Source organism: Syngnathus floridae, chromosome 1 (assembly GCF_059516105.1).
Source record: "Syngnathus floridae isolate MCC-2025c chromosome 1, RoL_Sflo_1.0, whole genome shotgun sequence".
NCBI classification, from domain to species: Eukaryota; Metazoa; Chordata; class Actinopteri; order Syngnathiformes; family Syngnathidae; genus Syngnathus; species Syngnathus floridae.
The window spans coordinates 15,673,018-16,650,376 of NC_142413.1; the positions used below are offsets into that span (position 1 = coordinate 15,673,018).

The 977,359-nt window shown below is 40.1% G+C and overlaps 30 protein-coding genes and 4 long non-coding RNA genes across 75 annotated transcripts in view; 9 read left to right on the top strand and 25 right to left on the bottom strand.

The window, feature by feature from the left end:
* The window catches only part of LOC148404287 (leucine-rich repeat and immunoglobulin-like domain-containing nogo receptor-interacting protein 2), a 300,384-nt gene extending 275,456 nt beyond the window's left edge, over window positions 1–24,928 (bottom strand). Inside the window, exon 1 of the mRNA XM_088384369.1 lies at window positions 24,827–24,928. The gene's annotated coding sequence lies outside the window, so the exon portion shown is untranslated. The remainder of the gene's footprint in view (window positions 1–24,826) is intronic.
* An 8,419-nt stretch (window positions 24,929–33,347) lies between these two features.
* Window positions 33,348–36,510, bottom strand: eif4ea (eukaryotic translation initiation factor 4ea). The gene is made up of 7 exons (XM_088377866.1): window positions 36,380–36,510; window positions 35,545–35,651; window positions 35,386–35,481; window positions 35,235–35,298; window positions 34,659–34,772; window positions 34,062–34,201; window positions 33,348–33,988 (listed from the first exon to the last, which is right to left on the bottom strand). Exons 1-7 carry the CDS (start codon window positions 36,395–36,397, stop codon window positions 33,874–33,876), a joined length of 654 nt encoding a protein of 217 aa, XP_088233992.1. The 5' UTR covers window positions 36,398–36,510; the 3' UTR covers window positions 33,348–33,873.
* A 958-nt stretch (window positions 36,511–37,468) lies between these two features.
* Window positions 37,469–42,663, bottom strand: LOC148404291 (alcohol dehydrogenase class-3). Of its 2 annotated transcripts, none has more exons than XM_088377826.1 (9): window positions 42,511–42,663; window positions 41,493–41,594; window positions 41,279–41,420; window positions 41,107–41,194; window positions 39,396–39,615; window positions 38,811–39,071; window positions 38,604–38,739; window positions 37,763–37,901; window positions 37,469–37,677 (listed from the first exon to the last, which is right to left on the bottom strand). In XM_088377826.1, the coding sequence occupies exons 1-9, from the start codon at window positions 42,526–42,528 to the stop codon at window positions 37,653–37,655; spliced, it is 1,131 nt and encodes a 376-aa protein (XP_088233952.1). In that variant the 5' UTR covers window positions 42,529–42,663; the 3' UTR covers window positions 37,469–37,652. The 2 variants fall into 2 exon arrangements, with proteins under 2 accessions (XP_088233952.1, XP_088233943.1); XM_088377817.1 differs by having other exon boundaries at window positions 42,469–42,571.
* Window positions 42,664–43,415: 752 nt separating this feature from the next.
* On the bottom strand, window positions 43,416–46,564 carry gar1 (GAR1 homolog, ribonucleoprotein). 3 transcript variants are annotated; one of them, XM_088377852.1, is made up of 8 exons: window positions 46,441–46,524; window positions 46,316–46,373; window positions 46,034–46,230; window positions 45,454–45,608; window positions 45,311–45,370; window positions 45,122–45,233; window positions 44,118–44,267; window positions 43,416–44,039 (listed from the first exon to the last, which is right to left on the bottom strand). In XM_088377852.1, exons 3-8 carry the CDS (start codon window positions 46,215–46,217, stop codon window positions 44,029–44,031), a joined length of 672 nt encoding a protein of 223 aa, XP_088233978.1. In that variant the 5' UTR covers window positions 46,218–46,230; window positions 46,316–46,373; window positions 46,441–46,524; the 3' UTR covers window positions 43,416–44,028. The 3 variants fall into 3 exon arrangements, with proteins under 3 accessions (XP_088233978.1, XP_088233962.1, XP_088233970.1); XM_088377836.1 differs by lacking the exon at window positions 46,316–46,373 and having other exon boundaries at window positions 46,441–46,564; XM_088377844.1 differs by lacking the exon at window positions 46,441–46,524 and having other exon boundaries at window positions 46,316–46,438.
* An 80,674-nt stretch (window positions 46,565–127,238) lies between these two features.
* Window positions 127,239–135,909, top strand: LOC148404293 (uncharacterized). Its single transcript, XR_015860849.1, has 3 exons — window positions 127,239–127,431; window positions 130,559–130,651; window positions 135,858–135,909. It is a non-coding gene; the product is annotated as an uncharacterized LOC148404293 (long non-coding RNA).
* A 64,419-nt stretch (window positions 135,910–200,328) lies between these two features.
* On the top strand, window positions 200,329–208,989 carry pitx2 (paired-like homeodomain 2). Of its 2 annotated transcripts, XM_088389734.1 has the most exons (4): window positions 200,329–200,468; window positions 202,224–202,295; window positions 205,051–205,250; window positions 207,809–208,989. In XM_088389734.1, exons 2-4 carry the CDS (start codon window positions 202,250–202,252, stop codon window positions 208,355–208,357), a joined length of 795 nt encoding a protein of 264 aa, XP_088245860.1. In that variant the 5' UTR covers window positions 200,329–200,468; window positions 202,224–202,249; the 3' UTR covers window positions 208,358–208,989. The 2 variants fall into 2 exon arrangements, with proteins under 2 accessions (XP_088245860.1, XP_088245849.1); XM_088389723.1 differs by lacking the exons at window positions 200,329–200,468; window positions 202,224–202,295 and adding an exon at window positions 204,479–204,902.
* Window positions 208,990–224,817: 15,828 nt separating this feature from the next.
* On the top strand, window positions 224,818–234,269 carry elovl6 (ELOVL fatty acid elongase 6). 2 transcript variants are annotated; one of them, XM_088380116.1, is made up of 5 exons: window positions 224,818–225,152; window positions 225,726–225,909; window positions 231,594–231,725; window positions 233,077–233,228; window positions 233,555–234,269. In XM_088380116.1, the coding sequence occupies exons 2-5, from the start codon at window positions 225,890–225,892 to the stop codon at window positions 233,989–233,991; spliced, it is 741 nt and encodes a 246-aa protein (XP_088236242.1). In that variant the 5' UTR covers window positions 224,818–225,152; window positions 225,726–225,889; the 3' UTR covers window positions 233,992–234,269. The 2 variants fall into 2 exon arrangements, with proteins under 2 accessions (XP_088236242.1, XP_088236232.1); XM_088380106.1 differs by lacking the exon at window positions 225,726–225,909 and having other exon boundaries at window positions 224,820–225,152.
* Window positions 234,270–239,088: 4,819 nt separating this feature from the next.
* egf (epidermal growth factor) lies at window positions 239,089–252,039 on the bottom strand. The gene is made up of 21 exons (XM_088378398.1): window positions 251,633–252,039; window positions 250,211–250,410; window positions 249,810–249,991; window positions 248,982–249,209; window positions 248,702–248,904; window positions 248,508–248,621; window positions 248,298–248,420; window positions 247,454–247,576; window positions 246,867–246,992; window positions 246,641–246,777; window positions 246,099–246,247; window positions 245,423–245,527; window positions 245,071–245,288; window positions 244,790–244,966; window positions 244,159–244,299; window positions 243,956–244,075; window positions 243,354–243,492; window positions 241,667–241,831; window positions 240,175–240,277; window positions 239,691–239,787; window positions 239,089–239,627 (listed from the first exon to the last, which is right to left on the bottom strand). The coding sequence occupies exons 1-21, from the start codon at window positions 251,757–251,759 to the stop codon at window positions 239,443–239,445; spliced, it is 3,162 nt and encodes a 1,053-aa protein (XP_088234524.1). The 5' UTR covers window positions 251,760–252,039; the 3' UTR covers window positions 239,089–239,442.
* A 1,979-nt stretch (window positions 252,040–254,018) lies between these two features.
* Window positions 254,019–260,022, bottom strand: lrit3a (info leucine-rich repeat, immunoglobulin-like and transmembrane domains 3a). Its single transcript, XM_088393826.1, has 4 exons — window positions 259,493–260,022; window positions 258,861–259,327; window positions 257,422–257,727; window positions 254,019–256,663 (listed from the first exon to the last, which is right to left on the bottom strand). The coding sequence occupies exons 1-4, from the start codon at window positions 259,606–259,608 to the stop codon at window positions 255,639–255,641; spliced, it is 1,914 nt and encodes a 637-aa protein (XP_088249952.1). The 5' UTR covers window positions 259,609–260,022; the 3' UTR covers window positions 254,019–255,638.
* A 1,927-nt stretch (window positions 260,023–261,949) lies between these two features.
* Window positions 261,950–280,493, bottom strand: gpm6aa (glycoprotein M6Aa). Its single transcript, XM_088384569.1, has 7 exons — window positions 280,218–280,493; window positions 269,176–269,368; window positions 268,185–268,341; window positions 267,246–267,399; window positions 267,032–267,108; window positions 266,595–266,660; window positions 261,950–264,579 (listed from the first exon to the last, which is right to left on the bottom strand). Exons 1-7 carry the CDS (start codon window positions 280,252–280,254, stop codon window positions 264,427–264,429), a joined length of 837 nt encoding a protein of 278 aa, XP_088240695.1. The 5' UTR covers window positions 280,255–280,493; the 3' UTR covers window positions 261,950–264,426.
* A 6,869-nt stretch (window positions 280,494–287,362) lies between these two features.
* On the bottom strand, window positions 287,363–290,462 carry spata4 (spermatogenesis associated 4). The gene is made up of 6 exons (XM_088378818.1): window positions 290,178–290,462; window positions 289,295–289,424; window positions 288,955–289,073; window positions 288,577–288,800; window positions 288,414–288,494; window positions 287,363–288,033 (listed from the first exon to the last, which is right to left on the bottom strand). The coding sequence occupies exons 1-6, from the start codon at window positions 290,252–290,254 to the stop codon at window positions 287,939–287,941; spliced, it is 726 nt and encodes a 241-aa protein (XP_088234944.1). The 5' UTR covers window positions 290,255–290,462; the 3' UTR covers window positions 287,363–287,938.
* Window positions 290,463–290,589: 127 nt separating this feature from the next.
* Window positions 290,590–308,067, bottom strand: asb5a (ankyrin repeat and SOCS box containing 5a). 6 transcript variants are annotated; one of them, XM_088378638.1, is made up of 10 exons: window positions 306,255–308,067; window positions 302,146–302,319; window positions 298,811–298,886; window positions 297,916–298,241; window positions 295,651–295,730; window positions 293,936–294,043; window positions 293,717–293,867; window positions 292,853–292,987; window positions 291,064–291,255; window positions 290,590–290,998 (listed from the first exon to the last, which is right to left on the bottom strand). In XM_088378638.1, exons 3-10 carry the CDS (start codon window positions 298,855–298,857, stop codon window positions 290,871–290,873), a joined length of 1,167 nt encoding a protein of 388 aa, XP_088234764.1. In that variant the 5' UTR covers window positions 298,858–298,886; window positions 302,146–302,319; window positions 306,255–308,067; the 3' UTR covers window positions 290,590–290,870. The 6 variants fall into 6 exon arrangements, with proteins under 6 accessions (XP_088234764.1, XP_088234772.1, XP_088234781.1 ...); XM_088378646.1 differs by lacking the exon at window positions 302,146–302,319; XM_088378655.1 differs by lacking the exons at window positions 302,146–302,319; window positions 306,255–308,067 and adding an exon at window positions 299,954–300,220 and having other exon boundaries at window positions 292,853–292,969.
* ctso (cathepsin O) lies at window positions 299,862–312,058 on the top strand. 2 transcript variants are annotated; one of them, XM_088378688.1, is made up of 9 exons: window positions 299,862–300,130; window positions 301,529–301,634; window positions 301,793–301,917; window positions 302,163–302,201; window positions 303,234–303,401; window positions 305,266–305,387; window positions 306,310–306,473; window positions 307,914–308,006; window positions 308,147–312,058. In XM_088378688.1, the coding sequence occupies exons 1-9, from the start codon at window positions 299,939–299,941 to the stop codon at window positions 308,179–308,181; spliced, it is 1,044 nt and encodes a 347-aa protein (XP_088234814.1). In that variant the 5' UTR covers window positions 299,862–299,938; the 3' UTR covers window positions 308,182–312,058. The 2 variants fall into 2 exon arrangements, with proteins under 2 accessions (XP_088234814.1, XP_088234822.1); XM_088378696.1 differs by lacking the exon at window positions 302,163–302,201 and having other exon boundaries at window positions 299,863–300,130.
* Window positions 308,207–314,962, bottom strand: tdo2a (tryptophan 2,3-dioxygenase a). The gene is made up of 12 exons (XM_088378588.1): window positions 314,813–314,962; window positions 314,627–314,732; window positions 314,451–314,541; window positions 312,624–312,694; window positions 312,124–312,251; window positions 311,860–312,046; window positions 310,408–310,515; window positions 310,205–310,316; window positions 310,057–310,114; window positions 309,826–309,905; window positions 309,509–309,599; window positions 308,207–309,033 (listed from the first exon to the last, which is right to left on the bottom strand). The coding sequence occupies exons 1-12, from the start codon at window positions 314,914–314,916 to the stop codon at window positions 308,880–308,882; spliced, it is 1,290 nt and encodes a 429-aa protein (XP_088234714.1). The 5' UTR covers window positions 314,917–314,962; the 3' UTR covers window positions 308,207–308,879.
* Window positions 314,963–324,002: 9,040 nt separating this feature from the next.
* On the bottom strand, window positions 324,003–519,336 carry LOC148404303 (teneurin-3). Of its 7 annotated transcripts, XM_088378467.1 has the most exons (32): window positions 518,926–519,336; window positions 509,165–509,261; window positions 496,325–496,710; window positions 493,311–493,574; window positions 425,235–425,466; window positions 414,249–414,487; window positions 403,991–404,116; window positions 400,339–400,553; window positions 394,404–394,614; window positions 392,595–392,696; window positions 391,777–391,971; window positions 389,723–389,923; window positions 382,510–382,695; window positions 378,913–378,933; window positions 375,858–375,881; window positions 374,429–374,575; window positions 372,321–372,540; window positions 364,433–364,552; window positions 361,216–361,480; window positions 360,199–360,466; window positions 358,247–358,390; window positions 347,228–347,477; window positions 343,543–343,563; window positions 342,822–343,054; window positions 340,705–340,859; window positions 336,734–337,614; window positions 335,245–335,420; window positions 332,556–332,791; window positions 330,789–331,085; window positions 327,541–329,152; window positions 327,183–327,313; window positions 324,003–325,004 (listed from the first exon to the last, which is right to left on the bottom strand). In XM_088378467.1, the coding sequence occupies exons 3-32, from the start codon at window positions 496,602–496,604 to the stop codon at window positions 324,252–324,254; spliced, it is 8,205 nt and encodes a 2,734-aa protein (XP_088234593.1). In that variant the 5' UTR covers window positions 496,605–496,710; window positions 509,165–509,261; window positions 518,926–519,336; the 3' UTR covers window positions 324,003–324,251. The 7 variants fall into 7 exon arrangements, with proteins under 7 accessions (XP_088234593.1, XP_088234584.1, XP_088234601.1 ...); XM_088378458.1 differs by lacking the exon at window positions 509,165–509,261; XM_088378475.1 differs by lacking the exons at window positions 509,165–509,261; window positions 518,926–519,336 and adding an exon at window positions 498,579–499,574.
* Window positions 519,337–520,971: 1,635 nt separating this feature from the next.
* neil3 (nei-like DNA glycosylase 3) lies at window positions 520,972–593,689 on the bottom strand. 2 transcript variants are annotated; one of them, XR_015859042.1, is made up of 13 exons: window positions 593,227–593,689; window positions 592,964–593,076; window positions 591,535–591,675; window positions 591,170–591,383; window positions 590,755–590,829; window positions 588,313–588,479; window positions 586,775–586,941; window positions 586,155–586,392; window positions 585,118–585,292; window positions 584,228–584,342; window positions 579,790–579,879; window positions 573,888–573,975; window positions 520,972–521,303 (listed from the first exon to the last, which is right to left on the bottom strand). XR_015859042.1 is itself a non-coding variant. In XM_088378578.1 (12 exons), exons 1-11 carry the CDS (start codon window positions 593,329–593,331, stop codon window positions 579,791–579,793), a joined length of 1,599 nt encoding a protein of 532 aa, XP_088234704.1. In that variant the 5' UTR covers window positions 593,332–593,689; the 3' UTR covers window positions 569,978–573,975; window position 579,790. The 2 variants fall into 2 exon arrangements, 1 of the variants encoding a protein (XP_088234704.1); XM_088378578.1 differs by lacking the exon at window positions 520,972–521,303 and having other exon boundaries at window positions 569,978–573,975.
* aga (aspartylglucosaminidase) lies at window positions 575,562–583,990 on the top strand. The gene is made up of 9 exons (XM_088378708.1): window positions 575,562–575,847; window positions 577,779–577,932; window positions 577,997–578,109; window positions 580,584–580,696; window positions 581,279–581,384; window positions 581,478–581,553; window positions 581,627–581,734; window positions 582,834–582,967; window positions 583,802–583,990. Exons 1-9 carry the CDS (start codon window positions 575,739–575,741, stop codon window positions 583,900–583,902), a joined length of 1,014 nt encoding a protein of 337 aa, XP_088234834.1. The 5' UTR covers window positions 575,562–575,738; the 3' UTR covers window positions 583,903–583,990.
* Window positions 593,690–594,481: 792 nt separating the features above from the next.
* On the top strand, window positions 594,482–603,245 carry LOC148404306 (zinc finger protein ubi-d4-like). 3 transcript variants are annotated; one of them, XM_088378599.1, is made up of 11 exons: window positions 594,482–594,612; window positions 595,483–595,643; window positions 596,148–596,255; window positions 596,370–596,566; window positions 596,795–596,887; window positions 597,382–597,466; window positions 597,920–598,054; window positions 600,161–600,292; window positions 600,407–600,519; window positions 601,163–601,244; window positions 601,728–603,245. In XM_088378599.1, the coding sequence occupies exons 1-11, from the start codon at window positions 594,581–594,583 to the stop codon at window positions 601,811–601,813; spliced, it is 1,224 nt and encodes a 407-aa protein (XP_088234725.1). In that variant the 5' UTR covers window positions 594,482–594,580; the 3' UTR covers window positions 601,814–603,245. The 3 variants fall into 3 exon arrangements, with proteins under 3 accessions (XP_088234725.1, XP_088234733.1, XP_088234740.1); XM_088378607.1 differs by having other exon boundaries at window positions 596,373–596,566; XM_088378614.1 differs by lacking the exon at window positions 597,920–598,054.
* Window positions 603,246–603,556: 311 nt separating this feature from the next.
* LOC148404307 (sodium/potassium/calcium exchanger 3-like) lies at window positions 603,557–611,903 on the bottom strand. 3 transcript variants are annotated; one of them, XM_088378526.1, is made up of 17 exons: window positions 611,402–611,903; window positions 611,128–611,232; window positions 609,481–609,557; window positions 609,329–609,403; window positions 609,131–609,215; window positions 608,284–608,387; window positions 608,117–608,191; window positions 607,946–607,971; window positions 607,817–607,870; window positions 607,584–607,720; window positions 607,214–607,383; window positions 605,750–606,014; window positions 605,472–605,638; window positions 604,895–605,009; window positions 604,634–604,746; window positions 604,222–604,287; window positions 603,557–604,133 (listed from the first exon to the last, which is right to left on the bottom strand). In XM_088378526.1, the coding sequence occupies exons 1-17, from the start codon at window positions 611,514–611,516 to the stop codon at window positions 604,023–604,025; spliced, it is 1,860 nt and encodes a 619-aa protein (XP_088234652.1). In that variant the 5' UTR covers window positions 611,517–611,903; the 3' UTR covers window positions 603,557–604,022. The 3 variants fall into 3 exon arrangements, with proteins under 3 accessions (XP_088234652.1, XP_088234661.1, XP_088234642.1); XM_088378535.1 differs by having other exon boundaries at window positions 607,295–607,383; window positions 611,393–611,903; XM_088378516.1 differs by having other exon boundaries at window positions 611,393–611,903.
* A 73-nt stretch (window positions 611,904–611,976) lies between these two features.
* Window positions 611,977–615,393, bottom strand: LOC148404308 (uncharacterized). 9 transcript variants are annotated; one of them, XM_088378742.1, is made up of 11 exons: window positions 615,204–615,393; window positions 614,821–614,923; window positions 614,637–614,687; window positions 614,440–614,517; window positions 614,298–614,354; window positions 614,126–614,185; window positions 613,495–613,551; window positions 613,315–613,379; window positions 612,725–612,860; window positions 612,565–612,635; window positions 611,977–612,485 (listed from the first exon to the last, which is right to left on the bottom strand). In XM_088378742.1, the coding sequence occupies exons 2-11, from the start codon at window positions 614,911–614,913 to the stop codon at window positions 612,287–612,289; spliced, it is 867 nt and encodes a 288-aa protein (XP_088234868.1). In that variant the 5' UTR covers window positions 614,914–614,923; window positions 615,204–615,393; the 3' UTR covers window positions 611,977–612,286. The 9 variants fall into 9 exon arrangements, 7 of the variants coding, with proteins under 7 accessions (XP_088234868.1, XP_088234886.1, XP_088234877.1 ...); XM_088378760.1 differs by having other exon boundaries at window positions 612,565–612,623; window positions 615,204–615,350; XM_088378751.1 differs by lacking the exon at window positions 615,204–615,393 and adding an exon at window positions 615,127–615,158.
* Window positions 615,394–615,526: 133 nt separating this feature from the next.
* Window positions 615,527–617,712, bottom strand: zdhhc24 (zDHHC palmitoyltransferase 24). 2 transcript variants are annotated; one of them, XM_088378721.1, is made up of 4 exons: window positions 617,658–617,712; window positions 617,125–617,455; window positions 616,649–616,926; window positions 615,527–616,419 (listed from the first exon to the last, which is right to left on the bottom strand). In XM_088378721.1, the coding sequence occupies exons 1-4, from the start codon at window positions 617,662–617,664 to the stop codon at window positions 616,127–616,129; spliced, it is 909 nt and encodes a 302-aa protein (XP_088234847.1). In that variant the 5' UTR covers window positions 617,665–617,712; the 3' UTR covers window positions 615,527–616,126. The 2 variants fall into 2 exon arrangements, with proteins under 2 accessions (XP_088234847.1, XP_088234856.1); XM_088378730.1 differs by having other exon boundaries at window positions 617,580–617,712.
* Window positions 617,713–618,265: 553 nt separating this feature from the next.
* Window positions 618,266–622,306, top strand: LOC148404310 (uncharacterized). Of its 2 annotated transcripts, XM_088378546.1 has the most exons (11): window positions 618,266–618,563; window positions 618,677–618,733; window positions 618,828–618,981; window positions 619,070–619,153; window positions 619,831–619,918; window positions 620,000–620,317; window positions 620,395–620,533; window positions 620,677–621,285; window positions 621,370–621,516; window positions 621,590–621,636; window positions 621,707–622,306. In XM_088378546.1, exons 1-11 carry the CDS (start codon window positions 618,457–618,459, stop codon window positions 621,790–621,792), a joined length of 1,836 nt encoding a protein of 611 aa, XP_088234672.1. In that variant the 5' UTR covers window positions 618,266–618,456; the 3' UTR covers window positions 621,793–622,306. The 2 variants fall into 2 exon arrangements, with proteins under 2 accessions (XP_088234672.1, XP_088234681.1); XM_088378555.1 differs by lacking the exons at window positions 618,266–618,563; window positions 618,677–618,733 and having other exon boundaries at window positions 618,832–618,981; window positions 619,067–619,153.
* Window positions 622,307–622,359: 53 nt separating this feature from the next.
* Window positions 622,360–627,591, bottom strand: pola2 (polymerase (DNA directed), alpha 2). Its single transcript, XM_088378566.1, has 18 exons — window positions 627,237–627,591; window positions 626,981–627,105; window positions 626,828–626,913; window positions 626,675–626,732; window positions 626,437–626,546; window positions 626,148–626,347; window positions 625,785–625,873; window positions 625,176–625,328; window positions 624,826–624,888; window positions 624,682–624,733; window positions 624,435–624,553; window positions 624,279–624,317; window positions 624,105–624,178; window positions 623,527–623,629; window positions 623,346–623,452; window positions 622,980–623,036; window positions 622,760–622,886; window positions 622,360–622,695 (listed from the first exon to the last, which is right to left on the bottom strand). Exons 1-18 carry the CDS (start codon window positions 627,319–627,321, stop codon window positions 622,543–622,545), a joined length of 1,800 nt encoding a protein of 599 aa, XP_088234692.1. The 5' UTR covers window positions 627,322–627,591; the 3' UTR covers window positions 622,360–622,542.
* Window positions 627,592–628,191: 600 nt separating this feature from the next.
* On the bottom strand, window positions 628,192–634,524 carry top6bl (TOP6B like initiator of meiotic double strand breaks). The gene is made up of 14 exons (XM_088385574.1): window positions 634,346–634,524; window positions 634,064–634,166; window positions 632,677–632,730; window positions 632,489–632,601; window positions 632,336–632,419; window positions 632,200–632,255; window positions 631,827–631,898; window positions 631,154–631,349; window positions 630,919–631,012; window positions 629,164–629,319; window positions 628,956–629,077; window positions 628,754–628,864; window positions 628,581–628,679; window positions 628,192–628,499 (listed from the first exon to the last, which is right to left on the bottom strand). The coding sequence occupies exons 1-14, from the start codon at window positions 634,394–634,396 to the stop codon at window positions 628,464–628,466; spliced, it is 1,347 nt and encodes a 448-aa protein (XP_088241700.1). The 5' UTR covers window positions 634,397–634,524; the 3' UTR covers window positions 628,192–628,463.
* A 139-nt stretch (window positions 634,525–634,663) lies between these two features.
* LOC148404313 (thiosulfate:glutathione sulfurtransferase-like) lies at window positions 634,664–636,411 on the bottom strand. The gene is made up of 4 exons (XM_088385601.1): window positions 636,270–636,411; window positions 635,293–635,421; window positions 634,987–635,149; window positions 634,664–634,835 (listed from the first exon to the last, which is right to left on the bottom strand). The coding sequence occupies exons 1-4, from the start codon at window positions 636,355–636,357 to the stop codon at window positions 634,781–634,783; spliced, it is 435 nt and encodes a 144-aa protein (XP_088241727.1). The 5' UTR covers window positions 636,358–636,411; the 3' UTR covers window positions 634,664–634,780.
* Window positions 636,287–639,049, bottom strand: LOC148404314 (LRRN4 C-terminal-like protein). Of its 3 annotated transcripts, none has more exons than XR_015860541.1 (3): window positions 638,899–639,049; window positions 637,010–637,872; window positions 636,287–636,426 (listed from the first exon to the last, which is right to left on the bottom strand). XR_015860541.1 is itself a non-coding variant. In XM_088385592.1 (2 exons), exon 2 carries the CDS (start codon window positions 637,868–637,870, stop codon window positions 637,085–637,087), a length of 786 nt encoding a protein of 261 aa, XP_088241718.1. In that variant the 5' UTR covers window positions 637,871–637,872; window positions 638,899–639,049; the 3' UTR covers window positions 636,822–637,084. The 3 variants fall into 3 exon arrangements, 1 of the variants encoding a protein (XP_088241718.1); XR_015860545.1 differs by lacking the exon at window positions 638,899–639,049 and adding an exon at window positions 638,717–638,875; XM_088385592.1 differs by lacking the exon at window positions 636,287–636,426 and having other exon boundaries at window positions 636,822–637,872.
* A 4,959-nt stretch (window positions 639,050–644,008) lies between these two features.
* On the top strand, window positions 644,009–664,841 carry slc16a2 (solute carrier family 16 member 2). Of its 3 annotated transcripts, XM_088378873.1 has the most exons (8): window positions 644,009–644,223; window positions 644,502–644,929; window positions 651,644–651,788; window positions 652,578–653,064; window positions 653,998–654,141; window positions 656,477–656,705; window positions 658,540–658,794; window positions 658,896–664,841. In XM_088378873.1, the coding sequence occupies exons 2-7, from the start codon at window positions 644,536–644,538 to the stop codon at window positions 658,782–658,784; spliced, it is 1,644 nt and encodes a 547-aa protein (XP_088234999.1). In that variant the 5' UTR covers window positions 644,009–644,223; window positions 644,502–644,535; the 3' UTR covers window positions 658,785–658,794; window positions 658,896–664,841. The 3 variants fall into 3 exon arrangements, with proteins under 3 accessions (XP_088234999.1, XP_088234991.1, XP_088234983.1); XM_088378865.1 differs by having other exon boundaries at window positions 644,009–644,929; window positions 658,858–664,841; XM_088378857.1 differs by having other exon boundaries at window positions 644,009–644,929.
* LOC148404316 (uncharacterized) lies at window positions 651,876–661,215 on the bottom strand. Of its 2 annotated transcripts, none has more exons than XR_015859068.1 (3): window positions 661,032–661,215; window positions 655,115–655,167; window positions 651,876–654,131 (listed from the first exon to the last, which is right to left on the bottom strand). It is a non-coding gene; the product is annotated as an uncharacterized LOC148404316 (long non-coding RNA). The 2 variants fall into 2 exon arrangements; XR_015859067.1 differs by having other exon boundaries at window positions 651,880–652,931.
* Window positions 664,842–667,747: 2,906 nt separating the features above from the next.
* f8 (coagulation factor VIII, procoagulant component) lies at window positions 667,748–682,205 on the bottom strand. 2 transcript variants are annotated; one of them, XM_088385993.1, is made up of 27 exons: window positions 681,846–682,205; window positions 681,657–681,757; window positions 681,110–681,232; window positions 680,304–680,516; window positions 678,949–679,128; window positions 678,775–678,872; window positions 678,521–678,641; window positions 678,207–678,444; window positions 677,961–678,111; window positions 677,769–677,856; window positions 677,085–677,302; window positions 675,692–675,833; window positions 675,402–675,611; window positions 674,033–674,826; window positions 673,805–673,947; window positions 673,207–673,372; window positions 672,885–673,124; window positions 672,241–672,475; window positions 671,966–672,148; window positions 671,739–671,855; window positions 671,068–671,139; window positions 670,813–670,898; window positions 670,505–670,660; window positions 670,140–670,284; window positions 669,589–669,731; window positions 668,414–668,596; window positions 667,748–668,217 (listed from the first exon to the last, which is right to left on the bottom strand). In XM_088385993.1, the coding sequence occupies exons 1-27, from the start codon at window positions 681,989–681,991 to the stop codon at window positions 668,062–668,064; spliced, it is 4,848 nt and encodes a 1,615-aa protein (XP_088242119.1). In that variant the 5' UTR covers window positions 681,992–682,205; the 3' UTR covers window positions 667,748–668,061. The 2 variants fall into 2 exon arrangements, with proteins under 2 accessions (XP_088242119.1, XP_088242111.1); XM_088385985.1 differs by having other exon boundaries at window positions 677,961–678,126; window positions 681,846–682,204.
* Window positions 682,206–683,977: 1,772 nt separating this feature from the next.
* pmt (phosphoethanolamine methyltransferase) lies at window positions 683,978–690,311 on the bottom strand. 2 transcript variants are annotated; one of them, XM_088388831.1, is made up of 12 exons: window positions 690,173–690,311; window positions 688,129–688,300; window positions 687,438–687,593; window positions 687,233–687,369; window positions 687,009–687,160; window positions 686,713–686,901; window positions 685,932–686,021; window positions 685,747–685,836; window positions 685,542–685,664; window positions 684,596–684,727; window positions 684,273–684,389; window positions 683,978–684,203 (listed from the first exon to the last, which is right to left on the bottom strand). In XM_088388831.1, the coding sequence occupies exons 1-12, from the start codon at window positions 690,294–690,296 to the stop codon at window positions 684,093–684,095; spliced, it is 1,593 nt and encodes a 530-aa protein (XP_088244957.1). In that variant the 5' UTR covers window positions 690,297–690,311; the 3' UTR covers window positions 683,978–684,092. The 2 variants fall into 2 exon arrangements, with proteins under 2 accessions (XP_088244957.1, XP_088244966.1); XM_088388840.1 differs by lacking the exon at window positions 690,173–690,311 and adding an exon at window positions 689,870–690,038.
* Window positions 690,312–698,626: 8,315 nt separating this feature from the next.
* Window positions 698,627–787,333, bottom strand: mid2 (midline 2). 2 transcript variants are annotated; one of them, XM_088379030.1, is made up of 12 exons: window positions 787,155–787,333; window positions 761,646–761,717; window positions 744,344–745,227; window positions 729,557–729,622; window positions 728,341–728,436; window positions 722,009–722,116; window positions 716,952–717,100; window positions 716,577–716,704; window positions 716,209–716,352; window positions 711,807–711,968; window positions 701,895–702,102; window positions 698,627–701,547 (listed from the first exon to the last, which is right to left on the bottom strand). In XM_088379030.1, exons 3-12 carry the CDS (start codon window positions 745,169–745,171, stop codon window positions 701,115–701,117), a joined length of 2,322 nt encoding a protein of 773 aa, XP_088235156.1. In that variant the 5' UTR covers window positions 745,172–745,227; window positions 761,646–761,717; window positions 787,155–787,333; the 3' UTR covers window positions 698,627–701,114. The 2 variants fall into 2 exon arrangements, with proteins under 2 accessions (XP_088235156.1, XP_088235148.1); XM_088379022.1 differs by lacking the exons at window positions 761,646–761,717; window positions 787,155–787,333 and adding an exon at window positions 758,090–761,627 and having other exon boundaries at window positions 698,628–701,547.
* A 10,860-nt stretch (window positions 787,334–798,193) lies between these two features.
* Window positions 798,194–826,464, top strand: tsc22d3 (TSC22 domain family, member 3). 2 transcript variants are annotated; one of them, XM_088379037.1, is made up of 4 exons: window positions 798,194–798,497; window positions 798,640–798,959; window positions 824,517–824,568; window positions 825,028–826,464. In XM_088379037.1, the coding sequence occupies exons 2-4, from the start codon at window positions 798,640–798,642 to the stop codon at window positions 825,283–825,285; spliced, it is 630 nt and encodes a 209-aa protein (XP_088235163.1). In that variant the 5' UTR covers window positions 798,194–798,497; the 3' UTR covers window positions 825,286–826,464. The 2 variants fall into 2 exon arrangements, with proteins under 2 accessions (XP_088235163.1, XP_088235171.1); XM_088379045.1 differs by lacking the exons at window positions 798,194–798,497; window positions 798,640–798,959 and adding an exon at window positions 823,830–824,141.
* An 11,747-nt stretch (window positions 826,465–838,211) lies between these two features.
* Window positions 838,212–847,184, bottom strand: LOC148404321 (uncharacterized). Its single transcript, XR_015860386.1, has 3 exons — window positions 847,126–847,184; window positions 841,607–841,676; window positions 838,212–839,156 (listed from the first exon to the last, which is right to left on the bottom strand). It is a non-coding gene; the product is annotated as an uncharacterized LOC148404321 (long non-coding RNA).
* An 86,232-nt stretch (window positions 847,185–933,416) lies between these two features.
* Window positions 933,417–945,802, bottom strand: LOC148404322 (uncharacterized). Its single transcript, XR_015860809.1, has 4 exons — window positions 945,659–945,802; window positions 940,201–940,347; window positions 934,744–934,823; window positions 933,417–934,638 (listed from the first exon to the last, which is right to left on the bottom strand). It is a non-coding gene; the product is annotated as an uncharacterized LOC148404322 (long non-coding RNA).
* Window positions 945,803–977,359: the final 31,557 nt, after the last annotated feature.

The following is a 977,359-nucleotide window of genomic DNA, read 5'->3' on the forward strand; positions in this document are numbered from 1 at the left end:
TGTAGCCTATTTCTTGCAAGCAACAAGCTGAGGTCTTTTGTGCTGAAATGAGATAAAAGAACAACACTGATTGTCCTCCTCTTCTTCTTCTTCCCGTCGCAATTGAAGGAAAGGAAAACACGTAGAAATAGAGGGCTTTTGTTTTTGCAAATGAAAGTCAGCCACGCAGCCGAGTCTCATCATCAAGTCATGTGTTCCTCTGTGACTATAAAAGGTGTTTTTGCATTTTGTCACCCCTTGAATCAACTTGCAAGTCCCAAATAGCGGATTTGTGTTGTACTATTGAGACGTCGAGCCCACTCCTGTCTAACTCAAAAAACACTTTTGAGTAAAAGGCACAATATTAATGTCAAGCTGCAGATCCATATATCAAAGCAATAACCAACACCTGGTACAATAAATATCAACCAAATCACTAGAACTTAATGTCAAAGTGTCCCCAAAGAATTCACGACGTGAACAGTCACACAAGGGCAAATACACGACACCCAGGTAACTGTCTTGCTGGTTATTCATTATAACCGCCCACTGCATGAGAGAAATTCACAAATCGAAAATTGTGGTGATAGAATTGTTCCTTGGCAGTCGTTCATAATGTAAATCACCTCGCACAATAAAAATAAACAATGCCGAAACATAGCTCTTGGCTTGACAAAGATAAAACTAATAGTTGGGAATTTTGCATACAGCAGTAGAAAATAACGCAAGCCGAGGATTGTCACGGCCAGACCGTGTTTATAGGTGTTATTAACGAAGCTGTGATTGCTCCCCAGACGCCGCTGCTGAAGTTGTTTATTGTGGTGGGAAGTGTATAATAGGCTTGCGATTGGTTCCAGTATGAGATGGCGCCGCGGCTGGAGAATTCCGTCGATAATTACATGTGAGAATTGCCGGCTTTGAAATTTTGCATTGCCCCACACCTTCCCGGAGGGCCACACCGAGGGCTGTTTGGTCCTGCCGAGCTCCAGCCGACACACTTTGTGAAAACTTACAACTTTTACATTTCAATGCCACCTGTCCTTTCGATGCAGTTTAAATTTGGTGATGACCTTTGCTACTACTGTAATGATGCATGCTTGTGTGAACCCTACTTCCCTTGGTAGAGTTAATTCTGAGACAACACATGGAAATGACGTTCAACTTGAAACGGCTGACGACCTGTATATTTCACAGCATAAGTTTTTAATTTCGAGCACTGTCACAATTCGGCAGCGATGTGACTACACTCGGAGGAGTTTTTTTGGGTAAAGGGCTATGAAAATGGCTGAAAGCCTGCCGCAAAGTTGTCATGGTCTGCGGTTTGCTCAATAAAGCTAATAAACCGACGCAATGACTTCATCTTGTTGGTGCTCTCGTGTGTTTCCTCAAATGTCAGCATTGTCGATACCCAACACTCACACTGAAGGCAACATAAAGACCTTGGTGCTGAATTACTTTGCACCCTGTGGGAGAATTGGTTTGACTTCTGGAATTAAAACCTATTGATTTTTCTTTGAAAATTGACTGCGGCCGCTCGTTGTTGAAAGACAGAGTGACCTCATCTTCGCTCCGTAATCAAATGAGCAAGAGAGCAGCGAATACATTGTCGCTCATATCAGCACTACAAATTAGAGCTGGTATGACACAATACAGACTTTAATGGGATCACACTTGTATACTCTTCAACCTACAAGAAACTCAAAGTGCCTTATACTGTCTCCTCATTCAGCAACTGGCTCAGGGGCTTCAGTATCCTGGTCAAGGGCACTTTGGTCACAAGACGGGCCATAGCACCACCTTTTTCAGCTAAAAACCAAAATAGCTGATTTCCTGCTCTCTTTCTGCTATAGTCCATGAGATTGCGTGCACCTTCGCATGGCAGACATGGCCACCCAACGTCTGTTGATGTCATAATGTGAAATTGCTGTTTTCCAGTTAGTGCTACTGAGTAAATTTTGAAAGGCGGATGCGTTGAGGACCCCTTAAGTAAATACGCCCCGGCTCTAAAAGAAAAGGGGTTGAATAAAGATTGCGATGGTCAGTTACTGTTGGTGTCCACAAATCTGCATTAAATGATGGCCTTCATTAATGACATAAACTTGTGATGAACCCCAAGAGCAGAATCTTTCATCTTTTAGCAGACCCCCAAGGCTGAGCCAAATATGCGACTCACCACTGCGACCAAACCTTTCTATGGGTGATCAATAAATATGTTATTTCAAGTCATGATGGGAAAATCAATCATTTTTTCTTACTGCTTGAACCACTACTTTGCCAATGTCTCAAGAGGGAGAAAGTAGAAAGTATTTCAAGGACTAAGCGAACGAGGACACTAATGGAACATCGAGATTGGATGGAGGGGATACCGCTCGCATTTTTCTTATTTCGGACAATAGTGTACAGAGATTGTAAGGCAGCTTTTCAACCAGCAGCTTCCAATCAAGCTGTGATTTGGCTTTGTTTTTCCACATTGATGTAGCCTGATGCTTCTGTTTATCACAAGCCAATACAGACGTGCTGCTGTTTGTTGATACCCATTTAGCATCTAATCTTTCATTTCATCATGGAGTCATTTATCAGGCACCTCATGCACACCGGGGCAATATTATTCATAATTAATAATAATGGACTGTGTTGGGGGAGATCGGTCGGCTGCTTGTTAAGCAGACGCCTGCCTCCCGGGCATTCAGAGATGATATACATACAACAGCAAGATTCCTATTCACTCTTCACAAAATGTCAAATTCAGCGGGTTTTTCCCCATAATGTCGATAAGATTTGCTGCCTCCTCCTAGCTTAGGGAACAAAATATGGGCGGAAAGTAAATAATTATGATCTCTTGCACATGTACATGTAGCCACCGTGGACCTCTATAATGTCCACTAACAACCCTGGCAAAACTTAACAAACTTTGTTGAGGCAAATGCAAACTTTCTGAATACCCAGAGCTTTGGCGGCACTGTGTGTCATATTTAGAGTGTTGCTCAAATCAGTTTTGAAAGTTTATCAGTTTAGTAGTTTTAGGTTTTTTTTTCAATAAATAGATGGGGAGCAGTTACATAGAAACAGAAAAGAGCAAAACATAAATAAGTGGGGGTTCACTGTATTGAGGAGTAGAAGCATACGGTGCCATTTTCTCCCATTCACCCGAGAGACAAAAGATGCACAGCTGCACACTTTTCTGGCCGGACAGATTCTCTGATCAACCCACATACCTTTACGCCAGATGCACACTGGGTGGAGCAACCCATAAAACGAGTGCGTTCTCTTTAAATCTAGCCTTGTGTGTCTGTATTACCGATTGACTTAAGCACTTTTCCTCTTTCCTCCGCATCAGTCTGAAGTAAGTCAATCGCCCCAGGAGGGTGCAACATATTATTGCATTTCAAATTTGGATGCAGTTACAATATATGCCACACATAATACTAACACTGAAAAAAGAGACTTCCATAAAACCAGCAAATGTTTTTTCTTTTTCTTTCTTTCTTTCTTTCTTTCTTTCTTTCTTTCTTTCTTTCTTTCTTTCTTTCTTTCTTTCTTTCTTTCTTCCAAATTGTGTGAAAGATTGAGCTTATGTCCTCCTCGACTCAATATTTTAAATACCCGTGATCAATTTAAGTGCAGAGAATTTTTTTCACAGAAGGAAATACTAACTGGAAAAATACATGTAACTTTGCTGTAGTGTTCATGAAAAACTCACTATAAAATAGTTTTCATGTCACATAAACATTGCTGGAAACCCTTGACGGCTACTCCCACCTTTATCAACTGTGTTACCAAATATTTATTATAATGTTAATTTAACGTCAGCAGAATGCAGGCACAAATGGTGTCAGCCCATCTTGGAGAAATAATTTCATGTTATTTGGGAATTTGTTCTCCCTCTTTTTTATTACAGTGCAGTACTTTGAAGGCGAGGTGATGTGGAAACTGCATTGTGTTCATGCCTGGAGCGAGCACTACTGGAAATAAAACAAGTACACCTCTTCTCTCGTTTCCACTTTGGCAGCACTGCACCTCGAGCCCCATCCTCTGGTGTGCTTATAATTTTATATTAATTTTAGAATAAAGCTAAACGCTTGTTATGCAAATGGTGGCTGACATGCTTGAATCTGGCGCACAGTTTTATATTTTCAGCACTTATGTGCAGTGCTGTTAATGACGCATTACTGCCACCATTTGAACTTGTCCTTCCAGTGCAAGGAAACCAATGTGAAGGGAGGCTGGCGGAAGGTTTTGAAGAAATGTGCTTTTCCCATTTAGTGATGGGCACCTACAGTGCACTTGCATCACAATTATTTCTAGTATCTCAAAACAAAAAAAAACACAAAGCTCAAGTGACAACTTATATCTTTGACAAACTCTTCAGCCAAGTCACCCATTCCAGGGTGCTGTTCTACTGTATTTCATACAATTTTGTTTTGATTCACCGCTTGCTTCCAGTCAGCACAATCACCGCGTCTGAAGTAAGCGCAACCATTAAATACATGGCACCGAAAAAGCATCCCGCGTTCTGTGTGTCATTATCTTGGCCTCCACATAAGCCATCTGCTTTTGTGTCACCACAGCAACCAAATCAGGATACTGTAAGAAGAGGAAATCACTCATCTGATCAAGGTTGTGACAGAGACAGGCAAAGCGTTTTGATCATCATCGTTGCAGCACATGGGTGACATGTATGGGGGAAATCCGTTTGTGTTAGTATCCGGGGAGATGAGTCTATCTTTGAGGATTCTCTGCTCATGTCCGACGACAGAGAGGACAAATTGGAAGACATTACCCGGAGCTATTGGCAAGAAGGAAGAAGGGGCACCAAGTAGCCCCTGGCTAATTGCAGGGGGCATGTGACCGTTGTAGGGATGGTTAATTTGGGTCGTGCTCCTTAATATATACATATATGTTATACGATATACACACACACACACACACGCATGCATGCACACAGGCACTTGTGCACAAATGGGGAAATGCCGCTTTCCACTCAAGAAAGATCTAAAACGTGGCAGGTGACAACATACATGTTAACATGTTACACAGAACACTTTCTGAACTGTGTTGCTTCAGATGCTGACTGCATGCAGGCAACAAAGGCCAGCGAGGCAGCGTATCAAGGCCTTTTTCTTTTGTTACTCCACTCCTTGCCTGTCGCGTAGTTACGACAGCGTACAAAGAAAGTTTTTTTACTTTTTCGATACACCTGGAGCGAAGCGGGAAGGCTCATGCTAATGGATGGCCGGAAGACCACCCTAAGTTCTCCCATTGGCCAGTGTATGGCAAGCAGGGAGACCTGGAGATCAAAGTGAGTTTTGAATTGGTTTATGGCAGGCCGTTTGTTTCATCCTCTCAGTGATGAGCCATCTTGGCCTTTCCCACTTGACGATAAAGCAGAGTGGAGGTTTACAGTGCTTTAAACGCTTGAAGACGTTTCACCTTTTAATCCAAAGTGCCTCTCATGTTCCGAGAGGGTTGTCAGCTGTTTCAGCATCTGGGAATTCAAAACACTCAGTGTAAATGAACAACATGGTCTGGGTAACCTTTCCAGATATTTCCTTCCTGTTATATATTTTTTAAGGATTTTAGACATTTCCGTGGGTTGGAAATATGACAATTACACGATGCATGAAATCATGTGAAAATCTTTGCAGAAAAAGGCACAGCCACCCATTATGATTTTATAGGGTGGATTTTCTTAGAATTCACCCTTTTCCACCTTTTTTGGTCTGTTTTGTTTTGTTCATGCAGGGCCTGTTGTCGGTTCAGCCCTGATTATTCTCTCCAAATTCATCACGAAGCATAGCTTTGTCAAGTGTTTTGCTTTCTTCTCAGTACAAACATCATACAAGTTATCAAACTGGGTATTTTATGTAAGGTAACTGACATGAAGATTTTTTTTTTTTTTTTACTTAAGTAAAAGCGTTTAATCGGAACTGCTGACTCTTTACTCCCTTTCTATACTACAGCATTATCTCTAATTCTGTCGCGGGCAGAAACCACGTGAGGCGTGGATCTTTTTTAGAGTTGAGGGGGGAAGGGGAAACCTGGATAATAGGGAGCAACACGGGCAGGAGCACAGAATAACATGTCTGGAAACTGACAGGTAGGATACAGGTATCAAACAGACAGGTAGCAAACCAAGTGATGGGTTTGCAGGGTTTAAGTAAGAGAGTGAACGAGGTGGGAAAAGGGTGTGATAATGAACAGCAGTTGTGGGCAATCAATGCTGATCACTGCATAACAGGACGGAAGGAGTAGAGAAAGGGAACTGTCCGAGGTTCTGATCAGTGCCAGGTGTGGCTGAGAACAATTGACTGAAGGAAAATCACTGGTGGGATGGCAGGTGGCACGGCACGTGACAATCACTACTAAAATACAGCATGTGAGTGTATTTGTCATTTCTCTTGGATCACATCCAAACGTGTCAGAAAAGTTCTAAGACTAGTGTCATACGTATACTTCGAATCCAAACTGCAAACTTTAACTTCATAAACTTAGACATCATGCAGCATTTTTCTTTGTTCATGCCGAGAAAGCAAGCAGCATGATAACTTGTGGTTGCTTCACCATGGCAATATGCAGGCTCACAATGCCGTGAGAACCTGACAGTTCCCAGCTGAGAAGAGCATCGCAATGCTGAAGCAACCTTCACAACCACCTATGATGTGGTTTTTATCTGGTTGTTTTTTCTATTTCTAAAGATCAAGGAGACTTATTTTGAAGCTGTGGAAAACATGAAAATGCACGTCATGTTCATCTGCAGGCCTGTGGTCACAACAGAAGAATCTTTCCAGGACAAGGCATGCCAGAACAGGTTTAGGAAGTGGGTTACGCTTGAGGGAGATAGCATTAAAGAGAAAACGTGCTTTTGATAAGAAATATCTTTTGTGACGCCAGTCCTGAACCTTTAGTGACACACATTTTTTACAAGACAAATGGGCAGAGATTAATCATCAGTTGTGACAATTCACCTTGAAAAGCAAAACTCTTGTAACTCTAAAGTTGGAATCAAATCAACTGTTCTGAGGTCAGAGAAAGTTGCAATTTGACACATTGCTTGGTTGCGATCTCATTATTCTTGGGAACGGGGTCCCCGGACCTCAAGTTGAGCGCGTGTGTGTCCGCAGTTCACTTAGAAATACACCTTCGGGTCACACATGAACCTTTTCTGACGCCTCTTCAATAATCCCATTGATCTGTTGACTTTCCCCCACAGGCTGCACTCAGCATGCAGACTTCATTTTCTGAGGTAGCGCACTCGGCTTGACCTGGCCTTTTACCGCAAAAGAAATAAGAGTCGGCTCTCCACGAAGACATTTGCATACTAAAGCGATATTATTGGGCGACACATCTGACTTAAAAATGGCTCTTTCAGTCACAAAGCTTCACTGAAAGTTTTCATTGGTGATTGACACAGAGCGAATTGCAAGACGCCTTCAGAAAAAGGATTTGAAAATATATCCGAAAGCAACAGAAAACAATCTTTATAATCCCTGAATCATAATTGCCAGTTTAAGCTCTACATAAAGTGTCAACAAGGCAGTTTGTCTGGAGCTCGGCTTATTTTGGTGCAGAAATCTTTTTCATTGCAGAAATTTGACTTTCTAGTCTCTTAGTCTTGATGTGAACTTCCACTTGGTGTTTACCTAACAGCAAACCCAGGAAATACTGACTACAAAATGACAAATGTACTGTGTATAAAAAAAAAAAACACGATCTGTTGAATTAACAAGTGCTACCTAAATCCAAATATTTGGTCTCATATTTGCTAAACTTGCAAAGTTGTCAGTATTTTGTTAGGGAAATCACTCAACTGAAATGGATATTAATAAAAAAATAGAAATAAAAAAAAAAAAAATCATGGCTAGCATTGCTCAAGTTGAAAACAAGCATCCCACAGAGTGGCCATTTTGCCACTTGCTGTTAACTTAAAATGATATCACAGCGACAAAATCACAGTGGTGAAATACCACTCTCTTCAGTGGAAAATTTAGTCTTGCTAATGTGGCAAAACATGCCAACTTGACCACAGCCATTTAGGGTGGACACTCCCAAGAAGTAGTAGCTTTAATATAAAGCAGCTCTTATAGCCACCACGTAAATCCTTTTTGGCCTTATCCACTGTACACTTTTATTTGTTATCCGATGTCTCCTTGATGGAACCAAATGGGTTCACAGTGTCAGGGATGCTGAAATACTATATGCTAAGGGCCAGCTTTGACTTTGCAGGGGAGGCCCGGATAGACACTGCAACCATTATCGTCCGTTAGCTGTTTTGGACTCTGTCCTAGCTGCAAGGGTGCAGTACTGCTGACTACGTTGCTTTGACCTCACCTGAAAAACTGCTGTGACTAATTTCTCCCATGGGTGAAGATGAGGGTATTGAAACCACAAAGACAATTTAATTGGCAATCACATGGACTGAAAGTGTTTGACGGGAGATGGCAATGTCATTGTAGAAGCGAAGTTCAGCAACAGCAGGAATATCAAAAAACAGATTCATGTATAAGACAAAGTTCTTAAGGAGCCAGTGGAGGAGAATTTGGACCATGACACCACTGGGAATTTGACATTCATTGACATTCACCCATAACGCAACCAACCATCACCTTACTCACGAATACTGAATCAAACCCTAACACTGACCCTAGTAGCTGTTCGTGTTTGCATTGGAGTTTGTGTTGTTTTGGTCAGTCAGGTCAAGATTATGTGGTAGGGTTAAGGTACAGAAAATGGATCAATGTTTAGATACAGTTCCAGGGTTAGGGTTAGTCAAATTAAACTAAGGGTACAGGTACAGTTGTTTTATGATTAGGTCATTAGGGTTAGGAATAGGGTTAGTAGAAATAGGTTACAGTTAGTTTCACAACTAAGGTTCGAGGTTCGTCGAGAGTAGTAATGTAAAGCTACTAAAACTTTGACATCGAACCGAAAGCTTAACTCCAGATACCATTTCAAGGACAGCAAGGACGCACGTAGCCTTTGGCGGGGCATTCAGACCATCACAGACTACAAGCCCGCGCCGAGGAGCTGTGAGGGCGACGTCCGCCTGCTGAACGATCTGAACCGCTTCTTTGCTCGCTTCGACGCCCAGAACAGCACTTGCCCGCTGAAGACCACTCCCCCCCCACACGAGCAGCCCCTGCGCCTCTCTGCCGACGGTGTGAGGAGGGCGCTTGCCGCTATTGACACCCGTAAGGCGGCGGGCCCTGACAACATCCCGGGTCGAGCGCTGAAGGACTGCGCTGGGGAGCTGTCGGGTGTCTTCACAGACATCTTTAACGTTTCCCTGCAGCAGGCCATCGTCCCCTCGTGTTTCAAGGCTGCCACCATCGTTCCTGTGCCGAAGAAACCTGCACCGTCCTGCTTCAATGACTACCGCCCTGTGGCACTGACGCCCATCATCATGAAGTGCTTTGAGCGGCTGGTCTTGGAGCACATCGAGTCCGTTCTCCCCCCCACCATTGACCCTTTCCAGTTTGCGTACCGTGCCAAGCGGTCCTCTGAGGATGCCATCTGCTCTGCCCTCCACTCGGCCCTCACCCACCTGGAGAGAAAGGACTCATATGTGAGGTTGCTGTTTGTGGACTTCAGCTCTGCCTTCAACACCATTGTGCCGCAGCGACTCATCTCCAAACTCGACGAGCTGGGCCTCAGTACCTCCCTCTGCAACTGGATACTGGACTTCCTCTGTCAGAGGCCTCAGGTGGTGCGTGTTGGCGACAAAATCTCCGCCAGCATCACGCTGAGCACGGGGGCCCCCCAGGGCTGCGTGCTCAGTCCATTGCTCTTCACCCTGCTGACGCATGACTGCACTGCGACCTACAGCGACAACCGCATAGTGAAGTTTGCTGACGACACGACTCTGGTGGGTCTCATCACGAAGGGCGACGAGACTCGGTACAGGTCGGAAGTTGACCTTCTGACCACGTGGTGCAGGGACAACAACCTCCTGCTGAACGTCAGTAAGACCAAGGAAATCATTGTGGACTTCCGGAAGGGTCACACAACACACCTGCCGCTGATCATCGACGGTGCTGTGGTGGAGAGGGTGAGCTGCACCAAGTTCCTGGGGGTGCACATCAGTGAGGACCTCTCCTGGTCCGCGAACACCTCGTCACTGGCAAAGAAAGCTCAGCGCCGCCTGTATTTCCTGCGGAAGCTCAGGCGTGCATGTGCTCCTCAGGCAGTCCTGTCTACATTCTACCGTGGCACCATTGAGAGCGTCCTCACCAGTTGCATCGCTGTCTGGGGTGGTAACTGCACTGAACAGAACTTGAAGGCCCTGCAGCGCATAGTGAATACGGCTGGTAAGATTATTGGTGCTTCGCTTCCCTCCCTGAAGGACATTTACACCTCCCATCTCGCCCGCAAGGCAACCTCGATTGCCAGAGATGTGAGTCACCCGGCTCACTCCTTGTTTGACCTTCTGCCCTCTGGGAAGAGGTACAGGAGCCTTCGCTCCCGCACCACCAGACTCGCCGACAGCTTCTTTCTCCAGGCTGTTAGGGCCCTGAACTCGCTACCCCCTTCTGCGTAGCGTGCGGCACTGTTGCGCTATTTTCGGGAATGTCTGCTGTACGCGTTTTTACGCTCCTCTTAATTAATTATTTATTTATTTATTGTTGTGTTATTTATTCATTATTTATTCAGCACGCTTTTGTTATACTTGTTTACTGTTTGTCTGTTGTGAGCCATGTCTTGTCACCGTGGGATAGGGGGGAACGAAATTTCGGTTTCTTTGTGTGTCTTTGGCATGTGGAGAAATTGACAATAAAGCTGACTTTGACTTTGACTTTGATTTCTGCTCGCCAGAGGCTGAGCTGTGCTGTGTTACCTTATACAGTAGTCAGTAGGCACATTTCCTGCAACTTCCCTAATATTTTCTAAAGGTACCACTCACACACGCCTGTGGTTATTACCTGCTACTTTCCAAAGGTTAATATTTCACAATGAAACGAGCCCCTTGTTTTTACACACCCGTTATTGTACCGCCGCCTTTTCTGATAGTGAAATAATCCATTCTCCACCTGTGGGAACCGCCTGTCCCTCATCCAATAAAAGCTCTGAACGGCTCCACTTTAATCCTGGCTTTTGTGCATGAGGGTGATACACAAGTGGAGCTAACGTGGTGCTGAGTCGGGGGCTTTCACAGGGGGCTAACAATCAGCTGTGCTTCATTCATGTTTTTTGCACCCGGTAAGGACAACGCCCTGAGAGGAAACATTGTGATAAGGCTACTTAATTGTGGATTTTGTACTAATGAGTTTGTACCAAAGAGTTTTAGCTACCCCAAATATAATAAAATATACTGGGGAAAAGATCAAAATAAATTGATGAGTATGTGAAAGTCAACGATTATCTAGTTAGATACGTATCAATCAGTCATGGATATTTCGAAAATGAGGCCCGCTGTGCGAAAACATCAACAGCCTTAAGCAGGTCTACTCAAAGCCTGCTTCCCACTCATCACAGAATACTAAATGAACTCTGCAGGGTTGCCCTGTGCCTTCATCCACCTGTGTTGCCATTAGTCCCCCCCACTACCACCACCACCACCACCACAACTACACTGAGATACCATTGAGGCCCACAAATCAAATCACATTATATTGTCATTTTCTATCTTTGCCTCACGTCATCACTCTCCCCTCCTGTCATCTCACCCGCATCCCATCTGAAAAACAGGCATCAGTGAGTCAAACGGTTGGGGATTTTCTCCATTCCCAACATGTCATTGCTAGCCGGAGCTGTGGGACTCCAAAAAACTCTGCAACTCGACTGATTGTGCCTTTGTGTTTTGGTGGAATGACATTTCAATGTCACAGCAAGTTTGCCAGTTCACTGTGACTCACTTCTTTAAATTTGTACAAAAAGGGAAGGGCCTCAATCTTTAAAAATACGAACACACGAAAAGATGCCCAAAACTATTTCTGGGTAAATGATCACCCTCTATTTTGCCCAAAAAAACTCACCATGGGAAGGTCTTGAGCATAAATTCAGGCAGTGTGAACTAATTTGCTGACTCATCAAAATGGGAAAAATCCCTGTGTTAAAATACTAAGGTGATGTTTCCAGTTTTGTTGACCAATCTGGTGAGTAAATGATTACCAAGATCGTATTTCTTTTAGAAATATGACGTGCACTGAACCCTCTGAATAATTGTAGGTATCAATTCATTAAATGCATTGTTCTCATCTTTACTATATTTTAAAAAGCACCCACCATATGACTGAGAAATTAATTTTAATACCGAGTTGGTCAGGCTTACGTTACCCAGCAGTTTGGTGAGAAAGAATTACAATATGTTAGCTGAAAGTGTGCTAATACATGCATTAGAACAAAAGCACCCAGATTTCTCATCATTGGGAGCTTTAAAAGAGCAAAACTCAACCATGAACTAAATACAGTACAAGCAGCACATCGGCTGTCCTACTAGGGAAAAAAACATTCTTGACCACTGCGATACCAAACTGAGTTTGTCTAACCATTGTTCATTCTATGAAATACCAACATACGGACATAACATTAGGTCTGTTAAATATGTGTTGAAAACTGTGAAGAAGTGGACCTAGCAAAGTGCAGAAAATCTGAACATTATTTCCTGATTCTGTTAATGTGGAAAGGTCAACAATCCATTACCAACTTCAGGAGACCCTCTTCCACAATAGAGTACGATTCAGGACTGCCTGACAATTCAAATGACTTACAGCATATGTGAAATTGACATTTCATTTCATCCAACCCAAACTTGCCCAGCCCACAATCAACAAGCTACTGTGCATCACACCTCTGACTCCAACCTTTTTTTTTTTAGGTACTATTTTTGAAGCGAGATTATAGCATCCACACCTTTCTAGTATTCCTTCCAGTTGTGGGGTATAGCAACTGATCGTTGCTACGAATGAAAAAAATGACCACATAATCGACAGCACAAATTTACACGGCACATGATGGCAGTAAAATATATTTTTTCCCATCAAACAAACGAATGAAAAAAATGACCACATAACTGACAGCACAAATTTACACGGCACATGATGGCAGTAAAATATATTTTTTCCCATCAAACAAGGTTATGACCTGACTGCATCGTTTTTTTTCTACCACTACATCAAAGCGTGAGTGGTATTGCTTCATTTCAGTTTTATTCAAGAGTCGCAATATTCATGTATCAGGCATGTGACGAACCGTTGAGAGCACAAATGTCAGTGTGGATTTGGTCTCCATTTTTACAAGTTTTCTGCAATGCTAAGTGTAAATATCCATCCATTTTCTATTCCGCTTGTCCTCACAGGGGTCGCAGGTTTGCTGGAGCCTCTCCCAGCAATCATCGGGCAGTAGGCGGGGGACACCCTGAATTGGTTGCCACCATATCGCAGGGCACACAAAGACCAAAAACCATCCTCACTCACACCTACGGGCAATTTGGAGTGCTCAATTGGCCTAGCGAGCATGTTTTTGAGATGTGGGAGGAAACCGGAGTGCCCGGAGAAAACCCACGTGGGCACGGGGAGAACATGCAAACTCCACACAGGGATGGAATCGAACAAGCACCCTCCTAACTGTGAGGCGGACGTGCTAACCAGTGCGTCACCGCACTGGAGATTTGTTTGATCTTGGTATTAGAAGTGAGCAAACGTGATTTATGAGGAGAAAAAATAATAATCCAACACTGAATATCCTTTTAGTATATACAAAACATTAGCGCCTTATCTAAAAGTGTTGAGCTCTCACAGTCTTAATCGATTCATACGCTGTAAGCATATGTGGGAAGACAATTCGCCACACTGGCCCCATATAAGAAAATATATATATACATATATATATATATATATATGTATGTATTGTATCTTTATATCATTAGTTAAGAATAACTAAAAGAAGAAAAAGGAACAAGAGCTTTTCTGCACGTGATACAGGTTCTTAAATATTAAAACAGACAACAGAAAAAAAAGACTATCAAAGCACGAGCGAACAAAATATGCTGGCCAATGTCAGAACCTTTGTTATGATCAAACAAGCCACCTAATTGAAGGACGGCAATGATTCAAAGCTATTTATTCGGCTCTCTGATTTTAGTTGGGCAAGCAATATATAGACCAGACGTGCTGTGGATTATTTATTAGACGCTTAAGTCGATGAAACAAGTGAGCGATCAATATCCTCCATTTATCTTTCAATCAAAACCACTGCACGGCTCCAGCTGCTTCCCGGGTTTGTGGAGGACTTTTATTTAAGACAAATAAGATTTGAAGGAGTGTTGCATGTCGGTTGACTTGTAGCAAGTAGGTAGTAACATTCCTTATTTGTTAAGGATAAATACATTAGATATGGATCCTTGCCAAGGGATAAATCAAAAAAGAACAAACAATAGCTCTGCACTCTGATGAAATGAAAATGTGTTTTAGGTTCAGGTACAGGGCATCATGTGATTATATTTCTTTGCATCTAGCATGATGCTCTCAGAAGGGTTATAGCCTGTTCCGACAGAGCTGCCAGTGTTAAAAAAAAAAGAGAGAGCCTGGCAGGTTATTTAAAGCTAAACTTTCTGTCTTGGAAGATTAAAAAGAAATGCGTGAGAGCATAAGAAGAAGCCAAGAAGTTATTTATGTGACAAGTGCAGGGAAAAAAAAAAAAAAACTTTATGGAGGATTTGTGGTAGCTTTAGTCTAACCTGGACAAAAACAGTTTTGGTTTTAACAGTACGTAATTAGATTAAATGTATTCGTGGGATCTTATTTGAACGTGTGCAATGGTATGAGGATTTATGGTAGTCTTTTTTTTTGGTATCTATATAATACTTGGGTGGATTTGTGGTAGCCTACACAGATTCGGAGGGATTTACAGTGATTTGATTTTAACTTGTACAATTTTTGGTGGATTTACAGTTGTCATTTTTTATCATTTGCCATTTTTGGTGTGGGGGATTTACTGAAGTATTTTTTTACCAGTTAATTGATTGATTGATTGATTTTCTTTTGGCATGTGCAACTTTGGGGTTTTGGGGCTCCCTTACTTTTTCCTGCAAAACATTTTGACAGTAGTTTTATTTTTATCGGCACTAGTTCTGGGATTATTACAGTACTCTAACATGAGAAACTTTTGGGACATTTATTAGCCTCATTTTAATGCATGCAAGGAGGATTTATTTGAATTTAAAAACTTTTGGCGACTTTATGAGCGTCGTCTTTAATTTGCGGGGATGTGCGGCAGTCTCATTTTGATCCAAGCATTTACGGATTTACAGGAATCATATTTCAATCTGCACAAGTGTTGGAGGACTGTTAGTTGTCTTATTGTAACTATTTTGGATGGAGACAACTAAAATAGTTGTTTACAGGTGACTTAGCTGGTGCCAAAACCGCAAGTGTGATGGAGTCCACTGTAGTTTTAATTTAACGGGAAGGTATACCTAATGAAGTGTCCAATGAGTAAAGGTTTTCACATGGAAAAAACTTTTACCAAAGTGTTGCTGGAAGAAATCCCAGTTTTCATTTATTGCATTTACACCCTCACAATCGCTGATGCGCAACAATAAACGGATGACAGAGAACCCCCTCAGAAATAATCCATCTTGCATTCTTCTTGCAGATGGGACATTGCAGAGCAATCCATTCTTCAAAAGTGCGGAGGAGTACTTCCAGAATATTGCACCATTATGTTCATACATCAGGCAACTGGTTACTCAGGTATTCTCTTTCCTTGAAAGGGCTTAAGCCATACATAGTGCAACATTTCTGTGTAGTGTAAAAATGCTTCCTTCAGCCCAAGAATCACAATGAATGTTGAAGACCTCTCCCTTAACCAAGACATATGTACAGATAACTAAAACACCGTAGTACCCAATATTTTTTTTTACTCTTTATTGATGAACCGCCTCAGAACTCAAATGTTTAACATAGAAGCAGTATGATGATAGTGTAGCGCATGGATGGTCTTTTTGTCGCCATTAGCATTGTGATCAATTGTCAACAATCCAACAAATACAAAACAATGTGGCTGAAAAGCTTAAATCTCACACAATAAAAGCCCGAAGTGAAAACATCCGTTTTATAGCTTGTGACGAAATAATCTGTGACCCCGCCACTAATGCCCATTCCGGAGCCCTAAAGCAGTATCATTTCACCAACGACAGCAAACGGAAACGATTTATCATCTCAACATAATCCTGATCGCCCACATCATTAGCGACAGACAAGCACAAATGTGTCTTAAATCTTCTGACGGCACTCGTTTGTCAAACATTTGAATTAGCGCCCTCTGCGCATGGGTACATTCTTGTAACTAAAGACCTCGCGACAACAACATTGTGCAAAGTCTAAGACTCTAAGCTCTTTATTGGCTTCATCTATAAAAAGGATAATACTTTGTGTTGATAGAAAGTATTTACTTCCCAATCATCCACAAAAGTCATTTTTCATTGGCAAAAGGCTCCTCGGTCCCTTAATCTGCTGGACGCATACTGCCATCAACTGAATGTTTTTTTTTTTTTTTTACATAAAATGTAATTCCTTAATTATCCACACTGTTTTGATCAGTAGAGATACGTAAAAAGACGAATTATTTAAGGTGTCATTATGTAAATTAGCCGAGTGTGATGACAAAATTTGGCAAAATTTGACAAAATTCAGAAGGCCCTTATCACACATTTTGGAGTTGAGCAGATTACTAAAGATTAGATTGAGTGTTTACCGTAATTTCCGGACTATAAACCGCACCGGACTATAAGATGCACCAGCTAAAATTCAGGGATATTTTAGTTTTTTTCCTACATAAGCCGCACCGGACTATAAGCCGCACGTGCACATGAGTTTTTTACAAAGAAAGACAGTAGACAGAAAGCCGTAAAAATCCATAAATACGCCGCGCCGCCATTTAAACCTCAGGGTTCAAAGTAACCTTCTGAATAAAATGCATTAAAAGTTCACATTCATTACAACTTGTTTTTGGTGAGCAAAATGTCAGAAGAATTGAATTTAAATGCTGATTGATTGGGTTTCAATACAATGCAGATGGTCCAAACAGCGCCACTGCTTTGTGTAATCTCTGAGTCACATGGCAGAGTAAGAGAAAGGGTTTAGAGCCCTTTGACGCAGGTCACCTAGTGTGCATTCCTACTAAAGCTCATAATAGTCATAAGCAACACAGCCAGAATAAGCAGCAGCCATAGTAGTGTTTCAAAATAGTATTTTTGTTGTTGTTTTTTTCTTCAAGATACCGCACAACAGTGGTCCACAGCCTTTTTACGAGTGTATAAAAGTGATCAAGTCATCACAAAAATCACGAAAAAAATCTTATATAAGCCGCACCTGACTATAAGCCGCAGGGTTCAAAATTTTGGAAAAAAGTTGCGGCTTATAGTCCGGAAATTACGGTAATTTCACATGAGTGGTGAACAAGAACTCCAAATACCTAACAGTTGGTATAAAGGCAATTAAAAACTGGCCCAACAAGAAGTATATGGCTGCCATCAATTGCCCTAGAGATGCACTGTTGTCTTCAGACAGCATAAATTGCAATTATCCTTCTCTGTGTCAGTGGGCAACAAATCAGGAAAGTAACAAAGATTTGGTGTCGCCTTTCTGGCGGTGACAAACAACGCAACAATGTAATTAAAGCAGATTTACCATGGATGCAAAATTAACACAACTACATCAGACCAATACCAGGGCCAATATGTTCAGAGGCTTGCAAATTAATAATTAATCTTGTAAACAACTGTATCAGAATGCTAAATAGCCATGGCCCCTTGTACTACCCACCAAATCTTTTGCAGGCAAATGAGGGGTTGAGGGTTTGGTGTTTTAATTCTTATTAATGAGAAAACAGGAAACATCTTACTTTACAAAAAATCTATAAACCATATGTAAATGTAAATTGCTGCATAGCAGGTATTGCTTGCCTTAAATAGGAAGTCAATATACAGAGGATTACATGTGGGCATGTGTAGTTTGCTGAACTCACATTGGCCACGATGATCCAACACCTGTCTGCATTGTTAGCACCTTAAAGGGACCATGGGGCCGAGATGGACAATTTTTTTACTTGCAAGCTTAATTAATATATTTTTTAATCAAGAAAATTACATTATCTTGAGTTTTCAACTTTATATATTTGTTTTGGAGAAATCTGTGAATAAATAGCTATTTATAAGATGCCCACTCGAAATGAGGAGTACGGCTACGTCCCCTCACCTCCCTCCATCTCCATGTCACGGGAGGGACCGATCACAATTTGTCCATTCAGAATCATGGTAAATACATAGCAAATAATGTCAAAATAACAGGCCTCAAAATGTAAGTGGATATCTCTAAGCCCACTTCAACCTCTGAAGACTTCACAAAACGATTCACCTTTCCATGGCTGACTTAAGAGCAAGAAATGAGCAACCTCCCAGTAGCTAAAGTGCCGTTTCTGTCAAATCTGTCTGTTTTCTGTCACAAATCATCAACATCTTCAAACACAATGAGCAAGTTGAAGTGTTCATACGTCATTACATATTAAATTGATATCTGTAATGGTTCATTTGACTTACATCTCCCCTGAAGTCCACGTCTGGGGTACTCACTATGCCGCCTACTCGAAAATAAGGTGCATTAAAGCTGCAATCCGTGAGATTTTGCCCTAAAATATCTTTACAATAGCCTTTACATTTGGAAATTTATGACTCACACATTTTATGAAGAGCAGATTAACACTTACGATATGGGTATTCTTGCAAGCTGGAATGGGCTCAAATTTCCCATGCTTTTTCTGCAGACGTGGCGTCAAGCGTGTTCTCGTGTTATTACGTTATGGCGACCAGAAGCCACTATTTTGCCATAATGGATTCTATATCTCCACAAAATAGACTGCCGTCTTGCCACAGAGATCCACAGTTCCTCAGAGGTAGGGCTAAATGAAGGAAAACCATGACAGTTAGGGAACAAACTAAGAAATTCGCTAGTGACAGTCAGTCTTGACATCAGTTTCACATTTGAGTAGTGGAGAGAAGTAAAATGGCTTTCTACTCTAAAGGTAAGAAGTGATGATATTGTCATTTGGAGGGAAGTATGTTGTGTTGTTTGACTAGAAATGTACATATGAATTTTGCTGGCAATGAAGCACCATTTTTGACATCAAGTAACAACAGAACATGACAATCCAAGCCAGGAAATAATGTGCAATATAATGCTTGCCTCCTTCTGTGAGGTGCACAGGCTGAGATGGAAAAATAAACATGTACTACCTGAGCTCCAAAAGTGGGCGGGCAGAGTTGTCATAAATCTCATCCCAAAAGACCCCTTAAATAACTGCAGATTTTTAAGTGGCATGAATTTTAGTGCTGGCATCGTTTTTACATACAGCGTGGCAATGTTCAGCTCACGCAAGTGTCCCTTAAAAAAAGAACCATCTATTGATGTGCTTTCATAAAAAGGAAAATGTAAGAAAATAAGTCAGTCATATAAGTCCATGAGTAAATTAATGTCAGTGCAAGTAAATAATCTGTACTTTACGTCAAAAATTAAGCAAGTCAGACGGTAGTTAAGTCAATCTTTCGGTCAGGCAGTCTACATATAAGTCCTTTTGTAAGCAAGAAAGTTGATTCGAGAGCGTAGATCTGATCACAAGTAAGTCAGTCTGTCGGGCTGTAAGTAAGTCGTACAAGAAGTGAGAGACTCAAATCAATTCGGTCAGTATGTAGGTAGGTCAGTTCTAAGCTTGCTGGTGCGGTCAAGCGATATGCAAAAAAGGCATCGCGTTTATGCCGATTTGCAAGCTGAAGAGGCTTCTGCGGCCCGAAAGAGAAAAATAACACCACCACCGTACCAACCGCCACCCTCTTTCCCCACCTCGATCATTGTGCGCTGCTTATCGTAAGCACTCAGTGGTGGCATCGTCTAAAATTAGCTCGTGCTGGCTGAGCACTATCTGGCCGAGATAGAATAAGGTGGCTCTCGTAGAGCATCGAAGGAGGGGTGAGGAAGAGAACAGCTTCTGCTGCTGTATTATTAATCTCGAGATGTGGCGAAGGAGAAGAAAAAGGGCTTGATGCCTCCTTTTCTCCTGTGGGTTAAATGAAAATGAAATAAAAGAAACAAAAGCACAGCTAAGTGAGGCTGCCATACGCACCTGGCACTGCAATGTGAAGAGAGACTCCAGTGATGAGCGGCACAGTTGGGGGAGATTGCGCGCACACACACAGCTACAGAAACATGACTGGTACTTTTTTTTCCACCTTGAGTGGGTATTGCACCCTGTCCCACCTTCTAAATCAGGGGTCGGAAACCTATGGCTCGTGAACCAGATATGGCTCTTTTGGTGACTACATTTGCAACCAAATACCCAGCTGGGGACAGCAGAAAGAAAGCGTGTGAAGAGCTCCAGAGGAAGGTCCAAGCTATTCAACTGCAACTCCGTGTATGGACCAGACAAGGTGACTTTAATTCAGATGGTTTTGCTGGCGCATTAGCAATTGTGAGGAATGGAAAGCCATTCACTGATGGCGAGCATTCAACATTTATGCTTGATGTGGCTAATGAACTTTTTGACGACTTCACGGATAAAGAAAAGATATTCAAACGGATAAAAGACATGCCTCTGTCAGCGATCGGCCCATTATGACAGATAAGAGCCTCAACGCCTGCATGCAGCTCAACCTCACCGCATATCAACCGGACTACAAAGCCATCAGCAAAACAATACAGCCCCAGAAGTCTCATTAATGGTGAGGTTTTTTTTCTAGGCTTCAATATAAAAATGTTATTAAAAAGAATACATTAGTACACTCAAAAAATGTTGTTCTTAATTAAAATACATGCATTTCATTGTATTTAGCCTATCATTTTTTTTAAATGGCAAGGCTCTCACAGGAAATTAATTTTAAAATATGGGCATTTATGGCTCTGTCCGCCAAAAAGGTTCCCGACCCCTGTTCTAAACTATGGTTGCTGTGTGTGTGTCTGAGAAAGAAAATTAAACAGGTTTACGTGTGTGTGTGTGTGTGTGTGTGTGTGTGTGTGTGTGTGTGTGTGTGTGTGTGTGTGTGTGTGTGTGTGTGTGTGTGTGTGTGTGTGTGTGTGTGTGTGTGTGTTGTGTTCATGTGTGTGTACTTCAACTATTGGATGGACTTGCACAGGTTCCGCTCCAAAGCATTATAGATTTTGGCAATCCATTTTGTTGAGCCCTTTTGTGGAATATGTTGTCGGGATTAATGTAATTCTTTGGGTGTACACTTCTTTGAATGGGTGCAGTAAAAACATTGTTAACCGCTGGCCAAAAAAACTGTTTTTTTTACTCCGCTGAGCAATAAAAGAAACAAAAGGATGGTGGTATTATTTTGCCTGGGTGACTGATTGGTTGGCAACCAGTTGCCCAAAGTCGGCTGGGATAAGCTCCTACATACCCATGACCCTCGTGGGGAAAAGATGTTCAGATAATGGATGGATGATGGAGTCAGCCGTTGTCATTTATTAGAGTCAGGTCATCAGTAGAGTATATTGATCAGTGTAAGGATGTCAGTCATTGTCAGTCAATCAGTCAGTCAGTCAGTCAGTCAGTCAGTCAGTCAGTCAGTCAGTCAGTCAGTCAGTCAGTCAGTCAGTCAGTCAGTCAGTCAGTCAAACAATCAGTTTAAATCAGCCTGTCAGTCAGTTTGGGTCAGTCAGTCAGTTCGGTAAGAATGAACCAGTGTCAGTGACAAAAATCTTTTTGAAACCTAAATATTGACACTATTTGGGCTATTAAAGGCCATGAACATGCACACGAAAACCCAAGTATGCCCTTATTCGTTCTTTTAAAATTTGGAATAAGACCATCAGTTCATCCCTTTTACTACAAATTTATAGAGTTCTCTTATCCCTCCACTCTGGATATTGGACGGTGGTCTGTGTTTCAGTTCAATCCTGATTTACTTTGTTTTGTTTTTTGAAAGCATGTGATATTTTGGTCAGTGAGCTCCAAGCTACTTATCTGGGGCAGCCATACAGGAAGCAGCTGACTCAACAGCATTTGGACTGAAATAAAGCGCGTGGGCTCGGGGCAGAGAGGATATGCAAAACAGCGGGAATGTATAAATAAATCTGTTTATTTCCTCCGCTATTTTGAGCCACTTAAATTATCATATGGAGCATGGTGGGTCATGCCGCTGAGTGAGGATGACAAACCAGCATCCATGGATGGAAACATTATCAGAGGAGAACAAGAAAGTCCATCAGTAACGCATTCACAATTTATAAATTACCGCAACTATGGAATGACAAGAGGGGTAAGGGGAAAAAAAAGGTCAGCTGTGGCACGTCATCCAAAGACACACCGGCGACCCGGGTTCTGCACTGAAAATGGGGCTTCCAAAATAAAGCCGCAATGGAAAATAAATAACTGCATCAAACACAGTGGCTGCTGCATGATTTATGTATGTTGGAATAGAAAAAGTGAGGACGAAATGACACAGCATGGCCCTTTATCCTCATAGACGTTTGCGGAAATGCACCAACAAACCATGCTTCATATAAATTTGTCTCTATGTGTAACTCAGTAAATCCTAAAAGGTTATAATCTCTTAATTTCCAACAGCCACTCCCAAATATTTAAACCACTTTTACTTTGCAATATCAGTGGACAAGTCTATCATCTGTAGACCCACAAAACATTTTTAAGAAGCCATGGCATTTTGGCTTGAAACTGACATTTTGGAGTGAACTTGGCCATTTTCAGGGAATAATTAGAAATTAATTCTTTAGAAATTAATTCCTTGTCGTGATTTCATCTGATTGCTACCAAATGTAAGCCATTTACGTGCAGTGGTGCCTTGACTACACTTTGTCTGCTATCTTAATCTAACTCGTAGTGGGAAGTGCCATAGTCGGCTAACGAACAGCATCTATGTTATGGAAATGTACACTTTAAGGAATGGATATTTGAACTCAAATGGCGCTGCAACAAATTTAGACAGAACCTAAAATAATACTCAGAATTATATATTCTTTATCCTCTGTGAAAAACAACTATCATTACTAGTGATGTACCTAAAAGTCGGTCACCAAAAAAAAAATGTATTCAACTAAAAGGCTTTTGTTACCAAAACAACATGGCCGAAAGAGGATTGAGTGATGACGCGGGCAGAGGCAAACGCTAACCAGGGCGAAACCTTGGTTTCTGTGGTAGCTGGTTGTTGGCCAGCCGCAACATTATTGCGGGGCACTCCCTTGGAGCTCAGAAAGGGGTCCTCCAGGGTTAATGGTGCTTCACAGCGCTGGTCGGTCATGTAAAAATGGCCCCCCGAACTGAGCGGAGGTGGGCAGTTAGGAAATGAGCCCAAAATTCCCATTCCTCAGCAGATGGTCATTGGCCTTAGGCGAAAAAGCTGTCTGACCGCTGAGGACTGTCTCAGCTCGCTGGTGGCCGCAAAGGAACCAGAGAGCTCACGCTGATATATTTAACAAGGTGCAGAAAATGACAAAATGTTTTTGTATGTTTTTAAAGTATTATAATTTCCATGTTTCAGGGTCTTAGCCTAATTTTTGGATTCCATTTTCGGCAATGAATTTTCGACTCGTGTATCCCTAATTTTTTACGGCAGATTTCTTGCAGTAGTTTTCTTCATTTGTCTGCATCTTTTCTACAGGCATGCAGTTCTATAAAGTGCAATAGAGATCTTTTTTTCCTTTTTAGGGAGGCCGGGACAGATTAATGGCATTTGGGTTTATTTTAATGGAGTTAGGGTTATGATTTGTGATAGAGTTAAATGAAATTCTTAATGAACCACAAGAATTGTTTTAGAAATTTATAACTTAAACTTCCACCGAGAAATATGAAATTTGGTGGGGCTATCATGAGCAGGCCCACCAGAAAGTGATGCCAGCAATTTTGGCTTGAAGTGGTGATTTTGGGTCATATTAGCCCTATTTTGATGTCCTAGGGCAGGGGTCGGCAACCCAAAATGTTCAAAGAGCCATATTGGACGCAAAAAAACAAAAAAACATACCTGTCTGGAGCCGCAAAAATCTAAAAAGCTTTTTATAAGGCAACATAGACTGTCAATACATGAGCTGTATGCCTACTATTAAAATAATTAAGTAGGCTACAAATACAAAGCAACAAAGCGACGCAAAACATCGCCCCTGGATAGCCAGCGGACTTTGTTGTGCAGCAGGAAATCGGCATAGTCGCTGTCAACTTCATCTAGCAATTCACAGAATTGGCAGTGGTTTTATGCTTTTGCGATTATTTTGTTCACAATATGGATGACAAGGTTCATTACCTCCATACACTCCAGTGGGAATGTTTACGCACACAGCGCCTCTTGGTGCAATATACAATGGAATAGATTTTGATCCAATGCTTTCTGTAGTAAAGTCACAAACCCCTTTTGCGACCCACTCTTACTCGGTGCGCCGTCCGTAGCGACTGAAATCAGGTGGCCAGTGTGTATCTCTTTGTCATTTAAACATTGTAGCACAGCCTCACAGATGTCCTCCCCCCGTGTTTGACCTTTTGGGTGTCAAACTCATTTTTTTCACAGGCCGCATTGTAGTCATAGCTTTTTTCGGAGGGCCATTATGACTGTCAACCCAAATAAATGTATGAGCACCTCATATTATATACAGTAAAAGCTACAAAACAAACTGACAAATAACTCACTTTCAAATCAGATGAGTAAAAATTGGTCAAATATAAAAAAAAAAAAGATCTTATTAAAAGTGAAGACAATTTGCAATTCTAGGGGTGACACACGAATTTGATGCACAATTTGTCTTCGCGGGCCACATAAAATGATGTGGCGGGCCGTATCTGCCCCCCGGGCCTTGAGTTTGATACCTGTGTTTTAGCTTGATCAATTTCTTTTTACGGCCCATTAGAGTTCACGTACCTGCATAGCAGAGCTGTCTGTTCAATATCGGTCACGTCACACGACTCATCCATCACAGGCAATTGAGAAAGCTGGAGCTGAATTGATGTCCTTGATTTGCTGATCGGTGATATTGTTTGCCATTTTAATGACCCTTTCCTTCACTGTTTTTGCGGAGAGAGGCATTTCTTTAATTTTCTGAATGATCTCGGTTTTGTTTTTGAAGTCCGAAAATAGGCACTCTGATATTTGAATGAATGAATCCCTTCATGACTCGTCATCGGTGAATGGTTTTCCGGGCTGCAACAAAACTTGCAGGAGTAGTGGAGTTTGGAAATGCAATCCACTTCTTGAAAGTGTTTTTTCGGTGCTCAAATTTCTCCACCAGCGCTGCAATTGCACCTTTCCTCTCAGGTCCAACTGGGTGATCGACAGCCAATTTAGCATGCTTTAGCTGAAAATGTCGCTCCAAATTGCTCTTCTTGTGATATGACAACTTCTCATTGCAAATCAAACATGCAGGCAATCCTTCAGCATTGGCAATGAAAGCAAATAGTTCAGTCCATTCTTTCTTAAACCCTCGGTTCTCATCAGCAATCTTTCTCTTTTTGCCTTTTGAATCCATGGCCCATCACTCACACTGTCAACTCGTCTGTGCAGTGTCGCAGGCTCTGACGCAATTTTGCCATTTGGTACCATTCTGAAATTCGGTATTTTTAATATATTTACAACTACATTCATTTTTACAGCATTAGAATGTTTGCGTCATGATTCCCATCTAAAAAAACCATATTTAAAAAAACAACACCAAAGAGAACGTATTTTTCCATTTTCACGCATTTTTGCAAAAGCTCCAGGAGCCGCTCAAGAGTCGCATGTTGGGGTATCTGCTTGTCCGGGAGTATCTGATGGCTAGTGATGACTATATTGAGTCTAATATCCAGATTTATACGTTGTCAACTAATATTTCTGTATTGACTACACTTGCATATAAAGAATCGATACTAAGGATGCATTTGGAAATTTGCTGTGAGCGTGCTCTGCTGCATTCTGTTGTTGGACTGCATCATTTGGTACCACACTCTGGGTGATTTGACTTGCACTGGAAATGAAGTAAAAATGAAGTCAAGCCTGTTTTTACAATGAAAATTATAAAAAATATAACAAATTCATATTGTCCTGTATATTAGCCATCACTAATAGCTACCAAACTTGAGCTCAATAACAGAGAAGTGAGACCAAATTGTGAATTTTTGTCCTTGAGTGAAAGTGGAACTTGAATATGAAATAAGAAAATTAGTGGCCCGCCACTATTGAGGAACAGATACTGTTAATTATGTGGAATGTTCCACTGCATTAAATATTGGCAGACGTATTAGGTATTTTGAAAATCCATCCCTAGATAACAGTTTCAATATGCAACATGACATTCGGTAGACAAGTCTAACTCAAGCAGACTCACCAACAAATCTCAAGGAGCCATACCTGGAAAGACTTTTATAGTCTGCCATCGTGGGTTTAACGCCTGGTAAGCCGATTCAAGGTCCATCAAAGATGAACTCATCCTAGTAGTTTTGTCAAATTGTACGAGAAGAACACCTCCCCTCAAATGAGTTTTCATCATTTCATGTGGGACGACAAAGTTTGCTGACTCATCATCATTTGAACCACAAATAAGAAGTTGCCAGAAAAGACGGCCAGGCTTGAAAAGCAACGTGAAGTTTGCCATTTTGGAGTGAAGCATCCATTTTAGAGCTATCTTCAGTTTTCCACTCTATTAGGTATTAGCTTTGTTGTCCATGTGACCGTCAGACCGTAGATGTGGTTTGACGTGCACACAATGTAACAAACCTAATGCGGTATGACAGTGAATGCACAAATGAGATGCATGCAGGCACATAGACAGGAACTCCTTTTCAAGCATTAATCCAAGCTTGCTGCAAGATGTCGGACTTTAAAATCCCAATTCAAAAACACCATTTTTTTTCAACCCACTCTTCAAGCTGCAGGAGGACGAGGATCTCAATAGGCAAAATAATGATGTTGCTGTCTGTGCAACGCTGCCACAACTGCACACATCCGGCGTCATTAATTCGCGACAGACCTGCAACCTCGCTTTTTATTCATGCGTTCTCTTGTTTATTTGGATGAGTGCGGGGGCGCTGGAAACAGAATGCATGCAGTGCAAGATCATGAGGCAAAGTTTGAAAACTGGAAGCGTAAAGAAAATTGAAATTAATTTGTAAGTAAAACATGACGCGACGGTTGGAGGAGTTTGGCTTGTGGTCCGCGCAGCATAATGATGAGGAAACGAGGAAATGTTCTTGCTCTGAGCTGGAGATAAAAAGGATTTGTAAGGCTATGTAAGTACAGAAGAAGAGTTGGGAAAGCGATCAATAATTAATTTACTTTCAACAGTCAAGGGCAATTAACATGCTGTTTTTTGCCCATTACCCACCTAAAAGCTGTGAATCCGCGGCCCTAGCCCCCTAATCTTGCTAACCGTTGTCACTGTGGAGGCTTACACAGCCCGCGGATCAATACGTCTATGCTAACGCAGAGGATAGTCGGGCTTTGTAAGCGCCCGCGACTCAGATTACTGGCCTTTGTGAATAGTTACCAGTGTGCAACATACCACAGGATCACATTAACCTCTGTCCTCAAGAACAGCAAGTCATTGTTTGGTCTTTAGCCAACATTACGCCCCCCTAGTAGCTTCAAATTTGATACATCTGTCTATCGTGGAGATTGGTGGTGTAGCATAGTATCACATTCTAAGTCCGCTAAGTACCTGAGTAGCGAGAGTGCCTACATATGACATTACAGAGCAAGTCAACCCCATTTTTTTTTTCATCTACAATATGTTGTATGCGCCCCCACTAATACAAACATGGCATTCTGATTAATATTGCATTTTTTGAATATGAGTTAAGCAGCAAAATCCATCCGTTTTTATTCATCTATGGGGAGTGGCCCTATTGCCATGACCTGTCGACTGAAAAGGACATCACGGTTGCCAGGTCGCACAACAAATCAGGGCTCAGCTTCAGAAAACTGGTGAGCCGTGATTGGTTGTGACCTTAGACCTGGCAACTGTGGTGTCATTTGCAGTGGACAGCTAGTGGCAAGATGGCCACCTCTTGCGATGGAGAAGTGATGAGTTTTGCCTATTTAATTAATAGTCCACAAATGAGAAATGAATCAGAAAATTTAGTTTTGACTAGTTGGGCTGCACAGAACATATTATTACAACAAAAATTTTGAGGTTGACTTTCCCTTTAATTTAATTTCTAAATTACTATCTGCATCAATGATAATAATCATGTTTCAAAATGAGTAGCGCTAGGTTAATAGTTATGAATAGCAGACTGAACGAAGATTAGACTAATTGCGAGGAGCTTGTGTTAATCATAGATCCGGACCTCTCAAGTTTCACACACTCAGAAAAAAGGTGGGGGACTCAATAACTCATAAATGAACAACATCTGGTCGCTAAATGAAAAAATTGGCTAATTCCTTTCACTATTACCTGTTTGTACTATGTTCTATATCTTATTTCTCTGTAGTAGTCTTTATAGTATTCTTTTTAATTTTTTAAATAATATAAAGAAAATGGGATTATTCATTTCCTTTCTTTTTTTTTCCCAGACCAAAAATCCATCAATCCATTTTCTCTACCGCTTTGATTAGTGCCATATTTTTCTGAGTATATGTCGCACCGGAGTATAAGTCGCACCAGCCATAAAATGCACAATAAAGGGAAAAAAACATATATAAGTCGCACCGGAGTATAAATCGCACTTTTGGGGTAAATTTATTTGACAAAATCCAACACCAAGAACAGACATGAACCAGCAACAACAGGCTAAACGATACGGTATGCTAACGTGACATAAACACAAACGAGGAGCTGAGAATGGGCCTGACGTAACATTAACAGTGATTCAAATAACTATAACATAAAGAACACGTTTATCAAACCATCTGTGTCACTCCAAATCATTAAATCCATCGATCGAATTCATCGTCCTTTTCGTAAACAATGCTGTGTGTGCGGCACGCCGCTGACATCGGATTCGTCGTCAGTTGCAGTTCAAATTATTCCACAGGTCCATATATCTAGATATAAACTATATATCAAATAACAATAAGATAAACAACAATTTTATCGAACCATCCGTATCACTCCAAATCATTAAATCCATTGCATTGCTTTCTCCCATCACTGTGGGCCACAATCCACTATCGCCATGCAAGCTGATAAAAATCTCCGGAAAACCAGTGTTTGCCTTCCATCGAGACTGGCATGAAGCCTGCATAGCATACATGTTGTGCTGCATCAAGTGATGCATTTAAGTTAGACCAAAAATATGTCTGAATTTGTACCTTTACATCAGAATTTTACTCAACCATCTGCCTGAAGTCAAAACTACAACTCACCCGAGCAGACAAAACACTAGTTACATGTTTGGTCACAGCAGTAAGCTTGGCCCAGCGTTACAGTGTAGTGAGTTCCAAAGTCCAACTATCAGTGAAATTTGAATACACCGCCAAGAATGACGTGTTTGCTCGATGATAAAGCTAAAAGGAAAAACTACCAGTACATATTTCTAACTTATTTTTCGTTAGCTAGACATACTTTATATCATGTACTCAAAACTGTTTGAACTGAAATACGCTACATAACTTAAACTGTCCATGGAGATCTTTTCTTTTTAGTCAACACTGTTTTTACAGTGTGTGGTTTGCGGCCCAACAGACAAACAAAGCACTTACAAAATTCAATAAATAACAATGATACAACTACAAAGACAATGAAAACAGTCACTAGTTAAAACACAAATTAATGACACGAATATATATAGTAGACAAAGGGAAGCAATTGAACAATGTTAATTTTATGTTGGGTCGATAGCCAGAAATTTAAAAAAGGGTCTTCAAAGGACTTAAAAAAAATTGTCATCATTCATGAATACTGTAGCATCCCATCACTGGTGAGCTATTTTTGATCATATCAGCATGCCACTCACGTGGGCCATCCCCACGGGCACCAATTTGGTGACCGCTCCGTTACAGTCTAACAAGCATGTTTTTGGGATGCAAGGATAAAAAGCCAAGCTCGAAACTAGATCACTTTGACTGTGAGACAGAAGCAATAACCACATATTCCACGCTAAATCCTTAAATAACAGCATACTGATCATTGTTGTTAGCGCTTTCAGAAAGATTGTGAGTTGTGGGCTGAATTTTTATGTTTTTTTACCTCAGCTCAAACCGTGGTCTACCTATCACCTGATGTAAACGCAATGTTTTTTTTATTTAAATTTCTAAAATAGGTCACCCGCCTCCCCAAAAAAAACACTTATCTGGTGAGGCAGGCTCAGAGATGGATGACACCCAAAGCTTTGGGGGAATTGATGTGGAGAGGGAGTGAGTGCTTGTTTAACGAAGTCGCCACCCCTGCAGGTCTGTCCTTCTTCCCAGGCCCAAACGAAACATGTGTGCTCATGTTAATGAAGGGGCATGAGGCCTTTTTTTGGGGGTGGGGGGTAGTCATCCATGTTCCGCTATTCTAACAGACAGCAGCCGGCAGTGCGTAAATAGCTATGAATATTTACTCTGTGACTTAAACAATTGAGGGATGTTTATTTTATTAATTTTCAATCTTACTTTTATATGGTTCATTTAAGTTTCCTCCCCACCCTTCCTCATGAGAGTGCAAAGAACGCAGCCCTCTTCTATTTGTTCTACTCAGCACTCGTGCATCAGCATCCTGGACAAGCTGGAGAGCACTGATGAAGCTTTGCATCTGCTCTCCTCCTTGTGAACAGATTGGTGGCATTTTAGCTAGTCCAGTATACAGTAATGACAATCTCTCCAAATTCTAGTCAGAACTCGAGTGCCTTGTGGCAGCCTGGTATGTGAATTAATAAGATTAATAATTGACTACAATGACAGAATCAGCTGTGCGCATGTGAATGACGTAGTGAAGGCATCGTGCCGAACTCTGGCTCTAGCATTTAATTAACTGCTAAATAAATTAGCATAGAGAGTGTGCTCATTTGTGATATGTGATGTTGTCTAACAAGCTCAGAGCCTGACTCCGTCTTTACTTTCCAACTCTCCGAATGTTTAGATTGCAAACATATTAGCTTGGTCATAAAAGGAAATGAAATGGTCTCCTTCTTGGACAAAAAGAGGAAACGTTTGATCACCATGGCAACACAAAGTGGAGGGGATCAGCACTTCTTCAGCACGTCCTGATGCATGTGTCACGTTGAGTTTATAAATTGAGGACTTGGGCAGCGGCGGCCAACCGTTGGCAGAGGCTCAGGTCTTGGCGGCGGGTGAAGGTAGAGGCCAGAGGCCTGCAATTCTGGACATCTGGAAAGTGACCAGCTGGTGCCGTGGGGGAGGTATAGGCCCAAGTGTGTGTTTACGTGACTGTCATTGGTCTTTTTCCAACTAGAATGTCAAAGTTCAGATCAGAATTGTACCACCTTCATTAGATGGTTTTTTTTTTTTTTTTGGACTGGGCATGGACTTTTATGCAAAATGCTATCAGCGTCATGCCCCTGTGGCAGCCCACTGGCAGGAAGCTTCCAGCCGCTAATACAACCAATGCAACAATGTTTACACAGTCAATCAATGCCAGTGTTCATTTCAATATTCAAACCATATTGCAGACACTGTTCAGTATTTATAAGTAAACGTCATCAAAGTGCTCATTTCCATCAACCATTAATATTTATTTATATACTTTATAATTATTTACCTTTCTTCCACCTAGTCTTTGCATTTAGCCTAGCCCAAGTGCATGTGTTCCGTTTGTAAAAGTCATTGCGGCATAATCTCTAGAGTCATACATGTGCATGCGTGGTGTCATACGATGCTCCCAGAATAGCACTTGGCAATCATGAGAATTCCACCACGTCAGATGGGGTTGTGACAATATTAACCGCGACTGTGGGACACAGTCAGCATCCGTACGGTGAATATCCGACCCGCTGAGCCCACCGACATTTCTGTCAGGGAGCACTTGAGGAGGAAGGGCGGGAGTAACGTGGATGCGGGGCCAACTCGCCTCGTCGGTGTCATGTCTCAGGGTTTTAAGTGGCGCACTTGTGCACATGCAGGTTGCCCCCCTCCCATTTCTGTGCGACGCATAGGAGTGCCAGGTTGACAGCAGCCCGAGGCGGGGAGTTGTAACATACATTTTATTGTTGGCCGGGGAGAAGACGGGTGGAGGGTGACGACGGAGGGGTCCTATAAATAAATAAGATGCCCAGCTGCTATTTACAGATATCTCGTTAGTCAGCGCGCAACTGAGGAGACCTCAGTGGAATCCCAATTAAAAAGGGAAAGCCGAGAAAGTGGACTTACACTGCCACCTGCTGGAACAACATCAGGTCCAAAAATCATGGATAAGTGAGTCAATTCTATTTGTCCATTAATGCTGTAATGTTTGTTTGGGACCCCTAAAGTGGTCATATGGGTCACATTGACCCACTGCACATTCAGCCATTATTGATATTATTTTTGGGGTGAATATTGGGGGAAAAAAAATACAGATTTTGGTAAAAAGGAAAATTGATGGCTAAGTCATACAATTGCTGTGCCCCTTCTAGCCTTTTATCACTTGCGGGTCAATATTGAATACTCAAAGACCGCAACAAAAGATGAGAAAAAGGTGGTGGGGGGGGGGGGGGGCATTATTAAATTACACAGCCATTCCCCTTCTTTTTTTTAACAACTTGTTTTCTATTGCAACAAGCTTTTTGTGTTTCTTCAGTTTTGGTCAATGATTGTTACATAAAAATAGTTTGCATCCAAATTAGCTTCATGGTAACTTCATGTGTATTGATTACCTATCTGAATACAGTTTGTATGCGTTTTACACAGCTGAAACATCATCAGGTCAAGATGCCTCTGAAGAACACAGATGCATACAACATACAGACAAGACATTCATCACACACTTGACAGTGGAGGGGTGCAGCCAATCACTAGAATCAAGTATGCAACTCTAACCAACCTTATATTTAGAAAAATCCACCCAAAATGATCAATCATTCATTTCGAGGCATTAAACACCAATGGGTCAGCCTAACCAGTTATGTTACTGGTGAAACTGACCCCATATCTTGGTCCCAAAAGTAGAAACCCTACCACAATTTGCCTTTAGCCACAGACACTTCTAATTAATCAGCAGGTAAATAAAGTAGTTCCGTGAACTCATTTACATGCTAGGTTGATTAGTTGGGTTAATACCTAGGCTATATAAATACTGCAATGTTTATTCAGATCCCCATTCCCCATTTGAGACATGTTTTGAGAATTAAAATGTCCAAGCAGGGCTAAACTGACCCCGGAAGACTATTGCCCCTGCTGATAAAGTTAACCGGAGGATTCAAATAACACATATACAGGACACAATATAATGCAATGAGAATACTGTGCTCTCTTGGACATTTGGTCACTATGATAAGTGGTAGGAGTCTGCTGACTCTACTTAATAGCTTGTCGAAAGAACACGCCACTCTTTCACTTGCATCTCTGGTGTGCACGTTTACTTTTCGGGGGCACGGTTAGCAGCACTACAACTCACAACTGAAACAGAAATCAAATGAGATTACCTTGAACCAATCACAAAGGCTGAACATCTGAAAAAGGTCAACCAACATTATTTTGGCTTCCTCAATGCTGGCTTTCAATTAACTCAACAGATTCAAAGTAACAAAGTGCATTAACAACTATCTTTTTGTCAGAAACATAAATACTGTATTCCACAAAATGACGCATGCGCGTTATCTTACAAAATAGGTATCACTTTTTTTTTTATTACTATTCACACTGTACAAGTGGCTTGGCGAGAAGGCTTTCCTGGAACAAAAATATACTCTTGAAACACAATCATCATACACTTTGTAGTGGAGGGGTGCAGCCAATCACTAGGCGCATGTATAGAAACTTAAATAAACAAACAAGACGCAATCAAGTGTCCCCATTTCTTGTTAATGTTCATGTCGAAAAAGGTGACCCAGAAAAGAAACAGAATGTGGATGTCATCAGGCAACAAACTTGTTTTTGGTGGTGGAGCCGCTCTTCGTGGCCGTGTCAGCATGCGACTGGTAGCCAATCACCACTTTGGAAGGGACTCCGAGCCTTTCTTTGAAGACACGCCTAATAAAACAAAAACACTTAGCAGACACAAAACGCCACAGACAAAAAGAACACACTGCAGCTCCCTGCTCACCCAATGTGTGTGATGGCCTCCTTGTTTTCATAGTCCGTGGTCCAGATGGCGATCTTGTCCCCTTTGGTTCGTACGTTGATGACTGCGCCACACACATCGTCGCTGTGGTCGTCAAACGCTTCCCCGACCAGACACAAGAGCTGCGATGCAAAGACATCCTCTCACGTGAGGATCAACCAGGTGGGAAAAACATTATGGGTACTTAACTTTATGTACACTTTGTGTAGCTCATTGAATATTTAAAGTTTAACATCAAATCCCCCCAGTTTATTTTAATATGCGATGCACACCATGTTGGGAACGGATGTGACGTCAAGTCGTTGACTGGGCCGCAGCTTGCACCCACCACTAGCTATCGAGTGTTACGCCAGATCTCTTGCCTATGGCTGTCAATTCCTACTTTTTTCCAATTGCGAGGTAAGCCGCCGTAGGGGGACAATCTTTAGTTAAACAATGTCCAAACGGTTACTTGATTATGAAAGTACAAGGCGATTATTTGATGGTCAGTTTGTTGTCGATTAATTTTTACATTTCGAATAATGATACTATAATTTCTATAATCATTCAGAACCCACTTAGTACAGAAGGAAAACTTACCGTCTCCAACCAGAAGCGATCGAGGTCAGCCTTGCGCTGCTGTTTGGAGAGCGTGATGAGCCAGCGGCCGCCTCGCCTATTGCGTTCATCCTCCCACATGGGTTCAATGCCGTCCTGTGGACAAAGAAATGCCCATGGGACTGCTGCAGCCAAGTGGACACTCGGGAGTCCAATACAGCGACATACAAAGCAAACCAGCAGGACCAATGTCAGGGATTCTACAAGTATCTAATTAAACCTACTCTAATGGCATTGTTAATGTAACTTAAAACATACTTAATCATTATGTCCTACCACATATACACACACATACGCACACACATGCATGCATGCATATACTGCATGGCCTTCAGTTGATTATAAATTGTAATCATAATTAGTCACTGTTACGTTGCAATTTATCACACATTTTATCTGTTCTCAATGTACAATATTTTTCTCGAAGTTTATGTCTGACAGAGTCAAAATGGCTGCTTTTTGAGGTCCACAAACAAAAGTTATCAAAATACCAATCTCAAGCACAACACCTTGTCACTTTATGTCATAGTAGTGAGCCAGGAGGGAGTGTGTGCCTACCTTAAAGAGTGAATAGTCACAGCCGGACATCAAGTTACTGGACAGCTGAATGTGGTTATACAAGCTGGCACAGAACAAAGGACACACCTTGCATTCATAAATAAATCCTCAACTTTAATATTGCTATCCATATTGTTCTAACATTACTTACGCCCAGAAGTCCTCCACGGTGTCAAATTTGGAGATGAGTCGAAGGTTGGCTTGCCAAGTTTTGCTCTTGTCATTCTTGAAAAACCAAAGAGCCCACCTGCACATGCACAATAGTTGTTTGGACTAGCACAGTAGCGGCAAACTGAACGCTGAGTCTTACCTGTTCTGTAAAGGATGCTTGATGTACGATTCTGGACTTTCAACCAGATTTTGAACCGCCGTCTCACTGTTTTCCTTCTCAAGTTTTGGAGCGATGGATGATAACGCCTAATCACAAAAAGGAATACACAATTTTAATTAACAGGTATCCTTTAAAAGTTAAGCAAAAAACAGGGCTAGGCAATAAGGCCTTAAAAATAAAATCACATTTAATAGACAACAAACCTATTTTAATTGTTCTACCCCTTCGCTCATAAAAAAAAATATTGAAATTGGAAATGGGAATTTTACAGCCGTGGATCACTAAAACACGATTAATAGTATTTCTCATACAACTAATTAAACAGTAAAAAGGCTTGAGTAAGTACTATTTAGCTTGCTGTAAAATTGTCAAGAAAAGTAGACTTTCCGCAGCGTGACTTCTTTGATCCTTTTTCTTTCATCCATCCATCCATCCATACAAAAGAGAAGCAAGGTTGGGGGGGGGAAGAAAACATTAACTTTTTGATGAGGCTCTATTATTTACACTTAAAATGACTTGTTCTAAAGCTTTTTATCAAAGATAACGGAAATATATAAAGTAAATGAGTACAGCTAAGTTCGTAGCAGTTCCCTGGAGAGAGGCTGCTGCTAGCCCTGCTATGCTAACAGTATCCTAGTAAGCGAGTGGATCGTAACACACAACTGACATTTTACTCCTCTCACTGACACATATGCGCCCTGGTTTGTTTTGCATCTATATGTCCATGAAACGTCTTTGACTGGCATACACAAAACAAAAGGTGCGAGTGAGTTTGAGGGAACTGTTATCTGCCAGTGTTTAGCCGAGCACTCACCATACAGGCGGTCGCCATCTTGTAGAACGTTTCTTAGCTTTTCTTTCTCTGCCAAATTCGGACTGCACCGAGCATGTACTTTATAAACATTCTGTGACGTAGTCGGAAGTTGACCAGTGGGTGGGGTCAGGGCATTTTTGGTGCATTAATTTAGCCTTTAGTTTCACTTAAAATTGGCTAATTACGTTGATGTCTTCAATTAATCCGATTAAACAATTAAATTTCATACAAAAATACATTTATTTGTATTTTTGTGTTTTCATTAATCAATTACACAAATACTTAAATATATGTCAACGTTATTGGCCATATTTTAAATCACCTTTGTTTTTTAGAACCTCATCCACAATTGAACTATCCCCAAATGTTCATGTAATGTTATTAATTTCACCATTCAAGCTACAATGTAGTTAATTTGGTTTATTTTATTCTAAACAAAGTTGAATTTAAGAGTAAATGTACATTTAGTTTACAGTTAATTTCTTTCGTTTTCATACTTTATTACATTATTTTACAATTGTAAAGGATAATTATTAAGTATATAATTATCAAAATAAATAGATAGAAAAAAATTGCAAACAAACGGGGGGGGGGGGGGGGGGGGGGACTGCAGAAAAATCCTACAATCGGCCCACAAGTATTTGGGCACAAATTTTTAGTATTTGAAATGAAACTGTGTAGAATCTCATTTAGGAATTATACGCACTGTATGTAGAGTAATATAACACAAAAACTAAAGTACACGCACACAAAAAAGTACACGCACACAAAAAAACCTCAAAAAACAACATACAACACATACAAAAAATGAAAAAAAATACAAAAACAGTTTCTCTTATTACTCCCATATTTTGAATGATTAAAACATTTCCAACTTTAAACGTGTCATTATTTCAAAATTACAATAGGCAGAAATGTCATTCTCTAATTACGTTTTATTACTGTAGTTCTGTTTGTGTGCAACTTGTGCATTATAGTTTGCCTAGACTGCTATATTGTATTATTTGGTTAATAATTTAGGACTAAAGCTTGCAGCTAGAAAAAACTAAACATTACATATGATTCAACCAAAAATAACTAATATAGATATCTGATAGGAATTGTGCTTATTTTATTTCCACAATATTCGTGACATGTGCAGAAAACACATATTTGAATGCTTTTTTAATAGAAATCGTTGCAACCATTGTGAAATTTTTGTGACTTTGACGATGAAAATGACATGGCATTAAGTGCTCCAGGTGGGAGCTGCATGACTGGTGGTCAAGGCACCTTAGAAAGTCAGGACTGTGCGGATGCTGCACAAGAAAAAGAGAAAATGTGACAGTGTTAGGGACGAATTCTAATCAATCAAATAAAGGACTATGGCATTAATGAGTGTACCTCTTTCCAGAGTGCATGAGGTCAAATCCCTCATTAACCTTGTCGAATGGCAGCGTGTGGGTGACAAACTCATCCACCTTCAGCTTCTTGTTCATGTACTGTTCCACTAGTTTGGGGACACTTTCCACGCTCTTCCAGCCTGCGTGAAACAATGTTAAAAGAGGTGTGACTTTTTAATTGCTCACATACAAACAGCAAGGTCAATAGAGCATCTGTTCACCCACCAAGGGTTAAACTGAACAGCCAAGTAATTGTTGTAGGCTGTCAATTTTTGGAAATGTGTCTGAACAAACTCATGTGAATTTTGACAGCTAATTATGTTACAATGGGTCATATTTAAATAGTTCTGCCCCCAAACAGTTTCTTCTCCCATGAGGTGAAGCTTGGCCATGTTCAAGTTACAGTCAGAATACACAAACACTGTCATGTCAAAGGCAAACACTAAGCAGAGTTGTGGTGCTGTAAGTGGCACACTCTTGAAAGGTTGGCAAAGTTGTCACCTTGGGCTATAAGGCTTGTTTGTATTTGGCACTATATGCGCCACATGCACATTTCCGATACACAACAGGACAAATGCACACAGTAATTCGGTGCATTGGTGATGAAGTGCTGCCTCCACCGGTAAAACTTCAAACAATATTTTCACAGTACTTTTGGCGTCTGGCCTTCTTCTTCACAATCGGGGCTAGTAGTAGCTGCTCACTTTGTTGCTACCCCCTAACTCTGAACGAGATTTCTTATTTGAATTCCAAACTTTGAAACAAAGGCAGATGTGGTAACTTATTCACTGTGGTGACCCTTTAAGTGCCACAATACCATATATCCCTAAAGAATTCATCACCTCCAAAAGCTGTGCCCCGCCACACGCGCCCGGTCACCAGCTGGAAAGGCCTTGTGGAGATCTCCTGTCCAGCTCCTGCGACGCCGGCAATGATGCTCTCACCCCAGCCTTTGTGGCAGGCCTCCAGAGCAGCTCGCTAGAACATTCAACTGGTTAGTTTCTTCTTTTTGTACTACATTTGACTGGCACAACAATGCGAAATCTCACCATGATCTGCACATTGCCGATGCACTCAAACGAGTAGTCCACGCCGCCGTCGGTCATCTCCACCAGTACCTCGTTGATGGGCTTGCTGTGGTCTTTGGGGTTGACAAACTCAGTGGCGCCGAACTCCCTGGCTTTGTCAAACTTGGTCGGGTTGATGTCGACACCGATGATGCGAGTGGCTCCAGCCACCTTGCAACCCATGATGGCGGCCAGGCCGACGGCTCCCAGGCCAAAGACGGCGCATGTGGAATTGGGTTCCACCTTAATAGAAGGAAACCCACCAGCTGTATTTCAGGCACTTCTACTAAGCCTTGAACAGTATGTGTTTTTTTTTTTTTGTTTTTTTTTAAATAGAAGACTTTCCTTTTTCCAAACAATCCTCTCATTTTGTTTCGTATAAAGAACATTTTCACCACACCCTTTAGATTTTGATGAGCATCAGGAGAGAAGGGAGGCATCTATTTGGGCAGTGGCAAAAATTCAAGTGGACTAATTGAAGCATGACATCTATTAAAATGGGGTACCTATTTGATGATATTTGGCCAATACATACACTGTAGGAGGTGATCTTTTAGGCAAACCTACCTTGGCGGTGTTCAGCGCAGCACCGTATCCAGTGGAGATGCCGCACCCAAGGAGGCACACCCTGTCAAGGGGAGCCTTTTCATTGATTTTGGCCAGGGAGATGTCCGCCACCACGGTGTACTCGGAGAAGGTGCTGGTCCCCATGAAGTGGAACAACTTCTTGCCCTTGCAAGTGAAGCGGCTAGTCCCGTCGGGCATCAGGCCCTGACCTTGAGTCACTCTGAAGGAAGGGAGCATAATGTTAATACCGTAATTTCCGGTGTATAAGCCGCAACTTGTTTCCAAAATTTTGAACCCTGCGGCTTATAGTCAGGTGCGGCTTATATAATATTTTTTTCGTGATGACTTGATCACTTTTACTCTTAACACTATTATATACAGTAAAAGCTACAAAACAAACTGACAAATAACTAGTTTTCAAATCAGACGAGTAAAAACTGGTCAAATATTTAAAAAAAAAGATATTATTAAAAGTGAAGACAATTTGCAATACTAGTAATGACACACGAATTTGATGCATAATTTGTCTTCGCGGGCCACATAGAATGATGTGGTGGGCCGTATCTGGCCCCTGGGCCTTGAGTTTGACACCTGTGCTCTAAACCCTTTCTCTTACTCTGCTATGTGACTCAGAGATTACACAAAGCAGTGGCGCTGTTTGGACCATCTGCATTGTATTAAAACCCAATCAATCAGCATTTAAATTCAATTCTTCTGACATTTTGCTCACCAAAAACAAGTTGTAATGAATGTGAACTTTTAATGCATTTTATTCAGAAGGTTACTTTGAACCCTGAGGCTTAAATGGCGGCGCGGCTGGATTTTTACGGCCTCTGGCCTCCAGGGGGCGCTCTAGCAGGAAGCAAGAGCGAGACAGGCGAAGAAGAGATAATGCGCCGAAGAAGACGTGCTAGTTTGTGTTTACAACATTTCGCGCATCACGCAGAACGCGATCAAGACGGACATGTTATTCAAACTTCAAAAAGGCTTTCTGTGTACTGTTTTTCTTTGTAAAAAACTCCTGTGCACGTGCGGTTTATAGTCCGGTGCGACTTATGTAAGAAAAAAACTAAAATATACCCAAATTTTAGCTGGTGCGGTTTATACACAGGTGCGTTTATACACCGGAAATTACGGTATGTTTCGCTTACTAGTACTTGTTTTTGTTTGTGCACTTGTCTTTGTTTGTCTGTAATTTTATCCATATTTACATTTTGCACACGTTTCTTTTATTCTTGCACTCTCGTACGCTGCTGTGACAAGAAAATTTCCCCACTGTGGGATAAATAAAGTTCTATCTAATCTAATCTAATCATCCTAATTTGGATAAATTGATGTCAATACAAAGTCAAGTAATTTAAGTCTCTTTCTGTAAACTGATGCCAAAATAAACAAGACGAACAAAAAAAAATATTCAGGATATTTACAAACTAACAGTAAATACCAAATGACCTCATAAAATTAAAGTTTAAAAAATGCATTTAAATAAAAAGGGATTGAAAACTTCAATGAATTTCAAATACAATGCATTTAAAGGAAGAATGATACAAATATACACTTTTATATTAAGTTCAAAGATGTCTAACCAATGGCGCATTACTGCCACCAATAGATGTTGCGCTTTAACTTGTTTCATCCCTAACATAGAGTGCATAAAATAAACATGTATTTAAAACTCCCGGAAGTGAATATTCTATTAAGACAATTGTACCTAATTTTCTGGCAGAGATTGGTCTTGGGATTTTTGCAGAACTTGCATTCCCCACACTGAGGCACATACAACGGGATGACAGTATCACCTTGACACAACATGAATCATTAATCTCTCAGACAACATAAATACAAACACTTTGAAAATATAAAACATCTCTGGGACTTCTTACCGGGCTTAAACTTGGTAACACCTTCGCCAACACTCTCCACGGTGCCAGCGCCCTCATGGCCAAGGATGATGGGGAAGATCCCCTCAGGGTCACTGCCGCTTAGAGTGTATGCGTCAGTGTGGCACACTCCGGTGGCAAAGATCTGAAAAACAATTGACAATGTTAATAGGAAGTTTGAGTTGATTGTACACCACCTAGACCAGCCTTGATTTACCTTAATCCGGACCTCATGGGCCTTGGGTGGCGCCACCTCCACCTCTTCAATGGTCAGAGGCTTTCCCGACTCCCAGGCTACAGCAGCCTTGCACTTGATGACCTAGAAAGGCAATCACAGAGTGCGGCCATTTGGTTTTGAATGGGACATTTAGTTTCTAATACAGAATAAGGGTGAAGTCAATGAGGCATTACTTAAATCTTACATATAACGTTTATAAATTATTCCGTAATATTTACTCATTCAGTTGTGGTTTATATAATAATAATAATAAAGATGGCAGATTTGTAAAAACCGTTTGGCCACACCCATTACCTTGTTTGGTAGTCTCGCCCCAGACGGATGTGATTAATAGATAAAAATACGTAATAAAAAATGGAGAAAACTGAATAGAGTAAAAAAAATAGCCTCCAAAGATCTCTGCAGCACTTGGAGGGATAGATTACACTTTTCTACAATCTTGGAGACTCCAAGTACACAATAAAATGAATATAAAAGCAAAAAAAGGGGATTTTCCATGATACGTCTTCTCATCAAAAAGTGTAGGTAGGTGTGAACTTTAGACTAGCAGATTGTGGCTTGGCCACTCATTTACCTTAAAACAGCGCTTCGTTGTTAGTTCAATCCAAGTACACAATAAAATGAATACAAAATCAAAAAAAGTGGATTTTCCATTTTACGTCTCCTTTAAGAATTATCAGCTAATGATGTGGAGTAGGTGAGAACTTTCGGCTAGCAGACTGTGGCTTGGTCCCGCATTTACCTTAAAAAAAAAAACGCTTCGTTGTTAGTTCGATGCATAAATGATATCCTTGTTTGTTCACTTATCCAGCCAACGACAGCTCTGCAATTTTTCTTCTCTCGAAGCTCATGTAATTTAGCGGAGCGAAGCACTTGCGCTGATTTAAAGTAGCGATTATCGCACTCCCAAAAACCACCAGTTAGGGAAAGAGCTTTGAAAGGTAAATGAAGTTACCATCGATTGAGTGATATTTCTAAGTTTGAAGCGTACACAAACCTTGCCAGATGTCGCCATGCTACTCCACTGTCTCAAACGTCGAATACAGTGAACTTGCGTACGCAGCCATGTGAGGATAGGTTGACCAATCAGATAAAACAATAGAGGTTGACCAATCAAACACAAGGATAGAGATGACGTACATCAGGAAAAGCTCCGAACTGCGAAATTAATATTTAAAAAAATGTCACCGGGTCGCGATTTCACCTTGGTGTTTGACGTTTTGGAAAAATTATTTGCGTAGTTCACACCAACAGTTGTATCTTAGGCTAGGTTCACACCGCAGGTAAATGCCACCACCTCCATTCCATTTCTGTCTTCCCCGCATGTCACTAGTATCATGATTGTTTTGAGTCTGAACGGTTCAATTTCTATTTTGTTATTCAAGTAATCACTAACAAACCTTGAATAAACGTTTATTGCGCCTTATATTGTTACTGCCTTGATTTTTTTTCAAGGTTGCCTATTTTATCCCTTACACTATCTAAAATGTTTTTATAGTTTTACTAATATTGTTTGCAGTTCATGGTTCAATTACATAATTAAATTCTTTTTTTATAAAATGCCAAAGGTTGATGTCTATTTTTTCTTTGATCTTTTATATCTAAACTTGAGGTAAACAGAGAAAAGGACTTTGCTCATGATAACTCCTGTTACTCCATGGTCTTGAGTAATTCAGGGTAGAGATTAAAGACCATAAAACTGCTGCACCCTAATAACCAGTCATAAATCATCAGCCTGTGTGGGAAAGCAGCAAAATCACTGTAAGACACTATTTTACAGAATTTTGTTTTTTTTAATCAAGACATGATTTTCTGCAATCGTAAGAATTCAACCAATTTTGAACTCTAACACCCCCCCCCCCCACACAAACACACATTTGTCCATATATCACTAATGACAAATTGTGAATGTATCTGTTCAGGTGTATTTGACTACTGAGGTGTATCACAAGCATAGATTTGAGCCCTTTAAATATCAAAGGTTGAGATAATCAATATTTCTGTTAGCTGCCGTCAGTATTTCAGACAAGCCCTCATCCATCCAATTTGTTGGGGCCAGCCAAACATCATCAGGAATGAACTACTTGACACACATCCCTAACATATAGCCAATTAAACAAAAAATAAAACATGTTTGTATACCTTCCGGTATCACTGATTACAATGATATGGTCCCATATTCTTTTTATTTCCCCAATCACCACACTGTATGTGTCTGTTGTATTTATTTGAATAATTTTCTTTACTTGGCCACGTGTCAGCTTGTGCTGTGTGTGACGTGGAAATGTCATTCTCAGTGAGACTTAGCTGTCGGCAACAAGGGAGCAACTAGCCCCACGCGGGCTTGAAATACTAACAGCGGCTCACTGACAGACAGACAATGTCCACCTTTGTTAACTATAAAAAGGACCCATCACTTTTACAAAAAAATAAAATAAAGAAAACAAATCCACTCAGGAGATAATGTCCAACTTTGTGACCCTCACAGAGGACTAAGTTGTGGACCCACAGCAGATCATCTCCCACCTGCAAATAAAACAAAAAGAGGTTCAACGCTGACATGACGACACAAGAAATCAAATGCCATTCAGAATGCAGTCCTACCCCTGAATCCACGTCCTCCGCCACCTCTGCCTCTGAAGCCACCACCTCCACGTCCGAATCCTCCACCTCCACGTCCGAATCCTCCACCTCTACCACCGCCTCCAAAACCTCCACCTCTGCCACCACCTCCCCTTCCACCCCGGAATCCACCTGAAACAGGAGCAATTTTGAACAATTGTGGAGAACAAAAATTAAAGCAACTACCAGATTGTAGTTTTATTTGTACAGTATAAAGGCATCCCAAACTTCATCATGCAAAATTGGGCACTGAACATAAAGTGCAACCATGCCACCTTGGAGTCTTAGCACAGCTCAGTCTCTGGCTCGCAGAAGGCATGGCTTACTGATATGCTTTTGGCAGTCTGTCAATTTTGAGAACTATTTTTTAAAAAACTCACATAGACGTTAACATAAAATAAATCTGCATGCTTCATTTCCTGAAGAAAAAAAAACCTTGTTCATGCACCGCCTCAAAAACAGAAAAAAACTGATGGTGCATTTTTTTCATATAAAGAAAACTATTTAAGTTCGACAAATATGAAGACCAACTATGGATGTTGCACTCTGCTCAAGCCCTCATGTCCCAGGAATTCGGAACCAAAATATCTTGGAAGTCACACAGTTAGTTTTCTAAAAACCGAATGTGCATGTCCATCTGTTTTTTCTTTGAACGCGTATTAAGACTTTCATCAAACATGAGGACGAACGGTCCGGCTTTGTTGACACTCGTAACGAGCCTCTTCTTGAAGTACGCCGCTAAACCAGACTTGATTACGGTCTTGTCTTTGCCGCATGCAAAGCTGTGTAATATTTCTGAGTTGCTAAACATAGTATTGCAGAAGGGCTCCCCTATGCCCTCATTGTAGGTGTACGAGTAGTGTTGATCCCTGTGCGCAGGAACCACAGCACCTCAGCTTGCAATGCACACCAACGAACAACAATTAACACTCACAGCACACTCAATATCAAACCAGGATCAAATCAAATGTAAGAAATTTCTTTACCTCCACGACCGCCTCCCCGTCCACCTCTACCTCCCCTTGGCGGACCCTTTTCGCCAGGCGGCCTTGGTAGGAACCTTTGCAGTGGAAGGAGTTTCATCGGGTCTATATAAAACTGAACACAAGCATTGGTCATTTAGATTACAGTTTGATGCTAATGTATTTGCATGGAAACTGGATGAGAATTATTACCTTCTGCAATTTCTTAAACGAAGATGCCTTCATGTTTTCAGAAAGTTTGACGGAAAAATACTGAACAGGTGAGTTAAGGGACAACCAAGAAACAAAATTGTTCTTATAAAACAAATAAAACAGATGTTGCGTGAATAGGATACAAAGTCACGTAGCTGTCCAAATATCTCGTCCACCTTTCCAATCTGCTCCTTGTTTTCCAGGTACACTGGTGCATTAAAGTAAGGAACCTTGTTTTCCTCAGTCGTGCATTTGCACACGATGTCGTCCTCGCAGGGATGCACAAACTCTCCTAAACCTATGGCACAACAGTTAATGTTACAGGTTGAACAAATTATTTAGGCACAATAATGACTTTGTATTAGCAATGTTAATATTTTATTCTGACATCCTGACTAACATAGGTACAATTTTTTATCCATCAAAAACATCTAACTGTAGCCTTGTTGGTGTGAATAAATACTAGGGAAATGCATGTAAAACTGCAAAAGGATGAAAAAAATCAAACAAAAAAAAGAACAAAACTTTCAAGTACTAAGCTCGCAGATATTAAATAAAGTTGTAACGGTGATCACAATTTCAAACTAATGGTTACTGCATGTTAAAGCGGTTAATAGAGAGGTATTAACCCGAATATCGGGATATGAAAACATCTGCCCTATTTCTAATCATCATATGGCTCTAACATCGGTTTTCAATTGCTATCATGCGCGAAGCTCTCACCAACAACGTATTCTGGAGGTCCATAGTCTTGCTGTCTGAAACCACCACGACCACCGAAGCCTCCTCTGCCGCCGAAGCCGCCTCTGCCGCGGTTATTAAATCCTCCACCTCCTCCTCCCCTGTTAAACCCTCCGCCTCCTCCTCCCCGGTTAAAACCTCCACCTCTTCCACCTCTGAATGACATTTTTAAAAAATATCTGAAAGACACAAAAAATAGACAAACATCAGAAGTCTGGGTCTGGCGAACACAAAGCGTGCTAATAACTAGCTGCTAGCGCCTACCGTGTAAATAAATCCTAAGCAAATGAAGAAACTTCTACAACTCGTCGCGACGCCAACACTTTAAACATAACATTAAAACGGTAAAAGGTGTATAAAGCATCAAAATTGCGTTCCGCTCGCGTTACCTGCAACTTTAACGGCGTCCAGAACTTCCCAGTTTCTCGTGCGACAACACGTGTGGATACATACTGACGTAAAGCTGTTTGTGGTCAGACTGCCGTGACTAGAGGACGCAAAGTGTCGCAAATACGGGTCGGAGACGGTGATATTGCCACTGCAATGAAATTGTATGGCGCTTGCTAAATATTAAGGGATGATGTAATATAATAATCCATAGTAAAGTTTTGCATGGTATGACAAGGTTAGAAGATACGTTGTCTCCTTGCAATACCATAGTTATGTACAATTAATGGCAAGTCATTGGAACATTTTTATTACTTTTATTACATACTGTATTTTTGTTTCATTCATTTTCCTCGGTATCCATTTTAAGATTAGTAAACTTACTAATACGCGCCTTGTCCTCACTAGTAAGACAATTCAACGCATTAGTGGCCTGTGGAATGGCAGTCTAGTAACATTTTCTACCCACCATAGATTTTGGCTTCCTAGTATGTAGTTAACTTTACAAAATACTGTAAACGAGTAACTGTGTGGACCTTAAAGTATGTATTTCGTTAGTTACCCCACTAATTCTACGACATAATAATAGCGATATAGTGGTCAAAGTTTCTTACAAGTACCACAAGAGGACATCTTGGTACTTACTCGTAATTGCCTCCTCGTGGTACTTCCTCATCAGATCCAGGAAGCGACTATAGTGGCGCTAGTAGTGGAAGAAATACATTACTAGTAAGACAAAATCATTTTATTAGTGTGCCCTAATCATTCCACTAGTCTGCTTCGTCATCTACGGGCAGTTTTGAGTGCGTAATCGGCCCACCATGCATGGTTTTGGGATGTGGAAGGAAACAGGAGAAAACGCAGGCACGGGGAGGACATGCAAACTCCACACAGAGAGGGCCATAGGTCAAATCGAATCCACGATATCTGAACTGCATGGCAGACGTGTTAACCAGTGCATATTATTGTACGTTTACATAGGTTGCTTTAAAATTTCATTCGTATTTCCTAAATATAAAATAGATTCAATTGTCTTTTATTTTTTTGCATGCACACACTTGAGTAACTTTTCTCAATGATGACATCCGGATGGCGCTGCACTTTTCCGCTTTTGACGTTCTAGTAAATGGCCACTAGGTGACAGTATTTTGTCATGTAAAAAGATATGCATGCGTTCCTGTCCATACATTGCCTATCAGCATAAAAAAAATAGCTTTTCTAGCCATGCATCATCCTGTTCATCCTAGAGACAACATGACAAATTCTTGCCACATGCGAAATCTTTCATTAAAATGACATCATTCAAATGCTCATCTCAAGTTACTCTGTAGTCTGTCCAAACGCTTATTTTTGAGCAGGGGTTTGAGCAGAGGGAGCAGGTGCAAGCGGACACGCTGTAGCCGATTTATGAAGGCAGGTTTGTGTCTCACTCATCTTTGGCGAAGAAGATGGGGGGAACCAACTTGTCTCAAAGACACAAACCTCCGGAAGGGTCACGTTGTGGTGTAAAATGATACCATCAAGGAGGAGGTTCAGACAGCTCTCATCTCTTTGCTCATCTGGGAATATTTGAGAGTGGAAAGTCGGGTGAAGAGTAGAGAAGAAGTACCATCACTGCAACTACTGCAACTGATTCTACAATCACAACTGGGACCATGACTAATAGCTACAACTAATACTACTATGACAGCTAATACTATGATCACTACTACTACTGCCATACTACTGTACTATATAAACTGATGTGACTCATTAGCAATTTGCTAATAAAATGGCCATTCAGTCCTTTGCCTGCGACCTGGGCACCCTTCCGTGATGTCACTTTCCTTATTCATAATATAATCCTCCACCCATCTTCGTTATTTTAATAGCATCTTCTGTCCATTCGAGAGAAACCCAGTTTGATTAAAATGGTGGAGTGCTTTTATAAGAGTATTACACCATAGGATGGTTGCCAAAGTGCTTTAGAAAGCCTCAGATTCACTAGATGCAACATTAGAACGCCAAACGGTTTAAGTTTAAAAAAGCTTATTTTGACCAAGATCCTGCTCTGCATTGTAGCCAAGGGTAGAATCAAATCCAAGTTGGTTATTGCGGTGTCATACAAAATATGTGGTGGCCGTCAGCGACATCCTAAACCTGAGGACACGTTCTCTCTGGCGGTTGTAATAGTAGTAATGGTTGTTGTCATGGTGGTAGGATACAATTTAGCAAGTAATTTTCTCAAGAACTATTGGGCTGGAGCAGAGTATTTGACATGTCATGAAAGCATATGTAGTTCCTTTATTGGCGTCTCTTGTGTGCCTGTTACAATTTCCATTTTCTGCAAAATTCATAATGCTATTGTTTTCTAATTTCCATCCATCCATCCATCCATCCATCCATCCATCCATCCATCCATCCATCCATCCATCCATCCATCCATCCATCCATCCATCCATCCATCCATCCATCCATCCATCCATCCATCCATCCATCCATCCATCCATCCATCCATCCATCCATCCATCCATCCATCCATCCATCCATCCATCCATCCATCATCTGTAATGCTTGTCCCCACGGGGGAGCTGGAGCCTATCCCAGCCGTCATCGGGCAGTAGGTGGGGGACACCCTGAACTGGTTGCAAGCCGATCCCAGGGCACACAGAGACGAACAACCATCCGCACTTGCACTCACACCTAGGGGAAATTCGGAGTGCTTAATTGGCCTACCAAGCATGTTTTTTTTTGGGATGTGGGAGCAAACTGGAGTGCCCCGGAAAACCCACGCAGGCACGGGGAGAACATGCAAACTCCACACAGGGATGGAATCGAAACCGCACCCTCCTAACTGTGAGGCGGACATGCTAACCCGTGCTCCACTGAGCCGCCCCTTTTCTAATTTTATAAACAAAAAAAAAATGAAAACAGTGACACTCTTCATGTGTCACCTGCAAAATTCATAATGCTATTGTTTTCTAATTTTAAAAACAAAACAAAAATGAAAACAATGACACTCTTCGTGTGTCACTATTAATCACACTGAAAAAGTAAAACAAAATGACAAAAGACTTATCGCATACTACGGTCACTGAGGCCTCTCTGTATGGTCCACTTGACCCAGATCGGCATGATTACACTAACAGATGAAAAATCACTTCCATCTGTCCTCAGTCCGTAATTTTTTTTAAACTTTCTTGTCTTTCGTCCTTCATCCGCAAAATGGGCATCTGTCGGTGATGGACGGAAGGACCATTTCATTATTGGGACGGAATGCTTACCTCTGATGGTGGTAAGGACTCTGCAACCAAGACTACCACTGTTTTGACTGCTACTACAATTTCTGACCACTCCTGTTGCAACTGCTACTGGTACGCCTCCTCCTACTACAATTTATGAAGTGTTCGTTCTCCCTAACTGTTTAATGGCCACAAAAGCAGCCATCCTCTCAGCTTGAGCCCAACATTTCTTGACAAAATGATTTTCACACTGGGGCCCAAATTGACTGTTTTCCACACGGTAACACCCTTTGACATAATGCACTGTATCGGTGTCACGTTACAGACGTTGGTTTGCAAAAAGGGGGCAGATTAAGTGTCTTATGCAAACATGGAATACGAAAAGAGCGTGGAAAATAGAGCGATGACACACGTTAAGAGGGTAATAGACGTTATTAATGGAACATTCAATAGTAAGGTCTGTGTTTTGGGTTCAAACCACCAGCCTTGATAATGACTGTATCATGCTCTTTTTTATTGAGACCATATGTTTCCCTATTCTGTAATCCGCCAATCATCCCGTGTGTGTTTGTGTGTGTGCTTGTGCGTGTGCGTGTGTGTGTGTGTGTGTGTGTGTGTGTGTGTGTGTGTGCGTGCGCACGTGTGTTTCACAGCAACTGAAATAGACAAAGTGTGGATGAAACAGACCACACCAGCAACAGTGGGCAGGTAAACACACATGAGGAGCTGTATGCGTGACAGCCTAAGCCGCTGCTGTATTTGGCCTGAATATATATTTTTGCATACTTTTTAGATTAATAGTTGTTTTTTAAAATTGAAAGACTGGTGAAAAATATTACACACACTGTCACTTTAAGTAGAATTATAGACTGGTACTGATTCAATTCACCAATAAATACTAGGGAGTAATGAAAAGTCTTAGCCAAAACCAACAAACAAAACTGAGGAAAACAAAGTCGAAAAGCAAAACACCGAAAGATATTATATTACTGTGTCATGTATCGCAAGCGCTAAGGTTTAGTCATTTACCTTTGTATGATCCTTATATCATCCATTTAAAATACTACTTGAAAATGTATCGAAGACGTAAAAAAATTGGGGTCCATGATCAAACCGCGTTAGAAAGTCGCGTGGGATTGAAGCGAGTAAAATCAAGACTACGACAGCACTTCTACTACAAACTACTTATACAACTAATCTCACTATTACCGCCTCTTCTGCGACCAGTACTACTATCGTGTGTGGGTTGGTGTTAGTTTGTCAAGGTGTGTGTTACGCTGGGATGAAAGACCACACACACACACACACACACACACACACACACACACACACACACACACACACACACACACACACACACACACACACACACACACATCCTCACACGCACGCACACACACACACACACACACACACACACACACACACACACACACACACACACACACACGGTTATTACCCAGCAGCATAAGATCGGTAAACACACATGAGAACGTGTGTGCATGACAGCCTCTAAGCTGTTGCTTAGAAGGTAGTGGTTGTGAGATTAGTGATAATATGCTATGGTGATGCTCCTTTGTGTGATTTTGGCGGTGCAGTGTTGGTGTGATGTAGTTTGACGGATAAGATGTCTTAAATCATCACTTACTGACCTTTGTTCTATTGAACTGTACTGTGTTGGATTTGGTTCTTTCATACACCACATACAGTACATCCATAGGGTCAAGATGGCAATTAGTGCGCAGTTTTGCCTCAGTTGTCTTACTGCGGTTGCATGCAAAAGTTTTTATATAAATTAGGACTAAGCTGAGATGACCTTTTGGTCTCAGGCAACTACCAGCCGTGGTTGAATGGCCTTTTCACGAAGCAGTGATATGGAGGAAAAGTGAGAGATTTGCGTGTGTTTATGCTCTAATCTCAGAGGGAAAGATCACAAGAAGAGCACTTTGAGATTTAGTTACCTCACAGACTGACTGGGGGCTCAAGTGACTCCGGGAATGTCTGTGAAGTCCATAAGAGTAAGAACTGTCAAGCGCCGCAAGATGATTTTTTTTAGAGGGTGCACCTGACACTTTTCATTGAAAAGTGAAGATTTATTGATTTTTTACACAGCGACGTTTTGGTGCCTGACTGCTTTAAGAAAACACAACACTGAACTTCAGCTGGTGCCTGAGGTCGTATTGTGCTTATTGTGAACATACTCAGTGACATTTCACTGTGTGTATTCACTGGCACCGATGATATTAAAGTAATGTGTGCGTGTTTGTGTTTGCCAGCAGGGCTTTGGGAGGAAAAAGGCAAACATGAAGTGCTGAAGAGTCTATTGGTAAAGAGAGTGCACGGAAGCAGGGAATGGACTGCTAGCTTTCTGTGTGACTGACAAAATTGTTGTTGATGTTCAAGTTTTGCTTTTTGTTCTTCTAAACAACAAAATACCATACCATACCATACCATACCATACCATACCATAGGATTGATTAAATTGTTTTAATTCCTAGCCTGGACTTAAAACCGTAAATGGTGTTTGGATTTCTAAACGCTAATCTGAGCATGTAAGACTGGGTTGAATGCATCATCCCATGATTGGCTTTAAACCCTACTTTGAAACCCAAACCTTGGCTAGTGAAAACACTAATCATAAAACCCGACTCGAAACTACTTTGATATCACAGCTATGTCTTGAAACCTTATATTGACACCCTGATCCTGGCCGTCATTCAACACCCCAAACTTTGGTTTGAAATCCCAGTTTGAAACCCTAATCAAAACCCCATTCATGTCTTGAAACCTTAACCCTGTCTCAGAACCATAAAGTGAAACCTTAAACACCTGAAACATGTGGGTAAAACGCCTCAGTCAGGCTTAAAACTCCAACTCGAAACCCTACTTTAAAAACCTGAATCAGTCTTGAAATCTGAATTTCATACCTGAATCCAACCTGACCCTCTGTTTAAACTATCTATCCAAACCCTAATCCTGGTTAGACACAATTACCCAGATTTTTAAACTGTAATCTTTAAACTCAAATTCTGAAACCCCAATACTGGATCTGAAGGTTATTTTTAAACTCTGTCTTGAAACCCTAATTTGCAACAAAAGGCTTGGTTGAAAACAACAATTTGAATGAATGTATCTTTATCCGATACCACAATCCTCATTTTGTCTTAATCCAATCTAATCTAATCTAATCTAATCTAATCTAATCTAATCTAATCTAATCTAATCTAATCTAATCGCAGATAACGGATGGAAGGATGGATGAATGGATGATAATATAATTCTTGATATGATTTTAGTCGTGTGAGATTTAAAAGTAAGGATGTTAATCAATCATCTACATTGCTGCTAATGCTGCGCGATGGCTGTACAGAGTTTTGGGACTCTGGAAAAGACAAATGAAAACTAAAACTAATAATAAGCAGGCCATCACTAATCTCTTGAGCAAACCTGCTCTCTCCCTCTGTGGCCTTCGTCTTTCTTGTGTGATAAATAATGTATACTTTAACAAGCCCCCCACCTCTACCCATTTTCTTCTCCCCAACACTCACATAACAAACACCAGCTCCCACGCCCAAGACCCCACCACCATCCTATCCATGTCTCTTTTGACTTTTGAATTGCCTTTATAGTGCAATCCAGTCTTCAAACACGTCTTATTCTCCCTACACAGCCACCTTATTGGTTTACTTTAATTAGTGAAATTGAAGACTGGGGGGAGCGGGCGAGCAAATGAGGAGGGAGGGTGATGATGAGGAAGAGGTAGGGGGGATGCAAATACTGAAAATAAACATGGCGGTTGAATAGGGAGGATGGCGTCGGTTGCAGCGCAGACGGAAGGGGACACATGGTGTAAGCAAACACTCGTAATTGCATTAGATTCCCTATGGCACATGGGTAATCTTCAGTGCAGAACCCCAAATAACCGATCCACCCCCCGATCCCTGAATCCCACAACACAACAGGACACACATACACACTTCTTCCTCATAATATTTATACAAAACCTCCAGCGATGTTATTGATCATGTGTATGCGTCAGGCGAGATGGAGGGCTAAACACCATTTAAATGAATATGTATGCTACATTGTGTGTGTGTGTTTCACTAACCAGTCTCACGTCTTGACAGATCAAGCAAACACATTTGCGTAAAATGTGACGTTCTTCAGAAAAAAAAAAAAAAAAAAGCAAATCTGGGCTGCTCACAAAAGTATATGCGGCCAGTGGGATGATTTTACAAATACGTAACAATGCTATGCTCAATTAATTGATATCTTTCAACAATGGTAGTTTGATGCTATTGTCCTATTGTCATTTTTTTTTCAAAATAAAATGCAAAGACATCCAGCACATGTCAGGGGAATTTGAAACATTGTCTTTGATTATTTAGAAAGTGACTATTTCGCACAAGTCTGCCTTCGGCCACTAAAATAGTGATTTTCGCCATCTGAGAGGTGTGCCGATGGAAATGATTCAATTTCATCCTTTTAAAAAAATACAAATAAAAAATAGTAGTAATCACTTCCTACAAATATGGTGGCACGCTGAATGGCCGGTTGGCACATCAACGTCACAGTTCTGAGGTCATATATTCAAATCCTGGCTTCAGCCTTGCTGTGTGGAGTTGCCCATGCTTGACTGTTTATTTTCTTGGAACTTTGGTTTTCTACCACATTTCGAAAATGTATGTTATGTTCACTGAAGACTCAAAATCCGGGATTCCCAAGTCCACTCCTTAAAGCCCCTATCCAACCTGTTTTGGATGCATCCCTCTTGCAACGCACTTGATATAAATCATCAGCTTCGCTATCAGGCTTTTACAAAGCTTGCTGATGAGCTGATCATTTGAATCAAGGGTATAGAGTAGGAATACGACTAAAACAGACTAGATAGGGGCTCTTGGGGACTTGGGAAACCCTTATTTAAATTATCTGTAAATGTGATTGATTATGAATGTGATTGCGATTGGCTGGTGACCAGTTCAGGGTGTACCTTGCCCCTCGACCAGTCAGTCAGCCAGCCAGGATTGGCTGCAACACACCTGCAACCCTAGTGAGGGTATACGAAAATAGCAGTTGGAAAGATGGATACTCCAAATGTATCTTTTTTTTTTTCTTATCTATCTATGAAAGTGACGTATAACGTCGTTGATTATTGAGACAAGACAATTATTATTTTATGACATACTGTATACGTTTTGTGACATTTTTGTTAGGTGGTGAGATGTGAGAATTTTAAAAAATTGTAAAAAGGTTGGTAAACAGTGGTCTAAATGCTCAATGGGCTGGATGCTTTTCAGTTGGCAGTGTTCTGACTCCACCAGTGCCAGTATATGTTTGTGAGCTTTTGTCAGAAGACAGCATACAAACTACATTTAGAGATAAACATGCCAGCAGTCATGTGCATTATCAAATGTTTTAACAAGATTTGACAGTTTTATGGCGTATTACTTCCACATATTTTTACCCATTTTTTCCCCTGACATCTTGCTGGTGCATTTTGGGATGACGATTCTGGATATGGCGCCACAGATTTTTGTTGCTACTTTAATTTATTTTGAAATAAATAAATAATTATAACTATATATATATATACGTATATATACGATGTATCTCAGATTTATATATATATATATATATATATATATATAAATCTGAGATACATCATATAACTGACTTGAATAAATTACATAACGCCCCCCCCCACACACACACACACACACACATACACACACTGTCATGACACGGAAACTTATTTAAACACACACTGTACACCTAATTCAACACGTACACACACGCACGCAAGCACACACGCACACACACAAACACACACATGCATACACACACAGATACACACACTGTCATGACACGGAAACTTATTTAAACACACACTGTACACTTAATTCACCACGTACACACGCACGCACGCACGCACGCACGCACGCAAGCACGCACGCACACACACAAACACACACATGCATGCACACAATGACTTTCAGGGATTACTGTAATTTGGAACTCTAGTTTAGAAAAAATATTTATTTGAAACCCTAACCCGTTCTTGAAACGGTAATAGACAAGAAGATTAAGTTAAATCATAGATGGTTTTCTTGAGTAGTTTTTACATCTTGGAAAATACCATAACAATCTTGGATTGTGAGTTACTTTGTGATTCCCACGCCTACTAGGAAACACCCATCCATACGACTGTATCTTGACCTAAGTGTTGTAAAACGGTACACATGATGCGGTGTTGGTGTGTATTGTATCAAACATCCATCCATCCATCCATCCATCCATCCATCCATCCATCCATCCATCCATCCATCCATCCATCCATCCATCCATCCATCCATCCATCCATCCATCCATCCATCCATCCATCCATCCATCCATCCATCCATCCATCCATCCATCCATCCATCCATCCATCCATCCATCCATCCATCCATCCATCCATCCATCCATCCAACTCTAACAGCTATTTTCGTCTGTCAAGATCGTTTTTTGCAAAATGTTGGACACGCATGTGTCAATTTCAATTAGTAAACATTACTGCGAAGTGCAAAAATCGACTCGTTAATTAGTTGACTATTCAGTTCAACTTCTACTACAGAGACATTAGGTTATTTTGGATTCTAAGACATAGACATAGGATTGCCATTTTGTGATTCCATCCCTTGTTTCATCTGAAGCTAAAGTGACGTCCTGTGTGTGTGTGTTCTCTTTTGCTTGTCAGGACACATCTTTGGCTCCCAGATCGGGGGAGGGAGGGATTACCCCTGGGCACAGGTGAGCTGAGTCATACATGGCAGACATGGTCAGGGTGGGGGTGTCCGGGGCCTCGGCTTTAGGGGATCACACTTTAAAAGCAACTCGCTGGGTGTTCTCCCGCTGCCCTCGCCCTGTCTCGTCCCGTTTGTTTGTTTGTCAGTCATTAGAGCACTTTTGGGAGCGCATGGGCGGTGCCTCTTAATCCGAGCCGGCAGTGATTACGGAGGACGGTCAATAAACGCTAATTGCCTGCACTGTGGGTTAATCCAGATGAAGACGTCTCACATTGTGCCATTACCGAGGTGATGGAAATATTGCTTTGGGGTCCTCTGATAGCGGAGTGTTGTTGTCATCTCCTTACGAAGCCACCTCACCTGTCTTGTGGGCTACGTTGTCTTACTAGTGACCGTAAATTACATGTGTCCATGGACTTCTTGGTGGACATCAAGCAGACTGAATAAATACTCAAACAGCAAAGCATAAAAAAATGCAGTGGAGATGAAACTCCACCAGAGGGAGTAGTATGGTACAAAATAAAGTAAGGAGACTCAAAGACTGGTGGGGTGTAGGATCCAAGTAAACATGCACCCAAACAATAGTGATTTGAATACCTAACCCTTGTTTTAAACAGTAACCCTGTCTTGAAACCTTTACTCTGTCTTAAAACACCAAGTCAACCCCAAGTTTTCTGTGTATTAATGAGTTCTATGCAGCCCAACTAGTCAAAACACAGTGTTCTAATCCATGTTTTGTTTGTGGAATATGAATTAAACAGGCAAAATCCACCTGGTTTCATCCACCTCAGGAGGTGACCCTTTTGTCACTTGCTGTCGATTGAAAATGACATCAGTTGCTAGGTCTCAGGTCACAACCAATCATGGATCACCAGTTTTGTGAAGCTGAGACGTAACTGGCTTTTTAATTAAACCACTAACAACACATTGTCAAGGAAGAAGCTAATTGCCCTGGCCACTGTCGCTGTATTACGAATAAAGAGAGAGGAAATGCGCAAGACATAAAGTCAAGAGTGTGGACATTTGAGAGACTTTTGACATTAATCTCCCCATTCATTTTCTACACTCATGCATTTTTACAACAGACTCTCCTCGCTTCTCTTTTCCGCCACAGCTACATATAAAAGTATACATATATTGTAAAATACAATATACAGTTGCAGAACTTGCATCGCTTGGTATGCGGCAAGCCTAATCTTTTACTCAAAAACCTAAACCAGACTTGAAACTGCTTTGAAACCACAAATCTGACTTGAAGCATGAAGTTCTGACAATTGCTTTCTCATCTTTTCAATATATAATGTAATAAAAATGTGATAAATATATAGTATAGTAATAAAAATGTTCACAGCAAGTGAAAATATCAGGAGTTATACTGTAGGATGTGAAGGATATATGCGAGCCCCTCTACACAGTGTGCTCTTATCAAGTTGAAGCACATTAATCACTTTAAATATTGCACAGACATTCATTTGTTTCAGTGTAGCAGGAGATAAGAAAAGAAAATATGCCTAGGTTGTACATTACGCCTTTATCCGTGTTAAAAAATACAAAACAATATACTATCTTTTTGCACATTTGCAAGGTTAAAGTTAAATTTCCAAAAGACTTGGTGAACTTTATTGAGTTGTCAACCCTGCCAGTGTTCCCACGTGGATTTTTCATTTGTTTGCTTTGGAATCCCGAAAATCTTCACACAATCTGCAAAGAATAAAACAACTTATTAAGTTAAAAACAGTAATTTCCCACGAGCATCCTCTCCAAATTCTTCTTTGGCCCAAAATCATGTTCTTACGCTTTTATTTTTTTCTTAACGTGCTAATGAACAGAATGAGGATTTAATGTCCTTCTCACACGCATCACTCAGAGGATCCATGAGTGTGCGTGTCTGTGTGAGTGTGTGTGTGTGTGTGTGTGTGTGTGTGCGTGAGCATTTTTTCATAATAATAAGTGAGACTTAAATACTGAAATTACAAAAATCTAGAAATTAAATTTGGTATACTATACGGCGTAAATTAGTTATAATTGTTCCAATGAATACAATACGTACGCTGCTTTGGAAATTGTTCCTTAGTGTTCCTTTTGACATAAAAAAAAAAAAAAATCTTATGTGATTGTGTATTTTGTGTCATTCAATATAAAAAAAATAAGAATTTTATTGATGAACTTACATTAATTAAAGCATTAGAAAAATTAACTCAGTTAACTCAGTTTGAATTACTGCTTGTAGTGGTCTTCTAGTGGCCAAACTTGTCGTTATATTCTGAAATCTTCAGAATTTGATTTTGCCTGACTAAATATACTACATCTTGCCTTCAAAAAGTTGCAATTCTTTTGGTTTCATTTTAACTCAAAATGCTGCACTCTATCTTGACAATATGTTATATTTAGGGGAAATGTTACACTTAAAATTCTATACTTTTCTAAAATTTCATATTCAAAATGTCACATTTTGTTTTCCAAATGCTAGATAGATTTTGGTTTTATTTTACTTTCAAAATGCTCTATTTTTTACCTTGAACATGCTATTATTTGCCACTATTTGCTGTATGCTTTATGCTATATTTTCTTGAAAATGTTATGTTTTGCTTGGATTTTAAACTCCAAATTTTGTTTTGTCTACCAAATGTTTGGTTTGCAAAAAGTGTTTGCTAGTGTTTTCATTCAAAACGTTGTAGCTTGACTTGTAAATGTTATAGTTTGCTAGTACTTCACATTCAATGTGCTACATGTTAACTTGAATGCTGGATTTTAAATTATTTTATACCCAAAAGACTATCTTTTGCCATTATTTTACATTACAAAATTCCAGACTCTGGCTAATATACTATATGCACCAACAATGTCTTATCTTTTATAATAAACATAATTGTAACACTTCCCCAAACAATTAACTTAAACTTTTTGCTTAACTAATGTATTTATTTTTTATCATACTATCTTTCAATTGTCATTCAAACAGTCATAGAGAAAAGAAATAATAATCTGGAAGGCCCATTTCTACAGAGCCATTTAAGGAGTTTTGACGAGCTTCTCGTCCAGTCAGCATCTCGAGTAAATGACAGTAGAGGCTGAAATGTATCTCAGCTGTGTGCTCTACAGTAAAAACGTGTCGTAAAACATTACGGCATCAAGTCAAGAGGTGCAGAGTTGGAACCGTAAATCACCCATCCTCATCTCTTCATCATGTTGTCCTCCTTAGCAGACTCCGCAGAGTTTCTGGTGAACTCTGACCTCAACAGACAAAGTTGGAATCCAGACGCAAGCCACATCAAGCGTGCACGTACATGCATATTCTGTAAAAGACTGCAAGCAAAATATAGCATTTGCAGATAAAGTTGAAGAAAATGGAAAACTCCTACAAGGTACAGTACAGCAGTTTCATTGTAAAATACAATACTGTATAGCACTTTCAAGTAAAACATAGCATACACAGTACTGCATAGTACTAGTACCACTAGAAGTAGCAGTAGTAGTAGGTAGTAGTAGTAGAAGTAGTAGTAGAAGTAATAGTAGTACTAAACAGAAAAAAACAGAATAAAACAGAACATTATGAACAATGTATTACAGGGCTAGCATTGCCCCTGAGTGGAAAGGAATGGACCACCATCTGGTCCTGTAGCTTAAGACGTTTTGCATATAAAGTAATATAAAATATTAGCAAAATTATTTACCAATTTGAGTGCAAAATTCAAGCTAATTTTAGCATTTACATAGTAAAATATGAGAAATATTTACCACTGTCAAAACTAAACCTGTAGCATTTTTTTAAAGCCACCAACAAATATATTATTTTCAAGGCAAAGATCTAATTTACACGTAACAGTCCCTCACTTTGAAGTAAAATATAGCATTTACTGTAACTGTGCAGGAATAAAAAAACTATAAACAGAAAATACTGGATAGCTTTTTGGGCAAAATATGTCGGCTACGAACAGAATATACCATTTTCATGACGCAAAAATAAATCATTTAATTTTCCAAGGTAGGATAGAGGAACATTTAACAGTTTGAATGTAAAATAAACAAAATTAATAACATGTTGAATGTAAAATATGCATGAGTGCATATGAAATATGCAAATGACATTTTTATTTTGGCATGACCACCGGGTTTGAGCCTTAAGATGAGGGTAGTGTCATCTGGATAAATTGAGTTACACTTTTGAAAGGACAAAAAGGAGCGTCTCCTGACTCAGCATTTTATCAGTGTTTACATTCAAATATATAAACACACCATAAGAAGCCATTTCAAATGCACATGTCTGTATAAATGTGTGTGTGCTCTAGTCTACGCACATGCGCCCCCACACATGCACACACGCAGATGGTCCTTCTGCTGTCTTGCACACAGCAGACCTTGAGCACATCCTTGTGCAAACTGAAGCAGAAACTTCATCCCACAAGTTCATTTTCAGTGTGTAATGTTTTTCGACAGCCTCTTTATATTAGACACTCTTCAATGAACACCATACAGTGGAGGCAGTGCAGAACATATAGACTTGTGATCCAAATCCTTACTTGGAACCATAATTGGAATTTCTAATGCTATCTTGAAACCCTAGCTTTGACCCTAATTTGAATCCCCGTTTGAAAACACAATTTGAAACCCTACCACTGCCTTAAAACCTTATTTTGAAACAATGACCTGAAATGCTGCATTTCTGTTAAACGCCTGACTTGAAACCCTCCTTTGAAACCCTTTCCCTGGCTTTATAAGCCTTAAAAAGCCTAACTGTAACTTCATCATTAAAAATTGTAGCGCAGACTCTAAACCCTAACACTATCTCAAAACCTCAACTTGAAACCATAACCCTGTCTTGAAACCCCAAATAGAAACTTCAACCTTTGTTTCAAACACTTACTTGAATCCCTAACTAGTTTCAAACCCTGAACCTGATTTGAAGCTCTAATTTAAAACCCTAACCCTTGCTGGGTTTTGAGTCTGTGTGTGTATGTATGTGTGTGTATATATATATATATATATATATATATATATATATATATATATATATATATATATATATATATATATATATATATATATATATATATATATATATATAATGTAATGTAACATAATGGCCACCCTCAAACACAAGACGTTTTTTTGGAAGGTAATTTCTAACCACGACAAAAACACTATTCGGGAATCACTTTGCTGCTGAGAGCACTTGGAGACGTGTTTTGTTGGTTTAGCCATGCAAAGCAGCATTTGCCAGGCGTACAACTAAGGAAATATTTGGCTCTCGCTCTGCGAGACAAAATGTCTTCTTCTCCTCCTTCGCCACACTCGGCGAGCGGCAAAAACCTGGAAACTAAACAGTGGAGAGGATCACAATTGATCCCTCGTCTAAGCCGCGCTCAATCGCACTTAAACGGGCCGGCTTCTCCATGCACAGGAACCAGAGCAAACCTTTAAGTCCACAGCTAATGCCGCTTTAGTCAGGACGACACGATACAAGCTACTAGTTGAATGAGGCCCCTTCTGCATTCTTCACCCGGCCACCCTTTTGAAACACTAACTCAAAACCTTAACCCTGGCTTGAAACCCGACTTTGAATCCTCAACCCTGTCTTGCAATGTTCAGTTTAAACCCTAACTCTGACTTGAGCCTCTAATTTTGAAAGCCATAACGAGATTTGAAATCCGAAGTGAAACCCGAAACCTTAAACTGAAAACTTAGGCTTTGTTTAAAATACTAACCCTGGCTTGATACCCTAATTTGAAACCCCAAGTCTGGTTTGAAACCTCACCCCTTGTTTGAAAACCTGATATCAAAATCAAAACTCAAGATTCTATTGTGAAAAACAGACAGATGATATATATATATATATATCCTATCCTATACAATATACTATACTAATGATGCAAATACCACAACGTTTCCCAGTGTTATGATTTTGCAAATATTTTCCTAAAACAATTCTTACCTCATTATGATACCAATTTTCTTTCGAACTGGTCATTTTTGGTTGTTTTTACGTTCAGAACTTTCAAACCACGGAATCAAGAATTGCTCTTGGCAAAATCAGGATTGTAGTGCAAGGAATTACCAATTTTTCTCTACAAATTCCAGGTCAAAGTCAAAATGTGCAACGTTGGACGGTGAGGCCTTGCCGTCCAGTGTTGCACATTTTGACTTTGTTGAGACCATTCCTTTACATTACCCCTCCTTTTTAAAAACTTGAAACCATGTCTTTACATTACCCCCACTTCTTGGAGTCACCTCCCAACTCGCCAAGGTGGCCCACCTCCTGAGTCCTGGTCGCCCTGAGAATGAGGATGACATTTCCTCCCCTTCCCAACTCCCTCCCCTCCCCCTAATCCAATCACGAGGCCCACTTTTTCTAATATACTGGTGCTCTCATACTCTGACTTGATCCTTGCAGCTGTGCCGGACCGCTCATTGGCAAGATTAAGGCCTGCGCAGCCCCTCTGATCATGTATTTCAATATGAATGGGACCAATAAGGGGGTGGATTAGGGCTTAGTTACTTTGGAAATCCGAGGCTCCCCTTTGATGCCCCCGGGTTCGAGCAGCAACGGCAGAGCCCCGCCTGGTCGGCATGGCGTGGCATGGCGGCAGCGATGGCGGCGCCACCTGGCAGTCCAATGTTTGCTCATATGCACTCATTAAACAACACCGCGCCTGGCACGCCGAGCGGCACCAAGCGCCGGCCCCCGATGGTGAGCGACGGCCGCGACCAGATGGCGCTATCGACGGAGTGCCAGGTGGGGCCTTCGCCACCGCCCGCCGCTCGTGAGATGCGTCGTGGGCGAGGGATTTGAGATAGCGCGAGGTGAGGGAGAGTGCGGACCGCGAGTGTTGCCAAGGCGAACAAACAAACAAACAAACAAGAAAACAAGACAAATTCAATGCAAACTTCCAGTAGAGAACTGATGGACCTTTTATGGTGTTTAACAATGACACTTGGTGAAAGTGATGACATTTTTCTGTTCCATTGTTTATATGCCGCATGGAGTTTCTTGCAGGATGTGATTGCCACAGCTTTTATTCCAGATGCCCTTCCAAATTAAAATGTTGTATCAAATGATCAAATTGTATTAAATCAATTGTATTAAAAATATATATATATTTGGTATTTTCTCTCTCCCTCTCGCTGTCAGTTTCAAATGGGGTTTCAAGACAGGGCTAGGTTTTTAGCTCAAGATTTCAAACAACAATTCAGGTTTAAAATTTGGTGTCACACCTGGGTAGCATTTGACAGAGTTAGGCTTTTAAACAAGGTTTCAAGTATCAGTTTTGAAATTAGGTTGTTTCCAGCCAGTATGTGCCTTTCAATTTAAGGCTTTAAGCCACAGTTAGGGTTCTAAGCCTTGGTTTGATATTATTTCAAGCCTGTTAGGATTTAAAATAGTTTTTCAAAATAGTTAGGTCTTCAAATTTAGGATTGAATCGGGTTTCAAATAAGAGTCAGGGCTTCAAAGTAGTGTTCCAAATTTTCATAACTACGTGCAGAATCCGATCATTCTGATTGGCTGCCTTACGAAGCATTGTGTGACAGTGTTTTGACATAGAAGGACATACAGTAAACCCTTGCTCCATTTTCCAACCAAAAGTTGAATACCCAGACGACCTCTCGCTTTTGGACTGCCAACCATGAGGAAAGTGTTGGGCTGAAATCCAGGAAAAAGTGGTTCTGGCCTGGCACAACACGTCCATGTTTGCTGGCAACAGCTAGAACCAGCCTCCTTCTGCGCTCTCCAACTTTGGTAGGTCTTTTCAAGGCCCTCCTGCCATCTCGGGGTCCCTTCTTTTTGTTAGCTTGAAATGCTGGAGGTGATTAATATTTGTTTTCCCTCCTCTGTGGGAGAGGAAGCCCTCCAGCTGATCCACTGTGAGCCTCACTTAATCCCCAAGCAGGTCTACCCCAGTTCTGGCCGTTTCCTTGTGTCGGGGTACATCCGACAAGAAGCCACGCTGACAGGAGTCCTTAACAGGCGCCGATGAGGTTTTATTTACGCTAGACAAAATTTATAGTGGTGCAGTGAAAATGAGACCCTGTTCAGTCTTTTCAGTAACGTGAAAAAAACGCCAACCACATCTAGTACTCGGTCTGAAAACTTTGATCAAGGCAAAACAAAATAAGGCAAAAATATATAATTAGGTTGGCTGGCAACCGGTTCAGGGTGTCCCCCGCCTGCTGCCCGATGACGGCTGGGATAGGCTCCAGCACACCCGCGACCCCCGTGGGGACTAAGCGGTTCAGAAAATGGATGGGATGGATATATAATCAGGACGAAAATGGAGTCTAGGTTTAGAAATTAAAACTAGATTTATGTTTATAAAGTCTAGTTTTAAGCCCGTGATTGACGTGCCAAATTTCAAGCTACGATTTAAAGTCTAGGTGAAAATTTAGACATTGATTTCAAGTCTGGGTAAAGGATTCAAGAGGTTTTCAAGCCTTGGTAAGGATCTCAGGCCAGGTTTAGGATTTTAAATTAGGGTTTTAAAGTTTGATATTAATTTTGCTGTTTCATTTCAAGCCAAGTTTACACTTTCTTTTGTACTATAAAGTTAAGGTTGGGCTTTCAAATTAAGGTTTTTGATTTAGGTTTCAAAGCAAGTATGAGGGATTCATACTAGGGTTGGGGTTTTTAAATCTTGTTTAGGGTTTAAAGCAAGCATTGGCGTTTTGAATAATCTTTGAAGCCACAGTTAGGGTTTTAATTATGTTTAAATCAAAAATTAAGATTTCAATCAGGTTGCGCTTTCCATGTAGAATTTGAAACCTGGTTTAGGGTTACAGTTAGGGTTAAAAAAAAAAAAAAAAGACTGTCCAATAAGGGTTATAGTTTCAAAGCAGGGTTTCAAGCCAGCGTTCGAGTTCTAAAACTGAATGCAGTACTATGGTACCATATATTGTGGATACAGTACTACAGTATCAGAGGGTCTATTGAAGACTTATGTTGTCAGACATTGCGCTCCCTTTGTGGCTCATGGCCCGTAAAGGAGACGGCAGGTGCGGTTGTGGTCCAAAGGCGTCGTGTTTCCCGTGCGTTGTAAAAACACAGCTGTCTGTCTGCAGCAGGCTCGCCTTTCTCTCCAGCTCCTTGTTGCCTCGTTGGCGTCGCTGGCCAGATCGCAAACACTCACTGTCGCACTTTAGAGCACAAATGCACAGAGCGCCAGAAACCTTCGAGGAGCTTAGCAACTGGCTAGGATCATGATGACGGGAACCGGACACCACTATGATATTTAGCACACAGACAGCGGTAAACACTCGGCAAATTTACATGCAGACTTGCATTGCAATTAGAATGAAAATGATCAAAACAAATAAAAATTCTGTATATAAACACCTCCATCGGAACAAAAAGGCCAAATCCGAATAGAATTTCAGTCAGAATCACAACGTTAGTATATTCCTTTTGCCAGTTCGAACAGTCATCATGTATACGCTTCAAATGGAATAGTCAAACTGTGTTCACTCTAGTGAGGCTCCTAATTTCGTTGTATACAGTGCAGAAGGGGTTATATTTGCTTTGGTGGAACCTTAACTTGTGGATGTAGAACAAAATAACTGGTTTCTCTCACTTGCTGAGTTCCAAGTTCAGTGGGTCTTATTTTCACGCCCTGTGCTAACAGTGCGCACGGGTGGCTTTTTCTTTCTTTTGGTATTTTTGTTGACTGACACAGGTAGAAATGGGTGCTTGCGTCTTCGTGGGCATGAACACAGCCATCTTGATTCCTGGTAAATCAAAGTGGCTCCTTTCGTTCCCTTTTAATTCAATGCAGGAGAGGTGCCTTGAAGACTTTTGAGATTTTTGCACAAAACAAAACAAAACAAAACAAGTTTTTAAGGAACTGCAAGATCTCCAATTGCGCATGATATAAAGATGGCCACTGTGAAGCAGGCCGTTGAAGATTGCCTTTCACCCCTGATTGTGCGTCTGTGTGTGACAATGTTGTGTTTGGTAACCGCCGTTTGAGATGGCAAACAGCGTCTGGGAGACAAGTCAAGTCTGCCATGACATCATGACATGCTGCCAAGAACAACTTCAAAATAAAAACATACGGAGGCATTGATAGGCATTTCTGCGTTTAGTGTGACTTTATCCTGGGTCTTGACTTCCCGTACTCAAGTAAATTAGTGAAAAAAAGCAAAAATCCATGAGCAATTTTTGAACTAAGGTACCCGAATTACTCCAAAAATATTTTCAGCCCAAGCTGCGAGGTTTGCAGCACGACACGGTCTTAAGTACGACAGAGGGGCTACAGGGTGGCAGTTATAGTGAAGGAGGAATTAGTTGTAGTGTTGTTTGAGTCCCTGCTAATCCTCTGCTGATTAGTGGAATTCTCATCAGGCCTCCTTAAGAGCCTGTGAGAGAGCGGCAGGGTGGGAAAGGGAACACACAACGCACACACATATACAAGAAGAATAAAAAGCCCCTCCCTCTCTCCTCGCCACGGACTCTCTCCGGCCAATAAAACCTGAGGTCACCTGACTTGGCCGCACTAATCCCGCAAGATTAGCGCTCTCTTTCTCTCTCTTTTACTCGCAAGCCACTCCAGCCGAGCACCCCGTGCTGGCAAATCCTGAGGTAAATGTCGGCAGTTTCCGGCAGAGTAGCGCACTGGATTACAAGGAGAACGGGATAATATTTACAAGGCCCGCTGCTAGTGGCGGCAAATGAACAGTCGTGGTGCTTCTTTTAGCCTTTTGTCCATATCTGGCTCTTCATTCCCAGTGTAGTGTTTATGTATGTCTAATGAAGGAGATCACTTATCTAAAACGTGGTGCTTATTGATCCAATGGCGATGATTGTTTTGGGCTGATCTTGAGGATTGTGGTTTGTACTCAATTATATTATGTCTAATACCTATTTCCTGAACACATTCACCCTGAAAAGGTGCCCCCAACACCAGTTTTACTCCTATCATCACAGGACACAAAAAAGGGTCTTGATGGCTCATTTTGGTTTGAAGCATACATTTTGGGCGTATTTCAGGCCTCGGAAATTGACTCAAATGAACTGCAATCATTATCAGGTATCCTAGACAGATGGGCGATGTTAAATTGTTTTTTTTTTTCCTATGCCAGCCGAACAAGGTGGAGCGTGGTGTCAAAATGTAATAATGATTTCAAGTACTCTGAAAAATAAATGAAAATCGTCACTAGTTTCACTGATCCACATGAAATTTGGTCCTTCAAAGGTCTATCGAAACAGATCGCACAGAAAAGTCTCACGCAACTATGTCTGAAATTCAACAAGAAATCGGCCATTTTGATTTATATAAAAATCTGGGGCTTGAGAAAACACTGGGAAGAAAATGATGGATCTGGTCGATCTTGGACAAATTCTGTGAGTTTTCTAGATGACAAGTAGTCCTCAAGTCCAGTTCACACATAAGTATTCTTATGCAAACACGAAGCTTTAGATCGGAAAACCCTACGGAGGTGCGGTACCACAGCGAGTGATGGATGGACTGCTGTTATCTCTACTGTAGATGGCACTGTTAACCTTGACTTGCACACACTTGAGGGAGGGAAGTCGACGTCTGCTCCTCGTTAGAAGGGGAGGAATTCATAATAAAAGTAGGGAAGAAGTGGAGATGGCGAGGGATGGGGGAGTCCAATAACATCAATTATCTCAGTCATCACATCATGTTGTGTTAACATGTTAGCCCCACAGGGAACAAAAACAACCCCACGGACAAAAGCGTAGGTAGAGGCTTGTTTCTTTTTCCTTCATCTGCTGTTTTTTTCGAGAAATGGTGAGCGAGGAAGGAGTGGGGGTGGGAGTTCGGTGAAAGGTGAGCATGTTATTGTAGCCGAGTCAAGAGGAGGGCACTGTGTCGCTCGCACGCGAGGCTCGAACATAAGAAGCCGGCATTCGTGACGCGGACTGACGCCGACCAAAATCGTGCAGACTCTCCATCTGGACATGAGGGATGACCTCAGTGTTGTTTTCAGCTTCAGGCCAGACAAAACACGGCAGAGGAGCTTCATCTGGTTGTCGCATTGTTTGCCCCAGACAGGAAGTCTAATTCAGGTCGACGTGGAAGCACACATGGCCGCAATGATGTTTGCAAACACGGTCCCCCCTTCGTATTACGACATGTGAACTGATAGACCAGGATGGAGGGACTCGGCCCTGTCTGGTGACCCTCACTTGAACCCTCAAACCGTCATTTGGCTTGCTTTCCCATTTGAGTCACTGAAGCCTAATAGAAGTCAGGTGCCGTGATGGAAAATTCCACATGAAGTGTCAGCAGATCCAAATTTGACCAATTCCGCTGTCGTATCGAAGATTTCAATGTGGTGATCATGATTGCTACCAAATTTGACGCACAAATCTGATGCGCAAATTTGACGTTCAAATTTGACGCTCGAATTTGACGCTCGAATTTGACGCTCGAATTAGACGCTCGAATTTGACGCCCGAATTTGACGCTCCAATGTGACTCGTTTTGCGTGACAAATGAGAAGTGGAGTGTTCTGTGTTGCTATCAGCGTGTGTGTCACATAGTTGAACAAGCTTAATTTGTAAAAAGTTTCTAAATGTTGCATTCATAGCAAATATTGCTCTGACATTTAATTTGAAGAGAATTATTAATCAGAATCACGATATCTCGCGCAAAAATGGCAATTCAATATTTTCCTTTCCAGCTCTCCTATATACGACCTACTGTCATATTTCTGTCACAAGGTAGCTTTTCATTTCACCAAAGCAAAATAAAAATCATGTGCCAGGAAGGAAAGGTCAATACAAAATCCACATTGGGATCATTGGTTCAGCAAGCTCAGCAATAATTTCAGTCCTGTTTGTTAATCATGCAAGATGGCAAATTTGCCCAAGTTATGAACTCCTGATAACTATGAGAAAGAAAATTGTTCTTGAAGTTAGCATAACAGGTCATTACCGCAGGGCTAATATTGGCTGAGCAAAGCGAAGGCCAGTGTCTCTGTTTGATGACGTTTTTAACTCACTGCAGGAACTCATTTGTTTCAGCCAAGGAGGCAAAAACGAGGATGTCATCACTATTTATTATTAAGAACCCAGCACAAAAATGACAGGTGCAATTTTATTGGCTTTTCTACATTTAATAGTTCACAAAACTCTGGTAGAAATGATCATTTGCATTGCATGGATGACACCCAAAAATTTGCTAATCACTCCCTGATTTGAAAATTCAGCTCCTAAGCCAGTTTCACTCAGCATTATGAAATTTGGTAGGCTTGTCTCTTACAGTTTTTTACAATCATCCCAACACAAATTCTGATATTTCCAAAACATTTTACACAGTTTACATGATATCAGCCAGTGTGGCCTTTACAATTGAAACATTTATTGATAGTTTGACACAAACTGCATATAATGGACATATTAACAAAGTGTTTTGAAAATTGTTGAGTTTAGAAAAAAAAATCTGAACTATAAGTATGCGCTTGACAGCGATTGAAAATTTTTTTTTAATAGTAACAGAAAATAAGTCTTCAAAAGCCATGCTCGAGAAGACACAGCAGGTCAGCCATTTTGGTTTGAAATATTTTAAATTGTTGTTTTATATTTTAAGGTAATTTGGGGTTTCTTTAAAGGTGAACTTCAATGGAAGACTATCAAGTGTTTTGATGGACGTATTTTTAAACTGGAAGGCATATTGACAGCAACCTGCAGCATTTCCTCCAATGGAGTAACCAGAGCCAAGCAATTACATGTGAGTTGAGACTCGCATTCGAATGGGTCACCGCCCAGGGGAGGGCAGCGGTCTCGAAGAAGGTTTGCCCATTAAAACATCATCAGAGCATGCCGTTTATTTAAAAAGACATTGGAGTCTCCAGCGCTACTGTTGACACTGCCTCCACTGGAAAGTAAAGAAAATACCGTTTGAAATCAAAGCGGGATCAGGGCCGTACTTCTAGAGCAAAGTCAAAGGGATGCGAGAGAGAGCGCTATACCTCACATCTTCATTGCACCCTCAAATTCTAACTCAAACATTTTGTCATGTTTTCCCCATTTGGAAAATAAGAACTCCTGAATCCTGAACTCTTGCTCACCTCTTGTTGTTTAACTTTGGTTTTGCTACGTTTGACAAGAGAAAGTTACCATCAACTAGTTTAAGTTGGTGTATGCGAACATTTGCGACCTTGAGCAAACCCCGACAAACTCTGACATGAACGCTATATTCGCTGCCTTCGAAAACACAAAATTGTTCGCCGCTCATTGGGAATGGTGCTTTCAATCAATACCAGCTCATTTTCCTCTCATCTTGTCGCATTTGTCTCAAACGTTCTTATGTGTTTGAACAATTATCTGCGACTTTTGTGTGCAAGGCAGTGGGAAGATTTTGAACCGTCACTAACGTGCAGATAAATCAGTCAACACCCGCAGGACCGCAAGGGGACCCCACAACCGCATGCTCGTCCTATCTGGAAAATTCCACTCCGATAGCAGCTTAGCTCTCTTCTAATTGTCCTGTCAGTAATTCGGCAGCGTTGGATGTGTGTGCGCAGTGTGCATTGTGTCTTTGTTGGCGCCGGCTGGCTTGGGTGTGTGTGCACGTGCGTGTGCATGTGCGTGCAAGCTGAATGCAAAGTGGAACTTCTGCTTGCCAACATTGGAAGCATTAGGAGAGGCTCAATCAAATGCATCTTTCTCGGAATTAGGCTACGCTCCAGCATCCACTTGTGGGACTCCTTCCTTTGAGCCTTTCAACAAATACAGCATAGGCAGTTAGTAACGGGTGTAGCCATAAGCTAAACTTTGCGGTCCGGTATTTGTTTATTTGTTGTTGTTTTATTGTCGTCCTTGTATTTTACAAAACTGCAATAGTTTGTCTTCTTTTTGAGATAGTGCAACTTTAATAACTCTGGTTAACAAATCTGTACTAAATGTCTTGTTTATCCTTTTTTGGTCAAGTGTAACAGCTTGTCTTTTTTTCAGGAAAGTATAACATCACTAGTCACTTTAATTGTAAACTTCAAATTTTTTACAGAGGAACTTCACTTTTGGATTTATGAGTCCCTGTAAATCCTGCAGGACTGCACTGTTTCAAGTGGAGTTGGACACGGAATAGTAGTGGATTGTATGTGTGAGTGTTTGTGCGTGTACGTGTATGTATTTAGTATGTATGTACATATATACGAATATATATATATATATATATATATATATATATATATAAAGTTTTATTATCTTGCAACAAAAACACCTGTGGCATTTGGATTAATGCTGTTGATGTAGCACTTTTGGCAGGTATGCTTCCTTTACATTAACTATTATCTGCCATCTTGGAAACTACAAGCAATAGTTTGGCAGTAACAATACCATACTGAAAAATCTGAACGTACAGTATGTATCATTGCATTGATTGGATTGTCATCAGGTGACTCACAAATCAATTACACAAAACGGTTACAACGGTACTAGTAACGACACTCGTGCGGTTGTTTATTGTCGTCTTATACTCTTACTTGACCCAAGCTCCTCCAAACACTCGCCACCCTCCCCTACCCAACCACCCACCATCAATCAGGTATGCGGGGGGACGGCACCGAGGGTAATTTGTCAGCCGTTATCTGCTGACCTCTTTCAACCGACAGCTCAGAAATGACATCAAATTGAGCACGCAATCAGTGCGACATATAACTTTGGAAAAATACTTTAAAAAAAGTCATTCTGCAAAAGTACATTTTCTAATGATATTTTTCATTCTTTTGAATCTTATAGGACAAAAGGCCTGTGGCTATGTCTTCTTTATTTTTAAAATTCAAGTCACAACTCTGCAAGCAAGAGCTGTATATGGCAATGCATATTCATGTGTACAAGGTACACACGTGAATTCATAATGATGCAGCAGCGACGGCCAGAATGCAGCCAAGCTCATTAATTGGCGTTACCATGACAGTGAATGCAGCGCGATGTGCACTTCAATGTCACATGAAAGCAAAGGAAGCTACTATATTATTATTGTTTTGTTATTGCCATTTAGGGCTAAGTTGACATTTAGAATTATCAAACTCTTTTTCAAAGATAATTTTTCAAAATTATTTTCAGGGTATCCAAAAAAATCTGACACAATTTAAAAAGGATTTATTTTGAAAACTGCTAAATTTATTTTTTCTTGTCACACGTACATCATATAATTGAAAACCCTGAGAAATCTGAAAAAAATATTGCAATAGAATTTTAGAAATAGAATTTAGAATTCACATTTAATGAATATATTGTATTTATACGGTATATTACGTTTCACAAAGCTTATCACAATTTAAAAATTATTGAAAATTTGAATATAATGGAATTTTTGTAATATATATGTGAAAAAATTTTAAATGTAATTTTTTAGTCAAATTAATAAAATCATACAATAGTGATATCACATTATGTAACGTTATCATTACTATATTGTATATAGTATATGTTTATTTATTTAATGCTGTCACAACAACTGCAGCTCTAACAAAGCGCATTGCAGAACATCACAACATAACGTAGAACAGTACAACCGACTTTTATTTGGAGCCATAAAACCATGAATAATAATATTTTATTATTTTGACTTTTTGTAATTTCTATTTTCTTGTCATCTAGTGCACATTATAATACAAAATGTGTACAGTACCAATATATAATGAAATATTTACAATACGTCTAATATTTAAGTGTATTTCAAGTCATAGTATCACATTACTGTGTTTAAAAATGTCCCCAATAAAAAGTAGGATGAAATAAATATTTCTCTGTAACATTTAAGAGCTTAGTGCACTGAATGAATGTGACTGTACCCTAAGGTGTGCACAGACACTCATTACACATTATTAGGTACACTTTCACATTGTAATTAGATCAAATGCTGTATCCACAATGCAAATCAGAATGACCTTCCAATCAATATGTGCTGTTTTTCATTGTGGGGATTTACTTTATTTCTCCTGATACCAAGCACATATCGTAGAAATAAGTTGCTCAGAAATCAAAGCATTGTAAATATTTTTTTTTCTCTGGAAAATGTTTCATTGGAGAATGACTGCTTACTCATAGTAATTAAACAATTACAAAAGGAACCCAAACTCTGCTATGGTGACGTGATCTCAGCCAAGTATTTGCATCTTGGAAATTTTTGCAACATATAATGGGCAACATGTTTTTGGCAATGTTCTGCATGACTGACTCCATGATTGCCTGGAACAATGTGCTTTGAACAATGGAAACCACCAATGCATAAATAAATTTGTCGCGACAAATAAACTGAAAGTTGATTTATCACCCAACCCTACTGACAGGTATACAGAGCATTTGGTTCCCACCTCTCTTATCTCTTTTGTCACATCCAGTCAGAGACTTTAACAAGAAGCAGCTCCTGACGCGAGAGGTTAGACAAGCAGACGCTCCGTGGCCTGGCACTTTTTTTGTTGTTTATAACTTTTTAATGATTTTCTGCCCGGGCTGTCATCTTGGACAGGCTGTGACAAGACAAGACGACAGGACTGGATGCCCTGTTTGTGTGGTGTGAGGCTTTTTCTCTCTTCCTCAAACAGATTGCAATTTATTCCTCTGCAGTTTGTCCGTCAAGACAGACTCTGACAATTTAATCCCGCACTAATCCGCCATGTTCAGCCTTCCTTGTTGGCTCTCATGCAAAAAAAAAAAAAAACCTCCTTGCCAAATCCCACCATACCTGTCAGCCCGAACCCTGCTGCAGGAGCCCAAATGGGTGGGTGGGTGGGGGGTGAGGAGGGAGAGGGGGCGAGTTAACCCCTGCCTCCCTCGCTATAATCCACTGTAAACAGCCAGAGCCTTAGAAGGGCTAACTGCGCTAATCAAGCTGCAAGCTGGCCCAGTCACTATCATACACAGTGGCCTAAGAACTAGAGATTTGAGTGGCTACTGCACAGAACGTGTGTGTGTGTGTGTGTGTGTGTGTGTGTGTGTGTGTGTGTGTGTGTGTGTGTCAATGACGGCTCCATATACACCTCAGAAATGACACACAAATGAATCATTAAAGTTGAACTGGCCCCTTTTTTTTTTTTGCAAATCCTCAAAATTAACAAACTTTAATCAGTATGAGTGCTGGAATTTTGCTTGAAATGGCTGCTTCAAACCAAATTGGCTTCCTGGTCACACAAATAAACCATTAAAATTGAACCGGCCCCTTTTTTTTTTTGCAAATCCTCAAAATGAACAATGTTATGACAGACATGTCCACTCAATTCCATGTTGATTGGTGAAACTGGTTTCACACCTGTTGTGAACCTTTGAAAAATGTAACCACACTTTCGACTACTTCACTTTCACTACCATGACTGTCAATCACTTGAAGCACCAACGGTGGGCTCAGTACGAGAGAATCGTGTGTGAGCTACTTGTTTTCTAACATTGAAAATTCTTACCACAATAAGAGTAGTTGGGGAGGGGAAAAAGGGCCGGTTTAGTACCAGGGTCTCATCCACGAAAAATCTCAAGGACACATGCCCCAAATTGAACAAAAAGTTTGCTATTTTTGTATGTCACAGGAATTTCAGCCAAATTCTGGGACCCATACTTTGACAAATGTCTATGAAGAAATCTGCCCAAATGATCCCAATGACCAAATTATTATTTTTTTAAATCACTCATTATGAAAGCTGTTTACAAGTGGTACACCACTACAAGGGCTTCTCAGGGCAATCCCTGAGAAAAGCTCTTCTTGTGAGCCCACTGAAGAGTCTTATCAGCTCCATATCACATCACCATTCTCCCCGCAGCTCAGCCATCTTTTTTCTTCCGAAGCGCTAAAGTGACGTACATGTTTGTCCAGAGATTTCCCACACTCCTCAAAGTTGGCAAAAGCCACGTTATGCAGGAGCATGGGTCTGGCATCTATATTTGTGCGTGACATCTGTGTCATCAGACACATGTTAGACAAGCTGGAAGAAGAGCTGGATGACTTATTGCACGGTGGAAGAAGGCTCAAATCCCAAGCCTGCAATGCAGAACCAATGGTAATGTGAAGACAAGCTGGGTTGGAACATTGGACTCTTTGACAGAGTGCTACATGGGTCTGCCTGCTTGGCCCTAACCCTAAGCCAAGGTCACTATTCCTTCATTCATGTTTCAGCTATTATATGAAAGACTTACCTGTTTGTGTTTTTGCTTGCTTTCTGAAAAGCCCTAAGATACTACCTGATGATGACAAAGCCCTGGCTAATAGGAAAGTCTTAATTGCTATTAATGAACGAATGTTAAAATGATAAATAAAGCGCTACTAAGAGATTCGGATGTTTTCTATGGCAGGGAGGAGTTAAGTATAGATCATTGATTCAGAATTTGTAGTTTTCGTAACATTTCTGTTTGGTGTTGTGCCACTATTAAAAGAGTTAGCATGGTTTTCTTACAAATCACTTGACTTTCTTTGCAAAATAAAAAATACTGAGGCACCTCACTATACCGCACAACAACAATGGACACGTGCACCTTTCCTAAAACACTAAGGCTCATCAAGTGGGATTTTTTGGCGTGACTTCCAAATTCCTTTCATTTTCACTGATTTAGGGCCATTTCTTTAGTTGTGCTCTGTCTTTCTTCCTCCTCCACTATAGCGTCACATGTCAGGAGGTGAGCGGAATTTCAATGCACTTCAGACAAGTGGAGAATATCAAGCAAAAATACAAGCTCTTCACTTTTATTTTAACCTTCCCCAGCATGTGAGTATACCTAGAGATTAGTTTCATTTTTGAATACTATTTATATTAAGGTGTGTAGGTGTACATAACCATCGGGTGCATAATGGTACTTCCAGGTGATTAAGTGCATGGTAATGTATCATTTTTCTACACTGCTTCGTAATTTGGAAACATTTGGACAATGTTCCCTGCTTCATACAATATAAAATACAAATAAACAGTGATTTTAATAAGGCATTATCATTTTGGTTGGAAGCAGCATTTTTGGGCAGAATTCACGACTTGACGCCTACTGAAGACGACGATCTTAGGTTGAAGCTGCCATTTTGTGCAAATTTCGAGGGTCAAAAGTAGCGCTACTTTTGACTTTTAAGGGAGGGTGGTCGGAGACCCCTAATATACAGACACAAAAATTGACGTCTTTTCGAATATTAGAATAATTTTCAACACAGCAATTCCGAGAGTGCTTGGGTCGTATCAGTAATGGATCCCTGTAGAGAAACCAATGCCTTGTGCTTCTAACAATGCCACTCTAATCTTTATAATATTAACTTAATGCCAATGAGCCAGTGAGCTTTTTACGCTCTTGTAATAAAGGCTGGCTTCATCTTACCCAGGATCAAGCACTCTGGATGCACTTCATTCTCCCACTAAGTCACTCTCAGAGGCGGGATCAGAGCACTGGGATTCTCTCCATGTTTGCTCTTCGGGGCCACCCGATATTCATTAATCATTAAAAAAAAAAAGTCAGCGAGGCTTTGGGTTGTGTCCATTCTGTCAGCGAGGCTTTTGTCACAGTTTCCATGCGAGGTCCGCTGAAGCCTCTGACCTTCTGCTTTTATTGGGGTTCCACTGCAGGAATGGCAGCATGGTTTGATTTACACAAAGGTTGGGGGAACGCCTGACAGGATTAATAAGAGGTGGCAGTCCGATGGGCTTACAGTTCTGAGAAGGGACATGAAAGGTTGTGCACTTTGGTGACATTTTGAGCGAGCTGCTGTCCCAAGTATTCCGGTGGGTATTAGCAGGTCGTCCATAGTGGCAACCGCCCTGTCCCACCTCATAAATCAAAATCTTCAATGGCCCCCCGAGTGTTGGCTGCATAGCCGATTTACAGAAGGATCTTCGGCAGGCCCAGATTAGCCCGGTGATCTCACTGGACTTCAAATTGTCATTTGTTCCCAGTTGGTGACCTCAAGCATCAACACTGTAAAATAAACGCGATGGCAGAAAACCTTCTCCCCGACAAACAGAACAATGAAAGTGAACACAAAGCACAATGGCTGGCTGAGGGGGAATCCACTTTTAGCCCCCTGGGTGACTCCCCACTAGCAGCTGCTTCAAAACACAAATTTGCCACGTAATCCCGCGGGCATTCCGGGACGCAAACCAAACCAGCACCTGCACCAGTCATCCCAAACCTCAGACAGAGTTGGGTTCTATTTAGGGTGAGAGCAGGGAGGCGCTTGATCCCTTAACAAAATAAATGCTTGATACCTAATCCAACTCTCTCCACAGAAGTCCGCTGTGTCAGACTCAAGGATGATATACAACGGGGGGCAGCGAGGCCCATGGCGAAGACAGGCCTCTGTCAGTTGAGATGGCCTCACTTGCCGGCATGATGGAACCCACTGGTTATTTCGGGAAAATCCGTGCACAGACTCCCGTTTTAAGGTTGACATTTGGCTCGACCCCGCTGTCGTTGGCCCTTTGCGTCGATCCCTTGAGCGTGGCTCTTCTGCGGTTTGGAAGGCTCCGCCCTACAACACCCCCCAGCCCTTTGTGTGTCTTTTTTAATGCAAAAGTATTACCAGAGGCTCTAGAGTCATGTTAGCGGTGAGCCTTCGTGACACTCATCCACTTCGTCGCTCAGCCAGAGATTACACTCAAGTACAGATTGCTAGTTTTACATTTCATCATTAACCGCGCCAAGCCACGGTCTCGAGTTGAACGGACAGTTCTGATGACCACACGGCTTGGTTTTTGGCTATGATTTCCTTGTTCAAGTGTGTGTATTCCAAAAATCATGTCCAGTTAACGTGTGAATGCCTGGGAAAAAGTTCCCTGAAGCAGTAACAAATGTGTGAAATGTTTTTGTGCCCTTGCCTCATTATGGGATAGGCAACACTCTCGTCTTTTTTACAGAGTTTTACAGACAGTTCCAATGAATGCACATCTTTTTGTTTGACATGATTTCCTTTGTGGAGTATATGAAGTTATAAAATCATGTCATATCTTGTGTCATTACATTTTTTTATTTTTGTTTTTGCTGAATTGTTTAAACAACATTCTTCTCCCCTAGTCCTAACACTTGACGTAACGCATCTTCTCAAGAAATTTTAACCCATCTCTTAGTCTTACCCCAGTCCTCCCTCCCTAGCCCTTAAAGGTTTTCAAAAAAAAAATAAGCGTTAGGGAAGAAGGATTATGGTTAGTGTTAGACATATTTTATGGAGATCAGTTGTTGGTTTTTACAGAATCTTTCTGCCTAGCAAACAAACAAGGAAATAAACCGACACTTTTGATGATTAATACACTACTTCTTGCCTTCATTCTTTTGCAAGGTAAGGACTGAGGCATGAGGCTACAACATAACAGGGGGACGACTTTGAGAGGACCCCCCCTTCCCCTGCACTCTGCACCTCCTCAACACCTGACCTCCGGCTGCACTTTGACCTCCATTGCTGCAGTCTTTAAACAAGAATGCCCATTACGAGTCATGCGAGTACAGTAACAGGTTTTCATGGCGGGACGCGTGTGCAACCCCCCACCTCCCAGTGCATAAATCACTTGACCTCGACTTGGGGTTGGCCATGGATCTACAGTATGTTAGCATGACTACATATGGTCCTAGCATCCCAAGGAGGGCGGCATTCAGCATGTGTAGGGGTTGATTGACAACAGTAAAGGGGGGAAATGATGGAGATGGATGGTGTTAAGCTCAGGGTGGAGCCATCAGGCTAAACGTCTCCCCCGCTTCGCCCAATGAATCACAGCAGCTGGCAAGACGGAAATGCAGTGTAGCATTGAATATATTCATCATCACAACTTGCAAGTTAAATACATATACTAGGTCAAATGTGCCGAATATTGGGATGTGATGACAAAGTAACAAGAAAGGGTAGGAAAGTAAGGGTGGTTTTCAAAGGTTTTCTATCCTGTAATGGCAAGTCAGACACCACAGTACAGCGTATGTCTTGGTTTTAAGGTTAGAGTCTTGTTCACACATGTAGTAAAGGAACAATGTACAAAATTTAAAAATGTTTTACATGTTCCCTGCTTCTGTTTTTTTTTTTTTATCAATGTTAGTCATTCATGGAGCTTCTGCAAATATGAAGCTAGCAATTTACACCCCCTTCACCTGATAAGGTACGTACCCAGTACTAATCGAAAGATGTGTTCTGTCTAACCCTAAGTGTGTATTGTGTCGTTGATGGACAGTGGCGGTGGTGCTCAGCTGGTGCAGCTGTCTTTACAGTTTACAGAGTGTGACGCCTTTGACATTGTGTGAAATGACGAGAGCCCTCGTCCGCTCGTAAATTCCGTATGCCGTGATTTTGTTAACCTTCGCCGCTTTGCAGTCGGCCTCGCGGCACCCACTCAGTCACGGCTGATGCTCGCCTCACTTTTGCACAGCTCATCGCTCAGGCCTGTGGTGGCCTGGGTGACCAGTTTCACACCCAATGATGAATAAGCGCTAGCATTAGTACACTTTAGTTGCTTTTCATATAGCAGAACATAAAAGGATCCGGTTGCAAATGTAGGGTCCAACACTTTGGTTAAATTCATCATCTGTTCATCATCCAAGGCTTGCTTTTCCATTGTTATTGTTGGTCGCCTTATTGGGAAACTGAGATCACGCAAACTTGGATGATAGTAAAGAGTATTTATTGACAGCCTTTGAGGTCAGCATAGAAAATTACGCAAACTTAGGTAATTGTACTTTGACGAACTACATATGAGGGACTTCAATCAGAAGAAGATATCACAGACAGATAGAAAGATTTTATATCTACATCATATAATGTGGGCAAAGTGTTGGCTGATCATTTAGGCAATTGTTATGGTGTGAGGGCCCACTATTTGCTTAATCTTAAATCTACATTATCATGGTCAAAATAAGATTTTTCCCCAAACATTTTTACGTCAAATGTTTAAATGCACACGTCCTCACTGAAGTATTCCTTCACCCTGACGCTAATCAAGTTTTTTTTTGGACGTGCATTCTTAGCCACCATTAATCTCCGTGCGGCAGCCATTAGGACGTGTGCGTAACATGCGCGTCAGTGCACATGTTTACATGTACTGTCTCCTGAGGTCAGTTAGGTGGTTCTTTGTTTAAGAAAAAAGTTCTTCTGATTCCTGTGTTGGTTTATGGATGTGTCATGTGACAGACCAGCACTTAGTGAGCTGCTCATTAAGGCATCCCTCCTAAAGCTCTGCCATAACAAATATTGAGCGGCAGTGTAAATGCATGCACTAATAGTCCTTCCAGCACAAACAAATAAACTAATATTCTAGAGCAGAGGTTTGGGTCCAAGGAGAATTTTTCGAATAATCCGCAAAGGAGTGCAATTAAAGTTAGAATTACATTAAGTGATGTACTTCTTTGCAGTTTTGTTGTTGGAAAATGACAAGCACGCATACATATAGGGTATTTTGAGCATGCTTCCTTGCGGCAAGAAAAATCACTAAAATTGGTGGATATTTTACGAGCATTTGCATCCTCGAATGAACCCTGATGAAATCTGACAAGAACACAACATTCGAAAACATTTGCAATTGTTCGCTGCTCAGTGGGATATGGGCTTTGGGGAATTGTCACAAACTTTTTTGCTTTGCTGCACCTCACACCTTATTCCCACTGTGGCATGTATCACTTTGTCATCGCCTCTTTAGCTCAGCAGGACTTCAATTAAAAACTTTCCTTGCTAAGCCAGTCAGCCAGTTGTTCGCGCACAGTCATGATTACTTTCAACAACTCTGAGAAAATAAGACGAAATAAAAGAAAATATATATTTGTGGAGGAGACAGAGCAATAAGCACACTTTCTATTTGAATTCCGACGGTGACGACTTTAAGGAAGAGGCCAGATTGAGTCTACACGTCAATCTGCTCAGTGCGATCTGCAGGATTTACTCAGGGGTTTGTCGAACGCTCACCGCCATGGCCATGGTAACCCGACAACAACACAGCGCCAGTCCTTAGATGGGCAAAAGGGGAGCTTCCTCGACCTCCCAAAGACCACCTGTCTGAGGGGTCAACAACTCCAACTGCTAATCTGCGCCGGGCAACAAGTTGCAGACTTAGCGACTAATTTCATCCTTTGCTCACAGGAAGAGGGAGGGAGAATGAAGGATTATGGGATGAGAGATGACCCAGAGGAGGGAAAGTAGTGGCAACATCACAGCTGAGAGAAAATCCGGCGGCGCTTGTTTGTGAGAAAACAATTTTTGAGTCTGGCTCAAAAAAAAATGTCTCAAGTCTCGGTACAATTGATCAACTCGCAATTACTCGCCTTGGTTAACTTTGTTTGTCTCTCATCCCATTCCATCCCTACAGGATTTTGCGATGTGGGGATCGCCAATTCGATTCATCTCTTTCAAATTCTCCACAACTTTAATCAAGTTTCCTGCAGCGTCCTCCCTTTTTCAGCCAATGATTTTTTCTGCAAGTTTCACCGATCAAATACGTAGTAACTCACTTTGTCATCAACTTGTTGTGGCTGGTACAGGGTATCCCAAAAAGGTTTACGTCATTTGAAATAATAATACGGTTAACACCTACAAGCAGCGGAAATCTGCAGGAATTAAATTTTAAATACCCCTGTGGATAGTTTCAACACGCTCCTTTAATTCCAAAACACTTTGATATCATTTTAAACGTAAATTCTTATCACCATTAAAAATAATTGCTTCACAAATTATTTAATTACTAAAAATGCACTGGTGCCAAGATGATGTCACTGCTTCACAATCTGTAAAAATAAAAAATCCCTTTTTTCCCATTACTTATATGATGACATCACAATCCATATTTTGATCCCAAATGCTGAATGACCAGAAGCTGCAGTCAAGTATTTGCCCACCATGACCTTACACTGCTCTCGAACTTTTTTTTACTCTGTGTCCCATTTGATTTCGTCACTTGGCATTACTATTACGAGCCAAGCACGTAAACCTTATGTTGAGCATCAAAATGTTGTCCAAGGGAGGCGGTGAAGAGGTTGAGAGGGCAAATAAATCAGCCCTGAGTGACACTCAAGAGTCACTTAATGCATTGCACTATAGCTTTAAATCTGCCAAACTGGGGGCTCTCGGGGTTGTGGGGGTAGCACCAAGACGGAGCATCTGAGTCTTCGTCTGTGGGGTCCAGAGCCGCTTTAACGACTGATAAGACCATCGCAACAACATTCCTGACTGCTACATCACCCACCCTCACCTGACAATGTCCAGTCTACTAGAGGTGAGGAGTCGTCCCCTAGCACGGCACACTGGAGTGTCTTGACAAGTGCTCAGATAAGGCAGGATGTCCTCAGACTGTATTCCACACAACCTCCCTGATAAGAACATTTTTGGAGCGGGCCACTACAAGTAATGTAGGACACTTTGTGTGGATTAGTCGCCTATGTAAGTAGAGGCAAGTGGATGTGACATCTGGAATTACATTACTGCATATCAGTTTATAGTTTGGACTTCAACTGGACCTTCATTTATTTTTTTTCAACAATTCAGAGAATGACTTGCTGATGTTGTATTGATGCAGAACCCAATAGCGCTTCACGTTTGTGCACACAGGGCCCAGTGTGTGTTTTGCGTGCTTATCAGGTTGTCGGTGAAAAGCTGTCGTCGGGAAACGTCCCGCTTGTGTAGGCGTAGGTTGTGTGGAAGGCGGAGCTTATCAGCGCCTGTCTGCACTGTGTGACGCTGAGCAGGACTGGTCTCCAGGTCATTCTTCTTTTCTTATTTTTTTTGACATGTCTCAGTCAGAGTTTTGTAATACCGGAGCTGCCTTTCTGATCATGACGTCAACAATAACTGCTTTCAGCTCCAAACAGATCGGTCCCAGTGTTCTGCAATCCCCTTTCACAAAGCTGGTGTCCTACCTCAGAATCTGACATATTGGTGGATTTATTCACTGAAGTACCTACTTCATGAGCGACCCCACACATAATTAGCCAAATAAAAACACTGACATAGCTTTTTTAACTTTAATTGTATTGATTGTTTTCTACTTCCCCTTTACCTCAGTTTCCCTTGGAGTTTTTTTGTCCTGGAATTTACTTTTCCTCAAGCCTGTGGTTCCAAAATAAAAGCAACCCGTGGAAGGAGCTGTTGTCTTTTACAAAATATAAATATCTTTTGTCATGGCGGATTTGGTGTTATGCTACATCTAACAGGTTTTGCTTCATTTTCATCTCATGTCACACTCCGATTGCTATGAGGGAAAAGACCCCGTTGACGGAAATACCTGGGCACGGATGTTAAGCGGAAAACTCGCAGTGACACGCAGCACAGAAGGTGTGCTTTCTATTGTGTTTCTTTTTGGATATGTTTGTGCATGTGTGGTGTGTATTAAGTGTGTGTTTTTAGTGTGTGTTTGTGTACATGTTTTTGTTTTGTGTGCTCTGTGTGTTTTTTGTATTTCTATGATTTTTGTCTGTGTTTCTGAAACTGTGGTTTGCTTTTTGTGTGTATGTCTGTGTTTTTGTGAAAGTGTGTGTGGTTTTTGTGTTTGTGTTACAGATGATCTCCTCAAAGCCAGTGGCAAGAGGAACAGCAACCACCCAAACCTTCCAAATGGCCGCCGCCTCGTCTGCGGGTTAACGGCGGACGAAAGAACGTCGACACCTTAGTCCCGAAGTGAGAAAGGCCAGATTAACATGCTTTCTCAAAGCGTGAGCAGTGGAGCTAAACACGACTTAGCGAGGCTTATGCTAGCTCTGTGGCGGGGACCGAGGGCCTCGCGAGGAACGACAGCACTCCATCTCGGGAAGCTGCCGGATCAGAGAAATTAAGTCTTAATTCTGTCAATTGTGCAATCTGTGGAAAAAAACAACAGTTGCTCAGTAGCGATACAGTACAGAAAAGAACTATGAACACTCCAATAGATGAAATACAGCTTCTAAATACAAATGCATTATTTTTTTTTATCAGTGCATGGGTGTTTTTTGTGTGTACACCTATGTTACGTGAAAAACTGGCAGTGCATGTGTGTGCTTATTTTTGTGTGTGGTGTGTTTTAGTGTGAGTGGTTGTTTTATGCGTGTATCTATGTGTATGTGGATTTCTGTACAATTCCAATACAAATATGTAACTATGATTACTATACTTGATCAATGGCTTGGAATAGACTGTTTAGATTCATAATTAGATGAAGTAGCAAAGAAAAAACTGCTTGTGAAACCTTATAGTCGTGCAACTGTAACTTTTTGTAGTAGTTGGATAGCATTTAGTGTTGCAGCTGCTGACCCACTTTAGCTGTTTTGTTAAAAGTGCAGTTTCTTTTGGCAAAACAGCAGAAATGTTGACTGAAATACGACATGTACTCACTTAGTGTCTGTTTATCGTTCTCTGAGGCAGAGTGAACGTTGTTAAAATACAGATGAACTGCATATTGCTGCAGAAAATGACACGCAAGAGTGTAGCATGAATTGTGACCATTTTTTAAGAAGAGCAAGTATGTTGCTAGTATGTTGCTAGTATGTTGTTTTGTAAGGGTCACATCATACTATTGCCATTGGAAAAACATTGAGAGAGATTGGTACAACTCAGGAAGTTAGGTCTTTTTTTTTGTTTGCTCAAAACAACACATTTCTTTGTACAAACAGCTTTTTTTTTTTTTTTTTATGGTAGGTGAATTGAGCACTCCTTAGGTGTGATTGTGAGTGGTTGTTTGTCTATATGTCCCCTGCGATTGGCTGGCACCTCGTTCAGGATGTTCCCTCCTAATGCCCAAAGACCGCTGGGATAGGCTCCAGCACACCCGCGACCCTCGTGAGGATCAGCGGTTTGGATAATGGATGGATGCATGTTTAGAGAGGACAGTGGAGAAATTACCAAATGAGATGTGTCTCTCTCACTCTCTGCCCCCCCCCCCCACACACACACACATCCCATATGAAAACCTAAACATTAAAAAAGTAAAATAACCAGAGATTTTTTAAGAAAATGAAGAAAAATGAATTATTATGAATTTAACTATCGCTTCTCATACAGGACATGTAGGAAAAGCTACTACACAACGTCTTTGCTAACCTTAACCTTAATAATAATCATCAAAAGGATTACATACATTCAATCTAAAAACAATCAACTGAATGACTAAAAATACAAGTACACAAATAACAATGAATTAAATGAATAGCTAATATACGAATATGCACATCATGACAATAATACTTTTTTTAAAATAACACACTCCTTGTGATTTGATACCTATAAATGCCCAGAATGTCAACTTGAGTGTTTCCATTGCACTGCATCACTTATTTGTGTGTTTGTGTGTGCGTGTGTAATTTACATTTCTGTGGTCTACATGGACACAGTTCAGTCTCTAGTGGTCTGGCAGACACATCGCAACTGACCTGTGCACTTTTTAAAAACCTGATAATTATTTTTTTATGTTTTTTTTTTAATGGAGAATCAACTACTTAACACATTCCTTCACAAACAAAACCTGACTGACAATTATTGCAACCAAAGCAATTGAACTGAGAGCATTTCTCTCTTATTTCTCTGTGTTACTAATAATTACATCCTTATTCCAGGGGTCTCTGAATCCATTAGAATCTATTTGCTTGTCTCTTTGTTTGTGTTTAGGCTCACATCCTTTGGCTGGAATTAGGCCCCCAGCACTAATTATTCAACTCATGAACTCTATTTTTTCAAGGAATTCACGTGACTGCTTCACACACCTGAAGAAAATGGTGATGAGGAGTGTACAGGAAATCACAATTTTAAAAAGGTTAAAGTTAAAAAGTAAGTATTTATAGGCTAATTGTCACCCTCTAGTGGCCGTTTAAGAGAACTACGCAGAATATATGCAAGATGCTCATGATAGGGTCTGGAGGCATTTTGAGAGCTCACAGGAAAAATATTAATTATAGTAGTAATGTGCTGTTTGAAAGATGAGATTTCTTGGATTGAGTTGCCTTCCAACCCCGAGGCCATGCTTCTCATCCACAATGGTCCCCTCTCTCTTTTTTCTTGGTTTTGTTTATTTAAATGGCTCTCAAAGTCCCCCTGCAGGGATTGTTTGCTCAGGAGAAGTCAGAAACGCCAAATATCTTTTCCCCCCATCTTCCTTTTACTCTCTCACAGCCTCTTCAGCTGCTTGAGCCCCTAAAATCCTCAGAGTGAGTTCACCCCTTTTGTGAAGTGTCCTCCCCACCATCCCTCCTTTACTTTGCACCAGCCTCACATCTTTGGTTTCAAGTTGCCTTTGTTTGTAATCTGAAAGAAAAAAAAAAAACTTAAAAAATGACTGATATCTCTTTAGTATAACCTTTAAAGAATTGTTTTTTTTTTAATCTCAAAATATAAATGTTGACTCTGATAAAAATATTTATATACGGCGACCGCCTGTTTGCCCATTTTGTGACATGTTATAGGTCTAAACCAGTGAGTGACTCATAATCAATTTATGGAAAAAAAGAAATGCGGATTGTAGAATTATTAGTATGAATAACCTGTTGACATGTAGTTAGACTTCACGCAGCCTCAGTGTATGTCAAACTTGTAGCTTTTGGTTAATCTGCAGCCAAGAAGAAGCTCTCAGTGAAACCGGGTTAGTGAGTACAATGTCAATCCCTTGGGGGTGGTATTGCTAAATTGTTATTTATTGTTCAAAAAATATGATGGTTTTTATATACACTTGGTCACTATGCACAGAAACAGAGCAGATGGAGTGGGCATAGCGATGAGACACCGGCCCTCTTTGGCTAACACATGCTAACAGCATTAGCATGTCCATCCGACGCCATTGATGCTTCTTCTTCAACGATTATCTGTACGTCGGCCCCCGTCGCTCCGGTCCGCCCCAATCCGGCGGTTTTGGCCCGGCGCATTAAACAGGATGAATATTGATCTACTAAAGAGGATTTATTTATTTCACGCTCCATCCCAAAGATCAACTGCGAGCGGCTTTGCGGCGGATCTGCCGAGGTCTTACGGCGCAAAGCTAGTGCACACACGCCACTTTGGACTTGACATTTTGGGCCTGGAAGGAGACCAAACAGTAAATTCAGTGCAATAATCCCAGATAAATGAGATGATCACTAGCAAAGCTTCGAGGCCTACTGCTTAAGTCATTCAACACCAGTGTTGGAGGGGGAGAACGCCCACCTGAGGACCACCTTGTTGTTCATTAATACCGGCCTTTTAGTTTACAGTCAGACTTGTGATTTTAATGTAACCTTTAAATATTATGATTTTCCAGTCACACAACTTTAATGGCTGTGATTTTCAATGCAACAACGCCAATCTATGAGAACTGTCATGCCCACATACTCAGTGTACTTAAGGGCTACTCAAATGTCAACTTTAATTATTATGACTGTCAGCCAAAGGTCTTTAAATTTTATTCATGATGAGTATCATCAACTGGTCATTTTTAATTATTATCATTATCAATCCAAGGGCTCTCATTTCCAATTGACCAATGTGCTTCTACTGAATGGCCTCTCAAAGAACAGCTCTAATTATTAATATTATCAATATAGGAACTTTACGACCCCAGATGAAACATGCCAAAAAGCGACAACAAAATTTACAACTATTATTAGTAGCATTCTTCTTCTTATTAGTATTATTCTCAGTCTACAAACTTTTTAATCAAACAATTCCAATTTTCACTTATAATTATTGTTAAATACAAACACATAATCGCTGTCCAGATTATATTCATTATGTGTTATTATATTTGCTTATTTTGGGGGAAAACACCTATGGATTATTTAAAGTCTTTTGGGAATGAGGAACCTGGCATGCTGATATAGAGAAGACGTGTTGGTGTAGTAAACTCAGTTGACGATAGATGGCGCGTGAGACCTGCTTTAACACGAAATGCGGGCAAGTACGCCGGCCCGAACGAAATACATACATACGTAGTTGAACAATACACGTTGTTATTTTTTAATTCATAGGGCCTCCTGAAATGTTCTTATTGAAATTCATTATCACATACATCATTCTTAGTACAGTACAGGAACAAAAAGAATGATTAGGCTCAAATGGGAAGAATATATATCCTTGTCACGTTGATTTTCTAAAATTCATTTTAAAGATGGTACAATTACAAACTAGATACACGTCGATTCATAACAGTAAATAGAAACATTTGAAAAAAACAAACACGTTCACACATTAAAAAAATGAAAACGAGAATAAGGAGTTTCCCCAAAATACATGCAGATAATATGCAAATAAAAACATATAAAAATTAAAATAACCACTCGTAAAAGTGTGCATTAAAAATATATAAAATCATTTGGAAGACGTCTAAACAGAGTATGTTTCAATTCTGCAACATAAACAAAATTGAAAAAAACTAAATGCATTTGCAAGATGACTAAAACGATAATATAAATTCTATTAATAAATCTAAGAGTGCAAAGATTTGCAAAATGTAGAATGAGAAGAATGAAGACTTTAAATCGATAGAAAATGAAACAAATAATTAAAATCACTGAGTATTAATAACATAGATAACAATTAATTTAAAAAATAATTTAAGATTGTAAGCGGAAGAAGATGGATGGATTTAAGATTGTGTTGAACTGATTTTGAAAAGGTATAGTATTAGAAAAATATGTAAAAACAACAGTACATGGTATTTACGTCAAAATAATAAACTATGCAGTCCTTGAATAACAAATACTAAAGAAGTGCAAATACCATTTGATAATTTTTGGAAAAATAAATACTACGTAACATTAACACACATGATGAAAAATGAATAATGTAATGGTAAAAATCTCTATTTTTACTCCCTATGAAAACATGCTAGTCATGGCATTGAGTAGTTAAGGCACGGGAAAGAACCCCAGCCGAGTGGAGGATCGTCCACAGGGGAGCTGACATCTAGCGGAGCTTCTCATAAAAGGCGCCTGCATGTCTTGAGCCCATCAAATTAAAGTGGGAATTATTGGGAAGAGGGCAGGAGGGGCCGAGGGAGGTCTAATTGAGATGTATTTGATTGCGGCCCTGAACAAGAACAGGAAGACTACGAATAAGAAGCTCCTTGTCTTCTTTATGCGGCGATATGCGGCGGCTGCGCAACACATCCAGCTCCCCAAATTTGCAGCCTTCTTCTTCGTTGTCGTCTTTTTCTCTTTTCTTTTTTTTTATACAATCGTCGACGCCATCCGTCTTGCGAGCCCGCCAGAAAAGTGTCGAGGCCTCTGAAGGCGAACGTGCCGTGGCAGCGAGCAAGGCTCATCCAGGGCCAAATTGTGCGTGTGCGCCAAGAATGTCTTGTGCAATGCAGGAGAACCGTCGCTCATGAAACGCGCGATGGACGCATCCTCTACATGTTGCAATGCAGTAACGACTGAACTCCATCTGCCTACCTCAAATGTAGATGATGTGGAATTGCTTTTAGGACTCATGCAGGAAATGTTTTATGCTGCTTGAGTGCAAACTCTTCACTTCTTAGCGACTTTCCTCGACTGTACCCAGTGGCGTGAAAAGGGTGACGGGTGGGGGGCATCCACCTGTGCGGGGCTATAAATCCCTTACCCCGTCCATGAATATAGATAGGCTACACAAAAATTGTGATTGGCAGTAAAATGAAGTTGGCCGGTCAAAAAGCAGATGCATGTGTATTAACAAGGAACAATTTTTGAGTCTGTGTTTAATATGACGCTTTCGGGTGTGCGCAGCCTAGCCACCAGGGGGCAGTACAATGAAAATGTACTTAATATGATCATGTACACCACTTGAACATGATTAAAATATATTTTAAATCGGTGTAATTTTCTCCTCCTCAAAATGAATAAAATATGTGTTAGGATATATGTAAAGGGCGGCTTGGATCAGTGGAAGAGTGGTCGACTCCCAACCCAGGTTCAGGGGTTTGATCCAGAGCCACTGTCGAAGTATGTTTAACCAAGATAGTGAAATTCCAGTTTCTCCTGATGCTGCGTCATCAGTAAGTAAATGAGGAAGAACCGAAGCGCTTTAAGGGCCTTAACAGGTGGAAAATGGCTATATAAGCGAATGACCGTTTTAGTTTAAGATATTTTAATTATGTGCAATTATACATGTTTAATTTAAGTAATTTCAAAAGCCTTTAGCATTCATTTTCAAGACTACTGTGACTAAGCAAACGGCTGTAATAATACTAATTGCAGGTGATAAAGATAGCATGCCTGTCAGCATTGTTTTATTATCTGTTTACATGTTCTGCTGCACCATTAATGTTCAGCTTTCCATTGCTTACAGCACAGCTATTCCATTAGCAGCCCACGGGCCACATGCGGCCCAGAACCAACCCTCGAATGGCCCAGCCTGAGGTCCAGCCTGCCTGAATTGAAGTGCATTCAAGCGATGCAGAATATTTAGGTTCACTAAATTTCAAAAATTCCTACATTGTTTGATACTGTGAATGCAACACTTGCATAGCCTACACACATTGCTGACAGTGCTAAAAACAGTAGTAGTGGCAAGAGACTCGGGGGATATGTCTGTCTGCACTTAATACATTTTTGGATTTGAACATTTTGTCCATTTGATTCGTAACTGAATTTCCCTGTCTTAAAGCGTTATGACCCGACAACTATTGGTGCTACAATGGCATTTTTCTTTGTTTGTTAACATTAAGCCAAGAGGACTTTCCTAAGGCAAGGCTTTGTTTAAAATACAGGTATAATTCTCTTTGTTTCATGCTTACTTTGACAGTAAACTTAAACTGGGAGTGGCATTTTAAACAGCTTTATCCCTCTTTTTTAAAAGTATTGTACACTATGTGCCACTTCTGTCCGTTTTGACATGATTTGAGCACAACATGAAGCACTCTCCTATCAAAACGTTTGCTCTCAGGTCAAACCAAAAAAATCTGCCAAACGTCTGCTTGTACGTCAAAATAATCTCGAGTTGGATCACTTGCATCACAAGGCAGTAGTGTATTAAAAGGTGGATTAAGTCGGGTAAATCCCCACTGCAAGCTGAAGTACCAACAACGCAGCCCACAACTGATTAGTACTCACGCTGCTTGCTTCAATGCATATTGCAGGTAGCAAAGGTACTGGTAACCTTTTTTTTCCCAGTTCACATTATTGGCATTAAACACACAGGCCGAGGTTGGCCGCGTGTGCAATGCGCTCAACAAAGGAGCAGCCACGCCTCAGATAAAGGTCTTTAACCTCGGAGCGCGCTGAGTGGCCCTCGCCGCATTAGCTCTTAATGGAAACACAGCACACAGATTAGAATGGGGAGTCTATTAGACACAAAGACCAAGAATGTAGCGGCATATTAAATTAAGACCAGGGTCACATTCAGGTGGCATCAGCGCTATACGGTACTGTATGGCTGCACTGTGCAGAATGATTCCTGCTATCATTAAAAAGTGGTCTAAGGTCTTCTTGATCTTGGGGAAAATTGAATGTTTTTTAGGGGTGCTGAATAGGGTTTCCCCTAAAACTCATTCAGTAATGTCTATTGAAAAGACATGAGTTTCAGTGAGCAACTAAATCTTTGTCCATTATCCATGCATATCTATATGTTCCGGAACATGACCCTCAAGACACCACTTTCACCAATCCACACCCAATATGGTGAACTTGTTTATGATGACAGTATGGAGGGAACTGTCTCAAGGCCCCATGCCTGTAATTAAATTTGACATTTTGGGGTAAAAAAATCATTAAAGTTTTCCTTTCATTGTGAGTATTTTTAAAAAAGTTTCAAGACTGAGGTGGACCACTTTCCTGGACACATTGCTTTGGAGAATCAATTGGCTTGTGAAGCCCTTTGAGACGCTTTTGTGATTAAGGGCTGCATAGATAATTTCTCATGGTTTCGGCCCAAACAATTGATCATTATTTCAAGGGGTCTCAAAAGTAAAATAAATTAATAAATAAATACATTAAATACAATAAAATTAGATACCAACATCAGTTTCACTAACGCACAGAAACTTGGGTCAACATTGGGTCTAACATTATAAGAAATACAAAAAGTTTAAAGGAACCATTCCCAATATGAACGAGAAGTCAGCCGTTTTGATAAGAAGCTGCCATTTCAGAACACGTCCTTAGACAAAGTCCAACCGTCACGCAATTGAGCACTAAATTTGAATTAATCTGGTTAGCATCATATTCCAGATTACGCTATTTCGCGACAGTAGAGGCCAAAAAGAATGCCAGTCGACTCTATTGTATCATATTTGATTCAATAATATTTGTATAGGTACCCTTGTGCAGTCCATTCACACACGACCAAGCATTGCATGAACTAAAAGACAACACTACGCCGGTTGAACTCAATTTCTGACCGGCTGCATGCGGCAGTCGAGCGGATCAATACTAGGCAGGCGTGGTTGATACGTGACAATGCAATCATATATGGATGAGCTCACTAGTAGAGAATAAAAAATGAGACATGAGTAACTGAGAGAAGTATTACTTGGGGGCACACTTGAGCGTTTCTAACGTGCTAATGGAATAATGCTTTCAGGGGTTATTTCATTATATTAATGTGAATGAGAAGAAGGCAAGGAAATGAGTCCCATCTGTGCTTGTTAACGTTGTGAAAAGAAGAATCAAATATATGTTCGTGCACGCTTGTTACAGATGATCCCCTTTTAATGAAATTGGATGAAGAAGAGGTGAAAAAAAACAAAAAGTATTTCAGAGTTTCTTCTTTTTGCAAATTCAGTCCAAAACGCAAGAGTACATCATGTTGGAGGACAGTGGACACACCATCGTATTTGGATAATCCTGTGCCCCCATTAGATGTGCTGTTTAAGCAAAGCTGTAATTACTAGTATAAGTGAGTGCAACGGGGGCGGAGGTAGGTATTTGTGATAGGGCATTTCTTGGGATGACACAGCCGAGAATTAATTAAGACCACTATTTCTGTATTTATTTTGTAATAAACTACAAAGCTTGTGGTGGACAAAGAGTTTTTGCACAGTGTTTAAGACTGAAAACAATATCCTCAAATATACACCTTGCCTCAAGTAGATCCCTTCTTTTTTTTAACCGCAATCCATCATTGATTTACAACAATTGCCCATCAAAAAGTCCACACGCAAAAAAATACTTGGCCTCCTCTAAAGTAAATGCCCGGTTTATTTAAACATAAACAGTTGAGTAGATAAAAGCTGATGGTATTTGAGGAAATACGGCAAGCAAGCAGCACGGTGGGTTAAGGGCTACAATGTATGTGATACAAATAAGTAGGAACGTGTCGGTGAACGCATCACGCAGGCAGCGAACGCATCGCAGCTGCCCCCGGCCAATGATGACGGCTCACTAATGAGCACACTGCGGACTTCATCGGCAAGGGCTGGGTTAACTGCGCTTATACATGGAAGCCTTGAAAACAATTGGCCTCCCGTGAGCTTTAACAGTATATCCTCGGATTTAAAAGTCGCTCTCTTTAAAGTTGTACGTGAAAAGCCCTTCAAAGCTCACCACACCCCACGAGAGAGGGGAGCAGCTTTCTTTATAGTCTCAGCATTGACTCGCCGCCATGAGTCACCAGCCATCGCACCCCTGCCGTCCGCCCCCGCCTGCACCAAAATCCGAATTATTGCCCAAGCCAGGGAGAAAAGCAAGGCAATTAAATTGGCTGCTCGGGAGGATCATTCTGGACTTGGTTAATGAGTGTTCTTTCTTTCTTTCATTCTCATGTCCACTGTGTTCATTTATTCTTTTTTAATTACAGTGATGAAAAGCACACAGGTTACACGTTCTTCTTAAATCCGCCCGCTGATTAGCAGCGCTAAATTAACGAGACGTTTGCATGTCAAATTGGGTGTGATCATACATGATGACATCATTGGCATTTAAACCTTTGCTTTACACAAAACATGCACACCTTCTGGGTTTAATTTCTTCCTTGAAGAAGATCGTATCGCATTTCACTTGTATAGCAAGTCACTTTTCCCAATAGCGGTTGTGATAACTAGTCCGTCACCACGTCACCATCGTGTATTGTGTAAAAGCGTAACAAAAGTGAATGTAAAGAAAACAATATTTTTTTATGAAAGGATTCATGTGTTCGATGTGTGCCTTCATAGGGCGTAGCCTATCATGATTGATATCAGAAGTTGGATTTGGTTAGTCAGTGTGTGAGCATCGTTGTGCATTGTGGCCTACAGCACCATCCTTGTAAATCTTTGAATTTGTGTCTCATTCAATAAACATCTGAAAGTGCATCAGAAGTGCATCATACTCAAGTGGGAGCATATCTGGAGCTTGCTGCTTACTCAAAGTTTGGCTTGCAATACAAACAAATCAACACAGTCTGATTCAAATTACTCTTGAGAAGGGACACAAAGTTATATCAGTGAACTGTTTGCTATTCACAGTTTGTTATTTTCAAATTCACACATTTGTGTCAACATAGCACCAAAGAACCCCTGGCTGAGAAGAAATTAGTAATTGGTGTCAAGGAAGTATTGTTGAAGCGATGTAGTTCGACGGAGAGACTAAGACACATGCACAATCATTTCAGAATTCATGTTCCTGTATACCCTCAAAAACACCCTGAACTGGTCACCTATATCCTTTTTAAATAATGCCAAACAAATTTTATAGCATTTATGGCACTTATTTTGAATGGTCTAACAACATACTACAATTACCATTCAATGATGGCACAAAACTGCTGAAGAGAAAATCAACATTAAGTGCAAGAATTCATTTTGAGCATTCTTCTCACAAAAATCAGCACACTCAAAAGCACAATTGAGCCATGTTTGCCCTCTAGTGGTGAGTGGTGACATTACAACTCAAAACTACAGTCAATGCATATTCACAGTTGGAACCCTGCAAATTCACTCTATTGATTTCATTATATTTGATCAGAAACTAATGTGATGTGAGTTCTATTTAGTTGAGGTCACTTAGTGACAATGGCCTTATGTCGATGTGCACAATGCTGCATTTTTTATGTGTGCCCATAAGAAATGTATTTAACATTCATTTATTGAAACAAAATAGATCTTTCGAAAACTTGTGTACGTGTCAACGTAGTCTGAGTCATGCTCCTCGTCATCCAAATCTTGCCCTCCGCCTTCTCCGTTACACCCTCGGATCATTTCAATTTGCATCCCAACTGGCCCTGGGATTCCCTGGCCCAGTTAAAAGGCAGGCTATTTGTTGTGCTCCGCGGTTAATGCCGCACAGAGCTTTAAATACCCATATCAAATCTTGGCGGCTCAACAGATTCAGTTTTGCAAACCTGTATCGAACAGAGGTTCAATCCGCACAGCTTAGAAGTGTACACTCCTTAAATTGCGCGATAAGGTAAAACCAATCACTGGATTAGGCTCTCTGTCAGCGAGGGTGTATTTTCCGGGGGGTTGAAACGGGATAAGCTGCCAGGGTAACGCGATGCTGCTTGAGATCTCTTTTCTCAATCGGAATACGCCGTTGATGGATTTCTGCCGAACGACGTACGCTTCCTGTGAAACACAGCTGGAGTTGGATACCACCGACGAAACATTATCTCAGTTTTTTCTTTAAAAATGTTTTTACCATGCGAATGGGCATCGACCACCACCAGAATTTTTTGGGGAGGAAAATTCAGCCCCCTCACACATGAACTTTGATGAGCATGTCTATCATGAGTAGACACACAAATCTGTAAAGGCAGAAAAGGAAGATTCTGATTGCTGTAAAAAAATAGTCAGTTTCACTTAGCTACAGTACACATAATTTGGTAGACATGTCAATCACCAGTAGCCCCACAAAAAATCTCAAGAAGGATGCCTGATAAGACACAGAAAGTCATCTTTTTTGGTTTGAAGCATTTCCAGGGGTCATTCCAAGACTAACTTGGCCTTAAAATGTCAGCCTAGAAATAATCCCCTGTAGCAAGTCTCACTTAGCAACGTGAAATTTTGTGGGCAAGTTTGTCACAAGTAACCCCAAGAAAAAAAGGCCTCAAAAAAGCCATGCTCAAAAGACACAGTATTGTAGCCATTTCGGTTTACATTGGCCTGGGGTCCTTCATGGAGAAAAAAAATGACCGATCATCCAGGTGGGGCTGCAGCGTTACCACACAAGCCAACCGAAACCTTGACGTTGGCACACCATATGGAGCGTTTAAAAGTGCTCAGGAGTGAGGAATCATGGGAGTGTGACGCTCTCTGTGCCGCGCTCCATCTGGCTTGCGAGTTGCGCGGGAGGTTTTGGCCTTCGTGGCAGGTACATAAATAATCAGCTGGCTAAAGTATAGCCTCCAACTTCTGCTTCTGGTCGGGACGTTGCGAGAGCGTCTGGGATGACATCTGAGAGTAGAAACCAACAAAGAAGATGTAGTTCTTCGTGTTCTCCCACTTTCACATGAGGCCTGCTTTCCACTGACTGCTGCCAACTCTTAGCTTTGACAGTTGCAGTTGTTGCATCTTTGGGTTCTGCACGAATGCAAAGAAGAGCCATGCGGTGATTGGGTATGAAAACCACGTCGATGACTCCACTAACGGAACTCGCAACATGAAATAAGCTATCTCAATGGCATGGATTTCACTTTTTGGATGTTTCGACATTGGATGATCACATGTCAATTACAGCAGTGGCACATATCACACTATGATGAAATATGATTGCCATTTCAATAACACGATGATACTAGCGAGTATGCTACATATTGCGATCGATAATATATTGGATGAAAAGAGATGTCATGGTACTCCCCAGTACAATCACAATCAACTAGTTGCTAGTCAATTAAATATTTTGTTTTTAGGACAATAAAACACAGCAAGTTTCTCCTCTTTTTACAGAAGGCACAAAAACAATAGTTTGATGTTACACTTTCCCGGAAAGAAAAAAAACAAGAATATATTATGAAATCTCTACTTTAGACTTTTTAAACTCTTACTGTTACACTTGTATTGCATAAGTTTCTCAGATGAAAGTAAACTGTTGATATTGCATTTTCCCCTCAAAAGAATAAAAAAAAGATAGAATTAAAAAAGTGTCAAACTAGTAGGTTTGTTGTGACAAAACATTGACAACATTGTCTGAAGCAGGGACAAGTCACATCTTGACAAGGTTTCCCACCCACCTGCTTAGCAGCTGGTGGTCCCCGGGACTCCACTCGCACCAACCAACTGCCCCACCTACCCACACACCATGTTGCCTCGGGTGAAATGAGCACCACTTCTGGCCATTAGCTGGTTGCTATGCTAATCCAGGGATTACCCCCCCCACACACACCATTTAGGGTCTTCTAGAATTTGTAGACTTGTTTCGACACTCCGAGTTGCGGGTCTACTCTGTCCCGCAGGCACGAGAATTGTTCCTGTTCCAAAAGCTACACTATTCCTTGTGATCCTTGTCCAATGTCTTTTCTATTTCAACTTTTATTTGAACTGCAAACTGGGAGCGCCTTGTACCTTGCTCGAACGTGTCTAGTCAGTAATTGGAGCATCACATTTTTATGATTTGTAACAATTTGTAACCATAAAAGCCCCTTTTAATCATGCCATATAAGACACATGATGTCATCGCATTGCCACGTTCTGCCCTGTGCAGCAATATGAATCATTTTATTGGGTCAGGGAACTTTGATGCAGCTAAATCATGGACTTATGCTTGTCGTTTTGGTGAAAGTGAGTCACTGCGGTTGAGTGTGTAGCTGAACAACCAATAAAAATATGTTTAATGATACAAGTAGCTCCATTGGACATCAGAGCTGTTCCTCAAACTTTTATGTACGCTTCAATCACATTGTCTGGAAATCGCAAACAGGGCGAAGACAAGGCTTATCCCCATTACGAATTATATTTATTAATTTAACCTTTATTCATCCCCGTAAGGCCGATGAGAAAAAAAAAGGTTTGCATTTGCAATGACGATCTGGCGTGCGGAGTAGAGCAAAAAAAAGGAAAAACCTAACAACTTATAAGAAGTTATTGGAATTATAAAAACCTGATATACTTGAAAGGGCAGATTCAGAATCAGCTAGAAATGTTTACTTTCATCTCTGATTAAAACATTTCATAAAAATATGTAGGCCAGTGTTATTAAATAGGCTCACTAGCATTTGTTGATATTTTTCTGCACAGTTCAACACAGTTTCAATCAATTCACAGTCTATTTAATAGCATTGTTATTTATTTAATCTTAGTATATACTACCAAATAAAAGTCATTATTTATGTCTTATTTACAATAAATTGAATTAATGGAAGATGGTGTTCCCTACAGCATCAACGTCCACACCCTGGATCCAGTCCAAACACCTGGAACAACCAACGTTTTAATGCCAAACCGATAACAACAATAGCAACAATATTTCTGTCATTTGAGAGCGAAACATGCTTGTATTGCCATCCTGTTACCATCCAATCTATTAGGGTGCGAAATTATTTATTTATAAGCATAAGTGACAAAAAATGAGTGCAGAAAGAAAAAGAAGTGCTGAGTATTGATTTGCTAGCTACCCACGAGCTAATGTTGACCCAAGTGGTGGAGATCCATACGGGCCAGTGAGTGCAACATCAGGGATGGGACAGAGTAAATCTAAACATTTGCTTTTGGGGTTGGTCTGGAACAAAATAAGCAGCCGAAAGGAGGTAAGCACGATGGGCGTCTTTTGTGTGTGTTTGCATATGACCAATACACGCACACAAACACACACGCACATACAAATTAAAATATGGTTCAAAGTGTGTAGTGCAGTGTCAGGTGCAGTTTGCCGCAAAGCAAGCCGATAATTTATTTTCTCTGCACACATGCACTGGACTGCCACCTATTATGAACATACATGATCTCCCCCAGAGCAAGACAATCATATCGGCATTAAACACACTGAGGTGCTGCTGCTGCTGCTTTTTTTCAATATATCATAAATGATGTTGAGGGAAAAAAACAGACGGGAACACGGCACAAACAGCGCGGCATGGCGTATAATGCCGCCTCATATGAAGCCAGCCGGTGCTATGACAATATTGACATAGCCGTGGTGGGCAAACAAATGTCAGCGCCCCACCAACATATGAAATGCTTAACGTTACCAATTTCAAGCTGTCAATCAACAGGAGGAAAATGTGCAAATTAATGGGCAACAATTGATTTCAGACAGATTATGTAAGACCTACTTTCAACACTTGAGTCCATTCGGACGCCTGTTCTTTTTTTGGTCAAATTCATACGTTTTTAGGGAATGTTTTGCTTTATCTCACGAGTCAAACTAAAATACCCCGGGGACTGTTTCTTTAACCAATCAGATCTCAGATTCTTCAGCCTAGTCCTCCAATTGGATGGTCGGAGCAAAATTTGTTACAGGTAAATTTGATTAGAAAAACATGTTGAAATCTGCACGTTTAATAACATCTGACAAGTATGGTGTATTTATGTATTTATTTAAATGTTGTATTCTTCTCATGTTATTAGAAAAAACATTCTGAAGTGCTCCAGATGATGTTTGCATTACAATTGCATGCTCTTATGTTGTCTTTTTATAGTATTGATGGGTTCTATAATTGATGTCATGGTAGCGATAAGTTGAATTAAGTAAGCTCCAACTAAAGCTCCCAGGTACCAAAAGCCTCTGGTAAAACGTGCCATGTAAAATATATTTTTCGAGGTCATTTTGTACACCTTTATCATCAGGGTGTGGATTCATGCTGTTTCTCTTTCTTCCTAGAAATACTTCCAAGAGGCAGCAGTAGCAGCAGGACTTTGAGATCACCGCCTTTAACAAGGCAACATTCCCATGACCTCTCCCCCACTCCTCTGCGCCTTGGATGCAACTTCCACATCTTCTCTGCTATTAAAGCATCACGATGGAGGAAAAACAACCGATGGAGGAGCTGGGTTGCGGTCTTTACATCACCTCATTTACAACGCTGAGACTCCCACCCCCCACCTCCACCAGAGCCTCACATAATCAATTAGACGCCGCCAGCCCCCCACCACTCGCTGCCATCGACATCAAACGTCGGTGAGATGCATTTGAAGATCCATGAGGGTCGTCCTGGAGAAGGCAAGGACACATTTAGAGATCTGATGGATGTGCTTCTGCTACTTCACTGCAGACCAAAGATGGATTCAAACAAAGAGCAACACAATAGAGGACGCCCATCTGACCAAACAAAGGACATTAGCGTGTTTAGCTATGCCTTTTACTGTAGGTGTCCTTCCGCTGTGCTGGGTGGGGAAACAAAAAAGGGCATTGTTTCGCCACATTAGGCAGCCGAGAAACCATTAATATCATTATGAGGCAATGGAGTTGAAACAACCTTGTTATTCTTTCAGAAAAGCAAAACTGACGCTCAGTTTTTTTTTTAGGATACGGATGACACAAACATGTCCATTAAAAATAGTTTGAATAATTATTGAATAATTAATAAAAAAATCTGTCATTGTTTTCATTTTGAGGTAATCCAAATTAGTTATTTACCGTGTCACGATCGGAATGAAGCAGGGTGACCAAATGCAGGTTGGACCAGGGTTTATTGAGGAAAAAGGGAGTTGGAATGGAGGATCAAGGGGAACAGACAGACAAACTAACATAACGACCAAACACAACCAACACCATAATAACTGGACTGACCGACAGATTGGATAACTGAAACAGAACTGACCGACAGCGCCGTGAGACAGGAGACATCAATGATCCGACAAGGAGTGACACACAGACAGGACTTAAATACGAGACAGGTAACGAAAGGCAGGTGACTGTGATTAGTACGTGGATTGTGAGTTGACACAGGAAGGGAGGGGCGAGTCCACAGACGGACAGAAACCATGACAACCTACATATAATAACACAACCGGGGACGAGTCGTGACATACTGATGGGCAGTTTTCTTTTTAGAATAATAATAATTAATAATGAATTAAGAATAATGAATAAAAAAAATCCGTCATTGACTGGGCAATATGACTGAAACCTATATCCTGATATAAGAATTTCATATTGGTTGTTATCAATATTTTTTTTTGGGGGGTGGACTGGGGGTGCATTTAGAAGTTCATTCTGTCGAGGAATAGTGTGCTCTGCTCCCATTCATTTCAGAAAGCAGCACATCATGTGAATTTGTAAACAGTCTGAGCAAATGTGTGTATTCTGAGAACATTTCCAAATGCCCCCTAGAGGCGATTACTAGAGAGATTGTTTTTTTCCTTTACCTCTAAACCACTTATTCATCCGGTGGTATTTAATCTGGTTACTATGCGCAATATAATCTTATTGCAAGACTTGTACTGAGTCAATTGGTCATTCATTTAACACCACACTCTCCTCCCACGTATGCAAGTTGGGCACTTCTTTGTTGGCGGAGTTGCTTCTTTTTATGGTTTAAAAGCGTTTTATTTGTTTTTTATTCGCAGTCTGAGGCAGCTGCGCGCTGTATATGGCACAAATCAACAGGGTTGGGCTTTGTGTTCAAATGTTTTTGGTTCGAACATTTTGTCAAAGATATTTTACATTTTAAGCGTGCTTTGAAATCGTTGAAGTTGAAATACCAGTACGTGACAGGCTAAAATTGTACCGCTATGCACCAGCCCGTTTAAAGCACTGAAAATTATATACAATTATAAATAACATTCAATTGCTTGAAGGCGGCACGGTGGGGAACTGGTTAGCACGTATGCCTCACAGTTTAGAGGGTGTGGGTTTGATTCCACCTCCGGTCCTCCCTGTGTGAAGTTTGCATGTTCTCCCCGTGCCTGCGTGGGTTTTCTCCAGGCACTTCGGTTTCCTCCCAATTCCCGAAAACATGCATGATAGGCTGATTGAGCACTCCAAATTGCCCATAGGTGTGAATGCGAGTGCGGATGGTTGTTCGCCCAGTGATTGGCTGGCAAACGGTTCAGGGCGTCTTCCGCCTATTGCCCGATGCCAGCTGGGATAGGCTCCAGCATGCCCGCGACCCCCGTGGGGACAAAGCGGTACAGAAAACGGATGGAAAATTGCTTGAATATTTCTCTTTTAAAAAAGTGGGACATCAACAGACTGTCTTCTTTTACATCTTAATCAAATATTTTCCTTTTAGCAAAGTGCCACGTTAATAGTTTGTCTTCTTTTTAGTTAACAAAGGCAAAGGATGCAGACAAGTGTGTCGTGTATACAAGACTGTAGCACTTTTTGCCCACCAATAAACATTGAAATTAAAAGCACGTCTTCCCCTCTGCTCTCATTCGTGTGCATTAATACCACGCCATTTTAACACGCACACTTTCAATCTTGTCCGCTGAGTCGGCTATTTGAATTTCCATATCTGCAAACATCATTAAAAGTTTCTCAAATTGGACTCTTGGCCACTTGTCAAATTTGTGAAGACGCTGCGACTGTGTGTGTATGTGTGTGCTAAATGTGTGCTTATCGACTTTGATTGAATTTGAATCTAACTGGCTGCTGAATTTGAGCAAATAGTGTATTAATTGGCTCGACGTGCCAAAATGATGGAGAGCACTGTGACCAAACTGCTACTGTCTCATCATAATAGTCTTTCACATCATCTCCTTTTGTCTCACGAATTTACACAGTTTTAGTATTATTATCATTATTGTTATTATTATTATTAATATTATTATTTAAAAAAAACATTTTTGGTCTCTTGAGTTCAAATATTTATACAACCCACACCACACCATAATTAATTGCTCAGGAAAATCTTTTTGAGAATCAGGTCTTAAAAGTGACTTGTTTAAATTGGGTGCACTGCTATGTGCCACTGTAGATTTCTTCCGTCTCGCTTTTGTATTTTCTTAGTTTTTGATTTATAATTCATTTTTTCCCCACTGTTTTGTGTTTATTTCTGATCTCTTTATCTTTGATCTCTTTACTCATTTTAATCCTCACTTTTCTTTATTATCACCTTGTTACTTTACAGCTTATATTTCTTATTACTACTTGACAAACTTAACCACCTAGCTGAACTTTTCCAAATAGTTTCTTTCATTTAGTTGTTGTTATTTACTGTTTTCAATATCTTTGTTATTGTATCGTTGATTTCTACTCAATGTACAGCTCAATATACATTGCAGCAACAGATGATTCAAAGTGCCAAAAAAAAGTTGAGTTGAACTCTACATCAATTTGACCACATTACATTATACCAGAGAAAAACCTTTAGACCCTCCTGCCCCTTTATCTTATTCCCAACCTAAAAACAAAAGCAAGCATTCTAATTTGATAATGTAAATTGTGAGAAATATGATCAGATGACAAACTTGCACAAAGAAATTAACTATTGCCAGATGCTGCTACAGACAACACAGAGGCATTCATGCACACACGCACGCACGCACAAACGCACACACACACACACACACACACACACACACACACACACACACACACACACACACACACATGCACACACACACACACACACACACACACACACGTAATCCTTCTTGGATTTGGGGGACGACACCGTCTACTATCTGGGAACCTCCTATTGTGACTGACTGTACTTGGACATCAGTGAATAATCCTCACTCGTGTGTGTGTTTGTGATCGAGGAAGAAAGATGGAAAATCACTTTGAGTGAGAGAAAATAAACTTGTTTTAGACTAATTCCATGTGAATCTGTGGTGGAATGCCATTGAGACAAGAGACACTGTCTGGAAGACAAGATATGCACAATAGTATTTGCATCTTATTAGCCTTATTATCGGCTGGGTAGCACGTCCGCCTCACAGTTAGGAGGGTGCGGGTTCGATTCCACGTCTGGCCCTCCCTGTGTGGAGTTTGCATGTTCTCCCTGTTTCCGCGTGGGTTTTCTCCAGGCACTCCGGTTTCCCCCCACATCCCCAAAAACATGCTTGGTAGGCCGATTGAGCACTCCAAATTGCTCCTAGGTGTGAGTACAAGTGCGGATGGTTGCTTGTGTCTGTGTGCCCTGCGATTGGCTGGCAACCGGTTCAGGGTGTCCCCCACCTACTGCCCGATGACTGCTGGAATAGGCTCCAGCATGCCCGCAACCCCCGTGGGGACAAGCGGTTCAGGGTGTCCCCCACCTACTGTCCGACGGCTGGGATAAGTTCCAGCACGCCTGCGACCCCCGTGGGGACAAAGCGGTACAGAGAATGGATGGATGGATGGATGGCCTTATTACTAACCTACAAAATATTGCATGGCTTAGCGCCTTCCTTAGCACCGACCGAGTTATACCCTAAGTTCCATCCTGAAATCCTCCTTTGCAAAACGCTGGTCTTTTAGTGACCCCCAAGAGCCAAAAAGAAGTCCAAAGGGTCAAGGGAATTCTCTATTCGGGCTCCAGCGTTTTGAAATGCCCTACCCATAAATATCAGAGCTGCTACCTCATTCAAGACACGATTGAAAACATACAACAACATAAACAACAACAAAATTCTATGCTATGGCCTTTAATTAACCTGTGCTGACCGATTTGGCCGCAGTTTGTGCAGCCGGGAAGGAGGGGCTAGGGGCGAAGTGACACCCAAACTGAAAATGGCTATCTGGTTTCTAAAACAACCAATTAGGACGAGATCTGAGGCGGATTACCCCCTCGCAGACACTGCCATGACAACTGAGGGCATCTTCCTGCAGCTCTTCATTTTGACTATGGACATCTAGTTTACTTTTTCTTTGGATTGTTTTTGTACTGTGTGTTCAATGTTGCTCACTCTGCATCCATCACAACCTGGTCCTCTTGGAAGGGGGGGTCCTCCCATCTGCGGTCTCTTCTCAAGGTTTCCCATTTTTCCCCAGTTGGGGTTTTGTGAGTTTTTCCTTGCCCTCCTGGGAGATAAGACTAGGGGATGTCGAAAATAATTGTTAACTGTGGCCATGTGAAGCCCTTTGAGACATGTTTGTGATTCAGCTATATCAATAAAATTGATTTGACTCTAATAAGTTCAATAGATTTCAGGTGATTTTATACTTCTAAGTTTTGTAAAAAATATGGCCTTGTTCACTGTGTTAGAGATGGGCAAAATATATATATATATATATATATATATATATATATATATATATATATATATATAATATACTATCTTTTAAATGCATTTCATTGAACAAAAGTATTGGGACATTCCTCGTAGCCCCTCTTGTTATGCTGTGGGTCAAACTGACCCGTTTTAAAATTTTCAGTATGTTTTTTTAAAGTAGCTTCTCTTCGGTCTCATCAACATACAATGTGAATGGTTTATTTGATTCAGAATGAGATGTTTTACATTTTATGATGATAATTGACAATGCATTTTGAATTTTTAGCCTTGGACATTGTGGAGAAAAATTGATTCAATTGCAAGAGAAATGTCACAATATGTGATTTTGCATGACAAAGCTCTCAAAGAAACAATTTGGCAAATTTTGGATGGAGATCCTCAGGGAAATATTCGTGAACCATTAAGATTTTGAGAACTTCATCATGAATGCAAGAATATCAAGATTCCCAAGATTCTCAAGGCTCTGACAATTGTCACACAGACATACCAAACATCTTGGAGAAATCGTCCCACCTAGTCACAATTTCAAATTGAGTTTCTTAGGGAGGTATTTGTGGTCCGTTAAGTGTTCTCCAACTTCCTTGTGCTTGTTGCAAGAAAATTAAATCAAGATATTCTGACAATCTGTGTGTGATTTGAGTGGTGTTCCTCAGGGAAGTGTTTGAAGTCCACTCATTTTCTAGAACTCATTCACCTTGGTGCAAGAACACCATGTCCAAATTCACGAGGTCCTTATGAGAATTGTCCTTGACATCTGCATTCTGATTCTATTTCATTCACTTTCTATATAATGGATTTTCTCCTAATACTGTTGTCTATTTCATAGAGTATATATTTCCCATTTGGCATGCCGGGAAGATAAATTTGCATAACAATGCTCGACTAAATACACGCAATGTAACAATCAGTCAGAAATCATTTTGAATGGAGTTCCTCAGGGAAACCTTTGTAGTTCATTAGGTTTTTAGGTAGTCCATCGTCCTTGGAAGAATATTTGGCACACCTCCAAATTGTGCCTAGATATAAAAGTACAGGTGTATGTGTCCATTGAACACATTCAATACCTACGTATGAGTGGATTGAGTGGGCCACTGCATGCACAAGTGTCCTTGAGTGCGTAATCCAAAGCAAACTGTTCTAATCTACCGGATCACATTTGAGTATCCAGGCCACTTTGTTAATGATCTTTTTAAGCAGCAACTTCTAATCTGGTGTGAGAACAGTGCTGTACTCATTTATGTTATCTCATGTGTTACTTTTGGTTTTATAGTAGGATAGAGAGAGACCAAATATATACTACATCATATATTGTTTTGTTTTTTTTGCATCTCCTGTAAACATGAACCTGTCCTAGCTTTTTAGTAGCGTATTGCAGCCAAAAAATTTAAAGTGAATGATTATTTGCTAAAAATAACAACGTTTATCAGTTTGAATGATAAATATTTTGTTATTGTAGTGAAATATAGGTTAAACAAAACATATCCAAAACATTTTATTCTGCTTTTTAGCTGGGACAGGGTCATGTTTACCACCGTGTTACATCATATTTTCTTTTAACAATACGAGGACATCAATTGTGGAAGCTTTGTAGGTGGAGTTCTTTCACATTTTTACTTGCTGTATACAATGTGAATTTAAGAAACAAAAACTAAGAATTTTCTGAAAAAAAAAAGATGATATTGTCATGTTCTTATATATAATGTATTTATATAATAAAATCTTTGCTTCAGTTCCCTGGAATTGACCCCCCCCCTAAAAAAAAGCTCAACAATGTTAGAAAGTTCTTGCAAAGAATAAACATACTTTGAGGCTTATGTAAAATGTTTTATTTCTTGATCTCTTCATTGATGTAAGTGTGTTTCATGATGATAGCCACTTGCAGCAGAATTGCTTTTTGGCACTGATGTGCTCTTCACAAAGACAGCCATTTCAGACTGTTTCAGTGACAATATCCTTGATATCCACACATATTAATTTTTTTCACATAGCTAGGGAATGAGCACCCCACTGGAGCTGTCTCACTGATGTCTACCCGTGTGTGTGTGTGTGTGTGTGTGTGTGTGTGCGTGCGTGCGCGTGTGTACCTCATGCAAACACCTGAGCATCTTGTTCTTAATGACGGTCGGTACCAGGAGGAGAACCAGAAATAATGACCTGTCCTGAGATTTTTGAAAACATGACGTGAGTCGTTCCCAAAAAGGAAAATACAGGAAAAAAAAAAATCCCTCCTGACCTGTCGAGGACACCACCCCTCTGCCAAATCCCACCCCCAATGTTAGTGCTAATACTTAAACCAGATGTCTTTAACAGATAACAAATGTCAGAGGCAATCTGAAGACAGAATACCTTGTACAGTGCAGACACAGGAGCATCAGACCTCCCTTAAAAACACTGTATTCTTCTTTTTCAGAAAGCTTTGCAGTATCGATCACAGCGTTAAAAACACACTGAAAAACCTATGTGAAAACACGGAAAGACATATTTGAAGATAGATGTTGCCGAGCTAAACTAAAGAATTCTATGGCACTTTTTTTCAGACTGATACCAGTCCAAGTAGTCAACTCTTACTAGTGAATTTTGAAACAAAATGAAAAGAATCGATCAGATTTTTAACATTTCTTATTTCAATTCAGGGGATATTCTGCTGCTCCTTGTGGTGTGTGTGCCTAATATTGCTCGACGGTATAATAGCAATACGACACAGAACATAAATGTAAACAGATGCAGTAATATTAGTCTTTCACAGAGGATTAAGAATATATATACCTGTGAGTATTGTTATATTATCTGTCAACATGCTTTGCCCACCATTTTGTGTTCTAACACCACGACTCAGGTTTTGCTATCCCATTTATGTCACGTCTCGTCCACAGCCGTTCCACTATGTGTCTGTTGTCATGGTTTCTGTCTGTGTGCTCGCCCCTCCCCTCCTGTGTGCCCATGATTAGTTTGATTATTTTCACCGGCCTCTTGTTACCTGTCGTGTATATAAGTCCTGTCTGCCCCTCACGCCCCGTCGGATCATTGTTGTCTTGATGTCTTTTTGGTTCCTGTTGTCTTAATGTCTTCACGTCCTTTGTTTCGCGTTCCTGTCGGTTTGTTGTTTTGTTAAGTTATGACAGTTTGCCGAGTCTACTAGTTTGTTTTGCTGAATAAACCCTGGTCCAAGCTGCATTTGGTCTCCGTGGTCCATCCGTTCCATGACAATTTATGGCGATTTGAATTGTTTGGTAGCATTAAGCTGGCAGTTCTAAATAAAAAACATGTAATTCTTTGTTTAATGTTGATAGTTTGACTTCAACTGGGAGTGTAAAAAAAAATGTTTTTTAAAGGCTTTTTTAAGAACTCTCGGACAAAATGTTACTTGCTATCAGATGAATGCAAACCAAAGATAATGGCTGCACAACAATTTTCTTTGCAAAAACAAAAATAACAGAGTCGAGTCACGATGTATCTGTGGACCACTGAATTCACACTATATGATTTGCTGGAAGATGATGTTTAAGATTGTGGTTGGTCTGTTTTGTGAAAATGGGATTGTAGTTCGAACACGGATGATTTTTGGAAAGAAAACTTCAATGTGCAGTAGGTGAATATTTGATTTATTGATGCTTTCGGTGCTTTAAAAGGAAAATGTAAACTTTGCAGGCACAGGTGGTCGTGTCAGTTTGTAATAATGGTGTGGGTTGTATGGTAGATGTTTTGAGTGGATGGTAGGAAATTGGCTGATTAAAATAATATCACAATAACTACGTTTTTTTTTTTTCAAACATAAATAATGAAACTAATTTGGTCCAATTGATAAACACTCCAGGATTGTACACCATGGATAAGATTTTCTAGAATTGTTTTCAGAAGTTTTTTTTTGCAAAAACTTTGACGTCATCAAAAGTGTAAGGGCCCGAGCCGATCTGAACACCCGAGTAGATGTGCTACCTACACTGGCCCAACCACCCTATGGAAGCAACCCATTTGACTTGTTGTTGACCCAGTTGCTGGCCATCATCTCTGGTTTGTCTTTGAAGGTTTGCCTTTATGGTCTTCATCCTACATAGTGTATTGTAGTCAGCAGTGCGTGCGTGCGCGTTGCGGGGCTCTGTTGGCCCATCTCCCAGTGTCTCTCATGATTGATGAAGCTTGCGGTTCCACTGACAAGAGAGGCTCAGCAGAACAACTAAGAACTTGGTGGCTGCGCTTAAGTGGGGTGAGCACCACTAAAAAAATCGCTCAGCGGAAAAAAGTTGGGTTAGGAGAAAATGGACGCTCAGTGGACAGAGGTTCTCCAGTTCTACGGCGGATCAGGTTACCTCCGTCGAGCCATTTCTCCCACGTCCTCTTGTCTCAGTTTGCCGTCTTGCCGCCAAAGTTGCCGTCTCGCCACCTGTTGCGATGGCTACAAGGGTCCCAGAGTTCACCACACGAAGAACAATGTTATTTTACACTGTAAAAAGTAGTCTTGCGCTGTGGCGCAGTGCATTAGCAACTTCAAAATACAAGAAATATAAAATCTATTAAAGTAGGTATACTGTAATAAATAAATAAATATATCCATTTAGAATTATTTGAAAAAATAAAAAATCTTTATATTTCATCCAGAAGAGAAATTTTGGTGAAAACTTATCCTTTAACTAAGCCTTGTAGAGGATTTATTGTTTTGATTGTTAGAATTACGTAAAAGCAACTTATCCAATTTATGTATAACTTCATAAGTAACATATACTTTGATGCAAATCTGTTCAAAAGTAGAATGAAGAACTTGTTTTCTTTTTTTGCTGTTTTAAGGCCAAGCATCCCGACTTTAAAAACCTTCACCGCACTCATCTTTAAAAGGTAATTCATATCAAAACTGAGACTTAATAAAACACCCGTATAAAAGTCTACAAGGATATTTCTTACAGCGTGGCAGCCTCATAAAATCAATCTTTTTCACTTTCCTCGCAGCTGCCCAGATGTTTGATTTACAGTATTTGGACCCTTGTCTCGCTTTCATTTTGTTATCAAAGCCTACGCAAGAGAGGGAAAAAAAATCAACCATAAGGATTCTCAGCATACACTTCATGATATTTAAAGTGCTGGGCCGTTAACAATATATCCGGTTCCCCCTTTTTTATTGCCGCCCGCGTATCAAATCGTGGCGTCTGGATGCGGGAATAGGCACAGCGTTAGTCTCCCAGCGGCTTGGCGCCAGGAACGCTGACCTAGAATTCATCACTTCATTAAAAAACAAAAAAACAAAACCACATATGAGTGCATTTGGATGGTTTTCTAAGCAATCAATACTGCGGGCGCAGCTGCAAGGCCCTTAAAGCTTGAGGACTGGACGGGAGCTCATGACAGTGACTTTGTTAGCTAAATGCTGACTTGATACTAACCTACTAAGTGCAGATCTGAAGGCTGCGGTATGTAGCGTAGCGCCATTGGCTATCTTGGCTATCTCATTGGTAATGCGCCATTGCACAAGAGATTCTATGTCAATTATTGTGACAGCATTACAGATTGTGTGCGAGGATTTTTATGAGCAGGACGAGGTTAGCACGTAATTGTTGTTCCTTAAAATTAAAATATAATGTAAATCAATCGATGTTGCACTTTCCCCCAAAACAAAATGCTATTGATTTTGTACTTCCTAAAAAGAAGACCATCCATCCATCCATCCATCCATCCATCCATCCATCCATCCATCCATCCATCCATCCATCCATCCATCCATCCATCCATCCATTTTCTGGTGTGCACAGGGATCATCATAGGTGAGATGGAGCCTATCCTAGGTGACTTTGGGCAAGAAGCAGGATACACCTTGAACTGGTCACCATCTAATCATAGGCGCTCTTTTTGTACTAAGTGCAAGTCTCGTGCAAAGGTGGAGTTTTGTTTCTTTTGGTATTCTGGTAAATATTTTGAAGATGCTGAGAAAAGCAATTCTTGCAATGAGTGGATTTCTGCATTGATTCAGAGGGATTGTCCCGCGCTATTAGCATATTAATGAAGGAAATATCCACCAATAGACGTCCTCAAAGCTCAGAATCTGTCCGCCTGTGCCTCAATCAAACCCTCAGAAAAAGCATTACACCACCTGCGCCACGACTTACACTTGCTTTTAGCTAATTTAAAATCCAGTATACTTTTTGTCACCAAATTGCCAGATGCCGCAGGAGTGTGCAACAAAATTTTCTGGTCTCCAAAAAGTCCCAAACAAGGTAAACTAGACTTGCTGAAAAATCAAGACACACTCGCTTTTATGCTGAACAGGCATGACTGCCTATCAAATATAAGCCATTTAAACTCATATTCACATCCCACACCCTATTAAATGTGAGGCGGGTGTGTTAACCACTGCCGCCCATGTTGTTTACTGTTGCTAGAAGTTTACAGTTTAGATGTTCATTTGAAATAATGCCACACAAAAGAAAAGTGTGGATGTTTTGCATGCTCTCTTCTAAATCGCAGTGTGAACCAAACCATGGATTAAAAATCAAGTTCTGCAGCAAAGTTTTCTTTAGAGTCCCTTCCTGTTGTGGTTAGTACATGTACATGTTATTATCCACGTAATTTATCGTGTTATCAGTGTTTGTGTCGAATCCCCTTCAAGAGGTCACCGGCGACTAATTTTCTGTCCCATTCAACACATAGTACAAATTCCGGCACTTCTTTGCAAAAGGCCTAGTCTATGATTTAAAATCAATAACTTTATTAAAATAAATAAGTAAAGATGCGCAGCCTCAGCGCATCATCTCAGTGTCAATAGGGCCTCTCTTGCCATGGGACTCGGGATCCAAGTTGCTTTGACCGCGGATTTCTGTCACGTCCATTTTGCGGGAGATGGTGGTGGTGGCATCCTCCCGTCGCCGCCTGCCTCCCTTCTTTGGATCTTAATACTCGGGCTGTATGAGCTTTTTTAATATAGTAGCAGAGTGTCTGTCGATCCAGCAGGTGCTGCTTCAATCCCTTCATATTCAAAGTAAATCCCAAGAAAAGGTGTTGTGGGAGGTAGGTAGCGGAGGTTGTTCCCGTCGTCTGCATCCTGTTTTTTTCTTTCTGCTGTGCAATACTGCAGCGTGGCATCTGTCCATTTCATGCTGGAATTTAACGGATTTCGACATGAGGGTGACCTGCTTTTATAGTGAGGTATGTCTTACTGGTCAGACCAATACACTTGTTTCTATTGTGTATTCTCTAAGAAAAGACAGAAGTCTGTACTTTCCTAAATATCGCCACCTTTCTAAAATAATAGCCCAAGTCAATTTTTGATCTGTTTCATAAAACCCACTGTTGCTGACATGTGCATTTCATTATAAAAAGACAAATTACAGATGTTTTATCCCAAAATGAAAAAAAAAAAGTTGCTATATAGCAATTATATTCAAAATGGTCAAACTGTTCCTGTTGGACTTGTCTGTCAGTTTTGTCCTAGATAGAAGACAGTTTATTATTGTTACACTTTCCTGTTGCACTTTATGTTGTAGAACATATAACACCACAGAACATAAAAAAATCCCATAGCATAATAACGACCCTCAAATTTGCCCTGTTTTAAATGTGATAGACTCATAAATGCAATAACTGACCAATTATGGAATAAAAGTCCCAAACTTATCACAATAATAACTTTTTGCATTACTGGCTGGTTGTTACATTATTGACCTGGTAAAGCAAAAAAATATTGGAAAATGTAATAACTGAGTCCATAATGTAATAATACATTAAAATCACTTTTTTTTATATATATGATTTTTTTTCAACCTTAGTGAAATATTCATGGGGTCTGCTTTGGAATATTTTGTTCCTTTTTCTTTCTGTTCACTTTCAAAATAGAAGACAAAGTACTGTTGCTGTACTTTCCTTAAAAGAAAATGTTTAATCAGTTATATTTTATCAAATTTTTTATTGACATTGATCTAACTTCTGCACTTGTCTGCATACTGTAGTTTACTTTGTTGAAAAAGTTGACAAAATGATGTTGCACTTTCCTAAAAAGAAATGATTAAAGATTATTAGAAGGTTATTGTCGTTTTTATATAATTGTACACTGTATATTTTACACTTGACCACATCATGTGTTTACTATAAAGAAAACAAACTATATATGTGGCACTTTCCTCCCACAAAAGATTAAAACTGTTATACATTATTAAATATTGTTTTACTTAATTTGATTGTATCATTGAGTTGGCACTTTTCATACAGTCTTACTGTATGAATAATGACTTGTGTTAGAAGACAACAGGCTGTGTGCTGCGCCTCCTGCTCTTAGCGTGACAATGTTTGGCCGCCGGCCTCCCAACATGTTTTATTTAATAATGTGGGAATTTTCTCCTGTTTTGCTTTCATTACATTCTTGGAGGCTGAACACGGGACCAGAAAGCCACTCTTGTCTCTCTCTCTGTGCCCTTTAAAGCCCAACAAGTTCCAAATAGAGCATCTGGATTGAAAAACGGGATGCTCTTGACACAATGAGTGCTTAATGCTGCGGTATTCTCACTGTCTTTTTTTTTTTTTTTTTAAACCTTCTTCCCTCGCTGCCTTTTCTTATTGGCGACCACCCAGCGCAGGCGGGGAGCACGCTAGCTGCGGGGGCCACAGATTTAGGCCACAAAAGAAGTAAAGCCTGAAGCCGCAGGGGAGTGTTTCCGAGGGCCAGGATGAAAAGTGTGTTTTTGTGGAGAGGTGGGGGGTGAATGCTGGTGGTGGGCCCATGCATCAACAAAACCACCGCCTTTGACACCACTCAGTGGCTCCCGGAATACTCCCGCGTGGTCTTTGACAGTTCAGTTCAAGTTTCCTTTATGAATGTGTCTATTTTTTAGCCATCCATCCATTTTCTGAACTGCTTATCCTCACGAGGGTTGCGGGCGTGTTGGAGCCTATCCCATCCCAGCAGTTTTAGGGTGGCCAGCAGGGTACACCTTGAACAGGTCGCTATCCAACCGCTGGGCACACGTAGACAAAAAAAACATTCACACTCCCACCTTGGAGTCCTCAGTTGGCCTACCACGCATGTCTTTGGAATGTGGGAGGGTAACTGGAGCACCTGGAGGAAACCCACGCAGGCACGGGGAGAACATGCAAACTTCACACAGAAAACCCAAAGCCGGAATCAAACCCTGAAGCTTTATTATTTAAATATATATATTTTTTACAGTGAACCCCACCTAATTACGGCTAGGGGTTCATCCATCCATCCATCCATCCATCCATCCATCCATCCATCCATCCATCCATCCATCCATCCATCCATCCATCCATCCATCCATCCATCCATCCATCCATCCATCCATCCATCCATCCATTTTCAGTACCACTTTGTCCCTACGGGGGTCGCGGGCATGTTGGAGCCTATCCCAGCCGTCAACGGGCAGTAGGCGGGGGACACCCTGAACTGGTTGCCAGCCAATCGCATGGCACACAGAGACGAACAACCATCCGCACTCACACTCACACCTAAGGACAATTTGGGGTTCTCAGTTGGCCTACCAAGCATGTTTTTGGGATGTGGGAGGAAACTGAAGTGCCTGGAGAAAACCCACGCGGACATGGGGAGAACATACAAACTCCACACAGGGAGGGCCGGAGGTGTAATTGAACCCGCACGCTCCTAACTGTGAGACGGACATACTTAATTCCTCCGTAACATAATAATTAATATAATAAAATAGAATGTAAGAAATTTTATGAAATGCAGCTTATGTACTTAAGGACAGGCCAAAAAGAATAAAGAAAAGGTTGAATGTTTGTCTTTAAGGGGCATGGTCTAGTCCCATATGTATGCCCATTTTGTGGACCAAGGACGTAAAAATCACACAGAGGCTAGAAAGATATAGTCTCATTGTTAGGATTCTGGCATGAGGTGCAATTAGTCACCAGAACCAAAATTGGGTGGGAGTTCCTATCCTAAAAGGACACACAAAAATCCCTCAAAGACTTATGACCAAGATTGAGGAGAAAGCTGGCTACACTGCGGCAAACTCTGAATAGGGAATATTCAAAGCAGTCCGATGCAGTAGTCCTCTTTCTTGTTGAGGGGATGCATGCCAAAGCAGATGTGCCTCCGAGGCAGCAGGCGGGCAGGATGAAGGGTGCCAATGGGTGTAAAAGGTTATATTTGAAGGGGTAGAAAGGTGGGCTGAAGGTCAGGGTTATCATCGGGTGGGTGAGGTAAGGCTGAGGACAAAACGTGCCTTTAGCCCTGGTGCTTAATTAGTCAGTGTTTACCCTTCATACACATACGTATATTCACACACGGGCGTATGTACCATCTTTAGCTGGACAATTCATTCAGGTGATGTGGTTAATTTGATGCATTTTGTGAAAAATAATAAAATAAAAGGACATTTTAGGCAGAAAATAGGTCAAATGTAAAAATACATACATCATAATAAACAATAAATGTGAGGCTCTTTGGCAGCCACTGTATGGTGTAGATACTCTGACATATGCACTCCACCATTGACAATGGATAGAAAGACAGAACCAGTGACAGAATCTGTTTTTAATGACAAGAACGGACAGGGACGGAGGGACAATTATATTATTAATAAAATCTAACGGACGATGATGAAAAGGTACCCAGGTTGCTGACGGATGATGTGCCCACCTCTGGACATTTCCACAGAAATCGATTGACGCTAATGTCAAGTGTTTTATTTTTCCTTTAGTTTTTCTTCCCTTAGCTAGTCTGGTGCCCGCCTGTTTTTTTCCTTTCAGAGCACAGTCACGGCACGCTGGGAAAATGGGTGCGTAGAGCAGGCCAAGAAAACGATGACGTTCCGGCGTGAGCTAAAGATGAGCAGAAGGAGCACGTGGGCACGATGGGAGGCTCCTGAGGCTGCGCTCAAGCACGCGTGAGAATATTCCAAACATTCATTATCTGGTTCTGCGCTTCCTCCCCGGTGCATGATGAAACCTTAAAGCAGGGGTGTTCCCAAGGCTTTGGCGAGGCTCAAGATCTCATAAAATCAACTGTCACCTGCTTCGTCATTGGCCGCTTACAAAATAACAACTAGAGCAACAAGCTGGGCCCTTTAAAGCCTTTCGATGCATTATTAATAATTTTGCTGCCCTAAACTCCGTCTGGACGCGAAACGGCCGAACCCGGATTAGCGGCAAAGAATTTAATATACATGTGCACACACTCATGCTCCGTCTGTTGTTAGTTAAGAGAAAAGAAAGCAGCCCCACCCCCCTCTGACGGGGCCATGTGTTGTCATTTATAGTCATATTTCGTCCATTTAATGGCTAACCCAGAGGATTAAAGGCGAAAATGCACCGCCACTGGTGTTAATATCACTGCCTCGTAAAACAACAACACTTTTTCTATTTTTTAATTAAATACAAATAAAACATAATTCAAGTTGTTTCGCTGTCAGCTCTAATGCCACAAGTTTTTGCTGCTGTTTTATGATTTTGCTGTGGTGTCGAGGTATTTTATGCAGGTAGATTATCGAAGTGAAAATATTGATATGGACATGAAATGAAAACGATATATCGCACTGGAAGGCATCTTACGAGATAGAACCCCCAGAAATAATTTGTTTAAAACATTTTGGGTGAACACATTTTTAGTTTTAAAACTACATTTATATAAAAAAGTCAGGAAAATCTGTTAACTTTTAAATTGTGGAGGCCGAGTGGAGTCAAGCAGCGGCGTGTGGAGGGTTGTCGCCATTGATTAAATGTCACCAAAGGTCTTAATAGATAGTTGTGTTTATTGGTGGAGAGTGGAACGAAGAGGAAGCAGTGCCAACGAATGCTGTTGGAGGTGACACTAAAACAACCTCCCCTCCGCCACTTTGACAAATTTATGTTAACAAGCAAATTAGCCACAGCGGGACACCGCCGGAGCCCCTGATCGATGGGCGCAATAAAAAAGTTGCTGCCCGCCCACCACCGTGCACGGCCCCTGACAATAACCTACAACTGAGCGACACACAAAAGCTATCGATGTGGCGACAGCGCTTCAATTTCCCTAGACGGCGGGGTGCTGTCACATCAAACTGGCTATTAGTCACAAATTCTGCTGTTAGACCAATCCCCCACACCCTGCACGCCTCCCCCCAACCCTATAGCCGTTCTCTGGGGGGACTTTGTCAACTTGAAAGTTGTGCCTCTGGCAAAAGGACATCTGGTTCCACTGGAGAGAGAATGAGTGTGAATGTGTGTGTGTTGCATTCAAGAGGCTGACGAAGGAGAAGAAACAGCACCACTTTGGAATTGTCAACGCTCATTAGCGACAAAACATTCGCAGCCAGGAGACAGACACTGCTTCACTTCTTCCAATAGCAGTTCAGCAGAATCAGACCTACTGATGGACCACACTTCGTTTAGGTTTACATTTGTCCTCAACAAGCAACTCAAAGTTGAAGTGGGACAGCAGCTGCTGTGTTACTTGGACAGTCTCGTGTAATACATGCGATGCAATAGTGGTGAAACAGCATGTGGCTCAGTATCATAGGTCATTTTTCAAACCCAAGTAACTGTGAACAATTTTATGTACGCCATCCTGAGATGGTTGTTTTATTAGTCAAATGACCTTGTGTATGTGACCCAATGGTGGAGAAGCAGTGTGGCTCAGCACCTAAAGTTGTTCTATATATATATATATATATATATATATATATATATATATATATATATATATATATATATATATATATATATATATATATATATATATATATGTATGTGCGCCATGTTGGAGGAAGCGCCCATTCCCTCTCACTTGGAGGAGGTGGGAATGCATCATTTGCTTAATTGACTCTGACGGGCAGTACATTTGCGCCCTTTTAAGTGTGGCGGGAGGACAGATGTCGACCCGCCCGTGAAATCCCTGCTATGCCGTTAAGAGAGACGGATGCTTTGGAATCAAATGAGGTTCCACATTTTTCCCGTTTCGGGGAAAAACAATGCACAATAAGCAAGCGCTGATGTATTTATAAAGAGATTTATGATTCTATTGCATTTGCCTCTCCGTGGAGGTGAAATACACATGGCAACAAACGAAAAGAGGATCCATCAATTTTAGACGGAAGGATTTGGCACTTTTGATGAATTCATGCTCCTATCCAAGCCCTCTGCACTACCACTCCAACATCAACCCTTCTCCAGCAGTATGCGAGATGAAAAGACCCTCACACACACACACACACATGCGCGCGGTGACCATAACAGGAGGCTCTCTGCGGACAATCAATCACCAATCAGTCGTTGAGAGCGCTTGTCTCACGTTACTTTACAAGAGTGTGCGTGTATTTGTGTATGTGTCAGAGTGGAGAGGGTAATTAATGAAGGCAGCCTGCTTTGACAATTGCAGTAACAATTTGTTTCTTTTTGTAAAAATAATGTTTTGGAAAAATAATATTTTTAAGAAAAACAAATATCCTATTGGGATGAACTCAAAAAAGAACAAAAGAACAACTACGTTGTTAGTCTAAATGGATGTGAGGGTGACACTAATGAACAAGCAAGAGACTAGTTGTTGATGGACAAATAAAAAAAGACAACATGAATTATCCAATGAGAAGAAAATGTGTTTTCCAGGAAAAAGAAGCATGTCAAGATATGTCCCTTAGAGATTATAATCTGCAAGACAATTTAACTAAAAAAGATATTGGTGCAAATAAAGTAAAACAACTATGGTAAAATATATGTTGTAAATTTCAAGGGAAATTTAATTTTTGAAAAAAAAAGTTAAAAAATATTGGGTGAATATATTGTTTCATGAACAAAACGTTTCATGTACAGAATGTTTTGTGTGTGTGTGTGTGTATGTGTGTGTGTATATATATATATATATATGTCCATTAGTTTTTTTAAGCTGAATTTCTCATGATATTAAATAATTTGGGACTAATAAATCGTTGGTTTTATAGTTACACTTGAAACGATTAACAGTTTGAGGGTGGTACGCTATTTGTAGGGATTTTACTGTACTAAGAATAATATGAGGCTAGGTTTCATTCTACATGAAATCATATTTTCTGATGTTAAAGGCGTGTTTCATTTTCAGTACATGGATACAGAATGGTAATAACGGCATAATAATAAAAGATTATGTTCGGCGAGGTCTTTATCCGGCAAGTTTGGCGCTGCGCTGCAGCCTGGCAAAGGTTATTATGTCGGCTCGCTTCACGTGTGGTGACGGGGGTCGCCTGTGACACATTAGAGCCAATAAATGTGCGTTGGCACTTCCTCAATTTCGTGTAAAGCCCCCTTTTCCTCCTCTACCTCCAAGCGTTCATTCCTAATAGGATATTCCGATTGGCGCCTTTCATAAATTGTGGGACTCGACGTTTGTCAGCCGCTGTTATTTTCTCAATGGAACATGGAGGTCATTGTCTTATTACTCTATAAGCTCATGATCATGTTTGTGTGTGTGTGCGTGTGTGTGTGTGTGCGTGCGTGCGTGTGTGTGCGTTTGTGTGCGTGTATGTGGTGATTTTAAACTGATAAAATGATTCCTGTGCAGTGTTTTGTTGACTCATGTCCTAAAACTGCAAATGTTTAAATCTAAATGAAGACTGACCGCATTATCATCTTGGATAACGGCTACATTTGTGTTTTTTTACAGTAGGATGGAAAAGGTGAAATTTAAAGCAGAAAGTTTTCAAAATTAATTTAGGGAAAAAATAAGAAAAGCAAAATTAATTAACCCCAAATATACATCCTACCCTAACCCAAATCATTGATTACATGACATTAAATCAACATTTGTAATATTTCTTTAACATTTTTACATATAGATTATGTTTTGAAACTTTTCTAAACCATGAACAATACAAGCAATTATCCTTTTCATTTGTCTTGCCATCGATGACTTCCAGCAGTGTTAAATTAATTGTTTAGCAACAGTATGGATGGAGCTCTACATGCACAGGCTCATCCTTGTCATTTCCCACAATGCCTTGCAGTCTTGGTGTGCTGACACCAGCCACTTTTAGTGGCCGCCCGATCGAGTGATTCATTGACCAACAGATTGGAATTATTAACTGGGGGATCATCCATCCTGCCACAGCCATGTCGCTTCCAATACGCCAGGAGAAAGAAGAAAACCTTCTCTTCTTCCACATTAGCATTCTAATTAAGAAGCCTGCACATAGTCGTCAATCCAAGCAAAATGGTGGCCACATAGGAACAAACTGAGAGCTGTTCTCAATAATTTGGTTATTGGTAGTTTTTTCCCTTTGGCGGTACAATTGCTCCTGCGAGCCAGCTGGGTTTTGCTAATGCTAAACCCAGAAACCTTTTCCTCTGAAAGCCCATGTTGCTGTTTCATCTGCAATGTTGTTGTACTGTGCACCGGTGATTCAAATTTCTCATTTTGCCAGCACAACCTGGTGACCATGCCAGTGCAATGCATTTCCAGCCACGTAAACGTCCATTTATAATGTAAGAAATATATTAAATATGTAATAAGGAAAGTTGTGCATGCATCCAAAGCAGTGCAATACATTTCCACACTTTCTCATACCTGTTGCGTTGTCTCCCCACAGCATTAGCTGCTGTCAGATATTGATATATAATTGATTTCTTGGACCTCCAGTCACAACGGTTGTAAATAAACTTGGAGCCAGTTTGGCAGTTTGTCAGCACCATTGTGTTTTATGAAGCGGCTTTTACGTTGCCCTATTATGTAGCGTCCCCTATTTTGGTTGATTTAAGAAGCATCGACTGGGAGAGCGTCGTGGTGCGACAAGGAGACGGCCATTGATTGAATTTTATGTGGTTTGTGGTCCTGAGATCTTACCGCGGCACAATTTACAACCGCAGGAATAATCATGTCGTATAAAAAGCTGCGCTGCCGTGTCACATCAGTCCTTTTTTTTTAGCATTTGTGCAGGACAAATGGGGTAAAATCAATATTTTTTTCATTATATGTAGGACAAATGCATACGTCTGCTGTCTTGATATGCTTATAAATTACAGCTATTATATTATATATTCTCAAAGATGATTTAAGACAAGGACTCGACAGACACTTGGATTATCATGATGTTCCAATGTATGTGTTAGCTTTTATTAGCATTTAAAAACAGTTTGAGCAGCATCAATTAGCCACTAAAGTAGTAATTAGGTCCACCAGTATTATGGATGACTCAAGTTCAACTATTTGTAGAGTCTACTTTTATTTGTGTGTTGGATATGTGCTTTTAAGGGGTGTGGCTCCTCGTTAGGGTGCTCATTTCTTAGGAATGACTGTTTTGGACTGTTTGTCTCGTTTGTTTAGAGGGTTGAAAATGCATCAGTGACTATGGCTAATCGTGTTGACATACAATACCACAATCTCTCTATTTCTTTTGTACTTCCCTCGCATCTGAAGATCGGTCATACATGAAATTTTGGTCAGCAACACAAAACAAAAAAATGGACACAGAAAATGTTAAGTAAACTTGCCCTGGCACCAAAATGAAGCTGTGCCCATTTTTACAGTTTTTGTAAATCTTGAACATGTCCCGTCAAAACTCAGTTTTTGGCTTCTAATGATTTATAGACCTTCAGTTTATCTTTTGTGTAATCCCTCATTATTTCTCTATGGTAGGTCTAAAAGTTCGCCCATTGCACGGTGGGCAGTCCTGTCAAATCGTCTGTAAATATTGTCCCATTCGGTAGAATCAGTCATCTTTTTAAAGTAACATTTATGGTCGTACAGAGTGAATTTTCCTTCGTCCATTCCTACGTTTTCAAGCAAGCGCTGAATGTTTTTGCCTTGAGCTTAGTAGCACTCCATAAATGGTGTCATCTTGTTTACAAACTTTGAAGGGGTCTATAAACTAATAAAATAAATAAAATAGATAAAATTTATGAATTAATAAAATACAGTAATCTAAGAACACAATTACAGACAGTAACATATCATCCAAAAAGTGAAAGTAACATATCTTCTAAAAAATGAAAGTGGATGCCTTCAGCGCTCAAGAGTGTTCCAAAGCTCCACTTCCCGTCAGTACTTTTTATTAACCTAAAAAAGGGGCAGTTATGTGTGTATGTGTATGCTTGTGTGTGTGTGTGTGTATGTGTGTGTATAACTAAAACAATGACACAAATTATATACCTGAGACTGCTCTTTAATCTGGTAAATATTTTATTTATATTTGATGTATTGATTCCAGGAATTATGCAAGAGTGTAAACAGCGTAACATCGAGCCTCCGTCTCCCTCATCTGCTGGATGCCGAAGTGTTTAAAGACCCACACTTTTCCCAGTAAAAGGGTCCAAATTCTATACTTGCCGGCTGTTATAAACTCAATATTGCAAAGCTGGGGCATGTTTCAACACTTTGTCAGCAACTCAGAAAAAAAAGACAATTTCTATAACTTTCCTCATAGGAAAACACACTTTGCATGTTGTAGATAAACAAAGACAAATTATTGATGCTGTATAATCTTCTAAAGTAGACAAACTATAAAATAAACCTGCTCCTAAAAATATAAAGTAGTGCTTTTTGAAAATGAAGATAAAATATTGATGTATTTTCCTAAAATGGAGACAATCTCTTGATGTTGAACCTTCTTAAAACGGAGACAACAAGTGTTTTTGCTTTTTTGTAAAAACTAAGGCAACCTAAAGAGGAAGACAAAGTATTGATAATTAATTTTCCTAAAAAGCAGACCAACTTTGCACACGATATTTGAGAAAAGGTATGCCGCTTGGCACCCAGATGTCATCCCAGCATAGCATGATTGCATCCCCCGTCATTTGACCGAGCCAAGTTATTGAATTTTCATCTTTCGCCCGAGGTCATATCAGAGCTGTTCAATTGTAGCCCGAGGAGGAGACGCTATTAAGGGGACTGCGTCAAGAACACGTCTGCCTGTGATCGTCCCCGTCGAACCATTACTACTCAGCAAGAAGGCCCGCACACCGGTGGCCGGTGGACACACATGGCCAACACACACAAATATTACACCCCATCACCCCCGCATTCTCCTTCCTGCAGCAAGCAATTTACATGAGTTGAAGGGAGGTGACAGGCAGCAATCAGCTTGAGGGAATAAGGTGGGACACTGGTGTATTAGCGCCTGCCGTCCTCCGCCCTGCAGATTGCTTCTTCGGGCCACGACCTCCGACCCCGCCCCATATCAACCAATTGCCCTTTAGTATAATTATGTGAAATAATCTTTTTGGAGTTTGATTCGCGGGTGGCGGCCAGGAGGACGGTGGGTTCTAATTTATTTTTTTAAGGGAGCAGGGCTGAATGTGGTTGAGGGTGGATGTTAATAAATACTTTTCGGGGGTGGGGTGGGGGTGGGCGGGCGTCTGGCAGCTCTAAGTGAAATACCCTCAGTGCTGGGGGTCAAATTTATCTATTTGGAAGCCAGATGCGGCAGCGTGATGCCGGTGGATGGTCGGTAGAGGAGCGTCTGCAAATGTCATTACTCACTGATGATGTTTTATTGATACTCTCATTGGATGCAGGTAAGCTGGCATTGTTTAGGGGTCTCATTAATATTAAATGAGGAGTACCTGCCGCTTTGCTATGATACATTTCATAATACGTTCTGACTGAGGTCAACAAGTGACTGTAGTTAAGCAGTGGTAGATGGTCAAAATTCAAACTTGCAAGTCTCTCTAACTAAATTTAGCTACATTATTTACTAAATAATGCACACACCTATTGTGATTTTGTTTTAGTTTTAATCTCATTAAAACTTTGGGATACTTGTATTTCATTGAATTACTTTAATAATTTCATCGTTAGATATCGATGATGTTTTGTTCTTCTTTGCATCTTGTGATGTTAACCTAAAATTAAAAAATCTAACCTTCGAATGGTGCACTCTGTCCTTCATTTTGGGACTTTCATCAGGAACCTGCTGACCTTGACCTCCCCGGAGGGACCATCCTCATCCCATTTAGCGCTTTAATGGTGGGAGGCGCCCGTTCAGCCACCCATCTCATTGAGTCCCACCTGTGACGGACGCGCAAACATTCACATCAAACACAATCTCCACAGGGGGTTAACATCAACATATGTAGCTGTCACACACAGTGAAGGCTGTTGTATGGTTTGTTAGGTCACATACACTTAGTATGTCCAAAAGTATTTGAAGAATAAATGTTTTATAGCCAACGATTGGTGGTGGGGATAGATAAATGATGTCTCCAGACAAACACTGAAGTGGCTAGTGGTCATCAGGAGCTCATGAAATGAACCTGCTTGCATTGTTTGATGCCACATCCGCCAAGTGCAGTCAAAATGCTGCGATTGAGCATGAATCGCTGCATGCTTTTCTGCAGAGATATGTGAGGCTGTCATTGCACCTCACTTAAAGGGCACGAGAGGAGCCGCTTTGATTGGCAGTGAATCAAGCAGACTGTGTTCATTCCCACTGCAGCAAAATACACCTCTTTTCAAATACGTTGGTTTACCAGCAGCTGTGAAATTACTAACACCCAGTCTAACATGTCTCCATGCAGACTGATGCTGCTTGATTCACCTGACTCGTGCCGGTTGCAAAAGGACAGCAAAGATGTTGGGCATGGGCACATTATATGGCAGTTAAAGGAAAGGATTCCAAACTGGTGTTTATCAATGGCATACCTGACTAAAGTAATATGCACTGCTCATCTTTTAAGGTTAAGCCTAAGAGGCTAGTAAATTATCTATTTCCTAAAATGACAAATGATAAATTGTCTCAAAAGACAGCCTGCTGATGTTGCACTTTCCTAAAAAGACAAACTATTAATGCTGCATGCTCCCCTGATTGATGTCACAAAAGAAAAGTAAAGACACTCAACAGACAATTCGCCAAAAGGAAGACAAACTAAGTTGCAAGATCATGAGGGGAAAAAAAACCCAACAAAGTGCAATTGTTACATTTTATGTAAAGTTTCAATAAGGGTTCCGATGTGTACTTTCATATTTTGCATTTTCAATACCGTATTGTACTCTATGCGAACTAAAGATGATCTTAAAACCAAGAAAGTACCAAACTGTGGTTTTATTTTGAGGTAGGGGGGCTCACCTACCCACCCATCCTATTTAGCATTGTGACTGTGTCAACTACAACACATGCAATCTCTTTTGTGCGCATATCAAAGCAATAAATGTGCCAGGGTCCTTTAGCTGGGGTGCAGACTAAAGCCGGCGCTCAGTATTCACCGCTGCGTCTCTACCCGCTGCCACCATCTTGCCTCCTCCTTCGCCTCATTCGCAAGGAGACGGAAGCCAGGAAGGAGGCGGACAGAGGGCTTACTGAGTCGGGGTCGGCGTTTGATGTGTTGATTGGGAGCGAGGACAGCAGCTGCACTACCGACTGTCCCCTGGGAAAGACTCCGGCCCGATAGCTAAATGAAGATCTCTCGTGCATCTTGTTAGCCAACACGACCCTCGTGCCCGCACCTTGCACAATTAGTCCACGGCGGGGCGGCTTTAGCCTTCCGGAGTGTTGCTCGGAGCGCCTCGGGCGGCGGCCTCGGCCCCGACGGCCCTTTTTATCACTACAGAGGCGAGAGTCGAAATCCTAGAGCCAAGGGAGGGTGCAGATGTGATCCTCGTGGCGATCTGGGACGTTGTTTAAAGCGATAGACATATACGCTTCGGTTTAGTGCCTGTTTCTTTGGTGTTCTGCAGTTTTCTCTATGGACAGGAAAGTCTACCACTGAGCTGTCATTTGTATATTTGACAGATTGAAGGTATTGTCTATTACATGCCCCTGGCGCACATGACAATTTTGTCACAGAAAGGGCTTTAGACCAGGTGAAACTTAGTCTAAGTTGGAATGCGGGTAGCATAACGCGAATTTAGTGGCTTTGATCAAGAAGTAGGCAGACATTCTCCTTATGGATCAATTTTAAATCCAGGCAGTAGTTATTTAACCGTGACTGCAACTCTCCTCCTAGTGTCATTCTGCCGTGAACAGTTCTGCTTGGTCAATCGCCGGAGTGAGGAATTCTTAACGTGCTGTGAATCGGCTATTTTACTGTGATTACAGGAGGTTGGTCGTGAATTTATTATTAGCATGATGCGGAGGCTGCTGGGTGACGATTCAACTGACTTCCGAGTCGAGCTATGTGCAGTAATTGTGTGTTTCTGTCCACAGATTTGTCACAAACAAAGAAATAAAATGAAACAACTCTCAACAAATATCGATAAAACGGTACAGAGAGAGACCCACTGCTCTACAAACTGACACTTCACCCGGTGAAAAAGTTGGACTTGCCCAAATTTGTAGTTCTTGCCCAACTCACGGCAATAAGTGGCAAGATTCCGATAAAAAAAGAACACTCTTGTCCTCTCTTCACTCTGAACAACAAAATTGAACTCTTGTGATTTTGATGCAGATTGATTTGCACCAGACATGCAGCTATGATACAAGACACATGTCATTTTGTAATGGGTTATTTCATCCCAGCAGCCACTCAAAGTGAAGGTTCTTTTTATGGATTAACTTTGTTCCACCTATCGATATCTATGCCTGCCTGAAATGTACTACTTTTTTCTCAGATCATCAGTCCCCATAGCATTTTAAAATGTCTTGCGCAGCTTGGCAACTTGTTGCGCTGTAGGCATTTGCACAAACAACCAAAGGGGAACCGAAGACACAGACGGGATAGAGACACACGGCCAGCAAACAGACAGACCGACCGACCGACAGAAGTCCACTTGGACAAGGTTAAAATTCTGACCGTGAGCCTCCAGACAGTCCGAGGGAAAACCAGACAACAGTAAGACTGGGCACAGACAGGGACGGAACAGAACAGTAGACACCAACAAGGAGGAACACACGGGCAGGGTTTAAATACATGAGACAACGAGAGGGAGCGGGTGACAGACATTACGGTAACAAGAAGGATGTGGCTGGGTGAAGTGTGCCCTGGCACTGCACCTGACAAGCCTACGATTAGGCTGTGTTCAAATGTCCACCCTTATCCCTTAACCCCTCAATCACTATATTGTCTATATATATTGTATGTTATATATTTTTCTTATTTTTCGTTTAGATATGATTCGGTTAAGTCGACAAATGGTCAAAATAATTCAATTTAATTTGGATCAAATTTCCTGGGGAAAACAAAACGTTTTACTTTAATCATTCATTTTTCATTTAAATTTGATTCACTTTTTTTGAAAAAGTTTTAATGCAGTTTCATTAAAATTCCCTTAAGAAATTAATTGCGCAACACTTTTTGATGGTGTATTGCAGCAATGTCACTTCTTTCAGATGCCACCAAACCATTTGAAACAGTGAGCCTGCGACCCATCCCCTCCCGCCGCCTTCACTAATGCCGTGGGAGTGATGCAACGTGGGTAAGTTTGTGCCACTGCATGATGAAGCGTTCTATTTATATTAAAATGAGGCGACTCCTCTGGGGAGATATCGAGGAGAAATGGAACAACAAACATAGAGCTTTAGAGCTCGGCCCCAGTGTGCGTGTGTGTCCGTGTGTGTGTGCATGTGCGCGTGTGTGTGTGTTTGCGTGCACGCGTGCGTGTGTGTGGTGACAAAATGGCTCGCCTTCCTTCCAAAGTATTGCCAAGGAAGAGTTATAATGGCTAAAGCACGGGGCCTGGCGGGTGTCTCACATCCATGAGCTCAGCCGTAAAACAACAGGCACGGTAATAAAGTAAACTTGCTAAATCCACATGCCGCCGTCCACTTGAATCGCTGTGTTTTTCTTTACTGTTAATGCCAGGATGGATTGTTGTGTCTCTTGGTGTTTGCGGTCAAAGCCTCTATTTGTTAGGTTATTGACTGATGTCGTTCACACAGTCGGTCGGGCTAGTTGGGTAGCAGGCTGCTAACATGCTCATCTATGTAGGGGCTCAAACTTTTGGGGGCCAAAGAAAATTTTCACATTCACCCAATCTCAAAAGTAGTGAAAAGGATCCTAGTAAGAATTTGCAAAAGGTTGAGCCCTGCAATACCAGCAAAATGTCCACACAATTGTCCGGGACCAATTTCGAATTGACCAAAATGGTTGCTTCAAACCAGTACTGCAGACTCAGTTTTCAGAAAGCGCATGGCTCACTGAGGGTGACAATTTGGCAAAAAATTGGTCTAAACTTTGCCTGGCCAGACCAAGTCTTAGCGCAGTGTGGATTACTGATCTCATGCAATTTAATTCATAGGATTGAGGTGCGGGCAAACAGATACCAAGCTCGGCGGACATTTTTAAGTTGAGACTTTTCCATGCATCCTTGTTTTACATGAGATGCGGCAACTCAATATAATCACAATAGTATCGGGTGTAAAAAAGAGCATCTTTCCGAAAGGGCAGCCTAATAACTCACACGATTGTTGAGCTGCCGTAATAAAGGCCGATGGGCAATAACAGCTGGGCTTGTCTTTCTTTCTCACAGCAGAATGGAGGCCGAGTGTAAGTTAATTAAGCTCAGGGGTGAAGGCAATGTATTTGTGGGAAAGAATCCAATTATTTTCCCCCTCTCAGAAAGAGAGAAGGGGGAGGCATGTGTGACCACAACCACCACGATGAGGATGATGAAGACGATGATGATACCACTCGCAGCCACTTATGCGCCAACATAAGCCAATCTTCAGTCACCCCCGTGGCCCCGGACAGCGAAAAAGCATTCCGGCGCTTTGTTCCTGGTGGGAAAAAATGCGGAAACACAGCAAAAAAATATAGACCTTCAAAGGCAAACAAAAAACACAAAAAGGGAAGCTAATACAGCAAAGAAGCAATTAACAGTCCCTGAAGGTTCCATTACCACTTCACACTATAAGATTATTTTTCATTTTAGTGGCCTCATTCTAACACAAGACATCATTACAGGTTGTTTTTGTTAAAAAAAAAAAAATCACACAAACAGCTAAAAGAGGGGATGTTTTTTGAATTGCCACAATATTGAGAATCTCTTAAGGTTACATTCATTGTTTGCACTAAATCAACTACGACATCAATACCATTTAATAGCACAGTTAATTATGCTAACAGCATTTGCAGATATGCCAGCGGATTATTTTGGTTCATTCAATCGCATTATGTCATTCATGGCTGGATGTATTTGTATTTTTTATTGATATTTGCAATTATTCTTAAAAGTAGTCTTGATCCATCCATCCATCCATCCATCCATCCATCCATCCATCCATCCATCCATCCATCCATCCATCCATCCATCCATCCATCCATCCATCCATCCATCCATTTTCCGAACCGCGTATCCTCACATGGGTCGCTGGTGTTCTGGGGCCTATCCCAGCACGCTTACAACTGAAATGGTAGCCAGCCAATCGCAGAGCAGTGTTGTGTCATTTGAGACTTAATTTAAAAACACAGAGTAAATGACTGTGGGGAAAAATATATCAATTAATTTAGCTTCAAGTACTTTTTTATTTCTTTTGAATTTAGGTAAAGGTGAAGTAGTAAATGTTTCAATAATGTTTATATTGATTTAAATTTGGAGCTTACTTAATTTTGTAATCAAGCAATAATTTACAAAAATATTGTTTTATTTTTAAACATTTTATTTTTCAAATTTAAATTTTAAACTAGAAATTATTTTCATTAAATTGAATATATATCATTTATTATTATTTTAACATGGGTTCATTTTCCATTTAGTTTAAACATGTTCACAAGCAAATTATGTGTTGAAAAACTGATTGTTTTATAGTTTGATTTTTCTTTTTACTAATTTTGCCTGGATTCATAGTTATTGTATGTTAAGAAAAAGTTTATAATCACAATACTTGATAACGCTGTACATTTATGTTCTCTAAATTCAATGTTTGAGCAAACAAAAATGGAAAAAAGTGTTAGTTAATGCACTGGCAAATTTGGAAAATTAAATGAAAACATAAATGTTTAAGACATTTTAAAACAAAATAATAATAATATTAAAAATACACGCAATTTCGTTTCAAAAAAGAACTTTGGTCTTCTCCATTCTGGTCCAGTAGGAATGTATAGCCACTGTCCTTTCACTTTGGTCTTGTGTGCATGTGTAGCAAAAAAAGACACACCGTATCATTCTACATCTCTCCGTCCCCGTCTGGGGACCCCCCAAAGGAGAGAGAGGAGGGGGCCCCCTAATCTGTGGCTGGTGAGAGCTCACCCCTCTCTCTTCCCTCTTGAACTTTGTCTTTGTGCGGGGTCACCCTGGCCGGGGCCACGCGGGAACGCACCTCCTCTGCCCTGGCGTCTTAATCCCGCCGAGTCGATAGATGCTGGAGAGCTGCTCATTTCAATAAATGGAAAGTGATTCAGCACGCGCACTCACACGCACACAATCAGGAGATGTCAAACACGCATGATGACGAGATCGCTTGCGCTGAGGGGCAAGAAATATGGAGAATGTGGTCAAATGACAGGCAAGCGAGTGGAACATTTGCCAGCTCGATGTCCCGATAAGACCTTATTTACATTTGACAGGCCGCCATTGATTTCTTCCTCTTTTTTGCCCTTTACAGACGTCTCAGGCTGCAGACGGGCTGGCAGGAATGCCACGCTTCTCCAGTCGAGCCACAAACTGTCAATCAAAAGTTCCCATGCAACAGAAAAAAGTACGTAGAAAGTTCCATTTATTCAAATGTATCAACCCAAACAGCGAAAATTTGAGATCTATATTGAATATTTTTATAAATGTAAAGCGTTAAACCCTGAACATACAACAAACTATGATCCCGTATGATTTCAAAATTAGCCTTAAAATTGTTTACGTTCTTCTTTTCCTATGCCTTTTCCAGCTTTGTCTTGACTTTCCTATAACTCCCATTTTCAACATCCTCTGCCTTCACTTTGAAATGGAGAAAATCCTGCACATTATATTTCCATATGTTCTTTGGCCTTCTTTGGTTTTCCTCCTTCTAACTGCAGATTCATAGCCTCCCTAACAGGGTCACCTTCTTCCACTCTCCTCACATCTTCGTATCACCTTTTTTATCGTATCGTATCACGTATTTCCTTTGTCCTCTCATTGATATCATTTCAAAATCATCTTGGAATATTACCTCTAAAATTAAATTGGTTTGCAGTTGAGTTGGGAAGACGTGCATGATTCACGTTGCCGCTTTGCAAGTCATAAAATTACCAATTATATATTTCCTAATGATGTTATAATGTTATATTACGTTCAGCTAACGAGAGCTGTACAACATGCTATCCATTTCGCTCTCTATGCACATCTAGGCTGGTAATCTGAGCTATTGAAAAATCAGTCAATTAGCCTGTCCGTCAACAAATATGTTAACTATGTCTGAATCTCCACCACATCTACTTTTGAATCAGCTTACCTGTTGGTATGTAAATTACTGCTCCCGATTGGTTTCCCTTCGAAGCAGTTTACCTCTATGACTGACACTCCACCTATTCAGACTCTGGCGATAGAGAAGAAGGCTATAATCATCATTCAAGCCAATTCCTCTTGTTTCGCACTCACCTTGGTTAAATGACAAAAGATTTGCTTGATGACTGCCTCGCCTTTTGCCACCTGGAAGTATGTGTGATGTCATATGAGGTGTCCCCGACTAGAAAGCTGAATGCTAATTCACAAAACAATTATAAGATAATTTATTAGTCCATTTTTTTTTTTAGTACAATATTACTGAGTGCAACTATTTTCATTAAAATACACATCACACACTTTTTGTTGTTTGGGGGGAATGCTGGAACAAATTAATTTCCATTAATTTAAAAGGGAAAATATGATTGAGATACAAGTGTTTTGAGTTATGACCATAGTCATGGAATAAATTAAACTTATGTTTAATACACCACTGTATAGATGGGCAACGCAAACTTTTTCTTTCCATTATTGTCTGTGAGTAGCGTCATGATCATCATAAAACACAAAACTCTGATTCAACATTGGCCCCAAAAACACCAAGCATCCCCAAGCATTCGTTTATTGTGTCAAATCATGCAAAATTCTCGTGAGAATCGTCTCTCTGAGGTGCGTCACCAACCAGTAATGATGTGCATATTTACCAGGCTGCTTTATATGATAATAAGCAGATGGAATCAATTTACGCATACGCTTATCGACTTATTTTTACCATCCATATTGATCACCCGGGAAATAACTCCATGCCACTTGCCTAAAAGAGCTTCATTATCGAAATGACAATGCTGTAGCGTCCCGTCAAATGACATTTTGCCTGGCGTTTTTCCGCCCGGCCGCCGCCGCTGCTGTTTATCCAGTCGTGAGCACGGTGGGCTAATGAACGCTCGTGATTGATTATTGAAAATCAGCCGAGGATGACATTCAGATGAGAGTTAAACAAATGGATGCCTTCTCATTTAGCTGACATGCTAATCAAGCAATCTATATTCAATACAATGCTGCTGTCTTGTTTGAGTGATGCACACGCACACAGCTTCCTTGTAGACATTCAGCAGTCTCATTGTAGGTAATCAAACTCATCAAAGTTTGACTGTCTATCTATCTATCTATCTATCTATCTATCTATCTATCTATCTATCTATCTATCTATCTATCTATCTATCTATCTATCTATCTATCTATCTATCTATCTATCTATCTATCTATCTATCTATCTATCTATCTATGCCTTTAAGGGGTTTGACCTAGTATGTGACATCAGAAGCTGGAGTCTGCGTGAGTGTGAGCTTCTGGGAGTGAATTTTGGCATACAGCAGCTCCTGCACACACAGGCATTACAATACCCCAATTCTTTTTTCACTTCACTCAAGTATTTTATTTTTTCCAGTTTTTTTCTCTCTCTTTATTTTATTTTTTTATGCCTTTGGGTCCATGGCCACCTCGTTACACCCCTAAACGTAACAAGAGCAATTCTGTGTGCCCCAGAATCTTAGAAGTTCATTACCTTCACCAGGAAACATAGGGATGATACTTAGATCTCCACACCATTTGTGAGCGCCACCTCGCCGCATTTTTAAAGACGCGTCCCGAGTCGAGCGTTCTTCCCGCCCGAGCGGAGGCAGAGCCACGGTGGATCCAGACCTTTTTAAGCGATCATCCTTGTATCATAACAGATTAAGGGCCGCTGCTGCTCCGGATTAGGCCTAATCTAACCTTTATCCGCTGCCGTCTTCACCTGAAACCGGTGGCGACTGGGAAGTCAATCGACAAGGGGGATGGAGGGTTGGCAGGGGGCTACACGGTGACACTGATCTCCCTCTTTGCGCTCTAATTATCTGGATTAAGAAAAACACTTTTGAGTAATTATTTTGCGCATCGGATAAACATTGGGCTTGCATGGATTTAGCCCAGCTTTCGCCCGACAAGGAGAAGGAGACGCGAGCGGGCTAACATCCAGGCAAGCAGATGAAGAGGGCGACTAATCGGCATTAAACACACACACAAAAAAGATGTTTCCTTTCCATTATTTTATTTATGTACTTTTATATATGATATATATATTTCTAGTATATTAAATGGTGAGGATTTCTTTTGCTTTGGCACTTCAAAACTAATTTCACTTAACTGGTCCAGCAACTAGCAACGGATAGTGATCAGAAAAATTAAATACACTTCCACAAGATGGTACAAGATTAGAATGTACAGTGTATTAACATTTTGTGACTTTTTTTTTTTTTATTGTGCAGTGAGGTTTTTTTAACCTGATTGGTTCAATGAAGGCTGTTAAACGCTCAAGTTTACGCCAAAACTTAAAAAGAAAATTGAGCTTTAAAAAAAATAAAATTATTGAAGACCCTACAGTAAACTGTCCATATGTGTAATTGAGAGTGTTTGTATATGGCTTGCAACTGGCTGGCAAGCAGTCCATCTGGGATAAACTGCAGCTGACCTGCCACTCTATTCAGGATATGTACTGGAGAAAACAGAGAATAGATATGGATGGCTATATGAGACAAATGTACAAATTTTAAGGGAATCCTAGGAGCTTTCAAGAGTGACAGTTGTGCCCCCTGGAAAGTTATTAAAAAAAAAAAAATTGCCCCCGACAAGTTTCACTAACCGATACGAACGAAATTGGGTGGGCATGTCTATCATATGCTGGACAGAAAGCTTTGAAAGACCCATATATGATACGGAAGGAACAGGATGTCATCCATGCTGGTTTGAAGCAAAAACAGAATATATTCCCGTCAGTTTCAAAAATTGACACAAATTTATAGGGACGTGTCTAAGGACCCATTACTGGATAAATGGCTGATGCAAATTTGTGTTTACGTTATTGTCTGGAAGGAGTAGCCTGATGATCATCATGAAACACAAAACTCAAATTCAACATTGGCCCGAAAAACACCAAGCATTTGTTTATTGAGTCAAATCATACAAAATTCTCATGCGAATTGTCTCTCTGAGGCGTGTCACCAACCAGTAATGACTTGCATATTTACCAGACTGCTTCATACGATAAGAAGGAGATGGAATCAATTTACGCATCGACTGATTTTTAATCGACCTGAAAAATGAAGAGCATGAGTGTTTGGTTTGAAGCAGTCAATTAGAACATAGAAACTGCATGTAGTCCCCCAAATCACCAAACAGAGAAGGACAATGCTGAGTGGAGAAGCCTTTTTGCCCACAACATCTAATGCGCATAGAGCCAGGCATGAAAGTCTGATGATCGCTTCCAGGATTTGCCATGAAATGAGATGCAAGCAGCTTTCATTTGGATTGGAAGGGGCCTTACCATGCCTGCAAACATACAAAATCTTGCAAACTTAAGTATACTGGTCTTGACCCATCACCTCGAAATTCACTAGTACCTGCTGAAGCATTCACAAAAATAAGTCAGAGCACCTGGTGGTCACATTTATTCGACAAGCCAGCATTGTTGTCACTTCCCATGTGAGTCAATGGGACAAAGCGTCCAATTTAGTTTACATTAAACTACACGCAAGTCACGAGTCAAGCAAGGAATCTAACGGCACTGTGTTTATGGCAGCTGCACTTGATTAGCAAAGGCAACACTCACAGTTAGAAGAAGATGGAGTTGACTTAGTCTTTTGTCTTTGTCAGGCAAAAAAGGTCAGCGAGCGCCGGGTGTTTGGAGAAGGCATTACAGCAACATCAAATGTTGCTTTACCCTGCCAGAGATGTTCAAGGCTTGATTAGCCACAGCTGGCTTCCGTGCGAGCGACGCGGCAGAGCAAAAGCTGGGGGAGCATGACTGTAAAATGTCAAATCACCTTCTACAGCAGCTTTCAGTCTGTTGGCGAGACTTTCTGCAAGATCTCAGAGTGTGGTTGTTGGAAACTTTGTCCACTGGCCAGTTGAGAGGCATCCACGAGCGTTCCTGTTCAATCTTTCACACCAAACTCATCCTTAGACGACGTATAGCACTCCCCGGTTATATCGCCATTCTTTCCCTGCACCCTTGCTATAGCGCTGTTTTTATGGACCGTGTATTTCTGTCACGCAAACCTTTACCATATTTAGGAAATCTGCTGTTGAAAGCGATTATTTGTCCCATGAAGACCACTGCCTTTCTCACATTTTTACATTATAACTGTGATAAGGGTCAGTTATGACATTTTCTCTCTTAACTTTTTTTTTGTGGTGATGGACAGTCACAGCTTTTTCCTGTTTTCAATTTGAATTCTGTAATGCTGGAAGGTTACAATATTTTACAGTTACTTCTGTCATGAAGGACAATTTTGTCTTTTTTCTTTTATAATCATTGATAGTTATGATACGACCTCTTTACTAATGTGATGTTGGATTGTTATCTTATTGTTTATTTATATATTATTTCACTTCTGTGACGATGGGCAGTAATGGCATTTTCTTTTTTACACTTTTATATTTGTGAAAAGAGAGATACGACATTGCTTCCCTTTCACTTTTACTCTGGCGAAGACGGATGGGTAAGACATTTTCTTTTTGCTTTTTGATGATGGACTGTTACGACTCGTTCTTTGGTTTTATTTCTGTGACGACCACCTGTTCTAAAAATGAGAAACATTCCATGTAGCATCATGACACAATTAAATGCACACTCTTTTGATTTCAGGGAGCATTTTGGTGGTTTACCATTTTGGACTACACAGACGAGCGATAAAAACATAACCTCCTTGGAAGATAATTGTTCACAACAACGATTCATTGCTTAATTCAAAGCAATATACCTATGACCCCTGCTCCCCAGTGCGGTGTTAACCGATGACAAAGGGACTCAAGAGTTAATGAGAAACAATTTTTCAAAATGCAAAAAGCATCCGAGTTGTGCGTATGTTGTGGGTTTGACCCACAGAGTTACGTCCACATCAAAGTGCAGCAACATCTGCTTGTGAGTGGAGACGAGGAAAAGGAGGGGTGGGTGCGGTGGGGTGGAGGGTTCAGGTGGGTACGAGGTTTTCTTTGGAGCAGCGGGTGGGATGTCAGAGGCAAGCAAGGGGTGAGCATTGTTGACATTTCCTTTCCCAGCGTTGGAAAATTAGTTCACGTATTATTCTGCTTTAAGCTGCACACAAGCTGTCATGCTGAACATTTTGTTCCATGTAACGTAGCCCCCATGTAGTCAAAATCTTACTCCGTGCAGGTACCAAAACTGTATTAATTCAGGAGCATCTAAGGTTGAACAAAATCCAATTTGAGATATCAGTAGACCTTGGATTTATTCATCATCATTATTTAATTTCTTTTTTAATTGATATATTTATATTTTGCATGATTTTAGGTATCTTCTTGTGAAGATTATAATGATTATTACAGTATATTAGCAATATGTATTTTTTAGTCATTTACAATTTGTATTTTATTTTGTAGATCACTTTGGGTTTAGACATATAATATGTGTTATTTGATTTGTTTATAGATACCTGATTTCATTGGATTTTTAATGATGCTGTATTTACTTTTTTGAGTATTTATACGTATATTGTTGTGCCAAAAGGTTTTGTTTTACTTAAATACTATACTTAAATACTTGGTAATTATTAATTCAGTGTTCTTAAATTTATTATCATTATTGTTTATATTATTATTTATATTATTTGCAGTCATATTATTTTTAATAGTGGTAGTCGCAGTAGTAATATTAATCAATAGGCCAGATGTGCCAAAAGCAATAAGCAATTTTATTTAAACTAAATTATGTTAGCACACATCTTATTATCTCGTTTGAATGACAAATAATTTCCTTAGATTAAGTAAAATGTTTCTCATCTCTTAATTTTTGTTCTTGTTTTTTTAAAGCCCAGATTTGCTGCGCATGCATTGTGTTGCGGTCTAACATCTTGGTGTTTCAATGTTTTCTTTTCCCCCCTCCTGATGTGACAAACGCATAAATAAATAATCATGCAGGTAATTCAAAGCGTGTGTGCTTCAACGGGACACAAATATGAAACGCTAAGAGAGTGAGTGTGTGTGTGTGTGCGTGTGTGTGCGTGTGTGTGTGTGTGTGTGCGTGTGTGTGCGTGTGTGTGCGTGTGTGTGTGTGTGCGCGTGTGCACGTTTCAGTGCACATAACCTCTCGCAAAGCATGGCCGAGTCATCCTGCGAAAGATTGCCGGCGGGCCCCCGGGGGTCAGAGGTGGCCCCTCTGAGGGAATTGTCCCTTTTAAAAGGTTATCAAGGCCTGGCTGTGCCGCTGTGATGTGATTTCAGTTTGTAATTGTCTATGATTGAAATAATATATCATATCAAACAAGCTCTGAAGGTCATCTTTTTCCCAGGCTTGCCAACACCCGCACCCAGAAACCCCCCATCCTGCCTTTTCTACCGACTTTTACTGACCATGGCAATAAATGGAGGTGTTTGGCAAATAAATTAGGAGCGCTAATAAATTAAAATAACATTTGTTTACCCTTGGTTTCTCCAAATTTGGAGTCATAGGATTTGTCTGTTTCAAACTAAATTGGCTGTCATCCTGTTCAATTTCAGCCACAGGTCTGCAAGAATTTTTCATGCAGCTTCTTAAAATCAACAAATCTGGCAAATTCCATGTCAATTGATGAAACTCGTACAAGTGGCTATTTTTCGAAAAACTGTCTGAGAATCCGTGAAAGTGAATCCCCCAAAACAGACCTTGCCATGTGTGCTCAATAATAAATGAGCAATCAGTCAGCAGTTAGGTTGCCCTCTCTTGGTCATCATCTTCTTCTTTTCCTTCTCAGACATTCTTGTAATAATTGCCCAGTGGCGTGTCTCGTCCGTATGATTGCGTCTACCTCCAACAGAGCTTTGAGAACGTCACCTCGCTCACCTTCTCATGCCGTCTACGCCATTAGACACAGTCTGAGGTCAGTGGCATAAGGCTGCTTTTATTGCCCCCCGCTGCCCCCACCCCGACATTGTGAATATGTGAGCCCCCTCAGGTGAGGAGATTAGTACAAAACTGCCCCCCTTGCTCCACGTACACAATTAGGTGGTGATTTATCACCATTAAAAATGCTGTTTCAATGTAAAATGTGACAAACTTGCAATATTGGGAATGGGCTGGGTTTATTTGCTGAGTCAGCCATTGCAAATCCACTTAAACGTTAAATGATACCAGGGGCATTAGTTGGTTTCTTGTATCAATGCTAAGATACTGATGCGTGCTACATCTCAACATTTTATGGAAATGAATTTTTTTCTTCTTCAAATGGTGCAACATTGATAGTTTGTCTTCTTTTCGGGAAAGTATAACATCTAAACTTTTTCTCTTTAGGAGAGTACAACACCAATAGTTCTTCAATCTTCTATTTAGGAAAATGCAACATCTATTGTTTGCGTTTTTATGAAAGCTCCAAATATATCTTGCATTTGTCATCTGTTTGAAACAAACGTTGCTAACAATTGCAACAACAGTCACTCAACTAATAAGTTCCGTGTGGAAACAATGCACAAAAAAGTTGAAGTACAAAAACGTACTGTTACTCTGTTAGTACAGTGCTTCTCTGAAGTGTCCGCACAGGCAGAAGGAATGAATGAATCACGAAATCAGATGTCTCTCGTGTTCCTGTCTGACTCTTCATCAGCGCTAATTCGGTTCCCCTGTCAACAATGGCAATGACGGAGACCAAGCTAATCCCTCCCCCACCCCCCAGGGCCATGGAAAAATATTTCCCGGTTGCATCCATCGATCGGAACTGTTATTTGCCGTGCGGATCAGCTTCATAATTAAAAACTAAACACAAGCATTTGACTTCTGTGTGATTATTACCTCACATGAAAAAAGGTCACAGTGACGGGACGGAGACTTTGACAGAAGGGGGTTTGTTTTGGATATGATGGATTTTCATCCATTGTAATTACAGATTAGTGGGTGACCATGGACATTTCTGAATGACGTGAAGGGAATAAATGAGTAATTGGTTGTGCTGCATTTGACATATTGTGTTGTAAGCAACAGCTTGACCAAAATATGTTAGATCTGTCTGATTGTTTTCTTGACGGAGTTTCTATTCAGAAATTAGAAAAAGACAAATTATCGATGCTGCAGCCAAACTTGGTGTTGAACTTTCCGAGAAGGATGACAAACGATTAATGGTGACTTTACATTCCCTTACTGTACTGATCAGTGACAGAAAACCGTATTGGACCGTGGTTTTCGGCGTACCGTTACACCCCCCTACTGTCAACACATTCTTTATTTGAAGCTTTAATTTCATGGCATCCCTGGTGCTACTGGTGTTTCCCAAGCTTTGAGGAAGATGAGCAGGCGAAGACAAACAAGATTGTGTGCCAGCTGGGGCCCTCGATGGCTCCCAGAAGACGCCGCAACACTCGAGAGCCACAATGAGACTAAACCACCACCACCCCTCCCCTCCCCTTGCTCTGCAGTCCAAGCATGACAGACAGGCCTTTCATGTGAACTCACAGCTGTCCAGGACCACTCGGTGTCATGGCGTGATGGAGCCCTTCCTCGTAAGAATCGGAAAGACGAATGGGGATGTCAATAAAGTGGCTATTTAAACATGTCAAACACTTGAGTCATTGTGTGATTGCCAATTGATTGGTTTTGTTGGGGGGGGGGGGGGAGTTCTAAAGCACAGCAAGAGGTGGTGTCACAGTTATGTTTACACAGTGTACAATTACTGCAATCATTAACCAAGAAACCCTCTGAAGCTGCCTGAGATGGTACAATATGGAGTTAAACCTAACCTACATTCAACAATAAATTATTTTTCACTCTGTGGTTGTGGACCATTTGGACAAAATACAAGCACCAAAATTGCAACAAAGTGGCTGCTTTAACACATAATTCAGTTGTTGAATAAATAACATTTAATGCTGGTACCAGCAATGGAGGGTTTCTTAACATTAATGTGTCTGTCGTTCTTATCGGACATGATTTGGGTGAATTATAAAAATCAGGTTCAATATTGGGTTCTTGGCATCTGTGTCTTAAGATAACAGACATGTACGTACATCTGAATATTGGATGGAGCTTCATGTCATATGATGTCGAGAGGTTTGATGGTTGGAGCTCTTGGAAGGTTAAAGAATGCTACCGACAGTGTCTTGAACAATCAATGACAATCACTCAAGTATAATGTATGAAAAAAGTCTGAAAGACTCATGCATGAATGGACAGGAAGTCAGCCCATTTTTGTTTGACGCAGCCCCGTTTGGGTGAATTCCAAGGTTTGTACTTAAGAGACCTCTACCATATTCGTTTCAATTTATTTTTGACTTGCTTTTCTGACAATATAGGCTGATGTCAACAAAGAATGCGGTCAAAGTTCAAAGAAGGAATTAGAGTAAAATTGCTGACCAGTTTCACAAATGAATGTGAAATTTGGTCGACGAGGACTCATGAAATATTCTCAGGGACCCAAGCCTGGGATTGATTAGGAGGTGGGCTTTTATATTTCAAGCAGACATTTTGGGTGAAAAATTCCAGGGCTTGTACTCTGATGAACTTCTGTGAGGAAGTTTGTTCAAATTAGCTCCAATCTGAAGCAAGTTGTGGGCAACCCCTGAACTAATCATTTTCATAGTGGTGGAAAATCGGATTAAAAATTCTCTGAAAATCTGGAGATATTTTGCTCTAACTGGAATGCGTTGAATGCTACTGTACATCTCTATGTCCATGTCTCGAACAAAATCTTAAAATCATTACTGCAATTATAGGTTTTCAATTGCTCCACACATACGTCAACCCAAAATAGAACACAACAATCACATCACTGTCGTCAGATGATCACACACTTTGTACTGTTGCATTCATGAAAGAGACCGTAAGCGTCAACATTGCCATCTGAGTAGTGAGTCCAAAAAGAAGGCATTTAGTGTCACTTGTAAATTAATAGCACAGCAGGAGCAAACACAAGCACTCCCTGGGGAGGGCAATTCACATGCTTCCATCCGCTTCGGACGTATGAAATCGACCTTAAGGACCATCCTGTGCAGGATGCAGTTACAATTGATGTGTCAATGGCGACGTGTCAATGAGGTGGAGACAATGAGGCTGAAAGGTAAGTGTCCCATGGTGCATTGTCGTGCATAAGGCTCTCAGTATTTGTATATAAATCACAAATATTAGCAGGCCTCATCGGAGCCATTTTGTGAATTTTATTAAGCAGTAACAACTTATTACTTAGAACGTGGCACATGATATACGTATATATGAATCCTTGTGTATGATGATGGATGTGGCAAAGCTAATCAAATTCATTGTGCCACAGTCACCTGGGAATTTCCCAGCGGATGGGGAAAAACAAGCGGCGCATGTTTACAAAAAGAGCAGTTGCAAATGGTGACGTCTATTTCAAATGAAATATGAACGCAAAACATTAAAGAGTAGACATACTGTATAGTATCAACACCAGCATTTTTATCACGCCCATCACTTAAATTAGTCTCCTTTCATAGTGCAGCTCAAATTGAACTAATATATATATATATATATATGTGTGTGTGTGTGTATGTATGTATATATATATATATATATATATATATATATATATATATATATATATATATATATATATATATATATATATAATATTATATTACATATTACTTATATTTATGGGATTCACATTTGTTTCTGTTGTTATGGTCAATGTCAGAACAGTTGACACCTTTAGTCAAATATGCATCACACAACATCACATGTTGTAAATAAATACAGCATTTGTTGACAATTTATTGATCTTACTTGAGGTAGGCAAATTTGAACAAAACGTTCCCTACTGTCGGCTTTCATTTTGGAAAAAGAAAAATGAAGATGAACCTTGGTGGAAGCAAAAATCAACCTGATTCCCAGATGTGCAGACCCGTCCCCCAACACACGCACACACACACACACACACACACACCGCACCCCTGCCTAACCTCCGAGACTATAAGGAAATGAAAAAGGATTAGCCAGACTCCGAATCGACGAAATGACTTTAACCGAGTTGGCTGGCTAGCCACGGGCTGCTGGTGAAAAAGCATGTTGAAGTTGACATTTCAATTGTCCCAGTCATTTGCATTCCATTTGACTCCCGATGACACCCCTCCACCCCCATCCCCATATGCTGTATTAGAGATTCTGGCAGAAGGTTCCGATTCCCCTGTTCAAAGACGAACCCGAGATGAGTTGCAGTTTAATTAAGGTACACTGGAATCCTGTCAATCTTTCATGAACACGGCGAGGTCACAACTTCAATCAAATTCCTAAAGTGTCCAGAGCAAATCTTCAAACCACCACCAAGACAGACCTTATTATTAAACATGAATTAGGTAAAGGAAAGGAAGTGCCTCATCATCTCGCTATGCCTACAATGTATACAAACATAGTGTGGCTCAAGCTCTGGCTAGCAGACATCATTTATCTAATGCAGACATCAAAACTCCAAATATTAAAAATTGCCTGGTCAATGAAGTTGTCCTGATCAAAGGATTCTGATGGTAAACTTTTCTAAAATTAAGTTTTAGGCTGTTATTTGTTATTTCACATTTTGTTTTATAGTACTGATGATAATGTGTGTATTTGAGAGAAATTAGAGTAATTAGAGAGAAACGGTCAGGGCTAACGAACAAAACGTAAACCTGCAAATCCTTATGCCTGCAGTCAATTATGATGAGACGAAATAGTAACAATCACTATTTTCTTTTTCGTCTTTTCATTTTCTGACAGTCTCACTACCCTGTGGCACTATCTTGCCTCTCACAGGTCAGTATCGGTACTACGACATGCAAGGTCAATTGAGGTGTGCTGTGTTGGTGATTTGGAGTACACCAAATATGGTACAAGCAGTCAGAATACCCTTTCCAATTTTTTCCTGGTCATGTGTAGGGTATCGCATTTTAAAAATACATTAAGATGAGAAAAACTACCTGTATAAACTTATTTGGCACTGGCCGCATTGACGTTGCAAATAGTTTGGTCTTCTGATAGTACACCGACCCACTGTCCACCTGTTTGAAAGCAACAGCACACCAACCTGTAATCATCCCATCATAATCCACATGTCATTTTGCCATTCCTGACACACGCACACACACACACATGCACGCACGCACACAGACACGCACATGCACACACACACGCACACACTGACAGGAGACTCATTCCAAATGTGGCAAGTGTGCACCATGGTGCCGCCACGACAGAAGTAGATCCACCCTCAAACATGTTCCCTGCCGCCCGCTCCTTCATGGAAATTGCTACTCCTGGCTTGTCACCTTTCAATCCATTTTCTCAAGGTCAGCGACGTGAAGGGCGCATGGCTGGCCGAGGTAATGAGTTTGAAATGGCATTTAGAGAGGCGACGGGGATAGCTCATCACGCTATGGATCCAGAGGGAACATATAGTTTTAATAAAGATAGGTGGCAGCCCAACCTTTTGACTCAAAGAGATAAAGCAAAGAACAAGAAAGGACCGATTCGTAGAGTAGCTATACCGAAAATCACAGTTCAGTACGTATCTTAGTTTTCAAATTGCGCTTTAATTCACAACGGGGATGCTTAGTAAACGAAACGTTCATTCTAAGACACAAGTTTGACATGCATGAAATACACTAAATAGCTTACACTAAAATAGTTGCATATGCATATTTCCTGATAAATCACACCTTGAATCTTTTCTCTTTAGGACAGTGCCGCATTAATAGTTTGTCTTCTTTTTAGGAATACAGTGACGCAGATAGGTGTAATGTGTGATATTGAGACAGATCAGACACATCTTTACAATGTAAAAAGTTATTTCATTCATTCATCTTCTGAAACACTTGTCCTCACGAGAGTCACGGTCATGCCAAAGACTATCCCAGCTGTCTTGTTGCAACAGGCGGGGTGCACCCTGAACTGGTCACCGGCCAATCGTAGGGCAACATACCACAAACAACCATTCACACGCACCAACAAAAAAAAGAAAAATGGTTGAAAATTGAGTCCAACCAAGTGCATACCAATAGAAGATGAGAGAACAAACATAAGCTGCCTTTATTAGTTCCGCAACTAAGAAATTCCAGATGTCCAATAAACGTCTTAGCGTAACATCATACTGGAGACCAGATCAGAGCAAGAAACATTGCAACTTGACGGAACAGCTATTCTTTTCAAAGCTGTTTGAAATAGTAAAACTAAAAAAGGAGAACATGAATACTGATTCACTCCCATCCTGTGGGTGTCAAGTGGTTGACAAATGTCAACAACAGAAGAAAACATGTCTATCATGAATTTGCATGCTTGTTTTACGTTACGAACCATAATTTGGAAAACCAACTGTTGCTCGACTTGTTGATTGATCTTAAAAAAAAACTGATATCTCACTGATAACAGTTTGAGGGTCAAACTTAGTTCAGTTAGACAGTAATTTGCAACATAGTATGCTACAAATCAGTCAACAAGAATTGTGTCGTCCAACAAAATGGTGGCGGTGGTGTCATGGAAACATAAAATGATGCCGAAAATTGTGCATTCTATCTATGCTCTGTAAATGTCACCTCATACCCGAGGGTGCATAAGTGAGCAAGCGGAGAAACAATCATATTTAGCTTGTCCACTTTGTCATTCAATTGTCCTTTCAGGAATGACACAGGGTTGGGGGGGCTAGAGGGAGATGTACTAACGGAGCTGTTATTCCAAGCGTCTCGCTCCTCTTCATCTCCACATAACGGCAGGAGAGAGTGCTTGTTTACCCACAAGCCACCAGGCCTCACTGATTGCCATCCCAACAGTAATGGCCAAGGATGAAGCCGATCAATAGCCATCGTGCCCCAATTCCTCAAGCAATAACAATGAATGGGGAAAACCATTTACTTTTACTTACCTTTGCTTTATTTTGTGTTATGGCGAGAACCGCCGCCTCTGATGAAGAGGAGATTCGACAGTGGTGGCTTTATTTTTTTTTCCTCCCCCAATTTCTAGTATTGAAATATGGTCAATTGCAAGGATCAGGGCAAAAAGGGCTGAGGCGGCAAACTATTAATGAAATGATCAAATGTTTTTCAAGTGTCATTGACAAGTGGACATTAGATGAGACTAAAGAGTGTTCCCTCACTTCACCTTAAAGTTTGACAAAATAATATATATATATATATATATATATATATATATATATATATATATATATATATATATATATATATATATATATATATATATATATATATATATAGTCCACTGCGGCTTATCTATGAATTTTTTCATGGTTTTTATATTGTTTGATTTGTGCATGTTCTCTTGTATATGGAAATTAAACATTAAAGCACCTGCGGCTTATAGTCCAGTGCGGCTAATATATATGAACAAAACACGATTTCCCCCTAATTTTAGCTGATGGGGCATATATTCGGGTGAGTTTTATAGTCCACAGATCACAGTAGTTTGTATTAGTTTTTGTTTGTTTGTTTAAATTTATGTTTTAATTTAGTTTTGTTCATTTTTCAGTAAATTTTAGTTTTATATTATAATTATTATATGCATAACCATATTATTAATATGTGGAATATACTGTAAAGAAAAAAAGCATCCACGGGAAAAAGTACAGTTAATTCGCCAGCACTGCAGGTCTGCCTAGCATGTGGCTTGAACATGACAGCGGTTGTTTGATCTGGCCATTGCAGGTTGTTACTGGCATACGCATCTTAAAAAATAGAAAAACGGGTTGCCTAAATTCAATTCAAATTGATGGGTGGGGAAGTCACGGCCTCCATAATTCCAAGTATTTGCATATAAAAAATTAGAACGCCGCCTTTCCATTGTGTCACCTTTAAATCGAGAATAGCTTTCTTCTGCTAAGTGCCTTGTGGATTTTACTGTCTAATGGTCATTTGCCATTTAGCGTGACTGTGCTGGGCCACAAAAGGTTAGCCAAGCGGTCAATTTTATTTATCCAACTAAATATAACCAAGTAGGTTATGGACACTCGCAATTAATCATGCTCCTATCTTCACTTGCATGCGCATTGTTTCCAAATATACACAGCAGCCGGACGGGCCTCCGGAGGCATCCGCGCCTCACGTCATGGCCACAATAAGCGGCGTGGGGGTGTAAGCTGTAAATAAGGCGGTGGCAAGAGACCCCCCACAACTTCTTCCAGTGACGGTTAAATCCCTAGCGTGGCCAAGCGGAGTCCGTGGTAAGGACGCAGTGGTCTGTGGAACTTTTGGAAAGTTCATTGGGCATGACCGAGAAAGCTCTCTGAGGTGCTCACTCCATGCACCTGAGCATTCGTGCCAGTAGGGGCCCCTGTGAATCTCTTGAGGCTGTGACCTTTTATCATACACAAGAAGCAACTTGGTGTTGTCCATCTGTCTCGTATTGTAGGACATGTTGGTTTTCGGTGAACCTCGAAAATGGCCAACCTAACTCTGAAACGGCCGCTTCAAACCAAAATGGCAGACTTCCTATATTGTCAATCTAATTTCATGCTGCTGTGTGAAATTGGTTTAGAGAGCTAACCAAACACACACACACACACACACACGCACACACATGTACAAATGGGTCCCCCAACCTTTTTGTGGTTCTATATAGACATGGGTCTAAATAATTCCATGTTGCTAAGTAAAACTAGCTTTTGCATCTGAATTAATATTGTTTATTTAATAAGAGCGCCTGAAACATTGCATTTTCCAACTCCTTGTCCAGTTTGGAGCTCTTAACTCTCGCAGCATTACTGGGGCTTAACAGGACATAATCACACTCTAACACAAGATGGGTGTTGGGTCTCTCGAGGGACGTGCTTGCTCAACTTCTTTTATATCGACATACGTAATCTAAGTATATACGTAAATACTTTATAGTTTATAAGTCTAGTTTCTAACTGCAATTGCACCCAATCTCCTTCAGCCTTTATCAGAATTAAATTAGTGTAAACAGCTGCAACTTTCCAATGAGAGGCCTGGGACAGCTGTTGTCACGCATGCACGCGCAGACACACACGCAGACACACACGTGCACACGCACGCACACACACACACACACACACACACACACACACCAAGCGCCTGCAATGCTCTTGTACGCATCCCAGGTGAAATTGGGTTGAACAATGGGCACGGCGGGGAGGGAATCTCGGCCAAGGTGACCTCTCTGGAGGCTTTGACTGTGTGATTGAGTTGCACTACTGGACATGTTGTCAGCTAAACACGCGCACGCACACAATTAATGTTTACCGCCATTTTCTGGCTGCTTTTGCAAAACTGATTTTGACCTTGTGTAGTTGTTTTGTTATGAGTTTTGCATATTACGGCAAGTCATTAAATTTCCACACCATGCCCCAGTTCCAGGCAATAAGAAAAATAAAAAAGCATTACAATTTAGTGTTACCCATTTATTTAATGTACATGGTTCAAATTGGGTAACAATCTGGCAAAATCATTTTATCCAGGTATGGGTTATAATTTTTGTTGGCCAATAGACATTCCAACCAATTTGGGTCCCAATCACATTATGCTAGTATTAATCAAATACCAACATATGGAGGTTTTGGTATTTGGATCAATCTTGCTTCAAACTTAGTGGACATGGAAGGTAACTTTAAAAAAAAAAAGTTTGTAATAGACTGACATTTTGCGGATATGTCATTGTGATAATTGGCCAGACTCAAATAAAATCCAAATAGTAATTAACACACATCGGCAAAGGTTATAAATTGTAAAGTGAATGTGAGTCAATGAGGCTGCACACTCACAGGAGATCAAGATGATGTTTTAATTATCTTCAAAAACCAAGCATCTTTAACTTTCATATATATTGATCTTAATTATTTCAGCCCCAGAGGCTTCCACAAACACGCAAAGTGAAAACAGAAGACCGCCTCCCCCTCCACCTCCTCCTCCTCAGACATCTTCAGAAGGAGCTTTGGCTCTCTGGGTGTGGAGGTGTTTCAGGGAAAAACAGCCTGGGGGCACCTGGCAGAGGATTTGACCTGTTCCCTCGCAGTTGGAGAAAGTAAAAAAAAAAAAAACACTTTTTTCCCACACTAGCCGCCATTGAAGGCAGCTATAAAGCTTTTTTTTTTTTTTTTTTTTGCTTTGGTCTTCATCTCACGATAAGAAGGCATAGCGTGCAGCCGCCCAACAATCTGACCGTTGTGGCGGGCGACCCACCCTGTCTGCTCTCAGCTTTCGCTGCCCCCCCCAAATAAGATAAATAATAATGAAAAAGTCCTCACATGTCTATCAAGGGGGAGGCGAGTCTTATGGCATCACAGCTAGTCACGCGATGGTGTGTGATGCCGTATTAAGTGGGATATATAATCTGCCCCTCTCTCCCCACCATCCTCCTGCGTGTAAACGTCCACTCGGCTCTTTTTAATGAACAGCATCCGGTTTCTCAGCACACCCAAAAACAACGTGCACTTCTTAAGGAGACATCCTGCCTTTGAACATGGCCGCCAGGATAGTGATGAGATCAATACACATCGATACCACAGTTGGTATTGGCCGATATTTCTTTGAAATCAAGCTATTCAGATAGGTTGTTCAATTATTCACTGTGTATCGACTGTAATTTTAGTTTAGGTTTCTTTTTTTTTTTTTTTGATGACTTGTTGGAAAGCTTGTAAATTCTGCATGCTCAGTGCATCACTTTGTAGGCCTGCCTAACATACCTGAAACACACATAACGTTGATGTTACAGTAGAGTCTAGATACGACAAATCTAATTCATTATAATTGAGTCTGACAACTGGTGAAAACACAATTATTTTTCAGGTTAGGGTTAAGGTTCAGGCTAAGGTTATGAATTGGGCTAAGGATTAAGGTTTAATTAAATCATAGAATAAATTGATTGGAGAAGGCAATGGAGTGCCACCACTTGTGAAAACACAATTCTCTGTAGGGTTAGGGTAATAATAATTACAATTCGAATATAGTCCCACCACTATTGCAAACATGGAATTCTTTCCAGGTTTATCTTCTATCTCGTGTTGCTATCCACCCAAAAACAATTGTCCCTCTATCAAGGGGGGGGGAAAAAACAAGAGCGCTGAAAATTGCTGACGCCGTTTTTCCGCTGCATTTTCACGCAAGAGTCACACCCTCCACCGCTTGTGATGATTTGATGCGAGAAGACGCAGATATCTGAAGGGAGCATGCAAATCCCCCAACCCCACCCCACACCTTCGGCCCCCCTGCCCTGTAAATCCCGACACTATATAGCCTGCAGCCTGCCGGGAGAGTTTAATATCTGCTGCAGTGATTAAACTGTAAAGGTGAAACCAGCGTTGTAGTAATAAGAAGTGTGTGTGTGGCCGGGTGGCTGGCGGCGGCCGTGGCCTGGGAAGGGGCGGCGCTAATGGGCGGTGGCGCTTTTATGACCTACAGTGTTCGCACGCAAGCCACATTGCTAATATGGCTAATTTACACTCACTGGCAGACACTCATTAAACAATATGGTTGATATAGTGCCGTCCAGCATCACATCAAGCTGCTTCAAATCAATTGGGGTGAACTTATTTAGATACTTACGAGGGTACAAATATTATAAATGGGTCATTTACTTTCTAAGAATACATCTATTCATTTATTCTTTTAAATTCCAATCTGTCAATACAGTACTGTGTACAGTACTTCATTATGTAAACATGCAATAATGTACACAATCTAATTAAATCTAATGCACGATCCCACCATTGGAAATGCAGCTGCTAAAAATCAATAAAGAGTCAGTTATTACAACAATGTTTTTTAATCTCTTTAGATTACGTATGTGTACTTCATACTTTGTTTCATTATTATTAGCATTATTGTTTTCATTTATGTTTTTATTATTTCATTTTAGAAAATCTGGGCAAATTTGTTGTGGTCTTTATTTGCTAAAACACAACTTTTCTGTCTTTGGGAGATTATTATTTATTATTGTTATTATTACTACCACTACAACTACCACTACGACTATGACTATGACTACTACTACTACTACTACTACTACTACTACTACTACTACTACTATTACTACAATTTGTTTCATTCGAAAATCTGATCAAAGTTTGTAGACTGCAAATGAACTACTAATACTTTAATACATACTTGGGCCAAAAGTTAGTCAAGCAATTACTTCTTTTGTATCAATTTTACTGTAGTAATTTTAAATTCTTGAATCAATTCAAGCTAATATTTTTTATATTGTTTTCTTAGTGGTAGTTGTTGATGATGTTGTCTTAATTGAAATACATTTTTTAATATGACAAGCTCTGCAAAGTTTTAGACTTCTTGGGAAAAGTAATAATTAGTAATAACAATAATTATTGTTACGTTGTTTTGTAAAAAATGTTATTAAAATGTATTCGTTTTATGTATTTCCCATTTTAAATATATATGTTTCACACACTCCCATACTGTATCATAAGTGAGCTTTCATTCAACATCCAGCTCAGGTTCACAGAAAGTTAGTCCACACCGCCGCAGCCCCAAACACACACATCCTTTGAGGGGGTGACCTCAAATTTCCTAAGTCACAAACACTTTGAAAGTTTGTTTTTAGGCCCTCGCAAAGACAACACAAGCCTTTTGTTTCAAAGCTTTGATGACGACGATGAAGGCACATTTATGTATGTACTTGTCGTGGTGTGCCCCACTTTCTCTCAAAAATACCTTTTTATTGGTTGCCGTTCCTTCTCTAATCAGTTAAAACGCAATATTTGGGGCGAGATAAGCCAAAAATGTAACCTTAACATGAACTTGCCGTGACCCCCGCCCGACCGAGCGCGATGGTCTCACTCCAGTGCTAAATAAGTCCAATGTGTGCCCGAGCAAATGTTCATTGAGACGACTTATTTGTTTTTGATGCTATCGAGAGTTTCATTAGTGCGAGTGAAGCGTGTGCTTGGCAATGTCCTCAACTATTGAAATGTGTTTGAGACCCTGGCAACACCCCAGCCATGTATGGAATTATGGGGTGTGTGATATTAAGGGCTCACTATAACAATAAGCAGCTTTGGAATAACGGTTTATAAAAATGTGGCAGGATAATGCAACTCTGGGGTATTATTATAAGTGCCCAACTACAATATATAAATAGTTCTTTGTTCATTGGATGTACAGTCGTGCCTTGAGCTACAATTAATGCAAATTTGTCCAGATACGAGTTGTGATTTGGCTAATTTTTTTATTTGACTTGCGAGCATTAACCTGAGATATGTGCACTATATGGTGCCAGTGTTGGTTAGAATGAGTAAATATTAAAAAAAAAAAATGGCTTTAAGCTTAAGCGATGGATATTTCTACACGAATGGTGCAACAATACATGTAGACATACAATATAACAGTACTCAGTCATACTGTGATGGGCGCAGGCCTAGCTTACGTGGGGGCACACAGAACATGTTATTTTAAATAAAAATATTTGATTTGACTTCCACGTCAAAAAATTCGTTCAAGCCTGCTCACAAAACACATTGCTAACACATTCTATGGTATTTGTTTTGACCAAATTTGATGCTATCATAAATTTCACTAGAGCATTAAAATGTGTGCTTGGAAAAGTTCACAATTATTGAAATTGAACCTGAGCTGCTATTCAAAAAGAATGTTGGTGGATTTATTGGGGAAAAAATAGCAGATGGACATCTGTCAGTCAATTCCATCACGTGAGCCATCACTCTGTGCTCCCAGAACTTTCTCCTCTGTGTTTTTGCAAAAGCAGATCAGATTGCTCCTCAAACATTGGGCTGCCGCAGCTTTTGATAACAACTGAATAATTCAAAACAAATGATGGCAGCCTTTGATGGGAGTGCTTTTATGGGTCATGGAGACTCGGCCCGGCCGTTGACATCTGGTTGATTTTATCTCCTTGAACTTTATCCTTGGAAAAAATTTACTGGCTGTTTCAGATGCGGAGGTGTGGTGAGGAGCGGACTGATCCACGGAAGGATACGCACACACCTTTTTCACATTGTAAATATTGAAACAAATAATATTGAAATAAAGATTTAAATTATATACCAATTTTATTAATTTATTTTTTTAAATGTTATATAAAACTACTTTTATTGCAAAATGTAAAACTGCTCCATTTAACACAATATTTTACACCAAATCCTTTTTTATTTCTCAATGAAATGCACTGCTCATGAAAAAATAAATTCTAAATGTTAAAAAATGCACCATAAAATGTTTCTTCTAATAAAAATATTAGTATATGAAATAAAATAGGAATTATAATAAAATAAATGACAAAAATTAAAAACTTCCTGCAATCTTTTCTAATCCTCTGCAAAATCAAAATATTTTTGTCTTACTTTTTAATGTAAAAATCACTGCCCTGGATACATTTGTAAGATTTCACATTTGAAAAGAAAAAAGAAATTCTTCATCTAGTTTTACAGTTTTTTTTTATTTTACTTATAAGTTTTTTACTTAAAAATAAATCCAGTCTAAAGTTCGTTTTATTTGTTAAATGTGTTTTAATAATAAAAAAAATGAAAATATTTTCTGAAATGATATTTTGAACAAAATAAGTAATGAAAAATCTTCGATGGAATATGACTTTTAACATATTATCTTATCATGTATCAGAATTACTTCTGATGCTTTTAAATGTGCGAGCCGGAGGAATTGCACCATTGTGGGAGAGTTGACGAGGAAGTTGTTGAAAGTTGAAGTTTGGCAACTTTCTGCCCTAGAATATAATTGCGGGATTTGACATAACAAAATGGGATGTTAAGCTTGCCAGTTTCACAATACCGCCACGCAATAATCCATTTATGCCTTTTCATGAACTTCACAAGTGCCAAAAGGTCACAAGAATGATTAGAAGACTAAAGCCCGGATCCATCGCCTCACTGTAACTCTTAGCGACACGTGTGAACCAAAGAACCAAAGTAACCCAAACCGGGCCTTCTTAATTCTTAAGACCGAGGACTAGGAGGGAGACTTCGGGGCCGTGGTCGGAGGCGCTCGCTAAAGCCGCAGCCCGGCCCGGGAGATTCCCAGCCTCTTTAGATGCCTATAACTCATCCCGCTGGCCCGCTTCTGAAGGAAGACGCACCTCCCACCTCCAATCCCAGGGCCTGAAATATCCTTTCAAAGGCCTCTGGCTGGAGACAGATATGTAGGTGTTTTAGATAAGGTCGGAATTGCATTAAAGGCTTTTTCCCCTTGAAAGCCGTCGCTATCTTTTTCGCCCTTTCCCATAGACTTGAGAGGCGGCGGCTAAGCGCTGCGGGACGCTACAGTGTTTTCAGTGCGTTTGCGGTCAGTTTGCAGCTCATAAAAACGAAGCCCCGTGCAAACCTCTGTTAAAAAAAAACAATAACTAATGCACAGTGGCAGTGATGGTGGTGCAGAGGAATTACACAAGTCTCTGACCCAAGTTTGGAGGTAAGAAAAAAAAAACACACAAATGGCCATGAGCTCTTGACTAGGGTAATTACAAGGCATCACGCACGACAAGTTGACAATTCCGAGTGATTAAATCCCAGAGATGGGAGATTCTTGCCAAATGCCACCGCTAAATTAAAAGCTCCTTCCACAAGCCTCAAAGTGGGAACATTAAAAAAAAAAAGACGAAGAAAGAGTCCCGGAATGAGCATTAACAGCATGGTCTTGTTGGATTAACAGTTAGCAGGACTACGACAAAAAATTACCCACACAAGCTCTCTTCACATTGGCCAGCTGAGATGGCTTCAATGTCCCACATGTGCGTGTCAAGGGAGTCAACTTATGAAATAGCTGATTTCCAACTTGACTATCAGGTGCTGAACTGTGGAAACTTTAACACCAGACACTTACTGAGAAGCAACCCTTTGTGTTAAAAAAGACACACGTTGAATTATTTGAATCCGCTAATGTGTGAACACGTCTTTTTATGGCTTCGTGAGACTTTTTCGTGGGTCAATTGGACTACATTTTTGAAAAAAAAACCTGACGACACTTAAAAGGACTGCAATAAACCCACCAATATTTTGGGAGATTTTATTCATGATAGACATGACGAGAAAAAATGTTGTTGCCAAGGAAAACTTTGGGGGCTTAATTTTTTTAATTGGTAGCAGTCGGATCTGTCTTTGGAGGAACCCTGGAAATATGCTGCTTTAAGGCAGAAGGGAGACTTCCTGAGTCTTTCTAGGCCTCGTTCCTTGAGACTTTTTTGTGCTTCCTATTTAAGCGTTAGAAATGTTATTTTTGTTGTTTGAAGCTGGCTTTGGGTGCAGAATTTTCAAAAACTGAAATATTGAATTTTGTCATTTGTATTTGTTCTTATTTTATTAACAGTTCAGGCTTCAGCATAGGTCCACTTTCCATTGGTTGACATTGTAGTTGATCATTGTAGCATTGCTAAAAGAAGCCATCTAATGGTGGCCTAAGACATGTAACAGCATTCCCAACTTATTTCATCCACGCAGCTTCTCCTCCTAAACTATCTAATTATACTGGCTGCATCATTTTCCCCAGTGGGCCGACAGTGTGTGTTGTTTATATTTGCCAGCTTAGCGATTAGTCGCCTCATTCCCTCCGGAGGTGCCGCCTCATATAAACCTTCCTCTCCCACAGGCCCCTGCGGTACGGTGCAGCAGTTTGGAAAAGAAACCTTTCTTTTTTATCGTGCATCGCCTGTTGGAGTGTAAACATTCAAATGAATTGAACTATCATGTACAGCTTTATAGAAAATCCAGGACCTTCTTTTGGTAACAAGATGATATTTAACCATCTATTCTCTATTCTTCCACAGAGGGTGACCAAATTTAGAATGTGATATGAATATCTTGTGATATTATGTATATATCATACTAGCATGAATAGAATAAATAATAAAGACCGGGCCTTGAAGAACAGAAGAGAAACTGTATTTTACGCTATATGTGAATTTGCGCAATTACTGCACGGATGATGCAGTTTTCTTTATGGTGATGATGGTGATGAAAATTAAGAAAAATGAATATGAAATAACTAACTTCACAACAACATTTTTTTTTTTTTTAAAGGCAAATGGCAAATGGATGGTAGATGGATGGACGGAGGGATAGATGTACAGTAAAAATATAAATTAATAACAACAAAAATCTAGAGGATATCCAGTATTAAAAATAGACCTGTGGATAATATAACATGAGGTAATACAAAAATATGATGAAAAGAATAAAAATGAAGATTATTTTAAAAGAGAAATACAAATAAACTGACAAAGAGGTAATAGACAAAGCTGCGGATGCCCTGATATGAACATGACAACATGAACACAGACAACTGGAGGTGGTCACCTATTGGTTCATCACCACATAACTAAAGATCATAAGTCATGATTTCATAATTCATCAGAAATTGTGGGTGGTTTGAGTGCTTCTGTTTTGGCTTACAAAATGGTTCATATGTCTTTTACGTGTGTCCCTGCTTTTCACAAGCCTTACGTTTAACGCCAAGTTGACTCGATATGTAAAAGCACATCATAAATCTTCATGGGTCGAAATACTGGCCCAAATAATAGCTTGCGTATCTCATGCTGGGATAATTACAGATGAGCGGGGCCAGGGCCCGGATAGACATGAGACCGACTATAGGACGAGCTCGGTGGGAAGTTGAAAAAAATAAAGGATGCTGTCGCCAGGTCCCGATGAAGTCGTATGACTACCAAGCGAGGCGTTTAATTTGATTTATTAACCTCTAAGGTGTGCTCCATTTCAAAGCTCTCTGAGGTGAGATGCCTTCATTTTCTTACCTTTTATTTTTTCTTTCTTCATCTCCTTCCCTTCTCCGGCTGTTGTTTAGCTGAGGTTTACTCATTGAGCAGCCTGGTTTGGTCCGGCCTAGGCAGAGATTAAGACAAATTCTGATAAGGAGTGGAAGTTGACTCTGGGCATTAAGGAGGATTAATGTGTAGCTGCGTGTGCATGTATGTGTGTGTGCGGTGGAGGGGCCTTCTCTGTGGACCCGGCATTAATCTGAAATTAGTACAAAAGATCAGCTGCAGCCACCGAGGCGAACGTCAGTGTGGGGGCTTTAGGCACGCTAATCAAGTCTCACTTTGGGACAATGAGTGCCTGGAAGGTCAATGGGGGAGGTGGAAGGGGGGGGGGGGGGGGGGGGGTCATGAAGCAGAGAGAGGGTCTTTGATGACCACATGGTTTAATTTATGAAGGTTTGGGGCACTTAAATTTTAAAAACATGTTTGGGTTTTTGTTGTGTTTCACACCTCTAAGCATAACACATACAACTGAATTAATTTTGTTGTTATTCTCTGCTAAGACAATACAAGGGAGGGTCATGCCATATGTTGCCATATTTTTTTCAAAACCTCAAAAATGTCATTGTTGTGCCTGTTTAGATAATTTTTTCTTGGTTATGTTTTAGGTTTTGCAGGTATAACACATATTGTGGTCAGGCCTTTGGTTTCCATCTAAAACCTTCAAACTTCATAATATTTTTGTCTACTTACCTTCATGGACAATGCTGCACTTCACTGAAAAAGATGAATAATGGGATAAAAAAATATGTAACCAAGGAAAATTGACCTGGCAGTTTTTCTTAAAACAAGTAATAACAAAACGGCTGTCTCTTAGCGGTACTACCTATACCTATAGAATTATGGTATAGTGGTGCCTTGAGATAGAAAATGAATGCTGTGACTTGACTCCTAAGTGAAAACGCTCATCTCAAATCAGTATTCCCAGTTGTATGAATTAAAATGCCAATCAAGTCCAGCTCCACACCTCCCCAAAACGATGTTTGTTTGAATGAAACAGTTTCTGCGTAACATTTTAATGCTGTCGTCCCTTTGATGCAGTGTAATACTACAGTCATGCAAAAATAAAAAAGACTTGGAAGACAAGTCTACTGAAAGTAATTCAGTAATATGCTATAATAGTCTTTTTTTTAAATAGAAGATAAAGAATATTATCTGTCTCCATGTGTTGCTGCACCATTTGTCTTAAAATATCTGTTGCTTATAAAACTGTTTTCAGGGTGTTTTGTGAATACGAAGAAGAGCACTATCAATTGACCCAATAGAAACATCTGTCGTCGAGTGAGTGTGTCGCGGTGAACCGGCCAAAGAATGTCTTTCTCGTAAATGATGCAACGGCACACTGAGGGGTGGACATTGATTACAGCTTAGGTTTGGAAACTTCTAGAACGCTTCTGGCACAACAAAACGTGCATCCTCTGCAACACCAGGCAGCAGCAGAAGAGAAGATGAACAAGAAAAAAAATCCTGACGGGAGCCAAAAGTGCTTTTAGGTCCAGTAAATTACGGCTGTGGCTTTCAAAGCAAAAAGCGTCACCGTAGTCGAAACGGGAACCACTTAAGAGGGCAGCTGCACGAGTGACGTGAATAATGGTGTCTAATTTGTCTCATCTTGGCAGAACGCAAAAAAAAAAATAGCCCCGCACCCTCCTTTGCCAGTGTCACTGTTGTTTGTTTTAATGCATGGCACCCTTTCATTTGCATGACTGTTTACACGCCGGGAGCGGCACGGACGACGACGCAAGCACGTGCCAAAATGGAGGAGATGATTTTCTGCGAGGCACTGTAATTTGCCCCAACGCTGTGAAAGCCCTATAAATAAATACTCAAGTGAACTTTATAAGTGGAAAGTATTTACAAGTTCCTACTTGGGCTCTTTGCAGAGTTGTTGTAACGTACCACTGAGTCCAGAATGTCAATAAAATTGTCTTCTGAGGGCCCAGTCAGCAGGCCCTGATGGAATTGCCCTTTCAAGTGGCGCTGAAAGTACATCCATCCTGATGGTTCTTCTAACTCACTGGTTTTCATAATGGAGTCTCCAGAGCAACTGGAGACCCCCAAACCTTGGGAGTCCGCAGAATGATTTAATTTTATACCTTCTATTCATACATTTTACAACTACAACAAAAATAATACCTACAGATAGCCACAAGTACACCAATAGCATGTGGCATGTGGATAAATCACTGTAATGCAATGTATAAGGCCCGCCACACACCAAACAACAGCGACACGTGACTGAACTTGAATACTGTGAACAAATTACAGTCAGCGACTCACACCCGCACACACTGCAATTGACGCATGCACACATGCCAACTCACGGCTAAACTGTTTTTATAAGGAAACAACATTTTGGGCAACACATATTGTATTAGTACTGTACTATGACATTTTATATTGAAACACAAACATGGTAAAATTGTCAAGGTAGAAACAAAAAAGTTCTTTGAGTCAGCAGTTCATGTCAGCGAGATACAATGGATTAATACAATATAACTGAATTTAATTCAACTGAATTTGGTTAGCTGCTTTTCTGAGGTCATTAATATAAAATGTAATTTTTCACTGATGGACACAAAATTTCCCAAAAACTGGAGAACAGGAAGTCGAGCATTTGTGTGTAAAGTGGCCCGTTTTGGACAAATTCTATGGCTTGTACTTTGACAAATTCTTACAAGGGAATTTCTCCAAATCAGAATCAAAGATGGGCGACATGAAATTTCAAATCTGGTTTTTGCCTACGCCATATACATGGGTGGAGAATGGCATCAAAGTTTGATGATCATTCCTTGGATTTGACATAAAACAGGGAGCCTCATCGTTGCTCACAGCCTTTTTAATTTTTGTTGTTGCTGCAAGGTTGGCTCCAGTCTGAGTGGTTTGAAATAGAAAAATAACGCACATATCAACACTTTTTATGGATATCCATCATCCAAAGGGTGTTGTGGTCGGGACTGCACTATATTTTGTGTGTTTTATTTTCCCGAGTTTGCTTGTGCGCCGTCAGCCAATAGCTAGTGGAAAAATGACTGGGTTTTTTTTAAGCTTATTTTCAATTGGACGCAGCAAGTTGGACCAGACAGCTTTGCAGCAGTTATGAGTCATGTTGAAAGGGGACACGCGCACTACAAGTGGCGGGCGGGTTGGTTTCTTTTTTGTTTGTTGTTCTAATTCCGAGGGCACACATTGTGATGGTCTGACATATCCAACACGTACCGCTGTCGATGCAACTTGAAATGTATGACTCAACTGCAGACACATTGAAAATCAAAGGTTAAACTGTCTCACTTATGACCTACGTTAGATATACCTATGGATAAAACCTTATCGGACATGTGAATGTGTAGGATGGATTATTTTAAAATTCTTTCTACTTATTCAGTTTTATTTCTATTGTGCAAGTACACCCTTACATTTTATCTAAGGTTGACTAAAAAAAGAGTAGTCACATTTTATACCAGTGTACCCCATTTCAACATAAGTGAGTCAATACAACACTGATTTTTGCCTCTTGATCACATCAAAATAACAATTGTAGACCCAATTGCTGGTATTCTCTCCCACTCCAAAACTGCGACATCATTATTCTCCATGAGTCTTGCATATCAACTTCAAGTACAGAAGCCAGCAGTGGGGAGGGAAAAAAGTTGCCCAGCAGGTCGAGATTGTATGTCTGTCAAAACAACAACGGGGCCACTCGTGCCTCGTTGAAACTCAATCGCTTTGTCCACATTCCAAATGACCGACATTTGGCGGGGGGTCGGCAAAAGGAGGCGGTGGCGGGCGAGAGCCGATTTGCCATGTCGCCGTCATAATTCTCAGCCTGCACGTCCAAGTACAGTAAGGAAAAACTCAGACGGTGAACTCCTTCATGTGTTTATCATTTCAGTCTGGCCAGGAATGACATTTCATTTCTTAGCGAGTCATCTCCAAACAGGCCTAATTCAATTTGCACTCCAAGCTGTTTCTAATCCACCGCTCGCCGTCGTCGTCTGAATGCAAGAACATGTGCCGTCTGATTGCCTTTTAATGGCAAACATGAAGTGTTCTGACACCGCGGTGGGCGAAGACAAATGCATGAAAGCACTGAGTCAATTTTTCGACGTTTGACGTGAATCGTGTCGTTTGCTTCAACCTTACACGCTGATTATGGTCTATGAAAGCCATATTGATTTTTAAGCAACACCAGATCCAGTACACTTGAGGTTGCTGTGGTCAAAGCACACAAGGTTTCTGACACTGCAGTGTGTGGAGACAAATACATCCAAGTCCTGTGTCATTTGTTATATTTTTCTTAACCTTAACTTGCTACTGACTAATATTTTTTATGTTGAAATTCATTCACTGCTCTGAAAGTCTGGTGGCACCCGGAGCTTCACTCTCGTATGGTCCCAGTCTCCCAGTCAATAAAGGGATTGTGCTGACGCAACCGTGGATGGCCCAGAATGAGGGACTGACCCGGGACATGCAGGAGATGGAATTGTATGGTCTCCCTGTGACAGGAGGAGCGATGTGCGTGACGGTGGCAAATGGCACGGGCAGGCACAGGCTCCGGCAGCGGGAGACAACCGATTTTCCATCTTTGGGCGAGCGCAGAGTCCATAATATTTGCTTCCGCTCCGGAGTCAACCAGCGCGGTCAGAGTCTGGGGTTGTTTGGGAGCATGAGATGGGCAGAAAGCAGCGTGTTGCGAGCACTGGAGGGGAGAACGGCTGCAGAGCTCACATGGATTCCCCAACACTGTCTGAGCCCAGGCCTTTTTACTGGACATGTCGCCGCTCGATGATCCTCACCACAGCAGTACAGACACAACCCTGCTTGGAGGTGTCTGTGACGCTCCTCCAGTGGGAGCAAAGCACGTCCTATCTCCATGGGCTCCGCTGGATTGGTAGCTAGGGTCACCGAGGGCGTCCTTCTGACCGCCGCTGGCCCCCATCTGGCTCGCTCGCATCTCCGGGTCTGAATGCGTTGGTCAATGTGGACGACTAGATCGATCGCCTCATCCAGGGTTGGAGGCAGCTCGTGGGACACCAACCCGTCCTTGAGGTACTTGGCCAGGCTGTGAAAGTTGTCCACCACCGCTGAGGTGTTCCATATGCTGGGCCGAGCCAGGGTACAGAAATCAAACGCGTAGTTGACCAGGGATCGGTTCCCCTGGCGGATCCTGAGGATGTCGCGAGCTATGTCGGAGCTGGAGGACTCAATGTCAAACACCTTCAACATCTCTTGAGAGAAGGCGTCAAACGAGGCACAGGCGGGAATTTGTCGATCGAATGCGGCCATTCCCCAAAGGCGAGCTCGACCTGTCAGGTAAATGATCATGTAATGAGAGGAGGGGTCATGCCTGGGGTACCGATCACCGGAGCACCTGGCGGACCGGCTGCATCTGGTCTTTAACCTTCTCCGAGAGGTCTCTGTGCAGACCAAACCCTCCATAGCAAGAGAGGGAAATGGGAAGTGGATCACAGGCATTGGAGTGGATGAGTCAATGAATCCAACAAGGGCTAAGCAGGCTTGTGGTCAGGCACAGGCAGCAGGTCGGACCTGGGCAGAGAACAAACCGGAGACAAACACAAAAGCAGGTAGGGCGTAGGCAGAACTCAAGGTCGAATAACGGGCAAAGCATCAGGCCAGACAGAAGTCATACACGGGTCAAGCAACAGGTAATTGGGCTAGGTCGGCAACAGGAGTCAGTTCGGGGAAGGCAGGCAACTGGTCATATGGACGCATGACAGCATTGTAGCTTATGTCAAAAAGTAGCTCTGTATCTCTTATATACACAAGTTACTACTCGAAACAGAGTTTTAATATAGTTTCCAATTGAGTTTTTCACTTAAAGGGCCATATGACAGAATTTTCTTGCGGTAGGTACAGTCAAAGACGACAGGGCACATTTTGTTAGCTCTGTCTGCCTGTGTGCAGTGCCTAAAACATGGAGGGGGAGAAATGCTTTAGACTTTTACAACATGGCCACTGCTTTACCACTGCTGGTAAATGACTTTTATAAAAGTCTTAAACGTGCAATTACTGACGTGTGCCTCTGAGTGCCTCGTAATAATGTGAAAGACTTATTGGAGTTATGTAAACAAGTGCTGCTACTATGACAAAACCACTACATTTACCAGAACAGGGTACTAAATGTGATCGGATCGTAATGTCTTTGTCTTTTAACATGGTTATGCAGCATGTGGTATTTTAAACGTCCTGTTCCAACTTGTAGTGTAACAGCCGCCATCCTAATCAGACACCCTCGGACATTGGAGACTGTGGTTGTGCTCAATGCAATTTCAGCATATCTAACCACCATTTTACCAACGTACCAAACAACCAACCGACTAACCAATAAACATGCCTGACAACACCTACCTACCAAACAACTTACCGACTGGCTTACAATATCTACCTAATGAATCTCCAACCAGGCCACCAACTTGCAAACATGGCTGCCTACCAATTTAGTGGCGCATCTATGAACGGAGTGACTTATCGATCTAACAATCAACCAACTGCCAACTCCGAAATTACCTCCCTAACTACCTTGTTATGGACTTACCTAGCCATCTCTTCACCTGTATACTTAAAAACTTACCAATGTACCTAACAACTTACCGACTGACGTAGTTACCTACCTACCAACTTATCTTCTTACCCACCAACGAAGAAGCTTACCAATCTACACACGGCAACTGACTTGCCTTCCGATCAACGGACTGACATGCCGACCTAGCTTGCTACTGATTTTCCAACTTTATTACTTACCTTCCAACTTCTAGACCTAACGAGTAACTTGTGGACATACCAGCTTACCTACTGGTATATTGATCAATTTAGCTACCAATTTAATGACTTACTTGCCTGTCCACTAACCTCTGACTGTATGTACCTAGTTATCACCTACAGTACCTGCCTACCTTGCAACTTAAAAACATACCTCGCAACTGAGTCAATAGATAGAAATGTAAGAACGTATGTAGGTAAGTTGAATTGTTGTTTCGTTATTTAAAATTAAAAAGATTTAAAAAACAAATTAGCATGACTATGAAAAGACAGTTTTATGTTTGCTGTGCTAAAGCTGTCAAATAACTCATTTGTGGCTAAAAAAAAATAACTTGGCTTGCTCCTTACGTGCAGTCAAGCGGTGGCACCGACCAAATATTTTGCCGGTTTGCTGAATGCAATAAACACAATTCATCAATTACCAGTTGTGTGGCTTGTGTGTAGCTGTAGATTGGTGTGATATGGTCACGCATGATCCGGTCACTGTCTCAGAGGGGTGTCCGTCATCTGAAGATACAGTTTCAAAAGACTGGCGCTGACTGTAGTCATTAGTCTCTGTCTCTTGACCAATCAAAGCACAATTTTTGTGAAATTGATATCCAGCTCTGCCTTTCTATTCTCAGAAGGAAATATCTAAAAGTATCTTATACAGGCCTGAGCCATCAAGGAATGTAATGTGTTCAAGATGCACCAACTTTATTTTGATTGTTTGCTTGGATGTTAGTAAGAGGAAGCTAGGTAAGGTGTTAGGCAAATAGGTAGCTATGTCAGTGAGGAGGTAAGTCAGTTGGTAGGTAAGTTGTTTCGTAGATGTGTTGGTAGATTGGTGGGTAGTTAATCGGAAGGTAGGTGATTCTTTAAATTGGTAACAAGAGCACTAAGTAGGTAGGGTTAGGGTAAGGGTTAGTGGTAGGCTTGTGGGTAAGTGAGTCAATAGGTCAGTAGGTAGATGGTATCGAAGAAAATTGGTTGATACATAGATAGGAATTTGGGGAATTTCAGCAAGTTGAAAGGTAGTAAACAGGTGGGTACATCGGTATGTAAGTAAGTCAGTAGGCTGGTAGGGGCGTTTGACATTCTATTCATGGAAAAAAATATCCGATACAGGCCTTCTCAGTTGAGCTCACGACTGTTGCTTTAAGAGACACTGACTTTCTTTGCACTGGCCGCTGTCCCGGAAGCCAGCTGAGGTGCAGCGAGCTGCGGCTAGAGCAGATGACTATGTGAATGCAGAGACGAGAAACACTTCAGAGAGCTTCATGGACCGACCCTGAAACATTATATACATGACGGCAAACACAGAAACGCCCTTTAAACGGGCCGCGGTTAACCTCCCAGCAGCCAACTTTGTTTTTACGCCACAAAATGTTGGGAATGGGGGGGAGGGGGGGGGCGAGATGGGCAGGTTGCGTAGTGACTCTGGTATCCATCTACCATGTTAGCATTTCGAGTGTAATTCTAGAGCCTGGCGGGGTGAAAATAAGAAGGGAAAATACTGAACATTTCTGGCCTTCTCAAGTTGTCTCTAAGGGAAATAACCACAAGTGCTATGTGTAAATAACACAAATGGCACTTGGCCTAGTTGCAGGGAGCGGTCGTTCACACAGCCCGCAGAGGACCATTTTGTTTTTGGTTTTAAACAGTAGGTTGGTACATCGGTAAGTTGGTGGTAAGGTAAGTCAAGAGGTCATTTGATTGCAGGGTTGCGCACGAGCCGGTGGTCATTCGAATAGGAATTTGAGTGAGTGTGGAAAGAAGCGCATCGAATCATTCCACTCTATTTACCCTTTTAATCAAATTGGATTTGTTGTTGACTTTTGGTATTGGCAAATGTGAGCCTCCACATATGTGTGACTGCTTTGTTACTGATGTACACCTCAATAAAAATATTAAACAGAAATTGGATTTGGCATCTGCTGGACGTGTTTTTTTTTTTTTTTCAGAAAGGTGCAAAAGATACAAATACCATAAAATGCCCCCTACAACTAAAATCAACCTAACAAAGTGTTTTTTTTTTTGTCTGTACCAGTATATGCTAGAGCACTCTGATTTGCTGGTATTCATTATTATCATTTGGTCACATTTGCGCTAGTGCAAGTTTGTAATACCCACAATGTAGCCTGACTATCCATTCATCCATTTTCTGTACCACTTGTCCCCACGGGGGTTGCGGGCGTGCTGGAGCCTATTCCAGCAGTCATCGGGCAGTAGGTGGGGGACACCCTGAACCGGTTGCCAGCCAATCGCAGGGCACACGGAGACGAACAACCATCCGCACTTGCACTCATACCTAGGGGCAATTTGGAGTGCTCAATTGGCCTACCAAGCATGTTTTTGGGATTTGGGAGGGATGCTCTCAATTGTTATCAAACTTCCAGTTAACTAGTCATAGCTGTATTCAAATCATATGTCATCCTGTGTCAAATTTCTGTTTCCTTTGTTTCTTTCTTTTTTCTTGGTTATGGTGATATTATAGGTAGTACTGTAAACATGTAGATTGTGTGTCTGGCTGTGAAATCCTTGCTTGAAATCGGGACGGGACTAAATAAGTAGAATTGTTTCAACCCACTTCCCTTTTTGACAAGTCGTGTAAAACAAAATGTGAAATAAAGTTGCAATAAGTGTATTGACTATGTACTTGCCGAGATAATGAAATCAAGTTAAGTCTGTAGGTAAGTGAGCAGGTCAGTCGGTAGAGTCGTCTGTATGTCAGTCAGTAGGTAGTTAAGTCATTAGTTTGTTAGGTATGTCAGTATGTTGGTAAATTTGGTAGGTTAATCAGAGCTTAGGGAAGACAGTAGGTCTGTAACTTGGTAGGGAACTCGGTCAAAAGGTAGATAGGCAGGTAAATTGGTACGTCTGTCATTAAGTATGTTGGAGGAATGTAGGCAGATAGGATGGTCAGTCTGCTGGTTGGAAAGTATCTCATTCACTAAAATACTGAACAATTCAATTGTTCTCAAGTTGTGTCTCTGGGAAATAACTGCATGTGTTGCTTAGCCTGGTAGCATGAAGGTTAAGAGCCTTTTAGCATAGAGCTGCCTTTTACAGGATGGAACGCTGCAGTTGTCAGCTTTTCACATGGTAACAAGAGACAGATGAGTGGGAGTCCTTGCAGGGGGGGAAATTTGTCCCACTAACTTCACCACAATGGGGGGGGGGGTTCTCAGGTCAGGAGATTAACCGTTCAGTCGAGACGAGATGATGCTTGCAGACCTTAGCTATGTGAATAGGGTAAGCCAAAAAGTGGTTGGTCGGTAGGGAGGAAAGTTTTTCGGTATGTCAGTAGGCAGTCAGCACATATTATTAGTAAGCATGATGGTAGGTAGAAGGATCTGGTGCGTAAGTCGGTAAATTGGAGGTCGGTGTGTCTGTACTACCGAATGTATACTATAAAGGTTGGTAATTCAATAGTTCATTATATTAGTAGGTACAGTAGGTGGGTAGCAGTTGATTTCCTGGTAGTCAGGTATTTCGATAGGAAAATAGGTAGGTAAGTAGCTAGATAGACAAGTCAAAAGGTAAGTGGATATATAAGTAAATCATATAAGTAAATCTCGTATTAGCCCATTAAATTGAAGTAATAACAGATTTAGCTAGACTACGCATCACAGGCGTCAAAACAGTTTGACATATATAAAGACTGATTCTCAAAGCTAATGTGTATTCTTACATCTGACTCCTATAATCAGCGCGTTCTTACGCAAACACACAAGTCATGATGACTTAAAGCAAAAACAGTAGTGGGTTCCAGTGATGACAGCTTCAGGAAGTGCTCTGCCATGGAAACTTGCACAACTTGGCAGCAGTCAAGCTTCATATTTTTTTTTTATATACACAAGCCAAAATACTTCAGGCCACGAGTTGTAGTTCTTTACATGTTTATTACAGTGCATGTTAGTGAGAACTTCTTATATGTTGTGCACCGCAATTTAGTTAACATTTGAAAATCAATGTGTACATATTGTATACTATTTAATACACTATGAACATTTGAAAAGGTTTTTAAAAATGCACTAAAAAGAAGATATGGTCATGGTCCTATTCTTTCTAGAGCTTTAAACTTTTTGCCTTGTTGGCTGTTCCCCAAGTAACATATCTGGAGGAAGGTAGTCAAGTTGATAGGTACTGTATCTCGGCCAGTGCATAGATCAGTAAGTAATGTTGAAAGTCAGTCAGATTGAGTGGCAACTAGTTCAGGATGTACCACGTCAGTTGGGATAGTCTCCAGTATGCCCACGACCATCGTGGTGATAAATGGTTTGGAGAATGGATGGAGAGGGAAATTATGTTTCAAACATCCAAAATTCAACCCAGCAACATCACGAGAGGCTTATTGAAGGTGCAGGCCATACGTAGTCATATGACCTAGGCTACACGGTGCTGCCTAGTGGGAGCCGAGGCCCGTCTGCCGGTCTGTCTGTGATTAGCCTGGGAGCTACCGCGCTGCTCTCAGAGCTGCAGGTTTTAACACAAATGTTAGTGTTTGTCACAGGAAACCAATCTGATTACTGTTTCTTCTCTCATGTGCCGCACTTAACGCCGCACTGCGGGCCCTCTGTTTGCGCATGTGGTTCTCATCGGGAGGTGGGGGGGTGAAAATGGGACACCCACCTCCACCCAGTTTTCATCTTTATTAAGTCACACTTTGGAGGTTCAAGCAGGCCTTGTTAAAACAAAGTGAGAGGGAACACAATCCATCTGATCGCATTGGGCAATAGATCTGGTTTCATCTGTTGGGGGGTGGGCAAAGGTGGTTGGGGGCCCAACTCACATAGTCGTGACATCTTAAGTGAAAATGTGGTGGGAAACTAGCATTACAGAACAAAAAGAGAAGCATAGAGACCGTTTCGTCAACTTTTTTCAAAATAAGTTATTTTTATTTTTAAAGTGAGCTACTGTATTGTATACTGTACAGTAAGGTTGCAGACCACCTCAGGTCCTGGTGCACAGGGCGCCTTCAGCGGAAACAAAGAAAGTTATCTGCTCTATACACTTTATTGGTTTTGGTATCAAATTACGGCTACAATCCTTGGTTATGGTTTCAAAATCGGTTTCTTGGGCTTTCACAACAGAGAATTTTTTAAATTATCTCAGTTCGCTGTTGCTTCAACTGCGCCTTTTCCTTGATTGACTTTCATCAGGCTTCTGGACGGCTAGAATACTCCTACACGTTAGTGTTATGGTTCCAACTTACAACCTCGCGAAGTATGTTTTTAAATGAACAGATGGTTTTAGAAGTATAAACCAAACAGACAAAAGAATTGGGAGAATTTCTCACAATTTATCAGTTACCCAGTTGGCTACAACGTTCTTTCAGTTACGGATTCTGGCACCACCTAACGGCATGAAGATACGATATTTATTCCCATGCAGCCAAAGCCCATCCTGGAGGCAAGAAGACAAAAGCAAATCTCTTTCATGCGTAATGGTGACTTTTTTATTTCGCTCCATATTTCTTCCAGCCCCCATCTTTCCCTGACCTCCCCGTCCGCACCAGCTGTGGTCTGCACAAAAACTGATTTTCAGAGTGTTAACCACCATGTTCTTCCGGCCCGGCGGCAGGATTTCATTTGCAGAGCACAGGGGGCCAATATCTAGGGTAATTCCCAGGGTTTAGTGCCACTGATCTCTTCCCAGCTCACCTTGGGGAGAAAAATTAAAGTGGCGATAAGGCCCTGCCGCCCTGGCCACCCGCACCCCCCTGCGCCCAGACTGTGTTCACCTCGGCGCTGACCACGGCTCATGTGAATGACATCGCCTGAGTAAAAACTACACTACTGTCTACGCATGCACACGGATGCACACGCACACAAACACACACACACGCACACACACGCACTCACACACACACACATACACAAAGCCATAATGCACAGACTGTGATGCTGAATATCATCAACATTCTCTCACTCTGATGAGTTGACACTTCTTACCTCACAGTTTGTGCCTCATAGAGCAAAAATGCAGTCATAACAGAGAGGAGATTTGGAGCACAAGCACAAGGGAGAAAAAAAGAATTTGGTTCCAGATAAAGGTGCAAATATGGGAGTTTATTTTCAATGGAAATGCCAGAATCCATCACACCTGTTCCATCCCCCAAAGGTTAGGCTTTCAAAGTAAGTTTTCAAGACAGGTTGGTGTTTCAAAGTGAGGGTTAGGGTTTAAAATATGGATTTTAGTGAAGGTAAGGATTCCATTGGCGGGTTTCAAGCGAGGGGTGTGGTTTTAAAGTCGTTTCAAAGCAAGGTTATGATTGCAAAATTGCATTTCATATTTCTATTCAGGTTTCAAACAAGGATTTGGGTTTCAAATTAGGGTTTGCATACATCGTTGGTAATACTTGAGGTTTCAAGGAGAGGGTAGGTATCAAATTAGGGCTTCAAACAATAGTTTGGGTTTCAAATTAAGGTTTCAAGCGATGGATGTGGGTTCACATTTGTGATTTAGAACAGAGTTTGGATTTGAGAGAAGTGTTTAATGGAAGGTTTTTAAAGTACTGTTAGGACCTAGGATCTATTTTCAATCAAGGGTTACGGTTTCAAATGTAGGTTTGGGCTTCTAATACGGTTTCAAATGTAAGTTTCAAGGAGTTTTTGATAGTGGCGATCTTTGATAGCTTTCAAAGGTTTCTTGAAAGCCTTGTACTGTCTTGTCAGTGGAAGTGTAACTGACATACCTTTGATTGATTGACCACTTATTTATTATACAGAATCACAACTTATCTGTTTCAGATGCATGTAATTTATTTAATTTTTTGTTTTGTTTTATCTTTGTGCTTTCTGCAAATATGTTTCCAATAGAAACATGTGTGACAACTCTTTCAAGTCTTCATCTGTGCGGAAAATGTATACAAAAGTTTGCCACTGAGCACGTTCCTGTACTCCCCCAAACCCCTTTTACACGAGTACCCTCCAAAAGAAACCACAACTTCACGTGAAAGACGTGAGGTTAGGTGGGGAGGGGGCAAAGAACATGTTTTTGGAATTAAAGCTTCCGTAAGCTCCCTAAACAAGATCAATTCACTAATTGCCTCCTCTCACAACATTTACATATTGTCTTTGTCGCGCGCGTGTGTGCGTGTGTGCGTGTGTGCGTGTGTGTGTGTACATGTGCGTGCTACACTAAAAACGGAGGTGAAAGACTTTCGAGGGTTGAAGTGAAGGGTTAAAGCTATGGTTAAGTGTTTGAAGTTAAGGTGTCAACTGTTGCGGACCTGGGTTAGTGTTTTTAAACCAGGCTTTGGAATTCAAATTAAGTTGTACAGCAAAGTCTGGGAGTTCAAACTAAGGTTGCATGTCTTGGTTGGGGTTTTAAACAACAGTTGGGGTTTCAAGCTATCCTTAGGGTTTCAAATTGGGGTTTTAAGTTAGAGTTAGGGTTTCAAATCGGGGTTTCCATCCAGTGATAGAGTTTGAAATTTGAGTTGGGTTTAAATAAAGTTTAGAGTTTCAAGCCTGGGTTAGGATTATATTTCAAATGAAGTGTAGGTTTTTAGGTTAGGGGATCAAGGTAGGGTATCAAATTAAGGTTAGTGGTTGTGCTTTCAGAGCTGGGTTAGGGTTTCAATTAGAGCTTCTAGTATGGGTTGGGTTTCAGAGTTGGGCCTTCAAATAGGGGTTCAAATTGAGGTTGAAATTTAGGTTTCACGCCTGAGTTGGGGTTTCAAAATCGGCTTTCAAGCCAAGGCAGGGGTTTGTTGTTAGTGTTTCAATTTAGGGTTTGGGTTTCACGATTTCAAGTTTGGATTAGTATTTACAGTTAGAGATTTCAACATGAGTTCGTATTTGGGGTTGAGTTGGGGTTTCAAAGTAGAGTTTTAAGCCAGAGTTTTTAAGGTTTCCAGGCAGGATTTGGGTTTTAAGGTGTGGTTTCAAGCCAGGGTCTGGGTTTAAAATTAAGAAGAGTCCTATTATTCAAAGGACTAAACATTTCTAATATTATGTTGTGGTGTCCTTGGTGCTATCAATAGAATTCAGACCAAGGTCAATGATATAGTAGGTCCACAATGATGTTGTGAGGACGGGCTGAGTTTGATGTGATTGAGAGCAAACTGTGGCACTGAAACCAGAACCAAGGGTCCAGCTGTCTGGGCGTCTGGGTGGGGGGTGGGCGGTCCCGGAGCGGATGGTGAGGGGGGCGCAAGCAGGCTGGCCAGATAGAAGTGAGTCATTGTGATTGTAACCTTCACAGCGGAGAATCCGACCAGCTGTCCATGCATCCATCCGTCCGTTGAGTTGGCACTAGGCAGCCAATGACAATAAGCAGAAGTTTATTAAGGTCTATTAAATATATAACCTCTGTGATACCGCCCATACGTCATTGTGTAAAACTGAACTTTTGTCAAGCCAGTCACACATCTGGACATCACAAACAGGACTTCACTTCCAATTGACTGGTCACCATGATAGGAAACTCACTTTGGAAATATTGTTACATGGTTTAAAGTTAGGCTTTGAAGTGAACCTTTCAAGACTATCACCCTAAGGTCAAGGTTTTAAAGGTTTTAAGTCTGGGTTGTTAAGTTCTGGCATTTGCTTGGTGGCGTTAGGACTCAAATGGCAAGGTGTGCCAAAGAGAATACTCACCAAGGCAAAACAAAAGGTATTGGAAGAGCAGGATCAATACAAAGCAAAAAAAGACAGACTCACCACAACGGGCAATATGATATGACAAGGACAATAAACCCACAAACTCTGACAGAAACCAGGGAACTAAATACAGGCAGCATGAAGAATACTAGGACAAGTTACGAGTCGCTCAGGGAGCTGATTGGTACACACAAGGGACCAAGTTGACAATCAAAGGTGAAAACCAAAAATATAAACCTAACGAGCTGACATCCGCCAAATGAAAACAAGACATTGCGAGAAACAAAACCAAATAAAATCCAAGCAAAAGCACGGATCATGACAGGGTTGGGCTATTGAACAAGAGTAACTGTTTCAGAACAGGGTATCAAGCCACGCTTAAGGCAAGCTGTTCTAAATATAGTTCACCTGTGATCAGTGTTTGGAATAACGGGATTTAAAATAACAGCGTTAGGTAACCTCGTTATTTTTTCAGCAACGTGGTAAACAAAATAATTACTGTTTCCGTCGTTATAATGCAGTTATTGTTATTGCATGTTAAATGGGATGTGTTACTATGAATTGATTGAATAAACTGCTGCTCCACACACAAAGTGGAGACTGGGTGGGTTAACAACGAGATAAGCGATTATGATTGGTTAAGGCAGAGACGTGTTTTGTCTTTGTCAATTAATATCATACATGATCTTCATTTTAATGGTATTTATTTCAGCAGTGCTTGAGAATTGCAATTTTGTAGCACAATACTTGGATAACTTCTTTTGAATCTTGACAAATACTCCATTTCTTTAAAAATTTTAAATTAATATCGAAACAACTAAAAAGCAAACTAAAACTAACAAATCTGATCTAGAATCGAGTCAAAACTAGTAAATAAAAACAAAACAAGTGAAAACAAAATAAAAAACAACCATGATGAAAAATCTAAAATCGTCATAACCCTCCTCAAGCCAAGGTTAGGATTTTCAAATAGGGTTTAACGCCAGGGTGAGTGTGTGAAAAAAAGATTTCAATAATGAGGTTTCAGTGTTTTTTAAATTAAGGTTTAAAGCCTTTCGCCTGGGTTTGAAACAGGGGCTAGCTTTTCCATTGTGAGGCCTTCAATTTATGGTTTCAAGTCAGGTTGAGGGTTTCAAAGTAGAATTTCAAATGGGTCTCGAGCCCGAGTGGTAGTTTCACACCAGGGTTAATTGTGTTATCAAAGCGGATCCTGGCAAGTAAACGTCATGTGGTCATATTTTAACACTCACTTATGTCTGCATGTGTGCGTGTTTGTCCATGTATGTGTTTGTTTGTTTGTGCCAACGACATAGCTGCATTCAAATAACGGCATGCATTTACACACACATCATCACCCCTCCATCACCACCCCACTGCACCCCCCCTTTGCTCAACTCTGATTGTATTTATAGGCTGTGATCTGAGTGTAAAATAAACCCCGTTTCTTTTCAGATGCGCTGGGTGTTAATCTCCAATCAACTCTGTGCGGCAGATAGTTAGCAAGGAGACACTAAAAATAGATCAGCGGGCAAAAAAACATTCCGAGGTTAACTTTGATGCCGCCTGAAAATAATTAGCACTAGTGTACAGATGGGCCGTATATAGACCAACCGCTGAGCTCAGGGAGGCTTTAGCTTTGCAGTTTCCGACGGGATGGAAAACCAACTGAGCACCATTCGGAAAAAAAAAAATGTTTGGGTGGGAAAGCGACTCCGCTGCGCGACCTTGATGCCGATCGGGTGATAGCGAGGTGTTAAAGTCCAGAGCGGAACATTTTGTCGACGTGACGGAAGCAAGCTGTTTTCGGAATCCACTGATGCCAAAGCCCGACAGCTCGTAAAGTCATCATCAATCATGGATGATTGACTCATTGCCAACCGAGAACTCTGTTCATTCTGGCTTCGACCATGTCAAGTCAAGAATACTGCAAAACTCGACCGCTTTTACTTCTTCCATTCAGTCTACAAGGGTTAGCGTCTTATAATTGGGTTTCAAACAGGGTTCAAAATATAGTTTCAAGCCAAAGGTTTATTTTCCAAAAAGAGGTAGAATGTGAAAGTGGGGTTTCAAGACAGTTTTAAGGTTTCAACCAAATATTAGGGTTTAAGACTAGAGTCAAGACAGTCGAGGTTAGGGTTTCAAGACAAGGTTTCAATCACAAGCTAAGGTGTCAAAGTATACACATTATTTCAAGCTATGACGGTTCAGGTCTCACAATAGGGTTAGGGTTTCAACGAGGAGTTCAAGCCATGGCCTCAGTTTCAAGGCAGACGGAGTTTCAAAGTAGGGTTGCAAGCCAGGGTTTGGGTTTAAACAAGGTTTATGGTTTCAAAGTCTGGTTTTGAGGCAGCGTTTTGCAGCCCCCCCCCCCCCTAAAAATGTTGATAGAGATTTCAGGGCAGACTGACCCATGATCATATGTGGTGTACCAAAGAAAAGGTTTGTATCTAATCAGGCTAACTAATGTTACTTTAATTACATTTTTACAACAATGGTGGGTTTCAACCCAAATTTCACACAGACAACAGAAGAATTATACTAAAAAAAACGACAAGGGGGAGCCTCAGTTGTGGCATTGTTGAAAGCATTTGTGTCATGTATTTTTGGAAAACTATACCAACTATTCCAACAGGCCCTCATGGCTGTGGTGGGGGAGGCTGGTGGTGGTGCGATGGGTAGTCCATACAGCATCTGTCAGGACGTTTAACCGTCCCAGCGTATTGTTTGCGGCAAGCGGCTTTGAACCTGATTCTGATCAGACAAGCTTCTTGATTTAAAACACCACTGGAGAGCTTCCTGGAAAAAAAAAAAAAGTGGGGGTATTTCTGTCCGCGGAATTCGATCCAAAGCATGCGGACGCTTGATTTTTTTTCAAGATGATTTACGGCGGCGAGGCGTGGATAAATCCATAGTGTTGAAGCGGCAGGACGGACAAAAAAAGTTTCTCCCGTCGGTGGAGTATTGACGTTTGCTGGTTCAATGTATTTCATGAACAAGGTCAATCATTAGCCCGCGTCCAGCTTTTTGTGAAACAGTAACAAAAGACAGACGTTGAGACAACGGTGAGAATTACCTACAGTATGTCGATTGAGTCCTAACCGAGCTTTTCGTTCCCATTCAAACATTCTGCCTTACACACTGCTTGTACTGGGAAGAAGAAAAAATAATAATTTATATGACAATCACGTCATGCACCGCTGTTTAATTTTTAATACAACAGCCATTAATAACGTAAGGTACAGGTACACAAAATTGGGGAAAATTTGAGGGAATTGATAACAAATTCTAAATAGAGCAATGGACATTATTTACTTGGTATTGCATCAATATCAAATCTTTCAGTATCATACATCACTCCATTTCATTCAATGTCAACAGTGATGAGGACTCCATCGTATTTATTATGAACCATCAGTATCGCCAATACAGGACTTGTATGTATTTAGTATCACATCAGTACCAACTTTCGCAGTATAAGTAGGGCAGAAAATGGACGGATGGATGTTGTGGTAGCAAAAAGACTACAAGGGGCATAACAGTCCCATCAAGTGACAGCATGGAATTTATACCTCTCTTTGGACTCGGGACATAAGTTTGGCTTTTTTTAGGTGGTCCATCAAGCCAGGGTGACAAATAGTCTTCTATATTTGGCCGCTACATCGTGTACATCGCGTGTGCTCATTAGGTCAAAGGGCAGCCAAGGAGAAGAAAAGCCTCAGTAGAAGTCTGTGTTTCGAGTCATCTATTTCTATTGAACAAGGTTGCAATTATCAACAATGGCGGGAAAGGATATTACAATTAGTCATACAATTGTACATGTCCACACATTGCGTAGCATGCAGTGGTCTTTTTTTATTTTGTGGCTTATTTCTAGTCATTCTGTTCATTTGTGACGTGCAAAGTGGCAGTTAACATGAATAACCGGCCCAAGAAAATATCCCTTTATTTATGATCATATATTGAAGTGCATTGATCTGGTCATTATTATTGGTCGTTAGCAATCAAATAAGATAATTCACACACGCTCAAAAGATGTTTTTGAACATGAGCATCAATGGGCAGCCCCGTGCGGGTCCTGCACCACGTGCCGCCGCTGTGTCATCCGACAGCCAACAAGATGAGTCGCTGCACAACTGGAATCACGCGGGGGCGGCGAGTATCGGGTGTCTCGTGTTCTCTCCACGATCACCAATCAATGTCAAGAAAACAGAGTGCGGCACAAACACAAAGTGAAGTCGGCGTGAGAGCTTTTCTTGGCATGGTACGGCTACAAGGAACTGTCAAATATGACCTTTGCTTAATTGAGTGAATGCATTCACTTATACTGTATATGAATGAATAAATGCATATATAAATACAAATATCTAAAATACATGTATATTATTATTATTATTATTATTATTTTGCAATTGTTTTGTCTTTGTGACAGGAAAGGCCCAGACTACACACAGTAAATATATCAATGAGATCAATGTTAATTCCGTATAGTATATAAAACTGGTTTTAGTAAGATTTTTTGGTGGAAAGTTTTGAGATTCATCGAATATAAAATATGTGCCTTGGCTCAAAGGTTGAGGAAAAACTACTCTGACTGGCAAATAAAAATGAAAGAATATACAGTAGAATGTTTGCTCTTTTTAACTTCATGGGAGTTGAGTGGCCCAGTGCAAACAATCGGGGAGTGGTGGTGAGGTGTGAGAGGGAGGTTCATGTTACATTTGTTTTCACACATGTTAATCTTTGCTTGTAAAACTTACACAGGCCCAACGAGGTGCGCTCGCATGGGAATTCATGCCAGCCCGTCGAGCAGCCCAGCGCAACGGGCAGGGGGAATTAATGAAGTCTGTAATGAGTTATCAAAGAGGGGAACTGGATAGCTGGGGGGCTGGGGGGGCACCTGTTTATGAGGGTGGAGGGGCAACTCACACGTGCGCACAGACATATGCATATCAGCAGACCAAAGATCGCAGGTGGGGTTCACAGGCTCCCCCCAGCAGCGCCGTGACAACAGGTGGATAGACTTTTTTTTAACGTCTGCAACAAAGTGTGTGTGTCTGATTCTGTGTGTGCATGTGAGTGTGTGCATGCAACATGAGATGTGGAGGGAAAAAAACCAAAATGGACTTCCTGATTTGCTCTTAAACATACCTTTACAATACACAATCACATATGAATATATCATCAATTCATTATAAATAAAGCATTGATCATTGTTTTTATCACTTATATTTACTTGACAACAATTAACTAGATCCTACATAAACATAAAAGGCTTGATCTGGATTTAACTGATGGGTGCCTCTTGAATTCAAAAGGTATCAACCACTGCCAGCTGCAGACTGCGAGTCATGTAAAAATGCAAGCGTAAGACCAGTGATAGGAAAACATTTGAGGGAAAGGAGCCGACACAGGCAATTGCGTACGCGACCACAAAAAAATCCGTCTGTGTACCACGTCAACGGCGAGCATTAATTCACTCGCTTTCGTCTTTACCACCGCATCAGCATTTTTATCCGCCAATCAAATACGAAGGAGGGCCTTTTCCTTTTTTCTTTTTTGTTCTTGTGTTTGAGTCCAAACCGCCTGGTCTTGAAGGAGCTAATGTTCTATTAGTGTCACTGATATCTAATTAAACATCCAATACGTAAGAACTCAACGTGATTTTAAACCATGACTAATACACTCTTCTAACAACCTAATCTGGTCTATACATAAAAGTCTAATCTTTTGTTAGCTTCACTTTAGCCAGCAAAGCTATTTTCATCCCGAAACCACATTATCTGCCTTTCCTGGCTTTTTGGGGCTTGACTCGTATTGCTTCGCTGAGTGATTGATTAAAGTCTCTGAAATAGACAAGTGGCGTTGTTGAAATAAGTTAATGTGCTGTTTATTGCTTAATGCGACTCCAGTATATAATTTATGCCAGGCCAATGTTACTTTATACGTCTTCAGTGGCGCTGGAGAACGCATCACATGTAGCCTTCAGTATGAGAGAACGTTTATGCTGGAGTATAAATAAACTGACAAAAAGGTTACGCCATGGGTTTAGATGACACTGTAATATGGACGTATTGAAGAGGACCCTTTTGCTCATTTTCAAGAATTTCAAGAAATGTGGGTGGAAATGGCTTCAATCAACACTAATGTGTTTCTGGGGGGTGTTGTTGGAATGGTACACTTACAAGAGATAAACCTTTTAAGGCCCTTTTCCACAGCATTAATTCACTCGTTTTCGTCTTGAAATAAACTTGAAATAAATACACCTTAATTTCAGGTGACAGCTAATTAACTTTGATGACCAAAAAATTGACACACCACTAAACACTAAACGCACCGCCGCCTAAGAGCAGCATGCATACAGCCCAAGACCGGATGTGACATCGGCCAATTCGGGGCAAAGGAATGTTGTGCCCCACCTTAGTCCTATCTATTACACTGAAAACAAGCTACTGCATCAAACTTTGCATGAGGGTCAATTATTAAAAAAATCATTGCCATGAAACAAGACAGAGGTGAATAGAACTTTACTTATTCAATATTCATCCTGCTCATTTGAAAATAGATATACTACACATAGCAGTCCATCCATCCGTTTTCTGAACAGATCATCAAAACATTTTTCTTTTTTTAATCAATGTCTTTATACATTTTTTTGTCTGCAAGGAAACTAATATGGTGACCACCGTCACATGCTCTCTTGACCTCTATCGACTAGTCGCCACTATCCTCGAATACTACATCCGAAGTTGGGTAATTAAAATGTCGGTACAGATACATGACACTGGAATGAGCCAGCAAGTTTCACCTCGCCTGTGTTGGGAAAACCAAAGTCAGAAAAATCTTAGATAAGCTTCAACCCATGATTCTGTTTGGGAATTTTCACACACACAGAAGAAGAGATGCCTTTATTTATACAATCTTCAAAAAAGCAAATTTTAGCGACGTGGGAAAAATATAGCTTTGACTGGGCAGCATGAACGGTCCTTTCTTCTTATTCAAATAAGGCATTCAGCTTCTGACTTAATGGAAGTCAGCAACTCGGAACTGCCTTCCAGAAACAATATTTTAATGTTACGCAATGGCTCTTTCTCAGCGTCTGGTTGCGGTGAAATAGGCCGTTATGTAACAAAGAGTCACCATAAAAAAGTTATAGCGCTAGTAGTGTCTGACATTGTCATGGCTGCTGTTACAGCGCTTGTACTCGTGACTCTCAAGAGCCCTGGTGTGTGCGCGCTTAGCTCAAATTGACCGCCGCCCAAGCCAAAAGAGCGGCGGCGTGAAGTCATCGCCAAAAACTCAAGAGCTACTGTGCCGCAGAAAAGGAGGGGGGGCGCGTAGGGGGGATTTGGCGGCGTGTGACTGGAAAGGCTTGCAAGGGAAGGGAGAAAGTTGGAACAGGGAAGACAGATTGGGAGAGAAAATAGGAGGGGCAGAGGAATGAGGGAGGCAGCGTTGAAAGAATAAATTGGTACATTTGGACAAAAACAACTTGCGTTCTAATGAAAATAAAGTTTGAATGTTTTTTCATGGGATTACGAGAATTATGTTGTATTTAACAACAATACTACAAGGCTTCTTCATGACAAAAAAAATCTTGATTTTTCAACATATACTAAGATGATTAGAACAGATTCAAACTGACAGAATACAAAGTACACTCATAAATTGAGAATGAAGTGTTTTTCAGCAAAACGAGTCACAATATTACTAATTGAATGAAAGTTCCAGTTTTCATCTGAATGGGATTATAAAAACTTTTTTAGATAAATTTACAAAATTCAAGATGTTTTCATTCAAGAAAAAAAAGTCGTAATGATTCATATCACAATTTTTTTCTTTGAGGTATTTCTTTGAGTAAAACTATCGTAGAATGACGAAAATAAACTTGCTCTTTTCAAGAAATGTAGTAATTTGAAGAGATTTGACTTGATTTTTTTTTCAGGTGAAAAACTTCAAACATCAAATTTGGCATTTTATGGTATTTATTGCCAAATTAAATTTTCAAGTTAAAAAATTTACAGGATTATATTTCAAGGAAAAAACAATATGTGGACAAAGTCTTATTTTTCAAGAAGAAATATGAGAAGATAGTCAAAATTTTCAAGAAAAGTCCTAATTTTACAAGATCAAGCATGAGATTTAAATTGGATTTAAAAAAAAAAAATTGCGGGAATGAAATTTAAAGAGAAAAAATAATGAGATTAAAGTCATAATAAAAAAACAAATGTATCTTCAGTTCAACGAATTTTTCCAAGACGGGATAGCGGCGATGATGGAGCGGTGGCTCTGAACACGGTTGGGTGTCTACGCTGGAGCGCTCCAGCAACGCCAAAGACAGCTGGAGGTGTCAACGCCGCCGCCAACAAAACTCCGCCATGTGTCGGCACAAGAGTCACCTCGCTGTCACAACAAGCGGATTCCAATGCCAACCACCCCCTCCAAACCTTCTTTCTCCTTGCCATTTTTAGCCTGGTGCATTGATGTACCTTGATGGAAAAACATATTTCACAGAGTCGACGCTCACTGTATCTTTTTCCAAAATGAATGAGATTTATAATCAAGCGTGACAGGACGCCTTGAACAAAAAACCAATAGAGCAGCTTTCATGCTTCGTTTACATTGCAACAATCACTCACTACCGGGGGGCTCGAATTCTTCTGAACCGCAGGGCCCGACGTTTGAGGGCTTAACCCTACCGACTACAAATCAAACTGCTGGGAATTCATTACTGCCTAATGGCTTCCAGAACAGGAAAGACTCTTGCATCACCTTTAGTCTCCTAAGACAGATATTTATCAGACAAAAAACAAGAAAATTGCATTTACCTGTACTGTAATATTGAGACAAGAACCAGACCACCATGTCTCTGGAATCTGAAACCTCCAGAATGGAATTTTTGTTTTTCATCTATATGCTATCGTCGGAGGATAGAATTTGCTTTCAAGTTTGTCCACCAAATTGTAATATTTTTGCCCCATTCAAAGCATGCAGCAAAATTTCACGTGTTTTTACCGTGTTCTAAAAGTCTCAGCATAGCTTAGTGATTGAATAGGATGTATTCCAATTGATGTAAGAAAATCACTGTCAAGAACCGAGGACCCCTGTATTGGCTTCCAAGTCGTATGTCATATGGTGCTAATTTACATACCATTCAAAGCATGCAGCAAAATGTCCCATCTTCTTACTGTGTTCTAAAGGGTGCCTCGTTACTGAAAGGAAAACTGTCGCAATTGCTTTTAAATGACAGTTTACACTGCCACTATTTGAAAAAATGTGGCAACTAATCAATCACATGCAACGTAGTAATCATGGCCAAAACAATATCAGGAGTACTTAGCTTAAGCAAAATCTTGACAGAGAGGAAAAGGTTTCAAAGTTACAGACAAGCATTGAACACGTTTTAGTAAATTGCCCACTAGAGGCTGGGCATAAGTGTTGTGAAGTCGCTAGGCGTCACGGTGGGGCACTGGTTGGCGCGTCCGCCTCACAGTTCAGAAGGTGTGGATTTGATTCCACCTCCGGCCCTCCCTGTGTGGGGTTTGCATGTTCTCCCCATGCCTGTGTGGGTTTTCTCCAGGCACTCCGGTTTCCTCCCAAATCTCAAAGCAGTACAGAAAATGGATGGATGGATGGATGGATGGATGGATGGATGGATGGATGGATGGATGGATGGATGGATGGATGGATGGATGTCAATTCTCTATGGAAACACTATAATGTCAAAGTCAATAGATAGGCGGAGCTGCAGTTTTAGCGCAGATTAGCTTTGAAAAAGTGGCAAATACTTGAATGAAGTAATTGTACTAAGTTCATCTTGTTTTTCCTTTTTTTAATCACTTCACTTCAGGTAATGAACCTAAAACAATTTGTTTGATATAAAAGAAACCAGTGAAGTACTTGAATGAAGTATTTGGTTTTTGCCAATGTGTCCGCTGAATGTGCCACATACTCCGATCCACTATTAACAAAGACTTGCTAAGTCAGTGGCTTGGTGATGAAATGCTGCCTCCAACACTGAGAATAAATGTTTTAATCTGAGCTCAATAAGGAGCTCCACCTCTAATTTTCTTGACTGTTTTAGCCTCAACATAGAGTGGGGGTGGGGTGAGCAGTGGCTCATTTTGATGAGGCAGGACTGTCTCATCAAAACAGGCTCAGCAAAGCTTTAAATAAATAAATAAATAAATAAATGAACCAATCAATCAATCAATAGAGTTTTTGATGCTTGAGGCATTGTAACAAAGATGATCAAAAAACATTTGATTAAGACACTTGGTAGCCGTTTAAAAAATACTCTGTCTTCTTAATGATGGATAGAACCATTCTTCATTCTGTTAACATTATGATTTTACTCTGCATATGAATTATGTCATGGAAACCTATTTTGCCAAGACACGTTTTATAATGTGTTAAAATGGATTTGATGGGCGTATGCAGGGTGAAAAGATGGAGATGTCAAGCTGTGATTCATCTGGATGTGATTGAGCGTTTGGCAGCAATTGAAATGTGAAACAAGGAAAAACCCGTTGAACATATTCAGAAATTTACATCTCTGTCAAACCTCATCAGATAATCACTTAAAGTGCTTTTATTACTTTTTGAAAAGTTACCCCCTCTAAACAAATTCAATGCTAGACTTAGCTTTATTCATTTGTGAAAAATGGAAGCCTTGGTGGAGGTTGGTCATAGTATCATTTATAGGACTGCAGCTTTTTTGCCTACTTTTTTGGTGTGTTTTTCTTGAAAAAACATCTTGAAAGTACACTGTGTGCAGAATTATTATGCAAGTGCATATATTGACCGTATGATCATTTTTATGCATATTTTCCAACTCCACACTGTATAAGCTCGAATGCTTACGCAATACAAGCATATCAAGTGATGCGTATTTGTGTTGTGAGGGATGGTGTGGCCTCAGAGATCAACACACTACTTCACAATGTGCATAATTATTAGAAAGTTTGTTTTCCTCAGGCAAAATAAGGCAAACAAAAAGAGATTTAATGTCACGACTCGCCCCCGGCCAGTCCATTATGTGTAGGTTGTCATTAGTTCTGTCAGTGTCTGTGTGCTCGCCCCTCCCTTCCTGTGTCTACTCTCAATCTACGTACTAATCACAGTCACCTGCCTCTCGCTACCTGTCGCGTATATAAGTCCTGTCTGCGTGTCACACCCGTCGGATTGTTCTCGTCTCTCGTCTGCCATCGTTGTTCCTGTCTTTATCTTGTCTTTTTGTTCAGTTATTCTCGTCCCTAGTCGAGCTTCTTATAGTCTGTCTTTTGAGTGCTCCGATAAACCCTGGTCCAAGCTGCATTTGGTTGCCCAGCCCCATTACTTCTATGACATTTAAGTGACTCTGAAAACTCAAAATATGCAAACAAATTCTTTCAGAGGGATGCATCACTCTTGAAATTGCTAAGACAGTGGTTCTTAACCTGGGTTCGATTGAACCCTAGCGGTTCGGTGGGTCGGTCTCAGGGGTTCGGCAGAGCCTCCAATGTGGAGGTTTGAACACTGTATGTCGTGCAAATTTGTGACGACGCAGAAGTCACACAGATTTCCTGGTATGTAATTTGTTGTGAGTTCATCCATTGTGTTGGTTTTGTTCTTTGAGCAAGGTGATGTTCATGCACGGCTCATTTTGTGCACCAGTAAAAAAAATCTGTCTTGAATTTGAAAAAAAATATATATACTATATTTTTACTAAAGAGGGGTTCTTTGAATGGTGGGGTTCGGTACCTTCAACAAGGTTATGAACCACTGTGCTAAGATATTGGTGTGTAACCACAGAACCATCAAACGTTTCATTGCAAATAGTCAACAATGTTGCAAGAAACGTGTTAAGGAAAAAATTATGCAAATTAACTGCCAAAGATTTGAGAACACTCAAACAAGGCTACCAGGAGCCCATTATCCTTCAGTGCTACCATATTCCGGCACATCATTCTACCTGGAGTGCCCAGAAGTACCAGGTGTTTAGTGCGCAGAGACATGGCCAAAATAGAGTAGGATGACATCTGACCGCTACTGAACAAGACATACATGTTGAAACGTAAAGACTGGGTCAGGAAATATCAGTAAACAGATTTTAAAAAGATCTTATGGACTGATGAGTTGAGTGACTCTTGACGGACCAGCTGAACCCGTGGCTAGATCGGCCACAGAGCTCCACTTCAAATCAGACGACAGCAAGGTGGAGGCGGGCTACTGGTATGGGCTGGTATTATTGAAGATGAGCTGGTTGGACTTTCTCATGGACTTAAAATTAACTTTAAACTTAAAACAAAAATTAATTCAAATTAACCAACTGCCAGTTTTTAGAAGACGCTTTCCTTAAGCTGTGGTACATTAAAAGGTTTGCATCTTTCAAGAAGACTACGATTTTTGTGCAGGAAAATATTCCATCGCATGCATCATAATTCTCCACTTGGTAGAACATAAAAGATGATAAAATAGTAATGTGGTCCCCTTCTTCACCTGATCTAAATTCAATTGAGAACTTGTGGGCCTTTCCTAACATTACACCTCTGTGAACAATGTCTATGAGGCTGTGGTTGTTGCTGCACGAAAAGTCAATCGTCAACAAGCTGACAGACTCCATGGATGGAAGTCTTATAACTGTTATTAAAAAGAAAGATGGCTATATTGGTCACTGATTTTTTTTAAAAAAATGTTAATTTGTTCATTTTGAGTTGTTTGTTTATTATTCTCACTTTAAAATGAAAATAAACAAGTGAGATGTGAACATTTAAAATTTTACTTTTGTGGCACAATATTTCTGCATGCTAATAATAATTAATAATAAATAATTGTGCACACAGAAATTTTCCAAAGAAAGTCAAACTCTCACTTTTACGCTCTTGAATATTCAGGTTTAAGGTTTGTTAACATTTTGGTTGACCGAGAGCATAGTATTTGTTCAAAACCAAAATGAATCCTCAAAAATACAATTTACCTAATAATTTAAATTAATTTAATTTAATAAAGTTATTATGACATTGTCTTTATCTCCCAAAAAATGTATCTTTAAAAATAATTTCTTTGCAACAATTCTCTTGGAAAATGTGACTTACTATCTTGAAAAAAAATGACCTTTTGACTGTGCTTACTGCATTTTGAAAAGTAACCTTATCTAAGCCCTTTAGCTCTTAAAGAGTAGCATTACTGATTGCTTAGGATATACATCTTAAACCTTGGTGGAGGTCGTGCTTGCAGTCTTCCTGTTCTCTTTTGTGTCTAAAACACCAGTGCAGTAAGTAAATGTCTGTCATGTATTCAAGTCCGACTCGCCGAGCGCCGCAATCCCTCGTCGTCTTGCAGCCCTTCAGCCTCATTCATCTCCGAGCTCCCCTTTAAGCACTTTTACAAGGTGAGAAGTGCCAGATCTTGCACAATTGAAAACAGAGCCGGCGAATCAGCTGTAGCTATCAATCATACTCGGATCAATCGTCACTGGCGGCCCCACTCCATAGCTGCTCAGTGGAGGAGCCGACCAACGGGGTGCAGCTCGGTGTCCGCTTACCACTGGAAAGACATCAATATTTATATATATATGTATGAATGTATGCTTATATATACATATATATATATATATATATATATGCGATTGGTTCAGTTCAAGGTTTCCCCTGCCTACTGCCCGAAGACGGCTGGGATAGGCTCCAGCACGCCCGTGACCCCCATGGGGACAAAGTGGTACAGAGGATGGATGGATAGATGGATGGATGGACGGATGGATGGATGGATGGATGGATGGATGGATGGATGGATGGATGGATGGATGGATGGATGGATGGATGGATGGATGGATGGATGGATATACATATATATTGAACAGTGAAGGTCCACAGGTCCATCCATCAATCTCTCATAAATACCTAAATGAGATTAATCTGGAAATATTTTTTGAAGACAAATGACTTTTTTCCAAAATAAACATATTTTAAGATTCTGTAAGTACAATTTCAGTATAAATTTTCTTCCGATTGTGACTGGAAAGACGAAATCATTTCAGTATTTTGAGTCTACATTGATCCAAAGGAACTGAGTGGTCGAGATTACAAAGTACTTAGTCCAGAGAAGACGGGGTCAGGGTTTAAACAAGGTTTATGATGGGAAAGTGTAAAGAATTATTGTTGACACCCTGAGTGATGGATGGCCCTTCACAGTTCTGATCTACTGTCAGTCAAATGTTCTTGATGGCTTCAATGACCCCTGAATACTTCCATTTAGCAAGTCTCAAGAAGTAAAATTCTACATGACAAAATAAATAAGGACCCAAATTGAGGATTATTGATGTTCAAGACGCCTTCCTGTCACAAAAAGAACAAGGTCCAGCCAGTACATGACGACGGCAAGAGTGGACAGAGTCAACAAAACGGAGGACTAAGAGCCACCAGAGTCGCCGTGTCGGGTTTCCCAGTGCGGGTTTGACACTTCAAAGTCGAAGCAAAGACGGTTTTAGAAGTACAACAACTGCCACCGCCGCCGCCGCCCTTTACGCTCCACTGTCATCGCCACCGTGATGAGGCCGACTAGCCGTAAACCCAAACCACACACTTAATCTTAGCTAAACCAGAGCAGGATGCTGATACCCTGTAAAACCTTACACCCTTACTGTTAAATCATCAGTGGTGGGAATCAACCAAGTAAAAATACTTGTACTTTTTCATATTTGCACGAGTTAAATCAGTATTTGTAATTTGACCAGGCTTTCTCTTAATTTTCTTTTACACAAGTACTGGATCTGTCCTTTGACTTAAGTACAGAGTATGAATGTGCCCTACCTTTCATTAACTCGTTATCTGGTTTGACTGGAGTTGCAGGAAGCAGACATGATAACATTTCGTCAAAATTGTCAAATGTGTTTCATTGCTGGGCAAAGTTCTAATGAAGCCCACATGGCTGCAAATGCAACACTACGATGCAGTTCTGATTGTTCATCTGTCGTGTTATGAACGGCACAGTGTTGTTAATTTTTCGTGCCTGCAATACGGTCACAGCGCAAATAGGAAATGTGTCCGTTCATATATTATGAATGGCCACCACTGCCTTCTCACTGGCTGTGATGAGAAACGGTGCCATTGGATTGGGGGTGGAGGTGCGGTGTGTGCGAGTTTATCATCGAGGTGCTCTAATGCGTTGTTATCGAAAGCAGTGGAGTGGAAAAGACGGGGTTTAATACGGCATCAGGGGCTAAGACTCAACTAATTCAAAACGTCATGCCCAAGATTTATTAGGCATCCTGTTTCCCTTCCAAACATCTGTGTGTCAACTTTGGTGCAGGTTGAGTAAATAGAACAAATCTGCTATGACGTATTGGTCCATATCGATTATCTAAAACAGGGAGTCCTCGGTTTCCAAAGCTTTTGTCAGACGAGGTTTTGAGGTTACAAACGGCGTTCAAACAACTAGTTTGCCCTGTTACTTATTGTTTTTCATTTGTTTTCATTTACAAAAATTTTCAAGACACTTGCAGGAGTCCAAAGACGAACATGTCTTGAATATAAGTGGCACCCAGCACTTCCAAGACTCCAGCTGGGAGCAGCCACATAGCTATTGTCTTAGCTTTCTGCATTTTTGGGGTCATTATTTCTGGGGCAGAACAGAGTGACTGGGTGCCCCTTAAAGGAGATGCAAAGTCTCTACTGTACTCCAAGAGTGACAACTGTGAGACATACAAGCCTTATCAGTGACCTTAAGCGGTGAGAGTTAGGCACATTGCAAAAATGAAAAAAAAGTAATGCAGATGTGTGTTTGAAACCTTTTTACAGGCTGGAGTGATGCTGATGAGCACCCTCGTTGACCCTCGTTTAACAAAGCCACGTACCTTGCACTCGCTGAGAAGACAAAAGGCAGCTTATTTTTTGTTTTGTTTTTTCCTTCCTAGTGTCGTGCACCAGTGGACGTTATTGAACTGGAGATGAGGCGTCTGAATCCTGATTCCAGCTAATCCTTTGATTTGGCTGCTGCGGTTGAAAAAAAGAGAGAAGATCTCTGCTTTGTGTGCCAAGGTAATTGGACTGACATCACGTAATTGGGTGTCAAGAGAAAAAGAGCAAGTGGTCGCACTCCAAATTTTCACTTTTTTTGTGGTGAGGGAGCAGACGTTTGCTTCTGAATCGTCATTGCAGTCGAGTTGGATAAAGGACTAATTAGTTTTGAGGGTCACACTAAAAACAAAATATACAATATTGAGGGAAAGATCTTGAGGAAAAAGTTGTATTTTTAATCATATTTCTGAATAAAAATTAGGTTACATGTGTTATATCCTTTTTGGTTCTGATTATTATCCAAATGAAGTAGCATTTTTGGACAAATAGATTTCTGAGAAGTCAGAGGGTTGGGGGTTTCAAAGAAAAACTTCCTGAAAATTACTTGAGTCTATAAGAGAAGGTATTTTTTTTCATCTTTTTTTGTTTTGCTAAAAACTTGCGTCCATCCATCCATCTACCATCTCAATCTAGAAACTTTTTTTAAGGCCTTACATTTTCGAAATCAGCCAAATTCAATGTAAAGTCTTAATCATGCGATGCACTGTATATTATTATATGACATAGTATATAATCTATCTTTTTATTTTTATTCTATCTTTGTATTCTTTGAATAAGCATCTTATTTAAAAGTTTACTTTTTCATGGGGGAAAAAAATGGTGAGTCTTAATTTTGCGAAATAATTGGAAAAATATAATGTGTCCCGAAAAAAATAATAATCACAATTAGAATATGACTATCCTGCTAACATGACTTTTTTGTCTGAGTTGTACAAAACATCACAAAAATAGATGCAATTTATCTAGAAAAAAAGAAGAGCTTTCGATCAAAAGGCTCCAAAGTGCCAAGTGCCAGGTTTTTGCTGGCTGATGTCGTCAACCAGTTATGGAGTCAGCAGTTGATCGATTTGTTTCCCCCCTAAAAATCCTCAGAAGTTGAGTGGGATTGGTGGCAAAGCCTTGGTCCTGTTAATATGGGCCCCTGCTGACCTGCCGGTATTTCAACTGCTCCTCGGGTGCGACCATGGCGACATCAGGCCTTTTATAAGCCTTGAGCTGCATAGAAGGAGGTTAGCCGGTCCACGAGGGGCAAGCCCTAAACATACGAGAGGATCTGCACTCGTCCAAACTGTGAACTGCTCAATTTATGTTTTGCTGGTCAGTGGTGTACATACAATCAATCAGCACCTGCAGTGCTCAAGCATGCATTAGAAATGATTTACAGCACCCTGCATGGGAAGGTGCCATGATTTTGATAGTGTGAGCCTAAAGTAAACATCGCAACATAAAATTTGGTGCACTTGTCTATCATGAGTAGACCTACAAAAAAGTCTCAAGAAACCAAAGCCATTTTTGGATCATTTTGGCAGTTTCTGGGCCTCCTTCAAAGACAAACTCATCCAAGAGAAAAGAAATATAAAAAAAATCAGCCCCGGAAGCCAGTTTCACTTTGCAACATGTCTACTGTGCAAAAATACACATTAAGTCGGCCACTTTGGTTTGGCATCCCATTGCTTTGCCTATTAGTTTGTTGAACTCGTACTGGCCGAAATGTGCTACCATCAGAAGCAGCATTCCGAGCGAGATGGGTGACGCTAAATTGGATCATCCCTGCATATGACACATAGTTAAGAATGTCAAAACTTGGCCTGCAGTTCTTAAAAGATTTTATTACAATGACAATAAGTTAAGTGGTTTCAATGTACTGCTAGACATTATTATTCCAGCTCCACCATCAGGCTTGTAAGAACTGTTGATGGTTAAAGCTACAAATTGAAAAAAATGCAGACGCCGTTCATTCCCAATAATTGTGTCAAGATGCAAGCGCGGTCGCCAACAGGTGATTCTCACAAATGTGGAATGCGCAAATAATCAAAGTTGTGCACGTGCCATTTTGATGACGACTGAACACATGACTAACGTGCTGATATTTCCCGCCAGACATGCAAAATGAAGTCATGCGCGCCACCAGGGACCAGCAATGATGATCCATCGCATTAGGCATTATCAGTCACGTTATGAAAAAGGGCTTCAAGTTCCACTCCCTTGCTTGCTTTTCAAACCCCCCCCAAACTATAAACGATTCCATTCCTGTTTCATGATACAAAAACGTTGGAGAACTTTTGAAGGAGCGGGGGGAACAAAAAAAATCTTTAGTGATTCTAATTACGTCAATCAACAAGCAGAAGGCTTTCCAAGTGTTTCCTGTTAGCCGAGCGGCGTTCGTGACAGCGGCGCGATTAATTGAAACATTAGAGAGCAGCGAGAATGTGGCCTTGGCTGAGGCGTCCACTCCAAAGTGACACGCAAGGCTGCGCAGACGTCCGGCGACAGCAGCAGCAGGGTCCAGATGTCACTCTGTAGTCAAACTTTTTCCTCGCGTGAAAGGCAGATGCCACAGAAACATATCCCCAATGGCAAGATTCGAGTACTGGGCTTTTTTTTTTCAGTTTTAGAATGGCCATGAGCGCGAATTAACTCATTACATTTGGTTGTTTTATTTTTCTTTTAGTATGACGGCTTGCACGTTTTACCATTAAAAATGAGTTTTATGTCTATTACGCATAGACATTGTTCAATTAGAGCTCATTTGACCCCAAATCTGAGTCCATCAAATCAGAGATTTGCCCAAAATGCGTACTTAAAGTCAAAGTGCCCAATCTACTGTTCAACTTTGGCCTATTGGTCTTTGAGATTCAGAATGAGGCCCAAAAAAGGGCCAAGAAATATACTGATATTAAAATTTATCAGGAATCCATTCTCCTATTTAAAATGAAGAGTCCTTTAGATTTCCAGTCTCCAACAAGATGGCCGCTGTAAAACTGAGAAACATTCTTTGTTGCTAGCATCTCTCTGTTCAACATTTCATGAATGTATCTGGTTTTCAACCTTTAACACAATGTCAAGAATGGTTTTGATTTTGGGTTATTTGCATGACAAGACCACCATGGTCAAGTCGACAGTTGCGCCTTGTCGCTAGACTTTTATCCAACCAGTTTTCTTTAAACCTTTCGTATATGTTATACTCTATGACAATTATGATTTTTGAAAACTTCCGTGAACCAATTTCATACAAAATTTTGACTCCTACTGACTGATATTTTCACAAGACAACCACAGTCAACACATTATGTCCAGCGCCACTTTATCAATTATTAGCTGTAAATCAATACAAGAAAGTTGTTTATTTGTGAATTACATTTTTCTACTTTTTTTTTTACACCGCATAGTCCCTGATCCAAACTGCATACATTTTCCAAAAGGCTTAACGTAGTCACATCGACTGAGCACAAATCTCGACACCACTGGTGGAAATCATAAAAAAAAAAAAAAAAAAAGGTGGTGAGGAAAGACAGCAAGTAAATATGTATAATATGTACATATTTGATCCTATTTATCCTGTCGTAAAGCCGGCTTGCGTCCTATAATAGTCTGCAATGAGAATCCTGAGTAAATTCAATCAATACAAGATACTTAAACGCCACACATTTTATTCCCCCTGACGCCCACCCAAAACAATCACAATTGTTGAAACAATGACATGATATTAGTAGTTAGCAATGGCACAGGATTGACTTAACGTGTACAAAAAAAAAGAAACGATGCCCCTCCGTCTTCTTCTCTGCTCTCTTACTCCTGGATTACAATCTCTTCATCCATTATTAATGAAGTTAAACTACTAGTGGCATGCTGAATGCGCTGCACGGGAGATTTGTGGCTAATCCAGCGCAAAACAGCCCCAGTCACATAATGAAGGAGGGGGAGGGGGCCACAAATGTCAACAGTTTCACACTGGGACTGGATTAGACACCCCTCAGATCACACACACGCTTGTGCATGCATACACACACACACACTTACACACACATTTACACACACACACACACACACACACACACACTTTATCACCTTTCCTGTGATGTATGCCAGCAAATGGATTAGTGAATCTGAAGTGTAGATTGGAGTGAAAGGCCAAAGGGTTGTTCAGGTCCGCATGTGACATTATTCAAGACTGCTTTTTATATGTTGAAAAAAAAGAAAAGGTCCAGTCTATGCTTGATCATATTAATTATTCTGATGTTAACAAGTGGATGCTGAATACACAGTCTTTGTAGATCTAGTGGTATGTTCAGGTGCAGTCCATCTTTGACATGGACTTGCACAGTGGTGTGTCGTTTTTTAAAGGTACAGTCCAGCGTACTTGTACACTTATGGCCATGTTGCTATCAAGAGCAGTCTAGCTCTAAGTGAGAAGATCACTGTGACGTAATCAGGTGCGATATACCATGATGTTTGTCTGCAGTGCGTTCAGGTACAATTGATATCGGATTGTCATTTGTGTGTATTTGAGTCCAGACCAAGCACAGATGTGATTTTTACTGTGCTGCATCCAGGTCAACCGATTCCAGAGTACAGTCATGGTGCATTGAAGTGCAGTCCAACTAAAATTTGTTTGAGACACACTGAGTGACAATCCAGCAGGGTGTTGATGCAGAACCTCTTGGAGGATTTTTATCACAGTCTTGCAGTGGCGCATTCAGTTATATGCTGTGGTGCATTTAGGTACCTTCTACAGCAGGGGTCACCAACACGGTGCCCGCGGGCACCAGGGTGCCCGTGAGGACCGCGTGAGTCGCCGGCAGGGCTGTTCTAAAATTAGCTCAAATAGCGCACTTATCAGGGTGCTGCATCTATTTATTTTATTTTTGCTATTCTTGTTTAAATCACTCGAACAAGTGAACTGGCAATGACAATTAATAATAACACATAGTTAAAGCTAAATTGAGCAAATTGGCTATTTCAGAAGTGTGTGTCAAACTGGTAGCCCTTTGCCTCAATCAGTACCCAGGAAATAGCCCTTGGTTTAAGAAAGGTTGGTGACCCCTGTTCTACAGTGTGGTCTTTTGGTTTTGGTGTATTTGAGTGCAATCTATGCATGACTTTCACTGCAATACACTTCCTGTTGGTGAAATTGAGCACATAATACAGGCTGCGGTGCATTCAAGATTGGATTTGGATATCTTCTGTGGTGCATTAAAGGCAGCCCAGCCATGGCCATCATCTTCTGCATTTGTCAGCACAAAGTCCGGTGTGGGGATGGGGGGGTGGGGGTGCTGCGGTGCATTCAGGTGCAATGCAGCCATGTGAGGCGGCTCCATGAAAAGAAGGGATGAGCATGAAAGAGTAGAACTAATCACAATGCGCGACACGAGCCTTGCATCCTAATTTGGGATTAGGCGTGTTGCATCCCACCCACCAGATTCTCTCTCAACGGACCCCCTGCAGGTGATGTGCACAACACTGGCTTGTCTCCTTTGTAGATTCATTATTAGCAATGTATTTAATTTGACATGTATTTAGTTCTATTTCAAAAATGGGATCTTTTGTCTCTATGTTCAGGACAAATATTGGTCTAAAGTATCACTTTTGATTGGTGATTATGTATAATTGACATGCAATATAATTTTAACTCGGGCTGCACCAGATGGAAAAAGATGCAATATGAGATATCAATGTTGACTATAGCAATATCGATATCATTGCAATATTTAACACGGATATAAAAGCAATGACGTTATTATTATCTAATTAAAGAAATACATGGTTTTTACGTGGCAAAATAAGCGAGCTCAATATTGGGTCTTGTTAATTTAGAAGATTAATTTTGAAATGTTCTTGACATTTTGGGGTATTTTTTCAGACATGTGCTGGACATTGACTAGACTACTCTGCTGGTGACTATTTCACTGTGAATTTGATCTGTATCCACAAGGACCCAATGATTTTTTTTACCGTTATCATTTAACACAAAATAGCTGCTGTAGGAATGGTCAAAGGATAATTTATAACCTAAGCTTTCACATGTATACCGCTTTTCTACCCAAACATGCAACCACCTGAGTTGTTCACTGTACATTTTTACTCCTCTTTTTGTTTTTGGACAGCAGTTTTAACAAAATCGTTTACACAGTGACATTTCAAATTTCAGGCCATTTTGAAACTTTTCGTGGTTATTTTATGTTTTATAATAAGAATCGATTTTAAATGTCATTTGACACAATTCGAATGCAGTCAGATGACAAATTTTAACGAATTGCGCAACTTTCACTGGTTGTTTTTCCATTACAGCAGGAATCCTGCTTATTTTGGGCGACATTTGACACGAAATGACTGCATCCAATCAGGATGTCCGAGCCAAAGCAAACATGAGCTGATGACAGCATCAACATGTCTTCCACTTTGAAGCAGTTGATCTCAAGACATGTTTGGATTAGCACTCTCGGCTCAACACATCTGGATGAGAATTGTAGACAGCGAGGCTGTTGAAACCTCCACCAGGGCAGAACTGTTTGAAGTTGGGGGTGGCTATTTGTTTGTCCATCTGTATGGTGCCACTTTTTGGTTGACGAATTATGGATCAACAGTCAGGATTGAACAATTTTTTTTACTGCTGTATCTTTTTTACATAGGCTTCGAGGGGTAGGATGTGTTCAAAATTTTGACAGCCTTTCACGTGGAGGATTTTTCATGGTATCCTGGAATCAAAAAAACAGACACTCGAGCAACATATATAGCCCTAGTGCTTAGAAGATTTCTTCTTATGGTGTTTAATGGGTTGTCTACAAGGTAAAAAAAATTTCCAAATTATTCACAATAGCTGTCACTTGCAACATACTAAGAGAATGACAAGAAGTAATTTACAGTCCCAAAAAAAAATCCAAGTTATGTGCTATCACACAGGAACTAGAATCTGTACAATCACACAACTGATGTAATCGTTCCGCTCGCCATGTTGTTCCTAATGATAACCGCCATATTGCACAATGAAAATAAACAAAATAATGTGAGTGAAAGAGAGTAAGAACAAATATTCCATAGCATACTCTGCGTCAGTTATACACTTGTGATATATCACCATATGAGTGTCATTACACCCCTCATCAAGTATCCACTACTACCTTGAAAAAAAGAAACCTACAGAATGACGAGAAATAATCCATAATTTTAAAAAAAATCTATGGTATGTTTAATCACACAGTTATAAAAGTAACGAATAAACAGTGTTTCCAACTTTTGTCACGTAATGTAATGAATTATTTTGTAATCATGACGTCATTAAAATGAATGCGAAAAATATTAAGAATATTAAAGCCCTTTTCATCAGACCAGCAAAAATTACAATTAATCTCTTATCCATTGTTTAAAGATGCTAACTCCTATTTCACATAGTCCATTTCTTGCCTTCATGATTAATTCAGCAATTTTTACTGCTACAAATTTAATGCGTCTGATTGGCCTTTTACATGTTGTTTTTTTTCCTTTGCCAAACCAGACCAATTAAGCACTAAGCCCATTCCCGCCTTGTGACCTTTCAGGCCCACCTCAGGTCCACTGACAGGAGAGTTAGCGTGTTAGCTGTGCTGTTTTACATGATATCGACAAGGGCCGCAAGGCATCATAGTCATTTTATCACACCAATTTCATTCTTGGCCGCGTCGCCCTCAGGCTGGTTAGTGGCAGCTTGACATTGATTTTTTTTTTTTTTTTTTCCCTTTCTCCCATAATTGATCAGATGCCTGACCGGGCAATTTACCGTTCCTGCTCGCACCTGTGATTAAGTCTGAGGACCCGTGTGTTTATGCATGCACCATCTAGTGAGAGGCTTAATGAATGCCGTAGCGACTTGTAGTGAGGTGTTTAATTTAATGTCGTGTTTTGAGTGAGCCGCCATGACTGCATCTGTCCACATACTAAATACTCAGGCCAATATAATTTCAAGACATCCCCGGTGCAATGTGTTTTCTTGACATTTATTCACAATCTACCACCTTGAACAGTGGAAATAAACAGATCAAATATTAATATATAACTGACTACAAGAATCAAATGTTCTATTCTAAAGAAAGATTTCTATTTAAAATAAATGCATTCAGATATGACTGGTTTGATTGGTTCAGTTCAGTTTGCTGTCTATATTGTAAATGGATGAATGGGCTGCTCACTTTAAATTGTGGGCCGGTCTCTTGGGGTAAAATGAAGGAAATAACAATTAAATAGCGCCGCCTTTGCCCCAAAAGATGTTGGCCCAACAGGCACGCTAGATGGTCAGTCCAGCCCTGCATGGCTACATGCATAAAATTGTTTTACTTTGTCACATGACTGATGTGGCCACTCCTCTCACCAGTTACTGTCAATGGCTGCCACCTTGCACTATAGAAACATTTCATAATTTAAAAAAAAAAATCTACAGCAGTGATGGGATCACTCCTCTTGCCAATTACACATGCTAGCCACTCCCATGGCACAATAGAAATAAACACAGCAACTCAAAATACATAATTCTGAGTAAAAACAACTTGTCATGTCAGCAATTGTCCACCTAAAGACAGGTGTAATTTCAGGGCATCCCATGCCAATACGGTGGCCGCCAAAGCCACAATGACATCATAAGAGTATTTTTTTCTGGAGATAATTACAGAAGGCCAGCAAAACTCTTTGGGCATAATAGCATCCTGTGGAACGCCAGCCAGCACTTACCTACTGTAGCTCCCCCACTCCCGCCTCCACCCCTTGGGTGCCGCAACTAGAGGCGGGAGCGAGCAGGAGCGAGCGCGATGAGCCGTAAAGCCGCTCAACGAGCTAGAGGGCTATCAAAGAGAACAGCCTTTTAATTTGCTTAATTTACAGGCTGCTTCGCCTCCGTTAATAATCTTCCCGGAGTGATACTTGACAAATTGATTGGAATGCATGCCGGATGCGACCAATTGGAAAGGGAGCAGGATGCTGGGATTTTGACTCTAAAAAAGAGGAGTGGGCAAACTTTTGTGCGCAATTTGACTTTTAAAATGGACAGATGACTCAGGTCATTGGGAGATTCGGTTAAATAAATTATTTGATATTGTAATTATTTGCAATATATTATTTATATATAATATAAGAAAAATATATAAATCTTTTTCTAACTAAATCATTATTCGTCTCTTTATTTGTAATATTTATAGTTAACCAATGACTTATTAAAACAAATTAGATAGTTTTGTTTTACTAATATTCCTTTAATTAAAATAAATCAATTTACCAGTTATCTAAAATGCAAACTTAAATACCAATAAATAAAACAAATATAATAGTTAACTGTACTGATGAAATATTTACTTTGTCATTTTCTAGTTTTATTGATTATCAACAATTTATTAGCCAACTAGGTTTACATAAAATGTTGAATATAGATGTAAAATTGTACAAATATTTGTCCTTTACCATGAATCAATTAACCAATAATGTGCTATATTTCCATTTATACTAAAAAAATATATATATTTTACTTGTTTGTTTTACTATTATTTGTGTTTTATGAAAAACATGTGCTCAATTGTAACTGTTACCATGTAGAATTACTTTAATAGATGAAGCAATTATTTCATTGAAAAACATTTTTTGTATTTTACGATTACAATAAATCAATCACTGAATCCTAATATTTTGATAAATTAATGGTTACTTGACAACTACCCTTCATTGATCAAATACTGCTTAAAAGTCAAGCTTGAAACAATTTCCCTCACACATTAGCAGGACATCAGCTGATTTGTGGCTTTTTAGCAGAACTATAAGATGTGAGGTCACACACTGAAACACTTGGGTTTGTCACATGTGGTTTGAGGCCAAAACAAATAAAGAAAACATCCCTGAAAAATGAATTCTGCACAAAGACGACGATGATAGCGTGTCGTGCGTGGCCGCTTAGATGTATTTGTTTCAGATTTGAGCAGAGCGTAATGGATTCCTGGTGCCGTGGTGCCAAACAATCGGCTGCCTTTAAAGCTCTACGGAGGGGACACAGGGATTAATATCACAACAAGCGATGTGATTTGGCTAGAAGTATGTACACTATGCGGACATGTGGACTTTACTGCTACAGGAGGTAATAGAGGAAGAAAATATGGAGTGTCCAATACCTACTTACATTGCGCCGTTACGACTGCACTTGAGCAAGTCGCCTCTCAGTTATGCAGTAAAAAATTGCCATTGGGATTTTCCCTGGCCTAAATTGAGGCAGAGGTGGTACCAGTGGAGCTTAACGCTGTGTTGAGCGCTATCAATCGCTCTGGTTTGGGGTGGGAAAGCAGTGGCCATCATTTGTGACCACGTTATCCAGAATAAGCGTCACCTTGCACAATAGAGATAACTCAGAATTTGAGAAAAGAATTCAGTCAATAAAAGGCCTGTTCAGTTACACACAAAAAACATATTTTCATGTAATGAATGTGACCACTGCTCTCTCCACCTTTTAATGATAACTGCCACCTTGAACAATAGATATAAACCATTGAAGTCTCCCCTTCCATCTTGCTGCTGCTCGATACCGTAGCGCCACCGACAGCCAAGAAACATGAAAGCATGTTTTTAAAAGTCGACACCTTCAACCGGCCCGGGCTCTCGTTAAGAGTCAGGAGAGGTCGCCGGCGGGAGCAGGTCACCCCCGCTCCGTTCTCACATCAGCGGCGCTTTCAAGTGTCCTTCGCCGTCGCCGCGGATGACAACAGACGATCGATAAGGCGCTCAAAATGAAAAGCGGTAGCGAGGCGCCGCTTACCCCCCCCCCCCCCCCTCTCTCTCTTTCTATCTGCTGCAGCCCCTGAGGCGGAAGATTTGGCAGCCGCTGCCAGGCCTCCTCTGAACTGGAGGCGCTTTGCACCTTTGTGTGCGTGAGAATCCCCATACTCTTGACAGCTAGCCTTTGCTGCCGCCTTCTTCTATAGGAACAACATAAGAATATCACCACCCTGAGTGTGTGTGTGTGTGTGTGTGTGTGTGTGTGTGTGTGTGTGTGTGTGTGTGTGTGTGCGTGCATCTATACAACTGCTGCGTGTGTGTGTGCGTGTGTGTGTGCGCGAATGTGTGCTACGAGTGCGCTAGTGGTGAGGCTTTAGAAGCAGAGGGTCACAGGTCAAGTCCTGCTGTGAACAACATGTAAAATGTTTGCGATATGCATGTCTGCTTACTGAATTGCTGTTAAGGTTCTTTTAAGCAAGGCACTCACCAACCGCCGCCGAACCTCACATTTGATAACAAGTCAATTTTATAAACACATCACCAGAAAAAAAAAGAACTCAGAAAAATCTCATTAAAAGTGTGTAGCCACAAGCACGTACTGGGACCAAAATTTGGCCCGGGAATAATCTTAAAAGGCCGGGGGAAGGGGTGTGGGGGGCGTGACTGGGAGGGGCTTCATGACACGGCGAATGCAAAAGTTAGCCGTCCGGGGGTGGGGATGTGGTTTTTAATTTATGTTTTTTTAAATTATGCCAATCTACCACATTTTAATCATGTGCACCTGATGTACATATTCATGATAATAAATTCAAATGACTCTTTTTCTGAATAAGATTCAGAGTGATTGAGGACCAAGGACAAAATTGTATGTATTGGTATTGAAAATATTTCCAAAATGGTGCAATGGTTGGCACGTTCACCTCACAGTACGGAGGTAGTGAATTCAAAGCTTATCCCCGCGAGAGTCACAGGCGTGCTGGAGCCTATCCTAGAAGTCTTTCGGTGGTAGCGAGGTACACCCTGAACAGAACAGGATTTCAAATCAAAGTCCCCAAAATAAGTCCAAAGTTCAGGGAGCTCCAGGAAAAATACTGGTTCGACTGTTAATGTTCATGTGGAGGTGCTGCGGAATCATAATGAGTTGAAGTCCCCATGAAATTAGAAGGGTTATTATATGTTGCTATTATTCAAGCACTCCATTGCTTTTATTCTATGGCTCCATATTTAAATAACCTTCATCACATTTGATGGTTTAGTCAGTGTTAGCTTCCCTTTCAGAAACATTACAGTCAAATTGCATTAAAGTGCAGAAAACAGTGAAGTCTCATTTTGCCTTGTAGGGAGCTTAGCTTCTGTTAGCACTCGTTGAGGCTGCCTCTTCTTTGTGGAAAAAGGGTCACCAAAAAGCCAAATAAAACGCAAAATATTCAGGTCTAATACTCACATGCTATACTTACTATAGTAAGCTAAACTAAAATCAATGCATAATGTTCAAGTCCTCATTATGTCTCCTGGCTCTAGTTTATTTTATTTTTCTTTATCTAATTCAAAAATTGTAATTGTGTTGCAAAGTGTGCATTTATGTTGTTACAGTTTATTTGCCATGCAAATTGGCATGGCAAGGCGACGCATGCGCACGTATCACAACAGAGAGGGGCGACCTTTACTGGGCAATTAAATAATATGTTTGCTTTCCAAATATCATACAAAAACTGTGCGTATGTGTGTGCGTGCGTGCGCGCGTGCGTGCGTGTGTGCGCGTGCGTGCGCGTGTGCGCGTGTGTGTGTGAGAGAGAGTGAGAGCGTGCGTGCGTCCGTGCGTGCGTGCAATTCCCACGTGCATGTAGGCGTTAATTACTACTTTAATAGGGAGTATGACTAAAAATGTAAAAAGGGGATTAGAAGGGGAGCGTGGGTGCAAGTCCAGTCTGTTGCACGCCAGGTTTAATATACGAATATATGAGAAGATTGGAGAAATCGTGCGTATTGTGCGACCAACTGATTCCACGTGTTAATATGAGTGGGGAAAATGGGCTACTAATGGGTTGAATTTAATTGCAGTGGGACTGATTTAGTCGTTATTCAGGCTCTCCTTGGGCCGCCCCGTCCATGGCGTGCACGAGCACACCCCTTTTCCAGGCACGCGTGCGCGCACGCACGCAGGCAAAGAGGAAGGGGGGCGGGGGTGGAGGGAGAAGACGGAGCGTCTTTCAGAGCGGAAAAAAAGTTTAGACGCGCAGAAGAGGAGAAGAAGAGCAGCGGAAAGAGTGTGTGGACTTGCTCCTAACGCTTTTTGGGGGGGGAATGAAGTTAACACTTTTATTTATTTTATTTTGGGGATAAGAAAACAAATCGACGGCGACAGCCAGGACGTTCAAGTTGCGCGCCTGTATGTGTCTGTTTGCCGGGTGGAATTTATCTCATCACGCACGTTACGAGAGACGTCTACGCGTGGTAAGGGAATGCCCATTTCCGTTCTAAAATGAGTGAATATCTGGTTCATTTGGTAATAAGAAATGCGCATACTGTAAACATGCTATAATGAGTATTTGCCTTAAATAGTGACAATAATGGTAATGTGTATGTTATTGGGGGGGTGAATACATATTTCCCCATAAAATGAGTTTAGGAAATAGAAATTGAATGTGTCTATTGGAGTCAATTGCAAGTGCGATGATAGTGGAAAATGATTAAATAAAGTAACCAGGGCTGCAAGGTTTGCTTTGAATGATATTGATGAGATACTGTTAGAAGTTAGCGTTTGTTTTATATTATTTTGATCAGGATGTCTAGTTAGAATGATGGATTATGAGTACTCTTCTTTAACCGGGTTAATTGCCACTAAACAGGAATTTGGGGGTGTCACTTTAACATAAAAGACCTGATGAGGTGAAACGTTTCTATTAAGTGTTAATTAATTAATTAAGTGTGATGCAATTAAATTCAAAAGCGAGTGCATTCATAGAGAATTAATACGGTGTCAATCGAAATAAATAAAATGAATAAACGTTTGGCTTTAAAATAAGAAGAGAGGAAGGCAAAATTGGTCTAACGATGATGTAAAATAAATCTAAAATAAATCAGTAAATGAGTAATGTGTTTTAAAAAAAAGAAATACGAATTGAATACATACTGTGCTCGAGCAACTATCAACGCAAGGCAAGTCACTCTCTTAAAAAAAAGAACATAAAAATAAATCCATTTGTGAAGTATAATGATAATCAAAATAATACGAACGCATACTTCAAAAAAATATATCTAAAAATTATATACATGATGCGTTCACGGTCTCGCGTGCGCTAAGGCTTGTTTTCTGTCTACACCGGGCCAGGTGCCACGACCCCCTCCCCTCACTACCCGCACGTCAAATTAGAAACGACAGATGGGTGTATGAATTGCTATTTAATATCGTTGTTAATAAGATGACAATATGCGACCAACATCTATTTACTAATTGATCTCGTAGGAGTTTTTATTATTATTGGAATTTATTCATATTTCTTAGGTATTAACAATGTGGTTTCTTCCGTTAGTTATTCCTGTTAGATAGGAGGTTGGGACAATATGAGTGGAAGGGGATGGGACAAATAGTCCAACAAAGTGGTCAAAATAAGAAGTTACGATCAGACGCTATGAAAACATGAATAAACTTCTGTCATATTTACTTGCATCTCGGAGGCGACTAACAGCAGGATGAAGAGAAAATGGCGGCCGCTGACATGCAAATTTGTATTATCATAAGCAAACATTCTAATAAAAGCCCATCTGTGTTGGCGTCCTATAATGAATTTTGTAATATGCTCACACGCCCACAGACTGACATCTCAATACCTTAATCAGAACCTTAATCCGGGAGATTTTAGCGGGGCCACATCACGCTCACGCGCAACATACTGTACACAGGACGAGTAAATAACACCTTTTTGCCTGTGATTGAAATACGTGAAAACACTGAGGAAAAACGTGACATGAAAAAGAAAATGTTGCCCCCGGGTGTGCGATAGTAATGCTGCCAATGTTGAAATTGATTTAAATTTTTAATATACACCGATTTCAATGAATTTCGCATAACAGGACATCATGAACTAAAAAAAATTCAACATATGCATTAAAATCATTTTAAAAATAATTTTTACGATTACATTTTTAAACTGTGGATGTGTTACCTGTTTACCTCGATTAATTTGAATTTTTTTCGATTTTTACCAGGCCCAGAAGAGGTTTTCTTTGTCAACATGGAGTCCCATTGCCGCAAACTGGCCACCACCTGCGCACAAATAGGTAAAACATGAATGCACTTGCAACATTTTTTTTTCCCACGGATCACACAAAAATCTAATGAACAGTTTGTTGGAATATGACAATTAAAAAATATTTTGTCATTTTTGGGAGATGCATCATTTACTCAAATGTGTTCAGCAAATGCAATGTTAAATACAAAACTCACCAAATCAAAATCAAATAAAAATAAAATAAAGAAACATAATATAAAAATAAAACATTTTCCCCAGTAAATATCAAAGTCTACACGTTTGCTTTCGTTGCTTTCTATCTTTTTTTAACAAAAATATGTATGATGTAAAATATTGTGCAAAAACGCAGTATAATTTCGCGCCTGATTTCACGGATGAAAAACTGTTCATACTTGCAGCGCGTACCTCCTAGCTATTCATTGTCTCATAGCGTCACCTTGTGGCTGCTTGCGAATCTGCAACGCCGTCAGCGAGCGCTTTTAACAGCCATGTGAAATGAGCACTAAATTATGAGTGTGACTGGTTATTTTTCAATGTGGGAATGGATGAACGAATAAAGTGAAATAACGGTCGTCTATTCTAACATCATAATCACACGGATTGAATCGCTCCTAAAATAAATGATTTAAATTAAAACAAAATCAAGTTATCAATAAGGTCAAATTGACACGATTGATCGTCACTAAAAATAATAATTTTAACTCATTCCAATGTATGAATATGTAACTTTTTGGTATTTGACCCGGGTGTGTGTGTCACGCTTATTGTTAATGACGATTGATTAGGACTAATAGAACGTGACGAGCAGTGTGTGCGCATCCAAAAGAGTGCGTGTAATGTATGCGGCTCTCGTTGCGCTCTCCACTCTGGGGAAAAAGCACATGTATAATGAAAGCCATTCGTGAGCAGGAATACGCTAATGGATGAATGTGATGTGTCCGTAATCCCGCCTAAAAAGGCTTGTCGTCGCCCCCCAACACCTTCTTGCTATATTGACGGAATTGTTAATTAATGGCCCATGTATGACGGGGAGAGCGAAGATGAGGAGTCGACGAATGAAGACATAATCCACTTTAATATGAAAACAAGACTGAAAAAGACTAATAGCACTATTTGGACGATTAATTATAGAGTTGCTTTAGCATGCATCTTAATTGGATGACTCGTCAGGACAAGGCCGCACACTGACAGAAGAACGGTTTTAATCGTATATGGAAATTTAATTTGCATGGATTGAAATATGACATAATACACGTCTTTACATTTTGGACAAGAGTGTGTGGCCAAATTTTATATATATATATATATATATTTTTTTTTTAAATGGTTTTCTTTGTGACTGTGAAACTATAATGTATAATTACCTCATTTGGACAATTGCTGCGCAGGGATGGTAACTAATTCAGAAGTCAGGAAAATGTTGTACTAATTTATGTTTCTTTTTATCAAGCGCGTGCAATATCTCGGCATTATTACAAATGAAGACAATTTCCAATGTTGGTCCATACAGATTCCAGCAGGAATCAGTGCGTAAATACACGTGACTTAGTTGCTCCCATCGACATAATTCAATCGGCGGTATAGAGAATCTTGTTTTGGCTTAGTTTTCTGCTTCGCAGCCTGAACCCGGCAGCGTGGTTACATCGCCAGCAACGGCCCAAACCGCCGCCTCTTTTTTGCGCGTGTGTGAGCAAGCCATCAATTTTGTTGCGTCTTGGCCAAGTCGGCTTCTGAACATGAGTATGGTTCTGTTTCCACCGAACTCGCTTTGGACCTCTCGGGATCGTTTGGACCCGATGGTTGCGCTTGTCATATATGGGAGGGTGTAGTCTCAAAGGCAGGGAAAGTTTTTTGCGTCTTTTTTAAAGGGAGTCTGGGTCCTGAGAAAGTCACTCGTGGTAATATCATGCATGTCTTTAAAACTTTTTGACCCATTGTTTTCTTTTGGGGTTGTTTGTTTTGGTCTTGAGCAGCTGGGGGCCCATTTCTTTCCGACGCCACACGCACGCGCCTGTCAAGGTAACGAGTGGGCAGGGCTAAAGAGGCTGACGTCAGGGGAGAGAGCGAGAGAGAGAGAGAGAGAGAGAGAGAGAGAGAGAGAGAGAGAGAGAGAGAGAGAGAGAGAGAGAGAGAGAGAGAGAGAGCGCAATGAGAGCGCTGAGAGAGGGGGTCTACTTCGAGCGTCGTACTTGTGCGTGCGCGTCCCCGTCTCCAATATCATCTACCTGTCCTTGTCACTCCACTAGTCAGCCGCCGCCCGCTGCCGACGTTAGGATGGCAGCGCCTCACGGTGGCCCGCTCTAAAAAGCAACGTGGAGTTTGAGCACATTTTCTTGGTGGGCTTTAAAAAGATATAGTGGAGACCCTCGCTACCCGGAGTGGGATTTATAAGACTTGTTTTTTTTTTTTTTTTTGCCTTTGTTTTGTTTTTTTTGCCTTTTCTTTTTGGAGCGACCGATGAACTCTATGAGGGATCCTTTAAATTTGGACCACCACCCGCACCACACATTTACCGGGACTAAACTCGCCTCTGCCATGGCGACCGGTTTGCAGCCGCTGGTTCGAGCCGTGGACAGCGGCAAGCACCGTATGGACGCGCATACGGTCTCGGACACGTCTAGCCCGGAAGCTGTGGGTAAGACAAGACAGGCGGAGGGAAGGGAGGATAGATAGTAGAAGCGGAGTTTGACATATGTAAATGAGGGATTAATTGTTGGCTTTTATGCAAATAACATAGTAAAACTATTCTTGTATGGTTTTGATTTTCCCCCATTTTTGTACAGAGAAAGAGAAAAGCCAGAGCAAGAATGACGACTCCTCGGACGACCCGTCGAAGAAGAAGAGACAGCGGCGTCAGAGGACTCACTTCACCAGCCAGCAGCTGCAGGAGCTGGAAGCCACCTTCCAGCGTAACCGATACCCGGACATGAGCACCCGTGAGGAGATAGCCGTGTGGACAAACCTGACTGAGGCCAGGGTTCGGGTGAGTACATGTGGAACAAACATCTTTCTCTACGTCAAAAAAAAAAAAAAAAAAAAAAAACATTACAGTCCATGGGGTTCATTGCACTTAAAACATGAAAACCTTTAAGCAAATAAGAATAAAATATATTTCTCTATTATTCTAATATATTTTTCTATTGTCATTTTGTCCTTTGAGTTTTGCAATTTACGCATACTTGCATGTGCACGTGCAAAAAAAAAAAAAAAAAAAAAAACTTCCAGATTTGCGCATGATGAAGGGCACTACATTTTGGAAATAGTACAAAATGAGACACAAATATTTAGGTATGAAGAAATGCTTTTTACTTTCAAATAAATGTCAATATCGAACATTTTTCAGTAAGTCCAATCGTGTCACACAAACACACATGAAGGGTTTTTGACAGATAATTTAAAAAAAATGCATTTCAGTGCACATTTAGCCTGAAGAGTAACGGAACATAACGCATAATGATACATTTTCGGTAAAATGGGAAAAGAGCAAAATGAAAGATTTTCATTAGGAGTCAAATGTACAAGTAGTTCTGAATTTGACATTTTTATTTACATGTTTTCCTTAGCTCTGCACGCACGTGAAAAGTGCGCGCGTGCATGCATGCAGTATGCTTTTTTTCCAGAGCACGTTACTAACCTATAATCAAGAGTAAAACTAAATTTTGTACAAAAATTATTCTTTTGTTCGCTTTATCTCACGGAGCACAATCGTGACAAACCAAAAGTCCATAACATTACTCCCGTGTTCGCCACAAATAATCATCGCATTAATACTGCTAAACAATCTGTCTGAGTCTTAAAATATAGTTTCAGCAAAACGTCCGTTTTAGTAATACAGCAGGGGGGCGAGCAGTGTTATAGTGTATTAATATGTCCTCCGCCCAGATTATCTGAAAAACAAATATGCACCCACACTTGTTTAAACACACCGCTGCCTCGAGCCCAATTTAGTCACAGCTTAAATTGATATTTAATATAATTACACCCCCTACATGGAAAGATAAATACCCCCCACCCCCATCCCACCACCACCATCACACACAGACACGCACACATTCTTTTTATTTATTTTTCTCCTCAGTAATTCGCTGCAGTAGTTCGCTATTAGGTCCAATTAGAGGTGAGCGCTCCTTGCTTGTGACAGGAGTGACAGATACCACGAGTGTGGTGTGAAATTTTGGGACACTGTCGCGAGAATTTGAAAGGGGGAGGAGGGTAGTCAGCGTGTAACACAAGTCACGGAGGAGTGTGTGAGAGTGCCTGTGAGTGGATAGTGTTCTGATAAGGGTCGAGACAGGAGACGGGGGGAAAAAACAACAGGCTTGGTCGTCATGTGCAGCGGAATCGGCTATAGACAATTGGTAACTGTATTGGCATTGTATTATCAAATAGCACGTACATGCGTTAAATAGTCCAATTTGTCGCCCTTATTAAAACGGATCAAGTACTACGTAGTAACATAAGTCCCTTAAAATATTTACATTACAACAGTACGTGCAGCCATGTCAAACTATGATTCAACCATGCTATAAATGTGACTCGGGCCGTTTTAAAAGCCCGTTATTCAATTGGTTAGGTCGGTGAACATGTCGGGTGTCCCTTTAAATTCGTAACATTCTTTGTCACACTTTTTTAATTGAAAAAATAGACGTAATTCATACCACATTGTTGTTTTTCCTCTGCATATAGTCTATATGTAAAAGAAGAATTTTGGAGTCATGACATTAGTTAAGTTATTTTGCAATTTGGAAGTGCGCAAACGTAAATGTTCATTATGCCACCTCGAAATGCGTTTGTAGATGTTGTTAAATTAGAATATTATTTAAATTATACGTTTTCAGTTAAAGCATCATGTGCAAATAAGCATAATTGTTTTTTTCTGTATCTCCGTGTATTTACATACAAAAAAACAAAATTGTCAAGTCAGTGTGATCGTCTGCAGTTTTACGTGCTGAAACTATGACTATACGGGCCACGATAATATACTAAATAAACAAACAAACAATAAAAGTAACATTTTAGAAGCATTTTGCACAAGCAAATGAGTTTTATGTACTAATAGGCTACATTCTATCATTGGTCAAAACATTGTTCAAAGATTTAGGTCACAGAAATACATGAATTTTGCAGATTAATTAATTTAACAATAACGTAACCGTGAATGTGATTTTTTATAAATGTGTTTTTTTAACCGGACAATGCTTTCAAAAAAGATAAATTTCTCAGGGTGGCGCCAAACCCTTGAACGGTAGTGTGTGTTTAGACCGTGGATCATTAAAAATCATACAAATAAACAGTGGTTTGTAGTTTGCTACGCACTAAAACATGCAAAATGTAAAATTTGAGAAGGCTAACCCGTTCGTCAAATTACACTATAATCAAAGGTTTGCATTTTAATTTCTCGATCAATTGGGATAACGTTAATTTACTCCGGGAGACTTTCTGACCTGCTGAAATGTCCGTTTGTTGTGCTTTTGACGGGGGAAAAAATAACATCATGTGCGCGGGGCTCCTTCTCTTCCTCCTCCTCTTGCTCTCCCTCAGGTCTGGTTCAAGAACCGACGCGCAAAGTGGAGAAAGCGGGAGCGCAACCAGCAGGCCGAGCTGTGCAAGAACGGCTTCGGCCCGCAGTTCAACGGACTCATGCAGCCCTACGACGACATGTACCCGGGCTACACGTACAACAACTGGGCCGCCAAGGGCTTGACGTCAGCCTCGCTGTCCACCAAGAGCTTCCCCTTCTTCAACTCCATGAACGTCAACCCGCTGTCGTCGCAGGCCATGTTCTCGCCGCCCAACTCCATCTCGTCCATGACGTCCGGCATGGTGCCGTCGGCCGTGGCGGGCTCCAGCCTCAACGGTCTCAACAACCTGAACAACCTCAGCGGGCCGTCGCTTAATTCGGCCGTGGCGGCGCCGGCCTGCCCCTACGCGCCACCCACACCGCCCTACGTCTACCGGGACACTTGCAACTCCAGCCTGGCCAGCCTGAGACTGAAAGCCAAGCAGCATTCGAGCTTCGGCTACGCCGGCGTGCAGAGCCCCGCCACGAACCTGAGCGCTTGCCAGTACGCCGTGGACAGGCCGGTGTGAGACGCGCGCACTCAACTAAAACAGACCCACCCCACCCCGACGCACACGCCCACCCTCGAGAGATTAAAAAAAAAAAAAAATCACCACTTTGAGCATCGATTTTCCCAAAGGGGATGTACAGTATAATGCAAAAATGCCATTCGTGGTCGCTTTTCATCCACAGAAGCAACAGACTACTATTATTATTGTATTCTGTTTTTTTTTCTCCCAGAAAGGGCACTAAAATAGAACCACTGAAAATGTTTTTTGTTTTTTTGTTTAAGTTTTAGTCCCCAATTTGTTGTCTGAAAAGTTGTGTATATATCCAAACATCTCCAAAGCTGGGATTCCATTTATTAACGCATGCGTCGTAGGGTAACGTTTTGCTTGCAAACAGTTTTAAAAAAAAAGTGGGAAATGTAAATATTAAAACGCACCAGCAGTGGTGTGTTTCTAACATAATATAATATAATTATTATTATTATCATTATTAATGTCTGTGTGAAAATTGATTTTAGACTAGCAATCCTAGAGAAAGAAGAAATGACGCATTCAAATGTTTCTGTAAAATATTTGGTACGGACCCTCCCACCCCACCACAACAACATCCCCCCAAAAAAATGTGTTTTATTTAATGGAAGTAAATATATTGTTCAAAGCCATGCTTGCTTGTTATTGAATCGTACATTTTTCTCGCTCTGTTAGGTGTGAAAAGTGCGACACTTAATTGCCTACTCCACAAGTGCGACTAACCAAAAGAGAGCTGAGCGGGCAACAATTGGACTGTGCCAGTACACATCATGCGAGCGGCAGATTACGATCTGAATACGTCTGTCTGACCCGGAACCAGGAAGCTGAGACCACACAACAGAAGCGGGGGTTCATTATAGTGTGTGTGTGTGTGTGTGGGGGGGGGGGGGGGGGTGAAGTGGATGACCATGCAAAATATAATACATTTATTTGCTAGTATAGGGGACAAAGAGAACATTTGCATTTGCAGGTTTGGGCAGGGAGTATCTAACTAGGTAGGCCGGCGAGGAGGCACCTTCCCTCGGATACATGCTGCTACAAGCTCCGGTGAGCGACGCCCCAGCGGAGGAAAAGAACCGAAGACAATATCTTTTCTGTTCTTTTCCACCCTACCCCCTCGATAATAAGGTAAAAATGGAAATTAAAAGGCATCGAAGAAGAAAATATCATTTGCAAGCCTGTATGCAATCTTACAAGCTAGAGAGTTGACGTCTTCGCTCGGCTACGAGCGGCCGCATACGCCGATGCGAGAGCAGAGGATGAGCTATTAAACAAATGTTTGTCTGTTTTTAAGCGTCAGTAGTTCTTCTTATATTACATTTCAACTAAAATAACCACATATTATATGCATAGCAGGAAAAAAGGGAGTGAATATTGCGGAGATTATTTATTTATTTATTTATTTATTTATTTATTTATTTATTTATTTATTTATTTATTTATTTATTTATGACGACTGTATTTCCTCAACTTCAACATTCCATTTTGATTGAAAGAGGCACACATTGATGTCAGATGAGTAATCGCGCATATTCTACATTGTCGTACCATATTAAATCAAACATATGAATGCAAATGTATTATAAGGGTGGCAAAAGTGAAAATACGCGTAGAAAACGCAACAATTAATGATTCACCAACGTGTCCAAACACGGATGTTTTGACGAGGAGTTATTAGTTGAACAAGTCGGAGAGGCGACGCACTCACCCAGTTGGGGGACTGCCGCGCGCCCGCGCCCCACCGAGAAACCCCAGTGCCGAGGCTGAACCGCTGACCTTATTTGGGAGTTCGTTCAGTGTGTTTACTCTATTGTTAAATTACAATGCAGCTTGTGATATTTAATTAAAATATGCACACATACGCACACATTCGGCAAGAAAAGGAAGGGAGAAAGTTGCTTTAAGACCTGGTGTCATGTTGGAAGAAGCCTCGGGGGTCACCTCTCAAGAGGGGGATTACATGGAGTGGGGGGGGGGGGGGCGGGGGGCTTGGGAAGTAAATCACAGTTAGGCCAGATGCTGTTTAATTAAAAGGCCGGCCGTCTAAAAATAAGATGGAGCAGTCCAACAATGCGCCGAAAGCTGCTTTAAGTTGTGTATTGCAGTGATGGGGAAATAATCAGTTGAGGGGAGGATAAGCCTCGTCTGCCGTCGCAATACACATCTGCACAATCAACATGTGCACAGAAGAGGAGGAGGAGGAGGAGGAGGCAGAGGAGGGGGAGAAAGGTGCATGCAGATTTTGACTTGTTCATTTAAAGGACTTTTAATTCTCCCTCATTACATTTTGAAGTTTTCAAGTCCTTGCTTGTGGCATTTGCATCGATTGCAATCATGTTTAAAGGTGGAATTTGTAATTCTGCCCCCCCCCCCCACACACACACACCTGCTCCTAAAAAAAAAAATCTTTGAGAGATTTCTGATCTGATTGAAAAAGTGGATTTCTGTACATGTTCTTGTGAGATTTGTTCCGCTATGGCTGATTGAAAACAGGAGACAGAAAATGTGCACACAATATTTTAATAAGAGCATGTGGGGATGGTGGGTAAAATATAGCAAAAACAATAATGATGTGCAATTTCTGAGGAGAAAAATAGCCTAAATGCAATGGAAATTCAATGGAAACGTCTCATTCCAGGTTAAAGATGGTAAACATGAAATATTCAATGAAAGGCACAATTTATGGAGAAGAAAATGGACTAAAACACAAAACGAAATAGTCATAATAACAATTATAAAAAGTACAGTAACTGGGGTGGGCATGACAAAAAATGCTATTAGAAAATGTTCTCAAAATATTAAACAAAGCTAAAAAAAAAGTTTACTTTACATTAAATGAGAAAAATATATGGGGTGAAAAATCCATGGAAAAGAAAAAGGGAGGACACTAAAATACGTTTTAAAAAATCAAATATACGATTTCCAGTTGAAGCCTAGTTGAGTTCCATGAAAAAGAAAAATTTGGGGAAAATCTAGAATAAAATGTAGTACAAATTAAATGTAAAAAAAAACAAAAATTCAAGGGGAAAATAAACTTAAATGTAGGCCTAAAAATCCATGAAATAAGTACATTTTCTTTGTGAAATAATACAATAATACAAAAAAAAGTGTCATTTTTGGGAGGGGTCGGGGCTGGACTGGAACATGTGACAAATTCAGTGCAGAAGTACAATTTGTGAGTGGTTTTAGTTTGCATAGTTCAATAGTAAATTTATATAAAGTTTGCTCTAACGTGGACTTTGCATTTTAAACCCCCCAAATGTTGTCATCACCTAAAACAACACAAACAGCCTGGTGTGCTTCTTTTGTTATGAAGTCAGGCGACATAATAGTGAACTGCTGGGTCAGGGGGAGGTGGATGGGTGTGTGTGTGGGGGGGGGCTGTAGACCAATGGCGGACCAGTGGCTTGGGCTAAAGGTTGCATAGTGTGACCTGGCACATTCTCACCCTGATCAAATAAACTCAAGGCGACGTCATAAAAAAGGCAACACGGGCGGCACACCAGGCAGCACATCAAATTAATGCAAAAAACAGATTGTTAATTCAATTCTGTGGGGTTCAATAAAATGGACATGGGAAAAAACGTTTCTCTGAGGAATAGCTGAATTGCAAATTTTGGGGGAAAATATAATAAAATATTTTAAGGAACATGCCAAAAAGTAAAATGTTGGTTAATTTGGGATGGACTAAAAAAATATGGATGGAGAGAGACCGAAAATAGACTAAAAATAAAAAAAAATAAAAGTACAAGTACTGAGGGGAGAATATTGGACAAATAAAATTACGAATGATTGACATTTTTCACAATACGAGCTGTCCCGTTGGCCGATTTTTTGTCATTGTTGGCAAAAAAAAATTTTGCTTATGAGCGAAAGATATAGGCAGACAGATAGTGACAAGGCCACCAGGGCCACCACGTAGCTCTGAACACATGAAGTGAGGAAACGTTTTGGTCTACAAATCAAGTTGGACACATTCAGCACTGATTCACTGACCCCTGAAAGTCGTTCATTCAGGTGGAATGCACGCATAACATAATTTACTATATATATATATATATAGTCATGCATGTCAGACCAGCAATTTGTTTGTCAAGCCTTTAAAACTTAAAAGGCGCCCTCTAACCAATGAGTTAATCTAAAATCAAGTTTAAAAAAACACATTTGACAATGAGTCAGCCTAACAAAAACTGAATCTCGCTTTCCCGTACGCACAAATTCCTATGGATTGAAATGTCACTCAAGAGGCATCACTCAGCATCAACACTAACCATTGTTGATCTGTGCAACTGGATTCTCTCTCTCTCTCTCTCTCTCTCTCTCTCTCTCTCTCTCTCTCTCTCTCTCTCTCTCTCTCTCTCTCTCTCTCTCTCTCTCTCTCTCTCTCTCCATATCGTTATGTATATATATATGAGGATATTAGCAATACAAAGAGTGCATGCGTGCCCGCAAGCTCGACAGCTACTACCAAAAATGAAAATCCCCGCGTGCCTTCTCATGTCTAAAACTGCTAACATGTTTCATGTTCAGACATCTTCACCGCACACAAAAATGGCGTCCCGTCACCCGACACTGACGTCTAAATTGGCGTTTACCTCGAGAGTTTCCCCGGCTGCAAATCCACATTGAAGAAAAGACTATGAGGGTCCTTAAATTTTAATGTGACATCTTGCCTGCTTCGCCCTTGTTGTTGTTGGTGTCGCCATGGCCACCAAAGCAATGTTATATGTTGTCCAAACGCTAATTACGAGTTTGCGTGGTGGGTCCGAAACACCCGTCATGACTCACAGGTTGAAATATTAGTGAGCGCACCCACACAGGTTGCAGATGTTTTTTCAAGTTTCCACAATTTAACAAATTGGGGTTTATTTTTTCATATATGTTCAGCTCCAACCAGAGTCTGTTGTAAGGGTTGGGGAAAAACTCCCCTGGTAAAAATGTTCCCAATTCTGACAAGATTGTCTCAAACGTCCTGAAGTTTAGTCTCATCACGTCTTATAGCTGACAAAAGGATAACAAGACTACATTAGCGCTAAAGTTTAAAATGCTCCTTGTTTCCCTGGCCCCACTGTCTGGGGACGGAATTTCCAAAACCAAGCTTGTCATTGTGTTTAAATTTTTGTTGACCAAATCAATGGTACAGATTTTGGCTGATCACTAGGTTTGCATTGCAGAAATTTTGTTTATATCACATGGCATTTTGATTTGGCACCTGTCTGACTTTTTAATTCATGGCTACAGTTAAGGTGATGTACCTGATTGCTCCAATTGAAGATATTTGTGGCTCTCGACTTCTCACCAAAGAAGAGGTGCTTGGACTTTTGAACAAAAAACTGTTTGTGAAGGAAGCAGCAAATGATGCGTTGAACATTGTCACTGACCATTCCAATGAAGAGACATTATCGACCCGTTGAGAGTTTGTAAACAGTGTAGCGTCATTTTAGGGTCGTCATTGCTGGAGGTAAAAAGATAAAAAATTTACAAGAAAGCGCGAGGTGATGGTCAAGCAATTTGTGCAGAAGTCTTTTAGAAATGGTCAGAAATGGCTTCTGCCAATGCCTTGACCTTCCTTACAATTGAACAAAATAAGGCATCATCTTAGCGTGAGCCACGGCGGCATAGGAAGTTTCGATCCATCGATACTAAGCTGACGACTAAGGAAATCCGAGCTGATCAACGTACCGAGCAGCGGGGGTGACACAGGAAGCGAGCAGCAGACGAAGCCAATACAACCATGAGCAAAGTAGAATGGAAATCATCTGAATGCCGAGGAGCGCAAAGATGGAGAGACAAAGCCTCAAAAGCTTTCTAGTTCTAAAAGAACTATAAAAAATGAGATTTGGCTGGTGTGGCAACATCTCTGGACAGGACAAAGGTGGCTGATGACGGCTGCAGCCCAAGCTTGGTCAGTATGTCTCTGAGCTCAATATCAACCAAAGCTCAAGCCAACACAATGTTTGAATCAATGAGAAGAGCTAATGCTTCACTTGTGGACAGCAAAGCACTCTTTCTCATGCTTTCTGCCATTTGGTTTGGAGTGCCTAAATCAAAGAGATGACTTACACAGATAGGAGGGATAATCTGATCACATTGTTTTTTTTTTCCACTCAAGTCCGAGTCATCTGATTTTGACGATCTACATGAATTTGACTTGACTCCCAAGTGTTTTCTTTTATTTTGATTTTCTGGGGTAGCTATTTGTATGATAAATGCACATGCGTGCAATGTGTGTTCCTTGACAGGGCTGCATGGACCAACAGACACACACCGACGTGCTGAAATATTTTATGAAGGGAACGACGTAGCCATTGGCGGTCCAAGCCCACAGCTGCCGGCGCACGCACAATGTGAAGGCTATACAAGACTGACGGAGAGTGACTTTTAACCACAATACGCCTGTTTGGGTGCGAGCATTAAAATGTACTGTATGGACTCACACAAAAGTGACAGGATAAAATTTTGCTTTAAAACAGGCTGCATCTGTGACTAATTTCATCGTAGTCTCGAGGCCTGCATGAAAAGCTCTTGAAAAAATTCTGCTGCAAACCGTTCCTGCAAAATTTAGACGCAAAATATAAAACACTAAAACCAAGTGAAAGGACACAACAAACTAAGAATATAAAAAGAGAATGGGTGTTATCTTTTTGTTTTTGAATCATGCCTCTATCAAAAGAGCAGAAGGCATGCAGAGAACAACAGAGTAACTTCTCAGCGATGTATACGCTCCACCTATATGTCACAGATGGTGGGATTTTAGCTCGGTTGATATAGGAAAGCCGCAGAGGAGCTATATTGATTCGGCTGAGTGCTGCTTTCCATGACTGAGCTCCGCGGGATTGCCATGCAGAGATGTGGAGGGGGAAGTGCTAATATAGACACAAACATACATGATGCCTTTTCACCAGCCACCATCTCTAAAACAATTCCCAGTTCGTTGAGTAACATGCTTGTAGTGTGTTTTGTCCAAAATACCCCAAGGAGCCACAACATTACGCAATTATTTTTTTTTAAGACAAAGCATTTGATTTTTAAAGTGCATGTACATATGTGTGTCAAACTGTTTTTAAATAATAAAAAAGTCACTCGTTTTTGATTTATGACTCATAATTAGGATAGGACAAGGGTCATCACATCTACTTCACAGTTCTGAGGTCTCTCGCCCAATGCAGCTGTTACATGCTCCAGTATGCCCCAAAGAGTGAGTAGCTCCAAAAATGGATGGTTGGATTTATAATTAATTTAGTTATATTTACTTAGATGATCAATGGAAATAAACATAAAATGAATTGCAATTGTGATTTGATCTATTGTACATACATCAATTAACTAAAACGGAAATACATGATAAGTACCATAATTTCTGGACTATAAACCATATCTGATTATAAGCCGCACCAGTTAAAATTAGGGGAAAATCTTGTTTTGTTCATATATAAGCCGCACCGGACTTTAAGCCAAAAATGATTTAGTGTTTCATTTTCATTAACAGGAAAGAGGATGGTTCTTTTGGGGACGCATATCTTTTAGTAACATAACGTTCATTGACAGAGATGAAGGAGCTCTGCAAACATACAAACATTCATAAATCTCAGCGACGGCCATACTAAACTTAATTTGCAGGGTAGACTAGCAACACACAACTACGTAATAATAAATAAAATGGTACCACTTACAGGGGTAAAGTTGGCAACGCGATACGAGCTACATGAATAGCTCCAGAGTAGACGTGACCGGGAAATGAATAAAGAAAAGGGTGACGCAACAAGATGTCATCACCAATAGCCCAGTGCCCTCTAGTGACCGAAGGAAACCTCTACAGTGCATGAGCAACTCTATTTCCTTCGTTAAGAGGCACATCGACTGCATTTAAATTAAAAGCGGCATCATGTGCATTGCTTTTGTCCCCCATAATCAGGGTTTGTGTATAAGCTTCCTTTCTCGAGTAATGTCCGTCTCGTTCTGTCTCTTGTTGTGTCAATTGTGCGACACTATTTTCCTGGCGGACGGACATGCAATCAACACACCACTCTTCTCCCTAGTGATCGTGTGTCTGGTCACATATCCCTCTGCCCAGCAAAGCGGTACGGCACAACAGCGATCCACAACTTTATTACTAACGAGTGTATAAGAGTATTAGACATCACAAAAATCACGAAAAAGCCATAGATACGCCGCAACAGACAACAAGCCCCAGGGTTCAAATCTTGTGAAAAAAGTATCTTATAGTCCAGAAATTACGGTAGCTGTGTTTTTGATGGATGGTGACAATAACCTTCACGCTGACTTTTCTTGTGAATACGAAGACTAAACTTGTTTTTTGTTTGTAGTTCTTTGCCATTGATAAATAGTTTCCTGGAGTTTTTACGTCACACACGGTACTTCTATTTAAATACTATTTACTGGACAGGTTGTTTAATTTCAAACTTGATGGGCAGGCAAGTGGGCACTCCACAGACACAACTATTTGTACTCACTACATTTAAAAAGTCACTTTTACATAATGTATTGGTTACAGAAGACTGTTTTGCAACAATGTTACACATGACATGTACAAAACCAATGAGAGTCTCTGCATTTCTCTTTCATTCACTGGACAAGTCAAGGTCCTGTCATCCTGTCAACATTGGTGACCCTTCATTATTGCACCCTGTGGGGGGTGGGAGGTGGGGCATTGGCAGTGTGGTGATCTCTGCCGGGGGGCATCACCCTACACTCCTGAAACGGAAGTCTCACACACAAACAAACACACACACACGCATACACACACACACACACACAAGGCACGCGTGCACACAGACGTACACTCACAAGCATGCGTGCGTACGCACGCACACACACATACACATACACATACACATACACATACACATATACACACACACACACTTGTGCATGTTCAGGATGAGCTACGAGATGAATGCTTGTCACATATTATGGATGTCATCTTTTGATTGATTACATGATGATATACTATAAGCGTCACGTACTGGCTGTTAATGTTAATATATGGTATTGCATGTACTGCACAACACTGATGTAACATTCAACACGACTTGCTTAGGTTTCCAGCTAAATTAAACTCAACCCTAACTGTTTTGTATAAAGAATTCTTTGTCAAGAGATCATCTATCTTAGTATTAATTTCCGAATAAAATTTAAAACATAATTTGATGTTTAAGATGCTTATAGAGTATTTGGTTTCGGGGTAGAAAAAACAAATAAAATAAAATAAAATAAAATATATATATATATATATATATATATATATATATATATATATATATATATATATATATATATATATATATATATATATATATACACATGTATAAAATATAATATGTACATATAAATGTGACAAAGATTCCCTCCCAGGCTAAAGTTGGCCCCGCCTCAACATACAAAGCTTGTCTCTCAAGTCAAAGTGCATCACTTCATCATACGTTGAGATACGAATTTAATTTGTTTCTTAACCCAGGTTCATGTCCAAGGTTCTTTACTGGTAGCTGAAATTAGACTTGTATATGAAACACCTTAAGACAACAACCACAATGGAGGACAATGGGTGTTTTGAAGGAGTAAAATAGCACTTTATATTACATAGTAATTTATACAAACACAAACAACTGATACAAATGTATTTTTAGAGGATAAAGATTAAATGCCTTCTAATATTGTTATTCAGTCTTTTTACATGTGCTGCAGCACTATTAATGTTCTGGGTGTTTTCCAGAAAACAGGTTTAGTGGAAACCAAAGAGGTCAAGCCTGAAATCAGGGAATCTCTAGGTTTCCAGTTCCAAGAAGAGAGGTAAGTGAAACGCTGAGTCACTCACCATGGCAACTGTCTGTGAAGCTAACCTGCTCCCAAGCAGGTTTTCTATTAGTAACCCAGAGTTCAGCCTGCCTCTTCCTTTCTGACGAGCATAAGATATGGGCTACCCATTTGAAAGAAATCCGATTGACATTGAGAGGCACAAATAATTTGCATTGCCTTGCGTGGGAAAAGGCTATTCAGACTGTGTGGATGTGGTTTCATTCCGGGGGAATTTTTGTTGGAGCAGTATCATTTCACGTGCAAATCCATCATTCATATCGACAACATTCCCCGGCCACATATGTCAAATACAACTGTCAGAGTACAACTGTATGGGGGTAGGGTATGCCAGGTAGTAGTCCTCATGTAATTTTAAATCTCATCATATAGTATCTATACATATTCAATATTTGCCCCTTCTAATTTTTTTCTGCAGTTTGCTCACTATAATGTTTAAGCTCTTCAAACAAATGTTAACATCCCCCAAAAATAACCCAAATAAACAGAAAATGCAGTTTGTATTCGGTATTTTATTTAAAAAATGCTCATACTCGAAAAACCCTCCACCGTTGCCAAATTCAAGCTATTCTGCAAGGAAGAGTTGTCCAGAATATTCACAAAGCATTATGGCCTATTAGGTATAGGAGGCAACTACTTTATCAGACTGAGGCTGGAGCCAGGTGGCTTTGAATAGGTTTTGCATGCTCACTGCTCAGATTCACGCCACTATATTGACAGCCTGGTCATGATTTGCTGTCTCCGTGTGGGAAAACACAATTTAATCTTCATGGGCACTGCATGAGGGAGAATGGGTATGATTACATCAACCAGGGGTGGCCTCAGGCATGATTCGTTTGACACATAAGAGATGATACAGTCACTAATTACACCAGGTACCTTTGGGTAAAATAGTGGCAAAAGGGTTCGGAAAAGTAGCTGAGTCGCTACGTTTGCAACACTGAAGAAAGCCAAGATTTGTTAGAAGGCTCAAACTACGATACAACTGTTTACACATTGGCCAGCAGGGGGTGCCAAATATAATTAAATCTACGCTAGGATTTGAACCAATTTATATCAGAATAATTATATTTCTCTATAATTACAATGTACTTTAAAGCCCTTTCAAACCCATCGGCAGCTGTACTTTACTCCTATTTGAAAACGGATGTCTGTACTTACACTTTACTTTTTTGAATTGACATAAAAATAATATTTTTTCAGTTTTTCCTGTTAAACGGCAAAGTTATGAGACCACATTGCTGCCTAAGATGGTAGAAGTTAGCCTAACGCTAGGTAGCTCTGTTTTCTTTTCAGTACGAGCAATATACAAGTTGGTTTTTTTGAGGGGAACTCAAAATTGAAACAAAAAACAATTTTCCTTTCGTATTGTCTGTACTTTTTATTGAGTAAAGGAGCTTAATCTGTAATTCTACTTTTGCCAGGGGTTCAAGTAGCTGTTCCTCCATTTAAATACTGTGTGTGACCAACACAAATATTATTTAGCTTCAGATTAAATATATTGTATAAATAACTAATATTCCATAAGAAATTAGTTCACCATTGTGTCAAAGGTGGTATTTATATGCCTATAATGTACAGTGGAAAGCTTGAAATAGCATGATGCAGACTTTTTAAACCTAACTACACCAATATTCCACAAAGTGGTGCCACAAATTGTTATGGCCTGATCCCATAATAGCAAACAGATTTTCGGTGAAAAACAAAACAAAAAGCCCCAAAAATGCAAATACGTGAATCTGCAAAAAGCAAAACTGTGAATATGGGTGGGGTGGTGTATGTATACAATAATAAACATTGCTCTAATTGAAGTCGTATGTAGTTTAGTACAAGATCTAGTATTGTACCGGATTTCATTTGATTGGACTGTGCCGCGTACCTAATATTTTGGCCAGTGAGTGTCATAGGCCTGCAGTAAATCTGTCATGTGTGAATCTCATATCCGAACAATAAAAGAATAGAAGGAGGGGGGCTCGAAAGGGAATGGTGGGGCGGCTGTCCTTCGCTCTCACCGCCAAGGTGGGTGTATTCTCCTCACTTTTATGAGGCATCACGGAAGGTAATGAAGCGGAAAAGGTCACGGCCGTGTGGTGTTTTTCATCGTCTCTCAAGAAATAGGTCAGATTGGCACTTTCCACGCCAACACTCTGTGACAGCAGCTGCTGCCCTTTTGCTTAAAACAATATCGTCACCTGGGTCTTATTGGCACATATTACACACAAGATCAGACATGGCACATATGCTATAAGCAGTGTTGTAATGTAAACCATACATTATGAATCCAATTTGTTTGGGGGTTGGGGAGACAAAGGGTATTTACGCGATAGGTCAATGGGGCTGCAGGACTTATTATGGACACTAGATGGCAGCGTGTTGGCGCTCAATGCACTATACACGTTGTTGTTGTTTTTTTATTAGGGCATGCCACCAAACAAAAAAGAAGTACTACATATTTTTTTAATTGACAATCTCATCATACTTAACTCACAAATTTGACAAAATTGACCGACTCAATGTGAAATCTTCCTTGGTTGAACATAATATTAACAGAAAGTATACGAGAGAAAATGTCTAAAGATGGAGTTGGTATGTTTTAACTCTTTTAATACTGTATTTGATTTCAATCGAAGGATTTTGTTTTGGATTAACTTGGGTTACTTTTCAAACTGTCTAAGAAATTGTAGCCAAAAATATGAGGAGAGGCGGCAGTTCGATGAGGAACTTGTAGACAGAACACCACTGCCACAGCTGATTCAACTGAGGTCCAGAACAGATGACAGAGAGCAATATTCCGGGATCATTTGAAATATAGTGACAACTAGCACACATAACCAAACCTCTTCCATTTTTCCCCCACATCAGCTTAATCAATGCCATGTAAAAACGTAATTGCTCGAATGCAAGACATTGAGACATTTACATCCATCCAATTTCTGTACCGCTTGTCCTCAGGGGGGTTGCGAACCTATTCTAGGTAGGTAGGTAGGTAGGTAGGTAGGTAGGTAGGTAGGTAGGTAGGTAGGTAGGTAGGTAGGTAGGTAGGTAGGTAGGTAGGTAGGTAGGTAGGTAGGTAGGTAGGTAGGTAGGTAGCAGAAGCAAATGGTCCAAGACTGCAAGGGAGGCTGAGCTTCACCTAAAATGTAAAAAAAACTAAGTGATCAAGTATATACTGCCGTGTATATCTGACATTGACTAAATATGTGCGACAATGCGCTCAACATTTGTTCAGAATCAGCTTCATATCACTTGTAACGACACGGGTTTCCTCTCACTCATTCCCGCAGCTTCAGAGTGCTTTAAACAGTGTAGACACTGGGCGTCTACCAACTTCAATAGGGAAGCAAAGAATGCAGCGAAACGAGACGAGTTATTGGATAAATGCTGGGCTTTGTCCCGCTCATCGGCTGCCCTTAGGACGCCCAGGGTCTCTGGGGGTGTACAAGGCTGATGATTGGATCAGATCAAACTCCTTGTTTGACCTTCTGCCCTCTGGGAAGAGGTACAGGAGCCTGCGCTCCCGCACCACCAGACTCGCCAACAGCTTCTTTCTCCAGGCTGTTAGGGCCCTGAACTCGCTACCCCCTTCTGCGTAGCGTGCGGCACTGTTGCGCTATTTTCGGGAATGTCTGCTGTACGCGTTTTTACGCTCCTCTTAATTAATTATTTATTTATTTATTGTTGTGTTATTTATTCATTATTTATTCAGCACGCTTTTGTTATACTTGTTTACTGTTTGTCTGTTGTGAGCCATGTCTTGTCACCGTGGGATAGGGGGGAACGAAATTTCGGTTTCTTTGTGTGTCTTTGGCATGTGGAGAAATTGACAATAAAGCTGACTTTGACTTTGACTTTTGACTTTGACTTTGGATGATCTGTCGGAAGCTGAATCTCTTTATTATTGACAGCGAAATGAGTGAATCAGCGATCGAAGGAACAGAAGGTAGTATTTACGTATAAATAAACTGACACATCTTGTGATGTAGGCTGAAATTGTGCTTCTCACCAGACACACAGACAGACCGATTGATTGATTGGTGGTTTGGATGGATGGACGGACGGACCGACGGCTGGACGGACGGACGGATGGACGGATGGACTGATGGATGGATGGATGGATGGATGGATGGATGGATGGATGGATGGATGGACGGACGGACGGACGGACGGACGGACGGACGGACGGACGGACGGACGGACGGATGGATGGACTGTAATGGCCTAGGAAGTGACGCAGGTAAGATTTGTATATCTTTAGAAAGAGGGTGCGTTACAGTTTGGTTCAGTGACATTCCCATGCAGACAACACAGTATTTCTCACAGCAGTTGAGCGTGCCTCAAGGTTTCAAACACAGCTCCACCGACAGAAACCAATCCTTTGTTTTTTTTCCAAGAAAATAGCACGTCAAATCTACAGCTACACAGGCAGGCAGGTAGACAGACAGAGGGACAAACAGACCAATCTATCAATCGGTGGTTTGGTTGGGCGGACGGACGAATGGATGGATGGACGGATGGACGGTAATGGCCTAGGGAGTGAAGTGAAGATTTGTGTTTTTAGAAAAAGGGTGTGTTACAGTTTCGTCAAGTGACATTCCCATACCAAGACAACAGGATATTCCTTATACCTATTGAGTGTGCCTCAAGGGTTCAAACACAGCTACACTGACAGAAACCAATCCTTTGTTTTTGTTTCTAAGAAAATGACACGTCAAATCTATATTTCCATAGTAATGTTTTTGTGGAAACAATAGTCTATCTTTCCGCTTTCTATACTGCTATGTACATTTTACATTCACACAGACAAGAAAGTGGGTTAAAAGTCAAAGCCTTGGTACATAATCGACTATGCCTGCCACTGTTGTACCTGAAGTGTTCAATGACCGAAAGTTCATGAACTTGTTCATGTTCAATGAACAAACGTTCATTAACTCATTCATAATTTGGATGAACATGAACTGAACGCAATGCATTTTTGCTTCGTGAACATTTTTGTGAATGCGTTCATTCTGGGGCCAATGAATGGTTTTGAGTTCACTTTCATTCAAGGATGCCAGGTTTTCTCTTCTTAGACATCAAAATAAAACCCCGCTAAACACACTATAAACAAGGTTTAAATAGGCAGGGGGAAAAGGATATGGGAACTGCGGCGAAAAACATTCGCAAATCAAAATGCGACATGTGCATGGAGACGATGTAAACTGGTCGCACAAATATCCCCACTTGCCCTTTCTTGTCAAACGGCACCAATATGGTATCGTTCTGTGAGAGCGTTCAAGAATTTTAGAAGACATAGTAGTACTCTCAATGGTGTTGAACCACAAATTACTCTTAATAAGATTGTTTAATTTTCTGTATTTCAGATTGTAGGGTAATAGGAGCAACTGCATACTAGTGTGAATGGAATGAGTGAAAACAATGAGAAAATGCCAATATATCGGAGGCTCGCATCAACAACAACAACAAAAAAATTGGCAGAAATAAAAAAAACTATTAACTTTTCATTTTTTGAACGATGAACTTAGTTCATACATTTTCAAAAATGAACTAGTTTAATTTATAAGTTGTGAACTGAACTTTGAACTAGTTCATGTAGAAAATAAACTTTCTCGACACTGATCTTAACTATTGTGAATGATTCGTCTTGCTGGTAATATGCGTGAAGGACTTATTTAGTGTCTTACTATTCATATTTATTCGATGTAATTGCATGACTGGTAGTGAAATTACTACTTGTAACTTACATTGTTATACCCATATTAAATACTTCATCAAAATGTCAAACCCTGCTGGATCTTTTATTTCTACCCCAAATAGGGATTGTGATAGGACGCACGTGATTACACTTTGCTCTTTGCAATTGATTTCTTGATATTTCAGCATAGTTGTTTGTACGAAGATCAATGAAACATAATAAATGATAGTATTTGGAGGTCTACTCCAGTCACTGGTGAATAACATATTTCATTGCGTCTTCATCAGTGCATCAATATGTAAATTCAGCTTGATCCCTTTAAATCAAATAACATTTTGGAGAGGTTTTACAGCCTGCTTTGATAAAATAGTCGACAATTACTTTGAAAAAACTCATTCAATGATTCTAAATTCTAAACAAACATTTCTGATAATAAAAAGACATCATTGGAGAAACCTAAATGCTGGGAATGTTAGAAACACGGAAGTTGATGGCAAACGATAATTGTAAAATACTGATTATAAACATCCAGGTGGGAAAAAGTGAAGTGCCTCTCTTTCCCATAAATAGCACCTCCAGCGGACGTTTGGACTTAGTTCTAAAACCACAACTTTAGTTGCCAATTGTCAATTTTGTATTGTTTGTTAGCAGTAGGTTAAGACGGTAAATGTCAACTGGTAGTGCCACTAAATAACTCGACGTCTCTTTTTGATGACTTTTTCAATAGTTGCCAAAATGCTGCTTTTTGTGAGATGAGTTGAACTAAGTTCACAGCCACCGTACAGTATATTCAGATTGGCGATCGCAATCAAAGCAAAAAAAAAAAAAAAAAAATGACCGAAGGGCGACGAAGCAAGAAAAAAAAAAAAAAAAAAATCTCGGCTGGCGCTAGGACCCGCGGGATCCATCAATTCAACGAGTGGCGGGCGTGGCTATGGTGAAGAAGGCCGGCCGGCGAAGGAGGAAGAGCAGCGTTATCCTGTCTTCGCTCTCAGTCAGTGCATCAGGATTGTCAATTTGACTCCACGCGCGATCGCGACGTCCTGACGGCGGCAAGGGCGATGTGACTGGCGGGCTTCGCCTATACCAGACCTCTTACTACTTCTACTGGCACCACGACAGCCTCTCGCCTTTGTTAAGCTTGACGCCCGAGCTCGCCTCCCCAACCGCCGCCAGTATGTCGGTATTAGCCCTCCAAGAGTACGAGTTCGAAAGGCAGTTCAACGAGGAGGAGGCCATCCGATGGATGCAGGAGAACTGGTAAGACCACGTTCAACTGTGCCATGTTAAATACGTCGAATCCAGCACCCAACGCCTAGTACGGATAAAATATAATCTAACCGCGCTGGCGATTTATCCGCCTCATGTCCGAAGCCGCAGTGGGATGTCCTTGAATCTTGTGTGATTTACTGCTCACATCCTCCGCCCTTATCAACCTCTAGATATCAAGCACCATGATGATGCTAAGGTCATCATGCCATTTGATATGCAGCGAATTAATGAGTCCAAAATGGGCTATATTGAGATCATTTTGCAGCTTGATGGGACAAAATGTGGCTCATATTGTAGCCTGGTAGTGCTGTGCAGAACAATTGAGTTGCCTCTGCATATTTTAATGGTAGGGTCCATTCGCTATATGGGGAAACGTTTTGATTGTATACCTCAAATGTCTAATTTTATGTACATTCTCTCACAAAATACTTTAAAGGCAGAGTTGAGCCAGCATTGTAGTGCCTTTCAGCCATCTGCTGTGTCCTTTGCTGACTTATTCAAGGCTCACTGCATGAACTTGCCATCAACATTAGTCACATAACATCACATTTTCATTTCCAGTGAATGTATGAGGCCGCATGGGTCAGCAGCACGGGAGCCTGCCATCCCCTGGCACTAAGAAAGCACCAATCAGACGCCTCTTCTGATGTCTGCTGACAGAGCAGCAGCCAATCGGATCGCAGATCTGCTATGCAGGCTTCAGTCTTGTAGTAGATGTCACCCACATGGTCTTTCTCGGCAAAGTGTGAGGTCCTTAATCTTAAACTATAGGGCAAAGGAGGCAGGGGAGCAACAAATGTTCATCAGCATAAACATCAAGGGCCCTGAAACCTTATCTCCATAGCCAAACTAGTGCAACCAGTCACAAATGCTTATCAAAGAGGATTGTTGTTGGGCTTCTCCCAAAGCGGTTTAGTTTACCAAGGGAATGGACAAAAGAAGCTACCCCAAAAAGTGTCAAGAAAATATAATTAGCAAGCAAAGACTCTAACAAGTTCATTGTTCATTTATGTGTACTTTCTCATCTTGATAAGTTCACTCCACGCATACAGTTTACATAGCCCATAGATTGACGGACGGTCTCACAGATGTCATTTGCTATGCCCTTATCTTGGACATCAGTTTACATAAGCAACCACAAGTTCATCAAGGCCAAGAAAGGACTGTAAAAGTTCAAAGACAAAGAATGTGTCTGATTGTCATTTACCAGATGAAAGTTGCTATTTAAACAACGCTTACTGTTTCCGTCTTAAAGCCAGAGTTGCACAAACTATATACACAGTATAGGGAGATAATGTCATGAGTACAGGAGCGTGGGGCAGCAGTGTGTAACCATCAAAATAATACTTTTCAAACTTTTTTTTTCAATTTGTTTTTACAGTAGAAGTGCTTGTTTTGTGCCATTGCGGGGTTAAATTAGCAGAATAACCACACAATTGTGAAGATTTTGTTCTTGTTTTTAGTCTGTGCCTCTTTGGCAGCATTTTGCGTAGTCATGTCAAAGGTGGAAAGTTATTTGACAAAAAACCCCACCTCATCACAACCTTGTGATGAGGTGGGTTTTTTTTTTTGTCCGTCTTGCTCAACAAGTTGCCATCTCAAAGTCTCTCATTGCCAAGGTAATGAAAGTAGTACTTTATTTACATTTGCGTCACAGTCAAGAAAGATGTTGTGACTAGTGGCTCATTTGTGTGCTTAGGGGGCCACCTCCTCAAAATACAGCCAAGGCATAAACTGTGCTAAAAATGTAGATTTGTAGGGCCTTTTGACAAAGGCACACATTATGAAGATGGCTGTTAACAGTTTTAAAAACTGCCTGACTAAAATTAGTCTATTTCGAGGGTGTGGTCTTGAAAATAATGCTGCAGCTTTTGAGGGTCTGAACCATGGCGAAAATTTGAATCCGAACGATCAAGCTTTATGTAAGCTTCTGTTTTTTTGAAGTGGCGAAAAAACAGAGCCACAGTTTATTGAACAGCCAAAGTGGCCAAACATCACAAATATGAAATTCAAAGTCTTGTGACGAGCTACTTTAGATTGCACTGCATTAATGGTATTTTGATTCATTTCAGTGGTTAATTGATTTGACTTTGGAGTCAGTTCAGTTGGGATCTTGGAAAGAATTAAACGTGTAAGCCAAGGTACCAACTTAATTCTAAAAATAATTTGTTGATCTTCAAGGATTTGGTATAATGTTTGGAATTGTTTTTCAATTCGACTCCTGCATTATTCTTCTATATATCACATTGGTATATGAGTAAGAGGAGTGAAGAACTTTCAGAGAGACTTAACTGTAGATTTCCCCAGTTGTTGATTAAAAAAAAAAAACGTAGTAAAATCTCGGCACATCTTTGCCTCTGACTCACTTGGATAGCATTGCATCACTAAATGACTCTGCCTCAAAGAATTTATCTTGATTTGTTGCTCAAACATGGTAAGTGACAGGTAATATTTCTTTCCAATGTCTGTCCACTGTCAGCACAACCCTACCCTTAGTATGTGCCTGACGTAAATGACACGTGGAGCAATTGCACAACGCTCACCGGGGTTGTCTACTCTTTAGCACTGCACCCACTATAAAACCATAAAATCAGAAATAAACAATTTTACTGAATTAATTGTCAAACTCATTGCTGTAATGTTGTCCAAACGTTTAAAAGAAAATAGCTTTCTTTTACTCACATGTGCACAAGTCAATACCCTGTGGCATTTTGGGAAAATGCTACATTTGTAGCATTTAGCTACAGATAACGTTCGAACTTATTTGCAGTTACGTTCTGCCAGTTATGTTAGCCCACATTGGCAGCTCCACGCTTTCATACAAATAAACTCCAATCCGATACAGACGTGTGAGGCTAAACTGAAGCATTATTAAAGATATTTGTTAATTGGTACAGGCTTTTCTTGTGTACGATTTTTTTTTTAAATTAAAATCATTGCTGTGTAAACATACAGTCTATAATCCCTAAAATGTTATGAAACACTGTGTTAGATCCCCGATGTGTTCAAGTAGTTCAACATGATCGGCCCAAATGAGATTGCTCACCTACTACCAACTTTTTTTTTTTTTTTTTTTGTGGCCATGTTGGCCAATTCATTTTGCTCTTTTAGATGCGTGATGTAATCAGGGCCGTAGGTGCTTTTACTAATTGGATTACATGCACATGGTTCCTGCTCCTACCAGTCACCTCTCAGTCTCTATTAATCATGCCACTGTATTATTATATTCACTGTGGTTCCTCTCCTCACTTGTCAAATTATCTCGCCCGTGCCTACATTATAGGGCCTAACCAATATGAATTCTTTGAGGCTGATGCCGGTATTTGAAAGATAGTAAAATGATAACTGATTAATCGAATGATTAATTCTAAGAATACACGCCTAGCATCATGTTTTTTCTGTCACTTATACCTAACATATGAATTAAAGATACAACATTTTACCATACTTTGCCCTTCAGTATTTGTTTAATTTTTAAACCGAGAAAAATTTAGGGACAAATTAAAAACTACCTAAAAAAAATATTATACCTTTGCGAATTATTCATACAATACCGTTCAGAAGTTTGGGGTCACCCAGACAATTTAGTGCTTTCCATGAAAACTAACATAATTGCACAAGGGTTTTCTAATCATCCATATTAGCCTTCTAGTACAATTGGCAAACACAATGGACCGTTAGAACACTGGAGGGATGGTTGCTGGAAATGGGCCTTTATACACCTATGCTGAGATTGCATTAAAAAACAGACGTTTGCGGCTAGAATAGTCATTTACTACATTAACAGTGGACAAAGCGTATTCCTGATTAGGTCACTGGAAAAAATAGCAATTTAATTTTTAAAATAAGGACATGTATTTTGAATGGTAGTGTACAAATAAATCTATTTAGAAATGAGTTTAGAAATGTTTCTGGTCTTGTACTTGCTGCAAATCTGGTTATTGTACAGGTGGAACAACTTTGATTTCATTTGTTTATTTAGGCAAACACATAAACAACACTTGTATTACAGATTCATTTCACATTTGTTTGACATAACTTGTTGAAAAGGGAAGCGGGAGGAAGTAATTTTACTTATCTAGTCCCGTCCTGATTACAACCAAGGTTTCACTGCCAGACACACAATCTAAATTACTACAGTGCGACCTATATACCATAAAGAGAAAAGTAAGAAAACCATTGATTTGACCAGTATCACATGATTTGAATACAACAGTAACAATTATTCTAGAAGTTTGAACAAAAAGTTGAAAACAGAAATTTGACTAGTATAACATAATTTGAATACAGCAATACCTGTATAAACTGGAGGTTTGACCAGAATAACATTTGATTTGAATACAGTAATAGCAAATAGACGTTTGGCTAACAGTTGTATCAATTTGTTTTGAATTCAGCCATGAAGTTGATTTGTTTTAACAGTCAATTTCGAGACTTTAAAACCATAGCAATGCAACGACCGAATGAACGAACGAACGAACGAAGTACGTATTGTCAGGCACACATAACAGAGAGTTAAACTAAAATGGGAAACATGTTGAGTCACTGTTGATTTCATAAACATACCTTTTGGAATGCTCCGTTCAGCCCACTATTGTAAACAGGTCTGGCTGGAGTTCTCACTAGTAGGTTACTGAGAAGACAGACAGTGCACTGAACCCATTCTGCACCACTCAAACGCCATCCAGCTATTCAGAGACTAATAGATTAATCAGCCAAAATGTGACGATATTGCACATTTTGGAAAAAAGCTATGATTGGCCGATTGAACTCATTGACTGCCTGCTATTTTCTGAGCAGCCAACCTGCTCGCTGCCAACTGTTTTGGGGACTTTTGACCTATGTTTCAAGACCGTAATTGGCAGGAGAACATAGGACGGTTTCACCAAAAGCACATTATTTTCAACTGAAAAGCTAAGAAAACAACTTTTACCATACTCCCAATTTGTACGTCAGTAGTTCATACTGGCATGAATGTTACAGTTTATCCAGTCTTGCGTTCCATGCTGCTCATGACATTGCAAATGTCGCATGTCTGATGTGATGACATCACAAAGATGTGTCAAACATTGCACAAATAATTTGACCATAGGTGGGGAAAAAAAAAAAAAAACACTGCATTATTTGGCTAGGCATGTTGCTGCTGTCTGGAGTCATCCTCACGTCTTGAAAACCACCATTGGGCCGCCAATTGAGCACTGGTTCACTGAGGAGACGTTTGGCTCATTCTCTGTGCCTGAATCTTTTTTTCCCTTCATTCCTTTCATGCAACCTTTCCCCCCCGCTCCTTCCTGTTTCCTCATTCCCTTTCTTCTGATTTACGTTCCTTTTTTTTCATGCCAAATTTTTTCCTTCTACCCTACCTTATTTTCAGACCATCCTTCCTTCCCACCTTCCCTCTTGACAACCATCATTTAGTACTACCTATCGGCCTGCCTTCTTTTCAAACAATTCGGTTTCTTCTAGTTTTCCTTTTATTTTATTTCTCTCTTCCACTTTCTTTCGCTTTCTTCTTGCTTTCAGTCTCATTGTTTTCTGTTTAACGGTTTATCTTCCATCCCACCCTCAACATTACTCTATTTCATTCACTTGTGCTATTAGAATGAATGAGAAAATAAAAAAGACTGAAGTGATACTACATCGACAATCTAATCATAATCTTGGTGCCCAATGCCAAATATAACAAGATGACTATGTATAAGCCTTGAAAGGAGAATACAATGTCGATTGATCCCCACCGCACCGCACCCCACCCCACCCTACTGTTCTGAGGTGCATTGAGAAGGAATGATGTCATCCTGCAGTCTGGCCTTGGCGTTGCTGCTGAGCAAAGGCCTCTGTTTTCTTGTCATTTGATGGACACAAATTAACAGTTGTCACACATCTCTCACGTCTGGATTTACAAGTATATGTTTTGTATTTTGTTGTTTACTTTTTAGTCCTTGTTTTGTGTACCTTACCCTTCGTTTACATTGGCCTTCAGCAGAGCAGTGCCAGCCCCCGCTTATCTTGAACAGAGAAAGGCTGCAACTGCGAGGCATTTGAGGCGAAACGGCACCATTGATAAGATTCCGGGGGCAGTCGGAACAATGTAACTAAATCACGTCAGCCGCATAAAAAGCGTTTGTAGTTGTCACTCCAATTTTGTTTGCTAAACAAGACAGTGATGAGGTGAGCATTTGTTGCTTGGCCTGCCCTGGCCACCATTGCCTTTCCATTAAATCAGGCACCAATCAATTGGACTGTCTTCTGAAAAGTGGTTTTCTATGTGTTGAATGAATCTGTACAATACGCGCTTCAGGTTTTGAGTAGAACTACTGCTCTAAATGAACTTTTCGGTGATATTCTAGTTTATTGAGATGCACACGGACTATGTTGTTGACCACTGTTGTAGTAGTATGCATTTATGTTGTTGGTTGCCTTGTGCAGGAAGAAGTCCTTCCTTTTTTCCGCCCTCTACGCCGCCTGCATCCTCGGCGGCCGACATGTCATGAAGCAACGCGAGAAGTTTGAGCTGAGGAAGCCCCTGGTGCTCTGGTCCCTTACACTCGCCGTTTTCAGGTGGGATAAAGAAATGTGAAATGATATAATGTGTTAATAATTTCACACATAAATCGCTCCTGAGTACAAGTTGCACCTCCGGCCAAACTATGAAAAAAACTGCGCCTTATAGTCCGGAAAATACGGTACTTCAAAATCAGTGCAGTCGTTTGCAGTGTCCGCTAAACAGAACTGTTCTTGTTCTAAGTTTATTTGAAATATTTTTATTTAACCAAAGCTACATCCCAACGTTTTGGGCATCAGCAAAGCGTGTTGTTTTCCAAATGTTTTAAGATTTTTGATCACAGTTAGAAGAAAAAAAAGTATTTACAACACAAAAAATTGGGGTCTATGACCAAAGCGTCAGACAGAATGTAGCGTAGATTCGAAGCGCGTTCTATCGAGTTTTCGGTGTACCATGATAAGAATTGCACAAATTGAGAGCTTAGGAGTTTCACACGTAAATATGACAGGACTTATGATCCTGACACAGCTTGTCATGTCAAACTCAAATTACATTACCCTTAATAAATGGCATGCAAATTATTTTACTTTTAAAATGTGTCGTAACGTCCACGAACTACCCAGGCTATACGTAGCTCCTGAATGACTGACATACAAAAATGTTAGGTGCTGAGTCATGTGTATCGTTTACACATACTTTCTTGACGCCAATTGCGACTTTCATGAATCTTAAAAAAAAATGTGTGTGTGAAAAGCAAATAGCGACCAGGCAAGGGTTCAATGTATACCCATTTTGTCACTTGATAATGAGGCTCAAGGCTTGTCAAGGCAGAATTTGCTTTCGACGGCTAAACGGATGATATTAGAACAATTTTAGTTTCTTACCAGGCGCACAATGGGCTCCGTGTCGCAGCTAATAAAGCTCTGAGCCCACCGCAGACCGTGTTAGCCAGCCACAACTGATAAGGTAGCCAGGAAGAACTCCCGGCCGCGTTGCCCGGCCAACCAAGCAAGAAGCTCTCTGCCCGCTAGCATTTGCCGGCGCCGCCAGACCTCTCTGTCATTACCGGCCGCTGTCCATCCAGCCAAAGCAGGAGATGCAGTGTCATATCTCTGCTGAAAACCAGTTGCATTCCGAATATAAACGTCCACAGCAGTAAATGAGTTAGGTCTCATATTTGTGGTTCACTATCAATTCTCAATTAGGACACCTTGGTGTGAGTACAGCCTTTAGTTTGTAGCTATTGTGCTAATGTATGCTAGATGTTGTTGACTGAAGAACCAGTTAAAGCAATCCGATCCAATGTTGTATAATGTCATGCAGCACTGAATATTAACAAGCGAACAAAAAGGCTTTTTGTGTCAAAGGCCTCTGTTCAATGATTGGTTTTCTTTGTTTTCCATGCAGTATATTTGGCGCTGTCCGCACTGGAAGTTACATGACATACATCCTCATGACCAAAGGGCTCAAACAGTCAGTTTGCGACCAGAGCTTTTACAATGGGCCCGTCAGCAAATTCTGGGCCTACGCATTTGTGCTAAGCAAAGCACCAGAATTGGGTAAGTAGTTCAGGTTCACATTGCAGGCAAATCTGACCCTGTTAGGATTTTTTCCCAATATGCGACGTGTATCTGGACTCTTTTGTACCCTTTGTTGTGCGCGACAACCCCCCCCCCCCCCCCCCCCCCCCCCCCTTGCTTATGCATATGATGTCCCTACATATGCAGTTACAGGAAACATAGTCTTCTATTAGTTTGAAATAGAAAAACTAAACATAAGGTGGCACACACACATACACGCAAGAACTCGGTGAACGTATGTGCTTGTCTGACCCTTCTTTGGACTGGATGCCATTAACGAACTTAATGTTTTTGTCCACGTGCAGGTGACACACTGTTCATTGTGCTAAGGAAGCAGAAGCTGATCTTCTTGCACTGGTACCACCACATCACTGTGCTACTGTACTCTTGGTATTCGTACAAAGACATGGTAGCTGGCGGGGGCTGGTTCATGACCATGAACTACCTAGTGCACGCCGTCATGTACTCTTACTATGCACTGCGGGCGGCCGGCTTCAAGGTGTCGCGCAACTTTGCCATGTTCATCACGCTGACACAGATCACTCAGATGCTGATGGGCTGCGTGGTCAACTACTTGGTGTACTCCTGGATGCAGCAGGGCCATGAGTGCCCATCGCACATGCATAACATCGTGTGGTCATCGCTCATGTACCTCAGCTACTTTGTGCTCTTTGTGCAGTTCTTCTGGGGGGCTTACATGGGAAAGACCAAAACAGCCACTGCTATAAAAAAGACTGAGTAGAAAAGGCAAAAAAAACAAAAAGAAGATGATGAGGACTGATGGCGGGATGATAGGTGGACCACCGTGATGAAGCCATTGCAAACTGGTGTTAAAAAAACAACTAAAGTTCCTCATAGTCTTAAATCAGATGATCACAAAAATCTGCTACAAACTTGTGTTTACTTGACTTTTTAAACATTACTACAGTACATATGAAGAATTGTTTGTCTCGTCTGTCTCTCTGTGTGTGTTCTGTTATTTTATGTTATGTCTATCCAAATAAAAGTTGTCAATTTTCACCCTTTTCTCAAGTATTTGCCACATTTTCTCAGACAGTAGTTTAGTCATTTGCTCATTGAAAAATTCAGATATCAGGACACAAAAATAGACATTCCAGTACTTCCAGAATGATCTGTGCTTCTGGGGCAGTGTGGTTTGTATGTCTCCTTTACAATCCTGTGGGTCTGGGTTTGAAACTGTAAATATTGATGGATGAAAAAATATTTCTGGCTGGTTTGTTGGGAAAGTGTTTTTCTTTTCGAAAGGAAAGGGAACAATCGTGCAATTTGTTAAATTTGACTTAAAGGGCCAATGTATAAATGGTGTCTGCTGTGCTCATGTGCTTTTGCACTGTAATGATGTTCAAAAAAACATGCAATACTTACACAGTGCTTGTAATCTTATTTTTGTCCTAAAAGCACAACTATTAATCAAAAGAAAAATTACCATGTTGAATTCTAGGCAGTTTAAATCCATACTGTTTGACTCGTGCAAATGCAAATAAAATGTATTTTTAATTGTATGAAGTTTCTTCTGAAAGTTGCTGTATAAAAGTTAGAAAATCAGAAGGCCTATTTTGTTAATTAAAACCTATTCTCACTGCATTTCATCATTTTTTAAAATTCTGTGTACAATAATTTTTCATTATTCAACCCTCGTTTTAAACCTTATTTTAAAACCCTAATTTTAATTTGAAACCCTATTTCAAACTGTTAACCCTAATTTGAAACCCTACTTAGAAATCCTGAATCAATTTTTAAACATTTTTTTCAAAACTCTAACTCTAGTTTAAAACCATACTTTAAAACCCTAACCCTAATTTTAAACCCTACTTCAAAAGCCCAACCCTAATTTGAAGACATCCTTAGAAATCCTGACTCCTTTGTGAAACCATTTTTTGAAACTCTAACCGTAGTTTAAAACCATACTTAAAAACCCTAACCCTAGTTTGAAACATATTTCAAAACCATAATTTGAAGCCCTCCTTAGAAATCCTGACTCATTTTTGAAGCCATTCCTTGAAATCCTAACCCTAGTTTGAAACTCTGACCCGAGTTTGAAACCCCAACCCGATGTAGAAACCCTACTTTGAAACCCTAATCCTAGTTTGAAACCCTACTTCAAAACCTTATCTCGAGTTTGAACCCATAATGTGAAACCCTATCCCTTGAAAGTGTAACCTCATTTGAAACACCCTAGTTTGAAACCCTTAATTGAATCCCTAACCCTAGTTTGAAACCCTGATTTGGAAGCCTACCAAGTTTAAAACCCTACTTCCAAACTCTTAACCCTAGTTTAAAACCCTAATCATAGTTTGAAACGCTAGTTGGAAACCCTAACCTAGTTTGAAACCCTACTTACAAACCCTAACTTTACCTGACTTTTTTGTCGTCTTTAGTGCGGGGAACAGATAATGGTCCGAATGAAACTGCCAGGCACGTGTAATCTCCATCCTCAGTGCCATTTCCGCCTGTGAATTATAGTCAGTTACGCATCACTTGTGTGTCTTGCCATACACTGCCACCAAACGGTCAAGTTTTGTTAGTGCATCTTATTTAACCAAAAACAAGATACAAGTCAGACGCCGGCGTGCAAGTAAAAAACAAATCGGACATAAACCTACAATTGGGGAGGAATATAACTGTTAAAATAGCCAAGTATTGATTTTGTGATTTGACAAAATTGCCATCAGTCATGTATCCACTAAACTGGACATTGTTCATCAGCAGCTATATTTTGACTACAATTTATAGTATTGCTGCAACTTTGTTGGTTTTGAAAATACTTCATCTGTAGTACTTCTTTTAATTGAAACTCAATTTACTTATTACTTTCGCAATATTTTAAATATTTTAGTCCTCATATGACAATAAGGATTCTTGTCCTTGTGTTTTGTAGCGGTCAGGCACAGAGCATGCTCTAATGAGGAAGATGTCAGTAAAAAAGAAAATGAGTAAATGTTAGCAGAAGATATAGTGAAACTAAGGATGCTGAGTAAGGTGTGGATACCAAGAAAGATGATCATTAAATCAATATGCTAATTATTTTCAGGTCTTTGGTGTTGTCTTGTGGCGTTTTAGTGACCTGGCAAATGAGATTTTTGCGATACAAGTCATTGCCGGGCAATTTTTGTCTCGAGTTGTGTGCACACATTTGAGTGACAAGCGGTTGATGGCGGCAGCTAGTTATACAACAGACAGCCATTTAACAGACAGTGAATAATTCTATGAATAAAGTTCCAAGTGCTCAAGCTCCATATTTGTACTGCTTGTTGCAACTCACAATAATACTGCAGCTTTCTGAGGAGTTTAGACCATTGTCTCCTTGCAGACAGTCATCCAAGGTTGGGCTGACCATCTACCATACAAATGCCTGGTGCTCTGGCGTCTCATCAATTAATTTCCTTCATTTTACCCAAGAAGCAGGCCCACAAATTTGAGTGAAGCAGCCCAGTAAATCATTTCCAATATAGACAGCAAATGGAAACGAGAGCTCCATGGTATGGGGGTAGGTAGTCAGGAGTCATGCTTGAATACAAATTCAACTGTCTTTAGAATAAAACATTTGATTCTTGCAGTTGCGTTCAGTGCATCATATATATTTTAGTACCACATAGGACCACTGCATGTATATTTAAAAACAGAAATGATAGCAGTTCTTTATTACTGAGTCAAAAATTTAATAAAATTGCTGATAGGTGAGTACTAATTGGTATTTTTACGTGTTGTGAATTTGTGGCATACAGACCAAGCATTCTCACACTTGCACGTTAGAATAAAACATTTGATTCTTGCAGTCAATTGTGTTCAATGCATCATATATATTTTAGTACCACATAGGACCACTGCATGTTCTTATTACTGAGTTGAAAATGTACTAAAATTGCTGCTAGGTGAGTACTAATTGGTTTGTTTACGTGTTGTGAATTTGTGGCATACAGACCAGCATTCCCACACTTGCACGTGCATTATTTTTTTCCCCCAAAGTCGTTAAAATATACAGTACGTAATCATAATCTGTAAGACATTTGCAAAATCAATTTCTATATTGTAAAATGGGTTAGAAATGAAATAGTGCTGATACTAACACTATTCAGGTTGGGTCTTGCTCCCTAACCCCTACTACTAGCAAAGGTTTTCTGTCACACATTCTCATTAGAAGCTAACCACATGTCGACAGTCAATTCAAATGTAAAATGTAGCAGTCATTTCAAATGCACTGTCGCCATCCACTGGATAGTAGAAGCTTCGACAGCTTATGAATTATTTCTGCACCCGTAATGGACATGAAAGCAAGATCCTCTGGTGAAGATCAATGGTAATACTTTAAAACTCCGTGGTGTCTCTTCAGGATGCAAAAGTTCCAGGACAGCTTCCAGGATTGCATTGTGGCTTGTGTGTTTATGCATTAAGACCCCTGCATTCCCCCTCCCTCCACTATTGTGATTTTTAAATCAGCCTAAATCCTTGTAAAAGGCAGTGTAACATTGTCCCCGCAGTAGAGGCGCGGTGTGACCCGGAGGATCAGTGCCAAAGCCTCTGAGTGGCTCGCTAATTCCCCACCAAAGACCTCATCAGCTGTCATCCCGGCTGGAATGGAGTCGGGAGCAAGGCGGGCAAAGCTCGTCCCATCTGGCAGGAAAACAACGAAACCACTGTTGCAAATTGGCCATTAGTTTTCTGCAAAAAGTATCTTCGTTCCTTTACAAAGTTAATGTATGATAATATAAAACAGTTTAGATATTTTCTTTTTAGGGAGGTGCAACATCCAAGGTTAATCTTTTTCTTTAATCAAATAAATAATCTAGATTCTAGCATAACATTAACAGTCTGACTTATGATTTTAAAACAGTCCAGTATTATGTTTATGGATGCCCATTAGCCGTAGGCTGAGTTGCACTGTGCTAAAGCCAGGTTCCACTTCCCGTCCTTTGATTAAATGAAACGGGGAACACGGAAACAATCTTCAGTCACGTCATAGGCCATTTCATATGACAATAACGATATTTATTATTTTGAAGTGACATCAAATAGACCTATATCAATTGAGAAATGCACCTTGCCAGAATTCTTCTGTAATTTCCATGCAGTTTTAGCTAATATAGAGCGGTGAAATTTGCATTTTCGGTGTAAAAATTAAATTTGGTATTCAAAAAGTCTTTTTTCAAACTTGAGTCTTGGAAAAGAGGGTCGTCTTATATTCGGGCCAATACGGTAATATCGATACCGCTATATGCAACAAGCATATCGCATATTTTTCAAATATTGTGCAGCTGGAAAAAAAGAAATTATTCAGTGAAATCAGTGATTATAGCAACATACTGTAAAGTGGATAACAGTTTGAGGGCTGTAAAATAACAGTAACAAGCTGGCCACTTTATCTGCCTGTAGTTAACTGTAATTTAACAGGATTTTTTTTCTTTCTTTTTTTTTTTTTTTTTTTTTTTTTTATACAGGGCAGGATGTCCCAATACTTTACCTCACTCAAGTGCCCGCCTTTAAACTCCCTGAGTCAACGATTCCTTTTTCCCTGACCCTCTGCCCAAATTGAAGTGTAATTCACGAGAAATTGACTCTTGCTCTTTGGACTTCGGCCCAAGACCTCTATCCGTTAGCACTAATGGAGGCCAATATATAGGTAAGTGTCCGCTTTCCGGGAAAATCAATATCTATGTGACCCTTGAGGGTTTTTTTTTCTGTGAATACCCTCTTGCCATTCAAAAAAATCAACAGTATCAGTTCAAAATTATATTTTATGACAAATTTAAACAGAGAGAGACAGAAAGAAAATAAATAGTAAATTTTGATTCAGTAATCAGGATGTGTGATTATAGTTTTATTAATGGAAGTCTATACAAGTTTTATGTGACAGTTTTGTGTTATTGCTTATAACTACTAAAAGTTTATATCGTACAATGTGGCGTATCCAAGATCTACTGTCTAATAGGATGACAAAAAAATATGGGTTTTACCCATTAATTAAACAGGATACTATATCAGAACTGACCAAGCAATCCAAAAATATCATCATTATTTTCCACCCATTGGTTTTCACCGACACTCTGTTATGAATACAAATTCTGGAATGTTGGTTGAGTTATTCAGATATGGGAAGTTAATACAGAACTTTATAGAACAAATTCAGTCAATGCCATTGTGTAGCCCCTGGCGAAAGAAGCGGGTAATGAAAGACTTAAACTGTGCAGGAAGCAGCCAACTTTACACTTGGAAGTTGCGTCTGGAGGTTGGGGTCTGGCGATTGACTTGAGCTGTGGAGGGGTATCTGGTTGCCCTCCATCGCAGCAGCAGACACCATGGAACACTCGTACGCCTGATTGCGTTTGGACCATGTCTCCGATTCTTCGGACTGGTTGTCTCCTGACAGAAAAGCAACAATTATATTCAGGGAACCAGCTGGCCATTCGCAAAAGCTTCCAGTACCTGTTTCTGATGAGCAGGATGGACATACTGCCCTCCTAGGACAACCCGTTGTCGGGAGGATGCTTCCTTTTGAGTCGTTATTTACCGCAGTGGACACCTGCAAAGTCAGATTAGGATACTACTATGATGATTGGAATGCTCATGTGGTACCTAAATTTGTCCCATGAGTGAGGAAGAGTTGTAATCAAAAACTGCCTTTGAAAAGAATAAGTACTCCATTTTGGAAGGCCGTATAGCACCATGGTTTGGTGATACCACTGGGGGAGCTAGGATTTTTTTTTCCTGGGGGCAGGGGGGGCAATAATGTCAAGTTTTTTACAAACAACCAAAATTCTTCAAAAATGCTGCTAAAGACTCATTATGGGTTATCTACGGGGAACCGTGGAAATGGGGGAAAAGTTCCAGGAATTAATGAGAAATATACCCAAATGGGGGGAGACAGTACCTCCTCCCCTCCAGCTGTACCAGTGGCTAATATGCTTACCTCTTGTATGCCATGTTTTGCAATCCCCAACACGTCCTCATCTGCCACACTGGTCTCACTCACGTTATCTGCTGAAGGCTGCTTGCGAAAGAGTCCTCGAGTTCTAAACACAAAAAAAGGTGACTGCACATATTCGAAGCGACAGTGATTTCTTTTAGAGTACGATTACACCTGAAGTGTGGGACTCGAGTCACATGACTTGACTTAAGGCAGAATGAAATTGCCAATTTTATGACATGCTTGCATAAAAAAAATACTTAACCAAAAACTCAACTTCACTTTGTATTTGTGAGACACGACTACTTGAAATACTTTTGGTGTAGTGTATGCAAGGAAGATTTACTCAAGGAGATATCCGGAATGCAAAGTGTCGTGTATGAATATGACATATGATTTATTAAGCCCCAGTTAGTCAGACTTATGATTTGCACATAGAGAATCAAATTTACCCCAACTTCTGGATTATTATACATCTACGTGGAAAAGTTTTTCTTAACAGATAAAACAAGACCTTTGCCAAGGCCATACAATCATAATTTGTCTCAGCATCAGGATCAGGCAGAGTTTCTGATGCAACTCATGCATTGTTGTAGCTCGCCAGCAAATCCAGTGTTTGTGTATTTTCTGTCAGTTTGGCAGTGCTTTTAAGTAAGTCAATTCTAAAACCAGGGCAGTTGTTCAGTGGCTCATACATATCACTATGCACCAAGTGGCTTCTTTTCTGCCTCCTTTATAGCAAATACACTGAAGCACCAAACTCAAAAAGAGCGCCCAAGTGCACTTGCAGTCAAGTGCAGAATGCAATTTGAGTCCGAGCTATTGGCAGCCACGTGGGGTCATACCTGAGCGGCTCCATTTGATCGCAGCGAAATGGCCTATTTTGATGCGTAATTGCTGTCCAACGAGCCAAACCAGGCATGTAATTGAAAGCGTGCCAGTTCCACAGAGGGGGCACTGCGATCAAGGCAAACGCAAGGACAGAAGTGCGAAGTGGGTGCGAGTCAAGAGTGCGTGGCAAACGCCGACAGCCTCGTCCATAAGCCGGCAAAACAACAGCAAAGCAAATCAGCTACTTCTCAATAGCTCGGGTGGAAATAAAAGGAAAGTGATGTTCCAGCAGTGTCGTCACTGAGCTACGCAGCACTACTACATGCAGCCACACGTGGTCCACCACACAGAGACGCTCTCATCACTTTCGGCGTGCTCAATTTTCATAGGCCCTTTCCGGGTGCTTTCCTTCGTCACTGGAGTAGTAGTAGTGTATCGACTTCAAATACAAAATAGTACAATAGGCAAGGAACAGGAACTGTGTCTCGCCCCACATGGCTAGTGGATATTGTAGCTTGCCGCATACTTTTGTCAGAACATCAAACTTGTTAACTCCTTCAAAAGTGTTACTATTGTCTGCCTCATTAATTTCCTACAAAGACGGCTGATGTTGAACCCGAACCATAAAAAGAAAATGTCGAAGCATTCAGCCCCTTCCACACACCTGTAGCAGTAGATGAGACAGGCGGCGATGGGAAGCAGGCAAATCAGGAGCACCACGCACGAGGCGACGACCACGTTCCTTCGCTTCTCTTCCTCGGTCTGCTGCAGCTCCCACCATTCCAAGTCACTGAACTGACAGCGCTCGCCCATGTAGCCGGCCACACAGCTGCAACGGATGACCATTGAGCAACCCGTTACTAATACTATATTTTGCTGGGATGATAATACTTTGTTAACACTGTCAGAGGTTTTGAATGAAGAATGTGTTGGTTATTGTGCTTAAACTTGGCACAGCTTTTTTTGCTCCTGGCTGGGGTTCATATGGCGAATTCCCGAGCTGGACTTAAGCCCTGGAATTTGCCACAAATGGCTTCAGTTATATTTTCCCAGTACTTTATCTTCAATGCTCACATTAATCACTAGGAGGCTGCATCCTCAGTTTAACTATTCAATGTATCCCAGAAAGGAGCGACATGTGGAGCACTGGTTAGCACGTCTGCCTCACAGTTCAGAGGCTGCGGGTTTGATTTCGGCTCGGGCCCTCCCTGTGTGGAGTTTGCATGTTCTCCCCGCGCTTGCGTGGGTTTTCTCTGGTTACTCCAGTTTCTTACCCACGTTCCCAAAATCGGCCATAGAAGTGAGTGCGAGTGCGAATGGTTGTTCTTTCTATGTGTGCCCTGCGATTGGCTCTCAACTAGTTCAGGGTGTCCCCCGCCTATTGCCCGATGACTGCTGGGATAGGCTCCAACATGCCCCTGACCCTCGTGGGGACAAGCGGCACGGAAAATGGAAGTGTGCCAGAAAGATCAAGACATGGCCGTGGAGCCTTTTTTGCGAGTTTGCGGAAGAAGGTCTAACCCCCACCTCCAGTACCTATACTCTTGGCCGGCCACCTACAATAGGGCGATTTTGCCTAGCCTGTGTGATAATGTGTGACCTTGCAGTCTTAACGGAAATCATCTAATATGTATATGTGCAAAGAGTTTCATAAAGAAGGGAAGAATAGTGAAAGGAAGATAAGGGGCACAGCAAGATAATGGCATAGCTCAAGCTATCTACCTAATAACGTGTGCCAGGGAGGCCTATTCTAAAACTCCTTCAAACCAATTTGGCTGACTCCGTGTGTCTCATCTGTTGAAAATGCGAGCTTCTGATTTGGGCAAATGCTCTAGTAGAAGTTGGTCAAAGTACGATAATTCGCCAAAACAGCTACCTCAAGCCAAAATGTCACATTTTGTTTAATTTCGTGCATGGGGCATTACAATTTTTTTAGTTATGGCATGACGGATTTGTAAAACCAATGGTGAAATTGGTGTCAAGCATAATCTTTTCCAAATTGGTGGAGGAGTACTGTTTGAATGTTGAGTTCCCCCAAAATGGCAATTCCTTTTTTTGGGAAGAAAGATTAACACACACATTTCTAATAATAAACATAGTGTAAGTGTATTGTATGTTAATCTTTTTTAAATGGATCAAATCCCAATGCACGTGTCAGCATAGAAGTAACGATGACTAGTATACCCAGATTCCCTGTCGTTTGGCTTTAAAATGCAGCTGCGGCTTTGACGGAACAATAGTGACCCCGACTGGTTGAAACTGTTCATTATAACCAGGAGCTTTTCTATGATGGATGTTTTTGATCAGTTACAGTAATTATCACGTTAACGAGACAAAAAAAGGTGAATTACTTGCAGGCGTAGGACTCCACCTCAGGGAAGTAGAAGCAGATCCCCTGGTACAAGCAGTAGGACTCATGGGTGGAGGGGCAACTCTCAACAGAGTTTCCAGGATGGCTGGTCGTCATTGATGGCGGCATTTTGCGTGAATCTAGAACAAAACAAACAGACAGAAAAAGGCATGATGACATGGAATACAAGTGGAATTAGCTGCAAACACTCCTTGACATGTCAGCCCCTTGCTGTGGTAACCAGTTTGGCACTTTCAGAAAGCACCTTTTAAGTTTTTATCCAGTTTTCATTCATCAGGATCTAGCATGGAACATTCATTGCTGCTATTTAATGAGAGATAACATGCCACACATTCCACTACATGTTATAGACAAAAATATTGGGACGCCATCTAGATAAGCATTAGTGAAATCAGTGTTGCCACACCCATACTTTTCATGATGACAAGGTTCAAAATGCAAAATCTTCTCACGGGGTTGGGGGTAATGCCCATGGGGTTGTGGGCTTTTTAACACCCACATTTTTTCCTGGGAAAAATGCTTAAATGCTGGAGAGAATTTTCTGTTGCTCTTATGCTGGAGTATTGTACTAACGATACCAACCCACACACATATGACCATCACCGATGAAACCTTCGAGACAAGAACAGGCCGGGCTGCCGGCATTCAGGCGACAATTGGCGTTGGGACCGCACGGCTTTGCCGAATAACACTCGCGCTCGTCTGGGGACAGAAAAAATTACATAATTGAGTTTTATGATTGAAAGGAACAGCTTTCCATTATGTTTAATATATGCCGTAGTTACCTGACACCATCTTGTCTGTGAATGTCTTCGCTTCAAAATCCGAGTCCACGGCAGTTCTGTTAGATGGCGTTTGTAGTGTGCTTTCATCGTTGAGTGCTTTGTCTGGGAGTGATGTCACAACCACGGGCTTGTTGTCTAACCCTAGCCCAGTAAAAATCAAAGAATCCAACATTCACATTTACAGCACAGACCTTATCCCTAACCCCATTAACAGCAACACTAAAAACCCATAACCCAACCCATTACCCAACTCTTAACACTAACTCAACCCAGAATCCAACCCCCAAGCAATCCCAAACCCAGATCCTTACTCTAGCCCCAACATTTACTCCAACTCTTAAATCAAACCCCAAACACTAACCATAACCCTAATCCCAGCCAAAACCCCATTGAGGAGTGCTTCTAACTAAATTGACTTCCTCGTACCAAGATGAAACAAATACAGAATTGTTCATCTTGACTATTTAATTCCATGTTGATTTTGAAAACTGTGATTGGAAAAGTATATGTTGGGAAATTCCAGCAATCTCAACGGGAAGAAACTTCCAATTTGTTTTCAATTCATGCGCAATGGGTGGACCCTACCCCAGACCCCAACCCATATAGAGTTACAAAATAATTCTTTGTTTACTTGCTGTATTTGGTTTAGCAAGCGGATGCACCACCACAAGGGACGCAGGTTGGACCAGGTCACCAAGGAGACGTTGCAGTTCCCTCCCCGTTCGCTTGTGGACGCTCATCAGCTGCTGGTGCTCCCTATCCACCAGCCATAGCCTGTCTTCGAACACGGCTAGGTCAAATGGTTGGCCTGAGACAGTCAGGAGAGGAAATCAAGGAAGATAGGTGGTACGGGTGAGATTCAATATTAGGTACAGATTTAAAAAAAAGACCATCGCCATTTCATAACCTCACCTACTTGGTTCTCTAGCAAGATCCGTCGCTTAGAACCGTCCAGAGCGCACGTTTCTACCCTGCTTCCATCACACCAGTACAAACGACCATCTGCGAAGTCAATGGTCAGACCTCCGGGTGACACCAGGCTGGTATTCACGATCACCGTGCGGTTCGTCCCATATAAAGAGCAGCTTTCCACGATAGGTTGATGTCCGATATCCGCCCAGAACAACTTCCTCAAAAAATGAAACCATGTGTAGAATATATGACGTTTTCAATCAGTACATGTATTGAGATTTTTTTTTTCATTGAAAGATACAATATACATATAGCAAATACAAGTAGCAATACAGCTTGTTGTCTAACTGACTTTTCCAGAGGATGAACTGTGATGGATGTTGGCTTGTCAAGTCCACTGCTTACTACAGTTGTCACATTGAGTCCATCCAAGGTACTGCTGACCACTGCTGACTTTCTGGAAGTGTCACATTTAAACCCTTTACTTCAAAAGGATTCAGCATAAATGGTGTTAGCTTAACATTATTTTTGACAGCTGGAAGTGTCATATTTAAATCATTTAATTAGTTCTAATCCTTTAGAACAGGGGTGCCAAACTCATGTGTATCACGGGTCGCATCGTAGTCATAGTTTCCTATGGAGGGCCATTATGACGCCTCATATTATATTCAATATAGGCGACACAAAAAATGATGAAAAACGAGTTTCTAAATCAGAGCACAGTAGTAAACCAAATATTTTAAAATGATGAATGCTAATTAAAATTGCTAACAATACCTTTATTTATTTTTTTAAAGTGAAGACAATTTGTAATTTTAGTATTGACTCATTAAAACGATGCTCAATTTGTCTTTGCAGGCCACATAAAATGATGTGGCGGGCCATATCTGGCCCCCGGGCCTTGAGTTTAACTCCTATGCTTTAGAAGTACAATATCTGGGGGAAACGTTTTAGACACACTTGCCCATTCAATTGAATGCCAATTTGTAACTTGCTTAATCTCATTATAAAATTACCCATTCACACACCTCATAACAGTCCAGTAAATCTTGCGATGGATCCAGTCGACAGCCAGCCCGTTACTCGAGTCTGGGCCGTTGGTAACAAGGCGTCGTCTGGACCCGCCGTTCATATGAACCCGTTCGATGATTTTCTGAGATGTGCTGGCAAAGTACACCTTTAAATGCAATGAAAGCACACATTCAATACACTTACCCCGGTTTACTGCAACCAAATGTAAAAAAAAACCTGGGAAGTGTTCAGTTACAAGACCTGTACACTCGGGTCACTTCATGCCCATATCTAAACAGGACCCTGTACGCTGTGCGTCTCGATTAAAGCACAGACTGCGGTGCTCGATTGCAACTGTGCATCATGTTTTTTCATCCAATACACTTGATTCATATGATCAGATGGTCAGAAATCTCTTCGTTAGCCTGATAATAATCCTGATCATTTGAATCAGGTGTTTGGGAGAAGAAAAACACCTAAAACATGCCAAGCACAGCCCTCAAAAACATCTGTCTTGACAGTATTTCTAAACTATGACTGTAAGCGTATTTTTCCTTACATGGTTTGACACTGGGTCATAGTCCAAAGATCCAATTGGTCCTCTGGGCTCATCCACAAGGGTTTGGCCCTCAGTGCCATCACTGTTTATTGTTTGCACAGCCACCAGAGTGGCAACAAGCAGATATGGTGGTGGTCCTAAAGTATCAATCACAAATTCATGTGCAAAGTTAATGAAGGCATGTCGTGTTATTAATCAGCTGCTTCACAATACTACTGTGACGCACCAGAGGCAATGCAGCGCTTGCCATCTTGATGGAGCTGGTAGCCAGGCAGGCATTCACATCGCCACCTAGTAGGGGAGATAGGAATGCACAGCTGACTGCAGCCTCCTTTGTCTGCGGAGGAGCATCCTGCAACAGTAAAAATAACAAAGGTCCACTCACTATTGCCATGTGTAGTAATATTGCAATATTCCTCTTGTGGCATTGATAGTTGTAAACATTTATGAAGGAGCAACCATAGCCAAGTGGTTAAGGTTGTCGCCTGCCACCATGGACGCAGGCACCCACTGAAGCACCCCAACTACTTTCCAGGCGCTTAAGTAGCTAAGAAGCTATGCTAAGAATGATATTTTATATTAAGAAAAACTCTAGACCTAGCCTTAACCCAAAACCAATCTTCAACCTAATCCATACTTAAACTCTGACGACGACTTTGTACTGTTACAATAGGTACAATTGTATGTTAAACATTGTTATCAACATTATTATCTCACCTTTCCTTCTCATCTAAAGAAAGAATAGTTTATTTTATTCATTTTATTTAATTTAAGTTGTATTGATTCATTACACAGAATTCTGTAAACTGGTACCTGTACAAGCCTGTCCATCTTCGTTTAACACAGAACCCTTTGGACAAACACACACGGGCCCCTCATCAGTTGCGAGGCAACCATGACCACACTCGGTGGTGTTGCCTTCACAGGATATGATCTCTAGTGAGAGGGGAAAAACATATTCACAAATACAGAAATGTTACCTTGACATAAAGGTTGATGAAATATGCAGCATACATGATGTTGATTACACGTCATTTTTTGACAGCTGAGTATTGCTGAGTTCCGGAGTCTAACTAGCAACAAGCTCCTTATGTGAAATCGCTTTATGAAGTCAACTTGTAATCCTATTGAAATAGGTGAAAGTGTCTTGGGAAGCAGACTAGGATGCTTAGCTCACACTGGATGTACACATAATACGTATACACAGTAATAAGTTATTGGTTTTATACCCACAGTGATCTTTTGTCATGTTAAACAGGGTGAAGGTTGCCTGCTAAACACTTTTAAATGGACAAAGCCATTGGTCAAATATGATTCCTATCCACTTCTCATCACTTTGTCTTTGGTAACCTTTATTTAAGGGATAAGTAACAGCAAATACAATGTAATGACTCTTCCTTCTGGAAAATGAGTGTCAAATGAGCTCAAGTTGTCAATATGTGTGCACAATACAAAGTGTCAGTGTCTTGACCCCAGAAGCAATGGGTTGCTCCCAAACAATGTCAGGACAGTCTGGTCATCTGCAATCCAACATTTTTATTGAGTCTGTGCAGTTAAGGTTGAGTCTGCAAGGCAAAAGCTAGACACAGACTAAAAAGTGTCCGATTTAAACTGACAAGCAGTCTATATTTACATAAGACAAGTGTCCCAGTACTACCTCTGCATGTTTTTTTATCCGGTAGAAGGGCGTATCCATTGGGACAAGTGCAGAAATAAGACCCTGGGGTGTTCTCACAGCCAAGAGAGCAGCCATGGTTCCAGTGGGCACATTCATTCACATCTAAGGTACACATCAGTAAATCGGTTTGTTTCCAAAAGTTAAGTTTGCAACAACTTTGGTGTGGCATTTTCAGTAAAAAAATCTTACCTTCACAATAGAAGCCATTCTTACTGAGTGCAAAGCCTCGGCTGCACTTACAAACTCCCTGCTTAGCTGTACTTGAGCACACATTGATGCAGTTTCCACTCTGTTCATCACATCCTGATTGATAAGAGTAGGTATTGAGATTGGATCATGGTTTCCACCACTACAAGAAACAATACAGGTTTGTCAAGTACAACCTTGAAGCAGTGATGGCGAGTCAGCCATTGGCTGCTTGTCAGGATGAACCACTTTGATATCAACCGGGACCTTTGCCATTTGTTTTAAATTGACGTGAAAATCCTCGCCGCCCGTGTACTTGTTGACTCTTTTTATTGCTCGGGACGCAGCGTCAGTATAATACACATGATTGTAGAAAAGTGTTATTCTCAGCGAATCGGACCTGAGTAAACAAGAGAGAAGTGTGAAGCACACAAGTAAAAAAAGGTAAGGGATTGAAAATAACTTTGGTGTGTTTACTGAAGGGGCTGATCTATGATGTGGAGGGCTTTGCCGTTATAGTCTGAGGAGGCGATGGCACTTTCTTCTTGCAGACCAAACTGTACCCAGAACAATCTTCTGTCTCTGTGGTCGATGGACAGTGCCTTCAACTGCTGCGAGGATTTAATCAGCCTCACTTTCACTTGTCCTATAACATCACACCGATGGACGCTTGGGATCATTCCACCAGACAGCCAAAACAAAAACCTGTAAAATATAGTACTTGTTGATTTGCTCAATTAAGAGAAATTTTCATAGTGACAATTTGTACATACTGAATTTAATTTTTTTTATTTTTATTTGATTTTAATTTTTACTTTTACTTCATACTTGTTGATTTGCTCAGTTAAGAGAGATATTAATAGTGACAAATTGTCCATATTTAATTTAGTTTAGTTTTCCCGTGGGGGGATTTCTGTGCATGATCCGCTCAGTAAACTTTAGGGCTGACATGTTCAACCTGTTCAATATGTTTAACCCTTTGTTGTGCGAAAAGCCACGAACTCCATAATGATAACGTGAAACAGAATAATATATAAGGAAGTTTGCTGAAGGTAGGTGCTATTGCCAGACAAAAAAAAGAGGGGCACCTGGTTGTGTTGAGTGTTTGTATTGTGTCTCAATCATTGTAATGAAAACGAGGAAGCGTTTACAACTGAAACGCAGGGACCAGAGGAACTAAAAGTTACAGTATTCTACTATCTTATTATATTTCTCGGTTGTACCCTAACATGGTTAAGTTTGAGATGTTTTTTGTTGGTCATCTCGAGTATCATGCATTTGTACCGCAAAGCTGATTAGTGTTACCTTTTTGTGGGGTCGATGACAATTGAGCTGGGTTGTGTCAAGTGCCTCACAAGAGTCTTTTCACTTTTGCCATTTGTGTCCATCGTCTTAATTTTGCCCTTTTCCCTGCTCGTCCAGTACACGGCATTCCGAATCCAGTCCACCGCAAGGCCAGAGATGTGTTTGTCAGATGAGTAAAGTTTCTGCAGAAGAAAACGATTTTCAAAATGTAAGAGACCCCAAACATAATTGATCTGACTAATCTTTTCGAGATGTCCAACAATCGGATCTTTGCTGAGCATGATCGAAAGTGTGTGAGTGGGGAAAAATGTTCAAGCTCAGCCCTATCATTGGTATGTGTGTAGCTCATTTAAGTGGACTGAATCCATTGACACATCCCTCATCAATAGTTTCAACGTCACCTCTCTTTGCAAGCCTCTCACGGACGTCTTGTAGATGATTCCAGCGTGTTTGTCTGCCCAGTAGATTCGTTCTTCACGGAAATCAAAATCAAGCAGGATGGAAGATGCCACCCCAGCCACCAGGCGTCTCTGGTTCTTCCCGTCCAGGTCCATTCTGTGTATGGCTTTACCATGGCCGAAGATCAGAAAAGGCTGCGAAACTGACCACAAGGTATGATTTTCATCTCTGTCTTCATAGCAGCTTCAAATTCAAGGCTGAAATGGGTTGAAGTTCTTGCTGGTTTGTGAATAAACCTTTAGCCTATAGTGACAAATAATAGTCCACTTTGCATTCATTCGGGATGTCAGGAGAACTGTGGCAACCGAGACTTCGTTTATATTCCAGCAATGTCGAGGAAAAAAAGAGTTATTGAGGTTGCCTTAATAGTGACAGACCTTGACAAGTTGTGTCTGCTCTGTTGTTCTATCATGGTAATATCACTACCTGCAACCATGGATACTGCCTCAACTCTGCGGAATGAAGAAAAACAATGAGCGATGGGCGACAAACAACATAATGAAATCGAGGTTCATGGGACGGTCAACATTATTCTTAAATTTGTAGGTTGCAATCCTCCAACACTATGAGGATTCATGTGTCATTTTTGGGGGTCCCAAAATTTGGAATTTGATTCCAGTCCACTTGCCTATCTGAAAGGCCAAATTGTCTGTGTTGTAGACATATTCAGCAAGACTTTAAGTTATGTATGTATGTATGTATGTACAGTATGCATATATACATACGTTATTATCAATAACATTTTGTTATGTGAAAGCACTGATCATGTTAAGGATTTGTGACAATATTCAATAGATAAAAACTGCCCATATGTGTCACTACATATATTTCTATAAATCTCTGCGAGGTTTTACATTTTCAAATGATCACTTCTCCAACATTCCTTGAAAATCACAAATTCCAGTGACTGGCAAACTATTTTTGGAAAAGGGCCCCCTGGGTTATTGATGTGGTACTTGGAGGCAACCATGTTGGTGACCCCTGATTTATAGCATGGTCAACAATGATCAGCATGTCTGCGACCAGAAAGACCAAATTTCATTTATTTGGTCTTTTTTTATAGTCTTTGGCATTGGAGTAAGTAGGTAGATTTTAAAGTGATGAAGTTACATTACTTTAGTATTTTGATACTTGGATTATATCACTAGCTACATTTTTAAATGGGTAACTGTATCAGAATACATATTTGAAGTAACCCCCAACCCTGAAAGTCAGAAGAAACTTGTATTTTTAAAAGTGACTTTTATAATTACAACTTTTATTCTTGTAATATTACCAGTACATCTTTTGTTTTGATCAAGGTGCCTGTATTCACTGAAAAATAAGACTATATTCTAAAAAATGTAATAGTGAAACAAACTCACCAACACAACTGCCGTTTCTGCCCGCCCGTGTCAACCTCTCGTTCCAGCATGCAGTGCCCAAGGCCAAGGCACCGCTATTTTGCACCGTGAGATAAATTAGTGCCGCCGTGAACGTCGTGGCCAACATACTCCCGTTTACTTTCCCTTAGGCATTCCCACAGACAGCACCAGTGTGGAAGATTTTCCCTGATCCAAGCGACATTCGCACAAGGACCGTTTGCATGTCACTCCGTGGCGAGAGTTAGGCGGGAGGCGACCTTACGGCCTCTCATATGTTCCAAGTCTCAAAGTGAGGATGCTAGAAAATAGAGTGCGTAGCCTTCCTCACGTTGGCCCCCATGCTGCCAGTCTGTTTTGGAAGCAAAGATTGAAATTCCTGACACCCCCTTGGTAAATTTTGCACATGCAACCCCAGCGCTGGAGCGAAACCTCCTTTAAGTCAGCGTCCCGAGCAGAATGTGGAAAATGCCAGCAATGAGAAAGGTCCCACACAATAACAATTTGGCCTCGCACCTCCCTCTTGAGAGACATGTCCCTTCCCCATGTAGCTCATTCCTGATTGTCTGGGAGAGTTAAATGTCAAGTCTCATCCTTCTTGTATAGCTTTTCTACTTAGAAATCTCACAAACAGTGCTGTACAGTATGGAAATATTGATGATGTCATCTCAACAACACACGACATATGCAGTAGTTGTTCTAGCATCAATAGACGAACAAGGATGCATATGTAGTTAATAAATAAGTGATTTCAAACCATTTAAGCTAAATTGAATAATTGGTTTGGAATCACTCTTCTAGGGTAAGCAGCATCCGGAGGGCCGCAGATGAGGTCGTTTGGCGTGCCTCCTGGTGGCCCTGAGGAATATCCAGGTCATGCCGGAGAGACTGGCTTGGGAACATCTCCCCTGGAAGAGGTGCAGGTAGTGGCTGGGGAGAGGGAGGTCTGGGGTTCTCTGTTGGTTGGTGACCCTGCAAACCTACCCCAGACAAGTGTAAGAAAATTGATGGATGGATCTCTATTCTAGGTTCAAGGATAAGATGGAGTCACTCAGATTTGACTCTTTGGAGAGAGAAACGGGTTATACCTTCACCTGGTCACCAACCAATAAGCGATCCATCCATTTTATCCTCACTAGAGTTGTGGGTGTACTGAATCCTATCACAACTGACTTTGGGTGACAACAGCTCCCCAGAACCTGGCCTGATCACTAGCCAATGGGAGGGGGCATATCGACAAAGATTCACACCTATGGACAATTTGGCGACCTCAAGGACCCTAACATGTTTTTGGAATGAGAGAGAAAGCCAGAGTACCCACAGAACATCCATAGGATGGGCACAAAAATACCACATTGGAGAACCTGAGCCAGAGATTTGAATCCCGAACATCAGAACTGTGAGACAGACCTATGAATCACCAGGGTCAAATTCAACTTTGGTAAACACAACAATTCCTAAATGACATGTTAAATAATGCCACAGACAATAGACTTGTTTACTGGTCCCAGTGCGTCAAGTTGTCCCTGCGGCTCTTCGGTCCCTGCCCGGAATGAGTAATTTCTCGAGAACGGCATGGGCTCAGTGCATTATCCCTAATTGTTTGGAGAACAACTAGCAAATGTCAGAGAGCAAAACCTCTATTCATAGCCGTTGTGACTGCGAGTCATTGTCGGCTCCCAATTCACCAGTAACTTCGTAGAGCAGCATTGGAAGATTTACGCAGTTAGTCTTTTAGCCCCGCAGTGGCCCAGGCGATGACCTTTTCTCACAATTCTTCTTCCTCCTGCCGTGATAGATGATGAACAATGAAAGGGGTAATATGTTTGCTCTGTCTCGCTTTTAATCTGTTTTAGGCATCACTGGAGCCACATGACCTCTTCTTCATTCTGGAGGTGGCTAAATCTAAACTCTTTAGATCAAATAAAGCTCTCTCATGGTTCCAGAATCCCCATCTTTATGCCCTCTAGCACAGGGGTTTTCAAACTTTTTAGGTCCAGGGATTCCTTATGGGGGAGACTTTTTCCCCCCCAAGGAGCCCCTTAGAATCTTAACGCTAATTAAAGAGTGCAAGCTTAAATAAAAATGCGACTATTTTAAGAAAAAAAGTCAAAATGTCACAGTACATTTGTAGGGAACATGTTTTTCCAAATTCAATAAAATTGTTTAAAAAAAATCCCACGAAAACTATTGTAATCTGTAGAAGAACAAAGATATTTTGTCACGGAAAGAAGATAAAGTAGTTTTAGAAGCGTACAGTCAGATTTTTTCAAGGTTACACATACCAGTAAATATTGATATTCAAGCCAAAACTTAATGAGGGATGAAAGTCATATTTTAACAAGTGAACACCTTTTTTTCTGGAAAAAGACAATTTAATCTCTCTACATTCTTGAAAATGTATGCCTTTAATCTCAAAAAGAAAATACAACATTCCAGTAATTGTAAGCCTTTGTGCTATTAGTAATTGTTTATTATGGTTTTATTGGCATGAAGGTCCCAGCTGTAGGTTTACACTTTTTAAAATCATGAGAAATAATATGAATAATGTATGGCAATTTAACTACAGCTCACAGACCTCAGATTGAGAACCACCGCCGAAGCAAAATGAAACATATTTCATATTTTATTTTTCTAATCATGCAAGGCCTGCGGCGTACTGTGACCCCCGCCCCCTTATTTTTTTCTGCAAACATAAGTGAACTCCAATCAGAAGTCTGCCCTTCCAACCAATTTCATTCTAGCTTACTTTGTCAAATTATGATTTTTTTGACAACTTTTCAGCTGAATTTAGTTTTATTATAACAAAAGAACATCATAGGCTTTAAAACAAATATAGTACATGTAAAAATGAACTGTTCAGATGAGTCACATTCTATCAACATTTGTCGGGTAAGGCATATGTTGTGGGTGACAGGAAATGGCTACGAATGAATGACTTGACAAGTCTAGCATATGATATTCAAATCTAACCCTTATATTTTGGCATTGAATATCACAAGAAAAAAAAAACACTGCTTGGAATTGCAAGCAAGTCCGACGAAGGTGCTGGCTTGTTGTGACACTCTCAGAAAACCTTAAACAAATATAAGGCTAAAAGATGGATAAGGGCATGCATAACAATATCAGTCGGTCATAGGAATAAAACTGCAGCAGTGTTAAAACTGTGGTTTCTAAATCGCAGTAGTGGATCTTTTTCCTCTTCATTTTTCAGCATTTCTCACACTTGCACCTAATCAGATTTCAGCCTCCATGTGTTACCATGTCAGTCGAATTTGCCTATGAACCTCAGAGTCACTCGTGCTGGTTAATGTAATTTTAACTATTAGCAATGAGACTATTTTTTGAATCCGTTTTCAAATTCACCTCACAGGGTGGCTCACAATAATGTTAGCATTTTTTCGTCACCTAACTATTGATCAGCAAGCCAAGTTCGACGATCAAAACAAGTCTGTGCCAATCACATTTTGTGTAGTTTTGATTGTTTCTATGATTGTGAAATTAGTGGTTTCAAAAGTTGGATAAAGTCGGGTAAATCCCCTCTGAAGGCCAAGGTACAGAAGCATGTATGGCCAACCACAGCTAAATCATCATCCAAATCACAGGTGTCAAACTCAAGGCCCGGTGGCCAAATGCGGCCAGCCACATCATTTTATGTGGCTCGCGAAGAGAAATTGTGCATCAAATTCATGTGTCATTACTCGAATTGCAAATTGTCTTCACTTTTAATAATATTTTATTTTAAATATTTGACCAGTTTTTACTCGTCTGATTTGAAAATGAGTTACTTGTCAGTTTGTTTTGTAGCTTTTACTGTATATTTATTTGGGGTGACAGTCATAATGGCCCTCCGAAAGAAGCTATGACTACTATGCGAAAAAAATGAGTTTGACACCCCTGATCTAAATCTTTTGAAATGGATGTGTTTTATCTTCTCAATCTCATTTTTCTAGGGATTATGAAAGGCATTTAAATCCATAGCATCTTTCTGAGGCATGGCATTCTGGTCTCAGCAGAGATACTCAGACCGGGAACTGTCACTCTTGAAGGTCATCTGGGAGTCAATACTCGAGCGAGAGCACAGCAACAGTCGTTCCGACTCGTGGGTGGGCCTCCTTGCCCATAGCTCTGTCGGGTGAGGGTTCATGGTCCTTTGCTTCATGTTGATGCTCTCGAACTTGACATAGCTCTCCTTCTCCAGTTCCTCTTCATCTGGAGTAGCCTCGCTCACCTTGCAGTAGAGGGCGAGGATCTTGTAGAGCAGTAGGCAGATGAGCGGCATTGCCAAGGCGCAGGCAATGCCACTGATGATGATAAAAAATTGGTTCTGTCCTCCCTCCTCCTCATTGTCCAGCGTGTAGAAGTCAATGCAAGGGTCTTTTGCGGCAGCACTACCCTTGGCCACGAGGCACACCGAGTATCTCTTACCAGGTGAGAGCTCCTCCAGCAGAATTTTGCCACTGCCTGCAGTAGTCTCAACTGTTCTTTTGTAGTCATCCTCGCCATCTTCCCCGTACGGTGTGTAAACAACAGTGAGGGGAGAGTTCTTGGGTAACCCCTCTGCCGTCCAGACTAAAACCGCACTGTCAGATGTTTCCTCCAAAATCTCCAAGTCTTTGACTAAGTTTGACACGTCGCTTTTCTTACTGTTTTCGTCTGACACAAACTTCCGTCCATCACCACCTTGTTGGATCTTCGCAGGTTTAAGCGAACCCCTTTGAACACCAGAAGTCGTTTTTGACTTGGTTAAGACCGCAACTGCGGTTGTCCGGACCATGGGCACGGCCGAGGTCGAGACTGTCAAGTCTCTTTCCAGATTGTAGGTCCAGTCTGGACTTGTCGATCCTGTCCCGGCGCTAGGCATCGGCGTAGAGATGGTGGTGCTCATGGTGCCAGCCACTGAAAGGGATATGGTGGCTTCTGCTGCACCCGCGTCATTCTTGGCTTTACAAATGTAGTCCCCGGCGTCTTTGTGTAGGATCCCATGTACGCTCATGATGGACCATTGGATGCCATCCCCTGGTGATTCTTGTACTGTAGAGCCAAGCGAGACGTGTGAATATGAAGACTATGAAATTAATTTGTTTGTTTTATCTACAAGGCATAAAGCACAAGAACATTCATACATCTATTTCCTGTATTGCTTTTCCTGCTCAGCGGCGCTGAGGCCTAGAAACCCTTTTCCATTGTACTGGTTCTGCCCTGAAACAGCCTGGTCCTGCTCTGAGTGTTTTCTTTTCAGTTGCACGTTTTTGAGGCATTTATAAGGCAAGGCAAGGCAAGGCAAGGCAAGTTTATTTGTATAGCATCTGTCATCTGATTTGCTGTGCCATATATACTTTGGCGAGGTTCTGTGCATTTGATGGGCTATAATTGGCAACATCGCCACATTGTGCAACTGGGATTCACATTATGAATCACCGCAAGTGTCTGAGACTTGGCCATTCATGAAATTTTGTGGCAGATCCCTGCACAGTAAGGGTGTCCAGTGTCCTTGTTTAGTTGATCCCACCCAAGTTGATTGGCGCTTTTGTTGTAATAGAGACGCCATGCATTTAATTAACAGTTGGACGTGCATTGAAAAAATTTGAGACTGCAAAATAAAGTTTACCTGTAAAGACTGTAATGAATTTTAGGTTCATCCTGAAATTTAACTCAAAAGCCCAAAATTCCCAAGTTCTTGAGAATCGTGTAGAGGTAGGCAAACATTTACACCAACACTGAGTAGCACCTGAACCCATAATGCCAGACACATATACCACTACAGTACCCCCTGAAATGTAGCTTCATACCTGCGTTGTTGACTAGTGATCCATCAGACCGAGCCCAATTGAGGCTTGGTGTTGGGAACCCTGTTGCATCACATCGCAGGAGAACATTACTACCAAGCGGAGACGTGATCTTGGTCGCAGACGTCATGACGGAGGGCTTGACACAATTGTCAAGTTCAGCACGCTGAAAGAGGACGCCAGATAGGTTCTCAGGTGCACTGCAGGTCAGGAACAGGTCCATGAGAACCACGGGCGTGACTGCCATTTTGGATATCTCGATCAACTTGGAGAGCTTGCAGTCACAGATCCAGGGGTTGTCTTGGAGGCCTGGAAATAGAAATCAGGTGAATCGGGTCTTCGGGTGTACATATGTCGTTCAGACAAACACCATGTTAATTTGATGATAGGTTGTTGCTCGTTTTTTTTATACTTTTTGTCATTTTCTTGTGGGCTATTTTCTAACCTTCATTGAGCCCAGGAACATAGTACTTTACATTTGAAATACGCAAGGCACACCTTCAATTAAATAGAGTACTTCGCTGGCCTAGGGGAACAAAGATACATTTTCGAAAATAAATAATTTTCTGACCAGATTTTCTGAAATTGGCTCGTTTGCTGTGGCACATTGAATGATCTCTCGTGACAGTGGTTTGCAATCACTGTTCTCACCTCATACAATTAGTGTAATCACAACAAGCAACTGTCCAAGCACCTGTTGCACACAATAAGGAAACATGTACCCAGTGGATATCAAATCCCTTTAACCAGATTAGCTGTCCTAACATTGTCAGACAGTGCAGTGCATGTAATCTGGGCCTGGCCTTTATTCAGTGTCACTCATCAGCCACGTCAATAGATTACAGCATTTCCATGTTAAACTGAAGGAAAAGTGGCAATTTCATCTACTGTATTGGCATTATTAATGCTGCTGTTTTAGATTACTCAGTAAAAACGAATGAGGTATTTTTTACCTGTAAAAAAGATGATCTTCCTACCTATGCCATGTAACACAGTTGATTGAACTGAATTAGGGGTGCATAAAATGCAGCCTTCAGTTGTTACAGGCTATGAACTACATTATGTTGGTATTGTTTCACAATCCTGATAAAAATGCATAGGTATGCATAGAACAAAAAAAATCAGAACAGTCAATGTCTGAATGAATCCCACATTACTATGCTTGGATGTTTTTCAATCAGGAGGATGAATATGAGTGGAATTACCTAGAAATGAAGCATACAGTCTTGTAAATACTCTCTACCCCTTAGATTAAATTAACCGTGGACAATGAGCTTGAACTGTGCAGCCACTTAATTAGAATTTGCTACATTTATCGTGCCTTGGCACTCATAGGTTTGGGTAATTAGAATTTGGCTATTTTAGTACCAGGTTGATGGAACCAACTGGCTGATGTACTTAGGACTGACCTGTTCGGCCATGACATGATCCTTGGTACTCACCCAGCACCACCTTTTGGGAGGTGTTCGCTGTGACCGGTTCGCCATTAAACGGTGGCCAGATATCCATGAGGTCTGAGGGCAGGGTGGCTAATTTGTTGCTGGATAGATCCAAGTATGTAATCTTCACCAGGTAGGGAATGGCCTCAGCAGGAAGGCTGGTGAGCCTGTTGTTGTGCAGGTCCAAGGTCCTCAACAAGGGCGTCTCCTTGAGGGACTCCCAGGGGAACATAGAGATCATGTTGCCATCCAGTCTCAGCTCGTGGAGGAGTTTGAGGTTGTAGAAACTGCCCATGTCCACTGAAGTGATAGAATTGTATGTGATCCACAGGTATCGGAGCTCCGTCAGGTAGTAAAATGCTTCCGTCGGCACTCGGCGGACAGCAGTCTTCTCCACCCGGAGTTTGACGGTGTCCACTGGGACGTTTACGGGGATGTCGGACATATCGGGGTCATTGCAGAGCACAGTCCTATGAATAGAATTGTAATTGTAAATATGTGGTTGAAATTTGAAGAGTATGCACACTGCAATTAAGTAGAATAAATCCTTCTATTCTAAAACTTAAAGTAAAACAGTACAGACTCTGAACTGTACTACTGATTCGTGAGAACCTGCAAATGTTAAGAGAAGTTACCTGGTTCCAGTTCCATCGCTACGTCCATGGAAAACACAAGTGCACTGCGCCGGGCAGAAGGGACGAGCCGTGTTAAAGCAGCATATCAACATCAACATCCGGAGAATTTGACGCATGATTTCACCAAAAGGACGCCAAACAGTCACTTGGCGGAGGGATCGGGAAAAAAGACATCAGTTTTCATTACAAGTTCTGAGGATCCCTTCCAAAATGCAAATGAAAAATAAAAGAAAGCGCGTTCAAAGTCCATAAGCATCCGCTGGCTGGTGATGGACTTACACTACAGGTCACCTGTGAGTTGCTAATCGCACTCCCCCTCTGCCTTACAGGGATTAGCTGAGGATTTCTTTGGGTTGTAAGGGTCACGCAAGCTCGAAGCAGGCCATGTAATCGCTAATCGGCACTTCCAGAAAGGGTTCCCCTTATGTGATTCCCACGAGGCCTTTGTAGATCCCCACTCTAGTCTTTTATTGGCTGTGTGGTACCACATTACAAGAAATATACCTAATTCAGAGTTTGCTGAATGCTTTTAAAGTTCAATAAGTGGCCTAAACAATTGCAGTTTTCCTCTAAAATTGCACCAATGTTTTCTTTTGGGAGGGGCGTAAAGGCCTCATCACACTGCACTTTTTTTTTTTTTGGTGTGCACTGTTGGGGAGCGCACGAGTGCAACGGGCATCTGGTGAAAGCTCGCCATTTTTTGGAAACGCTTGCGTCACACCCTACTACAAAGTAACAGGGATGTTTTCCCCATTGGTTTATCGATTACTCTTATCTCTCTGTATTGGATGTGCTTGTCACTGTGTTGCCTCCCTTGAACTGAACATTTTTCCATTCAAGGTCGTGTGCTGTGCGCCCCACAGTGACACAACAACCCCGATGGCACATACATACATAATGAATCGATTTGTAGACAGAGTGCATTGCTAAGTGCCCCAGGTTTAGAGAGTTTGATTTAGGGTTTAGGGTGGATAGTTGGGGCGTGGTAAAATACGTAAACATTTATAGTCCTGCCAAAATGGCAACAAGAAACTTTCTCAATATACCGTATTGGCCCGAATATAAGACGATGTTTGTTGCATTGAAATAAGACTGAAAAAAGTGGGGGTCGTTTTACATTCGGGGCCTATACATTATACCCATTCACAACATTAGATGGCGCCAGACATCTTTAAAGCGAATGCTGAAGTTAACTCCCCAGGCCTAAGCGAACCCCTGTCACGAAGAAGAAAAATTAAAATAGCGGTAGCACGAAGAAGAAAAATAAAACATAGCGGGAAGAAAGAAAAGAGAAGAAAATAAGAGAAAAGATAACAGAAAATGGAGAAACAGTAGGTTTATTTACATTTGAAAAACCAGAAGCCATTCATGTACAAATGTGACATATTTAAATGTTCAGATATTAAGATGTGATAGACAGTTTTTGCATGATTTGAATGAGGCAAAATAAGACGCTTTTTCACTCGAATTTATTGTTATAATCATTATAATCATAAATTTGGTGTTCAAAAAGTCTTTTTTGTTTTGGGTTAGGGGGTTATGGCTGGATTAGGGTGGTATAACATTATTTATGGGTTTTTTTTGGCAGTACGGCTTTAGGTTTGTTTTTAGGCTTTGGATCTGCATAACCCTTATTATTACATATTACGTTCTTGCAGACAAATTAAAAATCCATCATTCTTAAAATGTGGAAAGTATAGTTTTCACTTTTTCTACATATGCACCTGCTTTAAACTGACATGACCCGATAAACAACCAGATTGTAAACGTAACACCTTGTCCATGTGCCAGGTGTGTGCAAACGTTCTGTCTGGCAACAGAGTGCCAAGTGTAATTTTGGATGTAATTTATGGCCTGACTGGCCCCATCCCTCACAAGAGGCCAAAGTCAAACTGCTTCTTGATAAATAATCCTTGACATGGACTCACTTGACAGCACCAGGCAGTAAAATTGCATTTCGCCCTTCCAGACAAGACCCCTGCAAAACTCTCTAGTGCCCACTGAAAAGATGACAAAGATTTCACCGATCAACACAAAATTGGGTAGACATGTTATACTGGATGAATAAAAAGGGTCAAAGACTCAATGCCTGCAATTGAAAAGGAATTGAGACACTTGGGATTTAAAGCAGACATTTAGGACGCGTTTCCAGGGCTCATACTCTGATAAGGAAATTTGCCCAAATGAGCCTTGAATGAAAGCAGGAGTCTGAGATCAATGGACCAAACTAATTGGTGGAGGTTTTTTTTACCTATATCGTCTTATATGGCTGGAGTTTAGCGTGAAATTTTCCGATCATTTTGGGCATTCCCACAAAGTAAAATAACATGCAACTCTTCAAAGCCAGTATTTAATGGTTATATTTGCACGAAGCCTTCTGGATTTGCAATTTAAGAGAGACCATAGAAACATCGAGTGACCGACAATTTTAAAAGTCCCATTCACCAACGCCATCACTTCAAGTACACAAGTGAATTTTATTTACTTACGCGAGCAAATTTGATCATACAGGTCAAATAAGTCACTTCAAGCTGTTGGCACATGGATGTATAGAAAACAAGCCCCCCACCCTCCCCCCATTGTTTTCATGTAAAGCCTGCTACGAAGCATTGGTAGTGAAAGTACAAAAAGACAAATACAAGGAGAAAGCCAATAAGAGAAAGAGTGAGCGCGGGGTCATTACAGAGTAAGCAATGTCAATACAAGTATTAAGCTTTAAGACGACATTTCCTCATCACAAACTAAATCACAACTCAAACGACTACGTCTCTATATCAGTAGCATGAAGCATCATTATTTGGAAAGTTGTAATACTGCACGTTGAAACAAAAGGGTTAGTCCGTCAAGACAGGCAAAAAGTGTCAAAATTAATATGTAAAAGAAAAAAGAAAGATGTGAGATAAAGTTAATTTTTTCAGTCAATCCGACTACAATAATTTATGTCCATGCCACAGATAACATCTAAAGTCACAGTCTTTACTAACAGTACAGTTTTCCAACTCAGAGCACAGACAATAGTCGAATAAGCGTACGAAACACTGACAATATTGTTTTTTCACCAACAAATTCAATGTCAGGCATTTTCTCCCCAATCCATCAGTGTTTATGGTCAAGAACACTTAAAGTAGACATATTATGGAAAGTTTGATCTTTGGAGTATCTGCTCACCCATTAATTGTGAAATTAATCAATGGTTTACATTTGGTCTGCTGAGTAAAATTTGCCTGCAAGTGAGCCTTTCCGAATGTTGCCAGATTATGACCTAACAGCACGGAAAATTGGCAGCTATATTGGCTGCCATTTTTGAGAGAGGGCCAGAGTCCATCCGCCAGACCACAGGGAATGATGTCAAAGCCAAAAGGTATGCAGAGCTACAGCATTAGTTAACAGGGTTATCAACATTGGATTCTAATAATGAGCCCTCAGAATTTTTTTTTTCCGCCCATGACCCGGACCTCTCAAAACCGAGTCGGAGTGTGACAAGTTGATGTCAAGTGTGCTGTAAGCCCTTGTGGATTTTAACCAAAGAATGCTAGAAAGCATTTCTGAAGATATCTGGGAACTGATTTAAATTGTGACAAAATATGTCTCCTTTAAGAGAACCCATATTCTTATTCTCCTATAAATCACAATGCTTGATCGCACATTGGAATGCATTGATACAGTATCACTATACACAGTGCAGAGTCTGCAGAGAAAAAAACCCACTAAATTTATTCAAACAACAAAATTATCATAATCATAACAGTGTCTTATGGGAGCATATGCTTTTAGTGCCAATGGAATCATTCACAGTCCAGAGATACTATATGATCCCTTTCTTGCAAATTTAATCCTGTTAATATATATCGATCCAAAAATAATTTCCCCGTTCAACAGGCTTGGCACACCTAGCAAGTCATTGTGATTTTGGTATTCATTGTTTTTTTTTCTTAAAATATAAAGTAGCTAGTGTATTGTGATTCGTGGTTTTAATCCCTGGCAAATATTTTACTGTATGATTTTTTTTTTTTTTTAAACATGACACATCAGTCATTCACATACAGTACATTGATATCACATGTTAGATGAGAAATGTGCTTGAGAACCTTTTTGAAGCCCCTGTTGACCTCCCTGTGAGGCAAAAAATAAATTGTGTAACCCTAAAACTCCAAGAAATACCATAACGCTCCTGTTACATTTCAGGTCAAATTGACCAATTTTAATTTTTTAAAAATTGTGTACATTTAAAAAAAAAAAAGAGAGAGAGAGAGAGAGAGAGAGAGAGAGAGAGAGAGAGAGAGAGAGAGAGAGAGAGAGAGAGAGAGAGAGAGAGAGAGAGAGAGAGAGAGAGAGAGATTTTAATCTAATTTGAAAATTTTTCAATATATGGTTTGCTTATTAAATATGCATACACTGACCTGCTTAAAGTTAGTCACATTTCTCATAAACATTTTTGGTGTTCTTAAGAAACAAATGTCACAATATTGTTCTTTTCTTTCTATTTCTCTAATAGTGTTCAATGTATGGTATATTAAACCCCTATTAAACATTTGCACATGCTTAAATACGTACCAGGTCGAATTGACTCGAAAGTATACGTAACAGGAGGGTCACGAGCAAAAAAGAAAATAGGCTTAGCAAAGTATTTTATAAGAAAAAGCATGAAACATAATAAAAAAAGAAAATCTACCTCTAGCGCTATTCACTTTTCCACAATCGACACTACACGACTACGCGATGCAAAACAACTGGTCTTATTTCCCAACAACTGATAGAATGATAACAAAAACCATTCACGAGAGAGGTAAAGGGGCTTCTTTTTTGTAAGCTGTAATGTTGTTTGCAGCTGAGGCCGACCTCCGCCCAAACCACATTGTCATGTGACGCACCAGTGACATTGGCAATGGCGAGGAAAAACCCAGTGAGTGACCCCCTCGCCTCAACTTGGCTTTTTATGTGTAAGCATTGAGCCGTTCCTTGGAGCGAGTGGAGTGAATGTCGTGAAGCTCCTGCTCCTCCTTGGACTTGATGTCCTCGTACTTTTGCATTCGGCACGCGTCTTTCACATAGGCCCAGTTGGCAGACAGCACCATCAAGTAGTGGATCTAGAAATGAAAAATGGTAACGAGAGAACGCCCATGATTTCAGGAGGGGGAAGCAGCACAATGTCTGTTACCTACCAATTAATTGGGAGAAGTGTAACACAGGTACACACACACACACCGATAAAAGACTATGCATAAAGATGTATCCTTTTGTGTACGGTGTATTAAGAGTATTTTTTCTTCATGACCCTGTTTAGAATAATGAAAAGACTGGTACACGCATACCAACGCCATTATAGTTGTTAAGAAAAACTAACAAAATAATGAAAAGTAAAAATGACAAAACATTTTTATCAAAGATAAATACAAAATAGTCTAAAAAAATAAAACATATTTTAAATTCATAAAATTATAAATATAGCAAAATTGTCCTTCATTTTTGTCTTTGTCGGTTCATTTCAAACATGAACACACGAAAGAACGTTTTGGGAATTGTAGTTGACATGCACGCCACAAAAAACTCCATACTGCTTATTTAAATAAAATAATCTAAAATGAATGAAAAATAAAACAAATAAAAATGAAATATTGAAACTTTTATAGCGCACTTCCAAGACTATCCAGCAGGTTGCAGCATGATGCCGGCTGTATTCTTGGGTCTTGTTTCCACAGCAACGCAGCAGAGTGAATTATTGAACTGCAGTGACTGTCATTTAACAGACAGTCTATTAACATACAGACCATTTCCTCATTTAGTGAATTGGTTTTGTTTGGCGACCGAGCAAATAGACTCAACATCGTTGAGTTGTATATGATTAACTGAAATAGCTTGATTTGACATTATATATTTTAAATATTTTACATTGATAGTGTTTTTTGTAGCAATAATAAGTAAGCAATAATAATTATTAGCAATGATTAAATATAAAATAAAATTTTAAATAAAAAGATAAAAATAAAATTATATATACAATAATAATAATAATAATAATAATAATCCACCTCCGGCCCTCCAATAAAAAATTAAAATAATAATTTGTAATCCCTAAGCAACTAACTAATTTCCTCACTGGGAAATTGGATTCCTAATCATATTTTCACCAACATCATCAAAACTTTCTCCTCCCGATAAAATAGCGCCTCCGAAATTACTGTACATAGTGGGTGCCTTTGCAACCATCACGTCTGCTTTCTTCTCAGTGTCTCCATGACAACGCCATGACGTGCCAGGCCTCCCTCCAAAAGAAAAGGAAGGGAGGGAGGCAGACAAACGGCGTCGTTTCAGTTTCACTGCGCAAAAATGCCTTCTCGCAAATAAATGGTGGTCTGCAACCCTAAAATGCCCACTAGCCACCAAAAAGAGGTTTGCTCCTTAGTTACTTTAATCACACACATACTGTAGATAGATAGATAGATAGATAGATAGATAGATAGATAGATAGATAGATAGATAGATAGATAGATAGATAGATAGATAGATAGATAGATAGATAGATAGATAGATAGATAGATAGATAGATAGATAGATAGATAGATAGATAGATAGATAGATAGATAGATAGATAGATAGATAGATAGATAGATAGATAGATAGATAGATAGATAGATAGATAGATAGATAGATCTGACTGTGTGGGGAAGACATAGTGCTATAGTTGTTAGCATGTCTGCCTTGCAGTCAAGCGGTTCTGGGTTTGAATCTCCTGAGGGGAGTTTGGATTGTATCCCAGTACTTGCAGTCAAGCGGTTCTGGGTTTGAATCTCCGGAGGGGAGTTTGGATCGTATCCCAGTGCTTGTGCGGGTTTTCTCTCTCAACTCTGGCTTACTCCCCCATTACAGAAACAAGTACATCAGATTCACTGAAGACTAAATTGTCCATAGGTGTGACTTGTTGTTTGTCAATATGTCCCCTGATTTGACTGACGATCAGTCAGGGTGTACCCTGCTTCTCTTTCCAAAAGTCTGCTGTGACCCTGAAATTTGCCAAACCTCAACCAGGTCAACCTCGAGCACTACACAATAAAAATGGATAGCTGAATGGCTGCGCATTCTTGGTGGTAAAGTGACGTCTCACCATAGCAATGACGGCAGCTCCTGCTCCAGCAAGGGCGCAGATGAACAGGTGGAATGTCATGTCCAGCTGTTGGGAAAAACAATCCACACGTCACACGCTGTCATTGATTCCTTTGTCTAGCGTGTTGCTTTACTTTTTGTTAAAAGCTGCGAAGGAAAGCATGAAAATTGAATCATGTTCCTCGATAATCATGTTTGAATAAGAGCATCTACATTTTAATTGACATGACATAAACAGAAGAGAAGGAGGTCATACTATTCTTGGTGCACAACAGCATCAGTATAACATGATAATGTTTACAGTTGTGATTCGAAAGCTACCTAATAATGATCTTTTTTGTTATATTTTTTGAAGATACTTTTTTGGGTACTACCAAAAACATGAGTTTCTTTAGTAACCTGCTGCCTTCGAATTATGCAACGATCTATCAAGCTCACCTCAGTGGATTCGCACATCTTGTAGAACTTCTCGGATCCAGCACAAACTGTCTTTGCTTCGTTAATAGCCACGATACCTGCAATGTAATTGGAATACATTACTGAATCAAATTAAATTAAATAGCGACAGGTTGACTACCTTGCTAATGATCAGCAGTACACATTCCTGAGGACTTTAACTAAATGAGCCATTTAACACTTGGGCCATTCCTACCGTACTGGCGCGGGTCCAGGCAGAGTGTGGTACCCTCCAGCACGGTGGCGTTTTGGCAAATGTTCCAGATGTTGAAGTAGATGAAGACGGGCAGGGAGGTAAACGCTGTCACACCCAGCCAGGCCAGCATGAAGATGTACGTCAGCATGATGAACTGAAACAACACAATAGCTTTATGCTATAAAAGTTTGGAAATATGAATGAATAATTTCCCACATGGGATCAAGTATCTAGCCATATAAATAGTATTTGCGCAAAAAATGATTCTTAGTAATATTAGTGCAATGGGACAAATTTCATGTCAGCACCAACTGTGATATCTTAAAAGAAAAAAAAGACAAAAAAAACTGGCTGGCCAATGAGCACAAGTTCTGAGGACTTTCTCCACCTCCCATGCAGATTGGCAAACTAATTTCACAGCTGGCGTAATCTTGTTACGTTCCGGCTTCATGAGATGACATTTTTCATTATTGTCACGTCCTGGTAATTAAATGAATTGGGCTGCAATGAAATTATAGAGGCGGAATGCATTTAATACCAACGCAATGTTATGTTATTCATTTTTGCTCATTTTATCTTGATCTGGCAGAGAAGCTGCAAACTTGATCCAGTTAGTCATTCACAAATGCAAATCTGTACATTTCCTTTTAGATAAAAAGTGCTGTAGCTGATGTCTTAGAAATAATCAATTAACATTTTTTATCACATTAAGTGATTAGTTTGTTTATGTGAAAATAAAATATAAAACAACAGAATAAACAATTTCACAGATACAGTTTAAAAATGGTACCAAAAAACTTTTAATGTATTTTTTTCTGATTTCATTACTAGCCATAATTGCATTAATTAGAAGTGATAAAAACTAAAAATTAAATTTTATTATTTTTTGTTATCTAAATAAACAAACATCCCTATTTGGGTCGATACGCCCAAACCTACCCAAGCACTGACGCAGCGTCCACATGTTGTGATTTTGAAATCTCCGTAGAGGTCTTTAATGGCCCCGCTGGTGAAGAAGCCCTCCACCATCAGCAGGATGCCATAGACAAAGAAAGCCGAGGCTACACCATAGATCACGTACTTGATTATGTCAATCCTGGAAATAAATACATGAAGAAAGTTACATTACTTGTACTTAAAGTTAGAAAAAAAATGGCCCTTACTCCCGTTTCACCGAGGAAAGGAAACATGTTTAAAAACTTCAAATATATCTTAATAAAGCTTAATGACACCAATTTAGTAGCCAATTGCTGCAAGGTAGAATTCGTAAGGCCTGATCATCACTGGACCATCGGCCAATGATTAGATTGTCGACCACATACACTGGGACGTTTAAAGTGAGAAATGAAGAGCTGAGTTCAAATTCCAAATTCAACCAAAGCTTTCCATGTCTAAAGATGTTTCCTTTTTAAGAAAGACAGACGCCAATAATTTGTCCTCTATTTATTCAAGTGAAAAAAAAGAAGGTATTTTTAGGAAAGTGCCTGATCAATAATTTATTTTCTTTTTAGGAAGGTGCATCATCAATAATTTCTTCTCTTATAAGAAAACTTAGTTTTGTTTTTAAGAAAGTGTTTCATCAGCAGTTTATCTTCCTTTTTAGTGCAACAATGACAAATGTTCTTCTTTTTAGGAAAATTCACTTCTTTGGGCAAACTGTAACATAGGCCTGTCACTATCAAATATATTTTCAATGAATTATGGTATGAATTATTCCATTGATTAATTTGATTTGAATTGAAGTTTATTGTAAAACCGTTACTTCGTAGCCAATTATTGTTGTTCATTTGGTATTTCCCGAAAGCGTATCGCGCACCATGATGTCCGCTAGCCAGCTGCATTGTGTTTGTATATATTTTGACTGTACAAGGCAGTTTCCCTTTCTGTTCTTTAGCTAATATGTTCCAAAGGTGATGCTTTTTATACTCACATGGTGAAGACGTCCAGAGTGTCCACAGGGCTGCGCACCACCTCAAAGTAATTTTGCAGGATGGTGACAGTTCCGGAAAGTGCCTCATGGCCGCACCCGCAAAACAGAGCCACGCCGGCGTACAGCAAGATGGTGGCAATGAGTGACGGGTAAGGGATCCCGCCAAGGCATTTGATGCAGCACTCCAGGCACCCTAAGCACACCCAAAAAATAAATGGGGTCAGTCACCGAGGACTAAAAGAACAGTTGATGCTTTGGCTTAACCCTGACAGTAGAACACGATTTAGCCATTTCCCAAATTTAAAGCCCTGTCGGCGGGCACCCATGCACAACAGAAAAAAATCCATCAAGTGGATGGGAAAAGTAGGCCACAGTTCATTTTGGGGCTGATATATGAGTGCTGACAAGTGTATTCTACTACTATCAAGAGTATTTAAAGCCATTCAGCAGCCAGGCTCCGATTTTCTCCCGCATCCTGGCTCTGTGCTTTCAATTTGTATTATTCTTTAAGACATACAGACCGGCCTGACATTTTGACAGCTTGAGATTTACATTGCGACCTTTCGTGCCATTTCTTTTACACTAAGGCTTTCCTGGAGTAATTATAAAAAGTATAATTAGCCCCTGACACCGGTTTTGCCAATCTCCGTGAAACCCTGAACAGGAAGTTGGACATTTAAGTTGAAAGCCGCTATTTGCTCAGGGCTGCAGAGAATGTTCATGTTTTTAAGACCAGGTTCAAGACCCACCTTTTTAATCTGGCTTTTACTTACATAATATGTATTATTTTATTCTGGATATTTTATTCTTTTTTTTATTCTATTTTTATTTGTGAAACTGTATTATTTATACTTTAGGCTATTTTACTTGCTTCTAATCGCTGATTTTATTTATATTTTATCCTTATTTACCTGGCATTTTAGTCATTTTTAACTCAGTTTGTTCTACTATTTTTACATATTTTAATATTTTAATTCTCCACTCTTCCTCAGAGCGAGCCCTCTGCCCCCTTAGAAGGTTTGGTCCATGGCTGCGGGGCACTGTCCTTTGTACTGTCCCTTTGGTGGTCTTTCCACTCTCGGTTGTGTGCCCTGTATTAGTGTACTGTGGCTGTGGTCTGGTCGACTCCTGCTGCAGACGGCTCCTATGATAGTGCTTCTTCACTTGGCTTTCTGTGCTCAGCCATATGCCAAATGTCATATGAAATATGTAAAGTGTGTCAGTGTGAGTGTGGTAGTCGGGCATGTATGCGGGATGTTGGTGATGTGTTGTGGGTTGTTTTGTGTGTGTGTGTGTGTGTGTGTGTGTGTGTGTGTGTGTGTGTGTGTGTGTGTGTGTGTGTGAGTGTGTGTGTGTGTGTGTGTGTGTATGTGTGTGGGCGGGTGGGTGGGGCATTGTATTTAACTATGTAAAGCACTTTGTGTTGCATTTTATTGTATGAAAAGTGCTCTACAAATAAAGATGAATTGATTGATGATTTGGGGTGAAAGTTCAAGGCTTGTGCTATGAAGAATGTGCTCGCAACATGGTGCCAAAGTGTAATAATTACTTCTTAAACAAAATATTTAAAAAAAAATGAGTATCCTAAACAGATGACTGATGCTAAATTGCCAAGTTTTTTGTTGTTGCTTTTTTTGTAATTTGTGGGTGATGGAGTACGACGATCAATTTTAAAATTCTTTTGAAGGTCATCAATTGTCTGCAGACTGTGATTTTAAAAAGGTACAATTTAAATATGACAACGTTATCCAAACAATACCAATCACATAAACATAACATTTCTGTAATTAACATTCCAGGCCAATAGTTGCTGACTTTGTCAAGAAACACCAGGTACGCACCAAAGATTCCCGAAATAACCATTCATCACAACATATTGCTATATCCCAATATCATCTCTGTGTTGTTATTTTACATAAGATTAACTTTAAAGTTCCGCTAATTAAAAATACAAAGCTTTAAGGTTGTCAGAATAAACAAGTGGTTTCCTTTTTTTGGGGGTGGGGGGGTGGGGGTGTTATTTCCTGTGCGAAATGTTATTAGCTCGTGGGGTCTATTTTCAATGCGCTGTAATGAATTAACAAATTTATCTATCAACTCCGGATGCTTCCCTAGCGGGATCGATACATGGAATACAAATGTCCCAGATTCTCACTTTTTGAAAGATTCCCGCATTGTCAATCAAGGATTCTTGTTGTCAGAGTTTCCTTTAATAAAGTCGTCTTTGTCCTTATCCCATTCCTCTACTTTTTTCTCATACCATCGCTCCTAATTCTGCTGTGAGTATGAGGAGAATATCAAGTAGCCGCTGTTGGCCCAGCTCCAGGTTGGCCTGGATTATCGGCTTGCACGCCTACTGTACTGAAACGCCTCTGTTGTTGGGCCGCTCTATGTGTACTGGATGTGCCTTTTTTGGTCGCATTATTTTGAGACTTTTCTCCAAGAAAATCTTTTGCTTTGCAATAACCTCACAGATACAGCTTCTATTCAAAGTTACAACCAGAAAGCATGCCATATCTATGTTGGACTAGCACGTGTTCTTAATTTCCATCAGGGATCATGGAATTAAAAAACACAGTAGATCTCACAACCACACAAGTCAATTTATTGTAATTTCAATCAATAATTCTCTCATTAAGTGACCCTAAAAGAGATGAGGTTGACTTGTCAATTAATTTATTAGTTAGTTAGTCTATTAGCCAGTTAGTTGGTTAATGTGTCAATTAGTCTGTGAGTTAGTCCGTTTGTCAATTAGTTATGTTAGTTGGCTAGCTCTTGCATTAATTGACTAAGGTAGATAGTTAATCAAATACACAGTTAGCTCATTAGTTAGTAAAATAGTCTATTTGTTGAGAAGACAGTCACAGTCAATTAAGTTGATTTTTACTAGTTGGTCACTTCTGTTAGCGTGTTAAGTAGTCATAGCATGTTACTCAGTTATTTGTCTCTTTGTCGGAGTTAATCATTTTGTCAATAAGTAAATCAATTAGTCTGTTGTCTGATGATTGCATTGGCAGTTAGTTACTCAGTTAGTGAAGTCGGTTCGCTAGTTAATTAGCTACAGGTAGAACAATGAACAACAATAACGATGAATAAGCATTATAATTAAATAAGAAATGTTGCTGAATGTATATATGTACAGATTGTTTGGCATATACATTTATCGTTCCAATTATCAGTAATTTAATTCTTTAAAAAATATTTAAATCGAAAGCACAATTATTCAACTAAATAATTAGAAAATGCATTTAAGATGAATAAATACAATACAAAATGGAGAAAACGGCTGAGTTAGTGCAAGAAATGTTACAGATTTATAAATAATCTAATTGTGCGGCCAAATTTAGGAATGAAACCCCTGGGCTATATGAAGACCAACCCTAGGTTATAGCAGCGTTAAAATGAGGTATGTCTGCAGTTAAACTATGTGTCAAGAAGACGTAAGGTGTAACACTGTCCAAGTTGAAGGTTCCAGGCACAGCGATTTACCACCAGAAACGGGCCGATGAACGACCTTCTAGCATGGGCCAGAAAAGACCCAATAACACTTTATGTCACACTGTCATGAGTTTACGAGCTCACTGAGAGTTTAAAGCTTCTCATTGCACTAAAGTGTTGTCAAAAATCGATGGCTACGGTCAGATGTCACGTCGTCAACAATCCACTGATGTTCGACAGCTGTGCCGATGCAGAGGCATAAAATGGCGAGCGGAGGGGCCTCTGCTGGAAGCTGAATCTCTAAACTCGGAGAGTGCTGCTGAGTATAAAACATCCCCCATTTATTAGTGATGCTGAGAATGACGTTACCTTAAGGAAAGGAGAAAGAACTCAGCTGCTTAATTACATGGCTGAGGAGGAATGCTATTTGAGAGGAGGGATGGGGGCGTTGTTATCACAGTTTATGACTGATTTGACTTGTTCTTTAAGTCTGTAAATGTCGTCGCCATTCAGACCACATTCAACCACCACAGCAAAAGCTAGTACAGGAAGGAAGGAAGGAAGGAAGGAAGGAAGGAAGGAAGGAAGGAAGGAAGGAAGGAAGGAAGGAAGGAAGGAAGGAAGGAAGGGATTTTTGGGTGAAAAATATGGAATTGTGGGAAAACTGTGACTGTACGTATGTCAAATGAAGCGGAGCAATACATTGACTAATTTCCCAAAACGGTGGAATATAAGATAAAATAATAGTGTTAATAATGATGAAAGCAGAATATGTGTGAAAGCTGAAACAATTCTCACAATGAAATGAAACCTTTGATTTACAGTACAGTACATACTGTAGTGTGTGAACCGAATTTTAATCATTAAATTAATGCGTACGGGTCTCACTATGACTTTTGGCTACCGTTTCATGGCGTCAACACCAAACATAACACAGCACAACACGCCTGTCAAACAGACGGATTTGCACTAATACGGAGAGAGGATGACCCCCTCCCAAGAGCCCGCCCACCTCCCACTTCTCCATCTGTCAGTGTCATGTCCAACAGGCAAAAGGGACACTCGCATGCACGCACACACGCACGCACGCACGCACGCACACACACACACACACACACACACACACACACTGATCCAATCAGCGTTATTCTGTGTTAAGTTTATCCTCAGATAAAGCTGTGCAGTAAATTGCATCCTGCGAAGGAAACGTCAGATACGTAATTGAGGTTAATTAAAGAATCATTCTTCAACATTAATGATGAAAGACATCCTCGACTGCTCACATAGAAACTAATGGATGTAAACATGTAAATGTTAATACTAAACAGAAAACAAGTTTGGAACATATTTAGGAAATGAAATCTCGTCAAGTCAATTCCGTCTGCTGCAGTGTAAAAATAAATCATTATTAGTGTCATAACAAAATAACATTCATCACTTTCTACAAGCCAGATAACAAAAGTGAGTACACCTGACTTTTCTTCCCTGGAGTCCTATTTTCGTGTGCAAGTCTAGCGTAAAACACAGTGTAACTGTGCGCCTCAGTGGAGTTTCCATTCTTTAGGTATTTTGCCAGACTTTGCACAGGTAGAATTGTGTGTAACGGGGCATTTGGACCTTTGTGCAACGTTGTGAGATGGAAGTAGTCTTTTCTTGGCCAATCCTCACATCATTCCTCATTTTAATATGAGGTCAGTCCGAGCCCAGTATCTCAAGTACGTTGAGCTTGACATTGTGGAATCAGACTGGACGGGGCCTGTGCCCGACATTGGCAGGGAAGAACTTCCTTGGGGATGATGTGTCTGTCGTCTGTGCATGTGACGTGGTTAATAGAGACTGCCTTACACCCGATTGTGCATCTATGTGTACCCCCCCCCCCCCCCCCCCACACACACACACCCCTTAATAGTTATGAGGATGCTATATTCAAGATAATGGTAATAAATATAACTGTTCCACTTTGGTGTCATGCACGTCATAGGAGTGCTGAATTTGTCAAAATCTCGTTCCACCACCTACGCCTGCCTTTTGCGAATGTAAACTCTAGTCTACATTTTGTAGCCAAATTTGCAGATGCGGCAGTAAGAACAGCAGGATGGCCCAAGGAGGCGCATAGGCCGTCTACCAAATCCACAAACATGTTGAACTTGAACCTGACTCTTGCCCTGATATAAAAAAGATTATGCAAAATGCAGAATACTTTCAGTGACCAAATTGCTGGCTGAGTCGGCGGCGATGCAACTCCATGTGCCAGAATGCCCAGACAGGTGCAAGAAAACCCTAAACAGTAAACTAGACACTTTCGCTAGCACAAAAATGAAATACCACGAGAAAGTACTACCATCTGTGGTGTTATTGATCGCTCCTATCTGTTTTCAATGGTAAAGGGGGGCTGGAGGGGAGGGGGAAAGGCCACGTCCTGCACTCAATTAAGTATCATTCATTCCCATTGATTGTGATGCACTGAATTGAACTCTATTCTTCACATTTAGCCTTTACCAGTAGATCCTGGAGTGAACTCTGACAAAACATATTAATAAATAAACTCAGCAGTCACGCTGAGATTCCTCCATCGCTCACAGGAAGACGAGAGAGAAGAGAAAAGGAAATGAAAAAGCGACCAAGGCTGCGCGGTGCTTTTATGCCCCGAGGGGGGCCGTGCTACGCGACTAATGTGTCTCACTCACTTTATTGTCCCACTGAATTTGTTGACGTACACTAAGTGGGTCACGGCTCTCAAGGCCTCAGTGCAGATTTGGCGCTGCCGTCGTCATGGCGACCATAGTGGTTGATTAAACATGCGAGGAGGAAGAGAAAGAGGAGGTGGTAGCTGAAAAACACGGTTGCCTCGGGGGGAGGGGGGATGCATGTTAACTATAGGCAAGCACAGGGAAGACGCCCCACTTCTTTTTAGTTTGATAGCACTATCATGTATCCAGCTACTAAAAGGTGATAGTCGCTGGATACACAACGCACATCAAAGCGAGTAAATTAAATGCCCTAACTTGGAATTGTACCTTGGCTTTAGTTCATTTTTTGGTCCAATTTGCTTGGTAGCCAAAGCCCTTGGTAACGTAAGTCAAAATGTACACTGGATTCATCAGCAAAAGAGTGCTCGTGATACTGAGGAACTTACAAAAAAAAAAGTCCAAGTCACTCAAGTTACTATTTACCATTATGTATTAATATTACATATTTATATTACTCATATTAGCTGATGGACTTGTTGGACTTAAATGTTTGGGATCCTTCGGCCTTGGTGGAGGTGTGCGCTCTGGTCGACTGTAAGGTGGATGATGTAATTAAATATGAATGATGAACAGAAGGGCAAGTGGAGTCTTGCGGAGAATATTCCTGGCTCGGCACACACCTCCTGGTGTTTGATTCTTATTTTTTCCTTTTGGCTGGAAAATATTCAGTGTCGCCTCAAACACTGTCATACCTCATCCTACTTATTTTCGAATTACCCTCACTGTCCTGTGATCAATGAATCGCAATCAGCTCACTATGCGCTCGCGTCGAGTTGTGTGTGTGCGTGCGTGCGTGCGTGCGTGCGTGTGTGCTTGTGTGTGTGTGTGTGTTTTGTGGTGCAAAGCAGCGACACGTTTCCTTGGCAGCTGAGTGGGCAAAATGTCCACTTGCTGATTGTGACTCATCAACTCCAATTGGTAACTCACAGGAATGCAAAAACTACTAGATTGCCGATAATTTCAATTGAACTAACCCTAACCTTCATTCGTGTTCTGTTTTGCATACTTGATAAGTTTTTTTGTTATACGGACAGACAGACAGACAGACAGACAGATGTCTAATAATCCATCCATGCATCCATGCATCCATGCATCCATGCATCCATGCATCCATGCATCCATCCATCCATCCATCCATCCATCCATCCATCCATCCATCCATCCATCCATCCATCCATCCATCCATCCATCCATCCATCCATCCATCCATCCATCCATCCAACTTCATTTCACATTTTGAAGATGACTTGTCGAAAAGGGAAGCGGGTTAAAGCAATTCTGCTTATCTAGTCCCGTCCCGATTTCAACCGAGGATTTCACAATCTACATATCTACAGTACTACCTATAATACCACCATAACCAAGAAAAAAGGAAGAAATAAAGGAAACTGAAATTTGACACAGGATAACATATGATTTGAATACAGCATAGTTAACTGGAAGTTTGATAACAATTGCTATCAATTTGTTTTGAATACAGCTATGACAAGTTGATTTGTTATAATACGTTTTAACAGTTTTTTTTTAATACAATAACAGTTTAATCAATTTCGAGATCGTTGGCGTCACAGTTGCAGGCATCCCGGGCACCGTCCCCAGTAACAGGCGGCACTTGCACTGACCAATCAAAGCTACTAATCGCCTCCCACGCTGTAGCTTGACCATTTTCATATTGAGTTCAGACATCTCAAGACAGAGCGTTGCCATCTGGCCTCTGTGCGCTCAGCCCTCAGGTTGCTTTCCAAGGCTGGACTTCGTTCCTTTCAGCTCATTTTACAGGAGCAACCTCATGAGGGTCAATGTCGAGTGGAGATAGTCTGATCGATTGCACTGAAAACCCAGCTTAGGAAAGCCATAGCTTATGATACAGTTGGGGATGTGCCCATTCCTGCCGCGAGGAAATCTGCTCCCGGTGTGCCCTCAACACTGCAACTCCCTCTCATTTATGTATTACACGCTCAGCAATTCAACATTCCACAATATTGTTTATGTATTTCGGTAGCCACTGGTAGCGTGTAGCTCCTGCTTATTTACAGGTGTTCAAATATCAACAGTCTTCTGAGCCCAAGGTTATTTTGTCTCAGTCCGAATAGGTTTGGTATGTTAGGGAGCATGTCAAGTGTGTCCCCAGTTTGGCTTTTCATTTTTCCTCTTTTATACAGAACTTCTGTGCCATTTGTTTTCATAGTCACAGATAGAAAAATAATGATTTCGACTGTTACACATTCACAAACATTTTCAATCACCATTGACATACTCAGTGCTTCAAAAACAATATGGTTTTCAATATAGATTTTGACTCCACCACCTGTTTTGTTGCTACTGCATATGTTGACTCATTTATATCCATCGAGGTGGAAACTCGTTGACTTTGTATTTTCTTTGATCCACGTTTGATCCACGTTCTTGGTATTACAATGACGTAGATAAGTTTGTCCCATGTCGAAAGATAGTCCTGTATTTTTCAAAGTTGGCGTTTTAGATTATGGACAGTTTTCTTTCCATATTTATGAAGTTGTTAAAATGATCTTCCAATTAGTATCCACATTTGTCTCAATTTGCATCTTTCTCCAGTTCATTCATCGCTTTGATCAGCACTGCTTTGGTGTTTTCTGGGGATGATCCATTCAGCTTTATGTAGATTTTGCAATTTGTTGTCCAAGTACTTTGTATTTTTCCTTGCTTTTTCAGTTGGCGAGCTCTCTATGTCATGTTGGCGTTTTGTTTGTTGAGATTTTTGTTGCTGTAGACATTCGATCCTCTTAGATGTTTTCCCTGTTTCAGTAGTGCAATTTAGTGCTTAATACTTGTAAATCTCAATAGTACCATAGGATTTTTGTTCACCCTACCTCCAGTTGCCCCTCTCTTGGGCAGGAGTCGGCAGAAATCCACAAGCCTGAACTGAACTATTATTATGTTAGATACTTCCCTCTCTCTAAACTATGTTTGTTTACTCGTCTGTTCGTTTTTAAGTGAGTTTTGCTAGCGCAGGAATTTGTTCAATCAATCACTGTTACTTTCGTTCGCTCACGTATTGATTTCCTCGTTTGCGCATTATTTCACTCTGTTGTGTTTGATAATTACTTAGTTTTTGTCAGATCACTGTTCATTTACTCCCTTGTTAGTTAGTTAGTTAGTTAGTTAGTTAGTTAGTCAGTCAGTCAGTCAGTCAGTCAGTCAGTCAGTCAGTCAGTCGGTCAATTAGTTAGTTAGTTAGTTGTCAAATTTCACCATAACAGATTCAGGTGAAGTTGTGAATCAAAGAATAAAATAGTATTTGGTGTACAGATCATGCAAAGTGAATGCAACGTTTCGTTGAAACAAGGCTGAAGCAGTCGTACTTGCCATCTGCTACTCAAGCAATGTACTGATCTCTGAAATAAAATCTGCTGAAGAACAGTAACAAAGTAATTTTTATTACTTCCCACCATTGCTTGAGAACTTGAAATCATCAGCACTACAAATCTAACCAGATCTAATACAAGAGATGTAAAAAAAGCGATGCGTTGCAACCCCAAAAAAGAATCGACGTGACTTGTAGAAGTGCATGAGCAGCTTGCATGGATGCTTCTTTTGGGCCAATGAGCAATTGTGTTGGAGGCAAAGCCTTTGCTGAAAAGCAGCGCGAGGCTTCGACGTGCACTTAAGAATCACGACAAGCCAGATCACCAAGTAGCGCTTTCTTCTCCTTGCCTATCAGTGTATATGAGAAAATCCTGAAGATGACCATTATATGGTGGTTGTATGACTTTGCACTTCTCAATTATTCTGGTTATATTCTGTGTCTTTCTCTTTCCACGTTCTGATGTCATATGAGGAGGTGGTGTGTGATGATAATTACTGTTGGCCAGCTCCATGGCAACGATTCATATTTTCCATCTAAGAGGAGAATGATGGTTCTAAAGATACCAGCTTGTACCACAGAACCTGTCACAAGTCACTAAAGAAATGAGCTTTGTGTGAGAGGACTCTATCATGGATTCACACCCAGTGCCATTTTATTACATCATCATTTGACAATCATCAAATTTAAAATTTGAAACATCATACAAAAAGATCATTATTAGCACCATCCCTCTGTCGAGGTTACCTGTTTTGGGCAAACTCCAAAGTAGGATTTTGTCAAACTACAAGGCAGACAATAGGTGATACACTTTCAGCTGTTTATTGAAAAGGACTAATAGTTAAACCCAAACATAGGAGATGAGAAGGAGATGCGTAAGCCACAACTGATGCTGAGATGCTCACACGTGCAATAACCCTACGTCACTTACTAACCACGCCTCTTAAATGCACACATCTAACACATAAAGATGCCAGTGTGTAGTTTATGAACAGTGTGTTTGTTACAGTGTGTTTTATAATGGTTTTATATGATACAGTGTTGTTATATGATATTTTCTTGCATATGATATTTCATTTTTGGGGGCGTGGGTCTGGAACTGATCAATTGCATTTTAATTTATTTCAATGGGGAAAATTTATTTGACATGAGTACATTGCGTTGCAAGCTTGTTCACGGTATGAATTAAACTTAAGGCATCCCTGCATACATTTAATATATCGTAAGCATCGGTGGCAGTCTGATGGATTAAAGTGTAGAGGCTTGGCCATATATACATGGAAGCCTCATCATGCAAACAAAGGCAGTTCAGCACAGACCCCAAAACCCATGCACCCCCACCCGCTTGGTTCACACCCCTCCAACAACCCAAACACAACATACGCAGGCGTGCGCACTCCAGTCGAGTGCTCCCACTCAATGCACAAAAGAAGTGCGCTAACAGCTGCTCTTCCATTGACTGCTTGTACAAAAGTCGACATATTTATGATAAACATTGAGTCACGACTCACCCTTCTGGGTCTGCCCCTCGTCCATGTCTTCTTCCATCGTGTTTGTTTGTTATGTTTTGTAGCAACGAAGAAGCCTCTTTGTGTTTCAGGGTCTTGAGGTTGTTTATGTCAAATGGTGTAGTCCACAAAATGCTGTCCTATTAGTGGTGGCGGTTCCAGGCAGTACTGTCAGCTCTCTGTCAAGCATCCGTCTTTGTGGTGCTGTCCATTGCACGCTGCCGAGACAAGTGCTGAAAAGCCCTCCTTGGTCTCTAGTGGAGGAGGAGATGGGGTTGGGGGGGTAGGGGGGGTAGTGAGGAGGAGGGGGTTGTGTGGAGCAAAGGGTGATCTCAAAAGCGCATGTGTGGTGGGGGAAGGGGGTGGGCGAGCGCTGAGCAAGGCAGGTGAAATGCGCTGGGAACGCTGCGAAGAGTGTCTAGACGAGACCCATGCATGAAAAGAAGAACCCCCGACCCCACCCAAAATGATCCAACCACACCACCCCAACCGAGCTCCACTGCATTAATGCAACAATCCCCTTTTTTTTTTGGGGGGGGGGGGGGTGTTGAGGGAGAACATCTGATTTCCAAATGGGATTCTGCCTAATCGTATTAGTCGTACACATTCTATTGTACAGGCGGTGGTGACGCGTTGCCACATTGTGGTCCTGTCCATGCAGCCCCCCCCCTAATTCCCTGTCCTAATTCTTGCAGACATTTTATATACTGTTGTCACTACCAGGAACATTCACTTACATTTTATGCTTTTTGGGAATTTATTTAATACCGTCAGACGTGGAATTTAATTAAATGGCAAAAGATAAAAGATGGCGGAGTAGTGGCTGCCAAGTCTGCCTTACAGTCCGAGCTTATGGGTTTCAATTATTGGCTTTCCTTTGTGGAGTAGCATGGTTCCTTCCAGGCTCTCCGCCTTCTGCTCACATTCCAGCAACATGCACCTTAGGTTCATGCTGGTGACCACTGCAGGTTTTATTACATTTCATTCACCAAAATGCCAACTAGGATAGACTGTGCCCTATGATTGGCTGGTCATGGGTGTACCCCAGCTCTATTAATCTTCTCTTAGGTCTTACTCGAGCTCTCTTGCCTGGCATATCCATCCTCATGATCCTTCTGCCAGTGGACTGACAGTCTCACCACTTGATGTGTCCAAATCGACAACCTACTGGTTGAAGTCATATGAACTGAAGAAAGAACGAATCACTTTAGGTCCTAAAGTTTAGGAAGTGATCCGTTCACTCTTGTTCACTGAAAAGAACGAATCGTTCACTCACGAGCCCAACCGCTCGGCCATCGGTGCTTCGAAATAACTTCGTTCTATGGCTCCACATGTCCTCGGCACTGCAAACTTTTGTGCCGGTACACCATATGAAGTAAATGACGGGATTTTTTATTTATTTATTTTTTTTACCTCATCTAATATGTATCAAGCATACGAGCTGTTGTTTTAGAACAGCTTCGACGGGTAAATAAACAAGAAAAAGTCTCCCTGTTGAGAGAAGCGTGCAATACAATGTGGTTAGTGCTGCGGGGAGAAGTTTGTCAAGCGTTAATACATTCATGCTTCGCACATCTCGCAGGGGTGGGGAGTCGAACCCTGAAACCTGAGGTGTTTGAGGGCAGCGACGGAGCTACTCGCCAAACGTGGCGAGCTCGGCGGACACCCCGCTTACACTTCGAGTCACTCTTATCCGTTGAGTATTTCGTTCCGCGCGCGTTGGGTAAGTACTAAATAGTGTTAGCTCGTGAGTGAACGGTCCATTCAAAAAAAAAAGAATTTCTTTTTCAGTGAACGAGGTTTTTTTTCAGTTCATATGACTTCAAGCAGTAGATGTCGGTAATGCGCATTGAAGCTGGTGCCACCTCGCCGTAAAACAAAACGAAGAAGAAAATGACGTAACTTCCCATTCACGAACGAGTCGTGAATTGCATTTCCCGTTCACCAACTGAACAGATCTGTGAGTGAACGAGTCAGTGAGTGAGTGATTTGCATTTCCAGTTCATCGCGAGAACGGATCAGTGAGGGAACGAATCCTGACTTTCCCGTTCGCGAACGAGTTAATGGGTGAACTGCCTTCCCGTGCATCAACGGATCAGTCAGTGAACGTGTTGCGTCTCCTGGCGTGAACTATGTAAGCCAGAATGTAAAGAAAGAACCACTCACTGGAACACCACTTCTTTTATGCACGTTTTCTTCAAACTAACGGCTAGCTTTATTGCATGAAGGGATGCGCCGTTATGCAACAACGGGGAGATTATGCTTCTCTTTGGGTAATCTTGATTTTATAACACTTGTAGTAGTTTTTAAATAACGTGTATGCATATATACGCCTAAATATTGTTATCCAATATATCTACTGCAATTTCACAATAGATTGCTGGTTTGAAATTTACTTTTGATATTATTATTTTCAAATAAACATTTATGTTAAAACTTGTCTGGTGTTTTATTCCTTGTTTTTTTTTATTCGCCAATTAAAACATGAAAATCAGACATTTGGTTAACTGCTTTATATGACAATATGTGGAGGTACACCTCATGGACACTTCAATAGGTACACTACACGAGGTGAAAAAAAAAAGAATAAATAAATAAAGGGTTAATTGCACAATAAAAGCACATTTATGTACAGTCTCACACCTGGGATCGAACCAAGTGCTTACTGAGCAAGAGCCCATGACATTATCCAGTCAGCTATTTCGACCTGGAACCCTGTGGTCGTCTGCACTGTTTTGTACTAGTGATGTGCATTCCAGTTAAGTGAACTGAATCCTTAGAATCGAATTAGAATAGAATTATTATTTCCCTAATATAGTGGCCTGTTATTAGCTACACTTGAAAATGGCGGTGTACCTAATGGAGTGTCCGTGTGATTCCCTCGTTAAGTGCACCTGCGTGAAAAGTTTTAGCTCCTGCGGAACGTGAAAGTGACCAAAAACTTTTCACGCAGGTGCGCTTAACGAGGGTCATTTGGAAAACATATTGGAACGCGGCCCCGAGGACTAGAGCTTGACACCTGTGACCTTTGACCATGATATTTCCCTAATAAAGTGGCCTGTTATTAGGAACACTTGAAAATGGCGGTGTACCTAATGCAGTGTCCGTGTGATTCCCTCGTCAAGTGCACCTGCGTGAAAAGTTTTTGGTCACTTTCACGTTCTGCAGGAGCTAAAACTTTTCACGCAGGTGCACTTAACGAGGGAATCACACGGACACTCCATTAGGTCCACCGCCATTTTCAAGTGTACCTAATAACAGGCCACTTTATTAAGGAAATATCATGGTCAAAGGTCACAGGTCTCAAGCTCTAGTCCTCGGGCCGCGTTCCAACATGTTTTCCAAATGACCCTCGTTAAGCGCACCTGCGTGAAAAGTTTTTGGTCACTTTCACGTTCCGCAGGAGCTAAAACTTTTCACGCAGGTGCACTTAACGAGGGAATCACACGGACACTCCATTAGGTACACCGCCATTTTCAAGTGTAGCTAATAACAGGCCACTATATTAGGGAAATAATAATTCTATTCTAATTCGATTCTAAGGATTCAGTTCACTTAACTGGAATGCACATCACTAGTACAAAACAGTGCAGACGACCACTGGCTTCCAGGTCAAAATAGCTGACTGGATAATGACATGGGCTCTTACTCGGTAAGCACTTGGTTCGATCCCAGGTGTGAAACTGTAAATAAATATGCTTTTATTGTGCAACTAACCCTTTATTTATTTATTTATTTATTTATTTATTTATTTATTTATTTATTTATTTATTTATTTATTTATTTATTTATTATTTTTTAATTTTTTTTACCTCGTGTAGTGTACCTATTGAAATGTCCATGAGGTGTACCTCCACATATTGTCATATACAACAGTTAACCAAATGTTTCATTTTTATGTTTTAATTGGCGAATAAAAAACAAGGAATAAAACACCAGACAAGTTTTAACATAAATGTTTATTTGAAAATAATAATAATAATATTAAAAGTAAATTTCAAACTAGTAATCTAATGTGAAATTGGAGTAGATATATTGGATAACAATATTCAGGCGTACATATGCATATACGTTATTTAAAAACTACTACAAGTGTCATAAAATCAAGATTACCCAAAGAGAAGCATAATCTCCCCGTTGTTGCATAACGGCGCATCCCTTCATACAATAAAGTTAGCCGATAGCTTGGAGAAAACGTGTAGAAAAGAAGTGGTGTTTTAGTGAGTGGTTCTTTCTTTACATACTAGCTTACATAGTTCACGCCAGGAGACGCAACACGTTCACTGAAGGCAGTTCATCCATTAACTCGTTCGCGAACGGGAAAGTCAGGATTCGTTCCCTCACTGATCCGTTCTCGCGATGAACTGGAAATGCAAATCACTCACTCACTGACTCGTTCACTCACAGATCTGTTCAGTTGGTGAATGGGAAATGCAATTCACGACTCGTTCGTGAATGGGAAGTTATGTCATTTTCTTCTTCGTTTTGTTTTACGGCGAGGTGGCACCAGCTTCAATGCGCATTACCGACATCTACTGCTTGAAGTCATATGAACTGAAAAAAGAACGAATCACTTTAGGAAGTGATTCGTTCACTCTCGTGCACTAAAAAAAGAAATTCGTTTCTTTGAACGAATCGTTCACTCACGAGCCAACACTATAGCCAATGTAACACTGCAAGATGAATAAATTATTTACTGGATGGATTTCTTTAAAGACACAGCTAGAATGAACTCACTTTAAATTTGTGTCGCAGTTGACAAAGATTTTTGTTTGTTTCTTAGCAGGATGTTAGGAACACTGACACTTGCCCTTTACATATATTGGCCCAAATCCACGTGCATGTACTCATTTGGACACATTTTTACATGTAATGCTGGACAATTACTATTTCTCATTTTTTGTTTTACTTCTATGATGGATATTTTATCATTTTTTTCTTTTCTGTTTTTAGTTTTACATCTATGATAATGGACAGTTACCACACTTGTTTTTTCATTGAGAGTGTCTGTTCTGTTTCAGTTTTAAAGGACAATTGAATTTTCTGGTTTTATTTCTGTAAGAGACAATCACATTTTCATGTTTTCAATTTTATTCTGTGATGATGAACAGTTAAAACACATCCATGCTATAATTCTCCAATAATAGATAGGATGTTGAGAGCTACATTTTCTCATTTTATTTTGTGACAGACACATGCAATTTTCCCATTTTCCATTTATTTTAGGGATGATGGATGGTTATGTGTTCATCCCACTTTGCTTCAGTGACACACAGATGGATTTTTGTGTTTTATGTTTTATTCATATAATTATCATGGACAGTTAAACATTTTCTTGTTTTGTTTCTGCGTTGTATATTTATTATAGTTATCCTTCAGTACTGACTGACCTTCATTGCATGTTTCTTGTTTGAGGTTTTATTTATGTAATGTTCAGGTGAAATGTGTTCTCATTCTTGTTTTCCAGTTTTACCAACTTTGACCATGCAGCTACATTTTCTCAATTTACTTCTGCAGTAATAAAATACTATTTAACGTGGATGCCCTTCCCACCCAGGGGGATGCCCAGGGCCACTGCCTCGTTGGCTCTGCCCTCTGCACGCACCTGGATGTTATAATTTTTTCCTCATTTGACCACAATTGTCAGAGACATCGTATTGCGTTTAAAGGCATTTTATTTAATTTCTGGGGTCCTCTTGATGTTTTACCTTTTTTTTTTTTTTTTTTTTTTTTAACTGAAATGAGGACTTCAAACTCAATTTACCTTTATGGACTGCAATTTTAGCCAGAAATAATTCTCAAGTTTCTCATTAAGCGTACCATCGATTCATTTTGATGCTAAGAAATAATTAATTTGACGAAGAAATAATGTGGTTTACTATTTCTTCAGTTTGTTTGTAAAACATAAAATGGCTAACAATAATAATATTACATTAGTACACTAAAATTACAATATGGTATAAAAGTTCATTTATTTCAGGAGTTCAATTCAAACATGGAGAATCGTAAATTGTTATAAGAAAAAATGTCATTCATACATGCTTCCCATGGATAACACGGCTTTGGTAATCAAAGTGGAAGATTTGTGTCGTGGAAGTGGGAGGAGGGATCCTCACTCTTCCATAGACCCCCACCTACAATCTAACAAGCATCCTCCCTCCTTCTCTCAGTGCAGTGAGGAAAACTCAGCAGATGGCAAAACACTTTCTAAGGGCATTTCAAGCCTCTTCCCACTGTTCCATTTACTGGCATACACACAGCTAGCACATCGACATGCTTGAGTGAATATTAAACGATGGGTGCAGCATATAGGCTTAAAAGAGGCTCACAGTAAGCTAATTACAGTCTCCTGTGTGGGTTTTGCTGCGTCGTTGCCATGGCAACCCGGCCTGAGCTCGGGCAGATGCACAGATATAAATATAGGCGTCAACTTTTCAACCCACATTTTTTTATATATATATTTTAAATGTTGGCGTGGGTATTTATATGTCTTTTATCGTCTTTTACCAAACAAGGACAATAAAAGATCGAAGGGTTTACACGGGGCAATAGAAATGAGGATGACCTTTAGGTACAGCTGTGTGTTATCAGTTCAGCAATGGAAGTGGATTCCATGCCATCTGACGACTCACCCAAGGGGAAGCATGTAGATGGTGAAGAGGTTAGGACCGAGTACGGAGCCCTGGGGGACCCCACAGGTGACAGTGCGGGGGTGAGATTTAGCATCCCCCAGGACCACATACTCAGTCCGGTCAGTGAGGTAGGAGTGAAACCAGCGAAGGGCAGTGTGGCAGAGGCCAATGTGGTGTTGGAGGTGGTCGAAGAGGATGTTGTGGTCAATGGTGTTGAACGCAGCAGTGAGTGGTGTTGAACGCAGCAGTGAGGTCAAGAAGAATGAGGAGCGAGGTGGAATCTGAGTCAGAGGCCATAAGAAGGTTGTTGGTCACTCTGGTTAGGGCTGTTTCTGTGCTGTGGGAGGGGCGGAAACTGGATTGGAATCACACGAATTTGATGCACAATTTGTCTTCGCGGGCCACATAAAATGATGTGGCGGTCCGTAACTGGCCCCTGGGCCTTTAGTTTGACACTTGTGGTCTATATGTACCAGTGTCGGTGTAATGGTGCTTCGAGAAAGAGGGAGAACAAAGTGACTCTTTAAATGTCTTGAATACAAATAGTTGTGTCCCACCCATCAAATGTAAAAAAAAAAAAAGTTGCTGGCCATTACACAATATATTGACTGTTACAATTGATTGTTACAATAAAAATAAGTAAACACACAAGGTCTTAACTCTTTGTTTTGTTATGATTGACAATTAAAAACTTGAATCTAGAATATTTGATCAGACTGACACTTGCAAATTCAGGCAAAATGCATCCCCCCACACACACGCACACACGCAAACACACACACACACACACGCGCACTCTGTAAAACCGGGGTGAGGGGGGGATATTTATTTGCGAACACTATATGCGCCACATACTTGGATCTGCTATAATTGACAGGTATAATTTATGGCGATCAAGTGCTGCTGCCTCAACCTGGGAAAATACAATCCATTTTGTCTTTGTAAGATTTCACGTAGAGCATGTTAATTTTGTCAATTATAGATCCTTGGAGGAAATTTGAGAAGAGCAAGCTACAGAACTTTACGTTACTGAGACATTGGGAACTGGTTTGAATTGTGAGGGGTGAAGTGGGTGATGCATGCACGTTTGCTTTAACAGCTTTGTGGAAGTCTTCTGGCAGGCTGGTTCACTTTGATGGTCTTGTACGAGACGACACCACCACTCAGTGGTGATTGGAGGCACAGCTCTAGAAAACACAAGAGTAGTTTGAGCCAGACTTCAAGATAGTAACGCTTAATTTTTTAAAAATATTTTGTAGCTCTCATGAATAAAAAATTATAACTAAACATTTAGACAATGCTTGTAGCTTGAAACTATGCATAAAGGTTTCAATTTTTGTTAAAAATAATGTAGATTTACAATTGCTGTACATACCATTTTATGAATTCAATGCAGTATACGTATTGTTGGTCCAGTTGACAATAATCTCAATAAGAGTCAATATTACAGGTAACTCTAGGTAGATTTGTACTTTTATCTATGTATTATGATTAGAATTACGTTGCGTTTGTTTTAGTGTTTTTCTTTTTAAATTATGGTTACAGAAGTGCACTTAAGCAGTCTCACCGCTGACAGAGTAATTTTCATCTCCATTCAGATTTTCCACTGTTGTTTGTATGAGTTTTGACTTGACCAAGTTTGAATGCCCTGTTGATAAAGAAAATCATTAAGAAATTGTTTTGTCCTGAAAGCCTTCACTCGACACAAAATGGCTTCCCGGTGGTCTCACCACGATCAGTCATCGCCCTGTCCGCAATCTTGTCTTGCCGGTGCTTGCTGATGATGGCTTCGGCCCTCCGCCCATTGATGAGGGTGTCAGGCAGGGCCAAGATCTCAGTCTTTCTCAGGTTGCTCTTCACGGCCGTGGTGGCAGTGGACCGAGCCACGGGAGGGAGTAGTTGCTGGTACTTCTGGTCAGAGAAATCCAACTCTGAACTTTGAGCTGTTTGAGGCCTGAAAGGATGATTTTGCTAAATTAGGTGGACATGTGATGGAAAAACAACTTTTTAATGGCTGCTATGTATACAAAACTGGCATGTGGCACACCTTTTTTCTTTGTGTCGCTTTAGGATGGTTATGCTATGGCCTGTCTACATTTAAGGGTCACCTGTGCTTGGTCAGGACAGAATACACCTGCTGCAGCAGCAACTCAGCTGCTCCCGGTTTACAGTGGATGGTCCCGTAGATCAGCTTCTCAGTCAGGTGCAGACGCAACTTCTGCAGTGCCTGTCAGTACAAAAAACATGCTCTAACTGATGCATTTAAAATTTGAGTGACGACATCATACACACACATATAAATATATATATATATATATATAGGACCTTAATGGCATTGTCTCCCTTCATAAAGGGAACACAGTCAACTGAAAGCAGAAGTAAAGACGATAAAATTAATTGCAACATTGCCCGAATCTCTTTTTACGTTATTTTTTCTTCTGTTCTTACTCGGCGTATCTTGTTCCAGTTGTCCTGCTTGATAGAGAATGATGTTCCCTTGGTGAAGCAACAAATTTCAAACTCCCTGGGATAATAACGGCAAAATATCTCAGCTACATGGTAGCCACTGCAAAAGTCTCTGGGAAGATAAAAGACCATACATAAGATAACGACAAAGGGGTAATTAATTGATTTGATCAGTTGTCTGTGAAATTGAATATATGTATTAATATTACTTCTGTGGAGGTTAAGGCCAAGGGGGAAAAAACACTGTTTAATCTTAGGCCTACAACTAATGATTATATTAATAGGTAATTAATCTGTCAATTATTTTATCAGTTAAATAAATTTTAATATCCGCCCCTTTATTTGGAAATAAAAAAATATTTTAAATTGTCAGAGCATAAATGCAGTTTTTTTTTTTATTTGATCTGCAACATGTCAAAAAATTGACAAAAATGTTGATCATTGTTTGCCAAAGTAAAAATCGTCTTTCATTGAAGATCAAAGAAATCTGACATTTACTATTGCGAGAGGGGCAGAATTTTTTTGGACAAATTCAAATCAAAGGAGGTGACTAGATGCTTATAAAGAAAAAAAAAGGATATCAAAATTCAATCAATTTCCTAATCGATTACTTGTCAATTAATCAATGCACATCTAATATCAGAAAACAATTATACAACCCTTGGGCGACAAAAACCATGAAAGCAAAACTTGTTTTAAATAGCTTTTTTGTCATTTTCATTTTGTATGCATGTCGGGGTGAAAATATTTTTTTTTTGGGAGGGGGGTTGATTTTATTGCTGATTTTAATATTACATACTGTTACTAATAATGAATTCAATATGTATTTATATTTATTTTAAAAGGTAATTGACCACTTATTTACCTGCGTACGTTCATTGGCTGGATAGTCAGTTCGAGGCTCTGCAGCCATCTTGTGACGTCCCTCGGCAGCCCCGTCATTGTTTTTTTCTTTCTTTTTTTTTTAAACTAACCCTACTTCTCAAACTATTTCGTGGGCTGGCTTCAAGCCAAACACCGCATAAATCGAATCGAGTTCTCTCTGTTTTCTTCTCGTCGTCTGCGTCCTCCCTTTGTAACACAGGGTCGGTTTTGGCTAAAGCTAGCCAGTGTGACGTTACAGGCCTTGGGTGTGTTGGGTTGTGTAACTATGGCAACTCTTTCTCGCGTTTTCCCGATGGGAGCAAAATAATGGTGTTGTGGCGCTTTGCTGCCTATAGTGGACAAGCTTGCAACTACCACACTGCGCCCTTTGAATTAGGCAAATTATCCGTCTATAAAATAAAGTGTTTTATTGAGTTTTCAACAGTCTACAGAGAAGAAATAAACGTAATAACGTACAATAACATTTTTCAAAGTACATTTTGTGAAATTTTTACAAAGGCTATTCATCACCAGTCATCATAATGTAATGTAGGTTGCATATGGTACTGGGTCACTCCCAGTTTTTTTTTTTTTTGCGAAATAGACAGCTCGCAAAAGATTTACTTGGGTGGGTAGGCACTTCAGAGACTCGATTATTTGCATACAACCTATTAAAAAGTCCTTTTTCCCATTATCACTGGTATTGTAGGAAGTTCCTGATTCGACCTGGCAGGGGCAGATGACAGAGGAGGTGCAGTCTGTCCCGGCCGATGCATGCCCTTATGCACTGGCGGCACAGCTGAATCAGCATTCGCGGCATGGCTACAAAATGGAAAAAATCATTATGAAAGGAGTTTAATTCATGAAGCAGACAAGTACAACTTTACCTTCGTAGAGGAGCAGGAGGCCTTCCGTGAAGCTGCTGGGCGGGGCCACATCCACTGGTCGTCGACACTCACCATCCCGAGCATTGATGTCGGCGCCAAAGTCAAGCAGCAACTTTACAATTGCAGTGCAGTCTTTCTCTGCCGCTGCATGCAAAGGCGAGTCCAGGGATTTGCCTTTCTGAACATTAGCGCCTGAAAGGGAAACAAAATATATCACGTACGGTCAAACACCAGTGAATATGCTTATAAATACTAAGGTTAAATATCATTTCAAGATTTTTTTACATGACCCCCAAAATAATTGGTTGACAGTGGGTTTACAGATTATCTTGATTGTATGATTATGTTGGAATGTAGACTAGAATTATTAACTTTGTTTAAACCTTTTATCTTTCCTTGACTCTGAAAAGTTTAACCATTCAGTTGTTGAAACATTCCAAATGGTGTGGAAACATTCTTGCTTAGTTAGTCATCTAAAATGCTCCACTAGTTTCTGTTTCCACGACCTTGTAAAACAATGAGCTGGGACCCTCCGCACTGATTAACCAATTGCTTGAGGTGACCACCAAACATGTCCAATGTCACCCCCACCCTGCTTGTTCTCAATAAATATGCTCTTGCAGGAGGCCTGAGTCAGACCTCATTCGATCATCGCTCAACGCACAGCGACGAATGGACTCTCCACCTGCAGGTGTTTAAAAGGACTTACTTGTCTCCCATGTGGTTCTTGCAAAAATAAGTTAGAGTGAGCACCACTCTAACAGACAGAATTCTTGATTTCAAAGAAATACACTAAAAGTGTGTGTGTGGGATTCGGCGAAGAAACTTCTGCTGACACACCGAGCTAAACTTAGCACCTTCATCATGCACAAAGATCTTTGATGCATAAAAGAGGGGAGGAGCTTCATTTAGTCAGACCTTAACCAAAACAAGAGCTTCACCGTCATCTTGTCGCATATATATTTATAACATATATAGCCTTTTAGTGGGAGGGTGGAATCAATTACATGCAGATTTTTGCTTTTCACAGCAGGGTTCATCCCACAGTAGTTCCTTGACACCAATTACGACATTCCCATTAGCCAAAACTCTGGCACTATCTTTTGGTATTTTAGGTTGGTACGGTAACAGCCCAAATTAACCCAATAAGTGAGTTCAACTCAAATAGTAGGTGAATTTGTGAATAGCAAACTGCAGTTCATGTTGAGACCGGCACTCACTAGATTTAAGAATTTTCCACCTCTAATAATGTCTCGGACGCCATTTTTGTGTCAGCCTCAAGACAATTGCACTGGTAAATATCACACATGGATGATATTTAATCACCTCCAATGTTCACATTTACCAGAGATGGATGGTAAATTCTACGCATTAACAGCCCAAAAACACTCATTGGATGCCCTGTGAACTATTTTAACAAGACAAAAAAATCAAAATCAAAGATTTAAAAGGAATGATGTCACGACATTGTTCTAGAAACAATGATGCGTTCAAAAATACTCGAAAATAAGGAAGGGTTTTTAGACAAGGTCGCATTGATGAAAAAGCAATAATTGTCAGGCCTTGATGTATTCATGCATGCTGGGAAGGAGTGAAATAAAACTTTAAGAGTTTGTTTTGTGTGTAAATAGACAAACGGGCTGAGAAATTCTGGACCATTTAGACAAGAACAGCAATGATGAAATTATGGAAAGAAAAGCATTGATGTCATGCCCGTTATGAAAACAAAAACTGTGTTGCAATTTAGAATGTTGGGAAATCCTAAAAGACTCCCCAGGACTAAACATACCTTCCCTGAGAAGCTTCCTGGCACATTCCAGCTCCTGGCAGACGCAAGCGGTGTAGAGCGGCGTGCCCAAGTGAGGGGTGTCCATGTCTACATCCGCACCCCACGTCAGCAGAACGTCTACGCAAGCACAATGACCTTGACAGAGGACGGGTGGGAAATTCAATTTTTTCCTCAGAAATATATACTTTTTTATGGGTTTTTTTCTTGGAAATACTATGTACATTTTTTTTCTTTTTCCCCTTGTAAATATACTTATTTATATATATTACAAAATATAGGACTCTAGAAAATATATTTACAAAATAATCTTAGCTACATTTCTCAAATCAAAGTTACCAGATTTTTTTTTTCCAAAATATCCTGGTGTTTTTTTTTCTCAAAAATGGAAAACATTAACTTTATTTTCTTGAAATATAACAAAATGGTTTGGGAAATAGACAACTTTTTCTCCAAATAAACACATTGTTTTTGGAAACTGAATAACTATAGTGATCCCTCTTTTATTGCAGAAGATACGTTCCAGAACAACCCACGCGAAAATTTGCGAAATAGAAATATATTTATGTATTTATACACTACATCAAGACTTTATAAACCCTCCCTAAAACTTTTACGCTACATAAACCTTTCCCAATCCCTAAATAACCATTTCCACACTGTTCTGTGCATGTATTGTACCTTTACAGCAAATAAAATAAAATGTATTTAAACGTTGTTATCCTGTCACTCTCTGTCGGTTAGTCTAGCTAATTATTTTTCCCATTGATTTCTTATAAAAATCCACGAATGAGTGAAGTCGCAAAAGGTGAGCCGCGGAGTGACAAGGGATTACTGTACTAAAAATACTGAGCAAAACGTACTGACCTCTGCGTGTGGCTTCGTGGATGGGTGATGGCTGGTGGGCGAGGCTCTGAGCCCTGGCGCCGTTTTCCAGGAGGACTTCAGTGCACGCCGCACTGCCCACCGCGCAGGCATCCAACAGTGGTGTGGCGCCATCGACCGTCAAGGCGTTAACCTGCAGACACCCTTATATTATTGCCGGGAAAGTGGTTGACATCACTGTTTTTTGAAAAAGTCACCGACGTCGGCGCCGGCGTCGACGAGGGCTCTGGCGCAGGGTGCATGGTCTCCAAGGCAGGCTTCATGGAGAGGGGTAACATGGTCGATGGTCACGCTGTTAACGTTGTGACCCTGAACGTACACACGCACACGTACACAAACATTTAGTTTGTTGTTTCACAATCTTTAAAGCACAAACTCTTGTTAAGTGGGAATGCCACCAGGTATTATTGAAGTGCCTCTGATTAAAAGAAAATAAAGCTGAGATGTTCTATTCTGCATTTCCTGTCAATCCACTTTACTGTACTATATCCTGAGATTATCATGACATTAGTATAATGTACCCACAAACTGATTTACTCGGGCCTCCCTCAAATAGAATATTTAAAAAAAAAAAAAAGAAAATACCTTTCTTTTACAAAATGACATTTTAAAAAAAATTAAATGTAAAAAAAAAATCGTCATTCAATGTTTGGGTTAATTTAAAAATTAAAAAGTTGTATTTTTTTAATCCCTTTTGTAAAATAGTATTTTATTTTATTTTTTTAGAGAACATACATTTATGAGAAAAATAATATTTTCTCGAGCTAGTTTACAACCATTGAAGAAAATATGCATATACATATGAAAATATAAATGTATTTATATCTACCTTTTCTCACACGTAATTACATTATAACGTTTTTCTTCAACATAATTTTCCTTGAGAATTTACAATTCTCCTTAATATTTTTTTCTAGAAAAAAAAACTATACAAACACAAATTATTTTTTCATTTAACACATGCCTTTGAAAAAAATACAGTTTATTGAATCTAACATTTCAATAAAATAAAGTTAATTTCCCAACCCCAAATGACCCTATTTTCTGGATTCCTGACCTACAACTTCAATCTCGCCACTGACACCTATAGTGGGGTAACTCCATTTTTGTCATTTTGCAGTGTAGTGATTTAACTTTTAGTTTTAGCTAAATGATTTAGATGGCAATGAATTGTGTTTCTGACCCAAAACGGAATGTCTTGTAATATCATCATTTCTCACATTTCTTCTGGATGCTTTTCGTTTGTATGCTCGTTTATTATTTTAGAAGTTGTGGTTTTCCTCAGATTTCGGCCTTTTGCCAGATCTAATAATTTTGGACTTTTAGATTTTAGCCACAACTGAAGTATTGTCATCATCTTCCATTTCATTGGTTGAATCCTGGTCAGTATCATGTGGGCTGCCTGAAAGAAAAGAAACAACTGGGATTAAACAAAAATGTTGACTGCAAATGCAAGAGTGGTCTAAGTTCAAACACCCATCAAATGTATCACTATTTCTTGAAAGATGATTCATAATATTCTTTTACACTGACGTCCTGCTACACTGGCACTCAAGATGGAGCAAGACTTACTTTCTGAGTCTTGTGGCAATCTCTAAATCTCTTTTTTCTGGGAAGATTTTTTTGGTAGGAAGTGATGCCTGGTTATGGGTGTGGCCGTGTTGGAAATGGAAGTTGGCACAGTGTGAAAAAATATTGCCACTAATTACAAAACTGGAACTAAGATGTGATTTCTTAAAAAAAACACACCAATGGAGTTATCCCACTCTAGTTTTGAGTTGCTTAACTGAAAGTGCTCATCCTCGGCCCATGCCAAACGCCTTATATAATTAAATGCTTCATGCGTTTCCATACTTTTTGGATAGTCCTGCCTATAAATATATACCAATTAACATGACACCCCAACTCCTCCTCACCTGCGCAATGAGGGTCCTGAGAGCGAGGAGGCGACCCTGACTGGCGGCATCGTGAAGTGGTGAGCGGTCCGTCCAGGATCCTGTGGGCGGTTTGTTCATTAGAGCGGTGGACAGTTCATTCAATGATTCATTAGTCAGCCATGAACACACCCGCTGAGGGTCCTTTACAACACACAAGGTGTTTAGTGCACCGGATAATCATGTTACGCTACATCGCACAGGTAATAGTGCTAAAATAAGATAACAAGGTTAATTGCTAAGGTGAATGTAAGCATTTGTACACAATTTAGGTGTTTACTACGCTCAGCTGGAACACTCAATATGCAATTACGCTTCATTGATGTAGGAAAATAATCAAACATAAGTGATACAAATGTCAACATGCCTGAATACACGCAGCAGACACTCTACTAGGTACACCTGATGTGTTACCAGAGTGACACAAAACCTTTTGAAAGGTAAAATTATTCATACAGCTCTTCAGCTGGATGGATGTACAGTTTAAAATAAATTTGTTATTAAAAAATAATCCTATTTGATCTTAAAAGCTTGATTTTATTTATCTACTTATTTATATTTTGCATAATCAAATGAAGTTGGTGATTCAGACATTGAGTACATTTCTGAAGCACATGAGTCTGACTTCAGCCCTGATGATGATGAGCCACTCGTAGCAATAGCAAGACCTAATCCAAACAACCTTGATGTTGAAATTCATAACATACATGCAGTCAGTGACACTGAGGTCCTGGATGATGATTAATCTTACCCAGGCCTTGTTCTAGTCAACCAAGACTTAATATATCATATTTTTCCTGTGACTAAAGGTTAATTTGAGCCTGAGAGGGTTAAAAAATATGACTTCCAAATTGAAAATTAATTATTTTTCAAATTGAAAATATGGTATACCCCTAATAAACATAAAAAACAATACTAAAATAAACCACTTTTTAAAACTAAAAAACATAAGATGTCATTAATAATACAATTTTTTTTTTTTTTTTTTTTTGGTGGGGGGGGGGGTCCTGAAACTAGGCACCTTGTTTCTTTTCTTTTGAGAAAAGACAATTTGTGAATAGACCATATTTTTGCTGCATTTCTTTGGACAGTATAAAATACAAATGAAAATTTAAACTTTTAAAATAAAAGCATCTTTTAACTAAAACATAATGTTTTAAAATTACCTCAAAATCAAAGCCCTTTGAGACGTGTTTGTGATCAAAGGCTATATAAATGAATTTGACTTAAAAATTTATTTTATGTGAAAATATAAGTTTTCTTCAAAAATGTTACTTCCCTTATGAAAATGTGCATTTCCCCCCTAAATATATACAACTTTTGGAGACTATACCACATTTATCCATCCATTAACTGAACCCATTTTCCTCATGAGGATGAAACTGGAGCCTATCCCAGCTAAGTTTGGGAGGTAGGCGGGGGGACACCCTCAACTGGTTGCCAGCAAATCGCAGGGCACACATGGATAAACAAACCTTCGTGCTCACACCTACGGACAATCTGGAGTGTTCAATTGGCCTACCATGCATGTTTTTGAAACCATAGTACCCGGAGAAAACCCACGCAAGCACAAGCACAAACTCCAAGGCAAGAGCTGGAATTGAACCCACCACCTTTGCACTGTGAGGCAGCCAAATGACCAAAACGGATTCGTTTTAGTTTTGAAAATACACAAATTCTTGAAAATAAAGAAATATACAACCATTTTCTTGATATGCCACTCGCCCCCTCCAAATATATACTTGCAAACGTGGCGTTTTCTCTAAAACATATACAACTTTTTTTCTTCTTTGTCGAATATGTGATCATATTGCCCTAAGAATGTTGTCTGTTGCCATTGAGTGGTGTAAGGGGGTTTCACTGCCAATGCTGGGAATGGAAACTAGGCCAGTGAGTGTGTGTGTGTGTGTGCGTGTGTGTGTGTGTGTGTGTGTGTGTGTGTGTGTGTGTGTGCGTGCGTGCGTGTGTGCGTGCGTGCGTGTGCGTGGGTGGGTGCTGACTGCGTTCTAATAATACATGAGAGAAAAGGAGCTGCCAAACTTGTGCTGCCTTGCCACAGTAATGAATGTGCAGTCGACATTAAGATGATTACAACGCAGTTTGGGATCACTCTAATGCGAAATTAATGAAATGTCTGTAATGTCAAATTAAATAGAATTTGTCTGGTTTGCAACTTGGTGACCGTGTCATCAGGACACGCCGCCGCTGTGTGCAGAGCTTCTCAAATTGAAAGCTTCATTCACTCACCGCGTTGCTGGGTGTAGTCGTAAAACTCGGCGGATATCCGGGCCGCCTCCTTGCGGTTCCCGCGGATGATGTAGAAGTAGGTGAGCAGGTTGAGGGAGATCTTGACGAAGAGCTTGAAGCAGAACAGCGCCAAGATGCTGAGGTAGACGTTGGACAACTGGGCTGCGAAGGGCTTGTTGTCACCCGTGGCGGTGCTGCCCGCCAGCTGCTGCGCTGCTTCGGACATTTCCTCGGCTTCTGTCACGGTGAGGGCAGGACACACTGAGAGGGGGGGTGGTGGAAAAAGTTCCCTGCAGCTGTTGCAGAGACTGAGTGCGACTACAACACTGTTATTGATGGGAGGGAGAGAAGGCGGGGGATTGATAATAATACCTTGTGTGTTACAATAATAACATACCACAACACAACACACCCTTACATCTGTTAGGTCAATTTTCTAATTCAACTGCTGGGTTGACACTGATGGATCAGAAGTTGGGTCATTTTTACCAACCATTTGGTGAAATTCTTTAAAGCATCAGTTGGGTAAAAGATGCCCAGCCCACACCATTGAACAAAATTGATTGATTTCATAACCCAACCGTTGTGTTTGAGTTTGATCAACAACACTGGGTTACAGGTACACCACTAGTGGGTCGGAAATGACCCGTCTTCACAAATTTGCCACTTATGTTTGCGATTCAAGCTTTTTCCATTCATTGGGACTGGGTCCCACTTTGAACTGGCTTTTTTCATGGTGAAATATAGAGGTCGAGTTACATATTTTTTGTGATACCTTTACATGTCACCAGCAGCGCCTTTGACATGAGAATGATGTGCCGACAACTAGTGACGTCATGCTAGCCATCCCCATAGACGTAAGGCCTGTTTGGACTCAGCCTAATATTGCACTGACCTTTTTTTCCCCCTCAAATCCCAGTTAATCTCTTTTCCTTCAAGCATCCAAATGATACTACAGATCGAGATCCATTCTATGAAAGAGAAGACAACAGAAATTCAGCTGTGTTTAAAAGTGTATTATATCTCATCACAATCATTATACTTGGCAAAACATCTGAGAAATTAAAATTCTCAGATGACATCTGAGATAAAAATATATACATTTCTGTAAAATTAGGTATTCAGAAGAATCATAAATCACCAAAACATAAATATGAAGTTGAACTATTTCCTCCCTCAAAAATATTATTTTTCTCAGTTTTCATTCACCCATCCATCCATTTTCTATACCGCTTGCCCCCACGGGGGTCGCGTGCGTGCTGGAGCCTATCCTAGTAGTCATCGGGCAGTAGGCGGGGGACACCCTGGACCGGTTGACAGTCAATCGCAGGGCAGGCTTTCGTTAAATTATTATTGATTGTTTATGCCATTATTTTCCTAAATTTGCAACATTTCTTAAAACAAAAGCAATTTCCTCATGCCACCAAACTGTATAACTCCAGAATTGGAGTAAGGAGCTGATAGGACATGATAGGCATACTCAAGTGCAGTTACCTTCAATACTTTATTACTTGACGATTATTATTTATTATTATTGTTATTTATTTCTTGCTCAACACTTTATTTATTGCTATGCACTTTATTTATTATTCTCCTCTTTGTCATTCATGTGACCACAAAAAGAACTGTTGTTTTCATATATTGATGTTTTGTTTGGTAGATTGGGTTGCTCAATAAACTTATGAAATGAATGAAATTTGCAATATTCTACTGGAACCAGAATTTCTTGAGGAAGTAATTCCAAGGAATGAATAAAATCATCCAAGTCTAAGTGTGCTACGGTACATATACTACTCTTGAAAATGTATAAATTGTTTTTCCTCAGGAATATCTGACAATTCTTTCCAAAGACAAAAAAGAAACCACATTTCCAAAGATAAATTTCTAGCAATGTCTCCCTCTAGTGTCCGTTAGGAAGAAGGCCGCCACGTCCACTCATCATCAAGTTTACCTTTCTCGGTATTCCCACTTCCGCGTTTGTTCAAAGTGACGTTATCTTCACGCGAACATTTCTGGAACTAAAATGAATCAGTGCTACCTGTATACTGTTGCCATGGTGACAGTTGTCACCTTCGTCGCTCCGCTGTGTTGCAAAAACGTGAGTTCTGACGAAGAACTGAAGAATCTAACGGGTGACTTTACTCCAATTGGGTGTTGCGGCCACCTCATGTACGAAAGTAAAGGCGGGTTTGAGAGCTACAATCACTGTTTTCAGGTAAGAAATAAGAAACGCGTACCGTGCGTCATTAGAGACCACGCCCCTCAGGTACAATCCGGAAATAGAGAAGGCAGGTGCGCGTTTTTACGTTTGGATTTAAATCGTAAAAACGGTAATAAAACGTTTAAAGTGCAATAACGATATGTTTAGCGCAATAGTCCACCTTTCAGTGTCTGTATGTATAAAGATTTTTTTTCTTCAATATCCTCCCTAAACTTTTATTGCTAATTCGCTGGTATTCAATAACTTCTTTACTAGTTTATTTAAATAGAACAATGAATAAGATACATTGTTTTTTTTCCTCACAAATCTAGAGTTTTTATTTGTTGTATTTAGGTTAAACTTCAAGTCATCAAGTGTTAATTTCTAAATAGAATTAAAATATATGGCAAGACTAATGGAGGTACATGACAACAAAATTAAAAATGGTGACGAGTCGGTGACTGAACACCACACATCAACTCGTGCTGCAACATAAAATCATATATATATATTTTTTAACTTTTTTTTTACTGGCGCATTGTGTAATACATGGGAATTAATCTGCACACAAATTTGTGGCTGATGCTAACTCCCTTCAACAAAACAGACTTAATTACATGTATCTATTATCTTTTGTTATTGTCTGAAAAGCATCCATATTGATTGTTTTATAGCATTTCAGCATTTCACTACACATCAACTCGTGCTGCAACATAAAATCTTTTTTTTTTTTATTTATTTTTTTTTTACTTCTGGCACATTGTGTAATACATGGGAATTATATGCACACAAATTTGTGGCTGATCCTATTTACAGTCGTTGGTTCTCAACAAAACAGACTTACTTAAATGTATCTATTTTCTTTTGTTATTGTCTAAAAAGCATCTATATCGATTTCTCAGACAGTTGAAGTGTCCAAGAGAGTAAATAGATTTGTTTCCAAGCCATTTGTTACTTTCAATTGGTCAGTGACGTGCTAAAAATACAACACTGGCAAATGCCAGTCGCAGTGATTTGGGGGAAAAAAATGTGAAATTGACCATTTATGGACACAAGAAGTCTTACGCCAATACAATATATTATTTTTATAGTATATCTATAACCTGTATTGGCATGGTTTGGCAGTGCCACAGCTTTTGTCAACTGCTCAATCTCACTCACGCTCAAAGCCCAGAAACAGCTTCTATTTTGAAAAGCTCATATAGTAATTTTTTCATTGGGTATTACATATGGATGCACTTCTGCTTCACATATTAAGTTTTCAATGAATTCAAAACAGCCACGGCATGAAATGAGTTAGCATTTTTGACTTTCATAAACTACAATGCTCAATACAAATTGACAGAGATTTTTGTACGTGTGTGTGTGTGGGCGCGTGCGTGTGTGTTATTTTTGGTTGTTTGGACAATCCAGGATTCTACGGAGCGTCATGCGTACCTCAACTCATTTACTACACAACCTCAGTCTGCTAAGTACGGAATCAATCACTTCTCCTCCCTCTCACCTGAGGAATTTCGTGGTAGGATGAACTTACTGTTCAAATGCTGTGATGTTACTAGCATGTCAGTCCAAAATTTGTGTTTCTACCAGTGCAATTTGAGAGGGAATTGCCTTGATTTGTATCTGCTTTACATGTTCTCCATCTGGACTGGACATTGAATTCTTTGTTCTCGGCAGATTTGTACTTGGGATCAATCTCTGAGCGAGCTCCACCATTCCTTGGAACCAAGACAAAAGAGCTGCCGGCCAAATTTGACTGGAGGGACCGAGCGGTGGTGGCGCCGGTCCAGAACCAGCAAGCGGTAAGATGGAACATTGAGAGGTGTATTTTTAGCCAAAAACATATAAAATGAAATAAAATTGTTTTTGGGCTCAAACATGAGAAACAACTTTGGAGATACAGCCCTTTTATGTAATTTATTTTCCTTTTAATATTGTTGTAATTTGTCTTTAATTAAAATGTGAAGTTACTGTAATTGTATTTTATTAATATGAATTAAGTGAGTCGCTGATAGTGTAGGGTTACACACCTCTGACGTTTGTGCAGGCAGTGTGGGATCGATTCCTGCTCAGTGACAGTGTGCATGTAAGTGTGACTGACTGTTTGTCTCCATATGTGTCCTGTGACTGGCTGATGAGCAGTTCAGGGTGTCGTCTGCTTTTTGCTCGATGTCAACAGGGATAGACTCCAGCACCCCATGACCCTGAACAGGATAAGCAGTGTTAAAAATGGATGGATGGATGGAGTCAAATTTATACATTAATTCATTGTAAATTCGGTTTAATTTAAAGAACTTCAATTTGTAGAATCCATTTCAACAAATAATAGCTTCTGTTCGTGACTCTGTGAGATGAGCTAACACGAGAATGTGCTTGACGCCACATCTTATTAAAAATCGACTAATTATGAGATGTCATTCATTCATTCATTAATTCATTCATCTGTGCTTATCCTCACGAGGGTAGCGGGCGTGCTGGAGGCTATCTCGACTGTCCAAGGGTGGCATGGAGGGTACACTCTACACACTACAGCCTCATAGGCAGACACTGTACACGCTCAGTTTTTTAACTTTTCATTTTGGTGGGTAGGTCGACTTCTCTTTCTATTGTAGCGACTTTAGCTGTTGGGAGTGTTTGACTTGATGCTCAGCCTGTTAAATGAGTGAAATCCCTTGAAACATTATTAATGAATTAGTGAATTATTAATAACTACAAAAGGCACTTCCCCTCAGGAGATGGGACCATAAAACCATCCCTGCTGGGTCAAATATAAAAAGTCTTGGAAGAAGGTTCAAGATGGTTTTTGAGTTATTTCACAATGTTTTTGTGTCCATCAACTAAGAGCAGTGTGTCTGATAATAGACTGCTTTTTGAGGATAAATTAGGGCAATTATTTGACCAGCAGGGCGGTACTGGCAGAGACAGCCTCATGCATTCAAATGAACTGTCTTTGTCCTGGTCTCCTTCACAAAGTCATGAGGAAGCTAATTTTGGAAAGGTGGTGGGATAAGAAAAATGTTTTTCTGCTGGCGAAGATGGTCATTAAGGACAGGATTTGGAGTAATACGTCCCTCAGGAGTTTGAACTTTAGCTTTTCTCAATCATTCATTTTTTCCAGTGTGGTAGCTGCTGGGCATTTAGCGTGGTGGGCGCCATGCAAGCAGCCAACGCCATCGCAGGAGCGCCGCTGCAGGAGCTCAGCGTGCAGCAAGTCGTCGACTGCTGCTTTCAAAATGGAGGCTGCAAAGGAGGCTCCCCAGCCAAAGCTCTCCTCTGGTTACAGACGGTACTTTGAAATTTAGAAAAGAAATTTAGCGCCCAAAGACGGTTTGCAAGAAATATGAAATTTTGTAAGCGGGTATATCATGAATAGATCCACAAATAGGTCTGAAGAAGCCATGCTGTAAAAATCAAAGGATGTCATTCAGTATGGTTGATCGTGTCCATTTCCGGATCATTCTGGCCGATCATGCAAAATCCAAATTTCAACCCTACAAGTCAGAAATTTAGGAACATTAATTTTTCGTCTTAGTTATTAGTAGAAACCCTAAAACACTCTAAAGGGGCCATGCCTGTAAATGCGAGAGAGAATCTTCCATTTTGGTTTGAAGCCATGGTTTGTTGAGGGTTGGTCAAATTATGTGAAATTTAAGTCTCAAGCCATTCTCTAGACTAAACCTTTTAAAATTCCATCCCATGGGAGAAGAAGAGATAGGATCTGTCATTTTGGTTTAAACAGGACGTCGGCCCAACAATCTAATAATGTGCTCTGTGCAACCCAACTAGTCGAAACACATTGTTCTGATTAATGTTTTGTTTGTGGAATATGAATTAAATAGGCAGAATCCACCTCAGCTTCAGAAATTTGTTGAGCCTTGATTAGTTGTTGCCTGAGACCTGAGCAACTGTGATGTCATTTTCAGGCGACGGTAAGTGGCAAAATGGCCGTTGTCTGAGGTGGATAAAAATGGGTGAAGGCTAGCGAACAGCGCCGACGTTCCACCGACGCACCGCAGCCAGTGTTAATTGACTTGTCGACTCCAAGGCTTTCTACTCCTTGCGGCGTTTGGCAGAAGAACATATCGCAGCCGTTCCACACCCGGTGTGAATTAGGCATAACGCAACCTACAGATCTTCTATTTCAGCTGAGACTCTCTTTCAAGTAGAGCAACAACACTAAAAACAACAAACAAAACAAAAGAAAAATCTGCACAGTCTGTCGTGCGCATTTTGGGGTCAGTTTGTCAGTAAACCCACCAAGTGGCTGATTTTTAGCTGTGGTTAGGACCAACTCAACTCCAGCTAACCCCTTTTAGCAGATCATCTTTGATCAGTGAGCCATATGGATTACTCTCCTTGCAAAGTTCATGCATGTGGTCCGCAGATTGATTTTTTAAAATAAATGCGTATTCAGGCAGCATGTTTAATCCGGAGTCAGATGTACAATGGGCCAGCTGTGCCCCCTCAAATTAAATCAGCATAAGCCCCCTCAACAACACTTCCTCTTCCAAAACGTGCCATGAAGCATTTGGTCTGTGGGCCATCTGTCTGTGAGCGACTGTCTGCAATGAGGAATGAAAAAAAGGTCACAGTCATTTATTGTTTAAGGACATGTTAATCATTTGTGTACCTTAAATGTTTTTGGAAATTTCGATAATTTTGCTGAAATAATCAAATTGACATGATTTACACTGGCTTCAGCAGATTTGTGTGTCAATGACGTTGGCCATTGTCCTTTTTTATGAAATTGGTTTGAGTGATTATGTGACATTCATTCTTCAACCCATTGCCTTGTGGTCACGCTCAGGGTAGTGTTCGTCGGTGTGCAAAAGTGGTGCATTTTTGAGTTTCAAAATAAGAACGCGAGTGGAAGTGGGAGTGCTCTATGCTCTGGGAAACCATTAGCCACTGTGGCTGGTAAGAAAAAAAAGCGAATGCACTTAGCACCATGACGTTTAGTAGACATGAGTAGAAAAAGAAGTAGACTAAAGTCTCAAGAACCCACACTTGAAAAGACCGGCCATTTTCACTTGAAACAGCCATTTTGAAGACAATTCACAAATAGACAAGGAGGCCATCTATTGTTAAATCATGTCACTCACAACACAAGAGTGCGTCATTATATTATATTCCTTTAACATTATCCGTAGACCAGAGTGAGCCTGGTGCCACAATCTGAGTACCCCTACAAGGCCAAGAATGGAATGTGTCACTTCTTCTCCAGTCTTAAAAGGGGTGTCACCTTGAGGAACTTCACTTCATATGACTTCAGGTAAAAAAAAAAAATAATTGTTCCCCTCTCCAGCGTGTAGGCAGTAAAAGCTTAAAAATTAACACACACTTATTCAAAAATGAAATCATGTAAAGTTCAAGGACGGAAGAGGGTCAGGAACATGTCATGTTTGCTGTGTCAACATAGATATTGATTGCTCTGTTGCACACTGGTCAGAACAAGACATAGGTTCACAACACTTCATAAATAGTTGTTGGAGGATAATTCCTTGTTGATATAAAAGAAAATACATAGTGGAAAAATATCTAAATAATCTAAACAACAAAATTTAAGCCACAGAGTATTAGATCAATGTTTACATTAATTACAGATGGTAGAAAATTTTATTTTGTGGTGAAATAAATAATTCTAATCATCTTTTCTATTCATAATTATTTATTACTTTGAACCAATGCATACAAAACATTTGTTTGATTTATCGCTCTCATTTTTTACAGCTACTTTTATAAAGTATGGCATTTTTGATGAAATGCAAAACAAGTTTGTACTAGTTTATAAAACCCTGAAGCAATCAAAGCATGTTTTATTTCTATTAGATGGATGGATGAGTTTATTATTTTGAATGACTAAATATTTTATGTTGTATGCACCTAAGATTGAAGAAACTACTTTAGAAAACAATTTTTATTGGTAAAAAATCTGAATCAGTCTTTTGTATTAATATACTAACTTTAGATGCTTGAATATACCGAAGCAAAACAGCAATTAAGTAAGCGCCAACTGTAGATCACTCAGTAAAAAGAGTATTTGAATGAACCAGAAAACCAGAAAATGAATGGATGGCTATTCATCCCTCCATTCATCCGTCCAGCTATCTGTCTGTCCATTGACCCATCTCTCCCTTACTTGTCTAGTCTTCCTTTCCGCTGCAATGATGTTTCTGCTCTTCTGCCTCCGCTAGTGGTCAAGAGGAGGCAATGAAGGCAGAGCTGGTAGAGAAAGGTCCTCTGTCTGTCGTTGTGGACGCGGTCAGCTGGCAGGACTACTTGGGAGGAATCATCCAGCACCACTGCTCCAGTCGCTGGCCCAACCATGCTGTGTTGGTGGTGGGCTATGACGCCACAGGTAAGCCAAACAAAACCTACCACAAGTTTTCTGTGTAAAAAATGATGTAAAGTTATTATGAACAAGAAACAACAACAACATATTTCTAATAGATGTTTATCACTCCCCCTATCCCTGTAAAGTAATCTTTTCATGGTGCAGGGATTTGTCTGTCCCAATGATCGTTGGAGTTAAGTCAGTTAACTTGTCTGAGGCTCTATGTCCCTTCACCCATGTCGAAAGCACCCATGTGGCCCAGATACAGCCTAAAGAGGCAACATGGCAAGATGCAATATCCTGCTTACCATGAGCTCCCTAACTGTGGGTGGAAGTTACAAAAGCTGGCTTGAGGGACATAGAATGTCACTTCTCTAACAGGTAAGGATTGTGAGCTAGTGTGCAAGGTTGAGAAGTTTTCACCAGATATAGTTGGGCTCAACTCAACACATGGCTTGAGTTCTGTTATCAATTTTAGAGGGGGGTTGGACTGTCATCTACTCTGGTTTTGCCAACGGTGAGATCTGCTGCTGGTGAATTTTTATGGTCGCATAGGTCAGTGTCAGTGAGACCTGGAAGGGTGTATAAGGGAGGCCCGACCGACCAGACCAGAACCGATATATGATCCTAACCGTAACAAATAGCTCAAAACAATATGTGAGGATACACTGGGAACACCTTGCAGAGTCCCTTTTCAGAAGGACTTTCAACTTCTACCTCTTCTACCTTCAAATTTTATTATTCTTTATTTATTAACCATAATCTTTCAGAGGTAATTTGCAGCTTTTCTTAATTTGACATTTTACCAGCGTCTGGTTTTTACCCCAGTACAGCTCAACTTGAGTTCAAATGTACTCATCCCGTGCTTGTACCGTAGCCTAACAAAAACTAAATCCATGAACTAAACAAACCAAGAATGCCTAAAATTAGCCTGAGAGAATTGTTGAGAATTCCTGTAGGTAGTAGGCAGGGGACACCCTGAACTGGTTGCCAGCCAATCGCAGGGCACACTGTGACAAACAACCATCCGCATTCTCACCTACGGGCAATTTGGAGCGCTCAATCAGCCTACCATGCATGTTTTTCGGATGTGGGAGGAAACCAGAGTCCCCGGGGAAAAAACATGCCTGCACGGCAAACTCCACACAGGGAGGGTCAGAGGTGGAATCGAACTGAACTGAACTGTGAGGCGGACGTGCTAACCAGTGCTTCACCGTGCTGCCTCCCTACAAAATTAAACAATGTAACCTTTTGCGATAGGTAAAGGATGCGCCACCTCTGTCAGGACTGCCAGCAGTTTTTCATTTCTTTCACAGTGCATATGGATGCGGCCTTTGTGTATGTTTGCCAATTATTGCCACTGACTTATTTGTGCAAAGCTATTATACAGCCGTTTAAGCTTTCAGGTCAAGTTATGTTCTTTAGTTTCTAAACTCCGTTTGCTTGTGGGTTTTTTTTTTGTAGGGGAGATTCCCTTCTGGATAGTGCAAAACTCATGGGGCACTGAGTGGGGAAAAGAGGGTTACGTTTATGTCAAAATTGGCAGCAACCTTTGCGGTGAGTGTAAACCATCACTGTGTTTATTTCCATCTTAATTTTTACATTCATATACCTGCTTTTAATAGAGTGTCTGTTGCGCGTGCCATCCACCCCCATGGCATCGACATTAATATTCTCTTTGCCTCATGTGTTGCCAGGCATCGCAGATTCTGTGGCGGCTGTGTTGGTTTGATGTGATGCAAATAAATCACTTTACATGAGCGTCAATGCTGGGTTTTATTTAGGCATGCACAAACACTTAATACGTACGACAAATACTATGTACAATCAATATTAGCAAATTGCACAGCTCCATATGCAAAGATTATATCAGTCACTGGATAAAAAAATATACAATATTTAAGCAAGCATATATCAAACTGTAGCACTCACCACATTCCTGTGTGCTCCTTTGCTAGTAGTTGTCTCAAAGTAGTGCCATATTTTGAGAGCTGTTTCTAATATTTTGCCCCTTGTGTCACCAAATAAAGCAACCAAAGTATCAGAAAATATGATCCAGAATATTGAACATTTTGTTCAAGTGAGTTATATTGAATCCTTCTTTTTGGTGCCGGCGTACTTTAATGTTACGACGTCTTGTGAGTGTATATCATATCAACATTATGTACACGTATTTTCTTGATTTCCATGCTGTGCAAATTGGTTCAGATGCTGAGCATCATTATTCTTGTTCATATTCATTGTATTTACATACTCGCGGGATAGCCATGTCCTTAGCGAGTATTAAAGTCGACAAAATAGGGCTTTTCGTTGGTGCATGGTAGATGTGTCTTTTTTGGACAACACAGCGGTTGTGAGGAAGTAGAAACAAGATAAGTGTTAGTGTTTGATTTTTGTTTGTTTCGTTTCATTTGGTGTTCCTGTACGTCGTTAGTCTGAGTCCTCGCTGCTGCAGTAGGAGCTGTCGCAGCACTCGGCAGTGTAAACGAAAGTGTGGACATTTGGGTTCAATTTGGGCACCCAGTGGCGAGGTACCAGAAATGTGGCCAGGTTGAACAAGTCCACGAAAACCTTGTAGCGGTCACTGTAAGGAAAGCAAAACGTGTGTAAGGATGGTAGCCGATATGTGTGTGTGTGTTAAATCATAAAATGGGAAAGCACAATACAAGTGACCACAGGGCAATGACAAATATTTCACCTAAAGTGAAATGAAATAAACCCCCACACAGGGTACGGGTACAACACAAACATCGATAGAGATTTACCAGTAATTGGAACAGAATTGTGAACTTTTGAATGTTTTTAAACTTACTTAAATAATCAATATTTTAAAACACTGGAAGGGCCTTTTCGTTGTAACATATATTTCTGATGGTGTTATAGCACACCCCCAGACCCAGAGCAGCACCGTGCCACAAATGTGCTCCAAAGTTGCCAGGCTATAGTAGACAGATATATGGACTTGAGTAGTGAGACAAATTACACCTAGAGGAATAGAGTTATATTGCGCATCTCGCTTGCTCTTCAATGCAGCCTTGAAATACACATATAGACAATACCTTACGGTGGATCTCAGGTAGTGGTACCCAGACGAGCCCCCCGTGCCCGCCTTGCTGCCAATCATCCGGTGCACCATGCATACGTGATTGTCTGCAACAACCCCAACGGAAATAGAAGAAGGAAACGTAAGACGTCAATAATTGATCCACAAGTGAAAGAGCAGGGGTGAATAAAAATGTATTGAGTGGGAGTGGAGCAGCTTCCCAAAGGCTTCTGACTAACTTTTTAACTGGGCAAACTTCCCTGTTAGTGCGCTGAGGCTGAGGGCCAAACATTCCATCATGGCGCTGTACTAGTGTGGCATCCACATACTCACATCTCCATTTTGTCATGAGCATGTCGATATCCATGAGGGAGTTGAGCAGCTGGAAAGGAACCTGGAACCTCGGCTCCTCTCTAAGTTGAACAGACAGCAACGAGCGACGTTATTGACAAAGTGAATGCCTGCGTGATCTAATTGTAAGCGCGCACACACACGCACGCACACACACGCACACACAACCTCTGCTACCACTGCTAACGGTCTAAGGTGCAGGTGTGGTGCTACCTGTAGAAGTAGATCATGAGAGCGCCTTGAAGAGCTTTGTAAGACAGCCGTCTCTCACCTTGTTGGGGACAAAGTAGCATTAGTGAGCCACTGCTGCCACATTTCAAAATGTGAATCCAATGTGCGAGTTGTGCAGGAATTCACCGACCTTTACTGAGCAGATGCTCGTGACGCTTAACATCAAACAAAGAAGTGAACACTTCTTTCTGCTTCAGCAACTCAGCCATCATCTCCTCTTTGTCATCGCAGTCAGGCATTTGCTATGGAACACAAACATCACACCCATCACTTTAAATCTAGTCTAAATACCAATTAAGAGTTGTTAAATTATTATTAGTGTTATTATCTTACCTCAATATTTTGCTTTTCCTTATCAAGGCCATTAAATATGTTGCTCTGCAGGCTTTCCCAGAAGTTGAAGCCATCTGTTTCCAGGCCAGGCGTTCTCTCCAGCCACTCCTTTAAAGACAGTGTTTCATGTTATTTCCAGAATGTCATATTTTCAATCATTAGTTCCTGTCGAATGAAAGTACTAGTACTACTGCTATCACTATCACTACTAAGGGTATTCACGTCTTTAAGAAGAGACTGACCAAACACCCCCTCAGTAAATGACTGCAATCATTTGAAGTCCATGGACATTTTGTCATCAAAACACTTTATTTACACGCTCTGGACTGAGCAACTGCAGATCATTTAGAGGTTCTTCGAAATATTTCCCTAAAACCTGTATCTGCTTAAGATTACTAAAACGAAAAAAACTACTGTACTACCACCCCTCCTGCTCCTCCTCTTGCTACTAGTATTGTCACCACCACCATACCTACTATTACTACTGTTGCTACAACTACCACTCCTACAACTACCACTACTACTACAACTACTACTACCATTACTATTACTACTGTTTTTACTAAAACTGCTAGTAGTCTACTATTGTAACCAGTGTTGCCACCACTACTACTGCAACTGTCACTCCTACTTCTAATATCACCAATCCTAATACTGCAGGTCCAACTACCACAACCAACACCAATTCTAATACGACTACTGCTCCTTTTACCACATTCATCCTATTGCACTATTACCTACTATGACCAAGACTACTACATAATTCCACTATTACAAACAGTCCAAGTACATTTACAACAACCTCTCGTACCACCACCACTACCACTCCTTTTACTACTACTAACCTACTATTACCACCACCACAACCACGACTATAACTACTAATATTATTACTGTCACTGCTGTGGCAAGCCATTTGAGCATTTATTGGAGATCCTATAATGAGATTAAGGTCCGTAGACTAGTACACACTTTGTACCAGCAGTAAGACAATTCAGTTGTACTGGTGCCACAAGTGCATCCCAGTGATTGTGGTCGTGTGCAGAGTTGTCTAACTAAGGAAAACAAAGCATGAACTAAAATAGAGACCTTTAGATGGATATCCTGCATATCAAGTAAATGATCAGATAATTTGTTATGATACTACTACTACTACTACTACTACTACTACTACTACTACTACTACTACTACTACTACTACTAAAGTTACCTTCAACAACTCCACGACAAATCAGTGGTGCTGCTTTATTGATTGTGGTCAAATGACGCATGTCCATTCTAGTAATTGAATAGCCAGCCAAATTTATTGGAGTCATGTTAATCATATACCTTGTAATGTGTTTACTATAGGCTTCAGCGTTCCCGTGACCCCGTGAGGATAAGTGGTTCAGATAATAGATAGATGGATGGCTATAGCATGTGTGAACTATGACATTTAGTCTTTTTCTTTACCTCAACCAGTTTGAGGAGTGTGGGCTCTTTCTCCGTGGCGAGCAGCAACTCGCCTTCCTGACCTTTGAAGATGTCGCGGTAGTGCTGTCTATTGTATGGCACCCTCAAGTTGTCAGGAACCCCAATTTTGTTCTCCAAGAGCCGAAACTGAAGGCTTTGGAAGCCAGAAGCTGGAGACAGATATTCCCTACATACAAAATCAACAACAAGAAGTAAGCATACTGTGCGGATAACTGAGGGAAAATTGCTTGTCAATTGTCAAACCTGAAGGCAAAAAAATCCAAGGCTGTCATTGTCTCCAGAACAGCAAACTGCTCGACCAGCAGTTTGAAGATCATCACGATCCGGTGAATGCGAGTATTGACTTTGAGCATGTTGCGTTCATCTCGCACCTGCATGCAGAAGACATGTTTTCAATTTTATTTTGTTCCCCTCTTATTCAAAACGTCTATAAAGTGTAAATAAATAAGAATGTCAGTAAAGGGATTAATCAAGCCACAGTTCTAATCATCAATTCATCAGCTTGGACTTATTATACCTTTGATTGTGAGATAAATATCTGCAAACACCAACTGACATTTGGGAACATTTTCCAACATGAAAGAGCCAAATGTTAATTGAGAAAACAATTCATGGATCAATGGACAACAAACAAGGTTAATTGTTTGCTGCAGCTTGAATTGGATTTGACATGGTTGACTTTCACACAACAGCAGGAAGAAGCAGACTGGTATTAATCATGTAATGTGATGAATGTGACTCACGTGTCCATTAATGAAGATTTGCCGCACTGAATCCAGCTCGAACAGAATCTGTTTAAACCACAGCTCATAAGCTGCAATGAAATACAAAGCACACTTTGAGGCATTTTATCAGACTTTATAAAATAGTTACTTTATAATATAATGCAATAAATCAAGACATGGCTAAAAGACAGGCAGCAGTTATGCAGCACTGAGTTCTCATCAACAATTTGATTGGACAAAATTTATTCTACGAGTGAATGAGGCATTTTTCTCACAGGTGCCCACATCACGAGTCAGTGGTTATCGAACATTACTGTGTGTCATTAAAAATGTTCAAAGATGGACATACAGTAGCTCCTCGTGATACAAGATAGCAGGATGAGCCTTCCTTAAGCCTTATATTTTGCTTTGACGCCTGAACAAAAATGTTAGCTACTTTTAACAGCAACTCATTACGAAATATATCACTGGCGTCAGGCAAGAGCTCTTGTACTAATCAGCACTTTTCAGTAGAGGTGCGAAAGAGCATGGTTTGAGCCTATGAGCCTATGATGAGGTTTCAGCCTGACGCAATCCATCCATTTTCTATAATGCTTTTTCATTACAGGGGTCACTAGAGCCTATTCCATCTGACTTCAAGTTATAGGATGGGTGCACCCTGAACCGGTTGCCAGCCACTCGCAAGATACATATAAACAAACAACCATTCATACTCACTATCACATTATTACACTATTGACAATTTAGAGTGCCCAATTAAGATACCAATCATGTTTTTGGAATAAGGAAGGCAACCGGAGTACCCCATAAAAACCCACACAGTCACGGGAGAATGAACTCCACACAAACTCCAAATAGGAAGGCTATAGCCTGAATTAGTAGAATCCAGACTTTGCACTGTAAAGCAAACGTTCTAATAATTCGACTACCGTGCAGCCTGGCGGTAGTAGGATATAATTTAAAATAAACCAATTAATGTATTTAAAGTTTTTAATGACGCTTTTCAAAATAACCTGTACAAACACTGCCTGGATAAGTTTCAGAACCCCCATGATCGTCGTGACGAAAAGCGTTTCAGATGAATGAATTAATTTTTTGATGACATTTTAATTGTAATAGCATTTTAAGTTATGGTAATGAATTCAGTGCTATATTTTTACAAAATTTTATCCATTAATCTATTCCATATCCATTTACTGTTATTTTTAATTTTTAAGTGATGCAATTTAATTACAATTTAATTTAACAGCATTTTTGTTCATTCACATTTTTGGTTGTTGGTATGATGAAAACTTTTCATTTAATGAATATTTAATTAACGTTATTTTTAAATCATTTAATTACATTTGCCTTAATTATTTTTTTACTAAAATCTTATTTTTTTATTTTAATTATTATACTTTTTTGTATTTTTAGTTATGTCATGCCATTTTTATTATGTGATGTTTCCATATATGTAATGCCATTTTTATTGATTTAAATCCATTTTAACTGTGGTATTTTTAAATTCTAAAACAATGCATTTTTTCAATGGCAACTTCATTTTAAGTAATGGTCAATTTAATGAATTATGACATTTTTGTGAAAAATGTGTATTATATCAAATTACAAATCTTACCTGGCTTTGTATTTTTTAAATAAGAAAAAAGCCTCCCTGAATGTCTGTCATTTGAACATATGTAAAAATGCCGAAGTAACTAATGTTGAAAATTGTGACAAGTCTTTTATAACTTAAAAGTGTTTAGAACATCGCTATGTGCAACCTACTCCAAACCCTCCCGAAGGGTAGGTTTGCTACAAAGTGCTGTAGAAATTTAGTTCCCTCAAAGTTAACATGCGGTTCACCTTGATGTGTGACGATGAAGAGGTGCTCATCGTGGATCTTGTTGCCCTTCAGCTCGCTTTGTAGCACCTGGGCTGTCACAATTTTATCCAGCTGCAGGGGGAAAAACCACAAACAAAATTCTTGGAAATTTTTAAACGTATCAAAAAGTGCAATGTGACAGGTGGTGTTATTGTACCTTGAGGTAGTCTCCATAGATTATACCTCCTTTACTGGCCTTGTTGACGCCTCCTTGAGAGGCATCTTGCTCTTCTTTTTGCTCCAGAAGCTGGTTTCGAAACAACCTGATAACAAACCAAAACAATTAACTAATCAATATTACATGCACATCTTCTATCATTAATAGTAAAAAGAATGAACTTACAAATGCTTCCTCTCGAAATACGGGCATCCGCTCATGACTTGTACGAATCGGTTCCAACTAATAACACTCTTGGAAAGGTCAACATGTACTAAAATTGTTTTCATTGTATTGCATGTTTTTAAAGATCGGCGTCATCCAATCAGAGGTGAGGCTACTCATCGTCATGTGCTACGCCTCCGGTTTGTTTACCTTGAACCCAACCATGAATGTGTGGACTTTGTTTGACTGGTTTTAAGGCGTGGTCACAGGATGCCATCATATCAATAAAAAACAAAATCGTGAGGAACTTGTAGCTTTTACTTTTACTTATATATACTTTCACTACTCAGTAAAACAGAACACACTGAAACAAATATCAAAATTTGTATCAAAATTGTCTTACAAGAAGTCATGTGCATAATTATTTCTCCATGAGAGCCCTAAGGAATAAGTTTAAACATATACAAAAATTAGTGAGTTTCCTACGCAGGGTGTCCGGGCTCTCCCGTAGAGATAGGGTGAGAAACTTGTATATCTGCGAGGGAAAAAGGGAAAAAAATAAGGCAGTTTTTCTCTCGGTTTTAAAGTTTTAACAAATCTTATAGAACAAAGTATTGTAAAACTGACAAATGTCTGCCAGTGATTTTATTTTTGTTTATTTGATGAGGGCAGTGTAGATCAGTGAACATTTTTGTCGATGCACTAGAATGAACAAGGGGGCTATGTTGTGTATTTAAGGTAAGGACACAACGACACGTGACTCGGTCAGAGCTGGGTTCGAATTGCCGACCCTCCAGTTTTTGAACAACCCGCTCGACTGCCTGAGCCACGGCTGCCACAAAAACATTAATATATTTATTGTTGTATGCATTAACTTGACCATTTATAATTTGTTTCTCAACAAACAAAAATAAAAAAAATATTGCAAATGATTAGAAATCACCCTCACAATGTTTGATATGATCTTTGTAGATACATAACATAATAAAATAAATATAATAAACCACTCGGACATGTGCATAATAGTTCGTTGACTGCACCTTTGCAAATTTTATTCTGTGTACATATTTGCTTAATTAAATCTGCCACCTGTTGTCTAAACTTGACACGACTTTGCATAGCACCAGTTTCTTCCATTAGAAAACTCACAAATAAGGCTAAAATTACTAAACTTTGTACTCTCATCGACTTTTATTATGAGTCACAGGAGCCATGAAAAATGCCAAGCTCTATCTGTCGTCAAGTCTTTTTGGGTGGACTGTAAATATTTGCTGTCTGGTTAATATTATGTTCTACCCGATCAACAACAACATCGCGTGTCTCATGGTGCTCTGTTTGGGTGTAGTCTTGAATTTTTTATTGTCACATGTACTGGTTCTTGTCATGGTAGTAGTAATTGTAGTAGTATTTTTTAGGCTTTGTTTATATCCTAAACCGATCGGACGTCTAAATTGTAACAGGTGGGACCATTATTTTTACTGAACTTCTTTGTTTCACTTGCATGGTGCTTCAAATGTTTTTCTCACTGTTGAAGGTTCACTGGCATCATTAAAACTCCATCTATGCCGAATCATTAGCACGCTTGTTTTTCCCTCCATGGCCCCTCATGAGGAGTTCGGCCATCAGCCGCTTTGAGCTGCTGCTATGTTCTCGGAAACATCACAGGCGCGATAACGAGAAGCTATTTCTGAACGGGGACAAGTGCGACGAGAATGTGTAATCCTTGCCCGGCCTCTTGTGAGGCCAGATGATAACGCCAGATAGGCGGCACGTGTCCCACTTGTGAGGTCTCAGCCAGACATTCGCTTAACCGTACTGTCACGTATGCATGCACTCTGACCTTGTTTTCAGCAAATACACTGCAACATGCTGACACGCTAGGTCACTGGGTGGCTTGCTTTCCTGGGAATCGAACAAAGGCTCGGAGAAGATAAAAAAAAGAAAAGTTTTCTCCAACACGATTTGATTTAGTCTTCCTGCAAGATGTTGTTTTCTCCAAATTCCAAATTTTTCTGAATAAAAAAACTCCCCCCACCCCAAAAAAAATTACACTGCCAAATACAAATTTAGATCGGCCACTATCGATCAACTACCCTCCAGATGATTGTTTTTTAAAATCAATTTTTTCAGAATATTATCACCAGACAAGACTTTACATTAAGACGAAGGACATAAACTACAGTATGTGTAGAATAAAGATGAGGACTTTTTTTTTAGAGTGCATTTTTGTCCAGGAAGTTGATTATTTTTCTTAAAAATGTTCGTAATTGTCTACAAAAAGCTATATTTCTATTCAAAGTATTCCATTCTTGTTGAGTTCTTAAAATATATCATTTTTTCTCAGTGATAAAGAAAATTTAGAAAAAGAGTTATTCTCTCAGGATAGGTATTTGGCTTCCTCTGAAAACAAGCCCAAACATGTTTTTGTAAATTAATAATTAAAAAACATGTTGCTAGACTATTTTCAAAAGATTACATATATTGTAAGAGAATAAGTTGTTTTTAGAAGTCGACAAAACTATTTTAAATTAAATATAGACACTGAAAAGGGAGCAACAGCAATGTCTAAATATTCTATATTAATTCTATATTAATTTATACAAACATAGTTGCTCCATTAGAGAACAAACACGGCACACACAGCTTGGTAACTTTTCCATTACACATAAGGCAGAGCTCATTAACGTCATGACACATTGATACAAAACATTTACCGTATTTTCCGGACTATAAGTCGCTCCGGAGTATAAGTCGCACCAGCAATAAAATGCCCCAAAAAGTGAAAAAAAAACATATATAAGTCGTTCCGGAGTATAAGTCGCATTTTGGGGGGCAATTTATTCGACAAAATCCCACACCAAAAACAGTCATGAACGTGCAACAACAGACTAAACGATAGCAACAACAGGCTAAACGATAGGTATGCTAACGTGACAAACACGAACAAAGAGCTGAGAACGGGCCTGATGTAACATATAGAGTGATTAAGGACAACTATTACATGAATAACATGTTTATAAAACCAGTGGTGTCACTCCAATTCATTAAATCCATCGATCGTTCTTTGTCAACAATGGCTGCGCGCGGCTGAGGGCACTTCAAAATATTCCACAGGCTCATATAATGATAAACTATATTTCAAATAACTATAATATAAGCAATAATATTATCAAACCATCCGTGCACTTTAAATCCATTAAATCCATCGATCAAATTCCTCGTCTTTTGTCAACATCGCCGCGCGTGCGCCCTGACGTCAGCCTCGTCTTTATTCCACAGATCTAGTATATAACTATATTGTAGCGTTAACAAAGTACAAGGATAGACGTGGGTTTGGTAAACGGCTCTTTATTCCACAAAACAAACTTCCAAGCGTGTGGCGGCGTGGACTTCCAGACACGAGAGCTCCATGGCAGCGGACCGGGCGTGCGTAATGGCCATGTCCGAGCCCCATGCACCGTTCGCGGACAGCCACTCGGCCGAGCGCCGGCCCCCGACTCAGTAGAGTAGGACCGGGCGTGCGTAAAAGCCATAATAGTTTTTCAAACCTTCTATGTCACTCCAAATCCTTAATTCCTTTAAACTTTTTGTCCTCCGTGTCACTTAGAAATGATCACCGCTGACGATGCCGGTAGTCCTTACGTGGGTCGCGCCGCGCGGTGCCACTGACGTCACTTGAAATAGTAATCCATTGGTACATCACGGTTCTCCAAACTTTCTTTCTGCTGCTCGATTACTGTTTTCAGCTGCATATTTTACAACTTGAAGTTTGTAACTTGCAAAATATGACTTTCTTTTTGGTGCCATTTTTCTTAAACCCACCCAGTTGATGAGTCACGGCCAACGGTGAAATTTAAAGCGCCCTCATCCAGTTTTGTCTGAAAATATATATTTTTTCAGATGTAGTTTTTTGTTTTGTTTATTTGGTTGTTTTATCAAAGACAAAGTCTGCTTTATTGTCAATTTTTTTTTCATATACCAAGACACACAAAGAGATTGAAATTACGTTCCCACTATCCCTCGGTGAGATAGCACACATATGCATACAAGCAACACAAAAAAACCCAAGAAGGCATAAACAATGAATAAATAAGAGTGTTGAATAAATGATAAATAAACAAATAATAATAAATAATAATAATAAATATAAGAGGAGCAAACAGACAGTGGACTTGGATATGGTGCTTTAAAGTGTTAATTGCTTTATTTGATGTTTTCTCTATTTTTTATGTTTTTAATATGTTCAAGATAAAGATATAAAAGCATGTTAAGTGATCAACTATACTAAAAATAACATGGGAAGTGGTCAACTATACTTTTAAGTGATGTCTTAATGATCAAGTAAAAATTTGTGAAAAAAAAACCATATAAGTCGCTCCTGAGTATAAGTCGCCGCCCCACCCAAACTATGAAAAAAAACGCGACTTATAGTCCGGAAATTACGGTAGTAGATAACGAGACATTCTTATGAGGATATGTTTTCCTTCTTTTCCCCTCCCTTTTCTTCCGTTCCGCATTCCTGCTCGCGGAGAGTATAAAACCTGATCTGGAGTCTGACGTTGTTGTTTTCACCTGCTGAAGTGTATTGTGTACTTACTGACTGCTGTGAGACAACCCAAGATCTTGCAAATAAAGAACCAACTATTATTCCACATCTTTGTTTTCCTTGCTGTACAACGGACGTCTTGAACAAAACGCAACAACCCCTTTCCGTTATATGCCATCAAAAGCTGCGCTGAAGCTTTGAAGCAAAAACACAAAGATTGTGTGGATGGGAAATTGAAAAATGTAAACAAAAATCAATGTTCATGGATTTAAGTTTAAATGTTCGTATGTAGCAATGCATGTACGTTCATAGGGTTGTTTGGCTTCTGTAGTTTATTTCTGCTCTTTTTTTCATTTATTGGCTTCACGAATGAGCTTTTGTGTTCTTCATCATCAGGTCATCAGCTCAGCGTGATTGCACTTTCCCACTCAATTTACCTGGTTATCATCCATGCACATGTAGGGACGACGTACAGTATGTAACCCGTGCTGGGGTGAGATACGATGTGTAGGGAGGCTCTTGTGATGTTGCGCGGCCTTTGAAGTTGCGTCTGTTTCGGCCAAGGCCTGGCGGTCCCGGCGGTCCAACGCCCCCGCTGCGCCGCTGTGGTCTCAGCGTGAGGCTGCATCTGGAACTCTGGCTTAGTCATTCTCTTTGATGCCTTCTCATTTAACCTGAAGGGGCTGGGAGGGGAGCCAGGGGGGGGTCTCTGACTACTTGCCAATCAACCCGCTGCAATATGCAAAGCGATTAAAGTTCACTAGTCAAGTCGAAGTGCAGTATGGTGGAGGGACCTCTGATGTGGATCATTTTTGACTCTCAGTTGACTTTCAAGTTGTTTGACTTTGAAAACATAATACTGGTACATTTGTTCCATGCGCAAAGATTACCGTAAAACCCTTAACTGTATCTACATGGTATACAGTTTGTTCGTCTATGTTCTACAAGTACCTTTATGTGATTGTATCCTGTATATGTAAGTTGGTAGTTAAATAGGTAAATGTGTTTTATGTAAGTTTATTGAGGCCACATCGTTTTTGTATCTACAGGATGTGTATTTGGTATCTAATTTCACGTGTATGTACGTAGGTATATTTCTCCTTATCACTACTACCCTGCTGTGACGGCATCAGGAAAAAAAATAATACCATTGCAGTTGTTGACTGAGTCAAAAGTGAGTGACTGTAATGATTCTTTGAGCCTTTAGAGGGTACCAGAGGGGCATAGAACTGAAGGGACGATGGGGGGGTTGGAAATACCTTGGTTTACTTCCATGCAATGAAATACAGTAAGACTAAGACAAAGAGGCAGCAGGTGTGCAAAGTTAAAAAGCGTTTTGAAAAGGATGAAAAACTGACGACTGTTCTGTTAGAAATGTTCTTTGAAGTGTGATATGAAAGAGAAGTGTGTCAGTCTTCTTTATATCAAGTCAGTACATGTTCACTTTGAAAGGCTTGATGTTGAGGCGCACGAGGGGGAAAAAAATAGCCCTTTTTGAGCAATTATACGTGAAAGTCCATCCATCCCGTTTCTTGATTTGCTTTTTTTCCTCTTAAAACTAAATAATGTCTTTATATTCACAATAATTTCTGGAAAAATCGGATGTACTGGGGCGGCTCGTGGCACACTGATTAGCACGCCCGCCTCACAGTTAGGAGGGTGCGGGTTCGATTCTACCTCCGACCCTCCCTGTGTGGAGTTTGCATGTTCTTCCTGTGCCCGCGTGGGTTTTCTCCAGGCACACTGGTCTCCTCCCACATCCCAAAAACATGCTTGGTAGGCCCATTGAGCAATCCAAATTGCCCCTAGGTGTGAGTGCGAGTGTGGATGGTTGTTCGTCTCTGTGTGCCCTGCGATTGGCTGGCAACCAGTTCAGGGTGTCCCCCGCCTACTGCCCGATGACTGCTGGGATAGGCTCCAGCACGCCCGCGACCCCCGTGGGGACAAAGCAGTACAGATAATGGATGGATGGATGGATTATATTGAGGATTGAGGACAGCTCCATGAAATGAAGCCACTTTCCCATTTTATTCCACATTTGTGGGAATGTCAAACAAATGTAAACAGGTTGTATGTGGAGCAATATGCAAATAAACTGTCCAAAATCCATCTGTACTTTATTAGTTATGTATAAACACAAACATAAATTACTGATAGCTTCATCATTTACAAAAAGCGGGCTCCCGTAGGGTGCCCAAGGAGTCCAATCGCGTCTCTTTTTCACCTCACACACAATGAACATTTTCTATTTAAACATGGAAACATTTTTCCCCAAAGCATCAAACACATGTTGAAGTTTACAAGTGCTAAATTTCATATACATTTTTTTTTCAAAACAAACATTTGCTTTGCTGATTTATGTCATAATGTGCCCCTTCCCCTAGCACGAGTGCACACAATGTAAACATTTCCTGGTCGTACAATAACTGCAGTGAAGCCGGATGTTGTGAAAACTAACAACAAGGAAAATTAAAGTAAAACATCATTAAAGGCGCAAGCTCACACCACAGGCAAAAAAAGCGTCACAATTTAGCATCGCCCATCTGCTAGGCTATCGGCTTCCAAATGGGGCTCATTTGAGCTGAATACAGAGTATAACACCTCAAATTGGCGATTATCTGTTAAATTCTGGCCAAGGGTCCTTGAGACATTTGCGTGCATACCATTATGGTGGATGTAGCCACATAATTTTGTGTTGATTAGTAAAATCGGTGCAGTGCAGTTCTTTTAGTATAAAGTCTGGAATTTGCCCCAAATATCTGATTCAAACCAGAATGGTCAAGTTGCTTTTTAATCATGATTTTGGTCCTTGTGACCTTTAGTGCATATTGTCCTTTTTTTCCCCAAGCGTTTTGAGAATCCTCAAATAGATCATCTTTGCCCAAAATGGCTGACTTCCGATTAATTTTGGCCATGGGTCATTGGGCATAGAACACCTTATAATTTAGAACGTCCACCAAATTTCATGTGTGTAAAATTGTTGTCTGGGGCTGATCCCCCCAATTTTCCAGGGGGCTCCAGTGAGTGAGTGCAGTGTTGGGATTTTCACCAGAATTTGCCATAATAGGAGTTATCAGGTATGTTTTTTTTGGATCTCAACCTAAAAAGTTATCCGTTCATTCAATCATAGAGTCATTCATTCAATAACAACTAAAGAGCAATTCTGAGAGGGCCTACGCACCACCACCTGGTGCTCGGGCCCTAAAAAATAAGCTCGTTCTCCCTTCAGCATTGCTCCACTTGAGAGTCCAGAAGGCTTTTTGTGCTACAGAGGATGTGACCTGTAATCGCCCGTGTTAAGGCTCAGTGACATAAATAGTCCCCCTACCGACTCACAATGCACAGCATTGCGTTCATCTTTTCTTTTCTATATTATTTTTAATTTCATTTTATATTATATCATTTGATTGTTTGCAAAACTCGGCAACATACACCTACTCACAAAAAGTTAGGGACGTTGGGATGTGTGAAAATCTTTTTTTTTCTTTTCTGGATCAGCACAATGCACCATATGATGTTTCTTTTTTTGGTAACCCTTGATGCTTACTACTTTTCAGGATAACCCATACTCACTCGACTTAACCAATTAGCGCTAGAAAATGACAAACACGATGCACTATATACCTCGATATCAGAGGTGTCAAACTCCAGTCCTCGGGGGTTGCAATCCTATATGTTTTACAAGTTTCCCTTGTTAAACACGCCTGATTCAAATGATCAGTTCATCCTCACATTTTGCAGGAGCCTGATGATTGGTCTGATAATATATAGTATATATATATATATGTATATATATATATACACATACATACATACATACATACACACACACACACACACACACACACACACACACACACACACACACACACACACACACACACACACACACACACACGCACGCACACACACGCACGCACGCACACACACACAGTCGCATGCAAATGTTTGGGCACCCCTGATCATTTTCAATTTTTTCCTTTAGAAATCATTGGTTGTTCAGATCAACAATTTCAGTTAAATATAACATATAGCAGACAAAAACAGTGATATTTGAGAAGTGAAATAAAGTTCATATGATTTAAAGAAAGTGTGCAATCATTACCTAAACAAAAGTAGGCAGGTGTATAATTTTGGGCACCCCAACAGAAAAACAACATCAATATTTAGTAGATCCTCCGTTTGCAGAAATAACAGCCTCTAAACACTTCCTATAGCTTCCAATGAGAGTCTGGATTCTTCTTGACAAAATTGGCAAACACATCAGCAAACTGACAGCTGAAATCTCGGAGTTACTTTTTGTATCCTTCCCCTAAACGACAACGTTTAACAATCTTTGTTTTCAGGTCATTTGTCAGTTGTTTTGACGCTCCCATGTTGCCACTCTTCAGTGAAGATGCAAAGAGGAGAACAACTTGCAACTGGCTACCTTAAATACCTGTAACTGGAGATGTTTTGTAAAGAAGAATGGTCAAAATACCTTCAACCAGAATCCAGACTCTCATTGGAAGCTATAGGAAGCGTTTAGAGGCTGTTATTGTTGCAGAAGGAGGATTTTTCTGTTGGGGTGCCCAAATTTAAGCACCTGCCAACTTTTGTTCAAGTAATGATTGCACAGTTTCCGTAAATCCCCTAAACTTCATTTCACTTCTCAAATATCACTATGTTTGTCTGCTACATGATATATTTAACTGAAATTGCTGATCTGAACAACCAATGATTTATAAAGGAAAATCATGATAATGATCAGGGGTGCCCAAACTTTTGCATATGACTATGGAATACATGGCTCGAGATAAACAGGGGTTGACTGGTAGATTTTAAGTCTATCCCAAAATTTTTTCAGCTAAAATTTAAATATCCCTAAATTTTTGTGAGTTGTGTGAAACACGAACAGTTACAACTAACGTTCTGTTACCTCTTCCCGATTTCGTTTTGCCTTAGGAAATGGATGTTGTCTGCGCTGTCTGCCAACTCGGGGTACTGCTCCGCGGAGAGGGCGTAGTAGCCGTCGTAGCCGAGGACCTTGCCGCTGCTCAGCAGCTGCCGCTTCTCACCCTCTGTCCATGGCCGACCGCCCTCTTCGCCGTCACGCAGCCGCCTTTGCTCCCGCGCCCAGGCACCTGCCAAGGCACGCTGGCGAGCCAGTTCAGCCACACGGGCCTTCTCCTCGTCCACGGTGGCGCCGTAGCGCACGTGCAGCACCAGGGCTCCGGCACGCACTTCTACATCGGCAAAGCGGCGCGTTCGCCCGTCCATGACAGTAGTGGACTGTGACACACTTACATTGACGCCATTCTCCAGAGTCTTGTGGCCGCTGGTCAGGTGCAAGGCGGCCAGGTCGGCGTCGGGTAGTCCTGGCTTGACGAAGTGGTGCGTATCCCGGCCCTCCACGGTGAAGTGGAGCTCTTCCAGGTAGAAAGCATTGTTGAGGATGCCTGCCACCTTGATGCAGTCTTCGCCCGCCATGTTGAGAGTGTGCGCATGCACGCTGCCCTTGTAGATGGCAAACATGACGGCGCGCCCAACTGGGGACGCTGCTGCAGAGAACCACAGCCAAGGTTTCTCGCCACGACGGCCTCGCCGCAGGTGAACCTCAGGCAGACGCTCAAAGGACAGAAGTGAGTCAGCCTGGCGGGTGACTTCGCGCTGCACTCCAGAGATGGACTGCAAAGGACAGCGCAAACAAAATGATAATATGCATTTTAAAAACACTTTGCCCCATTTTTTCTCTTTTCTTGTTTTGTTTTGGAATACACTTAGGGAATTGACTTCTTTTCTCTGAGAAATATGATAAAATGTCCTTATGTCTTTTTAAGAAAGACTTTTAAGAAAATGACATTTCCAAAAATGACATTTCTCAAAAAGTGTTTTAAAATAGCTGATCTTCCCCCAAAAATAAAGCTCATAATTTTAAAAAAAAGTAGAAAGGTATTTTTTCTCGAAAATACAAGATGAAAAAGAAAAGATTCACTTTAGAGTTGGACTTTTCCAGAGTTTGAGTTTTCTAGATGACAAAAAATCACTTTTTTAGTAACAGTATGTCTTGAAAAAAACTTTCTTTCTTACAATATAAATAGTAAAATTAAGCTTATTTCTCACATGATTCTCCTTGTCTTTTTGTAATAATAATGATAATAATAATAATAATAATAATAATAATAATAATAATAATAATAATAAACAAACAAACAACAACAACTCGATAAAGAAGTGACTGGGTTTCCAACAAATACTTTACGAGAGAAATAGAACTGGACAAATAAAAATCAAAGTACAAAATTATTAAGCGCATTTTCATTTAAATTCAGATGTTATTTTTTTATGTAAATTATAATTTTCCTTCAGGTAAAAATTTATTCAAAAGAAACATTTTATTATCATGGCAAGAAGGACTACAACTTTTTTCTCTTGCTTTCACTGTTACATTTTTTGGCAAAAAAATAAAATAAATCAAGCTTCTTGAAAAAATCCGCAATGGAAAATGACTGACATTGAGGAATGTAGTGAGCTCGAGGCTTTTTAACTCTGCAGCAAAATGCACACAATTTTTTGGTTTAAAAAAAAAAAAATCAACTTCTTGAAAAAATTATAACTCTGCGATGGAAAATGACAGACATTGAGGAATGCAGTGAGCTGTAGGCTTTTTAATTTTGCTGCAAAATGAAAACAACACCCCCCCTGAACACTTCCTAGAATCTTACCCAAGTAACCTAACACTAAAAAAAAGATAATTTTTTAACAAAACACACTGCATGTTACAATGCCAGACACCAGTGAGAAGAAGTATTCAACCGTTGAAACTACACCATTTGCATTATTATGCAAATAAGACCCAATTCAAATTCTAATCTTTTAGAAATGCCTAAAAGCAGCTTCATAATACACTTGTGAAAAGTAAGAAAATAAAGTTTTATCGCTTCAGTCTGGACTCCTATGAAACGTGACACCAGAAGGAAAAATGTATATTTGTCAAGAGCATGAAGTTGAGAAAAAAAAAACGTTTATCGAAATATATAATTTTCTACGAAAAGTCTCTCGATTATGTAATTGAAGCAGTCATTTTCTAACCCAAGATAGGCTATCAGAGGACCATAATGTTGCCTGCAGTGTATAACAGTGATCCCGAAACTTTTTTTTGCATAGCCTTTACAAGTCGCAATGGGAATAAACATAAATTTATTTTTTGCCTAAGCAAGTATGACGTTCTCAAGGCACTTAACATTTGTTGACGAATCAGTTTTGAAGGCTTTTTACTCATTGGAGAACAGCTTGACGCATACTGTGCAGAGCATATTTTGAATGTGGGAATCACCTGTCGCAATAAAGTATAGGTTTCCACATATTATATATGAAATGCTCCCTTTTTTTTCATCTTGGACATATGCCTTTGGGTTGAATCCTCACTGGGCCTTTTTCCTGTTGCAAAGAAACTTTCCAAATACATCTGTATTTTTCACTAATTCTGGTAGGTTATTGGGGTTTAATAGTAGTATTATACAACCAAGATAACAAGCAAATTGACATGCGTCAAATGTCACTTGTAGACTAATGTAACAGGGAGAATCAAGTCACTTTAAAATAAAATATTTTTCAGCCTCGGATAAATAAACAGTAAAATTATACAGTAATATTTTTCTTTTTTCATATGTGCAGACTGCCAAGTCCTTGTCCAAAGTGGGTTGCAGCCTGATGTCTGAGAACCACTGGTGTAGAGGCTCTCAGTAAGTTTTAAAAAATAATTGACTATTACCACAGACTTTCATAAAAATAAAAACGACATTCTACAATTTTTTCGTCTGCCTTTGATAATAATTGCCTTTAACAAATTTAAACTGGACCCACCGGCAAATCGTCCCACAGTTGACTTTTCCTCAGCTCATACGACGGCATGCTCAGGTCGAACTTGGGCACAGGAAATCCGGGAATGGTGTTGTGCAGGTGAAAGCCAAAAGTCACCAGCCAACTGTTCACGTCTGTGCAACAAAAGATAAAATATAAAATGAAGAAAAATAAAAAAAATAATAAGACAGAATCTTCTCATCTTTCAAAGAATTCTACTGAGAAGGCTAAGACAGGTAGTAATTTTCCCCATTATTTCTTGACATTTTTCAGACAACAAAATAGAAGTGCAGTCAGAGTAACCATTAGGCACAACCATAATCATCTCGTAACAGCTTCTTTGACTGCACCAAAATCTCACCTGCGACATATTCTCTCACTTCGTGGACTTTGCTAATGGGGTTGTTATTTCGGAACATGTAAAGGTTAAAAGGCGCCGGCTCCTTGCCGACATCCCTCAGGGTGGAAACATCTGGCACGGTCCACCTGCCGGACATAATGTCGTAGTCCCGTTCCCCAAAGTGTAGAAGCTTGGTGAGTGGGTCGTATAGACCCCCATGGAAGCCAAGCACCATCTGAAAATCTGGGTTGGAGTCGAAGTAGACTTCGCCGTAGGCCGTGTACTGCAGCTGTTTGACCAGAAGGCCGTTGCTGGTGAAGACAGCAAGAGGGGTTCCGGTGTTGTCGCAGGCGATGTAGAACTCCTCGCCGCTGCTGATCTCCATGGCAAACAGGTGTCCTTGCAGGTCATAGTACAGTGAGGTGATCTCTGAGCTGGAGTGGTTGTACACGTGGGTAATCCGGGCTGGGTAGCTTAAATCGGCATAAAAGTACTGCAAATGCTGGCCCAGGCTGGTCTTGGAGGACACCCTTCGACTGAGCCCATCGTAGCGGTACTGAATAGTCCACCCGCTGCTTTTGCTGTACACCCGGACCAGGAGTCCTTTAGAGTTGTACTCGAAGATTTCGGCACCCCTCTGGCGGAGGAAACCATCTTCATCCATGCGGTACTGGATGTCTCCAAGACGGGTGATGCGGTCCCTGAGGTCATAGCGTAAAGGGAGGAGTCTTGCGCTGTTCCCAGCATTGAGAAGGTGCAGGTTCCCATTGAGGTCATACGTGTAGCGCCAGGTAACCTTCTCATTCAGGTAGACAGTCTGCAGCTGGCCATCCACATCGTACTCGTAGCCATACTTGGTGGTGTTAGCGAACGGTCCGATCTTGATCTCACGTCGTGTGACACGGCCTGCGTCGTCGTACTGGAATGTGATCCAATACATGAGAGAGCGGAAAATCTCATACTGGATCTCCTTTATGCGCCCGTGGGCGTCGAAGTGCTTGGTGTAAGTCATCACTGCCGTGGAGATAATCTGGTTGATGTCGTAGTAAATGACACCGAACTTGCCAAACTGCTCCACCTTGCCGGATATGTCGTCGAACTGGTAGAGGTCGATGGGCAGAGGCGTCTCGTTGATAACTCCCTGTACGCTGGTGACACGCAGGCTGTTGTCGTAGGTGTAGTCAAAGCGAGCATTGACCATGCCATCCTCACTGAAGCGAAAGATCTGCCGGTCTACTAAGGGTCCCACCTGCCGGTAACGGATGGAGCATATGAAGCCATCGCTCTGCAGGTTGACTGTCTTCAGGACGCCCGCAGTTTCATCATAGGTGAAGCTGACCCGCGTGCTGTCATAAAGGATTTCCGACAGCTTGTTCTGACGCCGGTAGCGGTACAGCACACGTCGGCCGGTGCCAAAGTGAGACACCCTTAGCAGGAGGCCGTCCTCGCTGTAGTCCACAGCCACCGAGGCGTTGCTCTCTGGAGGGTGGTAGAGGTTGCGGTAGTAGCCCACCGAGCGCACTGTCTGCATGGTGTAGCGGGCCACGCTTGGCATGGTGATGCCCGATAGGCGGTCCAGTGAGTCAAAGTCGAAGATGTATTGACGCTGACTGTGGAGTAGAAGGACCATGGACTGCAGAATGAAAAAGAGCAAATCGATTTGTGTTGTTAGTTTTTTCCCTACTTTTGATTGTCAATAAAAAAAAAATTAAAAAGTGACTGATTGCTCTCCTGTTTACTTTAAATCTATCAAAAATGCCAATTTTACTTTAAGTGAAGAGTGCCCTAACTAACACGTTTTTCACTTTATGGGCCGTTATGTGTGGCAAAATTCGAGGTGTGGCCTTCAGACATGCCGCATATTGACTGAAGTAAAATAAAAATTGAGCAATTAAAGTACCATAATGCCCTTGCTTGTGGGAAAATACAGCCGTAATTGCGATGCACTTTTAGTCATTTATTGATTAGGTTAAACAGTTTAAAACACAAACAAAATGCAAGGAGCTGCTGTAGCCACAACTCGTGCCTAGATACTTACAGACTACCACGCGCCAGCTCCTGACATCACTTAATAGGCTACACCCTTTAAAGGTTCAGTAATTACTGCATACTATATTAGACTTTTATTGTGTAAATGTATAAAGCAGTGCTATCTTTTTATTTAAAAGTCCACAACTAAAAACATTCCAATTCCACTTCCTGCTAATTTAGTGGGCAAGGAGGGTGACTTAAAAAGAGCATCCAGTGACAAGGTACAGTCCCATGTCTAACGTCATTCCGAACTCTGTCGCTTCAGATGTGAGGAATCTAAAAAGCTTTATCAATAACCACACAGTAATGAAGTCTGCCACATTGTTATGGTGTTGGTACAGCTAGTAAAGGTAAATACACAGTGGATTCGCATTTGTTGTTGTGGTGTTTTATCTATTTGGCCCCCTGAGGGGTCCGTAAAAATTATGGACTTGTATGAACCGATCTGCAGCGGAAAATGTAATACTTTATTTTATATGTTGGAAACTTAAAAGATTCGTCTGCACTAATGTAAAAATCTATTTGTCTTTGTATTATTTTAGACAGCCAATGTATCAAACATAAGTTTATACGTGTTACCATGGCATCTAATATATTGTGATCTTAAAACAAATTCTGTGTGCAGAGACTTCGCAGCTCATTAATAAAAGATGCCCAGCGCGACTGTCCCCGCAGCTGTATCCACATAGTAGATATAAAACAGCTCTTTAAAGCAGAGCTTAGGATACATTTTCATTTGGCTGCCTTAGCTGACCCTGCAGAAAACACAAGCTGTCTACTTTGGGTGAAATGATTATGCAAGCGCACATACAGATGTTTATGCAGATGCAATCCAGCTTGAAAGATTATGTAAAAATAATCATTTGCATTGAAGCGGGGCAATTACTGAGGCTTATTTTAGGGATAACCTTGCTTTATGACACACTATCCCTCATGACTGACTCCCGAGCTTTGTCTTATTACAAGGCCTTAAGTTCCACTGAGCAACATGTACTTTGGCTGTTTATCATGAGTAGACTCATTGAGAAGACTTAAGAAGCTCTGCTGAAAACACACAGCAACTCTGCCATTTTGGCTTGACAAGGCCTTTTTAGGGTCACTCATCAAGAAGCCATGCCTGAAAACACAGCGACTGCAAGTTTTTGAATTTTTTTTATTGCTACCAAAGTGGAACCACGGATAAAGGTGTTTAAACATTAGGCCTTGGTATATACGTATGATAAGCTTCTCTCACTTACCTGCTCTAGGTAAGTGTAGCTCCATATCTTCCCATCAGCAAACACCCGAGACACCAAGCGTCCCTGGGTGTCGTACCCTAGCTTCTCTGTTGTAGGACCTCTCTGCAGAGTGCTAATCTGCCCACTGCTGGTACGACTCACGTTGACTGGCAGCAGCTTACTGCTGGGCACCCACAGCACGGGGTGCCCAGCCGTGTCATATATGATCTTTAGCAGAAACTTTCTGTGGTCGTCGTAAATCTTCTCTGTCCTTAGGGTGCGGTCGTAGTCAACGGAGAGGATGTTGCGTCCATTCACCTGTGACAGTGACCAGAGTAGAATCCGTAGAGTTGGATTTGGACATACATTTGATGTACATGTGTGTAGACTCCAGTGTTAGGAGTAACTCACGTATGTGTAAGTCATGAGCAGAGCTGGGAGTAAAGCTCTACATTTACTCCGTTACTTCATCCAAGTAACTTTTGGGATCAATTATACTTGCCAGAATAGTTCTGATGCAACAATTATTGGAGCCCAGCTTTCAAAGTAAACATGGTGAAACGGCGTTTTGCTGTTATGATGCACATGTAATAATCCCTTCCTCCTTCCCTCATACTGTGCAAACTGTTGACTGGAACTCATCTATTTGAGAGTGATGTGAAGTTTACATCCAGCAACACATCCTCCAAAAAGATTCTTTACGTTCAAAAAGACAAATTTAATATAAATTTTAAAAATAAAAACTTTGCAGAACATCGTTTTGGAGGCTCACATCATACAACCACTCATATGAGCATGACAGTCACAAGGCTAGACAAAGAACCCCCAAAATAACTGAATTCATCAAACTAAATGACTACCCTTTCTCTGTAGTGGTTTCCGCCCTCTGCACTCTCACTGGGAACTTGCTATAGGGTATGACGTAGTTGCAAATATATCACAACAGACATCGCCCTGTCAGAGCTCTGCCAGAAAGTATGATCAAAAGGGTTGTCATCCTCTCAAAATTTGCTCCTCTTTAGTACAAAGAATCTTAAAGATGTCACAACAGAAATTATTCAATTTCTATTGCCCTCCATACAAAAAATATAGATTCTCCTCGTGCCCTCCATACAAAAAATATAGATTCTCTTCATGTTTAAATCGAAATAAGACATTTTGAAAATATCTGCTTTTATTTACGAAACCAATGATCACATTTTTGGGCTATTTTCTGGGATCTTACAGAGCAAATTAGTTACTGTGTATTGTCAGTACTGACATTTTGAATTAATGCTCTATTTTTTAATGGCATGTACATTATTATTACTTTGTATTTGGACTCTGATCAATCAAATAACATTCAATAAATTAATTGCAGCTTTAAAATAAATCAAAACATTTATAGCTAATCCATGTGAAGGGTATTGGAATCGGTATTGTCAGATCTCACTAATGTGATGGATTTTGGAATCAGAAGAATAAAACTGATTGGAGCACCCCTACTTGCATCCAACAGTTTCTGAGCCCTTTCCATGATACTTGCTTCATGAGCTGGCCTCTGCACTCAGCATCATACTATATTGGTGGGCTGCCTGGATTGTGCGCACTACACAAAATAATAAAAAAAAAAATCTAATCAAAAGGCACACTATTTTAAGTGTGTAAATGCAGATTTTTAAAATGTAAACAATTCATCAAGTTCTGTAGCATAAGCTGAGGTGCAATAAAAATTGGTCTTAGCTTTCAGGTCCTAAAATTGTTGACTTAAGTCTAATTTGACTTAACCTCTGGTTGGAGCAAACATACCCTTAGCTTGCGTCCGAACACGATGACCTTGCCTCTGGCTTGCTCTTTGCGGTAGCGCCACTCCACCAGGTTCTGCCCGCTCTCGCCTGGCAAGCTCATGTTGCGCCTGGCCACTGTTGGGTTGGCGGCTCCCGCCAGAATATGAGGCTCGGTCTGGTAGTGTGTGTCCATCCCATTGGCGTATGTGACCCGCAGTGAGTTGTCGAAGCCCACTTGGTAGCTGCTTTTGCACTGGTCTGGAGAGCAAGAATACATTGATGCAGGACACAATGAAAGATGTAGGGGCTCAGTTTTGTCTTTAAGAATACTTGGACAATTATCCGAAGTGCATAAACTGGTCGCGAGTCAACAACTAAGACTACATCCACCTCAAGGTCACTATTGGAGTGTTCAATAACCAAGACTCCATCCACCTATTTTCTGTACTGCTTTTCCTCATTGTGTTCACGGGTAAGCTCGAAGCCCGGCATAACCCGACGTCCTGGAGTGGCTGCCAGACCCTGGCTCTTTGTTTTTACTGAAAGGTTAGGAGAAAGTATTACTATGTATAATCAAGATAGTGGGTGGGGGAGAAAGGACATTTTTGAGGTGTGGCACTATGTATTTTTACTATTAAAATATAAAATTTCAACCAAACACGTTTTACATTTCAGGTGTCACGGGATTCCATTTAGGTATGTTTGAGCACACCCCACAATGGGCTAGCCTAGAAACAACAATGTTTGGAACCACCTTAAAGACACAGAGTGAGCCTGTTACCTCTCAGTAAGAATCAAATGGCCGGACCTCGGTGAGACTATACTCATATAGAATTGGAAACGTGAGTGATGCAAGATACACCATCTGGCCATTAAGCAGCGGGACGCTGTTTAATACGTGGCTGATGTGTAGGGTGACAACCCAATCCAGCCCACTGAGCGACTCATCGGTTAAACTGGCATCTGTCTGTGATGACACATGACTGCAGATCGCTCTGGTGACCCTTCACACTCAGTGACAAATAACTCATATTTGTAGAGGGTGGGGCAGCAGTGGCTGCAGGAGATGTTGGTGGTGATGCGAACTACGTCTTGGACTGGTCTCCAATACTCACTGCAGGTTGCACCATGCACTATGTTGGCTACTCGGACTGCCAAGATTAATCAAAGACCAAGTACAATGATGAATAATTTAATAGTTGACATTGTTTATTTATTTTTTGTTTTACTCTTGAAACTGCATCGTCTTCCACTTGTCCTGCTGACTGTCTGCCTGTCTGTGCCACACAGACAGTGTAGTGGTAATCCGGGTCATCCGTGATTTAGATAGAAGCACTGTGGCGTGTGCGAAAGTTAGTGCCCATTTCACCAAAACCACTTCACGCAACACAAACCTGCCTTCCATGGCAGGACAGCTGTGACAGAAAAGAAAGTCACGTTGTGGCTGATACGTGGTTCCATTTCTGGCATAGGGAGAGTAGTGTCTGATAGCACACACTAATAGCCTAGTCTAATAGCTTACCACACACATGCTGCTGTGTGTTTGACGTAATGTTGTAAAATGATGTAATAATAGCATGCTCTCTCTCTCTCTCTCGCTCTCTCATTTCACAATTTGAGAATAGAGTGCTGCATTTGAGAACTCGGAAACAGGCGCACTCAATGTAACAGAATTTGACATGTGTCACATGCCCTTGATAGCAACACACAGCAATAACCACACATAACCCAGTTTGTTACAATATACAACTTGACAATGATAAATAATGTGTTCTTTTCAGTCTTTAAATATTCCTATTATGTACTTCAGGTCCATTTTCATTCAAGTATATATACATGCTAATTAATCAAAGCAAAATGTTTTGGCTGAATAAAGGTTACATAATAAAAAAACAATCCGAATGTTGTTCTTGGTTTAGTTTTTTCCTTTACTACAGTGCCTTACCTAATTTTACTGACATTTCACACACTTCCACCGAAATGTTTTTGTCTAAGAAGCAATAAAGGTTTCTAAGTATTTATGTTTGCATTTATACATAGTTTCATAGCATTAATAGTACAACAATGCATAGCAAACCCATGTTTTTGTTTCCATTTTGTGTACATGATGCATGTACTTGACAGCTAAAAATCTGAAAGCCTCTGGACCACAGGGGTCTGTGGACCACAGCAATCTCTAGCATTCTGTTCAAAACATGTCCCCAAAACCAAGTGATTTCAAACTAAAGAACCACTGGAAACTGAACCACAGTCCAAGATAGACCAAGACTCCATCTATCCATTTCCTACCACTTATCCTCTTCAGGGATGTAGGGGTCGATCCTAGCTGACTTTGAGCGAGAGGACTGGTCTATAACCAAGACTCAACCATCTTTTCCTACTGTTTATTTTGGTCAATTTCACAATTCTGACTTTCAGCAAGATGCAGGATATTATCTGGACTGGCTCCAACGAAGATTCCATCCATTTGTTTACCATTTATCGTGTTAATGTTGGACTCCAAGCTGACTGAGTGAACAACAGGGTCCACGCTGGACTGGTTGCAACTCAATAACCAATACTTAACCCATCCTGTCAGTCCAGCTCACTAGCTCACTTTAGGAGAGAGGTCGGCACGAGGCGAACTAAACCCTGGACTGGTCACCAGTCAGTAGCCATGACACTTCTTTGCAACATGCGCCCGTGTGACATTTTTCAACCAAATAACTCACCCTGGGAGAGGGTGTAGTAGGCGTGGATGCTGGAGGTGTTGGTGGTGATGCTGATCTCCTCATCGCTGAGGGAGCTCTCGATGTCCACGGTAAGTGCGCTGTACATGTCAGTGTAAAGGTTGTTCACCATGCCGGTGGGGAAGGTGACGTTCATGAGACGACCCTCACTGTCATAGCTGGTTTGGAGGACAAAAAGGAGTGGATGTTTTATGGAGCAGCCTTGTCATAAACCTGTCTTCTAAACCAAATTTGAATTACTTACAATGGTTTAAAACCATTTACTGGACTTAAAACCCGAATTGGAAATGTTAACCCTGGTTTCAAACCCTTGTTAGAAACCTTAAACATTATTTGACATCACATTATGGACATGGAAAACTAATTTGAAGGCATGACCCTGATTTGAAATCCTTCTTTGAAACCGTAATCCTGACTGACAACCTACTGTAATTTGAAGCCCTAAACTAAAGCAGTGTTTGAAGCCCTGAACAAGGCGTGAAACACTCATCTGAAATCCTAGCTCTGTCCTGGAACCTTACTTTGAAACCTCACCCTAGTCTTGAAAACCTTGTTAAAATATTAACCCCCACTTGAAACTGGAATTTGAAAGCCTAAACCCATTTCAGAACCCGACTCAGCCATAGTGACATTTTTTGCGTCAACTTTGTGATTGGCGGATGCTGCAGGCAATACTTTTTTTGTAAAAACAAATTTCCAGTGCCAAACAAACTAATCTGCTCCACTTGAAGGTGACTTCATTTGCATAATTAAATGAGTCTGCACAACCAAGAAGCCTTTACTTGTTTCATCTGACGTCGCAAGGAAAATCATTTCACCGAGCATAAATCCCAAGTTCAAATCCCAACACTGTCTTGATACCATGAAGCTGTATCTCGGTCTTGCAACGCTAACTTTAAAACTCAAACTTTCTTGAATTCCTGACCCTGTCTTGAAACCAACTTTAAATCGCTAACCCTGTCTTGAAAGCCTGACTCAGGCTTGGAACCACAATTTGGAACACTAACCATGAAACCCTGACCCTAGCCTGTAAGTGTGCTTTGAGTACCTATCTTGAAAAGTTGGTTTAAACTTTACCCTATCTTGAAAGACCTAATCATGACTCAAAACTCTATTTTGAAACCCTAACCTTGACTTCAACCCAAACTTGATACCCAAGACAGTATTGTTAGTATTGTTAGTATGAGGGTGCAAGAGATCGACATGCTTGCATTGGAAATTTTAGATGCCGTTCGGTATAATCTGATAAGATTGGACCGATTTCTGATATGAATATCCTATTGAGACACCCTGGCTCGAAACCTTAGATTAAAATCCTAGCCCTTACTTGACACCCTATTTTGAAATCCTATTCCTGGCCTTAAACCCTAACTTGGAAATACATCTACATACCAAACTCGACCTACTTTTGACGTGCTCTGGTTCAATGCGATTGAAATATGTGTGCAGGAAACACACCTCCCATACTTACTCGTAGAAGGTGGTCCATCCGATCTCGGACGTCTTGGTGGCCAGAAGCCCATTGTTGCCATGGTAAGTGAGCAGCACCAGCTCCTGTCCCTGTGCAGTGAGAGTCCTGAGGCCGCCATTAGTGCCCATTGTAAGCCAGATCACCTGGTTGTCCGGTGCCACAATTCGCACCGGGGTACGACTGGAGTCTCGACGTATCCTCAGCGTGTTTCCATTACTGTCCGTCACTGCCGTGATGTCATTCTCTGTGCTGTAGCTGAAGGTGTACTTGAAGTCTCCGGTGAGCAAGCTGGCCGTGTGCTGGTGTGTACCATTACCGTCGAACATGTAAAGCTCTTGGGCGTCTGGCGATGCCACTTCATAGCCGTTGGACACCGGCGCAGGCCCGTTACGAGACACTGCCCGAATTCGGATGTTGCCCAGGTCGGCCACATAAAGTGTTCCATCGGGCGCGGCCACCAGGGAGGACGGCGCGTTGAGCCTGGCATCTTTGGCGTAGCCGTCGCCAGCCTGGTAGCAGTCGCAGTTGGCGTCGTTCTTGCAATCGCAGTCTGAAGGCACCCCGGCCAAGTGCGTGATCTCACCGTCCACTGAGACCTTGCGGATGCGGCTCAGCTTTCTTTCATCCGTCTCTGCGATATAGATGGCGCCGTGGTAGGAGATGGCAATGGACGCAGCCGACTCTAGGGGGGTGAACTGTGCCCGTTGGCCGCCGGTCGAAATGCTGCGCTCTGGTACTGAGAGTGGACAGTGGACAGGGCGCCCCACTGCAATGTTAACTTGGCCATTGTCAGTGATGCGCAGCACGATGTTGTTGTCCAGCACGTAGAGCGAGTTGTCCATCGGGCTCACCGCCAGGTCTGTGGGCCACTCCAGAATAACCTGATGTGGACATACAAAAAATATCATCTCTTGGTTTGAACACTAAGTCAATACCCCAATAAATAAATAAATAAATAAATAAATAAATAAATAAATAAATAAATAAATAAATAAAATAAATAAACAGTTATTGTATATATACTGTAATTTCTGGCCTATAAGACACACCTGAATATAAGCCGCACCAGTTTGAATGAGGGGAAAATCTTGTTTTGTTCATGGATAAGCCACACCGGGCTATAAGCCTCCGGTGCTTTAAATGAATTGTCCTAAATTCTATTACCTGTATCAAAATGATTTTACAAAATCATAAAAATAAAAAACACATAAATAAAACGCACTGGACTACAAACTGCAGAGTTCAAAGCTTGTGCGAAAAGTAGCGGTTTATAGTCCAGAAATTACAGTAAATAATGTAGATTTATTTTTATTGTATTTTCTTTTTTTTGTAAGTGTTTATGCTCTTAAATGTATTCTTTTTTTTTATGAGCATGACCAGTCATAACACATTTTATTTTTATAGAAAAAAACATCACATTGCTCATGTTTTACATTCCAAGGCTGGACGAACTCTAAGTAGATTCTAAACTACGTTGTTACATTAACTGTTTCTGGAAAGATTAAATAGACCAAATGAATTAAAGTAAAAAAATACAATAGTAACCATGTAATTGTGAGCAGAATAAGTAAACAAATGTCTAACAGATAAAGATATATTAGCATGTTACAAAACACAACTAACAATTACAGTCAACGTCAAAATGATTGGTATGGCCTTTGAAATGTGTCACTAAAGCTGTCAGGATGCTGATGGAATGTGTTTGATTTGAATAAAAAACAATAACAACACATAACTGATAGCTAAGCCAATTCTTTTCCTCTTGAATGCGTGACGAGCTTACGTTACGGTGTTGTTGGCTCACCGCAAATGACTTCATTAATTGGCAGAGTGCGACCACTCCACTTTTGTCTCACGCCGCTTTCAGAGCGCCCACGCGAGTGTAGATTGCTTTTTTGTCATTAGTCATGAAAGTGTACGCAGCCAGTAAACAACCTCTTCTTCCAATTTCTATTCATGCGCTGCTGTTGACACTTCTGCTGTCGGCGTAGTCTGGTTTAGACGCTTTGGACTGCTTGGCTTGCTGGTGCTGCACTGAAATTTGACATTCTGTATTCTTTACACCCATTTTTTGTGGGCATGGGGCATGTCATTTTTGCCAAATCATGCGTACGAAACAACGGTAAATAAAAGGCATTAAAAAGGGAGAAATGGATATGGTGGGTCACTTGGCCCAGAGGGAAGCCGACAAATGATTTTTTTTCCCCCCTGGCATCCAATTTTTACGGATTGTCATTTTTCGACAAATAATTTGTACAAATACCTGATGCAAGTAGACAGTAAAGGTAAACTTCAACCAGACTCGCATCAAAATGTTCACGTATTTCTTCTCTCCCAAAAAAAATAGGCACTGCAGCTTTTCACTCTCAGCAGTTATACACTTTTGAGTCTTCAGACAACATGCAATAATCAACTGAAAAACAATGTAAACATGGACTTGGCCCAGAATTTTGTGTAACATAAATAGCTAACAAAGTAAGCAACAGCAATATAAATATAACCCATTGCCATTCGCACATGGCACAATTGAAGAATAAAATGGGCAAAAGAGTAAATTCCTGAATGGGATCCTACTAACCGCACCAAAATTTGATGTTTTGTATTTATTTTTTACTTTGCACCCATTTTTAAAGTATATACTACGTAGGTGATAGACATTTTGTGAAATGATGTATGTGAACTACATTCATTACGAGTGTAAAGACAGTATAAAATATGGTCTAACGCTGCGTCATTCACACAAGGCCAAGGTCAAGAACAAGACCTATAATATGCGTATGAACTAAATAACTAACCCAGAAACCAACAGCAATGAAAATATAACTCCACATCACATGCACACAAAAAGTTCAAGAAAAAGAGGAAAATAGGAACTGCAGGTTTCACACTCAGCAATTTGCCACTTTATATTCACTTTCTGCAGGTCAGACCTATAGGAGGCCGTTGAATGCATTAATTTCCATACTCTAAAATCCTTTTCTGCCTTTTTATATTTCCTGCAATCATCATCTGAAAAGCACTGACAAAAATATGCTGCACTGCTTCAGCAGAAGGTATTGTAACCATGTGACCTATTGTGCAGAGCTTGCGAGGCCACTTTATGTAGAATCATATCATTGAATTTTTTTTCTTCATTTTTCGCTTACCGGGGCTGTTTCGTTACTGTGGGCGCTCTATCTACACCGGGCTTTAATTCTACTGCATTCCACATCAAAACCAGGCCCTACCTTAGTAATTACTGCCGTAGCATTTACTGTCACTGAGATGCTCACGGCAACAACATTTCAGGGGCTCTCCTTCAAGCACATATTTTCCGCCGGCCACTTTTTGTTTTCTTTTCTTCAGGAGAATGATGATGCTTGTTTACTTGAGGAGCAAAGAGTAAGGAAAATATATTTTTCCCAGCCTCTTCCGCTCTTCAATTCCAAGTGGCTGTTAATTTATGTCTTTTTATTCAGTAATAATGTAGCTACACTCACAAATGCACTGTTTATGCTATTGTTCAACTGTGTATAAATCAGGATAGCTTCAAATTTCTCCCCCCCAAAAATATCTATAATACGTATGTAGGCAACATCAGTCAAAAATTTCACATAATTTCAGAATTGCTCACAATTTAAAATATTTTAATAGTAATGCTAATAGAAATTTTAGAAATACTATTTTCATAATGACAGTATCTAAAATTAGCTGTATCATATATGTGTGTGATGTGTGTATGTGTGATGTGTTCATTAATATGTACTGTCCTTTTTCAATAAATAATTACATATTACAAATCAGTATTTAATTGTGATGATTCAAATTGCATACATTTAATTATTTTGTAAATAATAATAATACCCCAATGACTATATTATTTTAAAGTATCTAGTGTGTATTATATTTTTAAGTAAGAATTTCAAAATGTATGTCATGAATTGTCCATTCTGTTGGCAGTATGTGCATGTTACAATTACACCATTAGTCACCTGACTGACGTCCATGCTATTGTCGCAGGTCAGTGGCCGCGCCGACGTCAAGTCGTTGGATCCCAGGAAGGTGGAAATGATGCCGTTCTGGTCCACCTTGCGGATGGTGGTGCCGTCCACAAAGTAAATCACGCCGTTCTTGTCAACCGTGATGCCTGCAAGTCAAGTCAAGTACGTTGAGAAACCAGGGTTAAAAGGCCACGGATCGGCTCGCACAAGTCAGTGGAGACGACGCGGCGGATTACATGTGTTGAGCTTGCCTCCCCATTATTCAGGTCACTGGCAAAAAGCACCGCTATCAATAATTCACTGGATGCTTTTCTGCTTTTAAATAATTTCTCAGGCAGAAGTGGCAAAAGCTGTAGTCATAGCGTTACGTACATCCTGTATGCGCGCTTGTCAGCCCAACTAAAAAGCACTCCCGTCGGGAAGGCGATTCTGAATGCATTTGGGAGATTTTGTCTTGGGTAAAAGCCATGAAATGGACCAAAGTCTGCTTTAGGTGTTATTTATAAAGCCTGAAAATATGCATATTTTTGTCTCCAACTGAGTTTAAACAAGCTATGGCACTTCATCTAAATAAATAACAAACAGATTGTTGTTCAATGGATGAAAACCATGAAATGTACTAAATCTTACGGTGTTATTTATCTCATGAGTGTGTGTGTGTTTTTTTTAACAGGTGAAACCCATAAAATGTACCAATCCTGTTTAGGGTTTGGTTTCACTTATTGCTTAAAGGCCAATACAAAATTGTGGACAAGTGCTCAACTCATCACAACTTAGTCAAAGACCAAACTATACGACTCATCCGGACATTTTTCTCAATGGTTTGATGGGGTTATAGGCATAAAATATTCATCACCATTTTTGGCATTATTTATGCAACCAGTATTTTAAAGGGTGGAGTTGACCTCCAGGGACTATCTTTCATCATACAGTGTTTCTTTGAACATGCTCGGGCACTCGTCATAAGGGGAGAGTCAGAAAATGGATGCCATCTGCTTAGGTTTTGGTGTTATATATGCATTTAGCGGGTTTTATTTGCATGACATATGACGATGTCTCTGATGTGCTGTGATGTAGCACCACTGAGGATCACAATTTATACAGCTTGAATTAGGTCTTTAAAAAAGCTTTTATGAGGTGAATGTGTTCAGCTGCACAAGTCCTTGGGAGAGATCGGCGCCTCGTTTGACCGTGTGAGTGTCTCAAACTGATGAAGAGTGTCACATCTGAGCAGAGTTCATCAAAATGTCTCGGAAAAAGATGGAGGGAGGGTGGAAAACACACACCAAAAAAAAAAAAAGCCATCTGCTGTTTCTTCCTCGGTCTCGGCTTCCTCCCACTCAATCATTACAGACTTTCTTACCGGGGCTGAAAGGCTCGCATCGAGCGCAGTCGGCGTCAGGAGCCGGCAGTGAAAGCAAAAACAGTCTTTTGGTTTGGGCTTTTCATCTTGGGGAATTTATAGAAAAGGGAACAATCATAGCGCAAATGGCAAAAATGGACGGCCTCAGACAACAGGTTATACTCGTTAATGACAAAGTTTCTGCAAAAATAACATTAAAGGAAGGATAATTTGAAAGTCAGAAATATAAACGGAGCAGAATATTGTTTGTACTGTGATGTGCTGGGGTTGGTATGTTTTAATTTTAATGTACGTATTGTGTTGTAATAAACATAAATAACACAAGAAAAAGTCCTGCAAATTTTTTGTTACAAGTCTGAAAACCTTATTTGTGATAGATTAACTACAAATTGGGCATACCTTGGAGAACAAGTTTAAACATTATCCACCCAAAAAAGTAATGTCTTTGAGTGGTCCAATTTCAAGCAACGTTGCTAGAAAAGTTGTTATGCTGACATTTAGCAAGACAGCAACCAGAGTGGTGAAAGCGCAGAGACAGAATGGTAAGTATTTCACAATGTGCTCTGTCTGTGGTCAGGTGATTTTTGAAAAGGAATAGGTCAAATACTAACATGCTAAAACTTAATATAATCGCAAGATGTCACTATGAGTACTGTCTGGTAGCAGCAGCCTGTAGCTAATTAACGGGACACACATGCATCACTCATATTGCACTTGTAGTGTAAAAAGCACTGCGCTACGACACCTTTGGGTCCAGTGAGCGAGGCCTCCGGAGCTTTGCCGCCGTCCCCGCAGTGGTTCTCATCAAAGGGCAAGCAGTGTTCTCCGGTCCCGGCTACAACCTCAGCATTGGCCTGCAGATCCTTTGTTCCAGAAAGACTTTTTGGCCGGTAGATCCGCCTTGAGTTGGTGTCCGACACGTACAGCTGTCCTGTGACCGGGTCGGTGGCCAGATAGTAGCGGTGTGCTGGGTTGTTGCTGCATTCACGAAAAGGTCTTATTATTAGGTCTGCACAATCTCTCGAAAAAAAATCTAGATCGCAAAATTGGCCCATGCAATATGCATTTTGCAAAGACATGCAATACAGTTCTTATGGAATTATATACTTTTATCTGAATTTGACCAGTCAGATGCAAATCTAAAAATGCTTTGCCATCTCATGGTTGAACAACTTCTAGCTACTTTCTTCTCCGAGGCTATGAATTATTTCAGGCTTGATTGTACCATTTTTTGTTGGAACCTGCACTTTCGGAAGCATTTTCATCAGCCATCGCAAACAAGATGCCACTTTTTTTTACTCTCTCCATCAGCGGTAATTAGACGATAATTGGCCCACTCTAATTATACATATGGTAATAGCTGGGGTGCAAAGGAATGGCAAAAAGGGAGAACTTTATTCATGTAATGATGATAATTGTCGTCATGGTGGTGGTAATTAACATGCACTAAAGGATAACACACCTACCTGTGTCTAAAGTCTTTATTTCTACAAAAAAGAGAAAGGGCACAATAAATAAAGAAATAAAAGATCAAGACGCTTCACAATAAAAGACATTTTATATTTTCCCCACAAATTAAAAACCATCCCTTGGTGTACTGAGATGTTTTTGGTATTAATTGGCCGGTTTTGATTAGAGGCTCAGCCGCTGCTCACCTGATAAGCCTGATTTAATTCCTTCACTGTGTAATTGATGCCACCAAGAAGTTGTGGATGCAAATGATTTAACTCCACATCATTGGAAACATTTTTGGTTCCTAAAGGAAATTTGGATTCATCAGACTATTTCCTGATGCATTAACTAATTCAAAGAAAATCTCTGAAATTTTCTGTGCTGAATTGACCTAAAATTTTCCTCATGCAAATGAAACTTTGGGTCTATCATTTCAAACAACCAAAAACTGCACCATACAAGTGATGAGGGACCGCGTAACTGATTATAAGAGTCTTTCCGTTTAAAATGACCCTACAATAAACTTTCTCTTTGTCACATGTCCGCACGATCAGCACCATGGTCAGATCTTTTCCTCCACGTGTTCCTCTCACTGTTATTTCAGCACCCCGGTCAGCTCCTTTCTTCCGCGCTTAGCTTTACTGCCAGTACTCCTCTGTGACGTGCATTGCTCTTGGCCATGCCTTAGCACTGATTGCCTGACACCTATTCATCCTCACAACTGGTTAACTCTGCTATTTAAACCCTGCACTTCCATCACTGCTGGCTGAATCGTCAGGTTTGACACACACATTCCTCCCACCTGTTCCTACTCTGTTCCATGATTCCCGTTTCCACGATCCACTGTTTAGCGATACACCTGCTTGCTTCCTGCGTGCTTGCCTGCTCTGTTTTGTTTTCTGCTAGATCTGACCACGTGCGTGTCCCTGACTACGAACTTGTCTTCTCCTTGTCTGCCCTGACAACGCATCGACACTTGCTCATCTCCCAGCTTGTCAGCCTGCCTTTTTGCACCTGCCCTGCTGGGATTCTAGTTTCCCCTTATCCCTTTCCCTTAAATAAAAAAGTTTGCGTTGCACATGGTTGCCCCGACTCACCCGTGACACTCTTGTTGTATTTCCTCTGCCCTTCTAGACAACAAATAAAACTAATTTCTTTTCTGATTTAATTAATAGAAACCTGATTTAATTCCTACCTTGGTTCTTCAATGTCAATAAAAATGATTCGATTCCACATAATTTAAAAAGATGTTTAACAATCAAAAACTCCTCTCACATGAAAAACCAGACAGAAGCACACTTTAATATAAAAGTCAATGCAAAGTCACTTTTTTTGTAAATACATAGTACGTAGTTACACAAATCTTTTTTTATTGTTAAAAATACAGTGTCTCATCCTATTTACTCTCAGATTCATCCTGCTGCTTGTCGAGGCAGCAAATAAGCGGGACTTAATTCCTCCCTTTGCAAATGGAGAAATTGTCAATACAAATTTTACAATTGACAACATGCATGCATTTCAAATAGAAAAATGTTTTGATCAGGTATATCCTGCTGCATAAAGACTGGAAAGTTGTACATATTTTTTAGGTGCTTATGATCTCGAAAGTCACAGGAAAGTCACTTGTTCTGTGTTAATTGTGAACTACTGCTTGAATTATTCCAACACCAGCAACACAACAGTCCTTCCAAGCTGTTGTAACACTACTCCTTCGAGTTTGAATCCAAACTGGGGAAACTGTTATATAAAGTCGGGAAAGCACCCCATTTCCTATTTATATGCACATTATTTCCTCGCAGGTACTTTGTGAAATGTTCTTCAGGTGACTCCATTGGGCCTTCTTTATGGTAGCCGCATGATTTCACATATTGCCGTTTTACATATCTGAGTCAGGATGACGGCTTACGATAAACGCAGTCATCATCCTGCCAATATGAGAGCAGCCAACTGTCCCCGACGAGAGCTAAGCCAAGTTGGTGCGAGATCTGCTGGTTACCAATTGCGTGCCTGAGACAGGATGTCCTTCCTGCAGTAATCACAAGGACGCTGAGTTTCTGCCCCTGATCTACGTGGGCCCAGCGAAAGCGTTGAGAACATAATTTCCACGTCCCACACAGATGCTGCACATGCAGACACGCTGCCAAATAAAAAATGATAAATAAAATAAAAACAAAAGCCACACCCATGTGCACAATGTGGCGATTGTTTTATTTTGTATTTTTGCTTTATTTGGCTGCATGTCAGATGTGCGGCACCTGCGTGTGACGTGGTAACGGTGACTCTGTTCATGACGGCATTGGGCTGACTTAGAACGACTGTGCAAAGTTCAATTAGGGACGGAAACTCAGGAATGGAGAATGATGCCCACGTCTGACTATCACATTTAATCCTAGTTCCCATTTATCTTTTACATAGAATGTACAGTAATATCACACATATAGTTATGTTGCCATAGAAAAGGTATGTGAGATATGGTCCTTAGTTAGTGTTTTTTTTTCCAATCACATATAAAAGTAAGTAAAGCCTTGAACTGACCTCTGCTTACTGCTTACTTGCCAATAGTAATACTGTTTTTCAAAATTATTTCAGGATAGACCTCACTTGTCGTAGTTTGAGGACATAACTTTTAATCTTACTCTGGTTCTTTTTCTCTGCCAAATAAACCTGGAAATGAATTTGCCTAATACGGAAACGAAGACATGGGGACGTCTCCCCATTACCTATAGGTAATGCCTGGAATGAATATACATAGAAGTACTGCAGTATTCATTTATGAATGCTTAACAATCATCAATGCCGGGGATTTGTTATTCTTTGACTTAGATATAGTTTCTTTCATTTCTATTTTTGTTAATTGTCAACTGACTCCTTCTTTCTTAAAGTAGTTCAATTGTGTTTATGTCCATATTTTATTCATGTTTTAGTTGTAACCCAATTTTTGAATCAAGATCACATTGCTTCTTTACCCTGTTTCTTTATCCTTGACGATATGGCTATTATCTTCCCTCTCATTACCTTTTTTGCCCTCTCACACAGTACAGAATGAGAGACACAACCATTATCGTTTAGAGATGGGTAGTCCATCAAATCTCTCTTGGGGGAGCATGTGGTCCATCGGTAGTTACACATTCAATCTTTGATGGTTGATGGTTAAAATGACCATCTGGTCCCAGGTATGAGGTACTTGTGATTAGGCCATGACCTGAATCGTGATTGGTTCCATTCTATGTACCTGACACGTATATTTCTCTTTCTAATTCTCTTGGGTGTTGGAATCTTTAAACATCCGTTAGTCCAGTCCAGTCCATCCTTCCGTCCTTCTGTCCGTCCATCCATCCTATATTAACTTTTTTCCACTAGCAACAGCAGTTATTTGGTATATATCACGAAGATAGTTCACTTATTCAGTACATTTATTTCGTATTTGTGTGTATATTAGGCTTAATGATCAATGAAGCCAGTTACTGAACTCTCCATCTATCTACGTATTTTTCTGTCTGTGAGCCAAGAACAATCATGGGTATCTTATTCAATGCACATTAATTTTAGCTAGCTTATTAGCCTCCCCTCAGCTGCCTGTCTGTCGCTCTGTTTGTCTGTCTATCTGTTGCATACAGAAATTTTTGTGTATTGAAGCTTAGTGAATGTACAATCAACTCATTAGCCTGGCTATCTGTCTGAGGCGTAGGGCTTTCTTACCTGAGCTCCATGATGCTGGTGACATTTCCTGATGGGTAGATGCGTCGAATGTAGTTGAAGTCACCCACGTAGAGGCTGCTGTCGATGCCCCATGCCAAGGCCACGGGTGCAAGCAGCTTGTTCCCGAGTGCCTGGCCATTGCAGCTTGGGCACGAGATGCTCCGGCGGCGTCCATTGCCCATGATGGTGGTGATGATGGGCGGCTGCAGCGAGATGAACTGGTTTTCACCGCTGCCTTTGTACAGAATGCCTGCAAAGAATAATGGGAAAAGAAAGACTGACATCCAGCTCAGATTCCTTTTTTTCCAATATTTTCTCATATGTTTTTATTTTTTCCCATTCTTACTGGGACACTCCCATTTCTTCATTTTGTTGATCGTGAAAAGCATGTATTGAATGTTCATCAGGGATTTTTAAAAGACATTATGGGGTGTCCAAAAAGAATTTTAAAAATAATAAAAGCACCCTTTTTTTGGTGGGGGAACCAGGTTTGCCACTTGCGTCAGTTGCCCATCCCTGCTGAGACGTATGCCACCATGAATGCCAAGTTGTGGTTGTGTGTTGCTTCATAATGTAATAACCACATTATTGGGAAGATGTTCCAAAATATGGTACGGATCATCTCATTAGATAGTGCGAGTTGTCTTGATCCAGTGTTTGGTGAGCTACTTTCGCGTGCAATATCGTACTCTCACGTCCCCAAGATTGCACAAAGTGTCTTTTGTCGGCGGCAAAAAAGGGGAAAAAACGTCAAGACAAACACTTGAGATGGACTTTTCCTTGACTTTATTCACAAACTTTGATGTAGTCATGAAAGAAGCGTGTTTTGGTTGCCGCACCCAATCTGTCAAACTATCCACAACAGGAAGTTTGTGAAGTGAGTCAAAGCAGCTGGTGAGACGAACACTCTCGCTCGGAGCGCCACTCCTGCCAGCACTGGGCTGCTTTTATCCCTCCATCCGTCTGCAATCGATGCATCAGACTTTAGCATTGTAGCGTCTGTGATCAACAGATAGACGCTGTATGTGTGATATGCTAATGAAGCCCCCCTTGGCCCCACTTCCCCACTGCTACATGTCAGGATTTAACGTTAAAGAGGATGTTGCAGCATGCGAACATGACGGCATACTTGAGACAAAATATGAAGACCAACATGAAGCATGTGGCATCTGTTTTTCTGCTTCTGTGTTTTCAATCTTATTGAAACATCATACGTCCACATAATTGCTTGTTTTTTTTTTTTTTTGCTAGTTGTCAACATAGTGGAGAAGCACTTGGCAACTGGGAAATATTTTACATGCGGACCTACCAATAAGTTACGACTGACAGAAGCAATCTGTAATGACTAGCACAAAGACTTACTAGTGCCTGAGTGAAGAAAGGTTTTGACGGAAGCCAATTGTGTGGCGCTACCTACAATGATGAACATGTACACTGATCAATAACGGAGAGAAAACTGTGACAGAACTGTCTAATCATCATGCTGTATGTATTGATTGACATGTAGGTCAGTGGTGAGTCTAAATTTCAGTCATCACACACAGCACAGTATAGTGCAGTACAGTGATGTCTTGAAATAGAAGTTGCATTCATTCTGTAACAATGTGCTAACAACACAAAATAGTCACATCTTTAATCTTCTCGTTGAAATGAGTAGAAAAGCTAGACATTTGTTCCAACCTCCCAAAAAGACGCCACATACATTTGATTGTAGCTTTAGAACAGGACAATTGCATTTGGCAATATTGTACTTAAATATATTAAATATATAGTGTCGAAGAAGAATTTAACAGTTTGTGCATGATGTTTGCGACTCCCATGAAGACACAGACAAATACTATGATACATATATGCCTGCCTGTATTGTTATATTGTCTACATATGCTTATGCACCAGTTGTGTTCAAATCTCCTTTGCTTAAAGCGCATGTGTCAAACTCAAGGCACGTGAGCCAAATGTGGTTTTGATTCCAATCAGTCTTCTGCAAATCCAGTTTTAGGGCTGACTGTCTATTCTGTTTTTTGCAAGTGTCCAAATGGGATTTGGCCCTTTTCAGACTGGGCCACACAGGTTGCTGTAGCAATGACGAGGAATCTCTATCTGCCTATCTGCCTATCTGCCTATCCGTCTATCCGCCTGTCCGTCTGTTCATCTGTCCGTCTGTCTACTAGCTGTGCGTCCATCCATCTAGCTGTTGTCTGTCTATATTGCAACCTTGAAGGAACCCTGACGAGAACTCAACATTCCCTACCTTCAAAAACTCTCACAACTGTTGGCAGCTCAGTGGGATGTTTTTTTTTAGCATTAATCTAGCAGAAGGCAAAGCTGCGTGGTTGTTTTACACGAGTACTGTAACTGATAGTAACATTCAACTGGCTTTGGCATTAAACAGCTTGAAGCCTCCTTATTGAAGAATTGTTGTCTGTCTGCCAAACAGCTGCGAGTGGTAAATTGCGTTGAGTTCATTGCCACCATACAGAGTCAACGTAAAAAAAAAAAAAAGGTCTGAAGCATAGCATGTATCTCATAAAAAATTGTAAGTCGGGTTAAACTATTTCAGAGTTTTCATTCCATAATAATGAATAGAGCTAATTAGAAATGTGTCATAGTTTAAAATGTATACAGACTGAAAACCTAGAAAAAGAGAATGTGATAGTTAGCAGAGAGCCCGAAATTCAGCTGTAAGTTGCTTTGGCTCGCTTGTTTTTGTTTGAAGCAACACATGTACGTCTGTAATGCATCTTTGCCCTCAGTCATATTAATATTTATCCACCGTGTCGCCTGACTTTTCTCAATCCCCCACTGAATTATTCAACCCTGCTTTTCTACTTTTTGACATTTGAGATTTATGACCCACGTGGGGTTTTGCCTTTTCCTTGTGGGTGAGGGAGGCAGCGGGTTAGGGTTCGATATCCCTCCCATCTTAGCCGGCACGAAGATGAATCCAAATATCAGTGATTGTCTCCATGGCCGCCTTTGTATCGATCCCTTAACATTGTAAACTTTGACTAATGTCTTCACCCCTTGACATGCTCTGCAGATGCGTTTTCTATTCCTCCCCACTCTGAGTCATTCTTTATTTCTGTACCATTTCAAACATCCGCACATATAGCCAGCACTACCTCCTCTCACCCCCCTTTTCTTGCTCCTCTTCCTCTTCCTCGTATCATCTCTCTCATACACAATGAGGCAAATTGCTGGGGTTTGGTCTTTAGTCATGTCCTCCACTTCATTTCTAGCAGACATACTCGCCTTGCCATCTGCAGCCTGTCTCCATCTAGGAAAACTGAAGATTGTGTCAGTCGTTATCCCTGTAAGAAGTGACACAAAGCCTAGCATATGCCTGAATGAAAATCGCTAGAATTGGTTAATCGGTGGCTCTGTCCGCAATGAGAAAAACAATGAATGGGTAGGTAATACCTTACTTACGATTTGAAAAAAGGCTAACATTTAGCGGCAAGATTATGACAGTGCCAACCAATAGGTGGTGCTCATGGGAATAACTGACATGTAGATTGGCCAGTGACAACTGTTACTGAACTGGCCAACCAATGATGCTGCATCAAATGATTGACTTGTCTATTACAACACCACAAATTGATTGGTCCCAGTCTTCACTGAGTCAGTGGTCAGTCTAGGTGGTATCTGTCCCAATCCTCACTGAGTCAGGTTACACATCGATCGTTACAGTCAGTTCAACGGCTTAGTTGGTTTATTGATATCATTATCATAAATATCATTTATTGATAATGCCTGGTAAAATAAATCAGCAATGCTGCGTGTAGTGATTGACGTGAGATGAAACCAACTAATTGTAGAGCTGTGTGTAATGATCGTCAGGTTGACTGACCGCTGACCGAGGGAATATTGTGAAAGAACTAAACAAGACTGACCATTAACAAAGTACAGTTTGTGACAGAACTAACCCAACAGAATGTCCAATCAGTGGCTACAACGATTGACATATAGACAACTAGTGAGTTCATGTTTATTACTTGCCTCACATTCCCAGCTCATTGAGCTCTGGACGATGGCCTTTTCGGAGGACAATCAAACTCCCCCGCCCCCAAACCACCCATCCCTTTTTCCAGCCCTCCATTACTATCCCTCTGGTAGTGTCACCAACGTGACATTGCCAAGGGCGCTCTAGTTAGTCCGTCAGGTACGACGGCTCACCCCCTGCCACTTTGTACCATTAATCATCTGGGAGGCTGTGATGTCAGAATGAAAGCTTCTTTTTTGCGTACACAACATGACTCAAATTAGCCCGGTATCAAAGGAGTGGATTCCAGATATAATGACTCCACCGGAATCAAAGACAGTGCTGAACAAATGTTCCTGTGGATTGATGCTCCCAACTCCTGATTTATAGCAAGATAGCACACTTTTTTCAAGATTTGTATTATCACAAGTTGTGAAATGTGACCAATTTAACCTGGCTCTCTGTGTGAAAGATCATCCTCAATGCTGATGTGTAAGACTGACTGAGTCGAATAATGAAGACCAGAGTGAAGCCCAATCAGTGATGCTGTCTGTAATGACTGACATGCAGACTGGTTAAATACCATATGAGTAATTAGTATTTTATTTTGCATTTTGTTTAACTTTAGTCAATAGGCCAAGTATTAGGGATCTATTTTTGTAGATCTATGTGTGCTCGTCGTAAAAACTGGCACTCACTTTCCTGCTGAGGCAAGTCTAGTTTATCATGTTTGGAAATCACGCTGTGCCATGATGTTTTGGCATCCAAATTGCACGTTGGTGTGAGTGTGGATGGTTGTGAGGATAAGTGGTTTAGAGAATGGATGGATGCATATTAAAATGTCGAGAAATATTTAGTCATGCATGTAAAAACTCCAACCTGTCATTGCCTGCAATAACTGACATCTAGACCAACCAATGAATAGATCAATCAATAATTAATTTGTGCTGTTTTGGACGTGCATAAGTAAGAAGTTGAACATTAAGCGACAAGTCTTTTCTTGCATTTTACTGAGTACGCCAAGAAAAAAACAAAGCCTTGATCCAAACAGAACATCCCCCCCCACACACATTTACACATACACTTTTGCATCCTACTGCGAGGAAGTTTTCTTCATCCAAACTCGGGTGTGCAGAATTTATAAATATATACTTAAAGACATTTTTATGCAGGCAGCTGTGGGCTTCCCTGTCATCAGCCTGGGAGCTAGGCGTGTGCACGTGAAAGCGCCAAGCTCCCCTACCAGCTACAGCCCAACATGTCACTAGTTTGATGGCCGCCGCCGAGGCGGCACCACCGACATCAAGTGTAATGCGCTGTGACCAAGCGTCCTTGAGGGAAACAACGCAAAGCAACTTTCATCTACTCGCTAACAATGACAGTGAAAAGCCAAGGGGGGGCTGCGGTACAGTTGAGGTTTTTGGGGGGCTGATGCAACAGAGTGGTCATCACACTCGGGTGTTACTGGTGTGTATTGTAAATAAATAACAAATGTGTAAATAAAGAGAACAGTGGCAGCTTGCCAAAGTGACCCCAGACTTATTGTGTGCCATTTTTTCCCGTGCTGAACCTCAGCCGACCTGCTGCGGCACTGCAGCGAAGCAGCAGAAGCATTTCACATATTTACCCTACCAACAGGCAAGCATTTCGTGACACAAATCATGAAGCATCCAATCAGCGATTCTGTGTTAGATGGCCAAACTGATCGGACGTTTATTCAGAGGTGCTGACTAGTCCACTGATCCTTAATAGAATCAGCCAAAACAGTGGTGCAGGCTGTAATTATTGACATGTAGACTGGCCAATGATCGAAGACAGAACCAAGCAATGTGACATGCTTGGTCCTGACTAATTGTGTCAAAACCATGACTCATGACTGCCATTATGTTATGCAGTGCGTATATGTGCCGCAACTAACTGTCCATCCAACAACATTCAATCACTGAAGACCTTGCTTATAATGTGTCCCTTGAAGACGCCAACAAAAATTAAAATTCTAGACATCTGTTTCCAGTCACCGCATCGTACATTCAGCTCGGCAGGAGTTTCATTACGCTGCTCTACGTTTCTGCAGTTCAATTAAAGTCCCAAGGTCGCGTGTTTGTTGCTGCATTGTTGTGCTACAAAAGAGCCATCAGTCGCACCTATCTGTCTTTGTCAGAGACGCTTGTTGTCGTATTCTCGTGTTAGTGCGGCCCCTCGCTTTTAATCTAAATGTGCCCTCGCATCCATTGAGTCAATGTAATTTGCTAATCAGAGGAAGGACAGACGAATAGGTTGGAATGTCAAGGAAACCGTGGACTCACGTGGCCCTCTTGACTAGTTGGTTCCACTAATGAGGACAGTGGCCAGTCCAAATGTGTTTCCTCCTTTAGTCTTTCAAGTCTTTTTCTGCCTTTGAAGAGAGTTCCACTATATTAGCAATAAAATACGCTTGAATCTGCCTCTTGTTAAACTCTGTAATGAATCAGCGGTCTTGGTGAGTCCTCAGTAAAATGTTATTAGTGGTGAGGGGAGCTTGGAGGGGATGCGGTGCAGTGACTTGAGAAAAAAAAAACAACAGGTTTCCTGGGAAGAACATTACTTTGAATGGAACACCTATGGGAAATCTTGTTAAAGGAGTCCACTGAAGCTGTCTTATAATTACATTCGGTACTGGTGCTTGTTTGTAGTCTTTGATCACAAAAAGCAGCAACTTTGATCGAACTTGTTAGTAAGCAACCCGTTGATCAAGGTGACCAAACACATTTGCCACATTATTTTTTTCCCCCTCTTCTCTCTGCAGCCAAGTTTATTGCAAATGAGAATCGGTTCTCAATTGTCTTACCTAAAGGTTAAATAAAATAAAAATATTTTTACACAACCAGTGGGAAAGGATTTAGCGACAGAACCATCAAATCAATGGTGCGAGGTGTATGATTGATTGGTTGACGGACCACCAACTGACTGAAGACATTGACAAGACCAGAAAACTGTAAGCAAAGTGTGTGACTGACTTAAGACTGACTGAGAAAAACAACTGGCCAATGAGTGGTCATGGCGGCAATGAGTGACATGTGAAATGACTGCACAATCAGTAATACCGCATGCTTTGAGTGATGTGTAGACCAGCCACTGCCAGCGTCAAAAATCTCCAATAATTGGTAACGCTTGCATGACGATAGTGATGGAAAAGCTGCTGCCTTTGGTGATTGCCTGACCAATGAGTGCAATTTTTGACCAACTGATCTTGACAGGCCAACCGAAGCTAGCTTCTAACTATATTCACAACAGATAGTTTGCGCTATTTTATGACAAAAAGAAAAAAACAAATGTTTCTCAAACCCGTTGGTAAATAACACATTGATCAAAATGGATAAATATTATGTCAAAGCATTAAGATGTTAAGAAAAAAAAAAAAAGTTGCAAAAAATGGCACTGTTTCAGATTTGGCTGGGTTTCCATGGATACCAGTGCTGTGATAGTGACACTATGCTCTGAACTAAGTCATGTAAACATTTCCACGGAATGTTCTATTAGTATTCTGTCCTCTCTTGCTTTGAACAAATTAGTCTTTTAAAACCATTTTTGCTTGAACTATATGTATCAAATCATACGGTGAGGGATTTTAGCCAGATGAACCAGCCCGCGCACCTACTTTGATGCATCCCTAGATGGTGAAAGCAAAGAAATAAATGTTAGTGTTGCCCATCTGTCTATGATAACTGCTTCATATGGCTAATCTGGACAAATTTCTGAGTAGGACCCTCTATGTACAAGCCCCTTTTAATTTCTGCGTTATCATTCTTTTGACACACTGTATAATACATTTTTAGGGTCAGGCTTTTAAACTAACCAAATTCTGGAAAAAACATGTTTCCCGGTGAGCCCAGAACGCAAATCATTAGTGGCTGGATGGGGGCTCGTGAGGACTGGAGTTGGGCACCCATGTTCTTGGGTATTCTTTCAAACGGGCCCCAATCACAGATATGTGCCCTAGAGGTATGAATGGTAATTGTAAAGCTATTTTGTGCCTGTGCCACCTAATGTAGATATACATAATTGAATTCAAAACCACTAAGCCAGATTTGCAGCACTACATTATGTCTCATTAGACCATACAGGTGTTCCTAATGAAGTGGCCCTTCAGTGCATCCTATATACTGCTTGCTATAAAAGGTCTGAAGAATATTTAAGGAGTAACAAGCACATCTCCTCAATAACGCCACTGTGTGCTGAGCAGGTTTAGGAGGCAAACAGATTCATAAGCATGAGTCACCTGCTTATGTTAAAATTAAATATGAGACACTTTAATAAGGTACCATTAAAGCCGCTGAACCTCATTAACACGGTCCACCTCGGTGAGCCTCACTTATAGATATATTGTTATAAATAATCACTGCTTTAAGAAGGGAAAGGCAATATTTATGCAGTTTTTACAAGGCGAAGCATTGCGTCAGCGCTCCAAATAAAAATCAATGGCGTAAAATAACTGGTAGTGCGTTTACAGTCCCTGAGAGGAGTTTGGTGTGTGGCTCCAAGGTCCTGAAGGTTGAAATCATTTGCTGAGGAAATCGAGCGAGGAGGTAGAAGAGGAGATAGCAAGACGTGTGGTTTATTTGGAGATGTTTGATTAATTCACACATTCCAATGTAATTCAATCGATTTTTTGAGCTCTCTTTTCCATTGACTTTGCATTATTTCTGCATATCATCGCTGACTTAAAATAATGGCCTCAGTCACATGTCTGAAGCCATCATATTAGGAGGGTGACAATATTTTTCCAGGAGAATGTCTTCTGTTGTTTTCTTTAAATGATGATGATGATGATGCTGTGCTTGCGTAACCACGGTTACCAAAGTAGCAGCACAGGAAAGGGAAATCTTAAGAGCCATAAAGCAAGTCTTCTAATGGCACTCAGGGTAGTTAATGTACCCATTGTTGATTTGGACATGCCATCACTAAAATAGCACTGTTTTTAAGGTGAAGTGTTTTTCACAGAAGCCTGAAAAATGCAGGAACCCAGTAATGTACCGGGAAAAAAACATGTTCCTTATTCTGTGCTCTTGACGATATATACATGATATTTGTCCTCTTTATATATACTCGACATTGTATACAGATGGTCACTTACAATACAACTACTGTTTCTTAATAAGTCTCAAGTTAATTTGACATTTCGGCCCCTGAATTTGCTTCCACACAGTCAATGTTTACATTTTCAGCCATTACCACAGCTGATTGACAATGTAGAACATGACTGATAACCCTTAATTAATAAACATTATTTATTATGTTACTATATCACATCTTATGATATTGATGATGATGATAATAATGAAAATGTGTTATAGTAGAGAAATTGCAAAGGCACATTTGAAACACCACCACAACAACAACAACAAAAATTACTTGCATCTCTGATTAAAAATGAAATCACTGTTCCAACTCCTCCTACCAAAACAATGTAACTGTCCAGAAAAAACACTTGGTCATTCAACTAGAACAATTACTACTTCTAAATTTGGCTCCCAATTGATTTGAAATGCTACTGACTTTGCCTACACACAGGCAATGTTCTTATCAGATATTAAAGGTATACATTTTTAAATTTCCACAAATTACAAACGATGATTGGGAACGTATGCCAACATTAATATGCGGACTTAATGGGGACAGCTCTGGAAGACTACCAGTCAAACATTAAAATAATCCAGGTTGACATGTTTAAAAAAAAAAATGTACACAGCCCAAATTAACCCTCACTGGTGTAGAACACAGTCTCCTTTGCAGAGGTAATATATATATATATATATATATATACCATCACCCCAATGCGCAGATATTAGAGGGCTTTTGAAGCCGATCACGACAGTAATGAGCAAATGAATCAGTGCGCAAGTGAGCCATGCCGCCATTCGAAATCACTTGGTGCTATCATGAAGATGTGCCCTTCTGATGAACATGCTGCTAATGACATTAATTCAATATAGCAAATGAGTTCTTTGCTCACTCATCTATCTGCGGCGCGTTAATCAACAATACAATAAATGTAAAATAATCTCTCGCGCGGCGCACGAATGAGCAGGTGCAATCGAATCCCTCTCGAATGTCGGCCGAGTTGCGCAGGCGATTCATTGGCGCGCGTTAATGCCATCGCAATTACAAGCAGCCAGCCTCCGGCTAGCACGCCTTTGTCAGCTCACCAGCCGGCGACCCCTTGTTCTGACGCAACATGCATTTCAGCACACGGACGCTGTTCCAGTTGTCTGAGACAATTTGTGCCGCATTTTATCTACGAGTGTGTCAAGGTCGCTTCTCGTGTCGCACTGACGGATGCGATGAGGTTTAGTTTGCTGGGGAATATTGACATACCGTAATAGGAATTTAATTTGGGCATACAGAAAAAAAAAAAAATGATGGTTAATTAATCGCCTGGTGGCATCGAGACAAAAGTGAGTGAGTGCATGACTTTCATTCTGTAGATTTTGTGGATTCAGTCTCAGCTGGTTTGCTGTCTAAATAAGCAGACAACATAACGGCACATCAGTTTTGAACATTCTGAGTAATTCTCGCAGTCTTTGTGCAATTGATGTAAAATGTAGTGAATGCACAACTAGTCTACGAAAAAATTCAATTCCAACTTGCTGTCTGAAAAAAATAAAGTACATTCACCATATGCCAAAAAAAAATTCTTTGAACACTGGAATTCAGGATGCTGCCAGTCATAATGCAATCAAGACAAAAAAGTGCATGGCTGTTATTGACAATCACCACTACCTCAATGACCTTAGACTGGATCTTAACAACACTTGAATATGTACTCAAATGGCTTGACATACTACCTCTACAACTAATGCTACCTACCAGCAGACATGTGCGGAAAAAGGACGACACATGGTCACCACTCTACCATTGTACACTGTATAGCTTGCTTTGTTGTTGTTTTTACAGACTATCATTTCCCATCCTTAGGCCATCATAAAATGTGCCCATATTGTACAGATAGTAACTGAGCTGAGATTTTGCACTATTGTCCCGGGATGAGCATTTCTTACCATTTTGCACATCCAGGACGTGGTGCTTGTCCAGCATCCAGCCTCCCATGTTGGCAGCCTCCACCTCGTAGCCCTGCAGCACCGCCGTTCGCTTTTCCCAGTGCACTACGTCCAGACACGACTCGTACTCATAGCCCACCGACACTGAAGAACAGGGGGGGGAAAGTCAGTGAATTTGCCTTTGACTCAAGACTGATTTGCAGAAGAGAGCATGCAGATGTCATGCATCCCACACGCTGACTTTAGATATTTTTATGCACTCCTTCCACAGTGGTGTGAACGGGTCCAAATACTTTGTCACTGTACATGTGGAGTCTTTTAATTAAAGGTCTGTACCTTTTCTTATGTATGGACTGGAGTGTGAGTACTTTTATCCCCTTCCCCTTATTTGCCTCCTTTATCATAGCAATGCAGGAGTAACTCACCAATACCCATGAATTATTTAAAGAATGCCATGCAGGCTATGCGATCGCAGTGGTAAATTATGAGTTTTACACCATGGACACTATAGTATGTTGTGATCATAATGTTGCAAAAATGCAACTACAAGCTGCATTGTCGTGACATAAAAGCAAGCCGCTGCAGAATGTCCGGGTTCTGCTGAATAGACTCAATGTTGCAAAAACTAGAATAAGGTAAAACTGTGTGTCACACACCAACGTTCACAAATCCATCATGGGAGATCATAGCAATTCCCAGTAATGTAATGCAAATAAGTGGTGGAAGTGTCGTAATCTGGGTTTGTCCAGGCATTAGTGGGACTGCCTGCTTAATGGTTAAGGCTTCATGGACAGCAGTTGTATAGCACTTTATCTACAACGTATGATGTCCAAAGCACTGTCTCACATTCACCAATCATTTTTTCATTTCCATTTTAGTTTGAAAAATGTATATAGGACTTTTTTAAGATTATACGGCTATAGTCTTCAGAATACTAAAAATAACCTTTTTTTTCAGTTCTTGTTACATTACAGTACTCTTCTCTCTTTAAAAGACTATTTGTGAAATTAACAAATAAACTGCTGCCTTTTTCTTGGAAAATAAATTTTTTTCTTGCGGGGAAATATTATATTTTTTCTGATACAAATCTATTTTTTCAACCCTCCACCACTCCCCAAATAATAATTGTGTTTTTGGATAAGAATTTTTTTTTCCACCAAAAAACAAGACATTGACATTTTTGTTAAATAATTTAAATTATAAGAATACTTTAGAATTGTTTATTCCTCAGAAAATACAAATATCTTTGCTTTCCTTAATTCTTATTCTCTAAAAATGTACATTGTTTTTCAGATAATAGAAGTTCTTGGTTCCTAAAAAAGAAAAATACTTTATCCAGTTTAAATTAAATTTATTCACTCATATTTATTGCCTTAAAAAAAAACACCGCATTGGCCTCACAGTAGAGGTAGAGACCAGTGGCTTTATATTGATGGAAAACAGACACCTCCTGTTTTAAATTGTGAGGAAAAATGCCTAACATGTCTCTTTTAACTACTGCTCAACTGAATTAATTCTTAGGACTCATATAATTTATTTAGTGAAGAGCCACTGAGCAAGAGCCCTGCACACTGGTGTGATCCAATCATAAAGTCATTTATATGAGTCTTGACTCGAGGGCTCTCTCTCTCTCTCTCTCTCTCTCTCTCTCTCTCTCTCTCTCTCTCTCTCTCTCTCTCTCTCTCTCTCTCTCTCTCTCTCTCTCTCTCTCTCTCTCTCTCTCTCTCTCTCTCTCTCTCTCTCTCTCTCTCTCTTCTCTCTCTCTCTCTCCCCCTCTCTCTCTCTCTCTCACGTTCGTATATATATCAACATCATGCGAGTAAAAAGATGAGACAGCGAGCGGGTTGATTCAAGGCTTTGACACCACCTACTAAATCTTTTTGGAGTGTTATAACAAAAGCAGGAAAAAAAATAGTAAAACAAAAATAGAGCAGATCAATCAACAAACTCACCAACAGCCTCCGCCAGACCGTAGACCTTCTGACTGTAGGCGTCCGTCTTATCCCAGATGAAGGTGTAGGACAAGTCGGGGAAGGCCGGGAAGGACTTCTGCAGTTGGCGGCCCATCACGGCCACCATCAGGTGCACCTTCATCAGGCCGAAGGGCAGCCGGTCTTGGGTCAACAAAACTTTAAGGATGGGCTTGTAGCCGGACGCCCGCGAGCTCAAGTAGACCAGGTTAAGGTCGCTTCCTGGGATGCCCACTTGCTCGTGGAGGACCTGCAGAGACAATTGGCAGCACGTCAACTTGTTACAGTGGACTTAAAAAAAGTCTACGTGGTCCTGTGAAAGGCTTGAAAATGGGCTGCAAATATCATCATCAACATCCAAGAGGCTGCATTGTTTTCTGGAAAATGCAGGTTGCAACCTACATGTGACAGAAATCCTTATTTTTCACATTTTTGAAATGACTTTATTAAAGGTAAAATACATCAATTGTGTCTGTCCAATGAAAAACATGCATTAGCGAATTTGTTTTGCTTTCATCCCAAAATCTACAAAACCGATTTGCTCAAGATTACTTGAAACTGACAATGAAGTCGCCATCTTAAATGGTCACATAATTCCAAACACATGATTGAGGCACTTTAAGCCGCCACGCCAATGGGCCCTAGTGTGCCGAGAACAGCGCCATTGGTTATCGGGAACCATCCGCAACTGAAGCTGATGACGTAATGCTAATGGCGCCTCGTGTGTGCTGGGATTTAGAAAGGCAAAATATCAACATGAGCCAATGAAAGGCATGACCAGCATATTTGATGGATTTTGGTCCGACAAACATCAAATCAAAATTTATAACATTATGTAACATTTCTTGCTGTCATACATGTGACAACAAACTCTTTGTAAAAATACTATGTTTGTTGTGGCATACCTGCAACAAATTCTCGGAAAAAATGAGGTATGTTGTACAAAGAAAGCTTTCTGTCTAACATGACTATGCAGCAAGCTCTGAAAAATTTCTTCACCTGTGTCTCGGGGATTACAGGGCTGTCCTCAGGTGATGTCTTGTATAAGGTGGAAAGTGGCGTGGCCAAGACCAGCGGCTCGGGCCGGCTCAGACCTGTCAGGTAGCAGCCAGGGATGTCGTTGTTTTCCTCGCGCCGCATCACTACCGTGTCCATCACGTGGAAGACGTTCCAAGGGATCCACACGGTGCGGCGTACAGCCGGGAATGGTGCTCGTTCATATGTCAGGGTCAGTGATGCACCGCCGTTGGCGAGCAGGTCAAACCTGGAAGACATTTGTGGGCGCTTCATTATGGATGATGGTCAGGTCAATTCCTGATGAAGATCAGGATTTGTGATAAGTTTAAGTTTCACTGATGTATGTGAAATTGGGTGTCATAATAGGAGACAAATAAAAGTCTTAATGACCGAGGCAGAAAATTGTACATGAAGCCATCCATTTTGATTTGAGGTGACCATTTTATGTAAATTCCAGTAAGTTAGATACATTTCTTCAAGCGAATTCCTCCAACAAGCCCCAATAGTTAAGCAAGTATTCTAGAAGGATGGACAATGCTAAAAAAACATTTAATGAGAGAGCCAACGTAGTGTTTGTTTAATAAGTATCGAAAGGATTCTTGGAAAATAATAGACAGTAGTCTATTATTCAATGTCAATTAAGGTGGATATGTGTGAATTAAAATGCCACGTGTAAAAGTCTCAGGGATCTATGCCTGAAGAACAGGAATTTGGCCATTTTGGTTTGAAGCAATCATTTTGGGTGAATACCAGCAAGTCTCGTACTTGGACAACTTCCTTCTTGGGAATTCTTTCAATCAGAAGCAGATTCTCGATAGAATGTAGAAAGATGGACAATGTTACATTGTAAAGCTATCATTTCCCATCTAATGTGGACGGAGCCTGATGTTAAAATTTGGCTATCATTGCAATGATCCCCCCCAAAAAAATAAATCACATCCCAATACTAGTTGTATCAAGTATCCTGGCTGAAAGAGGAAAAGTCCCTGCACATATTTTTCACCCTCTACGCCCCACTCATGCTTCACCACTGTTTGATGGATAGAATGGGGAGAGAGTAGTTGAGGATTAGCACAACTCTTCAGATATTCTGCCCTGTAAGTCATCTGTCAAGGAGTGTGATAAATGCTTGTGGATGATCACACTTGGTCAACCAACAGAGCCGCCCTTACAAAGAGTGTGGTCTGTGTTTGTGTGTGTTCATGTGTCTATCCTTACAGCTGTGCTGTGCCTGCATCCAACGCCAACCCCATCTCAGTCTTGCCCCAAGTGGAAAAGCAATGGCGCAAGTGAAGCTGTTTTAGGTCAGCAACACAGCTTGGCACTTGGCATATGTGTGCATCTGATGTCATGCAATGTCACCACCCACACGAACACACACACACACACACACACACACACACCCACACACACACACACACACACACACACACACGCATGGGCGCGCGCTCGATCACACAGATGCTTCATTCACCCTGGGGAAGTGGTATATATACACATGCACACGCACACACAGTCAAGAGAAGCACTTCAAAGTCCTTCATTTCCAAACCAGTAACTTTTCCTCCGAGTAATGCTGAGCTAATTAAAGCCAGAAAACTCTCGAGACTAAAGACTTCAAATAGTGAAAAAGTGTTTCCTTTCTCACCATCATGCCTGGTCAAACATGAGTAATGAATTGGATTCAGGGAATGATAAGACCATGTGAAGGATGGTCTGCGGGAATAGAGTAGTTCAAATCAGAACATTATTAATTTTTGTATGGTGTGTAGCATTTTTTAGATTGGTTTAATTTAGTAGGCTTGTACATGCTATGGACAAAAGTGTTCGCTCAAATTCCGGCCCTATAGGAAGAGAAAATGAAAGAGATGTTTGAAAAGAGCAGTTTCCGACCTTGTCAAGTAAGACTTCCCACTAGATTCATCCCAAGAATCATTTTGGATCATGCTTGGGGCACATGGAACTGAAAAGGGCCATCTTCAACACATGCCTGGAAGCGTACAATTGTTCAAAATGTCTTAACAAATTGGATAATTAAGATTCGAGGGCAACTTGATGTTGACCCAATTTGGGTTGATCAGTGAAACTGCTCTCCAAGGCTATTTTTTTTTTTTTTATATCCAAGAAACCACAAAAGGCTAATCTAACTTTGAAGCCATGCTCCATCTGCGCCTGTATTAGGTGGTGTGAACAAAATAAGCTTGGTAATTAGCATTACGCATCTTTCAAAACCTGCTTCTGATTGGGGTGTGTGACAAGTTGGCTGCTCTGGAATTTGTCTAAAATGGCTGCTTAAAACAAAAAATGGGCAACTTCCTATTCACTTTTGGGCATGGATCTTTGGCATTTTTTTCATGTTGATTGCTAATGTAGCCATGATCACCCAATTTCATGTTCAGGGTGGGCATGGAATTCGCCCAAATCAGCTCCAGCAGGAAACAGACATCCTAGAGCAGGGATTGGCAACCGATGGGCTGCATGTGGCCCCTGACTTCATTCTGAGTGATTCTTTTATTGTGATGTAGAAGAGGCACCAATCTTGCCAATCACAACACTGGGTGAGACAACCTATAATAACAGAAAGTGCAATGTTTTATATGTAGATTGAATAGGGAGTAACTGAGGCAGTCATTTGGGACAAATTCCAGATTTAACTCATACTCAAGAATTGACCACCTCTGACCCCCGAATGTGAAAAGGTATCCAGATTTGTGAAGCTTTTTTGCTGCAATTGTCAAATGCAGGTGAAGCATGACATCAAACAATTAGTTCCAGAACTCACCGTAAACAATCGAGCGCAAATGCCTGTTCACTACTATTCGCAGCTAAAATTTTGAGGGAAATGTACCCAATGAGGCGGCCAGAGAGCGCTTAGGAAGGTACATTTGTGCTGTCATTATGCGACAACAAAAACGGCGGAAGGTCAGAGCATAACGCAACATGTTTAACGACATTGCGGGTAGATTGATTGTAGCCTCACTGAAGCAATGCATTTTAAACAGGCCTCTCCAACAACACACTTGCTGCTGTCGTGACATTTGCATCAGCAATTGTTGGCTCTGCGCTCTCCATTTGTTGTTATTTTTGCGATGTGTGCAAGGACTACTCCATATTATTCCACCCTCGGCAGCCGCCAAGTAAAAACATAAGCACAAGGCGAAAGGTCGCCAATGTAGCACTGCCGCATGATTACGCTTACATGCCGTCCTGTCTGGTGACAGTGTAGCCGTAGTCGGGGTAGTGTGGGAATGACACATTGACTCCGATTAGCGGCGTTCCGTCTCCGGTGAGGACTTGACCACGGATGACTGACACCAGACTGTGTGAGAAAAAAAGAACACACACACGCAATTGGTTGAATAGGCAAACAGAAGCAGCCGTTGTGTCGAGTGACAGAACAGACACAAATGGAAAATTATCGTATTTTCCGGACTACAAGTCACAGTTTTTTCATGGTTTGTCCGGGGGTTTTATCAATAAATTTCCCCCAAAAATGTGACTTATACTCCAGTGTGACTTATATATGCCTTTTTCTTCTTTATTATGCATTTTATGGCTGGTGGGACTCCGGAGCGACTTATAGTCCGGAAAATACGGTACAAGACAGATACAGCTACTGTGTGTTACTATAATTCAGATGTGATTTTTTTTATAGCTTAGCGATGGAACGACAAAACGCACGAGGCAAGACAAGGCGGCTTTATTTATATAGCATTTTTTACACAAAGTCTATAAAAGCTCATTGTGCTTTACATAGATACATGTACGACATATAAAAGCATTTAAAAACAAAATAAATGAACACATCTAAAAATAAAGTAAAATTCAAAGACACTGACAGAACCTATAGTGCAGTAAAAAAGTTGGAAAGTTAATTTTAAACATGATTTAAAAGACCACAATTACTGCTGTTTCTCATTAAAACCATTTTCAAATTTCAACTGTAAGACTTCTTCCTCATAAGAAAAAATTTGTTATTTTACACTTTAGTCAAAAATTATGCAAGTTATATTCTTACATTATTTTCTATGATTGTTCCTATACGATCTTCCATGTAGGCTCATTTGATATGTGAAGGATGTGGAGTTATTTTCTTCTTTTTTAACATTTTAGCAGGTTGTTTAACAAGGAGCTGCATGACTCACTAAATGGCTGATTGTCCCCTCAGGCAAGCTGATTTACTTTGGCTCTACACTATATTACACTTTTGCTGGCCCAAAAATGAATTTTTTAAAATATTTAGGCACTTTGCTACTTTACCGCATAAACTTGACAGACGCTGGAGTAGAAATCTATCAAAGACAAGAGCGGTGCCTTCAGGTGAACTTCCGCATGACTTAACCTTGCTGCTGTATTTTCATTTTTAACTCATGTTTCCGCTGCGTTTAATTTATTCGCTGCCTCTCAAGCGTGGAGAGGAATCGGAAACAAGCTGCCTCTTGCATTCATCACGGGCAGGAGAAGAAGCGGGGAAAGACATGCGATCCTTGTGTCATTATGTAGCAGAGGCAGGCTTGATCAACAGCAGCGTTAACGCAGCATCCTTTATCTGGTCAAGCTCAAGCAATGAGGCCACTTAAGAGCGTGGCGGTGCTTCTTTCCAAGGATCTCTATTTGTCTTAGGATGCCAGATTAATGATACAAGTACAAATAAAAGCTGATGACAGCTGCTGATGTGCTAAAATGAACGCATTGTTAGATGTTCTAATGTTTAATTGTCAACCACAGCCTCTTTCTTCAATTTGTTGATTCGCTTTACATTTTTCTACTGTATGCATTTGATTGTGATTTTATTTTTGTTTTTTTGCTTATAGTATTTCATTATTTCAATTGTTTATTCATTTTGTATTTTGTATTTATACCCACATAATCTTCCATGCGCATTCATAAATCATTATAGATATGCAATAGTAAAATCTTGCTGTTGATGGATAAACAGAAAACAGACGGATGGACAGGCAGACAGGTAGAGAGTTAGATAAGTATAAGATGAAGAAATCTGCATGTCACTATGGTCTAAAAAAACAATTAAAAAAACAATAAAAACAAAACCCCAAAGTTGAGGAGTTATCACATCCGCTTCACGTCACTTTTGACGAGGCTGTGTCTAAGGATGGGTTCTCTTTCGATGGTTTGGCGAGTCTCAGCGAGCAGAGGAGCGGGGCGGTCCGCGAATAGTTATAATTCCGTTTTAATTGATCCCCCAAATTCTCAAAAAAAAAAAAAAAAACATCTACAAATATGTGAACGGATGCATGATTGCAAGTATCTATGGCTCCACTGTGTTTTAGTCCATTAACCTGCTGCTTTAGCAATTAACTCTCATACACCTTTAAAATGCTGGTTTACAAACAACCATATTTGGGTTAAAACTTACCCAAGCAACTTCATTGTTGTTTTACACAAAACAACCCATTTTTGTGTACAAAACAAGCCCCCCCGCTTTTTTTTTTTTTTTTTAATTGACCCAACTTCCTTGGTTGGTCCGATCTTTAACACAGCAGTTTTCAGGGTGTATAGGCTAAAGTATACCGTATTTGCCGGTGTATTGGTCGACCTTTTTCGATCCAAAATCGACCGAAAAAAAATCGACCTCGACTTATACACTGAGTCATAAAATTTAACTTCGTATTCATCGCTTCAAATGTGATGGTAACCAAGGCATGCATCTCATTGTGCGTGGGTGTGCTTCCGTCAGGCTCATCAAACAGCGAGAAACTGAATCATTATAAAGCGTTCGTCGCATTAACACGCATCCTCAGCAACAATTTCAAATATTCTCACCTCAATAACGGACATCGAAAGCCAGACAGCGACGATGACTGCTAGGGGGAAGTACTGGGTATTGAGCGAATGTGCGAGTCATCGCGCGTCAAGCAACGACAATAACTACCGGTACGTAAACATTCAATCGCCATGTCTAAATGAATGTCGTTGGCACTTAGAAAATATTCGCCAAATTTGGCCAGACTTCCAGGGGAAGAGGCCGAATTTTCACTTGTTCTGGCCGACCGGAGGAACCAGCCGAGGCGGACACTTTACGGCGGTTGAGTCGTTGGCACTTAGAAAATATTCGCCAAACTTGGCCGGACTTCCAGGGGAAGAGGCCGAATTTTCACTTGTGGTGGCCGACACGGGGAACCAGCCGAGGCGGACACTTTACGGCGGTTGAGTCGTTCGCACTTTGAAAATATTTGCCAAACTTGGCCAGACTTCCAGGGGAAGAGGCCGAATTTTCACTTGTGGTGGCCGACATGGGGAACCAGCCGAGGCGGACACTTTATGGCGCAAGAGCCGTTGGCACTTAGAAAATTTGAACCGGGCGGCGTGCGTGAGTGCGCGGCCCGCTGGAAGTCGAATGAGGCTCCGCGATTTCATCCGCGGTGCTTATAAAGTGCCGATCCGCTCGGCGGGAGCTATTTTCGGCCACTTGGCGCGTGCGCACGGGCTCCCGGATGTGCCGGGCGGCGTGCGCGAGCTCGCCGGCCGCTGGAAGTCGAATGAGGCTCCGCGATTTCATCCGCGGTGCTTATAAAGTGCCGATCCGCTCGGCGGGAGCTATTTTCGGCCACTTGGCGCGTGCGCACGGGCTCCCGGATGTGCCGGGCGGCGTGCGCGAGCTCGCCGGCCCCTGGAAGTCGAATGAGGCTCCGCGATCTCCTCCGCGGTGTTTATAAAGAGCCGATGCGCTCGGTGGGAGCTATTTCCGGCCACTTGGCGCGTGCCCACGGCCTTCCGGTGATGCCAGGCGACGTGCGCGAGTGCGCTGGCCGCTGGAAGTGAATGAGGCTCCGCGATCTCCTCCGCGGTGCTTATAAAGTGCCGATCCGCTCGGCTTGGAGCTATTTCCGGCCTCCTGGTGGTGCCGGGCGGCGTGCGCGAGCTCGCCGGCCGCTGGAAGTCGAATGAGGCTCCGCGATCTCCTCCGCGGTGCTTATAAACAGCCGATCCGCTCGGCTGGACCTATTTCCGGCCACTGCGTATGCGCATGGCCTCCCGGAATTTGAACACATTTCGTCAATAAATTTCGCATATTTCTGATTGAATTTTGAAGTTTAATATAATGCAACAATTGAGCTCGACTTATACAAAGGATATATCATAAAATCGTAAATTTCCGCCAAATTTTAGGGGGTCGACTTATACACCGAGTCGACTTATACACCGGCAAATACGGTAATCAAAACACAGATACAGGCTCATAGATTTGCTGCTTGACTGTGTCAGTGCAACTATTTAATGTTTGTAAGGTAATTGGGAAAACTAGCTACAATAGCATTTTTTTGTTTTGAGGTGGACAGAAGAGCGAAAAACATGATTTCCTGCTCTGCTCAGGGAATATTCCCTGCGACGGTTCAAGTAATCCTTATGTAAATAGCTCGCTTTACTGGAAATATACATAGAAGCAGGCAATAACCCATACTCTGGGATGGCGGATAATCCTTATCTGCATTGTCTTCAGCTTACTGTCATGTTAGTGTCTAGCAGTGGCATTAACGCTCATGCTCAAAATATTCATTAGATTCTCTTTTTGCTTTCCCGCGGCTAAAAGAAACGTCTGCCGTGTTAGAAGTTGAGCATACAGTTAATTAAATGCCACTGTATCACGCCACTGGAATGCTGCATTTATTTATTAATAGCTTCTTTAAGCCTTCTGGCTTTAGCATTTAGCTTCGAGCAATTGAGCAAACTGGTTTACTGGTGTACTATCATCTTATTAGCATTGCTGTATGTTACCCTGTGCTTAGCATTTAGCTCTCGTAAAATATTATAGAACTCAAACTAAATAACAGACTTGTGGTTAATGAGACATATTAGCCTTCTGGCTTCATTGGGAAAACTGATTTAATATGGCGACACTGTGTAATATCTACTTAGCTTTGTCAATCAGTGTGTTAGCCTGTAATTAGGATTCAGCTCTTGTGTAAACCATTGTTAAATGTAAAGATGAAAAAATATTGTTAGCCTACCGTTTTCTTGTCAGAATTGTCACATGAGCATTTTAACTTGTCATTAGCATTTTGGTCAACGTATTTGGTAGACTATAAATAAGTGAAAAGAAACAGTTAAAAGAGTCTGCCACTGATAACAAGTAACATCTTGTGAACGATCTGGTAAGTTGATACAGAATGTTAACATTCTGGCTTTGGGCGTGTTCGGAAAATAACTCAGATTATGCACTAATTGGAGTGTGATCGTTCTGGAATTCAGTATGTTGCTCAATTTTGCCGTTCGGAAATTCAGAGTGCACCACAAATGGAGTGCGCACCCTCAGCGCTCCAACTGGGGACATGCTTCACCAATGCATCCGGATGGAACATAGTAACACAATCGTGTGTTCGGAAATTAAGGGGGAGCAGAGTGCATTATGCCTCTCTGAACAGACCCACTTGCAGAGTAGGGCATGGGTGACACTGTGAATTTCCAAACACACCCTTTGGCATTCAGCTTTATGCGGTGGGCAAACCTATGTCTACTACACTCGGGCAAAACACATACATATGTACTGACTACATTGGCATTGGTAGTATATGTGTTATGTGCAATTTTCAGACAGGTGATTTGTGTCTGGTTGTGGGTTGTATTTGCTGGCAGCTGCGGGCAGTGAGCCCAAGTCAAATTTCCCTTATCTTATCCTATACAATCAGCATTATGACGCATTTGTAAAAATGATAGATGAAAAGACACATGCAACACTTTCATACTGCCCTGCTCCAGTGGAGAAGATTGGATGGATGGATGGATGGATGGATGGATGGATGGATGGATGGATGGATGGATAGATAGATAGATAGATAGATAGATAGATAGATAGATAGATAGATAGATAGATAGATAGATAGATAGATAGATAGATAGATACCGTAATTTTCAGACTATAAGATGCGGTTTTTTTCATAGTTTGGGTGGGGGGGCGACTTATACTCAGGAGCGACTTATAAATGTTTTTTTTTCCACAAATTTTTACTTGAACATTAACACATCACTTACTTACAAGTATAGTTGACCACTTCACATGTTATTTTTAGTATAGTTGATCACTTCACATGCTATTATATCTTTATCTTGAACATATTCAAAACATAAAAAATAGAGAAAAAATCAAATAAAGCAATTAACACTTTAAAGCGCCATATCCAAGTCCCCTGTCTGCTGTATGCACACTCACTCCATTTTTGCTCCTCTTATATTTATTATGTTATTTGTTTATTTATTATTTATTCATCACTCTTATTTATTCATTGTTTGTGCCTTCTTGTTTTTTTTGTGTTGTTTACTAGTATGCATATTGTGTACTATGTCTTGTCACCGTGGGATAGTGGAAACGTAATTTCTATCTCTTTGTGTGTCTTGGCATATGAAGAAATCGAAAATAAAGCAGACTTTGACTTTGATGAAACAACCAAATAAACAAAACAAAAAAACTACATCTGAAAAAAAATATATTTTCTGACGAAATTGGATGAGGGCACTCTAAATGGGATGGGCTTAAGAAAAATGGCACCAAAAAGAAACTCATATTTTGCAGGTAACAAACTTCAAATACTTTAAAATATGCAGCCGAAAACAGTAATCGAGCAGCAGAAAGAACGTTTGGAGAACCGTGATGTACCAAAACATTACTGTAATTTGAGTTTCAAGTGACGTCAGTGGCACGGCGCGGCGCGACGCGGCGGTTGTTTACATAAAGGACAAAAGTACCCACGTACGTTCTACCGGCATCATTAGCGGCTTTGTTTCTAAGTGACATGGAGGACGCAGAGATTGAAGGAATTAAGGATTTGGAGTGACATAGAAGGTTTGAAAAACTATTATGGCTTTTACGGACGCCCGGTCCTACTCTACTGAGCTCTCGTTCACCGCCGTGGATCGAAGTCAGGGGCCGGCGCTCGGCCGGGTGGCTGTCCGTGGACGGTGCATGGGGCTCGGACATGGCTTTTACGCACGCCCGGTACTATTGTATGGAGCTCTCTTCCACATCGGTGGCTGGAAATCCACGCCGCCACACGCTTGGAAGTTTGTTTTGTTAAATAAAGAGCCGTTTACCAAACCCACGTCTTTCCTTGTACTTTGTTAACGCTACAATATAGTTATATAGTAGATCTGTGGAATAACGACGAGGCTGACGTCAGGACGCACGCGCGGCGTTGTTCACAAAGGACGAGGAATTTGATCGATGGATTTAATGATTTAAAGTGCACAGATGGTTTGATAATATTGCTTATATAATAGTTATTTGAAATATAATTTATATATCGTTATAAGGGCCTGTGAAATATTTTGAATTGCAAGCGCCGTCAGCCGCGCGCACCCATTGTTGACGAAGAACGATCGATGGATTTAACTAATTGGAGTGACACCGATGGTTTTATAAACGTGTTATTTATGTAATAGTTCTCTTTAATAACTCTATATGTTACGTCAGGCCCATTCTCAGCTCTTTGTTTGTGTTTGTCACGTTAGCATACCTATCGTTTAGCCTGTCGTTGCTATCGTATCGAACGATCGATGGATTTAAAGAATTGGAGTGACAGATGGTTTTATAAACATGTTATTTATGTAATAGTTGTCTTTAATAACTATATGTTACGTCAGGCCCGTTCTCAGCTCTTTGTTTGTGTTTGTCACGTTAGCATACCTATAGTTTAGCCTGTTGTTGCTATTTAATGAATTGGAGTGACACTGATGGTTTTATAAACATGTTATTCATGTAATAGTTGTCCTTAATCACTCTATATGTTACGTCAGGCCCGTTCTCAGCTCTTTGTTTGTGTTTGTCACGTTAGCATACCTATCGTTTAGCCTGTTGTTGCTATCGTTTAGCCGGTTGTTGCTCGTTCATGACTGTTCTTGGTATGGGGTTTTGTCAAATAAATTGCCCCCCAAGATGCGACTTATACTCCGGAGCGACTTATATATGTTTTTTTTCACTTTTTGGGGCATTTTATGGCTAGTGCGACTTATACTCCGGAGCGACTTATAGTCCGAAAATTACGGTAGATAGACAGATATATAAATGGATGGACGGCTGAACGGAGGGACGGATGGATGAATGAATGGAAATTAATTGTAGAAATACTACTTACCTGCTGTTGAAGGGGTTCCCCCCTATTACCACGTGACTCCCGCTGGGCCCAATCAGGAATGAAACACGCTCATAGAAGCTCCTGGAGGTGGGCTGGCTGGCCGAGTTCTGGCCCTGCGTGGCTGTGGTGGCAGCCGGGTCCAGCGAGCCTTTGCAATATATTTGACCCTGGCAGGAGATTTGAGCACAGCAGTCTGGGTCCATACAGTCCACCAGGCCATCTGGGAAAGCAGGACGGAGGAAACATGAGTCTTGATGTCGTGGTTTTGCATCAGTCACTACAGAGGTGTCAATGTCACCACATTAGTTACTACAATTGACACAGCTATTCAAATGTTGCTTTGCACTATCAGTCACTTTAGTCGACAACTATTAGAGAGTTTTCTTCTAAAAGTGCATCAATGTCAAATTGTATCTCCATCTCTACAGCTGTTCGAAAGTAGTTATATTCCGACCCATGACTCTGGATGTCATGTGGTGAATCAGTCAAACATTTTCTTTTGTCTGTCACTACCGAGAAAAGTTCATTTCAAAAGAGGTTTTGTTCGATCATATGGATAGTTATCCAAAAGGTGTCTGCTTCTAGCAGTGACAACTATATGAAGGTGGTAATATTTAAAAAGTGTGAATCTCATTATCAAATCAGCCATTCCAGTGGACAGCTCCAGCTGAAAGCAGTTTTCCTTTTCTGCAAGTTTGGATTTGAAAGTTATGTGTCAATCACCACAGTAAACAGCGGAAAGTTTTTTCCAACTATCAGTCACTACAGTGACCAACTGTTCAAAACTTGTTTTCTTTAATCAGTGACTACCGTGGACAGGTATAATCAAAAGTTGTTCTTCTCTACACCAAGAGTCTGGATGTGAAAGTTGCACATCAATCACAACAGCAGACAGTCGTTTGAAGGGTGTCTTCTTCTATTACTCATGACAGCGGACCGCTAAGTCCATATAGAGGCCATCTGGGAAAGTGGAATAGTGTCTCCGTCACACGTCAAGCCCCAGTGATCCAGTGACCTCACACACGGACCAGGCTTTATTAAAATGACAGCGTGGACTGAATTATTTAATCTGGTATGACCTCCAAACTTGTTGATGAGATGTGCGCAGAGTACTGTGTTCATGTCAATGAGGCTTTTCTTCATTTTATTCCAGTTGCTCAAATGTTTTTTTTCCCTATTGTTGGCGTTTATTTATTTTACTGTTATTATTTGACAGTTTTTGAATTAATTCAAACTTGTTTTTGGTGTTTTTGATTATTTTCCTTACGCATTTTTATTTCTTTCCCATGTTTTTCGTTTTACTTGTTTTTGTGAGTGTTTTATGGTGATTTTTACTTAAAAAGTTTTTAATATATTTTTTTAGAATAGAATAATGCCTAAGTTACTGATAGTGTAGGGCAGGAGTGTCAAACTAATTTTTTTCACGGGCCGCATTGTAGTCATAGCTTCTTTGGGAGGGCCATTAAATAAATGTATGAGCACCTCATATTATGTACAGTAAAAGCTACAAAACAAACTTGACAAATAACTCGTTTTAGAATCAGACTAGTAAAAACTGGTCAAACATTAAAAAATATATATATATTTAAAAAATTGCAATTCTAGTAATGACACAAATTTGATGTACAATTTGTCTTCGCGGGCCACATAAAATGATGTGGCGGGCCGTATCTGGCCCCTGGGCCTTAAGTTTGACACCGGTGGTGTAGGGGTATACTCGCTTGACCTGTGTGCAGGCAGCGTGGGATCAATTCCCGCTCAGTGACAGCGTGCAAGTGGGTGTGACTGATTGTTTGTCTCTATGTGTGCCCTGCGAATGGCTGGCAACCAGTGTAGCCTGCCTTTCACCCGATGTCAGCTGGGATAGGCTCCAGCACTCCCTGCAACCCTGAACAGGTTAAACGGTGTTGAAAATGGATGAATTCAAATTCAAATCTGCTAAAAGGTAGTGATTTCCATGATGGAAAAAATAGTGTGCTGAGCAGCGTACTGTTATCTGATCAAAGAGTCTCATAGGCCCCCTTTTTGGCTATTACTGTGAATGTAGTTGGTAGTTGATAACGCTGGAGCAAGAGTCAAATTAACTGCCACAAAACCAGTTTTCCTACCTCCCTCATTGTCCTTGCCGTCTGAGCAGAGTGTTTCAGTAGCAACATCGCATCCCAGGCCGCGCCATCCCGACTGGCAAATGCAGTGCCAGACGTTCTGATCGAGTACGCAGCGCCCGTTGTTGTTGCACAGGCCCGGGCAGCCGTCTGTCAACACATCATGTAGCGATGTCATGCACCAGCATACGAACGAGAGATGGGTGGGAAAGTGGGGTTAGAGAACAGAGTGGGCAGAGGAGCGAACACAGAGTGCAGAAGACATCTGACAGGACTCGGGGATGTGTGAGAAGGTCTGTCGATTCACATGAGCGCGTCGATGTGATAAAAGTGTCTCAGTGACTCTTAATTAGAGCAGGACCAGCACCCGTGTTGGAGCTTTCTGGAGGTCTATAAAGGTGGTACTGTTGATCCTGGAATGAGGTTCCCATGGGTCAAGTTACACTCTACAGCGCATCCACAGCCAAACACTGCCCACTCTAATGAGATCCAATACAAGAGCTGGCGCAAGTAAAACTCTAACTATGCCGAAAATTTGATTGGGAGGAAAAACATAATTTCAGACTGTCCCCAAATGTATTAGATTATGTAGTTTTATTTAGTTAGTTGGTTAGTTGGTTAGTTAGTTAATAAGATCAACAAGATGGATAGATTAGATAGACAGACGAATGGACGGACGGACAGACAGACAGACATTGATAGATAGATAGATAGATAGATAGATAGATAGATAGATAGATAGATAGATAGATAGATAGATAGATAGATAGATAGATAGATAGATAGATAGATAGATAGATAGATAGATAGATAGATAGATAGATAGATAGATAGATAGATAGATAGATAGTTGAGGTGTAAAGAACTGTTATAAACTTTAACCGATGTTTAAAAATATTAAGGCAGCATTTTTTGAGACAGCTCTTCTATTGCATCCTATTGATTTGTGCAGATGAACTGCATGGGAATATTTTTTTTCCCTTGACGTTTCCACAAATCTTGGAAGCAATGGCCTCCATTTTGGACTGAACGCTCATGTGAAGTAACAGCCACAGTGACGGGGGACAAAGAAGCCTTTAATGTCAAATAAGAATCATAATAAAGGCAAAAGGGAAGAGGGAAGTGTCGGCATCCTGAGCGTCTACATGTACAGAGAAGGACATAGCACTGGCCTCCACAAGGCCCAAACAAACCACAGCAGCTCCACTGGGTGAGACAAGGAAGGGGGGACAAGGGGACCGTGGAGTCTACTGGTTGAAGACGGACAGGGAATGACGGGACATATCAGAAGGAAAAAGTGGGTGGGGGAGACATCATGGTCAACTCTGACATAGAACAGGTGTATCAACGTCGTGCTAGGGGGGAGACAAAGAGCAGAGGGGGGTGGGAGGTGATCATTTGTGACAATCCCGCTGGGGAGGTTTCAGTTTACCTTTATATCCTATCTTGACTGCTCCTATTACACAACCCAGGAGAGGGAAACATTTAGGAAAAAAGGGAACAGAAGTGACTTAGCTAAGCCGACAAAAAAGAAAAAAAAACATTTTCTTGACAATAGATGGAACGCATGTATAAAATTAACACGCACCGACGCTCAAATCATTGGTGGAGCCAGAAGGCTGATGCTAACCGTAAGCACTGAGTAGTCAGTACGTGTGAGGCAAAAGAAAAAGACCCAAAATAGTCAACAAAAAGCAGGGTTGAGCCAATGGGAGACAAGGGTGAGGGTAACAGGGATAGGTGTAGGAGGTTTGGGTAATGATAAGGATTATATTTGGGATGAGGATTAAAGGGATCAAGATTCGAGGTCGGGATTAAGGAATTGGGGCTAGGAGTTTGTGCCCTGTGATTTGCTGGCGACCAGTTCAAGGTACAAACGGTGTTGGCACAAGATGTGATCGGCCTGCTATTTTGCATCATGATTTCGTGATTTGAGCACCTACTGATACACTTTATAATGAAAATTATAATAAATGTAATTATAATGAAATTTTTTAAAATATATTAAATGTACATTACTGCTACTGCAACAGAATCTAATTAAATTCAGGATCATAAGCGAGCAACTGCTATCTGGGGACTGCACTGAGGTGAACTATTGGCTTGTTCAAAGTCTCCATCTTTTTTTAACGTAGCCTACAACACTACCCCAAAATTTTTTCACTCAGAAATCATTCCACCACCATCCATGCGGCGCAGGTGTGCCATGGTAGCACATACTGAGTAAGTGGGTTTGTCTACTATGTGTTGTGGTTTGCTGTATGCAATATCAAAAGCCCTTTATGTGGATTGTACAGAAGATGAATAGATGGGTTAAGGTTGGTGTTACAGCTGAGGGCAAGGCAGATTCAAGGAAGGTTTAGGTGTTAGAATTAGGGTTGGAGTTAGGGGGAGACACTGTTTCAAGGACGAAGGTAGAGTCTACGATGAAGTGTCTTGTTTTAGAAAATGTTAAGACTAGGGCTTTTAAAGTGGCAGGACAGCGGGTTGAGTGGTCACCACATCTGCCTCACAGCTCTGAGATTGGGGATTCAAATCCAAGGTGTCCATGTTCTCCCTGTGCTAACGTGGGATTCCTCTGGGCGCTTTAGTTACCTTCCACATTTCAAGTGGTGAGTTGGTGTGAGTTATATGTTTGTCTACACTGTGCAGAAGTATTAGGCAAATTGTGTTTTTGAGGATTAATTTTGTTTTTGAACAATTTTAGTGATGTTGGTCAACCAAAATATTAACAAAGCTTAAACTTGAATCTTTAAGAGAGTAAAAGTGAGATTCTGAGATTCTGACTTTCTTGGGAAATTTTCTGTGTGCACAATTATTAAGTAATTATTAGCATGCACAATTATGCAAGTAATGTAAAATTTAAAATTTTCCCATTTCACTTGTTCATTTTCATTTTAAAGTGAGAATAGTAAACAAAAAACTCAAAATGAACAAATTAACATTTAAAAAAAATCAGTGACAAATGTAGCCGTCGTTCTTTTTAATCACAATTATAAGACTTTCATCTATGAAGCCTGTCAGCTTGTTGATCTGTTCACAATTGACTTTTTGTGCAGCAACAACTACAGCCTTTGTTCACATAGGTGTACTGTTTTCCTTCCGCGTAAATCTCCGTTTAGAAAGGGCCCACAAGTTCTCAAATGAATTGGTGAAGAAGGGGGCCACGTCATTGTTCTAATCTAGTACTTTGATGCATGTGATGGAATATTTTCCTGCATAAAAATCAAGGTCTTGAAAGATGCAAACATTTTACTGTACAACAGCTTGAGGAAAGTGTCTTCTAAAAACTGGCAGTTGGTTAATTTGAAATAATTTTTGTTTTAATTTTAGAGTTGATTTTAAGTCCACGAAAAAGTCAAACCAGCTCATCTTAAATAATACCAGCCTATATCAGTAGCCCGCCTCCACCTTGCTGTCGTCTGATTTAAAGTGGAGCTCTGTAGTCATTACTGATCTTGCCATTGATCCAGCTGGTCCGTCTCAAGTCACTCTCATCTCATCAGTCTATAAGATCTTTGTAAAATGTGTCTACTGATATTTCCTGACTCGGTCTTGACACGCCTGGTCTAGCTTACCAATTTCAAGAGCGCTGCATCCCTCTGAAAGACTTTTTCCAATTTTTGACTTTTCAGAGTAATTTAAATCTCTTTTTGCCATATTTTGCCCGAGGACAACACACTGCCTAATAATTATGCACACTGTGAAAGAGTGTGTTGATCTGCTGAGGCCCCACCATCTCTCATAACACAAATACACATCACTTGATATGCTTGTAAGCATTCAAGTTGATACAGCATGGAGTTGGAAAATATGCATAAAAATGATCATACGGTCAAAATACGCACTTGCATAATAATACAGTAATATGTCATGGAGTTGGAAAATATGCATAAAAATGATCATACGGTCAAGATACGCACTTGCGTAATAATTCTGCACATAGTGTATATGTGCCCTGTCTGTTTACAGTCTACAGTGAAACCCGCTCTTTGCTCAACATTCAACTGGGGTAGGTTTTACCACATTTGTGACCCTAATGAGGACAAGCCATTATGAAAATAGGTTGTTTTTTTAAGCAGGTTTTGTGTTAGATGAAAGGTTAAGTTTAAGAGTAAGGCTTGGGTTGGTGGTTAGGGTTTTGTGCTAGTTTGGGCGTTACAGTTGCAGGGATAGGATTAAGGGTTAGGTTTGGGTTAGGGTTAGAAAGTGGGCTTGGGGCTTGAGGGTAAGGGTTAGGACTGCTGCTCCAAAGCAAAGCAACTTAAAACATACTTAAACTCCCATAAATACATCTGAGATCTGTAATCAATACTTATTCTGAAAAATGAAAATAATCCCAATTTTGGTGGAGCCAGAAAGCCAATGTGAAACATGAATGGCAGGAGGTATTCAATATGTTAGCCGCAAAATAAAGGTGGATCGTAACAATTTGAATGATGAGATTACTCTCGAGTAAAAAGTGTGTTGTTTTGTTTTTCTTTTACCTGACACTCTGGAATCCAGGGCTTTACATAGATGCCAAGAGGAGATCAGAGGAAGACAAAGAGGAAGGAAGATAGGAACACAGAAAGACAATTATTGTAAGACCATGTCCACATGAGCAAGTTGGTTCTTTACAATTTAAACAAATTAAATTAATTCTTTTTTAAATGCATGGAAATATATTTGCAGGTTGTTAAGTGAATGGCGAAGTAACAGGTGACACTTTAATCCTCCTACATTTATAAAAAGTCTGTTTATAATGAATTTCCAGGAAGAAATTTAACATTTATCTCACGCAGCCCCCGGAGGATGTTGATAATATGCAAAAAATTGAAATGTCAAAAAAGCCTAATTTTGATTAAATTTTATAGAGCTCATATAAGGCCTTTTCTCATGTAACACGCTAAGAAAGCCCTGCTTGTGAAACCCTGAAAATTTGCACCAATATTTGATGATCTCTTCCATGACCCATATCAAATCATGTGAGTTGATTTGGAGTTATAATGGTGAAAACAAAAAACAAATCATCTCTCCATTTGTGCATACCCAACAAAAACTAAGAGTGATAAAAAATGAAAAGTGTGATTTTTGGGATAGTCCGGCACACATTATTTGTTTTTACATTGATTCCTATAGAACACGCTTCTGCTTACAAACGTTTCTACTTACAAACCCAATTGCGGAACCAATTAAGTTCGTAAGTAGATTTACCACTGTGCTTCTGCAAAAAGCTCTTTTCTACCTTGAACTTCAATAAGTCCAAGTACAGGTCCAGATTTACTAAAGAGCATCTTCAAGCCCTACTGAGGGTCTCAACTGCTTCCTCCCTCATGCTAAATTTGGCTCAGCTATGCGAGAGGAAGCACTGCCAGGTCTCTAGCAGCAAGAAGTAGGCAGAAGCCATGTTAAGAACAATTTTCTTTCCAAGGTAAAAGAACTGTTAATACAGACATGTGAATGTGACTAGTCAGCAACTACTACATGTGGTTTCTTCAGTTTTTTAATATCTGCTGTATAACTATTGTTTTCATTATTATTATTTTATTTTTGTATTACTGTTTGATAATTGTTTTTCTTAATAACACACACGTTTTTATCCGAGCCTAAAACAACCTAATGCCAGTTTCACCCCAGACTCTACCTCCAGCGGCCCCCAGGTAAATTGAGTTTGAGACCCCTGCTGTAAAATGATGCTCGAATTGCTCAAATTTGAGGAACTAAATACCCTGACGAGAAGACACTAGGTGGTGGTAATGGCTAATTACATTTTTGATATATTTTCTCAATTACTGGTAGATTACTTTCATTTTAATACAAAGAAATTTGTGAAGTTGGCAAGCTGGTAACCCAAAAGTAACCCCCCTCCAAGAAAGAGGTTAAAAGTTAATAAAAAATACACCTGTTCATGTGGACATAGCCAAAATTGGAGTTAGGCAACAGGACAAGACAGAGATAAACAAATTTAAAAGCACACAAAAAGATCCTCACATGGAAAACCAGTCATCATTTTCTCTCTTTTTTTAATTGGGTGCGAGTTCAGTGTTGGACAAAATTGTGAGCTGTTAATTAAAGCGGCAAGTGATTATGAAGAAGAATCCCAGATGCCGGCCATTAGCCACCATACGAATGACTCAGTTTAAAAACGCTTGCTAAAATATTCATTATGAACATTCTCCGTCTGCTTTGATTTGGCACTAATGGGCTAGGCACAAAGGAAAACACAGTTTCTCTTGATATTTGAACCTCTTTGTTTGCCTTGTCGCCTTCAAGCACCAGTGTGCTCAAAGCAGATCCATGCAGAGCCATTAAGTGGAATACCCGAGTCGCTTCTTCCGACGCCAACCCAGCTTTGACAGTGGCTGTGAGTCGAAAACACCTAACTGCAGTCAAAGGGCTTATATAACAGGATCACTGTTCTGTAGCCACAGAATAGCCAAGGAAGTCATCCATGCAAGCTCTGTCCATGCAAAATGAGATTAAAAGACACTTTATGGACAAATAAAGTCCTGAGAAAAGTGGGTGTCAATTGAAACAGGAGCACAGGGAACATTTAAGGAAGGCAAATTGAAGCCTTACAGGCTATTTCAATTCAATTTAAGACCTCTTGTCTATTGAATACAAGCACTAATGCACGGTGAGCTCCTCTGTTGCTTGGATCATTTTAGTTAGACCTGTTTTATTGTTGAATTAAGCGAAGTAAAAGGAAAGAAAGGACATTTACTTTTTTTCGAAGCAAAAAGAGGCTCTGAGATCAAGTGGGAACCAAACAACCAAAAGGGTTAGCGTTAAGGTGTGAGGTGGTTAGATGGTTAAGCTAGGTGAGGTTAAGGTAAGGGATAAGATGTGTTATAGTGTTCAGTGGTTAATTTAATGATTTACAGATCTGTGGGAGTAAGGTTAGGGATAGGGGTTCAGATTAGAGTACTTGCACTCCACTAAAATCAACAAACTGGAGGGCTGAGAAGTCATTATTTTAGTGAACATTTAACATTTTCTCATGCAGAATCGACTGTTCATGTTATGAAACATACTCTTGATCCATGGGTGCTAGTCACTGTCTAATCACTAGTCACTGACACCTGAAAACCCTTCAATAAGATTAAGGTGTTTTACAGTTTAATCTATGCTAAAATGTACTATTACAGCAACTGAAAATGATTTTCTCCTAAATTAAAACTGAAAGGGGAAGTGTAGCCTATAACTGTGCCATAGTTTTACTGAGAGCATTGAAGCATTGGGAATCGGACCCACTCCACCTGCAGTAAAGGAGGCTTGCCGGATTGTAAATAACAGAATTAATTGCCGGCAGTCTGGAGTAGCTGGATTTGTTGTTTCCCAGGTGATGCCTGGGAACACGGACCAAGAGCTGCAAGTGCCCTCTCGGCAATATGGCGCTTGACGCTACATGCGAGGTTCAACCGGTAGACTGCAGGTCAACGGTAGGAAGTGGCATCTCCGATGTCATTATCCTCATTAACGGCAACTGAAGTGACGCTTTTGCACGGAAAATGATATTCCAAAGAGGCCTTGACTCGCCGTCCGCCCTTGACTCACTAATTCCAGAGTTCCACTTCACCAGAGGTAAAAGGTGGTTGTTAGAAATTATTAGCCCCTCAAGGTGAGACAATGAAAACCTTTCGGCACGGTTTCCTTTCACTGACAGAGTAATCATAATTAAAAAAATCCTAATTTAGAACCATTTTACAAAGGTTCTTTACAGGGTTTTTGCACTCAAAGGAAACAAACCTTAACTACTGTGTGTTGTATATCTCTATGGGTAAAATATGAAAGGGTCAAAATATTAGAAATAGCCCTCTCTACAAGGCTTCAACGCATTGTCACATCATCAAAACTATTCAGAAGTGCTGACAAGATGCTGTACATAATATCGGAACATGCTGGGTAGTCCAGATGTTTTTTTACAACGCTGAACCCACTGACATTCACGCTTCAATGGTGATCCACAATCTGTGGCCTTCTGTCAGGTGTCTGCATGCGAGTGAGTGAGTGAGTGTGTGTGTGTGTGTGTGCATGCATACGTGCGTGAGTGTGTGCGCATGCGTGCATGTGTGTGCGCTGTGTTGAGACGTCTTGCTCACCAATGGTGCAGTGCTCGCCTGTCCAGCCCTGGTGGCAGTCACATTTGCCCTCACGACACACCCCGTGATCGATGCAGCGCGGGTGACAGTCCCTCTGCTCGCACTCTGTGCCTGCCCAGCCCTCCTCACAGTGGCACATACCACTCAGGCATGAGCCATGAGGGCCACAGTCGACCACACACACCTCTGAAAGCAAAATGTCAACAACAAAATGTGAGCAACGTCACATTCGCAATTATTTTTTCAAACGTCAATGAAACCTAATCACACTTGTGTCTCTAATGTTATGGGATTTTTTTTTCAACACTTCAACCCACAGTAAATATTCAAGACTTATTTAAAAGAAGGCAATGCACCTTTATTTGGATAGCAGCATTCGTACATACTAAGGCATATTCATGGTTTACAGAGTTAAAGACATTCAAAACAAGATTGAATTAGTTGATGAAAGTGAAGATACACGTTAGAGAAACACTGACATTTCAAAACACAATTTAATAAAAAGGTAAATGGCGAAATATTATGATGACTATATTCAAATGAACTCAGATTGTGAGCACTTTAAATTGCCCGTAGGTGTGAGAGTGAATGGTTGTTCGTCTCTGTGTGCCCTGTGATTGGTTGGCGATCAATTCAGGGTGTCCCCGCCTAGTGCGCGATGTCTGCTGGGATAGGCCCCAGCACACCTGCAACCCTTGTGTCGATAAAGCTGTTAAGAAAATGGATGGATGGATATTGCTAGTGTACAAAAGCTTTGTCAGTTATTCCAATGTGACTATTTGGTAACATTATTTCACAAAGTTTCAAACTTCTCTCGTAACTATTTAAAAGAACATCCAGTGAGCTCAGTTCAATTAAATTCTCACCAATTGACACTGCCAAAGGCATGATGCCCAGTGCCCACTACATATGTCCCCCCCAAAAAAGATTGATTCACATGTTGGAAACCTTTGACAGGAGGTATGTCTTCCCAAGTGGTAAATATTTTGTCAAGGTCGCTGTGCTTCACCAATACAAGGGTACATGAGAAGATAGCAAGAGAAAGCGAGAGATGCTGTCCACACAGAGGAACGTCACATTTACAGTATGCATATAATCATATAGAAACTTTCCATGCGAAGAGAAAAGCATAACTTGTACAGATGTAGCTGCTACAAAACACGTTTACACACAAAATAAGTCATCTGTGATGTTTTAAAGTCTTTATTAAAAGAAGACAAGATAATAGAAATTCTTAAGATCTGCGATGTGACTTATCCTTTTATTGTACTAAAGCGCCTTGGGTTTTGAGATATGAAAGTCTAAATAGCAGGATGTTACTTGCTGATCCGGTGATTAATGTCGCCAGGGCACACGACAAGCTCATTTATAATCATAACCATGCAGTTAATCACACGGTGGCTTTGGAAGAAGCCTCTCTCAGTAAGATTATATACTGGGCAGGGATACCTAATGTTTAAAGTACTAAGGTATTCCCTTGGATTCTCCTCCCTACATTTAAACTTTTAGTAAGATGTTCAGTGAGGGTGCATTCAAACATTTTACCTACATGTCAGAAATGTAAACAAACCTTAACTACATTGTTTCACTAACTTGCTGGAAACGTTGCAAATGTAAACTTGCTTTACCTTTTTAATTTTTTTAACTCACTTGTTCGAAACGTAAACAAAACTTAAAAACTTCACCTGACCAGTTTCTCTAGTCTGGAAGCATCCTTCTTGAATGTGCTGCTAGTTTCCCATCCAGCTACACCCCAAGATATTTGTACGAGTCTACAGCCTCCACCTTAGCTCCCTCCAGTAGAACTGGCCTAACGTTGTGCTCCAGATGGTTGCTTTAATTGACTCGGGATGTGAATCATACAATTTTGAGATAGCTTTAAGGACCATTTTGCATTATTGCTTAAACATGCCAAAATGTAGTATGTCCAAATATCTATTTCAAGACATGCAACATGCTCAATAAAATATTTTTACCAAATTTTGTGGGTGCGTTCATCAAGGTGAAAATTTACATTTGGTAAGGGTTATGGGGTGAGTCTCAAATATCAGCTTTCTATAGTAAAAGGCATCATTAAGATACTCCTTATAAGACACAGGTAGTTTGTCATTTTGCTTTGAAGCTGCTGTTTTAGGGTCTTTTGTGCCACTTCGAGGGAAATGTTAACATCTCAGACAGACTTTGTCTGATTGATACCAAATTACAACTATTTATACCAGACACACGGGTGACGGCAAATTGTGAAAAGTTTTTGTTTTTGCCCTTGGGTGTTGGAAGAGTATTGAAGCAACTTTTAAGAAATTCAGTTGGTTATTTACTCCTTTGAAGTCGGAAATGAACCAAAATGTTGTGACTCACACTGCCTGTTTCAGTGACGTTTACCAAAAACTTATATTGTAGCAATTGTGTAGGCTTCCTGGCATTTATTATTTTTAAATTTATTCTTGCAAGGCATGTGGGATAAACAGTGTAAGAAGCAGGCTCCCATACATCGTCTGGACTTTGATAAAAGTGAAGCGGGCCTTTTTGAGTTGGCGTTATCTGGCCGAGGCGATACATCAGAGCGTGGCGTGCCGAGGCTAACGCTAAGCGAGAAGCGAGGATAAAAAGTGTGACAATCAGCGTGAAATCTAGAGTGCGTTCTTGCAATCTGAAGTGGCTCCAGGAAATGTACACAAGCTTGCAAAAATTTCACATGAAGTTACAAACTGTGTTTACACGATTCCACATGTGCATTTTGTTCATACAAATCCACCTAAACAACTTGACTCTCTGTGTTAGACTAAAGAGAGTTCAACATTAAAACTATATCAAAATGCATAATTAGTGCTTATATTTACTTGATTCTTTTCAATATAGTGCAACTGTATACAGAGAAATTGAGTAGAGCGGCACCTTGACTTAACATGAGTGATAGTCACTAGTACTTGTACATATCTCTCGAACATGCAACGTTTGGTAGAGTATACAGTTGCTTTTTTTAAGTTCCTATTTTTGGAATCCAATTGTAAGAAGGTTTCAAAAGAAAGTGGACTGACGGTGTGGCTTGAATGACCAGCTTCCTCCAGCGGTTCATCTGATTCAATGCATTTTTACACTTCCGTATCTCATATTGTTTCATATTACATTATGTCTTAAATGTTGCCCAATCGGTATGCATTGCAGCCTGATTGTTGTGAAAGGTGGATCCTCATGGTTTCTCATTTTCCCCCCAAATTTTTATTTTTTCCTTCCTAACCTGGGAGTTAAGAATAGGGGATGCCATTAATATTTTTCAACTGTGGGTATCCGTTTCATCCATACATCCATATTCTGAACCGCTGTTCCTCAGGAGGGTTGCTGGCGTACCAGCTGACCTCAGGCAGTCAACGGGGGACACCCTGAAGTGATTGCTAGCCAATCGCAGGGCACTGTTTTGCCCATGTCAGACTTTTCTTCAGTTGAGAGATGCTCACCATTAAGTCCATCTCCCTGAGCTCACACTGTAGAATATTAAAAGCACCTCTTGGGGACAGTCATCGAACTGGCAAAAGGTTCCTGCTTTGCAAAGAAATCATGTAATCAATTTTTCATTAGCGGCAAAGTGTTTATCTGCTTCGAACATGCCGCGGCTGCATGGAGGTTTGGGGCAGTCGATCACGGCCGCCACGTTTGTTAATTAAAGTTTATTTAACTGAAGGAAGAACCGCAGCATTAATTGTCCAGAATGTGGAAATTCCCTACCTAGCCCGACAGGTTAACAGACTCCCTGATTTTTGGGCCCAGGTTATCTGCTACTGACAATTTTGAGATCCTGTCTCAGAGAAGACATGAGACAGACTCAGAGAATGACATGAAGGGGAGAAGAGATTTTGTTGTGCTATCTCTCTTTTTTTGGGGGGGATGCCAAACAATCAGTGTGCCGTGTAAAAAAAAACGCAAAAGCAATATTTCTATTTGTTATACGTAATAGTGTTATAGCGTAATATTGAATTTCTTTTGGTGTCATGGTAACAATGAATTCTCATCTTCTTGTAGCATATAACACGAATGGAGTAATACATAACAGCACACCAGACAGAAAATACAACAAAAAATAACCCCCCACAAAAAACAAAAAAGGAAAATAAAAATACAAAACAGTACACTTTACAGAGACAACCATTAAAGGGGCCCTGGGAAGAAATTCTCCTTTTGTTGTGATTTTTATCATAAATATGCTTTCCCCTAACCTGACTCGGTCCCCAAAGTTGTGAGAAAAATAACCCTTGTTTTCCTTGCATATGACTGTTTGTATCAACATAGCTCAAACAGCACTGTCAAATGGGCTGTTCAGCAAATCCCTTTTATACGTTACTAACTCTAAAATGCTGTGTGTTGTAAAGCGAGTTGAGTTGACATCCATTTTTTTTCTCGCAATTCAAAGGAAAACATCAGTCGGACGACGGTTCGTATTTTGAAAAAAGCACGAGTCGATTCATTTGTTTCATAATGCAATGCTCCTTTCACCGCCATATGATTATACAATAGAAATAAAAAGAACAACTCAAAATAATCTTCAAGAAGAAAGTCCACATAAATCAGTCTGACATAACAGATGCAAGGCTCTGGCCTCTGCACTAATACATCGTCCTCTTGTGGTCAAAAGGAAATCCCAATGACAAATTAAGAGTCTCAAATGGGAAACAATGCTTGCTCTTTACAAGAAAAAAAATTAACGTGACTTTTTTCAGGGAGTGAGTAAGGCTGCGAATAAATCTGTGTCTCATATTTTCTAATAAGATACCTGTGTGACACCTTGAGAAAGAACATATGTTGGGGCCCGCAAGATTAATGCATGGTGTCAACACCACGTTGTTAACATATGTCAGCCCTTTTATAGCAAGCAGCACGCGCGACAAGTGTCAAAACTTTGACTCCGACATAGACCGTAATGAAGCTTCATCAAGTTTTTTCCCCCCTGTAATTTAATCAAGGCTGCAAAGAGAAGGCGCGTTATCAGGAATTCATAAAGCCAGGGCCTGCTCACATTCATCAACTTCCCGACTTTCAGTCAGCAGGACATAGCAAATGAATAACTTTTGGTTTACGAAATGAGTCAGAACGGCAGGAGAAATAACTTGATTTAGCCGTCTTTTCTGCTCAAAGACTTTCATGTCTGACTGATTATTCCCTTGTGGTTGATTACAGTTTGGCAAACTTGAGCTGATTTATTATCACTAATTAAAATGTGAGAAGTGAGGAATGAAAATAAAATGCTTACCGGGCATTTTATGTTTTGAATAATTACAACATGGGAACTGTTGGATTACCAAATATCAATAATTTTTCCACAAAAACCATGCAACGTTGAAAGCATCGAACATAACAAGACAACAACAATATGATCACAATTGGTCATGCGCATGAAGGCAAGCCACAAAGCATTGAAGTGGCATACAACTACTGGAATGCAATCAATGAAGTGAACTACTAATAATCCTAATTAAAAAAAAAATAGAAAACAAAGTCTATAGCATGGTGGGTCAAAAAAAATTAAAAAATGTAAAGAATGGAATGCAACTATTCTTCCCACCAGTTATGAATGATAACAGCCAATATACAAAATACAAATAAACACAACAAATGAAAATCCACAGACACAAAATTATGTGCCACATATTGTCAAGTGCATGTAAATATGTGATTATGCGATCATTCTTCTCGTTACTTATCCATGATACAATAAAAATGAACAGGAATGAATTGAAATAACACAGTCAAAACTGAGTCAATGACATAGTCAGGCACTGGCACATTCATGCAGCATGTACTCAATGAAATGTCTCTTATCGCAAATTATTAATGCTAACTGCTACCTTCCACAGAAGAAATAAACTGAACTACGTATAAATAGTTCACTGTGTCGAAAAGAAAAATATGAATGTGATTGTTACTCTTAACAGTTATTTGTGACAACAGCCATCTTAATAAAAATGTATGACAATAATGAAGAGAATGACTAAATATAATCCGCAGTCCAAAAATAGTTCATGGCACACTCAATCACAATATGCATTCATAAAATTAATGTGACCATTCCTCTCACCTATCATCCACGATAATCAAAACTTTGTACAATAGAGATGAATAAATCTACAAGAAATCAATATGCTCAAAAGGGTCCACAGCATGCTGTTTTTGTGAGTGTCATTTTTTTGTTTTTGTTTGTTTTGAAGTGGCTATTTTACGCTAATTTCCAAGGTGGAGCTGTAGTGTTTATAGAGTGGGCGTAAGTTTTCTGTCACATAACCATTAAGCATGTCAAAGTAGCACATACCTTTTACAATGGCTTACCAAAAATTTTATGAAGAGACGGTATAATCATGATTAAGCCTGTTTATTAAGGCAAACATATTTGTGGTTGTTTTTTTTAAGCGCATCAAAGGAACACACACAAACTGTGTTGCCAGTTAATTTGAGTGTAGAGGGTTGAAAGGAAAATTACAGAAGCAGTACAAATATATTGGGATGTAATTAGCTGCCCTTTGATGCTAAAAAGCAAAGAGCGGAAAATACACTCCCCCAAAAATATTTTGAAAACAAAAACATATGCAAGTTTTTTATTTTATTTTTGATGTATCAGTCGCGAGAAAATCTAATCTTATTATTTGTTTTTCAGTAATTCCCCAGTTTTGAAAATCCTGCACCCAAGACCAATGAAATGTAATGTAATTAGTTAGGGAAGTATAATGTAATGGGGAGTTACAAAAAAGCCTCAAGGATGAGGAAGGTTTCTTCAACGGGTCCTCATCCTCAAGATTTTGTCCAATTGACAAAAAAATTGAACCCTATATTGACAATTTTAAACTGTGGACAGTTTTAGTTCATGTCATTGCATGTGGGTGGAGCAAAGTCAGGAACTTTAATGACTCATCATTACACACAGAAACTAATACAGTAACTGCATGAATGTGAAAATTCAGCCCCCACATATCTATCATGAGTCGGCTCGAAAAAAACATCCCAACAAGTGCAAGCTGGCACAAGCCATGCAGCAAATGCACAGAAAGGCTATTTTAGGCTCAGTTTTGACAAATCCTTACTGGTTCATCCAAAGACTTGTCTGGGGGATTTTGTTCAATGGCTTCCAAAATTGAACTGTACGGTACTCGTAAGACGACAATTTCAGACTGCAATTCATTTCGTATTTCCACGACCATGACACACTTGACGAAAAAGAAGTGGTTCTTACCTATGGAACAGTCAGCCCCAGTCCAGTTGTCCTCGCAGACGCATGTCCCAGATTCAGTGTTGAAGGTGCCGTGACTGGAGCACTGCTCAGGACAAGTGCTCTTCAGGATCTCACAGCTGATTCCACCCCAGCCCGGGTTGCAGTGGCACTCTCCGTGATGACAAGTGCCATGTCCAGAGCACTTTGGGTCCACACAGTCCACTGAGCACACACAGTGAGCTGTGTCAGTTTAACACTTGTCCATTTTGTGTTCGTTGCATTCACAATTATTTTCACTTGATTAGAAACACTCTGTGCCACTGCTTCCCTTTGAAAAAAAAAAACTATTTGTTCCAGGCATACACTAACAACGCTTAAGCTCTGATCTCTTTTTTACTCCCAGTCTAATGATATTCCATTAAAGGCGCAAGGAAAAGGAGCATCATTAGTTCCCTGCTGATACATTCATTTACTGTAAGACACTGCATTGCACAGTGGATGAATGTTAGCACTGCTTCCACTTCCTCCCGCAGTCTGAAATCATGCACACTTGCTTCACTGCAGACTTGTCTTCAGTGCTTACGAAAACATGTCAGTGTCATTGAAGAATACATTGTTCATAATGTGTACGAAACTAAACTCAGCATTGTATTTGATTCTTAGCAAAAAAAAGGTGTTGGGTTCATTGACAACCAGTGAAGACACTGAAGATGTAATTGTCTTCATAAATAATAAATAAAGAATATTTATGTTGGGTTAATTTAAGACCACAAATGTGTTATGCTCGTTCTTAACATATTTTTCAGTGTTTCACGACAGGGCAATTCTACTTTACTGTGTTTGGGAATTTGGCAGACCGCCCTATACTTTGCTAGCAGTTCTGGCTGACAAAGAGCGCTTCCTATACACATCCCAGTTGCACCTGACAATTTAGTGACAAGTTGAACTAGACACTACACCAGGTGAAATCAGGTCTATGTTGTAGCAAAGGCCATTTTGGTGGATTTGATCGAGGCATAGGCAGATATATCCTCTGCTGATGTGTGGTGGATGTCACTGAAGATGCTGATGAAAACACAAGGTATCTTGCTAAATTCATGTTTAGAAAGAGATGTATATTAGTTTAATCGATTGGTCAGCATATCCAGATGGGAACCAATGGGTTTTCCCTCGGCACTACGCCTTAGTCATCTGTGTGCCACAAACGAGCAAACTACAGAAGCCAATAAAAACATGTCCTTTCCATCTTCCCTTCAAAGGCAAGCCTTCATTCCTTCAATTGCTTTGTGCATGCGGGGTTGCTAACCCGTGCATGTAAATCTGAGCCGATAATTGCCTTTGGCCGGTGTGCAGGTCGATACCTTTAAACGCGGCCAAGCGGATCGGCCCTGGAAGAGAAAGGAATGGCGCTCCTTCTAACATGACGGCAGTGATTGATTGATTGATTGATTGATTGATTGATTGATTGATTGATTGATTGATTGATTGACTGATTGATTGATTTATTGGAACAGGAGACTGCGAAACTCAACAATAGGTTAGCCCATTAGCTGCCTGAGTTCATTTATTCACAGTGCGTCATATAACATATTACGTGCTCGGCCGACTTGAAAACAAATATTAAACAGCTACACATAAATATTTTCTGTCCATTAGAGCAGTTACTCTCTAATGTTACTCTAAAACCACAATGGTTTATTCCTTAGAAATTGTATTTAATATTATTGCATTATGCAATTTCAACAGTAATACTGTTTAAATATAGAACAAAATTCACCATGTATTTGTACTTGAGACTATTAATTCCACACAAATGTTAAAGAAAATTGTTAAAAACAACTGAACTGTACTTGGGCAGTGGTTATTTCGCACACCACTTCTGCACAGCTCTTTGAGAATTACTGAGTGAACCCTTCATCACGTGAAAATCAATGATAAAGAGAGTATAAAGAGGTATAGAGAGACACACTTTAAACTTATTATAAGACATTCTATGTGTATTTGTTATGTAAATTACAAACCATTCCAAATGTTCCCCAAAACAATTGCAAAGACGTAGATGAACACTGTATTACCTTGTTCGCAATTGGTTCCTCTCCACCCAGTGTTACACACACAGTTTCCTGCCACGCACACCCCGTGGCCCCTGCACTGAGGGTCCACGCATTGACCCGAGGCCACATCACACTCGGTGCCCTTCCAGCCGCTGTAGCACTGACAGCGCCCCCTGGAGTACTGGCCATTACCGCTGCACAAGACAGGGCAGGCAGCTAGAAGATGAGGGGAAAAAACAAAAGCAAAAATTCTAAGTTCAGAGTAACAAAAACAACACCATACATACATGATTTAACATGAATGAAAAACCAACCAACCAACCAACCAACCAACCAACCAACCAACCAACCAACCAACCAACCAACCAACCAACCAACCAACCAACCAACCAACCAACCAACCAACCAACCTACCTACCTACCTACCTACCTACCTACCTACCTACCTACCTACCTACCTACCTACCTACCTACCTACCTACCTACCTACCTACCTACCTACCTACCTACCCATCGATCTATCCATCGACCTATCTAGCTCTCTATCTAGCTCTCTATCTAGTATCTCTCTAGTATCTCTATCTATCCATCTATCCATCAATCCATCAATCCATCAATCCATCAATCTAGCTCTCTATCTAGCTAGTATCTCTCTAGTATCTCTCTAGTATCTCGCTATCTCTCTATCTATCTACATACAAACATATATATATCTCTACATGCATGCATGGATGCATGCATACATACATACATACATACACACACATACACACACACACACACACACACACACACACACACACACAAACACACACACACACGCACGAGTGGATAATTACCCCTGGAACAGTACGGCCCGATGAATCCAGGGAAGCAATGACAGGAGCCCGCCATGCACTCGCCGTTCCCGTAGCAGTTGTGTGCGCATTCTGTGACAGACTCTGCGGGAAGTCAAACTATTAATAACGCATCACGCTGCTGTCACCCTGCCGCAAATCTGGGGGAGATGGCTTTTAAAGTAACTTTTTGACAAGTGCACATTTCACCACAAGACAGTGCCCTATCCACTCCCGCACCACCAAGGATCCCTTACTTGTGTAAGGCAAAGGCAAAGCGTATCCATTCCACTAAAGTTTAAGCCTCCGTAACGTGTCTGCTTGCATCCGTCAAATAAAAGTCACAAAAAGCATTTTAAATTAAAGCAAATAATTCAATTTCCTTCACATGTATTGCCCCTGTCTTTCCTGATGTTTTTTTCCCCCAGCGTCTTTAACTTTTTTTTATCCTCCTATCGCGCGGCCCAACGCCCTGATGATCAAGCCGACTGGAGCAATCTCCCGAGTGTTTTAAGTCCTCTCCGACTTGAAGTTAATCTGACACATCCTACAGGGTAAGAACCAGTGCTCGCTCGACAGACTCCCAAAAGGCCGTCGTTTTGATAAGTGTGAAGAGGGCAAACTTTTTCATTTTTTTCGGGCGTTATTACTTTGGATTGTGTTGGATGTTCCAATTGTACTGGATGTTGCTTTTAGCTGGAGGTGGACCCCGGCAATTTACGCCAGGCTTGTCGATACCTTCATATTTGGGAGGGCTCAATCGATTAAAGTCTTCTCCCTGAAAAATATACAGGAAAAAAATTGTCCAGCCTTTTTCTCAAGCCTACAAGTTGTTTGACTGGAAGAATCAATGCTCATTCATGGCTTTTATTACAGCACGGCAGACAACGATCAGCGATTCTCCAAAGAACAACACTCGTCTGCCTGCAAGGCTGTGGAAAAGTCTGAAGGATCGACTTGTTTGTGAGGTGTGTTGAATTTTTCTCCTCCCAGTCTTAATCCAGTTGCATTGAGTTTTGTCACGCTGAAGAAGCTGGCTGTAGCTGTGTTTAGTTGACACTAGGAGTAGACAGGGATGAGTTTGTTCTTGTTTGTTGAAAATTTAATGGACGGACAAACAGGAAACCAAGAACGTAACACTTGGATAATATATGGGCATGGACACCTGATGTGATTTTAGTCAGAGAAGGTTAAAGGGTGAGTTTTCAGTTTAAAAATAGAAAAACACAGTTTCTTTCTCAATTAGTTAAAACTGTCAGTGTGAAAGTAAGAGCAGTACATTAGTAAAATCATCTGTCATTCTGACCCCATCTTGTTCTTCTAATTTAGGAACCACCATGCCAAGGGAAAACGACCAATCAGGTGTGACCGACGGCGTGTCATCTGTTTACTGTGCACTTCTAGGCACTCCCAGTGCAATTTTGTGCATTACTTATGCCAGGATGTAATATGTATGGAGTGTGGTAATTCCATTGGCTGCATCGACAAATCGTGATGTAGACAAATCTTTGAATAGCCCTTGGAGAGATATACAGTTCACTTGTAAAGGCTATCAGCTTAAGGTTCATTCAGAAGTTTCATGCTGAAGACTTCATCTAACATTTTGTGAGTGTATGGTCTATTGTTTTTGTCTACATTTGGATATGCTTTTAATGCTGTTATAAACCACTTGAAAGAAGAACCCAGTAGTGTGTCATTTAAACCACGTTTAAGGATTAATATGAAATCCAGCCTCTGACCCTCTGATACATAGTAACAAGTTTCCAAAACACAGACAGCCGATGTGGCATTTTCAGTTCAAAACAGTCGTACCCTGGATGATGGTGTTGTAGGACACTGTCTCTATGCTGCGTCCGTCATTGTAGAATGCCAGGTGCCACACCCCAGTGTCCAAGTACTGGATAAATCCCGCCTGGTGTACCACCACTTGGTGGTCCAGGCGGGCTCCCCTCTCTGGCTCACTCGGGGCACGATGTTCATTGGCAATAAGACGGCTGCCATCCAGAAGCTCTACAAAGTCGTACTGTGGAAAAAAACACAACAAATTCCAGCGTCATTAGTAAAATGCTCAGGAACAAGTTATTGAGTAGTCAACTACACGTGTATTATTCGGAAGTCATACATGCCTTTAATCACAAAAGACATCTATATTTTTATGTGTTTTCAGACTTCACACATTCAATTCCAAGTACACTTTAAGTAAATTGTTTTCCTTTTTCAAAATTTAGGGCTAAAAAGGATCTAAAATGGCTGATACTATACCAAAAATAAACTTAATATTCCTCACATAAACCTGATATGGGGCAGCATGGTGGAGCACTGGTTACCACATCAGCCTCACAGTTCAGAGGGTGCGGCTTTGATTCCACCACAGGTCCTCCCTGTGTGGAGTTTGAATTTACTCCTCGTGCCTGCGTGGGTTTTCTCGGGGCCCTCCGGTTCTTCCGGTTTCCTCCCACATCCCAAAAACATGCTTGGTAGGCCAATTGAGCACTCCAAATTGCCAATAGGTGTGAGTGTGAGTGCGAATGGTTGTTCGTCTCTGTGTGCCCTGTGATTGGCTGGCAACCAGTTCAGGGTGTCCTCCACCTATTGCCTGATGACAGCTGGGATAGGCTCCAGCACGCCCACGCCCCCCGTGGGGACAAGTGGTACAGATAATGGATGAACAAATAACCTGATATGCAACAGGGTTGACATGCCAAACATGGGTGACAGATGCAGATGATTGTTTTGACTACACAAGTGTATGATTGTTATGCCACACTTTAACGTTAAAATAAATCACATAACCTTCATGTGCCACATATAGCGTGAACATGCCATACATAACCAGATGTATGATGGGTTTAATATGCCCTAGTTAACATTAATATCCAATACATAGCCTCACCATGCCATATACAGTCTGTATAGCACACATAACTTTAATATGCCTCACATTACTTTCACATGCAAGACGTAACTTCAAAATGCAATACATTGCGATACATTGATTTGACTGTGCACATGTATGATTTTTAGGACACGCGTGGCCTTAATTGTCCTCACATAATCTGAGCATGCCATAACATGACATACATTTATACTGTATACCCAGTTATTGTAGTATAATTCTTGTGGCTTCATTTGAGACTGTTTAAATTGCTGTCTTCATGTGCCAGTTATGTCTCACTTTGGCACGAAGATCTAACGATAGCTGACTTTCATTTTATTTTTTTTGCTTTATTCCACCATTAAAGAGAACGAATGACAAATACAATAGATGATTCGCCTCTTGCAGGAATATCAATGCATTTAGTTTCTCATATTGAGATTTGTACGTGGAAATCCAATGTTTAAGTAGAATGTTGATTTTACCGCCAGTGGGTGTTAGAAGAGAGTTGCTGCACTAAAGAGGAAAAAAAAAATCACTCTCTCTATTGGTTTTGGCACGTAATTATATTCATTTTATTTGCATATAATTCAAAGCATAATTTAGTTATACACCTGATGGAGAAAATTTGCAGATGGCTAACAAAGTTTGCATTTCTTTTACATTATGTAAATAATCCAAGCAACCCAGTAGATGCTGAGCAGTTAATACTATCAAAAATGAATCAATTGAATTTATTGATGGTAATTATACGACATTTGAAAAAAGGGAGAGTAGAAATATACCATTGATAATTTCTTCATTAAGACAGCAAAGCAGGGGTCTAAATGTACTTTCTCCTCCCGCAAACAAACATTGACTTACAAGACAAACAAGGCGTGATTCCCGCCTGGCAAAATAATTGAAGAGGTGCATCCGCTCTCACAGCACCCGCTGAACAGCTGGACCTCATTTGGACCTCAACTGTGCAGCACAGAAGAAAACAACCCGTCCCTCAGACAAGCTAATGGGTACAGCGAAACACAGCAGATGCAGGAAAGAGGATTCCCCGGTTTAAGACATTGCAAGCTACAAGCTGACAAACCGGGCCTCTGGTGTAGACTTGTGTTTGGAATGGGGAACAAGGGGATGCATACAAATTGTCACAGAGTTTTTTTAAGGGAGCTCAGATTGCACTATAACAAGGTAAGCAACAATAGCAGAGAAAACAAAATTTAAGGCTGACTTAAGGCACTCGCATGCTCCTGCTGAAGACGTCTCGATGCCAGATGGTAAACGGCTGGAACAGACACTTTTGCCAAGTGAGGTGTACGTTCATTGGGTTGAGCTGACTAATAGACAAATTACTCTAGGGCTACATTTCAAACCTGAAAACAAAACATTTGCTTTCAACTAGGAAAGTTCAGAATATGGTGGAAATGAATCCTCGAAGTCCACTAAAAAGGAAACCAATTTCTGACAGCAGTATTAACTATGTACAACAAGAGGAATGATCCTAACTATGTTCTGTTGTATAAAAATCATACAATTTATATTCCCAAGACTGGCCAATGGGCAAAAAATGAAGACAATTCAGAGACTAGGGGAAGGAAGGGAGTCAGAAAAGCTGATCAATGTGGTTGATTTAGAAAATGCAAGGCAATCATGGCGATACATGGAGTTAAGCCAGACAGTCCCAAAACTCCACTGGAACTAATACATGTGAAAAAGAAAAAAGGCAATGGTATCGTCATATTTGAATGGGTGAAGTTCAGACCATTGCAGACCACTGCTCAAAAAAATCGAGGTGGTTAGCCAAATTTCAATCCTAAACCTAACCTAAAAGCACACCAGTACGCCAACCCTAACCACATAAATTAACGTGTAATTCATGTAAATTCTTGCCGAACCCCGACACGACTAACTCTCACTCTTACTCCCGAGTCCCAATCGTAGTACAACACAACCGAAACGCCAACCATAACCATAACTCTATCCCTGATCTAAATGCACCTAACCCCATTACCTTAACACCAGGGTCATATTTATTCATTTCGGGATCAAGGTAAACGCAGCAACGTGTATATTGGTGTAATGTAATTTTTTTAAACTCTGCTTATCATTAACCAAAATTTGTGATTTTGAGAAAATTCACTCATTTTCTGAGATTTGTGATGTTCTTAAAGTCATTCTTGAGGATTATCTAACACTGTCATCATTTCAAGGCTGCCGCTGTAATTACAAGAAACAATTTCCAACATTTCATTGAGCATTCGGACCACTTTGATAACCACATCTTCGTGATGTTAAGTGTTCTGTCAGTCTCCGCATCCTCTCGGCTGCTTCTTCCTCATTTGACACTGACTGGCTTTTGTTGCCCATTACGTACATGAGGTGTCATGGTGAAAATGTTTGAAACCTTATGTCTGTAAAGGATGTTTGTTTTCCACTTGCTTTTTTTCCACTTCACTGGAAAAATCGCTCCCTCCTTTTTCTCACAGTGCCAAACATGTTTATTTTGTTAATACTAAGCGCTTCCTGATTCACTTTGATAGTCCACTGGATGGAAAGAGGGAGTGGAACACAATCATGATTGACGAAGCAATTGTGATGTATTTCCAAAGTGTTCACAACAAAGTAACCCAATGCTGTATCATGACTATTATTTTTTAAGAAGTGCTATTCCAACAGCCTTAGAACTATGGAACCACCATCGAACAACCTGTTTCAAAAATGCTGCTTTGTCTCCCGGTGGCAAATATTGTATATGGGTTGAAATGAAAGAAAAGGTGATAAGAAAAATACCTTAAAACAGGATTTATTACCCGGGAATGTGACAAGGACTTCAGCATCCATTTTTTGGCGGACTTTCGTACCACTCAGGTAAAGTCGACCCTCTGATTGCAGCGGGGCGCAAAAAGGAGCCTTGGTGGATGTTATTAACCCGGCGGAAGTTGGCCTCTTTGTGCTGGGGGGAAGCAATAATACAGTCCCATCCCACATAGCTCAGAACCTTCCAGTCGACTGCATCAGTCTCGATAAGGTTGCTTGAACCTTTTCTAAGCCCATCTAGGACCAACAATAGTGGTGACATTAGGTGTAGGGAGTCAGAGGACAAACACAGCCTTTAGATTGAGTGACCTGCTACAAATTCTCCAGGAAAAGAGCCTAACAAAAGTCCAATTCCCCCCACCCCTCGAGTTTATTTTCTTTGTACAGCCGCAGACAGAGACTCAATAGCAGGAGGAGAAGGTCTACATTTGACAAGAGGCGTAAAAGCTGTTACTCGTAAATGTTGTCTCCCCTTTGCTGGCTGTGAATGGGACGCTCAATATCGCCGGCCGGGCTCTTTCATGCTCAGTTGAGTAAATGCATTGATCTGCGGCTGAATGCAGCTCCGAGGTGGCTGCGATTGACGCGACGTACGGCATCGGCACAAAAGGGGTCGTCTTGTTAATTACTCCTCTTTGATTTTTTAGTTTATTTCTTTCTCTTTTTTTCTCTACAACCTCAAAAATGCAGTCCAATTCACCAGTGTCCTCCGACTGCACTGGAATGAAACCTCACTCTTATCCCTTATCCTGTATCACCCAAACTTGTTTAGTTTGTAATTAGCTCTTTTCTTTTTTATTCTGTTGTGAGTTCCCCGTCTCGCCTCAAACCCAAAACCATAATAATAACCCTAACCATTTAAGCCTAACATAACATTCCAGGTGATCAAATCCCTAACCCTGTTTACTTGCTAATTACCTCCCTTTACGCTCTTATTGTGTTGAGCTGTTTGCTTCGTTGCTCCCCTAATCCGTATCCTTACAACTAACTTAGGTGTTGCCTTAAATTCTCCCTTTTCCTCGTTTATATCGTTAAACTTCGCATCTCATTGTTCACCCTAACAACCTAATAATTGTTTTCCAAACCCCTATCTCAAATCCTTAAATTTTCTTAGTAACTACCAGGCTACCACCTTAGAATTTGTTGAGCTTTCCTCCTCTATCACCTTAAAAATGCAATTCATCTCGCCAGCGTGACCAACAGAGCTTGTCTCCTGTGCACTAAAGTGAAGTGCTTCTTCACTAGAACGGAATGTCAACAAGGTGAGGTTGGGAGCTTTTTTTCACGGGCAGCTGGTGTCTGAGTGCTTAATTTCGTCCATGATGTCACCAGATGCCGGAAATTTACCAATGTTGTTCAAGTGACACTTCGGAACATTTTGCAAACACGTGTTGAAAAATGGCCGACACATAAGGGACAATGAAAGATGTATGTACTCAAGGTAGATCAGAAACCGAGACGTTAAACCTGACCAAAAATCTATTTATTCAGTCGAAATTTATTTTTCTTCAAATCTGTGTGTGGATAATGACAGTTTGGGTCGGGTTAGTTTTCTGTCCAATCAACAGATATTCTTGACACAAGATACATTGATTTAAAATTCTAAAATTACCGTAACGCTCCCACCCTAACTGTGCCTTGAATAACCTGAGTTTTAGCCATACATCTCACTTCAACCACTGACCTAACACTTTAAACCCAATGTCCTAATAACTAAACTTAACCCGCTAAGCCCTGAACTGAAGCACCTATGACTAACTCTTAACCTCCTAACCATCAAACATTTAAATCGAAATCGCTCACTCTTGTCGCTCGGAAATGCGCCTAAATTGAGCATTTTTCAAATTGGCATTTGCGTCACAGAGTTGCACAGCATCAGCCCATGCACAATTAGTTCACGCCACACTGTGTGTGTGTAAGTGCAGTGTTGAAGAGCCTGTACCCGCTGAACTGCAATTTTGATGCCATGGTTGTAATTAACTGATTAGTAGCCCATAAGCCAACCCCTAACCCATTTACACCATAAACATACTGTAACAAAGCAAAAGCTGAAGTCCTCACCTGTGTGTGAGACGGTGCAAGACCCTTGCGCCCATATACACCTATCAGGGCATTCTTCTGCACAGAAATGTTGAATTTGAGAAAGTGTGGCTTATCCAAGCTGAGCTGGGAACGCCAGAACACTCCTGGTGGAACGCTTTGGCCCACACTCTTTCCTACGTCCACAGGTCCCGTGTCCACAGAGTTGTTCTCCTGGTGGAGAACATTCGTCCTTCCTGGGTGACAGAAACAGAATAGTTGTTATTGTTACTTTTGTAAAGATTCAGAGAACATGCAATTTCTAGTCTAAATTAGCAGTATCAGCTCAATTGTTGTGTGAAGTAGTGGGTGAAGGGTGGTCTTATAAGCGACCTGTACCTTTCCAAGCCTCAGCGTAAGGGTTATCCAGATTGGTTGACTCATTGACTACTACTCCACAATCACGTTCAGAAGACTATATTGACAAGCTTTTAGCTTGAGGGGGAGGCAGACCTGGTTACAGCAACTGATAAATATGCTGTATGAAATTAGTCTATCTCTAAAGACATGTTTTTGTTGGTTTTGTATTTATTGAATTTGGATTTGTTTAATGTTTTTTGTCACGTTTTCTCTGTGTCCTATGTCTTGTCTTTCTCATTAAGTTTTTGTTTCCACATTCCATCTGTTCTGATCAGCTTGAGCTACCAACTTGTAACTACCAATCAGTTAAGCCTTTGGTGTCTTGTCCAGGTGACCTTGTTGATCATGTCTGTTGCTCAACAGCCAAAGGTTCCCTCCTGTTCTTGCTCCTCAGCAGTTGCTGGCCTGAGTTTCTGCACCGTTGCAACTCAAGGCCCCAGTTCGTGCACAATGACAATGTAAAGTCTCAGTTCCCGTGCAGTGGCAAATTACAGCCCTAGTTACTGTCGCACAAAAACTCAAGGTCACAGTTTTTCAGCACCGTGGTAACTTAAGGCCACATTTCCTGTACCACGCCAGTTATCCCCTGTTCCAGCTGGTCACGCTGTGCAATTGCAGTTTGACCCTGTGTATGTTGCAGCTGGGTTGCCTGGACCACCGTGCGGGTTGCCTGGCCATGTCATGACTGGCCGGAAAGATTGCCTATGCCAGACGCCTGGCCACGCCATGACTGAGTGTTCAAGATTCCCACACCGGTCGGCATTCACATAAAGAATTCCCTGCTTTTTCTCTGGTGTCACATATTCTGCACACATTACTGGATCATGTATGGCCCCTGTAATGCCCCCGGGGCCGGCATCACTACTGTCCTACTAAATATCCCGTGGAAAACCTTTGCGCTTGTCGTCCCTTACGTCCATCAGACAAGCCTCGATAAGTAGAACCTGATTCAAATTGTCTTCTGTTTCTGAATGTACAGATTTGGTAAGTAAGGGAGAATTAGTAAGTGGGGGACAGGTTGGATAAGGATTTTGAACAGTTGTTGTTTGTTGTTTTTATTTTGAAGGTCTGAGTTTAGCTACCGGATAAAAGATGTTTAATGTAATGATGCCCCCAGTGTTGGCAAGCAGACCTGCAGTGCCATTATTGCCTGCAGTTGTAAGTGAAATATATCAAAGAGGAAGGACAGCATCGAATTATTTTACTGCACATGAAGAGTTCTGTGATTACTTGAAAACACTACAAATTCCCATCACGCATAAAGATTTCCTGAGGCAGGTCCAAAACAAGGACAGATATCCCCATTTGACCAAGTTGTGCAAACATTACCTGTCTATCTCGATGGTAAGCACACCAAGCGAGAGGATTTTTTTTTTTTCTGGAAATACCATCACGCGACAGTGAGTGAACCTTCATCCAGCTAATGTCAACGCTCTTGTGTTTTGAGGTTTATGTTTTGTCTAAATCCAGTGTATGAGCTGTATGAGCTGTTAGCTTTTTGTGAATATAGATTATTGCAAAGCATCCCTTTCTATTTTAACTTCTTTTAAATTACAGTACTGTACTGAAATGGTATCAGTGCCGTCATCACAACCACTTTAAGTCGTCATGTCTCAAGTCTTTCAACAAAGTGTCAACTCGTGCAACCCCTAATTCAGTACCAAAACAGTTTCTGAGAATTGTGGAGGTTGCTGTTTATATATTCCCAAGGATTTAAGAGTCTACAGAGAGAATAACTTGCTCACTGCTTGCTCGCCAAAATAGTGGCACAGTATGCCGTCTTGTAAATTTCCTGCACATTATTACAGATAATCTTTTGTTATGAAGAGAAGGCTTCTTAAATAATGATTAACATTAAAGTAGTTTTGGTCACTCACCAATGTCTTGTGAATTCTTGTTTATGTAACAGGAAGCTCTATTCATTTTACTTTAATATTTCATTTTTTTCTTTTAGACATAGATGTACAGTCGTTCCGCATTTTTGTGTGCCCATATTTATGCCTTGACGCCGTGCCACTTCTTTGCTCTGCTCAGTCTGCCTCTTTTCTTGCTGTTTCCCAGCATTCCCCACAAACTGTCTTGTTATTCTAAGTAGACACTGAAGTATGGATGTCCTATAATGGCGTGTGTGTTCTCCAAGCAGATACACTTGCCACATATCACCATCATAGTCCCATTTCATTTAGTTTTAGATGGCACTTTCACTTAACAATTGTAATATACTGTTTACATTGGAGAGAATATTTAGCATACCGTACTGTCGCTGTCTATGGGTCAGAGTTTGTGTGTGTGCGTATGTATTTGGACTGTGTGTTTGCACCCAGACACGACTTGTGTTGCTTCAGTGTTTGCATTTAAAGGCCATTGGCTGTCACTTTAACTCTAGTCAGAGGCGAGACTGGGAGCCAAGTGTAACCTCTCGGGAGAATAACGGGCGGCTATTGATCGCCTTTTAAAGAGCCCACAAGCTTCCCCGTGTCATATTCATTAGCGCTTATGAGGATTTAAACATAGACGGGGTTCAACAAGCCAGTGTTATGCATTGTTTTGCACGTTCCAATGCTGTACTGATGTTAGCTTTTTTTTTTTTTTTTGGGAGACATTAAGTGTTAAAGGTGAAGCAAAATGGCCACCTACTTGCTGATGAATATAGAATGTTACCACATTGTAGTTAGCCGATGTCAGATGTGATAATATTCATCAGTATATGTTGTTATCTTGTTTGTTTTTCAAAGTTATAAGGTTATAAGTTATAAGGTTGAGGACGTTTCCATAAATGCATGCACACCTCTGATGTCTTTTTTAAAATCAAACAATATATAAGCCATTTGGTTTTAATGTTGTAAGATGAATTTAAACTATGGGTGGAGGCCATTAGACATTTTAGGAAAATGCTCGAGCGGCGGTGCATTTTCGAGGCGTTTGAACAGGGTGACGACCGAGTCCAAGTTGGCCACTGTCCCATCTCCCTGTTGGTTAGGAATATAGTCCCAGGTTTAAACTGGCATTGTCTTGACATTCTAGTTTGTGCTAGATTTACGGTTTTAACTTTTAATAGAAGTGCTTTAGGAGGGTTCCAATATATATATTTTTTTTACTACTCTCATGCTCGATCATGCGATCATGTGATCATGTAACCTCATGTAGATGCCACAGAGCATAATGAGAAAGTAATTACTTATCATTTCGGTAAAAGTGGAACATTATTATTAAGGGCGATAGCTCACATTAAAACATATATGCATAAAAGAAAAGAAAAATGACTTTTCCTCACCGTCTGCGGCAAGGGATGTGACGGCGCTAGACAGTGTGGGGCCGGCCTTTCCGACTCCGCCATTTTCAAATGCTGGCTGGCTGTCCAACTCCTGCAGCTGCCAATTGAGGCCAAAAAGGTGCATGCCTGCAAAGTACACAGAAAAACTGCTTAGGCATAAATAAGCAAATTTGCCCACAAAAATATAAAGCAGACAAATAAGGCACCTGTGGAGGCAGGTGTGGAAAGTAAAAAAATATACAAATACTTTAAGTACTTGATTTTTTTTTGTTATCTATACTTCACTTGATTATATTTATTTTTCGGAAGACCTTTTCCCTTCCTAAATTTGATAAGTTGTACTTTCTACTGCAATTAGGAGAAAAGGAGAGCGTGGCGATGAAGAGGTGAAAGTAGAGAGAGAAAAAGTTGACTTTGATTAAGATCCTGGAGTTGTATAAGGTGAAAAAAAAACAATTCAGACACATGGAAGAACAAGCTGCATGACAATTGTAGCCATTATGTGACAATATATTTTTTTTCAAAACGTCTGTCGCTGTGGTCATTAGTCTTGCTTTCCACCTTCAGTCACTCAACACTTTTGTCATGTTTTTCTCTCTGTCTACACTCTCTTGATAATTTGTACCTTCTACTACAATTAGGTGAAAAGCAGAGCGTGGTGGTGAAGAGGTGAAAGTAGAGAGAAATCGTTTACTTTGATTAAGATCCTGGAGTTGTATAAGGTGGAAAAAAAACAATTCAACAACAATTGTAGCCATTATGTGACTATTACTGTTTTTCAAAACGTCCGTCGCTGTGGTCAGTCTTGCTTTCCACCTTCAGTCACTCAACACTTCTGTCAAGATTCTCTCTGTCTACCCTGTCGCTGTATACTCTGTCTCGCCATCTTAACACAACCCGCTGAGACAGACGGTCACCCCACAGAGCATGGGTTCTGTTTACGTTTCTTTTATGCGAGAGTTTTTTTTTTTTCTCCTTGCCTCTGTTGCCAAGTGCTTGCTATTTGGGGTTTAGTTGGTGTTTTCTAATATATGAGGAGTGTTGTTGTTGACCTGTCAATGTGTAAAGGGCCTTCAGATATTTTTTGTTGTGGAACTGTTTCAGCATAGATACAATTGACTTGACAAGGCATGAAACAGAGAGCATTCATGGCGTTGACAACAGATTGGGTGAGGCAAGATGATTTTGACTGTATAAAAATTGTGGTGAATGTGGCGTAGCTCATGTCGGCCTAAAAACATAATTTTCTGGTAGAAAGGTACAATTTTACAGTTGTTATGCATTATTTTTTGTTTATCTACTTACAATTTTGTCATTGATACAATAAGTTCTTTTGGTAAAGAGCATAAAAGCTTGAGTCAACACTATCTCATGCTCGCTGAAAAATACTCTTTTTTGTTTTATTTTCATTGTGGCAATTTATCTAAACAGATATTGTAGTTGACAAAAAATTATTTCTACTTTTGTACTTAGCACATTTCAGCATGTGTACTTTATGTCAGAACTTTACCAGTGCCATGTTTAACACAAGAATCTGTACTTGCACTTACATACAGAGTATGAGTATTTTTTCCCCGAGAGAATGGAGGCAGAACAACTCTTTGGAAAGCTGGTAATTGATTTCACATTGTTTGTACGTACATGTTTTTGCAGCGAGGCGACACTGATAGCGGTCGTTTCAATCAAGGCGTGCAGGAGCCCTGTTGCTTTAGCACGTCTCCTCGCTGTTGGCATGGCAGTGCCGGCAAATTAACACAGCGATGGTTTTACCAGAGACCGAGGCACCAACAGTGAGGATTTTAATGTTTCCTTTTAAATAAAACATTTGGTTTGGAATTATTTCCATACCTGTAGTTAACCTTTTCTGGTTCCAATTGGGTGATGGGTTTGTAAACGATATGAGTGTTCTAAGTGTGTCAAAATGTATCAAAGCCACGGGATGTCACTTTCTTCTTGCATCAGGGACACAATGTAACAATGTAAACAGGAGGCATATTTGCAATCAGTAATAATCAAATAAAGTTTGCAATAGATAGTATGTTTCAGACTGGAGCAGCCATTTACAATTATTTAGATCATCAATTGATTGGTGGATTATTGTCGATTAATCAATGAATCGGATAAAAATATTTTGATTTCCATCCCTTTAATCAAAAGCATGAAGTTATTTCAAATTGCTGTCATTTTCAGTAGTGTGGCATCACCATCTCCAGGCCCGGTTTGCCAGTGATAGTCATCGTGAAGGGGACAGCCTAAAGTCCTCAATTCCCTATCTGTCAGTGCAGCATAGATGCTAGTCCTCATTGAGAAAGTGATCTCAGTTTTTAAAGAAAGCTGGAAAGATAATGGTGGCGGAGTTCTGTGTTACATAACAAAAACACAGACTAGCTTTCATGTCCCTCTATTGCCCTTGCACCATCTACGTCCCTTCTTTTGAGAGAGAGAGAGAGAGAGAGAGAGAGAGAGAGAGAGAGAGAGAGAGAGATAGAGAGAGAGAGAGCAATCTCCTCCATCAAAGAGAACGAGCAGAGGAGAAAATGCTGATCATCATGATTCTCTGGCCATTTAATGTGCAGGAAGATTGTTTTTTTTTTTTTTTTTCCTTTTCTGTCCAGAGCTTCTGTAGCTGGATATTGACTTGCAGTGAACAACTTGAGAGGTTCACGGTGGCTGGAGAGGATATCAAATGTAGGCTGCATTAGACAAGAGAGTGAAATTGCTACAGGAAGTCTATCAGTCACTGCTTTGTTTAGGAATGTTGTATATGAATCACTGTCACAATACGTGCAAGTAGACTAAAAGAGTCGTAAGGGCTGGTTCACATTGTCGGTCTTAATGATCACTTCGGATCCAAAAAACATAAAACCACAGCAACCCAAATCACACCAGAATTAAATATGCAACTCACTTCTCCTGTTTCCACCAGAATTGTTTGTCAGGAGCTCCACAGGGTAAATATACGCGGCCGGGCTGTTAGAGCCAAACCTTTGTGCCAATGTCAAACGTCGGTTTCAATGGTGCAAGGAGCGCCAATCTTGGGCTGTGGACAATGTGAAATATGTATTGTTCTCTGATGAGTCCACCTTTACTGTTTTCCCCACATCCAGGAGAGTTACGGTGTGGCGAAGCCCCAAAGAAGCGTACCACCCAAACTCTTGCATGCCCAGAGTGAAGCATGGGGGTGTATCAGTGATGGTTTGGGCTGCCATAGCATGGCATTCGTGAATTCAAGCGAGTTTATGTTGCTACTTCTGGACACATTATTCTGCTACTGTTCTTGCTGATGTTGACAGCATCCATCCAATTCATGATGACAAGGCAGGTTGTATTTTAGTCTTGATGCCTCTTTAAACTGGCGAGTATTTTGAAAATGTGCTTCAGTTCTACACCAAGTTGGGCCTACAGCTGGTTTTGCAAAGACAGATGCAGTTTCCTTTATATTTTATGGAACTTATCTGAAGAAAGTTTAACTTAGTGCACTCTATTTTGCTATACACCCCTGACAATTCTATCTATCTATCTATCTATCTATCTATCTATCTATCTATCTATCTATCTATCTATCTATCTATCTATCTATCTATCTATCTATCTATCTATCTATCTATCTATCTATCTATCTATCTATCTATCTATCTATCTATCTATCTATCTATTTCCATCCATCCATCCATCCATCCATCCATCCATCCATCCATCCATCCATCCATCCATCCATCCATCCATCCATCCATCCATCCATCCAATGTATTTTATTGATACATGCATAGTTTTTTACAGTATAAAGTTTCATGCTACAGACCATTGTTGCTGATGTTCACATTCACATATTTGTATATAGGAATGTATCCAAAAAACATTTTATCTGGTTGTCACATCTCAGGTCATGCAAATACGATCCTATTTTGACTTAGGTCAGTGCGCTGCATGTATCGTTATCCAATGTTTGTGCCAATTGGCTCTTAAATCAGATTCTTCCCCCTCGAGCACTTTCATTCCACCTGGGGGCCGTTCGCCACTTACCTCGTGAATATCACGTCATTTCCATAAATTATTCCGGCAACCTTGGCCAGTCGCAATGAATATTTATGGCCTGCCGCAAAAAATCCCTCATTCCTGCTTAAAGTTGACCTTTTATCTGTTATGTTAGGAGCGTGCCCCGAGGAAAATCTTTGCTCGTCATAAATTGAGAAAAAGGTTGGATTTGTACATCCGTTACATGTTAGTTTAAGCTCGGGGTTAAAACAGAAAATCATGTGAGGTTTTGAAAAAAATAATTGTGTAATGCTTCTTTATGTACTACAGTGAGTGAGGAGACAAATTAAAATATTCACATGTCAGACTTTGTGCAGATCACCATGATAATTGCTCATGATAGCAGAAGTAACGATGTGGCCCATCTGGAGTCGGCTTGTGCCAAAAGCAACTCTGTGCAGCCTGGACATACTCACAATTACGACAGGGATAGACGGGAAGTATCACTACCTTGGTCTTGGGCCCCGTGTCAGCCTCTGGCCAGCAACCCTTCACATCGACAACCAATGCCGTTGGTGTTTTTATTTACAGTATATTAACAATTCAGATCGATTAAACTGTCACTGTTGTACTTGTTTTCATCTTTTATTTCCTAAAACTCCAAACAAGTATTGATGATGCACTGAACTAAGAAATAAAAGATTTAAGCTTTTATGTCAGACTGGACAAGGTCTGCTTCTGGCATTATGTCCGATAAGTTAGTGTATAAGTGGCCGAAATGAGTATCCTCCACAGGGTGGCCAGACTCTCCCATAGAGACAGAGTGACAAACTCGGTCAGCCAGGAGAAACTCTGGTTTGAGCCGCTGCTCCTCTGCGTTGAGAGGAGCCAGATGAGGTGGTTTGGGCATCTGATTAGGATACTTCCTGGACGCCTCCCTGGTGTCCCACCAGAAGGAGGTCCAGGGGGTGACCAAGGACATGCTGGAGAGATTATTTTCTGTGTTTCATATCAAATGTACTCGTAAATTGCTGTATTAATTACCTTGGTACCTTCCTGACTTATAGCAATTTAAATCAGTGTACCGTTGGGTGGAAATGTATTATTAGGGATAACAACTCTGAAGTGACTCACGTCGTTGCTCAATGTGCGTTAAAGCCAAATAAAACACAAATAAGCATATCAATTGAATGGTAATGCCTCATAAACAGCAACAAGTGTTAGGCCAATAAATGCACTTTTAGCACAGATACAGATGTGGTACATTTACCACTTTCCCAGACAGGAAGCACGGCTGGAAGACAGCCAGTGCTCTTGCTGGGCCATGTGTCACCTGCTCACAAGGCCCCTGATACCTGACTGTAAAAGGTTTGTGACGAGTCAGTTTTGACAAAATAAAGGAGCTGAAAGATAAAGGGAGGACGTAAAAGAGGCAGGACATGCGTCACGTGGGACGGGGGTTCTCCATCCCTGCTTTAGCTATTGATGTAAGAACTTAAGTCTTTTGGGTTATTTTTAAGGAAAACAATTTGTTGTTGAACTTCCCCCGCACAAAAAGAGCTAATCTTTTAAAAAGATAAAGTGTCATTTTACTTTCTCAAAGAGAAGATAAATTAGTGTTGCTTTTACCCAAAAAGAGCAGGCTAATTATATGAAACCCTTCTCCCCAAAAATAGGGACAAACTATAGTTGCCCATTTCCTAAAAAATATTTTTAATGTGTTTTTCATAATCGAGCAGCCCTTGTAAAATCCATCATTAATTTTAGTGTACCAGACAGGGAAGGGCGCACGTCTTTAGTTTGGTGTTAGATTTGGCAATAATATTCAATCATTATTTTATGATGTGACAATTAAGGGAAGGTCTGCACCTTTCTGGGTGTTTAAATGGGCTATAGTACATCATTACTTTTACCGTGTGACAATTAAGAGAAAGTCCATGTGTTTAGTTTGGGCTATAGTTTTGTCAGTCATCGAAGAACAGGTAACATTTAAATAATAATGAAATAATTTTACCATGAGTCACCTAAGGAACTGTTTGGTGTTTGTGATAAGAATGGGTTAGGCGGTTAGGGAGGTGCTTGCATCAAAGCAGAAGGATATTTTGAGCAGAGGCAAAGTGAGACAGATTCATTTGAGTCGTATTAGGTTTCCAATTTCCAACAACAACCAGTAAAAAAAAGTGTACATATATAGATTAAGAGCGACGCCAGACACGCTCTCTAGAGGCAGCCTGTCTGTGGTGTTCCATTTCACAGAATGACACGTCTAAAGATTGTCTAATGCCACCGGGAGATAATAGAGTCATGCATTTCTCTCACTAAGACTGGAGGAAGGAAGGAGGCGTCGTCGTCTGCTGCTTCCATTTTCCATTTCATTTCAAATACGCTAATTACGACACGCTAATTATAGCCTTAAATCATGAGCATTCTTTGCATTGGTTTCAGTTTCTGAATAAAACACATTGGGACTGACTGGTTCCCTGACTTTACCTTTGTCGCTTTCCCCTGCTCCCCTGCAGGTGTCTCATTGACAGTGACAAACTATCAGAAGGAACACAAGCGACTTGTTCGTCTGGCAATGCTGGAAGGACAACTGGAGGTGAACGTTAGTAAAAACTTTGCCAGGACAGCAATCTACTACTCTATCTGTAGTTAACTAAAGATGAAGAGAGCTGATTATTTACAAAGTTAAACAAAAATATGGAGGTTATTTTACAATTACTGTGAAGCGGACTCGATTTCAAAACACATTCATTATCTCTCAGGTAGAAAAACTAATGTTTGTTTTGAACCGCTTGATACGCTGAGGGTCGCGGCCATGCTGGAGCCCATTCCAGCAGTCCTTGGGCGGTAAAGGGGTTGCCAGCCAATCACACAGCATTCGTAGACAAACAACCATCCACACTCAATCAATTGGCCTCCCATACATGTCTCCAAAAAAAAAAACACACAGGAAAAATCCACACAGAAGACCGAGGCCGGAATCGAACCCTGCACCTCTGAACTGTGCGGCGGCTGTACTAACCAGTGCACCAGCATGCCTTCGTACAATATTATTACTATATTAATATTATTTCTCAACGCACAGTATCAATGCACCAACATACTTAACACAATTATTCCGCATCAATAAACCAGCATAGGCCATAAGATAACGACACGTATTGATTCGCTAGGATACAGTATGTATCCAGCAGCGTCAAATATCAACATCCCAACTTGTATTGTTGGCTTTAGGATACAACAATGATATACTAGCATTCAACAACAATATCATTGTGTATGTGCATGTATGTGTACATTTAAATATGTAAACTCAAGTGCAATCACATTTGTAAATCAATGGCTTCTGGTTTTTGAAATGTAAATAAACCAATCTACTGTGACAAAACAACAAAATTGCAAAAACTGCATTACCCATCAAAGTGAAGTCTAACCGTAACTATAGTCTTGAAACAAATCTGAATAAGGAAAAACATTGCAATAAAATAATGCAAACTGGTTTAAATTTGAGAGTAGCTGAGATCTGTCATGTCAGAACAATACTCCTCACAAACATCCTCTGCCTCGCTGTGCTCAGTGTCACATTTTCTGTTATCTCTTCTCTTATTTTCTTCTCTTTTCTTTCTTACCGCTATTTTCTATTTTTCTTCTTCGTGCTACCGCTATTTTTATTTGTCTTCTTCGTGACAGGGGTTTGCTTTGGCCTGGGGAGTTAAGTTCAGCTTCCACTTTAATGATATCTGACGCCAACTGGTGTTGTGAATGAGTATAAAGTCTAGACCCCGAATGTAAGACGACCCCCACTTTTCCAGTCTTATTTCAATGCAAAAAACACGTCTTATATTCGGGCCAATACGGTATCTTATCTCTCGGGCTACAGTATTGATAAATCAGCATTAGGCAGCATTAGATATCAATACTGCATGGGTACGGTATCAATAAAGAACCTTTTGTATATTTTATATCATGACATTTCCCATTGTATAGTATTTAAGCATCTACCAACACTCTTTGATCCCTGCCATACACAGCAATTGAGCAAAAATCTACATTACAGAGAGTTAGTGATTTTTTTATATTTATATTAACAATAAGTAATAACTTCTTATTGCTGTAAGCAATGATTCTATCCGTGTGGCTTAGTGCGTGTGGGTGAGTGAGACAATAAAGATCATCGGGCTAATAGATGTTTTTTTTTTTTCTTTTTACAGTGCGACTGTGGGAGGAAGAACATGCAGACTGTGCATAGGCGGCTTCAGTCCTTTAATGGTAATTAAATGGCGGACAGGCTGCATTTATGTAGAGCATGGGTGGGCAAACTTGTTTTGCTCAAGGGGACACATTTGATTTTTAAAATGGACAGATGGGCCAGGTCATTTACATTCAGTAGAGACAAAATAAAAAAGTTAACATCCATATTATGCTATAATGTAATGTTATGTGTATGCATTTTTTAACTTAGTAGTAAAATAAATATTCACTCTTGTGCTTGTAATTTATTTAATTTGTATCCTAATTTTATTTAACTAACGTAATTCTCGGACTATAAACCGCACCAGATTATAAGCCGCACTTGCTAAATTTAGGGGAAAATCTTGTTTTGTTCACATATAAGCCACATCGGACCATAAGCCACAGCTTTTTAAATGTTTAATTCCCATTTTTAAGAGATTATACACAAAGAATATTGTCAGGAAAGAGATGGTTCTTTGGGGACGCATACCTTTTTCTCCCCAGTGACCGTGTGTCTGGTCACATCCCTCCGCCCAGCAAAGTGGTGCTGCACAACAGCGGTCCACAGCCTTTATACGAGTGTATAAGTCATCACAAAAATCACGAAGAATCCATAGATACGGCACACCGGATGACAAGCTGCAGGGTTCAAAAGCTTGTGCAAAAAGTAGCGGCTTATTGTCCGGGAATTACGGCAATATTGCTGTAGTTTATGCAAAAATTGTTTCTTCTGATCATGAAATAGTAATGCATCATCATTGTTTTATTTTATGACAGTATTCAAAATTAATTACAATTATCTAAAAAATATATATTTAAAATTGTTAAATAAGTGCAAAGTTGTTTTGGCTTCAGGCAATAATTGAAGTAAAAAAATAAATTAAAACAGTTACAAATATAAAAAACCTTTACACTACAATTGTGGGGTTAGAAGTACTAACACAAACTAATTGAATAACTGTACTAAGATTGTATTACATGGAATGGAAACACTGTTTAGGAACTAAAAACCTACTTCAGGGAGGTTTATGCACTTGATGTGGCTAAATATATTTGAAAGCATTATGACATAATTATTGCAGATTTTCATTGCAGTCCTACTATGAACCAGTGAGCCTTTTAAAGAAATAAATACTGCCTCATACGAAACAAAGACTTGGGAAAATATGCATATCTAATCTAAAATAATCAAGGAATGACAAAAAAAAAGACTTTTTAGTCCATGTTCTGTTTATGATGTAAATGATATTGGGGATATTTTATACAGCACATCTTTGGAGAGGAGCTAAGTGATTTCCAAAAAGGAAACATCACTCTTTCACTGATTGTCGCTCCTTTATGGAGCCTCCTCGATTCTCGCTCTTCAATACAAAGCAGATATTAAATGGAGCCAATGTGATCTTACAATAGGGACACATGATATTCACGTCAATTGTATAAATTCTCCAACACTGAACTGTATAGCCTTCCTGACAGACACCTTCCTGGTGGGAACTGTGCCACGTCTGTGTGGAGATACTTTAAGGACACGGATGACAACATTTTATGGCGAGTGCAAATTATGCTCTGCAAAACGGATGGTTAACAACGACCAATGAGTTTCGCGAGCCCTGTCGCCCGCTTTGCTCCATGCGCGCAGTTTGGTGTGGCATGTTTCTTTGATGGCCAGGAATAGTAGATATTTAAATGTTCATATTCTGTTTGTGTTTTGTATTTTACCATGTAATGTGCTCATAATAACCTTAGTGATATGACCCCAAACTGTGATATCAATTTTAGTGCCGTTTTTCGTGTTGAACTAATTGCTTGTGGGTTGAGCAGATGAAATTGTGTTGTGGGTAAACGTGTCAGTTTTGTTGTATATTCATTGTTTCCGCATTATTTTTTCCACCCATTTGTTGTGTAATTAATGCTAACGTGCTGTTCAGTTAAATTAGTGGACATGTCATGGCTGTGCGAACAGCTTGATGAAGAGGACTGTTTAAAGACCAATTCTAATTGAAAACTGACATTAACTGGTCCATTTGTGTGGCATGTTGGCACTGACCTATGCAGTAGCAGAGGATGACTGACAGCAGCACAGCCACGGTAACTGCAATCAGAGCGGTGCACTTCCAGGAGCAGTGCTTGGGCGACTTCTTGAACTTGAAGGCGCCACGAGAGAGGCTGCTGCGGGGAAGCGGGCGCGCCGGAGTGGAGTACACTGTGCCCGTCGCCATGGTGTAGCCGGGGGCTGCAGCGCCGAAGAAAGGGGTGCTTCCTGTTCCCGTCTTAAACAGGAAATGCCTGTCAGATAAGGAGAGTGACATATTGATATCATAAAGGTCAAGTTTTGATAGTATGATGTAATGCAACATATAATTAGTATATGATTTCAAAATGTCAGCAGAAGGTAACCTTGATTAACTTGTAATAGAAAACTACAGTAGATCACATAGTATTGCATTGTAATATCTATGTGTACAACACTGATACAATCGTGTTAAATATCAATATCGCAATGGATGATCATTGGTACACTATTGACATACCAGCATTAGAGGTGAACATAACACGACTTGTCAGGGTAAAACATGATGCAGCAGCATTAGATACTGCAGCACATCAACATCAATATACAAGTATCAATGTAATCAAATGTCGAAAAAGGTTGCGGAATCATATTGTAGGCTAAACCAAGTTTCTCGCAGCTGCTGGTGTGCTTTTAAAAGTCAGCAAACAGTAATATTTTCAATATTTTTGTGCTATTTAACACTGCCTTGGTTTCATAACAGCATGAGACAGACACGTTTAATATTCATGAATAATTGATACTGCTGCCCGCAAGCCACGCGATGTTTGAGTAGCGTCATAAATATCGATAGTTCCTAAAAAATTATTGTCCAGATCTAAATCGCCGCCATAATCCAAAGGACTAAAGTGTTGTGAAAATGAAAACAAACAAACAAACAAAAAACAATACGTCATAAATACAATGGACTCTCCCGCCTTGCTCGCTTGACCTTTTACGCTCAGGCTTGTGCTAATAGCCTATAATACCTGCACTAATTAAGAGGCTTTAATCAAAGGCATTACGCAGCTATCGTCCTATTAACTTTTAAACCCCAAGTGAAAAGCTCTTAAGTAAATAAATTAAGCCTTCTTGCCAGTGCTTGTAGACTAATACTGCCAATGGCCACAGGGCTCGGAAACTGGACCTGCCCGCGGACTTTGCGGTCAACACTCTACAATACTGTCTGCAAATGAAAAAAATAACAGCCAAAACTTCACGTCTCTTATTCTGTGATATGCTAACGCATGTATGTATGCATGTATGTATGTTTTTAAGATTCTTGTGCTACCTCTAGTTGCACTCTGTCTTTATTTTTCAAGACTTTTGTGTCAACCTCAGTTGCTCAAACTTAGTGAACAAAGCATGGCATCAGTGTCCTACTCAAAAAAGCCCCCAAAAAACGCAGATTAGCAAATGCGATGCATCGTTCACTTCTTTCTCTCTGTGCTTTCATTTCAGGTTTTTGTACCACATCTAGTATAGTAGATAGAGAAAGCGCGACAGAAAGTGCAATACAAAAAAGAAACACCTGAAAATGACGTACAGAAAAAAAAGTGAAAACTAAGAGTGGCACAGGTTTGCTACACAAAACGATTGAAAAAGAAACCTCCACTTTCCTGCTTCTTTTTCCAGCTTTCGTGCAACCTGTTCTTGTATTTGGTGCTTCCTTTCAGACTTTTGGTCCACACCAAATGCATTCTGTGCTTCATTTTCAGGCTTTTGTGGCACCTCTAGTTGAACATTTTCTAATTCTTCAGGCTTTTGCACCACCACCAGTTTCTTTTACCATCTCCAGGTTGTCTGCTTCTTTTTCAAGGCTGTCCTGCCACCATCAGCTTCACGAGGCATGATGTTTAAGCTTTATGCGGTTCCACTCTGCTACCTTTGCACGATTCTGCACTACCTCCAATTAAATTCTGTGCTTCCTTTTCAGGCTTTTTTCCACCCTTCAAATGAATTATCATTCATTTCTCTCACACTGTTATTTTTTTCAGGCTTTTGCGCTTCTCGCTGCTATGGCGTGCCGTGTAAAATCAGTGTGCTACACAAAAAATACAAAATAGCACTGAGCTGCAAGGGATTTCCCCATAATAGTAAAGTAGTGGCATTTTCGGCATTATCAGCTAGCCAATTAGCATTGAGTCATGGTCGTGACTGCCTGTTGACTAACTTCTTCACTGTCGCGCCTCAGAATTGAATAGAATAGAAAGTAAAAAAATTACCCTGAGAAACTCATGGTTCCAATTATTTTCACCACAGCTGCCGTAGCTCTCTTTCTTGAGTGGCCTCTCTAAAATAGAGACGTTTCAGTACTACATGACAAAAACTGCTGATGCGCACTTCAAAATACAACAGTAATTAATAGCAGTAATTCATTTTTGTTCACTGATGGTGAGCAAATTCTCTCCATTGATTCTGAATGCAGCAAGTAAAAAATGATTCAAATCATGGTCACTACTGCAACCACTTGAATGATTGTATAGAATTCAACCTCCTTTCTCACTCTACGTTTTTTGCTTTATGTTGACTTTTAGCACCCTGTAGTAGTATAGAGGATGGTGGGTTGCCATGGCAACTGATAATTCATAGACTAACCAACAAAGTCGTACATTTGCTCAGCAATTATTTACACAGCATCTGTAAAGTCTATAAATTTTCAGGTTTGAATCCGACAAGAATCAGCACTCAAAGAGCATTAGCGCAGTCAATTAGAGGCATCGTCTAAAATCCACACTATGAGCCTCACGGCGTGTGTCACACACTCTCAAACACACAGAATGACTGCCTTACTGCTCCAATTAAAAGTCTTTTTTTCTGTAAAGTAGGACATGGGATGAACCTCGAACCAGCTCATGCATGCGCTACATATTGTGATCAATGCTGGAGCGCGGAGAACAAATGTCACACTTTGGACCCGTCTGGCATTCCTTGGCCGGCCCCCGGATCAACGCAAGCTGTCGACACGCATATGGCGGGGGGGGAATTCCGTTTAAAGGTTAGTGTGCATCACTCCTGGAATGACAATGTTCCAGGTAAGTAGGTGGGAGGTGTTGTTCCCATTACTATTGGCTGGAAAGGAAAGCTTTTGTGACAAAAGGACTGTGATGTGGAGCTTCCGTGGTGCATTTGTAGTTCATCTGTTCACAGAGTAATAATGATGTAGATGAAGTTTGCTTCCAGTGCCAACCTCTATCTGGCTTGCCACCATATGTTTGTCACCTGTGATCAAAAGGTAGCTGGAAGAAAGAATGGCAACTGAATACAAATGTCAAGTGCAACTTTAGCCTCTGGGATTAACCACTCCGAGCTGCCATGGTTTTGTTATTTGTGATCAAAAGATAGCTCGAAGGAAGAAAGACTGGACAGTACAGCTGTACACTGTAGTGTTGGTGCCCAGCTAGTAACTGACTGCTAGCCACCACATGTACTGTATGTCATGATTAATTCGTTCACTGACATAAATTCAATCACTTTATCAATCATCGTTCGTCAACTGCAATTCAATCATTTGTCACCGAAACAGTTATTTAAGAAGTGGTTTTCAATGGGTGGGCATGAAGCAGGTCAGGGCATGAAATTGTCTGTGAAACTCAGGTTGGTTAACCACTGTAATTATGTTTTCCCACCTCATGTAAATGGCTGTGTTACATCTATAATCAGTCGAACAGCACTGTTTTTCAGTAGAAGACAAAGATTAGGGTCTGTTAGTTTTTACCAAATAAAAGTGCCATATGTTTTTCTGTCACTTTTGGAAAAATTGCTTTTGAAACCAAGAAAGGGGCACTGAAATATTCTTATGTAGCTTGGGCAATACCACTTGGATGATACAACAAACCAAAGGGGGGCATGTATTGATTTATATTCAGAAATAAAAACTTCTTAACTGTTTTTTTTGTTCTTTTACAATGCCTCTCTCCAACTGTAGGGAAACAGCCCCTTCACTTAGTGATACAGTGGCATGCAGTATTTTTTCCTTCCTAGTGTGGCGTTGGTATTGTCCTCAATTTTACTTTAATTTTTAAATACGCAAAACACCTCATCATTGAACAAAATAAATGTTGAAAACTTTTAATGAGTCAACCTAATGGGTTTGTAGTGACAAATCTGACAGGTGCTGCCTGAGATTTGAACCAACAAATCTGCAGTATACTGGTTTGAAAGTGGCGTACTCTGCTGAATGTCCACACCTAAAAATAAAAAAATTACATCACCTTTGTCTAATGCTAATGTCAAAAGTATAAAAAAAAAAGTTTTAATCCTTTCTATGTTTGTGTTCATTTAAAGAGAATACACTGAAAATGAAACGCTGTCGGACACAACGAACAAGCACCACTGCACATCAATTGATTAGTGCCGGCTTGACGCAACATGGCGCATCGCTATGCTAATCCGACCAGCGGCGAAGGCAAAGGGACAGCCGCGTAAACTGATGAATGGTCTCACGTTTAAGAGACTGGGACCTGCACGGTTGTCCATCCTATTGGGACGATGGTATCAGAAGAAAAGGCCAGTGGCGCTCTGCCGGTGACACAGCTTGTCATCAACTTGACATTTGAAAACCAGTCACAAAAGACGGAACAAGCGAGTGGGTGGATTTGTCCATGGCTAAGCTGCACATGAAAAACACTCGAAACAAAACCAATTGAAGTCGTCCTAAAGGGTAATCCGCAACTCGGACTCTAGCTCTTAGCTAGCAACAGAATTGCGTGGCTGGAGCTTTGTAAAACACAACAAAAAACTACAGTTGTAGCATAGTGACACAGTATCTTCATTTCCTAAAAAAGAAAACAATCAATGTTGTGCTTTCCGAATAAGAAAAGCTGAAAAAAAAATCAGGAAAGGTATAACTGTTTGTAAACATATTGCACTTGTCTGCATTGCTCATTTCCTAGAAAGAACACAAACTGTTAATGTTATTCTTTCTTATAAAATCATTTAACTCAATATGTTTTTTTCCAGCATTGTTCTCGGTCAACATAAAATCTGAGCGCGTCCCAAGGATCGTCACCACTGACGACCTCCCACAAGGTAGCAAACCCCCTCCGACACGCTCTCGATCAATTCCACATGGGTGACATTGTCAACGGAGAACGCCTCTCTTTTGTTGCACGCATGAACGCTTCGACAGAACAATTGTGAACAACCTTCAGATGGTATTCAAGCCAAAAGAAGAGAAGCTTGTGAAATACTCTATGCGGTGTACACATGCTGTACTGAATGCTTACAATTGAGACATAGAAATTAAGGTACACTGAAATAAAAGGGCTTTGGTCTTTAGAAATGTAAATGTAAAAAGGTAAAACAACATTTGTGAGATACAAAAACCTTAACTTTGTTCATAACCCTAATCAAAGCTTGCAAATTGTAACCCAAGTATAAAACTTTTAAATAAAGCGCTGATATTTTCTTAAAAGGAGGATTCCCTGTTTGGCATGCACATACTTGATCAATAAAGCTGATTCGGATTAACTCGAAATCCGAACACTGCAGTTGAAACCCTAATTTGCCATGTATGTCACATCCCAATAAAATATTGCGCACTAACCTATTTGTGTTTAAGGTATAAAAGTAGAAAATAAACAATGACAGCTCTATATTGAGACAGTAAAGAGCATGTCAACTTCATACTTCCTGGCTTTGAATGAAATGATGGTGATAGTACGTGTCAGACACTCTGGAGTCCAACCGTCATATGCAAAAGGTACGCTCTCTGATGACTTCAAGATCACCAAAACCTCTGTCTTCTTGTGTGGAAACTTGCTTGTTTCGTCTCTTTCTGCCGCTCTTAACAGCAACAGGGATTTGTAGCATGACTGCAGGCCAATAGAAAGACTTTGGTGATATAGTTTCAAAGTGATTAAGCAAGACAACTGTGCCGAGTTTGGCCAAAGGCTGTAGGTGAGGCCATCACCTCTTATTTTGCAGCGTGCAGAGTGCAAGGGCGACAGATTACAAGTACAGATAAAGTGGATTGGCCCGCTGGTGGAATGAGGAAAGGTAGGCTGGGAGAAGAAGCACAACAATGCTTGTAAAGTCGGGAGGGCCTTGTGAATCTTTCGAGGAGTGCGTGATTGCTTCCAGTTTCCATTTAGGAGATTTAGAGCAAGATGAAGACTAAGTGTGTGTTTCACAGCAAGTCAAGTCCGTATCTGCAGTGGTTGCCAGACATGACGCAACCCCTACTCATGTCACTAGCATCAAGACAGGATTAGGTTTTCAAATTAGGGTTTCAAGACAGGGTTATGTTTTTACATTTAGGGTTTTCAATTAAGACAAGGTTAGGGTTTCCAGTTTGGATTTGAAGGTAGGGTTTCATATTATGGTAAGAGGCCAATGTGAACTTCTCAAATAAAGTTTTTAATTAAGAAGGGGTTAAGGTTTCAGGTTTTGGTTTTAATTCAGGGTTAGGGTTTCAAGAAGGCATTCAAGCATGGGTTAGAGTTTTGTGGCAGAGGTTAGGATTTTAAATTAAGGTTTCTAGTCACGCTAAGGAGTTCAAGTTTAGATTTTAAACAAGGTTTCAAACATGGTTTATGTTTTCAAATACTGCCAGGTTTAGGGTTTCAAATTAGGTCTTAAAATGGTATCAGGGTTTCCAGTTTGAATTTTACTATACGGTTTGAAGCAGAAGTTAGGTTTTCTAATTATTTTATATTAGGACTTCAAGCCTGGATTAGAGTCTGAAACAAGAGTTGGAGTTTATAGGTGTCAAATCTGGGTTGGTGTGTTTAGTGTTTTAAATCAGGGTGTCAAGCCAAGTTTTGGGTTATTGTAAATCCAAGTGTATGTGCAGGGTTTGTGTTTCAAATTAGGTTGTGTTTCATAGTAGGGTTTCAAACCTGGACTTCAAAGTAGTCCGGTTAGGGTTTGGTTTCAAGTCCAGGTTAATGTCTTACAATAACCTTCAACTTCCTCTATGAAGCATTATTTGTGCAACTACGATATCATCCCAGCAGCCATACACCACCATGAACCGAGTCCACGTCAATTGGCTGCCGGTGGGGTGGGCAGGACCCAACGGGGTTTAAGAGGGAAGCCCGCCTGTGCCATGTTAACAAAAAGCTCAAGTTGCAAAAAGCAATTAGCAGCACTGCATCAATTAGCGCTAATGAATGACGTGTTGGTCTAAATGTGTTAAACACAAGTTGCAAGCAGCTCAATATTATTGGACCAATTAACGAGAAGGTGAAATCTCACCGTGGTCGCACTGCAATGCTTTAGCGCAAGTGAAGTTGCATTCCCAGTGGTCCCAAACCAAGCAAGACCCTGACCAGCTACTGAAACTCTAACCTAAAGCACTATCCCTGGCTTAAAACCTAATTTTGAGGCTCTAACACTTGTTTGAAAAATTAACCCTAGCTCAAAATTTCGATTTCAAACCTTTCCTAAATTTCAAACCCTAAGACTTATTTTCTACACGCAAACCTTTTCTCTTGTTTGAAACACTAATTTGAAACCCTTACTTGAAATCATAATGAGGATTTCAAAGCCTTAACCTGGGGTTGAAATTGACATTGTAAATGCTCCTTTAAAACATTAAAGCAGGGTTGAAACTCTGATTTCAAACCGTACTTTGAAACACTTATCCAGGCTTTGAACCCAAATTTGAAACTACTTGGAAACCATAACCTTGTTTCACACCATAACCCAGACTTGAAACCCTGATCATTGTCTAAAATCAGAATCCTAATTTAAAAACATTGTCTGAAATCAAAATCCTAATTCTAAAACCTAACTCCAAACCTTAATACGCACTTTGAAACCCTAACTTGAAACCCTAACCCTCATTTGAATCCCTAATTTTCAACCCTCAGTCTGGCATGAAATCCTTGATTGAAACCTTAAATCTGGCTATATATCCCACTTCAAAAGCCTTATCCTTGGTTAAAACTCACACAACATTAACCCGAATTTTAAACTTGAAGCCTTAGTTACTGATTTTAAGTTGTAACTTGAAACATTAACTGTTCTTTTGAGACTGAAGGAATGGGGTCAAAATACAAAAACTCCTGCCTAGCTACAAAAACAGATGTGCTCAAACCTCATTGAATAAAGTACATAAGCAGACAAGTATATTCACATATTAAATCAATAAAAGAAACATTTTAAGCACATAATTATACCTTTATATTATACACTTTGAAATAACAAATGTCTTTTGATATATTGCCTAAATAGCTTAATGACCCTTAAGGAACTGTGTAATGCATGCCTGATGTTTTTTCTCTAAATCATGGACACGGCCAGAGTCGTCTTGACCGTTCAGTACTTGGTTGTATCTTATGTTTTGACTAATGCTAGATGCCAGTTTTTGACTACTACTGAAGGCTCTGCACAGAGGGAAATATTTTGCCTAACAAAGAAAAGATACGGTTGGAAGCATGATTAAACTAAGAATATAATGACGTAAGCAAAGACATGAAGTATCAAAAGCACAAACTTTACATAGTCAGGGAACAGCAATAGATTAATGATGTCACAGCCAAAAGCTAACATAATTTCGTACAAAATGACAAAACTGAAAGAATGAGGTACGACAGTGTATGTCTAAGATTGGAGAAGAACATTCACAGGAAGGTCACGTGGAGATAAAACCAGCAGGTGCCAGAGGGAGCCAGCCAAGGACTCGGCCAAAGATGATCGCCAAGGCCGAAAGACGGGATGGAAGACAACAGCCCCCACACACACCGAATCGCCCATAACCAGCACCCACTCCCATGGCGAACTTGCCCCACCCCAAAGACTCATCACCCATCAAACTCAGCCCACACTGGCATGTGCAACTGATATAAGCTAACCAAAGAACCTTGAACATTGCCTTTTCTGAATGGAGACTTTCCGCTCTTGAAAGGCCCAGCGCTGTATTGTACTTTCCTGAAGACAGAGCTTTCTGAACAAGAATTGTGATTGAACTCAACCAACCTGTGTAAGTCTAATTTGTGCTAAAGCATTTTCCTAAATCTGAAGAAATCAAACGAGCACGCAGTGAGTAAATTGGATAACAGGTGATTGGCAATGGCTTTTGCCGTGAGGCGCAGATAACGCGCTCTCTAAATTGTGGACAAAATCCAACAAAACCCTTACTTGAAGTCCTAACCAAGGATTAAAACCACAATTTGAAACATCACTTTTAAACCTTAAACTTTACTTGAAACTCACATTGTAAATTCTACTTTGAAACCATGGCCAAGGCTTGAAACCAGAAGCCTTTTTTTGTATGTAACCCTCGTTTGAAACCTGAAATTGAAACAGTAACTTGGAGACCTTGTCTTTAAATGCAAACCCAGGGTTGAAATTAGAATTTAAAACCCTGTTTTAAAATCCTTAGCCAGCTTTGAAACTCTAATTTCAAATTTCTAACTTTCCTCTCCCTAAACCAGCCTTGAAACTATCAATTGAAAACCCTAACCGTTGTTTGAATCTCTACCCCAGAGTTGAAACCTAAATTTTAAAGCATATTTTAGTCCACTTTTCTCCTAAAATCCCACAAGGGCACAAACTGTGCAACACATTGCAGACAAAGCCGTGCAACTGCCGCTCTGTTCTGAAAATAATGGGAAATGGAGGAAAATAAAAAATAAACAATGATGTTTTAGCGGCGCTCGTAAAAAAAGCTCAGAAAGAGAAATGGGCGCACAGTGAATAAAATGATGCTTCACCGCAGGATTTGAAGAATTAAAGTGTCTGCTTTACAGGCCACACTCCATCACGCCGTTATTGTGTCACAAATGTATCGCAAACGGTGTCGCCGGCCTGATAAATGTTGCGCGCTTGCACCCCCTTACAGTGAGTTCTTCATTTTGACTTGGAGGCCCGGGTTTATTCCGCATGCTAAATGATATTTTGTACAAAATCCAACTGAATTCTCTTATAGATATGAGATAAAACTCTTCCAAGTCAGATTAGGGAGTTTGTTAAGTGAACTCACAACATGTGACAATGTATCAATTGAGCTTGAAACGCTTGAAACCAAGCTCATGCCCAAAACCACGATTTTAAACTTTAAAACTGCATTTTTGACCTGAAGCCGTCATTTGAAGTCTTAAATATATTTTACAACCCTAAAAGAGTCTTACAAATATGATTTAAAACTGCACTGATTTAAAGTTTTAATCTTGGTTTGAAACCCTAATTTGAAAATATGCAATTAAAAAAAAAACAAGTCTAAATAAATGTGGTATGAAACCCAAATACGTATTAAGTCCTATCCCTTATTTGAAAGCCTAAATTTCTTTTCTTGATTTGAAACCTCAAATCAGGTGCACAACTCTAATTGGTATCCCTTGTTTGATAAATGCACCTCTGGAACATTGCACGGTTTTAGCCACCTTACCGTGACGCCTCCGTTACAGGTCCAGGCGTGATCAAGGGCAACACCATTCGTGTTGATCATTTGCACCAAATCCTACTCAATTCTCCCGAGAACAAGTTCTTTCATGTCAATGGTGAGACGGAGGCTGGTGTGAATCACACTGAGTCAGGTGCAAGACAAGGAAGCTTGTTCAAAGCCAACTTTACCAGGGTGCCGCCCAGGTGTGAACACGAAGATGCAATCAACAACCACATCACATGTTCGAAGCTTAGCCATGGCCTCAAACCATATTTAAGACCTTAACACATATTTGAAATGCTATTGAATCCAGTTTGAAATCCTGAACCCTAAATTTGAAACTCATCTCTTTTCCAACCTCGTTTTTAAAGCCTAACTTGAAGCACTGACCCAGGCTTGAAACCCTAATTTGAAAAGCGATTTTGAAGCCCTGAACCCGGTTATGCAAATGAAGCTGCTTAGTCCAAAGTCCTGCTGAGTACGTATGATTGTCAAGATAACAGAATAATTAATAGGACAGCACTGCTGCGCTTCCACAGATTATCACTCCAGGACATGCTGTCCTAACCCACGGCGGGATATTAGCGTAACCACGGCAAGCAAGCGAGCGATGCAGCAGTGCATGCTGGGAAGCGCGCCGCTCCACTTACCGGCTCTCCAAGGCCACATTGCTGCCCAGCACCCAGCTGTCCTGCAGCTGGACGCATTCCGCCGTGCTCTGCAAATCGGCCGCCAGGCCGGCAGCGGGCGGCGGGCTCGCGGCCCTGTGGTTGGCCAGCGAGCTGCGACTCAGGGATGTGATGGAGGGGTGCTGCTTGTGGGGTGGCGGTGGGGGTGCCGGCGGTAGTGGGGGTGGGCCCTGAGGACTGGACAGATGGTCGCCTGGAGAGAGAGATGGAGGAGGAGAAATGTTAGACATCAGTCAAAGCATTCATTTTTTTATTCAGTGTGGCGACTAATTGAAACCCCCTAGATGTTTTGAAACCTTAATTCACAACCCTGACTGATGTCCAAAACCTTAACCCATACTTGAAACCCTACTTTAAAACCCTAACCCTCTAATTCTGAACACTAACCCTGGTCAGACTTTATTGTACTTTGAAAACCCTAATCCTACATTCAAATTGAACCTAAGGTTAAAAATCCTTATTTGAGTCACTTACCCGTGTTTGAAATGTTAATCCAAGTTTAAGGCATCTGTTGGATTTGAGGACGTGGGGTCTATGTGAAGGACTACAAGTGCCGATATAAATTTAATGAAGAAACTTTAACTACGTCAACATGAACATGTTTTTGTAACTGATGCTCAAATCGTCAAACCACTCACCCACGATGTCCCGTGCGTACTACATTATCAATTTGCCACAGAGACCAAGCAGATGGGTACACGGTGGAAACAGCCACCTGTCAGACCTCAAATTAAGTAAATACGTCCAAGAGACATTACACTGAAACAAGATGCAAGCGTGGCAAAAAAAGGGATGGTAAGTCCACGCAGGGCATCCCTAACATTCGTTTTTTTGTCCAACAGAAGGTCAGTTAGTGAGGCATCTGCTTCTTTTACGGCCGCTTAACGCCATGCTTCACGTTTGATTACTGCCGGAAAAGACTCTCAGATAACTAATGACCAGAACATCCATTAGCTCTCACTCGGTGAGAACAGGTTTTCCAATTTCACACAAAGCTGTGGAATTGGCCCCCCTCCAATGGCGGGCGGTGATAATCTATCCATCTCAGCCCGTTTAAACAGGTAAAAAAAGCCACACGGTGCTGACAAATGTGATTTCATCCAATGAGCCACAAATGGGAAGAGGGTCGTCTTTCCGAGTTCGAGTCATACCCGGAATAATCTGTGTATCACTGTTCTTTCCATTTCCAATGGAAATAAAAAAATCACTCCATTTAAAAGGAACTGATCATTGATATTTTTATTATTCTAATTAAACTGAAAAAAGTTTGATTTTTAATAATTACATTTTAGGGTTTATATGGTCAGGTTTACGCAGTAGTGCCAACAAATTTCTGATATTTGTTCAATTAAGTTGTATCAATTTTTTCCCATCAACCTTTTAATTTCTTAGTGTTTCTCTTGGCTGCACTGCTTCCAGTACAACTATGTGGACATTATGTGGACATTTCAGTGTTCCCATGGGAGTCTAATCAGACCTGGCCTATGTAACTTCAACTACCGTAATTTCCGGACTATAAGCCTCTACTTTTTACACAAGCTTTGAATTCTGCGGCTTGTCGTTCGGTGTGGCGTATCTATGGATTTTTCGTGATGTTTGTGATGAGTATACACTTATACACTCGTAAAAAGGCTGTGGACCGCTGTTGTGCGGCACCGCTTTGCTGGGCGCAGGGATATGTGACATATGGTCACTGGGGTGAAGAGTGGTGTGTTGACCGCATGTCCGTCTGCCAGCCAAATAGTGCCGTATAATTGACACAAAGAAGAGACAGAACGAGATTCCAGACATTACGGTCCTATATTTGTTGGGATTGTTTCTTTAATAAAACATTTCAAATTTGACGTACAGGCAGAAACATATATATATATATATATATATATATATATATATATATATAGATAGATAGATAGATAGATAGATAGATAGATAGATAGATAGATAGATAGATAGATAGATAGATAGATAGATAGATAGATAGATAGATAGATAGATAGATAGATAGATAGATAGATAGATAGATAGATAGATAGATATACAGATAGATATATATATATAGACACTTATTCAACGTAACAAAACTTCACATTCCAAACTTCATATTTCTTAGGTTTCAATGTAAAAATAGAGATCTAAAGAGTTGAATAGTAATATTTACTCTGTGCTGAAGAAGCCAGGGTTCATGTTTCAAAGAGGGAGTTCAAGTAAGGGTCGGGCTTTCAAACTGGTGAAGGTTCAAATTTGCATTCAAAACCAGGATTAGCTTTTCAAGATGCCAGGTAATGGATTTAAATTACAGATTTAATCAAGTGGTCTAAAGCCTAGGTTGGGGGTTCCATTCAAGGATTCCAAATTTAAAACATTTTCATAAAATCAGATTAAGGTTTCAAGTTAAGGTCATGAATTAGGGTTTCAAACCAATTCAATATAGCTTTAGACATGATCGGTGGTCGGTGTTTGATGCCTTATCTAATGCCCAATGTTGGTTGTGAACATCTGAGATGACACAGCAGAGTGCAAGTGTGCTTGTTTCCACCGCTGGTAAACACACAAGGCAATGACAATGAACTTGAGATGCCCCACTCATCTTCCCGGTCCAGACGGAGAGTCCTATTAGAAAAGTGCTAAGCAGGCTAATAGAAATGTGGATCAGTGTCAACTGTTGCTTCAACTCTGGCCCTGCAGCAAAGCTTTTTTTTTTTTTAACTGGATTGCATTTTCCATCAGCATGTCCTCCAGCAGAAACTCGATGTTAGGTAGCAGGACAGTAAAAAAAGGAGGAGGAGGAGGCATAGATGATGGAATTAGCTCACCTGGAGCCTAAGTGCTAATTAATTAGGTTGAAATATCAAGGGAAATATGTCTGGAAACAAGGATTCAGTAACCATTTGGATGTGAGGGGTTCAAGTTAGGATTTCAAGCTCGGGTTCAAGTTTCAAACAAGAGTCAAGAGTCAACAAGGCATTTCAAAATACAGTATCAAGCCAGGGTTCGGGGCTCAAGCCAATACTGTAATTTTTTCAAGCCTTAGTTAGGGCTTCAAATTAAGGTATCAAGCCTTGTTAGGGAATTGAAACAAGTGTCAGTGTTGCAAATCATGGTCTCATGGTTAAGGGTTCAAATTGGGGTTTCAAGTCATGGGTTACCGTTTCAAATTAGAGTTTCAAGCCGGTTAGGGTTTTATATTAGAGTTTTGTCCCTGGTTTAGGGTTCCAAACGTGGGTCTGTACTTCTGGATAAGGGTTTCAAACATGTGTTGGGGTTTCAATTTAGGCTTTCAAGCCTGGGATATGCTTTTGAATTACGTTTAGGAGAGGGCTGTATAGTTAAGTTGAAAAGTTGAGTTCCAAGGTTGTTGTTTGAGTGGATTACATCAATTGTAATGCAGCAAAGTAGAGGGACAAAGAGATGAAGGAATTACTTTACTTCACCTGGAGCCTAACTGCTATGTTGAAGGAGAGAATTGTATTGAAATATCAAGGGAAATATGCCCAGAAACAAGACTCTGCTGACTGTAATAACGAAAAAGGAGGATAACTTAAATGACAGACATTTGGCAAGACAAAACTGATGATTCAGATGCAAAGTCATTAACTAGAGCTATAAAAGGGATACATTTGCGAGGCAGAAAATTTATCAAAAAGTTGTATGCCAATGCAAAATGCTGCTTTCTAATAATGACACTGTAATAATACCACTTTTAATAATTTGAAGGGGCGCACATGTCTTAAGGGATGTGTTTGTCTCAGTCAAATTATGATTTCAGGCCAGGGTTAAGGTTTAGCACCATTTTAAGGGAGGCACTGCATACAAGAATGTCAGTCAATACATCAATAGGTGGTGAGGTAGTAAAGTTAGTCTGTATGTACAGCTAGCCGGTCAGTTATTTGGTTGGTCGAACGTAGGGAGAATGTAGAGAACGGGAGTTCGGTTGGTCGGTTTGATCACCTAAAAATAACCTGGTGCATCTCTTTCTTTCAAAAAAATTAAATGTGGCGCTTGAGCACAAAAGTTGGCCCATCTCTAATCACTCAGCCGCTGCTCTGCCGCTGCAAATATCCGGCTAAGATTCCCCAAGAGTGGTCCATAAATGAAGCATCAGAACAGTGACAGACAGGTCCCCTGTCATTGTGTGATTCACATTTTGCCACAATGGTGCCACTTTTTGACAGCAAGGCCTATTGGGTTCTTGTGACATTCATTTTAAATGAGCATAAATTCAAGCATTGAGAGCCCTTGCATATCACCCGGTATAATGTTCCGTCGCAAAAGTCGCTTTGCAGCCATTAGGCTGAACGCACGTCATGAAAGACTTTATGTTCATTGTGTAAGTACCGCAAAAGGTCCTGTGCCATTTTGCTCTCCATTAAGAGACTGATGCCGCCGCTAATGGAACTGAAAGGCCATTTGCTAAGACTGCCTTGGCCTTCGGCAAACACAAAATGGTGTGTGCATACCATTCCCGCTACTATTTAATCTTTGTATGCGCACAACATGATCTCTGAAAGAAAACTCGCTCGGGATGCCTGAAAGCGTATGATAAAAAGCCCTTTTAGAATTTGGTTTAAATGTGGTGAATAATGGATGACTTCCAGGATTAAACTCTTTTGGGGAAGGTAGGTTCTTTATCTGCAGTCTGTTCAATCAATAAAATGACACAGACTTCCTTGGCTAATAAGCAGCGATCTCAGTGCTTTGTTCACTCAGGTGGAAATAAAGGCAAATCATACTAATATAACAAAAAACATATATAGTACATATGATAAGGCAAAAGTGCAAAATCTGTCTTTCAGTAGGTCATATGGCGTGAGGTCTCTGTTAATAGGTAAATATATATTTGGCCCCTTTCCTACTAAACGGCGAAAAATTGGAAGTGTTCTCGAAAAGGCAGAGGTTCTCAAGTGGGTTTGTTAATGGGGCCCAAATTTTTGCCAAACTTTCATCTGTACTTGTCGCAAGGGAATTTTGTACATATTCAAAATGTCCTTGCGATAAGAAAAATCACTAAAACATTTGGGAAATGTTTGGCAAAGGTTTTGTGAACATTTAAGACCTTGAGAGAACCCTGATGTGAATACCACATCTGCTGGCTTCGAAGAGACTTGCAATTGTTCGCTGATTAGTGGGATGGGGGCTTCAGTCACGTTATCCAGAAAATGGGTTAACTCTAAATTCCACAAACTCTATCACTTTTGGATTGTTCCATTGTAACATGGCAATACACTTTACTCACCAGAGGGTACCAATGGAAAAATGTGTGTGTGTGTGTGTGTGTGTGTGTGTGTGTGTGTGTGTGTGTGTGTGTGTGTGTGTGTGTGTGTGTGTTCTACTCAATGGAATTGGGGCTCATCAGAACAACCTTGCCCTGGGTGAGTTTGAAGGTGGTTCATTTACTCAAAGCGAGCTGACAATTTCAAGAGACTGCATTTTTTTTAAAGAAAGTAATGGTGTTGTGAATTCCATCATAATTTCTGACAGAATATCTTCACAACCTTTTCATTGCTGTCTGATCAGATAGTAAGGCTTCTTTTAAAACCACCTCTCAGCAGAGGGATTGGTAGGGGGTGAAGTAACCAATATTTCAAGAATTACATAATGGTTGCACCACAGAAATAACCCTGCGAGTTATTTAACAGGCATTCATCAGAGGACATTAGAAAATCCAGACATTCATTGCAAATGCACGCCACGTAAATACAAGTACTGAATACAAAAACCTCTACCCGAGTGCAGATGGCAGATCATCTCACAGATGATGACAGCTTAGCGTCCCCCTTCTGACAGCTTGCCGCCGCCACCGCCGCAAACGTGCTTTTCTACCAATTAGCTCACTGACAAAACGGTTAATATTTATCCTGTGTGGCCAACTTTTGTTTGTCTGGGCCAGACAGGTAACATGTTACACTTCCACATTATTTCAGCACTGAATCTCTGAAGCCAAGATTTCCTTATACATCCTAGACAGTGAATCTCCACCTCTTTATGGAATGCCCTAAGTTACCACAAGATGCCACCTAAGCCCTGGCTCATAGGAAAGTAAGAACTGGTAGCAAAAGAAATATGTTCAAGTGGAAAATCTTATTTGCCATGGCAGAGCTCATTTTAGCCTGGGTTGTTAGCAGGAGGTATGGAGAGCCTTTGCTGCACAGACGTACATGTGCATTTTTCCAGACTCAACCATCTATGAGCCATTTTCTGGTGAGAGTAATGCCAGAGGATGAAGGGTACAGTTTGTAATACAATGAGCATCTAAATATTATTATCAGCAATTGCATTTCTTGGGAGGGTGGGGGCCAAGCAGGGTCAATTTGGCTCAATTGCTATGAAAAGTGATAAGTGAAAAGTGGGTCTTTACTGTGCATTCCTGTATTGGTTCTAGACATCCTTCATCTATATTCGATTTTTTTTTAAATCACTTTTTTTGTTTGCTTGTTCGTTCTTTGTAAAGAGATCCAATACAGGACAACACCTCAGCAATCAATTAGAAATGACCATTCTTTTGATCCGGCGACTGACTTTGATAGGTGTTGATTTAATTAGTTCACGATGCTCCTTCTCAAACAACCATGAAATGAAAGTTATGGACTAGAAATAAATTGTCTGCAATTTCAGGTCAATTTGGAGTTCTTACAACAACAATAACCTGGTCGTTAATTCTTCAACTGTGCTAAAAAGAATGACAAATAGATGATAAAAAAAGAAAAAGAGATGTAGATGAGGCAGAGGAGTCTGATCCAAAAACATTGCTCAGGTTTGACAACTACTAAATGCTCTGAATGGGCTCATGAGCATGTTTGAGCACTTCAGACTCTGAGAGAAGAGATATCACCAGATATTGGCAGGTGGGCCAATATCAGCAGTGTGATATCATTAATCAGATCTAACCTCCAAAACAAAAAAACAGTTCAGCATGACTATATATTGAATGACATAAACTCACAGACACAAGGTAGGTCTACACCCACAGGGATAAAATAATGAAATAAAAAGTACATTATGTTCTCTCATTGCAATGATTGGACCTAAATTGTATACCGTAATTTCCGGACTATAAGTCGCGTTTTTTTTTCATAGTTTGGGTGGGGGGGCGACTTATACTCAGGAGCGACTTGTATATGTTTTTTTTCACAAACTTTTACTTGATCATTAACACATCACTTACAAGTATAGCTGACCACTTCCCATGTTATTTTAAGTATAGTTGATCACGTCACATGCTTTTATATCTTTATCTTGAACATATTCAAAACATAAAAAATAGAAAAAACATCAAATAAAGCAATTAACACTTTAAAGCACCATATCCAAGTCCACTGTCTGCTGTATGCACACTTGCTCCATTTTTGCTCTTCTTATATTTATTATTATTATTTATTATTATTTGTTTATTTATCATTTATTCAACACTCTTATTTATTCATTGTTTGTGCCTTCTTGGGTTTTTTGTGTTGCTTACTTGTATGCATATTGTGTACTATGTCACCGTGGGATACTGGGAACGTAATTTCGATCTCTTTGTGTGTCTTGGTATATGAAAAAATCGACAATAAAGCAGACTTCGACTTTGATAAAACAACCAAATAAACAAAACAAAAAACTACATCTGTGTGTGTGTGTGTGTGTGTGTGTGTGTGTGTGTGTGTGTGTGTGTGCGTGTGTGCATATGTGTATGTGTGCGTATGTGTATATATATATATATATATATATATATATATACACACACACATATATATATAAAATTGTTGAAATGAGAATTGTTAAGATTTAAAAAAGGCGTTTCACACAGTCACAATTGAATATTAAACTAAAAATCAACATTGATATGCATTACAATAGATAGCTGATGGGTGGCGATGGGGCATTGGGACTTCCTAGGAATGTAGTGAAAGAGATCATTTGAAAATTCAAACACTGGCCAAAATTCGTTTTAAAAGTGTTGCATATTCCTTACTCATAATTATATTAATAATACAATGCAATACAGCTGCTGCTGTAAAAATGGCTTTTACAGAACAAATAGTTACACAAAATATAATGAGAACTTGATTATAGATAATTTGAGCAAACTTGTTATTTCAGAATTGTATATCAAACTGGTCGCCTTAATTGATCAGATCTAAAAAAGGATCTCGTAGTTTCAAATTCAATTTAAATGATAATTTTGCCTCCTTTCTCTTTTTTTGTTTGCTTTCACAGTTGTAGTTCGGTCCCTTATTCCATTAGATATTGCAGGTGTACCTAATGATGAGGTCACTGAATGTGTTACACCATGCATGAATTTTTCAGTTATTATATTTTCCGCAAGTAAAAAGTTTTTGGAACCCATTATAGTCACTAAACTATGTAATATAAGGTAATTCAATACAAAATTATTCAGGAAAATAAGACAATTAAACATTTTAACACACTTGCCAAGTGTATTACAGCAGATAAATAAAGTATTTAATGCACTGCAGTATAGTGAATGCATTAGCCTCATTTATTATTAACATGTTATTCAAGCTGATGAACGACAATGAACAAATATGCATTTTGGTGCCTTTGTATCACACCCCTTCCCATTCCCTCAGTCAGCTCCATGTTTTTTTTGCTGATTGACTTCAAACATTAGCACTTGCTCTTCCTTGCCAGAGAACAGCTCGCAAACAAACCCCAAAAAATGTGTTCAAAGTTGGAAGAAGAAAAACACGCAGCAAGCAGCGTCAAACTCCTTCTGCTTTCCAAAGTGTTTTCCCGGTGGCGAGAGCAACGAATTGATAGCCCACTGTTGCAATCCACTTGGCAGCAGAGTAGAGCGGAGCCAGCACAGAATAATAATAGTGCCAATCGTTGCTTTACTCTTAAACACTCCGAGCTTGGTGTGTTTTTGTACTGCACAATGAAGATGGTGGCGTGAGCACATGTTGCGTTACACAAACACACACCAGAAGCCTCACAGCACGACCGTTGTTGTAGAAGACCCGCCGCTAAATCCTTGGAGGCTGCGCTGCACGCTCAATCGGCCTACGGCGCACACACATAGACACACACAACACGCATGAGCTTGCACGATACCCAATCGCCTTGAGCAAAATAATGTTGCTTGCTTCCAGTGGCAGGCCCAGCTACAACCATTGATGAAAAAACTCAAATCCTTAGAAATGGCAAAATTGACCCTTACATACTTGCTTTGAACTAAAATGGCAGACTTCTTCTGTCCTTTCAGTTCTTGAGACTTTTTGTTGGTCTAATTATAATAGACAATGTTATTAAGTTGTATGTTGGTAACCAAAACGGGCTTCAGGTGCTGAATTTTAATGAAAATTTTGGAGGAGCCATGCAACAGACGTCTCTCAAGTGACACATCATTAATCACACTCGTCGTTACCGTAGTCACTCTTAATTTAGTCTTGTATAGCATGTTAATCAATATATGTGAAAAAAATATCAACAAAGTCAGACGCTAATGTTTGTTTACAGCACAACGGACCACCTTGCATTCGGGTCCCCACGGAACATAGTGCCTTAACACGTATTTGCGTGCGTGCGGCGGCTGTGAGGTTTGCTCGGCAGACATTGATTTTTACTCGCGAGGTGTTGTTGTCAAGGCCGTTGTGGAGGCATCCAGCCTATGCACACTTTTTCTCTCCTGCACTTGCTCTCCATGGGTAACACACACACCTATGAGGAAAGCTGGAAAGCATTGGTAACAAAGTCTTATTCTGACAATCTGCCCTAGGCTGCTGAAGTCAGCCCACTGATGCAATGCCATATGCTAAGAGAATAACACACGTTCGCTAAAACCAATGTATACCAAATGCAAACTTGCTTTTTCACGAAGTTCAAATGGCATTTATGACTTGTTTACAGTCAGTGCATGCATGTTGCCTGATAGTTAGGCCATTTTCCGGACTATAAGTCACAGTTTTTTTCACAGTTTGGCCGGGGGTGCGACTTATAAGCAGGAGCGACTAATATGTGAAATTGTTAACACATTATTACTTGATCATTAACGCATTCCTTACGAGTATAGTTTATCACTTCACATGTTATTTTCACTTTAAACTGCATGAGGGCGCTCTAGGCCTGTGGAATAATTGGAACTGACGATGAGTCTGACATCCACTGACTTCCACCAACTTCCGGAGTCAGCGGAGTTGTTTATAAGTGACACAGAGGATGACGATTTTAATGATTTGGAGTGCTACGGATGGTTTGATACAGTTGTTATTTATTATATTCATATTATATTGTTATATTTATATTTATTAATTGGAACTGCAACTGACGATGAGTCCGACGTCAGCGCCACATGTACTTCTGGTGTCAGCAGCGGCGTTGTTTATAAGTGACACAAAGGACGAAGATTTTGATGTATTTAATGATTTGGAGTGACACGGATGGTTTGATATACATGTCATTTATGTTACAATTATTTGAATAACTGTTAATATGTTACGTCAGGCACGCTCTCAGTTCCTTGTTTGTGTTTATGCAACGATAGCATGCCGTATCGTTTAGCCTGTTGTTGCCTATTCATGTCAGTTTTTAGTGTTGGATTTTGTCAAATAAGGTTTCCCCAAAAATGCGATTTATATGTGTTTTTTTCTTCTTTATTATGCATTTTATGGCTGGGGCGACTTATAGTCCGGAAAATACGATACAAGTCCCATAGTTCAAGTGTAGGTTCAAGTGTTGAGGTGAGCTATTATTGCTGCACTTCTGTTGATACAATATAGCGTTTATAACTTAAGTACAGTTGCCAAATATGTACTAATAACTGTACGTTCAACAGTATTGCTGCTGACTTTTCCCATACAGCACATACCGTCCTGCATAATGTCTATGAATTAGATACAGTCACCAAATACCTGGCAGCCAAAAGTTCAACTTTAGGACAGATTTTGAGCATTTAACGGGTAAACAGAAACTAAATTACAATCCTATTGCAATAAGTAATGCACTTGAAAAAAGGATACTGGCTGCCCGTTTCATTTAAAATCTAATATTATCAGGAATCAATCTTTTCATATTTGTGAGATGAACATTATGAAGTTAAATAGAATTTTGATGAAACCAAGCTCACGTCACATTTAATAGATTATTTCTTTGCTGAGACGTTAACAAGTGTGGACTAAGGTAGTATCATATGAAGTGGCGAAAGCTGATCTGTCATTTCCGGCTCGCTGGAAAGCAATGGGGATGCATCATCATTACAAAATAGAAAAAGTTTCCTCATCAACTTTCATCAGCATTCTCATCAAAGCCATTTAGCGGTAGTAATGAATGCATTTGCAGCAGCCCATTAGCCCAAATGATCTTTTGGCTCCTGGTGCCATCATGGGCCACAGTAAATAATGTTTTTTTTTTTGAGGGGGGGGGGGGCAAATAACACATGACACTGATGTTCTTGCGCTTCTACAGTTTTGGTGCATTAGAAAAGATTTACGGCTGAACTCCTGACCCGCCGGCGAGCTCTTTCTAATGTACATGTATGAGCCAGTGAAGTGGAGGCGGCAATAATAACGCCCGCTGTGATCAAATTCCCCCAGTGTAATCATTTTCATGGATATTTATCTTTTTTTTTAAAGATTAAACCCCGCGGGGCATTTTTATGTTGCTTGTTCAAAGCAAAGGGGAAGCAATTGTCTGCGGACGCTCGCACATCCGTCACTTGATAGCGCACTCCCTCATAAACGCTACAAAAGAGACACAACAATAAATTGTAAAGCACCGTTAAAAGTCGCATATTTACGACGCAAAAAAGTTTTGGTTGAACCACAGGCACTTTCTTCCTGGAGTTGAAGGAGTTGATTATAATCCAAAGGAGTCTTAATGTAGTACATTGGAAAGTTCCCATTTGTTAGCATGGTCAGTCGGTGTATGCCACTTTAGCAATCTTGAGGAATTACACAGAACTAATTAGAAAAGTCTTGAAAGCAATTTATTAATATGCCGTGGTCCCATTTTTTGCAAATGATTAGAATTGTTGCAGTATCACTCACCACAAACTAACGAGTATAGATAACAGGATACATAACAGAATCAATATCTGATAGTGGCCATCACTTTATTAAGAATTTATACCAAAGATTAGATTTACCAATTTGATGATGCATCAGCAGTTATATACCAGACTTAAAGGTGAACAACTCCAATCGTTGGCTTATAAGAGTCAAAGCAACTCTTTGTTCACAAAAATTCAATACCGATGTCAGTACCAGATGTGGTTGGCCTACAATTTTGTAACAAATTCCTCTGGTGGCCTGCGTGCCTGCTGCTTTACTTCTTCACATGTGTGTAATATATTTCTTTGCATCTATGTTTGTTTTCCTTGGCTCTTATATTTGTATATTTAGAGTTACTAAATTTAAAAAAAAAAGGAAATTAAAAAAAGTGCTCTCAGTGCCACATTGGCAAGGTCAATCCTACATCACTTCTGCTTATGTCCCAGGAATAAGCTTCTGCCCTCCTTGTAAAACAACATCAGCGGAGCGTTTCTCTTGCCAAATTGGCAACAATGTTGTGGTAGACTCGGATTGCATAGGTACTAAGCATAACTATCTGGAGCAAGCAGCTAAGTAGTTGGAGGCTCGTGCGGGAAGCTAATTCTTAACAGCCTACATCTTTGAGTCAAACAAATGAATCACGATGTTGTATTGAGACCTAATGTTGCGGGAAAAGACACAAAAGCACTGATATTAGAAGAACTATTGATTTTTGTATACTGGTCCTGTATTTACTTGGCATCACATTAGTACTAAACCTTGCAGTATTGCTAACAATTAACTATAAATTATTAGTGAAGTTATTGGTTTTTATTGTAATCAGTATCATCATTGATACTTGCCCTGTATTTCCTTGTGTAAATCATCATCTATTATATTCAGGACGGGGTTGCTCTTTGAACCTCCTCCTAACTAAAAATTGATTAAATTACTTTTACAATGTAAAAAAAGCATTTTTCTCATGCTCCGGTGCCCACAAGTTGATATGTGTGAGCTGTGATTTTGAGTTTTCTGTGTCTGTTGCAATGCATTTGAGCACACAGTACAGATGTAGACTTCTACGTGATCGAGCGGCAGTGTTTTACGGTGCTGGCCTCTCTCCATTTAGCCTCTTCCATGACTGCACTTGTACACTCCATGAACATCACGCCACAGCGAACATCACTTAGCGCTCGACACGTTACACCGTTTGCTCTCATGACTTAACGGAAAGGCTGAAAATGCAACACTGAGCTCACCAGAGTTTTTAATAAGCATAAACATAGGTTTCCTTTCATCCCTCAATGCACGATTCATCCAACACATATAGGACATGTCAGTATGGCTGGAGTGTCACCGAAGTGCTAATATTAAGTCTGGTATTCAAAAAGGTATTCAGGCAACTAAATTAGGGGTTCTAAACCTATAAATATGCTGCCCTGACAAGAAATAATATGAGTAAAAATTAAAGGAGCCATATCATGCTAAATTCATCACCAAAATCATACATCAAATACATTATATAGTATTTCCTCATACTCCCTTCAATGTGCCCGAGTAATAGTCATTGCTATTGGGCGCATTAAATGAGTTTTTGTGATTTTGGGATGTCGTTTTGAGATGTCCTACCTTATGAGTGAACGCATTGAACGCACCTGAAGTCTACCGACAAGGGATGTCAGAGACCGTTTTTTTGGGACCAATACCAGTACGAGAATTCTTGACTAATTAATGATACAATACTGAGTACCGATACCACTAGTACTTTTGATACATGTATATAATAACATAAGTTTCCACAAAACTAATGACAATTTAGAAAACAACCTTTATATCGCAATACAGCAATTTTCCCTAAAAATGGACGAAATTAATGGGAATTTTATTTTTTTTATTCTTCTAAATCTTATTTTGTATTGTTGAATATAACCCTAACCCTAACCCTAATATCCATCCATCCATCTTCTTCCGCTTATCCGGGATCGGGTCGCGGGGGCAGCAGCTTTAGGAGGGACTCCCAGACTTCCCTCTCCCCAGCCACTTCATCCAGCTCATCCCTCATCATCAACCCTAACCCAAACCCTAACCCTAAGCACAGCAAGAGCAAGCCTAGCCCTAACCCTAAGCACAGCAAAAGCAAGCCTAAGCCTAACACAAACCCTAACCCTAAGCACAGCAAGAGCAAGCCTAACCCTAACCCTAAGCACAGCAAAAGCAAGCCTAAGCCTAACACAAACCCTAACCCTAAGCACAGCAAGGGCAAGCCTAACCCTAACCCTAAGCACAGCAAAAGCAAGCCTAAGCCTAACACAAACCCTAACCCTAACCACAGCAAGAGCAACCCTAACCCTAAGCACAGCAAAAGCAAGCCTAAGCCTAACACAAACCCTAACCCTAACCCTAAGCACAGCAAGAGCAAGCCTAACCCTAACCCTAAGCACAGCAAAAGCAACCCTAAGCCTAACACAAACCCTAACCCTAAGCACAGCAAGAGCAAGCCTAGCCCTAACCCTAAGCACAGCAAAAGCAAGCCTAAGCCTAACACAAACCCTAACCCTAACCCTAAGCACAGCAAGAGCAAGCCTAACCCTAACCCTAAGCACAGCAAAAGCAAGCCTAAGCCTAACACAAACCCTAACCCTAACCCTAAGCACAGCAAGAGCAAGCCTAACCCTAACCCTAAGCACAGCAAAAGCAAGCCTAACACAAACCCTAACCCTAACCCTAAGCACAGCAAGGGCAAGCCTAACCCTAACCCTAAGCACAGCAAAAGCAAGCCTAAGCCTAACACAAACCCTAACCCTAACCACAGCAAGAGCAACCCTAACCCTAAGCACAGCAAAAGCAAGCCTAAGCCTAACACAAACCCTAACCCTAACCCTAAGCACAGCAAGAGCAAGCCTAACCCTAACCCTAAGCACAGCAAAAGCAACCCTAAGCCTAACACAAACCCTAACCCTAAGCACAGCAAGAGCAAGCCTAGCCCTAACCCTAAGCACAGCAAAAGCAAGCCTAAGCCTAACACAAACCCTAACCCTAACCCTAAGCACAGCAAGAGCAAGCCTAACCCTAACCCTAAGCACAGCAAAAGCAAGCCTAAGCCTAACACAAACCCTAACCCTAACCCTAAGCACAGCAAGAGCAAGCCTAACCCTAACCCTAAGCACAGCAAAAGCAAGCCTAACACAAACCCTAACCCTAACCCTAAGCACAGCAAGAGCAAGCCTAACCCTAACCCTAAGCACAGCAAAAGCAAGCCTAAGCCTGACACAAACCCTAACCCTAACCCTAAGCACAGCAAGAGCAAGCCTAACCCTAACCCTAAGCACAGCAAAAGCAAGCCTAAGCCTAACACAAACCCTAACCCTAACCCTAACCCTAAGCACAGCAAGGGCAAGCCTAACCCTAACCCTAAGCACAGCAAAAGCAAGCCTAACACAAACCCTAACCCTAACCCTAAGCACAGCAAGAGCAAGCCTAACCCTAACCCTAAGCACAGCAAAAGCAAGCCTAAGCCTGACACAAACCCTAACCCTAGCCCTAAGCACAGCAAGAGCAAGCCTAACCCTAACCCTAAGCACAGCAAAAGCAAGCCTAAGCCTAACACAAACCCTAACCCTAACCCTAACCCTAAGCACAGCAAGAGCAAGCCTAACCCTAACCCTAAGCACAGCAAAAGCAACCCTAAGCCTAACACAAACCCTAACCCTAAGCACAGCAAGAGCAAGCCTAGCCCTAACCCTAAGCACAGCAAAAGCAAGCCTAAGCCTAACACAAACCCTAACCCTAACCCTAAGCACAGCAAAAGCAAGCCTAAGCCTAACACAAACCCTAACCCTAACCCTAAGCACAGCAAGAGCAAGCCTAACCCTAACCCTAAGCACAGCAAAAGCAAGCCCAACACAAACCCTAACCCTAACCCTAAGCACAGCAAGAGCAAGCCTAACCCTAACCCTAAGCACAGCAAAAGCAAGCCTAAGCCTGACACAAACCCTAACCCTAACCCTAAGCACAGCAAGAGCAAGCCTAACCCTAAGCACAGCAAAAGCAAGCCTAAGCCTAACACAAACCCTAACCCTAACCCTAAGCACAGCAAGAGCAAGCCTAACCCTAACCCTAAGCACAGCAAAAGCAAGCCTAAGCCTGACACAAACCCTAACCCTAACCCTAAGCACAGCAAGAGCAAGCCTAACCCTAACCCTAAGCACAGCAAAAGCAAGCCTAAGCCTAACACAAACCCTAACCCTAACCCTAACCCTAAGCACAGCAAGAGCAAGCCTAACCCTAACCCTAAGCACAGCAAAAGCAAGCCTAACACAAACCCTAACCCTAACCCTAAGCACAGCAAGAGCAAGCCTAACCCTAACCCTAAGCACAGCAAAAGCAAGCCTAAGCCTGACACAAACCCTAACCCTAACCCTAAGCACAGCAAGAGCAAGCCTAACCCTAACCCTAAGCACAGCAAAAGCAAGCCTAAGCCTAACACAAACCCTAACCCTAAGCACAGCAAGAGCAAGCCTAACCCTAACCTCTTTTTTTTTTTTTTTTTTTTTTTTGTATGGCGCCGACGTGAGTGGCAGCCTCCCAGCAGTGTTATCTCTTTTTCTCTTTATTTCCTTCTTTTCTCCTTTTTCTTTCTGTCTTTTTGTCCATTCGGCGATGCTGGTGCCTTCTACCGCACCTCGGTATCGCTTTGGATGTGATTTTTTTTTTTTTTTTTTTTTTTTCCCCTGGGACCGGGATGGCTGCGCACATCGGTCGAGACCGGCATAACACTACGACGGCTTCCTGCTTATCCGGCCGATGCTAACCGGGTCCCTTGCCTTGCAGCCGCGACCCCTGTGGGGAGTCCGCTCCCTCGTGCTCGCCAGAACCAGCGACCTTCGCCGTGCTAGCCCCGTGGTGACCATCTGCACGTGCCCCAACTGGGTGCCCAGGACGCTGCTCACGCGTTTGCCTGCTTTGTGATGTTTTCACCGATTCACGACCACGGTCCACTGGGTGCCGTTGAACTGGGCTACCCTTACACCTGTCTATGGACCCCGTGGAGGCTATCTTGTGTGTTTTGGGGTGTTTTCTGATGTTGAGGGGTGCTGGTTGGGCACTGTTATTTTTTTTCTTTTGTCTTTTTGCTTTGCTTTGCTTTGCTTTGATGGCTTTTATCTTTCGCACTTTCTGGCTTTCTTTGTGGCGCCGTTGTATGGCAGCCTTATGAGGGCCTATTGAGTTGCGCTCATGCCATCTGTGTGTCTTTTGTATACCCGCTCTGTGGTATGGGTACTGCTGGGGCCTGAATTTCCCTGAAGGAGTAATCCCAAGGGATTAATAAAGTTGAGTCTAAGTCTAAGTCTAAGTCTAACCCTAAGCACAGCAAAAGCAAGCCCTCAAGGCGTTTCCAGGCCAGCTGAGAGACATAGTCTCTCCAGCGCATCCTGGGTCGTCCCCGGGGTCTCCTACCGGTGGGACATGCCCGGAACACCTCCCCAGGGAGGCGTCCAGGAGGCATCCTGATAAGATGCCCGAGCCACCTCATCTGGCTCCTCTCAACGTGGAGGAGTAGCGAGTCTACTCCGAGTCTCTCCCGGATGACCGAGCTTCTCACCCTATCTCTAAGGGAGAGCCCGGACATCCTGCGGAGAAAACTCATTTCGGCCGCTTGTATCCGGGATCTCGTTCTTTCGGTCACGACCCATAGCTCGTGACCATAGGTGAGGGTAGGAGCGTAAATCGACCGGTAAATTGAGAGCTTTGCCTTTTGGCTCAGCTCTCTCTTCATCACAACGGACCGGTACGGGGTCCGCATTACTGCCGACGCTGCACTGATCCGCCTGTCGATCTCGCGCTCCATCCTCCCCTCACTCGTGAACAAGACTCCAAGATACTTGAACTCCTCCACTTGGGGCAGGATCTCATCCCCGATCCGGAGACGGCATTCCACCCTTTTCCGATCGAGGACCATGGACTCGGATTTGGAGGTGCTGACCCTCATCCCGACCGCTTCACACTCGGCTGCGAACCGTTCCAGCGAGAGCTGGAGATCACGGACTGAAGAAGCCAACAGCACCACGTCATCTGAAAAAAGTAGAGACGCGATGCTGAGGTCCCCAAACTGGACCCCCTCAACGCCTCGGCTGCGCCTAGAAATTCTGTCCATAAAAATTATGAACAGAATCGGTGACAAAGGGCAGCCTTGGCGGAGTCCAACCCTCACTGGGAACGAATCCGACTTACTGCCGGAAATGTGGACCAGACTCTGGCATCGGCGATACAGGGACCGAACCGCCCTTATCAGTTGGCTCGGCACCCCGTACTCCCGAAGCACCCTCCACAGAACCTCCCAAGGGACACGGTCGAACGCCTTCTCCAAGTCCACAAAACGTGGACTGGTTGGGCGAACTCCCATGCACCCTCGAGGATTCTGCCGAGGGTGTAGAGCTGGTCCACTGTTCCACGGCCAGGAGGAAAGCCACACTGCTCCTCCTGAATCCGAGGTTCGACCTCCCGACGGACCCTCCTCTCCAGCAGCTATATATATATACCCACCTTTGACAACAATTAATCAACACACAAAAATGGAGCTTCTTTGAATAAGTCCACTTTAAAAAGGCATTTAAACTTTAAATGTCAGGAACACAAGACTAATTTTCAGACCCACCATAGCAGTTTTGTTTTCTTTTCATCAGTCATCTGAACTTTAATGAGATAAATGAGTTGACACACGGCTGTGCCACAGGTTATTGATCTGGAAATTAAATTATTAAATGTTTACACGCACCCCCTGCAATGTGATTACGTGGCCCAGGGGGAATGTGTACCTCTGGTTGGGAATGACTATTCTAGATGGGAAATTGCCTTTTGTGAGACAGACAAATGGTGATTTGCATCTTGAGAAAACATGTAGTTGACTATTTTATGACTCAAAAGTAATCAGTGATATTGAAAGTTTGTGAAGATACAATAACAAAAATCAAAAAGTGTCCAACTCAGTGACTGAACTACATACATATATTACCTGCCTTCTGCTTTCCAACCGACCTACCAAGTTATATCCTACCTACGAACCACATTGACTTATTCATCTGACTCCATAGCTATCCAACTCCATACCCACCGCCCAACCAAACGACCTAAATACCTACTCACTTACATAAAGAGGCCAGCAATGGTGCCTTCCGCGAGAATATCACCATGCTCTACATGCAGGTACATCTATCTGCCAAGCTGGACAGTAAATTCAACTTCTGGCGTAAAAAAACAAAGTGTGCAGCCTGAAATGTGTTTGTGAAGAAACACTCCGGAGACAACCCCTTAGCAGCAAGCGCACACACTGAACATGCCTCTAGCCCAAAAGACAGCGTCCGCCCTTCAGGTTGCCTCTAATCACATTGGCTCGGCCTCCAATTAGATAACAGAGGTGCGGGCCTCCTTTGACAGACATGGGCGCTCACCAAATGTGAACGCAGGCTGGTCGGCGTTCACGCCCGGGTGACTCATTTCACACTGGAATACATCCATCAGAATTAGGATCATGAGAAGGCCGAGATGACTGACAACCGAGAAGCGAGCTAGAGAAAGAGGCAGCATATGGCCGAGCGTGAGCATCAATTGTCAGCAGCTGCCTGCACTAAGTTCCTCGGCCAGTATTAATATTGTATGAGGATGCCGTGTGCACTATATGCTTGGATTAGACATGTTGATACAGCAGCGCCGCCACACTTGTGCCTGGGATCAGCTTTCAGTCGGAATGCACACAGGAATTCCAGCTGTTTGCATTTGCTGGCCTTATTGTTATTGGCTTGTCTTGTAGAATCTCCAGTTCACGGCACCGCCTGCACAAGATAATGTGAGCCAATAAAAAAAAAAACTCTTACTTTACAAGTCATTACAAGTAGTAATGCCCACTTTTCATTAGAACATTCAGTGGAAAAAAACACTTCACTTTCATATAAAAGCAAACCTCACATTGAAGTCTTGAAGGTTAAAGGGAACGATTTTGTAAAGACAATGCCGTGTTGGGAACAGTACTTGACTGGGCTGTCCATTGCATCGACTACTTACTATTGAATGATATACCAGGTTGCTTCCCTACGCCTGTAAATCTCTTTTTGTATTTTTTCTCTAATTGTGAGGTGAGACAAATAAACTGCCATAGGGGAGGAGGGGGGTCAAGCCGAGAGCAGTGTCAGCCCTGCCTGCTTCCTCATTTGACATCAAGACTCGGATATAATTATTGATTTACTACACTCTGAAATAAGAGCTTCCCTCATACAAGAATGATGTGATGTTCAAAATACCTATCGAACAAACTACCTTTGTAGCTAACTACTTGCCTATTTTTGCACCCACCGCCCTACTGATTGTCCTACCTACTTGCATACCTTTCTAGCTTCCCTATTTACCTACTGGTCACTGATTCTCTTGCCTCCTACTAAACCTATGGATTTAGCTGACTTACCTACACACATCAACCTACCTACTAATGCAACTCCATAAGAAAGTGGCCTGAAATTGTGCCTTCCTGAATCCACATTATACGAAGGAGTGAGTCTCATAATGTGGCACGTCTAGGTACACTTAATCACCATCACCATCAATCTGCCACGCTGGACACAATCTGATAGCACAGCTAATCACACTAGGGCACTCTCAGAACATGTGTGCGCGCACACACATACACCCACACACGCGCACGCATGCACACACACACACACACCTACACACACATCTACACACCTACACACACACACACACACACACAAACGGTGTTTACCATTGAATTATGCTAATCCCCCTTCATAATATTATCATTCTACCGGAGCGTGATATGCTGCGCTTGACTTAAGAAGAAAAAAGTGTACTAAAGCGCAGCGTGCAAATATATACAGTATTTTTTTTTTTTTAAAAAGGCACCGTGAATCCTGACCTTGTCACAATGTTTATTCAAGGCCGTGTCAATATTGTAATCCCTGTGATTTGGTAAGCAACCATATGAGCACCTCCATATTCATATGGCTCCCTATATTGACTAAGTGTCTTGTTCCGTCCAAAGATAGAGGAGCCGACCCAGATGTCTGGAGGATGCCACAGAAATGAATACAGGAGATTTAAGGGTTGGATTTGTATCTTGTCGAAGACTAGTATGCTAAACACTGTAGCCTCAGTTATTGCAAAACTACATTGGGGACCAGGTGCTAACAAAAACACAACCAACAGCAAACTTGTAACTGATGCCCCAAAGTCATTGCCTATATTAATTATATTAATATATACATACATTCCCACTGTTTACCAACGAACCAGCTGCCTTACCTTACCTAACTACAGTACCTGCCAACCTTCCTACCAACCTAACCTTTACCTCTTGACCTATACCTGCCAACCGACATACTGACCTACCTACCTACCTACTTACAAGTTACACCCTCCCTCCCTCTCTACCTATCCATCTGTTTAGTTATTGAACTTCTAATTATCTGCATCTTACCTACCATTTATCTACCTTCCAACATACCAACATACTGAGCGACTTCCCCCCATCTCTTTTTCCCTACTTACCCACCAACTGACCTGCCTTCTACATAATACCTACCTACCTACCTACCTACCTACCTACCTACCTACCTACCTACCTACCTACCTACCTACCTACCTACTATCTTCTATTTCTACCTACTGATCGACTACACAACTGTGATCGCATTTAATTTTATAACTGATGAATGTTCAAAATTACAGGGAATAAATAAAGAATAAATAAATAAATAAATACAGGAAATACCTGCGGATAGGTTCTAAAAATAGGGTTTAAATTCACAAACAGAGAATAGACAAGGTATCAATGATTTCCAGTTCCCAAAATACTTCCAAGACTGGAATTCCAAGTCAATAAGTATAGTTATACATTTTTTTTCCGTTGCACAACAGATTCTCATTGTCAGGTGTTTAGTCAGATAAGGTCGGCCACCCCTGGGGATTAGCATTGCATTTTTTTCATCAGTGTAATGTGTTAAAAACGTGCGGCGGATCGAGCAATTTAAATGCTAAGCTGTAAGAAGATTGGGGACCGGGTGGGCTAAACACAGACAGATAAACAAATGAAGCAGGCTATGAGGGCTCGGGGCGAAAGGGCAAGCAAATACAGTGTGACCCTCGGGTTGTCGTTTACGCCGGCTTATAAAATGTCAAGGTGAGAGACTCAGTAGTGGGGAAAGGAGGGTGAGCAACAACCGCTTTGTAGGGGATGTGATTTGATACAGCATCACAAAGAGAGGCGTATTGTATGGAAAACCAATGAGAAATCAGCTCTCTCTTTTGATCAACCATCTCTTGCACCTACATACTGATCTTCCATCTATTTGCCTACCGACCTACCTTTACCTACAGGCCATCCTTTTACCCACCTACTACCTACAGATTTAACCTACATACGTACCTGCTTACTTAGACGCCACTAAAACTTTTGGGAGACAATCTACGCAGTGTTGCGTTGTTTTTCCCCAATATGGCTAATCCGCCAACAAAATAGCAAGACGCAGCGGTAGGAGGCTGGCAGCCGCTCTGGTTCAACATGACACAGCCACAGCTGTTCATGGTCGCCGGTCACGAAGCGTTCGCGCGACCCGCAGCGGTGCTTGAATTATGAAGTGGCTTGGCTCACGCCGGGACGTGACATTACTCTTTGGGACCAGCATAATGATCACTATCAATCTCTTCATTGTCGAGGCACATTAAAGGGAAGATCGGGCGGGGGAGGCTGGCGGTGGCAGGGGGGTGGGGGTGATTGTGGGAGCAGTTTACCAAAGAGCGTCGAGAGAGCCCTGTTCCGCCGTGGCGATGCATTAATCACGGCAGTGGGACGCGCTCTGTGTCCAAGATGAAAGCTGTCTGAGTAAACACTTGAGCTAATAGAGATGACACTGTTGTTTCAAGCCAGACAGAGCGTTGCAAGGTATAGCAGCACACTGGCAAACAGTTGGCCTGCTTATGCAGATGATGTAGAGCTTTGATATGTCGTTTGCAGCAAGCAATGCCAGTCCCGGAGCCACTCAACCCAAAGGAGGAAACAGGTCTTTGCGAGTGTCCTCGTAGCTCATTTGATAAGGTAACTTTTGTCGAAATTTGGTCAAAATATCCCAAAATACCAACTACGCAGCACACCCTTATTTCTTAGTATCGGTACTCGTGAATTGTGCCGACACCAGGCCGCCTTATATTGGCCATTTTACAATAGGAAATAGAAATTATATGAACAGAAAATAAACATTGCCACTAATTTCATGCAAGTTTAAAAAAAAATGCTACATTGGGATATAGTAAAGGTCTGTTTCAAAAACTTTCATTAGTTTTTGGGGAAATTGTATGTGTTAAAAGTAGTGGAATTGGTGCTTGGTAACGGTGATTACTCAAGAACTGAGTTCTCATACTGGTAATGGTCTGAAGCGACTACTTTTTATTTATTTGTTGGACTTCATTTAACATAAATATGCTTTTTAAAGCATTTATGGGTGTTTCTTGCTAAGCCTGAATATGCTGCAATCCAGGTATTTTTTTCTTTTTTCTTGACGTACAGATAGTGTTTTTTTTAACACTGTCAACAGTACAGTACATGTAATGTACCTTATGTGAAGCCCCAAATGCTTCATTTCAAGCTATAAACACAGTACTGTTTTTTTCCGCACCATAAGGCACACTTAAAAGCCTTTAATTTTCTCAAAAACCGAAGGTGCACTTTTTAGTAAGGTGTGCCTTTTGTGTGGACCGTCATTTAAAAAATGTTGTTGTGTAGCTGTCGACACAGCAAACTAAAATACATAGGCCGGGGCAGTCAACCAATCAGTACGTACCTCCGCCGCGACTGATAACTAAATACTATTGATTTGTGCAAAGCAAAAAGACCCTCTAAAATAGCATTGAAAAAGAGACGCTTACGAAGCACAATTCAAACTTTCTGAAAAGCCGGGATAATTGCTGAAGAGTAACGTTACAACAAGATTGACTCAGACACTGACGAGAAGGAACTTGGCATGTTTAATGGCGAATTTGCCCAATTGTTTAATTTGGATACAGATTATGAGGACTTTGATGGATTTGCAAATGGATATTGATTAACAATAATGTGAGTACAGTACAGTACATGGTTAAATAATGGAACAAAGTACAACTAAACTCACTGTCTTGCCCCAGTGATGTGTATTTTTTTTTGTTAACCATAAGTCATGGCATGCATGTGCCTCATAATCAAGTGTGCCCTATGTGTGGATTAAGTACAGGAGAGCCCCCGACATTGAGTCTGCGCCTTTTAACCCAAAGCGCCTTGTGGTGCGGAAAATACTGTAGTTCCCCTTTTTAGCTTCCTACGGTATAATAGTAGTTTTCCGTGTCTTTACCAAGGAATTAGGTCTCCACCTGTATTTTATTACGGTATTTTTTTTTCCATGTACATACGTGGGGAAATACTGTGATTGAAAAAAAATTTATTCCTATTCAAGCATTGTCAAATGTCACTGATTGATGTACTCAAGAGGCAGTTAATGGCACTACCACTTGATAATGAATGGTAAGTGGCAGTTTGTTTGCAGTGATTTGGCTGTCATCATTAATAATTGCTATGCAGTTACAAACTGTAAGAATTTTTTTTATATATTAAGGCATTGATTCATATTCTAACGTGTTGCTGGCATCACAGGTACTCATCCAGGCCCCTTCTATTAGCAGGGGTGTCAAATTTATTTTTATCGCATGCCGCATCATAGACATAGTTTGCTATAAAAGGGCAATTAAAATTGCCAACCCAAATAAATGTATGAACGTCTCATATTGTATATATACATAGTATGGTCTACACAACACACTGATGAATAACTACTTTTCAAAACAAAGACTAATAAAAAACGTTCAAATATTTAAAAATGAAATATTGAAATCAAATCAAATATTTAAAAATTCAAACAAAATTTTAAAATGAATGGTAATAAAAATTGACAACAACATCTCTATTTTTTAAAAGTGAAAAAAATTAGAAATTTTGGAATTGACATATAAATTGGATGCACAATTTGTCTTCGCGGGCCTACTAAAATTACGTGGCGGGCCATATCTGGCCCCCGACCCTGACTTTGACACCTGTGTATTAGAGCATCTTAAAAACGAGTCCGCCTCCCTCCCAGCTGCATTCAGAAGACAAGATATTGAATCCTGCAATGTCGTAATTAGGAGCACAATTGAGAAAGGCCCAATCACATTTTTTATAGACGCTGTCAACTTGAGTTAAGTCATGAGATATACTTCAGTGCTTCTAATGAGTACGCTAGTCAGTGAACCAAAAAGGATGAACCCACAGTGCTTTTGGTTAGTCCAACTAGTTTAACTCAAGTCAGTCGCCTAATCCAACTGAGTCAACTAAGTTGTCTATGTTTCCGGTTAGTCTGCTAATTTGAATTAACTACTCGATACAAGTGAAAAATCTGAGCCTGCAGTGCAGGGTTGAACAATTCATCAAATTCAAATCAACATTACAATGTAGTAGAATGCAATTTTCTAATCATGAACGCTGCAATTTGAGAAACAAATATTCAACTGTTTATCAGTCTAAATGAAAAACAGCAAGTCAAAGTGTTTAGCATGTTCATCTTTAATTGAATCAAATAAACTGCCTTTATTTAGTGTAAGCCTAATCCATATGAACATTTATTTTGTATTTATAAAGTTATTGTTTACTACAGAATAATTTATCGCTTGTTTTTGTTAAAAAATACAATGGGAATGAAGCTTGAAAAACTAACCGCATATTCGCAATTCCTATCTTGGGGGGAATCACAATTTGATTATCCTCCAATATCATTCAGCCCTACCGCAGTGTCTGTGGTTGGTCGGCTTACTTACTACTTACTTACTTATCCTCTGAGTTTGCAGCATTTCCAGAGTCTCCGCTGACTCAAGTTAGTCCCACTGATTCAATTGCGTTTCTGCAATCACATCCCTCGACTCAGTGAATTTATCTTGCCTTGAATACAATCTGGATTATCAGAGAGAGACCTTGCACTTGTGATTTATGATGCAAATTCAAGTATTTAGATTATTAGATGCATGGTGGCAGTGCCGATTTCTTTCAACATAAAAGAGCCACAGCCAGGAGTCAGCTTCTTTGCAACTCTAAAAACTACGATTTGTTTTCACCTGACCTCTCGTTCCAAATGAAAAAGCACGACTGGCACTTTTAATCAATTGAGCAAAAATGCCCGAGTGCACAGCACATATCTGACAGACTACAATATCTGATGGCTGTGATGATAGCCTGTTGGCCCGGATTAACAGACGTCTATGTTATTGACAAGAGTCCTATTCTCTGATGTTTGAAAGAGAAAACAAAGAAACACAAAAGCATCTTTTATATGTTGATATCCAAATGGCCTTTTGACCGTCATCAGCACGGCAGTGACAATCACACAATGACTGCTGATAACCTCAGTTGAAAGTTAATTTTTGGATTTGTGAATTTGCCCTCTTTGGCTCGACAACTTCTCGCTCTATTTCAAAGAGTGTTACATTTTTTTATTTATATCCGTAGCCGTTTGTTGGCCCTGATATCCTCCGCCAGCAGGACACCAGAAAAAAAGTGTCCATTATTTCACAATCAAGCAGGCTTGAAAAAGAGTTCCAGAGATTGAGTCGGACGTGGTGAATGTGCTTAAAACTATAATACCGCATCTGATATGCACCATAAAGCATCTGGATGAAGGCCCCCCCTGACATGTGCAGCCTATAAATAGTAACGGGAGGGCAGGGAGGAAGGGGACAACTCTGTGACACAATGATTTCATCCATTAACTCCATCAATCTGAGTTTGCTCAGTCACTCTCGGTTAGTGCTGATGTTTTAGCCGTCTTAGCCAAAGTATCCTAAGAATGAAACGGACAGTATTAAAGGTGAATCTCTTGCCTTAATAACTTTTCTATTACATGATAGGAATTGGACACACTTTGAGCAATCTAAAAGAATATTGATAAAACGTGTGAGTCATTTTTGTTCTCTCTTAATTTTCAGTTTCTTTTTACATGGAAATAGTTTTATTGGTGAGTTTATTTATTTAATAACCAAGCTTTTTTTAAAGTTTGAAAAATATAAAGAAAAACTTGCTGGACTGATTTCTGTATTTTGTCTTTTTTTCACCCCTTGACACAGCACTGGGGTTGACTGCATTCTTACAAACCCTCAATAATCAAACCTTTAATAATCAAGACTTTCGCTGTACTAGTTTTTGATGCTTCTTTGTAGAAATGGCATTGGAGGTTTACTTCAAAAGCAGAGCGATGGAGATGTGGGGAGGTCATTCTGCTACTTTATCAAGGTCTTTGTATGTAGTGAGTCACTCCGCCGATTTAAAGTAAAAAAAAAAAGAAAGAAAAACAGAGAAAGAAGATTCAACTCTTGACTCATTTTTGGGTTTTTTCTTCATTTCCCTCCATCTAAATATGGTTGAATCCGGTTTCTTGTTAACTCTCTTGTTATGTTGGAGTGTATTAAATATATGCCCCCTAGCCCTGGAGCTTTCAAGTATTCACACAACCTTGCACTCACAATCACATGTACACAACCACACGTACACGCATGCATGCACACAAACAATATACTATATACATATATTGACTTGACAGTCCGTAGGACAGACAGACAGATACAGGAGATATAAAGAATATACTACTATTCATTATAATGGCTGCTGCCCATGGAGTACTGATTCAATTGTATTTAGCGTCCCACTTACAGAATATCGGCATCATTTGTTGAGAAATCCTTGGTCCCTGTGTCCTGACCACCTTCACTTCTTCCATAATGGTGTTGTGAGGCAGTGGATAGGAACAGAGGCAAAGGGGAGCTTTTTATCCCTCAATAAAAGGCCACTTAAACAGATAGGTGCTCATCAGTGTAGCTTTTTTCCCTTCCCATCCCAGAAGAACATAAGAGAATTCTCCAAGAGGGCAAGCATTCCGTCTAATTAAGGCCGCCTTTCATAAGTGCTCACTTCTCTCTTCCATTCCTTCTTTTTTTTTTTTTTTTTGCCTGTTTGTCATCCATCACAGGTGGCGGAAAGGGGCCTTTTACTGTTAATGTAGCTTGTATGTTAGTTAGCACCTGATGCCTAAGGCCAGGGTTCTGACAAAAACATAACATCTAAAAAAAAAAAAATTGGTAAAATAAATAAATAAATAAATAAAATAAAGCGAATAGGTAAATAGGCAAATTCACAAATACTGAAACCCAAATATGTGTCGGTTAACTGCACAATAAAATGTAAAGTTATGCCTTCTGGACTTCTGAGATCTGCAATAGATAATGTAAACCCAACTTGATTAGCATAACATGTACAATATGTTGGTGCACAACTTAAACTAGACACAGAGGGCAAGAACGTTATTTTCGTAGCTGAGAAAAGATGAGATTTTGTGGGCACTTTTTGTTTTGAATGCTGGCTGTCGAATGAGAATAAGTGCTCTGTCTGACTTTCAGCTCCTCTTGAGAGGGGGATGATGGGGGGAGGGAGATTTGTGGTAGCTGAAGGATTACAGCACGTGACAGGGTATTCATTATTTAGATGCCAGTGGCTGGAACACGGAAAGGGCGGTTTATGTAAACCCCAAGCCTATGTGAAACGTGTGTCACGACACCAGACCTATTATTGTGTCTTATGACATTATGAATGGAAGGCCACATCTTCTCTATCTACCTTTTATCCTACCTACCTACCAACTACCTTCCTACCTGCCTCCCTAACCACTTGCCAGCCAGTGCCTCTGTGCGTCCGTCTTAGATCTGCTTCGTCATAATAATAATTATGCTGTAACTTCTGGAACCCACTCAAAGCGTCCACAATGAATATATTGTGACTCGAGCATTCGAGTAGCTGACCCTTCAGTTACCGGACCACCTGCGTTACCCCCTGAACAACGGCTGCCCTGTATTTTGACAATTCTTGTATTTTACTTAAATTGTGTACCTTCTTGTGCTTCTTGAAGTCTATCATAAATGCACATGTATGCCTGCCTCACTGTTCGCTTGTCTTATAGCAGGAGATTAAAGTGTACCTGAAGTACTGATGGGGAAACAGAGCAATATTGAAAAGTTGGTCAAATTTCTGGTGTTCCCATCTAGACTATTTTGTCTTTGCCAAAACTCCCGGGGTTAATATTAATGCAATGCAATTACACAAAAGAAATTGAATATTTTTCTGTCAAGAGTTGAAGGAAAGCAGTGCCTACCTTCACCGATGGACAGAAAATACTATTTTCCATCCCTTCCTCCCTCCCCCCTCCATCCATCCATCCATCCATCCATCCATCCATCCATCCATCCATCCATCCATCCATCCATCCATCCATCCATTTGTTATTCTTAACCAAGCATCAACTGTTAATTTGTATGCAGGGATGAACATTTTATGGTATTTTCTTTTCTTTATAGAGTAAGATACTGTTTTAACAGAAAATGTACATCGATCTACAGATTTATACTCTTTAATTACAGTTATTAACTGTTCTTGTTAGCTGACCCATTTTTTCCCAGGTAAATCTTAACGTTGTCAAACAAAGAGAAATGTGTGAAGCAGTAGCTCAACCAATGATCAACCAGATTTCTGAAGTAGCTTGTTGCAAGATATTTGTTGTTATAAAGATGAGAATTTATTGCCCAAGAGTCCGGTACATGAGGCGCAGAAAGACTGTACTGTAATTCTTACAACACCGGATGCACAGTTTTCCCAAAGGAGACTATACTACATTCACATTTCTACTTTTTATATTTTTCCCCAATTCTCATACACAAAATCTGCCTGGCTCGATTATATCTTCACAAAGACTATTTGATTTGAAATATTTAATTTTAGTTAATTTTTGAGTTTTTGCGATGTACGTTTTCTCTTAAAGTTGTTTGATGGAAGCCACCGAGATGAGTCGTCTATGAACTAACGATTATAGTTCTGCTCTCAGCTCAAAATACAAAAATAGCTGGTTATTTAGAACTAAAGGAATTAAATTGCAAGCCTTCGTACTGAAGATAAGAACCTCCTGTATTTGCCAAATGAAGATTATGCATTAATCATGGACACATTAACTCAAATGTGCTTAATAACGCATTGAATCGCATTGATTCAACAATCTGCTCGTGACTAATGAGCTGATCTCATCCAAATCTGCCTTAAAATGGTTGTCTTTAAGTATTTAATGGCATTGTCATCATAAAAGTGAAACAGGAGGCTTTTTCCAGTTACATGGGCAGGGCCAAATATTAACAAAAGTACGGGATGAAGTAATGGAGTACAACAAATAAAAACTAATGTCAAATTAATGCCAATCTGACAGTGTTATAGTCTTTTTTTACTATAACTACTGCTTCCTCTGCTTTTAAATAATATTTTACCTCTGATAAACTACAGTTAATACAAAGATCTTATAATGACCAAATAAAAATTATGTTTAAAAAAATATAAAGGGAAAGAAAACCACATTAAAACTACATACCATAAAATACTGGATATTATAAATGTGAAAATATCTACTATTATTATTACCACGGGCAGCATGGTGGAACACTGGTGAGCACTTTCAGGGGTGTGTGGGTCTCCTCCGGTACGCTTGTTTCCTTCCGCTTTCCAAAAATGTGCATGGCCGGCCGGTTGACCACTGTGCCGCCAATCAGAATAATAATGAGCAAGAAATATTAAAAATTAATTTACTCAGTTGATTCCTGTGTAGAGTTTGCATGTTCTCCCCGTGCTTGCGTGGGTTTGCTCAGGGTGCTGCGGTTTCCTCCCATATCCCAAAACCCCGCATGGTAGGCCGAATGACCACTCCAAATAGTCCGTAGGTGTGAGTGTGGGTGTGAATGTTTAATAGTTAATAGTTTCAATAAAATATAAAAAAATAACTAATAAATGAAACAAATATCGAACTAAACTGCAATCTCAAATTAAACATTAAACTAAAACTTTATTCAGGTTTAAAGAACACACTCCTGTCCTCATTTGCCATGTTTGTGTTATCTGCCCTTGTGAAATAGTTTTCTTTTGAAGGAAATGATTACATGTTGTCGCCCGATGATCCATCTACTGTGTTAGCTGCCCAACCCACCCACCCAACACCACCACCACCACCACCCCAAAACAAATACACACGCACGTATGTGTTTTTATTGTATTTGAAGATGGACTTGCATATTTTGCCTGTGACTGTGCCATTAATTTTTGGTAAAACATTCTCCCCACGCTGTATTAATGAGTATTGCTACACAGTTGCTCGATGAGTGTTGCGATATGAAGGAATTTCTCACCTCAAACCTGTTGCATGGGTATTATTGGACATAATATTTTGGCGACAAAGGTGAAGCTTCACTTTGCACGGCTGACCTTGTTCCTCACTGCAAGTAAGAAAGCTAGCAAGGCTAACCAATATTATTATCCACACCCAATTTATTTTAGTACTGGATTCTCTCACCTGTGCACAGAGACCAATCCCCGCTGGCAAGCGTTACGAAAGACAAGATTTACAGTAAATATACATACGTACCCCACCTTGAGTATGTTGGTGCCACACCAGTATTCCATGTGACAAAGTGAAGCAATTTTTGAAGACTTGCCCCTTGTACCTATATGTATCATCAAGTCAGAACTCATGGGATTTATAGTGAACTATTGTTTTTCATTTTCTTATGGCATTGTAAATAAATCTCATGACTATAACTTGTCAATTTTGTGGGCGGCATGGCTCGGTGGTTAAGGTTTTGAGAGAGGTTGGCCATACACGATCAATGGCCATTGTGACCATGTCGAAGTATGTTTGAGCAAGATACTGAACCCCCAATTGCTCCTGATGCTGCGTCATCAGTAAATGAACGAGAAATTCAGTGCAAAGCACTTCGAGGGCCGGTGGAAAAGCACTATACAAGTAAACAACCATTTTCCAATTATATGGATAATACGATCCAATGTGGTGAACATTATGATATATCTCTCGCAATGGGCCACGCGGTTCTTGGCGGTGTCTGCATGAGTCGGGTGAGAGTCTTAAATGTGTAATGTAAAAAAATTGTCCAATATCCAAACACTCTGATCAATCATCATCAAAATTAGTGTTGTCATTTCTGCTTATGCTTATGTCTGCAAATATTAGAACAATCAGTATTATTTCACAACACAAAACCAGCAACTATGATACAATAAAATGACAAATGCTAAAAATATGGATGTTTATCTTTAGGAAATCGTGCCTCAGGTGGGGAGGGGGGGGGGCAAGCATGCCCCTGTGGCCCGGCTGTGGGAGCAGGTCCGCACGCAAATGTATGAACACAGTGTTGATTTGTTAGACAAACACTTCACTGCATCAGCAGCATTATAGTCCCGCAAAAGCTGCAGGCAACCAAGTCAAAAGTCCTCTGTAAATTGGCTGATTTGAAAACGAGTTGCCACATGCTTTTGCAAATCTGTGCAGCAAACAATATAATTTGAAATCGCAACAAAAACTGCCAAAATTGCCTAAAAGCAAAACTATTCCTAAAATAGACTAGTACAAAGAACCCTTTTTGAACTTTCAAAAGATTTCTATTTGACCACAGAATTAAAACATGTTGTCACTAGTTATTTTCACGGTTTTTTTTGTTTTTTTTTAACTTGTGCCAATTTTAAGTTATTTCAGTGACCATGAAGGCATTCTATCACAATGTGTAAAAACATAGAAGCGTGCCTTTTTAAATACAGTGCCAGCATTTTTGTATGATATCCTACTCGTTGCTTGCTACGGCAAGCTTCAGTTTGTTTTTGTCCCATGACATTCCCTAAAAAAAAAAAAAAAAAGAAAAAGAAAAAAATTGTTCAGCTCCTTAAAGTTGGATTTCATGATTTCACAATATTACATTCAACTTTAATAAGGTTTTTGGAGTGCACATGAGTGTGAAATTGCCTGTAGAGTGACACCACCTCGGAAACGCTCACATTTTTTTCTTTTTTATCTTGAATTTCAATTAAAGCTTTGCTGAATCAAATTGCACATATACAAGATAGAGTCACACCTGAAAGCCTCGATTGTCTTTTCAGGGGAAAAGTAATTAAAATCTGATTTGCAGTCATAACAGAGAGCGAGGATGATGAAAAGTCTTTATAATGAGATAGAAATATGAAATATACTTCAATTAAAGAGAGTGATGTTAGGATTGAACAGAACAGGACAGGCTCTAACGTCATTAAAAGTGAGAATTACACTTTTCACCCTGAAACCATTCAGTTTTATTCAATCTGAAGGAAGCTTGTTCCTCCACAAGTGAGTTTTACATTTTGAAATAGAAACTTCACAGGCCAATGCACTCAAATTGGTGGATTATGATTCCATATTTATTACGGATTCACGAGTAGTTTGTGATTCTATGTCAAAGTTTGACCATTTCATTAGTCTTGCCAGAATGAATCAGCATTATGGTAATCTCAATATGATTGAAAATTCACCCATTTTTGCAAGAGACTAGACTACTGATGAAGATTTTATGTATTTTCAGAATAGCATCAGTCAGTAGCAGCCCTAACCCAAACACTAGTTTCAACCATTGACTTTAAAATGGGTGTCGATCAAAACAGGAAACCTGAAAAATCTCAAAAAACCAAACCCGGGATTGAACAGGAAGTGAGCCATTTTGGTCGAAATTAGCTTTACAGATCCACATTCCAGCACAACTACTTTGATCAATTACTAGGTAATCCAACCATAACAGCCCTAATCCCAAGCAGGTATCCTAGACCAGTTTCACCGATTAACGTGAAATTGGGTGTACACGTTTAATATATCAGGACGCATGGAATCAAGGGACTATCCATAAAATGAAAGATGAAATCAGCCATGTTAGGTCAAAGCTGATATTTTGGGAAAAATTCAAGACTCATAGTATTTTTCCTGTTAGGGAATTCATCCAAATGCCCATATCAAAAGAGAGTATCCTAGACAGTTATAATTGCAATTAATGTGGGCAATTGTTGTGGGTGGAACATAACATCAAAATTTGATGATCGTTTTGGGGATTTGCCAGGAAAATGGGAGCACGAGGGCCTCGTTTGTTGCTGCTTGCTGCTTTAATTTGAATTGTTTTCTTTTTGATAGCTGTGCGTTTGCCGTTGCATAACGAGTTAGAAAAATCCATGATGGCCAATGAACTTGCTTTAATAATGGAAGGATACTACCAACAGTACTACAATTATTTTTACATTCTGGGCTATGCTTTGCTAGATTCAGCACAGTGTACAGTGAACCCTCACCTATTTGTGTTTTGCTATTCATGGATTCACCATTCAGGTTTTTTTTTTCCTATGGACCCTATCTTTGAGTATTTGCTAGAAAAAAAAAATCTCATTCTTCTTCTGTAACTCTCCAAAGAACTACACGATGTTACTTTCTGCGTAGCGTGCGGCACTGACCAGGATATGGGAGTCCAAGAAATCCTAGAGCCATGCCTCCTTCTTTTGCCCGAATTTAAAATATGTTCAAGAAACAATACAATCTCAAAACTATAAAGCCAAATTCATGAGTGGGCCAGCCATAAATAAAAAGACAGCACAAAAGTTCAACCTTCCCCCACGCTCTGCACAGTCTGTGTCATAATGAGCAGCTGGAAAGGCAAGCAAAAGATACCAATCTGGGAACAAGAATTTCAGGAACGCCAGCCGTCTGATAATAATAATTGGATTCAGTGATATCTTACCACACTTGACTCTACCCCAGAATTGCAATGTACACACCTTTGATCAAAGCCCGCCTATGTTGCCCGCTCGCTAATTCGTATTAATGTGCCGCATGGATAGTCTCTTTGATAACAGCGGGACTCGGCTCGTGCCCCCAAATAAATAGCTTGGATAACCCTGCTAACATCTTCCTCGTCGTGTTGACGGCTTTCTTTACAAAGTATTTTAACACAACACGAAACTCGGAACTTGAACACAATTCTTATTTTTTTAATCCACAAAGTGAAAAAATCCACAGCACTCCGATTTACTTTACAATTTTGCAACATAATCTAATCATAATAGAAACAACTAGAAATAAACTGAAGTCAAAAATGTCCACTGCACGTGCAGTGATGCGCTGTTATTCGTGCAATGTTGACAAACTATCACAGACTGTAGTTAACACAATGACTCTTCTCACCATTTCTTTACCAACACTGTACACAATAAAAATATACAAAACTGAGAAATAATCCAATAGACAATAAATTGATCCATGGCATGCATGCTTTCCTACCTGAATACTTGCTCCTCTTGCTAGATAACGTCAACTAGCCCTTTAAACGTTAATAACAGAATGATTAGAAATAATCCAAAGAATCAAAAAGTCTTCGCAAATTCACACATCATATGGTTAGTGTGATGGCTCCTCTTTCCATTATTCATGATAACCACCATCTTGCTTAATAGAAATAAACACTAACGACTAAAAATATCCTTAATCAAAAAAGTCCACTGCATGCTGAATCATGCACAGGATTATGCAACATACGTGTGATGTAATGTGATAGCTTCTCTCACTAGTTACTCATGTTAACCAAAACTTTGCACAGGAGGAATGAACTGAACAACTAGAAATAATTCACAGTGTGAAAGACTCCACGCCATGCATGGACTTGTGCACAAAGTACAGTATGTGTCATATATTTGGTTGCTCCTCTAGCCTGTTAGTAATGATAAACACGATTTTGCACAATGGAAATAAACATAACCACTACTTGTAAGGTAATGGTCCATTCACAGAGGGGTGTCTAAAATTGTAGTGACACCCCATCGGTCCTTTATGATGTCTCACATCAATGACATGATTGCAGTGGTGGCGAATGTCACAGGAAACCTTGGTGAGCCGTTGGTATAGCAGTACGGTACTCAGCAATGGTTTGTTTCCCTCTCTCTCTCCTTTGCGCAGCAACCTAATTTTTCAATGTAATTACAAGTGACACGTATGAAGAATGCTGGATCACTATAGACCACCACACATCTCTCTCTCCAACTGTACACGACTGAACAGAAGGAGCTGGTCCAGAAAACACTGCGATGCAGTCTGTCACAGTATTTTACGTCATAAAACAAAGTAAATGTAATAGATACAAAAATAAAAAAATTAACTAAGACAAGAGAGAGAGAGAGAGAGAGAGAGAGAGAGAGAGAGAGAGAGAGAGAGAGAGAGAGAGAGAGAGAGAGAGAGAGAGAGGTCAGAGACAGTCAGACAATCATGTTTAAAAAAAAAGGAATATTTTACAAATTCTAACAGGGTAATGACCCCAACTGCAAGCAGCATTTTGAACCCTCTAGGGATGTCTAAGAATTGATCGGGATGGATGGATGGAAGGATGGATGGATGGATGGATGGATGGATGGATGGAGATAGATAGATAGATAGATAGATAGATAGATAGATAGATAGATAGATAGATAGATAGATAGATAGATAGATAGATAGATAGATAGATAGATAGATAGATAGATAGATAGATAGATAGATAGATAGATAGATAGATAGATAGAATTGTCAGGGGTGTATAGCAAAATAGAGTGCACTAAGTTAAACTTTCTTCAGATAAGTTCCATAAAATATAAAGGAAACTGCATCTGTCTTTGCAAAACCAGCTGTAGGCCCAACTTGGCGTAGAACTGAACCACATTTTCAAAATACTCGCCAGTTTAAAGAGGCATTAAGACTAAAATACGACCTGCCTTGTCATCACAATTTTCCACCATGATCTGGAAGTATAGACATTTTTGAGTAACAGGCCACATGCTGCTTCACTGAGTCCACATTATAGGAAAAATAACGTAAATCAAAACAGAAATTTCTACACTTGACTACTGCACTATTATCAGAAATCCTGTCTTACTGCTTGTCACAAACTGAGGCTATCCCTCTTTCTAATCATAGGCTTAACTAAAAGGCTTGAGTTCCTTTGAGTTGTATTTAAATGTACGTCCTCAGTATGTATTCACTCGGTTAGTTCAACTGAAACTGTGATGATTTGGAGCTTTTTGGAACAAAATGTCACTATTTGCAATCTACTCCATTTACACTGGTCAACACTCACCATGCACCAATTACTCTTTGTCTCGGTGGCCATTGGTGTGCTAAGCACTTCAATCCGTCTCTGTCTGGCAGGCGCGTGACGTCAACGCTACACCATTCATCAAAGTCTACAGAAAAAGCAACACTTCGACAGAGTTGTTTGCATACATTAGACATTGATGTTGCGTATGAAGCACTTAGTGTGTATCAAAATGGCGTGACCAATAAAAGCTTCATAATTCAGTGCCGCCTACCTGTCTACTATACTCTTCAATTGAGGGTCAAATGGGCAAGTAGGAATTTGAAGTAAGAGTTGGAATTTGCCTAAAATTACTGCTTGAAGCCGAACTGGCCAATGTCCTATTCAGTCCTTGATTTGACTTTATATGTTTTTTCTGGATGTGTCACACAGTGAGCATGTCCGCCTGAGTGCAAAGGTTGCAAGTTCGATTCCACCTATGGCCTTCCTGTGTGAAGTTTGCATGTTCTCCCTGTGATTGCGTGGGTTTCCTCCGGGTTTCCGCACACATTCTAAGAAAATGCCTGATGGGCCGATTGAGCGCATACATGCCATTGTGGTTGTTTGTCTATGTGTGCCCTAAGATTGGCTGGCGGCCAGTCCAGGGTCTACCCCGCCTACTGCCCGAAGTCACGCCTGCAACCCTCGTCAGGATAGGAAAATTGGAAGACGAATGAATGAATAAAAATATATGTGCATAGTGTTTAATTCTGCTTACCAGGACACTCACAAACAAACAAGCCAATACATTTCCTTCTTGGTGGATTTGGATACCACAGACCTGTTCCAAGTTTGAACAACCCAAATTTGAAATATAGTACAGCAACAAAAATAATCTATATCAGGCTATTGCATTTTCTCAAACACTCAAACCAACCCTCCTTGATGGAGGCATGACCTAGTTGAGGTTCAAGGTTCAACCAATTAGGCAGCACCAAATTGCACACAAGTAACCCTTCTCATTCGCATGTTTGGCTAAATCCAACACAATTCTGCTAACAAACAGATAAAAGCGTGACCACCATCAGAAAGTGCACATTGGGAAATATAACAGACAGTCTGCAGTCTCAATGAGGGCCCCCAGCTAACACACACACGCACACACACACACACACATACACACACGCACACACAATCACAATGCTTTAATTGTATGTATTGTCCATGATGCACACCACAACAGCTGCAATATATTCTTTTATCATGGTGACCATCACACGCCGGCTAGAACAAAGAAGTTGTTACCTCGTGAGCAGATTTCCCTGACTGGAGACTGAAAGCTGCACTTGTTAGACGGCGGTGCAGCTCTGCATCGCCTGCCAGCCAGCCAGCAGTGCTCCCCGACAGAACCCTTCCTCCTTCTCTTCACCTTTTTGTCTTGCAACCATGCTGGAAGCCCCCCCGTCCGTCTCAAAAGGATGGATGCAGCAGGCGTCAGTGCGGGAAGTCGCACGGGGTGTCACGGTAGTTAGTAGCCGACTCGCTGTCTGCCGCACTCTCTCCACCACTACCAGCCTCCTCCTTCCTCCTCTTCTTCCTCTCTTTTAACTCACGCTCTCGTGGACTACCCCCCCCCCCCCCCCCAGACCGCTCCCCCTCCCCGTTCTCAGCACCACCAACAACACCCCTCCTCCGTCTAGTAGATGGGAGTGTTTTTGCACCACTCTATCTTGAATCGCGTTACGCCGTCTGGCTGGAGCATCAAGACAAAAAAGGAGGAACTTGGCACATGGTAAATCCAAACATTCTGCCTTGACAGAAATTTAATGATGCTGTAAAAGCTTAGCAACTTGTTTCAATTACATGAATTTGTTTCAAATGAGAGCCCCCACAAGTTAAATTTGACACATGGTAAACGAACAGAGCTGTGTCAGAGATTCTGCTTTCATACAATGATGCTCTCTTTTGAGACGTACTAAGGGCCACAAAAAAACTGCTTTCAGTCAATCTTCAGCCACAAAAAGAATACGACACATGGTAAACCCACAACAGCTTTGTCCCAAAACAATCTGCTCTGCTGGAGCCAATGTTAGTCAATTTAAAAAGGAATCAATACCTGTACATGACCCGCATTGAATGTTTGGACCGAAGATTAAGGCAAAAAAAGTGTGATTTGACACATGAAGAACAACAGCTATCTAAAAGTATATAGTATTAATGCTTTCTTTTAAAAGGCCCCACTTTAAATTTTCAACACAGAGCTAAGACCACAAAAACAGACAAAACGCTCGATCAATCATGCTGAACACAGACCTCCTTCGCAAAATGAACTTAAGTTTTATTTACATAGATGTTTTTTCAACGTAGAGCTCAACAAAGTCAGATTTGACTCAAGGTAAAGCTACAAGTGCTGTATCAGAGTTTCTGTATTTGGGACCCTTGCATATTTGCGAGGTAGCCTGGAGAGTCTCTGCAATGCGCTTGAACAGACTACCCATCAGACTCAATTGCTGGTAGAGCAATGATGAACACTTCTTGGCGGAGATCAAAAGTGTGTCTGAACTTTGTAAATGGGGGGAATAGCCAGTCTTCTTCAGTGCAGCGCATTACATTATATATCAAACAAGTTTGCATTTTGAATATGATAAAACACCTACGCATGTCCAGTCTCTGACAATCCTATGCTACCTCCAAATTCAGCAACATTAATTATATTAGTTAAGATACTGGTAAAAATAAATAATAATAAAATAAAAGTTCACAACCAGTAAAAACGTTTTTGTTTGTTTGTTTGTTTGTTTGTTTGTTTGTTTGTTTGTTTAAGAAGCGCAATTTAGAATCATTAGAAACTGGAATACGATCAGATAATCGGAATCGGAATTGGAACTGTCCAAATTCAATTGATGTCATCCCCAATTTTTTTCATGACCTAGTTTTGGGGAAATGACAGATTTACTCAAACAGAAAGAGCAGACGGCCGGAGCCTCTGAGCTTCTTTTTGACATTTTCCCCACATGGTGGAAAAATAAGTGTGGACTCAATTAAACGCTTACACTAATGCTATAGCAGCCTATCCGTGTTTGTCCCTGTTGACAACACCTGAGAGGATGCTGATTCCTCGTCTTCTGGGAATAATGAATTGCCTCATTACAATTCCCACCTGGTATTCTTTAACGAGGACCCAAGAATCCGAACTGGACACGGTCCCATGGGCACGCTAATACATTTTTCACATAACAGCGTCACTAAAGATTTCCTCCACTACACAAGTGTTATTTATGATAAATTAATGGGTTTATTCTGGTTGTCTTTTAGAATGCTATATTAGGTTCCAATGCTAGCTGCTCACTAGAGAACCAAACATCCAACTGACAACCTTCTTGTGAACATGTGCATTTTGTAACTAAATCCAGGAATGGTCAGATAGATGGTTCAAGTTGCCAAATTGCACGTGCCCAGCACTGATAATCTCACAACACATGATGTGTTATAACAATTACTATCAATATTTTGACCTTCATTTTAAGCAAGAAAATTTTAAAAAGTCAAATATGACATGTGAACCCACAGACTTGTGTCGAAGATTCTGCCTTTCCACAGAAACGGTAACAATGCTCACTTTTGAGAGGTACCAGGTATCTTTTCTTACATGGAGCTACAACCACAAAAGACAGATGTTTTTTCATTATTAATTATCATTATTATATCATTAAAATATTATTATTCCATTTAAATGTAATCATTATTAAAAATCATTGTTAGAAATAAAAGCCAGATCAAAGGAACATAAAAAAATTGACTTTTGACTAGTGATGATGTCTTTTGTTTAAAAAAAAAAATAAAAATCATGCAGTGTTTTCAGATGGATGTGCCAATTTTGCACAACCAAAACTATGGCTTGTGACCCCGGGTGAACCTTTGTTATGCACAGTAATTGCACTAGCATGAGATATCAGAGCCGAATAGAAGGGCATCTGACTTGAGAACGGGGTTGTCTTGGGAATAAATCACATGATACGTCATCCTGGTTTTAGACGGTCACCCGTCTCCATTCATTCGTCGTCCGTCATGGCAGGATTACCCAGGCCATTCATTCTTGGAACTCAATCCACATACACTCAAGGAGCTTCATTTTCACTATGGTGAAGGAAAAAAAAGTAAAGTAGAGAAATGGGAAATGGGCCACTACGTCCATCACATAATGTGCTAATGTTTTGGACTAAACGGAAGAAAATAACCTCACATTTTATCCAGAAAGACGTGCTGCAAAATGGCAGCCAAAACTGTCTAGGACCATCAAGTGTCTTTTTTTAATCCAGCTGGCCTTTAGAATATGGATTATGGAAATGCAGCGAGCGGGCATGGGCTCGACGGGGGGCGCATGACGGGGTGCCCGGCATCGGAGGGGATCCCACTGGGACCCCTGGGTGAGAGGACGCCGAGAACCCCCGCCTAAAACTCCCTGGATTTCTCTCGGCGAGCTCATTGGGTGAGCTGTTTTTTCTTCTCGTACCAGCCGTGGTATACGTCGGGCGTGTGAAAGAAAACGTGCAAGAAAAGATGGTGAAAAGGGCACATCGGCAGGGGGTTGGAATGGTACAAGGGGGCGGGGTGGGGTGTCAAGGGGTAATCGGGGTGCAGAAAAAGAAGCTCGGCTGTGTCAGAGCTAGCGTTTGCACAGCCTCTCTTTGATCAACTGCGTGAGAAATCAGTGTAGACTGCAGTGGCGACTGCGAGGGAAGCTCAGCTTCCCCTAAAATGAAAGCCCCCCCCAAAAAAACTGGTGAAACATAAACTGCTGTGTGTACATTTCGTTGACTACATATGCATTAGAATACTGTCATCTTGTGCTCAGAATCAGCTACTTATCACAGATAACTATCACGACATCCTTCTCGTTCACCTCCATTGTGGCAGGCCACTCTATTACACAGTCGGACGCTGAGCGTTTATGCGTGTTATGAGGAAGCTTAGATTAGGTTGTTCCAATGGCTGACACTGGACAGTCATCGGATAAATTCTGGGCCTTAACCCGTCCATTAGATTTTCAGATGCTCGGCTTTTGCATGATTTGATGATCAGTCTGCAATACGTGAATCTCCACTAGCATTTTCCAGGTTTTTCATTCTGTTGTTCTGAACTGTTCCAGAAACTTTACCAATGCGGCAATTTGACTTTTTTTTTTTTTTTTTTTATATATGTAGAGTACAGTTCATTCCGACACTAAAAGATTCATCAATGCAAGAGAAACCACTGGCGGCCAACCTTTGTTGCTAGTCGCTCAGCCATTAATTTCGCTGAAGCGTTAATACATTATTTTATTTTAAGCTCCTGTGTATGAGTACAGTTGTGCCAATAAATTTGTAAGAAGCGCTGGGAAAATGCACATTTCATTTGTAAAATGAAATTTTTGATTTGGTTTTAGATTGGTAGAATGGCCATCTCCCAAATAAAAGGTTGCGGGTTCGATCCCCGGCCATTGTGAGCGTGTCGAAGTAACCTTGAGCAAGATAGTGAAACCCCAGTTCTCCTGATACTTCATCTTCAGTAGGTGGATGTGGAAATCAGTGAAAAGCGTTTTGATGGCCTTAACAGGTGGAAAAGTGCTATAAGCGACAGCCCATTTACCATCATCTAGAATGAGATATTGACAAGATTCTGGAATAAACAAAAGTCTTTGGCAAAATTATCAATTTGATCAGAACAACTATAGAGAAGAAGTAATCATTACCATATAAAATCACAAAGACATAAATCCCCTGACTTTATTGCAGCCATAAAATTTTAAATCACTCTCCTGCCAAATGACACACATAGTTAGCACACTAGAGTACTCAGTAGCTAAATTAAATCACACACACGCCGCCCATGACGCGTTGTATTATTGGTGTGTTCGCATGTTTTTCAAGGTTCTGGCCAGGTAAATGACATTTAAAATGAGTTGTGTAGTGTAGAACTCAGAACGCAGTGTCTTCCTCATTCTACTTGAGAAGTGTTTTCATTTTGTGTCAGCTTGTTTGATTATCGTTCAATGAATGGCTAAAAGTATATTGGCAACTGTTGCTGTCTTTTTTTTTTTAAACTTCACTCGAGCAGCAATGCATTTAAAGCTCACTTGTGTTCAACTTTTTGGGGGGAGTATTTTATTTGTAATTGGTTCAGACTTCAATTACGATTAATGTGTTTGTTATTTTTATTTGGTGATTAAATTACTTGTAGGCAATTGTTTCATTTGGGGTGTCTTTTATCAGATTTAATATTTGATGTGTATATATTTTTTCGTCTTTTGATTTTAATGGAATTTCTTAATAGAATAGAATAGAGTAGAATAGAATAGATCTTTATTGTCATTGTCACACACGTGCAACGAAATTTAAGAAGTGTTTTAATACAATTTTGAAAACTAGACTTTTTTTGAAAGGTGGTCAAAAGTGTTATAAAGTGTTATAATATTATATGCACAATACACAGTACCTGGACACAAGTTTAAAACTAACTTTAACCAAAATTCAACAAACATCCATTCTAAAAAGTGGTATTCTTTTTCAGAAGATGATCAAAAAAAAAAATTGCCACTCATATTTGTTCAGACATGTGTCTTCAATAACCTTTTGGAAAATCTAAAACACAACACGTATCCATTTCAAAACACCTTACTTTACCTTTTGCAGAATGATAATAGTGATTGTTGTTTTAACACAAAGATGCCCCAATACATTCCCATTTCAAAATGTTGTACCTTTTTCCACAGGACAATTAAATGCAATCTCATGGACATCGAGGCAATAATGTGAAAATGATGTCATGACATTCTCAATGTCCAATCAAATTGCTCTGTTTTCATCCATATACCGGTTAAGCCCCCCTAGGGGGGCGTATTACCCTGCTATCTGGAAATTGCTATGATATACTTTTGATGTATTAACCTGTGTTCTTGTCTTCACTTTTCCTGGCTTGACAACAGCATCGCTCAGCATTGGCTTTCTGAAGGAGTTGCAATTTCCAGTCTAATACCACTTGACCCACATTACTCAACAATGTGAACAACCCCCACCCCCCACCCCCGCCCTCCCCCCAACCCACCCGCTGCTAAAACAAAAATAAACTGATGAGTTTATGAGGTAGAGGCATAAAAAATGACTTAAGCAGGTTTTAATCTTCCTGGGGAGCTGCTGATGCCGTGTCATTTTTCCGGTGCATCATAAAGCGGTAATTCAATAGCTCATTTATTTCACTTTGGTCTGACTGGGGGTCTCGGCTACAAAATTAATTTTGCATGGAAGCCTACCTCTGACATGACGGATGAGTGTTGCAAAAGGTTTCAGGTTTTGCCATTAAGAACGCTAAAAAGCGTATTTCGTTTCACCGATTGGTGTAATGAAAGCCTGCCTGCAAAGATTGCAATTACAAGGTGTCACTGGTGGCGTGGCGACCCGCTTATACTCGGACGAATCTAGTGGAAATAACCTTTTGTCACAGGTGTTGTAATAGATTTCAGAAAATCTGAGGAAAGTACGGTGGCCCTGAAGCATTGTCGTGGTGAAACAGGCTTCTTTGTGCTGCTTTAGGGGCATTAACAACTTGCAAAAGTGAGCAGTATTAGTTTCTTTGTCAGATTATTATTATTATTATTATCATTATTATCATTATTAGTATTATTATTAGCAGTAGTAGTAGTAGTAGTAGTAGTAGTAGTAGTAGTCTATCTGCTCCATTCATGCTCGGCATGTGGTTGTTGATTTTCTCATTGTGGCTTTGGCGTCTGGGTCAAAACTTTAAAAGCAGCCATTAAAACAAATATCCGTGCTCATTGCTCAATCTCCTTTGGGTCTCTAGCTAGGTAGCTAAACCAAGACTTGACCAATGTTTCTACTTTCAGTCAGCCTGGTCTATATTGGACATTGTCCTGAAATTCAGAAATTATTTCTTTGCTCTGTATCCTGAAGCTCTTCTTTCCAAAGTCTCAGAGAGTTTTGTCCTGGGACCTCTCAATCAATTTCTGTGACTTTGCCCTAGAAGAGGTCTGCTAATACTATAAAGCTATAAGAAATAGGCATACCTTACTAGAAGAAATATTTTGGGTTTTACCACACAAGTATTTTTCATTTTTGTGTGGTAAAAAAATATTTGGCAAATTGTAATCACAAGTCTGCTAGTGGCATGGCGGCTGACTTGTTTACTGGAAATTGTCTTTTGTCTTAGGCATAATCATAGAAACCAGTAAATCAAGAGGAAAGTACGGTGGTGCTGTCATGTCGCCATCAATAATAGATGCCAAACAAGTCATCCTGATGCAACCCTAGGCCTTGCCTTTTGTGAAGGTCTTAGTGCCATAGCGGCAGGTGTGAATAATGCATGTTACTACGCATACCCACGGCAGTCCCGGTTGGCCTGACTGGAGCACCGCTTATCCCCAGCAGTGATTGGCTATGCCTCGAGGGCAAAAGAACAAGATGGCGCAGTCATCTGGCCCATTTAGCCGTGGTGGTCAAACCTTGGTTTCTGCTGCCGGGGCTTGACAATTGGAACTTTGTTTAACTGTACTTCTGTGCACAATGGCGCAGTGCTGTCATTTAGACTTTTTTATTTTCAAAAGCAAATGTGGGTCTTTTCTTAACACCTTTTCCCTGACAAAGCAGTCAAAGTGACTGACAGCAGTGCCATTTCACAGGTCTGAATTGCAGCAGTTGTAATAATCCATTAAATTTTAGGCATTAAAATGTATAAAATTTATAAAAAATATATACTAATATACTCATACATATACGTACATATACACTGATATACTTATATAACATATAAAACATATCAACAGTTATGTACATTTACCAAAAATAATGAAAATTAATCAAAAAAATAAAAATGTTATATAAAATGTAAAAATGTCTATATACGTACGTTTAATAAAGAATTCAATACTAATAATAAATGGAAATTTTGAAAAATGGTGTATGACTTTTTTGCACATACAACAGAAGGAAAATCATCAAATCAAATAGCAAATAAAAATGACATTGCCTCTAATCGCACTATAAAGAACATACGGGGAAAAAGAAATAAAATCCAGTATTACTGAAGCCCTATCAGTCAAGTGTTCGACCGACAAAAGGCAAACCCTACAATGAAGACCAGAACAAAGCGATGCGTGTCAGTTCTTTTCTCCCTTTGCTGCAGTCTCACAAGAGTACAACACTCACTTGTAAATTGAGCTTTATGCCAATACATGTTGGGCCTCAACTGCAATGATAAAATGGTAAAGCAATGATCCACGCTACACGAGAAACATTTGCCCAGCAGCGAGCTCGCAAAGTCACGGGTGCCCCTTTCCAGTCCTCATCATTGAGTTTGTCGATGTTACTTCTTTGCAGCAGGTGGCTGGCTGACAACTCGATGAAAAATGTGTCTGGGTGAGGCCAAACTCAGTCAGGGGAAGCCCCCCATTCCCCGGAATCGCCATTAATACCCCAATCCACTCACTCAATGGGATACTTCTGACATCAGGCTCTCCGTGTAATAGAGAGCTAACCTTTAAGTACCGAGAGGAAAAAGACATCTTTCATAATCCACTGTCCATTTTTAGCAATTCCTCCAAACTATTAGCTTCTGTCCTCATTTTCCTTCTGTTGTTTTGGAATCCCTGCGAGGAACTTCGTCATATATCTGCAGGTGATAAACGGGTAAAATAAAAAAATCCCGTTTTATCTTCCTCTCAGGCTTTTTTCATTTTATTGCCCTCTTGTGATTCATCAGACGACTTCACAGTGGCCTGCAGTTGATGACTCGGATGGATGATCAGAGCGCACATTTTGCTGTGCACAAGTTCCAGCTCCTCTAATTCCTTAAAGCCAGACTCGAGTGTTAAGCCACCATAAGGAAAACCCGCCACTTCCCCCCACTGGTGCCCTTCTCAGAGCTGAGCCAGGCTGAAGGAAAGTCATTGTCTCTGCCACGTCCGCTAATGATGATTAGCCACAATCTGGGGTATCGAACGCGCATCGGTCAAGCGCTCAGACACCCTCAAAAGGAGAAAGAGGGCCCGCTGTCCTCACTGGCGCATACCGAGCAGATTGATTGTGTTTCCTGCAGAGGATTTAAGGCCAATCTTTGATGTGTGCACGGTAATAATGTGGACGCCGGCATAAAATGCAAAGCAACTCACTGGGAGTTGAAAGAAGCAACTATTTTTTTTAAACATACGCTGCTATGAAGTCTACCAGAATGACATTGGACGTAAAGGATTGCCTTGAGAAAGGAAAGAGATGAGTGATGCTTTTCTGTGTTGAAAAAACAACAACAATAACAGAAGCTAAGCTCCATGGCTTAAAGGGATTCATACAAAGAACTGGACCTGCAGCTTTTTTGCAACATTGTCTTAACACCAAAAGCTGTTTTACCAAAGATGAACAAAACCGGTTTAATTAATGATAAAGTCTCACTGAATATGAAGCAAGCAGTATGCAATCAACACGCAAGATTTTTGATATTCCAACATTTACTCATTCTAAGAGACTGGATTTTTGTAGCATGACTTTAAAAGCCATTTTTGAGATTTCATTGCACCCTGCAGACTCCAGATGAGCTGCACCGGATGCAATTTCTGTAATTATTCCACTCCATTCAATTAAACTGCTAAGACAACTGTGTGTTATTCTTAGTTATATACACTGGGCAGCATATTTCGCTCCGAAAAGCCTTGAAAGATTCATTACACCAATTCAAATCATTAAGCGCAAGATACAATTCATGTAATTGTTGCCGTGCATTTGGTGCAAAATGAAAAGACATTTGTCTCTTATTTTTGGGTTATAGCTGGAGTACCCAGGATAAACCCTCTGACATTGAGCAACATGTTTTGGTCCAGAATGAAATGTCATTGTACCTTGCACTGATTGAAGATGTTCTGTAATATTTGTCTAATAGATACATCCAATGAATTCCAAGTGTAGATTTGGGTTTGTGGTGGGACTACCAAAGACCAATCTTTTTGGTGCAAGGCAACACTTATCAATCCAGAATGCCATGAAATTCTTGAGATGTCATTATGCCCTGCAAGATACCCACAAACAAATCGTAAAGACGTTTGGTTGTTATATTTGGTTGAAGGTAGACAATTTCATGGGTGTTCAATACAGCCGGCAAACAATCAAATAAAAATATAATGGGGAAAAGCGGGATCAAGAGTTTAGTTTATCTTACAAAATTTGTTAACAAATCTTTGCTGGTCTCTGTTTAGTTTCTTTGACACAGTATGTTAGTAAAGTCAAAGTGAAATTTACCATTATTTACCCTAAAATGACAAGGGAAAAAAACATGTTGGGAATGAGATGGAGTCTGGAAGGATGACAAACTCATTCCAAATGTTCCTATTTAAAATGGAAAAAGTCTGTAATGCTGGGTGCAATATGTGCTGTTGTAAATCTTTGAGAGAAAGAGGAATCCTTTCTCATTTTTAATGAAGTCCCAGAAGTCTTACTTGTGCCATTGTTGTTGTTGTTTTTATTGGCAAATGCCAAGAAGCCCCTCTTAAAGTAGATGAGATTCTGAGATGCGCTCATGAAAAAAAGTAAAAATGAGCTCAATGGAAAACCACAACAGGTTTTAAATGCAATACATGGCACTTGGCTCATTAAAATAACTGTGGACTTTAATGAGCCCTGTTGCAGTTATTAGGCTTCTTTCAGAGATCTTAACAATAGACGTATGTATAATCTTATGAGTGAATTTATATTTACACTCACACCTCTGAACAATTTAGAGTCTCAAAATAACTAATGGAGAGGAACACAAACTCCACACAGTATGTCCTGTTCTGAAATTTGAACCTGGACCTAAGAACTGTGATGGAAACATGCTAACCACAAAATCCAGCATGCAGACCCCAAATGCCATTTTCTTCACTTAAAATGCACAATGACTTACGACTGTAAATCGAAAAACATGAAATATTAAAAACAGGCCTTAAAGATGGCCGCACTTTATCGGTGACATAATCTCGGTTTGAGCCATCGTATGCCCAATTTGTGCCGGATAGTTTTTCCTGGCCGGTATCGATTCCACCCTGAAGGCTTCCTTCCTGCCGTCCCTGAGAGGTGAGACACGAGTCTGCCAGCAGTGTAGAGGTCACTCAGATAAATTGGCCAGGTTGGCTTTTAGCAGCTTCAGGGTCAGAACCCATTCATCTTATTAGGCTTCGTGGATCCTTTTAGCAGAGTCTTTGCATTGGGATTAGACTGCGGACAGGGACACTGGGGTTGGGCGGGGCATTAGATGACAAACCATTTGGCTAATAGGTTACAGCATCCTGTACTTATTGTCTTCTTTTTTGCAGTTTTGCTACACTTTTTGCCACCATTTACTTCATGGGAAAGAAAATAAACTCAAGAGAACCAGAGTAGGCGGTTTGCTAATTAGTAGCCCTCCCCCCAAAAAAAACATACTGTAATTGAGTTTTGTTTAAGGAGCAATAAGACTAAAGGAAAATAAATGTTGCTATGGAAACAGCAACAGCGGTCTCTCAGTACAGACCCTTTAGTTTGCGTTTTTTTTCGTGTGAGGATACACAACAGTAAACAGCCATATTTGGTAATCTGGGACTTGATGAGATGAGTTGAGTCTGACGGTTTAGTGCTTAATTCCCATCTCAGAACTCACTTTTTACTACCGACGCCTCAATTTTACTACCAATTCCACTACACAGTCTTGATTTGGTTGGGTACATGTTTAGTGTTTAAAGTCCCAGTCCAGTGCACATTGGGTACATTAGGTAACAAAACACAAGATGGAAAATGGCTTTACTTTACATACTAGTTTAATTATTTTATGGTTAAAATGCTTTTCTTTTTCTTTTTGGAATAGTACATCAATAGGTTAGAGACAAAGGGGAAAATAAATAAATGTTTAATTGAAGTCATTGAATAATTAGGGATCAAATGAATTTATTTGAAATACTTGATTATCCTATAAGGGTTATTATTTAACTTTTTTGATACATTTTTACCATTTATGATTATCAGATGTTAGAGTCCAACACAAATATCCCACTCCTACCTTCAGTCATTTTAGTTTTACCATTCTATGCCTTTGTAATGACTTTAATCACATGCAATGATAAGTCTAATCAACGCAGACTCACGTCACCCATGCAATCCGGCAGGCCTTTTTTTTCCGAGTGTTTGCAAGCAAAACTGAGAGAATTAAGGATTCTGTTTCATGTTGTGTTTGTTGGTGTTGGCTTATGTTTGACAGAGATAAAAATCCTCGAATCCGAGAGGTCACGCTGAGATAAGAAGCTTAAAAAAACTGAAAGGGAATATGTTTTTTTCCCCCCTGTTGTTTGAGGATGAATCAGTTTACACAGCATTACAATATCATCAATCTCCAATCCATATCTGCAAAGTGCTCTGCTTTGCATCAGCGACTGGGACGATCGACTCATCAGCCGCCGCCATCATAGCAATGGATACCCGATACCCGCCTCTATAAAGTGACCACAATCTCAGGTTGTTTTACATCAGGCACGCGCCCAGAGAGAGCTGGATGAGATTCATTTTTAATAAGGACCAGAATATCCTCCCGCACAAGCTGCCCAATCGTCATTATGCTTCCTTACATTCTATATAATCTGGCTGCTATCTCCCTGACAAACTGCATGTCAACCATACTGTGACCCTGCCAGTCAGTGACCCGTTGAAAGTTTTAATCTGTAGAAAAACATATTTTTTAATGTTTTAAAAAGAGGACTTATTTGAGTTTTTTATCTACACATTAGTTTTGGGGGATTTATGAGAATATTTCTCATTTGAAAATGTTGAGGGTTCTAACAGACCTATGTTTCCTATGATGCAGTTTCTATGTTTATAAAATGGCCTGAATTGATTGCTTTTCTAAATATGGAACTTTTGAAATGTGTAGACACCCACCCATGCAAACTAACACGAGTGAAGAGTAACAATGTAAAGTTTAAGGACACCAAATAAGGCTTCATTGTAGTCTCTTTCTTAGGCTGTGTTGACATTGCAGATCTTAATCCTCAATTCTAATTTGAGGTTTGATCTGATTTTTTTTGTCTTTCTGGGTTTAAGCGCTCACATTCCATATTAAATGCGACCTCAGTCCGTCATACGCGGTCCCCATAAGCAAAAGAAAGAGACGTCACTCGCAATGTACCATTTGTGAAAATAAATGTGCTCCAGTCTGTAGCGGACACCGATTTATCTTTTTATTACCTCATATCCACATCGGAGCGATTGGGGATGAGGTGGAAATACAGTATTTTGGGGAATGAGGCGAGGCTATTTGATTGTATTTCATGGAGATGTTACTAAAGGTGATGTCATGCCATTGCTGCTGTGATCGTTACCAACACCACAAATGTCCACTATATGGTTCATCTTTCAAGTGGGATTAAAGTCATATATTACATCAAGACTGTTACATAAAACAAATTTGCAGATTCATAATCAATCAGTCATGGAAAACAGTCGCACATGCACACATATAACGGCGTCCAGGTCGGATATACGTATGTGACCTTTAGAATGTGCTCGCATTGCAAAGCATCGTATATGTATTCGACCTAGGACCATGTATGAAAGTGGTCAAGGTCGGATTAAAAATCGGAATCGAGAGATTTAAAAAAAAAAAAAAAAAACAGATACACTTTCATATAGGCAAGAAACGCTGCAGTGTGAATGTAGTCTAGTGTCATTGTTTATTTATTCCGCATGTTGCAAAACGACCCACATAGACTACTGATATAAAAAAGCTTTATTGTAGTAATTTTAAAAATGATATTTATGCACACTAAACTTAGACAAGCAAGTAAACACCAATGAAGATTTTATTTTAATCGTTTTACTGATACAATAAATACCAGTTTTGTTAAATTCTCAGACATGTAGTACTGAGTTGCATTTTTATGTATGAAAAGGCTGTATGAATAAACTTGGATTGGTTAATTCACTGATACATGCAGTATACTAAGCCATGCATGAAATATTAATCCATAGATTTTACATTAAACCAAAAATAGTATATTAAATCACAAATGTCATACATGCGCGCACGCGTGCACGCGCGCGCACACACACACACACACACAGACACACACACACACATTATTTTGAGTGACAATTCTGTAAAACTTGTTTTCCCAACGATGCATGTTCAGCATATTGGGCCTCGACTTGGCAAAAGCAGCTGCTACTTCCTGCTTATGCCACTACCGCTGCCAAGGAGAAAGGACACGTAAGCACGGGAGGCGGGTAATCTTCCTCGCTCTCTCAGTGGCGTAATGAGTTTGACAATGAAAGTGACACTGTGTCCTCCCTGAACCTCGCCATGTGATCAATCATAACAATGGCTCACCATTTCCTCCTCAGGAAACTGACCTTTCTCCGTTAAGGAAAAGACAAGTGTGTGTACGTATGTTCATGACATCATCACCTTGTGTCCAATAATGCGGAGCCATTCCGATGTCCTTTGGTCGGGATGCTATTTTTTGTCCTCGAAAAGCCAAATGACTTGAAAATGTCATACAGTGTGATACCACTATGCTTTATTCCGCAGAAGAATATTTGATATGTCTCAAAAGTCCTGAAATGTTCCTAGTATCCTGCACACAGAATTAAGGAAGCCCATGCCAAATGCATCAAGGGCATAAGCAAGCAAGCCTGTTTCAGTCACGTCATACAGTATGGAAGATTTTGCTGTATCCTGCACACAGACTCCAGATGTCTCTGCTATAGTGTCATGAGATTTCATAGCACTCTGCACCCAATTTCAAGACAGGCCGTGCTGGATGCAACTTCAAGGCAGCAAAAACACAGCAAAAACAGTTCTGGGCACTCGTAAGTGAAGGCACCACTGTATATTAATGTTTACATGGGTTTGTGGACTCCCGCGAGTGCCCTGTGTTGGCTAAGCCTGTAGGCTCATATAAGTCAAGCATGCTGAAGTTAGCGCGTCCAGATCCTGCTGACCTCTACCGCTTCTTCGCCTAACCCCTACCCCCAAAAGAGCAACAATCTCGTCTCCCTGGCATCATAACTTCTGCTCGTGCACCGGGTTCCCCGCCGGCCCCTATGGCAGCGGTGGCCCTCACTGCTTAAATAAAACAGGAGCACTGCATCACGAAATACGGTGCCATCAAAATTTCTTCAGCCACGACTGTCCCATGTCGGTAATATTAAGGCCTCTCTCTCGGGCGTGTTTTTATGGGATTTTTTTTTTTATGCCGCTCTTAGTTGTGGTTTTATGCCCCGAGCAGATGTAGACACTCGTTTAATTGGATTGAAGACAAAATGAAAGAGAGAGAGGAAGAAAATAATTCAATTTTTGATTGTAAACGGTCATATTTATGTCCTTTTATCGGATGTTTATGCAGATAATTTCAGCCACAAAAGCTCTTTTATTTCCCTACAAAAGACTAAATAAAAAAAACGCATCATAGATAATGAAACACGGAATCAAATTAATTTAATCACGTCGTCGAACACACCGCTGTGATGATTTCCGTGTTATTGACAGGGAATTAACTCAAGCAAATGACATTTTTATTTGTTCATACTAGGAGCTTTTCTCTTCTAAATGAAACCTTTTTTTTAATTTGTCGTCACTCTCCAATGGATATCACGTAGCTCCACTTTTTGTGAGTTTTGGGGGCAGATGTGGGGCATAACAAAATTCCAATAATTTTTCTTTGTTGCTGCTGTCCAGTGCAAATCTTATAGCACCAGGGGGTGCATTCAGATTTTTTTTTCCCAAAAAGTGTGAGTGTGTGTGTGTGTGCGTGCGTGTGTGTGCGTGCGTGCGTGTATAAAATAAGGGAATTGTCTGTGTTTAGATCTTAATAAGAATGTAGAAGTACAAGGGGAAAGGACCTCAATTGTGGGCGCACATGGAAATAATAAATACAGCCGCGTCTTCTTCTGTAGTCATCCTCTTGGACGCCGTTCAAAGACTTTTACTCTTGGCAGCAAATGAGAATAAAACACGGCCGAGGACTGCGTGGTTTTGGAAGTGATCACATCCCGATGGACGCGCAACTCTGCCCCTTTTCCTCATTTTTCATCTTTCCAGCTGCAAATTCTGCTCCCTTCACCTTGTTGCAAATATTCCAGACTGTCTAAAAGAGAACCACTTTGAATCGTGAGCTATTGTTCCAGCTGGAAGAAACGCTCAATATGATGAAAACCAACCGAAACCCCAAATGAACTCACAAACCTTTTAATCAAACATTTACTTCTGGCTTTTAAAGACTGAAGAAATGTTTCAAAAGCCACAAAAGCGATGAAGTTCGTTGAAAAAAGTGGTGGAAAGTAGAACATTGTTAGAACGTCACATTGGAATTATACCGCATTAAAGGTGCAACAGTATAGGAAAAAAATCCCACTTCGGATATGAAAGTAGATGACACGAATGAATAGACGTGTAAAAAAAAATATAAGTCTGGAAAAAGGTGCTAAATCAGAACAGTGAAGTTTGTAGTGTAAATCCGGAGCACAAAGGTCAGAGCTTGCAGCACCTGTGGCAATAAAAATGAGAAGCAGCCCAAAATCCCGGGACGACACTGAGGAAGGGGATTGTAAAAGGAAGTCGAGATGAAACCAAATGAAGGGCTCTGATTCAAGCTGGTCTGGTGGGGACGACGCCCAGAGGGGCTGCGAGAGTGCAAAGAACATCGACAGCACAGGCACGCCACAAAGCCCCCACGTGCTTTGGAGTGCATGTCCTCAGCTTGACTTGCTGCATCCAAATTCTATGCAGTCAAAACTTGTAACAAACGTTTCATCTGCTTTTTATATTACTATACAATGAAAATCATGTAGCTTCAAATTTTGCACATTCGTTTCTTTGTATTCAAAAAACATGAGCAATTGGGGCTGGGGTTGTTGCACACACACACAACCCCAAAGGCACACACAAGCAATCGCTAACATTCATTGTGGGGTGGGGCATGTGCATTATTGATATTGACTGCAAATATTAGGGATTACTGTGTAGTGGTGCCCTGATTTACAAACTTGGAGTTGTTCATATGAACTTTGAAGAATGATTCCAGTTTTTTGACTCCATGCAATGTGAGGCTGTGGTCATGGTTACCATGCAGTGGGAAGTGGCTGCAAACAGATACGTCTGATTCTACATAAGACTGCCCCTCTTTTAACAAAACGCAACCAACTTTATTACCATGTCAGTATTGATACGCCTGCCTCAGAGCTTTTCAGATTCATCACGTCTAAAACGACAGATCAGCATGTAGTTAGATGTCAGTGAAACTTCTCGCCGGCCACTTTTATTGTCGTCCTCCGAGCCTATTAGATTAGGAGGAAGCAAGATGGGAATGGTTTCTCTTAAAACCGGCGATATCACACTGTTTAAGTCTAACTGTCATGGAAAGTGAATTCACAGCAACTCCCATAGTATTAAATGCTGGTTTCACTACACGGGAGGTTCCTCTCACATTTCACGCAAAAGATCATAGGAACAAGGTGGATACGGTATCTGGGCAATTATCTGGACCCACACGATGTTATTTTGTGCAATGACTTGATGAGATAAACTTTAGCAAATTCACCACGCAACTTTGTTAAGCAGAATTGGACAGACGTAAATGGCCATATAACTGAATTTCCTCGCACTTCAGTAAGGAAAAATTAACGCTCCAGCGAAGAAAAAGTATAATTTCTAACAAGATGGGAGGAACTCTCACTGAGTGTTCTGAACTTCTGTACCCTCTGGTATTCTGCACAGATCCTCAGAAAGTAATATGCTTCATGGTGAAACACTGTTAGTGTTCATCCGAGGACATCTCATGGGGACCTGAAAGAAGTGGGGGTAATTAATACAAACGAATGGCTTTTGACACCATCACGAATGTAATTATGAACAGCGCAACCAGATCGACATACTAATCGTCAATGCTGATGAATTTTAACCAGCTTCCTGCTTATTATTTTGCACTTGTGCTATAAATAATGATGAAAAGAAGTAACGCATTTTCTCAGGAGGGCAGTAAGACACACTCGCCTGCTCGCTCCAGTTAACACCCTTCCCCCTTTGGGTGATTGACAACTGCGCAGTCATCGGTGATGGTGACAACCCGCAGTCGTTGTCGTCGCCGTTTTTTCTACGGCCTCATCCCTCAGCGAATCTCGACGTTGACGCTCGGCGAGGTGACAGGAAATAGATGTTGCGCCGCCTTAACGGCACTTTTATCGGGCAGCTGCGTCTCTGACAAGAACCCGCGCTGACAGATGAACCTAGGGGCCGTGTATATTTTCACTCACTTGCACAAAAAAGACCGGCAGCAATCAATTGCGGAATCCATCCATGTTGGATTGACGCCACCGTGGAAAAATGTCTTTGTAAAAAGCTCCACAACAATCTAACAAATTGGATATAATTGAGTAGAAAATTGGACAAATGCATCATATTTTGCCATCAGAGCACCATATTTCGCCATTATTTCTACATGTCAAGAGGTTAGTCAATTTATATGAATAACTGGTATTAGACTTGCGAAAAGCAAAACAACAATGCAGGACAATTTAAAACAGACATGAAACTGAAAATTGAGATTTCCTGTAAATCTAAAACCACAAAAGGCCACCTTCTTTTGTAAAAGGCCCAGTATTGGAATTTAGTATAATACTGCACTATAAGTGGGTCTTTATTAAAAATGTATTTTACCAATTAAAGAAAACAATGTTTTGCATAAATAAAATTATAATTCAAAAAATTGCGAACAATAGAGTAAATTGTTGAATTTATCAAGTAAAATAGTAATCGGTAGTATTTTAAAAGATTATGTTTATTTTTTAATACACTTTTTCCTGTAACCCCCAAATTACTGTTTGCTATAAATTACACTGCTGTCTTTTTTGTGGAAAATCTCATTTTTTTTAGCTTAAGGTATCTCTTGATTTAATAAGTACCAATACGTACCAAAATAAGCTTAACCTGACACCCCCCCCCCACACACACACACACACACAAACACACACACACACACACACGCACACACACAGAGTTTTAAATGTTTGGGGATTTTCAAACAAAAGCGTTTTATTTTACCATAAATTCTAAGAAACCAGGGATGGGTTTAGTATTTTTATGACATTCAAAACGACATTCAAAATTTGTTAAACTGTGTTTTAATTATATTAAAACATCTTAATATCTTAATTATATCAACTATAACATTAACAAAAAATAATTGTTAAAAAGAATACAAATTAGAACTGAATAGTGTTTAAAAATAATGTAACACCCAACTATATAGTGCATATGTTGTCAGAAATCCAGTTCCTTTACTAATACCCATGTACACTGCATAGTGTTATTTTTGTATAAAATTATACATCTGCGCATACAAATTTTAATATTTTATATTTTGACTTCTAATTTCAAAATGTATTTTAGGAATTTCCATGAAATAATTTTAACATTTATGAATAGCCTATATGTATAAAAATGTTTTGTGTTTGATTTCACATAGTCTTTTCAGATCAATATATTTTAAATAATGTTAATGAGCTACAGAAGAAAACAGCCTATTGACTCGCTTTTCATTCAACATCCTTTCCCAATCCATCCAGCAGCTATAAGATGATAAATTTACAGCGCTGAAAACTGAAAATGCACTTTTAACAAAATTCTACATTACTAGTTATACAACAATTAAACTAGTATAGTACTAATATAATATCCATCCATCCATTTTCTACACCACTTGTCCCCATGGGGGTCGCGGGCATGCTGGAGCCTATCCCAGCAAGCAGTCGGCGGGGGACACCCTGAATCGGTTGCCAGCCAATCGCAGAGTATTATATAATATCATACTAATATTAAACTAGCTATTAAACTAAAAAAATTGCAATAATTAGTCATTGATGCTATCGGTGAAAATTTTAAGGCATAAAAGGCAAATACTTGAAGCAGGAAAAAAGTGTTTTTTTTTTCCATTAAGATGTAAATTTATACGGCAAGAACTCTAATCAGATCATCCTCTCTGTGGGGGAGGGCAGCAACGTGGACAGGAGAAAACGTTCCGCTATCGTGTTAGCACTGTTTGTACCTCGCGCTACGCCGCCACTGCCTGTCGGTACAGAATTTCAGCGAGTTGTCAGAGACCTTTGCAGCACACATATGGCTTCGGAATAGAACAAGAATCCACGACACCGTTTTTCGACATTCATGACCTAATCCAACCTCGCCAAGCACTTTTGCAACAAGGGTCGATTCTGTGATGTACTAAAAACTGACAACAATAAGAAAATACCTTCCTTCTACTGAGAAAATAATTATTAGAAATTAGTCATTCATAAAAAAAATTACAAATATTACACTTTTTCCAGTGATCTAAAATATTTTATACTAGAGTGCATCTATTTATGTACATACTTGATTCAGTCTTACTAAATGTTGATACTTTTAGTTTTTTTGTTCATAACTTGTTTAGAATTTTCACACAAAAAATTAATTAAAATACAAAAGCTGACAAATTTTAGTTGTCTGAAGTGCATGATTCACATAGTGTGGAAAATGGATTTTATGCATTTAATGCATTTTAAAGTACCACTCAAAAAATGTGTTTTCCCTCACTACACAGATTTTTGACCAGTTGATCCTGTGTTCACACATTTTTTAAAAAAACAAATTTGGAAATATCCCCTTTTTGGGGAATGTTTTTCAAATTAAAATCAATCCATTAGAAAATACAAAGCCTCCAGAATAGAAAGCAGAATCCATCCCCCATTTTTCAACATTCCCAACCAAATCTAACCTCACCAAGCATGTCAGCAATACTCGCTAACACTGTGGCACGCAATAAATAACAACAGTAAAATACCGGCATCACTATATTTGTCTATTAGCACGTGATGAAAGCATCCTGGGATTCGGTTTTCAGACTCAAACATCCCAGATGGTCTGACTTGTCCATAAAAACATCAACAATTTGATGTTATTTATTCTTTCCTTGTCATGGTTGAGTCATAAACACAGGGAGTGGGGGGCGGTTGCGTGTGTGTGGGTGGGGGGGGCGCTGGAATAAGAAGGCCGATTCTCACCGTCACAAGGCGGGAAAGTGAGACGGGAGTTTGACAGATGGTGTGTCACCTAGCGTCAGCGTGATATCCCGCCTTTGTGGTTTTTCTAATGTTAGCGCAGCAAGTTGGCGCGAGAAACAAAATAAGCCATGGAGAGGCGTGCTCTCACAAACATGTTGATGACTTGGGGGGTGTTGCGTTGCACTTTTTCTCATTTTCTGAAGTGATTTAAAAACTATTCATAGCACACACTGAAGTTTTAGAAAGAAAATAGAAAACACAAAGTTCTAAGGTGCCTTAAGATGCGTGTTTAATTGTAATTGTAATGTTTAATTTGTTCCAAGCTCACAACTCAAATCAGCCATGAGTAAAAAAATAATGTATTGTTTTTTTGTGAAAAGAATAACACTATAACACTGTAATTTATTACAACGTACAATAATGACATAATTAGATAAAATTCAAAATAATTCAATATTTTTTCTAAACGTTGGCATTAATTGAATGGCTATTATGTTGCTGCCCGCGCTATCCACCTGGGATCGGTATAAAACGGATATACCATACATGTACAATATCGATATCTCAGATCATCTCAAACCCTCTCAGCTCCTCACAGAGGATGAAGAATATATGACAGAGTGCTGTTGAGCCTTGTTGGTCCATTCTCCAGTGACAAATCTATCCGGCGCTACCCTTCTCTACTAGCTTTTTTGATACCTATTAATTTGTCCACTAACTTGTTGATTTAGTATTAGCATCACACAACCCAGGGAATTTATTTTTTTCCATTTTTGCAGCATTCTACATTCAAGGTAGGATTACTGTCACAAATTTTGATCCTAAAACATGCTATACAATATGTAATGTAATGTCATTTCAAATTCGTCTTGTAGCCAACATTACCATTAAAAATAATGCTTACAGATGATTTAACAACTGCATCAAAATGTCAGAATGCCACAAAGACTCTCTGTAACATCCACAAACAACCCAGGTTAACCTTATCTTCTGAATTAGCGAATAGTGAACTCCGTAACAGTACGTATAGCAATATTTCATGATAGATTTGAACCTTGACCATTTTTTGCATCCACCCGTGCTGTAGAAATCCAGTTACTGTCCTACCTGTGCCGAATGAGAAACAGTCTTTTCACACCTCATTAAGATTCAAGTCAAGCGAGCGGTGGCCATGTTTCTGTTTTGTGCACTTGTGCATGTTTTATGGGGGGGTGCAATATTGATTGTGAAGTATTCACAAACTAAAAGGTCCACCAGATTAACATTTATATCACAACACGGTCACCGCAAGTGGCATAATGGAATATTAGTACATTAAAAATGCATAGAGGTGTTTGCGGCACTCGAGAGGTGACAGGTTTTCTACAGTAATAACTCTGTCGTTGCGTGGCACCCGGTGTTAAACCTTTAGCCAACACACTTTTCAGTAGCTTCGCACAAAACAAACCAACTCATATCATGTCAAGCACAATGTGATTCATGCAAATATTTTATTAAAACTGTAACGTACAGTGTTAGTCTCATATCTCATCACTTATTATTTGCTACTTAAGGTCAATTTAATGAAATAACTTTTTCTATATGATTTTAACGAGTTTAAACAACTTGCCACAAACTAGCTTTGATTCCTCTTTCTCGTGGAAGCCCTGCAAAATGATTACACAGAACTCAGCTGAGTCAAAAAATTACATTATTAAATAGGGGTGTTGTTTTTGACAAAAAAAAAAAAAGGCACTTTTCCATAATGCACCCCCTTTAACATTAAATTGTAAAAGGGACAGGTAAAACTTTAATGTCTTGTATAGAGACAAAGCGACACCACGTTCATGGGAGAGGATATGTTTTAGACTCATTTGCATCAATTGAAAAGCCACAATAGAAAAAAAACAATGTTCTCATACTTTTACCATTCCCGTGCCCTTTAAACACATTAACTGTTCATTTCGTAAAACATATTGTAAACGTATTTCAACAGAAAAAAATTGCAACCATGAAGTACTGCTGAGTAACATGAAATAAAAATACTATGTCTAGGTTGCACCAACAAGGTTAGATTTAATCTAATATTAGTTTTACACAGAGTTTGGTAAAACCAAGTTCAAAATGAGTTAATCTGGTTTTAAAATTGAGCAGAGCGCTTTAGCAACATTTAAAATTAACCCCCATTTAATAAAACTCAATTTGACTGAATTTAAATTTAAAGTTCAACACAATTTATGAGGATGATTGTGGAAACCAAAATTAAACTTAATCAATTTAAATGTTAAATGTATAGGCTACAAATTTACTACACATTTATGCCGCCTGTATTAATGGGTGCTTTTTTTCCTTATTTGATGAAATATCACACTCACTGAGTGGTTTGTGAGTGTGTGTGCATGAAGTGACTGTTGCTTTTTCGGCAGGGTTCGTTCAGGGTTGCAAAGACTTTGGCCAGACACTTGCAAAATTGTCTTGTCGCCGTCAAATATTAGAGCCCTGATGAGGGAGAGGCATTCGCTGCATGCGCACACACACTGACCTTTGCCGCTCAGTGAGATATGGGGTTACATCGCAGCTAGCTAGGAAAAACGTTTGCCATACATTACCTATTAACTCTTTCAGCTAAGTTATAATGGTTTGGCAGAGGATCTTAAACTTTTCCGCCTTTGACAACAACTTTCTGACCAAATTAATGGAGCAGATAGAAGACAAGAAAATGACAACAGCACAGTGAAAAGAAAGATACTGTTTGACAGTAACTGCCTGCAGTTACACTAGATCAACCCGAGTCAAAGACAAAAGAAATGTTGCTCAATAAAAGCTTGTTGGAAAAACAAAAGTTGCAGTTGTAGCATAGTGGCACAGCTGCATTCATGTTACTGCTATATTTGATAGTTGATACGGTCTTCCCATCGGTTCCAAAACAGTTTCCTTAATAAACCGGTATTCCAACAAAAATTCCTTTTCATCATAAAATTTAAGAAAATGTTGCTTGTCTATCAATTGTATTTAAGATACGTCATTATCTTTGAGCTATACACCTAAAAAATGCTGCCATTGTCGAAGTTAAAACTGTCAGTTTAAAATTAATTAAGCTCCTAAGTGTGATTATTAGGTTGGTGATTTTTACTGTTCTCCCAGGATCCACTAAACAATAACTAAATCTGTGACTGTTATGTCCCACATTTAGAAAATACACTGTAAAACTCATAAAAGAAACACCATTTTAAAACCTCAGATTTCCATGAATCCAAGGATGGATTCCAAGATATAATGTAGATATGTTTCACAACAATATCTGTGCTATAGTGGGGGAGTGAATGGTGACCCACAATTTTCTAAAGGGAAGGCATACTGTAGGTTGTTTTCTGTTGTGCCCGAGAAAGTGTGAAATTATAAATTACAGTATCAAGCCATCTCTTCTGCACTTCATCCCATGCAATGGTCAGGGCCCTCCCAGCCAAAAAGACTAACCAGTTGGTTCAGTCCCCCTGGCGACCACAGAGCCGCAAATCCGGCAACTCCATTTTATATGTTGGTAGTGGTGTTATATGTATCGCTCATGAGAAATGTGGCGTGCAATTGTGTCGTTTATCTATCCATTCACTATCTGTACACACACTTGCAAACTTTCGCCACACGGTGAGAGCAGCCTTCAGGTTCAGCAGCAACTACTGCCTGCCAGCGCTATGGCCATCCAAACTTACTGGAAAAAGTAAGGACGGATTTAAGTCCATTTTTGATAGGCAGAATCTTTTAAAATTTACTGGTACTGTACTGTTGATTCTGAATAAACAGTACATTGTCAGACTGAAATAGTTCCATTTATATTGTATTTGGCTTATTGTGGTTTGCTTTACTTGACTTTGGTACTTCATGACAAACTTAACTTTTTTGATATTTTAGAATGAAGTTTCGTGCCCTTGACAGTAAATACAAACATTTAGTTGCAATGTGAAGTTTCCATTATCTTCTGCATTGCAACAAAATCTGAGTGATGCACAGTCTCATACAGTGTTAGGTTTATGTATCTAGCAAATAATGTCCTTACTCTGGACGTGCCGAATGTCTCTTAAAATTCTTTCCAGCTCATTTAACATCCGTCGTTTTATTGATGAAAAGTATGAATAGCAGAGACTGGCCCACCGTGAAGCCTTGAAACTTGAAAACAAATCTAAAACTAGCCATTTTAGTGATTCATTTCTTGGAGTAAAATGAAGGCAGCAGCAATATTTCGATTGATCTTTCACCTTTTCAATAATAACGATGTGAGAATAGACTTTGGTCCATTCTATTGAATAAGCATGCTGAGGGTGAAAATGTAACTTTCAATTTATGTTCAGCATTCTCCACTGAGGGACCTGTAGTCTCCAAACAGGAGGTGATTCCAAAGAGTGGGACCGCACTAGTTGAGGCTCCACGCCCTCTGAGCTTTCGCTTAGTCCCTGGTACCTCTAATAGTGTCTGGTCCGCTGAACTAAGGTAGATGCTGGACAGGTGCGTCAGGTTGAAGGAGCGGTAAGGAGGGGTAAGACAATTTCAAGATTTTAGAACATATAACACAATTTTAAAAAGACCTCTTAAATGTACAGGGAGCCAGTCAAGCGATGGCAGAGTAAGAGTTATGGGCTCATTTTGGACTAACTGGAGACGCTTGATGGAGGACTGGCTGACTTCAAAATAAAGTGCATTATAATTATCCAGTCGCGATGTGAGGAAAGCATGAATTACTGTTTGAAGGTTCCCTTGAGAAAGGAGGTTTGAATTTAGCCAGCTGACTAAGATGAAAAAAGCTGGATATCACAACAGGACCAATTTGCCGGTCCAATTTAAAATCACTTCCATTCCAATTGAAGAACTAAGTTTGAGAATGTTTGTTTTAGCTAAGGCGCCATGGGGCTCAAGTCAACAGGAACCTTAACTTCTGTTTTCTTGATCAAGGCCATGTTTCTTGAGCACGGGTTGCACTACAGCATGTTTAAATTTTTAGGGAACTATAACAGAAGACAGACTTCTGTTGATAATGGCCAAGACAGATTTACCATTACTTGGGAGAGTCTTCTGCGAGAAATGCGGGGGAATAGGGACATGAGGGGAGCCAGATGGCTTTGTCTGGCAAACTAGATTCTCTAAAAACTTCAAGGAAACAGCTTTGAACGAATTTAACACAGCTGAACACGGAACATGAACTGAGGGATCAAATGTCTGACAGGAGACCAAGCTGTAGAAACCTAAACAATAATATATGTAGGAATTTGTTAAAGAAATTGCTATAGTCAAATTTTATGATTCATTATTTTTACTATAAATCATTCATTTTTAGGATTAGACTCATGCGTTTTTTTTTTAAACAATAACATTTTTCCACAGTCACTTTCATGCTCTGGTTTAGTTCTCGGAATAATTTGCTGGGGGATTCCCTCAAATAAATGATTGTGCTGCATATTATTATATTTTAATTGGTCCCAAATTATAATTATAGATTCATTTCTCCAATTAACGGGTGAATATTTGCTATCATTATTACAAGTAAAATTTAATAAAAATTTTATTAGGTGACTTTTGGGGAGAGGAGACAGGGTGTGCAACCGTACCATGCTGAATAGAAGAATAGAATAGAATAGAATAGAATAGAATAGAATAGAATAGAATAGAATAGAATAGAATAGAATAGAATAGAATACCCTTTATTGTCATTTTACAACTTAGTTGTACAACGAAATTCGGATAGCTGCTCCCTTCCTAGTGCAAACATTACAAAATTTAAAAAACTACAAAAGGAAATCTGAGAATAAAAGTGAAAGATCTTATTTACAGTATAGCTATTAGTCTAAGAGTGAAGGTTTAAAAAAATCTTATTTACAGTATGTTCAATGTGTGTATATGTATTAACATGAATGAGATTTGTACAGGAAGTAGATAATAAATAGTTATTGCACGTAGTTTTTAAAGGAGTAGCGGTGTTGTCAAGAGATGAGCATGATTGCGACTGAAATATGGACTGCATTTCTGAATAAACGGGCCTGAACGGCCACTTGCGCAAGCTGCCGCATGCAGATTGGGTTAATGGAAACCTTTTTTGAATGGCTCATTTCTCTGGGCTGCTTCATTAAATAGTCAAAGTCAAAAGACAAGTGATGCCCAGCACAATAGAGGTTTGATTTTTTTTTTTTTTTAATCACATTTTGTCCAACGTTTAAAGTCTAGACGCTGGAAAAATGACGAGAGGGTTAAAATGATTGTTAAGGTGAAAATTGTCTCTGCAGAATCATGAATCATCATGTACTGCAGCTGCAAGAACAAACACCAAGCTATTTTTTGTGGACCATGGAACATATTGACAACATTGTTCAGATTTGACTCTGCATATGCAAAGTTGGGAGAAATTTCTCAGCTGGAGAAATGACATTAACCAGGCTGACACTCCCAGATGGCAATCTCCGGTTTGGTCTCATCAATTGTACATCTGTTTAAGTCTGACATTTCTCATCATTAAGAGGGTTTTTGTGTCATCCTTTTATGAAATCAAGGAAAACGATCCTGAAACAACATAGCTCATAATGCCATTAATAAAAGTACATATTTTAAACACTTGGCTGTGCTACACCGCAAAAACAACGAAGAGGGCGAGAAGGATCTATTGAATGAACGAGCAAATAAATCTACTAATAAACACCTAAACTAACAAATAAATAAGAGAGCAGACGGCTGAACGATAAGGGAAACTACAAAATTCAAGAGGGTAAACTACGCCGGGCCATGAATAAAAGAAATTAAAAAAGTTAACTAAAATGAAGGAGCTCACTATGTATGTATTGAGTTTCACAGTTTGCTGTTGATAAATTAGTGGTTAAGTATATTTAAGTAGGAAATTTCTTTTGACTTGGCGCGTGTTCCGACCAGTAGAAGGAAACAGTTTTTGTACTGGTGGAGTTGCTCACATTTTGACACTGTCCAGTTTTGGAAGCTGGATAAAGTTCAGTGACCACAACAGAGGCCTGGGAGCTTGAGGCTATGCCAATGTCTGCCCAATGGTAGCATGGATTACAGATCCTGTTTAGTAGAGAAATACAACCATACCTATTCTATTCTCTAGACCAGGGGTGTCCAAACTTTTTTCAATGAGGGCCACATGCATAAACACGTAGGACGGGGTGGGCCACAAATTAGGTATGTAGCCTTAACTTTAGTGTATTAAAGTTAGAAAAATCTATTAAAAGTGGTCAAATGTGATATTGTTGAATATATGTAATTCAACACTGCATTCATCACAGCTCTCCATAAATGGATCTTTATTTATTTATTTAAAAAAAAAAACTTTGGTAGCTCATTCTCAGAACAGCATCCTCAGATTTCTTCTTAGACATAAGATTTACAGTACAGTGATCCCTCGCCACTTCATCTATTGCGGATTCGCTATTTCACGGTTTTTAAGTGACAGGAGAACGACGTTTAAATACACGCTGATTGCTCATGCTACGTCTCCACTCTCGCCCTGCTGGCCGGCGAGTCCTCAGGGGTGCGGGTTGCCAATGCGGAACTGCGCGTGCTATTCAGCATTGATCACCGCCACCTGACTGAGGACAAGTGCAGGAGGCGCGGAAGGCATGGCAGCCGTGCGCAAGGGAACCGCAAGGAGGAGGAGGTGTCAGAAGACGTGACAGCGTATTATGTGTTTGTTCTTTTGTTTACTGGAAAGCTAAAATACATGCACAGAACGATGTGGGAACGGTTGTAAAGGGAATGGGAAAGGTTTATGTAGCGTAAAAGTATTGGGGAGGGTTTACAAAGCCTTAAGATTGTGTACTGGACCACAATGCCATGGAAGATTCAGGCGCAACCGTGACTCACTTTGGTTTTGCTATGCATGATGTCCCCCGGGTTAATGTTGTGTGTAAATCCTGAAGGTGAACACTTTGCATTGCTTGATAAGGTAAACCATACTTCAAATTAACTTGCGATACATCCATGCTCTCTAGCGGGCAACAAGAAACACTACGTATTGGAAATTTCAATACAATGGTATTCAAATTGATAAATAATCCCGATACCGTTTCTACTTAGCGTTTATCGCGGGTGGTTCTGAAATGCATTCCCAACGATAAACGAGGGATCACTATAGAGAAAAAACAATTAAGGGGAAAATGGGACAGGTACATTTCAAGCTTGTTATTGAAATTATTCGGCTTAGCGTCACACCTATGAACAGTCATTTGAAACGGTCATCAACACTAACAATGCACTCAGTGGGAACAGTGATGCTCACTTTCTAACTTTTGCGTCTTTGGCTCTGTCATGTTTCGTATCTTGGGGTACTTTCTTTTTGGTGGTGCAACTGCCTTGATTAACGGTCGTAGTAGAACAGTGCTCCCTGTGGTGTGAAAATTAAAAAGTGCAATACACTCAGGCAAGAGTTGAAGTGCAGGCCATATTCTATTCTATTTATAAAATGTCTTGCAGCCAATTAAAAATGGACAGCGGGCCGCAATTTGCAGGCGGGTCGTAGTTTGGACACCCCTGCTATCGACAACTTTGAGAATTCAATTTAGCTGACATGCATTTTTTTCTTTTTAGCAATGTGGGAGTCAGCCAGAAGACAAAGAGTAACTATGTTAAAATTAATTTAAAAAAAAAAAAATTAGCATCACTTACAATTTGCCCAAATGCAGTGTCTCGGGTTTCCACCGTGATCGCATTTGCACTTCAAACCATCTCATCAAGCGCAGTTGCCTTGTGCGCGCCTCCTCAATCTTGCAACAATTTGCACCCCCCCCCCTTACTCCCCCAACTCAAAGCCATCTTTGATTACACGCTCACCGTGGGGTGAACTTTATCCAACTTCTCTCCTTAATGCGGAGAAAACAACCAGGTGCTGCCATCAGAAGGACATCCTCATTTGTTTCTCCCACCAACCAGTTGCAAATCAGCCGTGAAGCCCCGCCAATTGCAACTTCAGCCACCCGCCAATAATCATCAAATTTCCAACTCACCCATCTCGATGTCAGACTTGTTGTCCATTTCTGTGTCGGTCAGTGTGAGAGCAGAGTTGGAACGACTGGAGAGGCAGGAGTTGGGGCCCACCTTGCCCCAAAGAGCAATGGTGCGTTCCGGGGACTGGGGTTCACGTAGCTCCGAGGTGACGGCGGGCCTCCGGGCGTAGGTCCCGAGTGGGTGCGACGGGCCCGTCTCAGGGCACAGCGCCATGCCTCGCCGAGGCTCGCAAATGCCAAGCTGCCTCAGAGAGAACGTCTGCCCTACGGAAAGGAAGCGATAAAAGTTAACAAAGCGAGCAAAAAACAAGCCTAACGACCGAGAGATGGGCACACTAATGTGGTGGAAGGTGAGGGGGAAAATGGCGGATAGCGAGAGAGGGGGACGGGGGGGTGTTAAAATACCAGAGTAAGAACGAGTCAACCGACTCTCAAAGCATCTCCAACTTGAATGCCTTTTTCAAAATGTTCAAGCTGCAGTTTTATATTTAAACTTCATGAAAAATCAAGGTTAATCATAGACATGGGGGGGGGGGGGGATTTCCATTGACAACACAATGAAAGAGCTTGCTTTTATGCACTACGTAGAGCTTAAAACATACTGGAACTAAATGCCCCTCAAATCACAAATTTTAATATCAGAAGATCAAATACCAAAATGGTTTAGAGTCCCGTAAATAAGCTTTTTTTGTTGTTGTTGTTTTGAGTCATTGCTAGATTTGTTTATTCTCTTATTTTGTGTTTTTGAAAATATATTCCAAGTATTCATTTTTACCATTCTCTGGAGTTTTATTTGTGATGTATTGAGCAGTACAAAGCCCCAAAACTGATCTCTTAATTAATTTTAATTGCTTCATTGTTACTATTTCTATTTTTGTTTAATTATATGTATCATTTAATTTGATTATTTATCCAGATCACTTCATTTTAATTCTTGTCTTGAATAAGTAAAACCCCAAAACGTATTGAATTTATCTGTGTACCCTATTGTGTTTCTTATTCAAGTTAAATGTATTTACTATACGTATTTATTTTTTGTGTTATTTTAATTTAATTTTACAATATAATTTTATTTAATGATACAATTTCCAAAATGTCCATTTAAATATACTTGTTTTTACTTTGTTATTTTATGTAACTGCAATGCCCCAAAATGCTCATTTTTTGTTGCATTTATTTGTACTATTTGATCTCATTCACTTTTGGTAATGAATTTATTATTGTCTTCATAGCTTTCTACCAGCGAGCATGGCAGCTGTTATCAATGTTAATGACAAACAAACAATGCATGCGATACAATGAGGCACATGCTGCTTTACTTTAGTCAAAACACAAAGATATATATCCATTTATTTCCATTATCATTATATTGCTTGATTGTGTTTTTATTTTTCATGAATCCAAAATGTGATATAAAAGTAACACCAAAAAACATATTTCCAGTAATGCTCATTTCTATGTTACTATAATTTAACATATACCAATACTTCTTAGAGCGTTTTCTGTGTGATTGATGAAGGCTCTTTCATGGTCAGCCTTGTGAACTTGAAAGCGTGTGAGATCAGTCCAAGCGTACTGTATTTAAATGTCAACATGTACATTTGTGAAACAAGATCATGTGTGCAGAGCAAAATTTGAAAATACATGAAATCTGGCATTTGATATGAGATGAAGGAAGCTGGACATATTGAACAAAATAAAGAAAAATAACTTGACCACTTCGCATTCTAAAACGGTTATTTACCGGTGGGATATTATGTATAATGTATTGCATTATTTTTTTTCTAATTGCAAGCTTGTGAGCGGGAGGACAGCCACACAATAAAATGAACGGTCTGAACCTTGTTTAATTACAGAAATTAGGCCGGCAGCCTGAAAGTAAAAAAAAAATTAAAAAAGACAATGGAAACACATTTTTCCTGTTTTTTCCACACGCAATGACTGGGGGTAAAAAATTAGCTAATTTAATGTTGCCTATTTTTATCGGATTCCAATTTAGTGGCAAGCACACAATCTCTAGGAAGAGGTTGTTTTGAAGAACTGAAAATGGTTCAAAGGACCCTAAAATGGCTGCTTTGAGCTAAAATGGCAGACTCCTTACAATTTTCTGGCATGTCCACTTGGACAAAGATAAAATTCTGACCGTGAGCCTCCAGACAGACCGGGGGAAAACCAGATGACAGGAACAGGAACACTGGGCGCGGACAGGGACGGAACACAACAGTAGACACCGACAAGGAGGAACACACGGGCAGGGTTTAAATACATGAGACAACGAGAGGGAGCAGGTGACGGACATTACGGTGATAAAGGGGTGTGGCTGAGGGAAGTTGCCGGCCGAGCGGGTTCTGGCACGGGCATGACAGCTTTAAGTTACGGTTCCAAGACAGAGTTACAGTTTTAAGCCTGGGTTAGGGTTTTAGTTTTTATAAAGGCTTATAAAGTAAAGGCTTTCAAAGTAGTCTAGCAAGTTAATGTTTGAAGTTAGGGTTTCAATCATGATAAAGGATGCTTGCAAGGAAGGATATAGGTTTTAAGTCATCGTATCAAAAGCACTGATAAACATTCAATGCATGAAAAATGTGTGCATGCATGCGTGGGGGTTGGAGTTATGGGGCACACCCCAGAAACAAACATGATTATTTCAAAATATTAGAAAACAAATTGAAAAAAAATGACTGCATATGCTGAGAAACCTTATATTATTAAAGACACCCCTGGAATGAACGACATTGAGTTTGCTTTAATGTCTTATTTTGCAGATTCAATCAATGGTGTTATTGATCAGTTGGTAAATTGTGACATTACAACTGATGTTTCATGCTGTTTTTGCATGAAAAATCTGCCAATCCCATCAATAAAGTATAAAGTATAGTTTTAAATTAGACTTCTGGTTTCAAAGCAGAGTTTTAAGACCGCTGGAGGCTTTCAAAGTAGTCTTCCAAGCCAAGGTTAAGATTTGAAGTTAGGGTTTTAAGCACAATAAAGGATCATGATACCCGTGTGTTTCTGACCTGGCCTGCTGTACTCGGCGCTCTCCTGTCGCGCCATCTCCTTGACCCGGCCCCCGAAGAGCATGCGCGCCGGGTCATGCTCAAAGGCCTGGAGCGTTTCGCTGGAGCTGTATGACTTTTGGGTGGGTACGCGGCAGGATGGCGCAGTGACGTCTCGGGCAGCGTCCTCACGTTCCGAGGCGAAACGGCACTCGCGTTCGATTTCTCCGCCTCGCTCGCGATGCTCTCGCTGGCTCTTGGAGAGCGAGCAGAAAGGCCGCTGCTCCCTCACCCGTTCCATGCTGCCCGCATGCCTTCACTTACAGCTCGCTTTTCAGCAATTTTGTTACCCGGGCTCCTTCTAATAGTCCCCGCTTGGCCCCACCTTCTCACTCCATTTGGTCCACCTACAGGGGGAATGAAAGAAAGGAAGCAATAAGTGAGGCTTATCGGCATCTAATCATCACATAAACTCTCAACCTTAAAACCTTGCTTGACTTCGAAACTGCATTCCAATTGGTTAAACTTCTTTCACAGTGATTGTTGTGCTCAGTGTAAACAAAGTCTAATTGAGACCAATGCTTAAAACACGCATACTGTGTGGTGCTGAAATGTGAAGGTAAAGTGTTTTACATTTTGTTTTTCACAATTTCAGTTTTCCTGACTTTTTAAAAATGGTTCCACAGTCTGGCACAAGTCACTGCTCCCTACTATACAAAAAGTTGAGCACCTGCCATGTCAGCCGTTATATGGCACAATTGCGCGGTGCAGTTAGCTAGCTACACAGGAACTTGACGGACGAGGCATGAAACTCTCACTTCTCCACTTTGACATACACAGCACTACCCGGACATGGATGGCATCGTCCGTGAGCAAACAAGAGAATATCAGAATGTCGTCAAGATACATGAACACAACATGTCCCGAAGCACATCATTCACCAACGCCTGGAAGACGGCGGGAGCGTTGATGAGGCCGAATGGTACCACCATGTCCTCATAATATCCACTGGGGGTGTTAAACGCTGTCTTCCACTCATCTCCCTCCCTGATGTGCACCAGATGCTGCATGTTTTCGAAGCTCCGGCTTTGTGAAGACAGTGGCCCCTTGAAGGCTCTCTCGCTGAAAAGACAAGGTGCAGGGGGTAGCGGTTCTTGACGGGGATCTTATTGAGGCCATGGTAGTCAATGCAGGGGTGGAGCAAGCCGTCCTTCTTGCCGACGAAGAAAACCCGGCACCAGTGGGGAAGGAAGATGGTCGAATGACTCCGGCCACGACTGAGTCCTGAATGTATTCTTCCATAACTTTGCGCTCTGGGTTGGACAGCGAGTAGAGTCAACCCTTCAGCGGAAATGTGCCAGTCAGGACTTTGATGGCACAATCATATTGTCAGTGCGAAGGGAGAGAGGTGGCTTTGGCCTTACTGAGGACCTCCTTGAGGCTGTGATAACAGGCTGGCACATTGGAGATGTCGATGGGTGAATTGGTGGAGGGTCTTCGGAGGGGACTGGCTACCTTCAGGCAGTGTTGGTGGCAGCACTCACTCCACTGCCGCTCGGATCCCGTCTTCCAATCCATGACGGGGTTGTGTTGCCGCAGCCAGGGGTGTCCAAGAATAAGAGGCTGGTCTGGAACAGAGGTGAAATTGTATGTTGTCACTGTGATTTCCCAAGAGGAGCATCATCACCGGAGTTGTGATGGAAGTCATCTCGCCGATCAATCGGCCATCCAGAGCTCAAGCGGGGATGGGTGGCGAACGGAAGTTGTTCAATGCCCCAGGGGCAGCCAATGTGGCTTCTGCGCCTGAATCTACCAGGGCCGCCCCATTCCGGGTTCCGCTCAGGAGGAGGAACCGAGCTTGGAGCAGGGCTTCATTAAGGGCGGGAGAACCAGCACGGGTTGAGCTCGCACGGATCCCTCGTCACCGCATGAGAGCTGGTCATCTCACCACTTAGAGGCCCTTTCCTCCGCAGTACAGACAGAGGCTATTGATCAGCTGGAGTCGGCATTCCTTCGCGGACAGGGTGGCCAGACCCAAGTCCATCGGTTTGACTGCGCTGGGGTGGACCTTGGCAAGCTTCGGCAATTATTCTTTTCACGCGGGCTGCCAGGTCCATGGAGGGAGTCCTCAAGAGTCTAGGGGTGATTGTAGGGGACCATCTCATCCTTGATGTACTCTGCCAACCCGTTGAGGAACATGCCCACCAAAGAGGCGGAATTCTACTCGCTCCGACCGGCCACTGTCTGAAACTTGATAGCATATTCAGCCACTGACCTGTTGCCTTGGCGGAGTGCCAACACCTCCTGGGATGTGTCCTCTGAAATGGAGCCCAAGTTGAACAGGCGGAGGAGCTTGTGAGCGAAGGCATCGAATCACGCACAGGCAGGAGAGCACTAGTCGTTCTCAATGGTGCCCCATAGGCACGCTGTGCCCGTCATATGTGTGAGTACATACGCTACTTCTGCTTGTGCAGTTCCGAAAGTCTGCGGTTGCAGGTCAAACAAAATTCAGCAATTCGAGAGGAAGGCTCAGACATTTTTAGGGTCTCCGTCGAAACGCTCTGGGTTCCTGATCTTGGGTTTGGGAAGGTCCACGGGTCGACGAACGTTCGCCACAGGATGAGACTCTAGCGTCACGGGAGGTGTCTCACCCTGTGTGGTCAGTTGGAAGCGGTAAGTGCTTGGAGGCTCTGGGCAACTTCCTGTTGCTGGAGCTGCTGTTGTTGCTGCTGGAGCTGTTGCTGCTGGAGTTGGTCTGCTTGGACCAGAGAGCTGATATCGGCCGAAAGTCGGCTGACGGTGCCTTTGGTTCGCTCCAGCCGGGACAATACCGTCTGCTCGTGCACTGGCTGCATGGTTGTGGTCAGTCTGTTCTGTGACAGACCGGACGGGATAGCCAAGTGCGACATGAGACAGACTTTATTGAATTAAGGGATGGGAAAGTGGAGAGCCGGAGCTCTGACTTGACTAGGGTGGTGGATTGGCTGGCTCGTGTGTCAATGGGTGAGGGTGGCGGCGCCCCTGCTGATCAACTTCCACCGAGTGACTGACGGGCAGATGAAAGAAATCAACCTGGTGGGAAAATGTAACAGAGCGAGCGAAAAGCACAGCAGGGAGTAGTGCATAATCATGGACTGGGGCACGCAGAAGGTCAGGGCAGGCAGAGCGTGGTCAAAAACGGGCGAATGGTCAGGGCAGACGACACGCAGGGCTAGGTGGGTCGGTACATGGGCAGAATTGGCAACAGGAGTCAGATGGGAGAAACGCAGGCATCACAGACAGACTGACAATGAACAGCTGGGAGTGCCGGGTTTAAGTAGCGTCTACTAACAAGCCAGGACAGATGCGGGTGATTACTTGATTGCGTGGGTGTGGCTGTGAACAACTGACATCAATGGAATGTTACCGGCTGGGTGGCAGGTGACGCAGACACGTGACAGTTCTTTAGGCTAGAGGTAAGTTTAGTTTTTACACAGATAAAAAAAAGTTCTACTAAATTCATTTAACAATATATACATGTATTATCAAACAAATTCCACATGAAATGATTTTTCCCAGTTTGATCAACTTCATATTACCGTAATTTCTGGACTATAAACCGCACCTGATTATAAGCCGCACTAGCAAAAATTTGAGGAAAATTTTGTTTTTTTCATGAATAAGCCGCACCGTACTAAAAGCCGCATGTGCATGTGAGTTATTTACAAAGAAAGACGGTACACAGAAAGTGTTAGTTAGTTAGTTTTAATATCATACTTTAACATTTCTTTCCAAACACTGCCTGTGATGCGGCAGTCATACCGCAGCAACACGGAACTAACAGCACTAATAGGGCTGGATTAAAAAAATAAAATAAAAAACGGTAAAAGTCACTGAGACGCGGCGGTAACAAAGCAGCAACACGGTAGCACAGCACTAACAGGGCTGGTTTACAAAATACCAGTAAAGGCACTGACAGCAGTCTTCATCTTCCTCCTGTGCACTGAAACCATCGAAGTCTTACTCCTTAGTGTTCGATTGGAATACTTGATAATTCGCCACACACTTTCTCAGTCTCTCTTTCGTTGTCGCTTTTATGCAATTCTTCTAGCATTTTCCATGATGAGGGTCTGTTCATGCTAATTTTATTCATGGACAAAGAGCTAAGTTACATTAAACTAGCAAGCTACACGTATAGCTCCAGAGTAGACGTGACCAGGAAATAAAGAAAGAAAAGGGTGACGCAACAAGATATCATCAACAATAGTCCAATGCCCCCTAGAAACCTTTACAATGCATGAGCAGCTGTAGTTCCTACGTGAAGAGCCTAATCGACTGCCTTTAAGCTAAAAGCGGCATCATATGCATTTCCTTTGTCCCCCATAATGAGGGTTTGTGTATAAAAGCTTCCTTTCTTCAGTAATGTCCATCTTGATCTCGTTCTGTCTCTTTTTTGTGTGAATTATACGGCACTATTTGCATGGCACACAACTATTCTTCCCAGTGACCGTGTCACATATCCTTCCCCCCAGCACAGCAGTGCCGCACAACAGCGGTCCACAGCCTTTTTAAGAGTGTATAAAAGTGATCAAGTCATCACAAAAATCACGAAAAATCCATAGATACACCGCACCAGACGATAAGCCGCAGGGTTCAAAACTTGAGCAAAAAGTAGCGGCTTTTGCCCGGAAATTACAGTAGTTGAGTTTATGTCAAATTAACAAAAATCTTAAAATCTTTACATTTTACAAAAGCGAGGCAGACAAAAAAAAAAAACCTTCTGAAATCTCAAACCCAAGATTGAATGAGAATGTGACTAATCCATGTTTTATGAAAGAAAAAAAAAAACTTGGTTGGAATGCGAAGCCCGAGTGTGTCAGGACTGTTTTATTACCGTCTTCACACTCATACACACTTTCATTTCTCCCTTGGCTGCGCTATGAGAGCGGGCTATGGACTCCCATTTTGACACCCCCACCCTCTCCGAATGAGCTGTACTTGGTTTCACTTCAAGCATGGACGCCTCCCAATGACACCGCGGGAGCTTGGACCACTCTGGCGGCAACATACGCCCCTGGGAGACCGCCGGAAAAATGCAGTGACACGAGCAGTAGCCAAAATGAACACCATCGCCATCTTATTCCTTTTTGTATAATGCTGCATCCTAGTGCTACACACACCCTCAAGTAGACTTATATTTGAGTTGCAACCCACAAGAAGCCCTTGAGTGACCAAGTGAGTAAAGTACAACTACCAGCATGCTTTGCTTCACACGTACGAGTCGCGTGGGAACGCTACGCGCTGGTTTTGCTTCATTGCGAAAAGGTCACATAAAGCTCTCGGGAGAAGACTATTGTGAGTTCGTTCGTAGTCCCCAAAAAAGAGCCCATGTACTCGTTTGACCTTAAAGTAAAAGACTCACAAGATGCGACAGCGAGTTGGAAGGAGATGGAGCATCACTGTTGTTGCTATAGTGACGACAAAGACAAAACCGCAGCTGTTTTGCGGTGACCTCACACCACTTAAGCATGATTGCTTAAGGTTGTTAATTTGGATATATTTAGCATGGAAGACTGATGGTTAACTGGTAATTACTTTTTTTAATTTGTGAAATATACATGTATTTTTGTCAGTTTTAGAAAACATTATTAGTAGTAGTAGTATTAGTATTGTTATTCCATCTACCCATCCATTTTCTGTACCGCTTGTCCCCACGGGGGTCTCGGGCGTGCAGTCATTGGGCAATAGGCAGGGGACACCCTGTACCAGTTGCCAACCAATTGCAGGGAGTATTATTATTAGTTATTTTACATAAGGGGGATGGGAATGATGATTTTAATATTTTTTCTTTTCTTTAAACATTTTCATATTACAAAAAAAAATGAAATCTCATAATTGCTTGACTGTGGCAAACGTATTTAAGGCTGTTTTAGAAAACAAACATTGTAGAAACTAAGGAAATATTTTTGTCACTGGAAGGTGATTTTTTTCATTTTTGTTATCATTTTTATTCTAACACTTATTATTGTTTTGTTATGTCAAATGTAGTATATACAGTAAATTTCAGTTTTAGAAAACTAAAAAATATTTGGTTATGTATTCTGTTACCGAATGGTTATTTTATTTTGTGTTTTCTTCCTAAAAAGGACTAGATATATTTTATTAAATTCATCACACCATATTCAATATTAATTAAATGATTTCAAAACTTTCATCATTATTTTACTCAGGCAAATAAATAGTTTTACTGCTGCCAACCTATTGTTCCCCTTTTCTTTTGGCAGTGTAAAGATTAGTAGCAAGCGAACAGAATATTTTACCTTTGTTAAAAGTTACATTTATTATCATTCTTCACATAAAAAAAATGAGGAAAGAAAAAGCAACTTATCACACCTTGTAAAATTTAATTAATTATTGGACTTTTACAATTTTTGAAAATTTTATCACATTTTTTAAATTAATTAATTGTCTGATTTTTTTCAGTTTTTGAACACAAAGAGAAAAAATCTTAACAGCAACAAATGCACTTAACAAAAAATTTAATTCCTTCTTGTCTTTCTATTACATTTTTCAAACCCCTAATATTATTTTATTTTGGTAAATGTAAATTATTTTGTCATTATATATATATATATATGTATTATGTTTGATGTTCTTTGAAAGTTTTCTTTAAAAAATAATAAAAGTATGAAAAAGAGTTGTTTTGTATCATTATAAAACAACTACAAGTAAGATTTTTTTAAATCATAGAGATAAGAATAAATAATTTTAATAAATATATTAAATGATAAAAACTTATAATAAGGCCAGAACACAGTCATCATTTTTGAGTTTGTTTGTTTGTTTGTTTGTTTGTTTGTTTGTTTGTTTGAACTTGAAATTGGGTCAACTACTTAGTAAGATTTTTTTAAATCATAGAGATAAGAATAAATAATTTTAATAAATATATTAAATGATAAAAGCTTATAATAAGGCCAGAACAGTCATCATTTTTGCGTTTGTTTGTTTGTTTGTTTGTTTGTTTGTTTGTTTGTTTGTTTGTTTGTTTGTTTGAACTTGAAATTGGGTCAATTACTTTCACAACATAAACAGGTTACATATTATCAAGGATAGGCTTAAAATACTTAATATATATGGAGAAATAATTTAGAATATAAGGTGAGAATGACAAAGATAGGCCATCCGAATGAGGTTTAGACAACAGCAGGGTTTCATATTATCTCCAAGGGTCAACTTATGTATTATGCCATTTGAATTGGAAAAAAAAAACAAATGGCCCACAAGATAAAAGTAATTTTTCCCAATATGCACCGCGGACATAACGAAGCAGCCTGCAGTTAAACACAAAGTCCCTTACCATAGCTTTCAGGCTGCAAAGAAGTCTGGTAAAGGGCTAAGGTGATTGTTAAGAAAAAAAAAATGGTAAAACCTTCTTCTCATTTTCCCCAGCTGAGTATCGGCACAAATATTTTAAGAACCAGAGTAGAAAGTGATGTGCCAATGCTGTCTGATTACGTTTGAAGATTTTTGGAAGTTGGATCATAAATTCTTCAGCAAAATCTGTGTTCTATTTTTCAGTCTTCCCGTTACATTCCAACACCACCACCACCACCCCCTACCACTCGTGCCTTTGATCATGCACTTGAATCGAGGCAGGCAGCCACCCGTGAAGCCACTGCGAATCAGCGGCCGAAATTAGTGTCACAGTGTGGGGGAAAGAGACACTTGGTGATCTATGGAACACTGCACACTTCCCAATAGCTCCCATGCCAGACTTGCCAACCCCGCCACCCCGCCACCCCCCAAACTCTTTTTCCCAGTCCCTACCATAGTGTATACTAAAGTATATTTAAGGGGCGACATGTCTAAGTCAATTGGCCCTTTGGGGCCACTTTGGGGCTCAGCACCACAGACAAAACCTTTCAAAATGTCTTAAAAAAAAATTAGCACAGCACCTGTGCAATAACAACAATGGTAACTACTACTTCATCCTAATACAGTGTTAAAAAAAATAATGTGAAATATAAACTAACTCAACACCAATAGTGACTGACATGATGCATTATAAATGAATACCAATAGAATTGTATTTGGACATGACCCACGCTGCAATATGATTGGCAATGCTCCATCTGGATAGGATAAGCCCTAATACTACATCTAGACTGGAGAGGCAATATCTGACTTCAGTGTGAAAGCATTATTATGAATCCCACTAACCCTAAGCCTAACCTGATACCTAACAAACTTGATTACTTTTTCATTTTGTAAAAAGGTGATACATAATCGGAATGATCATCTCATTTCGCCTCAGACTGCCATCCTTGGTCATCCTTTCTGGATGCAGCAGGAAATGATATTGCAAGGGGTGTGTCCTGCCAAGATCGCTAGTAATTAAGCTATATTAATACCAGTTCTTGCAACATAAACAAGTTAATGCCACACCTGAAGATTGCACACTGGTTAAACAATATTTAACGTAACTGAAAACAACATGACATCAATAATGCTAAGGATAGGCAGACAACACGTGTACAATGTTATTAACTGCAGCTGTCTTTACAATATAGCTGAAGATACAGAAGCTACTGTTCCAACCTACAAATACACTAAGCATACAAGGACAATAATGCCAGTTAATGCTACAAGCTACAGTATAAACATCCGGTCAAAATGTAACTGGATATATCTCCATCCATCCCTCCCTCCATCCATTTCCAGAATCGCTCTATCATCACGAGGGGCATAGCCGGTCAGACTGGAGCCTATCCCAGCTGACTTCGGGCAGTGAGCGGGATACACCCTGAGCTGGTTGCCAACCAATCGCAGGGAACACATTGATAAACAATCATTCACACTCACAATCCATGCAACTAATGCAAGAAAACCCACTCAGGCACAGGGAGAACATGCAAATTCCACACAGGAAGGCCTGAGCATGTGCACAGATGTGGACATTAGTACAATCAAGGTAGCATGCAAGAGCTATCGTGTGTGCATTGTAGAAAACTTAGCAAATTTTTGCCATATTTCGCTAACCTGACCCCTCTAGCAACTAATTTAAAAAAAAAAAAAAAAGGTAGAAATAATGACGGCGGTCCTAAATGTTGGCAACATTCTTAATTCCTGCACGGTGCAAGAAAGAGGGCCCAGAGGATGATGATGATGATTCCAGTTTCTCATGTGGCCTCTTTTCAAAAGTTGTCCACCCTTTATCGAGAGTCTGTATTGGAGTTATACCTGTGATTTGATTGTTTCCATTGGAGACTATAAATGCATACTTTATTAGTCGATTACTGTGACAACCTGGGTTCCCTTGGTAACAACAAACTTGAATCCATCCATACATCAAGTACTTTTCTTTGCAATATAATAGCCCATTAATCAATCAATAATCAGGTAAGTTTCTGACGCAAAATCAAAAGTGCATCTTGGAGACTGACACATGAATAAACAAATACTAGTGAAGCGTGCGTACCCCTGACAGCCGCACACACAAGCATTTTTGAAAAACAGATGAAGCCACTGTCGCCCCGGAAATGCTGAAAGGGCAACTCTTCCCTCCGTAAGCAATTTCTCGCGCCCCGGTACTGTAATTATATTTCCCGCATCAGCCAACATCTCCCCGTCGGTGACCTCTGTAAATAACGCTAATAAAGCTCACCGGTGCACCTCCCAAAGAGCGTCCACTTGTCAGCCAGAGTGGCCTGGACGGCCATGGTGACAACGGGCCATTGAGGGGGAGAAGAGGGGACGTGGCCAGAGGGGCCTGGCGGCGTCTGTGTCTGCAGAGCCTCCGACAATGCTCGCCCCTGACAGCTTTGCATAATTCATCTTGTCGAGGCGCTCTCCTGCTCTCTCCTGGCTGTCGGTGCTAAGGGTATATGGGGGGGAGGGGTTAGAGGAGGGAGTCAGGGCAGCATTCCATCAGATGATACCTGTTTTTTTCCATGTATTTTTGGAGTTTGACTGCAGCACATTGCTTCGACTCTGAATTTTGAATGCTGTTGCAACCAGATTGTCTTCTTGGTAGAGGCTCAACACCTGAATCCATTTGACTTTTCTATCTTTAAGGCTCACTCACGCTTCCAGTAGATGGGGAATCGATGCAGGAGCATTGTAAAAAGGTGGTGGACTATCATATCAGGGGTGGGATATGTACTATAAAATGAAAAACATCAAAATTGACTACCACCAACTTTGTAGAGCGGTGGTGCCTTGGCCCAGAGCCAAAATGTCCCGTGGCCAGTCCTACTTTAATGTTCCTGACGGAATTTTAAAAAATGATACTATAGACCAGGGGTCTTTCAGGATTATTATGAGGTCCATTATTTGAAAGGTGTGTTGGAGCAGGGAAAATTATAAAAGGCTGCATAGGGGCTCTCGTGTAACCGGACTTGGACACATTTTGACTGGAGTTATGATTGGAAGCACCAAAGTAATCAGTGGGATTTTCAATGAAAATGTCAGTGTTCCAGTCAAGTATCGATGGAATCTCAGACAGACAGTCAATATAGCACCAATGTTTGTCTCATTGGAATCCCCGATCGAAGAATCAATTGATTAGGGCCATTTATGAACCATCATTGGAACAGCCAGTGGAGCCTTCAATGAAAAAAACTATGGAATGTCAATAGAATGTTCTATTAAAGAACCATAATGGCACAAATATTATGACAGGTATGGACCATGAAAAGGAAGTCGTCAACAAACCAATAAAATGCTGTGGGTTGGTTTTTTTTCGTATTTTTGTGAAATGTAAGACTTTGCCTTTAGCACATTGTCGTAAACTTTGGACACTGTCAGAACCAGATTGTCTTTTCCTCTGTGGAGGCTCAGTGCCTGAATCCATTTGACTCTTCGGTTCTTATACTGCATCCAATTGTACATGTGCAGTCCTTAGGCCACCATGTGTTTGAGCAATGCTCTAAAGGGTGTTTCTGAAAAAATGCATTTTTAAAGGCCACCACAAATTAAACTGAACTCCTATATCACGACATAAAGTTGTACAAAAGTAATTGTTTTTTAAATTTGATATAGTATGGAAAATAATAGGTAAAGGACAAGAAGGTAAAGGATAACCAGTCACTCTTGTTAGCTGATGTCAGCATAAAACTACCACTATTGTTGTTTTTATAGTATCATAAATCCGAAGTTCAAACTTTTACTGCATCCTTCATTTCCTTAAAAGGTGACAAATTATCTATGCCGCATAAAAACAACTATTGATATTTCCTAAAAGAAGAAACCGTACTGGTGTTGGACTTTCCTAAAAAGAGAAACATTTTATTTTGCATGCTCCTAAAAGGACGATACTATTGATGGTGCGCTTTGCTAAAAAGATTAACTTTTGATTCGCATTTCCCTAAAGACAAGTATTACAAATATTATCAATATTACACTTCCCCATAAAAAGACAAACTTTTTCACCTCACATGAAACAGAAAACAAACAAACCCTGAAGGTTTTTATGCTTTTGTTTTTTTAAAGCCTATGGGCTGAGAGGGGCACTGTTACATGTTGCCATTATTTTGTTTTGGGTGGATTACTATAATCTTAAAATAACAGTGACAGCAGAGCAACGAAGGGGACAAAAAGGAAACCGTATGAGGGCGGCAGGAGGAACAACAAAAGTTGACTGCATTTACAAAGCAATTCAATCGCAGTTAACCACACTCTTTTCCTCAGTGACCAATGATCTTACTCCGGGCGGGAAGATGATGAAATCCTGCTGCTAAATCTCTTGTTTTACTGCTGCGCCAAAGATAGGCTGGGAATGCAAATCTTGGACACTCCAAATACTAGACAAGCGCACGCACACGCACACACACACACACACGCACACACATACACATCACCATATCTCATCCTAACCAGTTTGATTGTTTCTTTTTTTCATACCTATGCGAACATCGCATAATATGCTGAAAGGCGATATTTGCAAACTCCCCAAATAACCCCTTGCCAGAGGCACACTGACTTGTATTCATCCATGCAATCTTAAAGTTTAAAAAAACCAAACAAACACGACCACAGCCAAATTCATTTTCTGAGTGGAATTGCGCTGCACTGAAAGGGGAAAAAAAACCTGTGTTTTGATAAATGTTCCTGCAGCAAAAAGTTGCTCTTTTCAGTCGTATGCCTTTATCGACTTCCAATTTTTTATACAGGTGACAGCCTGAATGCAGCCAGCAGGTTGTTATTCACTTATGAATAATTTGACTGCCATTTTATTTACCACCAAGGACCATCTTAAATATTCATCTTCTTTCTATCTTTACACAGTATCTATCTATCCAACGATGACATGTAAATAGATTAAATAGGCCAGATTCAGTTTATTGAACAACATTAAGCAAAAAAGATTTAAAAAAAATACAAAATCAATTTCCATAAAACTTTGTAGAAGGCTGCTTGTAAGGGCAAAGGAAGTGAGAAAAAGTAGATCAAGGAGCACATGGCAGAATTTAATTAGATGCTTATTTCATTTCTTCTTAATCATAAATTCCTAACCATCAGAAAAACAGTCAGTGAAGCATTTGAAACATCTCTCAATGGAACTGCCAACGGAGGCGTTGAGAAAATTGCCACTATAACTGTCAATGTACATTTTGGTGAAAGTAATTTGCCTCAAAATTATCATTGGAACCATCAATGGCACTGTAAGGTTTTTCAATGGAATTGTTGATGGAATTATCAACGGAATGACCAATGCAACAATTGATGCATCTATCAATGGAATCATCAGTAAAACTGTCAATTGAACAGCAAACAGAACCGCCATTGGAACCATCAATGGACTCATCAGTGGAACCGTCAATGGAACTGTCATAGGAAGAATTGATTTAACTGTTAATGGAAGTGTGATAATGCCATCCTCACCTGTGTTGTTGGTCGTCCACCAGTGGTGGTCCTAAATAACTTTTAGACCGACAAAGAACTTTTTCCCGGATCAATCTTGACAGAGGTTGGCACTCTTCTGGACACATACATGGCAAGAAAGATGAGCGCATTTCACTCTTTTGGTCCGAAAACTATTACATGAACACTTTGTTCCTTTCTCTATGCCAGCAACACACAGTATAGTGACGGAATAAAAATTAGATAGCAATCAAGCACTGTACCCAATTTTTATGACACATACTTGGTGGTGTGCCATATTTTTTTCCAATGTAAAATACAGTAACTGTGCTGTTTTCATTAAACAAAATGTTCTGGTCACTTCAATGGGGAATATGGAAATTTTTATTAAGTTCCAAATGTTCACTCAAGCATCAGCCTTATTTGAGGGTCAAATGTTGTTACTTCAAACACATTTGAAATGCAGCCGGCATCACGCCAAGCTTGCCTGAGAATGTATTCTCATGCAGAGGGACGCTCACAAAGCGCTGACGCCGGGTGCAATTCGATTGCACCACGCACAGACATCCCACAAACCGGGAGGGCGCACGGTGGCAAAGTGGGGCGGCGGCCGTGGGTGGGGTTCGGAGGGGGTGGGGGAGTATAAGGTGGAGCATGCTTCCAGCACAATGCAAGGGGAGAGAACTCGAGGGGGGTGGAGCGGGTGAATGCTGCAATGGTGGTGCAACAATCATTACAGAAACCAGTAAATAAAACATAATTTGAAGAAATGTCTTCTTCTACTTTATACAGAATATTATATCGGCTTTGTTTTATCTTAAGGCATCCTAAAAAAATTTAAATACGTCAAGTAACTGCAGGATTTTATTCATTGCTTGTCAGCGTTTTAAGGAGAATGTAGGTCACCGCCGCGGATTGCCGTCGGCATACCAAGAGACTGCGGGTCTTATTAAAGAAACATCAATCTGAAAATTTAGTAATGTCGACGCCGGCTTTTTGGGCATCCTTCGTAGGCTCAGCCTCGGAATGAACACACACTTTTTCACCCAGTGTTCCCATCACACAAGCACACCGGCAGTGCGGTGGACAAGCGTTAAAGATGACGCCTCACTCCCCACTGGGCTGTCCGGAGACCACAAAAGAACAGACTGGAGATTCCTGGCAGGTCCACACAGAAAACTACAAAGTTCGATGTGCTATTGAGCGGTACAAGAGACCTGACGTTCCGATGTTTACAGTCACTTAAGGCCATGTTCACATCAATGCATATTTTTTTTAAACCCGAGCACCAGGCAGCTAAAAGGTCCTTATTTTAATGAATCGGCTTTTAGGGGTCCTCAACACACCTGAAAACGCATCAGTTCTTTTCAAGTGCACGCATCTTATACGTAACAGGAATTTGGACATTCTGATTCAAAGCAGTCAGTCATCCAGGGGTGAATTCCAGAATTCATACTCCATTTAGGGAATTCTTTTTTTTTTCTGGTATACTGTATGGATGGATGAGGCTTAATTCTGAATATTTTTTTTGCCTACACCATCTAATAGATGGAGCATGGCATCATGTTTGAAGATAATTTTGAGGATTTTCAGCAGGTAAAAAAATACTGGTATTATCTATTAACAGGAAATTGGGTGGACATAATGAAATTCGGTGTCTTTCATAACTAGAAGCCATCTTGGGCAAATGCCAAGGCTTGTACTTGAAACCACATCTATTAAGAAATGACCCTACAAGCTTGTTTGCTCTTTTCCCTCATTCATTGTTGTTGCACCATTTCAGGGAAATGGATTTCTTCTTGCTTGTAATTAACTGAAATAATAGTCTAACCATTGGGAGTAATTATACACTTTGAAATTTTTGTTTTAAAGAGGAGATTTTTGTTTTGGTGTATGTTGGTAGTTTTTTTTATGTTTGGGGGGGAAATCATTCTAAAAACGCCCAAAAAATGTGTACCCCATCTTTATGTTAAAGATGGCTTGTAATAACATAATGGTGACAAAAGCAAGAACAGAGGGCACAATACACACGGCATATGTTCCCCTTCCCATCTTTGCCACACTCACTCTTGACCCAGAAAGTCCAGCAGAGCACGGCAAACCATAAACATTAATCGACTGGTTAGAGGCCCGCGTCGTCCTACGGCTAATCGCAAAACTGTCCACTCCATCATAAACAATTGTGTGTGTGTGTGTGTGTGTGTGTGTGTTCTTTTTAATAGCAACTGCCCACTCACTCATACAATACATAAATGCAACACAATCAAGTAGAACACACGAGGTTGTGCAGACAGCATGCGATGGCCACTGTGGACGTTGCCTGGGCGACCCAACTTCCCCCGCTCTGATGAAAACGCGGAGACATGTATAACAACGCTTGCGCTCTAATTTAGAAACCTGATAGTCTTGGGCTTAATCCTGCCAGTTTTTCATTGGTTATATTATGAATAGTGTTGAGTTATTTGGGACAAGAGTATTTGACAAACAGCAGGCATGGCATTGTATGCTGTTTACCTAACTTTGGACTGAATACCATGAATTCAATCCTCTTCAGTTTACATTCATACATCGCATCGCATTTGTATGATTGTGCATTAAATGTTGTCTGCGGGTCGTGGCGCATCGGCAGAGTCAGTGCTTTAAGTAGAAAAAAATAAGTGCCTGTACTGTTCTTATTAGATTGTTGCCAGGAAAATTGGCCGATGGGTGAAAGCAGATCGTTAAGTAAATTAAATAATACATAATACATAAATAAATCATAACATTCAGCTCAAGAATATCCCTGGTTTTAAAGCCATAGGTAGAGTTGGGGGTGTTTTGCTCTTTTTAAAGGAGTTAAGGATCAGTTCCTTACATGGGTGAGAAGAAAAAAAACACTGCTCCGCGTTCTTAACAAAATATCAAAAACAAAGACATACGAGACAAGGAGACTTGTCAAGTCAAGTGGATTTACAATACATAGATTGCCTTTAATCAAAGGAATGGAAGCTATACATGTTCACAACCCCTTATGACACTTGTTTTAAATGTTTGCTTTAAACTTGTTTTAATATATTTTTAAATACACAAAAAACTTTTTTAAATATTGAAATGCAATTTAGAAATAATTTGCCCTATGAATTCTAGTATACTGCAAAATATTTTCATTTCATAAGTTGTTGTTGCATATCTGTCACATGTACTGCAGTTGGACAAATTTTTCAGGCTCTAAATGACTCTCTGTCATTTCAGGCATGACTCCTGAAACTTCTTTTGTTCGTCTACTCATTACAGACATGTCAATAAGATTTCCTGTTGATTTGTGAAATGTTTCAAAAATGTATTGAAAAAGCTTGAGTTGTTAGAATTGTGTGTTTTAGTGTGAATCATCAAATTTCGCAGTCAGGTTCTGCCTGTTTCCAATGACCAAAATGAAATGTTTTACAATTTAGCAAAATCCTCCTATAATGCATAAGCAGTTTGAATTGGCGTGCAATCAGATGATAGTCAAGAAAATAAAAATCTCCTTTTTCGAGTTCCTTCTTTGAACGATTCTTGGAGATTACCCTAAAATCTCTAAACCAAAATGGTTGTCTTCTTGTACGTTTCATGCATGGTTTCTTGTGGCTTTATTGCAGTTTACTCATGATGGCCTACCAAAGGTCATGCTATATACCTGTTGTGAATTATCCAGATTGTTTATCTTTCCCATAATCCTAAATGTGCCACAATTTAATTTCCTATTTCAATTATTCATCAGGGCCTCTGTGCATCATTGTGGGAGGAAATGTACCGCGTTGATGAGCCAACCGCTAACACTATCCACGTGGGTTGAGTGTGAACAGTAGCGGATTAACGTGGCCACAATTATGCCGGGTAAATATGTCACAGATGCCGCAGTGCATTTGACCAGTTTGTCAGGCGACGTTAACCTTGGTGCATTTGATACTGCTGCTTGTCTGCTATCTCAAATTCATATAAAAAGGTCACGCCACTGACCCCATCACGTCCATCGACTTTACGCCCTACTCGTTTTTACAAGGGTGAGACTGCTTGATTAGCTACTAACAATATAGTATCTGGCCCCTGAGGGCCGTCTTGAGTGCGTCCCACAGGGGCTGACTGTCATCCCACATAATACTTCTGTATGAACTATGATTTCTTTTAATATCCTTTCAAATTTGTGGTGTACACAACATGGTGGACGACAGTGACTACACATGTCAGTTATTCACTCAAAAATTGACTTAATGAGTCAGAAACCTGGGTCTGTTTCGTCAAACAAAAAACTATTACACAGGTGACTCGAGATACAAGTTTAGTCCAATTTGTGACCACAAAAAATTCAAAACACTTAAATATGTGCATCATAAAAGAAATGGAAATGCCACTTATCCTTTCCAACCTCTCCATTAAAACACAAAACATTATGTTCTACATTTGCTGCACTGAATAATATTGCACTTTGTAAAAACCTATAATAATGATGTAATTAGTAGATTGTAAAGAGTTAAAATTTTGGTTAGTAATTTTGGTAAGATAAATTTGATTTCTCTTCTTTGCTTCTGAATATCATTTGTTGTGTTTGTAAATGGGCTGTTAATTTTAATCTCTACATTGTGCGTGCGTGCGTGCGTGCGTGCGTGCGTGCGTGCGTGCGTGCGTGCGTGCGTGCGTGCGTGGACAATAGCATCTACGATCAAAGGTAAACAGTTATTACCTGTCTTTTGACTAATAGACTAATAGTCAAAAGACAGGCTTTTTTTTATGTAGGCGACTAATTGGGTCACTGGATCTAATTAGAGGGACCCATTTGTGGACATTCAATAATTATCTAACAAATGAACCCCCCAATAGATACCACCCTTACAACTAATTACACTTACTTTTTTCCATATTTCCGCAAAATAGTTCTAAAGTTTACTTAATGAATCTTCATTTTGTGTGAAGCTTTTAAATGTCCCTCAGTGTCAATGAAGTCATTCAATTGCTTTATTATTCTGTTGTTAGAAGGATCGTTAAAAAATACATCTGGGAAATATGCAATTTCATTACATATTCAACGCTGACAAACACGGATGTGGGACATTTCATTGAGTATTTCAAAAACAAGCTCAACCTTTACTCAATGGTTATCAAATGCCTACTAACATGGTGATGACGCTTTACAGCTCACCATAAAACACTAAATTCTAATAACTCAAACATTAAATTTGGTAAGTATATCTATCATGAGTATGCCCACAAAAAGCCTAAAAAACTTACATGAAAAAACAAAAAACGTTTTCATGGGCACACAGCATGAAAAGTCTAGTTTGTAGAGTTTTGGAATTTGGCTGCTAATGTTACACGTCTTCGGGGGTTCTGGCAGGCTGAGGGTATTTTCTATCACACACTCATGGCACACCAGACAATTTGGTGGCAGGAAGTAGACTAGACTTTATACTAGGTGAAAGCAGGTCTATGTCATGGTGGTGTAACAATTTTGGTGGATTTGATCCAAGCGCGGGCAGATTATGCGCTCGGCTGATACGCGTGTTCGATGTTATTGGATTTTAGTCTTACTTATGATATCAGCATGTATCAAAACTGCTGAATAAATATAGAAATCAATTCAATGTGTTCAATCTCACAATGGCCCAAACACCATTTTGACCTGCGTCAGTCAACAAAAATAGAGAAGGGAAACCACCCATGCGCACTGTACACTTTGAGTGCACTTTGGGCGAGATTTGAGCTGGGCAAGAACATAGTCTTCCATCTTGGTTCACATCAGACAATATTCAGGGATCTGTCATGCATAAATTCACCTTATTATTTAGACTTCATTTATTTTCCAGCTAATTTTTGTGAATCATTTACCCATCCAAATTACATCAAATGTAGCTGAGATTTCCAAAATAGAAAGATGCAAATAAATAACCTGAATGCCAGATAAAATAATATTCTGCCAAAGCAGTGGTCCCAGAGTGGTTTCTTGGTTATAATGGTGGTCCCTTGGAAAAAACAGTTGAAAAACCCTGATCTACTAAATTACCATGTTAATTGTTATAATGCCGTTACCGTTACTAACAGTGAAATGTAGCACGTTACTTATGCTGCTTGCGACGCGTCGACGCGCAACGCAAAAATGCTTCCACCTCTCTGTGGACTAGCCTTTGACTCGGTATGCCTGGCATCAGCCAATAAGCTTCGGTAATGTGTCACATGACATTCTGTGTAATTGAATGGTGTGCCAAAAACAAGAGTTTAACTATACAATCCTTCTTTGTACCTATAGCGGGATAAAACAAAAAGAGAGCAGGCTCGCGGGACTTTGAGTGAGGAACTTGGCATACCTGGTATGTTTTTACTTTTTTCTTCATTCCTTTTTCAGCTGTTCGGTGGTACGAAGGTATTACCATAGAGCGAATTGTCAGCCACTCTATGCTTTAATTTCCATCTCATTAAAGGAGTTTTGCCGTAAAAAAACGGAAAAGCGTGTAGTGTGTGCATCCGGCCAATGTGAACAATTGTCTGGTAGTTGTGTGACAATTTATTATTTATTTTATACTTATTTTACATTGTTGTTCAATAAGTATTAAGTTAAATGAAGTACTGGTCTATGCTGTTCCACTCTATGCAACTGTATTGACACATGCTCAAAAATCTTAATTCTTTTACGTCATTGAACATTTTGGAAAATGCAATAATTATTTTTCGTTGTAACATTTATAAAGGAGTAATTCAATTATTAATTCAATTACTTTTTTGGAAAGGTAACTAGAAATTGTTGTAGGCATGTCTAAGAGAAAAAGACATTTTCAGCATTCATCCACATTTGTTTAACGGCATTCCACATTTGTGCCATACTAAGACTGTCAAAAACGATCTGAGTCCTACCAGGCCTACATCGGAGCTGATAGTAACACAAGCAGCATGGCAAATGTTCCAAATGTTCAATATGGGCCAATAAGTGTCATCCCAACGCCTCGCAAAGCAAGACGGACGGCTATCTTGGCGAGATCGGAGACATTTTCAACGCCGCGGGCGAAAAAATGACAATATCCATCACGTTTAAACAATCAGCGCAGACGCTCGCCCAACCGTAATCAAGGTAAATGACGGTGGCGTGATCCTCCCGCAGGGGGGGTTAACAAGCCCTTCATCTCACCAAGACGAGAGTAAAAATTCTTTTTTTTTTTGGGACTCAGAAAAAAAATGAAGCTGCTGTGACCTCCGCTGCAGGGCCACTTTGCGACGAAGGCTATAAATCAATGGGGCCCATAACAGACGCACTTCTCCAACAAAATCGGATCAAGCGCTCGCGTAGTGAAGCACTTAAAGGACTTCGGCGATGCTTCATGCTGGAGACTCAATAAAAGGCAAAAGAAAAGAGGGGGTGGGAAATGTCCAGACTTGACTTTGCGGCGGTCACAATTGCATCTGGAACCGCTGCACTTGTACTCAAATGAGATCAAAGTACTAAAGAGCAGCCATTTTCCTTGGCGGAGGCCTAAGAGTAACCGAGCAGAGCCAATGTGTTGCATGTGGTCCTGGTAACACTCTGCCTTTGATGCTCTACGTATTAATAAAATGAAAATTCCTCTCTTTTTTTCCATTGCACATCTTGAGAGTCGAAGCAATATGGGCCTCTAACACTGCGGCCGTCTTGAAATCTTTATTAACTGTACAGGTGACGTCACATCATCAACTGTCAAAAGAATGTAAAAAGTTTGACACTGTCACATGAGATTTTGGTTATACAAATGCATTATGAAAAAAAATCAATGTCAATATTTGTCCTTCATGGCTTCTTTTAATTGTATTGTAGTCATATATCATATAAAATTCACTTTTTAATGTTTCGTCTATAAATTGTTATGTTGTTGATACAGTGACAGTGGGGCAAGAAAAATTTGTGTTTGGTCAAGGGTCAATGCGCCACATACACACAATTTGGCTTATTACACTCGTGAAAATGCTTTTTCTTTACTCTCACTTTTTTTAGGCAGCTCTGCACTCACAGGCATGCTTTTCTAAATTGTGCTATAATGCTTAACCCTTGCGGTATACAAAAGGATGGTACAGACATTGTGTTACCAAACCACGGAACTGTTTTAAAAAGGGTAGGAGGCACACGATATCAAAAATGAAACCGTTAACTGAAATGGTAAGTGTTAATTCACGTCCCATTATCGCCTCACGCAGATCAATATTCAGCCATTTTAACTGTTATCCAAGTGTAAAAAATACTATAAAACAGGCGACGTGATGGCAACATTTGTTTATAAAATGACGCACAATGACATGAACAACACTGCCACCACCTGCTGTTAACCAGATGAAGAATTGCCTTTTTATCACAGTGGCTTTTATCATTATAATATTACACTATTTACTTCATTTTGAAAATAAATCTCACAAGTCACGCACAACCAATTCACTCAAACAATAAAAAAATAAAGCTAATAACATTTTCTCAAACTTTTAATTATACTCGAATAATGATTCAATTCAAATGGATGAGTAAAAATTGCACCTAAGTAAGGTTTGAAAACACTTTTAAAAGACTAAATGCAAATGTCTTGAACATAAATGTTTAATACATTTGAACTCTCATAATCTACTCTACGGGACTGAGAAAAAAACATTTTAATCACACAGTTTGAACATTCAATTCAGTGTTTCTTTGTGCATCACCAGAGGAAGCCTGTGGACTTAACACGCTCTCAATCACTGCTCTTGACAATTACAAAAAATAATGATCATTTGCATTGTATTATGATTGCTGCGGGGTTATGTCCTTGTGTATGACGTGAAGACATTATGAGATATTTCTCAGTGGAAAACCGCATGCCAACAAAACCCAGGCATTGGCAGGAGTGGATTTACCCGATTGTTCGGTCTTGGCGGTGGTCCAAAGTGTACAGTAGCATCAAAAACAAAGGTTTCATAGGAGCATTTTTATGTGCGCACACACACACACAGACATACACACAAAGATGCAAACACACAGACATTACAACTGGAAACCATAAAATATGCATGATGGCGAACTGGTGAAAATTTCAATATTATTACGGGCAAAAAATTGTCAAGCAACTGAATGACAGATAATAATAATAATAATAATAATAATAATAATAATAATAATAATAATATGCATATACAAATTAAATGGAATTATATGTCTTTCTTTTTAAGAATGCTAAAAATGCAAATGTGAAAAATTAAAGTAAAAAGTTGATTAAAAGTAACTGATTTGTAATAAAAACCTATCAATAAAAAGTAAAAATATGAAAAACAAGAAATATATCTAAATAATTGTGAAAACGATTAAAAAATAAGAATTACTTATTAAAAATTTACAAAGTAAATTATTAATTACACAATGTACTAATGTGCAGTTTAAAAATCAGTTGATTAAAAAGGTTTAATAGCTAATTTATAGTTGAGAGTAATTTCAGTACCTATATAAATAAATACATAAATTGACAAGTGGGGGCAATTAATTTAATTTTAATAAGTCTAATAATGATTAAAAAGGGAACGAAAAAAGTTATTAAATCAATTATTAATTCTACAAAACTAAATGCTCTTATTGGAATTATTTCCATGCTAAATATTAGTGGGAAGGGCACATTTACGTGACGTCACAGGTAATTTTATTTTTGTCTGTGCTTTCAAAACGCGTACACTTCTCGTACGTGTTTAGTCTCTCTCTTAAAGACATTCAATTTACAGCGTGATATTGACCCCACCGCTCTGAGCAGATTTACTAAATCGCATTCATCAATAGAAGACAATTAAACACAACTGACCTGGCCTGTGCGTGAGGCTTGCGTGCAAGTCAACTTCCAAACTTAGAGTACGTGCACGACGGAGGCAGAGGCGTCCTCGCAAGCGGACAAGTTCACCCACGGAGCTCCAATCGCGAAGGTCCTGGAAGGCAAGCAAGTGCACGCGTGGAGAGCGCTATCGTAGAATCTGCAACGCTAAAATCTTCAGGGTTAGTCCCCACAAAAGACGCGTGTGCTGATGGAGGAGTATCCTGTTGCGGGGGTCCGGAAAGGATGGAGGAGAGGGTCCGTCTCGCCGAGCCGCTTCCTCCGGGAGCCGACGTGCACTCGCCAGCTGATCAAGTGCGCATCCTGCCGCTCGTCGATGCTTAGCCAATCCGCGACCAGAGAGGAAAGAGAGATGGAGGAGGAGGGTCCGAGTCTGATGATGACGACGGAGATGATGTTGTGCACGGTGGTGGTGTTAAATGCGTGGTGCGACCTCCTGCACGTTTACACCTGCGTTTACTTGACTATTAATTGGCTTTCCAGCTTGGAAAAGAAACCAAGTAAACTAAGTTAAATGTTCCACAAATGAAAAGTTTATAGTTCTTTTCACCTGTTCCATTGACACGATGTTGTATTGCTAATCACAAGGTGTTGGGTTCATTCAATTCCTATTTATTTTGAGAATTTCTTCAACATGCTATCAACTCGACTTCCTCGTGTACTATCTGTTCCTCTTTTCTCCACTCCCATCCTCGACCTGTATTGTCCTCCTCGTGGCAGGACCAAATCAACATACACGAGTATCCAGGGGCCGCTATCGCCCTACAATCTCAAATACAAGAGAAAATTGCTTGAATTATCTCTTTCTTTAATGAGTTGAAACAAAAACACAATTGTGGTCCAGAATGTGCAAACACAAACAATCTGCTGTAGATGCCAGACTAAGGTAGGAAACAAAGGATGTACAAAGGAAGTGCAAAACATTTAAAGAAACATTATATTTGCCTTAACCTATAGTGAATGTATTATATCTTAACTTGTTTGTCCAAAGAACCAGAAAATGTTAATGATTTGGAACATAGAAGTGCAAAGGTTAAGGTGCAAAGCCCAAATAAATTACTAAAACAACAACATAAAACAATCTCATTAAGAGTAATCCATGGTTCAACGCTATTGAGCGCACTGCAACGTCTCCTAAAATCCCTGAATGCTCTCATAGGATGATACCTTATTGTTGCCGTTTGACAAGAAAGGGTAAGTGGGGCTGCTTGTTTACATCGACGAAAGTGTCATTGCACTTTGTTCGTTCCTCCATGCACACGTCGCATTTGATGACGCACGCGTGGTCGGGGTTGCCAATCATTTTTCTCCCGCCTAATTACATTGTGTTGCGCTGGGTTTCCATCCACCCATCCATTTTCTGTACCACTTTATCCCCACAGGGGTCGCGGGCGTGCTGGAGCCTATCCCAGCTGGGTTTTATTTTGAATTTTTCTAATTATTATGATTATTATTTTGTTATTTTATTTTGAAAACCTGACATCCTTGAACAAACGATATAATATGTAATGTATAATGTATATTATAGAAACTCAAACGATGAAAACCTAGCTTGCTTTGTGCAAGGAGTCATTCATGAAGGGTGTGGCCTTGAAGGGGGAAGGATTAGTGAATTGAGGCTGCACACATTAATGAAATTAATCTGCTAAAAAAACATCACTTGCAATCATATGGGAGAGACCTGTGCAAAATATGAGCAGTTTTAGAGTTGAGGTGGTTTATGAAAAGGTGCTAAATGTGCTAAAGAATATTAAAGAATTCTCGTGACCTCATTTTTCTTTGTTTTTTTTCTCGCTGGTGTTGCGTAGGCATACTGTTTGCATGCAACTTGCCATGCATATGTTTGGCTGCGTGCTAATTGGCCAACTTTCACATCTTCGTTTTGACACCTGTTCTTCTCTGACAACGCATGCAAAAAAATACTAATTAAATAAATAAAGATGCAGCGTGATCTAAGGTGTTAATGAAACCGTGAGAGGAAGGCTAAAGATAAAGACAATGAGCACCTTTCACAGGCAGACAGGGAAAGTCTGTTTGGCAATAACAAGTAAACGCACAACAAATGTCTAATATGACAACAAAGAAATGTGAGCATATATTAGAACTATGGCTGAAGATTTTATCGTGGGGCTTTCGAGTGCTGAGGACAGTCTGATCTGATGTTCTGCACTCGAGGAAACCTAATCCGCATCAAGCACACTGACCTCCTGCAGGCGCACTTGCCACTTGAAGCAAAAATCACATTTGCTTTGAATTAATGTCCAAATGCAACGCTGATATATCGGACGGGCTGTGCGGGGCAGCGTTAAGATCATGTATTGTAATGGCGATGGGCCAACTGTGTCCAGGAACTGAATGAGGGAACAAATGCACATAAAATAGTTATAAATCAAGTAAAATAGTCATACAGATCAAGGAATGCTGCACTAAATCTTGAAATGATAATAATAAAAGTATCAATAAAAGATGATAAGTAAATGAATAAATGAATGTTATAAAGATCAAGGAATGTTGCACAAAATCTTCAAATACGATCATAAAAACTATCAAAAAAAGATTATGAATAAATGATTGAAAATATGTAAATTACAGTAATTATCTTTTAAAATCAAACAAAATCCGTGGGGGGAATGAAATAAGATAATACTGAATACCAAGTAAAACAAAGTACAAAAAAAATCTAGTTATGAATGAACACCAAATAAAAATGGCATTGAATAAAAACAATTTTAAAAATCAATAATGCTGGAAAAAATTGCAGTCGTGAATAAAAGTCAAATCAAACAACTAACTTATCTTTGTGTTTAATTTCAAACAGCAGACCAGGCTAATTTGAACAAGGATGCAGAGGTAATCAGATAGCGGCATATTGATTAAAACACCCGTACATTATTCACTCAGGCTTTCACACCATCACCAAGACAGACCTCAGCTTCTGTTGATAAACACGTTGATGCTTTCATTGCTGAACTTTTGGCTGGAATGGATTCCATTGGTCTAATTAAGACCAACATTTTGTCAGTCAGGAAATATAGCCAACAGATCTCATGGGTCACCGGCCTAACTGGAGAAGTCCAAACCCCAGCAACCTTTTCCAGCTTTTCTAGGGGCGTCCTAAGACATTCTCAGGCCAGCCAGGATAGTCTCTTCAAGCACCTCCCACTGGGAGGAGGCCTCAGATTTTCAGATTTCTATGTACACGTCAACATGCTGAAAACTTGGCGTGCATGTGACGTTAACTCCCCCACGACCGAGTACCTCATCGTGCAATGCTTCACATTTGAAGATGGAAATCTTTTCCCTTTCGTTAGTGTTCGTCATGCAAAATCAGTCACGAGCACAAAGGTTCAACAATATTGCAATAGCACCGCAGGGTTCTGGTCGGGAGGAGGGAGCGCATTCCTGCCGATCATGCCCCTCCAGGTCTCACTGTCAGAAGAACGAGGGGGTCCCCAATGGGAGCAGTCTCCATTACCCCCTCCTATGACTTAAAAAAGGATGGATATTCTGGACTGCCATTTGACACAAACAACAGTCAGGCACCATACACCCACTCGAAAGCGGAGGGGTGGAGGCTACACTCTCATCCACTGTGATAGACCCACAACTGCGCGGTGCTTATCTCAGCGATGGAGGCAAACAAACGAGCGCCGCGCCGTCTTGTCAGATGGATGTCACATGAAAACATTTAGAGGCCACGTTCATTCATTTCAAAAGTAACAGGCTGCTAATCCCCCCAGAAAGACTGTTTTGCCTTTTCACATGTGAGGCAAAGAATAGCAGCGGCAGATCACAGACCTTGCAGCTTCTGTTCCGAGGGCCCCTGCACCTCAACGGGAGGCCCCAACGCTACCGCCTCCCCTTCCCTCACTTTTGTTTAATCCCATTCTTGAATTTAGTCCACGTCGGACCACATGCGGCGATGAAGTTATCAGCGAGGACACCAGAGGCGCAACGGCTGCCTTTCGGCGCTTTGAGTTTGCTCATTGTAGCCGGATCACATCAAATAAAAAAACCGGCCTCCGTCAAAATGTATTATCTGCATGAAAGGCGAGTGAGCGGCTCGCAATCAATCTTTGTCCTTCGCTGAGCCATCAAGGACATACACAAGGATAGCAAATGAAGGAAGATCGACCCCGTCGCCACCCTATTTTAGGTTTTCTATTCGTTTATTGGGAATTTTGGGCTTTTGCAGAGCAACTGCTTGCACAATAAAAGTTAGTTACCAGGCAACATATTCACATTTTCAATGTGACTATGCAAAAGGGTTAGCTTAAGGTTAACAGGACAAAAAGAATTTGCACAAGCTCCATTTTTTAAAATTATTTTTCTACTTTAAAAGAGAGCAGCTCGTGTAAGAATTCAGTCGCAACTCCAAATGTAGCGCAAGACAATGTAGTATAAATACAAAGAAAAATCATGTAAAATAAATACAAAATAAATTAATTAAACTATGAAAATGAGTGCAACATAAAAATGAAAAAAAATAAATGCACAAATAAAATAATGTAAAAAAAAAATCATCAAGTAAATGAAGCTATGTTCTGTTCGTACCCCGCAATATAACTCGAGATAAACATTTCGTATTTGGTCTGAACATTGCATTCGAGAAACTTGACTACCTCACACAGAAAACCAGTTGACAACTCGAGACCATAGGCGAGGGTGGGGAAGTATTGTATTTTCCGGACTATAAGTCGCTCCGGAGTATAAGTCGCACCAGCCATAAAATGCCCCAAAAAGTGAAAAAAAACATATATAAGTCGCTCCGGAGTATAAGTCGCATTTTGGGGGGCAATTTATTCGACAAAATCCCACACCAAAAACAGTCATGAACGAGCAACAACAGGCTAAACGATAGCAACAACAGGCTAAACGATAGGTATGCTAACGTGACAAACACAAACAAAGAGCTGAGAACGGGCCTGATGTAACATATAGAGTGATTAAGGACAACTATTACATGAATAACATGTTTATAAAACCATCGGTGTCACTCCAATTCATTAAATCCATCGATCATTCGATACGATAGCAACAGGCTAAACGATAGGTATGCTAACGCGACAAACACAAATGAGGAGCTGGGAACGGGCCTGACGTAACATATAGAGTGATTTAGGACAACCATTACATAAATAACATGTTTATAAAACCATCGGTGTCACTCCAATTCATTAAATCCATCGATCGTTTTTTGTCAACAATGGCTGCGCGCGGCTGAGGACGCTTGCACTTCAAAATATTCCACAGGCTCATATAACGATAGATAAACTATATTTCAAATAACTATAATATAAGCAATAATATTATCAAACCATCCGTGCACTTTAAATCCATTAAATCCATCGATCAAATTCCTCGTCCTTTGTCAACATCTCTGCGCGTGCGCCCTGACGTCAGCCTCGTCTTTATTCCACAGATTTAGTATATAACTATATTGTAGCGTTAACAAAGTACAAGGATAGACGTGGGTTTGGTAAACGGCTCTTTATTCCACAAAACAAACTTCCAAGCGTGTGCCGGCGTGGACTTCCAGACACGAGAGCTCCATGGCAGAGGACCGGGCGTGCGTAATGGCCATGTCCGAGCCCCATGCACCGTTCGCGGACAGCCACTCGGCCGAGCGCCGGCCCCCGACTCCGTAGAGTAGGACCGGGCGTGCGTAAAAGCCATAATAGTTTTTCAAACCTTCTATGTCACTCCAAATCCTTAATTCCTTTAAACTCTTTGTCCTCCGTGTCACTTAGAAATGATCACCGCTAATGATGCCGGCCGGTAGTCCTTATGTGGGCACGTTTGTATGTAAACAACCGCCGCGCCATGCTACTGACGTCACTTGAAATAGTAATCCATTGGTACATTACGGTTCTCCAAACTTTCTTTCTGCTGCTCGATTACTGTTTTCAGCTGCATATTTTACAACTTGAAGTTTGTAACTTGCAAAATATGACTTTCTTTTTGGTGCCATTTTTCTTAAGCCCACCCAGTTGATGAGTCACGGCCAACGGTGAAATTTAAAGCGCCCTCATCCAGTTTCGTCTGAAAATATCATTTTTTTCAGATGTAGTTTTTTGTTTTGTTTATTTGGTTGTTTTATCAAAGACAAAGTCTGCTTTATTGTCGATTTTTTTTTTTCATATACCAAAACACACAAAGAGATTGAAAATACGTTCCCACTATCCCTCGGTGAGATAGTACACATATGCATACAAGCAACACAAAAAAAACCAAGAAGGCATAAACAATGAATAAATAAGAGTGTTGAATAAATGATAAATAAACAAATAACAATAAATAATTATAATAAATATAAGAGGAGCAAACAGACAGTGGACTTGGATATGGTGCTTTAAAGTGTTAATTGCTTTATTTGATGTTTTCTCTATTTTTTATATTTTGAATATGTTCAAGATAAAGATATAAAAGCATGTTAAGTGATCAACTATACTAAAAATAACATGGGAAGTGGTCAACTATACTTTTAAGTGATGTCTTAATGATCAAGTAAAAATTTGTGGAAAAAAAACATATATAAGTCGCTCCTGAGTATAAGTCGCCCCTCCACCCAAACTATGAAAAAAAACGCGACTTATAGTCCGGAAATTACGGTAGGTCGACCGGTAAATTGACGCCCTCAACGTCAAGGCTGAATTTGAAAATTCTGTCCATAAAGAATATGAACCGACTCAATGAGTCCGACCCTCACTGGAAATGAATCCAACTTCCAGGACCTAACTCGGACACCAGTTGTACCGTCGACGTGGTCGAATGCCTTCTCCAAGTCCGCAAAACACATGTAGACTAGTTGGGCAAACTCCCATGCATCCATGAGGTTGATGGCGTGGAGGTGGTCAACTGTACCAGTATGTTGTTTTTTTCTTTTTTTTTTAAAATTCCTTTTGAATTTAGTTTTTTTTTTTAATTTGAATAATCCTTTTGGATTATGATGTGGATATTTAGATCTGTATCAGATACAACTGCCATTTGGACGTTCAGGTCTGGCTCATCCAACCTACACTGTACATTATCAAAATGCAACAAACGTCACAAAACAGACGGCGTGAAAAGCAAGGGTAGACAGAGGAGCAGAAAACAGCCAGTGGCAAAAACAAAATGTGGTTATTTCAAGCACTTAGACCTACATTAGGGGTCATATTTACTGCCATGAACACAGTGGCACAGATTTTGTGTTTTGCACGCATGCATGTCACTTTATGGATGCTCTGAACAACTACATAAACAATCACAAAAAAATCCCATGTTAACCATAGACTGCAGAGTCTACCGCTGTGGCACCAAGAGCTAAAGGCACAGCTATTTTTTGTTTGAACTGTATATTGTTATGTTTTTTTTTTTTTTTTTTTGTCTTATGGAAATATAAAATCTGAGGCTACTTATGTGGTGGTATACATCTAGACCTGAGAATGTTTCATAAAAGAGGCCACGTTACAAAATTATGCACTTGCAAGCATGAATTCGTCCCTCGGGGGGTCAGCCAGCACGTTGGACGTGTTGGCAGCTGGAATCTTCGGCGAGGAACAGGCAGCTTTTTTTCTCCCTCTCAAGAGAGTCAGTGGCCAGGCCAGTACGCAATATGCAACACAAAAAGAAAAAAGGTGCCATTTTGTGGAGCAATCACCGAGACACAGAATCACAATATATCCCGGGAAGTGGACTTCAATTTCCGTCTGGTAATCAGGGCTCTGTAGGACGTCTTTTCTTCAAGACAAAAAAAGCGCAGAAGTACATGAGAGCTTTTTGCCTAATCCGCACTCACTGCGGGGCACCAACAGCTGGGGGATATTGCTTGAGCCCGATTGATTTTTTTTAAACATGCATGCACTTGGAAAAGAAGGACACATTTACACAAGCTGATATTGTGATGTAGCATATTGTTTTCTCTTATTATACAGAACGGACACTCAAGCAACTAATATCCATATTATAGCCACAATCAAAATTGTTGTTCCTTAGCGACCTGGGGCAGAGGTATCTTCACCATAAGGCAGATTAAAAAAAAGTCAGCAAGGTCACCAAAGACACATACTAAACAAACAACAGACTGGATAAAAATCATGAGGTAACGCAATACATTTGATGTTCACACAAACAAAGGAAATAATATTGTGGAAGCACCACTTGTTGGGAGATAGAACTCACAGGGCTCATTCATTTGTGCCCTAAGCTCTATTTTAAGAAATCATCTATTAATGAAACAAATGTAAAACAAAAGACAAAACTATAACTCAGTTTCCTGTACTGTATCGAAAATGTATTCCGAAAAAAGAGAAGAGGGGCCACTCCAGTCAAGTTGCGACTGTGGAGTATACTAATGCATTGTACAAAACAAGGACACACCATACATGCTAACCTAGGATAACCACATTTTCCTACCCTAAAGCACAGATGGCATATTTGTTTTCCTCATTTCCAGGCTTTTGTCCTCAAATGTTTGCCGGATATGTATCTGGCTCATAATGGTTGACTGGGGGGGTGCGGTGTCTGCAGCCGAGAAGAGACGGCGACGTCAGATACACAAATGCATACAGTAAGCAGCCTGAAGCTCTTCTCATTCACATGTCACGTAATCCAATAAAGGTTAGATTAAAAGAAGAGTGTTTCCTGGCTTTGGCGCGAGAAACAGGATTTAATGGAGGCCAAAGAAAAGTACATTTAAGTTTGAGCGTGTCGCGTCTGGTCTGCGTGTTTAAAAGGCAGGCAGGCGGACAATGGGCGGTGCACTCGGCTGTATTACAGCAGCACTGTAAAGGCTGCCGACTTTCTGTGTAAGGGGTTTGGACAGAAGTGCTCTTTTCATGTGGAAATGAGCATTTTCAAAAAGGAGAACAAAACCGCATTGAGCCCCACCCACACCTTCACACGGACGGAAAACTGCAACCTGGTGCTGGACGACAACCGCGACAATGCACATTATGTTTATTTGAGGACTCATAGCCATGAGGAAAAAGGAATGTCACTTGGAAACTACTGCATCCTCAGACACCTGGCATTAATTGATACTATTTAGTACCTGGTGTTATCCAAATGCTACCTGGCAACAACACTCCCTGCTATTATTCTCTGGCACTTCTGGCACTGCCTGGCACCATTACCTGGTACTCCTGGTATATTACCTCATACTATTTTGTGCGACTACTGGCATTACCTGGTTCTATTCCTTCATACTCCTGGTATTACTATGCATAATCTAGTACGATTACCCAGTGCAGTTACTCCTGTATTGACAGTTCTATTAGTTGGTACTACCTGGTACTAGTACTTCTTCTATTAGCCAGTGTCATTCCCCTGATGTTTGTGATATTATCAGGCAAACCTTGCAAATCAATCTGACTGACAATCCAAAGTCAGCCCGTAGCAATCATGCAGCGTTGCTGTAATGCTTGCTAAGTGGCTCCATTATGTGCTCCCTTGCCGCTTATTGCACTCAGCGGCAGCAATAACGTTGATTCCAAGAGGGCTCGGTTAAAAGTGGGCAACTTTTGTTTCTTTTGGCGTGTGCTCAAAGAAGACGAGGCGAGCGTGTTCATCACGGGCTGAGCGAACGCTACTATACTCGCCGGGTGCTGGCTAATGAAGAGATATGTCCTCCATTAGGCCGCCCCGCACTCGGGATGCAGCGATTAGAGGAGCCTCTAGAGGGGCTTCTCCTATCACAGCCCCTCCATCATTGAGTTCAGCAAATCTTAATATCCAGCATCGTTTTCATAAATTGAATCCTAATGAGGGCGGTTGACACGGCCGTGATTTATGCTCTCCGATGGCTTAAGCAATTTCGGCCGCTGCTCTGCAAATCATGAATGTCAAGGGTTTAATCACACTCCCAATGTCTCACAGCCTTTATTGTGCGTTATGATAACTAACAAAAGTTAGCCGGCGTGCTAATAAGCTCCCCCAAGGCGTGGCGGCCATGTTAGCAGCAATATTCCGATGAAGCGCTCTCCTCGGAACACCGCCACAAATTACCTGCCGTCGCTGTGAGTTCTTTCAGGACACATTTAGCCAGCAGCGGCGATGTTGATGATGTTGTGTGCGTAAGGCGCATCCCTTTGTATCCCGCACCGTAATTTGACTCATTGATTTTTAATTTCTCCCACATCGGAGCTGCATGGCCACTAATTCTTCTGCCGATGTTTTATGGAGAAGTGAGTGGTTCTTCTATTAGGCCAAATATGTCTTCCTGCATTCTTTGGAAGAACTTAATTGCTTTTGTATAATACCTGCCACAAGGACAGAGGTAGAAGACGTGCAAATACACTTTAAATGTTGCGCTTCCGCTCTACTTTAGTCATACAGTAAATAGTAGGGATTATTGTTCTATGACCAATATCTGCTCCATGAATTTATTTCCACTTGTCTATTCATTATTAGTTTCTCTTGACTGCACTGCACTGAGAGCTGCATGCATTTGGATGTTGCATATTTTGTCCAATCAGATTTCGGCCTCCATGTGTTGCCATGCGAATCTAATTGGTCCATGGTCGTGTTGCCCAATGTATTTTAAACAAGGCCAGAGTGCTGGCCCTTGAAGTTGTCAGCATTTTTACATCCTCTGATTGGTTGTTCGGAAGAAATCTTTGATTGACTAGGGCACATTCCCTTATCCATTAGCCTTCTAAACGCAATTAGCAAACACAAAAGACCATTAAAACACTGTCGGGATATATACATATATATATACGTATATATAGTATACACTATGTACACACGCGCACGCACTCAAACTGTTTAAAAGTAATATTAATGCATAATAGCGGAGATCATTTAACTTTTTCGTGTTTGCTACTAGTTGATCTTCGCCAGTGATTTAATCGTAGTAGAATGAAGATCCCCAGTGTTGGATCCTTGAAGAGGATGAGGTCATATTAGAAGACGCACCACTCTCATCGTCTGTCACTGTCAATCCGTAATTGTCCTCCGAACGATTTTGTTAGTTTTATCACCGCCCTAAACGGTGACTTGTTGTTAGCGATTTACAGCCATGTTTTAAGAGCACATCCTCTGCGCTCTTGATCGGCGTCTTCCTGCGCACTCCAGCGCTGTGACAGCTTTCCAATGACATTGCCCTTTCACCTTATGGAGCGGACGTCGGCCATTTTGAGAGCACACCGCCGCTATCGACGCGATAACATCTCAGTCGGCCCCAGGAACCCGAGCAATAAATTGAGACGAATGATCAGTCGATGACAATTTCCATAATCGTTATCCCTTCCGTAATTCATCAAGGTAATGATAGCCGCATCCCTCCAGTGTCACATTTATTCCATTTTGTGCACAGCGGCTGTGTGGAGGGAGCGCTGCACCCGCCTACCATCCCCAAAGGATTGATGACATACTGCACGAGCGCGCGAGCGACATGTTATCTGACCAAAAATAACAATTCGGAGGGGGGGGGTGTTCACCAAATGGAATCTAATTCCCCCGCCCACCTCACTCTCACTTTGCTCCATTAGGGCCTCGTGCGACTCATTGAGATGCACCATCATCACATCTCTGATGGCGGAGATGATTAACAATGAACCAAAAAAGATTTTAAAATGTTTCAATTTACTAAAAAAACATTTTGTTGCTGTCAGTAGAAATGAGTTACATATAATGAGACAGAGGAATTTAGTCCGAAAATAATATTCTAATAATGAGTTCAATGAGACATTGCCAAGAGAATTTAAAAGGAAATTGTTGAAAATGTAAGTTTGAAATCAAGTTTACCAAAATTTTAATAATACAAATAGGGCTGATTTTCATATAAATTGGTCAGTGAAGACATACCCCGCTGATTTTCCTTTTGAAAACCAATTCATTTCACTGATACGGGTGAATTGCTGACTATTATCATTCACAAGATAAAAATAGTTTCTATGAAAGATTTTTTATTTATTTATTTTTAAAAATGTTGATGCCTAATGTTTTTACCAATGTGTGTTTCAAATGAAGTTTCATGATTTGCAAGGTTTTCTAAAAATAAAATTTCTGTAATGTTTTCCATTTGCTTGTGATGCGTTTTCCATGAATAATAAAATAAATCTATCTCAAGTATTCTTAGAGTTCCGTTGTGTGATGCTTTAACAAATGGTCCTTTTTTGTCACTCAAGCAGCTTTTGCCTATGAATGGAACTGGAGAAAGCGTTATTATGTTGTTGCACTACACAAGCGAGATCTGCGATCTCAAGTGTCAGGATCCGGCAGCCATTTTGCATTCACACAATAGCAGACAGCTAAACAGCTGGTGCTATTTCAGAGGTACGTATGAATTTGCGAGTGTTGCAAGATTTGCATGTCTTTACTGGTAATATGATTTTATTAAGATAAAAATAAAAATGTGATATTTTATCATCAGTTACTGACTGATTTAGGAGCTATCAAAAATGTTTAGTAGGGTTGTTGTCGTGCAAATTGCACAAGATTGACTAGAACAACAAAAATGTTTAAAAAAAATGAAAAAAGCCATAGCAAAAAAAAAAGACTAAAAGCATTTGCCTGTTGTTCAAAAGTGAAGAAATACTATCACATAATTTACAAAAAGCTGCAACTAGCTAAATTAATAACCCTTAGAAAACTATTAAAAAACTATCACAAAAAAAAATTAAGCAGCTTCATTTGGACCCAAAAAAATTTTTTTTATCGTCAGTCATGGGAAAGTGAGTCACACTGGGATCTTATCAAGTGCATTAAGTTAGCAATACTGTGAAAATACAATAATCTAAAAAAGCAATTATTAAAACAATTCTTTAGAAAATGATTTCATTTGCTTTAAATATACATTTTGCAGTCATTGAGAAATAGGTTCTAACACGAGATTATCACATGACAACTTAGGATATTGCATTTAAGTAATTAAAAAACCTGAAACGGTTTCATTTGCTCTAAAAACTTGTCTTCAGTAACTCGGATGTGTGTTACAATGGGACATTATCACGAGACTTTAGCAGGCAATTGTACCCATAGGTACCCTCAATACAGATTTTAAAAAGGGCTTCATTTACATTAAAAGCATTTTGTTGTCAGTAATAGAGCAAATTAGTTCCAAAGGGGCATTATAACATGAAAGCCATGCTCAGAAAATAAGTCACCACTATTGCTTCTCTTCACGTACAGCAACACAAAAAGGAGAATAAAATGTGGAAGACATGACATTTCTCGATGCTACCGCACAAAGATGCAAAACCCGCTTTCCGAAGGCACGGAGCGCCGGCTCATCAATAATACATGGAGTGGCTGTCGTTGTTTGCTTTGGATTAATACTCACACTGAAGAAATCTTGGAATCAATTGGGTTAAAACAATTGGAGTAAAACAATTGGTCTGAAATCCAAAATTCAGCCCACAAAATTCTGTTTGACTTGGGAACATGAAATTTGGTAGATATGTCGATAATTGTAGACCCCTCAAAAAGTTTCAAGAATCAATTCCCAAAAAGAAACAAGAAGTCTGCCCTTTATGTTAAAAGTATTAGTATGTATTAGCCCTCGAAGACTGATTTTGTCCAAAAACTACTAAATGTTATACTCCAATAAAACCAGGTCAGAGTTGAGCATCACATTGCAACGTAAAATCTGGCAGACACATCTGTCATTAGTAGACACACAAACAAGATGCCATGCCCGAGACAACACAGGCATTTTGGTTTAAAGCAGCAATTTGCAGTCTTTTTGGACATTTCAAGGGGCCCACAATGACAATTTTGTCCTCCAGATCTTGTCCAATTGCTACACAATTTAAAGATAGTAGTTTAGACAGGTGGGTGATCTTAAATTACAAAAAATGTTGCTTTTTCCAAATTGTGCTTGGGTGAAGCATAGTGGCGAAGTTTGCTCACCCCCAAGAAAACAAAGCTCTAATAAGTCAGGCCACAAGTTCAAGTTCAGTCAGTTTTATTTCACCACTTTGGAATTTGGTAAGCGTATTCATCACGAGTAGCTCTAAAAAGAAGTCTCAAGAAGTCATGACCCTCCCAAAAAAAGTCTGCCATTTTGGTCTGGAGAAAACATTTTAGGGCTAATTTTGAGCATAGATATGAAAAATGTTCTCCAATTGCTATCAGATTTGAACCACATTTAGCAGATGGGTGATGATAAAAGATGAAAAATGTTAGTTTTTCTCATTGCACGTTTCAAATGTAAAGTGTTTTTAAAGTATCTGTCTCATTATTCGAGTTTCGATCGAGTAATGGAAGTATTGATAGTATCCACTCAAGACACGAGTACACGCATGCACGCACACACACACACACACACACACACACACACACGCACACACACACGCACGCAGGCACACACAAGCACGCACGCACGCACGCACGCAGGAATGTTCCATCAGGGCCGAAAGTACACCAAGGTTCCTAATATGGACAGGGAATTGTTTAATACCTCTGCAACCCGCCCGAGTTTTGCACATGCGTTGGGGAGGTTTACCTCTGCAGGGCAAAATCATTTGATATAAGAGCTGGGCCGTAATGGAGGTCTATGGATTTCATTTTTTGTTGCAGAGAAGGAAAAATGAAGCCGTGCTTTCACATAAATCCACTGATAGTCTCTGAACTCCCTTGGTAAATGTATTATATACAGGGGAAACATTGCCATCTGTATTTGGGGAAGAAACTGGTGTGGAAGCAACCAGCAAGTGTTATTAGTAAAATTATAGAACATTAGAAAAATAATTAATGGATTATTATATGCAGTATAAATAGAAATAAATGAAACCTTAGGAGCCACCGCAATACTGTTGATATCACCAGTACTGCTCTGAGCCTTTTGGGGGTTCTTTTCATCATTTTTTTCTTTTTTAAGATAAATATAGTATGTTTTGCTTTTCTACAAAGTTACCTTGTGCTAATGTTCCTTGTTAACTATTTTCTCAAATTTTTGGAGGGGGGGGGGGGGGGGGGGGTGTAACAAGAAGGTTGTGGGCTGGGAATCATTGTAACAAAATGACAGTGTGAGTGTTCTCTCCAACTGCTCGTCAACATTTACACAGAGCATGTTTGCAGTTCATTTTTAAATGAACAATAATCATTTAACCTAATTTAAAAGAACTTTTTCTAGTTCATTTGGAAAAGCTTTAATTGTCAGTGGACGAGTCAGGGCAACCAAGTGCAGCACTTTTTTTTTTTATTTATGACTTGGGGAAGAGGAGGACACAAGCAACTTGGTCACTGGTGAGCGGGAGCAGCGCTGGGATCGTGCACAGGGACAAGGGACAAGGCAATCTCGTAGTCGGGGACGGGCGAATGATCAAACCTGACAGAGCAAGTCGCAGCTCAGGCAAGCCGACAGGCAGTACGTGAGGCAGAATCGTGGTTGAGAACAGGCAAGAGGTCGGGGCAGGCGGCTTTCAGGATTGGGCGGTCAGACGAACGAGCAAGGTTGGCAACAGGACTCACACGGTGACTAGCCCAGTGTTCAAGCAGGGAGCAACATGGGACGATCTCACAGAAAGTGACAGGGATGCAGGGTTTATATAGGTGAGTTAATAAGCTGGAAGCAGGTGTGAGAGCGCAGTCAGCGCATGACAGGACAAGAGGCGCAGGAGCTGAGAGAATGAACTGTCCGAGGAGCCGACCGGAGCGGACACATGACATTAATACCTTTAAAACATTTGTCATTATCATCATCACCGTCCTTTCTTGTTCTCTAATCAGCGTAATCAGTGAGAAAACAACTGCAATTTGTTAGAGAATAAGAATCCATTTGCGTGTGATAGGAATTTAATTGAAAGGACAAAAGGTTTTATATTGTATGTCATTGTTGCCTGCAATTGACTGAACTGTTTTTACAGTTGCAAACAATTATTGCACTTGTTGAATCACTTGTGCAATTTCTTTGCTAAACAATACTTTAATGAGATGCTTGACTAAAAAGCAGACCTCGCCTGTTTCTGTTTAAAATGATTAGATTGTCGTAGTTTAAGCAAGTCATCAAACTATCTCGGCACGCTGTACCCACGTTTTTGTAATTTAGTGTCAGCCATCTGTCTAGCATACGTGTTTTAAATTTAGTTACAGTCAGACTAAATCTGTAGAGGCAAATTTGTCTTTGAAGGGCCTCTGGAAATTGTCAAAACGGGTAGATTGTGTCTTTTTAGCGGAGGCTTTTTAAAAGTATATTGTGAGTCTATTCCTCGTAGACATGCATCCCAAATGACATCTTTCCAACTGAAAGTGACTCTGACCTTGTGGAACAGATCAAGGGTTTTGTGAGTTGGTGAGTTGTTTTTTTCTTTTATTTGCATTGTTTATTTCAGCAAGTACACAACATTTGGCGTGACTTGTTGAAAAGGGAGATGGGTGGAAGCCATTTGCTTATTTATTCATATAGTAAACAAACTTTGACGCCATGCTTTGCCCACAAACAATAACAAAAACTGTAATTGTTATCCTTGTGCATTGTATACAGGGTTGAAATTTGGTGACAATCTGATCAAATCTAATGGCAAGTCCACCTCTTAAGCACAACTGGTACATACTATGGTTCTAGCAAAAGGGAATAAATTTACGTAGTTTGTTGTGATATATTTTGTCCACTTTTTACAGTGTGGAAATGAACTGAACCGAAAGATTCTTTCTTTCGGACTCGCAATTTATTTGACTAAAATTGCGAAAGATTAGACTTGACTTGAACTGGATGGCCTGTAAGGTCTTTCTGGCTTATGTGCATTTTCAAGATAGTGTGCATTTTATTTTAATTAAAAGGAATGTTATTTTTGTTTGTAGTGTACACGGCAACTAAACTATGATTCTGAGTATAGGGTAGGGGGGCTTCAAAATGCAAAGTTTCACAACTTAAAGATTAGACACTATCATTGGTGCCCAGGCTTGCTCGTGCATTCTAAAAAGATCATGTATTAATAAATATTCATGGGGTCAAGTCCAACCAAGTATATATGTATTGCAGTGATGTTTTAGTATGTCTTAATGAGCATATTTGGTATTGGAGTCATCCAAAAATAATTAGTAATAAATAATGAATAATAATAATAATGAAGTACTCAACTTACTTTACTTAGATAATATGGTATGTACATTACTAACTACATTTTCAACAGTTAAATACTAACTGTACTGGAATAGATTTTTAAAGCAACACTCCCAACTCTGGATCTTTTTTTTTTTGTCTTTACACTACCATGACCCAAATTCCAACGCGGAGTTTCTGATGATAAACCTCAACAAAAAAGAGAACCGTTGTGGGAAGTTTAACTCCACCATCAAGAACTTATCCATTTTAAAAAGAGGGTGGTATTTTTTTCGGCAGAGAGAGCAGGAGCAGCGGGGAGTGGATATAATTGAGCGTCGCGTTCTCCCTGTGGCAATTACAGTTATTTAAATCCGAGGTCTGCGTGCCATTGGATGAGCCGGCTCTCTCGTCCCTTTCCTTTAAAGAGAGGCCCATCTATTAGGCCAGTTACTGTCATATCTTTGATAGAGGACTTCTCGCGTTTCGAGGGAGAACGACATGATTCTTTGACCGTGTCCTCGTCAGATTCCTACAATGGATATTTTTACAATGCCCCTACATCTGCAAGCATCTGTTTGAAACACATGGCTCCTTAAAGCCTATTTCATCAAAGTTCGATGAAATCCAAGCCTCGTGCATAAGTATCATGTTCTGTTTATGTTACTGTAAATGACTGGTGTCACTTTGTTCATATGCTGTAAAACGTACCTTCAATAGTGCATATATTTACCGTAGCTATATTTTTCATGTGAATCAAACCAGCTAACTGTGATGTTCGCCATATTAAAACTTGTTTCATATTTTAGTCCTCTTCAAGCTATGAGAGTGGAGCAGGTTTTTAATAATTTAATAATAATAATAATAATAACAATAATAATTTAATTTTTAATAAATTCATTCGGGTTTAGTTTCGTTTTATGTTTATGTTTGAATGTCAGGAGTTGTACGCCTTATTGGTTACATCATATGAATGCTTTTGTTACAGCGACTAATATTCATTTACTTTTATGTGCAATCTTAAAACTTCATCCGTTACTGCTTGCAGGGTCACACTGCGGCCGTAGTTTATTTGGCTCTCTTGCTTCTTACACTCAACTCAATATTCTCTCAATGTTCGTTCCAATCCGCTCATTCACACCCGCACAGGCGCACGCATTCCTTCCATACCTTGCTCTGCAAACACACGTTACACGCGCACAGCTGTCCTACATAACATTCACATTCACTTTGAACAGTGTGTGTGTTTGGCACAGGTGTCAAACTCAAGGCCCAGGGGCCAGATATGGCCCGCCACACATTTTATGTGGCCCACGAAGACAAATTGTGCATCAAATCCGTGTGTCATTACTAGAATTGCAAATTGTCTTCTCTTTTAATATATTTTTTTAAAATATTTGACCAGGGCTGTGGACTCGGACTCGGGGACTCGGACTCGGTCGGATTCGGTCATTTTTGCCAGACTCGGACTCGGTGCTGATTTTGACCGAGTCCACCGAGTCCGACAATGAAAAAAATACGTTCAATTTTATTTTCATCATGCTGCTGAGAATGCGCGTAGGAATACTGTCCACAGCCCTGCTTACGATCAATGCGGCCACGTTGAGTTGCACTTAGGCTAATGTTGACATTGTGTACCAATGTCAAGGACGATTATGTCACCCAGCTTATATCATTGATGTGTTTCGATAGTTGTGGGGTCTTCACTAATTATTTGTGCTTAGATAAATGTCTGAGCTATAATGGTGTAATTAATTAACTAGCACAACTCCGGTAGGGCAGGGAAAATGTTATCAATCTGACGTCCGATTGGAACGTCGCCTCACTTTTACGTCCGCGCTCTCAGCAAGGGATCCTATATAAGCTGAACCAGCCAGTGTGAAATCAGTTGCGTTCGTTCTGCATATATAATTAGCTATTTTGTCCCTCGGATAATCATGGCATCCAGAAAGAGTCATGTGTTAGCCTTGAATAAAGACTAAGCAGTCACAGGAATTAACAGAAAAAATGGACAGCCGGACTCGGACTCGGACTCGGTGGTCAAGAGGCCGGACTCGGACTCGGACTCGGTGCAAAAATCCGACCGAGTCCACAGCCCTGTATTTGACCAGTTTTTACTCGTCTGATTTGAAAACGAGTTATTTGTCAGTTTGTTTTGTAGCTTTTACTGTATATAATATGAGGTGCTCATACATTTATTTGGGTTGACAGTCATAATGACCATCCGAAAGAAGCTATGACTAAAATGCGGCCCGTGAAAAAAAAGAGTTTGACACCCCTGGTGTTTGGGATTACACACGTGAGACTCAGAAGCATGTTTCTGTTTGCCTCAGTCATTAGTGAAATGGCCATCAGTGACGGATTGAGAGGTTAGTTGGCACTTGAACCGAGAAGGGACGGTTACACGGAAGGACAAAAAAAACACTTCCAGTCCATCATTTGTTAAAAACTTTTTTAGTCTTTGTCCACGAAATGAGTGCCCGTCAGTGACATTACTTACACCAACAGTTTGAATGTAATATTCACGTGCAACAAATACAGGTGCCTCTATTGAATTAACACCTGTTTCTTTGCCCACTAACACGGCCCTCCCCACAACACCTCTACTGAGTAAACTATAATCGCCTTAATTGAAGCAGAAAATCTCACTTGTTTATACTTTGAGCTGCGCCACTGATTGCAAAGGGGATAATCAATTGCTTGTTACGTCCCTGCCGGATCAATATTTACAGGCGGAAGAAGTGAGTGGAGATGCCTTGCAAAGGAGGCGGTAAGAGGCGGTGGGTTCCACTGGTGTCTGCAAAGATAAGCCGGATGAGCCTCCGAAAGAAAAGCTCTTTTCGGGAGCGTTAAACCCTTGGAAAATCTCATTGCCATGTTAAAAAAAAGTGGCACTAAAAAGGGATTTTGACAGAAGTGCATCCAATACTATTAAAAAAAAAAAAAAGCTTTCGGCTGCACTATTTGCAGCCATTGTAGTCAGAATACATGTAGTAAATGTCAATTGAGCAGTGTTCTCCATTGAAGCGCTGCATTTCTTAGTGTAGGATTTAGTGGATTATTAATCCCAATTCTGGGAGATACGCTATTGTGTTGCATATAAAAATAATTCAAAATACAGATCATAACACCCCATGGTGATGACGCTGATGACTATTCTTGGAGCTTCTCACGTTAACACATTCATATAAACTGAGTATACTCGATGGAGGGTATTGATGCATGTGTGTCAAGTCAAGTCAAGTCAAGTTTATTTGTATCGCCCTAAATCACAAACAGTCTCAAAGGGCTTCACATAGACAAAAATTGACAATTATTCTCAAGGCATCCCCTGATCTTAAGCTCCCAAAAGGGCAAGGAAAAACTCAAAAAAACCCTACCAGGGGAAAATGAGAAACCTTGAGAAGGGACCACAGATGGAAGGATCCCCCTTTCGGGATCACCAGGTTGCAATGGATGCAGACGGGGCACACATAATACATAATATGAAAATCAATGAAAAAGTGGATGTCCAAGTCAAAGCGAAGAGCTGCCGGAGGTGCCCTCGATTGTCCTGGCAGTGTCTTCGAGGAGATTGAGCTGCTCATCCTGAATTGGTCCGTGAGAATCCAGATAGCCACTGTCAGCTTGGGTGCCACCTAACCACCTCCCCAGCCGGGGTGGGGTGGGGAGAGGGAGTGAAAATAAACTCCAGCCGAATCGGCCACTACAGGTTAATTAAAGGCCATATCATAGAAATGTGTCTTTAAACGTGTCTTGAATGTTTCTACTGAGGTAGCAGTTCTAATATCCATTGGTAGGGCATTCCAAAGCTCTGGAGCCCGAATAGAAAATGCTCTAGACCCTGCAGACATTTTCTTGGCCTTCGGTGTCACTAAAAGACTAGCGTTTTGCGAACGAAGGTTACGAGACGGAACATAAGGAACAACTAGGTCAACGAGATATGAAGGCGCTAAGCCATGCAGTTATTTATAGGTTAATAGAAGAACCTTGAAGTCACATCTTAAATGGACCGTAAGCCAATGTAAATTGGCTAATATTGGGGTAATGTGGTAAAATTTTCTTGTCCGTGAGAGCAGCCTCGCAGCATCATTTTGTACTAACTGTAGACTTTTGATGCGGAACTTAGGAAGACCAGAAAATAATACATTACAGTAGTCCAGGCGGGACGTGACGAACGCATGTATAATAGTTTCCGCATCATCGGTCGAGAGGATCGGACGAATCTTAGCCATATTACGAAAGTGAAAAAACGCAATTCTGGTTATATTCTTAATGTGCTTTTGAAAGGAGAGTGTTTGGTCAAATATTACCCTGAGATTAGTTACAGTATCGCTCTGAGTGATAGTACGGTTATCTATAGTTATAGTGGTTTCCTTAAATAAGTGTTGAGAACGAGTTGGACCAATTATCAACATCTCAGTTTTATCCGGGTTAAGACGAAGGAAGTTGAGAGACATCCATTGTTTGATCTCCGCAAGGCACGCCTCAAGATTACAACAATCCCGTGGATCTGTCATCGATAACGGCATATATAATTGGGTGTCATCCACGTAGCATTGAAAACTAATATTATATTTACGTATTATGTCCCCAAGCGGAATCATATAAATATTAAATAAAATTAGTCCGAGAACCGATCCCTGTGGGACAACAACACACGTAACATTATAGAGCTCAGAGGACGTATTGCCATGGACCACTTAGTGCGTCTTGTCTGATAGATAGGAATAGAACCAGCCCAGTGCTGACCCTGAAATACCAACACAACTTTTAAGACGCCCTAATAAAATATCAAAGTCTACAGTGTCGAAGGCAGCACTAAGATCGAGTAGTAACAATACAGATGAAGTGTTTGAATCCATAGCTATGAGGAGATCATTAGTCACTTTAGCAAGTGCTGTCTCAGTGGAATGATTAGCTCTAGAACCAGATTGAAAAGAGTCATATCGATTATTGGCGACCATGTAATCAATAAGCTGCTGCGCTACTACTTTTTCAAGAAGTTTTACTATGAATGGGAGGTTTGAAACTGGCCTATAATTACTGAGACACTCCGGGTCAAGATTTGGTCGCTTAAGTAACGGTTTAATGATAGCAGTTTTAAAGGCTGTTGGCACTATCCCAGAGACAGACAGATTGATTATATTTAAGACGGACGGTCCTAAAGTTTGAAATAATTCTTTAAGTAGTTTGGCTGGAAGCGGGTCGAGTAAACATGTTGTTTGTTTAGCCGCACTAACCAATTGTGTAAGCCTTTCAAGGGACACGCTTTTAAAATTTGAGAGGGTTATTGCATGATCATCAGCGCTGGTAAACGGCGGTCTCGACTGAGCGATTGGAATGGTATTCTTGATCTCGTCCCTAATGGATTCAATCTTTTTGTGGCATACAGAATTCCCCCAGGGAACTTAGGGTTTAAGGGTGTGTTGGGAACGTGTTGTTTGTTGTGACACACTTCTGTGTGGCTGTTCGTATTCCTCGTTCACGAGATGTTTAGTTAAGTCTTTTGCGACACACCTCCTACGTCTCCTATCCTTCGGCACCACACTGGTGATCAGTACTGAAGTTTCAGCGGCTGTATCAAGCATGGCTACAAGCAATGTTCTCAAGTTGCCGGAGTTTTGGCATACGTCCATGACGACCTGCTTTACTCAGACTGAGGCTCAGGTCGTCCTGCACGGGATTGCTGATCACGACACACACTACGAATAGGTTGTTTAAGCACAATTTGGGTTTCTAGTAGCATTTATACCGCAGAGCAGGTATACAAAATACTGATGTCATGAGCGCAACTCAATTGGCTTCTGGAAACGGCGCCACAAAAGAAAACCAATAGCGCGACAAATTACGAGTCATCAAAGGCAAAGCAACTAAGACAATACGCTGTGACAAAGGAAAAAAGTAACTGCAGGCCAGCTGGTGAGAGAGACCTAAATAATGTAAATGATGTAAATGTTGTAGATTATCCTGAGGTCCGCCACACAGCCCCCCTCAATACCCAGAAGAACACCCCAAAACACACAAAAAGCCTCCACAGAGTCCACAAATTGGGGTAAACGCTGTTCAGTTCAGCGGGCGATTCGCAGTCAACACTGCTAGCCAATGGACCATGGTTGTGAATCGTCAAAACACCACAAAACAGGCAAACGTGTGATGCAGATGGTGTGCATCGTCACCACGGGGCAGGCACGACAAAGATCGGCCACATCCAGGTTCCGACGAGCACGAGGGAGCGGACTTCTCACAGGGGTCGCCCTGTGGGGCCAAGGCGTGGGAACCGGACTCAGTCAGCACTGGCCGGATGAGCAGGACGGCTGTCGTTGAGTCTCACCGATCCCAACCGATGCGGGCAGTCATGGCACAGGAAAAATATCCAGCCGTTCCGAGCCAATCTGCACACACCGAAGTGCGGTCAGAGGCACCGGTGTCGCCGAATGGACGGCTGATCTTGGGAGAGCCCCGACCATGGCCACACATCGCTGCGGGCCAACTCCACATTACAAACAAAATCAAAGAGAAAGCAGGAAAGAGAAAATAAAGGGGAAAGGAGAGAAAAGAGCGAGAACACTGCTGGGAGGCTGCCACTCAAGACGGCGCCTTCAAAAAAATATATATACTACACTTCCTCATGCTGTCATGCACATTTAATGCACACTCAAAAAAAGTTCGAAACACACACACACACATGCGTGTGTGTGTGTGTGTGTGTGTGTGTGTGTGTGTGTGTGTGTGTGTGTGTGTGTGTGTGTGTGTGTGTGTGTGTGTGTGTGTGTGAACAGAAAATTATCATTCTGCTGAATTTAAAAAAAAAAGGACATTCAATAGAACACGTGACTCCTTCAAGGCCAAACAATCTTTCTGGAATTTTACCATTAAGAGTCATGCATCCTTCACAGAGAAATGGAAGAATAAGCCGAACAAAACATGTTGTTGCAGTGGATCCTTGAACCAACCCCCAAACAAAATGGAATGATTTACTTCTTTGCCCACGTCTCATTCTCGCAAAAATTTTGAAGTCGTTATTTGATAAGGAACTGTACTTAGTATGTTCCGAGAACATTCGTGCACTACTACGAACCATAGTAGAGGGAACATTTTGTAAAATAATCCTACACTTGCATTATGTTGGTAAAGACTGAATCATTGATACAACTCTCGTATTGGATCTTGTGCATATGTACCAAATAAAATGTTTTTTTTAGGGGGTGGCTGTACATTTATAGCTTTATGTTTGTTTTCCAACTCTAGAGCCTCCAATGAAGACAAAAGTGTTCTGGAAAAAGAAGTCACTGCCACACTAACTGCTGCTGCTGTCACTCAGCTGACATTTTTCTCATGATAAATTCATGGCGGGCAGACACGGCTGAGAGAGTAGCGGGTTAATTCATCGGGAGGCTCCCCTGGCCAACGCTGGTGGCATAATGACAGAGCACAATGTCAACACGTCTTCACAGGCTAAGTGCAAGTAGGCCGTGAAATAGACAGATGCTCTTATTATTTTTTGTAGATGGATGGATGGATGGCTGGATGGCTGGATGGCTGGATGGATGGATGGATGGATGGATGGATGGATGGATGGATGGATGGATGGATGGATGGATGGATGGATGGATGGATGGATGGATGGATGGATGGATGGATGGATGGATGGATGGATGGATGATACGCACAAACTCCATGAAAACTAAATTTGGTAACAAAGCAAAAGGGCATTACTAAAACAATAAGAATAAGAATAAGAATAGTGATTTGCCGAAAGAAAGAACATCCTATGTACTGTATGTTTATGATGGCTCTTCAAATTCAACAGGAGGTATGTATGACCTTTAAAAAAACGTATTTCACATGTTGGTAATTGCACCATGAAAGGTTCCATTAACAGAGGCACTTAATCACCATCACTTAGCATTGGCGATCGCTTGCGCTAATGGCGACTGTGGTGTTTGCCTCCATGAAATAAACTTTAAGTGGGCTGATATTGTTGTAAAATTTTTCTTGAAGATATAGTGCCGGAAAGTGCCTATTTTTATTCACATTAGTTGCTTGGCAACCAGAAGAGCATAGTGTATGGCATTTTATAACCGGTGAAGCATTTCCACCACCAGCATTGTTACATTCGACCTGGAAAAGTCTGACCTTGTACTTGTGGACATTTTTAGCACAGATGTAGTAGCGATGCCCGATAACTGTTTTTTACTACAACTAACCGATAACATCCTGCTTCTACAAACCGATGATAGTATATATAGTATACACACAGTTTAAATATATCTATCTACGGCAGTGTAGCACTGATTAGCACGCCTCCCATATTCCAAACATATGCAAGGCAGTTTAAATTGTCCGTAGGTGTGATTTTGAGTGTGAATGGTTGTTCATGTACATATATGTGCCCTGCTATTGGCTGGCGACCAGTTCAAGTGTACCTCGCCTACATATCTATATGTAAGTATTTGCATATGTATTGGTGGATATCTATAGACATTTTTGTCTACTTTACACTTGGCTGAATGTATCTGACATTATAGAAGTATATTTTATGTCAAAAGTATGTTACACCATTATTATTAAAGGGTCACTTTGGCTTCAGTGAGCGAGCCCACTTTTATTGTCCACATTTGTTTATGTTTCACTGCTGAAACATGCTTTCCAAAGTCTTGCAAATCATCATTTCAGTGTATGAACCCAAATACTTTTGTAAAGACAGGCAATGTCCCGGTAACGACTATTTGAGTTTAATTAGCACGCATTCACACCATCCAGCTAAGGGATCAAGTAACCTCCCCCAGCTCAAGGGACACACTTCCACTCGGAAGGTCTTGAATCGGAATGAATGATTAAGAGGCTGGGAAATGTAAACGGTGCAGGAGCAGAGGGTGACAGAAACAAAGATGGAAGAAAAGAAGTGTGATTTATCCTTGGTGGAGCTATGAAGGGAGAGTAACAGCCAAGCTAGAAACATTCACCATAAAAACTTGTGATGGCGTGAATCTTCCTTGATGAGCATTCAGAGGAGATGATTCATGCTAAATTCATGATTTCATTCAAAAGGAACTTCATGTCCACTTATGCTGCTATGCCGTTGAAGCAACAAAGGAGTTTAAGCAATACCAACAGTAGATTAATTTACTGACAGCCGTACCATATTGTCAATACAATAAAATCTACCCCAGTTACAATTAGGTTCACTCTAATTGTGATGACATGAAAGTTACTACAAATATGATGCACTGTAATATAATTTACTCTAATTCTAGTGTACCATTTAGCCCAATTATATACGAATTTAGTCAATCGACGAAGCAATTCACTGTGATTGTGATACTATTCACTCCAATAACAATGCCTTCCACTTAGATTACAGTGCCAAAACATTTTACTCCGACTAGAATGCAATACTTTTTTTACTTGAACATGACACAACCGACACAATTCACACCGATCATAATATAATGTAATCCACTTCAATTCTGATGCAGTAAGATTCACTCTCTTTACGATGCAAAGCACTCTAAATTTGGTACAATTTAGTACACAAGAAATTACAACAGAATGCAATTCATTGTATTTTCCCTAAAATATTATTTACTTCATGCTATTCATTCCAATTACAATATGGTTCACTCAAATTACAATTCATGATTTGCTCTCATTACAATCAAAAGTGATTCACTCCAATTACAATACAGAACCATTCACTATATTGCCTTTACAGATGACTGAAAAATGCACAGGACGAATGCACAGGAAGATCGTGTGCACACTCTGTCACGTCAACTGACAACACATGCAAAAATTCGCTGATCCCCCCCACATACAAAGATTTTAGTCTCTCAATTGATATGTACCAAATCAACAATACAGTACTTCCTTTCCATCAATTACCCACTTCCCAATAGCCAGGGCTTTGACACCATCTTGTGTCATTTTACAGTGTTTAAAAACAAGAGCACAAAAATACATTATAGGTTAAGCAAACAGCAAGGGATAGATTAGAGAAAAACAACGTAATTAGCTACATTCATGAACAGTGAACCACTGTATCGAGTGTTCAATGAAAAATGTTATAATGGACATATGTATATGTCAACAGTCGGTCGACACCTTTACCACATCAAAGCAAATCAGTTCATTTTTTCTCGTGTTCTCAGTCAAACATGCAGATATAGAGGCGGAGCCCAAATCCATTTCTTCCCCGCAAGGTACAACCCGCACCAATGCACCTCACAGCACTAATTAGTCATCTCCAACATTACAGTTTGAACTCCTCAAGGACCAAAAAGGTGCCGATAACATGGAGTAATGCCTCTTAATCCTAAAAATGGACATTTTGCGAGCAGCCTCGGGCCTCATTAGCCGCGTCGCCAAGTCACTGTTGGCAGGGCTGCTTTGGACCCGCATGAGGCCAACTAACGAGGACTATCAAGGCCACTCAACTTGCTTTCAGAAATAGTGGTACAGTGGGAAGCCGTTCCTGTTCCTGAAGCCACAATCGGCACTAATGTGCCCCACCGGGCTAATTATTGGTCTCCAAGGTAACTGCTTTGCATGTCTTCCAAGGGCCCAAAAAAGAGTCACTGATGTTCTGAATGTGTAAATGCTACAAGCGCTTTGAGGGAACCCATCCCAATAACAAACCATTGCACCCTGACGAAGGCAGTTGACTACTTTTCGCACTTTGCTTTTAATGGTTCTTGGAACTGCTCAAAAGATTTTAAGTGCAGTCTGGTACAAAAGCAAGATAAACATTTGATAATGGATTAAAAGGAGAAGATGAAACAAAGCTCACTGTTGTTTGGTTCATCCTACACACTTCACTTCAATTACCATGTCAGTCGAGATATAATTTGATACAATTTACTTCGATAATATGTGGTACGAATCACTCCTATGGTGATGCTTTAATGTTCACTGCAAATGATGCTGTGATGACGCAATACAATTCACGTGAATTTTTATTTAATACAATACACTCTGGCTACGATGCAATGTGTTTTACTCCAATTAAGAAGCAATGCAATATTCTCCTTGATTAAGATGCTGCAATAGGAATCTCTGAGATGACGAAACGATGCACCCCATTAATAATTACACTTCATTACGATGCAATAATTTTCAGACCAGCTACAACACTTTCAAGTCTACTGCAATTACGAGGTGATACAAAATGATTCACTCCAATTAAGATGCAACACTTTTCACACTAATTATGAAATACACTTATTGAGTCCATGAGTCACTCCCATGACAATGTGATATAGTTCACTCTAATGAGAATTGTAATGAGATATGATTCACACCAATTAAGATATGATACAAAACCATGTATCGCGATTCATTCGATTTACGATACAATTGACTCAACAAATTATATTTTTCAGTGCAATTACTTTGCGATACTTTTCGATCCAGTTGTAATACTCAAGGATTCCCTGCAATTAAATTGCAATACACTCTAATACACTCCTTCTTTTGCACTTTTGTGACCATCACCACAAGAATAATTATTATTAGAACAATCCATCTGAATCCCACTCAATGTCTCTGCATGACGTTTATCTATTGTTGTTCCAAACGTAGCACAATTAGCATACGCTTTTAGTGCTAACTGAACCCCGTTTCTCCAGGAACTACACACTTGGGAAATGAAAGAACCAGAAGCTGTCACCTTGACAGGCGGACACAGGGACGATGATCATTCAGAGTCAAACGCACTCAAAGCGACGTAGCCAAGACTTGTCTTGGCATCCGATTGGCTCATTGAATCAATGATGCCACAGCAAAGCCGTCACTTCTTCAAGATCATAGCATTATTATCTCTATAAAGGTGGAATTCTTGCATAGGAAATTATTCTGTTGTGCTGGTGTACCTCATAAGGTGGTTGGATCATTCTGCTCTGCTTCATTTTCTTTCTTTAAACGACCAATCACTGGAAGTCTCGCCTTGCCGCACAGAGTCCATTAGTCCGCAATAAAAAGAAATGGGTGTAATCAAATATCAGGAGATTAGATTACATAAACTGTCACCTTCCATTAATCATGCTCAGACCCTCAAGTCCCCACCCCCCAGTCCCCCCAGGGGTCCCTGACCCCAAACTCAGGCAAAGTGCCTGTGTCTTTCCTTCCAACAGATGATGTAACCTGTAAAACATGTCACAAGAACTCTTTTTTTTTGTCATAACTTGAAACTTTTCTTTAGAAAACTTTCCAGCCTTTTATGTCAACTCGTCCTGGTGGTTTCTCTGTGTGTGTGTGTGTGTGTGTGTGTGTGTGTGTGTGTGTGTGTGTGTGTGTGTGTGTGTGTGTGTGTGTGTGTGTGTGTGTCCACCAGTCCAATGGTGTGATGAAATGACACCGATTAAGTTCGAATGGGTGACAAAACAGCCGTATGTGACCTTCACGAAGCTCGATCCATTCATGTGCTGGATAAAGCTATATGGCTGTGTACACAGTCATTTGAATCCCGCCAAAAGCAAATCCAAGCCAGATAAAATAACATGACTGGACAAATCTATGGCCACTCATAGTCAGTTGAAACTAAAATGATGGCTGTGCGGTTATCCGCATTCTCAGTAGAATCCCTCAAAAATCAAAACTGATAAAATACAGGAACTGGAATATGCTGTGCAATCATCCATAGGCTATAGTTCAAAAGTTGACAAAAGCAAACCTAGGTGTGATAAATGTGAGTTCTGGATCCATTTCGGCAATTATCAATCAAGTATGAGGCCACCCCGCTGCCGCGCAGGTGAAAAGCTGAAAATGATGACGAAGGGGACAATTACGGCAATTGTCAAGATTTGACAAGTTCCTCTTCAAATCAAAGCCGGAAATCGACACTGTAACTTGTTATTTGAATGGTTGCTATGTATTGAATGAAAATATGCATGTATAGATGTACATATTAGGCAATCGCATTGCTTAACTTCCTGACATCCATTCTGAAAGGGACAGTTTGCATGTCATCGGCAGAGAGCATTCAGGGGACCTCAGCGATTCACTCCAATTACTATTTAATACATTCTAATTACAATGCAGTTTACGAACTTGTTGTTCAGGCCAATAGTGATACAATTTATTCCAATTATGATGCAATTCACTCAAACTATTTTAATTACCTCATTTACAATATGATTCACTCCATCTATCATACGATTCACTCCAATTGTGATACACTTTACTCTATTTATTATATGATTCAATCTGATTACTAAAGTGGCTCCAATTCTGATACCATTTCATGCAATTTCAATACAATTAACTCTGATTACAATGTGATTCACAGAAACTATGATAGAATTATATTCACACGATTGTGGTAAAATTTACGCTAATTTTCATAAAATTTACTCCATTTATGATACCAGTCGCCCCAAATACTAATACAATTCACAATTCACTTAAATTCCAATTCACCTCAGTGATATAATTTATAGCAATTAAGAAAAAATGGACACAACGTATTCACGATTCAATTACGATATGACACTACAATTATTATACGATCCACTCTAGTAGTGATAGTGTACTCCATTATACGTAGAACTCACTCCAATTACAACACTAGTTACTCTACTAACAGTACAATGCGATTCACTGAAACTACTGTACAATATGATTCATTCTGATCGTATTGATCATATTGATACAAGTCACTCCAATTATGATACGATTCACTCCAATTAAGACACAATTCACTCTATTAAGAATACGATTCACTTTAATCGCAAATCACTCCATAGCCATTGGATTTTGATTTGCCGAAAATACAATGCACTGACATCAAACAATTCAGTTCAACAGCGTCAAGGGTGTAGCTCGTCATGAAACTGATTAAATGTAAAAAAATATAAAGTAAATATATATTAAAAAAATATAAATAATGAACTAGAAGTACATAAAAGGCCATCCCGACACTTGGATTCCTCACATCCGTTCTGCTGAGAAACGAAATTACGTATGCTGCATGTAAGCCAGGCAACAGCAGGGAACATTAAGGGGGCCTTGGCGACTGGGATGCACCCCTGCTGAGATGAGAGGGGAGGCTCGAGCCAAGGAGAGAGGGAGGCCCACCAATCAGGACCCGAAGCTCGGGGGCTGTGTTGCCTGTTTTTTTCTCATGTTGTATTTCAGATTCTTTTTTCACACGTCCCTCATCATGTTTGCTTCTCTAATCGCATTCCCTGCTTTTACAAGGGTCTTTTTTCAAAGGTCTCTCTCTAATCCAGAAGTTGTCAAAATCTGGATGGATGGACCCCTTCATATTTCTAATGCCTTAAGTTTTCATTACCTGTCAATAAAAAGGAACTTCAAGAAATTAAAGCGAATATGAATCACTTGGCGATAGGCAAAATGCACAACTGACACTAATAAGATGGCTGCAAATAGAGAGGAGATAGTTTTTAGTAAGTGTTGCCAACTCAGCAAAGCGGTCACTTATACTATTTCATTTCAGAGAGTGCTGGGACAGATTTGACAATTTAGGTATGCCCAGTCCCCATCTTGTACAAATAGCTATTTTATATTTCACCAGAAGAAATACGCTCCAAGCGCGTGCTGCCTCTCTGGATACACCACGGTTTGGTGTCGAAGCAAATTTCCGAACGCAACCCTGGGTGCATGACACTTGTGTGACCCTTTTCAGCCCATTTTTAAAATGGAGCCTGTAGTGAAGCAAAGGAAAGTTGACAGAGAGGGCTGCCGCTTCCAGGCCAAGCATATTTGTTTCACTGAAATATGAAACAAAAGTCTGCCTAATTTGTTTAAAAACTGTGACTGTTTTCAAGGAATTCAACATCAATGGCAGTTCAATATCAATTCACTGGTCAATATCAAAAGATACAACCAAATGAAATATGAAAGATAAAAGCAACTGGAAGCTGAATGTCACGTCAATGTCATGTTCACTTAATCAAATCGAGCCTTCTTTCCGAAAAGTTTGGACACCACTGGCTTGGGCTGTTTTTATAATGTTCTCATCGCTCAGATGTGGCGAATCCAGGTCCAAATAGTAACAATCCTGCCACAGTTTGACTTTAGCCACAGGTACTAAACATAAATGGTAAACGAGCCCAGTTACCTGCTAGTTGAGTCGAAACACCTGTGGTGAAAGTCACCCTGCTGCCCTACCCCACCGTCAGATTATCATTCTGCTAGTTGTCACTAAGGAGATGCACTCACCATCCATCACAATGTACAAATTCTCCATGCGCTGCCGCCTAATTAAAAAGCCTTTCTACTTGTTTTCTTGTGAGATGATTAGACTTTCATCTCACCAGGATGCCTCAGCCCATAGATCCATTCTGCACTGGCGGGGGGTGGTGGATGTAAGCGGGGGGTGGTTTGAGATGGAAATAAATAAAGAAATTCAAGAGGTCTTTAACCACTCTCCTCTGGGGTAGCAGTCAATAATTAAAGCAATCGTTCAATTCCAAACACAAAAAGTCTTGAGTGAACGGACGGAAAAGCTAATATAGTCGATTCTTGCAGGGAAACTGAGCAGGGGCTGTGGGAGAACTGTTTTTCGCCATTGATTGCCTTAGTGGGCAGCACAATGGAATGTGTGGTTGTCATGTCTGCTTCGCAGACAAAGGATTCTGGGTTCAACTCTCAGATTGGACCATTTGGTGCATATTCAAGCTACAATAGTATTTTTTTGGTCGAGTACATATTTTCATCACTTGTTGCTAAGCAGAATTCACAAGGCTCAATTAGGCGCTATCTATAGGTCAATAAAAAAGCCTGTTACACAAGGCCCATGAGTCATGTTCATCTAAACATAATAAACCCCTGCTCCATAATAAATATAAAATAGAGCAGTTTTACACGACATCTGGAGCCTAGGGAGCTACTCACTCTGGGCAGTAGGCGGGGGACACCCTGAACATGTTTCCAGCAAGGCGCTGATGGACAAACAACCATTCGCACTCCCACACACCTACGAACAATTCAGAGTGGTCAATCGGCCTACCAGGAATTTCACACTTAAATCCCTTCCCCTGCAGTAAATACATATAAAATTCTAACATTAAAACAGATTGTGAATGGCTCCATCTCTATGAACTGGTGGAGGACTGCTCCCAACTGCCCTTGGAATGTAGTTGCCTTATTTCTGGTAGTTGTATTTCTATTGTGCAAGGTGGCAGTTTTTGAATAATTGGCAAGCAAAACCATGGTATTACTTGCACATTGACCATTTCGCTTTATTTTTTCATTCTCTTTTTTTTTTTCAACTAGTTCTGTTGATTTCTGTTGTGTATAATAAATGTGCCACAGTTGAATGAAAACGCCCACTACAGTGTAACCAAACAATCTGATTCCAGGCAGCTGAAGGGTTGAATAATTGACAACAGCCAGCATGGAGGGAAAGACATCGGACGCACTAGGCTATTGTGTCCATCTGTTAGTAAGGCGTTAATGTAAGCAGTCAGAAGAAAATAAAAATGTGTCACTTTGTTCGCGTGCGACAATAGTGATGATTGCGCAGTGTGCGGAGTTGCGGAGGTAATAATTACCTCACTTCTGATTGTAATGATGATTGGGATGCAGTTTACGTCAACGATGGCGGCGGCGGCGGAGTGCAGCGGCCTCGGTGATGACTACGCATGCTGGGGTGGTGCATCACCACACAAAAATTTAAAAAATTTAATCAAACTAGTCATATGTAGTTTATCATTGACAAAACCATAGGGCCTTACTCTCTGGATCATTTCTAGTTGTTGTACTTATTTGTTTTGTGCATCAATTATCACGAATAACTGGCAAAAGGAGCCATGACAATGTGCAAAGAATGCGGCACTTTGGGGGGGGGGGATTCTGCATTTTATTATTCAAATTGGTTATCATGAATAACTATGTTTTATAATCAAGAAAATTGCACTCTATAATAGTGTACTTCGTGCAAACATATAGAAATAACAATATAATACAATGTAAATAATTAAACAGTTTGTACTTCATTATTCATTCGTCTTGGCTCCTGTTGTGCATGAATATAATGCAGTCATTCACACACAAAACAGGTTTCATATCTTCTGTAAGTGACTCAGCAAAGTGCAGTAATATTGATCATTTTTCACATAAAGAATATATCTGCCTTTGGGTATTGTTACATTGTCTGTCAATATGTGTTGCTGCACAATTTGTTTGTAAATATCTGTTGCTGAAATTGAGATAACACCACCACATATGTCATTTCTCATTACTTGTAAGCAATTTATGTACAGAATGTGTAATTGTCTTAGTTTTAGGTTTAATTGGACTCTAAATTTGACCAGAAAGTGGTATTAAACAGCTTTTGTCCACTTTTTGAAGAGTTGTTTCCTATCTGACAAACTGATCCTTAATGTAAAGTGAGTTGAGTTTGTTTCACTGCCACAATACACCACTTTCAAATTTTTGCTCTCATTTCAAAGCAAAGAAATGGCTGAAAAACAGCTCGTATCTCAAAAACTTATTAGTCAGGTCACTTGTATATCAAGGATGTGCTGTACAGTTCTGAATTGTGCAGGATGCCAAGTTAACACATCCCATCTTGCAACATCACCTTGAAACAACAATTGATCCGACGACTATCACAACTTCAAACAGAGCCACAATGAAGGCCATTGTTGCCACAATCTGTTGACAGTTTCACATAAGCACACCTGCCAATGGAACAGTCATCATTTTAACATCCGACAGGCCGATGAAAGCCTTCAAGATCAATAATAGGCCGGCCTTCATTATATAAGTGCCATCAGTATTCATGTGTTTATCCCGTGAGTAGCCTTCTCCCTCGGCACCTAATAAGGTTAGCAACGATTACCCGACTCAGGTGGGGCCGATGTGGACCTACCATGACAAGGGCGCAGCCAGGGATGGATCCGTTTTTGTTTTCTTTTTTAAATCAGACAATGTCATAAGATTGACAAAACCATAGCTGGTGGATGTTACCGTGAATAATTGCAGGGAGAGTATTTGCTCTTGAAGTCAAAGTGACAGTAATGGTAAAAATATGCTTTTATGAAGTTATTTCTGTCAAGCTTTCAAAGCTGTTTTGAAGCCCCTCCACCAGCACGCCACTGAATCTCGCCAACGTTCTACCTTTGGGTGACACAGAGCCGGATTTTACTGAGTGCACAAAGAAACTGAAGTGATTGTAGTATGCGGGTGTGGTTGGGTGTGCGCATGTTAGTGATTCTGAAAGGGGTCACGCTTTTAAGACAAACACAATTACAGAAGTCAGGCTGTCCATGTGCTCTCCATGTACTTTCCAGATCTTTCATTGTGTTTCGACTAGTTGGTCTGCACAGAACATATCATTAAAAAGAACATTTTGGGGTTAATTTCTCCTTTGATTGCTTGCCTACTCACATGCTGCTTCTGCTTTCTCAAAACATCGCAATACAGATGAGTGTTGCCATATATATGTGACGCTTTTTCACTGTGAGTGAGTGAGTGAGTGAGTGAGTGAGTGAGTGAGTGAGTGAGTGAGTGAGTGAGTGAGTGAGTGAGTGAGTGAGTGAGTGAGTGAGTGAGTGAGTGAGTGATAGTTTTCCTTTACTGTACATGAGTCTAACAGTGCAATAATGATGGCTCACTGTTTTCCATGAAATACGTGATGCAGAGCTTCTCCTCCTCATGTGAGCGCTAATGAGAGCGTCTTTAGGGGGATATGAAGTCGTTGGGTTCACGTAAATCCTTGTCTAACTCAGCTATCAGGGGAAAATGGTAATTGTTTGGGAACACTAGTTCTATGATTCAGCCCTCAATGTGAGTGTGAGAGTGTTCGAATGGAGGACCAATTACACTTGTCAACAGAGTTGAGATTCCGGATGGTGGCATTAATTACATGAAACATAAGGCAATGTTTTTGGTCATGTTTTTGTTTTGACAGTAATGGTGGAAAATTAAGAGCCAACTCTTATTTACAGCAAGACGCACACCTGTGGGAAAACACTGGGGTAAAATAAGTTGACTAAACGCTTATTATGAGCAGCGATGAACATGGAAGAGCCTGTGACAAATGGTGAAAAGTGAAATGAAATGAAGTGAATGAAAAGTGCAAGCATCAAAGTTAAAAGCTTTGCAACTTAATGTTGCCGAGGCAACTGGCATTCAGAGTTCTACTCTATTTATTTACTGGCGCTGAGCAGTTGGAAGTTGTAATAACAATGTCTACGACTAGATGGCAGACAAGAGCCAATTCCATACCAATAGCCAGGATCAATTCAGATCAAGAAAATTGTACCTTTCAGGTAAAAGATGAAGATAGTTTGAAGCTTTAGTTTAGTTGGCAGCTTTATTAACACACAAAGCTGACTATTTTGCTTAGAAACACTATGAGCAAGACAATCGCCACTTCAACACAGATCTCAAAAATACACAACAGCTATTTTTTCCTCGACAAGAACCAATGAATTTTTTTAAACGCACGGGGAGTTACTAAATTAGTGTCCTCAAAAAGGATGGATGTATTCAGCACTTGGTAGTGTTACAAACGCACATGGTAGCTTATGTAATAGAAAAAGAGGCGATTGTGATAGATGGATTGCGTCCCCACAATACAGCACAAATAACTTTACTGCACTGTATTATACCCTTGAGAGTCATCTTGCTGTGTTTTGGGGGGGATTTTGAATGACATGGAGGACAGTGTTGCCCCGGTAGTTGTGGGAGTTATGTTCTAAAAAATGTCCTCAATAAGTGAAGTAGACGTAGAGCTTTTTTTTGGGAGGGGGTTATTATATACATTTTTCATTTATTATTTATCTTTTATATATATTTTTTCATTTACAGTATGATTTTTGTTGATTATAAAGGCTTTTATGATTATTACAAATGTTTTTAGTGTATGTTTTTATATTTACAGTAATGTATTTGATTGGAAAAAAGCATGACTCACTGCCCACACTAAAAAAAACAACCCTGCAAAACAGCGAGGCTACAAAAGATAAACCACATTATAGCGAGGGAAGGCAGTATTTGTGAAAACCTAAACAAAATTTGCTCTGAAACTGGATTTGTTGCCCAACATTAGATGCTCTTCTGTACATTGGTTCAATAAATACTTAGAGATGTGCACATATTTTGGCCTTGGTGTCATACATCTGATTAGAAACTGTGCCTAATTCAATCCTTGCCTCACGCCCCAAAATAAAAAACAAAACAAAAATGGCCGATAGGCAAGCAAAACACATTTTTATTTGCACATTCTCGGTCTGGTTTTATTTTAACTAAAGCACAGATTTTATGTTGGTGCAACATGCAAGGGATCCTTTCTGCTGTTATCAGCAATGATAGAAAGAAAAGGCCCATAATGAAGTTTATTTAACTCCTCAGGCAGAGATAAGAGATAAACAGTTACCAGCTGTATCCCACAAGACCGCAAGTGAGGTTTCACAGTTTTGCTGTCTCTCTTTCCACTGTTACGTTTGTTTCTCTGGAAAATCATCTCTGTACTTTGAGTTGGTTTGAAGTTTTGGTTGTGCTGTTACATTTTTTTATCGACATTATTAAAGCAAGCAGGGAAGATCGGGCTCTCACGCTAACCATTTTTTCAATGGGAAATACTCCAAATGATCATCAAATGTTAACACCATTCTCTGCATAGATGGGATAGCAAAAAAATAATAATAATAATTGGGTTATAATTTAGTACCGCCCACATGTCTGTGATACCTGCTTCGGATCATTTGTACGAATTCGATAGAAGGATCACGTCAAAGTGGGAGTACTGGAATCGCTCTAAAATTGATTATTTAAAACAAAACAGCGGACTTGGTGTTCAGCTTGAAGGCATGAGTTCTTGAGACTTTTTCTTGTAACCCGTTATAATAGATACAGTGGAAACACTGTTTGGAATTTTTTAACTTAACTTTCCGAGAAGCCTAAAAATAATGGGCAAAGTTTGACGCCATGCTTCACAGATTATATGGTGTAGGCACAAAAAAGAAAGCCTCACAATTTAGCAGCATCCATCTGTCTGGGATGCCTGCTTTTGTCGGGGCTCATAAGGATGAACTCCATAGTTAGTGTTTGTCAAGTACAAGCCCAGCAATTCACCCGAAAGGGCTGCTTGAAACCAAAATTAGCTATTTTTTGTGAAATTTCCGGCAGACGTCATTGAAACTCATTTGTGCGTCCCGTTATGGGTGGATCATGAAATTTATGGGCCGCTTTATTTTGTACTTTCTCTTTCTTGCTACCCAAGGTATGCTGTTATTATGAACATGTGCATTCAAATTCGACATTGTCCCTGGAGGTTCCATGTCAGGAGCTGGCATATCATCCTATCTGTTGGTTTAGGACCTAAACCAAAACTTTAGGTAAGGTGTGGCCAATTCATACCCGCTTCACCCTTCGGATCCTACTCTCTTCTAGCTCACTCTCAGTTTAGGAATGACTAAGTCTTCTGCAACATCTTGTTTGTCATTCTAATATTTGTGAGATGTGTTGCTGTAACTGTTTCCCTCAAGGCCTTGATGTTTTTCAGAACAAAGAAGGCTGGAAACAGGTTTGAGGTCTGATTTATTCTAGATTTATTATTGATTCATATTAATTATTGAAATTACTGTTGGCTATTTTTCCTCTAAAAATCAATCATTTTTTGAGGGTTTCAATATGCCCAAGATCCCATCGGTTTTTGCGTTTAAGTATGTTTCTGAGTGGAGATGTATCAAATTGTAATGTTAATAAAATATTTGTGAACATGTCAAACATGAATTTCAGTCCATTCACATTTTTTGGTTGTGCATGGATAATAGCTACAAGCAGTAGATTTTGGGATACGGTTTGCGCATTAGTCGTTACTTTTGGTTTTCTGCCCTGTATTTGTTTGTTTATTTGTTTATTATTCATTTCTCTCTTTCTATCTTTCTTTTTTATTTATTTCTATCTTTATTTACTTATTTTACAATGTGCTGAAAAGCCCCTTCAACACCAGGACTGTTTTGAAAGGTCCCTTTGCCGCTCATGCCGCTGCGTCTGTAACCCAGGTCCAGGAAATTATATTTGACCCTGAATGTCTGCTGTGACAGAGAAAATTGAAGCTTCAGTTACTAATTGGCACTCGCAAAACAGAATGTATTCTAACCGCTTTATTTTGTGCGAAATGAGGGCGGTTTCCCATCTGGAATACAAACATCCATTGTTGTTTGAATTGGTGTGATCAAGGTAAACAACAAATTCCTCACGACGTCTTAGGATGGGTTACCATGGAATAATTATATTCATATAATTATATTCACTGTATATATATATATATAGTATATAAAAAAAATTAATAGAATACTGATGATAATCCGGCCTCCGGAGTATACATGTTATTGTGGAAAACGCCCAGAGGTCAGAGGATTGATTACATTTTCCGGTATCTCTTCTCGACCTAATTAAAGATCTAAGGGATTGCCGTTCCCTGGTGGGGAGAACGTTCCACTGTTTCATCCCAATGCTGTGTCATCCCGCTTCGCACTAGTCAACCACAAGATGAGGGAACAGAGGATCCATTGTCTTGACATTTTTACTCCAGGGTTCTCCCTACTGGCAACGAATGTAAATACCGTATTTGCCGGTGTATTGGTCGACCTTTTTCGGTCCAAAATCGACCGAAAAAAATCGACCTCGACTTATACACCGAGTCATAAAATTTAACTTCGTATTCATCGCTTCAAATGTAATGGTAACCAAGGCCGTTTCTCATGCATCTCATTGTGCGTGGGTGTGCGTCCGTCAGGCTCATCAAACAGCGAGAAACTGAATCATTATAAAGCGTTCGTTGCATTAACACGCATCCTCAGCAACAATTTCAAATATTCTCACCTCAATAACGGACATCGAAAGCCAGGTAGCGACGATGACTGCAAGGGGGAAGTACTGGGTATTGAGCGAATGTGCGAGTCATCGCGCGTCAAGCAACGACAATAACTACCGGTACGTAAACATTCAATCGCCATGTCTAAATGAATGTCGTTGGCACTTAGAAAATATTCGCCAAACTTGGCCAGACTTCCAGGGGAAGAGGCCGAATTTTCACTTGTTCTGGCCGACCGGAGGAACCAGCCGAGGCGAACACTTTACGGCGGTTGAGTCGTTGGCACTTAGAAAATATTCGCCAAACTTGGCCGGACTTCCAGGGGAAGAGGCCGAATTTTCACTTGTGGTGGCCGACACGGGGAACCAGCCGAGGCGGACACTTTACGACGGTTGAGTCGTTGGCACTTAGAAAATATTCGCCAAACTTTGCCGGACTTCCAGGGGAAGAGGACGAATTTTCACTTGTGGTGGCCGACATGGGGAACCAGCCGAGGCGGACACTTTACGGCGGTTGAGTCGTTGGCACTTAGAAAATATTCGCCAAACTTGGCCAGACTTCCAGGGGAAGAGGCCGAATTTTCACTTGTTCTGGCCGACATGGGGAACCAGCCGAGGTGGACTCTTTATGGTGCAAGAGCCGTTGGCACTTAGAAAATTTGAACCGGGCGGCGTGCGCGAGTGCGCGGCCCGCTGGAAGTCGAATGAGGCTCCGCGATTTCATCCGCGGTGCTTATAAAGTGCCGATCCGCTCGGCGGGAGCTATTTTCGGCCACTTGGCGCGTGCGCACGGCCTCCCGGATGTGCCGGGCGGCGTGCGCGAGCTCGCCGGCCGCTGGAAGTCGAATGAGGCTCCGCGATTTCATCCGCGGTGCTCATAAAGTGCCGATCCGCTCGGCGGAAGCTATTTTCGGCCACTTGGCGCGTGCGCACGGCCTCCCGGATGTGCCGGGCGGCGTGCGCGAGCTCGCCGGCCGCTGGAAGTCGAATGAGGCTCCGCGATCTCCTCCGCGGTGCTTATAAAGAGCCGATCCGCTCGGCGGGAGCTATTTCCGGCCACTGCGCATGCGCACGGCCTCCCGGAATTTGAACACATTTCGTCAATAAATTCCGCATATTTCTGATTGAATTTTGAAGTTTAATATAATGCAACAATTGAGCTCGACTTATACAAAGGATATATCATAAAATCGTAAATTTCCGTCGAATTTTAGGGGGTCGACTTATACACCGAGTCGACTTATACACCGGCAAATACGGTAACTCTAAATATGAGGACGTAACAATATATCCAAAAGCCAAAGTGTAGGGATGTGTCAATAGTTCAAAAAATTTCAAAAAAAGAAAATACAAACACCAGCAGTAATTTCTCCTGACTATTCAAAGACTGTCAAATAAGCTAAAGTAGAAATGCAATAAATCAAGTCTAGAAATAGGTGGCATGGTGAGTCACTGGTTAGCACGTCTGCCTCACAGTTCAGAGGCGCAGGGTTCAATTAAACTTCAGCCTTCCTGTGTTGAATTTGCATATTCTCCCCATGCCAGCGAGGGTTTGCTTCGGGTTCTCCGGTTTCCTCCCACATCCCAAAAACATGTATGATGGGCTGATTGAACACTCCAAGTTGTGCGTAGGTGTGATTCTGCGCGTGAATGACGACTGCCTGCGCTCTGACTCATCACTCTTTGTTTTATTTAACTGGAATACTATAAGTTTGGCCCTTGTGACTAACATCTCAGCAGTCTGAATGTGACTTCACCATAAAGATTTCAGTTTCAATTTATCCACCACAAGATGGCATGCAGTGTTATTTCATCTCTGTGTGGAACAGAAGTCATCTCGTTTGGACCTGTCAAAATTGACAGAGGGGAGGGAATTAGCATCGGGCCTCATTCTCCACTAATAAAACAGATGGCGTTCGCCACTCGATATGATTCTCCGACAGGTGCCAATCAGACGAAGTCGATGACGGAACATGGACGTTACGCGCTTCATTACACTGCCTCATTACGCTGGCAAAGGCGAGGACTCCCATTCATTTGAATTCAAATCAATATTTCTCTCTTTCTGCGAGCTGAGCGAAAACTGTGATCCAAACATGGATGCAATGATTTAATTAAATTTGGGGAGGCGGCAGGGTGGTAGAAAAAACAGTTTCCTTCGCAAACGGCTGCATGTTGTCTTGTCATTATCAGAAGTCAGCAGGGAAGAGAGGTGTCCAGGTCCTGATTGGCTGCTTGGGCCGCCAGAGCAAAACAATTCAATTGAAGAGCGCAGATTGGTTATTTGTCTCAATCGCCCAAATAACTTCTCCAACATTCATTCTAATTAGTTTCAATTGAACAGGCTGTGTTCTGGGAAGCGCGGCGAGCCTTGGTCAGTGCTCAGAAGATCGTCAGAGCTGATTGGATTACTAGGCCCTGAAGTCTATTCAATTGAAACGTCTCCAGTGTATTCAAACACACTCGGCGAGGTGAAAAATGACCTCAGAACACTGCGCCCGAGCCATTAGGCGACCGCCACCGCAAAGCTGCACAAAAAACGTCTCGGAATGCGTCAGGGTTTGATGGGGTTTGAATGACAAACAGCCTCAACTTATTGGCGGGACTTCAGATTGACAACTCAGGGCAACTCGAAATTCAAAACGTTACAAAAAAGAAAAGAACCAAAATGGCTGTCTGGTAGTTGTCATGGTAAAACAGGCTTAACGTCATCAAGATGAGCAATTTAAGTGGCAAACAATAAATAGAGAAAATACAGTATAATACTTAACTATATTTACAATGTCATATGTAGTTACTGAATAGGTCTAATACTAATTGCATGTCTTCCTTAAAACTAAGTCCTTACAGCTTTGGGGAGCTTTGCTTGCTTCAGCTCTGTTTGATTTCACTTTCATGCCTACATGGCAGCTTTCTCGTGTTAAGTCAAGCATCTTGACAGACAAACTGCTTCTTAAGGACGCCCGTCTTTCACCAGTGACAGATGGCAGAATGAGGTGCTTGTCAACCCGGTCCCCTATTAAATCATCGTCACTACTACCTGCTTTCTGCACAAAGAAAGAGTCCGCTTTCAAAGATCTGTTCCAAGAACACTTTTAAAAAAAGGAGAAACTCAATTCTATCAGAAATCAATTATATCATCCCACTCACATGGGTGTGTAAATGATTTCACAGTGTCACAATCTCGACACTCAAAGCGATGTCCTTCAGCGACCTGCAATAAGTATTGGATTAATTTTGAAACCCACATCAACTTCGACAAAGGCTGGAAACAGAAATGGGTTCTTACAAAGAAAGCTTGTTAAGAAATAACATTTTTGATAACATTCTACTCTTACCAAATTTCAGGTGCACCTCGAAAAACAACAATAATGGATGTTATGGAGGATCTTCAAATTGCAAAAAGCTTTTCTTAAAACTCAGAACAACGGCAGATACAAGAAATAGCTCAAGGAAAACACAATTGTTTGGTTGAAAATGTATCAGCAGTGCCTTGAGATACGAACAGTTTGGCAAATATTGAAAACAAGTTTTCGTGCCGTTTGATGCCACCCCCAATTGGACTTTACTGTTTATTAAACATGAACCCCAAAGAATGTCATATTTCCATTTCATTTGAGCTAGGTGAAACATACAACCGGAGCTGCTTTTTTGAAATTTTGTAGGGGGGCGCCACAAAGCCATTTTTTAAAAATGGCACCATAAACTAATAACATTTTAATGATTTTGCCAAACCTGATATGTTCTACGGGTTTTCTTGCATGCTTAGACCCTAAAACTTTGCTAAGGCCATTTCAGAGAGGTCAAAGGAAAATATGGCTAAGTGGGTTTTTCAGCAAATGTGCTCACTACTTGCCTTAGTCACAAAACAATGTTGGCATCAACTGAGAGTCAAATAATCTGCTATCAATTGATTCCAGTTTTTAGGGGGAAACCACAGATCAGTTGCCACCTTCGAGCCACACAAATGACTTTGCCGCCTGAGATTGACCTCGTGACAGTGGTTTGTCAGTGAGGTGATACATGCAACAGTTCTGCTTTTGTACATGTACACTTTAAGAACCCGGTTACCTGGCAGTCGAATAACCAGCCCTACGGGGTTCATCAGTGTCCAAACAGACTCCCTACTGTTGCTTTACTTCCGAGAAGAGCTTTTAAGGGACTATTCTGGCTGGTAGGTGTAGTTGGGGGAGAGGGGGGGAGGCATTCATACATGTCACACAATCAGGTGAGAAGACAAATCTGAATTATGCATAAGGTATAGTATATATTACATATAACAAGGTGAGGACAGGTCCATAAATAGATGGAAGTCTCAGATGGACGGCAGGTGAAAATGAACAGAAAGCGGTGAGATGCGAAGTAAAGGACTACAGAAGACAAGTTGTCAAAAAAAAAAAAAACAATGCTTAACTACCAGAGGATGAGATCGTTTCACGCTACACAGCAGGGGCAGGCACCGCTTCCTGCTAATTAGCACTTTTTCTCATGCATAATTCTCACTCGGTGGATTATTTACATACCCGCCGATGGCCATTAACATCAGCAGCTAAATGAAGAGACGCCGTTATAAATCCCATCAATTGGAGGGTGTTTAGAAAGCGCTAAATCTTTGGAGAAGTGTTTTTCTCTGAGCACACACTTGACGGAGCGGCATGGACTCGCACTGGGCTGGAATTTGAAGGCCTGGTTAAAGCCAACAGGATTCCTACAGAAACTATAGTGGTGGCTAGACATACAGGTGATCCAAGTTAAGAAGTGTTTGAGATTCGAGCCGTCATTTGCATATTTTTTTGCCTTGACTTGCCATGGGAAAAAAATTAAGTGTGAGCATTTTATGGTGGTGGAGAACTAAACTTACTCTACACCATGCAGCAGTTTGACAGATATTGAACAGTACTTAAAAGAGAGGAATCAAGCTGCTTAATGCTACTCCCAGTTGAACTTTACTGTCAGAACTTTACATTAAAAAGTCAATTACACGTTGCGCATTTAAATCAAAAATAGGTTTGCCTTAAGCAATGCTATCGTAATGCTAAAATAGTGGAAAAGTCTTACTATAACCGTTCATGCAATAAATATTTGAACACAAATAGTTGAGCAACACATGCAGACAATTAATATAACAATAATCTCAGGCATATAATGTTTATTCTCTGTTAAGATCAACTAACATTGTATCTTTCTATCCCACCATCTGGTGGCCAAGGCGCACACATCGGAAGAAGCCGCAAAATGTCAATTGAATTGAAGCAAAAACAGTGGCAAAATATATTTGATGTCTTAGCATTCCATTTAATTACGTCAATACTGTGTGTGTGCTATCATGTTTGTATAAAGCACAATAATAAAGTTGCAAATCGCAAAACATTACCCTCACTTTTTTTTTGCTTGGAGGCTGGAATGGAACAATGGCAAATGAAAAATGATTTGCGATATGAGTGTTTTCACAAAATTGTGTTAATTTTAATATTTTCATTGTAACTTACAGTTACCTCCTGGTTCATAATCAGACTATTATAATGCATTACAATTTTGTTTTCTTTAAATTTTTTTCTTACAGCTTGATAACACTTTGATAAAAATATTGGCATATCATGAGTTACTTAATGAGTCCCACCCCCACTGCCTGAACCTGACTGACATCCACTGAGTCCATAGGAGAAATAAATAAATCCACATTGTCAAAAGCCTCTATTGACTTGCAGTCTATCAAGCCGAGTTCATATATTGATCAACAACTTCTGAATTTGCTATTAAGCAGCGAAAGTTATCACTTGGCTTATCATCATGGAACAAGACAAACAATAGTTCACCTTTGACCAAATCCAAAAGTTAAACGTTTGCAAGAACTTAGATTGAAATTGGCTTTGCTTTTCCAATTATTTGATAACAGTCCCTTGTCAATACGTCTTTGGACAATTCAAAACAAACTTGAAGGAATCAAATGAAAACTTAGTTAAATAAGAATCCTACATTTTGAGCCACACCGGAAATAATCCTGAGGATATAGATGAAAGTAAGAATATTTGTGCTTCAAATTAATATTGCCACTCGAAGGGGTTCAAGTGTAATTTTGAGATAAGTCACATTGTTAATAAAAGATGTGATGACACAAGACCCGCCAAGCAATTATTTACTCATTACAGTAAATGTGTTAGCTGGTTGGCCTGCAGCATCTGAAGGCTAATTAATAAGGTAGTGGATTCCATCTCTTCTGACGGCGACACGTATTCCTACCGCAAGCCTGGCAACTGAGTTGGAGTGTTTTAGCAAAATATTTCAACTGAAATAAAAAACATAACCTGCTGGGGTATTTTAAGCAGTATTGGGATGGGGTGAATAATGATACCCATTTCACACCTTGGGATATACACAACTGGTGAAAATAGCTTGGTGTCATCTCCCATTGCTTACATATGTTCCACTGAGGCTCAACAGCAGATTATAGAACGACATAAGGACGAGAACACGAACAGGACGTGATTGGTCCCAGGAGGGGGAATTCCATTTACACTTACTGCAGCCATATATGTAGTATATGTATATACAGTGTATATAAATAGCCTCACAAGTAATCTTTTTCCCTAGTAACAAAGATTGCCATGGTTGTGTGCTTCATAATGTCAGACTGTCAGAATTTCCCTGCATATCCTGTAAACGCACAAAAAAAAAGAAAAAAAATAATACTGATAGAGCTAGAAGAAATCAAAGTTGAGTTCAGACCTTGGAAAGAAAATCTGTTTTAAAACAAGATGGTTTACTGGATACATGACAAACACAAGATTGTATTTTAATATATTCAACACCATTCTGGGATATTGTTTATAGCTAAAAAAAAAAAAGAACTTTGGCTGCGATTACTGCAGCCTGCAGTTTCAGTGCTTGTATACTGTACATTCATGGGCACAAGCTTCTCCCACGGTTAATTAATAATATTTCATGGCCACTTTCTCTGGGAGGCGCGGCTGCCTGCTCCTACCGTGACCAGATGTTGTTTCCTCTATGCACCCAATTGGAGGGCGGCAAATGATATCTTGTGACGTGGTCCTGTGAATGTACAGTATGTTGTTGTAAATTTTAATATAACTATAAATTAAAAAGCTCACTTGAAAGAAAGTCAGATCTTTAAAGGGACAGTAAAGCGAGCCAACATTGGCACTTACATAAGTGATAGAACTATTAAAAAATGTCAGTGCTACAATTCCCCCCTGAAAAATAATTCAGACGAGATTTAACGGAATTTTGGAACAGAAGGGCAGAGCACTTACTGACACCCACCTTTTGGGCAGAGTCTGCTTTATTTGAAACATCAGCCTGACTACGTCATGGAAGGAAGCAATCACAATTTCCCCATTGAAAATCATTGTAGACGATCGCTTAAAATGTCCAAATAAGCTGCTCATTTCTTCCTTTTAAATCAGCCATAGAGAGGCTAATCCTTGTGATATTTTGTAAGTAGAGATGTCCATGTAAATGTTGGTGCCAATTGATAGCTGTTATCAGACATTCAAGTGACAGTCTTTGCAATGATTACCAAAGGAGAAATTGTGATCTTTTCCTTCCGTGACGTCAGCAACCGAGACATGGAGGGTAGGGATGTGTGACCCTATTCCTTATTAAAAGTGGGTGTTTTTAAAAGCATTTGTTGTTTCATTATTTCTCCAAAATGAATGGATAAAATATAAAATGCTAACCTTTTTCATTTTCCTGATAAAAAAATACATAAACTGGCCTAGTTAGTGAAAAATGAACCATCCTCGCTTTAGCCGCCCTTTAAAACAGATTTGATTGTATTTCTATCAAGGTTATCACTCATCAATGGGATTTTAGGAAAATCACTTTACTTCACTTAGATCTCCTTTTACCACCTCCTGCATGAAGAGACACCTTTTTTTTTTTTTAACATTTGCTCTGGATGGACGGATTACACACGAGACAACGCAGAAACGGAAACCCCTATCTTTGGCAGACTTTCATGTTCGTGTTCCAAAACGGTCCGCTGGACAGGCTGAGGGTAAAGAACCGGATAGAGAAAATTACACGGACAGACAAAAAACCCGCTTCAATAGTCCTGAGGCTGAGCCCGTCCTTTTTTTGAACTTTGTCATCCCATGTCCATCCACAAAATGGACGTTTGTCGATCCCATCACTGGGACAGCATGCCCACCTCTGTATTTGAGGGGGGACGTTAGTTGTTTAAGGTTTATGAATGGTTGGAATGTGGACAAACAATGGTTACTTGGGTGTTACAATAGGAATGGAAAGTGTAACTGCTGTATGGCCATGTGAGGATGCTGACACGTATTAAATTACTTTAATATAGCCATATAAACTGCAGGTTGCACATTGAACCTCAACAATGTTATAAACCTGCGAGCTTCCAGGTGAGCCACCCCAGGTGCCTTTAATCCGTTCCGCATTGTTGTGGCGATAAGACTTAAAAACAAGGGGGGAAAAAAGCCCACTTCAAATGTTCTCTAGTAGAAAGACAGGTCCGCAAAACACACGAGAAACCCAATCGGCATCTCCATCAAACAATTCCACTCCTCCTGCTCGTCACACTGAGCTTTTCCCCCCTTTTGAGATGCTTGTGCGTCTTATCAGAGCGTCTCAGGCGAGCCACAAACAGCTCGAGAAAAAAGAAAAAAAAAGCTAATAAAGATGCCAATGCTGGAGAGGAAAGAAAAAAGAGGCCACATCTTGCTCTCATGTATGAAGAGGACTATAACTCCCCAGAGTGCTACCTGTGGTTTTGTGATACATTTACCATCTTTTTCCTCAAAAAGCCAGTTTGGGGGTAATTCAGACGTCAGGATTTATTTGCTGTAAGGATTCCGGACTTTGCTATAATTTTATTACTATATTTATATTTCTTCCTGGGTAGTGTGGCCTTAAAGCAAAGTTTGTTCAAATGTACAGTTAGGATTTAGTTTTCAAACTCTTGGTCAGACATATACAAAATGGAACTGGCGGAATGCTAATAATAATAATGTATATAATCATAATAGCACATAATAATGCTAATGTGGTAAGATCATAACCTGAGTAGATAAGAAGCAAAGACTGATTCATAAAGGTTTTACTGCTTGTCACGAATTCCGGTAATATTCAAGCAAAATTTTTCAAATGCCAACATGCTATAAGTTGGTACGATAAAGTACAGCAAAATAACAACCTGAGTTGTTCAGTGCGAAGGCAGATCACTAAAGGTTTAACATGTTCCCCATTGTTACATGTGCAGTACTGTATGTTAGGATCATTGGAAACTAAATTGATAGGGAACTAAAAGTTTGACTTTTATCGGAACAAACCGACTGGGACAAGATTGGCGCAATCTGTGCGCCATCGCTGTGCGTTTTAAGTTTTATTTTAGTCACATAAAGAATCACAAAATTACATGTATAGAATTCCATAACTGCCAGCGTTGCTTCCAGCTTAAGTCTATAAAGTTGTCTGCAACACAAACAAGACACGGTTCAAGAAGGCAGCTTGGCTTGGATCGAAAATAAGCATGTAGCACCCTCTTTCAGCAATTAAGGGGAACTCATTTTATTAAGTTATTCATGAGCCCAATGTGTTCACGCAAACACACATGCATACCCAGCTTTGTTTTACTCATATAAGTAAACTACTGTATACTGAAACTACTTTTGCATTTTAACACAATTTTGGACCAGAGTTGTATAATGTTCAGTCTAAAGAAGTCTTCTGAATCTATAAAGCATTTTCAGCCCACCTGTCTGGTCACCCAATTCGGCTGCCTCGGCCATATGGATCGCATACACTTTTCCAGCCTGTTTCTTGTCATGACAAACCATTATTTGATTGGAATAAGGGTTCCTAAATTGAGCTAACGGCTAGGGAAATTTCATGTGACTGTCAATTATTATGCAGTGATACCACGACTTGTTAGTTACTTGTTAGTTATTACTGTAATTGTTTTGTATTCCACTGAGTTTAATTTATTACTCTTGACTTGAAGTTTTTTTTTTTTTTTAAATATTTAGTGTTAGATTTTATTAAAGATTCCACTGTTGTTCATTGCAGCTTCAAGTGACCTATAGGTTTGTACACTGTGTTCCCAATTATTATGCAAATTATTTTTCTCTGATTTTCTTAAATAACTAATGCATATAAATGTAAGTCATCATAATTTTCACATCATCAGCAATGACAGGGCTTCACAATTGTTGCGTTCATTGACAGTTGCTGCTAGGAATTTCTTTGCAAGATGACAGAACGGCCTCGCATAGCTGCTGTTTCAAATAACCAAACCCATGAGAGTTTGTATGCCAGGTGAACAACAATGCAACAATGCAGAAATGCCAATATTTTGAGATTCATAGCTCACAGCAACACATTGTTAACAAGTATGAACTAGTTAATTCCGTGGAATTTTGTTGCATATATGTCTAAAAAAGTTTAGTTAGTGAAGATTTAAATGCCTTTCGGCCTTTAATGTTTACCAAGACATCATTGAAGACTTTAAATTGTCTTTGATGTTGAACAAAATCATTTGTATTTTTATCTGTAAAGATAGAATTGTACTGTATAATGTATGTTGCATAATTTGCAGTTGCATATGACTCGATGAAAAGAACACTCAAGATTGCTTTTGCTCCCAAACGTGTATTTACGCTCTATAATACCTTCGGTGTGAATCGCTGGCGTATCCTATTGCATAATTATACTGAGTTCATGAAATTCACGGTAAGTACAGTATACATTTTTAACATGGCATCCCAGCATGTATGACATCCGTTGTGATAGTGAAAATGAAAGATTCCCGACACCTCAGCGGGCTTCCCGTTGCACTTTGGACCACTCGGAAATGTATTTCATCTATCAGTCTCGATGGGAGCTAGAATTTCATTTACCGACCAAAGAGAGGCAGCATCATTAGCACTGGAGGGCATGTGCCCGGCCGGCAACACGGCAGCACTGTGGTTAATGCTTCAGCCCCATCCTCTGGATCAGAAGCACCACTGCATTGGGATCGAGCCACTGAGATTTGCGATGTCTTGCTTTTTTCAAATGGATGAAATCAGCAATTAAATAAGGAAGAGTAATCGCTTGATGTCAACATTTTAATTGCTTGTTTTGGAAAGGAGCTACATGTTTAGGAACCCGTTTATCACCAAACTGTTGTCGACAAAAAGATGCCAGAGAACATTATAAATGGTGCTCAGAATAGCTGAGCATCTGTACATTGTTGAAGAACAACATGCTTTGAATAGTTTAGAGAAAACTCCACCAAGGCAGCTCAATATGAATTGTGTGCCATTCAGCAAAAACAAAAATATAAACATTTCTGTTTTAATGAAATTATATTTGATGTTTATAAAACACACTCACACTCACACACATGCGCACACGAACACACACACACACTCCACACATATGTTCAATCAAATGTTTCCAAAAATCATGTAGGATTAATACTACAATACAATTATAGAAGCCTCAAACTTTTTTGGGATGTTCCCAAAAATATTTAACAGGTATTTGATTTATAACAGATTTTTAAATTGACTTTGATGTTTCCAGAACTAATACATTACCATAAATTCATTGAACTATAAATTGTGTGTGATGCTTTGTTCATAGAAGACAAATTACATTTTGTTTCCAAAAACATATATCTTGGATTCTTTAGAAAAACATTGCGTTGACGTTTTATTAATTATGTTACAGTGTATCCATTGCAGAGTAATTTAATTCCAAAAATATTCCAAAATATGTCATTTGGTAATTCCTCAATCAACAGCATCAAAGGCTTCAAAGACGCAATTGTACAATTTAGAGTCTTCAGACGTCATTGAAGATAACATGTTTTGTGTTACAAAGAAATTTAATCCAAGTCTAAACGTCTTGATTTATTTTAATTTATCGAATTTGGAGATACAACGGCTTTGTAGTGAATTTGCCCCTGGAATTTTTTGTGTCTTGACAACATTGCCAAAATTACCAACCCTTTATTTCAAATTCTTGACTAGTCTTTTATTTGGGTACCTCTGTTTTACAAAAAAAAAAAAAAAAACACTGAAGGTGTGACATACTACAAAATTGTGTAGCAGGCTATGAAACTGCATGTCAATGAAAAATCACGAGACTGCCATTCAACACCCGTTTCGAGCGTTGAAATCAATCCCAGTGTTTTTGCAACGCCACTGTGCTAACAGTTGGTTGATTGGCTATGCATTTTTTATGACTTGTCATTTTTCTGACGTTTCCCTCCCAGTGATATGGCGGCACACACGTGACTGAACTTCCCCGCGGGCGCTGCGCTAATCTGTTGTTAATCCGCCATGTCTGACAGCGAGCTGGGCTAGTACCTTGCATGACACCAAAATGGAAAAACGCAGAATTAAGTCGAGATGTAATACGAACCAGAATCATGTTGTCTTAAGCATGACAGAACAATGTTTATACTAGTCGTTATTAAATAGTATTCTTAATCCATTTATACTTTGTTTGTTTAGTTGATGTTTGGGTTCTTAGTAAGGTGGTGCCCTGTGAATGTCCAGTCCAGGGTGTGGTCTGCCTTTGGCCCGGAGTCAGTTTATATACTATTTATGTGCTCTCTCTCTTCTCTGACAGGATAGGCGCAAGCTGTACTAAAAAATGGATGCATTGCAATGATGAATGTTTAAATGTCATTTCATTAAACCAGACCTTGATTAAACAAAGAAGGCCGCTTTCAACAAAACGCTAGCTCAGGTATTTGTCAACACCACGTGACAGAGAAAAAAGGAACACAATAAATTCGCACGCTCACTGGAATTTCTTGGTTGCGCTTGAGAGACAAACTAACATAATGATTCCCACAATGTTGTCATAAACGTCAGAGAGGAGTTTTTTTTCCCAAGTAACGCCTGATAGATTTGGGTCACGTTCCTCTCTGAACTCGAATGAGTCCCCACAGACTATTTCTTCCTTTCTTCCTTCTTAGGATGTTTATTTCACATTTTTTGTTGATATATTATGTGCCCTGCGACTGGCTGGCGACCAGTTCAGGGTATAGTCTGCCTTTCGCTCGATGTCAGCTGGGATAGGCTCTAGTACCCCCCGTGACCCCGAACAGGATGAGCGGTGTTGAAAATAATATATTTGGCATTCCAAAAACAATTTCTATAACATTTTTAATGCTATTTTGGTATTATAATGCTCTTTAATTTGTGTGTTCAGATGCATATTATCCATCAGATTTCGCTGATACGCAATTTCCTTGCAGGCTGTAGCAAGTTTGAAAGACAAAGATAGTGATTCATGCATCAAAAGCACATTTTTAATGCTATTTTTATATTGCAACTTTTTATTAAATCACCCTAATGTACTTAGTGTCAACATCCTACTAGCATGATTGTGATTTGTCTTGATTTCATGCATTGGCTATAATTCTATGCTAAAAATCTCACTCCCATTACTGTCAATCCTGTTAATTAACCAAAGGGATGTTCAGCACAAATAAAACAACATAAAAAGTGGCCCAAGATGGGCCAATACACATTTTAGTGGTAATTCAATTTTTTGTTGAGAAAGTTAGCAAAGTCCCATGATTCTGTGAAATGCCCCTTGTGTTTTCATCTGAATTATTTCTACTTTGAAATTTGTTCTTAAGTACGTTATTGATATTTGGAAAACATACTTCACATAATGAGCATTTACTATGTGTTATTTTTTTCTTCTTAGAAACAATAGGAAACTGTTCCTAATATTCTGTCTGGTTTAATAAAGGTTAAAAAAATAAAGAATAGAGTTCCTCTGAAGGTTTACCTGTTTATAGGGTCCTGTATGCTGTTTAAACCCTTTTTATTCTCATTGCAACATTGTGTCTGGGGCAAATGACGAGTGCAGGCAGTTCAACATTCCAACTGATTTTCGCACCACAAATAATAAATAAAATAATAAAGCACCTTGTGAGTGCTTGTTCAAGTTATCATTTCAAAGTATTATATGTATGCCTTTCTTCTAACATTTTTACATATATATTTGGCATATTTGCATTTCCATCTAATAGTTTTGTCAATATTTTTTCTAATATTTGTTATGACATTTGCTATGGCTGTTATGACATCTTTTAACAATAGTTTTACATTATTCACATATTTGTATTTTGTTAATGACTTTTGTATTTGTATTTTATAAATGTATATTCTTTTATTGTTTGATCTTAATGTTAATGAGTTTCCTAATGTTTTTAAAAACATTGTAATAGTTGTGTATTTCTGTTCCATTACGTTTTATTTATTCAAAATATTTTGACATTCTTTGTAATTTTTGCATTTTCATCAAATTTGCCAGTCAGTTAAATGTCTCAACTAGTTTTCTTTTCACCTATACCGATTCATCTCTGCAGCACAAAATAAATAAGCAAGCAGCTTGTGAGTGATTATTGAAGTAATCACTTCAAAGTGGCGATGTTGTTTAAGTCGCTGCGCTCTCATCTGTTTTCTCTTCTCGCAATCTGTAAGACTGCATTTTGTTTAAAAGTAAAAAAGAACAATGAATAAAATATCAGAGAAAATTGTATGCATGGTATGAATAATGTAAAGGCGCCTCCTCAAGGTCAGACCACATTGTTAGTCGTCCCCCCCTACCCGCCTGCTCGCTGTTACTTTTTGATCTTGTTTGCTGTGAGGAAGTCATTGTAGCCCATCCACTTGTCTCTTTGAGGCCCATGGCGGAAGAGACGCTATTTTGAGGAGAGATGTGTGGGGGGGGGGGGGGCGATCAGGATGAGCATGTGGTGTGAAGGCGGTGGAGTGCCGTGTTCGCACATTTGTGCCAAAAAGTTTCTCAGCACTGCATGTTTGATTTACTCAGTCACAGTAAACATTCTCACTGGGGGAGAAACTGAAAGAATGTTGGCTTTGCGGGTTTATATCATTAAAATGGTAAAATATGATTATCATTATTATTATTATTAGTAGTAGTAGTAGTAGTAGTATTGTTAATAATAACCATAATAATATCGGTTGTTTTTCTATGTGTGCTCTGCAGCTGGCTGGTAACCAGTTCAGAGTCTTTGGAATTGGAATTGTCTGTTTTTCATCAGGTTTGCTTAAGTTTACTCTTGTCGTATTGCGCAAGTTGACTGATCTAATTTCTATCAAGGTTATTTTGCTCAGATACTTGTACTTTAAGCACTTTGTTACTGTATACTTACTCTATACTTTTTGACGATTGTATCAAATGCATAATCCTTGGCTGCCATTTTAATCGTCTTCAGATTCTGCATGATACTGATGCAGCCCCTGCACAAGAAACAAAAAAATCAAAATCAAAATAACGATCAAATATATTGAAAATGTGGATTTTCAGATGTATACAGGCAAGAGTTAATGACAAGACAAGTATTTAAGTTTAAAGTCAAGTTTTTCTTAACATTTAACCAAGCAATTCCCGAGTCCTAGAATATGCAATTTAATTAAGTTTGACTCCCGTACCTTGAGTAGCCAGGAGAGAGATGTGTACATACTGCTTTCCTACGTCACCATACGTTCCACTACACTTTTTATTTTGCAGTCACTGGTATAATCCCAATGTGCCATCAAAGACAGCAGACTGACAAACGGCCAGCAACAAGTCCGCCTGTTGATATTTGCCAAGCACAAACAGAGCATCCCAAGCCAAGACATCCGCCTGAGGCTTCTGTGCACTAAAAACGAACCCCCCCCTAGAGAGAGGAACGCCACAAAGGCCCGGCCCCGAGCTGTTCCTCCGCAATTTCGATCCCGCCCGCCTTAAACCAGAACACTCTGAGTCAATCTGCAAGTCAATAATGAGCATGTAGCCATGATATCACCTGGATGAAGGATTCCAATTGAAAAAGCCCAGGGGAACCCACTGGTTCCATAGCTACAATGCTAATTAATGCTAATCTTGTCAATGCAATGGATGTTATGAATAGAAAATCTCCCACATCGGAAGGGTGAACATAACAATGTAACAAATAAAAATGCTATTGTTTTTTATTTCTTTAGGAATAACGACAGCTGGCAAGAGGTGAGGTCTATTGTGATTGACATGTTGACTGTTAATCACAGATTTGACATGTCAAAACCCTGAAATTCACCTGATATTGCGTCTTTGAAACCAAACCAAAGACATCTCAGGAATACATGGTTAGGCCAGGTAGGGGAGTATGCAAAGCGTAAAAAAATATTCATAATGATTACATGAAATTATTTTCCATTTCGAGGCTCAAAATAACTTTTTCTTTGAGAAGTTTTACCAGTTAATGATTTCATCTTAGTAGGAATTTGTAAATTTTGAGGAGAAAGTTTTAGTTACAATTAATCCCAGGGATCTGAGACAAGAATAGAATAGAATAGATCTTTATTGTCATTGTCACACATGTACAACGAAATTTAAAAAGTGCCAACCGATCAATGCAAAAAGATAAAAAATAAAATAAATACAATAAATAAAATAAAAAGTTAAAAAATACAAGCTAAAAACCACACAGAAGAACATACCTACACATGATCATTTTTTTAGCGGCATTTAATGTGACTATTTTATTAAACAATAAAAAATACCACAATATAACTGGGGGGAGTTTACTGTAACTAAGAGATTTTTAGTCTTTGAATATCTCACTGAAAGTTTTTGCTAGTTCTTTCAGCCTTTGCATCAGTTTACCATTTTAATCAAATCATCTAGTTTTAAAACTTCTTACACTGTATTAGACAATAATAAAGCCACTTTTATTTGTTTTTGTTGAATTTATTTTGAATACAAATAGTACAGACTGCATAATCCCCCGAAATTTCCACCAAATTATGCCATGGTCCTGTTTACTATTTTTGACAGGTTTATGGCACGTCTCCTTTAAGAATATGCCTGTGACGTAATCAGGAAGTAACCCGTGATGTGTCTGCAAAACCAGATTTTGGCACTTCATTATTATTAGCGCAACATAATTTATTTGAAATTAGAGGTGAAGCAAACTATTCTGTCGGTTGAGCATGAATTGACAAAATTAAAGAGTCGAGTGCGGTGCTTTAAGGTCAGAATGCCGACATCTCTGCTGGTTTTCTCTTTAATATGCCTGCTCACGCTTGGACAAGCTTCGCTACCACTGGTTATCACTACATGGAGCTTCAAAAATGCGACGGCTGCAGGTATTTCTTTTTTTTTTTTTTTTTGACTGCAGTCAAAACAGCCAACACTCGAAAAGAACTGCAGTAAAGCTCGCCTTTCAACTAAGACTTAGTTACTAAGTCAAGCAAACCGCTCTTTCGTTTTTAATTTCGCCACTTTCTATGAATTACGGTAGAAAGCGCGATGGGACGAGCGCGTGAAACCTAGTTTTCAAAATCAAATAAAGTTAATTTTAAGTCAAAATGTGTTGTCTCAGTATCATACAGTTCCAATTTATGTTAGATTTGGTAAGAGGCGTGTGTGCGTATGTTATGCACTATATATATATATATATATATATATATATATATATATATATATATATATATATATATATATATATATATATATATATATATATATATTATACATACACACACACACACACACATGCAAACATTCAAAGGACAGGGTGGGGAAAAAAATAAGTGAACCCTAGGATTTAATGTATGTTAACCTGAACTTCGCTGCAATAAACTCAACCAAAGGTTTGCAGTAGTTGCAGAACAGATATGTACAACAATCAGCATAGTTTTTGTACCATTTTTAAAGGCAATACAGCACATTTGGTTCACAGGACTACGTAAGTGCTTCACACAAGCAAAGGTGCGGGACCCAGATCCATTTGCAAATACAACAGCTAAAAAATCAAAAGTAGATTACCAGAACAATTAAAAGAATGTATATTGAGGAATTTTAAGCACATTAACAGCAAATGACAATGGAGGGAGCAAAGTGTTTTTTTTTTATTTTATTTTTTATAAAGGACATTTATAAAGGCAGATTTGAAGGGGTCACATAAGGATATTTGGGAGTTGAGATTTGATTTCGACTCAAATTCATAGCTGCTATGTTATCTGGTGATAATGTGAAACTTAAGCATCAGCGACTGCGTTTGAAACCGAGTGGGACTCATAACTGCCAACCCAGGGAGGGTCTGCCATCGCTTCATTGGCTTGTGTGTCGGGGATGATGCACCAGAAAGTCGTAGATTGGAAGTGAAAACACTTTCGCATTTACTCGGAATTTTATCTGTCAAGGCAGCTTTCCGCCAGGTGCGCTCCACGCAGCTGCGCTGACAGATGAAATCTGGACAAGATGGGAGTTAACTGGAAAAAAATCTCCTGCACTTGATAGATGGAAACTCTTTAATTTATCGGCTGTACATCATTTTTCCCCCTAGCCTCCTGAAGCTGATGGTGTGAAAGCGGGCAAATTGACTCGCTGTGTGCTACTGGTATCTTATAGTAAGCGCAACTTGTCGGCCTTGAGATTTTGCTGTACTCTAAAGTTTCTGTTAAAACATCAGTGCAACACGGGGCATGGAGCAACAAGAAGCCCTACCCCCACACACGTGGACATAGGGAAGCGTAAAAAAATAATGACGACAGAAGATGTTTGCCACCAAGTTACATCATATCTTCTTGTGACAGCAATTTGGCATCTGCGGATGTGTGCCCGGTTGAAGGAGTGAATTTAAAGCTGTAGCTTTTGAATCGCTTGGATACAAATTGTTGTGTTTTGTACTACCTGTCCAGCCATCAAGTGTGAAAGAACAAAAGCAAGAATAATTTTTGCGAGCACAAATTGTGTCTGTGATCAGGCACATGTTTAAGCTAAACATTAATAAGAAAAAATACATGTAATATTCTGGCAAAATAGTAGTTATATTACAAGAATATTTATTCGTTGAGCTTTGTGTTTTTCCACTAACGATGACCAATATGCTGGCTTCAAAACTGATCCATCCAAAATGTAAGTGCCTTGAGAGTGTCATACTTGGTTGCAAGCTGCATCTCAGTCTTTGCACGTTTTTAGCAATTACATATCTTCAAACAATTGTAATGTATTGAGAAACAATTGTCTGAATTCACAAGTAACAAAGTGTTATGTGTTTGTGTTCCCTGTCCAGCGTGGGCGGTCCTACAGTCCGGTGGCTCGGTATTGGACGCTGTGGAGGCGGGTTGCAAGCGCTGTCAAAACGAGCAATGCGACGGAAGTGTAGGCTATGGTGGGAGCCCAGACGAGAGCGGTGAAACTACGCTGGATGCCATGATTATGAACGGGTAAAAAATATATATATTCCAGAAAGTAAGAGGGCGAAACTGTCAACCGCGTCTGTATGAGTAGTAACACGATGGAGGTGGGCGCCGTGGCTGACCTGAGGAGGATCAAGAACGCCATCGGCGTTGCAAGAGCTGTGATGGAGCACACAGAGCACAGTATGCTGGTGGGAGAATCAGGTATGACAATCAGTGTGAAATTTACCACCTGAGACGCACTTCCAACTCCAATTTGCGTAGAAAGCAATTTTCAATATGTACCCTACCCATCTCAGAAACCTTAACGCTGTCTTGAAATCTTGATTTCTAACCCCTAACACCGTATAAATTTCAAAACCTTAAAATTATTCCCTAACCCTAAATTGAAACCCTACACATGACTTCAAACCTTAATTTGGAACACTAACCCTCGAGTGAAATCTGAAACTGTAACCTAAAACCTTAACCCTATTTTGAAATCCTAATTAGAAAGCAGGATTAAAACACCATATCAAAAACCTGAATTTGAAACCCTAATCCTAAATTGAAACCCAAACCTAAACTTGAAATCCTAATTCGAGACGCTAATGCTGTATTGAAAGGATCATTTAAATGACTAGCATGACTAAAAACAAATACAAAAAGCCTGATTTGAAACCCTAACCCTGAATTTCACCTAAAACTTCAACTTGAAACACTGAACCCTGCTTGAAACCCTAACCATAAAACACAAACTGGAAAACCCTTACACTGGATTAAAAACATTATCAATTATTATCATAATTTGAATTCATTCATTTGAAATCCTAATTTGGAACCCTACTTCGGATTTGGCACCATCATCTGAAATTCTAACCATGACATGAAATCTTAATTTAAACCACTAAGCCTGGTTTGACGATAGAGCCAGTGCCATATCCAGCTCGAAGTAAGCGTGATGTTTGTGGTCAGTAACAATACACAGGGGAAGGTTGTAGCTTCTAAATCCAGTTGTTACTCAGAGAGCAAAGAAAACATCTTATGGATGAAAGCAACTCGTTACGAGGCAGGACGGATGTATGCTTTCATGTTGCTTCCACCGCATTCTGACACTAATCACGTGTCAGCAGAAGTGGAGACCCATCAGACCAGGCGATATTTTTCCCTCTCTCTTTCAGCTGTCGGATCCGTCCATATTGTAGGTTCCGTGTAGTTAAAACAACAGCCGAATCATAAGGTGTGATCTTCAATGTCCTGCATATTTGAGAAATGCTCTCCTGCATATGTGTATTCAGTCTGGACATTTCTTCTTTGACCCCCTGCCATCGTTAAGGCATTTTCTCCAGGAGAACTGCCACTAACGAGATATTTTCTCTTTGGTTTGTGTCCCCCTCAGACAATTTAACTCTGTGAAGCCTCAGTTATGCGTCAGGGAAAATCCCACCAGCGTCGCAGCTATTCCCCACGACAACCAATCACTCCAATAACATTACAGCACTCGATTTAAATTGGAGCGTATTGTCACGGCCATCTTTGCTTGCCAATGGAGTGACTGATTAGGTGTCGTATTTTCTCAGATAATGAGAGTGCATGCCATTAGTTGAAATAAATAGCGACAGTAATCATTTCAGTCATGGCGTGCCCTTGTACAAACCGCAAAATGGTATGAAATTCTTCTGTATGTTCCGAATGGGGTAAAAAGTATTGCCGTCTGGTGGGAAACTCAAAAAGCAGTACTGGGCTTCCCCGAGTTAGAATGCGACGTAGTCTTTAACTAATATAAGGTCATAAATATAGTAAATATTTGAAAAACACGAAGCCAAAAGTATAACACTATTTAACAATTCATAGACTTAGCTGAATAATTCTATTACAAAAAAGGACTCAATAAAAGACTACTACCTCAAAGCTTCATCTTTCCAAGTGGACCAAAGTTACTGCAGCCGCATGAACCATTTTGTGAAGAAGTCGGTTGGCGTGTTGACGGCGAATCTGGAAAAAAGAAAAAGACAAATTGGCTAAAGTTTGGGATTGTTTCACAAAAAGTGTAATGTGTACCACAACAGCACGTGTCATCAACACCCGCCAACACAATGTAATGAATCGGTGTCGATTTAATATAGCCTAAAAAAGCAAACACACTAACAGGTTAGTAAGTTAACAGCCAGATAACTTTACAGCCGCCGGTAACGCCCACGTCACTCACCAGAGTTGGTTTTGAATTGAATGTTGCATCTGGTGGACAAGCTTGAAAGCCAGTAGTCCGCATGGACATTTTTAAGGATTGCATTATTTGATGTTAACATGAAGGTGGGATCAAAATGGCATAAACAAATATGAATCGCCCCCTGCAAATTTGACTGATTTGGATTCAACATAGCCAAAATTGACCTGAAAATAAAAAAGTGAATGGCACAAAATGGGCAGAGGCTCTCATAAGCGTTCATTATCCTACATTTTGTGATTAAATTGGTATTCGAAGCCACCCTGGGTGAAATTTATTCCTAAACTAATTTAAAGCAACCTGAAGGCATCTATTGAGTGCTCCGGTTTCATCCGACGCATGTTAACGCCTGTTGGACTGTGTCTGGCTCCTCAGTTGCGATTATATTTTGCTACGAGAGCAAATTAGGACTGTAAAATTGGCTCTTGTGTCAACAAATTCTAAGAGGGCCATATGTCAACTTTTTTTGCAGCGACGGTGTTCGCAGAAAACATGGGCTTCATCGCTGAGGACCTGACCACCGTCAAGTCGCTGGATATTTTTACACAGTGGCTGAAGGGCAACTGCCAACCTAATTACCGAAAGGTAAGTGTGCCAGTATGTTGATCGGTGTTTGCTCCGGGCATGCTGCTACAAAAAGATATTGAGCAGCGAACTCGACTGGCATGCTAATAATTATGTTATTTGTGGGAAGAAAATGGCTTGTTAGGGTTAGAAGTTTTTTGTTTCATTGGTTTGATTCATCCTGACCTTCTAAGTATAGCCCCAAGAAAGTACTTAACTCACTTGTTTTTATATATATATATGTATCTATCCATCTATATATATATATATATATATATTATTTGTGTGCGTGTTCTGTTTGTAATGAGTCTTTTTTGTTTTGCTTTTTTAGCAAATTAGCTTTGCTAAGGGACAATGTTTCTTTCTTAAAGGAGCTAAGATTAATTATAGGCATATATGATTTTATATTATCATTGGCACAAGGCTGATCTCATTTCTGATGAAATATGAAATATTTTGGTGGCTATTTTTCTAACCTACCTAACTTATTCTAGGGCCTTTTTAATTAAACATATGTATTCAGTAAGTCACATTCTTTACTATTTAAAAAAAAAACTAAAAAATGAATGTATATAAATAATTCAAATCCTGTTTTTCCCTCAGAATGTTTTTCCCAACCCATCCAAATCGTGTCCTCCCTACAAACCCCAAGTGCAGCTTCGATCAAAAAAGCACCTTCCTACTAATATTCTCTCCCACGACACCATAGGTGGGTTTTTATGGATTTGCATGAGCTGAATGATCATTTCAGATTGCCTCCGATTTAGTAATGTACAATTGGTTGTTTGTTTTTTTTTACCAGGTATAATCGCGTTTGATCAATACGGCCACGTGGCAGCAGGGACGTCCACAAATGGGCTCACTCATAAAGTTCCAGGGTAGGACTTTGTAAATTATTGTGGCTTCAGTGGCAAATATACATGTCCAGGCATTTTGTATGCAAACACACAGTCGAGTTGGAGACTCTCCTATAGTGGGTGCGGGAGCATACGCTGACAGCTTGGCAGGAGCTGCCGCCGCTACTGGAGATGGGGACCTCATGATGCGCTTTCTGCCCAGGTAGCTCCTCTGTGCTTTTATGCTGCTAGTATAAAGTAACATTTGTGTTTAGTTCAAGCTCCTATGATTTCACCTTTTTTCCATGAGATTTTTCTTTTCCGGGAGTTTGCATGTTCTCCCCATGCTTGCGTGGGTTTCCTCTGGGTGCTCTGGTTTCCTCCCACGTCCCAAAATTATGCGTGGTAGGCCAATAGAGCACTCCAAATTGCCCGTAGGTGTGAGTGCGGATGATTGTTCGTCTCTGTGTGCCCTACAATTGGCTGGCAACCAGTTTAGGGTGTCCCCTGCCTGCTGCCCGAAGTCAGCTTGGATAGGCTCGAGCACGCCCGCGACCCTCGGGAACAAAAAGTGGTTTGGCAGATAGATGGATGGATGTTGTTGTTTTTTTTTGTCCTCTCAAGATTATGGCTTTTAAGTTCAAGATAGGGAAAAGAAAAAAAAAAGGAACATCTTTATTTATTTGAAAATGCATTTTTGTAAGCTTTCTAATGTTGCTGTGCAAGCATAACTATCCAAAAGTAGTCCGGTTATGAATACTATTTTTTTAGTATTACTAATTTTGTCGGGGGATACAGTGGGTTCACGTACATTGGTTTTGTTCAAAAATACATTTATTGTAAGATGAGAACATTGTGTACAAGAAAACAACTTAATTCCCATAAGATTGACTTTTGACTTGAGGAAAAAATACAAATTATTTTCTCAAAATGACAGCTTTTTTTCTTAAGAAAATACAGCTTTATTCTCAAAACGTTACTATTTGCAGAAAACCTTGACTACTACTGACTACTACTGTGTTTCTTATCTGCGACTATCTTAAAAGATCACGTTTTTGTAATATTATTACTACCTTTTTCTTGTAGACGTTTTTGAAGAACTTTTCATGTAACATTGTGACTTTTTGTCAAAACTGCAGTTTTATTCTTGAAATTGCAGAAAACTGACCTAGGAGTACATTAATTTGTCCTATGAAGAGTGTAGAGTGTTCCGCCTTGAGGGACAGCGATGCACCCCAAGCTTACTGAGACAGCTCGCTTAGCGGCCGTGACAAGCGCTCATTAGTTGGCCTGATGCCTGTCCAATTCCACATTGCTGACAGTTACTTGGCAGTAGAGCTGATGAGGGCTGGGACGGATCCCTCGGCAGCCTGCAAGATGGCCATTTCCAGGATTAAGAGGCATTACGCTGACTTTTTTGGGGCGATCATCTGTGCTAACGCAACAGGCCATTATGGTGAGTGTTTGGATTGACTTCCCCACATGGATGTCACTAAATGTGCCAGAATGCCAAACGTGATTATTACTTACCTGAGAGACAATATTCAACAATTTGTTGGCTTTAAAAGTAGAACTAATATAAGATTGGTTACATTTTCAAGATAAGTGAGAGATGGAAAAATGTAAAATGTACTTCGTAATGCCAGCTGTGTTGAAGGGAACTTGAGGAATGTCTTTGACTTGGGCAAAATATAAAAACTGGGTTTTAGAGCCTACAGTGTTAACTGTTCTGTTGGTAAAATAAGCACAAGTACCTAGGGTGATGCATAAACATTATAATTTAGTCTGATCATGACATACTGACGATCTCATTTGTTCATCAGCCACAATGTATCTACCAGGAAGACACTGTGGCTGATGAACAAGTCATATTATTGTTGAAAACCTGCAGCTATTTTTAAGTCGACTTTGTTGGGCATATCCAGAGTCCAAAACTTGATTCTGAATCACTTGAAAGCCTTAAATGAGATACCTACTATATTACAATTTGAAGCCAAGAGTACATAAAACATGAAAATGTGCCTCTGAACTGTTTCAAACGTGAATAGCAGAAAGACAGAAACCCAGAGGCTACAAAGATAACTTTTCCATCACTCACCAAAACATCCAACAAAAATCCATATGAAACATCCCCAGAGGAATCATTAAGTACGTGTGAATGTAATTGACAACCCAATAGTTCAGCTGTTTAAGGGACAGGCACAAAAACGATGTTGAGCAAGATTACTTGTTTTTTTTTTTTTATACCCTAACAACAAACCAATGATTTGCTTTTGCTCTTTTTAAAAAGGTGCAGCTTGTAACAAGGTGCCAGGCTTATTGAAGTTTCACTACATGGTGTCTGACAGCGAGTCAGATGTACCACTTATAAAGTCAGTGGACTGTTTTTAAAAAAAAAAAAAAAAAAAAAAATTTAACCAAGAGGAGTTTGAAAGTTTGAAGAGGAATTGTCAACAATAAAGTAACAATTGTGACGAAAGGCTTTGTTTGGCGTCTTTAATAAATATACCAAATTTTTATAACACACTATAGAGAAGAAAAGTAAATACACGTTTATGCATTAGATACAATATCATCCTTTTTGAAAGTATGGTACTTTAATGTGTTTCTTTGTCATGAATTAAACATAATTTAGCCCTAAATTAATGCTAACAGCCTGGCAGGATAGAAAGGCCAGGTCCGCCCTCTACCCACTGAAAATAATCGCACTGTTTACCCTTTTGGAAGCCGCAGGTGTAGAAGTTGCGGCCGTTGTTGGGTCCCAGCTTGAGCACAGTCCGCACAATGCATCGTTTGCCATGGTGACAGAAGGGAAAATGCAAGTCAGCCCACTGGAAAAACAAAACACAAACTTGCTGAATTGTGATGTTGCAATTTCAAAAAAAAAAAAAAAAAAGTCTGAGGGGGAAGCTTATTTGGTATAAAAAAATAAATAAAAAACAGATTTATTCAAGAAAAACATCTAGAAGAGCCCCCCCGAAATATTGGCAGTACGGCACATTTGTATCCCCATGACAATTATAGGAGAGCGTCAAATTTCTACATATTTTCGCCATCTCCATCAGAATCTCCTGAATAGTATTCAGGGAATATACGTATTTTTGTTTTTTAAAAAAATCATCATCTTACAAGATCAATCTTTGAAAGGTATGGTATTACAACAATTGTATTATATTTTGTTTTTAAGAGAAAATATACATCTGAGAAAAAACGAAAATTAAAATGTTTCTCACATATTTTGAGAAATACGGAGAGGAAAAAAGTCGATATTACAACAAGAAAGTTGTACAATTCCCAATTAAAATTTGACACAGTAACAATTATTGTCTGGAAAGAAATTACGATATGAGAATAACTGTCCATTTGTTTATCTGAGAAAAAAGTTGCAATCAGGGAAGAAATGTTTTTTTTTTTCAAGAAAAATGTATTATCTTAAAATGTTTTTCTCAAGAAAAAAGTGATTTTACTAAATTTGTAATATTAGACACATTTATTTCAGAAAAATATTGTATTACTTTGTCTAATTCAAAATTAGAGGACTAATAGAACTAATACTAATCCTTCGTATCAGCAAAATGTGCAGACACAAGGAGTGTGACTTCTCACCTGAAAGAAGTTGCATTTTGCCTCGCGGGGAAGTGTGCAGGCGTAAAACCGTCGTCCTTTATTGTCACCGTCCTTGTGGACCACTCGCAGGAGAGCTGGGCGACCGTGGGATGCACACAAAGGGGGGGTGCTGGGGCTGGAGGGGCTGCGCTGCATCCCTGCAGTTGTGTGCACACTAACAGAAGAGACAAAACAGCTATAAAATAATAAAATACTTTTTTTGCAGGATGGAGTCTTTTTACTCAATAGTGATTTTATTCTTTCAAAATTGTAAAGTGTTTTCTCCAGAAAAAAAAAGCTTTATTTCTCAGAGATTGAAGGTTTTTTCACAAAATGCAGTGGACCCCCAGATAGTCATGGATCCCCCCCCCAAAAAAATTTTTTCTAATATTTTTAAATATTCTTTTGAATTTTTAAGGCACAAAAAAATGTGTGGAATTTTGGTGGTATATCCCTGCTTTTTAAAGATGTTTTTTTTAACTCCAGTGCAATTATAATCATCAATTATTTACATAGTTTTGCTATTTGCAGGCCAGCATGGTCCTTACCCCCGCAAATACCAAGGGGCAACTGTATATTATTTTATTCTTGTAACAGCGTGAGTTTTTTAAGTAAAACTATTTTCCTGAAATGGCACTTTCCTCTTGGAAAAGTAAATTACTCATATATGTAATTACGACTTTGATTTAAGATTATGATTTTGTTCTTGTGAGATGATGCCATGTTTCTAAAAAAAAAAAAAACACTATTGTCGCACTACTATGACAATTCTAATATATTCAAAATGACACAAATGAGGATAAATGGCACAGAGAAAAAAAAACTCCAATTTTATTCTCTTAATATTGTGACTTTGATGCACGTGTGATGCAAGTGAGGGGGTCCAGCGGGACCATGATGTGTTGTTACTGTTGTGTGTGCACTAAAGGAGGAGATGAAACTTGTCTCGTTAGAGTGGGAATAACCTGAAAATAAAAGTTGAGTACCCTCGGACTTGGGAAGCTTTTATTATTGTTATTCATGAGCGAGTCACTCACCCCAACTTGTTAGAGGGACCGCCATCAATTCTCATTTTCTTGCACGGCCGACTGGATGAGGCCGGCATTTCCCCGTGAGACAGCTCAGGCACCTCGCTTAAATCAGAGAAAAGCAGGGTGGACGTCCCAAAAGCGGAGCGCCAGTTCAGTTTGCGCTCCTCTCGGGGTTTTGTGAAGGCAGTGCAGGCGTACCGCACCAGATCGGTGGAGCAGGGCGCAGGGGCGTCCTCTCTGTGGACTGCAGAGGAAGCGAGAGACATTTCATATTTATTCTGAAGCTCCACTCAAAACATAGCTTGTTAAATACACACTTTTATGACAAACAATATTAGACAACATTGTCATGTCCAGGAGCCTCAGAACTTTTCCCTTTGGGCCATATCAAAGCATCCAAACTTGAAACATGAATTGCTAGCAAAATATAATATTATCATTATATAGTGATCAAAATGATCACTGTTAAATTCAATATGAGTGTGATACTGCTAAAACAAATGTATATACATCAAGTCATGTAAAACAAAATGTGAAATGAAATTGAAATAAGTGTTGATTATGTACTTGCTGAAATAAACAAATAAAAAAAAAATATTTATTACACAAACTAACAAGACTTTTACCCGGAGCTCTGGGAGTGAGGCAGGCGTCGCAGCTTTTGGTGGCGGGCCGGTTCAGGAGTGTGCACAGGTGACATGTCCAGTCCTCTTCGTCCCTCTTTGCCACGTTCTCATTGGCTGCTCCCCCACTGCTTGCCCAGCCAATCAGGGTGTTTCTGACAGGAAGTTGACTGCGGACATGAGACCTCAAAATAAAACTTTGCCATTTAAAAAAACAACAATTTTATTTTACTGTACTTATTTCTTGTATATACTAGTTAATAATAAGACAGAAATATCATTAATAATTTCAAGAAAAACTAGAAATAATACAAAAATGTTTGTTTTTCACTTTAAGAATAACAATAAGAAACACAAATGTAAGGAATGGAATATTTCACATACAATATGTTATGTACTTATTTAACTGGTTATTTTATCACAAACAAGATATAAGATAAAAGATACTGAACTCTTGACTGTATTGATGAATATTTTTGAAATTGGAAGTCAAGAATCATAGTTTGTTGAAATATTCAAGTTACTGTCATAACGGGGTTTGTAAACTTATTATTTAGTACATGAGACAATTTGAAATGTTGGTACAGAGCTTAGCAAGCATCATAGGCATACTTGATTCACTTTCACGGGCCACATAGAATTTTGTAAATATACTACCACAGCAATATTGAAAAATACTGCAAAATAGAAAAAAAGTACCAACCCAAGCCACCACCCAGAAAATGATACACAAACTGCAGGAGGAAGCCAACTAAACATTTACACTTGTAGCAGCTGGCGAGGCAACACCAGTAGCAGGCGGCGTGCATTTAAATGTAAGTGCCGCAACATGAAGCTCCTCTATGTTTGACAAGAAGACCGCCAATCATGGTGAGGATGGACGGAGAGATGGATGAAGGATAGAGTCGTGCTGAAGGCTGCTGACAGCAAACTTCCCTCGCAGATTGATCTGTCAGCTGTGTAATGTGTTTGAAGGGCTTTCGGCGGGGAGCCCTCGCTAAGCCTCGCACAAACACCAGCCAGGAGGTGTTGAGCCCAAGCTCTGTCTGGCAAACATACACTGAACACGCACATTGGTGGTGTCGGAAACACTTCCCTGCTCCCCGCCAAGCCCATCTGCTTGCAAAAGATGGCTTCTCAGAGCTGAAACCTTCTATCCATAAAGCTTTGTTGAAGACAGAAAAATGGTTCCATAGCTGACTTAAGTAGTATTTTAACTGTGTAATTATAAAACACAAGCTTCAAACTGTCCTTTTGTTTTGTGGCAAGAATGAAAAAAACAAAACAAATAATCAACTAAGTTTGGGTCAAATTGACTCAAGTAGTGGATCGGTCCCTTTTTGACCCCAAGTGGGTTAATTTTGAGCCAACTGTATCTTTCAAAGGAAGCTCTTTGAGCATGGAAGGTAGTTTACCACCAAAACGCAACTCTGAGGCGAAAGAACTTATTCTAAGAAAACCATTATTTAAGCAAACTAATTAAAATCCCACATTGACCGGTCACTTCATACGGGACCCAAACAACAATGTTGAGTTCCCACCTGATGTAGATGCTGGTGGTGTCACGCTTTTGACAGCGCTCGCAGAAGTACGTCATCCTGGCGTTGTCACCGAGACGACAGACGGTGACAGCGCCAGAGCAGCGGCCGCACCGTGGACGTTTGTATACTTTGTAGTGTGTGCTCAGCGCAGAGCCAGACTTGCGACACTGGTAGAGACATTGAGGAGAGGGTAGTATGTAAAAATGCCAGATGACGCCATCAGCATGTTCAAGTTATATGGACAGCATATGGACTAAATCCATCCATCCATCCATCCATCCATCTTCTTCCGCTTATCCGGGGTCAGGTCGCGGGGGCAGCAGCTTTAGGAGGCACTCCCAGACTTCCCTCTCCCCAGCCACTTCATCCAGCTCATCCCGGGGGATCCCAAGGCGTTCCCAGGCCAGCTGAGAGACATAGTCTCTCCAGTGCGTCCTGGGTCATCCCCGGGGTCTCCTGTCAGGAAGAGCTTCAACTTCCACCTCCGGCAGAGCTTTTCCCACGTCCCGGGGGAGGCGGGGGACATTGAGTCCGAGTGGACCATGTTCCGCGCCTCCATTGTTGAGGCGGCCGACCGAAGCTGTGGCCGTAAGGTCGTTGGTGCCTGTCGTGGCGGCAATCCCCGAACCCGCTGGTGGACACCGGCGGTAAGGGATGCCGTCAAGCTGAAGAAGGAGTCCTATCGGGCCGTTTTGGCCCGCGGGACTCCGGAGGCAGCTGACAGGTACCGGATGGCCAAGCGGAACGCGGCTTCGGCGGTTGCTGAGGCAAAAACCCGGGCGTGGGAGGAGTTTGGTGAGGCCATGGAGAATGACTTCCGGACGGCTTCGAGGAAATTCTGGTCCACCATCCGGCGTCTCAGGAGGGGGAAGCAGTGCAACGTCAACACTGTTTACAGTGGGGATGGCGTGCTGCTGACCTCGACTCGGGACGTCGTGAGTCGGTAGGGAGAATACTTCGAAGACCTCCTCAATTCCACCTACACGCCTTCCATTGAGGAAGCAGGGCCTGGAGACTCTGAGGCGGATTCTCCAATGTTGGGGCTGTCATGGCTGACACGCCTCTACAACATTGCGTGGACATCGGGGACAGTATCTCTGGATTGGCAGACTGGGTTGGTGGTTCCCCTCTTTAAGGGGGACCGGAGGGTGTGTTCCAATTACAGGGGAATCACACTCCTCAGCCTCCCCGGTAAGGTCTATTCAGGGGTGCTGGAGAGGAGGGTCCGTCGGGAGGTCGAACCTCGGATTCAGGAGGAGCAGTGTGGCTTTCGTCCTGGCCGTGGAACAGTGGACCAGCTCTACACCCTCGGCAGGATCCTTGAGGGTGCATGGGAGTTCGCCCAACCAGTCCACATGTGTTTTGTGGACTTGGAGAAGGCGTTCGACCGTGTCCCCCTCGGGAGGTTCTGTGGAGGGTGCTTCGGGAGTACGGGGTGCCGAGCCAACTGATAAGGGCGGTTCGGTCCATGTATCACCGATGCCAGAGTCTGGTCCGCATTTCCGGCAGTAAGTCGGATTCGTTCCCAGTGAGGGTTGGACTCCGCCAAGGCTGCCCTTTGTCACCGATTCTGTTCATAATTTTTATGGACAGAATTTCTAGGCGCAGCCGAGGCGTTAAGGGGGTCCGGTTTGGGGACCTCAGCATCGCGTCTCTGCTTTTTGCAGATGACGTGGTGCTGTTGGCTTCTTCAGGCCGTGATCTCCAGCTCTCGCTGGAACGGTTCGCAGCCGAGTGTGAAGCGGTCGGGATGAGGGTCAGCACCTCCAAATCAGAGTCCATGGTCCTCGATCGGAAAAGGGTGGAATGCCCTCTCCGGATCGGGGATGAGATCCTGCCCCAAGTGGAGGAGTTCAAGTATCTTGGAGTCTTGTTCACGAGTGAGGGGAGGATGGAGCGCGAGATCGACAGGCGGATCGGTGCAGCGTCGGCAGTAATGCGGACCCTGTACCGGTCCGTTGTGGTGAAGAGAGAGCTGAGCCAAAAGGCAAAGCTCTCAATTTACCGGTCGATTTACGCTCCTACCCTCACCTATGGTCACGAGCTATGGGGCGTGACCGAAAGAACGAGATCCCGGATACAAGCGGCTGAAATGAGTTTTCTCCGCAGGATGTCCGGGCTCTCCCTTAGAGATAGGGTGAGAAGCTCGGTCATCCGGGAGAGACTCGGAGTAGAGTCGCTACTCCTCCACGTTGAGAGGAGCCAGATGAGGTTGCTCGGGCATCTTATCAGGATGCCTCCTGGACGCCTCCCTGGGGAGGTGTTCCGGGCATGTCCCACCAGATTATTTTATCCATTATATGTCATTTTATGCTCAAATTTGTATAAAATATTACAGAATAAGCAAAAAATAAAGGTATAAAATATTTGAAAATAAATACAAAAATGTGATTTTAAAAAATACAACAAAAATATAACACTAGCAAGGGAGTGTCATCTCACCTTGTAAAACAGAAGAGTGAAATCACGCGTCATCTTTACCAAATGGTGAAGCTGCTCGTCTGACAGCTGCTGCACCTGAGGAAGGCACGACCCCAGTGAGTTATTTACCATGTGTAACACAGCCATGTTCAAAGTCCGGCCTGTGGGCCAAATGGGATGACTGTACAGTATTCTACATTTTCCAGTTTTTTTAATACGACATTTCTAAGTAAAAAGAAATATTTCTTTTATATTTGAAATCATATCAAATCTCCAAATGATTCAGTTTCTTCAGCAGCATTGCATTACTTTCTGCGTCTTAGCCCCCGCCACTGAAACACATCACTCGATAAAATACCAGAAAGCTACAAAGAGTCTCTGGTTGTCTCACTTTCCAAACCACCATTTTCGGGTGCGCATCATCCATCATCCGTACCTTCACAGCCGGGTGTAGGCCCGCATCGAAAAGAGCTTCGTTTTTAATGATGTTCCCCACTCCCGGCATGACGGCCTGGTCCAGGAGGACATCACAGAGCATCCTGCCGCCGTGGCGTCTCGCCGCCTCAGCCGAGCGTGAGGGTATGAACACGGGCGAGCACATGTCCAGGGACTGAAGGGCTTGCACACGCTTCTCGCAGTCAGCACTCAACCTGTGAGAACACCAAAATTCGACAGATTTGAACACAAGCACACACACACGTACTTATATCGAGTTAAATCACTTTGAGCACGCTCACTGGATGGGGTTTGCTACCCAAGGCGAACTCATGGAACCTCAATCCAGTCTGATATTGGGCTTACCTCAATTCCACCGTACTGTCAAAGAAGCACACTTTGTCGTTGTCCAGGTGGATTTCGAGCACGGGGACGGAGGCGCTGCCAACGCTATGTTTCTTCTCAGCGCCGTTGATTCGCATCGCGCCGTTCATGCCAAAGTGGACTCTAATAGAGGATTCACAGTTTTAGTGAAGAGTATGAAAGCAATGATTTAACAAGTGATATAAGCAGGGAAACGGCTTTTGCAGAGTCACCATGGCAGAGTGTCAATCAAAAGTGAGCATTATTTTCTTTGTGGAGGCAGGTATCTTTTGATTAAGCTCTTATATTGGGTTTTATTAGATCAGGGGACGCCCAGCTCTGGTCCTCGAGCTCCCCGTTAAAATATAATATAATATAATATAATATAATATAATATAATATAATATAATATAATATAATATAATATAATATAATATAATATAAAATATAACTCAGTTTAAAAAAAAAGTGTGTGCATCCAAGATTATCTGTGTTCAGTCCAAAAAAAAAATAAACCTGCTTTCACTTTGGAAACCAATGTAAAAAAAAAAAAAAAAGCAGTTGCCTATTTTCTGACATCATGAACCAGACCACCAGTAACTGAAACATAATTCATTTGTTTGTGCTGCCTGCACTGTCCCTTGAAAATATTGGCATCTGTTTTTGAATAAACTGATATAAATTATATGGTTATTTTTATCCAATTCATCCATTTTTTGCTCAGTTTCCATCTAGATAAATTCAGTGCTTGAGACGTGCAGGCCATATGTTTACATATGATTGTTTTATGAACCATGTACCATTGAAGTAATAAAACCACCGATTTATTTGCATTATTGTTGTAATCAGACATGACTTACAGTACAAACTTGTTCGGTAGAAAATTGTGGCGCTGTCATAATGAATGCTTAAAAAACTGCAAATCAAAGTGTTTAGTAAGTAAAAAAAAAAAACTGTTCCATATTAATTCATTTACCTTTATTTTAACATAATACTAACCTATGAAACCAAAACAATTATATATAATAACTCATACTTTTTATTTTAATACAGGTCGATTTTATTGGTTCTGTTTGGTAAAAAACATTTTTTTAACTAATTGCGTCATAAATAGCAATAAAAAAACCAAGATTTTTTAACTCTAAACTCTACAATATTTTTTGTTGTTGTCCGTTGCTCTTGCTTTCCTCAATGCGTTGATTTTTATACATGTGTTTGTATTCTTTAAAAGGTGTGTTTGTAGACCTGACTGACGTGTCCAAGGTCCATGAGATGAGCAAGTCGATCACTTGATAAAGTACATTGTTGTACCTAATCATGTGTCTGTTAAATTTAAGTAATAGTAAAACATCACCTTCGCACGTTTGTCACTGTGTTACAGTGCCACTTTGGACACGAATGATTAGAACCACTGCCTAATCACATTCTTTACCTCAACGCGTTAGGGCCAAAATACAAGAAGAGCTCCTTCCCCAAGGTGTTGACGCCGGTGTACTGACAGCCTTTGAGCCTTTGGATGGCGTGGTTTCTTTCCAGCTTGAATCCCTGCAAACACACGAACGTCACTACGGAAGAGTTATGGTCGAGTTGCACTGATTTTTACCAGACGATTACTTGTTATTTTTGTTTACTAAGTGCATTGGTTGCTATTGCAACATATCATTCGACTCAAAACGTCTATTGCAGACACCATACCTTCGTTGTGAACATGCTGCCTCGCATCTCTTTGACTCTTTGTCCTTTCTGGATCCTCGCGCTTATCCTCTCGCCGTTTAATGTACACCCAGGACCTTCCACCATCTTTTCCTCACTAATGAAGTGCTAATTGTTAGCAAGTACCGAAAGACTTGCGCTATTATTTTCCCCGCCACTTATTCAAATTGGTGCATGCGTAGTAGTGTTTGTCTTTTTCTTTTTTGGTGTTTAATGGCGGTTGGCAACCAGCTTTCACTGAGCATTACCGCCACCATCTGGACTGGAGTGTGGTACAAACGGTTCCCTCCCTGAAAGACGAACCAACTAAGTAATCACTTATACAAATGGTTACAAAATTACAGAAATAAGGTGTTTTCTAAAGTTGGTATTTGGGGCATTTATTTCTTTGACACTCACTCTAAACGAATAAAGACGAATCTGGGCTCCTTCTCTACATTGCATTGGGATCTCCAGGCTGTTAGGGCCCTGAACTCGCTACCCCCTTCTGCGTAGCGTGCGGCACTGTTGCGCTATTTTCGGGAATGTCTGCTGTACGCGCACTTGCTCTTTTTTGTTTTTTTCTTTTTGTGCTCCTCTTAATTATTTATTTATTTATTGTTGTGTTATTTATTCATTATTTATTCGGCACGCTTTTGTTATACTTGTTTACTGTTTGTCTGTTGTGAGCCATGTCTTGTCACCGTGGGATAGGGGGGAACGAAATTTCGGTTTCTTTGTGTGTCTTTGGCATGTGGAGAAATTGACAATAAAGCTGACTTTGACTTTGACTTTGATCAGATGGGTTACACTACTTTGAAACCCTAACCCTAGTTTGAGATCCTACTTTGAAACCCTAACCCTACACACGCGTCGCCACATATTGAAAGACGATCCCTTTCCCATCCGCGGGGAGGCAGTGTTGCTGTCTCCATTAAACGGGAGCGAGCTATCTCCCGTTTATTGTTTAAAAATTGTCAATTGATAAACGGAACGTGTGTCCCCCTCCATCCCCATTGCCACCTACAGTGCCCCTGCTTAGTCTGCCCCACGTGTCTCCCAGTCCCGCACCGGGACAGAGCTCCGATAACCCCCTCTAGGAGACGCTACACACCCATTTTTTCTTGATCGCGGATGGTCATTTTAAAATAGCAAATTTTCCGCCAGGCCCAACGTATGTGCAAATTCTGGTAAGTTTTCGTTCATGTTTAGTTCCTCAAAATAACAATGAAGAAAAATTTCTACAGAAAAAAAGGGTCCTTGCAGCATTCGCTGTCAACGTCTGCCGCAGTGGTTTTGCGTTGCTGACAACAGTGCGCTTGCGCAGTGTCACACCGCACGACTGCACTAACCAAACATGGCGGCGGCCGTCGACAGTGTTGTGAAAGTGTAAGTTTGCCTTTCTATCTTTTTTACGACAAAAACCACGAGTCGTGATGACCTCAATTCATAGTGAATAAACAATTAGCGACAAACCTTTGGAAACCATAGACACAGGACACGCGATTTTGATTACAAAATGCGTCCCAAGAGAATAACGTTATCTTGTGTGTGCTAAGGATAGCTTGTGAGCCACGGGCAAAGAACCGAAGCACAGCGATGGATAAGGCTGTAACTCGCATACCACACACACAACACCATCAACTTAAGCTGACCACATTGTATTTTCATCTGCTTGGTCAGTAGTAGCTTGCCCGCTGATAAACCTGTCTGTTGATCGTTGCTTTGTTGTGAAGAAAGTCGTGCTAACAATCAACCTATTGTTCCGACCGACGTCGCGACGCTACACTCGTGCGTTTTACGCGAAATGTGTTTATTATCTCGATTATCGTTGACCGTAGTGTTAAAAAAAAGCCGGAATCGCCAAGAGTTTTCGTTCCAATATTTTAGTTACCCAATCGAACTTCATGAGAGCTAGTATTCAGAAACACGTGATATGGTTCTTCTTTTCTGCCAGCTGCAAGAAGTGTAACGCAAGAGCTCCCACATTTTTATACACTGTCAGCCCTCCCCGAAACTATTTTTAATAATAGTCCAAAACTCTAGTCTGTAGGTCTGAGTGAAATTGGTTGGTTTTCTATATGTGGTCTGCTGCTCCGTCCCAGCCGGGATAGGATTTGACTTATCTGCGACCTTAACGAGGGGAAAAGTTGTAAAACTTGATAAATGCTTAAACGTAATGTAGTTGTCTATCCATGTTTGTTACAACACCTGATTATTATTTTGGGCATTTCTTTCTGCTGACAACGCAAATTATAGGCTGGGGGAGCAGTATTACCGGGATGCCATGGAACAATGCCATAGTTACAATGCCAGACTGTGTGCTGAGCGCAGCATCCTCATGCCCTTCCTGGACTCGCAGACTGGTGTGGCTCAGTCCAACTGCTACATCTGGATGGAGAAGCGACACCGAAGCGCAGGTAGAAATTGCAAACTATTGTACAGCAGATAAACTGATTATATAACTGCGGCCATTCCTTAAATATTCATACTTTAGTGTGGGGGGATTCATTGTACACGAGTCTAAAATCAGCTAAAAGCTAAGATATGACTCAATCCCAATTGCTGCTAGTTTAAATCGAGGGTTGAAAGTGTGGAAAAATACTTGGTAGATAATTGCTCTCTGTTCGACATCATGCTGCTTCTGCACCAGTGATGTAAATGCATGAGTACAAAGTTAGCTGAACGCCAATGAACGACTTGACTCTGCCCGGGTTGCTGCTAGTTTTAATAGATTAATATAACTGGCAACAAACAACTATAATGTTCTTGATGCAAATTCAGACAAATTGTTCTTGAAGTGAATTTCAGTAGGTTATTATAAATGTTACGCGTGATAAACAATGTTATTATTGAATTAAATTATCCATCTTGTGTGGTACATGTCCCAAACGTTATGTATGGTCCTTCAATCTGTTGTTCAGGTGTTGCTCCAGGTCAACTGTACACGTATCCAGCTCGTCGCTGGAGGAAGAAACAGCGCTCTCATCCCCCCGAAGACCCACGATTGGCCTTCCCCCCTCTCAAAACAGGTATTACCACCTCAGACATTTTCCCTTTTTCCAGAACCATGAAACAGTTTCAATAAACTGCAGCATTGCCATTTGACCACATATGCTGACACACCTGCACCCGTGTGCTTTTAGCAGATTTGGAGCTGGGCCTGAAGCGAGATGCCTTGGGAGCGGTGGATGGGAGCAGTCTGGAGGCTCTGTTGAAAGGCGAGCCCCTCGACAGAAGGAGCGGTGTGGCAGACGTCCGCGGTTCCGAGGACGATCCAGCCACCATAGACCCCCCTGCTAGCTCGACGACGACGCACACATCCTCCGGACGCGTCCGCAAGGTTTGGCTTTAGTCTTTGGTAATGTATGATAATGATGTTGCGCAGGTTGGTTTTCATTAAATTCGTCAGCAGTAGTACCAGGTGGTAGCGGGTTACAAAATAAAAACAGATGAACAGGTATTGAACAAACATTTGAATATCCTATGTAAGTTGCTGGGAAAGCTGGCAAATATAAAAGGATAGCTTCTTGGTAAAAGGAGTTTAAACCCTGTGATGTTTTCACTGCAGAGAGTCCTTGACCATGATGACTATCTGGATGACTTAGACGATGAAGACTTTGAGGATGAGACCCCCAAGAGGAAAAGCAAGAGCAAATCCAAGGTGAGTGTTTGAAGCTTGGCAACTCTTAAGGCCAGGCCATGCATGGCAACTTCATTTGTATAGCGTCATTAATCGAGCTGAGAAATGTAATAATTAAAATACGAAGCTCGTGAGATGTTTTCAATTTGAGCCCTTAGGCACTGTGGTGTCATTTTCAGTTTAGAGCAGGTGTCAGTACAGGGCAAAATTGCTGTCCCCCGAGATGGATTAAAAATGGGTGGATTTTGCGGCTTAAAGTTATAGTCTATAAATGATATATTAACCTGAATGCTGTGTGTAGGGTAGGAACACAAAGAGCATGTTATTGTCAAGATTTGTTTTTCTGTTTATTCGACTCTCTTTTTATTTTGTGTTCCCCCCTTTTATTTGTTAAGACTGCTTCTAGTGATGTATTGGGTTTTGTCCCGGTATCATTTCCATATTTAAGTGATCATTTTGGTAGTGTGACAAACACTAATTTGTAATATGTGACATGTCCCGATTGGGTTTTTTAGGGTCGCAGTGACAAGAACAGCAAGAAGAAAAGCGAGGCGGCGGCTGCAGCTCTGGAGGAAAGAGACAAACCGTACGCCTGCGACAGTGAGTAAAAACTCTTTGTCTTTCTCATCTGTGTTCATGTCATGCATGTTGGCAATGGAGCCTTCTGAATTTTCCCAATGAAAGATGACAAAGCCTACTGCTGTGCATGATGTGATCTGAAAGACTTCTTCTGGAACTTGAGTTGATATTTAAAAATTGCTCGCTTGGAGGTTATTCCTATTCCTTCTCCTTGAGAAGCTGTCTTTTTTTTTTTTTTGGGCTGTACTGTATAATCGTTGGTTTCTGTGCTAGTTCTCAACTCTGCTGTATGAGCTTGCTACTACTGGGCTAGCATCTTCCAAAATACATGTGGTGTAAATGAAGCTCAAAGAGGAATGCTTGCTGTGGGCCAATGAACAGCGCTTTTTCCTGGCTCCATCTGAGAGCCCCTTTTTTGATATGGGAATTCAACCATCACTATAACTCCTGTGTATTACCATGTGTGTATGTCAGTCTGTGGGAAACGCTACAAGAACCGCCCAGGCCTGAGCTACCACTATACACACTCTCACCTGGCGGAGGAGGAGGGCGAGGACCGCGAGGAGATCGAGGCACCACCCACTCCTCGCCAGCCTGAGGAGCAGAAGAGTGAGTCACTCTCAAGTATTGAGAGAGCTAAAGAAAGGAAGGGGGTTGCATGCTATGTAGCATGTGTGTGCTTGAAAGAGGAATATCATATCCTCATTTTTACCCCCCCCCCCACTTGCGTCTATTTCCCCCCCCCCCCCCCTATATTCACGCTTAAATTTTGAAAAAGACTCACCCGGAGATTGCGATAGTGTAAACTGCTATTCATTCATATTCATAATATTTTATTATTTTCGTATCCATCGAATGTGTGTGTGTGCGTGCGCATGTGCGAGAGTGTGTGTGTTTACATACCATACATATATGTACTGTGTGTGCGTAGACAGAGATATTTATGTACATATATGCGTGAAAATCTGTAAATACTTCAGTTCACATCAGCTAGTGTACATACTTGATTTTGTTTGTCTTTGTCACAGTCTCAGGAGGTTTGAATGGTTGTTTGGAAACAGCTGTTTTTCTGTTTTGTTTTTTGTACAATCACTGGAATAATTATATTCACTTGCACAATCTAATGAGTTATTGGAAAAGAAAATATTTCAGTTCTTACAAAGATAGCAATGGTGTCAAATAGGTATTTTAACACTGTTTAATATTGAGGTTTTCTTGTGCAGGTGTTAGTTTTATGTGGCTAATCTTGCTTACTTACACACGCAAAACATACACGAATAAAACTGCTGGGTTAAAAATTGGACCAACCCATGAAGTTAGGTCAATTTGACACAACATTGGGTTATTGTTAAAAAAAAAAAAACACAATTGTTGGGTTGTTTTGTACAACAAAACAGGATGTTTTGGGCAAAACAACCTAAGAAGTTCCTGGGTCGATCCAATTTCCAACCAAAATTAAGTTGGTTTTAACCCAGCATTTTGAAAGGTGTATATTCATTAATAACTAATTGTAATTGTCCTAAGATGCCAGTGTGAATGGTTGTTTGGTATACATGTGCCCTGTGATTGCTTGGCGACCAGTCCAAAACAAAGTTATTAAAGTTAATCTAAATGAAGGAACTAAGGAAACCAGAATGGAAAAAAAACTATTTGTTAACAAACTAAAAATTTGTGTTAATTTTTTTTTTTTAAGGATAACTGAAACTATATTGTCCGTAATTTTGGAGATGATAATGGATTTTTTTTTTCGGCTTACTGCTCAGTCAGTCGCTGCATGATGGGAGGTGGTCAAGCAGTCATCTGGGAATTGTGGCCCTGTTATTGTTTGTCATGTAGAAGGGATGTCATTTGGCAGCAGCCAATGAGCAAGCGCTACCAGATGACGTCGCTCCAAGGCGACAAGCCTGCACGCGTTAAAGTGACGTGTTTGTTAAGGCCGTCCTGCTTTGAACCTCAGCCCGAAACGTGACACTAACAGTGGTTTTTATTGTCAGTCTGTCAATGTGTTTATTGAGTGTTTCACGCCGGGTCAGTCTGTCTGTCAGCGTAGACAATGGACTTACAAGTACTACGTCCCACGCAGCTAAATATAGATCAAAATATCAGACCGAAGTGACATGTCTGACATTGTTTTTATTTCACCAATCACCATTCGCTGTGTGTGTATGTTGTTTTTATTTATACCTTTTTTCCTTTATTTGGCTGCGCGTTTGCTTGTGTTGCGGCAGTATGTGATGTGGGAATTATGTTTTCGACGCCGATTGCTGTCCTCATTGAGGGATGGACTGGACCCTTGTGGATCGGCCCGAAATACTGACAGTACCCTTTACCCACCTATGTTAAGTAATAAGTGCTCTCCTGTTTTTGCTTCGTGTACGGAATACAATACAATACAATAGGGTTTCAGCCAAAAAAAGTAGCATTGTTCATTTATGTCCATCCAATCCATCAAATTTCACTATGACTAACAGATCTTACTTGGGAAGCAAGGCAGACGTGGTCATCGTCAGTCCATCAGTGAGTTCACATGCAGGCGCCGCTAAAGCAGACACGCAGCCAAATAAAGAAGAAAATTAAAATAAAACACACTGGTTCAATAGGGTTCTACATCACTACAAACAAGTACAACAATAATTAACTACAATTAAAAGGTATTATTTTTATTATAAGTGGTGTGCTTTTTCTAATTATGTTTGTGTTTATTCTCCTGTGTAGCAACTAAAAAAGGTCCAAATGGTCTAGCGCTGCCTAACGATTATTGCGACTTCTGTCTGGGAGACTCCACCTTGAACCAGAAGACCGGCCAATCAGAAGAGCTCGTGTCCTGCTCAGACTGTGGACGTTCAGGTACGGCCTATGTCACTCCCCCTCCCCCATCCCTCAACACACTGTTCATTGTGTATATAAAGATTGATGGTCATGGCTGGTTTCATAGTTGTGTCTGGTCCCTTCACCCCGCAGGCCACCCAACATGTCTGCAGTTCACACCTGTAATGATGGCCGCAGTGAAGACCTACCGCTGGCAGTGCATCGAGTGCAAGTGCTGCAATGTTTGTGGCACCTCAGAGAATGATGTGAGCATGGGCTTCCATTTGCATAGTCGAGACCGAACACAATAATTAAAGTTTTACGAGGGGCAAGAGGAAATCAAATGAGTACACATCAGGAGTACACATTCTTTTTTTTCTCAGCGGGACATATCTCTGACAGTTATCCGCATAGCAGTGGAAGGAAATACCATGTTTACATAGGATAAAACTAGGGGCAGCAAATACAATGAAAACATTAAGGGCCCAAAATTGATCCCTGTGGAACACCATATGACAGTGGGGCAGAACGGGACTCAAAGCAACCGAGGCTAGCACAAAAAGTCCTACCAGCCAGATAAGATCAACGACTTTAGCGCACTTCCAGTAATGCCAACCTGGTACTGCAAACGAGCAATCGGAATATTGTGGTCCACCGTTTCGAACGCTAGGTCCACCAAAAGTAGACCCACATAATCTCCAGTGTCAATAAAAAAAAACAACGAAAACAGCCTTTAAAGAGCATCAGTAGATTTACTCACCCTGCCCCAGCATATCTGCTTTTCTCTAGAAAAAGGCAGCATTTTGTTCTAGTGGGAATTCATGAGTTATAGGTCACCCTTTCATTTTATTTAGAAAAAAGAGTCAAAGTTGTGAAAGAGCTTGGATTTTTTTTTTTTTTTTTTTGCAGGACCAGCTGCTGTTCTGTGACGACTGTGACCGAGGCTACCACATGTACTGCCTCAGTCCCCCCATGACGGAACCGCCTGAGGGTAAGACGACACGCAACGCTAACGTAAATGTTGTAATTTGATAGCAAGTGTCTGTCGTCAGTGATTCCCACCGCAGTGAGAAATCATCCAGTGTGCTTTAGGAAATAGATCTCTTCATCCGTGAATCAATCCACATTATTTTTTATTTATTAATACGGTACAGCCCTGCCGTGTATAGCAAAAATATTCAAATTATTGATGTCCCCTGAAAAGGGGGCATGCTATTGCCTGGAACAAGCAAGCAAGCAAACAAACATTTAAAAACAGTTTTTTTTTTTTATGTCTCCAGGATTTCAATTGTTTAGTTGCAAGTTGAAGCAAAAAAAAAAAAAACGCACAATCAGCAATCATGAACACAAGTTACATTTGGTTAGATTATTCAGCACAAACAAACCACCTTCGCTGTAAGATCATCAAAAGCATTATCAATAATTGCTCAATAAATCTGTTGGCGAACACTACATCCCATTTGTGTTTTTGCAGGGAGCTGGAGCTGCCACTTGTGCCTGGCTCTGCTTAAGGATAAAGCCTCCATCTACCAGCAGAACCAGAGCGCCTGCTCTGAGTGACAACGCCAGTTAGGTGGGCTCACCCCCTCTGTCACATGACCACCGTTTGAGCATTGAGCAAAGCAACACGTCAGAACGCCCACTTCTGTGTAGCTCAACCGGCTCACTCTTGTTCCATCTACACGGGTTTGGGCGGGGAAGGGCGGCATGACTCCGAAACAGACCTCAGATCAGTTCAAGTGTGGCTCATACTGAAGCGCCAACCTGCCAGCGTAGCTGTCTTAATACATTCATCTGTACACAGCTGTCTTGGACTGCTGCTACAAATCAGACACAGATGACAGAGCGGGCATGTGGTAACCATAGCAACCACTGTCTCCATGGGAACTCCCGGGAGCAAACGGACTATCGTCACAGCAAATATCCGCATCTGCACTGTGTAGTGTTTTGCTGTGTTTTCCGACAAATTATCTATTTTACAAAACACAACACAAACAGTATGTTGCTGGAGAATTATATGATCATCATTATTATTATTGTTCTGGTTACTAGTGGACTTTAGTAGTGACATTTGTCTGTGTACTTCATCGGGTCTTTTGGAGCATTTTTCCATTGAAAGATTTTCACCAAGGCCATGCGGCTCATTATGTTGCTGGATGGAGCCGGAACACTATGAAATAATATTCTGTTGATTGGGCTCAGAAGGAGGAACATTACGCTATAGTTGACTATCATTTTTCCATTAGTATTTATCCACCAAAAGGTGCCCACAAGGCTACAAGGTTGCTTATCACTTTCCCATATCATTGCTTGGTGTTAGTTCATTATGAAGCTACCACAGCCACATTTCAGACATGTAGAGACCTCACACAGTGACATTGTCAGCAGCAACCCAGTGAATGCATTTGCCTAATTATTTTGTCTTTTTAAAATGCATATATATATATATATATATATGCATTTTATATATATATATATATACATATATGCATATATATATATGTGTGTGTGTGTGTGTATATGTATGTATCTGTGTATGTATATATATATATATATATATATATACACACACTATATATATGTATCTATATATACTATATATATACTGTATATATATACTATATATATAACAGAATACTCCATATATATATACATATATGCATATATATATATATATATATATATATATATATAAATATATACAAAAAAACAGGATATTCCATCTGTATTGGGAGAATTTTCTAGTAGTTTTGTAAAGTATGTGGCGTACACTTCCACATATACAGCTTCTTAAACATTCAATGTACTGTGTTGCCTTGTTTGTATTTCTGTTATGACTGTGACATTTGGATTCATTTGACTCCTTGAATATGTCAGACCTCCATTCTGCGTATTTGTAAAATGATGTACTTTGTTGTACTATTTTTTTATTTTTTACATTTGTTCAGCGTCAGCGCCGACTAGCCTGACTTAAATAAAAATTGTGTACTTACTTGAGAAATTCCAATATTTTTTTGCTCAGCTACCTGTAGTGTCTGACTGTAACTATCCTCAAACAACAGCACAGTTCTGCCTGTTAAAAAAAGCCATATTAAGACTGATTGATTTTTGATTCGGACATCCCAGTCTCGCTCACTTCCTGAGGATCATAGAGAGCTCCTTGGTTGCTTAGGCTGAATCAGCAACAAGTAAAAGCCCCAATTCAGCTAAGATTTGATTTCATTTGCAAGTACACCGAAGTCCAATACTGGACTCTTTAAAAACTCCCAAAACACTATGCTCCATTCCATCTTGCAACTGAAATCACTGTTTTCACATAATGCAGCATTTTAATGAACAACACAGCCAAGTGCACCCTCCTGGCACAGACATCCAGAAACAAAACAAGTTTTTGTCTTTTTCCAAGCACAAAGTCTGCTTGTGAACATAACCAACACACCAATCGCTAGCACATGATCAGCCAGCCATTTACAACCACCACACATCAAAGGCATGACGAAACTGCATTCAAAAAATGTAAACAAGAAGCAACTACATACCATGTAATCTCCCATAAAGTTGGCAGTGGTGAAATAATGAACATTTTGCCACATTACAAAGTACAGCAGGTCGAATACAAACTGAATTATTATTTACCATCTGTGGCCAGGGTGCAGATGTGGCGTTACAAAACCATGTAAAATACTTGTTTATCAAAAGGGAGCTCTTTAGGCATGAGGCGTGAAATTCATTCCAGTGAGGGAAAAAATGCGTGTTCGTGTCCTCCAGTCTACAGCCTCTCGAAGCTGATGGAGCAGAAGAGGAAGATGGCGTAGAGCAGCATGAGCCAGAGGCCCAGCTTGCGGTCCAACTTCCAGCGGTTTAGATGGATGCACAGGACCTCAAGCAGGGACAAAGAACCATTCATAAAACTTCTAAATCGAAGAAGTCGATGATTAATCGAACAAACTTGAGTCAAATGTTCTTACAGTGAGTGCAACTGAGGCCAAGAGCAGGATAACGGAGTAGACCAGGCCCTTGCTGTTGATTGTTACCTAAGAAACAAAAATATTGGGTCACTTAGAGGAGTGATGTCCAACCACTGTTGTTCAATTAACAAACAATAAAGATGCATGTCCTCAGACTTGAGTCCATATAGACCATCAAATGTGAGCTGCGTTATGCTCATGTTTTTGTCCCCCACTTCTCAAAGATGTCAATATCAAGATTTATGCAGCAGTAGTCTATTTTTGAACATGCCCTAGTTAGTATGAATGTATTTCTGCTTTGTTGACTTTTCTGCAGTGAGAATGCTGAGGAATAATCACATTTCACAGAATATCCCCCCACATTGGAATAGCTCATGAAGCTCAATTAGCAGAATATAATGTTCAAACTTACCACTGTGCCATGGCTGACAATGAGTGTCCTCAGTGCCCAGGGGAAACCCAAACCCAGCAGCACATCAAAGATATTACTTCCAATGGAGTTGGACACGGCCATGTCGCCCAAGCCTGCGAGAAAATGTGCAATGGAAGTAACAAGATTAAGGCCTCGATCTCATCTTGAGTTTGCAGAGCCTAGTTTGTGAAATGTACGTTTGAACCTTCTCAGATTCCAAACTCATCGTGGCGGTGTATTAAAATGTAACAAAGTGTGCACCTCGTCGGGCAACAATGAGGCTGGCCATGCAGTCAGGTACGCTGGTGCCGGCTGCCAGGAAGGTAATACCCATGATGACGTCTGGAATTCCGAGTGTGTAGCTGATGATGGTTACCTGGACAGAGAGGGAAATACAATTGAGCCAACAAGAACTAGAAAGGGCAAATTCCATTTCACTGACGTGGACGTTTATCCTCGTCAACTGTGATCCAACCGTATACTGCCGCAACCGCCAACATACATATTTTCGTCAGCTACGTGAAATTCAAGCTTGAACATAACTGTAATGACAAACAAATGCCAGTAGATGTCAGCGTTGAGTTACATTGGATTTGCAATCAGCTCAGCTTTAGAGTTGAAGTCAAAGATTTGAGGGTGAACCCCAGCTCGTCACATCAATTATGAGGGAATGAAACGCCAAAGAACGGAAAAAACGGCGAAACAAACTATTTTTCCCTGGCTGGCAACGTGAGCAATTCTGCTTTGAAAACAGCCGCATGAGGATAAAAATGGAGTTAGCCTGCTGTCCTTCTCATCGACTCAGTTGTCTATCATTGCTTATGAGTGTGTTTCGTACCATCCAGACCATGAGGTAGGAGAAGAGGGCGATCCAGAGGGTGGAAGCCAGGAAGGTGAGCAGGTACCAGCGTTCCCACTGTGGAAGGTTGCAGTCGGGCACCGTGCAGTGAAGCAAGAGGCTCACAGGCCAGGAGAGCAGCCACTTAACACGCACACATGGGCCATCTGACAATATAATCACACCCACACAAACACAGAAGCGTAATTACAGATTCAACCATTTACATCACAGATGATATGATCAGAGTCAACAAACAATCACCATCAAGTGCTCACCTGGTATGATGAAGGGTTTGAAGGGTTCACTCTCTTCCTCCTCCCCCTCTTGCTCTTCCTCCTCCTCATCCTCTTTGACTTGAGCAGCGCCTGCGGCCGCTTCACCGCTGTCCTTTCCCTCCCCCCTCCCCACGTCTAAATGCTGACATTCCGCCTCGGAAACTGAGCCGTTCTCTCTCCCCCGTGACCCGCCGGCACTGCAACCGTCGTCCGCTGAGACGTTGCCGTCTTTGGCCCCGACCTGAGCTCGGATCAGTCTCTGCCTCTGTGGGAAGGATGCCGAATTAAACCAAAGTATGACTCTGCAGAGTTGAGGGGGTTAGTTCATGTTGGCGATGTGAGCGGATAGGCAAGCAGAGATGAGCCACGTGCATGCCTCATCACATGCACGCCATACCAATACAGCAAATTGAATAAGGGAAATGGTGAGGATCCATGCAAGGGAGAACACAATCAAGCCATTGGGCAGTTGCTGTTGTGCTTTGATTTGTGAGTGCTGTTGCTGAGGACAACTCTAATCCAGTCACAATGAGCAATTTTTCAAAATGAGGCTTGAAACTGTTTAATGCCGCTTCAAGTCCACCGTCAGACTTAACATGAAGCAAAGAATTACACAAAACCACACAACGTCGCCTGTCTAATACACTTACTCATTAGTAAAAAGGTTTGCCTGGCGGAAGCACATGTGATCAAGCTCATGTCAGTCACGGAGGAGAAGAGTAGTGTGTTTGTCAAAATGTTGATAAAAGGCACGCCCTCTCTTTCCTGACAATCCCCTTTCCCTTAAATCTGGTAATTCATCATTAAAACACCTGCGGCTTACAGTCCGGTGCGGCTGATATGTATATAAACAAAATAAGATTTTCCCTTCATTTTAGCTGGTGCGGCTCATAGTCTGAAAATTACGGTATTTAAAAATACTGATACGTATATTCTTTACACTCTGCAAAAATGCCTACTATTACTGCATCTTAATAAGTCACTCACACTAGTTGTAAAACTTGTCTTCGACCCCAGTGACCAACTCGTGCACAATTAGTCATGATGTACAAATAGTTTCTTTCTTTACATTCGATTTAATTATGCTATTACTATGTTTTATAAAGTATGCGACAATATTATAGAGAGCTATTTCTGAATGATAGTGTCAAAGAAAAAAAATACAGACATTTATCTTTTTTTGTTCTTGAAGGCTCCTGATCCTGGGGCATAGGCAGCCCAGGTGGCGCACGTCATTTCCACACCATTTCTGGTCTACGCGACACTTAGCTGCTATGAATTGTATTTTGCAAGAAACCTTTGATGTGATATCATACCATTTGGCATATGTCTATGAATTATGAATAATTAAACCCATGTCACTTGGCCGAGGCCGATGGTCACGATCTGTTTCAAATGGTTCACAAGCACACTTAGCGCCTGAGAGCAGGGAATTGGTAAAAGGGCGTGAGCCATGCGGTGTACCTCATTGATGAGCGTGCGCACTGCCATGCGCAGGCGGGTGTAGGGGGAAAAATGCACAGTGATGAGAAGGCGGAGGCTTGCCTCTGAGAAGGTGAGCTGGTGCGGATGCAGGTTGAGCAGCTCATCCACCCTCACCACCCCCGAGTCCTGACCGACCACAGCACACGAGTCTGATCAAGGTGTGGGCAAAAAACAGAGGATGGAAATCACTTACAAAAGCAGACACGTGTGCAGCTTTCACATATGATTGTATCTTAAAATGTTGGGCGTTATTCAAATCTCCAAGAACTCCATTATTAAGGGTTTATCACATGAGTGGGAAAGTAGGCACACGGGAGCGTAAATTCTCAGAGAAAAGAAACAGATGTACCCGACTTAAGCGGCACAATGTCTGCATCACAGTCGCCGGTATTCCCCACCGCCGTTGCACGTCGCAGACCGCTCAAACACGGCGGACCTGCCCGGTTGCAAAACCTCTCAACCAGGCTGCACAGACAGCTATTGAACCTAGACACCAGACACACACACACACACGCATGCGCACACGCTTCAGAAGGCATGGCAGTTTCCGATTGACAAGGAAAGAAAGGAGATTAGACTCACTTCATAATGATTATATATATTGCATACATGGAGATCAGTATTATGGTCTCCCACCTGCATAAAGACACACATTTAGAAATACTCAAATTACAGTACGGGTGGATGTATACTAATTTTCTCCTGTCCTACCACTGGACTTTTTCGTCGTAGATCACCTGCAAGTTCACAAGTAAACACAAAGGTAAAAAGTCAATGACACCGCAGAGTGAATTTACATATCATAATCATATTGTCTAGAATGGACAAGTACGCCGTTGAGATGAAAAAAATTGCTTGAGGTTTCTGAACGGGCTTTCTTACCGCAATGAGCACAATGATGGACAAGATGTAGAAAACAGCATCGCGAAACAACGGCCACCAGCTCAGGGAGATTGGCTGAAGAGAGAACATCCAAATATCTGACATTTATTTCTCAGCTCCAGCAAATGTGACCATTTTGTGTGCACGCGTGTGTGTGTCTTTAAGACCTGTCCTGCAAAGATGCCGCAGAGACCAATGATGACCAGGATGTTAAAGACTGCCGAACCCACAATTGTTCCGACACCAACATCTCCTTTTGTGATAAACACTCCTGAAAATAAGTTGAAAATAATTGTGTCAGTATTTATCAACTCAAAGTAGCATGATGTGAATAATGTTGTTTTTTGCAATCAATCATACTATTGTCCGCCTCGCTGCAGCAGCTTGGCAATGCTATCCGAAGTTATTTTTCCAACTAGTGCTAGAGAACCAGAGGTCACAACTTATCATCCCAAGAGTGAAAAATCTGTCATGTTTTCAACAAACAACTTTGGTCTCTTTGACAACAATAAAAATTGTTATCGTAAAAAGCGTTCTCTTGTGTGAAGCATTAGTGAACTGCTTATCTGGTATTTATTTCCACCACTAACAGGACCATTATTTTTATTTTTACTGCATGAATCTTATCAGACCGGTTCCAGGCACCAACGACAAAGCAAGAAACAAGCATGACACTTGACTCCAATTCTGTAAAATCTTCTATCAAGTAGTGCCTAAAAGCAATATTTGTCTCCGACTGAATTTTTATTCTTTTTTTGTTGTTGCTTTTACTATGTGACCTCTTTTTGAAACCACACTGTTTGTCTTCTTACCAGCTCATATCTTTATATCTTTTTTCTCATCCTGTATTTTACTCTGTAATAGAATTGGTTTCTCGTGCTTCCTCTGGGTTTTGTTTTTTTACAGTTCCAATCAGGTCAAGATGCTGATGAGTGCTGGCAATTTGCCGATGCAGCGTGATTGAGTTGACTCCAGAGTAGAGTAAGTAATGGGTGAAATGAGTTTGGTACTGACCAATCAAAGATGTGAAGAGCTCAGGGGCAGAGCTCCCGGCGGCCATGAAGGTTGCCCCGGCCACATCCTGGCTGAGTTGCAGGTTCTAGGAGGTTCATCAAAGGTGGAATGTTTTGATGTTCTATTTTTTCTTTTCAAAATGAGGGAACAACGTTCACTTCCATTTGGAAATACATCACAACGAAAAGGCTCTCACACCTCTGAGACTTTTTCCAGTGATGGCACGAAATAAACATCACACACAATGGCTAGTGCGTGAAACATGTAGATTGCCTGAAAAGACCAGATTGATTTTGAAAGAAACATTAAGATATTTTTCCATTTTTCATCTCAGCTCTGTGGTGACTCACACAGAGCACATGAAGGACGACAGCTCCCTGTCTCCGCTGCTCCAGAGTGAAAATGTCTTCCGGAAACTCGCTGATGGCTGCGCAAGAGACGACAACAACAAACAGTCGACTATTAACTGAAGCATGAATAATTCACTTCGTCAGGTTTTCAACATCAGACAGAAAATCGGTTGAACCCTTTTTTTGAGGAAACAGCTTTTTTTTTTTTTTAAAGCTAGACACTTTAAAAGCATTACAACTGTACAAAGAGGGATTGACAAAAACCTCTTTGCTTGAAACTTCACTCAGTGTATGACAAAGACGCTTAACTTGCTTCCCAAATTAGTTTTCTCGCCTTTTTCTTGTGACTCTCCACCATGAGTTCTGCCATCTCTTCGACATATCTCAATTACGTTATTCACTTCAAAGAGCCGCAAAGCTGAACTTCTCCTTGAGTATCATTACTAAAAAGGTCAGACAGTGAACTCAAGCGGACAAAGGACGTTGGACAAAGGAGCCATTATCACCACCCACTGTTTGAAGGAGACTTTGAGAGAAGAAATATCCTACATTGATTCATTTTTTATTAAATAATATGCATAATTTAATAATGTCTGTTCCAAGACGTTTGCTCACTTGAAAAGTGGGTTGCTTTAAACAAAAGGAGCTGAGTTGTTTTACACATCTTGATGAACAAACAGCTGGAATTCAGAACTTTTAGCTGATATTCATGTTTTGATCAAAAACCCGAATGTGTTCAGTACAACAAAAACAAAGGAATTGACCTTGGCGTTCCAATACTTTAGGAGGGGACTGGATATTCTCTACGTTCACCTTAAAAAGCTCCTATGACCACCTGCCTCAAAGTTGGCCCACTACCGAAGAACATGTTTAAGTGATGAGATGGAGAGCTATTGATGAATGGGTTCACTAATCAGCAGGTCATCACAGCAGGTCAGCAGCTTTGATTCTAACTAGCGACGCATCGTTTAGTTTCTTAGCAACCAGAACCCTCAAAGGCTACATACAGTTTGTGAGCATCAAGGTTTCAATGTGCAGTTTAGACCTGCCATTGTTGTGATACTCAGCAATTTGCGGTGGGCACGTCATGATTTCACAAGACAAAGTGCACACAGATTGTTTGTGCATGACCACTAAACAAAATTAAAATGAATCAGCCTTTCAATCCAACAAAAAATCTTTTTTTCACTTTTCAAGTCTGTTCAATTGGATTTTTAAGTCCAGTTAAATTGTATTTCAATTCGTACAATTACATTTGCATTTGATCTTTAGGAAGTAAAGAAAAACATTTACATATGGTTCCTATTTAATTTATATGCAATATATTTTAATTTAATCATTATTCAAGTGCAGTCTTTTTCCTTTTTCTGAATTTAATCACTGTATAAATGTTCCCACTGTGCATAATGTTACAGTGGCTCATGACAATACATATATTTTTTTAATGAAACCCTTGCATCATTTTTAAGAACACCGGTTAGGTCGACTATATTTTAATATTGATCATTATGGCGATGCTAATATGAGAGCAACGGTTTTTTTTTTTTTTTTTTGGAGGTGGTACTAAGTTGGTGTAAAAAGTTTTGAGAGCCGCCAAATGATGGGAAACGCCCCTTTAGTCTGCTTCTAACGCAAAGAATGTCTTACCAGATTTGGAGAATGAGTCTGAGGATTGATTGTTGTCATCTTTCTGGATGATGACCTCCTTTTTGGATAAGAAGATTTCAACATCTCCAGAGTTTCCACGATAGTCTGCAAAGAGGGGAAGCTATATGGTGAAATCACAACACTGCGAGTATTTTTAGTGATCACAATGTTGATTGCTAAAGGCATGCATTAATTAAAAATCATTTTTTAGCTTTCTAAATTATTCATGTGTTTGAATCAGAGAAAGGAAATTGTCAGACGTAACTGCAAGCACCTGTAACTGCTACATTATTAAGATGCAACACCCAGACAGCTGTGAGCAGACAGAGTCCACTGACGCAGAGCCGGGGGACAAGCAGGTTCTGCCTCGGTCTCCTCGGCGCCTTCATCCTGCCGCCGACACCACTCGCCGGCCTCTACGTTCAGAACATGTCGCCGTTCGTTCACGCGTTTCGTGGCAGCTCCCCTGCGCGCAGCAATAAGTCAAAAACGCAGCCTGCTGCTATAAATGTAAGGATACAATCGTCTTTCTTGGTTCCCCTCCGACGGATAAGGAGTCCAGTCAAGAGGCTCAGCCCGTTAGCAGCATCTCAGCATCCAACCCAGATGGAAGGAGTCCGGGTCAAACCGCCCAGTCGAAGCATCAACCAGCGCATACATGAAAACGTCGAGTAGTGCTCATATCCTCACGTCTCGTGTCACAACATCTGATTGCACGCGAATGCTGGATAAAGGAAAACGGGAGAGGAGGCGTTTTCGTGGAGCGATGGCACACTGCGCCACTAGAGGGCGCCTTTTAGCTTGCAGAGTTATAGTGCTATGGGAGTCAATGACGACATCGTGTTCCAATTCTCATTTTACAATTTAAGTTGATAATATTTTGTTGATAATATTTTTAATAATTCAAAGAAGCAGAAACATTTCACCAATGTGCTACTTTAGTAACAAAGAATTGTGACCATATTGTCAATACTCCTACACAAGGCATCACAAGGTGATGTAACAGGTGTTCATCTTGAAGTCTGACTGAAATTAGATCAAATACACCACTTGACTTTCAGACAAAACATGCTGGTATTTTTCAACCACTAAAAGAACTGAAAACGTGGTATTCACCAAGAAATGAATCCAAGGTACACAACAAAAAGAAATGCTTGGCTCAGACAGGAGGCAAGGCTCCATAGTGTAAATGAAAGTAGGGTTGTAACATCAGGCGCACTATCCTCCATAGGTGGTGGACCGGAGGAAAGTCAAAATATTGTGCATAACTCCCTGCAGCCAGAATAACCAAAATGGCAATTATGGCCATACAGATGATAAACACCTTCTGGGTGGAAGATTCCTTGGCTTGTGTGCACCTAGAAGGAGAAGGAAATGATTGAACTACAGGTGAATTGAATCGTCAATAGAATACATAACATGATCTGGCAATCTCACCAGTTTGTTTGTTGCAAGTTGGTGGGAGGTCTGGTAGCTTCGTTTGAGTCTGTTTCCTCCTGTCCACAAAACTTAAGTGAGCGCCTTCGTTACTTTCATAAAGTTAAATCAAATAGTTTGTATGTGTGCTCTGGTTATTTATGTGAGAATGGCTTCATACTTGACTTGTATCCGTGGAGGGTACCATCATGCTTCTTGTTTCACTTGGAGTGGCTAAAAGCTTGAGTTCCTCTGCGAAAGACATTTCCGCAAAATGCGATTCCTTTTTTTTCTCCATCAAATCACAGAGAACAGTTCTGGAAACCAGTGACGACATCAATTCAAAAAGTGTACAAGGAAGACATAGTTCAATTGTTTCTTGAAAACGGAGTATAGTGGTCCCGTGAGACACGAGCTTCATTTGCTCCGCGAATACACGCGTAACTCAAAACAGTCGTAACTTATACAATCATTCCACAAGAAAAGAATAGAAATGCCACAATCTATTCCAACTTCACAAAACAACAAAAAAAAAAAGAGAATAGCACATCGTCATATTTTACTGTCAAAACATACGCAAAAAAAAGTCCAGAATTAAAGAGTTTCTGCTTTAATTCAATGCTGCTCCTTTTGCAGTGCATGCTTTAAACGCCTGGGGGTAGTATAATACAAACATTGCTATACACTGAGAATGTCACAACGGCTCTTCACTCCAAAAACGGGGTCACTCATATCTCATGGCACCACTGTAGTATTTGAGGATTTACTTACAGCAAGGCCTCATCCTCTCTGTCCTCCAAGTGATTCCTCAGCTCCTGGTTTGCCAGCCTGAGATCCTCCAAAACACACAAACAACTAACCTTTAAGCATTTCCACATTCCTCTGGTCACAAGGCAACACAGATGTGTCATACTAGAAAGACAGTGTCTTATAAAAGGTGTCTGGAAAAACCTGTGGTTGCGTATTGGTCGTACTTTTCCGGTGTTTTTGATGGCTAATACGCAGCATCTGCACGATATCACAAGTTTAACAAAACAAAATTTGAAACAGGCTGTAAAGTACCTACACTTGTTTAGGCCTGTCACAACAATTACATTATCAACTCATTACTCGATGGGGAAAAATAGACACGGTGATATTTTCTGACTTAATAGATGGTCATTTAATAGTGTTTGTTTACATGTCATCAATGTTTATTCACGCTACTTTGTTTCCAGGCATTCACATGCGCGCGTACACCCGGGAGGTGGAGGGGCTTTCGAAACCCGCTTATACGGTTCAGTCCAACAGTTACATTTTGGTTTGCATAGGTCCCGTCGGTTCAGTCACACGCAACTCTTTTTTTTTACATTTATTAATGAGGCGAGACCAGCATACCGAGTCTGTATGTCTCCATACAAGATTTGTGGTGAGATTACAGTTCACTTGAAATTGGGATGCATGCTGGAAAAGAAAATATTGTGAAAGGCCTACCTCACACGGGTTATTTATCCAACATGTTATTGACGTGTTAAGAAATGGTCAGTTTTTCTGAAAATAAGGCAAATACATCGAGATGACATACAAATCAAACCATCCTTACCTTGATGACATTGGAATACTCCTCAACAGTTTCCTCTACCTGCTGTAGTTGCAACTTGCTCTACCAAAGAACAAAGACATAATCTATTACGATGCCAACTCTTGTGAAAATATAATACGATTGTGCGTGCAGAGACGACGAAACAAAGTACGCATTTAAATAAAACCTATACCTGTTGAATGACCTCATCCCTTTGCTGCAGTTCTATCTGAGCCTCTTCTGTTCTTAACTGACACACCCAGAACCAACAAGTGAGAAAACCTCCCTCAAATGCTCGAAAAAGATGTAAGAAATTAGATTGAGCTAAAGTTTACTTCATTGTTTTTCAGGGCAGCACTGAACTTGCTCAAGCTCATCTTGTCCTGTTCTCTTTGCTTCTGGAGGCTCTGAACCTGGTAAATCATGAAATGCAGTAAATAAATATTGTTGCACAGGGTTTCTATTGCTTACTGATTCTGGCAATTTGCTTTTTACAGCACACAGTGATGAAAACAGAGAATTGTTGTCAAACCTCTGCAATCAGTTTTGCATTTTGTTCCTTCATCTCACTGCATTCCTTCTCCTGCAGACATGTAAAAATCAAAGAGTGATTCAGATATACAGAATTCAAAGAAAAACGAAATAACTCCGCAGGTAGGTATTTGCAAACGCTCCATAGGCAGAAACAGCACACAGTTATGGACGTCCTAACCTACCAGTACTTGTAGCTTAATTTCAGTGGACTGCTTTACATCGAGGTCTCCCCCCAGTGGTAACCTGCAGGGCTGTGCTTCCACGTGCTGGATCATCTGTTGCCTCCTACAAATATCGAGCAGGACAAAAATAATAATGCAACCGATTTGTGATCAAATAAAGAGTGTTCATTGTGAAACCTATTGACTGGAAAATGCCAAACTGCTAGAAGCAAAACCACAATAATATAGTTTAGTTTATCTAGCTAGCACTAGCGACTATATTAAAAGTGAGGGATTTAAAGATCACGTGAAAAGTAAGCAATTTACCAATACTTAACCAAACTGTCACGAAATTAATTTCTTTCAAGTCAAATGCTAATATAGTCTGTACAACAAACACTTACCACACTTCTCTTCCTTTTTTTTTTCAGTTTTGATGGTTAGCCACGCCAGAGTGTGATGGATTATTTTAGGGTTCGACAATAAAGTACCAGTATGGTTATTAAAGAAAAATCCTACTCAAGCCCCCGTGACGCAAAATCAACAAATTGCTAATGCCTTTGCCCACTTGTAAAGATACATTTTAATTGGCAACGTACAACAATAATTTTAAGAGGCTTAGCAAAATGACTCACTTCAGTTTACAAACACTTGTGAATCTCAGAATCAATTTTACTCACAAAATTGTATAATATAAAATACTGCAGCCAAAGATGGTCACATGAAATCATCTGGACGCTATTTATTTCAGCAAAGCCAAATATACAGATAAACAGCAAATATTTTAACACAATGTAGAGAATACTTGTAGAATATTGAGAAAAGATATATTTGGCTGTAAAAGAAGTTATTGGCAGAAGACACAATAACTGCTTTACCACAGGGGAGAAAAAAAATAAAAAAGATTTTAATAAGGCAACCGGTGCAGTGAGAGCTGATGGATAGTCAATTAGTCACTTTTGTGGTGCCACAGGCTCATGTTCATCATTCTCTGGTAAAGTAAGCCATGTCGTATGAAATAATTGGTATTGGGTCCTTCACAAGTTACACCCTTGATCGGATTTCCCCCAGTTATGTTCTCTAAATGACCTATTACAAAAACATTGAATGGTTTAGGATGGTAGTGTTTCACTAATTGAGGACAGTGCTGAGGGCAATGGCAATAGTCATAAAAGCATAACATACACAGTAATCATTATTAACACACATTCAGTCAAATATTTCAGTGCTGAGTATTCCTGTTTGGGAAACAATGTTTTACTGAGGGAACCTTTTAAGAGTCCAGCCTTTACAAAAGTCATTCAGTGATGTCTTTGCTCAGGTGTTATTACCGGGTAGGTTCAAGTGATCCCGTCACCTGAAAGTGAATCCCATCTCCAGGTAGAGGTGACGGGATAAGTGGGCAGAGCCAACAGAGGTACCAGCAAGTACCAAAAGTGTGACGCAAGTTGCCCAGGAGTCCGAGGTTGTAGGGGCGACGAGACGAGAACCACTCTCTTGTGGTTTGTCCCCGGAAAAGCAGGAAGAGGTGGAAGAAGAAGAAGGCAGAGACCAACAGGAAGCCCACGACGCATGTGTCGGCAATGAAGGCGAAAGCGAAGGCACGCGCCGAGACCTGACCTGGTGGGAAAGAGGGACATTACCAGGACTATGATTCAGTATTGTGCCCACCCTACACCCGCTGAAACCACCTCAACTTTAATATTCAGTATTGTGCCCACCCTACACCCGCTGAAACCACCTCAACTTTAACATTCCCTTATGTCTCTAAATCGCCCAAGCATCACGTAGATAAAAATTAAACTCAGCTTCGCTCATAAGTCAAAGTAGCACATTATAAATGAATTACCTGAAATCAGCATGATCCAGGGTATCAGCAGCAGCAGGACGCTGTGCAGAGTCACGCCTTCTTTCAGAATGACGATGAAGACCTCAGCGTTCATTAGCGTAGCGTACAGCAATCCCGACCACATGAACAGCAAGCAACTCAGGAAGTAACGGTAGTTGCGGAAGCCCACGCATTGGCCAAAGAACACGCAGTGGTGGTCCCGCCGCAGCACGCACACCTTGCAGTCATAGCAGTGGGAACAGCGTGGAGGAGTGTGCGTCTCACATGCGTAACAGAACCTAATTTTGTAAAAAGACAAGGATCATTCTTAAAAGTTACAACATATATGACAGTGTTGAGACAATTCACAAATCAGTTAACAACCTAGTTTTGGGCAACAGAAACACAACAGCAGCAATAGCAATGTCAGAACTGTCAGGTCCGTTTAATTTCATTGACCTGAATATATGTTAAAAACAACAACAAAACCTTCTCACCTCCATCCCTGTCCCACATTATCCCCTCCCAGGAACACGCCTTTGATGCTGGGGCTGGTTCGGACAAATAGCAAGGCGTTCCAACAAATGTTGCAAAACATAAAGTATTGGGCCAGCAGGTGCACGGATTTCCACCGCGAGGACCACTCCGTCCTCTTCTGGTCAACCTGCAGTGGAGCCTCAACCAGCACCAGGTAGCTCACCTCCCCGGTAATGGAGAAAACCAAGAAGGTGTTTAAGATCACAGGAAGATAGTGGCACGTCTTCTCCACCTTGCGAAACACGATGGCTGCATAGCTCGTCATGTCTCCTGTTCCTGCTAGTCCAAAGACTGCAACAAAGCGATAAAACTGATTTGAGAGACGCGCCGTGGAAGCTAGCAAGCTTTGACAGCCAACAAACTACTCTGTTACTCTGTTAAGTAACGAGAGAAAACTTGAAAAGCGTTATATTACCTGATGTGTGTTGGCTCCGATTTATTGTAACGACATAGATAAGGCATAACAATGTTATTAGATACTATTTGTGTGTACCTCTCATAGTTGGGTGACGTCACATCCGTGCGAGGCTGCTTTCCGGTAGGGAAATATTAAATGTATTTATAATGTATTATCTGTATTACAGCAGCTTGGGAAATTAACGCCCCTTTCAGATAACAAACTTCTAAGGTTTGGTGCATTTTATTGTTCATGTTTAGGATTGCTTAGAAACCAATTCTAAAACAAGAGGTGCTTATGGATTAAAAATACGTTGAAACGAATAATGAGTCAATAAAACCACATCATGCCTACTGTAATCATTTAAACTAACCACACGTCAAAATGAAATTAAAAAATATTATATTTGATTATAAATTTCTTCCCCCAACCAAACCCTGAAGTTTCGACGATTGGTGTTTTCTAAAAATACGTGTTGGAACGGCCGGGTGCATTTTCCTTTCCTCCAGGCTGGAATATGCCTATGCACAAAATAAATTAAATTGAACTAAATTAAATTAACATCCATATATGCCCGCGCACGCGCGCACACGCACGTACTTACGTACATACATGCATACATACATACATACATACATACATACATACATACATACATACATACATACATACATACATACATACATACATACATACATACATACATACATACATACATACATACATACATACAGTAAGACTTCAGAATTTTAGTTAGGTAGTTTTTTATGATTATGCAAATGATCAAAGGTAATGTGCTTGTATATGCAAATTATTTGAATTCAAAGAGGATTTCCTGCCTCTGGTCCCACCCCAAAGTGACCTTAATCTCAACAGCTTTTGCAAATCTGCAGCCATGGCTGCATCTGAGGAGACTTTAATGTCAGTTGGTCATCTGAATAGACCAAATGTAAACACTTTCAGCATTCATAGAAATTTGAGAGGAAATATGCACAAAAGAAGGTAAGATCATTGTCCCAGGGGTGACAAATGTGGGCTCTTGTTTTTTTTTTTTTGCAATAGTATTAGTTCCAAACTAATGATTCATTGTGCTGTTTTATGTTTTCAATATCCAGTACGCAAAAGCCAATTGCATTACAATATGATTTTTCATCTCAGAGACGCCAAATGCTGTAAGTATCTGAACTTTATTCTTAGTATTGTTGCACAGGTGGAGAAATAAGTTATTTTCTTGTTCTTTTAATTGTCTTTACATGTTCTCTTTAGTCATACCATACGTCTGCAACAACGTTGGCAGGAGCTGAAGGACAGAGAGAGCGCTGCCCAACATCATAACCAGGAGCTGATGCAAAAGTTTGACAGGGCTCAAGACACACTGAAAGAAATGATGGCCGCCACCGCTGCCATGAAGTCCATTCGGGTAGAGAAACATGGCCGCCAAACATCAAAGAGGCTTTATCTTTCTTTTGAATGTACAATCCTGCTCATCACCCGCTTTATTCCAGTAGATGGAGTATGATCAGTTTCTGGTGGAGAGCTATCCCTGCAGACAGAAACAACAGAAAAAGAAATCACAAGTTCATCACAAAACGGTAATCATCTTTAACATTAACATATTGTTGACCTTTCTATATCTGCCCCTGAACAAAACGTAGCAACCCTTAACAGTTCATAAAAAAAGAAATTGAAATAGAAAAATCTCTACATATAAAACCACAACCTGCCCTGTCACATCTCTTAGTCACAGGCTGCTGGCAATCTAGATAAAATCCAACCCCTATGAGTTTGTCTTTTCTGTCATTTTTGCTTTGTTCTTTTTACTCTATAAAAACTGTATAGTCTTACTGCATCTCCAATAAATATCTCAAGATAAGATAAGGTAAGATAAGATAAGAAACTTTATTGTCATTGTATGGTGAGATACAACGAAATTGAGGAGCAACTCCAAACAATAAGACAAGTAAACATAGAGCATATAGTAGACAGTACAGTAACCTAAAGTGCAGAGCAGATGAATAATTAAATAATAATATGAATAAAAACAGAGGCAGTGAAGTAGGTCAAGCTACCCTGTTGCATGGTGAAATTGTTTTGTCATGAAGGGGCATACAGAATCAATTCTTGCATGACAAAGCAGCCAAACAGGACATCACAGATTCAGTGACTACTATGTGAAGAGGCCAGACACACACTTGTTGCTATTCATCATATTAAATGTGTTTTAATTAATATGATAATAATAATAGTATACTGCATTTCTCTCCACCAGATGATGGCAGAGTATATGAAGATGTGTCTAAAAAAAGAAGAAGAATATGGGTCCACGTCTTCTGTTAAGAAAGCTTTATATTCACATAGTAAGTGCAATAGAAAATGGACGTGGTGCACTATACATCAGTCTCCCTGTCATTAACAACATTTACGATATTTTTGCATAGATCACGGCAGAGATCCACAGAAAGATGCTGTGACACAAGCGTACAATGGCCAAGGGGGTTCTTATCCATCCTTTATGGACTCTCCTTCTCATTCCCAATCAGACCAGACCATGGCAACTTCTGTAGTCCCTTCGACTTTACTTCCATGTCCTCAGGGCTTCCAACTCCAACATCTCGTTTCCACTCCACCACAAAATGCACCAGGATGGGCTCTCGATCAGGCGGACGGACCCCGGTCCTCTGTGGAGGACGCAGAGACAAGCAGCTTCTCAAGGAGGATGAGCGTTCATTTATCTCAGGAATTGGATTTTAAACCAGGTGTGAATAGAAAATAGCTCTTTGTGCGTGTACAGTCTTTTTGTGTCCTAATGTGCTTGTCATTCTTTGTTAAATAGTCCGCCTGTCCAGTGAGCATGTTGAAAACAGAGGTGACAACACCAGCAGCAGCAGCAGCAGCAGTAGTGTGTGCGGACGGATGAAGTGTGACAGGAAGAAAAGTAACACCTCAGAGAAAAACAGAAGAAGTTCGCAGAAGTAAGACTTGTTTTAAAATTATTGTATCCAGACTTAAACAATACTATTCTACCGCATTGTCATTTCCAGTGAGAACCGCCGGTGAAAATAAATGGAGCGCAATTGAATTAAATTGCATTTTACTTTTTGCTTTTTCAAATCAGATCATCGAAGACTTCCTCATCTGTAGGGGCAAAGACATCTGAGAGTGAAGCATCATCTCACAAAGGCAGCACCAGCAGCAAAATGAGGAGGAACATCACCGCATTTGTTGCTGGATTACCAATGAGGAACCATAACGAGACACGAGAGCGAGAAAGCCCAAAGAGCCGTTCTATCAGCGAAACCCAAAGTGAACATGAAGTGAGTCAGAGTCTTTTGAACCAGTCAGATAGCAACAGGGGCAATTCACCATCCCGGTCTGAGGAGTCGAGTAGTGGAAGCGACACAGCCGGAGGAAAGAAAGACAATGAAGGACTGGAAGAAGACAAAGAGGCAGACAGCAAAAGTGATGAGATAGAAGAGAGTGATGTAGAGGGGGACAGCGAGGATGAAGAGGCGTCACCAGAAGATGAGCGGGACAATGAGTCTGACAAAGACCGAGGAAGTGACGACGTTTCAGACAAGCTGAAGAAGCAGAATAAAGAGCAGGATTCAGCTTTGTTGCAGGATGAGGAAGAGCATGATGACCAAAGTGAGGACGAGTCGGATGAAGAAGAGCAAGCAGAGGAAAGAGATTCAGATGACGTCATCATCTCACATCAACAGAACAAGTTGATTTTGAATTTATGAAGTTGGACAGATTCAGTTGGTTTAGCCATACATTATGGAAGTGAACACAACTGATGTGCTTTCAGGCCCAGGGTGCACTTTACCCTGCAAGAGGCTTCTGAAGATGATGATGGCAACGAGGGAGCCACAACAGCAACATCTGATGAGGACTCAAGTGACCCTGCTGATGATGACATTGAGAATCTCCTTGCACCTCATCCTCAGACAAGAAAGTAAGTCAAGAGGTGGAGAAGTGTAAAAAGCATTATTTGTTAAATGAATATAACTCCATGTTTTATTTTACAGAGAAAAAGACACGAAAACAGTTGAACCCGATAGTACAACCCCAAAAGGTATCAAGATCAAACAAAAATGCAAACTTGACTTTTGTGGATGTTCATTCAGGTTTTCTTTGCTTTGCAGTGATTTGCAATGTGGAGCTTTTCCGAGGAGAAACGCACACAGATCAGCAAAGTGACTCTGATGAGTTTGACCATTTTTATGACTGATAGCTTATTTTGTCTGTCGTACCTTTTCCTACAAGTATCACACACCTAAATAGTGTGTGATACTCAATTTTTTGTTGCTATGCAAGTGGAATCGTCCATTTTTGAAAAAGGGTTGAAATTGCTGAAAGGGATACAGGCAGTATCCCGTTTTCAGAGACATATATGTGTAAAATGGATGGTTGGCAGGCCCTCACCACAGTTTTATGCTGATTGGTCAAGCTTGCCATCTCAATGTGGCAACACTGAAACATGGCAATCTTTTGTGTGTTTAGGCAGGCTAGACATTTGCTAGCCACAGCGATCAGAAAATGGGAACAGTTGATGGTCTGAGATCAAATGCACAACAAGTGTCTTTAAAAATAAAACATACATTAAAATTTGATTTTAAATATAATTATATTTTGTTTTAATTGATGTTATAGGGGCAATCTGTACTAGTGGTATTGTATGCTCACCCCCACCCCTTCCAGAGACCAAAATATTAAAATAAACACCAGTGTTTGGTCAATCATTATTGATGTTGTACATGTAACCTATATTAACATTACACATACAAAAACTCACACAGGTAGTAATTTTGATTTATTGCTGCTGGCTGGTAAAAACACCATAGTCTGTATAAAGATGATCAGACAACCCTGCCCAGCTGTGTTATATATATATAAAAAAAATATATATATATATTGTTGACTTGGTTGGTTTGAAACTGGCCTCTGGTGGGTACATTTTCTTTATTAGTCCTTCATACAATCAAATTTTAACCACCTGAGCCGCCAAACAGCAGCTGACTCTTCTGTCGTCAACTGTTGAGGCGGCACGCTGAATCAGCAGCCTTCCATAAGTCCCGCCCACATGGCCTTTGGTCAGGCGTCCGGGATTGATACAAACACAGCCAATGACATCCTGCAGAGTTTGGATGAATACACATTAATAGATGAAGGGGGGGGGGGGGGGGGTTATTCTGTACCTTAACAAAGTAGCGCAGCTCAGATGGAATGACGAGAACGTCCGGTGTGAGCGGCAGCTGACCAAAGCTCTGAAACCTTTCATAGTCCATGTTCACATCCTCAACAGGTGGGTACAGCGGGTAGTAACTGAGGGGTAGAGGTGGTGTGTGGGGGGTTGAACACTGATGTAACATAAGGACGATAGAGCTTTTGAAAACTTTTTCCCTTTTCTCAGCCTACCTTCTCTGGGTCAGTATGTGCTTCAGAATCCGCGAAAATCTGTCCGATCCAGCGCCACTGCAACGCAAATTGAGAACAAAAAGCTAAATAGGAGATTAGCACACAATAGACAAAGTACAATAATTTAATATAATTCGATCCTCATTGTGTTCAGCTTGTAAAGGCAGGATGGATGAGTGTTTCAAGTGGCATACTTGGTCTCCTGATTTAAACATCTTGTATTTTGACAACATGAGACTCCATAGACTCTAGTGTATGTGTGTGCTGTACTCAAGATGACCCAACAAGCCATGTTGTAAAAGCAGTGGTAAAAGTGTCCAAATGTGGCCCAAAATTACTGCTATTTGTCCACTACTGCCTTCTCACCAGCTGATCTCTTCTGCCCCCAAATGGAACAGGATGTCAGTAGAGGTCAAGCCAAAGGTCACACCGTCAATCAGCAAGGTGCAAGGATCAGAAACCAGGGTCACACGCTGCAGGGATGAAAAATTATTTTAGGTTTGTCTAGCCAGAAATTACTTTTAAAAGAAAAAAAAGTGTATCTGACTGGGTTCTTGCTGAGGTTGGGCAAGGTGAAGGGAGGCTGCGGGTAGATGTAATGATGATGGACGTCTCTCTGGGAAGGAACAAACACCAGGCGACAACCGACACTGCAAAAGGAAAACAAGCATCGGGAAATATCTTAAAAACTGAATGCCAAATGATAAAATATTTTGCCATATCTACTTCAAACTGTGTACTTTGGTGCTCTAAAGTGTTTGTCACTTTAAGATTGAGTGAGGGCTCCTCCTGTATAAGTGCTAGAATTCTACCATTTGGCACTTTGAAAAACACGGTGTGTGTGTGTGTGTGGGGGGGGTATGTTGCATAGGACCTCTAATTTCATTTAATTGGGATTTATATTAAGGACTTTCTGAGACTCATCTGAGGTCTTCCATAACCTAGAGACAACCCACAAAAACACAGATGGATTCAAATGCAAACTCCAACACAGGAGGGTTTGAGCACAGCTGTCATCTATGCAGTAAATGTGGTAACAACAGCACTTCGACAAGCTATCTTAAGCAAAATGGACTTTGTTTCAAAAGTTTCCTATGTTGCGCGGAAAAGGATGGTGAAACATACGATTTTGTGCCTTCCACGATGCTTTCGATGCATCTCGAGAAAATGGCTTCAAAAGGCTCAGTCACCTGGGATTTCTGCTTGAAGAAATAGAGAATTTCATGTGACTGAGGTAAGCAGACACGTTTTTGTTTTGTAGTTTTGATGATGCAGAATGACCTCTAGCGGTGAGCGTACCTCAATGTGTTCGTGTTTGGAGTCAACAAAAGGACCCAGCTGCAGAATGAAATACGGATATAATGGTCACTCATGTTACAAATTACATGTTACAAAGTACAAACAGTCAGAATTTTGCAGACATGCAAGTGCTATCGCTCGGTTGAAAGAATTTACCAGTATGCAGACGTCAGGACGATCCCTCCCAATGACGTGGATCAGGTCCAGAAGAGGTTCAAAGTTGAGGCTGTCAGATGGGGTGTAAGGTCCACAAGCGACAAGCACATTGACCGGCTCTGGGAATTGCACGAGATTACGATAGAAAGTTACAAACATTTCAATTTTGATTAAGGTGAAACAGCAAGTGGCTGAGATTCATTATGTCAACAGCAGAGCAACAGATAGATAACGCATCCTTCCCTACCTTCATCTGACTCCATTTTACCAGCTGATGAGTAGAAGGGAAGTGGAATTCCCTGCAAAAAAACATCAGCATGATCCAAAAAAATTACTGGAGACTAGATCTGGTTCCAAAACAATGAAGTGGATGATGTCTTTTAAATCTGACCTCATAGAGTTTAGAAACCACCAATTTCCCTCCTGTGGTATTCATTCCTTCCATCGCCACTACCTGGAGAGAACAGAAAATGTCTTGAAAAGGGCAGGAGTGTGTGTTTCCACCAAGCAGATCAGAATTATTGGTGTGAGAGCTCTCGGTCGGATGCTGGCTGAGTCTTCAGCCCAGCTTCCATGGCACACTCTGTTACTTTAGGTGGCCCATATAGCCTGTTGCACACAGTCTCAGCGCACAGGTAAAGGAGAAACCACCAGTTTGTTCATCAGTAACCACAGCCACAAAATGGGCAAGGTGCTTCAATGAAGAAATAAGCCCTTTAGAGGAGCTTTCACTGAACTCACTTGGCCCGGAAACAGGGAGTACTCCTGGAGCTCTGACAGGTCCAGATGTACTTGCTGACCACCTTGCTCTGGCCCCGCTTCCAACAACACAGATTGTGCGTTCAACTTGCCGTTACTGTCGCAGCACACCTGGCCCAAAACTGACATGCAGTCCTACATAATGGATAAACTCAACATGAGAGTACCACCCATGATGTACCACAACATTTACATTTGTACAGTTCAGTGACGCAAGAGTGGTCAGTTCAATATTAAAAAAAATAATAAAATAAATGTTTGGGCACTGTGAAGGCTTGTCCTATTTTGAGTCAAAACAAAAGATAATTAGTCCACTTTTATGAAGGACAACAGATATCCGAGAATAATTATCAGTGAGAGGCTGAAATCAGAGCATTGGGAAAATCTACGTAAGTTGAAGAATGTAAACGATGGCTCTACATAATTAGCATTAAAATAGTGGTTCCATCCATTTTCCATACCACTTATCTGTACTGTGGTGTAATAAGAAGAATGGAATTAGGAAGAAAGAAACACACAGCAAGTATAAACAGGCTGTAACATTCACAAAATTAAAATTCTGCAATGGATATGCTTGTTTGTATGCTGCACCTGTTTTGGTAGTGAGACAGGAGAAAACTCTTCAATGTTGAAGTGGGACTGGAGTTGTTCTCCCAGTTCCTCAATCTTCTCAGTCAATACTTTAGAAACACAAACAATAATTGGTTTATGCAAATACAATGTTGTAGAATAAGACAGAAGATGCAAGATGCAACATATTCAGCCTCTATTGCGGATTAAATGTATTTGCTAAGGTTACAAATGTCCAAGAGCCAGTGTAAGAAAAATATTAAATAACTCATCAACTTCAAGCTGATGTTTTTTTTTTGTTTTGTTTTTTTTATGCAAAAAATAAAATTGACAGTAGGGTTTGACAAACCCTGTTAGGTCTTCCTTTCATTTCCCTTCCCTCACCATTGCGAATGTCACGCAGTCTCTGGAACATGTACTTGTAGCTGGAATGCAGGGTATCCTCAGCCCTTTCCAGCAGCTCCAGTTGTACCTCGGCACCAGAAGCCTTCCTGCCAGCCCAACGTGTACCCTGCACAGCTCCGAATGAGACCATCACTTCTCCTTTGCCTCCACGTTGGCTGTATTTCTGAGAAGGAGTGGCGCTGCACAAACGATGGTAACAAAAATCAGTTTCTGTAGACTCAAATTTAGAGTTTGTACTTTTTGAATGTGAATGTTTATGGCAGAATACCTGGGAGAAAAGCAGGCAGGAGACAGGAGTACACCAGGACTGGTCAACAAGGCTGAGCTCCTCTTTGAGTGAGGAGTTTCTGGAGTGGTTAGCACTCGTTTCTGAGAGCCCTGCACACAAGCGCACAAACTCAGGGCATGTATGCTAAGACACAAAGTGGACACATCTATCGCGCAAACAACTTCAAGAGCAAAACGCTAAAGTATCAACTGACAGACTGACTGACTAACTAACTAACCTTTGCAGGAGTAGAGTAGCAGTCCAGGAGATTATCTTCTTCTTCTTCAGCTTTTATTCTGAAGGGGGAAGTCAAGGTCTGTGGCAAATGGACTTTCAGTTTGACAGGTCAGTCCCAAACGTATAATTTCACGGTTTCTTTACTAAAGGATACATGTCCTGTATTGTGGTAAGGTCTCTAGGTCTGTTTCGCTCTTCCCTTTTGAAGCTTTGCTTGGATTTATTCCTCTTGCTTAACACCTACAAAAACAATGAACATCTTTGAGAGGGGAAAATGTCAGACATGAATGGGTTTAATGATTCTTACTTCGTATTCAAATTGGTCCAAGGTGTCTACTGAAAGCAACAGTCCATTTTTTGTGGTGCTGTATGCAACCCACTCCAAAACCCACTCATCTGCCTGGATCCTATTGCAAATGCATTGCTCCACCACTTAGGGATACAAGAGCCACACACAACACAGAGAAAGGTATTGTCAATGCAAAAAGACATAATAATAAGAATACAGTACAAAATAAATGGATGGACAAGTGGAGAAGAACTATATTAAAATCGCTACTTACTTTTGTCCAAGGCGGAGTCATCATTACAAGTTATGCAGAACATTTCGAGTTCTGATTTCAAGTCCTCTGATGTTATCGGTGACATTGTTCTTGAATGACTTATCGACGAGGAAAACAAGCCCGAACGCAGAGCACAATTCAATGTCCAGTATTGCTTTAGCAGCTAGCAATTGCGTGAATCGCACGTCATAGCACGGGTCCAAGCTTTGGAAATAAACTTCAAGGTAGGAAAAGTCTACATTGCTTTAACTCCGACGGCATTTGCCATTACGATATTTACTCAACACTGGAGAGCGCCCGTTTCACTTTACCGCGAAAATGTGTCTGAGAGCTTTTTCCGTTTCCGTTTTTTTTTCTTTTTTATTCGCGGCGGATGAACAGAAAATTGGGCGCGTAACCGCCCTCTGCTGTTTCGGAATGTACATTACATTTCCAAGTTACCACCCATTTTGCTTGTGCGTGCTCCATTTACGTGGGTAGAGACACCAATTTTATTTTAAAAAAGTGACAGAACACCACCAAACAAAAATATTAATTTTGAATAGTATACCGAAATAAACTATAATCTCATCTCAATGTAATACATGTGAAGTCTGGGCCTGTTTAATAAACACAATTGATACTTGCTGGAAGGCCTGACTTCTTGTAACAAGTGGATACATTTATTGTACCTTTTGCTATCTAATAATTGTTCTTCCCATCACTATACACGGACACATATTCAATTAATAAATCATATATCTTGTGCAAATATCCAATGACGTTGATTATCTACCCACAGCACTCTTGATGAGCTTCATGGTACATTATTCGTATGTATACGTATCTTGGTTGGAAATTAGTGATTGCCAGCTATGTCAGTTACACATTTGGTTTCGTTTGAAGTTGTTGAAAGCAATAACACAGCTCTGCACTCAGAAGATAAGCTTACCGGTGAAAAATGATAGCGTTCAAGTTCATGAGCCAGTCAAAAGTTTATTTAGGTCAAGTTGATCTTTTATGTGCATACACATGAATGGGTTCGGGTTACGGTAACCTTTAATGAATTTGGACTATTCACTATTGGTTGTCAATAGTATACTGTCCATTATAGTTACATGGCTTTTTCAAGTATATTTGCAAAAAGCAATAGTGTGACTGTGTATGAACTGTTATTTTAACCATTGCTTCTACAGAATTCAACCATGAGCAAACGTCTTTAAAAAAAACACAGGATTAAATTTCTGCTCAGGTTTCATGGGCACTTTCGAGACATTCTTCAACCTGTCAAGTAAACAGACACGAAAATTAGCAAATAGTTCATCACATGAAAATCGATACAAACTGAACAAGCCTCGCAGGTACCTGAACAGAGTAGCACCCTTTGCTGGGGACACATCTCCATGATATCACTCTCAGCAAGGCTCCGTGGAGAGAGTCCGCAAGTTCATGAGTATTGATCACCTACACGTACAGTAAGTGAATGGACTGTAGCCCTCGGGAAAATCAAAATGGCTGCGGGGCAATTAAATTGTCACCTGCATGCGACTCAGGCAGGCCTTTCTGAAGGTCAAGTTGGTGCTCCAGCTCACAATACTGACAGATGCGCTGAGAATGACCTCAACTGCTGCAAGCAATTTCTCTTGCTCCTTTCCACACACCATAACACCTTTACTACACACACTCGAACACTTGTGTGTATGTGTGTGTGTGTGCGTGTGTGTCGAAGCCTTTACTTGCCTTCTTTCTGCAATCTTGAGCCTTCAGTGTGTTACTTAACTCCGTGTGCAGCACTGCTGTGACTGCCTGCCTGTTGTTGTTCAGAATGTCCTCCAAGTGGCGCTCAATCAAAGCATCAGTGACTAAAATGACAACACATCCTCAAACTCAAGTTCTCCCCATTAGACGAGTGACTAAAAATCCTGGGTTTTCTCCATCAATCGCTCACCCATGACATCTGAGAGCTGCAAAGCAAACGGGTCAGTGTGCTGCAGGAAGAGGAACATCGAGAGTTTCTGTTTGACGGGGAGCAGATGTAACCTTTTCTCAGGCTCCTGGCACGTTTCGTGCCCCAAAGTGTACACAATGCTGCTGTCAGAAGGATCTGGAGAGGAAGATTGAAGCAGAGGCTTAGTTCACATACTTTAAGTCCACAGAATATTTGCTGCTAGAGCATTAGGTTTATTTTGTGGAGTGTGTTAAAGTATCAATACTGCAGTGTTTATTTACAAGAAAAAGATTAACCACAAGTGCATTCGAATCAGGCCAAGATATCATATTTCTCTCAGTGTCACTGAACTTTATGAATATTGAATGAAAACTACTCCAACTAAAGGTGTAACGGTTGTAAAATTGACTGACAATTCTGTTCAATTTCCAATTTACACAATGGACACAACGTTCAATCTATTTTATGGGGAATGTACGTATAGGATGTATCACAAAAAAATTGGATTTCTTTTAAATAACCGATGAAGGCTGCAGAAAACGAAATTTTCAAATTGCAAGTCAGATTACCATTGAAATGACTAAATTTGACAAGATATACGTAACTTTTCAGTGGAGGTGGGGTGGCACGATTGGTACCTGAGCCTCTGGTAGAGACTTACTTGGCATAATCCACCTCTTAATACCACAAAGATCAATTGTCAACATTAGAAAAATGCAAAATAAGGTGTATTGCAAATGCATGCAACTGTGCCATGTATAAATTTCAGTCAGCGAAGTTAAGAATGAGTATTGGACCTGACCATTAATAGTCCGAAGTCATGTGACTAGGTGATATGACAAAATTTTACAAAATAGGGAAAATGCATAGTCAAATATCTTATATTATTATATGAAGTATCTAAAGTCATAAAAGCTCAAGCGCAAGCTTGTGGCATTTGAGCAGTTTAATTTAAGCTTGAGGCAAAAGCAAAACAAACAACTTTTTTTTATCTAACCGCATTGTGTGAGCGTAACCAGATGTGAACATATGCTAAAACCAATTTCACAAATGTAGTATGTAGCATTTCGAGTAATATTGATTTATATAATTTCATGTGACCCAATTTTTAGCTGATATACCTCAATCAGAGGCAAGTACGCAGGATAAGTCAGAGAAAGTGAGGATAAAGTTAAACACAAGCTGGAGTCTTTCTCAAACCTGGAAGTAATTTTATGCACCAAAACAGGCACCCTGAGCTTGTTAAAATAATTTGGAACAGATCTTTTGTTCAGCAAAGGGGAAAAACAGGCCAATCCAAAGAGAGACGCCTATGTTTTCTTGTGATTTTGCTCCTGCTAAATACTAAGCAGAGTGAATTAACCTAATCTGTTCTGCCTCTTTTTTTGCAGATTACTAACTCCCATGAGACGGAAGCAGAATTTATAATATACTGCCTTACATTGTTGTTACATAGAGAGAAGTGCACATATATTCTTTCCAATGTGGAAACTATTATTCTGTTAAATTTTAATTACCGGTACATATTTGGATTTAAATGATTCCCATGCCTATTAAGCCTATTAAGGCTTTAACAAATCAATCCAAGCCAGTTTAGTGATCGCACCCACGCGTCGGCAAACACAAACACCGTTTAGCTCTGACATTATGTTAAAAAATTCACTCAGGTTTCAAAACATCACTTTAAGATGCAGCTGTGTTCTGGAAATGACGCATCATCTGTATGTGCTGTTCCTTGTAAAAATTGCTTTTAACCTGAGAATTCTCGGCAGCCCAGATAAACTGGGAGGTTTCGGAAGAAGGCGAAGGGCAATGTCATGGGAACATTAGTGGGGCTGTAAACCAACACCTAACCACAAGTTAAGGAACTATGCGAGTTGTGTTGTTAGTCGGCTTGGTGACTGCAGTCGAGGTACCCTGAGCAAGGCACCGAACCCCAGGCTCAAGTGAAGAGGTACAGTCACCCATTCACTCCCACAGGAAAGGATACTTCCACGTGTGTAAGAAGGGTTTTCAGGTTGGGGTAGTGCAGCACACAGGGTGAAAGCAGGGTCACGAGCTGCATGTTGAGTTCGCCGTACAGGCCGCTGTCCATGCTCTCAGGTGGGATGCTGAGAGGCAACATGCTGCCCAAGACAGGGTGGCCTCCGGGACACCACCTTCCTTTCTCCACCGGCTTGTCGGCGCTTTAAAGCCAAAGAGATGGAAGGAGACCTTTAACAAGCATTGAATTAACTTTTGATCATAAGCATAATATTTTCAGTCTCTTGCATTGTTTAGTTAGTTAGTTAGTTAGTTAGTTAGTTAGTTAGTTAGTTAGTTAGTTAGTTAGTTAGTTAGTTAGTTAGTTAGTTAGTTAGTTAGTTAGTTAGTTAGTTAGTTAGTTAGTAGTGCATTAAAAACTCAATAATAGAGCTTCATCAAAAACTCTGTCATGTCATTACAAGATTATTTCATTATTGTCAAATTATTGCCATTATTACAAGATACAAGAAAGAGGTAAAAAAAAAACTATTAGTACGACCTCGTAGAGCTACGCACTACTGCAGACGACAAGCACAATAATAAATCTATTGCTGAACCAAAAAAATGGACTATCATGATCGGGAAGGCAAAATTTGTGCTTATTCATCTTGACAAGAAGTGAAATGTCAGTTACTGACAAGGAATGACAGGTGACATCCAACATCAGCGACGGTTTCATTGCAGATGTAAGTCTCCTTGTGAAGCTCGCTCTGTAAGAATAACAGCATTATGTTATCAAGTTGGTCCTAACAGTTGCTTAAAGGCAAAATACATTTAGGTGGTTTCTGTCACTTGGCTTTTGCATTAATTTTCCTGAAGTTTAAAATCGAAGCAATGCAATGAAGATGGCTAGATCAAATATTGAAGAAAACAACAGAGTTGAACTTAATGAATACATTTTTACATATTGTTTGACTCAACTGATTATACAAAACAATAACTCATAGTTTCCGAGAATTTCTGTGACAGATTTACAATATAGAGTATAACAGAGACATAAATGGCACAAACCTAAATTCTTGCTGAATTGTCTGCTGAGGAAATTTGCATCGCAGCTGCACGCTGATCTATGAAAACAGAGTCATCATTTTCTTTGACTACTTCAATACAAGAATGTCAAAATATGTCTAGGCAGAACCACACCTACCGTTGCATTGGCCAGACTAAATACATTTAGAAAAGCTTTCACACGGGCAGACCACTCTGGACCAAAGCATATAAAATCCTTTATCTGTGCAGCAAATAGAGTCCCAAACAGTAAAAAAATTACTTATTTGTAAACAATTAATGTTCTTTTTACCTGGAAGGTAAGAACTAATTTCAAGAAGCCGTGCACATCAGTGAAAGCGCACAGATCCTTCAGGTCAGGCTCCGGAATAGGTCCGGTGCGGGGAAACTTTACATCTGTTAGGACTAATACAAAAAAATAAAAAATAAATACAATACTGTCCCAAAGGTGACATAATATGTGTGTGTGAGTGTACATACCATTTTGGAGTATATCCGGTTGGATTCTTCTCCATTTGGAACCTGCAGCTGCAACTGCACCGCAAGGGATGAGGGGTCAGATTCTTTTTTTAGACTTTGTTTAGCTTTCCTCTCTAAAGAACAGACGTGAATGACTGCAGGCTATATGGTATGCATTGTTTTGTAAGTGAGGAAATTAAAAGTTAATTAGTCCTTAAAATCTTACTTGCTGGACATATTTGCGCTAAAGTAGGCGAATCAACCAATCCCATTTAAAAGTAAGGTCGTACATATGCAATATTGTAGCTGTAGACTATTGCAACAGCAAATTTTAATTAGAGGTTTTATGTGTCCCTAAACTTATTTTGGATGTTGATTTCAAAAGTATCTTTATTTTTTTCCACCATGTCAAGTTTTAGGGATTTTTAAGTGTAACCTATTAAAAACAATATTTGCAGTGGCTCATTCCATACAATTCAGTTATGTCATCAATTGCGATTCTCTCGTCTTCTCTGAACATTCCTTGACTCTAGCACTGTTTCCAGAATTATTGGCTGAAGACGGCCTTCCACTTCCTTGTTTGTCCCAGAGGTCGCTTTAACTTGGATCTTCTTCCTGACCTTTGATCCTGCATTTGCACTTTTTGACAATGCTGTAGCCTATTTCAGTAGCCCGATAAACCTTTTCTAATCTTCTGAAGATATTTTTGAGAGGGTTCCACTTCCAAAACAAGCTATTTAATCTCTGTTAAAGGGTTATTTTAAGGAACATTTATGAAACAGAATCGAAAAGATTAAAAAGATAGTTTAAAAAGATAATCCAATTATGACGTCATTTCCAAGATGGCCGAGAGAATTTTTTTTGACGTGAAGTGGATGCTTTTAGAAAAAAATGGAAAAATGTAATATACTTCCATGATATTTAAACAAAGTATTTGATATTACTGACATTTGGGGGGAAATATTTATTATACTAAGTCGGGTAAAATGAGCAGGTCTCAATACGTTTTGACTGCCCTTACTATATAGTACAAATGAATGATTTGCTGTTTTTATACAATAGTTTTGAAACCATTATGTGCTAGAGAAAAACGAGAGCAGGATCTAATTATGGCAAAAATTATTTGAGAAAAGTTTACTAGCAACTCCAATTTAAAAAACGTAAAAACTCAATGAATACATCTACGTAACGTAGAAATTTTTTTGACTAGCGTATTTTGATGATAGGGCATTAAAATAACTAACACGTACATCAAAACAGCGGACACGGTTTTTAATTTCTTAGTGAAACATAAATAATTTACTAACCTTTATTTGTACATAGCTTTATAATCATTTGTCTCTTTGGCAATATGAGCTGTAGTCGAGAAAGTATCTAAAAAGGTTTAAACAAGTCAATAAGAACTTACCAGTGCAGTATGAGCGTGTAGATCCTGGTTCGGCCCAGAAAAGGACCAAAAGGGCCCCTTGACAGGTACTTTTATTTCCCAATAGTACGAAGAGCCGTAGCGCCTAAAAGGTTGACGAATACTTCTCTATTACTGCAAGTACAATATGCTACATATTGCTATGCTAATTAGCGTTGGAAAATGCATAATGTCGAGAAGCAATGTCGCTCCCCACAAAAGCACTGGTAATGAAAACTTTGGTTTTGAATTACGTGTGTTTGGTTTGCGAAACACATTCGTTACCTGTTTTATTTTTTCCAGCATCTTATCGTGTGAGACAGCCTCAGGTGCCATGAATTAAGTGACCGTAATTTGAGACTGTCTTATATTATCCTTACATTATTTCCATAAAATAAAAAAATCAGGATATCGCCCTGACAACATCTGTATGGCTTTATTTTTATATTTTATACCAACACTAGACTTCCTACGACAAGAAGATCTATACTGTATAAAATTGTATTGTAATTTTGCAACATGACAAGAACAATAACAATAATTATATATACCATAATATATATCTATTAGTGTAATGGATTAACAATGATGGACAAACGCAAGTGGGCAAATACCACTCTTTATTAAAAACATGGAGTGTAAATGATAATAAAACAGGATACAACAGATAAGCACAAAAACGTGGATTTAATCTGCGGCCATATTCTCCTTCAATAAAAGTCACTTCCCTCCTCTCTCAGACCACTCTCTGTATCCTCCGGCGTAATTACGTGCACTGAAACACAGGAACACAAAAGCAGTGCTGACTCCGTAACAATCTGCATACAATTTGCCAAACAATAAAAGTGAATAAAAAATGTAGACAACCAAAGCCAATAGGCCTCAACCTCCCCAGGTACTTTATGAGCACAAAATAATTGTCTTACTTCAAGTAGCCAAGTTGGTTTGCTTTGGTTGTAGCTGTTGCCCCTCGTTTTCCCATCTGACAGTGAAAGACCAACTCTGAAGAGTTCAACGGTGGCTTGGTGACTCCGTATTTGGCCTTGAAGGCTTCTGGTTCCAACCCAAAGGCACCTTGTACTTCATCAACTGGGTTATTGGAGGGAAATTAAAGCCAAATATTTTATGTAGACTAGAAAGACATGTCGACTTGCATGACAGCATTCTAAATGAGACTAAGCAGCCATACCTGTTTTTGACTACTGTACACGTAATGAAGGAGGCAGGCTGACCTGGGATATGAAGCGATCCAGGTATGCGTCCCTTGTCCACTTCCTGCTGAGTACGGACATCAACAAGAAGTAGGTTTTGTCCTTTTTCCATGAGTGCTTTCAGATCATCATATGATACATCCATAGTGGCTGTAATGCACAAAGAAATACAACAGAATTACAGTCATACTGAATACTTTCTTTTAGGCCGGACTACAAATGATAGGACACAATTACAGAGTGCAAACTTGAGTACAGAAATTGAATTTCACACCTAATTACAAACATGGAGTCAAGTTTCAAAACATTCACATGATCGGTGTAGTCACATAAATGACTATCATGAGTTAAATGTGGTTTGAGCAAATTTTTTATTTCAGAAGTTTGTATCAAACTGGTAACCTCTTCGCACCAATCAGGAGACAGGAAATGCTCTCAGTTTAAAAAAGATTGGTCATCCCTGTTTACAGCGTATTCATTCATTCTAAGTGTACAGGCAACGATCCCCTGTGATTCACAGTACCTGAGAAGGAAAAAAAGTTTAAAATATTGTAGCTGGATAGAAATGTGTTTTTGTTTGTAGATAGGCAGATAGATAAATTAATTAATTAATCACCCCGCTGTCACTGTCGTGTATTTTGTTACATAGGCATGACAATGTTTACGTTTCATACATTTTTGTGTGTTTGTATTGGGTTGCTGCTGCTTGGAGAGCCTTCAAACTTCCGGGTTAAGTCTCCTGCTGCTTGAGGTTTGCTGAGTCACTGCTTGTCCTCCAAGTGACACATGAATAAACATCATATTTCCATAAGCATGGGTTTGCTTCACTCAGCTTCGGTCTCATCTTTTTCTTTCTTTTAATACGATACACACGGTTGTGTCTAAATTGAGCGTAAAATGATGAAAGGATGCTTCAAGAAATAAACCAAAAATGTCAAACAAAAATAAACTAAAATCACGGTGGACTAAGAAAATAGTTGAACTATGTAGTCACTCACCTGTCCCCGCCATTCTTGTAGATACGCTCCACTGTACGCTCCTCAATGCAGTACGCGTATTTCGCGGCAGCTGCAGGACTCGCGACATGTCCTACGTCACTTCCGCTTATGACCATAACCGTACCTTTTCCGTGCTGTTCTGTGACAAATCATTGCCCTGTGTTCCCAGAGAAGGCGGGACTTATTTTATTCTCAACCAATAATATCAACGTTTTAATGTGATCCTGAACGAATAAAAAAAAGTCTTAAAATGTTGGAGTACCATACAATATAATACAACACAAATGTAAACAGTCAGTATAAAATTATGATTTTACTTTATAAAGCCTGATTACTTACTATATACTATATCAGCAGACTATCATAAGAATCCGTCACAATTTAATTTTCACAATTTCTGATACATTATTAAAAAAAAGTATTGACTTGTTATTAATATCAAAATAATGTTGTCGCTCTTATAAATTTATCTACCTATATGTTATCTCACACCAAATAATTCTAAAGCTGAGGAAAGAAAAATTTTTTAGCCTCATAAAACAAAACGAAATATTCAGTTCTTGTCCACACAGGATTATTTTATTACCAAAGTTTCAGTCATGATCACAAAAATGTTAAACTTTACTAGAAAGCTACAAAAGTCAATTGCCAGCAAAAACAGGTAGTTCTAGCCCTAAAATATATAGAATTAAAAAAGAAAAACAACAGCTGATAATTTACTATCTATATTTACACATTACCTGATGTGGTAAACAATCCTCTCTTGGACTGTTTCCCCATATGTTTAAAATCTTACTATAATTGTCCTGTCTGGATCACAATGTTCCTTCTGTGCTGTATGAGGGATTTCCAAGTCCATCAGCTGAGTCTCTCTTTGTGCTTCTGTTCTTATAACACCTCCAGACAACCACACCTAAGATGAGAAGCACGAGAAGAATCCCTCCTCCGATAATACCTGCCAACACTTCATATTCTGATGAAGAGGGAGGGTCATATCGCATGCAGGAAAACTCTGTGGGCATGCTGTGTCCTGCTTTGTTAACTGCCTCCACACACACCTTGGTTCCAACTTCCAAAGAGCCCACCAAGCCTTGTCGTGAAGCTTCCCCGAACTCTATGGCTTTTCCGTCTTTTCCTTCCACCACCACTCTGTATTGAGTCACCACAGAAGTTGGAGCACACCATTTGACCTCGACCTTGCCCCTGTTAGCCCCCCTATGGATTGGCGTCATTGCATGTAAGCGTGGCGGGTAAGGAGGCTTGTCAACCCCACTGATGCCAGGGCAGAGGCAGCCAGTCTCTGCCAACAGCTTGGCACAAGGCACCTGATTTTCCAAGCAGGGGTTAACCTTGCAAATCTCCCGTTGTAGGAACTTCATCCTTGTGGTGGCGAATACTTCTGGAGGACGTTCGCTGACGGAGTCACCCTCTTCATCATAATCCTCATTGTAATCTACATCTAGACCAGTAATAAATGTGAAACGTGGGCGTGTGATTGGAGGAGAAGTGGAAGCGGCATCAGCGACGAGGTGGGAGTGAAGGAGAGGCCAGACACTCAGAAAAAGGAGAAGCACAGTTGGGTTCCAACGTAGTGATGTCATGTCTGTTGAGAGACATCATAAAGATGATGAGGATAATGTTGTAATGACAATAATCTGTACTGACCAATTCAAACAACTGTCATTCTGTCAAATCGTTAGCCTCAGTATAAATTAGAATTGCCTCTGTGATTTTTACCTTACTGTCACAAGCAATAAAAAAAATACCAATGTGCTTGCTAAGTATTTTTCCTTTATGTCCGTGTAGATTTTAAGAAATCCGAGTCATGGTAATGCGCACTCTTTTTGTATGTTGAATTTGTTGTGCTTTTTCCTTCTCTGAAAAAGTAAGAAAATAAATAAATTGGGCAATTCTGTTGTTTGGCAAAATGTATAGGCTTTGCAGCGACATTAGGTACACTTATAAGACTCACCTGATTTAGGACAAGCGTTTTTTTTTTGCGTTGGAGTCTCATTAGACAATGCAAGTGTTGCTAAAGTTAAGTGTATTTTGAAAATGATGTGGAGAAACAAAAACATAAAATAAGAACAATATCTCAAACACAGTAGGAACAATATAATACTAAATAACTAGACACATTACACAGTGCATCCCATTTGAAAGCGTAAGTGTACCTAATGTAAAGTGCCCATTTTGAAAATGATGTTCATAATGCTTCAAAGAGAAAGAAAATAATCAGCATGGCGCATAGTGCCGCAAACACAGTAGGAACCATAAAAACAAAATCATCATGTTTTTCTTTAGAAATTATTGTTGATAAAACAAACACCCCTGAGTTTGTTTTACCAAAATTGGAAATGTGGAATTTTTCTATTGAGAAATGTACACAAGGAGAAATATTCCTGAGCTCCACAAAAGACAATATGGGCCTACTACTGGAGTCTCACCAAATGAATGCGTTGACAAGCTCAGAGGTTTCCGTGGGAACTTAACGGTAATCCAAGTGCAACAAAAACTGTTCCAGATGATTGCCTTCTTTGAATACCAATGCGGATAACTCAGTCACAAGAGATAAACCATTGTAGGACTTGGCCGTTTGGACACAGAAAAGTAAATTGCTGTACTGTACCTGTTTGGTGATGATGAATATTTCAAGTGCCTTCTTAGCCGTTCCTCGTGTGTGCTTGCTGTTTTGTGTTCTCACTGTGAGTTTCTAAAAACTTCCCTCCTCCTCTTTTACCTCCTCCTCCTCAACATCCCCGCTTTTTCTCCCTTTAGTGCCTCTCCCTCCCCCCGTCTCTCTGTCACATGCTGCCTCTGCTCTTTTTTTTCCCCCCGTTTAAACCATGCTGCCTTTCTCAATAGCCCTTCAAGCTGCGCTAAAACTTTTATTTGTCTTCAGTGGAATTAATATGAACATGTGTTTTCAGGACCGGTGCTTGTGATGTTACCATCAGCTCGCTCAGCATACCAATTGGTTTGCTGCATGAATGAGGCCATTACTTGTTGTGTGTGCTGTGTTTTTGCAGCTGTTATTCATTATTTAAGCTAAAAGCTATGTTAAAAACTTCCGGCAAACTATGCAGGTGTTCTGGTGAATAGGGCATTAAAGTCAGCATCATGGTGTGCTTTTGAGAGTAGGGGGTAAGGAATGCATGCATGTTTATTTCTGATAGTCTCCATCCAGCTCTTGAAGTCCCCATTGTGAGTTTAGCGGAACAATGAGTGCGAAGCCCTTTGTGGGGTAAAGCTGGCAAAGATTGCAGGTTCTTTCTCCTTATTCTTGATAAAGAGTGAAAGACACAAAACTATTCCCTTTCTTGAGTAAATTCCTTCACTCTCATCATTGTTTTCCGACAAATAGAGGATTTTTTTACTGTTCACCGTGATGTAAAAACAAACGTCTAAATGAGATCGTGAGAATGTGAACTTTCCTGCCTTAATCTAATCATGTTCATATGAAGTGAAGACTATTTGATAGCGGCAAATGAAGTAGCAATAAATTGTTGAAAAATTTAAACAACCCTTTGAAGAGTTCGGCCAAATAAGACGAAAGTACACAGACTTGTAAATTCATGCTGCAACTTACACATGACACCAAAAAATGTGGTGTTTAGATGTCCACACAGTTGTGTGTATGTGTGGATATATTGGCCAGATGTACCGGATAAGAGAGAATTTGTGTCAAACCACAACGAATGAGTATGAACAGATGGAAAGCATTTTAGTTGAGGCGAAAGATACAAAATGGATCAACAAAACTACATAATACATTTAGTATGACTCTGTAGTTTTGTATTTTATATTGCTTATGATTCCAAAGTGTCACGTTTGAGTCACTGAAGGTGTGGGAGTGCATTTGGGCGGAAGTCACATGTTCTTTATTAGTTGTAAAGCACTTAGGCTTCATCGTTCTATAATTTACAGCCAAACCTTTTTATAAAAACGTAGAAGAGTATCTTTGATACACATGTTTTTGTGCATCTCCAGGTAGTGTTGGCTTTATTTCTCCTCCGGGCCTCTTGCGCCATCCTGTCCAGATATGCGGGCACTGATAAGTTTCGCAAACATGTAACTGGATGGTACACGTTGGTGTGACTTATCACACTTTGACTCATTTCAGTCTTCTTTTCAGTCGTCTGGACAGTCTGAAGTATTTATTATTTTTAAAATTATATCTAAGTATATCCATCCACGCATCATTTTTCATTTATAGTTGATGGCACAACTCTAGCTGGAAATTGATATTTTTGGAATTGGATAATTTCCTGTAAGTAGCAAAATGTCAGTCAGTGTCTTTTTTCTATTAGGAAATGAGCTGTCATCAATTAGTAATCTATGAATATTCTTTGAGGAAGTGCTAAATGCCGTAAAGACACGTCAAGCATGATGACAAATTCACAATACTTGAATGAGAGCTCGTAAAAGTTTCGCAGTGACGAGATGGGGACCATGGCTGTGGTTTGTCCAATCGCTGTTTCATTTCTAAAAAATTTAGAGAGAGCATATCGGGCTAAATCTCTATATACCTTTTAAACATTGCAAAACAAACTGATTATTCTCTAAGATAATGTTTGAAGCAGATTTTTCACGCTTAAGTGTGCATACCTGACTTGACAAAACCTCTTTAGTCAGGTTGTGCAATAGAGACAGCCGACACAATGTAGATTCCAAAGCCGATATGGTTGTTTAGTCTTCAGCGATTTGCCCATGTGATGTTCCTCAAGCGAAATTCTCAATGTCCAACCAGTGAGTGTTTATCATGTATATGATTTATGATATAATTGATTGATTAATCAATTGATTAATATAATTTATATGATTCATATGATATATGAACAACCCAGCCCGTTGATGTTTTGTACAACTTTTGGTGCTATAAGGCCCCCGAGGAATAAATGAACCCAGAGTGAGTCATGCTACTACAAATAAAATTCAGCTTGCCAGTGCAAAATTCCACTCCCACCACTTCAGCATGTTGCAGCATGTTGCACAGACTGTGCCATCCCAACCATTGTGCGATTGTAGCTGATGTTACACTTTCATCAAATAGTCATGGAAAACTATCCTTAACTATTTCTCAATGCGTCAACATTCAAGATATTGACCACTCCCATTGAGCAAGTTCAAACTAATAAATTCCCATGGACTGAGTTCCTCTCAAGACTTGTCTGAGAAATGTGGGGGCCTCATGATGTCCGAATTTTGTTAGACAAATACTCATTCCGCTTCTACCCACACCTCTCTTAGGATTTTACAATCCCCATTTTAACCGAAAGCTCTGTGATTGGATAGTAACATGTAAACATGATGATATTGCGTCCCCATCTAATGACTCATCAATTCATCATATTTGAGTGATGATGAATCAAGGAAAAAATGAAAGAGTCTTGGAAACTACACTGTAGGATAAAACCATTTATAAAACCATTTACAACAAGATGTGTTAAATCAATGTTACTCACGATTTAATAACGGTCAGGATCAGCTGAACGCAGTGTCTCATATAAATAATTTTATTAAAGCACCATTAAGCCCAAAAGTCCCTGGCTGAATTTGAGATTTTTCCTAATTTGTTGAATGGGCACCCGCTGCTGTTTTTATTTTATTTCATCTTGAACATCAGTCATAGTCATAAGTCATGATGGTTTTGATTTTGCACCAAGGCATGGCTGCAAACCAAACCAAAACGGTCCAAATGTATGAACGTCATGTGAATCGCACACTATCCCTTTGGAGTCAGCAAATGTCAACATGACTGAACACCCTCGAGAGTGTTACATGATGATCATGCCGCCAGAAGTACAGAATCTACAGCCAATACAGAAAGTGAACACACCCCGTTGAAAAAAAAAACAGACCAACAACAACAATTTGACCTGTCAAAGAGAAATGATGAGGAAACAAATCTGTTAGGGGGGAAATACACATTTGTTTTATTTTACGGTGCATCGAAACTGTTCAGGGCACTCCCAAAGACCCAACAACTCACCTTGACATTTTCTTTTATTGTCCATAAGTAGAAAAGCTACTGGGGTGATAAAGCCAGATAAACCATGTGTAAAGGAAAGGGGCTATAATTTATGTTTCATAGTGAATGTGTCAACATATACGGTGTGTTAAACAAAAAGTCAAAACCGTGTTCATTCTTACTCATATTTGCGTCTGCTAATGTTTTATGTGAAAAATACTGTACACCTTGAAATAAAAATATGATGTGCATTTTTTTTTGCTATTTTACTCCTAGGCTAAATTCAATTTATCTGGGTTTCTGCGTGTTACCAGTAAAGATTTTTTCCATCATGGGCAAATCTCACAGAGTTGCAGCACCACTTCGTGGTAAGTTCTGGTTACTGCGCATTTTATTTCAAGAAACGCTTATACAACAGAAAGAAAGAGTACCAGGAAAATACAGCTCACAAAATTTGCCCTTTATGTAAATTACTCACTAAATGCCTTTAATGTTAACATTTTTATCATTGCTGTTATTGTATGCGATACAATTTTTACAGGACTTTTTAAATGATCACGTCATTGAAAACATTTAGACAAATATTCTAACTGGGGTTGTACTCACGTATTCGCCTGACTCGTACGTGCGCAATTTTTCATTATTTCTGTGTATCATTTATTGTCCTACCCAAGAGTTAATAAACAGAGGGATAGTGCGTCATTTGTTTCCAAACTGCTCCGTTGACATACTTTTTTAAGCAGCAAATGATCACGCTCCATGCATCGATCCCCAATGATTATATGGTGCTTTTAATGGCAACCTTAGATGCGTAATTCAACGAATTTATTGCAGCCGTTGTGCTAACGTGATCAGAAAATTGCTGACTTCGAGATCACAACAACAAATGCTGTGAGAAAACTGGGACAGATTTGTGATGCCCCGAAATGAGAAACTATCTCACGAATAGGTACGCATGTTAACAAATGTTTGCGCCACCTAGCATGAGTTGTTATCGAACAGAATAACACGTGGGAGGAGCCAGGCATGCTTGCGATTTTGGAATCCACCGAGACACGTTCGTCCCGGTTCGTAAATCCGAAAGGAGACGAAATACCATCGCTTCCCTTGTCGAGCCCGCGGTCGCCCCACTGTCATTGTAGAAGCAGATATCGATCTGAATGATACCAATACAGATTCTTTACCATACTTGATATTTAGAGACGTATGCATCATGCTCGTGCCTGGGTGAACTGCTTCCTGTGTTTTTCTTTTTCTGTCCTACGAAATAAATGTCCTGGTGAAGTTGTCTTGTGCATTGTAATAAACTGTAGTGGGAAACAGCAATTTATTTATATTTATTTTTCAGCTTAAATTTTACTGGTTGGACCAGTTATTTCTTTCAAAAAATGTTCTTAGAATTATGAAGAGACTGAAAAGTCTACCAGGAAACCTCTGTGTCTGGGAAAGAGGTCTGGGTCTGTCACGTATGAGAGTATTGCAGCAGCTCGTTTTTTCATAGATAAGTTATGACATGTTTTCAACAATTAGTGTGTTTACACAACATGTAAGCCCCTTTAAATTGCATTTTTGGTAGAGGAGACAAGTGCCTAGCAACCCACAGACACAGTCAGCGAACTTAGCTCTTTAGTAAAATATCAGCAATGCATACCATGTGCATGGGAAAACTGAAACGTCCATTTCATAGAACGATATCGATCTCTAATAGCCGATGTTGGTATCGACCCTATCAACATTTGTATCGACCTGTCTGCCACTATTGCCAGCAAAGGAGGGCGTGAGTTTAGTTGTTGAATGACGGCTCAACACCGGCGGCCGTCTGTTGGTTGTCGTGTTGACGGGACGACGCAACCTATGGAATACGCACACAAGAAATAGTCAGTCCCTCTTTATTCGGAAAGTTTAACTTAGGAGAGCAACCTTCGTTGCGTTAACGTGGGGGACAAAGTGGTGCCTAGGCCGAGACGAGGTGCTCGCATGCAGGTTGGTGGTCCGGCGGGTTCTTTGGTGAGCGAGCAGCCAAAAGTAAACACACTCTCTTTCTGTTAAGAGTCTTTTTTAATCAGAGAACTGGACAGCGGCGACTTTTAATTTCTGGATGCGTACATTGAATCGGCTCGCAGCTTTATTTATTGACGCCGAGACCGTGAGCAACGCGTAGGGTGCTTGTCAACCACTTTGTTTTGAAAGAGAACCAATCAAATCTGTTATTCAAATCCACGCTTATGTCAGTGACCTATATCTCACGTATGTGAACCAAGAGCCAGCAGTCGCCTCAACGGTAGACCAGAAAGGATGGGGACGAACGGGGTAGACAACCCGGCGCAGCCGTCTAGCGTGGTGTCCGGGGCGGAGCAGTCGGCAGTCGGTCCACCGGACGAGCAAGGCGATGCTGCTCAAGAGTCGGGCTCGAAGAAGGATGAGCGTTCTGCGGGGAGCGAGCTTAAACTCCCCTCGGAGGACAGCGCCGTGCAACTCATCTCATCCCCGGCTCTCGAAACTGACACGGCTGAGAGGCACGGCGGAGGATTCGCACCGCCCGAAGGAGGTTTTGGCTGGTTGGTGGTTTTGGCAGCCACCTGGTGCAATGGGTCCATCTTCGGGATTCAGAACTCTTTTGGCATCCTGCATATGATGCTGGTGAGGGAGCATGCAGACCCCGAGGACAAGACGGTTCAGTTCAAAGTGGGTAAGTAGGACACATACATTGTCAGACAGTCTGACAGGAGAACTGGGTCTATGTAATAAACATACAAAAATGAAGCTTGTCCATGAAAAGTGGCTTGGATTTTTTTTTCTGTGGATCAGGTTGATAATTAACAATAATCATTATTAAGTCATCTATCTGACTAACACTTACTACATCCATTAAACTCACCATCCAGGTTATGTGAATCTAGTTAAAGATTACTGAGAACATCTGCCTGGTAGTATATTCTCCTGAAAACCAGGATCAAATACAAGTCAAGACCCAATACGAGGTGTGTCAGAAATCTTCCTGGACTGGCGTCACAAATGATATATTTCAAATCTAAACCACCAGTTTTCACCTTGCTAGTTAAAGTCACTTTTCTAGCCCTCTCTGCCAAGCTTTCATGCACTCCAGGAAGGGTTCTTCTGGGATCTTCCACAGCTCAGTTGTCTCGCCAACTTGCATCTTCAAAGCAGGTCCACTTGATGGGGCGTCCTTGAGCTTGGGAAGGAAGACAAAAATTACACAGATGGGATGTTGTTTGTGGACAGCAATGTGTTTGTTTGCCAAGAACTCTGAGATGCTGAGCGTATTGTGGATGCATTTGTCGTCTTGCCACACAGTTTTCACCCTTTCTCACACACTGACGAATAAGCCGCAAAACGTCTGTAGAACTGTTGGTCTGGGCCTGTGGCAAGAACTATCAGAGGACGGTACTGTCTTCAACCTTGGTGACAGCGGACTCTTCATTTAAAGGCTCTGCATTTTGATAATGGAGCTGGTCAATTGACTGAAGTTGAATTGCGATTTAGATTTTGGCTTCTCACAATCATGAAAACATTATAACTGAAGAAACAATTAATTTGGCAAACACTTCTCTGGCTGTTCATTCAAGTTATATTTAAAGGTGAAATTTATCAGTTGAATAAAAAACACACATTTGAACTCAACAAATAATTATGTTTATTAATCAGAATCTCAATGTAAATAAAAATATTCATTATAATTTTTACTTCCCGTTTGGCTCTCCCGAGCAAGTCTCAATAGTCTCATCACAAACTTTGCTCATGTTTTGTAGCTTGTTCTGGAATATTTCTGACAGACCTTGATTGTATCAAGTGGTGAAAAAGTTAGTTTCTAATCATTATTGCCCAAAGACATTTATATCAATTAAATATTGTTATTATAATTTAGGTTTCCTTTTTCCTCACATTGCTGCCAGAAAGTATCAGGTGGGAAAAGGCTTGGCAGGACGTAACTGTTTTGTACTGTCCAGGAAATGCTATGAAGCTTGTGATTATTAGAGTTCCAGGAATTGACTTTAGTTGAGTTGACTTCTCTATAAAGCTCGCCTCCACCGGAACCCCGCCATTGTTTTCCCTGCTGTTTACCTGCATGCTTCTGGTTTATATAACAGGCTACTGACAATGTTGATCCCAGTTTCTCAGGGTCTCACGCCTCAAGGAATCCCCTGATGCATTTCAGGAATCCATATTCATCAATTAAATTCACAGCACAAGATTCTTGAGGGAGGTTCTGCCTTTTGAAATTGCTCAAGACTGCATCCACAGTCACAAGTAAAGGTTAAGGTCAAGATGCGGTGAGAGATTAAGAAACCTCCGACATTATCTTCAAAGTAGGTACAAGTGAAGAAAGTCTAAGATGGGGGGCATGCTATGTGTCAGAAGTCTTTCATGGAAGCTTTGTTTAGTTCATAAGGCTCTGGAGGAATGCGAACAATGAGTTGTTGAGTTGACCTGGTGTTCCTTTCTGTGAAACCCAAGAGATTCCTCATAATGTGGGAAGGCAAGACAGAGATGTTGATTTTATCTCCCATTTTCTTAAGTCCCCCTTCGATAATTCTTGGTTGGTCAGTGTCCAATATGAAAGGATTACAATCAAGCCAACCATACAAAAAATTCTAGCATGAATAAAACAAGAAGCAAACTTCTTGTAGCGCCATCTTCAGTGAATAGTGATTGGTCTGACTCTGACTCACAAGTTAATATATTTCTGTTTGCATTTACTATTGTGAGTATTGTTTCTCTTGCATTTTCTTTCCTCCTTTTTTCTACATTATCATTTGACTGATTTAGAGAGAAACATGCAGTCGAACAGTAATCCTTCTTGAATGCTAGTCAGATCCTTTTGGATTGGAAAAAATCCAAATGAAAATGAAGGCAATAGAAGTACGGTAACCCTATGGAACAACTCTTAACAATGCAGGCATTTTTAAAGGGGAAGTCAACCCCCTAAATTTCTTTACAATATGTTGTATGTGCCCCCACTAATCTAAACACGACATTCTGATTAATATTATGTGTGTGGTATATGAGTAAAGCAGCAAAATCCACCCGTTTTTCTGTTTTTCTCCGTCTCAGGGGGCGGCCAGTCTGCCACTTGCTGTCGACTGAAAATGACACCACAGTCGCCAGATATCAGGTCGCAACCAATCACGGTTCAGCTTCAAAAACTGGTCAGCCAGTATGTTGACATTTTGTGTGTTATCTTTTCGACTATGTGGTGCAGAAAAAGACACGTAAAGAAGTGGTTTGTTTATTTGAACAAAGGGCTTATTATATTTGCTGATATCTCGTTAGATTTTGATTTTTAGCAGCATATATCCTTGATAAAATTGTACACCTCTAGTGTACTGGACCAAGGAGTTTCCACTGTTAAATTGTTGGATTTTTCTGGACTGCCGTTAACTCAACAACGAGAGTGTGGGGTGTTTATTACTTGTTGGTGGTCTGGTATTTCTTAGTAATTACACAATGTAAGAGGCTTTATTCCTACTGCGCCAACTCATGCAAAAATCCTGCAATGTCAAGGTGTGTACTCAGCTGTACTCTGCTCTGTCAATCACCACACTGAAGGGAAAAACAAACACTTTATGCTTTTATACGCAGTGGGGATGGTGTGAGAAGGAAAGATCTTTTATGTGAGTTTTCTTCAGGCGCTCTGGCTTGGTCTTGCATTCCAAAATCACGCATTTGTTAGTTAAAGTTAATTAGATATTCTGAATTGTCCAGATGTGAATAGGAGTGTGAATGGTTTATTGTCTGTACTCTATACAAGATGTGGCATGTGAGTGACTGCCTGGCAACCAGTGGAGCGTGTAGCCTTCTTCTCGTCCAATACCAAACGTGAATAAGCTCCAGCTCACCCGTGACCTTAATTAGGACAAGCATGATAGAAAATGGATGCACAAATGTTAATGTGAGAACAAAGCGGTATTTGCCTAACTTGTGTGGAAGCAGCACAGGTTCAGTTCCCACTCAGTGAAGCTGTGAATATGACTGTAAGTGGTTGTTCATCTCTGTATGTGCTCTGCAACTGGCGATCAGTTCAGGGTGCAGCCTGTCGTTTGGCCAAAGTCATCTGGAATAGGCTCCAGCAAACTTGAACAGGATAAGCAGTGCTGAAATTGGATGGATGGATGGATGGACGGATGGATGACTGAATGGCAAGGCTCGAGACGAACAATTTGTTCTGACATGAGTAATGTTACGTTATGTTCATGTCACGAAGGTGTAGGAGAAAATAAGGTTCGTTTTTCAAAATAAAAGATTGTTCATACTCAGATAAATAAAACATAAATAATGCAAGTTATTTATTCTTTCTTGTTCGGCCCGGTACCAAATGATCCACGGACCAGTACCGGTCCGCGTCCCGGGGGGTTGAGGACCACTCTTTTAAATAATATGTCTCTGTGCCACCCAACAAGTCAAAACACATTCCCACTGTCCAATTTGTGGAATATGAATTAAACAGGCAAAATTCACCTGTTTTTATCCATCTCAGTTCGACTGAAAATTACACCATAGTCAGCATCTCAGGTCACAACCAATGACGGCTGAGCAGTTTTCTGAAGCTGAGCCGTGATTGGTTAAACCAGGGCCCACCTGGTGGTAGGTACCAATCTTAATCACTTGAACATAGCTGCCCTTGTTTTATACCCATAATTCAACCGTTTGGGATTCTCTGTTTTGACCAACCAAGGCATTTTTTTGTGTTTCTGCATTAGAGCTTCTGCTTGCTTCAGGACTGATTTTGAATTTTGTCTTTGGCATTAAATTTCAGTCAAGTATGATGGTGACAGGTTGGCATTAGAACTGATTCTTTCTATTTCGATAATGTCTTATGTAACACCACACCCAATATGATTAAACCAGAGATCTACCAGTGTCATGGAATGAATGGTTCAATTTCTGAAGTTGCATTTCAATGACTTAAGAATTGCTATTTTGTTGATAGATATTACTCTTTTAACTTTTAGCAGCTAGTACCCAAAATTTTCTGGAAGCTGACTGCATGACCCCCTCGCTACAGCAAAAACCACAACAAAATACATTTTATGTCTTCCATTCTCTGGCGCTTCTTATAGACTCTCTCTCACACTATTCTCTCTCTGTCTCTCTGTCTCTGTCTCTCTCTGTCTCTCTGTCTCTCTCTCTTTCTCTCTCTCTCTCTCTCTCTCTCTCTCTCTCTCTCTCTGGCAAACATTTCTTTCAGTTTCAGACTGCTGCAGTCTATAACGGGCCCACTTGATTCGGTCTATTCAAGGGCAAATTGGCAAACTGGAGCGAAAAGACCCAGTGAGTGAAAAGTGGGCTCTGTGCAACATTCATTGGTGATTTACATTTTAATTTTATGGAACTGGAACTTGCAAAAGTTTGGCAATCTTAGTAATGAAAGAGGTTCCACTGTAAAATGGTCACGGGAGCTATAAATGCAGTCTATTTATTCTTTGCCAACAAATGACACACACATAATCTATAATGAACAATCCTGAAGCAAACCAGCTTTTTAATAGTGAACAGCTGAATCTTCATTTATTTCGATAGGGTTTGGAATCATAGAACCAATCCAGTTCTTCTTGCAGGAAAAAAATCAAAATAACTTTAGTGGCAGGCTCATCCAAGACTGGTCATTAATTTTCATCACTTAGTCAGGAACTGTGTGATAAAAGCGACTGAAGTGGTGGTAGAATTGGAAGTAGCGGTTGTCTCAGCAGTGGTCGTTGTGTACTGGGAAAGAGGAATCATAGGGAGAGCTCAGTCGAGCGTGTTGAAAAAAGCTCAGTCTGCCCTTGGCTGCAAAATGTTGAACAGAACAATGTTAGCCAAGTGGACATTCATTATAGACAGCTCCTCCCACCCCCTGCGCCAACCTTAACCGTAACTACCCAAAAACATGTTTTTCTTTTTTCCCCCACTTTTTCCCCACCGTTTTTAAGTTTATTGTTGCTTGTGAATAATTTTACCTGGTTCGTTTGGACAATCCTTGTTATTTTCATATTTCATATTATCTTTTGCAATCCTAACCAAATAAGTCCCCCTGCTGTGGGATAAATTCTACGCAGCTTGCAGGTGAACAGTGTTATGTTGTTGAACCAAGTCACCTTTGAGTCTTGGGAACAAATTTGAACAACTATTTATTTTTTGCCTTATCACCACTGAGAAGAGAAATGTTTGCTAAAATACCCGAGGTGTAGTGTATATAATGGCACAGCATAGTAGAAACTGTATGGCCAAATGAACTAACACACTCGCATGACCTGAAGTATGTGAGTGTGTTAGTCTATTTGGTCTCAGTCCTGGGGGGTGATGTGAAGGATATTTGGAATAACACGGCTTCCACGTTTGGTTGATTTCACTCAGAGCTGTTATACCTATGTTTCCCAGGTAACTACAGTCAGACAGTTGTTTGCTTGCATTTGAACATTTGGATTGCAGTTTTTGACTGTGCGTGGACATTGCACAACAGAATGACTTTCCACTTTCTGATGGATAAAGGATGGATGAACATATTGCAGTTTTTGGTCCTGTTGTGTATTCATATGTAAAAGTTACGATGAATTACACACGTGTTCTTAAATAGTACTGTAAGTCACACCGAATCAGAGGAAAAAGCTCACAGACTGTGTCTTTTTTTCTAATGTGCAATCAATCAAGCAAAATAATGACAGGAAAAGTTTCAAGAGTGAGTGTGATTTAATTTGGAATAATCAGAGGTATGTGATGACTGCCATTTAGCACGAGTTTGTTTGTAATTGGTTATTTCTGAGAACATCTTAAGTTACAAGACGGTGCATGCACAACTACATGATCTCAGTTATTTATTTTTACTTACGTTCTCAGAATTTTTTTCCCAAATGAGTTCTCCAGGTTGTCGTCATAATAATGATTTAAAACGTTTTTAAATCTTGATTTTTTTGCACAAGCTGGATTTGGAACTGCAATGTGTAGACTTTTTATACATCCACTGTTGCTTTAACAATGGATTTTTAAACAAGAAAACCTTAATGCCACAGTGACCTTTTTTTCTAATAAAAGAATATTAGCATAAACAATGGAGTGTTTGTGCATTAAAATCTCCAACGGTCTTATTCTAGAATGGAATAATCACAAATCTCAAATTGCTTACTACTACTTACAATGCTTTTCTTAAAGATATTCTCCATTTTGATTCACTCGTATGTGAGTTATGTGACACACACACACAAACAACAATTTTCTTTCTAGCTTAGTTCTTTCCACTGAAGAAAGGATAACCACGTGTCCTTGTGTAGACATCCCATCTCCTGTCAACACGTGCTTTGATTCACAGTGGTGTAATTGTTTTATTGCCTTAATTTTCTTCAAGTAATGTCTGCAACACATTGCTGTTGATCTAATGCTGTCTGATATGTCTTTGTTATCTCCGCAGCTTGGGTCGGGGCTCTCGCCATGGGGATGATTTTCTTCTGTTCACCGGTGGTCAGCATGTTCACGGACCACTTCGGCTGTCGGAAAACCGCCGTCAGTGGGGCGCTCTTGGCATTCATTGGATTGCTCAGCACGTCTTTTGCAAAGTAAGCTGTAATTTCTTCCCCGTTCGATAAAGACAAGATAAATGAGGACTGCTCATGAATATAATGCTTTGACCCAAATTTATTCTAATGCATCCTCTACTGGGCTAATCAAATATGAATTCTTCAGTGGTGGATGAAAATTAACAACTTTGGAAACCTCCTGTTCTAAAACATTAAGACATGCATGTGTGGTGCATCCATGTGATCCATTCCAATGCTTGAAATTGGAAAATACTAACCGAATGAATTGGGGATGTTGTTTAAATACATCGTTGTAAGTAAAAACACAATACAATGACTTGCAACATTTCAAATGACTTTTGATTGAATACACTACAAAGATATATTTATTGTTCAAACTGATGAACATTATTTTATTTGTTTTGTTTAATTTTTTTGTGTGCAAATATTCTCTCTGATACCTGTATCACATTCACAAAAAGCTGGGACAGGGGCTAGAAAATACTGGGGGGAAAGAAAAAGAAGTAAAACCTATGCCACAGGTGAAGGAGGTTACCTGGGATCAGGCGAGTGTCATGATTGGGTATAAAAGTAGTATCCTTGAAAGGCTTGGGTGTCCACAAACAGGGATGGGGCGAGGTCCACCACTTTGTAAATAGTTCAAGAGTTGAAGAGTAACAGAAATAATATCAGTGTCCATGTTGCATCCTTATTTGAAATAATCTCAATGTAAACATAGGTTCCCATGAAAACAATTTGCAGATGTGTAAATGAATCAATCTGTCATGCCATCCAGTTAATTTGTCTTTGATTGTTTTTCTGTTCTAGCTCGTTGAGCCTCCGCTATTTTACTTACGGAATACTGTTTGGCTGTGGATCCTCCTTTGCTTTCCAACCCTCTTTGGTTATCCTCGGCCACTACTTTCGCCAGCGCCTGGGCCTTGCCAACGGCGTGGTGACGGCAGGAGCCAGCCTCTTCTCCATGGTTCTCCCGGTTTTGCTGAACAAAGTAGTGGAGCCGCTGGGACTCAGCAGAACCTTCCAGATCCTCAGCCTCTTCATGCTTGTGCAAGCCTTGCTGGCGCTAACGTTCAAGCCATTGCTACCTGCTGGACCTTGCATGGGACCAACAGGCCCCGCTGAGCCTCAAACGCAGGCAGGGGCGACTCCTCCGAGTGGGAACTGGTGGCACAAAGTGTTGGCGGGGGTCAGAAAATACTTCAACCTGCGAGTGTTTCGCATCCTCACTTACCGTGTGTGGGCATTTGGGGTTGCTACGGCTGTATTAGGATACTTTGTGCCTTATGTCCATCTGGTAAGCACATTATGCCCCTGTTCCACTGAATGCTTTATTTTGAATATGTCCGCCTCAGATTGGCTAGTAAAAATAATTCAGTCTGTTTCTTTCCGATTGCGTTTTTTTCTATCATGGAAAGTAAACATATTTCCATGTTGTACATGCCGTATCATTTTTTATCTACATGGAATGTCACTGAGAATGAAACAATATTGACTTCTTCACCATATAATTGGAAAAACAGTATAGTTTAATGTGGGACTTGCGATCACGTCTTTCAATATTTAGTCTCCCAGCTCACTTGGAAAAACTTGGAGCATTTATGTCAGGGTTGTACAGTGCGGTAAATCTTAATTTTCTTTTGGCCTCGGGACCAGAAACTACAAAGCTTATATTAATTCAAGATCAAATTATCTATCTACAAAACTGAAAAAAAATTTCAGGACGTGGTGTAAAGCTGCAGCAATACAGAGCTGACAGGTTGACCCCCCTGTATCCAGATGTGAGCTTCTGTTTCCCTCTTCCAGAACTGTTGTTTCAGGCCCAGGCCCAGGTGTAAACACAGCCCCGGCCTTTGTAATGACTTAACCGCTTCAGGAAACCTCTCCTGTATGGCCCCTCTGCGTTCTGAAACATTCTTATCCTATGGCAATTCATGCATAAGAAACCGTTCAAAGCAGAGCAAATAGTCCACCATGCTCAGGAAAGACATCAGAGGGTCGTTTTGTTATTTGGATCTGATTTAAGGGTTTGAGGGAGTGGGCTGCCTTCTCACCCATATAAATATTCACATACTGCATTCCTGCTGCGCTGTTCCAAAAGCTAACATTTGACCGAGTGGACAATCCACTTAGTTATTTATGTATGTATAAACCAAAACATGAGGATGTTTTCCAGAATGTTGTCTGTTCAACTAAATGACTTCACATGTCTTTTGTTTTTGTGGGACAGATGAACTTTGTCAAAGAGCAGTTTAAGGGCACCAAGAAGGAATGGGTCCTCCTTGTTTGTATCGGAGCATCATCGGGGGTGGGACGTCTCACTTTCGGCAAAGTCGGGGACCTCATTCCAGGTCTGAGGAAGATCTACATGCAGGTCAGAAAATTAATAACAGTAGAGCGTTTTAAGCCAGTGTCCTTGGGCACGTCTGGATCCTTGAACATTTAGTCGAAATTTACACCATCAGAGCTTGATCAGTTATTGTATCTACTGTCATCCGGTGGGATGCTTATTTACATTTTTCTTGCAGAATAGCAAAATCCATACAGCTTCCTAAATTTCAAATATGTATATTTACTTTGTCATATTAATACATATTTTGCCATATAATATTGTGTCGTACTTATTAAAATGCTACAGTATATCATAGCCTTATTATAAGATGCCCAAGCTGAAGGTGGCAGGAGTGCTCAAGGAGAACACACACAATCTTTTCAAGGAGTTTGCGTATTTCATATAAATGTACAACCCTCTTAAGCATTTGGATCACATTGTGATCATTCATGCCCATGCACTTTTAATTTTTTTCTTCATGAGTTTATCTACAGTTGTGTTTGGAAGAATAGTCGTAGTTTTATGCGACTAAAAATATTAATCCAGATTTGGAGTATATATTTTTTCGCTACATGGCAAACAAGGTACAAGTAGATTCATTAGATTCTCACAAATCCAACAAGACTAAGTATTCATGATATGAACACTCTTTGAAATTGGGCTATTAGTAAAACAAAAGAAGTACAAAAGGTGGTGTTCACAATAATTTTGGCAACTTTGTGGAATAAATAAGTGTGAATCAGTTGTTCCTATTTAAGGGTGAATTCTGTTAAACATACTTTTTCTTTGAAATTCTTAGGAAAATGAGACGTTCACCGCATTGTTCAGAACAACTGCGTAGTTTGATTAAAAAGTTGATTGGAGTGGGGGCAACTTATATGTAATTAATATAAAAGATAGGCTTTTCATCTTCAATGATCTCCAATAATTTAAATTGAACGAAAACAAAAACAGGTTAAAGAAAATGGAAAACAACCATTTAATGGATAGAATAACCAGAATGGCAAAGGCTTACCCATTGATCAGCTCCAGGATGATCAAATTCTGACCAATCATGACCTGTAAGTGCTGTAACAGAACATTTCACATATACGTGATTATACTTTTTTTGGGAAGATCAATAGAACACCATGTGCTGTATTTCAGAAAGAAGACAAGACAACAATCTGTAACTTCAAATTAACTATTAACTTCATTTGCACAACTGTGGTTGTTTACTTGGCACAGACATTGGTACATTGAATCAAAGTTCATTCAGTATAAGTTTAAATAAGTTCAAATGGTTTGACTGCTGATAAATCCTAATTTGCATGCACAAAAGAGTTCCATCATGAAAAACTGCTGGATACTGTTCCGGGTGATTGAACGTTAAGAGTAGAAAAGGCGAGCACAGTAGAATAGAGTAGTTTTGAGGTGAACTGCAATGTGTTTCTTGTGTACTTGTAGTTTCAAATTACAACACTTTGTTCGGGTCCTTAAAATGCACTTTTGTCATGGTTACCAAGGGAAGGTGTTTTCAATTTCTGCTGCGGCACAGTGGTACACTGGTTGGCACGTCTGCCTCACAGTTCAGAGGTTATGGGTTCGAGTCCACCTCCGACCCTCCCTGTGTGGAGTTTGCATGTTCTCCAATCAATCAGCCTACCATGCATGTTTTTGGGAAGTGGGAGGAAACCGGAGTGCTTGGAGAACACCCACGCAGGCACAGGGAGAACACGCAAACTCCACACAGGGAGGGCCGGAGGTGGAATCTAACCCGCACCCTCTGAACTGTGAGGCGGACGTGCTAACCAACGCCTCACAGTGCCGCAAAAATTCCTACAGGAAATAAGGGAAGTACCGATTTCAATGTGAAACTGTTGCCATCTTTAACTGTACAATCAATGTTTTAAGCCTTAGCTGCTGTAAAATTGTAAAATGAAAGTACCGGTAAACCCTATAAAATACACCTCCAATGGTGACTTGAGATACAAGTAACTCAATTTATGGGTTTTTCAAGATGCAAGCTGCAAGCTGTCGACTGATTTTCTACCTTGACCTGTCAGTGGACGCTTGAGCATATATGATGGCAGTGAGCTCAAATCAACTTGCTTCATACTAAGCATACTTGATAATTTTCTATCACACTACCCTAAATACTAAATAAATAAAGATAAGGGAAGCAGGCAAATATGTATATCTTGTAATCAAAATATTAATAATGTTCGTTTAGCAGGATGGAATATTGTATCAGCAAATATGGAAAGAAGGCACATAGTCATAAAGTTGTGCTAAAATCTGCAACATTCTACCCATGTACAGCAAGACATGCACATATGCACACACTGTGGTAATACGTGAGAAGGAAAATATAACCTGTATCTTCTGTCTTTTATAGGTGGCATCCTTCATAGCACTGGGACTCATGTCCATTATGATCCCACAGTGTTTTCTCTTTGAGGAACTTGTGGTGGTGTGTGTATTCCTGGGACTGTGTGACGGATGCTTCCTTACCATGATGGCTCCCATCGCATTTGAGCTGGTTGGGCCCATGCAGGCCTCGCAGGCCATCGGATACCTGCTCGGGCTCATGTCTCTTCCGATGACTGCAGGTCCACCAATTGCAGGTGAAGGACTAGTTTTTTTTCTATCTGTTTTAATCAACACAGTAATACTGAAGGTTGCAATCCAGCAAGAGCTATGAGTTTCTTAATATTAGCAAAGTCAAATACTTTAGCAAAGACAGTGATGGTGGAGATAGCGCTGTTTAGTTATGAAGAGTGGGATGGTATGGGCTTGCAGCCAACTGTTGGTTGTCTGAGCATTTGTCTTCAGGCTAAAGTAGCATACATATTAGGCCCTCTGTGCTCAGCCTGTTTTCAGCTCCCTACGCTCCTTCAAGCAAACCTCCTCTCTCTTTAGTATCATTACAGTTGTCTAATAAGAGCACAGAGGACAAAGCGTTTGTTAATTGCCCCAGGCATGTTCTTACTGCTTTTTTTCAACACTCTCCTTTAATCTGATTTCAACAAATGGCAGAATAATATGAAACTTTTAAGACTTCTGGTAGGATCTTTCATTGCACACACTATAGTTACGGCCACGGTGCAGGTTGCGGCTTGGTCAACTTGTACTAGAATATAAAATGGTTGAAAGAAAAATCAAGCATTATTTATTTATTTATATTCTGATAAATCCAAGTGAGCCCATCGGTAAAGGCAGCATGGTTATACCTGCTTATAACATACTACGTATTTGATTATTTGCAAGGAAAATAATAACTGACACAGGTTCCAATCTTTTGGAATTCTGTGGGAAAATCTTTATGCTGGTCAGAGGTCATTGATACTTGATCTGCGAAAAGTTTTAATTTTGGTCCCTTGCACCCCCTAATCTGAGTTGTGGTTCATTTTCATTCAAGGATTGACAAACAATTTGAGTTATGTACACTAAAGCGATCCAACAAAGTATTCCTGGATGATAAACTTAAATAACTATTTGATGATGTCAATACTTAGTGACATCACTTTGCCCACATGTGCTGTACACGTGTAGACTACCTGGACAAACGCTCCAATGGAATGGGCAACAACAGTGTGCACATTCTGAATTCACAAACTGGTTCTTAGATAGATCACATGCTGCAGTGTTGAACCCGTTGACCTCCCTTTGCTTCAGCATGTTCAATGCATTTGCTTTGCGTCATTTGTAAACAGGGAGTGTCGAGCAGCTGAAGCACAGCTGTAAAACTTGCATGCTTGGCAGTGGGAAGTTCGAATATACCAAGAATATTTTTGCCGGTTTAGGTGATTGTTATTGTTGTTGCCGTGATGCACTTTAAGTTGTTTGCATTTTATTGTCTGAGATTTGTTTTATAGTTGGTCTGTACAGGTGCTACACAAATAGCATGTTACAATATATACCATGGAAAAAATAAACTCAAATTGTTGTAAATGAATGTTTATTTAATCTCGCCTCTACATAAATTATAGTTAACCTCCGAGGCCTAATGCTAATAAATAAATAAATGAATAAAATTAAAGATAGTTTCCTTAAAAGTAAGAAAAGTAAAGGAAGAAGATAGCATTGTGAAAATCATTAAATAAGAAGTTTGGAAATTCCTTTTAATGTCTATCAGTATATAGTATCAGTTGAAATAGAGCGATGCAAAAAAAAAAACAGTTTTTGCATTGTATCTGTAAAGATCCCAGCTCCACTGCAGCATGTTTTGAACATCAGATGGAGGTGCGCATTTTTTTTCATTTAATGGCACTAATTGTAAACCTGGATTGTTTTAATCCGTTGAAAAACCACCTGTTCATTGCCCAAATATCAAGTTGCAATTATAAAAACCATCAACACTGTGTCATCCAGATGTGCAACATTGTTAATGAGTTCATGAACCGTGAATTTCATAATTGAACCCATAACATACCACTCAATTCTTTCTCCACTTTGCAGGTCTGCTACACGACTACTTTGGGGACTACACCGTAGCCTTCTCGGTAGCCGGTGTGCCCCCCATAATCGGAGGGGTGGTGCTGTTCTTTGTACCCCTGATACACAGCCGACTGGCGCGTGGCAGCACGGAGGCAGCACCAGAAGAGACGACCACACATATGTTACCCAATGCCCAACCGACACCAAAAAGCTGCTCCAATGGAGACATGCTGCCCGGCTACACTGACGCTGAGACGCACATCTAATTTAAAAACGGTAACTACGATACGTTTATATGCGTCAAAATGTTTCCCATTTGTTTTCATTTCTCATCCTAAGATTACCCTTCTCCCAATTACATTGGCGGGACTGTCCAGTTGCCTGACCTTTGATTTCGCCTCCTCCTCGACCCTGCTGAGTGGATCTTTGTCAAGACAAACTGTGTGAGCAAGTTTGAAGCTGGAGTGGTGATGATAAGAAGGCTCGCCGCTATGCTAGTTAAGGAGGTGAAGCAAAACACTGTCTGAGAAGGCAGCAAAATATCCTCCAAGAGGAATGAAATGAAGATATTTTGTATAATTGGGATTTATCTCAAAAGCTTAATATTTTGCTATGATCTGGAAGTCTAAATGGAATATCTTTTAAAGATATGAATGTAAACTGTATACAGTGGACCCCCGCATATTTACAGTTTGACACCTAAGGACTCACCTATTTGTGGATTTTCTTTGCCCTAATACTTTTCTAAACGTACTATTTAAATATGTATTTTTTTTAATTTATGGAAACCAACCCACATTTTGTTATTGGCTGTATATCCCTGTTTACTCAATCATTTGTCTTTTTTGGTTCCTTCAGTTATGATAGGCGTCAATTATACACTGATTTTCCGCGATCCCCTACAAATAGCAGGGGTCCAACTGTACTTTTTCACTGAGGAAACATTTTACGGTTTACTCGTCAGAAAGTGTGATCTATCCCATTACCTCGAAAATGAAAAACGAGTACATTCTATGGTATATTTGCTTCAACTCGTGACGACATTAAGTTGAATTACATCACAGAAAGGAAACTGATCTTTTTTTTGGTGCATGACGGATTGCCAGGCATCTTCTGTTCAGTCAACATCAGTGATGATGTAAAAACGCCATTGAATTCTGTAAGAATAACAAGCATTTATATTTGCATTCTTACAGGGAAACTTAGTTTCTCTGAGTGCACTATCCACCTCTGCTGATGATTCCAGCTTTTACTTTTTCATCTTCTTTGTTTTTCTGTCGAAACGATGGTGAAACAAATGTCTTGCGTTGCGAATATCATGAGTGAAAAACAGCAATCACCTCACCTGAAAATGTACTTGCTACTTTACCAGCCGCCTTCATAGGAGACACAAGTTAACGTTTCATAGAAGCGTTTCATACGCAAGCACAAGGAAAATATTGTTCATATTGCATTTCATGTCGGATGCTTGATGGATGACACAAAGATGGGTCACTCAGATTCCGTGCAAAATTAGCTTTTCGTTTCCATTTTATCTTTTCTGTGAAGCTTTTGGGGGGAGAGTTCTCAATAATGCCACATGATCTGTGGCTTTAATCATGGAGCACTCTTACCTTTTTTCTTTTCTGTACTGTCAGTTATGTTGAGGTCTTAATGACTTCAAGTGGAATTTTTCTCACATTTAAAATGGCATCTTAGCCTCTTGGAACTTTTCCCTTGCAGGGAGACTTTCTTCTTTCTACCCTTCTACCATTTTCTTCAACAGTGAACTTGAACTGGGTCATCTCACAAGAAGGAAAGATTTAATCTTCCTTCTTTTGTGTTAGTCACTAATCCTCTCATTCCAGCTTTTATCCACTTTATTCCTCAGCCCCTTGAGCCTTTACATGAATTATGGGAGCGACTTTTGGTATGACCAGGAACTGTCGTTTTGTTTACGTGGTACTGGTTGCGTGCGTCCAGTTGCTATGTCACTTACCGACTGGTGGAAACGCTCGTTTTCACACATCATAAAAGAAAAAATTTCAATCCTGCTTTCTTTTAATGTAGCGCGTTAGGAGGATAAAATAGTGGCCAGCGACAAGGTACAGTCGGATGTTTCGCTACTTTCTGAACTCTTGTCGCTTCCGACAGTGAATCAATGAGCAACCTCAAACGCTTTGAGATGTATCATCACCCATACAGTTCTAAAATTGGTTGCATTTTGTTAGGAGGTTGGGCATAGTTGGCCAACCGCTAAATCATATCAATTTCACTACTTTCCACTCTATGTTAACCACCTCACTTACAGTACGTGTCGCCTAATAATATAGCAACAGCATTATATGCAGATTAATATTAAAATACTGAATGTAATTATTGCATTTAGGTTAATACTGACCAGCAAGAATCTAAATGCACGCCACATAGGAACGTTCAGAAAAATGTAAAACATGTTGTTGCCTGACTAACACTAGTACTAATATTTTGCCATGTAGTTTTTGTGCTGTGTCTCCATATACAAGAAATCATACCTGATGTTCTTGTGACACTGCTCTCAATCTTTAATCTTTGTGGGGTAGCCGGCGAATCTTTCAAATCTTTTCCAGTGGTTGCCGTAAAACAAAAATAAAGTTCGATGCGAGCGTTGCTCCTTGGGCTTTTAGGCCCCAAATGAAGGGAAAGCATACGTACATGGCTCATTGCTACTTCCGGGTTCTTTCCGGAAGTCCCTGCCATAATTGTTTGTACATGCATCAAAGCCTTCAGGAATAACTTATTGTTACCTTGTCTAAGACATTTTCTCTTCATCTGTAGATTGTTTTAATCGCACGGATCATTTCTTATGACCCCTAAAGAGTAAAGGAGACACAAATGCTGATCTTCAAATGAATGTGAAGATTATTGAACAGAGCCATAGATGGACTGAGATATTGTTACATTTATTTTATATATATATTTAAAAAAAGTGACAAAACAATCAAGCTAATTCTAGCTAGGCACACAAGATAACTCTTCCTTAAATCGAATAACCACAATGTACGGGTTTTCACCGTAATCCAAGTTTATTTCATGTTGAATAATTTACTTAATATTATTGCTCAAGCATTTACAAATTGCATATTTAGAGTTAACATGCAAGCTGAAGTGAGATTTATGTTCACTGGTATGTGCTACAAAGAAGTGGTCTTAATCATTTGGCAAAAAGAAACATTTAAGCATTTAAGCATACAAATACAACTCGCTAGATTGTTACATTATTTTTACATCCAATTTGACAGAACATTCACAAGGTCACTTAACACATACAGGCTGTTATATTTTTACATCCAATTAGACAGAACATTCATAGGGTCAATTAACACATACAGGCTGTTTGACTTTTTCATGCACCAGCCGCATACTGTAAACTAGTCGTAGCTAGTCATAGTAGCTAGATAGTCTTCTAAATAACACAAACAGGTTGGTAAATGGGCTATCATCTCTATACCGTTTCTCTACCTTTGGCAGTCAAAGTGCTTCACACTGCTTCCTTATTCATCTACTGATGACATACAATAAAGTCAAAGTCTGCTTTATTGTCAATTTCTTCACATGCCAAGACACACAAAGAAATCGAAATTACGTTCCCACTATCCCACGGTGACAAGACATAGTACACAATATACATACAAGTAAACAACACAAAAAAAATAAAAACAAGAAGGCACAAACAATGAATAAATAAGAGTGATGAATAAATAATAAATAAACAAAGGAGTGATTGAGGGTTCAGTGTCTTGCTCAAGGAGACTTTGACGTGGTAACAATAGCTGGGGATCAAACCCTCAACCTGTGGAATCTACCACTGAGCCACGGTGCCCCGTACTGTACAACTCCCTAATCAGTCACCGATTAATGTTGAGTAATTTTTGCCAATAAAAAAATTGTAGAAAACTACTAAGATACAACCTACGCATAGACTTGCCCTTTACTTTTCTGTTCATTATGTTAGACATCAGTAGAGTTTTCACCATGTTGACGTTTTTATTCTGTTGGGGTATTTGATAAGATTTATTCATTCATTTATTTTTCCCACATAAAGAAATTACAGTAAACCGTCACAATTTAAGATAATTAAAGAGAACAAACAGGAGTAAAAACAAAACAAAACAGGAGTTTAGCAGATTTGTTGCAAAAATAGAATAGAGTATGAATCATCGCTAAGATTCTCATAGATCGCTGGAGGTGCTGACAGTTCTTTTATTTGAACGGTTGGATTTTTTTTTACATATAAATTATAATTTATGATATATATATTTATTATAAATATATTTGATTATTTGGCATCTTGTTTTAATCTGTTATTTTCTGAAAACCTTATTTTTTTTCTTTGTAGTTCTTGATAGTGGACGAGTATTACATGTGAGACACTTGACTCACAGCAGTAACCTCAATTAAAAACCAATCTACCTTTTCAGACCGTTCTGAACAGTTACCGAATTTCCTCAGCTCAGGTTCTCTTCACACCAAATTCCAACATCAATATCTGCTAAACTTTGCCTTCTCTTTCCCAGCCGAAGTTAAAAATACATATAACCATTGTTACTTGGCTATTTGTCTTTTTTTTTTTAAACGTTACAGTTCATGTAGTTTAAACTGAAAACATGAGTTATATGTACAGTGGAAGTCCAACGTGAGTTTAGAGTTCATTTTAAGTTCACTGCCACCATACAGCACTCATATCTCAAATGTTCACGAGGGTTTAAATCTCAAAATACTTGTAAGATGAGTCACCCCGTCACTCAACGCATTGCTGTATTATACAGTATTTAGGATTTGAGCAGCGACCGCTGCGAGGTTCCTATTGCCTTTGTAGAAATAATTTATTATTTTTGAATGTTTAATCTGCTACTTGTATGACCAATACAGTAGGTTTTGGCCAACTGGACTCTCGAATAGCTACACAAGACATATTGCGGCGTTTTTTTTTGAAGGTTCCACTGTACATAATACTGTCATGTTAGATCAAAGTTAAAGGGGGGGGGGGGGGAACAGAATGACATGAAGAATGATTAAAAACTAGGTTTCTTGCTCTGGATCTGCTAAGCCAGTCATTTACAGCTTTTTTTTTCAGCCCATGGTCAACACTCAACACAAAGGGGATTATTTTGTACAACCCAAAAAATTGGGTAAAATTGAACTGTGGGTTAATCCAATGTTTATAATAACTCTATCCAAGCAAGAACGCAATATAAGCATGTAATATTTTACTCTGAATGCTACTGTTAATTTCAATTTGAAAGTTTTATTGTTCATTTCTGAAAGCCACGCGCTAAAAATATTGTACTTATCTGTTGATGTTTGAGATGGCATGCAGGTGAGGTGCATTCATCCTCGCTGACTGCACATAGAAGGGCAAACTTGTCAAATTCGTCCTGCACACGAATTAATGAAGCTGAACTGAGCTTTCGGCCATATGTACGTAATCACTTGAGTAGTCAATATTTAAGTTACATTTCATTTCACAGTTGCGGACATTCACTATTCCCAGAGAACAAATCACTCTCACCTCATTTGACTCTTTTGGAACAGAAAATAAGGATTTTTAAAAAAGAACAAGTAAATGTAGACACTTTTGTTATTCTTCTCGGAAAACGTGCCATCTTTTTTCTGATCTACTGACCTCAAATCTTTGGCCTACTATTCTTGTACTGTTTGTTTGTGAACTATACCATCAATATGTCAAGCAGGATCTTAAAGTCTGCATGTTATTCGTATGAAACTGAGCCATGGTTTTGCAAAAATGTACACAATGACACCTCATTCACGCTGACATGGTGTGATTCCAGCAAGATTAATCTGCCAGAGCCACAGTCTCTCAAAGCGTTTTTGATGAATGTTTTTTTTTTTTCTTTCCGGACCTAAGCAGCAACATATACGTAGGCCTTTGCTCCCTGTTCGACAAACTCTGCGGCCTGTGTTATTGATGCTTATTTGTCATTCTAATGACTGTAATAGTTCTGATTTCGTAGCCTTCTACTGCGTCAGTGAGTTTTTCCCTGTGCCCTGTGCTTGTTGCTGACACACGCGTGGCCGTGTGTAACCTCCAGAGAGGTTGCTATAGTAAGACATAACTGCCTCAATTAACAATTGTTTGCATATATCCTCGCTTTATAGGCACCTTTTTATATGACCATTAAAAAAAGAACAACAGCAAAAATAAAGTCAGCTGGCTAAATGTAACTAAAACTGAAATTAATTCAAGCTGCTAGAAAATCTGTTTTATGTGTGTCAACGTAATCTATGTTACAAGGCATTTTCTTTTCAATTAAAACAACATTAAAAACCTAATATGAAAAGAATGTTTACTCTCATTGTTTTTTTGTTTTTTTTTAACCTCTACTTGAGACTCACGCACTTCATATTCTCTGATATGTATTCAAATGGGGTAGATTAAACCCACACCCCCTTGAGAACCCAAAGACATACTGTGTTGGTTGGTAAGCAAAGTACAATACACTACTGTGTATGGTCCAAAATATGTCCACAAACATGTGACATACTGTATTTATCACCATAGCAACACGGTGGAGTTCAGTAAGGCATTTAGTCCTCAGTGACTCTCCCTCGGCTGGATTGGATCAATAAATCTACTCTAATTAGAACTCTTTATAGATAGCACTGTACAAGGACAAAGTGAACTTTTTAATCACAAGGCCACAGGCCAAGTTGAAATACTTGAACGAAAGGATTTATATTGTATGTCCGGAATGTCTTTTTGGATTTTATAGTGTTCTCTGGTCGTTTCATACTATGTGCACTAAAAACAAGTTTCTATTCTGTAAGAATGTAACCAGCAATTTTATTCACTTAAATTAGACCCTGCTGTTATTTTATAGATCTTAAGACAAATAAGGTCGGGGTATGTTAAATTTTACATTGTGTCAGGACCATGGACTACATTACCTAACTTGTAAGAGAGTAGTACACAGGAGTGCTTGACAAAACGTTGCATGCAATGCTATATTTATCCAACAGAGGACCTCCTCCACCCTTACAATTTCGACTGCCATAGTCCAAGGCTCTAGGAATATAGGAAAATGCATTCAGTATAAAATAAAAATCTTTGACGTCTATCCCCCAAAACACAATTATATAAAACTTTGTGGAAGTAAACACCCAATATATGATTGATAAAACAACCACAGTAAATTATGTTGAAATGCAGTTCATGGAAAATGACTGTAGTTTACAGTCTGCAACATTAGAGGGATATGTAAGACATATCCATGTGCACTATCAAAGTAAAATGTTTGAGATTGAATAAGACTAGACAAAAACAGCAGAAAATAAATCGTCATTTTTTTCTCATGACCTGGTAGTGTGCAACAGGAAATATTGTAAGGATGCCACAATGGTGTGAGAGCGGAAGGTGAAAAAAAATTCTTTGTTGCGGTGTCACACTAAAACTCGGGTGAGGGATCTTAACATGAAAATGTCTACATTTTGGAAAATTCTTGCCCACTCTCACATGAGTTCAAGAACTTCCATTATGTTGCAAAGTTTTTTTTTTTTTGTACGAATACATTGTGTGCAGTCCCAATTGGCGCAGGCTACCCCAGCAAAATCTAATGCAACCCAAACCAAGATTTGGATGAAAATTATCTTAATTCTAATGTTCGATTTGATAGATAGACTAGAGATATTCCCTCACAGTGCAGTGTTTTGAGCTTTTTTTCCACAATCAGTACACTCAAAGAAGACCCCCTAATAGGTCAAATCACTCACTTGGATGACATTGTGTCATAGGGCAGGTCACTCCGTTTTGTTGAAGGGGCCAAATTATTTAACAAATTAACTGAATTCAAGAGTTGGCCCGCAGCCCATCACTACTCTAAATTGTCCATAGTTGTCAATTGGATTTTTAAAGGGTTGTCAATATGTGCTCTGCAATTGACTGGTAATCGGTGATCTGTGAAAACCTCCAGCTCACCCACTAATGAAGACAAGCGGTAATGAAAATGGATCTTAAGACAGAACAATGTGATTTCTTCTAGCCAATTAACACAGGAAATCTATGTTAATGCTGAAGATGTACTTTCGCTGTGATGAGAGAAAAAAAGAGTGGGATTTAATTCAATACGATGCTAATGGTAAAACTAGAAAAAGCTCTGTACTGTAACAAGCTGTTACTTTTGAAGCATTTATGCACAACCGTATTCCGTATCAGAAATTGGAGCTTGATATTGACACCATGAAAGATTAAGTTGTTGGTCGTTTTAAGCATAGATCAAACATCAGCCAGGTGAGCATGGGGTAATGACTTCTGCACAATCCCATCGAGGCTCAGTCAGCGTTGAAACCAGGTGGGGCCTTCTCTTGCTGACATTACGCACGGTGCCATTGTTTTGCGAGCCCTATCAGCTAAGCATGACGTCTCTGCAAATGTACGTCCTGTCCAGTGTTACTCTCCATTGCCCCCTCTGCCTGGAAACTTCCACAGCTGATAAAAAGGTGATAAAGGCAATTTGGACTAACAAACATACTGATCGTGTTTTCACACTACCATGTCACACATTCTTTAGACAAGCCTCCAAACTGCAGCTTGTCACGGAACAATTTGGGAGTGCGGTTGCTCATTGTGTGGCCCAGGACGGCCTGCTCCGGCAGGATAAGCCAAAACAACAATTAAGGAACACTGAGGACAGCGGACGCATGAGGTGAAGGAAGAGCCAAGATAATGTGCAAGAAGAAAGCAGGATGAAAGTTCCTGAGTATCGAAAGTGAATGGAAACTGGGAATTCTTCCCCACTTTCTGCTACCCTTTTTTTTTTAAAAAAAAGACAAAGCAGTTACTTTGTGACTACAATAAAGTAATATATACGTGTTTGTATCAATATTGCTGATATTCTTGTCAGACCTGAAATTGTCATGACTCGTCCCCGGTTGTGTTATTATATGTAGGTTGTCATGGTTTCTGTCCGTCTGTGGACTCGCCCCTCCCTTCCTGTGTCAACTCACAATTCACGTACTGATCACAGTCACCTGCCTCCCGTCTCGTATTTAAGTCCTGTCTGCGTGTCACTCCATGTCGGATCATTGACGTCTCCTGTTGCTGGTGGTCAGTTCTGTTTCAGTTATGTTAGTTTGTCTGTCTGTTCACGTTCATCCTCCATTCCAACTCCCTTTTTTCTCAATAAACCCTGGTCCAAGCTGCATTTGGTTGCCCTGCTCCATTCTGCTCCGTGACAGAAGTATGCAATGAAGATTAGTGCAACTCATTAAGATTTATTATTTAGATGAAATGTTACCAAAGCAGAAATATACATCCATTCGTAGTTTTCCAACAACATAGAGCAAGCATTCAAACAGTATACGTACATCCATCACTGTGTGAAATATTTACACAAGCTTACATTCTGAGCATGTTGGCATGTCCAAGGCAAATACTACTTTTAAAGTGACAACTGTTCTCTCTATTACCACAACATATCTGTTCTACTTTTCTAACAGGAAGAATAGATCCAATACTTTAGCGCAGAGTTAATGTGCATCTTAAAGGTGCTTTGTGTAACATGCATGTTAGAGGTCCTGCTGTGTGATGCAGCCCAGCACTTCCAGACGCAGAGCGATGTCGTTGACCCAGCCACGAGGGTGGATGCGCATGAAGCGGCCGAACAGGGCCGGCTCGAAAACCGTGAGGGCCTCTGTGTCCGGGTCGCTGTTACCTGTGAAGATCTAAAAAGGAACAAGCAATCTTTACTGAACACTTCTTGACAGTCGGATGAGATTCAAAACAGGTAAATATAGCATAAATCAATCAGTTGTGCGCCTAATGTTGTGGCGGGTAGACCATGTGGGATTTTTTTTCCTGTCTAGACAATACATGTACATGAGGCATAGATCTCTGGAACTTAGTGTCATTTTGTTGTACCTGTTCCCTGTGCGAGTCCTTCTCCAACACTCTGCTCCATGACAAACCATCGAGACTGACAGTCACCGAGAATTCTGTGACCATCATCTGTGTCGTGAAAGACCTCGCCCCCTGGGTGATGACCCCTGTGATGCGCTTGATTGAGTTCAAGTCCACTTGCAGCCACTCGTAAGGATTGTTGTTCTGGGAATTTTGCCAGAGAGGATTAATATTAGGAAAGATCATTTGAAAGAGAGAAAGTACAAGATAAAAGAATGGACTTAGGCCACGGAAAGACCTTAATGTAATTTTAAGATCTCATAAAAGTCAAGTGTCTACTTGAAATTGCTTGGAAATGCCGAATGAATGAATGCTGTCACCGAGATGAACTACGGAATGGAACATTCCAGCCAAGCAGTACAAGGGTCAGGTTAAAAATGTTCTATACAATAATATATGTTCTATGTGCTCTAAAAATTTGAAACACAGTATTCTGATTAATATTGACATAATATCGTATAAAATAAAATAAATAGCCATCATCAACAAAATAGTGTTCAGAATACTGGGGGCACACAAACATATTAAACGTGGCACATTTTTGACTTGACTTCCCCTGTAGCATCTAACTAAGATGAATGACTGGCAACAACTGTGTAATAGTTGGCCAGCAGTACTCAACTTCTCGCCAAGATCACAAATGTGGCATTTGACCGTTCATGACAAGTCCAAAAGAAGTCACACCTCGGTTTTGCATTGTGTGAAGATAAATAGGCGAGTATAGTCACAGTAATACTAGACTGAGAATTTAGGGTTAGGGTGTTGAAGTAGGTTTTCAAACTAGGGTTAGAGTTTAGAAGTAGGGGTTCAAATTAGGGTTATGGTTTCGAAGTAGGGTTTAAATTTCAAAGTAGGATTTTGAACTAGGGTTAGGGTTTTGAAGTAATGTTAGGATTTCAAAATAGGGTTTCCAACTAGGGTTTGGGTTTCAAAGTAGGCTTTCAAACTGAGGTTAGGGTTTTGAAGTAGGGTTTCAAACGGGTTAAAGTTTCAAAGTAGGGTTCAAATTAGGGTTAGTATTTGGAAGTAAGGTTTGAAACTATATTTTAAAAATCCCAACTGCTCCTCTGCTAACATTGATGAACCTTTATCATTGTCCATTTACACGTGAACAGGGCAAAGGCAAAGGAGTTCACCTTGGGCCTCCAGGCGTTGGTCCTGCCTTCCTGATGGAGGCGAGCAAGGGTGGGGATCCATTTACGTAGCATTGATGAACGATGTGAGGAGGCGGTAATGTTAAAAATCAATCCGCTCCTTAGGCCAAGTGGATATGAGCAACCTGCACACACATGAACATGCACACACGTATCAGCCACTTCCTGATCATGAGCCACAGTATACAGCAGTGACTTGACTTTCCAGTGATCCCATTGACGAGGTTATTTTTAAATATAGATTTTTTTTTTAGATACAAGCATGGTGGCAGTATATTCATTTCACAGTAAGCAGTAGTGTGGCAGAGTGACACTGTGTTGTCAAAACAACCATGAAAACTTGCTTTCGGAAGGTCCATTAGCTTGGTGCATCAAAGGTGGCTTAGCGATCAGCATGCATGAGGGTATAACTCTTTAAGCAACGGGTGTTTGTTCTCAATGGTGGCAACATATGTAGCTCGACCACATGTCATGATAAACTTGTAAGTCAAGGCTCCACTATATACTACGTGTATTGTCAAGTTAAGGCTCACTGTTGAGATCACAGCCCAGCAGCTCCAGACGCAGTGCAGGCCTCTGCACAAAGCTATCAGGGTGAATCCTAACGTAGCGAGCCACAAACGGAGGTGAGAACTGGTTTTGCTTCACTGTGGAGCTGTCGCTGTTTCCGTGAAATTTCTAAAGCAGAGTTACAAAATGGTTAGATTTTAGGAAGAAGTTGGTCTGACCTTTTTGCCTTGTCTAGGTCATTTAAAAAAACAAGAGGCTGACATTGGCAAATAAAACAGGTACATTGACATGAGCATTATTGCTGAAAAACAAAAATATATGGAAGAAAAACTTAATACGGTGAAACTAATGACGTGCACGGGGAGTTGTGGGAGTGTGGATTTCGCACATTGGACAGTTTTGTGTAGTTCCCTTGGTAGGTGATCCACGTCTCCTGGTCCAGGCTGTAGGAAACGACAAATAGTGGGATGAAGTTCTCCCTCAGGCTTGCCCTCACTCCCTGTGTCTCAATGCCATGCAGCAGAGTTGGCTTCAGCAAGTCCACCTGATAATACATCGGTTATCATGAATAAAGGCAATGTTATGCTCATTGATATCATAAAACATTCAATGATTATGACGATCACCGGTCACAGGACATAGGCGGCTAAATAAATGTAAAAGGTTGACAGCATGGGGAATAGCTGCATGTTCAACCTGTATCCAGGAGAGGCTGTCTGTGCCCATCCAAGCATTTATATAACCAGACTGATGCAGCCTCGCCAGATGGGGCTCCCAACTATCTGGACACACGTGAAAACATAGTTAGTATTAAATGTTCAAGCATTACAATAAACCGTAATGATCATTACAGGCACTTGTGTGCCAATGTGTCAATGTATGCCCTGAATAAATAAGAATATAACATATTTCACAAATTGTTTAAATGTCTGTAAATTATCATTTTTTTACCTATGTGATCTGAAGCAGTGATCTGTGAATCCTGGATGCTTCCAGATTGCATTCCCAGAGGTAAAGCACATTCTGTATTAAGAAAAGAAAACTCAGGAAATATGATCATAACCTAAGTTACTATTACATTTATAGACTGTATTGACACTCAACATCTAAAACTTTAGGTACTGTACTTCATCTAATGAAGTAAGTTTGGATTGTTTCCAAAGTATGAGTATCGCGAGTGGAGTCTTTGGTGAATGTTCATATATCCATACTTGGCAAATTATTTACAGATACTATGACAGAGGCGATTTTTTTTTTTTTACCTGCTTAACATGTTTTGGCCATTTCCTGTAGCCTTGACGCTTCTGAGGAAGACTTCAGGAAGTTACGGCACATGTTAAGCAGGTAAAAAAACTCGCCACTGTCATACTAAAAAAATGTATCTTTAAATAATCATTGGTGGAGGTTGGGTCACATTTTGTTCTGACATGAACCTGGCCTATTTGTGACCAGAATAAGCATTTAAGAATACCTATCCAGTTTTTCAACTGAAATGAATATAAATAAATTGGCTGCTCAGTGAAAATCAATTATGGCTGTGGTATATTTTAGTAGACACGGCACATATTCCGTGTTCCTTTTTGAAAAGCAAGGTATGTCGACTTTAGTTTAAAAGCTCCCACCTGGATCATAGACCAACAGTTTAGCCCTCATTCCAGCCAGCTGGTAGTCTCCGACAGTGCACTTAACTAACCATGTTCCGACTGTGGAGGGGATCATCTCCATGGTGCCGAAAACACCTCGAGTGAGCAGATACACACACGGTTGAAGGGTAGTGTGGTCCAATTGCATGATCAAAGGCGAACACTATTTCCTTGCCTTTACAATCAATATGTTTGTGCGTATTTACCAGGGAAGAGGTTGTAGACGCCCATGCGGTGCTCCTCCTCGGTGTGTAGTGTGAAAGACAAACCATGGAAGTGCACAACATGGTACTCTCCATCACTCCCTACATTTAACAGGTGCCACCTTACTCGCTGCCACTGTGCAACCACCAAACCAGGAAGTGTCTCTGCCACATAGCCATTTATTGCTATGGACATAAAATATTGAAGTCTCATTAATGATCAATTAGAAATATAAACAATCAAAAATTGCAGCTTCTCGCACCACGATATGATCTACCTGCAAACCTATTGCTGATCTGATACCAGGGGTCGCCCAGGTTGACTTGGCAGGGAGGGGCACAATGCGTCTTAAGGTTCTCTTCGAGATACCAGCTTTTGGTCTCATCAAATGTGTGAAAGAGAAGGCTGAAATCCCGGACAAGCGGTCCGACTCCATCTTCTTTAACGGGCAGCTCAGTCCCAGTCTTACACACGAGCAGTGGGCCAATCAGACCTGAGTGAAGGTCCCTCTCCTGGCACAGAAACACACAAATATGAATCTCATTTACCTGGAAATTTAACAAAATACAAATACGATCAATAGTAAAGTCTCTTCCGGTTTTGAATGCTTCACTACATTGTTACTTGACTTCGGGATAGTTCAAGTTGACACAGATTTGACGCTGAGCAATAAGGTCGGATTGCAACTTTCATGAGTTGCGGTGCACTTTCAGACTTGTAGGTATTATGGCAAAGAACTATCTCCTCATGCTGGACATTGAACTGGTGGCTGTGGAAAACAATTCATACATAGGGAATATATGTGGCAAATTACATGTGAACGTTTCCGAACAGACAAAGTAATAATGTCGAATTAGAAACCTTTCACTTTTTTTCCTGACCATTCCTTACATAACAATCGACCTATGGATTTATGCAGACCTTGTCCACCGTGGAATAGTACGCGCCAGCCTTGCAGTCAAATTCCTGATCGGTGGGACCTTGCTTCTTTGTGATTCTCCAGCTATATGTGCGAGACTCTCCAGGTGGGACAGGGTCTCCGGAGACCCCACCTGGCACCAATGGGTCATGGCTTTTTGCAATGCCATCACCTTGAGTCCGATCATAAACTCCCTGAAGGTGAAATGAGTAGGGCCTGGATGCCTTGTTCATGAAGTGTACCTTGAAGAGGGCACAGCAAGTGAACAAAGGTTACCATACCGAAAATTATACTTCAGTTTATTTAGTTGAATTAACTACTTACAGTAAGGAGCTCGTTAATTTGGACTTTGATGAGAGGGCCCATGATTCCAAGGTGTTGGTGAAGCTCTCCTCTGTTGCTAGGTTCAAGAAAGTTTTTGTCAGGGTAGGCCTTAAACACCACCTTCTTGTATTCTGGAAGGAACTTCCTCATTCCACGGCGCTTCTCTCTAGAGGAAAGTAAACATCCTGGTTCATTCTAACATTACTGTCCACATCATATAAAAAAAGATTTATTCAGGAGTTTCAAGTGAAATAATCTAACACCGAGGCAGAATTACATGTAACTAAAGGGGCAAAGGCAAAACTGAGCAAGAGCAAAAATTGCACCGAAAAAAACCAAATGATTGAAGGCTTTGTTTTTACTATGCGCCAATTAATGGGCTAAAAGTGGTACGATGTACCTCAAAACACATAGACTATGTACAGACAAACAGTCATTTAATCTTTTTAGTTTCATTTGTAACCGCAATATGGTAGTTTTAACCTAGAGGACCCTCGTGGGAAAGAATGACGTTTTAAAATGTGTTACTCATACAGCTCAGAAGGTTTTGGAAAGTGACCGTGTAACTTTATAGGAACTACTGTATATCCGTTCGTACCCAGGTTTAATAAGATGAGGGTCTTTTCTGATGCCGTAGTCCCAGCTAATCTCCTCTGCAGCAATGTAGTAGTCGCGGTATATTGTTTTTGTAGAACGTAAATCAATTTTGTCCGAGGTAATTACATCAGATGTGTTGTTCTCCTGAAATAACAGCAACAATGTGGGATTAAGGATTTGGGGGATGTAATTAAGTGGACAGTCCACATTCCCTGAGCGGCAACGTTACCTCTTGGCTGTAGTCGTCATAATCCACAGACAGGTTGATTCCCGTCGTGTTTTTTCTGGATGTAGAATTATAATCCACCCATAGAGATTCCACCGTGAGCTCCTCTGAAACATTCTCAATATGGGTTTCTCTAAAGAGTTGGTCCAGTGAATTGCTTTCAGTTAAAAGATTGTCTTTGAGGTTTGGATTTGTGTCCGGTAAAATCTCATTGCTCTCTTCCTTTGTCACATTTGTTTCAAGCGACATCAAACTCGTTCGATTGGGGTTCATTTCGACACCAAAGTCTGTTCCATTTTCTTTGGTCTGTCCTCCAGATTGCCATCTGATTTCATCATCTCCGATCTCTGCAGCGCTCAAGTCTTCATGTGTCCAGTTTCCCTCAGCCTGTCTTCTCTGTCTGCCACTTCTTTCACCTTCAGTGTCATTCAAATCCACAATCCACTTCCCATTTCTCTCTAATTCTTCCAAGACCTCCTCTGGGATTCCTCCCTCAAGTGCATTTCCTCCCTCTGAAGACACCTGCTGCAATTGACAGATTTGGTCTCCTCTCACAGTCCACTCATTATCGCCACCAGTGTCATTTGGACTGTCAGTAAAGTTCTTGCACACCCAAATCATTGTTGTACTCTGAGGTCTCCTGCTCTTTGGTAGTACATCCACGCAGTCAGAGATATCATCGATGTCCTCATCCCGGTCGACCAAAGTTTCTCCATAGTTGCAAGGACAAACGCTGTAATGAATGCTCATCCCCCGGCTCTTGAGAGTACCATCGAAGGCACTGATCTCCCACTCACCTGTGAGAGAAGACAGGAAGTAAGGAAATGCATAAACAAATGATATATTTAGCAGGATTAAATCTCAGGCTTAAATTTCAAACCTCAAGACCCAAAGATTTTATGGCAGGGGTCACCAAGTCGGTCCTTGATGGCCCCTATCCAGCCTGTTTTAGACACATCCCAACTTCAACACAGCTGATCATTTGAATCAGGTGTGTTGAAGTAGGGCTGCACCGAAAACAGGCTGGATAGGAGCCCTTGAGGACCGGAGTTGGTGACCCCTGGTTTATGGGATGATAGTTGTTTGCAGCAGGTTGGACAGGCCTAAAAAAGACATCAAGCATCAACAACCTCTGGCACTCCTTTGAGAGCCAGATCAAAATTGTTGGCAAATTTGTTTATGCAGCCTCTTCCCCTCATTAAGGTCTTGGGTAAGATAGAGCCTATCTATCTGTCTGTCTTTGGGCAAGAGGTTGGGCACAAAACACAGGCCACCATTACAAGGGCTACATCAAAAGACTCATCACAATGGATGCAATTCTACGATGTATTTGATGTATCGGATGTTGCTTTTGATGTTTAAATGAGGTTACCTGGCAAGTCCATTTCCATGATAATGGTCATGCTAGTCATTGGAAAGAGGGTGAGGACCGACTGATATAGGCCATTATGCTGAAAAAGGTTTCCAGTGAAGTAGACAGACAGGAAGTCGCTCTGGGTGCCCACGTTGGCCACATACCAGAAAGTGACATCAGACTTGCACGTCAAAAAGTGGTGTCGACTGAATATAATTCCATTTATGCCTGGAAGATGGAGATGAAATACACACTTTTGTTGTTGTTCTGCCACAGCAGAGTTGTAATAGAGTGCATGGAGAACTCACTGTAGATGACATTTGAGTTGTAGAGGTCTGGGTTTGTGTCTCTGGATGAGTTCTGGTATTGGTATATGTTTTCATCCACATACCAACTTTTGTTCTCATCGAAGACAGCAAAAATAACAGTCCACTCTTTATCAGGTGCCAACTGTGACAGAAGCGTGGATATAAGAACCACTGATTTCATGTAAATGGCATCCTTGGTGTTAATCATGTGACATTCAAACGTGGACAAAATTATCAGTAGTGCTCTGTTAGTAAAAACAACAACAACACCGTGGCCACTGAAATAACTTGAATCTGAGATAGGATGCTCCAAATGACTAAAATTAAGCAACGAAAATCCGACATTACTTCAAAATAGTGGTTCAACACAATTATTTTAAGGCATACAAAACTGTCACTCCTGTGAAACATGGAGGAGGTGCTGTTGTGTTCTAGGGGTCCTTTGCTGAATCTGACACTGGGTGTCTTGAAATGGTGCAGAATACTATGAAATCTCATAACTATAAGTTGGAGTTTTTTTTCTTGTAAATAGAAAGACAATGTCTTGCCTCATCATAGTGCGACTATAATTGTATTCTAGAAAAATGTGCTGCAGTGTCAGAAAACCTGGTCTCAGTTGCAGGTCATGGTTCCCGGAACAGGATAATGACAACAAAACACACAGCTGAAAACATCCAAGGCTAAGAACAAAATATTCGTCAAGTGGCGTCCTATGAGCCCTGATCCAAATGAACATCTGTGGAACACTGAGGGGGATAGGGTTATTTTTCTCCTTGGAGGGTGCATGGGATGGCCAAGTATATTTCAGTGAGTCTGCAAAATGAAACAAATCTTCAAAATGCTGATAAACCTTCATTATATGCTCCCTGCAGGGGACTGGGTAATTTGTGGGAAACAATTCCTGGAAAGGTTGGGATTTATACCTAAAAGTCAATTATCTGGCCTGGCACCTGCGGGGGGTCCAAGCACAGGCATATTTCTGTTGGGGGGGGGCGGTGCCCCCGTGACCTCCCATCAAGCTCTGCCAGTGCTGTGGAAGGGGCGCCAACATAACATCTTGAGAAAGCACCCTTCAAACCTCAGACAAAAGGAGCATTTTGCTTATGATGTGGGCCAAGACACCCACTAGGAGGTGCAGAAATCATATTGAATGTTCGAGAAGTCCTTTGATTGCTGTGATTGCCTCAAAAGATTTTGCCACTAAATATTAAGTCAAGGGTACTATTATCTTTGTTCAGCCCTTTTTCGTGAGATTGTTTAAAATAATTCTGTTGAACCACCATTTATTTCGTTGGTTAATTTTCATAATTATTTTGTCTTTTGTTAGATTCACGTTATTTTCATCATGGCTGTCCTTTCATTAACAGTGGGGTATCAACACATCACTTCTCACCAGGCGTCCTCTGGTGTCAGTGGCTTTAGATTTGCAGATGAGCAAAGTGCCCACAAGCCCGGAGGCCAGGTCCCTCTCTGGGGACACGGTGCTCTGATACAGTTGTGACAGACATTCAGGGTCCTCCTCCAAGGGTCCGTCATCGGTGGTTAGCTCCCATACATACACAAAGGTCCCATTTGGGGGCACCTCCATTGAGCGCAAGTCATTTTCTGCAACTATGACACACATTCACATTAGATGTAAGATTTAGACCAACAATAAGTTAAGTGTGAACAATGAAACTAGCAAGAGGAAGTACACGCTATGGATTTTTCATAACTACACATAGTATGCACTTTGTAGTACCTAGTTTGGAAATACTTACTCATTCAGTTGTTGGGGTGTGCAAAGTGGTATCAAATGTTTGTTCAATGTTTTATCACATTCTTAATTATACCTTCTGTAAAAAAAATATTCAAAATAGTATCTTACAATTTTTTGTTTTGTCTTTACAAATGCCATCTTTTTGTAGCATAAAAGAGAATCATTTCAAATATTTTCCCCACCATCATTGTGACCTATAACCCATAAAACGCAATTGAAATAAGAACTATTTTCGAGAGGCAAGAAAACAAGTGCATACGTGTGTACACTAACCAATGACCCTCTGTATTCTTTACCACTCTTGCAAAAGTGGCTTACCATTTGTCGAGGGCAGCAGTGGATAGACTTTGGTGAGGTCATTGGGATAGATATTAAAAGGATGACTGGCCAGGTTTTTGAATGTGATCTGGAGGCAGAATTCAAAAATTCATCAAATTTAAATTGAACACGTTTTGTTTTTAAAGCCAAGACTGAAAATTGTCTCTGACCACTGATGCTTGGTTGACTTACGTGGAATCGATCATTGACTTTTCCTTTCAAGAATGGACCCATCAGTGTCCTGACTGTGTTTTTTCTCCGGGTGAAAGATCTGTCTGCGTATTCTACATAAGCCACCTTTTTATACTTGTAGTCGTGGTAACGAGGAACCTCAGGCATTAATCTGGACTCCAGCTCACTCATGTTTGAAAGAGTAATGTTTGAATTTAGTTACATCTCCTGTTGACCTCTGTAACTTTGCTTTCCTTTGCGTGCTACCTGTCTGTGGCAGTGTGATGAGGAGCGTAGTCCCAAATGAGCTCCTCAGCGGCGATGTAGTGTTTCCAGATTTTGGAGCGCTGTTTCCTGCCGGGTCCCCCGTGTGAGCGTGGCTTCATGGGCAGTAGATTGATGGTGTTGTAGTTGTCCTCCTCATACTCATCATAGTCGTCCTCTTTGGCATTGCGAACGTCAGGCACAGGGCAGTTCTCCACCTTGAACATTGCTCTCATGCCATCTGGGCATAGACACCAGCAAAATCACTTTGAGCTCCTATAATTGGATTGACATTCATGTGAAAAAGTTTCTCGTACTTAGGCGGTGTGCATGTATCTGACAGCTGATGAGAAAGTGGCCGGGGTCGCCAGGCTTCATTTCTGCAGTGACAAAGGTCATGGGGGTCACCTCCATGGTCACTTTGCGATGTTTCATCACCTGGAAAAGCAAAAGCAGACCAATACACTTTGAACCAGATTGCATTACGAGATTGTTTTAAATCCAATTTATGGCTTTTAGAACATTTTTATGTGAATTAGAAAATGTCGGATGAAAGGTTTCAGTGGATCACCTTCAATGTGTGATCCTGGAATTGGATGGAGTGGATTTCTGGGGCAGTGCCGACACCAATCATATGCCAGAACACACGTTTTTGGCACATTGTCAAACCTGCATGAGCACAGGCACAGGCACACATTAACGATGACACCACCGCTGTGTGCATCTTGTCACTGTAGTTGCCCACCAGGCAAAGTAGAGTTGATGTAGCCATTGATGGTGTGATATTCTTTCCTGTTGTTCTTCTGAATGTTATCTCTGCTTCTCCTCTCTCCCACTTCCCTATACCAGCTCTTGCTTTCATCAAACACTGCAAAGAGCAGCTCAAACGCAATATTCCTCCTCTCGTTGCCCTTACTGAAGGCACCTGGGGGAACATGCACAGACAAACAGGATGTGAAGATTTGTGTGTTGCATGGAGTTTCTGGTCAATCCTGTTGGGAAAAAAAAGTTTGAAACACTTTAAAAAAAGAATATATATGTTGAGGCCTTGATGTTTTCATTCAAAAAAAGATTTACAGTACACTGTATGCTGGCAGAGAAAATGGACTATTCATATTATTTACAGATTAAAATGTTGATTGATATGTTTGAAAAGTTGCTGTGATGTGTTTGCAGTAATACATCGACATTGCATTTAACACACAATATGTATGTGAGTATTTAACATTTCATAATCATAAAGCTTTCATAATAGTGGAGAAAATATTCTGGATTTATGATACAATATATGTTGCTACGTATTTGCCTTTAAGGCGGAAGGATGTGTGTGGTAAATTGTAACATGTGTGTAATGCAATGTTTTTCTCTTGCTCATTTTCTCTCAGGTTATTTCCCAAATTCTGCATTTTTTTATCTTCACCATTCATTTAACATTCAATTCCTGGCCACATTAGAAGTTAATTTCATTTTTGTTCAATGGACATCATCAACGAAATGAAAATGACAGGAATCTGTGATCTGTGATATAAATGTTGGTTGTCTTTACATTTGGACAATTATCCAATTATCCTCAATTTGCTGGAACAATTTTGAGGAAGTAATTTAAATTGTCTCTGTAACTTCATAATTTTAAGGAGTATTTTAACCAACTTAGAATTTTGAACACAGGATATACCTGTATCGTTTTGGACATGGAACTATTTGTCAAAATAGCCTGCTGTTTAGACATATTGAATCGTTATTATACTTAATTGGAAAATCAACGCAAAAATGTTTTATGCAGCTCAGTATTCTGATTAATATGGCATTCGTGCATTATGAATTAAGCATTTAAAAACAGCCCGTTTTTAATTGATTTCAGGGTGTGGCTCTTTTGCAACTTGCTGACAACTGAAAATGACATCACAGTTGCTCGGGGCTCAGGTAACAACCAATCAAACATCACGTGACCAAACTCAGAAAACAGGTGTGATTTCACTCCCGAAAAGAATAAGTATGTAATTTATTATTATTATTATTATTGTTATTATTATTATTATATATGACAGGACAGCATGCACGCTTATATTTTGTTACATTCATTCCTTCTGCAACACTGACTTGACTGGCAGATGATCAGGGCACCAATAAGTCCAGAGTTGAGGTCACGGACTGGGTCCACTTGGGACGAATAAGAGTAGGTAAGACACTCAGGGTCATCAATTGTGGGTCCGTCGGCGGCGCTGATATCCCACACGTACTTGTGGTATTTTCCTGGGAAGACGGCATCGTCCTCCTTCTCCGTGCCTGCTGTGGAGTCATCATAGCCAGCTCCTGGTGGGGGGAAAACATTGCAAAACATTAGAAACAAAAACTATTTTACAATCTTGTTCAAGAGTTCAGTTTGCTGGAGGTGGTTTATCACAGATGATGATAAAGTCAATTGTGGAATATCATCCTGTGGCAGGAAGACATGAGTTGCTTTCAGGAAATGACACATGCCACTGCTCAGAGGAGGTCATGAACTTTCTGGCTATGAACGCTTTAATTCATGCTGGGATATATTGGACGACGTCTTTTGGCTTGTACAGCCAGATAATAAGTCTGCACACTCAAAGGAACTAGTAGTTACAAGTACAAAAAGTGCAAGGTTTGTGATTGTCTTTTGACCATCAAAGTCACTTCACGAGACCTTTGTATGATAAGTTTAACAATGTAATCTTGTTTTCCTCATTTTCAGATAGCTTTTACGTAACACATTGTTTGGTAATCTTTTTTCCCCTCATTTTCAGATAGCTTTTACATAACACATTGTTTGAGCTGCAAAAGAAAAGTCTGCTTTAGGAAGAACAGAATTCTGTATGATGACTAGCTGCTATCAAGTTGTGCAAAGACGTATACATATAGACATATGGCTTGTTCAGTACCTTCAGATTGCTTCCAGTATGTTATACCCACTGGGCTGATACTATAAGGCTGTGTTGCCAGGTTTTTGAAGTGAATGACCAGTCTTTCACGGGGCTGAGTCACAATCACTGGACCTTGAATACCTGTAAGCATGACAAAAACATAACAAAAACAAAAAGTTCATATCCAAGCTTCTGTGCAATTATAACAGCTCTGAAGAATTTTCTCTGGATTTAAGGCCACACAATGTAGTATGATCCTGCACACGCACACGCGCTTGCACACACACACACACACATTTTAGGAGTGTTAATGTTGTTCCTTTTCTGTTTCATCATGACTGTACTATCCATTCTCAACACCGCTTGGCCTGTCAAGGGTCGCGGGGGGTGCTGGAGCTTAGCCCAGCTGACATCGGACAACCAGTCGCACCCACATGCACACCGTCACTGAGAAGGAATCAATCCCTCGCTGCCCGTACACATGCATCTTATAGCATTTCAGCATAGCCGCACTGGTTTTTGAAATGCAAGAACAAGATCACTGTGATTATCTGCTGTCACAAACCTGCCCAAGGTGGTCTTGGTTTAGGGACACTGTATGTGGCATCTGTGTACTCCCTGTAAACTGCTTTGATAAACTTTTGAGGGCTGCCTTTGGACAACAACCTATAAGGAAAGTAAATCATAGTGTACAATGAAAATTAAATTCAAGCAAACCACTAAGACGTTAAACAAAGAAAACAAAAAAAATCACCTTTGGTCAGATGTTGTATCACCATCCCCTGCACTGACATAGTCCCATCCAATTTCCACAGCAGCAATAAAATGCTCTCTTACAGTAATGTTCCTTGCCCGGCAAACAGCGCACAGCAGCAGCAGAGGCAGAAGTGACACTCCCATCGTCAATGTGCGCACTTGTATGCGCCACAAAGACCTGGCTCAAAGAGACTGGGTGCCTCAGTTAAATGTCAGCATATTTATCAAAGTCAGTGGGTGGGGGGAAAGGCAGGATGGACTGCGTGTTTGTGTATGTGTGGGTGTGTGTGCGTGAGAGGGACTAGAGAATTTATTATTTGGTGGATGTCACTTCATGGTGTCAGTCCATGGTGCACCCGTGCTCCTCATAGCTGAAATAATTGTTTTTTTAAAATATATTTATTAAAACCTTCAGCATTTATATATAAATAAACTCACACACAGCATTCTAAAAGTCAGAATAAAGTGAGAATTCTCGTATAAATTCTGACTTGGAAGTGGGAATTCTCACTTTAAAGTCAGATTTCTGAGAAAAACAAGTCAGAATCCTGTCATCCCACTTTTTTTTCTTCACTGGCCCTAATCCTCTTCCGTAGATACAACTGTTATTATGCTAGTGATAGTAAAACTTGCAAAAAAGAACCACCTTGGGAGTATTTCAAGGGACTAGAGAATTTATTATCTGGTGGATGTCACTTCATGGTGTCAGTCCATGGTGCACCCGTGCTCCTCATAGCTGAAATAATTGTTTTTTCAAAATATATTTATTAAAACCTTCAGCATTTATATATAAATAAACTCACACACAGCATTCTAAAAGTCAGAATAAAGTGAGAATTCTCGTATAAATTCTGACTTGGAAGTGGGAATTCTCACTTTAAAGTCAGATTTCTGAGAAAAACAAGTCAGAATCCTGTCATCCCACTTTTTTTTCTTCACTGGCCCTAATCCTCTTCCGTAGATACAACTGTTATTATGCTAGTGATAGTAAAACTTGCAAAAAAGAACCACCTTGGGAGTATTTCAAGGGACTAGAGAATTTATTATCTGGTGGATGTCACTTCATGGTGTCAGTCCATGGTGCACCCGTGCTCCTCATAGCTGAAATAATTGTTTTTTCAAAATATATTTATTAAAACCTTCAGCATTTATATATAAATAAACTCACACACAGCATTCTAAAAGTCAGAATAAAGTGAGAATTCTCGTATAAATTCTGACTTGGAAGTGGGAATTCTCACTTTAAAGTCAGATTTCTGAGAAAAACAAGTCAGAATCCTGTCATCCCACTTTTTTTTCTTCACTGGCCCTAATCCTCTTCCGTAGATACAACTGTTATTATGCTAGTGATAGTAAAACTTGCAAAAAAGAACCACCTTGGGAGTATTTCAAGGGACTAGAGAATTTATTATCTGGTGGATGTCACTTCATGGTGTCAGTCCATGGTGCACCCGTGCTCCTCATAGCTGAAATAATTGTTTTTTTAAAATATATTTATTAAAACCTTCAGCATTTATATATAAATAAACTCACACACAGCATTCTAAAAGTCAGAATAAAGTGAGAATTCTCGTATAAATTCTGACTTGGAAGTGGGAATTCTCACTTTAAAGTCAGATTTCTGAGAAAAACAAGTCAGAATCCTGTCATCCCACTTTTTTTTCTTCACTGGCCCTAATCCTCTTCCGTAGATACAACTGTTATTATGCTAGTGATAGTAAAACTTGCAAAAAAGAACCACCTTGGGAGTATTTCAAGTCAAGGCTTTAGCGCTCTCCTGTGGCAGTAGAGATAAGCACAATTTTTTTTAAATCAGTCTAAGCCAGGGGTCCCCAAACTGTTTCCTGTGAGGACTACATAACCTTTCCGACACGACCCCAGATAAGCGGAAGAAGATGGATGGATGGATATTTTTTTTATACTCAGAATTGTTAATTTTTTTTGAACAAAACATTATTATAACTGTCATTGGTTTATTGAATTGTTACAAGAAGAGGTCATCAATGAATTTTCCTTCAACGATATACAGTAAAAACAGAACACAGGTTAGATCATTGTCATGATCAATTCCTTCAAAGGACAAAAAGGCAAATTAATAAATAAAATTCCCAAATGTCAACACGGAACACATTAGTGTCAAACAAAACACAGATTTAATCATGTGTCAGAAGGACATAGAACACAGATTTTTCCACCTGCCCCACACACTTGTTCGAGGAGTTCTTATTCAGTTAGAGGTAATCACTCAGTTCCTTCTTGCATGAAAGAGGCCCCATCTCTGGTCTCCGCTGTTAGAACGCTCCAATTTTTCCCTCCAGCCGTTTATAATGGCACTATAATCCTCCACAGAGAATTCCTGCAGAGACACCTACGGGTTAGAGAGCCGGCTACATTTCGATTTGTAGTTAGTTGGGAGAATGACAACCTTGATAAATTCACTCTTGATTTGATCTGCTCTTTGGAGCTCTTCCTTTATGACCTGGATGAATTGGGCTGTCCGATCATTTGCCTGAACGTTACAGAAGCCAGCCTCCTGAATGAACTACGCCAGCGGACGCAGGAGACAACATGAGTAAACAGGAGCAATGAGGTGAGGTCACTCCAAAATGAACTTCTAACAGACAAGTCAAGAGATGAGATTGAGTCCACGACTGGACAAAGGAAATAGTTTTCCAGTAGTTTGAATCATTATTGGGGTTGGTTTATTTAGGGCAACGGTGGCCTCAACCTTAACATAACGAGACTTACCTTTCCATACTGTGATGGCGTGTAGAGGATGTAGCCCCGCTGTTTGACATAAGCCTCAAATTGGGGGGTCCATGGCTTCTCCCCACAACAGTAGTCACTGATAAGCAGCTGGCCACCAGGCTTTAACCATGACTAGACATGAAGACAGCATGCACTTTACTTGGATAATAAAAAGTTTGCTTTCAATTCATGAGACTCATGAAGATTTTGTGGAACATACATATACACGACTCACACTAAGTGGGTTGAATTTCAGGATGAAGCTAAAACGCTCTATCAAACTTTACAAGTGAACTTATTTGATCTTCTCAAAGCTTTTGAAAAAAAAATCACGTGCAACTGTTCATCGTTAGTATTTTGTTTGTCCAACTTGAAGTTCTCTTTCAAGAACCTGAACGGTAAACTTCACAGCAGACAGACAAAAACACAAAGACACAAAGAAACAAAGAAACAAAGAAACAAAGAAACAAAAAACATATTTTTTTGAAGCCTGAAAATATTGAGGTTGTGTTGAATAAATGTTGGGAAGTGTCTTGAGTTCACTATTTCAAAATGTGAACAGTATGATAAAAAGAACTGTAGAAATAGTTTGAAATGAATGCCAAAATATGTTGGTCACACACGTGTAAAGAATTTGCCGTTCAGCAGTTACCTGTAGAGAGCATCGCAAAAAGTATAGAACTACTGAACAGTTGGACATGTGCGTTTTGCAAGTTTAGAGGAAGTCAAATAAAGATCACCTGTATGTAAAGATTATCGTGCATTTTAAGTCAATCCTGGAATTTCCAACAGCCCAAATTTTTCTGTGCGGTGTATGGGCACGGACTGGTATGACAATTAAAGCTTTAAAATATCCTTTTTATTTTTGAAAAAAAAAAAATTTTGAATTTTTGTTACATTAAGAAATGTATACCGTGTTAAGTTTTAAAAATCAACAGCAACTTACATGGAAACGTTTGAAGAGAGCCAGTTTGTCTGTAATGTGGAGGATAGTGTCTCTGCTGTAGATGACGTCAAACGAACCCTCCGGAAACGACCTCTTAGTGGCATCAGCAACTTCAAATTCAACCTATCGGCCATGATTTTCATCCATGACTGCAACCGTGACACTCAATGGTACGGCTATCTGGTGTGTGAGCCGTTCAACGTACCGATGGCAGCTTCTCAGTAAGTGCTCTCTCAATAGCGATGTCCACCATATTCTCTGACAGGTCCAAGCCAAGCACCTCCACTCCAAATGTCTGAAATACAATATGACCAACTCTAATTTGTCAACATTCACTCCTCAAGATTCTGTTACTTGCTTGATTTGGCGATTTTCTTAATTGGCTCTGACCTTTGCCATGTAGAAATCGCCTCCACCAATACCACAGCCAACATCCAGAACCTTCTGGCCAGGTTGCAAGTTGAGCAGATCTACAAATTCCTAGTGTCACAAGTTCACAAAGTTCATTTTCTCTTTTCTACCACGATGTTCTATGTCCCTGTATTTGTATGAAGTTGTTTGATTCTGGCATGAACCAAAAACTATATCACTCTGATAAAGATTTGAGGAGGGGCTTGGTCCCCCATCCATCCATTTTGTATGCATCTTGTCATGTCCAGAGGCTGCCACCAATCCCTCTTAGCCTCAGATAACAGGTTGTGCTATATAATGAATTTGTTTGCAGTCTCCATTGTGAAAGGCACATTGGACATTAGATAATTCATAGGTGTCAAACTCAAGGCCCCGAGGCCAGATACGGTTTTCTCTTAGTAATTTTCTTCAGGGAAGAACAAAGTCCGAGGAACTTGTTCAGTTTTGATCATTTCATTTTTAATCCCTTAACCCGTAAACACCTGAACTGGTTGCCAGTCCATTCACAATATTCATATGCGCATTCACACCTACAGGAAATTTAGATGCATGGTTTTGATACGTGAACCCCACACGGTCACAAGGAGAATGTGCAAACACCGTACAGGTACGCCTGAAGTGAAATTCAAACACGAGGCATACTACGTTTAAACCACATGCCCAACTGTGCTCTATTTTTAATGAAAACTATCTAAAGTTTCTGTTCCCTAGATGGCTTTTATTGTCATTTAAAATTAAAAAGGAGAACTTTAACATTGACCTTGGTGGTGCTGGGCCCGCCTGTGCTGACATAGCCGGTGCCAAACATCTTCTCATAGCGCAGGATGCCCCTCCTGGTGTACTGCTTATTGTCCAGGAACATCTGGAAGGTGCTGAATGCCTCATTTGTGTCTGAAGAACGTGCAGCCTTCTCCAACAACCAGCAGATCTGATTTGGGTTGTTCTTCATCTGGAGGTAAAAGGCCAAGCACATTCATTGGCAATTTTTTGACACTGCTGAACAAGTCAACTTGTTAAGGTTTAATTCTATATTGTGAACGATCCAAAGCAAACTACCTCAATATAAGTTTTGACCCTCTTCCTGAGTATGATGTTGAATCCAAACTTCTGAGCCGCTTGTTCATCCTCGACTTGGACTGAAGTGGTCAGATGGTTGTACTGGGCCTCAGTGCGGTAACATGTTGGGTTGAACTCCCTTTTACAGTCACCTGTGTGTTCACAATTACGCCAACACAGTGCCAACACAAATTTCGACTTGGATAACTGGATGAATTTTGTACCTGATCGGTGGTTACATGATTCTCTGAAAAAGAGCAAGCCACCGGGCTGCAACCACATCAGCATTTTCTTTAACAGCAAGTTCAGCTCCTCGTCACTGAGGTACATCATCAGCCAGTTGGAGAAGATAAAGTCAACACTGAGGAGGATGGGAGAAGTGAGGGTCAATACAATTCTGATTGGACGATGCACATTTGCCATACACACCTGTTTGAGGGCAATTCCAACTTCATGACATCAGCTTGGAGGAAGGTAACATTTTTGTGATGCCCGTTGATCTGCCTGTTCTTCTCCACAAAGCTCTCCATGAAATCCACAGCAGTCACGTGGTCTGCCTGTTTCAGCAGATGGCTGGTGTATCGACTGTTTAATCAAGCATATGTGTCTCAGTCTTGTATATTGGAGATGATAAAATTTGAAATATAAACCTCTTGTGAGATTATTGTACAATTTGGTGTTAGTGACCAGCAAATAATCCATCAATTCTATATACGAGTGATCCTCATCAGTTTTCTGAAGCTAAGCCGTGATTGGTTGTGACCTGAGAACTGGCAACTGTGATGTCATTTTCAGTCAACAGCAAGTGGCAAAATGGCTGCCCTGTTAGATGGATAGAAAAAGGTGGATTTTTGCCTGTTTAATTCATATTCCACAAATGCAATATTAATCAGAATGCCATGTTTAGACTAGCGGGACACATACAACATATTCTCCCACATAATGAAAACACGCCACTGTAGTTAAATGAATGTCAGCATGAATGCTTGTCTATGTGTACCCTGCAATTGGCTGGGAACCAGTTCTTTTTTGTTGAGGACTTTGGTTGTGAATTACAGAATTGGTGGGTACAAGTCTGCACTCAGAAACGTCCGCATCCAGACCACCACTGCATGCTTACCCAATGCCGGCCCCCAGTTCCAGCAATCGACATCCAGCTAGACTGGGCAACATAGACAAGATCTCGGGTAGTTCCTGCTGTGTCAGCTCAACGGCGCGCGAGTCCAGCATCATCTCCTGCACTGTGGCCTCCCTAGAGTGCTCCTTCCAAAACTCAGTCATGGTGCTACGCACTGCATAGTGCACAGGATATATTCAGATCAATGGATGACATGCAAATGCTGTTTATTTATCAATGTGAAAATAAAAGACAATTTTTCTTGCAATGATTACAAATTAGGGATGTTTGATGTCACTTTTTCAGTACTACAAGGAAAACCACTATGTTGCTTGTACTGTATTTACCAGAAAAAATGGACATCATTAATCCATCCATCCATTTTCTCTACCGCTTTGTCCCCATTTTCATATTATTTTTTTCATATTCATAATACACTCTAAGCATTAATATAAACCTTCTAAACATACATTACAAAAATTGGATTCCAATGGGCATTTGAGAGGATGGACAGATGCAGTTCAAAAAACGTCTAGGCAGCCATGCATGTCATTTACTTCCCGGTATTAGAAATGGCCACAACAGGGTGTCAGTGACTGCTATCGATGACCTTTGTGAGTCCTCGATACCTTGAAACGAGGCCAGCGTCGGCTCAATACTGATCCCTGGTAACTACTTGCCCATTCTTAACAAAAACAAACAAGTACATGTGCCTAATTTCACACTCTCATCTGGACCTGCTTTCTGAAGTTTTGCAAAGACTAAGAAAGTAATTTTTGCATAACGTTAATTAACAATTTCATACTTTATTCTTTTTCTTTGCAACCCTCAAGTGCTTGATTAAGAGTCATTCCAATCCCATAACTTTCTAAGGAAATCTAATCGCTATTTGGCATCCCTTTCTAGCAAATAGATTTTCTGGTTTGACATGATTCAAAACACTTACTATTTGTCCGATTTGGGGCCAGAAAGTTACCATTTTAACTGTCTATTTTGTCATTTACACTGTTAGCTGACAATGCACATTGATGTATCTTCTAAGCCAATCAGAATACCGTATTCTCCAAGACCATATTGTGACAACGTGTGCTCTCACACAAGCATTGTATTTGTGCTTTCAAGCACCTTGAAAAAACATGGATCAATCATTTTTTTTTAGATCTTTTATTTTATTTTAGAAAATAGAGCTGTTTTAACTGTCTGGCAAACATGTATATTATACACTATACACAAATTTTCATTTTCCATAATTTTCCAGACCTGTAAATGCATGTTTAGTTTCATATTTCCAAACTTTTGTAGAAACCCTGATACCATATTTAAACTCTGTCTGTCTGCCTCTGTCTCTCTCTCTCGCTATTATATCTATCTCTTTCTCCAAATACTACATTTAAACGAATACAGACAAAGTCACAGTTAGCCTGTCTCATGTGGTCCCTTTAATTAAGCTGAGTTTGGAACCCACACATCAGTACTGCGAGACAGAGGTGCCAGCCACTTGACCAGCATGCCACCATGCCTCCATATAAAATAATAAAAATGAAAAAGTATCTCAGAAGAAATTTCTTCAGGTGTATTTACCTTTTCAAATATAATAATATAGACATAATAATATAATATATATAAATCAATTAAACATTAGATGAGAGAAGACATGCTATCTTCCAAGTAAATAGCATGGTGCCAGCAGTGACAATAACCTCAGCAGCGTCAAACATGTTTAAATCATCCCACTTCCACATACCGTTCTCCATTGTGTGCTCTTCGCAAGTTAAGGTTAAAATAAATGTACTAGCAAGGCTTCCAGTCAAGCATTTGGACGCTATTGTTGCAACTTATATCAAATGAGGCCATGAAGTGTATGAACCTGACCATGATCGTGTCCAATCAGAGTGATGCTGGAGGGTGGGTTGGTGAAGGGGGCCCTCGTATTGGCCCATGGCACACGGCAAAAACAACAACAAAACAAAAAAAACGCTCTTTTTTTTTTTTAAATTTAAGCTCCTTAATAACGCTGGAGAGTGCACGAGCGTTAAAAGAGACTCACCGTTGATGACGATGAAGAATAAGTCCTGCTGCCCTTCACAGTCAGTCAGGTCACTCGGAGCAGGATCATGCTCTCTTCTGGGTTTATTTTTTTGTGCTGACGCGCTGGAACTCCACGGTGGCATGTGGCCATTGCGCAACATTGCATCATAGTGCATTGGAGTGTGTGCGTGTGTGTGTACGTGTGTGCATGCGCGCGCGCGTGTGTGTTTGCTATTCTTTTGTGAAAGTGAAATTGTCATTGTGAGCAAATCTATGTCTCCTGCAATTACAATTCGCTGGGCCTACTAAAATAGAATTCTAAAAGCTAATTCTATCCATCACTTTTAGAGAGAGAGACTATGAAAAATACAGTGTCCCAATGTATGGTTGTATATAATCATCATGTTCGGGACCAAGTTTTATGCAAGCACAACAAGAAGGCATTGCTATATTCTTCTTCAGTAATCCAAAGGAACTAACTCCAGTTCAAAGTTCCTTGTACACATTTACATGAGAAAAATGCACAGCTATTTACAACGGCGTTAACCTACAGGTGGAAATTCCTGTCATTTCTAGAATTTCATCCGAAGCATACAATAGAGAAAAACAAGATTTTCTTGAGAGTGTGTAGATGAAGTACTGTATTATGTATAGCTCTTGTCCTTCTTAGGGTCACAGGCTCATATACTGTCGCCTGGCCAAGTGAGTCATGGGTGACTGCAATTGAACAAGTGTTGAAAACAAGTGAGTAAGAAAGGGGCTGTAAATGATTATTCAGAGATAACACCACTGGTGTTTATGTTGTCAAATCATGACATTTTTATTTTATCATTTTAACCTCTCAATTATTCTTGACAAAAATACTCAAGCATGTGTCTTCATTACCCATCTCATTTGATTTTATTTGATTACTTTTGGTGACAAAAAGTACTTTTAGGGCTTAAACTTTAACAGGCAACCTTTAGTCACACTTGAATCCTTTCATGTGGTGCATTTGGGGACAAGGACCGTTGACAATGTACACGTGGATATTATTCACTAGGTGGCAGTGATGGTTCATAAAAGTAGTCAGAACCTACTGTAAGTGAAGTTTGTGAGCTGCTGAGATTTTGTGGAAGGATACTTGTTCATAACAGAACCAGCGAAGTCAGAGGTTCTACTGCATCTACATTAACATTTAATCCATGTGTCAAGACATTCGCTGTCCCGAAAACAAATAATGTAATGTTAGTCAAATTACAAATTAACTTCATAAAATTATTTATTTAAATATTCCTGCCAAACAGTCTACATAGGTGGGGCGGTACTACATAAGCACAATTGCTTCATCCCGTTGCCCATTTCAGCAAGTCGTGTTAACTGTGCTTGAAATGAAATTGTGATGAATGGTGACAATTTACTCGCAGAAATCAACAAATATATGCATATTTTGTACAATAGTTGGCAACAACCCACTGAGCTTTAGACATTTATGAGATGTGTTGTCGACGTTCTATGTTAAGACAAAACTTCACCCGTCTATAATCGGTCTATACTTTAGGCCAAATCTAGACTCGGTTTAGACATCCAAATCAAGACCTCATATCACTTTTCTTTAGACCAAATATGGACGACTGAATTGAACACATTATCAGTGCAGACAATACAGAACGTAGCTCCAACACATCCTAACGTCAAAAGCAATGCAACTCTCAGAGGGAGGAGGGTAAAAAGCGTAGACTTGTTCTTGAGTGACACCTGCAGATTAAATCCAGGCATCATATCAGAAAATGATGAAGGTGCTCTGAGTCTGACTGACAGAAATAAATCAGAATTTATCATTTCTGGCGCTCTATCAGTTCAGAAATCATTTCTTCTGCGATGACTTACTTACTTTGCATCCACCCCCCGACACTGGTAACATCTGACACTCATCTGACTTGAACACTTGAGACTTGTAATCCAAGTGGAGGGAGGTCCTTAAGTTCAGGAGAAGACATGTAATGCAGCGACAGTGCAAAAGAAAACAGTGAAGATGAGCGATTGGGAGAAAGTGAAGCCAGTGAAATATGGATGGCAAATAAATTGTGGCAAAGCAAACCAGGGTAGCGCGGATCATACTTTAGTTCGCACTCAGCATATCAAGGGAAGTGTATACAAACCTGGTATTTCATCTCTTTTCTCTGACTGGACAGTTTCCTCTGATTCGGGTGAACATTTCCACACGGTCCAACATTCCTGAAAAGTTAAGTCATCTCGCTGCTGAAGGTGATAAACGTTGTCTTCAGTTGTCTTTCTTGAAGTCCGATCCTACATGTATAAGCTTCAGGCACAATCTTCCTGACTTTGAACACCAATTTACAAACTCAAATGCACTAAGCAGTGCAGACCTGGCAAGACCAAAAAATCTTAAACATATCTGGTTGTTGAAAAAAAATATAACGACGTTCAGCACATCTTAGTGACACTCATTTGTGAAAAAAACAGCGTTCACCTGTTTTTTTTCCATGCATCAGCCTGGCTTTGTCATTGAAGGAATTGGGGGAAACTATTATAATATTGTTTCCTGGCTGTCTTTTTCTCATTCTGTAGTCATCTCGTGCCTGATAGGCAGCTACACAACAACCCTCGGAAGTTTGACTTCGAAAAATCCAGCTGTGTAGAGAATAGATGCCTGAATGGATGAACTGGAAAAATTTGGAGCAGCAGAGCTGCAGCTAGGGAGGATTAGTAATTAATTTTCCTGATCAAAAAATTCATAAGGACATTTTGAGTGGAAAATGGGCCACCCTCATTAGATCATAACCTTAAGGTCACAGGTAACTGGAACCAGTTTCAGCTGACTTGTGGCAGGTCACTCTGGACTGACTCAGTCAGCACACAGCGAGCTTCAGCAAGCACACAAGCACAGCAAATGCAATTTTCAGTACAGGTCACTTTTCTTGATGCAAACAGATGGCATTGGCAAAAAGCAAGGCTCCAATAACATGGCAGACATGCTAGACTAAGACATCTACATTTCGACACAAGTATGCTTTCTCTTTTCATGATTCTTAAGCAATTAGAGTTGAAATATATAATTTCACTTATTTCACATTATTTTGGACAAAATCTGAGAAAACGCTTGAAAAATAGATCAAAGCCATTAAGTTTCTTGGAAATTAAACTGAAGCGTGCAGATGTTTATCTAAATGGATGCTAACTACATGACTTTTACATCCATCAACTGAGCATAAATCTCTCGCCATGACAGCATGAACATGACTTGTTCAGGTCAGTTGGGATCAAAAGATGGCTCATCAAAAACAAAGTCCATGAACAGAAATACATATATAAATAGATATAACCTACACATAGTATAAAATAAATACATGAGTTAATAAGTGTCTACCCTATCATGAAAGGAACAAACAATTACTCTTCAATTTGAATATACAAAAAAAAAAAAGACGGTTATTCCATTTAAGCTTATTCAATTGAAGAATGACCTTTTGCTTTTGTGTTTGTGATTAAAACGTAACACTCTCTTGACAGGGCTGGAACTAAAGCGCCATTTGGCCGGAGGGAACACAAAATGTGGCTTGCGTGTAAGCCAACGTCAGCATTGATCATCATTTATTATTACATCAGCAGACACCAGAGTAAGTTGACCAAACTTAATTTGGGTCTTGCTGCAGCAAAAACATTTTCTGTAGCAATGTAAATGCAAGACTGAAACTCACGAGAATGTTCTCTAGATAGATCTATGATTACTGATTACATATTTTACTTTACAGCAGGGGTCACCAATCCTGGTCCTCAGTGTCCAATGTCTTGCATGTTTAATGTCTCCCTGGTGCAACACACCTGATGTGACACCACGATCATCATTAACTTTAGATGTTATCTAAAGAGGAATTAAAGAAGTGCACATTTTCCTAAATCATATATTTGAGTGATAAAGGCCAAAGAAGCACAACTAACTTCAAACTCAAGTTTTGACTGTAGGCCACGTAACATTCTGAACTTTTGCTCCTCAGGGACTCACCGACGTCAGAATAGTTTCAACATCCATTGGCATTCAGGATGTAACACAAAACTGCTTTTAGAAAATATATGGAACATGTTAATGTATTGTGTAAGGCAGGCTACTGAGGTCAAAGTTTTTGCAGGGATGCAAGAGTAGGTGATGTCTGATCATAGCAGGGACGTGCGGCCTCCCCTGCCGTCATGAAAAGGGGAAAAACAAATTCAATTGTTTTCATTATAAAGTCATTTTCCTTTTAATTCCAATAATTTTGTATCATTTTGAATCAAAATCGCAGAATTTTTATAGTTGTATTAAAACCAAAGACGATTCGCTTGGAGGAGCCTACGTCCTGTCAAGCCTCTTCTGAGGATAGCGTAATCACACGGCTGCCTATGTTGACAGGCTATGCAGTTAGACTGAACTATTCTCTGTCTTTATGTCGCTGTTTAAGTGTTCAAACACTGTGGCTATATTAATTATTTTCCGTAGTTAGGCTGGTGTATATAATGTCTTGTGTTTTTTGTCATCTGTAACGGCGGTTCTTTGCTTGTGAGCCGCTCCGTAAAACCGTATATATTCCATTCCATGTGAGCAAGGGTTCCATAGTGTAGTGGTTAGTGCTCTGGACTCTTGCTCCAGTGACCTGAGTTCAAATCCTGGTGGGGTCTTGAAAATATTTTATCATGGAAAAATTTGCAACAGGCCACTTTATTAGGGAAATATCATGGTCAAAGGTCACAGGTGTCAAGCTCTAGTCCTCGGGGCCGCATTCCAACATGTTTTCCAAGATTCCCTCGATAAGTGCACCTGCGTGAAAAGTTTTAGCTCCTGCAGAACGTGAAAATGACCAAAATCATATTGGAATGCGGCCCCGAGGACTAGAGCTTGACACCTGTGACCTTTGACCATGATGTTTCCCTAATAAAATGGCCTGTTATTAGGTACACTTGAAAATGGCGGTGTGCCTAATGCAGTGTCCGTGTGATTCCCTCGTTAAGTGCACCTGCGTGAAAAGTTTTAGCTCCAGCAGAACGTGAAAATGACCAAAATCTTTTCACGCAGGTGTGTTTAACGAGGGTAACTTGGAAAACATATTGGAACGCGGCCCCGAGGACTAGAGCTTGACACCTGTGACCTTTGACCATGATGTTTCCCTAATAAAATGGCCTGTTATTAGGTACACTTGAAAATGGCGGTGTACCTAATGCAGTGTCCGTGCGATTTCCTCGTTAAGTGCACCTGCGTGAAAAGTTTTAGCTCCTGCAGAACGTGAAAATGACCAAAAACTTTTCATGCAGGTGCGCTTAACGAGGGTCACTTGGAAAACATGTTGGAACGCGGCCCCGAGGACTAGAGCTTGACACCCGTGACCTTTGACCATGATATTTCCCTAATAAAGTGGCCTGTTATTAGGTACACTTGAAAATGACGGTGTACCTAATAGAGTGTCTGCGTGACGTCACAGATGAAACAGCCCATCAAAAAGTGGGGGTGAGGGTGGGTGTGGTAGTTTTCACTTTCTGTGAAGCTTTTTACCTAATGAATGAAAAAAACGCATACAAAGCGAGGTTCCAAGTCTAAAAGCACATTTAGGTACATGCGCACACCTGGGATCAAACCAAGCTCTTACTGAGTAAGAGCCTGTGTCACTAACCAGTCGGCTATTTCGACCTGGAAGCCAATGGCCGTCTGCACTCTTTTGTGCTAGTGATGTGCATTCCAGTTTTAAGTGAACTGAATCTTTAAAATCGGTTCACTCAAAAGGTTTGTTTGAATATAAATACAAGGAATAAAACACCAGACAAGTTTTAACATAAATGTTTATTGAAATAATAATAATCATAATATTAAAAGTAACTTTCAAACCAGCAATCCAATGTGAAATTGCAGTAGATATATTGGATAACAATGTTTAGGCGTATATATGCATACACGTTATTTAAAAACTACTATAAGTGTTATAAAATCAATAGAATATAACGATTTTGGTTCAAAATGATACAAAATTATTGAAATTAAAAGGAAAATGACTTCATAATAAAAACAAGGGAATTTGTTTTTTCCCTTTTCATGACGGCATTTTTCCCTTGCCTCCTCTGACCGCACGTCCCTGAAGGAAGCGTACCAGCAATTTTCTCAGTGTAAATGTAGGATGTTATTTCTGACAAGCATAAAAGCTCTTATGTAAGAGAGGTAGTGTTTCGATCACCCTTTGTGCATGAGAATAAAATTATACATAAGGGAAGTTATCTTGTCTTTTTAATATTCAAGTCACGATGAATCCAACCCACTTGGGCTGAATAAAAAACGGGAGAATCTACTTTAATCTGTAGCCTGCCTAATATAGAGATATAAAGAGAGTATAGAGATTGACTATCCTTTGACAGTTTTACCAATCCCGGAGCAACATGTAGACTCACAACATATTCATATGTCAAATATAAGGGACATAATCATCACTTTGGTTTCGTGTCCATTTATATTTGGAGAAAAAATCTGAAAAGTAACATTAGCGAATCTTGCACCAAATGAACCTGGTCCTCTTGCCCTTTCCACTTCTCATTTCTCAATCTTTGATTCATCTGCTATAGGATAAACAAGTCCGCCGAAGATAGTGATGTTACTGTGTCCAGCCAGAAACACAGCAAACAGGCAGGAAGAATCACAAGCATCTTATTTTGGCAATTATAATTGGGAGCATTGCCTATTTATAGGACATGAAAGGTAGACGAGTGGGTGTACTGATGTGAAGCAGCCTGAGGAGAACAACATGGTCTCCTCCCACTCAGCAAGTCTTCTTGAAAAAGATGGAGGTTGGGAAAACACGGGAAGGAGTGGAATCGACATGATGAAAAATATTTCATAAAGGCTTCCATAATATTTCAGCTCTATGTTGAGTAGTCTTCAAACCAACGTCGATATCGTTGTAAATACACTACAAATTATTAAAAGGCGCAAGAGGAGTTCTGTCTTTTAAAAGGTATCCTGTGAAAGTCTCCATCCACTCCTCAGATTTATCGGTGGGCTTTTTTTCCTCATATGGCGCCTTATTAAGGTCATCTCGTGATTAAAAAAAAAAAAAAAAAAAGGTTTCCATCCATAGGCAAGCGATGGTGGGGACATACCATCATGCATGCCAACATGGCACCGTGCAGTAAATAGTAATCCGGGGGTTGTTATGGCGAATACAAGACAGACACAAAGATCGGGACACCAGCTACTGATCAGACTTAATAATATTGCTCCTTTCTCCATCAAGCTCTCAATGTGGGGTCCCGACCGGTACATTTCAAGCAATTGGAGTCACTCCGTCCTTATTCATAAAATAATCGTTCCCCATTCCCTTCCGTTATTGAAAAGGGCTTCTTTCAGCGGTTCCGTCTCTCCGTCCATTCTCCGTCCGGAAAAAAAGAGTCATAGTCCAACATGAGAAACCCAATTTGATTAAAATTGTGGAGTGCATATATCTGCACTTTACGGTGGCTGCCAAACAGTTTAACAAAGCTTTACATTTCATTTTAACAACAAACTTGGAGTGCCACTTGAGTCTCTTAGACCAGCCTCTTGCAGGCTTTTGTACCTAGGCGGCTACAGAGTTGTTACAGAGATTAAACGGTTCATAGTTCTTCCAAATAAAGAGCACTTTTTGTCCTTCTGCTTGTCTTTGCCCTCCTTTGCACTCAACCTTTAGCGTAAACTCACCTTCTAATGTACTCATCACAAGCTCCTGAAAACAAACAGGACAACATCTAGGTTACTTTAAAATATAAAGTGGTGAGTAGTGAGCAATTACTTGAGGGTCAAGTGCTTGATATCCTGCACCATTTGGCTCATTTCATTCAGCAGAGCTTCCCTCTTTAAGTCACCTGCTTTTGTCTCGATTCCAGCATGACTCAAGCTCAGCCATCTCCAACTTAAGGTGATCTTTGGTTTAATCTTCTCCAACTCGAGATTGGTTTTGCACAGCTCAGCTTTGTTTTTTTCTTCTTGGCCACCATGAATAGTGTATTTCACGGTTTCCCGTCAAAAGTTCCCTGTCTTCCATCTCCACACATTTAAGGTAGGCAGCCATGTTAAGCTCCTTCTTGGACCATTATGGGTGACTCTCCACTGAGTGGGATGTGGGAATGTTGAAATCATGACCTTACATGTACCTTGTCCTGCAGGTTTATCACTAATTTGTCCTCATTTTCACCTGACCTAGTTCTCCTAATTTGGCTAAACAATTCCACAGCGTTTTGATGAGCCGGACTGAGCAGCTTTTTTGTTGTCGTGCTGCCTGCAGTATCAAGTGGCTGTCATGTTCGTCAATGGACTCCTTTACATAGAATTTCACACTGCATGACAGCAAACCAGCTTACAAAATAAAGAGCAAATAGTTTATGGTTCAATGGTCACTGTGTGCGATACTCTGATATTTATTGCCGTGTTTTACCGCTGACCCTTCAGCGCTACATGACTTGCCAGCCTTGAGACCCTACTGTCCATGATCCTTTAATACTCTCGTGACAACTAGGCTGACGTTAATCCACTCATTTTTATAAAGAAAACAAAAGTGCTTTTTTGGATGAGACATTTAATTGGACTTAGATTCACATAAATAACATTGGTTTGTATATAGTGTACAATATAAAACTGTAATATTTATTACAGTTCCATTAGTTATTTTATTTTCCTCCATTGATTATTTTCCTCTCAGGCTAAGTTCACAAAAGCAATACTGCTTGTTTTGTGCTGTTTACTAAAATGCCAACAGGAGAGGAAAGTGCATTTTCTGAGTTGTAAAAAAATGACTCACCAAGTTACACAAAAGCAACAGAAGGAGAATCTATTGCAATGTCTTTTACTCTGCACTGCCAGGGTTGGTTGGTGGCTACTGGAAATCATTTACTGTAAATATTTCACTGTATTGACTTGTAACATGAAGAAAAAAAAATCAAAGCAAACTATTTGATATGCTTGATGAATGTTATGTGACAATTTTTTTTTTATCCTGGCAACACCCTCGCGAAAGAAAATTCACCAAATTTATGACAACAACTCAAGTGGAAGATATTTTGAAGCTGCAGCACATATCATGTATTGACACACCTGCACAGATGACTCGGAAACATTCCTTTCGATGAGGTGAAGTTCCCAGCACGGCAAGATTTTTCAACAAAATTCGTTTGGCTTTGGTGGAGGTCTGTGCTCTATTGATTACCATTGTAGAAAAGCCGAGATATATTAGTACTAGACAGTTTTAACATTACAAAGTCCACAGCATGTAAATTTCCGATGAAGCTCAATTAAAATGTGAAACACTGTTGGTTGAGGCTACAAATTAAATATTTGACGACTTGTCCATTGTTGAGAGAAGGAACGCAATGTTTGACACATCAATAACAGCAGCTCCTTTATGATTTTTAAGTAGTGACTTTGGTGTCAAACCGTCTGTCATACCTTCTATGTGAAAACGAGTGAAGTTGTCACCCTCCACAATGCAATGGACTAAATTGAACCGAACGGGTGGTGACAGATGAGTTGTAAGTTCATTGCGAGCAAGTGTGCAAGTGTGCATTTGACAGATGTGTAGAACTTGACATAGCTACTGAAATCACACATTGAATCTACAGTGTTTTCATGCATTACCACAAACAGGCCAAGCTTAACAAAATCAAAATGTGAGATTGTGCGTGCACGTGTGTGGACACCCGACAGAAAAACACAACCATGCTATGACATTGTGACAGTTAAAGTGTCAAATCTACCCCGTTCCCCAATTAGCATTATGAAGTTGTTTGTCGATATTTTATGTGCTAAAAACCACAACATAATGTCTTTGGGAAGTAGCAATGTGATGGACAGTCAAGCTGTCACTTTCCCATTAAGATCCACTGATTTCACAGCACCTACTTACAGCACACACCAATAGAGGGTAAATAGTGTTATTAAATAGTCTTTTGTGGATCTGTTACAATTAATAATAAAATTAAACATCTGTCATAAATAACATTTATCCTTTTCAATAAAACTCTTATTATACAAGTTCAGTTGTCACACAATGCAAAATTGACCCCCTTATGCAAATAAGACTATTGTGTCAGTTCCAAGTGTATAGTCAAGGAATTTACAGTAGATTGTGAGGAAGCAACACATGATCAGTGATATTTGTTGTTTTGGCTAGATTATGATGCAAAATATATTTTACTAATTCCAATGGTCAAGTGGAAACCCTTTTTCTTTCGCACTTGGACCTCTACCTTGACTGAAATCTGGAAGAATCAAGTAGTAAGCCCACAATAGGTCAAGAAATGATAACCCTGCCTGACAGAGCAAATCCTCTTCTTCAGTCAGTACGTTAACATGTTCTACTGCGGTAACAAAAAACTGAGCAAATATACAAATTGCTGTCCTTTTAATTGCAACTCACTCACACTTGACCTATGGCCTGCAATTGAAAGTCAAAGCCAACACTTCAACTACTGACTGAGAGTCACAACTTGGAGTATGTGCAATGTGTACAAGAGCGTGCTTGTCAGCCATGTTAAAAAAAAAAAAAAAAACAAGAAGAATTTTGTTCATGTCCGTCTTTTTTTTTTTTTTTTTTTAAGTTTCATTAACATGAGCGGAGTGAAGTAAAAAGTCTCCGGGTAAAGAAGATCTAGCTAGAACTCAGTTTCAACTCTGCAAGCTCACTGCAGTGATTTAGATACAAGTCAATAAATTGATACAATAAACTATTCTCCCATGTAAACGTACTGAGTGAGTTTGGGATATAAATGTCAACTCTAGAGATGTTTCCAACTGTCTAACCTCTGATGGATAATTAAAACATCGCATATGACCTCAAAGGTTGTAATATTTTATCGAGTGGTGTGCATATTTTTACAATTTCTACATCCAGTAGAAAGTTATTATGTACGTCCACTCACTCACACTCGGCAGTCACACGGACCACTTGGATCAGGACTCTCCTCGGTGTACCGTCCCCTCAGTGGCAGGCCTTCATTCCGGTCAAATAGGGGGATTCTTGCCGGCACAGGCCCATTTGCTGCTGCTGTTGCTGCTGCTGCTCTTGATGATCTAAAGACATGCCCTCCACAAAATCTGGCACGGGAAGCCCTGAGAGGATCATGACCGACTTGTTCCAGATCATGAAGGTGGGTACGACGGGTAGGAGGAAGGAGATTTCAAAGGTGTGAATGTGGTGAGAGTTCATGGCGTCATAAAAGGATAGCGAATTGTTGTCGTAGTCCAGCAGGACGCCTAGACGCCTCAGCTGCAGGCTGGCCTCCACCAGCATATCCTTGCCGTCGTGGCGCACCATAAAGTTATTGTTGCAGCGTGAGAACACCCACGACGACGAGTTTTTGCCACTCCATTCATTTTTAGGCGCTGATTTATAAGACACGCCGACGGCGTACCTGTGGGGATAAAAGCACGTTTTGGAATATATTAACCACCAAGAAGCAGTGTCCTCCTTAATTACTTGCACAGTCAAGCTACCTCATGCTGAGGACACACAAGACAGACATAGGCACTTGGAGTCCTTCCTGCAGGAAGTGGTCTACTTCAGAGCCAATTAGTGCTAATAATATAATTAGGATAAAAGTACACACTGTGCCGGTATGCTCTTGTAGATGTGCGCCTGTGTAAGAGCCTGGATTAAAACTCCCAGAAGAAAGCTATTTCACTTCATCAAACCTCCTTGCGGGCTTATATAACGCACTCATAATCATGTTTGTGAAGTGTGTGTGTGCAAGTTTCTCACCATGTGGATGCTCCCAGCAGCACCTCCCAGTAGTGACACCCGCTGTCAATGAACACATTACCGGCGGCCCCGTACGAGCCCGTTCCACCAAAGCGTTCGGGAGTATGACTCTTTTTCAGAGAGCTCTCGTCCTTCTCCATGGTGAGGCAGTCGTTGGATAGACGTAGCTTCTTGTGCGCAGTTTTGGGATCCAGTTTGAACGGCTGACCTGGAAATACACAAATATTAGTAACAAGATGATTATTGTCAGCACAATCCAGCGTTCTCTAACAATCGCCCTTCAATGCCTCAAGATGGTGGTAAAGCCCCACTTTTCTAATCTTAAAATCGGACATTGACCTGAGTACACTACCCGAGCACACAGAAGTACCACAAAACAGTAGGTTTTTGGGCAATTAGTGAAAGATAGTAAAGAGACAGCGTGTATTTTTAGTGCCATCTCGTGGTGAACTAAAACAATGCAACTAAGTGCAAGGATCTTGAAGCTTACACACAAAAGTGCAACAGAGAGACCACATGTCTAAAGCCTACCACCAATTTTGTCAGCAGAGGTGCAGGCAAAATGTCATGACAGCATTCCCTCAAGTGACAACGTAAGTGCAATGCGATTGTTACACATGCTGTAGTCATATATCCAGCACCTACAGCAACCTGCATGCTTGAGTCCAGATGCATTAGAATGTGAGTTTCATGAACTAGTGAATTGTTATTATCAGCAGTTGGTCTACTACAGACCAAACAACCACAACAATTCACAGCGCTTAAGCCACTAAGTCAAAATGACCGTGACAGTGCTGAGTCATTCCTATCTTGTCTATAGTTATTGTCGCTCAAAGGTGTGGACAATGTAGGAGCTGAGGGAGAAGAAATGATGGCAGCAGCTGCAGGAAAGGGGAAATATGAACAAAAAGTGGGTTGAGAAGTGTTTGCAGAGACCTCAAGGAGAGACATAAGGGGAAAGTTATTTGTGAGACAAGGAAAGCGCAGTCGAAACTTCAAAGCTTCTCGCAGCCTTGGTGAAAACATTTCGTGAGAGTAGAGAAAGGCAGCCGGCATCCTCCTCTGTGCCTGCCATCACACAGACTTCAAAATTAGCAGAAGGAAACTTTGAGTAAGTTGGAATGGTGGAAAAACGCAGCCATCATTTTGCAACAATTCCATAGGCAACTCGGGTGTCAATACTGACAGCAAATGCGGGAAAGTGGAAATTACGTCTCAGGAATGAAATGTAACACAAAGTACGAAAAAATCAAATGAATCAAACCTGGGCCATATTTGCTATGAGACAAAATAATCCACTCTACAACAAGCTGTACAATTTGTTCATGAGTTTGCATCAACAGAGCACTGACGGTATCATTAGTCACAATAAACTGTGGCAAAAATTTAATTCAGCAGGTTTAAGCAAACATAAACAAAGACTGAGAAATATCCACAACTGAATTGTGGAGATGATTTTCTTTTTTGTAGTTTGGTGAGCAGCTTGAGTCCTTCCTTCCCAACTACAGAAGAACTTGAGAAAACTGTCTGATAATGTGACAAAACACCTGAAGTATTTTACTGCGGGCCTGCGAGCCCAGCTTTAAGTCCAAAAAGGCCAGACGAATACATTTTGACCAAAAAAAAAAAAAAAAATACTGAAAAAGGAATGAGGTTCATTATTAGATAAGTAGGTCAGTGTCTTCTGGATCAGAATTGGGTTCTGGCTCTGTTGGCGCAAAAACTGTAGGGATGTGATGGCATAAGAAAGTTTCTTGATAATTTGAAGTGCATTTTTCACTATTTTGAAGCCCCTTTTACATCAATGATTTTTTTTTAATGATTCAAATTTGGCACAATGGTAATAACAACACTTATCTGTAGAGTGTCAAAGTTATTTTGACTTACATTGCTTTTGTTTTATAACAAACATACTGACCATTTTTTCTCCTATTTTGTTGATAGTTGGGGTTTGTGGCGACCGTTGTGCTTCTGAGGTCTATTTTGTTAACGCTTGAGTTTTAAGCGTTCACATAATGAGACCAGCAATTTGGGCAAAACGGGTGGAAAATTGATAGGGCAAATGAGGCGAGAGACAGTTAGAGGGGAGAAGTTGATGGGATAATTCCAGGCTGAAGATTGTCACTGTAAACTTGTAGGAGGTCATCTGCATCCCTCTTAGACCTGACATTTAACTGTGACACCTCTAGCTTGTTGGCTCGCTCAGCCTCCCACGGCTTAATGAGACACAATGAGCCCCCCTCGCATCCGATCCCTTCGCTCTCTGTGTCCTTCCCTTCATCTCTCTTTCCCTGTCCTCTCAATCTCCTCCTCCCCCCCCCCAATAATCCGCCTGCTGAGTGAAACCGCTTGTGGATTTGAGAGGACGAGGCCAACGTGCTGCTGGCAGCCAATTACATTAATGCGCTTGCTTCTTTGAACTGCTTATCGCTGCCAGCGCAGCCTCTTGCAAACACTGGGGCCCTCTGTCATGCCTTTCCAGGGGACGACTCCTGCGAGCCAGGGGCGACTGAGGTTGGAGGGGAAGAACGTGAGGACAAACACACTCGTGAGTTGAACTGGCACTCATCAAACACACAACACAAGATCCTAAAGCTATTTCTTTGGCAGGTGCCACAAAATTTTCGGGCAAGTTTGTTGTATTCTGTGGTTAGGTTAATATGCATTAATTGTTACTGTGATCCACTCGGAGTCGTTGTTGTTTCAGTCGGTTCACCCTAACATCCTATGTTTCCCCAAAGTGGCATGGGGAGGAGTTAAACAAGGAAGAGTGCACCTTGAAGCAACTCCAAGTCATTAGCCTGCGGCCACACAAGGAGGGTGCCAGATCATCCCTAGATCTTTGTTATTTGCTGAGCTGCATTGTCTCACTCCCTTTTGGATTCTGCTCTTAGTTGAATTGTTTTCTGTGATTTTTGTTTATAGAAAGAAAATCTGCTACTTCTGCTAAATCTGCTTTTATTCTCCTTGCTTTCCTTCCTTGCTTTCACTGCTCCATTGAAATGTACAGCAGATTATGCCACGCTTAACCTAACAGTACAGTGATAGGATCGCAGTGTTAAACATGGCATAGTAAATTTACTGTTAAATGTCTCCCACTTGTAAAAATGCCATATGTCTTTGAGAAATACATTCTGTAGCAGTGCCAGAAATATGAAATGAAATATTTGTCTTGTACTCTCCACTCAACACCACATAACCGTCGCCATCGTCTCCTCTTCCCTCGTCTCCGCACAATCTCCCACTGTTTACCTAAAAGCCTCTGAGTTAGTTTGACGTTTCTCGTCAGGGATGCACGCTGGGTAAATATTATCGCAGTCTCTTTGAAAGAAACTCAAGAGCTATGTGTACCCCCCCAGGCACCTTGACTCATGATATTTTCAGCCTGGTTTTTAGGCTTAGCTAACGTAGAGGCTCACATCTGGGGGCCAGGACACACACACATACATATACTACATATATTGCCACACACACGTGCAGACACACATATTCGGGTACATAACAACAAGAATCTTACGTTTGAGTATCAGCATTTTTTACCCCCCTGGAGAATTACATTGTATTTGCTATAGTCATACACATATACATGTACATAGTAGAACCAACATGTAATGTATGAGAAATTACATATGATGTGAAGAATGCTCCAATGCTATACTCTTAGGATACATGTAAAATTAAATTGTGTAGAATAAAGAAGATATTTTACAGTCATGTTAATGTTGGAATGTTGGAGAAATAGGATTAAAGATTTACTCGGTATATGGGCTGTCACTTGTATAGCCCATTTGTACCTTTGGAACTCAGAGCGCTTCACATTAATTCCTCATTCAGCTCCTGTTGACATCAGGAGCAACTGGGGGTTCAGTGTGTTGCTCAAGGACACTTCAACATGGTCACAATGTCTAGGGCTGGAGAGATGCAACCACACACATCTAAAATAGCAACTGTGTACATTACTGATATGAATTCAATAAAAAGTCAGCCAGAAAGCTGTGTCTGGATGAAAGTGGTTTTTGTCCTGTTAGCAGACACTCTTAGCTTAATTCAATTTCATGCCCATAACATTGTGATTTAAGGTCAAAATTAATGACTAATATTTTATTTCTAGCTTTCCTTTTATGGAAGGGTTAAAATGGAGCATAACAATTGAAGTGCATTGGAGCAGAGAAGCTTACATCACTCATGTTTTCCTTATGAGTTTTTCCGGTGCATTCATGCTACTTTAAAAAGGTGAAAGTCACAAATGAGAAAGTGCAGGCATTATAGACACCGTTACGTGTTATATAAGGTGTGGCAGACTTGTTTCAAGATCGATCTCACAAAGGCTACATTGCATACCAAAAGTACAAACGACCCCGCTGAGAGCATGTACAGGCACCCCGTTTTTTGGTGCACTCTGTATAATCTAATGGCACATTTAAACAACATCCTGAGTTTCCCAACAGATGAATGGACATAATGTGCGATCTGAGTGTATTGCCAAACGCGGTTAGGATAATTACCAACCATGGTAAACTAGGCTTGCACTGGCACATGTAATCAAAATGAGCCTGTCTCTACGCCCAAGCACACGTGAACCGCTCCATGAAAACAATTTCTGTATTTTGTATGTAAAATATATCTTATGGGATGCGAGTCCTGGAACTTTTATGACCTCATGCCAGAGCTTGGCTTACGTTCTTCACCTGCACGGGTGAGTCAACAGTATTGGTGGATAAAAAGCAGAAGATTGAGGGCACTCATGTCTGCAGACACTCGTCCCTGCAAAAAGCTATTTGGTGTCTTTAGTGCACTCTCCCTCTCACTTTTTCTGTCATCCACGTGCTTACTCTTCTCCACTTAGAGGTTTCTCACGCCACTTTAGGATGAGAATGGATGGTCGAGGGCCAGTGTGAGTTAAAAATGGGGAAGTATGGGTCACGGCAGTAAAAGGTCACACAATTGTCGACCCTCCCCTTTGTCATACTTAATTCATACATGCTTTCATGATGCTGCGACACATTTTTTGCAGTGAGTACCTTAAAGCGCAGTGAAACTTTTATCAACAATAGTAGAATGCTGCATTAAGCCATGGTCGGGTTTCACTGTTTGAGTCTGGAGTAACCTAAAAGCTGGTGAAAGCCTTTAGAGTGTAACAACATGATTTTAAGTGGTGTTTCAATCAAGCCAACTGTGTTGCACGAGACAGCCAGTGTGTGAAACCTGGAAACAATCTATTACGAAAAAATTTAGAAAGCCTTACCAGTGTTACAACAATTGGACCTTTTCTGCTTTCCAAGAGTGAAAAGCAGACATTTCTTCATGAACGGATTGGATGACAAGCCTTCTCCTGACCTCAATTCTATCACCATTGGTGTTATTAAAACAGTAGAACACGACTACGTTCTCAAAAAGAGACAAGTAAAGTGATTGATGCCAACATTGGATTAAATCACAACATTGGGTATTAGAAAAATACCAAACGCGCATTTCATCAGTCTGTCTTTAACTGCATGGGTGAATGGAATTTCAAAATCTAACGAGAGTAGCTTGAAGATTTTTTCCTAAGCATCTCTTTGCCATGAGACCCAAGGTCCTGTCACAGAAAATGTTTCCTTCAGGCTAAAGTGACAGATGGCTGCAAAAACGGAAAGATGAGCTGGAGAAAAGGGCACAAGGAGATGATCGTATGTCAAAGTCCTGGGGATCAAAGGACAGAGTGCTAGGGATGAAAGTGAGGAGATTAAAACCCAGCATGAGACAGAGAAGAATCCAATTTGAAAATAAACCATTCAAATAAAGTTAAACATTTGCCATCTCTTTATGGTATATTTTTTTGTGTGAATTGTGTCACTGAAGGTCACACTTGAACAATGCAGATTAACTAACCATAACTAGCCATGCAAGTCTAGAGAGAAAACATTTTTTAATCAAAAAATAACAGCATAATTCATTTATGCTGCCATTTGACCGTGATGCATTTGCACGGAGGACATCTCAAAAATAATTTGTAAAACAAAGATTATTTTCCCCATTAAAATGATATACACCACCGAGGCTGTACCTTCACAACACTCGTACACTTAATTTACATTAACAACTTTAAGCAGGGTGTCGGTCTGCACCACTGAACATTTATAGCAAACATATTATTAAATCTTATGGAAGTTTTTTATGGAACCAACTTTACTCAACACCAAGACAGTCCATTTGAGAATATGGAACTCATAAAATATGAGAGTCGAAAAGTAAATCAAATCTATGGGTCCATTTTAATAAACACTAACATTATAACGCTAATAAAGGAAGCCTTTATCACCAGGGTTGTTTTATTATGCCACAGTGGTGGCATCTGTTGCAGGTTTTTCTAAAAGCATTTGGAAAAATAAACTGAAGTGTGATGCTGAAAGCATACTATAAGTATGAGGTATCTAGTCTGGTCAGGTTCTTGCACATCCAACTCATTCAAACAAACCTGTTTGAACCAGTTTTGTCATGCTAAAAATGGTATGATGAGATATGCATCTTAATACTCTGGTACTGTCTACAGGTATGCCACTTTTGCTTCAATTACCATAGTACATTTCTTATTGTAGCCAGATTGTGATGCAACTTCATTGCAAGAAAGTAGACGATAGCACAAATTCAATTCTAAATGTTCCCCGATTGCATGTCATGCCCGCATCACATCGGTGCTCTAATCCACAAACAAGGACACAGGGAAGGAGTGTTTGAAAGAATATTTTCAAAGTGAGGATTAAACAGAACATGACAGACAGCATTATCTCGCACGAGGGTGAGGCAGAAGGGGCCTGAAATAAAAGCAGAATTTTTTTTTTCCCTGTAATGACCTTAGATCCGCTAAGTGCAATTGGAACCACTTTTGAATCAAGCATTCAGGATAGGAAATAATGAAGCAACATATTGATTTGACATTTATCAATAACTGCTAAAAAGCCCGTTACCGCTAAAAGGCTAATCAGAAACATTTGCAGGTTGAATAAAACATTTGAATACTTGTTTTTCTTTTACATGGCGAAGCACAGTGAATCTCCCTGCTGTGAAATGACTAAAATGTTTTTTTAGGATACAAGACATTTAAACTAACCTATTGAAATCTTTATGGGTCTATCACAACACATATTGGCAGATACTTTATCCATCCATCCTGTGAGGAGACTTAAATTTAAAAATTAAATTAACTGATTTTATTAATGGTTTTAAATTTAAATCTCACAGACAAAGGGGGTTTTATGTTTAATTTGCCTGATTTTAATTCACCACTTAGTGTCTGGATAAATATGTCTCTGATATCATCCAAAATGTGTCATTTCAATTTGACTGTATAAATTGTAAAAATTGTGTAAAATGTTATGTAAAAAATTATAATTTAAATGTATAAATAAACTGTGTATCTTATATAATAGGGGTACTCCATTAGTGTTAGCCTACCTCAGGTCAGGTCAGCCCAAACTTAAAATTCTTTTCATTCATTTGTTTTGGGTAGGTCAGAACATGTAGTCTGGGACTTGTCTCCAAACAAATGATACACAGACATAGCTCTAAATTAATTCATCGTTATATGTCCATCATAATTTAGGCGTCTTAAGCATTTATTACCCTTGTGCTCATTTGAATATTTGTTTTTCAGGCGGCTCACTTTAAGCCCCTTTTGAATGGGCATGACATTGTGACTGGCTGGAAGCAAAGGGTTGCGACACAGTCAGTTGCGTGTGGAAGCGGCGATACATTTTGTTCAGCTTTGCTTGTCAGAGACCATGTGAGTGGTAACACGCACCAGTAGCCATTACTTGTCACACCATAAGGTGTGTCTTTGCATTTGCAGACGTTTATTAGTGAAAGGTAGGTGATGTAAACAGATTAGCACTGTGGCATGCCTAAGCAGCATTGGCAACAGAGTCCTAAAGTACTTTAAGCAATGCAAACAAAACACAATGCATATAAAACATTATTTTATATGTTAAATATTCATACCAGAGCTCAACCGGTGGAATAAAAGGATTTTGGTTTTAGAGATGCACTGCAATTAAAAAGTTGGTTATTTTGGTTTTCAAAGAAAAGTCTGACAAACTTTGAAGTGGCTTCAAGCGCAACTTTTTTTTTTTAGCATTTCATGTTGTTTTACTCAGCAGTGTGTTCAGATTACGGTTAATCCTCAATGCGGCGGCTCGGCTGCTGACAGGCGCTCAGAGGAGTCATCATATTCACTCTATTTAAGCTTCACTGAACTACTTTTGCAATTTAACATCTCGAATCAGCGACATGGCTCGAGTTTCTAACTCTACATCCCTCAACACTACAGAGTGCATTGCCTTGGGATAGAAAGAACAGTGGTGTTGTGTTCATTACCATGGTGACCTTAGATTACTTACTTTAGCCATTTATAAATATTGATGAGAATGCCAAATGTTCTGTTGCTAAATGTTACTGTTAAAAAGTTTATGCAATTTTCTATGACACCCTTTTATTGTATGTACGAGTTGTGTTTATATAAAAATGGGTTAATGCTGGTGTCAAAATGAAATGCGTCTGTTGGAGAAGTCCGAGAGCAAGTAAAAGTAAAATTCAAACAATTAAATACTTCCACTTCCACAGATTTATATAACTTCTGTTGCCTCCATGGTGATGATGATATAAGACAAACAAACATCCTAGGCAGTCAAATGCAGTGAGTCATTCCCAATCACTGCTACGTTGGTGGTTTGTGTGTTTTACAACAGGCCTTACACCTTGTTGGGAAGCTAAAGGGTCCCAAGAAAGATGTTGAGTTCATTAGGGCTAATTCATATTTTTGTGTTGATGATTGTTTTTGCAATGACTGTAATTCTTGTATGAATAGTTTCTGTTACATAAACACAAACTATGTTTACATAGGCTTTTTTTTTTTAGACATGCAAGACAAGGGGGCACTATAAAATACTGGCAAATACAGCAAAAAGAAGAAATTACAGGCATTGTCAGCACTGTGTCATCTCTCGTAGTGGGTTTGGTGAAAACTTTTTTTTCCTCACAATAAAAAAGGTTACATACCACAGCTTGAATTCTTTCTGTAATTGGTATTTATCTTCTGCTTATCTTTGACGTATTTTCTTTGAATAAAGAGGTTTACCTTGTGAGACAGTTTCACCTGTCATTTTCAGTGCTCACAAAGAAAGATGATGGCGTGCGAGTTGTGAATTGTGATGGGGCAAGGAACAAAGGAATGGTTGTAAAAAAACATCTAATATGTTGTGATTTGTATAAAAAGCTTCTCCAGACAGAAAGAAGCAATTTCCAAACCAAGTCTTGCAACATCACCATTTCACTACACTCTTACCTTGGACACACTTGGTAAACATGGGAAATTATGTCGACTATTTTTTCTTCTTCTTTTTTTTGTGACGTCAAAAGGCTTTGTCTCACATCAGGCCGCCCATTGATCGCTTGTTGCTATTTTTCGGAGCTGTCGCCGCTTCCTTTTGTGATCTGAAGCCCTCTGAGAATTGGGACACTCCTTCATTCTTGTAAACGCGCTTAGGTGTGAAACAAGGGCTGAGTGGTAGAACTGGAAGTAGTACTTAAAGTAGTAGTGGCGTCATTACGCCTTAAAAATCCACAAATTGACCGCATTATTCAAAGCTTGTAAAAAAAGCAGTGCCTTACAGACCGGAAATTCTGGTGTTTCCGAAATATTGGGATCAAGGGATCAAAGGTAAGCTCATTGAGAGAAAATCCCGTATAATATTAAGATAACTTTTATTAGTACCACCATCCATTAGTGAGAGGGAGAACAACACATTCATAAAAAAACTGCGGCCTTTGCAAAATACAAACTAAAGGACTTGTACAACGCTCAAGCCATCAAAAACAAAACTAATAAGGCTTGTAAATATTCAACGAGAATCTGCAGACAAGCGCCACATGACTTACTGTTGGTTTTGAGACGGGCCGGCTCGCTGTTGCGGCTTCCTGCCTGGTTGATAGCCTTGACGAAGAAGACGTAGCGCGTGCCGCTCTGCAGGCCGTGCACTGTGTAGTGATTCTGCTTGATGTTGGGCACAATCATCCAGCTGTCAGCAGAGTTGTACAAACCTGGAACACACACGCAAAAACTCCCTAAGCGACAGTGTTATGCTAACAAGGAAGGTTAAGCACAGCAGTTCTCTTTGATTTTCAACTGGGAACAACACAACATTCTCCCCCAACTTTTAAACAGAGTCGTGTTATCTTTCCCCTCAAAGCACACCGAGTCATCAAACCGTGCAAAAGCTTGGCGAGCCCACGGCCTCAGGTGTTATGCAACATTTATGTGCACGTAGTGATCCGTCTCGTTACCTTTCCGTCAGGTTTAATATGCCATGCGCCCCTGGCCAGGGCTGACTTTGTTACGCTCATTATCGTGAATCTTGAACGCTTTAACAACAGGAGACAGAGATACGACAGGGGGGATGTGTGCAGAGTGCGCTACAAGCCCGGGGGTGAAAAAATGTGAAAGCTTGTCATGTTCAAATGTCTGGAAAGACAGGTCAAGCTCACATGATCTCTACCGTAGTTGAATCGATGCCATGTGCCGATAGTAACTCACGTTTCACCACTAGGATGCTTATGCTTTTCAGATTGTTTTTGTCTCTCAATACTGTAATTAAAACTATTAATTTGAAAAGAAATAGACATGCTTGTGTATTGCTGACTATTGTTACAGGCTTCCCAAGTCTAATTTACAGGACAATTTGGCTTTCAATTCTCTCCAATGTGGACAAATATCTGCGTTCTGGTCCAAAGAAACAAATGGATCAGGAGAAACACAAGCCTTTACTTATATAGGATGTTAGCCCATCCATCCATCCATGTTGTCCTAAGGAGATGGAGCCTATGCCATTTGACCTTGGCTAAGAGGCGGTAGCTCATCCCAAGTTCACATTTGTGGACAATTTAGGGTCTTTGCTAACCTACAATACAAGTTGATATGTGGAAGGAAGTGGAGTGGCTGGAGAAAAGCCACATGAGCACAGAGAGAAAATGTAAACTCCAAACAGAACCCCAGCGTTATCTAAGACAATCTTAGATCCTAAATAAAGTAAGCACCAAAGCAAAACAAGTCTCTAATTGATAGAATAGTACATTTTGATCATTTTCTCGAGTTGTTGCTGTACACACGTAAGAAGACAATGTCAGTGAAGTATGCTATCAGCCAGCTTGGCAAAAGAGCACTTTTCACAACACTTTTCTTTGGATTTACATCAACTGCCAATAACCAACACATTCAAACACCAAATAAAACAAAGCATTTTGTTGAATTGCCATACAGTTGGGTTCAGGTTTTGTAGTATAGACAAAACTACAATAATTCCTTCTCATCTCTCTGTTCCTTAAATCTTTCCCTGTGGTGGCAATCCGGAGCTCTGGGAACAATCTTGACTTCAAACCTTCTGGGACTTCATGAATTATTGAGCGGGGTGGCAACAACATAGATACATAAGTAATAGCAGAGAGACTTCTTGTAAATATAAATACTTCACAGGACGCAAATAAGGCCATTAAATGTGAGCTGCTTTTAAGAATGGATGAGGGGAGGGAACTCTCGGATGGAGAGTTATTTTGAAGTGACTGCGATGAAGAAATTGTGATTGAGTAAATAGTTTTAATTTTAACCACTGACACAGTTTTCCCTCATATATTATTTTAATATGGTATTAAAAAAGGGTTATACAATGGTATGTTTTCAAAGAGAAAATGTGAGGAAAATGCCTGCTGTCATCAGCTTCACAGCGTTGTAAAACACTGCGGCTTCAAAGTAAGGTTGTAGCAACAGGAAACTGGGTGGCGGGAAAGAAAATGAATGCGTCCTCGACAGATGATATGAGCAAAACATATGGTAGCTACCCTAGGAGACCATCACGACTCTTCTTCGACCATGGAATGCTTAGTTCAAGGTGAGATTGTTTATAGGTGGGCAACCGTAGGCATGTTTGCTCATGATTGTCACCCCAGAAAAAAACGTGATTTTTGTTCAGTGAAAAAACAGCAAACTTGACATTGAACATTAGCCAAGGTTGAAGCATTGGTTGTTCTGCATCTTGGTCACAAATACATTACAATAATTCATAAAACGTAAGGTTTGCTGTATTTTGTAAGAGCAAGTATTGTTGGTTTTCAATGTTATGAAATCTAGGGCTGAAGTCAAAATAATGTAGCTCGAGTTGAATTCAACACAGTACGCATGTATATTTGTGTAAGTGGGTGGTAGAGTTTGTAAATGCAAAGAGCACAGACATATCAAGGTGGAGTTTCAATTTGAAGATGATGGCATCATGCGTTACAAAGGTGGCAACTGATGGCAGGAGTAGAGATTTTTTGGGGAATTTGTCTGTTTTGTGCAATTAGATGAGGTTTCTATCATAATGTATTAGGTTAGCTTATAACCATGTTAAAATATAGGCTGTTCTTTTCTTTTAAATAAACCAAATATGTAATATTAGGCTACTAATGGTATATAAATTGGTGGCTGTGGTATGGCCACAGAAGGCTCATGCAGACTAGTAAGAGAATTTTATAAGTAGCCTAAGGAGGACAAAAAATAAACAAGGTTCAAATGTGGGTCATTTGCAATTTTAGAACTTCATCAATTAATAAGCAACTGGATTCAATTTTAATCACTTCCATCAAAGATTCTCTTTTGCTGCTTTTGGCTAGTTGTTGTTTTTGACTAAGCATTGAGTCAGTATCATAAAATCAAACTTGACTGACTGCCTGTTTTCCTTCAAGCTTGTAAAGGTAGATGTTACTGTATGTATATATTCATAGTGCAAGACCTCTTTTGTCTGCTTAGTTTGTAATTTAGCTTTCATTCTGCACAATACGCTTGCCTGGTTTTTTTCCTGTGCTGTGCTCATATGAATCAGCACAGAGTTCTTGCAAGGCCACTCTTTCCACTTCTTGTTGCCCCCAGGAAGACTGAGGACGATGCCAGGGGAGAGATCAGTTGGTACTCAAATGGAAGCGTTTAGCCACTTTGAATGTTTGCAATGGTAGAAACCTAAGTTGCAATGGTAGAAACCTAAGTGGCATGCTAGGCCTAATGGGTTCTGTCTTTCTTAATGTCTGCTGTGACTCTCTCAGGACTGAATGGCAGCACGAGGCTGAATGTCTGAGTCAGAGTTGAAATGTAACCTGATGTTTCAAACAGGCCAGGGCACTCCCCTTTCATGGTTGGATGCAGAAAAGTCGGGGCTGCTCATGAGGAAAGCGACGAGAGGATGAAGGGGTAAAAGAGGCAGATTAAAGCCGAGAGGTGCAGTGTGCGTAATTATGTAAAATAATCATGTCATCCTCAGTAAGAGGTATATTACCTCTATTACAACCATTATCCACTCCGATTCTTGCATTCATTCTGTTTCTTCCTCCACAGTGAGCTAAATATAGTTTTATTTATCAAGGGAGCAATAATTTGCTGCAATCTTTATGAAGAAAAAAAAAAGTAACTTAAGTAATATTATATGCATATAGTTTCTAAGCCCCTTAACTTCAAAGTAATTCCATTGGTACACTGGATTAGCATCCCAGCCGATGACTTGGCAACCTAAGATCATAAATTTATCCATCCATCCATTTTCTGTAGCGCTTGTCCCCACGGGGGTCGCGGGCGTGCTGGAGCCTATCCCGGTAGTCATTGTGCAGTAGGGGGGGGACACCCTGAACCGGTTGCCAGCCAATTGCAGATCACAAAGAGACGAACAACAATCAGCACTCAGACTCACACCTAGGGGCAATTTGGAGTGCTCAATCAGCCTAACACGCATTAATCATAGTCCCATGTTTTGACTGAAATAATTTGGGGTTTAGTTCTTTAAATCCCTTCTAGACACAAGTAGAGACATTATTTTCACTAGAGTTGTTGGTATTTTATGCAATTTTAAAGCTTCATCTAATATCAGTAACATACAGGGAGTAATTATTCATGGTCGGACAAATATTTCATAATGGCAGAAAAGAGCTGGTGTATCCATTTAAAGCCTCACTATGGTTGCTCACATTGGTCCACTTTTACAATTCGCAGGACTCAGTGCAGATCAGCTCTGTTTCGCTTGAAACATTGACAATAGAAAGGGGGAACATCTAGGTTAGCCTAAAATAGAATAGAATAAAATATTGAGCATGTTGCAAAAAACACCCAGCTATACATAGAGAATTGAGATGTTCCACTTTCTTATATTTTCATGCTGTGGTTTGATCTGAACATTAACTCGATAAAATCCTTCTTAAACAAATTTGATTGACATGCCAATGAAAGTACTTTGTGTGTGTGTGTGCGCACATGTGTCACATGACTCACTGATGAAATTAGTCTGGCCAGTGTATATGGTGTACTGCAGCTCATAAGATGTGACGCTGAACTCGTCCTCAGATGTCCAGTGAACAGTGATGGTGTCGTGTGACGCCGTGCACAACTCGTCTCGGATGGACGGCGGGCTGGGTGCTGCATGGGACAGTAGTAGCAGTAGAAAAGTATATAAATACACAAGCATGACAGTAAGACTATGAAATGTGTTTTTTTATTCATTCATTCTTTTCCTTTTGAATATGGCATATGGCAATGCATCAAAACAGCCAAGCAAAACTACTGAAAGAGCAACTGTAAAAAGCGCCTATAAAAAGGATATTTATAATGTGTCTGTGTTGATAGTTTGTTGCACAATGCACCTGTTAGGTAATCAAGGCCTTCCAGAATCTTCTTCTCTCGAGAAAAGTCCAGGGCAAAGTTGTCAAAAGCTTCATTTAGATTGACATCAGGGATGAGGACCTGGGAGGAGGCTGTCGCCATGGCAACTCTGGCATGTATTTAGGAGAGACAAAGATTGAAAAATCTGAAATGTTGAAAGAACCAACCAACCAACAGTTTTTATAGGTCTACCTCTCCATAAAAAGTACCACTTACATTCCAATCTAAAACCAAATGAGGGGCCCGGTCACCACCACAAGCACGTGAATATTCAGTGAGGTTCAGTCAAATCAAATGTGAAAAGAGATGAGTTTTTCAAAGAAGATGCAAATTACGTATCTGTTTCCATCACTCACCTTTCAGCGACATTTCGGGCAGTCTGAAGGAAGCGGGCGTGGTCATTTTCTTTCAGGCTCTGCTCTGCCTGTGTGATGAGGGCACTGGAGCGCTCCAGACACTGACGACAGTTGGCAATCTGCTGGGCCAATTTACGCAGCTTCATTACCTGGAAAACAAATTGAAATGTTCTTAATCCTCCTTAATGTTTTCTATTCATCAAAACATTATGGTTCATCAATCATCACCACTTCCAAAGGCCACCTAGTTCGTTTTGTTTGTCTTTGTTGCCCCTTTTTAATTGTTTATTTTTTCTGACATTTTGGAATAATATTCTGCACTTCCATAACAGACTCATGAGGTCCAATGTGTTTGCATGAAACTCTTGTCAGGGTGAGAGTTGCATTTAAAAAAGAAAAAGACTAAAAAAACATTAATATTCGGTTTAAAACCGAAATGTTGCTGCACTATATTGATGAAAGTTGGTGACGTTTGTTGAGAAAAATAAGCTCCAAAAACAAGTGAGCTCTGTGCTATTTTTAGAGACAAAGATTACTTGAGGATGCACGGACAGGCAAGGCAGGAAAGGAGAAAGAATGCAGCTAGTGGACAGAGGTCTAGTTTATGGGTGTGAGGTGAGGTGAGGTGAACTACTTGGCTCCTCATTCTTGTGCTGACCTCTTGAATGTGTTGCGAAAAAAGCTAACATTGGAGTTCAGCATTAGTTTGTTTTCTATTATCGAGAAACTATTCAGCCAAAGCGATGTTCTGTGCCTTGCTGCAGTTATTGTCAAACATAGCATAGTTTTATAAAGCTAGCGTTTGCAGATAAACCTTTCAATGACCTCAACAATATACTTATTTCAATTTTCATTTGCTTGTGAGACTTGAATTATGCAAACAGGCACTCTGGGGGAAAAAAATCTCACGGCGAGGGAATTGGTTAAGAGCTTGTCATCAAACGTTCTGTGAGAATCAAAGCGTTACCTAATGTGCACTTCTGTCTGTTGCTGGAAAGCCTGCTCCTTCTTAGAAACTGCTCTGATCTGGCAACCTAATGGAGTTGTCAACTGGCTATTTTATCTGCTCTTCCACGTTGAGCTTCATAATCTGCTGTCACTATAAACTCCATCCATGAAGCTTGTTGGCCACACGCAAACATGACGCTGCAACAGCATTGTTAGATAGGACAATTTGTCATACGAGATGCATCCGAAAAGTTTCAAGACTGAAATAAATAAATACATATTTGAAACCCAAAAGACACCCATGTCTTCATCTGGAGTTTTTTTTTTTTTTACTCCCATGGTGGGGATGACCGGTCTGTGAAGCGGTGGTGTTTTTAATAAACTTGTTCTAACGATTCAGGTAAAAGAACTGTCATGCCCATCACTACTTCCTTTTGGCAAGCAGAAATACTAAGTGGATTTCGATAAACTAATAGGCTCATAGTTCAATCCATGACACATTTATGATAGCGGTCGCCCCCTAATCTGAATTACATTTCCTTCTGCATTGCAGGACCAAAACTGCCAAAATCAACAAATAAAAGTGAAGTGAAAAAATAATATAAAATATAATTGAACATTTTAATTAAAATATATATGGAAATAAAATGAACAAACTATCTAATAAAATAAAATTAAAGATAAATAGAAAAATAAAGAGAAATGTAAACATTTAAAATGAGTCGCAAAATAAATGTGGAAAGAAATGCAAAATAAATACATCAAATTGAATATCAATTTCTATATGTTTTAATTCTTTTATTTAAAGTATATTTTTTATATTTGTATTCATTTTCACTTAAATGTACTTTGGATTTTGTCCTCCATTTTCACAGTATGCTAATTCTCCCTACTAGACTTCTGAAACACATCATATGGGCTGGTTGAAGTCTGAGGGAGGCTTTAATTTTCAGAAATTGCAGTTTCCGTAAGACATGAATTCTTTTGAATGTTAGCCATTAGAAAAATATGTTACAATTTAAATGAAAAATTAATTTGCGTAGCGAATCTAAAAGATATACTCATTGTTGCCAGTGACGTGTGCATTGCTCAACTAACAGTCTAGGTGCGTGTGTGAATCAGGCAGAAAAATAAAAGGTGGAAGAAGGAGCAGAATACAGTCAGAGGAAAACTTAAGATGCTTTAGAACTGATAAACATATGCCTGGGAAAGGTCAGTTCAAGCACAAAATCCTTGAGGGTGCCACAGATGCATTAGAATTGAATCAGGCAGAAAAAGCAACGGCGGAAGAAGGAGCAGAATACAGTCAGCGGCAAACTGAAGATGCTTTAGAACTGATAAACATATGCCCGGGAAAGGTCAGTTCAAGTACAAAATACTTGAGGGTGCGTTAGGATTGAGACCAACACGGAAGCCCACATTTACTGCAATAAACACTGCGTCACGTGGCATCATGTCTTGTGAGCATGCGTGCTAATTACAAAGGCATTTCTTTCACATTCAATGTCACATTTGTTTTCGCAATGTGAATGACATAAAAAGATTTAACAAATAATCCAAATTGCCTATAAAGCGTGAACCTAGTCATACATTATTTTTGCGTGCAAGAGCAGAAAACGGAAGACAATGGCGTTCCACCTTAGTCTTATTAAAAGAACAACACTTAAAAAGTCAATTTTGTTTCTTCAAAAGATTGGATGGAAGGCAGAGATGCAGATGACTAACTGAAGAGATAATTGGAGAATGGTTTAATTCATTATGACAATTGTTAATGTGACGTTCCCACACAATGTAATATTTAGCCTCATTCAATAAGAAACAAAAAGTCAGTCTCATTTTATGACGATGCATTGAAACTCTTTCATAGGAAAGTTTTACAGTTTGGGTCATGGGGAGAAGAGCATCAAAACGTTCAAAACGTTAGCAGAGCGAAACTGAAACTAGACAGAGTTGTGAGGCATCAGCTCCAAACTTCTCTGACCCATTTTTCGACAAAAAAACCCCAAACTATTTTGGTGCCTATGTGAATTTGTTTTCCCTCTGCTTCTACCTGTGCATCAAAGCAAAAAAAAAAAAAAAATTCACGGCTTGAGTGCAAATTGTACGTCCTCTTGTACCACCACAATAAAAAATTATTTGTTTTTTTTGGGGATATTTTAGAATCCAACCACGTTTTCAACATTACAATGAAAATATAGATAGGGGAGGTGGACTAAGAACGTTGCGTAAAGGCAAACACATCAGGACATGGGAGCAGAGATGAAACCTCTCCTTCGAGAGTAACAGCGTTCTGAAGAGGAACTGACAGAGAATGAGAGCGACTTGTTCTGCCATACCCGCTGTGATCAATGCCTGCATAATCCTGTTATTCTCTTGCACAGATCAACACAGATGACAGCAGCTTCTATTTTTGAAGCTTGACACAATTACAAAATATGTTTTGCTCACGGTCCCTGTACTGTCAGGAATTTTATAATCGGACTCTTTCGCAATTACTCATGTGAACTTTCATGGGCTAAACTTGACAGCGCTGAAGAGAGAAAAACAGACATGAAATGTTTTGGGTGACACATTACATTTTCAACACATTAGATGAAAAGTTGCTAGCGATCAAGTACGTACCTTATAATACCTATGTCACAGTGGGAGGTGTTCGTGATACAATATAAAATATATAGTAAATAAAATATACTGCTGAATTTGAAAACCAGAAAACTATTTAGACGACAGCTCTTGTATGTAGTGTCTAGTTAGTGTCATTTGTTAAAACTAAAACTCTAAATCATGTCCACCCAGTAAGTTCTTTAAAGTTAATTTCATTCATGGGTAAGCTGCAACTTCCATTTCACTAAAATTCCCATGAATCACATCCGATGCTGTGATTGAGTTGCGTTATTGATTGCAGGCCTCGGAATTAAATTCAATTTAAAAAATGCACAAAGGAATATCTGTGATGAGACAGGATTTACAGTTTTTGATAGAGGTATTCATTCTTGCCTCCTCTCCTCAGCTAAGCAGGTCATCAGTCATCTCTACTGATGCGCAAACTGTCTTGTTTAGAGCAATTACCAAACATATGAATCATTGCGTTTCCCCCTCTGGTTAGCCCAGCCTGCCACTGCCTTCCTTTTCCCTCTTAGCTTGACTTCATCCATTTGTCAACATCTGTGCTTACTGGAATTCATTCCTCTTAATAATTAACACATCACTTAGTGGTTAAAGTGTGTAATTCTGTGCTACCCTTTTCCACTATCTCAGACCCAGACATGCATTATTCCCTGTCTATGTCCTGTTAAATAAGTTTTCTTCCAAGAATGAAAGTGTCCTGAATAATGGTGCTGTGATTGGTCAGCGACTGATCATGATCCTTGCTGTGTGGAACCTTTATGCGATTTGTGAGTGATGTTAAGTTTGCATTCAGCACCAGCAAGCTAAAAGCTTCAAAACAACTAATTTAATACATCTTTGCCAGAAGATTGTGGGTTTTCAAGGCCTACTTGAGAGAATTGACAAGAAGGCAGATGGAGGGCAACAGTCAAAACAGCAGTTTACGTGAGCGTGACAGTTCGAAGGCTAAACAAATAACGCCCCCAAAATGAATGAATTGGACTCAATGACCAAAGTTTCTCTGTGATGGAAGATGGGTTACGCCATCTGCTCTCTCACTACGTGCTACCTCGTTGCAAATATTTCACGGACGGACGTAGCCCTGCCAGGCAGTGCAAAAGGCATACATCAAAACACATCAAAAGGGGTCTCATCCTTGATAAGTTTCCACTTCGTCATTACAAAGAATCTTAGATACCTCTTAGCAGTAAATATTCTCTGAGTTTTCCATGAAAGCACTGTTGAATTTTGTGTTCAGTCTAAATAAATCAATATTTTCCCATTTTTCTGATATATTACAAACCAATTTTTGCTTGCCCATTTTCTGCACTGACATTTTGAAATAATGTCCTCTTTTAGAATCAAGTTATTAAAATGTCTTTTAATCTGAATCCATCGATTAACATGGAAACAACAGAAGAAAATAAACATTTTTGTAGCTGTAAATTAAATACAATGAATCAATATGATCGGCATCAGCAGTGATCGGCAGATCAATTTACCTTGGCCTCCTTGATTTTCACAGCAATGACTTGCTTCCTCTGGCGGATGATCTCCACCAGCTCGTCACATTCCTCCACCAACTTGGCTTCATGCATGGCAGTGTTTACCTGGAGAAGAAGAGCCACACCATTTTGAAACTCACTGACCGCCATCCTGGATCAAATCATGGTTCTTTGACTTATGCAGTCATCAATATTTGTGAAGGAGTGAAACATCTCAGAGACATTACGTGTTGTTGTTAACAAAATAAACGACTAAAGCTAAAAAGAATTATTGCAAATAAAAAAAATCACAACTGATTAGATTTCATACGAATTAAATTCAAAGTATCACAAAAAATGGAAGGCAGACTTCAATGAATAGAAACATAGCAATTTAAAATTAAGGTTATATAATTATACGACACATTTTGTTATACTACAGAGCACAATCATGTCAGTCATTTTGACTATGAAGTGGTGGAATAATCAATTACTCATGACCCCTTTCCCCCCCCCATAAATGTATTCACGTTAAGAACTTTGATCTAATGTTCAATGAACAAAGTGTGTTAAATGTAAAAACACAGCATCACACCATGCAAGGTGGATATTTGAAAGATTTTGTCAGTTAAAATTTATTTTGTCAAAACATTTCAAGGGAATGACTATACTTAAAGGAACAACACAGTATTTGCATTCACATAAAGACATGAAAATATCTCAAGGTACACCAGCTTGTACTCGTGCTTGGAAATAAACTCCGTCAACAAATGCAAGTTAATTGCTTAGAATTTGTGTTGACATGAGATACTTTAGTCTCAGTGTGGCTTGGAATTTTTTTACATGTCAATACTCATTTTAAAATGTTAAAATGCAAGCAAATACCGAATATATAAATACCCGTGCCAACTAATGAGCAACAAGCAAGAATAATCTTCTTTGGACTTTGACCCTAAATTTGTATAAAATTCTGTCTGCGTGACATATAGCAATCAGTCAGAATACTTTTTATGACCATGTTCTCCCAATTACTCAACAAAGCTCATTAGAACGCATGCGATAAAACCTTGAAGAAATGAAAATATGACAGCCTTGGCAAGATATAACATGACTCAGTTTGATAAAATGCGTAAAAGAAGCAAGGTTGTTTGTGGAATAGCACTGTACAAATCAATGTAGTCTAATATGATCCCGATGATGCACATCAGTGAAATCACTGAATAGAAAGTATTTAATGAAGAATATAATTCACCTCGGGTTATAATCAGCGACATCATGCGGTTGGTTTCATTTGCAGCACAATGTTGGAAAGACATGCATTCATTTATATATTTTGTTTTAATGGCCAACAGGAAGTATTCAGCAGCGAGACAATGGCATGATTGAGTCAAGTTTGATAGTGTGATGTCTCAATGTAATCTTTTGTTCTGTTGAATTGTTGAGACAAGCCTGTTGACGACAGATAAATAAGCCAAGTTGTATGTGCATTTTAATGATGCGCCGATTCCCATATTGAGCCTTCAGCATGAACATTTGTCAGTGTCAGCTGCAAGACAAATGCTGCCGAATTAACCACCGAACAAATCCCCAAATTCGTTTTTCCAAGCGGCACTACAAACGTGTTTATGTTGTCAAAACTTTACTTTGCATTCTCAGGGGGAACCCAAAGTTTGAAAATTTTCCAGCAACTGAGCTGAACCTTTCTATCGGTCGGCTGTGTCGACATGAATTTGATATAACGGGGCTTGGTGGTGGTCTCAAGCACTTGAATTATTCAGGGTACTATGTTGAATTGATGCAGAATACAAATGTAAAAGTACAGTTCTTTAAAAAAAAAAAAAAAAAAACTTGGACAATGTGACTTGTACTCGATAATGTATCACTTTAGCACTAACAAGCAAAATAGAGGAAATGCTGACAACAATGAGTCACCATATATGTCAGAATATTAATTTTGGTGGCCTGCAATTATATAATAAACAAACTTAATGACAGTCAACATCTAGGGTCAAATTCTTTTTAATATCAAGAGCCAATCTCTATTTGCATAGTAGAAACGGGACATTTTGTGGTTCAAGTTTTATCTGAATGGATGTTTATATAGTGATAAATCAAATCAACTGCCATACTTTAAATATGCAAAAAAAATGAAGGTTGTTTTAAATTAACTCCAAATAAGGCATGCACAATGATAGTCATTTGGGGTAGCAAGTTTTCTGGGGTTCACACTCCACAGTTGTCTGGAAAAACCCCACAGCTTTAAAGAGTAAAATAGAAGACATAAGGAGTCTCTCCTGGTGTATTGTCTCACATGTCTTTGCACAATACATTTTTTCTCACCGACCCTTCCATGAATATATGAGCAGGAAGTTCCCTATTTGGCTTTCTGTATCAGCAACACAAGGATGGTGTATGTAAGCTCATCAACAATTAATGAACCAGAAACAATGCATCAAGTTCTGAAACGCCTGGCACATAAAAATGAATAAATAAACACACCCCCGCTCCAAAAAAAAAAAGAAAAAGAAGAACAAAGGACGGGACGGAAGCTGTTATGTGTGCTGACACATTGGATAAGTGTTTGATCGGGGTTGATGCAAACAAGGAGGTCGCCCACAAAGCTCCTCAGATTTATCTCTTTACACACGCTCACTCAACCAACATCTTTTTGTGCAAAATCCTCCCTCCTTCTCTTTGCCCTTTTCACCTCGCCATTAAACCGAACCTTGCACTTTCCGTTTCACATCTGTTTTTTCGACATTCCTTTGTCTCATGCTCTTCATTTTTCCAACCATTTCTATGATAATTTGCTCTTTTTGTGCCTACTCTCTTTGCAGGTCTGATACTGGGCAGGTCCCATTTGAAGGTGACTGGTCTCTAGTCACATTAATACCAACACTATCCTCACATATTCCTCCCATAAATAATTAAACTAGCCATTTTACAAGGGCATACTACTAGAAAGGAACTTTAAGGAGTTGCAAAAATGGTGGGGAAAACACAGTACCATAAGCCACTACAGCGACTAACAGCAAAAAACGTCAGGAGATATTCCCAATCACCACATTCATCCTGATTTGCACCAAAACTCTAAGCTGTAAGTCTCTAAGTCACACATTAAAGATTGTCTATACCTTATAACCAACTCAACAACATATGTGAGAAGGTAGTAAAAGATATGCAATGAAATAATTAGACAGGTAAACAACATTTTGACACAATTTTTAAAATCAGAGATTTAAGTGAACTCTTGTAGATTAATATTTTTGCATTGATTCAGTCTGCCCTCGATTTTCTCAAGCACACCAGGTTTTCAAAATAACATAATAATAATAATAATAATAATAATAACAATAATAATACGTAATTTTCGGACTATAAGTCGCCTTTTTTTCATAGTTTCGGTGGGGGGGTGACTAATAATAAGGAGCGACTTATATGTGTTTTTTTTCAAAAATTTTCAAAAAAAAAAAGTGAAACCGCGATAAACGAACCGCGATGTAGCAAGGGATTACTGTAATTTGAATTTCGAGTGACGTCAGCAGCGCAACGCGGCGTGGCGCAGTGGTTGTTTACAAAAAGGGCAAAGATTGATCACGGGATGACGAAGGGCCCCACGTACTACCGGCATCATTAGCGGCTTTGTTTCTAAGTGACACGGAGGACAAAGAGTTTGAAGGATTTAAGGATTTGGAGTGACACAGAAGGTTTGAAAAACTATTATGGCTTTTACGCACGCCCAGTCCTACTCTACGGAGCTTTCTTTCACCTCCGTGGATAGAAGTCGGGGGCCGGCGCTCGGCCGGGTGGCTGTCCGGGGACGGTGGATGGGGCTCGGTCATGGCTTTTAGGCACGCCCTAACCCTAACCCTAACGCATTCTATGGATCTCTCTTCCACCTCCGTGGCTGGAAGTCCACGCCGCCACACGGCTGGAAGTTTGTTTTGTTAAATAAAGAGCCGTTTACCAAACCCACATCTTTCCTTGTACTTTGTTAACGCTACAATATAGTTATATAGTAGATCTGTGGAATAACGACGAGGCTGACGTCAGGGCGCACGCGCGGCGTTGTTGACAAATGATGAGGAATTTGATCAATAGATTTAATGATTTAGAGTGCACAGATGGTTTGATAATACTATTGCTTATATAATAGTTATTTGATATCTAATTTATATATCGTTATATGGGCCTGTGGAATATTTTGAAGTGCAAGCGCCGTCAGCGGCGCGCACCCATTGTTGACAAAGGATGATTGATGGATTTAATGAATTGGAGTGACACAGATGGTTTTATAAACGTGTTATTTATGTAATAGTTTTTTTTAATAACTCTGAATGTTACATCAGGCCCGTTCTCAGCTCTTTGTTTGTGTTTATGTCACGTTAGCATACCTAGCGTTTAGCCTGTTGTTGCTTGTTCATGTCTGTTCTTGGTGTTGGATTTTATCAAATAAATTTCCCCCCAAAATGCGACTTATGCTCCAGAGCGACTTATATATGTTTTTTTTCACGTTGTTGTGCATTTTATGGCTAATACGACCCATATTCTGGAGCGACTTTTAGTCTGAAAATTACGGTAATAATAATAAATGCCATGTGGTTATATATTTAGTATATATTTATAAAGTATATTTAGTCAACTTTATGAATTAAGTGTTAGGTTTAGTTTAGGAACAGGTGGATTTTGTTTCAGCAAAGTCAAATCTATAAAGAACCCAATGTTCTAGAAAAAAAAGTAAAGGATTTTAGTTTCTATTTGTTTAGTCTGAGGCATGTGCATACTCTATTTGCATGCAGACAACGGACAATATCCCCATGCCATTGGGTTTGTCTGCACTTAATGAATCACACCATATTCAATTAGTATTGATTGGCTGAGGAGAAACATACACATACTCAAAGAGACTTTTCAAATAGAGTCCGGTCTGTAACTTCTCAGGGAGAACAGTCAAATCTCATCCGGAGAATGTTTATTTTAGTACTACAAGGGTTTTCATACAAATAATTTCTGTGTGTGTATGTGTGTGTTTCAAAGTATGACCCTTGAGATGTGCCCTTTCAGTTCTGTCTACAGTTGCATGCAAAAAGTTAAGGGTTTGACGTTTTACCTAACGTTTGGCTTCACACCAATGTACAATGATGCAAAATTTAAGGTCTAACAACTTGCATCTGTGCTGTAACATTATAACGCTTATTGCAACTCATTTATACAGTCAATACAATACTCAGAGGAACATTCTTTTTTCTTCAGCTGTAAAAAACAAATAACCACTGCATTTTACTGAGCTCAGAATAGACTGCCTTCTTTGTGCATTCATGTATGCATTCTATTAATCCCTGCTGGACAAGGTGTGCACATCAGAGGGAGTAAAACAATATCAATAGGCATTGAAGCCTGAACTGATGCACAGAATGTAACTTTATTTGTGTATGTATATTTCCATACAGTACAAAGTACAATGTATTTTAATTATTAAAATCCATGTCACAAATTTTTATGTTGTTGTTTTTGTGGATGGATTAATGGAATTTCTGTCAATATCAATAGGGAAAAAGAATTTGAGGGTCAAGTGTTTTCATGGAACAAGGCACCATTGCACATCTTCTCAAATTTTATATTTAAAAAAAAAAGAATAAATACTGACATTAAACTGTTTTGAGTTTTTAACAACTCAGCATTGAGGATGAGGCCTCAATCCACTAAAAAAACTAAAAAACAACATACTGAGAGACAAGGAATTAAAACAAGAGACAGCAGATATGAGCCAATTACCACATGACATAATCAGTTAGCAATCTCATACACAAGACAGTACAGTGTTGAATCCGAACCGTATTTTAAATTACTTAACAGCCCTTCGACCATTTTGGGAATGTTCTGTGAGGATAGTTGTAATATTGACTACACAGGAAGGACTCAATAAGACCTCCACATTCAGCTTCCGAAGCTGTGCACCCACCATTGAACTCAGTTCACTCAGTGTATTTCAATGCTCAACTGGAGTAATTGCACTCAGACAGTAAAACAGCAGTTTCCACTTTTAAATGAAACCTCCTCTATTATAGATGACTGTAAAACAATATTGCAGCGTAGTTCTTGAATAAATTGCTCAGAAATCATTTTAATTAAATTTACATGACTTCTCAATATTTGACCAGTAAGAGTTCATTTAAATAATGGATTGAGTGCTGATGGTTCTAAAACCTCAACTCATAAAGGAAATTAAATGACAGGAAAAAATTCTAGTATTGGATCAATCAGTACACTGAAAATAAAATCCAGGCCAGGCCTGACTTCCAATTAATGATCCTATGCTACACACATCAAAATACAAAGATGCAGCATACCTCAACCTGTTGACAGATCTGGATAAGTTTGGCCATTTGGTTCTCCAGTTCACTGTTCCTCTTCACTAAGTTGGTCAAGTTGTTCTCCAAGGTTTGCTGTGGAGAAGAGGCAGAAAAAAAGTGCAGGGACAAAGAGCAGAATTCATCAACCCAAATGTAAATTTCAGTTTTGTCGCCTGTTGTAGTAAACAATTTTACAAAACATGTGTTCTTTAGCGTTTAATAAAGTTTATTTTGCAAAAAATATGCAACCAGAATTTAAAAGATGGAAAATCCAATGTTTAATTGAAGTGTATTTATTCAGTGGGAAAAAACAAAATAATATATTTTTATACATCATATCATGTGCGCCACAATTATTAGCACCCCTAATGTTAATATTTTGTGCAATCCCCTTTTGCCACAAATATTTTGACCGACGCTGGCATTGTGTTTCATTAAATTAAATCAATTAATATGTTTAATTTCATCACCTAAAGTCAGCGATGCACATCCATCTTTACATTTCCAACATCAGAAGCCCAAGATCAATACGATCAAATTCAATTTAAAAAAATAAAGACAAAAATAAACATAATTGACTGGAACTTGGTTCTATAATTAATGAGGTTTTATGGAAAAAGTAACTTCCTAATCTTTCTAGAACTCTTTCTACAGCAAAACTAATCCCAGAATATCATTTAAATGACGGAATATAATGTTTTAGTGTTTTAATGACTTGTGATAATGAAACGATAGAAAATAAAAGCAATGGCCCTTGCAGAATTTTAACGCTCATAGGCTTTGACGGTCAATAGCACTTCAAACATTCATGCGGCCAAATAAAGATGAATGGAATCAAGTGAGGCCACAAATAGAGAGGCTTCAAAGGGAGCAAGTAAAGCGGGCAGAGACAAAAACTCCAAAACAAATAAGCAAACAAAAAAAAACAACAGCTGCGACGAGAACAAAGCGGCAGAAAAGCGGCAGGGTATTAAGGAGTTCTCCTCATACATGAGAAGAAGAAGAGGATCAGACCGCCACCTGGTCACTGCTCAAACTGCCCCATTGCTCCTCTTCCTCATATCTTTTATTGCATATATTTTGGTTTGTGCTGACTTAATAAGTTGCCTTCTCTCCATCCTCATCCTTTTTAGGCGTCTACCTGTGTGCTCCCCAGCAGAAGGGATGAGTGGGTGAGGGTGGTCAGTTGGTAATGGACAGCTAGAGAACTCACCGCAGCGCTTGTCTTTGAAGCCTCCATTACCGCATCTGACACTCTGCCAGGGCTCACCTGATAAGCCTACAAACACACACATACACCGGCGTAAGTGTGAGCACACGCAAAGTTGAGTGTGGAAAAAATACATGAAAATGAATAAGCGAGCTAAACACACCAAGCTTTCGTCAAGGAAAATATTTTCATTCAAATTGTTGTCAAAACACAAACACAGCTTCCACATACGTATATCTTAATTGTATCTTTAAGGCTAGGTTCGGTCTTAATGCTCAATTCGGATTTTTGGGGTGGAGAGGGCTGCAGAGGGCAGGTATGCGGGGTATTAAAATGATGTATACTAAAACAGTACCACCATCTAGCATTGACAATACATGTGATGGGACTGCAAGAACTATGGAGACGGTTGATGAGATGGAGATGGCACAGAGTGGCACAGTGGCCATAGACTGACTGCTGCTTTGATTCGAAGCTTTTGTGGCTCAATCCCCAACAGCCCTCCACCCTCATTGTTATTTGTCTCTTGGGCATTGTCTGTCCTTCACTGCAGCACCACCTCTTGCTTGAACCTGATCGTCTGTCTCCTCACTCCCTCAGCGTTATGCATTTTCAGCCCTTATTCTGTCCATCTTGCTACAGTTACAACCGCAGCAGCTGACAGCACATCGTCTCGGGTTAAATCACAACTCCGGCCAATCCTCCTACATGACATCATGATGTTGAAGAGCTTCTGCCCACGTCTCTTTGAAATAAACAGATATCCCTGTCAAATTTAATTATACACTTATCAGCCACAAGGTATAAGAGTTACTAAGTTGTTGTTTTTTTCCTCTCATTCAAAGAGCCATTTTCATTCTGTGGCTTTCAAGTGACTTTCAGCTGTTGTTGATGCGCTATATAAATAAAGTCGTATATCTGCTGTAGAATGCTAGTTGAGCTCAAACTGGTTCTCATCTAATATTGATATTACATGCATTTTTAGTAGTACAAAGTAATCAAAATAGAAATAATCTGTTCCCTATTAATAAATTGTATATATATATATATATATATATATATATATATATATATATATATATATATATATATATATATATATATATATATATATATATATATATATATATGTATGTACACACACACACACACACGCACACACACAAACTGTGCAGGCAATGGTTCAAGTTTTCTTGACAATGTAAAAAAAAAAAACACTGTGAAAGCCAAGTCATTATACTCCACAATGTATAATGGTATGCCTTGTGCCGATGATAAAAGATACTCCAATAACTATAGCATTTTTGCTTTCAACTGTGACAAATTGGCCATTTCTAACCCAGGCAATCCAATTACACTGCTCATATTGAGGCATGCAGGGATGCATCACTTTCATACTTTTCCTCAGCAACATTAAAAGATGTTCCATGAAAAGGTGACAGTCAAGTTCAAGCGTGAAACAACACACCAACAGCAAAAAGACAGAAAACTTTATAATGGGGTTTCTAATCCTGTGTCGCCTTGTCGTGGAATAAGATGAAAAAGTCCAGTTGCTAAATCGTTCAGCCATTATGACACCACAACAACAAAAATGTGTCGAAACGGCCTGAGGGGAAGTATCCGACTTCAAAGTCTTTCCCCCCCTTTAATTAATTCAAGATCCTCCCCTATGCAGAAGCCATTCAGCAGGACAGAGACACAGACAGAACTAAAGGCAAGCTAGAGATTAAAACTCATGAAAGGGAAGTAGAATAGAAGCAGGCTTGCTTTACAGCTGTTAGTAACAAGAGGATTTTAAAAAGTCAAATCATGTCAGTAACATGAGCCTTCTGGGAAACTTTTTTTTGTCTAAGGATAGCATTCTGTTGGGCACAACCCTTGAGACCAAGAGAATGGGGTGGGAGCTGGAGGGGGTAAACATTGCGGGTCGAGCTTCATCCCATCACCCAGCCGCTAACGGCTTTAATTGTAACGTGTGAAAGTAGCTGCAACTTTAACACTTTTGCATATCACCATTGAAAAACTGTTAATTTTTATCACTTGACCTACTGTTGAACTCATGTGACCTTTTAAGGATTTTAAGTCGTGGTATAAAAAAAACATGACCAGAAGCACTTAAATAAAATACTAACATTTATGTTTAAGTCCCCATGGAGAACTCTAAATTGAATTGATTGGAGAGAAACAACAAGTACAGAGGAACATGAAAAGGAAAAGGGTAAAACCACAATAAACCTCAACAGAGCTTCCACAAGGTAGGGAAAGCCAGTCGTAACAGAGATAAATGTGATTATATTTTAAGAATTGGCCCCATAGAGGACAGAGGATCAAGATCCCAAACCCTCTGTGCATTAAAAGGAACTAATAAATCATTGGTTCTGCTGAGACCAGTGTCACAATGATATTTCTAGGGTACAAAGAATCACTTCTTGAAACACTTGACCAAATCTTTTCTAAACTGCCCATTGTAGCCATATCCCACATGTGAGTTATTTTTTTTTTATGATTACTAGCAACTATTATTGTGAAGTAAGCAAAGTGAATGCAAATAACTGAAGGTGAGACAGTCAGTTACCTATAAAAAATACTTATTACATCTTTTTGTAGTTCTCAGTCTGAAATGTATTTTAGGGAGATGTTTAAAACAAAATGAGGCTTATATATCATTCACTGTCATTATATTTCTCATCCTAAAACCGCTCATTGTAATCAGTTTCAATATATTTGGTCTCATCTATGTGAAACCTTCATCTGCCCACTGATTTGAGAACTACCTTGAAGCCCGCGGGCAGCGGAATATATATGAAATTGACACGTGTAGATTTTTGAAATTGTTTCATCATCTCAGCGCGGTGCAGTGTGATTTGTTACCTTTGTCAATTCTTATCCTTGGCAAATGATATCATCAGATTGCTGCTGTTGGCTGTGATATGATACATTTTCAGAGTCAATTCACTGCTTCGATAAGATTCTGACAATGTTGGGTATATTACTGATATGTTTTCTGTGACTAACGTTCTCTAAGCCATAAACTCTGCAAAGACAGATGATACATGATTTAAAAAAACAATGACGACAACCGAACAAAGTATGATGAGCTCCCAGGCTGTTTTTCTGAAGCTGAGATTCCAGTCTTGTACATACAGCTTAGGTTCGAGTAAATAGGCGCCAAACACAAGCAGCTGCTCATGAATCAGTAAGCGAGTCTCATTTGCTGCTGGCCAAACGGAATTCTTAACAATGGCCATGCTGAATCAAATGTTAGGATTTATTGTGCAGGTGAAAAACAGAAAAGAAGAGGCACGTACATAATACTCACATAGCATTGATACCAGGACAAATGAGAAAACACAAGAGGGTGAATAGAATTACAGCCAATGTATTCAGTATGTACCTTTATCTATTTGCTTTCATTTTCACTTCGCTACTATGCTAGGCCAGCCAAATTGTAGTTGTATCACTGGATTGACAACTGGACGAACCTAACAAAATTTCAGTTACAGCTCACTCGATAATGGGATTTGTCTGAAATCGGAGTTAAGGTACAATAAGTATATATGGTTGAAAGTATAAATTTGGCGGAATAGAATTTGCAGACCAATTGTAAAAACATTAGTTGTTGATGTCATTCTAACAGCCTCTGCGTGAAAATGGCTTAGATGACGGCTGACCACAGAGGTGAAAGCAATTGTCAAAAAACAAAAACCAACCAACCAACCAACCAACCAACCAACCAACCAACCAACCAACCAACCAACCAACCAACCAACCAACCAACCAACCAACCAACCAACCAACCAACCAACCAACCAACCAACCAACCAACCAACCAACCAACCAACCAACCAACCAACCAACCAACCAAACAAACAAACAAACAAACAAACAAACAAACAAACAAACGTGTGTCCACGTTAAACACTCATGAACAAATCTAATACTTTGGAGGTCAGTCGAGTACTGAACAACCTAGCGTCTGTCCATCCGCTGAAATACCCCTTTATCTCACAAGGCAACAGTGAGCCACAGTGCTAAGTAGCCAGATTTCTCTCAAGAGTTGCTTACTCAATATATGAGGTACTGCTTTTTGTAAACGTAACGGATTAGCTCTGAAAGCATTTTCTCTCAAGTCTGAGCATTTTTCAGCGCTTGTCAAAACAGCTTAAATAAGGTAGCTTTATTTCCTTGTCATTTATGTTCAGAATATAAATAACCTCTGAGGACTACTGCAAAACAGAGTCTGGAATTTGAAGGCTGTAGTCAAACTTATTAAGTGAATTTTACAGAGATTTGTCACCTTCTAACTGGTCTGCATTGCAAAAACACATTCTGACCGAACGGGTTTAGGCGCTGGCTCCTGGGGAAATGAACATGGCATAGTTGCACATTTAGACATTCTCTGAAATGCCACAAGAGTGCATGCAGCATGTTGAGTTATTCTTACAGAAAGGAAGGCAGAGACTAAGCTAAAGATTTATACAGTTTGTATGGTGCTGAGCAACATGGCTGCAGAGAGGTATGCTGCTTCCAATACAGGTATCACTTTGCCCATAAAAGGTTCCCTTGTAAGGCTTGGTTAGGAGTGGCCATACAGGTTAATACATGACTGCAAAACTGAAAGGTTTTAGGGAAAGAGACAACTCCATTAAATACAGTACCTCCTAAGTGGGTCTACAATAGCTGATTTCTTACAAGTAGGCATTTGGCTGGCAGAAACATTCCTTTTATCGCAACAAACTCGTTTGCTCATTCAGTCACATACAACTTTTAAAGATATGTTGATCTTGCTTAAGTTTCCATGAAATGTTCTGTTTGTTCTTTTGCAAGGCGTTGGATTAGTTCAGTGGTTGAACAATGTCACACTAGTCAGCACGGCTGCCTCTCAGTTCAGAGGTGCAGGGTTTGATTCTGGCTCCAGCCTTCTTGTGTGGAGTATACATGTCCTCCCTGTGCTTGCACAGGTTTCCTCAGGGTGCTCATGTTTCTTCCCACGTTCCAAAAACATGCATGGTTGGCCATGTGACTGCTCCAAATTGCTCTTAAGCATGAGTGTGAATGTTTGTCTCGTATGTGTGCCTTGCTGGCTGGTGATCATCAGTTCAGGGTGTACCCTGCCGACTGCCTGAAGTCAGCTGGGATAGGCTCCAGCATGCCCCCGACCCTCATGAGAATTAAGCGGTTCAGAAAATTGATGGATTGATAGATGAGTTCAAGCTTTTCAGTAGGAGTCTTCTTTTCCTCTATACTGCATGAAAGCTTGACTATTTATTGTTTATAGACTTTAATTATTGGAGGGGCAATTCCACTTAGAGTCCGCAGTAAAAATGATTAGACCACACTCATAGAATGAAATCACATGCAGGCTAGCAAGGAGATATATGTATGTAATACTGAAAGGTGAAAAGAACTACTGCAAATAATTGTGGAAAAAGCGTAATGGGATATTTTCCTCCTGATTCCCGAAGATACATTCAGAGCCACGTACTCACTGTCACCATCAAACCACAACGACCGACAACAACAGTTTTCATCACAGTCACACAGCTTCCCCCGCAGCGGTCCTTGCGCTCTTTCGCATATAGCAAAGTGACAGTACAGATAATCTTACCTCCAATAGAAAGACCATAACACTATGTGTGGGAGTCAGGAAATTATATTCACTTCACAAATAGTCAAAACGTAAAGCTTGCTGGTTGAGCTGTGTGGTCAACTTGTAGCTTCTCTTATCCGCAAGACCAAGTAAAAAGTGAGTCTGACACTCAAACTAGACTCAAGGTCATTCAGATGTAATATGGATTGTTTCTGACTCAGGGGTTTGATTGCAAATAATGGCATGGTGACATCTCTTCCCTGAATAAAAAACTGCACGTGAAGAGCACCTGAAATTTGTTTCTCAAAACGTTTGTCTCTTAAACAGAAAGGAGTATCAGTGCATCGATGATTTGCTTTGCTTTCAAAAGGTCAAAACATGTCTATATACGCAAAATATGACAATGTTTTTTTTTAAACTTTGCACTATTACACAGTCTACACATGTCTAACCTGAAGCTTTCCCTGAAGGTTGGTGAGTAATTGCGAGTGCATGTCATTTAAAATTTGAACAATGGAGCTCAATAACATCTCTTTCCATTTCCCACTAGTTTGTTCTTTCTTTCCTGACACAACCGATGCCTCATCATCACTCTTCCACAATGTCAGCTGTCGCCCTTACCCAATTTTTCTGCATTGCCCTGACCTGAATCTTCTTGTCCTCCACTACTTCTGCTTGTGCTTTTACTGTCATGCCAGAATTCATCTGACAGCAAGAGTCTCGTCTTGAAGCCTTAATGCCATTTTCTTTCAGTTAAAATTTAAACGCGGTTGAAGCAGCTACTTTAAGAAACAGACCAAGCATAGTTGTCAGAAAACAGCATAACACAAATGGTAGTGATATTACGCCATGCATTTTAAATTCATCAGTAACTGAATTTCTTTAAACTTTCACCTTTCTAAGTGGCACACTATCATGTTTTATATCCTCAAGCACCTAACAAAACACTACTCGAGTGTGAATAACATTTTTCACCCAACACATTGCAAAATCCAGTGCTGCCCTCAGATCAATTGTCACACAGATCAATTGTCACATTTCATTCCATTCAAGCAACTTAAGCAACTTATGTTGAGCCAACAATGTCCAGTTTTAGTCCCTTAAGCAACCCATACTAGTGGCCTGCAACATGAATTACAGACTGCGTGACAAGGACGCCTTGTTCAATCATGATCATGCGGTACATCCACTTTTTTCACAAATCAAAATCTTTCCAATACTATCAAAAAGATGTGTGGATCAGAATTTCTGGGTCCTCCAATTTGAGCAGCATGATCTAGCTCTGGTCAAGCAGGCCAGTTAATCAAGGCATTAACATGTATTTATAGATGAGGTTATACAACAAACACATGATGAAAGTAGTGCTTATATATTAAGCCTGCTACTGTGGCAGACGATGGTAGGATGACCAAGAAATGATCAAATAGAATACTGCAGGGTAGGAAGGGATATCTGGATCTCGAACACTGTCAGACTGTTATAAGTTACAAGAGCAGCAGTTCACATGCTGAATCCCAGCGCCATCTTATACAACCAAATGTGATGACACAACTGATGCAATTCAGCAGGACCATGGCTTAGCATTCTTTATGTGGCCACAGTCAGTAGGGGAAACCCCTGTGGATAGGCACTGGGATGACCTCCTGTAAATAGCAAAGACACATTCCTGGCGGTCCATTCGTTCTGCCTCGTGGTCTTTTTGGTCCGGATATCTGGAGCGGACACTCTTCTTTGAATGACTCCCCAAGGAGCTGAACTGCCTTGTTCAAATCCGGGAATTACTGTAGCTGTCAGGAATGTTCTTGCAAAAAGAGGTTATAAAGGTTCGGAAAGCAAAAGTTCAGCTTAAAAAGAATAAAATTGACGTGACAACTTTACAGCTAGCCTACTAGATGTCCCAAATTAGTTCTTGTTATTGATTGACTGAAGGCAACGTTTGATTGAAATGGACTACTATGACTGATGTCTACTGGGACACATTCTGAAGAGGAAATTACTCTGAGAATTGTGCCTGGAACACAACCAGGAATGTTTCACAGTCGCTATATTCTTTAATAGTTTTCTCTTTTAATATCTATTTATATATTTTAATATCATTTCATAAAATTGTTCATATGTTTTTCAATATATTTTGAAAGGGCAATTGGGAACAAAAATGATTGTATTATATTTATGTTATTGAACATGAAGATGATTTGCAATTTGAGTGCTTTAGCAAGAAACATGAAGTTGATGTATGTACACGATTTGCCTCTACAGCAAAAAAATGATGAATTTATTTAATTTTATTTCATCAGGTGGCTGGCACAAAATAAAATCACCTGGACCCAAAGACATTTTTTTAAGTAGACTATGAAATCACTTGTCTCTGGATCCAAATCATTTTATTTTTTTCAACCACTTGACAAAATAAAATGGAGTAAATTCAACACACTATTTTTTATCCAGCCAGTTCTGTCCCCCAGGTCTTGAGTTTGACACCTGTGTTTTATTGTGGCGCTTGAAGGTGTCTGGCTGTTTGCTTCTACTAGTGGCAGCAGAGCCCAGAGTGTGGAAAGAAAGCACCCAATACCAGGACAGTATGTCTGTAACTCAAGGACACATTACCAAACACAATGGCACTTTTTTCTTCGCTCCCCAGACAACTTTACTGAGCAATCAATTAGGGTACAGATAATGGATGGATGGATGGATGGATGGATGGATGGATGGATGGATGGATGGATGGATGGATGGATGGATTTTTATAACTATAAGAAACTCCCTCACCCCAGCAATTTCCTATTTCGTTTTTTTTTTTCATGCTCACATGTTATTTAACCTTCATTCTTTGTTTACAGCCTTGAGACCAACCACAAACTGACAAGTGATATGAACCCAAGTAATGGTAGTATTCTATCAAAGTGTGAACAATCAAGACACCATCGGTGCTCATTTCCCAAAATAAGACTGCACATTTTGAATATTAAAGTCCTTTGTTGTATTAGGAACAGTAGCATGATGGAAAGAAAGCTGCTTATTTCAAAGGAAATCTTGCTTGGTAATTCATTTTTATCCTACTCCGGTTATCTTTATTTTCATCATGTACTCAATCACGCAATTTCATTTAATATTGTGCATTTTTCTTCATGCTTCTTCATATTGCATCGGGTCTAGATTCCCTAAAGATTCCACAGTCATGAAGCAAAGGTAGCCAAAATATGACACAAATATGCTGCCACTCGATAAAATCTTGATACAGCGCGGGTATTGCATCTCATAAAATATAGCTAATCTAAACTGAAACTGTAACCATAACATCCCACAATAAAACCAAAGTACTAAACATTAGTGACTACTGGGCACTGTGTGTAGCGCCAAAGCAAACTAACCAATGTGCTATTTTAGGGCCAGCAATGAATCCCTGGGCGACTAAAGACGTGGAGTTCGTCTCACACTGGTGTCATTCGTTCAAACTGAGTACCTCACAAATGACGCCCACTGACAAGTCTCAATTTTGGGAGAAGAAAGCTTGCATAGTTTCAAACTAATTGCAGAGAATCAAAGGACAGTCAACAAAACAAACCCTGAATAAGAATGAATCAACCAATGCTCCATCGGTAAGCTTTAATATGTTTGAATGTGTTTGTGTGTTGATGCGCACATATTGCATACGAACTATAAATATTTATATCATGAAATGGCCCTAATCATTAGCTCGCTATGGGAGGAAATGCAGGAACCTGCCGGTTTTTGTGTGCTTTAAATTAGTCTCTTTAAAGAAATTCTGCAAATATGAAACGCTATCCTGAATTGAGCCTCAGAGCTATGCCAATAGACTGTGTCATCACTTTCCTCAAAAAGTTTCCCCTTGCTATTTGCATACATCGCATCTGCACCACAAATTAATACTTATGAGTGCTTATTCACCATATTTTTTTAAACAAACAAAGCAGTGTAATATGAAAGGTTTGCGTATGATAGGACCAAGTGGTAAATAACGTTTCAGTTAATCATTTAGATGAATTTATAAATCCTCTTATCATGTTGCATCTAGCAGCGACCTGTGGAAAACATTAATATTAATATAGATTATACTTCCAAATACAGCAATGTAAAAATATAATACATCTGGAAGAGCCTCAACATTCAGCCATATTTTAGCTTTTTGAAATAGTATTTTTGTAAAGGAAAGCTGCCAAGATGGAAATTTTGCTTGCTTTGAATGTTCTCTTGTTGAAACCTTCAGTGTACACATGGTAGACAGAGAGTCGTCAGTGAGAAACGCTGGTGAGTATGGCGCTTGTTCATGCTGACCAAAAAGGGCAGCCTGTGGTTTGGGTGGGAGGATTTCTGGACCATATGAACTACATTAACATTTTCTGCTTTTCTATTCAAATATAGCAAAAGAGATCTATTTCTGTAGGTCACTTGCAAAAAGAGGCGATCAGCACCTAATGAATGAATTGTAATCGAGGTATCTGAACAATGCTGTGAAACATACAAAGGAGATGCAGATAAGTACTGTGCCCTTCTTTCTGCAGAGCATTACGCTGACATCATAGCTTTTAAAAGCTTACAGTGTGCTTTCTCTTTAATTTGTGCACAATGCACAGATAGGGATTGATTTTTATTTAAATCTGTTCCTTCCATGACCCACCACACCCGTCCATACGTTGATGGCAGCACATAGGCAGTGGGTGTACATGTGCATGTGTGTATAGACTGAGGGTCTGCTCATGCGCACTTCTTCAAGTGGTACGATAAAAGCTTTTTACTCATCTTTTTCATTTTATGTCTGCATGCCCAAGTGATCTCCATCCCCAGCAGCTCTCCACACAGCGTGGTTTCCCTTTGGAAACACACTCACAGCCCTCTGTCATATCACACATCAGACCTAATATCATCCGTATCCACATCCCCCACACCTGTAAATACACATTTTCGAGGGCCATTATTTAGCCTCCCACACACACACACGCACACACACGCACACACACACACACACACGCACACACACCCACCCACCCACACACACACACTCACACACACGCACCGGAGGGCTTCCATTCTCTAACATTGACAGTGTGTGCATGTTTGTAGGCAATGCTCAAACAAGTGCTAAATAAGGAATAAACAATATAGTAAAAAAACAGAAAGAAAGCTGCTGTGAAGGAAGAAAATTTAACAAAAAGTGAGAAGTGGCAGAGTAGAACAGAAAATGGTTATTTGAACTTTGGTGTGGATTTGAAAAAACACAAACATGGAGCAAAATAATAATTGGTTAGTTTGTAACTAACGGCCGTTGTTCATCATTCAGGATTCATTTTCAACATACAATTGGTCAGTTTTCAACTAAATAATTTTGTATGAAGGTAGTGATTGCGAAGCTGTTCAACTATAAAATTAATTAATGCTTTTTTTTCCCTTATTTGACAGCTTGGTGCACAGGTAAAATATGACAAAAGGGAGTAGACCAGGAATCATCAACTGCCAGCTCGCTGGGGTCCAATCCGGCCCACCGAACCATCTAATCGGGCCCGCGAATGAATTCCATAATTATGATGATTACACAAAAAATATCTGTTAGAAGAAAAGCCTGACTCAACAAACCCTTGCGAATAAAATGGGAGCGTGAATTATGTTTATTCACAGCACATAACACGAATGTTTATTTAAAGGATACTGTGTATAATTTTGAGCTGGCTCACAACAATAAATAAATAGACAGACAGACAGACAGACAGACAGACAGACAGACAGACAGACAGACAGACAGACAGACAGACAGACAGACAGACAGATAGATAGATAGATAGATAGATAGATAGATAGATAGATAGATAGATAGATAGATAGATAGATAGATAGATAGATAGATAGATAGATAGATAGATAGATAGATAGATAGATAGATAGATAGATAGATAGATAGATAGATAGATAGAATTCACCTTTATTTAATATCTGTTAGTCAAGAATTTTAAAACACTATGTAATTGTCAGACTGCAGTATTTTTATTCCATTCAAGCCACATCTGTTTGTGTTATACTAAGGACTGCATTAACAGGATTGTAATATTGTGTTGATGTTGTTGTTCATGTTAATTTCAAAATCTTCTGTGCCACATTTTGCTCTTACTGTATTAGTGCTTTTAGGCATTGAGTACACATAAACAGTGACAATGTGTGCACTCGTGCACAAGCTCAATTTAGCTAAAGTGGGAGTGAAGCCGGAGTGGGAGCGGATGTGATGCACACATCACACGAAATTAAACATTGCCTTAGGAGCTTGGCTTGGCAGGGGAAGCAGAGGATACTGCTGGAAGGTGGCTTGAGGGGGGTGAAGAAAAAGAAGGGCTGAAGGAACCGAAGGAAGTGGGAAGACCATCTTTTCCCAAAACAGGAAATAATCCAATAGAAAAAATGCCTGAAAAATCTTCTGCAATACACTTATGTACAATGATCAGGCACACATACACTTGAGCTCTGTCAAAACCTTTTACAAAGGCAATGCTAGCAGAACTTAACACACTTCAAACCCTCAAGCGCTTAAGCTTGGGGACATAAAAAAGACAATGTTTAAATTGAGAGAACAAAGACATTTGTATCTGATGCGATCAACTGTATTTCACACAGTTCTGAAATTTCATCAGCATTTTGGGGTTGTGTAATCCTCTACTCTCTTTTAGTGCCCATTTCCTTCGTTCCTTTGAAATTTCCAAGGGGAATAATTATTTTGATTGTCATTATGTCACACTTTTAAATGTATATTAACCAAATTTGTCACAGTAGTAAACATGGCAAGCACACACTGGAGCAGGAGCTTTGGGAACATTTTCTTTTAAGAGTTTCAATTCCTAGTTTAAGACAACCACAGCCATCTACGCTAGACATGATCACATTTTGTGACCAAACATTAGAAATGTGCTTTAAGTATGATGCCATTGGGTTTCTTTAGTTTTGATCAGAAATAAATCACTTCATTGTTTCCTCGCTCAAAATGACCTAAAATAAATCCATTAATGCACAAGCATATCAAAGAATGACACATGCGCTTATAGGCCTGCCGATTAAAAGGCACAATTGACTACTTCTAGGCAAAGAGCTCTGCTCATCAGCGGCCAGGACAATACTCACCCTACTGCTGCAGCAGAGCCAGAATTCCGCCTTTTATAGATTTGGCTCATGGTGGAATATCATGCTTGCTCCCCAAAGTGTGAGGAATCAGTGAACGTATGACTCCCAGTGCACACAGAGCAGGGGTAATAAAGAGGTCAAAAATCAGATGACGTGAGGACAGCATTGACCACAGCTAACAGAGGGCACTTGTTTAGCTGCGGTAGCTCATTTTAGTGCATGTATAGTCATGTGTGAAAAAAACTAACCCTTCACTTGTTTTTTTAATATTATTTCAATGTAGTCAACAAAATAAATGCATTTATCGGGTTTTAGAATCATCTAACTATAACCTGATATTCACGTCAAATACAGTATTGGTTTAACAACCAAATATTCCGGAAGCTCAAAGAAAATGTGTGGAAACACCAGTTTAATTACAGAGAAGCCTTCTTATTTTTTGCTAGAACGTAAAAAAGTAAACATGCAGCAAATCAAAATATTTGATTAATTTATTATCAGGAAGGCTGTGCCAAATTGTATTACTTTCCTGAGGTTATACTTGCCAACGTTAAGAACTGCAATAGCTAATGCCCATTGATATTCCAAAGGTTTTTACTAAGATGACGATCCATGATTGAAAATGGACATATGTGGTTTTCCTTGGTAGGCGCCACTTTACGCATAAAAAGGTACCTTTCACTTTATAGAAAACTTTCCCCCCTCCAAAATGGAGTAGAAAAAAAGCTGGGTACATAAATCCCTTCTTGACCTACATCTTCCATGATAGGATGCCCGAGTAAGGCCTCCTGCATGATTGAAAACCAGATTATTCATTAACTAATACTTGACAGCTCTACAGTAGAGCTAGGACTCGGGCTCCCTCTGTCCCAGATGCAGACAAGATGGAGGATTTTTAAGTAGAGAAAGTTCAAAGCCTAGGCTGCGGGGAGCTTTCCAAAGAACCACAAGAAAGCCATGAAGTGGGAGAGAAAGCATTAGGAGTGCCAGCTACTTCTTCCTATAAACTCTCCCAGTCTAAAAAGAATGAGGTGGCAGGATCACGTGTTAGCAAAAATAAACACAGTTTTCCTGTGGGTTAAGCTGATGATGCAGCAGGTTGAATTTTGCCGACATGATGAATGCTAAAGTAAGCTAGACACACAGAATTTAGGGATTTAATTTTCTCTAAAACCAAATTTATGTTGTAGCTGAGAACTACCATTCAGTTTCCCTCGAGATCGGTTGTGGCACACTTAAGAAAATACTTGCTGTCAATGCTGCTAATGCAAGGCATATTTCACATGGTAATGTTCACCTTAATACAGATTTACTGATAAACTGGGAAAAAAATCAGATGATAGGAATTACCATAATTATAATTAGTACCCAATTTAGTCTGATTGCAGCACTATATCGTTTGGCGCATCAATTGTATACCACAGTATGAAACAAACAAGGAAAGGACTAAATATCAATCACTGACGACAAAAACGACAAAGAAAGACAAGAAGAAGAAAAAACAAAGAAGAATACGATGTGAGTCGGGCAGAAGTACAACCCTTTGACACAACCGTTACTACCTACTATTTAAAAAAGTCAGACCCGTCAGGTCGCTCAGCATGAGTTCAACTTCAATGATAGCTCGCTCGTTGGTGGTAGAATTAGCTCCAGCTTGTACCACTCTGTTGTTTTTTCAACCTGACTCAGCGCTCTCTCTCTTTACGATGAGACTCTGAAAGCTTAGCGGTCACATGGAATGCCAGCTCATCGACTATTATGATGACTGCCTCCCCTATTGCTCACCGCCTGTCTCCGCTCACCGGCACACAGTCCTAAAAGCTGGCCTTTGTCTTTCTTTCTGATGAAATGTGATGATGTGTGTGCACATTATGGGAATGAGGCAGGACTGGTTCTCATGAAATTTTTAACGGTTGGGAATAACACCCAAGGATATTGTGACAAATTGTGAGATATAGGAATGGGGATGGTGGCGTTTCTAGATAAATCATTTTAAACAAAGTCAGGTCATACTTTTTCACCATTAAAATACAATAAATGATTAATATTGGCAAAGTGAAAAACTAACATGAAAGACTTACTTTGAGCTTGTCAAAACGTTCGGTGAGCGAGGACACCTGGTGCTCCCGGTGACGCCCGACCAGTTTGCAGAGGGCACAAATGAGCTGGTCATCCACCAGGCAGTACATGTTGACCTTCTCGTTCTCGTGCTCCACGCAGGTCAGGCCGCGGAGATGCGTGTCCGGCACAGGCTCCACCAGGCGGTGGCTCGTGAAGGGCTTCTTGTTGGGGTGCGTCGCTCGCAAACAGCGGTCACAGTACGATACCTCGCACGTGACGCACGTCTTGACGGCCTCGCGAGGTGGGTCCTGCTCGCAAAACTGGCAGCAGATGCGCAGATCCATTTTCGCCACAAACGCCGGGCTGTGGTTGGCGTTTGTGTGGTTAATGTGATTGGTGTGATTGGCGTGCGGGTGTTGGTGGGGGTGGCTGGAAGTGGCCGGGCTGCTCCGGGCGCTGCTTCCGCTCGTGCCACCGCCACCACCGCCGCCAATTGTTCCTGCTATTGTGCCGCTAATGGTGGCGGTGTAGGGCCGCTGCAGGCGCCGGCTTTCAGTAGGCGAATTGGGGCCGCTCAGGGAGGCCTTTTGAAAGCGGTCTATAATGTTCTGCAGCGTCACATTGCGCTTAAGCCCCTCCAGTCCGCGGTGATTCAGCGTGATGACGTAACGACAGGTGGGGCACTGAAAGGCCGAAACAGATTCAAGCGGCTTGCTGGATGAGCAGTGTGAAACCAGGATGCGGTGGGCACAGTTGAAGCACAGGCTGTGGGCGCACGGTAAGAGCAGAGGGTCTTCAAACAACTCCAAACAGATCGGGCAGGTTAGCTCAGACTCCAGTGTTTCCATCTTCAGTTGAACCTATCTAAAGACAAAATCAAATCCCACAGAAGCTGGCCTTTTACCTGTAATGAAGAAAGAAAAAACAAGGTCATGCAGTGCAGAACCACTTCAATGAACCCTCTATCATTAATAATGACCTTCATAAATTCAATAATTTACAACTAGAACAGATTTGATTCAGAGATCCAGGAATTTGAAGATGGGATTTTCCATCCATCCATCCATCCATCCATCCATCCATCCATCCATCCATCCATCCATCCATCCATCCATCCATCCATCCATCCATCCATCCATCCATCCATCCATCCATCCATCCATCCATCCATCCATTTTTTTTACATCAATGAAAAAAAGTACCAATGAGTATTTAAAAAAAAAAAAGTTTTCTTGTTTTCTAAAAACATTGAAATTAGGTTAAAATGCTATGCGGCAGACAATTTAGAAAATACAGATCAAATGTAGTGTTCAAATGGGTAAATGCTTTGTTTGGTTAAATTGAGACCATGAGCACGTGACAAGAGCAAGATCAAGGGTCAAGGAAAGCTTGCCCATGAATTTTACGTAGCAGCCAACCAGGAAGTAACTGGGAGGCATTTCCCGCCGCTTGGTCTATTGCTGTTGGCACACAATGATCACTCAGCCATCCCTATCTTATTGGATGCACCTTCTGATGCCACCCAAATACTGCTTTAGAATTTTACATTTTTCAATTGGCTTGATCAGGTTGGCTCCACACTAACAATTACGTTTGCTGCTCATCTCCGTGACGCTGTGCCGTAGTCCGTCAACAGGTGTCCGAAAAGTGGACAGCTTGCCCTTAAAGAATTGTGTTAATCACAGGGTCCCATATTGCAAGTCAGAAGTGGGCCCAACCTCTGGTGCCCATTTGAGAACCATGACAATATTTTTACATGCATGTCTGGTTATATATGATCATAAAGAGAACAAACCGATGCTTTATTTTTAGTAAATGTCTTCTTCACCAGAGTGTCTTACAACATAAAAACTATTAACAAAAACAACAAGATAGGAATCATCTGATTTAGGTCATCAAATTGATAGCATGGGTTTTTCTGTTTATCATCCAAACTAGAGAATGAATCAGCAGTCTGGCCATCTCGTGCCCAAGCGATGCAACGTTAATGTGACTGTGCTTAACGGAGCATAGTGTTATAATTAACACCGCACTTTAACACACCATCAGCAAGTCTATTAAGCCTCGGCCGTGTCACTCTGGGGAAACAATGCAGACAGTAAGGGGAGCCACTTAGGGCCAGAGCTGCACAGTAAAAGTGGTCAACACATGCATGCACACAAACACAGACATACACACAAAGACACACGTGCTCACACACATTTATCAGCATAGTTATTGTTGCCACTAATCCAAATTAAAGCAAAACATGAAATCACATTTGTACAGCTCCAGCATGACAACCTTTCGATGCACTTTGAGATTTCACTGAAATGTTAAGAGCATTATATGGATGAAGTAACTGAGCAGAGAGCAAATCTGGGCTTCCCTGCTGAAGCTACGCCCATCACCTGACTCCGGATAAGCAGTATAAAATGGGTAGATGGATTATGTAATGTTTTAAATCACCTTCTATACCGTCTACTGAAAAGTGGATAATGTGGGTATTTTCTTAAGTGGCTGTGTTGATCGTTCACACTTGCGTGCATTTTGGAACCTGAGACTACACGCTTCAGTATTTCATCCACAATTAGGCCTACATACTGATAATTGCGAATTTCATTGAGTATTTTTTCAAGTCAGGGCCAGTGTCGGTTCTGACAAGGCCACCATAACTTTGTGTCATGTCTCCACTTCGCTCTCACCCTGCTTGGCCGGCTGATACGCCCTTCACGCTAGTCGTCTTGAGCGCGCGTCGCCAATGCGGAACTTTTTGTCCCCTTCCAGGTGACTGATTTAGGCAGCACAAGTGCCCTCTATTGACAAACCACCAATGATGGATTGGTAAATTAAAAAAACAGGTCACACAGCATCAGATAATGACTAAAATCATTTGAGATCAAGGGCCTTCAATCTGACAAATTCATGGTTTTCCACATCCTATGACACCCAACACGTCCCTCACCATAACAACAACCACGTTCCCAGTACCCTCCCTTCCTCAAGTGCATCTCGAGGCTAATGCTCTCGTGAATTTCCACTTTCACAACAGGACAGGAAAAGAAGTGGGGAATCGCATTGTTTGAAAGTCCTGGAGAGTGACAAAACAATCAAAAGGAGCAGCAGTAGCCATGGAAAACAGACTTTGGATACATTGGCACATTAACCCCCCATGGTATTGGAAAGACTATATTTGTAATCCCATCATGGAAAAACACTCATCTACTCTGAGGAACTAAATTACACCTTTAGCTAAGGCTTATTTTAGACATTTTTTTTTTATTGGGGACAGTTTATGTGGCAAAGATGTTATCATTTAATATATGCTTGTAAATCAAAGCCTCCAAATCGTGAGTCTGGCACAAGTCAAATCACAAATCAAAATTTTCTCCATCTGCATCATAGCCTGTCTCACTTAGTCAAACAAGGAGCTTTCATTCTCTAGTTTATGACGTAACCAAATACCAAGCGAGAGGCCAACACACCACGTTCCGAGAACTCACTAGCCTGTTTGTCCAATTCAGAGACATCATTTCCATTTCGTCCAAGAACACAAGTCATGTATATGAACAAGCTGCATGAATACTTTCATTCTTGACCATGTCGGCAAACATAACTCTTAAACCCGAAACATGGCATTTCCCCTAATGCGCTTAACGGAGCTTTTAAACCTTTAAGAAGCAGCACATTGTTTAAGTGGATCCAGCGGAATTCAGGAACCTTATCGGATTGAATTTTGGACATTTTATTTCCAGTTCTTTTGGGAGTTTGCGTTTCAGTGTGGGACCAGCCGTTTTACTTGTGAACACCCCGCAAAAAAACCTGCTGACTCTAAAATACAAGATTACATACACACATATTGTTTTAAACTTGTGTCCTTAGCAGTCTTAGATGCCAGCAATATGCCTGCAAGCAGTTGCTTCACAGGATAAAAAGGAACAAAGGTATTAGCACCCCCCCATCCATTCCAAATGTTTCATATTTTCCTCTATTTTCCCCTCCGACTCCTAGCCTCAACCTGACTTTCCTCTCTTTCATTCTCATTCTTTCTCAGCCTTAGAAAAAGGTTGGTTTCATTCTAACGTTTGATGCCTGTTCTGAAAATATAAACAGTCGCACAGCCAAACGGGTGTTTCCATTCCCCCACTCACTGCACTCAGCAGCACGGTTTAGAAATGGCTTCCACGTCTGCACATGAAAGGTAACTTTCATGTATTTGAGGCGGTGTAATATCAAGTTACAAAGTAAAAACATTCCGGTGTGAGCTTTTGTCAATGTATAACAATTCAAATTATTTGAAACTAAACTTTTTACACTTCAAGGTCACTTTCCTACATCTGTTGTGGACTAAAAGAAAGGGCAGCAGCAGGCATAGATGCGGTTTCCATTCTGTGGTCCAATAGGTAGCACTTAATGGAATAACATGGGCTGGGCGTCTGCTGGGGGACAAGTCGCTGAATGTTCATGCCCTGTAGGTCAAACCCACAAATTAACAATATGCACAGTGTGTGTGTGCGTGCAAAGTTTTTTGCCTTCTCATATTTTGTATTCTGTATGGTTGAGCAAAGCATTAGCTTGGATTATGTATCCGTCACTTTTTTTCTACATTTTAGCTGTGTGTGGTGTGGATTTCACTGTCTGCTCTGTGTGCTTGCCTTGAATGGAAGACATGTTTGTTTTGTTCACGCTCCAACCCAGGTGTACGTTTGACAGTTGTATTTGTTATTTTACCACTGCTAAATTGTTACACTTTAACCCATGTCTGTTGGAACCTTTGTTTAAAACTACCAAATGGATTTCACTAAAATGATGGAGGTGGTGGAGGATTTTTGCATAGACCAAAAGAAACGTCATTTTGGTTGATTTGGTGGCTGTCAACTGTCTCAATGATTGTGTTTTAAAAATTGAAAATGCTAGAAAATTGATGCCCATCGAATGGTTTTATGCAGTTGTACCTGGAAATAAAAAATCAAGTCAGATTGTGACAATGGCCTTTCCACTCCTACCTCTAAGAATTTCCAGCCAGTGCATCATAAATTTACACAGTCAAAAGCCTTCTCATCTCTTTGGGCTGCAGAGGATTTAACGGGAAACATCACTGTGGTGCAACCACACTCTTGCTTCTAGTGATGCTTACATTATGAATGTGTTTTTGTCCACATGAACTGAGGAAGATGGGACCACAGCTTATTACATATTTAGATGTGGCCAAGCGTGCAGGAAAGACCAAGATGAATAGAGCTCATTGGCATACAGCCTAGGATCCCGTGTTTTGCAGGTATAGCCCCAAAAGTTAATCTTATTCAGAAACTAAATATAATCGAACGACAATATTTAGAATAAAGCTGTAATATAAAATACTACATCATTCTTTATGAAACTCGTGCTCAAAGCAAGTGTCCAAAAAGATCAGGAATCTTTATCTTAATGCAAGTTAGCGTTTATTGCTTCTATTAACAAAGTCGCGGCTGTTTCGTTTGTACTTCAACATCTTTTAAGACAACAGACAAAGAGAAACAACTTATCACCTGAACGAGTTGAATGCGGTGGTTTGTTTGCGGCGTACTCAAGTCCCGAGTTGAAGGTACTAACAGAGAAGGTATCAACTGGCAAATGAGGGAAGTAGACACATAGAAAGAAACACACAGATTTTGAACTCATATTTTTTAGTTATTTGTGAGAACTATGAACAAGACAAGGATGAATAGTCAATATAGCAACCTGCCAGGCAATTTGGGCCAACAAAAAAAGCTTGAAAAGGGCATCCTGGGCATTTTCAACTCCAATTATCTTATAAACCCAATAAAAGGACATGAAAGGTTTTTAAAAAAACAAACAAGCAAACAAACAAAAGAAATGTGTGGGGAGAGACTTAATATTGTGCGATGGCGCATTTTTTGGAGACATTTTAATCATTTCTCAGTAAACAATGCTGGAACTGTATTTACTTTTGTGTTTTCTAAATCCAGACACATACAAGAATGTTTGATAAGTGTACACTTTGCAGTTTACCAAATTTGGCATCAATCAATCTTGAAGGAAATCCTTATCAACTTGTACTATTGTAATATTTTTTCAAACCTGTTAATATTAGTATACAGTGATGACTATCATCGATGGTAGAGCATGTAGTACAAGATGATGAATTCAAGAAGTGCTAAGAAACCAAGAAAGCAAACTTGCTAGTGTTTACAGTTGACACTTTATCAGATTTGATTTAATACCACGATCATGACTACGAGTGTGTGAGAGAGAGCATGACACTTTCTTACAAGCTTACCTTTTACTGGAATTTTCTATAAATATGTAAATATACCCCAGACTTGAGTGGGGGGGGAAATGCAATCTGTGCCACATAAACGGCATTGTGGGCTTCCCAAAACAGAATCTTTTTAGAGAGTAATTGCTATTCCTAAGACACCCACACAAACAGTATATTCAACTGGAAAAGACATTCAAGAAAAAAATCCATCTGTATTAAGATTGATGATACATTCCTGGGTTAAATTGCCGTAAATTGCACAGGATTCTGTGCAAAAATGAGGCAGATGGCTAATCCATGAGATGTCAGATACATTAATAACACACTGACCACATGGATGATATGGATTACATGCTTTTCAAATGTCAAATTAATGCAAAATGTGACACCAAACAGTCAGTGACAGTGTTTTGGTGTGACAGCACTTAGACTGTCCACTTGACACAAAAACAGTACAGACAAAAGATAAGCTTGCTGGAATTGCCACGTTCACACACTCAGATTCATTTTGGCAGACACTATATTTTTATATTTCATACATCACTTGGATTGTTTTGTCTTGTGCCACGGTGTGATGTTATGATACTTCACTCAAAAAATTCACAATATCTTAGCAAAAATGTCTAAGAAATGGTGACCTTATCTTAAGTGTTCAACATATCATTATATGAGAAAAATATTCCACTATGAAAGTCACGACTCCATTAAAAAAAAAAAAGAAAGCTTAAAAAAATGGGGTGGCTTGAACAACTGCCATGTAGGAAATACAGTAATTCTACAATTAGATAATAATGTAGGCCTGTCACTATCAAATATTTTTATTCAATTATTCTATCAATTTTCCATTGATTAATCAAATAATCATTATTGTTTTGTATTATACTAGTTAACAAAATACATCTTTTTTCAATTACTGTAGATCTTTGTGGTTGTTTTGTGGGCGGTATTACTTAATGATTTATCAAAACCAAATAAAAGATAATTAAGTAATACCACACAGGAGGTAATGATGCACTCGATGTTTGTGAAAGAATTTGGATAGTTGATAATTATACAATATTTACTGTTGAGATGCTGAAACCAGAGAGTTTTGACTAGTTTAGGTTAAACAGTCGCTCTAAACAATCAATCAATTATCAAAATAGTTGTTGACTCATTTGATGGTCAATTAATTGCCAATATTATTTAATTCTGGCACCGCTAGTTAGGTGTAATTAAGTGTGGCCATTTGAGTCACATGTTCAATGTAAACCACAATATATTTATGCCTAAATTATTCATTTTTTATTATTAAAATTGTATTGTATAGTTTTTAGGTATTAATATTAGCAGGGTTGACCCATTTTAAATGTGGAATGATGGTGCTAATGTAAACAGGCTCCATCAACGCATTCATATGAGAGCTACTTCAATAATTCTATAAATTGAGTCACAATGCAAGCATGTTTTTACCCCCTTCTAAATTTAATACATCCATGGAGAGCACTTGCTACTTCAACTCAAGAAGAGGCACCATTAATAAAGCAAGATGTGTTACTAGGCCTCTCAGTTATTCATGATTGCTAGAAAAGCGGAAGGGGGCAGATGGAGAATGCATGCAAGAGTAAACTGAGAGCGATGACCAGAAAAACAACAAGGTCAAGAGAAATCAGCACAAAAATAGATCAAACTAAAAGGAGTGGTGAGGTGAGGTGAGAGGCACAGGGGAATAGTGAATACTTGTGATTGGGGTGACCCAACGGAGATTCCGTTCATTGGGGTGGGAGTGGTTCCGGTCCTCTGTTTAATATTACAAAGTCAGACTTGGCTATTTATACCACACTAATGTGCAGCATTTCCTTTGATGGGGGTCAGTACGCTATTGTCTTCCCCCGCTGCTGTTTGATTGAGTTTAACCTCAACTGCCTCACATAAATTTCTTTACTAATTACTTTAATTAATTAATGAACACTCATTTCTCTCATCTACAGGTGCTCGCTGTAACAAATCATGGGTGTTTGCAGACAACTGATGATTTTCAGAGTCTATGTGGCAAATGCGGTGGAGAAGTTGCGCTAAATTTGTGTGGGACACGGAACAACCGCGAAATGTCTCATAACCCGAATGTTTAAAGCTGTGTTTCCATTATTTCACTTTAGAAACTAGGCATAAATGTAATAAAAAAGTATGAATGATGAATGTTGAGTAAGAACTGAATAACAATGATCTTAATATCAATTCTCGGCCTATATAATTGAAATTGAATATTTGCAGCTAGGGCAGCTGTTGCATAATTGGGAACAGATGACCACACAGGATTATTGTAACGTCTGCTATCTGATGAAAAAGCAAATTTTTTTGTTTGACCAGTCACTATACATATCACTGTATATATATCACTGTCATAGATAGGAAAATATTCATGTGAGTTGACACACCGGCCATAAAGTTTATCTGGTATTGGATCACGTTCCAATCAAAAGAACGAGCCACTGGAAGCTGAACAACAAATAATGACGGCTTTAACGGTAACTCCATTTAGTAAATATTGGGTCAATTCAGCAACCCAACTCCAGTGTACTGCAGGAGGCCCTACAGCGCATGTCACATTTTTAACAAGAGGCGGCGATGTTTTATGCGCTCTAACCGTTGTATGCCATTTGAAACACCAGGGATAAAAATATATATATATATATCAATTTAACTCAATAACCATAAACTACTCATCATGCGCAAATAAAATCATATACCGGTACATACGTATATATTGAAATAGTTTTCTTATTTAATTTTTGTCCCTTTTAATGTGACTCAGCTGGGTGGTAGGGAGTTGCCCGAGCGACCTTTAGTGACGAGCCGCCACTGGCAGTAAAAATCCGAAATGTTGACACAAATATGATCACAAGGTAGGAGTACAAATGATGTAGAATTTTTGCGGGCTGTAAAACAATTGCAATTGCGCATTTGAGAACAAAAACACTTTTCGTCCCCTCCCAGTAGCCATGTGTCTGAGGCCAACATAAATCAATATGTTGTTAACTAAACAATAGATGCCCCACACAGACACTTTTTAAAAATAGTCAGTCTCAAGGGCCTTACAAAACCAAAGAGAATAACCATGAAGGTTAACATTGCCCACGCTACATCAGTGTTACAACTAACGATAACCTGGAGACCACCACGAAAACAAAAAAAAAACTTCCCAAAGCCTTATCGAAAGTCTATAACTAGAACCGTATTTTCAAATATTTCAGGCAAGCACCACTTAGAGGAGGGATATCTTGATATTGCAGGCAATAAATTGGGATGCTTCACGTCTGATTTGGGTGACTGACAATCTCAAATGGATGGGGAAGATGCTTTTAATGTGATTTGCTTGCAGAGTAAATGCATATGTATTTACTCCCTTTTTTAGGATTGGTTATTCCCTTTTTTGGATTGGATTCAACATCAATGGTGTTGCACTTACACCTCAATCATAGTGGGACAGAAAAAATAAATACAGTGAGTGCATCAACAGCACTTGTATAACGTATGTTCATGCATCCATTTCTATGTAGTGCTTGTCCTTGTTATTTTCCTCGGTAAGTAAAGCCATATCAATATGACTTAATGGAATTGTGACCAATCAATGACAGGCATTGGCTTATCGAATGGAAATTGTGAGAGGCAAAGCATCAAAAACAATTGAGCTAAGCATTTGAGTGTTGACCTTAGCCTTCTGCATTAACCCAGAAGCGATACGCTCCAAAATCAAAGGGATTCTTGTTGCTTTTTTTTTTTTTTGAAGTAATCGCTGAAAGCTTGAAGAGCATTGGTTGAAGACTTAACAGAATATGCTGATAGAAACATCTGAGGAATTGGCGGATCGAAACCAAATCCCTCACACTCACTGCTTTGCTTGGACTCCAATCACGTTTCCCCCTCCTCTATCCCGAACAGCCTCTTTGCTGTGTCCTACGTATTCCGGGCTAAATGTTGCACACCATTGTTACGCCTTACCAGTCTGTATCAGCACAAAGACAGAAAAAGGGGGCAGCTCTGTTCTTTGGCCCTTAATCCAGCAGTAGGGTGAGCCATAATGCCAAAGATTTGTGTAGCAACAGGGACAGTGAATGTTCAACATCATACTGAACCCACACTGTTGTGTTACATGTCACTCTCTCATAGCGGAACAAAACACTTGGGCAGCATCACCATAATTACTAGCAAATGGGCTTTGTTTCGTACATGATATGGCACTCCTCATAGATTGTGAGTACCTTGAAGCTGCTGGCTCTTCTTGTCCCCCTCATCCTCTCAGTTTCTTGGTACATATTTCTCTGCTTCAACTTTCCAATCAAAATGTCTCCCATGGCCAATGCCAACATAATCACTGTTGGTAAAATGTTTCTACAAAAGTTTGTACTGCGGTTGCAGGGTGTGCTGTACCTAAAAAAGTACCGAGATATTTTGCTGTAAGTTGCTGTATCTTTTTTATACCAACTAATTTTAAGAATGGACGCCAGTCAATCACAGACCCACAAATGTTACATATACTGTACGTCCTTGAAACCTTGATGGAAACACAACCTGAAGTAAAATTATGCATTTCTGTAAAAAGAAAAAATATACTTTTCCATCCTATGAACTTCGGTGGCATAGTCACCCCGTGAACACACCCCTCCCCCTGACAAACGTCTGAGCATCTCTGCCTGTCAAGAAGATAAGAGGTGTGGTAACTCAGAGAGCTTTAGGGTGATGATGCGATGGAAGTGTTCCTATGTGTGTGCGTGTGTGTGTGTGTGTCTGTCTGGATGGGGGTTGTTGACATGAGGTAGGGGTTGGGCGTGGGCCTATACTGCTGGTGCCAGCAGGTTGGATCATGGGAAACATATGCAGCGCCGCAGGAGAACACACAAGCAGCTGGCAGCTAACTAGCTGAGTGGAGGAGGTCAGCTGCCTCTTCATCCTCAGCTGCTGTTAGGCTGGGGTGGAGAAACAACACTCTCACTCACTCTTTCCTGTCTGGGTGGAATCACAAATCTCAAACTGGGCTCTTTTCCACTAAAAGCAGGGGGCAAAAAATTGTGTTTTGGCTGAGTGTTTACCTGACTACACAGTTTGGAAGACTGTCCTGAGTTATAGCCGACACATAAAGAAGCTTCTCAAAAATGGCAAAAACAAAAAGTCCCTTTTCACTACATCATGCTTGTTCGTCTGGCGCAAAACATGGTCTAGCTCTTCACAGGGGCAGGCTACACCAGTTGTTGAAGATGGTGGGATTGCAACAGAGTAAGAAAAGTAAATAAAGCAAGAGAAGCCAAGAAGTTACAGAGATGGCCCTCTGGCCTCTTGATTCTTTTATTGTATTCTGGGTCTCATGCGTTTCAGATTATAACTGGCAGTCGGTCTGAAGGGTGCACACTGCCTGCAGCTCACTGCTTTGTACTGCTTTAACATTTTCAAACATCATGTTTTTAAGTCAACACACCAATCGCACGGGTTTTAAAGTTAACAAGTCATCAATATCATTCTCTGCACAAACATTTGCAAGAGAAGCATCGTCTACAGTAAATAGTGTGTCACTTTTAGATGTAGTGTGACACATTCCCCCTAAATTTCAGTCATGTTAACAGTAAACAAAGCAGGTGCAAACCATGCACTTTGCTGTGCACCCCATTTGTGCACTGACTGAGCTGAATATACGAGAAGACTTTGAAGAGAAATTGTACGGCGGCAGAACGGGGCAGGCGAGCAAGTAATGCAAGAGGAAAAGTGGCAAGCCTAAAGATAAGACAGGCAGCAAAGAGACCATATGGAGCTTGGAGATATGTAGTATACTGTACGTCAGTCACTCTATATAGAAATTACTGCCAGGTACTGGGAGTGTACTGTTATACAGTATTAGGGGTAGATGATATGTTTCTATTTTTTTTCACCGCAGATATCGATACCTATTATTAGTAGAAAAGGAGGACAAAAAAACAATGACATTTGGGGCTGATATTCATTTACAATAAAAGTTATAATAAAGGGGTCAATAGCCTAAAGTTTTCTAGGGTTAATGAAGATTTTCAAAATTCCAATAAAACTGAAATAATATATATATTTTTTTACTCATCTTTGTTTTCAGTTCAAGCTACTGTCAATGCATACAAGCACTTATACGGACTGTGCTTTTAAATGAGGATCACTAGAGTACTGCACTATCCTATGTAAATTTACTAGGGCTGTCATTCTCGAAATCTTTTAGCATCCTTACGATTCTTCTATTGAATAATCAAGTCACAAAGAATGATCCCAACAGAGTCAGTCTGGTGTCACCACATCTTTTCAGATATTGCAAATAAGACTTGGGGTTGGAAAGTTTTAAGAAAGTAACACTAACAGAAAAGGATTTTATTCAATTGTTCAAAATCAAAGAAAAACAATCCAGCCAGGGATCATTAATGTGTGCTGGAATTATTCTGTAATGTTATAAAATATGTAATGTTATTAAATACAAATTAAATAGTAGGATAAGCAATTACTATCTGCTAGTGCTTGTGCATTTCTCCATATGGGTGAATGACCACTGTGTCAAAATATAAATCATAGATGGTCATGAATTTATTCTGATCAACTGAACATGGGAAGAGAGGGTCTAAGACAGACGGGATGCAAAAAAAGGACTCAAAATTCAGAAAACACACAGAATCGAATTTCCCCATTATAAAGAAATAAGAAAATAAATAGTCAAAATAATCTCCTCATCTCACTCCATCTGAGCCCCAAGACTCAACAAAATCTTACTGTGAACGATATCTCATAAAGTCTGCTGAGCTCAGGAGGATGACAGAGCACGGCGGAAATCAATGTTCACACATTCAGACCTGCAGGAGCTGAAATACAATTGTCACACTTTTCACCCTCTCTGGATAGATTCTGCATTTTATCACCATGTGGGAAGGTAAATATACTGTTGTATCAGCAAGTCAGGTATAGTTGTTTCAATGTTAGGGTGTCTTGTTCGTAAGCAATTAAGTGTTACTGCACTCTATAACGTAATAAAACTCTTGTGATTACAGAGCACCAGTAGGAGAGTTAAGCATCCTTCTGGAGGCAAACTGGGCATCAAACCGGCGCTCATTCCTCCCAGTCGCGCAACTCCATTATAAGCCCACCAATAATGAAACAAACGATAACCGTGATTTAAGAAAAAGTGTAATACAAACAGAAGATTTCTTTTTGTGGTTCGTACAGTCACAGCTTCCAAATATAGCCTTAAAATGTGAAATTAGTAAAGAGTAATAATAATTGATCGTGGCCCCCAATATTCCAATCTTGACCAGGGTCGTCCATAATTGACGCACGTACCTGTCTATCACAAGCGAATGACGCATTACGCACAAAGAGGGTAAATTCAAACTTCAAACCAGCAGCACACGCTTGACCAATTTCAAAATCTAAATCATCCGAGAAACATGCAATTAATTGTAAAATGACAGCATGCCGCGGCTCGGCTCTTTTCCCGGTGAGTCCATGGCACCCGGCACGAGAGACGCGTCTGCGCGTAAACACCTACCAGCCCAACATGTGGAGCGCCCTGGTCGCTTATCATCGTGGAGCTGGAGCGGGGCAAAGTTAGAAAGAATGCTGAAGGAGTTGAAGAAATACGGAGACGAGAAGCGACTCCGGATACTGTTTGACAACTTCCTCTCGGTGAGAAGCTTCCACGGAGTGCGCGGCGCAAAGCTGGTACAAGACCACAGGAGCGCCCACTGACGTGTCTGCTCTTGTGGCTCACATATTCCAACTCAGGAAGTGGACGCCTCAACTTCTTCACAGGGAGAAAGAGAGAGAGAGCGAGGGAGGAGTGTGGAGTTTGCAGAGTAGCTCCTCCTACCAGAAGCCATCAATCCATACACATAAAGCAGCAGATAGGGACAAACCACGTTACATCATGATGAACAGCCCACACTATTTACCTTCATTAGAAATGCTGGAAAATGTCTTTACGTGTTTATTTTAATCGTATCATGTCTGTCCTCTGGTGGTGGGAAGTAAAGTACACTTACACATACAGGAAACAGACCGCTAAGTCAAAATGCTCCAATTCTTGAGAGAAAATGACACAGTCAGTCAATCAAATCCACCCATCCATTTTTCTAGGCTTTTTCATGTTCAGGGTCACAGATGAGTTGGATCTCTCAGCTGCTTTTTTAGCAAGACGGACTCTGGACTGGACACAAGTCAATTACAGGCAAACAAATACTTAGGGGAAAGAACACAATTAAAGTATTATAAAGTATTCAAACTTGATGAGGTCACAGCAGCATTGCCCATTGTCTAGCTGTAAATTAAAAACAAGAGGATTCAAACTCATTTATGTGAGACCACAACTGAAATGCTGAGAATCAAAAGACGAGTGTGCATAAAGATTTTTTTTTTTTTGTCCGTATATTACATGAAAGAGTTGCTCATACTACAGTGCACATGCTACAGTGAGCATCGATATTCATATCACAATGCAATGTAAAATGCCTCACCTGCTGCCAGGGGTCAGATAACAAGGTCACCAAGCACAGCCTTCAGAATGAATTAGTGCAGGTTTCATGATAGAATTAAGTCCAACAAACAACTTTAGTTTTCTCTGTGCAGAATGATGCAATTCTGGGCAATAAAGAGACTTAAAAGAGACGGAACCCAGTGCAAATGCAAAAAGGCCTCAAGGCAGTGATTACAATAATCTCACATCTGAATTTGAGAAAAATACATTCATAATTGTTGCGATGTTTAAAGCTCTAATTGCTGGATTAATTGGACAACAGTCCGATTTCATGTGGCAGGCGATACCTGTCTTAAATTGTTTGTGTGTGTTTATCGACTTCTAAACAAGTCATTAAACCTTTAAGATAGCGTTTGTCTGTATAGCACTGCACATACTGTTTGCAAGGTAACAGGTATAAATTTAACATGAATATAATTGGTTGTTGCGTCACACTTACACGCATACAGTATATTTAAAGTACCTCAAAAGAAAAAATGGGACAGTGTTACTCACAATGGGCTAATAATACTCTGTAAAAGATGACGTTTTTGTTCATGAAAAGGATTACAAAAAATATTGCGAATGCATGGTCCCAATCTGGGATGGATCCAGAAAAAAAATGAATTAAAAAAAATAATAAAAATATTCTCAATGAATACCACATCTTTATTGCTCTAGAACAGGGGTTTTCAACAAGTTTTGTCCTAGGGCCCACCATTATAGCCAAGAAGCAACTTGGAGACCACTGCTTTGGCAAAATATTATTTTGTTTTACACTGAAGGAGGATACTTATTTGCATCTGTAAGTCTATTTTGGGAATTTCAAATACATTTGACATTGGATTGGTGAATGATTCCAAATTTAGATGGAAAATAAATCAAGTCCAAATAATTAATTAATTTTATATAAAAAAAAAAATAATTATTTTGCATTTTCAATTTCGCGGACCACCTGCAATATCTCCATGGACGACTAGAGGACCGTGGACCACCGGTTGAGAATCCCTGCTCTAGAATACAATTTTGTGATTGGACAATTTTTGTTGAGGTTTCCACTCATTGTATCCTCTTCTTCTTTATGAATGTGTTTTTTTTCAAGTGAACTCTTCTATGCCATACTTCCCTTCAGAGCCATGTCAGAGTCAGAGTCAGTTTATTTGCCATTTGTGGAAAACCACATTGGAAAAGAGTTTTGCAAGTTTTTTGTGCTTTGCAAGTTGCTGAGTCAATCGGAATCTTAGGGGAAAATATTCTACACTGGTAGATTTTCCATGGAACCTAGAGCACCTAGAGCACCTGCAGAGTTAGGAAGATGCACTAGACAAGCAATGCGGTTTTATGGATAGTATAAGGCACGTGGAAAGAGAGAGCGAAGGAATGACTTTAAACTGTTGCCCCGTCAAAGATTCCGTGACTGCTCGTGCCAAATACCAAACATTTCTCTCCTATCAAAAACAGATGCCATTTCATAATAAAGTTCCAATGGAATGTCTTGTGTTGACTTTTGCAAAGTGTCCAGGTCCTGTTTTCAGCTATGTGGCAGACAAGGCATGGGCAAACAAGCAGGTGTGTGTGCTGACTGTCCTCAAGCAACACTACTAAGTCATCAGTCTTACTTATTTCACATTACACGTCTATGTAATCAAGACAGTCACACAGACGTCATTGGTTTTTATTTTTCTCCACAATCTTACTATTATTCATCATCATGTATAGGTTCAAGTGAGGTTGGACTCTACTGGATCCTACAGAATCTTGTTTCTTTATGAACCATTCGGAGTAGAATTGCAGAGCTTTTTAGATCTAGATTGGAGCAGCACAGTGGTAGTGGGTGGCACTTTTGCATCACAGCTGAGAGTTTAGAAGTTCTCAGGCTGTCCTGTATGGAGTTGCCATGTATTTTTTCCCCAGGCTTGCACCAGGATTTTTTTCAGCTATTCTGGCTTCTTCCAAATTTACAAAACCAAGGTTAATTTAAGTATCTAAATTGTCCTTAGAAAGGATTTTATGTGTGAATGGTTGTTAGTCTTTAGTATGTGCCCCGCAATTAGCTGGCAACCAGTTTTACTCACCCACAAACGTAATGAGGATAATCTGTATGAATGGGTGGGTAAATTTAGAGTGCAGAGTTTTAAAAGTAGTCTGATTAATACCAAAAAGAACATCAGGACATAACATACTGTATGCTGCCTTATTGCCTGAACAGGATCTTTGGAATAGAAAATGTCCAAATGAATGGAACGGTTGTACACCCTAGTTTTGCAAACTTGGAAAGGTAATATTGGGCTTTATAAACTTCAGAAACCTCAGCCTCTGGAAATTCAACACTTAATATTGTTTGTTTACTCTGGGACTTTGCAAGTAAATGCCAGGCCGAAGCTGACAATGATTTAGCAGACACATTAGCCACTGGGATGCACCTTAAATAAAAGTGGAGTAATGCCCTGTGTTCAGCAGGCGCAAGCAAATGAACAACTAATAAAACCTGAAATACAGTCAGAGGAAGGCCGTCAACAGAAGTTTGCTGCAGTGCCATCAGTATCGCATTTATTCTTGTACTCACTCCCATGCCCGCTGCCTCCAATCTCACCTCAATGCAGCAATGTTACTCTCAGCTTCTACCGCCAGCGCCGTCTTGGTGGGAAGGACAAAGTCATCCATCCTGTGGATAGATGAGTACATTCCAAATCAATTCCATGTCAGTTGGCTGACTGAAATATCACAACAGTCAAGTTGTTGCTATTCCGTAAACAGTTTGGCACGAAGGTGTGATGAATTGTTGCAATGGGACACAGACGTGGTGACGGAATGAGAGCAGGCTGGGCCACTGAGGTTGTTGACACAATATAAAGTGGCCTCACGAGACCGGACCTTCTTCTGTTCCCCAGCTACCGATTGGCCACTGAAATGCATTTCGTATTCAATCACAGTCACTACCACCACCTGCACAGTTGGCCACCCAGAACACACACATGATGCATACTTGCATGACAAATGATCACCGCAAGTGGGAGAGGAAATGCATCATGTCTTCCTGTTTCCTCCCCCACCTCTCAAGCAGCAGCTCATCTGGGTCGTATTGTGCAGCACCGGCCCATCAACAGACACTACGTATTTGTTTCAGAATATCGGAGTACAAACAAGAAATTGATCCATTGCTCCATGGTTATGTCGTAGTCTGTTCACCGTCGATCCCTTTCCATTGCATTGAGAGCAGAGTCCTATAATAACTTGACCGGTCAATCTGCGGCAATCTGTTGAGTTGTTTTCCAAACCATTTACACAGTCATCCATCAGAGCAGCTAAAAAGGCGACTGTATATTTTTATGCTTGCTTTGATTAAACTTCTTGTGGGCTTCACTTAAACCACAAACTAATGAAAAGATGCCATGACCTTTGAATTGCGAATGCTTGTGCGTGCGCATCACTGTACTGCGCATTTTGTGCGCTGAGCCGAGGGAAGGCAAAGATTTTTTTCTCATTGTCACATTACCTTATTCACCCTCTAAGCGCAATGTGCTTTGGACAGGTCTTATATTGGTTGTTACTGGCAAATAACTGAAATCTTTGTGATAAGATTAATAATTAATACAACTAATACATTCAAGCAGTCACTAATAGCTATTCCTGAAATACTAAAACAATATACTGACAGTGAACGACGGAGATCTTGTTTTGACATCTGCACAAGAATCTCGTGAAAGTGGGTTTGAATATTGCAACTAGGACAATATAGTACGTTTGGAGCTCTGCTACATTTGATGTCAAATACGATTCAAAATCAACCAGGACGGTCTTTTTCTTTTCAAGACAACACCAAAAACGTTTTAAAAAGAGATTCTAAATGTCACTCACTTAACAGGCACAAGTAAATAAGAAGATAAAACTTGACACCAATTACCCAGACTCCAAAGTGATGAAAAAAAGAGGTGACACGTGGCAGACACAGTCACCAACAAGCATTACATGTCAATCTCACATGACAACAAATTAATGTGTGCAAGTTCATATGACAAGCTTTTGACATGTTTAGAGCCTTTAAAAGGAATCTAGAATCAAACACTCCTTGCACATCATTGCTTCCGTAACGCTGCATTCATATTATCTGCTCGACTAGCAACTCGGCTTGGGAGCATGCTCCTTGCTGCCAGCTGTCATAAACTGTTGGCTAGCACGAACTGCTTTTATGCTCCAATAACGTAGCAAGACAAGTTCTAGTTATACCATGAAGTCTGCTTGAACGTGTGTATATCACAGATGTAATTGTTGGTTTAGGCAGAAGACTATAACATTTGGCTTGGCTTGTTTTTATTTCAGAAATGGAGTACACATTGTACAGCAGTGGTGTGAAAACTTGGTCCTCAAGGGCCGAGGTAATAGCGTGTACCATGCATAATGTGCAACATGTTATTGATTTGGGAATTGATGTGTATGTGTATGTGTATGTGTGTGTGTGTGTGTGTGTGTGTGTGTGTGTGTGTGTGTGTGCGTGCGTGTGTGTGTGTGTGTGTGTGTGTGTGTGTGTGTGTGTGCTCAAATATAAAATATAAAACACCAAAATTATAGTAATGTTATTTTTTGCAAATAATTAGAATACCCAGTTGAAAAACAGTCGTGGCTTGTTGCAATACTGAAAAACATTTGTGTACATTGTAATTCATACGTTTGTTCTAAATAATACACAAGTTCCATTTTGCTTTAATTAAAACCAATTTTATGGAACTATGGCACATTGCAAATGCTGCTTTAAAAATAGTACCGGTAAGTAGTTCGGCCCGAAAAAAGAATGGCATTCACAGAAACAAATCTGTATTAATTCAAAAAGCAGTGATAAAGGATTCACTGACATTTATAATCACATAAAATCAAATCGTAGCCCCCTGAATCGTAAACCAAACCAATGGTGAGCTGGTGAGAATTTGATGGTAAAGGGCAAAGACATCACACAACATAACATCCATAGTATGAATTCAACATAAAAAAAAAAGAAGCAGAAAAATAATAAAGTGCTGATATTCATCCAAATTCGCAACATTATGACTTTAATACTTTAACTTGGCTACAATGGAGTACACCTTACTGTAGCTTTAAATTAAATTCTTAGCTTCATAGTATATACAACACATATATTATTGCCACAGGCTGGATCGATTGTAAACGAACTGGTGACAGATAGATGGAGAAATTCAACCTTCAGGCTGTAAATCGGAGCATACTATGTGGTGACCGCCAGTTACATTAGATACAGCCGCTCTCTCTACCATCCTGTGAAGGAAAATAAAGGCTCAATAGTGCCAGATGGTAGTCAGAAATCAATGTTTGGGTGCATACGTAATTGACATTGTAACTAAATATTGTGTAATAAATTTCCTCTTGTCAATTTTAGCATATGTACAATTTTATTAATGTAGCAAAAACGACTTTGCCCCAATCACCACAATCGGTTCATGTCAATCATATGGGCCTTCGTGGTAAGCTTCTGTAATCAAATTTGCCTACTGGGTTTCCTCTAAATGTTTGCAGTGGAAACCTGAGATTCTAGTGCTTTTGAGTTGTTTTAGTTGTAGTCTCAACAGTGGGATTTCTTTCCATTTAGAAAGCTCCGGTGTATCAAAATTGTGGACTTGTGGAGCTCTGAGACCATCGGGTGGCTCCACTTAAAGACTGTTTTTGTGTGTGCATAGTGCAAGTGTACTGCACAATCTCTCATTCAAATACATCTTGCAATTGCATGCTGCCCCCCATTAAAAAGGTCATCACGTATATTGACAGTATTACAGCACATTTCGTGCCCAGAATGCATAAACTCGAGTGGTCAATTGGATCTGACAGGCTGCAACCAACTGAGATCACATTGGCGAAACGTTTGAGGCTTCTCTTATCTAGCTAATAAAACATATCTTTCGCGCATGCATGTAACGCCACTGCTGCAACACAACCAGAGGGAGGTAGTGGATTGCAACATGAAAAATACAAACTAGGAGAAGCAAAATGTGGGTCAGACTGAGAGACAGGAAAAGCTCAATGCAAATCAGAATGTGTAAACATGTACAGGCCTAATCTCATTATCCCCCATTCTCCTGAGCCTGTGATCAGATGCTCGATTGAAGCTGGAGAAGAGGGAGAACAGGAAAAGCGGCAGTGAGCGCGAGGGATAGAAAATGTGAGAGGCATGAGAAGATTCTGAGTGTCTGCGTTCTTCACTTCAAGAGATAAATTAAATCGTAGACGGATGCCAATTGTAGGGCTCAACAACATTGTAACTACAGCTAATACAAGTCTGTATGCACATTTCTGGGCATTAGCTAATGCCATTGTTTCTAATTAAATGCACGTTTTGTCGGAAAGTGCTTAGTGGATGCCAATTATATGACCAACGTTGTAACAAAGAGCTGTTGAAGTGGCTTGGTTCGGGAGGGCCGGTGGATGTCAAAACTGAATGGAGGTGGGTTCACCCTCAGTCAGTGATATTGTAAAACATACTGCGAGTAACTTGAAGCAAACAACCAAATTATCCATTCCATTCATCAATTTTCCATACTACTTAGGCCTTTTCAGGCTTGGACATCCACTTTTTCATTGATTTTCAAATTATGTATTATTTGTGCCCTCTCTGCATCCATTGGTGATCCTGAAAGGGGGGATCCTTCCATCTGTGGTCCCTTCTCAAGGTTTCTCATTTTCCCCTGGTAGGTTTTTTTTGAGTTTTTCCTTGCCCTTTTGGGAGCTTAAGATCAGGGGATGCTTTGAGAATAATTGTCAATTTCTGTCTATGTGAAGCCCTTTGAGACTGCTTGTGATTTAGGGCTATACAAATAAACTTGACTTGACTTCAGGGTCATGGGGAGCTGGAGCCTCTCCTAACTAACGTTGTAGTAAAACATGTGAACTACACCTGGACCCGTTGCCAGTCAGTAGCGAGGTAACAGCCCAACTAATTATGCACAAATGTGATTACACTAACAAATGGGTTGCAAACACACCCCATCTCATCTTTAACATTTCGGTTCCTTTGTTATATTCTGGTGGGATGGCAGAGGTCTTCATCAGGCAGATGTCAGCCATGTCCAGGGCAGTGTGAATTTGATTGCTTTTTGGCCCGCCCGAGTTTCTCCTTATCACCAACTGTCAAGTGTTTTAGTACCTACTATTTCATGTTACTGCAACACCCCAATGTTGAATCTTCCAGATCAGGCCTACGATACTTAACCCAGCTAGTGGATACATCATATATATATGCCGGTGCCCCATTGAGCCATGCAATCAATCACAGAAGGTCATTCATTAAAATGATTTGAATTTGTAAAGTACCCTTTAATCAACCATATCGATGACTTTTAACAATGTTTTTCCTCATTAAACTTAATAAGGGCACACTGCAAGACATATTTACTGCACAGGGAGATCATCAATTCTAACTGAGGATGAACTTGCATCGATTAGCTTACAGAAATCGATCATTTAGCCATGACATTTTAGTGTACACTGTGACTATGTTTTAAGGTGCATGCAATGGAAATTTCATGGAAATCCAATCGGAGAGACCATAAACCTCAAAATACAGCTTCTTTAGTCGAGTCACCGACCACCTCATTAGGCCCATTTTAGCTCCAAAGCAAATATCTGCCTGTACGAAGATGGGGAAAGCCTAGTTGAGTGGCACTGTCTGAGAATTATTCATTCCATTCCACAGCAATGCAAAAGTAGAACAGAAACATTTGATGTGGTGGCAGCATTTTTAAATGATTGCATGACTTCCTACTGTTCTGACATTTTCTGCGTGTCCAGTAGGGAGCAGATAAAACTTGGCCTAGTTGAGTTAATATAAATGATGCAATACATGCTGACTTTGGGCAGCAAGTCTGAATTTCATCTGCAGATAATATGATTGGTAGAATTTGTGTAAGGAGCAAGGTCTTGATTCGGTACATGAAAATATGTGGACTTTCAGAATCCATTTCAAGTGTCCTGGCGGCCTCTAGTACGGGTGTACTAAATCATAAGAAACAGGAGGAAAAGAAGAAATGTAAACTCCTTTGGTCACTGTGACAGACTTCCACATCTGGAGCAAGGCAACCCTAACAATTCTTTTCGGTCTCTCATCACTGTATTTTCTCTGTCTGTCATTATCTACATTATGTGTCCCCCTCTGTCTCTTCCTTGCCCTCTACTCTTCCTCTGCACTCCATCTGCCTGGCAGTGCCTATGAAGAGCAGCTCAGGTTGAGCAGACGGTACTTTTGAACGAGCTCCTGCTGCAAGCCTTTCATCTCACGCTGTACTTGGCCAAGGGAGGCTGCAGGCTACCTGAGCTGTCAGAAGCCATACGCCAGAGAGGTGGAGGGAGGAGTCAGCAGGACACAAGAGGAAAGCAAAGGGAATGAAGCCCAATAAGTGTGACTGAGAATAGATTATTGAAAAATTGGAACTTCCAATGTTGAGTCTGTTCAGTGACCCAGGCTGTCTTAAAATTGTTTGGTATTTCTAAATGATTTAATAATTGGGAATGGGGAGTTTCCACTGTACTAATAATTAATAATTCTAGCTGGCTAATGTTATATTTCTCAAGAGAGGCAAATTAAGTGGTATTTGCTCCCACCTACCTCAGCTAATACTTATTAGATGTCATCTAAACATAATGACGGTTTTACAAAGAATGCATATGAGTTTCAAGTATGTCTGTATAAATTCTCAGTCTTCCAAGTCAAATAACAAATAAAACAACTGGACTCTGCTTAACTCTTCTCTCCATCCAGCCTTTACGCTTCTTTCTGTGTTGCACATATCTAGATCAACCAATGCAGTCTGTCGCCATAAAGGTCTGGAAACTTGACAAATGGGTTCTTCTCATTCCTGTCACCTTCCTGTGCAAAGGGTACATGAGGGAGTCATGAAAGAATGCTGCAAAGCCGGTCTGTCCTTCGTCAAAATGCCACTTGAGGCAACAGACACACGGCTCACCAGTCTCGTCTGTGTCACACCACTCGTTTCTCGGTGGACAAAATCTGATTTACCTCAAGCATGGTCAGCCATTTCAACAAACAGTAAACATGGAAAGTCAGCCCTCTATTATTGTTTTTAATACAAACTCTTCATGAATCTACATAACAGCATTTGTCTGTTTTTAAAATGCCAATAATTGCTGTTAAGACATTGGGGACGGCTTTAAATTGAGAAAAATATCACCACACTACAGTCACACAAACAGATCTTGAAGCAGGATACTTATAGCCTAAAGGAGGTTAAATTCTACATGCCTACTTCAGATAAGGACGCTTCATCTCCACAGACCAACAAGTGTAGCCATATCTGAGAGGAGATGCATCTGCTTGTAACGGAATCAAACATGAGTAAGCTCTGATTGCAAATAACTCACTGCATGCACGCCTCACGTTGACTCTGCAGAGCATATGAAACATTAATCACTTTCCACAGAGGGACTGAATTTAATTGAAGTAGCACTTCCTCTTAAAATAAAGTTCATGAGGATGCATTGGCATACATGATCAAGCAGGTACTGTTGGAGTGGTAGAAACTCAAAAAGTCTGGGATGCAGAGAAAGGGAAAATCCCAGGGAAGAATCCGGCATAGCGTAGCTAAAAATAGAACATAAAGAGGATGGGGGAGAGGAGGGAGGGGCCGTATACTACCTGTGGGCTTGGAGGCAGCCTAGTTAGCATCAAACAATACCAATGTGGACACAAATCGGTCATCAGGAATCAATAACACCAGAAGTTTCGATTCTTCAATATTTGATCTGGTTAGAGTCTAACCAGATGTGGAAGTCTGTAACAGTTGTTTCTAAATTTAATGTCAATTTAGTTAATATTTGGGTTAAAAGTCCATCCATTCTCAACACCGCTCATCCTGTTCAGGGTCGTGGGGGGTTGCTGGAGCCTCTCCCAGTCGGCAACGAGCGAAAAGCAGACTACACCCTGAACTGGTGGGTAAAAAGTGAGTTTTGAAAATTCTGCACACTTATTTCACAATGAAAAGACAAAAATTGGCAATTGTAATTTACAATCAGAATTACTTGGCTCAAGTACATCCTATAACAATCATAGTTTTTTGTCAAGTTTTTTTATTTTAATTTTTTTTATTTTTAAAACCTTTTTTTTTTTACATTTATTTAAAATGCAAAATTGGCACTGTATAATATATGTGTAATTGGATCAACTTGATCTAACCTCATACAAATGCAGAGAAACGCACACACAATTAAAATTGCCAGTAATAAAATACATCAGTGGAGCAGATTATAATGTTGGAAGGAATGATAAAGGGTTATAAAATTGTTAAAAAAAATGTTTTTCAAGCAGATGAAAGTTTAGTGACTTTGTATTGCTGCAAATCAAGGATGCCTCATCAGCGATAAAATTGCACATGCACATACGAATGCAAAAACTACAGAATGCGCTTGAGGCTATGTTTCTTGCTTGTGTTTAAGGTCCAGAAATGAATATACGCAAAAAGACAGGTTGATGCATGTGATGCAGAAAAACACAATGTTATATAATGCAAGAGAACTAACAAACTAACGTCTCAATTTTTCATGTCTTTTGCCTACAAGTAGTAAGTGTAAGCATTATTTTTGGTAACAAATCACTTTATGGAATCCAGTTTGGCACTACATTTGTTATGTCACAAAGAGAAGAAGTTAATGAATGGTCAAGACGCAGGATCCTATTTGTGTGGAATAAATTTTTCACGTATGACATACGATCATGTAAGCAATGTCTAAGCTTGTCCACCAATTTTACAGATCCAAGGTCACCACAATAATCAAGACACTATTCTTCTCATCATAAGCCAGTGTAAAAAATAGAATTGCTAAAATAGTATTTTATCTCCACATATAGAGTACAAGTGGTGGTGGGGCGGGGGGAGCTGAGCTTGTGTTAACAGACTCCTAAAAAGCCACGACAATGGATAAACAGGCCTCTCTGGCCACAAACTTGTCAGGCTTTATGTGATGAAGGTTGAAGAACTGTGTTTGGGAATTATTTGGCGATCATCCTGTGAAGCTTGTACCTCCACAATTTTCTCATTTCATTCATTGAGTAAACTTGAAGCCCAAGCTGCTCGATGGACTACACCCATGAAGCTCTTTCAAGCAAACAGCTACATGACTCACCCTCCAACTATCTATTTATAGTTTCAGCTTTAGTTCTCCATGAAAAAAATGTTGCACCCCTCTTTTCTCATACTCTAAACCACAGTTTCCTGACTGCAGTGATGCAAGTCCGCCCAGTACAACCACTACCCTTAACTGGCCGAACGAACCACAGTACAAATTTTCTCAGGAGAGCAGCTAACTCACTTCGCCAAGCCACAGTTTTCTACAGTAGCTCATCTCAAGAAGATTGTGAGCCACTGACAGGCTTATTCAATACTTTGCTTTATGTACTATAATCTTGTTGACGTCCAACACCACATCCACCTTGCCCAAATTGGAAAATGACTTTTCATATTGGCCATCGAAAACAAACTATGAACATGACAAAATGAGTTGGTGTTTGCAGTGCATTATACACATGCTAATAATGAGTTTGGAGCACAGAGGACAAGAGGGAAGACTGCTTTACCGGATTTAATTATTACTATCTAGCTTTGAACAGAGGTAATGCTGGAGTCGGTTCGAGCTAAGGCACCCTGGAAATGAAGTGTCAAAGCAAAATAGTATTTCTCAAGATATACCTTCATGGAAAAGAGCTTGGTTGTACTGTTTTCACATAAAAAAAAAAAAAAAAAAAATAGAGTTGTTCTGTTCTTAGAAAACTGCAATTATGCCATGACATTATTCTTGGTAATTGCAGTTTCTTCTCAAAGTAGGTGGTGTGGTGGAAGCAGGGACAGGTGGGCCCAAATGCAGCAAAGCCCCACACTTTAAAATAAGACAATTAGTGATCAAATTTCATTAAGTCAGGAACGTCCAACTTGTCATATTGTTGAATTAAATTCTAATAATTCAAAAATGTCTGTTCTCATAGTAGCCGACTGTATTTTTTGTGTCTGTGGGGGGGTATTGTATGTGTGGCCCAAAACCACTATGTAGCTAAAAATACTAATACCTCACTGAGTCACGAGTGATTGCGCAGGTAGCAAGGTTGCAAACAATTTTTGTTTTGCTGTTTGCAACCATTAAAACTGTTGGTGAATATCTGTCGGACATTTTTGCAAGGTTTTTTTATACTGAACGAATCCTGAATCCTACATCAAGCTTAAAATTGTTTAACTTTATTTATCAAGCGTACCAAAACATGTCAATATAGCAACTGTAAATCGTTTGTATATTAGTGTTTGGTATTTATTTCAAACTACTACCTTAACAGCTTTCTAAAAGTTAAATAGTTGAGGGTTTTACTCAATTTTGGGGTGGTCCAAAACTTTAAAACCCACTGGAAAATATCCGCCCCTGCACTGAATAGCAACTGAATCCCATCTCCACATTCAGAAAGATTTGAGTCATGCGCAAACAATCGCCAAGCTTTTCCGTTCAGTGGCTTAAAGTTCCTAAAATACTGATCGAAAGTCAGCAAATCTGGTTTGGAAATCTTTGAAAACACTGGATGACTCTTTTACAAGAGGCGTTGTGGGCTCGTTGTTCCAGAATAATTTCAGTACACGACCATTTAGGCTCATTATCAACAACACCACAACACAAAGGACAGACGTATCGCCAGAAAGGCTGTCACACTTCCGTGCTCTGCTTCCTGTTCTGGTGAGACCTCACACGTGTCAGCTAACCAAGGTTGATGCCAAATGCATATAGCCTTTCTCTAACAGTGAATGCAAACGATTGATCCCATTTGATTTAAAGATGGACCACTGGGGGCTGCCTAGTTTATTGACAATGTTTCTATAAACAAATTAGATCTAGTTTTGAAATGATAAGGGCCCACACTGAACCAAATTAATCTTGCAAATTATGTTTGTTATGTATATTCTGTTATAGAGTTTCCATTTACTGTTTTCATTGTCTTTGTCGTTTCCCCATTGCTATATGTGAAGTAATTTGTTTTTACTGCAGCTGTTGTAAAATGCGCTACATAAATAAATGTGTACTCCATTGTATTTAGAGTTATTCAACTTATTTCTATTATGAAAGCAGATAGTGGTTTTGTTGGGTGCTCGTGCATGTGCCAGTGAAATGTGCAAGCCCACGCCACCCCTTCCAATGGTGCTTGGATCAATAAAAGTGTATCACACGTGAGTCTGGTTGGGAATGCTAACACAGTGGGTCCCAAGTGTGCCAAAACCATTTTATTGGTTTATTGTTAATGAGTAATCTCTTCCTTGCAACAGCTGTATGAGAACATGAATTCAACATGAATATTTATTGTGTGACCTTCCCTGCGCACACAAACAAACCAAAAACAGAATCAACCAGCATGGTTTTGTTGTGTTGTGCAACACCATCATGCTGTTGTTAACATGATAGTAGCTGGTGACACCAGTACGACCAGCTGGACCCCAGCAACATATATTATCTTGCTTGGCTGTTTTCTTTTGCTTCTGCTGCTACTGATGTTTTTCTCTTGCTGGTGACACAAGCAGGACCAGCATGAGCAATAAAAACCACAAAATCATGCGCTGGTCTGAGCTGTTTTTTTTTTTTTTTTAGGCGGGGTTCAACTCTTTACCCTGAAAATATAAAGCGATTTCTCTCCTGGTTTGACAATGACATGACGCTACCGCTGGCGAATCCTGTCAGAACTTGCTAACGTACAATCCCCAATTGCAAGGAATATACTACGATTACAGATACTCAAACTACTGTCTCACTAAGATGGGACTTTTCGGAAGATGCTGTTTGGCTGGCAGCATATGCTGCTCCAAAATGTGTCACCATTATTGCTGCCTTCACAGATGTGAAAGTTACCCATGCCATGGGCACTAACTCATCCTCATACCATGACAAGTGCAGGCTTCTGAACTTTATGCTTATGACAATCACCACGGTCCTTTTCCCCTTTGGCCCGGAGGACACCATATCCAGTCCATAATTTTCAAAATCAATGTGAAACTTTGGCAAGTATTGCTAAACAGTCCTTGTCATCTTGGTGTTATGATGTCAACATGTGAAACGTCGGAGGAACATCCTAATTGAACCACAAAATTCCCGGATGGAATGCCCGTCGTGAATTTTGCCGTTCAGCTACTTATTAGAGAACAACCAGTAGAAAAAGTGGATCACATCAAATTGACCTTGAGAAAGAGGTTGATGAGTGCAAGCGTTCCAAGTCCTCTGTCTTCCTGCAGCATTTCCTCAAGCTTTGCTCTGTTCTCATTGTACCGTCTTCCTCTGCACCATCTAAATATTTCATAGAGTGCCTGATGTTGTTTTAAGGATTCTTGCCACTCTTTGATCACATTGGCTGTCAAGGATGCTTTGCTGGTGCAAAGTCAGCCATTGACAGAGACACAATGTGATGAAGATGACAGGCTTCACAGACGAAACAGCTCGTCAGTAAATAATGAACAATAAGCCTGTTTTATTAGACGGTCACTGCAAGTTTTTTGCAACAATAATCAGCATCAGCCAGATGATAAGTAAGTGAAAGTGAGTAAGTTAATTTGATGGTGTAACAATTTGATAGTAAGGGAACGACGTCGGTACAACATCGCACATTTACTGTTAGACTGCAATCACTGCCTAAAAATGCAAGTCCTTATAATGGGAACACTTTTTAAAAAAAATGTTGGTCCTTTGAGACTCAAACTGCTGTGCAGCTCCCCCACAAAAAAACAAGTATCTAAAAATGTCTAAAAATCTGTGAGCGAGAGGACGCGCTGCTACCATAATCCTCGGGGTAATCGTTTACATTTGAAAACCATGCATGAATATGAATGCAGTTCGGCATGTCCTTGAAACTTCCCAAGACTTGCTGTCGTTCGCTAGAGGGACTAGCAGCTTGTCTTCAAATGGCTTCGATGGCAAACAAACATCAAATAATGTAGGAGAATGTACGAGTGACTCAAGCAAGCTTGTATTTGAGTTTTCTGTGTGCTGGCAAAAAAAGGACATGCTAAAAAAAAAAAGGGAAATTACAGGCCACTATTGTGTCAAACAATTAATTAATTGCCAAACTAGTTACAAATGACAGATTTTGTGTGTTAAGAGAAAGCGTGAGGATGGCAAAACAAGAAAAGAAAAGACATTAAGCTGGTCAAATGTGTTATAGAAATTGTTCAAGTGCATATTTATTTCTTGATACTTTTCTGAATTTTGGCAACATACAGTTGACAGTAATTGATTTACACATGGGGTCCCAATAAACTGTTTATAACTCATCGAGAAGGCGCATCAGAACTTCATTCAGTAAAGATTTGCATCACGAGCAATTGATTCAGTGCGAGTCATTAAACTTAATAAATATGTGATATTTGTTCTTAATTCTACTGAGTGAAATATTACAACACACACGTCCTTAACTTGTGCTGAATGCTCTTGGTGAAGTGTCCAGTCTCCACCAATTTGCAAATGTCTTATCCTTTCTTGACTCAAGTTGCTAAGCAGGTAGAACTTGTACAAATTCATTCAGCACCATGAACGGTCTTGTTGACACTCGCAGGGCCATGTCATCAATTGCACTCTTGCTAAACTGAAATGGAATATAGTATATTAAAAGTAAGTAGAAAGTTCCATGGAAAGTAAAGCCCTACACTGTTCAAAAACTTTCAGAGCCACAAGCGTCAATACACCCGCAGCTATGCTCCAAAAAGTAGTTACTGTGAAACACATTCTAAAAAGGGACCCGGTACACTGAAAATACCAGAATTTTCAATTACCAGTCTTATTTTTCCAAAGTTTTCTGAGCAAGAACATTTTTAAAATTCACCCATCGAAAAAACTCAAGAAAATGCTGCTTTCTTAAAAATTACATTGCTTTCTGAACAAAACTATTTTTGTAAAAGAAAAATATGCCCTCATGAGAACTGCATTAGAATGTACAGTGATTCCTCACTATTTTGCAGTTTGTCTTTCACAGCCTCAGTGCATCGCGAGTTTTTAAAAATATTAAATATTGTGGATATTTCGGTGCATCGTGGCTTTTTGCGGTGTCACTTGGAGTGTTTTAAAAAAGTGCCTCATTACCATTGAAGATTTTGTGTAATGCAGTTCAAGAGAAGACATAGGGGTAACTGATTGTTGAATGATTTTTTTTAAAGCGCAAGAAATGCGACAGCGGGTCTACTTCAGTTTCACATGAATTGGCAGAACACGAGCGAGAGTGAACTCCCTCCCTGCATTGCCTTCAATGACTTAATCTATACCTCATCGGCTCATACGTAATGTGGGACTTTACACAACGATAAGACTGAAAGCTGAAACAACCACCACACAAGGCCAAACAATTCCCATGAGTCAAACCGAGGATACAAACCGCAAGCAAATCGCTGACAATAAAGCCCATTACCCACCCAGGGGCATATTTGATCTACAGGCTTCTAAAGAGTTTGAGCATCAAACGGAGCCTTTGTGGTAAGTCTAACAGAGAACAGTGGCACAATACCTCATGGGTTTTCCCAAATTGCTCGTGTCAGACACATATGCGCAAGACGGACACAAAGACACAGAAGCAAGCGAATGGATTAATGCAGACATTTTCTGCACTCCCAAGTTAAAAGAACACAGACCCGCTTGAACTTCTCATGACAGGACACCCTTTGTTTGAGTTCTTTTGGGCTGCTGAATTTTGCAGATGGAAATGAACAATTGACAAATGTCCTTGGCAGCAGCATGAGGCGAGCATCTCAACACGCTAAGACACATTGTTATCAAAGCGATTTTAACAAGGGGAATTTAGGGCAGTCAGGGGTACTTTCAAACTCAACATGACACCTGTTACTGGCTACCATGTTGGAAGTATAACAATGTCATTATTCTTTTTAATAGTGATACAGACTTGAGATAAATATGCTGCCCATTAAAAGAAAGTTTTGTCTCAGCCGCAGGTCATCGGTCTTCCACCATGAGTACAAAACCCCTGCACACTCAGCTGAAGAGCAAAATATTAGACGATTATGAAGTGGCTGTGTGTGAATCATTAATTAAATTTCTTTGCTGAAGGATCTGAAACATGCAGTATGGAGAAAGCAAACGTTATCCTGGGAGAGCTGGAGCAGTGGAGTCAGAGCAGCAAAGAGTGAGCGAAAAAAAAAAGTGACAGGTGCAGAAGTCTCATTGCGTCGAGAAATTGCATACTTCTCCAAAAAGCCATGTTTACTCAATAATGCTGTTGGACTTCATCTATCCAATCCATCCATCTATTTTCTATATCGCGATTCTCACTGGAGTCGAGGTTGAGCTAGAGCACAGGTGTCAAACTCAAGGCCCGGGGGCCAGATACGGCCCGCCACCTCATTTTATGTGGCTCGTGAAGAGAAATTGTGCATCAAATTCGTGTGTCATTACGAGAATTGCAAATTGTCTTCACTTTTAATAATATCTTTTTTTTTAAATATTTGACCAGTTTTTACTCGTCTGATTTGAAAACGAGTTATTTGTCAGTTTGTTTTTTAGCTTTTACTGTATATAATATGAGGTGCTCATACATTTATTTGGGTTGACAGTCATAATGGCCCTCCCAAAGAAGCTATGACTACAATGCAGCCCGCGAAAAAAATGAGTTTGACACCCCTGAGCTAGAGCCTCTCCCAGATGACTTTGGGCGAAAGGTGCGTACATCCTTGAATGGTTGCCAGCCAATTGCACATACTGAAAAATATTTAACTTGTGTTACATTTGAATTGAAGGTTTGAAGCATTTCATAGCTCACTAATTTTCTCCATCAATTTAATTACAGCGAGCTGGGAATACAGTACTGGCCTAAACATTTGCATTGCTAATCAGTTTCAACTAAGTGCCACGTGCCTTAAGGTGCCATGTCATAGTTTTCTTTTGCATCCCTTTGAAGATACAATATTGCAGCGCTCGCAAATATCCAATTCATTGAAGTGTGCACATGCCTAAAGTCCATAAGCTTCTAAATGGCACTATATGACACTATAAATCACACAACCTCTTGTTTACTAATCTTGGTATGTAAAGGCTGCTTTAGTGAGCAATAGTTGCTGGAAAATAAAAATCAATTAGCGATGTTGCCTTATTGAAGTGAAAATGCTTTTGTTCTGTTGTCACCTCAGTTTTAATGGGCTTGATATTGCCTGGATGAGTCTGTCACGCACGCACGCACACACGCACACGCACACAAACACACACACACACATACACACACACACACATACACACAAAATTTACCAGACAGCTCTCTTGACTATGAAGTGCCTTAATTAGTGTGGATAAATATTGGAGAGCACTTGTTTAAAGCAAAGAGAGCCTTCTCTGTGATTGATTTGTTGGTTTGGTTGAAGAAAAGGTCACATGGGATGGAGACACACAACAGCTTTGGCAAGTATATGTGGAGAGCCAGTCTAATGGGATCTACAGAAACAAGTCATTCATTAATAGTCTGTCTGTCTGTTGCATAATGAAGCTCAGTAAGAAACTCCTGAAATGGAAAGCAAAGTACAGAAGACTAAATGAGTGAAAAAACATAAAGGAAAATGAAAAGGGAGGAATGGAAGGGGGAGGAAAGCAGAGGAAAGGGGGGAAGGGAAATGAGCAGGAAGGCAAAGAAATGCAAGAAAATGAAGCAAATCCCACCCACGGATGTAAATGCTGCATACATAAGGACGATATTAGCTGGGAAATCACCTTTAAAAGTGCTTTTGCTCTCTCTTTTTCCCTCCCTTCTCATTCATAGGCACACATGTACACCCTGCTGCATTGATGTGACACGAGTACCATAATATTGCTTATGTTGTAATTATTCTTCAGTACCTGAGATTCAAGATAAAATAAGGTGATCTCTCTGATACATGCACAAGCACACATTCTGATTCCCACGTATCATGAAACCAATCACCCTTATCCCCAATTCTACTCTGCTCTTGTACCACCGAAACCCGACTTGAATTGGGAGGAGAGGAAATAACACTTCTACAGAATAACATATCCAGAGTGCCATCTAGTGTCTCTCGGAAAAACACACTAAATTTCAGCTGAGCAAGTGCAGGAAACATCTGGATGAGTCACGGATTCTCAAACTGACAGCATCCTAAAAGCTCAGCATAATGATTTGTCCATTCACTTTTATAGGTCTTCTCTGTAAACACACTCGTTAAGACAAAGGATACAACTTACATACTACAATAAATATTTTTTAATTTGATGCTCAAGTACAAAAGATATGTTTTTATTTCGTCAAACAGATTGGGCCGGACCTCTTCGTCTCAATTGATTTTTATTATGCCTGTAAAAATGACAAATGTCTATTCTATTCTATTCTATTCTATTCTATTCTATTCTATTCTATTCTATTCTATTCTATTCGATTACCAATTAATTTTGGGACAATTCTCTGCCCTCAACTTAGCGAAAACATTCTTGGACGAGTCTGGTGTGGAGGAACTTTAATAATGAACACTTTTAGTATGACCGATAACTGATAGGACAGCATACTGATTGAGTGGTTAGCACATCCGGCTCACAGTTAAGAGGTTCTGACTTTGAACTGTGTCTCGAGAGTTTGCAAAATATCCCCCGTATGTGTGTGCCCAGTGGACATTTGATAGCAATTCAACATCAATTTGACATCAAACATGTCATATTGATGTTGAATTGACATGATGCCCGCTGGATGGGTTTTCTCTGGCTACCTCCTACACTCCCAAAAGTGTGCATCTGCATTGAAGTCTCCATAAATTATCCATAGGAGTGAATGTGAGTCAGATTGGTTGTCTATGTGCCCTCTATTTGACTGGTGACTATTCCAAGGTGTACCCCACCTCTTGCCTAAAGTCCTGCTGCAATAGACCCCAGCTCAACATGAACTCTATCAAGTACAAGCGCTATAGAATATGGAAGGATGGGTAAAATAGGCATTGTGAGCCAGAGCCTTTCTGAGGTCAAACATCTGTGACCTCCAACCACATAAATGTAAGACAGAAACCCCACCAAAGACAGAAACCCCACCATACAAAAAGTCTTTGCAGAAGAATAAAAAAATAAAAATCTATTCTTCAATTTCAGTTCATGTAAGAGTTTTTTATTCCAATACTTCTAGTGCATCCAAAAAAGGAGAGGGCATAAACAATCAAAATGCCACAGACATAGAAGCGGCTGTGTCTAGTCTATTGAAGTATTGAATAGCAAAGTCACGTGAGCTTTTGTTGTTGCTGAAATTCAATACAAAGCAACTGGTAGGAGCCATATGCTGTGAAATGCATAATGAAACAGAGCTCGTCTTGCAGCCACAAAGACCTCAGCTTTGAACGGCTGTGTGAGTGTGTTCACAAGTAATTGCTATACCGGTGGATGGAGTTGTACAGGGTGGAAAGGTTACTTCTAAGTATGCATCCATAAAGGGACCGCAAGAAATGTGGAAGGGGGTACTTATCAAGCACCCACATACGTATCTGCTGTTGTATTTCTTCATGGAATTAGGTTAGTGGCTATGTCCAATCTCCAAGAGATAAATCCAGCCTGGATTTCTCGACTCAAGACAAAGCTTCACTTGGGATAGCCCTTAAGCCGAGTGAGGTGTTGGTCAAATGAGTGGAGACAGCACTTGCATGGACTTAGTTGGCTTTAGGGTCACTGAGGCACAAAAAACTCAGACAGGGGAATAACCATAACATTTTCAGTGGGCTGACCACAGCGACAAAACATCTCAGTGTGTAACCCTAACCAATGCAAGCTTCCGTCCACAGTCACCATTTCATGAAATAAAATTCACACCTATCCAGAACAATATTTATCACGCACATAATCGACCAGTAACACTTCTGAATAACATTCCTGTATATTATAAACAACATAATAGCAATATTTTGCTGAGTTCAACTAACTATGTAATGCCATGTGTGATTTCCCAATGTTTTTTTTAAAGTGACTTCAGAAATGTCATTGTCGTGTATGAGCCGATGCCTTGTCCACACTGTGCTGCAGTGTGTACGATGGAGGATGGGCTCGCATCTCTTTTGTGCCACTGGGGATTAAAAAAGTCATGTTATACAATCGAAAAGGAGGCCATCAAGAAGATTTGCGCAAACACTCTGGGCAAATCTTCACGCTTTAAAGGGGATGCATGAATGATCTAATAAAGTCGGTTAAAGTATTCGAATACAAATGTTTAAAGTATGACTTCTGCGACCACAGCATTAGGTACACCTGCAGATACTGTAATGAAGAATCCAATTCTGATTCAACATCAACAATCCTCAATTTTGACTGACTGTCAGAGAGGGAATCATTTATCAACACGTATATTTATTATTCAGTCTGTGGTTGTGACATCAATTTGACAAAAGTCTCAATGTTTTGCTGTTCTCAAATGGCGAAATAAGGCAATTCAAGTATGAGAAACCCCTAATATGATACAGACCAGTTGTGATGTACTGCCAACTAGAATGACAGTATTTGGTTAATTTGCTCAGATTATGCTCAGTATCAGATCTACATTTTTTATTCAAGAGCCGCAAGCAGCTACCCTTATTTTTTTCTGGCCCTTTTTTGTGGCACTTATTTTTTGCCTTACACAGACTGTGCAAGCTGTCTCTCTAAAAGGCCACTTCCTCTATCAAGCCTGCTGCTAGGAGCAGTGTGGGCAGTGACTGTACTTCAAGGTCAGACCTTATGTGCCCGGAGCAGATAACATCTAGTCATGAAAAACGAGGTGGTATGTCCAATGTAGTATGTAGGGTGATTTAATATGACTTTTCATATTGATTCGCATTTTCTTAAATTGCACACATATTTCAAGAGTGTTGATTGACGTTTACTTGGAAAAGTAGGTCTGCATTTAAGGGAATCCTTCATTGACTGCCTGACCACCCAAAGGGATTGTGTGCTCCTTCCACAACATCACACAATAGCTTGCCCTACTTGTGCAGTTTTTAGATGAAAATATTGAATCTCATGAAGCAAGGAGTAGCAAATCACACAAACCACAGAATGTCTGTGAGATGGGCATGTCTGATACTGTATCAAAATATGATAAATATGCAGTGCCAGACACTTTCATCAACCTTTAAAACAAACTTTTACTAAGCACTTTCTTCACGTAAAAAATCTGACAGCACACTACACCACCAAAAATGTCACAAATAGTATGAATACTGAAATAATTTACTCCCTAATTCAGCAGTCCCCAAACTTTTTAGCACCAAGGACCGGATTAATGTCAGATAATATTTTCACGGACCGATCTTTAAGGTGTGGCGGATAAATAAAACTAATTAAAACGATATGACTGGCATAGAAAGAATGGTAGAATATAATAATAAACGTGATAAATTCCATGATAAGTTGCTAGCATCAAAGCCCAAAAAAAACATGCAACACAATTGAGCTCAAAGAATGAAATCTGCCTGTCATCCACAAACACACTGGTAGCAGGAAAGCATTTTTTTGTCTTACATCATCTTCACACAGCTGCAGAACGAAGGGGATGGTGGGAATAGCTTTTTCCAACTCATTTTCCACAAATAGTAGTGCTGCAGCATGAGAATATGCTTTTTTGGGCGGGGGGTTAAGAGCAAAATATTACTGGGAGAGGGAAGAACATGGGTGATAGTGCAAGCCTTTATTTTGAGTGTGAAAAGCTCAATGCTGGAGAAGGTTGCATGCCAATGTTCAAAGATGGATTTGCCAACATGCTTTAGTATGGTAATAAATCAGCAAATCTATTTCTGCTACCTTAATGTCAAGCCCCGCATGCGCTTAAACCGCTGTGATTTTAATGTAAATGAGGGGATTTGCTATGACCGACTGTGAGCATGCCATGTCCCATCCCACAATGGTGCTAACCGATGCAAGCTCTAGGAAAATACAGAAAGAAAGAAAACTGCCTACAGTGTTCATATTGACGGTTGGAAATATGACACATGACAGCAGACATAATCACAGTATTCACAAGAATGCTCAAAAAAGCTGCACACACAATGGGGGGGATTAGTCATTAATTAAGATTTAGAAAAAAGACTTGATGGTTTTTCCAAAGATAAAGTAAAGCCGCAGTTGAGGAATTCTGGAATGGTTGATCGTTATGTCTCTCCATGAGCGTCAATAGATAACATTCCAATCAAGTCATCAAAAGACGTGACAGAGATAATCTGGCTGTATATGGCAGGAGGGAATCACATTTTTCTTACAGATTTAATGAGGGGTGTATGCTATCAGAATTAGTATCACGTAAGATAGACTCATGTTATAATATCATATGATGTAGGATGTCATGCAGCATGATGATTCCTCGTTGACGTGCTAATCAACATGTGCCTGCAGGGCACAGAGGAGAAAAAAGTTTCTCAAGTCAGGGTTTTAACTGAGCCAACCCTTAAAGGACTCAATTCAGTCATTGGTGGGGCTTTGACATGCATGCCTTTATTTGTGAGCAGGTTCCGTATCTGGGAATGTGTAGCACTTTCTGGCGGCTGTTCCCCAGAGGATACTCTCCCACCATATGCTCCGGTGATAATCTCACCAACAGCTTGGTCCTACATTCCTACTACCAAGTAAAAGCCCACCAGTAGGACTGAAAGACACTTGACAGTTGAAGAATAAACTACCATGAGAAGAAGTGGAAGGGAGGTGAATTTTGCCACCTGTCTCTCTGTTTGCCTCTTTATCTGGCTGCCGACTGTTTGTCAACACAACCTGCATGATAAATGTCTGCAAGCACAGTGGGAGTTTACGTTTTGCCACACTGTCATAGAAGGTTTCTGCAGGCCTTTGGAAAAACACACCTTTAACCTTCAACACAGATGGCTTTGACATACAGTTTATGCATTCAAGTTTGCAAGCCGAGACAAACGCTTATCAATCAGTGGGTCTGTTTTCCACTCCACTGAGCCCATCTTGAACTCAAGGACCCTGGTAATTGAATAATAAACAGATGATGAGTGGTGAGGCACACCAGTAGCTTGTAGATGAGAAGTGGTGCTCCTGTCAGTGGAGGTTTGTGTGGTAGCGTTACATTGTGTCTCCCCTGAGGTTGTTTTTTTTTCATGTCTGTCTCACTAACACTGAGCACTGCTGCACAACACCAGAGCTTCAATGAAGCAAGCAAAACTGCTGCTCTCATTAACTGAGAAGAATGGGTTGTAAACAACCACAAATGATCCCAACAAACATCTTCTGGATTTTCTATTGCATTCAATACACCAGTGGGTGATACCTAAAAATAAGCACAATAATTGATGAATCAGAAATGGATTGATTCAATGTGTCAGTTGAGGCGAAATGGAGTGCAATATGTGGCTGCAAACAAAAGAGCTTTTTATTGATTCACTTTTGATTAGTTTGCGGTTTTAAGAAGGCTGCGTGACAGCTATTTGAGCAACGTCTTTGCAAACCTTTATCTGTTCAACTGGCAAATGGGAGTTCCAACCATTCAGACATTGATTCACCTTTAACTAATGGGCAGAGAAAACAGTCAACCAATTTTTCTTATAGCCAATCTGAAGAATTTGGTACAATGACTGTTGGTAGTTCCAATCAAAACTGAAGATATATCTAATGTAGTCATAGCTTCTTTCGGAGGGCTATTATGACTGTCAACCCAAATCAATGTATGAGCACGTCATATTATATACAATAAAAGCTACAAAACAAACTGACAAATAACTCGTTTTCAAATCAGATGAGTAAAAACTGGTCAAATATTTCAAAAAACGATGTTAATTAAAAGTGAAGACAATTTGCAATTCTAGTAATGACACACGAATTTGTTGCACAATTTGTCTTCGCGGGCCACATAAAATGACGTGGCGGGCCGTATCTGCCCCCCGGGCCTTGAGTTTGACACCTGTGGTGTACGCCATGAAATGTTAAGTGTTTATTTACCAAATGAGCTTCTACAACAGCAGAACTTAATATTTACAAGGTGACACACAGTATTACATTTTTTTTTAACGTCAGTTTAGCATCGCCTGCTCAAAATGAACAGGATGATAGCATGAGTAACTAAACATAGTTTTTATTTTTCAGAGACCAAATTGGATGTGGCCTTTACTGACATCCTGTGCCGAACCATATCAGACTTAGTCAGAAGAAATCAGGGCAGAAACAGCTAAAAAGAATCTATCAAGACAAGTGTAGGATTGGATGCAATTTTGACTTCTTTTGCTGGTTATGGTAGAAAACAGGATTGCTAAAAACACATTAGTTGCGCCCTTCAGCTAAAGTACCAGTTCCAAAATGATCTGTCACAGTTCTTTAAAGATTTCTCAGAATTGCACAGTAAAACATTTGCTATGCTCTAATTATAACCCAGTGCAGTGCAAAAACATTATGTAATCTAATCCTCCAGATGATAAATGTCATCAAATGCATTTCTCTCCACAGGAAGCTGGACTTTGGTTCTTTTCCAATGACCAGAGGGGTTCTGTGTGAAACTCCCTCGGACAAGCTGACATGAGGCGTAATAGTCAATTCGCACACAAACGAGAATCAGCTATGATAACTTCTCCACCCCAAAATAGAAGTATGATTTTTTTTTTTTCATAAAACAAGAATTTAGCCATTTCCTGTTTCACCTGAGAGGATTCGCTATAAACAAGCATGTAGAGCAACATTATAATATACACAGCATGAAGTATGTAAAATATAATACTTATTTAAAAGGAAGCACATATGGATGATGCACATGTTTGGAGGAAGGTTGTCAGGGTTTTGGCAGGAGAAATAAAACTGAGGCAGAGCGAAACATCTTAATCACACACAAACACACACATAAATCATTCTCGGATATCAACTTCTGATTTGTTCTGTCTTTGCCCATAGGAAATAAGTATGTAGTAAAGTGTCACAGGGTCAAACTATCACCATTACGCAAGTGGTTTTAACTATATTTGCCTGACACAACATTCTATCAAACAATCACGTTTGAATGAAACGTGTTTGCTTGGTTAAACAACAATTATAAATATCCAACAGAAAATAAAGCATTTCACATAATCATCAACGATCAATAGGTTTTTAGCTCTTAGATACTCAACAGTTTTTCTTACACTTAAATTTAAATTGAATGCGTACTTCAGTGGTCCTTGGCTAAAAAAACGATCCATGTGTATGCTTCCAGTTCAGAAACTTGAAACCAACTCCACTCAATCCCTTGTTGTCTAAAGTGTACATGATTTTTCAATTTTATCTGATTTTTAAAGTTCAATTCTACAAAGGATCATCCGTGACGCTTAAGTTTACTCTGTAATGTAGGTCACAAGGATCAAGCAGGCATAACTGCTGTCAATACACCTACAGCATCAACAACAAAATGACTCGTTATCCTCCCTGCATGTACCGGATTTGACTCGTGTTAAAAAAAAAAAAAAATCTGTGAGCCCAAGGTGCAATAAGGCACTGAAGAGTGTGAGCAGATGCATGATATATACTAGGTGTCATTTGTATGCATCCAACTGGAACAAAATGTCTCTGAGAGGGTCAAGTTGTATCGGCAGAATCCCTTTAGGAGCAATTAGGTACTAAAAGAGGGCAGCAAAAAAATTGGCTCCAACTAGACAGTTAAAACCACTCAATGAACCAGAAACTCTATGTGCTGAAACGATAACCGACCAGAAGACACAAACGAAGAAGAAATCTTTTGCTAAATAATTTTTAGTGGACAACATGAGCAACTCATTTGTTGCATTCAAAATGACAGTGTTCAAACAGTAAAAACAAGCATGATTTTCAAAAAGTATTTATGGATAATCAATGAGCTTTTTGTTGTTGGCTGATAGACACGTTCAGAAATGTGCAGCTTATCTTGAGCAGGGTATTTTGCTCTGAGGTGATATGCCCAACACATAAAACTTAAGTGGTATTTGAATTCGGCTTGCAAATTATTTCGCCAACACGCGTCAAGCAAGTAAAACTGAAAGTAAAACTACCTACAAATCCTTTTCTGTCCTACGTCATCAAAACCCTCAGGCACATCACTCAGGAAAATAAGTGGCAAACATACACTGTGTGTATGGACTTTGTGTGTGTGTGTGTGTGTGTAGCGTTGTTATAGTTTTTGAATAGTTTCAAATTATATCGACATTGTTGTCTGTTTGCAGATGTACAAATTGGGTTTCAATTTTCTTTAAATTTCAAGAGGAAATGGGCCATTTCAAAAACCAGGGGAGCCTGTGCCCACATTAAACACAGACTGGAGTAAGTAACTAAGTTATCGTGGCAATTCGGTTTCACTTGTGCTTTGAAATGTTGAGAAAAGGATCAGTTCACTTGTGCAATGATTTCCAACCATTGTACTGAAGCATATTTATGCGAGTGATCATCAGGTGTGTTATGAGAATTCATCCAATTTCAGGTAGAATTTTTCGATGATGGATGCATGGGCTAAAAATACATAATTTACTCAAAAGAAATATTGTGTCCCCGTTCTTCTATTTGCCAGTGCCATATTGTGGAGAACAATTAAATGTTCTACCACTATATGACTGAAGGCACATAATCACTTTTCGGAGACATAGAATTTGATGGTGGTGTGCCTTGAGATTTTCAGCTTGATAAAGATTGGGAAACATTTTTATAAGTATAAATTGAATATCCATTCAAATTGTTGTAATTTGACTTCTGCATATGCACTGCAGTTCTCCTCTACACCACCGCGTGATCGCCGTTAAATGCCTTAGTGTTGGTGCAAAACAGTGCATAATTATCTTTATAGAGGCACATTTTTGGGAGACAGCTATTGTGTTTGTTTTAATTTAATTGTGCAGCTGTGCCATAATCTGACAGCTAAATCGTGCCAGCAAATCATATAATGAGTGGGAGTTCATCTCAGACCACTTTCTTTGTTGGAAAATGACAAAATGATTTTTGCAAGGAATATCAACACGCAAACGTCTTCATAATTCTGTGCTTAACAACCCGCTGAACAATATTAGGTAGGTGGATGACAATATTACAATTTGCATTCGTTCCTCAATAAACGTCAATCGAATGCACGTCGCTTTGTTTTTAAATGTCATCCCCACTCAATGAGTCATTCGCAAACGACAACATTAAGGTGCGTGTTACTCACTGTGATCTTCTTCCCAAAAAAAGCGTCTTGACAGGATCAGTGTTTTCAGCAGACAGAAGTTTGGACGAGTACGAAGATCAGGTGGATGGGTGTGTCACACCCCGGCGTGGGTTGGGTGAACTGTGACGCCCTACAATATCAAGATCGCGGGACTGAATCTCTGATGGTTGTTCTGTCCTCAAAAGAGACGCAAACCACGAACTCGAACTGACGCTCCCCTGGCGTGGACACGTGACCAGCCCACTGGGAGCCTCAATGCCTCGCGTCCGCGTCACTTTCTCATGAGACTCGTTTCCCCACAGTGCCACACATTCATGATTTGAATGATCTCTAATAAACACATTCACACGACCCTTTTTGCAATCAGTTTGAAGAAAGTAATTTGGAAATATCCATACTGCAAAAATATATACGCGCGTGTGTGTCTGTGCGTGCGTGCGTGTGCGTGTGTCTACAACATGCCATTTGTCTTTTGCATCAAATAGTAACTGCAGATGACAGTGTAGCGTTCCCACAAAACAATCTTACCAGCTTATTAGCAGTAAGCAAATTCATTTTAGAATGGGATCCTGACGGATAAACATGTACCAATCTGATCTTTGCCTACAGGTACTTCAATAATCTTTCATAGGATATTATTCAACATAGGGAAGTTTCTCACTATATCGAACTGTAGAATGTTGAAAAAGACAAGTTATGCAGAGTGATGAGGATGAAAATGTATCATTTTGATTTTTGTTGGTTTTGTCAAACCAACAAAATTGCTAAATAAGCAACACAAGATGTAGCCACAATTATAATTTTGATCAAATCAGTAGTCCCGTAACTTTTTTTCCGCTGCGGACCACTTTATACACTTCCATACCCATCGTGGATTGGCAATGCTTGGGGAACTCCAATGTGAATGAATGAATGAATGAATGAATGAATGAATGAATGAATGAATGAATGAATGAATGAATGAATGAATGAATGAATATTTCAAGTGTCTCTGTCTCCTGGTACTATCTGTGTGGTGCACCTTTTTCTTTCTTTCTTTCTTTCTTTCTTTCTTTCTTTCTTTCTTTCTTTCTTTCTTTCTTTCTTTCTTTCTTTCTTTCTTTCTTTAGTACAAGATCTTTTGTTGACTCTTGACTGGGCCCTTTCCCCTTTGCAAAGAAACTTTCCAAATACATCTGCATTTTATATAGAAGCATGGAGCTGCCAATGTGGAGTTAAAATATTTAGACTACCAAATATGTTTGACTGTACCTGCAGGGCCCGGTCCAACGGCCACTACCGGTTCTGTGGTTGGGGATCACTGTAAACAATTATTAAATTCATTGTTTTCTTACAGTGTTGAGTCAAAACTTAACAATGTATCCATACAGATACAATATACTCTATTTCTGCTCAAGATATGATATTGCATTCCATGTAAAGGCAATGTAAACATATTTTCCCCATTTTAGAAGTTGAATATAATGATTGTGTGCAACTGGGGAGGCAGCCTATAAATCAGAAGCACCCCCACCCTCGCCAGCTATGCCTTTTTCTATTCCTGCAGGAAAAAAACCTAATAAGACTCCCGGGACAGACAGCTTCAGTCGAGCAAACCTTGGTATAATAACATAATATTTATATCTGGAATCGAAGCATATAAGTTAGACAGAGGTTACCAGGCAACCGCAGATAGGTCAACCTTTGAGTGAAATAGGAAAGGAATTCAAAGTGCAAGAGGTGTTCAACCAAATTTCAACAGGGGTTACAAACTGGATTAGACAGTCACCTTGGGGGCCCCACCTGCAAATAACAATCTATTCTCGGCATAACATTGTTATCCGATATTTATTATATATATATATATATATATATATATATATATATATATATATATATATATATACATATGTTTTTTCATTACAAAAAGACAAGACCAAGAGAGAGTAATCCAACAAATACACCCTGTGGCGTCGGCCCCACTGTCGGTATGTCACGCTGGAAAAAAATGACAAAAAACACACCACAAGAGACAGAGCACATATTGAGACTGTGAACAAACCATTTTTCCTGTGGAATGTTGACATGCATTGATATGCCCTCTTTCAAACATTCAATGTGAAATGATGTAGAGGGGCTGCAACAATTTCATGGCCTTCATTTTGACTTTGGAAAAGCACAAGCGTTGCGAACAAGATTACCACAAGTCCTGTTTCATTGAATGCCCCAGATTTTAATGGAAGATTCAGCTCACCCAAATGGACTACCTCCATTGAGTGTCTGACTGTTAATTGATTCTTTGTGCACTTTTGGTGATTTGATTGATCAAAATGTCATCCATAAAAAGCAATCAAGAAAAAGATTATTAAAATAATATTATCCAGATGTGTGATCCAGATCTAGCTGAGAAAAAAAAAGGCAATGAGAAATGTAGCGTAAATTTTAAGTGTGACTGAGATACTCAACCGATTGTGAGATTTTTCTCAGGGAAGAGGGCCAACTTTCTGAAACTTACTAATAATTAGACATACATTAGTGTCAAACCAATGAGTCATGATTGAATGCTCTAGCCATCCATTTTATATTCCGCTTCCATATTAGCTCCCATATTTTGAGTTCTGTTTTTAACCAGCCACCAAAAATCTGATGTCCATATACTGAAGGAAAGAGAGGTTGGTGGAATAAACTTGATGCTGACCCGTATAAAATTATGCAATATAAAGAATTTAGAGCCATATATCTTAAAACTAAACTTTTAGGTTTGATTGTTGATTGTTAAAGAACATGTCTGATTATCCTTGTCTATTGGTGTAAATTGTAATGTTAATTTTCAGAACAAAGAAGAAGAAAAAGAGTCTATTACTATGTAGAAATTTTATATGGCTCGCCATTGTAGACAATTCATCAATTTAAATTGTCATCATTTGTCTCTATGAGACAAAAACTGGTGTGGAAAATCATCATCATAGGCCAGGGGGTACAAAAAATACCAACACGTTTGCAGATTATCAAAGTTTTGATTTTGTTAAGTGAATGGATTCAATGTACTGCTTGACCAGAGCAATGAAAATATATTTTTTTTCCATATATAAATGTACGCCTTTTTTATTAACACTCCTGCTTTGTACTTCAGCTCAAATAATTTCAATCTCAGCCTCGGTAAGGTTCCTTTTCCTTGTTCGCTCTTTCTTTGCTTGCGCCATGCTCGCAGCCAGCATAATGTCACTATGCATTGTCAATTACTCTTCTTAAATGGAATCACTGGGCAATTCAGGGGCCAAAATTTATGCTAATGGCAGGAGCGCACGGCTAGTTGGATCAACTACACACATAGTTGCGATTAAATCAGAGCATTCTGCAGCTTCCATGCATGTGGGTCTTCCATGTGGGTTTTTAGTACCAAGACGTTTTTTGTGTAAATCTACCCATAAATATACATTTCATGATTGAGACCCCGGATGAAAAAAATAATTTTGAAATGAATACCAATGCGATAGTGTCAGTCAAAATGTTGTTTTTGTAAAGATTATGTTGTTTTGGACAAATTCACATAATAATCAAAATGTTGTTCTGTCAGAAGCAGAAATTCATGCACTCTTATAACGAAATCCTACATTCTCCTAAGTGTTTCACCAATAGTTGCAGCCAGTGCATGTTTCCCCCATAATGTGCCTTTGAGACGCATATCCTCCCAGACTAGCCGGTGGCAGCATGAACGACGACTACTAGAGACAGCTGCAGGAACAAACAAACATGCATTTAGCAGCAGCAGTCAATCAATCCCCAAACAGTTCTAGCATCACAAGCTTTTAAGGGCGTTTGTTGGTTTTCCACTCTGTTTTTAGACTCGTCTGTCATCACCAAAGCATTGGAAAGTTCAAAATAAAGACATCTATTCTTTCACTGATCTGCTGAGGACAATTGACTCAAAAATAGGTGGAGTTTTAAAGCAGTTGCTGTTGTGCAGTTGGACAGTTCTCAGCTTGCTGTTTTTGCCGAGGTCACAGATAATCTAGTCTCTATAAGGAGGCAGGGCCATTAATTCATGAATAGGTTAACAATTTGTTGCAAAAATGGAGAAAGTAGAGGTTTAGAACGTATGGCATTTCTGTACGTTTACCTTAAAGAGGTAGGCATTGATTGAAAGACTTTAAGCCTTAAATGACAAAACAACAGGCGCTTTGTTTCATGTTTAATTGCCCCAATGGAATTTATAGGCTTCATTGCAAAGATCCAAGTTCAGCCAAAGACATGGTAGTGAACCTTAATTCATTCTTCCCAATTTTCTGACTGAAGAATTCAAGAGGGACGTATAAAATGTACTTCAAATGTACATTTCTTGAACAAATTTAGTGTATTTTGTTAGTATCTTGAAACCAAGGGACCAGACAGACAGAATATGCATGTCTAAAATACATTAAAATACAGCAAATAAATACATAAATAAAAACATCATCTATATAGTGGCTGAAATGACCCGATCACAACTTTCTATCTACTCTCCATTAGTTTTGAATGCCAAGTTGATAACCATAAAAATTAGCTTACCCTCAATACACCGCCCGACTGACCGTGAGGTCTGAAATTAGCTTATACAGTAACTTTTTTTAAATATGCTTCCTAATAAGCAAAATATACAGAGAAAAAGTCAACTTAACAGCCCTAGGCGGAATGCCGGACCTCAAACAATGTTCCTTACAGTGACTTTAGGATCATAATGCGGGGGCTAGCACAGGAAAAAAAACGTCGGAAATGTCTACTCTTTAGTTTTTCCATGAAAGCACAAGTGACAGGGCACAATGAGGGGTTTACCGCTGACGGCAAACCAGTCACACATGTTGAGTAAAGCTGATAGAAAGCAAACTGAGGCCAAACAGTGGCAGATAGAAGTCAAAATCAATAAAGAAGAGTGAGAGTGAGTGTGAGATAAGGCTAAAAGTGAATTAGAAGACAGACACACTCACTGTGAAAAGAGCCTGCGAGATTTGACCTAGACAGTTGGGGGCAGGAAAAACATTTCATTTTCGTGAAAACATTAATTACCTCCAGGCTTATTTCATAGCCTGTATCTGCTTCACAGAGTTCCAATGGTCACTTTTTGGACGTTCCCAGTGATGAAAGATTCAACAAATAGTTTGTGCTTGATTTGAACAGAAGCCTTACCCAAAGCCTTTACAAAGATGAGTGGACTGTGAAGAAAGGGGTTAAGGAATTAAATGCCATATCTCACCAAGCAGTGCATGAATTTGTTTGATCCTGTCAGACCGGTCTCAGAGGAGGAAAAAGAATTTATGGCAAATTTCAATGGTATCTTTTGGTTACTTTCAGGGCCCTCTTGTGTCAATATACTGGTAGTACAATACTCGTGGAAAAGCCAGTTTAATAGTGACAGTGATTGGTGGTGACAACATGGAGTTGCTAAATTCTTGGAATTTTCTACTATTTGGGGTTTGACTGAAAATGTATAGCATTACATGACTAGGTCTCTAGACAAATGTTAAATGTTTAATAACACATACCGTATTTGCCGGTGTATTAGTCCACCTTTTTCGATCCAAAATTGACCGAAAAAAATCGACCTCGACGTATACACCGAGTCATAAAATTTAACTTCGTATTCATCCCTTCAAATGTGATGGTAACCAAGGCCGTTTCTCATGCATCTCATTGTGCGTGGGTGTGCGTCCGTCAGGCTCATCAAACAGCGAGAAACTGAATCATTATAAAGCGTTCGTCGCATTAACACGCATCCTCAGCAACAATTTCAAATATTCTCACCTCAATAACGGACATCGAAAGCCAGGCAGCGACGATGACTGCTAGGGGGAAGTACTGGGTATTGAGCGAATGTGCGAGTCAATAACTACCGGTACGTAAACATTCAATCGCCATGTCTAAATGAATGTCGTTGGCACTTAGAAAATATTCGCCAAACTTGGCCGGACTTCCAGGGGAAGAGGCCGAATTTTCACTTGTGGTGGCCGACACGGGGAACCAGCCGAGGTGGACACTTTACGGCGGTTGAGTCGTTCGCACTTTGAAAATATTCGCCAAACTTGGCCAGACTTCCAGGGGAAGAGGCAGAATTTTCACTTGTTCTGGCCGACATGGGGAACCAGCCGAGGCGCACTCTTTATGGCGCAAGAGCCGTTGGCACTTAGAAAATATTCGCCAAACGCTTTTCGGAAATAGCGACGATGAAGACGAATTTTCAACTCTATGTACCGGCAATCACTTTATAATTATAATTTGTTGTTTCTTAACTAAAAATAAACCAGTTTCTAAGAGTGTTCATTGTTGTTAGTCTCTCTCGGCGCGTAATATCACAGGGTCATGAAGTAAATAATATTTAAAATGGCGTATAGATCGCTCGCTACAAACTCGCGAATTTGAACACATTTCGTCAATAAATTTCGCATATTTCTGATTGAATTTTGAAGTTTAATATAATGCAACAATTGAGCTCGACTTATACAAAGGATATATCATAAAATCGTAAATTTCCGTCGAATTTTAGGGGGTCGACTTATACACCGAGTCGACTTATACACCGGCAAATACGGTAATTGATCGGAAACAGGTTGGATATGGTCTCTTGAGGACCAGACTTGGGCAACACTGACATAAGTGTGTGAAAACATACTATATACCTTCAGGGCATAATTAATTCCATTTTTGGGGTGCAGAATTTTACAAATGTGTACCCTAGTTTCATTGACCTACTTTTTATAGCAGACACTTTCAGTTTTGATCAAATGGAAAATGTATATATAATGTTGACATCAGTTCACAATTAAATTCTGAAGACATTTCTGACCCAAATATGTTAACGTCCAAAATTACTTATTCTCTATGGACAATCTTCAATACCACATAGACTACTGTAATGTGGAGCTCAGTATTAATAAATGAAAAGGGAAATCGGGATTTACAGAGTGAAATTATGTTGGAATACACTGTCCACAACATTAGGTGTATATGCACAATAGATTTGCAAGTTTATTATTGTGGTTGTAATTTGATGCGCTGTATTGTGGAACCGAGAGTTGTGAACATTTTATCCCACTCATGACCAAATCTGCCCTCGAGGATGCAGTATCTTTTTACACTCCACATAACTAACCCATTTGTAAGTATAATGTTGATGAGTTAATTCAATGGGGTCAATGGGGCTGATTTTCATACACGACTTTAGACTGTGATTGCATTTCATTTGGTGGCGAGATAGCTAGTATATGCCTCCCTTAGGCCATTTAGAAAGCAGGTCGTGATCACACTGCATTCCTAAAACTGCTTTCCAAAAAATATGTTAGTCACATGTTTTGTGTAAGGGACGTTTCTTGTCTGCAGCATAAAATGTATTATGTTTTTAATAGTCATTTTTAAATAACTCAAGTAGGATTTCCAATTCATGTCTGATGGACAATCAACAATCTGGTTGTTTTTTCCCCCTCTTGTTTTCTAGTGAAAGCGTCAAGGTGAAATTTGACAATTTGATGACTTAAGTTGCTGTGTTAGCAAATTACCACAAGAGGGGAGTGTGCGCCTGAATTAGTCCAACTCGCGTGCATGCTGCCAGAGAACATCATTGCACATTCAATAAAGCAATAGTCAGCCATTCGCTCTGCTTAATTCATCCCACTGCTACCCAACTTTGCATTGCAATGCACACATACCACAGGCAATTATCCTGTCATTATGCTCCACCACGAGGAACAAGGTCTGTTGTGTGATGATTTTGTGTGCTATTTACGGTCTTTTGAAGCATTTTGTAGGCAGCAGTATGACTTTGTCTTACTCAATGTGAAATTGTATGAGAAGCGATAACGGACTTGACGTATTTGTAAACAAACAGGCCAGATAAGAAAGAGGTACAGTCAGTGTTAGGAACGTTCATTTTCTACATGAACTAGTTCAAAGTTCAGTTCACAACTTTTAAAATGAACTAGTTCGGTTCATAGTTCATAATTGAAAATTTATGACGTAAGTTCATCGTTCCAAAAATGAAAAGCTCTTTTCCTCCCCAATCGATCATAAGAAAAAAAGGTTGCTGCGATCTGTTGGCATATTGGCATTTTCACCCATTCCATTCACACTAGTATCATCATCGTCATCATCATCATCGGTTTAAAGTCCGTTCTCCAGGCGGCGCTCGGTTGGACTGGGTTCTTGATATGGCTTTCTTCCACCGGGAACGGTCCATGGCCATCTCGTGCTTGATGCCGAGTGCCTTCATGTCGGCTGACACGGTCGTCTGTCAGGTCCTTTTAGGTCGGCCACTGGGTCTTGTTCCCTCTACATTATACGACATATCTTTCTTCACCCAGTCGTTCTCGTCCTTCCTCACTATATGTCCGTACCACCGCAGTCTGCCTCTCCTCACCACATCCACTATGGCCTCCACTCCCATCTTCTTTCTCAGCTCTGCACTGATTTTTTTCTCCCTCATTGACACACCACACATCCATCTGATCATCCTCATTTCTGCTCTGTTTAGTTTGTCTTCGTGTTCTGTTTTCAGGGCCCATGCCTCACTTCCGTACGTCATACTACTTCTGACGCAGGCTGAGTACACTTGGCCTCTCATCTTCAGGGATGGGGCCTTAGATGTTAAGAAGGGCATGAGTTCCCTGAATTTCTTCCATCCGCTTCTCACCCTTGTGGTCACTGCTAGGTGCACCCCCCCATGACCGTTAAGCATGTCTCCAAGGTAGCAGAAGCTGTCCACCACCTCATACATCTCCCCATCTACTATGAGCCCCTCTTGCTCAGCTGGTGTCTGACTTCATAAGGTGTGTCTGACTTCATAAAGTGTGTCTGACTTCATAAGACCAAGTCGGGTTGTTGTGATGCGTCTAGTGTGTTGGTGGAGTGCCCAATGCATGTCACTACTCACTGTCAACCCTCACCGCTGGCTAGCAGTACGCGAACGGGAGAGCCGAGTGCGTAAGTCTCTCCCTGCCAGTACATAGCCTCTCTAACAGCAAGCCCTGTGTAGTGCCTCCACGCGGCGACACATGGTAACTGGGTACAACACGGACCCAGGCAAAACTACAAGGGACTCGGATGAGATCTGGCCCCTAGATGTGCAACACGCAGGCCCACCGGTGTGTGGACACGCCCTGCTGCCCACGAACCAGCCCCCCCAACTATGGGTTAAATAGTACCAATGCCCAGTGGGCTCCTCGGGAGAGGAATGGGCTAAGGGAGTCAACCCCTACAGAAAATCAATTTCCCCTTGGGTTGGTGTCAGAAAGGGCATCCGACTGTAAAAGGTTTTGCTCCAAAAATATTCTCAGTATGGCTAGACAAACACTAGTATCCAAGTGAAAATTGCTCGGATTCAGGAGGAGCAGTGTGGTTTTCGTCCTGGCGATGGAACAGTGGACCAGCTCTATACCCTCGGCAGAATCCTCGAGGGTGCATGGGAGTTCGCTCAACCAGTCCACATGTGTTTTGTGGACTTAGAGAAGGCGTTTGACCGTGTTCCTCGGGAAGTTCTGTGGAGGGTGCTTCGGGAGTACGGGGTGCCGAGCCAACTGATAAGGGCGGTTCGGTCCATGTATCACCGATGCCAGAGTCTGGTCCGCATTTCCGGCAGTAAGTCGGATTCGTTCCCAGTGAGGGTTGGAGTCTGCCAAGGCTGCCATTTGTCACCGATTCTGTTCATAACTTTTATGGACAGAATTTCTAGGCGCAGCCGAGGCGCTGAGGGTGTCCGCTTTGGGGACCTCAGCATTGCATCTCTGATTTTTGCAGACAACGTGGTGCTGTTGGCTTCGTCAAGCTAAGGGATGAGGGTCAGCACCTCCAAATCTGAGACCATGGTTCTCAGTCGGAAAAGGGTGGAATGGCCTCTCCTGATCAGGGATGAGATCCTGCTCCAAGTGGAGGAGTTCAAGTATCTTGGGGTCTTGTTCATGAGCGAGGGCAAGATGGAGCGTGAGATCGACAGGCGGATCGGTGCAGCGTCGGCCGTGATGCGGACTCTGTACTGGTCAATCGTGATGAAGAGAGAGCTGAGTCAAAAGGCGAAGCTCTCAATTTACCGGTCGATCTATGCTCCTACCCTCACCTATGGTCACGAGCTATGGGTCGTGACCGAAGGAACAAGATCCCAGATAGAAGTGGCCGAAATGAGTTTCCTCCGCAGGGTATCCGGGCTCTCCCTTAGAGATAGGGTGAGAAGCTCGGTCATCCGGGAGGGACTCGGAGTAGAGCCGCTGCTCCTCCACGTTGAGAGGAGCCAGATGAGGTGGATTGGGCATCTCATCAGGATGCCTCCTGGATGCCTCACCGGGGAGGTGTTCCAGGCATGTCCCACCGGCAGGAGACCCCGTGGACGACCCAGGACGCACTGGAGAGACTGTGTCTCTCAGCTGGACTGGGAACGCCTTGGGATCCCCCGGGATAAGCTGGATGAAGTGGCTGGGGAGAGGGAGGTCTGGGCGTTCCTCCTAAAGCTGCTGCCCCCGCGATCTGACCCCAGATAAGCGGAAGAAGATGGATGGATGGATTAATTTAATAATCCAATTTGTTGTCGATTAATCGATTGATTTTGACATCTCTAACTGTGACTTGATTCAAAAAAAAAAGCATATTAAACTAACATCTGATACAGAATTTTGTCCAGACAAATTGCTGCACACAGGAAAAAGCTCAATTATTGAAGATAATAATAATACTATGGTACTGTATACTTTTAATTTGGACTGTATGATTCATCCTTAGTGTTTTTCCTCCTCTTATTTTCACGGCTCAGCAATGAATTCCTGCTAGCGTGGCTTTGTGTGTGTTCCCTCAAGCCAATCCTTCTGCTGTCAGCATGGCAGGTTTTAGCTGCACGTTTCCAGCATACTCCAAAATGTTCCCTCCCTTGCTGTCTCTCTTCCCTAATGTGCACAGAGCTTGGCTAAAACCTAAAAGAGGAGGGCCCTGGTGCGTGTAACCACAGAGTCTTGCTTTTTACCAATCACAGCGCTTTCCCCGCCCTCCCCGTCACCATACTTGCCTCTGCTCCTTCCCTCTGTGTCCTCAAGCACAAGTCAATATAAAAAAGTGCAAGGAAAAAAAGTGATAAGCAGCAAGCAGCTTCTGGGTGTTGCTTTCAAGTGCACTCGCGCTGAATGTGTGTGAGAGCATGTTTGTGTGTTAAGGAAAGGGGTGTTCACTCTTTCTCCTGCAACAGTAGGAAGGCACAGCAGCGGTGTTGGCTCGAGACAAAAGGCTAAACGCAGCGGAGCCGCAGGAGGGGTGATACGAGGATAGAAGGCAAAGGGGCCCAGTGGGACTGCACTTCTCAGGGAGGAGTTGAACCTGCTGCTACACCTCATTTTGGTCCTGGACTGCAGGCGTGACGATAAGGCAGGTTCTTTTCCTTTTTATAGCTCTGTTTAAGCTGACGAGTGCAATAAAATATTGACTTTCTTCCTGACTTTGCGTTTACTTTTCATATCCTTGCCTGGGACTCCCATACCCTCCCTTTCTGATCCACCTGTTCTCCAAGATGTCAGACGATGAATGTCGCTCACCCATCGGCCTGGACTGCTGCAGCTGCTGCCTGGACCTGGCTAATGGATGTGATGACTCGGTGTCTCAGGGCCTCAGCACGACACTGGCGAGTCCCACCAGTCCCAGTGTCAGTCACTTCCGCCAACTCCGCAACCAGCTGATGTACCAAAATCTCAACACGGACAAGCTGAATAACATCATGCGGCAGGACTCGCTGGAGTCGGTAGTGAGGGACCCCTGCTTCCTGCTCAATGAGGGAATCTGCAACAGCAACATAGACCAGACCATGCTGTCTATCCTGCTCTTCTTCCATAGGTTTGTTTCTCAATCTGATTTTGCATGTCTCATTTGTACATCATTTGTGCATCACCACATTTATTTGCATATACAGTTCGTATGTGCTCGTGATTGTTTTTACATGAACCAGATGGCTGAAGCAGACTTATCGCTTTGGATCAGCACTTTTTTCCTCAAAAGGCTGACCTAAGTGTTAATAGTGTGGCATTAAGGATCGGGTTAATTGTGGTTATGATAAAGTTTCTTACTTAGGTCCAAAACAAAGCATTAAATACAGTGTATCCAGTCCAAAGGGCGTCTATTCATATCTCCGTGTCAATCTGATAAGTTGCAAAACATGATGATCACTTGTTAACCCTTGCAACCTGCTCGACTGGGTGAACCGTTAATGGATTTGTACGGTACACTGTCAAACGTATTTCCTGTAACCACTTCAACTTTCACACCTAAAGTAGAAAACAATAAAGGCAATTGTTGGGCCGCAAAGCCAAGTGAGGTAAACAAAATCCAACCTGCAGGGAACAAACAAATAATTATTGTACAACTTGAGAATGACATCACATGGAATCAATTTGGGTGATATTTTATGACGAGGGCTCAATTAAAACTCGTGTGAGGCCTTTGCATCACTGCCAAATGGTGTTTAAAAAAACGTGTTTGCGAGGAAAAGATAGATCCCTGCCAGATGAATTGCTAGTTTGCTCATGTTGAATCACTTCAGCCTTAAAGTAGTGCCTTTTCATGACTGGTACTGTACAACGCTTGCTTGGGAGACCTTTGGTCTTCACAGATTAAATATGTGAAGGTTAGTTTCTTTTCTTCCAATTCTCAACAAAAGTTAACTTAAGGCACTTTGCACATTGAGCAAGGCCAGAATAAAGCTCCAAATGTATGTTTGAGCGTCAGAGATGGTGCCATAAAATATAGATTTCAACATGCATATTTCCCCTTCACTATGGGCCAGACAATCAACCAGCACATCTACAACAAAATTGCTTTGCTTTATTGAGCCTGTGAGAAGAGGCAAGAGTAGGGGTTAGAGGGTTAAAACAATTAGTGGCTGGTCTATAATGACGGTTGCGCACAATGCCCTGAGCATCCAAGAGTTCCTGGCTATGAAGAACATCGCCTTGCTAGAGCAACCTCCCTTCTTACCTTACCTGGTTGCTTATGTTGGTGTCTTCAAAGCAGGAACAGCTCCAAGATTGTTTCCCTCCAGGGTTTAACTCGGTCTATGATGCTATGGAACACCAGAGGTTTTAGAACATCAAGACGGGCATGCTGACAGAGCTACCGTAGATCCCATATAAATTCTTCCAGGATTGTATGAAAGCTTACCAAATAATTCTGGCACAGGGCATTAGGAACCAGGGAATGACTTTGAAATCGAAACCACAAACAACTCCAAATATATCTCTTGTGACATCAGTCCTGTAACTTTTCTGACACACCTTGTAAAACCCCATTTATGTGAAAATTAATTTATGATGTGGACATATTTTTGAGGTGCTTGATAAACCATTTTCAACTACGCTAACTAATTCCCAACACACCCAATTAAAGTAATGTAAGTATATGTCATTTTATGGCAAAGTATAACACCATAACATGTCTGCTGTGGTGCAGTGGCAGATATTTACAGTGGTATGCTGCATGTTGTTGAAGAATAGACCAGTTTTCATGTTGAAAGTGCCCCCCCCCAAAAAAAATTCCTTCCAGAAAATGAATAGGAAAATGTTGATGTGGAAAGTCTTTTTAAATTTCATTATTCTAAATTTGAGGGCTTTCTGTTTTCTTGGTTTATAGAACACTATGACTTTGAGGAAGATGCAAATTGTTCTCTGTTGTTGCGTTGGTGATTTAAAACCACATTCCTTGGCTAGATGACCCCTAATCTTATTTACTAGAACTTGCACTAAGTGAGTGAGCGCTGTATAATAGACCTCCTTACCATAGTGCTCAGACTCAAAATGAGAATACTGTATTGTTGCTGTCAAATCAAATAAACAGCAGACACTGCTTCCTTATACTGCTATCATATACTCTTTTACACTCACATCGACACACCACTACCCAGAAAATACATTCAACCTCAAATATGCTAAAAAAAAATACAAATTTATTACGCTGGCATTGATTGATATTGATTCAGTCCGCAGTCATGTTGAGCATCTCCCACTGCATATCCCTTTTTAAAGATGACAAAAGCCAATATCTATCCTACATTATCTTCATAAACACCTTTGTAAAGGTCTGAAGCTATGAGTGATGGAATTAGTAAAATACTGAGCTGATATGAAATTGATATCATGATGAAACATTGACTTATCTCCGTGACTCATCAGGGTCCTTCTGCTACGAGGCAGAACAACAATCTATTTGGAATTAACAAGCTAATTTAGGTATAGCTAACCTTACTATTTTTACTCATTATTGTCAAAAAAATTACAATTTTAAATAAAGGTGATGGTCCCACCACACGGTTTCCGCAGATTGATGAGTTACAATTGGTTACAATTGCATAAAAAATAATGTATAGCGTAAATAAAGTTACGATGGACCATTTGAAATAATTAGTGAAAAAAATTAATCTGACCATATTTCAACATATGAGGTTGTTTTATCTTATTCGATAGATATATTATGAGTTAGTACAATGTTTCATTCTTGAGAATAACAGGTCACCATGCATTACTTAACACATATCCTTTGAACCCAGATTTTGTCTAGACTAGTGATATCAAGGGTACTTGTTATCTCTGTTAGTTACTAAATAATTGTAGCTACCAAATAAAACCTAGTTAATTTTTACCCATGTTAATGCTGCTCTTATCTTTGAGCTGTTTTGAAGATAACAAATGCATAGTACACAGTATACCAGACATAAAACAGTCAGTAATAAACAAAAGCTTTGATATATTTGATATAAACTGCAGCTGAGTGATGGCAGACAGGCTCCACCGCTTCAATTTGGAAAATACCTCTGTTGTTGCTAGATCACTTTTCTTGATCAGACTACTTGATTGGCATGCTACATGCCAATTTGTTTAACATGCTGTCGTGTGATATTAGAATACTTAAATGTTTAAAACACAAGGTTAGTAAAGTAAAATATGTTCTTAATTACATGTAGGAGCAAGAGGGCGTGTTTCACTCATACTGGAACAAAAATGAGGAAACAAATGTCAGTCATAATCTATGATCAAACTTCAGAGTCCTTCCTAAACATTCATGACAATATTGTACTGTGTGTCAGACTCAGCTTCTTGCTCTTATTCACTGCAGTCTGTGTTTAAACGGCTTACTTTGAATGACGTTCATATTTACACAAGTAAATTTCGTCAAACTTGCTTTTCAAAAATGCTCATTGGTTCAAGCCATCATCCATCCATAAATAGGAAAAATAACATTACAAATTTTAAAGTGGTGTGTGTGTGGGGGTTTATATCTTGAAGCAGGTGAATCCAAATACAGTGGTACCTCTACTTACGAACGCCTATACTTACAAATATTTTGAGATACAAACCCCGGAGCCTCGCGATTTTTTTTGCATTCACTTACGAACCAGTTTTCGACTTTCTATTAAAACAACAATAAAATGTTTGGCATTCAAGCATCAGAGGAAAAATGCCAGAATGTTCTTGTCTCTGTTTGCCAGACAAACACAGGTTTGCATGCAGCTAGTACATATAGTTCCTGAAAGTGTGCTGAAAGACAACAGTGTCATGGATCATGTGACTGTCACAACTAGACTTTAGTATTGTCAAAATTAGAAAACGGTTTGCATTTGCACACATGCGGCAGCACAAACAGGCACATTCATTCTCAAAAGCTGAGCATTTTAATCCTGTCAGATCAAACAAGAGTGAGGCAGCTGTCCTGTTTCGTTGAGATTCACGAGAGTTCATGTGTTTTTCAAGTGCTTGTGAGGACCTGAATAGAGCAGTTGTATGCCTTGACTTTACCCTGGGTATCAAATCTTGCATATATGCCAGTTTTAAGAGCCCGTGTTTAGCAATCGAGAGCATACCAGGTTATCTTTCAGAATTAAACATCGGCCAAAGGCCAGCAAACCTTTTATCTATGTAAATGATTCAAGGGTCACAGAAACAGGCTGAAAGGTGAATTTTGACTTTCGAGTCCTGCGTGCATATTGAGCCAGGAAAGTCTAAGGGGGATTCGGGTTTGTTAACTGTGATGAATAAAACTAAAAGGAAATGTGCTGGTTAACTAAGAAAGCAATGCTCGACCCGGACGGGAGCTCAATGTTGGTAAACTTTATTTCAGACAGTCACTCATGGATGTTTAGCAGCCAGTAAACACCCGGCTTGCCACGCTAAAGGGGAGCAAAGAGTCGTCCGTTCTGATGCTTACCCAATCACATGCTCAAGTGAAAAAAACAAAAACAAAACTACAGGCTTTTAACAGTGGCGATAAGACAGTTAGTTTTATATTCAGTCCTCGAAATCAGATCATCAACTAAAATAAGTCATCCAAGCAAGACTTTCCCTGCCTGAAGCCCAGTATGACAAAATCATAAAGCTTAAAATATAACATTCCAAGAAAGAATAAGTTGCATGCAAGACAGGAAGTTGGAAGTAGTTGATTTGTTTTGACTTTATTTTGAATTAGAAAAACAAAAAGAAGCAGCAGTTGATAGGCATAATCTTTTCCCATATATATGCGATAAAAGGAGTGATCAAGAAGACTTTGCTGATTTGATCTTTCTAATCTGTCCCAACATTCACGTCCTGGTAGCTAATGCCTTCAAATGTCCCTCACACTGGCCTCAGATCACCAGCTCTGGCCATGGTCCAGGGGACTACTGAACAGCCGTCCAACAATGCCGTGGAGACGCTATCCAGCTGTGTGCAGACCCCATGGGGAATAAAAACTCCACTCTGTAATCCAAATACAAATCAGAAAATAGCTTCAGTGCAAGAAGCATTTATTCGATCCACTAACACAAGGTCATACAATCCAAAAAAAGATACCTTCCGTATATAACGATGACCATAAGTGTGTGAGACCTTTGGACACATGGGAAATAAATGTTGCCCAGAGACATGCAGGCCACATCTGATGATACAGGATCAGTTATGTATTGAGAGCATTATCTGAATGGACTAGTTCCAATAGTGGACACTAACAGTGAGGGATCATAGTACATGACAGGGTGTTTACGTTGCAGCGCAATGAATTAGGAAAACATGGGAAAACTCACAAGAGAAGACAGTGTGGTTATGGTCTCGAAGCAAGGAAGGAAACGAAAACACTGGCTGTCTACAGGATAGCATTCCATTCTGAAACTCCTAGCACCACAATCCATAGTATACTCTGTACATCAAATCAGAGATTACAATTAAGTACAAAGACCCATACATTGCTGCACACATTTAGGATTAACGTTGCTGACAACAAACAGATTCAGGCATGTCTCTATGAAATTAAAAAGTCTATACAGACAGACCTTCGAACAAAACCACCTCAAATTAGCGCCAACAACAGATACAGCTACATAGTGATGTGATTGTTTTCTTCTCTGCACAGTCAAAATGTTGGCAACTGCATAATCTTTCTCATTAGTAATTAAAATAATATAATATCCAATAAACGGTACACTCAATAAATGGACCAGCAGAAAGGAATACAACATTAACTGCATGAACTCTTTGAACTTTTGAATTGTTTGAATGGCTGCCAGATGGATGATATTTGCGTGAGGACTCATGATGCATAGCTGACATTTAACGTCGGAACAGTCTCACTAAACAGAACAATTATCATGAACAAGGAGCAACCCACACCCTTACCGCACCGGTTGATGCAACATGTCACAAGTATATGACATTGCACATTGCAGCTTTGGTTGTACGGGTGTGTAGGGCTTTTACAGAAAGGCAGTCACTGAAGTTAGTATAATATTGATTTGATTTGGTGTGTAACTATGAACACTTAAAACATTTGACTAACAATGTTGTGAACATTTTTATCAGTAAAATATATTGTATATAAAACAGTTCTTTTTAATCACAGCAAATTAAAATGTTGGTGAAATCGGTTGTGTTATATTTATTACACAGGGCGAAGACAAAGAACAATACAATAATATCTCAGCTATAACCTGACTCGACCTTGATAACAAATACACTGTACATATCAGATTATGCATATGAACGCGCGTAGTTCATAAAGGTGACCCACACTGTAACGCTGTTGTTGATGAGTCAACTGAATCCAGCTAAGCTGTTCTGTCCTCCATAACCGGCTACTCAGACAGCACAGGTGGATTATAATTCTATTCTACTTAGAAAGTCAAATCCTCCACATGACAGCTTGCTGATTATCCACCGTCTCATCCATCACAGTAAATACATCTTCATAAAACCAAAAACCCTGAAGCAACTGCTAAATGTAGTCACTGTTGCCCCCACCTTAGTTGTTAAAAAATAAATTTAAACTTGAGCATCAAATTTAAAATCTCAAATATCAAGACACAATAGCCTTGTCATTTTGTCTGCACTGGCTCGTAAATCATAACGTTACAATATCCATGTGTCAAGGAACGTGCTGAAGCAAAGCCTTAAAGTATGTTGTGGTGTCTGCCGGGAACCCTTTGAAGTAAACCTGTGGCTTTGTCGCATAAGCACACTTTTAATAGGAGGTTAAATGGCAGCGAAAACAATTCCAACGTAAAATGGGTCAAAATAATACAAGGTGGCTTTGCAAAGAGTTAATTGGATAATGTGTAAAATCATATGCGGTAGCTTTGCAAAGAGTTAATTGGATAATGTGTAAAAGCACGCAAAACTGCATTCTTCAACGCATAAACACGCTTTTGTTAAAAGAATAGAGCACATCCTCACCTTTTCCTATTTCTTAAAACTTCCTATTTACTTTGCCTCAGTCTACATTACAGTTGTGTTGTTTGGCAGTCGTTGCTCTTATATAACGAGTGGGGGGGGCAGAGGGTGGAGATTTTGGAGACTTGTGAGCTGGGTTTATCTGTTTGGACCTTGCCAATGGCACGCATTCATATAGTTAAAAAGTCTGTCAACACACACAATCTAAACTTTCCTCTGCGCGCGTGCGTGCACACACACACACGCACACACACACGCACACACACACACACACACACACACACACACATTGACACACATATACAAACGCACACACACACGCACACACAGAGAGAGCCCCTTCCGTGACATGAGACCAGACAGTGCTGAGTAATAGTTTCACAAATAGACAATATGATACAATTACAACCTTTAAATAGACAAGAGACGTTGACACACCTTGCATAACCCAGGCCATGAGGGGTCGAGTGCACTCTTCTGCTCATCAGCCTGCAATCTGGCGTGCAAAAACCTGCAGCAGTGAAAATAGAAAATATCTGCAGTCCATTTTTTTCTCTTTAGACTCGAATTTCTTTCACGCTTAAAACTCCATGGCTGAGGAGCAAAGGATTATTTGTTCTATCCCAGTCTGATTGGCATGGAATTAATTTTTTTTTTTTAATTGCTGAAAAGAAGAAGGAAGAATGTGACACACACAACTTCTGGGAGCTCTGTTAAGATCATGGGGAAATGCAGATTTGGATCTTCACACGCACGCACGCGCATGCACACCCATTCATTGGAAGTTCTTCCTTCGTGCATAAGTTAGAAATACTTGAGGAGTGTACTTGCCAAAAGCTTGCTACTGCAAAGGCCAAGATTTCCACAGTACAAGTCCTACAAGTTCAATCACATAAGAGACTCTGCTCTCATAAACAGTTGGGAACTCTTGTGGCAAACATGCCATTTGAATTTCCCTGAACGTAAGTCAAATGTCAAATAGTGGGAAACAAGGAAATGAGCTTGTAGAAACAGGAAAGAAAATCAGTTTCATTCAGGGAGTGTGCCAGACTTGGCTAAATTATTTTGGTCTGCTAAACGTTTATATTTCAAATGTGACTCTTGACCAGAAAACACGTTCATATAATTTTCAATTTGATCTGCATGTACACAATGCCCTTACATATTTGAAGAGTTTGACTCATTTTCAAAACATTGAAGTATTGCGATACAGCTGGTTTTAAGCAAGCGATGAGCCCACTTGTTGGGTACATTGTTGCTTGGCAGATGAACTGAACTGCCACTAAATGAACTATGACCTGCCACTATGAATGACTCTTTGTATCATGAGAATCAATCTTTAACTTTAATGAATGTGGGTTCCTGTTCCTAACAGTGGTTCCAAACTGCAACATGTCCTTCAATTTTTTTATACCAACCAGGACATGTGAGAAAAATGAAATCTTGAGGGGAAAAAAAGAACATTCAACACACTGTTTATGTACATATCACTCCTAAATAATTCCTCTATCAGGGTTTAGGCTCTCCTTTATTCCTCTTAAATTTTGATTCTTCATTTTACAAAGATTCTTTGTGGCTTAAATATTGAGAAGGCCCTTTTGTGTTCCAACACGGCAGCACACTGGTGGACAAAGCAAGGTTGGGCAAGTTTGGTTTCCAAGAACTTGACAGCCCTATCTCAAGCCCATCAAACACTTTTGTAACAAACTATCAGAGCAAACATCAGTAACCTCTAAGGTTACAAACACAAAGTCTCACACTTTAGAAACTTATAGAAAGTCTCTCAATCAGAATAGAAGGTTGACTGACTGCATTTCTTCTCTCTCTCTCTCTCTCTCTCTCTCTCTCTCTCTCTCTCTCTCTCTCTCTCTCTCTCTCGCTCTCTTTTCCTATCGCTCTTTTTTTCTGAGAAATTTAAAACAGTAGAACATGCCAAGTTTCAGTGAGTCTGATTGCTTTTGGATATTTCCTCAGCTCAAAAATGGGAAGTGAGATAAGAGGGTGCCTAATTCAGAGTCAAATGAGTGCACATAACAAGATGTATCCTGTTCAAGACCTCATTTGTGTCTTTGTGTCCCTGCGTCTCAAAACAACAGCTGAACCCTGGCGAAGGCCAGTCCCTGGATCAAATGGGCATACTTTTTGCACTGTACCATCAAGCCTGGGACATTAAATGACATAGTTCTACATTCCTTCTGCTGACATAGTGGGAACAATTGACTCAGACCCGAAATGATATATATGCTGCATGTGAATCATTTGTTTAACCACAGAGTCAATGTAAGTTTTGCAGAAATGGGTCTGAACGCTGATGCTGGAATCACAAGAGGGACACTGCCAAGAAAATGTGGACTCAGGCAGGAATTTTGATGACACTTTCTTACTCCCCTTTTTTTAATCTGCTGGTTCTGTTTGTTTGCGGGATCTTCTTCCAAAAGACCCACTGCAAAACAACTATAATTACAGACATTGAGCTTATTTTTTGAATACAGTATAGTACATAGTGTACTTACATCAAGTATGTCTCTTTAGGTTCAGATATTCTGATTATAATTTGTTTCAAATAATTCCAATAGAATTTGTGCAGTCAGGCAGACAACAAAGTGAAGTCCTAATCATAAAGTTATAAAAAATCAAAATCGCCCTGCGCATCATAGGTCATCTTGTGCGACATGAGCTTTAAAATAATTTAGGATTCCTCCATTAGATATCCTCTTAACGTTTGAGGGGGATTGGATGGGAAGAAATTGATTTGTTTTTATCCAACTTGTTTAAATGATAGGTTCCCATATGAAGGAAGTTATCATCTCTATGTTTTGTTCCAGCTCTGTAACCTGATGGTATCATTTTAGAGCCTGAAATCGTGTTGACAAAAAACGTCTTTAGGCCTATAAAACTCTTTTCGTCAAAGTATTCATTTTAGCAATTAGTTTTCTTGCTAACTTCCCAGCACTGGAACCCACTGCACTGGAATGAGTTCATCTCGCAAACAGGCGACACACTTATGCAAATTCCACTCAGGCACCCATCCATATCCTTGTCAAGAGCCTGCACATAAAGTTCCATTTATGCCACAGACCTATTTATGTCTGCTGTTAATGCAAGGTGGCATATAAAAGGGAAGTAGAGGCCAGCGCTTCTCTGTCAGTGGGTGACAAAAGAATGGAATTTATGTAACACTTGAGGTCTCAACTTTTCAGTGCTTCAGAGTGCTTTGGCGTGGATGTGAACTGAGACTTATGTCAACAGGGCTGTCTTTTTTTCCCCGCTTAACTGACCAGGAAGAGGGACCCCTGACCTTCCCTTCACTTATTAAACCCCAGTTTAGTGATCTGCACTTAATAGGTTGGGGAAAAAAAGCTTTGTAGCTAACATGACGATTAGCAGAACCCCTATCCAATTACCAAATGAAAACATCTTTTCATTATCTTCCATGAATTAAAAACGTGAAACATGGACAAATATTCCATGATAAATATAGTAATTGTCTTCCTGTTAAAACAGTTTAGTGCTTGAAAAACATCTGCATGTTGAGATGGGCAGACAATATGGGGATGAGTTGACTAAATTTGCATGTTACCTTTTTAGAATCCAAATCTTTTTAGGGTCAAATGAGTTCACTAACACATATGAGTTCACTAACACATATGAAACTGCTGTTTCACGCAAAAAATGCATCATTTGCAACAATGGTCACACACTCACTTCATGTTGCGAAATACATGTACAATACGTATGTAATTGTATGAATGAAAGTGTACGGCAAGTGAAGGTCATCTCGTGGCCCAAAGTGTTGTGAGATGAAAAATAGTAATATTATTTTGGCGTCTGGCGGCGAGACAGTGCCCTGTTCTTGCCATGTTACATAACAAACACGCAGACCAAACATGATGCCTTTATTGACTAAACACAGGTAATCTTTACATAAATTATTATTTTGTCAATGCAATAATTATTGTGACAGGATTAAAGGACTTCTTTTTGTACACATATTCCCTAACGTTCTACCCCTTACTAACTTTCAGTGAAACATCTTGATTTAAAAAATAATTAAAGTACTAACAAATAAAGCTCACACCCATTTTATCCAGCTAGAAAATGAAGAAACAAATAAAAAACAAACAGGATACTTCCACATATTTGTATCCAATAAAAACCAGCTGTAGCAAATGTAGATGCAACAATTATTCAGTCTCGCCGCCATGACAGGCTCACTAGGACTCCTATTGGGTGATGAGGGGGCCACTGGGGCTCCTGCGCTACCTGCTAGACAGCGGGAGTGGAGGAATATATAAAAAAATGGTAGTGGCGTCCACTGATATCAAATATTTGGAACAATCATGATGTGTTAGGGACACAACATGTTAGCGTTCAGGAATTTTCAAAATATTTGACAGCGCAGCTCTGTTATTGTCATACATAAATGCCCATTTACAGTTTTGCATTTCAATAGCTACCTTTACATGGGCACATTCATTTGGAGTAAAAGCCTGATCGGAATAAAAATGCTTCATATACACACCACATTTGGAATATTCTGATCAAATTAAGCCCATTCCACACATTAGTGAGTAGGAGTTGTTGCCGAATTGTTTTCTTCATTTTGTGTATTAAGGGACAGTGCAGGGTCAAAAGGTAAAAAAAAAAAAAAAGATAAAACATATATTTTGGCCTATAGTAACACTTTAATTAATTCATGGCCATTATAAGCATAATGAGGCATGGCATGGGGCAGATTAAACACTTCCATGCTACTTATCACCCTTCATCCCATTATATGAAGCTTACACTGTTATTTTGCAGTTGTCTGCAATGTTATGAAGGAAGAAAGATTGGCATTCCCAGATAATAAACAAACAAACAAACAAATAAACAAATAAATCAATAAATCTTCATCCACAACACAAAAGAATGGTTTAAATTGCCTAATTGTTTGCTGCTTGTAAGATAGTGTGGCATCGTTTCCCTGCTGCTGGGAGCATTTGGGTCAAGTAAAATGTCTTCAATGTTGAAATGTTTACCTCAAGAACTGGGAGTACAGCCAAAGCCTCCAATCAGAGGAAACGCCACCTAACAACAGCTGCGCAAGCCTTCTCTGCTTCTGTCGCTTTCCTCCCCGCTTTCTCTCTTCCTCATTTTTTGTATTTTCCTGTTATGTCGTTTGCACGGCCGCTTCGTCTCTGCTATCAACCAACTAACTGGTTGCCCTCCTGACAATACCATGGAATCTTGTTTTGTTATAATTTTCACGTCTGTCTGCTTGTATTTGTTTTTGGCTGACCACCTTACGATAACAAAGGTTAAAGGCAACAGCGACAAAACAATAAACACAAAAGTAATAGTATGGAATAAACAATTGTGTATTTATAATTAAAACTGATTAATCATGTATTAGTGTGGATCTAGGTTTGACCAGGCATCTTGCACATCTCTGAAATAATACAAAATATGACACGTCTAGGCACTAATATTCGAAACTAAACTAATATTAGATAACCAGTCACTGGTGGTGCCTGATCCATGAGTAGCGGTCGTATGTTGCCACAGTGCCCAGTTATAGTGGACATTTAAAATTGTATGTAACATTTTGGCATAGTTAAAGGGACTTTTCATACTTTTTAGTCTTCATTAACATATATATATATATATATATATATATATATATATATATATATTTTTTAAATTGTATTTCTCGTAATTGCTAATTATCTCACAAAGTACTCAGGACGCTGACATGTGTCAACGCTATTTTACTGCTACAGATACCGGAAGGAAACAATCACCCGATTACAAATTTGCTGCCTCAATAACTACAGCATGTGTAACAAATGCAATGCATTTACCTCATCACTTGAGAGAAGAATAGAAGTCATTTGGATGACATTTGTCTTGCACCTCTGCTGAAGAAATGAGTGGTAGGCTTGCAAAGTGTAGTCTCTCTGTGGCACTGGAGTGTGCATGCTTGAAAATGCATGCCCTTTGTTGTATTTTATCAATTCAGATTGCACAAATTACTACACACTGGCTCTTGAACTAACTGTCATAGAAGGGCAAAAGCAATTGTCGTTAATTGTGTGACTTAGTGACGGTATGAACGTGGAGGTGAATGGTTGTCTGTTTTTAACAGAAAGTGTGATTGGACCACATTTTCCAGATTATTTTAGTTGAATTCTGAGGTTGTTTGTCTGATGAACCAATTGAATTCTGAGGTCCCGTGGTCTACTTTTATTGTAATAAGCTTATTGATTTGGAGAGTCTGGTGTTTCTTTTTAGGTGACATAAGGCCTTTTCTAAAAAGGTTTGAGAAAAAACATTTACAGACCACTAAAATTTTTGATTCAAGGTCACTACCGCAATATTTTATAAAGTTTATCACAAGATGTTGACATAATGGAGCTTTAGTGAGAATTTTGTTTTGTAACATGATGCCTTGCAGCCAAATGGAGGAAGCATTACATGAAATTATGTTTGTGGTTATCTCTGTGTTTGAGGGAACATGCACACTGGACATGGTGTGTCAAAAAATAATTGCTATAGATAAACAAATAAGAGTTGTCTCACAATCTCCTTTATGCAATTTTAGTGTTATATAGTTTGGTGTGTATGTCCCTAAAAATGCATAGGGGCATTCATGCAAATAAATGCTAAGGTATGACAGCTATGCTGTGTATTAATCCCATGAGTACTTACATAGCAAACATTGTCTCACAGGTTGCATGCCACAATGGGTAGTCTACCTGTGCCCAAAATAGTTGAAAATGTACCAGACAACAGGGAGTGCTGTGACAAGACAGGTCAGAGACAGGATAATTACCTTGACACCGACTCAGGGTTAGGCCGTGCTCAAGCATGTCAGATGGGATTTACTGCTCAGCGACTGTGTGGAAGGACAGGAATAACAATAGATTTGAATGAGGAGGAGGAGGTGTGCTTCATGGGCTGTTGAGGAGACGGATGAAGACATTGAGGCTGCAGGAGCAGGACTAATGGCCATGCACTAGGTGGCAGACGAGAAACACAAAATACCAGGAACAATTTCATTTTCTTTATGGCACATTTAGTAATGATACAATCCCACTGCTAATGTTCCTTTTAATTTGAAAACTACGTGGCAGTAAATCCTTGTGGTCCAACACTATATAATGAAAGAACATTACATGAATGTAATTTAATGAATGGTAAATTGTCTGAAACAAAGACATGTTGAATATACTGATAGATTACAAGGGTGTGGGAAAAAGAAAATGCCTGATTTTGTTTCTGTTCTGCAATCGTAGAGTAGTTCCCTAAAATAGCTTCCTGCTTTTCAGACAGTATTTCCATTTCCGGATGATACAGAGGGCAAAACAAATGTCATGGGGTTTAATTCTCTGTCACATTCTATTGCCACACTGGTAGAAAGTTGTTTTATTGCCTGCTGCAGTTTGGGCGTAAAGATAAGATAGCTGCTTACGTGGGCACCTGAACAACAAAGGCCTCTTACGCACTTCTTTTTTAACCAATGACAAATACGAGGAAATATTTTGCAACTGGAATGACTCCAGTAAATATTCAAGCTGTTTAAGTTTTAAGGATGAGTGTTCAAATTCAGCGCTGGCCTATTGTGTGGAGTTTGGTGCTTTCCTCATGCTTGCAGGGGGTTTCGTCCCACATTTCGCCGTCTTCAGTGGATGCACATAATTTTATCGTTAGCATTATTTTGACCTCTTGTTCAACTTGGTCGTAACCGGATTGTTGTTACAGTATGTTCAGCACTTTTCATACTTGGGTGCTTGTTACGTGCCTGACATGCACGTACAGTAGATTTACTTTGTGTGTGAGAGTGTGTGTCTGCCTGTTATTTTTAGCTACATGCATGGACCTGAATTGTTGTGTGGTTGGCATCCATGCTCGAGTGCACACCGTTGCATGTACATAAGTGCGTCGCTGGTCTTGTCCATTGCGTACCTGCAACCTGCGAGACGCACAATAATGGTGTCTTGAACTTTGGAATCCTCACGTACACACCAACAGTGTTTATTATACAATCACTGTCTTGGCTGGTTGTATTTTCATACGTGTTCATCTGTGTAACTTTGAAACCAGGAAAGTCAAAAGATAATTCGTGTATACTGTGGCCCACTCCAAGTTCAAAAGTCACAAATGGAAATGTTTCCTGTTTATAGAGGGAGCAGAAATATTCACTCTACGTCGTTTTTTTTTAAATAGAAGTTTAAGAACAATTTACAGAAACAAACTCTTCATTCATATTTGATGATTTGGCAAATGGTGTTTCAATGCATTTATGATACTCACAGACTTTTTTTATACACATTTAAAGATGTAATGTACATACCGTATTTTCCAGACTATAAGTCGCACCAGCCATAAAATGCATAATAAAGAAGTAAAAGACATATATAAATCACACTGCAGTATAAGTCGCATTTTTTAGGGACATTTATTTGATGTAATGCAACACCAAGAACAGACATGTCATCTTGAAAGGCAATTTAAAATAAAAATAGATTAGAGGCAACAACAGGCTGAATACGGTATGCTAATGTTATATGACACATAAACACCAAACTGAAAACATGCCTGGTATGTTAACATATCATATTAAGAGTTATTCAAATAACCATAGCATAAATAACATGCTAACAAGTTTATCAAACCATCCATGTGACTCCAAATCACTAAATCCAATGAAATCTGTATCATCCGTGTCACTTTTAAACAACTCTGCTAACTCCGGAAGTAGAAGATGCGGCGCTTCGTCTTCTACGTCGCTTACGTCAGACTCATTGTCAGTTGCAGTTCCAATTATTCCACGGGCCTAGAGCTCCCTCTTGCGGTTTAGTGTGAGAATAACATGTGAAATGATATAATGTGTTAATAATTTCACACATAAGTCGCTCCTGATTATAAGTCTTACCACCAGTCAAACTATGACAAAAACAACGACTTAAAGTTCGGAAAATACGGTATATGTGGACAAGCAGTACACACGCACGCACGCACACACACACACACACACACACACACACACACACACACGCACACGCACACACACGCACAGGCACACACATATGACATTTTATACCCATCACAGGCACGCGGGCTATGTAACACAGCAGCATAAATCAAATATGATTTATTCAGGCCTTTCTGTTTTAGATACAAAACTATATTCGAATCACATATAAAAAGAAATAAATCAAGAATTAGCCGGAATGGTTTTGCTGATGCCTTTTCTTACGCAGATATTGGAAGTCATTAAAGACATAACAACGGAAGCATAAACGTTGACCTTTGGATGCATGTTTTTTGTAGATTATCATGTTATAAAATGAGATTCTCTATCAATGCCTTAATGATCTATAATAGTTGTAGACCACTAGGACCCTGTTAATTTGGGATTGTGAAAATTACTGGTCAATATTGTGTGCAATTTTTTTACAAAGTGCTCATATTTTTAAAAATTGTACATTCATCCTTTTTGTACTCAACACAGTCTCTTAAGGTTATGACAGCACCTTGTGACTGGAGGGTGGAGGACTGGATAAAAAAATTAATTTGGGCTGTGAGAAAAAGATAGTACTGGCCAAAGACTTAAACAGTTTGGCAGATTCATTATATATCTGTTGTTTCCTGTAATAATCATAATGTGCGTTGCATATCTGGAATAAACCAGATAAATTATTGGCCTGTCCTATGCAGAGCCTTTTTTTACCTCTGTGACAGCCTGAGGAAAACTTTGGTACAAAATGTAACGCCAACTCCTCTTCAGGCCCGCCCCTTATTTGCTTCTCACGTCACCCCACTACCGTTTTTTTTTTTTTTCTAGCCTCCTCAGTTGAATGAATAGATGTGATGGTGACAAACATATACCAAGTCTGAGGCATCCTATTATCCCAGCTGAACACCCTTTGGGTGAAACGTACTGAAAGTGAATAGCCTTAATGTAACTATGGGTTGTCTGAATCTGTGAATGTTTACAAAACACTTGCTTGAGATGTTACAGTGGCTATGTTCTTAGCAGTCAATCAAAGCTCTCAATGGCGGCATTCTTTTATAACCTGTTGACAGAGTGACAGTCTTTCCTAAAAGGGGGGTTGGTTCCTGTGTGAAAACGGTGGAAGAGTCACTTGTTTCAGTCAACAGTTAAACATTCAGTGTGACGGTTTAATGATTGTGTTTGTTTCCCACAACTGTATGTCTTTCATGCTGAACAATATTTTGGTATGTGCTGTATGGCACACAGAACAATACATATCCTTAGCCTCCTAAATTTGATTTAAGATTACTCTTCTTACGATCATGTAGTCATGTTTTTAAAGCCTAGTAGATTATACACGGTACTGGACAAGTACATAGTATAGGGCAGGGGTCACCAACACGTTGCCCGCGGGCACCAGGTCGCCCGTGAGGACCGCATGAGTCGCCCGCAGGACTATTAAAATGTTTTAATTATTTTTGCTATGATTTTTGGGCAGTTTTTTTTGTCCTTAGCTGTAAGACAAACAAACATGAGAAGAGGTGTTTTTCAAAGCATTATGAATTTGGTTGATTGCCGGACAAATGGCATGCATTTACCTTGAAATTCTTCAGGTGAAAACTATTCCTTGACTCGGTCTGAATATGTGTCTCAAAAATGTATATTATCAAAACTACAGAAAAAGAATAATATGGCACGATTTTCCTTTTTTATTTCTCCATCATTCTTCCATCTGGCAAGAGGAAGGGTAACCCTGGACTGGTCCCCCACTCTTATGTTGTATACCCTTTATAGGCAAACAACCACTCCCACTAACATTCTTACCAATGAGCACCGAAACCAGGTAGGATGAGTCAAAACTTTAAATGTATTCCAAACAAACCAAATAATATTGAAAAAAACCAAAGAATAAAAGAACCATTAGGCATTTGTATCCATGTTCACTGTTCCCACTATACGTACAGGTAGTTGACTCTATATTCTATTACTTGCATCTTAGCCTGAAATTGTGTATTTTTTAAAACTGACACAACATGTAAACAAGCCACATAGCCAGCGGTTTTTCCAGCTGTCGACACATTCAGTCCCCTCAGAAGTAACCGCAGATGACATTGTCTGCATTTACCCATGGGAACGTAGCTGTTTCTTCATCCTCATGTCACAGGTGACAACCAGTCCGCTCCACAGCTCTGCAGGCAAGTCTGCTGGAGTCTGTGGGAATGGACTGAGTGTTTGCGAGGTATTGCGCTGCACCAAAAATCCCCATCTGAGAAATTCACACATGCTGGGGTGTGCATGGATGAGAACACGTGGCCGACTGCACGCAAACAAACACAAGTAAGCCCACAAACTCACATACACACACAGAGGGCACGGCTCCCTCCAGGGTTTGTCCCAGTTGTTTGTGACTCGGGTCAAACAGCTGCAAGCCCAACTGGAACAAAATGAGAAAAGCAGGGAAATTAAGACTGGATTAAGATGGTGTGACAGCAAGATAGGCTGTGTCGAATTCAATGATGTCAGATCATTTTGATTTGAAATTCCCTTTGGTCTCAAGAGAAGAACACATTTCAAATACTAGACTGCTTTCCTATGAGGATTCACCTCAATAAAGGCCTAATTATATATTTGTAAAAAGAATTAGGATTTCTTGTTGGAAGCCATTGGCGCATGAATTACATGTTTATAACAAAGTTCACAAGTTTGGAATGTAAGCCGGGTGTTTATTTCCAGCACTGAAGCCTTGACAACCAGAGCCACAATGTTTGCCTTACTAAGTGATCTCTTTGCGTGAATCCAACCAAGAATCACCCATGTGGCTCAGACACTGCCATTTATGTCATTACGGGAACACTGGCAATGTGCAGTCTGTCATTTAAGTGAAAGGAAATGTTAATGTGTGAATATAGCCAGTGACGTTGCAGTGAACATCAATTCTGAAAAATATTTATTTGGGTGCCTGGTTTGGGTCTAAATCAGACCAAGGATAAGTACAATCCGACCCGATCACAGTCTCTTCCTGGCTCTTACAGTGATTACAATATACATTGAGTAAAATATAAAATATGTGATGTTTTGAATGCTGTGATTTTATTTATGTGTAAACATACGGATACTAGTCCAAGCGAGATAGCAAGCTCGAGCAACGTCTGCAGTGTTGCCAACTTGGAAATCATTTTGCTCTATTCACACCCCTCTAGCAATGAGCCCAAAAAAAAAAGATTAGCTAAGATGACAAAAGTGTTCCTATATGTCCTATATGGTGTGAGTGTTTGTGTGCGTGTGTGTGTGTGTGTGGAAGGGGGGGGGTCAAGAAGATTTGCTGTATGCAAATCTACAGTGTCATATAGCATCCGTATTGGGTGTCGTACAAGTCATCATTGTATCATGATAGATCACTGCAAATAATATTAGATTCCCACCAGATATTTGGCAATTCTCACTAGGAATGGCTAATGTGAAGGGGCAGTTGGTGAATAAAATTAATGTTATAATTTTCAAAATGTGTAAAGATATACGTTTACTGAGCACTTATAATTTTGTTTAAAATTTGTATTTCCTAATTGTGACAATACCAATACCATGTCGGGATTTGTTGAAGCACGTTAATATACTTTTTCTAAATAGGTTAAAAATAGTAATAAAGACAAAGTTGATGTTGGCCTGTTGGGTTGGCCTTTGAAAAGTGTTCCAGTTTCTCATGTGGACTTTTACAAAATTAACTGCCCACCCCGAGGCCCTAAATCAGGGGTCCCCAAACTTTTTCCAATGAGGGCCACATAACTTTTCCCTTCTCTGATGGGGGGCCGGGGTCAGTTTCTAACAGAAAAAGTGTGACAATCACAGGGGTCCCTAAATGTAATCATTTAGTGTTTTCCAGAAAACATGCTGACACTCCAGCACACCACACATATCCTGCATTCGGAATCAATTTTTCTCTTACCCAACCTTTTTTCCATTATTCCGGTCTTTCACGTTCTATGACTGGGGTATGGGTGGCCATAAGGGTAAAAACGTGCTGGGGCAAAGTGAGGTCGTAGTAGCATTTTTTTTCCGTCTCTGGTATTGTATGGCATTTTTTTCCCGTTTCTGGTCTTGTTCAGGGGGTCCGGTATTGTTTAGCATTTTTTTCCGTCTCTGGTATTGTTCAGGGGGCCGGGTCTAATGCGAAGGGGGACCGTATACGGCCCGTGGGCCGTAGTTTGGGGACCACTGCCCAAAATCATTCTTTTCTGGATTGTAGCATTTCTATTGTTTTGTACCACGAGCAATTTGTGCTGGGGTTCAGTACAGTATGTACTCGGCCGTCAGTGTCCACATTCCACAGCTGAGCGACACACACAAAGCTCATTGAGTCTCAACAGCTGAAGTCTACACTATGCTGAAGGAAAAGTAGAAGATGAATGCCGCCAGGTGGTTCTGACCCAGCTAAACCTCTGTTCTGGGACTTTATGCAGCAGTGCCCTCATCATAGAAGACATACAAACTGCCACCCCCCACCCACCCACCACCACCATTCACTCAATCATTCAGTCATTCATAACACATTCATGAGACAAATTGAAAAATCTTGAAAACTAAAATTAAAGTTGGATGGGTATTTTGAATCTGAACACTTGGAATGGTAAAATGACTGAACAGTTTCCTGCTGTTTAAGTCAGCATTCCCAATCGAGCCAGATTAGCCTGATATTTTGCAGCACACCCACTGGATCATTAGTACAATCACTTAACTGCGTCCAAACTTGGCCAAAGCCGTCATCTTTGAGAGTTGGTCTTATATAATAATAAATAGCTCTATTAAGACTAGTAGAGTGCTCTATGTTGCGGTAAAAGTCATTTTATCATGACAAACGTAGCTGGGCCATGGTTCCAAATTGTACATTGTTATCACCGTGTTTTCCAGACTATAAGCCTCTACTTTTTGCACAAGCTTTGACTCTTGCGGTTTATAGTCCAATGCGGCTTGTCTATAGATTCTTCATGATCTTTTATTACATTGTAAAATGATTTGTTTTGGTAATATAGGTAGATAGAAGAAGACGAAGAAGAAAAATGAGGACATTTCATTTAAAACACATACGGCTTATAGTCCGTTTTACGTACATATGAACAAAACAGGATTTCCCCCTAATTTTAGCTAGTGCGGTTTATTAGTCCAGAAATTACGGTAGTTATAACAGGCTCAACTGTTGATTGGTTACTTTTGTATGAGCGTGAATTCTCATGGTCAGTCATCCTTTTCGGCAACAAGAACCTGCATTTGGTTCATGAAAGTAGTTTGAGACACTATTAGGTGTTTTCTCCCAGCCAATTATCAAAGACAGGTCATATTGAAAAAGAAATCATAGGCTTCTTCTGTTATTATTAAAAATCCATTACAAAAAGATGAGAGTAACACTTTGAGTGTCTTTTGAAGGGTTAAAGTGAAAGTTACCCAATGTTAACATTGAAGTGAGGTGTTCAGGCTCGTCTGCCATTATCATACAAAAACCAAAGCAGTGATTGCCAACCATGGTGCCGTCCGTGCAAGGTGCTGCAGGAATTCATCCAATTTCACTTTATCTAATTCATCCAAAAATGATTGTTCAGTTTGTAATAGACGTGAAATAAAAAGTAATGGTAATAGACAAAAGAAGAAGAAAAGTGTGTATGTGTGTGTGTGTGTGTGTGTGTGTGTGTGTATGTGTGTGTGCGTGTGTGTGTGTGTTGGGGGGGTTAATAAGTAAAACATTTTGGTTACATAAGACCCGGGGCTGTTATGTAAAAGAATGAATAAAAAATAGCTGCTTGGGTAATGTCAAACATAAACTTTTTGTTTGCTAGTTGTTGTGGAGCAGGGCACATCACAGGCGTGTCAGTTCAAGCATTGTACGCACCCTCATGACGGCATGTCCAGAGATGTTGCCTGTTCTCAATTGTGCCATTGTGCCATTGTGGGAACAAGCGGCAGTCAAAGGGGTGCTGCCTTACTTGGAGGCCACCATGGGACAGCGTCACACATGTCGCTGCGATGCAAATTTACCTCAACGTTCATCAGTTTGTGGCCTCCACCTGGCTGAACCGCCCCATAGATTTGGCTGTCACTTGCAGCACTTTGCCTATCATGACAGACAGACCTTTCAGCTATTCACCTCCATACTCACCAAGTCTGTTCAAGAGGCCAGATCGGCGGTAAGTTCTGTGGCTGATCGTTGTGAGTAGACGGTTGTTGTCTGACAGAGATGCGAATCTTTGTCACGAATGTTCAACTTCAGAGTATTTTGAAGAAAGATGGGTTAAGGTTTATTTATAGAGTGCACAAATAGTTATAACTTTAGTGTTCCCTTCAGACACCCTTTGGTAAGCCTCGAGGATTTCTGTACTCAAACACGTACAGGTGGAAATGGAAAAGCGATGTTTTTCTGATAGTGTTCTTTTGTGAACGTGAATGACTTTTTTGCAGTATGCAATGGTGTTGTGCATTCTTATTTTTCTGGCCCTAAAGTGCTCCTCGAGCTGGGAAACTGATGTTATGGTTCCGCCCCAGTCGTCTTCAGCTATTGGTGAAGATGAATCACAGTGTTATACAACTTAGTTGGCTATAGCACAGGGAACATTTGATGGAAAAGGTCCCGTCCTTGCAAGCTTTTGAACAGATTTGCACACACTAAACATAGAACGGCTGCAACATTTTAAGGATGAGGGATTTTGTCTGTGAGTGTCATAATTAAAGAAAAGCATTTATTCTATTGAAACATTTCTCAGTTTGTATGTTGCTGTCCTGCATTTAGCGTATTGGGAATAACTTAACGGTACCAAGATATTCCCTATAGTCTGTAGTTTTCTTGCGCATCCTGAACCAACTACAGGAAATTGATGTGACGACCTAGATAAGCCCTTCATCCCAAGAACAGAGCGAGATATCAAAGCTGACAGCTGTACTGTCACAGACTTCGGCCTTTTGAGTCCTGGCTATGACTCAGCAAGTGGGCTCTCTCTTTAACCTCACAAACTCATCAAAAGTCAACCCTCACACTACACTTGTTTGGACTGCAATGTTTTTTTTTCTGCCACTAATGAGACGAGGCAAATCTATGCATTGAGGGTGTGTTTCATTTTGCAGAATTCCATTAGTTGAATTATAATTTTACAGATAATCCGCATGAAATGTTATTTGTTTCCTCACATTACTCCTGGACAATTGTGGACTGTCTCCACTCAAACAACACAATTCCTAGATTCAATCAATCCTATGTGAGTGTACTGTAAAACTGCAGACGAAAATCGAAGCAAATAATTTGCTGACAATGCTGTATGTGGCGTTTGGGAACAACTGGCATCATACAAAAACCTAAAAGAAACATAATATATTCATTACAAGCAACAAATTAAAAGCTAGGACAGGAACACACATTATGTCATACACAGGCACTTATTTAAGGTCTGTGTGAAAACAAGCTGTATTGCACAATCATTATGAGCGCACATTGTGTGTGTGTGGGTGTGTGTGTGTGTGGGGGGGGGTGCAACAGGTGTGTTTTTTTTCCCCTCTGTGTACTCTGTGGACAAGATGTACCACTAAAATCGTTTTCACATTGTGCATGAGGTTTGGTACTGATAGTAATAATCCAATGACGTGATGTCCAAAGGTCACATAACTGATTTCTCTATATGATTTAACATATTACCAATACACACGAGTTCCATATGGCTGGTCTGCATAAACAAGTTGTTTTGATTCTTTAAATAAACCCTATGGAAAAGCAAAACCTGGAAAAGACGGTAGTTTTTCATTATGGATTCAGTAACAGCCGCATGGAAAATTCCTATGTCCGTAAAACTCACCATAGAACTGCACGTTTTGCCTGTTGTGGTATACTTTTTGTCCACTAGAGGCCCATAAAATGCAGACAGTGAGGGGGGAAATTTTTCCTCAAGATAGAATGGAAAAGTACCTTCACGTTGCACTTGGTGCATGCAGTACGGTACATTCCGTTGCAAACGAGTATTGTTATTGTATGACAAAATGTATGTGTGGCTTGGGCAGACGCGTTCATCTGTACCATCACATATGAAATAAATACAGTGTGAAATTTTGTCAACAACAAATGACTGTGTTGGCTTGTCCAAATTAAAACCTTTTTGTTACCAATACTGAATTGCATAGAGCGTTTATATAAATAATAAAACCAAATCCAACTGTGCATTGTTTAATAAAGATCTGTTTATGCCATTGTGTCATTACAAGCCAGTACCATTAATATTCGCCTTCCCACTTTTTCCACTCATTGTAACAATATTATAGTTGCATAAATTGATTATTTATGTCTAATCAGCAATAATCTTAAAACTGTACAGGCACTAACTCAGTGGTTCGTAACCTGGGTTCGATCAAACCCTAGGGGTTCGGTGAGTCGGTCTCAGGGGTTCGACAGAGCCTCCACTGAGGAGGTCCGAACAAACCTGATTTATTGTGTAAATTCTGATTTACCAGTATGTAATTTGTTGTGAGTTCATGCATTGTGTTGGTTTTGTTCTTTGAACAAGGTGATGTTCATGCATGGCTCATTTTGTGCACCAGTAAAAAAAAATATGTCTAGAATTTAAAATAAATAAATAAATAAATAAATAAATAAATAAATTCACTAACGAGGGGTTCGGTGAATGCGCACATGAAACTGGTGGGGTTCGGTACCTCCAACAAGGTTAAGAATCACTGCACTAACTAAATAAGTGATTCTCAAAGTGTGGTATGAATTTTAATAGTATGTGGGCTCTATCAAGCGAAGTGTGAACATTTGCACATTTTTAGATGCAATGTCTGTTAATTCTGATTATTTATTCAGAAATACTATGAATAATGATACATTGAAAACATTTAGATTAAATATCCAAAAGTCCGCGTTTTTGAAGATAGGAATGCTTAGGTTATTATTTTTCCCCCAGGACACTGAAATGCACCTCCCCCCCCTCCCTCAAGAAAAACAAAATCCATCAGCTAATTTGACTAAAATATTCCTACGTCATTGACGTCACGGACCCAGGGCGTTTATATAGTGGTCGGGTGCAGAAAATAGCACACCAGACAGTCGCTCACTAAGGAAGCGAGGCTGAAAAGATCACGACACCGCACTTACCCTGGAAGGTGGTGCTTCGACCGAATCAAAGAGGACTTATTTAGTTATTTTAGTAGACACAAACTACTCGCAAACGTGGCGAGAAGCATTTTTCAAACGAGTCTGGCACTGAACATGAGCACGGAGATGTTCGCTAAAACGTCGATGGAGGTGGCCGTATACCAGCTGCACAACTTCTCGATATCTTTCTTCTCCTCGCTACTCGGAGGAGATGTCGTGTCAGTGAAACTTGACAACAGGTAAACATCACGACGTACGCACGATATTGGAACACGGTAGCCTAAAGAAAAAAGTAAGGCGTTTTGTGTGCTGCAAAAACAACAATGTCGGTCTCCGGAAAATCTTAAAAGGCAGCAATGCTCGTGTCTACAGCTGCTTGTTTGATATTTGCTCCCAAAAATATGCTGCAAATAATTTAGGGCACGGTGTGCGACCGACATGAAATCAGCCAACCGAACAAAATGTCTTCTTTAGTCTGCAGTGTTTCTTTGTGGTCGTTTGGCTGCTATACTGTTCGATGCATGTTGGAAGTACTCTGGGGTGACATGTTGTCTTCGTGTAAGGCTACTATTGTGGGGGATTCCAAGTTAACAGTTACTCTTTTTGTTTTGCAGTGCCTCTGGTGCTAGCGTGGTGGCCATTGACAACAAGATAGAGCAGGCAATGGTAAGCTTGCTGCAAACAAACACACGCTCAAAACAAGTGCTTCATGTTATGCAATTCTACAAAGTTTGCTTACCTTGACCTTTTACTACTATTGCAGTACCACCGACTGCTCTTTTTAGTGTTAAGTTTAACTTGCCCAACATGCCCCAAAATGCATAATGCAAGCAGGAGTTGTTTTGTTTCTATCATGTAAACTGAGAATAATGTCATCTTAAGTTGCAGTTATATAAGAAAACATTACTTTTTTTTAATATGTTGTTTAGTTTAGTTATCCCTTATCTGGAAAAATTGATTGTGTTCAGATTCTTATTTGAAATTCCAACCCGTAAAACAACACAATGGGGGAAAATTGCATTGTACTGCATAGTCATTATCCGCATGCCCATTTATGCACACGTTGGTACTGCGGATCGTCATGAACACTAATGGCTGATCCAACTCCCTCCCCGAACATTGCAGGACCTGGTCAAGAACCATCTTATGTACGCCGTGCGGGAGGAAGTGGAGATCCTCAAGGAGCAGATCAAGGAGCTGGCAGAAAAGAACAACCAGCTGGAGAGAGAGAACTACCTGTTGAAGAACCTGGCCAGTCCGGAGCAGCTGGAGAAGTTCCAGTCGCGAATCCCCACAGATGTTCTCCTCCCATTGGACAATCAGAGCGTGCAGGTGACGTCGGAGCAGCAGACCTGTAGCCGCAATACTGGCTCTGCTGTGTAAGTGGCTCTGCCTTGGGGCGGGCAGAGCCACTGTCCCTTTTCAGCAATGGACCTCCATGTTATTGCGCTACACAATTGCTGCCGCTGAAAAACTGTCGTGGCAATGAGGGCATGGCCTTGTGGCCGCAAATGCTCGATGGGACAAACACTTGACTCTGATAAGCACAAAAAGTCAGACCGGTGCTGTGTCAGGGCTGTCCTCTGATCCCGTCCAACAGTGTCTTCTGCCAGACACCGAATCAAGAGCGGGCCCGCTGGACACGATTGAGCGCTTGCTTTCAGACGGAAGGTTACCAGCGACTGTCCTTTTGCTCTCGTTTGGGCTGGTCCTGCCGGCGCCGACTTGGAACGCGTGAGGCTACTTCCTGTCGGCCCGCTTAAGATGTTTTAACAAGTGGGGAGTCCCCAGTTCCTGGTTGAGTTCCAAGTCCAAATGCTAGTTTCAAGGATTCCCACGTCCACATTAACAAGGACTTATCCTCCGTGTATTACGCGTTGATGTACTTAAACCAAAATAATCAACAGGATGAGCAGAGGTGAAGCTTAGAGCAGTATAATCAAGCTGGTGAATTGATTCATATACTGTACTGATCAATAATCTGTTGTATTGTCTGCAGTTGGGGCTTGCTGCTCATGTGGGAAATTCATCCGGCCATATTCTGTTTTTGTTTTGTTTTTGTTTTTTTTTGTTCGTTGTTTGTTTTATTATTGACAAAATCAGTTGTTTTGTAAAATAAATGCTCTTTGGAGTTTATTTTCCTGACACTGAAGGCGTAAAGTAAAATCGCCGGGTGAACAAGGAAGCAATGGACGGTATCTCAGATGATAGCATCTGCTGTGTTGCTACCCTGATGCCAACTTAAAACGATGGCATGACAACAGTGCCTGTAAGAGAAACAGATTTCTACTTCAAACTCTGCTGATTGTTGTTTTTGAACTACCAAAGACTTTTTTTTTTTTTTTCTTTTTCAAATAAGAACAGCAGAAAGAAGAGCCAACCAGCAGGATCATGGGTTAAAACTTCACAGGAGAAGTCTTGCTTCTAGTTAGTCCTAAAGATTTCTGTGTTTTGTAAAGATAACGGTATTGTTGCTGTAAGGTATCCACAAAACATTTGTTTGCTACCCTCTTTGGATACAACTACACATTTGCAATAAACCTTATGTTTACAGAACGCAAACACGGTCTACTTGTCTTAATTTGCCCCATGTTGGTGTTTTAATACTTTTGTTTACCCGAGATGAAAACATTAAAAACACCTCTGTGTGATAGCAGTGATATAGAGATGCACTCTGACTACACGCACAATAGTTTTGCTAAATTATTACCACTGACAGAACTAACAATTTTGTCAAGTGTTCATTGGCCTAATGAAATTATTCAGTAACTTTATCCAGTTGACAGTAAACACAGGATAAATGTATCTGATCTGTTCTTCGATTGCTTTCCAAACTATAGTCTTGTGTGTTAAATTTAAAAGAACGCGTTTTCCAGGAAAATTGAAAAGTGTAATCATGCTGACTTCGTTTTGCGTTGCTAAGGTTGTGAAATAAATCAGCACTGCAGTTCAGTGACATTCAGTGTCCTTAAAGGCAAAACAAAGTGTACATTCCTGGTCGTAGGAACTCCATCGTGACAAGTCTGCAAACTGATGTGTATTTGTAAACAACTTTGCGAACTACAGACTGGCTGTCTGACAATAAAAAGCATGTGATGTGTAAATTGCAGGCTGGTGACGCACAAGGCCATGAGGTTCCTGCTCGGGACAAATGTGCTTTCATTAAAGCAAAAGCCTGCATTGCTCTTCAAACTTTGCACAGACACGTCTCACAATGTTGAGGCGTGGAGTATTGGTGAAAGCAATCTCCAAAACCAGTTTCTGTTTCCAGTGGTGTGAGAAACCGTGTGGCCACTAATGATAGTGAAGTAATGCTGATTCCAGTAGATTGGAATCTTGGTCGTTTGTCCCCAGTAGCATTTTCCCTCAGACGTATTGGCAGACAGTCAGTGCAGCCTATGTGTAACTTGATATGTTGTGGCTTTCCTACATAGGACTGTCCTCCATCCAGCACTGTGAGCACAGGGACTTGACAGCTTGACAAAAATAACTTCCGTGGATCAAATCACCAGCCAGTGAACACAATGTCCTTATTTTTATTTTTTGGGTTGAAACTTGTGTATTGTGACAAAACTAATGAGTAATATTCAGGGCTCTTATTTAATAAGCACCTGGATGGATTATTTGTTTAAATTAGCAAACGGGAGGAGCAGTTGTTTGTATTGAATATTGACTCTGCTTGAGGAAGCCTAAACCAAACCAGTCTTTGTAGATTCGTTTTTGGATACATTCTGTTTTAGAAAATCACTAGAAACTTACCAAGATTCCATTGGCTTTTCAAAAAAACATTTCACTTTTGCTAAAAACTAAAGTCAAACATGAAGGTTTTCCTTTACTTCCTTTGCCTAACCCTATATACAAAAGTTGGCCTCAAAATTGAGACAGTCTAATGTTTTACTTAAATTTCCACAACCCGGGAAGTAGCTTGCAGCTTAGAAGCAAATGGTCAAACATGCAAAACGACCAATCCACAAGTGTTTTTCATTGCAGTGTTTGTGTTTAACATGAGAGTTGAGTCAGCTGGTAGGGACTCGGGTCACCACAGCAACAACAGCGGTACTTTGTCCTGATTATAAGACATTGTAACAGAAATTGAAAAGATCTTGAACTATGATTATTGTAAGAAACACTCGATTGAACTTTGCCCACAATCAAGTGGCAAAGAAACGAGTTTGTTTTGGATTTCAAGTCTTATGCAATACAAAAAAAAAAAAAAAGGCTACCAATCATCATACCCACATCTGTTTCGGATGGAAATTCTAGCCTTGCGCTGGGATACATTTTCCTCAATGTGGTTAAGTTCGCACGCAGAGGGAGAATTTACTCTTTTGGGTGGACCATCACAACTTTTGCTTCCCCTGAAATGTCACTGTTGAAAAAAGTTAGATCACAAAAAAACAAATGTTTGTTGACATTTTGGATGCAGATGGCATTTCTTGTAATATGAGTAAGGATTTGGCCCAGGTTCTAAGTAAAGAGGTTCAAAAGGACTGCAAATGCAGTTGGTTACATAATCTGAAAATGAGCCACAATTGCTCTCTGTAGTCTTCAAACTGAGGGGTCACTGTTGTTAACATGTCAATTGTCTTCATTAAGAGCTCCTTGTTGTGTCTGTCGACAGGACTGTTAGAGGGTTAGAATGTTAGCCTCTGGAGAGGGACCGGCCAAGTAAAGAGACAAGGTGTCGTGACCATTACATTTAAAATAGTTGAGGTTAGGTCCAATACATGTTCTCCATATGCATTTTCTTTTGTCAAATCTGATTTTGTAGTTCATGTAGAGTGTTAAAGGAACAATTGCATTTCTTTCACAGTGCAACGTCTGGACAAAGGCCGTTGCAACACAGAAAAAAAAACAATATACTGGCTCGGCACTTCATCAAGTTGATTCAACAATTCAACTTTAATGATATTACTCTTTTGGGGTTTTTCATTCCAGTTTTTCTATGAATTAGAACCATCTTTCAATTCCACACAAATAACACTGATAAGCATTTTGTTATATAACGTATCTCTGTCACAGTCAATTATTAAGCATTCTTTTAGTTGAGGCACAACTTCTATTTTTCTTCTAAAACTATTCATCTATTTGACTCATCTATTTTGTTTACTTCATCTAACATACATCTTAATAATGAATTGTTTTTTAACCACTATGCATCTTTGAGAAGGTTATAGGCATAATCTACATTGTTAACACGTGAGAGGAGGTCAAGAAATGTACACAGTCTTTCAGCACCAGCACTGATTTATAACTTAAGACTTCACATGAGCATCTGTGACACAATTCTCCAGTGGGAGTTTTCTGAGAAAACCCACATAAGACTTATCGCAATGAAATGAGGAGTACATTACATAAATGCATGTAGAATGCAGTCTAAATCATCCACTTGTGTATGACTTGACACAATTGTTGGAAGTCAAATGTCGTGTTACTAAATAGATATTGTGCATCAGTGTATTTTTTTCCCCTTGCAATTCACATCTATTATTTTCCATTTTAGATAACACGTCAAAACATCCAGGTTTATTTTTAATGTGTTTCTGCATACGTATGTCAGATCAACCAATGATCAGCCAGTTTACTGGAAATTTGCCAAATTTTGAAAATTGAACTATGAAATAGTCTCCTGCTATCTATGGCCCACATACACAAAGGTATAATTATCAATTTAGAATACTCAATTTGTCATCAAAACCTGAGTGGCAGGCCACACCTCAAAAGAGCAGGTCGTTGAACTGCCTCATCTGTCCTCACACAATGGCACAAAGACTGAAATTTTCACCAATATTTAATTTTGAGTGATTGAGTATTTGGAGTAAAAAAATAGGTTTTTTCAGGGAACCCATGATGAGAATTGCATTTAGTGTTTTGCAAATTGCAACTGATCTGAGAAATGTATCAAGGCGGCTGAGAAAAAAACTGCAATAGCAGCCATGTCATGACATCTTAGAAAGCACTCCGAACCGTTTTTTGTAGCAGCGTAGCAGACACTGTGGCACACACAACTCACTGGAGCAGGGTGGGGTGATCAAAAGGTGTGAAGAATGTGCCGCAGGGGAGACATGCACACTTTTATGTAACATTGTGTGTTTTTACTGTCAGGCTCTGTGTATTTTGCACACATCCCAACACCATACCACACATCAGATCGAGCAGAGTCATAGACTGTAGCAAACAACACAACTCCAATTATGTGAAGAGTCTAGCCTGTGCCTGCCTGAGCTAAAAGAGGTCTGTACAACAATCACTTATTAGGGCAACTGTGTCATCCATTGCATAACAGTCTCACGGTGGGAGGTTACCAGTGCATGTGCAGGCGACTTGTGTTTTGCTGCTGAGTTTGTTTTTGCTTTTTGTATGCGATCCTAGTGGGACATATGTTTGATTTGGAGCCATGTGCAGAAAAGCACATGGTTATTTTTAACTTCACACTCTGCATTCCCCTTTTTCTTTTTTCCTATCACCACGTTTGAAGAGCTCCAAGCGAGTCCAAGCCAAGTTAGAATTATGGTCTACAGTACAGACAAAAATAGTATGTGTGTATCAAGCTCAAATTGCACCAACAAACACACCACCAAGTTTGCTATCTGTCATTTCACATTTCAGGGTATTTTTTGCTTTATTGCAGAGTTCCATTAGTTTAATTGGGTCATCATTCAGAGTAATATACTGTCATCCGTTTTCTAGTCACTGTAACCAATTTAATAACAATCTCAATCTGCCTCATGAAACTTTTTCACACTCTTGTAATATACCCTATCCCATGTTTGTTTGATTTCTTTTATTGTTTTTTTTGTGCTGCTAGATCTTAATTTGTCTGAACAGAATCTATTGAGTGTGATTGGATGTGCCAGTGTTTTGGTTGGTCGATTGGGTGACACGGTTTTAGGCTTATGAGCTCTGCATAGCAACAAGTGGTCATGTAAATGTATGATCTCACCAAAAGTGTCGGAAACCAATCCAAGCAATTCAACTAACTACATCCTTGTTCCAGCTTACATTATGTTTAAAAAGTTTTATAGGGCATAACAAATGATTTTTGTTGGAATACAAAAAGTCAAAGGACAGCAAGATGTAAAATTGTGCAATTAAAATGGAACTGTTGCAAACAAATGAGTACTTTAGACTATAATGTGGGCTAATGATTTAGAAAGGACACTCCCCTGCTTTGGTGTTCGAGTTCAATTGCTCCTACAACCCGGTGACTCATTGCATCGTGCTGATTTGTATTTCAATACTATGAGAATGTACACTATGCACTTGGCGTATGAGTTCAAGTATGTCTGCTTTCTCGAAGGCATCATTCCATGATGCACTCCCACACGCTGCGTCTTCCTCCCAGGCACTCCGTCAGCTCAAAACCAAGCAGCTGGGAATGCTAGTTGCCGACGTGAACTCCCCCAAGGAAAATCAACACCTCAGAATCTTCAAAGCTGACTAACAGTAATAATGATAAATGGTCTACAGAGAAAGGACGCCATGGGAGTACATCAGGTCCCTTTAATAGACTGTTTTGAACATGATATTGTGTTTATTGCCATTTCCCGATTTAAATGTTTAAATTATTTCTATTTTGGCCAACTATGTGACAACGGCCTGCAGGTACAGTAAGTCCAAAAAAAGAAAAAAAAAAGCATAGAACTGTCGTACAGTAGGATGTGTCAAAGTTAGCTGCAATAGCTTGTAAAGGAAAGCAGTATAGAAAATGGATGAATACGTATATTATTTTTTTACAGGGTATTTGGAACTATGATGAATGTGCTTTGTGCAATTTCCATCTGAATTCTCATGAGGTCATCTCTGACCATCACTTGCTGGCACATTGACACACATTTTGCTAGACCAATCTTAGTTTAAATGTCTTAGTCGTTCCAAATGTAGACACTAATTATTCCATTTTAAATAAATGGTGGTGATTATTAGAAATTACAAAACACCTGAGTGGAATATGTGTCAATGTGTTAATTTGTTCGGATAGTTAGAAATCATAAATTCAAGGTTAGACGCATAGTGTTGAAACATATATCACCTCTTATGAAACGATCACAGTAACAGTAAAGACTGTTGAAAAGTGTCTGACTGAACAGCAACTGACAAATACACAACTATGGCACAGCGAAATAAGAACAGTTCATGAACTCTTAAGCAGCTTTACCTTGTTGACTGACACGCTTTTGAAACGAGAGCAAATCTGCTGGTTGGCGAGGTAACATTAAACCTCTCAGGGCAGTATTTCACAATCTCCATTGAGTAAACTGTATTTTACATCATAAGAATATATGTCTAGTCGGCCATTTTCTATACCACTAGCACAAGGGTTGCAGGTGAGCTGGAGGCCATATAAATGAACTTTGAGCCGGAGGCGGCATAAACCCTCACCGAACATACAAACATTCACACTGACGTTCACATTGATGTATAATTGCAAAAAATTGCAAGGAGAAAGCCAAATGCTGACTAATGAATGTCTTCACAGCTGGATTTTGTTTTTGTATTGTTTGAAATACTAATAGTAGTTGAAATACAGTACATACGTGTATGTGTGTATGTATGTATGCATGTATGTATGTATGTATGTATGTATGTATGGATGGATGGATGGATGGATGGATGGATGGATGGATGGATGGATGGATGGATGGATGGATGGATGGATGGATGGATGGATGGATGGATGGATGGATGGATGGATGGATGGATGGACTACCTTGATCGTGGATCTTGTATGAGTATCCGCTGTTCACAGTGGATTGCGACCGGGCTGATCCTTGAATAGCAAAAATCAGCGTAAAAATAATTACCATTATGAATACATTGGAAAAATATATGAATCACCATTTTAACCCCCCCCCCCCCCAAATGATTGAAAAATTGTGAAAAAAATGGTTTGCTTTTCAAACAAAAAAAAATGCTTTTAAAAAAGATATATTGAACAAAAAAAACCTCATTAAATAATGTGTCTGTGCATCACATGGGTATGTAGGGGTTCACTCTTAACACAATTCATTGACTCTTCTAGCATCAATATGTGAAGCAATATTCTGAGATAACCAAGGAGTCATGCCAGGTCAGGGCATTCAGAGTTTAAAACCAAAAGCTGTGGTTGGTGCTTATTTTATGTCCTGCCAAGCTATGATGTGTTTGCATTAGATAGTGATTTACCACCCCAGAGGCTGATTAACAGTGTGCCTCTGCCTAATGTGGGTCAAGGTAAGTTACTTTCAATTGACAAAGGCACCCTTCACAACCATTTGTGCTTGTCTGTCTGGCTTGTCAGCAGAACAATGTTTACAGTCTTTTTTTTTCTCTCACGTTGTCAAACAGTGTTGCTGGAGCCAATGTAGAAAGGAAAGGGTAAGACCACAATGCTTGTGTAACACCTGTAGATTTAATTATTGAGACCAAAATGAGCATTTACTGATTCACCACACAATCGTATGCATAAATGCAAGCTCAAACACACACCTCTTCACACATTTGTCAGTCATTAGCTTACAGTATGCATGCTTAGAGAAACATTCAGTTAATAACAAAATTGGAGTCATTCCACATATTCCTTTGCATGCATTTTACGTAACAGAAATATAATTAGATTAATCTCATACAAAAATTACAGATGGATTCAAGGTAATGATTACAATATGTACAAGGATTCCTGAATGCAAATGCTTTTGCTTTTTAGTTATATTACAAAATAAACAGCATGCGAAAAATGATTGGGTTGATCATAAATCCTGTTTAGAAATTGTTACTCGATTGAGATTTTGTCTTGTGTTTGGATTTTGATGAGACTGGTCTGGTCTGCATAAAGAGGTCAAACGGCATCTTAGCTTCCCGTGTGATTCATAGCAGCCACATGTGGAATTTGGATTCTTATGTAAGTGGAAATGTAGTCCGCCTTTATTTGATGTGAGTTCTAAAAAACAGAATTAGGTTAGGTTTGTTTATTTAACTTCATTTTTCTCCTCTCTATCCTTGTTTCACTTGCTTGAGTTTTATATCTTCCAGAGGAACTATTTTTAATTAAGATGCCTGAGCTAATTTAAAATTCAGCGTTGTGTTTTTGTTTTTCATTTTGCAATAAAAGCTGTCATTAAATCAAATCCAAACAGACTTTTAAATGTAGCCGGAAAATGTTCCAGGGAGCAGGCACGCAAAGGATCATATTCCATTGAGCTAGTCAGACAGTAGTGTGCGGTATTGCCGAACCTTGTGTTGCGTAACCTCGGGAGGCTGAGACTCAATAGTCTTCACACGCAATATTACCTAGTCAAAGGGACTATGTGCATGTGTGTTCTTCAAATGAGGCTCTGCTTTGTTTGAGCTGATTGTACTATAGAAGTGCACGACAAGTGCTTTACATACAATGCTGACTTACACGAAATGGACAGTGGATCAAGACAAACATGTGCAATGTAATTTTTGAGCTGAGTTAGGCAACTTCTCTGAAAGTGGAGGCTCGTTTAACAAGGATCATATCTCAAATAATCGAATCCATAGTAACTTAAAGATTTCTTGTTTTTTAGAAACACAAGTAATCTCTATAGATGTGTTGAAAAGGTCAGCAGTAAATGAAATACAAGGAATTTACAGTAATCCCTGACAGTTCGACAACTTGATTGTAAACTTGAACCGATAAAGGCTTGAAAACAACAATGATAGAGGTACTACAGCGACAAATACAAACTAAAAACAACAATTTCTTCAAGTGGTTAGCAATATTACCTGTGAGTTGCTTCCAAGAATCAACTAAACCAAGAAGAAACTAGCATGACATCTACGCTTTATATAAATAAGAGTTTGAATAAATGGAAATTGTGACTGCTTGAGTACTAAATGCACCAATGACTCATATTTGCTATGTTTCTGAGCCTATTATAAACAATACATAGACACTCAACTTTAAAAACTGAAACTTTTCCAATTCTTTAATGATTGTGTGATTAATTTCAAATGTTCTATTTATGTAACTGTTGCTTTAGAACTGCAAATTAACCCAACACTGGTAATGCAAATGTTTTTCAACAAAATACAACCCATGCCTAATATTTTTTTCCCATATTCATGTAAATGATAACCTTTGGCATACTTTCATTTTTTTCTGGCATGAGCCAAGATTTTAGCAGATAACTTTACATGGAAAAATAATCCAGGGAAGTGAAGTCCATAGTGTTTAGACACTTATTCAAACACAGGAAGTTGTTGACCATGCGTAAAAAAAAGGGGGGATACTCAGAATGCCTGATAAACAGGTTGTATGTAAGTCAAAGCTAAAACCTTTGGCTTCGTGCGTGAGCTGAAGTCTATCCCAGCTGACTTTGGGTAAGAAGCATGGTCCACTGTCAACTGGTCACAATCACGAGGGGATAAATAGACAAGCAAGCATTGAAACTCACTGATTTAGAGTCTTTAGTTATCCTAAGAAACATGTTTTTGAAATGTAGGATGAGCTTGGACTTGAACAGTAAACTTGGCAGAAGCCTGGAGTAAAAATGATTGTAAATTAAATATATGCTGGAAAGCCGCCTTCTTTATGCTGTCTCACAAAGCATGTTTTACTTCTGGCTGGGCATGGGAGACAAGTGTGTTCCTCTACGCCCACTGTGACTTGTCGACTTTTTGGCTGTACAGGAAGGATCAGTGGCCAGCCTCGGTGTCATTTCCTCTCAGCTGTCAAAGCAGCGGCCGGTCGCCCAAGGGCGGCAGTTACTCTCAGTGTCACTGTTGAGACTTTTGCAAGATAAACGGCCACACGTTTCCTGATTCTGCTGGACCTCTCCTGAGGATCCTTCGAAATTACCCTGAACCAAAAACCGATGGTAAAGATCAAAATACGTATAGCTTTCACATTTTAAGTGTATTTTCCTACTATTTACGCTATTAAAGGAGCCAAATCTTTCACCATTTTCTTTATAAAAGGTAATAGTTTTACTTATTTGATGTTTGAAAATAATTACAGCAATTTCTCAGGACTTTGCGTGGGGGAGTGACAGAGGCGGAGCTACGTGGTGGCCAGGGGACTTGACTTTCCTGTCATTTTTAAATGGATGCAGCAATCTTAAACCCTTAATAATCTGCCAACATTTATTTATATTAACTGTACGTTTGAAAAACACGTTTACAATTGATTTTAATGCAAACACTATTAGAATCTACGTGAGGAAGGTTTGATTTCTACTGTCGGTGTCAATCAAAGGACAAAAGGACAGATGATTGAACCACAAAGTTTGGTAAATTGCCCACCTTTTAAACTGGTTCCTATACTGCTGAACGGTATACTACCTGAAGTAGGCAAAAAATAAAAAAAATGGATTCAAACGATATGTAGGACAAACGTTTTTGCGGCAAAGTTAGTTTCTTCAGCTGTTTGCGTTACACTTGCATAGTAATAATTGCATATGGAAAAAAGTGACGGTATGTGATTATGTTTTGCCTCAGACCCTTTGAGGTTGAGTTAGGATAGTGGATCTTTTATATATGCAGTGAACATGTTTTTATTATGTATATTAATGAATTAAATGCATTACGTGGAATGTTTTGTCACACTCTCCCCCCTACTGAAAAATTCTGGCTATGTCCCTTGGTAGCTGTTAAAATCTTTATATAAACTAAAAATCTACCTGAGGACAAAATGAATGCACATGTCATGTCATATTAGCGTGATTGTATGTCAATGACACTTCAAGCTGTCCTAAATGATGATGGAGCAATATTGTATTTCAAGCAAGCGAGACAACCCTTAAGCAATGTATTTGCACGTGGTGGCCACATACTATATAATGTCATTGGTTGCTGTTCCTCTTACATTCTCAACCAGAACATTTAATTGATACAATCTGAGATGTATAATTTAATGTTCCATGTATCCTTCCAAGAGTGTACAACATGTGCTAAACTCTAAAAATACCCATCTGTGATGCGTGTCCCAAAAGTCTGGTCACATGAGCAGTTGACTGCAATGTGAAATTATTGGAGCAAGTTGTGCGCGTCTTGCAGAACTCCATTCACTAATATTACAGTCAAAGTGTTCGAAGCTTGCGCACGAAAGGGAATGTGGAAAGTCACTACATATTGCTGCTTTTCTCTCTTTTAAACATTGTACAAGAACTTGAGTTCAGTTTGCCCGCAACCTAGACACATGTGAGCCACACACAGTGTATGCGTGAAGATATGCTAATTCGGGGTATGCAAGGAGCCCACCACAAAACCCATATGAACTTTTTCCATTACCCTTAAAGTCATGGTATGCGACATTCTATGGCGGTGGATCAACGGACCCACATGGATTCGCGCATTAACCTCTTGCACTAATCTCAGGCTCCTCGCTTTGTTTTTAGGTCATGGGGCTCACAGAGGAGAGAACATTCCTTCTGACTATAGTTAGCTGAAATGACTTTGAAGGGCCTAACTGTATGTGGTGGAGACTGGGTAGGGGTACACTATGTATGTTCTGCATTACCTAAACAATGGACAAATTAGGGTCATGGTTTCATAACTGCCCTCTCTTGTGTCTTTGCCTGGTGTTTAATCACCTTAACAGTCAGTGGATTTCAACTGGAGTGTAAATCTAAAGGATTCACATCTTCATATTTTATGTGTAATGTTTTATGTTAAGCAAGCCTTTTATTAAGAAAGACAAAATTTGCCTAATCATGATATTTAATAACTTGGCAGAGATAATATTTTGGCTGATAAGTAGCTAAAATGGACTTGAGCTGCACTACAACTTGGGAACAAGCTACAATATGCTGGCACCTTTCAAATCATTCCTAATATTCTTTACTCTGTAAATAATCTGATTCTAACCACAAAAGCCAATCAGAGTGTAATGTTTTCCAACTCCAAGGCATAAGGTGCTCAAATAGGGTTAGAAGCTGCAAATAAGTTAATTTGTTGGGTAGTTCACACGCACGGACATAAATGATCACTGTGGAAAGGGGTCTGCAAGGGGCCACCTCTTAATAGAGCTGCCTAGACAGCATTCACTCGAGGAGCTCATTTACTTTTGTTCCTTATAAACGTAATTTTGCGCTTCAACCTGCCATGGGACAAGAGCAAATAGTTTCTGCGTCTGTAATGTCAAGGACTGTCTGCATGCCTCTCGCACAGCATTTAAAGGGAATGTGACACACCGCTTGGATTGGCGGAGTCGACTGTATTCATGCTTACAAAGACGCAAACGCCTTTTTTAAACGTGCAAAGCAGGACTTGCTTGCAGGTGGTCTGCATAAATATACTTGATCTAGCCTGACCCCATGCAGTTAAAAATTCAAAATTGCTTTGTAAATTAACGACAGATTTCACACACTATGCCTTCAAAGTCGCTGGTGCACTGACACAATCCTATTTATTCACCAATAAAGCAAAGCAGGCAAAACTGTTGCTGGACTCGCTACATGGGAGCATTTAAAGGCATTTAGATCTTAACTGCAGTAAGTAATTGTCATGTCACCTTCACTTTGCAACTCTTTTACAAAGTAAAATAAAATTAATCATCAGACTCAAATTTATTGAGGAGAAAACCACCAGCTATTTTTCTGACCTACATTGTTGATGCTCATCCCCGTGGATGTTACTAAACAACACACTAAATGTGCTCAGTCGGGCAGAGAATGTCATCCTTGTTAGGAATGTAACTGCGTGTCCTTGCAGTCTGTGTGTAGAAAGGCTTTCACAATAGAACAGTGGACACTCTTGTGCTTTCTGCCCACATTGGCAGGCCCTTAATGTCAAATGAGAGCAAAGCAGCCCCATTACGTAGGCAAAGGATTACTCAGTGGGTGGTAATGTATGAAACATAGCTTTTTTTTTTTCAACAAATACATAAGCGACAATATGTTAGTCATGTTTGTTTTGTTATATTTTGGCGCATATCTGGATAGAGGGGTGATTTTGTTTTCCTTACTTTTTGACAAACTAATTGACAGGATTCCAAGAAGACCCACATGGTGTTGAAAGACAAAAGTATGGAGTGGAGATGATTCTGAATTTGTTTTCAACAGAGTAGAGTGGTGATAGGAGCGGGAGCAGTGCCAAGGTTCCTGTGTGTTTGCAATGTGTGCAGTGCTGCAGACTGGGAACTGGGAGCAAAAGCACATCAGGATTTTCTAAAGTCGCAAAATTGTGCACAGCACTTAGATATACAAGTTCGTGTTTGAGTATTGAAAATCTGACATCGTGGTTGAGTCTGTCTTAAGTAGGGCATTGATGAGGATGGAAGACTGCTGCTGAGTGACTCCAGCACACCACACCTGAAATCACCTCCAATCAAGCGCACACACACACACACACACACACACACACACACACACACACACACACACACACACACACACACACACACACACACACACACACACACACACACACACACACACACACACACACACACTTAAAATATAAAATTATGAACCTAAAATGACAGTTGAGGGAGATGGGTGGATAGTTATATTATAGTGTGAACTGTCACTCAGAATAACATTAGATGATATTTTTGTTGAAAAAAGACCACAAACATTTAGTAGTATTTTTGCAGTAGCATGTTGAAACACAAACATCACAAAAGTGTAGTCTCCATTCAGAACGGATTTGCTCAGTTGTACAGACAAATAACAAAGAGATTGAGTATAAAGTGTATAATAGCTTCTATTTCTAGTCCTAAAGCTGAGAAGATTTGATAGTGTTAGAGTTAGCGCGAGGCTGGTAGTGTTCGGGTGTTGGTGTTTAGTGCATACATTCTGATCATTAATCAGATAAGCTTAACCTGTTTGGCAACTTCATGGCAACCTTTCATGGTTTAACCATAATGAAAATATGAATGACATTCAGTTTGCATTAGCTTTGACTTTTACCTGGCAAGTTTATAAATTGAAACATCTAATTGCAGATTTTCAATTAGTTAAAGATTATATTTACGTTATAATTACGATTAAAGTAACTAAAACGACAGTAAGAAGACATTGCCTCTTTGCCTTGTGTAATTTTGTATGCATAGACTAGGTGATATTTTTGTGCCCAGTGCAAGTATAGCGCAAAACACAGCCTAACTGTGCACATGGGTGGAATTAAAACAGCACTTGCATTGTGGGTGTGAACACAGCTGACTTGCTTCCTGCCAAATGTAAACAGCTCATCTCGTTCTTTTGAAATTGAGCGCAGGAGATGGTCTACATGGCTGGAGTCCATGCAGGAGATTGATGTGCATATGTTTTTTAAGGAACGGCTAGGAGATTTCCACTTACTCCATTAATGGACTGCATTCCTGCCTGATTGCTCGTGTCTGTGTGTGACAACCCACATTCCACCCCAATAGAAGAAGTATAGAGATGATAAGTATAATGGTGTTCAATGAGGTGGGTTGCACGCTGTTGTTCAGATTTAAGAGCCATTTGCACTATGTTTTGCCATTTTTTTAGCTTGACAAAGTTAAATCAGTGCTAAATTCATTAACTGTGTCTTTGAATATATTCCCATGCAGGCTGCCGGTTTGCGGCCACACCCACACGCAAGCACGCACACACACACACACACTCATCAACATACTGTACATAGAGTGCTTCAAGGCCTCATTGGCTATTTAGACAGCTGCATACATAAACACAGCCTACTCTTTACTCTCGGGTAACCAGATCAAATAAATCAACGCATTTGCATAGCTTATTGCATAACCAACACTTGATCACAAGTAAAGTTCAAGACCGTTTTTTTTCAGCTTTCTTCAGAGATAATCCATCGACTTATCTGAAAGAGCCTAACAAGGAATTAGTGTTTGGTGGCCACTGGCACAGGCTGCAGCAGCACACATTGTGACACACAATGACCACCAGGCACTGTGTCAACTCTGTCTTGCTTTCTGCTGAAAGAGCTCTCGCTGGGACTCCCGTGACATATTTCTGAGCTGAGGATTTCCAATGCTGACCATGGTGTCAATCACTTTCCATTCTACCCTCTCCTTAATGCTTGATTCAATTTATTTCAACTTTTAAAACAAAATGTCCTTCTGATTGTGTCATTAAGCACACAGGAAACTAATTTCGGATGTGATATTCTATTCGGAAGCATGTTGTTGACATGAGCCAAGAAGGAGTTCCCCAGCAATGATTAGTCAGTCTGATTATGGGTTTCTCTCTTGGTTGGAACTCGTTTCCATGGTGATGAAAGCAAGCGGAGACAAAATAGCACAGCTGGAAACACTGCGACACCCAGACTTGAAAGCGCAATAAGGAGTCATCCCTTTTTCAGTTATTAGTCCTAAAATAGCCCACCTCATGAATGACTTCCTGATGACATAGACCGAAACAAGGTGGGTTGCTTGGAAGCTATATCTGGGATACATTAGTGTTGCTTGACACAGGATGAATGAGTTTTTCCTGGGTGTGTTTCCCCTGCAGTAGTGTCGACAAGTAAAAACATTCAACAGTTTCTTTTGGGAGTGTTCTCCACACTCCAAAAATAATGACTCGTTGGCATTTGTTATGAAACGCAAAAAGGAACAATGAAATAATTTTGCAGACATTGGCTCAAATCCAATACTGGTAATTTGCCCATATAGGGATACAAAAGAAAAACCTTCAACATATTCAGATGCAATCACTTTACACTGTTAATTCCTGCAAAGTGACCCACAATTTAAAACAAGACTGAGCACTCTATAAAAATCCAGATTACAGACCAATATTTTAAAGAAAAAAATTAGTCTTACATCACATGCAGAGAATATCTGAACCATTTGCTCCACAAGTGTGTTCTTTGCGATGACTCACAGAAGTGTCCTGTGATGACAAGAAGGAAAAGATGACGATTGAAGTGGTTTACACTTGCGTCTGGCTACTCATTGCAATATGGCGAAGTTGGTTAATATTAGAACAACAGACGATACACTGCAAAGTTAGTCTACTGTATGTGAAGGCACTTAATTCTTTAAACATTAACAGCCATGAAGATGTTACCCAAGTATGGAGTTCCTATTTCAAGGGGGCCAAACTTAAGACCTGGCGGCCAGATCTGACCATCCGTGAATTTAATGTGGCCCATGATTTTTTTTTTTCTTGACTTCTGTTAATAACTAACATAATTCCTGGACTAAATAAGCCACATCCGAATATAAGACGCACCAGCTAGAATTAGGGAAAAATCCTGTTTTGTTCATCAATAGGACGCACTGGACTATATCTCCTAGGTGTTTCAATGTTTAATTTCCATATATAATGGAATATGCAGAACTCATACAATATCTTAAAAATCATGAAAAATCCACAGATAAGCCAAATTGGACTCAACTGGGTTCAAAACTTGTGCAAAATGTTGCGGCTTATAGTCTGGAAAATACAGTACCTATTCATCAAAATATTGTAATCAAATCCATAAACGTTAAGGCAGTGATAAACATTCACCACACAGATCATATTAGGTCGGAGAAAAGAAGTGCAGCTGCCTTGTGCTCTGGCCACATGCTTAGTCCAAAAACACAGCGCAGCTCAGTTTCTGACCAACGGACATCACGCCTTGTGACATGCTTTTGACAAAAGGTCAAACATGTGAACTTATGTGAAATGGCGTCATGCACAATTGAATATCACCCCGGCACACACAAAAAAAACAATGTGATTCAAATGCACCATTTAAACGGTCTTTCTCAAGCGCTTCAGAAGATCTATCCATATATCCACCCTTAACCTGTACCACTTGTCCCCACGGGGGTCACAGTCGTGCTGAAGCCTATCCCAGCAGTCATCCGGCAGTAGGCGGGGGACACCCAGCCAATCGCATGGCACACATAGATGAACAACCATTCGCTTTCGCACTCACACCTATGGGCAGATTGTAGTGTTCAATCGGCCTTCCAAGCATGTTTATGGGAGTTTGGAGGAAACCGGAGTACCCCGAGAAAACCCTTGCAGGCACGGGGAGAGCATGCAAACCCCGTACAAGTGGCCAGAGGTGGAATCGAACCCGCAACCTTTGAATTGTGAGGCAGATGTACTAACCGGTGGCTCACCGTGTCGCCCCGCTACAGAAGATGTCAAAGCAAATACAAAAGGCCACTCTGAGTATGAATGTGTTTAATAGCATAATAATTCTCTCTGTTAAAATGCCAATTTATGAATATTGAACTTTCCTAAAAAGTTTATTTTTCTTCTGTTCCCTTTTTAACGTGAACCAAATGCTGAATTTAAACCCTAGGTACAGAAGGAATTGTGATTATTATTATTTTTTTTATTTGCCTTCCATTGCACCGCTGATACATTGTAACTCTGCCCTTCAAAGGCAGCCACAACAACATAGCCTGATATGAAAGTTCTCAAACTCCTGTCCTATGTTGACTTGATTGTAAACTTAATAAATCAGAAGTCTCCTGTGATGTGTTGTGTCTAAGGTTCCACTGTAAGTATCCATGAGTGATAAGCATACAGGGTCAAAAGATGCGCTACTTAATATAATTTTTAAGTTATACCATTAATACCTCTTAAAATATAATGTGGTGAATTTTAATATCACGTAGCACAAGAACAGTTTATTTTGAAAAGGGCATGTCTAGTTCTGAGAAAATTGCTGTTGGTTAATACGTGACAAGACAATTGCACCCTGAATAATGTTTCACGAGAAGTCCGTCTGGTTCGTGTTAATGTCAAATGCGCTTTATGACCGATGTTGACATTGAGTCAGATAGAAAATATGAATCATGGCAATTATCTATAGAAAATCACAGATTATCCAAGAATAACGGATGCGACAGAGCTATTTTCAGCATTGCATCACAGAAAATGACAAGGTTGCTCTTTATTTCAAGTTGTGTATGACATAACAACCCCCAGATGACATGGACCACATGATTTTAAAGATAATATTGTACATATGTTGACACATTGAAGTGAAAACATTTGCAGCAAATTTGTGAATCAAAACAGCATTCAAAATTTGGGCCAAACAATTTCTTTGAAGGGAACATGAAAATTAAAAGGAATGGAACAGAACAAATGGTTATGTGCAAAATTATGAAGATTTTTGTGTCAGGGTGATGGCATGACATTTCATGTAACAATATTTTATGGGCAAGAATAATTAATCATGTCACCTTCTATCAGTTGACCTTCAGAGTGGCTGGTGTGTGTCCCGATAAGAGTGTCATTCCAGGATTACACAACTACTTTCTTCCCTTGTATATCATCTTATGTAAGTCATCACCATTTTTTATTCCATAGGACAGACAAAATAATTAGAATGAATCCCAAAGCTACACTTGCCACAAGTCAAACATTACTAGGCTGCTGATTTGGATCTCTCACGCACGCACACACACAGACGTCCTTGACAAAGTGCATGTCTGACTTCCAAATACTGATTGCGATTCAGGTTAAGGACGGAGTTTCGGTCCTTATTAGCTTTGACCAAGAATCACAACACATGCAAAAACTGTCTCTCACTAAAGTAGCAAATCATTATGACTATTACAACCAACTTTTGTTGTTTGCACAGTCATTGTAGTCATCAGAAGATATTTTATTTTGCATCTTTATTCATCCTAGCGTAATATCAGAGCTTTATGCATACATTTTGAGGTCATTCAGAATCACATGATGCTTGTTTTAGACTCTGGATACTTTTACATTGTAATAAACATAACATTGTAATTGACCTTTCACTTGTACTAAGTTCATTTTGTTTTTCCTTATTTAATCACTTCACTGGTTTCTTTTATATCAAACAAATTTGTTTGATATAAAAGAAACCAGTGAAGTGACCTTTCACTTCTCAACTGTAATAAAATAAATAAAAGTATTGGATAACAACATAACAGTAATTGCACTGACTGAACTCACCTGCTATGGTCATAAACAAGATCATGATAATTAATTTTACAGTGTCACTTAAAACACGTATTTTTCTTTGTCTGCAAGCTTGTATGATACTGTTGTTTTTATTTTTTAATCATGTTCAATTGTGCAAGTGCAGCCGATGTTGTGGCCAATGTATGTTTATATAAGTGGTAAACCAATGCTAAAAGTGAGCAAAAAACCAGAACATAACATTGCTTCTGTTATGGTTTACTAAAGAACATGTTGCTTGAATTCACGTCCTCTGCAGCCAACTGTGTGTTATGTAAGTACGTGTGTCACCCTCCGTCCCCATTGTGGTTAGCGACAAAATCATCTATCTCCATTGTGGTTAGCAACAAAACCAACCAGTGAGAAGACCAGCACAAGATGATGTGGTGGCTGGTAATACATCAAGACAGAGCTTTTTTTCTGAGTGGGTGCACAGCATATGGTTGAAACATCAACACAATAAGTGTTGACATTCCCAACAAGATCTCTGTTTCAAGCGGAAGTAAAGACATCTTGACAAATGCAAAGCGCCATGTGCTGAGGGCTCGCGACATGATGTGACACACTGACCCATGGGTTTAAGAGTGTCCGGGTCATGTCTGGTCGTCAATCTTCTCAGTGCCGCTCTTTGGCAGCAGCAGTGATTTTTTCAAGACCATCTGGCTTACAGGACAAGTGGGTTATGTTTTTAAAGTCTATTGACCGGTGTTTGCAGGTGAAGATTTTGGAAGTTAAAGAGAGCATGCCAACAGTTATCACCCTGATCATCCTTTTAATAATGTATCCATCCATCCAATTATGTCTATTGCCTCTCCTGTGCCAACGGTACATGGCGGGAAGCCTTTCAGATGACAAGCACAGGACAAGAGTTTTACTATAATTTGTTTTAGTTACACTATACTATGTCTTATGCTCTTTGGTTATTTACAGTGCATTATTTTTACAAATACAATTAGACTTAATTCTTGTGACAAACTGCTGCCATTTGGAACATTTCAGTCCACAAATAGGCAGTAGTCAATTATTCTCTGGATGAGTCACCTTGTCTGGTTACCGGTATCAACAACAAAGGCTCCACATTGCTCCATAGCAACATTGTGTGTTCTGGGTGGCGTGAGTTTGCAATGCAAATGCAAGGTGTTGCTAGTGTACTATCAGAGTGAGAGTATGAGTCATACAATGTCAAAGGTTAGCAGTTTGTCTACTCGATTTTCTTCTTTGAAGAGAAACTCTTATTCTAGTTCTTTTACATCTCAACTCATCATCCGTATGTGACCAAAACCCACGCGCTAGTTTTATGTTCTAACTAATGTTTCCTTCTTCAGCATACTCTCGAAACCTCAATCTTTTACCAATTGATCGCTTGGGAAATATTAAGTTGCACATCCAATGTCAACAATGTTAGCTATAACTGTTTTTCCACCTAAAACCTGAAGGCTGTTTTCGTCAGCTGAGCTGTCACCCTACGTGGATCATTGTTTTCCATGTGAGAAAGTCATATCCATACGGCAGTTCTATTTATTGCCATAGATTGAGACCTAATTTGATTATCTCAACTTAGCACCTACCCTGCTACTTTGAGAGAACAAATAAAATGTTATTAGGGGGACTCAAGGGATTTCCTGGATAGGCTCAGAATATCAATTTTCATTTGCAGTCAAATCAAGGAGGCACGTGCACAACAAATACGACCAGAGCCAACATCTCTTAGGGTCTACTGACATGTCAAGTATCATCTATGAATGTGACAAATGCATGCAAAAATGTTGTTTCTTAAGTGTCAAGTTAGTCAGTCAAAGTTCATACGTAATGAAACTGAAACGTAATTTTGAAGGGTACCAACAAGTAAAAATCTGTCACCCTTCTTTTCATCAATCAAAATTTTAACCTGCAGAAATCAGGGCAAAATCGAGGTGCCATCACAAAACAATTCCTCAACAAAGACGGAAGATATATGTTATATAGCATATGTATTTTACATAATTCACCACAGGAAATCTTTAAAACTTTTGTATACTCGCGTTCTCGAAAATTGGGAAGTGTGCTGGAATTTGTACCTTAGGCTATATACAAGTGGCCTAAAAAGTGCACAGAAAGCAGAAAAGCATTTAAAAAAAAGTATCTCTGTGCGTTCTACATTTTCAATGGAGACAGAAATACAGTAAGGCCCGCATGACAAGAAAATTACTTTGTTTCTCAATTTCTGCTGAGTGACAACTTTTTGTTGAGCAAGCTTCTTTCCCAGGCTTGCACCACAGACATAACATCTCACTACCTTAAATGAACATACACAGGCAGTGAAAAAACAGGCTGTGATGTCAGCCCTTTTTATCTGCTTCCTGTTTACCTTCCTGCACGTCTAAGTCTGTCAGCGGGAGCCTCGGGAAACACCTACCACTTAGCTCCCAGGGAGAAGTCGGCCTCTGGCCTATTGTCACAACACCTTATATGGAAAGGTTCCAACTCTTCAGAGAACACAGAACAGGGTGGTATGACAGAGAGAGTTGGCGAACTGGAAAGAGAAACTAAAAATGGGTAACGATGGTCAGAGTTACTGCTGAGTGGTGGGAAACCCCTCGGTAATGATCAGGAAGACGGCCAGACCCAGACAGCTTTTCCATGTAGAACCTCCCCTCACCCCCGCTATTGCTCCACTCTTCAACCATCTGGCCTGTTGAAATGCTGTATTGTATATTAAACCGGCATACACATGAATGCTCAGCTCACTTATTTTTAGTAGTTGAGGAAATGTTCCACTTTGTTTACGTGTTCCACCATCACATTGTTGTTTTTGTCCTTATGCGTGTTTTTTTTTTTTCGAGAGACAGTTTCTATGACAACATCCAATGCTTATAAACAGTCATGTAAAAAGAGGAAGGAGGTTTCTCAACCGTCTTCTGTGAGGGCAAACTAACAATCTCACTGTGGCGCATCAGCTACAAAAGTACAAATGCTTTTTTCCCTGGTCTCACCACTTTATGTTGTCTAGAGGGATTGAGCAAAAGCTAAATTGATATTCCTGATTAATATTTGTTGAAGGCACACTTGGAAAGATAACTGACCAGATACTAGAAATGGTGGTAGAATCGTCAATTATCTTCTTTTTGGCATCAACAAAAAAGTGCCTGTCGTGTGTAGTGCAATATAGAGTAGTATTTAGCATGCAGTCGGAAAGGGGCAAAAAAGACTCTATCTTGGAGAATAACTGTGTTCTTTTTGTGCTCTCATTTCTGTTTATCTTTGGTTGTAATTCTGTGTTAAAACATCAATGTATCAATCGTCTATCACACTGCAATTTGCCTTTTTTGTGATAATAACTAGCGTGGCTTGGTTCCTTGTATTCTTGTTGACCATGAAACTGCTGGAGCAGTGTAACGGTAACACAGTGACGTCATCTGTTTCTGTTTTCACCGTTAGCCTTGTTGAGTTGGAGGTGGAAAACGCGTACTGAATGATTGGCTGTGGGAGATGTCATACCACCGGGCCGTCACAGCCGCACGCTCACACTCCAGTTTCTAAAGAGGGCACATTACGTCGTGCAGCGCTTCTATATTTGGTGTTAAAGTCAACACAACTGGTGGTCAATGAAGCTGTTGATGCAGACGTGACGGTACAAGAGGTTCATTCATCCGCTCCCCTTCCACTCCTCAGCCACCAAGAAACTCCTTTCATCATGATCAGGGGTGATTGAGGAAGGTGGGGCTAGTCAGACAGCCCACATAGAAGTTGGTGGAGGTGTTTACTACACTGCCCATCTGAGGAATGCATCTCCCAGGGTTGTTTTCATTTGTAGCGTTATTTAGCAAATTGCTGTTCCCAATGGCAATATTCAGCTCAACGGTATTTGGACATACTATAATTCTTGTAATCCTGATTTAATAATTGATCTAACAATATTTATAAAACACAACCAGCTAAACTTGCATGATGAATGACCCAGAAGGCTTTTCTCTTCTCATGTTTTTGTTTTGGGAGGGGACATGCTAGGAAGAAAGTTGGTCACCCCATAATTTTGTTTTTCCACTGACCTCACTGCAAAAATATGGCTCTATTTTTGGCTCTAACCTAAATTTTCCCCCTACTCTCTTAGTATAATAAGCCATTTTTCTAGTTCATTGACATCTATTTTAAGGTTCTAATTTAAAAATAGGTTTGTAAAAGACATTGTGCACTTTCAATTTGGACAGGAAACATGAACTGGGCATTAATCACACTGATTTTGTTGCTGCAGTTGGACAAAGGTGAGTCAGTCTGAAATGTTTTAGGTGGTCTGGCACCAGGATTACCCACACAATGATACCAGACACCACAGTAGGTAAGCAGCTCAGATTTGAGCAAATGCGGGTCAAACCCAACACCTCGTAACTCAAAAAAGATTTTGAATTATTGAAGCCAAGGGTATGACGTTCAAACTCATAGTTATTGCTGTTGGGTTAAGGAAATAATCCATACTTATTTAATCTAAATGTTTCCAAATCAAAGGATTTCAAAATGCTCCTATAAAAAAAAAAAAAAAAAAAAAAAAAACATGTTAAACTTGCTATGGTCCTATCTTGGCAACATTTCGAGATCATTAACATGGACATCCCATCCCTAAATTAACAAATGAAAATTAAATAAAATTTTTATTATTGATATAGGATACAATTCTGTGCATGTTTTATGACAGCACTATGATGCCAATGATAATAATTCATAACACTTTGATATTTTTCTTTAGGTAAAAAAACAACTAAACCAATGGAAAATAATTGTGTCCAACCTCACTGGGCTATTTTCTCCTTTCTTATAAAGCAAACACTCTTGTCCCCAAGTGCCCCAATTTCAACATTTGTATTCATTTAACGAGGTAACCAAAATCTGTTCTCACAAAGTCCATCCTGGAATCAGACATGACATCTTGGCAGGTAAAGAGTCTCTGTCAGAGCAGCAGCCAAAACAAGAGCTGGCCCACTCCCAAGCCCATTAAGGAGGTCCTAAATGGATGCTTTAATGTATAAATAGAGCTGTTTTCCCAGCACAGGTGGGAGGCATTCCGAGTCACAAACAACCCAATCATTCACGTTCCCAATGGTGACTCGTTTTATTTAGAGAAGAGGTACACCAACTTCCTGATGAGCCACACCTGCACTTTTCAATGTCGGCCCTTTTTACCTCATTCTGAAAAACTTCAAGTAATCTCAATCAGGGCAGGAGTAAAAAGTAAGCTCATGTTGGAAGGGTGCTATGTGTAGACGTCAGCCATCATTTGACTTTAATTATTGCACCACTTTCAGCCATGTATTTTCAAGTTTGTGTTTTCGCACATAGAAGCCAGAGTTTGCTTCAAAGTATTTCATTTTCCGTGCGACGGAACTGAAGTCATTCAGAAATGTCCTAGCTGTAGAGCCAAAAGTACAGAAAGAACTAAAACCTCAAGATGTTCAGCCAAATGTAATTAGCTTGTTGCTCACTTGCATGTGCAGACAATCAGCTGATCGCATTGAAAACAAAATGTGATTAATGTTAATTAAGTCTTTTATAGAAGAAGAGAGTGCTGTCAGTTTGTATTCCACGTGAAGACAGAGGGTAAATGAATTATCTGGAACTAATAGTGTGCATCACTCGAATCTTTTGCATGCTCTCCACATGCTCGCATGAATTTTCTGTGTACTCCAGCTTCTTCCTGCATTCTATAAACCAAAGTTCCATGAACTTGGAACATTGTGTAAAATGTAAATAAAAACAGAATACAATCATTTGCTAATATTCAAGTGAATACACGAGCAAGACAGGATATTTAATGTTCAAAGTGGCAGACTTTTTGATTTGCAAATTTTGACTCATATTAAAAAAAAAGCTTATACAATGGCCTGTTTACCACTGTGTTACATCACCTTTCCTTTATAACAACAGTGGAACTCTTTCCCATTTTTGTTTGCCGTAGTGCTTCAGCTGTTCAACACTACGGGGTCTCCATTGTCGTGTTTTGTTTCATAACGTAACACATTTTCAATAGGAGACAGGTCTGGATGCATGCCATGGCCATCATTTGACACAAAAGTTGTGTCAATAACAACCTGCATAGATGCGTAGATTTTGTGTGTACACACTATGTGTGCGGGAGGTGTTTTTTTTGTTTTGTTTTGTTTACTTTAAGGGTGACCATTTGAGTTTAATTAATTTGTTCTGAGCTGCAATCTCTGCAGCTAAGAGTTAATCATTAAATTGTGCTTGGAACCCCTCCCACTCCCTGGCTCAGCAAAATTTGAAGCACATGAGACGCAAATGAAAAGATTCCGGCGAGGATCTGTTTTTTATTTAAGGAATGAAAATCACACAAAGTACTCGAACTAGAAAAAGATTATTGGCTCTATGTCAATAATTTACACTATTATTAGCACTGGGTTTTCTTTTTTCTATTGAAATCCTGGTTCTGATTTCCTAGTAATAACTGTAACTGACAAACAGCTGGAAAAACAAGACAAAGTGCATGTAAGCCTTGAATGTGTGACGTATGGAAGGAGGTCATTGTGGAAACAGCTCTTAAACATTTCCAACACCAACAACGCATACAGGGACCACCCCATCGACTCAATTTCTCTTTGGAAAAGCCTGTCTTGATGCCATTGAATCAGTACTGAGAACAAAAAACAGCATTGATGTTTTTCACTTAGTAGGCACTTGGACAAAATAAATAGGTCAAATTAAATTCGCATGCAAGAGAAGATGGTGCATGACAGAAAGACTAAGGGATACAGAAAGACAGAAAGAGCACATGAGAGAATGAGGTCGTCTTTGTATGTTCCAGCTCGTCGTATATCTTTGGCTGCGCTCGCAGACCTGGTTGAAAGTACGGTCACCGGCAGGGAACCAGTCACAGGCCTGCAAAAAGCAGCCACGCAGCCACTTCACACTCAGAGCGTAGGAGAATGACAGAAAATGTCATGATGAAGGAAGGGTGGCCAGCTCGTGTTGGCAGGACAGAGGACATCGTGGCAAAATTTGGAAAAGGGCCTCCCCTCTTCACGGAAGTCATTGATGGATTTAGCCTAGATGATATAATGGACATCAATACAAAATGACGTGATAATGACATGCCGACGACAGCAGTGCTTGTCATTATCACCATATGCTTCAAGTGTGTGATAAAGGGGAGATGACGGTTAAAGCTCCTTTAATCTAACTAGCAAGGTCAATGGGTTAGTGGAGGGATAAGATGAAAAGAGGTAGCGCTGCTAACCATTCTTATCAACCAGAGTATAACTTTTCTCATGATTGTTGAAGAATGTTCCTTTTAAGCGTTCTGTTTCGATGCAATTATCATCTCGATTGTTAAAATTCTAATGTTTGATAGAAGAGACAGCCAAACTGAGGTGCACCTGGCTGTATGTGATACGTGTTCATAATCATGCACTTGGAGGCACACGTGTTTGGCTGCAGAAGCACATTCCGGAATGCCAGGATATTCAAGCTTTGCCCGGATAGATCGTCTCCCGCCTCGAAAGCCTTTTTAACTCCAAGCAGTGCATGGATTAAGACCTTGGATCCAGACAGCTAACAAGCCTGTATGTGTCTGCCACAAGCTGATCACCCGTTGAAAATTCTTTATGACTGGCTAAAACACACAGCTACCACCCGGAGGGGGACGTTTGCAAAACAAGTGCTTTGTCGAGGGGTGGTGGGGTGGGGAGTTCACAGAAGTGGGTGAGCTCACGGAGATTCATTTTGTAAACAACACAACAAAGACATTTTGAATATTACATTTTAAAAATGTTCATTTGGTGCAATGCATTGAGCTCTGATTACTCTTTCTCTAAACCAATGTCTCCCAAAGTTTTTCTTACAGCGCCCCACTTATGGAGATGAAATTATTTAGTTTGCAAACAATATTTCTTGGAAATCAACAAAAAACATGGACAGCAACTTCAACAATCCCTGCAGCTCTCATTATTACAGATGAAAATTTTTGTTTAACAAACACAAAATCTGAGAGAATGGCAAGGATCCCTCTTGATCTTCAAATGAGAAATACTATTTCAACAGTGGAGCTTGAGTGAAGGACTCTGGATTACAGAAAAATGTGTCCTTTCCTTCGACAGCCTGCCCGTGTGTTGCACAGCAGGATGATGAGGGATAACATGTGCCTCAGCATGAGACGTGAGCGTTGCTAGTTTTCTGTAATTACATAACATCTCCAGACAGGTGGAAAAAGGGCCAATTATTCGAGTCACCCTTGGTAGTGGCATGTGTTTTTTTTTTTTCCAGTTGACATGTTGACTTGTTTACAAGGTATTGTATACTTCATATTATTACTGCAGCTGTTTTTGCATCAAACATGAATTTCAATATACAAAATCATAAAATGAATATCATAAAACAAAAAAAAATCACATTAATGGTAATATTATGGATTTAAAAAAAAATAGAGTGCGCTTTGAACAGCATGTACCTAAAGCTTTATACTTCTAAATGTTATGACAAAGGGTCTATTTAACATGCATAAAGTGGAAATGAATATGGCCACAAAACAATAAACAAGACTACCTTAGAGTCCACCATCATGTATGTTGTTATGAATATGAAACCATTAAGAAAAGGCTGTTTCATAGACCGGCATTACCTCATATGAAACATTAAGGTAAATATTTTTAATTGAGTTTGGCAGCTAGCACACATTACTGGCTTTCTACTCCCCCACTGATTTCTGCTTTCGCACAGCATTATTCATTCATTCATTCATTCATTCATTCATTCATTCATTCATTCATTCATTCATTCATTCATTCATTCATTCATTCATTCATTCATAAAAACTTTAATCAAATGTGTGGACAAGAACGCAAAAGTTTTTTCCTTACCCAATAACAATGATAAGACAATAAAAATGACTGTTTTATGTCAGAATTTGTGTTTTTTCTTGTCTTTCAAAAATGTTGAAATTATGCCATGTAAATTACCTGACACAAAGAAAGAAAGAAAGAAAGAAAGAAAGAAAGAAAGAAAGAAAGAAAGAAAGAAAGAAAGAAAGAAAGAAAGAAAGGAAAAGAAAAATCAACATACAGAAGATGTTGCCATGTCAGAACACCACAGCGCTGTGAACACAAAAATAATACTAGTTCCTTTTATATCATACCAAAGGGGAAGTGGACCACATGACCGTGATGTTACTTTTGAGACAGATTCTCATCACACCCAGGTGACGCCACATGCACACTGAAATACAAATGTACCTTATGAAAGACTGCCGACTTCCCCCTTTCTGCAAGCGCCATCGAGAAGTGTGTAGAAATGAGAACCCAACCCAAAGGCCCTCTTCACTTTTGAATGGCAACACATCTCGATAGAAGTAACCACAAGGATGTGTATGAGGGGCCGCCCTTAAAGAAAAAAAATGTGAAAGAACATATATTGTAAAAGTACAATGAAAGACTAAATTAACTTTATTGTAATAGTGTTATGATGGTACATTAAGCAACCAGAGTCGAAATAAGAAAGACATACAGAGCATGCTGCACAGCAAAATACTGTTATGGGCTCATTCAACCACTTTCTACATTGGTACACATTTCTATCACAAAAATAATCAAGCTTTAGCGTGACATTTTACAGGTGTAATAGATTCCACCTAAAATGCAAGAATTTCTAAAAAGCAATTATGTCTTGAGATACAAGTTTCAGTCAATATTTGACCACATTTGTAATTCGAAACACTCTTGTCTTAAATAATGTACTCCCATTCATACATACACACATGGACACGTCATCCACCATTTATGTATCAGTTGCTTCAAAAGTTATAACACCGCAAAGATGATTCAAAGATGATCCCGTTTATGGTGTTTTGTACAGTGTCTTTGTTTTCTAAGATAATCCTTCTTGTTTCATGTTTAGTTTAACGGTAAACATCTAGAGATGACAACGAAGAATTGCCAACTGCTGCTTTTTGAGAAGGGAGTTGGGTTCACTGCTCACCATCCAGCTCGTACCTCAAACTTTCTGCTCGCAGGTCAAAGTCAACCTACGGCTCGTATCCCAGCCAAAAATAAAAAAAATTCAGGTCATTCACACCGCCTTATCTTTTTTTGTCAATAAATCCAGGAAAATTGGTGAGATCAGCACTTCAATAATTGTGAACCTATCTATATTCTTGTTCTTCCACTAAGATGTCTTTTGGGGTTAAATTGTTGATTATTTGAGTGTGTCCCAAGACTTTTGTGGATAACACCTATTTTCATCAATGTACTTCACATAACATGGAAACTATAGAAATGAAACTGAATCCATGAAAATATGTGGTTGTTTTGAACACATCAGAGTTCTTTTGGTGTGCTTTCTTAAGGTGCTCATTTCCTTTTCGTGCCTTTCCTCAACCATCAAACCCCAGCTTCCTATGCCAAGGAAATGAGGACAGTGAAAGCCAAACAAATTAAAACCCAAATTCAAAATGAAATTATGACCTACGAATTTATAAAAACAGTGCGGGAAGTTGTAAAATCTTTGGATGGCATTGCTCGTGTGGAAGTTCAAAAGAGCTCATACGACACCTTTTGAGAAAGTCATTAACATGCTGATAGATTGTTCCATATAGCTGGTACCACATCATACCTTTGGCTCTTATTTTTTATAAACTTCTAAATATATAATTCTATATGACAGTCACAATTATTTACATGCCATTAAGGGACTAAGACAGGTGCAAACCGGATGCAGCAGGGAAGTTGAGGTAATGGCAAGCTGCAAAAGCTTGGCAATTATTTTCGAGCAGCAAGCTCATGATGACAAAATGCTTGTGTTTTCTTTCCAGATGAAATTAGGATACATGTTTTTGCCAGTGACACATAAAATGTCATTCATGAAGCTCTGCATAGCCACACCTGAGCTGTTTATGCTATGACCATTAGCTTAATGATACGGAATGTGCAAGGTTGCACATAATGGACAAACATCCCTACCGTATATGGGCACAATCACATAGTGAAAGCAAATTATCTAGCTGCCAAACTGGGCTATAATAAAATTCTTAACACAAACCAACAGATGCAACATAATGTGTACAGATAGCACAATCAGTGTTAGTATGTTGTCTCGAGGTCAAGGGTTATATGACTCTTGATAGCCAAGTCCACCTTTAGAACAAAAACCTTGTGTAATTAATTTATAGGTCGCCTTATCACATCTGCAAATCCTGGTGTTAAATTTCTTAAAGTTGATAATCATTTATATGTTTACCCCACTACTTGAACTAAAGACGTGCGTGCATTGTCAGGACAGGACAAAATGTGACTTTTGTACTCCTGAACTTGTTTGCCCTTTTTCCTCCACAGCAATGCATGTGAAACATGTACTAGTGTGCCCCCTAGAGGTCGACTTCGAGTTGGCACCCTTGCTGCAAAATCCAGCGTTTGTGACACTGGAGTTTACAGAGGTGATATTCAAGGATGCATAAATATGTGAAATAACTGAGTAATTTTGAGGAACTATGTTAATGTTAATAATCCATTATTTTTCCTCAGAAGTTTAGCAAGGCAAGAATGAGGAATAAAGGTGACTCCTTTTGTATTGTGATACTTCTCATGGTGGGCATGAAGTATTTGGCATGAGGGCAAAAGCGATTGCCCATAAGTACTTTTCACACAGCGCACATTGCAGGGTTCAGACATAGTGCACATGTAGCTGCACATTTTTTTGCTAAAAGCCACAGCTGCAGCAAAACTTTTCTTTCCATTATGACAGAATCACATTCACTTTCCTGCATGTACCCGCCTTTTCCTCAGCACAGTACCTTTATGAAGGCTGGTACAACGCCCAGTTGCTGTTGCTTCTGCTGCTTGCGTGCCATGTCTGTCACGCTAGGTTTGTATCTGGGGCCTTGAGTAAACTGCATGACTTACCAGGCATTTTGTGTCTGTGTGTTCGTCTGTGACATCTTTGCAGAGTATGTTATCTCACTGACATCTCTTGTTTGCCATTGCATGAGAGTACTACATTTTGCAGAGCCAGCTTTTCCATGCAATGATAATTTTCCAGAAACATTTTGGATCATTACAACGTAGTATTTGACAAGTAATATTCCAACTTGATATTCTTGTTTAAAGAAGATCATTTGTTTGTTAATTTCCTTGCTTCAAAGAATGTAATGCACTGGAAAGAGCAGGAGGTGCTCTATGTATAACACTCGATTACTAATGCCCTTACCAATTTCTATCTGCAGAGCTAAGAAGTCTTGCTGTTTAGGGAGAGATGTGCTACCAAAACAGTAGTTTTACTGTCATGTGACAGCCAACTTGGGACTATTTGCTCTAATCGTCAACAAAAATGTTGTCATTCATCACAAGGGCTACAAGCAGGCCAAAGTCTACCCTCGACTGTATCGAAAACGAACAAGCACGAGGAACCTAGTACTTGAACGAGCAAATCACCGGTAGTTAGCTGCTATTATTCCTCAAGTTTTTTTTGTTTTGTTTTTGTTTTGTTTTTTTATTTTCATTACTTAGCTATCTTGGTTTTCTTACTTTTGCTATTCCAGAGCTACAAAACTGCTAACATATAAATCACAGGTGTAAAACTCAAGGCCCGAGGGCCAGATCCGGCCCGCCACATCATTTTATGTGGCCTGCGAAGGCAACACGTGTGTCAACTCAATGTTTCTTGTTAAAATACCAAAATTGTAAATTGTCTTCCCTTTTAATAACAGTGAGATATTGCAACATCTTTTTAAAACCCCACTTTCAAAATAAATTAGAAAACTGTTGAACATTTTATATAATTTAGTATTAATGGCCCCACGAGGGAAACCTTAACTAAAATGTGGCTTGCAACAAAAATGAGTTTGATACCCCTGATATAAATCATCGTGTCTACAAACCCCTTCTACACAATTTGTAGGGCTTTATTTTTTATTTATTTTTTCTGTGGCAGTTCTGGAATGGGAAGTTGAACCAGAAATGCTTCATGTCAATTTATTTTTTTCAATAACTTTTTTGGCAGACTATATTTCATCTCTCCTTTCGTTCAAATGTATTCAAGGGAGCCAGGGTAACTCCTGAGGTTAAGTCAGAAAATTGGCTGACCCACCAAGACCTGTGTCTCATGGTTTGGAGAATCTCAGCTTTTTATTTTTCTCGCTGTCAACACATCTACCGTATCCTTACAGTTCATTAACGGAATATCCTTGTGAAGTACATATGTCTGTGTGCACCTGAATAAAAGCCTCACGTCTGTGTCAGTGTGTAGGAGGTTTGCAGCCACTTCCTTTCTCAAACCTAACCAAGGACATAATAATGTGCTTGCTTTCAAATTGCCCAGCAGCGAGAGAGGTCAGCAACAAGTGTGCGACAGACACCTTTTCTATGAGAAGGAATTTCAAGAATGACCTCTCAGACTGAACAAAGGTATAAGCTGGGGATCTTTGTGTTTGTGTGTCATTCATTACCTTGCTGTGTACACAACACATGGATACGGACAGAAAATAATTTTCTGTTCCAGTGCGTGTGTAGGTTGGATTTGTTATTATTCTCCATGCAGAGGTTAGCGTTCTATTAGGCAAATACAAGCAATTGCCTTGGCCTCTCAGAGCCTCCAAACCTCTTATGAAAACCAATTCATACTATTCTCTTTCATTTAGACTACTGAGTATTTTGGTCTTATTTCATGTTTTATGTTAAAATACTTAATCATCATCAATCTTGATCGTTCTGAGTTTTCCTTCTCACTTCTCCTGCAATGGACTATTGCACTTTCAGACTGCGAATGTGAAGACTTGATTAAGGCAGGTGGCAGATAAACTTGTTGGCACTGTTCTGAGTGTGATGTGACAATCATTAAGTTATCTTAACTACAAAATATTTCAACCTTTTTCACCAACACAACAATGACAGCAAAAGTCAGATACAAATATATATTGCACTGCTGTCAGTGTCGTCGAGGAGAATACAGTGGAGATGAAATGGAGAGTGGCACGAAAGATGCATTTCATTTCAAAGAGGTGCGTATCAAATCCAATGAAATTGGAAACTTGAAAGGTAGATTACTTTTTTTCTTCTTTTTCTTCTACAAGACACAACCATTTGGGAACTGTTGTCATTCTGTACACCTGCTCCTCTTCACGTATGCACCCGCATCCTCTAAGCCTCTTATCTCATCTGAAGACATAAACACACACACACACACACGCACACACAAGCGTAGAAAAAATGTCATTACATAATGAACAGAACTTTTCGAATAACATTTCTTTTCATTTTACACAGCTCCAATTGCATCCCGTGACAACATCTGCTTCTTTTTCCAAGGCGAGGCCTCCATTTATTTTCTCAACACTTGCACAAATAGGACCGAGTGTGCCAGAAAACAGCACAGCATTTTTCTTTCATTCACCATTGTCACCACATATTCCACATTTTAACGGCCCCAACATGATGACCAGATGCAGTTGAGTCTCATGTTAACAAAAATACTAGCCACACCTCTCAGTATAATGCATATGCTGTATTACACCACTCGGCATCTCCAACAACTGTAATAAACAAAGTGTTCAGGAAATGAACATAGTCCTTTCTAATCTAACCACAAAACCTATGTCTGCACTTGCCAGCTATACTATATTGGATCATTGCCAACAAATGTCTAACTGTCTCAAACACTTTCAGTAATGCCACTGTTTAGATGGCGGACTGAGTTCATTCATTGAAAAAAGGTCCGTCCCATGTTCTCTTTCTTTTGGCTTCAGATGACTGACTGTTGGCTGATGAGCTACTTAGCAGCAGTTGAACTCGTGTGAGATCATGAAGGGCTGACGAGTGAGACGGGAACACCATGTCCTAGACAGCTCTGAGTTGAAACTAGGTCAGGAAGTTTTGAAGGCAAAGCGTGGGGTTCCTCCTACTGTCCATTTTGTGTAGTGTTGTAGGGCTTGATAAAATATCACATTATTGTTGAATTATGTGATGAAAATGCCATATTCTATCTATCTATCTATCTATCTATCTATCTATCTATCTATCTATCTATCTATCTATCTATCTATCTATCTATCTATCTATCTATCTATCTATCTATCTATCTATCTATCTATCTATCTATCTATCTATCTATCTATCTATCTATCTATCTATCTATCTATCTATCTATCTATCTATCTATCTATCTATCTATCTATCTATCTATCTATCTATCTATCTATCTATCTATCTATCTGTCTGTCTGTCTGTCTGTCTGTCTGTCTGTCTGTCTGTCTGTCTGTCTGTCTGTCTGTCTGTCTGTCTGTCAATCAATCCGTCCGTCTGTCTATCTTTGAACAAAGTATTCTTGGGAACTACAGATCTGAGTCTGTGCTCTGAATAGTACTTCAAAACATCGTTTATTTTTCCAATTTGTGTGCGTATGTTTGTGTGCATACGTAAACTGGAGAGAGAGAACATCTTATCAATCCATATCACTGATAACGAGACGCTCAGTGATCACCTACTTCATCGGGAAAACACAGTGTACAGTGCTTTTGCTCCTTGGAAAAGTAGTTGGACTTGAGAAAATAGTTAGCTTTTTGTTTGAAGGTTAAAGAATAAATAGGATAAATACAGCCCTTGGGAATTACCTTGATTTGTGCATAAATTACTCATGAAAAGTAATTTTTCTCTTCACCTCATAACAGGCTACCTCACAAATCACAGATACTTTCCCATCTTTTTACTGAACACCAAGTGTAATATGACTGATTATGGACAACATTTTTAGCCGCAAACGGGGCTTTGCGGGTTCCAGTTGATAACAGCGGTATTTATGTCTATGCATTCTGCAGCCTAGAGAATTGGGAGATGTTTGTGTCATTGTGCCTGAGACATGATTTGAATGAATGGGCCGCTAATTGCAGCATATGGACCGAAGCAAAACAAATGCAAATCAGTGCATGACTATAAACTCTTTTTAATTTTTATGTAGACTTGCCCCTCATTGTGTTCTGAGTGTGTTGAGCTAGATTCTGGCTATTGTGTGCATTTTTATGTTAATGACTCCCAAGAGGCGAGCATGTATGTGTGCACAAGCACAAAGTTGGCTGAAGGTGCCAGTCCAACCGTGGCTGAGACACAAATGATTCTTCTTTACCATACAGTACATTCCGCACTACTATATTTGGCATTGCAGGGTCATCTTTATAAAACGGTCACACTGAGGGAGGAAACCAACAGTGCTAAACTTTCTCGATTTAGAGAAAGTCTGGCTTACGGTAGAAAGGTGAACATGAATTCTTATAGAGATACTGTACTTTCTGACTCTTTCCAGCTTTGTGCAAGTAAACAATTCTTAATTACAGGTGTTCGGAGAGCTCTTTTGTGTGGGCAATGCTTCTTGTGGGTAAGAAAATCAAAATGCATGTGCGTTTGCGTGCATGCGTGCATGTATGTGTTTTTCTGTGCTTTAACCAACACCTCCAATCTAATCATATTGACTGGACTCCAGGTTGCTGACCCTTGACTCGGATTAGCTCTTCTAGAAGTCATTAACCTGTAAGTTCATTTATTTTTTCAAACCTGCACTGTGAATGTTTATAAGGCATTTTTTAACTAAATACATACACTTTTTGTCATGTTTGAAATAAAATGATATTTAGCTACTTTCTGATGAATATTAAGATTATAAAAACAGGTTGTCACTTAAAATATTTCACATTCATGAACGTTTTTTCTTGTAATATTATGACCTTATTTTCAGAACATTGCAAGACCATTACAATTTTCTTTTTTTACAACTTTTGAAATACTTTTGAAATAACCTTGAAAACTTTAGATTTTTATTTGAATGGTCATAGGAAAGGACAAATGTTTCTTAACATTGTGGTCCCAACCTGCTGATAACTGCGGATGAACAGAACACAAAAATTGCAATTATTTGCTGATGAAAAGCACAGCACACAAGTGTAAACATACCTTTGATGGCAGCCACAATTCAAATAACCTGCAGTCTCTTGTCTGAATTCATTATCTTGCAGCAAGGTTGGCTGCAAAACCGAGTCTTTTCATGCAGGTAGACAAAAACTACTGGAGGAGAAAGAGACAGCGAAGGAATCTATTGCACAAATACTCAGGGAAGCAAGATTAAACTGTCCTTTTGGCCCCTTCATCCCGACTCTTTTTGTAGCCGGGCCAAAACTCAAAGCAAGCCTCGGAGATGGTTTATCTCAGGGAGTAATTAAGGAATAAAACTTTTTCGTCCTCTGATTGTTCCTCTCACTATCTTTCTGATACTTCCATCAACTTTGCTCACTCTTCTCCAAGAGCCCTTTGTTGGCATGGTGCACTGCTCTAATCTGCTGTGCCATTCCTCCTCTAATTTGGCAACTCATTTCAGGAGTTATTGTCTCACTGTGTAATCACAAAGGGATGTCTGTGATGGTGCCGCTTGTTAAGATATCCGGGTGTGCCATGCGTGTTTCTCATCTCAACTATGTATACATAAAACAGCATATACACTATTTATGATTTCCCACGAAGTACAGAGGTTCCCTTTGCAAGAGAGACTCTTTTTCCTCGCCATAACCCTGAACCTCCTTCAGTCAGGTGCAATGTCACAAAAGGATATGCTATAATAGTCAAGGAAGATGGGGTGGGGGGGAAGAAAGCGACTTCACCTTTGATTCCCAAGACACAAGTACATCCCCCCCTATAATGTGCGTGCCTGCATGAGAAAAAAAGTGAGAAACCCGAAATGAAAGCTTCTCCACATATTACATAAACTAATGAGGACAAGCTGTACGGAGACAAATGGACGAGTGAACGGCAAACGCATCAGTCTGGTAATGTGTCTTCCATTCAGTTTAACAGTAATGATAATTTTGGCCACATGATGGCAGTAAAGAGCATAGTTTGAAGCCATTCAGTCAGCAGAGGATCCTCACTCCTCATCACCCAACTGAACACCTTTGATTACAAATGGGAGCATAACGAAAAGGAATTAATCTGACTGCTGTTATGAAAACAAAATATCTGACAAAATTGATTATGAATCACAGCATAGGGTAGTTTTGATTAGAAGAGATAAAACAAATATATTTGATTTCCAACCTACTTAGAAGAGCATGAATGCATTGTGTGAAAAGTAAGAAAAAGAAACAAACATTTGAGTCGCACACACAATGAGGATCATCTGATTCTACATGTAACTATTACGTGGTGTTTCTTTAGTGAATCGGAAAGGTTAAAACATTTAGCTCCAATGTTGTTGAGTTGCAGTCCATTATGCTGTCTCGCATAAAAGCCATTCAAGAGACAGATGAGAGAGGGCTATGCCAGAGCCCTTCTAAGAAGCAGTCCAACTCTCGTCGTATACAGTTAGAATTGCCCTCAAAATAAATTTAGTGACTCAAATTCATTTGATCAGTACAGTGTTTATTTAAATGTTTCTTTTTTTGCCCCCACACACTCAGATCAGCATCATTTGATGCTGGCTTTATGGAATTTCAACACAATTTCACATTTCTAAGTCCCACCACAGAATTGTATTCCCTCCCTGCTGGTAGAATTCACTATGGTCTTTAATGTTATGCCCGAGGGCCAATATGTCCATCTCGGTGTCCCTATGTTCAGCACAGTCAACAATGGAGACGTATGTTTAAGCAGCATGGCAGAGGTACTGTGAGTGAGCCTTTGGACCACAATAATTTGTATGGTCACAAAGGCATGTGTCTCAGGGCTCCTGGTCTTACAAACAGGTTCTGGTTGTCTTCAAGAACACTTCTATGCTGATCCGCAACATGGTAATGTACATGTCATTTTGGGTGTCAAGAGAATTGCGATAGGGCATCCATTCCTCCCGGTGTTAATCCTTAAGGAGTGCTTTTTCTCCACTTCATCGAGCACCCAGTACACATCTGTTTGGAGATCAGTAGTGTGTCTTGCTAAAAATGCAGATACGGGTAACTTTGCCCTCTCGCCGCAGGTTGATGAGAATTATTTGGATGAGACAAACCTTTGCCAGCTCAAGTGGGTTTTGTATGTTCGCACGGAGCCCACACTGCACAGGAATATCCAGTGTAGCTGCTGGATTAATTGAAAATTCTCTCCCTTATGGGGACTTGACTTTTAGACTCTGTGACTGACAGCGGAAACAAATCTATGTCCCCAAGTCGTGATGCGTACAAACATAAATACACCGGGCTAGATTTGTGGCTTTTAAAAAGGACGTGGATCAATAGTACATAAAGACGCCTGTTGCCTACTTGAAGACATCTTGTAATCTATCATGCTCGGTAAAAGTGTAATTCACTTTTCTAGCAGCGAGGCTCACGATACCTCCATTTTTTTTGTGGGTGGGATGGGGGTGAAAAGGACATGACACAAAAAATATGGCAAATAAGATGAGAGATTGCTTTTGGAATGAAGAATGGTTGAACACAAGAAAAAGATACACTTGACAAGACAGTTCTGTTGTCATCACACGAACGCACACGCGCTTGCGCACACGCATATCCTTTATCATTTATTCTGCGTTTAGAAGACAGGTCCTTGGTATTTGAACAGCTTTGGTATCAACTTTGAGCTGAATAAAAGCGCAGACCTCCATTTGAGGCAATGCTTGTCATAGAGGGAGCATTGAGCCATCAGGCCAGGCAGCCTGAAGCATTGTTGAGAAATGACTCACGGGGGCTCCAGATTTGGACTTGGCTTAACAAGGGAGAGAAGGGGGAAAAGGAAGGGATTCAGCATTCTGCATTTTCAAAGCTCCAAAAATAAAAAGAGATTTACACATGAGTAGGCTTCTCTCTCTCTCCCTCTCCATCGGCTCACAATTTGAGCTTCATATTGGAAAGACTTCCGTCCATTTTGCAGCTTTGGTCAGCACTCTTTGTGACAAGGGCAGTGGGTGTGCGCATCCTGACGCTAGCGTGCTGCGATCTGAGGAGCTGTCCACCACAGAGGACCTGCTCCACAGAGGCCAGATCAGTCGGTGAGGATTGAGCACTCAAAGCTGTGGTCGCAGGCAAGAAAGTGTGACCTTTGGACATCACAATTCAAAGAATACCTCAATAACAGTGCTAAGTTAACGTCAGCTTCACGCTGCGCCTGCTCTCGCTGATCTTTTTTTTTCCCCCGGACAGTAGCAATCGAGGGAGTGGAGGGGGTGGAGGTAGGGATGATAGAAAGAAGGAACAATGGATGTCGAGAATAGCACCAATTTGTAACCGTTGTGCCGGCAATTTTGGCTTTGTTTTTAAGGTGTCTTGTTAAGCACACATGCACGTACACATCCACACTAACGCACACACACAGACACACACACAAACATGCACGCACGCACACACGCATGCACACACACACTTTACGTTAGCTCTCATTTACACTCTCAACAACAAAGAAGATGACCTCCATCTGTACAATGACGTCCTGACAGAAAATCTATGTTCTTCTGCCCTAATGCATTTCTCTGTCTGTCTTATACATGTGCCTCATTTCACCCATCTTTGTATCTCCTGCTAAAGCACGAGCAACATTACTGTTGCTTTTCTTCTCTTTATACATTTCCAAGGCTGAAATGGCTTCCTACATACATTGAAGCCAGACAAAAAGCTGAAAGGACTTTTCTGTTCCACATTTTTAACGGTTTCCACTTAGATTTGTACCGTATCTGCTATACGCAAAAATGTCAGGCCAGCACTGACTTTCTTGCACCTTGTCATTTTGACGGGAAAATGGTTGGATAAAAAAAAACGTGTGCTTGAGTCTTTGTAATGAGCATATTTGACTGAGAATTATTTTTTAAATGTTTTATGATTAGATTCATATTTAAAAAGAACAGAAAAATCGGCTATATAGGCTATTGTAGATTAGATGATCCCTTTATTAGGCACATCTACAGTAAGAAGACGCAATGAGATCTAAAAAGACCTGTGTGAAAAGATTTGCTTTTATAATCCCCAAATTTGATTGGCATCCATGTTAATTTATTCCTTTGGTACGGTGAAGGATTTAATCTATTTAAATAGTATTTTAGGAAAATTATTGCTGTGTTACTGACTTCATGGTGCATGTTTGCATTGTGACATGCAAGCAGTTTAAATATTAGCATCACAATCAAACTGACGATTTATATGAATACAATATTAGTTTGCATAGCACATGTTTCATGTGGAGGGTAAAAACTGTATTTTTCCTTATTGCGAACCAAGGAGCTGATGTCAAATTCAATCATGGCTCTTTGGTTGGAGCAAAACAAGAGTTCAATGAAAGTTTCTGCTTTCCCGTTTGAGATGTCCTTACTTTTTCTATCCATCAGGGGGCAGTCTTAAATGAGGTATGGCTCTTCCTCATGACTTTGGCAAGTGATGGGGGCCTGTGCAGTCTTCAAGGAGAGAATGAAAGGGTGGAGACCAAAGAGAGGAATGGCGTGTGCTTGGTGACTGCAGTGCACAAGCCCTCTTGACAGTGGTTTTACATCTGCATGGACAGCGCTCAGCCCCTTGTTTTACATCTCAACTGCGTTCGTGGCTCTCCCCACTGTACATGTGTAATTACCACTGACACTGGTACATTTCTTTCCAGACACACGCGAGGGCCGCGCCAAGGTGATTAGTATGCTCATTGTCTCCAGGGCACTCATAAATACAAAAACCGCGGGCCATCAGTGCGTTAGCCATATATTTGTTTTGTCTCTTCCCCATTACTGTGAACTTACTCTTATTAATAGCTCTCAAGGACAAAGGGGGATTCATATGCATGCCTTATTTCCGCCAGAATAACATTAGCGTTATGAATAATTTGGGGAGATTTGCAGGGTGCATTTCCTTCTTCCGGGATTTTCTGAGGTGTAAACAACATCCCGTCATACTAATCACAAATCATTTGATCACCTACCCAGCTGGGACAAAGGGACAATAACAATAGTTGCTCTTTCGGCTAAAGTATGCGCAACAAACCCTCAATGGCAAAGATGAGACTTTGGAGGAAAATTAACATTCATCGCCCTGCACTTGATTAAATCCAATTGTCAGCCGTCACATCATGTTAACAGCCTTCGGATGTGAGACAGACACAGTAAAAAGACATCTTTCAAGCGTTCTGTTCTGCAAGAGGCAGTCCGAGCCACATTACACTGATGTGCATAATAGAGTGAGTGTCATAAATCACGCTCCTCAATTGTGGAATTTATTGAAAAGTAAGAGTGGGAACCCGACCTGATACATCTTATAATTAGTAGCTGTGTAAATAAACAAGTTATTTTTTTGATAACTACAGATTATCTTGCATATTTGCTTTCTGCAGGAACACGCACACTTGCACAAAAGCTAATCTGTAAATCCTGATTATGATTTTTTCCAGCACACTGTGGAAAAACAAAACTGCATAATCAAGCATTTAGAACTGCTGTTATAGGAATTCAATGGCTCTCGTTGCTATGTTTGTCTGCAAATGTTATCTCATTACCAATTAATGAAGAGGTGAGACATTTGCAAAGATAATTTTCCTCCCTGATGCAAAATCAACACCTGCTATGAGTGACTAACGTCCCAAAGGTGCAGGAAATATAATTTTTCTGCTGTGTTCACTAGTTTATAGTGTAATGCACAAGTGTACTTGTTTTGAAAATATTATATTATACTATTGCTCTTGTTTTTTTTTTTTGTTTATTTTATCAGTAGGCCTATTTAAGTGTACTGGACTCCATTTTAGTATTTCTATATGCATTGGAATAACTAAGAACAAATCTTGAATCTTCTATCTTGAGTGATTATATCAAATGACTATTCACACATATGGTGCGGCCAAAAGCCTTAAATGTACAAAAGAAGTATGCACATGTCAAAATAACAATAACTAAACATAAAAATTGCTATTGTTCCGAAACTGCCTCCCTGGTGCTGTTAATTTGATGCACAGAGCTCTTACAATGATTGAATTGAGGTTTTTAATATTCAGAATAACTAGCATCAGGCATATTTGCAGGGAAGGAGTAGTCACAAATGTATTGAAACTACAAAGTGATTCAAAGTAGTGCATTTATATGCAAACCTTAGAAGAACAGTGCTTCAATCAATTGTGAGCAATAGTTGCAATTCCCTCAGTATACCATCAAGAGAATAGTCTGATCAAATGTGTTTTGTCCATTTCTGGAATCATACAACTCAAGGTTTGCTTTTTGTAGTTTTGGCTTTTCTTGCTTCTCATTGAAGCAGGCTTCATTAGTTCATGCAACAAAGCTTGGCGCCGGCCTGATTTGGTGTGTAAAAGTCAATTTGAAATCCTGTAATTGCTCTTTGGTGGCGATTTACCATGTCCACACAGATACAGTATTAATATTGTGCCATTCAAACAGAAGATGATTGACGTTTTCCAAAACCAACAATTAATATAATCAGGCTCTCCCTTACCTAGTTCTAATCTTTTCTGTTTGAGACTTGTCACAAAATCTAATGGCGATAAACACAGTCTGATCTGATCCTCGGGGGGACTTCCATTTCCTTCCCTCCTGCGAGCCCCTTGGTTAAGCGTCCACCTCCAAAAGCCATCGTGCTATTTGATGTTCTGAGAAAAGCAATTAGCCGCTCGCCTTTCTGCATGTAAATGAAACGACTTGTTTCCATGGAACCTGTGGGACCTCAAAGACATATTCTAGTCACTGCTGTGTGTGACATGCGCTGTGCCAGCATTAACATTTGATAAGGAGGCTCGTTTACAACTCCCAGCTGCTTGCCAGCACCAGACAGTGACCTTTCAAACAACAGTAAATTTTACGGACCTTTAAAAATGCACGCCTCGCCCAACCTACACTTTGTGTCCTCATCTCTAATGATTCCCCGCTTTGGACCTTGACACATGGCTGTTTGTTCTTCTTAACTAATGCAAAGACATCCCTGCATTCAACCCGTGCTATATTTCACCTTGTGAATTTCAACTCATGAGACGCATTCATTTATTCAGTTTTTATTTGTTATTCAGGTAAGCTCCATTCTTCAGTGGGATCTATTGAGTTACTTGAGGAGGTACATTTTCTCTTTTTGTGTAGATTGCCTGTCTGCCTCCATGCCTCTCAAAACACAACACAGCCCTCATTATTAGAGGGATCGTGTCAGTGACTGATTTTCATTATCGGTCAGTAGTTTATCACTCCTGTGGTAAATCCCTCTTAACGCAATTTAGTCATGTGAATAGCCAAATGCAGCGCCAAATTATGCTTGATAGAGAATACAAAGTAGATTAGCCCTGGAGTGGGAGCAGCTCGATTGAGAGGGTGAATCGGGTGAGTTATACACATCGCCGATGCAAAGGAATAGTCGCACAAATCTGCAATTATGCAGCAACCTTGAGAGTTTGACTAGATAGACTGCAAAAAATCTGCAAAGTGACATGTCAACAAAAGCCATTCCCCATTATAAATGTTGCTTTTTGTGCTATCATATTTTCTATCCGTTCTTTTTTTATTATTCAGCATACGCCAGTCTACGAGTCTAATGTCGATGACGTTCTCTGTAATGTATTCAATGATATGAATTGTTAACTAAACTAAAACAGCATTCAGAACACTGGAGTTAGTTTGAAAACTCTAATGATATACATGGTTAAAACAATAAATGCATGGTTAAAACAATAACAACTTTTTTTGTTACAAGTCAAAATAGCCGATGAAGTGCGCTCAATCTCATTAGAGCTTAACGGTGTATCTAATTATAGTGTGGTGCATGTATAAGAAATCCCGGTTAGGTTGATTTGTGTCCACCAAGTAGACTTAGCAATGGAACAGAAACTAAAAGGAGAACAAAAAAAAAGTTGAACCATGGTCAAAATGTTTTGGGGAATTGTTTTGTTTGTCTAAGGAGAGCATCAATGGCCACTTCAATATTTTGCATTTAGCTGACAAGAAAATCAGTATTTCATTTTATTGTCACAACAGAGAAATGATAAGCAATTGCCATTGTTGCTTGAATGAATTTTCCCCTTTGCTGAAAAAGTATATTTCGAGGTAGTGCTTTAAAAACTCTTTCTTGGTTTTCTCTTTAATAGGATCACGTTTTTTTAGTAGGATAACTTGAAAATACAAAAAACAAATCATCAAAACTTTGTCAAGGGGAAGTGTAATGGCCGGTGGCGGAGCTTGGCTTTTATCCTTGCTATGCAAGGGGTCTGCACAACAAAAAACACCCCAAAAACACGTTATCACCAATTAACATCTAATTTCATACTGAATTTAATTCTCACACGATTTGGTGTGTTTTATAATTAATTATTTACAACCACGGCCACTGTTACATTTTATTTTAAATACCGTATTTATAAAAAGAAAATACCTCAGCAGGGAAGTAGAATATGTCATCAGTAAGCACCTTAGTTAAATATATTGTGTTAAGTCTATTGAGGAATAAGTTCCACCTGCTTCGTGCTTCCATGATACATGGCGACAAGCCTAGTGCGGGTTAGTACAGCACGCTGCTCATGGCTTGATAAGTGTGATGTCGAGGGATTTCGGGGGATTTGAATAGATGTGAGGACCGTAATCTTCCTCACCCCCCTTCAAATGAATCTTTTATTCCTTTAAGCCACATCTGATGGGACCTCAGTGGGCACTCAATCAAAATCTCCCTCTGTCTCCTTCACTTGCTCCCGGTAAAATGATTCATCTGAGTCCACTTCCCCTAAACAATAACGTACATATGCAATGAACCGTGGTGAAAATACATTGTTTCCCAGTGCGCTGACACAATATATTTTTGGTCCTTTCTCTTTTGATAGCCAACCATTTTGCGCAGTTGTTGCAAAGGATTCAAACGTCATAAAGATGTCATTTTCCCCACTAAAATGCTTATGTTTTTCTTTTTCTATTTCTATTTTACACTTTTGAATTTACTCTCTGCTGTTTCCCAGCAGTTTGGCAGTGACAGAATATGTGAAACAGCCATGCTTCACTAAATTGAGACTACATAATCAGAATCAGTTTTATTGGCCAAGTTAGTGCATGCCAAACAAGGAATTTGACTCCGGTTAATCTTAGCCTCTGTACAACATTTAAGTGACTAACAACAAGTACCTTAAACACATTATTTACTGTTTTACATGATTTGTGGTGGTGGCAGAGCTGAGAGGTGCAGCCAAGTAAGAGAAGCAAAGCAGGGATGCAGGATGTACTCAAATAAAAACAATGTACCATACTTTCCGGACTATAAGGTGCTACTTTTTGCAAAAGCTTTGAACCCTACAGCTTGTTTTTTCATGATTTTTGTGATGTCTAATACACTTACACACTCGTTAGTAAAAAGGTTGTGGACAGCTTTTGTGCGGCATTGCTTTGCTGGGCGGAGGGATATGTGACCAGATACACAGTCACTGGGAGAAGAGTGATGTGTCGATCGCATGTCTGTCCGTCAGGCAAAGAGTGCCGCACAATTGACACGAACAAGAGACAGACCAAGAGCAAGACTGGCATTACTGGAGAAAAGAAGCTTTTATACACAAACCCTCAATACGGGGAGACAAAAGAAATGCATATGGTACCGCTTTTAAGTTAAAGGCAGTAGATTTGGCTCTTAACGAAGGAAATAGAGCTGCTGCATCGACTGTAGAGGTTTCTTCCAGCCACTAGAGGACACTGTGTTATGTCAACTTTACCCCTGTAAGTGGTCCCATTTTATTTATTATTAGTGTACTGCTAGTGTTCCCTGGACATGAGGTTTTATTATGATCGTCGCTGAGATTTATGCATGTTTGTATGTTTTCAGAGCTCCTTCATCTCTGACAATAAACGTTATGTTAATAGAAGGTATTCGTCCCCAAAGAAACATCACTTTCCTGACAATCTCCTTTGTGTATATTCTCTTACAAATGAATGATAATAAAACATTAAAACACTTGCGGGTTATAGTCCGGTGTGACTAATTTTAGCTGGTGCGGTTTATAATCAGGTGCAATTTATAGTCCAGAAATTACGGTATTCCCAAAAACAAAACAAAATGTATTTCTGTGTTCATACAGTAAGACGAAAAGAAATCAGGCTATGAGGCTAAAGACGTTACAGCAAGTTTGCCATCCGAGCCCGTATGCTTCAGCCCTGAGGACTCTGAAGGTTTCTATAAATTACAACAAGTTGTGGGAAAAAAAAAAAAACTTATATATGAACTGTGAGCTGTCAAAACAGTCTCACTTCAACAAGTGTGAATAATGTGTGACTGCTGCTCCCACAGTAACAGCGGTGCACAAGAGGGTAGAGGAGAAGAGACCCACACCCATCTCTGTGACACTAGAGAGGATTTTAGTCTCTACCTTGATGTGCCTCCTCCTCCTTTTCCTCCTGAAGTCTTTCTCTTTCCAAGTTCTCCTAAACAGGAGCACTGGGCCAATTAAGAGATGGAATGTGAAAAGGGGTGGCAATTATTCATATTTGCAAGACATACATGGATCCTGCTTTTCTTCCACACATGATTGTATTTCTACCATAGTGAGCAACCCAGTCAAGCATGAACCGCGACCCCTCACACTTCTGTCAGCATGGCTGCTCTTCTTCTATCTGGCTGCCTGCGCTGACGAGGACCAGATTGCGGTTCATGCTGGTCTGAGGCCCATTGGTGAGTAGAGAAACACAAGATAATGGGCGGATTATTAAGAGAAGTCATGTCGGGGAGATTTTTTCTTTTTTTCTGATATCATTGCAACCACCCACACAACTCCCATTTCATCTCTTCTAATGCATCCCGTGGCTTCTTTGCAGCCATCCCCCACCTCCATTTTCCCTTCCCACCAGGGATGCTAGATGCAAATGAGAGACAATTCTGTGGGTTTAATGCTAATCAATACAGTGCAAATACTCATTTAGACAGTTGGGAGCATGGTGAGGGACGGGCTTGACCTGCTTGAAATGCAAAGACCGCTGGAGCATTGTAGTAGAAACACAAGCATACATGCACATGACCCAGCTAGAAAGGAAGCCTCTGTAAATCAGTAGGCAAAAGAATAGAAAATGAGATGTACAAATCAGAGGAGATAACAACTAAGCGGACCAAAAGGTGCAAGAGGCGAGGTGGTGCAATATTCTCAGGCATATGAATAATACAAAGCTCTCTCACTGTCGTTACATAAGGAGCTTGAGTAAAAACAGTACATTGATTCAACTCAAAGAAGTGCAAATGGAAAGGAGAAAAAGTGCGACAGATTCAGTGCTCAACAATGGCCTCTGTATCCCTAAAAGCATGTTAAGTAGACATCCACAGGGCTGCATGTGAGAGGAATGCATGGACATGCACGCACACGCACACGTGCACACACACACACACACACACAAACGCACACATACACACAAACAAAAGCACAAGCAGGAAAATTGGCAGAGGGTCAGTATAGTTTTGATGAACACTCGAAGGCTATGAGTTTAATGGGCTTCTGCAAAAGAAAATTGAATCTATTGAATAGATGAATTAACAGTGATGACAAGTTCATAACAGTTCAGAGTTCACTCATTTAAAATTAAAACATCAACCGGTCAAATCCAGTTCGTACAATAAGATCTGGCAAAATAAAACTTGAGCAAAACGCTGCCTCACCAAGGTCATGGCTTCACTTTTTTATATATTATCTTTTGAGCCATGTATTATCAGAGTCACACTTAAACCTTTTCAAAAAAACAAAACAAAACATTGAAGGACAGTGACCTGAGATTTATTCAGAACTGCTGATAATATTCGTAACAAAGAAAACAGTATGTGTGTTGATCGTGTTTGTGTGTGGTTGAAGCGAGAAGTGCTTGTGTAAGTTCCTCCTTTTCATTCTTTACAACAAATTTCTCTCATCTTTCAAGTTCCCACCTCAGCATGACTCTTGTTTGGCTGCATCAAAGTCCTTGAGAGAATTCGCCCGATTACCTGTGACGACAGTGGGAGCCTATTGACACGCACTCACAGTCTGTGGCATTGCTCTATTGTTTTCCCAGCTCCTTGTAGAAAATAAAATAAAGTATTGAAATTGTACAGCTAAATTGTTATTTAGCTTTAAACAAAGCAACTCTTCTTTCATCTTGCTCAAATCTCATTTGTCACTTGTCGAGGTGAAGTGCAATGTGCAAGACCTGGTAAATATCCTAGAACAAAATACCTGAATTTACTTTACAAGGACTTTAAAAGTTTGTTTACCCAACATGTTCTTTCAATTCCACTAGAACTCTATATTATATAGAGTATATATACTCTCTATATATTAATACTCTGTATTACTACATGAAGACATTGTCAAGACAACTTGCAGAAGGCAAGAGGTGCTACACCTAAAACTCAATTTTATTCGCTTCGATCCTTACACAACATTCTGTCTAACGAGGTTTGGTCATGGACCCCAATTTTTTTTGTTATAAATACATTTTCAAGTAGCATTTTAAATGGACACTATAGGACTGTATGAAGCTAAATGACTCGCGCGTAAACCTTACCGATAGCCACGTCAGCGGAAGCACCACATCTACACAGTCACTCACAAGTCAAAGAGCATGGCCTGACACAGTACTAGAATAAGTGGGTGGTTTATTCTCTCTTCTATTCAATTCACTTAGCATCAACATGATTTACTCAATCCTCCTGAAATTGTCATCTGTGTATTGGTTCTCTTTTAATAAAATGTCAAGAAACTTCGATGTGTGCGGAGCGTTCAAGGTGACGGAAGGCAAATGGCTGCCTAACAACACTCCTGACCTAAATTAACATGACGAACAACCTCTTCGGCTGGCTAAAAACACGCCTTTCTAAAGAAAAACAAAACTTTCTATACAATGTGCTTTTGGGGTAAACGCAATTCCCAAATTAAGGACTCCAAAGTCCATATAAAATCAAGATTTAGGTATATAGAGAGGAGCATATCTGAATGTATAGCATATCGTTGATGATTTTCTACAGCGAGAAAGGTCCACACTGCGCGAAACTCGGCTCAGATAACGAGAAATTCATACCGCAAACATTTTAATGCAACATTTAAATGTGACAATGAAAATGACTTTTGGAGCAACATTCAGATGATGGGTCAAATCAATCACATGCGTAGACAAATAGTGTTTATACCAGGCTTCCTCAAATTGCATTATGCTTTATATTTACACATATACGATAAAAGCTGAAACAAATACACTGTTAAATGTAACTGTTAACTGTCTTTTGAATGAATCCCCTTTAGATACACCACCAGTGACAGTAAAGCCGTTCTATCAACTGCTCTGTTTATATGGCAAGCCATATTATTCTGATATGAACCTGATGAAAGTGGGCCTTATTGTGGTTATCTTATTGTTATTGAGGTCAAAATCCAGCTATATTTTTGTAATGCTCAATATTTTTTACTAGCCCTGAATAGGTTTGTGAATAAAATATAGAATGGGAGAGTTATGCAAACACTATAATTAAATTACTATCCCACATAGAAGGATGTCAATAGTCGTTTTTGTTTTGTTTTTGTTCCTGTCCTTGTCTTAAGGGGGGACTGAGTAAAACAACAGCCATACATAAATGGATTGGTAGCTAATCAATCACTGTTTTCTACAAGCCTTGTTATCCCTCCCAAAAGTTTCTTTACACCAAGCCGGTCTCGCTTAGAGACCTGTTTATCATGGTGCCTTATGTGGGGATTAAACGCTTCTAGGCAGCATGTCCACTTCTCTTTATGGATTAAGACAGTTATCCATTAAAGTACACACTTTACACTTGTACCAATATAAGGTCAGATCCAAATATATTGCCGAGTGAAACACAAAAATACACACACACGCACGCATTACACGTACACACAGAGTGGGAGAGCTGCTATGTGGAGGCACCAGCGGTCATCTGTCAGGCAGCAGTATAAATAAATGAGAGCCTCTTGCCCTGTCCAACGAGCCTGCTAATTGTATTTTCTCTTACTTGGTGGCGTTTGTCAGGCTTCATTAGTCTTCCCATGCGTGTATAAAATGACAGTCCACCTAGTTGACATTGTGAATAGTTGTCAGGTCACAGCACCACTCTCCTCTGGGCCAAAAGGTTTGTTCCAGCATTTTGATTTGCCTCATTAATTTTCCTGGAAAATATGAAAGTAAGACATAGACACTGGTTATTTCTGGCTGTTTGCCATGCCTGTCCTTTTTATCTGGGTGGACATGACATCAGCTTGCACACAAATAATGAGAGCCCTTCAATTCCAAACTCTAAGTAAGTCGGCAAAAATGTCTACAAAACGTATTTGGAGGTAATAGCTAGCAAACATTTCTTATGTTGTGTATCTTGCAGTGAAGGACGATTGAACGCGGAGGCAGGTTTGTCAACAGAGCTACTGGAGACATTGCAAATTCAGGCTTTTCGAGCTATCAAAAAGAAGAAAAAAGGAGAAAGAGATGAAAAAGAAGCCTGCAAAACCTCAGCGGGAGTGAATAAGTGTTTTGGGTTATGTATATGTCACCTATGATACTGAGCAAGATATTATTTCCTGACAGTCCAAGTTTAAAGTTAACATAACCTTTTCACAGTTTACCAATAGATAATCCTACACGATCTATCTGACTAAGAACCTAATGACACTTTGATGGATTTGTCATTTGTTAACATTCTTTTGCAAATGGTAAGTCACACTTCTTAAATGTCAGCGTAACAAATAATCTGCATTTATTACGGCAAATAGTGGAATGTGGGAATAGCATTTGTAGTGCTGACATTTACATCAGTGCTCCAAATAAGCTCCAGGGAAGCTGTAAAAGCATTTAATGCAGATGTCGCTAAATGAGAGCAAAGCAGCGAGCGATCGCTAAAAGAAATGGAGGAGATGTAAAAAGAGAGAATCGCAAAGGAAGAGAAATCACCATTGTCACAGGCACAGACAGTGTTAAATGGCACATCATTTTGCAGTAATTTACAAATCACAGAGTGGAAACAAAATTAGATTAAAAGGGTCCCCTGAAATGGATCTGCTAAACTTATCAATTAATTATGTAGCTGTCAAAGGGTGAAGATTATTTCCGTGGCTGAGAGGATGAAAATCACATCGTAGGTAATTTCTCTGGACTCTCATTTTTACGTCTAAATGCACCTCCAAACACTACAGGGAAACAAACATTCAATCAAAGGCCTCTAAAGTCTCCAGGCCTCTTCAGAGAATTAAATGGCTAACTTGACTTATGAGAAAGCAAATGTGGCCATGTCAATGGTGACAGTAATGAGGGCTGCTTTGTCATCCTCCAAATGTCCTCATAAAAGTCTAATAATGGAAAGATGGAGCAGGACATCTGAAGGAATGTGCTTCTAACGTTCCGTGACAACACATAAATCAGAGTCCGGGGTTCATCGCACAATTGGAAACACCCAAGAAGTAAAAAGATTCTGGAGTTACACGCCGTTGCTGAAAAAACAAGGAGAAATTAACATTTTAATGGAGTGTTGTGTTACTTTTAATTGACTCGCAAGTTCCTAACTAAGTTATTTAATCAAAACTTTGCTCACAATCGTTAGAGAACTGCAAGATTTTTTGGTGCTGTAAGGAGTCACTGCTTTATTGGGAAAACCTAACAATATGACTTAGGAGCTCAGCAACGTCAAGCGTTAAGTAGTGAGGGTAAAATGATGTTTCGAGTTTGCTTCATGAACCAGTTGTATTTTTTGATTCCTCAACATGGCACGCTCTGTTGAACATCGGACTGAATGTTTTCGTGTGCAGTTTAACATCTTCCTATTTTCTCATATAAGACGATACCGCTTGCTGTTAAGCTACCCTACTCCACTTGCCATCTGTTTGACTGGCTGTCCCCAAGTCATTAGGCCTCTACTTGGGAGCCCAGCTGGGAGGGCGTGCAGTGGGAGGCTCGCTCTAGTGCGCCTGGCATTGGCCGTGCAGGCAGGGCATGTGGCGAGCCAATACCTAGGGTCAGGTTATCTGGCGACGGACCACTTCATGGAAGGCTCACTGTCTGGCCCTGGCAGCTTGTCATTTATCACTGCTGAGCAGCGCTGTCAGGTGGGAACGTGATGAATTTCACTTTACCATTCTCAGAAATAAGCCTTATAAATCATCCTAAGCTCAGCATGTGTGCAGGTTTTTGTTGTCGGACAGTGTGACAAATCTTTCCCGTGTACCTCCAACTTGCCCTGTCTCTTGTCGGTGGATGCAGCAAAAGATCGTCAAATAGACAGTCTGATGACTGCAAATGTCCACTTTAGAACAGGAAAGAATAAAAAGAACACATGAACCAGTTTAGTAGAGAAGAATGGAAGAAAATTATGTAGCAATAATATTGTCACGGAAACTTTGACCACACATTAGAACAATAGCAAAACCATTACTAATATTCAATGAAGCCCTAATCGTCACAAAGGCAAAATATACTATCATGAACTGATTCAAGCACACCTTCTGCTGCTAACAGGTAAGTTTTTGATTATTTACTTTATGAATACATTTTGAAGAAAAAGAAACCCTTCTCCCTATATTGCAATTTTTTAAATTTCTTTTTTAATTTTGTTAAATCCTCAGATACGTTGTGGAAATGTTAACACGTGTGTGTGTGTGTGTGTGTGCGTGTCCGCGTGTGTGCGCGTGTGTATGTGTGCGTGCGCGCGTTTGAACATCTGTCGACTAAGTGAACATCAGCAGTAGCAAGTCAAAGACAAATGGATCATGTGATGTCAAGCAGTCAATGGGGTTGTGTGGATGTCGGGGGTCTCCATTTATGATGACACCTTCAGAATGTTTCACATCTAATAGGCCAGATGTGATAAGGACACTGTGGCGCAAGGTGGCAGACACCCTGCTATGGACGGCTTTTCTTTTCATTTTACAGACATGCTGCTGTTTTGTAAGTGATATTAGTCGCTTTAACAAGATATGATCCCCCTGCCCTCCATTCTGTTCTACTTTTTCTTTGACTTTAAAAAAGGGTATATAATTGAGTTTTAAAAGAGGGGTGATCTGAATCGGGTTATAATACTTTTGGATTTTTCATTATATTTGGTTTTTATTTTGTTTCGATTTTTTAGTGGTTTATTCTTTAGGTTTTCTGTGCGTGTTTGTTAGTTTTGATTATTTTTCTATTCATTTTATTGCCAAACAGGTGTGTGCAGGAGGCTCCACCCATCCACCGGGCTCAGTGACTGGAAAAGTACTGAATAGAACAAAGGTATCATGACACAATAATGTTAAAGATATTCTTTTGGGGAAAATATACATGTAACTGTGGGTTTATAAGCAGGAGGTTGATAGAAATGTTTAATTTATTTCCATGATAATAAGTCAATATTTTTAGCCATTTCATAGTCCTGTCAACAAAATTATACTCTGTGTGCTACAAGTTGATTGGCCGGGCGGACAATTACCTGCTCATGCTGAAGCAAAGACAAAAAAAAAAAATAGTAACACAGTTGTAGTGGGCCTGAATATTGTATTTTGTTATTTCATTTGTATTTGTAGTTTGTTATCAACACATACGTATGAGTGGGGGTACTCTAGGTATGATAAAAAAAAATTCTGGGATACACAAAATAAATAAGGTTGGGGACCACTGCAGTACGCAACACAGCAAACAGGATCTAAATGGCAAACCAGAAATGAGTTACGGTAAATTGCGGCATACTATCGAACATTTATATCAGGTATGGTACGTATTTATATATATATATATATATATACATGTATTTGAGGTCTCAAAAGGATGTTGCTTTTTAACTATTTTACTGGTTTTAAAAAAGTAAAATTTTAAAAAGATGATACAACCTATTCAGAAATGCTTATAACTCAAATTTATATTTGAAATTGCCCCACTGGAAATGTTTATACAGAAGAAAATGCAGTTTTCTACTGCAAACCTGGGGAAAAATTAATGACATAATTAGAAATTTGAAAGAATTGTTCCTCAAATAAAGTTCTTGATTGGCAAAACTGCTTCCTATTTTCAACATTTGTACAGTATGTATATTAAATCTATAACTGACACCAATGTGGAAGTGGAACTCATTCACATGTGAGAAATTCACCGCCTTACCACCATCCTTAAAATCCTGGTATCTGTCATCATTGATTAAATAATAACTTTAAAGTGAAATTCAGCTCATGCTACTTATCCTGTACAGTATCTCGCAGTTGTTGGATTAATTCATGAAGTGGCTAATGTGCCTCGCATATTAACAGTGCCTATCTTGCGATTTGCTACAGGAATAATTGAGAAGTAAAGCTCAAGCAGATAGATTGGCTTCTCAAGCAGATAGATTGGCTTCCCATGACCATGTAAAATATAAAATTAGGATATACACACATATATATATATATATATATATATATATATATATATATATATATATATATATATATATATATATATATATATATATATATATATAAAAGGTGTTAGCTGTGCACAGCAGTCATAGTGACACATTTGGAGACAAGTCAGTCGATTTTAAGGATAACTGAAATCCCCATTCAGCCAAACACTGCTGCTCTTGGCTTCAACATTTAGTCTTGCACAGAACAAAGCGAGGCCAATCGATCGTCCCGCATGCTGGCTGTAGCAAAATACAGACTGTTTGCCTTTCAAGAAAGAAAGAGACAGAATGAAAAATAAATTACAGTTGCACCATAGAAAGAAGAACGTGCTAGAGGACGTTGTGGAAATTGAGTGTGCTATAAAAGGCTTCTTTTGCTGCACAAAAGATGTGAGTGCTTCCACTTTCATTTCCTGATCTGCTGCTTCTTTTTCTTTCCGGGGTGCGCCATAGTGCCAAAGCCAGATTGCATGACTAAGTAGTGATGTAGAGCTCACTCTATTTGATATTTATATTCCCATTGAAGTGCTCTTGTTCCTGAAGTTTTAATTGGGAGCTAATAAATAAATCATCCCGTCGCTTCCTCAACAGATGTGCAAGTGAGCGTCATGCTGCATAATCCCCGTGTAGTAGCTATGCAGGTGTATGTATACTTGGTGCGGTGAAACAACTCAACCAGCCAGTAATCTGGTGATCTGTGGCCCAGTGAGACACAACATGACAAACACAGGTGACGGGCCCTGGAGATGGATGGATCTCTGTACACTGTGACCTGATTTATGAAAGCAAGCAATTCGCCACACGTCCGAGAATGGTGTGATATGGTATAGTTCAGGTGAAATATCATAATGTCAGTCTTCTGACATATTATCAGTTTTTTTTTTTTTTTTTGTGGTTTGTGCTTTTGTGCGTCCATATGTTTTTTTTTTTTTTAAGGTTGACTTCTTTATGGTGTGGCCACAGCAGGCTAAAACGTCTTCACTAGCAAAAATATTTAAAGCAGAGAATCTCCAAACACAGAGTACAAAAGGGTCAAAACAAACTTAAAGCCTGGCTGCAGTACAATAAATTACAGCACCAACATTGCCATATTTACCCACTGGAATGTTTACTCAGTCCATATTTGCCCAAACAAAACAAATTATTTGGAAAATAAATAAATAAATAAAAAGATCTCTTACCGGAGTCATGTTTGAAAACAGTCAACCTTAGCAATGACAATAGCACCCGGTTTTGCTTTGAACGTTGCATTAAATTTGTGTTGAGCTTGCATCATGATATACAGACTGAGAGCTGTTTTTATTTTTTTTTCATCTCATTTAGCCACAATGATAGTGTACTGTATTTCCATTGCCTGAACTTGACAGCATAAGTGGAATACAAAACAGTGCAATGAGGAGTCTCTCCAGATTCACAGACCACAAGGGGACTATTCTCATCAGCTAAAATGAGATGGGTTTGAAACACAGGTTAGGGCTGGGACAATGATCCATAGAGCAAATAATTAGGATTCCTAATGGATGTCTTAGAGCAAATAACCCTGACAATTCATATCGTTGCATAATTGCCAGTGTCATAAACAACAACACTTAATGTACATTGACAACTTGTGTTTTGCTGCTTTTAGAGCTGAGATAAAAGAAAAAACATGTATTCTTCTAATCATCGCAGACTGTAAATGCATGATGACCACAAAAATCAGTGGAAGAAGTGAACCACAGCAGAAACATTAAAGGGATACGTGTCATATTTTTCACATCTGCACAAATACTTTGCTTCTAAAGGAGGGGATTATACTGCAATTTAATAAATTCTCCCAAAAAATTGGTGTTGTTTAGCCACAAAGCACTCTTCATTCGAAACTAATAGCCGCTTTGCAGTTAGCAATCATTTTTGGTCTTTAATCTGGATTGGATAAAAAAATAAATGGAACTCCTGGAAAATTGGAAAAAGTAATTAATTCTGTGAGAACGTACTTCTCTAAATGACCAAATTACTGCAACAGAATAACATACTGAACAATCTAATGAGATCCTGCTGTCTGACAGAGAATTTAGAAGAAAACTTTGAAACATTACTTTATGGCCCCATAAATTCAGAAATGACTTTTTGTGTTATTGCATGAACTTGAAGAATGTAAACCTAATTATAACCATCAAGGCCGAATGGCAATCTACTCTTTTGAACTATTGCACATGATTGTTATGTTCCCCTTTTGTTTTGGAGTTCACGGGCATTCACGTGCATACAACCTTGACTATGTGTAGGTGGAATTCTGAACGTGTTTCTTCTGGTAAGAAGGCAACTTGCCAAACAGGATCCGGGAGGGCTGTGGATGTTGCATAAAAATGCATGCACACATGCTGTTTACTTCAACCTCCCACCCTGCGCCTTTTCTGCCCACATCCAAACACCTGGAATGAAACTTCCTGTTCATGGGAGTGGGCAGTCGTCAGGTATGTTGAAAAAGTAAAATGCTGCCAAAAGTATACAATCGAATAAGAAGAAGCTACCTGCAGATGATACCCCCAGGTCTAGCTGATAATCAATGGCATCCAAATATGTTTCTCCTGTCAATGCTGCCATCATTTCACATTGTGCATAGTAGTGCTCCATGCTCACTTGTCAGGCTGGTATTACAGTTGCTTTTATGTTTACTTCTACATGTCAGTCACATCAATACATGAATAAGTGACCTTTTTAGGAGGTAAAATAATTGAGCGAAGCTGTTCCCTTGCTGACTTCACATATGACAAATATTTAGGCCTTGGGAGATTGAGATTTACACCCCCCCCCAATGGCTTCTGGTCGCTCACAATGTGAAAACACTAAGGAAAAAAAAAAACACTTGAGCCACATAGTAAAGCTAGTTATTCACTTTCATTGCATTAGGGCAACCATGCTCATCACTAGCAACCCACCCTGCTCTTGCTTATTAATTTAAAATCATTTGCAACACCTCCAGGGGGAGATAAATGCCAGGTGCAGTGACAGGGCAGTGGTGAACCTATAAAAAACTATTACAGGGCCCCCTTTCCTCGCCTCTGTTGCCTTGGCTTGATAATAGCCTCACACTGCCACAGTAAAGCCAAACCATGAGAGACTACCATGTTTCTTTGCCTTCTAGGCTCTTCTACCGAATTAGGACACGCACGCACGCACGCACACACACACACACACACACACACACACATACACGCACACACACACTTCAGCCAGGTTGCACAGAACCTGTGCATTTCCTTGGGGCCTGTCCACCATGTCCATCCATATAAAAATGCCACTGAAAATATGTAAAGAATGTAAAGGTCATGGAAGGATGACAACAAAGTAGCATTATGCCCCTGGACTCAAGAGAAAATGAATAAACAATTACAGATTGCATAAAAAGAAGTCTGGAATTGATTTTTGCCCCTCAAGATGCAAGGTTGGAAAGACTTTAATTGTTAGTTTAGTGACAATACATTCTACTTTTCAAAATAAAAATGTGTTAAAGAAAGACAACTAGTTACTATTTTAAGAAAGAAATGTTCTCTTGAAGATGCTCATAATGACTGCATAAACCAGTGCAGGATTGTTGTATGAAAATAATGTGTTACAAATTGCAAAGACAATCATTTGCAAACTCAGTGCAAGTACTGTATTACCTTGCAGTTATCAGTCATTATGCAGTCAATATTATTGTACCATTATTCTCTTTATTTCAATGTGAATGACACATGTACAGGGCAATCCATTCACCATTTACCATTCCTACTCTATAAATAACAAAATAAATGAATAAAAGCATAGCCAGAAATATAGGAAACATTGTATATCACTGGCACCAGGCAAAATCTAAAACAGACCCTATAAAAAACATCATCATGTGTGGACTAACATACTACATGAAAAATAAATAAAAATAATTTAAAAAAATTGTGACTTATGTTTTTGCATGATACCAGCGATATATAAAATAATTCGACAAAAACCCACAGTGAGATACACAAGTTATGTGAGAGAACTACTTTGGGGGTTAATCTCAAAGTCTGCATTTGAATCCAAATTTCTGAATCATCTTGAGCTTTGTTAGCCTTTGGCTATTTTTCTGGTTCATTTCACAAACTGTCACAGTAAGTGAAGGCAGGGGGGACCATGTGCAAAAATCACTGAGCCAAACAAACCTACAGAGACAAACAACACATCGTGGATGGCTACTTTAAGTGCAGAAGCTGCAACAAGACAGAAGATGTTAACAAATCTTCAGGGAACGTGCCGAAGCCTGAAAGAACCATGAGACTACCAGGAGAGTTAAAAGGCCTCTAAATTGGTGAGGCAATAAAGAACAGGTAGACAGATACAAACAAGTTGGGGACCTGATTGGTCAATAAACACATAATATGCATGATAACATGATCCTATTGCAGTAAAATATAGTTGACATTTATTATTGTGTATTGGCATGTGACCCTGAACAGGATAAGCAGCATTAAAATGAATTAGGAGGATTTGTGTCTTGTGTAGGAATTAGTACATATGCAGTATAGAAAATGGACAAATGGTAATTAGTATCATGCCTTTTCATTTCAAAAGTTTCAGATTTTTTTGTCATTACATTTGGAGATTGTCCAATGTGAACTCAAGGACATGATGACACTTGGAGTATACACATTTTAAAAGACACAAATATAACGTTTTGGTACCAAAATTGTTTACTTTGAGCTAAAATTAGTATTCTTTTTATGCTTTTAAAAATGTAATTAAATGTCTGACAGATACTCATAGTTTTATGAGCTATCAGAACTATTTGTAGCTACTGTGCATTGTTTTTAATAAGCTTATGGGTCACATTAGGTACAGCTACAAATTTATTTGAAAGTAAGGGCTGTAGGAGTTTAAAAAAAAAAAAAAAAAACTAGAACAATGTCAGCAGACATCATACCCACTAAAAATCTCTACCAAGGACATGTTTTCCATTGGCTGTCTGTATGAGTAATGGGTAGCTTACCCAAACAAAATCTATTTTGTGTTGAATGAAATTTGTATTGTATTTCTTATCGCAGTTGTTTTGATATAGTTTGTATGTACAAGAGGTGCGTTGAAATACAAAAAAAAGTGCCTTTGTGTCTCCTGTCAATCATGTGTGATATCAATTATTACATTAAGCGTTTTCATGATATATTTCTGATTCATCCCTCAAATGACTGCACCCCTTTTCTTGAGCTTATTTCTGTACAAAGACATTGCAACGTACAGAAACCAAGAAACTTTCATTTGAAATTCACCTCTTTTCAGTCCCAAGAAACCTTGAGAGGAAGCCATGTGAATACAGAGCAAAGTGGGACTTTGAGGGTTAGTGAGGTCAAACGCATCTTCTTCCAATAGCCGTTGAGATTTAAGACACCATCCTGTCTCTTCTTAGCCAGAACCCCCGAGGGGAAATGAATTGATCCGTTTCAGATCTGACTGCCAACCAGCATTTCACTCACCGATTAAAACTGTCAGCAAATCAAACCTGGCTAACAAAAAGCAAGCGTGCAAGATTTAAATGTGGTCCATTCTCTACAGACGACCACAGTGTAACACAAACTGAACATATAGACAGCCTGTGATGGATTACGAATGTGGTTATTTTTTAAGTTTATTGAAAGGTTAGGACCTACCTGAAGGGAGGAAATTAAATCATGGTATAGTCAGGTTTGCAATGTGATATTATAACTGATATGAGATGATCTTGATTGGAATAAAATCACCCGCTACTTTGTCAAATTTGTAAAGTCACAAGCAATCACAATCCATCTGTTTCTACGGTTTTAGTAGTAACAGGTGAAAATGAGTGCATGACGTGACTGTCACAGATCGGAATGGAGCAGGGCGGCCGAATGCAGCTTGGACCAGGGTTTATTAAGGGAAAAGGTAGTCGGAAGGGAGGATGAGAGGAACAAGACCAACAGAACTGGCAAACTAACATAACTTCCTAACAAAACCAACAACAGGACTGACCGACAAAGACGTGAGACAAGAAGACACCAACGATCCGACAGGGAATGACATGCAGACACAACTTAAATACGAGACAGGTAACAAGAGGCAGGTGACTGTGATTATTAGTACATTGATTGTGAGTAGACACAGGAAGGGAGGGGCGAGTACACAGACGCGGACCGAAACCATGACAACCTACACATAATAAAACAACCGGGGACGAGTCGTGACAGTGACACGGTTTGACACCCATGCTTTTTGTTGATTATGTGCAATCGTCTGTAAAATTCTAAAGGCTTGCAAAACCAGCTGATCAGATTTTGGCGTTATTTTGCTGTAGAGTTGCTACTGGAAGAGTAGAGGAAAAAAGCCGATAACCTATTTTGGGAGAAATTCTTAGAAACCCCAACACAGCTATTATTCACTTAGCTCAGCATCTGTTTGCACTTTTTCACACAAGGTTAGCGTTTTACCTGGTCATTTAGGAGACCACAAGGTGCTCTTACCGTGTTTTGCTTAGATTATGACGCAATTCTAATATATTAGTGTGGGAAAGCCATTAATTAGTGTAGCTAAGTAACATGACACATGAAATTGTATTAAACCATTTTTTGATTGTTATATGTTGCAGATTTATACAAGAACACATGCAATTGTTTTTCTATGTCTGAGCAAAAAGTGTGTCCGTCGTACATTAATTGAAGTTATTTCAATACAACCAAACTGCTTACGACTCTGACGGCGTTAGCGAGTACAATGTGAATTCCACCCACGTGGCACTTTATTCTACCGGATTTTTATCTCTGCAGTTGTATTCTTGTTGAATAAAAATGTTCCATCTGTGTATATTCATTATAAAAGTTTATGGCCCATGGAGAAATCAAGCGATAAAAACAAAGATAACAAACACTGCAGATGAAATGCTGGAATCTGGACTTGTCTCTCTCGACACACAGGGGCTATTAGCATGGGGATTTTAAGACCAGCGTATTGAGACACCCACACATTTCTAATTCATCTCTCTTCACAAAAAAAAAAAAAAACTCAGGAGATACATTTTTTTCCCTTATTCTCTCTCTCTGAATTTTTATTGCATCTCAGCTTTTCTTCACACTATGAACCCACTGTTTCATGTTTATTTTTAGATAGGCATAAATAAGAAAACTCCTTTAAGGGCCAAGATGAAAACAACTGGCCATAAAGTGCACTAAAAATGAATAAACCATTCTGGGTGTAATCCGAGACTTGTCATGGAACTACAAGGGTGTCAGAGGAACTCTATGAGAGCCTCAAACACCCAAATCCTATTAAGCCTTTGTAAGACAATGGCTGACATTTTGGGCTCTAATTAAAACTTTCCCAGCAATAGCTTGACGAATGAATGGCAAGCAATCATCACCAACTGGCATCTTAGACATGAGCACATAAACTGTTAGGCCTCAGAGCTTTGTCTATTTATCCTCTCCTCAAATTTGAGGAAAAGTCTTAAATGAATTTGTTGTTTCACTCCTCTTGGTTTAGGTGATATATTTTTCTGTGAACCTTATTTTTTTTAACTATACATAAAAAATCCATCACAATCATAATTATTCATGTTTGCGCAACAAACCGCCCATCTCTTTCTTACTCCTTTGAATTTTATTCAAATGTCTCTAAGCAACAATGCTGTGGAGGAGGACTTGGAGGGATCTCAATCCTCTCACCGCCACCTTCTCAAGATGCTCTTTTCTGTCATGTCCATTCCTTTTTCACCCCTGCTGCCAAGGTGCATCCTTAGAAACTCGACGGGTATCACCATGCTTCTTTCACCGGACACGAGGAGGGTGGGCACTCTTTTAATCATCCTCACAGGCCTCTGGTCATCGTCTTGGTGATCAAAACAACACAAAGCTGTCAGAGAGTCTCATGTCGTCTACCAGTGATCATAACGGATAATTACACGCCCCTCCGGGACGACACAGTCTGGCCTAGCCCTCCCACAAGAGTAGTTTTCAGCACTTGTGAAATGGCCTTGTCTTAGTAATGAGCACAGAGCGGCAGTGATTCAGCCTGAGATGGAGCCCAGTCAGATTGACCCAAAAGTGTGCCAACGGTCACCATCTTCCACCGTTTCTCCATATTAACAATCTTTTTCTCTTCCCAATTGTAAATCAGCAAGACAGTGTCAGAAATTGTTGGTCGAAGTCATATTTCATATTTGACATCATCTTTTGTAAGTGGTAGATGAATAACCAAATGACCAAAAGGGGGCAGTGTTGTTGTTACTCTGAAGAACAAGTGGCACTGATGGCCTGTCTGGTGCCTGAGCGTGTGAGTGAGTGAGAGTGAGTGAGTGGGTGATTAAGCCAAGGGTGAGGGCGGATAACGTGCTCAGTTAGCGACAGTGAGAAGCTGCAATGATCAGAAGAAAACGTGTCTCAGACCGCCTGATCTGACCAGTTGTTGCAGGATGGAACCACATTTGATCATCACTGTGCATATTATTTTATCTGCTGCAAAACCAATGTCTAAACATCATTTTGTATTTTAGTAGGATGTGGCAGCTACCATGAACGTTTCTTGCGAGGATTGTTGTCAATTTTTTTAATCAAGTCTCCAGCAACTGGTTCAGTGAATAGATAGCTCCTACAAGTTTTTTTAAATATCTTAAAGGGTACATTATTTAAGACCTTTGTGGACTTTGGGATGGCACAAAACTACTTTATCGAGGACTACGTTCATGGTGCGGTGGATCAAAAGTAAGAAGAAACCCATTACATTTCAGCTAACTACAGTTGAACATTTAAAAGACAAAAAAAACAAGCTCAAAATTAATTAAACATGATAAAATAACACTCTTCAAACATACTTGCCTGTGGTGGAAGAGCTAAAGTATCGGAAATAATGTCCAGAAAGCGGATTTATGGTGGCTATTGTTTACAAGTAGCTATCTATACACACGGTTGTTATGGCGTGACTTCAACTCTCGCTGTCATTTTGTAGTCTCACTCATGCAGATTTCCGGACACGCACCACACCCGCACGTCTTCCAACTGCATTTTTCTTTTATTTTTCTTGAAGGTACAGCAAGACCTCAAACCAAATCCTGGATCATGTGAAATCACAGAGGTGTGAGAGATGGCAGGCCACCTCATGATGAATGAAGCCATTCCAATTCCTCTCACCTCCTTTTTCCACACCTCTCTCATCTCTGCGGACGTTTTTTGTCCCTGCATAGCAAGTCATTGGTCAAAAAACACAGACATTTTCTTATGTATTTATGTATTTATATATATATATATATATATATATATATATATATATATATATATATATATATATATATATATATATATGTGTATATATATATATATAAACAAAAAGAAATATTGCAACTCATCCTTTCCTGTTGTGTGTGAGAGGACCTTTGCTGAAGGGGATCGTAAATCACACACTGCAATGAGGAACTTTTGACCAAGACACGATGCTTGCTATTTAACAGCAGTAAACACTGGCTTGATGACCCTCTTACTCTTCAAGTCTAAGCCCCCGCCTAACTACACATGCACACACAGAAACACACTTTTTCTCCTTCAGACCTCTCTAGGACTTTAGATGAGAAGAGGAGGGGAAAAAATGTTTGAGGCAAAATCTATAATCGTGATCCCTCATTCGACTCCCCCCTGGTGTGGCCAATTGGTATTCTGCAGAATCTTCAGGCCCCCCTATGGTGCTCCCAATCTCCAAGTAGGAAGGATGGAATCGAGAGCTCCTAAGCCTGTGGACGAAGAATGTCTAGGTGTGGATTAATGGGCAAGAAGAACAAATGAAGTCCAGGAACAGGTTTATTTCCATCAATATAAAGTAGCAGATTAGGAAGAGATGCTTTGTGTCTCAGTTTCCATTTGTCAGGCTGTTTGGCCACATTACTCAATTGACAGAATCAACACAGAGCAGCAAAATTAGAATGAGATCAATGGACAAAGGGACAAACGTGCTCTGCATTTCAAATAAGGCCATGTTCCTATTTAAGTACATATATTAGCAGCAACCTTTTTCGGGGGTGCGTTAAACCTTTTGGTTCTATTTAATGTAACATGTTGGAAAAATGGGGCCCACATGGTGCACAATGTTTCCTACCGGGTTGTACCATTCATTCATGAGCAACATGAAAAAGTTGTTGAGCACAATAATATGATTTAAATGATGATGACTACTGAGATGAAAAAATGTAATAGTCTTTTGAATGACATTGGCACAGTATTAGCATTTTGAGAATTCCCAAATGAAGAAATTAATTTTTGGTCCCTGTTAAAGTCTTGGGTAGATTGTGCCACATAAAATTGGGACCTGTTAAAGTAATGTCATAGGATTTCATGATGAAGGATCACCTTAAGGTAGAGGGATAGATGAAAACACAGCTAAATTATCATAATTGTATGCAACAGTTTATGGAAAATATCTTTGCATACTCAACTATTTTAAATTACTTTCATTTTGCAAAGACACAATACTATCATTTAATTTCATAGTTTGTTTTGTTCACAGCCTGAAGCAATGAAAGTGATTTTTACTTCATACCCTTTTTTGTGCTTCTTTTTAACCTTTCAGCTCCTTTCAAAACCTTCAACCTCTGTACCTCTCTCGAACAGCCTTGGTCGATCCTGTAATGAATTTAGTCTCAAGCAATAATGGTGGCAATCAATAGCGATATGTGCATGCTATTGACAGGTTAGAGACCGTTACATTTGGCCGTGGTGGTTTGTCAAAGGAATCAAAGTCAGCCGAGCAGTTCACATATTATTTGGCAAGTAATTCAGAGGGCTTGAAAAATAACCCAGACTACATCCACAGTAGAATAGAATCATCAATACAAACATTGTTCATCAATCATCCACAGTCGCTTCAAGGCTGTGACCTATATCATCTTGCATCAATAGAGCCACCATCACTTGTGAGGCTAGTCTGTACCGCATTAACCTTTGCAGGAAAAAAAAAAAAAAGTTTACAAAGATGAATGCCAGGAAAAAAGATACAAGGTCAGTAGTGGTCAGTGCCTAGCTCTCGTTTTAAATTGGGAACTTGCACAGTGAGCATACGTATATGCACATTCAAAAACGCCTGTGGTCTACTTTGAGTGTACATGCCTTCGGAGAGGAAGAGCGTGCTCCCCTCTCATAAATTACTGAACGCAGCCTCTTGTTCTAAACCAATCAGAAACTTGTTCTTGAACTGTTTCCATCTGGACTGCCTGACACATTGATGCAACCCTGTCCCCAGTTGGAGCATCGAGAACTCACACCAGCACTCCGTTTTTGGTGCACTCTGAATAACCTAAAAGCCCTTTTGAGCATTGCTTTTCAGTTTCACACCGGTTGGTGTGACCCAGTGTGGACTTGCAGCATACGTATTTCCAAATGCAACCTCGTTTCTTCTCTACATTCAAAATCTCTTTTTGGATTAAAATAAGAACAATAAAACAGATGTCGCAAATATGGGACAATTAAAGATCAAATTAATTAAATAAGTCACGAATTATTAATTTGTTAAATCAGGTGTTTTCAACTGGTTATGCCCAAGGGACCACCATTATAAACAAGGAGCAACTCGGGGACCATTGCTTTGGCGGAATATTTTTTATTTAGCACCAAAGGAGGATAGACCTATAAAGACTATTTATTCGCATCTGTATGCCTATTTAATTGCAACTTGTGCTAAAAAGAAAAAAAGAAAATAATTAATGAACACATTGAACTGTAATAATGAACTGAAATCACACATGGGAAGCCACAAATTTCACTGTCACTGTGAGAGGACAGTTGCTGGGATTTTTTTTCTTTTTTTTCCCATCAGTGTGATTTCTGGGCATGGTGAATGGCACACAGTTTGTCTATTCATGGCGATAGGGTGGACAGGCACGGTCTCATATCATTTTCTCGCTTCAGTCGTGATCTGCATTTGTTTTTTTAGATAGGCCAGTGTGGAAAATCCACTCTCACAGAGATATGTGGTGGCAAAAGGTCACAGAGCGTTGACTGCTTTTGCTGAAAGTGCTCAATATTCAGCCAGACAACCCACCCAGAAATTCACAAGGAGCTGTGTTTCATACATGCTCCTCTTGACACAGTCCATGAACAGTTCTCTTCTATGGAAAATAAATTTGACCCTAGTACTGCATTATTATTGAATGGGAGCATTATCCATTTGCTATTACAGCGCCACTGATCAGATTAATCAAAGTACTTTCGGAATTGGACCACAAGCTTCCTCCAATGGCCACTAATAATGTTCATAACATCAGTACTGTGAGAATATTCCTCAATTGATGGAAACATGGCCATTTTTTCTTTTTTTTTTAAATTTTGGTCTGTGATCCTGTGCTGCCAAGACAGGAAGCTTCTGCTAGCAGTAAAATTAACCACTAGGGGTACCACATTGATTTTATTCCATAGATTAATGAACAAATCACTGTGCAGACACAATCAGATACGAATCAAGAAACATGAATCATAGAAATGTAATCTTTCAAGGTTATTATCGAAATTACGTAAAGTTTCCTCAATTTTTCTCTAATGATTTTAAATACATTCAGTATCGTGCATGATTTCTGCTGGTTGGGGGGGATTGGAATGTTTGAAATGTGCATGCACAGGATGCGGGGGGGTCTTCTGCCCCATCCTGTGAGTGAAGTTTAAATGAGGAGGGGATTGTTGCTACACAGGAATATGCGCCCAAGTGCATTTTTTATTTAAAGGTCTCAAAGAAACATCTATGGGACTAACACAACACAGGTCACAATGGAATCAACAAAGATTGTTATACAATACGATATTTGACAGCTGAACATTTTACTTCTATAATTGTTTAAGAACACATTATAAGCAGAACTGGAGACAGTTCATCAATAAATCAAAATCAACATGTTATTTTAATTGAGATGATGTAATGCATGTTAGACTCAACATAATGAAATTACGACTCACATCATCAGTATACACTGGCAACACATAACGACGATACCAAGTGGCAATAAACTCGCTCTACATATAGCTTCAACTCACTTTCATCCGTTTTAGGGCAATATGTATGAGTAGAACAGTTCACTTACACGAACAGGCATGAGCAAAGAATGGAGGCCAGCTGCCTCTGCATGATCATATCTGGTGAGTACAATGTGATTTATTTAAAGTTTTTGTATTGATAAATATTTGTTGTGAATTGCTATAATTTAGTGAAGAGGTTATGGTTTAGAAGTGATGTATTGGAAGATAAACGTATCTGTGTTTCTTGCTTTAGTAATGATGGTATTCATCCTCAAATACGTACTACATGTGAAATATATCTGTCTCTTCTTTAATGTCACAGGTATATAGCTTTTTCCCCATCATTTTGTGATGTAATGGTGTTATTAAAAGGCGGATTATCTCACTGAAATACCCACTGAAGGCCGAGAACTGAAACCATGCTAAAATATTGACTGTCTCATGGAAAATGTGTGAGCACTAACAAAAGTGAAATATATTCACTCCATCCTCCCAACACAACCCCTTTATAACAGAGCCATCAGACATATTTGCAAGGTTGGTTATGTCATGTTCCTTTTACAAAGCAATATCCTCCAGCCAGGCGACACAAAGGGATTAGAATTTTTGGCCCCTTTGTCATTTGTATTTGTCAAGCTTGCTTCTGTGGTAAATTGCAATTCAACGTCTCATAAGGTCAACCCACATACCTTCCCCGTGTTTCTCTTTCTTTGGCCTAATCACTGGAATAAAAGTTGTGCTGGACTCTTTTCAGACCAAATCTTCTCTAGTTTGAATTTCACTGGGTGTTCAATTTTTAAGTCTGCAGTTTGATAAAGCAAACGTAGTAAGTAACTGCAATTTCGAAATGCTTCTCAGTAAGATACAATAGAGCATGCCCAAAAAGTTGTTCACAAGCAAAGACGGGACAAGATTCATCACTTGGAGAATGACTGCGTGAGCAAACAGTTCAACAGTTTAAGTCTGACAAATTGCCCAACGTGGTAAACTGCACTTGCCCCGGTACGTGCCGGTTTTTACGCTGAACACGTATGAAATTATGTCTATGAAATTAGAGCCCTAAATATGTCACGCTCACGCATTAATTATATTAAACAGATTGTTGAATGTCAACAGTACAGTACATGTGTGATGAAATACTACGTAACTGTCTTAGCGGGATAAAGAGAAGCAAGCAATGTCTCTTGTCTTAGAGCATATGCCAAATGCCTGCTTCTGTAATTAATGTGTGTGTGATCACGTGAGGAATGAAAGTCTGTTTCACTCATCGGAGCTGCTCTTCCCTTCTCGCTCATGAAATATGCAAAATTAGCTATTTTAATAATTGTATTGATGACATCGTTGAAATTGTTGAATTGAAAAACATCAACATAAAGCACTGAAATGTAACCACTTTAATTTGAGATGGTCTCATCAGCCCAATTTTTATTCATAATGTGATTACATTTGTTTTATGCAATTGGTTCATGATGTTTTGCCCTGTTCACGGTCAGGTACTATAAAAATGTTTGCATTGCCTTAGTCCTAATTAATTCTACCATCATAGACCACAGCAATAAAAGCTTTTATTGCTCAACATGGAGGCACAAACGGGATTGCTCTTTGCAGGCATAAACAAGATAAAAGACAGTGGAGAATGTCCCACTGCAGCTATGCTTGGATAGAAATGACCTCTAATTCAACTACAAAGGTCGTGTTTTGTGGCTGGTCATCTTCCTTTCAGACTTATTCTTGAATGAACTCTCCTTATTTCCTTGTCCCCTGCACTTTTTGTTACCTTCCTACTTTTCTCTCCTGGAAAGATGCAGGCGGCAGATGGCCCGGATGCCTCACATCTCATTGGGATCGTGTTTGCCTGGTCCACCCCTCATCTTTTTGTGTGCTGGGAGGTCAGGGAGGTAGGCAGAAGAGTAATTGGCGACTGGCAGACACGCAAGTGTGGTTCCTGCTCGCATAATTGACAACTGTAAATAACAAATGGAGCTGATGATTCAAATGACCTGTCCACTCAAATCCCCCATTAATTGCATGCTGAAACCTGACCTAACATGACAAATGACTTAAACCAAAGTGAGGGTGGGTGTCAGAGAAGACAAAGACGAGGGGGTGGAAGGCAAAATAAAGTGTCTGAGCAGGTGTGTGGGAGTGAAAGAAACACATAAAGGAACAGATTGTTGATATCAGCCGTTTCATCCGACCGGTCGTGAAATAAACGGCAATGGGGCTTGCAAGTAACACGGTACGACCCGCCACAGCACCTAATGGGACGAGCAGATTTCCACTAGCGGGGACCTAATGAAGCGCAGCGTCGTTTTTCACCCCACGAGCACGACAATGTCAAGGTGCTGCAACACGCCATTTGTGAGGCGGCGGTGGCAGAACGTGCACCTGGTTGTGAGTGAGCAGCCAGCCATCAAAGCCACAACAACAGTTGGATGACTTTGGGGAAAAAAAATCTGACATCGATCAATCGGTCTTTGGTTGACCTTGAAAGTGACACGCCATGCTCCAATTTGGCCACAAACCCACAGGACAACATTGCCCTGGTGGGAGACACAAGAGGCGACCTTGTTGAACACACTGCAATGGGGCGTGTTTCTATTATGACAGCGCTGGGGCACAAAGCCTGTTTTATAGGGGCAACTTTGGACTGATGATGATGATGATGATGATGATGATGATGATGATGATGATGATGATGATGGGATATTTGCAAAAAGGCTGCTGTACCATTTGACTGGCTTCTTGATGCTTTCCAATGTGGAGTAACCACACCATCACCTACCACCCTTTTGAGGTGGGGGTCCAAGGCATATTTCAGAGTCATTTATTCTAGCTCAAGACCACAGGAGCAACAGCCCGTCTCTTGGAACACTCGTAAGTCAGGACACTCGTATGCCATGGCACCACTCTAGTAGATTTTCTAAGAATTCGGTCATTCGGTCACTCAATGACTAAATTAGATTCAGAAATTTAAAAACAAACAATGCGGTATTCAAAGTGTGTTCTTTGAGTTTAACTTTCAACAACATTTACTAATTTTGCAATATGAATGTGCTTGAATGATGATTAAAATATTACCTCTGTCAACACTGATACAGAAGCAAAACAAATGTGTGCAGCATTGATAACTGTTCTAAACTAATTTTTGCTTCAGGTTTGTGAACGATAATAGTCAACAGGTTATAGTGAATAATGAAGAGAAGCATATTAGTTTCAAAGCATCAGTGCTGTTGTTTTTGCTACTGCAACAGCAGTTTGCTTTCCCACTAGAGGTAGAGTCAACAGTAATTTCTTTCTTGGAAATGAATCACAAATCGGAATGGACATGACTCTCACTCCCTTGCCCTCATTTGCTCTCTCTCTCTACCCTTCACCGTTCAAGGACTTAATTATTACAGAGAAAAAAAGTCACTGCATCTTCTTGACAGAACCTAGTGTCTCACATTGGTTGTACAACTATCTAAAATCAAATTTCCCCATGTGTGTTTGTCCAAGTTCAATACCTGTATACAGCCATTCATTATAATTACGGGTTTGCTATACCGGGAAACGTGTGACCGTTATAGTCTTATTGAGACTTCACACCGTGGTATGTGCAACTCAAATACACTTAGACAATAAATCCATTGGGCTAAATCAATCTAGCTCTTTCGTGCATTTACATGTGTAAATGGTTGCAGGTTGCATCTTCTGTGATCAAAGCCCAGTTTGCCTTCGATAATGTATGCCACAGAGTTTTAGTGAAACCTGAAATCCATCCACAGGACATCTGTTTAGACAATTAGAATGAGCCTTTCTTCAAAGAATCCTTTCACAGCCATTTGTATGCATTTGTTATCTCCTGCTCTGGGCTCAGTGCTTTATTGTCAGCATACCAGAAGATAGTATTTTAAGCATTTGTAATGACCAAAACTAGCCCAGCTGTGTCATAGAAATCACTTTAAAGTCCAATCATGAGGGTATTTTGGATGCAGAAAAGAGCTTGAATTTATCTAATGTCAGCTGCATGGAAGTCATTTATGTGGAACAACACCACCAATGGCCAGTTGTCTGGAGTAAGAGGAATTGCCCATGTTGAAGAAGCAAGACATGTCTGATTGCGGTGAAAAATAAACAATTGCTAAAATGATAGCTCCATTATAAGCCCTGTAGTGTCATGGAAGAAAAATAATAAAACTATTTATTGATACACCGCAACAGCTTTACTCTCAGTATTCACATTCATGATTTAATGCAGAAACCTAAAGCTCTTATGACAGTGAGAGCCTTCTGCAAAAATCTGAATTTTTAAAAATATTTTTTAGGCTTATTCATAGCAAAATATCTCTTCTAAATCTCACTCTGGCTTCCCTCCATTGTCCTCCACACCGACAGCTTACCTCAGGCTTATTTCTACTGCTCACGCTGATTGCAAAATGGACTACAGTAATTATCGAAACTACTTTTTTCTTGTGAAAGTGTGGCCAGCCAGTTGCAGAATACTAATACAGGGTGTCTCGTTTTGCAAGGAGTGTGTTAATCAATTGGAAATTGAGTCTAAGTTGTTAGTTGTGTTTTCAAATCTGCAAAATGAGTGCTGGGCACTCAAAGTGTGGATGGCAAAATTGCAAACTCAGTGTAAAGCAGTGTTTAGCCTTCAAGATTTTTTTTCAAGACCAGAACTTTGTGAATGGTTTTGCGATAGACACGAATACTTTTAGAAATTGTACTTGAAGAATTAGTATTAGAGTTTAAGCGTTCAGAAAAAAATGTAAGTAATTTTATGCAGGCATACATTCTTGTAATGGAATTGATTCCTCAAGTTTTCAGTATTTGATTAAATGAATGAACGAATGAATAATAAATAAATAAATAAATAAATAAATAAATAAATAAATAAATAAATAAATAAGAAATCCATCAACCAATATTGAACCCTTCTTCAGGCCACTTTTTCATTTCTCTGACGCTCCGTAAAGTACATCATACACTCCATGGATTTGTGTCTCAAGATAAAGGAAGTCTGGCTATTTCAGCACAATCCTTTCCCCCCCACAGGTGGATAAGATCCCCATGGCAAACTCTAACCCCTTCTCACCCGCATGATAAATATTTCAGGAGAAGGAATCACTAGATATATGGGTAGCAGTAAAGCCGCTCTGTATGACTTGGGAGACTCAAGTTCACATTACAAGGAGAGCGGGAAAAGAATCTCGGGAGAGATTATCTTTGGAATAATATTTTGTACAGTTAGCAATACACTGGGGTCTCTGAAATCTGGCATGAAGCCTGTTTAAGCTGCCTGGCAAAGTTACGTGCATATATCAAATTCATCAGTTTTATACTTTGTTTCTCCTCTGGTGTCAACTCAAGGAAGAAAGTTAAGTTTTAGTAAGCGAAGGAGGCCAAGACAAGTTTGGGGGAGCCACGGACGATCACGGAGGAGGAAGAGTTTTTTTGTGTTCAAGAGCCATACCAGGGTTATATTTCCTTTTTGGCATCACAGAGGCACTTGTAGAAAAGTCTGTTTGTAAAAAAGCCAAGTGTTTGTCAGAAGTCAAGAAGGAATCGTATAAATGAGATGATTACTGGTGATACAAAACAAAAGACATGTATTCGACTTGATCGTCTGTTATTTTTAGTTATTAAGACACATGTGAAGGTTTTTTAGTGCTTCTGATTTGCTGTAGCAAACAAACAACATACGTCAATTTAATACTTTTTGATTTAGGGTTTCAAGTGCTGTGCTCTGGCATCTGAACTGTAAGCATTCTTTTTATTTTTCTATGTGCAGTATATCCGAATTGATAGTTCCTGCAAGACCGCATTGAAACTAGCTCTAAGTCTGACATTTTGATTAGCTACAGAACCACAAGAGTACTGGGCCAGCTAGACTCCTTGTGGAGGAGGGGGACTGAGTTTTACCAAAAATGAGAATGATACGAGTTGGGAAAAGGACACGACCATTCGCATTTTGTGATAGAGAACTAATTCCTTTTTGTTTAGGTAAATGGTTTCTCTTTCAACATTTTCACCTTGATATGCACAGACGTGTAATGAGTTTTTCCTTGGCACTCGTGCAACCCTGTCACAAAGATTCATGGAAATTGGCTGCGTCCTTTTTGTGAAATACTGTTGACTAACAAACAACAGCAATCCAAACAACAGCTCTCGCTTTCACACTTGGCAGAGGTAAAAATGACTGTGATGGGTCGCAAACCCTGCATCAAGGTACTTCCATCATTTTATTGTTGTTTTATTATTCACATCAGCGCCTCTTTACTCCTATCAAATAGGTCACACGCGCAGGTCACCGGAGCATTTCCCCTCTCTCACGCCTTGCCACATGCACACAGGCATTTTATTACGGTGACTAGGGTGTGAGCTAAAGGACAGCTCGGGGAACAGTCCATTCACCTTGCGTATTCTTCCCCTGGTTTATGTGGAGTAGGTGAAGGTCGAGCTGAAGCCGAGGGGATATCAAAGCTACGCTGGCTGTTAGACCTCTGTCACTTTATGTTCCCTTTCAGTCTGGCCTTTCTCTCTCTCTCCCTGTCTCTCTCTCTCCCTCTCTGTCTGTCTCGCTCTCTCTCACTCTCTGTTTCTCACTCTCACTTTGCTCTTTTACATTCTATCCAGGCTAACCTCTCTCTATCAATCCTCCTACCCTCGCATTCCCCACTATCTCTGTGTCTTGCTCTTGGTATGCCCGCCAACTTTCCTTTCGCTATCTTTTCCAGCTCTACCTTACCCTTTGTGTCTCTCATTCAACAAAGTCCCGATATGAGTCACTTTCACTTCCCTGTGGCACAGTCAATTCCAGCGCTGCCTGCAGATCTTCACATTGAATAGGCCCCCTTGCAGCCTGCACAGCTGCAAAACTATGGCAATAGAGCAAACATCACCTGTACCAAGGGAAACATTGTCTCATGTTTAGGTAGCAACGGTATCATCGCTGGAAGCTACTGTCGTATGTTCAAACTCCTTTATGACTACTTAACGTTGTTCTGCAAATGCACATTAGATATTGAATTAGGTAATAAGTGTGAACTGGCATCTATATAGCTGTAGAAAGATACAATGGTTATAAAAGAACAACATTGTTTTAAGAATGCACTAAGGTGAGCAATCATCAATGCATCCATTCTCTATGCTGTTTATCCTGTACAAGCTGATTTATCAGCTGATTTGCGTTGCGAGGCAGTGTACTGTACACAGTGGAGTAATCACCCAGCAATCACTGGACTCACTCATTGAGACAAACATCTACGCAGATTCACATTAATGAAATTTATACGCATGCAATATATCGTACCAACACCTGAAAGAAGAATCCAGAGTTGAGACGGGTGAGAGCAGAAATTGCAAACCAGAAGCGTTTGTGATAAACATTTAACACCACGCTTGAGCATTTCTGTGTCCATAGTCATGACATGATGCTGTTACCACAAGTTATGATGCTATAGGATGACAAATGACTATAATACTTGTTAAAACTTCCCTGAATGAAAGTCGACCTAGCATCAGAACTGTCAGACTGAAGTGGTGTGCTCTCCTCTTGATGCCAGGACACCAGCTTGATGATTATGTTCCATTTCATCTTCTTGCGCTGTGTGTCATGTTCAATACGATTAAGCATGGTAAATATGAGTATAAAAAATGAGTGCAAAGAAATTGTATTAGTGTGAATGATTGTTTCTGGCATCTCTGGACCAGTTGTACTTCATGCCATTTTGGGGAAAAGGCAATTAAGGGTTTTTTTTTTTTCGTGTGGTGGTTTTCTCAGTCCTCAAGGCTAGAAATGATGACCTGTGTCACAGACACAAAAACAAACAACAGGCAATTTTATATTTGCCGCAAAGCTGAAAAGAACTTTTTGGGTCAGACCTGGAAACATGGTAAGGGTTTGGAATGTGTCCCTGCAAAAGCCTGTTTAGATTTTATGTTGTTTACCCCAGATGTGGTTTGGGTTTGTTTCCCAACACTCCCAGCAGGGAAATGAGCTGACATGTCTGTGTCTTATAATACAGCCACAAACATGCCAAAATGAAGCATATTGCACTTGGCTAGTTGGGTGAAGGATCTTTTTTACCATTAATGTTTTTGTACTCATTAAAAAATGCTAAATGCTTTCATTGAACGAGAAGTTTTGAGGCACCACGAGAATAAATAACACCCAACATAAACAACAAGCATCAGGGAAGATAACACAAGCTTTTCTGGGTTCTTTGAGAGATGGTTTGATATGGAGAGTCAAATAAGATCACAATTAAAAATAACAATTTCAACTTTTTTTTTCACATCAGGTCAAGTCCACACATATTTTTGCTTTACTTGCTTTGTTTTGATCCTTACCACCATTAACCACTTTGCTGAATGGGCTGAGTCAATTATTCCCCCTGCTTGACTGCTTAGCCGAAATAAACCTTTGGATAATTGCTGTAGGAGTGTATGGGGGAGGCAAAATGAGGTTGTGCAATGCCCTACAGCCTATTTATAGATGTTCAGCCAACTGCTTCATGAGATAAAGAGAGCGCTAACTTGTGCTTTTGTGTGGGCGCTAATGTGTGGTTGGGTGTAGGTGACTGTGGGTAGGAAACTGAATATGTGGGAGTGTGAATAGCTGTGTGGATGCGTGTCAGTCAAGCGCATGCTCAAAGACACCAATCTGCACACGCTAGTGTATATGCACTAGCTGGGTATACTGCATGATAAGGTCACATCTAAGGACACATAATGACTTGCTTTGCTTTTGTTCATCTGCAAGATGCATTGAAATCTGTCACACAAATGGCAGTTGTCTTTGTGTCAATAAGAGAGACACCATAAAATAAAGTAGTTGCAGCTCCCACTTCTCCTGTCAAAATCATCTGTTTGTGTGTGAATGAAAGATCACAGACAAAAAGTGTGTTTGGGATCTGTTGAATCAATATGTAATTTCACATTTGGAGGTCTAGTCCAAGCTAATCTTGAACCCTCAGAAAGTTGGAGGCTGCACCAGAGGTGGAATTATATTGTCAGCGATCAATATTTTGAGCCAAGCCATCAGTACATTTTTAATGCCTAAATATAGTGCACGTCAAATACAATCCCTCTAAAATGAGCAAGATTTTTCTGGCCCAAATAACTTTGGGGGGGGGGGGGGGTGATAAAACCAATCCCTGTATTCTGATATCTTCCGTTGGAAAACACAATAAGGACTAAACATTTGATTTTTTTGCCTAAAATTCACGTTTGGGTTACATGATGCTGGAGAAAGACACTGTCAAACCAGGAAGCCGCTACATATTTGACAAAGATGTAGGCATATTTCAGTTGTTTTTTTAAAGGTGGTAATTTGTGGTGCTGGCAGAATGGACTAACTCCTTATAACTACATAACACAATTCCATTTCATTTGCAGAAACATCTGTACTCAGGGAGGAGGTTCAGCATCATGTGGCTTGGTCCCCAAAATATTAAAAAAATGTTTTGGTGTGGTAGCAAAAAAACTAGCTCTTCAGGAACCAGTTCCAAGTTATTTTGGGAGTCTGCTGTAACTTTCAGTGAACCTAACAAAAATCAACTAAGCACTATTATCTTTCATCCACAGGGTTTGGTGTGGTGGAGTGACGACAAAGGCAGGGAGACAAAGCATGGAGAAGCATGTAAATTAGGGAAGAGTGCAGCAACTCAAAACTTTTTTTTTAAAAGCAAACAACTGTGCTGGAGGTAATTAAAAGACCACAGAAAATCTGAGCCAAAACTGGGGGAAAACAAGCTTCACCACACATACTCAATGTGCAGAGCAGGACTTTGTAAATAGAGTTCATCCCTAGAATTTGTAATTCCTTGAAGATGATATCTATCGCTGAATTCTTCATAAAATTATAAGGACAAACTAATAATAAGATAACCTTTATTAGCGCTTCAGTAAGCAAAGTTATATTGTATCATTACTCCAAGAATGTGTCGCTTCTCAAGTGGTCTCCTCGATTTTGATAGATGCGAGGATTAAGGAATGAGGAGGTTGCAAATGGGAAAAAAAGGGTACCCAATTAAGGCCATGAACAGAAGACAACAGAAAACCCCCAAACTTAAACACTAAACTAACGCAGGCCCATAACCCAATCACAACATAATGTACAACAAATGAAAGATACATTACTTTTCTATCTGTTACGGTTTCAAACCACCATGCAGGTGTTTTAATGTTTAATTTCCATATATTAAAGAATATGCACGAATCATACAATATCATAAAACTAATGACAAATCCCTATATAAGCCACATTGGACTCAACAGGGTTCAAAGCTAGCGCAAAACGTAGCACCTTATAGTCCGGAAAATACGGTAGTTGGTACCGTAAGTGTCTCAAGACTTTCCAACTTTTCAGAAATGCGATTTATTGAGTAGAATTGGTTGAACTACTGCATAGCCATCACATCAGATCCAGAACAGAATTCCTTCTCTCGTGAAAGGCACTCAATGTTGAGGCATCATTGTAGCTCAAAGAGCGTTTGGTGTCCTATCAATCCACTAGAGCACTGTGCTCCCACAGTGCACATTTACTTTCCCCATGAGTGCCGCAAAATAAGCCTGCACTCAAAGACAAATGTAATCAAGCATCAAATGAAGCCTCCAAACATCTGGTTGAGTCTTTGTTAATTTTAACTGCTGAAAACTACAGCAATGAAAGCGGCTGCTAATCTGATGCGAAGTGATAGAGCAAATCTCGTGGGGGAACATTCAAGTGCACAAAACAAACAATTGCATTATTCAAGTTTCTTAAAAGGGTGAATCAATTAATTTTACATCAAGCCCCGTGGTACAGAGGAAAGAAAATGAGACAAGTAATTCTGGTAATTCTTTTTGGGCAGACATACACGAACATGGTGAGACGGTATTTCATGGCACGGTTAAATACTTTTAAAAGTACATCCAATATTTATTTTGTGGACTTAACGTGGACCACAGACTGCAAATGGGACATATTTATCCTATTTCCATCACAAACTAGAGTGCCACGACTCCAGTTTGTCCAAGTTGGCGAGAGAGCAGCACAACACTGTTTTCCCCTAAATGGTCAGGGCACAGAACCCAATTTGGGATTAGAGTTTAATGGGGCTTTTGGAGCTGAATCAGCTCTCAACAAGACTGCTTCCTACAGCCAAGGCACTCCCGGCGAAAGACTGCAGGTGATTATGCACGGTTGTCAAGTCCATTTAGCCCGTGGTCTCGAACTTCAAAATGGACACAAAGCCATCTTGTTTGTGCTTTGCCCTACCCATTTAGAAGCTGCTGTTTATTTACCCCATACAGTGTGTCTTGGTCGTGATAAGGAATAATCTTCAGGATACACATTTGGTGCAAATCATCATTAATGTGCAAGTGATGGTCCGTGGCTCAATTCATTATGCCCACTCCATGACTGGCATTTACTAGTCAGGAGAATATGAAAGAGTCCATAGAGGGGCATATCATCCCCTCTCTTCCACAGTTAATTTTTCTAAACCATAAGCCATGAGCCCGAGAAATATTTCCAAGAAATAATTGTTTAAGGCGCTAATTTCTGTGGTGAGCCTTGAAAATCTTATCAGACGCTGCTGTTATTTGACATTGCTGGAGGCGCTGAATATTTAAACAAATCTTTCCTTTGCTGTCCTCAGACAAGGAATGCATGGATAAAAAGCTGGTGGACCCAGCAAAATTAATTTTCATCTTTCACTGTCAGATGGTAAATTGAACAGGCCAACGTTGTCTGTCTATTAGCTCTGTTTATCTTACTGCCATGTGACAAAAACGACCATCTTTGCTACTTTGTGGCAGTAACAGGGAATAATTTGGAAAGGACAGTTCGACTTCACTTTTTAAATTATGATTAAATGATTAAATCATTACATTGGGTACCGATTGTAACGCTAAGCACTTTAAGCCTTCCTTTTTTTGTGTGGGTCCGGCATAATGTAGAACTGTTTCAGCACCATTAAGCAGTGGAGAAAAACAAGCTCTAACTGGTTTAAGACTATTAAGTCTTTGGTGGTTTCTTCAATGGCTGATGTTTAGCCCAATGTAATTTAAAGGCTTCCAAAACACCACAAAGGCCCAAATCAAAAATTTTATATAAACAACTATCACGGAACGGAGCAGGCTGGCCAGCTTGGACCAGGGTTTATAGAAGGGAATGGGGAGTAAACAAGGGCAGACCAACAGGTTAGCAAACAGGTTAGCATACAGGTAACAGACAAACCAACCCAAAGTGATGGGTATGTGGGTTTAAGTAAGAGCGTGAACAAGGTGGGAACAGGTGTGGTAATGAGCAACAGGTGCGGGCAATCAATGCTGATCACTGCATAACGGGACGGGAGGGGCAGAGAAAGAGAACTGTCCGAGGTTCTGATCAGTGCCAGGGGTGGCTGAGAACAATTGACAGAAGGAAAATCGCTGGTTGGATGGCAGGTCGCACGGGCACAACTTGCTTAGTCACACATTAGGTTATTAGGATCCAACTCATTAAAATATTGTAAAACTGAAGGGCTATGAAGAAGTATCAAAAAAAAAAAAGATTCTTGACCCCAGCAGGCAGTAACGTCCGACATATAGGATCAAATGAATCATAAATCATTACAGTTATTGCACTCCCATAGAGAAATAATTCCCCAAAACTTTGAACACCCGTACCAAGTAGTGGTACCAATTAAGAAAGTCCATCTAATGTGAATTTAGTACATCAACCTTTATTTTGAGATTGAGATTGTCTCCACGCTTTGACCTCCACTGGCTGAGATATATACTATCTCGGAGAGCTGATTTTCAGCATGCTAAAATTCATCCCTCCATTTTCTTTACCCCATAGTTTGTTCAAGGTGGTGGAAAGCTGGAGTCTATCCGAGCTAACCTTTGGGCAAAAGCAGACTTGACATGAGGCATTCAGAGACCATTTCAGACTTACTGTACTTATGTTTATACCACCATTGAGTAGGAATTGTCTGCCTGCATGAAAGTCAGGCAAATGAACCGTTACATTAGGCTAACAATGTGGTTCTACTAAAGTAGTTGCGCTGTCTTTTATTGGGGTGGCCATGCAAGAGAAAAGTAATCATCAATGATCAATCAAGATGAATAGTCTCACGAAACAAATTGTGATGTATTATTATCTGATAGAACTAGCTCCAATGGTTAATAGAGGTTCAGCACCTTGGCTGAGCGGCCACCTACATTTTGACATCATACCAGTGATAGAGTGTCGATCATGTGGGAACATATTGTACAAAGGAGCGACGGGGACCGGCAAGTCAGGAGAGCCAGGCAGGAGACTGTCACCTTGTGGAAGGTGCAAAGAGCCGAATTGGGCCAGCAAAAATGAGAAGTGACAGGATATTGATTTGCTTATCTCGGCTGTGCAGACACACAGATGTGAAGGGCAAGAGAGAAGGGTGTGTGAAGAGGAGGGTAGGGGCATCGGTTATCAGGCATTCACGTCTGATAGGGCAACTGGGAAAAAAAAAAAGAAGATTGATCAGTTGATGGCTTCTCAATTTTTGTTTCACTTTTTTCACGGAGCTTACAGTAAAAAGCATATATAAGTGAGCAAAATCCTCAGATTTTCTGCTTGAGGACCAATCTTAAAATACTTATTGATGTACCTCATCAGTATTCTGAGTAGTGTAACTGCAAAACAAAGATAGGCATGCTTATTAAATGACACGGTACAATTGTAATGGGAAGTTGACAAGGTGTCTTTAAAAGTGTGTCCTTTCTTTACACAAAGGGAAAAAAGAGAGATTAGGATATAAAAGTGAAATCAACCCCCAACTTTTCTTTGTAATATTCTGTGCAGCCCAACCAGTCACTGACACAGTGTTCTGATTCATGTTTTGTTTGTAGAATATGTTTATTATTTGCCACTTGCTGTTCACTAAAAATGACATCAGAGTTGCCAATCACGGCTCACCAGATCTCTGAAGCTGAGGCATGAATGGCTGTGACCTGAGAACTGGCAACGGTGATGTCATTTTGTCATTAGCTCATATTCCACAAACGGAATTCATTATTCATCAGAATGGCGTGTTTGGACTAGTGGGGGCACATACAACACATGACTGTAAAGAAAATGTATGATGTAAAGAAAAGTTTAGGGTTGACTTTAAGAGTAAATAACAATTTGGTGGGTCGAGAAATAGTTATTAATAATGGTTGCATTCCAAATCCTGGCACAGACTTAGACACTACTTAAAAACCTTATTCCCAGGCTTGGGAAGTTACCGAAGGTTAAGTTTGGTTTACAAAAAGAAAAAAGAAAAAGGGACAGTAACTCCTAAAGGTCCTTTTTTACATTAATTTAGGTCAGGCTTGGTGTTGGGCAGCCGAAGGGGTCCGTTTACCATCCGTTACCGTGAACTCTCCACACACATCAAAGTTTGTTGAAATGTAATTAAAAGGGAAGAGCCCGACTTCTTTTTATCAAACACATTTAAATTGGTCACGGAAATTCATCAAATCACTATCCTGATATCATTCATTTAAAATACTACTTGAAAATGTATTTACGATGAAAAAAAAAAGACCAAACTGCGTTAGACAGAAAGTCGCGTGGAATTGAAGCGTGTAAAATTGAGGTTTGTGTTTCACTGATAATTAGAAACTGTCATCTTAGACATCTAAGACAATGCAAATTGGCCTTTCAACTTCTGTCTTCATTAAAAAAAGATCACTTCATCACATGAGGAAAAGATTAAAAAAAGAAGTAGGGGGGACTGATTAAATTGCCGTCATTTACTTAACTGGCTGCTAATATTTCAATTAGAGCTACTGGAGGCAGTGACACTGTAAGGTTAAAAATGGAACAAGGGGAAAATTAGTCCAACTGATTAACAGAAGGAAATGAAGACTTTTGTGCACACAGGAGACGTAGCTGACAGCGCCTCTTTCTCATTCCCTTCACTCAATTTATAGCTAAAAATGGGACAATTTTACACATTGGGACCAGGGTCTTCATTCCAAGCATTGTGAACCAGAAAATATGTCCTCAAAGCAGTGCTGACCAAGTTCTACTTGAAAAACAAAATGAAATAAAACAATGTCAATATTTGATATTATATATTATATAATATTACATATAATTGATTATCAATCAAAAATAATTACATATTATGACAAAGACAGGCCATAAGTACCAAACTCAAGAGAAATATGCGCAGTGCTCCCACTAATTACTATCACATTCAACATTATGGCGAGTTGTGTTTCACTGTTTCTACGGCAGTCTGTCCAAATATTGCTTCACATGTATGGGACTGCTGCAATATATTGGGCTACTCTTTGAACAACTAATCATAATGGTTTCTATTTATTGTTTGGCCCCAGAAAATTATTAAAATACAAATGAATAGTGAATATTAAGTTCATGCCAAATCTATGAAACCATGCAGTATGTCATTGTTTATCCAGACATGGAGGCCCCTGTATGAAGAAAACGTATAGTATACACTGAAACTTTGCTCTTCAAATCCAAAAGACACTTTTACTTTAATAAAAGACAGCATTTGGTTCATTGCAGTAAAAGGTTATTCCTGACACTGTAATGAGTAATATTTCACATATTTTAAAATAATGCTTGTTATTATTGCATGATGGTAATTAAATATTTTTACAACATTTTACAAGCTACACTTTTTGGAAGCTGCTAGCATCGGTGGTCTCGAGTGTGGGGCAAATGTGACAGAAAACACGTCCTTTCTCCTCCTCTGCCTTTTCTCATTACCATAAAGCCACTCACTCATGATAACCATTAATGCAGCGTCTTATTAAAATCCTATCAATACAGCTGCTGCCAGTATGCTAATGGCCAGAAATCTTTCTCAGTTAAACCTCGACTTTGCTTTCCACTGGGGACTAATGAAAGCCATCGCTCAGCATCTCTTTTGGCCAAATCACCTTTATTTGTATCTGCCTCTGTGTGCTGTTGCCAGTTTTACACAACTGGTGCTTACAGGGTCAGCGCAAGGTCGTGTGCATTTGGAGAAAGGCTGTGCTTGCGTGGCTATTTCATTATTTTGTGACTGCGTTCAGCAGTTAATTGTTCACTGTAAAGGCCTCGGCTATACAAGAGATGACCATCATTGCTGCCACTGAAGAGCCATTGTTGTGTGGAAAAGTTTATCTCGGTTGTCGAGTCGCGGGAAGGGCGCGCTTGATGCGGGCGGCGCCACAGGAATTTGCCCTTCTCCTCTAGGGATGAATTGAACGTTGTTCTATCAATCCAGACATTTTACAGCTTGGGCCTCCCTGCCGTGAGAAATGTGGGGGAGTGTTTATTCTGGTACTTATTGTCCAGTCTGAAGCAAATAAATTATAAACAAACACTTTGGGAAACACTGATGACAGAGGCATTCTTGATATTCATCTAGTGGTGATGACATCACACAAAACACATGTATATATTGCATTGAAGGATGAAAAAAAAAAAACTCTGTCCGGAGTGGCTTGTGTCGTAGCTACAAGGAACCAACTAATTTATTTTTTTGTGGAAAAATAGTCAAAAGAGATTATTAAAGAAACGTTTCCATCTTGAAAATCAGTTTTATCAGACAATATCATACAATCAAACAAAGTTTATCAAACTAATAGACTATAAAGGCAAAATAAGATCTGTTTGTTAAGTGTGGTATTAATAGTTCACATGATTTACCACACACATTCTGCCATACTTTAAATAAATATTTATAATATATTATATAATAATTATAATATATATATATATATATATATATATATATATAATATAATATATTTCTTTAATATGCCGTGATGTTCCAATACATTCATCTTCTCTTCTGTTTAGGATAGTTTGACTTTTAAGAGTGTTTGATTTTTAGCTTTTGAAGACTCTGCTATCGTTGCAATGTTGAATATTATAAATATTAATATTATGATACTGAACAATTGAAAACAGGTCCCAGGTCTCTTAAAAGAGGTTGGTGACATTCTCATGCTATTTCTATACAATGGTCGTACTCGGGTCGGCATGGTAACAAAAGCGTATGACAACCAGGGTGTAGCTATGGTATTTGATGAATCAGCTGCTAAGAAGTGTTGCCAACTTAGCTGTATATGATGACCTTTCTGACCTTTTAGTGATTTGTTTTTCCTTTAGAGAAGCAACACGCAACATATCTTGCAACATTTTGTTGTGTTAATGGAGATTCAGGACACTATGACACTACCTCTAGAGCAGTAGTTCTTGACCTTGTTGGAGGTACCAAACCCCACCAGTTTCATATGCGAACCCCTCTCGTGAAAAATTAAATAATTTTTTTCAAATTCAAAACAGATGTTTTTTACTGGTGCACAAAATGAGCCATGCATGAACATCACATTGTTCAAAGAACAAAATCAACACAATGCATGAACTCAGAACAAATTACATACCTGCGAATCAGTGTGACTTCTGCTGTTGCCTTAGCGAGACCAGTTCAGATATGTGCCATCACGAATTAACACGATAAATAGATGTGTTTGGACCTCCGCAGTGGAGGCTCTGCCGAACCCCTGAGACTAACTCACCGAATCCCTTGGGTTCGATTGAACCCAGGTTAAGAACCACTGCTCTCGAGGTAGTGAACATGAACATCAGTTCATCCATCTGCCTCCTCAAATGGTGGATCATCACACAGCCTACCTCCCAGGTCATGGACAGAAAAACTGTGAAGGGTTTGATTGTTTTATGAATTACCCAAATTGTGTCTTGCTCATTGACACATTTTCAGAAATAGTCTGATAACTAAATATTTACTTGGTTGTTGGCCACCCCTTCGCACATCCATCTCACAGTTCAGAGGTGGCGGGATCGATTCCGACTCCGGCCTTGCTGTGCAGAGTTTACATGTTCTCCCCATGTGTGGGTTTTCCTGCGGGTGCTCCGGTTGCCTCCCACATTTCAAAAATCATGCATGGTAGGCCGATCGAGCACTCCAAATTGCCTGTGGATTTGAGTGTGAGTGTGACTGGTTGTTAGTCTATGTGTGCCCTGCACTTGCAGCCAGTTTAGGTTGTCCCCAGCCTACTGCCCAAAGTCAGCTGGATGAGCGGTACAGATGATGGATGGATGGAAGAAAATCAATTTCTTACATATTATACCTTTTGATGTCAACATCCAACCATTGAGGAAACTAGGGGCAAAAAACAAACAAACATAAATTTGCCTTATTGCCTCTTATAAACAATGATCCCAACCACAAAATGATTGATCGTATTGTGGTTGAGTATCTGCAAAAAAAAAGACCAAATAAAACAAACACAAATTACACAAGGCTATTATATCAGAGAAATGTGAAGCAAGGGGTTGTCTCCTGTCAACGAGACTACAAAGAGCGTCTATACACTCGATTAAACTTCTTACTCTGCAGCAAAGGTAACCAAGGACAGGCAAAGCCATTTAATATTTATGACAAATGTCAAATCATCGAAATCACCTATTTATTAGTGGCTATATATGATTACGTCCCTGAATAGGATGCGGAGAGTGAGATGTATGTGCAGTATTTTTTTTATACACTTGCAATAACCAACACCAAACAAGGCCAATAACAGGTTTTATGTCATAGCCATCGTAGTGATAGTCAGTCTGGGAGGCGCTTCAACCTTAACCGCCGGAGAGGCCCGCCTGCCTGCCAAGAGTGCCGCTAATATAAATGCACTTTGAAAAATGGAGGGGATGTCATGTTCCTGGATGGCTGCCAGCTACACATTGCAAGCAAAAAAAAAAAAAAAAAAAAATCACAGCCACGTTGACTCAGAGAGCAAGGCAGTACTCTTCATTCTTTCTCCACGGACTTATTTGCAAAGTGTAATCAGCGCTTGCGAGTCTCTGATGCATCATTTAAAAGGGACAAACAAATTATGTCACTTGGTTAACACATCACAAGCAAGCAACAGAAGATGGGCAGCCTTACTCCGAAAAGCTTTCACTGCAATGCTTTTTACTTAATGTCAACCTCAGAATGCACTGGGGGGCAGCATTGCTGTATGTGGATGGGCTTTAAATGTATGCCCTGAGACTTAATTTAGCATCTTGGCTGACAACTCCAGCAATATTAGGGCTCCATCAGTCACAACACCAAAAGGAACGTGGATGTGGAGCCGCAAGGAGGGAGAGGAACATAACAAATAAATAAAAAATATTCTTTTACACACGCTGCTGTCATTGCGGGCCATCCAGCTGAGGTGTGCCTCTAAGTAGCTTGTCCTCGGCATGCTACAGTGCGCATCATTACAGCAAAGCAAGTAGGCGAGAATGTGCGAGGCTGCCAACCACAGCGGCGGCGGCTATCATTAACAAACAAGGAGTAAAGAAACAAAAGTTTAAGTGTGTGATAGTAAGCTAATGACGGTTTGTGTGAGATGTGCAGTAGCATAGTAAAAATGTAGAAAAATTAGATGATGATAAAGAAGGTTTTAGATGTTAGCTGTGCTGATCCCATGATACCTCCTGTGATCTAATGGAATTACAACCCATGCTGCAGTGGAACCGGCAGGCTTGCCCCAGCTCATTGAAAAGCAAACAAAGTCAGGGGGAAAAAAGCATGATATGAAAGGACACGGGAATAGCCCATGAAGAGCTTTATCACCACTAAAAGCTTCATACCTATTCCTGGCTGGATTGTTTGGAGCGATGCATACAGATCAGACTGATGTGAATGTGTCCTGAGAGTGTCATTGTGCTCAGTAAATGTCACCCAAGTAGAAGATATGGCTGCCATACAAAGCTAAACCAGAAACTGCCACATCTGTACCCGACAACGAAAGATAACTGGCAAACAATACCAATGGCATTTACGTACGATGCACAGAAAAATACTGTTCCGGATTCGACATACGCACTAAATAAGCCAAAGCCACAATATTATCCACATTTACACACTTTATACCCACTATACAAATCAGGTCCAATATCTATGCTCTGCAAACATAGCTACTCGCACTCCATCGAGATGTACAAAGACCAAAACAAATCCCAGAGTGCCATACTGTATACATTCTGGTTCATGTAGGATGATGTAAGAGGGTATGAAAGGTCAGGCAGTGCCATTTATTGTCAAATTCAATAAGGGTTCTATTGAAGAAATAGGGACCCAAATTTGCGAACAATATTATAAATTGTGGGTTCCTACGTTAGAAGCAATGTTAAACCTGAGATGTACCTTGTAGAAATCTAAATTTAGAAATCCCCCCAAATATTAGAGGTAGCTCTCAATATGATACAGTATCAAGAGAAATGAGATGAACAGCTATTTGGTGAGGTTGGCTTCTGACTTGCATGCATCTTCATTAGAAAACAATACAGATATGCAAGGCACGGGCTGATAGAGATAGATAGATAAATATTTTATGGATCCCGAAGGAAATTATCCTGGTGTATGTCAAAACACTTATCATCCAGTTCACATGGCTCCTAGTTTGTAGCCTTCCAACTGCAGGTCACAATGTGACATTGTGCTTTTATTGCTGCTCTCCATGGTGCTTCACGTAAGCCCTGAAATGACTAAATCCCTCAATCAGTGTCCCTGACCCCCAGCATCCCTGTTAGTGCTGCTGCATTCACATTCTTTGATGCGGCCCTGAATCAGAATCGGTCTTCGGCCTCGTTCCAGGGATTGATACCACCTCCAGTCCTCATGTCTGCAGGTCCAACAAGCTCGCTAGGCAACTGGTGTCAGTGTGCTTCTCTCATCTCCTCTCCAACACTGAGCCAGTTGGAAATTACAAAACACCTGCAGTAACCTTGAGAGTGTTCTCCATGTGTTCAAGAAAGAGAACTGCTGTAGGAGATGCGTTATGTTGAGAATGAACTAGTGGCTGTCCCAACACATCTCTCAGCTCATTTTACTTCATTAAGTGAAATAAAATAATTTCATATCCCACAAATGAAGTATACTGAATGCACAAAATACATTCATCAACACAAGGTCACATTGTAGAGAAAACTATCCTAAATTGGAACAATTTACATTTGTCTAAAACTGGATATTCTTCGGGGTACAGATGTTTTAATGGTCTGCACTCAACAATTATACAATGTGATATACTATCTATAAACATTTTTAAATTACTTCAGTCTAAAACAAGAGGCGTGTTTTACAATCACAATATGAAAGTGACATCAAACATGAAGAACACAGCTTTCTGTTATTTTTATTTAAATTCAATTTCATTTGCTTGCTAACTCATTTTCTATACCCATATTTAATTATTTGGTTCAGATATGTTTTGTGTCCAGGGAAAGTCATTATAAAAAACAATTATGCTTTATGTCACTTTTTTTTATTCAGTTTTATATTTCCATATAGATTGGCATTGAGCAAGGTTACATATTGTGGTCACAAGTTTGTGCATTGCTTTTATCTGTATACACGTTAGGCACAGACAATTTTATACATTAAAACTATGAAGCAAAAACATAATGATACAAAATTAAATTTAAAAATTAAATTGTGCATTCATAGCAAACATTAACTTTGTTCAAATGCAATTTAAAATGCTTAATGAATAAGCGAAATAAACGTGAGCTGAACCCTCCCAAAGGACTTTCCATACACTCTCCATTACTGTCAAGCAGTGTTGGGAAAGTTCCTTTTCAACATGAACTAGTTCAAAGTTCAGTTGACAACTTTTAAAATGAACTAAGTCAGTTCATAGTTCATTACTGAAAATGTATGAAAGAAGTTCATCGTTCAAAAAATGAAAAGTTCAAAATTCTTTTCTTCGCCCTCAATCAAAAAGAAGGTTGTTGCGATCTGTTGGCATATTGGCATTTTCACCCATTCCATTCACACTAGTATCCAGGTGTTGCAATCACCTTACAATCCTAAATGCAAGAGAAAAATGCTTGAATTGTCTTTTTCTTTGATGAATTGAAACAAAAACATGACTATGGTCCAGAATGTGCAAGCACAAACAATTTGCTGTAAGTGTCAGACCTACAATACAAAGGATGTACAAATGAAGTACAAAACATTTAAAGTAACATTCAATTTGCTTTAATTAACTTTCAGTTTATAGTTAATGTATTATTTCTTGACTTGTTTACTCAAAGAACCAGAAAACATTCATAATTTGGGACATAAAAGTGCAAAGGGTGCAAAGCCCAAATAAATGGCTAAAAAAACAAAAAACAATCTCATAGTAAGTTGTGGTTCAACACCACTGAGAGCACTACAGCTTCTAAAATTCATGAATGCTCTCAAAGGATGATACCTTATTGTTACTGCATTGTCCCCAGAATGAACGCGTTCACAAAATGTTCACAAAATAAAAACGGGCTACGATCAGTTCACATTCGTCCAAATAATTAGTTGGTTATTAGTTCATGAACTTTTCTTCATTGAACGCGTTCAGGTACATTACTCTTAAGCAAGGCAAACCGATGGCCGCGCAAAGATGTAAGCATCAAAGGGTCGTCTCATGATGAAGAATCAGGATTCTGTGCTAACCAAGAATTCCAGTCTTATTGACTACAGGCATGTCTCAGTTTTTGAGCTCATGCAGTATTGCTTTTATAATTTGTTTTATTCATTAATTATTTGATTTTTAATCTAGAGGAGAAGATGATAATGACTAATTCTTTATCGGGGTGATCCGCTCAGTCAGGCCTGGTCTGAGAAGGTGCTATTAAAGACTCCCGACTACAACTTTCATACCATAATGAAATGCAAGCGAGGTGAAAATAGGTGGAGCTGTTTAACGAGCCAGCAAAGACATGGAGGAGATTTTAGAGCGTAGTGAAATGGCTCAAGGGTATTCTATATGAGGCAGCATTCCCCTGAGATTTGTTCTGGACTCAAGCTGGGCTGCTGCAAAGACAGTGCGGGATATAAGTGTTAATGAGAATATACTTATTACAGCCACGAGTCTTAGCTCTATGTGCTCTCATCTGAGTTAGTTCACCTCATTTTACTGGAGAATGGCGCTGGATGCTTAATGCAATAACAGAATTAAGTAAATATTTATTCATGATTTAATGAAAATGTTTATTGCAGTGGCTCCACTGTGAGCAATCAAGATAAAACATATTGGAAATTTTAGATGAAAGTATGTGGGGAAAGACTGTTACTTGCGGAAACACGGTGAAAGCATAAACACACTTTAAAACATAACATAAAATAAAAAACGATTTGTATATATACACACAGAGTACTACTTGACCTCTGGAGTGTTGAAGAGCATTTCTTGCAACATCCATTAGACGTTAAACGTTGGTAATGCATTCAAGGGGAAGAGTTGACCTGGGTGAACAAAGAGATGAGAGTTTAAGTTGGAGGCTAAAAATGTTGGACCATAGTTTCCTCAAACATGTAAACTGTATTCAGAGCTGTATGATTGCTGAACCTTTTGAAAGCCCACTACGTAAGTTCAAGTCATTGGGACTTCTAATTCAGGCAACAGTGCTGTCTGTAATGTTCCCTCTCTATTATTTGGTAGGTTACTCGGTACTGCACTGCTATGCCACGTTTTGTGTGTGTGTGTGTGTGTGTGTGTGTGTGGTTGACTACCACTGAAACAAAGTCAGATCATGGGTCATCCATCCATCATTTTCTAGCATTACTTTTCCTGTTCAGCGTCATCTCAACAGACCATATGGCTGAATCACACCATAGACTGGTTGTCTGGCAGTTGTGCCAATTATGAATAGAGCATTCTGTGGGAATCAGGTCCACACCAGCGGCATCAAAGTCTACCATGTCAGCCACCACAGTACCAGTGGCCCAGTAGATCAAGGCCTTCATTCTATATTGTGCCACAGTGAGCTGAACTGAACTGTGCCACTCGTCGGAATTGTGGCTTTTGAGTGAGCAACAAAGGTGGCATATTATCAGTCCGAACTGACGGGTGTAACTCCTTCACGCCATTGCTCACCAGACCCCATTCTAATTGTTTCTGTCTTAGGTAGCAATGCTGTTCTTTGAAGTTCAAACCTCTTCCTCTTCACAAAGGAGTCTGACGGCAGGAGCAGAAAGCGAGGCAGATGGGCCACGACAGGAAGCTGTGAACCTGACATCTCTCTCCCCCTTTCAAGTGTGCCGGTTCAATCAGCCCATACCGCACAAGCTGTTGTGGAGCATCTTTAAAATCATGGTGTCTGCACAGTAGTCTTGACTGTTAATGACTCATTGTTAAGTTCAGAAGGCCTCCTGATTACACTCCATTATGCACATGCACATCCACTGATGAAGCGCAGACAGGAAGCACAATGCTGGACGTTAATGTGGCCACATTTGGTCACGCACACGCGCAGCACACACCGACAAGTGAATGCATGCTTAGAAACAAGCTACAACATCTCCACAGTAACACGCTAAGTAACAGATCCACAGATGGACAATGACTATGTTAATTGGGTTGCTTCCCTTGAACACGAGGACATAAAACATCTCTGGTTTATTTGACAATATTGTAGATTATCCCATCCATGTAGATTTTAGTATTTTGTATGAGACTGCAAAGCTTTCATTTCTGATTACACAGCAATACAGCATATAGAAGCTATATGTAAAATTACAGGATGTTATAATGAGAACCAAAGCCACCAGACACACCTTTTGTAAGGGTAATAAGGTACAAGATGTCTGGTGTGAACATGGTCATTCCAGAATAAAGCAAACAGAACGAATTGACAACCCAGCTATTATGTATCAAATTGGAACTGGAAAAAAATACCAGAAGTTCTGTCTGTCCAGTGGTGGGCTTTAATTAGGAGGACGGTATTGCGAAAACTGGCATGTTGAAGCGTGTGCCAGATAAAAAGGTTGCTTTATTAGAAACACTATTCCCTACCTAAACTAGCTAGGCTTATTATGAAGAAGTCCCAATGTGCACTATTGCCAACGGCCATCAGACATCCTACCTTATGAAACACTTTTTTTTTCTGTCCAATGGCCATTGCTGCTGGAATGTATTATTGCGGTGACGCCACCCAATATCCTTTCTCTTGTTTTCTTTTTTTTTCCCCCTATTTTTATTTTTTTTTTGCAACTGTTCGGTGTGATTTCCCTTGGCACCTTCCTTTCACACTTTGTTGCATTCTCTCTTTCACAATTTTTGATTCAATACATGTCACTTTTTTATTCCTCCATACTCATATCTTCAAGTGCAGAATTCTACTTTTGTGCGCTCACCACTTCTCCACCTCTTTCCTTATCACACATTTTATTTTACTCCACTCCTGTTAAACAAGTGCCCTTCCTTCAGTACCTCAGTAGTGTTGGGATCAGGAGGTAGTATGTCTGTAGTCTGCACTTCACTGCCCTGTCAGTGATCCGCTGTGTTGCTGTCAGACCGCAATGTTTGGCTCTACTTCCATAAAACCTTCAAAGAAATTATTTGATGATTTTGCGTTATTAAAAATAAAAACTGAAAGAAAGTTGACTAAGTCCCTTTTATGTACTATTTTCTTTTGGCTTAATTCGTGAATATTTTATTTTGTTGTTTGTTTGAAAAATATACATCCGTATCATTATCACGACTGTAGTTTGAAAGGCTATTTGGAAAAATACATACTTTTGCATTTTGTATCTGTGTATGTAGTGTATTTTTTTATGTTTCTAATGATGTTCAACGTTCAGCATGATTCTCGCAACAAAGAAACCAGAATGTCACATACTCAATGCCAAGTTTTGGAGGACAACTATACAGTATAGTCATTTCTATGCACTACACATTTGCAGCGAGGGATGTGTGAACAATGACAAGTATTCTAAGAAATGCTATGTTCAGTTCTGGCATTTTTGTAGTGGGTACCTTGCGGTTAGGTAATGACCTGTCCAGGGTGTAACCCGCCTCTTGTCCAAAGTCAGCTGGTATAGGCTTCAGCTCATCCGCAACCCTAATGAAAGATGTTTCCATTGTGATATTTGCCATTCTTTTGAAGTCAGGCTAATGAATGCAGTGGTCGGATTTTTATCAGCAAATACTGGAATATAAGGTGTAACTAGTGGAGTGTCCAGTTAGAAACTGTGCAGTTAATTCAAGGTCATTAGGCTTCCGTTGAATGCACTGGTCCCTCAATTAGATAGACTAATTGCACATTTATTACACTAATATACTCACTAATTTACTGGAGACAACAGCTGTTCGAAGCGGTGCAATCATCACAGTGACATATGTAGTCTGTGCAGTATTACATTTTTCATTGCATGAGATATAGACGATGATTGATGCAGTACAGAGAGAATTGTAATGGAGGTGTTGAAGTAGATGCACTGAATTGAGCAATGTAAAGCGCTATTAGTCTGGCCACGTAGACAGGGCTTGATTAGCCTTATGACTCAAGTGCAATTGTGCGTAGCCAAACTTAGCCGATTACTCATGACTCTGCATTAGCATGAACAACCGGGAAAAATAAATGATTCATGTTGGTCGGGCAGTTTTGCAGATGATTGCAAACATCTGCATCCCTCACTGTGTGTCCACCTGAAACATCCATTGTGTGCAGTACACATTTTTTTTACCCTCAGTGCAAACACCAAATCAATTGCTGTATTTACGCCGCTAGCCTCATAAGAAAGCCTTTCACTGCAGAGGGCAGGGAGTACTGATGGCTTAGCTAGTCTTTGGTAGAGACCCCATGATCTGAGACTGTGAAAGAATTTGCACCTCCTCCATGTGGATAATTAGGCCTTTGTTTGGTCAAACAAATCTGCTCAATGGAAAAATCAGATACTTACCCAATGTTCCATAACCAAATTAGTGTTGTAATTACTAGCAGGATGTCTCTATTAATAATTGCTACAATGTTTGTCGTAACAAAATATCAATACGGCGCACGACGTAATTGAATTGAATACCAATATTAGATGACTTTACAGGCACTTAATTTATGAATACGGTAATGCCTTTACAAAATCAATTAAATGCCTTCAATTCACTTTGGGAGTTCACTTCAGCAAGCTGGGTGCTGTACTGCAAAATGAACTATTGCCTACTGCATTGTGGCATCTTGAAAACAAAACAACTTTTACTGTCACAGACATTTAAAATCAGGTAAGCATCTCATAATTTGCAGCGTTGAGCTAACAAACCTTAAGCATGCAATTATCCCAAAGTCACTCATTTACAAAATGTGCAAATATTCACTTTTGTGAGGATGTCTCTCTTGCGATGGTTAAAGTGTGATTATTCTCATGCAGGTAATGATGAAAAAATATTGCAAAGATCATTATATTGCACTTGTATGACAATCCCAAAAGATACCCATTTTTTGGCGGTGGGCGAGGGGGGGGGGGGGGTGTTAAAATAAACAACTGAATCAATCATTAATAAGTGGCAATCTGGCTCTTTTGAGAATTAACAGTTCAAAGAGAGTCAACACATACTGGCCACTGTTTAAAGTGCCACTGATTAACCCTAAAATGGTCCCAGTTTTGATTGAAGAAAAACAGCCTCAAAGCATGATGAGGTCACCACCATGCAATCACTAGGGATGGTGTTCTTTTGGTTGGACAGGTTGTGTGGGCTTTTTAAATCCACTGTATCTAGTTTGTGTTTGGGTGTTCAGGAAAAAAAGGTCAACAGTGAATCTTAGTGAATTTGAACTGTGGGGCAAGCCTTTAGATATTCACTAGTCCTGTATGTTTTCTATTGTTCCACAGGAACAATGCAGGCAAGCAGAAGTGATTGCACTCTGTGTCAACATGATGCGACTACAGTCCAAGCCAATGTTTCTGGCAACTGATGGACCGTGCTGCCATTGGGAAATCAATTCTTGAGGTGTCAACACGGCCAAGGCAGCTGGCCGCTGAGGAGTTTGGACCTGTGCGCTTGTGTCTATTTCAACATATTATGTGGACATGTCCATTTGGAATATGAAAACATGTGTCTTTGCATGTTGCTTTTTGCACGTCCATCCTTAATAACCAAACGAGGTGGAAAAACTGGAGCAGTGACATGATGGGAATGACAATTTAATACGCCATTGACACCTTTTTATACCCAACGCTTTCATCAAATGTAATGGCTCTTTCATTGTGACGGTTTCTTTTATTATTGACCTGGCAGATGGTTTGTTTCACAGTTCCATTTGGGAGAGATGATGGAAATGGATTGGAAAAGGCCAAGCAGTTCAAAAAGCAACTTTAACTGTGATTTGACAAACTTTGTCTGTAGTTATCAAAAACAAAATATAACCAGTGGCATTCTAACACCCAAATTCATGTTTTTGAGCCCCGTTGCATCATGGACAGGTGGGCAGTGCCACGATTAATCTCGCAAATGGCACAATTGATTGTTCATTCAGATACGTATGTAGTATGTAGTTTGTATCTTATACAGCAGTGATTCAATAGGGTGGTTTATTTTTTCAAAGTGAAATAACCCAAACAATTGGGCTTATATATTGCATAACAAACCTCACTTGATGCAGACGTCTCTATCAGCTTTTATCGGGGAGGCAGTCAGACTTAAGAGATGAAGGTGTGGTGTTTAGCTGAAGCAGAACTTGTCAGTGCTTAGCTGGTCTTAAACCTTCAAATTTCCTGTTCCCAATCTTTGCAAATCTTACAGAAAGACTTCCCTATGTACTTTGGGGCTTCTTTCAATTTTACTTTAATGAAGTGTGTCAAGTTAAGTCAGCAGTCTCATCATTAGGGCTGCTTTCTCTGTTATACTTTCACAGTAGTGTTCAGTTGTGTCCACAGCGGGTCTTCTTACAGGAGCATTGGCAGACTTTTCCAATTCTTTACCAGTGATCCATTTCAGCCCACAGCTTAAAGTCTGCAGCTCATTCAACAGTCTTGCGACTTTCTCACACTGAGGGATTCCTCTATGTCATGGCAGGTGCATCGCTTAAGAACCAAAGAAGTACAGTGTCAAGACTTTTGGTGGAGTAAGTATCAAGCGAAAGAGAATATCAAGTAGCAATCCACACAGATTTATATAGTATAGAAATGATGTTATGATTGTAATGACTAATCATGAGGATTTTGAACTGCGGCCAGTCACACAGCTTGACACTAAAAACCGCAGATGGGCTGAGGATTCCTGCCGTGTGGGCCTTCTTAAACTGTATTTTTCATCAAATAAGGGTAATGTGCATAATCGCGACAATCTGCGAGGGGTTGTCATAAAATAAAATTAATTATTTTCATAACAATCTCAAAACGAGTCATTATTGTGGGATATCGTTACCTATGTTTTTTTTGTTTACACATTAGCAAGAAAAGAATGTGCAATTGTCTTTTCACTGTGAAAAGAATGACTTAAGTAGCAAATATAAATTTAAGCATTCATATCTTTATGATGTACCTGATTATGTAGTATAATGTATATAATTAATATTAATATCTAGTACATGCAACCAAGTACTGAATTACTTCAAATTCCAACTTTGGAAGTTAAAAGAACGCTCATCATGTTTCAAATTGTTTTCATGGATACTAACTGAATTTTTATTGTGGAGAAATGAGGCATATGAATGCGTCTGAATAAATCAGGAAAATTTGAAAGTTGTGGTTTGTAAATCAATCTAATGTTCAACATCAAGTGAGAACTCAGGAAAATAAAATAAATAAGAAATGCAAACTACGAGCAGGTATGACAAGGTGAGAACAACTGAGATTAAATACATAAGCATATTTTATCAGAAAATGTGCCTTGAGCATGACATCTAATGTCTAGTGGGAGAGCCCAAGGCACGCCCAAGATGAGTGATCTGCTGAAAAATGAAAATGAAAAATTATAACTGATCATAATAGCATCCTGGCAGTTGTAGACGGCTCTGAGAACGGCTGTGCAATTGCACTTGAATTGTACTTGGCTAGGCTATGGATTATGCAAGATCCCACACTTTCTGTATTAGTGACATGTCTTGAACTGGTTCATGTGCATCTGCATTTTTTTTTTTGCTTCAGCTCAAATAACATTCTTAAGAAAGACTCAAGTCTTAAGTCTCTCGTCAGTGGCAATGCAAAAGATGTGCACTCTATTCGACCCAAATATTTGAAATTATTTTTAAATTCAATGGGTAAATACACAACCACTCAAACACGCAAGGCTGCACACACACGCACGCGCGCGCATGCACACACGCACACACACGCACAAACACACACGCGCACAATATCTGCCAGCAATTATTTGGAGCAACCCCACAGGAAGAGCCATCTGTAACGGATTTCAATTTCCTCACACACACATGGGGGTGGGTGCCTTAAAATCTTTAATTGGGATGGATTGGGTCATCCAATTAACCCCAACACACTTGGGTGTCCTTTCAGAAGTTGAAGCCTTTGCTTGAGGGTACTGTCACAAATGTTTAAGTCACCACAGAAGTAGTACACCTGTCCTCACTGTTTTCATGAAGCTTAATTGGGTTGAGATCTATATCCATCGAACAAGAGTTTAAATCTTCTGCCGCGTCCATCTCTGATGCTGCACGCATGTGTCTGTCTTTGACTTATACACTGATGATGGAGGGGCCGTTGTGTGGTGAGACGCTCATCTGCCAGGAAAGCTGGTTACTGATCAAGGCTGTTGATTCAAATTTGTCACATTCAGTTGGCAATTCAATTTGCTATGAGTTAGTCGATATCAAAGACAGACTGTACTGTCAGTGGCATAAGATGACATTATGTCCCATTGCTTTAGCTGATCCCCATTGAGGCTGTTCAAGTATGGCAGCAACACGTGTTAAGAGGCTGTGCAAGTCAAAGTCAGGCTTCTGCTTTCTGTGTTGTATAATGTATTTTATAATGATGAGGTAAAAGAAGATGTATTTTATAAAAAGGTGAGACTACATGCTGCAGATTTTGTGAACGGTGATGCCCTGACAAGACTGTTTTCAAATCAACGTATCCAGTGCAATAACACCAAGCATACATAATATACTGTGGAACCTCTCTGTATGCTGAATCCCCAAAGGTCTTGTAATTTTGAATTCAAAATTGCCACTTTGTTATCATTAGTCTTCAAGACTGAGTTTTATTTCAAATCCAGGTCCAGAAAGTAAAAACCCTGCCACAGTTAGCACTAGTGTGTAAAGACAAAATGTGGCTTTCTGCACATGGATTTGATGCCCCTGGATGAATTCAACTTTTTGACCTGGCTCAACAACTCCTTCTCCTCATCTCACGAAGGAGGTTGAGTGACAAGAAATGTCAAATAACTCGCTGGGAGCCATCATGGTGTTAGCATTGAGTAAACAAACGCATGCGTCCGACCCGATACACTCTGTGCGTCCATGTCCAAAAAGCTGAGGTAATACCATTGAAAAATACATGTAATGATAAACAACTCAACTTTATTTATAGAGCACTCTAAAAACAACCATTGCTGCATACAACTTGATGTAAGTGGGAGTAAAAATCACCCATACAAAAGCAAACAAATTAATAACATAAAAACTGTGAACAACATAAAACACTAAAACAACGCAGCTTCTCATGCTTAGTCAAAAGCCATACAATAAAAATGTGTTTTAAAAATTGGCAGAGAGGCTTGCCTAACATTTAGTGGGAGGTTATTCCAAGGAGAGGGACCAGCAATGGAAAACGCTCGATCCCCTCTGAGCCTCCATTTAGACCTGGTAAAGTGGGGCAAGAATGGAACATTTAAAAGTAAAAAAAAAAAAAAAAATCTTACAATAGAAAAAATCCAAATAAAATGACCTCTCAAATGTACAGGGAGCCAGTGAAGGCAGGGCAGATTTACATGCTCCCTCCCACAAGCTTCAGTTGGTAGGCAAGCAGCACCATCCTGGATCAATTAGAGACCGTTGAGGCACCATTGGCGGCCTCCAAAACAATGCAGAAAACATTAGAAAATTAAACAGTGAGCCGGAGTTGCTGAAACTGACTGCCGCTCTCATGGCGTCATTGATCAAAGAGTAATTTATAGAAGTTTTATGATTATCACAGTTTATTAAAGGAACACAATATTGATTTTTTTTTAAATGAATATTGCTTTGAAATCCAGACAATTGTGGTTTGATCAGTGTCCTTTAATGTATTGCATTTCCCCTTAGCTTAGGTAGTCATGTTTTATCTTACTGTCCGATGGAATTGTAATGATTAAAAAACATTGATGGGTACAGAATTTCCCGTTTAATTCTTCATGGAGGTGAGGCTGACTCATGCTTTTGGACGATTTAATTAAACGCAACGTCTGGAGAACGGAAAATAAGCTTAACATCATGGAGAGAAAACATTCTTAATTATTTCATACATTTCAGTTATGCACCTTGTGGGAGAAATTACCAGTGCTGTGCTTTGGAAAAACACCGAAAGAAAACAAATGTCTGAAGGGCATGACTGCTTTGGGTTTTTTAAGGACAATTTGTCTCCACTGTTAGATTCTAAAACTCGCAATTACAAAAACAATATATGCAATAATGACAGCACGACGTATATATATATATATATATATATATATATATATATATATATATATATATATATATAGTATATATACTATATATACTATATATACATATATATGTACTGCCTCCCCAGTCATGAACCTCACCGCACGTCACTTGTATTCTTATATTGTGAATGTGCAATTATTACAATAATATTCTAAATATGGAATGACCGATTTGAATTTAATTTTGGTTAACCCTATTCCTAATAAAAAAAAAAAGCAGAATTAAATCCCCCAAAAAACTACTTAAAAATATCTAAATTAACCTACCAACCTAAATTCAATCGGACGCAATGCTAGGGATAGCCATCAGGGGGTGCCCGGGGGTGACCGGACGGCGTTGCGGCCATTTTGGAAAAAGTGTAAGGGACACCCAAAATAAGGACCTTCAGCTAAGATGGGATACCAATAAAAGATGCTGTGGAGATTGCAGTGATCCTAAGAGATCACAGCAAACAGGACACCCTGCCAATGGGATCCCCAGATGTCAAAACTAAAGTACAGTAATAAAATGAGATGTGATAGTTAGATGTTTGAATCAAAATAGAAGTACAATACCAATAAACAGTAATTGACAAAATAAAATTAACAGCTGAACAGTAAAATTAATGAGATCAAAAGTGTAGGGGATAAAAAAAAGAAGGAAAATAGTAAGATAGTGGATGGTATGAAATGGATAATCAACTTTTGTACTCAACAGGGACAAAGGACGCAGCTATATTTGAAGACACACTAATCAGGGTTGAGAATATTAAAATAGGTTTTGACTAATAATCAGAAATCCAATAAAGCCACGCTCAGGGCCGCTCGAAAGTTACCTGGAGTAACTACCGGAGAATGAGAGATAGTAGACAAGGGACCCACAAGAGGGAGCCACCAGGAACCTGAATGAATGGGAACCGTGAGTGTAGGAACTTTCTGAACTGACCCTCTGGCAACAACAACAACAACAGGTTGGCCTTCCCTGGGGCCTTGCGTTGTATGAAGCACAGGGAAGTGGAAGGAATAAATCCAGCATCGCCTTAGGTCGTGCGTTGTAATGGGACAAAGGAAGAAAGGAGCATATTTGTGTAGGTTGGTTCTCACTCTGATCAGTGTGGATTGATCCTGAGCTCTTCTGCCTTGAGTGGCTTGACCTGGATACCTAGCGGTGTTGACGAAGGGTCAAGGTGACTCAGGGTGTAACCGCTCAAGGTCTCCAGTGCTCTTGGACCCTGATTGGAGGAGAAAGGCAGTGGTACATCGTGGCTGGTTCTCACTCTGATCGGCGTGGATTGATCCCCAGCTCTTCTGCCCTGAGTGGCTTGACCTGGATACCTAACGGTGTTAACGAAGGGTCAATGCGACTCAGGGGGTACGTATGCAGCCCCCCTGGGTTCCGACTCTAGGAACAATGCACGCAGGGTGTGGTGGTCCAGAGCGGAAGGACCTTAATCGAGGCTCAGTCTTCTATGAGGGTTAGCCTCACTCATGCAACAGCACATTGCACCACACACGTTAATATTAGACTCTAAATGGCGAATTGGACCAGGTTCCAAATTCTTACCCCTAATACTCACATCCCCTCGTCCAGCTTAGGTGACTAGGCCGAAGATGCACCGGGACCTAGGCGATGTAGAGTAGGGTTTCTTTTTCAGCCATTCCCTCCACAGGTATTGCAATACAGGTGAGTTCCCTCTAGGTACTTTGTTTGACTTCTCGGGAGCCTCGCGATGTAGAAAGCACAGCAAAGTTGGAGGAGATGATCCAGCATCTCCCTAGGTCGTGCGTTGACATGGGACAAAGAAGATTGCTCAAGAAGAAATAAGTTTTTTTTTTTTTTTGTCGGTACAACCGGGAGGAGAGCACTGGGGAGGCACTGCTTAGTCAGGGCTGGCTCCAGTGCTCTTGGACCCTGATCGGAGTAGAAAGGCAGCGGTTCACCGCGGCTGGTTCTCACTCTGATCGGGGTGGATTGATCCCCAACTCTTCTGCCCTGAGTGGCTTGACCTGGAAACCTAGCGGTGTTAACGAAGGGTCAAGGCGACTCAGGGGTAAGTATGCGGCAGGGATGTGCGGTCAGAGGAGGCAAGGGAGGCTTGCTACGCCTCCCCAGTCATGAACCTCACCACACGTCACTGGTGTGTATATATATATCCATCCATCCATCCATCTCTTGTATGATCCGCTTAGTCCCACGGGGGTCGCAGGTGTGCTGGAGCCTATCCCAGCCGTCAACAGGCAGTAGACGGGGGACACCCTGAACCGGTTGCCAGCCAATCGCAGGGCACACAGAGACAAACAACTGTTTGCACTCGCACTCACACCTAGGGACAGTTTGGAGTGCTCAATCGGCCTACCAAGCATGTTTTGGGGATGTGGGAGGAAGCCGGAGTGTGTGTGTGTGGGCGTGTGCGCGTATATATATATCAAATGGTTGATGTATTGCATATGTGGTGGACCTGAATGACGGCTCTGAGAACAAGTGTTCCTTTGACAATGACAATCCATCATTGGGGCTTCTCGTTTATACTCATCGTGAATCATTTTGACCACATCCGAGTGGTTTGAGTAATGTCGAGTAATTGTCGCAATTACCACACCATTAATCCCAGTATAATTAGAGTCAATGGTTTGACTCTGATACAAAACCTCGACTTCCCAAAGAAATTAATAATCATACTGTCATTTTATAGAAAGAAACAGTGAATGCTGAACTACTAAATTACAATAAGCCCAAGCAATTATTAGTGCTAGTGTATATTATTCCCGTTACTGAACATGTTCAAATACAGTGATTTTAACACTGCGTATCAGGATTACCATAGTCCTACAAATTCACAAAATACGGTAGAATCAGGCTCGGTTATAATTGCTGTCACGTGTCTGCGTGACCTGTTACCCAGCCAGTAACATTCCATTGATGTTGTTCACAGCCACACCCACGCAATCAAGTTACGCAATCAAGTTATGCAATCAAGTTAACCACCGGCACTTGTTCCTGCTTGTTAGTAAACCTGAGCTCCCAGCAATCTTTGTCAGTCTGTCCATGATGCCTGTCGTAAGCTCACTGTGTTTCTCCCATCTGGCTCCCGTTGCCAACTCTGTCCGTGCACTGACCCGCCTAGCCCTGCTTGCCACCTGTCCTGACAATTTGCCCGTTTCTGACCACTTCTCGCTCGTCGCCCCTCCTAATCCCTTGCTTGGTCCTGACCACAATTACCCCGGTATGCCCTCTTGCGCTGCGCACTTGCTCTGCTGCTTTGTTGGCTAGGTTGCTTCCTTCTATCTGCCAATCAGTCACGCCGGGGACAGCGACCAGTCGCGGCACTGCCGCCCTCGCCCACCTGTGGCGTCCCAGCTACGCCGTCACACCAGCCTCACCAGATCTCAGGCACTCCAAGTCTGCATTGTGCCACAATTGGTTGTCCAATTGGGTGAATAGGGTAAACAAATGGTCCTTGAATGGTCGCTTCAGACATCCAATAAGTGATCAAACTCCTTATGCTGGCTGTCATTACTGCATGGAAGGCTTACCCTGCTCTTACGAGGAAGCATGTTTTTGCCTCAACACAAACTGATCGCAACATTTAAACACAGTGACGGATTATATATATATATATATATATATATATATATATATATATATATATATATATATATATATATATATATATATATGGGGCCCTTGGCTTCAAAAATGCTTTCGGTCAATATTTGATAGTGGCAATTATGGAAAGGTCAAAAGCATCTAGAAAATAGATAGAATGAACCTACAGGATTTCAAGTTGTATTAATGAGCAAGCCGCTTTAACACCACACTACAACCCTACTCCCCCACCCCAATGCACATAGCAGAGGTCAGACCATCATCAACAATGATGAAGATTTATCATGAGGAGGAGAGGCTGGTCAGAGTTTCCTCTTATCTTTATCACTGACTTTTACCGCATGAGCATCTGTCAGGAGTCTTACCTGGATGAAAGACTTGGCTAGTCTTCACCGCTGTTGCAAAATCCCAAGAAATGTTCAGATGTCTGTGAATAATGGATCTCTTCGAAAAAGTACTTTTAAAAGACTTTTTAAGCCATTGCTCCTTCAACCCCCCAATGGATGAATAGATAGATTGTCCCAAAGGGGGTCGCGTGCAGGAGCCTATCCCAGCAGTCATCGGGCAGTAGGCGGGGGACATCCTGAACTGGTTGCCAGCCAATCGCAGGCCACACAGAGACGAATAACCATCTGCACTCCCACTCACACCTACAGGCAATTTGGAGTGCTCAATCAGCCTACCATGCATGTTTTTGGGATGTGGGAGGAAACCAGAGTGCCCGGAGAAAACACACGCAGGCAAGGGGAGAACATGCAAACTCCATACAGGGAGGGCCGGAGGTTGAATTGAACCCTTAACTCTGAACTGTGAGGCGGATGTGCTAACTGCCTCTTATTTATTTATTTATTTATTTATTTATTTATTTATTTATTTATTTATTTATTTATTTATTTATTTATCCACTGATATTTTACAAATGTGGCATTTACATATTAAAAAACAAATTTAATGCAAGTTTAAAGAGGTATCCTTACACGTTTACTGCGACTAGATTTTTGACGCAACAGAGCTACAGATATTGGACTGCAAAAAAAGCTAGGAACGTGCTGTAGTATGAATGCAGGTGTTCGTATAGCGCACAAACTAACATATAATACACACAACAGCAGTTCATGTATATAGTATGCTTTGTATGTGCTACCAAAATAAAAATGTGTGAGATGCTTGAGGAGCACTTGCCCCTGAAGAAGAAGTTTTTGATATGCCAGCCATGAATGTTTGTTTTTCAGTTCAAAGACTTTTCAAGGATGGATGTATACTCTATTTTGTGAAGTTGCTTGGGAGAGAGACGCTTTGGAAAATGTTAAATTTGCTCTACGACACAAATAATTGAGGATGACATATGGATTATTTAATAACCTATTTATGTGACTCGAGACATATGTAAATAAATAATATTGATGGTACTTTTCTTGTGGTTTAGCTCTGCATTCATTTGGGATTCATATGCAATCACTTATTTTTCTCAGTTGTGTTATTTGAAAGGGTAAAAAAAATTAAACACTTTGTGATTCTGCGAATACAGTCCATATACTGTGTATTGTGTGTATACATTCAGCACGCAGACCTTTCATGTTTACATACATACGTACGTAGATCTGTGGAATAACAACGAGGCTGACGTCAGGGCGCACGCGCGGCGTTGTTGACAAAGGACGAGGAATTTGATCGATGGATTTAATGATTTAGAGTGCGAAGATGGTTTGATAATATCATTGCTTGTATAACAGTTATTTGATCTCTAATTTATATATCGTTATGTGGGCCTGTGGAATATTTTGAAGTGCAAGCGCCGTCAGCGGCGCGCACCCATTGTTGACAAAGGACGATCGATGGATTTAATGAATTGGAGTGACACAGATGGTTATATAAATGTGTTATTTATGTAATATATATATTTTTTAATAACTTTTAATGTTACATCAGCTCTTCGTTTGTGTTTATGTCACATTAGCATACCTATCGTTTAGCCTGTTGTTGCTCGTTCATGTCTGTTCTTGGTGTTGGATTTTGTCGAATAAATTTACCCCCAAAATGCGACTTATATATGTCTTTTTTCATGTTATTGTGCATTTTATTGCTAATGCGACATATATTTCGGAGCGACATTTAGTCAGAAAATTACGGTATATGTATGTATGTATGTGAGTGTGTGTGTGTGTGTGTGTGTGTTTGTGTGTGTGTGTGTGTATATATGTATATATATATGTGTGTGTATATATATATATATATATATATCCCCGTTGGCTTGAAAATACTGTGGAGGAAGGCATAGCCACCATGGTCTCACAGCGTACTCTAAATGTTTAACTTTCCTAAAGGAGTCATTCAAAACAAGAACAGGAACTTGTCTATTGGGAAATTCTTCCAGATTAGGGGGGGCTGAAAGATTGAAAAAGTAATTTGAAAAATAATGGGCTTTTTAATGACTAAACCTATGGGACACCCAGATGTGCTCTTTGTTAATTTTCACTAGTGTAATGTAAAATTCCAACTGCTTAATTACTCCAGGACGCACAAAGCAACTGGTTTTTAACGAAGCAATTATGGGAAGCGCTTTCCCCTACGTTGTGTCACAGCTCAGATTCCTCCAGCAGCTCATTCGTTTGATGAAGTCGAACTTTTTTTGCACAAGCTCATCAAACTCTTCATATGCTGAACAATGTCTGAAAATCCATCACCACCATTTCATCAGAGCGTTGATTGAATCAAATACAACCCAATTCTCAATGTCAATGAAGCAGCTCATGAATGATGATGATGATATTTACCTTGCGGTATTGCAAAAATGTCCCATTTGGAAAGGCATAATTTCTGAATCGTGGTTCAAATACTTTTTTTAGCAAACACTCATTTTGGTAGTGTAAAATTTCCAATCCGCAGTAGCCTCTCAAAGGTATAATCACATTAAGGAAAATTTCTCGTGACATTTTCGTTTTCCCCCCACCGTTTTTTCACAAAATCGATAGACAAAACTACCCAGGCCACATAAATGTCTTCCCCATCCCCCCAGGGAGTAATGGGAGAACAGCTGTCGGTAAATATCATTACAATGGTCCATGCTTTATTGTTGCCTTAATGGTGAAATATCTTGCTCAAAAGGCATTAACATTTAGAACAATCAATAAAAGTAGCACATTTTACAGGAGACATTTTCCAGCTGACAGAGGGACTTGTGAAGTGGCCTGGAGAAATTGCCAACAAAAGCGCAAGCCATTGTATTTTGTCAGGTTTGCAGAGCAAGTGTGCCATTGATACAGATTTACATTTGTAATCCACTGAAGCCTTTGAATTACTATTCTTTTTCTCAATGAGTTTTTAATTTCGTCATTCAAATGGCCAACAAGGACAAGACAAACGATTTGCAATCAAATAGCCACAGCATCAATGATTTGAAAATTACATTTCCATGCTTTTGTTTTACATCAATAAGAATGTGAGCGTAACCTTTTGAATAAGTTGAATAAGTCATGCTGAAACGGTTCAACACTTGATATATTGGCACAAGTCCCCCCCCCCCCCCCCCCCCTTCCATCCTGTTTCCAATGTAAAAGATACAACAAAACAGAAAATACAGAAACATCTCCCCAATTCTAAATACTAAAATTACATCCATGTCTCAATAATATTGTTCAGGTTAGATATTTAAATTGTTAATGAACCTTAGTGGTTAAACCCAGTTGTAATGCTGGTGTTCATCAAAGGGTCATGCTTCTCCACTGAGAAAGAGGTGTCAATGAAATGTGTTGAAACACTCCTTCTACCTTTTTACGTATCCACTATTGGATTCTTCAAACCATGTAAAAAAAGACAGACAAGATTGACTGATAAAACACTCCATGTGTGCTAATGGGAAACATATCGGTCACATGCATCATCAGAATTTTTCCCAAGAATACAAAAGGGCTGCTGAGGACTGTCCTGTCCACATCGTCTTCTCCTAAGATCTGTATCCATTACTTGGAACAATCTTTTTAAAGTCAGGGCGTGCTTGTATGACAGCAGCTGCACAAAGGATAGCACCTCGGGATAGACCTAGTATATGGATTAATTACACCGGTTACAGCACAGCCACAGGCCACCTCAACCTACGGTAATAGAGCCTATCCATTTCTGTCAGCTTTTGGGGAGTGAAGGAATTGCAGAGGGTGATACCCCACACAGAAAATCAAAGCCCTCAGATATCGCTTAAGCTGAATGTCTGCAATTTTCATGCTATACCAAAATTATTACAGAGTGATCTATCAAATATTGTTGGACACTTTGGAAGACGGCATGTACAGTGCCTCAAACAAGGGATACGCTCCACAGGAAACGCTCTATATGTCTTCATTTCTGGAAACAGATCAAATAAGTGAAATGGATTAGAAATTTGAGCATCACTTTCAATGTAAGATGCAGGAATACTCTCATCGGGTGAGTCCTGACACAGCTCCCCTTAAAAATACATTTTTAGTTTAATCGATACCTATTATTTCAAGAACATTCTTTGATTCCAAACAACAACGAAAACCACAGGCTTCTATAACTGATTTAGTTTGCGCATTTGTTGACTTTTGATTCAACTTTACAAACATACAGGCATAGTATGAGAAGAAATATTTTCCTAGACAACTGCGTGCGTGCTCAGCATAAAACACTTTTTTTTTTGTGCCAGGGCAAATCTAGTTTACCATGTTTGGAAATTTGGCAGACATTTCGGTTCCTATTACACGCCTGGGGCGAACCTGTCTATTTGGTGACAGAAATTGGACTCCAGAATTAAGACCAGCTAAAAGTAGGTCTAAGTTGTGGCATGGCTGGTGTAATGTGATTGCTGGAATTAACCGAGGTGCAAAAATATGCAAAGAGTACTGCACCCGTTGAGATGGGCTGGTGGGAATAATGCTTGCACAAGGTCAGTTTGACAAAAGGTAGCAAGCAGACTAGTATCTCACCAACATTTTAAACATTTTTGTCTTATGGGACTCAAATCTGTCCTCTGAATACAAAGTCCAAGTCCTTACAGACTGAGCTTCTGCTGCCCAAATAAAGAATTAACAATTCAGCCAGGGTAATACAATGACCAATCTTAATGTATTCACATAGACAGGTTGGGATTCATAATTCAGTTTCATGCTGTCATAATATTGTAAAATAAACCACGTTTTCTGCAACACAATATTTAGGAATGCATAACATGCTACAAAAACACTACCTTTTGTCATTAATTTCACCAGACTTATGACTAAAAATTAAGCTTTGTGAGTTAAGTTATTACGTTAGAACCACTGCCCCATGTGTGTATGTTTTGCACTTTACAGTTGAAAGCTTAATTGTGGGAATGGGTTAAACTATAGCGTACACATGTGTTGTTTGAATGTCACTGCTTCAAAAAAAAACAAAAAACAAAAAAACATCTAAAACAGTTTTGCTAACAAATGATGAGCTTGTTTCCTGCAGTGCAAATAAACCATCGACTTCTACAAAGCTCCAATTAGTACAGTAACATGAATGCCCTTTCAGGGTCTTAAGATATAAGCAGCTTGACAGGAAAGAGGAGGAGGACACCTTCAAAAAGAAAGCACAAGACAATGTTCGCTTTTGTCATGCTGCATATTCCTACCCCAACAGTTAATAATGACAAGGATGCTCTTTGATGCAGGCAAGGCAGTCTTTCATTTTCTACCAAATTCAAATGCAAGTATTTAATCCTCACTGGAAATATGGTGCTTTGAGGATGTTACTCCAAGTATTCTTTAGAAATCTGGGCCTCTGGAGAGCAAAAATATCAAAAAAGGAAAACACTTACTTTTTTGTTTCCAATAAATAAATAAATAAATTAATTAAAAAAATATAGCAGCTGGAGTTTATGCTCACCTCTGAATGTGAAAGTGACTCTATCCTTGAATTGGAGTATGGGAAGACGCATGGGATTTCAAGGACCACAGTCTCTCCTGCTGTGCTCAGGGAAGTGTGTAGTCAGTTGAAGCCACAATGCGCGGCCAAAACACATATACACCAATAAAGTTCTACACATCACAATTGTGAGTGATTCAGTTTCATAAGAGTGCCATTGACCTGCTGCACACACACTCTTATTAACATTTGCATTCACAAAACCACTGCATGAATAGTGATTAGTCCTTAACATCAATAGTGTAAGTAAATTCTGCGTGGTATGCCATGATAATGATTTTGAGCATGGTCGCATAGTATTAAGGCCTTCGGAGTACGTTTACAACTTTCCAAACCAGAGTATCAACTGAACCGTACCAAGAGAGGGAGAATATTTGAGTTTGATTGTAACTACATTGGATTTATCATTTATTTAAGCATGCTAATTGTTGTTACTAAAGCATCCTACCTAAAGATTCTAACGTGTGTGTGTGTGTTGCGTGCGTGTGAAAGAGAGTTGTGTGTGTGGTTTGTGGAATTTGGACCATTTCAAAGTCATTTTTGAGTTACAGTACCAAGATTCAGTTCTTGATGACCGTCACAAATCTTGTCTAATGGTCAGATTCTGTCTATAATTATGATTTGAAGTGGAATCAATCAACCACAGATGCCTGCTCTAATGGTCAATGACAATTTGATTTAAGAGCTGTAATTGGTTTCCGGTAGAGGTACTGTCTGAACTTTGGTGTGCTTGTCACATGTGCAAGCTTGACTGGACACGGAAGAAGAATCCCACTGAGGAGGCAACGGCTCACCCGGGCGAAGTTCTCTGTCCATAATGGCCTCCAATCACAGGATCCTCATGAAAGGTTTTACATGGGAACTCTGAGGGCTAATTGGCCTATCAAGATCTGACTTATTGTTAGTTCTGGATGGCTTCCCACAGACACAGCCACCATGTCACTGTGTTGTCTAATCACCATGGGGTTCAACACCTGACTAAACACATTCTTAGTCTTTTTTTCTTTGCCAGTCCAGGTGACTCAATTGTTTTATTATCCACTGAATGCCAGTTGTCAAATATTACCATGATTTTTTGGGCTTGAGACATACGGTAAACTTGCAGATATGGAGATCGTTATAAAGAAGGTTGAGTAAAATTCTAACAGAGGTATGAATTCTCACATTTTTGATGGAACCTAAACACAACAGCAATTGCAGTACAATATACACTATGCATGCTCCATGCCCATCCCACTGGTCCTGATGAAAGTACCCTCCCTGTGCCTATCCGCGCCTATGGATAAGAGTGTACAGGTGAACCTGGTGAATTTGCTGCAGAGAGACCATGCTGACTCAGAGAGAGACAGACTGATATAACCTGGAGGTTTAACTTAAATCCCAGAATGCATAAGAAGCGGGAGCATAATAAAGGTAAATGTCATTGAGCTTTAATATTTCCTGTCTATCATTTGGTTTTGAATACACGTGATTGCTTCATGCCGATAAAGCATTTGAGCGCTACAGGGCTCCTGTTGCAAGGTCACTGCAGCTTACCGGAGATTCGAGTGTGCAGGTTATTGTCTCGAATGACACAAAACCATGAAAACATTTCCGACATTGTGAAATTTTGAAAATCAAAGAACATTGAGCGACACATCAAATCATACTCAATCTATCCAAGTTTCAAAAGAACAGGTGGGCCCATATTTTAATACAACTTGAGTTGTTGAGTTGTAGAAAAAAAAGATTTATGTCAAAGACAACATAATCATAAATGACAATGTAAAATCTTAATTTCAGTCCATTTCCAGTCATATCCTCTTTTATTGACACATTAGAAGCAGTACGTAGAAGATCAAAGTCTCCATTTACCAGCATGAAGGTGAAAGGATCAAAGATGTTGAGATACACCCGAAGATGACGTCATTCACATTTGCCACAAGTGTGGAAGTTACCAGGCAGCTGTAGTTTCCTAACAGCCAATAGTTCGACCATTGGAGAAAAACACGTACAGGATGATTGTTTCAATTCTCCTATCCTATTTAGACAACTCTCATTTAACTTTGCTACATTTTAGCGGCTGCTCTTATCCCCATTCATATTGTATCTCCTCATTCCTATTTGGCTCCACGATGGAAGCAAAGCTCCTTACGTTTGCTTGGCATTGTAGACAGGCATAGAAAGTCTAACAGCACTGATATTCTCCTGAATAAAACGTGGCTGTTGAAAACATGCTGCCGGCAAAGTGGACAAAAAGAATAGTCTCTGCCAAGGAACGTTACGGCCAAAAATGCTGAAAACAGTCCACAATAAATTTACTCAATGCACAGTGAACATTAAATGCCATAAAAAAAGTTGGGAAAGTACAAATTAGTGAAAAACTGAACAGCGCTGTTGTAGGCTGCCAAATCAAAGGCAGCATATTGATAGGTATCATCCAGGATAATCTCATGTTCGCCCATCCATGAAATGTATTGATCCATCCCTGTGTAAAATATCTGTGTCACCAAATTAGATCTCCAAAAGATGACAACAAGGTATTTCTCTAAAAATGTTTCTGTCCCTCATTGCACCTCTGTTCTCCTCCTACTGGGCACTAACGTACACAGAGGAGGGACATTGTACAAAATTTGATTTTTAGATTAGATGAGATGAGGTGTCAGCTCAAACAAAAGTAAAACTCTCAATCAATATTTCAATACAAGTTAGCAGTCAATTGTATTGTAACGTATTGTATCATTTACCCCAGATTCATAAAATACTATACTTCTTCATCTGTCTGCATACTTATGATTGGTTTGCAGGACTATATGCTAGGTTGTAAGAGCACATGCACGAGGCAGGACAGGTTCTCAGTAACTCATTATGCGATCGGCTCTATTTAGTCATGTTGGAGGAAGAGGTATGTTTTGTCCTTTTTTAATTATTGATGATTGACTAACCCCATTGATCCATGTATAATTTAATCAGCCCTACTCAGATTTTTTTTATCATTAATATTTATTACAAATGTTTTCTTAAATGCGCAAAAAAAGATTCATGCAGTATTCATTCTTCCCATTGGTTGATCACTCTGTTGGAGGTCCAATTTCTCAGATGGGTTAGAGAGCTTATTTTTGCGAGATGTAATGAAATCAAACACCGCTGTGAGAAATATGAAAACAAACCTTTCGATCTCAGTATGAGCTCAAGCCATTGCCTTGAATTTAACGAGCAAAACAGCCTTTGGTCACAGTGAGATTACGTTGGGACAAAAGGGAGCAAAAGCATAAACTGCATAAAATGTGCTGTAAAAGGAAAATACTTAGTTCAGACCAATTGGGAAAAAAACTATCTTGATAGCAGAAAAAAAAATACCTGTGTATCTGTTTTTGCATATTGCATGCTATTGTATACTCATTACGTTAAACTGTACCCTAAGTAGTATTTACTGTGCAATTCCACCAGAAATAACTTTTAGACAGAACAGGGACATTAAATTAACACTTTAAAGAAACAGGAGATTAATGTGCTCCAATAACAATGATTTTTAAATTATACCAAGTATGTGATTTTTCATCTTAATTGTGCGCTCAACAAATTAATGAGTGTTGCGAATGACCCAAATAGAGAACAGAAGACTTTTGGGAGAATCCGTAGGCACAAAAAAAAATGTCGTTGTCTCATTAGCACAAGGGGTCTGCTATAGTCTCACCCCAACAATCATTACCATCACGCATTTAACATTTAATAATGTATGGTGCAATACATAATTGTGGTACTACACTACTGTAGTATTATTATTATCCAAGCATCTCATAATGCTTTGTACTTTTGAAGTGCCGTCAGCTGTTAAGTGTGTAAACAGCGTTTACAAGTGCTATTATGAGAGTAAAGCAACTTCAGTTATTAATTGCTGTACCTCTACCGCTGCCCATTTCCTCACTGACATAAAGGACTATTAAACTTATTTCCTCCTTGTTGATAGAATGAAATATTGTGTCTTTTAATGGATAGGCCTATTTAAATCTCCAGCATTAATACTTTAATGTGCAGGATATGATTGTTCGGTACCAATGACTATAATTAGTTTTGTTTAATATTATCTGTCCATCCCCACATCATGCTGGGGTTTCGTACATTTATACTATCAAGATAGGAGAAAAAATGTAAAATACTTAATGAAAGAACATAGGTTTTTGGAAAACAATGTACAAAATAATATCCAAGTATGCTAACGAAATGTTTGCCATTCCCACTTAAAAACTTCTGCCAGACTAACTAATTCCTTGAGCAAAATATATTTCATATACAGTGATCCTCGTCTATTACTGATAATTGGTTCCAAGACCTTCTGCGATAGGTGAAAAGCCACGATGTGGAGTCAATATTTTTACGATATTTGCACAAGACTTTCTGTCGTCTTTTTTTTTTGTATTTTGTGGTAATTATTAACACTAATAGTAACAGTGTAATAATTGAGTATCTGAACCCAAATTATAATTGGGTGTCTGAACCCAAACGGTGAAGCAACACATATACAATACCATAATACTGTCAATATATTGTTCATCCATTGTGGAAAAATTAAGTATTATTGCAATTTTAACAAGTACTTAATAATAGAATGCTATTTTCCTTGATCACATTGAACCATTTTCTTTGTTCAACGCCTAACGGAGACTTGGATTAATGTAATGGCATTTCCGTTTTCAAGGGGCTTAAAATGGGAGATACGAGTGTTTTGAGAAACAAATTAAAATTTGTATCATACAGCACCACACCGAATATAAATGCAATGAAATCCTTAATTAAATGGCATAGCTACAAGAGCACTTCCAAAAACACACAACCACACACAATATTTACAATACATTATTAACATGCTTCTTATGTAAAATTGTATTAAGACCTCAATAGAATGTAACTCCTGCTTCCCACACCTAGCACATGGAGATATGCTACATCTAGTTGCAGTTAATCTAATCAAGCCCACAAATCATTGCATTTTTTTGAATCATCAACCAACGACCCTGAACGCAGCATCACAACAGAATCATCAACTCTGTTCATCTCTTCAGTGTCAGTGCAGAAATGGCAACACTCCCCAATCACATTACTGTACATGCGAGAACATTTAAATGCTAATGTTATAAGCTCACATCCCTAATATGATAAGCTGACAAGCTTATTATAAGCTGTGACGTTTCAAGAGTTTCTTCCATTCAGTTATCACAGGAGGCATTAAATTGCATCGTCGCACTGTGCTAGGAGGTACGGAGTTAAATTCTTTGCAGAGGAGATTATTTTGTCTGACAGCACTGTATAGTAGCTGGATTGTACATGATGGTTTGTCAAGCGATGGGTTAGTGTGCAGAGGAATGCAGTGGTTTGAGTCAACTAATTAGTATTTTATGCTTGGATATAAAGTCACTGATGGTTTAGTGGTTCACTCACCTCAATTTATTCAGGCAGTGAGTTCTCACTGTGTGACACTGTGAACTTGAATGTGAATGTTTGTCTGTTCCGGTGTGCCTTGTTATTGGCTGGTGTCCAATTCCACTGTAGTTAGTCTTCTTGGATAAAATCCAGATCCCTGTGAGCCTGAACAGAACCGAGCGCAATACTACAGATTATAATACTGAAAATGGATAAATGTTTGGATAGAGATATTAGGGTGCATTCTTTCAAGAGCAGTTTTAGACGTGCTAAAATGACAGAAAAGACAATGTCTCATTATTCCAAAGCTTTTTGAAAGAAATGTAACTTTTATAAATCAGTGTAGAAATAAACTTCAATTACACACGGTAATACGGCACAGTGACCAAATGGGCAGCACTTCCGTCATAGTTCTAAGGTTCGGGGTTCAAATAAAGGGTTTTGCATGTATACAGTACTTGTTGTGTGGGTCATCTTTTGGTCCTATGATTCCTCCCACACTCGTAGATCATGCGGGTTATGCTGATGACACTAAAATTGTTCTTAGGCATGATTTTATGGGTGTTTTTCTGTGTCAAGCCACTGTAGCATTTATTTGATATTATAGAATTACTTTCTCAGCCTCCCTACATATTGGTCAAGCCCCCCTTCAGCCTCAGGTGAAAATAAATCCTGGAGATGTCCCTGTCCAGGGTGTGCCCTGCCTCTCACCCAAAGGCAGTTGGGATAAACCATGAGTCCAGTGAGGTTAGCTGGTGAAGAGAATGGGATGAATAGATACGTGTGGTGATTATTGGACATTTTGGAAATGGAACGTTTCTCAATTTGTATTCCAAATAGATTTCATCAGCATGAGTGGCAATCAAAAGAGGCATTCCTACAAAATGTTATTTTCATAAATGCTGAAACTTATGCAAGAAATGTAAAACTTGTAGCAGTAATAGCACATGAGAATTGATAAGAAAAAGTTGTCTGATCGAGCATCACTTTTTGTAAGAAGTTTTTTTTCTCAATCTATTTTGGCTGTTGTAACATTACGTTCAGAAAAGTCAATGATAACATGCATCGTTTGGTAATCACAATTACCTACATTTGCATCAATCAACAGACCATAAACTGTGACTGTGTGCACCTTGTTGAACAGCAAAATTTCATTTTCATAAACACAGCAGAACCACTTAAAGAAACAAAGCACTTCGTTTACACACAATTCAATTGAATCTTTTACATTTTGGAATATTTACATTGAAATCAGGTCCTCTGTTCCAGTCCTATTGATTAACCTCATCATCTGATGATATACATATTATGATGAGGACGAGTGACATGGGCCCCACTCGATTAGTCCATGCTAGCAAATCGGTGTAACAGCTGGCAGCCACTGTCTGTTTAATCTCTGAGTGCAGCTGTGCTGGAAGAGGCAACATGCTAGCCTAATTAGATATGCCGTCTCCATGGGAAAATAAAGCCTTAGGGTCCGAGATTAATGTTGATTTCCCTTATTCACTTTCCTGCCATATGAAAACAATACGCCTCCTCCTCAACACACAAGTAACATGAAATGCACTGTAGTCACCGAAATGTTTTCATTAACCACACCGACTACGTTTACGTGAACTCAGTAACCCTTCTAAAAGCCGACGGCCATGTAAACATGTAAATATGCTCTCATTCTGGTTTTTACAACCCTGAAAAATAACCCCTTTCTAACCAGAATATCTGATCAAGCAAACGGGTTGCCTCATTCCAGAGAGAAATTGGTTTGTATTTTGTGGTTGCTCTTCCACATCCCCAGAGCCAGATGATTGGACCGCCAACGTCTCTGTTTTTGGCCGCCGCCCAGCTCACACTGCACCTGACCCTTTTGGCCCCTCCCACAGGTGGTGAGCCAATGGAATGTGGTGCACACGTTGCCCTATTGGGATGAGCTCGGCCAGGCACCGTAGGTGCAGGCCAGGCCATAAGTCGCTCGCCAACAAGCCCCACCTCCAGGCCTGGTTCCAGACAAGGGCCCCTGTGACCCACGTCCGGGCAAAGGAAAACAGTGTCTATTTATAGTACCGTATTTTTCGGACTATAAGTCGCGTTTTTTTTTTTCATACTTTGGGTGGGGGGGCGACTTATACTCAGGAGCGACTTATATGTGAATTTTTTCACAAAATTTTACTTGATCATTAACACTTTACTCACTATTATTATATACTTATTATTATTTTCACACAGAAAGAGCGATCCAAGGCACTTGCACGTGTTGGCTCACATGTTGCGCTCTTGATTTGTGAAATAAAGAGCCGGTTATCAAACTCATGTCTTGTCTGGTACTTTGGCAATGCTACAATATAGTTATATACATAGATCTGTGGAATAATTGGAGCCGCCAACTGACAACGAGGCTGACGACGTCAGTGCGCACGTAGGTCTGGAATCGACAGGTGTTTTTTTTTTTTTTTTTTAAATAAAGGATGAATATTCCGGTGGATTTAATGATTTGGGGTGACACAGATGGTTTGTTAGAATTATTGTTTATATTACATTTATTTAATATATCTAGTCTGACGTCAACAGCGCACGTAGTTCCGGTGTCAACAGCTGTTTTTTTTTTTTTTCTTCAAGTGACACAGAAGGCGAAGATTCTGATGAATCTGTTGATTTGGAGTGACACAGATGGTTCGATAAAATTGTTATATTGTTCATATTACATTTATTTGATATATCTAGTCTGACGTTCACGGCGCACGTAGCCTTCCGGCGTCACCAGCTGTTTTTTTTTTTTTTTTTTTTTCTCCCTAAGTGACACGGAACACAAAGATTTTGATGGATTTATTGATTTGGAGTGACACGAATGGTTCGATAAAATTGTTGTTTATATTATTGTTATTTCATACATAGTTTGTATATTGTTATATGGGCCCGTAGAAAATTCTGAACTGCAACGCGCTGCTGACGTCGGACTTCTTTACATAAAGAAGGATCAACTAGATCGATGGCTTTAATGATTTGGAGTGACACAGATCGTTTGATCAAGGTGTTATTTATGTTATAGTTATTTGAATAACTGTTATTGTTACACCAGGCCCGTTCTCAGCTTCTCGCTTGTGTTTATGTCATGTTAGCATACCGTATCGTTTAGCCTGTTGTTGCTCGTTCATGTCTGTTCTTGGTGTTGGATTTTGTAGAATAAATTTCTCCCAAAATGCGACGTGTACTCCGGAGCGACTTATGTATGTTTTTTTTGTACACTTTATTGTGTATTTTATGGCTGATGCGACGTATATTCCGGAGCGACTTATAGTCCGAAAAATACGGTACTCATTAGACAGGGTATGGCCATCGTACATTGTCTGATCCTTAACATAGGACCTACGTATTTACCAAGAGTGACCCTGCTAGGAGCATAAAGCTCATGGAGGGACCTATACAACATGCATAATTCAAATTTAAGTAAAAGAGACTGACTTTATTTTAGACGTTATCAAAAATTGATTTGATAAATGAAGTCTAGAAAATCTGTCTTGGATGACTTTTATATGGTGAACTTTAATTTTTTGTTTTGTTTACTGAAGTGTAACAGGTGTTTCTGCAAGCAGTGCTGACGAGATACGGATAAATTTGCAGTGTCCAATTAACTTGCAACTCAAAATCAGTCTCCGTGCCAAAACGTGACAAGAAACACATCATACTGTCAATTTTAGGCTATTTTATTAGACTGCATGTGTGTGTCAGTGTGAGATGCTAAGTGGTGGGAACTCTCATTTCCTGACTTTTTTGGGAAGGCACAATTCATGCAAATAATTTGTTGCGATCAGTCATAAGAGAAAAATTTGCAAAGTTTGTTGTATATTTATACACACACACACAATCATACACACATGCACACACACACACACACACACACACACACACACACACACACACACACACTAAGTGAGAGAATATCTGCTGCCGACTAGGAAAAGTGCATTATAAAAATGCTCAGTCACAATTTCTTCCTCGTACCCTGACCTGATTTGACCCAGATTAAAAATAATAACAATAATCTGACATTATATCGAAATAGTGTCATTCATCGGAATGTAAAATATCAATCATATAATACTGTAGAAATAAAATTGCCTTTGTTCTTCCGACATATTTTAATTGATCACTTCCTGTGCTACACAGAAACTGCGGTATGATGTGATTTATACATCATTTATCAAAATCCATTTATGTAAATGTACATTTTTTAATGCTAAACGGCATGTTTATTAAAGTTGTCAGTCATGTTCTTTGTTTATTTGTTTTGAGGTGAGTCCTTCCTTGCTTCAAGTGGAAATTTCCTTCTTTGCAGAACTATGAAATGCAATCAGAGGGACATCATTGCCTATCTTGCCCACAGCTCTTGGGGAATTGAATGGTGTCAGGAGATTAATACAATATGGTGTTGTGTAATAACCACCTTTCCAAGTCCGAGAGTACTGAATTGCAGAATGCCCTTATTGTAGCCTGCACTGATCCAAGACACACTGTGCTGGAAGAAACAAAGCAGCCAAAGAGCACAACCGAGCATCCAGGTCACATAGTCGCCAAAACTGAAATATAAAGTGGCAGATTCTTCTTGGTGTTAGAAGACGTTTAAAATAAAGTTTAATTCAACCGTTTCAAACTTTAGGTGTTGAGTCCCACCCCATGTCACTTGAGGGTGTGGTTACAAAGGGTCGTTGTTGTTGCCAGGTGTGGCTGGTGAATGCCCGTTTGACATTAAACTAGCTGTCACCTTTCGAAGGCCATCCCCAGGAGCCACACCTACCAGAGACATAAAATAAGGAGACAGTTTGTCTTTTGGATTAAACGTAACACTGTTTTAATCTTGTTTAAAAAACCAAGAAAACGCACCTCCTTTGTGATTGATATTCAAGGCTAATTTTTCAATTTCTGTCAATCATCAGTCCAAAAGTTCTCCCAGGTAAGTTGTGACTCATCAATAAGCATTTTGAACAATTTTCATAGTTAACAGAACTATATCAACAATTTACTCCATATATGTGTCGCCTGCAGACTCTGGGTATAATTTTTCAAATCAGGATGTTTCCCCTTCCCTGCTGACTCTCAGTCTTATGCTTGATGCGAGCAATGCACAGTGTCATTGGTACGACCCCTATTTGCTGTAACCCCACCCCCTTCTTCCCCAGCCCTGCTCAACAGGGCCCTGCAGAGGTCACATACGTGTAATAAAAAGGAGGGGCCGAGGTGTGATTTGGGGAAAAATGGGCATTTTCTTCAGCGTCTCGAAGCATCCAGAGTAATGCACTAAATTATTGGGGTCAGTGACTCCACCTGTTCTGTTGATTTGTCTGTGGACACATAACACTCACATTGACATTGAAGGACATTCCTCACCAACAATGAGTGCAAGTAAAATGACATGCCTACACCACCACCGCTTGAAGGTTTAAGTGCTTTTTCACCACATTCGAGTTGACGAAAGCTTGCTTACTTATGAAACCACGGAGACGTGTTAAACTTCCAGCCGTTGGAGGTGCAGTAAATCTGTCAATTAAGTCCCAACATACACAGACAGCGCAGCAGGAGTGTATTTTTACACATCCAGCAGCCGCACAGTTGCAGCTAATCAGCCTAATGAGCCAAAGATTGCCGCTGTAATCAGGCGTCATTAGGTTTATGAGTATTTATTATCCATGGCTAGGAAATAACAAAGAAGAGCATCTCATGATGATGGCCCAGAGAGGAGTCCTGCAATCACCCTATTAATGGCATTCTGTCACCTGGTAACCACTTTTTAAACAGTCCAAGCCATTCATGACTTGCCTGTTCTCTAACCCGGATGTGAGCCATTTTCCAAACTGGCTTGGGAATCCTTGTGTGTGTCTGTGGTTGTGTGGATCACAAGACATATGCAAGTGTGGAAAGTTGATTTGCCTTCAGTTCGAACCATGCTTCAGCCAGTTTGTATGTGAGCCAAGTTTCACGCTGATTGCAGGCAGTTTGGCCAACTAAAGCTGGGGCTTTCGTGGCGGTCACTTCAATATTATTTTGTTGCTCTTGCAAGTGTGTTGTTACGCTTGTTCAGAGTTAAATTGCAGACACACTCCACCAGGCTACTCAAGTCCGTGTTGTCTCCTTTCTGTTTAACCCCCCCTCCCTTTTAGCTTTCAGGTTTAAATTGGATTTATGGCTGCACACTCTTTTTGGAATGCTTTTAAAATGTTCTGTGAAATTATTGGAAAAATGTCAGTAGGGAGCGTTTGTGTGATAAAAGTGAGGACATACCCGGAGAGAGATGGATTCATGCACCTTATGTGAGAAATGTAACCTTCTCTGTGCTTCTGTCATCTTATTATGCGCTGGATATAAACATACAGAGACATACTATAATGCGAGGTGAATTTAATGAATGCCTTGCACAGTGTTATCATAGCTGTTTAATCAAGTCTTTGAGTCCTCAGACAAAGGATGTGAAAACAACCTAAAACTTATAATGATAACGTCACAAATAAAAAGTACCGAAAGTCACTTCACTTTCAATTAAAACTATTAGCCCCCTTATTTGACAGGACAGCACTATAAAATGCACTTTCTTAAATGTCAGGCCCCACTTGGAATGATCATCTTAATTTCTAACAGAAGATTATTTTTCTTTGCTTCATTCACTCACCACAGTGTACAAATGTGATTGTTATAAAGTATACAATGAGCAAATTAGATGAGATGTTTAATGTATTATTTGGCATTTTTTACAATCTTGGGTTTTAATCTTTCAATACTTTGTATATTAATCTCATTTCTATATGTGGCAGTGTAAAGCCTGTTTTAGTCAATGAAACCTCAAAGAATATCGTCTAGTTTGAGTCACATTGTATTTATAATTTGTAAGGTGTATTTAATCAAGTAAGTCATATTTTGCATATATATTCATATTTTGACATATCACTAACTGTTAAAATAAAAAGAAAATTCATTGATGCCAAAATCCAAATCAAACAATGAAAACATATACAAAAATACAATAGTTTATACACCACTTTACCCTGTACTTTATTTTCTTTTATCTTGCCGTAGGCAAAATTATCAATGCACTATATGTACTGTTCTGTGTGTGTGTGTGTGTGTGTGTGTGTGTGTGTGTGCGCGTGCACGCGCGTGTGTGCGTGTGTGTGTGTGTGTGTGTGTGTGTGTGTGTGTGTGTGTGTGTGTGTGTGTGTGTGTGTGTGTGTGTGTGTGTGTGTGTGTGTGAGAGAGAGAGAGAGAGTGGTCTAAAATGCTACATTTTCCTCCATATTTCACGCAGTCACTCAAACTCAAACTTGAGTCAGTGCGAAAACATATTCCAACTTGCTTCTTGGTCAAAAATCCCTGCTTAATTGAGACATAACAGGAACACACAAACTAATGAATTGATGTTAGCATAACAAGACTAACTTTAGCCTGAAGCAGCACTGTCATATATGGAGTTCAATTGATTACAGTTTATTACAAGACGATTGGCAGGTAACTTTATGGGCCCTATTTCCATGCCCAGCCCAAGTCTAGCGCAAAGCACAGTTTGTCACGTGTCTGCGCCATCAGCACCTCGGACAGTTCTCTTTCTCTGCTCCTGCCCCTTCTGTCCTGTTATGCAGTGATTAGCACTGATTGCCCGCATCTGCTGCTCATTACCACACCAGCTCGTTAACTCTGCTACTTAAACTCTGCATTTCCATCACTTCCGGTCAGTTCGTCTGGCTTGCTACCTGTCGGTTTGCTACCCATTTCTAATTGTGCGCATGCGTCATGGAATAGTAGCAAAGTGCATAATGTTGATGCGACTCAGAGTCAATCCGATGGCCACTAAATGGCACTTATTGCACATATCAGCTCAATTTCTATCAATCGTCATCGTGAACATCCACTTTGAACATCTGACAGAACACACATTAACATTTCCGTCCAGTCTTGTCTTGTCAACCAAACCTTCAAGTCATCAAGTGCTATCAGTCTTTTGGATAAAATAAATAACATAAAATAATTTCATCGAGAAAAACGTCATTGCTTCCCAGCACGCTAGCTCAATTTAGTGAGCAGACATTATGATAATGTTAAACATGAAATACCAGTGTCGATCAAGATGTGTTGCACAAGTGATGTAGTGTTGTCTCTATTCCTCTCGGCTCAAGTGCTTCTAGAGTAAATGAGTGGTTGAGAGTCATTTCACTGCAACCAGCAGAAAACTCATGTATAAATTATGCTGAAGAAAGTTGTTGTTTGTAGTACTGTGTATTTAAGGTGCTAATTTAAAAAAAACTTGCATTGAAAAAGCAAATATGTCTCATCCAGTATGTTGATGAAAATACACATTGAATAACATTTTTTTCCACCCACAAATACATGCAGGCAAAATGGGTCCCACTCCTGTTGCGACTGATCTAACCCACTGTATCAGACAGCGGGTTTACATTAGCCGGGAGCTATTTCACAGGTACAGCCAAGCAGAAAAATAATTCAAAGGCTTGCTTATCAGGACAGCTGACGTGAGCATTCAACAAATGGTTATTCCAGAGTCAATGTTCACATAACTGCTGCTCCGAAATAGTAACGGGTGTCAGGCAGTGGTTCTGATTCAGTGAATTAATTGTTATCAGAAACAGCAACAGACGGTAGGGAGTTTACCCCAGACGGACCCCAATATGCGACAAAACACTTCGAACAAATCAGGAGATTGGATGATTGGGGAAATCAGGTCCCTTCTCGGTTCGCTACTTGTACACTGTGGCACACATTCTGGAATATTTTAGATGAAATTTCTAACTCCCGAGTTCCATAAGTATATGAGAGGAGAAACAGGTCTGCCTTTGGCTCTTTGGATTTTTCAGCAAGGCAGTCAAATCTGACATGGGAAATATTTTCATACCAACACAGAAAATCGTTATTTTCCACTTGCAGCCGAGACTATTAGGGGACTTGTATTATAGCAAGTTTTCTTCTTTCCATTTCATTAATCTATTCATCACAAAGAAAAATGTATGAACCCCTTGGTGATAAGTTGTTCTGTTAAATGTCTTGAAACCGTTGCCTTGGGAATGAAGAGAGATGTGCTGCGGAAAACAATGGAACATTGAGAAACTTAAGAGGGCATTTCAGCTTTGCTTTGGTGCATGTTTTACCCATGTTACTCTCCGTCAGTGGTTCTCAACCTGGGTTCGATCAAACCCTAGGGGTTCGGTGAGTCGGTCTCCTCTGCAGAGGTCTGAACTCACCTGAATGTCATGTAAATTCGTGATGACGTATATCTGAACTGGTCTTACAAAGCCAACAGCATAAGTCACACTGATTTGCAGGTATGTAATTTGTTGTGAGTTCATGCATTGTGTTGGTTTTGTCTTTACAGACAACAAACGTGTTCAAATCAGAAAATATAGGAGGGCCCAGAAAAGAGGCTAAAATGCTCTGGGCCTGATGATGATAAATGTCACACTTTGAATCATATGTTTTTACTTAAATTATCTGACAGACCAAAGGAAGATTTATGACTCTGTGGGAAATATGTTTTTGTTTTTTTTCCTCCCCCTGACTTCGCCATGCCCGGATCCTGGCGCAGTGAGCTCCAATTCAAACACAGCTGGTCTGTTCAGGGAATTTCATCTACCTTCATTAGAAATGCCAAAGTGACTCTGAAGATGCAATTCATTAATCCTTGGCACTGAACAGTGTTCTTCATATTGTTATGGAAAATCAATATGATTGAGCTGGAGGACTGCCCGTCCCAAGTTCCGTTGAACACTGTAATCAAGTCAAACAGCATATCAAGATCGAGGGGAAAGTGGGTTACTAAGCACATCACACAACAAGGTTAGCCAGGAACACAATTCCAAAAATGTTGCCATAGTAGGCTGGTTGTGTGACAAAACGTTTGGGATGATTGTCAGTCAATGCAATATCAAACAATTTCAAGCTTAGTCCAAAGCAAAGTCGAAATGCAGTGAAGAGTCAAATGGGGGAGTTTACAGATTAACCCCCCGCCCCCCTCCAAAAAAAATCACTTTTTATCATATTTATTATAACAGACTTCACTTTGGCTATATTTAGCAAATATTGATCCAATACACCAGCAAAGTAACATAAAATAGAAAGTCATAACAAATAAACAAATGATTAGATTTATTTTGGATTGAGAGCATGCAAGCATTAAAGTATACATTAAGAAAAAAAACATAATAAATAGACATCTGGGTATCTCAGGTATTTTTCTATGTTTCTATTTCCGTATAAATATAATAGCGAAACTGCGTAGTTTCTGTATTTGCCTCTGCTCCATGTAGGAACCTCCACTCATCTGTTTGCTCAAGAACATGTTAAGAGAAAATTAGGCATGCTTAAGGAAAAATACTGCTGTCCTAGAGCATATCTTGATGTTGCTTTTCTGTTGAGGTATCTCTGTTATTACCTTTGTTAATTGACAAAGTATTGCCAAGCAGATCTTACTGATTTTTAACACTAATGTGATGGCAACTGGGCACAGTATGAGTGGAATGACACATTTTTATTGTGTTTCACATCACATAGAGAAACTCAAATCTGGACATGTAACAGAAAGTGAGATCATTTGCTTGTTGCACTAATTAAAGCCATAAGTTCTGGGAAGCTAAAGCTGTTTTAGAATGAGTAAATGTTGACCTGGAGGTCCAATTTGATCCAACCGTGATATTAAGACTGCCATTTCACATTTAATAAAATATGCAAAACCAAATTCTGCTCATTTTCAGAAAAGGTGAAAACATAAAGTGCTCCAGGCCTTCCTGAGCATCTGGCGAACTTTAAGACACATTTTCATGCAGCTCCAACATAGTTGTGGATCATTTTATGTATTCCGGGCCTTGAACACATACACTAATATATGTTATTGTGCATTGTGTAAAATTTTGCCTGAAAGTAGCTACATTCCTGAAACAAGTGGCCAAATTCTTGAATTAACTGACTTCAAACAAAACAAAACACAACAGAACACAACAAAACATCTAATTGTAACACTCATGGTCAGATTAGGTAGAGTAAGATGTCACACTACAGTAAAATAAAACTATAGTCTTTTGATACAGGCATAGGCTCTTGGGTACAGTTTGATTTACGACAGTGTTTTATAAATATTTTAATGTCAGTGTCCCAACCAATGTTTTTTTAAACACAAAAACACGAATAGAAAATCATTTCCCAGGGCAACATGCAAAACTTTCGTGGGAAAAATAACATTTCATTTTTGTGAGTACACAGCCACTCAATGTTGCCTCCTGAGGAGCACCAGAGTGGTGCTAAAATAAAAGATGTCAATGAACAGTGGAATTTGCAAAAAGCCCATCAAAACATGCAAACAATAGTGCAGGGCAGATATTGACACATCAAAATGACTTGGCTTCATGCGTTAGACTGAAAAGATAATAGTGTGACATACGTATAGAACAGGTCTCGTTGGAGCACAGATCAAAATCAAATTTGTATCATCACAACAAAATTGCATGCCTTCCTAGATACATAGCTCTTTACCACATGCTTTATTCACTGAGAAATAAAGGGGGATTTTTGCTGGTCATAGCTGGCAAATTTAACATCTAATAAATGGCTATAAAAGGTCTACACACCCCTGTTCAAATGCCAGTTATTACAATGATTGTGATTTGAAAAAAGATAGAAAGATAATACATTTCAAAAACTTTTTCACCATGAATTCAACCTATTGCTCTTTGCCGTAAGCACCAATTATCAATTCAGTGACAAATCGGTCACATACTTTACACATTCTCTGCTTACTAAAAACAAACACAAAGCCATAAAATCTTAACATCAATAGCAGAAAAATATCTATGGACAAAACCTTTTCATATAATGTGTTATTGAAATGTTTGCAATTAGTTCCCAGGAACCCAGAGAAAATAAAAAATAAACCCAAACTATGTTTTTATATTTTCCTTCAGGGCATGTTTTCTTTCAGTTAATGCATTCTCCATCCTATGTTCAAAGAAAAAAAAAAAATACGATTGTCTTACCATTTACATGTTCTTTGCTTATAAGCACAGAAGTACTTGGGGAAAAAAAAGAGGGGTGTCATCCAGTACAAACATGTATGAATGGGATCGCTTAATCCAGGAAGAGAGTGGAGGAAGGGAGATCTGAAGGGAGGGGGATAGATGAGGATGGATGGGGAGGTTTTCTAAAGAGAGAAAGGGGAGGAGGGAAGGTTGCGTGATGAAGGGAGGGCAAAATGAGAGATGGCGCAACTCACCTCAGTTCTGTGCTCAATTTACACCATACTTGTGCCACATTTATTCAGACAAGCTACCAAAATCAACAAAAAATACCAAATTACCTAGACAGTTATATTCACATTGAATCAGTTTGTTTATTTGGGGTGGGGGCACTGTCAATATCCTGGAATATCAATTTATTAGTCTTGCAAAACACAAAGCGCTCCATTTTCATGCCCAGTGCAAGTCTGATAGTACCGGCTCCTCTCATTACCTTTAAATTCGGCGCATGAGAAGAAGATAGTGTGACCTTGTTTTGTCTCGAGGGCTGCCCAAGTCCTTTTTAACTTTTGTTGCTAACGGGAGGTGAATAATCCGGCCAAAGAAACAAGTCTGCACCAGGCTGTTGGATATGTCTGCGGGTACATGCAAATGATTGACAACATCTCCCGTGTCACACCTTCTGTCTCTCATAGGCTATCATTCTTAAAACAATTTGATTAGAACTAAAGGTACAAAATGGGGTCAGGCACAGATGATTTTAAAATGTCATATCAGGTCATAAAGAGAATTTTAAAATATAATGCACGAAGTGTGTTGTTGTTTTTTTTAATTGCAAAATCTACTAATATACAGGGAAATTGGAAACCAGTATTTAGATGGAAATGGACATAAGATCTGAAGCCAATGTTTATCTACTAAGGAAAATAAAATGTGTTCTTGTTTGTAAACATGTTATGTGTATTCATGTCAACTTTGCTGCTTATGAATAACAATTTCCCATATGAGACAGCTTCCAGAAACACGTTCTTATGTAAATATGGTAGTAGCATAGTTGAATACTTTCTCTCTACTTTTGGATAGAAATGAGGACCTGCAGAGGAAGTAGACTGCAGCACTCAACAGAGCATACCGTATATCTGTGCTGGAGTGAAGCGGGAGCCAAGCCCTTTTATTAATTCAAGCTGAGCAAGGAGTCCACTTGAACTGTTGACATCATATAAGAACAGTTACTTGAACCCGAACAGATGTCACTCAAACTCAGTCAAACTGTCACCCTGATCTTTGCTCATGAAATCACAGGGCCTTGCTGCAACCTTGCCTAGGTTGTTGCAAGAAACATTCTTTTTCTTTTCAATAAGGCTTTACCATACCATATGTATTATTTTGAAGGCAACTTGTCTTCTTTTCAGCTGCCATTAGTACAGTACTGAATGCAGTTTACTCATTAGTAAAAAACTGCATACATAAATATACTATGAATAAGATATAATACAGCATATTATATTGTGAACTGAAATGAAAGCATGTTTCATGGTGTCCTTTTTTATTCATTCATTTATTTAATAAGAAATATTGCATCTGACAGACCATAGTTTGCTATTTCATGCAGTACCAAGGTCCTTGGAGGATATGTGGACTTTGTGTACACAGTACATGGATTTGTTGAAACTTGCATTCATAGAAAATATTTTTAAACTTCACATAACTCTTGTTCAAAAGTGGCTCTATTGTCAGGTTCACCATCAATTGGGTGTTTTTGTTTCACATTCACACGTTCAAGGTTGTCAGTAAACACAAGTCTTTTTATTAGCTCTCACAAAGAATGAGCAGCAAGCGAAGCATGGGCAGCTATTCAAGGAAGAGACCCTCTCTACCTGTCATTGCACAAGTATTTAAAAAAAAAAAAAGAAATCTCAGAGTCAGCGAGGTTCTCGCTCACCACTGAGCCTAATGTGGATAAAGGATATAGAAAATGTTTATATCAGTGTACTGTTGAACCAAGTACTGATACTAGTATCATATTGTGAAATTTAGCTGGCAAAAAAAAAAAAACCTCTACCATAATTTCCCAGTATCGGTACTTGAAGAAAAAAAATAACAGCCAAAGCACTCCAACTCAGACGGGGCCGCCACACAGCTCGTCTGCCGCTGCACAAAGGCAGAAGGTGCTTCCTTTATCGCTCCCATTCTTTGATATACGTGCGGTATACGTACCCGCTTGATGCATTTTGGCAACAAATTGGGCACTTACACTTTTCATCCACAGGAATTATAAATATTGTTGTGAAACAATGCATATGACTGGTTGGGTCTCCTATCAAGCGATCACTATCTTAAAACACGGGGATGTATTTCTATGCCGTATAAAATTAAGTGGATCACTCAGATCACTTGTGCTATGTAATATGTGCCATGTAACTTGAATATTGTCTTCAAGTCGAAACTTTGGTTTTGTGACAACACTAGATAGGTGAATAATTATGTAGTGTGATGTTACGTGTTGATGCAAAATACAAATTAGACCCTGGATAATTGTATTTGTTTGATTGAAACCTTATCTCAAACGACAACAGCACACAATTCCTTAAAACTAACACACTCAATACATTTTTTAAATGTTTATTGTCTTAAAGAGATAGATAATATTTCCATGTCAAAACTTCTAGCACAGAATCCCTTAATAAACATCAACGACCTCGTCATTTGTTATACGTATGTTTTGCCAGACAAGCGTCTCGATAGTTGCACGTGATATTTGTGACAAATAATCTCACTGGCAGGGATGGCTTTTATTGAGACCAAAGGATGTGAGCTTTCCCCTGCTGGCAGCATATCATTTGGTTTGCTTGTGTATGTTTAATTAGAGTTGAGAACTGCCAGGCTTGCTGGTTCAACTTCCTTGATGTCTGCTGGTTGCCGTTGGCTCCACTGACCAAATCATCATTGCTGGGCACATTGGGGACAAGGCTTGATTTTCAAAGCCTTTCGCTCCACCGATTCGCTGCGCATCCATGAGATTGATCATGGTGGTTTATCTGTGGCAACATGTGCTTCATCCCTTCAGATTTGGAGGCGGCTGGTTGCCTAAAGGCACTGTGACCGGCTACATCGCTGTGGCTGAAGTGCCACACAGAGAACTAAGGGAGGGACACCATGACAGCAATCCAGCCACAGCCCATCAGGGGTGGGAGGGTGGGGGGCTGTGGCTCCCTGGTGATGAAAGCAGCAGCAAGAAAGAATGAAACAAGTATGCATGTTGTGGCAGGGGAGGAAAAATATAGTGTATGATCAAAGGTTGCTTCAACATGAACAGCATGGTCAAAGTTCAAAAGTCTATGACACCAAAGTCATACATGCACATGCGTACAGTATGTTTGGTTTGTTAATTGCAGTTGCATAAACATAATGAAATGGCTACTGATTTGAGGTAAAGATGAGAGAAATACCATAACACTAGAAATGAGAACACACTGCACTAAGAGCGTATTTCTACTATAAACAGCAGATATTTTGCAAGTGGGAAAAAGAATGGGCAAGTAATGCAGTGCACCACCTATTCCAACAGATGGTGCTTGACTGAAAAAGCTCATTACTGTTCTTAGTCATACTGATGAGTAATACTATCTGATGTGTGCAAATGATCTTGTGTCATGTCGCTTTTATTGCGTCTGCGGGACCTGTCTGGCTCTTTTTTGCAAGAGAACCCTGAGTGACAGTTCCTTAAGAAACTGTTCCGGTTTATTTTTCATGAGTGTCATTTCGCATTATGGAAACATAATCCAGAAGAGAAAATGGTTCTACAGATTGTTAAAAGAGTTCACTGTAATAAAAACAAAAGCAGAATTCAAAATTATTAAAATGAATGTGGTGGTACTAAATCGAACCAAGATGCTGTTTTTTGAATGCTGGAGATGGTGCTATTTGTTTGAGTATGCATTGTATTCATGAATTTATTTGTTTGCTCCCTGTGGCTTTCACAGCTGCCCTTTGCAGAAAGATGGTCTTTTATCATCACTTCTTGACACAGCCGGGAAAACGCCTTATAAACATGCACATTTTAGATTAATTTGTTGGTGTTTATTGAGCGGCAAACACAAAAAAAGGTGGTCACATTTGAACAACAAAAAATATGCAATATACGAGCTCAAAATGCTGCAATTCTAGATATTCATATTCATTACAGCCCTTTGCCGCGAACTCTTGCCAAGCATATACAACTTTATAATGAAAGGCTGGGTCACCATTTGGACTTAATCTAAAATTCAATCAGACAATAAAAATCTGAAGTTTTCAAGCACGTCAGAGGCATGGAGACAACACAAGCAGTCTGGTCCAGGCAGGCAACCGTGGACCTTCTAGGTGAGAGTCAGTAGTGTTAACCACCCTGTCACCCAATTTTAACCATTTGGGATATTGGCCCACGTGATTTTGTAAATACTGTGTCCAATACCGTTTGAAATCATGCTCCTTCAAATTACAGAAGGTTAAAGATGATACATATGAGTCATTTGCTCTGATCAAACCCTAACTTGATTTCAGTAGTAAATATACTCAAAATATGTGCTTGTGTAGACAGCAGAACAATGTCATCGCTCCCATGACAATTGTTGCATGTAGTGTAGCTATGCATAAGACCACAGAGGCAGAAATCGGCACACTTATTTTTCTTTAAAAACAGATGTTAATCTTCAGTGACAACTCTGAAGAAATTCAATACATACATTATAAAATAGTGCATATAAATGGAAATGCATTTCAGCATTCAGTCCATCTCAACTGCAGACAATGTTTACTCGAAGACCTAAGACCTTGCTGCTGAGTGTTGAGAGGAAACACTTCAAAGCCTGTACATTATTAAAAAGAAATGCTTTACACCACCCCTTCTCCTTAACTTTGAGAAGCTCAACAACGTATAACACGCTGTCGATGGGGGCCGTGTGTCATCACATTGTTTTAATAAACATAGTGGAGACAACCAGCTTTGAACAGATAACAATAAACAATAAAGATAGATTACCTGTCAGAATCGAGCATGGTGGATAAAAGCAAAGCCACACAAGTGCTGGCAAGCATGCAAGTCAGGAAGCACAGGCTGTAAACTGAAAAGATTTATTAACAGAATGAATAGCAAACAACAGTGCTTGAGAACCAAGACCAAAATGACATTTTAAAGTGTTGACAAAATTTGTCTCACCAGGAGCATGAGCGACAGATGCAAAAATGACAATCAACATATGTCAAGGCCTAGAGGTTGACTGCAAAAAAAAAACCAACATATTTACCATATTTATTGAATTATAGGTTGGTCCGGAGTACAAGTCTCACCAGTCTGAAAGTGGATCATGATGAAGAAAAAAAACAAAAACATAGATACTGTATACATCACATGTATTCTTCTTTTGGTGGTTGGCAAATATTTTTGGTGCATAGCTGCCAAGTTGCCACTGGCAGTAATGCATCAAAAGTATTTACCAAAAGAGAGTAACATGATTAAGAAGCGAGAGGATTCTGAATACCAGATCAATCTCTAATTTTAACAGATAGAAGTTGTACCTGGGTATGTTGCAGGAGCAAACAAACAGGAAACATATGGTAAACACTGAGAATGAAAAATAAGAATTTTCTCTTATACCCACCGCTGCATTGTAGATTGGTAAAAAATGAATGGAGGAAACGGGGAGCAGGGAAATACAAGCGGACAAAGAGTTGACACAGGTGCAGCCCAGGGGGAGGCAGGCAACAGACACAAGGAAGTAAAGAGAATAACATGTTCCAAGGTCAGTTATTGGCACTGTAGCAGAAGCAAAAGTCCAACAAGAACACTCATCCTAACAAGTTTCTTGGAACTGTGTGAGCAAGTCAAAAGTGACAACCTAGTATATGTACCATTAGAAAATCTACATTTGTTTCATAATCGTACCTTTAAACTTTGTTTGCTCTGTGTTTCTGTAACGTGAATATTGTCATTGTGATTGTCAAGACTTTACATTGGCATCACACTGTCCAGCAAGAATACCAAATCGTGTCAGCATGTAACCCAGCAATTCAAATTCATTACCAGACATAATTGATTCCACCTGTCTCAAAATTGTTTGCTCCCATTTGATTTTCTTTTAATAAATGGCTTTTCTGAGATAAATTCCTTTTAATTATTACAATGAGGAAACAGCAGGACAAGTGTAGGACAAATGAACGTTCAACATTCTAATATCCTCAAAATGCAAAATTTGGCACCTTTCCAGGGTTTGTTTTCTATTTTTTGCTGAGGTGTGCTTAGCACTGTCCATATGTCTTATTGCACCGATAACTATCATTATCAGTCCTTTATTACGCAGTTTAGTTTTTCAAACTAGAAGAATTTCAAACCCTAAAATGACGGATGGAAATCTTAATATTGAATGTTTGTCTGAAAATGGAGCCTGGAGCTCACTTATACTTGGCTCTCGCGGTTTCTTCGTGGATGTATTTGACACTTACGCAGCATATTTTTTATTGCGGCACGTCAATAATTGTTTCTGGGCGCAAGTATGGCAGAGGGCATTTGGCGTTCACATGTCACTATTTATTAGTTAGGCCAACTTTCTCTGACAGTGATGAGTATGGACTGTCTCCCTGTTTCATCAGCCCCAGATTCTTGGTGCAAGATTGAACGAGTATGCGGCATGTTACTATTATGATGCCAAACCACCAGGATCTGACACTCTTGATTGAAATAACCAATTTTATTTTACTCCAGCAGAAGAGAGACATTTTGCAAAAGATGTCATCACTGAGAACCAATGTAACACGCTTCAAGTGACATTCTACAAAAAAAGCCTCACGAATGAACAGCCTTTGCAGATTGTTACAGTGTATGTGGAACGTAATTATGCCTAACAGAGGTGGAACGCTTATCAAAAGCGCTCCTTACAGTGATGACCGCCGCCAATGAGCGCTGAGGCAATTTATTCCAAAGATGGGTTAAGTCGAGGCAGCATAATTTATCATGTAGCACTTCGTTACGTAGTGTTTTTTTTAGCTACAGCACTAACAAGAAAATTTCTTTGTCAGTGATGTCAAGGGCCAAACAATACTAGATCCAATGTCATTACTTGTTTCCTAGAGAAAGCTGAGCAAACAACAAACAACTTTTGACACTTTCAGTTGACTTTTAGATTTACAGTGTACAACTTTCATTCCCAGCTTCCCAAATGAACCATTTTCAGTGTTGCCGTTGAAAGCTCGCCACCCTTTACTGTTTAGATTGACAAGCGTTAAATAGCTTGGCGGCAGCTCCTGTATGCTCTATTATCACAAGAGGACATATCGACTGTTCCTGTTTAATGCATCAAGACTCCTCCTGTAGCACCCTGTCTCTGGCCTTCATCTATGATTCATTTTTATTACCCATCATTCTGGGGACACAGGCCCCCTGAGGCTTCTACACGGCACGTGGGGCGGAGCGGAAGTTAGCTGACACCTAATCTGTTCAATGATGGACTGGTGTTATTTATTGGATCTCTGGGAGAATCCTGATTCACTGACAAATGGGGCACAGAGGAGAGGGAGCATTTCTACAAATAGACAAAACACATTAGACAGTGAAAGCAGGCTAGCCGCTGTTCACACCCTGTTTTTACAAAATACATGAATATCAAAATTCATAACACAGGCATACGCTATATGAACACATCCGGTCATATCAAAGCCCAGCGAGCTTCTCTGCATTTCTCAGATTACTTGAAACAAAATCACTTTGAGCAACATACAGTGATTCCATTTGCTGACAACTCGGCTGCAGATAATTTCTCTTTGTGCCTCCGTGTGCATATTATTCCCTTTCTTTCCTCTATCAAATTTAATCTGCTTCGGCTTCCCTCACAAGCCGCATAGGCTGGTGGAAATGCAACACAAGTGACAACAGCAGAAGTCTATTAATTCCGTCGACGCCGTGGCTGCTCATCACGTGTAATATTTGCCTTATAGCTCAGAGAGAAGCACAGGATATGTAAATTGCGGAATTTGTTCCAGAATGCCAATGATTAAAAACATTTGCCACATGGCTGGAAGTCTTTTATCTCTACTACGCGTGCTATCCGTGTGTGTGCGTGTACGTGTGTGTGTGTGTGTGTGTGTGTGTGTGTGTGTGTGTGTGTGTGTGTGTGTGTGTGTGTGCTTTCTTTAAGAAAGGCAAATGATTTGACTTTTGTCAACATCCCAACCGCAGAGAGTATGTGCAAAGAAACAGTTGTTGACCAAGAACATCTTGGAGAGTAGCGTTCTTATCTGCTTTTATCTACGGCCACATGCACATTCTCCATAGTGAATATACTTATTTTTAGATTGTTGGCCTACTCCATGTGTTTATCTTAACGATTTTTAAACTTCTCACAAGAAAAATGTTTGGTTTTATATTTGCATGTGTGTGTGTGTCTGCGTATGTGTTTGTGCGTGTGTACATGCAGTTCCTGTTAATAATCAGATAATTTAACAGTTTACTGGCAGGGTGATTTATTAGTTTGTCACTTTTTAATATGGTGCATTAATTACACAGAGTGGGTCAGGCTAACGGTCAATGATTTGCTAATAATTAAAAGCCAAATTCACACCACAATTGCTGATCAGAGCAGAAACAGGCCATTAGGAATACCATTGCTGAAAATCTTTAACCTTCTCGCCCACAACTCCTTTAAAAAAAATCTTATTACCTAGAAACAAAATCATATTTGGTCACTGTGATTTCGGCCATTTTATTAGTTAAGATTAAGAATGATTTAAGAAGCACAAGTCAGCAAAAAATTGTTCCACTTTGGCTGCTCCACGGTGCTGCTTCTTTGCTTGAGCACTATATTTGAATTAATGCTGTGTACTGCGTACTGCATTGCATATTTTCCCAAATAAAAGTAAGACTTTTGTCAAATAAATTGCATCTTAAAACGTCTGTTTGTTGTCAATCGCTGCAAATCCTAACAATTTGGTGTCAAAGCTCCCCAGAGCCACGTAAATGTGAGCTCTTGCTCATTTATCCGTTTACCCCACCCACAATAAACACTCATGCAGATAAACACTTTTCAAAAGCAACTGAAGCAAGTAGAAAAATATCCCTTCATGTCTTATAGCGAAGACATACCATCTGTTTCTCATCTGTAAAAGTCCAAGACCAGAGAGGGTACATATCTGGAGAATACTGTTGTCAGAAGTGTTTCGGGTATGAGAGCTTTTGACAGAGGCAACAATGAAAACCAACCTGAATAGATTCATGGTGAAAAGAGTTTTTTCAGGTTTATACCTTCACATCCTCTACTTCTAGAAGACAGTGTCTTTTCCACCAGGGCTTCTTGCACCTTTCAGTGTCAGATTAATAAATAATCTGTTTAAATGTAACCTTATTGTAAGGGATTTCAGACGGCATGATGGCTGTGTCGCTGCAGTGCTTTAGCCTACATGGCCAATCTCGCTTTTTAAAGATGAATACGTGAAGAAACAGTGTTTCCATTAGCTATCCTTTTCCATTCTACCTTTTGCCACTTACATCGAGTATTTTGCACTCTTGAATGTGGAAAAAAGATGAGAGCGGTGTCCACATTTCCACTTTTATTCCCACTGCACGGCTGACGGTGGATCTCCAAATTCAAATTTTCTGCTCTGCAGGCCAGCTGGCTCTGAACACGGGACACAATCAGCGTGTCTGAATACGGATTTGACTTTAGAACGCTAAATGACTTTGACTGATATAAAAATCAAGATAATGCTCTGTTTTTCTAGTGGAACGCTGTGAATTAAACAACGAGATGCGCCACTAACAATAGGTGTCTGTCAAGTAAACGAGAATGGAAATGTCAGCCTGGCAGGGTAGACACTGACCAAAGTTGTCCATCTCCCTCACACTTAAGGGCTTTCTCTGGCTTCCCCTTTGATAGAAACTCACTCTGACGATTTGAAAGCTAAGCACTGTTTCTTCTATTATTAAAATATTTTTAGAGTTTGATATTAGAGTGAGACATAGACCCTCCCTAATGTCCATGGCAAGTCTGCCTGAATATGGAACCTTATAGTGCCCAGAATCCAGTGAAATATTTATGCATAGTTATTTCTACTTCAAGGATTTTCTCTATTACTAGATTTCTGATGCAACAATGTGAAAAGTCATCTGACTGAATTATTGATTAATTGAAATAAAGTTAATGAGCATGGATCAGCATAAGCTTTTTTATACCACTTTTAACATTTTGGGCATCGTAAATTTGGGGTTATAAATTTGATGGCCAGCAAATATTATGTTGCTGTCATTAGGCCAAATATTACAGTAAATAAGGGGTAAGATGCTCTTCAAAAGAAAAACAAACAAACATCCAAAGCACTAAGTAGATATATTGAAGAATATGCTGTGTTTCAACTTTATTTAATGAAGAATCATGCCAATTGCTTCATTGAGCTGACATTGAGATTTATGTGATTTCAGTTTTTTTTATACTGCAGTTATTGCAGCAAAAATTATTCAAATGCATCTCTCTCTTCATTTGTCAGAAATTATGTACAGAGCAAATGAGTTGTGTAAAGAAAATTAAAATAAATTTATTACAAAGGCCTTGAATATTCATTTACTTCATTGCTGAAACTCGAGCAAGCACACGGGTCAGCTTTTTCTCTAATGAGAGCATTGCTAAATCAGACCAGAACAGACCCAAGTCGGACCACAATAGGTTGGTATGGCAACACCAAAAAAAGCACCATTAGAAATAAATAAAAAATCCTATATATGATATATATATATGTTATTTGACTGACATTTATCTCTTAAGGTTTTCTTCATGCAAACGCACACAAAACACATAAAGATTACGCCAGAGGTTTAGAGGCTCCAGCAACAGAGTATAAGCTTGAAGCAGCAAGAGGCACAGTGCTCACTTTTCAGTCTTCAAAGGAGGATTTATATGGTAAACCATAATGTAAGGGGTGATATAGGAACATCCAATTGAGAACTGTTATTAAAAGAAAATATAGCTTTAATGTGAGACATTTTAAATGTGGGATATCCCGTTGACATTGTTTTATGCTGGAAAGCAAGCAAACATTGTCTTGCTATGGCCCAGGGTATTTTCCTAGTTTTCAATTTGTTCGGCTGAACTCATAGAATGGAAATCTGCGGCTGCTGATTTCCCTAATTTACCCGTGACTGCTCCGCGGTGTTTAAAGGCTCTCGTATCGTTGCTAAGCAAAATAGTCTAATGGATCATTGGATGCGGGCAACACTCTCCACCAATCACCAATCGTTCTGCACCTCTTGGTTGTTCATAACAATGATCCATATTTTTAAAATATCCTGTTTATGCACCAATTGTAGCCTTATTTATAGGTTTGTCGCTTTTTGCCGTGCTCTTGGGCTACATAGCTCAGAGTGCATGTACAACTTCATGTGTGGGCATACCTAGCCCACTAGAATTGTTTGTGCTTTCAAATAATATTATCCCTCTTTAAGATTGCAGGCCAAAAATAACCAATGCAGGGTTTTTTCCCATGGTACTTTCGCAATATAGCATTGATATAATAACTGCCTCAAAGAAAAACTCAATCTGTTGTTTGTGATAAAGTTTGTTAAATAGTTCATTATGTTTTGGTTGTCAAATGAATTCCTGTTTTTTTCTGGGGGTATGGACCAAGCCCTGAAATGGAGACCCCCCTTTTGTTTGAAGAGGCAAAAAAAGTCTACAGGTTCTAATTCACTCTCTACCTGGGCTCCAGTACTCTGGGTTCCATACCTGTGGAAATTAGACTCAGTCAAATGTGCTACGTAACAATGACTAAATCTGATACAGTTGCAGTATGGATTCTGCACCGATTCTGCAATGGACCACGTTACTAGGGAGAGCTAGGGTCCTTTTTTAAGGTTTCTTCTTTTTTTTTCTTCTTCCAATTCAGGGTTTGGAATTTATCCTCGCCCAGTTGGGAGCTTGAGATCAGAGAATGCCACTAATATTTGTTGAGTTTGGGCTTGTGAAGCTTTTGGAGACTCGTTTGTGATTAAATGCTATGCAGATAAACTTGGCTTGTCTTGACTTCATCTGATTCTCTTTGGTGTTTTGTATTAATACCCTTTGTTTTTCAGGATTTGTGAAATATGTGATGGGGGATAGCAGTTGAGTGAGATGCCATCATTAATATCAAGAAATCTCAAATGACCTTGCAAAGAGCCTAATGGAGCAAAGTGCCAGAGTTTGATGGTGATGATGAAGATAATTTCAGAATTGTGTTCAAAGTAACATTAAAAATTAACCAACTTACACATCTTTCACATTACCTTCGGTCTTAGAACATTAGTATAGTGATGTTAAGTGCGTTGGTGTCGTGTAGCTCACAGTTCGGTTCCTGACCCTCCCTGCACTCTGGTGTCAAGATATTGGCTCACACCAGCTTTTTCATCTCAAGTTCATTTCCGGGAAATTAGCAACACTTTTAATGAAGCTTCTTGCCCTTGAGGTCAATTAACTGCCTGACCCAGTATATCTGATACATTTACCGTCATTGGTTGTTGTAGCTAGGGTAAATTTCTACCCAGAACCAATAACCAAATCATTTAATTTTTGGAATGTTCAAGGCGAATAAAGATTCATGTGAACTGAAACTAATTACCTCAAACGCACCACACCAAATTGCTTATGCGATAGAAGTTAAACAATGCCTCGAATGTATGACTTTGTATTTGCTGATGTTTTAATAGTGGATGAGCTGGGCACTCTATGGGGTAATGCTGATTCATGTTGTTTGATGATATCACTTTTCAACTCAAGTGCATGGGTTATTTATTATGTCTGGACAGGGGAGTTGCACCGCCTCCCACTGCATGAAAATACAGTAGAGCTAAACGCACCCTATTTTACAGCCTTTCTCACTCTGACAAACTATTAGGACACAATTAGACATAGCTCTTAGTCATTTATTTCAAGGATGGTGTAAGACCTTTGGAACAACAGTGAAAACAATTTTGTGAATGTGCTTCGTACGGATGAATGTGGGCGCCGTAACAAACAACTTTGGGTTGGACTTGAACCAAGATTAAGGCAAGCCTCTAGATAACAAGCTTGTCTGAATTAATAAACAAGAATTGACAATGAAACAATAAAAAACAAAGTGTTTTAAATCTAAAAGCCTTTTTAGCTATAGATGGATAACTATTGTGGATTTGGTATAAATTGGCAGTTATGCAAAGTACCACTCATTCATCCAATTTCATTAGCAATTAGTGTAACAAGTGAGCTGGAGCATATTCCAGCTGACTTTGAGCAACACAGTGCAAAGTACAGTATCAATTAGCAATTAACAGATACAATGACAAAATCATAGACAGTATTTAAACAATCACTGCACTGTACTGAATAACAATGTAAACTGATTTGTCATAGAAAGTTGAACATTATGTAACATCTATTCAAGCCTAACTCCTTTAATGCATCCTCAATTTTTTTATCCTCTCGTCATGTAGTGGAGGAGGCTAGCTCACATTTGCTCATGCTCCAGTTAGACCGCCACGACTACGGGCTTTCAGCCAAGTGAGCTGTAGTGTGCACATTCTTCATGCATGGAGTTTCCAAACATTGTAGCTTCAGGGACCAATTTTTGTAATAGAGTCGACCAACTCGTGTTGACCACACAACTGCTGTTGAATCACAAAGTACACACTCCTAACAGAATGTTGCTGCTGAAGTACTCAAATCTTTTGAGTCAAAGGTTGTTCCACTGTTGTACTTACTTTACTTTCAACATTGATCCATGAATGTCCTTATCCTGGGCAATGAGTATCAGTGTAAGCGATTATGAAGAGGCAGGTCACTTTTTCCGAGGACATAATCACATATTCCATGTCTATTTCAGCTTTTGAAATGTGATGGGGGAAAACGGAAGTCACCATAATTGAAACCTCTGAAAGGAGTTGGCATGGTAACTCCAACAGATTTTTTTTTAGCGATGGTTCATAAGGATTGAAACAATCAAAAAATGCAAGAAAACAATAAACTACTTATGCCGACATACAATAGCGAGTGTGCTTGATCGCTATTGATATTGTACACCTGTGATGTGAAGTATTTACATCGCTGTGAATTGTATTTTACTTTTCTCTCTCTGTTTAATGATGAGGAGTCAATGAGTCATCTTTTCTCATCATCATCATTATCATCATCATCATCATCATCATCATCATCATCGGTTTAAAGTCCACTTTCCAGACTGCCGCTGGGTTGGACTGGATTCTCAATATGGCTTTCTTCCACCGGGGTCGGTCCATGGCCATCTCGTGGTTGAGAGTTCTATATTGAGAACATTTTTGGAGCATTTTCTCAGCATTGTTTTTCTTGATCCTTTTTTATTTTAACATTACAAACATACAGAACTGGACCGTTGATGGTAATCATCATATTTCTTCAGAGGTTTACTACCACTCCTTAAAATAATGAGATCTCTAAATTTCAAATTGTTCACTTGTTTGTCATCGAGGATATTTATTTCATTGAGATTATTCACCTCCAGTGTGGCACGGTGTCAAACTGGTAAGCACAGGGGTCGACAACCCGCGGCTCTAGAGCCGCATGCGTCTCTTTAGCACGCCCCTAGCGGCTCCCTGGAGTTTTTGCAAAAATGTGTGAAAATGCAAAAATAAGTTTTATGTTGTTGTTTTTTTAAATCTGTTTTTTAGATGGTTATCATGACACAAGAATTCTTATGCTTTAAAAATGTATGTAGTTGTAAATATATTAAAAATACAGAATTTAAGAATGACGCCAAATAGCAAAATTGCGTCATGGCCTGCGATACAGCACAGGTGAGTTGTAAACAAACAAGCGTATGAGTGATGGGCCATGGATTCAAAAGGCAAATAGCGAAAGATTGCTGATGAGAACAGAGGCTTTAAGAAATAATGGACTGTACCTTTTGCTTTCATTGCCAATGCTGAAGCATTGCTTGCATGTTTGATTATCAATGAGAAGTTGTCAAATAACAAGAGGAATTTGGAGTGACATTTTCAACTAAAGCATGCTAAATTTGCTGTCGATCACCCAGTTGCAACTGAGAGGAAAGGTGCAATCGCAGTGCTGGTGGAGACATTTGAGGACCGAAAAAAACAGTTTCAAGAAGTGGATTGCATCTTCAAACTCTACTACTGCTGCAAGTTTTGTTGCAGCACGGGAGATAATAAGGCGCGAAAAACTATTCACCGATGGCGAGTTCATGAAGGAGTCATTCATTAAAATATCAGGGTGCCTATTTTCGGACTTCAATTTAAAAACTAAAATAAAAAAATTAAAAATGAAACTTTCACGATCAGTTGTATAATTCTTTCACATGCTTCCCAGAAGTCACATCTAATTAGCGGTGAAACCTTGAAATACATACATGTATATATATATATATATATATATATATATATATATATATATATATATATATATATATATATATATATATATATATATATATATATATATATATATATATATATATATATATATATATATATTTGTATATATACACATATATATATGTGGGTCTTTATTACACTGCACATGAAGAGGTCTATGATTGCAAACATCGCAAATCACCAACAGAAAACACCAACAAAAGTGAGCCCACAACAAGGGCAGGTTTCACTGTTTGGCCAAGTTGTGCAAACGTTACTTGGCTGACATATCGACAAGCAGACTGAGCAAGAGGCTGTCTTTTCTGGCTTCAAATACACGCCAGTGCTTATTTTTAGTTCTAATATGTACATATATATACACAGTCGTATGCAAACGTTTGGGCACCCCTGATCATTTTCAAGATTTTCCTTTATAAATCATTGGTTGTTCGGATCAGCACTTTCAGTTAAAACAAAAGACAAAAGCAGTGATATTTGAGAAGTAAAATGAGGTGTATATGATTTACGGAAAGTATGCAATCATTACCTAAACAAAAGTAGGCAGGTGCATAAATTTGGGTACCCCAACAGAAAGATCCTCCTTTTGCAGAAATAACAGCCTCTAAACATTTCCTATAGCTTCCAATAAGAGTCTGGATTCTAGTTGAAGGTATTTTGAGCATTCTTCTTTACAAAACATCTCCAGTTACGGGTATTTAAGGAGGCCAGTTGCAAGTTGTTCTCCTCTTTGCATCTTCTTTGAATAGTGGCAACATAGGAGCCTCAAAACAGCTATACTATACCCAAGGACAAAAATGCTATAAAATGGAAAGTGTTTTACTGTGCTGTATTTGATAAATGGGACCTATAACTGTAGAGCCCAATTCGTCCCTCAGATGTTGTTTGATTTGAGAATTGTCAAACGTTAGGGACATTTGTCTTCAGGGCCCCACTGCATAAACACAGGCCAAAAAAGACGGGACTTTTTGCAGATTGTATTTTAACCTGATTTGGAGCACATTATAATATCTATCTAAAAGCGTCTTGCAGCATGTTTGCCTGACAGCCCGCCCAAGGTTGTTGCTCTTTAATTTGGCACACGCTGTCTAATCAGATCATAGTGAGATTAGATGGCTTTCACCGATGTCAAGGAAAGGACAGCTGTCTGGGACACAGAGGCCAAAAAGAAGAAGGTATATAAAACCTCAAAGGCCTATGTCAACATTTTGTAGGGCTGAATAAAAAATATTTTTTTTGCTCGCTTAAAGAAAGTCTTGAGTAGGGGGTGGATTTTTTTTCACCACCTTAGTACTTGATATAATCATCATTTATTGATGTAACTTCAATTGGTTTATTTGAATCAACGTAACTGTCCCCTTGCATTTACTTTTTTACTTTGAATTTTTTGACTTCATGAAATCAAGTTCGCCTCGGCATACAGTTTTGACTCTGGTAGCCGTCTCCTTTTGAGGGGTTGGACTACTTTTCCCCCCAACTTTCCACTGTATAAGTTTGCAGTGTGCATATGAATGACAAAGTAAATTCGGCACGTTCAATCAGTGGAATAAAATATTTTGGAACAGGAGGAACATCAAGGTGGAGCTCAAGACGTAAATAAGTTATTTATGTGACGTCAGAATTTTCATTGCTCAAAATTAATATACGTACTGTACAGTAAGTGACAGTGTTAATGCAGTACCGGCGCACCATACATCTTTGCAGTTATGCTTAATGGTGGGTTTTGTCTGATATAATTGTCTTCATCTTAAATATTCAAGACTAGCTGGGTGCGTTTGACAGGTCTCCATTTGAGGTGTCTAAACATTGACATGTAAGTGAGAGTGGCCCTGTTAACCTTAAGATTGCCTGGTTATTACTAAGGATACCTTGAATGAAATGGTGGACCTGTAGCACTCCACCTTTATATCATCAGCTTCTCAAGATGCATGTCTCCTGAGTGAGTCAAGGTCATGTCAATGATAAATTGGACTATGCTTTTGTGCCAGAATTTAGCCCCTTTTATCTCTTTAAATCACTGCCTTAGGGCTCCAAATTGAGAAAACAGCCAGGGTCTCATTTCCAAAACCATCTGAGCATAATAAGTATGAGCTGTCCAATGGCATTTATGTGTCGATCTGCTGGAGAACAAAGATGGAGTGCAAACTGCCAAGGACCCATTATTTCAGACCCCTACAGTTTGAGGGAATTGCAGAGGTACATCACCTAAGCACATTTTCATTGGCTTCATTTTCATAGACTACAAGACTTCACCCATTTTGCACACAGGGGCTTTTTATTGTTCAGTCCTTGTTTTCTCAATATCTTGCACAGTACACTTCTGTCATACTTCACATTTAATAGTACGACTTGGTATAATGTTTCTCTCTGTTTCATTGTATGCAGCAAATTATTTAAGAAAAACGCCCAATAAGAAAAGTTATATTGGACACATCACAAATTTAGGAAAGGCAAATTCATTTACCATATAGCACATTTGATACACAAGGCAGCTAACTCAATATGCTTGACATAACCAAAAGGTCAACATGTAAAAGTATTTACAAACAGAACGGCTGAAGGCATAGCAAAGAATACAAAGGTATATCCATCCATCCATTTTCTCTACCGCTTTTCCCCACGGGGGTGGCGGGCGTGCTGGAGCCTATCCCAGCAGTCATCGGGCAGTAGGCAGGGGGCCAGCCAATCACATAGAGACGAACAACCATCTGCACTCGCAGTCACACCTAAGGGCAATTTGGAGTTCTCAATCAGTCTGTTTTGGGGATGTGGGAGGAAACGCACGCAGGCTCGGGGAGAACATGCAAACGCCACACAGTAAGTGTCGGAGGTGGAATCGAACCCGCATCCTCTGAACTCTGAGGCGGACGTGCTAACCCGTGCGTCACCGTGCCGCTCACAATATACTATATTATTAAAATTATTAAAAGAATGTACATTGACAAAGATTACACATTTACAAACAATCTATTTGACATTTAAAAGCAAAAAAATAACAATAAAAACCTAGCTTTCTGACATAACTGTCAGACTGTATAGTGAAAGCCATTTTTAAAACGTTTACAAAATGTAAATCAAAGCACTGTGGGGTAAAAGGCATAATTTTTAACATGGATTTAAAAGCATTTATACATGGGGCTGACTTCTCTTCTGTTGGCAATGTATTTCGTTTGCGTGCAGCATAACGACTAAATGCCGCTTCACCATGTTTGCTTTGAAACCTGGGCTGCACTAATCGACCTGACTTGTTAAAGAATCCTAAAGTCAATTGGACAGCTGACCGGGAGCCAGCATAAAGGCGTTAGGACTGGAGTAATAAATTCTGATCTTCTCTCAGGTAGGAATCCACAATTTAATTAGGGCTCTGTTATTTCAATCTTCACTTTTAAAATGTTGACAACAATTTCAGTGTGTAATTTACTCTCATAAAATGGGTTTCAAAATCATAGTTTCGAGCTTTTGTTTATGTCACTTGCATCTCATGACAATAGATATCACTCTACCAATACATGTTTTCACAAAGCTAACGCTGTCATCATTAATCATTCACATTGAAGTCATTATAAAGGTAGCATCGTGGGCCATGGGGTCTGCCAGCTGGGTTTGAATCTTGCATTTGCAATGGTCTCTGCATGGGTACGGATTGTTTTTGTGTACTCTGGCTTCCTCCCTCATTCGAAATTGTGCAGGTTAGGTTAATTTATTGGCATTTGTTTGTACTGTATGTGTATATGTGCCCTTTGGTTTACTGGCAGCCCAGGGCCCACATAAAGTCAGCTCCAGCTCACTCATGACCCTGCATGAGATAAGTGGTAGAACATGGATGAATTGATCTACATAATTAAAAGGTTAATGGATAATTTAACCCCATGATTTGTACCCATATCCATCAATCAGAAAAATTGTACCTTATATGTCTGCGTCCATCGTAAAATAAAAGGGTCGACAGCGTGCTGTGTTGTAGAAATACCGTCTGTTTTTCATGAATGCTTATTGTAGGTAGGTGGTGGATACACTCATAAGCACTCATAAGCACTCATTTATGAAAACACTTGACTAACTTTTGAATACAGGTACGTTTTGCTGATTTCGTTTCCACAGGTGGGAACTTAAAAAAATATTGCTCGTCCGTCCTCCGTCATTTGCGACCTGGGCGCTCTTCCAACCTCATCCGTCCATGCTTATTCACAATGTACGTAATCACCCCCCTGTCCATTTGTCCTCGTCATTTTAAAAATGATTTGGTCATCTGTCCACCCCTCCATCGATTGTCAACACACATGTACAAAAAGTCATAGTCCAACAGATGAGTAACCCTATTTGATTAAAATGGTGAAGTGCATATATCAGAATATGTACACTATTTAGTAGCTGTGAAAGAGCTTTACAAAGCCTCACCGCCTAACCGTAGTCAAGGGACACAGGGGAGACATTTCTCCAAGGCTGCAGTTGCCGACAGGTTCGCGGTTGTCGGAGGTCATCAACAGGGGAAGCCCAGCGGCCCAACAACGTACTCGTCACAGGGAGACAGGGGTCGCATTGTGGTCCTAGTTTATTGCCATTTTTTTTCCTCTTGCTTCTTACACCCGACTCAATATTCTCTCATTCGTTCTTATCCACTCCTAGTTCATACCCGCTCGCTCCCGCCTTCCTCCTCCGAAAGCTTCTTCAGGCGGACATAGGGTTAGGGTTATGTCACGTCGCACGTCCGTTAGTCGCAGACAAGCTGTCAAAATTCACGCAATAACAGCAAAAAGTTTTAAGTTTACGATGACTTACATTAACACGGGTCCCACTCTGTATTGTAGCCAAGGTTAGAAGCAAGGGTTGAGCATTTTTCATGCAGGATAAAACTTTATTAAATTATAATGACAACAGGCCATATTTGGCCATCAAGTAGTACACCCAAAGTAGTATATAGGCTTTCTGTTGATTTAACAGTCTAATTCTAATGATAATATAATAAGGCACAGATAATATTGAATTTAATATTTTATCATTGATCTCTGTAGAGTGTAGGATGTGATGGTGCTTGATGTGATGTTTTTATTAGTAAGTCCAGAAACACGCTACACAAAGATATTTTCATTGTCTTACTTATTTTTGCCTCCTGTGTTCTTTGTTTATTCTAGCTAAGTGCTTTCTTCTCTTCTTTATTTTACACAAGTAATTGTGAGGTCTGGCCTCGGAGGGTACCTTGATAACAAGTGTGCTTACTGTCATTAATGAGTCCAGTGTTTGTCATCACTGCAGGTTGGTAGTTGTAGCACCTGGGTGGAGGTAGATGGAGCATATCAGCATGCTACCAAGAAGCTGTCTGAGTGCTTCCACATGCCCATATGTTGCTTTGTGGGAAGCCCCTTATTATTTCCCTGATCTCACATGGTTGGAAATGTTATAAACGTGCTACTATGGAGGGTAGTGACTAAGCATTAACAGTTAAGTGTCCCCAGCATTTGATATTCTAAAATACGTATATTCATTAATTATTTTCTCAGCCCCCCTATATCTTGGTCAAGACTTAGGCCCAGGAGAGAGAGAGAGAGAGAAAAAAAGAACTCGAGCCGTCACTGCTGTCAACACTGATCTTACACCTACATGTTTGAGCTATGAAAATTTATCAGCTGAAAGCCTCCAGTGGCTGGAATATATCCAACTGGTGCATCTCAAGCTTTCCATGACTCCTTGAGAGGCTTATGTAATTAAGTCGGTGGCTCACACTCCATGACGTACATTTGGGTTGGCTTCAAGAGAGAAAGAATAATCACATACAGAATGGTAATTGTACATAAACAAAGATTGATAATAACAGTAATCTAATGAGTACACTTACAAATGATATCCGCGAAGGACACTGCCATTATGACTGTCAACGCCTTGTATTATTCAAAGTATGGGCTACACAACAAACTGATAAATCGTTTTGAAATCAGAGACTAGTAAAAACTGTTGAAATATTTTAAAAAGCTGGATGGTAATAAAAATTGATAGCAATATCTGTGTGTCTTAAGTGAAGATATTTTAGTATCGACACATGAAGTCGACATAATGTTGTCTTCGCGGGCCACACAAAATGATGTGGATGGCTGTATCAGGCTGTTAACATAGCACTTCCTGTATTCCACTCCTATTCTGAAAGTCAAAGACTTTCCGGTAGTCGACTAGAAAATGCTGACTTTGCAATCAACGCACAGTCACGGCTAACGGCACTTAAAGTGTCGCGTCTTACTTTGTGATTTATGCACACAGCCAAGCAAAATTCATAATGCAGTGCACACATTGCAGACTGAGTCGCAACCTCTGCTTCCAGTCACTGTACTATCATCAATGACCATAAACCACATGAACTGGACTGCTTGAATAACAAATGTACAAGAAAAAGAATGCTTAAGTTACATGAAGAATAGAGATCAACATATTTTCGATAACGACCAGTGTTTTGGGGGCCTATTATAGAGTCTGTCTGTGTATTGCTTGCATCGACGCAGGTACCAGTCTACACGTGCTGCCCAAACTACAAAACAGTGAATGAAAACACTTTTAATTCTGTGCGCCTGCCACATGTCAGGCGCCAACCTGGTGCACTGATCGCCTCACATACAGTAAACACTAAATACGTTAGTCCACAGTGCTGTGTGAAATGAAAATTGGTTTACAACCATACTAGTGCTATGAGAGTGCCCACTTGGATCTTGGAAAGGGCCATAACAATTCAGGGGCCACAAATAGGTGCATGGTTGGCCCAGAGACCACCTATTAAATACCCGCGCTTTATACAATATATATTCATATATTATGCTGTGCATATTTTAAATGTACTTTATTAGTAGTACACTTTATCTGCACTATATGTCTATGATATAGATCTTTTAGCATGATTCTTTACTTAAAAGTACAGATGTAGTACTTTAATTAAGTGCCCTATGTTTTTTTGTTTATATGACCCATACAAATGACAATCCTTGAATAATTTGTCCTGACATGTTTTTAAATCAATTCCAAGCTGTACCTGAGCTGAATTTATGAGTTATTGGCAACCCAATGTGATAAAAAATGGGTTTTGACAAAAGGTTTTCCTTGTTTTGCCTGAAGACCATAGGTTGCACATATAACACAAATCACAGGCCCATCTCTTTTCCAGCGTGCGTCGAGGACGGCGCGTGGCAAAGGGTAATGACTATGACTGAAAAATGTGCATGGCCAATAAAGTCACGAAGTACTGTCACGTTTCCTGACATCCTTAGTTGTTTCTCCCTGTGGATCTCCCCTTGAGTTGAGGAAAATGTGCCCTTGACAGTTACGATGTCAGCCGTGATTTTGTCACTCGACGGGCAAAATACTTAGTGGTGCTCTAAGACTACTTGGATAAAGTCTCCTGATAATTCTATTTTCAGCTTTTCATCAACTGGGTTAATACACAACATATGTGTATCTGATTCCCTTTATACCACTGTTGTATGTCATCAACGAGAACATTTTATTTTAAATCAAAATCTGCATAAGGATGAGAATTAGAATAATACCTTTTGAGTGACTACAGAAATTGGATTGCAAACAAAATTTGAAGATGTCTCTTCTGAGTGATGGGGTGAAGTGAAAGATTCAGCTTTCAATCAAAGCCAGGAAAAAAAGAAGGAATAAGATGGATGTTTACAGACACGCCAACTTGAGAGGACGTCAGTAATGGGCTCACATTTTCCTAATCTCCTTTGATGGATTCAGGCCATGCTTTTCATTTAGTCCAAAACAGATAACCAAACTGTCAGTCGCATTTGTGCTTTGCTTTAATCTGTGCCTTCAGCCAATAATCACCCCGCAACCCACAACCCTTTTGTCAATTGTTAATCTTGTATGGAAGACATTTAGATGCCAGGATGGCATTCTGCATCCTCAGAATCCCAGAGGCCACCGAGAAGAAGCAAATTATATCCATTATTACATTTTGCATTATTAAAAAGACAAATGAATTGAGCTCTCCAGAGAATTGGCTGACTTGATTGAAAAGCATTCTTTAGTTTAGAGATACATGTCCTCTGCAGACAGAATAATAGTTTAGGAGTGTTAGTTTGAACTATACATATGTGCACGTGTATCCTTTTACTTTTTTTACATTACTTAAGGCAATTACTTGTTTACCAAGGTTACATCAATTTTCTGTAATATTAAAAACTAGGGGTTGGTGTCTTTTTTTGCATTTGAAAAGGTTGCAACAAAGAGAGGCCTTTGCTTTGCGCACTAAGTCTTCAAACAGAAATGGAAGTACAACTTTAGTATATACAGTACGTGCTATATGTTTTATGTTACTCTTTTAACAGTTTAAACCCTGTCACTCAAAAGAGAAGCCCACTATTACAGGTATATATATATATATATATATATATATATATATATATATATATATATATATATATATATATATATATATATATATATATATATATATATACGTTTTATATATATATATATGGATTTTCCTTGTCTTCACCCTGTAATTAAATAATATAGAATATAGTAATCCATTTAGTTTATAAATGTGGCACCTGTGCTTCACTTAATAGGGAATCAGATTATGGTTAAAATAAATCAAACAAAGATTGATTGGAGGGTCACCCTTTGCCACTTTCATGGGTGATTATATTAGCAGAAGCACTCACATTTAAATGAACAATCTTAAATAACTTCCCTTTCGCTATTTACCTTTGGTGTGGTGAATACAACAGCATATGCCAAGCCATGCTCAAACAGAAGGAAATCAAAGAAAGCTTGATTAAAGTTTATCTTTCAGGGCAATATGTCTGCTGGTATTCATTATTGCATGTCAGATTTTAAATGGTCTTATTATGCAAGATCACGCGAGTTTTAAAGCGAATGATCTAGTCACAGCACCCTACCACATTTTGACCTTTTCGTTCCTCTGTATGTCAGTGAGCAGTCTGGCAAGAAAAAAAGGAAAACAACTTCTTGAGATTAAATTCACGTTCCTGTATATAGAGATCAGCATTACAGTAATCCCTCGCTACATCGCGGTTTGTTTATCGCGACTTCAGTACATCGCATATTTTTTTCCAAAACTAAAACTTCAAAATTGAGGAATTATGGCATGAAAGTTGCCCACACGCCAGTAGAAGGCAGGGATTGTCCACACAATTGCGGTATGTACACTTGTACCTTTTTATACAAATAAGTTGTTATAATAAGAGTTCGAAAAACATATTTACAGTATTGTACCTTCTTATAAAACATGTATAATAATAAAAGAGTTCTAAAAACATATTTACAGTATTTACACTTGTACCTTGTTATAAAAAAGTTGTTGGAATAATAAAAGCGTTCTAACACATGTTTACAGTGTGTATACTTTAGCTACATATGTTGGTCTTATGCTTTTTGGAGGGCTTTCAAAGCTTGTATTTATTATTAATCTCAAGGTTTTATTGACAGAGACGTACATAGATGTTAATCTAATATTAATCTAAGTTTATTTTATAAATAAACTTGACCTGACTTAACTTTGTATGTAATCACATTACATTGGCGCCATTTTCACTTTGATTAAAATTTGTTTTTTAAATGATGCAACAGCATTCAGTCTGATTACTGTTGTTTTTTTTCTCTTTGTGTAGTGTGGCTTGGGTTTCAGTTTGATGCTATAGATTTGACAGAAAGCCAATGAGGCCTTCATTATTGCCTCATTCGTTCTTGAGTGTTTTGACATTTTCACTGCACTTTACTTGGAGTATGCAATAAATGTGCACATATTCCGTGGCTATCGGTATGTGACATTGTATGAGTT

Coding starts and splice junctions, on each gene's coding strand:
- eif4ea (XM_088377866.1), bottom strand. Junction 35,482..35,544: donor AAGCATCCTTTACAGAACAG/GTAAGACTCAGC, acceptor GTGCATGTGCAG/GTGGGCTCTTTGGTTTTTCA. Junction 34,773..35,234: donor GTGACTATTCACTCTTTAAG/GTAGGCACACAC, acceptor CTTTGTCCACAG/GACGGCATTGAACCCATGTG.
- LOC148404291 (XM_088377817.1), bottom strand. CDS start 42,528: ATGGCGACATCTGGCAAGGTTTGTGTACGCTTCAAACTTAGAAATATC. Junction 41,595..42,468: donor GAAATATCACTCAATCGATG/GTAACTTCATTT, acceptor TTGCCTTTCTAG/GTCATCAAGTGCAAGGCTGC. Junction 38,740..38,810: donor TCGGCAATGTGCAGATCATG/GTGAGATTTCGC, acceptor TGAATGTTCTAG/CGAGCTGCTCTGGAGGCCTG.
- gar1 (XM_088377836.1), bottom strand. CDS start 46,217: ATGTCATTCAGAGGTGGAAGAGGTGGAGGTTTTAACCGGGGAGGAGGA. Junction 45,234..45,310: donor CGTTTAAGAAATTGCAGAAG/GTAATAATTCTC, acceptor GCTTGTGTTCAG/TTTTATATAGACCCGATGAA. Junction 44,268..45,121: donor ACGGGGAGGCGGTCGTGGAG/GTAAAGAAATTT, acceptor CTCCTGTTTCAG/GTGGATTCCGGGGTGGAAGG.
- pitx2 (XM_088389723.1), top strand. CDS start 204,725: ATGAACTCTATGAGGGATCCTTTAAATTTGGACCACCACCCGCACCAC. Junction 204,903..205,050: donor GTCTAGCCCGGAAGCTGTGG/GTAAGACAAGAC, acceptor ATTTTTGTACAG/AGAAAGAGAAAAGCCAGAGC. Junction 205,251..207,808: donor TGACTGAGGCCAGGGTTCGG/GTGAGTACATGT, acceptor GCTCTCCCTCAG/GTCTGGTTCAAGAACCGACG.
- elovl6 (XM_088380106.1), top strand. CDS start 225,070: ATGTCGGTATTAGCCCTCCAAGAGTACGAGTTCGAAAGGCAGTTCAAC. Junction 231,726..233,076: donor CTTACACTCGCCGTTTTCAG/GTGGGATAAAGA, acceptor TTTTCCATGCAG/TATATTTGGCGCTGTCCGCA. Junction 233,229..233,554: donor AAGCAAAGCACCAGAATTGG/GTAAGTAGTTCA, acceptor GTCCACGTGCAG/GTGACACACTGTTCATTGTG.
- egf (XM_088378398.1), bottom strand. CDS start 251,759: ATGTTGGCCACGACGTTCACGGCGGCACTAATTTATCTCACGGTGCAA. Junction 249,210..249,809: donor GTCATCGACCCCACAAAAAG/GTAACACTAATC, acceptor TATATTTTACAG/GTTTTTGTTTTGGCTGTCTG. Junction 247,577..248,297: donor GGATAAAAAAACATGCAGAG/GTAGTACTGGGA, acceptor CCCTCTCACTAG/AGATCATATCCTGTGAAGGC.
- lrit3a (XM_088393826.1), bottom strand. CDS start 259,608: ATGCGTCAAATTCTCCGGATGTTGATGTTGATATGCTGCTTTAACACG. Junction 259,328..259,492: donor AGCGATGGAACTGGAACCAG/GTAACTTCTCTT, acceptor TTCTATTCATAG/GACTGTGCTCTGCAATGACC. Junction 257,728..258,860: donor CTCCCAAAAGGTGGTGCTGG/GTGAGTACCAAG, acceptor TTCTATTTCCAG/GCCTCCAAGACAACCCCTGG.
- gpm6aa (XM_088384569.1), bottom strand. CDS start 280,254: ATGGAAGAAGACATGGACGAGGGGCAGACCCAGAAGG. Junction 269,369..280,217: donor CGAGGGGCAGACCCAGAAGG/GTGAGTCGTGAC, acceptor GGGTGTGCTTAG/GGTGCCTGGAGTGCTGCATC. Junction 267,109..267,245: donor CCTGGACCCGCGCCAGTACG/GTAGGAATGGCC, acceptor ATTACATTGCAG/GTATCGTGGCTATTAACGAA.
- spata4 (XM_088378818.1), bottom strand. CDS start 290,254: ATGACGGGGCTGCCGAGGGACGTCACAAGATGGCTGCAGAGCCTCGAA. Junction 288,495..288,576: donor CAGGGCGATGACTGATCGTG/GTGAGACCACCG, acceptor CTTTATCAACAG/GGCATTCAAACTTGGTCAAG. Junction 288,034..288,413: donor TGAAAATTACTCTGTCAGCG/GTGAGACTGCTT, acceptor TGTGTTTTCTAG/AGCTGTGCCTCCAATCACCA.
- asb5a (XM_088378646.1), bottom strand. CDS start 298,857: ATGCTTGAAGGAAAAGAGATTAACTGGGATTTGAGGGGGAAAAAAAG. Junction 294,044..295,650: donor TCAGGACCCTCATTGCGCAG/GTGAGGAGGAGT, acceptor GTGTACGTTCAG/GGTCACAACGTTAACAGCGT. Junction 290,999..291,063: donor CCTCCTGCTCCTCTACGAAG/GTAAAGTTGTAC, acceptor TCCATTTTGTAG/CCATGCCGCGAATGCTGATT.
- ctso (XM_088378688.1), top strand. CDS start 299,939: ATGAATCAGTGCTACCTGTATACTGTTGCCATGGTGACAGTTGTCACC. Junction 302,202..303,233: donor TGCTCAGTGACAGTGTGCAT/GTAAGTGTGACT, acceptor CATTTTTTCCAG/TGTGGTAGCTGCTGGGCATT. Junction 308,007..308,146: donor AATTGGCAGCAACCTTTGCG/GTGAGTGTAAAC, acceptor ATGTGTTGCCAG/GCATCGCAGATTCTGTGGCG.
- tdo2a (XM_088378588.1), bottom strand. CDS start 314,916: ATGAAAACAATTTTAGTACATGTTGACCTTTCCAAGAGTGTTATTAGT. Junction 314,733..314,812: donor TATTTCGAGAGGAAGCATTT/GTAAGTTCATTC, acceptor GTTTGTTATCAG/GTTGTTTCGAAACCAGCTTC. Junction 312,695..314,450: donor CTTCATCGTCACACATCAAG/GTGAACCGCATG, acceptor ATTTCATTGCAG/CTTATGAGCTGTGGTTTAAA.
- LOC148404303 (XM_088378458.1), bottom strand. CDS start 496,604: ATGGAACGGGTGAGGGAGCAGCGGCCTTTCTGCTCGCTCTCCAAGAGC. Junction 389,924..391,776: donor AGGAACCAATTGCGAACAAG/GTAATACAGTGT, acceptor GTGTGTGCTCAG/TGGACTGTGTGGACCCAAAG. Junction 375,882..378,912: donor CCTGGATTCCAGAGTGTCAG/GTAAAAGAAAAA, acceptor GTTGTGTAATAG/GAGCAGTCAAGATAGGATAT.
- aga (XM_088378708.1), top strand. CDS start 575,739: ATGCCGACATCTCTGCTGGTTTTCTCTTTAATATGCCTGCTCACGCTT. Junction 575,848..577,778: donor CAAAAATGCGACGGCTGCAG/GTATTTCTTTTT, acceptor TTCCCTGTCCAG/CGTGGGCGGTCCTACAGTCC. Junction 581,735..582,833: donor ATGATGCGCTTTCTGCCCAG/GTAGCTCCTCTG, acceptor CATTGCTGACAG/TTACTTGGCAGTAGAGCTGA.
- neil3 (XM_088378578.1), bottom strand. CDS start 593,331: ATGGTGGAAGGTCCTGGGTGTACATTAAACGGCGAGAGGATAAGCGCG. Junction 586,393..586,774: donor CCTCACTCCCAGAGCTCCGG/GTAAAAGTCTTG, acceptor CTTCCTCTGCAG/TCCACAGAGAGGACGCCCCT. Junction 585,293..586,154: donor GGTCCCTCTAACAAGTTGGG/GTGAGTGACTCG, acceptor CTCTTCTGTTAG/TGTGCACACAACTGCAGGGA.
- LOC148404306 (XM_088378599.1), top strand. CDS start 594,581: ATGGCGGCGGCCGTCGACAGTGTTGTGAAAGT. Junction 596,256..596,369: donor CTTCCCCCCTCTCAAAACAG/GTATTACCACCT, acceptor GTGTGCTTTTAG/CAGATTTGGAGCTGGGCCTG. Junction 598,055..600,160: donor CCAGCCTGAGGAGCAGAAGA/GTGAGTCACTCT, acceptor TCTCCTGTGTAG/CAACTAAAAAAGGTCCAAAT.
- LOC148404307 (XM_088378516.1), bottom strand. CDS start 611,516: ATGAAGGCGCCGAGGAGACCGAGGCAGAACCTGCTTGTCCCCCGGCTC. Junction 607,384..607,583: donor CATTGTGCCGCTTAAGTCGG/GTACATCTGTTT, acceptor CACCTTGATCAG/ACTCGTGTGCTGTGGTCGGT. Junction 604,134..604,221: donor TGGCCTCAGTTGCACTCACT/GTAAGAACATTT, acceptor TCCCTGCTTGAG/GTCCTGTGCATCCATCTAAA.
- LOC148404308 (XM_088378742.1), bottom strand. CDS start 614,913: ATGATCCAGCACGTGGAAGCACAGCCCTGCAGGTTACCACTGGGGGGA. Junction 614,518..614,636: donor ATGCAAAACTGATTGCAGAG/GTTTGACAACAA, acceptor ATGATTTACCAG/GTTCAGAGCCTCCAGAAGCA. Junction 613,552..614,125: donor AGTATTCCAATGTCATCAAG/GTAAGGATGGTT, acceptor GATATCGTGCAG/ATGCTGCGTATTAGCCATCA.
- zdhhc24 (XM_088378721.1), bottom strand. Junction 616,927..617,124: donor AATGTGGGACAGGGATGGAG/GTGAGAAGGTTT, acceptor TTACAAAATTAG/GTTCTGTTACGCATGTGAGA. Junction 616,420..616,648: donor CTGGATCATGCTGATTTCAG/GTAATTCATTTA, acceptor CTTTCCCACCAG/GTCAGGTCTCGGCGCGTGCC.
- LOC148404310 (XM_088378546.1), top strand. CDS start 618,457: ATGGCTGCATCTGAGGAGACTTTAATGTCAGTTGGTCATCTGAATAGA. Junction 618,734..618,827: donor TCTCAGAGACGCCAAATGCT/GTAAGTATCTGA, acceptor TGTTCTCTTTAG/TCATACCATACGTCTGCAAC. Junction 619,919..619,999: donor GAAAGCTTTATATTCACATA/GTAAGTGCAATA, acceptor ATTTTTGCATAG/ATCACGGCAGAGATCCACAG.
- pola2 (XM_088378566.1), bottom strand. CDS start 627,321: ATGTCACCGATAACATCAGAGGACTTGAAATCAGAACTCGAAATGTTC. Junction 624,318..624,434: donor GTCCTGACGTCTGCATACTG/GTAAATTCTTTC, acceptor TTCATTCTGCAG/CTGGGTCCTTTTGTTGACTC. Junction 622,696..622,759: donor AGCTGCGCTACTTTGTTAAG/GTACAGAATAAC, acceptor CAAACTCTGCAG/GATGTCATTGGCTGTGTTTG.
- top6bl (XM_088385574.1), bottom strand. CDS start 634,396: ATGGCACCTGAGGCTGTCTCACACGATAAGATGCTGGAAAAAATAAAA. Junction 631,899..632,199: donor ACAATTCAGCAAGAATTTAG/GTTTGTGCCATT, acceptor TTATTCTTACAG/AGCGAGCTTCACAAGGAGAC. Junction 631,350..631,826: donor GATGTCACCTGTCATTCCTT/GTCAGTAACTGA, acceptor TTGGCTTTAAAG/CGCCGACAAGCCGGTGGAGA.
- LOC148404313 (XM_088385601.1), bottom strand. CDS start 636,357: ATGTCGCGAGTCCTGCAGCTGCCGCGAAATACGCGTACTGCATTGAGG. Junction 635,422..636,269: donor TACAAGAATGGCGGGGACAG/GTGAGTGACTAC, acceptor TGTGCATTACAG/CCACTATGGATGTATCATAT. Junction 635,150..635,292: donor TGGATCGCTTCATATCCCAG/GTCAGCCTGCCT, acceptor CCAATAACCCAG/TTGATGAAGTACAAGGTGCC.
- LOC148404314 (XM_088385592.1), bottom strand. CDS start 637,870: ATGACATCACTACGTTGGAACCCAACTGTGCTTCTCCTTTTTCTGAGT.
- slc16a2 (XM_088378865.1), top strand. CDS start 644,536: ATGGGGACGAACGGGGTAGACAACCCGGCGCAGCCGTCTAGCGTGGTG. Junction 651,789..652,577: donor CTCAGCACGTCTTTTGCAAA/GTAAGCTGTAAT, acceptor TTTCTGTTCTAG/CTCGTTGAGCCTCCGCTATT. Junction 656,706..658,539: donor TGCAGGTCCACCAATTGCAG/GTGAAGGACTAG, acceptor TCCACTTTGCAG/GTCTGCTACACGACTACTTT.
- f8 (XM_088385985.1), bottom strand. CDS start 681,991: ATGGGAGTGTCACTTCTGCCTCTGCTGCTGCTGTGCGCTGTTTGCCGG. Junction 675,834..677,084: donor CTGACACCAGAGGACGCCTG/GTGAGAAGTGAT, acceptor CTTCTGTCACAG/TTGGCACCTGATAAAGAGTG. Junction 669,732..670,139: donor GCTGGGCTGTGATCTCAACA/GTGAGCCTTAAC, acceptor ATGTGTGTGCAG/GTTGCTCATATCCACTTGGC.
- pmt (XM_088388831.1), bottom strand. CDS start 690,296: ATGCCACCGTGGAGTTCCAGCGCGTCAGCACAAAAAAATAAACCCAGA. Junction 687,161..687,232: donor ATCATGTAACCACCGATCAG/GTACAAAATTCA, acceptor GTGAACACACAG/GTGACTGTAAAAGGGAGTTC. Junction 685,665..685,746: donor TTACTGAGAAGCTGCCATCG/GTACGTTGAACG, acceptor CATGGCCGATAG/GTTGAATTTGAAGTTGCTGA.
- mid2 (XM_088379030.1), bottom strand. CDS start 745,171: ATGGAAACACTGGAGTCTGAGCTAACCTGCCCGATCTGTTTGGAGTTG. Junction 728,437..729,556: donor CTTCAAAGACAAGCGCTGCG/GTGAGTTCTCTA, acceptor TCTTCTCCACAG/CAAACCTTGGAGAACAACTT. Junction 717,101..722,008: donor TGAAAATCAAGGAGGCCAAG/GTAAATTGATCT, acceptor TTTGTTTTCCAG/GTAATGAAGCTGCGTAAATT.
- tsc22d3 (XM_088379037.1), top strand. CDS start 798,640: ATGTCAGACGATGAATGTCGCTCACCCATCGGCCTGGACTGCTGCAGC. Junction 798,960..824,516: donor ATCCTGCTCTTCTTCCATAG/GTTTGTTTCTCA, acceptor TTTGTTTTGCAG/TGCCTCTGGTGCTAGCGTGG. Junction 824,569..825,027: donor ACAAGATAGAGCAGGCAATG/GTAAGCTTGCTG, acceptor CGAACATTGCAG/GACCTGGTCAAGAACCATCT.